At 37.8% G+C, this 814,028-nt stretch overlaps 2 protein-coding genes across 3 annotated transcripts; both read left to right on the top strand.

Moving 5' to 3' along the window:
* Positions 1 to 46,670: 46,670 nt before the first annotated feature.
* Positions 46,671 to 543,556, top strand: LOC150077534 (low-density lipoprotein receptor-related protein 2-like). Its single transcript, XM_090385933.1, has 35 exons — positions 46,671 to 46,680; positions 47,571 to 47,681; positions 54,568 to 54,696; positions 67,110 to 67,229; positions 101,704 to 101,835; positions 109,113 to 109,223; positions 113,625 to 113,747; positions 113,861 to 114,082; positions 134,317 to 134,488; positions 142,860 to 143,061; positions 158,523 to 158,718; positions 190,504 to 190,617; positions 197,520 to 197,736; positions 212,119 to 212,304; positions 229,623 to 229,820; positions 256,966 to 257,168; positions 272,168 to 272,293; positions 307,667 to 307,792; positions 326,768 to 326,881; positions 343,174 to 343,410; positions 345,756 to 345,878; positions 364,452 to 364,574; positions 372,821 to 372,979; positions 379,459 to 379,572; positions 409,337 to 409,453; positions 431,093 to 431,221; positions 438,496 to 438,653; positions 452,390 to 452,610; positions 464,061 to 464,294; positions 478,037 to 478,233; positions 491,023 to 491,145; positions 498,107 to 498,218; positions 512,277 to 512,426; positions 523,295 to 523,478; positions 543,422 to 543,556. Exons 1-35 carry the CDS (start codon positions 46,671 to 46,673, stop codon positions 543,554 to 543,556), a joined length of 5,328 nt encoding a protein of 1,775 aa, XP_090242059.1.
* A 25,861-nt stretch (positions 543,557 to 569,417) lies between these two features.
* Positions 569,418 to 809,894, top strand: LOC150077533 (CD151 antigen-like). Of its 2 annotated transcripts, none has more exons than XM_090385628.1 (9): positions 569,418 to 569,673; positions 760,655 to 760,814; positions 773,904 to 774,018; positions 781,515 to 781,724; positions 784,485 to 784,559; positions 786,482 to 786,580; positions 803,046 to 803,255; positions 803,823 to 803,906; positions 807,744 to 809,894. In XM_090385628.1, the coding sequence occupies exons 3-9, from the start codon at positions 773,953 to 773,955 to the stop codon at positions 807,786 to 807,788; spliced, it is 789 nt and encodes a 262-aa protein (XP_090241754.1). In that variant the 5' UTR covers positions 569,418 to 569,673; positions 760,655 to 760,814; positions 773,904 to 773,952; the 3' UTR covers positions 807,789 to 809,894. The 2 variants fall into 2 exon arrangements, with proteins under 2 accessions (XP_090241754.1, XP_090241756.1); XM_090385630.1 differs by lacking the exon at positions 569,418 to 569,673 and adding an exon at positions 692,220 to 692,585.
* The last annotated feature ends 4,134 nt before the right edge of the window (positions 809,895 to 814,028 follow it).

The raw sequence follows: 814,028 nt of genomic DNA, 5'->3' as shown, positions 1-814,028 counted from the left end.
GTGGAGGTAGAGCAAGGACCCAACTATCTACCCACCAGGGAGAGAAAAGCCTTAAAAAAAATCTGAAGTAAAACAAAAATATTCACATCCGTGGGGCCTTCCCCTGAGTCCAAGGATGCTCTCATAATTATGGCTAAAGGTTTGCTTACTTTCTTTGCCGCCTCCTGCAATATAACTGGATACATCCCATTCACCCCAGGTGCCTTTCTTATGTTTAACTTCAACAATTTCTCCTCCACTTTGTTCTCAGTTATTACAAAATCATTAAGCACTCTGTTACAATTTGATAACCTTGTGGCATTTTCAAGCCTTAATAACTCCTCATGTGTGAATGTAGATGCAAAACACTCATTTAGTTTGTTTGCTATCTGAGCAGGATCATCAACAGTCGAACCAACGACATCAAGTGGACCAATCAGGTTCATCCCCTTCCTTTTAGAGTTTATATAAATAAAGAAATCCTTGCTGTTTTTCTTAGCATCCTTTGCCAAAGATTTCTCGTTATTTGACTTCGCCTGCCTAACCTATTTTATGATTTCATTACAGACTAGCTTATATATATATATATCATAAGCTTCTCTGTCGCCTGATAATTTATATGCATCCCATGCATTTCTCTTCTCTGCCACGAGTCTCATTAGTTCATTTCACAACCATTTAGGCCTAAACCTTGAACAATATTTCTTAATAGGCATGAAACGTTTAGTAGCTTCCACGATTAATTCCTTCAATGCTTCTCATTTAGAATATCCTGTTGGTAACATCATCAGTTGATCCCACTGTACAGAGATCACTATAGTCACCTTTACGGAAGCAAAAACCCCTTCCTTTACCCCTGATGGTAATTATATCTTTAAGTAAATCCCACATCACTACACTGTGATCACTGCCACCTAATGGTTCCTTTATCTGCAAATTCTTAATACACGAATGATCACTGCCGATAACCAGATCAAGAGTATTACCCTCTCTGGTTGCCTCTCGAACATGCTGCTGTAGAAAACAATCATCAAATAAATCCACAAAAGTCTTGCTAGTGTGCGAGTGACCAATCCATAAGTTCCAGTCTATATCTAGGAAGTTCAAATCCTCCATTATAAGACATTCTGATTTATTAGCCCACTCTATTTCTCTGTACAATTGTTCATTGTACTCATTCGAGTCATTAGACCTACAACCCACTCCTACTCTTATTTTTGCTTTCGCAGTGCTTATGTCACACCAAACTGACTCAACAGTGCACTATTCATCTATATCAAATGGATGCAGTTCTTTTGATTTTATGTTTTTCTTAATTAACAGCATAAAACTTTCTCCCTCCTATCCTGTCTATCCTTTCTGTATACATTGTACTCCCCAAATTGCAGTTCTGCATTCCTTATATCTGTGTGACACCACGTCTCTTATGTCCCAACAATATCCGCCTTTGATGTCTTGACCAACACTTCAAATTCATCAAATTTATTAACTATACTTCTAGCATTGGTATACATGTACCTAATCTTATTATTAGTTACCCTAACACATCCCATATACCCACCTGTTTCACGATGACTGCCATCAGTCCCTGAAACCCCCAACACCCCTCGCTCCACGCTGCTGCTTATTCTAATAGAAGTAGTGCAAGAATCACCTTTTCACCTCTGCCTGCAGCTACTTTTAACCTTTTTTTTAAATTTATTTTTTAAATAAATAAAAATTTTAATATATATACAAAATTGAATTTATAAAAATATATTTATTTAAAAATAAAATATTTTATTTTTTTGGGAAGGCCCAAAATGTAGTTTTTGGGCCTGCAGCTACTTTTAACCTTTTTTTTTTAATTTATTTTTTAAATAAATAAAAATTTTAATATATATACAAAATCGAATTTATAAAAATATATTTATTAAAAATAAAATATTTTATTTTTTTGGGAAGGCCCAAAATTTAGTTGCCATCCCCCCCACTTCTTGTTTTAGGCTGGGCACGCCTATGGGTGGAACCTATGTTTAGTCTCCAGAGCTACGTTCCAGTCAACCCTACTGTCCCATCTCTTCCAACATGCAGTATGATTGAACACCATGGCAAGATCCAAACTTCCATACATTTTTAAGGTACAGCTCTAAAACGGTGTTCGCATGCCGGCCGCTAGTTAGTACACCGGACCGAACCGATTGGTAACACTCTAGGAGTCTTCCGGATCAGCTAGTGCAGAGGTTTCCAAATTTTCTCGGTTCACGGCGCTCTTAGTGTCCCAGTAATTTTATCACGGCGCCCCAGGGCCAAAAGAAATACCTAATGCAGTGGTGTTCGACCTTTTAATAATCCGATTCTCTCTGTGTATATATATATATTAAAAAATATATGTTATATGATAGTTATTATAATATATAATTATAAACAAAATTATAATTCATAATGCAAATTATATATACTGATAAAATAATTTTATTCTTTATATAGAGGTACTAAATAAACATCAATTATAGATCACTACAAAATTAAAAAGATATGGTACAATGGATACCGTACACTTTTTTATAATGATATAAATATGTCTATTAAAAGTTTAAGTAAATTAAACACAAATTACATGCTGCAACAGCATGTAATTTGGGTTTACATACTGTTGCAGTATGTAAGCATGTAATATGGGTAAACAGAAATTACATGCTTACATGCACTCTCGCAGATGGCGATTTGAGGAAGTCCGAGTAGTGTGTATGCAGGGGGAATTCTCGAGGCCACGTTATGTCAAGGATCTGGGTGTATTCTTACGATGCCATATCTAAAAATTTCATTACTTCATACAGAATTTGCCCCTCCCACTTTTTTTTAACTATTGAATACACCATGAATAGTCAATCTAACAGAGCAAACTTATCTGCAAAAATATCCAAACCTCCCAAACACTTCCGATCATACCTCCCAAATCAAATCTTCCCATATCTAAACTTCCCAAAAACTTCCGAACAGTCATATGTCCGTTCCAATATTCTCCCTCAGAGACTTGATAATTTGGAATCTCCTCTTTTCGATCTTCTCTTGCGTAAAATCTCTCTAACTTATTCTGTCATATTCATCTATTGCCTCTACCGTTCTCCCAACTGCAATAATCACTTGGAACTCTTTGACTTCCTCTTTTTGAAACTTGACTTTCTCCAGTCTAACTTTCCTAACAGTGAGGTAATTTTCCTTGGTGATTTTAATGTTCAGAACTCCAGCTGACTTCGGTTTTCTAGCCACACTGACCCAGCTGGTCGAGATGCTAAGGCTTTTGCAATTACTAATGACCTTACACAAATTGTTCATTTATCTACAAGGATACCAGACAATCCAAAACATACAGCCAACACCCTTTATCTTTTTCTCACAAACAGCCGTTCTAAGTACACGGTCGAAGGGAGTGGTCCTTTAGGCACCTCAGATCACAAATTGGTGATTACCTCTTTTCCAATGGAGCCTTTATCTCATGGCTATTCTCAACCTCGTATTGTTTGGTATTACAATAATGCAAAATGGGATGATTCGCGAGATTTCTTTTCTTTTTTTCCTTGGTTGGATTACTGTTTCAAAACTTCTAATGTCAACGTTTGCTCAGATTGTGTCAGTGAAATTATTTTTTTAGGAACGGAATCCTTTATTCCACACTCCACTGTAAAATCTCGTCCTTTATCCAAACCTTGGTTTTCCTATAAATGTGTTAAGGCTGTCCGAGAGAAGAACGTAGCATATCGTTATTGGATTGTTTCTAATTCTTCAGTTTCATTTTCTGCCTACACCAAAGCTCGCAACAATTGTAAAGCAGTTATTAATCAGTCCAAACTAGATTTTGAACAGACTGAGGGTAGAAAACTTGCTTCTTTCCCTAATGGCAGTTCAGCATTCTGGTCTCTTGCCAAAGCTATTGGCCGCAACTTTTGTCCATCTCTGCTCCAACTTCTGTCAAAACTAGATGGTTCTGTTGTCACTTCAGCCAAGGATAATGCTGACCTACCAGCATCTCATTTTTCTTCCAACTCATGTAATAATGATCTTGGTTTTTACCAAGATCATTATTACATGACCACCATTCCCAATACGCTCCATTCAATGCCTCCTGCGGTCTTCCGTCAAAAGGATGTCAGAAGGATTTTGACGAATCTTGATGCGAAGAAAGCTCCAGGCCCTGATGATATTTCTCCACTTGTTCTCAAAACCTGTGCTCCTTTATTTACTCCAGTTCTTTGTCACCTTTTTTCACTTTCTTATTCCAAAGGCTCGGAAATTTTTCGGAAGGAAATTTTCCTTCCGCTCGGAAATTTGCTCATATCCAGCCAGTACCTAAAAAGGGTGACAAATCCCTCCCATTCAATTATCGTCCCATTGCAATTACTTCTACTCTTTCTAAAGTAATGGAGAAATCAATCAACCGCCAACTCTTAAACTACCTAGAAACCTTCCGTCTGATCAACGATGGCCAGTATGGATTCCGTCAGTGTCGATGTACTGGTGATATTCTGGCTAATGTTACCCTTGTCTGCACGTTAGCACGGTGGTATTATCACCGTCCTCCCCACACCGGGTGGAAAAAAGCCGGGTTCGAATCACGTCGATGACGCGAAACTTTATTGGGTTTTTTTCACTCCTTGGCTGAGTTAATAGTTTTCAGGCATAGATAGGAAGGTTTTTTCCCCCAGAAACTGGGGATTTTTCGTCCAGGAAAACAGGCAAATCGACCAGAGAACATACGCAATTTATTTTTTTTATTTTTGTCTTATGTTACCCTCAACGAAAAAGTTCAGTGAAACAAAAGCAGTTGCTCTTGACATCTCAATGGCTTTCGATCGTTTTTGGCATAAAAGTCTCCTAAACAAGCTTACATCTTATGGTTTGCCAACTGTTTTTTGTATATATATATTAAGGTTCCTATCGAGTTAGCCCTGTTTTTAACTAAATAGTCCATGATCTCAGCCCCAATGAAAAAAAAAAAAAAATATATATATATATATACATGTATATATCAATTTTGTCCACCCATTAGTCACTTCATCTTCTCTACCCATTTCTATTACGCCCATAAATAATGTGTTCTCTGGTCGTTTTGCTGTTTTTCTGGAGGAAAAATCCGAATTTCCAGGGGGAACTTTTCTGTCCACGCCTGAGCCGGACTAACACAGCCACAGAGTGAAAAAGGCTCATAAAAATTTTTCGTGTCACTGATGGGTTTCGAACCGAGCTTTTTCTAATGGTGTGGGGAGAATGGTGATTATAATTACGGTGTTACTCGCATACCCTCAGCACCATTGAAGTGAAATTCATTTGTCTCAGTTTTGGGGGCGTCTCTATGGGCCCCTTATCTCTGTCTTTCCTCCCCCCCAGCCTTCACTCTTCCTCCCCTTCTCTAACTTACAACCAGCGTTCGAATCATCTCTAAATTGCTCGAGTCCTACATCCAAAAACTTAATAACAACATCGAATCACATAACCAGTGATTCGATAACTTTTGGCTGACCATTATCGACAGCGATTTTTTTTTTTTTTTTTTTTTTTAGGCCCTAGCCACTGAACCTCTCAGGAAATTAGGTGGCAGGCCCTGCCAGAGTAAATAACTATAATACTGGTGTACCTGGTCTGCCTCCACTGGGCAGAGTGTGGGCAACGTTGGGACCCATTAGGGGCCTAGCGGCTAAATGACCAGAGGAACAACGGTACACGAAACTACACATATACAAAATCCATATACCTTTAAACCTCTGGCATTAACAGTGTTCTGTTTCCCACCCACCATGTATACAATGCTGAGATGGGGAAAGCCCCTGGTGCCGTTTGACACTAAACACACTCTACACTCTACACTCTGGTCTCAGGTTACCCATCACATCTTTCTCACCTTCTTTGCGAATTGGTGAGAAATTAGCGCTTCACCAGGGCAGCGGAATCGTCCCGGAATCTTATTAACATAACGTCCCTAAAGGGATAATCCCTTCACATATAACCTTTTCAAGGATTTTTACTAGAGGAAACCAGCTTCAGTAGTTTTCCCATATATTTTGTATTTTGATTTATAACGATCACAGTACAAATTCAACTCATCTACCACTTCTGCGGGGCTTCCAATGACTTTTTAGTTCGATCAGGTAAGAGATATATCTGATTCAATTTTAATTCTCTTTTTGTCATCATGTACAAAAAGAATTCTTTGTCTCCACTTATAGCTGCTTATTACACATTGAGGAAACTATCAACATGTACAGTATTTGTTTATTTTCTTAAACGTAAAATTGGAGTAAAAAATTAACATTAGCAGAGGCATGTAACGCAAGAAAGCAAGGTTCTACAGCATTAGCCAAAAAAAAAAAAAAAAAAAAAACCTCTTATTTCACCCATCCATTCGCTCCAAAAGTTTGTCCACTTCTTCCTTGAATTATTTGAGCTATCAACTTCCTCAACTACAGATCAAAGTTTGTTCCAACAATCAACCAGGCTAAAGGCAAATTTCCAAACATCTTTTCTACAACTGTCTTTCCTCAATTTGAATTTATGTCCCACTCAGGTGTGCAATCTGAGCAGGAGGAAGACTCCCATCAGCATTGTGCTTTCTCAAAACTATTCAAGGCCTTATACACCTCAATCAAATCACCTCGCAGGCAGAGCTGGCCACAAAATTTGCGGGGTCCTGTGAAAAACTTATTCGGGGTGTTTTTGCAATAGTGATTTTTTAATTTTTAATTTTGATTATTTTAATTATTTCTTAGTTACTGAAAAATTTTTAATTTTGCAGTAACTAAGAAATAATTAAATTTAAAAATAATTAATTTAATTTATAAGCTATTAAGGCGAAAATAAAATATTTTCATATTACATAAATTATTAAGTTTGTGTTTCCGTTATTATTAAAGATATTTTTTACATGTAAATTATTTGCATAAAAAATGTTTTTCTCTTTATAAATATTGATTTCTTAAAAATTATCAGTGTACCTATGTAGCATAAGAACAGTCGATTGTGGTAAGGAATAAAAAAAGTATTTTAAAATATTACACATTTTAGTAATTATAATATCACTTTAGTAAATGATACGATACAATAATAATGACTTGTTATTCTTTATAACAATTTTAATATTTTACAAAACACAGGGCGGCTGCTACCCTATGTGCTACCAATAAGCGAAATCAGATTTGCCGCCCCAAAATATTTGGATTAAAAAATAAAATAAGGTATAAATAATTATTATTAATTTATTGAAAAAGAAAATAATTGCAACATATCTCACATATAATATAATGAAAAAACAAACAGAAATAAAAAATTCATTCTGAAATTCTTGAAATAAAATTTACATTCTAAATCACAGTATAAGAGTGCACTTTTTCCCCATTTTAATTTTTCATCATATTTTAACCATGTGGATTAGGAGGTAAGGTTAGTGATGTTTATAAGCAATGCTAAAAAAATTAAAATCGTATAGACTCTATGCTATAGAGAATCGAAGCTATAAGCATATGCTAACAAATAAGGTTCACAGTTATATTTTTCTATATAAAAATCATTTACCTTGAGAAAAAATTGAAATATATTTCAATATAGCAAACTATTTTGTAACTGAAAAATATAAATATGAAACACAGATCTGCAAGTCTGCAATTTCATGTACTGTATTTATTTCGAATGAATTATTTGCCTGCCATATTAAATATCGGTAAACGCAGAGCCGGCCCGAACAAAAGCGGGGCCCGGTGCAAAGTTGACTTGCGGGGCCTTGATACAAATTTCGTACAACAAAATAATTTATTGCATTTTGATATTTATTACATTGCACAAATTGGTTTAGTAAGGATTACATGAAAATAATAAATAATTAAATTATTTTAATAAAATTAACATTTCAATCACAAAAAAATCTTTAATAAATCAAATAAGAAAAATAATTGCTTCATATACTTATAAAATACAATTTGGTATGCGACTTAATCGAATAAGGTCACAATATGTGATTTTGGTTTCATTTTCTTACATGTTTTATAGCAAATTCGTTGATAATATCATCATAATTTAGTTTTTTGGCTATTTCGGATTCGATAGATAAAATGGCTAAGGAGGTAAATCGTTCTTGACTAATGCTAGATCTCAAGTAATTTTTTATTATTTTCAATCTTGATAAAGATCTTTCTGCAGTTGCGACGCTAATTGGTAAGGTTAATATAATTTTCAGAACAGTAACAAAATTTGGATACAATTCAAATAAATTATTTTTCAGTAAATATTGCAATATTGTGATCCTGGAAGACAAAACTCGACGACAAATTTTGATTTCAATAAATCAATGCAACCAATATCGTCTTGCAAGGTCGCATTTAAGTCTTTGCAACATTTAAGAAGATCGTTTTCAGTCAGTTTTTGAATATTATCCGAATTATATAAAAAAACCATATGATGTCTCATGTTCCTGATAAATTTCGAATCTTTTCTTAAAAGAAATAATCCCACTATCGATTATGACTAGAAAATATTGAATTCTGAAATATTCTTCGCCTGATGAAATAGGCTGATCGGTTCCTTCATAACAAAATTGCTTTGTTTTTCGTCCAGTTCTTTGATTCTTAAATTCAGATGTCACTTGTAATTCTTCAGCTATTTCCTTTGCAGTTATTAAAGAAGATTTGAATCCCGATTCACGATACTGTTCAAAAATATTTAAAAGGCCTTTTAAATGTGAATTTGTAGTACCGATATCTATATTTGAATTTTGAAATATCTTGCTCACAATATTTACTTCATTCAGTATGTCATACCAAATGATCAAACTTAATAAAAATTCAAATGAAGTAAGTTTATTTTCGATTGTTCGGATTTCCTTTTCATGTCACTGGTATGTTCATAAAGGTATTTCAAAGCTAGAGAAAATTGTGGTACAGTCGATTCCGGTTATTTGGGACACATCGGGACTAGTGCATTTTGGCCTAAGCGGCTGCCCCAATTATCCGAAGTTTCACGTAAGTAGCTAAAAATACAATTTACCCCCCCCCCCTTACAATTAGTTCACTGTACAATCAAATCACGTTACGACGAACTCACCGTAGTAAAGTACCGTTCACTTTATGATGTGCAGTAAGCGCCGGTCATTGTGATCACATTTGTGGATTGAATTTTAATTCTATGAAAACAGCGATTCTAATTGGCGAAAATAGGAGGAATATTATCCACAGGCTATAAAAGTAAAGATATATTAAGCACAAATTTACCCTTTATTACCCTACCAATTAAAAAATTAAATGATACGTGCAAATCGGAAGAATATACGTGATGATCGGAATAATTAATACGTACTGTAATATGTACATACTAACTAAACTAGTTGACACTTCTGTTCACTGACATTTGTTGGTGGGGGCTGAAATTTAAAACAGTAAAAAAATAAGCAATCAATAACAAAGAACAGGGCACACACAAATTGCAAGTAACACAACACGCGCAAGTGAGAACGGAGTAACAAATTAGGAAGCTTTAAAAATAGGAATGAAGAGAAGATTCTGAAAATAATTTTTTTTATATGATTGAAGATTCCATGGAAGTGTAAACACATTTTACCATAACAACCCACAGAATTCCAGCTGTCGGTATTACAGCAAATTCAATAAGATCGAGTTTACTGTCCGTTTATTGCACAAACAGAAAAGCTCAATAAACAGGTGACTGCTAATTGTTTTTATTGTTTTATGGTCGTGACCTCCAGAAATCCGACCGAACTACGCGGTACGGTCGGAAACAATCGTAGGGTAATCTCCACTGCTGAGGTCTCCTGCCCCGATTAAATGGCATTTTGTCCCAATTAAGCGAAGTAAACCCTGTCTATTTTCTCGATTGGTTTTTGTTTTTTAAGATTTGCCCCAAATAAACGGCTGCCCCGATTAACCGGTGGCCCAAATAACCGGAATCCACTGTACTTGGTATCTCACAGATTTCACGCTTTCGAGGCGACATTCCCACCTCGTTTCTGACAGTGGTTTTGGAGTAAGATGTTTGACATGTTCTTTTAATATATCCCAGCGTATCACAGAACTTGTAAAAAAATATTATATATGCTTTGTAAAGTCCCAAAAAGTGAATTTGCAAGAGAATATGATTTTGAAATGTCTCAAGAACTAAATTCAAATTATGACTTTCGCAGGGCATATACTTTGGAATTCTTTTGCAGGATAAGTGCTTGCACGCCTTTATATAAACCTCTCATATGAGCTCCGTTATCGTACCCCTGTCCTCGACAGTTCCCTAAATCTAATTCCTCCTTTTCTTATATGCTTTCAATTTTGGCTGATAACCCTTTTCCTGTTGAGTCTTTTACTGTTTCAAAACAAATAAATCGTTTTCTTGTATATTTACATCACTTTCAGAGTTATCTACATTAACATATCTTAAAATAACAGATAATTGTTCTTGATGGCTTACATCTGGAGTGCAATCTAATAAAACTGTGAAATACTTAACTTTCTTAACTGTATTTATTATTTCCTTTCTAACTTTTTTAGCCAAAGCAGAAATCAGTTCATCTTGTATTCTATGAGATAAATAGGAACGCGATGCTGCTTCTACGCACCGATCCAAATGTTGTTTCATGATTGGGTCAAATCTTGCAAGTAATTCTACGAGACCTAAGAAATTACCGTTGTGTGGTTTATATAAAGCATCTCTACTGCCCCTGAACGCCAAATTATGCTCTGATAAATATAAAATTGCATAACGAAACAGGCCTACGCGCTCTGGATTCATTGAGGAATTTATTGTAGCTTAAACACAGAGCGTACAGATAAAGCAGAAATATATGAGCTTTCGGCTATATGGTAGCCTTCGTCAGAATTAAAATACATGAATGGCAGTTGGAATGAAGATGTGCACTGCCAGGTGCGTGAGACGCGAGGTTTAATTGTTTGTTGACGTCTGTGGCTGTGACGCATGATGACGTGGCCAGCGCTTGTCCAATGACAGAACTACTGACTCTGTGATCGGGTTGAGTTGGTAACCACTGTTCCTGTTTAAGGATTTATCCGAAGATTTTATATTTAATGATTCCAACCAGGTACGCTTTAGGTAATGGTGGGATCTGTCTACCACCACGACATCGCGGTGTGGGTCGATGTCGTGGTGGGTTGTCCAGACATGTTCGGCGATAGCTGAGTGTTCTATATCCGCTAAACGGATCGCTCTTTTGTGCTCCGAGAGACGTTTCTCGAGTCGACGTCCAGTCTCTCCGAAGTAGCAGCTAGTGCAGTCACGGCAAGAGATGCGGTAGACTAAACCGCTCTGCAGAAGGGTGGGGACAGGTGTTTTCACGTTGGAAATGAAAGAACGCAGTTTCCTGCCTGGGAGCTGGATGCACTTTATTCCGTGCGTTCTCAGGATTCTGCCGATCTGTTGTGACAGGTTGGGGTAGTATGGGATGAATGCCCTTGTGGATGGCTCGTCACTGTTGGTGTTGTAGCTGGTCGTCACGATGTCACGTGTCTGTAGATCACACCTGTCGAGGACGTCAATGGGGTAGCCACACCTCGTAAGGTCTACTTTGACCCTAGTGACCTCTTTGCGTCTTTCATCAGCGGAGCTGGAGTGTGTCCAGGCGCGAGTAAGCAAGGTTCGGGCCGTGGAGAGGAGGTGGCCTCGCGCGTGTGCTGACCGGAAGTTGGTAAACTGGCCAGCACACATGGGCTTACGATAAACTGTAGTCCTCAGGTATGTGCCTTCACGTCGGACAAGTGTGTCTAAGTATGGTAAAGAGTTGTTCGACTCCAGCTCAATCGTGAATTTTATGAAGGGCGATAGTGAGTTGAGGTATGATAGAAGTCGCTGACCTGAGTCTCTAGGGATGACCACGAACACATCGTCAACATAGCGACACCAAAAGGCGATGTGATCAGGTGCGTGTGCAAACGCACGTCCCTCTAACTCCTCCATCACGATGTTTGCTGTGACTGAGCTGACCGGGGAACCCATGGCCGTGCCATGTATCTGCTGGTAGACTGAGTCATTAAATATGATCGCACCCCCTGTTAAGCACAGTCTGAGGGCGGTGGAAATGTCATCGGGTGTGAGACCAGTTCTTTCGTAGAGGGTTCTATCATTGTCCAAGAGTTGTTTTGCACAAGAAATGGCAAGTTCCACAGGGATGGAGGTAAAGAGCGATATGACGTCGAACGATGCCATAACTTGATTCTGCGAGATGGATACAGTGCGAATCCTCTTTATGAATTCAACACTGTTGGAAACGGTGTGGGTGGTCTTGCCAACCAGAGGAGAAAGAAGTCTCGAGACAAATTTAGACAGCTCGTAAGTCGGTGATCCACAGCAGGATACAATTGGTCTCAGTGGTGTGTCTTCTTTGTGCACTTTCGGTAGGCCGTAAAACCGTGGGATCTGACATCCGGAAGCACGGAGGTGATTACGGGTTGACTGTGTGATCTTCCCTTGTTTCAGCCAACTGTTGACGAGGATATTCACCTCTGATTCCCATCGTTCTAAAACTCTGTTGGGGTTGATGGTCAGGGGTTTGTATACAGTAGTATCCCGTAAAAGTAGTAGCGCTTTCGCCATGTAATCAGTGTGATCCATTACAACCGTACGGCGGCCTTTGTCTGCCGGTAGAATGACGATGGACGAATCCTGTTTCAATGCCTTGAGGGCAGAGAACTGTGTACGGTTGAGGTTAGAAGAGACGGGGCGAGCACGGTGTAGAACTGCTGCAGTCTTCAAGCGGATTGTGTTGGCTACATCTTCTGGGAGGCGTGATAAGCTGGCTTCCACACCTAAGGCGATGTCGGTGATCGGCGGGTGCTTAGGAAGAACGGCAAACGTCATGCCAAGAGTCAATAAGTTTACTTGGTCCGCAGATAACTGTTTGCTGCTTAGGTTCGATACGAAGTCCGTGGAATTAGTGAGAGGGGTATTACATTGGCTGCGCAATTGACGGGATTCATTAATCAAATTACAAAACTTACGTTTCTGTCGGGTACAATAAAGATCTGATTCTCTGATGGCCTGGTGACATAAAGTGTTGACCACATCGGTGTAAACGGGATCGGGAATCAGAGTCTTAAGGTCGGCTAGTAGGGTTGCCTTGCTCGCTGAAGCACGTTGTATGTCATGATGGAGGCAGCCGATCCATATACGTAGGGTTTTGAGGCCGAAGTTCCGACAGGCACGTCTCATGCGCTCATTAGAAAACGGTTGTTTGTAGCGAAACCCTTTCGGTATAATCTCGTTAGCTTTGCACCTATGCGCAAACCTCAGGTGTTGTCTACTACGGGCTATGAAGATAAAATCTTTCTGTAGTCTCACGACCATGTCGTATGCTGGTAAAATTGCAGCCACTATTCGTTCACAAACACATTTTAAACGCTGTGTTTCGTTTTTAATTATTTTTTCATGTTCTTTGTCAATAGTGTTTCCAAGTTTCAAATTCTTTTCAAGTTGTAACAATTTGTACATAGTTTGTAAATGATATTCTGATCTTTCATGACTTTGTAATCGAGAACTTAAATGTACCCAATCGTTAAGTCCAGTTAAACACAGAGAAGTGGTATTTGAAGAGAATAACTTACACGCATAACACAATGTGGCATCTTTGTACTTTGAGTAGAGTAACCATCTTCGTTCTTGACGTTCCCCATTCGTTAATTTTCTTAAATAATAATTTTCAGAAAAACTTCCGTTATTTTTATCTTTCGGAAAATCGTAGTTTTTTACTTGTGTCACGCCATTTTGTACGATAGCCATTCTAAATTTATAAGTTATAATTTCGGGCCAAGTACCAGGATCATTGATATGGACATTTTCGTCTTCGTCGCTTTGTTGATTTTCTTGAAGCTGCGGTCCTCGGAATAATTCATCTTGTTCTTTGTTCCACGCTGAAAAAAAATCCTCCGTCTGTTCATGATTATCTTCCCGTTCTACAGTTTTCTTATCATCGCTTTCCTCTTCATTAGGAAAGATAATGTTAATAACATGATTATTGACAGATATTGACAGACACATGATTATTCAGATAATGTTAATAACATGATTACTGACATTTTATTTCTTATGTATATTAAAAATATGGCCATTTTATGGCGATGTCGCTAGATTTTGCCACAGTATTAAAACAAAAAAAAAAAAAAAAAAAAAATGAAACCATTTTTATTATTAGCAAAATCAGTCAGCGGCGCGGGGCCTTCAGAAACGCGGGGCCTTGTGCGCTCGCACCCCCCCTCGGGCCGGCTCTGGGTAAACGTTAACCAATCAGATGACCAGCTGGATATGTGAAACAGGCGGTTGGATTGGTTTTAAGAGTAAAACTAAGTTGTAGAATGGTAATGCCTTTGACTCTTAATTCATGCTTAGCAGCAGCACCACTAATTGCCTCAATTGCCTGAAGGCCAGAGGTGCGAACAATGCGTTTACAATTAAGTCTCTCGTAATCCGTCGTTATATGGAAATTTTCTTCGTTCTACGGAAACTATTTTAAATTATTATTATATATATATATATATATTTTTTTTAGCCATATGGTGCAAGGAAGCCTGAGGCTTATGCTGCACCAGCCAAAAAAAAAAAAAAAAAAATTCCCGAGTTACCCTAAGAGAGAGAGATTGACAGAAGTAGAAAGGAATCGCCAAGAAAGAGAAGAATGATGATATCCAGCTCAGGACCCTGGATGTGCCAAGCCCATACTTACCAGATGTGAGTCCCTGGGGTTAAATGTTCGATATCAAACGAACATACACATTGAGAATCAAGTACAGCAGACTCTCGATTTACCGGGACACTTCAAGATTCCAAATTAAAAAAATAAATAAAATAAATAAATAAAAAATCAACCAGAAATAATAAGATTAAAGTAATAACTAGAATATGTATAAACAGATATTTTGCAGCAAATTCGTAAACAAGGGAGAAGAAGCGGCGTTATAAGTCGTAATTGGGAGATTTGTGTGCTATTATCTTGCAACTCCCGCTGTCTTCCCACCCGCCCCTCCAAAAAAAAAAAAAAAAAAAAAAGAAAAAAGTTGTTTACTTTATTTTAGTGCGTTGGCGTCGATTGTTGTGTTCTGTCGCACCGCAAAAGGACAAATTTTGTTTCGTTTTTTATGTCAGGAATGTAGGAATTTTTTTTTATAGTAACATTTTTTTAATTAAAAATTTTTTTTCAGGTAATAAATTAACAGAAGAAAGTATAATAAATCAAGGAGTTAGACAGGGATGTAGCTTGTCACCAACACTGTTTAACATATATATCGAGGATATGATATGTAAATGGAAAGAAGAAGAAATTAATACAGATATATATATAAATACAAAGAATTAATAATAAAGATTAGGATTAATACACTGTTATTTGCAGATAATCAAGTAATTATTCAAGATAGTGAAGATAATTTACAAAGAGCGGTATTTAAATTGAACCAAATAGCAGAAGAATATAAAGTTAAAATTAAAATATCAACGATGAAAACTAGAACAATGGCTTTTAAAGGGAAAAATACGGTGAGAACAAAAATAGTTATAGATAATAAAATATTAGAACAAGTAAAACATTTTAAATATCTAGGATGTGATATAACATATGATGTCGAAGAAGATATGAACCAAAAATTGGCGAAATTTCAAAATATATGTGGAACAATAAAAAGAACTCTGGCTAAGAAAACAAGGAAAGAAACAGAACTGAGATTTTACAAAGTAGTGGCAATACCAACACTTCTTTATGGTTCTGAAACATGGATACCGAAACAAAGAGACATTGATAGAATACAAGCTGCAGAAATTAAATTTTTAAGTTAAAGGATATGTTAAAGGATGTATAAAATTAGATAAAATACCAAACGTAAATATTAGAAAGGAATTAAAGATTTACTCAATTAATGGCAAAATTATAGAATACAGACAAAGATGGAAAGAACATGTAGAAAGAATGGAAGATAATAGATTCCCTAAATTAGCTTATACATATAGAGCAAAAGGAAAAAGAGACAGAAGAAGACCAAAGAAAAGATGGGCAGACCTCTTCGAGATCAGAACAGGCGGATCGCCTAATCCATGAAGAAAGATAAGATAAGATTTTTTGTTGTTGTTGTTTAATAATCGCGAAAATGATGGGCAAACGCAAGAGTTGTGCTTTCAATTAAACAAAAACTTGAAATTATTCAAAAGTTTGAAAACGGTGGGTGCATCCGTTAAAAATCTAAAGAACCATTATAACGTTGGTGACCAAACCATAAGCGACATTATAAAAAATAAAGGGAAGCTATTAGATTTAAAATCAACATGGTAAAAAATAGGAAAGTGATCGATTTGGATCAGAAAATTAAAATAATAAGGATGTATGAAAATGGCCAAACATTAACAAGTATCGCCCGGAATACAGATTCTAAGTGGCAACGGTGAACGCAATAAAGGAGAAAGACAGAATACGAGAAGCGGTGAAGGGATCGGCACCAACGAAGTCAACTATAATAACCAGGGCTGCGAAATACATATCAGTTTTTACAGTACAATAACATGCGTTCTTTTCTTCCTTTTATGTTTTTTTTTTTTTTTTTTTTCTTATGTGCCACAAGGCTACTTCTCCTCAGTCCCCAGAATTAAAAATATATAACTATTTTTCTTCTGAGGTTATTATGTGGTTTTTAAAAATTTGGCATATCGGGAATATAGTAGCAATATTTTATTTGTCATTCCCGAGTTACGTAAAACTCGACTACGTAAGAATTCCTGGAACGTATCTCTTGGATTTACTGTATTTTTGGATTAACCGGGAATTTTTTTTTTTACTATCTGTCCCGGAAAATCGAGAGTCTACTGTATACGCTCAGAGTAATTTTCAAGTCTACTCGAGAAAGTGCTCTTGGAATGACGATAATGTGGGTAAATAGACTTAAGACTGCGGTAGGCTTTTTGACAGAAATGCGGAAAAGACGCGGATGATATTATTTAGACCGTTTGTGCGCGTGGCCCTATTCGTCAGAACCTGTTCAACATGCTTGTGGCCGGCGCTTCTCGCAGGCGCCTAGTCTCCAAACACTAGAATTTGCAGAAGTTAAGCCTTTCTTGGTAAGACTAAGAGCAAACCTTTTTTCCTCTCACGAGTCTTGTTGCCCTTCTCTGTACTCGTTCCAACAGCTCTACATTCTTCCTGAAACGAGGCCTTCAGATCTGTATGCAGTACTCATGGTGTGACCTGACCATTGCCTTATACAAGGAGCTAATCACCTTATACCTGCTAGCAAAATTCCTGTATATCTGCCTGATACATTTTCATCAATATCATTGATAAATATATTCAAAACAATAGTGGGCCTAAGACCGAACCCTGACTTCGTCCAGGACTTCGTATGTCGATCATAGGATCATTGCGACTATGTCACTAGTCCCCCCCCCCTCAATCGAATATTCTCTGAGAGCACAATCAGGGACAAAATATCCCAGGGATTTGTAGAGTTTGACAAGTGTTCCATAAGGCCATGACTTCCGATCAAGTATTGTGTGTCACGATTCATGTGAACACGTGATTACAAAAGATGCATAAGTAAAATGCTTAGTTTTAATAGCTCTTATCTCAATTGACAATTTGTGCTCATTTGCAAAAAGGCTCTTGATGTTACTTGCCTTGGTTGCTGGACTGTCTCGATAAAAATATCTTGTCTTTGGTACTGCTTTGATTTGATAGACTTCTTCTAGTCGTCGTTCCTGAAAACCAATGGGGACTGTATTATCTGTTGGATTTTCTGATATCTTGTACGTGAGTGGTTGCATGGGCGGTAGTCAGGGTCGCCTCAAGTGGGTAGGCTAGATAAGCGTCGCTTACGGACGGCAGTTTAGGAGGACGCCAAAAAAAAATTTGACATATACAAAAAAAAAAAACACCTTGGTGTTCTCTTAGATGACAGTCCAGCCTTCTCATCACACTTACAGCATCTATCTAAAAAGATTAAAAACTTTACATCAATGCTCTTCACAATTTCTAGGAAAGAATGGGGACTAAAAAACAATACTCTCTATATCTTGTATCGAACCGTCTTTATTCCCAGTTCTATCATATTCCTCCTGAATTTGGTTTCAAATGGCCTTCTTACCGTAAAATCTCAACTGGATACTATACAAAGGTCTTTTCTCTTGGCGCTGCTGCAAATATGTCGTACAGTCTCCACACCGGCCCTACAAGCCATTGCAGGCACTTTGCCCGCTGACCTGCATATTATTTATAAAGGTTTCTGCTATTATATTAGGAAAGGAATACCGATTACCCCCCCCCCCCCTTAATATTACTGTCGATCCAGCTGCTGACCCAAAGAAAGAAAAAGAGAAATGCTGGAATCTTCTCACCAACTGTTGGCAACCCAGGTGGTCCTTGTCTACTAAAAGTAATGTAACCAAGTCGTTTATACTGGACATCTCATTTCCTCTTCCAACACTGCACAGAAATGGTTTTTTCCCAGTCTCTGCACATCATACTACTTACTAACAGGTCATGGATCATTGAATGCGAAGCTCTTACAGTTTAATCTGACCACTACAGATTCTTGCTTATGCGGTGGCATCGAGGACTGGCAACAGGTAATTTACTCTTGCCCAATTTACCAAAACCTTCGGCAACAGATCTCAACTACATCTCATCAATTTGCTCCTGGAAATGAACACGATTTAATTACAAATAAGGAAACTCTTGAAATCTTCCAAGAATTTGCAAAACAAATTTTTAATAGATGGCGCCAGCTAACCGGCTTCCCTACTATCAGGATATCTGCCTTATAACTGAATTGGGATTTCACCTACCATCATTGACTGTATGTTTTCCTCTCTTCCTGGCATCAGTTCCACTGAGTCTTCTGTTCTGTCATGTATCATCCTGGCCAAGTCTACTTGAAATTTTATTATGAAACAAGGGGAACCAGGCTTTACCTACTGATTTCTCTAATCACTCGACTACTGCTGATTGCCAACCCATCACTAAGCTACATGACCACTGCTCAATTAATACTCTTGGCGGTTTTTATTTTTTTATTATTTTTTTATTTGCCAATAATCATTTTTTTAGAATTCTTATTTTTATTTTATTTTATTTATTATTATTATTTATTTATTTTTATTTATTTTTTAATTATGATTATTTTTATTTTTTAATTATTATTTATTTAGATCGTATGTATAGCTTAGCTTAATTTTCAGCACTCACCTCTTTTTTTAAAAATACAGATATCAAATTAATATTCACATCTTATAACAAATTAAGTTCCAAATTCAACTCATACAAGACAACACACGAGTACGAGACACAAGTTACAACAACATTATATATTTGATCAGATGCCAATCAGATTGCCAAGCATGTTACATAGGTAGTACAACAGCAAAATTCGGGACATCAAAAATTTACAACACGCGTGCATACTACCAGTTTAATAGCTTCAAAACTAATTCAGCAAATACAGAACTAACACAACATGTCCAATCTCCAAATCACCACCCACTCATCGATTCAACCATCACAGTAATTAAATTAAATTCTAGCTACAAAATCCTTGAAAACGAAGCCCTCGTTATCGAATGGTATAAGCGCCATACATCACTCAACGTGTTAAACAAAAAGATTCCAATTTCTCCCCCATTTGGAATTTAGCACGTATTAAGTTTCCACGTGCACTGAAATACATTTCGGGACCCAACCCGTACATAACACAAGCGCGCTCTTCCCCCCCCCCACCCCCACTACAGCTAACTGAAGACAAGGAATCTCGAAAGTCGCTCGTGCGCGATTATTAGCTTATATTTTTCTTTTTTTTCTCTTAATTTAATTTAATTTAATTACGCAACCATGGAAGGTGCACTTTCCTTTCTTAAAAATTTTTTTATAGCCCATAACTTAATTTTAAACCCATAATCCCTGTAAAGTATTAGAATCCTATAACCACTATGTATGTGGTAAAACTCTCCACCAGCTAAGCGGATTACTATGAGGTGAGTGCTGAAAATTAAGCTAAGATATACAAATGTACATACGATCTAGTTATTATATTACAACACATAAGGACTCCTTAAAAAATCAAGAGTTATTATTTATTTTTAATTATTATAATTTTTTATTAATTTTTTTAATCATTATTATTTATTAAAACTTTATTTTATTTTTATTTTGTTTTAACTTTATTTTATTATTATTATTATTTATTATTATTTTTTTTTTTTATCTGCTGGTACCACTGGGTTGGGCTCCTAGGGATACTGGATTTGCTGGTATCCACTGAAATTGAATTTTCGTACAGTGGATGCGGGATTCTTACCTTATCACTTTCCTTTGACAGTACGCGTATTGTTGTGCCCCCCCCCCTCCTCGTGGCGTGGACCGGTACTAGGGAGCAGCCATCCTGGTGATCGCTGCTCCCTAGTAGCTAAGTGGCCAGATACAACAAAACAACAGAACAAGACACACACTTTGCAGACATAGCACCATACTTGTATCTGGCCACTTAACAGAGCTCTGTACTCATCACAGTGTACCATGGCGGAGTTGAACTAACGTTTAGGTGCCACCGTACATAAGACACAACACATGTCCACATATACAAGTCGCACAGTCTGCGCGGATAGCACAGTGGTATCGTCACCGTCCTCCCCACACCAAGTGGAAAACGCCCAGGTTCGAACCCCGTTGATGACGCGAGGAACTTTAGTAGACCTTTTTCACTCCATGGTTGAGTTAGTCGGTCTCAAGAGTAGATGTAAGGTTTCCCTCCCCAGAAACTAGGGTTTTTTTGTCCCTCAAATCAGGCGAATCGACCAGAGAACACGCGCAATTTACAGTCATAATACATATATGGGTATATGTAAGAGATTACGGGTGGCCTTAATTTGAATATTTTTTTTTTTTTTTGAAATATACAAGAATATACAATGCATAATCGTAACCAGGAGAAATGTGTCTTCTCAACCGCGAAAATAACTAAACTTCCAATGCTCGAGGGTTCATTTGACATGTACCAAATTAAGAACACTTTTCTGATTTGTGCCAACCATTCCTAACAAGAATATACAATGCAATGAAGGATTAGATTCAAAATTAACATCATGTTTTTATGTATTTTCACAAAAGAGACATACATTGTTGGGATGAAAAGCTGAAAGTCTCACTTGTGTGTTTTCACTCTACTGACGAGGTAAAGAGAATGATCTTACGGGATGTAGCCTAGTCTTAAAGCAGCACACTTTAATTACAAACTTACAATGTATAGGCTGTACAAGAGCGAACTTCGAACACAGTAACCAAACAGACAACACGAAAGTATCCACAATTCTCGTTTGGTATAATCAACAGCCTTCTGCGAAACTGAAGGGCTGCGGGAACGCTTTTTCTGATTTGCACCGACCATTCAAACCAAACCTAACGCGTACGAAGGATTAGATACAGACCACCAGTAACGATAACATGGGTTCAAACCTCAGAAAAATAAAAATAGAGAAATACATGGCGCCAGCTAGGGTACGAAATAAGAACTAAAAATAATTTTTCTATCCTATAGGATGTACAGGCACATAGCCTACCGAAACGCGTCCACAGACCTGCGACGCAGAAGGGCTGTAAACAAAACTTTCATCAGTCGACGTACAAGGTGTGCGACGACAAGCCATTTTAAAGACAATGAGACGTTTTGTGTGCGTATTTACAGCTGCTCAAGAGTGAACTTCAAACGATGGAACCACAACCAACCCAAACGCGACCTTCTGCGACGCAGAAGGTCGCTTTTATTATTATTATTATTATCATTATAGTCCAGTGTCGTAACCACTGGGCCATCGCGTCCCTATTATTATTATTATTATAGTCCAGTGTCGTAACCACTGGGCCATCGCGCCCCTATTATTATTATTATTATTATTATTATTATTATTATTGTTATTTGGGCTCTACCTGTTCCAGTATTATTATTATTTGGGCTCTACCTGTTTTATTATTATTTGGGCTCTACCTGTATTATTATTATTTGGGCTCTACCTGTTTTTTCTGACAGAAGTGACTGTTATAAAAGGGACCTGTAGACTGAGCTTAAGTTTCTGACCTTGGTATTCTCCTACCCGGCTAGGTTGTGGTTACGCCGATTCACCACATACTATGAAGTCCACAGACTTCATAATGTTCAACTATGAAGTCAGTGGACTTCAAAGTGGAACACTGGGTCAGCCATTGCTCTCTCACTTATCTGGCGTGCTCTTGCCAATGTGGATGCTCCTTACATCCAGGAGGGATCTGCTGAATGCAACCATTCCCCCTTCCTCCTTCCCGTGGAATTTAGATATTCATGTACCTTCGTTTCTGGGCTCCTCTTATTGATCTGGGTACTACGCTCTGCATCTGGGTGGGTTATACTGACCATGCCTTACCTCCTTTAAGCCTTGGAATCCAACTACATGTTGTCACAGCTATTCAGACGCTACTGCTTCTCCAGCGTGGGATGTCGTGTCTGTACAGAGGATCGACTGCCTCCTGCTAATGGCATGCTTCTGCTCACCATAGGGTACCTTTGCTGACGCCTGTTTTCTCAGGATGTAAAGATCATGGTAGCTCTAATATTGATATAACCTTGGCTTCTTACCAATTAAGTAGGAGATTATTTCATTGGGATATAATTACTAATTTTACTAGTAGTGATCATAGGTCAATCGTGTTTTATATTAATTTGATGGATGGACAGTTGGTTGAGACACATTTCCAGGAGTGCTCTAGTTTTAATTTCAGGAAAATTAATTGGAATAGATTTGATAGTATAATTAGGTGTAATATTACAAATGAAGTTAAACTCAGTTTCTTTAAATTGAATTCACTTGAGTTAGTTTATTTTTTCAATCAGTTATGCCTTGAGCTTTGCTGCAAGAAGGAGACGAGATAGGGCATATAATGTACCATGGTGGTCTGATGAGTTGTCTTAATTAAGATCAGAGATTATTATTATTATTATTATTAGCCATATGGTGCAAGGAAGCCTGAGGCTTATACTGCACCAGCGAAAAAAAAATTCCCAAGTTACCCTGAGAGAGAGAGAGAGAGAGAGAGAGAGAGAAGTAGAAAGGAATCACCAAGAAAGAGAAGAATGATGATATCCAGCTCAGGACCCTGGATGTTTAATCTGAGGGAAAAGATATCAGACATTGAGAAGGCGGGGTATAGCTGAGACCCTGGTTACTAGGGAACTGTTTAGAATTAAAAGGAAACAGTATCATAAGGCAAACTATTCTCATAAATTCAAGGCATGGTAAGATTTAGTCTGTGGGGAATAATTAACCATGGGGTTTATTATTTAAAATATGTAGAAACAAGTTATATATTAATAATCTGATAAGTACTGTCATAACTGATGATATGGAATCCGGTGATTGATATACAACTATAAAGACTATTAATGATCAGTTATTTTTTGCTAACTGTGAAGCACAGGATACTGGGTATCAATCTATGGTTATGGAGGAAAACAGACCTTATCAGGGTTCTAACAACACAGACTTGTTCAATTTAATTGCGTTAACGGTAATTGCGTTAAATATAAATAAGACCTCAGGGTTGGATGAAAATGAAAATAATTGCATTATTAGAGCCACACAGTTTTTTTTTTTTTTTTATTATGTAAACCCCAAACACGAGAGGTATTAGAACATATAATACTTAGTACCGTGCATGGGTTGGAGGTTGAGAAGACGAAAGAAGATATTTGTTGACATTGGACTTGAACTTCTGTAGACTGTAATTTTCAGGAAATACGTATGAAGGAAGGCTGTTCCACAAAACGGCAGTTCAATGAATAAACGAGGAAGATTAAAAGTTGGTGCTGTGAGTTTGAAGTGGGACAGTAAATGGATGTTGGCTGGTGGCTGCACGTGTTCGGACTTTTTTGAAAGAGAGAGCGGGAATTATAGAAGCCAATTCAGAAGAACAGTGTCCATGGAAGTATCTGTAGAAGAGGCATGCAGCAGAAACAGTATGTCTATGAGACAGCGAATGGAGACACTCTGTTAGAGATGAATCATTAATTAACCTAACTGCCCTCTTCTGAATGGAATCAAGAAGCTGAGATAGGTTTTGGGGGCACCACCCGAGATGTGGAAACAATATTCCATGTGATTTGCGATTTATACAGAGTGAGTAGCTATTTGGAAGAAAAGTAACGCCGAGAGCGAAAGAGAAAACCAAGTTTTTTAGATGCAGAGGAAGCAATATTTGTAATGTGCTTGTGCCAAGAGAGATTAGAAGTCAGGGTAATTCCCAAAAGAGATATATCATTTTGCCTAGAAATTGTAGTGTCACCAAAGATAAACATAGGAGCAGAAGAATTCTTTTTGCGAGATATAAGGCAAGACTGAATTTTAGTGGGGTTGAAATCAACTGTCTTTACCCCACCGGAAAATTACCTGAAGATCGGCATTTAAGGAATTGGTAGCAGATTTTCGAGAAGTTGAAGCTGATTGAGCAAGGAAAGGTTTCTCAAAATGGAAAGTGAAATGCAATGTGCTATCATTGGCAAAACTATGGATAGGATTTTCAGTCAATGGAAGAAGGTCATTAATATACAAGAGGAAAAGAGTAGGGGAAAGAACTTAACCTTGGGGGACACCGGCATTAGTGGAGAAGTTAGAAGACAGAGAACCATCTACCATCACCATCAGTGAGCGATCAGAGAGAAAACTGGATAACCAATTACAAAAAACAGATGGCAAACCATAAGACGGGAAGCTTGTTTATAAGATCTTTATGCCAGACTCGATCGAAAGCCTTTGAGACGTCAAGAGCAACTACTTGTGTTTCACCAAACCTTTCCATTGAATTACTCCATAAATGGGTAATATAAGCCAGAATATCGCCAGTGGATTGACACTGAAGGAATCCATACTGGCGATCATTGATCAGACCGAAGGTTTCTAGGTAGTTTAAGAGTTTGCTGTTAATTGATTTCTCCATTACTTTAGAAAGAGTAGAAGTAATTGCAATGGGTCGATAATTGGATGGGAGGGATTTGTCACCCGTATAGGAACTGGCTGGATATGAGCAAATTTCCAAGCAGTAGAAAAAACACTTTTGGAATAAGAAAGTGAAAAAAAAAAAGGCGGCAAAGAACTGGAGTAAGTTCAGGAGCATAGGTTTTGAGAACAAGTGGAGAAATACCATGAGGACCTGGAGCTTTCTTAGCATCAAGATTCGTCAAAATTCTTCTAACATCTTTTTGACGGAATACTACAGGAGGTATTGAATGGAGCGTGTTGGGAATGGTGGGAGGTGTTTTACCAAGATCATTAATACATGAGCTAGAAGGAAAATGGGATGCTAGCAGGTCAGCTTTATCCTTGGCTGAAGTGACAACAGAACCATCTGGTTTGGAAAGAGGTGGGAGCAGAGATGGGCAAAAGTTGCGGCCAATAGCTTTGGCAAGAGACCAGAATGCTCGGCTACCATTAGGGCAAGAAGCAAGTTTTCTACTCTTAGCCTGTTCAAACTCTAGTTTGGACTGATTAAAAATTCCTTTACAATTGTTGCGAGCTTTGGTGTAGGCAGAAAATGAAACTGAAGAATTAGAAACAAGCCAATTACGATATACAACATTCTTCTCTTGAACAGCCTTTGCACATTTATTGGAAAACCAAGGTTTAGATAAAAGACGAGATTTTAAAGTGGAGTGTGGGATAAAGGATTCCATTCCTGCAAGAATAATTTCACTGACACGATCTGAGCAAGTGTTGACATCAGAAGTTTTGAAACAGTAATCCGACCAAGGAAAAGAAGAAAAGAAATCTTGTAGGTCATGCCATTTTGCATTCTTGTAATGCCAAACAACACGAGGTTGGGAATAGCCATGAGATAAAGGCTCCATTGGAGAAGAGACAATCACCAAGTTGTGATCTGAAGTGCCTAAAGGACCTCTCACTTCGACTGTGTACTTAGAAGGGTTTTTTTGAGAAAAAGATCAAGCGTGTTGGCTGTATGATTAGGATTGTCCGATAAATGAACAATGTGCGCAAGGTCATTAGTAATTGCAAAAGCCTGAGCATCTCGACCTGCTGGGTCGGTGTGACTAGAAAACGGAAGTAAGCTGGAGTTGTGAACATTAAAATCACCAAGGAAAATTACCTCACTGTTAGGAAAGTTGGACTGGAGAAAGTCAAGTTGCAAAGAGAGGAAGTTAAAGAGCTCCAAGTGATTAGTGGAGTCGGGAGAACGGTAGAGACAACAGATGAATTTGACACAATGAAGTAGAGAGATTTTAAGCCAGAGGAGATCGAAGAGAGGAGATTCCAAATTACCAAGTCTCTGACAGTGAATATCGGAACGGACATACGCGCAAGTACCACCTTTGAGGCGAAAGGAATCATACAACGAGTAATTTGGGCATCTGACATGAGCAGTATTTGAATCAACCGATAAATGAGATTCTGTCAGAAAAAGTACATGGGGTTTGGCAGACTGCAGGTGGAAATGGACATCGTTGAGATTAGAATTGAGATCACGTATATTTGTGAAATGAATTAGGAAGTTGTGTCCTGAAGTGTTATTAAATGTATTTAATAAATGTTTTCTTGAGAGGATTTTTCCCTCATTTTGGAAGAAGGCTTTATTGAAGTTGATTCAGAAACCGGGAAAGCCTTTAACTGATCCCAGGTGGTTTCGCTCAATCTCATTACTAGCAAATTTAGGTAAAAATTTTAAGAAATTAATACTATTAAGATTGGAATCTTAGTTTTTGGATAGAAATTTCGAATTCAAGTTTCAGTATGGTTTTAAAAGGGGTTGCTCTACTGAGGACGTCATCAATGATTTAGTGAATTTGAGTCTTGCAATCTAATAGCAAGTATGTATTGGCCTTATTTGTTGATTTTGTTGGAGCATTCGATTCTGTATGATTCGAGAGTGTTCTATTAGTATTAAGATTATTAAAATGCCTGGATATGCTATATAAAATAATAAGAAGTTATTTAAGTGACAGGAAATTCATAGTAAGGTCCCAGCATTTGAAATATGAGAGGGTTATAAACTGTGGTTGTCCTCAGGGATCAGTGTTGGGCCCGGTTTTTTGGAATTGGTTTTAAACTTGTGGTTAGCCTTTGATAAGTCTGAGTGTCATAAGATAGCTTTTTTGCGGACGATTTGCTTTTGTTGGTAGAGGGTAAATCTAGACAACAAATTGAACATAAAATTGGAGTAGTGGCGAACAGTCTTGCTCATTGGGCTTCGAATAACAAACTCAAGATTTCTCCATCTAAAACAGTGATGATAATTACGAAAGGTAAGTTTGATTACAATCGTCCGCCGAAGGTAGTTATTTATAATAAACAGATACCTCCTGTTTCTCAGGTTAAATATCTTAGAGTTGTTTTGCATGATAAATTTACATTTACTGCTCATTTAGAATACTTAGCTAGTTAGGTTAAAAATTTTACAACCTCTATTGTCAGAATTACAAGAAAAGACTCGGGTTGAATAGAAGAGTTCTTTCCTTGTAATACAAAGCTATATTTTTGCCTATTGTATCATGTGCTTCATCTGTTTGGTTTTTGCGAGTGAGTATGTTAAATATAGGAATAAGTTAAATTCATTACAAAGATCTATGTTATTAATTATATTACGGGTGTGTAAAATGGTATCTACGAACGCAATACAGTTTATTGCGGGTGCTCTTCCATTATATTTGTTTATAATTTTTGAGGGCATTTTGTTATTTTACCATGAAATGTAGACCAAGTACTATTATTGGTATTAGTAATGATATTCAGGTTGATCGAAAGATATCTAACAGGAATATTATGTCAAAACTAATAGAAATTTGGCAGGAAAGATGGAATTCCAGTGAGCTGTGACCAGGAGGTTTATTCCTGATATAACTTTTAATGTAGATTATAAGAAGAACAAGTGGTTTAATTTTAGAACGGAGACTTCTTACTTGTTAACTGGTCACGGATCCTTGAAGGGCAAGTTATGTGAACTAGGGATAGAGTCTGACCCGTATTGTGTTTGTCAGGCTTTGGCGACTTGGGACCATGTGTTATTTGATTGTTCGGTTTACGATCAGATGAGAATTAATCTTGTAAATGTGGTGGTTGATTATGCAGAGGTAATGAACATAAATTGTTATCTAGGTTTGAGTATTTTCAGATATTTCAGGTGTCAGAAGAGCTTTTCAGAAGAGGAGGCAGCTTAATGTTCTGATTGACAGTAAGTTTTTTTTTTTTTTTTATCTATGCTGGCTCAGCCTTTTTTTTTTTTTTTTTTTTTGCTACCATCTTATAATGCTAAGATGCGAGATTATTGCTGAATCAGCCTAGATAAGTGTTATTTATTTTATTTTTTTTTTTGCTGATAGTCAGAAGGATTTTTTTTATTTTATTTTTATTTATTTATTTTATTTTATTTATTTATTTATTATTTTTTTTTTTTTTTTGCTTTCATCACGAACTTATGCGGGATTTACTCCTGATTGCTTGCATATGCTGTATTATTATTTTTTTTTTTTTTGGTTTCTATTCCTGGTGTGGGCAGCCAGGATGCGGAGAAGGTGACAGAAGGAGAAGGAGAAGGTGTGGAGTTCGTGCATTGTGCACAGACGGGAATAGTTTACCTAGACCCGGCTCTAGGGATTGGGCACCAGGAGGCAATCGCCAATTTGCTGTTTGCTCCCCAGTGGCAGAGTGACTTTTTTTTGTTTGTGCTATTGGTAGATGTTCTGCTTGATACTGATCATATGGTGGAGATGGACTTTAAGTCTAGGTGCCACTTTACATACATCAATATATTATGACTATGACTATGTATTCTCAGGAGTGAGATTTCTGGAGTTGCTGGAATATGTTTCTCCCAGAGTGGGTGTTCTCTGCTTGTTGAGCGATAATTCTCACTCAACAATTTAGGTCCGTGCTCTTCACTTGGCTTAGGGGAGGATGCCATTTTCTTCCTCCATTCTCCCTCTTTGCCCTTCCTTGCTCTTAACTATTTCGCATTATCCACTCCATTCCCGGACCGCCTTTGCTCTTGTTCTGGACAGAGCTTTAGTGGCTTAGTTAGTGTTCCTATCTACCGTGCCTGCTCAAGCACCCTGTGCCATGGACGGATGCTGGGAACTCCCCTCCTGGTGATCCTGGTAACTAAGCGAACAATCAAACAACACTAGGGACGTTCCTCCGGTATGTGGCGCCCAGGTGCCAATTGAAATTTGGCACCTGGGCGCCCTTTAAAATTTTCTTCATATGTGTATGTAAGTTTCAGGTTTTCAGGTGCCCCTTGAACGTTGGCGCTCGGGTGCATTGTACCCCTTTCATCCTCGGGTCGGCCCGCCCCTGAACAACACGAACGACACACTTCTTACATAACCCAATATGCACACCGACTGGATTTACAGTCGTGCAGCATCACAGAGTACGTAACGAGGATTTGTGGAAAACCCCAGGAACGGCCTAACAATTGTACTATGTCCACTAATCAAATATGAAACCACCTTATCTGAAATTCGAGGTTGGGAAGGGATTACTGTTTGAATAAAGTAAGCCCACATTTCTACTTGAAGAGATGCCGAAATATGACCAAAAACTAATTGAACTATAATTATTTCATGATAACGTGCCATCAATGCTTACGCTGTAGTGTAATGCATTTGATTGGTTTTTGTAGTCGAATAAGAAATTTATTAAATTCAGTCGATTTTGTTTTTAGAAACAATCAGCTAAATAGGTTTTTTTTTTTTTTTTCACCAGTGGATTGTGACTCTCATATTATCATAATGTCGAATGCGTTATACCACAGAGAAACCGTTACCCTTCGTTACAATGGATATATTCCACTCCAAAACTCAAAGTTATAAATTTATGTCGTTCTGGGTATTTTGTTGGCTGGAGTTGCGCTTCTTTTTCTTTTCAATGTGCGATCGTAGTTGACATGTTATTAGTGTGGTGTTTTCTCGTGCATTTTTTCAACGTCTTAGCTTCAGGTAAATTTCACCGATTCTATTATTGTGAAATCGGGTTGGTTATCTACTGTTTAAAAGGGTGAGGTAGCAAGAATCAGATCTAGCGAGTTAGCATTTTTAGATATAACCAAGAAAATGCTGGGTTTTGGTATAATTTACTTTAATTAACCCACAGAATTGCCACTTGGTTGCGTGAACTTGACTTCATCAGAGAATTATGGACTCGAAGCCTATTCCAGAGAAAACTTACGTGCGAGTAGGATTTTGGCGTAGGCCAAAGTAAGAAAGACATCCCACTAGCTCTCCCCGGACCTTGGCGCGAAGCCTTGAAGGTCCCCAGTTTTATTATTATTTATTTATTTTATTATTTTTTTTAATAGCCGATATGAGGTATTAAAGAAATTACATTCACGTACTATAAATTTCATCATGTGAGTGCAGCTGCGCCGGTTATGCAATCCTGAACGCAAGAACCCTTTCCTTTCCTCGTATTAGTTAATCAAATAAAACTTTATTAAAATTAACATTACAAATGATTTTTATTTTTTATTTTTTGGTTGCATCTGAGTCCTAACACAGCACTAATGGGAGAAAAAATATCTGCTAATATATAATTAGCATATAGCAAAACCGATAGTTGTTATACACTGTTTTTATAATATAATGATAGTTAATATCCGTTTATTTGCTGCCAGTCAGATGTAAAAAGTCATGTTACAAAATGAGCTTGGAAACACAAGTTTGGTCAAAATGCGCTTCAGAGCAGAGACCACAGAGTAGTAAGATATACTATATGGCAGAGACCACAGAGTAGTAAGATATACTATATGGCAGAGACCAGGCGCAGATGCGACATCCTGTACTACAGACTGATAAGCAAGCACGCCACGAAACAGCTATATGGGCTTATATAGACTGATTAATAAAATAAAGTAACAAATCATTTTCTAATTAAAAAAAATATGGTTTCAACAAAAGCATAAAAAAAACACATTTAAAACAAATTTATTTAATACAGTAAGTATACACCCAAGATTATTTAGTAAAAAGAAAAAAATCGGGATAGTAAAAATAAAAGATAGTATGACATCTGGAAGGAGAGAAAGGATGCAACAAATTGGTTATTTTTGATCTGATTAAGATGAATTTGAATTAGTATTGCTGCATGCTTACTGTAAATTAACTAGGCTGGGTCAAAATGAATTCGAGTTAAAAAAAAAAGTGATGTTAAATGGAAAGTATTTTTTAGCCAATTGCAGTCTGTTTAATGCCCAAGAGTTGGTTTAGCAACTGCAGGACAGTGAATGTCAGATTGATCTAACTTGCAGAAAAGTGAGAGATGTACCAAATTAACAAAGCAGTTTCTCGATAATTTAGGCAGTTGATCGCATTGTCACAGGGTCATCGCTGGACAAAAAGAAATCTGTATTTAATAGATGATTTTTTGAAGTAAGTCTGAGTTATAAATACCTCTCCACACCAGCGAAGCATAAAAAATATTGTTTGATCATTGTTGAAACATATTTGATGATAATATGAGAACAGTGAATATGTTGCAGGTTTTGTTTAGAAAGTTTTTTTTTTCGAAAGATAGTTTATATGCAGTCAAAATAAATTAAGAGATCCTTATGTTCATGGATAACTGGCATAATTACAGAATCGAGAGGGTCATGATTGGAAGGCTATTCTTTTTAAGAGATATTTGAAGATGACTAGGTTTTCCATAGCCGAGTGGGCAAGAGCGGGAGTGCAGTAGCACACGCTCTTTGAGTAGACCGGGGTTCAAGCCCCTGACTGCTGAATACGGTCAATCTGCCAACCCGCACTGGACCAGCGTGGCAGATTATGGTCCATTTCCCTCAGCATGAATTGTTGAGGAGGCTTCCATCCTGCAGTGGGTTGATAATGGCTGCACTTTACTTTTAGGTTTTTATGGGTTACCAGATAAATTGAAAGAATGAACCTTTTGCGGAAATAACTTTGCAAGCTTTGCGTATGAGGTCTTGAGCAATGAAGGACGATTGAATTGAATGAGAGGTAGCAAAAAGTTTAACGGCTTCGCATAAGAAATTACACATTCCTGTGATAATAAGAAAGGTTGGAGGAGAGCAGAGAATAGTGTTGCTGAAAGCGCGCCTCCTTGAGGAATAACAGCAGGGCATGTATGCTAGGATATATTCTTAAAATTGGAGACTAGAACGCTCAAGGTAAAATCGAGAAGGAGAAGCAAAATGCACAATTTTTATCAGTGTATGATGTCGATTTATGTGTTTTGAGTTAAAGGCATTTAGAATAAATAAGTTATAAGCAAGTAAGTCGTGGTGGATATGCCTTTGAATGAATACATAATCAATTCATTACATAATGAATTCGATTATTTTGGATTAGTTTAAAATAATCGTGGGGCATACATCGTTCAAGAAGTTTAGAACAGAGGATGAGTTGATAGGCCAAATGTCTTTACTGCTTTGAGTATTTTTGCATTTTAGTTTTTATTACACACAAGCGCGCGTACACACAAACACTGACTGCTTTCACACACCAGCGTAAATTTATTTTTATTAATTTGAACAAAATTAATTTCTTTTACGTCAAAATTAGCAATCAGTGGAAACCAGTGCAGTACTACTTATGTTTTGGAGTCATAGTACTCTACGACTTGTTAACCCCTTGCATGGGGCCCTGAAGGATTTTGTAGAGCCATGGTACCTGCGTGTACCTTACAATAAATAAAGATTATTTATTTATTTATTACAGATATGTTTAATTTCGAAAATTAGATAAACTTTCACTGAGATAAAGACAGGAGTACTCATGCCGATAAATACAGTCAAGCAATATTCTTTTACACAAACGTACTTCATTACATGTAATTTTTTTTAACTCTTCACAATTAAATCCCCTGTCTCCACCCCACTGCACCTCAGATTATTATTATTATTATCCATATGATGCAAGGAAGCCTGAGGCTTATGCTTCACCAAGTTCCCGAGTAACCTTGAGAGAGAGAGAGAGAGACAAAAGTAGAAGGGAATCTTTCGCCAAGAAAAAGAAGAATGATGGTATCCAGCTCAGGACCCTGGGTGTGCCAAGCCCATACTCACCAGATGTGAGCCCCTTATTGAGATAGTAATAGTATTCGCCGTATAGTCCAAGGAAGACACAGGCATTTAATGTACTGGCAAAAAAAAAAAAAAATAAATAATAAAAAAAAAAAACCAACGAAGTAGGTAAGAAAACAAATTAGATGCTTCCCTCCTCACACAAATAAGTATCCAATTGCCCTTTGGATTTATTCAAACTGTCAACCTCAACTACCTGCAAGGGCAACCTATTCCAGCTATGAACGGCCCATTGACTAAAAGGAAATTTTCTACAATGTAATGTAAATTTAAACAATGTAATCTAAAAATATCTACAATCCAATCTTAGATACAGTGATGCCAGAAGGTAGCGAAAGACGCCGTAACAATAAATTGTGTGTGCATCCACGGGGGTGACTGAGGGAATAAGCCCCCCCCCACCGCCTCAAAAGCATGTTTTATTACATACAGCGCCGAATTTAAACCTTTGTCCCCTAAGCTATAACGTGCATGGTCGAAGTGCTGTCCTCCGAATTTTAACTAGCTTGTCAAAAAATAATTTCACATTGAATTTTGCAAGTCTCCGATTCCATAACATTCTTTTTTTCTGTTTTGCTTTCCTGTGTTTTATGTATCTATATTAGAATTGAGCAATATTATTATATTTATATAATAAAAATTTATTGGTGTAACGTGATAGATGGATTTTCGCATTTAATTTTAATTAGTGGTAAGGAACTAGTCGTGAGGCTGCAAGCCGTGCGCGATCTTTAGCAGCTTATGTTTTTTGGTTCTTAGCCTAAAATTGTTGGACTGACCTGCTTTCCTTATTAACAAATGAATTAATTTTTTCAAAAATATTTTTAATTTCTATTTGCCCGTCTCTACGCTTGGAATTTAAACTTAATATTTTGTACTTGCGGGTTGAATCCCCTCCCGATGTGGGAAACATTTTTCAGTTTTATTCAGAAATATATATATTTTTTTACTGTTAAAGGAACTTTTTATCTCACTTGTTAAGTGCAATAAAAAAAAAAAATATATACTATATATAGAAAACCCTCGTCAGCCTCGGGTTACGTTCCTGAAAAGTACTGTACTGCGGTTGGAAAAACCCATCCAAGTTTCCGTATAAAATAGGAGGTTAGGAGGAAACGTTAAATACGTGTATAAAAAAAAACAAATTAAACTTTTTTTTTTTGTTTATACCATGACAAAATGATTGAAAACGACTGTAGGATTGACAATGCAATTAGAAATAATTTAACAAGATGATGAAAAAAGATTTTACTCAGGGCCGACGGAACACGGTAAGCAGGGAATAGGGGCGCCAATGCCTGGGGTTGCCGAAATTCAATTTTTATTAAAATAATATTTAATAAAAGTATCTCAGGGGTGCTCAATACATTTCTGCCTAGGGGCCCCAAAAACCCTGGAGCCACGCCTGTATTTACTTGTGTTTTTACTTGCGCACCTCAAAGTAGATAACCCCCTACTTTGCAACTTTATTTTCCATGACATCATCTTGGTAAGCTTGAGCATTAGTAATAGTATTTTCTTTAAAATACTTAATGGATGATTGTCATTTTACTCTTTCAAACTCTTTTGCACTTCCTTATAGGGGTTTCAGTAATTCTTCCAGCCCTTGCAAGTTTAAGCTTTGCTAAATAACTGGATCAATTTCCATAAAATGGCCAGCAAGGTTAAATTCCATCTGCATTTCCTTTGAGGTTTTTCACAGTAAGAATCCACTTTTCTATGACCACCTCGTCATCCTCCTCTTTGCTACTAAAGGATTGAAGAGTAATTTCTTTGCAGCCCTGTTCTGTCAACTTCTCTGCCTGGGATTGAAGTAGCTCCCAACATCATTAGGCTGTATGTTGGTGAGCCCTTCTCCTTCCAAATATCTTGTTAACCCTATGATGCACTGCACTTCAACAGCAACTGGAGGAATGTCATGTAATTCCTTCACAGCCTCATTCAAAATTTTTCTCCAACATTCCTTCAACACAGATGGCTTCATCTCTTTAATCAAATCTTATGTTTATGCAATTCTCGACATTGAATTTTTTCGAACACCCTGCCACTGTTAGCGTTGGTTCTCTGTCCATGGCATAAAAGATGTGTGTAAAAGTATGGCAAATATAATAAATCTTCATTGTAGCAATCACACTTGGTCCATTGGTTGAATAAACAGTCTTCTGTTTGAAGGAAGAAACAACCCCAATGTTTGGATGAGCAAATTGGATTCTCTGGATTACTAGGTGCATTGTCAATGAGGAGTAGTGCCTTAAATTGCATATTTTTCTCAAAAACCATTGCTTAAACTCCTGGACAAAACAATTGAACCAGTGAATAAAACCACAGAAACCCATGCTTTGCAGTTAAAACCACCAATAAACAGGGAGATGATCCTTATTTTTGCCAAGTAGTATACAAGGGTTAAGCACTCTGTGATAAGCATTGGCTTGATGATGCAATCTCCATATGAATTTCAGCAAAAAGAGGAGTCAATCTGTCCTTTGCTGCTTCAAATCTGGGTGGAGTTTTCTCATTAGATATAAATATTCTAGAAGGCATCACTTCCAAAGCAAACCAGTTTTGTCGGCTTGTAGTTACACTGTCACCCGCTGAAGAGGGAATGCATGTATGGTACCCGGCACCACTGAGTAGTAAGTGAATTTGCAGTTATCGTTAAATCCTTTCTTCCTTGAGAGGAAGAACAGATTTACCAAGGTTCAGTTGCATGTGAAGCCATAAGGTTAGTGTGTGTGCACGCACGCACGCTTGCAGGTGTGTGTGTTAGGCTGTGCCAGTAGTTTCCTACAAGCCACTAAGATAGTGGAAGAAACAAAGAAGTGTAATTACTGATGCTCCAGCCTCCCCCTACAACTTGATTTTAGGGTTCCCAAATACACATTGTTCCAGGGCTCAGACTTCATTTTTTACAATTTAAACCATGCCAAAATGCATTGTTTAAATTACTGTTATTTCAATTGTAAGTTTATGTTAATCATGGATGATTTGAAATATTTTGGTTTCAAAGACTTTCTATAAACAGTTTGTGATAAATTTTATAATCAGAAAATTGGTAAATTCACTTCTTTGTAATCAAATTCAATAATTAAATAAATATTATAACAAGATGTCTTTATTTACATATCTTAAACTGTTTATTTGATTCACTTAGGGTGTTCATTTTTAGAATGTGAATCTAGAAATGATCAAAGGAAAATACAATTGTCAGGTTTCTTAACAAACAGTTAATAAATGTTGGAAAGTATCCTCTGTCAATATTATACAAATTCACTTATGTTGAGTGATATGACGAAGAATTTTCTTCGATAAATTGACTGCATTTTCAATGCTCGCTTTGAGCTTCCAAATGCATTGTGAATTTCTCTTAAACTTTTTCTGCTAATAACTTTCATTAAAAAAGGTCTGGAGGATGTTAAATTAGGACACCTGGGCATCCTGTTATGATTCAGTCCCCCACAAACTCTTGAAATGTTTCAGTTAGTGGGCATGTGGTAGGGCAGGATGGTTGACCCATCCTGTTGGAGCCAGATTTAATTTTTCCTCTAGCAATGCAGTAAACTGCATTATGATGCCTGGCTAAACAAGACAGGTGATAGAAATATAGAAAAAATATCCATGAGTATATGGGTGCATAGGTAAAAATGTCCATGTTAAAAAAAAAAAAAAAACAGGATGCTCAGTGAAACCATATCCTGACTTCAAAAATTTGTTAACTAGATGATTTTCATTGGAATAACATAATGAAAGAAAAAGTAAATGGATAATATATTCTAAAACAATATGCTATGGAAAGATGCCCATTCTTAAGCTTAGTTTTGAGGACCAGATACAAGAATTTAAAGTTTGGTCCATTTGGTTCTCCTTGCCAGTACTGAGGAGGACCCTTATTTGGTATTTGAAATGTGCACATTGGCTATCAGTTTGCAGATATTTAAACTTTTATTTTGAATATTCAATATTAAGCATAAAAGAAAAGTGGGAAAGCTGCATTATAAAAGGCCTTTGGATTTTTTAAAATTGGGTTTCAGAGAAGCAATTTGTTTTCAGTAAGGAAATGAATAATCATGAACATTATACTGTGAGACTTTGGGGTTGTAAAACACTTGTATAATTCTGTGGTGGTAGCATCCTCAACCTTTTCTTATTGGATTGCAATACTTAAGGTCTCCCATGTTGTCTTGTATATTATTCAAAAATCATAACTAATCTTTCATTTATGAACCCATTTGTTAACAGCTATAGATAACGTGGGAGTTCCATAAATAGTTAGACTAGAAGTAAACAGTGATTCCAAGTTTCATAGCATCTACGTACCAGTCAGGTTCCCATGCTAGTGTTACTACAAACAAACATAGTATCACATAACCAGAGGTTCCTTCACATAATGCAGTAACTCTGGGAAAACAATTAAAAAAAATAAATTCACAGCAAGTGAAAAATGTTTGTCTATGCTTATCTTTGGCATTTTTTCTGGCTACCAGTGCAGTGTGTGTGTGTGTGTGTGTGCGTGCACACACACACACACACCCCTACCTTTTCATGAATGGGTTGAGCAAGTGGGATTCTTCCAGTTAAGAACCTAAGGGGGCATAAATTGAAATTGAGGATGGACAGATGTAGAATAGATGTGTGGAAATTTTCCTTTAGCCAGTGGGTGGTTAATTGCTGGAACAAACTTCCATCTGTTGTTGGAAGTTGATAGGTTAAATAAATTTAAGGAGGAACTGGACAAATATTTAGAGGGGATTGTTTTGTAATTTTTTTTTGGCTGATGCTGCATAAGCTCATACGCTTGCTTTCTTGCATCACATGCCACTACTACTATGTAAATTTTGTATTCATCATCAGCTCAATTGAAAATACAATCCTGCCTAAAAGTTTGGAATCTCGTTTCATTTTTCTTAATTTTCAAATTTTTTTTTTTCAAAAATAGGACCAACTTGTTTACCAATTATTATTAAAATATTTTTTATTATGTATAAAACTCAAACTGAAATAGTATTCCAGAAATATTTAAGATATTCTGTAAAGTGTAGAAAATTACTAAATGAAGTAGAACATTGTAGAGGATTTCTGAATGTGGTATATTCCTGAATATTCTAAAAAGTGGGAGCATTGTTTCAATGTTATAGGAGATTGAAGATAATTCTAGAGTGATTTTAATAATAGAAACTGAGGAGTAACAATTAGCACTAGTAGAGGCATATGATGCAAGAAAAAGTGAAATGGGAAGGTGTTTTTTTGGCATCAACCAAAAAAACACACCTTCCAATTTCACCTGTCCATTCCCTCTAATTGTTTGACTAGTTTTGCCTTGAATTTATCTAGGCTGTCCACTTTTACAATGACAGATGGAAGTTTGGTTCCAGAAATTAGCCACCTGCTGGCTAAAGGCAAATTTTTTAACATCTATTCTACAACTTTTTTCTCAATTTGAATTTGTCCCCTCAGGCAGTGATCTGGGCTAGAGGAAGAATTCCATCAACATTGAGCTTTTCAAACCATTCAAGGCCTTATACACTTCCATCAGATTGCCTCGCAGGTGCCTAGTCTCCAGACACTAATTTGCATAACTTAAGCCTTTCTTTGTAAGAGCAACCAATTGTTCCATTCACTCATCTTGTTGCCCTTCTCTGTACTCATTCCAGCAGATCTACATCCTTCCTAAAATGAGGCCTCAAGGCCAGTATACAATACTCAAGGTGTGGCCTGACCATTGCCTTATACAAGGGGATAATCGCCTCCTTTTCCCTACTAGAAAAATTCCTGTATAACATTGACAAGACACCATGAGCTATTCTTGCAGACCATCTGCACTGCTTAGAAAACTTCATATCTGACTGCACAATTACCCCAGGGCCTCTTCATTATCTACCACCCTGAGTGTAGTACCACACAGTTGATACGTTACACTGGGGTTACTGCTACCCTTATGCAATACTTTACACTTGTCTATGTTAAACTTCAATTGTGACTTCCCAGCTCATCTGCTCAACTTTTCTAGATCCTATTGCAGTGCCATACCGTCATTAGTGGCATTAATAACCCTGCCAACCTTCATATCATCTGTAAACTTAGACATTAAGCCTGATATACCTTCATTAATAAATACAGAAAACAACTATGGACTCAACACTGATCCCTGGGAGATTCCACTAATTACATTAGTCCACAAAGAGCAGTGTCCATTGATTACCACTCAGTCTTCCCCCACTAAACCAGGGTTTCTTAACCAGGGGTCCGTGGAAGGATTTCCGGGGGTCCGTGAGCTTGGACGGAAAAAAAATCAACTCATTAATTTCCTTCACTTATGAATGTATGTAATAAATTACAATTGTATTAGCTGTATCTGTGGTCACCAATAGAAATAACATATTTTCATGTCATATTATAGTTATTGCATATCTCGAAAAATTGCTTATGCTCATTGTTACTTTGAAATTATGGCAGTTATTAGACCTGCTGCTAGATCGCACTTGACAGACTATCGTGTGATGTAGTTGGCAAATTATCCGGAAAATCAGCGCCTAGTAGGCCACTTTAAACCAGGTATGTTCAAACACATCGTACGGTTTAGATAACAGTCGAAGTGTGTAATTTAACCTTTTTGCTGCTATGTGCGTGTATACTGGTCCAACGGTGGAGGCCCCTGCAGTGCTACAGGCATGTATGCACGCCCAACGTGTGTCTGTTGATGCATACCATCTTTGTATATGACTTTCTTAGTTGCTAATATTGCATTAATTATTTAACATTCGTTACAGACCAAATTTAAGTTAATGTCGAAGAAAAGGAAGTATGATGAAAACTATGTATTATTTGGTTTCACTTGCATTAATGAACTTGACGGGACTCAAATACCGCAGTGTTTTTTTGTGCGGAAAAATTCTTGCAAACGGAAGTATGAAGCCAGCAAAACTGAAAGACCACCAAGTCTGTCTATGCTGAAAATGCATCTAAAGATGCTGGTTTTTTCTGTGCGAAAAAATCTCAATTCAAAAAAGCAGGGACACTTCCAAAACTTGGATTTGCCATTTCACAAAAACCTTTTCTTGAAGCATTCTATAAAGTTGCTTACTGGATTGCCAAGCAAAAGAAGCCCACACCATTGGAGACTTTAGTAAAGCCATGTGCACTGGAAATGGTCGAACTAGTCTGTGGACTAGAACAGAGAAAAAACTGGAAGCTGTTCCTTTGTCAAATGATGTAATACATTCTACAATAGTTGATATGTCTTTTAATATTTTGAAGCAGGTCATTGAGGAAATGGCAGCCTCGCCATTGCCCTTTAGTATGCAATTGGATGAAACTACAGATATTTCTCAATGTAGCCAGCTCCTTGTTTTTGTTCACTATGTGCATGCTGACACCATCAAAGAATTCTTATTTTGTGAGTCTCTTTTGGAAACTACAAAGGCCGTCGACGTTTTCGAAATGGTAAAGTTTTTTTACAAACGAAACTTTGAATGGAAAGGAAAACTTCATTCTCTTTGCACTGATGGAGCTCCTGCGATGCTTGGTAATACATCTGGTTTTGCTACTTTAGTGAAAAAATAAGCTCAAGTTGTTGTCACTCATTGCTTTTTACACAGACATGCACTGGCAACAGACTCTTCCAACAACCCTGAAAGAAGTATTGTCAACAGCCATAAAAGTTATCAAAGGAAGTTCTCTGAATCATCGTATTTTTAAAAGATTTTGTCAAGAAATGGGAGCAGAATAGGAAGTGCTTCTCTATCACACAGAAATGTGCTGGCTTTCAAGAGGACAAGTCTTGAAATGCTTGTTTGAACTAAGGGCAGAAGTTTCACTTTTTCTGGAAGAAAGAAAACTCACTCTTGGAACATTTTGAAAGGAAGGATTTTATCCATGGGTTGGCTTACCTGGCAGATATTTTTCACCATATGAATGAGATAAATCTTTCCATTCAAGGTCATGAAGTCACCATTATGGATGCAACTAAAATATTACAAGCTTTCTTGGCTAAGTTACCAATATGGAAGAAAAGAGTAGAGACCGACATTCTTGCAAACTTTCCACTGTTGCGCAGGAAGTGCTTTACCAAGATATAGTTGAAATGCAAACTTCTCTCTCAATTTTTTTGAAAAGATATCTGCAAACACTTGGAAACATTACAGAACTCTTTTAAAAGTTATTTCTATCTTGATGGCATGAAAATTGAACCATGGATCAGAAATCCTTTTCTTTCTGATATAAACTCTATCAAAGATGTTGACTTAACCAAAGATGAACTCATTGATCTTAGGTCAAAAAACTTACTACAATTGGAGTTTACCTCAAAAAGCCTTGGAGAGAATTCTGTTCCCTGAGAGAAGCCTATCCTTGTCTTGTAAAGTGAGCTATGGAAGCTTTGATACCATTTGCAACAATATATCTGTGCTAATCAGGATTTTCAGCACTTGTAACAATGAAAACAAAAAATTGAAATCGATTAGATGTCCAACATGACATGCATGTTGCCTTGTCAAATACCACACCACAGTTTAATGTTCTTATTCAAGATAAACAAACCAGCTTCACACTGATATGTCCTTAAAAAATAAAATTTAACTTCAACTTTCCTATATTTTAAATGTATTGTATTATTATTCAATGTGTTAAGAAAGAAATGTATATATTACTGTATAATGTGTTTTTTTTATAAATTTTGGTAACTATTTCATTAAACTGGTTTTTTGTAATTTTATTTTATGCATTTAAAAACCTTCTGAGAAGGGGTCTGTGGTATTCACCTGACTGGCAAAGGGGGTCCATGGAACTAAGAAGGTTAAGAACCTCTGCACTAAACCATCCCTTTATCCATAGCAGAAATTTGCCATCAATGCCACACTGCTCCAATTTGTACAGCAGTTTTCCATGTGCAACAGTATCAAAAGCCTTCCTAAGATCCAAGTATATGATAACAAAATTAATCTTTGCATCCAGTTCCTTTCTGACCATATAGTAACCAATCAAATTGGTCAGACAAAGCTTCCCCTTAACAAACCCATGCTGTGTGTGAACTATAACTGAAGTCTTGTCTAGATGATCCTGTAGTGCTTTTTTGGCCAGTGTCTCCATTAATTTCCCCGGAACAGAAGTTAAACCAACAAGTCTATAATTACTTGTCACCCTTTGCTCCTTCTTTGTGAATTAGGGTCACATTTGCACATTCCCAGTCCAGCCCAACTCCAGTTGTAAGTTATATCAGACACCTGTGATTCAGAAAGTGTTTGGTATAAGCTTTGCATATTTCGTGATATGGCAAGAAAACTAAGTGTTACAAAAAGAAGTGCTATTATAACTGTATAAAGAAAGTTATTCAATGAAAGATATTTGCAAAAAAAACTATACTGCTCATCAAAATTAACAGAACACACAGAAAAGATGGTGTAACTTGTGCAGCTTGTGATGAAGTGGGACAAAATTTGATGTTGTGGTGCACTATAGAATAATGATGAAATGAGGAGATAGTGAGAAATTTTGGGTGGGTATAAGGGACATTTATAGGTGTTTTATAAGAATTATCAAAAAGGTCACATGACATCAGTATAGCATATGATACCCTCCAATGGCTAAACAGGCCTGACAGTGAACCATGCTCAATATAAGGGTATTAATAAGATTGTGGCAACAAATCCCATTTTTCCACCAGCACAGATTTGCCAAGTTATCAAGGAGTTGGCTGTCAGCATGCAGTGTAATGCCACATGTTTGATTGGATTTAAGTCTAGTGATTGTGCTTGCTGCATACCTTTTGTGCAGTTACAGTACCCTATCAAAAACATGGAGAGGTATAGCTTGATTGTTATTCTGCCCACACAAGAACACTACCTCTACCACAATTGTCACTTTCTCTGATGGTGGAGGGATGGTACTGTATTGATGGTGGTTCCATCATTATCTGCAGTTGCTTCTGTTTTTCTGGAGTAGATCACATTGCCAGAATTGGATGCACTTCTTTAGATTTTTTTGTTTCTCAACTAAGAGCATAACCCCTCCACCCTTCCTGTCCTGTCTAACCTTTCTGTGCATGTACTTCCCAAATTCCAATTCTGCATTGCCTATATCCATGTGGCACCACGTCTCCCAACAACATCTGCTTTTGATGTTTTGACCAGCACTTCAAATTCATCAAATTTATTTACTATACTTTTAGCATTGGTGCACATGCAAGTATACATGCACCTATTCTTATGCTTAGTTACCCCTAACACAGCCCATTTACAGGTAGTTCTCGACTTTACGAGTTAATTCGTTCCTAGTGCTCTTAAAGCGAAAACTCGTAAAGTGGGAATTAAATCCCATAGACCTAATGTTAAAAATAGGGGTTACGTTCACAACAATGAAATTACTTTGTTTAAACGATTGATTTATCCAAAGAAATGAAAACGTAGCCTGTAAAATCAGGCTAATTATAATAATATAGAAATTAAGGCGCATTTAGGGCTAGAGCCTCAAGCTGCGAACAAATTTAGACTATGTATATAAAGTGCTTAGCATCATAATACACAGCCATTTCTGAATAAACAGAAAATTTTTAAGGTGGCATCGTTTTAGGTTATATCTCATATCGCAGCTTGAGGCTCTAGCCCTAAATGCGCCTTAGTCTAAATACATCATACACCATCAGGCATCTCTCATATTGTGGAGTTATACTTCATAACTGTTTTTGCCATCATTGCATCACTTGGGTACCTACCCACTCACTGACGAAGGGCCAAATAGCCCTGAAACAGTGCTGTCTGGGTGGTGGTACCTATCTGAGAATAAGTAACATTAGTCTTCTCCTTAGGTGAAGCGTTACTTATTCGAAGTAGTGCAATATCATGGCAACTCGTTGTGAAGGCATTCACGATATGAGATATAACCTAAAACGATGCCACCTTAAAAATTTTCTGTTTATTCAGAAATGGCTGTGTATTATGATGCTAAGCACTTTATATACATAGTCTAATAATATAGAAATTATTTATGACTTACAAATGTTAAAGAATGTTTATTCTTCATCATGGACTAAATGCACACTCGTCGATCACTCATTATTGGCTCGGCACTCGTTGGTTTGTTGCACAAGGAGTCTTCAGAAATGTTTCAAGAGGCGTTTATTTCGAAGATAATCTCTTTTCTTTATAAATTTCAATACCACGCATAAGCATGGAATGCACAAATTGCAACTAACACGATTTGCGTGGAGTAACAAGTTTTATGAAGCTTAAAAAAAAAAGGAATGAAGAGAAGATTCTTAAAATTTGTTTTTTTATACAATTGAAGATTTGAGTCAAGTGCAAACATTTCACACAGTTCCAGCTATCGGTATTTTCGCAAATGCAATAACATCGAGTTTACTACCCGTTTATAATTGCTTGCAGTAACAAAGCCCAATACAATTTGCACTTTCCGGTTTCAATAAACCGGAAAGTGCAGTTTTTTTTATTTGTTTTATGGTCGTGACTTCCAAAAATGTCACAAAGGCGTTCAAAATTGGTTCTTATAACAGAACGTATGATAACAACCAAAGTGTAGTGGATTTTAATGATTTCAGTTGGTAACTAATATAATTTGCACTATAAAAACGACCTTTTAGGGAGTTATATAGCGAAAATTTGAACCTCCGAGGTCGTGGAATGAATTACTAAAAAACAATGTTATTGGGTTCACATTAAGATATTTTCGCGATACGATGGTAACGGATTAATATCGTAAAGCGGGGTACACTGTATTGTATAGCTATGTGCGTGGTTTGAAATGCGTTATTTATGATTGTTTAACATTCATTTTTTTTGCAGTTAATGTTCATATTTTCGATTTTGTTGATACTTGGAAAAAAAAAAAAAAAACTTAAACCCGGGAACTTGTAAAGCGAGAACTGCCTGTATTAGTTATGTCCCTGTGGACTGCATTTAACTTCTGTTCCTGGAGAAAATAGTGGAATCACTGGTAAAGAAGAAATGCAGGACCATCTAGGAGTATAGTTACACAGGGCAGTGGTGTCCAACCTTTTCCCGTACGGGGGCCGTATTCAAAGTTAGATTTGTTTCGCGGGCCGCACAGAGAAAATTCAAGAAAAAATTGTGACATTTTCTATATCATTTTACTCGTAAAATTTTTTTTCGTTTTCTCTTTTCAAGCTATATATAAAAAAAAAATTCTCAGAAATTATGTGCAACAAATCTGATGCACATCAGATTTGTTGCACATAATTTCTGGGAAGTTTTTCTGAGTGATTTACTTTTTAGATTTCATTAAAATTATAAAAATGACTTACTTTTTTTTAAAATACTTTACTTTTGTTTCTGTTTTAAATACTTCATTTTGTTTAAAAAATACTTTACTTTTGCTTTTAAATGCTCATTTTAGAAAATTTATAACCTGAAAAGGATCACTGGGTCCATTATTGTTTTTTCCATTATTGAGTATTACAGCTCTGATTCATACTATCAAATTATTGTTTTCTGTATTTATAAATGATATTGATGATGGTATATCAAGCTTAATGTCCAAGTTTCCAGACGATACAAAAGTTGGCAGGTTTGTTAAGGACACTACTGAAGCTATGCTGCTGCAACAGGATCTGGAAAGGTTGAGCAGATGGGCTGAGAGGTGGCAAATGAAGTTTAACATTGACAAATGTAAAGTACTACATATGGGGAAACAGCAACCCCAGAGCAACATATCAACTCTGTGGTACTACACTGACAGGGGTAGAGAATGAAAGGGACCTGGGGTGGTTGTGCAGGCAGATATGAAGTTCTCTGAGCAGTGCAGATGGGCTGCAAGAGTAGCTTGTGGTGTATCGTCAATGATATATAGGAATTTTTCTAGCAGGGATAAGGAGGTGATTATTCCATTGTATAAGGCAATGGTCAGGCCACACCTAGAGTGTGGCCTGACCATTGCCTTATATTATAGGCATTACAGCTCTGATTCATACTATCAAATTAATTTTCATACTCTTATTGACTATTTCATTCTCTTCCTGTCTCTCCAGTAGTATACAATCGATACACACAATTATGGGAGATTTTTTGAATGGCTTGGTACAAGAGTACTGTATACAGGTCTGGAGGCCTCATTTCAATAAGGATGTAGAGCTGCTGGAACGAGTACAGAGAAGGGCAACAAGTGAATGGACCAAAGGGGTGATTAGTGAATGGACCAAATTTGGAACAAGATTAGTGAATGGACCAAAGGGGTGCTCTTACAAAGAAAGGCTCAAGTTTTGCAAATTACAGTGTCTGGAGACTAGGCACCAGTGAGGTGATCTGATAGTGGTGTATAAAGCCTTGAATGGTTTGAGCATGCTCAGTGCTGATGGAATTCTTCCTCTTGCTCAGAATAATCACCTGAGAGGGCATAAATTCAAATTGAGGAAAGACAGATGTAGGATAGATGTGTGGAAATTTGCCTTTAGCCAGCGGGTGGTTGGTTGGTGGAACAGACTTCCATCCCTTGTCGTGGAAGTTGATAGTCTAAATAAGTTTAAGGGTCAGCTAGACAGGTATTTCGAACAAACAGAGGGGTGAAGTGGAAGTGGTTTTTTTTTTTTGGCTGATGCTGCATGAGCTTGCATTTCTTGCATCAAATGCCTCTACTAATGCTAATGAGGTCAGAAGAGTTTAATATGAATAAAGGTAAACTGAAGTCAAGAAAATCTTCAGCATTAACCTTAAAAAGAAAAAAGTACCTAATTTCATGTGTGCCTGTCCAACCTTACATTTACATATGCACTCCAGTTACACAAGATTAGTTGGAACTTTATTCCAGCAGATAATAACCTGTTTGTTAAACAAGAATTTTCTTATATCCAGTATCTTTCCTCATGCATGTACTGTTTTTGACTTGGTGCATTATAGCCTAAGCTACCAATGCCATTAAACATAAATAAACCAACCAACCAATCTTGTACATGTCCACTAGCTTGTGCCACCTATGAAACATCAAAAAACTTATTTAATTTACTCAGGCTGTTCAATACCTTAAATATTTCAAGTCCCTGTGAAAAAATCTTGTCTTGAGACACTGCAGTGTCATCCTCATGTTGATATTCATATCTCCCTCCCATATTTGAGGTGTTTCTTTCAGAAATGAAATCTAATTTCAGTAATGATGCAATCTATATAAAAGGTTAGCAATGGTCAAACTTAGTTATTTATATAAAGAAGTATGTCTAAAAGAGATACTCTAGTTTTAGGGTACTTAAATTAGGGCTCCAAACCTATAGAGTACTCATGATGTGGCCTAACCAAGGCATTAAAATAATGCAGTAATTGTTTTTACTAACAAAATTCCTGTACATAAATAAAGTAACATGTGCTGTGCTAGCAGCCAGTAATCTACATTTTAAGATGTAGAACTTCACCCGATGCCAACCCCAGTGTTTCATTTTACCATACCATCATTAATTGGTAAATTGTAAATAAACAATCTGTTATTAATATTAAATATACACTACAGTAATCTTTTTTACAGAACTAAGTTAAAATTATTTATATGAATTTGCTATTTTTATAAAAAATTCTAGATGTCTGTCCTTCAAACTGGTTTGATTGTGAGAATGGTAGGTGTATTGCCATGTTTTGGAGATGTGATGGTGGCAATGACTGTGGAAATTTGAAAGATGAAGTCAACTGTGGTAAGTTAAATTAAGTGAGTAATTTAAGCATTAGAAAAACAAATGAACAGTGTTTATGTACTATGCTGAATAAAATAGAATAATGCAAAATTCATTATAATACATAGTGATATGAATCTTTGTTGTGGGGCTCGCCCAACACACTTGTTCTGTTCAGTTCATGGAAATTAACACATGGATAACTGTGGTCCCAGATGTACCCACACTAGTATGTGATTTCAATATACATGTAGATATGCTGAAACAATTGTGGAATTGACTAACACTCTGAAAGCTTAAACTGGAAAGGCTAGAGACACTGCTATCAGAAATACACTAGTTTTAGACATTTTCTTAAAATATTTATTTTCTAAATATTTGGCATGACTTATAGGTCATGCCAAATATTTTCTCTTTCAGCTCTGATCAATATCTCTTAACTTTAGCTTGCTTGCCCTTGCATGTATATTCCAGTGATATCATTGAGGTAGCAAACTAATACTTTCTCTAAGTTATGTTAAGTCTAGGAGTCATTCTTGCAATACTTAAACTGATTACTAGGAAGCTCTAAAAGAGAATGCAACAGAGGACATCATACAAGAATTAGATTAGAATTAAACCATCAATCATTGAAGAATTAGACTGGAGAAGATAATGATTTTCACTTAAAACCATGTTTCATGTCCTTCAGGGTGCCATTTCTATTTAAATGTCCCTGGATTGCATTCTTAATTATTGCCTCCAAGATTTTCTCTAACATTGAAGCCCAGACTAACTGGTTAGTGTGACTTTAGTGTAGTTACTGCCTTCACTTTTAGAACTGCTGTTGATTTATTGGTGAAATGTTGGTAGCTTTTTAATCCAGTGGAATTTCTCCAGAGTCCAGTTACACCCTCATAATTAACCTACCACATAATTAACCTTACAGACCAACTTATATCTATCATAGGCTTCCATGTCACCCATTAATTTGTATGTATCCCATGCATTTTTCTTCTCTGCCACATGTCTCATTAGTTCATCTGACAACCATTTAGGCCTAAACCTTGAACAATATTTCTTAGTTGGTATGTAAAGCCTGGTAGCCTCCAAGATTAGTTCCTTGAATGCTTCCCATTTTGAGTTTGCTGTTGGTAACATCAGTTGGTCCCACTGTATGGAATTTAAATACTGTCTCAGACCATCATAGTCGCCTTTATGAAAACAAAAACCCTTCCCTTTACCTCTGATGGTAGTTACCTCCTTGAGTAAATCCCACTTGAACACACTGTGATCACTGCCACCTAGTGGTTCATTTATCTGCAGATTCTTAATGCATGAAGAATCACTACTGATAATCAGATCAAGAGTATTGCTCCCTCTTGTTGCCTCATGAACATGTAGAAAACAATCATCCAATAAATTCACAAAAGCCTTGCTAGTGTGTGAGTGACCAATCCACAAATTCCAGTCAATATCTGGGAAATTAAAATCCCCCATTATAAGATTCTCTGATTTACTGGCCCACTCTATTTCCCTGTACAATATCTTATTATACTCATCAGAGTCATTAGGCCTATAGCACACTCCTACTCTCAATTTTGATTTCCCTATGCTTATGTCACACCAAACTGACTCGACACTGCCCTGTCCATCGATGTCGACTGGCTTCACTTCCTTGGACTTTGTGTTTCTTAACTAATAGCATAACCCCTCCTCCCCTCCTGTCCTGTCTATCCTTTCTATACACATTGTATTCCCCAAATTCCAGTTCCACATTCCTTATATCTGTGTGACACCACGTCTCTGATATCCCAACAATATCTGCCTTTGATGTTTTGAGCAATACCTCAAATTCATCAAATTTATTTACCAAACTCCTAGCATTGGTGTACATGCAGGTATACATGCACCTGTTTCTATTCTTGGCTACCCTAACACAACCCATGTGTTTACTTGTACTGCAATGACTCCCAGCAGTCTCTGAAATATCCTGCATCTTGTTTTTCAGGCTTCTGCTCATTTCAATAGAAGCAGTGCAAGAATCACTTCCACCTCTGCCAGTGGCTACTGTTAATCTATTAGTCCTTGTATCCCCCCCAAACTAGCAGTTTTCCGACCCACCTAATTCTGCCTCGACAGCATCAGCAAAAATTCTTGCACCCTTTCTATTTAAGTGTATTCCATCCCTGTAGAAGCAATCTCTCCTGTTAACAAGTACAGTCCAGGCTGAAAAAAATTCTACCCCTTGAGCCTTAATGTAATGTATCCCATTCTTTGCACTGTTAACCAATTCTTTCTCATATGCAACCTTGCTTGTCCTAATAGTAGTGGCATGTGATGCAAGAAAGCAAGCGTATGAGCTTATGCAGCATCAGCCAAAAAAAAAAAAAAAATCCAAACCATTCCCTCCAAATGCCTGTCCAGTTCCTCCTTAAATTTATTTAATCTCTCGATCCATTCAAGGCCTTATACACCTCAATCAGATCACTGCGCAGGTGCCTAGTCTCCAGCCACTGCAATTTGCAGAACTTAAGCCTCTCTTGGTAAGAGGATCCCTTCATTCCCCTCACCAATCTTGTTGCCCTTCTCTGTACATGCTCAAGCAAATCTACATCCTTCCTAAAATGAGGCCTCCAGACCTATATGCAGTACTCAAGGCGTGGCCTGACCATTGCCTTATACAGAGGGACAATCACCTCCTTTTCCCTGCTAGCAAAATTCCTATATATCATTGACAAAACCCCATGACCTGACCTGGCAGCCTGTCTGCATTGCTCAGAAAACTTCATATGACTGCACAATTACTCCCAGGTCTCATTTTCTACCACCTTAAGTGTAGTACCACACAGTTGGTACGTTTCTCTGGGGTTACTTCTACCCATATGCAGTACTTTGCATTTGTCAAGGTTAAACTTCAGTTGTCACTTCTTAGCCCACCTGCCCAAATTATCTAGATCCTGTTGCAGTAGCACACTGCCATTACTGTCATTAACAACCCTGCCAACCTTTGTATCATCTGCAAACTTCAACACTAAGCCTGATATACCTTCATCAATATCATTGATAAATATACAAAACAACAGAGGACCCAACACCGAACTCTGTGGGACTCCACTAATAACATTAGTCCACGAAAAGCAGCACCCATTAATTACCACCCTGTCTTCTCCCACTCAACCATCCTTTTATCCATTGTAGCAACTTACCCTTAATACCATTCTGCTCCAATTTGTACAATAGTCTTCCATGTGCAAGTGTCAAAAGCTTTCCTGAAATCCAAATAGATATAAATTTTTTTGCATCCAGTTCCTTTGTAACCACATCATAATATCCTATCAAATTTGTCAGACAAGACTTTCCATTAACAAACTCATGCTGTGTCTGAATTATTGCTGCAGTCTTGTCTAGATGATCCTGCAATGCATCTTTAACCAGTGACTCCATTATTTTACCTGGAACAGAAGTTAAACTAACTGGTCTGTAATTACTCGTGTCACCCTTCAATCCACTTGTGAATTGGGGATACATTTGCACATCTCCAGTCCATGGGGACCTCCCCTGAGTCCAAGGATGCTCTCATAAGTATGGCTAAGGATTTGCTTAGTTGCTTTGCCACCTCCTTTAATATAACTGGATGGATCCCATCCACCCCAAGTGCCTTATGTTTAACTTCAACAATTTCTCCTCCACTTTGCTCTCAGTTATTACAAAATCATTAAGCACCCTGCTACAATTTGATAACCTTCTGCCATTTTCAAACCTTAATAGCTCCTCATGTGCAAATGTAGATGCAAAATACTCATTCAGTTTGTTTGCTATCTGAGCAGGATCATCAACAGTCGAACCATCTATATTAAGTGGACCAATCCGATTCAACCCCTTTCTTTTAGAGTTTATATAAGTAAAGAAATCCTTGCTGTTTTTCTTAGGATCTTTTGCCAAAGATTTCTTGTAATCTGTCTTCATCTGCCTAACCTCCTTTGTGACCTGATTACAGACTAGCTTATCTGCCATAGGCTTCTGTGTTGCTTGATAATTTATATGCATCATTAATTTTTTTTTTAAGAGTCGCATTAGTTCATTTGATAACCATTTAGGCCTAAACCTTGAAGAGTATTTCTTAATAGGTATGAAACTTTTAGTAGCATCCATGATTAATTCCTTGAATGCTTCCCACTTAAAATTTACTGTTTGTAACATTGTCAGTTGATCCTACTGTACAGAATTTAAAATGTCTGAGACCACTGTACTCACCTTTATGGAAGCAAAAACCCTTTTCTTTACCCCTGATGATAATTTAAATCTTTAAGTAAATCCCACACTGTGATCACTGCCACCTAGTGGTTCCTTTATCTGCAAATTCTTAATACACGAATGATCACTGCTGATAACCAGATCAAGAGTATCCTCTCTGGTTGCCTCATGCTGCTGCAGAAAACAATCATCCAAATAATCCACAAAAGTTTTACTAGTGTGTGAGTGACCAACCCACAAGTTCCAGTCAATATCTGGGAAGTTAAAATCCCCCATTATAAGACATTTTGATTTACTAGCCCACTATTTCTCTATACAATTGTTCATTGTACTCATTTGAGTCATTAGTCCTTTTGTGTAGTACTATTACAGACCAACTTGTAGCTGTTGTAGGCTTCATTACTTTTCATTTCTTTTTGACTTTCCCATTGAACCTTTTTCTGCCCTGTTAGACTGGCTAGCTCCATATTCATCCATGTCAACTTTCTCCTTGTGTTATATTTTCTTAATGTATGTATATATTCATGGCTTCTATGATTATTGCTTTAAAGGTATCCCACAATTCTAATATATTCACCTTTCCTCTGCAATCTGCCCAATTCATAGATGCCATGTAGAATCTTAAACTGTCATAGTCAATTTTTCTGAAATTAAAACCCATGCCTCTACCTTTATCCACCAAAAAAACTTTCATCTTCCAACTAATGACTGGGTGATGACTACCTGTACTACAGAAACCATTGATAGGTTTCTGTAGTACAGAAACCTGTCAATGGTTTCTGTACTACAAAGTCCTGTGACATCTGATTCATGAGTAATGATGTCTAGAATATTCATACTCCCGGTATTTTTCTCTAACATGCTTGTATAAATCTATTTCATTTAAAAATTTTGTTCCTGTGGTGAGTTTCCCACCGACTAATTCCAGTCAATTAGAGGAAAATTGAAGTTGCCATTCGCACTAGTTTGTCTATTCCATCTGCATGTAGAGATTCTCTTTATAATCTTGTCTGGAGATTACTATTACTCTCTCTGCTTCCAACTAACTCATCACACAGATTCTGTGCTGACAGGCATAACTTCTGACTCAGCAAAAGCTCTTTTCATGCTTAGGCTGCTTTTGATAAGAAGCTTGACCCCAACATCCCTTCTGTCTTTCCTCTCCTTAAGTACATTGTACATACTACAGTGAAACTTCCCCCAATTTCTGGGCAACACCACATTTCTGTTAGCCCTATTATATCAACGTTAGTTCTAACCAGTAGTTTGAATTCACTCATTTTATTGACAAAAATCCTAACATTACTGTAGACACTTAAGACTATTCTTCTATAGTTAACCACCCTGACATAGCCTTTGAAGCTATTTAGGCTTATTTCCCTAGGTTTATCTAACTGCTTATTTGAAACATTGCCACCCTCAATGTCTCTTCAATGTTGTCTGCTTTGGCAACAAACAATTCTTGAGATGTGCAAGCATTACTTTGACCCATATCATCAGATAAATTTTATCTTATTACTGTTCTCCCTCATAACTAGCTGTTTATCTGAACCCTTAAGGTATCTTGAATGATGCTGGTAAAAATTCTAGTGCCACCTTTATTCAAGTGAATGCAGTCTCTACAAAATAGACTGCTTCTACCTACAAGTGTGTGCCATGCTGATTTAAAAAAAAAATCCTCCCTCCCATAAATGTGATGGAGAGAAAATTAACTTGTCTTGAGTTAATCCACAAGGCTTTCAGCAGTCACCATATAGGTAAATGCAAATAAATTTTCTATTTCAATGTTACAAATGTAATAATTCAGAGGTTTAGTAATGCAATGTCAGCCTGATCTTTCATGTAAGAAACCACAACAACAGCACCCAGAATTACTTTACAACAACAGCACCCAGAATTACTTTGAGTAATCTATTGTAAATTACTGGTAAATCTCTAGTCTTGTTAAAGAATAGCAGTAGAGAATACTATGACCTGACAAATTTCTCAGTGCAGTTGGAGTTTGATAAAAATCCTGGTGATAATCTACACCTTGCACAACCAGATCTTGCTCATTGTTAAAATGAGTTATGCAATTTATTGCATAGTTGATTTTTTAGAAATACATTTTTTAACATGTCTATTTAACTTATTTTTTGTGCTGGATTGTTGATGTGAACAAATGAATGAAAACAGTTTACTTTCTGACAGTAATTATCTACACTCTGCACAATTCTGGGCACATGTATTTATCAAGATAATGGTATAGATTTTCTAGACATGCACTCACTTGTTGCCTGTGGTCAGATTAAAAAAAAACTGCTTTGTAACACTTGTCTTTCAGTGGGTTTTTGTCAGTTGTCTCTGTCATATCAGTGGTAACTATGAAATAATGGCATTTGTTGCTTGTGAACAAACAGGATAATTCTACTTTTAATCACATTTTTCCTTTTTGTACAGCAGTTAAAAATCACCAGGTCTTGATACAAACAAAAAAGGAGGTTAAAGGTATTGAGTATTTACTAGTAGATAAGATCATTATTTTTACATAAAAACTTGATGTACAGGTGGCAAAAATTTGTGCGTAACAACTAAATGTTACAATTCATGTGTAAATATTGGTGATTGAATGATTTTTTAATGCTGTAAATGTCTTATTAATTATGCTCTAAGGTATGCTAATATTTTCCAGGAGAAATTCCTACTGCACAGTGCCATGTCGATCAGTTCTCATGCCATGATTCACGTCACTGCATCCCTTTATCATGGTATTGTGATGGTGAAACTGATTGTGTAGATGGATCAGATGAAGTTTTCTGTGGTAAGAGTTCAATGAAATTTTAGTAAAATATATTGTATAGGAAAAATTTTTATTATTATTCATGTTGCTGTACTTAATATTACTATTAGCGATATGGTGTGAGAATTAACCAAGTATTGCTATTAATCATATGGTTTAGGAATTAACTTCATTGTTGTATATGATTCATATGGCTTTTGCCACATCAGCCATAGAAGTGAATAAATGGATCCTGGAAACCATTCAGAGGACCATCCTCCTTACCATAATGAGAACGACTAGCACGGCTGCCCTCCAAGTCCTGGTAGAGGTTCTCTTCCTGGACCTTGAAGCTACCCACTGCGGTCTGTTCTGCCATCTTGCTAGAAACATTGTAGTCAATGTGTTTCTAGCAAGAAACACTGGGTGGAGTGTGGGCAATGTTGGGTCCCATTAGGGGCAAGTGGCCAAATGACCCGAGGAACAACAGTACACAATACTACACATATAGAAGATCCATACACTTTTAAACCTCTGGCATTGACAGTGTTCATGCCACACCTACAATGTATACTACGCGGAGATGGGGGAGACCTCTGTTGCCATTTGACACTAAACACTCTACAAAAATTGGCTACAATGTATGACCTCACCACTGACATTACTAATGACTGCAACTGTGAGAAGAGAAGAATCACTAACCACTTCATCCAGATTGGCAGAGGAGATGGAGCTACACAGAAAAAGGCACAGTGACTAGAAGATTCCTCCCCACTGTCACCAAGCTGTACCCTAAGGAGCCAGTGTGGTATTCACCCAGGTCGGAATACCTCCTTCCTCCTTACAGGATATGGCCCATTTAAAGCTAAGCTTTACCAACTCTGCATCATAAATAATGCAGACTGTCCCTGTGGAAACCCAGAGTCCTGGAGACACTTAATGTTTGACTGCAATCTGCATGACTACCTACGACTATGCCTAATAACAGCAATCCAATATATACCAGACAACCAAGAACCCAGACTGTTAGACAAGAGGACTACAAGGCACTCAGTCAATATGCCCAGGATCTATTTTCCAGAAGGAAAACAATGATAGCAATACACCAAAGGCAACCCAACTAGGACTGCAGGAGGTCAAACAAGTACGTGACATAAAAAAACTCCATACCACAGAAAGACAAGACTTTAGGATTATTTGGATGGCCTACTGGTGACCCATAACCACTCCCTTGTGTGGACCTGTTTTTTCCCATTTCCTAGGGGGGTATTTGTGCTTCTCCCCTCCTTGCCTCCCCATATTTTCACTCTGGTGGTGCATGCCCCACTGAAAGTGGGGGTCACCTTCCTATCTGCCCCTCTTTTTCCTATTTCATCTCCCCAGTTTTCGCCCCCCTCCAACACTTTCTCTTGTACAGCAACTGCCCCGCATGTACAAATTTAAATCACATCAAATTTTGCCTGACCTTTTAGGCTCTCTAGAAATAGCTCTTTCAGTGTAAAACCCCCCATAGCGCTTTCTAAATGCAATTTTACCTAAATCAACTGCGATTTCTCCAACCTTTATTTTAAGTCTTAATCACAGAAATCCCAGGAAAGTAAGTGGCAGGACCTGCCAGAATATAATTAGTCTCTTGGCACACCCAGCCGGCATCCCTGTTGCTAGATGTGGTAATGCTGGGTCCCACTAGGGGTCTGGTGGCCAACAGGCTGGATGAACAATGGGTACAAACTACATACCACATGATCCATACATTATTTTTAAACCTCTGGCATAGACAGGGTACTGTCACTCAATACATAGAACATATGCAGGGATGGGAGAAATCCTTGGAGCTGTCTGATCCTCAACATTCCTATACCAGCCATATAAAATGTGGCTTTTGACCACCCACACATGAGAGGGCAGAAATTCAAATTGATGAAGGATGGTTGCAGAATGATGTGCAGATGTTTTCATTTAGCCAGCAGGTGATTGATTGGTGGAACAAACTTCCATCTGTTGTGTTGTTGTGAAAGTTCATAACTTAAATACATTCAAGGAAGAACTAGGCAAACTATTGGAGGGAATGAATAGGCGTGTTTTTTTTTTTTGGCTTATGCTGTATAAGCTTGCTTTTGTTCTTTCTCTCATTGCTAAAGACCTTGCAGCATCTTAAACTTCACAATCTCCTTTCTAAAATTAAAACCCATTCCTTTGCCTTTTAACAATTGCTGCCTCCATCATTGAACTTAACTTTTTGGTCACTCCCTACTAATGATTCCTGTACTGATAGGCTTATGAAATCATCTGGTTTGTGGATTTTGGACCTGCTGATCAGAATCATCTAGCTCATTTAAAAATTGTTTCCACTCCCACTTACTCCAGGCATTTAGGGTAAAATTGAAATCACCTATAATTAGATATTCACACTTTCTTGTCAGTTTCATTTGCATATAGAGAATCTTTTTATTTACTTCACAATATTCTGTTCAGTAGTTACTTGCTCTCTTATTAACTTTTCTTCCACCTGACTTGCATCACACACGTTCTCTACTAGCACATGTAACTTCTGAATCTGTGAAAGCTTTTATTGCAAGCTGCTTATCAAACTGCTTTTGATAAGAAGCATGATCCCCCCCCCTCACCCAATTACCTCTTCTATCTTTCCTATCCTTCTTTAATACATAGTATATGCTACAGTGAAATCCATCCTGTTTCTTGGTGACATGTTTTTGTTAGTATATCAGAGTTAGTTATCCCAACAGGAGTTTGAATTCACTTATTGCATTGATGACTCTCCTAACATTACTCTGAGCCAGTGGTGTATTTGGGCTGGAACAACGTTCTGGTACATTTTTTATAAATGTCATAATAGAAAATAATTAAATTTATACACCTAATATATTATGAAACAATGGCATAATCAAAGGGGAGGTAGAAATATCTGTTTTACCCATTGCTACTAAAAATATGTATTAATAGTAATCTTTAAAATTAATAGATTTCTTTAAAAATTTATTTAAAAACAAATTTTTAAATTCTTACTGAAGTGCAATGTGTTGGATAAAGAGATCCAACAAATGAGATATACTGTGATGCATGTGAATGCTGCATTTTGACTTGCCATGAGCCGAACACTAGAACTGGTTCTATGAACAGATAGTCTGAAGTCTGATTCAATTACTGTACAGTCTGTGGCTTTATCATAGTCTTCTGGAGAACGAGCATTCTGGTACTTTTTTTTTTTTACGATGAACATTCCAGTACTTTTTTTTTTTTTTTTTGCAATAAACCTCTGCTCTGAACACAGTTAAGACTAAGCTTCCTTGTATGGTTTACTACTCTGGCAGACCAATTGAAGTTAAGCTAGCTTCCTTAACATGGTGGATGCCTTTGAAGGATTAAAAGAGAGGGACCCATCAAGTGCTCAGCCCAACCCATGCTCCAGTAGTAAACACAACATCCTCCACAGCAGAGATTCTTGGCCCTGCAGGAAGTAGCTATAGTTGGTGACATGATTGTTAGGAAAATGGAAAATATGTTATGCAAAAATGACAAGCGGAATTAGGACCACAATATAGTTGCAGGGAGCTGAAGTTGATGTTGTAGAGCAGCTAGCCAGGCCACAAAAAATGTTATCAATAGCAAAACATTAATATTGTTGTAAATGTTGGTATTGATAATATTAATAGTAGATCTGAGGATTTAATTAAAGTACAGATCAGTGTTCAGAAAGTAACAAGTTAGGATTGAAATTGCAAGTGTCTAATTCTGTCCAGACATGATAGGAGTACATGATGAGAGCCTTGTCAATCAATTTGGCCCTGGAGAGACTATGCAAGACTCATTGGGAAGAATATTTTTGAGCAGGCTGTGCTGATTAACAGGAGAAACTGATTTTACAGGGATGGGAATACTCTTAAATAACAAGTCCAATACTGTTAGCATTGAGGCAGTGATAGGTGGGTCAGAAAACTGCTAGAATTGGGAGGATACAGAGACCAATAGATTAACAGCAGCTACAGGCAGAGGTGCAAGTGATTCTTGCACTGTGACTCGTACGTTTACAAGATCACAAATGTTTTTTTTTTATATATTTTGGGGCAGAGCAAATAACTGTGCATAACTCATTTATTATTATACAAATGGAGAGGACACAGGTGGCAAGTAATTTTATTTATATATTAATCACATTTATTTGATCATGACATAGTTTACACATTAAAACTCCAAATTAGCTAGAATAGCTGATTTGGAGTTTTAATATTTTTAAATACAGGTAACCCTCATATAGCACGATAGTTAGGTTCCTATAAAATCTCATTTAGTGTGAAGCCATGTTATATGGGACTAAGAACCAGTACAAAAAAGGGGGTTATGTTCTAAAAGCTAACAAAAATATGCTTTTTTTTATATAACTATTGGAAAGTTAATTTTTATTAAAAATAGTAATAACTGAACAAATATCTTACAAACTGATATGCCAGATAATGTATGTTCATCTACTTTTCTTAATTGCTGCTCAGCACAATCAAACAAGAACATTTTTTTCTGTTGCAGAATATCTTTCCCCTTCTGAAATTTCATCTGTAGTATCTAGATTTTGTGTATCTTTTGCTCTGCATTCAAAAAATAAGATTCTAATTGCTTGGCTAAGTTTATGCCTTCTCATATGCTTTTTAGTGTAAAATTTGGAACTTCAGAATTTCTGTGCTATCATCCTCTGAATTGATTTGGTTTATGTCTGATGCCATTTCTATGGAATCTGCATAGCTGACCTCTTTTTCTACCAGTAATTCTTGAACATCTTCAGTAATCTCCTTGCACCTTCATGATAGTGGGACTGCTAGTAATCCTGGGTGTAACCTCCATGCACACAAGCATACTTGGTGACCACCCAGGTGTGAACCAATGTAAGCAGGGGTCGAGGTGAGACACCAACACCACATGGAGGAATGCCACCCCTCTGTGTTATCAGGCAATACTAGGTGGTAGATGACTCATCAACTGGTGCAATACCACCACTTTGCTTATTTCAAGGCTTGAAGTGGTGGAACCCATGTTTAGTCTCCAGAGCTAAGTTCTGGTCAACCCTTCTCCCACCTCTTCCATCATGCAGTATGGCTGACTTTTGAGGTTATGATGAACATCGTGGGAGATCTAATCTTCCTTACTTTTCAAGGGTACAGCTCTAAAATGTTGTTCGCAGGCTGCCGCTAGTTAGTACATCGGACTGAACCTATTGGTAACTCTATGAGGTTTCTGGATCAACTGGTTTATAATCTTGCTACCTCTATTCTGCCAGATAGTGACTAGAGGAAGTTACTTGTTGTTTGGTTTTTAGGAGCATTAGCAACCAAGGTCCATATTGCTCTCGAGATATGTGGTGGTCATTCCCTGACCTTTCCGCATCCTCCGTATTTGGTGGTCACTGGCTCGAACCCCGGTCTAAGCACTTCTGCTCCTGGCTACGGAGGTGCCCTGGAGGGAGTCTGTGTAGCGTGTATGTGGGGGTCATTGTCGAGGCCACGTTATGTCAAGGATCTGGGTATATTCTTACTATGTGTACGCCATATCCAAAAATTTCATTACTTCATACAGCATGTCCCATCCTACTTTTTCTTACTATTTAATACACCATGAATTGTCAAACTAATAGAGTAAGCATATGTGTGAAAAGATCTAAACCTCCCAAATACTTCCTAGTTAATTTTACAAATATCCATGGTCTCATTTCTGATCTCAATGACGTCCATTTCCACTTGCAGTCTGCCAAATCCTATGTACTTTTTCTGACAGAATCTCAGTTATCGGTTGATTCAACTAGTGCTCATCTCAGTTGCCCAAATTATTCGCTGTATGATTGCTTTTGCCTCAAATGTGCATATGTCTGCTAGCTTTAGGGGGAGACAGACTAATAGATTGCCAGTAGCCACTGGCAGAGGTGAAAGATTCTTACACTGCTTCTATTGGAATGAACAGAAGCCTGAAAAACAAGATGCAGGATAATTCAGAGACTGCTGGGAGTCATTGCAGTACAAGTAAACACATGGGTTGTGTTAGGGTAGCTAAGAATAGAAACAGGTGCATGTATACTTGTGTGTACACCAATGCTAGGAGTTTAGTAAATAAATTTGATGAATTTGAGGTATTGCTCAAAACATCAAAGGCAGATATTGTTGGGATATCAGAAAAGTGGTGTCACACAGATATAAGAAATGCAGAACTGGAATTTGGGCAGTACAATGTTTACAGAAAGGATAGGAAGGGTTATGTTATTAGTTAAGAAACACAAAATCCAAGGAAGTGAGGCGAGTCGACATTGTTGGACAGTGCAGTGTTGAGTCGGTTTGGTGTGACATAAGCATTGGGAGATCAAAATTGAAAGTAGGAGTGTGCTATAGGCCTAATGACTCTGATGAGTATAATAAGAAACTGTACAGAGAAATAGAGTGGACCAGTAAATCAGAGTCTTATAATGGGGGATTTTAATTTCCCAGATATTGACTGGAATTTGGGGGCTGGTCACTCACACACTAGCAAGGCTTTTGTGGATTTATTGGATGATTGTTTTCTACATCAGCATGTTCTGGAGGCAACTAGAGGGAGTAATACTCTTGATTTGATTATCAGTAGTGATTCTTTATGCATTAAGAATCTGCAGATATATGAACCACTAGGTGGCAGTGATCAGTGTGCTGAAGTGGGATTTACTCAGAGGTAACTACCATTAGGGGTAAAGGAAGGGTTATTGCTTTCGTAAAGGCGGCTACGATGGACTGAGACTATTTAAATTCTATACAGTGGGACCAACTGATGATGTTACCAACAGCAAATTCAAAATGGGAAGCATTCAAAGAACTTATCTTGGAAGCTACTACGCTTTATATACCAAGAAATATTGTTCAAGGTTTAGGCCTAAATGGATGTCAGATGAACTAATGAGACATATGGCAGAGAACAAAAATGCATGTATACATACAAATTAACACGTGACACAGAAGCCTATGACAGATACAACTTGATCTGTAACCAAGTTACAAAGGAGTTTAGGCAGGTGAAGGCAGATTATGAGAAATCTTTAGCAAAGGATGCAAAGAAAAACAGCAAAGAGTTCTTTACTTATGTAAACTCTAGAAGGAAGGGGATGCAGATTGATCCACTTGATATCGATGGATCACCTATTGATGATCCTGCTCAGGTAGCTAACAAACTAAATGAATATTTTGCATCGACATTCACACATGAAGAGTTATTCAGCGAGGGGAATGCCAGAGGTGTATTCAACTCTGGCAGTAAGCTAGAGTCTTGTAATAACTGAGAGTAAAGTGGAGGAGAAATTGTTGAAGTTAAACATAAGAAAAGCACCTGGGGTGGATGAAATTTATCCAGTTATATTAAAGGAGGCAGCAAAGCAACTAAGAAAACCCTTGGCCATAATTATGAGAGCATCCTTGGACTCTGGCAAGGTTCCCACGGACTGGAGATGTGCAAATGTATCCCCAATTCACAAAGAGGATCAAAGGGTGACACGAGTAATTACAGACCAGTTAGTTTAACTTCTGTTTCGGGTAAAATAATGGAGTCACTGGTTAAAGATGCATTGCAGGATCATGTAGACAAGACTGCAGCAATAATTCAGACACAGCATGGGTTTGTTAAGGGAAAGTCTTGTCTGACAAATTTGATAGGATATTATGATGTGGTAACAAAGGAACTGGATGCAAAAAATAATTTTGATATCATCTATTTGTATTTCAGGAAAGCTTTTGACACTGTTGCACATGAAAGACTATTGTACAAATTTGAGCAGAATGGTATTAAGGTTAAGTTGCTACAATGGATAAAAGGATGGTTAAGTGGGAGAAGACAGGCAGTGATAATCAATGGGTGCTGCTCTTCGTGGACTAAAGTTATTAGTGGAGTCCCACAGGGTATTGGGTCCACTGTTGTTTTGTATATTTATCAATGATATTGATGAAGGTATATCAGGCTTAATGTCGAAGTTTGCAGATGATACAAAGGTTGGCAGGATTGTTAATGACAGCAATGGCAGTGTGCTACTGCAACAGGATCTAGATAATTTGGGCAGATGGGCTAAGAAGTGGCAACTGAAGTTTAACCTTGACAAATGCAAAGTACTGCATATGGGTAGAAGTAACCCCAGAGAAATGTACCAACTGTGTGGTACTACACTTAAGGTGGTAGAAAATGAAAAAGACCTGGGAGTAATTGTGCAGGCAGATATGAAGTTTTTTGAGCAATGCAGACAGGCTGCCAGGGCAGGTCATGGGATTTTGTCAGTGATATATAGGAATTTTGATAGCAGGGAAAAGGAGTTGATTATCCCTCTGTATAAGGCAATGGTCACGCCACACCTTGAGTACTGCGTACATGTCTGGAGGCCTCATTTTAGGAAGGATGTAGATTTACTTGAGCGTGTACAGAGAAAGGCAACAAGATTGGTGAGGAGAATGAAGGGATCCTCTTACCAAGAGGCTTAAGTTCTACAAATTGCAGTGGCTGGAGACTAGGCACCTGTGCAGTGATCTGATTGAGGTGTATAAGGCCTTGAATGGGTTGAGCACGCTGAATTCTAATGGGATCCTTCCACTTGTTCAGATTACAAACCTAATGGGGCATATTTTCAAATTAAGAAAAGACAGATGTTGAATAGATGTGCAGAAATTTGCCTTTAGCCAGCGGGTGTTTAATTGCTGGAACAAACTTCTGTCATTGTGGAAGTTGATAGCAAGGAGGAACTGGACAGGCATTTGGAGGGAATGGTGTTTTTTGGCTGATGCTGCATAAGCTCATACACTTGCTTTCTTGCATCACATGCTACTACTACATTCTAACTGCATAGGAAACACTAACAGGCCAGTGTCTTTTGGATTTTTCTATTTCAGTTGGTGTCTCAATCATATATGTGCTAGTCAGTCCCTTCAGAAAAGACAGACAGGATTATTTGGTGGGGTGGGTTTATGGCCTTAGTAAAGAAGCACATAAAAAAAATCTAATCTAATGCAGGGCTTCCAGTGGACACAGATAGCCAGTGCAATAGTGAGTTAGTCTCTCATATAAACACTGGGAAAACAAAAATCAGAGTAGGAGTATATTAAAGGCCGAATTGATTGGAATGAGTATAATAAACTGCACAGACACAAAGGCCAGTAAATCAGAATTTCTTATAATGAAGGATTTTAACTTTCTATATATTGACTTGACTATGTGGTTTGGTCACTCACATAATAGTGAAGCTTTGGATTTATCGGATGTCTGTTTTCTAGACCAGAAAGGCAATGAGAGAAACTAATATTCTTGATCTGATATCAGCAGTGATTTTTCATCTATTAAGAACTTGTAGATAAAGAACCACTAATTCTTTCCAATTACATTAAGGGAGTAATCACTGTATTGGTGTTGGATTTACTTAAAAATGTGACACTGCTGTCAAGAAGGGCTTTTGCATTTATAAGGGTGACTAAAATGGTGTCATATAGTCTTTCAGATTTATTCAATGGGACTATCTGATCATGTTCCCAACTGTGAATTCTAAATGGGATGCATACAGGGTTAGTAATCATGGAACCCTCTAGGCATTTTATAACAACTAAAGTACAATTGAAGGCTTAGACCTAAATGGATGTTAGGGGAACAGATTAGACTTGTGGTGAGAAGAAAAATACATGGCATGCTTATAAATTATGCAGAGATATGGAAACCTGCAGTAGTTAATCTGCAGTCAAGTCAGAAACTCATTAGGCAACCTAAGGTAGAATTCTCTGGCAGAGAATGCAATGAAAAGATATCAGATCTTTATGTAGACACTAGAAGAAGAGATGAATTACATTTGATCTGTTAGATATCTATGGTATAACTGCTGATTTATACTTGGATTGCTGACAAACCAGATATTTTGTATTTACATTTTTCACATGAGGAATTTTTTTGGAATGGGGGAATTACAGGAGCTAAACGATTTTGTGAGAGATTGTTGAAGTTAAACATAAATAAGGCACTTGGGGTGGATGGGCTCTATCCATTTATATTAAGTGAGGCAGAAAAAGAGGTCAGCAAACCTGCAATCCATAATAATGAGAGCATCCTTGGATCAGAGGAGGTCCCCTATGGACTCGAGAAGTGCAGATGTATCCACGAAAAGGGATCAAAGGGTAACAAGTAATAATTACTAGTGAAATAAGTAATGCACAACAATCTAGACAGGAATGCAGTTATACTGCAGTCACATCATGGATTTAAGGGGTAATCTTGTGACTAATTTGTTTGGATGCTATGCTACAGTAAAAGAGGAACTGTATGCAAAAAAATAATTGACATGTATAGTGAGGCCTTCTTTAATAGCAATATTAATAGTATTTGTCATCTAGTGCAAGGAAGCCACAGGCTTTTGCTGCACTAGGAAAAAAAAAACCCACCTCTACCAAGTAGATAAGAAAACACGTTGATTCCCTCTTCACTCAGGTAAGTATTCAATTGACCTTTGAATTTATTCAAATTGTCAGTTTAACTACCTGTGAGGGCAACTTTTCTAGCTATCAACTTGCTGGCTAAAAGAAAACTTCCTATAGTCTAATCTTAACCTCAAGCCCTGTCATTTGAATTTATGACCCCTACTTCTCTAATTGTTTAGAACACTTAATTCCACCTTTATTCATTTTACTAATCCCTCTGAGCCTTATAAACCTCAATCAGGTCACCTATGAGGTGCCTGGTTGCCAAGCTCTGTAGCCCACATAATTGGAATCTTTCCTCACATACAGGCATCTTTCTGCTGATCTCACCAGTCAAGTTGCCTGTCTTTTGAACCTTTCAAGAAGCTTTGTCTTTTGTCAAATGAAGTCTGTATACTTAAATAGTATTCCAATTGTGGTCTTACTATTGCCTTATATAGTGGGTTAGGACCTGCCTATCTCTACAGGATAGTGTTCAATAAATTAACAGACAGGGTGCTCATTCTAAAATTGGCACCCTGTTGTGGACACTCTGGCTTGGATTCATGGTGGAATTATTAGAAATTACATGTTAGATGGCCTCTCCAAATCACTCTGTAATATGGATGTGGACACTTTAATAGGTATCCTTTATGCATTTTCAATCTCCCTGGGTGGGATGTTTAAGGGTAATTTTAGACAGACATGCATGCACGTGCCCCATACAATTTTCATTGGGCAGCATACATTTGCAATGAAGTCAAGAGAAGGTAAAGATCATTACAATATTACTAATTAAATTTGTAATGGACATGGATTACTTATGGAGCAGATGCCATCATTGCTCAGAACAGCTGGTTAAGGAATGTTTACATTCTTATTTAGGCTGCCTTATGTTGCATGTCACTCAGCTAGGTAATAAAATTTTTGAACTGAGAAATGCTGTTTTCAGAATTGAAAAAAAGACTACTTTAGCAAGCTGTATACAGGATACAGTTTGTGCTATGTACATAAAAAAAAAATGTTACAGTAGATTTTCTTAAACATCAAATAGAGCTATAACATCTTTCTAAAGAAATGCATTGTAGCTGTATAATATTTCTGTATGCAATTTTCCTTGGTGTGCTGGTTGGAATTTTCCTAGACATTGCATGCTAATTTTAAGGAATGAAATTTCTTTCTGCTTGTAGGAAGTGTCTGCCAGACTACTTGTTGAAGTTTTTATAAATCCGAAGTAAAATTAAATCCTCCTGTACTTTTTCTTTATATTTTCTAACAGGTTAGCTGTATTTTCTGTTTTCATTTTGATATACTATGAATTAAGAGACATTAAATTTTTTTGGGATTGAACAGAGAGCAAACCTTGCTGTAATGATTTGATTTCAGTGGCTGAATGTGAACAGCTGACAAAAAATAGATATTCACAGGGCATCTGTCAGATGCCACAAGTATGAGTTTCAATGGTCCTTGAATTCTAGAAAATGCAATAAAACTGTCTATTGGTTTTCTTTTTTTAAATTGGAGTTAACAAATCTTAATAGATCCCCATTTTCAATTCAGTAAAAAAGCTAAAAATAAATTTTTATTAATTAAAACTAAGTGGGGATTAAATAGATGTTGCATGAGTGTCCTTATTGAAGTTGACAGTGCAAGGGAATAAAGGTTAAAAAGGGATGGGTTTTAACCTGTTAAAGGGGCAGATGTGTTATACTACTGTAAAACATTCTTTGTGAACAAAAATAATGAATATGGACTAAAACTAGTCAATAATCTTATTATCCATAATGAAAATGAAATGATCTAAATATAGTCATTTATATTCATTTTTACTAGAAATTAATTAGGCTTTAATGAATTAAAGAGAAGGCAATGTTGAAAGTGTTTTGTTTATATATATATTTTTGGTTAATGCTATATAAGCTTGTTTCCTTTTATCACTTTCCATACTGATACTAAATTCATGTTATAATTGCATTTATTTGCATAATTTGAGTATTGATTAGTAGTTTTTCCTTTTAGAAAATAGGACTCTGCCATGTGAAGGCTTTTCTTGTAAAAATCATCAGTGTATTCCTATCAAGTGGCACTGCGATGGCTCCTGGGATTGTGAAGATAAATCTGATGAACAAAATTGTCCAGGTATGAAAAAATCTTATTTATATAATAACAGTATTCTAATTTTTCAATTAGAATGAGTTAAAACAGATACTTGATTGTTTTAAAAAATTATTACAAAAGGTATCCAAAGGAAAAATAATTAGAAAACAATAGCAGAGTGGTTTATTGGAAACTGGACAATATATTGTGATATGCAAGCTATACACGCTTGCAGATCATTTTGGAGTAGTAGTAGTGGCATGTGATGCAAGAAAGCAAACGTATGAGCTTATGCAGCATCAGCCAAAAAAAAAAAAATCACACCATTCCCTCCAAATGCCTGTCCATTTGGAGGGAATGGTGAACTAATATTGAACAAATAGATCCAAAAGGGGAAAAGTTAGATGTGATTAAAAAGTTCAGACTGATCTTGTATTGTGAAATCATTGTCAGAAGAAGTTGCAATGTGTTTGGTAAATCTTCTAGATGTAGTGAATACACAAATCACCCATTTTATGTGCCGTCAGTCTAAACTAATGTTGAATAACTATTTTTTTATGTTTTATCACTTTAAAATGATTGATTTACTGAGTAGTGAATTTGCATCAAACTTAGTTTTAAATTGGAGAAAATTGTAACCAAATTTGACAATGTCAAATAGTCAAAATATTTTCAGTGGTTTCACCAAGTTTAAGGAGGGCTACTTGCCCACTGAAGATTATCCCCACTCTGGCTGCATCTTCAACTCTTAAAAATGAATGATGCAATCATTGTTATCTAATCAAAAGTGATAGATGTTTTACTATCTGCACAGTTGCTAGTGAAATTGGTGTTTCTTATGAGACATGTCAGTCAGTCTTGAGTTTTTGTGCTTAGCATATTTGCTGATCATAGTGGTTAGTTCATGTTGATCTTTCAGTGTTCTGCTGCTGCTGCACACTTTGACTACACTTTGTCTTCCATCATTACTGGTGAAAAATCATTACAGGTGGGGTATGGCTATGACCCAAAAACAAAGGTCTAGTCCACTCAATAGAAGTCGTACACTGACCTCAAAGACTCCGTTCTCCATCTCTTCCCCGAAGAAGAGATGGAAACAGGAAGACCATACTTCCCGAAAAGAAAATCTGGTCACCATAAGCCAACAGTACCTCAGACAGAAACCAAGGACCACACTTCACCCAAATAATGCCCAGTTTCCTTTAATGGAATTGTAGAGGGTATCACACCAACCTTGATGACATTTGGGATCTCCTTCTCCAGTATAATCCAGTTACCTTCTGCCTCCAAGAAACTAACTTAACAGCTTCTGTTGCTACCTCACTTAAACATGTTATCTACAGAAAAGTTTTTCATGTAAGCAATTCAACTCGTGGAGGGGCTGCACTTGTAGTCGGCTCCAATATCCCTTCCTGACCATTAATGTTACAATCAAATCTAGAAGCAGTAGCTGCTTGAATATCCTTTCGTTTTTCTTTTACCATTGTCTCCTTATATCTTTCCCCTAACCAAGACAGATCTTACACTGATCTTGAAACTGTTATATCTCAGCTCCCTCCTCCCTTTTGCATCACAGGAGATTTTCACGCACATAATCCTCTGTGGGGTGATAGAATACATGATAAACAAGGAAAAGGAAAAATACTAGAAAAGCTTTTAGATAAATTTAATCTGACACTACTGAATACTGGTTTACCCACTTATTTTCATCTACCTTCTGGGTCAAGCTCAGCAATTGATCTTTCCATATGCTCACCAGTCCTTTTTCCACTGTTTGATTGGTCTGTTCATGACAGTTTACTGGGTAGTGACCATTATCCAATAGTCTGTCATGTAGAATCAAATTCACCACCTTGTCATAATGAAGCTGCCAAATGGAACTTGGCCAAAGCTGATTGGGTAAAATATAGGCAACTAGCCATCCTGGAAAAAACAGCTGTTTCAAATGTGTCAATAAATAATGTGGTTGATTATGTAACAAATCAAATATTGCTGGCCACTGAAGCAGCAATACCAAGTGTCCATAAGTCATAGAATAAGATCAAAACCCTGGTGGAACAATGAATGCAATCAAGCTAAACAAGAGAAAAATGAAGCCTGGAATAAATTTCGCAAAATCCCTACTGCTACTAATCTAGTACACTTTAAGAAAGCCAGAGCCAATGCTAGACGCATTCAGCGTGGAAGTAAGAGTCGTGGAAACGCTTTGCTTCAACTATTACATGGTCCACTAAAACACAAACCATCTGGAAAAATATTAGAAAAATGTATAATAAATATCCTCCTCTGCATCTATCAATACTGAATATAAACAGCAATGATGTTTCACTTCCTCAAGACATAGCTAACACTCTCGGAGAATCCTTTGCTGAAACCTCTGCCATATCCTCGTACTCGCCAAACTTTCAGAAATTAAAGTCCCTTTCTGAAAAGCAGACCCTAAATTTTAACACAGACCACCATCAAATGTACAACTGTCTCTTTACCATAATTGAACCACGGCTTGCTCTTAACAGCTCGAAACACAGTGCTGCTGGATCTGACGGAATTCACTGTCATGTTGAAAGAGCTGAGCGAAAAGTCGCTTCATGTCTTACTCCAGCTATATAACCGGGTTTTCACAGAAAATACTTTCCCTGATAACTTAATCTCCACCCTGACCCACTTCTAAAGCTGGGGAACCATGATATACCTGTTGTGCCTACCATTCGATTCCTTGGGTTAACTTTAGATAAAAAATTGACCTTTCTTGATCATATTAAACAACTTAGAACCACCTGTTTCAAGAAATTAAACATTTTGAGAGTATTATCAGCTACAACATGGGGTGCTGACTGTCAAACACTCCTTCATTTATATCATGCTATTGTTAAGATCAAGGTTAGACTATGCGTCACCAGTTTACAACTCTGCTAGACCTAGCATTTTGAGGGATTTGGACCCTATTCACCATAGTGGCCTTCGCATTGCTCTTGGAGCCTACCACACATCTCCTGTGCAGAGCCTGTATGTTGAAGCTCACGATCCCCCACTCTCTCTACGAAGACAACTTTTACTGCTAAATTATGCTATCAAAATAAAAAGCCAACCCCTGCATCCAACTTGGAAACATCCATTTACACCAGATTGGGAGAACTTGTATGCCATTTATCCATCAATAAATTGACCTGCTGGCATTAGTCTTTGCTCACTACTTGATAATTGGCAGCTTGACCTTTCTAAAATAGCCACCACTAGTTTCACGACTCCTCCATGGGTTTTTTGCCCTGCCACCTGTGATCTGTCCCTTCAAGAATGGGGAAAAAGTACTTTCTTCACAGAATGTAAACCAGCTTCATAAATCTCTACTTGAGATTTATGAAATAAGAAATATGAATCTTATACCAGGATATACACAGATGGTTCCAAAACTGATCACCACATTGGTGCTGCTGTTGTTCTTCCATCATTTATAATCTCTAATTAGTTACCTTTAGAATACAGTATCTTTACTGCTGAACTTTATGCCATTCAAATGGCGCTAGAAACTATAAAGTTGCAGCAGTTTACCCATAGTATTATTTTTACCGACTCTGTAAAGCGAGAAGGGCACTCTCTGAGTGCCCTTCTCGCTTTACAGCAACCAAGAAAGCATCATACCATTACCATTAGTAGAGGCATATGATGCAAGAAAGCAAGCTTATATAGCATCAACCAAAAAATAAATAAATAAAACTCTCCCATTGTGTGGTGCTATGTGGTGTCATTTTAGAGTGGGACCTGCTTGATGATACTGAGGTGGAAATCTGCAACCACAGACAGTGATTGCTGTTAAAAATTTTTAAGAGCAATCATTAACTCCAAATGTTTGTCTAGTTCTGCCTTGAACTTATTTAAGTTGTTGACCTCCACTGCAAAAGATGGAAGTTTGTTCCAAATATCAACCACCTAATGGATAAAGGCAAATTTCCGCACATCTATTCTACAATTTGAATTTATGTCCCATCAGGTGAGTAATCTGAGCAAGAGGAAGAATTCCATTAGCATCGAGCCTGCTCAATCCATTCAAGGCCTTATATATACCTCAACTAGATCACCAGAGTCCAGAAGCTGCAATTTGCAGCACTTAAACCTTTCTTAGTAACACCAACTCTTTGTTTCACTCACGAATCTCGTTTACCTTCTCTGTAGGCATTCCAGCAGCTCTATATCCTTCCCAAAATGAGGCATCCAGACCTGTACAGTACTCAAGGTGTGGCCTGACCATTGCCCTATACAAGGGGACAATCGCCCTCTCATCCCTGCTAGCAAAATTCCTGTATATCATTGACAAGACACCATGAGCTACTCTTGCAGCCTTTATTGCACTGCTCAGAAAACTCCATATCTGACTGCATAACTACCTACTTGGTAATATTCAAAACTTGCTGGCTCATCTAGCTAAGAACACGAAAGTAATAAAATTTTGTTGGGTCGCTAGCCATGTTGGCATACCTGGCAATGAGAGTGCTGACCATGCAACCAATTGATGACTCTTTCAAAATTCCTTTCACCAATTATAAAAGTCTTATAAGAAAGCGAAGTATGATTTACTGGCAAAACCAACAAGGCAAACTCCTTCCGATTAAACTGAAACTCCAGTCTTGGCCATCTAGTTTCTGCTCGAACTGAAAGGAAGAAGTCACACTTGCAAGATTACGAATAGGACATACACACCTTACTCACCTTTATCTTCTCTTCCTCAGACCTGCCTTCTTGTCCGAACTGCCATGCTCAAATCAGTCCAGCACATCATTGTTGACTGCCCTCTCTATAATGGAGTATGGTAAACCACCTTATCAAACTATGCAGCCCAAATCACACCTACTTTGCAACAAATATTAGACAACAGATCTGACATTGATGCAGTTTTCACTTTCCTAAAAAGGATAAAATGTATGACAGAATATAATGCTTTAAATCTCACATCTCACTTTTAATAAGGCCTGTTACCTTCTACCATTGTTTGGCACATAATGACCTTTAGCTGCCGTTGCGCTGTACAACAATAGAAATCATCTGTAAGGCTCAAAAAAACAAGATGGTCTTCCACAAATGTGGCAATCACACTTATATTGTTTTTTTAACTTGCAGAGCATTGTTTACTGTGAATTTTTACTGCATGGTCAGTAAAACAAGAATAGTGCAAAGCAGTACTACTGTGGTACTGTTTTGCAGTATTCCTGGACAATGTCCTTGCACATGTTGCAATTTCCACTCAAGAATTTCTTATAAAGCATTACTGTTGACCCCATACTCAACAGTTTTAGCTCCCTAAGATTCCCTCCCAAATCTTAGTTTCCTTGGAAAGAGGGACAGGGCTTTAAGACTGGAGATATGTAATGATTGGGGAAATTAGTCAACCAGAACTCTTAGTAATTCCAAAAGAAGCCTGTAAGGAATTCTTTCAGAAGCTGCAGAAGCATTGGAGTCCCTATATAAGGGACAGTATATATGTATATAAGGGACGGTCAATAAGTATTTACCCTCACTTAGAAACATTAGTTACATATTTGATAAATAAAATCAATTTTTTTTTTTGTTTATACTCTAGGATGATCAAGTAAGGTCAGGGAATTCACAAGATACATGGAATACACCAACCTTATGCCACATTCAGTAGTCACATGTGTTTGAACTGAAGTGTATGCATTTTTGTACTCTAGTGTTACTGAACTAGAGCCATTAATACAGCAAGAGGTTAGTATGCTGGCAATGGTTGAGGTCTGATCCACTACAAAATGTCTTAATTTGCAAGGCAGAGAATTTTTAGGCACAAACCTACAGAACCTTCTGTTGTGGTTAAAGTGGAATAGCTAGTCTTTGAGATGAGACCATAAATTTTATAGTAAATGGAGTGAACATTAGCCATGTCTCTTTGCTCCATAATGTAAGTTTCTGCACATGCCTGATGTGTCAGCCTGCTGTATTCAGAGATTAACATCTCAAAAACTCCACAGGAGTATTCCACACAGTTGTTAGAATTTTTTTTATTGAACTGTGACAATGGATGAATACAGGGTACATCACTAAAACTTGTAAACAAAACAGATGACCAAACAACTGAAACCATCTTCAATTCCAACAAAAGTTCACTTGTCTGCCAAAAAAGTCTTATGGGACACTAAAGATATCATTATTACCTTTTTGGAAGGTAATAGGAATTACCTTCCAAAAGGCAACAGCATCACTGGGAGTGCTATGGAAACCTCCTGGGAAAGTTAAGAGAGGATATCAACTTGAATAGATGTCAGAAGCCATTCAAAGGCATCAGCTTTCTAGCTGATACTGCACCTACTTGCTGCCATCAGGTGGACTTTGAAAATCTCAGCACAGCTTATTCTCCTGACTTCTCACTTTCAGACTTCCTCTTACCTAAAGTGAAAAAAACTGTTACAAGTCCATAGATTACAAGAGGTAACTAATCAAGTGGAACCTGGCTTTCTGCTTAAAGTGGGTAGTTTTATTCAAGAGGCCTGTTAAGATTTTATCTGCATATAGGCAAAACTGCGTAGCTCTAGAAGGTTAGCTTACATAGAGAAGGATAAAATTGCCAGCCAAGTTTCAAATCCCTAACCCAATACTTTTAGGTGATGATAAATGCTTATTAGCCACCCCTTGTAGTGTCAAGGAGCCTACTGGAAAGCGACCCATCCAAATAGCTGGTAAGATTCTCCATTTCTGAAATATTAATTCGGTCAGACTTTTTAATCGCATAAGTCCAGTGATCTTGATGCCTGCACATCTTTATTCCAACAATTTTGCTGTATAAGCTGTTGCTCTGTCTTGCACATCCAGCAGTACAATTTATCCTCATTCAATAAGAATTGAACTGGGTAATATGTTCCTGGTAATGCTCTGGGTTAGTCTTGGTGAAAAGAGGGTCAAACACATGCTTGTTGTAGTATTTATTTTTAAAAAATAGGCAACTATGGAAGCACCCTTATCATGTAACAGTGCTTCATGGAAGAGATGCAGATTTCTTGTTTTGTATTCTGCTGCTTAGCTATGTATAGATCTAATTTGATATTTTATCAAATTTATTTTATCTGACAACTCCTAATTTATCAGGAGTTGTCAGATAAAAACAAAAATCTGATTCCACTTTTAATACACTGGAACTACTGATATCATTGTCTCTTTGCTCTGTCTAGCTCTTAAGCATAAACTGAATGCAATTAGAATGAAATGACAAAAGAACTGTGTGATATGAGAGTTCAGAGGCATTACTGAATCATGCAGGTAGCCAAATTAAATAAGTAGAACACTTTGTGCTTAATTAAATTTTTGTATTCTAAAGACAATGCCACACATTTCAGTCTTTGAGATTTTAAACTATGGTAGAAAACAAAACTAAAAACAGTCAACTCCTTTGCCCACAATCCTTTTATTACAGCTAGGCCATGATGCTGGAGACCTCCATATTGTCCTTTGTTTAGGATCATTTAGTAGTCTTGTAACTCATTTTGATGGTCTGTGTTTGAATCCTGTCCAGGATGAATTCTTAAAGGCCTTTTCAGTTGAAGCTGAGTTTACTGATCCCAGAGAAGTCAGGGTTTCAGTCCACATGATGCAAATCACTCATGAACACTCTGTTATAAACATAATACACTGGCATAATGTATACTAAGATGGGAATTGTGAACCTGGGTCATGAGCAAAGAGGCAAAATGTTTTAAAATTTTGTTATAGTTTTAAATGTGACTGTTTACTGGTAATGCAACAGTTTTATTTTATAAAGTTATGGTTCTCTCATTGGTTGTTTTTTTTTTTTGATATATAGACTAAAAGTGACAGGTATATTTATTTCTTGTGTCAAAATTCTAAACCAAATGAAATTGTTAATTTCATTTGTGGAGCAGGGTTTGTACAGATTCCCTTATTTTAAGAGGAGTCAGATAAATTAATTTATCATTTTAGAGATTATCAAAGTTTGAGAGCCCTTCCTGGACTGCTGTTACACCACGAGCCAACACCACTTCTGTGATTATATCAAAACCTGAGGCTAAATTATTATTATTGCTCTTTATATTATTTCTCCCCAATTGGAGGTTCCACCTCATGATAGGTATTGCTACCAAGTACACATGGTGGTTATGTCTGGTGTTACTTTTTGTTGAGGAACTCTGACTTTCCTATAGGTGTTCAGGATTGCAACTTTCTGGAGTTCCTTGTAGATGTTTGCTGGGAGACCTATTGCTGCTAGGCTGTTATGGAAGCTCTTTGGCACCATACCAGTGGTTGACACTATGATTGGATGGTTATTCTTCTTCTTCTTTGGTCCTTAGCTGGCAGCTGGGGGAGGCGGTTGGCCACGCAACCAGTATGCTGCTGTAGGTGCCGCAGGGTTTCGGACTTGCTCTGTGATGTTCTTCCATACCTTACGATCCATGGCTTCAGTCCTGGCCTGGTTAAGGTCGAGACGTCGGCTCTTCAAGTCATCTTCCACTTGCTTGGCCCACGTTTTCCTAGGCGCGGTCCGTTGGATGCTCCATTGGGTGGGTCGTTGTCTCCAAAGGAGTGTGGATGGTATTCTGTTCGTGCCCATTCTACATACGTGGCCAAACCATCTGAGCCTTCGCTTCTGGATTTGGTCGGCAATGGTTGGTTGCTGTTGGCATCTGGCGCGGATGGTATCATTAGTGATGCGGTCGCGAAGAGAGATGCCCAAGATCTGCCGCAGGCATCGCATTTGGAATACCTCAAGTTTGTTCAAATCTAACTTGAGACAAATCCATGTTTCCGATCCGTAAAGAAGAATGGGCAGGATCAAAGTCCGGAAGAGTCGGATTTTAGTCTTTGTGGAAATGTTGGTCCTCTTCCACAGACACCATTTGAGCGAGGCGAACGCAGTGGCCGCCTGTCCAATTCTGCTGTGAATTTCCATGGTGGATGCAACTTTCTTCTCCTGGACCAGCGACCCAAGGTATTTAAAGTCCTGCACTTGCTCGATCTGGACGCCTTCGAGATAGATGGTGGCTTGCGACCCATCTGTTGTCAGGGCCTTTGTCTTACCAGCATTGATCTTCAAACCGTATGGCCGGGCAATGCGGGCAATGTCGTAGAGGATTTCCGTGGCTTCAGCGTCGTTACCGGCAAGGATTATTACTTGTTGCATATGACACATCTTTGATCTCCTGTCTTAGGTTCCTGTACTTCCTGATTTTTTTTCACCCCCCCCACGGGTTTTCTGCAGGTTGCCATTGTTGGGTACTTCTGTGTTAATCAGATAGGTAGCTTTTTCCTTCTTGTCCACAAGGATTGTCCAGTCTGCTGTTTTCTTGGCATAGTATAACTGTAGTCATTTTTGCACCAATAAAATCAACCAACCAACCAGCCTGCTGTGTGGGATTACCTTGTCCGTTATTATGGCGCTGTCCCAGTACAGCTTGTGGGCTGTGGTCTCTGGTACAGCCTGGGGTTCATACTTGTAGTACGGTACACTTTCTTTGATAAACTGGTATATCCTTGTTAGCTTCTGATGTGTTATCCTAGCTACCTGGTCTTGTCTTTGGGTGGTGTTGGTAGCTCTTTGTCCTTGTCTTTCTTATATCCTCCAGCTCGGTGTTAGTCCATTCTCTGACCCCAAAGGAGCATGTTAGCACTGGGACTGCATAGGTGCTTATGACTTTAACTGTGTTCCCTCCATTCAGCTTTGCTTTCAGCAGGCTTCTGAGTTTCTGATGGTATTTTTTGTCAGGCAGACCTTAATTTCCTTGTGCTGTAACTGCTGAGCCTGCATCATCCCCCAGGTATTTGTAGGCTTCTCCCTCTGTCATGGCTTCAATCTCTTTACCAGTCTGCAGCTGGTAGTTTTGGCTGGCTAATTTTCCCTGGTGAAATCTGTAGGACTTGCATTTGTCTAGACCAAATTCCATCCTAATATCATTGCTAAATTCTTCGGTGATCCAGAGTAGTTGCTGGAGTTGTTTCGTGGTTGCCACCTTGAGCTTGATGTCATCCATGTACATCAGATGGGTGAGGGTGTATAGGTTCTTCCTTCCTTCCTTTGAAGTCTTATCTTTACTTCCTGCTGCTGTTAAGCATGGTGGATAGTGGGTTAAGTGCTAGACAGAACAAGAGTGGGCTCAGGGAATCTCTGAAAGAATCCCATCCTGATGGGGATTGGCTTGGTTGTGATGTTCTCAACTTTAATGGTGGTACACCATTTTGCCATAGTTTCTCCTAGGAAATTTCACTATGGATTGACTTAGTAGATGTTCAGTGCCAGCTATGAGGCACTGAGTCAAAGGCCTTGCATTAAGCAACATGGGCTTTGGCACTTCTTGTAGGCTTGCTCTATAACCATGGCATCAATGGTTAATTGTTCCTTGCATCCTTTGCTCAGCCACTTGCTTCCTTTCTGCTGTTTGGCCATTATGTTCTGGCTGTCCAAGCGGTCTGATATCTTCTTGGTTATGCAGCTGGTCAGGATCTTGTACATCGTTGGGAGGCAGGTGATTGACCTGTATTTTGCCAATGAAGATGCAAGGTTTCTTGTATATTCATCTTGAGGCTTCATATATATGATTCCTTGAGTGAGAAACATTGGGATTGTCTCTGGATGCCTTATTTGGGTGAATTGCTCTGCCAAGGTGCTTGTGTGCACAAGTGAGCTTCTTGTACCAGCAGTTGAGGAGGTTATCTATTCCTGGAATTTGCAAGTTGTGAGTTCTTGATAGTCTGTTTTACTTTTTCCTCCTGAATCTCCCACTCTCATCTCTTGTATACGTCCTTTGTTTTCTTGCATTCTAGTTCTATCCAGGGGGCTTGGCTGTTACATGTTACTTTCCTGCTCCATATGTTGGCCCAGAACTCCTCAATAGTCTTCTGCTCATGTGGTCAGTTCCCTTTCCTGTCTTCTCAGAATAGTCTCTTGCTGAGTGTGAGGAGGCTCTACGTCCAAGTACTCTATTCTTTTTTTTTTTTTTTTTTTTTTGTCTTGTTTGCTGTGGATGCTGTCTCTTGAGGATGCTCTTCACCTTTCCAATCAGTTTCTTACTCTTACCATGTTGGTACTGGGTCAATTGGCTTGTCTTGATTCTTAATTCTTCTGCTTATTGTTTATTTTCCTCTGAAGTCTTCTTTGCCAAGCTGGTGGTTCCTTCTGTTTTTGGTTCTTCTGCTGCTGGTCTCTCATTTCTCTTCCATTAATCCTAGTGGCTGCTATGGCAGCACAATATACGGCTGTGTGGATGGCCTCCAGTGTTGCACCATTGTGCAACACTGGAGGCCATCTGTGCTCCACTTACTGTGTTGGCATTTTCTTCCTTCCTGGGTCGTCACTAGTGCAGTTGCACAGGAAGCACTTCCACTTGGTGGGTCTGGATGTCTTCTTTTCTTGTAGTATCCATATGGGGGATTGCTCCGCTGTCTTCCTCTGGAGACCGCCTCTGACTTTTTGAGCCAATTCCTTTGCCTAAGGGCTGAATGCAGGTGACTTTATCCTGTGTCACACTCAATGCTGTATGAGTAATATTTCTCTACAACATCCATCTGTGGATGTGGACCTGTTTAGCTTCTGCTTATTAGCATTAGTTGAGGCATATGATGCAAGACAGCAAGCTTATATAGCATCAGCCAAAAAAAAAAAAAAAACTTGCCCATTGCACTTGTCCTCCGTTCACTCCAAATGCTTGTCTAGTCCAGCCTTAAATTTATTTAAGCTATCAACTTCCACAACAACAGATGGAAGTAAAGTCTGTTCCAGCAATCAACTACCTGCTGGCTAAAGGCAAACTTCCACACATCTATTCTACAACTATCTTTACTCAATTTGAATCTGTTCCCCCTCAGGTTCAAGCAGAAGTATCTCATGAGCATTAAGCCTGCTTAAACCATTCAAAGCTTTATACACCTCAGTCCGATCACCATGCAGGTGAAGTCTCCAAATGCTGCAACTTGCAGAATTTAAGCTTCTTGGTAAGAGAAAACCTTTGTTCCTCTCACCAGTCTTGTTTCCCTTCTCTGTACTAGTTCTAGCAACTTTACATATTTCCTAAAATGTAGCCTTTGCCTTGTATGCAATACTCAAGGTGGGGCCTGACTGTTACTGTGGCCTATCTGCACTGCTCAGAGAACTTCATATCTGACTGCACAATTATCCCTGGGGCTTTATCATTCTCCATCTCCCTGAGTGTAATACCACACAGTTGGTATGTTTCTCTTGGGTTCTACCTAAATGCAGTACTTTGCATTTGTCAATGTTAAACTTTAGTTGCCACTTCTCAGCCCATCTGCCTAACTTTTCTAGGTCCTGTTGCAGTAGCATACTGTCTTTACTGTCATTAACAACCTTGCCAACCATTGTATCATCTGCAAACTTGGACATTAAAGGACTTGGACTTAGCCATAATTATGAGAGCTTCCTGGGACTCAGGGGAGGTCCCCATGCACTGGAGGTGTGCAAATGTATCACCAATTCACAAAGGAGGTTCAAAAGGTGACAAGTAACTACAGACCTGTTAGTTTAACTTATGTTCTGGGGGAAAATAATGGAATCACTGGTTAAAGAAGCATTGCAGGATCATCTAGACAAGACTGCTGTAATAGTTAAGACACAGCATGGGTTTGTCAAAGAGGTCTTGTCTGACCAATTTGATTGGTTACAATGATGTGGTTACAAAGGAACTGAATGCCAAAAATAATTTTGATATCATATACTTGGAATTCAGGAAAGTTTTTGATACTGTTGCACATGGAAGACTGCTATACAAATTGGAGAAGTATGGTATCAAGGGTAAGCTGCTACAATGGATAAAGGGATGGTTGAGCAGGAGACAAGAGTGGTAATCAATGGACATTACTCTTCGTGGACAAATGTTATTAGTGGAGTTCCCCAGGGTGTTTGGCCCATTGTTGTTTGTCATATTTATCAATGACATTCATGAAGGTATATCAGGTTTAATGTCCAAGTTTGCAGATGATACAAAGGCATCATTTGGCAGGGTTGTTAATGACAGTATGCTACTCCAACTGGATCTAGATATCTAAGTTGGGAAAATGGGCTGAGAACTGGTAACTGGAGTTTAACAGTGACAAATGCAAAGTACTGCATATGGGTACCAATAACTGAAGAGAAATGTACCAACTGGGTGGTACTACACTCAGGGAAGTGGAAAGTGAAAAAGACCTAGAGGTAATTGTGCAGCCAAATATGAAGTTTGCTGAGCAGTGCAGATGGGCCCGCCAGGGTAGGTCATGGAGTCTTGTCAATGATATAGGAATTTTGCTAGCAGGGACAGGGATATGATAATCCTGTTATGCAAGGCAATGGTCAGGCTACACCTAGAGTACTGTGTACAGGTCTGGAGGCATCATCACCTGTACAAAGAAGGCAAGATTGGTGAGGGGAACAAAGGGTGCTCTTACCAAGACACGCTTAAATTCTGCAAATTGCAGTGCCTGGAGAGTAGGCATCTGCAAGGTGATCTGATTGAGGTGTATAAGGTCTTGAATGGGTTGATGAAGCCAAATGCTGATGAGATTCTTCGTCTTGCTCAGACTAAGATTCTCAGGGGGGCACAGTTTCAAATTGAGGAAAGATATATAGATGTGCAGAAATTTTCCTTTAGCCAGTGGGTAGTTGATTGGTGGAACAGGCTTCCATCTTTTGTTGTGGAAGCTAATAGTATAAATAAATTTAAGGCTGAGCTGGACAGGCATTTAGAACGAATGGAGGAATGAAATGGGAGGGTTTTTTATTTTTTTTTAATTTTGGCTGATGCTGCATAAGCTTGCTTTCTTGCATCATATGTCTCTATTAATGCTAATGCAGCCTGATATACCTTCATTGATATACACACAAAACAACAATAGGCCCAGCACCAAATCATGGACTCCATTAATAACATTAGTCCACGTAGAACACTGTCCACTTCTTACCACTCAAGTTGCAGCAACTAGTCCTTAATGCCATACTGCTCTAATTTGTAAAGCAGTCTTCCATGTGCAACAGTTTCAAAAGCTTTCCTAAAATCCAAGTATATGATATCAAAATTATTTCTTGTATCCAGTTCCTTTGTGACCACATCGTAGTATCCAATAAAATCAGTCAGATAAGACTTCCCCTTAAACTCATGCTGTGGCTGAACTATTACTGCAGTTGTGTCTAGGTGATTCTACATAACTTCTTTAACCAGTGACTCCATTATGTTCTCTGGAACAGAAGTTAAACTAAGAGGTCTATAATTATTTGTCACCCTTTGTGAATTGGTGCAGCATGGTGGATAGCAGATTAAGTGCTAGACAGAAACAGTTGGCTCAAGGTATCTCCGTGAAGATTTCTCTCCTGATGGGAATTGGCCTGGTTGTCACATTCTTGATCTGAATGGTGGTACTCCATTTCACCATAGTCTCTCCTAGGAAGTTTGTCATTATCGGATTGACTTAGCATTAGCATTAGTAGAGGCACACGATGCAAGAAAGCAAGCTTGTGCAGCATCAAGAAAAAACTTCCCATTTCATCCCTCCATTCATTCAGATTGCCTGTCCATTGTTATTTAGGCTACCAACTTCCACAACAAAAGATAGTCTGTTCCACCACTCAATTACCTGCTGTCTAAAGGCAAATTTCTGCACATCTATTCTACAACTGTCTTTCCTCAATTTGAGACTGTGCCCCCTCATTCTCTCTCTCTTAATCTAAGCAAGAGGAAGAATCCCATCAGCATTCAGCTTGCTCAACCCATTCAAGGCAGGCCTTATACACCTCGATCAGATCAGTTTGCAGGTGCCCACTACTCAGGGTGCGGAAATTTGCAGAACTTAAGCCTTTCCTGGTAAGAACACCCCTTTGTTCCCCTCACCAATCTTGTTGCCCTTCTTTGTACTCTTTCTAGCTACTGTACATCATTCTTAAAATGGTGTCGAGACCTGTACACAGTACTCTCGCTGTGTCCCTACCATTGCCTTGTATAATGGGATAACCACCTCCCTGTACCTGCTAGCAAAATTCCTATATATCATTGACAAGACTTTGACCTGCCCTGGCAACCTGTATGCACTGCTCAGCGAACTACATATTTGACTGCACTTACCCTCAGGTCTCTTTCACTTTGTCTCCGTAGCAGAGTGGTCAGGAGTGGGGGTGCAGTAGCACACGCTCTTTGAGTAGACCGGGGTTCAAGCCCCTGACTGCTGAATATGGTCGATCTGCCAACCCGCACTGGACCAGCGTGGCAGATTATGGTCCATTTTCCTCAGCATGAATTGTTGAGGAGGCTTCCATCCTGCAGTGGGTTGATAATGGCTGCACTTTATTTTTTTTTTATTATGTAGTACTTTGCATTTGACAATGCTGAACATCAGTTGCTACTTCTCTACCCAACTTACCTAGATCCAGTTGGAGTAGCATGCTATCTTTACTGTCATTAACAACCCTGTCAACCTTTGTATCATCTGCAAACTTGGACATTAAACCTGATATACCTTCATCAACATCATTGATAAATATAAAAAAACAACAATTGGCCCAACTCTGAATCCTGGGGAACTCCACTAATAACATTAGTCTATGAAGAGCAGTACCCATTGATTACTGCTGTGGCTTGTCCCACTCACCATTCCTTTTCATAGCAATAACTTGCCCTTAATACCATGTCACTTCAATTTGTACAGTAGTCTTGCATGTGAAACATGGAAGACTGCTGTGGTTGAATTTTTTTTCAACTTGGTCTGTACTTGTTAACAGGAGAGACTGCTTCTACAGGGATGGGATACACTTAAATAGAAAGGGTGCAAAAATATTTGCTGATGCTATCCAGGCAGTGTTAAGTGGGTTGGAAAACTGCTAGCTGGGGGGGGGGGGGGGTAAAAGGACTAATAGATTAACAGTAGCCACTGGCAGAGGTGAAAATGATTCTTGCACTGCTTCTATTGGAATGAGCAGCAGCCTGGAAAACAAGATGCAGGATATTTCAGAGACTGCTGGGAGTCATTGCAGTACTAGTAAACACATGGGTTGTGTTAGGGTAGCTAAGAATAGGAGCAGGTGCATGTATACTTGCGTGTACACCAATGCTAGGAGTTTGGTAAATAAATTTGAATTTGAGGTATTGCATAAAACATCAAAGGTAGATATTGTTGGTATATCAGATGTGGTGTCACACAGATATAAGTAATGCAGAACTGGAATTTGGGGAGTACAATGTGTACAGAAAGGATGGACAGGAAGGGAGGAGGGGTTATGCTATTAGTTAAGAAACTTAAAATCCAAGGAAGTGAAGCCAGTTGATATCACTGGACAGTGCAGTGTCGAGTCAGGTTGGTGTGACATAAGCATTGAGAGATCAAAATTGAGAGTATGAGTGTGCTATAGGCCTACTGACTCTGATGAGTATAATAAGATATTGTACAGGGAAATAGAGTGGGCCAGTAAATCAGAGAGTCTTATAATGGGGGATTTTAATTTCCCAGATATTGACTGGAATTTGTGGATTGGTCACTCACACTAGCAAGACCTTTGTGGATATATTGGATGATTGTTTTGTACATCAGCATGTTTGATTGGGAGGCAACTAGAGGGAGTAATACTCTTGGTCTGATTATCAGTAGTGATTCTTCATGCATTAAGAATCTGCAGATAAAGGAACCACTAGGTGGCAGTGATCAGTGTGCTGAAGTGGGATTTACTCAAAGAGGTAACTACCATCAGGGGTAAAGGGAAGAGTTTTTGCTTTTGTAAAGGTGACTAAGATGGTGTGAGACTGTATTTAAATTCTATACAGTGGGAACAACTGATGTTACCAACAGCCAATTCAAAATGGGAAGCATTCAAAGAGCTTATCTTGGAAGCTACTAAGCTTTACATACCAACTAAGAAATATTATTCAAGGTTTAGGCCTAAATGGATGTCGGATGAACTAATGAGACATATGGCAGAGAAGAAAAATGCATGGGATACATATAAATTAATGGGTGACATGGAAGCCTATGATAGATATAAGCTGGTCTGTAACCAAGTCACAAAGGAGATTAGGCAGGCAAAGGCAGATTATGAGCAATCCTTGGAAAGGATGCAAAGGAAAAACAGAAGAGTTCTTTACTTATGTAAACTCTAGAAGGAAAGGGATGAATCAGATTGGTCCACTGGATATTGATTGTTGAACAGTTGAGGATACTGCTCAGGTGGCTAACAAACTAAATGAGTATTTTGCATCTACATTCACGCATGTAGTTATTCAGGAAAGAGAATCCGAAAGGTGAAGTAAACTCTGGCAATGAGTTAGATGATTTTGTAATAACTGAAAGGAAAGTGGAGGAGAAATTGAGGATAAACATAAAAAAGCACCCGGGGTGGATGCGATCTATCCAGTTATATTAAAGGAGGCGGCAAAGGAAGTAAACCCTTAGCCATAATTATGAGACTTTTGGACTCAGGGGAGGTATCCATAGACTGGAGATGTGCGAATATGACCCCAATTCACAAAGGAGGATCAAAAGCTGATACAAGTAATTATAGACCTGTGAGTTTAACTTCTGTTCCAAAAAAATTAATGGAGGCACTGGTTAAAGAAGCACTGCAGGATCATCTAGACAAGACTTCAGTTATAGCTTGGACACAGCATGGTTTTGTTAAGGGAAAGTCTTGCCTGACCAATTTGATTGGATACTATGATTGATGCAGTCACAAAAGAACTGGATGCATGGAATAACTTTGATATTATATATTTGGATCTTAAAAAGACTTGATACTGTTGCACATGGAAGACTGCTACACAAATTGGAGCAGTGTGGCATTGGAGGCAAATTGCTGCTATGGATAAAGGGATGGTTGAGGGGAAGAAGACAGTGGTAATCAAGGGACACTGCTCATCGTGGACTAATGTTATTAGTGGAGTTCCTCAGTGTGTCCAAGTACTCTCCTATTCTCTGATTTTTTTTGTCTCATGTTTACTGTGGACCCTGTGTTGGGTCCATTGTTTTTCTGTATTTATAAATGATATTGATGATGGTATATCAAGCTTAATGTCCAAGTTTGCAGACTATACAAAGGTTATTAAGGACACTACTGATGCTATGCTGCTGAAACAGGATCTGGAAAGGTTGAGCAGATGGGCTGAGAGGTGGCAAATGAAGTTTAACATTGACAGATGTAAAGTACTACATATGGGAATCAGTAACCCCAGAGCAACGTATGAACTCTGTGGTACTACACTGACAGTGGTAAAGAATGAAAAGGACTTGGGTGTAATTGTGCAGGCAGATATGAAGTTTTCTGGCAGTGCAGATGGGCTGCAAGAGTTGAGTAGCTCATGGTGTCTTGTCAATGATATACAGGAATTTTTCTAGCAGGGATAAGGAGGTTATTACCCCCTTGTATAAGGCAGTGGTCAGGCCACATCTTGAGTACTATATACAGGTCTGGAGGCCTCATTTCAACGAGTACGCCGGAACGAGTACAGAGAAGGGCAACAAGATTAGTGAATGGAAGAAAGGGTTGCTCTTATGAAGAAGGGCTTAAGTTTTGCAAATTAGTGTCTGGAGACTAGGCACCAGCGAGATGATCTGATAGAGGTGTATAAAGCCTTGAATGGTTTGAGCATGCTTAATGCCAATGGGATTGAGCATGCTCAGAAAGCCTATCCTTTCTGTATGCATTGTACTCCCCAAATTCCAATTCTGCACTGCTTATATCTGCTTGACTCATGTCTCTGATATCCCAAAAAATTTGTCTTGGCTAGCACTTCAAGCTCATCAAATTTATTAAATATACTCCTTGCATTGGTGGACATGCAAGTATACATAACTTGTTTCTACTCTTAGCTACACTAACACAGCACATGTATTTACTTGTTCCACTATGACTCCCAGCAGTCCTGAAAATCTCCATTACCTTGCTTTCCAGGCTGCTGCTCATTCTAATAGCAGTGCAAGAATCACTTTTGCCTTTACCTGCAGCCACTGGTAAACTTAGTCTATCCCCCCTCAAAGCTAGTAGTAGATGTTCAGCAGATTGTGTAGTTGTTCAATGCGTCTTAACTAGCTATGAGGCATGGAGTCGAAGGTATTGTGGTAATCTATGTAGGCTGTGTACATGTTGTAGCACTTCTTGTAGGCTTGCTCTATAACTGAGGCCTCTGTTTAATTGTTCCTTGCATCCTTTCTGCAGTTCTGCCATTATGTTCTGGCTCTCCAAGTGGTCTGATATTTTTCTGGTTATGCAGCTGGTCAGAATCTTGTTCATTATTGGGAGGCAGGTCATTGGCTTGTATTTTGCTGGGTTTCTTGTATCTTAGTCTCTAGGCTTCAGATATGATTCCTTGAGTCAGGATTATCTCTGTGTGCCTTATCATTTGGTTGAACTGCTTTGCCAGGTACTTGTGTGTGCAAGTCTGCTTCTTGTACCAGTAGTTGTCAGCATTATCTATTCCTGGGGTTCACCTGTTATGAGTTCATCTTCTGTTTTTTTCTTCTTCCTGAATCTCCCACTCTTTCGATTCTTGTATACCATTGGTTTTCTTGCTTTCTATTTCTGTTGAGGGGGCTTGGCTGTTATGTCTTCCCTATTCCATATGTTGCCCCAGAACTCCTTAATGATCTTCTGCTCAGGTGGTCTGTTTCCCTCTTCTCTGAGACTCCTGTAGAGGTGTCTTTGATTCTCATCAAAGATTCAGTTTATTTTTCTCTGGGAGCTCTTTGTATAACCGTAGTCTCTTGCTGAGAGTGAATAGGTTCTGTTTCAGTGTCTCCAAGTACGCTCCAATTCTCTGATATTTTTTTGTCTCATGTTTACTGTGGACCCTGTCTCTCCTGAGGATGCTCTTCACTTTTCCAATCAATTCCTTACTCTTATTACCCTGTTGGTACTGGGTCATTTGGCTGATCTTGACTAATTCTATCTTCTGCTGAAGTCTTTCCCAAGCTGGCAGTTTCTGTTTTCGGTTCTTCTGGTCTCTCGTTTCTCTTCCATTAATCCTAGTGGCTACTATGGCAGCACAATACATGGCTGTGTGGATGGCCTCCAGTGTTGCACCATTGTTGTTGAGGTAATGTGGTATTATTTGCCAATTGAGGTGGTCTGATGATTTTCCACAAGGTTCTACTGGGCCTCTGCTCCAGTAACATGTGGGTCTTTGTTGGGTCCATTCCTTTAAATTCTGTTAGGGCATTCTTCCTCTATTCTGGATATCATGACCTCTTCTCTTTACACTTCAGCTGCTATGGGCTGGATTTCTTCTTACTCTTCCTCCTCTGGTTTGATGATGGTATTTTCTTCCTCCTGTGGTTCTGCATTGACCATTTCTTTATCCTTTGTAGCTAATCACTCATGTCCTGCTTGGTTCCCCTCTCAAGATTGTAGGAGCTATCAGTTTCTTTGTGACAATGGTCCTTCTCTGGCCTGCTATTCGGTGACCTGAATGAATATTCAGGAATCGTTCCAGCCACTTGGTATGTAATCTCGCCCTGTATGTTGTCAGTCTCCAGCTTCATTATTTCATAGTATGCTTGCATGATGTAAGTATTCATTTCAGTATTCCACTTCATGCATTGGCATTTTCTTCCTTCCTGGGTGGTCACTAGTGCAGTTGTGCAGGAAGCACTTCCAGTTGGTGGGGCTGGATGGGCTTGGCCTTCTCTTGTGGTAGTCATACAGGGGACAGTGCCACTTACTCCACTGTCTTCCAAGGAAGACAGTCCGATTTTTCGAACTCTCCCCTCTGCCTAAGGCCTAAACACGAGTGACTTTATCCTATGCCACACTTGATGCAGTATGATTAACATTTCTCTGCGACTTCATTCATCTATGAAGGTTGACCTGTTTAGCTTCAGCTTATGTCCAGTGGTAGTTCTCAGTAGTGACACCAGATGGCATCCCAATCTGCCTTAGCCGCCACTCAGACCTTGGGGTAGGTAGGTCCATTGGAGCAACTTTCAGTGTTTTTATTTATTTATTAATTTTTTATTACTATTAATTTATTCTTATTTATTACTATTATTATACTGGTCTCCCAGTGTGATGGATCCACATTCACTTCCCCCAAGGCAGGACTCGAACCAGTGGCGTAGCTACCATATAGGCAGGCAAGGCAATTGCCTCCGGGCCCTTTATGGGGGCCTGGCATCTTCAGCTGCCTCCTGTTTTTGCAATTTTCATTAAGTAGGGCCCGAACATTTTCTTTGCCTCTGGGCCCGAAAAAGGGTAGCTACGCTAGTGACTCTAACCCTGGTCCATCAGGCTGGTAGTCCAGTGTCTTAACTATTGGGCAATTGCACCCATTGTATTATTAGTAGTAGTAGTGGCATATGATGCAAGAGAGAAAGCTTATAAAGAACCAGCAAAAAAACCTACCACATCACCTGTACATCCCTGGCAATAATTTGTCAATTTCTTTATTAAATTTATTCAAACTATCCACTTTAACAACAACAGGTTAAAGATAGTACCAAGTCAACCACCTGCCAGCTGAAGACAAACTTCTGCACATTTATCCTGCAACCATCCTTTGACAATTTAAATTTATGCTTCATCTATGTAGTCTGAGCAAGGGGAAGAATGACATCAGCACTGAGCTTGCTCAATCCATTCAAAACCATAAACACCTCAATCATATCATCTTACAGATGCCTAGTCTCAAGACACTACAGTTTGCAGAACTGAAACCTGTCTTGGTAAGACCACTGTTTCACTCCCTTCCCCAATATCATTACACTTCCCTGCAGATGTTCCAGCAGAATTATCTTTCCTAAAATGAGGCCTCCAGACCTATATGCAGTACTCAAGATGTGATCTAACTATTGCCTTATACAATGAAATAATCCCTTACTTATCCTAGCTAGCAAAGTGCTTGAATCTCATTGACAAAACCCCATGAGATGTCCTGGTACCTGTCTTCATTGCTCAGAGAACTTAATTTCTGACTGCAGAATTATCTCTAGGTTTGGTATTACACACGATTATTTGGTATGTTGGATTACTAATACTCATGTGCAGTACCTTACATTTGTCAATGTTCAACTTCAATTACCATTTCCTAGCCCATTTATCTAATTTTTCTATTTCTTGTTGCAGTAGCTTATGCTGATTACTGTGATTAACTACTGTCAACCTTTGTTATTTACAAACTTAGACATTAAGCTTCATATACCTTTATGAATATATTATTAATAAATGCAGAAAACACAAATGGGCCCAGCACTGAACCAACCCTGGCTGACTTTCACTGATAACATTGTTCCTTGAACAGCAGATTCCATTAATAACAACTCTGCCTTTTCCCATTAAACCATCCCTTTATCCAAAGCTGTAATTTACCCTATATGTTGCACTGCTCCAAGTAGAAGGGAATCACCAAGAAAGAGGATGATGACATCCAGCTCTGGATCCTGGGCTTGGCACACCCAGGATCCAGAGCTGAGGTGGATATCATCAATCTTTTCTCTCTCTCTCTCTCTCTCTCTCTCTCTCTCTCATAGGGTGACTTTTTTTTTGGCTGGTGTAGCATAAGCCTCAGGCTTTGCACCATATGGCTAATAATAATTTGTACAGCAGTCTTTTTTGCACAACAGTATCAGAAGCTTTCCTGAAATCCTAATATGTGACATTTTTTTTCATCCAGTTTCTTGGTCACTGCATCATAGTAACCTATCAAATTGGTTAAATAAGACTGCCCCTTAACAAATCCATGTTGTCACTGCTGTATAATTGAATCTCTGTCCTAATGGTCCTGCATTACTTCAACTTGTGATTCCATTATGTTTCCTGGAACAGATGTTAAGCTAACAGGATCACCTTTTGATCTACCTTTTATGAATTGGGGATACATTTGCATTTCCAGTCCATATCAAATCCCCTGAATTCAAAGATACTCTCATAATTATGGCTAAGTGTTTGCTTGCCTCTATTGCTGCCTCCCTTAATGTAATTTGATAGATCCACTTGATGTTGCTGGTTCAACTGTTGATGATCCTGCTCAGATAGCTGACAACCTGAATGGGTATTTTGCATCTACATTCACACATGAGGAATTCTGTAAGGTAATGGAGGACATAAGTTTACTATACTCTAACAGGTAGCTTAATGATTTTGTAATAACAGTAAAGTGGAGGAGAAATTGAAGTCAAACATAAAAAAGCACCTGAGACAGATGGAATAAATCTAGTTATATTGAAGAGGCAGCAAGGGAAGTAAGCAAACCCTTAGCCATAATTATGAGAGCATCCTTCAAGTCAGGGGAGGTCCCCATGGACTAGAGATGTGCAAATGTATCCCCAATTCACAAAGGGTGACACAAATAATTATAGACCTGTTAGTTTAACTTCTGTTCTGGGGAAAATAATGGAGTCATTGATTAAAGAGGTGATGCAGGATCACCTTGACAGATGGCAGTAATAATTCAGACATGGTGTGGGTTTGTTAAGGGAAAGTCTTGTCTGACAAATTTAATTGGATACTACGATGTGGTTACAAAGGAACTGGATGCAAAAAATAATTTTGATATTGTATACTTGGATTTCAATAAAGCTTTTGATACTGTTGCACTTGGAAGACTGCTGTACAAATTGGAGTGGTATGGCATTAAGGGCAAGTTGTTGCAATGAATAAAGGGATAGTTGAGTGGGAAATGACAGGGTAGTAATAAATGGATACTGGTGTACATGCACTAATGTTATTAGTGCAGTCCCCCAGAGGTCTGTGTTGGGTCCATTGTTGTTTTGTGTATTTTTCAATGATATTGATGAAGGTATATCAGACTTAATATCCAAGTTTTCAGATGATACAAAGGTCGGCAGGGTTATTAAAGACAGTATGAGTAATATCAAATTACTGTTGCTCAGAGCAAAACGGATAGAAAAATAGATTGTGACAAGTTTAATATAGGAAAATATACATCTATTAGATTAGATACATACAAATAAAAGCTTTTGGTTGTTTTGTCAACCTTTCTCAGTTAAACTGACAGTTAAGAATGGAGCATGAGGGTGTGTACTGCCAATCTTGTGCATGATTGATTGTTGGATGTTGAAGCCTGCGGCTGTGACGTATGCAGACATTGCCAGCGTTTGTCAATGGACAGGATTGCTGTTTCGGTGATAGGGTGGACTTGACATCCACTGTTCCTGTTCACTGAGGTATTGGAGCATTTAATGTTTAACGACTCCAACCAGACGCGTTGCCGATAGTGGCAGGACTTATCCACAATCACGACATTGCAGTGTTGGTCGATGTCGTGGTGGGTCGCCCAAACATGTTTGGCAATAGCGGAGTGCTCCACATCTGCTAAGCGGATTGCTTTTTTGTGTTCAGAAAGGCATTTTTTGAGCCATCTCCCAGTTTCCCTGATGTAGCAGCTAGTGCAGTCACGGCAAGAGATGCGGTAGACCAATCCGCTTTGTAGTAGGGTGGGGACAGGTGTTTTTACCTTAGAGAATAGGGATCGTAATTTTCTCCCTGGGAGTTGTACGCATTTTATCCCATGTGATTTTAAGATTCTACAAACCTGTTGCGATAGGTTTGGGTAGTATGGGATAAAGGTGCTCGTGGCTGACTCATCACCTTGGATGTTTCTGTTTGTCGCTATGTGGCCGTGTGTCTGTAGGTCACACCTGTCAAGGGTATTGATGGGATAGCCACACCTCGTAAGATCTGCCTTGACTTTAGCAATTTCAGTGTGCCTCTTGTAGAATGTAGGGGTCATCTCAACACCCCTCTCTTGTAGGGAGGGTGTGGAGATGCCCTCCCGGCCATGGTGCTGAATGGTCATTTCATCTAGTTATTTGGTCATAAGTTGATGTTGCAGTTGATTAAACTAACCAGATAAGGTTTGGGAACTCTCACAGCAAAGAATAAGTAGCAGATGGGTGGAAGCCTGGGTGACTACTTGATCAAGATATGACAAATCCCCCTCCCCGTAACTGGTGGATCTGAGTCTTCCAATTATTGCATTCTGTTAGACTGTCTCCTTTACACAGATCGTCATCTTGAACCACAACTTTTCACTGGTGCCACTTATGTAAATTCAGCTTTTCTTTCTGTCCCCAGTGACAGCTCCCATGGATTTTCTCTTTATGCAAACAGTATTTCAAAGGAGATAGCAAATGTAAATCCTGGCCTCATTCCCCTCTGCATTTCTGACAGTGACTCCTTGTGCAGTTGAATGGATCCACTAACACCACACTTGAGTATTCCCTCCCCCCCCTCAGATTTGACAGTTATCCTTGGACAATCAACCAAGATGTGATCTCCTCCCAGACAAGACCACCTTGACTGGCTGTGAATCCTACTGTCTTTAGTGGAGTCTACTCAGACATTGGATTTCTTGTGGCAAACCTAGTAACAGGACAGAACTTCACATGGAATGTAAACTCTCCGATTGATTACCCCTGACAAGTTGTTGACCCAGCACCCCACCCTGGATGGTATTTTTCAAAGATATGATGGTTCACTTCCATAGAACTGGTGACCTAACTGATGGAAACCTCCTGTCATTGGATTGGACATTTTTTGTTGACTCAGATAAACTTTGTGGAATCTACTAACAGATAATTATTACAGGAACTGGACACAAGAGCCAGAATGACAGTTGCTGACTCAGGATTCCCTGGGTGGAATTTTTAGCTTCTTGAAGAAGATTGCTGGCTCAGTACTTCCTCAGTGTGGAACTCTGCATGATTGACAGGGCCTTCTAACTGCCCATACATCTTAAGGGTAGAACACTGAACCCTGTCCATCTTCTTTAGTGTTTCCTTGGACCTTCTCTTATTCTAAGGGGATGCCTCCTTATGTCCCCAACTATTCTCTACATTATTTCCTAAACCTTCTGTGCTGTCGCCCTTTCCTTTTTTGGACTTTTGTAACTTATATCCAGAGGGCCCAGTATGTATCCTGAATTGTAGAACTGGTGTGCCTCCTTGCAGCTGAGGATGAAAGTTACGAGGAAATTGACCTGGTGTAGGTTGCCCCAAGCTGCTAAATCACCAGCTTGCTGGCCTACAATGATATAACACAGTACATTGAAATACACAACACTACACTTCACAGCCAGCACATGTTTATAACAGTACAGAAGCCTTAGAATAATGGCACATACACTATAATTAGTGTTTGTGCATGTTCTTACTATACTGTAACACTACCAGTATATTTAATTGTTCTCTGACCTACAGCAGAACTTGAAATCCCCCGAGCCCTTGCTTTAAGTAGACATAAGAGGGTGGTTCAATGAAGAATCGCCCTTACCTACTTCTGCATATTGCAGAGTCATATTTTGTGTGTAGCATCATACATATCTCTGTATTAAAGGTGTAAAATGTCAGCCCTGTGTCTTAATTTGTTTTTTGCTTATATAGCGGAACGTGTGACAAAGTAGCATCATGGACAAAGTTGAAGCCAGAGCGGTATCTGTTCTTGAAGGGAAAATCTAAAGAAATCCACAAGGAGATGACTGCTGTATATAAGGTTGAAGCCCCATCCTGTGGCATTGTGAAGCACTGGCATAGACAGTTTAGGTATGGTTGGACATTGGTAGAATCTGAGCCCATTCCAGGTCATCCCCATTCAGCCATTGATGACAGCATGATCAGAAAAGTGGTCATTAATCATGGAAGATCACCGGATAACTGCATGAATTATCCCAGGAGGTAAAGATTAGTGTGGGGTCTGTTGAAACAGTCCTTCATGACCAACCCCATTTATGGAAATTGAGTGCAAGATGGATTCCCCAATTATTGACTGGTTTTCTGAAGGCTGATCGACAACAGAAATCACAACAGTTTTTAGCCCTCTGCCACAAAAATGAGGAAGACTTTTTTTTTCCCTCTCGTCTAATCACTCAGGATGAAAGTTGGATACACCATTCCGACCCTGAAAGTAAAAAGCAGTCCATGGAATAGCAACATCATGGTACCCCCCCCCTCCTCCAGAAGGCAAGGGTCCAAGTGTCAGCAGGAAAGGTCTTGCTGACAGTAATTTGGGATGAGAAAGGCATGACTGATTACCTGCCAAAAGGTAGAACAATTACAGGTGCCTATTATGCCAAATTACTCCCAAAATTATGGGAGAAAATTAAAACATGTAGGCATGGCATGCTGTCCAAAGGTGAAGATGCTTCAAGACAATGCCCCAATTCATACTTCTGAAATTGCAACAACACAAGCAGCCACTTGTAGATATGAAATACTGCCCCATCCAGTCTACTCACCAATCTTGCACCATTGGACTTGTTTCCTTCCCTCAAATCATTTCTTCGGGGACCCACTTCCCTGACAACGAGACACTCATTTCTGCAACAGAGTCATGATTCAAAGACCAACCTCACCACTTCTACAAAAACAGTATCTGTAGCTCATCCATCGATGGGAAAAATGTGTAAATCTGCATGGTGGCTATATAGGACTAAAACCTGTGCCAAGAATCAACAGGCTAGCACCTCTGCAGGGTGATTCTTTATTGAACCACCCTCGTATATTTTTGTACAGTTAGTTTTTCGGAATTATGGATGGCATCATGGAATGTCCAATAATTATCGAATAACAATGTGGATAAGCTGAGACGATCACAATTCATAAGTAATAAAATAAAAAGAATGTATTTTTAAAAAATGCAGTGATGCCTCAAATTATTTTAGGAGGGAGTATATGATTGAGAGCCTTGTCAACCAATTTGGCTCTGAAGAGATTGTGCGAGGCTTGTGGGGTAGACTTTTTTTTCTAGTATGGTCTGTGCTTGTTAACAGGAGAGATTGCTTCTACAGGAATGGGATATGCTGAAATAGAAAGGGTGCAAGAATATTTGCTGATGCTATCAAGGCCAGTGTTAGGTGGGCCAGAAAACTGTTAGCTTGGGGGGGGACAAGGAATTCACAGATAAATAGCTTAACAGTAGCTACAGGCAGAGGTGGAAAGAAGTAATTCTTTCACTGCTTCTATTGGAATGAGCAGCAGCCAAGAAAGCAAGTTGCTGGGGATTTCAGGAACTGCTGGGAGTCATGAAACATCATGGTACATGGATTCTGCTAGGGTAACTAAGAGTAAGAACAGGTGCATTTATACTTCCATATACACCAGTGCTAGGAGTATAGTAAATGAATTTGAACTGCTTGTTAAAATATCAAAGGGGCAGATATTCCAACAATATCACACAGATATAAGGAATGCAGAATTTGAATTTGGGGAGTACAAAGGATAAAAAGGAGGAGGGGGTGGTCATGCTATTAGTTAAGAAACAGTCTATGGAAATGTATCCAGTTGATATGGATGGACAGTGCAGTGTTAAGTTAGTTTGGTGTGACATAAGCACTGAAAATGCAAAATTGAGAGTAAGAGTATGTTATAGGTATAATGTCTCTGAGTACAATAAACAACTGTACAGAGAAATAGTGGGCCAGTAAATCAGATTGTCTTATAGTGGGAGATTTTTACTTCCCAGATATTGCAACTTGTGGATTGGTCACTTGCACTCTAGCAAGACTTGTGGATTTATTGGATGATTGTTTTCTACAGCAGCATGTTTAAGAGGCAACTAGAGGGAGCAATACACTTGATCTGATTATCATCAATGATTATTCTTGCATTAAGAATTTGCAGATAAAGGAACCACTAGGTGGCAGTGATCAGTGTACTGATGTGGGATTTACTTAATAAAGATGTAACTGCCATCATGGGTAAAGGTAAGAGTTTGCTTTCATCAAGGTGACTAAAGTGGTCTCAGACAGTTTTTAAATTCTATGGAGTGGTATCAACTGATGATGTTACCAACAGAAAATTCTAAATGGGAAGCATTCAAGTAAGTAATCTTGCAACTACTGGACTTTGTTTCAAATGAGAAATACTGTTCAAGGTTTAGGCCTAAGTGGATGTCAGATGAACTAATAAGACTCTTTGCATAGAAGAAAAATGCATGGGATACATACAAATTATCAAGTGACACAGAAACCTGTAGTAGATATAAGCTAGTCTGTAATCAAGTCACAAAGGAGGTTAGGCAAGCAAAGGCAGATTATGAGAAATCTTTGGCAAAGGATGCAAAGAACAACAGCAAAGATTTCTTTGCTTATATTGGTTCACTTGATATCAATGATTTGACTGTTGCTGATCCTGCTCAGTTAGTTGACAAACTGAATGAGTATTTTGAATCTACATTCACACATGAAGAATTCTGTAGGGGAGTAGAGGACAGAAGTTTATTAAACTCTAAGGTAAATGATTTTCTAATAACTTAGAACAAAGTGGAGGAGAAATTGTTGATGTTAAACATAAGGCACTGCAGGGTGGATGGGATGTATCTATTTATATTAAAGGAGGTTGCAAAGTAAGTAAGAAATCCCTTCTCAATAATTATGAGAGCATCCTTGGACTCAGGGAAGGTCTACAGTGACTGGAGATGTGCAAATATATCCCAGTTCATGAAGAGTGTCATGAGTAATTACAGACCTGTTAGTTTAACTACAGTTCCAAGGAAAATAATGGGGTCACTGGTTAAAGTATCATTGCAAGATCATCCAGGCAAGACTGCAGTAATAAGTGAGTTGCAGAATGAGTTTGTTAAGGGTATGTCTTGTCTGACCAATATGATTGGATAAAATGTTGTCAGAAAGGAACTGGATGCAAAAAACAATTTTGATATCATATACTTGTATTTCAGGAAAGCTTTTGATACTGTTGCAATGGAAAACTATATGGAGCAGCATGGCATTAAGAGAAAGTTGCTACAATGGATAAAAGGATGGTTGAGTGGGAGAATGCAGAGTGGTAATCAACGGAGACTGCTCTTCATGGCCAAATGTTATTAGTGGTGTCTCCCAGCAGTCTGTGTTGGGCCCATTGTTTTCTGTATTTATCAGTGATATCGATGGAGATATATCAGGCTTAACAACCCTACTAAACCCAAGTTTGGTAGGGTTGTTAATGACAGTAAGGATGGTATGTTATTGCAACAGGATCTGGAAATATTGAGCAGATGGGCTGAGAGGTGGCAACTGAAGTTTTAACATTGACAAATGCAAAGTGCTGCATATGGGTAGCAGTAACTAGAGTAACATACCGATTGTGTGGTAATACACTTGGGGTAGTTGAGAATGAAAGACCTGGGAGTAATTGTGCAGTCAGATAAGAAGTTTTCTGAGCAATGCAGACTGGCTGCCAGAGCAGGTCATGGGGTCTTGGTCAATGATATATTGGAATCTTGCTAGCAGGGATAAGGAGGTGATTATCCCTTTTATATAAGACAATAGTTAGACCACACCTTGAGTACTGCATACAGGTCTGGAGGCCTCATTTAGGAAGGATGTAGAATTGCTAGAATGAGAAGGGCAACAAGATTGAGTGGAACAAAGGGGTGTTTTTATCAAGAAAGGCTTAATTTCTGTAAATTGCAGTGTCTAGAGACTAGGCACCTGTTAGGTGATCTGATTGAGGTGTACAAGGCCTTGAATTTTTGAGCAGGATCAATACTGATTGGATTCTTTCTCATGCTTAGATTATGAATCTGAGGAGGCATAGATTCAAATTGAGGAAAGACAGTTGTAGAATAGATGTGCAGATATTTGCCTTTAGCCAGTGGGTAGTTGATTGCTAGAACAGACTTCCATCTGTCATTGTGCAAGGTTGATAGCTTAAATTCAAGGAAGAACTGGACAAAATTTTGGATTAAATGGAAATATTTTTTGTTTTATTATGATGTGTATAAGATAGCTTTCTTGCATCATGTCTCTACTGATGCTAATTATACTTTACAACATAAATTACACCTTACTACGCAAATTGTTTTTAAATGTGTAACACTTGTAAGTGCTAACTGTTACCTGTAATCAAGAAATATAAAATAAAGGAAAAAACTATGAAACATCAAATAATTTCATTTCATAGTTTTTTGTTATTTCAATTGCTTAATCACAGGTAGCAATTAGCACCTCATGTTTTATATATAGCAGCAATTGTTGTGTGGTATAAAAGAGTAATTTGAGATTTAAGTTGATTATGGTAAGTTAATAATTAACATAGAAAATTTAATGTTTTGTTTTGTGTGTTCTGTGCTCTTCTTGCCATATTTGGATAAGTGAGTAAGTTTGCATCTCTGTATTGCTCATTGATTTGGTTCTGATTAATTGTGAAATTTGCATATTTTATTTTAGTTTATTTGAATTATCTCCAGTTTACAGGGTTTCATCCATATTTAAATGTCTTCAGTTTAATCTGATTTCACTGTTCATATTGTGGAAACCATGTTTGCTTTGCTGGTAATATGCAGGTGATGACAGAAATGCAACTGTTTTGGAATTTTCGCAGTGAAATGTGTCCCATGAGCAAGTTGTACCTGTAGTTCAACTTTCTTTTGGGGTTTTTTTTGACTCTTAGTAGGCATTCCCACTTTCAGCTTTTTTGCTGATGGGTGGTATAGGATTCTTGTTTGTTTTTTTCATTTTTCATTTTCACTTGTTAACATTACCTTAACAGTGATATAGGGCTATTTTGGCTAGCAGTTTTGCCTTACTTTTGCAGGATCCCATCATAGTTTCTCTGGGTGTACTGGCTTTTGCATGTTAATTTTAATTTGGTTTTCATTTTGTATTTTGAATATTTATTTTAATAGGTGCTATGCTTAGTTTTCATTAGCACCTGAAATATCACTTGTTGCATTCAATAGCAATCTTCATGTGTGGTATAAAAATGTTAATTTGAGACATCGTGTTGATTAGACCACATTTCAGTTACTTTGATTTAAAAAATATGGTGCAACTGCAGTAATATGAGCTAAATATAGAGTGGGAGTGATTTGAATTGCTGAAATGTTCAGATCAATAGGATTATAATGTAATCACATTTTATTCATAAATTATCAATCTAGAGATTTATTTAAATAAATATTGAATGCACCACATCCAAGAAATAACAAGGGAAAAAGTATCATCTGTCAGGAATTTGGGGAGGAAGTAATTTTTTACAGGATGTGTGTTACAAAAACATAGTATAGTATTCTGTTTAATAAAAAAAAATCAAACTTTTGTCTGTTTTACTTTGCTTAGTCTTCTTTAGAATACCTTTTTTGTAGTTAATGTAAAAAAAGCAAGATCTGGAGAGCTGCCATGTCAGTTTCTGTAGTCCATAAAACAGCATTTTAGAACAAACAGTTAACTCAGAAAGGTATGGCAATCTGTTGTTGTAACTAATTTTTAAGGAACCAGCAAATGAAAAGTCCTATAGACACTTCCAAAAAAGATAGTAAGAGAGGAACTGGATGCAAAAAATTAATTTTGATAATTATATATTTGGATTTCAATAAAGCATTTGATACTTTGAAAGGATGCAGTTATATATTGGAGGACTGTGGCATTAAAGGAAAGTTACTACTATAGATAACACAATGGATGAATGGCAGGAGACAGTGGTTGTTAATGGGCACCCATGGATGCATCTTAATAATCTTCTCTGAAATAATAATCTCTTAACTTTTAATAACATTGTTTTGAACTAATGTTGTTATGGAGCTCTTTGGCATTCAGTGCTGGGTCCCTTATTGTTTTTAATATTTATTAATGATATTGATGAAAGCATATCAGGTTTGTCTGAGTTTGCTGATGATATGAAGGTTGACAGTGGTTAATGACAGGAAATTGGTATACAGGTCAAAGGTACTGTATGTGGGCATTGCTAATTCCAGAATAACATACCAGTTGTATCGTAACACATTCAAGGTAGTGAAGAATGTAAAAGACCTAGAAATAATTTTACAGTCTGAAGTTTTCTGACAGTGTAGACAGGCTGCTAGAACAGCTCATGTGTTCTCTTAATGTACAGGAATTTGTCTGGCAGGGACAAGTTGATTATATTGTTGTATAAGACAATTGTTAGACAGCATTTTGATTACTCTATACAGGTGTGGAAACCTCATTTTAGGAAAGATGTGTATCTTTTAAAATGGATACAGAGTACAGCAACAGATTAGTTAGGGGCACAAAAGAGTACTCTTACCAAGACTTCAGTTCTACAAATTGCAGAATCCAGAAATTACACTTGAAACTTGACTGAGTTATTTAAGGCTTTGATTTGATTGAGTAAAGTAAATGCTGTTGGGATCCTTATTCTTGATCAGATAACACACATGAAGGAGTATAATTTTGAATTGAAAAAAGGTGGTTATAGAATAAACTTCAGATATTTTCAGCTAGAGTAATTGATTGCTGGAACAAACTTCCCTCTGGTGTTGTGGAAGCATGCAGTTTAAATAAATTAAAGGAAGGATTAGATAAACTATTAGGAGGGATGATAGTTGATTTGGGTTGTCTTTTTTACTATGCTATATAAATTTGCTTCTTTTCATCATTTTCTAATACTAAGGTTCTGCTACCATGCTGACCCCTACTCACTCAGTGGAGATACTTAGAAGTGTTTGGTGAATCCATAATAAGGCATGTATTACAGCCAGAATATCATTCTTCTCCAGACATTTCCTGTGACTTTTTTTTTCCCCTTTAGGTTGTTTTAATATTCATAAATAGTTTCACATTTATGTGAAACTATTTATGAATATTAAAATTGATTAGATATTACTTTATTGTAAACAATACTATGAACCACCTGAGAATTAATGAGGGAAGAAATGTCGTGGGGATGTTGAATCCCAATATTATGGAGTAATAACAAAGACCTTTTTTATTCAACACTTGGGGAACATTAACCTACTAAGTTAGTTAAACATGCTTTTTCTTTAAAGCAATGTTGCCCTTCAGAATTCCATATGTATTTAAATGTTCCTGGCTTGCATTCTTAATCATTGCCTCTACAATTTTTCCTATCTCTGAAGTCAGACAACTGGTCTGTAGTCCAGCTTCACTCTTAGAACAGTCTTTTTGCATTGGTGATATACTGGCACTTCTCTAATCCAAAGGAATCTCTCCAGAGTCCAAAGATGCCCTCATAATTAACCTCAGTGGTTCATTACACTCCCTGGTGGGCTCCCTCAAAACTACTGGGGTATATGCCATCAACTCCAAGAGCCTTACTTGCCTTTATGCTCAAGAGTTATTTCTGATTTGCAGCTAAAAGAAAATGTGGCTTTTGCTTGAAAAAGCATGTCTTTCACTGTAGTTTCCTGTGCTGTTAATGGAGCAGGTGGGCAGTGTGTCATATGTTCTTCTCAAAAGTTCAACTCTTGCAAAAAACTTATTTTAATAATTGAACTGTTCTATAATTAAAATATAATTTTCACTATAAAATGTAAATATTACAGTGAAATTATTGCCACAAAAAATTCTGATGAACACCCCATCCCTCCCCTGCAGTTTCTCTGACATTTATAGGTTAGCATTTTCTAACTTAGTATCTGTTGTCTTGTAGCTTTATTGTCCAACTGATTTCTTAGATAATTGGTTAGTTTAATTGGACCAAATTGCCCTTCCCTTGCCAGTGAAGGAGTATTTGTTCAAAAGAATTGAATGTCTTTATATATTGTGTGATTTTGATTGCTTTAAATTTCATTATTAAATGTAATTTAATTCCTTATGAGTTTTAAAATTGTTTATTTAAAATTTTTTTTTTCCTGACCATGAATGAATGCTAATAGATTTTAAGCCTAGCAATTGTTCTCAGTCAAATAAAGAATATCACTGTCCTTCTGGTATTTGTCTCTCTATTGAAAAAGTTTGTGATGGTAACATGGATTGTCCTGATGGGGATGATGAAGGCATTCATTGTGGTGAGTTACTTTCAGATTAAAATCTTTTAATCAAAGATTAGTTTATTCTAAATGCTAAAAATAAGTTTCTATTTTTAGTTAGGCTTTATTTTATTATTAATAATGGTTACTTATTAAAAGTTTTCTTTTAATAAGTAAGGTAAAAGAGTTTAGGAGGAAATGGGAATGCATAATAGAAAGTAATTTAGTAGGGGAGTCTTAAGGGGGAACTAGAGGAATCTGTTTTAAACCCAATTGCAAAGCTTTTTAGTGGGATACTAAAAACTAAACTAGAGAAAGAAATAAGAATTTCAGAGGAGCAGTATGAATTTACAGCTGGATGGTCCTGTATTGACATTTATTCACGGTCAAGCAGATTCTGGAAAAATGCCAAGCTACTAGACAGGATATAGGATTAGTGTTTATTGACTTGGAAAAAGCTTATGACAGTGTCCCAAGAAAGATGTGGAATGCCATGGGGAAAAATATCAATACGACAACCAATGATCGACATAATTAGAAAAACATACAAAAGTAACACTTGCTGCATTAAAATTGGTCAGAAATATCAAGGAAATTCAAAACATCAAAAGGCTTGCTACAGGGGTGTGCTGTTTATCCCCAACTTTTTTCATGTGGAGGATAAACATGTACCTGGAAGTGACTCTGTATGCTTGGTCCCAAAGATGCAGATCAATGGGATTGTGTGGCTCAAAACATCTACCTTTCAAACCTTTTTGTTCATAGATGCAGGTACTGGATGCAGAGGATGCTGACTATATGTGCAGAAAGCTATTAGAACAATATAAAATGGGATTTGACAATAAATTTTAGTAAAACAGAATATGAATTCAACAGGGGACATTGAGTGTAAATGGGGCAGAGATAAAGGATGTGAAGCAGTTTAAATATCTAGGAGCTATTGTGTAGATGGATGGTTCATCTGAAGATGAGATTACAAGGAGAATTAATGAGGGAAGAAATGTCTTGGGAATGTTGAATCTCAATATTATGGAGTAATAACAAAGACTTATTTAACACTGCTCAGTAATTTTAGTAATTTACACATTCTTTAATTTCAACATAACATAGGGTCTGTTATTTGACACTATATATTTGTCAAGTGATGATTTTAATACTGTCTCACAGTTGCTGTTGCTTTATGGTCATCCCTGAGGAGATGAGACACAGCAGCTAACATTCTCCTTTATCTTAGTTTGTTTTTGTATTCATTTTAAGATATTTCTTTTTAATCCTCTGTTCAACCACTTGCAAACTCTTATTGTAAGAGCATATGGTGATTAGTTCAGACACTTCATTTTTCTTATAGTTTCCCTATTTTGGATGTCTCATCAAGTGAAAGATGTTTAGAAAGTGTTGAGACCCTTTTCTTCCTCAAAACTTAAATGTGATAATTGTAAATGAAGAAAAAAGTCACAACAGTTACTCATCTAGGGTCACTGAAAACAGTTGATTGTCAGTGTGAGCATTGCCATTTTTCATTATTCAAAATTATGCACCGGCATGTGCAGTGTAAGAACTAATCTAGCATTAGTAGAGGCATATGATGAAGCAAGAAAGCAAACTTATATAGCATCAGCCAAAAAAAAAAAAAAAATTCACCCATCCATTCACTCCATCCACTTGTAGTTGTTGATCTCCACTACAACAGATGGAAGTTTGTTCAAAATATCAGCCACCCACTGGCTAAAAATCCATCACTCTGGCATTGCCAGTGTTGGATCAAATTCAAAATTGTGCTTCAATGTGCAGTGTGAGAATGGACACAATTCCATAATGCAGTGCCTAGAGTAATAAGATGTCCTGTTTTTATGTTTATGTCCAATTTTGAGAATGTCTTTGTATCTCCAAAAAAAATTGGAATTTTTTTGTTTTATACTAATTTTCATGTGAAGCATATTTTTCTAAACTAAATATGCATATTTTGCTAATTTAGCATGGCAATTATTATCTTAATATATAGTAACATGTATATTTTACATGTAATATTATTGAAATGTAATCATTATATTAAGTTCTCAGTGTAAACTGCATGTTCTGCTTGCTCATGAATTACTTATTGATATTATGTATTGCTTTTGTGTTTAAAATAATCATAGAATGTAGAAACATATCATAATTGGTTAAATTATGATATGCATAAGGAAGCATATTCAAAAGAATAAATAAATCTTTATTGCAGAATTGAAATAGCATATATATTCGAACATTTTTATATACTGAAGGCTATATTGGACCATATTGAAATCTTTACATTATAGGAGTTGTACTGCAATATTCTCCAAAGCCATGGCCAGGCAGAAGATCATCTTGATCACAAGATGATCTTCATCTTGATATAGATGAACAGTGCACTGTTGAGTCAGTTTGGTGTGACATAAGCACTGCGAAAGCAAAAATAAGAGTAGGAGTGTGTTATAGGCCTAATGACTCGAATGAGTACAATGAACAATTGTACAGAGAAATAGTGGGCTAGTAAATCAGAATGTCTTTATAATGGGGGATTTTAACTTCCCAGATATTGACTGGAACTTGTGGGTTGGTCATTCACACACTAGTCAGACTTTTGTGGATTTATTGGATGATTGTTTTCTGCAGCAGCATGTTCGAGAGGCAACCAGAGAGAGAGTAATACTCTTGATCTGGTTATCAGCAGTGATCATTTGTGTATTGAGAATTTGCAGATAAAGGAACCACTAGGTGGCAGTGATCAGTGTACTGATGTGGGATTTACTTAAAGATTTAATTACCATCAGGGGTAAAGGAAAGGGTTTTTGCTTCTGTAAAGGTGAGTACAGTGCTCTCTGACAGTTTTTAAATTCTGTACAGTGGTATCAACTGACGATGTTACCAACAGTAAATTGTAAGTGGGAAGCGTTCAAGGAATTAATCGTGGAAGCTACTAAAAGTTTCATACCTATTAAGAAATATTGTTCAAGGTTTAGGCCTGAATGGTTAACTAATGAGACTCGTAATACAGATTAAAAATGCATGGGATGCATATAAATTATCAAGCGACTCAGAAGCCTATGGCAGATATAAGCTAGTCTGTAATCAGGTGACAAAGGAGGTTAGGCAGGCGAAGGCAGATTACAAGAAATCCTTGGCAAAAGATGCTAAGAAGAACAGCAAGGATTTCTTTACTTGTATAAACTCTAAAAGGAAGGGGATGAATCTGATTGGTCCACTTGACATCGATGGTTGATGATCCTGTTCAGATAGCAAACAAATTGAATGAGTATTTTGCATCTACATTCACACGTGAGGAATTATTAAGGTTTGAAAATGGCAGAAGGTTATCAAATTGTAGCAGGATACTTAATGATTTTGGAATAACTGAAAGCAAAGTGGAGGAGAAATTGTTGGTTAAACATAAGAAAAGCACCTGGGGTGGATGGGATTTATCCAGTTATATTAAAGGAGGCGGCAAAGCAACTAAGCAAACCCTTAGCCATATTTATGAGAGCATCCTTGGACTCAGGGGCGGTTCCCACAGACTGGAGATGTGCAAATGTATCCCCAATTCACAAAGGGGGATCGAAGGGTGACAAGAGTAATTACAGACCAGTTAGTTTAACTTCTGTTCTGGGTAAAATAATGGAGTCACTGGTTAAAGATGCATTGCTGGATCATCTAGACAAGACTTCAGCAATAATTCAGACACAGCATGGGTTTGTTAAGGGAAAGTCTTGTCTGACAAATTTGATAGGATATTATGATGTGGTTACAAAGGAACTGGATATATGATATGAAAATTATCAAAAAATGATTTTGATATCATATATTTGGATTTCAGGAAAGCTTTTGACACTTTTGCGCATGGAAGACTATTGTACAAATTGAAGCAGAATGGTATTAAGGGTAAGTTGCTACAATGGATAAAAGGATGGTTAAGTGGGAGAAGACGGTGGTAATCAATGGGTGCTGTTCCTCGTGGACTGATGTTATTAGTGGAGTCCCGCAGGGTTTGGTGTTAGGTCCACTGTTTTGTATATTTATCAGTGATATTGATGAAGGTATATCAGGCTTAATGTCAAAGTTTGCAGATGATACAAAGGTTGGCAGGGTTGTTCATGGCAGTAATGGCAGTGTGCTACTGCAACAGGATCTAGATAATTTGGGCAGATGGGTTAAGAAGTGGCAACTGAGGTTTAACCTTGACAAATGCAAAGTACTGCATATGGATATAAGTAACCCCAGAGAAATGTACCAACTGTGTGGTACTACACTTAAAATGGTAGAAAATGAAAAAGACCTGGGAGTAATTGTGCAGGCAGATATGAAGTTTTCTGAGCAATGCAGACAGGCTGCCAGGGCAGGTCATGGTGTTTTGTCAGTGATATATAGGAATTTTGCTAGCAGGGAAAAGGAAGATCCCTCTGTGTAAGGCAATGGTCAGGCCACGCCTTGAGTACTGCATATAGGTCTGGAGGCCTCATTTTAGGAAGGATGTCGATTTACTTGAGTGTGTGCAGAGAAGGGCAACAAGATTGGTGAGGGGAATGAAGGGATCTTCTTACCAAGACAAGCTTAAGTTCTGCAAATTGCAGCGGCTGAAGACTAGGCACCTGCAAGGTGATCTGATTGAGGTGTATAAGGCCTTGAATGGGTTGAGCATGCTGAATTCTGATGGGATCCCTCCACTTGTTCAGATTACGAACCTAAGGGGGCATAAATTCAAATTAAGAAAAGACAGATGTAGAATAGATGTGCGGAAATTTGCCTTTAGCCAGCAGGTAGTTAATTGCTGGAACAAACTTCCATCTGTTGTTGTGGAAGTTGATAGGTTGAATGAATTTAAGGAGGAACTGGACAGGCATTTGGAGGCAGTGGTGGTTTTTTTTTTGGCTGATGCTGCATAAGCTCATACACTTGCTTTCTTGCATCACATGCCACTACTACTACAAAGATGAATGTGTACTGTGCAGGACATTAAGTTTTGATGTGGATTATAATTACTGCAAGCAAGACTATGTTAAGCCTTTTAAGTGTATGAATGCAAACAGAAAAATGCCACATTTCACTACATGGAAAGGGTTTGTAAATACTACTTTTTTAACCCCCCATCATCTCCTGAGTTGCCTTCTTTGTATGGCACCTGTGTGTGATGAGGACCTTTCAGTGATGCTCCATAGTTAGATTCTGATAATGTAATTTTTTTTTTTTTTTTCTGGGATTCCAACAGGGTCTTTCAAAAAATTAAAATATTACAGCCTTCTCTGTTTAATTTTAAATTAAGTTACTGTGTATTGGGTTAAAGTTCCTTTATGACAGAATGCAGCAAAATTAGTCCCTCCCTAATTTAATATTAATTAATTTCATATATATGTATATATCGACATCCGATATTATTCAAAGCTTTCACAATCGGGCAAATTATCTATGGATATTGTCTTATGAGAAAGTTTGTCAGTATGTAAAGATTAGTTAACACCAGTTTTATAATTATTTAAAATTTGTCTTGTTTTTTTTATTTAATACACAGATACCTGTATTACATGTCATGGTTACCCTGTATTTTGGTTGAATATTACTATCTGATATTAAATATGATCATTTCTCTATAATACCTAGTCTATTCTGATGTATGCATGTTAAATGTAGAATTAATGTTTTTGTTTTTTTGTTTGCATTAAAATATATTGTGTGTGTGTGTGTGTGTGTGTCATAATATAAATAAAACAATGTGTCTCTTTGATTGTGTATGGTAGAAGGCACACTGAACTTTGACTGCAGAACAATAGAAGTCAGTTCTGTAGAAGATTTATGGTGTATGCTATTCTAGGGAGCATGCCTGTAAAATACTTTAAGTGTGTTGTTCCAACTGAAGTCAGGAAAAGATGTGGTCTGTTCTGGATATTTCTTGTGTGTATAAGGTCTACTGGTTGTAGTGCATTGAACCATAAATGTTGCATTCTGTATTGATATTCTGGACAATTTGGCATGCATCATTTTTACTTTTATACAAATAAAACTACATTTATTTGTAGTTCTATTTGCATACAACTAATGTATTACATTACATTGTAGTTTTATAGAGGCAGCCAATACACATTTTAATGTGATAATTTTCCTTGTCACAAAGCAAGAATTATGAATGCATAGCTTGAAGAGAATGAAATTAGAAAATTCAATAGCCAACATAGATTCCCCCCTACCACCCAGTGAAACATCTTTGTTATTGTCTAGATTGCAGAATTAGGTCAAGGTGGTCTTTCTCATAGTAGAGAATGCTTTAAAGCAAGAGTGGAGCACAACTCTAGCAGAAATTAATAGCAAGTTTTTTTCAAAATGTCAAAGCAGTCATTACAGCAATAGGTGGGCCAACATGTTATTGATTTCTTTGAATAAATATTTGTTTTTTAATAACTGCAAGTTGTCACGAATTTTTGCTGGATAATGCAGATTATTGCAAGCTGTAAAAATAATAGCAAGAAAGTTTTCATGTTATTATTGATAACATGGAAACTTCAAACAAAGTGATAAATTCAAACTCTTTAAATTCAGCAAATGAGGTATAAACTGAATTTTAGGAAGTTTTTTTCTCCCTTTTTTGTGCGATGTTTTTTTTGTGTTGTGGAAAGGTTTTGAACTGGCAGTCTTGTTACAGTGCAGCACTAGTTCAAGATTAGATTTGTTTGCAGAAATGATCCAGAAACATGTTTGAACAATCTGGTTCAAAACTGTTGGGTTCTCTACCTAACCTTGGAATAATTCACTTACCAATAAAGAACTTTAAGGCCAAATCACAGGTGCCATGTAGGATATCTCTGAAAAAACACTGGATGCAGTTATGGTAAACTTCAATCAACATCTGTGAATTGTCTTGGATGCACAGAAAACAAGAATTTTTTTTTTTTTTTTTTCAATAGTAAACTCTTGTGTGTTACATGTTTAATAACAAACTCACCAATTCCAGCACAATATGCCAATGTCCCTTGATAGTCCTATATTTTTGCAGTAGTGTGCAATTTAATACTTTCCCATGGGTGTATTAGTCTACTTTTGATTAAAATACTGTATATATAAAATTGAAAGTAACAAAATTAAAAATAAAATATATGCTGCAACGTATAAATTGTTGCAGCATAGAATAGCAACATTCTATGTAGTTCCCCTCCCCACCATCACCAAACGTTAAATGAGAAAGTTCATGAACTACAAACATAATAGAATTTTGGTTATTCTGGTTGGTATTTTAAATTATGTATAATTTAAACTTAAATCAGATAAGTCTTATGAATTTGCATGAATATAAGATTTTGAAATATTTTTAGATGATTGTCAAAATGGCACATGCATCTATAATTGTAGAGCCACACCAAATAGTTCAGCATGCTTTTGTAATCCTGGATATCAAGTTGCATCTGATGGACTCACTTGCTCAGGTGAGCATCTTAATTTTGTATTATAATCTCTATTAATGGGGGGGGGGAGACAGTGTGAATGAATGCACTCATTCTAGTAAAATGTGAGGAGTAGATATGTATTCTTAAAAATGTAATCAAACTAGTTAAATTTCTTTTGATAGTATAAACATATTTTTTACTAATATTGATATATTTATGTAGTAAAGAATGGCTAAAATTCAGGTAACATTTAACTATGGAGTAGTGATTGTAATTGTTTTTTGAGTATTAGTCAGGCCAAATGATGTAATGAATGATGTTATGATGTAAATGTTGGGGGATACAAGGACTAATAGATTAACAGTAGCCACTTGCAGAGGTGAAAGTGATTCTTCCACTGCTTCTATTGGAATGAGCAGAAGCCTGGAAAACAAAATGCAGGATATTTCAGAGACTGCTGCAAGTCATATTAGAAGATGAAATGCACAAGGCATAATTTATTATGGGTTAAGGTAATTAACTATATAATATCAGTGTAGATACACCATAGTTTACCCATAAATTTTAACTATGTATGTAGTGTAAAAGGCATCGTTTTAATTGTATATCATATTGTGTGTGTACCTTCCCAACAAGATAGCTGGTATTGCACTACTTCAAATAAATAAGTCTTCTCTAGTAGAGAAGACTACTGTGATTTATTTTCTACACCAATATTATATAGTTAATTGCCTAAACCCATAAGAAATTATGCCTTGTGCATTTTGTCTTCTAATACATTATTATTTATACACCATTTGGCATCTCTCATATTGTGGAAATAACTTCAACTGTGATGGCATGTTGCATTATAAGGGTACCTGCCCACTCACTGATGATATTTCAAGTCTTGAAACGGTCGCTAGGGGAGCCAGATAATCGCAGAGTTTCCGAGAATAGGTAACAGTCTTCTCTACTGGAGAAGCGTTGCCTATTCGAGGAATTTTGAGTTTTTGAGTGGTGCGAGTTGGAGTTACTGTCCCTTTCATTCTTCTGAATCGTTTAGTTTCCTCTTCCCCTCCTACTATAACTTTCCCTCTACTTTTTGCTTTTCTAAGTCTAATAGGGACAAGTGGATATTAGAGTAGATATTCACATACATACATACAAATAGCTTAAATGATTGTCTGGGTGGTGGTGGTATCCACTGAAAATAAGTCTTCTCTATTAGAGGCATTATTTATTTGAAGTAGTGCAATACCAGCTGTCTCATTGTGAAGGCATTCACAATATGAGATACAATTAAAACTATGCCATTTACACTACATACATAGTTCAGATTTATGGATAAACTATGGTGTATCTACACCAATATTTAGTTAATTACCTAAACACTTTTTTTTTGGGATGGTACGACATACTGGCACCTTTATTAACAGTGACGTGTGATATCTGAATGCAGTGCACTTCGAAATTTGTAATATTCCGTAAATTGCTTTCACGTTTATTCAAATAAGCTTAAAATTATTTAACTAAATTTTGCATTTTTTACTCTATTTTTAAGATATTTCTATATAAAACTATATAACCATTTTTATAATTCTAAATTACTCAGTCGGATCTCTGTTTAACGAAGTCCTTTTATAGCGAATTGTTTTGAATTTCCCGTGGAAGTTACATTTAAAATAGTTTCTGTTGAATGAAGAAAATGTTCATATAGCGAACAGATTAGGAGAGAATTATGTCGGTACGCACTGTTCGCATTTCTGACCTTCAGCCGATTTGGGCAATTAGTGCTACTGCATGAATTAAGAGAGCTAAAGCATTCTATAACTTAGTGGTACCTGGTAAAACCTATCCGACCACCTGTCCCACATACGGAGGAGTCGCACTAGTCAAGAGTGAGCAGATCAAGGAGTGTTCCCAATGAGCTCTGGCCCACCTTCTACTGGTGGTGTCCAACCTTTTCCTGTACAGGGGCCATATTCAAAACAATTCAAAGTTAGATTTCTTTAGAGTGTTACATTTTCCATATCTTGTTGCATGTAAAATAAAATTGAAAATTTTATTAAGTACAATACACAATTACATTTACTGAACAAAACATTTAATCAGAAAAATTTTTTGATAAAATTTAAAATGCTGTTTTAGTTCACTTTCCTCTCGGGTCATAGGTTGTGGACACCTTTGTGAATCAACAGTAAGCACCCAGTTCGAGAATTACAAAAGTGATTTTCTTTTACCCCAACAAATAATTATCTGTTGTTTCGAGGAAGTGTGTTATCCTCATTTTTCCGTAAATTTTCCCTATCTTTGTTTACATGGTCACAATTAGCTGAAATAGTGACAATAGTGACAATACCGATGATGAGAGAAAGAAAACGAGGACAACAAAGGTATTAATCCTTCTAATCATGAATTGTTGACATTTGGTGTAAGTGAAGAAAATTGTCAATTAGGTTACAGTTAAATGAAAGAGATGCAATTTGTGAATTTTGGGTATACCTAATTGAGATAAGGTTTCAGAAGAATTGAAGCATTTGATGAACACTCTGCGTAAGATACCAGTTTTATCGAGTGAATGTGAACGAGGATTTTCACAAATGAATCTGATTGCCAGTCCAACCAGCGCTTCGTTGATGCCAAAAACAGTTTCTTAAAATTGTATGCCCACTGCTGACCCACTTCAATCCAGCAAAATATGTTGATTTATGATGCTTTGGAAATGGCATTCAGCAACCAACACAGGAAGAAAAGAAGTCTGCATAAGATAGGGGTCGGCAACCTGCAGCTCGCAAGCCACATGCAACTCTTTTAACATGTAACTGCGGCTCTTTAACTTTACAGCTCACATGAAGCACAGTTTGAAATGGAGTTAGAGGACTTAAAAATCATGATATGTGGAGTGCAAGACTAAAATGCCTTAAAACTGAAATTGAGGATTTGGAGAGGCAAAAGGCTGCCCTTGCAATTCTACACAAATGGATGGTGATAGATGCATTTAAAATGCAGACCAAATTGTGTTTGTGTGGAGTTGCTTACCGGACCCATATATAAAAATTGGAAAATATTTTCATTTGGACTTCTCTCAGTTTTTGGTATTGGATGTTTGTTACCTTTTTTTTTTTCAGTATTAATAAATAATATTTCAAAAAATATATATTTTAATAAACACCTTCCCCCCTCTATTCCATCACCTCCCCCTTCCCAGCTTGAGCTGAGGTGTGTTCCTTCGGATTCTCTTTTTTTTTAAAATTAGATCAAAAATGGATCTTCACTCAAAAGGTTGCTGACCCTTGGCATAGGGTGTCAGATGAGAACTTAATAAAAATTTGGAATATTTTACCAAAACTTTATGAAATTATTTTTACTTATGTTACTCTTTACTTATTTTACTCACATTTTACTTATTTTTTTTTATATACTTGAATAATAAATTTCTGCTTAATAAACTGTATTTTTTGTTGTTCTTATTCTAAAAACATTGTTACTAAAGTAACAATATCAGGAAAAAAAAAATTTCACAGTACTTTTCATATCCTTTTAATTTTCAGTTTTTCTTGATAGCAAAGAATGAGTACCGGCACCTGTTTTTTTTTTTTTTTTTACAAAAAAAAAGCACTGCCTAATAAACCCATAAGAAATTGTCGTGTGCATTTCATCTTCTAATACATTTATATCATCTGCAAATTTCAGACATCAAACTTTCTATTCCCTCATTGTTACCATTGAAGATAAAAAGCAAAAGTAGTTCTAGCAGAATAGGAATACTTCACGTATGCCATCTCTTCTTCACACAGGTAGATAAGATAATGCTTGGTTGGATCTAATATGAGGTGATTTTTTAAAATCAGATCTTTTTCTCTCTCTCTCTGTTTCTCTTCCTCTCCCCCCCCCATCTTTTGGTAATCTGTAATTTTGCATTAAATTGATGCAGAATTTTTGCTTCATTAAATGCCCATTACACAAAACTTTGTACAATGTTTGTATAATAAGACTAATGGATATACATTCTCACTTCCTTTTTCCCAGTACAGATTGTTTGGTTACATATTTATCCATCTCTGTTACATTTATTTTACCTACTACAGTAACTCTTTGGTAAGAGATGTTCTCTTAATAAGTTACTATACAGTGGATTTTTTGACATCCTATTGTTCTTCTGTCATATGTCTTAAACTCATCATTATTTCCAATGTATGTTGTCTTAATGGGTATTATAATCAGTTCCTCTGGCACACTTAATTGTAAATACTTTTAATCTGTTAAAAAAAAAAGTAAGTTATTTAATTTTGTAGCAACAGACCATATTATCTAACTATTTACAGAAACAAAGGTATTATTGTGAATGCATCATTAGTTATATCATGCAGAACAGCTGTTTCTGCTTTATTTACAATTATATTGTTCTATTTTAAATTGCTTTTCTTTAATACTTTCATTTTGTATATTCATTTGCAGATATTGATGAATGTACAGTTTCAGAAAATCCTTGTAGCCATATTTGCAAAAATACAGACGGCAGTTATGAGTGTGAATGCCTTTTTGGCTACACTATGAAAAACAACAGTTGTCAAGCAGACAGTGAGTTTTTATATTAAAGTTAGAAATATTGGAAGTGTTTCATTCTTTTAATGATTTTTTATTTTATTTCAGTAGTATGCTAGAACCTATAATAATTTTATATCAATTTGCAGATCCTGAGCCACTATTGATTTTTACCAATGTGCATGAAATTAGAGGTTTGTGGTTGATATCTGATAGATATTTTCCTATATATACATCTGCATCTCATTCTGTGTCAGTTGATTTTGACCCACAAGAACCAAGAGTATTTTGGGGAGAGGTATCTGATAATGGATCTGTCATTTCCTCAAGTAACTTAGGATATTTGGATGCCAAACTAATAATTCATACAGGTATCTGTTAATTATACTATTGTAGTCTTAGTTTAATTGTTTACTGATAGAGAATGGTATTCTAAAATCCATATCTAAAAATGCAGTGTATAATGTAACACTACTTTTTTTTTTTTCCATGTTAAACAAATGCCAAATGCATATAGTACACTCAAATTTGAGTTGAGTGCACTGTTTTTGGATTAAGAAAAAGATGAGTTTCTTGAAACAATCTCAATAGTTAAAAAAAAAAAAAAAAGCTAAAACAAAGGATTAGTGGATGGGTTAGGCTAACGTAATTATATAGCATGCAGTGATTTTGGAATTATTACAGTATATCAGATTTCTAAAACATCTTGAAATACAGAATGATTCAAGTTTTGAATTGATTCATATTCTGAATTGACCACAAATTATAAAGTTGCATACATTTACAATTTGATGTTAAATATTTTTGCTTTTTTCTAATTTATTTAGACAGAGTATAAGATACATAAATTACTATTATCATAGTAATGTGCTAATGGTAATTTATATACTAAATGGTATTGGCATCCTTGTTCTTTCTTGGATGATGCACATAAGGGGACATAAATTTAATTTTAAAAAGGATAGTTGCAGGATAGAGGTGGAAAATTTTTCAGCCAGAGTAATTGATTTTTGGAACAAACTTCTATCTGATATGGGAAAGTTGAATAAATTTAAGGAAGGAATAGGCAAATTGATAGAGGAAATATTCAGATGAGTGGTGTTATTTTGGCTGGTTCTGTATAAGCTTGTTTCCTTGCATCATTTACCAATACTGATATTAAAACAGGACTAAACTATGGTAGACAAAAGTAAGATCTGCAGGTAGTATTAGAAAACAGTTGTCACTTGGACAGATTTTTACCATCAAAATGATCAGTTCACCTGTTAATTTGAGTAGACTTAGATGCCATTTATCCATAACCAATATAGCTGGATGGTGGGGGGTTGGCAACCTGCAGCTCGCGAGCCGCATGTGGCTCTTTGATAATTTAACTGTGGCTATTTATCTTTTAGCCCTGATGAAGCACCATTCAAAATGGAGTTAGAGGACTTAAATCAAGGACGTGGAGTGTAAAACTATATAATGCCTTATCCGAAACTGAAGATTTGGAAAAGGCAAAAGGCTGCACTTGCAATTCTACACATGGATGCTGATAGATGAGTTGTAAAAGCAAGACCAAATTGTGTTTGCGTGGAGTAGCTTACCGGACAAGTATATATATTTGAAAATATTTGCATTTGGACTTCTCTCAGTTTTTTGTTTGTATTTCTGCAGGCAAATATTTTCAAACATGAACTTTATTAAAAATAAATCAAACCATCTGAACAATGTCTCTCAGCATCTTTAAAGATGAAAATTGCAGCATACTCGCCTGATGTTGAGAGACTTGCTCAAGAAGTTCAGCAGCAAAAGTCACATTAATTCGTACATAATTGTATGTTGGTTATGTTTTTTCAGTATTAATAAATATTTCAAAAATATTTTTTTAATAAAACATCTTTCCATTCTATTCCATTTTTTAAAAAACTCTACCCTCCCCCCCCAGCTTGAGCTGATGTGTGGCTCTTCAGATTCTTTTTTTTAAATTAGCCAAAAATGGCTCTTCACTCAAAAAAGGTTGCCAACCCTTGCTGTATGGCCTAGGCCAGATGAGCTTACATACTAACACAGAATAGCATGCTTAGACAATTATAAAATAAAATTAATAAGGAGAGGAATGAAAGCATATGGATTTTAACTTTCCAGATATTGATAAATAAGATGATAAGATATATACAAGTGCTAAGTGGACTAAAATGATATATATAGAGTAAGACAGGAATAGAGGGCATAAGTGCAATTATTAATAGTTTAATTTCTCTGGGATAAATTAGTATTCAATAAATTAGTTAATATCAAGGCTAATCAATTTGATATTAACAGCAGAAATTGCAAATGGCACTTGATTCAAGAAAAGTTAAGCCATTGTCTTAAAAGGATATAAAAACCCTTTGCACTTAAATTTGTCACCTAATAATGCTAAATGAATGCAAGTCCAGCCCTCATTAGTTGTGATTTAAGTTTTATTATTAAAATATTTTAACTGATATGCAGAGTACATGTGATTGGCTCTGTCTCTATCAATTTCTTGATTGGTTCAGGTGACTGATATTTTGGATAGTCATATTTTGTTATTTGACATTCCCTATGTGCAAAATGAATATTAGCATTAGTAGAGGCATACGATGTAAGAAAGCAAGCTTATGCGGCATCAGACAAAAAAAACTAGATTTCACCCTTCCATTCGTTCCAAATACCTGTCCAGCACAGCCTTAAATTTATTTAGGCTTTTAACTTCCACAATAAAAGATTGAAGTCTGTTCCACCAATCAACTACCCACTGGCTAAAGGCAAACTTCTGCACATCTATCCTACAATTGTCTTTCCTCAATTTGAATTTAGGCCCTCAGGTGATTATTCTGTCTCAATTTGAATTTAGGCCCTCACGTGATTATTCTGAGCAACAGGAAGAATCCCATCAGCATTGAGCTTCAATGCAATCAATCAGATCACCTTACAGGTGCCTAGTCTCCAAACACTAATCTACAAAACTTAAGCTCTTTCTTCGTAAGAGCAACCCTTTGTTCCATTCAGTAATCTTGTTGCCCTTCTCTGTACTGGTTCCGAAAGCTCCACATCCTTCTTAAAATGAGGCCTCCAGACCTGTATACATCACTTGAGGTGTGGCCTGACCATTGCCTTTATAAAAGGGGCAATCGCCTCCTTATCCCTGCTAGAAAAATTCCTGTATATCATTGACAAGACACCATGAGCTACTCTTGCAGGCAGTCTACACTACTAGAAACTTTATATCTGCCTGCACAATTACCCCCAGGTCCTTTTCATTCTCTACCACTGTCAGTGTAGTACTATGGAGTTATTACGTTACTCTGGAGTTACTGCTTCCCATATGTAGTACTTTACATTTGTCAGTGTGAAACTTCATTTGCCACCTTTCAGCCCATCTGCTCAACTTTTCTAGGTCCTGTTGCAGCAGCGTACTGTCATTAACAACCCTGCCAACCTTCATATCATCTGCAAACTTGGACATTAAGTCTGATATGCCATCATCAATATCATTTATAAATACAGAAAACAACAATTGACCCAACACTGAACCCTGAGGGACTTCACTAATAACATTAGTCCACAATGAGCAGTGCACATTGATTACCACTCTGTCTTCTCCCACTCAACCATCCCTTTATCCATAGCAGCAATTTGCCTCCAATGCCACACTGCTCCAATTTGTGCAGCAGTCTTCCATGTGCAAAGTATCAAAAGCCATTTTAAGATCCAAATATATGATATCAAAGTTATTCCTTGCATCCAGTTGCTTTGTGACCACATCATAGTATCCAATCAAATTGGATACTATGATGTGGTCATACTTAACAAAACCATGCTGTGTCTGAGCTATAACTGAAGTCTTGTCTAGATAATCCTGCAGTGCTTCTTTAACCAGTGCCTCCATTAATTTCCCAGGAACAGAAGTTAAACTAAAGTCTATAAAGTTAAACAGTCTATAATTACTTGTTGCCCTTTGATCCTCCTTGGTGAATTGGGGTCACATTTGCACATTTCCAGTCCATGTGTACCTCCTCTCATAATGGCTAAGGGTTTGCTTACTTCCTTTGCTGCCTCCTTTAATATAACTGGATGGATCCCATCCACCCCAGGTGCCTTATGTTTATCTTCAATTTCTCCTCCACTTTCCTTTCAGATATTACAAAATCATCTAGCTCACTGCCAAATTTAGTTCCCCTCTGGCATTCCCCTCCCTGAATACCTCATGTGTGAATGTAGATGCAAAATACTGATTTAGTTTAACCATCTGAGCAGGTTCATCAACAGTTGAACCATTGATATCCAGTGGACCAATCTGATTCATCCCCTTCTAGAGTTTACATAGGTAAAAAACTCTTTGCTGTTTTTATTTGCATGCTTTGGCAAAATTTCTCATCTGCCTTTGCCTGCCTAACCTCCTTTGCAACTTGGTTACAGACCAGCTTATATCTATCATAGGCTTCCATGTCCCGCATTAATTTATGTATCCCATGCATTTTTCATCTCTGCTACATGTCTCATTAGTTCATCTGACCTCCATTTAGGCCTAAACCCCGAACAATATTTCTTAGTTGGTATGTAAAGCCTAGTAGCTTCCAAGATTGATTCTTTGAATGATTCCCATTTTCAGTTTGCTATTGGTAACATCATCAGTTGGTCCCACCATATAGAATTTAAACACAGTCTCAGACCTCCGTAGTCACCTTTACGAAAGCAAAAACCCCTTCCCTTTACCCTTGATGGTAGTTACCTCTTTGAGTAAATCCCACTTCAGCACACTGTGATCACTGCCACCTAGTGGTTCCTTTATCTGCAGATTCTTAATGCATAAAGAATCACTACTGATAATCAGTTCAAGAGTATTACTCCCTCTAGTTGCCTCTCAAACGTGCTGATGTAGAAAACAATCATCCAATAAATCCACCAAAGGCTTGCTAGTGTGTGGGTGACCAACCCACAAATTCCAGTCAATATCTGGGAAATTAAAATCCCCCATTATAAGGCACTCTGATTTACTAGCCCACTATTTCCCTGTACAGTTTTTTTCTTATACTCAGAGTCGTTAGGCCTATAACACTCCTGCTCTCAAATTTGATTTCCCAGTGCTTATGTCACTCCAAACTGACTTGACACTGCATTGTCCAGTGATGTCAGCTGGCTTTACCTCATTGGATTTTATTAGTTTTTTAACTAATAGCATAACCTCTCCTCCCTTCCTATCCTGTCTATCATTCCTGTATGCATTTTAATCCCCAAATTCCAGTTCTGCATTCCTTATATCTGTGTGACACCATGTCTCTGATATCCCAACAATATCTGCTTTTGATATCTTGACCAACACCTCAAATTCATAAAATTTATCAATTTATTTACCAAACTCCTAGCATTAGTGTACACGTAAGTATACATGCACATATTCTTATCTACCCTAACACAATCCATGTGTTTACTTGTACCGCAATGACTTCCAGCTGTCTCTGAAGTCCCTGCGTCTTGTTTACCAGGCTACTGCTCTTTCCAATAGACGCAGTGAGTGCAAGAATCACTTTCATCTCTGTCAGCAGCTACTGTTAATCTATTAGTCCATGTATTCCCTCCCAATCTAGCAGTTTTCTGATCCTTCTAACATTCTTGATAGCATCAACAAATATTCTTGCACCTTTCTATTTAAGTGTATCCCATCCCTGTAGTAGCAGTCTCTCCTGTTAACAAGCACAGACCAAGCTGAGAAAAAGGCTACCCCTCGAACCTTGCACAATCTCTTCAGGGCCGAATTGATCGACAAGGCTCTCGTCATATATTCCCTCCTATTGTGTCTACGCAGAATTGCAGACACTTTCAAATTCAACCCTAATTCACAGCTTTTTTTTTTTTTCAACAGTGACTTGTACTTGTTAAGTAATTCCACCAATCACCTACTCTTAATATCATTAGTGCCAACATGTACAACAATATCACCTTTTGTGCCCTTAAACTGTATACTGGTTAATGACTCCAAATTATATCCAAAATTTTATTTTAAACAAATATAATATTTACAGATAATTAAGCATATTTTTTGAAGCTTAACCATGGCTATTTTTATATTTATTTTTACAAATTCAGAAAGTGTTAAAGGGTTTCTTTTTAGAAAAAAATTATCTAGAAATATTATGGAGTGACTTCAATTTTTCCTTTTCCAGTGATCAGGTCTCTTCTTTCTGATTGTATGTGCTGAATGATTTTTAAAGTAATAGTGGGCCCTTTATCCAAAAAAGCTTGGAACATAGGCTTTCTCAATTCTGGGAGTTTTGCATTTAAAATAAATTATTAAAAATGCATATTAATGTATGCAATTATCTGATAAGTGTTACAGAAGAATGCAAATTAATGTTTTCAGGTGCCTTCCCAATATTCAATATAACTTTACATTACAAAAGTCTGAACATAAGTGATTGTCTTGAAGACTGAAAAACAGAATTATCTTTTTTGTCAGAAAAAATGTCCATAATATTTTTTTAAACATGTCCTATAAAGTAAACTGCTTCACATGTGTAGGCTTATTTTTTTTGCAAAATCTCTTGTATTTTAATATACCCTTATAATATTATTTAACGAGTAGAAAGCAATTTTTAGAAAAAGCTGAGTTAGAGTTAAATTGAGTCTGTAATTCTGCCTAGGCATGATGAGAGGAAGTATATGATGAGAGACCTGTCAATCAATTTTTCCCTGGAGAGATTGTGCAAGACTCATGGTGTAAAAATTTTTCTTTGTGCAGTCTGAGCTTGTTAACAGGAGATTGCTTCTTCAGGATTGGGATATGATTAAATAGAAAGGTTGCTAAAATATTTGCTGATTCTATCAAGGCAGTGTTAGATGTGGTAGTTTTGGGAATACACAATGAATAGATTAATAATAGGCAGAGGTGAATGTGATTCTTACACTGCTTATATTGGAATGAGCAGTAGACATGAAAGCAATGTGCTGGGGATTTCAAAAACTGCGGGGGGTCATCATGAAACAAGTAAATAATTGGGCTATGTTAGGGTAACTTAGAACAAGAACAGTTGCATGTACACCAATATAGGAGAATAATAAATATGAATTTGAAGTGCTGGTCAAGTCATCAAATGCAGACACTATGGGGGACATCAGTTGTTATTTGATTTTTAGGAGCATTAGCAACTAAGGCCATATTGCTCCGGGGATATGCGGTGGTCATTCCCTGACCTTTCTGCATCCTCCGTATTTGGTGGCTCACGGGTTTGAACCCCAGTCTAACCAAGAAGCATGTGCTATGCACTGCTGCTCCTACCCACCTGGCTACGGAGGCACTGGGGACATCAGAGACTGTTATCAGAGTGATATGTCACTGTGGGGATATTCAGGAATCTTTGTCACTCAAATATATGAGATTCAGAATTTGAATATGGGTAGTAAAATGTATACAGACAGAACAGGAGGGGGTTATTACGCTCTTAATTAAAATGCACATAAAATCTAAGGAAGTACATAGTTGATATGTGGCCAGTACAGTGTTGAGTCAGTTTGGTGCAACATAAACATTGAGAAAGCAACAATGAGAGTAGGAATGTGTTGTAGACTTAATGACCGTGATGAATACAATAAACAGTACAGAGAGTCAGTAAATCAGGGTCTTATAATGGGAGATTTTAACCTTCTAGATATTGACTGGAACTTGTGGATTGGTCACTCACGTACTAGCAAGACTTATGTATTTCTTGGATGACTGTTTTCTACAGCAGCATGTTAGAGAGGCAACAAAAGGGAGTAATACTTTAGATCTGAATATCAGCAGTGATTATCTGTGCATTAATAAACCTGCAGATAGGAAAACCATTAGATGGCAGTGATCTGTATGTACTGATTTAGGATTTACTCGAAGATGTAAATACCATCATGGGTAAAACGAGGGTTTTTGATTTTGTAAAGGTAAGGTAACTACAATTGTCTCAGACAGTTTTTAAATTCCATACAGTGGGACCAACTGCTGAAGTTACCATCAGCAAATTCTAAAAAAAAAAGTCTTGTTTATACTCTGGCACAGCCACCAGAGTTTACAATAAATCAATCAATACAAATGTTAATTGTATTTAGCAGTCACAGGCTTGAACCCTAGTCTACTCAAAGAGCATGTGTTACTGCAGTTACTCTGCTGTGTCAGGCCTAAATTAGGAAGTGTTCAAGGAATTAATCATAGAAGCTACTAGGCTTTTCATACCAAATAAGAAATACCATTCAAAGCTTAGACCTAAATGGATGTCAGATGAACTAATGAGACATGTGGCAGAGAAGAAAAATGCATGGGATGCATATAAATTATCAGATGATATAAAAGCCTGTACTAAATATTAACTAGTTTATAATCAAGTGACAAAGGAAGTTAGGCAAGCCAAGGAAGACTGAGAAAGCTTTAGCAATGAGTGCAAGGAAAAACAGCCAAGACTTTCTTTACTTATGTAAACTCTAGAAGGAAAGGAATGAATCACATTGTCTACTCAATACTGATGGTTGAACTGTCAATAATTCTGCTCAGGTTGCTGTCAAATTGAATAAGTATTTTGCATCTACATTCACACATGAGTTCTTTAGGGGAATGGATGTCAGAAGTTTATCAAACTTTAACAGGGAGCTAAACGATTTTGTAATAACTGAAAGGAAAGTGGAAGAGAATTTGCAGAAGTTAAATGTGAGAAAGGTAACTGGGGTGGATGGGATCAATCCCATTATATTAAGGGAGACAGCAATGGAAGTAATTTGGTCCTTGAGGTTGTCACAGACATTCCCTCAGATATGCCAGACAAGCTGTACTTGCTACCTGGGAGTCTAAATGATGGAATTGATATTTGGGTGACACTCAAGTCAAGTGGACCCATTTTGGCAAAGTCCAGATGGTCTGTGACAGCCAAATCCTCTGCTTGCACCTTCACGATGGTGGGACTGTTAGTAATCCTGGGTATAACCTCCATGCACAAGTACATGGTGGGTGACCACCCAGGTGTGAACCAACATAAGCAGGGGTTGAGGTGTGGTGCTGACACCACATGGAGGAACACCGCCCCTCTGTTACCAGGCAGTACTAGATGGTAGATGACTCATCAACCAGTGAAATACCACCACTCTGCTTATTGGAGGCTTGAAGTGGTGGAACCCATGTTTAGTCTCTAGAGCTAAGTTCCAGTCAACCCTTCCCTATCTCTTCCATCATGCAGTATGATTGATGACTTTTGAGGTTATGATGTACGTCGTGGCGAGATCCAATATTCCTTACATTTCGAGGGTACAGCTCTAAAACGGTGTTCGCAGGCCGGCCGCTAGTTAGTACACTGGACCAAACCTATTGGTAACTCTCTAGGAGGCTTCTGGATCAGCTAGTGTATAATCTTGCTATCTCTACTCTGCCAGATAGTGACTGGAGGGAGTCCGAGTAGTGTGTATGCAGGGAGCATTGTCGAGGCCACGTTATGTCAAGGATCTGGGTATATTCTTACCACATGAATGCCATATCCAAAAATTTCATTACTTCATACAGCATGTCCCACCTACCTTTTCTTACTATTGAATACACCATGAATTGTCAAACTAATAGAGCAAGCTTATCTGCAAAAAGATCTAAACCTCCCAAGAACTTAATTCATTTCACAAATATAAGAGGTCTCAATTCTAATCTCAACGATGTCCATTTCCACTTGCAGTCTGCCGAACCCCATGTACTTTTTCTGACAGAATCTCAGTTATCTGTTTAACTACTGCTCATCTCAGATGCCCAAATTATTTGCTGTACGATTCCTTTCACCACAAAGGTGGTACTTGTGCATATGTCTGTTCTGATATTCCCTGTCAGAGACTTGGCAATTTGGAATCTCCTCTCTTTGATCTTCTCTGGCTTAAAATCTCTCTACCTCATTGTGTCAAATTCATCTGTTGTCTCTTCCATTCTCCCAACTCCACTAATCACTTGGAGCCCTTTTACTTCCTCTCTTTGCAACTTGACTTTCTCCAGTCCAACTTTCCTAAGAGTGAGGTAATTTTCCTTGGTGATTTTAATGTTCACAACTCCAGCTGGCTTCCGTTTTCTAGTCACACTGACCCATCAGGTTGAGATGCTGAGGCTTTTGCAATTACTAATGACCTAGCACAGATTGTTCATTTACCTACAAAAATACCGGAAAATCCTAATCATACAGCCAATACGCTTGATCTTTTTCTCACAAAAAACCCTTCTAAGTACACAGTTGAAGTGAGAGGTCCTCTAGGCACTTCAGATCACAACTTGGTGATTGTCTCTTCTCCAATGGAACCTTTATCTCATGGCTATTCCCAACCTCGTTGTTTGGCATTACAAGAATGCAAAATGGAATGACCTGCAAGACTTCTTTTCCTTAGTCGGATTACTGTTTCAAAACTTCTGATGTCAACGTTTGCTCAGATCTTATCAGTGAAATTATTCTTGCAGGAATGGAATCCTTTATCCCACACTCCACTTTAAAATCTCATCCTTTATCTAAACCTTGGTTTTCCAATAAATATGCTAAGCCTGTCCAAGAGAAGAATGTTGCATATTGTAATTGGCTTGTTTCTAATTCTTCAGTTTCATTTTCTGCCTACAGCAAAGCTCGCAACAATTGTAAAGCAGTTATTAATCAGTCCAAACTAGAGTTTGAACAGGCTAAGAGTAGAAAACTTGCTTCTTGCTCTAATGGTAACTGAGCATTCTGGTCTCTTGCCAAAGCTATTGGCTGCAACTTTTGCCCATCTCTGCTCCCACCTCTGTCCAAACCACTCTGTCCATGGTTCTGTTGTCACTTCAGCCAAGGATAAAGCTGACCTTCTAGCATCCCATTTTTCTTCCAGCTCATTTATTAATGATCTTACACCTCCCACCATTCCCAACACTCCCCATTCAATGCCTCCTGTGGTCTTCTGTCAAGAGGATATCAAAAAGATCTTGATGCTAAGAAAGCTCTAGGTCCTGATGGTATTTCTCCACTTGTTCTCTGAACCTGTGCTCCTGAACTTACTCCTATTCTTTGCCGCCTTTTTTCACTTTCTTATTCCAAAGGTGTTTTTCCTTCTGCTTGGAAATTTGCTGATATCCAGCCAGTTCCTAAAAATGGTGACAAATCCCTCCCATCCAATTATCGTCCCATTGCAATTACTTCTACTCTTTCTAAAGTAATGGAGAAATCAATTAACCACCAACTCTTAAACTACCTAGAAACCTTCCGTCTGATCAACAAACGTCAGTATGGATTCTGTCAGTGTCGATCCACTGGTGATATTCTGGCTTATGTTACCCATTTATGGGTAACATAAGCCAGAATATCTTTTTTTCTGTTTATTTCTGAATAAACAGAAAATTTTTAAGTTGGCATCGTTTTAGGTTATATCTCATATTGTGAATACCTTCACAACGAGTTGCCATTTTCTGTTTATTCAGAAATGGCTGTGTATTATGATGCTAAGCACTTTATATACATAGTCTAAATTTGTTCGCAGCTTGAGGCTCTAGCCCTAAATGCGCCTTAGTCTAAATACATCATACACCATCAGGCATCTCTCATATTGTGGAGTTATACTTCATAACTGTTTTTGCCATCATTGCATCACTTGGGTACCTACCCACTCACTGACGAAGGGCCAAATAGCCCTGAAACAGTGCTGTCTGGGTGGTGGTACCTATCTGAGAATAAGTAACACTAGTCTTCTCCTTAGGTGAAGCGTTACTTATTCGAAGTAGTGCAATATCATGGCAACTCATTGTGAAGGTATTCACAATATGAGATATAACCTAAAACGATGCCAACTTAAAAATTTTCTGTTTATTCAGAAATGGCTTTGTATTATGATGCTAAGCACTTTATATACATAGTCTATTCCTTATGTTAATTCTTTTTCATACAGACTATTTAGCAGCCCACAGCCTATACCATTGGACAAAATGAGGTATACTAGCCTTCTCAATATGTAGAAAATACAAATTACAGGTCTGAGTGCAAGAGATTCTTGAATGGTCCTTGTTTGTGCTCTTTATAACAACCATGCTAAACCAACCATCTGGGTTCTGACCCTTTGGGTTGCCCATATGGTCACAGATCTGGCAGTATAGTGGTAGTTTTACCACTGCCTTCACAGGTCTCCATAATGTATCTTTTCTTTGAATTCCTTTTGAAATACCAGAATTCCCATGTCATTTTTATGAATGCAACATTATACATATAAATCAGTCCTTGTATACTGATTAAAGGAGTGGGGAATAATCCTGATAATTGGTGAGATAACAGCTGTACAGTTACTAATAATAATAGTGGCATGTGATGTAAGAAAGCAAATGTATGAGCTTATGCAGCATCAGCCAAAAAAAAAAAAAAAAAATTTACACAATTCCCTCTAAATGTTTGTCCAGTTCCTCCTTAAATTTATTTAACATATCAACTTCCACAACGACAGATGAAAGTTTGTTCCAGCAATTAACACGCTGGCTAAAGGCAAATTTCTGTACATCTATTCTACATCTGTCTTTCCTCAATTTGAATTTATGCCCCCTTTAGGTTCGTAATCTGAACAATTGGAAGAATTCAATCAGATCACCTTGCAGGTGCCTAGTCTTCAGCCGCTGCAATTTGCAGAACTTAAGCTTGTCTTGGTAAGAAGATCCCTTCATTCCCCTCACCAATCTTGTCCTTCTCTGTACACGCTCAAACAAATCTACATCCTTCCTAAAATGACACCTCCAGACCAGTACGCAGTACTCAAGGCGTGGACTGACCATTGCCTTATACACAGAAGAACAATCACCTCCTTTTCCCTGCTAGCAAAATTCCTGTATATCATTGACAAAACCCCCATGACCTGCCCTGGCAACCTGTTTGCATTGCTCAGAAAACTTCATATCTGACTGTACAATTATTCCCAGGTCTTTCATTTTCTACCACCTTAAGTGTTAGTACCACACAATTGGTATGTTTCTCTGGGGGTTACTTCTACCCATATGCAGTACTTTGCATTTGTCAAGGTTAAACTTCAGTTGTCACTTCTTAGCCCATCTGCCCAAATTATCTAGATCCTGTTGCAGTAGCACACTGCCATTACTGTCATTAACAACCCTGCCAACCTTTGTATCATCTGCAAACTTCAACACTAAGCCCAATATACCTTCATCAATATCATAAATATACAAAACAGTGGACCGAACTCTGTGGTACTCCACTAATAACATTAGTCCATGAAGCACCCATGGATTACCACCCTCTGTCTTCTCCCACTCAACCATCCTTTTATCCATTGTAGCAACTTACTCTTAATACTATTCTGCTTCAACTTGTACAGGAGTCTTCCATGTGCAACAGTGTCAAAAGCTTTCCTGAAATCCAAGTACAGGTCGGCCATCACTAATCTGGTTCCACCACTAATTCGGATATAATTTCTGCAAACGTAATTTCAAATTTCCCCGGTTGGCGCACCGACCTGCCACTACTGTTTTGGTGGCTTTGGTTGAGGCATCGGCTGTCGTTGTGAACTCGTAAGCACTGGTAAGCTATTCCTACTTGTTTTTGTGCATTTATTATTATAACCTGCTCACATTTAGTCCTAGCCATTGTGCTCCTTGTGGTGTAAAGCACGAACACTGTACATTGTCTGTAATGGATAAAGTCTAACTTCTGAAAAAACTTGATAGTGGTGTCTGTGAGGTCAACTCTGCTTAGTTGTAAATTCCAGCAATTTCTCTCAGTTCCTCTTATTTTAATAATTTTCTTTTAGCCATTCCTTTTTAGTTTTTTTTACATCACATTTGTACAAATATGCAGAAAAAAACACAATATGATGGATAATAGTGCACTAACGAACTTGTTTTCACAAACAATACTGACACTTATTGAGACATTTTAGTTTATTTTATTGCAATTAGTTTTATTGCAGTGCTCACCATGCATGCATGCAATAAATTAATCACAAACGACCTTCATATGTGTGCCGTAATAGTGTCACATGTATGTGACCAACATGGCTTAAGAAATAAAGTAACCCACTGGGTGACATCAGCCACATATGTATGACACAAAAAACCCCTTTTTTTTTGATATTTTTAAACAAACAAATGACAACACTGACATTACAATATTTATTTTAGAATTACTAATAAAATTATTTACTAAATATTTTTTGGCTCCTGGAAATTTTCTTAAACCAACTTGGCAGTCAAGGTAGGATGAAGTGGTTAGCTGTTGGGTAAACTGTATGTGTAATATAACCACCAGTGATCCGGCAAACTCACTAATCCAGAACCCCGCAGGTTCCAACGCTACCTGTATATGATATCAAAATTATTTTTTGCATCCATTTCCTTTGTAACCACATTATAATATCCAGTCAAATTTGTCAGACAAGACTTTCCCTTAACAAATCCATGCTGTCTGAATTATTGCTGCAGTCTTGTCTAGATGATCCTGCAATACATCTTTAACCAGTGACTCCATTATTTTACCCGGAACAGAAGTTAAACTAACTGGTCTGTAATTACTCGTGTCACCCTTCAATCCCCCTTTGTGAATTGGGGATACATTTGCACATCTCCAGTCCGTGGGGACCTCCCATGAGTCCAAGGATGCTCATAATTATGGCTAAGGGATTGCTTACTTCCTTTGCCGCCTCCTTTAATATAACTGGATAGATTCCATCCACTCCAGGTGCCATATGTTTAACTTCAATTTCTCCTCCACTTTGCACTCAGTTATTACAAAATCATTAAGCACCCTGCTACAATTTGATAACCTTCTGACATTTTCAATCCTTAATAACTCCTCATGTGTGAATGTAGATGCAAAATACTCATTCAGTTTGTTTACTATCTGAGCAGGATCATCATCAGTTGAACCATCGATATCAAGTGGACCAATCAGATTCATCCCCTTCCTTTTAGAGTTTATATAAGTAAAAAAAACAGCAACCTTTGGCAAAGGTTTCTGTGTTTCTTAGCAACCTTTGTCAAAGACTTCTCATAATCTGCCTTCGCCTGCCTAACCTCCTTTGATCTGATTACAGACTAGCTTATATCTGCCATAGGCGTCTGTGTTGCCTGATAATTTATATGCATCCAATGCACTTTCTTCTCCATCACGAGTCTCATTAGTTCATTTGACAACCATTTAGGCCTAAAACTTGAACAATATTTCTTAATAAGTAAGAAACTTTTAGTAGCTTCTACTACTAATTCCTTGAATGCTTCCCACTTAATTTCCTGTTGGTAACATCAGTTGATCCCACTGTACAGAAATTAAAAATTGTCAGACCACTGTAATCACCTTTACAGAAACAAAAACCCTTTCCTTTACCCTTGATGGTAATTATATCTTTAAGTAAATCCCACACCAGTACAATGTGATCACTGCCACCTAGTGGTTCCTCTATCTGCAAATTCTTAATACATGAATGATCACTGCTGATAACCAGATCAAGAGTATTACCCTCTCTGGTTGCCTCTTGAACATGCTTCTGCAGAAATCTAATAAATCCACAAGTCTTACTAGTGTTGTGAGTGTGACCAACCCACAAGTTGCAGTCAATATCTGGGAAGTTAAAATCCCCTATTAATAAGACATTCTGATTTACTAGCCCACTCTATTTCTCTGTACAATTGTTCATTGTACTCATTCAAATCATTAGGCCTATAACACATTCCTATTTTTTTTTTTGCTTTCACAGTGCTTATGTCACACCAAACTGACTCAACAGTGCACTGTTCATCTATATCAACTGGATGCACTTCTTTTTATTTTGTTTTTATTAATTAACAGCATAACACCTCCCTTCCTATCCTGTCTATCCTTTCTGTACACATTGTATTCCTCAAATTCCAATTCTGCATTCCTAATATCTGTGTGACACCACGTCTCTAATATCACAACAATATCCGCCTTTGATGTCTTGACCAACACTTTAAATTCATCAAATTTATTAACTATACTTCTAGCATTGTTATACATGCACCTATTCTTATTTTTAGTTATCCTAACACATCCCATGGACCCATCTGTTTCACAATGACTGCCATCAGTCCCTGAAACCCCCAGCACCCCTCGCTCTAGGCTACTGCTACTTCTAATTGAAGTAGTGCAAGAATCACATCTACCTGCGGCTACTTTTAACCCTTTAGTCTGTGAATCCCCCCAAAGCTAACAGTTTTCCAACCCACCTAACACTGCCTCGATAGCATCAGCAGATATTCTTGCACCCTTTCTATTTAAGTGTATCCGATCCCTGTAGAAGTAGTCTCTCTTGTTAAGAAGCACAGACTAAGCTTAATTCCTTGAATGCTTCCCACTTATTTGCTGTTGGTAACATCAGTTGATCCCACTGTACAGATGTGATCAACTGATGATGTTACAAAAATTGTCTGAGACCACTGTAATCACCTTTACAGAAGCAAAAACCCTTTCCTTTACCCCTGATGGTAAAGGAAAAGAAGTTTTTTGAAAAAAATGCTATCCCTTGCACATTCCCTCCAGGGCTGAATTGATTGACAAGGCTCTCATCATGTACTCCCTCCTATTATGTCTGGTTAGAATTGCAGACACTTTCAAATTTAGTCCTAACTCACGACTTTTTTGCGACTTTGATCTGTACTTAAGTAAATCTACAGATCTTCTACTGTTAATGTCACTGGTGCCAACATTTACAACAATATCACATCACCCTTTGTGCCCTTAAAAGATGATATATGCTTCACGTCAACTTTTGCACCTGCAGACATACCCTTTTCCTATTCCATCTAACCTTTTTACACAATATATTCTGTCTCCCTGACAATAGTCACCAACAATGACTAGTTCCTTTGGACCAGCACATTCTGCCTTGGATATTGCTGCTGTGTTGCCTTGATGCCCAAGAGTGAGCTCTTGGTGCCTCCATAGCCAGTGGGTAGGAGCAGCAGTGCATAGCACATGCTTCTTGATTAGACAGAGGTTCGAGCCCATCACCACCAAATACACAGGATGCAAAAGGTCAGGGAATGATCACGGAATATCCCTGGAGCAATATGGCCTTAGTAGCTAATGTTCCTAAAAAAAAAAAAGAGCGAGCTCTTGCGTTGAGTTGGGCAGCTGAGAGCGTGACAGGCCCCCTCATTAATTTCTTAGAGAGCATCTATCCTACAACTCAAGCTCTGACGCCCATTAGAATGCTGAGTTGATGCCTAATTTCTAGACTCTCTCACTACTCTTGTTTGATTCCTGCATCAGTGTGTGCAAGAAAATTTTCTAGTAGAAATCCTATCTTATAATTATGTGTTTCATAATAAATTTTTTTAGAATACTACAAAATGATGCAGTGATAAAATAATAAAAATTGCGCCAAATTAACTTTTTTCATTTATGTGGAACATCCCCTCAAGCTTGCTGTAAAACATGCATACACACATGGTACGTGAACATAAAACCCTAATTGCATAAAAAGCAGTAGTATAAAAGATACCTAGCTTTTAATTCTTGTCCTCCTTTTCGTGACTTGAGCATTTAAAACTAGACTAAACTGGCACTGTCACTTTGTGATTAAAAAAAAAAAAAAAAAAAAAAAAATTCGCAAACAGTGTGTGATTAATTTTTATCAGAGCTGTTATACATAGCATTGGGAGTGCTTCAAACTTGCTTTGCTTCCTTCCTCCTTCTACATGTGTTATGGTTTTGTTTCAAGGAAATTTTTCTTTAGTCCAATGCTTGCAAATAGCAAAGAAATAGAAAATTTAAATACCAGATTTAATTAGTATGGGATCCCTGATGCACTTATTTTTAAATAACCAATATAATATAAGGACTCTGGCTCAATAACAATTCCAATGTTCCAGAACCTTGAGTCCTGGATCAGTTGCCATTGCACCTCAGTAAATCTGGCCTTGGATAAACTGAACACTGTCAAATTTTTACCAAATGCATAAGAGGACATTTAGCTCTAGACTTTTGTTCCTCTATGTGGAGTATCTCCCCCTGGGCCATTGTTTAAAAATTTTTGATCACTGCAAAATTTTCTAATTGTACTTAGAACTGTTTTACACACAAGTTGGGTGTCCTCATTGTTGGAAGATATAACAGAGTTGTCACTGAACTTACTGCCACAAATTTCATAAGAGGATACAAATGCAAGATATGTCTACGGGGAGCAGTAATCTCAGATTAATGTGACAACTGTGTGATACCACACTCATGGCAGTGGAGAATGAAAGACCCCAGGGTAATTGTGCAGTCAGATGTTCTCTGAGCAATGTAGACAAACTGCCAGGACAGCTTCTGGGGTTTTCTCAATGATATACAGGAATTTTGCCATCAGGGATAAGGAGGTAATTATCCCATTGCATAAAGCAATTGTTAGGAAATATATTGAGGTCTCATTAAGGTCACATACAGGTCTAGAAGTCTCATTTTAGGAAAGATGTGGAGCTGTTGGAATGGGTACAAAGAAGACCACAAGATTAAGTGGAGCAGAAGGGTGCTCTTAGCCAGAAAAGGCTTCAGATTTGCTAGTTCTAGCATTTAGAGACTAGACACTTGTAAGGAGATCTGACTGAAGTGTTTAAGGCATTAGCATTAGAAAAGGCACATAATACAAGAAAGCAAGTTTATATTGCATCAACCAAAAAAAACCCAATTTCACCCATCCACTTGCTCCAAATGTTTGTCTAGCTCTGCCTTGAATCTATTTAAGCTAAACTTCTACAACAACAAATGGAAGTTTGTTCCAGCAATCAACCACATGCTGGCTAAAGGCAAAATTTCTGCACATCTATCCTACAACTGTCTTTCCTCAATTTGAATTTATGCCCTCTCAGGCAATTATTCTGAGCAAGAGGAAAAATCCCATCAGCATTGAGCATGCTCAAACCATTCAAGGCTTTATACACCTTAATCAGATCACCTTGCAGATGCTGAGTTTCCAGACACTAATTTGCAAAACTTAAGCCTTTCTTTGTAAGAGCAACCCTTTTTTCCATTCACTAATCTTGTGGCCCTTCTCTGCACTCCCTCCAGCAGTTCTACATCCTTTCTAAAATGAGGCCTCCAGACCTGTATACAGTACTCAAGGTATGGTCTGACCGTTGCCTTATACAAGGGGGTAATCACCTCATCCCTGCTAGAAAAATTCCTGAATCTTTGACAAGACACCATGAGCTACTCTTGCAGCTGTCTGCACTGATCAGAAAACTTCATATCTGCCTGCACAATTACCCCAAGGTCCTTTTCACTCTACCACTGTCAGTGTAGTACCACACAGTTGATGCATTACTTTGGCATTACTGCTTCCCATATGCTGTACTCTACATTTGTCAATGTTAAACTTCAGTTGCCACCTCTCAGCCCATCTGCTCAACTTTTCTAGATCCTGTTGCAGCAGTGTACCATCATTAGTGTCATTAACAACCCTGCCAACCTTCGTATCATCTGCAAACTTGGACATTAAGCCTGACATACCATCATCAATATTATTAATAAATACAGAAAACAACAATGGACCCAACCCTGAGGAACTTCACTAATAACATTAGTCCCCAAAGAGCAGTGTCCATTGATTACCACTCTTCTCCCACTCAACCATCCTTTTATCCATAAATGGATTGGATTGGTTAAGCTGAATGCTGATGGAATCCTTCCTTTTGCATGGATCACACACATGAGGGAGCATAAATTCAAATAGCAGAATGATAGTTGTAGTTTGGATGTATGGAAATTTGCTATCAGAGGGTAGTTGGAACAAACTCATTTGGTGTTGTAGAGATGGGTAATTTGAATAAATTCAAGAATGAACTAGATAAACTGTTAGAAGGGATGGATAGGTGAAATAGGAAGTGTAGGCTTTTTTGCTGATGGTATTATAAGCTTGCTTTCTTGCATCAGTTGTTACTATACTGCTACTACTACTACTATTATTATTACTACTACTACTAATAATAATAATATTGAGCTTTTAACTTTGTCCCTTTCTTTGTGAGTGTACTCCTGGGCTGTTGAACAAAAATTGATTTCAAATTTCAGCCATTTTCTTTGGAAAGCTCAGCTCTTGTTTCCATCCAGTGTGCTGTTGAAAACTTGAACAGAGAAGTTGCATAATATTTTTATATTTAAAATATCAGATATGATAGCTTATCAACTGCCATATGATATTCAAACTTTGAGAGGTTGTATCTTCAAATCATGTATGGGGGAGAGTAGCAAATTTGTCACATTGTGATGTGCTGTGTTTTCCACAGCTTGATATTGTCTATTTTTGAAATACCATTCAAATATCCTACTTCTTGATAAAGCTTATTTTTTTACAATATGCTTCTGCAATTGTTTTTTTATTGTCTCTGACTGTTCAGAAAGCTATTAAAAAAATTGCAATATGGATTTAATTAATTATTCAAATATAGACCTTTTGTACATATGATTAAACTTGTAAATAAAGAAAATAAATTTTAGAAATAAAATAAATAAGAAATTAAAGATCTATTTCTTTAAAAAATGCTGTTGCAAGAGAACGTTTTATAATATAGTATTATTATTACAAAGCTTATATTTGTCTGTTTGTGTAATCATTCACATTTATTACACTATGAAGATTGCAATGAAATTTATATTTTTTCTTTCTTTAGGATTACAAATGGTAGAGGATGTCTCAGTTGATTGGCTTGCTCACAATTTATACATCAGTGATTCCAAATTGCAACAACTGATAGTCTGTAGAACGGATGGATCAATATGTCAGACTTTAATTGACAAACAAATAGATCATCCAAAGGCCATTGAATTGGATCCACCTAAAGGGTGAGCATTAGTTTTAAAACAATAGTATTTAAACAAAAGCTCTTCCATTACTTAAATCTAAGTAAAGGAATAGCTTTAACTGTGTTATTCAAATTTATTTTTGTAATTATGCAGATATTTCAAAAGTGATATATTAACTTACATATGGCCATTATCACCACAAATATCACAGAATTTGAGTTGGAATTTATAAACAGGAATGGGGAAGTATAATCTTTGAATATTTTCTTCTGTGTTGATTATGGGTTAATTAATATTGTAGTATTTTTAAAATTGTAGTTGTATATTTATATATTGCCAAACTAGCTGGAAACTTGATATTGATGGTTCAATTGTTGATAATTCTGCTCAGGTAGCTGACAAACTGAATGTATTTTGCCTCTACATTCACACATGTAGAGTTCTGTAGGGAAGTGCATGTCAAAAGCTTGTTAAACTCTAATAGGGAATAAATTGATTTTGTAATACCTGAAAGCAAAGTAGAGGAGAAATTGTTGAAGTAAAGCATAAGAAAGGCACCTAAGGTAGTAGTAATCGAGGCATGTGATGCAAGAAAGCAAGCGTATGTAGCATCAGCCCCCCAAAAAACAAAAAACATTCCTTTTAAACGTTAATCCAGTTCCTCCTTAAATATATTTAAGCTATCAACTTCCACAATAACAAATGGAAGTTTGTTCCAGCAATTAACTATCCACTGGCTAAAGGTAAATTTCCACATCTATTCTACAATTTCCTTTTCTCAATTTCAGTTTATGCTCCCTTAGGTTTGTAATCTGAGCAAGAGGAAGAATCCCATCAGCATTGAGCCTGCTCAACCCATTCAAGGCCTTACACACCTCAATCAGATCACCTTGTAGGTGCCTAGTCTCCAAATGATGCAATTTGCAGAACTTAAGCCTTTCTTGGTGACACCAACCTTTTGTTCCCCTCACAATTCTTGTTTCCTTTCTCTGTACTCACTCAAGCAACCCTACATCCTTACTAACCTCCAGACCTGTATACAGTACTCAAGCCGTGACCTGAATCTTTCCTTATACAAAGGGATAATCACCTCCTTTTCCCTACTAGCAAAATTCCTGTATATCATCGAGAATACCCTATAACCTGCTCTGGAAGATTGTCTGTATTGACCAGAAAACTTCATATCTCACAGCACTATTACTTCCAGGTCTCTTTAATTTTCTACAACCCTAAGTGTAGTACCACACAGTTGGTATGTTTCTCTGTGGTTACTTCTACCCATATGCAGTACTTTGCATTTGTCAATGTTAAATTTCAGTTGCCACTTCTCAGCCCACCTGCCCAAATTTTCTGGATACTGTTGCAGTAGGACACTGCCATTACTGTCATTAACAATCCTGCCAACCTTTGTATCATCTACAAACTTTGACATTAAGCTTGATATACCTTCATCAATATCATTAATAAATATACAAAACAGTGGGCCCAACAATGAACCCTGGGAGACTCCATGAAGAGCAGTGTCCATTGAGTGATTGCCACTCTCTTCTCTCACTCAACCACTCTTTTATCCATTGTAGCAACTTACCCTTAATACAGTACTGCTCCAATTTGTACAGTACTCTTCCATGAGAAACAGTGTCAAAAGCTTTCCTGAAGCCCAAGTATATGATCAAAATTATTTTTTGTATCCAATCAAATTTGTCAGACAAGACTTTCCCTTAACAAACCTGTGCTGTGTCTGAATTATTGCTGCAGTCTTGTCTAGATGATCCTGGAATGCATGTTTAACCTGCAACTCCATTATTTTCCCTAGAAGCAAAGTTAAATTCACTGGTCTGTAATTACTCATCACTCTTGGTTCCCCTTTGTGAAATGGGAATAAGTTTGTACATCTCCAGTCTATGGGGACTTACCCTGAGTCCAAGAATGCTGCCATAATTATGGCTAAGGGTTTGCTTACTACCTTTGCTGCAAAGTGCATTATAGCCAAAGTAGCTTATGTGCCTTTGAACTCTGATAACAACTACCTTTGCTGCTTCCTTTTAATAACTGGCTTGATTCCATCTACCCCAGGTGTCTTATGTTTAACTTCAACAATTTCTCCTCCACTTTGCTCTTAGTTACAAAATTATTACAAAATCATTAAGCACCCTATTACAATTTGATAAACTTCTGGATTTTCCTCCCTAAATAACTCACGGGTGAATGTAGATGCAAAATACTCATTCAGATTAGCAGGATCATCAACAGCCAAACCATCTGTATCAAATGAACCAATCTGGTTCATCCCCTTCCTTCTAGAGTTTATATAAGTAAAGAAGTCCTTGCTTTTTTCTTAGCATCCTTTGCCAAAGATTTCTGCCTTCGCATTTTTAAGTAATCTGCTTTTGCATTTCTAACTTCCTTTGTGACTCGATTACAGACTAGCTTATAACTATCATATGCTTCTGTGTCACCTGATAATTTATATGCATCTCGTGCATTTTTCTTCTCTGCCCAGAGTCATTAGTTCATCTGACATCCATTTAGGCCTGATCCTTGAAGAGTATTTCTTAATCAGTATGAAAATCCAAATAGCCTCCAAGATTAAGTCCCTGAAGGCTTCCCATTTAGAATTCACTGTTGGTAACATCAATTGATCCCGCTGTATAGAATTTTTAAAAAATGTATGAGACCACTGTAGGCACCTTTTTTTTTTTTTACAGAAACACTTCCCTTTTTACCCTTGATGGTAGCAATATCTTTAAGTAAATCCCACATTAGTACACTGTGATCACTGCCACCCAGTGGTTCCTTTATCTGCAAATTCTTAATGCACGAATAATCACTGCTGATAACCAGATCAAGAGTATTACTCTCTTTGGTTGCCTCTATAACGTCTGTAGAAAACAATTATCCAATAAATCCACAAATTCTTGCTACTGTGCAAGTGACAGCTCACAAGTTCCAGTTAATGTCTGGAAGCTAAAATACTCCATTTTTAGACAATCTGATTTACTGACCCACTATTTCTCTCTAAAGTTGCCTGTTGTACCCATCAGAGCCATTAGGCCTGTAACACTCTTACTCATTTTTGCTTTCCACCAAACTGACTTAACATTGCACTGATCATCTATGTGAACTGGATGCACTTCCTTAGATTTAGTGTTTGTTAACTAACAGCATAACACAACCCACATATTTATTTTGTTCTGTGATGACTCCCACAAGTCCCTGTAAACCCCAACAACCCACACTCCAATCTAATAGAAGCAGTGCCAGAATCACTTGCACCTCTTCCTGTGGCTACTGTTAATCTTTTAGTCTGTGCATCCCCACCCAAGCTTACAGTTTTCCAATTCACCTAACACTGCCTCGATACAGACTAGCAAATATTCTTGCATCCCTTCTATTTTAGTGTATCCAATTCTTGTAGAAAGTCTCTCCTGTAAACAAGCACAGACTGCACTGAGAAATATTACCCCATGAGCTTGGCACAATCTCTCCAGGACCAAATTGATTGACAAGGCTCTCATGTACTCCCTCCTATCCTGTCTAGGCCGAATTGCAGAAACTTTCAAATTTAACCCTAACTCAAGGCTATTTTTCAATATTGACCTATACTTGTTAAGTCTGCGGATCTCATACTCTTAATATCATTAGACATGAAGAGTAACAGATCTGCAGAACCGCCTGCCCTCTGTTCTCCCTTGTGTACAACAATATCACCTTTTTTTTTCTCTTAAAAGATAACTGCTTTAGATCATCAACATTTGCACCTGGCAGACATACACTGGTCCTATTCCACCTATTGTTTTTACACAATAAATTACCTGTCTCCCCTGACATTGGAGTCATTTACTCTTCAAACTCTCATAGGGCCCATCAGAATGCTGAGTTGGTGCCTAATTTCTTGACACTCTGTACCTAACACACACTCAAAGACATCCTTCTAGGCCATTTTTTTTTTTACGAAAACCCCAGGCACAAGAGGTATTAGAACCTATAGTACTTAGTACCGTGCTTGGGTTGGAGGTTCAGAAGATGAAAGAAGATATATGTTGACATTAGATTTGAATTTCTGAAGACTAATTTTCAGGAAATATGTACGAAGGAAGGTTGTTCCAGAATGTGGCAGTTGAATGAATAAACGAGGAAGATGAAATGTTGGTTCTGTGGATTTGAAGTTGGACAGTAAATGGATGTTGGTTGGTGGTGGCATGTGTTCGGACTGTTTAGAATTATAGAAGCCAATTCAGAAGAACAGTGCCCATGGAAGTATCTATAGAAAAGGCATGCAGCAGAAATAGTATGTCTGAGACAGTGTGAAGAGACTGTTAGAGATCAGTCATTAATTAACCTAACTGCCCTCTTCTGAATGGAATCTAGAAGTCTCAGAGGTTTTGGGGACACCACCCCAGATTTGGGAACAATATTCCATTATAGGGCAGACTTGCGACTTGTACAGAGTGAACAGTTGTTTGGAAGAAAAGTAATGCAGAGAGTGAAAGAGAACTTTTTTTTTTTAGATGCAGAGGAAGCAATATTTGTAATGTGCTTGTGCCAAGAGATATTAGAAGTCAGGGTAATCCCCAAAAGAGATATCACCTTGCCTCGGAGTCAGTGTCACCAAAGCATAGGAGCTGAAGAATCCTTTTTGAAGAATATAAGACAAGACAGAGTTTTAGAAGGATTGAAATCAACTAAGTTTTCTTTCCCCAACCAGAGAATTAGCTAGAAATCTGCATTTAAGGAATTGGTAGCAGATATTCGACAAGTTGAAGCTGATTGAGCAGGGCAAGGTTTCTCAAACTGGAAAGTGGAATGCAATGTGCCATCATCGGCAAAACTATGGATAGCATTTCCAGTCAAAGGAAGGTCATTAATATAAGAGGAAAAGAGTGGGGGAAAGAACTAAACCTTGGGGGACACCAGCATTAGTGGAGAAGTCGGAAGACAGAGCCATCACCCTCAGTGAGCGATCAGAGAGAAAACTGGATAACCAATTACAGAAAACAGTTGGCAAACTATAAGATAGAAGCTTGTTTAGAAGACCATTATGCCAAACATGATCGAAAGCCTTTGAGATATCAAGAGCAACTGCTTGTGTTTCACTGAACTTTTCCATTGAATTTGTCCCTAAATGGGTAACATGAGCCAGAATATCACCAGTGGATCGACTGACGGAATTCATACTGGCAATTGTCGATTAGACGGAAGGTTTATAGGTAGCTTAAGAGTTGACGGTTAACTAATTTCTCCATTATTTTAGAAAGAGTAGAAGTAATTGCAATGGGACAGTATTTGAATGGGAGGGATTTGTCACCCTTTTTAGGAACTGGCTGGATATGAGCAAATTTCCAAGTGGAAGGAAAAACACCTTTGGAATAATAAAGTGAAAAAAGGTGGCAAAGAACAGGAGTAAGTTCAGGAGCACAGGTTTTGAGAACAAGTGGAGAAATACCATCAGGACCTGGAGCTTTCTTAGCATCAAGTTTTGTCAAAATCCTTCAGACATCTTTTTGATGGAAGACCACAGGAGGCATTGAATGGAATGTGTTGGGAATGGTGGGTGGTGTTTTACCAAGACCATTAATACAAGAGGTGGAAGAAAAATGGGATGCCAGCAAGTCAGCTTTATCCTTGGTTGAAGTGACAACAGAACCATCTGGTTTTGACAGAGGTGCGAGCGGAGATGGGCAAAAGTTGCGGAACAAAAGCTTTGGCAAGAGACCAGAATGCTTGGCTACCATTAGGGCAAGAAGCAAGTTTTCTAGTCTTAGCCTGTTCAAAATCTAGTTTTGATGATTACTAACTGCTTTACAATTGTTGCGAGCTTTTGTGTAGGCAGAAAATGAAACTGAAGAATTGGAAACAAGCCAATTACAATATGCAACCTTCTCTTGAACATCCTTAGCACATTTATTGGAAAACCAAGGTTTAGATAAAGGACAAGATTTTAAAGTAGTGTGAAATAAAGGATTCTATTCCTACAAAAATAATTTCACTGACATGATCTGAGCAAATCTTTATCAGAAGTTTTGAAACAGTAATCCAACCAAGTAAAAGAAAAATCTTGTAGGTCATCCCATTTTGCATTCTTGTAATGCCAAACAATGAGGTTGGGAATAGCGATGAGATAAAGGCTCCATTGGAGAAGAGACAATCACCAAGTTGTGATCTGAGGTGCCTAAAAGAGCATTCACTTCGACCGTGTAATTAGTGTTTGTTAGAAAAAGATAAAAATGTTGGCTGTATGGTTAGGATTGTCCAGTATTCTTGTAGGTATATGAACAATCTGTGCAAGGTTATTAGTAATTGCAAAAGCCTCAGCATCTTGATCAGCTGGGTCGGTATGACTAGAAAACAGAGGCCAGCTGGAGTTGTGAACATTAAAATCACCTCACTGTTAAGAAAGATGGACTGGAGAAAGGTTGCAGACCCCTGTCCTATGCAGACTTTTCTTCCTCTTGTTGAATGACTGTTCTGAAGCAGCCACGAATCGACATTTTGCTGGATAGAAGTGGGTCAGTGGTGGGCCTACAATTTTAAGAAACAGTAGTGAAGAAACTGTTTGTTATCAACGAAGTGCTGGTTGGGCTGGTCATTTGTGAAAATCCTCGTTCACATTCACTCAATGAAATTAGTATTGTACTTAGAGCATTCATCAAATTCTTCAGTTCTTCCAAAACTTCATGAATTAAGTATCCGTGAAATCCACGAATTGCATCTTTCACATAACTGTAATCTAATTGACAATTTTCTAACTTCACTTTCACTAAATGCCAACAAAATGTGGGTGTCATTTGAATATTCAGGTACTGTGACCATGTAAATAGAGTTATGGAAAAATGTGGATAATGCACTTCTGCAAAAGAATGAATTTTTTGTCAGGGTAAAAGAAAATCCCTTTTCTAATTCTCGAACAGGGCGCTTACAGTTGATTCACAGCAGTGTCCAACCTATGGCCCGCAAGGAAAGTGAACTAAAACAGCGATTTTAAATTTTATCGAAAACATTTTCTAATTAAATGTTTTGTTCAGTAAATGTAATTGTGTATTGAACTTAATAAAATTTTTGAATATTTTCAATTTTACTTTTACATGCAACAAGATATCGAAAATGTAACACACTAAAGAAATCTAACTTTGAATTTTTTTTGAATATTGCCCCTATACAGGAAAAGGTTGGACACCACTGCAGTAGAAGGTGGGCCAGAGCCCATTGGGAATAAACCTTGATCTGCTCACTCTTGACCAGCATGACTTCTGTATGTGGGACAAGTGGTTGGATAGGTTTTACCAGGTACCACTAAGTTGTAGAATGGTAATCCCTTTAGCTCTCTTAATTTGCGCAGCAGCACTAATTGCCTGAAGGCCAGAAATGTGAATAGTGTACAGAGTTAATTCTCTCCTAATCCATTCCCTATATGAAAATTTTCTTTGCTCAACTGAAACTATTTTAAATATAACTTCCGAGGGAATTCAAAATAATTCACTATAAAAGGACTTCATTAAAGAGATCAGAGTGAGTAATTTAGAATTATAAAAATGGTTCTACAGTTTTATATAGAAAATATCTTAACAACAGACAGTAAAAAGCAAATTTAGTTAAATAATTTTAAGCTTATTTGAATATGTTGTTTATTTGGTTTTTAGGAGCATTAGCAACTAAGGCCATATTGCTCCGGGATATGTGGTGGTCATTCCCTGACCTTTCCGCATCCTCCGTATTTGGTGGTGACTGGCTCGAACCCCGGTCTAATCAAGAAGCGTGTGCTATGCACTGTGGCACCTCTGTAGCCAGGTGGGAAGGAGCAGCAGTGCTTAGCACATGCTTCTTGATTAGACCAGGGTTCGAGCCCATCACCACCAAATACGGAGGATGTGGAAAGGTCAGGGAATGACCACCACATATCCCGGAGCAATATGGCATTAGTTGATAATGCTCCTAACAACCAAACAACAACAAGCTATGCACTGCTGCTCCTTCCCACCTGGCTACGGAGGCGCCTTTATTTGAATAGTAGGTAAACATGTGAAAAAAATTTACGGAATATACAAATTTCTAAGTGCACTACATCCAAATGTCACACGTCACTGTTAATAAAGGTGCTGGTATGCCATACCATTGACTACCGTCCCAAAAAAGCACTGGTACTAATGATATTAAAATAAGTGACATGAGGATATATACTTTAATTTTGCAATGTTGGAAAAAACTGCAAGTTGCTAGTTGGTCTCATTTCTAATCTGCAATGTCCATTTCTTCTTAGTCTGCCAAACCCAAAGTATTTTTTCTGACAGAATTTTACAGGTATTAAAAGTTACTTATAAATGTTCTTTTGTGTAATAAAGCTTAGAATTGTAATCAGTACTTCATCTAAAGTTCCATTCAGATTTTAATATAAGTGAAAATTAACTTCCAGGCTTATGTATTGGACTGACTGTGGAAGACAACCAGGAGTTTTCAGAAATGGTATGGATGGCTCTAATAGATCTGTGCTTATTGAAAATGATGTGATATGTCCAAGCAGTTTAAGTCTTGATCGCCCTAAGAGTAGATTGTACTGGTGTGATTCTAGTCTCCAAAAGATAGAATATATTGAACTACCTAAAAATCTGAGGAAGGTATGGTTTCTGTTGTATATGCATATAAAACTACATTAGAAGCAAACATGTATATAATGTAATGCAGTAAGTCCAGTATTATAAGTATGACCTGTAGTGAGAAATCCACTTTAATGATGGTTGTTGAATGCACTGATCACTTATTTAATTTAGCACTCCAACTAGCACCCCAAAATTGTACTGTTTCAGATAATGAGCACTTCTATATAATATTCAATTATTGCCAGTGTCAATAAAATTCTAACATTTTTGCTTTTTGTTAGTGCAGACAGTCCCATCCTATAGCAAGTACTTGTTTTGGTTTTAACATCAGCCATTCTGTGGCTGTGAAAAAAGTAATGCACACTACTGCATTGAAATTTTAATTTTTTTTTTTTGTGCAAACAAACTAAATTTATGTTCAAAAGCTCCCCCCACCTCTGCTTATAAAATGGAGCATGAAGGAGATATGACTTAAGTTTGAAATAACTGTGCTTGCATTGGAACATGATAAATTTAGTTTTTTAATTATTGCTTACAGTTATTTACAAAGTTGATAATACTGTTATTTCATATTATAATAAATATAACTTAATGTATTTCTGATTAAAATTACCTACATTTTTATGTCTAAAGCAGAGAATCATGCAATTGTTTTATGGTTAAATGTCACTAATCAGACAAAACTTGATATTTATAGACAAAAAAGATAGTTTGCTGGAACATAATTCTAATTTGGAAGAAATTTCCACTTGAATAATTTTGCCTAAAACAATGTTTCAAATTTTCTTTGGAATCAAGTCCAGAAACAAAAAATAAAAGAAAGGAAAGCATATTAATTAAATTTCAAATTAAAGCACGTAGTAATAAATTTAATATTAATTCAGATTAAGAAGTGGAAAGAAAATTAAAGCCTGATTAATCGGCTGTTATTTTCTAAAACTTTTTTTTTTTTGGTCAAAGATGAAAAATTCTTTTACATGGAGACTTGGAAGCTCAACCTGTTTAAATTTCTTATTGGGATGAGGTTGACCTCAATGAAATAAAGGATTAACCCCCCCCTTACCATCTTGTTATAATAGAAGTAAAAATTTAATTGCTGCACTCAAGCTGAACCCCCACCTTCTAATCAAACCAAGAAGTTTCAAGGATTCTTGAAATTAATTAAAACATTACTTTTGTATAAGTATTAAACATTTTAATATGAATGGAACAAAGGGTTGCTCATATGAAGAAAGACTTAAGCTCTGCAAATTGCAGTGTCTGGAGACTTAGGCACCTGTGGGGGGGAGAGAATCTGATTGAGGTGTATAAGGCATTGCATATGATGCAAGAAATTGAGCTTATGCAGCATCAGCCAAAAAAAAAAAAAAAACACCACTTCCCCCCTCTGTTCGTTCGAAATACCTGTCCAGCTGAGCCTTAAACTTATTTAGGCTATCAACTTCCACGACAAGGGATGGAAGTCTGTTCCACCAACCAACCACCCACTGGCTAAAGGCAAATTTCCGCACGACTATCCTACATCTGTCTTTCCTCAATTTGAATTTATGCCCTCTCAGGTGATTATTCTAAGCAAGAGGAAGAATCCCATCAGTATTGAGCATGCTCCATTCTTTGTTCCATTCACTAATCAAACCATTCAAGGCTTCATACACCTTTATCAGATCACCTCGTTGGTGCCTAGTCTCCAGATACTGTAATTTGCAAAACTTAAGCCTTTCTTCGTAAGAGCACCCCTTTGTTCCATTCACTAATCTTGTTGCCCTTCTCTGTACTCGTTCTAGCAGCTCTACATCCTTCTTGAAATGAGGCCTCCAGACCTGTATACAGTACTCTAGGTGTGGCCTGACCATTGCCTTATACTTCTATATATATCACTGACAATACACCATGAGGTACTCTTGCAGCCTGTCTGCACTGCTCAGAGAGCTTCATATCTGCCTGCACAACCACCCCCAGGTCTGTTTCATTCTCTACCACTGTAGGTGTAGTACCACAGAGTTGATACATTGCTCTGGGGTTGCTGTTTCTCATATGTAGTACTTTACATTTGTCAATGTTAAACTTCATTTGCCACCTCTCAGCCCATCTGCTCAACTTTTCCAGATCCTGTTGCAACAGCATAGTGTCAGTGCCCTTGACAACCCTGCAAACTTGGACATTTAGCTTAATATACCATCATCAATATCATTTATAAATACAGAAAACAATGGACCAACACTGAACCCTGAGGAACTCCACTAATAACATTAGTCCACGATGAGCAGTGTCCATTGATTACCACTCCATCTTCTCCTCCTCAGCCACCCCTTTATCCTTAGCAGCATTTTGCCTTCAATGCCACACTGCTCCAATTTGTGCACAATCTTCCATGTGCAACAGTATCAAAAGCCTTTCTAAGATCCAAGTAAATAATATCAAAGTTATTCCCTGCATCCAGTTTTGTGACTGCATCATAGTATCCAATCAGATTGGTCAGGCAAGACTTACCCTTAACAAAACCATGCTGTGTCCGAGCTATAACTGAAGTCTTGTCTAGATGATCCTGCAGTGCTTCTTTAACCAGTGCCTCCATTAATTTTCCTGGAACAGAAGTTAAACTCACAGGTCTATAATTACTTGTCAGCCTTTGATCCATCCTCCTTTGTGAATTGGTGTCACATTTGCACATCTCTAGTCTATGGGTACCTCCCCTGAGTCCAAGGAATCTCTCATAATTATGGCTAAGGGTTTGCTTGCTTACTTTGCTGCCTCCTTTAATATAACTGGATAGATCCCATCCACCCTAGGTGCCTTTCTTGTTTATCTTCAACAATTTCTCTTCCACTTTACTCTCAGTTATTACAAGATTCTCTAGCGTACTGCCAGAGTTGAATACACCTGTGGTATTCCCCTCACTGAATAACTCATGTGTGAAAGTTGATGCAAAATATTCATTTAGTTTGTTAGCTACCCGAGCAGGATCTTCAACAGTTGACCCATCGATATCAAGTGTACCAATCTGATTCATCCCCTTCTAGAGTTTACATAAGTAAAGAACCCTTTGGTGTTTTTCTTTGCATCCCTTGCCAAAGATTTCTCATAATCTGCCTTCGCTTGCCTAACCTCCTTTGTAACTTGGTTACAGATCAACTTGTATCTATCATAGGCTTCTGTGTCATGTGTTAATTTGTATGTATCCCATGCATTTTTCATCTCTGGCATATGTCTCATTAGTTCATCTGACATCCATTTAGGCCTAAACCTTGAACAATATTTCTTAGTTGGTATGTAAAGCCTAGTAGCTTCCAAGATAAGTTCTTTGAATGCTTCCCATTTTGAATTTGCTGTTGGTAACGTCATCAGTTGTTCCCACTGTATAGAATTTAATTACTGTCTCAGTCCATCATAGTCACCTTTACAAAAGCAATAACCCTTCCCTTTACCCCTAATGGTAGTTACCTCTTTGAGTAAATCCCACTGCAGTTTGGTTATAAATGAGCAAAGGATATGAATCACATGGAAAGTAGATAGTAGTCTGTAATCAGGTCATTACTGAAGGGGGAAATGTTAGGCAAGTTAAGGTATATTATGAGAAGTCCTTAGCTAAGAAATCAAGTCTTTGCTTATATTAACACTGGAAGGAAAGGTATGAACAACATTGGCCCACTAGATATGATTTGTGTTACTATTGATGATTCATGTTGCTGGCAAACTACATAAATATTTTGCATCTGCATTCATCTGAAGTTTTACTAATTCTCTTCTAGAGTTTACATAAGTAAAGAACTCTTATCTATTTTTCTTTGCATCCTTTGTCAAAGATTTCTTGCAATCTGCCTTCACCTGCCTAACCTCCTGACTTGATTACAGACTAGCTTATATCTGACATAGGCTTCTGTGTTACCTGATAATTTATATGCATTTCTCTTCTCTGCCACAAGCCTCATTAATTAATCTTTCATCCATTTAGGCTTAAAGCTTGAACAGCATTTCTTAGTTGGTATGAAAAGTCTAGTGCAATCCAAGATTAAGTCTCTGAAGGCTTCCCATTTAGAATTCACTATTGGTAACATCATTATTAGTTGATCCTACTGTATAGAATTTAAACTCCCTGAGACCATTGTAGTCACCTTGCCTACAATGGTAGTTACACCTTTAAGTAAATCCCACATCAGTACACTGATCACTGACACTTAGTGGTTTGTTTATCTGCAGATTCTTAATGCATGAAGAATTACTGCTGTTAATTAGATCAAGAGTATTACTCCCTCTGGTTGTCTCTAGAACATGTTGCTGTAGAAAAGTCATCCAGTAAATCCACAAGTCTTGCTAGTGTGCGAGTGACCATTCTACAAGTTCCAGTCAATATCTGGAAAGTTAAAATCCCTTCATTATAAGACATTCTGATTTACTGGCACACTATTTCTCTGCACATCTTATTATACTCATCAGATTCATTAGGCCTATAACACACACCTCCTCATTTTCTTTCCCAGTGTTTGTTACACCACACTGACTCATCATTGCATCGTCCACCAATGTCAATCGGATGCACTTCATTAGATTGTTTCTTAACTAAGAACATAACCCCTCCTCCCTTCCTGTCCTGTCTATCCTTTCTGTACACATTGTACTCTCCAAATTCCAATTCAGCACTGTTTATATCTGTATGGCACTGTTTCTGATATCCCAACAATATCTGCTTTTGATATCTTGACCAGTACTTCAAATTCATCAAATTTATTTACTATAATCTTAGCATTGGTGTACATACACCTATTCTTAATCTTAGTTACCTAACAGAATCCATGTATTTACTTGTTCCATGATGACTCCCAGCATCCTTTGACAATCCCCAATACCTCGATTTTTCCGTCTTCTGCTCATTCCAATAAAAGCAGTGCAAGAATCACTTTCAACCTTGCCTTTGGCTACTGTTAATCTATTAGTCTGAATCTCCCCCTCCCCAAGTTAGCAATTTCCTGACTCACCTAACACTGTCTCGATAGCATCAGCAAATATTCTTGCACCCCATCTATTTAAGTGTATCCCATCCCTGTAGAAGCAGTCCCTCCTGTTAACAAGCACAGTCCAAGCTGAGAAAAATTCTGCCCCATGAGCTTTGTGCAATCTCTCCAGGGCTGAATTAATTGACAAGGTTCTCATCATATACTCCCTCCTATCATGTCTGGCAGAATTGCAGACACCTCCAAATTTAACCATAACTCAAGACTTTTGAACATTCATCTGTACTTGTTAAGTCTGCAGATCTCCTACTCTTAATGTCATTGTGCCAATGTGTACAACATCACCCTTTGTGCCCTCAAAAGGTATCTGCTCTACAACATCATATGGGTAGAAGTAACCCCAGAGAAACATACCAACTGTGTGGTACTACACTTAAGGTGGTAGAAAATGAAAAAGACCTGGGAGTAATTGTGCAGGCAGATATGAAGTTTTATGAGCAATGCAGACAAGCTGCCAGGGTAGGTCATGGGGTTTTGTCAATGATATATAGGAATTTTGCTAGCAGGGAAAAGGAAGTGATTATCCCTCTGTATAAGGCAATGGTCAGGCCACGGCTTGAGTACTGCGTACAGGTCTGGAGGCCTCATTTTAGGAAGGATGTAGATTTACTTGAGTGTGCACAGAAGGGCAACAAGATTGGTGAGGGGAATGAAGGGATCCTCTTACCAAGAGAGGCTTAAGTTCTGCAAATTGCAGTGGCTGGAGACTAGGCACCTGCGCGGTGATCTGATTGAGGTATATAAGGCCTTGAATGGGTTGAGCACACTGAATTCTGATGGGATCCTTCCACTTGTTCAGATTATGAATCTAAGGGGGCATAAATTCAAATTAAGAAAAGACAGATGTAGACTAGATGTACGGAAATTTTCCTTTAGCCAGCGGGTGGTTAATTGCTGGAACAAACTTCCATCTGTCGTTGTGGAAGTTGATAGGTTGAATAAATTTAAAGAGGAACTGGACAGGCATTTGGAGGGAATGGTGTGTTCTTTTCTTTCTTTTCTTTTCTTTTGGCTGATGCTGCATAAGCTCATACATTTGCTTTCTTGCATCACATACTACTACTACTACATCATTAGCTTTTGCACCTGGCAGACATACCTGGTCCTATTCCACCTATCCTTTTTGCACAATATTTCCTGTCTCCCTGACAATAGTCACCGACAATAACTGGCTCCCGTGAGACCACCACCTTCTGCCCTGAAGTTTGCTGCTGTGTTGCCTGATGATCAAGTGCAAGCTCTGGCATTGATGAGGGCAGCTGAGAGCTTGGATCCCAATTTAAGTCCTTCGTGGGTATGTACCCTGTCCTTTAAGCTCTTATAAAGTCCCATAACACAGTTGGTGCCTAACTACTTGAAACCTCCCCCTTATGAACTGGACATTTTAAATGTGTAGCATTTGGGAAAGTAATTGTAGTAGCTATAAATTTTTTATACTGATAAAGATTTTTCCAATTTTATACCTAAAACGAATGTCATATGAACTGATAAGACTGGCAGCAGAGAAAAATGATTATAAATAATCAGAGGACACAGAAGCCTGTAGTAAGTATAAACTAGTCTATACTCCAGTTAGTGAATAATGGGAATATTCAAGCTTGACTAGAGCTTCTTAGCTCTGATCCTGCTTGCTTATTTATATTTCAGGCAGATTGCAAAGAAAAATTTCAAACATTTATTTGCTTGTGTTAATGTGGGTTACTTTTTTTTTTTTTAAGCTACAAAAGAGGATCAATGAGCATATACACAAAACCACCAGAAGTATAGTTCAAAATAATATTTCTTGCCACTTTATCAAAGAACCATAAATTCATACAGAAGATTCCAAAATAGTAAAACATAGCATTTTCACTAGAAATAAGACTTCATAGAAACTTTCCATGTACAAAATGATTAAAATAAAACTACCAGTAAGAACATTGGCAGGGGTAACTATACTTCCTGCATGGTTCCCTCTGTTTAAAATTAGATGAAACCTCCCATAGGTTTTTCTAACCTATCCACAGGCCCAGATAGAATTTACAGGACAATGTGTAATCAACAAAAAATGTTATGTCTATCAGTCAAATAGAGCAATTGGAGGGGGGGGAACCAGTGACATTCCTCATACCCCCAAGATGTCGGGTTGATGCTTCCTTCTTTCTACAGAACCTTCAGCATTGGTTGGAGAATAGGACAGAACATTAGGCTACTCAATCTTGTGTACTCGGGTCACGGAAGGTTTTTGGCTGCTGTAAAGGGATAAGTATTTTTAATTTTTACTGTATTCTTCATTAATTAACATACTACATTGTTTTAGTGATATTAAATAGGTTTAGTAGCATTCATTAGCTTATTTTGAATTTAACTAGAGTTTTTTTGGAAGTTACAACTCCTGGTGTTGGCGCTAATATTGTTGAACTAGACGCCATATTGTAGTCTATAAGAAATAGCGTAACGTATGTATATATATCTATCTCGAACTGATTGCATAAGGTATAAACTAGATAGCGTAATATGAAGCACTGTATTATGAATCTGTTAGATTATTATAGTATTACCAATTAATCAAAAATATTAATCTTATTAAATTATTAATTAAATTGTATTTAAACAGAAATCATGACCTAGACTAGAGCTGCAAAGCAAAGACCACAGACTAGCGAGAGTACTGTGACTCGGGAGGAACGAATCGGGAGATGCGATTCTCCAACACATCAGTCTCAAATATGTGAAATGTTTGCCAACCTTTCTAAAACAGGACATGATCTAGCCAAGGAGGATGCCTTTTTATGTGCTAGGTGTCTAGTGTCAAGAAATTAGGTGACATCTACGAGAGCTTGAGGTGTAGGGTAAATGCTATTGAAGAAATGAGGGGGCCCATCAAGCTCTCAGCTGCCCAGCTCAACGGGAGAGCTAACTCCTGTGCATCAGGCAACAGAGGCAATCTCAGACAGAATGCGCTGGTCCCACAGGAACTAGTTATTGTTTGTGAATATTGTCAGGGAGATGGGAATATACTATACAAAAAGATAGGTGGAACAGGACCAGGGACAAAAGTTAATGTAGGGCAGATATCTTTTAAGGGCACAAAAGGTGATGCTTTTGCTTTCGTAAAGGTGACTACAGTGGTCTCGGACATTTTTTAAATTCTGTACAGTGGGATCAACTGATGATGTTATCGACACTGAATTCTAAATGAGAAGCCTTCAGGGACCTGATTTTGGAGGCTACTAGGCTTTTGATTCCAACTAAGAAATACTGTTCAAGGTTTAAGCCTAAATGGAATTAATGAGGCTCGTGGTAGAGAAGAAAAAATGTATGGGATGCACAAAGTATCAGGTGACACCGAAGCCTATGGCAGATATAAGAGTCTATAATCAAGTCACAAAGGAGGTTACGCAGCGAAGGCAGATTACGAGAAATCTTTGGCAAAGGACACAAAAAAACCCAGCAAACTTTATGTAAACTCCAGAACAAAAGAGATGAATCAGATTGGACCACTTAACATAGATGGGTTGACTATTGATGATCATGCTCAGGTAGCTGATAAACTGAATGAGTATCTTGCATCTACATTCACACATAAGGAGTTATTCAATGAGTGTAGTGCCAGATGTTTATCAAACTAAAAGGGAGCTAAGTGATTTTGTAATAACTGAGAACAAAGTGGAGGAGAACTTCTTTGAAGTTAAACATAAGGAAGGCACCTGGGATGGATTGGATCTATCCAGTTATATTAAAGGAGGTAGCAATGCAAGTAAGTAAACCCTTGTCCATAATTATGAAAGCTTCCTTGACTCACGGGAGGTCCCTGTGGACTGGAGGTGTGCAAATGTATCACCAATTCACAAAGGGGGTTCACAAGGTGACACATGGAATCACTGGTCAAAGAAGCATTGCAGGATCATCTAGACAAGGCTGCAGTAATCATTAAGACACAGTATGGATTTGTTAAAGGGGGAGGGCTTGTCTGACCAATTTTATTGGATATTATGATGTGGTCACAAAGGAACTGAATGCCAAAAATAATTTTGATATCATATACTTGGATTTCAGGAAAGCTTTTGATACTGTTGCACATTGAAGGCTGCTATACAAATTGGAGAGGTATGGCATTAAGGGTAAGTAGCCACAATGGATAAAGGGGATGGTTGAGTGGGAGATGACAAAGTGGTAATCAATGGACACTGCTCTTCAAGGACAAATGTTATCAGTGGAGTTCCCCAGGGTTTGGTCCTGGGCCCATTGTTGTTTTGTATGTTTATCAATGATATGGATGAAGGTATATCTGGCTTAATGTCCAAGTTTGCAGATGATACAAAGCTTGGCAGGGTTCTTAACAACAGTAAAGACAGTATGCTACTCCAACTGGATCTAGTTAAGTTGGGCAAATGGGCTGAGAAGTGGCAACTGAAGTTTATCATTGACAAATGCAAAGTACTGTATATGGGTAGCAATAACTCAAGAGAAACATACCAACTGTGTGGTACTACACTAGGGGAAGTGGAAAGTGAAAAAGACCTGGGGTCTGTTTGCTGACATGGGCAGACAGGCTGCCAGGGCAGGGCAGGTCATGGAGTCTTGTCAATGATATATAGGAATTTTGCTAGCAGGGACAGAGGTGACTATCCCGTTATACAAGGCAATGGTCAGGCCACACCTTGAATACTGTGTATGTGTTTGGTGGCCCCATTTTAGGAAGGATCTAGAGTTGCTAGAAAAAGTACAAAGAAGGGCAACAAGATTGGTGAGGATAACAAGGGGGTGCTCTTACGAAGAAAGGCTTAAATTCTGCAAATTTCTGTGCCTTTCTTCCTCTTAGTCAGATTAAGAACCTGAGGGACATAGATTCAAATTGAGGAAAGACAGTTATAGGATTGATGTGTGGAAACTTGCCGTTAGCCTGCAGGTAGTTTATTGGTGGAACAGACTTCCATCTTTTGTTGTGGAAGTTGATAGCCTAAATAAATTTAAGGCTGAGCTGGACAGGCATTTGGAATGAATGGAGGGGTGAAATGGGAGGGGTTTTTTTTTGGATGATGCTGCATAAGTTTGCTTTCTTGCATTATGTGACAATGCTAATGTGACAATTAACTGGTGTTGAGCTGGAGCTGGTTCATGCAAACCAATTATTAAAAATTTTTGTATGAACAAATACTATAACATTATCTCAAAACAGATTAATCTTAATCATAAATCTGTGTAGAAAATAATATGATGTATAAAATTCATTTCAACTGCAAAGGTACATGAATTTCTAGTAGCTAAAGCAGTTTCTCTAAGAGATCAAGAATTATGTTACTGTGCACTTATTTGTCAAAATCTGCAATTAAATTTGTTTAATTTAGCAATACTTTTTTTCTATTATAATAAACATGTAAAGTTTTTTTAATATTATGTATGATTCCAAATGGCTTGATGCATTGCCTCAGAAAGGGGCAAAAAATAGTGTCATCCTTCAAACACTATTTTTTCAAATCAGTACTTTTTATAGGGAACCAGTTTTTAAAATTTCGGCAGGTCATCACTGCAAGTAATCCAAATCCTCTTTAGCATTCTCACAGTGTTATTATTATTAGCCATATAGTGAGAGGAAGCCTGAGGCTTATGCTGCACCAGTCAAAAAAAAATTAGAGAGAGGAATCACCAAGAAAGAGAAGAATGATATCCAGCTCAGAACCGTAGGTGTCCAAGCCCATACTCAAGATGTGAGCTGTATTCAGTGTAGAAAATGTAATAACTTTGCACTGGAAACCTAGTTAATTTTCATTGTTAAATTTATATATTTTTATATAAGAAGGTAGTAATGGTTTCTTAATATATAGTTAAATTAATTTTTTATGTTAATTTAAATTATGATACAGTGCATTTTAGTGTGTTTATTTATTATATTGCTTATCCCTGCATTCACCATTGTACAGGGCTGTCCCTAGCATTTGTAGTGCCTGAGGCAAAACCTTGTAACGGTGCCTAATACAGAAAAGCATCTGCACTCTGCATAACCATTAAAAGAAAGCACTTAATAAAATAGTTTAATTCCTAAATTTAGATGTATTTTCAACATTGAGTTGAAAAATATTAACAAGAGGGGTTGGTAAAAACTATTTATAGAAAATAATTATAATAAATGAAAAGTTACATTCTATAACTTATCTAAGTTAATACATTGGTATATAAATTTATTAAATTAATGGAGTATTATTAATTATTACAAAATATGCAAATTTTAAAATAATAAACAACACACAAAGATGCTTAGCAAATGTCTGATTGGTGTGACATAAGCACTGAAAAAGGAAAAATGAGAGTAGATGTATGTTTATAGGCCTAATGAATCTGAATATAATGAACAATTGGGCAGAGAAATAGAGGGCTAGTAAATCAGTGTCTTATGGGGGATATTTATTTCCCAGAGATTGACTAGAATTTTGGTTGGTCACTTGCACACTAGCAAGGATTTATTGGATGATTGTTTTCTACAGCAGCATATTCAGGAGGCAACTAGAGGGAGTAATACTCATGAACTATTCAGTAGTGATTCTTCATGCATTAAGAATCTGCAGATAAAGGAACCACTAGGTGGCAGTGATCAGTGTGCTGAAGTGGGATTTACTCAAAGAGATAACTACCATCAGGGGTAAAGGGAGGGGTTTTTGTAAAGGTGACTACAGTGGTCTGAGAAAGGTATTTAAATTCTATATGGTGGGACCAACTGCTGATGTTACCAACAGAAAATTCAAAATGGGAAGCATTCCAAGAATTAATCTTGAAATAAGAAATATTGTTCAAGATGAATGTCAGTTGAACTAATTAAACATGTGGCAGAGAAGAAAAATGCATGGGATACATATAAATTAACTGGTGACACAAAGCCTATGATAGATAAGGTGGTCTGTAACCAAGTCACAAAGGAGGTTAGGCAGGTAAAGAGATTACCAGAGTTATTTACTTATGTAAACTCTAGAAGGATGAATCAGATTGGTCCATTTGATATTGATGGTTCAACTGTTGATCCTGCTTAGGAAGCTAACAAACAAAATGAATATTTTGCATCTACATTCACACATGAGTTATTCAGGGAGGGGAATGCCAGAGGTGTATTAAACTCTGGCAGTAAGCTAGATAATCTTGTAATAACTGAGAGTAAGGTGGAGGAGAAATTGTTGAAGGTAAACATAAGAAAGGCACCTGGGGTGGATGGAATCTAATCCAGTTATATTAAAAGCAGCAGCAAAGGAAGTAAACAAACCCTTAGCCATAATTAAGAGAGCTTCTGTGGACTCAAGGGAGGTACCCATGAACTACAGATGCACAAATGTGACCCCAATCCACAAAGGAGGATCAAAGGGAGATGAAGGTAATTATAGAACTGTTAATTTGACTTCTGTTCCAGGGAAATTAATGTAGGCACTAGTTAAAGAAGCATTGCAGATCACCTAGACAAGACTTCAGTTATAGCTCAGACACAGCATGGGTTTGTTAATGGGAAGTCTTGTCTAACCAATTTGATTGGATACTATGATGTAGTCACAAAGGAACTGGATGCAAAGAATAATTTTGATATCATATATTTGGATCTTAGAAAGGCTTTTGATACTGTTGCACATGCAAGATTGATGCACAAAGTGGAGCAGTGTGGCATTGGAGACAAATTGCTGCTATGGATAAAGGATGGTTGAGTGGGAGAAGACAGAGTGGTAATCAATGGACACTGCTCTTCATGGACTAATGTTATTAGTGGAGTCCCCCAGTTTTAAGTTTTAAGTGTTGGGTCCATTGTTGTTTTATGTATTCATTAATGATATTGATGATGGTATATCAGGCTTAATGTCTAAGTTTGCAGACAATACAAAGGTTGGCAGGTTTGTTAATGAAACTAATGACAGTATGCTGCTGCAACAGGATCTAGAAAAGTTGAACAGTTGGGCTGATAGGTGGCAACTGGACTTTAACATTCCCAAATGTAAAGTACTGCATATGGGAAGCAGTTTTTTGTTTTGTTTGGCTTTTAGGAGCATTAGCAATTAAGGCCATATTGCTCTGGGATATGTGGTGGTCATTCTCTGACCTTTCCGCATCCTCCGTATTTGGTGGTGATGGGCTCGAACCCCAGTCTAATCAAGAAGCATGTGCTATGCACTGCTGCTCCTTCCCACCTGGCTACGGAGGCGCCTATGGGAAGCAGTAACCCCAGAGTAACATCAACTGTGTGGTACTACAATGACAGTGGTAGAGAGTGAAACACACCTGTAGGTAATTATGCAGGCAGATATGAAGTTTTCTGAGCAGTGCAAGAATAGCTCATGGTGTCTTGTCAATGATATACAGGAATTTTTCTGGCAGGGATAAGGAGGTGATTATCCCCTTGTATTATTCCCCTCACCTTGATTATCTCCACACCTTAAGTAGTACTGTATACAGGTCTGTAGGCCTCATTTGAAGAAGGATGTAGCACTGTTGGAATGCGTACAGTGAAGGGCAATAAGATTAGTGAATGTTGCTCTTACGAAGAAAGGCTTAAATTTTGCAAATTTGTGTCTGGAGACTAGGCACCTACAAGGTGATCTGACTGAGGTGTATAAAGCTTTGAATGGTTTGAGCATGCTCAATGCTGATGGGATTCTTCCTCTTGCTCAGAATAATTGCCTGAGAGGGCATCAATTCAAATTGAGGAAAGGCAGTTGTAGAATACATGTGCAGAAGTTTGCCTTTAGTCAGCAGGTGGTTGGTTGGTGGAACAGACTTCCATCCTTTGTTGTGGAAGCGGCTAGCCTAAATAAATTTAAGGCTGAGCTGGACAGGTACTTGGAATGAACAGAGGTGTGAAATGGGAGTTTTTTTTTTTTTGCTGATGCTGCATAAGCTTGCTTTCTTGCATCATATGCCTCTACTAATGCTAATGTAAACAAATTTTTAACATGTTACCCAGACATATCTAGGATAATTTTTGCTGCTATTTAGAAATTAGAGGTAAGCCAATTTTGCTTTTTTCAAAGTGTAATTAAATAGGTTTTAAATATTGAAGGTATTTTTCAAAATGAATATGGCTTTGAAATTGTGTTCGAAACTAACCTCAAACTGGTGGTTTGGTATAGAGGATCTCTTTATATGTTAAACCATCTTTCCTTGATGACATTGAGATTTAAGCTTTGTTTTACCATTTTTATTTTGCATCCAATCATAGATTCACCTTAGCACAAGGACTAAATTTTTAATTTGCTTTAAAAAAAGAAAGGGAAAAGAAGAGATTATAAAATCTTTAAACACACTTTTTCCCTTGCAGGCTGTTTATACTTTCTTTTGCGCTGTAACCTGACTTCTAAGCTATTTGTTTTAAGAAAGTTTTTATTTGATTTGGGGAAAAATTACACTAAGCAGTTAAGTCAAACTTTAATGAACCTGATGATCTAAAGAATCTTTAAAGATACATTAACTTGACATAGGGTAATACACAGATCATAATTGAGGGTAGTACACAGATCATAATTAACCTGTGAGCCAATTTTGTGATAGATCTTACATTTTCTAACCTTGTGTGTATAATTACCAAAAGTATTATAGATTTTGGGAGTTGTTACTGTTTCATTATATACTTTTCACTATTCCATTTTTTTTACTATTATTCTTTCTAAATTTGACTTTGCTCTAAGTAATTTTTTTTTTTTTTTTTTTTTCCCTGAGAAAATTGAAACCATTATTACTCATTTAACACAAATTGAAATTAATAATGAAAAAAAATACTTCAACATTAAAACAGATTATTTGAAAAGATGACTTACTGCCATAAATCATATATAAATCTAATGGCATTTATACAAGAATGTCATTATTAGCTTTGGGCTCCCATCTGGTGAGTACAGGCCTGGCACACCCAGGGTCCTGAGCTGGATATTATCATTCTTCTGTTCTTCTTTCTTGATGATTCCCTTCTACTTCTGACTCTTGTTCTCTTCGCCCCCCTTGTAATTCAAATTTTTTTTTTTTTTTTTTTGGCTGGTGCAGCATAAGCCTCAGGCTTCCTTGCACCATATAGCTAATAATAATATGAAATATTGCAGTATGATAGTTGCACTGAATTATGTTTATATGCATTTTTTTATGTTGCTCAGAAACTGCAGACAAACAAGTTATATTTAACAAAATATAAACAAATTATAGATTATCAAACTAATTCCATCCTTACCAAAATCATATCCACAACTTTTAATTCTTACTGTAATTGAACCTTCATTTTTAATACTGTTTATTAAGAATTAGTAAATAACTGCTAAATAGTTCACTTTTATATATTGAAAGCACTTATATTGCATTTAATATAATTTAATTATTTGCTTGAATTTAAATGACTTTTACATTTTGATTTAAATTCAAGCAAATACAAGACAGAACATAAGTGCATGCTATTGCTATGATACAGTTCAGAAATTACTAGTATAGAGTACATATTATGGACAAAATCATAAAATAAACCTCAAAGAATTTTTACAGGTGATACTTCAAGATCAAGTTTTTCATCCATATTCTCTAGCAGTATTTGAAGACTTAATTTATTGGAGTGATTTGGCATCATTTTCCTTATATTCTTGCAATAAGTTTACAGGAAAAGATCTAAAAATATTAGTGAGGGAAAACAGAAAGCATATTGTGGGATTGCATATATATCATCCAGTGTTGCAGCCTAAAGGTATCATTTTGTCATTAGTTATTTTGTTATGTATCCTTTCTTTAGGAATATTTTAATATTTTTTCATGACATAACTCGATTTAAGGAGTGGGTATTAATATAGAAGGTATTCTGAAAATCAATGTCCAACTCTCAAGAGGTTATTAATTAACCTCTTGAGTTTGATTCAAATAAAATTTGAATCATATGTTATATGAATAAGTATTACATTCTCAAGCATAACATAGCTATGAGTATTTAAAATTGTGCCCATAATATTTGCTAAAAAGAAAATGACTAAATTCTTAATTTGATTTTCTGTAATAGTGGTAGACTTTCATACTGTGATCATAATCTTGAACTGATTATCATCAGCAACCCTTTAAGCATTAATAACACTGGTCAACAAGGTTTTGCTAATATTAGTATTAGCAATGGCCACATGGTGCAAGGAAACCTATGGCTTATACTGCACCAGCCAAAAGAAATTTAAAAAAATAAGAAAATAATAAGAAGACAAAAAAATAATCAATAAGAGAAAAGGAAATGGATAACCTTTGCGTTTCCCTCCTCCCATAGGTAATTATCCGGCTGACCTTTAAATTTCCCCAAACTGTCAGCCTCTACTGCCCACTTATAACTTATTTCAGTAATTTATAACTCTGGCTAAAATAACTTCCTACAATCCAGTCTAAACATCCCCCCCCCCAATAACTTAAAATTGTGGCCCCTAGTTCTAGTCATTTATAACCATGAAAATTTCATCCTCATTCGTTTTACTTATGCTTGTCAGAGCCTTGAACACCTATCAAGTCTCCTCTAAAGCAATGGTCTCCAAAATGGGGTGGTGCACCCCATGGGGTGCACAAAATAATCCACAGATCAATATTTATTAATCATGAAAACTTTAGTTTTTTGAAACATAATCGAAATAAAAATTATTATTTTTTTTTAATACTTCAGTATGTGGCTTCGTTTGATTGTGTGCCTTTATTTGATCATGCACATTCAAGTACATGCATTTTGTACTTTAACTTTAATTTTATTATGTTTTGAATTTTCTTATGTGATTTTAGATATGCCTTCCATGTAAATGATTCATAAATTAAAAAAAAAAAAAACCTGATATATTTAATTTTTTATTCCGGGATGCGCACTAGTTATTTTAAGTAAAATAAGGGTGTTCTACCAAAAATTGAGACTACTGCTCTGTGCCTATTTTGGAAGCTGTCCAATCCATATATTCAAAGTCTTCCTCATAAGGACACCTTTTTGCAGATCTCACTAGGCAAGTTACCTATTTTTGAAGCCTTTCAAGAAGCACAATCTAATATTTCTTTAGATTCAAATCTCAATACTTGAACACAGTATTCCAAGTGTGGTCTAACAATAGTGTTATAACATGGATGAAAGTAAGCATTTTTTATTAGATAGTATGAATCAGAGCTGTGCTACTCAATTGAGTAGCACAGCTCTGATTCTCTGAATATTGAGGTAAACTCCTCTTATTATTTTACTAATATTAATTTTTATTTTATGTGCTAATTACAAATGACAGTAAAGTTTCTATCACATTACATTTTTTAGAAAAATGCAAAAACAGTTTTAAAAAATGTAAAATGGCTTCGAAATCATCTAACATCACACTGTACTTTTCCCAGTCAAATTTTTTGTAAACAAAAGAGACACGTGTTATGTTAATGGTATACTAATGCTTCTTTTTAGTTTTATGGCCCTGAGGAGTGGCCGCTCTGAATTATATTGCATATAATTCTTATTATGCAGTAACACATTTGAACCCTACTATATTTCCAACAGCCAGGTGCCTCTGTAAAAGAAAACTTCTTTATAAGATGTCTGTAGCCCTTAAATGTACATTTTTGGGATTAGTTTCGATTTGTAAGATCTAGTGGTAGGTTGTGTTGTTTTAAAATTCTGTTTTGATCTTCTGAAAACTTGTGAAATGGAGTGAAAATGCTGTGCACGCATTAATTTGCAAATAGTTTTTGCTATGTTTGTGGACAACTTACAGTGAAGTTGCAATCATTGATCAATCACTGACAAGGTGAAACAAGCTTATTTTTATTTTGGGTGATCAGGCTAAAAGGTGGGCACTGCATATGTGTGCTGTGTAGTGTGCTATGTAAATATGATTGAATAGATGAAGGGGAACAATTCTAAAATGCCTTTTGCTGTTCCGATGAACTGACAAGCCACCTCTAAGATTATTTCTGTCTCACAAATACTAAGAGGTTTTCAAGGAAAAATAGTTAAAATAAAATACTCCTATCTGCAATAAGACCAGTTCCCCCCCCCCCCACACACACACATCAGAACTTCCCATTCCTCCACCTAGTTGTGAAGAAATCACTATTCCAGAAGAAGGGCAAGAGTCATTAGAGCCCATACCTGTCCCTCAATGTCTGCCAATCCTAGTTACAATCCTGAGAATGACAAAACCCCACACTTAATTGAGCAAAGTGAACTTAATGATTTGGTTAGGGATTTAAATCTTTCAAAGCAACAGGCTGAGCTATTAGGAGCTAGGTTGCAACAGTGGAATTTGCTGGCAAAAACCATGAGGAGTTCTGTGTTTAGAAACTGAAATGAAAAGTTTGTGGGTTATTATCAAATGGAAGGTTCTCTTTTTGGCTGCAAAGATGTAAACAGATTGATGGATGAACTAGGGTTTGAACACAATCCTGAAGAATGGAGATTATTCATTGATTCTTCTAAACTCAGTTTAAAAACAGTTTTGCTGTGCAATGGTAATATCAAACTGTCTATCTCAGTGGCTATGAAAGAAACCTATGATAGCATGTCATTGCTATTAAATGCCTTAAACTATAAGAAATATTTTTGGAAAATTTGTGGTGATTTAAAAGTAATAGCTTTGTTGCTTGGACTACAGGGTAGTTTTACTAAATATTGTTGTTTCCTGTGTTTATGGGATAGTTGAGTAGTAGAACGTCATTATAGTGTGAAGAAATGGCCCATCAGAGACTAATACATTCCTGGGAACTCAACATCAAATGCATGCCTTTAGTGAAACCTGAAATGGTACTTCTGCCTTTACAGATTAAGTTGGGTCTTGTGAAAAATTTTGTAAAAGCTCTGGACAAGAATAGCAAAAGTTTTGAGTACTTAAAAAGTCAGTTTCCAAAGATTAGTGATGCAAAGTTGGAGGTCCTATTCATAGGTCCAAAAATTAGATGGCTTTTTTAAGGATGAAATCTTTGAAACTAAACTTAATGCCACTGAATTAGTTGCATGGAAATCCCTCAAGCTGTTGTTAGTGGATTTTTAGAGAATAAAAAAAGTAGAGAACTATAAAGAATTGATAGAATTTTTGCATAATAGCAAGTTAAGATGCTGAATTTCGCTGAAGATACACTTCTTATGTTTACACCTGGACTTCGGCGCCTCTGTAGCCAGGTGGGAAGGAGCAGCAGCAGTGCGTGGCACACATACTTCTTGATTAGACCGGGGTTCAAGCCTGTTACCACCAAATACGGAGGATGTGGAAAGGTCAGGGAATGACCACTGCATATCCCGGAGCAATATGGCTTTAATTGCTAATGCTCCTAAAAACCAAATAACAAACAACCTGGACTTCTTTCCAGACAACTTGGTATCTGCCAGTTAAGCAGGTGAAACAATTCCACCAAGATATCCACACTTATGGAGCAGAGGCATCAAGGATGATGGGATCCAGCAATGATGGATGACTATTGCTTACTTAAATCCAAATAGGCATTTATAAAGTTTAAATATTTTTTATCCATTTGGAATATCTACTGGTTGTCATTTCTATTTCAAGCAAGTAATTTACAAGAAAAGTAGTAAAGTACATTAGAAAAGTAAAAATTTACAATTTTTGGAAAAAAGGAGCAAGAAGCGATAACATGAAAATGGAACGTGTTATGAACTTTCTACTGTCATTTTTGTTTTCAGCACATGTGATTTAGTCAAAATCAGTTTATTTCATTTGTGTTATCAAATATAACTTAAACGATGCTGCCTTTGTGTAAACGCATCATATTAGTACACAGCTAAACTCTGAATTAGCACAAATATGCAAAGGCAGCATCGTTTAAGTTATCTCATTGTGAATACCTTCACAATGAGATAACCATGATATTGCACTACTTCGAATAAGTAATGCTTCACCAAAGGAGAAGACTGTTGTTACTTATTCTCAGCTGATACCACCACCCAGACAGCACCATTTCAGGGCTATTTGGCCCTTCTTCGGTCGGTTTAGTTACCCTAGTGATGCAATAATGAAAAAACAGTTGTGAAGTATAACGCCACAATACGATCATCCTTGCATCACTAGAATACCTACCCACCCACCGAAGAACCAAATAGCCCTGAAACGGTGCCATCTGGGTGGTGGTGGTGGTGGTGGTGGTATCTGCTGAGAATAAGTAAGTCTTCTCCTTTGAAGCGTTACTTATTTGAAGTAGTCCAATATCATGCAACTCGTTGTGAAGGTATTCACAATGAGATATAACTTAAATGATGCCACCTTTGCATATTTGTGCTAATTCAGAGTTTAGCTGCATACTAATGATGCGTTTGTACATTGTCTAACTTGTACATTGTCTAAATCTCTCGCAGCCTGAGGCTAAAGCCCTTAACACATTTTAGTCTTAATTTATATTATACACCATCAGGCATCTCTCATATTGGAGTTATACTTGATAACTGTTTCGTCATCATTGTATCACTAGGGTACCTACCCGTCCACTGTAGAAGGGCCAAATAGCCCTGAAATGGCATCGGGGGAGCCTGATGATGTCCAGAGTTTCCAAGACTAGGTAACAATTTTCCCCACTGGGGAAGCATTGCCTACTTGAGGAGTTTGAGTTTTTGAGTGGTTTGAGTTTGAAGGAGATACTGTCCCTTCATTCTTCTACACAGTTTCTTTTCCTCTTCCACTCTTACTATTACTTTTTTCTTTTCTAAGTCTAATAGGAACAATTGGATAGTAGAGTTATTATCCCTCACATACAAAATAGCCCTGAAACAGTGCTGTCTGGGTGGTGGTATCCACTGAGAATAAGTAACAACAGTCTTCTCCTTTGGTGAAGTGTTACTTATTTGAAGTAGTGCAATATCATGGCAACTTGTTGGGAAGGTATTCACAATATGAGATATAACTTAAATGATGCTGCCTTTGCATATTTGTGCTAATTCAGAGTTTAGCTGCATGCTAATATGATGCGCTTGCACTAATTTGTATGCTGCCAATAGCAAATTCTAAAGGGTAAGTATTCAGGGATGTAATCGTAGAAGCTGCTAGACTTTTATACCAATTAAGAGATACTGTTCAAGGATTAACCTAAATAGATGTCAGATGTACTGGTACGTCTCATGGCAGAGAAGAATGCATGGAATGCTTATAAATTATCAGATGATACAGAAACCTACAGTAGATGTCAACTAGTCTGTGATCAAGTAACAAAGGAGGTTTGGCAAGCTCAGGTATATTAGAGAAGTCTCTGGAAAATAATGCATACAAAATAAAAAAAAAAAATAAAAAAAATGCATACTTTACATTTGTCAACATTAAACAGTCAAAACTTCTTTATTTAAGCACTAGAGGAAAGGGGATGAATCTCATTGGTCTGCTAGATATTGGTTTAAATGTTAGCGAACCTGCTCATGATTCTGACGGACTAAATAGGTATTTTTCATTTACATTCACACGAGTTTTTTTTACAAATGGAGATGCCACAAGTGTATTGAATTCCTATACTTTTACTGAATCAAATACCTTTACTGAATTACTATAATTTCTTTTTCATTTACATATTTTTCAGCAATGACAGCAACTATAAGGCCTTAACACTTGAGAATAGGATACACATTCTTATAATGTATATTATAGTGTACATTAGGCTTAATCATTAACTGCTTCCTAGAGTTTGCCTACAATTTTTCTGAAAATCTTGTGTGCGTGATGCAACCTTGATACAATGCAGATGTTGGGAGATGGGTGACAACTTTAGCACCTACATTATAAACTAATCACGTTATAGCTGAAAAATAATTTCCTAATTTTTATATGAATACACGATTATTAAAATGCACCAACTATTTAGTAAGAAGTTTTGTTGTAAGAAGATCTCATCCTGCAGTTTTCTTTAAAAGCTTTACCAATTTTATGCCATTGGAGTAAACTACAGTAAATTTTATAAAGCTACAATAACATTGATACAAATGCAATTTAAAAAAAAAAAAATTCATTATTGACAAAATAACTTACAAGTTCTCCTTTCTTCTGCACATTGAATGGAAGTTCCTCAGCCTACTGCAATTCATATTACCTGTGTGATATATTCTAATATCCTTAATGCATCATAAATAAATGTTAACACATCACTCCGCCATGGACGGTCCCAAGCCCGGCTGCGAAAGGAGGGTGGTCATCCTGCCGAAATGACCAGAACCGGGAAACCGGGGAAACTAGGCAAGAAATTCCTAGGCAAGAAATTCAAGCTGTTGTAAGAGCTTGTTCCGCATGAAATTCGGAACAAGCTCTTACAACAATGTTACCGGATCCGGGGTAGCCGATGCGCCAGCACTGGGGACCCAGGGTACTGGTGTGAAGTGGACCACTGGCCACAGAACAAGCTGTTATAACAATGTTACCGCATCCGGGGTAGCCGATGTGCCAGCACTGGGGACCCAGGGTGCTGGTGTGAAGTGGATCACTGGCCACAGCAATAAGCTTACTACGCCGAAAAGGACAATTAACATTGGCGAATGGAATGTTCGAACGGGGCACCACGTTGGACAAAAGGAAATCATTGCCCAAGAACTACTTAGGTGCAAGATATCAATCGCGGCATTATCCGAATTAAGACTCACCGGGTCTGGAACGATGATCATCCAACCACCAGCACCTAATGAAGCGGTTATGCTATTCTACTCTGGTGGTGAAAAACGAGAAGCAGGAGTGGGCTTTATGGTCTATGCTCAGGCCACCAGTAGGTTATCGCTTTCCAACCAATATCGGACCGCCTGGCAGTCCTTACTGTCAAGGGCACCATCAAGACCCATATTATCTCCGCCTATGCGCCAACTGAGACTAGCCTGGACCCGACCAAGAATGACTTCTACAACCAGCTCCAACATACGCTGGATTCAATTCCGCAGACAGAAGTGATCATCCTCGCAGGGGACTTTAATGCCCATATTGGCGTGGACAGATCTGGTTGGGAAACAACAATGGGCAAGTTTGGCCATGGGAAGATCAATGACAACGGCTTACGTTTGTTGTCCTTTGCCGCATCTAACAACCTGATCATTGGAAACAGCCATTTCCAGCACCCTCAAAAACATCAACTTACATGCCAAAATCCATCTGGCAAGGACTCAGCAATCCTGGACTACATTTTGATCAATGCCAGATTTCGCTCATCACTCATGGACGTTCGTGCCATGAGGGGACCTGATTGCGGATCTGATCACTACCTCATCCGGGCTAAGGTGCAGCTCAAATTACGGCATGCAAAAAGATCATCTGGGTCAGCCAAGCTGGACTGGAGGCAGCTAATGAATGCTGCCAACAAACAGGCATATCAGATCACCCTATCCAACCGCTTCGAGATGCTGGCTGTGCCCGAGGATATAAATGAAGAAGAAAAGCAGATCTCTGATGCCATCCTGGAATGTGCCAAGCCCCTATGTCCACCTGCCCGACGTCGAACGCAACCATGGATATCAGACGAGTGCCTCGACCTCGTGGACAAACGGAAACAGGCAAAGTTGGTCGACTTTGAACGGTACCGGCAGCTAAACCGAGAAGTCCGACAAAGAATGACAGCAGAAAGAGAAGCATACTGGAACCAAGTGGCAGACGATCTTGAAGTGGCGGCATCCAAAAAAGAGTACCGCACTCTCTACTGCACCCTCAGATGTCTGAGTGGAAAGACCAAATTGACTAGTGACAACATCAAGAATGCTGATGGGACCTTCGTGCGATCACCATCCGAACGCCTGCAACGGTGGAGTGAATTCTTCAAAGCTTTGTATAATCACGTCCCACCTCAGGGACAGCCAGCAACAGCACTCTCGATCGACCCCCCTGAGGTCTCCATGGTCGATGTTGAGCCTACAGTAGAAGTGAAAGCAGCCATACAATCCCTGAAGAATGGCAGGGCACCAGGAGTGGACCAAGTCACAACAGAAGCGATCAAAGCCGGGGGAGATGTACTGCTTCGCCGACTACATTCACTCCTCAAAACCATCTGGTGCACTGAACAAATTCCGTTAACATGGAGGAAAGCTATTATCGTACCGATCCACAAGAAAGGTGATAACCGGGACTGCAAGAACTACCGTGGCATCAGCCTCCTTTCCATCATCGGAAAGGTCTTTATGAAGATCATCCAGTCAAGACTGCAAAAACATCGCGAGCAAACCAGTCGAGAAGAACAGGCAGGATTTAGACCCGGGCGAGGATGCTGTGATCAAATCTTTGCCATTCGTCAGCTGATGGAGGAGAGGATCCGGTGTGGACAGCGAACCGTCATTGTTTTCATTGACTTTAAGTCTGCTTTCGACTGTGTCCACCGGCCTGCCTTATGGAAACTACTAGAGGTTGAACATGTACCTCGAAAAGTCATCACACTCCTCCAAACTGCATACAACGGTTTAACCAGCCAGGTGCGCATCCAGAATGACTTATCTGAGGAATTTACCATCCAAACTGGAGTCCGCCAAGGGGATGTAGCCTCCCCGTTGCTTTTCAACATCGTGGTCGACGCCATTATGAGGCAAGCATTCAGAAACAGACAGGGCATACAATATGACAAGGATCACTGTGACTGACCTGATGTTTGCTGATGATAGTGCTATCCTTGCCGGTAACGATGCTGAAGCCACGGACATCCTCTACGACATTGCCTGCATTGCCCGGCCATACGGTTTGAAGATCAATCCTGGTAAGACAAAGGCCCTGACAACAGATGGGTCGCAAGCCACCATCTATCTCGAAGGCGTCCAGATCGAGCAAGTGCAGGACTTTAAATACCTTGGGTCGCTGGTCCAGGAGAAGAAAGTTGCATCCACCATGGAAATCCACAGCAGAATTGGACAGGCGGCCACTGCGTTCGCCTCGCTCAAATGGTGTCTGTGGAAGAGGACCAACATTTCCACAAAGACTAAAATCCGACTCTTCCGGACTTTGATCCTGCCCATTCTTCTTTACGGATCGGAAACATGGATTTGTCTCAAGTTAGATTTGAACAAACTTGAGGTATTCCAAATGCGATGCCTGCGGCAGATCTTGGGCATCTCTCTTCGCGACCGCATCACTAATGATACCATCCGCGCCAGATGCCAACAGCAACCAACCATTGCCGACCAAATCCAGAAGCGAAGGCTCAGATGGTTTGGCCACGTATGTAGAATGGGCACGAATAGAATACCATCCACACTCCTTTGGAGACAACGACCCACCCAATGGAGCATCCAACGGACCGCACCTAGGAAAACGTGGGCCAAGCAAGTGGAAGATGACTTGAAGAGCCGACGTCTCGACCTTAACCAGGCCAGGACTGAAGCCATGGATCGTAAGGTATGGAAGAACATCACAGAGCAAGTCCGAAACCCTGCGGCACCTACAGCAGCATACTGGTTGCGTGGCCAACCGCCTCCCCCAGCTGCCAGCTAAGGACCAAAGAAGAAGAACACATCACTCAAGCTCCATAATAAACAACACTTGAGTCTGTCAACTATCCTAAAAGAACCATTATTCATATTCTAAAATTCACCTAAATGTCTGGACCCACATGAGTTTCTGATCATGACCAGATTACCAGGCCCTATAAAACTATCTTTTCTTAGGGTTCACAAAACTTCTGTTTGATAGCTCCTTATGAGAGTCATACAATTGAGGGTCTTCATGGTCCTTTGAATTAGGGTAATGTCTTTATCTTCAGTTATTTCCATCACATCCTCACTCAATTCCATTTTGAGTTACTTTCCAGCTATTTTTATCTCTTTGTTAAAGTTCAGTGAAATGTAATTTGCACTCAAAGTCCTGTCTGAATATTATGTGGTGCATCAGATATTTCAGCCTTCATCACAAATGCAGTGACAGTATAAGTTGCACTTATGCTGGGAAGGAAATTCTCTCATTCTAATTTTTTATTAGTTTATCTTATGTAATTCAACATGAAATAAAGGAAAGTGCTTGTAATCATCAGGAATATCTGTAAAACATTTCTGCAGTTCCACCTTAGTTACTACTGATATTCATGCCCCAAAGTCAAACAAAACTGGGATCAACTCCTTTTCCAAATTCATACTTATAGCAGCTAAGCATTTCACATTGTTGGCTATTGCTGCACATGTATATAGTAAGTGCAACAAAATGGTGTATAGATGAAACTTGGTATTCTTATCACAATCATCTCTTGCTAATGACATTTCACTTAGTGCAAGAAGTATCGATTGAGGAGGGTTGTTATGTAATTGACTATCTTTTCCTTGACTAATGTTTAGTTTCCATCTTTTCAAATTAGCATTAGCATTAGTAGAGGCATTTGATTCAAGAAAGCAAGCTTATGCAGCATCAGCTAAAAAAAATAAAGTAAAATAAATAAATAAAAAATAATCACTTCCACTTCACCCCTCTGTTCATTCAAAATACCTGTCCAGCTGAGCCTTAAACTTATTTAGGCTATCAACTTCCACGACAAGGGATGGAAGTCTGTTCCACTTACCAACCACCCGCTGGCTAAAGGCAAATTTCTGCACATCTATCCTACATCTGTCTTTCCTCAATTTGAATTTATGCCCTCTCAGGTGATTATTATATCAAACTGTTATATATCAATTGTTATATCAAATTATCTTCTATAAGTAGATTATAGACCTAGTCAGGATCCTTAGTTTATTCTAAATTGAGATAGCTAATCAATACTTACGAGTCCGTAGAAATACCGTTCGTGAATTCCCGCCATTTTTACACGATAGCATAAGCTTAGTGGCGTATAGTGCATAATATAATATTGTCAATTAATCAGTAAATCTATTAATCTTGATAAACTTTATTGTCAATTAAATTGTACTTTTAACTCTATATATATATATATATATATATATATATAAACGACTTAATCGTAACAAATAATTAATACATAACTATAGTGGTACACGTGATACGGAAGTTGTATAAAGGGAACTCGTAGAAAACACTAGATACCGAAAAAAATATATATATAACATAACTGTTTTGGGATATAACTTAAGGATTTAATTTTTGTTTTGAATTTTATTGAATTAAATCGGAATCATGACTCTGACCAGAGCAGCAAAGCAAAAGGCTCAAGCTAATGGGAGTGCTATGGTTCAGGGGAGAACTGAGGGGGGCAGTTGCCCTCTGAATCACAGTCTATTAAAATGCACTGTTTGCTTGATGTTTGCGGAGCAGTCGGGTACGGGACATGATACTGCCAAGGGGGATGTCTTTGTGTGTGCACGATGTAAGGAGTGCAAGGAAATCAGGCGACAACTCAGCGTTGTTATGGGCCTTTATGAGAGCTTGAAGGACAGGGTGGATGCCCTCGAAGGAAATAAATTGAGGGGCCCATCAAGCTCTCAGCTGCCCACATCAACGCCAGAGCTTGCACTTGGTCATCAGGCAACACAGAAGCAGCCCCCTAGGCAGAATGCGCTGGTCCCACAGGAACTAGTAGTTGTTGGTGACTATTGTCAGGGAAATGGGGAACATACTTTGTAAAAAGGATAGGTGGAATAGGACCAGGGTATGTCTGCCAGGGGCAAAGGTTGATGTTGTAGAGCGGATATCATCTTTTAAGGGCACAAAAGGTGATATAGTTGTACACGTTGGCACTAATGATATTAAGAGTAGGAGACCGGCGGAATTACTTAGCAAGTACAGGTCACTGTTGAAAAAAAGCCGTGAATTAGGGTTGAACTTGAAAGTGTCTGCGATTCTGCCCAGACACGATAGGAGGGAGTATATGATGAGAGCCTTGTCGATCAATTCGGCCCTGGAGGGATTGTGCAAGGCTCAAGGGGTAGAATTTTTTTTCAGCCTGGACTGTACTTGTTAACAGGAGAGATTGCTTCTACAGGGATGGGATACACTTAAATAGAAAGGGTGCAAGAATTTTTGCTGATGCTGTCGAGGCAGTGTTAGGTGGGTCGGAAAACTGCTAGTTGGGGGGGATACAAGGACTAATAGATTAACAGTAGACAGTGGCAGAGGTGGAAGTGATTCTTGCACTGCTTCTATTGAAATGAGCAGAAGTCTGAAAAACAAGATGCAGGATATTTCAGAGACTGCTGATAGTCATTGCGGTACAAGTAAACACATGGGTTGTGTTAGGGTAGCTAAGAATAGAAACAGGTGCATGTATACCTGCGTGTACACCAATGCTAGGAGTTTGGTAAATAAATTTGAATTTGAGGTATTGCTCAAAACATCAAAGGCAGATATTGTTGGGATATCAGAGACGTGGTGTCACACAGATATAAGTAATGCGGAACTGGAATTTGGGGAATACAATGTGTATAGAAAGGATAGACAGGACAGGAGGGGTTATGCTATTAATTAAGAAACACATAAAGTCCAAGGAAGTGAAGCCAGTCGACATCGATGGACAGGGCAGTGTCGAGTCAGTTTGGTGTGACATAAGCATAGGGAAATCAAAATTGAGAGTAGGAGTGTGCTATAGGCCTAATGACTCTGAGTATAATAAGATATTGTACAGGGAAATAGAGTGGGCCAGTAAATCAGAGAGTCTTATAATGGGGGACTTTAATTTCCCAGATATTGACTGGAATTTGTGGGTTGGTCACTCGCACACTAGCAAGGCTTTTGTGGATTTATTGGATGATTGTTTTCTACATCAGCATGTTCGTGAGGCAACAAGAGGGAGCAATACTCTTGATCTGATTATCAGTAGTGATTCTTCATGCATTAAGAACCTGCAGATAAATGAACCACTAGGTGGCAGTGATCACAGTGTGTTGAAGTGGGATTTACTCAAGGAGGTAACTACCATCAGAGGTAAAGGGAAGGGTTTTTGTTTTCGTAAAGGCATGGTCTATGTTGGTCTGAGACAGTATTTAAATTCTATACAGTGGGACCAACTGATGATGTTACCAACAGCAAACTCAAAATGGGAAGCATTCAAGGAACTAATCTTGGAGGCTACCAGGCTTTACATACCAACTAAGAAATATTGTTCAAGGTTTAGGCCTAAATGGTTGTCAGATGAACTAATGAGACATGTGGCAGAGAAGAAAAATGCATGGGATACATACAAATTAATGGGTGACATGGAAGCCTATGATAGATATAAGTTGGTCTGTAACCAAGTCACAAAGGAGATTAGGCAGGCAAAGGCAGACTATGAAAAATCCTTGGCAAAGGATGCAAAGAAGAACAGAAAAGAGTTCTTTACATACTTGAACTCGAAAAGGAAAGGGATGAATCAGATTGGTCCACTGGATATTGATGGTTCAACAGTTGAGGATCCTGCTCAGGTGGCTAACAATCTAAACGAGTATTTTGCATCTACATTCACGCATGAGGAGTTATTCAGGAAGGAGAATGATGTAGGTAAAGTAAACATTGGCAGTGAGCTGGATGATTTTGTAATAACTGAGAGGAAAGTGGAGGAGAGATTGTTGAGGATAAACATAAAAAAGGCACCTGGGGTGGATGGGATCTATCCAGTTATATTAAAGGAGGCAGCAAAGGAAGTATGCAAACCCCTAGCCATAATTATGAGAGCTTCTTTGGACTCAGGGGAGGTGCCCATAGACTGGAGATGTGCAAATGTAACCCCAATTCACAAAGGAGGATCCAAAGGCTGACACAAGTAATTATAGACCTGTTAGTTTAACTTCTGTTCCAGGTAAATTAATGGAGGCACTGGTTAAAGAAGCACTGCAGGATCATCTAGACAAGAATTCAGTTACAGCTCAGACGCAGCATGGTTTTGTTAAGGGCAGGTCTTGCCTGACCAATTTGATTGGATACTATGATGTAGTCACAAAAGAACTGGATGCAGGGAATAACTTTGATATTATATATTTGGATCTTAGAAAGGCTTTTGATACTGTTGCACATGGAAGATTGCTGCATAAATTGGAGCAGTGTGGCATTGGAGGCAAATTGCTGCTATGGATAAGGGGATGGTTGAGTGACAGAAGACAGAGTGGTAATCAATGGACACTGCTCAACGTGGACTAATGTTATTAGTGGAGTTCCTCAAGGTTCAGTGTTGGGTCCGTTGTTGTTTTCGGTGTTTATGAATGATATTGATGATGGGATATCAAGTTTAATGTCCAAGTTTGCAGATGATACAAAGGTTGGCAGGGTCGTTAAGGACAATACTGACGCTATGCTGCTGCAACAGGATCTGGAAAGGTTGAACAGATGGGCTGAGAGGTGGCAAATGAGGTTTAACATCGACAAATGTAAAGTGCTGCATATGGGAAACAGTAACCCCAGAGCAACGTATCAACTCTGCGGTACTACACTGACAGTGGTGGAGAATGAAAAGGACCTGGGGGTAATTGTGCAGGCAGATATGAAGTTCTCTGAGCAGTGCAGACGAGCTGCAAGAGTAGCTCATGGTGTCTTGTCAATGATATACAGGAATTTTTCTAGCAGGGATAAGGAGGTGATTATTCCCTTGTATAAGGCAATGGTACGGCCACATCTTGAGTACTGTGTACAGGTCTGGAGGCCTCATTTCAAGAAGGATGTAGAGCTGCTGGAACGGGTACAGAGAAGGGCAACAAGATTAGTAAATGGAACAAAGGGTTGCTCTTACGAAGAAAGGCTTAAGTTTTGCAAATTACAGAGTTTGGAGACTAGGCACCGGCGAGGTGATCTGATAGAGGTGTATAAGGCTTTGAATGGTTTGAGCATGCTCAATGCCAATGGGATTCTTCATCTTTCTCAGAATAATCACCTCAGAGGGCATAAATTCAAATTGAGGAAGGACGGATGTCGGATAGATGTGCGGAAATTTGCCTTTGGCCAGCGGGTGGTTGGTTGGTGGAACCGACTTCCATCACTTGTTGAAGTTGATAGCCTAAACAAATTTAAAGCTCAACTGGACAGGTATTTCGAACGAACGGAGGGGTGAAATGGGAGTGGTTTTTTTTTTTTTGGCTGATGCTGAATAAGCTTGCTTTCTTGCATCATATGCCTATGCTAATGCTATTCTGAGCAAGAGGAAGAATCCCATCAGCAGTGAGCATGCTCAAACCATTCAAGGCTTTGCCCACCTCTATCAGATCACCTCGCTGGTGCCCAGTCTCCAGACACTAATTCTCAAAACTTAAGCCTTTCTTCGTAAGAGTACCCCTTTGTTCCATTCACTAATCTTGTTTACCCTTCTGTGTACTTGTTCCAGCAGCTCTACATCCTTCTTGAATGAGGCCTCCAGGCCTGTATACAGTACTCTGGGTGTGGCCTGACCATTGTCTTATACAAGGGAATAATCACCTCCTTATCCCTGCTAGAAAAATTCCTATATATCATTGACAATACACCATGAGCTACTCTTGCAGCCTGTCTGCACTGCTCAGAGAACTTCATATCAGCCCCCCCCCATCCCTTTCATTCTCTACCACTGTCAGTGTAGTACCACAGAGTTGATACATTGCTCTGGGGTTGCTGTTTCCCATATGTAGTACTTTACATTTGTCAACGTTAAACTTCATTTGCCACCTCTCAAGCCCATCTGCTCAACCTTTAACAGGAAACCTCTGGAAATGTGACCAGGCTTCTTAGAGGATGCACGATTTTATTCGGGGCTCTTCAAATTAAGAAATCATGCCTATGGCTCCCTTAATCTTTCATTTTCCTTTTTTTTTCCTCCCCTCATTTTAGCTTATTTTTGTTTTGATGGTATGCATTTGTATGCATACTATGATGCAGAACAGTTTTGTAGTTTCCTCGTGCAACATTCATGCCAACCTTAATGGTTTCTGTTAAAGTTTTGTCATGGTGCAATAGGCTGTCATGTATAATATTTAATTATTTTATTGGTGTCATTTTTCCTCCCATATTGTAACAGCAGTAGTTACATCAGTTTTTTTTTTATCTTATTCTACTTGTGGTTTAATTTACTTAGACAATTTGGCTTTGTTTTTCAGTCAGTGAGGTTATAGAGGAAAGCATTTTTCCTTCTTTACATAAATAGTTCATCTTGAAATGCAAGTTTTTTTGCTTAACATTTTATCAGCAGGTCCTCCTTTCTTCTGTACATATGAAACCTAAAAGTTAGCATTAGTAGAGACATGATGCAAGAAAGCAAGCTTATATAGCATCAGCCAAAAAAAAAAAAACCCTTCCTGTTTCACCCATCCATTCACTCCAAATGTTTTTCTAGTTCAGCCTTCAATTTATTTAAGCTTTCAACTTCCACAATGACAGGTCGAAGTTTGTTCCACCAATCAACTGCCTGCTGACTAAAGGCAGATTTATGCACATCTATTCTACAACTGTCTTTCCTCAATTTGAATTTATACCCCCTCAGGTGCAGAATCAATCTGAGCAAGAGGAAGAATCCCATCAGCATTGAGCTTGCTCAAACCATTCAAGGCCTTATACACCTCAGTCAGATCACCTTGCAGATGCCTTGTCTCCAGAAGCTGCAACTTGCAAAACTTAAGCCTTTCTTGGTAAAAACAGCCCTTTGTTCCATTCACTAATCTCATTGCCCTTCTCTGTACTAAATTTCCTAAAATGAGTGCTCCAGACCTGTATGCAGTATTCAAGGTGTGGCCTGACCATTGCCTTACACAAGGGGACAATCACCTCCTTATTCCTGCTTGCTAAATTCCTGTATATCATTGACAAGACACCATGAGCTACTCTTGCAGCCTTTTGCATTGCTGAGAAGACTTCCTATCCGACTGCACAATTACCTCCAGGTCCTTTTCATTCTCACTACTCTGGGTGTATTACCACCCAGTTGATACATTACTCTGGGGTTACTGCTACTCATATGCAGTACTTTACATTTGTCAACATTAAACTTCAGTTGCCACTAGGGCTTGCAAACCAGTTTTATAAAACTGGTTAAATCAGTTTTCATATTGAGTTGTTGAAACTGAGCTCCTAAAACCGGATTTGAATATTTTCTTAGTTAGCCCTAGAATATTGTTTTTTGTTATGCACATTTTCTTTTGTTTGTTTGTTTGTCTGGATCATTCAACAGCTTTGTTTTAAACATGTTTTTTATTTTATTTTATGTTTAGGTATGAATCTCATGGGCAAGTGGCCCAAATCTAGGAGGGGTACATTTTATCTTCCCACTTGTATCATGGCACGATGCAGGTGTACTTAGTTAAGACTCAGTTGGAGCAATAGCATAAAAGAAAATGCTTAACATTTCTCCATTCCATCTATCTTGTTTGCCAGGCAAGTTATGGAATGCGCCTTATTGATGGTTACCCACTAGAAACAGATTCGCTGAATATTGCATCAAATTTCAATCGTAGAAAGTTTTTTTTTTTTTTTTTTTTTTTTTTTTGCTTCTTTATTCCTATTAAATTTGCAATCAAATGTTCTCCAAAAAGCAGCTTCACCAAATTTAGCTTTTATGTAATTTTGTAAATACAATAGATTTAATTGGGAAAAAAAATTGCAAGTAAATTTCTTTTGTCAAAAATTTGAAACTTGTTTAGACTCTTCAGTGCTTGCGGGAGTGATGCATAGTATTGTGCCTTTTGTTATCTTCAATATTTTTTAAAATTGTTGGTGATATAAATTCCTACTAAGTAATATTTATTACTCTTAATGTCTAAGATGAAATCAAATGTATGGAATTATTTTGCTCCAAAAAGCAAAGATGAAGCACAATGTTCGAAATATCAGAAGATAATGAAGTTGTCTGGAGGATCTAAGATAAACTTTGATGTTGCATTTAAAGAAAATGCATCAGATTGACATTAAACAAGATAACAGTGAACCTCCCATAAAAATGGTAAGAACATTAGAAAACTTTATCGTTAAAAAATTTATGGAAGAAGAGATTTCAAAATTCGCTGCTTTAGATTGATTTTCTTTTAAATCAATTGCCAAGAGCGAGTTTATACAATCAAGCCTTCACCTTCAGAGAAATAGAGCTGGTTACTCACACACTAGCAGGGCTTTTGTGGATTTATTGGATGATTGTTTTCTACATCAGCATGTTCGGGAGGCAACTAGAGGGAGGAATACTCTTGATTTGATTATCAGTGATTCTTCATGCATTAAGAATCTGCAGATAAATGAACCACTAGGTGGCAGTGATCAGTGTGCTGAAGTGGGATTTACTCAAAGAGGTAACTACCATTAGGGGTAAAGGGAAGGATTATTGCTTCCGTAAAGGCGACTACGATGGACTGAGACAGTATTTAAATTCTATACAGTGGGACCAACTGATGATGTTACCAACAGCAAATTCAAAATGGGAAGCATTCAAAGAACTTATCTTGGAAGCTTCTAGGCTTTACATACCAACTAAGAAATATTGTTCAAGGTTTAGGCCAAAATGGATGTCAGATGAACTAACGAGGCATATGGCAGAGAAGAAAAATGCATGGGATACATACAAATTAACACATGACACAGAAGCCTATGATAGATACAAGTTGATATGCAACCAAGTTACAAAGGAGGTTCGGCAGGCGAAGGCAGATTAGGAGAAATCCTTGGCAAGGGATGCAAAGAAAAACAGCAAAGAGTTCTTTACTTATGTAAACTCTAGAAGGAAGGGGATGAATCAGATTGGTCCACTTGATATTGATGGGTCAAGTGTTGATGATCCTGCTCAGGTAGCCAACAAACTAAATGAATATTTTGCATCGACATTCACACATGAGGAGTTATTCAGCGAGGGGAATGCCAGAGGTGTATTCAACTCTAGCAGTAAGCTACAGAATCTTGAAATAACTGGGAATAAAGTGGAGGAGAAACTGTTGAAGATAAACACAAGAAAGGCACCCGGGGTGGATGGGATCTATCCAGTTATATTAAAGGAGGCAGCAAAGGAAGTAAGCAAACCCTTAGCCATAATTATGAGAGCTTCCTTGGACTCAGGGGAGGTACCCATAGTCTGGAAATGTGCAAATATGACCCCAATTCACAAAGGAGGATCAAAGGCTGACACAAGTAATTATAGACCTGTGAGCTTAACTTCTGTTCCAGGAAAATTAATGGAGGCACTGGTTAAAGAAGCACTGCAGGATCATTTAGACAAGACTTCAGTTATAGCTCAGACACAGCATGGTTTTGTTAAGGGGAAGTCTTGCCTGACCAACTTGATTGGATACTATGATGCAGTCACAAAAGAACTGGATGCAGGGAATAACTTTGATATTATATACTTGGATCTTAGAAAGGCTTTTGATACTGTTGCACATCGAAGACTGCTACACAAATTGGAGCAGTGTGACATTGGAGGCAAATTGCTGCTATGGATAAAGGGGTGGTTGAGGGGGAGAAGACAGAGTGGTAATCAATGGACACTGCTCATCGTGGACTGATGTTATTAGTGGAGTCCCTCAGGGCTCAGTGTTGGGTCCATTATTGTTTTCTGTATTTATAAATGATATTGATGATGGTATATCTGGCTTAATGTCCAAGTTTGCAGACGATACAAAGGTTGGCAGGGTTGTCAAGGACACTACAGACACTATGCTGCTGCAACAGGATCTGGAAAGGTTGAGCAGATGGGCTGAGAGGTGGCAAATGAAGTTTAACATTGACAAATGTAAAGTACTACACATGGGAAACAGCAACCCCAGAGCAACGTATCAACTCTGTGGTACTACACTGACAGTGGTAGAGAATGAAAGGGACTTAGGGGTGGTTGTGCAGGCAGATATGAAGTTCTCTGAGCAGTGCAGACAGGCTGCGAGAGTAGCTCATGGAGTATTGTCAATGATATACAGGAATTTTTCCAGCAGGGATAAGGAGGTGATTATTCCATTGTATAAGTCGATGGTCAGGCCACATCTAGAGTACTGTATACAGGTCTGGAGGCCTCATTTCAAGAAGGATGTAGAGCTGCTGGAACGAGTACAGAGAAGGGCAACAAGATTAATGAATGGAACAAACGGGTGCTCTTAGGAAGAAAGGCTTAAGTTTTGCAAATTACAGTGTCTGGAGACTAGGCACCAGCGAGGTGATCTGATAGAGGTGTATAAAGCCTTGAATGGTTTAAGCATGCTCAATGCTGATGGGATTCTTCCTCTAGCTCAGAAAAATCACCTGAGAGGGCATAAATTCAAATTGAGGAAAGACAGATGTAGGATAGACGTGCGGAAATTTGCCTTTAGCCAGCGGGTGGTTGGTTGGTGGAACAGACTTCCATCCCTTGTGGTGGAGGTTGATAGCCTAAATAAGTTTAAGGCTCAGCTGGACAGGTATTTTGAACGAACAGAGGGGTGAAGCGGAAGTGGGTTTTTTTTTTTTGGCTGATGCTGCATAAGCTTGCTTTCTTGCATCAAATGCCTCTACTAATGCTAATGCTAATAAATACGATAAATTACCACCAGCCTCAATGAATGGAATTAAAAAATATGGTTCTGAATTCTTATAAAACTAAGAACTCATTCAACATTTCAAAAATTCATTGGTTTTGGGTGCACGATATTCATTGACTCTAGACTAATATAAGTCTATACAAAATAAAAGGCATATGAATATAAATGTGCATTCAAAAGACAATCATTGGTTGTTAGGTCTTATTGAGATTAATGGTTCACTTGATAGCAGAAGAACTGAGAAAATTGTGAGTGGACACTTGAAGGAATTTGGTTTGAACTTGGATGAGGATATTGTTGCCTGCACCACCGATGGAGCAGCAATGATGATTAAGTTTGGCAAGCAAATTACACCTAATCATCAATGTATAGCCCATTGTATACATCTATCAGTTATAGATGTACTTTATGAAAAAGCAATCAATTATGGTGCCACAGTCTGAGTCTCCCAAAGACAACAAAGAAAATGAAAATAATGAAGAAAGTAGTGATGATGAAGTTGAAGAAAGACAGCAAGGCATGCTTTATCAAACCAACTTTACCAATGAGCTCATTTATTTCTTCAATCCAGTGGCCAATATTGCACAAACTATTAACAGTCAGAAAAATTTGCAAGCTTTTTTGAAAATTGCCTACCAAAAATGACATTACAAAATTTTGTTAAAGCAAAATTTAATGTGAAAGAATATAAACTTATATTAGATTGCAAGACTAGATGGGATAGCACATTCTATATGGTTGAGAGATTTTTGAAATTGAAAAATTGCATTCCAAATGCTCTATGTGCAGTACTGTCAACTGAAGCTGTCTCTGACGATGACTGGAAAACACTTGAATTGCTATGTGAAACTTTGCGACCAGTTGAAACGATTCTGAAGGCTATAACCCCAGAAGATAGACTTACTTAAAGCAGTCTTCAATAGAATTTCTGCTTGCTAAGCTTGATACAGCAGAAAACCCATTTGCTTTAAAGTTTCACCAAAGCCTTTTGCAGCATTACAATGCAAGACGAAATTGCTGAACTGTGGGTTTGAGTTATCTACACAACCCCAAAAAGTTTAGGAAAGAAGATTCAGGTTCAAGAACTTTTGATTTTCCAAGTAAGTAAGTTTTGAAAAAGCATGCAGAAGTGATTTATCAGAGATTATTTGCAAAACATTCTGAAGGAGTCTTAGCATTGAATGAAGAAACTGAAAATAAATTAACTGTTCTTTTGGAAGAAAACAAAGACTTGTCCAGTTCCGACGTTGGAGATACTCGTGCGAGACTATGATAGTGTAATAAAGAGTAACTGAAGAGCCTTCAAAATATCAGAGTGAATTGGAAATCAGCAAAGAATTTAAATTTGGAGGCAACTAGCAGTGGAAGTGAAAAGCTGGAGAAAGTTTATAGAGCACTGCTGACAATTAAACCAACAAGTGTCCAATCTGAGAGTTTTCGATCACTGGTCTCTTTAACACAAAAATAAGGTCAAGTCGATCAGGAAAAATGCTTAATATACTGTTTTTTAAAGAATTATTTTCAGAAAAAAGCTGAGCAATAAATAGTAAAGTAACTTCCCCAAGCTGTTTTTTTTCACATTATTTTTATTTATTATTATAAGGCTTATTATTTTTTTGTTTACTATACAAAAGTGGTCCTTGAGGTTGTCACAGACATTCTCTCAGATATGCCAGACAAGCTGTACTTGCTACCTGGGAGTCTAAAACGCTGATGGAACTGATATTGGGTGACACTCAAGTCAAGTGGACCCATCCTGGGGTGGATGGGATCTCCTGGGGTGGATGGGATCTCCTGGGGTGGATGGGATCTATCCAGTTATATTAAAGGAGGCAGCAAAGGAAGTAAGCAAACCCCTAGCCATAATTATGAGAGCTTCTTTGGACTCAGGGGAGGTACCCATAGACTGGAGATGTGCAAATGTAACCCCAATTCACAAAGGAGGATCAAAGGCTGACACAAGTAATTATAGACCTGTTAGTTTAACTTCTGTTCCGGGTAAATTAATGGAGGCACTGGTTAAAGAAGCACTGCAGGATCATCTAGACAAGAATTCAGTTATAGCTCAGACGCAGCATGGTTTTGTTAAGGGCAGGTCTTGCCTGACCAATTTGATTGGATACTATGATGTAGTCACAAAAGAACTGGATGCAGGGAATAACTTTGATATTATATATTTGGATCTTAGAAAGGCTTTTGATACTGTTGCACATGGAAGACTGCTGCACAAATTGGAGCAGTGTGGCATTGGAGGCAAATTGCTGCTATGGATAAGGGGATGGTTGAGTGGCAGAAGACAGAGAGTGGTAATCAATGGACACTGCTCAACGTGGACTAATGTTATTAGTGGAGTCCCTCAGGGTTCAGTGTTGGGTCCGTTGTTGTTTTCGGTGTTTATGAATGATATTGATGATGGGATATCAAGTTTAATGTCCAAGTTTGCAGATGATACAAAGGTTGGCAGGGTTGTTAAGGACACTACTGACGCTATGCTGCTGCAACAGGATCTGGAAAGGTTGAACAGATGGGCTGAGAGGTGGCAAATGAAGTTTAACATTGACAAATGTAAAGTACTACATATGGGAAACAGTAACCCCAGAGCAACGTATCAACTCTGCGGTACTATACTGACAGTGGTGGAGAATGAAAAGGACCTGGGGGTAATTGTGCAGGCAGATATGAAGTTCTCTGAGCAGTGCAGACGAGCTGCAAGAGTAGCTCATGGTGTCTTGTCAATGATATACAGGAATTTTTCTAGCAGGGATAAGGAGGTGATTATTCCCTTGTATAAGGCAATGGTTAGGCTACATCTTGAGTACTGTATACAGGTCTGGAGGCCTCATTTCAAGAAGGATGTAGAGCTGCTGGAACGGGTACAGAGAAGGGCAACAAGATTAGTGAATGGAACAAAGGGTTACTCTTACGAAGAAAGGCTTAAGTTTTGCAAATTACAGAGTCTGGAGACTAGGCACCGGCGAGGTGATCTGATAGAGGTGTATAAGGCTTTGAATGGGTTGAGCATGCTCAATGCCAATGGGATTCTTCATCTTGCTGAGAATAATCACCTCAGAGGGCATAAATTCAAATTGAGGAAGGACGGATGTCGGATAGATGTGCGGAAATTTGCCTTTGGCCAGCGGGTGGTTGGTTGGTGGAACCGACTTCCATCACTTGTTGTTGAAGTTGATAGCCTAAACAAATTTAAAGCTCAACTGGACAGGTATTTCGAACGAACGGAGGGGTGAAATGGGAGTGGTGTGTGTTTTTTTTTTTTTTTTGGCTGATGCTGAATAAGCTTGCTTTCTTGCATCATATGCCTCTACTAATGCTAATGCTAATGCTAATTTTGGCAAAGTCCAGATGGTCTGTGACAGCCAAATTGTCTGCTTTCACCTTCATGATGGTGGGACTGTTAGTAATCCTGTGTATAACCTCCATGCACAAGTACATGGTGGGTGACCACCCAGGTGTGAACCAACGTAAGCAGGGGTTGAAGTGTGGCACCCACACCACATGGAGGAACGCCACCCTTCTATGTTACTAGGCAGTACTAGGTGTTGGATGATTCTCATCAACCGGTGAAATGCCACCACTTTGCTTATTGGAGGCTTGAAGTGGTGGAACCCATGTTTAGTCTCTAGAGCTAAGTTCTGGTCAACCCTTCCCTATCTCTTCCATCATGCAGTATGATTGATGACATTTGAGGTTATGATGAACATTGTGGCGAGATCCAATATTCCATATATTTCTAGGGTACAGCTCTAAAACAGTGTTCGCAGGCCGGCCGCTAGTTAATACACCGGACCGAACCTATTGGTAACTCTGGGAGGCTTCCGGATCAGCTAGTGTATAATCTTGCTACCTCTACTCTGCCAGATAGTGACTGGAGGGAGTCAGAGTAGTGTGTATGTGGGGAGCATTGTCGAGGCCACGTTATGTCAAAGATCTGGGTATATTCTTACGACATGTATGCCATATCCAAAAATTTCATTACTTCATACAGCATGTCCCACTCACTTTTTCTAACTATTGAATACACCATGAATTGTCAAACTAATAGAGCAAGCTTATCTGCAAAAAGATTTAAACCTCCCAAGCACTTAATTCATTTCACAAATATACGTGGTCTCAATTCTAATCTCAATGATGTCCATTTCCACTTGCAGTCTGCCAAACCCCATGTACCTTTTCTGACAGAATCTCAGTTATCGGTTGAATGAACTACTGCTCATCTCAGATGCCCAAATTATTCGCTGTATGATTCCTTCTGCCTCAAAGGTGGGACTTGTGCACATGTCCATTCTGATATTCCCTGTCAGAGACTTGGCAATTTGGAATCTCCTCTCTTTGATTTTCTCTGGCTTAAAATCTCTCTACCTTATTGTGTCAAATTCATCTGTTGTCTCTACTGTTCTCCCAACTCCACTAATCACTTGGAGCTCTTTGACTTCCTCTCTTTGCAACTTGACTTTCTCCAATCCAACTTTCCTAACAGTGAGGTAATTTTCCTTGGTGATTTTAATGTTCACAACTCCAGCTGGCTTCCATTTTCCAGTCACACCGACCCAGCAGGTCGAGATGCTGAGGCTTTTGCAATTACTAATGACCTAGCACAAATTGTTCATTTACCTACAAGAATACTGGTCAATCCTAATCATACAGCCAATACGCTTGATCTTTTTCTCACAAACAACCCTTCTAAGTTCATTGTTGAAATGAGGTCCTTTAGGCACTTCAGATCACAACTTGGTGATTCTCTTCTCCAATGGAACCTTTATCTCAAGGCTATTCCCAACCTCGTGTTTGGCATTACAAGAATGCAAAATGGGATGACCTGCGAGACTTCTTTTCCTTGGTCGGATTACTGTTTCAAAACTTCTGATGTCAACGTTTCCTCAGATCGTGTTGGTGAAACTATTCTTGCAGGAATGGAATCCTTTATCCCACACTCCACTTTAAAATCTCGTCCTTTATCTAAACCTTGGTTTTTCCAATAAATGTGCTAAGGCTGTTCAAGAGAAGAATGTTGCATATCGTAATTGGCTTGTTTCTAATTCTTCAGTTTCATTTTCTGCCTACACCAAAGCTCGCAACAATTGTAAAGTAGTTATTAATCAGACCAAACTAGATTTTGAACAGGCTAAGAGTAGAAAACTTGCTTCTTGCCCTAATGGTAGCCGAGCATTCTGGTCTCTTGCCAAAGCTATTGGCTGCAACTTTTGCCCATCTCTGCTCCCACCTCTGTCCAAACCAGATGGTTCTGTTGTCACTTCAGCCAAAGATAAAGCTGACCTGCTAGCATCCCATTTTCTTCTAGCTCATGTATTAATGATCTTGGAAAAACACCTTAGATACAACTTACAGTAAGGCACATCTTGACTGATTGTCCATCCTATTCAGCTGTTTGTACCATCTCCTTCCAATCATTAGCAAACTTGCAAGCTCTAACTCTTTCATATACTTGGTGACAAAGAAAACCCAAACGAGCTCTTTATATTAAAATATATTAAATCTCTATATATTAAAAACTTGGAATAATAAATACACTTTGATATATCCATTAAAATAAATATTGACTCTGACAGACACATTGGTCATAGTTGCCCTTGTGTCGTGAAATTTGCATAACAACAACAGCATTGATTCTGGTCCCACTCAAATGCAGCTTGCTCTATACTTCTAAGTGGCAGGCTTATTTATCCTCACTGGAAGTATGTTCACATCAGACCTTAGGGATCATATATGGTTTGTATTTGTGATTGCATAACTTTATTTGTACTGAACTTTTCAATTAACAAAAAAAATAAAAGCCTATGTTGACTACCTTGACTTTTGTGTTGTTTACTCTTATGTTATTTTCCCTTATATTTTATAATTTGCTGACTAAAATATTAGATAAGGAAGATTTTATATATAAACAGAAAATTAAAATGGTTTAAGGGCAGTACAGGAACCAGTTCCAAAATGATTTTTAATTTTAGGAAATTTGGATTTTCTCCAATTTAGACAGGATCTTTTTTGTTATAATTGACAGATGACTCTTCCTACTGATGTATAGTGACACTATACTAGGTTGTTTCTGGTGATGCTGTAGTAGTGTACAGTAAGAGCACTTAGTCAAGTCTTACCTTGCATGATCATGATACTTTTTCAGAATTTTCTCTTAACAGTGGATCAGAAATTTGTATTTTCTTTGCCCTTGCTTCACAAAACCACTTGTAAATTTCTTCAAGGGATGCATGCTTTTTCTTTTTCATTTCTGTGGGTCACTTCCTTATGCTGCTACAGATTCTGTTACTGCTTGATATGCACTTATGAGGCAAAACATTGACCACCTACCTAACAGTGTGTTGGACTTCCTTTCACCTTGATAACCACTTGCACTTTGCATGTCATTGACTCCAAGTGTCTTAAGGTGGAGCAGCTCTATAGAGGGAAGTCCTGGATTTCGGAAAATGAATGAGGCGCTAGTGCAGACTGGCAAATGCTTTGTTCGACTTTTATCAATCTTATCAAATGTTTGATAAGATTGTTGGGGGAATTTGGCTGGCAGGGGAGCACAAAATGCTTGGACATGAACTTAGAATCATTCCTGCACAATGTTAGCCTTGTGACATAGGGCCTTGATATGGTGTCAAGATAGCACATTCGCCATGTAAAGGAAAACTGTCTTAAACAGTATCAAAGTAGGATCTGGTGTTGAGGGCCTGTTCAATAGGGGATGAAGGGACCCAGTGATGTCCTGAAAACATTCCCCTTCCCCCAAACCATGATGTGCCACTGCTGATGGCCTGTTTTTACTCAACTGTCAGTCTGCTTACAGCTGTTCACCTGCTTTCCATCAAAAACACTCATTCATCAGCATGGTGGAAGTGGAACCTTGATTTCTGATCAGGCGACTTTTCCAGTTATCCAATGTGCCCGAGAACTATTCACCTCACTCTCAAACATCGGTATGTTTAGTGGTTGTCCCTTTTTAGACCATTCCTGTGCTGCAGTTGCTGAGATACTGGCCAAACCTTCCTGGCACTGCAAGTCATTCCCCCATTAAAATTCTCAGGTCCTTTCCCCATTGCATGGGCTTCAGGATGTATCCATTCATGGTGTAGCTATAATGTTTTGACTCATGAGTGTATGTGAATTGGATTAATAATAAATGCTGAATTCCTTGCCATTTCAGTTTTTCCTCTAATTCTTGTCCACTGCACACAATCTCCAGCTCTTTGGTATTAGTACATAATTTTCTTTTGATTGCCATTATTCACTCTTCAACACAAACAAAACCAATACATAAACACCTACTATTCATACAATAACGAATACTCTCATATTGTGTGATGGAAGTTGGTTATTTTACTCATTTACTTATTTTACTATGTTCTAGGATGTGTATGTACATAGGGATGGAGAGCAGTTGTTTATGGGAAACAGTTACTCTCCTCCTGTGACAATGTTTAAATTGTTTTTTCCCCACCCAATAACAATATGGTTTTGAAATAATTGATGCTAAATAGTCTTAAGGCCACAATTTTTATTTGAATTAAAAATTACTCATTGAAAAGGCCTCCGGAGTCAGGAACTCTAATTCATATGTAATGCTACTAAATAACACCGACTCAAATCTGTAAAACGTCTTTATTATGATAAAAAAAAGAATAAAAAATAAATAAAACACATGCGTACTGATTGTATAATTATATGTTAAAATATTAAAACAAAATAAATATTGTATAACAAGAATAAAATATATAAAATTAAAAGTTTAAAATCACTAGAACCACTAATACAGGAGCTTTCAGCAGCAGCGGCCACCTTCATCAGCTATAGTGGTTGCAGGATGACTGACAATCTATATGTAACAAGCATTTCAGCAGGTCTGTGACATGAACTATGGCGTCTGCACATGGTTCACTTTTCGTGCATTGGAAGCAGAAAATGGATGGGCCACTCTAAACCGTTCATTTCTTCGTAGGATAAGGACTTCAAAGAGTGGGTGGATGAATGCGACAGCCATTTCCATTCCAAAAGCCATGTGCCTTATCCACGATCACAGCTTATTTAGCAGTAATGCCATGCTCAGTTTCCTAGGCATGTTCCGCTACAGCTGAACCTCCGTAATTTGCAGTCTTAATGGCTCTATTGTGTTCCCCCAGGCGATCCCACAGTCTGCATTTCATTTCCCCCACAATCAGGACACTCAATTTCATATATGACCCCACTAGTGTCATTACCCACAATAGGATCTTTAGTTGCGGACACTACTGTGTGCAGCCTCCGACCTGGCAGCTGTAGACAGCATATCTTACACGAATGTAAGATACAGGAAATGGGTTCCAAAATGCCTGGATTGTGTGCGGAATGCTTTGAGTAGAGATGGTACTTTGAAAGATAGGACAGCCGTAAGTGGTGAAGATATTTGTGAAGGTGTTGGCTTATGTTTATGTGGTACCACTATGTTATTCAAAATGTTATGTACCAGCAAGTTTGTGGAGTGGCCATGGGTTCACCTATTAGTGCAATTATAGCCAACTTAGCCATGGAAGAATTTGAAGATACGATGTTGGGAGCTCAGTTGTCCCCTATTACGTGCATGGAAGAGATATGTTGATCACACGTTTACGGTGATACAAAGAGGACACTAAATAGAAATACTTGAGTGGTTGAATAGTGGTTTGCCTTATATTTGGTTTACTTTGGAGGTTGAGCAGAGGGGGGACCCTTCTGTTCCTAGACTGTATGTAAGAGAAGGCTGACACTTAAACTAAGGTTTACAGAAAACCTGTGTCCAGGCCAGTACATGCACTTCAAAACAGCTCTGGCCAGTTGCCACAAAAGTAGTGTGGTTAAGGCCTTATTGAAAAGTGTGGGGTCCCACTGCTCCTCGTCTGAAGAGAGGTGAGGAGATTAAATGTGTTACAGCAGACCTAGTAACGTGCAGTTACCCCCAGAGCATCATTGAGAGGCGTTTATGAGGTATGAACAACAGTCTTAGGGATGCTTTTACACCTGTTTCCACCGCATACATCCCCTACTGTCCGGGCATTTTGGAACCCATTTCCTGTATCTTACGTTCATGTTAGATCCTTTGTGTGCAGCTGCCAGGTCAGAGACTGCACACAGTAGTGTCTGCAACTAAAGATCCTGTTGTGGGTAATGACACTAGTAGGGTCATAACATTGACCACTGCTCCTGATTAATGAAATTGAGTGTCCTGATTGTGGGGGAAATGAAACGCAGACTGTGGGATCACCTGGGGAACACGATAGAGCCCTTAAGACTGCAAATTATGGAGGTTCAGATGTAGCGGAACATCCTGGGAAACTGGGCATGGCATTACTGCTAAAGAAGCCATGATCATGGATATGGCACATGGCTTTTGTAACCGGAAATGGCTGGAGAGTTTAAGAATATGTTCATCTGAGTGCTGCAGTCTTAATAGGGATAAGGACTGTCACATTCATCCACCCACTTTGAAGCCCTTATCCTATGAAGAGACGAATAGTTTAGAGTAGCCCATCCATTTTTCGGTTCCAATGCACGAGAAGTGAACTGTGCGCTGACGCCATAGTTAGTCTGACCTACTGATGTTTGTTATTTGGTTTTTAGGAGCATTAGCAACTAAGGCCATATTGCTCCCAGACCTACTGAGATGCATGGTACATATAAATTGTTGGTCAGCCTGCAACCACTATAGCTGATGAAGGTGGCCACTGCTGCTGAAAGCTCCTGTATTAGTGGTTCTAGTGATTTTAAACAACTTTTATTGCCTTTAATTTTATTCTTGTTATACAACATTGATTTTAATATTTTAACCTATAGTTATACAATCAGTACACATGTTTTATTTTATCAGAAAGACATTTTACAGATTTGAGTCAGTGTTATTTAGTAGCATTACAGATGAATTAAAAATTAGCAATTTTCAAAATAACTATTTTGATTAACTGATTTTGATTCAGTGCTGCTCTCAATTACTTAGTACTCTTTGCTTAAGATTCCTCTAAGTTGGGAATTCTAATGAGTAAAGAATGCGTTCAGAAAGATTTTTCCTTTGGATTACTTACCCAGTGTTTTGAAGGGAGACTGCTAAAAGGATGTACAATTTCTCGTATTTGAATTGGACCTGAGTAACACTATGGCAGTATCAGTAGTTTTATCACTTCCCTTTTTTCCAGTGTTATAGGCTTGATGTAGCAGAGTGGTCAGGAGGGAGTGCAGTAGCATGTGCTCTTTGAGTGGACCAGAGTTCAAGCCAATACTGCTAAATACGATTAACATTTGTATTGATGGTTTATTGTGAACTCCACTGACCTGGTGGTTGCGCTGCAGTATAAACAAGAACATTTATTATTTTTTTTTTCTGTCTCATGGAAAGCTTCAGGAGTTCTGCTGGCTTTGTCCTTTTACACTGTTCCTTGCAAACAAACTTTATATACTTGTGTATAGAGGCTCCTTAATATTAAAATGGCTGATTATTAATTATCAAGAAAACAAATACAGCAAATTCTGAGATGCAGTTAATATTATATACTGAATTGAAAAGACTTGGGCCATACACATTATCCACCAAAACAAATGTAGTTACTTTGTTCAAATATTTTCCACAATATGAACAAAAAAATTTCTTTTGTATGAGTGGTATTAAAGGCTCTAATTTTTTTTGTAACCAGGCAGTGGGTCAAAACATTTTTCAGCTTTAAAAAAAAAACAATCCATCATTGTAATTCAAAAAGCATGATAAAATTAAGATAAATTATGCTTTAACACCATTCTTTCAATACCACTACTCCTGATAATTTCACATCACACTTGTAAGAACATGAAACATCATGCATGTGTACACCAGTGTCATCATGCCACACAAAAATTAACCAAGAGATGTTAAGAGGAACTTGAAACCTGGAAACATTACAAAAAAAAAAAAAAACCTCCTTCAGTCAGTGAAGCAATTTCTTGCATGAGTTAGTTTCTCTATGGGAAGTATATTTTTCTTTTCTTAATCTTTTATAGCCCAATTTTTTTTTTTTTATTACCTGTATTGTGCCAGTAATGTGTCAAAATAGAATTTTAATAGCAGTATTGCAATTGTAAGCTGAGAATAGTGTTTGGGGGAGTAAAATTTTAAGATTATCCAACTGTTGGATAATCTTAAAAATTGCTTGCTGCCAACTAACTTAATTTATTATTAATACTTTACTGCTCCTACATTAATATCTATATGAATTTTTATGAACTATTTAAACTGTTCATTTATTTCAGTAACAAATCCTTGTTGGTTTAGTCACTGCACCCACCTTTGTGTTCTTGCTCCAAATGGTAAACATCGTTGTCTCTGTCCAAAAGGCTTTTTATTGGAGAAAGATAAATGTGTAGGTAAGTTGCTTATAAATTAATCTAATTTGCCATGTCATGTTTTTTATTGTTTTCCAGCTTAAATTCTTTCCCTCTCATATTTTAAGTTTTCCAGTTAGGCAGTATGACACTGGTAGTGGAGAACGAAAAAAACCTTGGGGTAATTATCACATAGGACAGCTCATGCAGTGTTTTGTCAATGATATACAGGAATTTTGCCATCAGCAAGGATAAGGAAGTGATTATACCTGCTTTGTTTTTTTTTCTGCTGGCAAAATTCCTCTGTCACTGAGGCTTACAGACCAGTATGCATTAGCCAAGACATGGCTTAACCATTACATAAAGCAATGGTTATGCCATATTTTGAGTAATGCATGTATAGCTAAATGCCTTCTTTTAGTAAAGATGAGGATCTGTTGGAATATATGCAGAAAAAAGCAAACAGAGTATTAGGGTGATGGAAGTGTACTCTTATCATGAAAGGCTCTAGTTCTGCAAATTGCATTGTCTGGAGACTAGGCACTTGTGAGATCTGATTAGGGTGTTTGTTTTGAATATATTGAATAAGTTAATGTGGATGGTATCCTTCCTCTTATTCGTGCACACACACACACACACACAGGGGACATAATTAAATTGAAGAATTATATGTGAGGGCACTTCAAGGTAAATTAGGAATTTGTCTCGAGGAAAAATTATTCTTGCCTAGACAAATTCTTAGAGGGTATGGACAGGTAATGTGGGAATTTTTTTTTTTTTCTGATGCTGTATAAACTGGCTTTCTCTATAAATGTTGGAAACCATAATGCACATACATAACAGTATCAGTTATGTAAATGAATCAATTCCTGACTTTTATACAAGGGCACATGAAGAAATACTATTCTCCTACATGCTTTATATAATTGTTGGGAACTGATTCACCTAAGAATATCATTGGGTGATGAAAAATAGCAGCTTTAAATATTGAAATAAAAATATAAATTTTAAAGTTTTTTGGTTTCCAATATGGATCTGGCCATAGAAAAGCTGCACATTAAAACAAATTGGATGATCCAGCGAGAGTTTAGACATTAATTTTGGAGGAGGAGGGGGGGAAGAGCTAGGAAACTGACCCTACATTCATTTTTTAGGTTTGTTATAATGAAGTCTAACAAAAATATCAAAAATTGTTCATTTTCAGTTGTACATATCTGTTAATATAACTTGAGCATTGTCTAAGAATAATATATGATTTACATTTTCCTTAATTTATAAGGAATCCTTGAGAAAACAATAAAAATATAATTAATATCACATAAATTAAAACTACAGTATTAATATTAAATGAAACATGAAACCAATTAACTCTTTAATAAATTAATCTAATTTAAAGAGAATCCAATTCCATTTTCATCGTTTTATATGTATTCTTAAATACAGAACAAACACTTGCACTTTGCTTTGTGATCAGCAGCTCTTCAGCTTTGCATTTTAATATTAAAATTAATAATATTATTAATATTAATATCATCATCTTAAACTCCATTTCAGCAACAAAATCTATATGCTTCTTCAAAGTCCAATTCCTTCTACATCCCATACTATCATATTGATTTGCTAGACCATGTTTTTCTGTATTCTCACCAAAAACATTTTTTGAGGCTGTTATTTGATTTGATATTGTCCCAAGAAATTTCAACATTATGAAATGCACCCAAGACATTTTAAAGCAAGCTTTATATGTCCTCTTGAGTCCTTGATCCATTGCTGCACAAAACTAATGGTATCAGGAGTGCTCTTCAGTAGTGTCTCAGCAGAGTGCACTGTACAACAAGCTACAATTATCAAAATGCTAATTCTTTTTTCTGAAGCTTTATGTCCACTCATTAATGACGAAGACTAAAAAATTTTGAATGCAAGCTAAACACTTATGGCCTCATAATTGTATAGAAAATGATTAACTATTTTAAAACATCTTTACTTGGAAAGTTTCCCAATCGCAAGAAGGTGCAGTTTTGTAATGACAACTCTTTTGTGGCATAATAGAATAGTAATGCTTTCTTCTTAACTGCATTTTCCACCAATGCAAGACTTTGAACAGCAAGTTCAAGGACTAATTAAACTTGTTTTTTAAAGGAATAAATTAAATTGATTAGTATTGGGTGAAGGTTTATATTAACCAAACAAAGGGAAAAAAATTTCTGAAGCGATAAAAATCAACTTTGATATATATTATATTAACTGAATTTTGTATTAAACAAATATGTAGAAGAGCTCCTTTAAGTGGGGAGAACAGTATGTATAAACCAAGATTGATAGTTCATACAACGTGAGGCTACTGTACATTATTTGCGAACAATAGCATAACATGTATTGATAAAAAAGTGTGAAAATGTGGCAAGCATTGACAATTTATAGTCTTATGGAATTTGTCTGACTGTTATATGAAAATGTTCATGTTATGGCACAATTTTACTGTGCACTTTTTTCGCAATGTGTTTGTATATTATAGCAGGATTAGCTGTGCGTGTGTGCATGTGCACACCCATATTTTTTGCACTGGGGTCCTTGAGAAGTATATGCATATGTATACTTTTGCAAAGTTTTTCAGGCAACACTTCAAAACACATTACAGATCTGGTGATCTTATCTATTTCTAAGTAATTGTAGACAGTTCGTTAGGTGGAAATGCTAAAATATAATTGGCCCCTCTTACAGGTGCACCTAGAAATAAAGTATGCTGCAGCAATTTTTTCAAATTTAAATAAAATCTGAGTAACTTATATCTTGCTAATTGAATACAATTAATGTATTCAATTTGTCTCATTAATTGTTTTGTTATTGAAGAAGTTTGGCCATAAAAAAAATAAAAAAACAAGCATTTTCTTAAGTCTATTCATGTATACTAATTATCTCTTGTTGAGAAACAAGAATTTAAACATTAGCAGCATCTTTCCTGTCCTATTACCAAAACGTCCTACTGTGGCATTTGATCCAGGTATCTCCCAATGGAAACATTCACTTGCTTCAGACGCTGTTTACATCTCTCAGTGGTGACCATGTAGTGCATGGTCACCACTGAGAGATGTAAACAACATGGTTTATTTTATTTTATTTTAGTTTCTTTCAAATTTTACTCCTAGACAAAGATGCAGGTTTTTTTAACACAAGAAAAACGTGTGTAAAGCATAAATCAGAATTGTGGCTGAGGGAGTTTTTTTTCTTTAAAAATTAAAGATGTGTTTAATATAAAAAAAAAAAAATTATTCACAATTGTGCTCATAATGGATTGAAAATTCATTGTGAAGAGAGATGTAATCGTTGTGAAGAGAGATGTAAACAACATGGTTTATTTGATTTAGTTTCTTTCATATTTTACTCCTGGACAATAAAGAAATTGTGAAGGTAGCCACAATATGAGATAAAATCTAAACAATGCTATTACACTATGTATGTAAAACTTAAGGGTAAACTATGGTGTATTTATTCTGATATTATATAGTTAATTTTAACCCATAAAATTATGCCTTGAACATTTAGTCTTCAAAATATCATTAACTTTGCCGTTTGGCATCTATCATATTGTGGAATTAACTTTGCAACTCTGATGGAATGTTTGTATTATTTGACATTGCTGGACAGTGCAGTTTAGTCAGTTTGGTGTGACATAAGCATTGGGAGATCAAAATTGAGAGTAGGAGTGTGCTATAGGCCTAATGACTCTGAGTATAATAAGAAACTGTACAGGGAAATAGTGGGCCAGTAAATCAGAGTCTTATAATGGGGGATTTTAATTTCCCAGATATTGACTGGAATTTGGGGGCTGGTCACTCACACACTAGCAAGGCTTTTGTGGATTTATTGGATGATTATTTTCTACATCAGCATGTTCAGGAGGCAACTAGAGGGAGTAATACTCTTGATTTGATTATCAGTAGTGATTCTTCATGCATTAAGAATCTGCAGGTAAATATGAACCACTAGGTGGCAGTGATCACAGTGTGCTGAAGTGGGATTTACTCAAAGAGGTAACTACCATCATGGGTAAAGGGAAGGGTTTTTGCTCTCATAAAGGTGACTACAGAGGTCTGAGACAGTATTCAAATCCTATACAGTGGGACCAACTGATAATTTACCAACAGCAAATTCAAAATGGGAAGATGGGATACATACAAATTAACATGTGACACAGAAGCCTATGATAGATAAAAGTTGATCTGTAACCAAGTAACAAAGGAGGTTAGGCAGGCGAAGGCAGATTACAAGAAATCTTTGGCAAGGGATGCAAAGAAAAACAGCAAAGAGGTCTTTACTTATGTAAACTCTAGAAGGAAGGGGATGAATCAGATTGGCCCACTTGATATCGATGTTGATGATCCTGCTCAGGTAGCTAACAAACTGAATGAATATTTTGCATTGACATTCACACATGAGGAGTTATTCAGTGAGGGGAATGCCAGAGGTGTATTCAACTTTGGCAGTAAGCTAGAGAATCTTGTAATAACTGAAAGTAAAGTGGAGGAGAAATTGTTTAAGATGAATACAAGAAAGGCATCTGGGGTGGATGGGATCTATCCAGTTATATTAAAGGAGGCAGCAAAGGAAGAAGCAAACCCTTAGCCATAATTATGAGAGCTTCCTTGGACTCAGGGGAAGTACCCATGGACTGGAGATGTGCAAAAGTGACCCCAAGTCACAAAGGAGGATTAAACGGCAACACAAGTAATTATAGACCTGTTAGTTTAACTTCTGTTCCTGGAAAATTAATGGAGGCACTGGTTACAGAAGCACTGCAGGATCATCTACACAAGACTTCAGTTATAGCTCAGACACAGCATGGTTTTGTTAAGGGGAAGTCTTGCCTGACCAATTTTATTGGATACTATGATGCAGTCACGAAAGAACTGGATGCAGGGAATAGCTTTGATATTATATACTTGGATCTTAGAAAGGCTTTTGATACTATTGCACATGGAAGACTGCTGCACAAATTGGAGCAGTGTGGCATTGGAGGCAAATTGCTGCTATGGATAAAGGGGTGGTTTAGGGGGAGAAGACAGAATGGTAATCAATGGACACTGCTCATTGTGGACTAATGTTATTAGTGGAGTCCCTCAGGGTTCAGTATTGGGTCCATTGTTTTCTGTATTTATAAATGATATTGATGATGGTATATCAAGCTTAATGTCCAAGTTTGCAGATGATACAAAGATTGACAGAGTTGTCAAGGACACTACTGACACTATATGCTGCTGCAACAGGATCTGGAAAGGTTGAGCAGATGGGCTGAGAGGTGGCAAATGAAGTTTAACATTGACAAATGTAAAGTACTACATATGGGGAAACAGCAACCCCAGAGCAAAGTATCAAATCTGTGGTACTACACTGACAGTGGTAGAGACTGAAAGGGACCTGGGGGTGGTTGTGCAGGCAGATATGAAGTTTTCTGAGCAGTGCAGACGGGTTGCAAGAGTAGCTCATGGTGTATTGTCGATGATATATAGGAATTTTTCTAGCAGGGATAAAGAGGTGATTATTCCCTTGTATAAGGCAATGGTCAGGCCACACCTAGAGTACAGGTCTGGAGGCCTCATTTCAAGAAGGATGTAGAGATGCTGGAACGAGTATAGAGAAGGGCAACAAGATTAGTGAATGGAACAAAGGGGTGCTCTTACGAAGAAAGGCTTAAGTTTTGCCAATTACGGTGTCTGGGACTAGGCACCAGCAAGGTGATCTGATAGAGGTGTATAAAGCTTTGAATGGTTTGAGCATGCTCAATGCTGATGGGATTCTTCCTCTTGCTCAGAATAATCACCTGAGAGGGCATAAATTCAAATTGAGAAAAGACAGATGTAGGATAGACGTGAGGAAATTTGCCTTTAGCCAGCATGTGGTTGGTTGGTGGAATAGACTTCCATCCCTTGTCATGGAAGTTGATAGCCTAAATAAATTTAAGGCTCAGCTGGACAGGTATTTCGAACAAACAGAGGGGTGAAGTGGAAGTGGTTATTTATTTATTTATTTAGTTTTTTATTTTTATTATTTTATTTTGGCTGATGCTGCATAAGCTTGCTTTCTTGCATCAAATGCCTCTGCTAATGCTAATTACCAGGGTACCTGCCTGTTCACTGACGAGTGAGTCAAGCTCTGAAATATGTCTGAGTGGTGGTGCCTGCTGAGAATAAATACTGGTCTCCTCTGTTAGAGGAGCATTATTTATTTGAAGTAGTGCAATACTTGGTATCTTGTTGTGAATGTAGCCACAATATGAGAAAATTTAAACAATTCCATTACACTATGTATGTAGTTAAACTATGGTGTATTTACACCAATATTATATAGTATAGTATTATATCAAAAACAGTAATGATATTCTTACAAATCTAATGTTTTTCAAATTCTATTTTTTTTTACATTTCTGTTTTTTAATTCTTTAATTTTTTAATTCTGATTTGGTTATTGAAATAGCTTCTCTCTAATACCTAGTTAAGATAAGAGCAGATTAATATTTAAAGCATATGTTTACAAAGTTTTCATTTTTATGAATATCTGGAATTTTATTTCAAATTATGAAACAGACCAATTAACAACAGAACTCACTTCAAGACTAAGACATTCAAAAATCTCACTCCAGAAAAAGTGTGGCTATCACAGTAATGGAAAATATTGGTATTAAACCATTTATTCCTGAAGGCAGATTGTTTTTGAAATTAATTTCAAAATTTATGGAAAATCATATATTAAAAACATTTGTTTTGCACCTGCTACACATCTAAATAGTAAATCACACAACATTTTCAGGTTGCTGTTATAATGTTTTAACTTTGTAAAATCTGCCAAATCAATTGTCAAATATCAATTATAGAAAACTTACATGTGAAAATTGGAAGCCAAAGCCAAGTACGTTTTGAAAAGGCTAGTGAAAGTATTTTTATTTATAGCTGACAAGAAGTTCTCTCGGATATTCATTTCTGATAAAGGAACAGTCTTTCAGATCTATCCTGGCACAGTTGGACAAGATGTTGTTACCATCCTTCCTATTACACAGTTATCACAAATTGGTGATATTGCTTTTGATTGGAAATCGGAAATACTTTATATTAGTGATATTGCAGAAGATGGTATATTTGCTTTTCATATGGATGCTGGGACACTCATGTAAGTAATGTAGCTCTCACAAGTAGCCCTGAAGGTTCATAATAGACAATAGGGTATCTATAAATTATTCACTTGATTATGAAATTTCAAATTTAATAATCATGTGAATAATTTAATTTTAATATAGTTTCATTTTATTAAAATTTTATTGTAAGTAATAGATATTTTACAATGATTTGCTGCAGTCATCAAAGCAACTTAATGAGTTTTTTCTCATGTGGTTGGAGGCTTTATTCCTAGAAGGTATTGTGACAGTACAGCATTAAAATGACACAATTGCAGGAGAAAGCAATGTGCATGTTGTGGTTGTTCAAGTCTTCAGTGACTGTAAAGAGACATTTCAATGGGAATTCCAGAAAGTTCCACCTATGGAACAATCAGTGAGGTGATGGTTGAAACAGTTTCAAGAAACCAGCAGTGTGCAACGCTAGAAAGGAGCAGTTAGGCCTGCAGATAGTTTCAGAAACTCAGGAAGTGTTTACCCAAAGTTCTACAAAATTATTTATAGCTGCAAGCCTGCAGCAGCAAATACAAATATCATGAGCAACATTGCACGGGGGGGTTACAAAGTGCAAATCATCAAGAAAATTAAGCCTCACAATATTCCACAATGAGAGGAATTTGCTGTTCACATTCTCAACCATATAGACTAAGATGAACACTTTCTGGAAACTGTACTTTTCAGTGATGAAGTGGTATTCCACCTGTCTGGTAAAGTTAACTGACAGTTGTGGTTGGGGATCTGAAAATCCCCACTCACTTGGTGAACAAGAGTGTGATAGTCCCAAATTGTGATAAAAAAAATTAAGTTGCTTTATTAAGTGCAGCAAACAGTTTTACAATAACTATTACACTAAAATTTAATCACACTTCATAATGAGGTGAATAATTTATAGACACCCTGTATTTCTGAGATGAAAAAAAAAACTTGTATTAAGAGTTGGTTAAATTGCCACTTAAGAAATTTTCTTCTTGATGAATTTTTCACTTAAATTATGTGCCTAAAATCAGTGAATTTCCAAGAGCAGTTCTGCTGTGAATCAAGGTCTTATCATTTGCACTGCTTGCAATATATATGCAGAGCTGACTATAGTTAGACATAATGACTGTAAGAGAATCCGTTACTTACTCATTGCAAAGAGTGCAAGGAAATTAAGCAAACAAGTTTGAGTGCTTGAAGAAAAAGTTGATACCCTCAGATTTAAAATGGGATATGCAAAGAGCACTCAGCTGCCTGGCTTAAATACCTGCTTCAACTCATGTATCAGGAGGCCCAGAAGGCACTACTAAAAATGAATGAGCTATTGTTGGTGACTGTTGTCAGGTGAAATGGGAAATCTGCTGTGACAGGTGGAATAGGAACAGTGTTTCTGTCAGGGGTTAAAGTTAGTGATATTGTTTAACAGCTATTGTGTTTTAAGGACAAATGGAAAGGTACTGTTTGATACTAATTATATTAAGCACCAGATCTAATGATTTCTTTCATGGATATAAAGGCAGTTTTGAGAAAAAAGTGTGAGGACTAAATTTGGAAGCATTTGAATTTTGCTCTGACTTGATAAAAGGAGTACATGAAATCAGTCAGCTTTCAATCAATCAGTTTGGCCCTGGATAGGATGCAAGTCTCACAGGGTAGAATTTCTCAGCATGGGTTTAACATTTGTTAACAGTAAGAATTGTTTTTACGAGGATAGAAGGGGAGCAAAAAAATTTGTTATTGAAGTAGTGTTAGGTGGGTGAGAAACTGCTTTTGTAGAAATATATGGAGTGATAGTGACATAAGCAGAGGCAAAATTTAGTTCTTGCAGTCTTCTAGTCAAATATTAGTTACTCTGGACATTGGTGATGGTGGAAATTACAGTAAATTATGTGTGTTAATATTAGTTACCAAGAAAGTAAAGTTGCACATATACACTAGGTTTGCTTTATATTAGCAACCTCCCCTCCCCCTTTGTGTAGGAATGGACTAGTCTGTGGTGCTGGGGAAAGCATTAGTTGAGGAATATGACCCATATGGTCATGCCAAATTTTTGTCTAGTTCAGCTTTAAATTTATTTAAGCTATCAACTTCCACAACAATAGGTGGAAGTCTGTTCCAGCAGTTAACTACCCACTGGCTAAAGGAAAACTTCTGCACATCTATTCTACAACTGTCTTTCCTCAATTTGAATCTGTGTCCCCTCAGGTTCTTAATCTGAGCAAACAGAAGAATCCCATAGCATTGAATCTGCTCAAACCATTCAGGGCCTATCTTGACGATAAATAAGCTCATACACCAACCATTAATTGAAATAGTCTTTACTGTGACTAGAATTTACAAATTAAAATAACACAATTTAATGTATAAAATAAAACTGCTATGATACACTATATAAAGATTAAAACTGTAATAAAATCCCCCCACAGGATGCGGTTATTGTAGATCGAGCGCATGGATTCTGGGACCACAAATGGCTCGAGAGCCTAAGAATCTGTTCATCCAACAATACCATGAATAGGGACAAGGGTATACATTTGCATCCCGTATTTGAAACTACTGCCCTAAGTACGGTTTTGCTTTGCACACTCCCGAGCTATTTCTGCTTCCAGTTCTGACCATGTCCCAATGGAACCACGTGGTGAAATACCGTGAGCCTGTTATATATAAGGAAGTGTTGCCAGAAGATTAATTACTGTTGAAGAAGGAAGCTGATGCTTCTGAAAGCTACAGGTTTTATTGCTTTTAATCCAGTTTATTTTAGGTAATTTTATTACAATGATTATTAAGTTTTAATCGTATCATAGCAGTTTTATTTTATTTTATACATTAAATTGTAAGTATGTTATTTTAATTTGTAAATTCTAGTCACAGCAAAGAGCTATTTCAATTAATGGTTGGTGTTATGAGCTTATTTATCGTCAAGATATGAATTTACCTAACCTCAGAGGCCTTTTCCAGTACATTCAGGGCCTTATACACCTCAGTCAGATCGCATCACAGGTGCCTAGTCTCCAGATGCTGCAACTTGCAGAACTTAAGCCTCCCTTGGTAAGAGCACCCCTTTGTTCCTCTCACCAATCTTGCTGCCCTTCTCTGTATTTGTTCTAGCAACTCTACATCCTTCCTAAAATGAGGCTTCCAGACCTGTATGCAGTACTCAAGGTGTGGCCTGACCATTGCCCTATACAAAGGGATAATCACTTTGTCTCTGTTAACAAAATTCCTATATATCATTGACTCCATGACCTGCTCTAGCAACCCGTCTGCACTGCTCTGAGAACTTCATATCTGACTTCACAATTACCCCCCCCCCCCCAGGTCTTTCATTCTCCACTTCCCTGAGTGTAGTACCACACAGTTGGTACGTTGCTCTTCGGGTACTGCTACCCATGTTCAGTACTTTGTATTTATCAGTGTTAAACTTCAATTGCCACTTCTCAGTCCATCTGCCTAACTTTTTTAAATCCTGTTGCAATAGTATCCATCTTTACTGACATTAACAATGCCAACCTTTGTATCATCTGCAAACTTAGACATCAAGCCTGATATACTTTCATCGATATCATTGATAAATATACAAAACAATGAGCCCAACACCAAACTCTGGGGGTACTCCACTAATATATTAGTCCACGTAGAGCATTGCCCATTTATTAAAACTCTCTGCAGTCTCCCACTCAACCATCCCTTTATTCATTGTAGCAACTTTCCCTTATTGCCCTACTGCTCCAATTTATTCTTCTGGCTTCCATGTGCTACAGTATCAAAAGCTTTCCTGAATTCCAAGTATATGATATAGAAATTATTTTTTGCATCCAGTTCCTTTGTGACTACATCATAGTATCCAATCAAATTGGTCAGACAAGACCAAACAAACCCATGCTGTGTCTGAACTATTACTGCAGTCTTGTCTAGATGATCCTGCAATACTTCTTTAATCAGGGACTCCATTATTTTCCCTTGAACAGAAGTTAAACTAACAGTCTATAATTATTTGTGTCACCCTTTGAACCCTCTTTGTAAATGGGGATATATATGTACATCTACAGTCCATGGGACCTCCCCTTGAATCTAAGGATGCTCTCATAATTAATGCTAAGGAGTTACTTACTTCTCTAGCTGCCTCCTTCAATAATTTCTCTTCCACTTTGTTCTCCATTATTACAAAATCATTTAGCTCACCTATCAAGAGTTTAGTAAACTTCTGTCCTCCCCTTCCATACAGAATTCCTCATGTGTGAATGTAGATGCAAAATACTCATTCATTTTGTCCGCTATCTGAGCATGATCATTAACAATTGAACCATCAATATCAAGTGGATGAATCTGATTTATCCCTTTTCTTCTAGAGTTTACATAAGTAAAGAAGTCTTTGTTGTTTTTCCTTGCATCCTTTGCCAAGGATCTTTTGTAATCAGCCTTCACTTGTCTAACCTCCTTTGTGACTTGATTACAGACCAGCTTATATCTGCCATAGGCTTCTGTGTCACCTAATCATTTATGCACATCCCAAGCATTTTTCTTCTCTACCACAAGTCTCATTAGGTCTAATTCTTGAACAATATTTCTTAGTTGGTATGAAAAGTCTAGTAGCTTCCAAGATTAATTCCTTGAAGACTTCCCATTTAGAATTCACTGTTTTTAACATCAGTTGATCCCACAGTATAGAATTTTTAAAAAGTGTCTAAGACTAAGATTTTTTGTATTCTGCCTCTTCTTGCCTAACCACTTTTGTGACTTGATTACAGATTATCTTATATCTACCATAGGCATCTGTCTCCTGATAATTTATATGCATCCCATGCATTTTTCTTCTCTGCCATGATTTCATTAGTCCATCTGCCATCCATTTAGGCCTAAACCTTGAACAGTATTTCGTAGTTGGTATGAAAAGTCTAGTAGCTTCCAAAATTAATTCCCATTTAGAATTTTCTATTGGTAACATCAGTTGGCCCCACTATATAGAACCTAAAAAAAATCTGAGACCACTGTAGTCACCTTTTACGAAAGCAAACTCTTCCCTTTACCCCCTGATGGTAGTTACATCTTTAAGTAAATCTCACATCAGTACACTGTAATCACTGCCACATAGTTGTTCCTTTCTCTGCAAATTCCTAATGCATGAATAATCACTGCTGATAATCAGAGCAAGGGTATTACTCCCTCTGGTTGCCCCTCGAACATTTTGCTCTAGAAAATCCTTCAATAAATCCAAGTCTTGCTAGTGTGTCAGTGACCAACCCACATTTCATGTCTATATCTGGGAAGTTAAAATCCCCCATTTGACAATTTGATTTACTGGCCCACTATTTCTCTGCACAATTGTTCATTGTATTCATCAGAGTCATTAGGCCTATAACACTCCTACACTCAATTTCCCTTTCCCAGTGTTTGTCCCACCAAACTGATTCAACATTGCACTGTCCACTTATGTCAACTGGGAGCACTTCCTTAGATTTTGTGCATTTCTTAACTAACAGCATAACCCCCCCCATCTTTCTACCCTGTCTATCTTTTCTGTACATATTGTACTCCCCATATTCCAATTCTTAACTGCTTATATTTGTGTCAAAGGCGCCTCCGTGGGCAGGAGCAGCAGTGCGTAGCACATGCTTATTGATTAGACCAGGGTTCGAGACCTGTGCTCACCAAATACAGAGAATGCGGAAAGGTCAGGGAATGACCACCACATATCCCCCTGGAGCAATATGGCCTTAGCTGCTAATGCTCCTGAAAACCAAAAAAAAAAAAAAACAATTTGTGTCAAGTCCTCACTCTGGCACCCTTTGACTTCAAAAACTGATTCAGTCAATCATGTTTTTGATTGACTGATTCTATTCAGAGAAAACAGCCAGAAAAGAGGGCTTCAGGGGATTTGGCACTTGCATCACAGCAATGCCCCTACACTCAGTGCAATTCATTCAAGAATTGCTTATGAAGCACTCCATCACTATGGTCATCCATCAGCCATACTCACCAGATTTAGCTCCCTGAAATTCTCTCCCCAATCTTAAAGCCTTGAAAGGTCACAGATTTGAAATGACTAAGGAAATTATTAACAACACAACGTTGGAATTATTAGCAATTCTAAAACAAGTCTATCAAGGATGCTGAAGAAATGCTGGAATTGGTATATGGTGTTAAGAAGATTAAATTGAAGGAGATCCATCCAAATAGCTGGTAGTCATCATTATTTTAGTCCTTGAACTTTTTTTTCATTCTACTTCATTAGTCACAGAAATAACAAATTTGGAATAAATATTTCAGAAAGCATATGATTAAAAGCATCCATAATGTTGACACATGATACTATTGTGTCACCAGGTGAGATATGTTCTGTGTAGTACTTTAAAAGTTGCTGATGAAACTAAACGAGATGTGATGGTGTCCTTCACCTCATTAATGATGAGAACGTGGTGGCCTGTAAGTCTTCTTCAGAGAAGTGAAGATTTCCCAGCTACAAGGTGACAGGCTATGTTTCTAAGTTGGAATACATACTTCCCACCTCCCATTGCTCCTGTGTAGAATTGTGCAGGGTTTCACATTAGTATTAATACTGGAAAAATGATGCAAAGAATCAAGCTTATGTGGCACCATCATAAAATAAAATAAATAACCAATGTCATATTTCTTCCTGTCATTTACTATTACTTTCAAATACTTTTCAGGAGTGGCTGACATAAGACTGTAGTTTGTATACATGGTGATTTCAGTGTCTGAGGAAGAATGGGTGTGTTAACAGATATCTTTGAATGTGGCATGATTTGCCACATTCAAAGATATCTGTTGGGGCAAGACATAGTTGCCAGTATCTTTACAACAGCCAGCATGGTTAAGTGCTCCCGTTCAGTGGTGTCACAAGTCCACAGTGACTGGCTCAACAGGCGCCTCCGTAGCCAGGTGGGAAGGAGCAGCAGTGCGTAACACATGTTTCTTGATTAGACCGGGGTTCGAGCCCGTCACCACCAAATACGGAGGATGCGGAAAGGTCAGGAAATGACCACCGCATATCCCGGAGCAATATGGCCTTAGTTGCTAATGCTCCTAAAAACCAAATAACAACAACAACTGGCTCAACAGCAATCAAACAACCAACCAAAGATCACAAATGGGACAACCACTTGTGATCAACAACTGTGGTCAACACCTGTGGTGAGCATGATTGCTGAGTGACTGCTGTGTTATGCGCATCAACTTATAACACAGCAGTGATACAGCATAGTGGCCCAACTAATCGCCCAGTACGACATGGAATAGCAAGACCAATATCTGCATGTACTGTGCACTGGACATTAGCTCATATAGGCTATAACAGTTAATGGCCACCATGGGTGCCCATTCTCACTGCAAGACCCAAGAAACATGCGTTGCATAGGCATGTCAGCACCAACACCTTGGAGGACCACCAATGTGTGGAAATCTGTCACCTGTTATGCTAAATTTTGTTTCTAACTATATTGTGGTAATGGGTGTATTTGCATTTGGAGAAAAGTGCATCTGGATGCATTGTTAGTGTTCAGCAGGCTGGAGGTGGTAGTCCTACAGTTTGGACTATTTTTGTGGCATGCTTGTTTTGTTTGTTATTTGGTTTTTAGGAGCATTAGCAACTAAGGCCATATTGCTCCAGGGATATGTGGTGGTCATTCCCTGACCTTTCCGCATCCTCCGTATTTGGTGGTGACGGGCTCGAATCACGGTCTAATCAAGAAGCGTGTGCTAAGCACTGCTGCTCCTTCCCACCTGGCTACGGGGGTGCCCCACCCAGATGTAGAATAGGGAACAGAAGAGCACCCCTGCAGAGGCAACCCTCTGCATAGGGGAGAACTAAAGAAAAGTGGAGAGTATTTATGGCAGTAGGACCCACTAGGGCAAAGTGTGGGTGTGGAGTATTAGGCAGAGTCCTGGAGTTAGGGGAGAGGAAATTAAAGTCATAGGCAAGTGTGCCCTATGTTCTGTTTGAGTCAGCATCTTGGTATTTTTTGGTATTTTTTTGTCTTCTCACATTGGATAGACCAGCTGAAACCAGTGCCAGCATCCCACACTATGCTGCCTGAGGAAAAAAATCAGCATGGCATCAGCAGAAGGCAGTGGGTCATCCTGGATAGGTTGACCCCCCCCCACAACTGAAGTCATGATTGGGGGAGAGTGTTTACTACAAGGCCACATTTCATTCACACTAATCAGTCATACACACAGGACTTTTTTACGTATATTACACATAATCAGGATGTGCATATATTCTTGGGATTAAGACTTGCATCTTACCCGCCTTTAACCCTCACTCACATTCTTGCATGCAGACTAGGCCACAGCACCCTGAATATGGACACCACACTTTTTTTATTCATTACCTGATCATTGCAAAGTTTATAAATATGACCAAATTATTCATACTGCATTTACACATCTTAGCCTGTAATGAGAACATAATCCAAATAAGATTTTACACACACACACACACACACACACACACACACACACACACACACACACACAGGGTGTCTCCAAAATATTGGTACAAACATTTAGGAGGAGGTAGGTAACATCTAAAGGAATGTGAATCGCATAGGAACCCATAACCAGAAACATCACGGGAAAGTAGTAGCAGAGGCACAAGAAGCAGAAATGACACAAGACAGTAATTAGTGGCAAACATTTATTTGACATAATATTAACAATGGGGTACGAGATGGATGCATCATCATGATGTTACAACAGATGCTAGAGGGTCCCACCATGAGACGCGATGCATGCGTGACACTGATGCAGCATGGATTGGCGGACATGGTCTAACACATTGGGAGTTTCTTTGACAGTAGTAGCAGCAGCAGCGCAGAAGAGTCACCACGAGATCCGTTTCAGTCTCCACAAGGTGACCACAAACAAACTCCCCAGAGGGGAGGTGTTGGCAGCTACCTTGTCTTCACAAGGCAGAGTCACAAACTCATGGGAGGCATCAGTTAACATCCTTGACTTCACAAGCTTTCACCCAAATGCTGACCCGCAAACGCCAGAACAATTCCGGATGTGCCAAGAGAACGACCAATACCAAACGGATGAAAAGGAACGGGCTTTTGCTCTGGAAGAACTCCAAGCAGCCGCATACCGTATCAAAGGGAAAAAATGCCTGGGTCCGGATCTCCTGGAGCTGGAGATTGTGTTGAAGGTTGTTGATATAGCCCCTAAACCTCTATAATCTATGCCTCAGGACTGGAACTTTCCCCAAAGAGTGGAAGAGGGCCAACGTAAAGCTAATTATCAAAAATGCTAACAAGCCGCCGGAACTACCGAACTCCTACAGACCAATAGCCCTGCTCTCTGTTTGTAGCAAACTCCTTGAGAGACTCCTCCTGACTAGAATACAAAACCATTACCTGCAAGCAAACCTGGCATCGCCAAAACAGTATGGCTGTCAACGGTGGATGCCTTGAGAAATCTCTTGGTGCAAGCAGCAGCCACTGATCAAAAGTACTTCCTAGCTATCTCTGTTGACTTTGCCGGGGCGTTTGACACCCTCTGGTGGCCAAGCATCCTGGCCCGGCTCCGGGAGACCAGCATGCCAGAAAATTTATATAACGTAATAAAAAGCTACCTGTCTGACAGACATATCACGATAAACACCCCATATAGAACGTTTGCAAGACAAATACACAGAGGCTGCCCACAGGGCTCTGTACTGGGACCAATACTGTGGAACATTACAATGGATGAACTCCTTAATACGGACATTGGTGAAGCATCCTCGCAAACCTTTGCAGATGACCTCATCCTTATGGTCGCCGGAAACAGCAGACTACAACTTGAAACAAAGGCAAACCATGCCCTACATTCTTCTGAAATGGACCGAAAAGCACAATCTCAGGATCTCCAAAGAAAAAAACAAATTCTATCCTCCTAAGGGGCTTCCTTGATCCGAGGAGACCCCCTCAGATCAAGATTGGTACCACCACACAGACTATCAAAAGAGCTCAAGTACCTGGGTGTAATACTTGATGCCACCCTTTCCTTTAAAATGCATCTCAACTACACCAGGAAGAAAATTAGGGGCTACACAGCCCTCATCACCAGGGTCGCAAAAAGGGACTGGGGGCTAAACAGCAAAACCCTCAAGCTCATATACAAAGCAGCCTTTATACCGATAGCAACCTATGCATTGGGAGCATGGTACTCTAAAGTCACCATGGCAGTAAACCACAGGTTACTTGACTCCATCCACAGAGCCATGCTATTAGCCATCAAATGGGGGCCTGCAGCACAGTAAGCACACATGCATTGCAGGTACTGGCTGGAACCCTTCCACTCGACCTGGAAGTGGCCAGAATCGGAATCCTCTATGAAATTTCTAAGGGGAACGCCTGCACCTTCATGGGCTTCAATGCAGATCCCACTGCTAACCGAGCGACTGAAAAGAAAAGACTCACTGACCACCTCACGCAAATATGGCAATCTAGATGGGACAACTCTTCCAAGGGAGAGATCACTGGGAAATTTCTCCCCAATGTGGAGAAATTGCATCTGAAGGCCCCGCCATGGTTCTCACCGGGCCTCTATACAACCTTTCTACTTACCGGACAAGGAGCATTCAAGGCAAAACTCACAGCCCTGGGCATCACAGAGGACCCTGCCTGCTGCTGTGGAGAGTCAGAGCTGGCAGCATCTCATGTATGATTGCCGGCTCTACGATGACCCTCACTGCCAGCTCATCTCCAGGATCACCTTCTTGCCCAGAGACAGAGAAAAGCACCTACTTGACAGTAAAGAGCAATACATTGCATTCTCCAAATTCGCAGAAGACCTCTACAAGAGGAGACCATACCCTCATCGTACAGTGACCAACAGCAATAAAACTAATTCAAGCTGAGAACTGATAACGACGAAGTGTCATGACTGCCACATCATGGACCCTACAAGGAAACCAATTCTACTAAGAATAAAGGACACGGCTTACAACCATTAGAATGACCACAACCCTGGACTTGTCAAAGGAACACACTGACCTGGATCGTGCAGTTCGCTGCCACCAAGCCATATTGGCGAACAAAATCGAGCACCTGACTCGATTACTTTAAACCCAAACCCAGGCGGAAAGAGGGGAGACACCCTGTCCCCCCCTCTCCACTGACCCTCCTTTTCCTTCTGGTGAGGCATGGACATGCCTCACTGACCACCTGGGGACATCTACTCTGTCACCCCCATACTTCTACCTTTACTCCCCCCCCAGCCTTCTACCTCTCCTCCCCCACTCTATCTATACACGACGCAAACACCCTACATCCTAAATTAATCAAATCAAAAATAATTTTCGCCCAGTCTTGGCCTATCACATGCATTGCCCTGCTCCTGCCGTATGGATGCTATGTGCTGTATGCAAACATTTAAAAATAAATTACAACAGCGTGTGTGTGTAAAAAAAAAAAAAGGTAAAGTGCAGCCATTATCAACCCACTGCAGGATGGAAGCCTCCTCAACAATTCATGTTAAGGGAAATGGACCATAATCTGCCATGCTGGTCCAGTGCGGGTTGGCAGATCGACCGTATTCAGCAGTCAGGGGCTTGAACCCCGGTCTACTCAAAGAGTGTGTGTGCTACTGCACTCCCACTCCTGCCCACTCAGCTACGGAGGCCGTGTGTGTGTGTATATATATATATATATATATAAAAAAATAAAATCAATCTTCAATTTTTATTTATTTTTTTTTTATTTTTTAGGTCCTAGTCCCCAAAATCTCAGGAAATTAAGCGGCAGGACCTGCCAGAGTAACTTAAGTCAAGTGAGTTCATGGTCTGCCTCCACGGGGTGAAAGTGGGGCAACGTTGGGCCTCAGCTGGGGGTCCAGCGGCTAAATGACCAGATGAACAACGGTACACGACACCACACAAATAAAATTCCCACACACTTTTAAATCTCTGGCTTTTCCAGTCAACTGGTTCACCCACAATATAAACTACACGGAGATGGAGGAAACCCCTGGTGCCGTTGGACCCTAAACACACTTTCACTTTCTCCACAGGCAATTCATACATGATAGATTTGAGGGCCTCCCCCCCCACAGAAAGAAATCAAGGCTTGATAAATCAGGTGAGCATGGAGGCCAGGCAATGGGTCCACCACGGCCAATCCATCGATGCCCAAAATGCCTGTTCAAATAGTCACAAACACACCTTCCATAATGGGCAGGCACCCAGTCATGTTGAAACCAAATGTTGCATCTCACATTTGCTGGAACATCGTCAAGTAACCCTGGTAGAACTTGTTCAAGAAATATCCAATATTTAGCAGAGTTCATGTGGGATGGTAACAGATATGGGCCGACTAAACAATCACCGACCATACCTGCCCACACATTTATTGCGAAGCGACGTTGTGCCGTATGGGGCACCCACCATGTGGGTTGTCGTGAGCCCACACATGAGCATTGTGCTGATTGAATAAGCCTTCCCGAGTGAAATAAGCCTCATCTGTGACCAAAATATAGGCTGGAAAATTCAAGTTTTGAACACTTTTTTGGAGAAACCACTGCGCAAAAGCCACATGTGCAGGATGATCTTGGGGGAGCAGTAACTGAACTCTTTGGAGATGAAAGGGGTGTAAGGAATCGTCGTGCCAGACATGCTGTACACTGCAACAAGACACTCCTAAGGCAGAGGCAATGGCATGTGTGCTGGTAGTAGGATTATTCTGGACGGCGTTCAACACGCTTTCTTCCATGACGGGAGTTTGCTTCGAACATGGTCTGCCTGCACTACTCCTGTTACCTCTAAATGACCCATAATCGCACAAATTTTGATGCACACGTGCAAACAAATGGTGGTCCGGTACATGTCTGTCTGGGAAGCCTTCTCCATAAATTCGTTGAGTGCCTCGTCCATTGCTCTGTTAATCCATACACTAGGTGCATGTCTGCCAGCTCACAGTTCATATATTGATGTATGCTCTTCGTGCGGCGACTACTGCTTGAATGAGTAAATCAGAAATTTTCCCTCTCGCGAACTTAATAACAGCGCAGTCTACCGACTTACGGTGACGTTTCTAGTTATGAGTTCCTATGCAATTCACATTCCTTTAGATGTTGCCTACCTCCCCTAAATGTTTGTACCAATATTTTTGAGACACCCTGTATATATATCATATTTAGAGGGCACATTTATAGTAACATAACTTCGCTCTTAATATGAATGGCACGCATGGTTTTTTTGGGCAGGCTAAGGTTACTCAGATTTGGCAGTCCCATAAATAGATGCAGAGTGGGACTAAAGTTCACTCCTAGATAATCTGGACAGTTGCCCACAACTTTTACATGTGTGCTTTCCCCTCAGTCATTCACACTAGCCTGCCATGGCTGCCATTAGTTGATACAGGAACCTAAGTTGTACATCAGATGTAGGATTGACAGACAAAGAAATAAAAATTGCCAGATTATTATTGTTGGTCAAATTTTAATGAAATGTGAGGTGTTTTTTTTTTTTTTTTTTTTAAGAACAGCCATATATAAAATTTTATGAGAATCCCTCCACTAAAGTAGTTATTACATATAGACAGACATGAAGACTAAGTGCTTTACACACATACTAACATACTTAAAATTGTGTAAAATGAAATAGAGATATTGAATTGTTTTGCTGCATTTTTAAGCACAATTCTGTTCAATTGAAACTTCCTATGTCCTTTTGATCAAATGAGATTTACAAAGCATTATTAATCAAGGAAGTAAGGTGCCTCCTAGCCAGGTGGGCAGGAGCAGTAGTGCATAGCACACGCTTCTTGATTAGACTGGGGTTTAGAGCCCATACCTACCAAATACACAGGATGTGGTAGGTCAGGGAATGACCACTGCATATTCCCAGCCTGGATAAAGAGTGAGGGTTGGCATCAGGAAGGGCATCTGGCCATAATGCCAAAACATTAAAAAAAAAACACTGACCCCATATAATAATGGGAAAGGCAAGGACAAAAAAAAAAAATTAATCAAGGAAGTCAAAAGGAACCTGAATATATTTCACTGTATTGAAATTTTTGCTAAAACAAGATTTTACCTGTAATTCTTATAACAGGAGTTTCTTTATTTCATTAATTGCTCTAGCTACAGATTTAGCAAGTTTTTCTGCTTCCTTACCCTATTAAAAGATTGGAATACAGCAAAAGGGTCATTTTCAATCTGAAGAGAAACAACCAATATGACTTTTTTTTTTCCCCCACCATATATCTTTATCGTAGAATTACATGCAATAGTGTTTCCCCCCCTTCTTTAATGATGACACATTATGTATCATTTTCCTTCCTATTTAACTCATATCTTCAAAATTTAAGAAATGAGATGAATAACAGTGATTGCCAGCTGTCCTATGATACTAACACACTGAATATGTATGTCATGTATTGACATTTTTAAAAATGTTTCAGAGAATTAATAAAAGGCCACATGGATGCAGTTGAAAGTATAGCATTTGACTTCATATCTAGAAACTTATATTGGAGTGATGCTGGTAAAGGAACAATAGAGGTTGCCACTTCAGATGGATCTGCTAGAACAGTTTTAGCAGAGAATTTGAAGAGACCAATTGATATTCTTCTCTATCCAGAAAAGGGGTAAGCAACTTTCAGCCTTTAATTTGTAATATGCAGAGAACTTACTGAATATTTATTAGTGCTATCTCAAATTGAGTGGCATAGTTGTTTTTATATAAAGTACATTCTTTTTTATAAATATGTGTGTGTGTGTGTGTGTGCGCGCGCACACACACACACACACACACACACACACACACACCTTTTCATTGATGTATTTCTTGCTAAGCGAAACAGTAAATTAAATCCCTTTATCTTTCCTCTACTAACCAAAAGAACTACGGCCACCATTTATTTTAAATCATCTTCAGAAGAAAAGTGCACAATTTGGATAAGTTTAGATTTTGAGTGCAATTATGCCACTAATAAGCTATTAGATGACCACCATAAGCTAATTGAATAGCAGTGTTTGTATTAAACTAAATTAATGAACTGTGTGCATATTCAAAGAATGAAAGGAAAGTTTGACAGCTTAAATAAAATGATTATTGATAACATAAACAAATATTTTAAATAATAATCATTTTTATTTAAGCTGTCAAACTTTCCCCTCTTTCTTTCTCACTGCAAAATATGATAGGAATAATTGCTTCCAACTCTTTAATTCAGGAGCCCACACGTGGCAAACTTTTGTTGAGCCTTATAAATATTTAATCATATCCTTAATCTTTACTGTATTTAGTTTGGGATTCAAAGCTTTCAGCATATGGTTACCAACAGGATCTTATCCAATAACATGGGCATTCAGACAACTTGATAGGACTAAAGTTAAAAGAATGAAAATTTTCTGAATGTATAGAAAACATGTCTGTTAGTAATAAAAATAATGAAATGAAGACCATAACCCACAAATTTTTGCACAGGAGATATAAACACATTTTTGTGGTGTTTCTATCTCCTCAAGTTCTGCAAAGTCAGAACTTCTAGAAAGAAGTTCTACAAAATGTCTCACATTTTTTAACCTTGGACATGTCTACTTTTGCCCAGCATGGGTTGTAGGCCAGTTCTACCTTTACCTACCATATTGTATTGAATACTATTGCTGACTATGCATTCTAAACTTTTTTTTTTTTAAAGAAACAAAATGTTAAGGTTTGCATAATTTTGCAAACAGGTGGTGGACAAAATAATGAAACTTCTGCAATAAGAATTACAGGTATGCACTAAAATGGTGGAAAGCCACCCTTTGCTTTTAAAACAGCTTTTTCTGTTTTCTGTGGAATAGATTCAAATAAATTAATCTCTTAAGTAGAATATTGGACCATTCTTCATGGAGGAATGTTTCAAGCTCCTTGAGTGACAAAGATGGAGGAAATCTGCTTCAACTCGCTTCTCCAAATATGTCCACAGTTTGTCAATAGCAATTAAGTCTGGTACTGTGAAAGCCACAAGAGATGCTTAGCCTCTGTTTCATGCTCCCAAACCAAGATTGGGCACATCTGGCTGTGTTGGAGAATTAGCATTAGTAGAGGCATTTGATGCAAGAAAGCAAGCTTATGCAGCATCAGCCAAAAAAAAAAAAAACCCACTTCCACTTCACCCCTCTGTTCGTTCAAAATACCTGTCCAGCTGAGCCTTAAACTTATTTAGGCTATCAACCTCCACTACAAGGGATGGAAGTCTGTTCCACCAACCAACCACCTGCTGGCTAAAGGCAAATTTCCGCACGTCTATCCTACATCTGTCTTTCCTCAATTTGAATTTATGCCCTCTCAGGTGATTTTTCTGAGCTAGAGGAAGAATCCCATCAGCACTGAGCATGCTCAAACCATTCAAGGCTTTATACACCTCTATCAGATCACCTCGCTGGTGCCTAGTCTCCAGACACTGTAATTTGCAAAACTTAAGCCTTTCTTCGTAAGAGCACCCCTTTGTTCCATTCTCTAATCTTGTTGCCCTTCTCTGTACTCGTGCCAGCAGCTCTACATCCTTCTTGAAATGAGGCCTCCAGACCTGTATACAGTACTCTAGGTGTGGCCTGACCATTGCCTTATACAAGGGAATAATCACCTCCTTATCCCTGCTGGAAAAATTCCTGTATATCATTGACAATACTCCATGAGCTACTCTTGCAGCCTGTCTGCACTGCTCAGAGAACTTCATATCTGCCTGCACAACCACCCCCAAGTCCCTTTCATTCTCTACCACTGTCAGTGTAGTACCACAGAGTTGATACGTTGCTCTGGGGTTGCTGTTTCCCATGTGTAGTACTTTACATTTGTCAATGTTAAACTTCATTTGCCACCTCTCAGCCCATCTGCTCAACCTTTCCAGATCCTGTTGCAGCAGCATAGTGTCCTTGACAACCCTGCCGACCTTTGTATCGTCTGCAAACTTGGACATTAAACTTGATATACCATCATCAATATCATTTATAAATACAGAAAACAATAATGGACCCAACACTGAACCCTGAGGGACTCCACTAATAACATTAGTCCACGATGAGCAGTGTCCATTGATTACCACTCTGTGTTCTCCCCCTCAACCACCCCTTTATCCATAACAGCAATTTGCCTCCAATGTCACACTGCTCCAATTTGTGTAGCAGTCTTCCATGTGCAACAGTATCAAAAGCCTTTCTAAGATCCAAGTATATAATATCAAAGCTATTCCCTGCATCCAGTTCTTTTGTGACTGCATCATAGTATCCAATCAAATTGGTCAGGCAAGACTTCCCGTTAACAAAACCATGCTGTGTCCCAGCTATAACTGAATTCTTGTCTAAATGATCCTGCAGTGCTTCTTTAACCAGTGCCTCCATTAATTTTCCTGGAACAGAAGTTAAACTCACAGGTCTATAATTACTTGTGTCAGCCTTTGATCCTCCTTTGTGAATTGGGGTCACATTTGCACATTTCCAATCTATGGGTACCTCCCCTGAGTCCAAGGAAGCTCTCATAATTATGGCTGAGGGTTTGCTTACTTCCTTTGCTGCCTCCTTTAATATAACTGGATAGATCCCATCCACCCTGGGTGCCTTTCTTGTGTTTATCTTCAACAGTTTCTCCTCCACTTTACTCCCAGTTATTTCATGATTCTGTAGCTTACTGCTAGAGTTGAATACACCTCTGACATTCCCCTCGCTGAATAACTCCTCATGTGTGAATGTCGATGCAAAATATTCATTTAGTTTGTTAGCTACCTGAGCAGGATCATCAACAGTTGACCCATCAAATTATCTTGAAGCTTTGCATTGTTTGTAGAAAACAGTGTTTGCAAGGTAATCAGTGGCAGTAATTTGTCCATTTAGGGTACTGACAGGACCTAAAGAATATTGCTGCCCAAACTGTTGTTTCTCCCCCCTTCATGTTTGATGGTTGGCACAAGACAGTCAGGATGTTGCACTTCCTTTGGTATTTGCCACACGTAAATGAAATCCTTGCCAAAATGTTTTGCTATAAACTGGATACTGAGACCCACATTAAGTTTTGCAGTTATTTTTTGAGGCAGCAGTTTTGTTTTTGGGTTACAAACCCTTTGTGTCCAGCAGTCTCTTTCACTCAGCTTCAATTTACTGCCACAGTTCATCTTAACCAGATTGTTTTTCCATACTTGGGCAATGCAGATTTCTCTTTTGAAACAGTTGCTCTGAATACATTAAACAAATCAGTTTTAGTCACTGATGCCCATGCTAAATGTGTACCAACAATTTGACATCTTTAGAATTAAGATTTGTTGGCCATTTTCTTTATGTACCTTTTTATATGATCTCTAATTAAACGTTAGCTTTTATCATCTTTCTTTCACAGAAACAAAAGTAAAAACCTGCAAGAAACAAAAGGAGAAAAAAAATCACTGCATGTTCATAAATACATCATACAGCCATTACAAAAACTACTACTTATCAAGTGTTCATTATTTTGTCCACACACTGTATGTAAAAGCAAACCAATGTTAGAGCATACTTGCAAGAAAATTACATCCTGAACACATCATTTGGACCATGGAGTTTTGGGCTGTATATAACAATCAGTGTGAATATATGTAAATTGAAGAGGGTGTGTGCATCAGAGAGATATGCACTATAAAGCTGTATGATCAGCGAGTGCACAAAAGGTTGTTAGCAATGGGGAATAGACAGGATCTTACAAACTTTATGATTTAAAGTTTGTAAGATCATAGTGTATATTTAGAAGGTGCTGCAGCAGATAGGGCAGCACATTTGTTGGTTGTTCAATTACTAGTATCATTTGAGTTTTTAACAAATGGAAAACTGTCCAGGAAATGTGTGAACAGACAACGATGGATGAACAATTACTTAAATGGAGAGTAATGAGCAGTGTGTTTAATGAAACAGTTAACCTCTGCATTTAATGCAAGAATGTTGCAATGCATTGGTACCCACACTATGCAAAGAATGCACTGAGGATAGGAAAAGCCATGAACTCTGACACCAATGATTAAATGTAACTGCACTGGTGTGATGGATGCAGGACTTTCTCTCTGTCTGAGTCCTTATTTACAATTTTCCATTTGGAGGAAACCTTAAGAGGTACTCAAAGCATCCTGTTGTATACTACACCTACAAGCTGCTGTAGGTGTGTATCACACCATTATACCACTGTGCTGAAGGTGGTATAATGGTGTAGTGCATGATTTCAAAACATTAGTTTCCTGATCTCATTGGAGGATAAGATCTGTGAATTCCAGATCTAATCTGAACTCTTTTCCACCTCTCAGGAAGTATTCAATATAAAAATAATTTGCAATATAGCATCAGCAGAAAGGAGGGGAGAAAAAACAGTTCACCCATCTGTACCCTCCAAGAATTTGTCTAGTTCTTCCTTCAATTTACTCAACCCATCCACTTCCACAACAACAGATAGAAGCCTGTCCAACAATCAACCACTTGGAAACTATTCACAGAAAAATATGAATAAGAACAAAGCTGTCATATAAAACCTTCAGAGTGCATTTTAGCTGCAAATGCACCAAGAATTCTAAAATCAATCCAACAATGAATCACTTGCTGGCTGAAAGCAAACTTCTGCACATCTATCCAGTGACCAACCTTCTTCAACTTGAATTTATGTCCCCTTGTGTGGAGTCTCAGCAAGTGGAAGAATACCATTAATATTCAGCTTCCTCAATCCATTATTCAAGGTTTTTAAACACCGCAATCAGATCTTGTCTTGAGATGCTGAAATTTGTGGAATGTGAAGCCTTTCTAGGTAAGAACATCCTTTTTTCACCTTTACCGATCTGATTGCCCTTCTCTGCACCCATCCAGCAGATATACATCCTTCCTAAAGTAAGGCCTCCAGACCTGTATACAGTACAAGATATAGCCTAATTATGGCCTTATAAAAAGGATAATCACCTTATCTCTGCTAGCAAAGTTTCTGTATAAAAGTATCCTTGAACACACATGAATCCCTTAATTTATCTGTTTTGTCCTTTGTCTTTAGAAGGGAACGTAACAAACATTGTGCAGTACGTTCCCTTCTAAAGACAAAGGACTTAAGAAAACTGAAAATCTCAAGATATTGCTTGTGGCGAATTATTTCTGTAGTTAACTACTTTTCATTCATGCAAAGAGAAGATTGTCTATTGTTTGAACAAAGTGGAAAGCCAAGACTGAATATCTGTTATAACAGAAAAAAAGAACAAGTTAATGTATGCAATGCATTACATTTCAGGCAAATTTGATACTTTTTCTTAAATTAAATGATTTTTCATTTTCTGCAATTAATAGAAATGAAAAGTAATTAACTTTTCATTTCTATTGTGTTCAGTTATAAAGTAAAGGAAGATATTTTCTCTGCTTCTGATCACAAAGTTTGTGACCTTCAGCATAAATGTAGATAAGAATAATAGTAATAAAATTAAACACAACATTAGAAATTTTTATAAGCCAGATTGACTTAAGTTAAATTCTAAATTAAAATTGGTTAATTGGGATAATGTATTAAAGAACAATCCACAAAATAATTCAATTATAATTTTTATGCAAATTGTACAGAATATCATAAAAATGACAGCTCCCATTATATCTAGAAGCACAAGTAAAATACCCATGTGGTTCAATAATGAATTGAAAAGCAAACTGAGATTAAAAGAAAAATTACATATAAAATTAAACATTCTAACTCATACTGTCAAACAATATTTCTCAACATTGCATAAAGAAATAAAACAAATGATAAAGGAACAAAATTCATATTTTGAATCTTTACAAAGTATATCCAAAGCTAATGACCTTTGTCCTTTTTGGAACCCCGTTCCCTCGATTAAAGATAACAGATCCTACATCATAACCTCTTTATTTTAATAACATAAAAGCATCAACTACTATCAAAATCATTCAGTTATTTTTAAATTATTTTGAATCAGTTTTTTCTGCAGTTTCTAAAGGCACTCCCAATTACCCATATGATTCTACTGTTGACATTTGTGGCGCCATGTGGCCTATTACAGCTCTTCATAGCGATATTAAAGAAGCATAGATAAGAGGGGATTAAAGCAGGATTTCAAAGGTTTTTTAGTAAAGTATAATTTTTAAATTGTAAAGTTTATTTTAATAAGTTTTTCCCCGTAATAGTCTGATTTATTTTTTATATTATAAATATAATTTTTTGAAAGTTTTTATTTTATTAATAATTAGTAAATTTCATAATGGTTATTACAATATCCGCCTTGAACACTTCATCAGAAGGATGAAGTTCTTCGAGCATTGGTTGCAAGGAGGGGCCATGGTGTCCTATCGGTGATTTATTGAACAATCGCTAGTAGAGATAAGGATGTCATAATCCCATTATATAAGGTTATTGTTAGACTGCACTTGGAATACTGTGTTCAAGCAGGAAGACTGCACCTAAAGAAAGACATTGCTCTTCTCGAAAGGGTCCAAAGACTGGTAACTTGCCTGGTGAGAGCGGCAAAAGGGTTTCCATATGGAAAAAGACTTTGAATATGTCGGTTGCAGAGCTAGGAGACTTGATTGAGGTGTTTAAGGCTCTGAGAGGCATATTGAAAAAATGAATAAGGAAGAAATTTTCAGTTCTAAAGGATTCTAGAACTAGGGTCCATTATTTCAGGTTATGGGGGGAGTTGTTTAGACTGGATTGCAGGAAGTTTAATTTTAGCCAGCAAGTTATAAATTACTGGAATAAGTTACCTACATGGGTGGTAGAGGCTGATAGTCTGGGGAAATTCAAAGGTCAGCTCGATAATTACCAAAGGCAAGAGGGAAATGCATAGGTTGTCCATTTCCTTTTCTCTTATTAATTTTTATTATTTTTTAAAATTTTCTTATTATTATTAATGTTTTTATTCTTATTATTTTATGTATTTTTTATTTTATTTTATTATTTTATTTATTTATTTATTTTTTTGGCTGGTGCAACATAAGCCATAGGTTTCCTTGCACCATGTGGCCATTACTAATATTTAGCTGAGCACAAAGTGTTCATGTCAAATATGAATGTTGATCTTGTCAATCTAGAGTCTGTTGTCAATCACTTAAAAAATTATCATGCTAAGGGACCTGATGGTATTGCACAAATATTTTGGAAATGCTGCTTAATAATTTGAACAGCATTTCCAAAATGTTCCAGTTTCACACTGAAAGGACAGAATTCACGGGATACCTGGTTCCTGGGCAATGTGACGCTGTCCCCCTCTTGCTAGTGGACAAAACCACTACTTGGCAGATATATAGGTATTTATGTAGATTCAGTAATTAATGTCAATATAGATAACCATTGTGAGTTAAACTTTGAAAGACTGATAGTGGGTGCCTGACGCATGGATCACTATCGTGGAGGTGGTACAGAAATGCACTATCCCCATTTGACAGAATCAAGACTGCATCTGGAATATGTGATTTCTGGAATAACATCTCATTGTGAACAGTGCTGTGGCTGTGGGCAGAGAATGGTGGTGGATGAATGTGGCAGTCTGTCTATCTTGCCAACTGGAGAGTGACAGTGGCACAAATCACCGCACAAACCACTCCGAACTTCAAGGGAAATGCCAGAAACCTCTCCACCAAGACCATTAGGCAATCATTAGTACGGCCTTCGTAGCCGAGTGGTCAGGAGCGGGAGTGCAGTAGCACACGCTCTGAGTAGACCGGGGTTCAAGCCCCTGACTGCTGAATACAGTCGATCTGCCAACCTGCACTGGACCAGCATGGCAGATTATGGTCCATTTCCCTTAGCATGAATTGTTGAGGAGGCTTCCATCCTGCAGTGGGTTGATAATGGCTGCACTTTACCTTTTTTTTTTAGTTGTAATAGGTTATGGGAGTCACTGACCCACCAGAGTCCCATTGTTAACACCACGACACAGGAATCTACATCTCAACTGGGTGAAAAAACACTGGCCCTTGGATAATTGGAGATGGGTCTCCTGGTCCAATGAGTCCCATTTCCAGTTATTTTGAACAGACGGGAGGGTGTGGATTTGGGGAACCCCTTGAGGCTATGCACCTGGCATGTCAACAAGGAACTGTTCAGGCGGGTGGATGGTCAGTAACAGTCTGGGGCATATTCAACTACCATGTCTAGACAAATCTCTGAATGGGCCAGGTTCCGTGTCCATCCTTGCTGACCACTGTGCGCCCACAGGACAATGCACATTGTCCCACTTCCAGCAGGATAATGTGCATTCCCCACAGAGCTATGGTGACTAGAACATGGTTCAAAGAGCATTTTGCAGATTTTACCACCAGGGAATGGCCTCCCCGTTCATTAGCCATTAACTCTGTGGAGCATCTTTGAGTTGCTGTGGGAAGGTCTGTTTGAGCTTTGAATTGCCCACCCAGGAATGATGGAATTAAGGACAGCGGTGCAGCAAGCATGGATGGAACTACCTGAACTAGTGGACTCGAATGCCTTGCCAAGTGACTGCCCTTATATGGGTAAATGGTGGGCCTACCAGTTACTAGGTGGTATCCCATGAATTCTGTCTACTTGGTGTACATATCTTTAACAAATCTTTAAAAGGTTAATCCTAGCTGCTTCAAAAAAGCTCATATAATGCCAATACATAAGAGGCTCCAAACTCTTAGCCAATAATTATCATCCTGTAATGCTCATTAATAACATAGCAAAAATACTAGATGTTGTTTTCATTCGTTGAGTCACAGCATGGAGGTGAGCTGTCTCCATGTTGTCAGGTCTTCAACAGCTTCAATGACCTTTCCTAGCATTATTGATTTTTCCAATGAATTGGATTGCAATAAGTGACTGAAATACGTCAATTATAGCTTGGTGATCTTGGCTACCAGTGATGTTTCTGGCTTGATATGTTCCAAAACATCTGTCCATAACTTTTACTGTCCATGGTATGCAAAGTCACTTTCTCCAGCTCCACAGTTCAAAAATGTCAATTTTTCTTCTCAGCTTTCTTTCGTTGTCTAGCTTTCATACTGTAAGTTATGGGAAACACTATAGCATTGCCGGGTGGGTAAAGTGCCTGCCTGGCAACCCAAAGGTCACAGGTTAGATTCCCACATCGGACTTGGATCAAAGTACTGTAAAAACCTTGGGAGGTGCATTATGGCCACAGAAGCCTATACGCCAAAAAAAAAAAAAAACTATAGCATTAACCATTCTGATCTTTGTAAGGCTGACGTCTTTGTCTTTCCATGCTCATATTTGTACTGCATCCAAGTGGAATTCTTTTATTGTCTTCTCCTGTCCTAGTTTTCATAATTTGTTTTCTTGATGTTAAACTGCATTCCTTTTGCTCTCATATTTAACCATTAAGATCGATTGCATTAGATCTTCCCCATTTTCTGTAAGCAGAGTTGTATCATCAGCATAACTTAAATTATTGATGTTTCTGCCCCAATTTTCACTCTCCAATTTCTGACTCATCCAGTTACAATTTTCTCATAACTGATTCAGTATACAAATTAAATAGAAATGGGGATAAGATACAGCCCTGCCATACACCTTTTCAAATTTCAAACCAGTCCATCTCCAAATGATAGACTGGTTTGAACAGTTGGTTCTGACAGTTGCTTCTTGATTGGTGTAAAATGATCTTATTAGCTCAACCAAGGGTGCCAGGTACATTTGGTTGAGCTAATAAGATACAATAAATAAAAATACTAGATACAATTGTTCAAAGAAAACTTTCTCCATGCATCAATCTAATATTGACTCAAAATCAATGTGGCTTTTGTCCTGGAGGGTCAGTTGTCACCAACTTGGCTGCCTTTTGGTAATTTACTTCCATAAATGTTGATCATGGTAACTGAGGTTGATTTATTGGACCTGTCTAAAGCATTTGACACTTTCATCACAATCAGTTAAATCTCTCTCTCTCTCTCTCTCTCTCTCTCTCTCTCTCTCTCTCCCCCCCTCCCTCGTCCCTCCCCCCTCCCCCAGCTATGCTATTTGTAGTCCACTTTTGGATTGGTTACATGATTGTGTTACAGATCATTTATATTGGATAATTTATAATGGAAATACATCATGTGAATTATCCTTTCCTATGGTAGTTCCCCAGGGATCACTGTTAGATTCTCTTCTTTTTCAACATGACATATCCCTAAACCAGAAGGTGGAAATCTTTTATTGTATGCTGATGACATTAAAATTTATAAATCCCATAACTCACTTCCTGTCTACATTAAATTTCAGACCTTGCTTGAATCCTTTTATCATTGGACCAAACTTAATAATCTACAAATAAATAGTTATTAATCATCAATGAAATAAGTGATCTTTCTCATTTCATATGGACTAAATTTCCAAATAGGCTAATAGGAGACTAGGTTTCATAAAGTTATTTTTCCTCTTTCAGCAATATCATCATTCTTCTTTTTCTTGGCGATTCCCTTCCTCTCTCTGTCTCTGGGTGGTTCAAAAATTTTTTTTTGGCTGGTGCAGCATACGCTTCGGGCTTCCTTGCACCATATGGCTATTAATAATAATACTCATTGATCCCGAGATCATGTGTCCCAAAACAAATTCGAAAAAATCATCTGGATTAAAATGATAAAGGTACTGAATGCAAAAGGATAAACTTGAGTAATTAATACAGAGCTGATTATGAGCATCTTTTAGCAAAATATCATTTAACCAACATACAGAAAAGAAATCAACTGGGGTTAAAACTAATATATAAAATGATTAATGTAAAATGTATGAACAACTCACTGACATATTGTGATGCTGTAGAATGGAGATGTATTGAATAAATGAAATGAAATGAAAGTATCAAAACTGTTAATATTTAAAATATTCAATAAATAGAAAACTGAGATTTTTTTTTTAGCCAGTTCGATACTTGAAGAAAAATAAATTTTTTCTGTAATTAAAAGCAGGAGTATAAAGGATATATATATATATATATATATATATATATATATATATATACACACACACACACACACTCCTGATTTTAATTAAAGAAACAGTTATTTATTTTTCCTCAAATATCAAACTAGCTAGGAAAAAATATCCTGGTTTTCTACACTGTTGTGCAAAACTTAAGGATCAGTCAGGTTTTCACCTGTTTTCACCTGACCTGGATATGGGAAAAGCATACTAAAGGAACCTCATGAGGTACAGAAATGAAGGAAACAAAACGGTACAGAGGGACTTTATTCAAAAATGGCAACATAGCACTGGCTGCCATGATACAGATGCATCACTGCCAAAGATGGAACAAAGGGAAGGGGTGGTGCTCAGTAGGAGATATGGCCACCCCCTAATGTCAATGCAGGTTTTTCACTGCTTGTCCATACTTAGAACAATGTTGTTGATAAATTCTTGCAGTAACATTGTGCATTCCTGTCAGCACCAGCTGGTGAACATTTTCTGGTTGGTGTGGACGTGCCTCTAGGTGTCTCCCCAGACATCCCATATGTGTTCGACAGGATTCAGATCAGTGGAACGGGCAGGCCAATCCATACAGTGTCCTCACTTTCCAAAAGCATATCAACAGCTGCAGTACAATGGGGTGTGGCTTTATCATCTATAAACACTAACTTGGACCAATGGCACCTCGGAACACACATGGGGAAAGATTACCTCAGTACAGTAGCGTGCACTGGTTACAGTACTGCCTTCCAGTATCTGGAATTGTGTATGTCAATCCAAGATAACTCCTCCCCAGACGAGAACACAGGCTGCCATATCGATTCCTTTGTGATGTTTGCGGGGTGATACAGTGTACCAATCTCTTGCCAGATTAGCTGATGTCCAGAATCGCTGCTGAGGCTGAATCTACTCTCATCAGCAAAGAGTAGCTTACCCCATTGCACTGCTGTCCAGTCCTTGTGTTTGATGCACCACTGTAAACCGTGTCTCTGATGGGCAGGTGTTAAAGGAACACAGCATACTGGCTGTCGAGCAAACAGTCCACCTTTGTGGAGTCACTTGACCACAGTAAACCGTGTATTCTGTGCAGCTGATTTGCAATGGATCCTGCTGTTTGGTGTCAGTCCCTCTTGGTCTGTAGGAGTATATAGCAGTCATCATTGGGCATTGTTTTTCATGGACTACCACCACTAGTCCTTTGAATAGCTCTGTACTTTTCATTCTGAAAGCCGACGATGCTATGAGCGATACCGAACTCTCCAGCCACACTCCTTGCACTTTGACCTTCCTTGAGCTTCACAATTATTCGGCCCTCAGTAAAGTCATCCAGATGTTCTCTGCTGGCCATTTTGTTGTCTGTAGCACTGTATGAAACCAATCGAATGTCTGTAACAATCGTGCTCACCATTCGGTAATTTGCACTTAACTGCTGCTTTTAACTGTTTGCGAGCCCTGTTATCACAATGCAAATTTTTGCAAGTGCACCAGCTTTCTACTGAATGGCCACAGTTATGCAAATTGCCACAGGCTGTTTCATTTGATTTTGTGGTTGTAACTTTTAGAAATAGTGTTGGTCCTTAAGTTTTGTGCACCAGTGTATTTAATATTTTAAATATTAACAGTTTCAATCCTTTCATTTCATTTATTCAATCCATCTCCATTCTACAGCATTACAACAAAAATCTCATTTCTTTTATGTTAAGCTTATCAAATTGTGAATATTTTAAATATCTATAATCACTTGTGCTTTATAATTGTAAAATTTTGGGGTTTTTTCCCAACTAATTTGATTTTAAACTTCAGTTTGCTTCATTGAGCTTAAAACACTTCATGAGTTTATCTTTTATATTTTTTCTTCCTTTTTAATTGTATGGTTGTATCTCTGTTATGTTGAGTATTGTACAATATGAGTTTTCTCACACTTTGCAAAAAGATAATTATAATGTGGGATGTTAAATAAACAAATAAGCAAATGTGGCTAAAAATGAATGCTGTAGCCATTATTATACAATATTTGCTTTGTACACAATTATAACATGACTGTCATTTACCTGGCTTGACATGCTGAAAATATTGGTTGGTAGTAGGGATTGCAGTACCAGTATTCCATACTATTTTTGGTACGGAAATACTGGTATTTTTGTCAGTAAAATTTCAATATTTTGGCTTTATAGCCTTAGATCCTAGAACTAAATTTAAAATTTTCATTTTAGTTGTGCATAAACAGAAATTGCTTCAAATTGCAATGTCAAGCTGCTTGTATAAATGATAATATCTGTATGTGACTGGACCTGAGCAATGGAATTTCCAACAATCAGAATTAGTGACACCTTATAGCCTCTTAATGAACAGCTTCCCAAAACTAAAAATGCAATATTACAAAAATATAATCTAAGGAAGTACAACCATTTGACATGAGTGGACAGTTTAGTTTCAAGTCAGTTTGGTGTGACATAAGCACTGGGAAAACAAAATTGTGTATAGAAGTGTTATAGGCCAAACAACTCTGAGTATAATGAACTGAACAAAAAAAAATAGTTGGCCAGTAGGAGTGTTATAGGCCATACGACTCTGAGTATAATGAAAAACTTAAAAAGATTGGGCCAGTAAATCAGATTGTCTTATAATGGGGAAATTTTAATTTCCCACATTGACTGCAACTTGTGGGTTGGTCACTCAACACTAGCAAGGCTTTTGTGGATTTACTGGATGATTGTTTTCTACAGCAGCATGTTTGGGAGGCAACTAGAGAAATTAACACTCTTGATTATCAGTAGTGATTCTTCATGCATCAAGTGTATGCAGATAGGGGAACCAATAGGTGGCAGTGATCAGTGTGCTGATGTGAGATTTACTCAAAGAGGTACCTACCATCAGGGGTAAAGGGAACAATTTTTGTTTCATAAAGGTGACTACAGCAGTCTGAGATTGTTTTTAAATTCTATACAGTGGGACCAACTGATGATGTTACCAACAGCCAATTCTAGATGGGAAGCATTCAAAGAATTAATCTTGGAAGCTATTAGGCTTTTCATAACGACTAAGAAATATTGTTCAAGGTTTAGGCCTAAATAGATCTCAGATGAACTGAGACATGTGGAAGAGAATAAAAATGCATGGAATTCATATAAATTAACAGGTGACACAGAAGCCTCTGATAGATATAAGCTGGTCTGTAATCAAGTCACAAAGGAGGTTAGGCAGGTGAAGACAGATTATGAGAAATCTTTGGCAAAGGATGCAAAGAAAAACAGCAAAGAGTTCTCTACTTATGTGAACTATAGAAGGAAAAGGATGAATCGCATTGGACCGCTTAACATAGATCAGTTGACTATTGATGATCATGCTCAGGTAGCTGATAAACTGAATGAATATTTTCTGTCTACATTTGCACACGATGGGTTATTCAATGAGGAGAATGCCAGAAGTTTATCAAATTCTAACAGGGAGCTAAGTGATTTTGTAATAACTGAAAGCAAAGTGGAGGAGAAATTGAAGTAAAACATAAGGAAGCCACCTGGGGTGGTGCTCCCAAAAACCTCTCTCAGGCTTCTTGATTCCATTCAGAAGAGGGCAGTTAGGTTAATTAATGATTCATTTCTAACAGTCTCTCCACTTGCTTTCTCATAGACGCACTGTTTCTGCTGCATGCCTCTTCTACAGATACTTCCATGGGCACTGTTCTTCTGAATTGGCTTCTATAATTCCCGCTCGGTCTTTCAAAAAAGTCCGAACACGTGCAGCCACCAGCCAACATCCATTTACTGTCCAACTTCAAACCCACAGAACCAACTTTTCATCTTCCTCATTTATTCATTCAACTGCCATTTTCTGGAACAACCTTCCTTCACACGTATTTCCTGAAAATTACAATCTACAGAAGTTCAAGTCCAATGTCAACAAATATCTTCTTTCGTCTTCTCAACCTTCAACCAGCACGGTACTAAGTACTATAGGTTGTAATACCTCTCGTGTTTGGGGTTCACATAAAAAAAATGTTATGTTATATGATATAACTTTACACATTTATTTATTTTTCATTATTTTTAAAAAATATTTCATTTTACATAGTTTTCTATTTTAAATTCAATTTTTATGTAAAATACTATTATTATTCAAAAAAATACTAAAATACTAAATTTTTTTTTAATTTTGCTGTAGTTTTGCAGTCACTAGTTGGTTGCCTGCCAACTGGTGACTGCATACCAGTGACTGCACATTAGTGCTACCTACACATTAGGTGGCTCTAATGTGTAGCTGTGATGATTGCTTTTAGCATTAGTAGAGGCATATGATGCAAGAAAGCAAGCTTATGCAGCATCAGCCAAAAAAAAAAAACTCCCATTTCACCCCTCCATTCATTCCAAGTACCTGTCCAGCTCAGCCTTAAATTTATTTAGGCTATCAACTTCCACAACAAAGGATGGAAGTCTGTTCCACCAACCAACCACCTGCTGGCTAAAGGCAAACTTCCACATATCTATCCTACATCTGTCTTTCCTCAATTTGAATTTATGCCCTCTCAAATGATTATTCTGTGCAAGAGGAAGAATTTAATCAGCATTGAGCATGCTCGGAGATGATGAAATTCTTCCTCTTGCTCAGAATAATCATGTGCTCTTGCTCAATAGTTTATAAATATAGTTTTAATGTTTATTTTAAATTCTTTTGTGAAACTAGAGTATTGTGTGATAAGGTTCATCAGATTTGACTATTTATAATCATAGAAAGGTAATATTTATGCTAACTTTACAATGTCTGTTTTGGCAGTTATAGCATTCTTTGTTCTAACTGTCAATTCCAGCTATCTATGCTAACTGTCAATTCCAGCATAGGCAGCTGGAATTGACAGTTAGCATAGGCTGCTGGTATTTGAAAATCTGCTTTTTAAATTCTACAAGTTATGGATGCATGGGACTTTAATTAGGTGGAGGCATTTGTCACATCGATTAGTTGATTATCTAATTTTGGGACAAAATATCACCTTATCGGAAAAGATATAGATTTTTAAAGACTTGAGCTTCAATTAGTTAAGGCATATACAGCCTTATAATAGTGCTACCACTGGAAAAAGACTTACCGGTCTACTCCACTGTTATTCACCAGAAAACTTTATGAATGAGCTCAAGAATAAATCTATGATGCTAGGAAAGGTCAGTGGAACAAGCAGAAGAGATCAGCAAAGAACACGCTGGCTCAAAACCAAGAGCAACACTGGCACAAACATGAAGGATGTCGAAGAAGTTGTTGAAGACCAGACAGCATGGAGGCAGCTCACCCATAAAGTCGACTATGACTGAACGGATGGAAACAACAGTTGGTAGGTATAAATGGCATTATTGCCATTTTTAAATAGCATGTACACCTTCAATCTTCCCCCACCCAATGTATTTTTATGCCAAAACAAGCAGTCCATACAATTGTCTGCTTGAAGCAAAAAACTTGTTTAACAGGATGGAAGACAAGATCAATGAAGAGAAAGCTCAGCAGACTTTTGGCTCAGAGGCAACTTCTAAAGCTTCTCAGTCAATTTTAAAGTTTTTCAATCGTAGAAAAAGCAATGAGAGATAACTACAGTGTTAAGAAGAAACTACTCGGAAAAGGATAGCAGCAAAATTGATCTTGAATAAATAGAAGTTATTTTGTAAAACTCATTGTCAGTAATCCTTGAATGGCCCTTGTATATTTGGTATGCATAGTTATTTTTAATTATCCCAAGAATTAAGTTTAAAAGTTAATGTTCAGCCTTTATTAATGTAATTCTTAGCGGGGTTTTTTCTAGTTCACATTTGTAAAGTGAAAAATGTTTTCTAAAACTGCAGATGGGTTTCTAATATCTGCCATTCTTAGGAGAAAAAAAAAAATCTGCTAGCATAAATTGTTAGCATACATCAAAATTTGATTTAAAAAAAAAAAAAAAAACCATTTATTCCAATATTCATATCAGTTCAGAATGTCAAAGTTGAAATGCATTTTTTTTTTTTTTTAAATGATGTAAGAAGCACTTTTTTTTTTCCCCCATTATAAAAACAACACTTACCTTGGTTCTATTTTCAGGATAATGTTTGTGGCAGTATTTCATTATGATCAGTACATCATAGTTATTGATATGGATGGTAAAAACCAAAGAGAACTTGTCAGTAGTACAGGCTATCCTTTATCACTTTCTCTTGATCATTTGGAAGGCAAACTGTTTTGGGCAGAAGAACAACATGGGTCTGTCCATTCAATGGATTTGATTGGAGCACCAAGAAAGTGAGTACTGTATGGACTATGTGAACTTTAAACTAATAGCCAATCAGAAAAAACGAAAGTTCTTCACCTGTACACAACACCAATTCTTTGTAGCCTACCTCCTAGTGAGCTAAAGCACCATGAAAAAATGATCATTCATTTATTTACTGTATGATAGCATCCAAGTCTTATAGAGATTAAGGGATGTTAAAAGCTATAATGCATCATTATAAAACAGTAGTTCCCAAACTACTGAGATCTATGGACCCCTTCAAAAAATCAAACCAAGTTTGCAACTGTGTGTGCACGTGCACACTGGGTTTTCTGAAAAGAAAATTCAAGGTTCTATGTTTAAAACAACATTTTTATTTTTAACATAAATAAATAATAACTATTTATCAATTTTGCTATACATAAAACAAATAATTTGACCAGTTTCAGAGGATCCATTTTGCAGACCCCCTGGAACTGATCTATGGACCCCCAGGGGTCCGTGGCTCCAGTTTGGGAAACGCTGTTATAAAATTTTTTTTTTTTTTTTTTTTTTTTTTGGATTATGAAATATACTGTGTTCTTGGAAAACTGTAAATTGATTGATGTATAAAAAAAATTGCCAGGTTTGAATAATTATCATTTATTTACACATTTCTGCCAATAATTTATCCAAATCTTTTCAACTTTATTCAGACTGCCCACAGAACACTAGGTGGGAATTTACTCCAAATTTCTGCACTCCTACTCTGCAGTTATAAATTTATGGCCCCTTAAAGGTGTGTGCCATCTGAGAAATAGTAAAGTTGCATTCAGTTTATTTAGCCTCTTAAATTTCATCTACTTGACATAGGTAACTACGAAGATGCTTAGTTTCCAAAGATTGCATTTTACAGAGGGCCAGGATTTCTTGATAAGAATATCATTTTAGGTCTTCAACTAATTTTGTTGCTTTTTCTCTATGCCCTTTCCACCAGATCTCTCCTTCCAATTTTTGTGAGGTGATCTGATTGAGGTGTATTAAACTCTGGCAGTAATCTAGATAATCTTGTAATAACTGAGAGTAAAGTGGAGTCTAAATTTGTTGAAGATAAACATAAGAAAGGCAACTAGGGTGGATGGAATCTATCAAGTTATATTAAAGGAGGGGGCAAAGGAAGTAAGAAAAACAATTAGCCATAATTATGAGAACTTCCTTGGACTCGAGAGTTACCCATGGACTGGTGATGTACAAATGTGACCCCAGTCCACCAAGGAGGACCAAAGGGCGACAAGTAATTATAGACCTGTTAGTTGAACTTCTGTTCAGGAAAATTAATGGAGGCACTGGTTAAAGAAGCATTGCAGGATCATCTAAACAACACTTGTTATAGCTTGGACACAGCATGGGTTTGTTAAGGGAAAGTCTTGTCTGACCGATTTGATTGGATACTGATGTGGCCACAAAGGAACTGGATGCAAAGAGTAATTTTGATATTATATATTTGGATCTTAGGAAGTCTTTTGATACTGTTACACATGGAAGACTGCTGCACAAATTGGAGCAGTGTGGCATTGGAGGCAAATTGCTGAATGGGATGGTTGAATGGGAGAAGACAGTGGTAATCATTGGACACTGCTCTTTGTGGACAAATGTTTTCAGTAGAGTGCCCCAGGGTTCAGTGTTGGGCCCATTGTTTTGTGTTTATTAGTGATATTTATTGTGGTATAACAGGCTTAATGTTCAAGTTTGCAGATGATAAGAAGATCGGCAGGGTTGTTAATGACAGTTCACTGCTGCAACAGGATCTAGAAAAGTTGAGCAGGTGGACTGAGATGTGGCAACTGAAGTTTCACATTGACAAATGTAAAGTACTGCATATGGGAAGCAGTAACCCCAGAGTAACGTATCAACTGTGTGGTACTACATTGACAGTGGTAGAGAGCGAAAAGAAATGGGGGGGTAATTGCGCAGGCAGATAAGTTTTCTGAGCAATGCAGATGGTCTGCAAGACTAGCTCATGTTGTCTTGTCAATGAGATACAAGAATTTTTCTAGCAGGGATAAGGAGGTGATTATCCCCTTGTATAAGGCAATGGTCAGATCACACCTTGAGTACTGTATACAGGTCTGGAGGCCTCATTTTAAGGATGTAGAGCTGTTCGAATGAGTACAGAGAAGGGCAACAACAGAAGGGCCAAGAATGGAACGAAGTTTTGCTCTTACGAGGAAAGGCTTATGCTTTGCAAATTAGTGTCTAGAGAACAGGCACCTGCAAGGTGATCTGATTGAGGTGTGTAAAGCCTTGAAATCCCATCAGCATTGAGCATGCTCAATGCTGATGGGATTCTTCCTCTTGCTCAGAATTTCCTGAGAGGGCATAAATTGAGGAAAGACAGTTGTAAGATATTTGTGCAGAAGTTTGCCTTTAGCCAGTGGGTGGATGGAACAATCTTCTGTCTGTCATTGTAGAAGTTGATAGCTTAAATAGATTTAAGGCAAAACTAAAACATTTGGAGCAAGTGGATGGGTGAAATGAGGTCTCTTTTTTTTTTTAGCTGATGCTATATAAGCTTGCTTTCTTGTATCATGTGCCTTTGCTAATGCAATCCACTATGTATTATTAAAGATGTAGCTTAATCAATGTCTTATACAATGGGATAATCACATCTTTGTCCCTGCTGGCAAAGTTACTATATATTATCAACAGAACTTCCATGGGCTATTCAAGTAGCCTGTTGCTAGAGTTTCATGTCTCACTGGACAATTAACCCTGTCTTTTTCCTTTTTAATTACCTCAAGCTTAGTTCAACCCAAATGGATTGCCCTAAGACCGATATGGATGTCAGATGAAATGAGAATCATGGCAGAGAAGAAAAATGTGTAGGATGCATATTAAATTATCAGGTAAAACTGAATTGGTAGATATAATCTAGTCTGTAATTAAGTCACAGCCGACCCGGCTAGCCGGGTAGGTAAAGCGCCTACCTGGCAACCCTAGGTCGCAGGTTCAATTCCCGCCTCGGGCTGGATATCACGATGGTGCTGAACCAACCGGTTGGTTGGATATCCCGGCCATGGTACACGAAGGAAGCAAGAAAAAACTGGTTTCTTCGTGTATTAATCACATTATACGAAATAAAAATTAAGTCACAAAAAGAGGTTAGGCAAGTGAAGGTAGATTAAGAGAGATCTTTGGCAAAGGATGTAAAAAAAAAAACAGCAGATTTCTTTACATGTTAACTCTAAAAGGAAGGTGATGAATCAGATTAGGTCAACTTTGATATAAATGGTTCGACTGTTGATGATCCTGCTCGGATAGCTGACAAACTGAATATTTTTCATCTATATTCACACATGAGGAATTCTGTAGGGAAGTGGAGGATAGAAGCTTATTACTATTAGTTGAGGCATATGATGCAAGAAAGCAAGCTTATTCAGCATCAGCCAAAAAAAAAAATCGTTCCCATTTCACCTATCCTGTCACTCCAAATGTTTGTCGAGGTCAGCCTTAAATTTATTTAAGCTATGAACTTCCCTTCCACAACAACAGATGGGAGTCTGTTCCACCATTCAACCATCCACTGGCTAAAGGCACATATTTTACAACTGTCTTTGCTCAATTTGAATCGATGCCCCCTCAGGTTCTTGATCTGAGCAAGTGGAAGTATCCCATTAGCATTGAGCCTGATCAAACCATTCAAGGCCTTATACACACATCAATTAGATCACCTCACAGGTGCCTAGTCTCTAGATGATAGAACTTGCAGTAGTTAAGCCTCTTGGTAAGAGCATCCCTTTGTTCCTCTCACCAATCTTGTTTCCTTTCTCTGTACTTGTTCTAGCAACTGTACATCCTTCTTAAGATGAGGCCTCCAGACCTGAATGCAGTACAAACAATCAATGATATATAGGAATCAAAATTCCTATACATCTTTGACAAAAACTCCATGACCTGCTCTGGCAGTCTATCTCCACTGCTCAGAACTTATTAAACTAACAGTGGTTTAATGATTTTGTAATAACTGAGAGCAAAGTGGAGGAAAAATTGAAGTTTAATATAAGAAAGGCACCTGGGGTGGTTGGGATCTATCCAGTTATATAAAAGGAGGTGGCAAAGGAAGTAAGCAAACCCTTAGCTATAATTATGAGGGTGTCCTTGGACTCGGGAGGTCTCCATGGACTGGAGATGTGTGAAATGTATTCCCTATTCACAAAGGAGGATCAAAGGGTGACAAGAGCAATTACAGATCTGTTAGTTTAATTTCTGTTCTGGGAAAAATAATGGAGTCATTGGTTAAAGAAGCATTACAGGATCATCTAGACAAGACTGCAGTAATAATTGAGACACAGCATGGGTTTTTAAGGGGAAAGTCTCTTGTCTGACAAACTTGATTGGATAATATGATGTGGTTATAAGGGAACTGGTGCAAAAAAAAATTATATCATATACTTATATTTCAAGAAATATTTGGTACTGTTGCATATGGAAGACTACCATACAATTTCGAGCAGTATGGCATTAAGGAAAAATTGGCACAATGGAAAAAAGGGTGGTTGAGTGGGAGAAAACAGAGTGGTAATTAATGGACACTGCTCTTCATGTACTAATGTTATTAGTGGAGTTCCCCAAAGGTCAGTGTTGGGACCATTGATTTCTGTATTTATCAATGATATTGATGAAGGTATATCAGGCTTAATGTGCAAGTTTTCAGACAATACAAAGTTTGGCAGGGTAACAAGTGAATTCCAGTTATACATTTAGGCCCTAATCAATGGCAGTTGCATCAAGAAGGGAAAATTAAACTTTTGGATTTAAGCTAAAAGTAGTATAATATGCCAAAGTACGTGGGAACAGAGCAGCAGAACGAAATTTCAGACCACTGCTTTTTGAAAGATGTTAATGACAGTAAGGATGGTATACATGACAGTAAGGAAGATCAAAGGCCGACAAAATTATTTATAGACCTGTGAGTTTAACTTCTGTTCCAAGAAAATTAATGGAGGCACTGGTTAAAGAAACACTGCAGGATCATCTAGACAAGACTTCAGTTATAGCTCGGACACAACATGGTTTTGTTAAGGGGAAGTCTTTCCTGACCAATTTGATTGGATACTATGATGCAGTCACAAAAGAACTGGATGCAAGGAATAACTTTGATATTATATACTTGGATCTTAGAAAGGCTTTTGATACTGTTGCACATGGAAGACTGCTGCACAAATTGGAGCAGTGTGGCATTGGAGGCAAATTGCTGCTATGGATAAAGGGGTGGTTGAGGGGGAGAAGACAGAGTGGTAATCAATAGACACTGCTCATCGTGGACTAATGTGTTGGGTCCATTATTGTTTTCTGTATTTATAAATGATATTGATGATGGTATATCAAGCTTAATGTCCAAGTTTGCAGACAATACAAAGGTTGGCAGGGTTGTCAAGGACACTACTGACACTATGCTGCTGCAACAGGATCTGGAAAGGTTGAGAGGTGGCAAATCAAGTTTAACATTGACAAATGTAAAGTACTACATATGGGAAACAACAACCCCAGAGCAACGTATCAACTCTGTGGTACTACACTGACAGTGGTAGAGAATGAAAGGGACCTGGGGGTGGTTGTGCAGGCAGATATGAAGTTCTCTGAGCAGTGTGGACAGGCTGAAAGAGTAGCTCATGGTGTATTGTCAGTGATATATAGGAATTTTTCTAGTAGGTATAAGGTGATTATTCCCTTGTATAAGGCAATGGACAGGCCACACCTAGATTACTGTATACAGGTCTGGAGGCCTCATTTCAAGAAGGGTGTAGAGCTGCTGGAACGAGTACAGAGAAGGGCAACAAGATTAGTGAATGGAACAAAGGGGTGCTCTTACGAAGAAAGGCTTAAGTTTTGCAAATTAGTGTCTGGAGACTAGGCACCAGTGAGGTGATCTGATACAGGTGTATAAAGCCTTGAATGGTTTGAGTATGCTCAATGTGGATGGGATTCTTCCTCTTTCTCAGAATAATCACCTGAAAGGGCATAAATTCAAATTGAGGAAAGACAGATGTAGGATAGACGTGTGGAAATTTGCCTTTAGCAACCAGGTGGTTGGTGGAACAGACTTCCATCCCTTGTCGTGGAAGTTGATAGCCTAAATAAGTTTAAGGCTCAGCTGGACAGGTATTTTGAACGAACAGAGGGGTGAAGTGAAAGTGGTGTTTTTTTTTTGTATGATGGTACATAAGCTTGCTTTCTTGCATCAAATCCCTTTACTAATGCTAATACTGCTGCAACAGGATCTAGAAAAGTTGTGTAGATTGCTGAGAAATGGCACTTAAAGTTTAACATTGACAAATGCAAAGTACTGCCTATGGGTAGCAGTAACTCCAGAGTAACATACGAACCATGCGGTACTACACTCAGTAGTGTGAGAATGAAAGAGACTTGCGGGTAATTGTGCAGACAGGGTACCAGAGCAGGTCATAGGGGTCTTGTCAATGATATACAAGAATTTTGCTAGTAGAGAACAAATTGATTTTCCTTTTTAAAAGGCAGTGGTCATGTCACACTTTGAGTAATGTGTACAGGTCTGAAGGTTATTTTAGGAAGGTTGTAGAGTTGCTGGAGAAGGGCAACAAGAATGGTGGGGGAACAAAGGGGTGCTCTTCCCTAGAAAAGTTAAATTGCAGCATTTCCACTTGCAGTCTGCCAAATGTACTGCCATGTACTTTTTCTAACAGAATCTCAGTTATCGGTTGATTTAACTACTGCTCATCTCAGATGCCCAAATTATTCACTGTAAGATTCCTTTCTTCTCAAAGGTGGTACTTGTGCATATGTCCGTTCTGATATTCCCTGTCAGAGACTTGGTAATTTGGAATCTACTCTTTGATCTTCTCTGGCTTAATCTCTCTACCTCATTGTGTAAAATTCATCTGTTGTCTCTACCGTTCTCCCAACTCCACTAATCACTTGGAACTCTTTGACTTCCTGTCTTTGCAACTTGACTTTCTCTAGTCCAACTTTTTTAACAGTGAAGTAATTTTCTTTGATTTTAATGTTCACAACTCCAGCTGGCTTCCGTTTTTCTAGTCACACTGCCCCTGCTGGTTGAGATTCTGAGGCTTTTGCAATTATTAATGACCTTGCGCAGATTGTTGATTTACCTACAAGAATACCAGACAATCCTAATCATACAGCCAACACGCTTGATCTTTTTCTTGATCTTGATCTTAAGTACACAGTCAAAGTGAGAGGGCCTTTAGGCACTTCAGATCACAACTTGGTGATCGTCTCTTCTCCAATGGCGCCTTTATCTCATGGAAATTCCCAACCTAGTGTTGTTTGGCATTACAAGAATGCAAAATGGGATGACCTGAGATTTATTTTCTACTTTTCCTTGGTCGGAGTACTGTTTCAAAACTTCCAATGTCAACGTTTGCTCAGATTGTGTCAGTGAAATTATTCTTGCACACACTGTATTTGTCAGCTTATAAGACTTTTCCGCCCCTTATAAATACCTTAAAAATTCGACCTGCACATTAGAAGCCGAAAGTGGCAAAACAGCACATGTGCAAAACTGAGAGTTAACTTATTGTAGTTAACTACTATATGTTAGTACACTATTCAATAATTACCAGGCTGTTGTTGGAGTAACAAGTGAATTCCAGTTATACATTTAGGCCCTAATCAATGGCAGTTGCATCAAGAAGGGAAAATTAAACTTTTGGATTTAAGCTAAAAGTAGTATAATATGCCAAAGTACGTGGGAACAGAGCAGCAGAACGAAATTTCAGACCACTGCTTTTTGAAAGATGATTCATCAATGGAGGAAACAGGAAGTTTTATTACAAGAAGCTGATAAAACAAAGCACAACCTTCGTAAAATTGCACTTAAACGGCCAAATTTGAAGAAAACTTCTGCAATACTCACATCTAAGTTGGATAATGCAACTTAGACTTGAGTATTGCAGTGAGTACTAAAATGATAACAGAAGCACAGAAACAAGCAGCGGATATTGGGATACATGACTTTAAAGGAACTGGACCTTAGTGTTATTGCTTCATGAAAAGAAATGGGTTAAGTTTATTTTCAAGAACTAGAATAGCCCAGAGAATGCCTTCTGAATATGAACAGAAAATGAAGCAACTACGAACTTAGCCAAATCGGTAATATGGATGAATTTCCATTGACTTTTGATGTGCCCATCCAATAAAACCATAAATCTGAGAGCAAATATCTATAACTATTAAAACCACTCGAAATGAAAGGACATACTACAGCACAGTTTTAACTTGTGCTGATGTGATCTAACTTCCGCCAGTGTTAATTTTTAAATGAAAAACTTTACCGAAAGATAAATTGCCAAATGGAGTTTATGTACTTACAGTGCAGCTCGTGACTCTGATGTATTGGGATGCTGCTTCTTAAAATTACATTAAATTGCCTTGGTTATAAGACATGTAGATGGTAATAATAGCAAGCAAGTTAAAAACACTAAAATAACTGGACACTTGGCATTAACAGACTTGTGTAACTCAATTTTATTTAAAAATAAAATCAGTTCTTCGGTTTTTATATGTTGAAAAAAGAATAATAACTTTTTCATTCAAGTTCGGTGCACTGTTCAAATTGGCACTGCTCGCTCCGCAGTTCCTTTGACTCGTTTTATCACCTCAATTGCGTATTGGCAACCTGCCACCTAAGCATTGACTCAACTACTGGGGCCTAAATGTGGAATTGCATAGTGCACAGTTCCACCTATGTTAAACTTCAAAATTGAAAACTATTTTGTTTTTATTCGTTTATTATTGAAATGATTATTGGAAATAGAGGTTGAGTATACTATATGCAGGACCTGTTAATAAAAATATTCATTGCATTGTGTTCTTCACAAAATTTCATATAACTCCATTGACTGTATATTTAGATTTAAAAAGCTGGGGATACTGTAGTTCCACAGTGACTACCAGCAAGCCACCCCTGTGTACTTGTACAACCAAAGGGATGGGTGGATGAAGAATGTATCAAGGACTGGTTTATAAAAGTTTGGTCCAAGCATCCTGGTGCACTACTGCATAAAAAAAAAAGAAGTGTGCTACTAGTATGGGATCAGTTTAGAGCACATAGGACTGAAAACATCAAACAATTGGCTGAGATGATGAACACAGAATTGGCAGTAATTCTGGGTGGCTTGACTTCCCCCCGGCGCCTCCGTAGCCAGGTGGGAAGGAGCAGCAGTGCGTAGCACACGCTTCTCGATTAGACCATCTAATCTCGGTTAGATTAGATGGGCTCTAACCCCGATTCGGGGTTAGAGCCCATCACCACCAAATATGGAGGATGCGGTAAGGTCAGGAATGACCACCGCATATCCCAGAGCACCAGTGAAATACCACCACTTTGCTTATTGGAGGCTTGAAGTGGTGAAACCCATGTTTAGTCTCTAGAGCAAAGTTTCCAGCATTTCCCCCCCCCCCATACTTCTCCTTCAAACCATGCACAGTACTAAGTACTATAGGTTTTGATACCTTTTGTGTTTGGGGTTTTCATAAAAAAAAAAAAGGCCTTAGTTGCTAATGCTCCTAAAAACCAAATAACAAACTTGACTTCCCAGTTACAGCTGTTAGATGTCAGTCAGCATCAATAAGCCATTCAAGAATAACGTGTGGGAGCAATATAATAAATGGATGATAGAAGGGGAAACCATGATACGATGCCTACAGGAAGGATGAAACATCCGTCAGTAGCACAAGTGTGTATGATGCTAAGGCTGAAATTGTAATAAAGTCCTTTAAAAATTGCAAATAAGTAATGCAATGGATGGCACTGATCATTTGTTGTATGAGAGTGGCTGTGATACTAGTGAAGAGGATGATTATGATGTTGAGGATCATCAGCCATTTTCAATCCACTGCAGGATGAAGGCATCTCCAGCAACTTTCCAGTTCCTTCTGATGTTGAGGATAATGATCAAGTCGGTAATGAATCTGAAGTTGAATAATACTAAAATAATAGGAGTAATAATCCTATACCTCTCTTTATTGGCTTTGGATTTTATTTTTATTGAATTTTAAATTTCCATTATATTAACATTGTTTATGTATAAATATAGTGCAAATGCATCAGAAATACATAGCTATATCTGAATAAATCAGAATATTGGTAAAACGGCATCGTTTTAAGTTATATCTCATATTGTGAATACCTTCACAACGAGTTGCCATGATATTGCACTACTTCGAATAAGTAACGCTTCACCTAAGGAGAAGACTAATGTTACTTATTCTCAGATGGATACCACCACCCAGACGGCATCGTTTCAGAGCTATTTGGCTCTTCTTCGGTGGGTGGGTAGGTACCCGAGTGATGCAACGATGGCAAAACAGTTATGAAGTATAACTCCACAATATGAGAGATGCCTGATGGTGTATCATGTATTTAGACTCAAGCGTTTAGGGCATAAGCCTCAAGCTATGAAGGAGTCTAAACTATGTATAAATATAGTGCAAATGCATCAGAAATACATAGCTATATCTGAATAAATCAGAATATTGGTAAAACGGCATCGTTTTAAGTTATATCTCATATTGTGAATACCTTCACAACGAGTTGCCATGATATTGCACTACTTCGAATAAGTAACGCTTCACCTAAGGAGAAGACTAATGTTACTTATTCTCAGATGGATACCACCACCCAGACGGCACCGTTTCAGAGCTATTTGGCTCTGAAACGTTACAGAGCCAAATAGCTCTGAAACGGTGCCGTCTGGGTGGTGGTATCCATCTGAGAATAAGTAACATTAGTCTTCTCCTTAGGTGAAGCGTTACTTATTCGAAGTAGTGCAATATCATGGCAACTCGTTGTGAAGGTATTCACAATATGAGATATAACTTAAAACGATGCCGTTTTACCAATATTCTGATTTATTCAGATATAGCTATGTATTTCTGATGCATTTGCACTATATTTATACATAGTTTAGACTCCTTCATAGCTTGAGGCTTATGCCCTAAACCCTTGAGTCTATTAACATTGTTTTCAAAAGCTTTTTATTTATTAAATTTACTGTTCCAAAATTAGGGTGCATATTCCATGCCACAGCATTGTGTGTGTTCTTTTGATGGTATTGCATCTACTAACAAGAGTTGAAGGAAGCTTTTTTTTTTTTAACATGTGCAATTCATAAGATTTTTTTTTTGCGATTTGTGTGGTTACACAATTTGCTGTTTTATATTAGCATTAGCTGAGGCATATGATGCAAGAAAGCAAGCTTATATAGCATCAGCCAAAAAACCTTCCCATTTTACCCATCTGGTCACTAATACTAATAGCATTCCTTTAAATGGTTATGATCATATTACTAAATTCTGAGGAAGATACATGAAAAAGGAATATAGATAAATTTAATATTACTAAAAATGGATATTTAAGTCACTGTGTAACTATATTTGTGTGACATGCTAGTTTTCAAAAAGGGGATGTGTAACACTCAAAGGCTGCCTAGCTGGTCATAAGCCACACAATCTGATGCAGTGGGCAAATACACAAGTTGGACACCCCTGAAGTAATGTAAGAATCTTGATTGCAGTGGAGCCATATGGTATTCACAGCATGGACTTGCTAAAGGAGGATCATGCCTCACCAATATGATTGGCTACTAAGAGGTTGCTATTAAAAACTAGATGCAAAGAATAACTTTGTTATTGTATAATTAGATTTCAGTAAAACTTTTGATACTGTATGACTTGCACAACTGTTGCATAAATTGGAGCAATGTGGCATTAGGGGTAAGTTCCTACTATGGATAAAAGGAATGGTTAAGTGGGGGGATGAGAGGTTATAAATGGCCACTGCTTTTCAGTCAACATCCTTTTATTTCCAGATCACTGGCCCCCAGAACAGCTTGGTTAGGCTAGAAGGGTTTACATTATGAAAATTGAAGGTGATAACATTGATTGAAATTACAAGAAAGCATAACACACTGAAATTACATATTTGCAAATATAAACAATGCAGTTTCAGACCTTGGAAAGAGGTACAGAAAAACAAACAGCGAAACCAAACAAGCTTAGGCATGAATAGCCTTCCACATAATGGTTATTGTTCATGTTTATATGCTTCTTTCAGGGTGTTGTGCCTGTAATACATTGAGCTGCAGAAACACGAGGCATGAATTCCAAGGGAGTTATACATTCCAAACATTTGCTGGAAACACTGATCTAGGGTACTGCACATTTTGAAGGGAAGGTCTTAGACAAGGTATTGCACTGCACTGGGTTCGTTCAGTGGTGTGAGGGTTTGTAGAAACTTCCTAGTTGTCAGTTGAATTCATTTGGTGGCAAAGAAGTTGTGCCAAGGCATGCCGATTCCTCTCCTTGATGATGGTTTCCTATGGTTTCATGCCAGGGTTTGCATAGAGCATGCGCTGAGAGATGGTAAAAAGGGTTACACATCTCTCTGTTTGGCCATATCAGGAGTCAATATTCACCCCAAAGAAACCTCTTCAGATGAGCAGAGGAGGTCTCTGACCAGAGCACAGATGCATAGAGTGGTATAGGGAGTAGAGTTTCTTTGGACATATTCCAGGAGGAACTCTTGAAGTCTAAGACTGACCAACTCCTGCTGGATTGCCCACTGAGCTGCAAGCATTTTTAGCCTGGCAGTATTAAGGTGGTCCTTGAAAGTTAGTCTGTCATCCCACTTAGACCCCAAATCAGTGTAAGAGTGAACCATTTTTAATGGCGGTCCCATTGATCATGAGTGTTATGCCATTCATTGTCCTCCTTTTTGTGAAGGCCATCTGAACTGCTTTCTGAGGATTCAACTTTAGTCCCAAATCTCCTAGATAATCCTTGAGTTCACCTGATCTGTGTTTCATAAGTGACTGCTTCAACATTTGCCAGATCATCAGAGGTGATCATCTTAAGATCATCAGCATAAGTTTGGGGGCTTCACAAGGAAGGGCTCTAAAGCTGTGGCAAAAACCATGAGGAAAGAACCCCTTGTGGGATGCTGACAGAGGTCATGGTGGTCCACTCCAGTCTATGGTTATGGTTTCAATTCTGAAATGTTTCAAAATTTTAACTAGTTCTGTTGTACTGAGTGTCAAAAGCTGCTTGTATATCCAGGAATATGATTTCTAGTTGTTTCTTAGAGTTTAGGCCTTTTTGGATTGCCCAGCTGGTCATTAAGAGATTAGACAGTGTAGACCTCCTAGGAATAACACTATGGAGATGCTGTGATTGTCCATTGAAGCAGTGATCAACTAAGATGGGCAGTATTGTGTTTTCAAAAACCTTTAGCAGCCCACAGGATATGGAGATAGATCTGTAGCCTTTGGGGGCTTTCGGTTTGTTAGTTTTTGCTATTGGTAGCAAGCAATAGCCATTCAAAATTGTCGGCGTGATTCCAGTCTCGAGAATACAGTTAAAGACTGTATGCAACAGGTCAATCACATGACACTGCATATTTTCAGTATAAAGAGCAGAAATTCATTGGGACCAACTGTAGGTTTGTTGGCAAGGCTGTTAATTGGCTGGATTATCATATCGCTTGAGATCTTAACATGCGCAAGCAAGGCCATGGCCATATTGGTGATGACCTCCACAGGGAGGGGAGGATGTTCCTGTTCAGAGTGGAAGGTTGACTGTGCCCACAGTTTGAAGGTTTCTTTGTTCATCCATTTCCACCTGACATCCACATGTAGAAGCGATACACTTGGAATTCCTAAGCCTTCTCTTGGTATACTGAAAATGGGCCATCTTCTGAGCATGCAGGAAATTTGCTCTTTGTTTATTGTAAGTGATGTGATTTAGCGGGGAGCCAGACCTTTTCCAGTTTCTGTGGGCTTTTTGTTTAAAGTATGTTTTGTCTTAAAGTTGAACTACCTCTTGGTTTTTCAGGAGATTTTAGCATTAGAGGCATATGATGCAAGAAAGCAAGCTTATTTAGCTTCATCCAAAAAAAAAAACTCCTTTCAATTTCACTCATCCATTCGCTCCAAAAGTTTGTCTATTTCAGCCTTGGAATTTATTTAAGCTATCAACTTCCACAATAACAGATGGAAGCTTGTTGCAGCAATCAACCACCCACTGGCTAAAGGCAAACTTCTGCACATCTATTCTACAACTGTCTTTCTTAGTTGGTATGAAAAGCCTAGTAGCTTCCAAGATTAATTCCTTGAATGCTTCCCAAATTGTCTTTGATGCACCAATGAAAGCATTGTTTCAATTCATTAGATAGGGCATTTATTGCCTCTTCCACTGGTTTGGAGCAGAGGTTATTTCATTTGAATGCTTTAAGTTCAGAAAGGATAACATTTGGTTTGATTATGTCAGTTGAGAACGTATTTACTGTATGCACCAGGTCCGCAGATTTGTTCACTGAGACTTTCGTTGACTGAGGTTGTAGGCACCTGTGCAGCTACAAACACAATCGGTAGGTTGTTTTACATGAATTTAGAATTATAGGGAATGATCTGAATTTGCTCAAAATTGTTGTAGACACTGTTAAGGATCTATTATGGCCATATTGGTGATGGCCTCCTCTCACTGTGGAGGCCATCACCAATATGGCCTTGCTTGCGCTTAATTTCCTCTGGTTGGTGGTGTATCCAGAGGGGTAGTCCCAAGGTTAGCATGGTATCTTCCATATCTTGCCTTGCATCCTTGTACCTTGGCAGAAGTAGGTTGAAATTTCCTAAAATGGTTGTTTGGATATTGAGGCAAAGATGAGAGAAATCCATGAAATAAGGTCTTCTCTGATTGGTGGGGTGTGTCCTGGCAGGAGATACACAAGGCAGATTTGGATCCTTGTTTCCATTTTTGCTGAAAATTGAAATGATTGCATCGTAGTGTGGTGTTTTAATGCTATGGACGTATAGCTACCTGAAAGAGGTCTTGAAGAAGATGGCAATACAACCTTCTCTCATATGCTTTATGAAGTTTGTAAGATAGCGACTGAATGAGAGGAGGACCCGAAGATGTTTCCCCCCTCATCAAACCATGTTCCTGAGATGCAAATGAAAGAAATGCCTCCACCCTGTAGGAGCAGGGCTTGCAAGGTATTCAACTTGTTAGCGAGGCTCCTAACATTTTGAAGCAAGAAATGATGATGACGTTTCGGTTACATCTATTTGTCTCGAGTCAGTTGATTGCTATTGGTGTATAATAGGGGCTCGTGGCTGGTGTCTTGTTTTGATGAATGGCTTAATTAACGCACTTGTCAGACTGCTGGGTTAAGAACCTCATAGTGATGAGCCCTAGGGAAAGAACACAACAAATGAAGAATATGAAGGGAATTTGGTTCTGATGGCTCTAACATCTACCTTGATGTCAAACTCATTGTGAAGGAAGCTTTTGATATCAGTGGCTTAGGTAGCAGCCCCAATCCAGTAATGAACAGCTTGGCATGGGAAGTCACAGAATAATGCAATAAATGGGCTTGAACAGGGATGAGTGTTAGGCCACTATTGTTTTTTAATATTTATTAATGACATTGATGTCAGTATTTCAATTTTTATTTATAAGTTTTCTGATGATGCAAAGGAAGGTACAGTGGTTAATAAAATTTATTAGGGTATGCTACTTCAAAAGGATCTAGATAAACTCAGAAAATGAGCTGGAAAATGTAATGTTTAAAGTGTTAGTTGTCTGATGGCACCAGGGCTTTCCCCATCTCTGCATTGTGTACTCTGTTTGCATGACACAGAACTCTGAAGGCCAGAGATATAAAGTGTGTGAGGAGTGGTTTGTTGTGTAGTGTTATGTTCTGTTGTTTCTCTGACCATTTAGCCATTGGCACAAGGAGGCAGGTCAGGTACCCAGTAGATTATTTAAGTACTTTGGCAGGACCTACCACCTATTTTCCAAGGATTTCAGTGGCAAGACCTATATTAAAAAAAACAAAAAAGACCGGGTGAACACTACAATTTGGGAAGGCTGAAAGAGGTTTACAAGAAAGCGGTTGAATTTTTAGATGTTGATTAGAATTTGGGGGCATTGTTAAGGGCATACTCAGTCGGTTTAGTTAGTGGGGCGGGGAACAAGAGAAACAGGTAGGATGGGGATGGTAGAGTAGGCATCCCCCAAAGAGGTCCGTGGGGACGAGCCCCACCAGGTGAAGTTTGGGGGAGGCAGGGAGGGGGAGAGACAGTGACCTAACTCCTCCCTCCTCTGCTTGGGAATGGGGTTTTAAAGGGAACCACATTTGAGTACCCAGTTCAGATTGCCAAATGGCATGTTGGCAGCAAAGTTGTAATATGTTTTCGTTGGTGATGGTTGTCAGGTCCATGTAGTGTCAAATCCAGTAGGAAGGTCAAACTGCACATCCCACTTGGAGGGTGGGATATGGTAGCTGGCAGTGGGAACCCATCAGGTGAATGGGGGGCTATAATTACCCCTTTCCTGGTGAAGGGGGAGAGCGCACACACACACTTCATTCATAATCTGCATTCTCACTCTACTTGCATTCTACTTTTATACTTTTTCTTTTTCTTATAGTTTGTTTTTTCCCCTCACTCACTCATTCAACTCTTTTCTCACACTAGGGGAATGCACTGGTGTGTAATGTAAATTTAAATTGCTTCTGCTAATGCTTAATAACACTTAGTTAATAGATAGAACTTCTTAATGTACCATTATTTTGAAATTCAACTTGATAAAAACCAGTTCTTGCAGCCCTTATTAATAGTAAAGCCCATGGCACTCTACTGATGGCACTCTCCCCAAACAACTCACCCAGATGCACGGTGCCCAAGGCAAAAGTTGTGGAAATTCAACCAAACTGCATAAAAATAAAATTGCCAAAATATAAACAGAGTAGAGACCACCAAAACTGTAATTAAAAATTCCTTGCCTAAAGGAGGAAGACACACACTGCTCCATCCCCCGGCCATCCCACATAAAACTGAAAACCAATAAACAAAACAAACATCCACAACAGATGACCCCCACAACAATGTCCTAGGCAAGCAACAATGAAAGAAAAAGGGGTTGTACACAGAAAAATCTCAAGCTCCCACGATGCACCCCAGAACATGGAACCAGACATGTACAAAACTCCAAACGGGTTAAAGGCCCACTGGAAGTTTCACACCCAAAAGTCCTGCGCCACAGTGACACCATTTTATAAGGGTCTCCTGCTGGAAAAGTTCACAGCTTGTCTTCAGTTTCAGAACTGCAATGGCTGAATTGATCAGAGGGGTGTGACCATGGGAATGCGCAAGAGCTTCGCGCTGGCCCGACCAGTCCCAAAGCTACTGCAGCAACAACATGTATGTGCATCAGAAGCTCCAGCCACACTGCATTCAGCGGCGGCACTGCCAACATAGCATGCGTCACAATCAAATGGACATTTAATTAAGTAATGTTGTTGATATCACATATCGAATATTCATGTGCTTCTTTGTATGTGTTAAATATGGTCCCGAGTTATGTGATGAAAATGTTAATGTTGTGTCTGTGTTGGCAAACACTTGCCTAAGTTTTGGCGAGTTGACCGTGATAGAGGAGGATGATCCGTGTGTTTTGTTTGGTATTGTGATTGCATTGGTTATTGATCCTATTTCCCACATTAGAGATTGTGTGTGTCGAATCAATTGTCGAATTTTCACTATGAACTTTTTTGTGAGATATCGCAATTATGTGGCTAAATCATCTTGTAAAGAGGTGTATTTGCTCTTTTGTCCCATTGCTCTTTTGTCCAAGAAATGTGGGCCCCGAGTGCCAAGCGAGTGATCATAGCGATATTTCCAAAGTGATTTGAAAGCGTTTTTTCTCTAAGCGACAGATTGTAGAGATTGTTAAAACCCTCTTTATTTATAAAATTATTTAATTTTGGCTTTTTCTAAATAAAGAACTAAGCTTCATATCAAGGAAGGAAAGACCCTTTCTTTTATATTTATATATATATAACCAATTTCTCTAACACACTAACCACTAATCTCTTATCGCTTGGTCACTGGTGGCACCGCTCCTGCCTCCACGTGGCGGGGCTGGTAGTCTGAGTATTAATCTAATACTCAGGGCGAAAAGGAGCAAATATGGATCCATTAATATCACCAACTGTAGAGCCTACGTGCTCGCATGAACTTGAGTCATCTCAAGCAAAAAGAATCAAAAAAGATGATTCTTCACATGACATACCTGCTTTTCTAATTTTACACTCTTTGTCAACGAAACCTCTTAGTAGCTTGTCGCCGTTTCTTGTGCAGAAAAGCATAGAGGCTGTAGCAGGTACTCCCAAAATTGTCAAACGCCTTCGCTCAGGAGATCTTCTTATAGAGACTTCCCATCCCAGTCATTCTAGACAACTCCTGAAGCAAACGACCTTCGGAGGCCTTCCCATTTCGGTAACCCCGCACAGAAGTTTAAACACCTCAAAGGGAGTCATCTCGGAATGGGACCTCCTTAATGTTTCTGAGGAAGAAATTGCCGAAGAACTTAAAGCACAACGTGTTGTCGGTGCTAAAAGAATTATGACCAAACAAGATGGTGTCCTTACACCCACAAGAAATGTTATCCTTACCTTCAGCAGTCCGAATCTACCAGAATCAGTAAAAGCTGGCTACCTTTCCTGTAAGATCCAACCATATATACCAAATCCACTTAGATGCTTTAAATGCCAGAAGTATGGTCATTCTCAAACAGCATGCCAAGGTAAGACAATCTGTCCCCTGTGTGGCTCATCAGACCATTCCCAAACTGAATGTACAGCAGCTACGCCAAAGTGTCCCAATTGCCAGGGTACTCACCCCGCATATTCTAGAACTTGCGAATTATGGAAAACGGGAAAGAAAATAATGAAGTACAAGGTAGAGAAAAATGTATCTTACCAAGAGGCACGTAAACAAATATTAAATGTGATCCCTGCCAAAACATATTCCAATGCAGTTAAAAACACTAAAGAATTTTCTACACAGACTTATATTACTATTCCTCCTAAATTATCTCTTATTCAATGGGCTAGATCCATCCTTGCGGATGGTGAGACACTAACAGCAACAAAGACAAAAAGTCCATCAAATTCTACTAATACAAAGCCATCCAAGCCACAACAAGACGTTCCAAACTCAGGCACATTATTAAAGGAGAAAGATGTTCATCGTACACAAAATAAACCAACTGAACGAACCATGGAAACCGATGAGAAATTAAACAATGATGATGCTGTTCTCATGCTTCATGCTGATGATGAGATGGATATTACTCGCCCAGTATTTTCAAAACGAGAGAAATATAAACAGGATCGAGGGAAAAACAAACGATCAGACCAATCCATCTAACCTAAACCCAAATAATGCAGAAAATTATTCAATGGAATTGTAGAGGACTAAGAAGTAATCTTGACGAATTAAAATACCTAATGCACCAGCATGATCCTGCATGTATTTGTCTACAGGAAACTTATCATCAAATTATAGCCCACACTTCTCGCGGTATACACTATATAGACGTGACAGATGTTCCGATTCTCCAGCAAGAGGAGGAGTAGCAATATTAGTTCGTAGTAATGTACCATCGAAACCCGTTCAGCTTTTCACTAATCTAGAAGCAATAGCCGTTCGTATTGTTCTTGGGATTAATCTCACCCTTGTCTCCATTTATATTCCACCAAACGTTTCATGTTCCATTGCAGAACTTGATAATTTACATAATCAACTACCCCAACCTGTATGCTTTCTAGGTGATCTAAATGCTCATCATCCTTTGTGGGGTTCCCCGAACATGGATCGTAGAGGGAGGATGATCGAAACTCTACTTGATAACCATCACTTAACACTACTGAATACCGGTGTGCATACTTATATTCACTTGCCTACAGGTTCTAGCTCTGCTCTGGATCTGTCCATATGTTCCTCGTCCATTTATCCTAGCTTTGATTGGACAGTATTAACTGACCTTCACAACAGCGATCACTTTCCTATAATTTGTGAAATACAGACGGATACAAACTATACATCTAACCAAAAAATTACGTGGAATTTTCACAGAGCTAACTGGGAAAAGTTTTCGAAAACAGTGCAATTTGATAACCATTTGATTCTTTCTGCATCTATTAATAATGCCACTAGACATATAGTAGAACAATTACTTGAAGCTGCTACCAGCGCAATACCGAAAGTTAACCTTATGAAACAAAGGTACAATAATTGGTGGACAAGGGACTGCTATCTTGCCAAAAGAAAACAAAGCTTGGAACACTTTTCGCCGAAATGCTACAATGGAGAACCTTATAAACTATAAACGGCTGAAAGCTGAAGCACGCCGAATTCGTCGAAAAGCTAAACAGGATGCGTGGATTCGATTCAGTTCTACCATCTGCAGAAACACTGACCCCAGAATAATTTGGAGAAAGATCCGTATCCTCAGTGGAAAGTGTCAACAAACCAAACAAAGCCCCAATCTTGTCCTGGAAAGGAATAGATATTTCTTCTCCAACTGATATTGCAGAGGCTTTAGCACAAACATTTGCAGTCACTTCATCATCTCAATCTTATGAAGACTCATTTAGACGCAAAAAAATTTCCGTGGAAAAATATAAAATTAACTTTGTTACAAAACAATCTCATTCTTATAACCTTCCGTTCACTATGAATGAACTCAACGAAGCTCTCCAGAATTCTAGAAATAGTTCTGCTGGACCAGATGGCATTTTCTATATAATGCTTTGCCACCTCAACTCAAACTCAAAATCTATATTACTGAAATTTTACAATAGAATCTTTGAGGAGAATGTTTACCCTGATACATGGCATCAGTCAGTTGTGGTAGCCATAGCGAAAGCCGGGAAAGATGCTTCCTCTCCCAATAGTTATCGTCCTATATCTTTGACCAGCTGTTTAGGAAAGATAATGGAAAAGATGGTACACAAGAGACTTGTCTGGATTATTGAAGATCAAGATGCTATATCATGCCATCAATTTGGTTTCCGCCGTAACAGGTGTACAACTGATGTCCACATCAAGGTTGAAGCTCACATTCGAAATGCTTTTCTTAAGAAACAGCACATGGTAATAACATTCGATATTACCAAAGCATTCGATACAACCTGGAGATATGGAATCCTCCAAGACTTATACAAACTTGGACTGAGAGGTAACCTGCCTAGATTCATTCAGAATTTTCTTCACCTCAGGACCTTTCAAGTAAGATTCCAGAATGAGCTGTCCAAAATTCACACACAAGAAGAAGGAATACCTCAAAGGGAGTCATCTCGGAATGGGACCTCCTTAATGTTTCTGAGGAAGAAATTGCCGAAGAACTTAAAGCACAACGTGTTGTCGGTGCTAAAAGAATTATGACCAAACAAGATGGTGTCCTTACACCCACAAGAAATGTTATCCTTACCTTCAGCAGTCCGAATCTACCAGAATCAGTAAAAGCTGGCTACCTTTCCTGTAAGATCCAACCATATATACCAAATCCACTTAGATGCTTTAAATGCCAGAAGTATGGTCATTCTCAAACAGCATGCCAAGGTAAGACAATCTGTCCCCTGTGTGGCTCATCAGACCATTCCCAAACTGAATGTACAGCAGCTACGCCAAAGTGTCCCAATTGCCAGGGTACTCACCCCGCATATTCTAGAACTTGCGAATTATGGAAAACGGGAAAGAAAATAATGAAGTACAAGGTAGAGAAAAATGTATCTTACCAAGAGGCACGTAAACAAATATTAAATGTGATCCCTGCCAAAACATATTCCAATGCAGTTAAAAACACTAAAGAATTTTCTACACAGACTTATATTACTATTCCTCCTAAATTATCTCTTATTCAATGGGCTAGATCCATCCTTGCGGATGGTGAGACACTAACAGCAACAAAGACAAAAAGTCCATCAAATTCTACTAATACAAAGCCATCCAAGCCACAACAAGACGTTCCAAACTCAGGCACATTATTAAAGGAGAAAGATGTTCATCGTACACAAAATAAACCAACTGAACGAACCATGGAAACCGATGAGAAATTAAACAATGATGATGCTGTTCTCATGCTTCATGCTGATGATGAGATGGATATTACTCGCCCAGTATTTTCAAAACGAGAGAAATATAAACAGGATCGAGGGAAAAACAAACGATCAGACCAATCCATCTAACCTAAACCCAAATAATGCAGAAAATTATTCAATGGAATTGTAGAGGACTAAGAAGTAATCTTGACGAATTAAAATACCTAATGCACCAGCATGATCCTGCATGTATTTGTCTACAGGAAACTTATCATCAAATTATAGCCCACACTTCTCGCGGTATACACTATATAGACGTGACAGATGTTCCGATTCTCCAGCAAGAGGAGGAGTAGCAATATTAGTTCGTAGTAATGTACCATCGAAACCCGTTCAGCTTTTCACTAATCTAGAAGCAATAGCCGTTCGTATTGTTCTTGGGATTAATCTCACCCTTGTCTCCATTTATATTCCACCAAACGTTTCATGTTCCATTGCAGAACTTGATAATTTACATAATCAACTACCCCAACCTGTATGCTTTCTAGGTGATCTAAATGCTCATCATCCTTTGTGGGGTTCCCCGAACATGGATCGTAGAGGGAGGATGATCGAAACTCTACTTGATAACCATCACTTAACACTACTGAATACCGGTGTGCATACTTATATTCACTTGCCTACAGGTTCTAGCTCTGCTCTGGATCTGTCCATATGTTCCTCGTCCATTTATCCTAGCTTTGATTGGACAGTATTAACTGACCTTCACAACAGCGATCACTTTCCTATAATTTGTGAAATACAGACGGATACAAACTATACATCTAACCAAAAAATTACGTGGAATTTTCACAGAGCTAACTGGGAAAAGTTTTCGAAAACAGTGCAATTTGATAACCATTTGATTCTTTCTGCATCTATTAATAATGCCACTAGACATATAGTAGAACAATTACTTGAAGCTGCTACCAGCGCAATACCGAAAGTTAACCTTATGAAACAAAGGTACAATAATTGGTGGACAAGGGACTGCTATCTTGCCAAAAGAAAACAAAGCTTGGAACACTTTTCGCCGAAATGCTACAATGGAGAACCTTATAAACTATAAACGGCTGAAAGCTGAAGCACGCCGAATTCGTCGAAAAGCTAAACAGGATGCGTGGATTCGATTCAGTTCTACCATCTGCAGAAACACTGACCCCAGAATAATTTGGAGAAAGATCCGTATCCTCAGTGGAAAGTGTCAACAAACCAAACAAAGCCCCAATCTTGTCCTGGAAAGGAATAGATATTTCTTCTCCAACTGATATTGCAGAGGCTTTAGCACAAACATTTGCAGTCACTTCATCATCTCAATCTTATGAAGACTCATTTAGACGCAAAAAAATTTCCGTGGAAAAATATAAAATTAACTTTGTTACAAAACAATCTCATTCTTATAACCTTCCGTTCACTATGAATGAACTCAACGAAGCTCTCCAGAATTCTAGAAATAGTTCTGCTGGACCAGATGGCATTTTCTATATAATGCTTTGCCACCTCAACTCAAACTCAAAATCTATATTACTGAAATTTTACAATAGAATCTTTGAGGAGAATGTTTACCCTGATACATGGCATCAGTCAGTTGTGGTAGCCATAGCGAAAGCCGGGAAAGATGCTTCCTCTCCCAATAGTTATCGTCCTATATCTTTGACCAGCTGTTTAGGAAAGATAATGGAAAAGATGGTACACAAGAGACTTGTCTGGATTATTGAAGATCAAGATGCTATATCATGCCATCAATTTGGTTTCCGCCGTAACAGGTGTACAACTGATGTCCACATCAAGGTTGAAGCTCACATTCGAAATGCTTTTCTTAAGAAACAGCACATGGTAATAACATTCGATATTACCAAAGCATTCGATACAACCTGGAGATATGGAATCCTCCAAGACTTATACAAACTTGGACTGAGAGGTAACCTGCCTAGATTCATTCAGAATTTTCTTCACCTCAGGACCTTTCAAGTAAGATTCCAGAATGAGCTGTCCAAAATTCACACACAAGAAGAAGGAATACCTCAGGGATCGATTTTAAGTGCCACACTCTTTGCATTACGTACCAGTAGCATTATAAGAGACATCCCAGCCGCGGTAGAAGTTTATATGTATGCAGATGATCTTGCTATTTCCTGTCAATCATCGAACATGGCTACCATCGAAAGATAACTACAGATAGCAATAAACAAAATTGAAACTTGGACAGAAAGCAACGGCTATCAATTAACCGAGGGGAAAACAGCAACAATACACTTCTGTAAATTACGATCGCTTCATCCGGAACCTGTATTAAAACTGAAAGGCAGAGAAATACCGATGACAGACTGCATAAGATTATTGGGTCTGAATTTAGACACCAAATTAAATTTTCGTAAACATGCGACCTATCTACGAACTACGTGCCTCCAGAAACTAAACATCCTTCGTGCAGTATCCTCAACATCTTGGGGTGCTGACAGACAGTCACTGCTCAATTTATATCGTGCTCTAATCCGGTCACGATTAGACTATGGAGCCATAGTATATGCATCAGCTAAAAACAGCATCTTACGGTCTGTGACCACCATTCAACACAGTGCCCTTCGATCAGCACTAGGTGCCTACAGAACCTCGCCAGTTCAAAGCTTGTATATAGAAGCACACGACCCTCTTCTTTATCTTAGAAGACAACGCCTACTCTGCCAATACGCTGCTAAAATAAGAAGCTTTCCAACTCACCCCTGTTGGGTATATCTCAACCAACCTTTATGGTCAACACTTTATGAATCCAAACCTAATGAACCCAGACCTGCTGGAATTTGTCTTCAAGAAGTAATAAAAAAGTGGAAACTCTATCTCAATAAAATTGCGGAAAGTGTAAATATGCCTTTACCTCCATGGAATAGACATCATATAAACATTGATCTTTACTTTGCTCAGTGGCCAAAAAATACCATTCCACTATGTAATATCTGACAGTTGCATGCCAATCATACTTCGCAACACACTGGAAAGCTCATAATCTATACGGATGGATCTAAAACCCAATCACATGTAGGTGCAGCAACCGTGTTCCCTTCGCATGTAATTTCAAAATCCCTTCCAGTTGAGTGCAGCATTCTATCTGCAGAGCTGTATGCTATACAGCTTGCATTAAGTGAAATATGTCAACAGTCATCCCTCTCTGTTTTAATATACTCGGATTCACTGAGTGCTATTTCAGCCATACAGGGTAAACGACATTCTCGTCACCCTCTTCTACAAGAAATTGAGTTTTTAATCAACCTTTGTCAAAAGAAACACTCTGAAATAACTCTTTGCTGGATCCCAGGACACTGCGGAATAGAAGGCAATGAAAAAGCAGACATTGCAGCTAAGTCAGCATCAGAACTGCCAAACAGAACAATGATAGTTCCACACACTGATTTTAGTCCAATCATTATTAGAGAAAGTGAAAATGAATGGACCCAAATATGGAAAAATGAAGTCAACAATAAACTACATGAAATAAAACCTAATCCAGAAATATGGAACTCAAGCATCAGAGAGAGTCGCAGAGAAGAAGTAATACTTGCCAGACTGAGAATTGGCCATACTCATCTTACTCATTTTCATCTATTGGCAAACAAAAATCCCCCACTCTGTTTTCAATGCCAAGTTCAACTTACAGTAAAACACATTCTTTTGGTATGCCCTCGATTCAGAAATTCCAGATTGCTTTGTTTTCAGAGTTCATACAATAACCAGAATCCAGTTACCCTTCAACAGATCTTAGACAATAACGCGAATATACATGAATTGTTTAATTTTATTCGGCAAATCAGATTTGATAAACAAATCTGAAAAAATGTTTGATGTACATTAAAAACTTGGAAAGACACATCTTGGCCATTGATGCCCTTGTGTCTTAAAACCATTAATCAACAACAACCAAGAAACGTGTTTTAGCCCAAGTTGCTTCTTCCTCATTTGTTGGGTCAACAAAGGCTTCTTCTTGGGCTGATAGGCATGCAGACCACATTCTGAAAGCAGTTTTTGGTTAGTTCATGCACTTGTATCAACACCAGAGGCCATCTCAAAGTCCAGTTTTAGATCAGGAGCACTAGCATGGTGATTACGAAGGCATAGCCATTTCAAATATCGATCTTGGACATAGTCGCTCTCTTATGGTGTGATCCAGGTCTTCTCTTCATATCACTGGTTTCACACTAATTTCAGCACCCAGGATACTGTTGATTGGTGGCAGCCTATTTTATCAGCGATGAAAGCTCTTCCTGGAGCAGTGCAACAGCTACACTTTATTTTTTTTCTTGATGTCAACTGAATCATCTAATTTTCTTGAAACAAATTAACTGTGGATTGAGAGAAATTAAACCATGATCTACCTCCTGAAGTTTTAAAAAAAAAGAAAAATACTTTCTTTTAAAAAGATCTCTAACATATCCTTCTGCTGCAGTAAAGGAGAAACTAAAGTATTGTCCATTGTCAGAAGGAAAAGAGTAAATTTTGCATTATGTTCATCAAAATCAAGAAGCTTTTAATTATTACATTACGTGGTTGTTTTCCATGTAATGTCCTTCACTTCAGGTTTCTGGGAGCATTGGCAGAGGAGTTTGTCATCAGCATGATCTGATGATGGGTATCGGTAAGATGCCTGAAGCGTCACCTTAAATTGTATAGTGATTTAGTCAATTAGCTTAATAAACTATATTCATTTCACGTGGTATTAATTGTAGTAATTTTAATTATTTTTTAATATTATACTACATAGAGGTTTTTAGAATTTCAATGATTTGTGTAAGATTATATATTAAAGGATAATACAATATTTCTCAGTAAATTTTAGTTACTAAATATATTAATATTTCTGATGTGATGCAAGGTGTTATGGGCTTTGTAATACATCTTTCCTCAAGGGGTATGACAATAATTGTAGAATTAAGGTGTTTTCTATTTTGGGACTAAACGACTCCAAAATTACAGATTAACCAAATTTCAAGTTATATCCACCTTGTAAAGTGTCCAAAACTTAAGTTCCTTGTGTACAAAGTATTATATATTGTTATTCTTTTTACTAAAAAGGCAAATTCATTGTATTTAAATTCCACTCCCACTACATTTAGGATTCAAATATAATAATTTAATGGAACTTATATAATAAGGCATTAATCTTGATTTTTTTCTTAATATTTTTCTGTCCATTTTTTTTTCTTTTTTTCCCTGTTTAGTCAAAAACTGCATAAAGCTGGTTTGAGACATGTGATGTCAATAGCAGTTACTAAAGATTTTCTATATTGGACTGATCTTGATAACTATGCTGTGTTTTTCACATCATTAGAAAAGGCTGAGCAAAGATTTAAAATTGCTCTTCCTCAGGAACATAATAAATCTGCTTTATTGAAGATAACTTATGTAAATCCTCTTGATGAAGGTAAGGATCAAAAAAAATTTATTTTGCATTAAGCTTTGGTACCAAGTGTTGACATACATAAAACAAAACATGTGTTGACATGCTAGAACTTGTAAATGTATACAACTTATAATTCTCAATATAAAATTTTGTTAGAGCTTAATTTGGCTTGGAAAACTGCTAGATTCTGATAGGAGATTGCATAGATGCTAATATTTTAATGGCAGCCATAATAAGAGAGGTGTAATTGATTCTTGCATTGCTTTAGTTGACATGCAGTGGCCTGGGAATTAGGGAGGATTGCAAGTCCTGCTGGGGATCCACATGGGACTAGCAATTATGAGAGCTGCGTAAGAGTTACTAGAAACACAAAGGCATAAATTTGTTTACTTATAAAGCAATGCTAGGAATACAGTAAATAAATTACTATTTGTTGTACAGTGGTGAATTGCTAATGATACACAACCTTCTCTGCCAAGTTTTTCTTGCTAGGTACATCATTGCTGCAGGGCAGTAATGATAGCAGTACTACTCTAGGTACTAGGCCCTGGGTGGCAAAGGTTTCTTATTTGACTTTCAAACAGGAAGCTAATATTCCAGACTCATTGGTTCTCACAGTTTTTAGCATTAGCATTAATTGAGGCATATGATGTAAGAAAGCAAGCTTATACAGCATCAGCAAAAAAAAAAAAAGAAAAATCCCATCCCATTTGACCCATCCGGTCACTCCAAATGTTTGTCAAGTTCAGCCTTAAATTTATTTAGGCTATTAACTTCCACAACAGCAAATGGAAGTCTGTTCCAGCAATAAACTCCTGCTGGCTAAAGACCAACTTTTGCACAACTCTTCTACAACTGTCTTTCCTCAATTTGAATATATGCCCCCTCAGGTTCTTAATCTGAGGAAGTAGAAGTATTCCGTCAGCATTGAGCCTACTCAAACCATTCAAGGCCTTTATACACTTCGATCAGATCACCTCACAAGTGTCTAGTCTCCAGATGCTGCGACTTGCAGCACTTAAGCCCTTTCTTTGTAAGTGCACCCCTTTGTTCCTCTCACAAATCTTGTTGCCCTCTCTGTACTTGTTCTAGTACTCTGTATCCTTCCTAAAGTGAGGCCTCCAGACCTGTATGCAGTACTCAAGGTTTGGCCTGACCATTGCTTTATACAAAGGGATAATCACCTTGTCTCTGCTAGCAAAATTCCTATATATCATTGACAAACTCCATGACCTACTCTGGCAGCTTGTCTGCACTGCACAATTATCCCCAGATCTTTTTCATTCTCCACCTCCCTGAGTGTAGTACCAGACACTTGGTACGTTTCCCTTGGGTTACTGACACCCATATGGAGTACTTTGCATTTGTCAGTGTTAAACTTCATTGTGTCAATGTTGCCACTTCTCAGCTCATCTGTCTAAATTTTCTAGATCCTGTTGCAGTAGTATACTGTCTTTACTGTCATTAACAACCCTGCCAACTTTTGTATCATCTGCAAACTTGGACAGTAAGCCTGATATACCTTCATTGATATCATTGATAAATACACAAAACAACAATGGGCCCAGCACCGAACCCTGCTAATAACATTAGTCCATGTAGTGTCCATTTATTACCACTCTCTGCTGTTTCCCACTGAACCATTCCTTTAACCATTGCAGTAACTTGCCCTTAATGCTATACTGCTCCAGTTTGTACAGCAGTCTTCCATGTGCAACAGTATCAAAAGCTTTCCCGAAATCCAAGTATATATGATATCAATTTTTTTTTTTTTTTTTTTACATCCAGTTCCTTTGTGACCACATCGTAGTATCCATTCAAATTGGTCAGACAAAACTTTCCCTTAACTGACTGATTACAGACTAGCTTATATCTGCCATAAGCTTCTGTGTTGCCTTATAATTTGTATGCATCCCATGCATTTTTCTTTTCTGCCACTAACCTCATTAATTCATCCGACATCTGTTTAGGCCTGAACCTTAAACAGTATTTCTTAGTTGGAATGAAAAGCCTAGTAATCTCCTAGATTAAGTCCGTGAATGCTTCAGATTTAGAATTCACCATTGAAAACATCAGCTGATCCCACCGTATAGAATTTAAAAACTGTTGGAGACCACTGTAGTCACCTTTACAAAAACCCTTCCCTTTACCCTTGATGGTACTTACATCTTAAAGTAAATCCCATATTAGCACACTGATCACTGTTGCCTAGTGGTTCTTTTATCTGCAAATTCTTAATGCATGAATAATCACTGCTGATAATCAGATCAAGGGGTATTACTCCTGGTTGTCCCTCAAGCATTTTGCTGTAGAAAACAATCCTCCAATAAATCCACAAAAGTCTTGCAAGCGTGCAAGTGGCCAATCCACAAGTTCCCGTCAATATCTGGAAAGTTAATCCCCCCCATTACACGACATTCTGATTTTCTGGCCCATTCAATTTCTCTGCACAACTGTTCATTGTACTCATCAAAGTCATTAGGCCTATAACATACTCCCACTTATTTTCCCTTTCCCAGTTTGTCACACCAAACAGATTCAACATTCCACTCTCCACCCATGTCAACTGGATGCATTTCCTTAGTTTTGTGTTTCTTAATTAACAGCATAAGCTCCTTCCTACCCTGTCTGTCCTTTCTGTACACATTATACTCCCCAAATTACAATTCTGCACTGCTTCTATCTGTGTGACACCATGTTGCTGATATCCCAACAATATCAGTCTTTGATGTCTTGATGAGCACTTCAAATTCATCAAATTTATTTACTATACTTCTAGTACTGGTGTACATGCAAGTATACATGCACTTGTTCTTACTCTTAGTTAACCCTAACACAGCCCATGTATTTACTTGTTCCATGATGACTCCCAGCAGCTCTTGATGTCCCCAGCAACTTGCTCTCTAGGCTGCTGCTCATTACAACAAAAGCAGTGCAAGAATCACTTTTGCCTCTGCCTGCGGCTACTGTTGATCTATTAGTTTGTTAATCCCCCAATCTAGTAGTTTTCCAACTCACCTAACACTGCCTCGATGGCATCAGCAAATATTCTTGCATCCTTTCTATTTAAATGTATCCATTTAGAATCCACTGTATCCCTGTAGAAACACTCTCCTGTTAGCAAGGTCAGTTAAGTGTTAGTTGGTTCAACTTGAAATTCCAAGTAACAATTTGTTCCAGAAGTTAGATGATTAAAAAATTTAACCTTTTCTTTCATAACAAGGTTCTGTGGGGTACCTTCTTTCAGAACAGCATTTTTTTTCAATGATGCAGAAGACTTTTTAGGACTATATTTAATCCCCTCAGTGATTTTTGCAAGTTTGGTGATGTAACTCCCTGCCAGTTGGATATTAGTAGTTGCTCACTTGCAACCAAATAAATTTGTAAAGGAGGGGAGGGAGCAAGGATTCCAGGCTTTTTTTGCATAAAAAAAAGTCCATACAGTTATATCCACTCTTATCATACACTTTACAAAAACAGATCAAGTTGCTCAGATTTCACCAGAAATCAGCCATTCATGAATGAAATTTGAGTGATCAATGACATTAGTATTAATGGTGACAAATGATGCAAGCTTATAAAGCACCATTGAAAAAAAATACATAAAAAACCTCTGACATCACTTAGCCACCCCTCCAATAATTTGTCTATTTCTTCCTTGAATTTATTCAAGCTGCTCACCTCCACAGCACCAGATGAAAGTTTGTTCGAACAGTCAACCACCTACTGGTTGAAGGCAAACCTCCTCACATCTATCTTGCAAACATCCATCCTCAAGTTGAATTTATGCCCCTTGTGTGTGGTCTGAGCAAGAGAAAGAATGCCATCATCATTAAGCTTGCTCAGTCCTTCAAGACCTTGATCAGATCACCTTGCAGATGCCTATTCTCAAGGCTTAAGCTTGTCTTCACAAGACCACTCTTTCATTCCTTTCACCAATCTCGTTGCCCCTTTTCGGTACCTGTTCCAGCAGTTCTACGTCCTTTCTAAAATGAGCCCTTCAGACTTGTATGCAGTACTCAAGATGTGGCCTAACCAGGGCTATAGTGGAGGGTATATACCTCCACTGGATTTTTTTAGGTGAATAAATTTTCTTAACTAACAGCATAACCCCTCCTCCCTTCATACCCTGTCTGTCCTTTCTGTACACATTGTATACTCCCCAAATTCCAATTCTGCACAGCTTATATCTGTGTAACACCATGTCTCTGATATACCAACAATATCTGCCTTTGATGTCTTGATCAGCACTTCAAATTCATCAATTTTATTTACTATACTTCTAGCATTAGTGTACATGCAAGTAAGTATACATGCGCTTGTATACTTGCAGGATCATCAACAGTTGAACCACCAACATCAAGTGAACCAATCTGATTCATCCTCTTCCTTCTAAAGTTTACATAAGTAAAGCAGCCTTTGTTGTTTTTCTTTGCATCCACTGTTAGCACAGACAACTGAAAAAATTCTACCCCAAAATACAGACCTATTAGCTTAACATCTGTTACAGGTTAATTAAAGTAATGCAACACCAGCTGCACAGGAATGCAATTATACTGCAGTAACAGCATCGATTTGCTAAGGGCAGTCTTGTCTAACCAATCTGATAGCTTACTATGATGCAGTGACCATGGAACTGGATGCAAAAAATAGTTTTGATATCATATACTTGGATTTCACGAAGGCTACCATTGCACATAAGACTGCTATGCAAACTGCAGTAATATGCCACTAAGGGCAAATCCCTTTTATGGATAAAGGGATGATTAAGTGGAAGAAGACTGTGGTCATCAATGGGAACTGCTGTTTGTGGACTAATGTTATTAATGGAGCCCCCCCTCCACAGGGTTCGGTGTTGGGTCCATTGTTGTTTTTAAATATTTAGTAATGATATTGATTAAGGTATATCAGAATTAATGTCTAAGTTTGCAGATGATACAAAGGTTGGCAGGGTGAATAATGGCAGTAATCACGGTGAGCTATTGGAACAAGATCTAAAATTAGGATCAATTAGTGACTGAAAATTAGGTCGATGGAATGAGAAATGGCAGTTGAAGTTTAACATTGACAAATTCAAGCTAATGCATATGGTAGCAGCCGTGGCATATCCAGGTGTCATCGTAAGGGGGAGGGGGCATGGTAATCAGGTGTTTGAATTTTTTTTTTTTTAGAAAGACCTAGAAACACTTATGTTTTATTGATTCTTTATTTGAATATTAGGAAAGCTTGTGAATAATATGAATTAATCATATAAAATGACAAAATATTATTTCCAAACATTTTGCAACAGAAAACAGAACAAACAAGTAGTTATAATTTATAAGAAAATTATAAAAAGAAAGAACAATAGAAGTATATGCATAGGTGGATTTACAGTGAAGCTAATGAAGCTTAAGCTTCAGAGCCCCTCACTTGCACGAGCCACCTTCAAGGCACTGGGAAGGTGGAAGCAATATGATTTTGTAATATTTGCAAAAGTAAAATATTTTAACCACAATCAGTTAATATCACTGTCTCCTTCCATTAAGACTTCCTCTCCATCATACTGTCTTTTTGGGTCGCATTGGAATCATGGACACTGGCTGGATGGTGGTGCATTTGGGAATAAATTTTCTAATACATGCAATATTTTAATTAAGTCAAGTTTCACTGATTTAATTGTACAGGAGAGCCATTGTTTCATGATTGGTGGGAGTAAGTACTTGTATTTTGAAATAAAGAATTTGTATTTTGAAAGAATTTGTATTTTTTAATGTTTCAATAAATTAACGAAAATATTAAAAATAGTGTATTACTTCGAAATCCAAAAGTGGTGCACTTGCACCATGCTGCCTGCGCTCATGGTTTGAGTGGCCACCAGCTTTAAGAAAAATACAAATAAATTTTGCATTCTTTTTCTTAAAGAGGGCCCAAAAATTGTATAAGCTGCAGGTCCCATAAAACCTCCATCTGCCCCTGCATAACTGTAAAAAATGCTATGCTGCTTGTTGCACGTTCTGTATTGCCAATTTTCTTGAATGGCAATACTCTAATGCTAAAAACTAAAGGGCTCTTCAGCTTTCTTGTATATCGTTTATATTACGATGCTTTTCAGTATCACTTAATTTGGCTGTCAGTGTGCATTTACAATATATACAAAAACAATTTTAAATAATTGCCATCTAATTTGCAGAGCCAGTTCTTATATTTAGTGTCCTTGAACCATTGATCATGACAGTGTCGACTATATTTTTTGCTCATTTTCAAAAACAGGCAAAATTACACACTATAGTTTAATATGAAAATTCATAAGTGGGGGGGAATTAGTTACCTACTCGATGTAAATTAATCGTGACAAACAAAAGGGCAAGTTTTTTTTTTTTTTTTTTTTTTGTCAACAGTCCATTAAACCTATTTGGTTTTGCATGCTGAAATGATTAAGTTACAGCATCTTTGTTTTGGGTTGTCTACTCCAGTAATTTGAAAAGTGAACCAGCATAAAGCGACCCTCTGTATTAGGAAAGTTAGATTGCAGAAAGTTGAATTTCAAAGAAACGAAAGGAGTTCTGAGTGATTGATGGAAATTCATATAATATTTTTCTCTGATCTATAAATGATCCAGCAGTGAATTTTCAATAAAATTTTTTATTGACATCAGTGTAATAAACTTTCAAATCATTCTGTCAAATTGTAACAAAATGAAAAGAATAGTAATAAAAATATCTAGAGCAATGGGTAACATGTTAGTATCACAAACTGTGCAACATTTGTGCACTTTTTTTATATTTTCATTAACTTAACGAAAACATTAAAACAATACAAGTTCTTTCTTTCAAAATAAAAGTACAGCAGATTCCCAATTTACTGGGATCGGATTAACCAGGACACTTCAAGACTCCAAATTAAAAAAAAAATCAACCAGAAATTGTAAAATTCAAGTAATAACTAGAATAGGTATAAACAGATATTTTGCAAGTTGTAAATAAGCAAGAAGTGGCATTATAAGTCGTCATTGGGAGATTAATGTGCCTGTTATCTTGCAACCCCCGCTGTCTTCGCACCTGCCGCTCAAAAAAAAGGACCAAATATTTAGTTTCTTTTAGTGCGTTGCGTCGATTGTTCTGTTCCGTCACACTGCAAAAGGACAAATTCTGTTTCATTATTTATGTTGGGATGTCATTTTTTTTTTAATAGTAAATTTTTTTTTTTGTTTAGAAAACACAAATGATGGGTAAATGCAAAAGAGTTGCACTTTCAGTTAAATACTTAATTTTTCAAAATTTTGAAAATGGTGCATCCGTTAAATCTCTAAGGAACTAATATAATGTTGGTGACCAAACCATACGCAACATTGCAAAAAATAAAGGGAAGCATCGTATTGGACACACAAGTAGTACGTGGTAAGTTTTTTTTTTTTTTTATCTATCACCATATTTTTTACGTAGGTTGCTGATCATTTTTCGATACAGTAAGTCCCCGATTTACGCAACTACGGATTTACATAAATTTGTTTTTACTCAATTTTTTATTTTTAGGATTGTAAAATTTAAAACAACAAAAAAAACAAGCAATCAATAACGACGATCATGACTTGCACAATTGAGATCGGAATAACAAGCAAAAAATAAGAAAAAAAGATTCTTACAATTATTTCGTTTTTTTTATGACTGAAGATTTCAGTGAAGGGGATACACACTTCACCATAATAACGTAAAAACCGACAGAATTCCAGCTATTGGTATTATCACAAATGCATTAAGATAGTTTACTACCTGTTTATAATAGATTGTAATAACAGAAACGCCCAATAAAATGGAAAGTGCAAATTGTTTTTTGTTCACCTTCAGAAATGTGATTTAGTAAAATGTGGGCTCATGCGGGATGATAATAGTGAGTTTTTGCCTTAACCCTGTGAAGTTCTTTACAGAAAATTTCATTTTGACCGTTATCACGGTGCCGACTAAGAGAATAAGTGACAGTGGTACTAGTACATCTGCCAACAAAAGGAAAGAAAGCGATAGATTTGGATCAGAAAATTAAACTAATAAGAATGTATGAAAATGGTCAAGCATTAACAAGTATCGCGCTGAATTCAGATTTGTCAATAATAATATAGTAGCAATATGTTACTAGTCACTTCTGAATTACGTAAAACTCAACGAAGTAACAAGTCCTGGAATGTATCTCTTACATGTCAGGGACTTCTGTATTTTTGGATTAATCAGGAAATTGATTATCCAGGATTTGTTTTTTTGCCATCTATTCTGGAAAATCAAGAGTCTACTGTACTTTCTCCCACCAATAACGAAACATTGGCTCACTTTTACACGTAAATCAGACAATTAAAATATTGTATGTATTCGAAAATTTGGTGAACAAAAAATTTATTCCCACATGCAAGATATTCTGCCGGCGCCCGTGACTGTTAAACATGGTGCTGTTTCTTGTATTCTCCCTGTTTTGTGAACTCTGACCATGTGGTTGCCCCAGAGTATAAACAGAAACTCATTCATAAAATCACTTTTTACAGAATCACTACAAAGTTGGCACTTCATTGGGAACATAAAGCAAATCAGTGCACACTTCTCTATTCAGAGGTGCACATTTCATTGTATGAAGAGTGCAAAAAAAAAAAAAAAAAAAAAACAAGAAAAATTACTTTTTGAAATTCATGTTCCATCTTTCTCTAATCTGTAAATGATCCATCAACAGGGTTTCAATTAAAAAATACTGGCACCAGAGTAACAAATTATAGATCATTCTGTCAATTTATAACAAAATGCAAAGAATAATAAAAAAAATAAATCTACAGCAATGAGTAACATTGGTATCAAAACTGGACAACTTTGACGATTGCCAACATCATGGATCATTCAAAATTTTTGAATGGTCCATCACATAAACTAATGAAAACTGGAATAATAAATTTGCTTACATTTTCAGCATTCCTATCACAGGTTAGAAAAGAATGGTTGTAATGGTAATGGATGAATTTTTTTCGTGCTCTGAGAAACTTGAAAATGTAAAATCACTACATTCAAAAATGTAGAATAACAAATAGTAAGTGATACTTGATAAGAACTGCAGACCTTTCTTTCTCTGCCAATAAAGCAAAATGAAAATATCTGATTGGCTGAAATTTTTTTTTTTTGTTTAGTTTACCCAGTTTCTTCTTAAAGTAACATTTCAACAAATTTTCCCACCACAAGCAAAAACAGAACAGATACATATAAAACAGGTATTAAATGTTACAACAAAGTCCAGTCCCGTTGGCTGTATAGAAAGACCACAATGGACAAGGTAGAATGTTGTGAAAATGGCAACTCAATCTTAAAACCATAAATTTAATGAAACTGCATGCTTTGGAGTGATATGTTGGACAGACAACTTGTGACCCAGACCTGCTAATTTTGGGGTGACTGAAGTAGACATTTTACTCTTCCTTGTCATTGTTTAATCTGCTATCTGAACACCATAGGATAAACATTAATTACATGAAGGGTTCCTCCCAATGCATCAATCACTTACAGAATGTCATCAACATATGAGAGGATCAAAGGATCGGCTAGATGTGACTCTGGTTGGCATAGTATTAACTCATTCTTAGTCTTTGTAGTTTTACATTTCAGAGAGACAAAAAAAAAAAGAGAGAAAAAAAACCAAATCTAAGGTACTAAAACGACAACACTGACCAGAGCTAGACTGTTTTGTGATAAATTTGTGTATTGTAAAATAAAATATCCTCTTACAACAATCAGTGTACCCACACACAAAAAATGTAAAATAAATTCAACACTAGAATAAAATCTATCTTTGTACTATCTATAAATCTATAGTATATCTATATTTGGCACAGGTTTTGCTGAAAATTTCACAACTATCTTTTATTTGCTAATATTTCTATAAGCGTGGCATAGTCACAACAATACTTGGATGGCCAGCCGCTGTGCTGATAACAATGTTACATTTCATTTTAAAAAATGTTAGTTTACTAATGAAATTCATTAATTGTCTTGAAATGGGTGTCTTCCAAATTTCACGGGCCCCTTTCAAGCTCGGGCCCAAATGCAGCTGCATTGACATAGTTACGCCACTTAACAACATTGTTTTTTCTGGAGATTCTTTCAGTTAGCTCTTTGTACACTGAAAACCCCTTGAGAGAATAGAGAAGCGAAACATCTCCTGCATTCTTTCTTTCATTTAAAATTTTTGGTGAAGGGAGGGCATATGCCCCCTGAATACACCCCTGTGTAGCAGTAATCAGTCTGCCACTGCCACAATTGCATGAAACAAGAAACTAATACACCATTACTGTTCCAGCTAAAGCTATTCCCATTTCAAAATCAAAAAATGGAAAGAAATTCATAACAGAATTTAGTCAACAGGACTAAATGGAAGTCAACAACAGAAAACAACCAGACATTTTTGCTGATGATGAAATGGACAATGGGATACAACACAGACTTGAAAAAAAGAAAATATAAATCAAATTAATAGTGGACATATTTATTCAATGGAACTGTCGAATTTTACACAGAAATATTGACAACATCCATTTCCTCTAAGCTAAGTATGCTCTCATCTGTTACTGTCTACAAGTGACAATCTTCATGACAATGGCAATCCATCAGTAAAAAAAGCTACATCCATAGGAAAGACAGATCCATCGATAAATCAGGCGATCCAACGGTGAAAAAAAACTACATCCATAGGAAAGACTGATCCATCGATAAATCAGGCGATCCAACGGTGAAAAAAAAAACTACATCCATAGGAAAGACTGATCCATCGATAAATCAGGCGATCAGACAGTGAAAAAAAATCTACATTCATAGGAAAGACAGAATAGGAGAAAACACAACATATGGAGGAGTTGCTATATCGGTAAATCTGCATATTCCATTTCACCTGATTCATCTCAAGTTAGAAGCATGAGCAATTTGTACAACAAATTTTCATATGGTATTATATATGGTACATACCAATATATTTACCACTGAACCAAATTGTACAATATGAAGAATCAGATGCCATCCTCACCCAACTACCCCAATCAGTTTTTTTTTTTTTTTTTCGTTGTGACCCGAATGGTTATATCCCCTTCTGTTTGTTAGAACTTTCCCAATCTGGAAAAGTTCTAACAAACAGAAGGGGACAGATTATAGTCACTGTTGTTGATGCACCAGTATAATCCAAATCAAACATAGATAAAGAAATCTTCACTGCTTTTCTTTGCCAGAAACTTCTCATAGTCCACTTTAGGTTGCCTAATCTCCTTTGTAACCTATTGTAGACTAGTTTGTCTAATGTAAGTCGGATAATTTATATGCATCCATTCATTATTCTTCTCTGCCATAAGTCATTTCATTTGAAATACATTTAGTTCTAAGCCTTGAACAACTATCCCTTGATATGCAAAGCTTAATAGCTTCTACAATCTGTATTTGTAAATGATATTGATGATGGTATATCAGGCTTAATGTCCAAGTTTGCAGACGATACGAAGGTTGGCAGGGTTGTTAGGACACTAATGACAGTACACTGCTGCAACAGGATCTACAAAAGTTGAGCAGATGGACTGAGAGGTGGAAAATGAAGTTTTTAAAATTGACAAATGAAAAGTACTACATATGGGAAGCAGTAACCCCAGAGTAATGTATCAACTCTGTGGTACTACACTGACAGTCGTAGAGAACGAAAGGACTTGGGGCTAATAGTGCAGGCAGATAAGAAGTTTTCTGAGCAGTGCAGATGGTCTGCAAGAGTAGCTCATGGTGTCTTGTCAGTGATATACAGGAATTTTTCTAGCAGGGATAAGGAGGTGATTATCCCCTTGTATAAGGCAATGGTCAGGTCACACCTTGAGTACTATATACAGGTCTGGAGGCCACATTTTAAGAAGGACGTAGAGCTGTTGGAATGAGTACAGAGAAAGGCAACAAGATTAGTGAACAGAAAAAAGGTTGCTCTTATGGAGAAAGGCTGTAATTTTGCAAATTACAGTATCTGGAGACTAGGCACCTCTAAGTTGATTTGATTGAGGTGTATAAAGCCTTGAATGGTTTGAGCATGCTCAATGCTGATGGGATTCTTCCTCTTGCTCAGAATAATCACCTGAGAGGGCATAAATTCAAATTGAATAAACATGGTTGTAGGATAGATGTGTGGAAGTTTGCCTTTAGCCAGCGGGTGGTTAATTGCTGGAACAAACTTCTATCTGTCATTGTTGAAGCTGATAGGTTAAATAAATTTAAGGAGTAACTGGACAGGCATTTGGAGGGAATGGTGTTTTTTTTTTTTTTGGCTGATGCTGCATAAGCTCATACACTTGCTTTCTTGCATCACATGCCACTACTACTACTGCCATTTTTATATAGCATGTTCCCTGTTTCCTCTGACAATAGTCACCAACAACTGCTAGTTCCTGTGCACCAGCAGATTCTGCTTTTTTGGGGATTGCCACTGTGTTGCATGATGATTCTGCTTTTTTGGGGATTGCCACTGCGTTGCATGATGATCAGGTGCAAGCTCAGCTCTGATGTTGATGTGGGCAGCTGAGAACTTGATGGGGCCCCTCAATTTAGATCCTTTGAGGGCATTGACCCTGTCCTTCAAGCTCTCATATAGGCCCATAACAATGCTGAGTTGTCGCCTCATTTCCTCACACTCCTTACATTGCACGCACACAGACATCCCGTTGGCAATATCATGTCCCATACCTCACTGCTCCACAAACATCAAGCAAGCAGTGCATTTTAAAAGGCTGTGATTCAGAGGGCAATGCTCCCCCCTCAGTTCTCCCTTGATCCACAGCACTCCGTTTAGGTTGAGCCTTTTGCTTTGCTGCTCTGGTCTGAGTCATGATTCAAATTCAATAAAATTTCAATTTCAGTACAAAATTATAAACCCTAAACTTATATCCCAATGCTATTTTAACACTATATATCTATATATTTTTTTTAAGTGTAGAGTATTATCTTTGAGTTTCTTTATATAAGTTCCAAATCAAGTTATGTATTAATTATGTTATGTTCATAAAATCTAAGTCGTTATATGTATTTAATTAAAAGTACAATTTAATTGACAATGAAGTTCAACAAGATTAATAAATTTACTGATATAATTGATATTATATACTATACTATACTAAGCTAATGCTATCTAGTTTGGGATATAATGTATCGTATAACAATGGCGGCAAGTTATGAACGGTAAATCTACGGACACTTAAATATTAATTAACTTCCAAAATCTCACTATCTCAATTCAGAATAAATCAAGGATCTTGCCTAGATCTATAAGCTACTTACAGAAAATAATTTAATAACAATTAGTCAATAAAGCGGCTAACTATAGCTAAAAAAAAACTTCCGATTCGTCGGCTCTGCAAAATTTATAAAACACGTGGATTGGATACCCTTACCGATACTAAGTAATAACCTACAAAATCTATCTACATTAAAATATAAACTAAGTATCATAACTAGGAATATAGAGCTACTCTAGAAAATAAGTTAATATTCTAATTCAAGCCAATATAAATTAATAAAACAGAAAACTTCTATGTTCCTCAGCCGTAAAAACTTAGCCTACACAAGGCTACTCTCGTTCCCTTTCCCATATGGAAATGACATCGCTTCCTAAATGATGCCAACTGAGTCACCAATGCTGATTCAATAGAGTAAGCAGTGGGTAGTAATATTATGCAAGAATAAAAGCTACAAAGCCACCAAAAGAGCATCTAGTGTCAAAAAGGAATGAGTTCAAAAACAGAGAACAAAAAAAAAAAATTAAAAAAATGCAGACTAATAAAATCTGCTTCTCAGGGTTTTGATCAACATCAACCTAAGTAACATAATTAAGTTTCAATCAAACTGTTCAAAAACTAAACCGGTTTAGATTCAAGAACACAACAATCATTTCTTGAAGTAGTTTTTGGTTATGACATCATACTAGTCTACAAATGGATTTCACTAACTATTGAATTGTAAAAATATCAAATCTAATTTCAGTTAACCTATAAGAGTATTTCAAAGATAGCTAAAGCTCCAGCTTAGCAAAATCAAGAAAAGTATGCAAGAATAAAAGCTTCAAAGCACCGAAGAAGCCTCCCATATCAACAAAAGAATGAGTTCAAAAACATAGAGAACAAAAAAATGCAGTTTAGTAAAATCTGCTTCTCAAGATTTTGATCAACATCAGCCTTCTACATAGACTTCTCATCAAGAAGCTGGACTGTCGACATCACAAAATTATATTCAAGAACTTCCTGAATATTTCGTGATGTTTTGACTCTTAATCATGGAACTATAATTGATGCTGTGTTTCAATGACATTTACACTCTTTACAATCTCAAGTGTACCCATCATATTTTAGCTATCACAAACCCATTGTAAGTAAATTACCTATTGAACGTGTATTGCAACCTCAAATTAATGACACTTTCAAAAAAAATAAATGCTTTAAAATGTTAAACATGTTTGCATTCTTTTCATACTAAACCCCTTTAACCTCGTGCAAGCCAAGGATATTTTCCCATAAAATAAGACTCTTTCATGCATACAGGGTACACCTGCTGCTTTTTTTTGCCGTGCCTCTCTTGTTTGAGGCATGATTCTTGTATTCATTTAAAAATTAAAATTACTTCATGAGATAAGAATTAAGAATATAACACGCACATTATTACAGATTATGTTATATATTACATGCTATGCTATACCAATTTATGATATATATCTTGCTACCAAATTACATTGCATATTATGATATGCAGTTATTATTAACTGCATGTTATGATATATATCTTGCCACCAAATTACACTGCATAATATAACTTAATTATTAGCTTAGTTTATAGTATTAGTAAGTTCTCTATATGAGAGAGAGAGAGAGAGAGAGAGAGAGAGGGGGGGGGGTTATTATAAGTTAAAGAACAACCTTGATAGCTCAATTGCAATATATGGAAACATTTTTCTCTCTCTCTGAGAAATTTCCTTATGGATTTATAAAACTAAAAATAGCTGCTATTTCTTTCTTTCAGTTGGCGAAAACTCCTGCTCACTACAAAGAAAAAATTGCAGTCATATCTGTCTTACCAATCCAGAAAATGGTACATGTGCATGCCCTCTCTACTTAGTTCTCAGTTCTAATGAGAAAACTTGTAAAGGTAAGTGAGAGGAGAGTGAGCCAAGATACTGTCTTGTACTATATAATGGCATAAAGACTTCCATTTGTTAAAGAAATGGTTCTGAAACTTTCCTTACTTCAATTTAAACTAGTCAGAGCTTTATCAGCATTGCTGGTATCAATGTTGCTTCATATGCTATTATAAAATGGTTAACAATAAACCTGCTTCCTCATAACTGACTGTTATTCAGTAGCAAGTTTCTATAAGTGACTTGTTAGTTCATTATTACTAGCCATGTATCGCAAGGAAGCCCGAGGCTTATGCTGCACTAGCTAAAAAAAAAAATTCCAAGTTACCCTGAGAGAGAGACAGAAGTAGAAGGGAATCACCAAGAAAGAGAAGAATGATGATATCCAGCTCAGGACCCTGAGTGTGCCAAGTCCATACTCACAAGATGTGAGCCCCTGGGGTTAAAGTCCATTAAAGTTCCTCGGGTCATCAACGGGATTCAAACCTGGGCCTTTTCCACCCAGTGTGCGGAGGATGGGAACAATACCACTGTGCTACCGGCACAGACCAAGTCCGTCAGACTATGTTCATCTTTTTGTATAACTGACTTTAAATTGTACTAATCTATATAAATACTAGCATGTTGGAGGATATACTAGGGGCAAGAATATTCTTGACCTCATTACTAACGAGTCAGATGACATCACACTGCTTAAAGTACAGGAACCATTGTTAGGAAGTTGTCATGCAATCGTCAGCTGGAAGATGAAGAAAGTTGTTGCAGTAGTTAAATGTAAAGGCATGGATTTGACTTCAGAGGAGGGGACTTTAACAGTTTAAGGTGCTGTGTGGCATCTATGAACTGGACATTACTGAGGGATCGTGAATACATTTGAGTTATGGAATACTTTTAAAGCAAAAATCGTAGAAGCCATGAACACATACATACCTTTCAGAAAATATTGCTGCAGAAGGAGGAGGAAGAGGATGCTGAAATGGATACTGCAGAGGTAACTGTTCAAATAGAGCAGAAAAAGATAAATGTGACAGTTACAGAACAATGAAAAGTACTGAAGCCTACAACAGGCACAAGTTGATCTGTAATAGTACGACAAATAAGGTCAGGGAGGCCAAGGCTGTGTATGAGAAAGTTGACTAAGAGAGCAAAAAATGGAACAAGGAATTATTCGTGTATGTGAATAAACAAAGAAGAAAGCCAATCGGATTGGACACCCTGTGTGCACTGGGTGTGGGGAAAGTTTTAGATAACCAGCTGATGTTGCAGAAGAATTGAGTAGGTAATTTGCATCTGTCTTTACTGATGAAAGACACTTCATACTGTGAGGCTGAGCTATATGAAATTAGGGATGTCATAATTACATCACTAATTATGACATTTTATTAGTAAAATCTGTGAGCATAAAGGTAAGTATGGCTCTCAGAGTTGATGGTATATACCCTGTAATTTTGAGGGAGTGTATTGATGATCATGGGAGATTCCTTTGGATTGGAGAAGTGCCAATACATAAAAGCAGTTCTAAGAATGAAGTTGGTAACTACTTCTTAGAACCGCTTAGAAGTACTGTTGTTACCAACTGGTTTGACCTCAGTGGCAGGAAAATTCTTATAGCAATGGCTCACATATGGTGAGTATGGGTTTGACACGTCCTGAGCTGGATGTCATCATTCTTCTCTTCTTGGCGATTCATTTCTCCTTTTTTTTTTTGATGCCTCCGTAGCCAGGTGGGAAAGAGCAGCAGTGCGTAGCACACCCTTCTTGATTAGACAGGGGTTCGAACCAGTCACCACCAAATACGAAGGATGCGGAAAGGTCGGGGAATGACCACCACATATTCCTCGAGCAATATGGCCTTAGTTGCTAATGCTCCTAAAAACCAAATAACAACAACAACATTTCTACTTTTGTCTCTCTCTCTCTCTCAGGGTAACTTGAATTTTTTTTTTTGGCTGGTGCAGCATAAGCCTCGGGCTTTCTTGCACCATAAAGCTATAATAATTAAGAGTGCAATCAAGGGACTTTTAGATAGATATGGCATCTCAAAGGACATACGTGGCTTTGTTAAGGGTAAATAATTATTGACTAACTTAGTAGGCTAAGTTACTCATGAGCTAGATTTAGGGAATAATTTCGACGTAGTTATTTGGATTTTAACAAAGCATTTGACTTGGTCTTTCATGAGGGGTTACTGTATAAGCTTTGAACAGGTTGGGATTACTTCTAAGATTTTTAGATGGATTGCTAGGTAGCTGCAGAGCAGAAGGCTGTGATTGATGAATATTCTTCAGAGTGGTGTCCATCAGGGATTGGTTCTTGGACCTTATTTCTATTTTCATAAATGACATCGATGAAGGGATAGAAGGTGTGATGTCAATTTGCAGATGTAATGATTGCCAGTCATTGATCAGTGCAAAGCAGCACTCCTTCAGGATGACTTGAACAGACTTCTAAGATGGTCAGAGAAGTGGCAGCTATGTTTCAATACTGCTAAATGCAAGGTCTTACACTTGGAAATAGCAACCCACAAATAAATTATACACTTGGTGAAACTGAATTAAAAACAGTGGAGGAGGAAAGGCATCTGGGAGTTACAACATAGGCAGATATAAAGTTTTCTGAATAGTGTAAACAAGCAGCCAGGAAAGCCCATTGTGTCCTATCGATTTATCAAATGTTATACTGTTGAGATAGGGAGGTTATAATCTCACTGTATAAGGCAATTGTAAGACCACTTCTATACTTGGACACAGTATTCCAAATACTGTGTTTAAGTATGGAGACTTCATCTGAAAAAAGACATTTGAGCTTCTTGAAAGGGTCCAAAGATGGGCAGCTTGAATGGTGAGATTGGAAGGATGACCATATGAGGAAAGACTGATTGTGGGCTACAGAGCTTTACAACCAGGCACCTCAGAGGTGACCTGATTGAGGTTTACAAGGCTCTGAGAGGGATTAGTAAAATGAATGATGGTGGAATTCTCACTGTTATGAAGCATTCCAGAACTACAGATTAAATTCAAACTACAGGGCTTTAGGTTTAGATTAGATTGATTGCAGGAAGTTTTCTTTTAGTCAGCAAGTCATTGATTGCCAGAACAAGTTGTCCTCACACGTAGTTGAGGCTGACAGTTTGAATAAATTCAAAGGTCAACTGGTCACCTGTGTGAGGAGGAAAGCACATAATTTGTATTTTTTTTATTTTTTTTTGGCAGTGCAGCAATAACCTGTGGCTTCCTTTCACTACAAGGTGAATACATTAATAAAATGTTTCTTCTTTTTTCTGCAAACACATGAATATACAATTAGTATATATATATATATATATATATATATATATATATATATATATATATACTAATTGTATATTCATGTGTTTGTAATCCACTTTCATAGGCTGCAATGAATGACCAATCATCTCCTAAAGGAGAACAGCTTCAAGCAGTTTTTTTCAGAACATTTGCTGGGTTTCTAGAAAATATTAAGCAATTAAGGACTGTATTGAGTCATGCAAGATGAAGTATCAATACATTCTCACATGAGGGCTTCTTTAGGAAAGGGGAGGCAAGAAGTTTATGAAACTCGAATGGGAAGCCAAATTGTTATTTGGTTTTTTTTTTTAGGAGCATTAGCAACTAAGGCCATATTGCTCCGTGGGGATATGCGGTAGTCATTCCCTGACCTTTCCGCATTCTCTGTATTTGGTGGTCACTGGCTTGAATCCCGGTCTAATCAAGAAGCATGTGCTATGCACTGCTGCTCCTGCCCACCTGGCTATGGAGGTGCCGGGAAACCAAATGATTTTGTGATAACTGAGAGGACACTGGAAGAAAAATTATTGAAGCTAAACATAAAAATGGCACCAACAAAAAGGTAAACTGACACTTAGTCTTAATTATGAGAGCATCTTTGAATTCAGAAGATCCCTGTGGACTGGAGACGTACAAATGTATCCCCACTTTACAAAGGTGAATTAAAAGGTGACAGATAATTACAGACCTGTTCTTTTTTGTTCCAGGGAAAATAAAGAAGTCACTGGTTAAAAAAAGTAATGCAGGACTATCTGGACAGGAATGCAGTTATACTGCAATCACAGCATGAATTTGTTATGGGGTAATCTAACCAACCTGATTGGATACCATGATGTAGCAACAAAGGAACTGGATGCAAAAAATTGTGATGTGATATATACTTGGATTTCAGGAAGTCTTAATACTTTTTTGTTTAAAAAAACTACTGTACAAATTGGAGCAGTGTGGCATTAAGGAAAAGTTACTGCTATGAATAAAGGGATGACTGAGTAGGACAAGTTGGAAAATGGTTAATATTGGACACTGCCTTTTTTTTTTGTGGACTAATGTTATTAGTGGAGTCACCAAGAGTTCATTGCCAGCCCTGTTGTTGTTTTCAGTATTTATTAATGATATTGATGAAGGCATATGAGGCTTAATGCCTAAGTTTGCAAATGATACAAAGCTGTAGCCCTTAATGACAGTAATAAGGGTAAGATACTGCAACAAGATCTAAACAAATTAGGTCGATGGGCTGAGAAATGCAGTTGGAGTTCAACATTGATAAATGCAAGTTTGCAAAGGTATATGGGTAGCAGTAATCTCAGAGTAATGTATTAACTGTGTGGTACTATACTCTGGTTATTGGAAAATGAAAGACCTGGGGGTAATTGTGCAGTCAGATATGAGGTTCTCTGAGCAGTGCATACTGGCTGCCAGGATAGCTCATGGAGTTTTGTATATGATGTGCAGGAACTTTACTAGCAGAGATAAGGAAGTGATTATCCTGTTGTATAAGGAAATGGTTAGGCCACATCTTGAGTACTATATAAGGCCTGAAGGCCTCATTTTAGGAAGAATGCAGATCTGCTGGAATGGGTGCAGAGGACAAGATTGGTGAACAGAATGAAAGAGTGGGATTACCAAGAAAGACTTCTGTTCTGCAAATTCCAGCATCTGGAGACTAGGCACCTGTGAGGTGATCTGATTGAGGTGTTGAGTGGGTTGAGCAAGCACAGTGCTGATGGGAATTCTTTCTCTTGCTGAGACTACACACGTGAAGGGGAATAAATTAAAATTGAGGAAGTATGGTTGCAGGACAGATGTGTGGAGGTTTGCCATCAGCCAGTGGGTGGTTGATTGTTGGTACAAATGTCCATCTGTCGTGAAAGTATGTAGTTTGAATAAATTCAAAGAACTAGACCATTTTGAAACTGATGGACAGGTGATGTAAGTTTTTTTTTTTTTTTTTGCCCGAAGCTTTATAAGTTTGCTTTCTTGTATTATTCGTCACTACTAATATTAATACAGCAGAAAATGAATTATCTACAGGATTCTAGAGGAGGGTTCATAATGCCTGTAATCCAGCCTATGTTATTTTCTTCCAAAACTAGTTACATTGCCTTAAATTCTGATATCATTACCATTAGTTGCCCTGGTGTCATACTACAAAAAAAAAAGTTCTCATAAGAGAGCTGTAATATTTTTGTTATTTATCACCATCATACATAGTGCTTTCCTATAATATATTTAAGGAAGGGGCTAATGATATTTATATTGACAATATAAATAGAATGGCTGGGGAACAATTTGATCAAAACTGTTACCATTCTTTTAAATTGTAGGTCTCAGCTGAGGTACATCTGACTGTAATAATGTTGTAGTTCTGTGTTTAACTTTACATTATAAATTTGAGTATAATATGCTGCTGAATGATAAGTAATGAGTTGCAATACCTATTCATAATACCTGGATAGCTTTGTAATATTGTCCTTTATCACAATTTTTTAGTCTTTGGGTTCAAAGTCAACTGTCAGAAATGCCTTTCCTTTTTTTTTTCTTTTTGTTAAAATAAAATTTAAGTGATAATTCAACACTTTATTTTCATATTTAAAACTAAATTACCATCAGGGACCTAAGAAAACGCAAAAAAAAAATAATAATTATTGCTTTTTACAGACAATTTAGATGACTTCAACTGGGGCCAACCACCCAGAATGAAGACAAAAAACGACAAGAGGTTCTCTGTTTCTGTGATGATCAATATATGCTAAGTAATTTAAATCTAAACCAAATATAAACCAGTATAGGTCAAATGTAAATCGAAAGTTAAGAAAATTTAGAAATATTAGAATCAAAGGTAAGAAATATAAGTAAAATATAAATGTAAGCATATATTAATCGTCGTTGACCCGACAGAGAACATAATTTAATGATTAAAATAAGATTAAATATATAATACATACTACATATTGACCGTATCTAGGACATAATGTAATAGTTGTCAAAATAATGTGGTGCCCCCTATGTGATGAATACGGTAAAAATAAATAATTAAATTAATGCATAGAGAAACATGCAGATAGTAAGAAGAAAAACTAGAGGAGTAGGAATAAAAGAACCTGAACTCCACAAAGGCGAAAAATAGTGGTATAGATAAGAAATAGTTTCTCCTACATCCTCGGATTGCCCTAATAATTTCGGAGAAATAAAAATAAAGAGTGTAGGACAGTTTAAAGACATTACAAGATATAAGTTGTGGCTCTATATATATATATATATATATATATATATATATATATATATATATATATATATATATACACATACAGGGTGTTTCAGTTAAACGTTTCAGAACTTCTAAGAGGGGTAGGGTACATCCTGACAACTCGAAATCATATAGCAATGTGGGGTCGGAAATGCTTTCCTGAAGCGGTGTTGTACACAGAAGCACCATAAAGAAAAGAGACCGTAAGTGAGAAATCGTTTTAATAATACATGAAAAGAAGCAAAAAGGTACATGGATTAAAGTAAGTGTTCGAAGTTTCTTCCACGGGCTACAATGCACGCCTCACATCTCCGACGCATGGACATCCGAACATTCTGGAATACTCCAGGCAGCGTGTCCAGACACAGCAACCGGAGGATTATGCACCTCGTATTGCTTTTGCACAGTGGTACCTTGGAAAATGTGCTACAAATCCCCTTTTTCCTGCTGAAGTGTTGTTTTCCAATGAGGCATCCTTCACAAGGGAAGGAATTTTCAACACGCATAACGACCATATCTGGGCGATCGAGAACCCGCATGCAATACGACGTCGTGCAGCACAGATTCGATTTTCGGTCAATGTATGGGCCGGTATTATGGGAGATCACCTCATCGGACCTTACCTGTTACCGTGTCATCTAACCGGACCTATCTACTTGATCTTTCTGCAGCAAGTATTGCCACAACTTTTGAGAGATGAACAGAATTCTGCATCGACGCAACAGACAATGTGGTTCCAACACGATGGAGCCCCTGCCCATTATAGCGGAGATGTTCGTAACTACGTGGATGTCACATTTGGTCAACAGTGGATCGGACGTGGTGGTCCCGTGCGTTGGCCTGCTCGGTCACCCAACCTATCATGTCTTGATTTTTATTTCTGGGGTCATATGAAATCACTAGTTTATGACACCCCTGTTGACAATGCTGAGGAGCTGGTTGCAAGAATCGCAGTAGCTGCCGAAGAAATTCGCCTGGAGTATTCCAGAATGTTCGGATGTCCATGCGTCGGAGATGTGAGGCGTGCATTGTAGCCCGTGGAAGAAACTTCGAACACTTACTTTAATCCATGTACCTTTTTGCTTCTTTTCATGTATTATTAAAACGATTTCTCACTTACGGTCTCTTTTCTTTATGGTGCTTCTGTGTACAACACCGCTTCAGGAAAGCATTTCCGACCCCACATTGCTATATGATTTCTAGTTGTCAGGATGTACCCTACTCCTCTTAGAAGTTCTGAAACGTTTAACTGAAACACTCTGTATATATATATTATAGTGAATGGCCAATTTATTAAGTACACTGACCTTATATCAAGTAGCAACTACTGTGGCCCCTAGATCAGTCTGAGGTCATCAGTAAATAAGATACAAAAAGTGTTTGACAATGGTTGTGGCCCATGCTGACTACTCAGTTTGACTGGACCACAGTGGATCCCTGCCATGAATAGCTTGTCTCATCTCATCACTGATGCTCATTCAAGTTGAAATCTGATGATAGAGAAAGCCAACAAAATATGGTAAAGTCACCCCCATATTCCTGGAATCATTTCTGCTTCTTTTCTGTTTCTGAATGATCTGTGCTGCATGAAGTGATGAATTTTCCTTCTGTAAGTAACCATTAGCAGATGGATAAACTGCAAGCATGAAGGGATTCACCTGGTTGGCTACATTGTTTAACATTACTACAGCATACATATACTGAGCACCAGTATTAGAAGCACTAATGTGTGCTATGAAAACACTCCCTCACATTTCCACCACCAGCCTTCAGTGTTGACATTTGGCATGATATATCCATTGATTCACTTTATGGAACACTTGGAACTGGAATTTGCCAGACACGGTAATTGCTTCCCCATTTTAAAATGTCTGTTGTCTGTATGCCTACTGTACCCATAGCTGTTTGTTTTCTGTTTTAAAAAGTGGAACCTGATGAGGTTGTCTGTTGCTGTACTCCATCTGTGATGTGGTCTAATGCATTGTACATCATTTGTTATACTGCACTATTTGACTGATTGTAACCCAATTAAAATAAAGTGTGGTGCATCTGTTAGACTGCATAATTATTTTTCCTTCCATCTGCTGTCTGTGGCCAAAGGACTGCCATTGGCTGTATGTTTTCTGGTTGGATCATTCTCAATACACTTTGGACACTTGCACTTGAACTGCTTATTTCTAATGTAATATCTGCTTATTTCTAATGTAACTGCAGTTGCCTATTCTTGACACATGGATGGTGTTTATAGTTCATCTTTCCTAAAATCCAAGGAGGTCTGGATATTTTGGCAATATAGTGTATGTTAATATTGGATTAAGCTCTATAAAAAAAAAAAAACTGTTTCATGGGAAACCAACCAAGCATAGAAAGAGAGGGCAAATAGTTCATTTTCCAACAACTGCAGCTTACTTAATTAGGTTGGCTGATCTGTAGAAATATTCCATACCCATTTAAATCATGGACGTATAACCCTAAACACAACAGTACAATTAAGACACACAAGTAACCATTTTAACACTATTTTGTTCTAGGCAAACAACTTTAACATCAAGCCTGTTAATGTTTCATCAATATCACTAACAAATATCAGTACCAAACACTGAAGTCTCCATTACACTCAGAGCAGTAGCCAGTCATAAGCATCCATTATTTTTAAAGAAATAAAATTGTTTGTAATATGGCAACTTCATGTATGCTCTTATTAAGATCCATATATTCAATGATTCAAATGTGTTAATTTTGGCTGGAAAGGTTAAATGTATACTGCTGATAGTTAAAAAAGTCATGTGTTATGTGCTCTACAATATAGTACCTGAAAATAACTTTAAGAACAGTTTTTAACCAAATATGCAAAAAACTTTTGAGTCTTCTTGGTAATTGGTTACTTGAAAGATTCATGGAAGTTTGTAGTTGTCAACAAATTAAGCATTATGGTCTATATTCAAAAGTGAAGCATTTATTAACATTAATAAAGACAAAAGTGATGCACCAGGCTTATCTGGTATTGGCCTTAAAGTCTCCCAGTTCAATCCAGGTGGCCATTTCATCCTTGCTTACATTGTATAAATTCTTCAAGATTAGTGGCAATTTATTCCAGTAATTAATCTTTTGGCTGAAAGAATTTTTTTAAATACAGTCTACAAGGTTTACAAATGCCCTTGCTTAATTAAAGTTCTGCCCACTAATTTGTGCCACCTGCAAAATAATATTCCCATAATTTAATTTCCTAAAACCTTTCAAAGCATGAAATACCTCAAGTTACCATGTAGATGGTTGGTTTCCAGACTTGGCAACCCATAAAACTCAAGCAGTAATGCTTTCTCTGTAGGAATAACAAGAGATTAGTTAAAAATAACCTCTTTTTCTTTGCTTTTCTTTTCCAGCAGATCCACATCCTTCCTGAAATGGGTTTCCAAACCTGTATATAGTTCAGAATATGTTTAACAGAAAACTCACTTTGTCACTTCTATCAAACTTCCTGTACATTATAATAAAACACCACATGCTGTTTTATTATAATGTACCAGAAGCAGCATATATATATACAGTTGAGAACCTAATTTTGGATTGCACAATTCTCCTAAATCCTCTTCATTGTCAACTGCCTTAAATTTATTGCTTCCCAAGGAATAAGATAATCCAGAATTTACTATTACCTAAATGTAGAATCTTTCACTTCCAAATACTTAGATAGTATGAATCAGAGCTGAAATACTCAATATGTTCTACGTTGATAATAATATAAGTAAATTAATAAGAGGAGTTTACCTCAATATAGTACGTGGGACACTTCCGTATGATACCCTCCAGAAATTAAAACGGAAAAAACGAAAAAATCGACAACTTACCGGTACATTAAAGTAAAATATAAATAATTAAAGTAAAATATAAATAATTAAATAATCAATTTAACACAATTCAAAATCAATTCAAAACAATTAAAATTCAAATTAACGCAATTAAAAGAATCTAACGAAAATATTCAAAACGATTTTCCTTCCTGAAGCTGACAATGTTTTTCGACCGACTGTCGTGATCACAGGAATGAAAATTGAATTGTGTTAAATTGATTATTTAATTATTTATATTTTACTTTAATTATTTATATTTTACTTTAATGTACCGGTAAGTTGTCGATTTTTTCGTTTTTTCCGTTTTAATTTCTGGAGGGTATCATACGGAAGTGTCCCACGTACTATATTGAGGTAAACTCCTCTTATTAATTTACTTCCAAATACTGTACTATAACCACTAATTTTGAGACCACCTGAATCTGTGCATTATTGAAGTAGCCTACCTTAGTTACTATTAGTTACCATGATCCCAACTTGTGTCAACAACAAACTTTGATATCAGCCTATCATTTATTCTTGTTATTATCTATGTCCCTAATAAATATTGGAAACAAGGGATCCAGTACCAATGCTGTTCAAATCCCCAGTCCACTGAGCAGTAGCCAGTTAGTCATCCTTTGTTTCCTATCATTTAAGTAACTTTATCCACCATACTACTTTCTCATCAGTGGTCTCTTGTTCCAACTTATATAAAAGGTGTTCATGTCAGATGGTTATCATAAACCTTACTATGTTAGAATTTCTATGTAAATCCATTTCTTTCATTACAAACTCATTAACAGCTTACTGGAAGTTGTTAATGAGAATGATCCTGCAGTACATACATCATTATAGATTCCATAATTTTCCCTGTTATGGACATTAAACTTATGGTTTTGATTATCCATTTTGCTATTGGAACTATTTTTAATCGAACTATTAAAAATAGTTTCAATAAATAGTTTCGATAGTTGCAATTCTAAATAGCAAGACATATGCACATTTCCTATCATCCTGGGACTTCATCTGAGTCTTGAGATGCATGCATTATAACAAATGAGGCTTTGGTAATATGTTCTACTGTTCTTGCTATAAAGTCACCAGATAGATCATATCTACTCCCCATGCCTTTTTCAAATTCAATTGTGAAAATTTCCCTACCAATCGTTTTTATTTATCTCAATTGCATACTTCCAGATATCTCTTACCTAGGCCAGTAGTATTGTTGAATCTAGAAGAATACATCATATGTAAATATTGACTTATTTAGATTGTTGGCTATCCATTTATGGTCATCAGCAATGTTACCAAAAATTATCCTGTAGTGGACCAATATGGTTCAATCCCTTCCATCCTTTAGTGTTCACATATGAAAAATTATCCATTTCTGTCTTTGCCCAATGCCTTTTCAAAGTCTGTTCTTAGCATTTCTTACTCCCTGAATAACTTTATTACAGATTAATATATTGCTGGCCAGATGGATTCAGCAGTTCATAATTATTTATTAAAACTTTCACAGAAGTTACTCCAAAAATTCAAACTTACACATGCATGTGTATTAATATTTCGGCAAATAGACAATCATACAACTTAGTTTTATGATTGCCTATTTTACCCTTGGAACCATCTTTATATAATGTGCAAAATAATACTGAAGGGTGCTCCAATGGAAGTGGTTATCATTTCTTATTGTATATTAATATTAGTTAGCCACTGAGATTTATTTCCATTGAAGGTACACATAGAAATATCTTCCTTCATAACAATAATAATATTTATTTCTTTTGATATGTTCCACATTAACCTGGCATCAGTTGCAGCCCCTGATTGAAACAGTCACACATCTGACAGCTAACCAAATTTGCTTTTTATTTCTCAGAAGTTTGTTTTTTATTCTACTTGAAGTATATGAATGTGTGAAATCTTTTACTAATGGATTTCAATAAATTAGTAAGGCGCCTCCGTAGCCAGGTGGGAAGGAGCAGCAGTGTGTAGCACACGCTTCTTGATTAGACCGGGGTTCGAGCCTGTCACCACCAAATGCGGAGGATGCGGAAAGGTCAAGGAATGACCACCGCATATTTCCGGAGCAATATGGCCTTAGTTGCTAATGCTCCTAAAAACCAAATAACAACAACATAAATTAGTAAATGCATTTTTTAATAAAATATTTGGAAATTCAAATTTTTTTTATCTTATATTAAAGAAATAAAATTTAGTAATTCAGCTGAAAATTTGAAAAGTTTGGTCAGAAAATATAAAACATGAAACTATTCATCATTTCCAATTTAGAAAGCCATTGGCACTCAAATTCAAATTTACACATGCATGTGCATTAATATTTTGGCAAATAAATAAACAGATAAATAATAATAATCAAAGCTAAAAAAAAACATTTTGCACAAAATTAAACATAAAACAGAATATTTAATTTCTGTATAAAATTCAACCAAAACCAAATGTTTGATTACATTACACTGAAACTAAAGCAACACAACAATGTGGAAGGCAAAAATAAAACTTTATATATCATCTTATGATTCTTTCCACATTCAATTCCAAGTGAATAACAATCCATCACGTCTAAAACAGTTAAAAAAAACAGTTAAAATAAAATTGTGTATATCTAAGAAGATATTAAAAGTTTTAGCTATTAACCATGAACCAATAATTAACACAATTGACATTGGAATGTCATCTGAGAGGTCCCATACAAGTACTGAAAGGCTAATATACTGATCACTACCTGCTCAATAATTGTAGAATGAAACAAGTTCATCTGCTATTCATTATGTTACTTGCTATATAGCAAATACCTTTCAGGTTTGTTATTACTCAAACTGATATCTCTTACCTAGGCCAGATATCTGGCCTAGGTAAGAGATTAGCATTAGCATTAGCATTAGTAGAGGCATTTGATGCAAGAAAGCAAGCTTATGCAGCATCAGCCAAAAAAAAAAAAAAAAAAAAAGTAACATAAATAAATAAAAATAACCACTTCCACTTCACCCCTCTGTTCGTTCGAAATACCTGTCCAGCTGAGCCTTAAACTTATTTAGGCTATCAACTTCCACGACAAGGGATGGAAGTCTGTTCCACCCACCAACCACCCGCTGGCTAAAGGCAAATTTCCGCACATCTATCCTACATCTGTCTTTCCTCAATTTGAATTTATGCCCTCTCAGGTGATTTTTCTGAGCTAGAGGAAGAATCCCATCAGCATTGAGCATGCTCAAACCATTCAAGGCTTTGTACACCTCTATCAGATCACCCCGCTGGTGCCTAGTTTCCAGACACTGTAATTTGCAAAACTTAAGCCTTTCTTCGTAAGAGAACCCCTTTGTCCCATTCACCAATCTAGTTGCCCTTCTCTGTACTCGTTCCAGCAGCTCTACATCCTTCCTGAAATGAGGCCTCCAGGCCTGTATACAGTACTCTAGGTGTGGCCTGACCATTGCCTTATACAAGGGAATAATCACCTCCTTATCCCTGCTAGAAAAATTCCTATATATCATTGACAATACACCATGAGCTACTCTTGCAGCTCGTCTGCACTGCTCAGAGAACTTCATATCTGCCTGCACCACCACCCCCAGGTCCCTTTCATTCTCTACCACTGTCAGTGTAGTACCACAGAGTTGATACGTTGCTCTGGGGTTGCTGTTTCCCATATGTAGTACTTTACATTTGTCAATGTTAAACTTCATTTGCCACCTCGAAGCCCATCTGCTCAACCTTTCCAAATCCTGTTGCAGCAGCATAGTGTCAGTAGTGTCCTTGACAACCCTGCCAACCTTCGTATCGTCTGCAAACTTGGACATTAAGCCTGATATACCATCATCAATATCATTTATAAATACAGAAAACAAAGGCCCCAATACTGAACCCTGAGGGACTCCACTAATAACATTAGTCCACGATGAGCAGTGTCCATTGATTACCACTCTCTGTCTTCTCCCCCTCAACCACCCCTTTATCCATAGCAGCAACTTGCCTCCAATGCCACACTGCTCCAATTTGTGCAGCAGTCTTCCATGTGCAACAGTATCAAAAGCCTTTCTAAGATCCAAGTATATAATATCAAAGTTATTCCCTGCATCCAGTTCTTTTGTGACTGCATCATAGTATCCAATCAAATTGGTCAGGCAAGACTTCCCCTTAACAAAACCATGCTGTGTCCTAGCTATAACTGAAGTCTTGTCTAGATGATCCTGCAGTGCTTCTTTCACCAGTGCCTCCATTAATTTTCCGGGAACAGAAGTTAAACTCACAGGTCTATAATTACTTGTGTCAGCCTTTGATCCCCCTTTGTGAATTGGGGTCACATTTGCACATCTCCAGTCAATGGGTACCTCCCCTGAGTCCAAGGAAGCTCTCATAATTATGGCTAAGGGTTTGCTTACCTCCTTTGCTGCCTCCTTTAATATAACTGGATAGATCCCATCCACCCCAGGTGCCTTTCTTGTGTTTATCTTCAACAATTTCTCCTCCACTTTGCTCTCAGTTATTACAAGATTCTCTAGCTTACTACTAGAGTTGAATACACCTCTGGCATTCCCCTCGCTGAATAACTCCTCATGTGTGAATGTCGATGCAAAATATTCATTTAGTTTGTTAGCTACCCGAGCAGGGTCATCAACAGTTGACCCATCGATCTCAAGTGGACCAATCTGATTCATCCCCTTCCTTCTAGAGTTTACATAAGTAAAGAACTCTTTGCTGTTTTTCTTCGCATCCCTTGCCAAGGATCTCTCGTAATCTGCCTTCGCCTGCCTAACCTCCTTTGTAACTTGGTTACAGATCAACTTGTATCTATCATAGGCATCCGTGTCTCGTGTTAATTTGTATGTATCCCATGCATTTTTCTTCTCTGCCATATGCCTCATTAGTTCATCTGACAACCATTTAGGCCTAAACCTTGAACAATATTTCTTAGTTGGTATGTAAAGCCTAGTAGCTTCCACGATAAGTTCTTTGAATGCTTCCCATTTTGAATTTGCTGTTGGCAATATCATCAGTTGATCCCACTGTATAGAATTTAAATACTGTCTCAGTCCATTGTAGTCGCCTTTACGAAAGCAATACCCCTTCCCTTTACCCCTAATGGTAGTTACCTCTTTGAGTAACTCCCACTTCAGCACACTGTGATCACTGCCACCAAGTGGTTCATTTATCTGCAGATTCTTAATGCATGAAGAATCACTACTGATAATCAAATCAAGAGTATTACTCCCTCTAGTTGCCTCCCGAACATGCTGATGTAGAAAACAATCATCCAATAAATCCACAAAAGCCTTGCTACTGTGTGAGTGACCAGCCCCCAAATTCCAGTCAATATCTGGGAAATTAAAATCCCCCATTATAAGACTCTCTGATTTACTGGCCCACTCTATTTCTCCGAACAGTTTCTTATTATACTCATCAGAGTCATTAGGCCTATAGCACACTCCTACTCTCAATTTTGATCTCCCAATGCTTATGTCACACCAAACTGACTCGACACTGCACTGTCCAGCGATGTCGACTGGCTTCACTTCCTTGGATTTTATGTGTTTCTTAATTAATAGCATAACCCCTCCTCCCTTCCTATCCTGTCTATCCTTTCTGTACACATTGTACTCCCCAAATTCCAGTTCTGCATTTCTTATATCTGTGTGACACCACGTCTCTGAAATCCCCACAATATCTGCCTTTGATGTTTTGAGCAATACCTCAAATTCATCAATTTTATTTACTAAACTCCTAGTATTGGTGTACACACAAGTATACATGCACCTGTTCTTTTTCTTAGCTATCCTAACACAACCCATGTGTTTACTTGTACCCCAATGATTCCCAGCAGTCTCTGAAATATCCTGCATCTTATTTTCCAGGCTGCGGCTCATTCCAATAGAAGCAGTGCAAGAATCACTTTCACCTCTGCCAGTGGCTACTGTTAATCTATTAGTCCTTGTATCCCCCCAATCTAGCAGTTTTCCGACCCACCTAACATTGCCTCGATAGCATCAGCAAACATTCTTGCACCCTTTCTATTTAAGTGTATCCCATCCCTGTAGAAGCAGTCTCTCCTGAGATATCAATTTGAGTAATATTCTAAATATAATGATAATGCAACATGTTCAAGAAAAACATTTTTCCTCTTTAGGAAACAATTTCCCTTGTGATTTAATTTAGTACCAAGGTTAGCTGCGAGGTTAAGAAATTGAAGAGGGAACAGAATGTTTCTAAAGTTGGGCTTGACTTGTTGACAAAGCAGTTGAACTGCAGTTCTGGGAAAATGTCTAACTGTTATCTTCATTTTCTAAGCTCAATTACTTTTTTCATAGATTAAATGTCTTGTTATCTACTTTTTTATGTTTGTGCTGTTCTCTTTTTTGCCACTTGATTAGAATATTTTTCTAACTAGTTTTCTGTTCATGTTTTTATAATAAAAAAATTGCAGGTTTGATAGTTTGGAAGAAACTAGTTTGATAACTGATATATATATATATATATATAGAAAATTAATAAATAACTTATGTAAAGTTAACTAAACAATAACTAATTAATGCCATCTATACATATCTAGTTATGGCTATTATAGGGTTAAGTAGCTACCAGCTTATCCTATATGAAATATATCTTACCTATTTTACTAATGGTACTTAAACTATACAAAAAAAAAAAATATATATATATATATATATATATATATATATAGCAATATTTTAGTTAATTATAATACCAACTAGATAAATTGGACAAAAGCATTAGAGGTGAAAACTATAATCATTAGCTCAAAGTGCCAAATTTAAATAACCCAAGTTGGACTTTTTTTTTGTACCCTATAAATAAACAAATAAAATGACATGAAATAGTAAAATGATAATGATAATGCAACTTTCTTTTTCTATTTCTTATATTCTTTTACATAACTTCATATTTAGATATATATATATCTCTAAGTTATTTGAAAATGAAATGCACAAGGCATAATCCTTATGGGTTTTAGTAATATACTATATAATATCAGTGTAGATACACCATAGTTAACCTATAAATTAACTATGTATGTAGTGTAAAAGGCATTGTTTTAATTGTATCTCATATTGTGGTTGCCTTCACAATGAGATAGCTGGTATTACACTAAATTTTCAAATACGTTATTACCAACACCATTTGGCATCTCTCATATTGCAGATATAACTTCTCAACTGATGGCATGTTGCATTACCAGGGTACCTGCACTCATTGATGAAGCCCAATAGCTTCGAAACGATTGTCTGGGTGGTGGTATCCTCTGAAAATAAATAACAGTAGTCTTCTTTACTGGAGAAGTTTATTTAAGTAGTGCAAAATACCAGCTATCTCATTGTGAAGGCAACCACAATATGAGATACAATTAAAACGATGCCTTTTACACTACATACATAGTTCAAATTTATGGGTCAACTATGGTGTATCTATACCAATATTATATATATAGTTATTACATTTTTTTATCTATATAAAAACTTATGAAACTTATTTATTACAATAATATTAGTTTTTTTTATGCACCTTGATTAACATAATTAAGATTACATAAGCTGAACTATCAGTTATTGCTATTTCGGCTAATAGTTTTTACATTATGGGTAGGGGAGTCAGTTATAATCAATCCAGGACATTTTCTACTCTAATATTTAAATGAGGTTCTTTCTCTCTGCACTTTTTATATAATTTGTGCATGTTTTTACAGTTATTTAACATCCAGTCAAACTACTTTATAAGAGTTTGACTGTACCTTAAGGGACTGCAGTATTCTTGACATATGCAAGGACAACAACAAACCAGGAGGGTGCTGACTCTCTTTAAAAATCACAGCTGAGTTACAGGCTCTGAAAAAGCGATAAGTGTTTGCCTTTTATTTACATAATTGTTATTTTATATTGTACTTAATACGTAGTCTTTTAGTTATGCTGGTTATTTTTATTTTAATTTAGATAAAGAGTTTTTGTGGATTACTACTTAATATATGTAAAACTGTTATTTCATTCGAATCTTACAGCCATTATTTTTGTATATAGTGGTAGGGAATTCAAATTTAATTGAGGTAATTAGGTAGCTCTAACGTATAATTATATAGCGTAATACGCTTTTGATAGTGTTGATAGTGTTGACACTGTTTCTGATAGTGTTGTTAGATAGTGTAGTATTGACATTTAATTAATTTAATTTATTGATCTTATTAATTTAAAATATGCCCCAAACTAGAGCAGCAAAGCAACGGGCACAAAGTGGCAAGAGTGCTGTGACTCGGGGGAGAACTGGGGGGGCAATTCTCCAATGCATCGCAGCCTAAAAAAAATGTGCAACTTGTGAAATGTTTGCCGAACTCTCTGGAACGGAACATGATATTGCCATGGGGGATGTCTTTGTGTGTGCGCAATATACGGAGTGTAAGGAAATGAGGTGACAATTCAGCGTTATGGGCTTATATGAGAGCTTGAAGGACAGGGTGGATGCCCTCAAAGGATCTAAATTGAGGGTCCCATCAAGCTCTTAGCTGCCCACATCAATGCCAGAGCTTGCACTTGGTCATCACACAACACAGCGACAACCCCCAAGGCAGAATGCGCTGGTCCCACAGGAACTAGTTGTTGGTGACTGTTGTCAGGGAAACGGGGAACATGCTTGGTAAAAAGGATAGGTGGAACAGGACCAGGGTATGTCTGCCAGGGGGAAAGGTTGATGACGTAGAGCAAATATCATCTTTTAAGGGTACAAAAGGTGATATAGTTGTACACGTTGGCACTAATGATATTAAGAGTAGGAGACCGGCAGAATTACTTAACAAGTATAGATCACTGTTGAAGGAAAGCCGGGAATTAGGGTTGAATTTGAAAGTGTCTGCAATTCTGCCCAGACACGATAGGAGGGAGTATATGATGAGAGCCTTGTCGATCAATTCGGCCCTGGAAAGATTGTGCAAGGCTCAAGGGATAGAATTTTTTTTCCAGCCTGGTCTGTACTTGTTAACAGGAGAAACTGCTTCTACAGGGATGGGATACACTTAAATAGAAAGGGTGCAAGAATATTTGCTGATGCTATCGAGGCAGTGTTAGGTGGGTCGGAAAACTGCTAGCCTGGGGGGATACAAGGACTAATAGTTTAACAGTAGCTGCAGGCAGAGGTGAAGGTGATTCTTGCTCAACTTCCATTAGAATAAGTAGCGACCTGGAGTGAAGGGGTGTTGGGGGTTTCAGGGACGGATGGCAGTCATCATGAAATATATCTAGTCTCTTGGTAAGAGGATCCCTTCATTCCCCTCACCAATCTTGTTACCCTTCTCTGTACACACTCGGGCAAATCTACATCCTTCCTAATATGAGGCCTCTAGACCTGTACGCAGTACTCATGGCCTGACCATTGAGTACCCAGACCTGTATGCAGTACTCATGGCCTGACCATTGCCTTATACAGAGGGACAATCACCTCCTTTTCCCTGCTAGCAAAATTCCTATATATAATTGACAAATCCCCTGGCAGCCTGTTTGTATTGCTCAGAAAACTTCATATATGACTGCAGAATTACTCAGTCTTTCATTTTCTACCACCTTAAGTGTAGTACCACACAGTTGGTACATTTCTCTGGGGTTACTTCTACCCATATGCAGTACGTTGCATTTGTCAAGGTTAAACTTCAGTTGCCACTTCTTAGCCCATCTGCCCAAATTATCTAGATCCTGTTGCAGTAGCACACTGCCATTACTGTCATTAACAACCCTGCCAACCTTTGTATCATCAGCAAACTTTGACATTAAGCCTGATATACCTTCATCAATATCATTGATAAATATACAAAAGAACAGTGGACCCAACACCGAACCCTGTGGGACTCCACTAATAACATTAGTCCAAGAAGAGCAGCACCCATTGATTACCACCCTCTGTCTTCTCCCACTTAACCATCCTTTTATCCATTGTAGCAACTTACCCTTAATACCATTCTGCTCCAATTTGTACAATAGTCTTCCATGCGCAACAGTGTCAAAAGCTTTCCTAAAATCCAAATATATGATATCAAAATTATTTTTTGCATCCAATTCCTTTGTAACCACATCATAATATCCTATCAAATTTGTCAGACAAGACTTTCCCTTAACAAACCCATGCTGTGTCTGAATTATTGCTGCAGGCTTGTCTAGATGATCCTGCAATGCATCTTTAACCAGTGACGCCATTATTTTACTCGTAACAGAAGTTAAACTAACTGGTCTGTAATTACTCGTGTCACCTTTCGATCCCTCTTTGTGAATTGGAGATACAGTTGCACATCTCCAGTCCATGGGAAGCTCCCCTTAGTCCAAGGATGCTCTCATAATTATGGCTTAGGGTTTGCTTAGTTGCTTTGCTGCCTCCTTTAATATAACTGGATAGATCTCATCCACCCCAGGTGCTTTTCTTATGTTTCACTTCAACAATTTCTCCCCCACTTTGCTCTCAGTTATTACGGAATCATTAAGTATCCTGGTACAATTTGATAACCTTCTGCCATTTTCAAACCTTAATAATTCCTCATGTGTGAATGTAGATGCAAAATACTCATTCAGTTTGTTTGCTATCTGAGCAGGACCATCAACAGTCAAACCATCGATGTCAAGTGGACCAATCAGATTCATCCCCTTCCTTTTAGAGTTTATATAAGTAAAGAAATCCTTGCTGTTTTTCTTAGCATCTTTTGCCAAGGATTTCTCGTAATCAGCCTTTGCCTGCCTAACCTCCTTTGTGGCCTGATTACAGACTAGCTTATATCTGCCATAGGCTTCTGAGTCGCTTGATAATTTATATGCATCCCATGCATATTTCTTCTTTGTTATGAGTCATTAGTTCATTAGATAACCATTTAGGCCTTGAACAATATTTCTTAATAGGTATGAAACTTTTAGTAGCATTCACAATTAATTCCTCAAATGCTTCCCACTTAGAATTTACTGTTGGTAACATCGTCAGTTGATCCCACTGTACAGAATTTTTAAAAACTTTCTGAGACCACTGTACTCGCCTTTATGGAAGCAAAAACCCTTTCCTTTACCTCTGATGGTAATTATATCTTTAAATAAATCCCACATCAGTACACTGTGATCACTGCCACCTAGTGGTTTCTTTATCTGCATATTCTTAATACACAAATGATCACTGCTGATAACCAGATCAAGAGTATTACTCTCTCTGGTTGCCTCTCGAACATGCTGCTGCAGAAAACAATCATCCAGTAAATCCACAAAAGTCTGACTAGTGTGTGAGTGACCAACCCACAAGTTCCAGTCAATAACTGGGAAGTTAAAATCCACCATTATAAGACATTCTGATTTACTAGCCCACTATTTCTCTGTACAATTGTTCATTGTACTCATTCGAGTTATTAGGCCTATAACACACTCCTACTCTTATTTTTGATTTCGCAGTGCTTATGTCACACCAAACTGACTCAACAGTGCACTGTTCATCTATATCAACTGGGTGCAGTTATTTTGATTTTTTGTTTTTCTTAATTAACAGCATAACACCTCCTCCCTTCCTATCCTGTCTATCCTTTCTGTAGATGTTGTACTCCCCAAATTCCAGTTCTGCATTCCTTTTTTCTGGGTGACACCACATCTTTGCTATCCCAACAATATCTGCTTTTGATGTCTTGACCAACACTTCAAATTCATAAAATTTATTTACTATACTTCTGGCATTGGTATACATGCTCCTATTCCTAGTTACCCTAACACATCCCATATACCCACCTATTTCATTTCCATCTGTCGTTGTGGAAGTTGATAGGTTGAATAAATTTAAGGAGGAACTGGACAGGCATTTGGACGGAATGGTGTGATATATTTTTTTTTTTTTTTTTTTGGTTGATGCTGCATAAGCTCATACACTTAAGAAAAACATAAAATCAAAGGAAGTGCACCCAGTTAATATAGATGAACAGTCCTCTGTTGAGTCAGTTTGGTGTGAGAAAAAACAAGTGTACAGAGAAATAGAGTGGGCCAGTAAATCAGAATGTCTTATAATGGGGGATTTTAACTTCCCAGATATTGACTGGAACTTGTGGGTTGGTCACTCACACACTAGTCAGACTTTTGTGGATTTATTGGATGATTGTTTTCTGCAGCAGCATGTTCGAGAGGCAACCAGAGAAAGTAACACTCTTGATCTGGTTATCAGCAGTGATCATTTGTGTATTAAGAATTTGCAGATAAAGGAACCACTAGGTGGCAGTGATCACAGTGTGCTGAAGTGGGATTTACTCAAAGAGGTAACTACCGTCAAGGGTAAAGGAAAGGGTTTTTGCTTCCGTAAAGGGAAGTACAGTGGTCTCAGACAGTTTTTAAATTCTGTACAGTGGGATCAACCGACGATGTTACAAACAGTAAATTCTAAGTGGGAAGCATTCAAAGAATTAATCGTGGAAGCTACTAGACTTTATATACCGATTAAGAAATATCGTTCAAGGTTTAGGCCTAAATGGTTATCAAATGAACTAATGAGACTCGTGACAGAGAAGAAAAATGCATGGGATGCATATAAATTATCAGGTGACGCAGAAGCCTGTGGCAGATATAAGCTAGTCTGTAATCAGGTCACAAAGGAGGTTCGGCAGGCGAAGGCGGATTACGAGAAATCTTTGGCAAAAGATGCTAAGAAAAACAGCAAGGATTTCTTTACTTATATAAACTCTAAAAGGAAGGGGATGAATGATTGGTCCACTTGACATCGATGGTTTGACTGTTGATGATCCTGCTCAGATAGCAAACAAACTGAATGAGTATTTTGCCTCTACATTCACACGTGAGGAATTATTACAATTTGAAAATGGAAGAAGGTTATCAAATTGTAGCAGTGTGCTTAATGATTTTGTAATAACTGAGAGCAAAGTGGAGGAGAAATTGTTGAAGTTAAACATAAGAAAGGCACCTGGGGTGGATGGGATATATCCAGTTATTTTAAAGGAGGCGGCAAAGCAACTAAGCAAACCCTTAGCCATAATTATGAGAGCATCCTTGGACTCAGGGGAGGTTCCCACGGACTGGAGATGTCCAAATGTGTCCCCAATTCACAAAGGTGGATCGAAGGGTGACACGAGTAATTACAGACCAGTTAGTTTAACTTCTGTTCCGGGTAAAATAATGGAGTCACTGGTTAAAGATGCATTGCAGGATCATCTAGACAAGACTGCAGCAATAATTCAAACACAGCATGGGTTTGTTAAGGGAAAGTCTTGTCTGACAAATTTGATTGGTTATTATGATGTGGTCACAAAGGAACTGGATGCAAAAAATAAATTTGATATCATATACTTGGATTTCAGGAAAGCTTTTGACACTGTTGCGCATGGAAGACTACTGTACAAATTGGAGCAGAATGGTATTAAGGGTAAGTTGCTACAATGGATAAAAGGATGGTTAAGTGGGAGAAGACAGAGGGTGGTAATCAATGGGTGCTGCTCTTCGTGGACTAATGTTATTAGTGGAGTCCCACAGGGTTCGGTGTTGGGTCCACTGTTGTTTTGTGTATTTATCAATGATATTGATGAAGGTATATCAGGCTTAATGTCGAAGTTTGCAGATGACACAAAGGTTGGCAGGGTTGTTAATGACAGTAATGGCAGTGTGCTACTGCAACAGGATCTAGATAATTTGGGCAGATGGGCTAAGTGGCAACTGAAGTTCAACCTTGACAAATGCAAAGTACTGCATATGGGTAGAAGTAACCCCAGAGAAACGTACCAACTGTGTGGTACTACACTTAAGGTGGTAGAAAATGAAAAAGACCTGGGAGTAATTGTGCAGTCAGATATGAAGTTTTCTGAGCAGTGCAGACAGGCTGCTAGGGCGGGTCATGGGGTTTTGTCAATGATATTTAGGAATTTTGCAAGCAGGGAAAAGGAGGTGATTGTCCCTCTGTATAAGGCAATGGTCAGGCCACGCCTTGAGTACTGCGTACAGGTCTGGAGGCCTCATTTTGCTTGAGCGTGTACAGAGAAGAGCAACACGATTGGTGAGGGGAATGAAGGGGTTCTCTTACCAAGAGAGGCTTAAGTTCTGCAAATTGCAGTGGCTGGAGACTAGGCACCTGCGCGGTGATCTGATTGAGGTCTATAAGGCCTTTAATGGGTTGAGCACGCTGAATTCTGATGGGATCCTTCCACTTGTTCAGATTACCAACCTACGGGGACATAAGTTCAAATTAAGAAAGGACAGATGTAGAATAGATGTGCGGAAATTTGCCTTTAGCCAGCGGGTGGTTGATTGCTGGAACAAACTTCCATCTGTCGTTGTGGAAGTTCATAGGTTAAATGAGTTTAAGGAGGAACTGGACAGGCATTTGGAAGGAATGGCGTGATTATTATTTATTTTTTTTTTTTTTTTTTTTTTTGGCTGATGCTGCATAAGCTCCTACACTTGCTTTCTTGCATCACATGCCACTACTACTACATTATAACCAAGCGACGTTATAACCAAGTGACTTTTTAAATTACATTGAAATTAGTAGAATTTTATATTAAAATATAATTAACAGATATAGAATGCATACACATCTCAGTTATGATTATAGTTACATTAAATATTTCACATTTAGATTAAATCAATATGTCCAGCTGATGGAACTCACAAAGTTCTCTGTTCCAAATAATTTGGCAGAATGCTCTGATTTAATCATCAAATTTTACCACTTACTAGTATATTTTTACTCCTTTGCTGGTTGATCATCAGACCAAAAAAAGTACCATCAGCATTGCAATGTTCAAGTTTGCATATGAATTTCATTTTGCTACAATTCATTTCCAGTGCCTCAGTGATTTTTTTTTTTTTAATTCCAAATTATATGCACTGTTTGGTTTGATAACTTAAATTCAGTTTTTTTTTTTTAAATAAGTTTCATTTTATCTTCAACACTAAATTTTTTGCTTGCTGTCCATCATAGTCACTTTTGAACCATGAGATTAAGATGTGTAAAAAAAAATCACCTCTTTCTTTTTTCAAGAGAATGATGCCAACTGAATATAATAAAAAATGAAAACAATATTCTAGAGCAGAGGGTAACTACATGTTTATGGCTGATATTAAATGCTTGAGTTTACTTTTAAATTTTTGAGATTTTCAATTTTTTGAGCAAGTGAGTTTCCATTTTCAGGCATTGTTTAGCAGAGAAACCAAATTGCAGTATAATAGTAAACAAATTACACAGAATCATCAGCTACATAGTCTCCCAACAGTTGGCAAACCATAAGATGGAAGCTTGTTTAGAAGACCTTTTATCTCAAACACGATCAAAAGCCTTTGAGATGTCAAGAGCAACTTTTGTTTCGCCGAACTTTTCCATTGAATTTGTCCATAAAGGGTAACATAAGCCAGAATATCACCAGTGGATTGACACTGACGGAATCTATGCTGGCGATCGGTGATCAGACAGAAGGTGTCTAGGTAGTTTAAGAGTTGGCAGTTAATTGATTTCTCGATTACTTTAGAAAGAGTAGAAGTAATTGAAATGGGACGATAATTGGATGGGTGGGACTTGTCACCCTTTTTAGGAACTGGCTGGATATGAGCAAATTTCCAAGCAGAAGGAAACACCTTGGGAATAAGAAAGTGAAAAAAAAGGCAGCAAAGAACTGGAGTAAGTTCAGGAGCACAAGTTTTGAGAACAAATGGAGAAATACCAACAGGACCTGGAGCTTTCTTAGCATCGAGAATCGTCAAAATCCTTCTGACTTCATTTTGATAGAAGACCACAGGAGGCATTGAATGGAGCATGGTGGGAGGTGTTTTACCAAGATCATTAATACATGAGCTGGATGAAAAATGGGATGCTAGCAGGTCAGCTTTATCCTTGGCTGAAGTGACAATAGAACCATCTGGTTTGGACAGAGGTGTGAACAGAGATGAACAAAAGTTGTGGCCAATAGCTTTGGCAAGAGACCAGAATGCTTGGCTACCATTAGGGCAAGAAGCAAGCTTACTACTCTGAGCCTGTTCAAAATCTAGTTTGGACTGATTAATGACTGCTTTACAATTGTTGTGAGCTTTGGTGTAGGCAGAAAATGAAACTTAAGAATTGGAAACAAGCCAATTTTGATATGCAACATGCACATTTATTGGAAAACCAAGGTTTAGATAAAGGACAAGATTTTAAAGTGGAGTGTGGAATAAAGGATTCCATTCCTACCAGAATAATTTCACTGACACGATCTGAGCAAATGTTGACATCAGAAGTTTTGAAACAGTAGTACAACAAAGGAAAAGAAGAAAAGAAATCCTGTAATTCATCCCATTTTGCATTCTTGTAATACCAAACAATACGAGACTGGGAATAGCCATGAGATTCTCTTCTCCAATGGAGCCTTAATCACCAAGTTGTGATCTGAGATGCCTAAAGGACCACTCACTTTGAACATGTACTTAGAAGGATTTTTTGTAAGAAAAAAATCAAGCGTGTTGGCTGCATAGTTAGGATTGTCTGGTATTCTTGTAGGTAAATGAACAATCTGTGCAAGTTCATTAGTAATTGAAAAAGCCTTAGCATCTCAACCAGCTGTGTCACTGTGAATAGAAAACGGAAGCCAGCTGAAGTTGTGAACATTAAAATTACCAAGGAAAATTACCTCTCTGTTAGGAAAGTTTGACTGGAGAAAGTCAAGTTGCAAAGAGAGGAAGTCAAAGAGCAAGTGACTAGTGGAGGTGGGAGATTGGTTAAGACAACAAATGAATTTGAAACAATGGAGTAGATAGATTTTAAACCAGAGAGGATCAAATAGAGGAGATTCGAAATTACGAAGTCTCTGACAGGGAATATTGGAATGGAGGCAAAAGGAATCGTGCATATTGCATGATGGAAGACATGGGGAAGGATTTACCGGACTAATAGATTAACAGTAGCCACTGGCAGAGGTGAAAGTGATTCTTGCACTGATTCTATTGGAATCAGCAGTAGCCTGGAAAACAAGATGCAGGGTGTTTCAGAGACTGCTGGGAGTCATTGCGGTACACGTAAACAACTGGGTTGTGTTAGGGTAACTAAGAATAGGAACAGGTGCATGTATACTTGCATATACACCAATGCTAGGAGTTCGGTAAATAAATTTGATGAATTTGAGGTATTGCTCAAAATATCAAAGGCCAATATTGTTGGGATATCAGAGACATGGTGTCACACAGATATAAGGAAAGCAGAACTGGAATTTGGGCAATACAATGTATATAGAAAGGGAGGAGGGTTATGCTATTAGTTAAGAAACATAAAATCAAAGGAAGTGAAGCCAGTCGACATTGCTGGACAGTGCAGTGTCGAGTCAGTTAGGTGTGACATAAGCATGGGGAGATTAAAATTGAGAGTAGGAGTGTGTTATAGGCCTAATGACTGAGTATCTCAGCTGCCCACATCAACGCCAGAGCTTGCACTTGGTCATCAGGCAACACAGAGGCAGCCCCCTAGGAAGAATGCGCTGGTCCCAAAGGAACTAGTAGTTGTTGGTGACTATTGTCAGGGAAACAGGGAACATGCTTTGTAAAAAGGATAGGTGGAATAGGACCAGGGTATGTCTGCCAGGGGCAAAGGTTGACGTTGTAGAGCGGATATCATCTTTTAAGGGCACAAAAGGTGATATAGTTGTACACGTTGGCACTAATGATATTAAGAGTAGGAGACCGGAGGAATTACTTAGCAAGTACAGGTCACTGTTGAAAAAAAGCCGTGAATTAGGGTTGAATTTCAAAGTGTCTGCAATTCTGCCCAGACACGATAGGAGGGAGTATATGATGAGAGCCTTGTCGATCAATTTGGCCCTGGAGGGATTGTGCAAGGCTCAAGGGGTAGAATTTTTTTCAGCCTGGACTATACTTGTTAACAGGAGAGATTGCTTCTACAGGGATGGGATACACTTAAATAGAAAGGGTGCAAGAATTTTTGCTGATGCTGTCGAGGCAGTGTTAGGTGGGTCGGAAAACTGCTAGTTGGGGGGATACAAGGACTAATAGATTAACAGTAGCCACTGGCAGAGGTGGAAGTGATTCTTGCACTGCTTCTATTGAAATGAGCAGAAGCCTGAAAAACAAGATGCAGGATATTTCAGAGACTGCTGGGAGTCATTGCGGTACAAGTAAACACATGGGTTGTGTTAGGGTAGCTAAGAATAGAAACAGGTGCATGTATACCTGCGTGTACACCAATGCTAGGAGTTTGGTAAATAAATTTGATGAATTTGAGGTATTGCTCAAAACATCAAAGGCAGATATTGTTGGGATATCAGAGACGTGGTGTCACACAGATATAAGTAATGCGGAACTGGAATTTGGGGAATACAATGTGTATAGAAAGGGTAGACAGGACAGGAGGGGAGGAGGGGTTATGCTATTAATTAAGAAACACAAAGTCCAAGGAAGTGAAGCCAGTTGACATCGATGGACAGGGCAGTGTCGAGTCAGTTTGGTGTGACATAAGCATAGGGAAATCAAAATTGAGAGTAGGAGTGTGCTATAGGCCTAATGACTCTGATGAGTATAATAAGATATTGTACAAGGAAATAGAGTGGGCCAGTAAATCAGAGAGTCTTATAATGGGGAATTTTAATTTCCCAGATATTGACTGGAATTTGTGGGTTGGTCACTCGCACACTAGCAAGGCTTTTGTGGATTTATTGGATGATTGTTTTCTACATCAGCATGTTCATGAGGCAAAAAGAGGGAGCAATACTCTTGATCTGATTATCAGTAGTGATTCTTCATGCATTAAGAATCTGCAGGTAAATGAACCACTAGGTGGCAGTGATCACAGTGTGTTGAAATGGGATTTACTCAAGGAGGTAACTACCATCAGAGGTAAAGGGAAGGGTTTTTGTTTTCGTAAAGGCGACTATGATGGTCTGAGACAGTATTTAAATTCTATACAGTGGGACCAACTGATGATGTTACCAACAGCAAACTTAAAATGGGAGGCATTCAAAGAACTAATCTTGGAGGCTACCAGGCTTTACATACCAACTAAGAAATATTGTTCAAGGTTTAGGCCTAAATGGTTGTCAGATGAACTAATGAGACATGTGGCAGAGAAGAAAAATGCATGGGATACATACAAATTAATGGGTGACATGGAAGCCTATGATAGATATAAGTTGGTGTGTAACCAAGTCACAAAGGAGATTAGGCAGGCAAAGGCAGACTACGAAAAATCCTTGGCAAAGGATGCAAAGAAAAACAGAAAAGAGTTCTTTACATATTTAAACTCAAGAAGGAAAGGGATGAATCAGATTGGTCCACTGGATATTGATGGTTCAACAGTTGAGGATCCTGCTCAGGTGGCTAACAATTTAAACGAGTATTTTGCATCTACATTCACGCATGAGGAGTTATTCAGGAAGGAGAATGATGTAGGTAAAGTAAACATTGGCAGTGAGCTGGATGATTTTGTAATAACTGAGAGGAAAGTGGAGGAGAGATTGTTGAGGATAAACATAAAAAAGGCACCTGGGGTGGATGGGATCTATCCAGTTATATTAAAGGAGGCAGCAAAGGAAGTAAGCAAGCCCCTAGCCATAATTATGAGATCTTCTTTGGACTCAGGGGAGGTACCCATAGACTGGAGATGTGCAAATGTAATGCCAATTCACAAAGGAGGATCAAAGGCTGACACAATTAATTATAGACCTGTTAGTTTAACTTCTGTTCCAGGTAAATTAATGGAGGCACTGGTTAAAGAAGCACTGCAGGATCATCTAGACAAGAATTCAGTTATAGCTCAGACGCAGCATGGTTTTGTTAAGGGCAGGTCTTGCCTGACCAATTTGATTGGATACTATGATGTTGTCACAAAAGAACTGGATGCAGGGAATAACATTGATATTATATATTTGGATCTTAGAAAGGCTTTTGATACTGTTGCACATGGGAGACTGCTGCACAAATTGGAGCAGTGTGGCATTGGAGGCAAATTGCTGCTATGGATAAGGGGATGGTTGAGTGGCAGAAGACAGAGAGTGGTAATCAATGGACACTGCTCAACGTGGACTAATGTTATTAGTGGAGTTCCTCAGGGTTCAGTGTTGGGTCCGTTGTTGTTTTCGGTGTTTATGAATGATATTGATGATGGGATATCAAGTTTAATGTCCAAGTTTGCAGATGATACAAAGGTTGGCAGGGTTGTTAAGGACACTACTGACGCTATGCTGCTGCAACAGGATCTGGAAAGGTTGAACAGATGGGCTGAGAGGCGGCAAATGAAGTTTAACATTGACAAATGTAAAGTACTACATATGGGAAACAGTAACCCCAGAGCAACGTATCAACTCTGCGGTACTACACTGACAGTGGTGGAGAATGAAAAGGACCTGGGGATAATTGTGCAGGCAGATATGAAGTTCTCTGAGCAGTGCAGACGAGCTGCAAGAGTAGCTCATGGTGTCTTGTCAATGATAAAGAGGAATTTTTCTAGCAGGGATAAGGAGATGATTATTCCCTTGTATAAGGCAATGGTTAGGCCACATCTTGAGTACTGTATACAGGTCTGGAGGCCTCATTTCAGGAAGGATGTGGAGCTGCTGGAACGGGTACAGAGAAGGGCAACAAGATTAGTGAATGGAACAAAGGGTTGCTCTTACGAAGAAAGGCTTAAGTTTTGCAAATTACAGAGTCTGGAGACTAGGCACCGGAGAGGTGATCTGATAGGTGTATAAGGCTTTGAATGGTTTGAGCATGCTCAATGCCAATGGGATTCTTCATCTTGCTCAGAATAATCAGCTCAGAGGGCATAAATTCAAATTGAGGAAGGACGGATGTCGGATAGATGTGCGGAAATTTGCCTTTGGCCAGCGGGTGGTTGGTTGGTGGAACCGACTTCCATCACTTGTTGTTGAAGTTGATAGCCTAAACAAATTTAAAGCTCAACTGGACAGGTATTTCGAACGAACGGAGGGGTGAAATGGGAGTGGTGTGTTTTTTTTTTTTGGCTGATGCTGAATAAGCTTGCTTTCTTGCATCATATGCCTCTACTAATGCTAATGCTATAAGGAACTGTACAGGGAAATAGTGGGCCAGTAAATCAGAGATTCTTATAATGGGGGATTTTAATTTCCCAGATACTGGCTGGAATTTGTGGGTTGGTCACTCACACTAGCAAGGCTTTTGTGGATTAATTGGATGATTGTTTTCTACATCAGCATGTTTGGGAGGCAACTAGAGGGAGTAACACTCTTGATATAGTTATAAGTAGTGATTCTTCATGCATTAAGAATCTGCAGATAAAGGAACCACTAGGTGACAATGATCAGTGTGCTGAAGTGGGATTTACTCAGAGGTAACTACCATCAGGGGTAAAGGGAAGGGTTTTTGCTTTTATAAAGGTGACTTAGGTGGTATGAGACGGTATTTAAATTCTGTATGGTGGGACCAACTGATGATGTTACCAACAGCAAATTCAAAATGGGAGGCATTCAAAGAATTTATCTTGGAAGCTACTACACTTTGCATATCAACTAAGAAATATTGTTCAAGGTTTAGGCCTAAATGGATGTCAGATGAACTAATGACATATGGCAGAGAAGAAAAATGCATAGATACATATAAATTAATGGGTGACTTGGAAACCTATGATAGATACAAGCTGGTCTGTAACCAAGTTGCAAAGGAGATTAGGCAGGCAAAGGAAGATTATGAGAAATCTTTGGCAAAGGATGCAAAGAAAAACAGCAGAGTTCTTTACCTATGTAAACTCTAGAAGGAACGGGATGCATGAGATTGGTTCACTGGATATTGATGGTTCAACTGTTGATGATCCTGCTCAGGTGGCTAACAAACTAAATGGGTATTTTGCACTTACATTCACACATGAGTTATTCAAGGAGGGGAATGCCAGAGGTGAATTAAACTCTGGCAGTGATCTAGATTATTTTGTAATAACTGAGAGGAAAGTGGAGGAGAAATTGTTGAAGATAAAAATAAAAAAAGGCACCCGGGGTGGATGGGATCTATTCAGTTATATTAAAGGAGGCAGTAAAGGAAATAAACAAACCCTTATACATAATTATGAGAACTTCTTTGGACTCGGAGGCGGTACCCATGGACTGGAGATGTGCAAATATGACCCAAATTCACAAAGGAGGATCAAATTGCAACACAAGTCATTATAAACCTTTTAGTTTAACTTCTGTTCCAGGGAAATTAATGGAGTCACTGGTTAAAGAAGCACTGCAGGATCATCTAGACAAGACTTCGTTTATAGCTTGGATGCAGCAGGTTTTGTTAACGGAAAGTCTTGCCTGGCCAATTTGATTGGATAATATGATGTGGTCACAAAAGAACTGGATGCAGGGAATAACTTTGATATCATATATTTTGATCTTAGAAAGGCTTTTCATATTGTTGCACATGGAAGACTGCTGAACAAACTGGACAGTGTGTCATTGGAGGCAAATTGCTGCTATCAATAAAGGGATGGCTGAGTGGGAGAAGACAGAGTGGTAATCAATGGGCACTGCTCATTGTGGACTAATGTTATTAGTGGAGTCCCTCAGGGATCAGTGTTGGGTCCATTGTTTTCTGTATTTATAAATGATATTGATGATGGTATATCAAGCTTAATGTCCAAGTTTGCAGACGATACGAAATTTGGTAGAGTTGTTAAGGACACTACTGACAGTATGCTGCTGCAACAGGATCTAGTAAAGTTGAGCAGATGGGCTGAGAGGTGGCAAATGAAGTTTAACTTGACAAATGTAAAGTACTACATATGGGAAGCAGTAATCACAGAGTAACATATCAACTCTGTGGTACTACACTGACAGTGGTAGAGAACGAAAAGGACCTGGGGTAATTCTGCAGGCAGATATGAAGTTTTCTGAGCAGTGCAGATGGTCTGCTAGAGTAGCTAATGGTGTCTTGTCAATGATATACAGGAATCTTTCTAGCAGGGATAAGGAGGTGATTATACCCTTGTATTTGTATAAGGCAATGGTCAGGCCATACCTTGAGTACTGTATTCAGGTCTGGAGGCCTCATTTTAAGAAGGATGTAGAGCTGGTAGGGAGAGAGAGAGGAGCAGCAAGATTAGTGAATGGAACAATGGTTGCTCTTACGAAGAAAAGCATAAGTTTTGTAAATTACAATGTCTGGAGACTAGGCACCTGCGAGGTGAGCTGATTGAGGTGTATAAAGCCTTGAATGGTTTGAGCATGCTCAATGCTGATGGGATTTTTCCTCTTGCTCAAATAATCAAATGGGACATAAATTGAGGCAAGTTATTGTAGGATAGATATGTGGAAGTTTGCCTTTAGCCAGCGGGTTGTTGGAACAGACTCTTCCATCCTTTGCTGTGGAGGTTGATAGCCTTAAATAAATTTAAGGCTGAGCTGGAACGAACGGAGGGTTGAAATAGCGTGTTTTTTTTTTTTTGGCTGATGCTGCATAAGCTTGCTTTCTTGCATCATGTGCCTCTACTAATGCTAACTTAGCTCTGGAGACTAAACATGCGTTCCACCACTTCAAGCCTCCAATAACAAAGTGGTGGTATTGCACCAGGTGATGAGTCATCTACCACCTAGGTTTGCCTGGTAACAGAGGGGCAGCATTTCTCCATGTGGTGGGGGCACCACACCTTGACCCCTGCTTACCTTGATTCACTCCTTTGTGGTCACCCACAGTGTGCTTGTGCATGGAGGTTATACCTAAGATTACTAGCAGTCCCACCATCAGGAAAGTGCAAGCAGTGGATTTGGCCGTCACAGACCATCTGGATTTTGCCGAAATTGGGTCCACTTGACTAGAATGTCACCCAAATATTAGTTCCGTCAGCGTTTTAGCCTCCCAGGTAGCAAGTACAGCTTGTCTGGCATATCTGAGAAAATGTCTGTGACAACCTCAAGGACCAAATGGATGATTGGAAATGGGTCTCCTGCTCTGAGTACAATTTTCCATTTATTTCGAGTTAACAAGAGGGTGCATATCTGGTGGAAGCTATGCACCCATCATGTTAACAAGGAACTGTTCAAGCAAGTGGACGGTCAGTAATGGTCTAGGGAGTGTTCGACTGGCACCTGTCTAGATGAGTCTCTGAAAGGTCTCGGTTACATGTCCCTCCTTGCAGACCATCTGCATCCCTTCATGGTCATTGTGCACTACAAGGCAATACTCTTCCAGCAGGAGTGCATCTCCCCACAGAGCCATGGTGACTAAAACATGGTTCAAAGAGCATTCAGCAGATTTTACCACCATGGAATGGTCTCCCTGTTCACAGAACATGAATTCTGTGGAGCATCTTTGAAATGCTGTGGAAAGGTCCGTTCAAACTCTGGATCCTCCACCCAGGAATGTGGTGAAATTATGGACAGCAGTGCAGCAAGCATGAATGGAAATACTTCTGGAATGCTTTTGCGAACTAGCGGACTCGATGCCTCTCCATGTGACTGCCAATATCCGGTTGAAAGGTGGGCTTACCTGATTTCTGTCCACCCATTGTAGTTGTGGTATGCAATTTTGAAATAAAGAAAATTAGTTGATAGCAACCACTTTATTTTACAGTAAGTATTATTTACAGTAAAACTCCAGTTAATATTTGGAAATATAATTCTAAATTATCACATTTGATATACAGTAATTGTTCCTTTTCAAAGTCCCATTGCTGGAACTAACTTCCATCTGTCTTTGTGGAAGTTGATAGCTTAAATTCAGTGAAGAACTGGACAAACTTTTGGAGCAAATGAATGTGAAATAGGAAGTTTTTTTTTTTTTTTAGACTGATGCTGTTATAAGCTTGCTTTCTTGCATCACATGTCTGTACTAATGGTTAATGCTAAGCTTCATTTGAAATCATGATTTCTTTCATAATGGACATGAGTTTTTATTACCATTTCTCTTCAATTTATTAGACATTATTTTAAATTGGCAACTTCTAAATATGCAACTAGATACAAGCACATGTTCAGAATTTGTATATCAATATTTATTTTGTTGCATTATTAATATATATAATTAATATATATATAATATATATAAGTTCCAGCAAAAGATGCATGTACTAAGGATGAAATTCCTTGCCATAATGGACAACAGTGCATTTCTTTTAAGTGGAAATGTGATGGATCACCAGATTGTGAAGATGGATCAGATGAGGAATCCTGTGGTAAATATATACATAAGTTTTTGGTTGTGGGGAGAATTTATTTTTTTCTATTTATATAGTACTGCTGCCACTTCATAATATAAAGTGGGTCCTTAATTAGATTGCTTTGAAGTATGATTCCATAGAGAAATCTGTAAAATACTTAATCTAGGTTCCTAGATGCACCTTTTTTCCCATCAGCACAGAGTGGCATCACTATATTCAAAATGCATGACATGGGATGTAAGAACCATAGTGGAGAAGGTATTCTCCACTAAAAATTCACATTTGTGATTCCAACAAAAACATCTAATTCACCATTGCAGAAAGTGCTAGTTGAGTCATGTAATCCCTGGTACTGAATTGTGGTGGCACTTCATAAATCACATATTGGTATGGCGACTCCGTAGCCAGGTGGGAAGGAGCAGCAGTGCGTAGCACATGTTTCTTGATTAGACCGGGGTTCGAGCCCGTCACCACCAAATACGGAGGATGCGGAAAGGTCAGGAAATGACCACCGCATATCCCGGAGCAATATGGCCTTAGTTGCTAATGCTCCTAAAAACCAAATAACAACAACATATTGGTATGTATTACCAAAGGAACATGTTCATGTAAAAACATGAACATGTTCCTTTGGTAATACATTTACATATATGGGTACATGCAAGTGTGCACATAATAGGCCAGCCACTCACTTGGAACAGGATTTCCTGTTGAAATCTGTATAGTAGGTGTTTTTTTTTTATGAAACTCCCAAACATAAGAGGTATTAGAACCTATAGTACTTAGTACCATGCTTGGATTGGAGGTTGAGAAGACAAGAGAAGATATTTGTTGACATTAGACTTTAACTTCTATAGACTAATCTTCAGGAAAGACATATGAAGGAAGGTTATTCCAGAAAACAGCAGTTGAAGAAATAAAGGAGGAAGATGAAAAGTTGGTTCTGGGAGTTTGAAGTTGAACAGTAAATGGATGTTGGCTGGTGGCGGCACATGTTCGAACTATTTTGAGAGAGAGAGAGAGAGAGAGAGAGAGAGAGAGAGAGCTTCAATTCAGAAGAAAACTGCCCATGGAAGTATCTGTAGAAGAGGCATGCAGCAGAAACAGTACCTCTATGAGACAGCGAGTGGAGAGACTGTTAGAGAGGAGTCATTAATTAACCTAACTGCCATCTTCTGAATGGAATCTAGAAGCCTGAGAGAGGTTTTGGGAGTGCTGCCCTCAGATGTGGGAACAATATTCCATGGTAGGGTAGATTTGCAATTTTTACAGAGTAAACAGCTGTTTGGAAGAAAAGTAATGCCAAGAGCAAAAGAAAAAACCAAGTTTTTTAGATGCAGAGGAAGCAATATTTGTAATGTGCTTGTACAAGAGAGATTAGAAGTCAGAGTAATAATAAGATAATCCCCAAAAGACATATCAACTTGCCTAGAAATTGGAGCAGAAGAATCCTTTTTGCGAGATGTAAGATAAGACTGAGTTTTAGAAGGATTGAAATTAACTAAGTTGTCTTTGCCCCACTGGAGAATTACCTGGAGATTGGCATTTAAAGAATTGGTTACAGGTATTCAAGAAGTTGAAGCTGATTGAACAGGGCAAGGTTTCTCAAAATGGAAAGTGGAATGCAGTGTGCTATCGTTGCCAAAACTATGGGTAGAATTTCCAGTCATTAATGTACAAGAGGGAAAGAGTGGGGGAAAGAACTGAACCTTGATGGACACCAGCATTAGTGGAGAACTTAAAAGACAGAGCCATCTACCATCACCCTCAGTGAGCGATCAGAGAGAAAACTGGATAACCAATTACAAAAAAACAGTTGGCAAACCATAAGATGGAAGCTTGTTTAGAAGACCTTTATGCCAAACACAATCGAAAGCCTTTGAGATGTCAAGAGCAACTGCTTGTGTTTCACCGAACTTTTCCATTGAATTTGTTCATAAATGAGTAACGTAAGCCAGAATATCTCCAGTGGATCAACACTGACGGAATCCATACTGGTGATCAGGAAGGTTTCTAGGTAGTTTAAGAGTTGGCAGTTAATTGATTTCTCCATTACTTTAGAAAAAGTAGAAGTAATTGTGATGGGAGGTAATTTTCACCCTTCTTAGGAATTGGCTGGATATGAGAAAATTTCCAAGCAGAAGGAAAATACCTTTGTAATAAGAAAGTGAAAAAAGGTTGCAAAGGACAGGAGTAAGTTCAGGAGCACAGGTTTTGCAAACAAGTGGAGAAATACCATCAGAATCTGGAGCTTTATTAGCATCAAGATTAGTCAAAATCCTTCTGACTTCCTTTTGAAGGAAGACCACAGGAGACATTGAATGGAGCATGTGGTGGGAGGTGTTTTTCCAAGATCATTAATACGTGAGTTGTAAGAAAAATGGGATGTTAGCAGGTCACCTTTATCCTTGGCTAAAGTGACAACTGAACCATCTGATTGTGATGGAGGTGGGAGCAGAGATGGGCAAACGTTGCGGCCAATAGCTTTGGCAAGAGACCAGAATGCTCGGCTACCATTAGGGCAAGAAGCAAGTTTTCTACTCTTAGCCTGTTCAAAATCTAGTTTGGACTGATTAATAACTGCTTTACAACTGTTGCAAGCTTTGTAGGCAGAAAATGAAACTGAAGAATTAGAAACAAGCCAATTACGATATGCAACATTCTTCTCTAGAACGGCCTTGGCACATTTATTGGAAAACTAAGGTTTGGATAAAGGACGATATTTTAAAGTGGAGTGTGGGATAAAAGATTCCATTCCTGCAAGAATAATTTCACTGACACGATCTGAGCAAACGTTGACATCAGAAGTTTTGAAACAGTCCGACCAAGGAAAAGAAGAAAAGAAATCTTGCAGGTCATCCCATTTTGCATTCTTGTAATGCCAAACAACACTAGGTTGGGAATAGCCATGAGATAAAGGCTCCATTGGAGAAGAGACCAAGTTGGATCACCAAGTTGTGATCTGAGGTGCCTAAAGGACCACTCACTTCGACCATGAACTTAGAAGGGTTTTTTGTGAGAAAAAAGATCAAGCGTTTTGGCTGTATGATTAGGATTGTCCGGTATTCTTGTAGGTAAATGAACAGTCTGTGCAAATTCATTAGTAATTGCAAAAGCCTTAGCATCTCGACCAGCCGTGTCACTGTGAGTAGAAAACGGAAGCCAGCTGGAGTTGTGAACATTTCAAATTACCAAGGAAAATTACCTCTCTGTTAGGAAAGTTGGACTGGAGAAAGTAAAGTTGCAAAGAGAGGAAGTCGAAGAGCTCCAATTGATTAGTGGAAATGGGAACAGTAGAGACAACAGATGAATTTGACAGAATGAGGTAGAGATTTTAAGCCAGCAAAGATCAAAAAGAGGAGATTCCAAATTACTAAGCCTCTGACAGAGAATATTGGAATGGACATATGCAGAGTACCACCTTTGAGGAGAAAGGAATCATACAGCAAATAATTTGATAATTTGGGCAACTGAGATGAGCAGTAGTTTAATCAACCAATAACTGAGATTCTGTCAGAAAAAGTACATTCGGTTTGGCAGACTGGAAATGGACATCGTTAAGATTAGAATTGAAACCACATATATTTGAAACTGACTAGGAAGTGTTTGGGAGGTTTAGATCTTTTTGCAAGTAATATTACTCCATTAGTTTGACATTCATGGTGTATTTAATAGTAAGAAAAAGTGTGGGGGGGGGGACATGCTGTATGAAGTAATAATTTTTGGATATGGTGTACATGGTAACAATATACCCAGACCCTTGACATAATGTGGCCTCAACAATACCCCCAACTCCCCTGCATACACACTACTCAGACTCCCTCTAGTCACTATTTGGCAGAATAGAAATAGGAAGATTATACACTAGCTGATCTGGAAGCTTCTTGAAGAGTTACCACTAGGTTCAATCCAGTGTACTAACTAGCAGCCAGCCTACAAATACAGTTTTAGAGCTGTACCCTTGAAATGTAAGGAAGATTGGATCTCACCATGATGTCCATCATAACCTCACGTCATCAGTCATACTACATGATGGAAGAGATGGGGAAGGGTTGACCAAAACTTAGCTCTAGAGACTAAACATTGGTTCCACTACTTCAATCCTCCAATAAGCAACGTGGTGGTATTGCACCAGTTGCTGAGTCATCTACCACCTAGTATTGCCTGGTAACACAGAGGGGTGGCATTTCTTCATGTGAAGTGGGCACCACACCTCGACCCCTGCTTACGTTGGTTCACTCCTGGGCGGTCACCCACAGTGTGTTTGTGCATGGAGGTTATACCCAGGATTACTAACAGTCCCACCATCATGAAGGTCGAAGCAGAGGATTTGGCTGTCACAGACTGTCCGGACTTTGCCAAAATTGTGTCCACTTGACTTGAGTGTCACCTGAATATCAGTTCTATCAGCATTTTAGACTCCTACATAGCAAGTACAGATTGTCTGGCATGTGAGAGAACATCTGTGACAACCTCAAGGACCAAAGTATATATCAAGTTCTTTTGTGGAATTTTCCCTTAGATTTGTAGAATCTCCAAACGAATTCTGTAGGTTCAGGATTTTGTCCCTTATGAAGCATGATTTGACCAGAACCAGTATCCTAGTACAGCAATGAACCAGATGTTGGCAGTATTTAATGAATATTTCGGATTTCTTCATGTCTTTTTTTTAATATATTAGGGGCCCTATTATTATTCCCTTAATAAATTAATATAAGGTGTATGCTTTAACCCATCGGCAATTGACAATTTATATATGTTTGCTAATTAATATTAGAAAGTAGTTTTTTGAGGGCTACAGAATTTGTACGTTTGTTATAATTCTTGGACAAATAAATAAACATACATATTAAGCAAAACAAACAAGTATTTATTAAACAATACAGAAATAACAAATTAAATAAGTTAATTTCATCACAAGGGACGTTTTGAATTTATCTTTCTCTTATCCCAGGCCACCATAGCCAAGTGGTCATGCATGCAGTAAGTGACCCAGGTTCAAGCCCATGACTGCTGAGTACTGTTGTCCCATAGTGTAAACAGAAAACTTATTATTTATTTATTAATATAATAGTTTGGATAGCAGTAATTCCAGATAAATATAATATACCAACTGTGTGGTATCACCCTCAAGGGTTAGTAGGGAATGCAAAAGACATGGGGTTAATTGTGCAACCAGACAAAATTCTCTCAGCAGTGGTGATGGGCTGCTAGGAACAGTTCATGGGGATTTTTTTCCAATGTCATACAGGAATTTTGCCAGCATGGAGATAATTATCCCACTAAGCTCATATAGTGAATTAGTATCTGGTTTGCTGAGGTATATGGATGAGTTTCTCTTCTCAGGGAAAAATCATGGATACATGGTATATTATCAGGATGGGCTGTGCTTGAGTGTGATGTTAGAAGTGGGTCACTCTGTTCTTTGAGATGTGCTGAACACATCTCAAAGAATAGTGACTATAGGAAAAAAGGCTTCTGGAATACCAATTTGAGAATCAGAGCAGATGAAGCTAAAAGAATGGCAAAAGACAATCTGTTGATGACTGAGTATGCAGATAACTGAAAGCATCAAGGGAAGATTTAGAGGGGACAAACTTGGGCATGAAGATTTATTATGCATGTTCGTCCCCAAAATATTGAGAGAATTGTATATTGCTGTGGTTTAAAAGGATGAAAGGTCTAAAACTGGTACTGTGCTCAGTGGGTGAAGGCTGGCTGAAGATGTTTACCATGTGCTGGTAATTTCATCTGGTTAAAACTTGGCCTTGAAAAATGAGTGAGGAGGTGCATTCTGCTTTGGTGAAGATAATTGTGGTTCTGCTCATTGAGCAGAACCACAATTAACAGAATGCATGGAACTTGTGACAGGGCAGTCAGAGGTAGAAAGTCATCAAGAAATAGAGAATATAATGAATAGATAAAGGAAGAAAAGAGTATTCTGGGACTAGTAACCTCTTGGCCAAAGAGACCAGGCATTAATTAATTTATGATGTAGAGGACACACACACACACACACACACACACACACACACACTATAGATTACTTATAAAGGAATCTATAGTGTGTGTGTAGTCGATGCAGTGTAAGCTTTCTTTCTTGTATTATTGCTACTATTAATACTGATATTAATTTTCAATATTTATAAAATTATTCATTTTTTCAAGAATTCATTCAAGTTTGTAGTATGTATTTAGTTTAACACTAGGACCAGTGGCTAGCAAAAATACCTGAAACTGCTGTTGCTGGTCATTTTGATAGATGTCGATAAAATAGACTTAAGTTGTGTTTTCAACATTTTATTATGAACATTGATAATAAAGCAACTGGCAACAGTACATAGTATTGTTCTTATGGCAATAGATGTAAAAGTAATGTTTCTGATAGCAAAAATTTGAACAACATTTTTGTCTAGGAAATAAATTGAAGTTTTAAAAAAAAATTTGTAAAACTTTATAACATGAGTTTTTTTTTTTTTTCAACAATTTCTATACACTACCTGAATACATACATACTTTTTACAGTGCTCATTTCTGTAGTTTTGTTTGCCTTGCATAACCTAATTTGGATTGAGAGGTTTGACATGGCCACTATTGTTACTAGTTTGAGCTGTTACTTTCTGTAAATCTACATTCTTTTCTGACTTCTTCAGCTAGATGCAATATAAAATCTCTTCTGTTCATAACGTTCCTTGTCACTTCTCTATAAATAATGAAAGCAATGATTACTGCAAAATTTAATATATTATAAAAGATGTGAACAGGCAATCTATATGAGCCTGCTTTTGTTGAAAATTTGTTTTTTAGCCATTTGGTCTAAAAAATCAACTCTGCACTTTGTTTCATTGTAATATTGTGTCAGGCTACTTTGCGTCACTACTTATTGCAACACTTGTTTGAAGTGTACTCAAGATTATGGCCTTGAAAAACTTGGCCATATATTTTTATTTGCTTTGACCTCATTTGTCAGAGTGCAATCATCAAGTTTGAAAACTGAAGTGGAATGTAATTTTGCCTTTTTTATGGACATTGGAGCTTCTTTATTGAGCACAATTCAGTTCCCACTATGGTAGTAATTTTTTCGACTAATTTCTTTGCTGATTCAAGACTGGTAAAGAAGTTATCTGTGGTTATATTTCTACATTGATTCAAAAATGGTTCCATTAGTTTTAGGATGACATATTCAGAAATGGTTGACTAGCTGTGTTGCATATTGTTCATCCCCAAGTAAGGAAAGCTGTTTAGCAGATATTTTGAATTTTCAGCTGCCAACCAAAATTTTATACCAAATTTGTCTGTTTTTTTGGCCATATACTGGTGAATTAGCTTTAGTTGAAATAAATTAGCACCATATTTCTGAAGCTAAAACAAATTTATCATTTCCTAGATGCTCCTTCCTTGAAGAATGTATGTTGAATCTTATGAACCACTTAAATTTGTAAAAGTTATGCAGCATTGTATCATAAAAATATTGAAGCTCCCATAGAGTTGACCACAAACTATCCAGTTCTAAATTTCTAACATCATATGTTCTTCAAACTAAAAGTACAGCAATAAAAGCATCATTCCTGAATGGAGGTAGATCAGTTGTCTTCATGCTTAGATTTTAGTGCAGTTTTGTGTTTTATCGCTGAAGGGTCTACAAATAAACAAAACGCACTTACCACAGAATCCATACACAATGCATAAGGAGTCATCTTGTATAAGGAATTTGCCCAGGTTTATCGTGAATTATGTTCCTTTGTAGTGCATGTCCAACTTGAAGGACTACCAGATTTTATAACTTCTCATATGTGCCCAAATTTTCAAATATCTTTGCTGCCCACTAATAGATGCAATTCTTACAATTATGATGCCATGTATTATCAACTAGAGTATCACTTGAAGTAAAAGGATCAGAATTATTATTTTCGCTATTAGATTCTTTTGCCTCTTTCATTAGGATCCAATTGTCACTTTCTTCTTTAAATTCATCTCCACTCCCTCTCTAGACTCATTTTCAGATAGATTTTCTAATTCTTCTAAAAAAAATTAGTCTGGACATTTTTGAATTTGCTCTTGGGTAAGACCATGAGATCACCACATTTTAGTAATGCAATTGAATTAGCACTGTAAAAATTGTTGAAATACCTTTCCTTGTGTAAAGTTTGGCATAGTAGTGACTCTACACAACTTCAGACCTGAAGTGGCATGTGCAGGCATATGCATCTGGGCATGTACTCGCATAAACCACAGGTGATTAGAATCCCAAATGTTGTCACAAGGTAAATAAATGGAAAAAAAAGTTGATTAACTGTATAAAAATTAGCTAATTTTATCAATTTTATAGTCAAATTGAGTGCTTTGGCAGTTTAGGTATAGAACTAAAATTTAAGACAAATGTGTGGTTTTTTTTTTTATTAGTTAATGGAAAGTTAGGAAATGTCATGGATTCACACTTCTGTAGTTAAAAAAAAAAAAAAAGCTTAAACTCCAATTTAAAGTAGACAAATGGCCAAATTGACCATTGCAATGGTTCTAGTTAAGGCAGTTCAGTTGTCTTAAGTTAAAATCATTGTACCATTTATACCTTGTATTAAAAAAAATTAGTCAATTCTAGTACCAATATGGATGTAGAATTTGAGCATGAGACTTTAAATTTGTTTACTTTCAGTTTTAATTTAATATTACCCACCAGATCAATTCAGTAGTCCAGATTCTTATTTTAGCTTAAATGTTGGTGGTTATCACTTTGTGGAGATTATAAGGATCGGTACTGCTGTATTATTCAATAAAAATATTCAAATGCAATTTACAAAAATTTTTTTAGTTTATTACTTAGCAAAAAGCATACTTATTTTATTACACAATTAAGTTTCCTCAAATTCACATCAGTAAAATTAATTTTGTGTGATAAAATTACTGCACTAAATTATGCTACTGGCCCATCTGAGCTTGCCATACATAGTACCAATTACACCTGAATAATCAGGCTACATGCATAAACTTCAAAAAAATGAAATTTTAAAAATTCAGCACCACATTCTATGTCCTGAGGATGTGAGATTTGAGTTTCCTGTACCAAAATTATGGGCTTCCTTCCAGCCTCATTGCAAACAGACAAGAAGTAATCCTAGCCAGAATCGGCCATACTCATTTAACTGATCTGTTCATCTGGTCAGGGAATGACGCTCCCCAGTGTAATCATTGTCATACACCACTAACAGTCAAACACATGCTTCTGGAATATACTCTATACAACGATGCTCAACTAGTGTCATTCAGTTCTCTGGCAAGCTTAAAGGAACCTTTGTTGTTTCGCCATATCATAGGCAAAAATCTAACCTCAATTCTTCTCCTTCCTAAAATGAATAGGACTGTATAGCCATTTCTAACCGCTTCTACATCAACCAACACAGGCAGTATGAACAAGTTTACTAAAGGCAATATGGCCTAAGTAGCCAATGCACTTAAAACCCTAACAACAGCAACAAATTTGAGTATATTCTATAAATTTAGTGCTGAATTCAGGCAGATGCTATAGAACATTCCAAAAAATTGTAACAGAAATAACAGAATTTCTTTAACCCTGAGTTAGGTGCATAAAAAAAATTTGAAAGTCTTCTGTGTGTGCAAAAAAATACGAAAAAATTAACAATAAAAATAATTCAAAATTTTTCGTTTTTTGATGCCACCTGTATTTTCAAATCTTATCTGAACACATGTTCCATATTAAAAATATATTTTTAATTAATTTTTAAACTTGAAATTCCCTTTAGACCTGCAAGTGAGCAAATAGAAATTTAAAAACCCTGCCACTCAGTGTTAACTCTGATTAGATGTCTAATCAGAGTGAACACTGAGTGGCAGGGTTTTTTTGTCACTAACAGCAGTGTTACTGCACAAATATGAAACTCAGTATAAATAATTTCATTCCCATTTCAATGATACAATGCTCCCTGGCTTTGTATCATTGATGTTTCAATGATACAAAGCCAGGGAGCATTACCGATTGGAGGAAAGGATGCAGCAATAAGGTGAATTTAATATAAATAACTGTTCATGGCACATGCATATAATTAGATTTAACTTAATAATGAATTTTTTCTAGTTGTGCAAGCAATAATCAAGATTTCTGGAATTTTTTTTCAGAACATTCAAGGAAAACATTTTCAACAATAGGTATTGTTGAAAATGGGGGTGGATGGGATCTATCCAGTTATATTAAAGGAGGCAGCAAAGGAAGTAAGCAAACCCTTAGCCATAATTATGAGAGCTTCCTTGGACTCAGGGGAGGTACCTACAGACTTGAGATGTGCAAATGTGACCCCAATTCACAAAGGAGGATCAAAGGCTGACACAAGTAATTATAGACCCGTGAGTTTAACTTCTGTTCCAGGAAAATTAAGAGGCACTGGTTAAAGAAGCACTGCAGGATCATCTACACAAGACTTCAGTTATAGCTCGGACACAGCATGGTTTTGTTAAGGGAAAGGCTTGCCTGACCAATTTGATTGGATACTATGATGCAGTCACAAAAGAACTGGATGCATGGAATAACTTTGATATTATATATTTGGATCTTAGAAAGACTTTTGATACTGTTGCACATGGAAGACTGCTGCACAAATTGGAGCAGTGTGGCATTGGAGGCAAATTGCTGCTATGGATAAAGGGATGGTTGAGTGGGAGAAGACAGAGTGGTAATCAATGGACACTGCTCATTGTGGACTAATGTTATTAGTGGAGTCCCTCAGGGTTCAGTGTTGGGTCCATTATTGTTTTCTGTATTTATAAATGATATTGATGATGGTATATCAAGCGTAATGTCCAAGTTTGCAGACGATACGAAGGTTGACAGGGTTGTCAAGGACACTACTGACACTATGCTGCTGCAACAGGATCTGGAAAGGTTGAGCAGATGGGCTGAGAGGTGGCAAATGAAGTTTAACATTGACAAATGTAAAGTACTACATATGGGAAACAGCAACCCCAGAGCAATATATCAACTCAGTGGTACTACACTGACAGTGGTAGAGAATGAAAGGGACCTGGGGGGTGGTTGTGCAGGCAGATATGAAGTTCTCTGAGCAGTGCAGATGGGCTGCAAGAGTAGCTCATGGTGTATTGTCAATGATATAAGAATTTTTCTAGCAGGGATAAGGAGGTGATTATTCCCTTGTATAAGGCAATGGTCAGGCCTAGAGTACTGTATACAGGTCTGGAGGCCTAATTTCAAGAAGCATGTAGAGCTGCTGGAACGAGTACAGAGAAGGGCAACAAGATTAGTGAATGGAACAAAGGGTTGCTCTTACTAAGAAAGGCTTAAGTTTTGCAAATTACAGTGTCTGGAGACTAGGCACCAGCGAGGTGATCTGATAGAGGTGTATAAAGCCTTGAATGGTTTGAGTATGCTCAATGCTGATGGTATTCTTCCTCTTGCTCAGAATAATCACCTGAAAGGGCATAAATTCAAATTGAGGAAAGACAGAAGTAGGATAGACATGCAGAAATTTGCCTTTAGCCAGCGGGTGGTTGGTTGGTGGAACAGACTTCCATCCCTTGTTGTGGAAGTTGATAGCCTAAATAAGTTTAAGGCTCAGCTGGACAGGTATTTCGAACAAACAGAGGGGTGAAGTGGAAGTGGGTTTTTTTTTTTTTGGCTGATTCTGCATAAGCTTGCTTTCTTGCATCAAATGCCTCTACTAATGCTAATGCTATTAGGAGTTTCAGCTGTGTGGACTAAGTAGATAAAGTACAAATTGCTGAAATTTCAGAAATTTGGAAAACAAATTAAATTTTGCTCAATTTCTTCCTGCTTTCTTAATATATTGATTCCACATATCAAACTCTGGTTTTTCCACACCTACTTAAATGCCATGCAAGGCAACATAACAGTTAAATTGTATTATTTTTCATATGCTATTCAACTTGTTATTATTCTACTGAATTTCCTGAATGGCTTGTATGTTCTGTTTGTGATATAGTTTGATATTGTCTGTAGAAGTGTATGTTCACAGGTCTAGATGCATATTGTGTCGATGAAAAAGCTGGAATAACTCAGAAGATAAACTGCTGCTTCCACCTCAGATTGACTACAGTCCCAATTTGAGTAGTTCAAGAATTTCTTCATTCTCTGATAGAATTCAAACCCAGAGCCCTCCAAATGGAAAACAAGTAGCATGGAGGATCCAGCAAATCAACAAAAGAATCTATAATTTTTTGATACAATATACTGATACCTCATGACCTGACCCGTCTCAATACATATTCAATAGATCTAAGGGCTGTTTTTGTTTGTTTGTTATTTGGTTTTTAGGAGCATTAGCAGCTAAGGCCATATTGCTCCGGGATATGCGGTGGTCATTCCCTGACCTTTCCGCATCTTCCGTATTTGGTGGTGACGGGCTCGAACCCGGTCTAATCAAGAAGCTTGTGCTACGCACTGCTGCTGCTGCTGCTCCTTCCCACCTGGCTACGGAGGCGCGATCTAAGAGCTTGGTATTCTCAGAATCAAAATATAGGTTTGCATATACCTACTGCAACAGTATTACATACAACACATATACAAGGGGTGTTTCAAAAATGTAGCCTGAGTATGAAGTGTTCATTAAAGAACCTGTATACATTTCAGTATAGTCCCCTTTGGAGTCTGTTTTTGCTACTGATGCTGTCATGTGTTGATTCCAACAGCAAAGAAAGGTGGGTTTTCCCCTCTCTCTCTCTCTCTCTCTCTCTCTCTCTCTCTCTCTCTCTCTCTCTCTCTTGGGCATCCAAGAATGCATCAACTACAGCAATGATGTCACTGTCAGTAGGAAAATGAATGCCATCCAGATATTGTTTCAATTTAGGAAATAGGCAAATGAAGGAAATGACTTGGCCATTCTTTAGAATGGGAGAGGAGCTGTTTCCACTGTGTACTGCTCCTTTGTCTCTGGCTGAAAGTGATACATCCATCTCTTTTATGGTCATAAATCTTGCAAAGAAATTCATCAGCTGGATTCTCTTGAAAATGATGCAAATGTTTACTTAACACCTCTGGTGCATTTTAGATCTGCTGTCAACAACTTTGGGACCCCATTATGCTGACTCCTTTTTCATAGCAAGAGCCTCTGTGGTACACTCATTCAGATGAGATGCCTAAAATGCAGGCAGTTATACCAAACTGTCACTCATTGATCACTCATCACCAGATCATGCGCAGTGGATCCAACTACTTCTGGAGTGATAGATGCTGCAGATCTTCTACAATGTAGGTCATCTTCCAGACTCTCTCTCTCTCTCTCTCTATTATTTAAATTTTGCTGCCCACTTCTCAACCATAGAATAGGAAGGGGCATTCTCCTCAAATGTAACCATATCCTCATGAATTTCCTTTAGCATTAATCCTTTTTATTCCCAAATATTCAGTGACTGCATGGTGACAGATTTTGTCCATCTGTCCTCATTAATTTTTCATTCATTCTTTCTTCATTCATCTTGAAGCCAACTTTGACTTCAGGACCTATAATTGAAAAAAGATGATATTGAAACTGCATGAAACTTGGTGGGTTACTATTTTTCAGTCCATTTTTATGAGCTTTAATTTTTTACCTAAAGGCCATAGCATTTATGAAACACATTTTGCACCTTGGTAGCTAGTATTGCCAAGTTACTAATTTCTTTGTATAATTTGCCTTTAAAATAGTGCTTCTCATAATATTTGATGGAAATATTTAACTAGAAATTTAAGTGGAAAAAGTAGTTATAAATGGGCAATGCTTCATATAGTCTTTAGTTATATTGAGGTGGGCAGTATTGTTAAGAGAGCTAGGTTTTCTACATCAAGACAGACAAATTATACAACTGATCCAAAAATTGGCAGTGAAGATTTAATGTTAGTAAATGCAAGGTTTTTCATATGGATCACAGTAATCCCAGGTGGGTTGGGAGTGTATACCAGTACTGTTGAAGATAATTTTAATAGCAAAGTTAATGATAATTATCCCACCATACATATCAGTGGTCACATCACACCTTTTGAGTACTGTATGAGTCTGGATGCCATTTTCAGGAAAGATGTTAACTTTTATGAACGTGTACAAAGGAAGCAACAAAACTAACTGTAGATTTCAAAGATATTCTTAAACCAGTAGCATTTGCACAGGACTTGACAAGTGCTTTTTGAAAATCTGTTGTGAATTAATTAATGATTAAAAATCTGAATTTCTTCTACCTTCCTAAATATACTCCAACTTTAATTTGAGATGGTTTGGAAGTGAAAAGTTTTCTTGAAATTATAAATGCAAAGAACTATTAGGTGCTATTTGACTAGTTACTTTTTTTAATATTAAAAATTAAAAAATTGCACACAATAAGTAATGCAATTCATTAAGAAAAGAAAAACAAGGTACCACAGGCAGAATTTTAAAAAATAAAAACCTTTTTCTGGAAAAAAAAAAAGTGGTGTTTACTGGATTCCACACAGTTGTGGAATCTAGTGTACTGCTAGCAGGTTAAGGAAAAAGAGTCCACTTCTGCAGGCTACAAAGTTTGGAGGCTAGGAATCAGCATAGGGATCTGAGTTGAGGTATTAAAGTTTTTAAAGAAGTTAAAAAAAAAACTTAATGAAGGGCCTTTTCTTTTTCTAGGATGATGCAAACAAGGAGACATTCAAGGAAAGATGTGAAGAAGAGAAATTAAAAATTTGCCTTAGTCAAAGTGCATTTAGCTTTTGGAACAAGTTGCTACCTAGGTTTGCAAAAATTGCATGTAGATTTAATGTGGTGGTGATGGGATACCTGTTAAGTGATTTTGTTTGTTTTCATACAGAAAGTGAACCCATCAGGTGCCCTGCCACTGTCTTTAACTATTTCGCTTTTGCTCAAAGTGTGGCACGGTACCGGACAAGCCCTGACATTGTTCATTTAAAGTTTCAGGTTGTTTTTCAAAACTTTATTGTCTTTACATAGTAAAAATGATAACAAGAAACCAGATTTTTCTCTCAAAATGACCACTGCTTTGCAAGAAGTAACATACATAATTTCAAATTTTATGCCTGTGAAGGGTGCCAAATTTGAAATAAACCTGACAACAAAAGTAACTATAGTATCATATATGCAGTCAGACCTCTCTTTAATGAACTTTCGGATAGTGAATTTTTCTGTGTAGCGAACTTTTTTTTTTTATTTTCCCTTGTTTGTTACATTGAAAATAGTTTCTGTATAAAGAAGAATTTCCATATAACGAACTGATTTCAAGAGACCTGGGTGTACATTGTTCGCATCTTTGTCCTTTGGTGCACAATAGCTTTAGATGCTGATGTGCCATAAAACTCCTAATAACCAACCAACCTTTGTCCTTCAGGCAGTAAAGCTGATGCTGTAAAAAGCAAGGATTAACAGCTAAAGGGATTAATTCCACGAATTAAGAGCTAAAACATTCTACAATTTAAAGTCAGTAAAACACTGCAGGAGGGGAAACTGGCCAGCCACAAAAAATGGCCATTTCTGTGGCCAATCAAAGAAAAAGATGGAAGATTTTGGGAGAGACCTATGCCCAGCAATGGCTAAAAAGAACTTAAAAAAAAACTTAAAAAAAAAAGTGTGAACACAGACTGCTGTCTGTGTTCACAGCCATTGGCAAAGATTAAGGCATATTTCTGACATGGACATTGCATCTTGTCAACCTGTTTTCTACTGCAAGCTTCCTATTAGAGAATTAGGAGAGAGTGGTTTCCTTTATATCAGAAATTCATCTCTTATTTCAAGGAAATGAGTCATCCACACTTTGGCTAAATTTCACATGTTTCTGTTTATATGGTAAGTACAAGTGGTCCCAGAATCGATTTTGTTTTAGCTGCTGTGCAAGTAACCTTCTGTGTCTAAGAGAAAATCCTTGGGATAGTGTGAAAAAGTGCTTACTACTGTAGATTGGTTTTAAAAAAATAAAATAAAATAAATAAATTGCTTTAAAACTTGGTATTCCTGCCAATAGTGTGTTAACCATTCTGAAAAACTGTTTCGATTTTGAAACTCTTTGAGGAAACAGGACCCAGTTGGAAGTGTGTGAAATTATGCCTTTGTGAATATGTAGATGAAGCAGTTTTTAAGTGATGAAGTTGATTCTAGACCAAAACAATGCCGATATCAGGGCCATTAATAAAAGAAAAGGCTATGGGAGTATGCATCTTTTCTGAGGCATAAAACATTCCAAGCCAGTTCTGGTTGACTGGACAAATTTAAAGAACACCATGTTTACTTTAAAAAGTATTTCTGATGAAAGTGGAGTTGCAATTGAAGAAGACTATATCCATTGGAAAGAAACAGTTTAGAAAAAAAAAAAATAATGGGCTATGAGCCCAAAGACATTTAACATTTATGAAAATTTTCTATTTTTTAAATGGTTGCTGAACAAGAACTGACTTTTAAAGGTTATAAATGTTTAGGTGGTAAAAATAGTAAGGAGAGAACTATACTCTAATAGTAAGGAGAGAATTTCATTACTGATCATATTAGTGCAGATATGGCTGGTAATGAAAACTGAAGCTTTTGGTAATAAGCAAAAGTAAACAACCCTGATGTTTCAAAGGTGTAAAGTCATTAGAGTCGGACTACAACAAAATCTTGGATGACAAGTGAAATATTTGAGCAGTGAATTTTAAATTTCGATAGAAAGATGACAAAAAAAAAACAGAATCACGTTGATTGTTGACAACCGCCCTGCCCACCTTCAATTGGAAATTTTCAAAATTTCCAATTGAAGTTTTTGATCATTGATGTTTTCTTCTTTCTGATACCTTGTCTAAACTGCAGCCAAGGATTTGAAAATGAAAAAATTATACTGAGAATAGAAACCAACCAACCTATAGATTCTGTTTATAGATTTGCAGATATGCATATCAGAGTTTGCAAAAGTATGGAGTCAAGATGTGATGGAAACAATGAATAACAATTGTTTTGTTACAATGCTAATTAACAGTGAACTACTACAAGATGTTGAGTAATCTTGGGAAGAGTTCCAAGTGAGGTTTGATCAGTGGAGAAATTTTTCTTGAGGAATTTTTAGGAGTTGATAATGTTATAGTAGCTGAATATCTGAGTGACTCCAACATTTTGGAGTGTGTTTAAAGAACTAATGACAATATCAACAATGAGTTAAACCTTCCAAACAAGAAATGTTGAGAGCATTTGAAACTTTGCATAGAGAGGCCTTCAGTGGGAAGAAAATGTAACTTAGCATCAGAAAAGGCACATGATGCAAGAAAGAAAGCTTATATAGCATTAGCCAAAAAAAACCTCATTTCACCCATCCACTCGCTCCAAATGTCTGTCTAGTTCTGCATTGAATCTACTTAAGCTATCAATTTCTACAATGACAGATGGAAGCTTGTTCCAGCAATCAACCACCTGCTGGCTAAAGGCAAACTTCCACACATCTATTCTACAACTGTCTTTCCTAAGTCTTTCAGATTATTCTGAGCAAGAGGAAGAATCCCATCAGCATACTCAAACCATTCATGGATTTATTGAAACTTATAAAATAAGTTTTTAATCCATTAAAGAGATGAAATATTCGCATTGTTCAAGACAAATAAAAAAAAAATCCAAGTTTTTCCCAAAAATTAAACAAATGGGGTGCTGTTACTTCCTAGTTAATGAGGAATAAAAAAATGTTTGTAAATTTTTAGTAAAATAAAACTAAGAGAGACTTAATTTTATTTCTCTTTTTTCTTATTTATATTATTATTAATTATATTTATTTTATTTTTTTTTTTTGACAGCAGATTAGCATTAGTAGAGGCATACGATGCAAGAAAGCAAGCTTATGCAGCATCAGCCAAAAAAAAAAAAAAAAAAAACTCCCATTTCACCCCTCCATTCGTTCCAAATACTTGTCTCCAACTCAGCCTTAAATTTGTTTAGGCTATCAACTTCCACAACAAAGGATGGAAGTCTGTTCCACCAACCAACTACCCACTGGCTAAAGACAAACTTCCACACATCTATCCTACACCTGTCTTTCCTCAATTTGAATTTATGCCCTCTCAGGTGATTATTCTGAGCAAGAGGAAGAATCCCATCAACATTAAGTTTGCTCAAACCTTTCAAGGTCTTATACAACTCAATATGATCACCTCGGAGGTGCTTAGTCTCTAGAAGCTGCAATTTGACGAACTTAAGCCTTTCTTGGTAACAGCAACACTTTGATCCACTCACCAATCTCATTGCCCTTCTCTTTACTTGTTCCAACAGCTCTACATCCTTTCCTAAAATTAGGCCTCCAGACCTGTATACAGTACTCAAGGTGTGGCCTGACCATTGCCCTTATACGAGGGGACAATCACCTTTTTTCTGGCTAGCAAAATTCCTGTATATCATTGACAAGCCACCATGAGCTACTCTAGCAGACCATCTGCACTGCTCAGAAAACTTCATATCTGCCTGAACAATTACCCCCAGGTCCTTTTCGTTCTTCACCACTGTCAGTGTAGTACCACAGAGTTGATATGTTACTCTGTGGTTACTGCTTCCCATATGTAGTACTTTACATTGGTCAATGTTAAACTTCATTTGCCACCTCTCAGCCCATCTGCTCAACTTTTCTAGATCCTGTTGCAACAGCGTACTGTCATTGGTGTCCGTAACAACCCTACTAACTTTCGTATTGTCTGCAAACTTGGACATTAAGCTTGCTATACCATCATCAATATCATTTATAAATACAGAAAACAACAATGGACCCAACACTGAACCCTGAGGGACTCCACTAATAACATTAGTCCACGATGAGCAGGGTCCATTGATTACCACTTTGTCTTCTCCAACTCAACCATCCCTTTATCTATAGCAGCAATTTGACACTAACATAAGCTGTGCAAGCCACATTTATGCCATGGGTCAGCCACTCCTGGGATAGCAGATAAATTTAAACTCAAAATTCTATTAATTGAACAAGATATTTTTTAAATGATTTAACTTTGCACTATTGGAAAGGTAAGCTTGTCTCTTAATAACTTAATTTCTTTTTCAGAAGTTCCCTGTCCACTTGGTGATTTTAAATGTAGAAATGGCCGTTGCATTGTCATTTCCTGGAGGTGCGATTTTATAGATGATTGTGGTGATCGTTCTGATGAAGAAAATTGTAGTAAGGTTACATACTCTTATTTTTGCTTACATATATAACTGGAGTAGAATTTCTATTTTCAAGTTTGTTGTTAATGTTTATTGTTGATAATCTGCAAAGAAGGTATCATACTTTACCAGTCTTAGATCAGTTGCTTGACCCTCTTTTGTTTGCTTTGCCGAAATATATTGCATAAAGTTCCTTGGCCATTCATTTGTGCCACAATAAATAAGGTATGGAAGCTGAATTAAAAAAACTTCTTGCCAGATATTTTGTGTCTGAAAGAAGGGGAGAATTATATGGAGAGTTTCATTACTATAATTAGTTTGTAGATTAATTGAACCAGTTATAGACTTTCTATAACTGGTTTATTAATCCAATGATTACAGTGTTTCTGAACATGTAATCGGTGTTTGCAAGCAATTTCTCGGATACACGACTATATGATAAATGAAGAGAATGACATACATTTCACAAATGTCAAATCTGGAAGAAATGTCTGTTCATTAACACAAGTGACAGACTTTTTGGGCCACAAAGGTTTGAGGCACCATCAATTCCCTTATAAACACAATTAGTATCAAACACTTGATACCTTGAGCATTTTAATTTCTCTGGCTTTAGTGCGTGCGCTCTCTCTCTCTCTCTCTCTCTCTCTCTCTCTCTCTCCCCCACCTGCCATATTGGTCAATTACCTTGTTGATTATCAAAGATATTAAGATATTTACTAATGATATTAAGAGTAGGAGACCGGCAGAATTAACAAGTACAAGTCACTGTTGGAAAAAAGCTGTGAATTAGGGTTGAATTTGAAAGTGTCTGCAATTCTGCCCAGACACCACAGGAGGGAGTATATGATGAGAGCTTTGTTGATCAATTCGGCCCTGGAAAGATTGTGCAAGGCTCAAGAAGTAATTTTTTCCAGCCTGGTCTGTACTTTTTAACAGGAGAGATTGCTTCTACAGGGTTGGAATACACTTAAATAGAAAGGGTGCAAGAATATTTGCTGATGCTATCGAGGCAGTGTTAGGTGGGTCGGAAAACTGCTAGCTTGGGGGGATAAAAGGACTAATAGATTAACAGTAGCCACTGGCAGAGGTGAAAGTGATTCTTGCATTGCTTCTATTGGAATGAACAGCAGCCTGGAAAACAATATGCAGGATATTTCAGACTGCTGGGAGTCCTTGCAGTACAAGGAAACACATGGGTTGTGTTTAGGGTGGCTAGGAATAGAAATAGGTGCATGTATGCTTGCGTGTACACCAATGCTAGGAGTTTGGTAAATAAATTTGAGTAAATTTGAGTTTGGTAAATAAAGATATTGTTGGGATATCAGAGACATGGTGTTACACAGATATAAGGAATGCAGAACTGGAATTTGGGGAGTACAATGTGTACAGATAGGAAGGGAGGAGGAGGGGTTATGCTATTAGTTAAGAAGCTCCAAATCCAAGGAAGTGAAGCCAGTCAACATTGCTGGACAGTGCAGTGTCAAGTCAGTTTGGTGTGACATAAGCATTGGGAGATCAAAATTGAGAGTAGGAGTGTGCTATAGGCCTAATGACACTGATGAGTATAATAAGAAACTGTACAGGGAAATAGAGTGGGCCAGTAAATCAGTCTTATAATGGGAATTTTAATTTCCCAGATATTTACTGGAATTTGTGGGTTGGTCACTCACACACTAGCAAGGCTTTTGTGGATTTATTGGATGATTGTTTTCTACATCAGCATGTTTGGGAGGCAACTAGACAGTAATACTCTTGATCTGATTATCAGTACTGATTCTTCATGCATTAAGAATCTGCAGATAAAAGAAGCACTAGGTGGCAGTGATCACAGTGTGCTGAAGTGGGATTTACTCAAAGAGGTAACTACCATGAGGGCTAAAGGGAAGGGTTTTTGCTTTCATAAACGCAACTACAACGGTATGAGACAGTATTTAAATTCTATACAGTGGGACTAGCTGACAATGTTACCAACAGCAAATTCAAAATGGGAAGCATTCAAAGAACTTATCTTGGAAGCTTATAGGCTTTACATACCAACTAAGAAATATTGTTCAAGGTTTAGGCCTAAATGGATGTCAGATGAACTAATGAGACATATGGCAGAGAAGAAAAATGCATGGGATACATAAATTAACATGTGACACAGAAGCCTATGATAGATATAAGCTGGTCTTTAACCAAGTTACAAAGGAGGTTAGGCAGGCGAAGGCAGATTACGAGTAATCTTTGGCAAAGGATGCAAAGAAAAACATCAAAGAGTTCTTTACTTATGTAAAATCTAGAAAGAAGGGGATGAATCAGATTGGTCCTCTTGATATCGATGGTTCAACTGTTGATGATCCTGCTCAGGTAGCTAACAAACTAAATGAATATTTTGCATCTACATTCACACATGAGGAGTTATTCAGTGAGGGGAATGCCAGAAGTGTATTCAACTCTGGCAGTAAGCTAGATAATTGTGTAATAACTGAGAGTAGAGTGGAGGAGAAATTGTTGAAGATAAACACAAGAAAGGCACCTGGGATGGATAGGATCTATCCAGTGATATTAAAGGAGGCAGCAAAGGAAGTAAGCAAACCCTTAGCCATATTTATGAGAGCTTTCTTGGACTCGGGAGGTATCCATAGACTGGAGAGTTGCAAATGTGACCCCAATTCAGAAAGGAAGATCAAAGGCTGACACAAGTAATTATAAACCTGTGAGTTTAACTTCTGTTCCAGGAAAATTAATGGAGGCACTGATTAAAGAAACACTGCAGGATCATCTAGACAAGACTTCAGTTATAGCTCGGACACAGCATGGTTTTGTTACGGGAAAGTCTTGCCTGACCAATTTGATTGGATACTATGATGCAGTCACAAAAGAACTGGATGCAGGGAATAACTTTGATATTATATATTTGGATCTTAGAAAGGCTTTTGATACTGTTGTATATGGAAGACTGCTGCACAAATTGGATCAGTGTGGCATTGGAGGCAAATTGCTGCTATGGATAAAGGGATGGTTGAGGGGGAGAAGTCAGTGATAATCGATGGACACTGCTCATTGTGGACTAATGTTATTAGTGTAGTCCCTCAGGGTTCAGTTTTGGGTCCATTGATTTCTGTTATAAATGATATTGATGATGGTATATCAAGCTTAATGTCCAAGTTTGCAGACAATACAAAGGTTGGCAGGAATGTTAAGGATACTACTGATGCTATGCTGCTGCAACAGGATGGAAAGGTTGAGCAGATGGGCTGAGAAGTGGCAAATGAAGTTTAACATTGACAAATGTAATGTATAAGGCAATGGTCAGGCCACGCCTTGAGTACTGTGTACAGGTGGGATCCTTCTGATGGGAATTCTGATGGGATCCTTCCACTTGTTCAGATTACGAACCTAAGGGGGCATAAATTCAAATTACGAAAGGACAGATGTAGAACAGATGTGCAGAAATTTGCCTTTAGCCAGCGGGTGGTTAATTGCTGGAACAAACTTCCATCTCTCATTGTGGAAGTTGATAGGTTGAATAAATTTGAGGAACTGGATGGCATTTGGAGGGAATGGGTGTGTGTGTTTTTTTTTTTTTTTTTTTGGCTGATGCTGCATAAGCTCATACATTTGCTTCCTTGCATCACATGCCACTACTACTACTACATATTTTAAACAGCAACCCCAGATCAACGTATCAACTCTGTGGTACTACACTAACGGTGGTATAGAATGAAAAGGACCTGGGGGGGTAATTGTGCAGGCAGATATGAAGTTCTCTGAGCAGTGCAGATGGCCTGCAAGAGTAGCTTGTCAATGATATACAGGAATTTTTCTAGCAGGGATAAGGAGGTGATTATTCCCTTGTATAAGGCAATGGTCAGGCCACACCTTGAGTACTGTATACAGATCTGGAGGCCTCATTTCAAGAAGGATGTAGAGCTGCTGGAATGAGTACAGAGAAGGGCAACAAGATTAGTGAATGGAACAAAGGGTTGCTCTGACGAAGAAAGGCTTAAGTTTTGCAAATTACAGTGTCTGGAGACTAGGCACCGGCAAGGTGATCTGATAGAGGTGTATAAAGCCTTGAATGGTTTGAGCATGCTAAATGCCGATGGGATTCTTCCTCTTACTCAGAATAATCACCTGTGAGGGCATAAATTGAGATTGAGGAAAAACAGTTGTAGGATAGATGAGTGGAAATTTGCCTTTAGCCAGTGGGTAGTTGGTTGGTGGAACAGACTTCCATCCCTTGTTGTGGAAGTTGATAGCCAAAATAAACTTAAGGCTCAGCTGAACAGGTATTTCAAACGAACGGAGCGGTGAAATCGAAGTGGTGTTTTTTTTTTTTTTTTTGGCTGATGCTGCATAAGCTTGCTTTCTTGTATCATATGCCTCTACTAATGCTAAAAAGATGCTGCCTGTGTAGAAATCACTTCCTCTTTGATAAAGAGAAAAGGATCCCTTTCTTTTTTTCCCCTTTCAGCAATAAAGGAGAGATTGCTTTTTTTTTTGCAATGTAATGCACTTAGTTCAGTGCAGGTACTAACAATCAGCATTTGAACCAGAGGACACTTCTTTATTGAATTACTTCACTTAAATTATTAACATACTATATTCAAAAATTCCATTCTAAAAAAAAACTACTACAGTTAGTCCTTGTATAACACATGTTTTCACTACATGAATTCGATCATACACAATTCATAAATAGGGGAACGATATCTTATATAACACGAACCGAATTCGCTTATGCACGATTCGCCTTTGTGTTTACAAGAAATGGCAGTCGAACGCGGAATCGCCACAACCGAACGCAACACGATAGGAATGAAGAGAAGATTCTGAAAATGTATGTTTCTTATATCAGTGAAGGGGAAACTCATTTCACCAAAATAACATAAAAACCAACACAATTCCAGCTATCGGTATAATCGCAAATGCAATTAGATCGAGTTTACTACCAGTTTATAACAGATTCCACTAGCAGGAATGCAACTGGAAATTCTTTTATGGTAGTAACCCCTAGAAATGTGCTTTAGTAAAATGTGAGGTGTTAATCTCTGCCTTTACGGTGTTGTTTATTCAGTTGCTACAGGCACCCAGCTTTGTTAATGTGTATCAAGCGTGACTCCTCATTTTGTAATTGTGCTTTATTCCCTAAAAATGAGTAAAATACTTAAAAGGTGTGAAAAGAAAGCGTCCTGGTGAAGACACTGCAGATTCACAGAGAAAAACAAAAGCAATATCGATAAACAGAGACAGACTGGGTCAAAAATTCTTAACAGGAAAAATTTGTAGTGACCTCATACTAGCGTTTATGGCCAAAATCACACCGGCCTCCGGCCCACTGGGGTTTCCCCGGTAAGGCTTATGGCCAGTCCGTCTCTGTCGATAGAGAAAAAATATGAAATTGTGAAACGCTTTAAGCAAAATGAAAGCCCATGTGATATTGCACTTGCTACAGACCTAAATGAGGCAATGCAGAGAATTACAAAGAATGCAGAGAAAATAAAAACTTTCATAGCAGGAACAACTCAAAGTAATTAAAATCCATCAGATTAAGACACAAAATATTGGAAGGGATGGAACGGCTGTCATCTGTTTGGATAGAAAATCAAACAAAAATTTGCTTACGATAGAAGCAAAAGCATTAGCAATATTTTATTACGTAATAGTCATAATAAAATAATTAAGTAATTAAAATGCTTACGTATTTTATTACGTATAATAATAAATAATCGTAATAAAATACGTAAGTATTTTATTACGATTATTTATTGTGTTTGGTAATCTTTTGGTTACAAATGTGTGTTCAAACTTGGTTGGTCGGCACCTAACCCTATTTTTCCCATAGGGCCTGTTGTTTATATTGCACGATTTTGCATTGCACGAGGGTTTCTAGGAACACAACTATCGTGCTATACGAGGACTGACTGTACTTAGTTACATCTTATTTATTTTTTTACTTTCTAAAAACATTTTCAAATTTGAATGAGTAGTAATTGAACTTATTTTTCTTGAGCTTTGAAAAGCTTCTGTTTCTGCATTACTATTTTGGAATAATGGGCATGCACAATATATGGTGCATGCAAAATGAATGCAACCAGGCTTAATAAACTTTATCAAACAAACAAAGTATAGAGTAAATATTTACTCTTTGGAACAGTGACAACTAAACCTTGTGTTCAAGAACTTGTACACAGTGCATTTTTTTTGTTTTGCATTTTGTACAAAATACAGATCTGGGGTTTGAGCCCGTGACACCAAATACGGAGGATGCGAAAAGGTCATGGAATGACCACTGCATATCCCCAGAGCAATATAGCATTAGTTGCTAATGCTCCTAAAAAAACCATATAACAAACAATAATAACAAAATTCAGATGTATTTTATACAACAAGAACTTCTAAGAAATAGCAACTGATATTTGGAAAGCACTCCAAATGTTAAGTATTGTATTTTGCATCTTCTGATATGAGAATTGACGAGCATAACCTAAGAGAAGAGCCTCCGTAGCCAGGTGGGAAGGAGCAGCAGTGCGTAGCACACGCTTCTTGATTAGACCGGGGTTCAAGCCCGTCACCACCAAATACGATGCGGAAAGGTCAGGGAATGACCACCGCATATCCCGGAGCAATATGGCCTTAGTTGCTAATGCTCCTAAAAAAAAAAAAAACTAAAACTAAACTAAAAAAAACCTAAGAGAAGAACATATTTGAAGGGTAAAATAAAAGGAACGGTTTGCTTGAATGTAATTAACATAATTTATTAAAGTTTTGCAATGAACAATTAAGAAAAGGAAGAGATCATGAATAGTAGGATGTATATAAGGTATGATCATAAAGTGTTTTTTTTTTTTTTGTGTCACAAGGCTACATTTACAAATTATTACCATAATTTGTACAAATTTCATCTGCTAGGTTGCAGAAGAAAATTTTTTGCATCTACCATTAATTTCAAAACGGTTTCGTGTGTCACTAAGTGAGATGCTAAGTAATGTCGCATGTAATGCTTACTTTCATGTTAAACCTGTGACATTAAAACTTGCTTTTGGAGAGGAATCAATTTAAAGAACTGGTTTTCAATGTTAAAAGTTGAATGATTTATATCTTTTACTGACATTGAAGATTGAGAACGTTCATCCTCAAGCAAACTGGATGGAATGGAATTAAATTAAATTATGAATTAAAGAACCTATGAACAAAATTATACATCTTTTGGCCATGATTTATTTAATGAGGTGGGAATTTTATTTGAATCATGCCAAAGTATTTTAATACAAGGTTTGAGCAGATACAAATTCATGCCTCATCTACTGATTGACAAGCAAAAGCAGAATTGGGTCATTAGGTATCAAGATCCTTAAGAAATATTTCAGCCATATTAAATTAAGACATATTATAGTTTGTTAACTTGATATTGCTTCTTGTCTTTATTATTAACTCAAATAGGAAACAGTATCCTCATGTTAGATTAAAATTTACATTTGTTTGGGAACCCACCTTGGTTTGTAGGGACAATTTCTAAATAGATTTAAGGGTACTATTTATGTGTAAGACACAAGTCTTACAAGTTAAATTAAATATCAATATAATTAAAGTAAATGTTAGATAGTGATATTGTAAACCTTACAAGAGAACACTTAAAGTCACAAATATTTAAGATAGTGAGTCTCAAGTTAATGGAATTAAATTAAGTGGAGGCTATAGTTAATGTAAGAGCAAATATACCATGAAAATAAACATTAGAAAGAGATATAGAATCAGCGCCCACTCCCTGAAAGTGCAAGCGAAGATAGCGAGACGGAGTGGGGGGGGGTAAATTGATGGAATGGCTAGGGATGGATTGCTCGAGAGACTACAGTAGGGGTACCAGGTGTAAGCAGTTTTTGGTTACTGCACACAGAGCGGGGCGTGGTCATTTTATAATAAGGAGAGACGAATCACGTAAATGGGCACAGATGTATTCTAGATGGTTCTGGAAAGATTCTGAACTTCCGGATGTACAAAGAAAGTTCAAGAAATTTCTGGAAACAGGAAGTCTTCTCTACACTGGAAGGAGCTCTACCTTTTTCCTATTGCACGTCACATGAAATAGGCAAATGAGAATGGAGATGATGATGGGAAGATAGAAATGATTGGTTGAGGAAAAGAGGGCATTACAAAATTGAGAAATAAAAAGGGAAAGCGTGCGAAAAGAGCGGTGACAAAAGTTTTTTTTCAGAGGAGTGATAAAAGTTTTTTTTCGGAGATGTAGGCTCGGGAAACAGTCCCCAGAAGTGATTCACCAGTAGGGCCAATTATGGTGAGTTGGCTAAACTCTGATAGTTTAAGTAAAGTATAGATAGGTTACAGTAAAGGGAACTTTCTCGAGATGGAACATAAAGTCAGAGAGCGTCCACCAAGAGATATATTTAGGAGGATAGAGAGAGAAAATGCTCACAGAAGAACACCGGACAGCCCTGCAGCCTACAGAGAGAAATAAAGTAAAGGGAAGCAACTCCTGCTGAATGATCTGGCACAACCAAGAAAGATATGATACCAGGAATGATTGGCGAAGTGGATAGTATCCCTGGCAGATGTTAGCAGTTCTGAAGCTGAAGGAGAGCAATCTCAGACTGAGGGTGGATCCCAATGCAGAGCGGAAAGTCACAGGCCAAACATTTTATTAGTGGGAGGATTCAAATCCCAGAAGTAAGTGTTCAAACAGCTTATGTACCTATATATATTTGCAAAGGACTGTAGGAAAGATTAGGAAATTAACTGAGATTGTGAGAGCACTTTCAGTAAACTCAGTGCATGTTCTGTAGTTGAGTAAGGAAATAATCTTGAACTAGTCTAACGAAAGATTGTTTATAGTTATGCTATATTTACCGATTAACTAACAGAGGGAAAGTAATAATTTTGGACAGGTTAACTTATAGTGTAGGTAGAGTTGTATGTTAACATGAGTAACGTCCCAGTAATAGGGGAGTGGCACTGCTAGCCGCAGATAGCCAAGATTTATTTATCTATTTATTATCCTTGAAAATCCTAAGGTGAACAAAACCATTAAAAATTTAAATGGTAGCTTTATTACTGTTAAGGTGAGATTTGCCCAGAGAAACTTATCATTCAAGCAGTTGGCTTAAGAAGAAGAGAATTGTATTAGCGAATGATTAAAAGAAAAATGTGTAATAACAGTAGAAATAGATGATTGTTTTAATGAACTTTAATTGAAAAAAAAAAAAAAAAAAATATATATATATATATATACAAAGGGTACTAGGAAAGTTTTGCAATATGACGCAACAATGAATCACAGGAAGCTGCTTGTTGCTGCATGTTGAAACATGTTCATACGTGCATAGTAGCCGCCGCGCCAAGTCGATGGGCTCAGTTATTCATTAGTAGTGAGAGTGTAAAGTGCTTGCGATGGCATCGTGGTCACGAAATGAGATAAGGACAGTTTTGCGGTATAATTTCGTGTGTGGTTTAACCATAGACCAGTGCTTAGAAGAAATGACTCTTGCACTAGATGATGATTGTCCACATCGTACAACGATATTCAGGTGGTATAGAGAATTCCAAAGGGGAAATTTCACTCTGGAGGATTCTGAGAGGCCGGGAAGGCCACGAACGTCAGTTACGGAGGAAAACGTTACTGCTGTGAGGAAATTCTTGACAAAAACAGGCGAGTGACCTACCAACAGATAGAGGATACTTTGGGCCTAAATGCACCAGCAATTCGTTCGATTCTGCAAGATCATTTGCACGTGAAGAAACTTTGTTCTCTCTGGGTGCCGCATCAACTGACTGAAGAGCAGATGACACGACGTGTGACTTGGTGCCGGGATATGTTAAAAAAGTTTGATAAGGGACAATCTTGGTATGTGAACAACGTCGTGACAGGTGACGAGACTTGGCTGTACTATTACGATCTGCCGACCAAGGCTCAAAACAAAGTTTGGGTCTTTGATGATGATGACACACCCGTAATTGTCAGAAAATCCCGATCTGTAAAGAAGAAAATGATAGCTGTATTTTTCAAATCGAGTGGAATTGTGGAACGTGTCGTTTTGGACACGCAGAAGACAGTCACAGCTAAGTGGTATACTGAACAATGCCTGCCTAAAGTCATTGGATCTATGAAGAACCTGCAGCCAAAGTCAAGAATGGACACCTGGTACCTCCATCACGATAATGCTGCAGCTCACCGTGCCAAAGCCTGCACCGAATATTTGACCACGACAGGACTGAAACTTCTCGAGCACCCTCCCTACAGTCCAGACCTTGCTCCCTGTGACTTTGCACTGTTCCCGCATGTGAAAATGAAGCTAAAAGGGAGGCGGGTTTTCCAGTGATGAGGACCTTCTACGGGCTTGGGACAACGAGTGTGCTTTACTCCCTAGTGAAACTTGGCAGAACTGGTTTAAAGATTGGTTTCGGAGGATGAAGAGGTGTATTGAATGTAGAGGAAATTACTTTGAAAAAATTAAATAAACAAAGCTGTATTGCAAAACTTTCCTAGTACCCTTTGTATAAACGCAAGAGTGTTACTAGCCCAACGGCAAGAAGATGATCTATAGAAGAACCTAATGTCTAGAATTGTAGTCCATGCCGTGTATTAATGTCAAGTAAATAATGTGTAATGATTTGCTAAATAATCTATATTTGCATATATGTTAATAAACAAATTGTATACAATGCATATGAGTTGTCAGTCATTTTGAACACAGAGCCTAGAGTCCGGGTGAGCAGTATAACATTACTGAAACCCCCGCGAATCTAGAACTGGAAGTTAACAAGTCAGGTGTCATAGTCAGGTGTGGGAGGGGATAAAAAGGGGAGCATAGTAGAGTTCAGTAAAGAATTGATTAAATAGCATAAACTATAAAAATAAAAGGCAAAGAAAAATAAGAAACAACGTTCCTTCCCCACTCTCCACATATATTTATCATTCATGTGTATTATGGTGAGTTGGTGTCAGATCTGATAAAATATCTTTTTTTTTTTTAATCACACAATTCAACCCATCATAATCATAGTAACAATATAATACCTATGACAGTACATAATAGAAACAGGCTAAAAATGCTAATTTGAAAATTGGCATTTTAAGCTCTTTTAATGCCCTTAAAGTTTCAAAGATGTGAATTTCTGAAGGGCATTAAGTTACAGTGGTGTTAGTAGTAAAAGTAGTGGCAAATGATGTAAGAAAGTCAGCTGTATAGCATCAGCCAAAAAATAAATTAAAGAACTACACACTTCACCCATCCATATCCTCCAAGAATTTCTACCCTTTCACTATAACTGAAAGGGTATAAAATGCTAATTTTTAAATATTTCTTTTTATTTAATGATTTGAAAACAATATCAAATGAGGAATCTATTAGTGCTATAAGCTACTAAAGTTGTAAAAATCAGCTTATAGCGTACTTCACTTATATAGTGCTTATCAGATTTATAGCAATTATTTGTCAGAGAAAAGGAGAGGGGGGAAAATCCATAAACAGTATTCATAACTACCTGTCCTCTAATTTTTTTTAATTTAGAGATCCCATTGAAAATGCTCATTACGAAATTTTGTTAACTTCTTATAAGCTCATAGTATTTACCTATGGTACAAGGAATTCCAGGATTTTCTGCACTAGCCAATAAAAAAAAATTAAAATAAGAAATAAACAAAATAAAAATAAATCAAATAACTTTTCCCTCCACACGTAGCTACCTCCCTTGCTGACCTTTAAATCTCCTGAAGATATGAATCAACTACCCATAGAAATAACTTATTCAAATTAATTCACACTTTCTAACTAAAAGAAAACTTTCATTTATAACAGTGAATTTCATTATCATTCATTTTATTATTCATACATTTTAATTAGACACCTAAGTTGCCTAATTACCAAGTCTGTAGTGCACACATCTAACTTTTCTCATCTGCTGCCATTTTGCAGATGTCCATATTTGCATTCTTTCAAGAAGATTGAGTCTTTTTTAAGGTGTGGTCTCCAACGAGAGAGAGAGAGAGAGAGAGAGAGTAAGAGAGAGAGAGAGTAAGAGAGAGAGAGAGTAAGTAAGTATACCTAAAAAAACTTGGTTTACAAGGAATTATGATATGGGTAGATACAATTTGTGTGAACACTGCATTTCAGTGTAGACACAAATTCATGTCTCCTCATGTCATAACTCTAAAATCTTTCTTACTCTGTTTTTAATTCAACCCCACTAAGTTTCATTTGGAGTAACATGGGAAGGGTGGTTTTTTTTTTTGGCTGATGCTGTATAAACTTGCTTTCTTGTATCATATGCCACAGCTAAAATACCTTGCATAAATGTAATACCTTGCATTTGACTGCATTAAGCCTATCCAAATCCTCATGAAGGAATGCTGCTCAGTCCTATCAAATGATTGAAACTAGTGGCAGAGAAGAAAAAAAATATTTGGAATGATTATAAATTTTGAGGAGACAGCCACCTAGAGCAAGTTGACTGGTCAGTAATCAAGTTGCTAAGAGGGTTAGGCAACCCAAGGCTTTGGCTAAGAATGCAGAGGAAAGTAGCAAAGAATTCTTTGCCTGTGTTACCACTAGAAGCAGAAGAATGAATCACATTGGCCCACTTGATAAGAATTGCATAACTATTTATGATCCTGTTCATATTGCTGACAATATTTTGTATCTAAATTTATCCATGTGATTTTTAGGGATGTGAATACCAGAAATAAACCAAGTTATAACAGAGTTAAATAATTTTGTGATAATTTTGTGATAACTGAGAAGAATGGAAGAGAAATTGTTGAAGCTAAAAATAAATGAGGCACTTAAGAAATTCCATAAATTGGGGATGTGTGAATTGTATCTCTCACTCCCCCCCTCCTCCCCTATTCACAAAGGGGAATCAAAGGGCAAAGTGAGAAATTATAGACCTGTAAGCTTGATCTTTATTCCAGGTAAAATAATGGAGTTCCTGTTAGAGATTTAATGTAGAACTATCTAGACAGGATTGTGTTATATCGCATCATAGCATGAATATTGCAGTAATAAAGGAACTGGATGTAAAAAACTTTGACATCATATACTTAGATTTCAGTAAAGCTTTTGACACTGTTCCACATGAAAGACTGTTGTACAAATTGGCATTGGTGAGTTATTGCTATGGATAAGTATCAGTGAAGTGGTAGAAGAGAATGGGTGGTTATAAATGGTCACTGCTCTTCTTGGACTAGTGTTATTGTGTCCCCCAGGGTTCAGTGCTAGTCTCATAATGCAACTAATCTAGAAGAATTAGGCATGTAGGCTGAGAAATGGAATTTAAAATTGATAAACACAAGTCAATGTATATTGATTGTGATGCCACACTCAAAGTGGTGGAGAATGTAAGGGATCTATATGTAATTGTTCAGGTTGATTTGAAGTTTTCTGTGCAGTGCAGATAGGCTGCTAGGACAGCTCATGGGATTTTGTCAATGATATACGGGTATTTTGCTATTGGGGACAAGGAAGTGATTATTCCTAATATGTGATAAGTGTATAAGGCAGTGGTTAGGCTGCACCTTGAGTGTTGCATGCAATTCTGGACCTCATTTTAGGAATGATGTAGATCTGCTGGAATGGGTGCAGAGAAAGTCAACAAGGTTAGCAAAGGAAACAAAAGGGAGTGGTGGTCTTACCAAAAAAAAGGCTTCAGGTCTGTAGATTTCAGTGTCTGGAGACTGGGCACCTCTGACATTATCTGATTGAGATGTTTCAGTGGATTGCACCAACTCAGTGCTGTTGGCATCCTTCCTCTTGCTCAGACTACACACATAAGAGGACGTAAACTTAAACTGAAAAAGGATGGTTGCAGGATAATGTGTGAAAATTGCTTTCAGCCAGAGAATTTATTGTTGGAACAAACTACCAGTACTGTTCTTTCCTTGCATCATTTTTGCCACTATTAATAATAATACTGTCCCTTCATTGATGTCATTTAGGAAAATCAGAAACTAAGTGATTCTTGGGAAATCCATCTTCTAATGTTAACCCAATCTGAAAGTAAGTGTTAATCACATCACTTGCCTCCTTTCCTGTAAGTGCAATAAATTTAAGAATCTTACTCATGATCCTAATGTGTTTCAGCTTATACAGTAATCTGCCATGTAGGATTGAGTTGCATGCTTGGCTAAAATCCAAATGACTGAGAAAAATTATTTCCTACATTCAGCTCATGAGTCTGTCAAAATAGCCAACTAGATTAGTTAAAAATAATTTCTCCTAACAAAACTGTCACATATATCCTTCAGAATTCCATTTTTATGTATATGACCCTGTATTGCACTTTTGATTATTTGTCTCTACAGTTTTCTCTACCACTGTAGTCAGAGACTACATGAGTAAGGTACAGGAGCCTTACTTGCTTTTAGTATCAAGTTTGTTTATTAAAAAAAAAAAAAAAGTTTTCTGTAATTTCAGTATTGCTTTTTTTTTTACTTGTTTTTGCTTAGTCTCTCCACTCTGAATGGTCATTTGACTGTAAAGTACCTGTTCAATTCATCAGCAGGGATAGCTAAGACTTTCCCCACAATCATTACTTTCAATCATTCATTCTTTTTCTATATAATATCGGTGTAGATACACCATCGATAACTCTTAAGATACTACGACTGTAGTTTTTTTTTTGGGGGGGGGAGTCATTTTCTCTCTCATTGTGCTCTTCCTTCACAGAGTTGCCATGGTATTGCACTACCTCAAATAAGTAATGCTTCACTAATAAAGAAGACTATTGTTACTTATTCTCAGTGAGTACCACCACCCAGATGGCACTGTTCGAAATATGGTATGGGATAAAGGTCTCTGTTATCCTCAGTCTACCCCTATTAGACTTAAAAAAGCAAAAACGATGTAGGAAGGTGATAGTAGGAGAGGTAGAGGAAGGAAATTCTGTAGAAGGAAGAAAAGGACAGTTACTCCAACTTGCAGTACTCAAAAGCTCAAATTCCTCAAATAGGCAATGCTTTCCCATTAGAGAAGATTGTTGTTACATATTCTCAGAAACTCCATGAATATCAGGCTCCCCCTGATGGCACCATTTCAAAGCTGTTGGCCTATGGTCGGTGAGTGAGCAGGTACCCTGGCACCATTTCAAGGCTATTTTGTATATGTGTGGGATAATAACACGACTGTCCACTTGTCCTTATTAGACTTAGAAAAGCAAAAAGGTTGAGGGAAAGTAATACTAGGAGTGGAAGAGGAAAATCAACTGTGTAGAAGAATGAAAGGGACAGTAACTCTTTCAACTCACACCACTCAAACTCCTCAAATAGGCAACACTTCCCCAGTGGAGAAGACTTGTTACCTATTCTTGGAAACTCTGGACATCATCAGGCTCCCCTTGGTGCCATTTCAGGGCTATTTGGCCCTTCTTCGGTGGGCAGGTAGGTACCCTGGTATTGCAGCCATGACAACCCAGTTGTGAAGATAATCACACAATATGAGAGATGCCAAAAGGTTTATATGATATTTAAAATTAACTAAATGCACATTGATAATACATTAAGAGTTTAATATAATATCTGTGTAGATACACCATAGATAACTCAAGATATTACGATTGTAATGTGGGAGGCATCATTTGCTCTGTATCTCATAATGCTCTTCCTTCACAACGAGTTTCCATGGTATTGCACTACCTCAAATAAGTAACGCTTCACTAATAGAGAAGACTATTGTTACTTATCTCAGTGAGTACCACCACCTAGATGGCACGGTTTCAAAGCTATTGGCCTATCATCGGTGGGTGGGTAATACCATGGCAACTCGTGAAGGAAGAGCATAATATGAGATACAGAGCAAATGATGCCTCCCACATTACAATCGTAATATCTTGAGAGTTATCTGTGGTGTATCTACATGGATATTATACAGATATTAAACTTACTCTTAACATTATGCCTTGTGCATTTAGTTAATTTTAAATTCTTTTTCTTTGTATTCATATATAATAAAAACAATTTGTCCCCATTCTTTAATCTTAGACAATGACTTCTCATACCCAGCTGTCGTCAGCCTACCCTTTCTTGTGGTACCATTACAGATTAACTTCTAGCTGTTATAGACTTCAGTACTCTGATTTTCCTACGCCATCTTTTCCTGCTCTGTTAAACTGGCCAGCCCTATATTCTTCCATCTGAGCATCTTTTTCATGCTATATTTTTTAATTTATTCTTTCTTTCCTAATAAAAAAATCTAACTTTTGTAATTTGTTTTTCAGTTTAATTAAAACTTCTAAAACAAAGAATATATGCATTTAGTTTCTTGATTTAACTTTTTGTCCATTATTTGAAATATTTTCAATAAATTTCAGCCAATAATGATAGCTGCGATCCTGAACAATTTCCTTGTGGACAAGGTCAGTGTGTTCCAAAACAGTGGCGGTGTGATGGTGAAAAGGATTGTACTAATGGAATTGATGAAGAAAAGTGTGATAAAATTAGTTGTTCTGATACACAGTTAAAGTGCAAAAGTGGGCAGTGTCTCCCTAAGTCATGGCATTGTGATGGTGAAGTAGATTGTGATGATGGATCAGATGAGGAAGATTGTGGTGAGTATAAAATTATATGAAATGGACTGCCTTACTCCTATCCTCAAATAATACTTGTTGGTATGAAAGTGAATCAATATCTACTATCATATATTCTTGTTATTGGATGTCTTAACATGTATTTGTAATTTCTGTAAATTGTATTGTAGCAGTCAGTCTGCTTTTCAGATTTGTTGCTGCTGAATGTCACAGTACCATTTGATGTTTGAATAAATTAAATGGAGTGAAATAGACCAGAGCAAGTGTGAAACTCAAATTCACTCCAGTGCATCCAATGAACATCAGCCTAATAGAAGCATTAAGACTTTGTTGTTATTCTTCCCTAAATTCCATAATAAATTAAGATACAATATATATTTGTGAATCTTCTATACATAATTTACCCTGCTGATAATGTTCAATGCAGGCTGAGTTGTTTGCCTTATTCCAGATGTTTGATTTAAGCTTAGACTGTTCAAGACTCAATTAACATGGGTTGCCAGTAAAGTTTGGTTGGGCTGTTTTGCTATGTAAGCACTGAGAAAACAAAGTGAGAATAAGAATATATTCTGATCAAAATGACTGAGCTTAATGACAAATATTCAGATAGAGCTGGCAGTAGATCAAATGTCTTACCATGGGGTATTTTAACTTTCCAGATATTTATTGTGATTTCTGAGTTAGTCATGCATTCAGCAGCAGCAGACCATTTCTGGATTTATGACTTATTTATAACAACATGTTAGAGAAGCAACAAGCGAGAGCAGTATACTCTTGATCCCATTATCAGCATTGATTCTTTATGCATTAAGAACCTTCAGGTAAAGGAACCACTAGGTGGCAGTGATCATAATATATTTATGTAGGATTTATTCAAAGGGTAAAAGGAAGGGATTTTGCTTCTGCAAAGGTGATTGTAATAGTCAGAATAACTCTTAAATTCTTCTCAGTAGGGCCAAGTGGGAAGCACTGAGGTAATAAATCATAAAAGCTACTAAGCTCTTTAGTAGTCTTTTTGTGTCAGATGAACTAATGAGACTAGTGGCCGAGAATAAAAATGAACAAATTATCAGAGGGATGCAGAAATCTACAGTAAAAATCAAGTAGTCAGCAATCAACTTACTAAGGGAAGTGGACATGCTTAGGCAGATTACAAGAAGTCTCTGGCTTAGAATGCAAAGAAAAGTAGCAAAGAATTCTTTTATGTTAACACTAGAAGAAAACGGATGAACCACATTTGTCTGCTAGATATGAATGGTACAACAATTGATCCTGTTCAAGTTGCTGAGAAGCTGAATACATATTTTCCATCTACATTCACATATGAAGAAATGTTGGTGATGAAAGATGCCAGCAGTATATCTGATTCTAATTGCTGATGATTCTAATTTCTAAATACCTGATTCTAATCAAAATTCAAATTTTTCAATAAAAAAATAAATTATTTTAATAATACATTAGTGAAATTTCAATCATTGTATAATGGGAAAAAAAAACCTTTCAGAAATAAAGGAATTGTGAGTATGTGTGTCAGGTACTGCTGATGGGTTTAAATGTATGGAGTCATTAGGACAAATGAGATGAGTGGTGGCTGAGGCAATCAGTAACTGAAAATTTTGTCAGGAAAAAAGTAAACGTGGCTTGCCACTTTGCAGATGGAAATGTATGTCATTGATTAAAAATGAGTTCACATATTTGTGAAATGAATTTGGAAAATGAAAAGAACCGTTTTGGAGGGTTCTTTTTACAGATAAGTTTGACTACTCGTTTCACATAAAATTATTGGGGGACATTATGAATTAATGAAATAAATATGGTATATGCAGCAAAATATACCCAACTTCTTAACACAGCTTGGCCTCTCAGAAGCACTTCCTACATATATACCACTCCCAGTCACAGCTGGCACAATAGTGGTTGCAAGGCTACACCAACTAATTCAGATGCCTCCTAGAGTATCATAAACTTAAAAATATAGAAGCTAATACAGAGATAGAGAGATATTATTCATGTCATTTAGGAGAGATCTTTTGGTAAGTGGCGCTGCCACTATTTACCAAATGCAATAATTTATAATAATACATTGTATTGAAGAAGTAATGATTTTTAACCGTAAAGATGACTGTACGGATGGATCAGATGAAGAAAACTGTGGTAAGTATCCTTTATGTAACATGGCTGTATATATTTTTTGATTATATACAAACTATAATTACATAACTCTTAAATCTTTTATAATTGTAAGCTATAACTTTAATTTTGGTTGGCTGGATTTGTGTAATATTGTTTTAAACCTTATTGCAAAATTTATTAGCATTACTAGGATCCTTTTAATATAATAAAACTGTCTTTCCATTTTTTTAAAGGAGAAATGAATCATCAGTGTCAGCCAGGTGAATTTCTTTGCAATAATACATTATGTATTGAAGAAGTAATGATTTGTAACCATAAAGATGACTGTACGGATGGATCAGATGAAGAAAACTGTGGTAAGTATCCTTTAGGTAACATGATTCTATGTATTTTTTGATTATACAAACTACATAATATCAAATATTTTTGTGCAAACTACATGATATATCAAATAAAAGTGCAATGAAGCATATGGATCTGGAATGTTTGTTATGCAAACATAACTAGTTTCCCAAGATTTGGAAAGTTGGAATCCAGCTCCAGTGCCGCTGCTTTGACAAGATATTTTTGAAATGGCTTTCCCAGGATCAAGTGATTAGTATACCCACCAAAAAATGGGGTAAGTGTGCTGATGTCTTGTTTCTACTTTCACGTTCTAATAGACAGGTTTTGGAATGCATGTATAGTGCTCTAGGTAGTTGTGGCCTAGAAAACTATACCTATTTTGCAGATAGTGAGCTCACCAGTAGGTGGCAATCCCTCCTTGACTATTTCAAGAAGGAATTGTCATCAAATTAAAGTCCTGGATGAAGAGGGAAGGAAGGAGGGAGAGAAATGGGTATTTATATATAGGGATGAGAATCTAGTTCCAAAAAGAATCCTCATCCTTGCATATAGTTACTGTTAGTGGCCATCTAGGTGCCTCATATCAAAACTTCATGTGTCTTCTCCAATGAAGCTTATCTTAGCCTAATATTCTTTTGACCTTCACAAGAATGTGAAATGGAATGATCTGCACAATGATCACATTTCATATTACTTTGGAACCTTCAAGTTCCAACATTGCTTAGATCATGTCATTGAAATTGTTGCATTATGAAATTATTTATTCTGCATTACCCTGAAATCTCATCCTTTATCCAAACACTTTCTTTTTCCAATAAGTGTGCTAAGGCTGTTCAAGGTGCTAATGTAGCATATTGCAATTAGAAATGCATATAATCCAATTCAATTATCTAAACTTTCTGCTTCATTTTCTGCCTACACTAAGGCTCACAACAATTGTAAAGTGATTATTAATCAAGCCAGACTTAATTTTTTTACTGGACATGCTAAGAATACAACTTATTTATTGTCCAAATGGAGCTTTCTGTAAAGAAGGCTTTCCTACCATTTGGACAACAGGCATCTCTTCACTTTTTCTCAAAAAAACTGTGGCTAAAGCTACTGGACACAATTTTATCCATCTATACTTTCATCTCTGTGACATGCTGATGGCTTTATAAGCATCCTACTTTTCTTCTAACACTTGCATTGACAATTTTGTTTCCTGCCATATCTATTGCACACTGACCAGTGACTGTGGTTTTCTGACAAAGATATTAGAAGAATTCCAAATAATCTTAATGCTAAAAAAGTTCCAAGCTATGATAAAATTTCTCTACTTGTTTCCCTTTTTACTTTCTTATTCCACTGGTGTTTTTCCTTTTGTTTGGAAATTTGCTGGTATTCAGGCGGTTCCTAAAAAAAAATGTAAAATCTCTCTCATCCAATTATCATCCCATTGCAATTACCTCAACTATTTTCAAATTAATGAATAAATCTATCAACCACCAAACTATCTAAACACTCCATCCAATTGATGATTACCAATATGGATTCTGACAGTGTTGATTCATTAGTGATATACTGCTTATGTTACTTGTCTTTGGACAAATTTAATGAAAAAGTTCAGTGAAACTCAAGCAGTTGTTGTCATTTCCAAGGCTTTTGATCTTTTTTGGCATAAAAATATTCTTGTTTATACTCCAGCATGACCACCAGGTCAGCAGAGTTTACAATTAATTATCAATACAATCATTAATCATATTTTGTAGTCACAGGCTTGAACCCTGGTCCACTCAAAGAGCACATGCTACTACACTCACTCTTGACCACTTGGCTATGTCAGGCCATTCTTCTTAATGGTACTTCATCTTCTTTGCTTTCTGTTTTTTTCAATTGGGTAACCAATTTTCTTTCTGACCACTCACTGTGGTTGGTTGATGAGATGGCGATCTGTCTTATAAATTTCACCCAATGCTAGTAATTTCCCTAGGTTCAGTTTTTTTTTTTTTCTCTCCCACTATCCTCATATTAATGACTTTCCACAGGAAATCCTACCCATAGATATTTCAGATAACACAATACATCCACCTTTCAATTTGAAGAGACCTTGCCCTGCACAAATAGTATTCAACTTCTTGAATACTCCAATTCCATAAATTCTGATCTTCAGGTAATTCTTAAAGAGGGAAAGAAAGTTTAAAATTAGCTTTAATCCTTCTGAAACCCAATCTCCTCTTTTTTTTATGAAAAAAGTGTACTCCTCCCATTATCATTGACACTTGGATTTCCTGACAAGGCCTCATATCGAAGCAGTGTTAGGTGGGTCTGAAAACTGCTAGCTGGGGGGAGTTATACAGACTAAAAGATTAACAGTGGCCACAGACAGAGACAAAAGCGATTCTTGCGCTGCTTCTATTAGAATGAGCAGCAGACTGGAAAGCAAGGTGCTGGAAATTTCCAGGCCTGCTGGGGGTCAGTGAAACAAGTAAATACATGGGCTGTGTTATGGTAACTAAGTGTAGAAACAGATGCATGTATATTTACATGTACACAAATGCTAGGAGTATAGTTAATAAATTTGATAAGTCTGAAGTGCTGGTCAAGACATCAAAGGCAGATATTGTTGGGATATCAGAGATGTGGTCTCACACAGATATAAGCAGTGCAGAATTGGAATCTGGGGAGTACAATGTGTACAGACAGGATAGGAATGGAGGAGGGATTATGCTTGTTAGTTAAGAAACACTTAAAATCTAAGGAAGTGTATCCAATTAACATTGGTGGACAATGCAATTTTGAGTGTTTGGTGTGACATAAGCACTGAGAAAGGGAAAATGAGTAGGTGTGTGTTATAGGCCTAATGAATATGATGAGCAATTGTGCAGAGAAATAGTGGGCTAGTAAATCAATGTCTTATAATGAGGGATTTTAACTTTCCAGATATTGACTGGAACTTGTGTGTTGGTCACTTGCACACTAGTAAAAACTTTTGTGGGTTTATTGGATGACTGTTTTCTATAGCAACATGTTTGAGAGGCAACCAGAGGGAGTATACTCTTGATCTGATAATCAGCAGTGATTATTCATGCATTAAGAATTTGTAGATAAAGGAACCACTGGGTGAGAGTGATCACATTGTACTGATGTGGGATTTACTTAAAGATGTAACTACCATCAAAGGACAGTCTCAGACAGTTTCTAAATTCTATACAGTGGGATCAACTGAAGACTTACCAACGTTGAATTCTAAATGGGAAGCCTTCAGGGACTTAATCTTGGAGGCTACTAGGCTTTTCATACCAACTAATAAATACTGTTCAAGGTTTAGGCCTAAACGGATATCAGATGAATTTTAATCCAACAAAGTGTAAGGTATTACACCTGGGAAACAGTAATCCCAAAATAATGTATTCACTTGGTGGAGTTCAACTAAACCCAGTACTGGAGGAAAGGGACTTGGGTGTTAAGATACGGTCAGACATGAAATTCTCTGATCATTGTAAACAGGTTGCAAGGAAGGCCCATGGTGTCCTATCGATGATCTATCGAACTTTTGCAAGTAGAGATAGGGATGTGATAATCCCATTATATAAGGCTTATGTTAGACCACACTTGGAATACTGTGTTCAAGTATGGAGACCGCACCTAAAGAAAGACATCAAGCTTCTTGAAAGGGTGCAAAGAAGGGTAACTCGCCTGGTGAGATCGGCAAAAGGGCGTCCTTATGATGAAAGACTTCGAATATGTGGGTTGCAGAGTTTGGAAACTAGATACCTTAGAGGAGATTTGATTGAGGTGTTTAAGGCTCTGAGAGGCATCAGTAAAATGAATGAGGACAAAATGTTCAAGATTATAAATGATGCTAGAACTAGGGGACATAAATTCAAGTTACAGGGGGAAATGTTTAGATTGGACTGCAGGAAGTTTTATTTTAGCCAGCGAGTTATAAATTACTGGAATAAGTTGCCTTCATGGGTGGTAGAGGCTGACAGTTTGGGGAAATTCAAAGGTCATCTGGATAGTACTTTCGGGTAAGGGAAGCACATAGGATGATAGGTTTAATTTCCTTTTTATTTATTTTTTATTTTATTTTATTTTTTTATTTATTGATTATTATTAATTAGTTATTTATTTTATTTATCTTTATTTATTTATTTTTTTGTTTTTATCATTGTTTTGTTCTGATTTTTTTTTTTTTTGGCTGGTGCAGCATAAGCCATAGGCTTTCTTGCACAATGCGGCCGTTACTAATACTAATGAGGCTTATGGCAGAGAAGAAAAATGTATTAGATGCATATAAATTATCAATCTACACATAAAATAGTCAAGTCACAAAGGAGATTAGGCAGGCAAAGGCAGATTATGAGAAATCTTTGGCAAAGGATGCAAAGAAAAACAACAATTCTTTACTTATGTAAACTCTAGAAGGAAAGGGATGAATCAGATTGGTCCACTGGATATTGATGGTTCAACTGTTGATGATCCTGCTCAGGTGGCTAACAAACTAAATGAGTATTTTGCATCTACATTCACACATGAGGAGTTATTCAGGGAGGGGAATGCTAGAGGTGAGTTAAACTCTGACAGTGAACTAGATGATTTTGTAATAACTGAGAGGAAAGTGGAGGAGAAATTGTTTTGAAGATAAACATAAAAAAGGCACCCGGAATGGATGGGATCTATCCAGTTATATTAAAGGAGGCAGCAAAGGAAGTAAGCAAACCCTTAGCCATAATTATGAGAGCTTTTTTGGACTCAGGGGAGGTACCCATGGACTGGAGATGTGCAAATGTGACCCCAATTCACAAAGGAGGATCAAAGGGCAACAAGTAATTATAGACTTGTTAGTTTAACTTCTGTTCCAGGGAAATTAATTGAAGCACTGCAGGATCATCTAGACAAGACTTCAGTTATAGCTCAGACACAGCATGGTTTTGTTAAGGGAAAGTCTTGCCTGACCAATTTGATTGGATACTGATGTGGTCACAAAGGAACTGGATGCATAAAATAATTTTGTTATTAGCATTGGTAGAGGCATATGATGCAAGAAAGCAAGCTTATGCAGCATCAGCAAAAAAAAAAAAAAAAAACTCTCCCATTACACCCCTCCGTTCATTCCAAGTACCTGTCCAGCTCAGCCTTAAATTTATTTAGACTATCAACTTCCACAACAAAGGATGGAAATCTGTTCCACCAACCAACCATCTGCTGGCTAAAGGCATATACTTTGGTTTCAGGAAAGCTTTTGATACTGTTGTGCATGGAATACTGCTGTACACATTGGTGCAGTATGGCATTAAGGGTAAGTTGCTACAATGGATAAAGGGATGGTTGAGTGGAAGATGACAGAGTGGTAATCAATGGATATTGCTCTTCATGGACAAATGTTATTAGTGGAGTTCCAGGGTTCGGTGATGGGCCATTGTTGTTTTGTGTATTCATCAGTGATATTGATGCAGGTATATCAGGCTTAATTTCCAAGTTTGCAGATGATACAAAGGTTGGCAGGGTTGTTAATGACAGTAAAGACAGTATGCTTACTACATTTGGATCTAGATAAGTTGGGCAAATGGCCTGAGAAGTGGCAACTGAAGTTTAACATTGACAAATGCTTAGTACTGCATATGGGTAGCAATAACCCAAGAGAAACGTACCAACTGTGTAGGGAGGTAATTATCCCATTATATAAGGCAATGGTCAGGCCACACCTAGAGTACTGTGTACAAGTCTTGATGCCTCATTTTAGGAAGGATGTACAGTTGCTAGAACACGTATAAAGAAGGGCAAGAAGGTTGGTGAAGGGAACCAAGGGGTGCTCTTACCAAGAAAGGCTTAAGTTCTGCAAATTGCAGCACCTGGAGAGTAGGCAACTGCAAGGTGAAATGATTGAGGTAAATAAGGCATTGAATGGGTTGAGCAAGCTGAATGCTGATGGGATTCTTCCTGTTGCTCAGATTAAGAACCTGAGGGTGCATAGATTCAAACTGAGGAAAGACGGTTGTAAGATAGATGTGTGGAAATTTGCCTTTAGCCAGTGGGTAGTTTGGTGGAACAGACTTCCATCTCTTGTTGTGGAAGTTGATAGCTTAAATAAATTTAAGGCTGAGCTGGATATTTGGAATGAATGGAGGGAGTTAAATGGGAGGGGTTTTTTTTTTTTTTTTGCTGATGCTGCATAAGCTTTATCTTTAAACAGACCTATGGGGCAGGGAAATTCCATACTGCAATAATTAAAGACAAACACCAGCAAAGGAATAAAAAATTTTTACTATAAAAATAATAAAATAATGTGATACACTATCGGAAGACTAAAATATTATGATAAAATAAACTATGATAAAACATTAAAAATATAGTTAAAAATATACCGAGGCAATAAAATTATCTAAAATAAACTGGATTAAAAGCGATAAAACCTGAAGCTTTCGGAGACTGCTGTCTCCTTCTTCAACAGTCTTTAATTATTGCAGCTGCATAAGCTTGCTTTCTTGCATCATATGCCTCTACTAATGCTAATCTCTATTGGGATTACCCTAACTTCTAATCTGTCTTGGCATGAACACATCACAAATATTGCTTTCCTGCATCAAAAACTGGGTTTTTGTTTCACTCTGTGTCAAATATCTATTGATTCTGCAAATCTCAGATTCGACTTTCCATTGAGTATTCTTACATCAGGGACAGGTCTCCAAAATCTTTCTCCTAGTTTCTGTTCAAGAGAAGCAGCCAAGTTAATTACCCATCCTTTTGAAATCTGTGTACTCTTGTCTCACAGACATTTAGTTTCTGCATACTTTTCCTTATAAATATTTGATATTTCCTTGGGTACTATTCTTCTTAATTGGCATGTGCAGTTTCTCCACTTTTTTAGTGGTGGAACTGCACTGAACATTCATTCAGTGTTCAATCTTCCTCATTTATCCATTCTCGAGAACAAACTGCACACGTATTTCCAAAAACTATAATACATAGAAATTCAGGTCGTGTGGACAACTATAGTCTTTCTTCTCAACTTTTAACTCTTGCTTTTATAATCATTATAACCATTTTCGACGATTTTGCCATATCATTGAACTACCTATTCTTCAACAAACCAGATTGTTAAGAGCAAAACACAGATTATTCAATGGAAACAGTCCATATGAACCCTAAATCAGAATGCAAATACAGAGACCCAAATTAATATTAGTAGCAATGGCAAATGATGCAAGAAGAAAAACTCAATTTCTCATTTCCTCAATTTGAACTTGTGCTCCCTCATGTGTAACCTAACTGAGAGGAAGGATTCCATTAGCATTGAGCTTAATGAATCCAGTCAAGGCCTTAAACACCTCAGTCAGATTTATTTGCAGGTGCCTAATCTCCAGATTCAACATCCTTCCTAATATGAGGCTTCCAGACCTGTATGCGGTACTCTAGATGTGGTCTAATCATTGCCTTATAAATGGGATAAACACATCCTTATCATTGCTAGCAAAATTCCTGTATATCATTGACAAAACCCTGTGAGTTTGGCAGCCTGTCCACACCGCTCAGAACTCCATATGACTCCACAATTAGCTCTAGGCCTTTTTTGTTCTACACTGTCCCGAGTGTGGTACCACATAGCTATTATATATTAATCTGGGATTACTGCTTCCCACATGAAGCACCTTGCATTTGTCAGTATTAAACTTCAATTGCCACTTATCAGCCCATCTGCCTAATTTATTTTAGATCTTGTTGTAATAGCATATCCTGATTACTGTTATTAACTACCCTGCTGACCTTTGTATTATCTGCAGACTTAAAAGACTCAGACTAAAAGCCTGATATACCTTCATCTTAATAAATATAGGCAACAACAATGGTACTAGCACTGAACCCTGGGGGACTCCGCTAATAATATTAATCCAAGAAGCACAGCGCCTCATTGATAACCACTCTTGTACAAAGTCTTTCCATTATCTTTTTAGACATTCTTTTTCTGCTGCATGTCTTTTCTATAGATGCTTCCATGAACACAGTTCTGAATTGGCTTCTATGATTCCCCTCTCTTCCAAATCAGTCTGAACACTTGCCCCGAACAGTCAATGTCCTTTTTACTGTTGAACTTCAAGTTCACAGAACCAACTCCCCCCCCCCCTTCATTTATTCTTTCAACTTCCATTTTCTGGAACAACTTCCCTTCAGGCTTGTTCTTTTATTTTAGCATTACTAAAAAAGAGAAAAGAATTCTTGAAAATTAATCTACAGAAATTAAAATCTAATGTCAAATATCTTTTTTCATCATCTCAACCATTCAATCTGTGAATGGTTCTAAGTACTATAGGTTCTAATACTTTTCACATTTGGATTTTCATTTTAAAAAAAAACCACTCATCCTTTTATCCATAGTAGTAACCTGCCTATTCCATACTGCTTCGACATGTATAGCAGTCTTTTATGTGCAACAGTAACAAATATTTTGTGAAATCTGGGTATATGCTGTGACTGAAATATAACTGCATTACTGTTTAGATTATCCTGCATTACTTTTTTAACAAGTGACTTATTTTCCATGGAACATAAATCAGGCTAACAGGTCTGTAATTACTCAAGTCTCCCTCTGATCTCCCTTTGTGAATTGCAGATATATTTACACATCTCCAGTTCATAGGGACCAACCCCTGAATCCAGGGATGCTCTCATAATCATAGCTAAAGGTTTTCTTACCTCTTTTGCTGCCTTCTTTAATGTAACAGGATAGATCCCATCCACCCGAGATGCTTTTTTACTTTTAGCTTCAATTCCTCCTCTACTTTTCTTTCAGTTATTGAAAAATCATTCAGTTCCTGCTGGACTTTGATTGAATTCTAGTATCTCCCCCCATTCACAAAAAAATTCCTCATATGTAAATGAAGATGCAAATTACCCATTCAGTTTTTCTTCAACTTGGGCAGGATCATCAGCAGTCAATTCATTCATATCTAGTGGACTAATGTGATTCAACTCCTTCCTTCTATTGCTTACACAATTAAAGAAGTCTTCATTTCTTTTATTTGTATTATTTTCTGGAGACTACTCATAACCTGTTTTAGCTTGCCTAACCTCCTCTTTGACTTGATTGCAGGCTAGATTATATCTACTGTAGGCATCTGTATCAATTGATAATTTATATGCATCTTATGCATTTTTCTTTGCTGCCATTTAAGCCTGTCTTGAATCTCTTAGTTTGTATAAAAAGCCTTGGAGCATTCTATGATAGCATTCTTAAATGCTTCCCATTTAGAATTTCCTCTTGATAAATCAGCCTTCTCATTTAACTCAGTGAATTGAACAATCTTGTACATAATTTAGGTTAGTTTAATTCCATACCTTCAGTCTGTAGAGCAAAAGTTCTAAGTTATTGGTATCCTCTTTTTTGCTCTACAATCTGGCTGTCCAATATATTGTTGCTTTTCTGGACAAGTGGGATTGAGCCAGATCCATTAATTTTGAAACTTAGTTTCATATTGATTGGTTGAATCTTACCTGAAAAGAGAAATTATCTGTAAGCCATTATCATTGCTAGCAAAATTCCTGTATATCATTGACAAAACCCTATGAGTTTGGCAGCCTGTCCACACTGCTCAGAACTCCATATGACTCCACAATTAGCTCTAGGCCTTTTTTGTTCTACACTGTCCCGAGTGTGGTATCACATAGCTGTTATATATTAATCTGGGATTAATATGTAACAGCTATGTGGTCCTGGTCAACCACGTCACATGAAGTTATGTGACGTGGTTGACCAGAACTATCAACAATTGCATTGCTAATTTAATTCCATGCATGGAATGCAATTGGAGTATTTGTCAAATCAAATTTGTCAATTCACAGATTACAGAGTTATTAAGAAATGGCCATTTCATTTTAAAGGAGTGTTAAATCTTTGTAATTGAAAGAGTGGAAATTCTTCACAGAAGTGTGTGAATATTTTTTGTGTATCTACAGAGCAGACAACTACAAAATCTCAATTGCAGTATGTCTCTAAAAATACACTTCCTCTACTCCCATATAGACGCTTTCCTAGATAACATTAAACTCATTAGTGATGGACACAGCAAGTTTTTTAATCAAGATGTTACTACCATGGAGATGTTACCAAGGACAGTGAAAACCCAGTAGTCTGGCAGACAATTTCTGGATATTGATCAGAGAGGCTTTTCATCATTAAAAGAAAGGGAAGAAAAAAAACTGGCTATTTTTATACTGTATTATATTTATTTTAAAGATGAAATGCACAGGGCATAGCATATGGGTGTAAATAACTATATAATATTGGTGTAGATACCATAGTTTACCCATAAATTAAACTACGTGCACAGTGTAAAGGTGTCATTTTTAATTGTATCTCATATTGTGGCTACCTTCACAACGAGATACCAGGTATTGCACTACTTCAAATAAGTAATGCTTACACTACATACATAGTTTAATTTATAGGTAAACTATGGTGTATCTACACAGATATTATATAGTTATTTAAACCCATAAGCTATTATGCCCTGTGCATTTCATCATTAAAAGAAGTTATCATTTGTTCACCATTTGGCATCTGTCACTGTGGAACCACTTAGCAATGGCATGTTTGCATTATCAGAGTACCTGCCCACCCACCGATGATAGGCCAACAGCTTTGAAACAGTGCCATCTGGGTGGTGGTATCCACTGAGAATAAATAACAGTAGTTTTCTCTACTAGAGAAACATTACTTATTAAAAGCTGTTGTTGTTGTTATTTGGTTTTTAGGAGCATTAGCAACTAAGGCCATATTGCTCCAGGGATATGCAGTGGTCATTCCCTGACCATTCCGCATCCTCAGTATTTGGTGGTCATGGGCTCGAACTCCGGTCTAATCAATAAGCGTGTGCTACGCACTTCTGCTCCTGCCCACCTGGCTACGGATACTTATTCGAAGTAGTGCAGTGCCTGGTTTCTTGTTGTGAAAGTAGACACAATATGAGATGCAATTAAAACAATGCATTTACACTACATACCGTATTTCCCCATGTATAAGATGCACCTTAATTTTGGGGCCCGAAATTTGAAAAAAAATGTATTACATAAAGTTATTGAACTAAAGTTTTATTCATCATAAAATTCATACAACTCATCACTGTCAAAACTCCCATCCATTAGCTTGTCCTCATCTGTGTCTGATGACGAATCACTGTCTTCATATATTGCCTCATCCTCAGTTCAAATCTATGGCATTTGAAATGCCACACTTCTTAAATGACTTGACAACGATCTCAATCTTGATATTATCCCAGGATCTTTTCACTCAGGTACAAACTTCTCCTATAGTTGGTTTCTTCACTCTTCCTGCTGGTGTCAAATTGTCCCCAGAAGACTTCATCCATTGGTTCCATTCGTCTCTCATGGCAGCTTTGAAGGGTTTGTTAATGCCGACATCAAGTGGTTGGAGCTGGGATGTCAAGCCTCCAAGTATGATGGAAAGTTTTGTTTTTTGCTCTGCAGCAATCTTTGTATTTTTTGTTATGTGTGCCCTGAACTGATCAAGCACCAATAGGGCAGGTTTGCGTAAGAGCCCATCTGGTCTCCTGCTCCAAACTTTCTCAAACCAGATTCCCTTATCCAGTCTCAGATTGTTTTCTCAGTTGGAGGAGGACCAAACTTATGTTCAGCAGCACGATTCCCATTCACTTTTGCAAACTGGATCACTTTCATCCAATCCTGATCCATCCAACCTTTGTCATGAACATGGACAATCACTCCTCGAGGAATGTCTTCTTTTGGCATTATTTTGTGTTTGAAAATCAGCATAGGAGGCAGCTTGGTTCCATCGGCACAACAAGCTAGAACAACTGTATAATGTATAATGGCTCTTTTCATGTCCACTTCACAGTTAGTTTTCACCCCCTTCTTATCAACAGTTCTGTTACTTGGGACACCAAATTGAAGGGGACTTTGTCCATATTTGCAATCTGTCCCAGCTCAAACTGATGTCTTCCGACATGGAATGACAAAACGATGAAATTCAAGGACCTTCTGCTCATAGCTTTCAGGCATCTTTTGGGCAAGTCTGGTGCAAGCACGCATGCTTAGTCCATTCCGTTTCATGAACCTGAAGCACCAATTGTGTCCTCCTTTGAAATCAGTAACTTCTTTTTCATCAGCAATTCTTCTTGCCTCATGCTGAACCATCTTTGTGGACAGGAATTCCAATTTCTCTTTGCTTCTCAATCCATATCTTCAATTCCCTCTCTAAATCAGGCCATTCTGCTGACTTGCCTCTAATGACCTTCTTCTGCCGTGGAATTTTCAGTAGGGTGTCTTCTTCCCTTATCCAGTCTCGGATTGTTTTCTCAGTTGGAGGAGGACCAAACTTACGTTCAGCAGCATGATTTCCATTCACTTTTGCAAACTGGATCACTTAACTTGAATTCAGCACTCCGAAAATCTTTTCTGAGCCATTTCTGGGCAGAATGTGGCAAAACGCAACCAAATATACCAGTAACAAGTGCAAAACAATGAGCGCAAAGACAACAAGCGCAAAAAAGTGGGAAATGCAAGTAAAAGAAATCTACAACCACTGTATAAGACGCACCCAGTTTTTAGACCCCAAATTTTTCAAAAAAGGTGCGTCTTATACATGGGGAAATACGGTACATGGTTTAATTTATGGGTAAACTATGGTATATCTACACCGATATTATATATAAAATTTAACCTAAAAATAAATTACCATAAGGTTATGGTTATTTATATGGTTATTATTTATTAAAGTGAATGTGAAATAAATATTGAGTAGCCTCAACTGTCATTTTTGTAACATGCATTAATGGCAAAAGCAGGCTGTGCACCATTCTATGGTTACTAAATGGCATGATGTGCACAAGAATATGCAGGTGATGCAATCCTCCCAGAAAACTGGTTTTAAAATTGCCCCTTCCCTGTATTATAATACCATACATTAGAGTAGGGCTCATCTTTTTGAAAAGAATTGCTGTGTAGGTGGAGTATGATTATTATAGAGAGAAAAAATGTCACAAGTTAGGGTTAAATTTCAAAGTGTCTGCAATTCTGCCCAAACACAAGAGGAGAGAGTATATGATGAGAGCCATATCAATCAATTTGGCCCTAGAAAAATGTGTAATGCTCATGGTGAGAATTTTTCTCAGTGTGGTCTGTGCTTGTTAATAGAAGACTAGTTTTACAGGGATGAGATACTCTTAAATAGAAGTGCAAGAATATTTGCTGATGATATAGAGGCAGTGATATGGTGGGTAGGAAAACTGCTGGTTGGGGGAGATACAGATTAATAGATTAAATAGAGCTGCATTCAGAGGTGAAGGTGATTCTTGCATTTTTTCTATTGGAAAATGCAGCAGCCTAGAAAGCAAGGTGTTGAGGATTTCAAGCCCTGCTGTGAGTCATCATGGAACCAGTGAATACATGGGCTGTGTACAGGGAACTAAGAGTAAGAACATGTGCATATACACTTACATGTACACTTATTCTAAGAGTATTGTAAATAAGTTTGATGCATTTGAAGTACTGATTAAGTAATCAAATACAGACATTGTAGGGATAATGGAGACAGTTTCACTCAAACATAAGTGATGTGAATTTGAATATGTGGAGTATAATGTATACAGGAAGGCAGGACAGGATAGGAGTTATGATGTTAGTTAAGAAGAATATTAAATCTAAGGCAGTGCAACCAATCAACTGAGTGACCAGTACAATGTTGAATCAGTTTGGTGTGATATAAGCACTAGGAAAACAAAATTGAGACTAGGAGGGTGTTATAGGCCTAATGACTGTGATGAGAGTACTAAACAGCCTCTACAGGGAAATAGAGCAAACCAGTAAATCAATGTCTTATAATGGGGGATGTTAACTTTCCAGATGTTTTATAGATTTTGTGGATTGGTCACTCAGATTAGCAAGACTTTTGTACATTTCTTGGGTAACTATAGCATGTTAGAGAGGCAACAAGAAGCAGCAATAAACTTGATTTAGGGATTCCTCATAAAGGGGATCAAAAGATGACATGAGTAATTACAGACCTGTCAGCTTAACATCTGTTCCATAGAAAACAATGGAGTCACTGGTTAAAGTAATGCAGGACCATCTCGACAGGAGTGCCATTGTACAGCAGCCACCCACATGGGTATGTTAAGGGGGCAGTCTTGTTTAACTAATGTGAGGTTACTATGAAGTAGTGACTAAGGAACCGGATGAAAAAAAAATTTGAAATCATACACTTGGATTTCAGGAAGGCTTTTGATGCTATTGTACATAAAAGAATGCTGTATAAACTGGAGCAATGTGGCATTAAGGGCAAGTTACTACAAGGATAAGGGTATGGTCAAGTGGAAAAAGACAGTGGTTATCAGTGGGCACTGCTCTTTATAGGCTAATGTTATCAGTGGAGTTTCCCATGGTTCATTGCTGGGCCCATTGCTGTTTTCAGTATTTATTAATGATATTGATGTAGGTAAAAAAAAAAGTAAAGTGCAGCCATTATCAACCCACTGCAGGATGGAAGCCTCCTCAACAATTCATGTTGAGGGGAATGGACCATAATCTGCCACGCTGGTCCAGTGCGGGTTGGCAGATCGACCGTATTCAGCAGTCAGGGGCGTGAACCCTGGTCTACTCAAAGAGCGTGTGCTACTGCACTCCCGCTCCTGCCCACTCGGCTATGGAGGCCTAGACATGATTTCAGAATTTCTGTTTGCCAAATGCATAACCTTACACTTGGAATCATTAAACTACTTACCATTTTGCAAACCACACTTTGATGTAACCAATCTAAATCTTTTGGAAGGATCATGGCCTGGCTCGAATCGTTAAGCATTAGTTGATGTAGGTATATCAGCCTTAATGTCAAAGTTTGCAGACTATATAAAGGTTGGCTCAGTTACTAATGATAGTATGCAGTAGCATACTATCATTTACTAATGATAGTATGCAGTAGCATACTATCATTAGGGCATTAAGGGCAAGTTACTACAAGGATAAAGGTATGGTCAAGTGGAAGAAGACAGTGGTTATCGATGGGCACTGCTCTTTGTGGGCTAATATTATCAGTGGAGTTTCCCAGGGTTCATTGCTAGGCCCATTGCTGTTTTCAGTATTTATTAATGATATTGATGTAGGTATATCAGCCTTAATGTCAAAGTTTGCAGACTATATAAAGGTCGGCACAGTTACCAATGACAGTATGCTACTGCAACAAGATTTCAAAAAATTAGATTGATGGGCTTGAGATATGAGAGTTGAAGTTTCTTTGACAAATGCAAGGTACTGCATATGGGTATCATTTAATCTCAGTGTAACTTAACTGTGTGGAACTACACTCAGGCTAGTAGAAAATGAAAGACCTGTGACATGCTGCCAGGATAGCTCATGGGAGTTTTTCAGTGATATACAAAAACTTTACTTTAGGGATAAGGAGGTGATTTTTCCCCTTGTACAAGGTAATGGTTTAGCTGCATGTAGGGTATTGTATACAGGTCTGGAGGCCTCACTTTAGGAAGGATGTAGATCTGCTGGAATGGATGCAGAGAAGGGCAACCAGATTGGTGAAGGGGAAAAAAATGGTACTTCTACCCAGAAAAGCTTCAGTTCTGAAAATTGCAGTATCTGTAGGCTAAGCACCTAGGGGTTATGATTGAGGTGTTAAGGCCTACAGTGGATTGAGTAAGCTGAATGTGAAGGGCATTCTTACGCTTGCTGAGACTACCACACATGAGAGGGTGTAAATTTAAGGATAGTTGTGTGGAATTTTGTCTTCAGGTGTTTGGTTGCTGGAATAGACTTCCATCAATTGTTGTGGAAGTGGATAGTTCAAATAAATTCAAGGAAGAACTAGACCATGCATGTGTGTATGCATGTCCCTTTAGCTGTGCTATATAAGCTTGCTTTTTTGCATCATTTGCTACTATTACTACGGCGCCTCCGTATCCAGGTGGGAAGGAGCAGAAGTGCGTAGCACACGCTTCTTGATTAGACCGGGGTTCGAGCCCATCACCACCAAATACGGAGGATGCAGAAAGGTCAGGGAATGACCACCGCATATTCTGGAGCAATATGGCCTTAGTTGCTAATGCTCCTAAAAACCAAACAAACAAAACAGCTTCTACTACTTTCATCTGTTGTTTTGGAAGTTGATAATTTAAATTCAAGGAAGAAGTAGACAAACTATTGGGGGAATGAACAGGTGAAATGAGAGGTGCAAAGCTTGCTTTCTTGCATTATATGCCAATATGAACATAAACTTTCAATGTGCTATGCTGCCATAACAAGAGTGAATAAAAATACATTGAGACTAAAGTATAAGCAAGTTGGTATGAAGTATAAGTAATGAAGTTGAGTATTAAGTAATGAAGAAAGAAAAGTATAAAAATAAGAGAAGAGGTTTAAAAGCAGAAAGGAGGTGAAAAAATACTACTAACTAAGTTATAATTAATATGAAATAAATATCTACAAAATAATCTAATGGGAGTATTGATGTTTAAGATTTTTTTTTTTGTAAATAAAATTCTGCATTAGCATTAGTAGAGGCATATGATGCAAGAAAGTAAGCTTATATAGCATCAGCCAAAAAAAATAAAAAAAAGCCCTTTCCCATTTCACCTATCCATTCACTCCAAATGTTTGTCTAGTTCTGCTTTGAACTTATTTAAGTTGCTGACCTCCACTACAACAGATGGAAGTTTGTAGTGGATGTCAGCAATTTAAGTTCAAGGCAGATCTTTCATCTGTTATTGTGGAAGGGAAGTTGATAGCTTAGATAAATTTCAGGCTGACCTCAAACATTTGGAGTGAATGGATGGGTGAAATGGGAAAGGATTTTTTTTTTTGACTGATGCTATATAAGCTTCCTTTCTTGCATAATATAGCATCATATGCCTTACCAATGCTAACTAAGCATCTTTTTTACTAAAAAAAAAAAAATCTTAAACTTCAATATTGTCATTAGGTTACTTTGTAGATATTTCTTTCATATTAATTATAACTTAGTAGCATTTTTTTTTTTTCACCTCCTTTCTGCTTTTAAACCCTTCCCTGTTATTTCATTAAGGTTTAAACTTAAATCTAAATGAAATAACTATTATGAAAGAAGGCCATAAATTATAAAATGTGTTCAAAACATCAGTACTGAAAGAACAGGAAGATGGCATATCAAAGTAAACTTTGTCAAGGGAACCAGTTAGGCTATTAGTGTTTTATACATGTCAGACAATACCAATAAAACCAGAAAGGGAAAGTGGGCAATAACAATAGAAATCAATTAAAATGTGGAATTTAGAAAGGCATCATCAAAGATGGTGAACCCAGTGCTATGTACCATGTGTAAAATATATTAATAAATTTCTTTAAATTATTAATTAAAGCTTACATATAATTTGTGATAAAATTTAATGTTTAATTTTTTTTAACAAGCCACAGTTGCATAAAGGATGTCTATAATGTAATTAACTTTTTATGGTTAAGTTGTTTATACATAAGTTAAATTGTATATGCATAATTACATTCAATTTATAAGTAAGTGTATATAGATATAACTAATATACATTCAACATGTGGAGATGGGATAAAAGTAATCACAAGAATGTAATTATGCATATGCAATTTAACTTTTATGTGTTAAAACTAAATTACTAAATCACCTCAGTGGTTATCTTTAAGTACACAGAAATATGGGCCTGCATGGAAGTCCCATTTATAGTACTTGGATTTTTGAGCAACACTGGGGGATGTGCATTGCCAATTTCCGTGTTACTGCATGGCATCCCTATATATGTGACATAAACATTGGGAGATCAAAATTGAGAGTAGGAGTGTGCTATAGGCCTAATGACTCTGATGAGTATAATAAGGAACTGTACAGGGAAATAGAGTGGGCCAGTAAATCAGAGTGTCTTATAATGGGAGATTTTAATTTCCCAGATATTGACTGGAATTTGGGGGCTGGTTACTCACACACTAGCAGGGCTTTTGTGGATTTATTGGATGATTGTTTTCTACATCAGCATGTTCGGGAGGCAACTAGAGGGAGTAATACTCTTGATTTGATTATCAGCAGTGATTCTTCATGCATTAAGAATCTGCAGATAAATGAACCACTAGGTGGCAGTGATCACAGTATTATTATGGGCACAACACAGTCTTCAGATTTTGGACTGTGTTGTGCCCATAATAACTTTTGATATAGATGTTTGAAGCATGTTGTTATGCAGGGTATCATATCATGGGATAATTTTAAAAGAAAATAACTAAGAATGACAATGACTAATTGATTAAAAGTACAGAGTTCATATTCACATTATGCCTGGAATACTGTCATGTCCCTGTAAATTGCTGCAGGTGTATGCTCCTCTGACCCTGTATGTATGCTCCTCTATACCAGAGTAAGAACAGAAACTTTAAATTTTAAGATTTTTTCAGTTTGAACCTGCTCATGCAACTTCTATATCCACTGAAAAAATAGAAATTTAAGTCTAATTTTTCTAGTGAGAAGTAAAGTAATTATTTTAACATTTTCATAACCGAACTATAAACAAAGTTTTGCATTCTTGTTGCTATTTTATTAGCAAACTAAATACAGTTTTATACTTTAGAATATGATGAAAGCACATGTATTCCTGGCCTCTTCCAGTGTGAAGAGGGCTTATGCATATATGAAAATGACATTTGTGATGGATTTGAAGATTGTCATGGTGGAGAAGATGAGATAAATTGCAGTAAGTATAATTTTAAGTTTTTATCCTTTTTTAATCTCTAAGTGATTTTAAACTGCAATGGATGAAAAATTATTACTGGCATTAGTCAAACTGACTCTTGAAACCAAGAGGTTGCCAGTTTGTGAATTATCAAATAAAGTTCATAATGCCTGAGAAAAAGGTATAATTTATTTTTACTGTTCAACACTTAGACCTAAATGGATGTCAGATAAACTGATGGGACTTGTGGCAGAGAATAAAAATGTGTGGGCTGCATATAAATTATCAGGTGATATAGAAGCCATTTGGTAGATATAAGTCAGTCTGTAATAAAGTCTTAATGGAGTTTAGGCAAGCTAAAGCAGATTATAAGTCTAGAAAAGAATGCAAGTGTATCAAAGAACAGCAGCAGCAAAGACTGCTGTTCTTTGAATTCTGCTTATATTAACAGTTGAATCATATTGCACCACTTGACATCAGTAATTTAATTGTTGATCCTGCTCAGGATGAATGAGAAAAAGAATTCCTTATGCATCTACATTCACACATGAGGAATTCTTTAGGGAAGGGGGATGCCAGAGATTTGTCAAACTCTGTCAGAGAGCTAAATGACTTTGTGATAACTGAAAGGAAAGGGGAAGAGAAATTGTTGAAGCTAAACATAAAAAAAAGGTGCCCAGGATTGATGGGATTTTTAAAATTATATTAAAGGAGGCAGCAAAGGAGCTAAGAAAACCCTTAGCCATAATTTCAAGAGCATCCTTGGATTCAAGGGAGATATGGGAATGTGTCCCCAATTTACAAAGGGAGATCAAAAGGTGATGAGGAATTCTTTAGGGAAGGGGATGCCAGAGGTTTGTCAAACTCTATTAGAGAGCCAAATGTTTTTGTAATTACTGAGAGTTATGTGGAAGAGAAATTGTTGAAGTTAAACCTGAGAAAGGCATCTGGGGTGGATAGGATCTATCCAATTATATTAAGGGAGGCAGTGAAGGAAATAAGCAAACCTTTAGTCATAATTATGAAAGCACCCTGGATTTGGGGAGGTCTCTGTGGACTGGAGATGTGCGAATATATCTGCGATTTACAAATTGACCATAGGGTGATGCAAGTACTTACAGACCTATTAGTTTAACTTATATTCCAGGGAAAATAATGGAGTCACTGGTTAAAGTATTGCAGAATCATCCAGACAAGGCTGCAGTTATACTTCAGTCACAGCATTGGTTTGTTAAGGGGAAAACCTTGTCTGACCAATTTGATTTGATACTACAATATGGTTACAAAGGAACTGGATGCAAAAAATCATTTTATTTTGTTATCGTATACTTGGATTTCTAGAAAGCTTTTGACACTGTTGCACAAAATAAGATGTGCTGTACAAATTGGAGCAGTAAAACATTAAGGACAAGTTGCTGTTTTGGATAAAGGAATAGATGAGTGGGCACTGCTCAATGGGCACTATCTTCGTGAACTAATGTCGTTAGTGGATTGGCTCATGGTTCACAGTTGGGCCGATTGTTGCTTTCAGTATTTAATAATGACATTGATGATACTACATCAGGGTAATGTCTAAGTTTGCAGATGACACAAAGGTTAGCAGGGTAGTTAATGATAATAATTAAGGTAAGCTACTGTAACAAAATCTAGAATAATTGGCCATTGGGCTGAGAAATGGAAGCTAAAGTTTAATATTAACAAATGCAAGGTACTGCATATGGGTAGTAGTAATCTCCGATTAACATACCAACTTTGTGGTATTATGCTCAGCATTTTGGGAAATGAAAAAGACTAGGAGTTAATTGTGCAGTGATATATGAAGTTCTCTGAGCATTGCAGACAAACTATCAAAACAGCTCATTGGGTTTTTTGATATACATAAACTTTGCTAGCAGGTATAAGGAAGTGATTATCCCTTTGTACAAGGCCATGGTTAAGCCACATGTTGAGTACTATCTGAAGGGATGTAGATCTGCTGGAATGCATGCAGAGAAGGGCAATGAGATTGGTGAAGGGAACAAAAGGGTGCCATTACCAAGAAAGGCATCCATTCTGCAAATTGCATCGTCTGGAAACTAGGCACCTGTGAGGAGATCTGATTGAGATGGGTTTTTTTTTACAGAAACCCTAAAGATGAGAGGTATTAGAACCTTTAGTACTTAGTACCGTGCCTGGGTTGGAGGTTTATAAGATTGAAAGAAGATATTTGTTAATATTGGACTTGAACTTCTGTAAATTGTAATTTTCAGGAAATACATATGAAGGAAGGTTATTCAAGAAAATATAAGTTGAATGAATAAATGAGGAAGAAAAGCTGATTCTGTGAACTTTAAGTTGGACAGACTGGTTGTGGCAGGCATTCAGACTGCTTTGGAAAAGAACAATAATTGTAGAAGCCAATTCAGAAGAATAGTGTCCATGGATGTATCTACAGAAAAGGCATGCAGAAGAAAACAATGTCTATGAGACAGAGTGGTGAGACTGTTAGAGATGAATCATTAATTAACCTAAATGCCCTCTTTTGAATGGAATCTAGAAGCCTGAGATAGGTTCCCACCATGTAGGAATATTCCATGACAGGACAGAATTGCAATTTGTATGGAGTGAACAGCTGTTTGGAAAAAAGCAATGCCAATAGCAAAAGAGAACCCAGTTTTTAAGATGCAGAAGTTGTTTGTTTTTTGGTTTTTAGGAGCATTAGCAACTAAGGCCATATTTCTCCGGGAATATGCAGTGGTCATTCCCTAACCTTTCCGTATCCTCTGTATTTGGTGATGCAGAGGTAGCAATATTTGTAATGTGCTTAGCACAAGAGAGATTAGAAGTCAGGGTAATCCCCAATAGAGAGAAATCAGTGTCATCAAAAATAAGCATAGGAGAAGGAGATGAATTCTTTTTGCAAGATATAAGACTGAACTGAGTTTCAGAGGGATTGAAATCAACTAAGTTATCTTTGCCCCACTGGAGAATTACCTTGAGATCAGCATTTAAGGAATTGGTAATGGATGTCTGAGAAGTTGAAGCTGTTTGTGTAGGGCAAGTTTTCTCAAACTGGAAGGTGGAATGCAATGTGCTAGCATCAGCAAAACTATGGATAGGATTTCTTGTCAATGGAAGGTCATTAATACAGTCGGTCCTCGTATAACACGTTTACATTACACAGATTCGATCATACACGATTTATAAATAGGGGAACATTATCTTATATAACACGAACCGAATTCGCTTATGCACGATTCGCCTTTGTGTTTACAAGAAATGGCAGTCGAACGCGGAATCACCCCAACTGAACGCAACACGATAGGAATGAAAAGAAGATTCTGAAAATGTATTTGTGTTTTATATCAGTGAAGGGGAAACACATTTCACCATAATAACGTAAAAACCAACACAATTCCAGCTATCGATATAATCGCAAATGCAATTAGATGGAGTTTACTACCAGTTTATAACAGATTCCACTAGCAGAAACGCAACTGGAAATTGTTTTTATTGCTTTATGGTAGTAACCCCCAGAAATGTGCTTTAGTAAAATGTGAGGTGTTAATCTCTGCCTTTACGGTGTTGTTTATTCAGTTGCTACACGTTCGCAGCTTTGTTTATGCGTATTAAGCGTGCCTCCTAGTTTTGTAATTGTGCTTTATTCCCTAAAAATTAGTAAAAAAGGTGTGAAAAGGAAGCGTCCTGGCGAAGACACTGCAGATTCAGAGAGAAAAAAAAGAAGCAATATCGATAAACAGAGGCGGACTGGGTCAAAAATTCGGCAGAGATTCAGAAACGGGTAAGGGTTATGGCCAGTCCGCCTCTGTCGATAGAGAAAAAATATGAAATTGTGAAAGTTTGCTTTGAGTGAAATGAAAGACCATGTGATATTGCACATGCTACAGACCTAAATGAGGCAACGCCGAGAATTACAAAGAATGCGGAGAAAATAAAAACAACTTTCATAGCAGGAACAACTCCTGCTATGAAATAAAATACGTATTTTATTCGTAAAAAATACTTTTTTAGTATTAAAAAATACTAAAAATACTTTATTATAATATAATAAAAAATAAATATTTTTTATTATTTATTATATTATAATAAAAAAATATATATTATAATATTATTTTTTATTACGTATTTTAATCGTTGTAAAATACGTAAGTATTTTATAACGATTAAAATTACCCGATTATTTATTGTGTTTGGTAATGTTTTGGTTCTAAATGTGTGTTTAATCTTGGGTGGTTGGCACCTAACTCCACTTTTCCCATAGGGCCTGTTGTTTATATTGCACGATTTTGCATTGCACGAGGGTTTCTAGGAACACAACTATTGTGCTATACGAGGACAGACTGTATATAAGAGAAAAAGAGTGGGAGAAAGAACTGAACTTTGGAGAATTAGTGGAGAAGTTAAAAGACACAGCCATCTACTATTACCATGCAGTGAGTGGTCAGAGAGAAAACTCTATACTCAATTACAAAAAACAGTTTCAAGCCATAAGATGAAAGCTTATTTAGAAGACCTTTATGCAAAAAATTATCAAAAGCATTTGAAATGCTTGAGCTTCACCAAACTTTTCCATTGAATTTGTCCATGGATGGGTAACATAAGCCAGAATATCACCAGTGGATCAACATTGACAGAATCCATACTAGCAATTGCTGATTAGATGGAAGGTTTCTAGATAGTTTAAGAGTTGTCTGTTAATTGATTTCTCCATTACTTTAGAAAGAGTAGAAGTAATTGCAATAGGACAATAACTGGATAGGAGAGATTTGTCACCCTTTTTAGGAACTGACTGGATATGAGCAAATTTCCAAGCAGAAGGAAAAAAACACTTTTGGAATAAAAAGTGAGAAAAGGCGACACAGAACAGGAGTAAGTTCAGGAGCACAGGTTTTGAGAATAAGTTTACATATACTGTCATGACCTGGATAGTATATCCAAGCATCAAGATTCATCAGAATCATGATGCTAAGAAGACCATGGAAGATCACAAGAGGCATTGATTAGAGCATACTTGGGAATGGTGGGAGGTGGTTTACCAAGATCATTAATACAAGAGTTTAAGGCCTTGAATGGATTGAGTAAGCTCAGTGTTAATGGCATTCTTTCTCTTGCTGAGACTACACATATGAAGGGACATAAATTCAAATTGAGGAAGGGTGGTTGCATGATAGAAGTGTAGAAATTTATCTCAGCCAGCAAGTGGTTGATTGTTAGAACAAACTTCCATCTGTTGTTGTGGAAGTGGGTAGTTTGAATAAATAAATTCAATGAAGAACTATATAACTTTATATGAAGAACTTTATAAGCTTGCTTTACTGTGTCATCTTCTGCTACCAATACTAATTAACTGATTCTGGTACAATAAGAAAGTCAATAAGATGATCTTGGACAAAACTTGGATTGAGACTGTCTATCTGGCTGCCTTCCTCTTGTGCCCACATTGTATGTTGTGCAACCATCTATGTGCATCTTGGTGTCTCTTCCTCACACTCTCCTACACTGTGTGCTGACCTTCTACATCCACAAGGCACATAAGACATCAATTTTTTGTCTCCCTCTCTAATCTAGTAGGTCTAGCACTGCAGACAGGCTGCCAGGACAGTTCATGGGGTTCTGTTAATGATATACAGGAATTTTGTCAGCAACAAGGGGATTATTATCCCATTATGAATAGCAGTTGTTAAACTGCAACTTGAGTACTGCATACTATTACAGCATCTGGAAGCCTCATTTGTGGAAGGATCTGCATCCTTCAGAGAAGAGTAGAAGATTAGTCAAAGACACAAAATGGTATTCTTATCATGAAAGGTGACAGTTCTCCAAATTACTGCACTCGGAAACTAGACACCTGCAAGGAGACCTGTTTGAAGTAGTGTTTAAGACTTTACAGGATTTATCATTACCCTTTCAGACAATACACATGAGGCATAAACTGAAAAGGATGGATGCACGACAGATGTGCAACAACTTGCTTTCATCCAGGGAGTGATTGATTGTTGAAAGAAGCATGTTTTGGTGTTGCAAGTGTGTAGTTTAAATTTAAGAAAGAATTAGACTAATTATTAGAAGTACTAGATAAATAAGGTGGATAATTTTTGGGTGATGCTACATAAGCTTGATTCCTTGCTTCAATTGCCACTATTAATACTATTATTAATAAAGACAAATGATAACAGGAAGTGAACTTTTCTATATCAGCCAAAAAGAAATAAAATAATAAAATTTCAAATGAAACAGAATATTCATGCTATTCCCATTCCTATAAGGCAATCATCCAATTCTGCTTTCAACTTAGTCAAAACTGGTGCCTCCATTATGTTGGGAGACAACTTATTCCAGTGCTTGACAACCTGCTGCCCACAAGTGAAATTCATGAGATTCATTCTTCTGTTATTCTCTGATATTTTATATTTGTGTTCCATGGCTCATCTCTCTTCCATGAGGGAGAACAAACCTTTCTCGTTCATTTTGCTCTTTCTCTTCAATGCCTTATACACATCAATCAGATTCCTCAAATGTCTAGTTGCAGTTCACACCTGAATTGTTCCTCACGTGTTTCACTTTGTACTTGTCACCAATCTATTTGTCATTCTTTGTGGACCCTCTCTAGAAGCAGTCTTTCTTTTAGGTGCAGTCTCCAGGGCCGAATACAAAATTCCAAATGTGGTCTAACCATTACCTTTTAAAGAGGAATAATGATGTCTTTCTCCTTATTAGCAAAGACCATATAAATCATAGACGGGAAACACTCTTTGCTCATCTCCCTCTAGCTTATAACTCTACAATTTCTGTTCCCCAGATGAATAACTTTATATTTAGAAGCATTTAACTTTAGTTGCTATTTTTCAGACCATATATGCAATCAATCAAGGTTTTTTTTTTTTTTTTTTAAGGAACATGAGCTAACTCAGTTTGTTAACCATCCCTTCAAATCACAGAAAACTTTGACAACTTTCTTTGGATGACCTTATTATTATTATTAGCTATATGGTGCAAGGAAACCTGAGGCTTATGCTGCACCAGCCAAAAAAAAAAAAAAAAAAAAAAAAAAGTTACCGTTCAGTGTGTCAAAAGTAAAAGGGAATCACCAAGAAGAGAAGAATGATGATATCCAGCTCAGGACCCTGGGTGTACCAAGCCCATACTCACCAGATGTGAGCCCCTGGGGTTAAATCAATATCATATATGAAAATCAGGAAAAGGAAGAATCTGACACTGGTCCTAAGAGATCCAGCTTATTAGGGTGATCTATCCTGAAGACTGACCATTTGTGACAACCCTCTGTATTTATAGATATATAATTTCAAAATTGTTACCTGCAGTAATCACTTAAATTAATTGAGCCAAAGCCTCCTGTCATTTTTTTTCTGGCTCAGTCATTGTATAATACATATCAGAGGTGAAATTACCAGAGTGTTTACCTCAAAAACTTCTTAAAATTGTGGACAGTTTATTTTTTTGCTGGGAGTGCATATGCTTTAATGATATTACCTATAGAGCTGCTTTGCAACTAGCCCTTAGAGGGGACCCTAAACGAGGTCTCTATGGCTCAGAAGGGGATCTTGAATGAGGGTAAAATTTTCATGGTTCTAAACACTGCAAGGTGCCTCCGTAGCCAGGCGAGCAGGAGCAGCAGTGCGTAGCACATGCTTCTTGATTAGACCGGGGTTAGAGCCCGTGACCACCAAATACGGAGGATGTGGAAAGGTTAGGGAAATGACCACTGCATATCACCGGAGCAATATGGCCTTAGTTGCTAATGCTCGTAAAAACAAAATAACAACATCTAAACACTGCTAGAAAACTAGGGGACACAAATTCAAATTACAGATAGAGGTATAGACTAGATTATAGTTTTATTTCAGCCAGTAAGTTGTAAATCATTGGAATAAGCTGTTTCCATCGGTAAACTTACATTGAGGATGATAGCTTGAGAAAATTCAAAGTTCAGCTGGATGAGAACCTGTGCGAGGAATGGAATTAATAACAAGGTTATTGTTAAGGTTATTGTTGTTGGTATAGCTAGTCTGTCTTCCTTGCAACATATGGTAAATGCTTATTAGTCTGAATAACTACTTCCCTCCCCAGTTCAAAGGATGCTTCTTAGAAAATCCAACATCTCTGTTAATTAAGGTTAAAATCCAACATCTCTGTTAATTAATCCATGAAATTAAGGTTTATCAGTATTTGAATACTTTTAGTATTTTATATTGTATTCAGTTACAACCTTTAATCTATAAAGTTAAAAACTTAATTTTTTACGACAGCAAATAATGAATGTAAATGGACAGAATTCTACTGTGTTGGTAATCCTCGCTGTATTCCTCAGAATTGGTTATGTGATGGAGAAAATGACTGTGGTGACTATGCAGATGAAACACTACCACAGTGTAACTTTTCACTAACTACTGTTGCCACCAGTACAAGTAAGTGAACTCAAATTCTTTTATAACTATATGAAGTTTTTTTGGTGACTGCTAACTGTGCATAGGCTTGCATAATTAACAGTTTAAAAGGAATAAAAAATAAAACAGTAATTCATAATTTTTCCTTTTTAAAAATTACTAGAATTTGTTTAAAAATACTGAGTTGTAAAAATAATTAAATATTAATACATTGAAAGAAGGACATTACGTCGTTATTCACTGAGAATGAAATTAATGGATAAGTAACACAACACTACTTGAAGAAAACTCCTAATGAGCTGTTATACCCTAGAAATGCACTTAACATATGGGGGAGTACTATCAGAAAAAGCACGGATCCAAAAGATAATTAAATTGCACTTAGACAACATATGAAGTAACATAATCATGAATGCTTGTGATAGTTGTGATGGTTTCAAAATGAGCTTCTATCCAATATAACTCATCTACTGTATGTCATCAAAGTATAACTTGCCATTTTGCACTTTTTTTCCTTTTCTTTTGCACACCCTTCCTTCTAGTAAAGTTTGATACTGTCCAGTCTAAATTTCAGCTCTGTACCTGCAAGTCATTTTTCACAAGTCTTCACAAGCTTCCTCAGGTAGTCGATCAAGCGATGCTTCCACTCCCATAGCTAACTGCATAATGGGAGGCTTCTGCAGAAGAACACCAAACTTCATGCCAAATGTTCTCTAGACAACAGGTAAATTTGCAATTGGCAGTGTGCATCAAGAATTGAAGCCGGGTACATGCAGGAATTAAAAAGTTTGGTTTCTTCAACTTTTTCTACCATTATTCAGGTTTCATGTTCACAAGCTATATGTGAGACAGAAGTGTACTGTTTATGTCAGAAGTGTAAACTTAATAGCTTACTACGTGAAGCATATACCATCAAGAATACACAAATTGCAAATGAAATTGCTCAATTTTTATTTTGAACTTAAGTAGTAAACAGCTGTTTAGAGAACAAACCGACCTTTGTTTTGGCATGAAGTTTGCTGTCTTTCAGCGGAAGCCTCCCATTATGCAGTTAGCTGTGGGAGTGGAAGAATCGCTCAATTGACTACCTGAGAAAGCTGCAAATGAAATTTGTTTTAAAACCACCTCTGTTTTACAGCATGTCCGACTCGCCACCATTAACCTTAGGTGTTACCAACAGGAAGCCCTTAGATTGTTATATGAAGATGAAACTATTGTAGTCTTACTTGCCGTTAAGGGCCAATGGCAATGCACCATTGTCATGGATAAATCCAGACAAATCAGAATATTTATGCAAGGCCCTCTCTTTTACAGGATCGAGAGGTGTATGAATCTGAGCAAGACTCCTCTTTCAAAGTATTGAAGAAGTTAGTACATGCCTGGTTGATTTGTATCCAATAAGATTTCAAAAAGTGTGATTTGGAGACTTTGTGCAACAGGTTGTCAACTTCCACAATTTTATGGACTTCCAAAGATCCACAAGCCCAGCATTCCTTAACGACCTATTGTTTCCTGCTGTAATACACCCATGTATAAACTCTCTAGATACATTGCTAAATTATTAGCACCCCTTGTGGGGGAACTAATTATACCATGTCTGGCAGTGTACAGTTTTTACATATTAAAGATTTTACTATATCAGAAGCTGAGGTCATGATTTCCTTCAATGTGGTGTCCCTATTCACTTCTGTTCCGGTGCCATAGGCTATTGCCTATGCAAGACAGCTTTTGGATGGGGATACCACCTTGAGGGACAGGACCTCACTCTATTGATGATATTTATACAGCCTTCAATCTGTTTGACTGGCAGCATGATCATGTTTAACAACTCTGTGCTGCCAAATTCAAGGCACAGCTGTAGGTGCTCCTGTCAGTTTTATTGTAGCCAATATTGCCATGGAGAAACTAGTTGAATTTACCTATTCCCATCACTCTGGTGTCAGAATGGTGATAAAATCTTTGCTGTTGTCCCCCAGGATCAGAAATTAGTTTAATTCAATATCTTAATTCCCTGTCACCTTTTATCCAGTTTACAGTCCAACTAGAAACAAAGGCTACCCTCCCTTTTTTTTGGATGTTTTGGTCGAAGACGTGAGTTCATGTTTTGCAACTTCTGTTTTTAGGAAACCCATGTGTGCATACTAATTTAATAACTGTGGGTCTGCATACACTCCTGGTAATTTAAACAGCACAACATGTACATTATTTACCTGCACTTGGATGTGTTCCTGTTCCATAGGTGACAGGCAGTTGGAGCTTTCCAACTGCAATTATTCACCTCATGTTCTAAATAGATGTGAACTACAAGCTCACATGATAATCGGTTTACCTCAACTGCCTACACCCCCTACTATCTGGCCATGTTGGAACATCTTAAGAGGATCCTGCATTCTTATCATATATGGTGTGTGCATCTTCCTGGTAGGAAATTACATTCCATTATTTCTAAGGTGAAAACATCTATCCCTTCTCTCTTGCAAAGTGCTTCTGCATATCACATTACATGTCTGGATTGTGGGAAATGTTATGTAGGCAAAACTGCCAGGAGATTCAAAGATTGTTTTCAAACATGAGGGGGCTCTCCGATCCATACATTTTGAATGCTCTGCTGTTGCTGAGCATTATTGGATAGAACAACATAATCTTGATCCCTGATTCACATGACTACTGCCAGCGCTCGGCACTTGAAGCTCTGCACATATCCAATTGTAACAGCACTATGAACCATAATAGGGGAGTTCACATTAAGTGTGTGTGTGTGCACAGCACACCATTCACTGTTTAGCTGAAAAAAGGGACACCTTGCCCTGAAATCTACTTTTGCAATTTACTTTTACCTGTATTTTAACACTTATTTTATGTTTAACTTATATATTTTTATTTATTTTATTTTAATTAAGTTATTTTAAATCGGTTTTGTCGGTCATTGATAGAGAAATACATAGTGATACCCATTCTCATTACCACAAGCTTTTCCTTTTATATCTTGATTGATTAAAACAAGCATTTTGACCAACGTGACTGCTATGCCAATATTTTTATACCAATTGAATTTTTCTCTCTCTCTCTCTCTCTCTCTCTCTCTCTCTCTCTTCCCCCCCTCCCTCCCGCAACTGTCTGGATAATCTATTTTATTTACTGCATGGACACTTAAACAGGAATTTGCAATCATGCAAGAAAATTCTCAAAATGATTTTTATTTCTTTGTACTTGCCTTGTAAATACAGTTTAATCTGTATATATAAGGTTTGTGCATAATAAAGTATGTAGAAAGTGAGCAGCACCATGTTTGGTAGGCTTAAATGAGTCACTGATATACTTTAATAGGTGCAGACTAGGGCAGCATTTTTTAACCTGGTGTCAATGAATTCCACTAGAAATTTTACAGAAAGTATACTTTACAGCAGTGTTTCTCAATCTTTTTACTCTCGTGGCACATTTTCCAAAGAAGAAAAATTTCGCGGCACACCTACGTAGTCATAGAAGAAGAAATTTCTAAATTTTGCGGCACACTTGGAAAATTTTGCGGCACACTAATGTGACGTGGCACACCCTTTGAGAAACACTGCTTTACAGTATGCAAAATCTAACATCTAATCTGTGAATTGAAAAAGTTGACAATGATTTAAAAATAAAATTTTTTAACTAAAAGTTTAAACAGTATCAATAAGTTTTGGAAGTACATAAATTTAAGTCTGAAGAGCATGAATATGCTTGTGGAGGGGGGATATGCAGCTGACCAAACATTAAAAACTGCTATTTTGGGGAATTAAACCAGTCTTTTACAGTAGCATATTTAGAAGTAAGACCCATTTACATAAGCACATTATGAACCATTTACATAAATACCTATTATTTCCCTGACAACTTACAGTCTACAAAAACCTAATGTTCAAATAGATTTCATAAGATAAAACTGATGTTCCAACAGGCAAGGAAACAGCCATCTTTGGGTATACACCCCATTATGAGCAAGCAATATACTTTTCTCTAAATGAAGTGTTTACTTATACATTGTGTAGTATGTAGGCAACTGTAACAATAGTCTTACCATTTGGGAGATCAGCACCTTTTGAAAAGTCTTCTTTTCATTTGGATTTACCTGTTCTATACCACATAGACAAGTCCTTTATAGATAATTCTATAAAAGAAACAACAAACTTATGGTAATCAGTGTTCAGCATTAGCAGATGCATATGATGCAAGAAAGCAAGCTTATATAGCATCAGCCAAAAAAAACCTCATTTCACCCATCCATTCACTGCAAATGTTTGTCTAGTTCTGCCTCGAACTTATTTAAGTTGTTGACCTCCAATACAGCAGATGGAAATCTGTTCCGACTATTAGTCACCCAATAGCTAAAGGCAAATTTCCCCACATCTATTCTACAATTGTCTTTCCTCAATTTGAATTTATGTCCCCTCAGGTGAGTAATCTGAGCAAGACAAAGAATACCATCAACATTGAGTTTGCTCAAACCTTTCAAGGTCTTATACAACTCAATAAGATGACCTCTGAGGTGCTTAGTCTCTAGAAGCTGCAATTTGAAGAATTTAAGCCTTTCTTGGTAACAGCAACCCTTTGATCCACTCACCAATCTCATTGCCCTTCTCTGTACTTGTTCCAACAGCTCTACATCCTTTCTTAAAATGAGGCCTCCAGACCTGAATACAGTACTCAAGGTGTGACCTGACCATTGCCTTATACAAGGGGACAAAACACCGTGAGCTACTCTTGCAGACCATCTGCACTGCTCAGAAACCTTCATATCTGCCTTCACAATTACCCCTAGGTTCTTTTCACTCTCTACCACAGTCAGTGTAATACCACACAGTTGATACGTTACTCTGGGGTTACTGCTTCCCATATGCAATACTTTACATTTGTCAATTTTAAACTTCATTTGCCACAGGTGCCTCCGCAGCCAGGTGGGAAGGAGCAGCAGTGCGTAGCACATGCTTCTTGATTAGACCGGGGTTCGAGCCCGTCACCACCAAATACGGAGGATGTGGAAAGGTCAGGGAATGACCACCTCGTATCCCGGAGCAATATGACCTTAGTTGCTAATGCTCCTAAAAACCAAATAACAAACAAACTTCAGTTGCCACCTCTCAGCCTGTCTCCTCAAATTTTCTAGATCCTATTACAGCAGCGTACTGTCATTAACAACCCTGCCAACCTGTGTATCGTCAGCAAACTTGGACACTAAGCCTGATATACCATCATCAGTATCATTAATAAATACAGAAAACAACAATGAACCCTGGGGGACTCCACTAATAACATTAGTCCACTAAGAGCAGTGTCCATTGATTACCACTCTGTCTCCTCCCACTCAACCATCCCTTTATCCCTAGCAGCAATTTGCCTCCAATGCCACACTGCTCCAATTTGTGCAGCAGTCTTCCACGTGCAACAGTATCAAAAGCCCTTCTAAGATCCAAATATATGATATCAAAATTATTCTTTGCATCCAGTTCCTTTCTGACTACATCATTGTATCCAATCAAATTGGTCAGACAAGACTTCCCTTTAACAAACCCATGCTGTGTCTGAGCTATAACTGAAGTCTTGTCTAGATGAGCCTGCAATGCTTCTTTAACCAGTGCCTCCATTAATTAACCTGGAACAGAAGTTAAACTGACAGGTCTGTAATTACCTGTTTCCTTTGATCCTCATTTGTGGATTGGGGTCACATTTGCATATTTCCAGTCCATGGGTACCTCCCTGAGTCCAAGGGACCTCTCATAATTATGGCTGAGGGTTTGCTTACTTCCTTTTCTGCCTCCTTTAATGTAACTGGATAGATTCCATCCACCCCAGTTGCCTTTCTTATGTTTATCTTCAACAATTCATCCTGCACTTTACTCTCAGTTATTACAATTATATAAATTAGTTATAAATCTCAGTTATATAAATTCAAGGCTGAACTAGACAGCTTTTCGATTGAATGGATATGTGAAATGGGAAGGGTGATTATTTTATTTTTTTAAGCTTGCTTTCTTGCATCGTATTCCTCTGCTAATGCTAATACTACTTCTTGAGGAATAAGAGAGATTGTGAAAAGAAAAATAATACATTCAACAAGATTTTGAAGAACATTCATTGCTTATTTATTCATGTAGTGTACTTTTATTGCACTTGCAGTTGGGTGAAATAGATATTATTTACACATTACTCACTATAATACTTGTGTGTTTTAACTTGCTTTTCTATACTCTTATATACTGTACTTGCATCATTTTTATCATACTGTCTGATAATATAAACATGATTGTGTTCCCCCTCCTCCCCATGATAAGTCTATGGTAACAATCTGGCATGGGCTTACAATATTGCTAAGTAATGTTACTTCTACTTTATGTAGACATAAATTGCCATATACTGCACGTCAAAAAGTGTGTGGATTTAGAAAATGTCACTGGTTTAAATTTTAAGGGAAAAAAAATTTAATTTTTATATAATATATATTTTTCAATATGTAGTTTTGTTCTGTGCAGTTTCAGTTTGCTCTGAAGGTTTTCTCTGTCGATCTGGAGAATGTATACAGTGGATTAAAGTTTGTGATGGAAACAGAGATTGTCCAGACTACTCTGATGAAGGCAGCCGTTGCAGTAAGTTTTCCTTTAGGCAATATGTTAGAAACAAAATTCTGTGCTGGAATAAACATAACTTAATTAAATCAAAATTCGTATGCTCTATCTGCATTTAATATTGATCATAGGAAGACTTTCTGCTCTCACGAAGGCTTTGCACTAATGCTTATGCTTAATTCAAAGGCAAACACCATTATCCGTGGTTCTGTTCAAGTTGCTAATATACACTGAATCATGAAATTATCACTGAATTATGACCACACCTATGAAAACAATGCGACCCTTTGACTACGTGAGGTACGAGAGTGTGGAGATAGTCGACCTATGTAGCACAGATAAGGTGTCAGTGGTTCAGTAGGTAGTAAAATTCCGAACGTGATGGGTAAAAGGAAGGATTTATTGCACTTTGATAAAGGACAGATTGTGGGTGCTCGACAAGCTGGTGCCTTGATTTCCAAAACGGCTGAACTGGTGGGGTGTTAGAGCCACCATAGTTAAAGTGTACCAGGATTGGTGTCAAAATGGTCAAACAACAACCTGACAGCAAAACTGCAAAGAACAGTGAAAGGTTGATGTTACAGGTGAGTGCCGGGTTTGATGACTCGAACAGGTGCAACAGTGCTGCGCCTGTTCGACGACTCGAACAGACGCAGCACTGTTGAAGGGTTGACTACCCAACTACTCAATACAACATGGGCCAACCCGGAACAATATCTGGCATGACCATGCATTGTGCACTTGCATGTATAGGCTATACCTGCAGACGACCCCTACGGCATCCTCTCCTAACCAAGGTTCAACGGCGTAAAAGACTTGCCTGGTGCAAACAGCATACAAGTTAGACATTAAAAGACTGGAAGAAGGTGTGCTGGTTGCATGAGTCAGATTATTTACTCCACACTGTGGTGGTTGTGTATGGATTTGACATCAACAACATGAAGCCCTTGATCCATCATGCATGGTATCAAAATTGCAGGCCAGTGGTGGTGGCTGTATGGTTTGGGGCATGTTTCACTGGCAGGAACTTGGGCCTTTTGTGCAGGTGGACCAACTTATCAGTGGTCTCCGCTATAGTCAACTGCTTTCTGCCGGTGTACACCCTGCTATGTTACACTGTTTCCAATGGTGATGGTGTCTTCCAAGATGAGAATGCGCTGAGCCATCTGGCACTTGTTGTGCAGGAATAGTTTGAGGAACACAGTTCTGACTTCCAGCATATTGATTGGCCTCTGAACTTCCCCGATATCAATCCCATAGAGCACTTGTGGGACACTATGGAAAGGCATATCGGGCATCTGGATACACCAATAACATCCATACCTGCATTGCTGAGCGCATTACACACAACTTGGTTGGCTATACCTCCCGAATACCTCCAACATCTTGTTGAATCAATGGCATGCCAGATAGCTGCTGTACTGAGGGTAAAAGGAGGACCTACGAAGTAGTATTAGGTAGGTGGTCATAATTCAGTGATCACTCAGTGTATATGTATATATTTTTAAAAGTGTAGAGCATCACCAGAATAGCTCAATCTGCTATACATTGAAAACATGAGATTTGGAGGACAGCTGTTTCGAAGTGCACTGGCTTCTCTAATATTATGAATTATCAATTTGAATATTTGAAATTCTCCTTTACTGAAATATTACAATTACACTGTTTCTCTGCAGTTTATTCAAAGTTATGATTAGGGAATCTTTTATTAAAAAATAATTGCCTCTGTTATCCAAGCTTCTGCCACAACGGAGATAATAGTAACTAAGCTAGCCTACTAGAGTCAAAAAAAAATAAGTGATAGTAATAGTAGTATAAACTGTTAAAAGAATTAATGACTTGATCAAAAATGTGAGAGATATCACCAATCAGTAGCACTGGTCTTCGAATTGTATGTTAATGTGCAGGTAGATGATTTAGTTAATATAATGATGCAAGAAAGCAAGCTTAATACAGCATCAGAGTTATGTTATGTGACTCCCAATGAGTATTCAGATTAAAAAATGTTAACCAAATTCCAAATACAAGTAGAATGTCCAAAAACTGGGCATGTTAAGATTTTTTTTTTTTTTCCCCCTCTCACAGCTACTACCATGAAACTTGTTCTTAGATTGCTATTGGCTGGCACACCAGTCATAGCATGAATGTACTGCATTTAACTTAACACTGCTGAATATTCATTGGCAGCATGCTTCACTAGTAAACATAGAACTGTTTACTAGTGAAGTAAACATATAGCGTCTGCAAACTGGGCAGATTGCTGAACAATGGTGAATTCATTTGAATTATGAAATACTTTTAAAGTAAAAATCACAGAAGCCATGAATGCATGCATTTAAGAAAATATTGTAGGAAGAGAATGCTGAAATAGATGACTGAAGAGTTTGCTGGTCAAATAGATAGCATCGGACAGTTAGAGTGATAAAGTACTGACGCCTACAAGAGGTACAAGTTGATCTGTAACAGAACTACAAATAAGATCAGGGAGGCCTAAGCTGCATATGAAAAAGCATTGGCAGAGCAAAGAATGGGGACAAGAAATAAAAGGAAGAAAAAGTGAATCAGATTGAACCCTTGTGCACTGGATGTGGGAAAGTTTGACAACCCAGATGTTTTTTTTTTTTTATTATTTATTTTTATTTTTTCGCTGGCCTCCAAGTTTGGGCAGCCTTGGGGGCGGGATTGCTGGCACCTACCAGTATAGCACTACTTCCGGTATGTGCAGGATTTGTGCATTACAGCACACATAGAGAATGGTTGATCCAGGTGTTGGTTAATCCCTGGTGGCGAAATGGCCTGACATAACGCTCTTTTTTTTCAGGCCTGTTTTGCAGACGTTCTGAGCTTTCACAGGAGTAAAAGGTGGAGATGGCTTATGTCTAGGAGCCACCCTTCATATCAGGACACACACAATCAATGTACAGAAAAACTACAGTATATATAAGAGTATGTATATAAAATCTGTACATAAATATTGTATATAAATTGATTAATATATCTTGAGAATGTATATACAGTTGTGTGTTAATAAATAAAAAATAAATAACCCAGATGATGTCTTGGACGAATTGAACAGGTACTTTGCATTTGTCCTTACTGACGAAAGGTCCTTTATGCCGAGAAGGGTGCCTCCGTAGCCAGGTGGGCAGGAGCAGCAGCAGTCCGTAGCACACGCTTCTTGATTAGACCGGGGTTCGAGCCCGTGACCACCAAATACGGATGATACAGAAAGGTCAGGGAATGACCACTGCATATCCCCCCGGAGCAATATGGCTTTAGTTGCTAATGCTTCTAAAAACCAAATAACAACAATGCTGAGAAGAGGCTGTGTGGGTGTGGCTGAGCCATATGAAATTAGTGATGTCATAATTACAGATGATTGGTTATTAGAAAAACTGAACACAAAGGCAAGTAAGGCTCCTGGAGCTGATGGCATATACCCTGTAATTTTGAGGGAGTGTATTGAACATTGGGGTTAATTATGAGGCCATCTTTGGATTCCGGGGAGATTCCTTTGGATTGGAGAAGTGCCAATGTATCACCAGTACATACAACATGGCTTTAAGGGTAAATCATGCTTAACTAAGTAGGCTATTTTGACACAGTTAGTCATGAGCTGAATTTGTTGAATAATTTCAATATAGTGTTTGGATTTTAGCAAAGCATTTGACTCAGTCCCCTCATGAGAGGTTACTGTATAAACTTGAACATATTGGGATTACCAGTGAGATTCTAAGATGGATTGCTGGGCAGCTGCAGGGCAAAAGGTAGAGGGTTGTGATTAATGGATTCTTCAGATTGGTGTAATATCACTAATTGATTGGGCTCCTCATGGATCACTTCTTGGACAACTGTTTGTCATTTTAATAAATGACATAGATGAAGGGACAGAAGGTGGAATGTCAAAATTTGCAGGTGACAAAGATTGGCAGGGTCATTAATGATCAGTGCCAAGCAGCACTCCTTCAGAATGACTTGAACAGACTTCAAAAATGGTCTGAGAAGTGGCAGCTATGTTTCAATGCTGCTAAATATAAGGTCTCTTACACTTGAGGAATAGCAACCCACAAATAAATTATACACTTTGTGGGGTTCAATTCAAAACAATCTGGGAGTCATACATACAGACAGATATGAAGTTTTCTGACCAGTGTAAACAGGCAGACAGGAAAGTCCATGATGTCCTGTCAATGATTTATCAAACTCTATCCTGTAGAGATAGGGAATTCATAATCTCACTGTATAAGGCAATTGTAAAACATTTGGAATACTGTGTTCAGGTATGGAGACTTCATCTGAAAAAGAGTGACCAGATAAATGGACCATGAAAAAAGCCGACAAACTCTGTACAGAAAAAAACCCCAATGTCAAAAATGCTCACATGAAAAATACCCACACGGAAAATTGCTCACACTGATAAATGCTCATATAGAAAATTGCTCACACGGAAGAATGCTCACATTATTATTTCAAAATGCAACAAAATGTTGCATTTATATATTTTATTTATACTTCTATACAATGAATTTTAATATAACTTTTGATATAAGACTTTTGATTTTAATATAAAATGGAATATTTAGAAGTAAATGTTTGTTAGGGAAATTACAGGAAATAAAATGCTCTGGTTTTATTGCAAAAAATTAACACTTAGAAGTTAGTATGTCTTAAAATACTGTTTTATTGGACTAAATTCAAAAAATAGCAAGGGCTTAATTTTTTAGTACTCACCTTGATCGGTCTGCAATTGTGATGGTTTGAATGGCAAGAAGTGACTAGCTTTTTTTTGATCGGTTCTTAAATTAAGGGGTGGGGTAATAGTAATTATAATGGAAATGGGATTAAAATATGTGCAAGGAAGTAGAAGTGCACTAACTTTTTCCTTGGTTGTCATTAAATTGGGTTAAATTGGGATTCTAAATAGTGGATAAGCCAAAAGTCACGACGAAGGACTTTCGTTAAAAATCGTCTTCAGTTGGCAAGTTTAAAAGAAAAGGGAACGCGTACTGTATTTAAGAAGAATTTTGTAATCCAGTGATGCACTTTGTTACTTGCGGGAATCTCAGATTGGTGAGATTCCAAACCGGAGAAAGATTGAAGGGGAGTTTCGCATTTATAATATTTAGCTCGGAGTGGTGACGAACCCATTCTATAATGAGGGCTTCGAATTGTAAAATTTTATAACTGTTTTTTAATTTTAATATGGTAATAGCTGAGTCAACTAAGGGAGTGTGGTTGTTGGAGTGGACATGTAAAGTAAGTTCAGTGCTAGATTGTCCAGTTCTGAAGCTATTGTAGTGATAGTATGCTCTGGTATTGGATGATTGGGTTGAACCAAATTTGGTTGTGGTACTACCAATGTAACAGGCATTACAGTTGTGTTGACATTTTATTAAATAAATATTATTCATTTCCTTGTGCATATTTTAATCCCCTTTCCATTATAATTACTATTACCCACTCCTTAATTTAAGAACCAATCACCTTAAAGCTAGTCACTCTTGCCATTCAAACCATAACAATTGCAGATCGATCAAGATGAGTATTGAAAAATTAAGCCCTTGCTATTTTTTGAATTTAGTCCAATAAAACAGTACTTTAAGACATACTATAACTTCTAAGTGTCCAATTATTAGATTTCCTTAATGCATAAAATACACTTAATCTGCACCGTCTATCTAATTTTTATCCCAATGCCTTTGAACTTGCCAGATAGTAAGATACGATTTTCAAAAATACTTATCAAGCATTTCATTAACAAATTACATATCACCTTTCTACAGAAATGCCTAAATCACAATGTGATTCCGAAATTTGCCCATATATTTCCAAATAAAGTCTACAAAAAATACCCACGCATCAAACTTCCACTGCCATCATACGAGATGAACTACGGAAAAGATTTAATAAGAAATATCAGCTCCAACACCAGATACATTATTTAAAATTTAAACTTAAGAGAAATATGCAACCTAATACCTGGATCGAATTCATAAACCTCAACAGTATACATATTAATGCAGACCTTAAAGAGGTTCGACTAAGACATTCTAAAAAATGGATCACACTTACCCAGGAAACAAAAAATAACGGCTCCACAAATTTCCACAGTTAACATTTCTTCTAAAACTTTCACTCCTACCGAACTCGCAAGTTTAGAGCATGGATTCAACTTTGCAATAAAAAACCATCAATATCCCATAAAAGAAAGTATTATTGAACTTCAAACAAAACTCTAACATCACCCTGACAAATGGCACACTTTACATCAGACTTAACACTATTATTAACTCAAAACTCCCTTCCCAATCTAATATCCAAACAACTCAATGATATTCATAAACTAAGTAAAATCCCCAACATTATTATCCAAAAAGCAGGCAAAGGAGATACCATAGTACAGTAAACCCCTGCTATTCTTGGTATCTGTATTCGTGGTTTCGCGTATTCGTGGTCGCTGAATATAAAATGAAACCTAAAAAATTGTGAATTTTAAATCGCCATGAACATTTTCCGCCATAAAAAAACATGGTCGTGACTAAAATCATCTTTCCCAGTCAAAACAGTGCTCAGTGGGGTAGGTGGAGAGGGGTGACAAAATCGCAAATGTGGATGTTTCTCTCTAATCCTTGTTCAGTATATGTTATCTGCTTGTCATGGAATGTTTCGTCGTTGGCTTTTAATTTTATAAATTGATGTGCTTACAAAAGTGAAAAATCTACCGTTTTGCAGTGTGTTAGTGTAAACAGACTTTTTCGAGTGTGTTAACGGAAAAAAGTGACTTTATTGTGGACAAGTTCTTTTCTAGCCCCTACAAAAATATGGCTACGAATAACAAGGGAATTTTGAAAAAATCAAAGAAGGTGATAAAATTAGCAAGTAAAATTCAGTTATTAGACAAAATTTTTAATGGTGAAAGTGTCTCGTCAGTGGCAAAACATTATAAAATCGATTAGTCAACGGTACAATCAATCAAGAAATCAGAAAAAATCCGCCGTAGTGTCCATGAAAACGCGCCAATTGCTTCAAAAATTTGCTGTAACTCGTGATGTTAAATTAGAAAAAATGGAAAAAGCTTTAAATCTGTGGATAGAAGACTGAACTCAAAATAAAATTCCGTTAAGTTCACTCATCATTCGTGAAAAGGCAAAACTCCTTTATCAACACTTTAGCACTGGCGGGATAAGTTTTTTAGCTATAGCAAAGGCGCTGGATTGAAAGATTTGTTTGAAATTTCTAATAAATATTACATTTAATATTAAATGGTTTCTTATTTCCATTTTGATGCCTTATGCTTGCATTTCACTATGTACTGTCTATGTACATAGTCATATTATGAAGGTACATATAATACATACATAGACAAAATTTTAGACTAGTTTTTCTTATATATTTCATACTTTGGAACCCCTTTATTACTATGGGAGCCATAACTCAGTATTCGTGTTTTTGGTTTTTGCAGGGGGCGCCTCCGTAGCCAGGTGGGAAGGAGCAGCAGTGCGTAGCACACGCTTCTTGATTAGACCGGGGTTCGAGCCCGTCACCACCAAATACGGAGGATGCGGAAAGGTCATGGATGACCACTGCATATCCCGGAGCAATATGGCCTTAGTTGCTAATGCTCCTAAAAACTAAATAACAAATAACAAAAAAAAATGGTTTTTGCAGCATTTCTCAAGAACGTAATCCCCGCGAAAATCGGGGGTTTACTGTAATTTTAGATAAAGCTACTTATATAGAAAAAATGGAACACCTCTAGCAGACCAAGACACCTATATAATTAATAATTCCTATAATATATCCAAATTAAAAAACAAGCTTGACATTATCCTTAGAAAACTCCGGTCTAATAAAGAAATCACCCTACGTACCTTACAGAAGATTGGCATACAAAGCAATGTTCTCCCCCATATGTTTGGAATTACCAAACTACATAAACCAGGCCATCCCTTAAGACCAATTATTTCTTTTAGTAAATCCACCTTCGCAAACCTATCTTCATTTCTAGTAAAAATCATATCTCCACTCACCAGGTTTTCCAAATTTAAAATCAGTAATACCAACCAAGCCTTTGAAAAAATTAAAACCACCATAATCGCTGATGATGATATTCTATCATCGTTTGATGTTGTATCACTATACACCAATGTACATATACCTTTCACCTTACAAGCCCTCCATGAATATTTAACTTCCTACAATAGTCTCATTAATCGCACCTCCCTTTCTATAAACAATATTTTAGAACTCTCCTCTCCACTATTAGACGCCAGGCATTTCAGATTTCACAATCAGATCTTCCAACAAATATTCGGGTTACCCATGGGCTTGTACTTTTAATAGGAAACAAAACTATAATTGATTACCTTTTTACAAAATGTAATTCAATTCACGACTGACTTAAATACACACACTCGAAATACAGGGTGGCCACTGAAAGACTGAAGGGTTTAAAAAAGTCATAACTTGTTCATCGTCAATCTTTTTTATTTTCTTTTTTTTACAGGTTATAGAGGATCCCTTGGTGATTAAAATGGCTACGTATGATGTCCAGCAACAAGTAAAACTCATTGGGGTTTTCTATTCCAGTGAAAGATCAATTATTGAAACTCAGAGAAAATACTGGCAACATTTTAAAGTAAGAGTATCTCGTAGTGATAACATGATTCAGAACCTAATCACCCAGTTTGAAAGAAGTGGATCAGTCGGTGATCTTCCGGGAAGAGGTCCTAAGTGCACTGTGCATACTGACGCAGTGGTGGAAGGTGTACGGCAGAGTGTCCTTGAGGTTCCATCTGCCTCTACCTGTCGTCACTCTGCTCAACTAGGCATCGCCAGAACATCGCTTCAGAAGATTCTGAAACTGGATTTAAAAATCTTTCCATACAAGATCCAAATGGTCCAAGCTTTACTACCCCAGGATACTCAGCAGTGCCTGCAGTATGCCATTTGATTTCAACACCTAGCCAGAGATAACAACTTGATAATGAGTGATGAAGCCCATTTTCATTTAAATGGGTACATCAACAAACAAAACTGCAGATTTTGGGGTACTGAGAATCCCAGGGAATTACATCAGCATCAGTTGCATCCCCAAAAATGCTGTTTGGTGCGGTGTTATGGCTGAAAGAGTTATTGGCCCCTATTTCTTTGAAAATGAGGAAGATCAGCCAGAAAGAATCAACGGGGCCCTGTACAGGACAATGCTTAAATTTTTTATGCCCAGCGGTCAAAGACAATCAGGAGGTATGGTTCCAACAGGAAGGAGCTACTGCGCGCACTGCCAGGGCAACGATGATGGACCTCCTGCGAGAAATTTTCAGTGAATGAATAATTTCATAAAATGCTGAATTTGTTTGGCTTCCACATTCACCTGATTTGACCGCTCCAGACTTCTTTTTATGGGGCTACTTGAAAGAACGGGTTTACGTAAATAAACCTCAAACAATTCAAGAACTTAAGGAGAAAATTCAAGCCGAAATCCGTTTACGACCTGAAACCTTGCGTAAGGTCATGGAAAATGCTGTGGAAAGAGTCTGTATTTGTGAGCAGGAAAATGGTGGTCATTTGAGGGATGTTGTTTTTCACACATAATACTAAAAAGAAAATCCATTAATTATATTTCCAAATAAAATAATAAAAAATTAAAAAAACGTGTTTGTAAAAGTTTTTTGTTTTATATCATTCAGTCTTTCAGTGGCCACCCTGTAGAAACCAATAAACAAATTAATTTTCTCAATCTCACCATATATAAAACAGGTACTGAACTAAGATCTATAGAAAATATACACACACAGGGAAATTCCTACATTTTACATTGCACCACCCTTTCAACATAAAAAAAATCCATTCTCTATAATCAAATCTACAATGCCATTAAATTCAGCACCTCACAAGACTACCTATCCAATGAGTTACAATATCTCACAAAAATATTCATAGCCAGAAATTACCCTCCAAAATTAATCCAACATACAATTTCCATTGCAAAAAATATCAGTAACTCCATAAAACACATCATAAATAGTTAAAACACATCCTGTCCTTCCTTATAGTTATCTTGCAGGACAATTTCAGTGAATATTTGCAGGTACAGACATCACTCTTATTTTTTCCACTTATAACAAACTCGGATCACTTTTCAATAAATATAAAGAAACACATAAATATCCAACAAGCGAAATGAATAATATTATTTATTTAATAAAATGTAAACTATGTATATAAAGTGCTTAGCATCATAAGTCTATAAGATGTCTTAAGACATAATTTTAGACTAAGGCTTAGCGCCTTAGTCTAAAATGTAAACACAATTGTAAAGCCTGTTACATTGGTAGTACCACAACCAAATTTGGTTCAACCCAATCATCCAATACCAGAGCATATTCACTACAATAGCTTCAGAACTGGACAATCTAGCACTGAACTTACTTTACATGGCCCACTCCAACAACCACACTCCCTTAGTTGACTCAGCTATTACTATATTAAAATTAAAAAAACAGTTATAAAATTTTACAATTCAAAGCCCTCATTATAGAATGGTTTCGTCACCACTCTGATATAAATATTATAAATGCGAAACTCCCCTTCAATCTTTCTCTGGTTTGGAATCTCACCAATATGAGATTCCCACAAGTAACAAAGTGCATCACTGGATTACAAAATTTTTAAATACAGTACGCATTCCCTTTTCTTTTAACTTGCCAACCAAAGAAGTTTTTTAACGAAAGTCCTTCGACACGACTTTTGGCTTATCCACTATTTAGTACTGTGTTCAAGTATGGAGACCACACCTAAAGAAAGACATCGAGCTTCGTGAAAGGGTGCAAAGACAGGTAACACGTCTGGTGAGATCGGAAAAAGGGCGTCCTTATGAAGAAAGACTTAAAATATGCGGGTTGCAGAGTTTGGAAACTAGACACCTTAGAGGAGATTTGATTGAGGTGTTTAAGGATCTGAGAGGCATCAGTAAAATGAATGAGGACGAAATTTTCAATATTATAAATGATGCTAGAACTAGGGGACCTAAATTCAAGTTAGGGGGGGAAAATGTTTAGATTGGACTGCAGGAAGTTTTATTTTAGCCAGCGAGTTATAAATTACTGGAATAAGTTGCCTTCATGGGTGGTAGAGGCCGACAGTTTGGGGGAATTCAAAGGTCATCTGGATAGTACTTTCGGGTAAGGGAAGTGCATGGGATGATAGGTTTAATTTCCTTTTTTTTTTTATTAATTATTATTATTTATTTTTTTTTTTTTTTTTTTGTTTTTATAATAGTTTTGTTCGGATTTTTTTTTTTTTGGCTGGTGCAGCATAAGCCATAGGCTTTCTTGCACCATGCGGCCATTACTAATACTAATCCCAATTTAATGACAACCAAGGACGAAGTTAGTGCACTTCTACTTCCTTGCGCTTATTTTAATCCAGTTTCCATTATAATTACTATTACCCACCCTTTAATTTAAGAACCAATCACCTTAAAGCAATTGCACATCAATCAAGGTGAGTAATGAAAAATTAAGCCCTTGCTATTTTTTGAATTTAGTGCAAAAAAATTATTTTTTCTCTGTCTTACAAGTGAACAGTCAACACCTTTTGGTTTTTTATCAACAAATAACTAAATCAGACATATTTCAGTGATTTATTTATTTGTTGATTTTGATAGAATTTTCATTACTGTAAGTTAGTCATCTCTGCAAGTATTTCAGTTTGTCTTCTACCTGCTCTTCCTGCACAAAAGTGGTAATCAAATCAGGCAGTGCATCTCTTTCTTCTCTTTTCTTCTCTTATCTTCTCTTTTATTCTCTTATCTTCTCTTTTTCACCTCTAGACAGACCTGCCTGTGCATTAGCCAATGTCAATCTGTGGTAAGCCTATGTCATGCTGCAACATCTTGTTGACAAAGCTTTGCACCTCCTCCTGGTCTTTTACAACCATATTTTTTTAGAAAATGTTTATCCAGCTTCTTGGCACCACTATTGTTTTGGTGTTCTTGAAGCCTGAAAAGATCCATCCAACCCCCATAGCTATAAACCAATATCTCTGTCAAGCTGCCTCAGCAAAATCCTTGGAAAAACTGTCCACAGTAGACTTGTCTGGATCATTGAGTCACAACATCTAATGAGCCATAGTCAACATGGCTTTCGATAAAACAGGTCATGCTTTGATCTCATCAAGGCTGATTTTGCCATTTGCAATGCCTTCATTAAATAGGAACATCTAGTAATGGTTTCTATAGATATAAAGACTTTTGACACCACATGGTGGCATGGCATACTTAGTGATCTTTATTCTCTCGGCCTATGGGGCAACCTTCCCATATTTGTTCAGAACTTTCTACACACTAGATTGTTTCAAGTAAGATACCAAAATGCCCTCTTAACAACTTTCATTCGGGAAGGTGTTCCTCGGGGATCAGTACTGAGTGCCACTCTTTTTGCTCTTAGAATAGATTCCATCACGAAACAGCTCTCAAGCACAGTTGAGACATACCTTTATGCGGATGACCTTTCCATCTCCTGCCATTCCCAAAACATGATTTATTGAAAGGCAGCTTCAGATATCACTTAATAAAATACAACGATGGGCCAGCCTTAACGGCTATAGACTCTCCCAACAGAAAACAGTTGCTATCCATTTTTGTAGACAATGCAAACTTCATCTGGATCCTGAACTTCAAATTTCCAATGTCTCCATCTCAGTCACTACTAACATCAGATTTTTAGGATTAATCCTTGACAAATTAAATATCTTAAACCATTAAAAATGTATTGTACTTCCTGTTTAAAAATTAAATATACTCAGAACTTTATCCTCCCTAACATGGGGGTGCAGATCGCACCTCCCTGCTTCGGTTATACAGGGCATTAATCAGATCACGTCTCGATTATGGTGCTCTTGTCTGTGATTCTGCCAGAGCAAGTGCTTTGTGCTGGCTTGATCCAGTTCAGCACAGTGCCTTGAGGATTGTGCTTGGGACTTTCAGAACATCGCCAACACGTAGCCTCTACATTGATGCTCAAGAGTCCCCGCTAACTCTACGTAGGAAAACACTGCTACTGAAGTATGCTATCAGAATAAAAAGTTGTGCCTCCCATCCAATTCAGTCATACCTATTCAATCCACCATTAGAAAATCTCTACAGAAATAAGCCTAGTATAGTAAAACCAGCTGGTCTTCTCCTTCTTGAACTGATGCAGGTTTGGAATGTTTCCATTCATTCTGTACAACAGGTAGCAATGTGCGCTCAACCACCATGGACTCTTCCTACTCTACCGACCTGTGACACTTACCTTTGCCAGTGGGGGAAAAAATATTCTTCAAGCATCAAATGCGAAACAACTTCATGCAGTTTACTCTCACAGATATATTGATTTTTCTCCAATTTATACAGATGGCTCTAAATCTAACTCAAATGTTGGAGCAGCAGCAGTGTTCCTAAATACCATTTCAGCATCCCTTCCACCTGAATTCAGTATCTTCTCAGCAGAATTATATGCAAATAAACTAGCCTTAGAAAATCTGTTCCGACTGCTCATTAAAATTTGTTATTTACACTGATTCCTCAGCTCAGTTATGGCATTATGTAACTCCTCAGATAAAGTTCACCCTGTTCTAAATTAAATTAGAAGATTATTACTGCAGATTGAAGAGTGCCACCAACTGATCACCTTCTGCTGGATTCCCGCACATTCTGGAATTTCTGGTAATTAACTGGCTGATAAAGCCAAAAATCCAACTACCTTAGATTTAACCAACATCCCTGTTGCAGCATCAAACTATTCACAAATCATTCATGGTGCATGCCTAACAGAATGGACAGTAATATGGCACTCTCAAACAAATAATAAACTTTTTCAATTTAAACAGGATCCTGAAATTTGGTGTTCCAGTGTCCGTACATCAAGATGAGAAGAAATAATCCCTTCAAGAGCAAGAATAGGTCATACTCATTTGACTCGCCTTCATTTACTCGCAGGAGATGATCCACCACAGTGCATTGTTCTATAAATCGGACTGTCAAACACATTCTCATTGAATGCCCATACTACAAACAAGACAGAAATACAACCCTGCTGTTATTGATTAACCTTTGGAAACCAATAACTCTAGAGAATGTCATTGGTGACAATGCAAGTACAGTAAACCCCTGCTATTCGCGGTATCTGTATTCACGGTCGCCGATTTAATATAAAATGAAACCTTAAAAAATGTGAATTTTAAATCGCCGTGAACATTTTCCACCATAAAAAAAAAACATGGGCGTGCCTAAAATTATCTTTCTCGGTCAAAACAGCGCTCAGTGGGTGGGGTAGAGGGGTGACAAAATTGCGAGCGTGAACGTTTCTCGCTAATCCTTGTTCAGTATGTGTTATGCGCTTGTCATGGAAGGTTTCATTGTTTGCTTTTAATTTATACGCTTATAAATTGAATAAATTTATCAATTTATAAATTGATACGCTTACAAAAGTGATAAATCAACCTTTTGCGGTGTAAAACACTTTTTTTTTTCGAGCGTGTTAACGGAAGAAAGTGACTATTGTGGACAAGTTCTTTCTAACCCGTACAAAAATATGGCTACAAATAACGAAGGAAATGTGAAAAGATCAAAGAAGGTGATGACATTAGCGAATAAAATTGAGTTATTGGACAAAATTTCTAATGGTGAACGTGTCTCCTCAGTGGCAAAACATTACAAAATCAATGAGTCAACGGTACATTCAATCAAAAAATCGGAAGAAAAAATCCTCCATAGTTTCCGAGAAAACGCGCTAATTGTTTCAAAAACTTGCTCTGTAACTCATGACGTTAAATTAGAAAAAATGGAAAAAGCTTTAAATCAATTCACAAAGGGGGATCGAAGGGTGACACGAGTAAATACAGACCAGTTAGTTTAACTTCTGTTCTGGGTAAAATAATGGAGTTGCTGGTTAAAGATGCATTGCATGATCATCTAGACAAGACTGCAGCAATAATTCAGACACAGCATGGGTTTGTTAAGGGAAAGTCTTGTCTGACAAATTTGATAGGATATTATGATGTAGTTACAAAGGAACTGGATACAAAAAATAATTTTGATATCATATATTTGGATTTCAGGAAAGCTTTTGACACTGTTGCGCATGGAAGACTATTGTACAAATTGGAGCAGAATGGTATTAAGGGTAAGTTGCTACAATGGATAAAAGGATGGTTAAGTGCGAGAAGACAGGGTGGTAATCAATGGGTGCTGCTCTTCTTGGACTAATGTTATTAGTGGAGTCCCACAGGGTTTGGTGTTGGGTCCACTGTTTTGTATATTTATCAATGATATGAAGGTATATCAGGCTTAGTGTCGAAGTTTGCAGATGATACAAAGGTTGGCAGGGTTGTTAATGGCAGTGTGTTACTGCAACAGGATCTAGATAATTTGGGCAGATGGGCTAAGAAGTGGCAACTGAGGTTTAACCTTGACAAATGCAAAGTACTGCATATGGGTAGAAATAAACCCAAGAGAAACGTACCAACTGTGTGGTACTACACTTAAGATGGTAGAAAATGAAAGACTTGGGAGTAATTGTGCAGTCAGATATGAAGTTTTCTGAGCAATGCAGACAGGCTGCCAGGGCAGGTCATGGGGTTTTGTCAATGATATATAGGAATTTTGCTAGCAGGGAAAAGGAGGTGATTATCCCTCTGTATAAGGCAATGGTCAGGCCACACCTTGAGTACTGCATACAGGTCTGGAGGCCTCATTTTAGGAAGGATGTAGATTTACTTCAGCATGTACAGAGAAGGGCAACAAGATTGGTAAGGGGAATGAAGGGATCCTCCTATCAAGAGAGGCTTAAGTTCTGTAAATTTAAGTGGCTGGAGACTAGGCACCTGTGTGGTCATCTGATTGAGGTGTATTAGGCCTTGAATGGGTTCAGCATGCTGAATTCTGATGGGAGCCTTCCACTTGTTTAGATTACGAACCTAAGGGGGCATAAATTCAAATTAAGAAAGGACAGATGTAGAATAGATGTGCAGAAATTTGCCTTTAGCCAGCAGGTGGTTAATTGCTGGAACAAACTTCCATCTGTCGTTGTGGAAGTTGATAGGTTGAATAAATTTAAGGAGGAACTGGACAAGCATTTGGAGGGAATGGTGTGAAATTTTTTTTTTTTCTTTTTTTGGCTGATGCTGCATAAGCTCATACATTTGCTTTCTTGCATCACATGCCAGTACTACTACTACTACTACTGCTACTGTGGATAGAAGACCAAACTCAAAATAAAATTCCGTTAAGTTCACTCATCATTCGTGAAAAGGCAAAACTCCTTTATCAACACTTCAGCGAAACTGGTGATAGCACTGGCGGGATACATTTTTTTAACTAGCAAAGGCGCTGGTTTGAAAGATTTGTTTGAAATTTCTAATAAATATTACATTTAATATTAAATTGTTTCTTATTTTCATTTTGATGCCATATGCTTGCATTTCACTATGTACTGTCTATGTACATAGTAATATTATGAAGGTACATATAATACATACATAGACAAAATTTTAGACTGGTTTTTCTTATATATTTCATACTTTGGAATGGAACCCCTTTATTACTATGGTAGCCATAACTCAGTATTTGCGTTTTCGGTATTTGCGGCATCTCACAGGAACGTAACCTTCGCGAATAGCGGGGGTTTACTGTATTCCAGAATTTTTCAATTTTCTGAAGCAAACTGGAGTTTTTAGTCACTTCTGATTTCAGCTTTTTCTGACATTAAAAGAATCCCAGGGGCTCGCATCTGATGGGTATGAGCGTGGCACACCCAGGGTCCTGAGCTGGATATTAGCATTAGTAGAGGCATTTGATGCAAGAAAGCAAGCTTATGCAGCATCAGCCAAAAAAAAAAAAAAAAATCCACTTCACCCCTCTGTTCATTCAAAATACCTGTCCAGCTGAGCCTTAAACTTATTTAGGCTATCAACCTCCACTACAAGGGATGGAAGTCTGTTCCACCAACCAACCACCCGCTGGCTAAAGGCAAATTTCTCTGCACTGCTCAGAGTTCTCTGCACTGCTCAGAGAACTTCATATCTGCCTGCACAACCACCCCCAAGTCCCTTTCATTCTCTACCACTGTCAGTGTAGTACCACAGAGTTGATACGTTGCTCTGGGGTTGCTGTTTCCCATGTGTAGTACTTTACATTTGTCAATGTTAAACTTCATTTGCCACCTCTCAGCCCATCTGCTCAACCTTTCCAGATCCTGTTGCAGCAGCATAGTGTCAGTAGTGTCCTTGACAACCCTGCCAACCTTTGAATCGTCTGCAAACTTGGACATTAAGCTTGATATACCATCATCAATATCATTTATAAATACAGAAAACAATAATGGACCCAACACTGAGCCCTGAGGGACTCCACTAATAACATTAGTCCACGATGAGCAGTATCCATTGATTACAACTCTCTATCTTCTCCCCCTCAACCACCCCTTTATCCATAGCAGCAATTTGCCTCCAATGTCACACTGCTCCAATTTGTGTAGCAGTTTTCCATGTGCAACAGTATCAAAAGCCTTTCTAAGATCCAAGTATATAATATCAAAGCTATTCCCTGCATCCAGTTCTTTTGTGACTGCATCATAGTATCCAATCAAATTGGTCAGGCAAGACTTCCCCTTAACAAAACCATGCTGTGTCTGAGCTATAACTGAAGTCTTGTCTAAATGATACTGCAGTGCTTCTTTAACCAGTGCCTCCATTAATTTTCCTGGAACAGAAGTTAAGCTCACAGGTCTATAATTACTTGTGTCTGCCTTTGATCCTCCTTTGTGAATTGGGGTCACATTTGCACATTTCCAGTCTATGGATACCTCCCCTGAGTCCAAGGAAGCTCTCATAATTATGGCAAAGGGTTTGCTTACTTCCTTTGCTGCCTCCTTTAATATAACTGGATAGATCCCATCCACCCCGGGTGCCTTTCTTGTGTTTATCTTCAACAGTTTCTCCTCCACTTTACTCCCAGTTATTTCAAGATTCTGTAGCTTACTGCTAGAGTTGAATACACCTCTGGCATTCTCCTCGCTGAATAACTCCTCATGTGTGAATGTCGATGCATTAGCATTAGCATTAGTAGAGGCATTTGATGCAAGAAAGCAAGCTTATGCAGCATCAGCCAAAAAAAAAAAAGTAACATAAATAAATAAATATAACCACTTCCACTTCACCCCTCTGTTCGTTCGAAATACCTGTCCAGCTGAGCCTTAAACTTATTTAGGCTATCAACTTCCATGACAAGGGATGGAAGTCTGTTCCACCTACCAACCACCCGCTGGCCAAAGGCAAATTTCCGCACATCTATCCTACATCTGTCTTTCCTCAATTTGAATTTATGCCGTCTCAGGTGATTATTCTGAGCAAGAGGAAGAATCCCACAGCATTGAGCATGCTGTTGTTGTTGTTATTTGGTTTTTAGGAGCGTTAGCAACTAAGGCCATATTGCTCCGGGATATGCGGTGGTCATTCCCTGACCTTTCCGCATCATCCGTATTTGGTGGTCACGGGCTTGAACCCCGGTCTAATCAAGAAGCATGTGCTAGCATTGAGCATGCTCAAACCATTCAAGGCTTTGTACACCTCTATCAGATCACCTCGCTGGTGCCTAGTTTCCAGACACTGTAATTCGCAAAACTTAAGCCTTTCTTCATAAGAGCACCCCTTTGTCCCATTCACCAATCTAGTTGCCCTTCTCTGTACTCGTTCCAGCAGCTCTACATCCTTCTTGAAATGAGGCCTCCAGGCCTGTATACAGTACTCTAGGTGTGGCCTGACCGTTGCCTTATACAAGGGAATAATCACCTCCTTATCCCTGCTAGAAAAATTCCTATATATCATTGACAATACACCATGAGCTACTCTTGCAGCCCGTCTGCACTGCTCAGAGAACTTCATATCTACCTGCACAACCACCCCCAGGTCCCTTTCATTCTCTACCACTGTCAGTGTAGTACCACAGAGTTGATACGTTGCTCTGGGGTTGCTGTTTCCCATATGTAGTACTTTACATTTGTCAATGTTAAACTTCATTTGCCACCTCGAAGCCCATCTGCTCAACCTTTGCAAATCCTGTTGCAGCAGCATAGTGTCAGTAGTGTCCTTGACAACCCTGCCAACCTTCGTATCGTCTACAAACTTGGACATTAAGCCTGATATACCATCATCAATATCATTTATAAATACAGAAAACAATAAAGGACCCAATACTGAACCCTGAGGGACTGCACTAATAATAGTCCACGATGAGCAGTGTCCATTGATTACCACTCTCTGTCTTCTCTCCCTCAACCACCCCTTTATCCATAGCAGCAATTTGCCTCCAATGCCACACTGCTCCAATTTGTGCAGCAGTCTTCCATGTGCAACAGTATCAAAAGCCTTTCTAAGATCCAAGTATATAATATCAAAGTTATTCCCTGCATCCAGTTGTTTTGTGACTGCATCATAGTATCCAATCAAATTGGTCAGGCAAGACTTACCCTTAACAAAACCATGCTGTGTCCTAGCTATAACTGAAGTCTTGTCTAGATGATCCTGCAGTGCTTCTTTAACCAGTGCCTCCATTAATTTTCCAGGAACAGAAGTTAAACTCACAGGTCTATAATTACTTGTGTCAGCCTTTGATCCCCCTTTGTGAATTGGGGTCACATTTGCACATCTCCAGTCCATGGGTACCTCCCCTGAGTCCAAGGAAGCTCTCATAATTATGGCTAAGGGTTTGCTTACTTCCTTTGCTGCCTCCTTTAATATAACTGGATAGATCCCATCCACCCCAGGTGCCTTTCTTGTGTTTATCTTCAACAATTTCTCCTCCACTTTGCTCTCAGTTATTACAAGATTCTCTAGCTTACTGCTAGAGTTGAATACACCTCTGGCATTCCCCTTGCTGAATAACTCCTCATGTGTGAATGTTGATGCAAAATATTCATTTAGTTTGTTAGCTACCTGAGCAGGGTCATCAACAGTTGACCCATCGATCTCAAGTGGACCAATCTGATTCATCCCCTTCCTTCTAGAGTTTACATAAGTAAAGAACTCTTTGCTGTTTTTCTTCGCATCCCTTGCCAAGGATCTCTTGTAATCTGCCTTCGCCTGCCTAACCTCCTTTGTAACTTGGTTACAGATCAACTTGTATCTATCATAGGCGTCTGTGTCATGTGTTAATTTGTATGTATCCCATGCATTTTTCTTTTCTACCATATGCCTCATTAGTTTATCTGACATCATCCATTTTGGCCTAAACCTTGAACAATATTTCTTAGTTGGTATGTAAAGCCTAGTAGCTTCCAAGATAAGTTCTTTGAATGCTTCCCATTTTGAATTTGCTGTTAGTAACATCATCAGTTGGTCCCACTGTATAGAATTTAAATACTGTCTCAGTCCATCGTAGTCGCCGTTATGGAAGCAATAACCGTTCCCTTTACCCCTACTGGTAGTTACCTCTTTGAGTAAATCCCACTTCAGCACACTGTGATCACTGCGACCTAGTGGTTCATTTATCTGCAGATTCTTAATGTTTGAAGGATCACTGCTGATAATCAAATCAAGAGTATTACTCCCTCTAGTTGCCTCCTGAACATGCTGATGTAAAAAACAATCATCCAATAAATCCACAAAAGCCCTGCTAGTGTGTGAGTGACCAGCCCCCAAATTCCAGTCAATATCTGGGAAATTAAAATCCCCCATTATGAGACTCTCTGATTTACTGCCCCACTCTATTTCTCCGAACAGTTTCTTATTATACTCATCAGAGTCATTGGCCTATAGCACACTCCTACTCTCAATTTTGATCTCCCAATGCTTATATCACACCAAACTGACTCGACACTACACTGTCCAGCGATTTCGACTGGCTTCACTTCCTTGGATTTTATGTGTTTTTTAACTAATAGCATAACCTCTCCTCCCTTCCTATCCTGTCTATCCTTTCTGTAGACATTGTACTCCCCAAATTCCAGTTCTGCATTCCTTATATCTGTGTGACACCACGTCTCTGAAATCCCCACAATATCTGCCTTTGATGTTTTGAGCAATACCTCAAATTCATCAAATTTATTTACTAAACTCCTAGCATTGGTGTACACACAAGTATACATGCACGTGTTCTTTTTCTTAGCTACCCTAACACAACCCATGTGTTTACTTGTACCCCAATGATTCCCAGCAGTCTCTGAAATATCCTGCATCTCATTTTCCAGGCTGCGGCTCATTCCAATAGAAGCAGTGCAAGAATCACTTTCACCTCTGCCAGTGGCTACTGTTAATCTATTAGTCCTTGTATCCCCCCAATCTAGCAGTTTTCCGACCCACCTAACACTGCCTCGAAATGAAAATATTCATTTAGTTTGTTAGCTACCTGAGCAGGATCATCAACACTTGACCCATCAATATCAAGTGGACCAATCTGATTCATCCCCTTCCTTCTAGAGTTTACATAAGTAAAGAACTCTTTGCTGTTTTTCTTTGCATCCCTTGCCAAGGATTTCTCGTAATCTGCCTTCGCCTGCCTAACCTCCTTTGTAACTTGGTTGCATATCAACTTGTATCTATCATAGGCTTCTGTGTCATGTGTTAATTTGTAAGTATCCCATGCATTTTTCTTCTCTACCATATGCCTCATTAGTTTATCTGACATCATCCATTTTGGCCTAAACCTTGAACAATATTTCTTAGTTGGTATGTAAAGCCTAGTAGCTTCCAAGATAAGTTCTTTGAATGCTTCCCATTTTGAATTTGCTGTTAGTAACATCATCAGTTGGTCCCACTGTATAGAATTTAAATACTGTCTCAGTCCATCGTAGTCGCCGTTATGGAAGCAATAACCGTTCCCTTTACCCCTACTGGTAGTTACCTCTTTGAGTAAATCCCACTTCAGCACACTGTGATCACTGCGACCTAGTGGTTCATTTATCTGCAGATTCTTAATGTTTGAAGGATCACTGCTGATAATCAAATCAAGAGTATTACTCCCTCTAGTTGCCTCCTGAACATGCTGATGTAAAAAACAATCATCCAATAAATCCACAAAAGCCCTGCTAGTGTGTGAGTGACCAGCCCCCAAATTCCAGTCAATATCTGGGAAATTAAAATCTCCCATTATAAGACTCTCTGATTTTCTGGCCCACTCTATTTCCCTGTACAGTTTCTTATTATACCCATCAGAGTCATTAGGCCTATAGCACACTCCTACTCTCAATTTTGATCTCCCAATGCTTATGTCACACCAAACTGACTCAACGCTGCACTGTCCAGCGATGTCGACTGGCTTCACTTCCTTGTTTTTTATGTTTTTCTTAACTAATAGCATAACCCCTCCCCCCTTCCTATCCTGTCTATCTTTTCTGTAGACGTTGTACTCCCCAAATTCCAGTTCTGCATCCCTTATATCTGTGTGACACCACGTCTCTGATATCCCAACAATATCTGCCTTTGATGTTTTGAGCAATACCTCAAATTCATCAAATTTATTTACTAAACTCCTAGCATTGGTGTACACGCAAGTATACCTGCACCTGTTTCTATTCTTAGCTACCCTAACACAACCCATGTGTTTACTTGTACCGCAATGGCTCCCAGCAGTCTCTGAAATATCATGCATCTTGTTTTTCAGGCTTCTGCTCATTCTAATAGAAGCAGTGCAAGAATCTCTTTCACCTCTGCCAGTGGCTACTGTCAATCTAGCAGTTTTCTGACCCACCTAACACTGCTTCGATAGCATCAGCAAATATTCTTGCACCCTTTCTATTTAAGTGTATCCCATCCCTGTAGAAGCAATCTCTCCTGTTAACAAGTACAGTCCAGGCCGAAAAAATTCTACCCCTTGAGCCTTGCACAATCTTTCCAGGGCCGAATTGATCGACAAGGCTCATCATATACTCCCTCCTATCGTGTCTGGGCAGAATTGCAGACACTTTCAAATTCAACACTTTCAAAATATCATCATTTTTCTCTTTCTTGGTGATTCTCTCTCTTTCTCTCTCTCTCTCTCTCTCTCTCTCTCTTTCACAGAGTAACGCAGAAATCTGTTTTGCCTGATGTAGCAAAAGCCTCAGGACTCCTTGCACCATATGGCTGATAATGATAATGAATTTCTCATATATTATTACAATAAATGAAAGGTGCATTATAGCCAAATCAGCTTATGTGCCATCAAACCCCCACAACAACTGTGGCAAGCCAAGTTCCTCTTCAGTCCATCAAACAAAAACCACATGCTGGGATAACTGTAGTGGAATAGGGAATTAAGTGCATTGTGAAATCTTTCACAGCAGTTTGTAGTTTTAGACAACCATACATGAGCTGCATCATGGTGATTCCATATTCTTATTAGAAACTAGGGATCTCTACCTGCTATACCCTCAATGTATGTATGGAAAAGAAGTACGTGAGCATCTCATTATAGTTATCTTCATCTGGATGTGTGGCGGCAAGCTCATCAAAGACACTCCTGACATCATGGACTGGGACAAAGGTTAATGCAGCAAGAGCCTTTAGCTTGAGTTTTATATTTACAGTGGTACCTCGAGTCAAGAACTTAATTCGTTCTTTGACTCTGTTCGCGAACTGAAACAATTTTTCCCATTGAAATTAATGCAAATCCAATTAATCCATTCGCTTGCTCCAAAAACAGTTTTTTGACTTTTTTATGAATTTGTGTAGCAAAAATATATAATATAAAATATACAGTATAACTTTACCTTTATGGTTGATAGTTGCTGGCACCGGTAGATGGTAGTGGAGGAAGACTACTCCTTCCAAGGCCCTGTATTTGGCGCATTATAGCCTCAGTTGCTGATGCGCCAATAAAACCCAAATCAAATCCTTCGAAGGAGAGTCCCATTCCATAATAACATCTGGAATTTCTGGTGTTTTTTTCTCTTGTTTGTATCCTGGGAAGTGGTTCGGTGGCTGGTGTTTTTACAAGATAACGATCCAGAGACATTTGTCTTTTTCTTTGTTGGATAATTTTCCAAAAATGGAACATCACATTGTCATTTAAAATGTCCACTGCTCTGCTGGTCACAGTTTTGTTAGGGTGATACTTCTCAATGAAAACCTGCACTTCACTCCACTTGCTACAAATTTCTTTGATCTCAGCATTTGAAACATATACCACCACCTCCTCCTCTCCTGAGTGCTCCTCCTGCATAACTTTCATCTGTTAACGTTGCAACTCAACAAGTTCTTCTGTGTTGAGTTCTTGTCTGTGGTGCTCCACCACATCCTCCTCGTTGACCTCCAAGCCCAAACTCTTGCCAATGGTCACAATCTCATTTACTAGAGTTACATCTGTCTCCTTGAAGTCTATCAGGCACACAACCTAGCCAAAGTCTCCTCCAGGCAGATTGAAATGTGTGGTTAGAGACATTGTTCCATGCCTTGTCAATTAGGTTTATGCAGTGGAGGATATGGAAGTGATCCTTCCAAAAATCATGCAGGGTCAAATCAGTGTCGTTGGTCACCTGGAAAAAACAGCTTTTGTATATAACTTGTTGAAGTTGGAAATTACTTGCTGGTCAATGGGCTGGATGAGAGGAGTGGTGTTAGGAGGCAGAAATCTGACTTTTATGAAGTTGTATTCAACATCAAGGTCTTCTTCCATACTTGGAGGATGGGCAGGAGTGTTGTCCATAACCAGCAGACATTTAAGGAGCAAATTATTTTCCTCAAGGTATTTCTTGACAGTTGGCATAAAAACTTCAGTCAACCACTCCATAAAAAGTAATCTTGTTACCCAAGCCTTGCTATTCACTCCACAATACAGGAAGTTTACCCTTTAGCACTTTACTGTGTTTAAAAGAGTGTGGATTTTCAGAGTGGTAAACTAAAAGAGGCTTAATCTTATAATCCCCACTTGCATTAGCGCACAATAAAAGTGTAAGCTTGTCCTTCATTGGTTTGTTGCCAGGCACTGACTTTTCCTCTTGGGTTATGTAGGTCATTCTTGGCATTTTTTTTCCAAAAAAGTCCCGTTTCATCGCAATTAAAAACTTGATGCGGTACGTAACCTTCAGAGTTGATAAAGTTTGCAAATTCCTCCACATAGGCATCTGCTGCTTTTTTGTCCGAACTAGCTGCCTCACCAAGCCTAACAAAACTATGAATTCCAGTTCGTCAACGAAACTTCTCGAACCAGCCTCTACTTGCTTTAAATTCGTCAACGCTAGCATCACTTGTATTCGGCGTTTTCGCCACTAAATCACCATGCAAAAGTGAAGCCTTCTTGCATATTAGGGCCTCGCTAACACTATCTCCAGCAAGCTGCTTTTCATTAATCCAAACTAACAATTTTTCTACTTCTTCTAACACTTGAGACCTTTGCTTTGTTAACATAATCACTCCTTTAGCCACATCAGCTGTCTTTAGCACATCTCTGTTCTTTAAGATAGTACGGATCATAGATATAGCCATATTGTACTGCTTGGCGAGATCAGAAACACGAACACCATTCTCATGTTTAGTTATTTCCTTCATTTCTACTGTAATACGCTTGGGCTTCTTTACACCACTGTCACTAACACTTTTCACTTTCTTGGGAGCTATAATGAGGATTAATTTAATGCAAAAAGCACACAAAAAAAAATTGTATCAAGAAAAATGCAACAACAAACAATGTTCACAGCGCAAACCTGAGTACAACTGATGCTGTTCGCGAGCCGAAAACATGGCGCCAAAGCCGTGTTTGTGTGCCAAGGCATTGTCCGTGGGTCAAGTCAAAATTTGTTAGGAAATTGTGTTCGGGGGCCGATTTATTCGTGAGCCGAGGTACCACTGTATATCAGTTTCGAATTCAGTCTTCAAGCCAACATTGCTGAGTTTCCTGATGTGACATGGATGGAAATAGCACTCTTTGACCTCAGTGTGCAGAAAGGCAATCCTCACTGCATTCATGCAAGCCTTCTCAAAATCCACTAAAACCTTTTTAGGCACCAAAACTGGGGATCTCTACCTGCTGCACCCTCCATGTATGTATGGAAAAGAAGTACTACTACTACCACCAGATTTGGAAACCAACAGCTTCATGATTTCAAACATTCTATTATAAGTATCCAAGTTCTTTTTCTGTAACAAAATGTAAATACATGGCAGATGAGTTACCCACCTTGGCATGCCATGCATACAGTTGGTAAAACATGTTTGGAACTTTATTGAATGTGCCATCTTCATAAATTATCTTTGTTCAATTCAGCCAAGAGTTCTTTATCACCTAAAACCAGAGTTCTGCCTGGTTCATCCACACCTGAATCATGAAGTATCAGTTGATGGTACTTTTCAGGAATGCCAAAATTTATTGTTGTTGGATTAGGCAAATGACCATCTTTTCTATGATTGAGAAGATTTCTCGCAAGGGATGATTGTGTGGGCATATGGGCCAGTACATTGTTGCTCAACTCTGACAACACATTCCCCTCACAATGTGAGGAGTAGAACTAACTACTGTCATGTATTACCACATTTTGCTTCTGGCAACGTTGACTTCTGCTTTTTGAGGACAGGAATCATGTTTGGTTGGTTGTACTATGTTGCCATCTTTTTTGTCTTCATAACTGAATGACAATTGAGGGTGCAACAGGTAGAGATCCCCAGTTTCCAATAAGAATATGGAATCATCATAATGCAGCTCTTGAATGGTTGCCTAAAACTACAAACTGCTGTGAGGGATTTCACAATGCACTTAATTCCTTATTCCACTGCATTCATCCCAGCGTGTGGTTTTTGTTCAGTGGACTGAAGAGGCTCCTGGCTTGCCACAGATTAATACTGGCTAATGCACAGGCAGGTCTGTCTAGAGGTGAAAAAGAAGATATGATGCCCGGCATGACTTTGCCACTCTTGTGCAGGAATATGAGCAGGTAGAAGACAAACTGAAATACTTGTGGAGATTGGCTAACTTACAGTAATAAATTCTTTTCAAATCCTTGACAAATAAATAAATTGCTGAAATATGTTTGAATTAGTTGTTTGTTGATAAAAAACCAAAAAGTGTTGACTGTTCACTTTGTAAGACAGAAAAAAATAATTTATATTTTATAAATAAAATAAAAGGCTTTAGTTGCAATAAAACCAGAGCATTTTATTTCCTGTAATTTCCCTTACAAACATTTACATCCAAATATTCTACTTTATATTAATATCAAAAGTTATATTAAAATACATCATGTAGAAATAAAATATATAAATTCAACATTTTGTTGAGTTTTGAAATATGAAATAATTTGTTTTTGTTCCATGTGATTATTTTTCCAAGTGAGCATTTATCTGTGTGAGCAATTTTCCATGTGGGTATTTTTCTTGTGAGCATTTATGACAGTGGGGTTTTTCTGTCCGGAATTTTGTGTGGCCTTTTTTTGTGTGGGATTTTGTCAGGCAACCCTGAAAAATATCAAGCTACTTAAAATGGTCCAAAGACAGGCTGACTCAATGCTGAGATCGGCAGAAGGATGATTGTATAAGGAAAGACTGATTATGTGGGCTACAGAGCATGGCAACCAGGCACTTCAGAAGTGACCTGATTGAGGTTTATAAGCCTCTGAGAGGGATTAGTAAAATGAATGAAGGTGAAATTCTTAGTGTTCTAAAGAATTCCAGAACTAGGGTTCATAAATTCAAATTACAAATTAGATTTATTTTAGCTAGCGAGTCATTGATAGCTGGAACAACTTGCCCTCACAGGTAGTTGCTATCAGTTTGAATGAATTCGAAGGTCTACTGGATACTTACCTGTGTTATGAAGGAAGCATATAATTTGTATTTTCTTGCCTACTTTTTTTTTTGCCAGTGCAGCAAAAGCCATTGGCTTCCTTGCACTATATGGCAGATACTATTACTACTATTTCAAGATACAAAGAAGTTAGTATAAGGAGTGAATTTTTTCTGCAACAAACTGTAACAAGAAATGTATGAAATAAAACTCCATTAAATGGTTAATACCACATGGAAAGTTTATATCACAGGGTAAAAGATATGTTAAATTAAACACACTTACATAAAAATTTTGCTTAATTCTAGCTTAATTTTTTTGCTGATGTATGACACCTGTAATTATAACTTACAACATGGGATTTTATTAAAAATTCATATGCACAACAGATATCATCTGAATTACATAGTGTTTTAGGCAAATATCATATACTGAGTGGCCACCATATTAGGTACATCTATATATTAGCAAGTAGGCACATAGGGATGTTAGCCATCAGAAGAGCCTTTATTACTTGTGACAGGACTCAATGATTTGTTAGCATTAGTAGAGGCATATGATGCAAGAAATCAAGCTTATATAGCATCAGCCAAAAAAAAAAAAAAAAAAAAAAAAACCTGTTCACCCATCCATTTACTCCAAAAGTTTTGTCTAGTTCAACCTTGAATTTATTTAAGCTGTCAACTTCCATAACGACAGATGGAAGTTTTGTTCCAGAAATCAACCACTCACTGGCTAAAGGCAAATTTCTGTACATCTATTCTACAACTGTCTTTCCTCAATTTGAATTTATGCCCCCTCAGGGGCAGAACTTTGAAGCATGCTACTGACATTCTGGTCCATGTTGACTCAAATGCTGCCCACAGTTGTGAATTGGATGGTTGTAGATCTCTACCTCTGCAGATATTCATTCTACTGCATTGCAATGCTCAGTTTGGTTGAAATTTGGTGACTGCAGAAGCTGCAGTTGACATGAATTTACTCTCAGGTTTCTGAAAAACCAGTTCTGTACAATCCAGGTCTTGTGATATGGTGTATTATCCTATTGGAAGAACCCATTAGCTGAAGTATATACTGAAGCCACGAAGGAATACACCTAGTCAAAAACAAATTTCCATGTAATTTGTAGCATCCAATGTTGGTCTACTGGTATCAAGGAGACCCAATGTGCACCATGAAAACTCCATGTCATTACATTTGCCACCACCACCAGCTTGCACTCTTGACATCTGGCATGATCGTGGACTTGAGCTGTTTTTGCCATATTCTAGTTCTCTCATCAGTGCAAAATAGTGGTCATTAGGATTTGTCAGGTCAGACAGTTTTTTTTTTTTTTCCTCTTTCAACTGGAAAACTTTTGCTACCAAGTGTTGGTGCTTCTCAGCCCCCTGTAACCATACCTACTTGTTTTTTGCTGACAGGAGTGGATCCTGGTTTAGTCATCAGCTGCAATATCCCATCAATGGCAGGGTGCAATGAATTGGGCATTCTGAAATGCCTCTTTTGTTACTACTGGTGTACTGGAATTTTACTTCATTGACTTAGCCTTTCTGTTAACCTCTTGCATCAATCAGTTGTTTCTGACCACAGGATTTTCATGAGCTGGATGTTTAGTTATTGGGCCTTACATAAAAATCCAAACAGGATTTCAGTTTCAGAGATACTAGTGCACCTGGTGCAGATGCCATGTCATATTGAAAGTTCAGTTAAATCTTTTATCTTGCCCATTCTTGTACTGAAATGAACATACAGCATCCCTGCATATCTGTCTATATCTAATGTTGGTTCAAGTAATAGTAGCACAGTTACTTTCATCTAATATGGAATTTTTATCTTATTATATAGTAAGAACGTGTGATGCTGTTACTGAAGGAGCACTCCATTCCAGGAAAAGGTTAGGTATTCTTAATAAAATCACCACTCAGTGTATGCTAAGTGCACATTGCCTATATATTCAAAATAATTGTCAGTATTATCAACCCACCTCCCAGCAAAGATAAAGTAACCTTTTTTTTTTTAATCTGTCTAATTAGTAAATTTTTAATATTAATCTAGGTTCTTCATGTGGCAGTGATAATAGTGGTTGTTCTCAGGGATGTCAAAAAACTCCTGCAGGACCACAGTGTTTTTGCTTTCAAGGTTTTCAAACCTTGGATGAGAAATCTTGTGAAGGTTAGAACTGGCTTACTACATCATATGAAAAAATTTGCAGGTGGTTAAAGTGTAATGTTAAGACAGTTAATGAAATTGTTTTTTTTTTAATGTCCCAGATGTTTATATAGTTGTCAGCATAATCAGGTAAATTATATCTAAGTATATGCAGTTGTTTCAAGTAACTGTGCATAAACCAACTGAAGTTGATTAAAGCGCAGTTACTTTCACCATATATCTTAATCATGTACAAGATCTTTATATAAAATTTACTATGTATTATTTATTTATTTACTTTTTTTTATGAAAAGCCCAAATACAAAAGGCATTAGAACTTATACTTAGTAACATGCCTAGGTTGAGGGCCAAGGAGACAGAAGGTTCTCGTTGACATTAGGCTTCAATTTTAATAAATTGTAATTTTCAGGAAATACATGTAAAGTGAGGTTGTTCCAGAGAACAGAAATAGAAGGAATGAATGAGAAAGAAAAAGTTGATTCTGTGAGTTTGGAGTTGAACAATGAATAGGTGATGACTGGTTGCAGCAAGTGCTCAGGCTGATTTGGAAGAGTGAACAAATTACAGATGACATTTAAGAACTGTGCCCATGGAAATATCTGTAGAAAAGGTTTGGCAGAAACAGCAACAGATGCTGGAATGTGGCTGCCATCAGGGGTCACTGGGACCTGCCCTTTGGATCATTGCCCCTGATGACTTTTTGAACATGCATAATGTGAATGGTGTAACAACTATTGCTTGTGTGGATCTTGTTGTGGGGCAGGGCAACTCCCACAAGGAGATTGAAAGTAAGGTGGCTGCTTGCTTGTGCCAACTTCTATCATGGTCCAACCTGCCTAAAGCTTGGAGGTCTCTGTGCATAAGTCCTTTGCTGTGCTGCTGAAGGGGCAGCTTAGTGTGACTAGGCCACCCATTGTTTGTGCTGGGAATTTTTTGCTGAGCATGGTCAGACCAATAATGTATCTGTGTGCTTAGATGAGTGATTGAGTTTTATAGCTCACACAGAATTCATCAGAGAGAAGGTTGAGACTCTACAACAAGCTCCAAAGAGTTACCCACACTGAATGAAGTATATAGGGGAGAGCCCTACACCTCCCTTATGACCCCAGGGGCTCACATCTGGTGAGTATGGGCTTGATACACTGAGGGTCCTGAGCTGGAAATCATCATTTGTCTCTTTCTTGGCAATTCCTTTCTATTTCTGACTCTCTCTCTCTCTCTCTCTCTCTCTCTCTCTCTCTCTCTCTCTCTCTCTCTCTCAGGGTAACTCTAATTTTTTTTTTTTTTTTGGCTGATGCAGCATAAGCTTCAGGCTTCCTTGCACCATATGGCTAATAATAATAATAATAATAATAATCTTTTCCCTGATTGTGACATGCATTGGGAGGGTCCATAGTGCATGGTACCATATGAACATGCACTATATACCTTCTTTCAGTGCAGAGATTAGCTCTTCTGGGTATCACCCAAGTCTGAAGAACAGTGGCCACAGAAGCATTGTGTTCTCAGTGGGAAGATTCCCACAGACTTTCTCTTGGTCAAAGTCCTGCTTGAGTTTGAAGCAAAGGAATTCATAGACAGATTTTAGGCATCTGGTCATGCCCCGTCGGGGTGGCAGCTAATGGCCAGGTGATAACATCAGAGTGGAGATGGATCTGTGATGAGTTAGATACCATATGGCAGAACCAGTGGACTAATTCTGATTAGGGGAGGCATCTGTATACTTTCTTTCCCTCTGTTCTGACTATAAGTCAGAGGCATAAGCAATGGCTTCAGTTTGAGCTGTTGGCCTATTGCATCTGCACTGGACGTGGCTTGCATTCCAGGCTTTTACAGCTGGGCTTAGCCCCCCCCCCTTCCTCAGATTGTGCCTGATTGGTGGAGGCAGGTATCCACATTGTTGTACTGTCCAACCCAGACTTTATGAAGCAGGTCTGGCCCTAGGGGTATGCAAGTGAGGCACTTGCCACAGGCACAGCCTAAGATAGGTGCTGCTAGATGCACTACTGCATGTTTAAGATATGATATTATTATTATTAGCCATATGGTGCAAAGAGGCCTGAGGCTTATGCTGCACCAGCCAAAAAAAAAAAAATAATTTCTGAGAGAGAGAGAGAGAGAGAGAGAGAGAGAAGTAGAAAAGAATCACCAAGAAAGAGAAGAATGATGATATCCAGTTCAGGACCCTGGGTGTGCCAAGCCCATACTCACCAGATGTGAGCCCCTGGGGTATGAATTAAGCACCGCAAAAAGGATTTCCTCAGGCACCACAAATAGTGACTGAGGCAAAATCTTTTCTGGTGTGAAGATACAATTGACAAGTCCATGGTTGTCGGAAGTTTCATGACCAACTTTGCTGGTATGTAAGCTGCAGAAATAGATGCAGAGACTAACCTTCTTGTGTTGGGGTGTGATGATCCATCCGCACCATGACACTAATGGTCACTACTATATTGAGTTTGATTTTGCTTTGTTTTACACTGGCCCTAGGGGTCTCTGTTTTATACCAATCAACTGATATACAGGGTCCAGTCACATTATTATGACCACCTACCTAGTATCCAGAATATGCACCTTTCACAGCATGCACTGCACCCAGCCGCCGTGGGAGGGAATCAATAAGTCTGCGGAAGGTTGCTTCCGGTATCTGTGACCATGCAGACTGCAGTGCACCCCAGAGTTCCTGTAGGTTCCTTGGTGGAGGATCCATCCATCTGATGTGTTGATCGAAGTGGTCCCATAGATTTTCAATTTGGTTAAGATCCAAGGAATTCAGTGGCCAAGGGAGTAGCTTTGAAGTCTTTGTTGTGCTCCTCAAACCACTCACAGACAATTTTGGTGACATGGCATGGCACATTGTCTTGCTGATAGATACCATTGCCCCCAGGGAACACAGTCAACATGTACTGGTGTACCTAATCAGTAACGATCGATAGGTAACCACTTGCATTTAGGGTGCCCTCCAGAGGTATCAACAGACCCAAGCCATGCTATGAAAACATTCCTCAGACTATAACGCCACTCCCACCAGCCTGCCTGCCTTCTGTCAACAGTAGTGTCCGGGTGTCTCGAGGTTTCACATCTAATACACCACCATCCATCCATCCATTGGGTGGAGCAGAAACCATGACTCATCGGAGAAGGCCACCCATTGCCATGTGGCTGGGGTCCACTGTCAGTATTGTTGTGCAAACTGAAGGCATTTTGCAATAAATGGCCGTCATCATGAATGCTGTAACCAAGCGTCTGCTCCAGAGCCCAATGCACAACAGGGTTCACTTCACTGTCATCTTGGAGACTTTTCTGGTGGCCCACAGTTCATTTGGACAGCCAGTTGAGCAACAATAGTGCGCCAATTGGTCCTGACCAACCATTTCAGCCGACATTCATCTCTGAGATCAATGGCGCACTGAGGCTCCACAATTGGCAAGTCAGGTCGTCAAAACTGTCCCGTTTGTCCAGTCTTGATACACTTTCACCACTGCAGCATGTGAGCATTTCACAAAGTCCACTGTTTCAGAAATGCTGGCATCCGTGGTCTGATCGCCAGTGATCATGCCTTTTTCCAGGTCTGATAGGTTGCGTGCTTTGCCCATGACAGAGGCTGTTATTGTGTTCATGGATGCCGAACATAAAGCCTTATATGCTTGCAGTGTGTGAACTTGACATGTGTGCTGTATAATTTGCTAGGCATGTGTGATGTCTGCATTGGGGGGGGTCATTATATTGTGACTGGACTCTGAACTGTCATCTGAAACATAACACAACCATTGTTATTATGTACAAAGCTGCACATAGGCAGAAACCTAGGGGCAGCTGATGCAAGCTCACCTAAAATGAAATTAAGTGCTCGCTCTCACTGAAGAAAATATTCACGTTCTGCTAGAACATAGAGAAATTTTCTCATAATTTTGTTTATCAAATGTTCCAGAGAAGTTTCTTAGATAGTAGTGACCTGCCTCCTTGTAGTGAGGATGGTGATTTGTGGAGGGGATGTGATGGCCCATCCCCACCACAAGACTTAATGATTGTTATAATCACTTGTTCTTGGTTTTATTTGAGTTGACCTTTATGGTCTGTATTATAGTGTTAAATAATAACCAACTAGATGTTCTCATAAACAGATGAAAATCTGTCACTAATGGGAGAAAGACTGGGGAGTGACAATCTATCACAAACTGTTGTTGGGGAAAATTATGACTTTATGGGATTAATTAGAGACTCTAGTTTACCAGGCTGATATGAAGAATAAAATCCTTGAGGCAAGGCTGACTTGGGTGCTTTAAGTCAAGATCGAACTCAGGGACAATCTTATGCAGAAGTGGCTCGCCCAAAATGGTCGGAGCCTTATTGTTAAGGCAGTAATGGACCAGTATATAGCCAAAAAGTGAAACAAGCTATTGCAAAAGGCTCGGCCAATATTCACCGATCTTAAGGTCATCTCAGTGCATCCTGTCTTGACTGGATGTAGCTTGATGTCCAGGCTTTGTGAGGTGGACTTGGCTGACTCAGATCTCTGCAAATGTGGAGAGCCAGAGGCTAGCCTCCACATCGTATTGAGTTGTCAAAATTATGTTGACTTAGATCTCAGCTGGTGCAAGGGATGCTCACTCTCACTGAAGAAAATCTTCATGTACTGCTAGAACATAAATTTTCTCATATTGTGAGTTTATCAAATGTGTTTCAGAGACAAGTCTCTTAAATAGCAATGACCTGCCTTCTTGTAGTGGGGATGGTGACTTGTGGAGGGTGTGTGATGGCCATCCCCACCATAAGGCTAAATGGTTATTATCTCTTGTTCTTGATTTTGTTTGAGTTGACCTTTTGGGTCTGTATTATAGTGTTAAATAATAACCAACTAGATGTTCTCATAAACAGATGATAATCTGTCACTAATGGGAGAGAGACTGGGGAGTGACAGAGCTAGGAGCTCACTTAAATGAAAAATACCTTCAAGCTATCACAAACTATCGCTCCAGACTATTATGAAAAATAAAATCCTCGAGTCAAGTTCAAACTCAAGGAAGATCTCATGCAGAAGTGACTCGCCCAGAATAGATGGAGGCTTTAATGACAGACTGTTATTGTGAAGGCAGCAATGAACCAGTATATTACTAGCCAAGAAGTGAAGAATAGGCTAGTGGAAAAGGTCCTGCCAATATTGACAGATCTTAAAGTTATCTCAATGCATCCCATTAGAGACAAGTGTGTGGTCATGAAGATGCCTACAGAGCAGGACATGAAAATATTATGGCAAAGGTTTCAGAGTTAGGACCTTCAGGCTTACCCCTAAAGTGGTTAATTTTTGACCTCGACAAGTCTGTTACTTGTGAAAATTTTTAAAACAGCAGCTCTGGAAGAGGAATCTAAGAGACTGTACTGTTTCTGAAGAAGTTCTGTCAGTCAGTAACAGTTCTCACAAGAAACAAATGTAGGGAGAAGCAAACATACAACTTTGTAGTGCATATCTCACATTTAAGGATTGTCCGAAGTGTGGTGATGTGCTTAAATGTATAATTTTCTGGAGGAGGCAAGTCCTCTCTGATCATGAGCCTGTTAGCAAAATGTGCTCTGAATACTCAAGGGCTCTAGATATTGTACAAAGAACTGATTTTAGTTTAACAATTGATAAAGTAGCTTGGTCAGTTGGGTGATGCTCCTCCCTTGAACAACCACTTGGGATGTTTGAGTATGGTTTCTGGCTATTGTGGCTTTAGATGTTTCAGCATCTCCTGATGCTGGTTTTAAATTAGTAGTGGATCCCTTGATTGTGTGGGCCTCAATTTTGATCTTTATATTTTACATGCAGTAAGATAATTGAATCTGCTGCTGATTAACTTGTGACTAAAGTTCAGTGCCTCTTTTTTAGGCCACCAACTCCTGGTTGGATGCTTGATAAATTAAGAAATTGTGAGCAAAGATTGTAGTGACCAACCTCCTCATGGTGGTGGTGTTGAGTGCTTGTCCCTACCTCAAGGCTAGTAGTTGCTCTTAGATGTCACTTATGTTTGCTATTTAAGTTGGCTGAGAAAGTAATATATTTAGTATATAGCCAAGATTTAGTTTGTTATTAAATACAGATGACAATTAGACGTGTATGAATGAGATTATCTAAAATGGCAGTTCACTTAAATTACAAATGGCAAATATCTTCAAGCTAATCTAGTATATATTTATTGGCAATACGATGTTTTATCTATAGCCACAATGGGGAAAAATTAAAAATAAAATTATTTTTATTTCCAGGCTTCTTTTTCCAGTCATGTAACTCCCAATCTTGTGCTCTACAAGCGGCTTCACAAACTTTCATCCCCAGAAGGTCACTGATCTCATCCTTCGACCTAGTTGCTGGTCTTCCTCTGCTCCTCTTCCCCTGAATTTTTCCTTCCATTATATTCTTCAACAGAAAGTTATCCCTTTTTGCTATGTGTCCAAAATATTTGAGTTTTCTTCTGTCGATGCTCTGAAGAAGAATTTTAGGCCTGCCAATTTTATTCAATACCCATTCATTTGTTCTTTGATCAAGATAAGAAATAAGCAATATTCTCCTGTAACACCACATTTTGAATGCCTCAATTTTCTTCCTGTCAACTCTTTTCAGATTCCATGCTTCACATCCATAAGTGAAAAATTATTGAATCAATGATTCTCTGTTTTGTATTTAGGAGCAGATCTTGATCCCTCCCATAATTTCATCAGATTGGTGACCAATGTTTTAGCAATTGCCTATCTTCTCTTTAATTCATTTGAGCAGTCACCATTTTTATTCATTCTTGATCCTAAGTAATCAACTTCGATATCTTTCCCATTAACCTTCACTTTACTGGAACCAAGATCATCACCATAATTATAGTTTCATTCACATTCAGAAACAATCCTTTTTTTTTCCTTACTTGCTTCACAAACTCTCCTCAGAGTTCCTTGGAATTGCCGATTAGCATAGTTATCTGCTTAACGAAGGTTGTTTATCTTCATTCTTCCAATTCTGATGCCAGTGTCTAAATCTTCCAAAGCTTCACGCATGATGTCTTCAGAATAAAGATTAAAAAGGTGAGGTGATAAAATGCAGTCCTGCCTGAGACCATTGCCAATTTTGAATAAGTCTGTTTCCCATGCTGGTTTTTAGCATTCCTTTCTGTTTCTGGTATAGTAGCTTAATCAGCTGAATTATGTGGATTGGGAATTCCATATTAATCATCATATTCCATAGTTTCTCATGTTGAACACAATCGAATGCTTTTGAATAATCTATAAAGCACAAAACAACTGGAACTTTGAATTCTTTGCATTTTTCAATTATTAGATGGAGACTTAAGATCTGATCTCTAGTTCGTCTGCCCTTTCTGAAACCTGCTTGCTTTTCTGGAAATTCTTGAAAAACGTTTTCTTGAAATTCTGTTTAGTATAATTTTAAGAAGAATTTTACTACCGTGAGAAATTAGGCTAATAGTCCTGTAATTTGAACAAACTTTCAGATCTCCTTTTTTTGGTAAAGGAATGAAAATTGATTTCTAGTCTGATGGGCAATATCCTATTTCCCAAATATTTACAATCATTTTATGAAAAAATTCAGTGGCCTTTACACCTGTAGCTTTAATCAATTCTGCTGAGATTACATCAATTCCAAGTGACTTGCCACACTTCAGTTCTCTAATGGCTTTTTTCAACTTCTTCCTTCCTTTCTTGATAAGAGAACCCTTTGTTCCCCTCACCAATCTTGTTGCCCTTCTCTGTACTTGTTCTAGAAACTCTACACCTTTATAAATTAATGATGCTTCCAGGTTTCATAATAACATCCATATCTTCATCTGTGGCTGTTCGATGTTGGTGCATATGCAACTAAAACTGAGATTTACTGATTGGCTGTGAAGTCTAACCATCATCATTCTACTATTAATCAGATTGTATCCAAGAAGAGACCTTGAACATTCCTTATTCAATATAACTGTGACACCATGTTCTTTCAATTGGTCGCTTCCAGAAAAAGTAACCAAAGACCCATTTCTAGTGTTGAAATGACCTTGTCCAGTCCATCTGATTTCAGTTGCTCCTAAAAGATCAATTTTGTACCTATCCATTTCATTGATGACCATTTCCATCTTGCCTTCTTTTAAACTTTTTACATTCAGTGTGGCCACATTTACCATCTTCTTTCTTAAATTTAATTTTTCAGGACACAGCAACATCCAGGATCTGGTTTGTAGCAGTTTTTGGAGTTGTTTTTGTTGTGGTCTCTGCGGCATCAGATAATGTGGTGGTATGCAATTACCATTCACAATCCCGATTTTCCAGGCTTGACTCTTTCTCATAATTATAACAATTAATACATACACACTGATTCAAGTAATTGAAGAAGCAACATGCCCAAAAGCAATCTCTTATTTGATTGCAGTACTCTCATGGGAATTACATTTCAAGTGGTTTGGTTCCATATTTTCTTGAGGCTTAGCATTCAAATGACCCAGAGTTATGCCAAAGCGTAGGCAAACAGGATACTTGCTCCAGGTACACTTCTGCTAAGAGTACAAAAATGAAATAAAATTCAAGGTGTAGGAGATAATCTCCTGCACCTGAGGCATATAGTATTGACTATATATGCCTTAGCTCCTAAATTAGCTAGACACATGTGATACGATGTAGTGCGATCACTTTACTGGCACTTGAAATATATCATGCCCTCAGCATTTCATGGGAACTTATTACTGTGAACAAGCTAGAGAAACAATTTTTACTTATGATTGCATCAACAGCCAAACCTTTGGAGGATGTTTTGTGGAAGTATGATAAATATTTTTATTTAAAAAAATGAAATTGGAATGATTACAAACAAATTCTTAAAATAAGAATTAAAATACTTCAGCAACCTGAAATTTTATAGTTGCAAAGCAGTGGACATAATGTGGCATTTTTTGATAAAATGAAATTAAAAAATATGTAGTAAACCTATATACTTTATCAGACTTGTTCATTAATATGTTTGTTTTCAATATTGTCATTGGGTTTTTCATCTACAAAGAAAAATCATCAATTAAAGTCTTAACCAGGAATTAAATTCGTGATTTAACCAGAATTTGACTTAATTTTTAAATATGAAATTAAGTAATTGATGCATTTGTGCAAATGCCTAATTGTGATGGAATAGTAATAATTACAGCTGTCCAGTAGTGTAACAAATAAGTTCCATGTGTATTTTTACTGCATTTTCATGTGTATTTTTTTTTTTTTTTTTTCAGGTATGTGATCAAACCAAATATATAGGCTCAAATATTCCTCTAATATTTTAATAGAAAAGGAATTTATTGATTAAATAAACGAACAAATGAATATTTGTTCATTTATTGATTAAATAAATGAACAAATTTAAAATACTTATTTTTGACATTTATTACTCACATTAAGTTAGTAATAAAATATTTTTGAAATTTGATTTTATTGAAAGATATTCAAGAATGTGCTGGTAAATGTCAGGACTTGTAAGTATAAGCTTAGTATTCTTTTTACAAAAACTCATGTAGAAGATAGATAGGATTTAAATCTTATCCAGCAGTATGGCTAGCTTAGATCAACTTGTAAAAATTTGAAAATTTGCATTTTTGAAAATTCATTAAACAATAAACTGCTAATTATGAATACGATGTTCTGTTTCCATAAACTTCTAGTATTGCTGATCAATTAAAATCATTGAGAAATATCTATTTCTGGGAAATATGAACTTTTAGTTTTTAAGTAGATTTAATATTTGCATATTTTAGAGCCTTTCTCACAACCATGGTTCATTATCAGGATTCCAAAATGGATCCAGAAACATTACTTAAACTTTTTGTAGTTTGTTGGTTGGTATTAGGTTGGACAGTTTACTGTTAGTTTTGTGTACCACTCTTATTGTCTCAAATTCTATACAAAATTAACTTAAATTGTGTAAAAGTCTTTACACTAACTTAACTAAACCTTTAAAATATATCTAAATTTATCTCCTAAAAAATTGAATTCATTTTTTTATAGCAAAACTGCAGAGAATATAGACGGTATGAAATAAACAAATGTAATATGAAATATGTATTTATTACAAATTTAATGTTTATATTTGCTGCTACATAATTTTTTTTTTTTTTAGCAGGTTAATTACTGTTTATAAATTAACCTGTATCTTTGTATACTTAAATTTATATGGAATAAACAAACTGGTAGAATATAATATTCTGTCAATATGCCTTCTCTCCCTACACGTAACAACCATCCTTTTTGTCCCAATAAATGGCTTCCTTGTGAGTTCTGAAGCATTGCCCCATAATGAAGTCCTTAAGCTTAGTCTTGCTTTTTACAGTATCTAACATGGTTTATTTTTTAGCTCCATATTCCTCACAGATTCAAAAACAGTCACTGAAATCTAACTTCTCTAAAAGCTTTAATTTCTTTGCAAAATGAGATACACATGCTTTCTATTTTCACCAGTCTTCTTAGGGCCATGGTGATATACTATAATTGAAGTTATAAGGCTGCCATGATTTATGAGTCCCCAGTTTTCTCTATCTTATGAGCACACTCAAGGTATATCCTTATGTGTGCCAGTCAAATTTTTTTTTTTTTTTTTCTATTAAACCTGAAGTCCATTAAATTGAGGTCCAAAAAATTATTATTTTTTTTAAGTTTCCATGTAATGTCCTCACAATGCATAAAGAAATTCTTATTAAGTATGAAATAATTAAAATATGATGAATCTGATCCATCTCTACCTAATGTACTATACAATGAAAAGTATTCAAACACTTATTCACAAACATTGTGTACCAGAAGTCTCTCCATGCATGCATATCAGCTCAGACATTTCCATCAGCAGCAGTATATTAAAACCCAGTATGGATCACGGGTCAGAACTTAACTTTCTTACCTGAACCTTCCAAAATCCATTGTGGTAGATATTATTCAAAGATGGAATACGGGTGATATTGTGATGGAAAAAAAAAGTCTACACAAACTTGTAGACTTTTTTTTGCAGACCAAATAACAACTACTTAACCATGTAGTTTGGTGATAACAGTGTGATGGTAGGGGCCCCCGCCCATTTGTTATAATACCAGAAAAGGCCACATCTTACTTTGAACCGGACAATTATCCACTGCCTATACTGTGGCAATACTATGTCAATATCAGCACAACAATGTTCCATGCCATACAGTAAGGGTCAATACAGAACTAGTTTTAAAATTATTATTTTTAGCTGCATCAGAGCTTGTCACTTATATATCCACAATTTGTGTATTTGTCTGTAGAAGTAAGAATAGATTTGGTGTTATGTTTTCACACATTAATTTGAACCACAATAAACATCTGGGGGACAAGCCAAAATGCGACCCAGAGTGCCAAGCAGTAGTTCCCAAGTGATCTTTCTAGTGCAATTTTCCTAGGGCGAGTACTAGTGCTTTAACAATCCCTCCACCACTCGCAACATTACTACTTCCCTCGCTGAGCAACGTTACTGCTATCGCTATCAATGTACTGCTCTACTCTTCTGCTGATCACATGGTCACTGGTTGGCACTGCTCCTGCCTCCTCGTGGTGGGATCGGTAACCTTGGGAGAAGGATTTCTCTCTTCCAGGGCTAAAAGGAGCAGTGATGGATTGCGATGTATATCCACCGGTAGAGCTCATGGGCGCCAGACCTGTTAACACTAATTCAGAGCATGACTCGAAGCAACTACGGACAGAAAAACAAACTACAGACATGCCAGCATTTCTCATAATGCATTCACTATCCACACAACCTGTCGGCAAGCTATCATCTTTTCTAATGCAGAAATGTTTAGAATCAGTTGTTAGATCTCCCAAAATGGTTAAAGGTCTCCGATCTGGAGACGTAATTGAAGCTTCTAAGCCAAGTTGCACAGAAAAATTGCTAAAATTAACAACTTTTAACAATATTCCTGTGTCGTTAACAGCCCATAACATTCTGAACACCTCTAAAGGAGTTATCAGCGAATGGAACTTACTAAATGTGTCTGAAGAAGAGAATTCAAGAGCTTAGTGAACAAAAAGTGACTCATGCATGGAGAATTATGACAAAAAAGATGGCAACCGACTTCCAACCAGGTCCATTATTTTGACATTCAGTACTACAAATCTCCCATCTTCTGTAAAAGCAGGTTACTTAAACTGCAAGATTTGACCTTACAATGTGAATCCCATTTGCTGCTTTAAGTGCCAGAAGTACGGCCATTCTCAGACGGCATGCCAAGGTGATGCTGCATGCCCTATTTGCGGCTCCAAGGAGCATTCCCAAGGAGACTGTAGTTTCCACTCCCACTTTTCCTAACTGTAAAGGAAGCCATCCTGCATTTTCTAAAGTGTGTGACCTTTGGAAAACAGGTAAAATCCAGTAGTATAAAGTGGAGCATAAAGTCACATACCCTGAAGCAAGAAAGCAAATGCTAACCATGCCTAGCCGATCATATGCATCGGTCACCAAAAATAGCTGCTCAGCTGCAACCTAAACAGATATCTCCATAGAACTGAATATTTCCTTTGCCACCTGGGCCAAAACTGTGCTAACTTACAATAAGAAAACTACAGTTAATGAGACCAGCAACACTCCGATCAGCATCCCAACTGATGCTATCTCAACCTTGCCTGAAACAACAAAATCAGCTACTATTGAAAACCACAAGAAAGTGAAACCACGCATTAGCAACATGGAAATGGAGGTTCGGTCAGAGGATGAAGACACAGTACTAGTTACATACTAATGATACCATGGAGACAGGATACCCAACCTTTCCCAGAAATGAAAAATCAAAACTAAGCAGACAGAAACCTTCTCAGAAAAAACAGTCAGATCAATCTTACTCAAATAAATCCAACGAATGAATAAATTCCTTCAAGGGAACTGTTGAGGATTATGCAGTAATATAGATGACTTGAATGATTTACTCATACAAACTAAAGAAATAGGTGTATGTTTGCAGGAAACCTTTTTATCACCACAAGTCTCTGAAAATTAAAAATTATACTATGTTTAGGCGAAACATGGATTCTGACACTCGTGGTGGGGTGGCTATTCTTATCAAAACTAACATACCGTCAAGACATCTCCAACTACAAACCTCCTTAGAAGTTGTAGCGGTTCGGATATCAATAGGAATATTGTTAACCCTTGCATCCATTTTTATCCACAGAATTATCCTTGCTTTCAAACTGAACTTGACAATCTTATCACACAACTGCCACCTCCAGTCTTTACTCGGTGATTTTAACAGTCACCATCCATTGTGGGGATCTTCCACCATGGATAGGAGAGGCCAATTAATAGAAATATTCCTGAATAACCATAACCTGAGTCTGTTGAATTCTGGCTCTCCAACTCATATCCAACTACCTACAGGTACTACATCAGCCTTAGACTTATCCATATGTTCAGCATCTTTTTCCAAACATGGAATGGTTAGTGCTAAGTGATCCATGGTACCATTAAATTTTCCTATCATCAGTTCAATTTAAACACAGACAGTGTCATGTCCTAAAGGCTGTACTTGGAACTTTCATAAAGCAGACTGGAAAAACTATTCAACTTGTGTCCTACTTGACAACCTATATGTACAACAAAAACATTGATGATGTAACTGATCACATTACAAGCCATATATTATCTGCAGCAGAAATTTCCATACCAAAATTAGTGGTGGAATGAAGATTGCTCCAAAGTGAAATGAGAAAAAACCGTGCCTGGAACCACTTTTGCAAATTTCCAACTACCACCAATCTAATTATGTACAAAAAACTCAGAGCCAAAGCAAGACAAATTAGGAAGACAGCAAAACATGACTCCTGGATTAAATTCACCTCAACTATTAACAAAAATACTGACACTCGAATCATTTGGAAAAACAATTCAAGCTCTCAATGGAAAATTTCTACCGCTGCAATCTCTGATAATACAATGCAATGGGCAGGACTTATCCTCTCCTATTGACATTGCAAATTCTTTAGCAGAATCTTTTTATAACATTTCTGCCTCTTCCTCTTATGTGACCTTTCAATACATTAAAACTGATGCAGAATGTCAAATTTAATTTCTCAACTAGACTTTCACTTTCATATAACCAGCTGTTTACTCTATCTGAGCTGAGAGAATCTTTTGAGCAAATCTCTGAACAGTGCAGCAGGACCTGACGGCATTCACTACAGTATGCTGAAGCCCATCTCTACGTACTATTACTCTTTTATAACCGGATCTTCTCAGAAAATACATATCCTCTGTCATGGCATCATTCCTATATTTGTGCTATTCCAAAACCAGGCAAAGATCCTTCTCTAGCTCAGAATTACAGACCAATATCATTGACAAGCTATTTCGGCAAAATCTTTATAAGGATGGTACATAAGAGGCTCACCTGGATTCTAGACTCCAAAACTCTCCTTTCTGATCACTAGTATGGTTTCCATAAAAAAAAAAAAAAAGAGGGCGCTGACTCTCCTTAAAAATTACAGCTGTGAGTTACAGGCTCCGTAAAAACGATAAGTGTTTGCCTTTTTATTTACATAATTGTTATTTTATATTGTACTTAATACGTAGTCTTATAGTTATAGTTACGCTGGTTATTTTTATTTTAATTTATATAAAGAGTTTTTGTGGATTAATACTTAATATAGGTAAAACCGTTATTTCGTTCGAATCTTGCAGTCATTGTTTTTGTATATAGTGGTAGGGAATTCAAATTTTTAATTGAGGTAGCCAGGTAGCTCTATAGTATAACTATATAGAGTAATACGCTTCACTGTTTCTATTAAATAATGTAGTATTGACATTTAATTAATTTAATTTATTGATCTTATCAATTTAAAGTATCATGCCCCAAACTAGAGCAGCAAAGTAACGGGCACAAAGTGGCAGGAGTGCTGTGACTTGGGGGAGAACTCAGGGGGGTGATTCTCCAACGCATCTCAGCCTAAAAAAAATGTGCAGCTTGTGAAATGTTTGCCGAACTATCTGGAACGGGACATGATATGGCCATGGGGGGGATGTCTTTGTGTGTGCACGATGTAAGGAGTGTAAGGAAATCAGACTACAACTCAGTGTTGTTATGGGCCTATATGAGAGTTTGAAGGACAGGATGGATGCCCTCGAAAGATCTAAATTGAGGGGCCCATCAGGTTCTCAGCTGCCCACATCAACGCCAGAGCTTGCACTTGGTCATCACGCAACACAGCGGCAACCCCCAAGGCAGAATGCGCTGGTCCCACAGGAACTAGTAGTTGTTGGTGACTCTATTGTCAGGAAAACGGGATCCTTTTTTTGTAAAAAGGATAGGTGGAACAGGACCAGGGTATGTCTGCCAGGGGCAAAGGTTGATGTAGAGTGGATTTAAGGGCACAAAAGGTGATATAGTTGTACATGTTGACACTAATGATATTAAGAGTAGGAGACCGGCAGAATTAACAAGTACAGGTCACTGTTGAACAAAAGCCGAGAATTAGGGTTGAATTTGAAAGTGTCTGCAATTCGGCCCGGACATGATAGAAGGGAATATATGATGAGAGCCTTGTCGATCAATTTGGCACTGGAAAGATTGTGCAAGGCTCAAGGGATAGAATTTTTTTCAGCCTGGACTGTACTTGTTAACAGGAGAGACTGCTTCTACAGGGATGGGATACCCTTAAATAGAAAGGGTGCAAGAATATTTGCTGATGCTATTGAGGCAGTCTTAGGTGGGTCGGAAAACTGATAGCTTGGGGGGGGGGATACAAGGACTAATAGATTAACAGTACCATAGGCAGAGGTGAAGGTGATTCTTGCACAACTTCTATTAGAATAAGTAGCGACCTGGAGCGAGGGGTGTTGGAGGTTTCAGGGATGGATGGCAGTCATCCTGAAATAGGTGGGTATATGGGATGTGTTAGGGTAACTAGAAATAGGAGCATGTATGCTTGCATGTATACCAATGCTAGAAGTATAGTAAATAAATTTGAAGTGTTGGTCAAGACATCAAAGGTGGATATTGTTGGGATAGCAGAGACGTGGCATCACACAGATATAAGGAATGCTGAACTGGAATTTGGGGAGTACAATGTGTACAGAAAGGATAGAAAGGGAGGAGGTGTTATGCTGTTAATTAAGAAAAACATAAAATCAAAAGAAGTGCATCCATTTGATATAGATGAACAGTGCACTGTTGAGTCAGTTTGATGTGACATAAGCACCGCAAAAGCAAAAATTAGAGTAGGAGTGTGTTATAGGCCTAATGACTTCAATGAGTACAATGAACAATTGTACAGAGAAATAGTGGGCTAGTAAATCGGAATGTCTTATAATGGGGGATTTTAACTTCCCAGATATTGACTGGAACTTGTGGGTTGGTCACTCACACACTAGTCAGACTTTTGTGAATTTATTGGATGATTGTTTTCTGCAGCAGCATGTTCGAGAGGCAACCAGAGAAAGTAATACTCTTGATCTGGTTATCAGCAGTGATCATTCGTGTATTAAGAATTTGCAGATAAAGGAACCACTAGGTGGCAGTGATCACAGTGTACTGATGTGGGATTTACTTAAAGATTTAATTACCGTCAGGGGTAAAGGAAAGGGTTTTTGCTTCCGTAAAGGTGAGTACAGTGGTCTCTGACAGTTTTTAAATTCTGTACAGTGGGATCAACTGACGACGTTACCAACAGTAAATTCTAAGTGGGAAGCATTCAAGGAATTAATCGTGGATGCTACTAAAAGTTTCATACCTATTAAGAAATATTGTTCAAGTTTTAGCCCTAAATGGTTATCTAATGAATTAATGAGACTCGTAACAGAAAAGAAAAATGCATGGGATGCATATAAATTATCAAGCGACTCAGAAGCCTATGGCAGATATAAGCTAGTCTGTAATCAGGTCACAAAAGAGGTTAGGCAGGCGAAGGCAGATTACGAGAAATCCTTGACAAAAGATGCTAAGAAAAACAGCAAGGATTTCTTTACTTATATAAACTCTAAAAGGAAGGGGATGAATCTGATTGGTCCACTTGACATCGATGCTTCCACTGTTGATGATATTGCTCAGATAGCAAACAAACTGAACGAGTATTTTGCATCTACATTAACACATGAAAAATTATTAAGGTTTGAAAATGGTAGACGGTTATCAAATTGTAGCAGGATACTTAATGATTTTGTAATAACTGAGAGCAAAGTGGAGGAGAAATTGTTGAAGTTAAATATAAGAAAAGCACCTGGGGCGGATGGGATCTATCCAGTTATATTAAAGGAGACAGCAAAGCAACTAAGCAAACCCTTAGCCATAATTATGAGAGCATCATTGGATTCGGGAGGTTCCTATGGACTGGAGATGTGCAAATGTATCCCCAATTCACAAAGGGGATCGAAGGGTGACACGAGTAATTAGACCAGTTAGTTTAACTTCTGTTCCGGGTAAAATAATGGAGTCACTGGTTAAAGATGCATTGCAGGATCATCTAGACAAGACTGCAGCAATAATTCAGACACAGCATGGGTTTGTTAAGGGAAAGTCTTGTCTGACAAATTTGATAGGATATTATGTGGTTACAAAGGAACTGGATGCAAAAAATAATTTTAATATCATATATTTGGATTTCAGGAAAGCTTTTGACACTGTTGCGCATGGAAGACTATTGTACAAATTGGAGCAAAATGGTATTAAGGGTAAGTTGCTACAATAGATAAAAGGATGGTTAAGTGGGAGAAGACAGAGGGTGGTAATCAATGGGTGCTGCTCTTTGTGGACTAATGTTATTAGTGGAGTCCCACAGGGTTCGGTGTTGGGTCCACTGTTGTGTTGTATATTTATCAATGATATTGATGAAGGTATATCAGGCTTAATGTCGAAGTTTGCAGATGATACAAAGGTTGGCAGGGTTGTTAATGACAGTAATGGCAGTGTGCTACTGCAACAGGATCTAGATAATTTGGGCAGATGGGCTAAGAAGTGGCAACTGAAGTTTAACCTTGACAAATGCAAAGTACTGCATATGGGTAGAAGTAACCCCAGAGAAACGTACCAACTGTGTGGTACTACACTTAAGGTGGTAGAAAATGAAAAAGACCTGGGAGTAATTGTGCAGGCAGATATGAAGTTTTCTGAGCAATGCAGACAGGCTGCCACGGCAGGTCATGGGGTTTTGTCAATGATATATAGGAATTTTGCTAGCAGGGAAAAGGAGGTGATTATCCCTCTGTATAAGGCAATGGTCAGGCCACGGCTTGAGTACTGCGTACAGGTCTGGAGGCCTCATTTTAGGAAGGATGTAGATTTACTTGAGCGTGTACAGAGAAGGACAACAAGATTGGTGAGGGGAATGAAGGGATCCTCTTACCAAGAGAGGCTTAAGTTCTGCAAATTGCAGTGGCTGGAGACTAGGCACCTGCGCAGTGATCTGATTGAGGTATATAAGGCCTTGAATGGATTGAGCACGCTGAATTCTGATGGGATCCTTCCACTTGTTCAGATTACGAATCTAAGGGGGCATAAATTCAAATTAAGAAAAGACAGATGTAGAATAGATGTGCGGAAATTTTCCTTTAGCCAGCGGGTGGTTAATTGCTGGAACAAACTTCCATCTGTCGTTGTGGAAGTTGATAGGTTGAATAAATTTAAAGAGAAACTGGACAGGCATTTGGAGTGAATGGCGTGATTTTTTTGTTATTTTTTTTTTCTTTTGGCTGATGCTGCATAAGCTCATACATTTGCTTTCTTGCATCACATGCCACTACTACTACTACAATGAAACTAAATTGAAGATTTATTCAAAATAATATTCTACAACTTACAATTTAAATTTGATTTCATGACTTTCACAAATTTTTAAGAAAGTGTCTATCCCACTGGAAAGGTTTTCAGGAAATTTTTATAAGGTTGTTTATAGAAAAATCTGTCATTGTGGAAGTTGATAGGTTGAATAAATTTGAGGAGCTGGACAGGCATTTGGAGGGAATGGTGTGTTTTTTTTTTTTTTTTTTTTGGCTGATGCTGCATAAGCTCATACACTTGCTTTCTTGCATCACATGCTGCTGCTGCTGCTGCTGCTGCTGCTGCTGCTACTACTACAGATCTACCCTAGATGTACTTGTAAAAATTGAATCCAACATTCATAATGCCTTCGTCAGGAGACAATATCTAGTGATGGTCAATCTGGATATTCATAAAGCATTTGACACCACATGGCGTCATGGTGTTAGTAAAGATATGCATCAGTTGTAGCTGAGAGGCCATCTCCCTTTAATAATTCAGAACTTTTTAAAATTGTGTACATTTCAGGTCCAATATAAAAACATGCTGTCAACATCTCACATTCAAGAAGAGGGTGTCCCACAGGGTTCCATATTGAGTCCAACCCTATTTGCAATTAGGGTCAACAATATTTTGGAAGAACTTCTAAAAATGATTGAAGTATACGTGTATGCTGACAATCTCACCATATCCTGCCATTCGCAAAGTATGAATACTATCAAAAGACAGCTACAAATTGCTTTAATGAGAATTCAATCCTGGACCTTATGCAATGGATATCATCTCACTGAACAGAAATCCACTACTGCTCATTTCTGCAAACTTTGGTCACTTCGTCCTGATCCAGAGCTAAAGATAAATAACGTGCTAGTTTCTCATGCTCACACTGTCCGTTTACTTGGCCTGATACAGGAAACTGAACTTTCAAGCACATGTGGCCTATCTTTGAACCATCTGCTTGAAGAAATTAAACATCCTCCAATGTGTGTCATCCATGTCGTAGGGCGCTGATCGTCATAACCTCATCCATCTTTATAGAGCTCTCATCAGGTCTCACTTGGACTATGGCTCTCCAGTGTATGATTCATTCTGCAGGGAAAAGTACTTTAAGATTAAACACCACCCAGCACGGTGCTTTGAGAGTCACTCTAGGGGGGTGTTCAGAACCTCCCTGGTTATGAGCCTTTACATCGAAGCCTATGAATCTCCCTTATATCTTCACAGAAAAACATTACTTCGGATGTATGCCCCAAAAATCTGCAGTCTTCCCTCTCACTCTTGTTGGAGATGTCTGTACAATACTGAATGAGAGTCATTTTACAACAGTAAACCTAATGAAAACCGACCCGCATCACTTAGATTTAAGGAACTGGCCCAGTCACCGAATATAGAAATTGGTAACATATTTCAGGACATGACACCACCAGATCCACCCTGGACAAATATCTGTGCAATATATGATGACTACTTTCAACAGTGGGGAAAGAACACCCTGTCTCCTTCCAATATCACACAGTTACATGCAACTTACCCTTTTTCTAATTCAAATACATGTGAAATCTATACAGATGGATCAAAAACTGAGACAAGTAGGTGCTGTAACAATCTTTCCGTCATTCAGCACTTCTGTCTCATTTCCAGTAGAATGCAGTATCTTCACTGCTGAGCTCTATGCTATAAACTTAGCTCTGAATCACATTATTGAACATCTAATTCCATCTGCTTTAATATACACTGACTCACTCAGTGCTGTCTCTTCCTTAAATACTAATACCAACTCCTCTCACCCTGTAATAAAACAGATCCATCCTAAATTACTTATGTGTAATGAATCAAACCAAACTGTGACATTTTACTGGATCTGAGGGCATTCTGGGATAGCAGGAAATGAAAAAGCAGATCTTTCAGCCAAACAACCAGATACTTCTGTTTGACAGAATTGTCAAGTTCCATATACCAATTTCAAACCCATTATCCGTAAAACCATGTTACAATAGCTGGTCAGTAATCTGGAGAGGTTATCCAGGAAACAAACTTTACTGAATAGAACCAAAGCCATGGCTCCCCAGCTTCTGGAAAAACAGACAAGAAGAAACAATTTTAGGAAGGCTAAGGATTGGACATATGCACCTCACTCACCTGTATCTATTAACCAATGACATCGCTCCCCAATGTACATCATGTCAAGTACTACTGACCATTCACCATTTGTTAGTGGACTATCCCGACTTTCAAAACATCCGCTTAAACACCTTTAATTCAATTGCTAATACACAGTCATCAATAAATTTATTGCAAATTCTAGGAAATGATCCTAATAAAGAACTGTTTACTTTCCTAAATAATATAGGAGTATATCATAAAATATAGTTATATTAATGAAGCTGATATTTCATATTCACCATCAGAAAGACAATATGGCCCTGGCAGCCTGTGTCATTAAATTCGACAACACAACAAGCCAAAGTGCTGGATTAGGCTGCATCATAAACAACCTTCCAAATCAACTCTAACAGATGCTTTGCAGGAGCACTGGAAGTTGTGAAAAGTATGTCCAGGATAGGAGATACTATCAAACAGTTTAGGGGGTGTGTGTCACATCTTAGTTAGCTGTGACTGTTATTTCTTCTAAAACTGCCTTCTATGTTTTCAGCAAACTTATAGCACATGATACAGCTTTATTGGTCTGTTTATTTCTCTTTCATACAGTCTTTTGCAATAACAATTTTTTGATTACTAAACCTAATCATCTATTATTCAACTTCAAAAATGTAAATGAAATTCAAATTTTTATGAAAATGCATGAACATGATTGTTACACAATTTTGGATGTTAAAAGAATTATTCTGATATTTCAATTAGTTCATATTTAATTTTTTTTTTTTTCTTATTGATATAGACGTAAATGAATGTACAATGGATGAGATTTTCTGTAGCCAGTTTTGCAATAATACCAAGGGAAGCTTCAAATGTACTTGTGCACCAGGTTATAGTTTGGAACCAGACCACAGGAGATGCAAAGCGGAAGGTGAGAAGCAAAAGTCAAATAAAGATAGCTTATCAGAATATAAAATAAAATGTTTAAATAATTAAATGGTTGCTTCCATATAAAATTAGTCATAAACCAGATAAATTAAAAACAATAACATTTAATGCTGTAAAATATATCAAAATTAAATTACTATTAATAATTACTGTGGAACAGATCTTAAACATTAAATCAAAAAATTGGGTGATCCATGGCTCACCCAATCTAATATCATTTGACATTATCTGATATCACTAGCTCACCTAATTTTAATAACTACTATATAACTGACTCATCACTTAAGTGAGCCATGAATGGCAAATGATATTAGTCACAATAGGGTAACTGAGTGATCAAATAGTGCACCTACCTATATATAATTTTTAATATAGCATTTAATGTAACATAAGAGGGAAAAATCATGGGTATGAGAGTCCTGTGGGCCCACAGTTTGGTGTGACATCAGTTAAACAGATGTGGTGCAGTGTTGGGGTTTTTGAGATGGAATAAGCTATTACTTGTCTAATCTGTTCAAGCCTCACTTTACTTGTTATGTAACAAATAGAATATTAACTTGGTACAAGATTAAACCCCTTGCTAATAAAAAAATTCCCCTTGCAATCTGTTTGTGAACATACTCGGAAGAGGTATAGATTTGATGTTATGTTTCCACACTTTTACATGGTTTTCTTATATATTGTAGTTAGTTAACTTAAATCAAGTCCTTTAACTTCCAGTTAAATAATTATAATATGATTCTAATTGCTTTCTTAAATAAATGAATATCTATTTCTTTGTGCCAGAGAATTACATACTATTTTTGAATAGTAACAATATACCTGTTATGACAGATAAAATATAGCTGTTATGACTGAGGCCTTCTGGCCTCAGTCATAATAGCTATATTTTATATAGCAGATTACAAAACTACATTAATAATAAAATGAAAATGAGCTAATTTACATCATATTATAAATATAAACAATATGTGCACATGCATGCACACATACACAACAGGTTAGAAGGTAAGGTGGCATCAACAGTTCACTTGCACCTATTAAGAAAAAAAGATTTGGTTGCAGAGAGGAATTAATAAAGGCACTTCTGCCTAATACTCCTGGGATGGGATATGCCAGTCCACCTTATCCCAAATAAAAGGGGCCTGCCAAGCATTTGAGGAGAGTTTGGGCACTGCATGCATTGATTTCATCTGGAGAAGGTTCTTGATAAGGTATGTTTGTGTCAGATGGCACCTGGGATTTCTCCCATCTCCACATGTGTTCACTGTATTGAGGACAGTACACTGGCAAGCCAGACTTGAAAGTGTATGGGTCGTGTCTGTGCAGTGTGATGTTGTGTTGTGTCCATTGTTTGTCCGGCTTATTGGCCGCCAGGCCCCTAGTGGGGCCCGATGTTGCCCATACCTTGCCATGTGGAGGCTAGCCGGGTGTGTCCAGTATCACAACAAGTTGCTCTGGCAGGTCCTGCCACCTAGTTTCCTGGGATTTCAGTGGCTAGGACCTAAAAAAAATCCCCATTTGACATTAATGCTTAATGGGATTGCTGTTAGGAAATCGCTGGTTGGGGTTGAACGCTCAAGAGATGTGTTAAAAGGCCTAATAAGCCAGGCAAAATTTTGATGTTATTAAATTTATACATGTGAGGCTATACGCTAGATAAAAGATAGTGTTAGTTGTCTTAGAGATTTACATGACTGGTAGAATTTAGACATTGATTAGAATTTGGCAGCATTGTTAAGGGGTGTACTCGGTTGGTTTAGTGAGAGGGGGAAGACTGAAGACTGGGGGGGGAACAGATAGAAGAATAGGGACGATAGAGTAGGCATCCTCAAAGAGGTCAGTGGAGAAGAGCTCCACCAGGCGAAGTATGGGGGGAGGAGACAGAGACCTGTCTGCACCCTTCCCTGCCTTGGGATGGGGTTTTAAAGCGAACCGGGTTAGAGTACCCAGTTCAGATTGCCAATGGTGTGTTGGCAGCAAAGCTGCAGTATGTCTTTGTCAGTGATGGTTATCATGTCCATGTAGTGTCGAATCTGCTAAGAAGGTCAAGCTGCTCATCCCACTCTAGGGGTGGGATATGTTAGCTGGCAGCAGGAACTCACCAGGCAAAGGGGTGGGAGAGACACACATTTACTGCATTCATAATCTTCATTCTTACTCTACTTGCATTCTTTTTTTCTTATTTTATATTTTTTTTCCCCAAGATATATATAAACTTGGGGAAAATAAAAAATAAACTTATTAGCACTAGTTAAATTCTATATTTAAATTCTACACATAACAATAAAAATAATTTTATATATATATATATTAGTGTGTACTTAATTGTAGCATTTATGGTTTGTGTTCTTTTTCTCACACACTTACACTTTCATTCATTCTTCTAGCTCTCATTTCATTTATTTGACTCTTGCTTTCTGCACTACACTCTCTAGGCACCTCAACTTACTGTTCTTCGGTTGTGGTGCAGGCCTAGCCACAAGTTTTGTGCAGGTCAGGGGAGAATGCAGTGATAGTGTTTGTGTGGTTAGTAAGTGTGTGTACACACACACACACACACACACACACACACACACACACACACACACACACACACACACACACACACACACACACACACGTAGTGTAAGTTATTTTTAACTTTGTATTCTTTCGGCCAATTACATTTGCTCTTCACTCATTCCCATTCACTCTCTTTCCCTCATGCTAGATCACTTTCTTTCACCAAAACTGCCATTTATTCCCTTTTACCACAATTCCTAGTTCACTCACTGCCCAACCTATTCATTCTGTCTTTTATTCTCATTCATTCATTATTCTTTCATTCTGTATTGCATGCCCTTGTTACCAGCTTACTGATATTTTTCAGCTAATCTGCTTCCCTGGCTGCCTGTACATCTCCCTACCCTACATAGTTACTTGAAGGTTCTTAAGTGAGATCCGGTTTAAATTTTCTGCCACTGTAGCATGAGAGATGGTATGTTCATGGCCAGTTTTCATTGGAGATTTGCCCACATTAATAGCCTATATTCTACAGAGAGGAAATGATTAATGTGAGTGGGCACTGCATGACCAGATTTCAGCTACATATAATACTAAAGAAAGAAGACAGGCTTTTATATAGTAAAGCATAATAACCAGATTGGAGACATGTAGAAGATGTTGTCTTAATAGCCACATTGATACCCATTGTCTTCTTATGGGGAGATAGTTTTAAGAAAGTTAATGTGAGAATGAAAGATAAATTTCTTATTAACAGTAGTGAGTAGTAGTGGCAAATGATGCAAGAAAGCAAGCTTATACAGCATCAGCCAATTCCAGTAAAATTTTTCTTAATTTGAAAGGAATCATTAAGTTGTAAAAGAGGGGTTCTATGGAAAAGTGATTCCTGTATGAAAAATAACAAATTTCCTTGCATTCCACAAAAATTTTCCAAAAGGTAATGAAACACTGATGGGCAAACAGCATTGATTGCTGAGGAGAAGTAAAGGTAAATAAAGTCAAACTGGTCTTTGCAGTTTATGGAATCAGATGCCAGAAAAAAGTTTCATTAAGTTTGGTGGTTGTGACCTTTTTTTTTTTTTCATAGTGAATATGAGAAAAAAGAGAAAACAATTGAGGTTAGAAGAGGAAGATGGATCTTTGAAAACAATTTTTGTAGTGAAAAGGATCCAGCAATAGACCAATGTTTTAATAGTTTAGCGACTTTAGGAATTGAAACAGAAAATTTTTCAATTAGACATCTGTTAAATAGAGACTAATAACTTTAAAATATAAGCACTGGCAAGCTTTATAACAAAGTTAGAAATATTATCTAGCCCAGTGGTATTAGAGTGGAGGTTATTTAATGGTCCCTTTGAGATCAGAACTGTTAAGACTTCAGATATAAGAGGAAGGATCATAAAACTTAATGTTCAAGCCAAGATAATCAGTCAGAGGAGAAAATCTTTATAGGAGGGGAGACAGGATTCCAGAATTTGGATTTCTTTTTTTTTTTTTTTTTTTTTTTTTTTTTAGGTGAGATGAAAGTTGCACAAGCTTAAGTATACAGAATAGATGGTTATGGTAAATTGGGGGAGGGGGGGGGCTTGCTTTTGTCTTAAAGCACTTCAGCTTAAAAAAAAAAAAAAAAAAAGTAGCACCCAATTCTTCACTCTACTGCCAATTGGAGATTGATATATATCATCTTGGAGGCTGCACTGGGGCAGTGCGTCTGTGGCATGCAGATGTTGCAGCCACCAAGTAGAGTAAATTCAAGGTCAATAGGGCAAGAAAAAGGAAAAGCGTGCAGCACTACTGGAATATTCAGCAATTTAAGAGAAAATGTTTTTTTTTGGTAGTGAGAAGATGTTATTTTTGATTCAAGGTATAAGAGTAGGTCCAAAATTTTTTAATAGACGTAATAAAAGAGAGGCAGGAAGGTGGTCAGAGAAAAAACAAGATTTCCAATTGCAGGAGGAGAAATTAATAATATTATGAATAACAGATCAAGGGTCTAAACTACTGTGGGCTTGTTAGGAAAGTTTAATTTCAAATAAATTAAAAGCACTTAAAATACTAAAGCAAATGTTGAATGTAACCTATAATAGGAAGGCAAAGGCAGCTTAAATCTCTGAAAATAATAGTGCTAATTTTGAAATTTAGATGTTGAGCAAGCCAGGCAATTGAATGAATAAAGCTTTCTTCTGAGTTGGGAGAATGTAAACATGTAAAGGTGAGATTTTTATTAGTAGGGCTTCTGAGCATATGAATTTCAACACAAACTTATACAAGACATTTATATTATATTTTATTTTAAGCATTAAATAATTGAGGATATTATTAACCCATTTGTACAAAATTCACAAATCCAAAACGGATAGGTTTGTATTGCAAATTCATAGATATAACTGTGTTAATTAACCTTGAGGTGTATCATTCATATTTTTTTCTTAATCTAGCTATTTTATGCTCCTTTCTTTCCCTTAGTTTTATCTTGATAACCGATACCCATAGCTGGATCCAAAATATTGAGAACAATGTAGTATTGTTAGTACATTGAGCATACCTTTTATAGGAAATATGTGTAAGTTTTTTTTTTTTTTTTTTTTTTTGTCTAGTTTATTTCAGTATCTCACACCATTTACAATTACATTTGATACTTAACTTCATATAAAAATATGGAGTTAAGTATCAAATGTTTAATAAATTGAGTAGTTCATCAAAATTATAATATAAAGGTCCACACTGCGAATGCGGAAAGAACCAAGCAATTGTTCAGTATAGTGTGTAATTTCTATATTGGCCAGGCCAATACGGAAATAGTGTGAAATAGTGCCAATACGGAAATTACACACTATACTGAACAATTGCTTGGTTCTTTCCGCGTTCGCAACAAAAATTAATGATCTGGTATACAACATTTCTTGCAGTGATTATGACTCTTCTTACCAAGGTTTGATGCGATTTTCTCTGAATATTCAACATGAAGCCTCAGTTCGTGCTTCTCGCTTAGCAGTATCAGAATTAGCCTTTCATGCCATTAACGAAAAACAACTTTTTTATTTAACGAGGCCAAAATACTTAAGCTTCAACGTAATTATACGCGACTATTAATTGTAGAAATTAAATTACACGAGAATTCTGTTAATGTTCGGCAGCCATATTTGATCTCTGATGCCTGGACCTTTATGTGCAAAAACAAATAATCACTTTAAGTTTCAGGTTCAACCCTATTCAGTAATTTTCATTCCTGTGATCACGACATACGGTCAAAGCGTTTTCAGCTTCAAGAAGAAAAAATCGTTTTGAATATTTTCGTTAGATTCTTCTTGATTTTTAATTATTTATTTTTTACTCTAATGTAAGTTTTCGATTTTTTTCGTTTTAATTTCTGGAGAGTATCATACGGAAGTGTACTATATTGAGGTTTATTTTACAAATATATAAAATTGTCACATTTCAACATTTTTTTTTTTTTTTTTTGAGTGAAAAAAGCTTTTATATTACTGAAAGCTAATTATATTTACTTAAATTTTTTTCTGTAATATTTTAATATACATTCATGAGTCAAAACATTGACCACTCCTGTATCCATGAGTGGATGCATCCCATAGCACCCAGAGGCTGTCAATGACTGGCACAGCATGTATAGTAATGGCACGGGTAATGTTTGTCAGTAGACAAACATTACCCATGAAGCCTATGCAACAGGGAAATGGAAGGATCTGATTGAGTTTGAATGAGGGAATGATTTGCAGTACTAGGAAGGTGGGGGTGGGGGGGCAGAGAAACATTTCTAAGCAATTTACTCAATTCATAAAACGTCCTTGTGAATAGGCTTACAGAGTAGGCAACCTATTCTTTTTTTTTTTTTTTTATGAAAACCCCAAACACAAAAGGTATCAAAACCTATAGTACTTAGTACTGTGCATGGGTTGAAGAAGTATGGGGGGGGGAGATGCCGGAAACTTTGCTCTAGAGACTAAACATGAGTTTCACCACTTCAAGCCTCCAATAAGCAAAGTGGCGGTATTTCACCGGTTGATGAAAGTCATCTACCACCTATCCATGTTGACCATCATCAAAACCTCCACCTGCAGTAGGCACAGGAGCACCATTCCTAGCCATTGGACAAATGGAAAAGAGTAGAGGTTCTGGCTCCATCATCATCGCTAATGGATGGGTGTGTATTCGACAACAAGTAGGTGAATGGTTGTAACCAGACTGCATGGCTGAATGAAAACAGTCTGGTGGCAGTGGTAACATGGTTTAGGAGATGTTTTTGTAGAAATAATTGGGTCCACACATCTCCATTTGGTACACCCTCACTGCCAGATCCTACCTTGGCAGTGTTTTGGGCCAAGTTTTGCCCTGCATGGTGTCTGTATCCAGATGGCACTGGACTCTTTCACCAAGATAACGTCTTTTGTCACAATGCCTGCATTCACTGGAATGGTTTGAGGATCATGTCCAAGCATTTCATGTGCTCATTTGGCCACCAAATTCTTCTGACATCAATCACATCAAACACTTGTGGGATGCAGTGGAACACCGCATTCTCCACTCCAGTCCATGCTAGTGCCTAGTTCCATTGTCAAACCCTGAGATGTCCTTCTGTCTGGATTATTTGAAGACATCTACACTGGGTGCAAGTGGATATCATGGCAAAAGCAGTCCACCACACTATTAGGTAGGTGGTCATAATGTTCTAGCTCAGGAGTGTATCTTGTAATAAAAAACTTGCATTGAATTACAGTCATTTTTTATTGTTAGGTGAGCAGCCAGCTCTTTTGCTACTCTTTCCAGATCAGATAAAATCGTTGTTTTTAAAATCACATTCTGAACGCCTGGTAATGCAGAGAAATATGACTAATCTCAGGAGTATGGATTACGACATCATTTCAGGATTCCTTTTTTGGACAGAATCACAGGTCAGATATTTTGCATAAATTTATTAAATAAGCACTAATTGAATATGATTCATCTGTAGCATAGTAATAGCTTATTCAGTAAATTATCTAAAATAAAAGTGTAATGTCTGACAACCTGTGGATCTGGAGATTGCTGGTTTTTTGGACAATAACCAAATATGAAATGTCAAAACCAGAGGACAGATAAAGGAAGAAAACATCAGCAGTGTGACCTACTTTTTGATAGTTTTACTCTGTTATTAACTTATTTTTATTAACTACATTATTTTATTCTTTTATCCCCTGGGGCCACTGATCAAAATTTGGAAATAAGAAACTCAGTACCATGAATTTAATAAAGTGCTCACCTACAGAATCCTTTGGCAAGATGTCATTTAAAAAGAAAATAAATAACAAAGCAAAAATAAATAATAAATAAACAAACAAAATAACATAAGATATTTTTTACAAGTGATTTTAATACTTTTTTTGTAATAAAAGTAAAACTTTTTGATACTCATACTGTCCCCCCTTCTTGTGATCAACACCAAACACTTTCCCACTTCCTTGAAAGCCACAGGAAAATGTTCTACAATTGTTGGACCGCTTTCAGTTACTTTAAAGAGAGGGCGCTGACTCTCTTTAAAAATTACAGTTGTGAATTACAGGCTCTGAAAAAGCGATGTGTTTGCCTTTTATTTACCTAATTTCTTATTTTATATTGTACTTTTATATTGTAACAACGGCTGCAAGATTCGTTTGAATCTTGCAGCCATTGTTTTTGTATAGAGTAGTAGGGAATTCAAATTTTTAATTGTGGTAACTAGGCAGCTCTAATGTATAATTATATAGCGTAATACGCATCACTGCATTTAGGATTTTATTAGATAGCGTAGTATTGACAATTGTTTAATTAAATTTATCGATCTTATTAATTTAAAATATCATGCCCCAAACTAGAGCAGCAAAGCAACACGCACAAAGTGGCAGGAGTGCTGTGACTCGGTGGGGGAGGGCAATTCTCCAACACATCACAGCCTAAAAAAAATGCGCAACTTGTGAAATGTTTGCCGAACTCTCTGGAACGGAACATGATCTAGCCAAGGAGGATGTCTTTGTGTGCCAGGTGCAGAGAGTGTCTAGAAATTAGGCATCAACTCAGCGTTCTACTGGGCATCTATGAAAGCTTGAGGTGTAGGGTAGATGCCTTCGAAGAAATTAATGAGGGGCCCGTCAAGCTCTCAGCTGCCCAACTCAATGCCAGAGCTCACTCCTGGGCATCAGGCAACACAGCGGCAATCAACAAGGCAGAATGCGCTGGTCCCAAAGGAACTAGTTATTATTGGTGACTCTATTGTCAGGGAGATGGGGAATATATTGTGTAAAAAGGATAGATGGAACAGGACCCGGGTATGTCTGCCAGGGGCAAAAGTTGATGACGTTGTAAAGCGCATATTATCTTTTAAGGGCACAAAATGTGATATTGTTGGTGCCAATGACATTAAGAGTAGGAGATCTGCAGATTTACTTAACAAGTACAGGTCAATGTTACAAAAAAGTCGTGAATCAGGGTTAAATTTGAGTGTCTGCAATTCTGCCCAGACACGATAGGAGGGAATACATGATGAGAGCCTTGTCAATCAATTTGGCCCTGGAGGGAATGTGCAAGGCTCAAGGGATAGAATTTTTTTTCAGCATGGTCTGTGCTTGTTAACAGGAGAGACTTCTTCTACAGGGATGGGATACACTTAAATAGAAAGGGTGCAAGAATATTTGCTCATGCTATTGAGGCAGTATTAGGTGGGTCGGAAAACTGCTAGCTTGGTGGGATTCACAGACTAAAAGATTAAAAGTAGCCGCAGGCAGAGGTGAAGGTGATTCTTTCACAACTTCCACTAGAATAGGTAGCAACCTGGAGCGAGGGGTGCTGGGGGTTTCAGGGACTGATGGCAGTCATCGTGAAACAGGTGGGTATATGGGATGTGTTAGTGTAACTAATAATAAGGATAGGTACATGTATACCAATGCTAGAAATATAGTAAATAAATTTGATGAATTTGAAGTGTTAGTCAAGACATCAAAGGTGGATATTATTGGGATAGCAGAGACGTGGTGCCACACAGATATAAGGAATGCAGAACTGGAATTTGGGGAGTACAATGTGTACAGAAAGGATAGACAGAATAGGAAGGGAGGAGGTGTTATGCTGTTAATTAAGAAAAACATAATATCAAAAGAAGTGCATTCAGTTGATATAGATGAACAGTGCACTGTTGAGTCAGTTTGGTGTGACATAAGCACTGAAAAAGCAAAAATAAGAGTAGAAGTGTGTTATAGGCCTAATGACTACAATGAACAATTGTACAGAGAAATAGTGGGCTAGTAAATCAGAATGTCTTATAATGGGGGATTTTAACTTCCCAGATATTGACTGGAACTTGTGGGTTGGTCACTTACACATTAGTAAGATTTTGTGGATTTTATTGGATTGTTTTCTGCAGTAGCATGTTCGAGAGACAACCAGAGAGGGTAATACTCTTGATCTGGTTATCGGCAGTGATCATTTGTGTATTAAGAATTTGCAGATAAAGGAACCACTAGGTGGCAGTGATCACAGTGTACTGATGTGGGATTTACTTAAAGATATAATTACCATCGGGGTTAAAGGAAAGGGTTTTTTCTTCCGTAAAGGTGAGTACAGTGGTCTCAGACAGTTTTTAAATTCTGTACAGTGGGATCAACTGACGATGTTACCAACAGTAAATTCTAAGTGGGAAGCATTTAAGGAATTAATCATGGATGCTACTAAAAGTTTCATACCTATTAAGAAATATTGTTCAAGGTTTATGCCTAAATGATTATCAAATGAACTAATGAAACTCGTGACAGAGAAGAAGTATGCATGGGATACATATAAATTATCAAGCGACTCAGAAGCCTATGGCAGATATAAGCTAGTCTGTAATCACGTCACAAAGGAGGTTAGGCAGGCAAAGGCTGATTACGAGAAATCTTTGGCAAAAGATGCTAAGAAAAACAACAAGGATTTCTTTACTTATATAAACTCTAAAAGGAAGGGGATGAATCTGATTGGTCCACTTTATCAATGGTTCGACTGTTGATGATCCTGCTCCGAAAGCAAACAAACTGAATGAGTATTTTGCATCTACATTAACACATGAAGAATTATTAAGGTTTGAAAATGGCAGAAGAGTATAAAATTGTAGCAGGGTGCTTAATGATTTTGTAATAACTGAGAGCAAAGTCAAGAAGAAATTGTTGAAGTTAAACATAAGAAAGGCACCTGGAGTGGATGGGATCTGTCCAGTTATATTAAAAGGAGGCGGCAAAGCAACTAAGCAAACCCTTAGCCATAATTATGAGAGCATCCTTGGACTCAGGGGAGGTCCCCACAGACTGGAGATGTGAAAATGTATCCCCAATTCACAAAGAGGAATCGAAGGGTGACACGGGTAATTACAGACCAGTTAGTTTAACTTCTGTTCCGGGTAAAATAATGGAGTCACCGGTTAAAGATGCATTGCAAGATCATCTAGACAAGACTGTAGCAATAATTCAGACACAGCATGGGTTTGTTAAGGGAAAGTCTTGTCTGACAAATTTGATAGGATATTATGATGTGGTTACAAAGGAACTGGATGCAAAAATAATTTTTTGATCTGATTGTGAGGTGTATAAGGCCTTGAATGGGTTGAGCACGCTGAATTCTGATGGGATCCTTCCACTTGTTCAGATTACGAACCTAAGGGGGCATAAATTGAAATTAAGAAAAGACAGATGTAGACTAGATGTGTGGTAATTTGCCTTTAGCCACCGGGTGGTTAATTGCTGGAACAAGCTTACATCTGTCGTGGAAGCTGGTAGGTTAAATAAATTTAAGGAGGAACTGAACAGGCATCTGGAGGGAAATGGTGTTTTTTTTTTTTTTTGGCTGATGCTGAATAAGCTCATACACTTGCTTTCTTGCATCACATGCCACTACTACTTTGAAGTCAATGCAAAAGAAAACAGTCATTTCAGAGAAGAAAACACATTAAGATGTTTTAAAATGCAGAGTTTGGATAATAATCTTTTTGCATGTAATGCAGTGTCCACTCCTTAGTCATGACCCCTAAGGAGTGGAATATAATGTAATCATAATTTTTCTGCATAAGAAAGAAGATAAATTGGAAATTATAGACCAATTAGTATGTTGTCTCACATCTACAAATTGTTCACAAGGCTCATTACTAATAGATTAGAAAGAATACTTGATGAGAATCAACTGAAAGAGCAAGCTGGCTTTAGGACAGGATTCTCAACTATGGATCACCTTCACATAATATTGCAGCCAATGGAGAAAGCAAATGAATATAAAACACCATTATGCCTGGCATTTGTGGATTATGAGAAGACATTTGACTCCATACAGAATAAGTCAATGTTTCAGGCACCGGAAAGACAAGGCATAGATGTCCCGTACAAATGATTTTGAAGAAAATATATGAGAACTCTACTTCCTTTATTAGACTAGACAAAGACAGTGGCAAATTTAAAATTAATTCAGAAAGGAGTTTGACAAGTAGACACCAATATCTCCAAAGTTGTTTACTGCTACCCTTGAAGCTTTCAGAAAATTGGACTGGTTGCAGAAAGGAATCAACATGAATGAAAAGTACCTAAACCATTTATGATTTGCAGATGACATTGTGGGCATAAGCCATGATCCCAAGGAATTAGAGGAAAATCTTAATCAGTTATGCAGAGTTAGTAAGGATTTCGAACTAAAGATGAATATGGCTAAAACAAAAGTAATGAAGAACAAGTATGGCATACAAAGGGATATAATCATTGAAGGAGCAGTAATTGAAAAGGGGGATTTATATGCTTATCTGAGACAAGTCGTTAGCTGTAATAATGATAAATAGCCGGAAGTTAAGAGAAGAATAAATTTCAGATAGATGGTGTTCGGGAAATATAGTTACATACTGAGGAGCAATATCTCAATTTGTCTGAAACATAAAATAATAATGAACAAGTGTATACTCCCCACCATGACTTATGGGAGCAAAACTTGGGCACTCACCAAAAGAATGGAAGAGAAGCTGAAAAACTACACAGTGAAGGATGGAATGAATTATATTAGGAATCACTATTGGATAAGAAGAGAAACACGTGGATTAGGCAGCAAACAGAAATAAAGGACATTCTTATCAAAACTAAAAAACCGAAATGGTCTTGGGCAGAGCACGTAGCTCGAAGACATGATGACAGATGGTCTAAGAAAGTAACAGAATGATACCCAAGAGGAGCTAAAAGAAAACCTGGAAGACAGTGGAAATGGACAGATTAAATTCACGAGTTCTTGGGTAGTAAATGGTTGGCCATTGCATAAAACAGAAGGAACTGGAAACTTGCTGGAGAGGCCTTCACCTTGCAGTGGATTTAAAATGGCTGATGCTGATGAGTTAATCATCAGCACCGAGCAGCACTTCTTCAGAATGACTTAGTTATACTTTGGGGATGGTCAGAAAAGTAGCAGCTGTGTTTCAATTTAGCAAAATGCTAGGTTGTAAACTTGGGAAATAGCAACCCAAAAATAATTTATACACACCGACCAGGCTATCTAGGGAGGTAAAGCACCTGCCTGGCAACCCAAAGGTCGTGGGTTTGAATCCCGCCTCGGGCTTGGATCAAAGTACTGCAAAAACCTTGGGAGGTGCATTATGGCCACATTATGGCCAACAACTACCAAAAAAAAAAAAAAAAAAAAAAAAAAATTATACACTTGGCGGGGTTGAATTAATAACAGTAGAGAAAGAAAACATATTGAGAGTTATATGGTCAAACAAAGTTCTCAGTGCAATATAGACTGGTTGCAAGGAAGGCCAGTGATGTTTTAGAATATATGATTTATCAAATATTCTTGTGGAAATAGGTCATACCATTGTATAAGGTAATTGTAAGACTGCACTTGAATACTGTGTTCAAGTATGAAGACTGCACCTAAAAAAAAAAGACTTTGCTTCTTGAAATGGCACAAAGACAGGCAACCTGCTTGACAACGTCTGCAGAAGGGTGCAACCATATGAGAAATGACTGAATATGTGAACTGCAGAGCTTGCACCTTAGAACTTGATTAAGGTCTATAAGGCTCTGAAAGGAGTTATTTAAATTAATGAAGGAGAAATTTTTGATATTATAAATGAATTTTAAAACCAGAGGCCATGAGTTCAAATTACTAGGAAAGAGATTTAGACTGGATTGTAGGAAGTTTTCTTTTTGTCAGGGAGCTGTTAATTACTGAAATAAGTTTCCTCTATGGGTAGTTAAGACTGACAGCTTGGGTAAATTCAAAAGTCAGCTGGACAGTTACCTATAATTGACTGGAATTTGTGGGTTGGTCACTCACACACTAGCAAGGCTTTTATGGATTTATTGGATGATTGTTTTCTACATCAGCATGTTCGGGAGGCAATTAGAGGGGGCGCCTCCATAGCCAGGTGGGAAGGAGCAGCAGTGCGTAGCACACGCTTCTTGATTAGACCGGGGTTCTAGCCCGTCACCACCAAATACAGAGGATGCGGAAAGATCAGGGAATGACCACCGCATATCCCGGAGCAATATGGCATTAGTTGCTAATGGTCCTAAAAACCAAATAACAACAGCAACTAGAGGGAGTATTACTCTTGATCTGATTATGAGTAGTGATTCTTCATGCATTAAGAATCTGCAGATAAAGGAATCACGGTGTGCTGAAGTAGGATTTACTCAAAGAGGTAACTACCAATCAGGGGTAAAGGGAAGGGTTTTTGCTTTCGTAAAGGCAACTACGATGGTCTGAGACCAGTATTTAAATTCTATACAGTGGGACCAACTGATGATGTTACCAACAGCAAACTCAAAATGGGAAGCATTCAAAGAACTTATCTTGGAAGCTACTAGGCTTTACATACCAACTAAGAAATATTGTTCAAGGTTTAGGCCTAAATGGATGTCAGATGAACTAATGAGACATATGGCTGGGAATAAAATGCGTGGGATACATATAAATTAATGGGTGACACGAAAACCTATGATAGGTACAAGCTGGTCTGTAACCAAGTCACAAAGGAGATTAGGCAGACAAAGGCAGATTATGAGAAATCCTTGGCAAAGGATGGAAAGAAAAACCAGAAAAGAATTCTTTACCTATGTAAACTCTAGAAGAAAAGGGATGAATCATATTGGTCCACTGGATATTGATGGTTCAACTGTTGATGATCCTGCTCAAGGGGCTAACAAACTAAACGAGTATTTTGTATCTACATTTACACATGAAGAGTTATTCAGGAAGGGGAATGCTAGAGATGAAGTAAACTCTGGCAGTGAGCTAGATGATTTTGTAATAACTCAGAGGAAACTGGAGGAGAAATTTTTGAGGATAAATATAAAAAAGGCACCTGGGGTGGACAGGATCTATCCTGTTATATTAAAGGAGGCAGCAAAGGAAGTAAGAAAACCCTTAGCCATAATTAAGAGAGCTTCTTTGGTCTCAGGGGAGGTACCCATAGACTGGAGAAGTGCAAATATGACCCCAATTCACAAAGGAGGATCAAAGGCTGACACAAGTAATTATAGACTTGTGAGTTTAACTTCTGTTCCAGAAAAATTAATGGAGGCACTGGTTAAAGAAGCACTGCAGGATCATCTAGACAAGACTTCAGTTATAGCTCGGACACAGCATGGTTTAAACTCACAAGTCTATAATTAACTCACAAACTCCCAAGGCAGCAGTATTCCAATCTGGAAGACTGCTGCACAGATTGGAGCAGTGTGGCATTGGAGGCAAATTACTGTTGTGGATAAAGGGATGGTTGAGGGGAGAAGACAGAGTGTGTAATCAATGAACACTGCTCATCGTGGACTAATGTTATTAGTGGAGTCCCCCAGGGTCCAGTGTTGGATCCATTGTTTTCTGTATTTATAAATGATATTGATGATGGTATATCAAGCTTAATGTCCAAGTTTGCAGACGATACAAAGGTTGGCAGGGTTGTTAAGGACACTACTGACAGTATGCTGCTGCAACAGGATCTGGAAAGGTTGAGCAGATGAGCTGAGAGGTGGCAAATAAAGTTTAACATTGACAAACGTAAAGTACTACATATGGGAAACAGTAACCCCAGAGTAACGTATCTGTGGTACTACACTGATATTGGTAGAGAATGAAAAGGACCTGGGGGTAATTGTGCAGGCAGATATGAAGTTTTCTGAGCAGTGCAGACGGGCTGCAAGAGTAGCTCATGGTGTCTTGTCAATGATATACAGAAATTTTTCTAGCAGGGATAAGGAGGTGATTATTCCCTTGTACAAGGGTCAGGCCATACCTTGAGTACTGTATACAGGTCTGGAGGCCTCATTTCAAGAAGGATGTAGAGCTGCAAGTACAGAGAAGGGCAACAAGATTAGTGAATGGGAAAAAAAGGTTTCTCTTACGAAGAAAGGCTTAAATTTTGCAAATTAGTATCTGGAGGCTAGGCACTTGTGAGGTGATCTGATAGAGGTGTAAGAAGCCTTGAATGGTTTGAGCATGCTCAGTGCTGATGGGATTCTTCCTCTTGTTCAGAATAATCACCTGAGAGGGCATAAGTGCAAATTGAGGAAAGACAGATGTAGGATAGATGTGCGAAAATTTGCCTTTAGCCAGTGGGTAGTTGGTTGGTGGAACAGACTTCCATCCCTTGTTGTGGAAGTTGATAGCCTAAATAAATTTAAGGCTCAGCTGGACAGATATTTCAAACGAACGGAGGGGTGAAATGGGAGTGGTGTGTGTGTGTTTTTTTTTTTTTTTTTTTTGCTGTGCTGCATAAGCTTGTTTTTTTTGGACATATTTCAAACGAACGGAGGGGTGAAATGGGAGTGGTGTGTGTTTTTTTTTTTTTTTAAGTTGTTGGCACATCAGCTTTTGTGGCCATAATGCACCTCCCAAGGTTTTTGCAGTACTTTGATCCAAGCCCGAGGCGGGATTCGAGCCCGCGACCTTTGGGTTGCCAGGTAGGCACTTTACCCACCCAGCTAGCCTGGTCGGCTTTTGCATCATTTGCCTCTACTAATGCTATGTGAGGTGGGAAATACATAGGAAGTTTTTTCTGTTTGATATATTTTTTTTATTGTGTTTGGCTAGTGTAGAAAGAGCCAGCAACTTCCTTGCACTATATGACTAATACTACTACCTTGTAGTATTAGCACACCTAGAGAGTAGAGTAATAATGGCCCATCGTAGGGGGGGAAATCCAACATTTCAAACTATAACCTATTGATTTGCAACTTATCCTTTTACTTTTTGGTATTCTGTCAAATAACCAACCACTATGGAAACAGACTTTTGTGACACAGTATATTAATAGTTTGTTAACTGATACTGATTTAACATTGTCACTAAATACTAAGTGCAAAACAATAGTGTATAGAGAATAAATTACACAATAGTATACTTTATTCTCTGTGTACATTGAGTCTTGACACTCTATTTCCCTGGTCACTAATGTGCCAATAAACACCAAGCTTTGTCATTACAATTAATTACTTGGCTGTGTTCAGCGCCAGCTGAAATGAAAGCAAATGCAATATAAGTAGATGGAAGTCCAATAAGAATGTAACACTTTTAGTGAAACTTATTTTGAAGTCACAGAAAGCATGCAGCTGAGGCCAGTGAATTTCACATTGAAAATCATACAAATGTTGTTGTGATTCATGACAAATGTTCCTAAGAAGTGCACTGATCATCCTAAAGATTTAGAGCAACACTTCTGGTGTACTGTTTTCATCCATTCCCTGAATTTTCTCGTCCCATAACAAACTGAATGTTTTTCTCCTTTTAATAAAAGTACTCTTTATCTTATCATGCTACACTTAGCAAACACCATAAAGCTTACACTTGCAAACTTTTTGCATATGATAAACTTGACTCTGTTGATAATGTACTTGTCATTCTCATTGTAGAAATACCAGAATAGCCACAACACTGCTGCTGTTATGAAAATTTGATATTTTAAAAATCAGTGCCTTGCCTGGAGACTTTTTTAGATTCTCTGACATATCCTTGGTTGTATAACCTAGGATATGATAATATAACAGTGAACCCAGAAAGCGGTGCTCTACAATGCTTTCTTTGTCAATAAATTAGTAGTAACACAATACGTGCAATGTAACAAAACAAAATTGGCAGCTTATAACCTGCTTCATAATGTATAATTGTACCAACAAAGAGTGCGGTTATATTTCAGCAGAAACCTTCGATTTAATGGACTTCAAAAACAACACAGCCCAGTGAACCAAACTTTGTTTCTAGGAAACCCAGTGATATACCTGAATGGTATTTACCATCAGTCATACTATTTTAATTAACAATAAAGTAAATTTAACTTGGCTAATGAGGAGGCTGGCTTTGCTTTCATTTATTATTACAGCATTGAATGATCAGATTGAAAAACAGAAATAAGCTCTAGGAAGCATTTTTGTTCTCATTTGGAGTTGAACTTCAAAAACTTGTAAAACACTGAAATAACTTGAAATGCTGTACCTAAGTTGTTTAGAGTTACTGCTGTAATGGAGGAACTGTAAACACAAGAAATTTCATGTATCCTGTGCCCTTTACAAGATTGATGCCACAGAGAGCAAAAGAGCCAGGATTTTCCTGGTCTTCTTGGCTGTATAGAATTCTGAATAAGCTAAAATTATTTAGTCTGAAGGAAAATTTCAAGTTCTGCTCCATAATAAGTGCAGTAAACTACAATATTAAAACTAATATTTGTTTTTTTTTTCTATTTCATAGTACAGCACTTTTTCATAACATTGCAACAACCTCGGGTGCTCACAACATCTGGTGAGTATGGGCTTGACACACCCAGGGTCCTGAGCTGGATATCATCATTCTTCTCTTCCTTGGTGATTCCCTTCTATTTTATCTCTCTCTCTCTCTCTCTCTCTCTCTCTCTCTCTCTCTCTCTCTCTCTCTCTCTCTCTCTCTCTCTCTCTCTCTCTCTCAGGGTAACTCAAAGAAATTTTTTTGGCTGGTGCAGCATAAGCTTCAGGCTTCCTTGCACCATATGACTGATAATAATAACTGTTTTTCTTCACACTTTTTTTTTTAATGAAAACACAAAAATGAAAGGTATTAGAACCTATAGCACTTAGTACCATACATGGGTTTAAGGTTAAGAAGATACTTGTTAACATTAGATTTGAATTTTTGGAAGACTGATTTTCAGGAAATGTGTGAAGGGAAGTTATTCCAGAAGACAGAAGCTGAAGGAATAAATGAGGAAAACAAAATTGGTTCTCAGAGTTTAAAGTTGGGTAGTTAAAGCATGCTGACTGGTTGTGGCATGTTTGAGAGAGAGAAGCTAATTCAATGCCCATGGAAGTATCTATAGAAAAGACATCCAGCAGAAACAACATCTATGAGTGGGAGAGTGAAGAGAGTGATGTGAGAGAGATGGGTCATTAATTAACCTTACTGCCCTCTGGTGCACTATGGCCATAGTTGCCGATGCGCCCAAGAAATTCCCAAACAAACAAACTTACTGCCCTCTTTTGAATGGAATCTAGAAGTCAGAGAGGTTTTGGGAATACCTTATCAGATGTGGAAACAGTGTTCCATGGTAGGGCACATATGAGATTTTTACAGAGCGATTAGCTGTTTAAAAGAAAATTAACACTGAGAGCAAAAGAGAAAACCCAGTTTTTTAGATGCATAGGAAAAAAATATTTGATGTTTTTATGCCGAGAGAGAGAGAGAGAGAGAGAGAGAGAGAGAGAGATCCAAGCCAATTGTCATATGCAACATTCTTATCTTGAATAGCCTTAGCATATTTATTGGAAAACCAAGGCATTTCCAATAAATATGCTATGCTATATAAAAGATGATTTTAAGGTGTAGTGTGGAATGATTTCATCCTTCCAAGAATAATTTAACTGACACAATCTGAACAAAGGTTGACATCAGATGATTTAAAACAGTAATCCAACCAAAGAAAAGAAAAGAAATCATGCAGATCATCCAATTTTGCATTCTTGTAATGCCAGACAACACGAGGTTGAGATTGGCCATGAGAGAAAGGCCCACTGGAGAAGAGACCAGGTTGTGATCTGAGGTGCCTAGAGGACCCTACTACGTACATGATTAAGGTGAGGTGCCTAGAGTGCCACTCACCTCAACCATGTACTTAGTAGGGTTTTTGTGAGAAAAAGACTGTGTTGGGTATGTGGTTAGGATTGTCTGTTATTCAGGTATATAAATGAACGATGTGTGCGAGACCATTAGTAATTTCAAAAGCTTCAGCATCTTGATCAGCTGGGTCCATATAACTAGAAAATGGAAGCAAACTAGAGTTGGGAATATTAAATTCATCAAGGAAAATTTCCTCACCATTAGGAAAGTTGGAATGAAGAAAGTCACATTTCAAAGAGAGGAAGTCAGTTTCAAGTGATTAGTGGAGTTGGGAGAACTATAGAGGCAACAGATGAATGTGACAAAATGTGGTAAAGAGATTAAGTATTTGACGGCGAATATCAGAGTGGGCATATGCACAAGTACCACCTTTTTGGAAGCAAAAGAAATCACACAGCAAATAATTAGGACAACTCAAATGAGCAGTGATTGAATCAACCAATAATTTGGATTCTGTCAGAAAAAGTACATGGGGGGCTTGGTAGACTGTAAATAGAAATGGGCACCTGAGATTGGCACAGACCATGTATATTTGTAATTTGTACTAATAACAAATATACATGTTTGTTATATTTGTCATTATACAAATATAACAAGCAGAAAAAAAAATATACAGAAAAAAGCTGTTTTCATATTACTTTTTTTATGTGCTTATGTAATTCTTTTCATATGTGTGTGTGCATACACACTTAGTGATTACTGAATTATGACCACATACCTAATTACTTGTTGAGCTACATTTGCATGACTATTCAAATAGCAGTAACAACTGCTATTTGAATAGTCATTGACCCCACTAGATATCTGACGATGTCCATAGGGATCTGCAGCCATGCAGCCTACAAGACTTTCCATAGGGTTGGAATAGATGACAGTTGCATGTCTGTACACAATGCTTCCCTTTCCAAAACATCCCACAGGTGTTTTCCTGGCCAGTTTTTGTCCAGGAAAAAGTGTAATATAGCAGGGTGCACATGGTGAAATGTCGGTCCATGGGCACCAGAGATCTTACTAGCAAAATATGCCCCAAATTAAGCAACTGCTTGCCTCCCTGGATGGTGAGCACCATGCATGATGGGTACACACATGTTGCTTGCCCCACACACACACAATGGCATCCATTGGCATGTTGCACTAGATATTTAGACTTATCTGATCAGCACACTCATTTCCAACCTTCCAGTACCCAACCAGCATGTTGGCACCACAGCATTCACTATAAACAATGACTGACATTGAGGAGAGAGTGTCTCTTGAGTTGTCTGCTGTATAAACCCATACATCTGAGTGTACAGTGCATGAACATTTGGGATACTGTTCTTGCATTCCATTACTGTGTGTGTAAACAAGAATATGAAATATGAGAAGAATATGAATTATTATAAAAATACATTTATTATAATAAGATGTATATCTGTAATGTAACCTTTTTTTCATCTACAATGCCTGACTATATCCATAATGAATTTTCTCATATACTTGATCTTTATGCATATGATTTTTTTTATTTTTTTTATTTTGATTTTCTGGAACTATCTTTTAGGGTATAATTCACAGGTTTTCACTGAGATCTCACGAGCATAGTGTAGTGATGAATACAAAATATGATCCAGACCAGATTAAGTGGGACTGGATAGCCAACAACTTGTATTATTCAGACAAAAGTGGAAGTATCTGGGCATGTAAAGAAAACATTGGCCATTGCACACTTTTGATTTCAGTTCGTATGAATATCAATGGTCTTGCATTGGTTCCGGAAAAGGGGTAAGCTGGATGTTTGTTTTAATTTTGAATAAATTTTTTAATGCTGATAAATCCATTGCCTGTGAGAACAGGGAATGTGACTTTAATATTGTTGAAATGTTGTGATGAAGGGAGGGATTATGTGATAAATTACTATTGGCAACATGATGCAATGAAGCAAAACTTAAATACAGCACCAGCCAAAATAAAAAAAAAAATAAATAAATAAATAAAAAAAAATTACCCACTTCATTTGCCCATTCCTACCAATTTGTTCTCACCTTTAAATTTATTCAAACTACCCACTTCCACAACACTGGCTGAAGTTCATTCCAACAATGACTCTTTGGTTGAATGCAAATTTCTGTACATCTGTTCTTTAAATTTCAATTACTTACAGTGTAATCTGAGAAAGAGTGATGTCATCAATATTTAGTCTACTTAATGCTTTTAAAGTATCATATACTTCAGTCACCACACAGATGCCTAATCTGCAGAGATTTCAATTTACAAAACCCTGATATACTTTTGTGCCCTCCCCCCCACCAAATTATCTTATTGCTCTTCTCTATACCTTTTCCAACAGATGTGTCCCTTGTAAAAAATATTTCTAACCTGTATGAATTATTCCAGATGGGGGCACTTGTCCATTGCCTCATATAATAGGATAATCACTTTTTTCTGCTTTCAAAGCTTCATTATTATCTGCAAAGTTTCATTATTTGAATTATCTTAATTTTGACACCATGTCAGTTTCATTAAAGAAAACCGGAAATAGAAGAAGCGCCAACCCCTGAGAACTCCACATCTAATCTTAAAAAATATAGTGTAACCATTAATTGTAATCCTTGGCTTCCTGTCATGTAGCTGACTTGCAACCACCTAATGATCTTACCCATGATACCAATATATTCCAGAATATATAGAATACTGTCATGTAGCACCAAGTCATATGCTTTGCTAAATTCAAAACAATGTCTGTCATTTCTTGCAACTGATAAGACATTATTATATACACTGGTGTGCAAAACTTAAGGACAAACAATATTTCTAAAGGTTAGTTAAACAAGACTCCTTTAACAAAAAAAATGTTATATTCCCTTGAGAATACAATTTCCAGATATCTACACTGAGTGGCTACTTTAAGTACACCTACCTAATAGCAAGTAGGGTCCTCTTTTAGTCCCCAAACAATGGATTGATCATAGCATGGACTCAACGATAATTCAAAAAAGTGCCATAAATGTGCTGCTAATCGGTGTTAATTCAGTTGTTTCTCAGTTGTTGGATGGTTGTGGATTTCTACTCTGAAGAGCTAGTTCCACCACATCCCAACTGAACTAAGATGTGGGGAGGCCACTGCAGTATGCTAAATTCACTCTTAATGTTCCCAGAATGAGTTCTCTACAGTTTTGGCCTTGTGATATGGACATTATCCTGTTGGAAGAACCCAGTTGCAAATAGATGTACTGCTAGCATGAGGTTGCAAATAGATATACTACTAGCTGCATAGTTATGCCTCATCCAGTGGCATTGGGGGGCTCCAGCTTGAAAGGGGCCTGTGAAATTTGGAAGAAATTTCTCAAGACAATTAATGAATTTCATTAAAAACGAGCAATTTTTTTAATTAAATGTAACACATTCTTATCAACCTGGCAACTGGCCACCCGAGTATTTAGACTGATGCCATGCTTACAGAAATATTAATAAATAAAAGATCGTGGTTAAATATTCAGCAAAAGCAGTGTCAAATATAAATATACATGGCAGTCTGACTTTATTCATGTGTTCGTGAATTTATTTTACATTTTTTGTTTGTGTGCATGTACTGAGATTGTTGTCGGAAGGCAATGTTTTTTGTACAATACACAAATTTGTCACAACAGTCTAGCTTGTGTAGCTTTGGCCAGTGTTGTTGTTTTAGTGCCTTTTGTGATAATTTGATGGTTTTTTAAAATTTTTTTATCTGAAACAAAAAAACTAAAAGGACTACGAATGAGTATTACTATGCTAACCAGAAACACAGCTCAATTATAGATCCCCTGATCCCTTGCGTATATTTATGACATTCTGAAACTGATCAGTGCACTGGGAGGAACCCTTGTTGTAATTAGTGTTTAACCCGTGGTATTTGGAGAGTGGATTAAACACTGACCAGGCAAAATGAAGTGTCTACTTCAGACAGAAGTAGATGCTTTTCTATACAGCCAGCAGGACCCAGACTTTGTCACTGGCCATAAATACACTGGTGTGCAAAACTTAAGGACAAACACTATTTCTAAAGGTTACAACCACAAAATGTTTACTTAAGGTACTCTTTACTGATGAGAGTAGATTGTCTCAGCAGCAATTCTGGACGTCAGCTAATCTGGTGAGAGGTTGGCACATGCGGTATCACCCCACAAACATCACTGAAAGCGATCGATATGGCGGGGTTGAGGTGTTCTCGTCTGGGAAGGTGTTATCTTGGATGGATATATACAACTTCAGATACTGTAAGGCGGTACTATAACCAGTGCACGCTACTGTACTGAAGTAATCCTTCACCATGTGCTTCTATTCCGAGGTGTCATTGGCCCTGAGTTTGTGTTTATGGTTGATAACGGCACACCCCATTACACTGCAGCTGTGATATGCTTTTGGAAAGTGAAGACATTGTTCGTATGGATTGGCCTGCCCGTTCTACCGATCTAAATCCCATCAAACACATATGGGATGTTCTGGGGAGACACCTAGCAGCACGTCCACACCCACCAGAAAATGTTCACCAGCTGAAGATGGCACTGACAGAGGAATGGACGATGTTACTGCAAAAACTTATCAACAAAATTGTTCTAAGTATGGACAAGCAATGCAAAGCCTGCATCGACATTAGGGGTGGCCATCTCCCCTACTGAGGACCACCTCTTCCCTTTGTTCCATCTTTGGCAGTGATGCGTCTGTATCATGGCAGCCAGTGTTATGTTGCCATTTTTGAATAAAGTCCCTCTGTACCATTTTGTTTCTGTTGTGTCAGTGTTGTTTCCTTCATTTCTGTACCTCACGAGGTTCCTTTGGTATGCTTTTCCCATATCCAGGCCACTCCTGTGAGAAGCTGCAGGTGAAAACCTGACTGGTCCTTAAATTTTGCATACCAGTGTAATACATTTTATAACCCTTTATATGTATCTGTTCTATTTTCGTTTGTGGTGGGAAAATTTGTTGCAAAGTTAGTTACTCGGAGTAACTTGGAAAATGAAACCAAAAAAATTCAGCCAAGCACAGATTTTCATTTGCTTTATTGGCAGAGAAAGAAAGTTCTGCAGCTGTTATTCAAGCATCACATACTATTATTCTACATTTTTATGTTTCTCAGAGTATGAAAAACACTGTCAACCATTCTTTTCTAACTTGTGGTAGAAAGGGAAGATGTAAATTTATTATTCTGGTTTACATGATGGATCATTCACAAATTATAAATGACATTGGCGATTGTCAAACATTGTCCAGTTTTGATACTAATGTGTTACTCATTGCTGTAGATTTATTTAATTTTTTTTTTACTATTCTTTACATTTTGTTACAATTTGGCAGAACGATTTGAAATTTTATTATGCTGGTGTCAAATTTTTTTTTTATTGAAAATTTGTTGATCTCTCATTTAGAGATCAGAGAAAGATATATGAATTTCAAAAAGTTATTTGTCTTGTCAATGCACCTGTGAATAGAGAAGTAAGCATTGATTAGCTTTATGTGCACAGTGTAATGCCAACTTTGTAGTGATTCTGTAATAAGTTATTTTATTATTCCATGTAACTGAATTTATTATTCTAGTTTTCATAAGTTTACATGATGGACCATTCACAAATTATGAATGATCTATATCATCATCAAATGTATAGTTTGTGATACTAATATATGTTAAGGTGAAATTGTTATTCATTGCTGTACATTTATTTTATTTATTTTTTTTTACTATTCTTTGCATTTTGCCAGTTTCACACAAGTATTTGTAATTTTATTACTCTGATGTCAGTAATTTTTTTTATTGAAAATTGATGTTGGATCATTTACAGATCAGAGAATGATATTATAATATGAATTTCCACCAATCACTCAACTTACTTTCTTTGAAATTCAACTTTCTGTAGTCTAACTTTCCTAGTATACTCGTAGAGGGTCGCTTTATGCTCATTTGGCTTTTTGAATTACTGGAGCATCCTGCCCAAAACAGAGATGCAGTAACTTAAAGCATTTCTGCATGCAAATCACTGCCGTCTTTGTTGGTGATGATTCAATTACCTTGAGTAGGTAACTTTTTTTTTTTTCTGCTTGAGAATTTTCATATTAAACTGTAATTTTGCCCCTTCATTATTTTTTTGATCATGAAAATGATCAAAAAATAGATTCAACACTAAAATATATTCAATGGCTTAAAGACCCTACATAAAAGAACTGACTCTGCAAATTAGATGGTGATTATTTAAAATACTTTTGTAAATATTGTAAATGCACACTGACAGCTAAATTTAGTTATATTGAAAGGCATCTTAATACAAATAAGCACAAGAAAGCCAAAGAGCCCTTATGTTTTCAGCATCAGAGAGTATTGCCATTCAAGAAAATTGGCAATACAGAAGGTGCAAAGGCAGAAAGTAGTATTGCATTTTTTATAGCTGTGCATTGTGCAATAAGGTAGGTGATCATTTGAGTGACCTTTGTAAATTTTATTTTTCAGACAGCAGGGAATGTAAGGACTTCAAACTGCGAAGAACAAAATGTACTTTAATAATATACAATGCTATAGCACCACATGCAAGAAAATTTTTACTAATTTGTCTGTCACCTTATAATTTCTTTTTAGAGTGGGGAAACAAACAAAATAAACAAGCACACCAAGTGGGTAAAAGGAAGAGGAAAAGAGTCTGCAGAAGCACTAAAAAAGAATTAAAGAAAATTCTAAAGTTGTCTTCTTTCTTCCCTGGGAGCAATGTGAGCTCTTCTATTACTACACCAACCAACAGAAATAACAGCATCAACATAAAGTTCAGTATCTGCAACATCTTTGCCAGCACAAACTACAGGTATAGAAGTAAAAAACCAAACTAGTTAGTGAACAATATCCAAGTGACATTGCTAATTATTCAGATATAATAACAATGGATATGAAGAGATTTATCTTACATCATGGACTTTGTAGACCTGACAGCCTGTTCCCAAAAAATTACGCTAATAGGTTGTTTTCAGAAAGGTATTACAAAACAATAAACAAATCATGTCTTAAAATGAACAGATTTTGGTTGCATTATTATTTGCCCTACTTTATGCCATCACTTTGCACCATCATGGTACGTGGTGTTACTGAATGAATATTCCATTTCATGAATGTGCGGGTGTACCTAAAAAGGGAAGAAAACTCTTTATTGAATCTGCATTCATTTTCTCCATGATTTTCTCTGCCACTAGAGTCAAACTGGTTGGTTTACACACTCACCCACTCACTCACTCACTCACTCCCTTCCTTATGGAATGGTGGAAAGTTGATGCATATTGGAACTTTTGAATACTTATGTTTATTCAACAAGGACTTCCTAATTCATTTCACAAATATATGTGATCTTAATTCTAATCTCAATGATGTCCATTTCCACTTGCAGTCTGCCAAACCCCTTGTACTTTTTCTGACAGAATCTCAGTTATCGGTTGATTCAACTACTGCTCATCTCAGATGCCCAAATTATTCGCAGTATGATACCTTTCTCCTCAAAGGTGGTACTTGTGCATATGTCCGTTCTGATATTCCCTGTCAGAGACTTGGCAATTTGGAATCTCTCTCTTTGATCTTCTCTGGCTCAAAATCTCTCTACCTCATTGTGTCAAATTCATCTGTTGTCTCTACTGTTCTCCCAACTCCACTAATCACTTGGAGCTCTTTGACTTACTCTCTTTGCAACTTGACTTTCTCCAGTCCAACTTTCCTAACAGTGAGGTAATTTTCCTTGGTGATTTTAAAGTTCACAACTCCAGCTGGCTTCCGTTTTCTAGTCACACCGACCCAGCAGGTCGAGATGCTGAGGCTTTTGCCATTACTAATGACCTAGCACAGATTGTTCATTTACCTACAAGAATACCGGACAATCCTAATCATACAGCCAATACGCTTGATCTTTTTCTCACAAACAACCCTTCTAGTACACGGTCGAAGTGAGAGGTCCTTTAGGCACTTCAGATCACAACTTGGTGATCGTCTCTTCTCCAATGGAACCTTTATCTCATGGCTATTCCCAACCTCGTGTTGTTTGGCATTACAAGAATGCAAAATGGGATGACCTGCGAGACTTCTTTTCCTTGGTCGGATTACTGTTTCAAAACTTCTGATGTCAATGTTTGCTCAGATCGAGTCAGTGAAATTATTCTTGCAGGAATGGAATCCTTTATCCCACACTCCACTTTAAAATCTCATCCCTTATCTAAACCTTGGTTTTCCAATAAATGTGCTAAGGCTGTTCAAGAGAAGAATGTTGCATATTGTAATTGGCTTGTTTCTAATTCTTCAGTTTCATTTTCTGCCTACACTAAAGCTCGCAACAATTGTAAAGCAGTTATTAATCAGTCCAAACTAGAGTTTGGACAGGCTAAGAGTAGAAAACTTGCTTCTTGCCCTAATGGTAGCTGAGCATTCTGGTCTCTTGCCAAAGCTATTGGCCGCAACTTTTGCCCATCTCTGCTCCCACCTCTGTCCAAACCAGATGGTTCTGTTGTCACTTCAGCCAAGGATAAAGCTGACCTGCTAGCATCCCATTTTTCTTCCAGCTCATGTATTTATGATCTTGGTAAAACACCTCCCACCATTCCCAACACGCTCCATTCAATGCCTCCTGTGGTCTTCCATCAAAAGGATATCAGAAGGATTTTGATGAATCTTGATGCTGAGAAAGCTCCAGGTCTCAATGGTATTTCTCCACTTGTTCTCAAAACCTGTGCTCCTGAACTTACTCCTATTCTTTGCCGCTTTTTTTCCCTTTCTTATTCCAAAAGTGTTTTTCCTTCTGCTTGGAAATTTGCTCATATCCAGCCAGTTCCCAAAAAGGGTGACAAATCCCTCCCATCCAATTATCGTCCCATTGCAATTACTTCTACTCTTTCTAAAGTAATGGAGATATCAATTAACCGCCAACTCTTAAACTACCTAGAAATCTTCCGTCTGATCAACGATCGCCAGTATGGATTCCGTCAATGTCGATCCACTGGTGATATTCTGGCTTATGTTACCCATTTATGGACTAATTCAATGGAAAGGTTCGGTGAAACACAAGTAGTTGCTCTTGACATCTCAAAGGCTTTTGATCGTGTTTAGCATAAAGGTCTTCTAAACAAACTTCCATCTTATAGTTTGCCAACTGTTTTTAGTAATTGGTTATCCAGTTTTCTCTCTGATCACTCACTGAGGGTGATGGTAGATGGCTCTCTGTCTTCTAACTTTTCCACTAATGCTGGTATCCCCCAAGGTTCTGTTCTTTCCCCCACTCTATTCCTTTTGTATATCAATGACCTTCTTCCATTGACTGGAAATCCTATCCATAGTTTTGCTGATGATAGCACATTGCATTCAACTTTCCATTTTGAGAAACCTTGTCCTGCTCAATCAGCTTCAACTTCTCAAAAATCTGCTACCAATTCCTTAAATGCCGATCTTCAGGTAATTCTCCAGTGGGGCAAAGACAACTTAGTTGATTTCAACCCTTCTAAAACTCAGTCTTGTCTTATATCTCGCAAAAAGGATTCTTCTGCTCCTATGCTTATCTTTAGTGACACTCCAATTTCTAGGCAAAATGATATATCCCTTTTGGGATTATCCTGACTTCTAATCTCTCTTGGCCCAAGCACATTACAAATATTGCTTCCTCTGCATCTAAAAAACTTGGTTTTCTCTATCGCTCTAGGCGTTACTTTTCTTCCAAACAGCTGCTCACTCTGTATAAATCGCAAATCTGCCCTACTATAGAATATTGTTCCAATCTGGGGTGGTGCCCCCAAAACCTCTCTCAGGCTTCTTGATTCCATTCAGGTTAATTAATGATTCATCTCTAACAGAGTCTCTCCACTCGCTTTCTCATAGACGTACTGTTTCTGCTGCATGCCTCTTCTACAGATACTTCCATGGGCACTGTTCTTCTGAACTGGCTTCTATAATTCCCGCCCTCTCTTTCAAAACGGTCCAAACATGTGCCACCACCAACCAACATCCATTTACTGTCCAACTCCAAACCAACAAAACCAACTTTTCATCTTCCTCATTTATTCATTCAACTGCCGTTTTCTGGAACAACCTTCCTTCATACGTATTTCCTGAAAATTACAATCTACAGAAGTTCAAGTCCAATGTCAAAAATATCGTCTTTCGTCTTCTCAACCTCCAACCCAAGCACGGTACTAAGTACTATAGGTTCTAATACCTCTCGTTTTTGGGGTTCACATCAAAAAAAAAAAAAAAAAAAAAAAAAACTTATTTTTTTTGTTCATATATCAACTCAAATATAAAAACTAAATTTATTGCCTTCAGAAGACAATGTTTATTGAAAGTGTTAGTAACTAAAATACATCACTATTATCCTTTAACAATTTTATTTAAACTTATTCACATGTTTTAGGATTAAATGCATTTGTTCATTTATGTTTAAGCATGTTGCTGTTGCAAAAAATTGCTTTCATGTGTATGAGACTGTAGTATTCATGAATTGCAAGAGAGTAGAGAAAGGAATAGGAATGAAGAGTTAATTGTGGTGCTCTATTGTATCTAAAAAGAAAAAATATCATTTTATATCACAATGAAAATGAAATAATTAGTATACTGGATAAGAATATATCCGGTATAATGAATATATCCATAGTTGAACATATACATACGTTCTTACATGGATAGATTCCAAGAAAGATAAATACACATTGTTAAGACAAACTGAAAAAGACATTGAATTTTTTTAATCTGAGAGAAACTGTCAGCATAGTATCTGAACTATTGTGGTCTATAAAATAACTATTCAAATAGAAAAACATTTAACACTTGTTTTCGGAACTTAGTTAAAAGGAAATTAAGTGTCCTTTAAAATACTGATAAAAAAAGTGCTAATTAAAAAAAAAAAAAAAAAAAAGCAACCAATGCATGCTAAGAACAACAGATTTAGCCTTATGTTTCTCAACTGCAGAATTTACCAATCCTATCTAGGCAAGATCTTGCCACGCTACAAAGTACTAAACCAGACTTTCACACTAGTGACCAGATGCCCCCAAACAATGCCCAGTTTAACAACCTTTACATACTGGTGGGGATTGTCCCCTTCCTCTATCAGAAGAAATGTTAGCAGCACAAAAGAACCAAACAGCTACTTGATCCCAGATATCCACTCTATGGCCAGCAACCAACTCAACGTAGTTGCTCTTCCTGCAGAAGCTTCCTGCACAAGACAACACCACCACTTTCCTTTCCTCTCCTCCTGATAGTACCAGATTAAGACTAAGCAAGACTCTGTTGCCAGACAGCATCCCAACAGACTTATCAGTATCCCACTATCTGAGGCACTTTTGCCTGGAACTGATTTAAACTGGCCCACATGGAAAAGCTTGAACAGACTTCAGACCCTTACTGGAAGATCTGAATTTAATCTGATCCACTAGTGCTACTCAGATGGCCCCATAGAATGTGACTGCAATGTTATCCAACCTGGAACATTTGTTAGACTGTCCTTTGCCTGGTATACCATTCTCCACAGAGGACCTTGCTTCCTGTTCTGACAATGCCATGCCATTTGTGTGTTATTAGACAAATATTTAACATAAACTCATATGCTAAATATTTAACTAATTTTTAACATTTTGTATGTGTTTATGTATGTATATTTCATACTTTGCAAGTCTGCAATATTTGAATTTTTGTTTCAACATTTCTTAAAACATGTTTCCTTTTATAAAAATAAACAATAGCTAACCAGCCATTGTTTATTATTGTTACTGTTTGATTACTGTATGACCTGTGTGCCTATGGTCTTATATTTCTTGGACTAAAAATAAATTATTCCAGCTAAAAATAAATCACTGTTATGAAAACCAAACAAGCATTTTACATGTAGGTCCAAATACCTAAAATATTTGATTTTTTTTTTAAGTGTTAATTTTTATACTGAATTGCAGTATAATTTTTTTAATTAAATATTTTTTGAAAGGATTTTAAAGTATGCAAGTTTTATTTTAAATGAAAGCTGTTTAATAAGTGATTGTGCTATAATAATTTTGAAAATTTTCAGAAGTGTTGGTATGTTATGAATAAACATGGCTTTTACACATGCTCAGCAGGCTTGCTGTAAATCATTTTTAGTTAAAAAAAAAAATAATAAAATAAATAAATAAATAATAATAAAAAATGATCTACACTGAAATGAAAAGATTTATTCATTATATTCTTAGATAGTAAGAACCAGAGCTCTAATGCTCAATATGTTCTACATTGATATCAATATTTGTAAAATAATAAGAGAAGTTTACCTCGATATAGTAAGAAGAACACTCCCGTAAGATACTCTCCAGAAATTAAAACGAAAAAATCGAAAATCTTACATTAGAGTAACAAATAATTAAAAATCAATTTAACATAATAGAAAATAAGAAAATTAAAAGAATTTAATGAAAAATTGCAAAACGATTTTCCTTCCTGAAGCTGACAATGCTTTTCGACCATATGTCGTGATCACAGGAATGAAAATTACCAAATAGGGATGAGCATGAAGCTTAAATAGGGATTATTTATCTTCATGCATGTGCGTAAAACCCCGCAAGTCGGAGATCAGATATGGCCAGCAAACATTAACAGAATTCTCGTGTAATTTAATTTCTACGGTTTCTGCAATTAATAGTGACAACATGCAGCCTCAGTTCATACTTCTCGTTCAGCAGTGTCAGAATTAGCCTCTCACACTGTTAACGAAAAACACTTATTTAACGAGGCCAAAATACTTAGTGTCCAATGTAATTATACGCGACTATTAATTGTAGAAACCATAGAAATTAAACTACATGAGAATTCTGTTAATATTCACCAGCCATATCTGATCTCTGATTCATGGGGTTTTACGCACATGCATGAAAACAAATAATCCCTATTTAAGTTTCATGCTCAGCCCCTATTCAGTATTTTTCATTCCTGTGATCACGACATATGATCAAAGCGTTGTCAGCTTCAGGAAGGAAAATCGTTTTGCAATTTTTTTGTTAAATTCTTAATTTTCTTATACTTTTTGCATTAATTGCATTAAATTGATTTTTAATTATTTGTTACTCTAATGTAAGATTTGTTTTTTTTTTTTTTTTTCATTTTAATTTCTGTAGAGTATCATACGGAAGTGCTCTACATACTATATTGATGTAAACTTCTTATTATTTTACAAATATTATATCCTTAGATAAATCAATCTTAAAGTGCTGCTTATGCATCTTTTTAGGTATATGTTTTGGAGCACATGGAGTGAAATATTGATGAAGGATGCATCCATCAAAAGTATTCATCAAGGATGCATCGAAAGAAGTGAAATGAATGGGTTACAGAGACAAATCATTGTTTCCAAAAAGGTTTACTGGCCAAGCGCTCTCACCATTGACCATCTTCTTCAGAAGATATACTGGGCAGACATCAGACTTAATATAATAGAGCAAACAGATTTCTATGGACAAAAAAGGTATTTTTGATGAAATAAAGTTCAGTTTATTATAAGAAATCGTTCTGTTAACTGTTGCCTCTTAAGTGTAAATTTTGCTATTAAAGAAATGCGACGGATAAAATGTACATATTTTATCTGTCAATAAAATATGTATGTTTTATGGATAGGTTATTGGGTGACTTTCTGTTAGGCTTATGAAAATATGGAATCAGTCAGGTGCTACTTTTTAAATTTTTTTTTAATTTAATTTGTAAATAAAATCAGATCTTCCTACCTTTGCCCACCAATACAGTAATTTCTGTTTCCATTTCGATGTGCTATGAATTTGAAAAATTAATTTTTTAGTTGGCATTTAACAGATGAAAATGAATTCATCTATCTTGAAACTGTCTAATCTTGTCATAGAGCAGGGGTGCTCAAACCATGGCCCGTGGGCCACTTGTGGCCTGCTGGATGACTCTTAATTGTGATCTGCAAACACAACGAAGTTTTCAAAAAATATTTTAAAAATATATATATAATAGCGCAAAATGGAATGTAGCAACTCCTGTGCCAAATATAGCTTAAGCAAGAAAGCTCAGCTTCTCAACGGTTGTGCACAAGTGGCACTGCTAGATTTTTGCATACTTTCTAGTTCTAGTGTTTACCAGAAAAATATTCTTGAGTCTCTGGACCGTTCTAGAAACTGTAAAGGTATATATTTACTTGCGCTTGCATGAATTTTAGTCATTCAGTCAGTTAGAATTCGATCTTGCGACACGCTCCTTCCGTACTTTCAATTATTAACGACTAATATTAATAATTCTTTAGTTTTTATTACGTTGTTTGAGCATTTTAAAAATAAAGCTAAGTGAATTTAATCATTTAGCAAAGTTTTAATTACTTTTGTTAAATTAAAATGTAATAAGATGCCCAAGTAAATTCAAAATGGCAGGTGCCAGCAAAAAATGTTTACAGTGAAGTTTTTCTCAATTTCAATGAAAAATGGATGATTTATACTTTGTGGAAACTGATGGAAAGCCTGTTTGTTTAATATGTCAGGAATCAATATATCCGCTGTCAAGGAATACAGTTTGAAAAGACATTATGACACGAAACATGCAGCCAAGTTAGTCAGTCTCCAGGGTCAGGTATGCATAGACAAACTGAACCTTCTCAAAAAAATCATTAAAATCAAAAACAATCACTTTTTAAGAAAGTATTCTAGGATGCTGAGAGTTATGTTAAAGCTAGTTATATCATTGCTCAAAAAATTGCCAAAACCCAAACAAAGCTGATGCCTTCAAAAAGATAAGCTTGTCTTGAATGACTATTACTAGGAGAATAGAAGAACTGGCATTGAATTTTGAGGCATTGAATGTAAAATTTGCATGCAAAGGTGCTAGCATGCAAATTTTATTCATTGGCATTGGATGAAAGTATAGATTTAACTGATACAGCTCAGTTGGCTATTTTTATTTGTGGGATTGATGACGAACTTAGTTTTTGAAGAACTGTTGGCTTAATGTCCCTTGAAAGGAACCACAGAGGGAACAGACATTCTGGAAGCTATGAAAACTACTCTTTCTGGATATCACCTCAGTTTGAAAAACCTCGCAGGGTTGGCGACAGATGGAGCCCCAGCTATATGGTTGAAACAAAAGCGGGATTGGCAGCACTTATAAAAAAAAAAAAAAAAAAAAAAAAAACAAGAAATAGATACTAGCAAATTTATCAGCTACCATTGCATCATTCACCAGGAAATTGTGTGTGTGTCAAATCTCTTGGTTTTGAAAATTTCATGAAAGTTATCACAGACATTGTGAATTTCATCCAAGTGAAGGGTTTGAAACATCGACAGTTTCAAAATTTTGTACAGACGGAATGGTATGCTGATCATGGCGACGTTGTCTACTTCTCCGACATGCGATGGTTAAGCCATTCAAAAGTGCTTAAAAAGATTTTTGAGTTGAAAGATACCATCCAAATATTCATGATAGCAAAAGGCAAGCCAGTATCAGAGTTAGACAATCCAAAGTGATTGGCCAACTTTGCCTTCCTTACAGGCATTTCTTCTTCTCATTTGAATGAGTTAACTTTGAAGCTCCAGTCAAAAGATCAACTGGTACATGGCCTGTTTAATTAAATTAGAACTAAGTGCCAACTTCAAGACCAGAATTTAACTCCTTTCCAAGGAATGGTGAAATTGCAGTATGCAAAATATGCTCCTCAATATGTGGCTGCAATCTCAACTCCAGACAGAGTTAGTTTCTAAGATTTTCATGCTCAAAGGACCCTGAATGTGGTAACTAACCCCTTCTCTGTGATTGTGATGGAGACTCCAGGGGACTTCCAAATGGAAATCATTGACCTTCAATGTGACTCAGACCTGACAATCTAATTTGATGAAGTGTCTCCTAGAATTTTATCAAAAATATGTTGAAAAGGGAAAATTGGTCAATTTGAGAATGTATGTGGCAAGAATCTTCTCCCTCTTCAGAAGCTCCACGTCAATTGAGTTAGTGACATAAGCACTGGAAAAGGGAAAATAGGAGTATGTTGTAGGCCTAATGGCTCTGAGTACAACAAACAGTTGTGCAGAGAAATAGTGGGCCAGTAAATCAATGTCTTCTTATGGGAGATTTTAGCTTTCCAGATATTGACTAGAACTTGTGGATTGGTCACTCGCAAGCTAGCAAGATTGTTTTATACCGCAACGTGTTAGAGGTGCAACCAGAGGGAGTAATACTCGTGATCTGATTATCAGCAGATCAGGTATTCATGCATTAAAAATTTGCAGATAAAGGAACCACTAGGTGACAGTGATCGGTGTACTGATATGGTATTTACTTAAAGATGTAACTACCATCAAGGGTAAAGGGAAGGGTTTTGCTTTTGTAAAGGTGACTACAGTGGTCTCAGACTTTTAAATTCTGTACAGTGGGATCAACTGATAAGGTTACCAATTGTGAATTCTAAATGAGAAGCCTTCAGGGACTTAATCTTGGAGGCTACAACTCTTTTCATACCAACTAAGAAATACTGTTCAAGGTTCAGGCCTAAATGGATGTCAGATGAATTAATGAGGCTCATTGCAGAGAAGAAAAATGCATGGGATGCATATAAATTATCAGGTGACATAGAAGCCTGCTGCAGATATAAGCAAGTCTGTAATCAGACTTGAAGAGTTGTTTACTTATGTAAACAACTTTTTAAGAAGGAAAGGGATGAATCAGATTGGACCACTTAACACAGATGGGTTGACTGTTGATGATCATGCTCAGGTTGCTGATAAACTGAATGAGTATTTTGCATCTACATTCACACATGAGGAGTTATTCAATGAGGAGAATGCCAGACGTTTATCAAACTAACAGGGGGCTAAGTGATTTTGTAATAACTGAGAGAAAATTGGAGGAGAAATTGTTGAAGTTAATATAAGGAAGGCAGCTCGGGTGGACAGGATCTATCCAGTTAACCCTTTCCTATAATTATGGGAGATTCCTTGGACTTGGGGGAGATTCTCATGGACTGGAGGTGTGCAAATGTATCACTAATTCACAAATGAGGTTCAAAAGGTGACACAAGTTACTATAGACCTATTAGTTTACTTGTGTTCCGAGGAAAATAATGGAATTGCTGGTTAAAGAAGCATTACAGGATCATCTAGACAAGACTGCAGTATTAGTTAAGACACAGCATAGGTTTATTAAAGGGAGGTCTGACCAATTTGATTGGATACTATGATATGGTCACAAAGGAACCAAATGTCAAAAATAATTTTGATGTCATATACCATACTTGGATTTCAGGAAAGCTTTTGATACTGTTGCACATGGAAGACTGCTGTACAAATTGGAGAGGTATGGAATTAAGGGTAAGTTGCTACAATGGATAAAGGGATGGTTGAGTGGGAGATGACAGAATGGTAATCAATGGACACTGCTCTTCGTTGACAAATGATATTAGTGGAGTTCCCCAGGGTTCGGTGCTGGGCCCATTGTTTTGTGTATTCATCAATGATATTGATGAAGGTATATCAGGATTAATATCCAAGTTTGCAGATGATACAAAGGTTGGCAGGGTTGTTAAAGACAGTATACTACTGCAACTGGATCTAGACAAGTTGGGCAAATGAGCTGAGAAGTGGAAACTGAAGTTTAACATTGACAAATGCAAAGTACTGCATACAGGTAGCAATAACCGAAGAGAAACGTACCAACTGGGTGGTACTACACTCAGGGAAGTTGAAAGTGAAAAATACCTGGGGGTGAAAAATACCTGCAGCCAAATATGAAGTTCGCTGAGCAGTGCAGATGGGACCCAGGGCAGATCATGGAGTCTTGTCAATGATATATAGGAATTTTGCTAGTAGGGACTGGAAGGTGATTATACTCCTATACAAGGCAATGGTCAAGCCACACCTAGAGTACTGTGTACATGTCTAGAGGCCTCATTTTAGGAAGGATGTAGAGTTGCTAGAACGAATACAAAGAAGGGCAACAAGATTGGTGAGGGGAACAAAGGGGTGCTCTTACCAAGAAAGGCTAAAGTTCTGCAAATTGCAGTGCCTGGAGAGTAGGCACCTGCGAGGTGATCTGATTGAGGTGCATAAGGCCTTGAATGAGTTGAGCAAGTTGAATGTTGATGGGATTCTTCCTCTAGCTCAGATTAAGAACCTGAGGAGGACATAGATTCAAATTAAGGAAAGATAGTTGTAGAATGGATGTGTGGAAGTTTGCTTTTAGCCTGCGGGTGGTTGATTGGAACAGACTTCCATCTTTTGTTGTGGAAGTTGATAGCCTAAATAAATTTAAGGCTGAGCTGGACAGGCATTTGAAACGAATGGAGGGGTGAAATGGGAGGGGGTTTGCCTTTTTTTTGGCTGGTCATGGAATTTTGTCAATGATATATAGGAATTTTGCTAGCAGAGACAAGGAGGTGATTATTCCTTTGTACAAGGCAGTGGTCAGGCCACACCTTGAGTACTGTGTAAAGGTTCTGGTGAACCCTTCCCCATCTCTTTCATCATGCAGTATGACTGATGACTTTTGAGTTTATAATGGTGAGACCCACTCTTCCTTCCATTTCGATGGTACAGCTGTAAAATGGTGTTCGCAGGCTGGCCGCTAGTTAGCACACCGGACCGAACCTATTGGTAACTCTTTAGGAGGCTTCTGGATCAGCTAGTGCATAATCTTGCTACCTCTACTCTGTCAGATAGTGACTGGAGGGAGTCAGAGTAGAGTGTATGCAGGGGGCATTGTCAAGGCCATGTTATGTCAAAGGATCTGGGTATATTCTTACCATGTGATGCCATATCCAAAAATTTATTATCTCATATAGCTTGTCCCCCCCCCCCCCCACATTTTCTTACTATTGAATACACCATGAATTGTCAAAGTAACAGAGCCAGCAATAGAGGTCCTTGAGGTTGTCACAGACATTCTCTCAGATATGCCAGACAAGCTGTTCTTGCTACCTGGGAGTCTAAAACGCTGATGGAACTGATATTCAGGTGACACTCAAGTCAAAGTGGACCCAATTTCAGCGAAGTCCGGACGGTCTATGACAGCCAAATCCTCTGCTTGCACCTTCATAATGGTGGGACTGTTAGTAATCCTGGGTATAACCTTCATGCACAAGTACATGGTGGGTGACCACCCAGGTGTGAACCAACGTAAGCAGGGGTCAAGGTGTGGCGCCCACACCACATGGAGGAATGCCGCCCCTCTATGTTACCAGGCAGTACTAGGTGGTCGATGACTCTCATCAACCGGTGAAATACCACCACTTTGCTTATTGGAGGCTTGAAGTGGTGGAACCCATGTTTAGTCTCTAGAGCTAAGTTCCGGACAACCCTTCCCTATCACTTCCATCATGCAGTATGATTGATGATTTTTGAGGTTATGATGAATGTCGTGGCGAGATCCAATATTCCTTACATTTCGAGGGTACAGCTCTAAAACGGTGTTCGCAGGCCGGCCGCTAGTTAGTACACCGGACTGAGCCTATTGGTAACTCTCTAGGAAGCTTCCGGATCAGCTAGTGTATAATCTTACTACCTCTACTCTGCCAGATAGTGACTGGAGGGAGTCCGAGTAGTGTGTATGCGGGGAGCATTGTCGAGGCCACGTTATGTCAAGGATCTGGGTATATTCTTACTACATGTACGCCATATCCAAAAATTTCATTACTTCATACAGCATGTCCCACCCACTTTTTCTTACTATTGAATACACCATGAATTGTCAAAATAATAGAGCAAGCTTATCTGCGAAAAGATCTAAACCTCCCAAGGACTTCTTAATTCATTTCACAAATATACGTGGTCTCAATTCTAATCTCAACGATGTCTATTTCCACTTGCAGTCTTCCAAACCCCATGTACTTTTTCTGACTGAATCTCAGTTATCAGTTGATTCAACTACTGCTCATCTCAGATGTCCAAATTATTTGCTGTATGATTCCTTTCGCCTCAAAGGTGGTACTTGTGCATATGTCCATTCTGATATTCCCTGTCAGAGACTTGGCAATTTGGAATCTCCTCTCTTTGATCTTCTCTGGCTTAAAATCTCTCTACCTCATTGTGTAAAATTCATCTGTTGTCTCTACCGTTCTCCCAACTCCACTAATCACTTGGAGCTCTTTGACTTCCTCTCTTTGCAACTTGACTTTCTCCAGTCCAACTTTCCTAACAGTGAGATAATTTTCCTTGGTGATTTTAACGTTCACAACTCCAGCTGGCTTCCGTTTTCTAGTCACACCGACCCAGCAGGTCGAGATGCTGAGGCTTTTGCAATTACTAATGACCTAGCACAGATTGTTCATTTACCTACAAGAATACCGGACAATCCTAATCATACAGTCAATACGCTTGATCTTTTTCTCACAAACAACCCTTCTAAGTACAAGGTTGAAGTGAGAGGTCCTTTAGGCACTTCAGATCACAACTTGGTGATTGTCTCTTCTCCAATGGAACCTTTATCTCATGGCTATTCCGAACCTCGTATTGTTTGGCATTACAAGAATGCAAAATGGGATGACCTGCGAGACTTCTTTTCTTCTTTTCCTTGGTCTGATTACTGTTTCAAAACTTCTGATGTCAACGTTTGCTCAGATTGTGTCAGTGAAATTATTCTTGCAGGAATGGTATCCTTTATCCCACACTCCACTTTAAAATCTCGTCCTTTATCTAAACCTTGGTTTTCCAATAAATGTGCTAAGGCTGTCCAAGAGAAGAACGTTGCATATCTTAATTGGCTTGTTTCTAATTCTTCAGTTTCATTTTCTGCCTACACCAAAGCTCGCAACAATTGTAAAGCAGTTATTAATCAGTCCAAACTAGAGTTTGAACAGGCTAAGGGTAGACAACTTGCTTCTTGCCCTAATGGTAGCCGAGCATTCTGGTCTCTTGCCAAAGCTATTGGCCGCAACTTTTGCCCATCTCTGCTCCCACCTCTGTCCAAACCAGATGGTTCTGTTGTCACTTCAGCCAAGGATAAAGTTGACCTGCTAGCATCCCATTTTTCTTCGAGCGCATGTATTAATGATCTTGGTAAAACACCTCCCACCATTCCTAACACGCTCCATTCAATGCCTCCTGTGGTCTTCTGTCAAAAGGATTATCAGAAGGATTTTGATGAATCTTGATGCTAAGAAAGCTCCAGGTCCTGATGGTATTCCTCCACTTGTTCCCAAAACCTGTGCTCCTGAACTTACTCCTATTCTTTGCTGCCTTTTTTCACTTTCTTATTCCAAAGGTGTTTTTCCTTCTGCTTGGAAATTTGCTCATATCCAGCCAGTTCCTAAAAAGGGTGACAAATCCCTCCCATCCAATTATCGTCCCATTGCAATTACTTCTACTCTTTCTAAAGTAATGGAGAAATCAATTAACCGCCAACTCTTAAACTACCTAGAAACCTTCCGTCTGATCAACGATCGCCAGTATGGATTCCGTAAGTGTCGATCCACTGGTGATATTCTGTCTTATGTTACCCATTTATGGTCTAATTCAATGGAAAGGTTCGGTGAAACACAAGTAGTTACTCTTGACATCTCAGAGGCTTTTGATCGTGTTTGGCATAAAGGTCTTCTAAGCAAGCTTCCATCTTATGGTTTGCCAACTGTTTTTAGTAATTGGTTATCCAGTTTTCTCTCTTATCACTCACTGAGGGTGATGGTAGATGGCTCTCTGTCTTCTAACTTCTCCACTAATGCCGGTGTCCCCCAAGGTTCAGTTCTTTCCCCCACTCTTTTCCTCTTGTATATCAATGACCTTCTTCCATTGACTGGAAATCCTATCCATAGTTTTGCCGATGATAGCACATTGCATTCGACTTTCCATTTTGAGAAACCTTGTCCAGCTCAATCAGCTTCAAGTTCTCAAAAATCTGCTGCCAATTCCTTAAATGCCGATCTTCAGGTAATTCTCCAGTGGGGCAAAGACAACTTAGTTAATTTCAACCCTTCTAAAACTCAATCTTGTCTTATATCTCGCAAAAAGGATTCTTCTGCTCCTATGCTTATCTTTAGTGGCACTCCGATTTCTAGGCGAAATGATATATCTCTTTTGGGGATTACCCTGACTTCTAATCTCTCTTGGCACAAGCACATTACAAATATTGCTTCCTCTGCATCTAAAAAACTTGGTTTTCTCTTTTGCTCTCGGCGTTACTTTTCTTCCAAACAGCTGCTCACTCTGTATAAATCGCAAATCCGCCCTGCCATGGAATATTGTTCCCACATCTGGGGTGGTGCCCCCAAAACCTCTCTCAGGCTTCTTGATTCCATTCAGAAGAGGGCAGTTAGGTTAATTAATGACTCCTCTCTAACTGAGTCTCTCCACTCGCTTTCTCATAGACGCACTGTTTCTGCTGCATGCCTCTTCTGCAGATACTTCCATGGGCACTGTTCTTCTGAATTCACTTCTATAATTCCCACTCTCTCTTTCAAAACAGTCCGAACACGTGCCGCCACCAGCCAACATCCATTTACTGTCCAAATTCAAACCCACAGAACCAACTTTTCATCTTCCTCATTTATTCATTCAACTGCCGTTTTCTGGAACAACCTTCCTTCATACGTATTTCCTGAAAATTACAATCTACAGAAGTTCAAGTCCAATATCAACAAATATCTTCTTTCGTCTTCTCAACCTCCAACCCAAGCACGGTACTAAGTACTATAGGTTATAATACCTCTCGTGTTTGGGGTTCTCATAGAAAAAAAAGAGGTACCTATAAAATAAAAATAATACAAATAGTACTAAATTGCTATAGATCTGATGATTTTAACTTCAAGGGTCAGCAGCAAAAACCAAAGGAAATACAGCAAGAAGTAAGGCCTCAATTTCTGATATGAAATATATGTAGTAAGAGGTAAAAAAAAGTGAGCTGGTGTATATTTCATAGCTGACCTGACAGAGACCAAAACAGAAAGGAATAAAAATCAGATCAAATCTAAAATAAAACTAAAAAGGTGAAAATCAAGGTAAAACTAAATAAAATTAAATTTAAATAGCAAGCTATGCAAGAGGAATTTAAACAAGAGTAATACAAAATGGACAGATAGAAATACAGGCAACCCCATGTAGCACAGTACTTTCACAGTACAACAAGGTTTCGCTCTAACACGGTTTGAGAACTGCTGGAAATCTCACATAACACAGTATTTTTGTGCTGGGAAAACCCTGCTGTTATGTTAGATGTAATTTTCAATACATTTTTGTGGATCCCTGCTTGTTGAATCACTAGTCATTATCGCCTTCTTGGTATTTTTCTAAAACAGATTTCTGGAGGTCAGCCATAAAACAATTTGCAGTTTCCGGTTTAGTGGTCTTTTCTGTTAGTGTAATCAATTAAACGGATAGTAAACTATCTTCTTGCATTTGATATAGTACCAATATATGGGATTTTTTGGGTTTTCAGGTTATTGTGGAGAAATGTATTTCCCCTTCCATGAAATATTCAATCATATGAAAAACAAATAAATTTTCAGAAACTCATTACTCCATATCTCGCTTGTGCATGCTGCATTCTTTGTTATTAATTCCTTATCATTTTTACTGTTTTTTAAATTTTACAACCAAAAAGTCAGTGAACAGAAATATCAATTAGTATGTACATATTACAGTACATATTAATTAAGCTATATACATAAACATAAATTTATTTTTATTTTGCTAACTGCAAAATATTCTTCCCATTTTCACATATCATTTAAAGCAGGGGTCCAAAGTATTTTGTTGGGAGATCCGTGGGGTAGGTTCTGTACTATTGAACTTGTACTTATTTGAGACCATAAAAATTTGACTTCAAAGTGTGCAGTTTGTGCCTTTTAAAGAGAGCAGAAGGTGCACAAAATCTAGATGCTGCAGAAGAGATTGTGCTTATCAGCAATGAAGAAGAAAAAAATTAAATGAATGTACATTATCTGACATAAGTATCAAAGTTTGTAAGGTAAGACATTTGTTCTGTTATTACTACTATTATAAAAATAAAGTTATTATTACTACTATAAAAATTAAGTTTCTGATAGTTATAAAAAAAAGGTGTATTTTTGTTAGCTTTTGGAACGTAACTCCCCTAAGTCCCATATAATACGGTTTCGCATTACATGAGATTTTGTAGGAACCAAACTACCCTGTTATAAAATGGCTGTGTCGGTGAACCAAAGAAGTTAGCAAATTAGTTCCCTGCGTATTTATAACATGTTAAAGTAACCCCCAAGTGTGGGAGGGAATAAGGTGTAAATAGATCAAAGTTAATGTTACCAGTGTGATGGGGAGGTCTGCAATTAAAAAAATGAAGCATAAATCTTGATTTTCACCTTTTTACTTATTTTTATTTTAAATTTGATCTGATTTTTATTCCTTTCTGTTTTCGTCTCTGTTGGGTCGGCTATGAAATATACACCAGCCCACTTTTTTACCTCTTGCTACGTATATTTCCTATCTGAAACAGAAGCCTTACTTCTTGCTGTATTTCCTTTGGTTGCTGACAATATATATAGGTAACACTCGTATAACATCATTAGGTTCCTATAAAATGTTGTGTTGTGCAAAACAGTGTTATACAGGACTAAGAAGGGGCTTGCATCTGGTGAGTATGGGCTTGGCACACCTAGGGTCCTGAGCTGGATATCATCATTCTATTCTTAGGCGCCTCCATAGTCTGGTGGGAAGGAGCAGCAGTGCGTAGCACACACTTCTTGATTAGACCGGGGTTCGAGCCTGGCCCAAAAAGATCTACTGACCTGGCAACTGTTGACTTCTGCTCTGGGATCACCGATTGTCTTGAAAAGGGTCACTACACAATAGCACTCTTTCTAGACCTACTAAAGCTTTCGACAGCATAAATCATAAAATTCTGCTCAACAAACTCAAGAATCTTGGCTTGAGAGGGGAAATTAACCTTCTCCTTGAAGGTTAATTTCCTTACTGATTACCTTACTGATCGGGCGTGTGTCATAAAAATAAATCAATCTTATTCGGCCATTTGCTATTTCTCCAGGGGAGCACCTCAAGGCTCACTTCTCGGAGGGCGCCTCCGTAGCCAGGTGGGAAGGAGCAGCAGTGTGTAGCACACGCTTCTTGATTAGACCGTGGTTTGAGCCTGTCACCACCAAATACGGAGGATGCAGAAAGGTCAGGGAATGACCACTGCATATCCCCGAGCAATATGGCCTTAGTTGCTAATGCTCCTAAAAACCAAGTAAAACAAACAAACATTCTTCTCTTTCTTGGTGATTCCCTTCTACTTCTCTCTCTCAGGGTAACCCAGGGAATTTTTTTGGCGCAGCATAATCCTCAGGCTTCCTTGCACCATGTAGCTAACAATTATAATAATAAGAAGAAAAAGTACAAAAAGAGGGTTACTTTCCAAAAGCTAACAAAAAACACTTTTTTTAACAAAATGTTAACAAAAATACACCATTCTAGATTTCGTATATCTTCTGCTCTCTTTAAAAAAATCAGTAATCTGGTTTTAACTTTTGCTTGATAAATCTTTGAAATTCATTGTATGGCACTAATAATTTTTGAAGCTCCCTTTTGAACTTTGGGCTTCTTTCATTCAAGAATCTGCATTTAAAAAATAAGATTCTAATTTCTCTGGTAACTTTATGCCTTCATGTGTGCTTTTTAGTGTAAAATTTGGAAGTTTATAATTTTCATCTGCGCTGTCATTCTCTGAATTGATTTGATTTTCCTCTGATGCCATTTCCACCAAATCTGTTTTGCCAGCCTCTTTTTCTACCAGTAATTCTTGAACGTGTTCAGTAAACATATATTATTTATTTTTTTTAGGAGAATCATGACTAAGGCCACGTTGCTCTGCATATATTTCTATAAATTGTGTGTGTTCTGAGGTTGATTTTCTGTTTTGCTGGACGAAAACCAGAGTTTCCGGGAGAAAAAACTCTGCTGCCCTCGCCTGAGCCTGACTAACTCAGCCACTTCGTGTAAAAGACCCATAAAAATTCCTCTCATCATCAACGGGATTTGAACTCAGATCTTTTCCACCCAGTGTGGGGAGGAGGGCGAGTCTACCAACTGTGCTACCCACAAGGGCTTCAGTAGTCGTATCATCAAAACCTTCCCCTCCTACTGATGTAGCAAGTTTTACTATCACATTGATTCAGTTTTCTGCCGGTTCGACCATATTTCCTGAATGAACTGGCTCTGACCATACATTTTTCTCCATGCATTTAACATTGACAGTTTTACGTCTTTGAGCAATAAAGCTATGATTCTGTGATACAGTCCAAAATTTAGACACATTTCCATGTCTCCATTACTTCAATAGATTTGGAATCAATCTTTCAAAATCCATTATAACAATTTTGTGATACATCACAAAATTGTTATAATGTAATGAGTTTTAAAGGTGGACATAATACCTTGATCTAATGGCTGAATGAAAGAGGTTGTATTAACCTACTACAACTGTAGTGATAGAAATAACTTCAACGTTTGGAAGATATCTTTTGGATGGCCTGGTGTGCTATCCGATAGCAATGAGACTTTGAAATCTAGATTTTTTTCCACAAGTTCAATAGCACAGAACATAACACGGGGATTTCCCAACATAATAAAATACAGGAATTTCTAATTTTTTTTTTTTGACTAATGGGTCAAAAGCAGGGGTTCCAAAAAATAGTGGAAATGTTGAAAAATTACATCTAACATAAGCTCAAAAATACCGTGTTATGCGAGGTTTGTCAAAATTCTCTTAAATGTGGAAGTGGGACTGTGGATATATAACTGTGCATGTTATATAAGTACCGTGCTGTGCAAGGATTGCCATAATTTATCAATCGTGTTAAAATGAAACTGTGTTGAAGTACAGTGTTATATGGGTGTTGCCTGTATATATAAATCAGTTTATTACCAAACTATACAAATGCCAAATGGTACCCTAGTACAAGAATGTCAGAGGGGTTTACTATTAAAAAAAATAATAAATAAAAAAAATTTGAACAAGAGGAAGAAAAGAAACCTACAAAGTTGTTAGCTATAGTCCCATAGAGTGATGGATGGCTGGCTAGCTAGTTATTGGTCCAATACTCTGTGGATGTTAACTAAAATTTTCATGTTCAGTTCAATGTTGCTTTCATCCATAAAAAAAAAAAAAAAACTAGGATTATTCTTAAAGGTTAAACTACTATTAATTTTGGTTCCTGCTACAATATTTTTTTGTAAAGGAAAGCTGCATTTCTTGTTAATTATTAGCTTACTTGTTTAACAGCTTAAACTTCTTCCTCTATTTATTTTTTCATAGGAAACGCATTGTGGATGAAGGTATGAGCTATCCATTTAGTCTGACACTATTTGAAGACTACCTTTATTGGTCAGACTGGGGCAGTGATACAATTTTCATGATTAATAAGTTCTCTGGTAAAAATAAAATCCCAATATTACATGGAAATGCAAAGGCAATAACTATAGCAGTGGTGCATCCTGTTCAGCAGCCCAAAGGTAATTTATTCCTATTAATTACAGAGAAATTTACTTTATGAGAATCATTATTATAATTCATTGTAATGTGTATAGAGTCAGTATAATAAATGGGCATACCTATCAACTGATGCAAAACATCTATTTAGATAAAAGTATTTCTTGACTAATGCCTGAGTATGAAAGAGGTTGTTTATGCATCACTCATGCATAAACAACCTCTTTCAACATCCATTTAGATGTTTTAGAGGCATTTATGTTTAAAAATATAAAAAAATCTTAGTGTTAAAATCCAACCCAAATTCCTGTTAAATTCCCATTTTAATTTCCTACAGGAAAGTACCAGCTGATATGTTTCATCCGTAGCAGTGTATCATGAAAAACATGGCTTTCATGCAGAAAACTGAAAATTACTGCACCTTGAATTTGAAAGGAAAGGAAATATAAAAAATACTTTATAATAATATCGCATACACACAGTTTATATTTATAAACTGAATATGAACATACAATTTACATATGTTAAATTGAAGAACAAATTTATTTTGAATTTCGAGATGCCGTTATCTTTTACAGTGAAACCTTCTTCAATGGACACCTCTCTAAAGCAGACACCCCTTGTTGTGGACACTCAGGCCTAGGTTTCAGTCATAAGGATTTGAAACTACATGTTAAGCAATCTCTCCAAAGCAGACACTCTAGTGCAGGCACTGTGATAGCTGTCCTTTTTTTTTTGTTTTTTTTCACCCTTCCTGCAGTAGGTATTTAAACTCCCCCCCCCCCCCCCCAAGGATAACATTTCAGATGAACACATTCGTTGCTAGTGATATGCACATACGTGTTTTCATAAGTCTTCATTTAGCCATGAAGGAAAGTGAATGTTAAAGTAATAGCAACAATAATTAGACTTCTGATAGCCAAGGATTCCTTACAGAGTAGATTGCAGACTTTTATTAATATGCTCACTTTTGAATTTCCTTCAAAGCAGTTTGTTGGTGGGGGGGGGTCCACTGATGTTAATTTGGAAACTGTTACTGAATGCTGATGTAATGCAGTTTTTTTTTTGTATAGTTCCAGATAAAACAATGTGCTTTAGAGGGGCAACTTGCTGAAGGTAAAGTGGGAAAGGAGCATCTAACTATACTTCTGTGTGCAATCATGACTATCACTCTTGAAATACCTCTTGTATAGGCAAATCTATGAAACCAAGGTGTTTTTATAAGGTTTGGACTTAAGCAAACTCAATGTACATTGGAAGTCAAACAATAAGGCTTGAATGACTAGGGAGATAATGACAGAATGGCTGATCCAGTTGTATAAAAGAATGATTTTCCAGATTGACAATGCCATCTCATCCACACATTAAACTGAATAATGTTGAAGCAAGTGTTTTTTGCCTCCCAATGTTACATCCACTTCTCAATGAACTCAAGGAACAATTGCAAACTTTAATGTGAAATATCAACAAATGGTTCTTAAACACCTAATTTCAAAATTTGAAGAAAAAAGTTGTTCAAAACCTTGCAAATGTATAGATATAATTAATGTATAATCTTAATGCAGCATAGAATGCAGTGGGCATCTCTAATTAAAAACTGCTTCCACAAAAGAGGATTTGATTTGAGTGGTGGTCAGTGTGATAGTGACTTTGCAGATGAAGGCCAGTGCATCTGTACTTGATGGCTTGCTATGGACACTAGGAATTTCTTCAGTGAGTAGTGATAAATTTGTTTCTATAGACTAGTGGTGAAAGGCCTAAACACTGAAGTAAAGGATACTAAGTAAATTTATGAAAATTGACTTATAGAAGAGGATGAAGAACCTAAAAAGGATTAACAGCGGCATGACCTCAAATTAAAAAAACATAATGGAGAAATCAACCCTCTGAGTTCCTGGATAAGTCTAGACTTGTTGATGGTGGCTCTTTGCAGTTCTAGGTGTAAGTAGCCAATCCATACTCAAGGTTTGAAGCCCAAAGTTGAAACAGGGCTGAAGGGTGCCTTTATAATGGAAGCCTTTAGGGGTAATGTGATGTGACTTGCATCGATGTGCAAAGCATAGGCGCTGTTTGTTTTGAGCTATCTAGATGGATTTCTGCAGTTCCACTGTAACACTGTATGATTCAATGTATAATACAATGTACAATTCATTCTACTCATGGCCCTTATGTATAAGGGCCATGAGTAGTGAATAAAATTGAAGAGGTCTGTGGAACTGGGTTCCATGGATACAAGAACAATTCAGGACAACTAGTAAGAATGCTAAGTTTAGTAAACAGTAACTAAGTAATAAGAGTTAAGTAATAAGAGGAGCTTTTGAGATTAAGTATCTCTTCATCAGCTATGAGAATACATATATAAAACGTTACAAAATGGAATGTGCAGAGTGTGGTCATCTTGAATAAAAAGAAAGTTTTGGTTTGTTTTGGTTTGTAAAAAAATTGCTGGATGCCAGAGTTTATCATACTGTAACACTACAATGATTGAGTATAGCCACATACCTCTATTGTGATTTAAAATGCTATGACAACCAGATATGTGCAGTGACTCAAAGCCACAGTCGTTGATAGTAATGGCAGGATTGGTCAACCACCTCGGTATCACATCTGGGATTGAGGTCGTGTTGCATCGACCAATAATGTTCTGCAACTGCCGAGTGTGCAGATTCAGCTAACTGAATAGGACTTTCGTGTTCTGAGAGGTGGTCCCTGGAGCCTTCTGGCTCCAGGACCGCCTCTACATTATAATCCTTGTTTCATCTGATGTTTTCAAGTAAACTGTCAATAATGCATTTCTAGAAAATTATAACTAGTGATGCATTTTTGGCTGTATGCATATGAGCAAGGGTTCAAAGCCCTTTTACTAGAAAATGTGACAGCAGTCAAAATCACATGTAAAGGTCAGCTGATTGCATGAGGTTATAATGTTATCAGAATTCTTTCTGTGAGTTAGTATTAGTAACGGCCGCATGGTGCAAGAAAGCCTATGGCTTATGCTGCACCAGCCAAAAAAAAAAAAAAAAAAATCCGAACAAAACAATGATAAAAACAAAAAATAAATAAATAAATAAATAACTAAATAATAATAATTAATAAATAAAAAAATAAAATAAAATAAAAAATAAATAAAAAAGGAAATTAAACCTATCATCCTATGCGCTTCCCTTACCCGAAAGTACTATCCAGATGACCTTTGAATTTCCCCACAAACTGTCGGCCTCTACCACCCATGAAGGCAACTTATTCCAGTAATTTATAACTCGCTGGCTAAAATAGAACTTCCTGCAGTCCAATCTAAACATTTCCCCCCGTAACTTGAATTTATGTCCCCTAGTTCTAGCATCATTTATAATCTTGAAAATTTTGTCCTCATTCATTTTACTGATGCCTCTCAGAGCCTTAAACACCTCAATCAAATCTCCTCTAAGGTGTCTAGTTTCCAAACTCTGCAACCCACATATTCGAAGTCTTTCTTCATAAGGATGCTCTTTTGCTGATCTCACCAGGTGAGTTACCCTTCTTTGCACCCTTTCAAGAAGCTCGGTCTTTCTTTAGGTGCGATCTCCATACTTGAACACAGTATTCCAAGTGTGGTCTAACATAAGCCTTATATAATGGGATTATCATGTCCCTATCTCTACTTGCAAAAGTTCGATAGATCATCGATAGGACACCATGGGCCTTCCTTGCAACCTGTTTACAATGCTCAGAGAATTTCATGTCTGACCATATCGTAACACCCAAGTCCCTTTCCTCCAGTACTGGGTTTAGTTGAACTCCACCAAATGAATAAGTTATTTTGGGATTACTGTTTCCCAGGTGTAATACCTTACACTTTGTTGGATTAAAGCACAGCTGCCATTTTTCTGACCATACCTGAAGTCTATCTAGGTCTCTCTGAAGAAGCTCAGCTTGACAGTGATCATTAACTACTCTACCAATTTTAACATCATCTGCAAATTTAGACATCACGCCCTCTATCCCTTCATCGATGTCGTTTATGAAAATTAAAAACAACAGTGGTCCTAATACTGATCCTTGGAGAACCCCACTTCTTACATCAACCCAATCTGAGAAATAGCCATTTATCACAACCCTCTGCCTCCTGCCCTGAAGCCATCCTTCTATCCATCTAAGGATTTTCCCAGTGATTCCAACCTGTTCCAGCTTATAAAGCAACCGCTCATGTGGGACTGAGTCAAAAGTTTTGCTGAAATCTAAATAAACAATGTCGAAATTATTCCCTAAATCCAGCTCGTGAATAACCCTTTCGAAATAGCGAACCAGATTTGTTAAACATGATTTTCCCTTTACGAAACCATGCTGAGTATCCTTGAGAATTTCAATTCGATCCAAATTATCCTGAATTCCACCCTTGATCATTGCCTCCATGATTTTCCCTACTACTGAAGTCAGACTGACAGGTCGATAATTTCCAACTTCACTTTTAGAGCCACCCTTATGTATGGGAGATACATTTGCACTTTTCCAATCCAAGGGAATCTCCCCAGAGTCTAGTGATGCTCGCATAATTAGCCTCAATGGTTCAATGCACTCGCTTGCTGCCTCTCTTAAGATTATAGTGTATATTCCATCAACTCCAGGAGCTTTACTGGTCTGTAGGCTTGAAAGTTTTTTTCATTAAATAATCTTGCAAAATTTCAATATCATTAATTACATATTTTTTAACTTCGCTCCCACAATTTCCCTTTGCCACAAAAGGCTTTTCATTTGTAAATATCGATGCAAAATAACTGTTGAGTTCATCTGCAACAGCAGCTGGTGTATTTATTACTATCCCCTTTCCCTTACGTAAAGGTCCGATCTAGTTTGTCCTGCTCTTCTTGGCATTTATATATGTGAAGAATTCTTTATCTCCCCTCTTTGCTCTGTTTCCTAGTGATTTCTCATAAACTGCCTTTGCCTGTCGAACCTTTTCTGTGGCTCTGTTACACATCACCTTCTAGCTGTTATAGGCTTCAGTACTTTTTATTGCTCTGTAACCTTTCCATGCCACCTTTTTCTGCTCAAGTAATGCAGCAACTTCACTATTCATCCAATTTGGAACCCTTCTCGTGGAGTATTTTTTTTTAATGGTATATACGCATTCAAGGCATCTGTGATTAATGTTTTAAAAGCGTACCACAGTTCAATTGTATTCATTCTCTGCACGATATCTACCCAGTTAGAGGCCATGTAATACCTTAAGGCATCGTAATTTCCTTTTCTGAAATTAAAACCCATTCCTTTGCCTTTTACTTCTGCTACCTCTCTCGTCATCATCCACCGTAGAACTCCATGATCACTTCCTGTTACTGGTTCCTCTACTGTCAGCCCTGTTATGTCATCTGATTCATGTGTGATGATGAGGTCTAGGATATTCTTTTCTCTATTACTTTCCCTGACATGTTGATACAAATAAGTCATCTAGTTGATTTAAAAATTTTGTTCCCCATGTCGAGTTTCCTTCCCATTTACTCCAATCAATTAGAGGCAAATTGAAATCACCCATAATAAGGCATTGACGCTTACTTGCCCATTCCATTTGCATGTAGAGGCTTTTGTCATAATCTTCACAATCACCTGGTCTGTAGATTACTCCTACTCGCATTATACCTTTGTTTCCAACTATCTCACACCATGCAGACTATACTACCATGTGAAACGTCTGAATCCGGGAAAGCTATCATCGCACTCAGGCTGCTTCTGATAAGAAGCATTACCCCACCACCCCTTCTATCTAACCTATCCTTCCTAAATACATTATATAAGCTGTACTGAAACTCATCATCCCCAATTTCTGGGTGGCACCACGTCTCTGTAAGCCCTATTATGTCCGTGTTACTTGTTTTAACCAGCAGTTCGAATTCGCTCATTTTATTGACGACACTTCTAACCTTACTGTATAAACAATTAAGATTTACTGTTCTTGTATATTTAACAACCCTTGAAGTTTTTTAGGCTCTCTTCCCTGATATTAGCTACCTGCGCACATGAAACGTCTTTGCCTAATAGATAATACGTCCAGTTGGGGTAACAGATAAGAACTCTTAAGGTATGTGCAAGAGTTATATTGACCAATATTATCAGATAATCGCGTGTCAGTATTACCCACATCCCCCCCTAACTAGCAGTTTCCCTGAACCTTTAAGGTATCCTCAATAATACTGGCAAAAACTTTTGCACCACCTTTGTATAAGTGTATCCCGTCTCTACAAAACAAATTCCTTCTACCTGCAAGTGTAGGCCATGCTGATAGAAATTTACCCCCTAAAGCCTTGCAGATTCCTTCAAGTCTTGAGTTAATCCACAAGGCTCTTAACATATAATCCCTCCTATCGTGTCTGGGCAGAATTGTAAACACATAGACATTATGGCCTAGCTCGCATTAGTTGTCACCTAATGCCAAGAAATTTTAAACCTTGAAAGGAATAATCCACTGTAAATTACCCAAAAAATGGTGAAATGGTTGGCTCCTTCTCTGCAATGATGTATTATATCATTTATCACTCGCTGACCATCCAGCAATTTTTTACAAACCAAAACATTCCCAATGTGCCACATTCACCTTATTATTCACCTGATTTGGCACCATGCAACTTTTGGCCATTTCAAAATTTAAAAGGACTTGAAATTAAAACAACTCAGCAAATCTAAAGGCAGCTGTAGCCTAGTGGTCAGGCGCGCGGTTGCATAAGTACACGTGCCTTGAGTGACCGGGGTTCAAGCCCGTGACTGCTGAATATGGTGCTGTTTCTTGTATTCTGTCTGTCTTGTGAATTCCTCTGACTGTTTGGTCGTCCCGGAGTATAAACAGAAAATTTATTTTTATTTTAATCAGATATGACAGACTGTCTAAAAAAAATCGCAAAAGACTTCCAAAAGTATTTTCATCAGTGTCAGTCATTATTAAAGGAAATTGTATTGAATAAAAATTATACTAATTACATTTCAGAAGGAGATTATATTGAAAAATATTAAGTGTTAACATTTATTTCTGAATAAAATCAATTTTTTGCAACATTCACTGAACTTTCTGATCAAATATTGTAAATCATATATATATATATATATATATATATATTATATTTTTTTTTTATTTATTTTAAGCATTAGTAGAGGCATATGATGCAAGAAAGCAAGCAAGCTTTATGCAGCATCAGCAAAAAAAAAAAAAAAAAAACCCTCCCATTTCACCCCTCCATTCATTCCAAATTGCCTGTCCAGCAAGCTCAGCCTTAAATTTATTTAGGCAATTAGCTTCCATAACAAAAGACGGAATCCTGTTCCACCAATCAACTACCTGCTGGTTAAAGGCAAATTTCCACACAATCTTTCCTCAATTTGAAACTGTGTCCACCTCAGGTTCTTAGTCTGAGCAAGAGGAAGAATCCTATCAGCATTCAGCTTGCTCAACCCATTCAAGGCCTTATACACCTCAATCAGATCACCTCACAGGTGCCTACACTCCAGGCACCGCAATTTGCAGAACTTAAGCCTTTCTTGATAAGAGCGCCCCTTTATTCCACTCACCAGTCTTGTTGCCCTTCGTTGTACTTGTTCTAGCAACTCTACATCCTTCTTAAATGACGCCTCTGTTCCCCTCACCAATATTGTTCCCCTTCTTTGTACTCATTCTAGCGACTCTACATCCTTCCTAAAATGATGCCTCCAGACCTGTACACAGTACTCTAGGTGTGGCCTGACCATTGCCTTGTATAACAAGATAATCACCTCCCTCTACCTGCTAGCAAAATTCCTATATATCATTGACAAGACTCCATTACCTGCCCTGACAGCCCGTCTGCACTGCTCAGTGAACTTCATATTTGACTGCACAATTACCCCCAGGTTTTTTCACTTTCCACTTCCCTGAGTGTAGTACCACACAGTTGGTATGTTTCTCTTCAGTTATTTTATCCATATGCAGTACTTTGCATTTGTCAGTGTTAAACTTCAGTTCACACTTCTCAGACCATTTGCCCAACTTATCTAGATTCAGTTGGAGTAGCATACTGTCTTTACTGTCATTAACAACCTGCCAACCTTTATCATCTGTAAACTTGGACATTAAACCTGATATACCTCCATCAATATCACTGATAAATACACAAAACAACAATGGATCCAACACCAAACCCTGGGGAACTCCACTAATAATATTTGTCCACGAAGAGCAGTGTCCATTGATTACCCCTCTCTGTCGTCTCTCACTCAACCATCCCTTTTCCATTGTAGCGACTTATCCTTAATTCCATACCTCTCCAATTTGTACAGCGGTCTTCCATGTGCAACAGTATCAGAAGCTTTCCTGAAATCCAAGTATATGATATCAAAATTATTTTTGGCATTCAGTTCCTTTTGTGACCACATCATAGTATCCAATCAAATTGGTCAGATAAGACCTCCCTTTAACAAACTCATGCTGTCTTAACTATTACTGTAGTCTTGTCTAGATGATTCTGCAATGCTTCTTTAACCAGTGATTATTATTACTAGACATATAATGCAAAGAAGCTTGAGGCTTATGCTGCACCAGCCAAAAAAAAAATTACAGAGAGAGAGAGAGAGAGAGAGAGAGAGAGAGAGAGAGAGAGAGAGAGAGAGAGAGAGAGAGAGAGAGAGAGAGAGAGAGAGAGAGAGAGAGAGAGAGAGAATGATGATATCCAGCTCAGGACCTGGGTGTGCCAAGCCCATACTCACCAGATGTGAGCCCCTGGGATTAAATTCCATTATTTTCCCTGGAACACAAGTTAAACTAACAGGTCTGTAGTTACTTGTGTCACCTTTTGAACCCCCCCTTTGTGAATTGTTGATACATTTGCACACTTCCAGTCAATGGGGATCTCCCTTGAGTCCAAGTAAGTCATAATTATGGCTAAGGGTTTGCTTACTTCCTTTGCTGCCTCCTTCATTATAACTGGATAGATCCCGTCCACCCCAGGTGCCTTCCTTAAGTTTAATTTCAACAATTTCTCCTCCACTTTGCTCTCAGTTATTACAAAATCACTTAGCTCACTGTTAGCATTTGATAAACTTCTGTCACTTCCCTCATTGAATGACTCCTCATGTGTGAATGTAGATGCAAAATACTCATTCAATTTATCAGCTATCTGATCATGATCATCAATAATCAACCCATCTATGTTAAGTGGTCCAGTCTGATTCGCCAGTAAAATCTCAATCAATCACCAATCTGATTCACCCATTCCCTTCTAGAGTTTACATAAATAAAGAACTCTTTGCATCCTTTGCCAAAGATTTCTTGTAATCTGCTTTTGCCTGCCTAACCTCCTTTGTGACTTGATTACAGACGAGTTTATACCTGCCATAGGCTTTTGTATCACCTGATACTTTATATGCATCCCATACATTCTTCTCTACCATGAGCCTCATTAATTCATCTGACATCCATTTAGGCCTTTACCTTGAACAGTATTTCTTAGTTGGAATGAAAAGCCTAGTAGCCTCCAAAATTAAGTCCCTGAAGGCTTTCCATTTAGAATTCAATGTTGGTAACATCATCAATTGGTCCAGGCGCCTCTGTAGCCAGGTGGGCAGGAGCGGCAGTGCATAGCACACGCTTCTTGATTAGACTGGGGTTCGAGCCCGTCACCACCAAATACGGAGGATGTGGAATGGTCAGGGAATGACCACTGCATATCCCCAGAGCAATATGGCCTTAGTTGCTAATGCTCCTAAAAACCAAATAACAAACAATTGATCCCACTTTACAGAATTTAAAAACTGTCTCAGACCTCTGTAGTCACCTTCACAAAAGCAAATGCCCTTCCCTTTAGCCTTGATAGTAGGTGAATTGATAACAAAAATGATACCTGAAAAGGCAATGATATTCATATGAGCATTGCTGAGAGTGAGAACATTTTTATTTTTCACATCCAGAAATTCACCATTCAATCCTCCAAGTGGATGGCACAAATACAGTATCCATTGTTTCAATTACAGTATGTGTGGAAAAAAATCAATAATACTGCTAGATTTTCTGTTTGTCTGATTTTAATAAAATTTCGATTTGCTGACAAATTTTTCTATAAACAACCTTATAAAAATTTCCTGAAAACCTTTCCAGTGGGATAGACACTTTCTTAAAAATTTGTGAAAGTCATGAAATCAAATTTAAATTGTAAGTTATAGAATATTATTTTGAATAAATCTTCAATTTAGTTTCATTGTAGTAGTAGTGGCATGTGATGCAAGAAAGCAAATGTATGAGCTTATGCAGCATCAGCCAAAAGAAAAAAAATAACAAAAAAATCACGCCATTCACTCCAAATGCCTGTCCAGTTTCTCTTTAAATTTATTCAACCTATCAACTTCCACAACGACAGATGGAAGTTTGTTCCAGCAATTAACCACCCGCTGGCTAAAGGAAAATTTCCGCACATCTATTCTACATCTGTCTTTTCTTAATTTGAATTTATGCCCCCTTAGATTCGTAATCTGAACAAGTGGAAGGATCCCATCAGAATTCAGCGTGCTCAATCCATTCAAGGCCTTATATACCTCAATCAGATCACTGCGCAGGTGCCTAGTCTCCAGCCACTGCAATTTGCAGAACTTAAGCCTCTCTTGGTAAGAGGATCCCTTCATTCCCCTCACCAATCTTGTTGTCCTTCTCTGTACACGCTCAAGTAAATCTACATCCTTCCTAAAATGAGGCCTCCAGACCTGTACGCAGTACTCAAGCCGTGGCCTGACCATTGCCTTATACAGAGGGATAATCACCTCCTTTTCCCTGCTAGCAAAATTCCTATATATCATTGACAAAACCCCATGACCTGCCGTGGCAGCCTGTCTGCATTGCTCAGAAAACTTCATATCTGCCTGCACAATTACTCCCAGGTCTTTTTCATTTTCTACCACCTTAAGTGTAGTACCACACAGTTGGTACGTTTCTCTGGGGTTACTTCTACCCATATGCAGTACTTTGCATTTGTCAAGGTTAAACTTCAGTTGCCACTTCTTAGCCCATCTGCCCAAATTATCTAGATCCTGTTGCTGTAGCACACTGCCATTACTGTCATTAACAACCCTGCCAACCTTTGTATCATCTGCAAACTTCGACATTAAGCCTGATATACCTTCATCAATATCATTGATAAATATACAAAACAACAGTGGACCTAACACCAAACCCTGTGGGACTCCACTAATAACATTAGTCCAAGAAGAGCAGCACCCATTGATTACCACCCTCTGTCTTCTAGCACTTAACCATCCTTTTATCCATTATAGCAACTTACCCTTAATACCATTCTGCTCCAATTTGTACAATAGTCTTCCATGCGCAACAGTGTCAAAAGCTTTCCCGAAATCCAAATATATGATATCAAAATTATTTTTCGCATCCAGTTCCTTTGTAACCACATCATAATATCCTATCAAATTTGTCAGACAAGACTTTCCCTTAACAAACCCATGCTGTGTCTGAATTATTGCTGCAGTCTTGTCTAGATGATCCTGCAATGCATCCTTAACCAGCGACTCCATTATTTTACCCAGAACAGAAGTTAAACTAACTGGTCTGTAATTACTCGTGTCACCCTTCGATCCCCCTTTGTGAATTGGGGATACATTTGCACATCTCCAGTCCGTGGGAACCTCCTCTGAGTCCAAGGATGCTCTCATAATTATAGCTAAGGGTTTGCTTAGTTGCTTTGCCGTCTCCTTTAATATAACTGGATAGATCCCATTCACCCCAGGTGCTTTTCTTACGTTTAACTTCAATTTCTCTTCCACTTTGCTCTCGGTTATTACAAAATCATTAAGTATCTTGCTACAATTTGATAACCTTCTGCCATTTTCAAACCTTAATAATTCCTCACATGTGAATGTAGATGCAAAATACTCATTCAGTTTGTTTGCTATCTGAGCAGGATCATCAACAGTCGAACCATCGATGTCAAGTGGACCGATCAGATTCATCCCCTTCCTTTTAGAGTTTATATAAGTAAAGAAATCCTTGCTGTTTTTCTTAGCATCTTTTGCCAAGGATTTCTCGTAATCTGCCTTCGCCTGCCGAACCTCCTTTGTGACCTGATTACAGATTAACTTATATCTGCCATAGGCTTCTATGTCGCCTGATAATTTATATGCATCCCATGCATTTTTCTTCTCTTTACGAGTCTCATTAGTTCATTTGACAACCATTTAGGCCTAAACCTTGAACAATATTTCTTAATACGTATGAACCTTTTAGTAGCTTCCACAATTAATTCCTTGAATGCTTCCCACTTTTCTTCCTTCTACCACCTTTGAATAAGGGTTTTTTTTTTTTTTTTTTTTTTTGTGTATATGTCTCATATTTTCATGGAAATTATTTGCTAAGCCTACTCAAAGCAAACTTAAATATTGTGTAATTTTAAACAACATATTATTATTTTCAGATTTGCTATTTTTGTAGATTTTAAAACAGAATCACAAATTTGGTTCTGAAAAGTCAGTAAAATGCAAACTAATTTAGTAAAGGAAATTCTGTTCCATTATTTGCATATAAATGAACTAATTATGTTTAAAAGACATAATTAAGTCTAGTGCAAAATCTCAAGCTATGACACTAATAATGTGTGTTATTAGTGATCCTGCTCATGTAAAATTTATTTTTTGTATAATTTAAGTCCAACTGACAATAAGAATTGAAAAAAAAAAAAAAAAACTTGTTTTCATTACCATCTACAGCTAATGTTTTACATTAAATCATGTATAAAAAAGGATTAGACATATGATAAATGTTTAACATGCCAAGATGCAGTCACAACTAAAACCATATAATTCATCTAATTTCTTCCTAGGTTTTAATCACTGCGAAGAAAGTTATTGTGACCACATTTGCCTCTTACATGCTGATGGATATTCTTGTAACTGTTTTGATCAGTTCATTCTTTCAACTGACAATAAAACATGTGTTCACTTTAGTAAGTATAACAGTTAAGAATATTATCTTTCTACCATATTTCTTATGAGTATTTTCTGTTGCATTAAACTTTTGGAAAATTATGAGAATCGTAATCAAAGTAATAAGTCAGCTTCTCACAGTTCTAAAAAATACCATTTGACTAAAGGCAACAAATGAGAAATGGCAGTTTTTTATTAAAAAGTAACAATCTACAAGGGCTGTTCAGTAAAGAATGATCAATTTTTTCCTTCACAACATACTTTTATTAATCATCCATATTTTGGTCTTTTTCAAAAGCCCCGAGTTCCAAGCGATCTTTCTAGTGCGATTTTCTAGCATTTTTCCTAGGGCGAGTATTAGTGCTTTCATAAACCCTCCACCGCTTGCAACGTTACTGCTTCCATCACTGAGCATCGTTACTGCTATCGCTAGCATTGTACTGCTCTCCTCTTCTGCTGATCGCTTGGTCACTGGTCGGCACCATTCCTGCCTCCACGTGGCAGGGCCGGTAACCTGAGAGAAAGAATTTCCTCTTCCAGGACAAAGGAGCAACAATGGATTGCAATGAATATCCATCACTGGAGCCCAGAGGTAGCAAGGTTATAAACTGTCTCAGAACATGAGTTGAATCGTCCGAAGAGACTACTGACGGATACAGAATTCAGATATGCCAGCATTTCTTATAATGCACACAACCTGTCAGCAAGCTATCCCCTTTTCTAATATAAAAATGCTTAGAATCAGTTGTTGGATCCCCTAAAATAGTGGAGTCTAGTCTGGAGACCTAATTGAAACATCACATTCAGATAAATTGTTAAAATTAACGACCTTTAAAAATATTCCAGTGTCAGTTATGCCCCATAACATTCGAAACAACTCTAGAGGCATTATCAGTGAATGGAACTTACTGTCTCTGAAGGACTAGCACAAGAGCTTAGCGAGCAAAAGGTAACACATGCACAGTGAATAATGACTAAGAAAGATGGCAAACTACTACCAACCAGGTCCATTTCAACGTTCAGTACTCACACTTCCTTCTTCGGTTAAAGCAGGTTACTTAAACTGCCAGATTTGGCCTTGCATCCCAAATCCCATTTGCTGCTTTAAGTGCCAGAAGTTAATTGGTTTTTTTTTTTTTTTTAGGAGCATTAGCAACTAAGGCAATATTGCTCCGGGAATATGCGGTGGTCATTACCTGACCTTTCCGCATCCTCCGTATTTGGTGGTGACAGGCTCGAACCCCGGTCTAATCAAGAAGCATGTGCTACGCACTGCTGCTCCTTCCCACCTGGCTACGGAGGCGGCTCTGCCAGAAGTATGGCCATTCTCAGATGGTTTGCCAAGGTGATGCTGTGTCCTATTTTTGGGTCCAAGGAGACTGTACAGCTTCCACTCCTACTTGCCCAAACTGTAAAGGAAGCCATCCTGCATTTTCTAAAGTGTGTGACCTTTGGAAAACACGGAAAAAAAAATCCAGAAGTATAAAGTGGAGCATAAAGTTGCATGCCCTGAAGCAAGAAAGCAAACACTGCTAACTATGCCTAGCTGATTGTACACATCGGTCACCAGAAACAGCCGCTCAGCTGCAACTCAAACAGATGTCTCCATAGAACCGAACATTTCTTTTGCCACTTGGGCCAAAACTGCAACATTTTTCTTGGGCCAAAACTGTGCTAACATACAATAAGAAACCTACAGTGAATGAAACCAGCAACACACCAATCAGTATCCCAACACTGATGCTATCTCAACCTTGCCCAAAACAACAAAATCAGCTACTATTGAAAACCAGAAGAAAATGAAACCATGCATTTGCAACATGGAAATGGAGGTTCAGTCAGAGGATGAAGACACAGTATTAGAGTTCCATGCTAATGATACCATGGGTACAAGACATCCAGTTATTTCCCAGAAATGAAAAATCAAAAGTAAGCAAACGGAAACCTTCTCAGAAAAGAAGTAAGATCAATCTTCCTCAAACAAGCCCAATCAATGAACAAATTCCTACAATGGAATTGCAAAGGATTATGTAGTAATGCAGATGACCTGAATGATTTACTCATACAAACTAATACAGTAGTTGTATGCTTACAGGAAACATTTTTTTATCACCAAAATTTCTCCCAAATTCAAAAACTATACTATGTTTAGGCAAGACAGGGATTCTGGCACTCCTGCTCGTGGGGGGGGGGGGTAGCTATTCTTGTCAAAAATATCATACCATCAAGACATCTTCAACTACAAACCTCCTTAGAAGTTGTAGCAGTTCGGATGGCAATGTGAATTTCATTAACCCTTGCATCCATATATATCCCACCAAACTATCCTTGCTCCCAGACTGAACTTGACAATCTTACCACACAACTGTCACTTCCTGTATGTATACTCGGTGATTTAAACGGCCACCATCCATTGTGGGGATCTTCCACAATGGACAGCAGAAGTCAATTAATCGAAACATTCCTGGATAACCATAAGTTTACTATTAAACTCTGCCTCTCCAACTCATGTTCAAACTACCTTGAGGTACAATGTCTGCCATAGATTTCTATCTGTTCAGCATATCTTTTTCCAAATGGAATGGTTAGTGCTGAATGATCCATTCCACAGTGACCATTTCCCTATCATAAATTCAATTCAAATACAGGTCGTGTCATGTCCTAAAGGCCGTAATTCTTGGAACTTTCATAAAGCAGACTGGAAAAAACTACTCCACTTGTGTCCTACTCGACACTCAATGTTCAACAACAACATATTGATGACGTAACTAATCAAATATTACCTACCTAAAAAGTAACTACCAGCCATATATTATCTGCAGCAGAAATTTCCATTCCAAAATCTGAGCAGTGCAAGTGTGTACACCACAATCAGTGGTGGAATGAAGAATGTTCCAAAAAAGCGAAACAGGAAAAAAACTGTGCTTGGAAACAGTTCCGCAAATTCCCAACTACTGCCAATCTAATTGTCTACAAAAAACTCAGAGCAATAGCAAGACAAATTAGGAAGAAAGCAAAACATGATTCCTGGATTAACTTCGCTTCAACTAGTAACAAAAATACTGACACTCTTAATTATATGGAAAAAAATACAAGCTCCCAATGGGAAATTTCTACCTTTAAACTCTGATAATACAGTGGAAAATGGGCAGAACCTATCATCCCCAGCTGATATTGCAAATGCTTTAGCAGAATCTTTTTATAACATTTCTGCCTCTTCCTCTTATGTTACCTCCTTTCAACGCATTAAAACTGATGAAGAACATCAATCTCTCAGCTACACTCTCACTTCCGTATAAGCCCTTTACTCTAAAAAAAAAAAAAAAAAAAAAAAAGTAAAGTGCAGCTATTATCAACCCACTGCAGGATGGAAGCCTCCTCAACAATTCATGCTGAGGGAAATGGACCATAATCTGCCACGCTGGTCCAGTGCAGGTTGGCAGATCGACCGTATTCAGCAGTCAGGGGCTTGAACCCCGGTCTACTCAAAGAGCGTGTGCTACTGCACTCCCGCTCCTGCCCACTTGGCTACTGAGGCCTAGCTGAGCTAAAAGAATCCTTGAGCAAATTTCCGAACAGTGCAGCAAGACCAGACAGTATTCACTACAGTATGCTAAATCTATGTGAAGCCGATCTCTACATACTATTACTCTTTTATAACCAAATCTTCTCAGAAAATACATATCCTCTGTCCTGGCATCATTCATATTTGTACTGTTACAAAACCAGGCAAAGATCCTTCTCTAGTTCAAAATTATAGACCTACCGTCTTTCCCCATGTATAAGAACACCTTTTTTCGAAAGATTTGGGGTCTAAAAACTGGGTGAGTCTTATACAGTGGTTGTAGATTTTTTTTTTTTACTTGCATTTCCCGCTTTTTCGCGCTTGTTGTCTTTGCACTCATTGTTTCTCACTTGTTACCGGTATATTAGGTTACGATTTTCCACGTTCTTCCAGAAATGGCTCAGAAAAGACTTTTGTACAGCGCTGAATTCAAGTTAAAAGTGGTTGTGGAGGTTTGAGGTGGTAGTGGCTATAGTGTTATATTGATGAGGGATTTTCTTAACGATGTAACTGTTGTCAAATTCAAAGGGAAGGGATTTTATTTTCATAAAGGTAACCACAATGATCTCTGATTTTTATTTTTTAAATTTATTTCAGTGGAATCAACTAATCATGTTACCAATAGCAACCTCATATGAGAAGCATTTAGGGAAGTAATCATAGAAGTCACTAGGTTTTTTATACCAACTAAGAGATACTGTTCAACACTTAGACCTAATTTTATGTCAAATAAACTGATGAGACTAGTGGCAAAGAAGGAAAATACATAGGGTGCATATAAAGTAACAGAAGATATAGAAATCCACAGTGGGTATAAGATAGTTTGTATTCAAGTCACAAAAGGGGTTATGCAAGCTAAGGCAGATTACAAGAAGGCCCTGGAAAAGAATGCACAGAAAAACAGCAGTTTTTTTTTTAACTTATGTAAACTGTAGAAGGAAATGGGTGAATCACATTGGTCTGCTAGGTATGAATGGTATAACAGTTGATGATCCTGCTCTGGTTGCTGACAAACTGAATAGATATTTTGCACCTACAATCACATGTGAGAAATTTTTAGGTATAGGGATGTCAGAAATATATCAAATTCTAACATGTAGCTAAATAATTTTGTGATAACTGAGAGGAAAATGGAAGAGAAGTTGCTGAGGTTAAATGTGAATAAAGTACCTGTGGCAGATGGGATCTATCCAATCCTATTAAGAGAGGCAACAAAGGTAAGCTTTGGCTATAATTATGAGAACATCCCCAGATTCAGAGACAATCCCCATTAACTGCCCCAGGGGCTGTTAATGGGGATTGTCTGGTGAGCCCCTGGGGCAGTTAATGGGGATTCTCTCTCTCTCTCTCTCTCTCTCTCTCTCTCTCTCTCTCTCTCTCTCTCTCGTGCAGCATAAGCCTCAGTCTTCTGTGCACCGTATAGCTAATAATAATAAAACTGAAGATATGTGAATGTATCCCCAATTAACAATGATGGATAAAAGGATGAAGTCCTGTAAACCTCACTTCCCGTGATTGTGAAAAGTGATAATGAAAAACAATGGAATCACTGTTTAAAGAAATAAGGCTGGACAAGAATACAGTTATATGGCAATCACAGGATGGATTTGTGAAGTGGCAACCACATCCAACCAATCTGACTGGATACTATATTGCAGCAATATAGGAATTGGATGCAGAAAATTATTTTGACATCATATACTTATTTTCATAAAAGCTTTTGATACTGTTCCAAAAAAGACTGCTGTACAAATTGGAGCATTTTGGCATTACGGGAAAGTTGCTGCTGTTCATAAAGAGGTGGTTGAGAGAAGAACAGTTTTTAATGGGAACTGCTCTTCTTGAACTAATGTTATTAGTGCAGTCCCCCCCCCAAAGTTCAGGTGCTGGACCCATTGCTATTTTCAATATTTATTAATGATATCAGTGAAGGCAAATCTGGCTTAATGTCCTGCCAAGTTTGCAAATGGTACAAAGGTTGGCAGGGTGATTAATGACAGTAATCAAGGAATGATACTACAAGATCTGAAATCATTAGGGAGATGGGCTAAGAAATGGCAATTGAAATTTGACAAATACAAGCTGAAAATCAATGAGTGACATGAATTTTCAGCTGCCCAGTATATAAAATTTAGTTTATGTTCTCGTTCAAACAAAAGTGGACCTTGTCACTCACAATTTTCTCATTGATTAGGACATACAATTTTGTATGTCTGATGAATGATGATTTTAATTTCTGCTATCTGTAGGAATGGACTGCAGAAATTGAAATTTATGTTACCAAAATGAGAATGTTTTCTGGAAACACTTCCTTTAAAGGGTACATGGGAAATCTTTTGGTATGTGCCATAACACTGTCCTATTGAAATTAGACATTTTATAAGTTTTCTCCTTTTTGGTGAAGATTATCTCTTTCAATTCTTGCAGCATGTATTCAAAATGTGTTTCCAAACACATTTCCAAATATGTGTTTCCATTTGCATAATGTACAGATAGAACTTAAAATCTATATGCAATACAGATTGTACATTTTGTTCAAATTCAATTGTCTTGAGTGACAATTAACAGATATTTGAGGATTACATTTTAACACTACTGATTCTTTCTGAAGTATGTGCCATACACACCTGAACTGGATATTTCACATCTGTTACAGATGCTGCTGTTCTGAATTTGTCAAATAAACACTGACTGTCATATAAATATCTTGCATTTGCTGTCAAATGTTTTGACAACCAATGCACAATGTTATATTCAACCAGTGCATCCTTTTTTACTGAATGCTTTAGTGTACTCTACTCCAGGACACAAACTACAGCACCCCCACTGCAACTGCTATGCTATTGTGCCACTTTTAAAATAAATTGCCTGACCCTTCATAAGACAGGGTTAGGCCACATCTTCAGTAGTGCATACAGGTGTGGAAGTCACATTTTAGGAAGGATGTGGATCTGTTGGAATGGGTGCAGAGAAGAGCAACAAGATTAGGAGAAAAAGGGGGTACTATTACCAAGAAATTCTTCCAACTGCAGCATCTGGAGAATAGGCACCTGTTAGGAGTTCTGTTTAGGTGTTTAAGCCTTTGAATGGATTGAGTAAGCTAAATATGGATGGTATCCTTCCTCTTGGTCAGGCTACACACAGGTTAGGGCTTAAATTAAAATTGAGGAAGAATGACTGCAGGACAGATGTGCAGTCGATCATTTGTCTTCAGCTAGCTGGTAGTTGATTATTGGACCAGGCTTTCATCTGGTGTTGTGGAAGTAGGTAGTCTGAATAAATTCAAGGAAGAACTAGACAAGCTGTTAAATGGGATGGATAGGTGATGTTGAGGGTTTTTTTTTTGACTGATTCTGTTTAATCTTACGTTCTTGCAAGATTTGCCATTACTAATATTAATACTAAATTTTGTTTAGCAAATTCTTCAAGAATCAATGCACAGCAGGAGTCTCAATTTGCTGAAGATTGTGGAGGTGTATCTTGTCTTAGAGGTAAATGTGTTACTGTAGAAGGCTCCCAGATGTGCAGGTAATTTATAAATCTGTAACTTGGATTTATTACAATTCATTATTTTATAGTATGCAAATTGCATTAAGTAATTCTGGGAACAAGGGTATTGTTCTTTTAATATGTGCTTAGTATTTTTGTAATTTAAAAAATTGATTACTGACTGTCTAGTTGCATGTTCTTAAGTTAGTACTATATGAATAACTGACACAATGATATGATATAAAAACTGTATCATGTTACAGTAGTTTTAAAATTGTCTGTTTGCAAGAATAAAATTATTACAGGTATCCATTGTTTAGCACAGTAGGAACATTCCAGAAAGTCACTGTGCTAAACAAAAATTCACTAAATGAAAACTTCTTCTCAATAAGAATGCAAGTAATAATGATAAGAAGTGCTTCTGACTTATTTTTTTAAAGTCTAATATCATAAAATGCATCATTGTAATGCTTTTCATCGACATTTCAGCCATTAAAGTATTATTTTGTGATAACTACAGTTGAATCTCTATAAAACAACCCCCCCTAGGGAATGAGAAAAACAGTCATTATGTTGGAAGGATTTTATATCGATCATTCACAAAATCAGCAACATAAGTAAAAGCTTGAACATTTTAATGTAATTCTACTAATACAATATAGTATAATCTTATGTATAATATGTACTACAGTATTAAACAAGAAAATTATGATTGTAAATTCTGCATTAATTGTAGAGTGCAGTAAAGTTACAATTAAATTGTAAATTTCACTACATGGGCTATTTACCTATCAAGGCCTAACAAGAGAATTGTTTCATGCTTTAAAGTCTCCAAAACATGCTGTTTCAATGGTAAAGCTGATTTAATGGAGAATTATGAAAGTGCACAACATCAGTTGTTTGCCTTTTGCAATAAGGCTGCACTTGAAAAAATCAATGTACAAGTGCTAATCCTTGATGAGCACCTTTCATTGAAACATCTTGTTCAGCCACAGATTCCTCACCCTCTACAAATTTCAGAAGATTCCATTATGTCTGCAGTGAGTTCCTCTTCATTTGTGCATATTCTAAAACATTCAGTGCCCACATCCACTTCTGCATGATCTTTTGAAGCTTAAGTTTCCCTCCAAGTTTAGCTGATGATGCACATGCTCAAATATTTCTTCCCTATTATCAGACTGTTCTTCGCAATTAGAGGAAGAAGCATGTGAAACGTCACACATTGCATCATTCAAGGTGGTAAATCCAGCATGTTTGTTTGAAGCAGTTGGCAATCACTTTTCCATAAAATTTATCCCATGCTGAAGCACATAATACATTGCATGCAGGGTGTTGATTTTGCATTGAAGTTTGCTTTCACGACATAGCACAATTTTGTTTAATAGCATTCTTCAGTAGTTTTTCTTAAAACACTGGATTATACCTTGATCGAGTGGCTGAAGAATTGATGTCATGTTTGGTGGTAGGTACTCGACAGTTACTGCACATAGGTCATTTACTTAACAATCAGAGGTACAGTTATCTACAAACAGAATTTTTATATTCTTCTCACTCATCCTGTGATCTAAGTCTCTGATCCATCTTTGTAGATTTGTGATGTCATCCGTGCCTTTTGGTTTGCTCGATACATAGTCAGTAATGTCTTCAAACCTTTAAAGCATTGAGGCTCCTTGGGCTTTCCCAGTGATTAAAAGAGGAAGCTTCTTTGTGCCAGATGTGTTTGCTGCTAGGAGAACAGTAATCCGTTGTTTGGCCTTTGATGCATGATGATTTGAGCAAATGATGAAAACATTAATATTGACTGTTGTATTATATGGCTCCGAGACATGGACACTGGGAAAGAGGAGATTAGATGCCTAGAAGCTTTCAAGATATAGGTAAGGAAGAGAACGGAAAGGATGAAATGGGTGAACAGAGTGAGAATGAGATTTTGCGGAAAGTAGAAGAGAATGTTTGTAAAGAATTAAGGAGACAAAATAACTTTATAGGCCATGTATTGAGAAGAGAAAAAATGCTAAGGAAAGGGATCGAGGGGTAGATGTGTGGGAAGAGAACTGTTGGAAGAAGGAGAATTGGAATGGTGGATTGGATGGTAAGAGTAAATTATGCCAGAATTAAAAGTATAGCACAAGATAGAGAAGCATGGCATCAGTCAAGCCCTGAACCTGTGTGTTGAATCCACAGCATTTGCATTGGGGGGGGGGGGGATATAAACTTTCAGGGCGTACATGCACCAGAGGAGAAGAATGTAAATTTCGGGGGTACTCTCCATACATGTAGTATATTTATATGCATATGAATATACATTTAAAACATATATATAAATGTATGCACACACACACACACACACACACACACACAGGGTGTCTCAAAAATATTGGTACAAACGTTTAGGGGAGGTATGTAACATCTAAAGGAATGTGAATCACATAGGAACCCATAACCGGAAACGTTACTGTAAGTCGGTACATGGTGCTGTTCATCAGTTCGCGGAGGGAAATTTCTTTTTACTCATTCAAGCAGTAGTTGCCGCACGAAGACTATGCATCAATACACAAACTATGAGCTGGCAGACATGCGCCTAGTGTATGGATTAGCAGAGGGCAATGGACGAGCCACTCAACGAATTTACGGAGAACGCTTCCCAGACAGACATGTACCGGACCACCGTTTGTTTGCATGTGTGCATCAAAATTTGGGTTATTCAGAGGTAACAGGAGTAGTGCAGGCAGACCACGTTTGACGCAAACTCTCGCCATGGATGAAAGTGTGCTGAATGCCGTTCAGAATAATCCTACTACCAGCATACATGCCATTGCCTCTGCCTTAGGAGTGTCTCATTGCAGTGTACAACGTGTCTGCTACGACGATTCCTTTCATCTCCAAAGGGTTCAATTACTGCTCCCCCAAGATCGTCCTGCATGTGTGGCTTTTGCGCAGTGGTTTTTCCAAGAAAGTATTCGAGACTTGAATTTTCCAGCCTATGTTTTGGTCACGGATGAGGCTTATTTCACTCGGGAAAGCTTATTCAATCAGCACAATGCTCGTGTGTGGGCTCACGACAACCCACACGATGTGCGCCCCATGTGGCCCAACATCGCTTTGCAATAAATGTGTGGGCAGGTGTGGTTGGTGACTGCTTAGTCGGCCCATACCTGTTACCATCCCGCATGAACTCTGCTAAATATCGGATCTTTCTTGAACAAGTTCTACCAGGGTTACTTGATGATGTTCCAGCAAATGTGAGATGCAGCATTTGGTTTCAACATGACAGGGGCGGCTGCCCATTGTGGAAGGTGTGTTCGTGACCATTTGAACAGGCGTTTTGGGCATCGATGGATTGGCTGTGGTGGACCCATTGCCTGGCCCCCCACTCTCCTGATTTATCGAGCCTTGATTTCTTTCTGTGGGAGCCCTCAAATCTATCGTGTATGAATTGCCTGTGGAGACGGAAATGGATCTCGTGGCGAGACTCGTCTGCGCTGCTGCTGCTACTGCTATTGTCAAAGAAATTCCAGGTGTGTTCGACAGTGTCCGTCAATCCATGCTGCGTTTGGTGTCACGCATGCATTGCGTCTCATGGTTGGAACCTTCGAGCATCTGTTGTAACAGCATGAAATGCATCCATCTCGTACTCCATTGTTAATATTATGTGAAATGTTTGCCACTAATTATTGTTTTGTCATTTCTGCTTCTTGTGCCTCTGCTACTACTTTCCCGTGACATTTTCGGTTATGGGTTCTCCTATGCGATTCACATTACCTCCCCCCCCCCTAAACGTTTGTACCAATATTTTTGAGACACTGTGTGTGTGTGTGTGTGTGTGTGTGTGTGTGTGTGTGTGTGTGTGTGTGTGTGTGTGTGTGTGTGGAATATAAGTAATAGGTACAGGAGTGGTAATAAGAGAAATATGATGGAATATAGACCTGGGTTACTACTATGTAGAGTAGAAGGCACCCAATGACTATAAATAAATAAGTGCGAGTAGGTTATGCTTTTAATGTTACGGCGCCTCCGTAGCCAGGTGGGAAGGAGCAGCAGTGCGCAGCACACACTTCTTGATTAGACCAGGGTTCGAGCCCGTCACCACCAAATACAGAGGATGCAGAAAGGTCAAGGAATGACCACCGCATATCCTGGAGCAATATGGCCTTAGTTGCTAATGCCTCCTAAAAACCAACCAAACAAGCTTTTTATGTTGAGAGAACAGCAGGTAGTGTAATCAACCAATGGGTTAGATAACATAGAGAAGCAGTCATAAAATAACACAACTCTAACCTGCAACAAAAAGTCAAAAATATTATATTATAAGTACTTAGTGCTGTATTTCAGATGACTTCAATGTCGTTAACAAGGGCCAGCTATCAAAACCAATCAAAATGCAGCAAAAAGTAATGCCTCTGTTTCAAACATGAAATATATGTAGCACATGGTAAAAAGATACTAGGCTTTTTAGTTTATTGTTGGTGTTCTGAAGTCATGTTAATCGTAATGGTAATGTATATATCATGGCTGACCCGACAGAGGCGGAGAAATGATAGATAATAAGGAATACAGGTAGTACAGCAATACTAAAAGTTATTGATAGTTGAAATCACGAGATGGAGCAGCCGGTCAGGAATTGTACTTACTGATTTTGCAAGCCGGAGAAAAGGCGACGAGACAGTCATCCGGTGTGCTGCAGTGAGGGAAAGAATGCTACGTGCATGTTTCAATGACTATATGGTATGTGTGTAAAAGTGACCTCAAGCATTGGAAAGCAGTAAGCAATGAGGCCACGTATCCCAGGATATGGGAGAAGGCATAAAGTACAAAATAGCATAAAAAAGATGCTGAATTTTGTATGAGGCAAAGTCATATGTATAGTAGTAAAATAGCATCCTGATATTGCTTTTGAAACTTAATCGCGCACAAGAAATAAAAGATAGGGATTTAAAACAGTAAAAAGTAGTGTGAAGATGAGAGGGATTAGTAGTGCTAGGTAGTCCAGGTCACTAGCCCGTTCCTGAAGTAGGACTCTGAACATAATTTCTGAGTCTGTCTCATGTGTTTAAGTCGGTAATGTTAATAATGGTGGAGGTAGACCATTATATTACCATTTAGGTTTTATTACCAGTCATGATGAAAATATAATTACATATTAAAATAAAAAATACTCCAATGATAACCAGTCAGTGGGCACAAGTTTTCTAGACTGTGAGACACCAAAAAGGTTAAGGGGTATTGCCTATACATTACTTACACAGCCTGAATGTAGAGGATGTCATTATGCTAGTATACTTGTAATATCTAGGGGGTTGGTTAATTATATTCTTATATTTTAAGATTTGAAATGCTTTGTTGAAGTGGTAGTGAAGGTAGGCTGTTGCAAACTAATTGTCCAACAGCTTGTTATATAGAGTTATTATATTATGCTTTATCAGTCTGTTATTGTTACATATGTTAACTATTCTGATGAAAGTTAACATATAACATCCTCAGTAGCCAGGTGGGAAGGAGCAGCAGTGCATAGCACACGTTTCTTGATTAGACCGGGGTTCGAGCCCGTCACCACCAAATACGGAGGATGTGGAAAGGTCAAGGGAATGACCACCGCATATTCTGGGAGCAATATGGCCTTAGTTGCTAATGTTCCTAAAAACCAGATAACAAACTATTCTGATGCATTGTGAAATAATGTTTGCATGAACTTTTTTCGAGATAGAGTGCTAGTGTGTATAGCTGACAACATTGAAATTGAAGGAGTCTCTTTTATTGTAGATGTTTGTGAGCCATTAATATTCAGATCTAGGTAATTTGCAGTATGGTAATTGTCACTGGTTTTTCTAGAGTCAGTTCTGGAGGGTAAATGTTGGCAAACTGTTGTATGAAGTTGGTACAGTTTATTACCAGTAGGTCGTCAATGTATCTGAACATTATAGTTCAGTTGGTAAAGCAGTTTTGGCATAATATAAATAAAGGTTGGCCAGGACAACTGGCTGCACTACTCATTGGTGTACCTTTGATCTGTATGTAGATGGTTCTTCCATCAATAATATAGTTGTTTGCAATGCAGAGGTTGGTTAAGCTGTTCCAGAATGTTGGTTTGCAGTTTATCAGGTGACTGTAGTTATTGTACAGTTTGTCGAGGACGATTTTTAAGTTTTGTAAGTCTATGCTGGTGAAGAGGCTGTAAAAATCGTACAGTTGATATACTGGTGATGTTGGCTTTTAATGCTTCTATTACGGGCTGGTTGTTATAAATAATTCTGCTATTTGTTATAATGGTTGTTATAAATAATTATAACAACTGGTTGTTAATAGCTGATTGTTATAAATAATTCTGCATAATCTGTTTATTTATGCATGCATAAATATACAGATTATGCATATTTATGAATGTTATAATAAGAGAATATGAGAAAACAAAATAGGAAACAAAAGAAAATATTTACTATTTAATACCTAAATACTAATAGTTAGTTCACAAAAACCACATTACTGCAGTAATCACAGTTTAGTAATATGAAAATCACAGATTTGAAAAAAAAAAAGTTATACAAATTATAATCAAACATGCAAGTACTGTATTGTAATAATGTTATTCTTCTTTGCTTTTTCTTAGCATGTGTATCAATCATTTATTAATTTTTCCGATAACTCATTCGGGCCCTCAGCTTATCTTCATGCAATATTACAGTACAAATGCATATATAATAAAAAGGTTATAAAATGTATTGTTTATAGGCTGGGACAAAAGTCTTGTTTGTGGTATACAAAGGAAGAATTAGCCACAAGTAGACTGTTGCTGTTAAAAAACAAAAGGAATGTGAAAACCATGAAGGAAAACTTCTGATGATTGAGTTAGTCACTGCAGACTCCCCTGAAAGGTGTGGGACACTTTATAATTACAATAGCATCTGACAGGAGCCAATTCAGACTAACCATTCGTGGCCTGCAATCTTGTTTATGATATACAAAGAATTAGTCACAAGTAGACCATTTGTGTGAAACATTATCAAGAGATGGTTTGTGTGAAAATAAAAGGAACCTGAAAACCACAAAACAAAAATACGGACACTTGAAATAGCAGCATTTAGTTACAATTTGTGCAGCCAGAAATATTGCCCCATTTAATTATTTTGAAAATTGTGTCTTCAATTTTAATGATTTATTTTTGCCATCTACCACCTAACAAATACCACACTTTAGTTGATGTGAGATGTGATTTTTTTGTGTTGTTTATTTGATATAAATTTATTGAATTCATGTTTTATAAAATAAAAATTACTATTTTTCACCAGGGGAAATTTTATTCCACTGGAGGTAACCCCCCCCCCTGGATTCAGCACTGCTAAACCTGCTTGAGGGCAGAGAACTTGAAAAAAAAGGATTTTATAACTACAAAATATAAATATGAAACACTGATCCGGATAAGCAAATTAATGTGCCTGAAATTTCATATACTGTATTTATTCCAAATGAATTAGTTGCCTGTCATGTTTAACACTGACATTGGTAAAAGATGGAAGTCACGCTGATCATCTGAGTGTATAAAACCAATCAGATGACCAGAGTGACTTCTCAGTATGTAAAGTGCGTTAGTTGTCTGATGGCACCAGGGGTTCCCCCCCCCATCTTGGATAGGTTTTAAGAATACCAGAATGGTTGCAGAATGGTAATCCTTTGGCTCTTAATTTGTGCTTAGCAGTAGCACTAATGACTGAATAGTCTCCATTGACTCAATAATGCGTACAATGCGTTCCCAGTAAAGTTTCTCATAATCCGTTTATTATATGGAAATTTTCTTCGTTCTACTGAAACTACAGGGTTATTCAAAATGATTCATCTGATTTCAAATGAGCATAATTCCGTACCTATCAACCATGTATTAACTTGGCATACACCAAATGCAAGAGGAAATCTGAGTTTTAGGTCACCACAAGGTGAAATCCACTGCTACTGTGGCTGCACAACACAGTCTGTGAGAAATGACCGCACAGCAGAAGGCTTTTTGTGTGCTGCAGTTTTCGAGGTGTGAATTGTAGTCACAATGCAGCATGAGTTTCGTCGACATTACAGAATTGATCCACCGGGTGCTCAGAGCATCCATTGGTGATATCGGCAGTTCAAGGAAACAGGATGTTTGTGTAAAGGCAAGAGCACAGGACGACTGCACGTGCCTGAGGATAATGTGGAAAGAAAAGGATAGGTGGAACAGGACCAGGGTATGTCTGCCAAGGGCAAAGGTTGATGACGTTGTAGAGTGAATATCATCTTTTGAGGGCACAAAAGGTGATATAGTTGTACACGTTGACACTAATGATATTAAGAGTAGGAGACCGGCAGAATTACTTAACAAGTACAGGTCACTGTTGAACAAAAGCCGAGAATTAGGGTTGAATTTGAAAGTGTCTCCAATTCTGCCCAGACACGATAGGAGGGAGTATATGATGAGAGCCTTGTCGATCAATTCGGCCCTGGAAAGATTGTGCAAGGCTCAAGGGGTAGAATTTTTTTTCAGCCTGGACTGTACTTGTTAACAGGAGAGATCGCTTCTACAGGGATGGGATACACTTAAATAGAAAGGGTGCAAGAATATTTGCTGATGCTATCGAGGCAGTGTTAGGTGGGTCGGAAAACTGATAGCTTGGGGGGAGACAAAGACCAATAGATTGACAGTAGCCACTGGCAGAGGTAAAAGAGATTCTTGCACTGCTTCTATTAGAATGAGCAGAAGCCTGAAAAACAAGCTGCATGATATTTCAGAGACTGCTGGGAGCCATTGTGGTACAAGTAAACACGTGGGTTGTGTTAGGGTAGCAAAGAATAGAAACAGGTGCAGGTATACTTGCATGTACACCAATGCTAGGAGTTTAGTAAATAAATTTGATGAATTTGAGGTATTGCTCAAAACATCAAAGGCAGATATTGTTGAGATATCAGAGACGTGGTGTCACACAGATATAAGGGATGCAGAACTGGAATTTGGGGAGTACGTCTACAGAAAGGATAGACAGGATAGGAAGGGGGGAGGAGTTATGCTATTAGTTAAACATATAAAAACCAAGGAAGTGAAGCCAGTCGACATCGCTGGACAGTGCAGTGTTGAGTCAGTTTGGTGTGACATAAGCATTGGGAGATCAAAATTGAGAGTAGGAGTGTGCTATAGGGCTAATGACTCTGATGAGTATAATAAGAAACTGTACAGGGAAATAGAGTGGGCCAGTAAATCAGAGAGTCTTATAATGGGAGATTTTAATTTCCCAGATATTGACTGGAATTTGGGGCTGGTCACTCCCACACTAGCAGGGCTTTTGTGGATTTATTGGATGATTGTTTTCTACATCAGCATGTTCGGGAGGCAACTAGAGGGAGTAATACTCTTGATTTGATTATCAGCAGTGATTCTTCATGCATTAAGAATCTGCAGATAAATGAACCACTAGGTGGCAGTGATCACAGTGTGCTGAAGTGGGATTTACTCAAAGAGGTAACTACCATTAGCGGTAAAGGGAAGGGTTATTGCTTCCGTAAAGGCGACTACGATGGACTGAGACAGTATTTAAATTCTGTACAGTGGGACCAACAGCAAATTCAAAATGGGAAGCATTCAAAGAACTTATCTTGGAAGCTACTAGGCTTTACATACCAACTAAGAAATATTGTTCAAGGTTTAGGCCAAAATGATATCAGATGAACTAATGAGGCATATGGCAGAGAAGAAAAATGCATGGGATACTTACAAATTAACACATGACACAGAAGCCTATGATAGATACAAGTTGATATGCAACCAAGTTACAAAGGAGGTTAGGCAGGCGAAGGCAGATTACGAGAAAATACTTGGCAAGGGATGCAAAGAAAAACAGCAAAGAGTTCTTTACTTATGTAAACTCTAGAAGGAAGGGGATGAATCAGATTGGTCCACTTGATATTGATGGGTCAACTGTTGATGATCCTGCTCAGTTAGCTAACAAACAAAATGAATATTTTGCATCGACATTCACACATGAGGAGTTATTCAGCGAGGGGAATGCCAGAGGTGTATTCAACTCTAGCAGTAAGCTACAGAATCTTGAAATAACTGAGTAATGTGGAGGAGAAACTGTTGAAGATAAACACAAGAAAGGCACCTGGGGTGGATGGGATCTATCCAGTTATATTAAAGGAGGCAGCAAAGGAAGTAGCTAATCCTTAACCATAATTATGAGAGCTTCCTTGGACTCAAGGAGGTATCCATAGGCTGGAGATGTGCAAATGTGACCCCAATTCACAAAGGAGGATCAAAGGCTGACACAAGTAATTATAGACCTTTGAGCTTAACTTCTGTTCCAGGAAAATTAATGGAGGCACTGGTTAAAGAAGCACTGCAGGATCATTTAGACAAGACTTCAGTTACAGCTCGGACACAGCATTGCTTTGTTAAGGGGAAGTCTTGCCTGACCAATTTTATTGGATACTATGATGCAGTCACAAAAGAACTGGATGCAGGGAATAGCTTTGATATTATATACTTGGATCTTAGAAAGGCTTTTGATACTGTTGCACATGGAAGACTGCTACACAAATTGGAGCAGTGTGACATTGGAGGCAAATTGCTGCTATGGATAAAGGGGTGGTTGAGGGGGAGAAGACAGAGTGGTAATCAATGGACACTGCTCATCGTGGACTAATGTTATTAGTGGAGTCCCTCAGGGCTCAGTGTTGGGTCCATTATTGTTTTCTGTATTTATAAATGATATTGATGATGGTATATCAAGCTTAATGTCCAAGTTTGCAGACGATACAAAGGTTGGCAGGGTTGTCAAGGACACTACTGACACTATGCTGCTGCAACAGGATCTGGAAAGGTTGAGCAGATGGGCTGAGAGGTGGCAAATGAAGTTTAATATTGACAAATGTAAAGTACTACACATGGGAAACAGCAACCCCAGAGCAACGTATCAACTCTGTGGTACTACACTGACAGTGGTAGAGAATGAAAGGGACTTGGGGGTGGTTGTGCAGGCAGATATGAAGTTCTCTGAGCAGTGCAGACGGGCTGCAAGAGTAGCTCGTGGAGTATTGTCAATGATATACAGGAATTTTTCCAGCAGGGATAAGGAGGTAATTATTCCCTTGTATAAGGCAATGGTCAGGCCACACCTAGAGTACTGTATACAGGTCTGGAGGCCTCATTTCAAGAAGGATGTAGAGTTGCTGGAACGAGTACAGAGAAGGGCAACAAGATTAGTGAATGGAACAAAGGGGTGCTCTTACGAAGAAAGGCTTAAGTTTTGCAAATTACAGTGTCTGGAGACTAGGCACCAGCGAGGTGATCTGATAGAGGTGTATAAAGCCTTGAATGGTTTGAGCATGCTCAATGCTGATGGGATTCTTCCTCTAGCTCAGAATAATCACCTGAGAGGGCATAAATTCAAATTGAGGAAAGACAGATGTAGGATAGACGTGCGGAAATTTGCCTTTGGCCAGCGGGTGGTTGGTTGGTGGATCAGACTTCCATCCCTTGTAGTGGAGGTTGATAGCCTAAATAAGTTTAAGGGTCAGCTGGACAGGTATTTTGAACGAACAGAGGGGTGAAGTGGGTTTTTTTTTTTTTTTGGCTGATGCTGCATAAGCTTGCTTTCTTGCATCAAATGCCTCTACTAATGAATCAGATTCGTATGTAGCCTGAGGAAATCAACAAACTGCACCAGTCGAGAACTGGGAATTTCTCAGACGACTGTTTGGCGTGTTTTGAGACGACGCCTGATTATGAAGTCATACAGGTTGCATCTGTTGCAGGCTCTAAGACCAGGGGACAAGTTAAGCCGACTGAACTTATGCAATCTCATGCATGAGGCTATGGAGGATGACGATTTTGCTCCCTGCTTGGTGTTCAGTGATGAAGCAATTTTTCATTTAAGTGGTAAGGTGAACCTGTCACAACCTTCACATATGGGGAATGGAAAACCCACATTCAACAATCAAGCACGAGTGCGACTCACCTAAGGTTAATGTCTTCTGTGCCATTTCCTGGGCGAAGGTTTATGGCCCTTTCTTTTTCATGGAGAACACAGTGAGTGGTCACTCCTATCTGGATATGTTGCAATCTGGCTATTTCTCCCACTTGAACGAAGATTCCGGCAACTACATTTTCCAGCAAGATGGGGTGCAGCTTCATTAGCATTTGGATGTTCACCATTTTCTCAACGAAGTGCTCCCTCTCTGTTGGATTGGTTGCAGTGGGCCCCATGACTTGGTGCTCTACAGCTGGTCCCCTAGGTCACCAGATCTTATGCCATGCGACTTTTTCTCTATAAAGAAGTTTGTTAAACAGAGGTCCGACTTGTATATGCCAATTTTTTTTGGTGCCTTCCTGAACTGCCGCCCGCTGCCCATAAGCAACACTTACCTCGCCTACCCACTTTGTGGTGGCCCTGTCTGAAGTTCATACTGTTAATAAGACTGTACTTAGAAATCATTAAGCATCTGAGAGATGTGATCAGAGGGAATTAAAATGATCTACAGGCAATAAATTCAAAATTATTTTATGATAGCACTTCTGCTCATCAAGCAACAATTTCTGAATGCCATAAACTGTTGTACAGCGTTCTCCTTATTCACCCAACCTTGCACCATATAGATTTTATTTTATTTTTTATTTTCCTAAACTAAAGGATTTGTTAAAGGGAAGACTATAAGAACTATGACAAATGCAATCAAAAGCAATTTGAAAAAATAACTTTGAAGAAACTTTTTTATTTTTAGATTATCTGTAAATACTTGAAATAATAATAAATTATTTCCTGTATTTGCTGTTATAGCCAAGGGAAAAAGGTATTTACAAAATCATTAACTTTTTATTGCAGTTAATATACTAACACAGTAGTTCAATGCACAACAGCAATGATCAGCACATTTTTGTGGTATCATATTTGTGGTATCTTGTCTCAGTGAGAACAATGAATGCACAAGTGTATGTATATTAACATATCCCAGTAACACAGCCAGCTGTTAAGGTAATTAAAATATGAAAAGGCTTTATCTTATACAGGGCGTCTCAAAAATATTCGTACAAACGTTTAGGGGAGGTAGGTAACATCTAAAGGAATGTGAATCGCATAGGAACCCATAACCGGAAACGTCACCGTAAGTCGGTACACAGTACTGTTCATCAGTTTGCGAGAGGCAAAATTTCTGGTTTACTCATTCAAGCAGTAGTCGCCATACAAAGAGCATGCATCGATATACGAACTGTGAGCTGGCAGACATGCACCTAGTGTATGGATTAGCAGAGGGCCCACACGGTGTGCGCTCCCCATGCGGCACAACATCGCTTCACAATAAATGTGTGGGCAGGTATGGTTGGTGACTGCTTAGTCAGACCATACCTGTTACCATCCCGCATGAACTCCGCTAAATATCGGATTTTTCTTGAAAAAGTCTAGGGTTACTTGACAATGTTCCAGCAATTGTGAGACAACATTTGGTTTCAACATGACAGGGCGCCTGACCATTATGGAAGGTATGTTCATGACCATTTGAACCAGGTGTCGATGGATTGGCTGTGGTGGACCCATTGCCTGGCCCCACGCTCACCTGATTTATCGAACCTTGATTTCTTTCTGTGGGGGGGCCCTCAAATCTATAGTGTATGAATCGCCTGTGGAGACGGAAATGGATCTCGTGGCAAGACTCGTCTGCACTACTGCTACTTTCAAAGAAACTCCAGGTGTGTTCAACCGTGTCTGCCAATCCATGCTGCGTCAGTGTGACGCATGCATTGCGTCTCATGGTGGAATCTTCGAGCATCTGTTGTAAAATCATGAAATGCATCCATCTTGTACTCCATTGTTAATATTATGTCAAATAAATGTTTGCCACTAATTACTGTCTTGTGTCATTTCTGCTTCTTGTGCCTCTGCTACTACTTTCCCGTGACGTTTCCGGTTATGGGTTCCTGTGCGATTCACATTTCTTTAGATGTTACCTACCTCCCCTAAACGTTTTTACCAATATTTTGAGACACCGTGTGTGTGTGTGTGTCTTTTCCCTCATTTGAAATTTGAGTGCTTTGAAAATGTTTTCAGTACTGGAATTATGTAGTTTGTTTCCCTCCCATTCTGTATTTAGGTGTCCAAATTCCTATTACGGTCGCAAGTGTGAATATGAATTCAAAACTAACCCAGGAATTACGTTTGATCGCAGTTGGATTTTAGGGGCAATTCCAGGTGTAATTGTAATAACTGCAGTTTTTATCTTAATTATTTGGAGGCGACAAAGGTTAGTATTTCAGAACTTTGTACTTACTAAATATTTTTTTTTGTGTTATCTAAAATGTAGAGCATATTATAAATTAAATAAGTCCATTTCATATTTATTTATTACATAATCTGAAAGTATAGAAATCACCATAGAATTCAATTTAAAAAAAAAGTTGCTAGTTACAAGTTATTGGGCACTGTCTTGAAGTTCAGACTGGTTGAAGATGTTATGGTAGCTTATATACACAAATAGTAAACTGTATTATTCGTGTATATAATAGTAAACTGTATTTAGTTAATACATAAGAAATACCAATAGAAGAGGGAAAGATTAAAAATTGGTAAAATAAAATTAAGGCTTTCTCAGAGCGAATTGTAACAGGTTTAATAAATATACATAGAAACGTACAAAGCTTTTGGTTGGTTAGACAACCTTCTTCAGTTGAAACAAAACAAAATGACAGTTAGAATGGAGGCATGTACTGCCAATCTGGTACGTGAAGTGTGTGGCCAATTGTTTGAGGTTGAAGTCTGTGGCTGTGACGTATGTGGATGTGGCCAACGCTTGTCAATGGACAGGACTATTGCTTCGGTGATAGGGTGGACTTGACAACCACTGTTCCTGTTCATTGAGGTATTGGAGCATTTGATGTTTAACGATTCCAACAATATTAAAAATATTTAATGTTTAAAGGCACTGGCCTCCTGCTATTTATTTTATCAAAATTTAGTTTAAATGTATGACTGGATAGTTAGTATAGTATTTTCCTTCAGTAAAGAAACTAGATAGCCTGGAAAATAGAGAAGATACTTGTTGACATTTCACTTGAAATTTTGTAGATTGAAATGTTCAGGAAATACATAAGAAAAAAGTCTGTCCAAAGAACAGAACTAGAAAAGGAAAATTAAGTTAGTAAATTTGGAGGTGAATTATGAATGGATATTGAATGGCTGTGCAAGCTAGTAAACATACATTCAAATTGTGTTTTATTGGAAAAAAAAAGAAACTGAAAATCTGTGTGATTGAGAGTAAGAGCAAAATCGTTAACTAATCTGGCCATTCTCTTTAGGATACAGTTAAGGAGTTTAAGAGGGATTGAGAGACCAACATTCCACTGTAGGGCATATTTCTACTTGGTGTGATGTGTTTGATGAGAGGTACTTGGTACAACAAATGAAAATAACTATGGCAGTCTCAAACTAACAAACTCTTATGGCAGTCTCAAACTAACAAACTCTTATGGCTTAAACATAAGCCAAAATATGGCACTTGAATGTTCAAAAGAATCAACAGGAAGTTGTTCTTGCCAGAACACGAATTAGTCTACATTCTACTGTAGGCAGTCAGAGTAGATGCGTTTTTAGTAGCTCCAGCAAAGGGGATTAACATCAGATGTCTGACAGCCATAATGTTTGTTTAAATTTTATTTACCAGTAGATAAAGTTTTGGTGTACAATTTTATTTCTGTAATACTTTGTTAATTTAAATTCTGTAATATATTGTAAATTTAAAGTTTGTAATCATTAAATTCAAATATTATCTATATAATGGTTGTTACCAGATCCATTTACAGTATGAAGTCCAAGGACATTGTGACTAGGGTGGAAATGCCTCCGGTCATTTGTAGGAGTCATGAGTTTGTCAATTGTATAGCTATGACATGTACTCTAGGGTTGGTATAGTAGACAAACAAAGCTCAACTGACATTTCTTTTCTTTGCACCCAATGTAAGTAGTATACCGATATCAATTTAAAACTTGGTGCATTACAAGAAGAATTTGAGTCACTGAACCCCAGGGGCTCCCATCTTGTGAGTATGGGCTTGGCACACCTGGGGTCCTGAGCTGGATATTATCATTCTTCTTTTTCATGGTGATTCCCTTCTCTCTCTCTCTCTCTCTCTCTCTCTCTCTCAGGGTAACTTGGAATTTTTTTTTTTTTTGACTGGTGCAGCATAAGCCTCAGGCTTCCTTGCACCGTATGGCTAATAATAATAATACTAATAAGAAGAAATGGGTGTTTGCCTAGAGCCAAAGGTAACTGGGAGCTTGACAGAGACTCAAGTACAGTAAGTCATGAGTTTCCAAGTGATGGACCCCTGATTCGGGTCCAAGAAAAGAATAGTCAAGTGCATACTGCTCTGGTTAAAGGAGATTTAGTTTTATTGGAAGGTGTTATTGTCAGGAAAATAGGTAACATTTTTGTAATAAAGATAGGTGGACCAGGACCAGTATTTGCTGGAAGCAGCAATTGTTGATGTTACCAACAGATTTTCAGATTTTAAGGGGATGAAGAGAACATTATTATTCATGTGGGAACTAATGATATTAAACAAACATGACCTGAGCATTCGTTGGATAAATATAGACCCATGCTGAAAAAATTCCACAAGTTAGATCAGACTGTGTGTCTGCAATTCTGCCCAAACATGATAGGAGGGATTCTGTTTGAACGCCTTGTGAATTAACTCAAGACTTGAGGGAATCTGGGGAAGGGGGAAGAATTTGGATACCTTAAGGGTTAAGGGAAACTGCTAGTGGGGGAGTAATATAGATGATATGGGTCAAAGTAATGCTTGCATGCATCTCAAATTCTTGTTTGTTGCTCATTGCTACCCTCAGAATATCTTGCCAATTTTGGCAAGATATTCTGAGGGTAGCAATGTTTCAAATGAGTGGGAAGATAAAGCTAGGGAGCATGTGGACATAGTTAAGACTAAGTATTCTACAAAGAATACTTAGTCTTAACTATGTCTACAGTAACATGAGTAGTGTTGTCAATAAAATGGCTGAATTCGAACTCCTGGTTAGGACAACTAATTCTGAGATAATAGGGCTAACAAAAATCTGGTGCCACCCAGAAATTGGGGATGAGTTTTACATACCATGGTGGGGATGAGTTATATATACCAATAGTTAGGAAAGACAGAGAAGATGTGATGGGGTCATGCTTCTTACCAAAAGCAGCATGAACATGAAAAGAGATTTTGCTGAAATAGTCTGCTAGCATAAAATTTGTGTGGTGTGAGTTAGTTGAAAGCAAAAGTATAATGAGAGTGGTAGTAATCTACAAACCAGAAGAGTATGACAAGAGTCTCTACATGCAGGTGGAATGTTCAAGCAAGTGTGACTGTCTTATTATGGATGACTTCAATCTGCCTCCTAATTGATGGAATAAGTGGAAAGGGCAACTAACCATAGAGAACATTTGGGTGGTGATATCTGCCGAGAATAAGTAACATTAGTCTTTTCCACTGGTGAAGCAATACTTATTCAAAGCAACTCATTGGTTGTGTAGGTATTCACAATATGAGATATAATTAAATGATGCATGCATACTATCTGGGTAGTAGAAATGATGGAAGTGCATTACTCATGCATAAAGAACTTAATAAAATGAATTAAACTCGAATAACACAACACAAGAAAACTTGCTGATTTAATCTTCATAGAAGAGGGGCACTAGTCTCCCAGAAGGTAATGACATCACACCATCCAGTGCCATAAAGTTTTTCCATTCCTACTGCTGAGGAGGTGGACCTCTACTACCAGCTAGTGCACTTCTCAGTTTGAACACTTTCAGTAAGTTTACAGTTTTTATGAAATTGCTGAGAACAGGAGAGCAAAGTCGGATTTATACAAGATGGTAATCTCTCTCTCTCTCTCTCTCTCTCTCTCTTCCCCCCCACCCCAAATCTGTGCCCTTAGATCCACATAATGAATGCACTGATGTGTAACATGGAGGCTAGTCCCAAGCTATCTGCAGGAACAGAGTCCAGAGTTGCTCAGTCCCAGCTGGCTCAACCTGAGCCTAAAGGCATTTCCCACCAAGATGAAGCAGGCCTCCAAACTGCAACCATGGTTTTCTGCCATAATCCAATAGTTACATCAAGAAGAAAGGTGAATGTTTCCCTTCCATTCTCAGAGTTACTCCATCTAGTTTGCCAGATGGAAGTCAACTCATCACTGAAGGGATTCCTTTCAGATCTTACTGGTCCAACCAGTAAGATCTGAAACCTGCCCCTCAACTAGGTATGACTAGAGATCCCTTATTTCTATACTCTTCTGGTTTGTAGATTACTACCACTGTCATTGTTACTTACACCATATTCTAAGCCATAACAGACTACTAATAAATATCAGCTTACCTGATCTTACATGAAATTCCCCCATAGAGACAGTAGGCAGGCCTTGTTATATGCAGAAGAGTGAACCTTGGAGCAGATAGTACATGTTTGCTGACTAATGAATTTGTTATGCTTTGATACTAAAATCCCAAAGCATTGGTCATAATGGGCACAAACAAGCATTTGTACAACATAGTCAAGCTTCAGCCTTTAATGCCCTGTTAAACTCTGACTCTCTGCAGCTTGGCAAACAAGATTTATACTTTATTCTTTACAAACATTCCAAGATATTGCACCGTCTTGATACCCCTTAGAGCTGGGGTGCCCAAATCAGAAACTTAAGCAGTTGCCACGAGAGACCTTTTGTCTTAATAAAGAGTGACCAGTAGCCCGCAGGTGCCATATTGAGCACTCGTGCCTTAGAGAAAGATTTCCAGGTTTGACTAAAAGTGCACAAGTTAGATAGAGCCTTCCTTTAAGTAACACAGTTACACTCTTAGATCCAGATCCTTAACTTATGCAAATTCAATCCATAAAAATGGATTGGATTTGGACAGAATATGGAACATTCCAGATTCTGCCTAACATTAGACACAACTCTGTAATACTCTGTAGAAAAGGCCAGTTGTGTGAATTTGTAGTGATTTTTCTGGCCACTTTTGCTACCAAGAAGCAGCAATCACCGGGAGAACTGCTTCCCAGTACCTGTCCCTTCCAGCGAGAAGGCACACCTCTACTGTACATGATGGTCATAAAATAGTGACATCCTGCATCCGCTGGAGGTAATGCTTAACTGTTGGGTGCTATCAAATTCTGTGCCCTTGGTGGCCCAACTAAGGGTTTGGCCACCAAGACCATAGGATTTTAGTTTGTGTATATATTCAGAAAGTTTTTCCAAAATTGCATGCTGGTATTTAAATAGTTTGCACTATAGCCATATAAGGTTTTGTGGGGTGTTGATGTTGACCTTGGTGCACATGCATGCCAAGTGGAAACTGGCTTGACCACCTCACCTGTGGTCACAGCTGAATGATTGCAGAATGCTGCAATTTGAACAACATGCTAACAAAGTTCTTTAAACTTGGGAAAACTGCTACAGAGACAGTGCAAGCATTACAGAAAGTTTGTGGAGATGATGCTTTGAAGAAAACAGCAATCTTCTGCAAACTTTCTTTAATGCTTTGGAGTGGTTTAATAAATTTAAAAACAGACAGAAAACACTGGGAGACGAACCTCACAGTAAATGCAGACAAACCTCGCAGTAGATGTCACGAAAGTTAAGGAACTCATGTGAATTGTTTGTTGTTATTTGGTTTTTAGGAGCATTAGCAACTAAGGCCATATTGCTCCGGGATATGCGGTGGTCATTCCTTGACCTTTCCGCATACTCCGTATTTGGTGGTGACGGGCTCGAACCCCGGTCTAATCAAGAAGCATGTGCTACGCACTGCTGCTCCTTCCCACCTGGCTACGGAGGCGCCCACTCATGTGAAATGATAGTCAAATGACTGAGGTTGTTCATGATGTTTGACTGTCTTTAGACTAAGTATACATTGTATGTGTGTGTGTAAAGCTTGTTCCATGCTTGCTGTCAGATGAGCAAATGGACTGTAGAAAAGCCACCCTAAGTCATTTGTTTGAAAAATCTATTCAGGATCTGAGCTTCCTAAGGAAAAGTGGCCACTGTGTGGGGGGGGGGGAGGATATGAGAGTTGGGTGTTCACCTACAATCCTGAGACCAAAGTGGAATCATCTGAATGACACACACAAAATATTCCCATGGCCCAAGACGTCTAATGCAACAAGATTCAACTACAAAGTAATGCCGATCATTTATTTTTTTTATTTTTTTTTTTTACGATGAGGGCATAGTGCAACACAAATTTGTGACTGGGGAGAAGCATTACTGCTTATTATGTTGAGGTTTTGACATGTTTGTATAAGAATATGAAGCAAAGACTATCTCAGAAATGAAAGGATGGCTGGATCCTGCACCATGACATGCGTCCATAGCAGTAGCAGTCCGGCATTTCTTGGCTGCAAAAAAAAATAAATCGTGCAGTAGCTTCCCTTGCACCATCTAACTTCTGGCTGTTTCCTAAACTGAAAATGGGGCTCCAGGGTTATTGTTTTGCTACAGTGGATTATATTAAAAAAACAGTGTTTTAAATCTTGGGAAGACCAATAGAGAAAGAATGTTTATGTGCACGTGCAGAAGGAAGGAACTTTGAAGGTGATTATGGTAGTAAGCCCAACTGTTCACTCAAACGTTTAGAGTAATTCCAGAAACTTTTTGAATGTGCCACACTAAAACTATAAGTCTTTCATCTAGACAAAATAAAATAGTCTGAATATAGCATTGCAATCTGATCATACAATGCAGTCAAAAGTTCATCAGTTCAAAGTCCAGTAAGGAAAGGTATATGTTAATAATACATTCAACATCAGATATCATAAAGTTCAATATTTGCTCAGATCCATGAATTTAAAACTTCAAAGATTAAGCTTTGTCCATATATTAATAGCCATATAGGTCCTTATAGTAATGCCAACATAAGTGAGAAAAGTATACAGTTCATATGGCACTGTACTCTACAAATAATTACTAATTGTTGAGTTAACAAAATTATATTCAAGTCTTTATGATTTTAAAATACTATTACAAAATAATTTATATTAGTAGAAGCACTATGTAGTGGTTGAAGCTAAACTAGGTGCATTAAGAGTTTTCTTCTTTCAAAGATTGATTTGGAGAATCTTGTACAGCCTAAAAATTGGTTTTAGAGTCCAACAATTTGTAAACCTGACCAGCAGCAATGGAACCAATAATAGAAAAAAGTTTGGTTCTGAAATCATTGTAATTAGGACAGTATGAAAGCAGAACATGAGACCACTCTTCACAAAAACCACATAAATATGAAACAGTATTTTAAATATGCTAATTTAGCATTTAAACTACCATTACCTGTCAAAATGAAGTTGATAAATAAACTTGACAAAAATCATTTTAACTCTGGGTATGCATAATTTGCAGACATCTAGATTTTTCTTCCTTGGGTATAGCAGATACATTAATGAAAAACCTTCAAATTCAGTAGGTGTACGGATTAATTATCCTTATGGAATAGCACAGACCATGGTAGATCAAAAATAAATCAAGAGAAATACATCCAGTTAAAATTTATAACACAGTAACAGACACTGCAACATGCACAAGAGAGTAAAAGCAGAAAAGAACATAGTAAAAAAAGTAATTTTTTCTGGACCATAAGGAGACTGGCCTTATGATACCAGGCACCATCCCTATAAATTACAATTGTTAAGCTTTGTATAAAATTCTAAGGCCAACCTTGTACTTAAAGCTCCACTCTTGCCTAGTGATACAAAGAATCACTGAAGTAAACATACAAATTTCCTGAAATACAAGTTAAATGCAGATGAAATATTCTACAACTATCAATCATTAGCCTAAGAAATCTAGTGACAAAGGTGGAAGTCAAGAAGAAGAAAAAGCACAGAAAAATAATATGAATTCATCTGCATATGACAAGGAATAATAATTGTTAAATTTTCTGATAAGCCACTGATTAACAAGGTTCCACAACAGAGGACTACCAGTACAGTTCTGCCACGTTGCAGAACAGTACTGGCAGCAAGAGAAAGGCACACCCACTATCAGGTATATGGTCATAATGGTTAGGTACTGGAGAGTGTATACACCAGTGGTTCCCAGCCAGTGTACCGTGGCATATTGGTGTGCCGCAACCCTTTTCAAATATGCTGCCACATTAGAAGAAATTCCATTGAGTTCAATGGGCAATAACTATTTCAGTGTGGCATTAATATTCGCCTTTTTAACTTAGTGTGACTTAAGTGACAAAATATTGACCACTGGAATACAAAGTAGGATTCCTATCCAAAATAACAGGGACTGGGGGTATTACAGATAGTCAGGTAATTTTAAATGCACTCTTTCTACAGTATAAAAGTGAATCTGGAAACAGTTACTGAGAAAAAATTACAGTAATTTGCATTTACGAGTTACAGTACTGTACATGTTTATACAGATTTAAATAAATGTCAGTGTTCTGCTACATGGAAGACTACCCTTTTTTTTTTTTTTTCTGCTGCAAGATTCTGTATTTTCTTCAAACACATCAATTCGTTCATTTCAATTCTTGTGATTTGCCTGTCTAACAGCACCTTAAGGGCATTAAATGCTTCACTGACTGTTGATTTTTGCATTGTATACTTGTCATAATGTCTCCTTTTTGTTTTCAGTTAGTCTGGTTCATTAGGAAAATATGAAATTAATGGCAGAATTTTCTTCATCTGTCAAAAAAAAAATGATAACCTAGATTTCTATAAAAATAACCTCCAACTAATATGCAATTCACACAGGGCTCTGTAATTTTGTGAATTGCTAAAATGTCCAAATAATTCATTTCAGGTTTAAATGAAACCCTGGTTTATAGAAAGTTAAATCAAAAGGCTGTGCAAAATTGTGGTTTCAGAGTATGCAAACTCAGTCTGGCCTGCTCAAAAGTAACTGACCCTTAATTCATACTTATGTTTGCAACTTGTAATTATAGCTTGTATTTATGATATCCCTCAGCAATGCAGTGACAAGGGAAGGAACGGAAGGAGGAAGGTCTACTTCATAGCAAATGCATGGTTATCAGCTTTTATTTAGGCAAGTAAGAATTCCATATTTGAACTAGATGATATAAAGTATGGATTAATAAGGATAACATGTCTTTAGCTTAAAGAAAGCTTCCCCTAAAAGCACACCCTTAATGAGGAGGAACTCATCCTGATTGTATTTTAAGATTTATATAGAATTTATGCAAATAAAGTTTATATACACATGTATATGGTTTATAGGGGTTTATCTAGTTTTACCTTAGCACAATAGTTTTTTTTCTAAAAGGTAGTCCACTTACGTGAATTCTCGCATACTTTGAGACCCTACTACATAAATTTAAAGAACATCAAAAAAACTAGGAAGTTTGATGTCTGTTAAAAAAAAAAAAAAAGAAAAAAAAAAAGCCAAACAAGTTTGTTAGGTTTTAGATTATTCATGCTACTTCTATATAACACCAATGTGATGAATAAAAAGTCAACTAGAAAAATAAGTCTACAAATTGACTATTACAAATTTTTATTTGAAAGTAATTCTGTAATAGTGAATTTATAGCCCTTTTTACAGTTCCTTTTTTATTGTATATCAGCAGATGACATTATATTGAAGTGACATGAATGGAATTTGCTTGTTTGATTCATTCATAATGATTTATGTAAGCGGAATCTTGATTTTATTGTATTCATGTGAATTCTTTTTTTTCCAGTTAAATATTTTAAATAAGTCAGTTTCTTTGAGTGAAATTTTGGATAACTGAAATGTAATTATCAAAATTTTTGTCTCTCCAACTGTTTTATGACCTCATTATAGTAATTTATCAGATTGGTCAGATGAGACATTCCTCTCACAAACCCATGGTATAAGTCCTTTAGGATTTCATTCTTATTGAAGTGGTACTATATTGTGTTCTTAACCGTAAAGTCCAGGATATTATCAGTCATGGAGGTTAAAACTTGCCACTCTGTAGGTTCCCAAACATAGTGTACACTCTTATCTTGTCTGTCTCGAGTTAGTTGTAAAAAATCTGCAGTGCCAAGCAGTAGCTACTGGCTACAAGATCCTTGTGAGGGCTAATTCACTAACCAAGCTGCAAGTAGAATATGGCTACTGTTACTGTTGACATGCAATTTAATAACTTGGCACAAAATATAAAAATCAAAGAAACGTAATAAAAACAAGATTTCTGCCTTATCTCAGTTTGAGTACATTTGATTCCTTGAAAAAGGTGCCACTGCATAATTGTAGTGGTGCATCCATCTGCATAATAGTTAGCTCTCCCCCCCCCCAAATCCTTAACAGAGTTTGAAATTTTTGCACATACTATTAATGTATAAGATTTAGGTATCACTATACCTACAATAATGAGTCCATCATAGTTTTTTGCAAACACTTATTCAATCTGTATTTGTTCATTTTATGAACAAGTATGGGATTGAATACTTAAGCTGTCCATACATTCAGTAGGTTGCCATTTTCTGCTTTTTTGTTAGATGATGAATGGTTGTTAATTTTATTGCTAATATTCCAAAATATGTAATTTACATACAAGATATGTACCGTATTTCCCCATGTATAAGACGCACCTTTTTTTTGAAAAATTTGTGGTCAAAAATCTGGGTGTGTCTTATACAGTGGTTGTAGATTTTTTTTTTTTTTTCTTGCATTTCGCGCTTGTTGTCTTTGCGCTCATTGTTTCGCACTTGTTACTGGTATATTAGGTTACGTTTTGCCACGTTCTGCCCAGAAATGGCTCAGAAAAGATTTTCGTACAGTGCTGAATTCAAGTTATGAGGAGTTGTATGAATTTTATGATGAATAAAACTTGAGTTCAATAACTTTATGTAATACATTTTTTTTCAAATTTCGGGCCCCAAAATTAAGGTGCGTCTTATACATGGGGAAATACGGTAACTTTCATCCATGGATTAAAAAAAACAATTCGCAGCATTATTATTATTACGTGGTAATTTTGTTTTCCTTTTTTGTTTAGATATAGCCAGTCCCAACTGTGTAAGTGATTCTTGTTAAGAAAGCTCTTCCAATAATTATCAAAGTGCACATACTTACCCATTAGTTTATAAACAGAAGCTTGTTTAAAATTGCTCACTTCATTTTCAGCATGAAGTTTGGAAAACTCACAGATATTTCAGTTAGCTTCCAGAATCCATTATTTGGATACAAACAATCAGGTCAACAAGAAATAAATTCAGAGGATAAGACCTTTACTTCTGAAGAATATGAAGAGTGTGCCAAAGAACTAAGAAATCATTCATTTACTCATTCGCATTCTGAATGTCAAACAGTAAGTAAATTTAGACTATCTTATTTGATATTAACCTGAGATGTTTGAATACTAAACGTACTATCACAAAAAACATCCTCAAAGTATAACTTGGAGGACATGTTTTTTGTGAGAATGAAATCAGCTTCAGTGTAAAAAAAAAAAAAAAATTGAATACATTGTAAGCAATAGCTGAAACAAGGTTATGAAATTGCTTCAAATGTAATTATTGCCATTGTGGAAATAATATTTTAGAATTGCAAGATGAGTAGTATTAAGAATGAATAAGATACTTGTAGAAGTAATTTGTGAAAGTGTCTTCTTCATTCTTAATACTTATACAATATTCTTCACTTAAAATATATAGTATTAGTGAACCCTGGGAGGAGGTAAGATCAAGAAATATTAAATGCATGCATTATAGATTGGAGGTTATAGTGAGATTACTGGTATTTAAAATGTCACTAATCATGTAATAACTTTAGAGTGGTGTAACAGTTTAAGGGACATAACTCATTGGTCTAAATTGTTCCAAATTCAAAGTGATCACAAGCTGTGGCCATCAAGCCTCAGAGGGAATAGGAAAGGAGAAGTTGTACTTTCTAGATTGCGGATTGGGCATACCCATCTAACTCACAGTTACCTATTCAGACGGGATGAACCTCCAATATGCAGCAACTATCAAACTCCACTCACAGTAAAAAAACTTATTCTTAATTTCCCATTGTACTTAAGAGAACGACAAACAGCTTTTTCACATCTATGTTCCTCAAATCAACTTAATTTACAGAAAATTCTCGGAGACTGACCAGATATAAGTGATCTCTTTACTTTCCTGAGAACAATAAACAAATTCCATCTAATCTAAATCCACCTTGCTATTTTGTTTATCAAGCCTGTACTAAATAATATTGTAATAGGTGCATTATGGCCTTAGTAGCTCTTGCACCAATAAATCACACCACCACCAACAACATAACTCATTGGTGAAATGCAGTCAGTGTATTAAAATTTTCCGAATCATTTTTTTAATTTTTATGTTTTGTCTTTATATATATATATATATATATATATATATATATATATATATATATATACACACAGGATGTCTCAAAAATATTGGTACAAACGTTTAGGGGAGGTAGGTAACATCTAAAGGAATGTGAATCGCATAGGAACCCATAACTGGAAACATAAGTCGGTAGACAACGCAGTTCACGAGAGCGAATTTCTGGTTTACTCATTCAAGCATTAGTCGCTACACAGAGCTGGCAGACATGCACCTAGTATGGATTAGCAGAGGGCAATGGACAAGCCACTCAACGAATTTATGGAGAACGCTTTCCAGACAGACATGTACTGGACCACTGTCTGTTTGCTTGTGTGCATCAAAATTTGTGTGATTATGGGTCATTTAGAGGTAACAGGAGTAGTGCGGGCAGACCACGTTCAACGCAAACTCCCGCCATGGAAGAAAGTGTGAATGCCATCCAGAATAATCCTACTACCAGCACATGTACCATTGCCTCTGCCTTAGGAGTGTCTCGTTGCAGTGTACAGCGTGTCTGGCACGACGATTCCTTATACCCCTTTCATCTCCAAAGGGTTCAGTTACTGCTCCCCCAAGATCATCCTGTATGTGTGGCTTTTGCACAGTGTTCCAAGAAAGTGTTCAAGACTTGAATTTTCAAGCCTATGTTTTGTTCACGGATGAGGCTTATTTCACTCGGGAAGGCTTATTCAATCAGCACAATGCTCAAGTGTGGGCTCACGACAACCCACACGGTGTGCGCCCCCGAGCAGCACAACATTGCTTTGCAATAAATGTGTGGGGAGGTATGGTTGGTGACTGCTTAGTCAACCCATACCTGTTACCATCCCGCATGAACTCCGCTAAATATTGGATCTTTCTTGAACAAGTTCTACCAGGGTTACTTGACGATGTTCCAGCAAATGTGAGATGCAACATTTGGTTTCAACAGGATGGGGCGCCTGCACATTATGGAAGGTGTGTTCGTGAACATTTGAACAGGCGTTTTGGGCATCGATGGATTGGCCGTGGTGGACCCATTGCCTGGCCCATAGGCACACCTGATTTATCGAGTCTTGATTTCTTTCTGTGGGGGGGGCCTCAAATCTATCATGTATGAAGCCTGTGGAGACGGAAATGGATCTCGTGGCGAGACTCATCTGCGCTGCTGCTACTGTCAAAGAAACTCCAGGTGTGTCCGCCAATCCATGCTGCGTCAGTGTGACGCAAGCATCGTGTCTCATGGTGGAACCTTCGAGCATCTGTTATAACATCATGAAATTCATCCATCTCGTACTCCATTGTTAATATTATGTCAAATAAATGTTTGCCACTAATTACTGACTTGTGTCATTTCTGCTTCTTGTGCCTCTGCTACTACTTTCCTGTGACGTTTCCGGTTATGGGTTCCTATGCGATTCACATTCCTTTAGATGTTACCTACCTCCCCTAAACGTTTGTACCAATATTTTTGAGACACTGTGTGTGTGTGTGTGTGTGTGTGTGTGTGTGTGTGTACACCATGTTCAACGCAAACTCCCGCCATGGAAGAAAGTGTGTTGAATGCCATATATATATATATATATATATATATACTTTGCTGAAGATATCTTAAAAAATTCAAAAACTAAAAATTAAAATTAAAGAAGGAGCTTTAGAAATTAAACAAAAGAAAAGGAACTTAAAATAGCAAAACTGTGATAGGTACAAACAGAAACGAGTAAGTATGAGGCATTACATCAAAAAGGCTGTCAATCCACTCAAAGCCCCTGACGAAGTAGGGGATTGACTGCCATGTGATGGAATGCAAAAATGTATTATAGTAAAAAAGTATGATAGTAATGAGATTGAAGTATACTGTTAATAGTAATTACCTTTTGCTACAGATAAATTTTCATCAGTAATTTATCATGAAAATTCATTATCATTAAACTTCTAAACCTAATATGTATAGGCCATGCAGATGTAAGATGACCTAAATAAGGCTAGCTTAATGACCAGAATTGTATGAACACTAATGCCTATATGTAAAAACCACCAATAATAAGTAACACTCAAACAATTAGAAACGAATATGTACTGGCACGTATAATGTTCAATTGGCTAATATGGCATTAACGATGCACAAAAGAATACATACATACATCTAAATGTAATATTAATATATAAACCAGCATTTTTTATATATATACACACTTATTGTGAGCTACAGTGTAACTCAGTGGTGTCCAACCTTTTACCGTAAGGGAGCCTATTCAAAGTTAGATTTGTTTCGCAGGCTGCACAGAGTGATTTGAGAAAATTGTCACATTTTCTATATCTTGTTACTTGCAAAAGGAAGTTTATTTTCATGTTACAGTTTATTTTCAAGCTATATATAAAAAAATGCAAATTCCCTGCACTTATGTGCAACAAATCTATGTCAGTGATTTATATTTTAGATTCTATTAAAATTATAAAAATATGACTGACTTTTGTTTGTTTGTTTTTTAAATACTTTACTTTTGTTTCTGTTTGAAACACCTCACTTTGTTTTTAAAAAAATACTTTACTTTTGCTTTTAAATGCACATTTCAGAAAATTTACAACCTGAAAAGGATCACTGCTTTTCAATATTAAGGTGAATAAATAAATATGATGATATCCTAAAATTGAAATATTCAAAAATTTTATTAAGAACAATACACAATAACATTTACTAGACAAAACTTAACATTTATTGAGATGATTGAGGTTGGATATTTTTAAATAATTGTTCAAAATTTGGTTGCAAATTTGTGATGCCAATCCCAATACATAATGAAGATGTATTGGGATTAGCGTCCTGATGGTATTTCTCCACTTGTTCTCAAAACCTGTGCTCCTGTACTTATTCCTGTTCTATGCCATCTTTATTCACTTTCTTATTCCAAGGGTGTTTTTCCTTCTGTTTGGAAATTTGCTCATATCCAGCCAGTTCCTAAAAAGGGTGACAAATCCCTCCCCACCAATTACTTTCACTCTTTCTGAAGTAATGGAGAAATCACTTAACCGTCAACTCTTAAACTATCTAGAAACCTTCAGTCTGATCAACAATTGCCAGTATGGATTCCGTCAGTGTCGATCCACAGGTGATATTCTCGCCTATGTTACAAATTTATGGACAAATTCAATGGAAAAGTTCAGTGAAACACAAGCAATTGCTCTTGACATCTTAAAGGCTTTCGATCATGTTTGGCATATAGATCTTCTAAACAAGCTTCCATCTTATGGTTTGCCATCTGTTTTTTGTAATTGGTTATCCAGTTTTCTCTCTGACTGCTGATGGAGGGTGATGGCAGCTGGCTCTCTGTCTTCTAACTTCACTACTAATGCTGGTGTCCCCAATGTTCAGTTCTTTCTCTCCATTCTTTTCCTCTTGTACATTAATGACCATTCCTCTTGTACATCAATTCTTTCATTGATCAGAAATCCTATCCATAGTTTTGCTGATGATAACACATTGCATTCTACTTTCCAGTTTGAGAAATCATGCCCTGCTCAATCAGCTTCAACTTCTCGAATATCCGCAATCAATTCCTTAAATGTTGATCTCCAGTGGCGCAAAGACAACTTAGTTGATTCCTTCTAAAACTCAGTCTTGTCTTATATCTCGCAAAAAAGGATTCTTCTGCTCCTTATCTTTGACACTGATTTCTAGGCAAAATGATATCTCTTTTGGGGATTACCCTGACTTCTAATTCCTCTTGGGACAAGCACATTTCAAATATTGCTTCCTCTGCATCTAAAAAACTTGGTTTTCTCTTTCGCTCTCGCAAATCCACCCTACCATGGAATATTGTTCCCACATCTGGGGCGGTGCCCCCAAAACCTCTTTCAGGCTTATAGATTCCATTCAGAAGAGGGCAGTTAGGTTAATTAATGACTCCTCTCTAACGGTCTCTCTCTCTCCACTTGCTGTCTCATAGATGTACTGTTTCTGCTGCATGGCTTTTCTACAGATACTTCCACGGGCACTGTTCTTCTGAATTGGCTTCTATAATTCCTGCTCTCTCTTTCAAAACAGTACGAACATGTGCAGCCAACAGCCAACTTCAAACTCACAGAACCAACTTTTCATCTTCCTCGTTTATTCATTCAACTGCTGTTTTCTGGAACAACCTTCCTTCATACTTATTTCCTGAAATTTGCAGTCTACAGAAGTTGAAGTCTAATGTCAACAAATATCTTCTTTCGTCTTCTCAACCTCCAACCCATGCATGTACTATAGGTTCTAATACCTCGTGTTTGGGCTTTTCATAAAAAAAAAATGCTCATCTGTTATTCTGTGTCTTTTTAAATATTTATTTTATTTTTACGAGTGAAAATCTGCTTGCAAACATACATTGATCTGAACAAAGTAGCCATTTTCATGGAATTTTCTTTTTTTAGCAGAAAATATTCAGATGGAAAAGCCTTGTAGAATTCAAATAGTTTATTTTTGCTTATCATGTTTTGGCTTGATGATCAATAATTTCAAGTTGTAATCTGGGATTTTAGTTTTCAGCCATAGAAATAAATGGGTTCTCAAACAAAAGCTTTGTTTTTTCATGGAATTTTATATCAGAAAATAGACTTTCAAACTTGTCAAAAAGTAATTGTAATAACAAAAGGCAACATTTCTTTGTAAATGTGTTTCTCCTTTAGCTCAGTACAACATTCAAAGTGAAATAAATTGTCCTGTTCAACTGGGATTTAAATAATAACTTATTCTGAAATTATTGTTTATAAATCAGACCAATTTTCCTTTCCCTTGTAGTTTTAAATTAAGAGCATTCAAATGACTAGAAATGTATGTATGAATTGCAAGATCAAGCCACTCCATATTTGATAGTTGTTTTATTGGTTTCCCTTTTTCTGTGTTAACATTTGGTGAAATTTCAACAGCCACATTAAGGCCATGTGATCTTATAAAATTTTCAGTTGAAATAACCACATTCATAATGTGTTGGAGATCCAATACTTTCCCATAAAGAGGTTCTTGATGCACAATGCAGTGAATTCCAATTGGAGTTTCAGCTCCAATAGCTATCATTTCCTTGGTTATTCTACTCATAAGCCCAATGTTTTTACCAATCATAATTTTTGTACTGCCAGTTGTGACTCCTACCAGGTTTTTATTATTTAATCCTAACTTTTCGATAGATTGGCAAAAATTTTCAAAAAGATTTTCAGCTGTAATTGCACACAAACTCTGTAGATCAGCTAAATCTTCAACTGGTACAAAATTATCATTAATTCCACGTAAGAAGATGAGTTAGGCTGTGTCATGTACATCAGTACTGTCATCCAGTGCCACACTAAAATATTTCATTTGTATTATGTTTTCCAAAAGTTGTTTGAACAAATTCTTTCCAATACCTTCTACTCTTCGCATAATTGTTTTTGAGACAAATAATGTCTTGTATCATTGCTCGTTTCTCCGGACAAATTTCTTCCACAACTTTTAACAAATGCAACATCATTGAAAGATTTACTTTCAAAACTGATCAAATGTGCAACTTGATAGATTTCTTGACTGATAAATTTTCAGTTTTCTTTTGTTGTTTTCTTAATTCATTTTGTAACTTTGAACACTTCTTTTCTCAGCAGTCCTTTATGTTGATCATAAGATTTGATTGGAATCAGTGTTGTTTTAAATTATATTCTTTAAAAACTCACAATCTCTTGACACACCAAACACCACTGCTTTTTCGTGGTAATCAATGAAGAAATAGTCTGTCTTCAGTCCACATTGGATCAAAAACACGACACTCCAAATCGATTTTCCCCATTTGGAACATTTTTAAGAATGATTTTTTTAAATTCAATACTAATTAATTCAATGCAATGAACAAGCTATATCAAAATACATAACTGTATTTAGCGTACATATGACTGTGCTGAACCACATGTACATGTTTGATACAGTCGAGCTGGATGCTTGCATGCCTGTACACAGTGGTGATAGATTCTGTTTTAGTTCACTTTCCACATGGGCCTTATAAAAATTCTTTGCGGGCTGTAGGTTGGACACCACTGGTGTAACTAAATTGGATTGCATCATAAACTACCAATTCCTGCTAATGATTATTTTAAATTTTGAACTACTGGTCTAGTTAACTTTCAGAATTATAGTATAAACCAATCAATATAGTATAACACTATTTATATAAGAGTACCATATTTCATTGTTTCTAAGATGCCATCAATTGTAAGATGCACTGTTATTTGCAAAACCACTAACAAGGAAAAATGAAATGCTAAAATAAATAGACAAAAAAAAAAAATTATTTCAACAGAATACAATTAACTAACATTTTTATCACATGTTATACTTCATTTGATTCAGTAGTATAAGGGTCTAAAGCTTCACATTCAGAGTCTGATTCTTCTGAATCACTCTTCAACTTGGTCCACATTTTCCCACCCAATATCATCCTCTCTGCCATCTAAAGCATTGGCAATGCAGCATTTCTTAAGAGTGCCCCACTATTGTCTCTGGGATTTCCTTCAAATATGCTAATGCTGATTCTTCCAACTTTGATACTGGTACTTTCTTTATCTTACCAGAAGGTGTCAACAGAAAGTTTGCAATCAACAACCACAACTCATTCCTTCCTCAGTTTGTAAATGGTTTGTTGACTGAAAGATACTAGGTGGGTTTCATAGAGCACCCAGACATCTATTCCAGATAACTTTTATCCAGTCATCCATCAGCTCAGCCATCTATCCATTTTTTTGTCCATGCACAATAACATTTTAGGGAAGATCTCATTCTTTGGTATCATCTTGCAGTTTAAAATTATATATGGCAGCAACCTTCAGCGATTGGCAGATATGCATAGCATTATGGTGATATGCTGCTTCTTGTAATCTGTACTAATGCTCTTGATTTCTTTTTAGCACTGCGGTTTTCAAATTTTTTTTAATAATGGCACCCTTAAGTAATTCATTTTGTGGCACCCCCACTCAATTTTCTGCCTGTTCTCTCTCTCTCTCTCTGTTATTAAAAAAAATCTTATGATAGTTATTATAATAATATAATTATAAACAAAATTACAATTCGTAATACAAATTATATATACTCATAAAATTTTATTCCTTATGTAGAGGTACTAAAATTTAGTACATCTACATAAAGAATAAAAAAAAAAAAAAAAAGTCCTGGGGCACATTTGCATCATTTCAAGTCCCACTTGACGAGAGCACAAAAGGTTAACCACAATATAATACTGTATGTAATGAAACTGTTACCTTTTTATAATGCAAGGTTTTTATATATTTTTTTTTAATTTTGTAATTGTAAATAGAATGATCAGTTGACATATGTAAATACTGTTTATGGAACACAATAAGAATGTACCTTTTTATAATGAAATAAATTTTAAAAAAAATAAGTTTAAGTAACTTGAACCCAAATTATGTGACACCCCTGGAATGTTGAAAACCATTGCTTTAGCACCTTTAGTACCATCAACAGTAAAATTTCAAGGCATATCGAAGAATACCAGGGTTTTGTCAGAACTTCCTATTTGACTAAAATTGTAGTGTCATTTTTCTCCTCAGTTGGATTACTGCTTAACGCTGGAGTTAAGCAACTGCTATTCAGCAGGAAGTTTTTGACGAATAAATGTTTGACACATTAAAGGTAGTTCTACACGATGCATGAATCGATCACACCAATCTCTTGTTTCAACACAACAAGAGACCGATCACACCAGCTTCTTGTTGCTTTGAAATACCGTCATCTCTTCTGAGGAGTTTGGCAATTTCTCCTGCCTCAGTTACATTGCTTGGTGTGTATCTTGGTAACAAAATGTAATACAGCTTCATCTATTTGTGGGTATCTTTCTTTCATAGGTCCCATAAAGTGCTTGGTTGTTGTTTTGCAAAAAATATTGAGTGCAGTCATTTCTCGAAAGATGAATATTTTGACTAATTTCAAATTTATGCGGCTGCTCTGTTTTTTGGCTTTTCTGCATATACATAAGTTTTTGTTTCAACAAGGCATCATAGTGAAATCTTTTTAGACATTTCAAAATGGCTAAATGGCTGAAATGGCTATAAGGAGCCCAAATTTTAGTTACATGTGTACTAGCGCCAATGAACATAACACAAATGAAGTAACAATGGGGTTGAACACAGGCACTTGTGCATGCCTGGTGATCTCCCTCTCACCTGACAACTACCTATCTCCCAACTTTCTTTTGACAGCATTTGTAAGACTCCAATCTCAGAGACATTTAAATGTGAAAAACATGTCTTAAGAGTCGATGAAATATAGTATATATACAAAAGTTATATATTTGTAATTCCATAAACGCTGACAGGTGAATGTTTTCCTAATCCAGAAGACAAAAGTTCAAAGCTAAGGCAAAAATTAATTTCATAACTTTTTTGAAATGCTTGCTGGAATAGGAAAATAAGCATATTTAAGTGATAGGAATGATAAAAACTATGATAAAACAAACTTAACACAGCAGTTCATTAAAGACCACCAAAATTTAGGCAGAAACTAATCTACCTTGAAAAGTGTTTTGGTCACTAAAGTTGTGATGCTATTTGCAATGAGATGTCTATTTCAGTGTTTCTCACCCTGTGTGCTGCGGCACATTAGTGTGCTGTGAGCATGATTCAGGTGTGCTGCAGAAAATGCAAATAAAAAAAATTAATAAATCCACATTTTATAATAAAAATTAATTCAAATAAAAAATTCATTTATTTATGCTGCACTGATCTCAGCCCCTTCTGGCGGTCAACGTGATGTCATGTTTTGATTCCTAATACTAGATCTGTTCACCTTTAATCCTTTATTCACCTTTTGATTCCTAGTAGTTGATCTGTTCACCTTTAATCCTTTATTCACCTTTTGATTCTTAGTAGTTGATCTGTTCACCTTTAATCCTTTATTCACCTTTTGATTCCTAGTAATTGATCTGTTCACCTTTAATCCTTTATTCACCTTTTGATTCCTAGTAGTTGATCTGTTCACCTTTATTCAGCCATTCTTATCACTTTAGTCTCTTCCAGGCACCCTGCAGTTGTATAAGCACAACTTGTAAGCAGCATAGTAAGAAATTTCCTTTGTGTTAAAGTACTTTTTGTTTTTATATTCCTAAAATGTCATATTCAGTTAATTCATATAGAACAGGGATTTTCAATTAACTGTATTAGCACATTCTAGAAGTAACTTTACTTCTTTTTAGAAATTATTAGCAATGGATAAAATTTTAGTGAAAGGAAATCAGAAGAGGCAACTTGATAACGAACTTGCAGAAAATGACAAAAACGAACAACCATCAACATCAAAAAATAAGAAAACGTCGTAAATATGATGACTATTTGGGGATGGGATTTTCATATACTGGTACACAAGATTGCCCTCTACCTTTGTCTGGTATGTGGTTTAAAATTGTCAAATGAATCAATCGTGCCGAATAAATTGCAGCATCATTTTTCTATAAAACACTAGAATTTATTTTCCAAAACTGGAATATTTTAGAAGACTGCAGGCCTCTACTCTAAAACAAAGTATAGAATTTTATAGTATGGCAAAAATATCTGATAAAGCTAAAGATGCCAGCTATTTAGTAGCCGAACGGGCGAGATAAAAAAAAAAAAAAACCAGCTGACTGCAGAAAGTCCGATTTTACCAGCATGTTGGGTAATCATGAAAAGTATTTTGGAAGAGGAAGCTGGGGAAAAAATAACGACAGTACCATTTTCAAACAGCAGGCATATAAAAGAAATGTCCGTGATATTGGAGAACAAGTTGTTCAACATATTAATAATTTTGGGTGACTGTTTGCATTACAAGTAGATAATTCTACAGATATTAGTGGGAAAGCCCAATTAATAGCATTTGTCAGATTTATTGAAAACAACACAATTATTAATTTTGCTGTTGTGAAGAACTCATTGAAAGAACAACGGCCCAGATATTTTCGAAGTAATGAATAATTATTTACAAAAGTGTGGCATATTATGGAAGTTGTGTGTTGCTATTTGTACAGACTATGCTTTTGCAATGACAGGAGCACTAAAAGGATTTGTAAACTTAGTAAAATGACACAATTCAAATGTTATTACAACACATTGTTTTATACACAAGTTCTAGTAGCAAAGACAATTTATGCAATTTAAAACTTGTACTTGATCAAGCGGTTAAAATGGTCAATTATATCAAAACCAGACCACAAAAAATACATATTTTTGGAAAATTATGTGAGGAACTGGAGTCTGATCATTTTTCTTTAATAATGCTTACTGAGGTTTGGTGGCTATCAAAAGGAAATGTACTCATGTGAATGGATGAGTTGGTGAGGAAATGCTCATGTTTTTTTTTCACTGGAGCAATCAGAATTTTGTGATTAAGTGATGAAATTTGGTGCTGTAAATTAGCTTTTCTAGCAGATTTATTCGTGCAGCTTAATAAATTAAATATCAGTATGCAAGGCACATAGGAAAATGTACTGACTTTTACTAACAAGTTTGCCTTGAAGAAAAGGTGAATATATCAAAAAAATAGGTAAATGAAAAAAAATTAGGAATTTTTTTTTGATTGCCAAAACAAATTATGCTAAAATGATTAATGTAATAAGTAAAACATTTGAGCTGTTAAAGACAAATTGTCCATTACTTTCCATCCCTTGATACCAAAAAATATTAGCATTAGTAGAGGCATATGATGCAAGAAAGCAAGCTTATGCAGCATCAGCCAAAAAAAAAAAAAAAACACTTCCATTTCACCCCTCCGTTCGTTCGAAATACCTGTCCAGCTGAGCCTTAAATTTATTTAGGCTATCAACTTCCACAACAAGGGATGGAAGTCTGTTCCACCAACCAACCAACTACCTGCTGGCTAAAGGCAAATTTCTGCACATCTATCCTACATCTGTCTTTCCTCAATCTTCTGAATTTATGCCCTCTCAGGTGATTATTCTGAGCAAGAGGAAGAATCCCATCGGCATTGAGCATGCTCAAACCATTCAAGGCTTTATACACCTCTATCAGATCAATTCGCCGGTGCCTAGTCTCCAGACACTGTAATTTGCAAAACTTAAGCTCTTTCTTCGTAAGAGCAACCCTTTGTTCCATTCACTAATCTTGTTGCCCTTCTCTGTACTCGTTCCAGCAGCTCTACATCCTTCTTAAAATGAGGCCTCCAGACCTGTATACAGTACTCAAGGTGTGGCCTGACCATTGGCTTATACAAGGGAATAATCACCTCCTTATCCCTGCTAGAAAAATTCCTGTATATCATTGACTAGACACCATGGGCTACTCTTGGAGCCCATCTGCACTGCTCAGAACTTCATATCTGCCTGCACAATTACTCCCAGGTCCTTTTCATTCTCTACCGCTGTCAATGTAGTACCACAGAATTTATACGTTGCTCTGGGGTTGCTGTTTCCCATATGTAGTACATTACATTTATCAATGTTAAACTTGATTTGCCACATCTCAGCCCATCTGCTCAACCTTTCCAGATCCTGTTGCAGCAGCATAGCGTCAGTAGTGTCCTTAACAACCCTGCCAACCTTTGTATTGTCTGCAAACTTGGACATTAAGCTTGATTTACCATCATCAATATCATTTATAAATACAGAAAACAATAATGGAACCAACTATTTTTTTCTATTGAGCAGCAGCCTGGAAAACAAGATGTAGGATATTTCAGAGACTGCTGGGAGTCATTGCGGTACAAGTAAACACATGGGTTGTGTTAGGGTAGCTAAGAATAGGAACAGGTGCATGTATACTTGCATATACACCAATGCTACGAGTTTGGTAAATAAATTTGATGAATTTGAGGTATTGCTCAAAACATCAAAGGCAGATATTGTTGGGATATCAGAGACGTGGTGTCACACAGATATAAGGAATGCAGAACTGGAATTTGGGGAGTACAATGTATACAGAAAGGATAGACAGGATAGGAAGGGAGGAGGGGTTATGCTATTAGGTAAGAAATACATAAAATCCAAAGAAGTAAAGCCAGTTGACATCGCTGGACAGTGCAGTGTCAAGTCAGTTTGGTGTGACATTAGCATTGGGAAATCAAAATTGAGAGTAGGAGTGTGCTATAGGCCTAATGACTCTGATGAGTATAATAAGAAACTGTACAGGGAAATAGTGGGCCAGTAAATCAGTCTTATAATGGGGAAATTTTAATTTCCCAGATATTGACATGAATTTTTGGGTTGGTCACTCACACACTAGCAAGGCTTTTGTGGATTTATTGGATGATTGTTTTCTACATCAGCATGTTCGGAAGGCAACTAGAAGGAGTAATACTCTTGGTCTGATTATCAGTAGTGATTCTTCATGCATTAAGAATCTGCAGATAAAGGAACCAGTAGGTGGCAGTGATCAGTGTGCTGAAGTGGAATTTACTCAAAGAGAACTACCATCAGGGGTAAAAGGAAGGGTTTTTGCTTTCGTAAAGGCAACTACAATGGTCTGAGACAGTATTTAAATTCTATACAGTGGGACCAACTGATGATGTTACCAACAGCAAATTCCAAATGGGAAGCATTCAAAGAACTTATCTTGGAGGCTACTAGGCATTACATATCAACTAAGAAATATTGTTCAAGGTTCAGGCCTAAATGGTTGTCAGATGAACTAATGAGACATGGCAGAGAAGAAAATGCATGGGATACATATAAATTAACATGTGACACAGAAGGCTGATAGATATAAGCTGATCTGTAATGAAGTTACAAAGGAGGTTAGGCAGGCGAAGGCAGATTATGAGAAATCCTTGGCAAAGGATGCAAAGAAAAACAGAAAAGAGTTCTTTACCTATGTAAACTCTAGAAGGAAAGGAAAATCAGATTGGTCCACTGGATATTGATGGTTCAACTTTTGATGATCGTACTCTGGTGGCTAACAAACTAAACGAGTATTTTGCATCTACATTCACACATGAGGAGCTATTCAGGAAGGGGAATGCCAGAGGTGAAGTAAACTCTGGCAGTAAGCTAGATAATCTTGTAATAACTGAGAGTAAAGTGGAGGAGAAATTGTTGAAGATAAACAGAAGAAAGGCACCTGGGGTAGATGGGATCTTTAATATAACTGGTCCCATCTACCTGGGGTAGATGGGACCAGTTATATTAAAGGAGGCAGCAAAGGAAGTAGCTAACCCTTAACCATAATTATGAGAGCTTCCTTGGACTCAAGGAGGAACCCATAGGCTGGAGATGTGCATATGTAACCCCAATTCACAAAGGAGGATCAAAGGCTGACACAAGTAATTATAGACCTATGAGTTTAACTTCTGTTCCAGGAAAATTAATGGAAGCACTGCAGGATCATCAAGACAAGACTTCAATTATAGCTTGGACACAGCATGGTTTTGTTAAGGGAAAGTCTTGCCTGACCAATTTGATTGGATACTATGATGCGGTCACAAAAGAACTAGATGCAGGGAATAACTTTGATATTATATATTTGGATCTTAGAAAGGCTTTTGATACTGTTGCATATGGAAGACTGCTGCACAAACTGGGGCGGTGTGGCATTGGAGGCAAATTGCTGCTATGGATAAAGGGATGGTTGAGCGAGAGAAGACAGAGTGGTAATCAATGGGCACTGCTCATCGTGGACTAATGTTATTAGTGGAGTCCCTCAGGGTTCAGTGTTGGGTCCATATCTGTGGGTAAGAGACCCATTTGCAACAAGAAACCTTCCAATGCTAGAACTTGGTCTGCGAGAGAAAGGAGAATTGGCTGAGATCCATAGTGACCAGTTGCTCGAAATTCACTTTATTAAAGTGAATTTCCAAATTCTACAGTGAATATTAACAAATTTTGAATATTAGCAGAATTTAAAATGAACATCCATGAATTTTAGAAGAGGCAAATTGAATTTTATTGCCATATTCCACTTACTTGTGCAAAACAGGGTTTCCACTTCAAATGAGATTAAATAAATAAAAAAGACAAGAGACTAAAGTCGGAAGAAGAGGAGTTGAGAGTAAGCCTATCCACAATAAATCCTCGTATTAAAAAACTGTGCTCTGTTCAAACCAAGTACAGAAATAATGAAGTACAGAAATAACTTCCAGTTTGTGAATATATGTATATATATTATAATTATTATAATATACAAAGAAAGAAAATGTTCAAAGAAAGTGCATCACCCCTTAAAATTGTAATTGTCGTCTGAATAATGTAAGAATGTGGCAATATTTCTTACAGAATGCATCAGATAAGATTGACACCCATGTGATGACGTAATATTGCATCAGCTGTTATTTTCGGCTATATAAGCACGCTCTGCAAGAGTTACAATCATTCCTTGATTGTGTCAGGATGATGAGTTACAAGCTGTTGACACCACCAAGAAAGAATGCTATTGTTGCTTTATGTGAGGAAGGATGTTCTTCCGTCATACTGCTTATAGAGTGTCTTGTAATCAGTGAGTAGATTTCTTTCCAAACTCAAGAATTGCTGGCTCTGCTGATAGGAAAAAAAAGGAACCGGATGCAAACAAGCCTCTACGCCAAAACAGGACAGTGTTTTGAAGCGCTTATGCCTTAAAAACCGTAAAGCTTCTTTGTCTGAACTGAAAACAGGATGGGAAGAATATACAGGAATGGTAGCAAGTGCAGTAACAGTCAGAAGATGCCTCTTCAAAAATGGACCTGTAGCCTGTCATCCTAAGAAGCTCCTCCTCACACAACAAATTAAAAAGGCCTGATTAATTTGGCAGCAGGGAAGAAAGAGAATAAAATTATTGTAGCAGAAACTTTCAAAGATAATTTAGAAAGTCTAAATACAAAGATTATAAATTATAATCAATTAAATTTTGAATAGCCAATTAAATGAAATTTAATGGCACTTCTGACAGGCACCAGGTCCAAATTTATGTGAAATATCACGAACGTAGATGTGAACAACTACAATAAAATAAAATAATAAAACGAAAACAAAGACTAACCATTATGCCCCATCTCAACAGAGGACCACAAGGCCAATAATGGTCAGGGAATCGCTGCATTTCGATTGCCAGACAAATCGCCACAAAGACGAATCGATTGTAGGATCAGCACCCCTATCCGATCCCCAGATCAAACTGCCAATGCAGAGGATTTGAATAGCAGTGGTCCTGATGCAGCGAAAATTAAAAATAGGACAGATACAAGCACTAAAATGCAAAGCCACACCACTGACAAAAGTAATCTTAACCAGATTATATAGGCAAAACATAAACTATGGATGGCAGCATAGGTGCAGCATTAGCAAATCAGCCCACTACTGTCATGTGATATACTTATATTTGAATGTTTGAAATAATTGAAAACTGAATCTTGCATTAAAAAAGGGGTAAAGCATGCATCAGAAGCAGCAAAGAGCATTTTCCTCTACATGATGCTTGAGATATAAACTTAAGTGAGAATAATGATTAAAAATAAAAAAATGCCAGCAGCATGGCAAGACAGAAGAGCGAAAATTGTGAAATTATACTTAACGATCAAACCAACAGGGAGGGAAGAGAATAAAATTATTGTAGCAGAAACTCTCAAAGATAATTTAGAAAAGTCTAAATACAAAGATTATAAAATATAATCAATTAAATTTTGAATAGCTAATTAAATGAAATTTAATGGTGCCCCCTCTGACGGGCACCAGGTCCAAATTTATGAAATATCACGAATTCTGGGGATTGGATAGGGGTGCTGATTCTACAATTGATTCTTATTGGCCTTGTGGTCCTCTGTTGAGATGGGGCATAATGGTCAGTCTATTTCTGTTTTTGTTTTATTTTATTTTATTGTAGTTGTTCACATCTCTGTTTGTGATATTTCACATAAATTTGGACCTGGTGCCTGTCAGAGGGGACACCATTAAATTTCATTTAATTGGCTATTCAAAATTTAATTGATTATATTTTATTATCTTTGTATTTAGACTTTCTAAATTATCTTAGTTTCTGCTACAATAATTTTATTCTCTTCCTTCCCTATTGGTTTAATCGTTACGTATAATTTCACAATTTTTGCTCTTCTGTCTTGCCATGCTGCTGGCATTTTTATTTTAATCATTATTCTCACTTAAGTTTATTTTATATATATATATATATATACACACACACACACACACACACACACACACACACACACACGTTTAATTGTAGATTATTATCGATTAATGGTATTTTACGTAAGTATTATTGTTCGTACAATTTTGTAATCAAGTTAGCCTAGATTAGGTTATCTTCATTTCATGTGGCCTATACATTTTAAGTTAAGAGAAAAGTATAATGCTAAACGATAATGATTTTTCATAGCATTTTGCTAATGAAAACATTTTTATCTGTAGCAAAATAAATCCTAAATTCTGTATAGATTTATATAATAATACTACATCTTAAAGACTACAAATTTATAAAATAATATAACGTATTGCGATTACACCACGTGTGTAAAATATATATATATATGATCAAATTAATCCAAAAATTAAATAGAAATATAAAAATTACTGAAATATATATTAAAATAAATAAGAAAAATAATAGAAAAAGCTAACATCAGTGACAGCAGAAAAGCACAATCCACTACATATTGCATATAATAAGCTAAATTAAATAGGATATTGCCAGTAGCATGGCAAACCAGTAGAGTGAAAATGAACTGAACCAAATAAAATAACAATAACAGAAAAATATGGAGGGGGGGGGTAAATAATTTAGAAATTAAGCAAATTAAAAGAAATTTAGCGGCGCACCCTCGATGGCACCTGTTTCTGAATTATGTGAAATCTCACTAAGGTGGAAACGGACACTAACAACATTACTTGTCCAAATAAACTGAAAATTAATAAAATCAAATAGACTGACCATTATGCCCCATCTTGACAGAGGACCACGAGGCCAATAACAGTCGGAATCACTGCATTTCGAACGCTAAACAAATCCATGGAACGACGGAATGATACCAAGATCAAACAGCCGATGCAATAATTTGCATAGCGGTGGTCCTTATGCAGCGAAAAATAATAAAACAAAGCCTAGTACTCGCATGGCCAAATATATATATATATATATATATATATATATATAATACAAATATAATATCAGAGTCATTAGGCCTATAGCACACTCCTACTCTCAATTTTGATTTCCCAATGCTAATGTCACACCAAACTGACTTGACACTGCACTGTCCAGCGATGTCGACTGGCTTTACTTCTTTGGATTTTGTGTTTCTTACCTAATAGCATAACCCCTCCTCCCTTCCTATTAATGCTAAAATGCTAAAAATTAGGAACGTAGGATCAAAATTTTAGCATTTAAAGTGTGTCACAACAACGAAAAGATTGAGAAACACTGGTCTATTCTTTATGTACAGCAAATAAACACTTCCTGTAATATATATGCTAATTATGTCTTATAATTGATTACTATTTATCTGTGGTGCAGTATACCCCACCACCATCTCAGAAATATGCAGAACACACACACACACACACACGGTGTGGCAATAAAGTTTCAGGACTGGTGCTGTTCAATGAATTTGACATGTTCAATGAACTTGAAAATAAATGGAAGTGTATGTTGTGTAGTTCAAACCTCCAACCAATGGTGGTACAGAGATTGAGATTGTCCAGTAGGCTGACAGGTTGCAAGTAACAACCAATTTCATTAGTAGCATTAACACTCCATGTCATGATCTTGCAATGGAGCAATGAACAAATATCATATTTTGCTAGAAAATCTGCAACAGAAATGTATGAAATTTTAAAAACTGTTTGTGGTAATGAAATTTGTAAGTTGTGCCGGAGTATTTGAATGGTATAAATGGTTCAAAGACATATTAGGATATTTCTTGGTGATTCCTTTCTAATTCTCTCTCTCTCAGGGTAACTCAGGAATTTTATTTTTGGCTGGTGCAGCATAAGCCTCAGGCTTCCTTGCACCATATGGCTAATAATAATAATATTCATGATGGCCTAGAAGTGGACATCTGTGAACCTCTCAAAATGAGGAGAGAATTGCAAAAGGTCAGGAAATTGTGGCAACAGACTGTTTTGACCCTCTGGATGATGAGTTGGATAGGAATTAAAAAAAAAAAAAGATGATTTGCAAAATCTGCATGAAGATTTAGGGAAAAGGATGGTCTGTGCACAATTTGTGCCACTACACAGCCTCTCAGATGAGCAGAACAGAAGCAATGGAGTGTCATCATGCAAACACTTCATCCAGTCTTGGCAATCCTAATTTCCCTGACTATTGTCACTGGAGATGAGTGTTAGATGTTTCAGTACAATCAACCCAGAGATCAAACATTAGAACTTGCAGTCAACTTATCATTACCAAGGCCCAGACAGTTTTGTTTACAGAAGTGTAAAATCAAGACTGTGTGATTCACAAATAATTTTTACAGAGAGAGAGGGAGAGAGAGAGAGAGAGAAAGAAAATCAATATGCTGCATTCTATGGTCCTTCAAATACTACTGAAGTGCATTTTCCAGGCAAGCCACCATAATTTCAAGAGAAAGGGAGCTGGTTCTTGTTACACAACACTGCCCCTTCCAGCCTTGTTGTGAAGACATTTCGAAGAAAAACATGGCATTGTGCAGCTCAATCATCCATCCTATTCTCCCAATCTAGCACCAGAAGACTTCCTATATAAAAACATAGCCACTGAACTAAACATAATCTCTTTGGATGCCTTCACTTACTTCAATGACTGAATTATTAGAAACTTTAGAAACGTTTAGAATCAGAATCAGAAACTTTTAGAATGGTGTAATAAGTACATTCCGATCAGGTTGTAATTAATTTTGAATAAAAATAAAAGCATTTTTGGACTCTCACTGTGTGTGTGTGTGTGTGTGTGTGTGTGTGTGTGTGTGTTCAAACTCAGATAATAATAGTGCTGCTAATATTAATGCGAAGGTTTATTTATTATTGAATTTCAGACTGCTGAAATCTCATTACGTGAATGTCTCCAGATGTCTCCTGTTCACAATGCATATTCAGCAGCGGGTCATAAAAATCCTCCTCCAAAGACAGAAGAATTCATCAGACAACATATACACTCTGAATGGATTTAATTTACTATAATGATGGTTCTTAATCTATTTGTTTATAGTGCTTTTTTGACTACAAACATTTACTGCTTTATCGCAAATTTTCTTATTCTGTAAAATTATTTATTTTTATAAGCTTTCTCCGAGCAATAAAGTCTTTGATTATAAGATTTATCAATAGTAGTCCTCTGTCTTGACTATATTGTGTGAAGACCTTGCATACCATGTTTAAAACTGAGCTATTTGGCTGATGGGCTTATGTCCATTTGAATTTAATGAGTTGCTATACAAATACCATAATTAAAAAAAAAAGGAATTTGGATTTTTACAGTATTTCTCAAGTTGCAGTGATTGCTGCAACTAGCTTCCATGCAAAGCAACAAATAAATAGCACTTCCCTTTTGAGAGGTAAAATTGTATTTATTTGTAATGAGGCAGCACTATGAAACTACACTACACTTCTCTTTCTGTTGGACAAGCCTTGTACAGTACAAATAATAACTGAATGGTAGATATTTGAGTAATTCTGATTGTTTTTGTGGTAAAGGGTTTTTTAGATAGAAAGAGATGATCAAGTGCAAGGGTACAGAAGTACATGCATTTGAATGATCATGGTTCAAACCCACTTGACTAGTACTGATGCTCTTGATCTCTGTATTTTGTGAATTCCTCTGACCTTGTGTGGTCATTTTACCAATCCACACCTACAGACATTATTCTGGCTAATCTAAGAAATATGGGAAAGTTGTTTGTATAAGGCATTTTAAAAATTATCTTCCAGGTTTCAGAAAGAAAGTTAAGGTTTTGTTAGTCATAATTAAAAAAATATTCTCAGGAAGAAACTTTATTATACTATGTGAAATAAGTCACAACATTTACCACATCCACAACTCTAGTCTTCAAAGTTAGCATCTCCACCTAAGAAGGTACTTTCTGTTCCTGCATCTCAAATGACAAACACAACTAAGTAAAATTGCACACATGTCTGTAAACTTCATAACCTGAAAGTTCATACCTTGGACATAAGCATCAAAGTGAAAGAACCACTAATAAATGTGAATACCAGAAATCAACCAGGCTTTTAATTTTGACTGTTGTCTAGTTTATAAAACTTTTCCAACTTCCAGATGGTCATTTCAGCCCTGATTGGCACTTCATTAGGAAGAAACTAGGCAATGGGAAAATAAAATAAAAAAAGCAGGAACACTAAAGAGAAAAAGTTAAGACTGATTAAAATAAAATGAAAATACATTTCAGGCACTCTGAAATCTATTACACCTCACTACTATTAAAGATCCTGATGAAACAACCATTATACTTTGCATCATATTTATACTTTGCATCTACATTCACATGAGGAATTCTTTAGGGCAGGGAATGTCAGAAATTTAATAATTCTCTAACAAGAAAGTTGATTGATTTTGTGATAATTGAAAACAAAGTAGACAAATTGTTGGGTAGATGGAATCCAGCTATCCAGTTATATTAAAGGATGTAAGCAAAGCCTTAGCCATAATTATGAGAGCACCCTTGGATTCAGGGGTGGTACCTATGGACTGGAGATGTGCAAATGTATCCCCAAATCAAAATGGTGATCAAAAGGTGATATGAGTACTTACAGACCTGTTGGCTTAACTGTTTCAGGGAAAAATAATGGAGTCACTGGTTAAAGAAGTAATGCAGGACCATCTGGACAGGAATGCAATTATACTGCAGTCACAGCATGGATTTATTAAGAGCAGTCTTCTCTAACCAATCTCATAGGTCACTATGATGCAGTTCCCAAGGAACTGGATGCAAAAAGTTAATTTTGATATAATATACTTGGATTTCAGGAAGTACTTGGACTGCTGTACAAACTGTAGCAGTGTAATGTTAAGGGCAAGTTACTGCTCTGAATAAAGGGATGGTTAAGTAGAAGAAGAAAAAGTGATTATCAATGGCACTGCTCTTCATGGGGGGGGGAACTCCACTAATAACATTAGTTATTTGTGGAGTCCTTTAGGGTTCAGTGCTGGGCCCATTGCTGCTTTCAATATTTATTAATGATATTGATGAAGATATATCAGGCTTAATGTCTAAGTTTGCAGATAATACAAACATTGCCAGGTTGGTTAACGACAGTAATCAGGGTGATCTTCTGTAACAGACTCTAGGAACATTGGACTAATGGGCTGAGAAATGGCAGTTGAAGGTTAACATTGACAATGCAAGGTACTGCATATGGTAGCAGTAATCTCAGAGTAAGTTATCAACTGTGTCGTACTACACTCAGGGTAGTGAAGAATGAAAAAGATCTTGGGGTAATTGCACAGTATTAAGTTCTCTGAGTAGAAAAGACAGGTTGCCAGGACAGCTCATTAGTTTTGTCAATGATGTATAGAAACTTTGCTAGCAGAAATAAGGTAATTATCTTTTTGTAGAAGGCCATGGTTAGGCTGCATCTTGATTACATATACAGGTTTGAAGGCCTTGCTTTAGGAAGGATGTAGATCTGCTCCTGGAATGGGAAGGGTGCTCTTACCAAACAAAAGGGTGCTCTTACCAAGATCAGTCCTGCAAATTGCAGCATCTGGAAACTTAGGCACTTGCAGGGATATAATTGAGGTGTTCAAGGCCTTGAATGGCTTGAGTAAGATAAATGTTGATGGCATTCTTCCTCTTGCAGAGAATTACACACATGATGGGGCATAAATTCAAACTGAGGAAGGATGGTGCAGGATTCATGTGAAGAAATTTGCCTTCAGCCAGTGGGTGGTTGATTGTTGGAACAAATTTCCACTGTTGTTGAAGTGGGTGGTTTGAATAAATTCAGAGAAGAACTAGACAAACTCTTGGAGGGTACAGATGGGTGAACTGTGTAGGGTTTTTAATTTTATTTATTATTATTATTATTTTTTTTTTTTTTGCTGATGCTATATAAGCTTGCTTTCTTGCATCATTTGTTATTACTACACCAACACTGCTGTGCTTGTGTTTCACTCAATTTGTGACAATCTTGTCAAGATCATATACTGACACAGCCAAGTTTGTGCAAGTTGCAATTGTGTCATTGGAAGGGGCAAGTGCAGGTGACAATTCACAGGTAATGGAATGTGGCTTCTTTCAGCATTGTGCTTAGAGCCTCGTTCACAATGATCTTTCATTTGGAGCAAGGTTTGTTGACTAGGCTTGTGTGTCTGTCATTGAAGCAATTAAACCAGTTTGCTGTTTTCTATTGACCACACCTTCAATTTCACAAATTTGTTCAGCAGCGGAGTTTGAACTCTAGCCTTTTTTTTTTTCCAGAAGAAACAGAAGTACTCAAATTGCAATTTTGCCATCACACTTTACTTACTGCAGTTAGCCTAAATGAAAGAAAAATAACAAATAGTGTTTGTAATAGTATTTATATTAAAATGGTATAATAATAATGTAAGGAAGTAAACATTCTGCATCTGCCAAAAAACATTATTCCCATCATCAAAAAATAGTACTTATCCAATTCTTCCTGCCAAGCTCTCTGCCTCAGCCAGCCATGCAGGTAACTTATTCCAACATTCCACAACATTGCTGCCCAAAGGTAAACTTTATAAGACCCAATCTACTGTTACTCCCTAAATTTTAATTTCAGTTCTCTGGTTGCTGTCTCACTCACCAATGAGAGTATTCCTCCCTCATTCATTTTACTAATTCCCTTCAGGGACTTATACACCTCAATCAAACACCCCCAAAGTAACCAAGTGGTCAGGAGCGAGAGTGCAGTAGCATACACTGAGTGAACCGGGGTTCAATCCCATGACTGCTAAATGAGATTAATGTTTGTATTGATTAATGTTTGTTCTTATTTATACTCTGGCACTGACCTGGTGGTTGTGCCGGAGTATAAAGAAGAACTTTATTTGTTAAGCTCTGTAGACCTCTTCTAATCCATCCTTCATAGAGATGATATAGTGCCCTTCTTTTCTCCTTCTCTAGAAGTTCTATATATTTCTTTTGATATGGTCTCCAGAACTGGATACTCCAAGTGCAGTTGCACTATCATCTTATGGAAAGGGATGATAACCCCTTCTCTCTAGTTACAAAATTCCAACAAATCATACAGGGAACTTTATGAATCATTCTTGGAACCTGCTTACATTATATGTTAAACATCATGTCTTTCTGTTTTGCAGTCCCCAAGTCCTCATCCAGTATATCCTTAAATTCCTCTCCCCTCTAATCTATAAACTACTAGAGTTTCTCTTCCCGGAGTGCAGTACTTTGCAATTGCCAGCATTAATTTTGAGCTGTCATTTGCAATTGGTCCAAATCCTATTGAAGCAGCATAAACTGGTTCTAATTATTATCCACCTTCCCAACCTTTTCTGTAACTATTGTCAGCATCCCCTGTATTCCCTCATTGATTTCATTTCATTAATAAGAAACAAGAGGTCCATGTTGATCCTTTGGGAACTTCACTTGCTACTCTAGTCCATTCTGAAGAATATATATTTATGACCATCCTCTGTTTACTGTCTTTCAATCACACATTAATTTGCTGTTGGATGTTCTTTGTTACACTGACCTATTCTAATTTATACAATAGCCTCTGATGAGGAACTGCCTCAAAAGCCTTATTAACTTCCAGATATTCCACAACCAATTGCTTTATAACTTCATAGGCATTTACTAGATTAGTAAGGGAATATTATCCCTTCATAAAACCATGCTGCAAGACATTTAGGATATTACTGATGTTGATGGTCTTGTATTGCATCGTTAACTGTAGATTCCATAATTTTATCAAACAAAGAAGGCCAACTTACTGGTCTATAATTGGTCATTACTTCTATGGCTCCTTACCTTGTGGGCTGACCAGGCTAGCCAGGTGGGTAAAGTGTCTGCCTGGCAACCCAAAGGTCGCGGGTTCGAATCCCGCCTCGGGCTTGGATCAGAGTACTGCAAAAAAAACCTTGGGAGGTGCATTATGGCCACAGAAGCCGATGCGCCAACAACTACCAAAAAAAAAAATCCTTACCTTGTGGATTAGGGAGACATTGTTCCTTGATCTTTCAAAAGCCTTTGACTCCATCAATCATCAACTGCTTCTATCTACTAGACCAACTAGGTTTAAGAATGAAAATATTAAACTCTTGTGTGATTACATATCTGATTGTCATTTCATTATTAAAATCAACCACTCCTTTTCTAACATCACTAAATCTTACAGATTAATTAATCAAGGGCTCTCTCCTGGAACTGTGTGTGAACTACTACACATCTGTTACCAAGATACGTGTTTATACATAGATATAGATTTTTTGGTACATTTGTCTGGTGGAGTCTTCTGAGGATACTTGGTCACCAGAGGGTGTCAAATGCACCAATGAAGTCAATAGATATTGCCAGCATGTACTTTTGATCACTATTTCCTGTTGTTAGGATATAGTGCATGGCATCCTCAGTTGAGGATCCTTGCTTGAAACCAAATTGCTGTTCAGAATTTTGGTTGGCTTCAGTATAATATAAATTAAGTCGATAGAGGATAGGCAATAAAGCTATGGGTCTGTATGATTTAGGTTCAGTAGGATTCTTTAAGATTTTTGGGAACAAACCCTCAGCCAAGCAGTGATTAAACAAGTTCAGTAGAGTATCAAGAGAAATTTCTGCTAACTTTTTAATGGTTTCTATTTCAATTAAGTCAGGTCCAGGCACTTATTGTTTTTAGTTTTTAAGAGTGCTGCTTGAAGTTCTTCCATGGTGAAGGGTGGTTCTATTGACATATTGCTATAATTTTCGTTACTGGCCATTATGTCACTCTGAGCCTGGGTTAACCCCTGGTTCTCAGACTGGAATAAATGATCTAATATGTTATTAACAGAGTCCACCCAAGTGTGAGTTGTAGTTCCATCTGCCTTAATTGTAGAGTTCGCCATATCACCTCTTGGCAGTTTGTTGGTGACAACCCTGTAGACCACACCCCAAGGGTTGGCATTACTGGATATCCCCACCAAGGCCTGCCAACATTCATTCTTTTTTGTCCTTATTAGAGCAGTATATGAGTTTTTGAGATTCCTAGAGGAATCTCTCAGAGCATCAACCTCATTCTGGGGCCAAGTTGCCCTTGCTCTCTGGAAGTATTTTCTGGCCTGGTTCACCCTTTGCTGGAGTATATCAAGTTCAGAGCTCCACCAGGGAACATCACTTTTCTTTGGTTTTCTTTTGGGTATTGCTAGATTGGATGCTTTTTGAAGCATAATTGTGACATTTATTTTGTGTTCATCTAGGCTATAGTTATGTATTTGAGTCTGCTGCTGCTGTTCTATTTGGTTTTGGATTTCATCTGTGAAAATCTGCCAGTTGGCTTTCTTTAAGTTGTATCTGATTATATCTTGAGGCAGCTGTATCTGGCTGTCTATTTGTGTCTTTAAGATAAAAATTATAGCCCTGAGCTGGTCCAAGCTTCTTGGACCATACAATCTGTAATTTGGTATATATGGAAGCAGTGGCCAAAGTTATATCTATATCACTTTCCCACAGTGTACTACTGTAGGTAGGTAGGTTGTGGGGTCTATTTATTACCTGTAGGGTAGAATAGCTAGGTAGTCTGTTAAGAGTTGGCCATTATGTGTTCCTGTTCTGTCAACTGTATGGCTGTGCCAAAGGCTTGACCGAGTTGGCATCCATGGAGACTATTATCTTAGAATTTGGAAGAACTGTCAGTACATTTTGTAGATAATGAATGCCGGGATTTATATCCTCTCCTGGCCTACATTGCCAGGCAAAGAGGTGCGTTGCTGAGTCCAAAGTCAGTTAGTTTTTGTCAGATGGCACTGTGGCCGATAGGTAGTTAGTAGTCCTGGTGATAGCCAGTGTGGATATTTTGGATAGACTGAGTATCAGAGGTATAAATTTCCAAGTTATTGAGCCCTTTTGTGAGTTATCCCAGTATGTTTGCTAATTTTTCTGTAGGTGTAGGGTAAGCCTCTTTGTTTTGATGTTGCTAGTTAGGTGTATTGTAAAGTTTTGGCAGGTGGCAGTTTTGCCTTTCAAAAGGTGGTGGAGGAGACCACATTGAACTATTTCCAATTCCAGGGGGAGGGGCACCCATGAGAACTTGGAGTGCATGGGGGCTAATTATATTACAGGCTCTGGAGATGGTGAGCAGGATGTGGCACTGTGTTGTTTCAAGCCTCTGTCTGTTAGTTGCTTTGTGGTACCATACTCCGGCCGCATATAAGATGATTGGTAGGAAGACTGCTTGGTGGTAGAGGGCCAAGGTTTTCTTTCTCAGGCCCCAGTCCTTGTGAGTAATTCTTGCAAAAAGGGAAGAGTCATTTCTGATTTCGTTGTGAAAGTAGTTGATGTGGGGAGTGAAAGATAAGTGCCTGTCCAAGATGATACCAAGGTGTTAGCTTTGTTAGTTTTATTGTTATCCCCTCAACTTTAATTTGGGGCAATCTTCTGATGTCTAGAGTCCCTTGAAGTAATATTGAGCATGTCTTTGTTGGGGATAATGTTAAGTTATTTTGGTCAGCCCATTCCTGCAGGGTGGCTAGCGCCCAGTTTACTGTGGTTTCTAGTTGAGCTCTAGTGTCTTCAGTAAGCATCAGAATTAGGTCATCCACATAGGCAAGCCACCCAGGGCCACACTCCAGAGAAGTGAGCCCAGCACGGAGCCCTGTAGGCATCCTATATAGACTGGTCTGGATACCGAGCAGTACGGGGCTGCGATTGTGACGGATCTATTTGAGAGGTAGGTGCTGATGCACTTGTAAAGGTTGGTAGGTTAGTCACCCAGAGTCTGCTGAGGATGCTTGGCCACCAGAGCGTGTCAAACGCCCTGGCTAAGTCCACTGCAATGACAAGGGAATATTTTCTATTTGTTGTTGTGGCAGCACTGACAATGTTCTCTAGGGCATTTACAGTTGAGTATCCCTTTCTGAAGCTGAAATAGTTCAGAGATTGTAGTCCTGAGTTTGCGTAGTGTTGCTAGCTTCTATTTCACAGGAGGTGTTCTAGGAGTTTGCTTAGCACTGTTAAGAGTGCTATGAGTTGGTAAGACCCTGGGAGGTCCTGTGGCTTATTTGGATTTTTTAGTACAAGTTGGAACGCCGCCATGCTCCAAGCGAGGGGTAGTATCCTTCTTTTAAGCATTTATTGTATAGGCTTGGCAATTGATCCGGGATGGTTTCAACTGTCTTTCTAATGATTTCAGGGTCTAGGAGGTCCGTGCCTGGGGATTTCCTATTCTGCAGTTTAGTGGCGGCATTATCCATTTCATTTCTTGTAAACGGTTCCTGTTCCTATGCCTCCGTAGCCAGGTGGGAAGGAGCAGCAGTGCGTAGCACACACTTCTTGATTAGACCGGGGTTCGAGCCCATCACCACCAAATATGGATGATGCGGAAAGGTCAGGTAATGACCACCACATATCCCGGAGCAATATGGCCTAAGCTGCTAATGCTCCTAAAAACCAAACAACAACATCCTGTTCCTATGTTGTGGTGTAGGTACAGTTTTGGTGGCAGAGCAGCAGTAGTTCAGGAGTAGACGGAAATAGGTGAAGATGCCATCCAAGATATTATTTGTGGATTCTTGCCATGTCTTTGTATGTTTTCTTGTGGTTTTTTGGTTTCAGGGATGACTTTGCCTCTTGGCAAAGTCATCCTCTTGGGAGTTTATTTGTCTGCGTGGGTAGCACAGTGGTATCATCACTGTCCTACCGACACTGGATGGAAGAGGCCCGGGTTCGGACGACGCGAGGAACTTTAATGGGCTTTTTTCACTCTGTGGCTGAGTTAGTCGATCTAGGCGTAGATAGCAAGGTTTTTCCCCCAGAAATGGGTTTTTCGTCCAACAAATCGACCATAGAACACACGCAATTAACAGACATAAGACACAGCCACACGGCAGATGAATTTAATTATTCGGGCGGCGTAAATATAAATTTAAAATATAAACCACTCCCCAAGGGTCGTTATTTCTCCTTGTGGTGACCAGATGTTTCCACTATGCTGCTTCCATTCCCGGATCTTAGCCATGTATGTTTCTGGCTGCGCGACATTGTTCTAGCATTTCTTCCACTTCAGCTGCGGCCCTGAGTGCAAAGCGATTTTCTTCCTGCGAATATATAGTGCTCTCCCAAAGTGATATAGTTTTGTTTCTTTTCTAGCGTCACATGTTCTTTTGTTTACTTGAAGTGGTTCTGTACTTTAAAGGTCAAAAGTAAGAACTGAAAAAGGCAATCCATCTTTCTTTTTTTATTCTATATATTCATTACTAACGCTCTACTTACTTCAACAACCGTTTGGTCACTGTTGGCACCGCTCCTGCCACCACATAGCGGAGCCGGTAACGTGGGGGATAAAACAACCTCCGGGGCTAAAAGGAGCAGAGATGGAAACAAGTAATTTCCCACGTTTAGAGCCAAAGAGCTCTCAACCAGATGACACTCACGACACTGACCATGACTTCTCTCTCTCGAAGATAATGAAGAAAGACACTGACAGACAGGAATTACCATAATTCCTGATAATACGTTCTCTGTGAACACAACCTGTGGGCAAGCTCTCCCTCTTTATCATTCAGAGATGCCTTGAACATGCCGCAGTTTCACCAAAAATGGTGAAACGTCTCCAATCTGGAAATTTATCAATAGAAACAACCAATTCTCGACACACTGAACTATTATTGTCTGACATCCTTGAGTGGAATCCCAGTTCAAATCACACCATATACCACCCTCAATTCTTCAAAGGGAATGGTCACTGAATGGGATCTATTGAACGTTCCTGATGATGGAATAGTCCAGGAACTTAAAGAATAAAAAGTCATTCAGGCAAAGAGGATCATGATCCGAAAAGATGGCAGTTTAGTTCCTACCCGGGGTATAATTTTAACTTTCAGTTCTCCAAACCTACCAGCTTCAGTCAAGGCAGGATATTTAAACTGTTGCGTTCGGCCATACATTCCGAACCCCCTAAGATGTTTTTAATGCCAGAAATTCGGACATTCCCAGACAGCATGCCGTGGAGACGCAACATGTGCAAACTGTGGGTGTAAAACTCATACACAAACAGAATGTAAAGCACCAACCCCACAGTGTCCAAATTGCAAGGGCAACCATCCAGCATACTCCAAAGACTGCGACCTCTAGAAGTTGGGGGAAAAAATACAAAAGTATAAAGTTGAAAATAAAGTTTCCTACCACGAGGCAAGAAAACAAGTAAGATTAAGTATGCCTCTACTACTTATACTCACCAATCAATAGCATGTCACACAGAAGTGTCCAGCCCTCCAGACACATCGATCGCGGACTGGGCTCGATTAGTCCTCTCGGTTCAACATCCATCCCCATCAAAGGTAGTCGATCAATGCAGTAATACACCACTGACAGTTCAATCCCAGAGACTTCCCCATATTTAAGCAGTGGAAAAATTTGCAAAAATTAGATTCAGTTGAGGTGAAGCAATCTCGCCCCTCAAGCATGGACACAGATGATACCAAGAATTCAGAAGATCTGCTTGAAATACATGCAGATGGTGATATGGAAGAAAGCAATGACTCAGGACGCCCAAACTTTTCAAGAAAAGAAAAATCAAAACTCGACAGATATAAACAATCCACTTACAAAAAGCAGACAGACCCATCTTCCGCTCACAAAACCAAATAATGGAAAAAATCATACAATGGAATTGCAGAGGTTTTCGCAGCAATATTGATGATATCTACGAACAAATTCACCGTTACAATCCTTCTGCCATATGCTTACAAGAAACTAATTTAACAACAAAAAATATCTATTTCTGTCAAAAATTATACTATCTACAGACAAGATCGATCTGATACTAACAGCCCCCATGGAGGAGTAGCCGTACTCGTGGACTCACGAGTCCCCTCCAGACACATTCCATTGCAAACACAATTGGTAGCTGTTGCCACCCGTGTAGTAATTGGTATCACTCTGACACTGGTCTCAATTTATCTTCCGCCGAACCAATCGTGTACAATTCACCAACTGGAAAATCATATTTCTCAGTTACCTTCGCCTATTTGTTTATTAGGAGATTTTAATGGACATCATCCATTATGGGGTTCTCTGGTCTCAGATGGACGTGGAGAACTTATTGAAATGTTACTTGACAGAGAGAATCTGACACTATTAAATACTGGCTTACCGACATATATCCATTTTCCTACTGAGTCAACCAGTGCAATAAATCTCTCAATTTTCTCCCCGATCCTCTTCCCAACTATAGAGTGGGCAGTACATGACAATCCTCTAAACAGTGACCACTATACACTGATTTGTAGTATTCAAACCACCCATTCCAAACAAACTGAAACAAAAACAAAATGAAAATTTTCCAAGCAAACTGGACGAAATTTACCAGTCATGTATGTTTTGATGATGACATCATAGAGTCATCTGCTATAGCCACTGTCACCGATCATATCACAATGCAGATACTAACAGCTGCAAAAGCCGACATCGCATAGTCTCAAATAAGGCATACCAATCACTGGTAAAATGTTGATTGTAACAAAGCGAAGAGAGAAAAAAATGCAGCATGGAACACTTTCTGCAAACATCCCACCACTGCCAACCTTATTAACTTCAAGAGATTGAGAGCCAAAGCTCGTTATATTCGGCGGAAGGCGAAAAAAGACTCATGGATAAAATGTGCCTCCTCAATCAACAAAGATACTGATACCCGAATAATCTAGGAAAAAAACTAAATGGTAAATATCATATGGTGGCTTCTCCTATTATTAATTGCAATGGGAAAGAGATCTCATCTGCTGATGAAATTGCCAATGCCTTAGTAATGGTGTTCTGTGAATTGTCTGCCTCAACTGCATATCAACCATCTTTTCAAAAAATTAAAGCTGAAGCTGAGAAAAGGAAACTGAACTTTAAAACAACATGTCCTTTACCCTATAACCAACCACTCACAATACTGAACTGGAAGAACATATATTCCCTACTTCCTGGCGACATTCTTATGTAATAGCCATACCAAAACCTGGAAAAGCCCATTCGATTCCTAACAACTATAGACCAATTTCTCTAACCAGCTGCCTGAGTAAGACTTTGGAAAAATTGGTTCACCATCGACTCACCTGGTGCCTTGAATCCCAAAACATAATCAGTTTGGTTTCCGGAATAATACATCTTCCCTAGACCTCATGACCAAAGCCGAATCCAATATACGAAATGCATTCGTCAGAAATCAACATCTCGTCATTAGCATTAGTAGAGGCATATGATGCAAGAAAGCAAGCTTATGCAGCATGAGCCAAAAAAAAAAAAAAAAAAAAAAAACCACTCCCATTTCACCCCTCCGTTCATTCAAAATACCTGTCCAGCTGAGCCTTAAATTTATTTAGGCTATCAACTTCCACAACAAGGGATGGAAGTCTGTTCCACCAACCAACTACCCGCTGGCTAAAGGCAAATTTCCGCACATCTATCCTATATCTGTCTTTCCTCAATTTGAATTTATGCCCTCTCAGGTGATTATTCTAAGCAAGAAGAAGAATCCCATCAGCATTGAGCATGCTCAAACCTCGATCAGATCAGATCACCTCGCCGGTGCCTAGTCTCCAGACACTGTAATTTCCAAAACTTAAGCCTTTCTTTGTAAGAGCAACCCTTTGTTCCATTCACTAATCTTGTTTCCCTTCTCTGTACTCGTTCCAGCAGCTCTACATCCTTCTTGAAATTAGGCCTCCGGACCTGTATACAGTACTCAAGGTGTAGCCTGACCATTGCCTTATACAAGGGAATAATCACCTCCTTATCCCTGCTAGAAAAATTCCTGTATATCATTGACTAGACACCATGGGCTACTCTTGGAGCCCAATCTGCACTGCTCAGAGAACTTCATATCTGCCTGCACAATTACCCCCAGGTCACTTTCATTCTCTGCCACTGTCAGTGTAGTACCACAGAGTTGATACGTTCTGTGGGGTTACTGTTTCCCATATGTAGTACTTTACATTTGTCAATGTTAAACTTCATTTGCCACCTCTCAGCCCATCTGCTCGACCTTTCCAGATCCTGTTGCAGCAGCATAGCTTCAGTAGTGTCCTTAACAACCCCTGATAGTCTGCAACCTTTGTATCGTCTGCAAACTTGGACATTAAGCTTGATATACCATTATCAATATCATTTATAAATACAGAAAACAATAATAGACCCAACACTGAACCCTGAGGGACTCCACTAATAACATTAGTCCACGATGAACAGTGTCCATTGATTACCACTCTCTGCCTTCTTCCCCTCAACCATCCCTTTATCCATAGCAGCAATTTCCCTCCAATGCCACACTGCTTCAATTTGTGGAGCAGTTTTCCATGTGCAACAGTATCAAAAGCATTTCTAAGATCCAAATATACAGAGTGTCTCAAAAATATTGATACAAAAGTTTAGGGAAGGTAGGTAACATCTAAAGGAATATGAATCGCATAGGAACCCATAACCGGAAACGTCACGGGAAAGTAGTAGCAGAGGCACAAGAAGCAGAAATGACACAAGACAGTAATTAGTGGCAAACATTTATTTGACATAATATTAACAATGGAATAGGAGATAGATGCATTTCATGATGTTACAACACATGCTCGAAGGTTCCACCATGAGACGCGATGCATGCGTGACACCGACGCAGCATGGATTGACGGACACAGTCGAACGCACCTGGAGTTTCTTTGACAGTAGCAGCAGCGCAGACGAGTCGCGCCACAAGATCCAATTCCATCTCCACAGGCGATTCATATACGATAGATTTCAGCCCCCCCCCCCCCACAGAAGAAATCAAGGCTTGATAAATCAGGTGAGCGTGGGGGACAGGAAACGGGTCCACCACATCCAATCCATCGACGCCCAAAACACCTGTTCAAATGGTCACGAACACATCTTCCATAATGGGCAGGCGCCCCGTCATGTTGAAACCAAATGCTGCATCTCTCATTTGCTGAAACATTGTCAAGTAACCCTGGTAGAACATTTCCAAGAAAGATCCGATATTTAGCGGAGTTCATGCGAGATGGTAACAGGTGTGGGCCGTCTAAGCAGTCACTGACCATACCTGCCCACACATTTATTGCGAAGCGATGTTGTGCCGCAAACCACACGGTGTGCGCATGGGGGCGCACACCGTGTGGGTTGTCGTGAGCCCACACTTGAGCATTGTGCTGAGTTAATAAGCCTTCCCGAGTGAAATAAGTCTCATCCGTGAACAAAACTTAGTCTGGAAAATTCAAGTCTTGAACACTTTCTTGGAGAAACCACTGGGCAAAAGCCACATGTGCAGGATGATCTTGGAGATGAAAGGGGTGTAAGAAATCGTCGTGCCAGACACGCTGTACACTGCAACGAGACACTCCTAAGGCAGAGGCAACGGCCGTGTGCTGGTAGTAGGATTATTCTGGACGGCATTCAACACACTTTCTTCCATGGCGGGAGTTTGCGTCGAAAGTGGTCTGCCCGCACTACTCCTGTTACCTCTAAATGACCCATAATCGTATAAATTTTGATGCACACGCGCAAACAAATGGTGGTCTGGTACATGTCTGTCTGAGCGGCTCGTCCATTGCCCTCTGCTAACCCATACACTAGGTGCATGTCTGCCAGCTCACAGTTCGTATATCGATGCGTGCTCTTCATGCGGCGACTACTGCTTGAATGAGTAAAAAGAAATTTTCCCTCTCGCGAACTGATGAACAGCGCAGTGTACCGACTTAAGGTGACGTTTCTGGTGATGGGTTCCTATGCGATTCATATTCCTTTAGATGTTACCTACCTCCCCTAATCGTTTGTACCAATATTTTTGCATCCTGTATAATATCAAAGTTATTCCCTGCATCCAGTTCTTTTGTGACTGCATCATAGTATCCAATAAAATTCGTCAGGCAAGACTTCCCCTTAACAAACCATGCTGTGTCCGAGCTATAACTGAAGTCTTGTCTAGATGATCCTGCAGTGCTTCTTTAACCAGTGCCTCCATTAATTTTCCTGGAACAGAAGTTAAACTTACAGGTCTATAATTACTTGTGTCAGCCTTTGATCCTCCTTTGTGAATTGTGGTCACATTTTCACATCTCCAGTCTATGGGTATTTCCCCTGAGATGGAGCATCATAATCACGAGAGCATCTTTTCCAAAGATGCTCTCATGATTATGGCTAAGGGTTTGCTTACTTCCTTTGCTGCTTCCTTTAATATAACTGGATAGATCCCATCCACCCCGGGTGCCTTTTTTATGTTTATCCTCAACAATTTCTCCTCCACTTTCCTCTCAGTTATTACAAAATCATCTAGCTAACTGCCAGAGTTTACTTCACCTCTGGCATTCCCCATCCTGAATAACTCCTCATGTGTGAATGTACATGCAAAATAATCGTTGTTGAATCATCAATATCCAGTGGACCAATATGATTCATCCCTTTCCTTCTAGAGTTTACATAGGTAAAGAACTCTTTTCTGTTTTTCTTTGCATCCTTTGCCAAGGATTTCTCATAATCTGCCTTTGCCTGCCTAATCTCCTTTGTGACTTGGTTACAGACCAGCTTATATCTATCATAGTCTTCCATGTCACCCATTATATGTATCCCATGCATTTTTCTTCTCTGCCATATGTCTCATTAGTTCATCTGACATCCATTTAGGCCTAAACCTTGAACAATATTTCTTAGTTGGTATGTAAAGCCTAGTAGCTTCCAAGATAAGTTCTTTGAATGCTTCCCATTTTTAATTTGCTGTTGGTAACTTCATCAGTTGGTCCCACTGTATAGATTTTAAATACTGTCTCAGACCATCGTAGTCGCCTTTACGAAAGCAAAAACCCCTCCCTTACCCCCGATGGTAGTTACCTCTTTGAGTAAATCCCACTTCAGCACACTGTGATCACTGCCACCTAGTGGTTCCTTTATCTGCAGATTCTTAATGCATGAAGAATTACTACTGATAATCAGATCAAGAGTATTACTCCCTCTAGTTGCCTCCCGAAAATGCTGATGTAGAAAACAATCATCCAATAAATCCACAAAAGCCTTGCTAATGTGTGAGTGTCCAACCCACAAATTCCAGTCAATATCTGGGAAATTAAAATTCGCCATTATAAGATGCTCTGATTTACTGGCCCACTCTATTTCCCTGTACAGTTTCTTATTATACTCATCAGAGTCATTAGGCCTATAGCCCACTCCTACTCTCAATTTTGATCTCCGAATGCTTATGTCACACCAAACTGACTCGACACTGCACTGTCCAGCGATGTCGACTGGCTTCACTTCCTTGGATTTTATGTGTTTCTTAACTAATAGCATAACCCCTCCTCCCTTCCTGTCCATCCTTTCTGTACACATTGTACTTCCCAAATTCCAGTTCTGCATTCCTTATATCTGTGACACCACGTCTCTGATATCCTAACAATATCTGCCTTTGATGTTTTGAGCAATACCTCAAATTCATCAAATTTATTTACCAAACTCGTAGCATTGGTGTACACGCAAGTATACATGCACCTGTTCCTATTCTTAGCTACCTCTACACAACCCATGTGTTTACTTGTACCGCAATGACTCCCAGCAGTCTCTGAAATATCCTGCATCTTGTTTTCCAGGCTGCTGCTCATTCCAATAGAAGCAGTGCAAGAATCACTTTCAACTCTGCCAGAGACTACTGTTAATCTATTTGTCCTTGTATCTCCCCAAGCTAGCAGTTTTCCAACCCACCTAACACTACCTCGATAGCATCAGCAAATATTCTTGCCCCCTTTCTATTTAAGTGTATCCCATCCCTGTAGAAGCAGTCTCCTTGAGCCTTGCACAATCTTTTCTGGGCTGAATTGATCGACAAGGCTCTCATCATATGTCATGATATGCCTTAATATAGCGAAGGCGTTTGATACCACATGGCGCTACTGTATCCTAAGAGATCTCCGTTCTATTCATATGAGAGGACATTTACCATATTTTATTAAAAGTTTCCTTCGGCACAGATCTTTCCAAGTGAGGTACCGGCAGGTTTTATCTCAAACATACATTCAAGAAGAAGGAGTTCCACAGTGCTCTGTTCTTAGTGCCACTCTGTTTGCAATACGAATAAACAACATCACAAACGCATTCCAAACACCGTTGACATGTATCTCTATGCAGATGATATTACCATATCCTGCCATTCCCAGAATATGAACTATATTGAGAGGCATCTACAAATATCCATTAATAACATTGAATTATGGATGGCGAAAAATGGATACAAACTGTCAAGCCACAAATCTACATTTTTGTAGATTTGTGGCTTGACAGTTTTTTTGCACCAATTTTTTACACCAAGCGCAGAATGCATCATGAACCTGAGTTGCACTTGGCCACTCATCCTCTACCAATTGTGAACAATATTCGCCTCCTGGGGCTAATTTTTTGATATGTTAAACTTCCATGAGCAGATCAAGTATCTAAGAACCACTTGCACAAAGAAAATGAATATACTCCGGGTCATCTCTAGTACATCTTTGGGGTGCATATCGTTATACCCTGTTCCACTTATATAAATCTCTAATAAGATTTCGGCTAGACTACGGGGCACCTGTTTATGACTCAGCTAGGGAGAGTTGAGGACCTTGAACAGGAGCACCTTGGCCCATCTTGCGCCCATCCAACACTCTTCTCTTAGGACAGCCCTAGGTGCATATAGAACACCACCAATTCAAAGTCTTTATGTTGAGGCTCACGAACCTCCACTTAGCATCAGAAGAAAGATGTTGCTAATGAACTACTCAGCTAAAATTGAAAGCCTACCTACTCATCCTGTTTGGCCACTGTTGCATAATTCTCAATGGAAAACCCATTATGCTAATAAACCTAGTATAATTCGGCCTACTGGTATCAGGCTGCAGAATCTAACAGAAAGCTGGAACGTTCATATTGATAATATCCTCAGAGAATCAAAAGATCCAGATCCCCCGTGGACAAACTTCACACTTTCTTCTGATGAATACTTTGAGCAATGGGATAAAGGTTCTATAACAAATATTCACATCCAACAACTACATAATGCTCACTCACAAAAGTACCCCCACTTTACCAAGATCTATACAGATGGTTCAAAGTTTGACAATCGAGTGGGTGCCGTTACTGTCCTCCCTAATACAACTGTTTCTATTTCACTTCCAACCGAATGCAGCAGCTACACTGCTGAGCTCCATGCCATTAAGCTTGCTCTGGAAAACATCTCGCTACTATCCATAAATAAAAGTATAATCTATACTGATTCACAGAGTGCTTTTTTAGCTTTGAAAACGACTTCCCCACCTAAAAATCCTTTATTAAATAAAGCTCATAAAACGTAAGCTGATGCGTCTTCATGAGCATCAGAAAACATGTTTTCATGGATCCCTGGCAACAGTGGTGTTCCAGGAAATGAATGTGCAGATAATGCTGCTAAGCATCCTTCCATCATATCCTCAACAAATGACCTAGTCCCATATCCTGATATAGACATAATATACGAAAAACATCTATGGAACATTGAACACTTCTGTGGAAAATGCAAACAAATAACAAGCTATTCCAAATAAAACCTGAACCACGATTATAACTAGCCTTCGTAAAAATAGAAAAGAAGTAATCTTAGCCAGAACTCGTACAGGTCACGCTCACCTCACACATCTCTATCTGCTTACAGATGTAGGATAGATGTGCGGAAATTTGCCTTTAGCCAGTAGGTAGTTGGTTGGTGGAACAGACTTCCATCCCTTGTGGAAGTTGATAGCCTAAATAAATTTAAGGCTCAGCTGGACAGGTATTTCGAACGAACGGAGGGGGGAAGTTGAAGTTTTTTTTTTTTTTTTTTTTTTTTGGCTGATGCTGCATAAGCTTGCTTTCTTGCGTCAATATGCCTCTACTAATGCTAAATGCTAATGCTAATGAAACGATCTCCGCAGTGTGCGCACTGCTCGCAACCACTTACAGCTAAACATATACTCCGTTTCATTTCAGATCTACAACAACCTCTCTCTCTCTCTCTCTCTCTCTCTCTCTCTCTCTCTCTCTCTCCACATAGCATAATAGGGCAAAAAGCAAATCTCTCTAAATTCTTTTTCTATTTAAAACAAATAAAAATGTATGACCGTTTCTAACTGCTGCTCAAGCAGTTTTTATATTAAAACATCAACTGATTTGGGAGGCGCAATATGGCCTAAATAGCCCTTGCGCCAGAAAACACCACAACAACAACTTCAGCCGCAGGCCAGTTTCGCCTGGCGCGTTGGAAATTTTTCCTTGAAGTGTTTGTCTCCCATCTTAGTTGTCGGAGCTCCATGGACCACCAGGGGACAGCTCTCAGAGATGGATTTTTCTTTTTGATTGCTTTATTGGCCGCTTCTGTGATTAGTTTTGTTATTTCCATCTGATGCTGGTCCATGTTTAATCTTTCTGTCTCCAGTGCGAAGGCAATCGTCCGCAATGTTTCTTGGTAAAGGGGCCAGTCCGCCTTTCCAATAGCGTATCTGTTCTGTTTTTGCTTGGGTATTGGGTATTGTTCTAGTTATTGTGCGGTTTAGCTGGAACGTGATTGTTCTATGGTCTGAAGTTGTCCAGTTTTCGGTGACAGTCGAGTTTGTAGTACGGTCTGCAATGGATCTGGTGGCTAGGCTGATGTCTATTGTGGCCTCCCACATTGTGCTGGAGAAGATCGGTAGGTTGTTTGGTTAGTTTAGGATTGAATAGCAACTGTTTGCGAGGAACTCTTCGAGGCGTTGTCCATTGTGTGCACCACGTCGCTCTAGTGTTTCGCTGTGCCAAGCTGGTGAGCAGCAGTTAACATCTGCACCTATGATTATTCTTGCATTTGGGAGGTCGGTGTGTATGCTCTGCAGGTAGGGTATGGTTGGTTGGATGTCCTCCCCCCGACCTACTGTAGAGTGAGATCGCGTAGAATTCGCTAGGGCTGTGACTATGTGGGCGCACACGGCTAAGGGGAGGCAGTAGTTTGTCAGCTTGGTTACGGTGTAGTTGGGGTTTCTGATTAAATTTGCTGCCCGGGAAGGGGTTTCTCCATCTGTTTGAACAACTTTGTAATTCAGTGGATATCCCCTGACCTGTGGGTATAGGGCTCCAGTATGAGCAAAATATCAATATTTTCCTCATCAGTTTTCTTCATTAGCTGTGCGGCGTCTGCCTTTGAGCATTCAGTTGTGCGAATTTTATCCTATTATTGTTATATTGCTTATGGCGTGTTGCCATAGTCTAGTCTTAGTTTATATGTTCTCTTTGCCTTGTTGTTGTTGTTGTGGGGTATTTGATGGCACATAAGCTGCTTTGGCTAGGCTATAATGCACCCTGCCTTGTTGTAGACAGGCCACTTGTTATCCCTGATCGAATGGTCCGCCTGTTGGTTGGTTGGTTGGTTGTTGGGTTTTTATTGGCGCATTAGCCACTAAGGCTATAATGCGCCAAAATCAGGGTCCGCCTGTAGTTTTTGTGACTTGCAGTTCACACATGTAGAGGATTCCTCCTTTTTTGGAACAGTCCTTATGCTCGTGACCTTTTTCGGCGCAATGGCCACATGTGGGTACGGTTTGGGCGCAGGTATGCATTGTGTGTCCGAATTGGCCACATCTAAAGCATTTAGGGACAGTCACGTGCTCGTAACGATGGCTGCCCCAGTTTATAAATACTCTATTTTGCTGGTTTATGGTTCTCCATGCAGCCGGCGAGAGCTCCACCACTCAGTTTTGGGCATTGCCAGATCTGGACTTCATCTGGTACCTTGGGATTATTAGCATCGCTGGGTCAGTTTCCGGGTGTCCTGTTGTAGGTTTCTTGCGTAGAGTTCTTCACGTAGTGTTTCTGGTGTCAGTTCTTTATGTGTTGTAAATAATTATGCTGGGTCCTCTCATTTTTGGGGGCACAGCTTCCAGACCAAGGGCCGGTATCTTTGGATTCGCGATTATCCTTTGGGCATCTTCTTTAGTTAGGGTTTCTATTATGATGCCTGTGTTTCTTATTTTCCGAACGGATTTGATTCTTGTAGTCTTGAAGTCGTCTGCCAGTATTGAGATTACTCTGTTTTTTACAGCCTCGCTTGTGGAGTGTTCTTCTATAGATGTTGGTCGGAGGATGACCAAGTGTGGAGTAGGCAGGAGTGTTTTGCGTTTGGTTACAGTTTGGGTTGGCATCGCCGGTGGTTCCTGTGTGTTGTCCTCAGCACTTATGCATACGTGGGGGCGCGCTATGGCAATTGTCCCCACACTCCATGTATGCGTGGTAGCTCGTTCGCATTCAAGATGCGTGTCCACGAGGATTGTTTCCATTTTATGGAAAATGGTAACGATTTGGGCTCTGAGGCTAGTTGATACCCTATTCGGGTTTCCTTGAATAAATTTTCAAGGGCTGTCTTGAGGTATAGGGACATCCGGTAGATAGTACCCTCTGGCAGAGTAGGGTCCAGGGGTGGGTCCTGCAGTTTGTCCTCGCCTTGTTCCTTTTGCAGGTTTGTGGTGTCCATTTATTCTTTTGCCTCTGTCTATCGTGTTTCTAGCTCCGATTTAGGAATGGTCCTACTGATGTTCTTCCTTTTGGTCTGGGGATCCCCCCCCCGGTCGGGTGTCCTCCAGGTCGTCTTTTTGGTCAGTGATTATCTGTATGTCCTCATTATGATTGGGTTGCAAGGAGTCCTTGATTTTGTCTAGTTTCCCCTCCATGCCGGCTGCAGTTCGGATTACCAAGAATGTTCGAATGAGCGGGAAACAGGTAGTAGGGTTGTTTGGTTTATGGATAATGCTGGCGAATGATGCCTGCCACAACTTCGTGGATAAATTTGAAGGCTTCTGATGAGCCGTTGAAGTTTTGGGCTATCCCCCCTCTGTCACTTGGGAGGGGACAGCCAATTATAGAGATGCCCTTTAAAGAACGGGGTTACTTTCTTAGGGGGTTTTTGATGGCGACAAAAACAGTGGTAACATCAAAAATGCTGTAGGTTGAATAGGAATGAAGATGGCTCCTCACCATGGACAGTTTATGGTAAAGGAGAGGCATTATGCAGACATGGTTAGAGGATATACCAAGCATTTCGTGCGGAACATTTTCCAAGCATCGAACATTTTCTGGGTTCGGTGGAAGGCAGCATTCGCCAGTCTACGCCAGTGCTTCGCTCCGTTGTGAACTCCGGGATGTTCTTCTGCTCAGCTGATCCATAATAACCTGAGAACACCTTCCGTGGTCTCATGAACTCAATGCCACACTATTAGGTAGGTAGTCATAATGTTTTGGCTCATGAGTGTAATCAATATACATGTATATCAAAATTATTTATTTATTCAGTTTATTTAACCAAATCGTTGTGCCCTCTAAAATTTTAATAAAAGTAAATAATGGTAAATAAACGAAGGCAAAATGGTTGGTACAGATCACTTAAATTTACAAACTTGCCCTTACAGTATTATGAATGTTGTCTAGAATTTATATAAAGAAAAAGTTACTTTATACAAATTTTCAAAGTTGCCCTTCGATATCATCTTGATCTGTTGGTAGCTTTACTGTCAGTTCGAACGTTCATTAAGACTGCGAGATTTTTGAGTCCGCAACATATTTATATATGCTTTCCTGAATTTCCGTTCTATATTTCTCGCCTTCTGCATACATATATATAGATGCCGGCCCTCATATTGACTGGTGAAAATGTATTTGCTGTGAACGTTTTTATAACAGCGAGATTTGAAGGGATTAGGCGAAGTGGCAAGTGATTATCAAACGAATGTCTACTGTTAATTTTGGGCGCCTTGATGACATCTGATATTGAGGCAGCATTCTCGTGATAAGTTTTCAGAGATCTCTTGAAATGAGATCTCCTTTTCGCGTCCGAAAGAAAGCATATCTTGATGTATTGGCAGATTACCTATTTATTTTAACGCCCGTAATGTCCTGGCGTATCTTCCACAGTGCCGCATATTCCTGTGACCAAGTAATCGTGCCGGAGTATAAACAAAACATTTATAATACTGTTTTTTATTCAGCTAAATACACAATTTATAATTATAAAAGGAAATGTTTACCTACGTCGCCAAAATCACCACTAGCAACAGCTGTTAATTCAAACAAGTATATCTTCTGAAATACCCGCTTGATTTTAGTAATAAACCCCGCTACGTGATTAGCAAAATAAAAACTATAAGGTGAAAAATAATTTAGATCACGAGAAAAAAAAAGGGAAGGGGGATTAAAAACCACAAAAATTCAGCAAAAAGTGACTAGCTTTACCTGAGCTGAAAACTGACGCATGACCGATTCTTGTCTCTGTAGGGTGCCCTCTCAATATTTTTTTTATTGTATGATCAGCACCCGAAATATTTCTAACAAAACTTCGCGGAGTACCTTCGTAAACGTTACTAACACAGCAGCAGCGAGATTCATAAAGGTTAGCGGAATATGTTACATATTTTCTTCGACGCAGCATCTGCGTTTTCTAGACAGTCGTCTGCCACGGGTTTCCTTGGCATCTCTTAAGAATTCCAGAGCATCTCTTAAGAATTCCAGATGCAGCGAGGGAGTAATAAAAACTGGGACGTAGTTAAACTGAAATTTTTTCTTTGCAAATTCGTCAATCAAAATCCTCCTCAAATTCACCATCAAAATCTGTAGCGGCGGTCAAATTAGACTCGGTTAATAGGAGACTAAGGAAATCAGACATATTTTGAGATACTTGCTCTCAGGAGATTTTTTATCCATTTAAGGACAGAAAAGAACCCTTCACTAGAAAAAGTTTTAGACAGTAGGATCAAATACAGCAGTTGTTGTTGTTGCTGTTTTTTTAGGAGTATCAGCGACTTGTTGGACATGTTGCACCATTGTGTAATATATTCATACAAATGTGTGATCACGGACCGATATGCATGTTGTGAGGACTAAAAAACCTAAATAACTAACGGTGTGTAAATTCTATTCCATCCGCTGAGATCAGCTGACTACATTCCTCTACTAAAGAGGCCTTTAGAATTTCCTCCAGTCTTTGGCGGGACTTGAACTCAGATCTCTCTAAACGAGTGAAGTGGCAAAACCACTATCATGGAGACCGAATACAGTTGTAACTGTATTCGGTCCTCCAGAATTGCAGCTGAAGAGATCTTCAATCAGATCTTGTGGGCCTTAACTGAATATCTTATTTTTCAGCGTTTTCACTCAATATTTTCGATAGAACGTCTTTGTTGCATAGGAATCTAATTTTTTTTTTCAAGATAGTATATTCCTCCTTTCTTTTAAGTCACTTAAGCAAGTAGGATTTGGAGTGACAAAGAAGACGCAAAGAACAAGGATTATGTCATTATTATCGTAACGAAGCCGTTAAGGATTCATTATACGTCTTCCTGGGGCAAGAAACACATTGCTATTCCTTGCTAAAGCAAGGAATATCATTCATTAAATTCCAGGAGTCAAATTTTCTGCTTTTCATATATGAAAAGAATAAAATTTGACTCATGGGATTTAATGAAGGAATAGTCGATAAATTTCAGATTATTAGTGGGGGGTACTCTTTACGAGATGAATTTTCCCAGCCAGCTGAAGTTACCTCGTGTTATAAATTACGTATATTCTATGATCAGTTTATCTGTTTTGTAGAACGAAAGAATCGAATTTCCCGAAGGTAGGGGACCTGCAGTCCTCGCTTGCCCGAGTCGATTAATTCGTCCACGATGTGGTGGGGGGGGGGAGTCCTTAAAAGCTCTTTCCATTACAACGGAAATTATTTATTTCTCAACTTCAGCCGACAACAGATTCCAACTCAGACCTTTTCCACATAGTTGGGTTGACGACAGTCCAAGTTATGTATACGTATGATGTTTGTCCACATTAATAGTATAATGTACAGTTTATAAATACAGATTGCGAATTTTGGTATAATTGCCTTCCGTTATAACAAGCATGACATATTTCTCTCACTATGGCATGTTTCTCTTCATGGCATATTTCTTTCACTATCGAATAATAGCATCAATTTCAGATATCACGTAGAAAGAAATTATATATAAAATATTAACATGAAATTAATTTGGAAAGAAACAAGCGCGCAATTTTTCATTGTTCGCTTTCAGTTTAGATAAAATTTATTAATGTTATCCAAAACCATGTGAGCGCTGTTTCCAAACGCTTATATTAATGGTGTGCATCATATAGAAGGATTTGTACTTTGGATTATTAACATACGTCAAGAAATCAGAATGCCCTTCAACAGTAAATCTCTAACACATTTCCATGCTTCTCACGTGGCTATAGACAGTATGAGAACCGAACCGTCTAACGTTCAGCAGACTCAGCATTCATATAACCTAACACAAAATGCTTCGAAATGCGGATCTAACACTTTTTTCGAAATGCTAACGGAGAACAAAATCAACAGCAATAAAATGTGGTAACGAAACTTGGCAATGTAGAGTTATGTATCGCTGCAAATGGTAGAAAAATACTGCTCTCTCGTTCTACAAAGGAAATCGTTCTATAATGGAAGATCTACCCGAATTTACTTATTATTTTAATTTGTCTTTCAGAAAATGGGATCCGGAATTTTCAGTTCTATTCCCAACATTCTTACTGCAGGGAATAACTGGCGAGCAAAAATCAGTTAATTCGATTAAAGTTTCTAATGTCGGGCAACTTTTTCTTTCTTTAGCTTTTCTCTCGCACGTGAACATGAGCTGCTCTTTTGCATACCTTCCCAGAACTCTTTTCTTTCTCTTTGGGAAAACGTGGAGGATGCGTTCCTATCGGTTCTTCGAGAATCGATAAGGAGATGCAGGATTGCAAGAGAACACTCTTGTCTGGCTCCATAACGCATGCTCAGTTTCTGCTCACTCTCTCTACCTTTGCAACGGCGAGAGAGAGTGAGAGAGCCTTGCAAAGCTGCCGCGATAGACCGGACTGTGTGCCCGCTCGTGCTGTTTTAGATGAGTCTGCAGCTGTGATGCGACAAGTGTGCGCATGTGTGGGACGAATAGCTGCTACTGATCTTCGTTCGTTTATGACGGACGCTCTGGAAGCGCATGCAGCTACTACTGCTAAACAGACCAAAGATTCCCTGTAAGTCTGCGTTTCAAGGATTGGAAACATTACCTGCTTTCTGGGGTCAGCGCGCAAGGCATAAAAGTGAATGTTCAAGTCGCATCACAAACCAAAAGGTAAGACCCTTATGACATTTCTTTCATCGTTATCATTTCTATTTGATGCCTTATCTGTTAATACTGACTCGTAAAGGTGTATTTCCTGGAAATTTTTATACTTGGGTAACAGAAGCCTGTTGCTTGAAAACACTGTTTGTTGGATATAAGACAGAGAGCGAGCATTTAGTGTCTTATGATCGTCAAATTGAGGATCACTATCAGTGTTTACCCATTGCCCCTATTTGGCAGTTGATGAGCATCTCTCTCTCTCTCTCTCTCTCTCTCTCTCTCTCTCTCTCTCTCTCTCGTGCACACATTATAGAGACTCCCGGAAGAACAGGAGACCGAATTGTCGCTCTTCATCATCTCGTTTCTATGGAAACACGTCATTTTCTTCTATTTCAAAACAGTATCATTGTTTTCATTTACTTCGGGGAGTTAAAAGAAATATGGCGAGTTTTAACAAACAGCAGAGAAATGGAATTTTTAAATTCTATTTCTTTAGTCAGAAACATGGAGGAGATAAACCGCGCTGTTTAGGATGGAGATCGAAGGGCTACGGCCATTATAAGATCTGACTAAGCATGGCCGTCAATTTGTTAATAACTCTTAAATGTAAAATAACTCAAATTTTTCAATAACGAACTGAAATGTTTCTTAGAATTTAAAATTAAAACAGGTTATTATTACTTCTTACTGATGTGTTCCCTTTTCATAGAGCAGAATATATTTAAAGCACGTTATAATATGGATTTCTTTTTGTTGCTTCAGCATATACCTTCGCAAATCCGACAACCGCAGGACCTGATCCACATCGGATCTGGGAAATTTTCGGATTACTGGTGGTTATAGAGGGTCATTATAAAGTCCTTGTGCAATTTTAAAATTTCAAAACTTCCGTTCTATACATGATAAAATCAATATGTAAACGTTAAGAGTGGTTCATTTATTTTATTGAAGTTTAGCAAAAAAATTATTATTATTATTTTATTTTATTTTTTTATTTTTTTGCAGAATTAAGCTTGACCAAATGGGTTTAATAGAAGAGAAAGTAAATTGTGCTGTGGTTGACCGAGTTGGTGTCTGTAATCGCAATACAAAAAAAGATTTAGAACCCATTACAACAAAGATGCACCACACAGGAATTCCATAACTAACTGGATGAAAAAGTTTAAAGAAACAGGTTCCGTTAATGATTAAACCACGATCTGGAAGACCAAGTGTAAGTGAAGAAAGTGTGGCATCTGCAGAACAATCCTTTACTGAAAGTCATGTTGAAAATTAACAATCCCAAGAATAAATGTATGTCAAACTGTAATAAATTCTTTCACTTACCCTTTTTACAGATTGATTTCATCATGTATAGAACGTAAGTTGTGAAGATTTAAAACTGCACAAGGACTTGACCCTGTATTATAGTCCCAAAAAGAAAGCCGAAAAATACTTATTGTACATGGTAATTTGTACTTATCTCAATCTCGAGAGAGAGAGAAAGAGAGAGAAAGATAACGTACAGTACATTAAAATGCAGTAAATATACAATGCATATTGTAAGTAGAGTAAAAATAAAATTATTTCCCCATCCAAAATACACTGTATTGTGTATGACTTTATGGATCTTTCGGAGGGGGAAAAGCGAAAAGTTTCACACAATCGCTTCACTGAAGTTCCATTGTTCGGTCTTTGACAATACAATCCGTTTTCATAATAAATAGTGACTGTGCATGAATTTGAGCGAGTACAGAGGAGGGCAACAAGATTGGTGAGGGGAACGAAGGGGTCCTCTTACCACGAAAGGCTTAAGTTCTGCAAACTGCAGCATTTGGAGAGTAGGCACCTGCGGAGGCCTTGAATGGGTTGAGCAGGCTCAATTCTGATAACATTCTTCCTCTTGCTCAGCTTACAAACCTGAGGGAGCATAAATTCAAATTGAGGAAAGATAGTGTAGAATAGGAGTACGGAAATTTGTCTTTAGCCAGCGGGTAGTTGATTGCTGGAACAAACCCGTCTGTCGTTGTGGAAGTTGATAACTTAAATAAATTTAAGGAGGAACTGGACAAACGTTTTGTGGGAATGGATGTGTGAAATGGTGTTTTTTTTATTTTTATTATTATTTTTTTTATTTTAGGCTGATGCAACATAAGCTTGCTTTCTTACATCACATGCCTCTACTACTACTATTTAATTTTCTTTCTTTCTTGGCATACAGTAGCATGATCAGACGCTGACAGTCCGATCATGAGTTTTAAAGCCTAAAATGCGAGGAAATAAGAACTCGCCATGTTTAGGTAACATGTGCTCTAAAAATGAAAACAATATATATTTACGAAAGAGAAAATAGCATTTAATATATCGTAAAATAATTATATTAATATATTTGAGGAATACTTAATCGGCACTGAAACAAAATAAATTAAGAACCAAAGGCGTTACTCAGTCAGATTTTTATTGAGCTTCTTTCAGCTCTATTCATATTTTGATCAATAAAAATCTGTACATGTTAAATTTACATAAAACGCAAATTAATATACCATTAACGGTGTTTACATGTATACGGTTTCAATTATATTTTTACACAATATGTTGTACTTCATCCGTTCCATAAATTTTAATTTATTCAAGAGTTCAGCCCTTTTTTTTTTTTTAAGGTTTTCACGAGTCGTTTTATAAGTATTAAATATTTCACCTTAAATACGTAATATCATTTCATCATCCTGAATCTGCGATCAGTTAAAATTTTGCAAGTACTTAAGGGAACTTTTTTTTTTCAGTGCGTGATTTAAACATTTTGATCATCTCATTAACGTAGCTGATGTAACGTAACCTCTATTAAACAGTTTTTAGAAAACATTAAATTTTTAGTAATTATTTATTGAATATGCCAAGCATACTATGCATAATATAGAAGTATGCTTTATTTAATAGTGTTTCAAAAATATATTTGAACCACCATTAATGTTGTAAACAAATTTCGACGAGTTTTTTCCACAAAAAATTCGTTCAGTACTTCGAAAATTTTTTTATTCTTGAAGCCTCTTCTTCAATCAAAGCTGTAGAGAGCCGATCTCAGGTGGAGGAAGTACGATTTTTCAGCCTGCACACATCCAAATCAGCGCGTGGACAGACACTCCTACAGATCACGGGAGCAATATGGTGGTTGCGCCATAAAATTAAAAAAAAACAGCAAAAGCTAAATTTGTCGTTTCTCGTGTGGTTTTCTGGATTTGCTATTTTCTTGAATACAGTCGAAAAACTAGTGGTGCCGGATATAGATACCTGGATTTGGGAGATTCGAATGTTCTACATGAATTTTAGTTGTCCTATAGTACGCGTTCACTTTTTTAATTGATTAGAAGCACACGCATTTGATTGACTGTGGTTTAAGTCTTCGTGACTATTAAATACAGTGATATTCTTGTACTCCTTCTATCTTTTGGCCTGACGTAGCCCAGTGGTCAGGAGCGAGAGTGCATAGCACGCGTTCCTTGAGTGGACCGCGGTTCAAGCCCGTGACTGCTAAATACGATAAAATATTTGTATTGACGATTTATTGTAAACTCTACTGACTTGGTTGTCGTGCCGGAGTATAAACAAATGGTCAAACGCGCTTGAATGGCTGTGGTTCAAGTTCGCATCACCACTAAATACGGTGAAAAATTAATAACATAACCAGAAAATTTATTTATTTATTAAGTGCTAGTATTCAAGTAACTTTAGAAACCAAAACTTGGCAAAATCGGGATTAATTATGAAATTCTGAAATGCCGCTTTTTAATTTGATTATTGGGAATAATTAGGGCATCGTTGTAATAGTTTATCCCTTTCCAGCAATAAGCTAATTAACACAATATTCACGTGTAAAGTGATTTCTTAAACTTACTTAGTACATTATGTCCTTCTCTAACGCATTTGAAGATGGCACAGTTAAAATTTTTCAGTTTAAAACTTATTACTTACTGACTGACCAGCCCATAAACAATTCCATATATTTTTCTCCTCATTTGAGATTCGGCAGGTTCTATGTTGAACTGCTTAGCTTGTACCGTTCTCTATGATTCTCAAGAATTACATTCATAAACTGCCTTTATTGTTCTTTAGGCATCCTCGATGTTTTTGCCTTTTATGTTAGATTAATTTATTTATAAATATATTTAGATAAAATCTAAATTGGCTACATTGTAAATGATCTCTGTACACTCAGTTAAAATAGCATAGTAAAAATTCGTAACACTAACTTTTGACATCAGTACACGCTAAGGGTTAATACATGTTAAAAATTAACCAGCATTACTAACTATTAATCTTTACCAACAAAAAATCTACAATACCTTTGAATACCGTTTACTTTTCAAGACTGTAACTGTAACCAAGTCACAGGTATCAATAATTATTATCAATCCATAAATGAAAATAGAAACAGTTATAATTGAGGGGACTTTTATTTTATTTATTTAACTTGAAATCTAATTTATAAAAGCACGAATTAAATAAGTTACAGAACTCAAACACAAATTTAAACCTCGGAAACAGTATATGGGGATGGGGGAATAGAGAAGTAAATACACATGAGTATTCAAAAATTACACGCGCAAAGCGGAAGGAAGTCAGGTACGGTATTGCGGTACATTAGGAGTGGTATTGCACTGATGTATGTCCCTGAATTTCCTTATATAATAATGAGGAGCGGTGGAAGGATCAAAGGTGTTGCTGTTATTATAGGAGCATTTTTTTAAAATTAATTGTTCATATTCTTTCGTTCATCATTAATAATTACTCATATCTTTAATTTAGCAATAACATTTTTTTTTTCAGAAGTCTACTACCTTCAAACATATTTCAGAATGGGTTCTAATCAATGTTGAGAGTTAGTACTGTGATCATAAGTTTAGTCTGGGTTCGATTCCCGTCTGCGACTGGAGGAATTCTTTACGCCTCTTCAGCTCGGGGTTGTAGTCAGGTGGAGGAAGCACAACATCCAAATCGACCTGAGAACATATACACGCTTTGTACAAGCAAAAGACATTGTCAGTATAAGGATTTAGGATTTTCGTATTCACCCCTCCCAATAAAAGGGAGAGAGTGAATACTCTTACCGGCATTACGCCAGTGTCTCTGCTTGTGCATTAGTTTTCGGTAGGAGCTAGAAATTATTCAGTAGCACTGAATAATTTCTAGCTGACTCTTTCACTATTATTTTTTTAAAGATGAAATACTCCACATCTAGAAAAATTATCAAAAGAACCATCAAAGAAACTCTCATTGGATTGCTTGGCGATCCAGTAAGAATTTTTGAAATGAAGGTGCTTTGAGAAGGGTATTGGTGTTCCTGCTGGCGGGGAGGAAAGTGGGAGTCTCTTAGGAAACATAACTTTCAGAGTATTCCTAACGGTGATCAGTAAATGAGACTAGGAAAACATATCAGGTTATGAGAAGCAATGAAAGGTAGGAGCGAAAATGAGATAATCAAGAAGGCAAGATGAAAGAAAGATAAATCAGAAGTTAAGAAATAAAAGAGGGATAATAAAGGCCAACTTGATTTTTGCCAACCCTATATTTCTCTGGGGAGGGCACTCAAAGGGCAAAAAAGAGGTGGAAAATGAGGCTCTTCTCCTTTTCTCTTTGATATTACTCAGAATCGCCAACATACTCATATACTGAAAATGTGGAAAGCAGTTAATAAAGTAGTTACCAGTTTTTAATTGATCTAGTGCTAAACAGACAAGAGATAATTTTAAATTAGTCATTTTTATATAATCTTAAAGACCTTTTCAACACGGGGTTGTATTCAGGCGGGTTTGTAGTGAAACGTTGAAGAACATGTATTAAATCAAAATTTATACGCAGTACCTGCGTTTAATTTCAGTTATGGAGGAACATTCTGCTGAAGATCGAGTATTTGACCTTATGACTTTTTTTTTTTTTTTTTTTTTTTATGTGAACCCCAAACACGAGAGGTATTAGAACCTATAGTACTTAGTACCGTGCTTGGGCTTATGTTCAACTTAGAGACAAATACCAATATCCAGTATCTATTTAGTATCTTTCAAATATCTGCTAATATCTTTTCAAATAATATCTTTTACATTTTAAATCAATTGCACGGGTATTTCACTACAGAATTGAAATACTCTTGCATTACTATATTAATATTAGAATTAATACACCTATAGCACTGAACATGTTAATAACTCTGATAATATGGATGGGTTGAAATTGAAAGAAAAACTATCTACGCATCTGCTGCACCCACTGCACGGAGAGGCGAAGTGAAGTTCTTGAGCTTCACTTCGCTCTCTGTGCAATCTCATCATGGGCGATTTTGATAGTGCTTGCTAGTACATATACTTCCACCTGATTTTCTGTAGCAATTTTTAGCACACCATTAATTCCTGAAAACCTTTGGGTCTGCACTGTTTCTTAAACGTATTATACGAGTATCCTTCGTCAGCAACTGCTACAATATATCCTTTGGTTTGAGTTTTTTAGATGTGTTTAAAGATTTTGAGGATTTACACAATGGTCCTCCTTGGTTACGTAAAATAAAGTACTATCCTTTATCACTTACCACTTTTTTGGATGCCATGTCATGTTACTAACGGTATGGCAGAAACGGTAATGCTACAACATTTAATGAATCATGATAGTGGATGCACTATCTGTGCATCGGGCTAAAGCATTGTGATCATTAAAAGATTCTAAAAGTGGCCAGGGATACAATACCATTATCAAATCTTCCTGGTCGCAAGCATTATAATTACTGATGGAATGAGGAATGCACAAAAGCAAAGAAAGCAAAAATTAAAGCCTGGAATTTATTTCGGCGATGTCCAACTACAACCAATCTCATTAATTATAAGAAGCTAAGAGCAAAAGCACGATTTGTACAAAGGCAAGCCAAGAAAGAATCCTGGACCAGTTTTGCATCGATCTTTAACAGAAACACTGATCCGAAAACTATATGGAAAAAAATTAGACAGCTATCTGGTAAGTTTCCTACTATACCTTCTCCAATCCTCTCATGAAAAGGGCAAGATCTATCCAGTCCCTTAGATATTGCTAATGCTTTGGGCAATACGTTTGCTGAAATCTCAGCAGCATCAGCCTATTCTACATCATTCAAACGAATTAAAAACACCAAAGAAAAGCATGCTATTAACTTTCAAACTGCCCGCCTTCTTTCATATAACAAACCTCTGCAATACTCTGAACTTTTGCATGCTATTAGAACAGCCCACAATGGTGCTGCAGGGCCTGATGGGATTTATCATGTCATGCTATAACATCTTGATGACAAAGCTTTGCGCTTGCTGCTGGTTTTTTTGCAATCGTATATTTTCAGAAAATGTTTTTCCAGCTTCTTGGTATCATCTACTGTTTTGGCATTTCTAAAGCCTGGGAAAGATCCAACCAACCCCCACAGCTATAGACTGATATCTCTCTCAAGCTGCCTCAGCAAAATCCTAGAAAAGATTGTCCACAGAAGACTCGTCTGGATCATTGAGTCAGAACATCTAATGAGCCATAGTCAATATGGCTTTCGTAAAAATAGGTCGTGCTTAGATCTTATGGTCAAGGCTGAATTCGCCATTTGAAATACCTTTATTAAACGTGAACATCTTGTAATGGTTTCAATAGACATAGAGAAGGCTTTTGACACCACCTGGCGGCATGGCATACTTAGTGATAAAGTATTACTCCCTTGGTCTGCGGGGCAACCTTCCTATATTTGTTCAAAACTTCCTACATACTAGATCGTTTCAAGTTCAGTACCAACATGCCCTCTCTGCAACGTTCATGCAGGAAGAAGGTGTTCCAAAGGATCAGTAGTGAGTGCCACTCTGTTTGCTGTTAGAATAGATTCTATTACAAGACAGCTTCCAAATACAGTCGAGACTTATCTTTATGCAGATGACCTTTCATCTTCTGCCATTCCCAAAATATGAGGTCTATTGAACGGCAGCTTCAGATATCACTTAATAAAATACAACAGTGGGATAGCCTCAATGGCTATCGGCTCTCGCAGCAGAAAACAGTTGCTGTCCATTTTTGTAGGCAGCGCAAACTTCATCCGGATCCCGAACTTCAAATTTCTAATGTCTCCATCCCGGTCACTAATAATATCAGATTTCTAGGATTAACCCTTGACAACAAGTTAAATTTTATAGACTATATTAAAAATGTACGGCCCGATCGGGAGTCTACCTCCACTATCAGGACTAAATCATCAGCAAAGGCCTGGCAGTTCACTTCGCCCAAGTCCTGAGCCAGGAAGTCGTCAAAGACCATGTTCCACAGGAGTGGCCCTGGGGGCAGCCCCTGTGGACCAAAGGTGTTACCACCTCAATTATTCGGTCAGTTAGGTAATCCTTTATACACTTGTAGAGGTTTGTTGGGAGCGCTGCCTCCCGGAATCGGCCGAGGGCGCTGTCGGCCACCACAGGGTGTCGAACGCCCCAGTGAAGTCCACTGCGATGACTAGGAAGTACTTCCTGTCGCATTCGGTTGCTTTGAATATAAGGTTTAAGTGATGTCTGCATTCACCAAGTATGGAAAAGAAAAATCTGTTAAGACGAATTGTGGCAGAAAATCGAAGCTGAATGAAACAGACCGCACACTGAAAAGGATTGTAGCCCGAAAACATAAAAACTACTGCCCCAAAAATAACTGTAGAACTTCATAATGTAGTAGTAGTAGTAGTGGCATTTGATGCAAGAAAGAAAGTCTATGAGCTTATGCAGCATCAGCCAAAAAAAAAAAAAAAAAAAAAATCACACCATTCCCTCCAAATGCCTGTCCAGTTCCTCCTTAAATTTATTCAACCTATCAACTTCCACAACGACAGATGGAAGTTTGTTCCAGCAATTAACCACCCGCTGGCTAAAGGCAAATTTCCGCACATCTATTCTACATCTGTCTTTTCTTAATTTGAATTTATGCCCCCTTAGGTTCGTAATCTGAACAAGTGGAAGGATCCCATCAGAATTCAGCGTGCTCAACCCATTCAAGGCCTTATTGACACTCAAAAGTGAGTGTCAACAATCCAGTTTCTAGCTAAACAGTTCGGCGAGAACTTCATAAAGGTGAAATTTATGGCAAGGAAGCTATTGCCAAGCCACTCGTTACTTTGGCAAAGCTGGAAAGAGGATGCAATAATGTAAGGAGCATAAAACCTGGACACTTGATTATTAGCAACATATATTTTCAGACGAATCATCATTCACACTTTATCCAACTTCAGGGAGAGTTTACGTTTGGTGAATACCGAAGGAAGAGCATCATCCTGACTGTCTTGTGCTATCAAACGTAGAGGCTCAACAATGGTTTGGACAGCAATATTTTGATATCCTTTAGGTCCTATCATCACCTGAACGGGCCAATTACTCCCACTGATTACCTTGGTATTCCGAGTGACCAGGTTCATTCCATGGTGCAAACGTTGTTTCTCACAAACCATGCCATGTTACAAGATTTTAATGCTCAAATACACAGTCAGGTGTGTCCAATCTTGGTTTGAGGAGCATGAAACTGAGACTCTCCCATTGCCTGCACAATCACTAGACTTAAACGTTGTTGAGCTACTACGGGCATATTTGGAGAGAAGCATAATTCTTCCCCCTTCATCACTCAAGTAGCTTGAAACTTTTCTCCCTGAAAAATAGTCCAATATTCCTCTTACGACAGTTCAAATTTATATGAATCTATCTACGTAAAAAACAAGCTGTTTTATAAAGAAAAGTGTGCATATCTCTAATTCTTATCAGAGATTTTTTTTTTTTTTTTTTTCATTATTTTGTCCATCCCCTGTATTTTTTCACCATTTCACATCTTATCTTTCCCAGCCGTACCTTCTTCGGGCTGCTCTTCTATTTACATCACCTCCGAACCATCTCAACTTGCACCCCTTAAACTTCTGTACAGAAGAACACACCCTCAAACTCCTTTTAAATAAACTCAGTCCATATTTTATTCTTTCTTTGTACACCAATCAACTGCCTCAACATCCTCATCTCAGATACACGTAGCCTTTTCTCCTGTCTCTTCTTTATTGCTCAACACTCTGCAACGTACGACATAGCTGACCTCACTGCTAATCGATAAAGCCTGCCTGTAAGTCTCGCAGGCACCGGTATATCACGCAGCATCCCATTAATCTGACTCCTCTTCATCCAACTATATAAAAGCTATCATTCTGTTTTGTTACATTTTCGTCAGATTTGCTCTCCTGCTTCTCATAGATATCTGAATTTCTCGCTTAGTTCTGTTTTATGATCGTTTGTTCGCACTCCTCCCCCCCCTCATAAAATTGCATTCCACATATACTAACCGTTAAACATTCAATTTCCAAGATTTTTACCCTAATGCAAGCTCCGGGCTTACTCCTTCCGCCTTGAGGTGGTAAGCGCCATATCACCTGTAATCAATTGTGTTAAAGACTCCTGTACAAAAGATGTTCAGGAAGAAAAGATAAGAAATAATTCTACAGTTTTCATGGCATAATACGATTCCCGAAATGGATAATTTACTCGTATATCAATCTCTCATTGTTATGTCACCATACTTTTTTTTGAAGTATGGTGAGATACCAGTGACGTAATCAATGCTTTCATAAACATGGAAAGGCACGAACCAGGTTCCTCCGTCAAATATGTTCCCATAGGAGGTGAAGGTGAGTTGGAAAGTTTAAAATTGTATTAGGGTATCAGTGTCAGGAAAAACTCTTGATCTGTACATCCTGTCCTCAGAAATCATTTCAGGCTATTGTTTAACTCATTAAAAATCCATTCCTGTTCACTGATACATATGACTGAGTTAGTTCATTTGGGTGGGAGCAGACTGAACCATTAATATTTGCTGATTAGTAATCCCTCTCCTATTCTTGGGTGAAATAATAAGGATATGGGTGTCTAAAGCATTTAGTCTGCCTGGCATAAGTTTAAAGAAGGTTTAGACATTATTTAGAGTAGCGATTGGCAAAATAATCTTAGTACGAATGTCCAGAGGTTCTATTAAGGGATTATAGAAGCCAAAGTCAGTACCAAGCCCCAAAAAACTTCCGCAAATATGTTGGTGGGTTTGCAATGACTAAGTATCTGATGCAAAAAGAATTATCGGTACCAAAATTTAGTCAAAAGTTTTATATTGCTGAAACCCAAGAGCCCCTGTTGTGTAGACTTCGGGGAAGCAAAGAATTAATTTCTTGCTTTCTTGAAGCACCATTGAATTGATAAATTCTTATTCCAGACCAAACCGAGATCCTTGTAGAAGCTAACATTTTTATTTGGAATCAAGTTAGAGATGAATCCATTTATTGAGAGAGGCATATCCATCTTCTCTTTGTGAACATCATCTGGCCGATTTTTCAGCATTCAACACCGGTCCAATTCATTGAAGGAACATGGTTATGTCAGAAATTTGTTGCATTCCAGCTCTATGAACCGGTGGCGCTTGATCCGAATAACCTGGATGGATGAAAACCTTCAAATCATCATGTATATCATGCCTTGTAACTTTGCAAGGCACCATTCTGTAGAACTCTTCTTGGGACAAAAATATTGTGAAATAAAGGACAAACGAAGACTATTGTTAGCTACAAAGAGCTGTTTTTTCTGGTTTTTTTTTTTTTTTTTTTTTTTTTTGAGCAGATTAAGGAAATTACTACAAATTCTGAGGTAATTTTCCAGAATTTTAAGTAATGCTGTAAAGGAAACCTTATCACATGTGTATTTTGCATAGAGAAAAATTGCCAAGCTATTCGTTCGAACTGAATCTTTACCACATGTGTAATTTTACTTACGTGGAAGAGAATTGAATTCAAGCGGGCTGGCGGTGCGAAGGTGACAAGGTCTGAAATGAAAGCAGTGGTCTATAAGTTGAGCCAGGACAACCCTCAAAAAAGCCTTAAGGAAGGTGCAGCCTATTCACATCAGGCAAAAATCCTTTGGTGATTTAGATTTTGAATTCTTCGGCATGGGTTTCAAGCAGCAATGTACCCAATTTTGAGGAACAGAAGCCGTTCTTAACGTTTCGGTTTGTAAGATGTGTAAAAGAACATTCACAATGAAAACGCTGAATATTTACTCATAAACAGGAGTCAAGAAGCAAATCTGGAATTTGCTTCTTGTTTACAAAGTACCTAGCTAACCACTAAATGAAACCTCATGGAGCAATATTATTGATTGTAAGCTGTTTTTGAGAAGGTCCCTGCAACAGGACTTCTGATGTGCTTTGCCCCCAATCAATACAAACATGCAGCTTTACGAGATAAAGTCAAGTTCAGCGCTCTAAAAATGTTACTAGAAAAATGTAAAATTATCAATGTTATGCAGTATCAATTCTTGCGACTGTCTGTATATTCACATTATCCTACCAAATCTATTAGGACGCCCTCCCCTCCCATCACCCTAATGCAGTGAATGGTGCAAACGAGATATGCACAACATAAATAACATAAATGCATTTAAAAGTGTGAAAACAATAGCAGACATCACGAACAAGCAGAATGTCATGGCAAGTAGCTTATATAATTTCAAATAGGCTAAATCGTCAGATGACATATCAGAAAATTTCACTGCGTGCCACATTCGCATGTGTCAACCTCGCAAAGTCAACTGTGACCAGCTGTCTTCATGAGTGTCCATAAGTCTTGCCACACTCTTACCAAACTATTAACTAATACGATTGATTCTCCCAACGTGCAATCTTAGCTTCAAGCACCCATCCAAGAGAGCGACATTAACAACGGTATAGGTTGACTCTTACCAACTTTGTCCGCCCTAGAGATATGTTCCCAGCAAACATTATGGAACATTTCAACAATCTGCAAATTAACCCCAAAAAACTATTGGATGACAAGAAATACAGGAAGAATATCCTGGAAGACTTGCATCGAAGCACCGACCTCCAGTGAATCTCGACAAACAGGATCAAGTCACTTCATCTACCAGTCCATCACATGCCATCGACAGACTCATAAAATTCTTTGAAGTTCAAGACTTTGGCTTTCTGTTAATAACTGTAAACTGAATTTAGTTGGTAGATGACTTTCATCAACTGGTGAAATACCACCACTTTGCTTATTGGAGGCTTGAAGTGGTGAAACCCATGTTTAGTCTCTAGAGCAAAGTTTCCGGCATCTCCCTCCCCCCCATACTTCTCCTTCAACCCATGCACGGTGCTAAGTACTATAGGTTTTGATACTTTTCGTGTTTGGGGTTTTCATAAAAAAAAAAAAAAAGAATTTATATTGTAAACTTAATTAATTCTCTGTAATATATGTTCAAATCTAAGTTTTCTTCCTCTGGTAAATATGTATATATATGCTACCCCAACTCCAAGTTGTCAAACATTATCTATTATCCTTTTAATGTTTGCATGTATTTTTCACTTATAATTCTATGTACACCCTTCTAGCCAACCAGCTGTACAGGGGGTGAAATCAAGCTTAATAAACTGAATAATAATAATAAGTGCGTTCACGTTGTGTAGAAAGCTGTACGACAAGCGTTTCATGGCAGAACTACTGCTTCCAACCCACAAAATACTAGCAAAAGTCAGACGTCGTTTGAAAGTGGTGGCAACCCGTCATTTTGAACCATGGAACAGCAGAAACAAGTTCTACGGTCCCGCGAGTAGCGTTACATAGTCTTCAGATTAGACCGTCGAGAGTATGTCCGGAGAACGTCTAGGAAACGTCATCTACTTGTTGTTGTATTTGAGGGTTTTGGCACAAGAGCCTCTTAGGCCGTATATGTCATCTACTGCAGTATATTGTGCCCACAATGCAGTTCAGAAGAAACAAGGGTTATTGTGCAAGGCTGCCTCTCGTGGTTCGGACCAGGATAGTTTGTTGTAGTATCCTCTCTTTCTCTGACTGGTTTATAAAAATATATTATCCATGTTTCAGCATGATAGCGCGTCACCAGGATGCGGCTAATACGTCTCTCTCCTACAGCTGCATTTAGAGACAGGACTGAAGGAAGAATGAATACAATATAAATTCCTAATGCCTGCCACAAACTGGTCAAAAAATTCCATGACAGATTGATGCTGTCATTAAAAAGGGCGTACATCTTATTAATCTGTTCATTTAAACTCATGTTTTTCTAAACGTAATGTGGTGTTCCCATACTGTGTGTGTGTGTGTGTGTGTGTGTGTGTGTGTGTGTGTGTGTGTGTGTGTGTGTGTGTGTGTGTGTGTGTGTGTGTGTGTGTGTGTCGACTTTTAACGGTATTTGAAAGTACTCAATTTTTATGTTGTTAATCAGAAATGTCTCGTAAATTCTGTAAATAATATTTGTAAATGTAAATGGAGTGTCGTGGTTAAACAGTTCCAAATGAAGTTTAACCTAAATAAATGCAAGGTACTACATATGGGGAGCAGTAATCCCAGAATAACATACCACTTGGGTGGTCAAGGTGGTGGAGAAAAAAAGACATAGCCGGAACGAAGTTCTCTGAATAGTGCAGACAGGCTGCTAGGATGGCTTATGTAGTTCTGTTAATGATATACAGGAATTTTTCCAGAAGTTACAAGGAGGTGATTATCCCTCCCATTGTAGAAGACAATGGTTAGGCCTTCTACAACTTCTTGAGTACTACATACAGATCTAGAAGAGCCTCATTTTAGGAAGGATGATAATCTGTTGGAAAGAGTACAAAAAAGAGTAACAAGATCAGTCAAGGGCACAAAAGGGTATTTTATCGACTTCGGTTCTATAAATTGCAGCACTTGGAAAATTTGCAACTGCGAGAGACCTGATAGAAATGTTTAAATGGAGTGAGTAAACTAAATGCCGATAGCATCCTTACTCCTCAGATGACACAGACCTAAGGAGACAAATTCAAATTGAAAAAGAATGGCTGCAGGATAGATGAGCAAAATTTTTCTTTCTGCCAGAGAGTAAATGAGTGTTGAAATAAACTTCCATCTGGCGCTGTGGAAGTAGGTAGTTTGAATAAATATAAGGAAGGACTAGACAAATTATTAGAGTGTATGGGCAGATGGCATATGCAGGAAGTGTTTTTTTTTTTTTTTTTTTACTGATGCCGTATAAGCTTACTTCTTTGCATCATTTGCCACTACTAATCAATACTAGCGTGCCCTTTTACGTGATAAGATCACTCCAGCATTATGCATGCATGCCAGTGTTCCTCCAGATAACAAAAAAACAGCAGTCAGTTCAGCAAAAATCGCCTCATTTCTCCGATTTGAACTCAGATAGCTCAGTTGTAGATTTGTTTGAAAGACTGGATCTACTGTGCCTACATTCGTAATCTTACAAAACTTAAAAGGCAATCTGATGCGAAGTTTGGCGAATACCATGCCTCCACTGTCGAAAACTGTCCTTCGCCTTCTAACACATTGCAGTCATCACCGACGGTGGTAAGTTCTAGAATTATTTCTCCATAAGTATCTTATGCGTTCCTTGAAGAATATAGATTTGAAAAATGAACGCAATTCGTCCGTTCCTTTGATTGACAGAAACCTCAAAGTATGGAACTTTAATTATAATCACCCTTTACTTTTCAGAAAATTCTGGTGAGCAGAAAGCAGTTATGAACCGAATACTGTTCGTCCATATTGTAAAACGCCAGGGTTCCTCCCACCTCCCGGAATCCCGACAAGATGGGAGAAATGTTTATAAGCTTTTTTTCACGCCGTAGACGAGTTACTCTGTCTCGGAGGAGGGTTGTAGAGTTCCCCCCCCCCACACACACACTAAACATCGAACTGATCACTGAATGCAAGAATTTTACAGATACCGTATACTGATAATCTTAGCTGGCTCTACAAAATACAAAACAATCCAAACAATAAAAAAAAAGATAAAACAAAAAATTTCTATAATGCCATTATTTTGTTTCATGTGGAATCATCACTATAAACGACCTCGATAAGACGAGAATCCCTTTTATTTGTAATCCTGCGGTTGGTATGTTATTAACATACTTTTCTATGTAAGCTCCAACACTTTAATATTTATAAATTCCACCTTTACCAATCTGAAAAAGAAGAAACAAAAACTTCGAAACATATATCCAGTTTAATACGGGATGATTTTTATTCATCGTACTATTCTTTTCTTTGCAGTTTCATAAGATTCAAAATTTACCTACCAACAACATTATTACTCTGTAGAGAAGCGTTTGAAAATTTGTATGACAAGTTGAATAGGAAGAGGAGTTGTCCTGCAGTACCTGGAAACCACCCTTACAATAGGGTGGTTTCTAATCGCTACCTTGAAGTGTATGGCAAAGGACTGATGTGGCTCCAGTACTACCTGATTTAAACCCATATGAATTTTACCTTTTGGTTTATCTCAAAGGCTACTCCTTCCTGCCCTGAAAAAAAAAAAAAAAAAACGATTGTGGTTAAAATTTTTCTTGTGTCTGAAGAAACGTTGGAATATGTTTTTTGCAACTTCACACTCCGATTGCGACACATTACTGATAAACGTGGAGGATCCACTGAGCATTAATTTCCCAATACTACTCAAAAAGTCTTTCTAATAAACAGTCATGTATAATTTCAAAACCACTAATTTACTATCACTCAGCATCTCCTCAGCATGAAGGGCTTTTCGTCAGTAAAGACCGATGCGAAGTACCTCTTTAGCTAATTAGCAACATCAGCTGGGTTTTCAATGACTTTTCCGCGCCCAGTCAGGCGACTGGGGTGGCCACAGCATAATTTGCAATACCCCTTCATGCATTTTTAGTTATTAGAAACTCCCTACACAGCTTAGAGCTGCGCTTCGGGTCATTGTCTTGTTGTAATATAAAATTTCTGCCACAAATTCGAAGTCCAGAGGATATTGCATTATGTTCAAGGATGCTTTTATACTCCAGAAAAACAGAAGCAACCCCAGATCATGATTGAACCACCCATTTTTTCTTCAGTTGATTGTCTCACATAAACTCTACGCTTGGATCCAAAAATTTAAAATTGGATTCCTCCGTCCATAGTACGTGTTTCCATTCTTCAAATGTTCAATGTTGATGGCTCTTAGCCCAAGCCAACCTTTCTTTCAACTTTCCGGTTTTAATAAGAGTTTTCGGACCGTTACACGACATGAAGTCTTGCTTGTTTAAGACGAAGTTTTATAGTGGATGTAGACACGGAAGTTTCTCTGTTCCTATCGAACTTAGCGCGAATTTCAGGTGCAGTTAGTCGTCTACTGCGTTTAGAAATCAGTGTTATTGTCTTATCTTGTGCTTACGTTGTTACGCGCGGTCGTCCTAATCGTGGTTTGTCCTTTTAACTGCCAGTCTCCTTGAATCGTCGAATAGTAGTTTGTAATGAAACACCCAGTTTTTTTGCCAGTACTTCTAATGGAATAACATTCTTTGTGCAGAGTTTTAATAGCACTTCTTTTTCAACACTCAGTTCACGGTAAATTCCTTATTTCTTGCCATGTTTATCGCGAAACACACAACTTACACCCAATATTCTTTCTGAATGACGGGTATTCGGTTTTATAAGTTACAGCTCTTACTCCTCAATTTATATTATTGCAAAACACTCTAGAATCATTTACAATCTTCTACACTATTGAAACAATACCCTCACTTTTTAGAATATTCTAGCTCATCTACAACTTTCAGGAATCTCTGTAATGTTCTACCGCATTCAGCAATCTTCTATATCTTTCTGGAAAATTCTCGAATATTCTAGAAATTTTTAAAATATTATTTGTTTTGTTTTGTTTTTTCTATTTTATACATAATAGAAAATATTTTAATATAGTTGGTAAACTAGTTGGTCCTATTTCAGTAAAAACTTTCAAAATTAAGAAAAATGACACGTAATTCCAAACTTTTAGGCGGCAGTGTATGCGGTCATGGCTTCTATGATTATTGCTTTGAAGGTGTTCCGTGATTCTAATGTATTCCTCCTCCCTCTGCAATCAACCAATTAACAGATGCCATGTAGCGCCTTAAACAATTATAGATCCTCATACTCTTGACGATCTTCTGATCTGAAGGTTAATCCCACTCTCGTTATGCCTTTGCTTCCAACTAATTTACACCACACAGATTCCATGTTGGCAGACAACTTCTGACTTAGCAAAAGCGCTTTTCGCGCTCAGGAGGCTTTTTTATGCCCCACCTTCTCCCCTTCTATTTTCCCTATCTTTCCTAGATTATCCTAGATAATCTCCATAGCTCCATCGAAAATCCGAGTTTTCGATGGAACATGCGCACCATTAAGGGGAAACAGTTGCCTATTATTTAATTAAAGATGTAATTATTTTCTATTAGTAACTGACGTCAATGATTGTAAGTAATTGATATTTACTTAAATCCTATGGATCTGAACTACTGCATATTTGGGGATCACAATTCGGGTCTTACGGAATGGAAACATGTCATCAACCTTTAAAATGAAATAAGTTGTTGAAGTAACAAACTTCTGGGCAGATGTATTTTTCACATTATTTTATGAATTTTATCGATGTTGCGAAAAAAGTACAGTCGAGGCTCTATATAACGACCCAAGAGGAATTAGGAAAAATGTCGTTATATCGGAAGGGCGTTATATCGATTGTTCATAAAATAGCATTAGGTTAAAGAGAAATTGACCGGGACCAACCTCATAGGATGTTATAACATGTGGGACGTTAAAAGAGGATCGCTATAAAAAGCTTCGACTGTACTTTCAATGGTTCTATCTGTTTAAGAACTTTCCAAATTTCATTTGCATTCTAATTTCTTCTCGAATTTCTTCATCTCGCGGGTTGGTGGAATCATCCTCCACACATTTGGGTGAAAGAGACCTGAGTTCGAATCCCGTCAATGACACGAAGAATGTTTAAGGGCCTTTTTCACAACGTGGCTGAGTTTGCCGGGCTCAGGCGAGGGTAGCATAGGTTTTCTTCCGGAAACTAGGGGTTTTTCGTCCAGCAAATCGACCACAGAACGCACACAATTTACAGACATAATATACACGGCGCAATATGGCCTAAGTTGTCGCTGATTTGCCTAAAATCCGACAACACCCAAACAACGTCTTTTAGCTGAGGTCTCGCAGTGTCATTTTATATTAAAGAATTCAAAATAGCGAAAACTTCGCGAGGTCTGGAATTGTCAAAACTTCTCTTTTTGCCTTTTTTTTCACTTCACTCTACTCGTTTGATTAAGCAAGAAAGTGAGTACCAATGTTACGAAGAAGGAAGTACTTTTCAGCACATTCAACTCTAATTAGCTTTCAATGGCAATAAGAGGTTCATGGTAAAGTAAGGTTGCAGATTCTTTCGTCTCTCAAAACTAGTCGAAAGACCTGTTTATTTTTTGAACAGGAGAAGCCTTTGAGAGAGTTCGAAAATAAAATGTCTGAGGCGAAAGTGAAATGGTCTCCGTATTTAGGGTTACGCTTTTTTTCCCACGTAATCAGAGAAGCCATAAACTGTTCTCTCGCTGTCATACATGGGAAATGTTATCAGTTGTTCGCTCGTTCATTTGTATTATCCACATACCGATGGTGCGGGAAAACATGGCTTCCTTGTGTCCCTGACCTAAGTTATCGATCGTACAGCAAGATACGAAACTGCACAAGTTATTGATCGGATACACGATATTGTAAAGCAGGGAAGGAGGTACCTCAACAGTTGACAGTGTTATGGCAATGCAGGCTTCGCTTTGCTGTTACAAAGAAGATATTCGGATGACATAGTCATGACAGAAGATAACAGCGGTAGATGTGGCGCAAGACCAAACTGTAGAGTTTCAATTAGTCTTCTAAATGAAATCAGTTTGGATTAGTGTTCGCTGCTGGTCGAAAAATTAAATTTAGATCACACTCAATCTGAACTGACTCTAATTCTGATAGAAACAGAGAACCAGCTTATGTTTTATCGACTACGCCGTCCCACATCCCCGAGAAATAGCCTTGGCCAGCAGTGCAGAACTTCCTTTTTGAGAATAGCTTCTAATCCCTTTTTTAGTTACCTATGGCAACTACGCGTGTTACTCTGAACCATCCCCTCGGAGGATACAGTAATTACGATCGCTGGCCTTCCACACTGTGTAGGAAAGGATTTGTTCGAATCCGTCAAGACAAGAGGAATTTTTATGATCATTTCTCACACCGTGGTTGAGCGGCTTTTCCCACCACAAGAAAGTCGAGTTTCATACAGAGAAAGAGGAAAACCCACCACAGAACAGACGCTATACAATACACTCATTCCTCATAGCGTTAGTTACTTTTACACAAAAACAAAGCGGAACACACCGGTCCGTTTTCAAAATTCGTAATTAACTTTGAAAAACAGTGATATACTCATAAGTGAAGTAAGATCGCAACAGAAACTCATTAAAAATATATTTTACAATGGTACCTTTATACCAAGTAACAAAATACTGAAGAACAACAGCATGCGTATATAACAACTTAACTATTTATTACTACAATATATTTTTAGTTTAAACCCATCAGAAACTTATATCAGGGGACGTTTAGTACTGTATGTGTGACGCGTTTCGCGGTGCGATATGTGTGTCAGTGGCTTTTCAACCTGTGTGGGCGAAAATTTCCAAATTTTACGAATAAAGATTAGATTGAAAATCGTGGACTGCAAATACGCCATGTGCAAACAATTTTGAGATATCTGGATAATTGTTATTGATTCCAATAGGTCAGCAAAACTACAAGAGCTCTAACATCCTCGACCTAAATCCAAAATATGATAGCAAAGGAATCAACAACAATGTCATAAAACTAGTAGTGTCCAAAGAGATTTCTGTAGTCAAACGAAAAGCAAGTTTCAATTTCAAAAGGAGAGAGAACCATAAGTGTAAGTGTTTGCAGTGTCTAACCAAGGGTTTCCCCCATCTCCGCGTTGCTTTTATTGTGGGTGTACCAGTTCACTAGGAAGGCCAGCGATTTAAAAGTATATGGATTATGGAAGTGTGGTGTTTTGTACCGTTGTTCCTCTAGCCATTTAGCCGCTGGACCTCTGCTGAGACCAAACGTTGCCCTACTTACGCCCCGTGGAGGCAGACCAGTACCCAATAGGCTCTAGTTCACTCTGGCAGGTCCTACCACCTAATTTCCTGAGATTTCAGTGGCTAGGACAAAAAAAAAAAAGAAACAAAATTTACATATATATGTACAGATATATATGTGTGATATCTCTCGATTGCCAGGATGATGTCGGTTGAATAAGGAAAGACCGAAAATATGGGCGTAAGTTAATTTGGATTCATTGATTTTGGGTCTGTGGGGGCATTCGCTTGTGTAAAGATAGAGATGGGAGGAGACTGAAGACTGGGGATTCAAACAGAACTGAGTTGAGATTTCATTTTGGTGTTTGTGCGACGGAATTTCGGCACCCTGTGCCAATATTAAATATACCAAGAGAAATTGGAATAAGGTTATCCCAGGCATAGCCACGCTTTTATTCTTGTCTGCATTACGCCCTCAGCACTTCTAATAACCAACAACAGAAACTGCACTACTTTTCCACGAATGAATATTTGCATACAGTAATGACTGTTCACCGAAACGTAGTAAGTATAAATTTCAGCTATTATCGAGAAAATATCGAGTATGCGCGTTATTTATGCTGCAAAGGAAAACAGTTTTTCAGTTTAGTTTAGTTTTTTTTTTTTTTTTTTAAATCTGAACACATCCAAGTCCAAATTTAAAATTTTTGTGTCCGAATGACCAAATTAGAAGCGTCCATTTTATCCCCATAAATCTACATATATATACCAAATAAGATAATATACCAAATAAGATCTAGGAGTCCCTGGAATAGTAATTGTGTTCCGACATACCAGCCCACGACCTTGACTCTGGAAGAACTGTGCCACTGCACCCCAGCAAATCCAGCCTTGACTATGATATTTTATCATTACATTATATGATATTTATCATTACAGTATATGATATTTTATCATTTTAATCCTTTACTACAGCTTGGGAATAATATATTAGAGATTTATAATGTATGGAAAGCGTAGAAATTAAATCGAAATTGAAAATTTTACACAGTTGTTGTTGTTGTTATTTGGTTTTTAGGAGCATTAGCAACTAAGGCCATATTGCTCCAGGATATGCGGTGGTCATTCCCTGAATGACCTTTCCGCATCCTCCGTATTTGGTGGTGACGGGCTCGAACCCCGGTCTAATCAAGAAGCGTGTGCTACGCACTGCTGCTCCTTCTCACCTGGCTACGGAGGCGCCTTTTTACACAGTAAAAAAGATTCCATGTTGCCTATTCATAACTCTGTGCCTGAACAGAATTATGGCATTACTAACGTAAATACCAAAAAAAAAAAAGAAATTCGCTGGTCTGTCGGAATAGAACTTGTTCCAATTTAAAATATACCTTGAAATATTTTTCAGTGAGAAAGTAACATTCTGAACAGATGCTGATCCAATTAGAGCTTACTGTACGAAACGGAAAAGAAATCCCTGTTTAAACTTAAGCATTACTTTGAAAGATTTATTCTAATTTCCGTACATAAAGGCTTAGGAAAATGCAAAATGTAATGGTATGATTAGTTTAGGAGGAAGTACGCACACCCTGAAACAACAACGGACATTTCGAAAGGCTCAGTTAAGATAAATCTTGATAATTTAATTTAAGATACTCCGAAGGCTGCACCAGCAAACTGAAGTCGCTGGATACTCAAAGCACTCATTGGTACAGACTGACTGCAAGAAAGGAACAGTTGATTTCCAGCTCTGTGTGTGTGTGTGTGTGTGCGGGCGTGCGTGCGGGCGTGTGCGCGCGCATATGTCGAGCTTTGTGTGTCTGTGTCGGATCAACGCTGTTACTTCTTTCCCCCCATAATTTTAAAGAAAAATGAAACTTTGTTTGGTTCCTTTTGATGACTGTCCAACATTACTTCCTGGCAGTAGTCATCTTTGCTGAACTTTGAATAATTATAATAGGGAGCTCTTCGAATTTACAGGAAATGTCGTTAGCCACTTCCTGTACCTTTTGCAGTGCAATATAGCAGGTGATGAATGTATTTATTTCACCAATAAGGTCAAGGCAGTTTCATTAATGTAATGTCGGAAATTTCAACGTGTTTTGTCGCTCCCATTTAGTTTTTACTAGGAAACCCATTTACTTTCATTAAAATTTCTCACCGAAAATTACTGTTCCACACACTTCGCTATCCTCTCAGAACGTAATAAGTTGTTAGTTGTTCCTCATCTGCAGCATAAAAGCACCTTATATATATATATATATATATATAGAATATCATTAGAAAAAGTATATATATGTGCCTATTGTCTTCACCATGTCTGTCCGTCCGTCCGCATGTAACATAGGGACTCAGGGTATACAGATATTCATGAAATTTATATGAGCCCTTTAGAAATATTTTCTGAGGCATTCAAAATTTCATTAAAATCGAAAAACTAGAAATCAGGCAATTAATATTTCATTTTTCTCCATATACAGTATATTGTATATAAAAAAGATTAATTGTACTTTTAATGCAGTATTGTTAACTTTAGACAGTCCGTGCACGCTTAGCGTGTATTATGTAAGAATCGTCAACTTGGTGCCGCTTGTGAACTGATACATATACAGTTATACAGTATATGTACAGAGAGAAAAGAGAATTAATTAAAAGTACAGTATATGAAAGAGACGAATGAATATTATATAGTTGAAATCAAAGTTTAGAAAACGTAAAACTAGAGTTTTATTAAATCTTCTATAAAGTTATAATCTTAGTAATCAATTGATAAGGAGATAATTAATTATATTTACTTAACTTCTATTAATCACAAAAAATATTTTTAAAAATTAAATTAATTGCTGCGCCAAAGCAATAAGGTTATAAGCTACCAGTGAGTGTGTTAACGCAAAAGCAACTAAAGTTATGAGACGCCAGTATGTGTAAGGGCCGTGTTAGGCAGCAAAACAGTGTCACCGAAGGGGTGGGTACAAAAGTACACGCAATCACGTGTGCTTGACCGTGGTTCAAGCAGACATGACTACTAAATACGGTGACGATTTTGTACTCTCTCTCTCTCTCTCTCTCTCTCTCTCTCATAAACTCCTCTGACTTAATGTGATCGTTTTGAAGTATAAAAATAAAATGTATTCATTATTAATTAAAGTTATTATGGGTCAATACATCGTGTCTGTAATTGCATGAATCCTTCGGTCGGTGTGCCTGTTTGCGGGATGAAAAACGTGAGTTACCTGGGGATAAAAAATCAGAGTAAACTGCACGTATTCTGTGGTAGTTGGTTTGCTTGTTTTGTCGGATGGAAAACAATAGTTTGAATGCAGAAAACACCATGCAACTCTCGACCGAGGCCATCTAATTCGGAACGGTGTTAAAAAAATCATACAAAGTTCCTCCTGTCATGACGGAAAGTTTTTCTTAATTTGGTCTGGGACGAAAATCGAATCGAAGCCTTTTGCAAACGGTGAAAGTGCATAAGGTGCATAAGGATAGCTAACAGTAATGCTATCCACTTCGCAACCACGAAGGCTCGACAGACAGCATTAAAATCTAATGCGATTAACCAATTTAAACAAGACGAAGTCATTCGTTTCTTTTTCTAAGGACTTGAATTTTCAACCAGAGAGAGAGAGAGGGGGAAAAAAGAAAAAAACCGACTGTGATAATTTATATCATTTCGTTTACAGAAATGCCTTTTTATTAAGTTTTTTTCTTTTCAAGAGTAGTAGTTGTCTTCTTTCTTCTATAATAGGAAAAGAGACAAAGTGTGTCAGTGCATTAACTCCGCGACCATGAAACTTGCAGGCCCGAAATCTTAAATGAGTTTTAAGGGAATTACAGGCGTGTACCCCAAGACGTTGTTTTATTTAATTATTTCTTGAGTTTTTAAAAATTTCTAATTAGCACCTTCCGTAGAATGGCGCCATTACTGACTGACAATTAAGTAGTTTCTTCCAATAAATGAAATAGATAATATTTTCTTATTATCGATATCTGTAATTGTTGCTTTAAATAGGAAAGCACTGCATTAATTAGCCTGGAAAATTTTCGATATTATTTAATGTCAACGTTATAAAACAACGAGTACAGCATTAAGGATAAACTGACAAATATAACAAATGACGATCGTACAAAGACAATTAAAAGAAAGAGCTATACTGAGTTGTTGGGAAGTTTTGCAATATTAGTCTGAGAAGTTGACTAGCTGTGTCATAATACTTTTTTATTTGCAAGTAAACTAATTCAGGACCCCGAACTTATATAAAATTTGGGTACATGTAGAGCAAATGTGCCATTTTTGAATGTAGCTATAAAGCTATATTTGTTTAACTTCTTGTTTTCACGCTTTTGTAGAAAACTTAGTTTACTTTAAATATTTGACTTTCATTATTTTTTTGACAAGGCTGTGCAGTGTGGGCCAGTTGTCTAGCTTTTTGTATGCGTTGGTAGATTGGCACTGTGTTTTCCCTGGAAGTAATCCTTCAGGTTCTTAATCGCTTTCTTCTGTTGTTCAATGAAGTTTGTTAACAAACTTCATTGAACTTCATTGAACCCTCCCTCCTTCTTTCCAGGCTATGGCCAGCCTCTCGATGGCCGACTTCGGGTGGTGGTGGCTTTTGGTCATCATTATCCTGGTCAATCTCATGACCTCCTCCAGCTCGGTGTTAGTTAAATCTATGATCACGAAGGAGTATGTTAGTGCTGGGATCGCGTAGGTGTTTATAGCTGTGATCATATTCCCTCCATTCAGCTTTTATTTAAGCAGGATTCTCAGTCTCCGATGGCATTTCTCAGTAAGGCGGGCCATGATCTACTTTTCTTCTAGCTGTTGAGCCTGTATCAAAGCCAGATATTTTCATGCTTTGGTAAAAGTCTGGGAAGAGAGTTGGAGTATTTGTGATAATTTTCTCCAGATTTAAGCAATGCAGCCTCGATAAAATTCAAATGGTTTGCCCCAAATTTACAAGCTATGTTCTTAATTGACTGGTCATGGTTCGATTAATGAAAAGTTGCATGATTTAGAAATAACTACTGAAAAGTCTCGTTACCATTGTGGCGAAAGAGAATCATGGGAACATATTATGTACAACTGTGAGGAGTACAGCGATCTACGAATTGAATTGGCATCTCGGGTTAGTAATCTCAATCTTATGGCAGAAGGCTGCGAAACAATTCTAGCTGATAAACAGGAGAACTTATTGGCTTTCCAAGCCTTTGCAACTGTAATATTTCTTAGGTGGAAGACTCTTCTGCATCTGGAAGCCTTGGATTTGTAATGCGGTATGGTGTAGTACCGAATTACCTAAAGTTCTGTGAAATCGTGGAGGCTTGAGTCTGCTGTATCCACTGCAACTCCAGCTCCTTGTGCTGGCATTTCTGTTCCCGGCAGCTCCTTCTGCTGGCATTTCTATTCTCGGCAGCTCTTGGCGCTGCTGGCTTTCCAACAGACTGTGAACAGATGTAGCTCTTTCCAATGAAGTTTGAACTTTGTCTGAAATTTAATTATACGTATATTTATTTTTTATGTAATTTGATTATTTTAAGTTTGTTCATATCAATCTTTTTTGGTCATGGCATGTTTTTTTCCTTCCCTGTACTTGAGCAAACAGGAGATGGAGTATATAAGAGTACTGCTAAATTATGTGCAACTGACAGCGGGGTTGCAACTGGTTGGCTGGGACCGCTTTAACTAATAAATATCAATATCAAATCCCTCTGTCATGGCTTCAATCTCTTCACTGGCCTTCTGCTGGTAGTATCGGCCGACTGAAATTCCTTGATGCAATTGATGGGTCTTGCATATGTCTAGGCCAAATTGCATCCTGATGTCAGTGTTGAACTCTTCGGTGATACGGAATAGCTGTTGAAGCTGATTCTCATTTGCCGTAGAGTTTGATGTCATCTATGTACATCAGATAAGAGAACCTGTACAGGTTCCTTTTCCTTTCTTTAAGGATATTTGTTGTTGGTGATCATGGTGCAGTGAGTTGAATAATAGACAGAACCACAGTGGGCTCAAGGCATCTCCCTGGAAGATTCCTTTCTGATTGGGATCGATCTGGTCGTGACGTTCTCGACCTTGATGGGGGTTCTCCATTTCGCTATAGTTGGTGCTAGGAAGTGTGTCAGAGTACGTTTGACTTATTATTATTGTTGCTCTTATACTTTTTCTCCCTGACTGGGGGTTCCACCCCGTGACGGGTATTGCTACCAAGTACACAGGGTGGTTGTTATGTCTGGTGTCACCGTTATTCGAGGAACTCTCTGGAACTACAGGTGTTCAGGATTAAGATTTTCTGGAGTTCCTTGTAGGTGTAATGCTGCTAGGATCTTTGGCACCATACCGGTGGTTGACAGGGATAGTCGTTACTTGTTGCTTATGCTACATCTCTTTGATCTCCTGTCGTGGTTCGTGTACTTCCTGATTTTTTCCTTATGCTTTTTCTGGAGGTTGCCAGTGTTGTACACCGCTATGTCAAACAGATTGGTAGCCTTTTCCTTCTGGAAGACAAGGGTTATGTCCGGTCTGTTGTGCAGGATTGTCTTATCCGTTATTAGGGCGCGGTCCCAGTACAGTTTGTGTGTTGGGGTTTCAAGTAGTGTCTGGGGTTCCTACTTTTAATACAGTACATTTTCTTTGATCAACTGGCATTTTCTTGCTAGCTTCTAATGTATTATCCTGGCTACCGGATCTACGAGTCTACTCAGTCTGGGTGATCACCTTGCATCCCGCGGTGACGTGTTGGATCGTTTCTGAGGTCAGGTGGCATCGTCAACATGTGACATCTGACACTCCGGGCTCCTTGGCGATTTATTTTCTATAGTTTCTGGTGTTGATTACCTGGTCTTGGATGGCGAGCATGAATCTTTCAGTCTCGCAGAAGAGCGTCCCACTCGTGAGCCATGCATTAGAAGCAATTACATCTGTGGTTTTGATGGAGGTCATTGTAGTGTCTGCCATGGAGTGTCTTCTTTACCCATCTTTGTAGCTTCGTTTGTGCTGTCTGGGCGGGAGGGGACTCCTCACTTAGGTCGAGTGGTGTATGCCGTTTGCTATCTTCCTTATGGCCTGGTAGAGTGCTGCTGCATTTTTCTGGAAATAATCCATCAGGTTAGTTATCCTGTTTTCTGTTGTTCAATGAGGTCTATCAGGCTCCTTCCTCCCTCTTTCCGAGTGATTGCCAGTCTCTCCACGGTGGCCCTCTTCAGGTGGCATTGGCGGCTCTTGGTCATATAATAATTATTATTTCCAATAACAACAAATATCTATCTATACATTAAAAAAAGGTTTCCTCCTAGTGATATTCGAGCCAATGTCCCGATGATGACGCAAGGAACTTTAATGGGCTTTTTTCACTTCGTGGCTGAGTTAGTCGGTCTCAGGCTTAGATAGCAAGGTTTTTCCCTTGGAACCTGGGGTTTTTTTCGTCCAGCAAAACATGCAAATCGACCAGCGAACACACGCAATTTACAGACAAAATAAATACAGTATATGGGTGGATGTAATCATTTACGGGCGACCCTAATTTGTTTTTGTTTTTTTTTTATTCGAGCCAATGGGAGAAGAGGGCGGGGAAATTACGTCACTACAAATGCGCAGGTAAATAATTATATTGTTGTATTCCATTGAAAGACAACTGCCTGTATAACGTTTACCAACCTCGTGCACGTGCTTCACTCTCTGATAACATGACCACGCCCGGCATCATTTGATGTTCCATTGTAATATCAGTTGATGAAGGGACCCCATACAGTTTGCATTTTGTAAATAGTTAAGTATTTTGTAAATATTTTAAATATTTGTTAGTTTTAAAAATTTTAGTTAAATATTTTAGTCCTGCTCTTTCAGCTACAACAATATTCCTCGTGTATTATGGAACCCAAAGCAAAAGGCCTTTTCCTAAGTGACCTATGTAAACGCAGGTAACTGATTACATAGTGATATATATTCCACCTTGAGAATTCCACGTGGCCAATGGGTGAAGGGGGATGCGGGTCAAGTGATACAAGTTGGCGGGGAAATTACGTCACTACAAATGCACAGGTAAATAATTGTATAGGTAAGTTACTGATTAGATATCGATCAGTGCGTTTCGACAGGTGGGTCTTTTGCGTAAAAAAGATTTGACTTACTCTGTCATACCTTTACAATTTGCGTAGAAAAGCATGCGCGGGGGGCGAGCCCCCTAGTAATTATTATTATTATTATTATTATTTTATTATTTTTATCCGTTTATTTATTCAAATAAACGGATAAAAATATAAGATTTTGTCACTATTTTAATTATACAAATTAAAATGTATCAAAGTCTGTGAAATTCACATATGCATTCATGTTGAATTAACATAGGAGCATATGTTAACATTTATATTTATTTACAGATGATGTTCTTATTTATATTACGATGAATTATTACAGATGACATGAAAACATCCATAATTATTTACAGATTGATTAATACTGTCCCCAGGATAATACCTATACTTATTTACAGCTTATATCTATACCAATTCAGTTTATGATATCATACAGTTTTGCAGAAAGATAAGTTGTTCTCTAGCACGTCATTTCTTGAAATGCATTGAGTACTTCATTATGGCTAGAACACTGAAAATTTGCCAGGAGTATGCTACATTTTTATGATAAACTGGTCACAAGTGTTATTTTGTTCCTATTCATATCGGAATTGGTTACTACGCTGCATATCAATGAACAAGTAAGTATTTTTGAGTGAATGTTTCCTATAGCTGTTCTCAATGTAAAATGTGTAGGGATCTATGGCGAGGGAAGTATAGAACTAATTATGTTGGATGGGAGCATGTTTTTGAGACATAATAAATCGTTGATAGTCGGAATGGAAATTTCGCGCGTCCTTCTCGACCCGAAAAGTTTGGGGTCGAGAAGCCTAATAAAATTTGAAATCGAGGATGCGTCTAGCATCTCTGTGATGAGTTTTGCTAGTAGGCAGACATTTGCAGCTGTAATTCGTATTTTCAATGGGGTTTGGATACGGCTGTAGTGGAGAATCAATCTTGATGTTGTTAACGGTCGTCCAATTAACCTGTTGACCCATTAGGATCCAATAATCGAGCCTATAGTATCTGCTGAGCTGTGCTTGTGTAACTTAAGACCAAATAACACAAGCGTATAATGGGATCGGAAAGAGGTATTATATCATTAATATGGTGCTCTTTACTCCTCACTAGCTCCTGCCTAATCGTCCACAGAGTTGAGTATGTTTTAGCTTTTCGTCCCAAGGAAGGCCCAGATTTGTGGGGGGGGGGGACTTTCTTCACTAGTATGCCGCCAAATTTGGCTGATTTCATTGGCTTAAACCCTATTCCAGTTGAGCAGCTGAGGTTAAGAAATTTTAAATAATCTATATTTGGTGATTTGCACTTAAGGAATTTGCTCGGCATCTTTAAAGATTATGAAAAATTTTATGTCCTCTGCATAAGAAATGAAATTCGGAAATAAGGCTAAGAAAACGGTTCAGCGCTGCCGCCGCAATTATGATCGCCGACAGGATCCCTCCCTGTGGTACCCCTTTACTGATTGTTTACGATGCCTAAAGATTTCTATGGCAGCCTAAGAGGTTTACGATGCCTAAAGATTTCTATGGCAGCCTAAGAGGTGCCTAGGCCTATGACCCTCTGTCCTTCTCCAGCATACCGATGCTGAAGATGGAAACCTGCAAGTCCAGTGTTACACCAAAGTATGTACCGTGTCTTCTTGTCATTGTATGATCACTTGTAAAAACCGACTGTGCTTCTAACTTGACATATACATTCAATGATCACAGAATTATGACCACACCATCCGTAATGGACATTGCTGCCTACCTCGGAGTATAAAAAGCCGAACAGCTTTGTACGCTACAGCAGTAGTAAGTTGCGTCTGGTCGTGAAAGTCAGTTAAAGTGGCAGTTATGGGACATAGTAAAGATATCATGGAGTTTGAAAGGGGCACGACTGTGAGAGTTCGTGCGTCGGGTGCTTCCATGTGGGAAATGGTACGTCTCAACGGTTGCTCACAGCCCACTATGGTTAAGATGTACAAAGAATGGTGTCGAACGGGGCCAAACCGCCTCTCGCCGACAGAACTGTAAAGGATTACGCAAGGTGCATGTTCATGTTGAGCAAAAGGGCGTAGTATCGTAATACAATATGGGGAGTGCAAGAACAATATCCCAAATTACGATGCGTCGCACACTCATACGTATGGAGTTCCACAGCAGACAACTCAAGATACGCCCTCTGATCATCGTCGACAGCGTATCCTGTGGTGTCAGCAACACGCTGGTTGCTGACACCAAGACTGGAAACGAGTGTGCTGATCGGATGAGTCGAAATACCTGGTGCAACCCGCCGACGGATGCCTTCATGTGTGGCGCAAGAAACACGAGCCCATGGACCCATCGTGCTTGGTGCCCACTATCCAGGCAGGTGGCAGTGGTTATTTAATATAGGGCATATTTTTCTGGCAAGAACTAGGACCTGTGGTGTGTATGGACCAACGTTTCCACTGATTAGGTCTACCGGCAGCTCTTAGGAGACCATGTATACACCCTACCATGGTGCATTTTTTCCTGGAGAGAAACGGAATCTTCCAAGAGATAATTAATGCGCCGTGCCATCGGGCCCGCACTGCGCACAAGTGGTTCGAGGAACACACAGTGAAGATCTCACCCATCTTGATTGGCCTCCAAATTCGCTTGATCTCAATCCAATTGAACATCTGTGGGATGTTCTGGAATGGGAAGTGAGGCGTATGAACACGCAACCGCCATCTATTCCGACACTGTGATAAGCCGTGCAGAACCCTACGGACGCCTTAGGCGATTAGCGGCTATTATCAGTGCGAAAGGTGGTTCCACACGACATTAAGTAGGAGGTGATCATTCAGTGTATATACCCTGTTCGAATTGTTTATACAGCTAATCATGCTTACCGAATACTTACAGAATGTGTTGGTTCAGTCGGTTTGTACTGGTTATTTATTTATTTGAAATTATACCCATTATTTGCAGTTACTCTGTACTGTTGGCACGTTTCTTCAAATTAAGCAACAGACTACACTTTGAACAAAAACAACCTTTTCATAAAGTACACGTTATACCCAGCACTATGCTATATTTCATCTGGTTGTAATTAACTTTTAATATTTATCACATTTCAAGTTAAGAAACGCGAAATGAATAAAAAGGAACAGCGTGAACTTTACCGATGTCTCACAGTAATTTAGAAAAAAAAAAAAAAATCAATTCGCTTCAACACAAAAAATGCGATAGATTTGTTAGTGGGGTTAAGTATGTGCTGAACGCCAAAGTAACAAAGGCTATGAGGCATTGTATATTGTGCCTGCAATTGCCCGTATTCTTCGGTCGGTTTGCTGGATTTAATACCAGATTTCCGGGAGAGAAATCATGCAACCCTCTCCTGAGAACAACCACCTCTGTCACGTTGTGAAAAACAACTCATAAAAATTTTCACTCCGTGGCTAAGTTAGTCGGTCTCAGGCGTAGATAGCAAGGTTCCCCCCCCCCAGAAAATGCGGTTTTTTCGTCCAGTAAACAGGCAATTCGACTAGAGAACACACGCAATTTACAGACAAAATAAATATGGGTAGATGTAATTATTTACTGGTACCCTAATATGATAATTTGTATTGGAACTAGTTTTCAAAGTGTTTTAATAGTATAATCATTTTGGCTATAAATTGCATTCTAAGAGTATTTTTGCCAACTTTCTTCAAATAGATTTACCGGTATTCACTTTAATTTGAAAATTATCCTGACTCATTTTGGAACCAAACTGGTCGATTGATTTTTAAGCGCTGTCTATATAATCATAAAAATGGACGTTATTATTGGGTTTTTAGGAGCATCGGTGCTCCTAAATAAGGCCATGTTGCTCCGTGTATACTGTTTGTAAATTGCATGTGTTTTGAGGTCAAGCTTTGTTTGCTGGACGAAAAACCCACGTTTCCGGGAGAAAAATCATTCTACCCTCGCTTGAGACCAACTAATTCAGGCACGTTGTGAAAAAGACCCATAAAAATTCTTCCCATCATCGACGGGATTCGAACTCAGGTCTTTTCCATCCGGTGTGGGGTGGACGGCGATCTATCAACCCACGAGGGCCAAAATGAATGTAATCCCTGAGGACCTCTCAGAAAGAAGTCTGCTGCATCGTTAATTTCTCGAGCGTATCCTTTTGAGACAATTCGATCATAATATCTTTTCTTCTTCACTTGCGAATTTTAATCTCAAGTTATAGAAACTCCTCTCTCTGTGGTCTTTGCATCTACAACTTCTGAAATATATACGCTGTATATATTTTTTTCTTTTAATCTTTTCACTGCAGCCTATAAATAAGACTTCAAAAAACAACGTTACAAAAATTCCTGTTAAACTATTAGACGCCATTATCTGAAACTGATTAGACTAAGTATATAATGTCGTGCAGGACTTGCATGTTTACTGACCAAATATTTTAAAAACGTTTACATATACCTCGGCCATTAAATAATGCCTGAAGAAATAGAGCAAAAGTGAAAGAAAACTAAGACACGATTCGTGACCCATTTGACAACTACGAACCACCCTTTCCAGGAATGAAAAAGACAGTTAAAGGGCAGCACGGAAGGTGAGATATTGAGGTCGAGTTGAGACAGTGTCCCCATGTCACGCATGCATTGAATGCGAAATGCGCTGTTGAAATTCTTTTACACAGTTAAGTAAATAAAAACAGTGAAATCATTTTTTATCTTTTGTTCATCCCTGGGAAGAAAATGCATTCAAAAAAATACAAGTGGTAAAAATCACATATCAAGGAATAAAATTTGATCTCTCAGGAATTTAAAACGTAATACATAAAATATAAATAAAATAAAATTACTTCACGTTCTCCTTTAACAGTGTTTGCAACCGAAAAGTTTTGGCCATTTTTAGAATAAGCGCCAAGGTAACTAAGGCCACGAAACGTCAGTACACCATTTCTGTAAATTGTATATTTTCTACGGTCGATGGACTCGTGGCTATCAGACGGATTATAATCAACAAACCACGTGGAAAAGGTCTGCGTTCAAATCCTCAATGGAAGGAACTTTAATAAAACACTTTTTTTTTTCACAATGTGGACGAGTTAGTCTCAGGCGAAGGCTGCATGTTTCCCCTCCCCCCCAAACAAAACCAAAAAATCTTGCTCTTTCACCAAAAAACTGGCAAACTGATCACACAACACACGCCATTTACAAGCACCATAAACTGATGTCCCATGGCTTTAGCAAATCCAAAACAATCTCCTAGTCTATTTTCCTATTTTGTTGTATGAAAACCCCGATTTCCAGGACAAAAAGTCATGCAAACACTCGTTCGACACCGCCCCTGTGGGTAGCACAGCCGGTAGGATTGCCGTCCTCCTCACACCGGGTGGAAAAGACCTGAGTTCAAGTCGCGTCGATGACGGCAGGAATCTTTATGGGTATTTTTCACAGCATGGCTAATTTAGTCGATCTCAGGGGAGGGCAGCATGGTTTTTCATCCATCAAAACAGAAAAATCGACACAGAACACACGCAATATATACGGAGCAATATGGCCCTAGTCGCTGATGCTCCTAAAAAAAAACCCTACTACAACAACCTCGCTCGACACCAATTAACTTGGCAACGGTTAAAAAAAAAACACAAAAAAAAAACTAAAAGTTTTCTAATCTCGACAGGAAATATTTCTCAAATTGGGCGTACAAATGGAAACAGAACGTGATTCACTTTATGAGAGGTTGGTTGGTTGGTTTGGTAAGGTTTTAGGTGCATCAGCAACTTGGCCATATTTCTGGACGAAAAACCCGAGTTTCCAGGAGAAAAAACCATGCTACTTTCGCCTGAGACTGACTAACTCAGCCACGTTTTGAAAAAGACCCATAAATCAAGTCTTTTACACTCGGTGTGGAGCTTGCACTACCGTCTTTTCACTCGGTGTGATGCTTGCAACTGAAAAGCCAAATCTCTACAAGGAAAAAATAGTAATAAAATAATAAAGTAGTGTTAATTTCCAAAAGCATTGGGAAATTCTTCAAAAAAATTCATTTCAGTATATATATTGTAATGTAGGCTACTGACCTACGTGTAAGCCTATTTTTCTATACTAGACAAAATATTGAATATCATTGCCATATTTTTAACTGTAATTTCGTATTTTGAATTTTTATCCTTTTAAATAAAAACAGCATAACAAAATGTTCCATTCTGATGCTTTCAAAGCAATTAGTCGAAAAGACTGACTGCGTGTTCCTGGTACATGCATTATCTGCAAAAATATTTCACTTATAATTTCCAGATTTCCCTTGGCACTGAAGAACACTATTCCTTTTGACTAGTTCGAAGAATTATTTATAAATGGATAAAGAAAAAATGGTTCTTACGTAACAAAGAAACAGGTTTTGCTTCTAAAGTTTCCCAAGGCTTCGGTAAATTCCTGTAATGTAATAGTTTTGCAACGCCTTAAAACAGATATTATTTTTTTATTTCGTATAAAGAAACATTTTCCAAGACTTCTGGCATTGATTCAATCTTTACATAATGGAAATTTACCCTTTTCAAGTGATGATAAATTGCATAACTACACAGTGATACGAATGGCTGGCTGGCGTCGTATAGTTTTAAGGCGTCGTATAGTTTTTTTTTTTTTTTTTGTTTTTCTTTTTTTTTTAACTCACACTATTACAGGCTCCTCCTTGATCAAAAAATAAAGACTTATCTATTCGTGAAAAGTTAAAAGATAGACGGACTTACCATGACTTTGACTATCCTCAAATTCCTATATTCCAGAAAACAATCATGCTGTCCAGTCATCTGTTGCAAAGGGAGAAAGAAGTTAACGAATATTAATTTCGATCAACATTGTTTGATTTTTATAATTAAAACTGCTTACAAAATAACTAGCCAGGAGATCCAACTTTGAATGGTTTCAAATTAAAATTTGTGCATTCAGCTTTTCGCATCGATAGAATAACAACCACGGTGATAAATCAATATGTTAACATTAGATAATATTAATGTATTGCGTTGTTGGCATAAACATTCATAATGATAACTGAACTTAGAACCACATACAAATATGGAACTTCGAGTTCCCTGGATTGTGAAGGACTCATTGAATTACAGTAGTCTGTACGTATGAGGTCACGCTGCTTTCAACTTAACGACCATCTGAAATAATAGAATAGAATGGGGAGTTTATAGAAAATATAAATTCACTTGCCGTGTTGCTTCGGAAGATAACCAAGATTTAAGCGCCGATTTTTATACTTTTATTATTTGTAAACTTTGGCCAAACTATCCTCTGAGAGTTTTATTTTACGGATTTTGATAATAGTTCATAAGTTTACAGGGTTTTGTATTCATAATTTTCATAATCTGCTGTAAAGATCAAATGTTTTTCGTAGGCGGAGGCTGAAACCGACCTATGAGCAAATATATATTTCGAGGTTATGAATCGTGAGATATTTTCTAGAGGGAAAAATTATGTGAATTTAAAAGAGACTCATTTCCCTTTAAAAGTAATTTTTCCGCTCATAAAAATGTTTAGATTAGATTAATATACGCCTAATTCACAGGGATTCGGTCGAATACAGAGGGGAAAGTCGTTTCGGATGTTAGTGCTAAGTAAATTTATGCTGAAAGCAATTTTATATGACGCGCGTCGCAAGTTATGACAAGTGTACGGTTATTTAAATGAAAACATCTAATATTTTCCCGTAATATTCGCTGTTATAAATTTAAAGAATTCATCAACATGTTAGAATAATCTCAATGAAAGATTTGCCATTATTATTTCTCATGTTAGGTTTCACGAGTTTATTTTATTACGCACTGGAAGCAAGTTTACAGAGCACAGTAGGTTACTCCGTCCACAGCAATAAGATGGAGTAATAACTTGTGAATGTGGGTTAAAAAAAAAAAAAAAAAAAAAAGGCAGAAACATCAGTTAATGCTACTTTAACGATGTGCTTGGCTAGGGCGATGCCCAGACAATTGGTATAACAGTACAGCAAGCACGGCTATAAAGTCAAATGAAGCGGAAGATATTCAGACATATTGCCTGGGCATCTTTCTTTAGCGTTACTTTAAAGATGAGTCGTATTCACTAAATAATAGCTTGATATATAATACAAGAGCTAATATGACCTGGAACAAACCTGTGAATATATAGTACAATAGCATCTTCGTGTTAATAAGACTGTTAGATAATATTAACTGTTATACCAACTGTTTCTCAAAATATCGAGGAAAAAAGGCAGATTCCACTCTACAGTCTATACGAGAAACTGCAAAAACCTCTAGGCCCATTTTAACCAGGAAATGTTCTTTTCAGTTTCCCTCATAGTGTTGTAGAAAGTTCAGTGTTACCAACATAGTGTAATGATAAGGCATTCTCCAGCCACTCAAAGATTGCCTTCTAATTGAAAAAACAAAGGAAAAACCGATGACAGAGAAGAAAACAATTATTTTCTCGCGTGTATTACGATAACGTTATTAAATTTCTTCCCGTATGACGGCCTCTTCGAAATTCGCCATGCAGAACATTACACATTGCAGTCCATAAAATTTATATGGAAATATGCGACTGTGTTGCACAAGAAGGAATCGTATTAGAATACCAAATATTTAATTGGTTTCGAAGCTCTCCTTAGAATTCTGAACATTTCGAATTGCGTGTCTCGCAAATGGATTAGTCTCACCTGCCTGCATTGATTTAATCTACTGCTTTCTGCAACGCTCTCTCTCTCTTCCATCGAACGGTACTTCGAAGGCACGTGCTAAGTCATTTGAGCGCTGACTTAAAAAAGTAAATATCGCAACTATAACCACGGAGCAGCTAATGATGTAAGGATGTATTTCTGCAGAGGAAGAAAGCTTCCCTAAACGGTTATTACAGAAAAAATAATATTCGAGACGAAAGTGGTAAAAGATGAAAATTCTCATTTCAGACTGAAAACAATAACATGCAACTTTCACTGGAAATTCATCACAAACAGTAGCAACCTTGTAATATAACTGCCCAACCAAGAATATCGGGACGCCCCTCTGTTAGTTCGTCATGTTCTCCCCACGGACCATACGTTACACACAACTGTAAATATGCTTGTAAGACTTCGAGGAGACAGTAACATCACGGTAAATGCAAGATGCGGCGACTGACGGAGTTAACAGACCTCTAGCGTAGAATGATAATGAGTATCACATAAGCAATCGGTCGGTATGTGACATTTCAGTAGTACTGAAGATCAGATTGGTAATGTCATCTGAAAATACAAGCAGACTAGTGCTGAAACCGTCACGAAACAACCCAGAAAACCTCCGAAGCTGACGAAACATGATAGTAGAATTTTGCAAGAATCATATGTTCGGAACACAGGTCGACGTTATCGCAGCACGCACACACACACACACACATGCTCTCAGTGAAACGACTGGAACACGCGTCAGCACAAGTACACTGCGCAAGACGTTGCACGATATGGGTTACCATGGTCGTGCAGCTGTCCATAAACCTGTAATCATTCCGTTTAGCTTGGCGTAAGGCCTGCAGTTCTTGGACCATAAACCAGTGTAAAACTGCGCTTCGAAGTGATTAGTCACGATACATGGTCTAGCAATTGTGCCTGGGTGTGGGGGGATGCCCGGAGGAAGCCTCTGGATTGTATTGTCCCGCAATGAAGTTTGGCGGAGGCAATGTGATGGTCTAGGGCTTCGAGGAGACCTGGTTGTTTTGGACAACATTGTGAATTATTATTATTTTATTATTATCAGTTTATTAATCAAACACCCCTGTACAGGAGTTATCTAGGAGGGTGGCTTATACATACACTAGCGTTCAAAGAAAGTGTATCCACTAGGAATTTCACATTTCTAACCCTTTTTCGCGATGCTCTGTTACATTAATGACTAGCATCACAAATAGAAACATAAACAAAAGATATTTATTAATAGTTAAGGCAAAGCTAAGTAACATTTGACAGGTACTCTCAAAATATTCCAAAATGAGCATCTGCAACCTTTATACAACAGTTTTGGTAAACACGACAATTATGGCTGAAATGTTATCAGAATTTGCTTCAGTTTATCATTTTAAATGGAAAACAAAATGAAAGGTGGAAACTAATACGTATTTAGTTGAAGCGCCTCTGGTCCTGATGACAGCAGTAAACCGTCGAGGCATTGATAAGATTAATTTCTCAAGGTAATAAACTGATAGTTCGTGGTTCCAAACACGAATTATGAAGTTCACGAAGGGTCTTTGGTTTCTTTCTGGCAACTGCAGATACCACACGATGCCAACAGTTCTCTATAGGATTCAGGTCCGGGTTGTTTTCTGGCCAGCTAAGATTTGTAATGGACCGTTCTACCAACCATTTTTTCACCTGTAACAAATGAAAATACATTACTGTCGAACCTCTAATGTAGAAATGAAGCTAAAGTAACTACAGAAGTGCCTACTTACATTTTTCGCCCGATGACAAGGAGCAGAGTCGTCCTGAAAGATGCAGTTACTTGGCAGGTTGAAATGGTCTCTAATGGTTGGCAGCAATTTGCCTTCCAATATAGCCAGGTATCCATTGGCATTCACGGAACCTTTTACAAACTGCAGGTGACCTAGTCCGCGATACGAAATGCACCCTCCCATATCATTTGGCTGGTAGGGAATTTCACTGTAGACATCATTTCACTGTAGGTTCAATGGGTTGCGTGTCCTGGCTACATCTCATGTACAAAGACACGAAAAATATCTGCCCGAAGGCACCCTCCAAACTAGCACAAACCGCATAATTCGTGCATACCAGGATCAGCCACGACCAGGGCCGCCCACACTCTGGCTACAGCGTTTCCTCTCACACTGGTTACTTCGGTATTAGACTGGATTATTTTACAGTTATTTAGTAAGCCCTTAATAATTCCTTTATAAGAGTATAACACTGAAGTCCTAAAATTTTGATATTCTGATCAGAAATAATTTTTGAAACGTCATTCATAACGAATAGGGCTCTCTGGCAATTAAGCTGGAGGACCCTAACACTACCATTGATATAATCTTGTGAAGAAGGGAATTTATTCATAATTTGTTCTAGTTTTCATCTGCTCTTGGGCCCTGAGGTACTCAGGGCACTTGGGAATTCTCTATGAGTGATCAGAACTTCGTTTTCTGGCTTGACAATTCGGGCATACAACTGGAGAGTTTTTGTTAGGGCAGTCATTAAACTGATGTCCCCGAGCACCGCAGTGCCGGCAAGTACTTTCCGTCTGGCGGCAATTTTTTGTGAATGTCCATATCCCAGACAATGGAAACAACGTGAGACAACTGTAAAATCTTTTATACCATGAACGGACCAATTTAAATACACTCTATTATTTAACTCTAAAAATATCTTCGTAATAGCACCAGGAACTTCAATCATCCAGTGAAAACAATTTTTATTTTTGGATTTAATTTTAAAGAGAATTTTAACCTGTTCTTTCAGGTCCTTCTCAGTATAGTCGGAGTCAGAAAGATTTTTATCTAGCAAGTCTTCAATAAATTCCTGATCTGGTGTGTCTTTCCCTACATTGTACACAATCATCGTTGGACAGAGTTTTTTGGGCAAATCAATATTAAAATTAAGTTCTTTAAATTTTGTACATGTTTAAGAGACTCCAGATCTTTGTTTCTGGCAGTCTCAATCAAGATACTCGATCTCTAACTTAATTTTCGGAATTTGCTTCAACTCAGCTTTAAATTGCTTAGTTAGGAAGTCACTGTTTTGACTTCCTCACTTTTTTTACATTCTGAATCTTGACCTGCCTTAACTATAATAACATGCCTTTGCTGAATACCCTTTGGAGCTATCGCAACTGAAGTTTGTTCGCCCGTACCTTTCGCAGCCACACTGGCATAGGTGGCAGCAGTAGCTTCACAAGGCACTATCTGTTTTGCTAGCTTACATTTGAGCTTATCATTTTCCGTGATTAATTCAAAAACCAAAAAAATAAAAGATATTTAACTCAAGATATTGAGTTAAATATCTTTGTAACCTCAATAATCATATCAAGAGTGACTGTCACGCCACACTTCAAAGTATCTAATAAACTATTTCTAAGAGAAAAAACATAATCTATGGTTGAAGAATCAACCGTACCTGCAGAACCCTCTTGGTCTGCAAAATTTGAATTATCCAGCTGCCCCTGAGTTGGTTCCAATCTCGGAAACTGTTTGCCAAAAATATCATCTAGCTGGATAAAAGGCTGTTCGAGATCATGCAGCCCTGCCACCAGAACTTCTGGGACCACAGTAAAGTCATCCGGCATTGAAGCAGACTAATCCATAGAATTTAAATCTGACATCGTAGAAGTGTGAACAATATATAGCTTAAACAAGGTATCGGTTATTTTTAGTAGACAAGCTATCACCAAAACACTGAGTAGCAGGAAATCCTCAAGAACAGAACTGTATAGTTATAACCAATGTTTGTTCTTTGTTTTTTGGTTTTTAGGAGCATCAGCAACTAAGGCAATATTGCTCCGGGCATATGCGGTGGTCATTCTCTGACCTTTCCGCATCCTCCGTATTTGGTGGTGACGGGCTCGAACCCCGGTCTAATCAAGAAGCGTGTGCTACGCACTGCTGCTGCTTCCCACCTGGCTACGGGGCGCCTTTATCACCCATGTCCGTTTAACTGTACAACAGGGTGATCCTCAAGTCCACTTAGTTAAGTTGTTTAGCAAGTAAATTGAATATAAAGAATTATTACAAGGTATCCATTAAGTGTCACCAACATAAAATTCCATGTCGCTATACTTCCCAAAGGAAAACGCTGATAAAACCTGGATGAAAAGCCACACAAAACAGAAAAGATCTGAAGTTTGCAATTTTCTATCTCACCAAATATCAAATAGGGGGCGCTCGAAAAAAATCACAAAAATAAGTAATTGTGCGCTTTATCCAAAATATTAGTAGCACCCCAGGAAGTCCCACTGGGGGCTCACCAAGAAGCTCAAGTTAGGAAAGAAAATGGGCAATATGATTCTCCCATTTCTACTCCTTTATTTACTATGGAAGAGCTTAAAAATGCAGTTCCTTCTATGAGTAATAACAAATGTCCAGGAACTGATCTACTGGAAACCAATTTCATAAAAAGATTCTTCACTATTAGACCAAACCATCTTTTGAAACTCTTCAACAAGTGTCTTGAAACTGGGCATTCCCTCTTATTTGGAAGTCTGCTCTCATTAAAATAATCCCAAAACAAGGCAAGCCACCAAGTGATCCCAAATCATATAGGCCTATCGCTTTATTATCCCACTTAGGCAAGTCAATAAGTCTAAAACGTGCCTCCCGACGATGTGCAGCCGCCCACGTGTCCAAAAATATAATTATTTTGTATCTAGCCCACAGAATTTGGGGTAGACAGCCAACACAACCAATAATATAGCGCTGACAGTTTCAAGTAAAACATATAATGGCAGCCATTATATAAAAGTATATGCAAAACAACTAAAGCAATAACGGATAATTGTATCACTTCGGGAATGGAGAATCCAAAACTATCAGCTGTAAAAATAGCATCTTCTGACTCAACAGAACTTCATGTTATTTTTGTACACATTTTTTAGACAGGGGGGGGTGGCCAAAAACACAATTTTTAAAAAGGATTCTCCAAGAGCTAACTTGAGAGCTAAGTCTTCCGAGAATAGACACCCGGACACGATTGTTGGCAGCAGGCAGACTGGTGGGGCGGCGTTATGGTATTGGGTATGTTGAGGGTTTAAAGGCTTCTGGGATTTCTCCCATCTCCGCGTATGTTCTCTGTATCGAGTGACAGTGCGGCGTTATGGTCTGGGAAATGTTTTCATGGCATGACTTGGGTCCGCTGATACCTCTGGAGGGAATCCTGTACGGAAATGGTCACCTATCGATCGTCGCCGATCAGGTACACCCTTCATGTTACCGTGTTCCCTGGGGGCGATGGTATCTATCAGCAAGATAATGTGCCATGCCATGTCGCCATAATTGCCCGTGAGTGGTTTGAGGAGCACGACGAAGACTTCAAGCTACTCCTTTGGCCACCGAATTTCCCCGGATCTTAACCCAATTGAAAATCTATGGACCACCTCGATCAACACATCAGACGGATGGATTCTCCACGAAGGAGACTACAGGAACTCCCGAATGCACTGCAGTCTGCATGGTCACAGATAGCTGTAGCAACCTTCCGCGGACTTATTGAGTCCTTCCACGGCGGCTGGCTGCGGTGCGTGCTGCGAAAAGCGCATATTCTGGATACTAGGTAGGTGGTCATAATAATGTGACTGAACCCTGTATATAGCTGAAAGTAACAGATGATGCAATATTACGTCATCACCTACGCGTGTCAATCTTATCCGATACTCAGTAAGAAATATTGCCATATACTTACGCTATTCGGACGACAATTACAATTTTAATGAGTGATGCACTTTCTTTAAACACCAGTGTACATCGAACATAACTTATTAGATAGGAACACATATAGTTACATAAAATAAAACATCAGAATATACATAAATAAATGAATAAATAAATAAGAATAACTAGTCATTTTACACCTGAAATGAATGTCATAGTCATTCTGCTGAACGGAATATCGCCTGAAGTCTATCTAGACGTCCTGGGCAATAACGTGTTGCTGACATTGTGACAGCACGTCATGGAGGGCCTATACCTGTATCAGCAAGATATGCCATACTCTATGGCATACTGCTCAAGTTGTGACGGATTGGTTTGAGGACATGAGCTTCGAAAAATTGGACTGGCCAGCCCAGGGCTCCGACCTTAATCCTGTAGAGCAGTGGTTCTCAACGGGTGTAGACTGGGGTACTGGAGTGCCGCGAATATGCCTCTTTTAACTTCATGTGGGATTTGAGTGACAAAAGATTGGGAACTACTGCTGAATTGATTTTCGAGTGCGTGCGAGAAGAGACTGTCCAAAAAACACAGCTGAACTGGTCGCCACTTTGATGGCTGAATGGTAAAAAATATCATTTTTTTCACACAGAGTGTTCCACGCAGACAAGAGATTGTCGTAAAGGTAAGTCAGCACACTTATTAGTTTTCCTGTAAAAAACAAAAATGTTATTTGCAGATATGCAGGTGTCCGGATATTAATCTCGTAGTGCAGTAGTTACTCTCTGGATGCCGACCGGGCTAGCCGGGTAGGTAAAGTGCTTGCCCAGCAACCCAAAGGTCGCGGGTTCGATTCCCGCCTCGGGCTGGATATCACGATGGTGCCGAACCAACCGGTTGGTTGGATATCCCGGCCACGATACAGGAAGGAAGCAAGAAAAAACTGGTTCCTTCGTGTATTGATCACATCATACGAAATAAATACTCTCTGGATATTACTATCTAGAGAAAAGAAACGGTTCATAATATTGTACCTTAATTATAACAAGTATGTTAGCGCACTAGTAACGTTACTGTTTTGTATATCTTGCTTCCTCAAATAAATTTATATGATTTTTGAAGTGTTAGGGTTGTGTATCTCCTACTACCTTGTTGCAAAGGTCGTCTCCAGGTTTCCGAGATCTATATTTGTATAAGGTCTAGTTCTATTCTTTTTTTTTTTTTTTTTTTACTTTTTTTTCCACCAGGACCTGTAGTAACATAAACAAGATCGAAACAGAGTACGATAATTAAGCCATCTCGACATTAACTGGAATATAACGTGAATTTATTAAGCTTAAGCTTATTTATTACTCTTAAGATTGGTGTGTATGTGAAATGAGCCATATTCGTAGTGAACGTTGTTTTCGTCCATATCAAACCACTTATAACTGAAATGAGTTGCAGGTTTCAACATCTCTCGTATTTCGCAATGATGCTACGAGGTTTGAATTGCATTCTGAAATTGCCTCGTTAGAATGATTTCAGGCGGGTCTAAACCTTTTCTGTTTTTATTGCATTTATCATTAAAATATCTTCTTTCTCGAACATCTTCGGGCTTCACGCTTCAATTCACACACTAATCAGTATTTTTTTTATAATTTTTATTTTTTTTTCAGAGTACACTGGATTTTAAATATAACATAGGAATTGAAAAGCATTCTTTCACATGCAGATAACGAACTGAATATTTTCAGTTTATCTACGTGCAAAGCTAAATTTATTTCGCTGGAGATATCGCTCCTGTACCGTTGTTACAAGAAGGGCCGAACTGCAATACTACAGTAAATACAACGCTTTACGTGGTGGTAGACATAATTACTTCCACCACCAGTCCAGGAAAGTCCAAGTGAATACAAAAAGAGGCACCCAAGACAAGCTACAAGCAATCAGTCGCAGTCAGCTTGTCCTCATTGTGGCGGTAACTCGGAACCACAGCTTCCTTTAGCATATTGTACTCTGTGAAGTCCGAAATAGAGTTGATGCTAATTAGAATTCAGAAGGTCTGCCGCGACTTAGGGTATTATGTTCCTTGCTTTTTTGCCTTCGCGGTAGCACGGTGGTTATAATCGCCGTCCTCCCACAGGAACAAAAAAAAAAAAAAAAAAAGTTTGACTTCGAATCTCACAATTACGCGATGATTTTATGGCATTTTTCGCAATGTAGCTGAGTTAGTCGGTCCCTGGTGAGGTTTCACAGTTTTCCACTCAGCAACTCATATTTTTCACCCAGAAATAAACAGGTAAACCGGCCACAGAATATAAGCAATTTACAAACACAACGCACTGACAACTCACAGCCTTAGCTGCTTTGGCTTTAAAAAAAAAAAAGGTACTTACGATATATAATTTCTCAGTAGTGAATTTCTCAGCACAAGTATAACGGTTAACATGTATTAATAAGAAATACTGCAGTTAAAATCCCTTTTTGTATTCATCACGTTTAAGCCGCTGCAAAGGAAGAATGAATCGAAGAAAAATAAAAGAATTAGAAACTTGCGTCATAAAAGCTTGTTCTTAGCCTGATGATACAGTATAAAATTCATGCACAGATTTTGAAGATGCCGTATTTTTAATTTACTTTAGTGCATAAAGATATCTTTACCGACTTTAAAAGGGAGCTTACTTAGTTACACCCAAAAAAAGTAAAATTACTTTCAAAAGATTTTAGCTGTTCTTTTTCTGCCCATTTCCTTAAGTTATCGTATAACCAAAGTTACGTGTTAAAACTTCTCAAGGAAAAGGAGCAGATTAACCTTTCTGTAGATGTTATTGTTCAGTGTATCCATTATATTAGCTAAGTTTGTCTTAAAGTGCAGCAGCTTTTTTTCCCCTTTCTTTTTGTGAAGGAGCGTGACATGGCACTCAGACATCGCTGATTGGATGCGCGACAGAAACAGCGTCTCTTCTAACACTCTTTCTGAGGCCTGCTCTCACTGCCTAGAGCTTGTAGTTCCTTTTTTTAAGGCAGTTCACCTGGATCGTATTTTTCAATTATGATGCTGCTTTTAACCCCATTTTTTCAGCTGTAGATGCACAAACACAAAGGGATACGACGGTACTTTTGCGTAAAAGTCACGCAGAGCCCAAACTGAGTCCTATGTTGAAAGTGACTTGTCTACTCTCTCATTTAGACATACTTAGGTCACATAAATTGACGCGTACAATTTCAGAAAGCAATTTACTAATTTCCTTCCACGATTAGGATCTTGTTTCACTGGAGTGGAATTTTGGGACATTTGTGTTCTGGTAGAAAATTGTCATTAATCACCCTAAGATAACAGTTTTCGACTCCATAATTTTTCATTCAATAGCTACTCCATTACTCAATAACGCCTCCCTATTACTTACCCCAACAAATCCTTTAAAATGGATTTCGAAAGAACAAGAAATGTTCATAAGAGAATATCGGGATGAAAATCAGAGAATTAATTCCACACCATGTCGAAAGGCCTATGTTAGAATCCCGTCAAGGCAGTACGTATTCTTATGGTCTTTATTCATACAGTGCTGAGTTAGTCAGTCTGCTGACTAAGTGAGCAGGTTCTAATGCAGTTACAAACACAATTGCGGACACAGTACACTGGCGTGTCATAGCTTTAGTCGCTTTAGTGGAAATGTAAAATAAAAGCAGGATACCTTTCCTGGATAAATTTAGGAATTATCCGACTAAATACAGTTTAAAAATCTTTATAATAAATTAATCGGATAAGCTTAAGGTCATAATAATAGACGCAGATTTCTTGGTGTTAAAATAATGAATACAATAAATGATGCGGAAAAATATATCGATACTTATACCGAATGGTATTAATAAACAAAATAAAAAAAAAAAACTTTATGAAATGAAATCGTTAGAGATTTTATGATTTTGTTTATTACTTGATTGAACGTTATCTTATGTTAGTAAGTTCTTACCTAATGTTTCAAAAACTTTTGGTACGGTTCCATGGTTTGGAGGTATCACTTCCATATTTGCTTGATTGTTATACTTTGATATCTGCCGGGTCTCATTGACTGTCATTGGAAGTTCCCAGGTTTTTTTTTTTTTTTTTTTTTTACCACCATATAATCTCAGGTTGCTAACACAAGGATAGGCATGACTTCACCTTTAAGGGAGGCAGGGCCACATTCAGGTACATTATTATTATTATCATATTAGGGATTAGGGTCACCTGTAATTCATTACATAAATCCATATTTTGTGTTTGTAAATTGTGTGTGTTCTATGGACGATTTGCTTGTTTTGCTGGACGGAAAAAAAAAAAAAACCAGTTTGGGGGGGGGGAGAGAAACCTTACAATCTACGCCTGAGACCGACTAACTCATCCACGGAGTGAAAAAAGCCCATTAAAGTTCCTCGCGTCATCGGCAGGATTCGAAGTCGAGCCTTTTCCACCCGGTGTGGGGTGGACGTTGACGATACCACTGTGCTACCGCGCAGACAAAACGCAGGTACAGAGTTATGTATTCTGTATATTCGCACCACGGTGGTGAAACGACCCGTTTAATATTCGCCCCCCCCCCCCAGCGAAACTGCAAGGTTCCCCACCGCGGAGGGGTGGGAGTATAGTTACAGAGAATATGACGGTTCGTTTGGAATGGCTGTTAAAAAGCACAAGACACGGTAGAGAATCTTTTGGGGATCCAATATTTGTAGTTTCGACTCGGATTCGAATATACAAAACGGTTTTTTTTTTTTTTTTTTTTTCTAGCCTATATGTGGCCCGTCTCGGAGTACAAATGGAAATTTTCTTATTTATTTTATTTATTTATTTACTTATAATATTATATATATATCGGGTATCAGCATATCGAGGCTATAAATTTAGTCTATTTAACGGTCAGGATGTCTCTTTTTGAGTCACGAAAAGCCCCCCCCCCCCCAAAAAAAAAAAAACTCCTAATAAAACTGTGAAACCTTCGCTGGACCGATTAACCCATCCACGGTGTGGAAAAATCCCATAAAAGTTCCTTCCATCCGCACGGGAATATTTCTCAATTCCTACCAGAACAAAGAATCGAACCTAGGCCTGTTTCATACCGTTGAAGTTGGTATCCACGATATCAACTGTGCCATCAAGAAGGGTTATGATATTAAACAGCTATATGGAGCTCTCAGTAAAAGCGAGCACACACACCTAGAAGATTAAAACAATACAAGTCATGCATCCTGCTGACAATTGACATATTCATAACTTTAGACTGATAACGAGTAGTGTAAAGTTATATAAAAGTATACTCCGATGGCACATTTCTGTTTATGAGCGATGTTACAGCATTTTGCGACAGAAAAGATCTGATTTTCAGATCATGAAAGATCTCATCAAGTGCCTTTTCGGATATGAGGTACTGTATTCGATCAAGTAACGTACAAATATCCAATAAATATAACTTATATAAGCAACTGGAGTGTAAGATTGTCGATTACGGATAAATCCACGATTTATTCGAAAATTGTACACCTAGCACCTTTAAATATGAAGACACCAAGCCGCTAATTTACCATGGTTGCTATGGTTACTTGAAATATATCAATAGCAAAATATCTAATAAAAGAAAAACAGACTGTAATCAAACATCTCGAATTCGGTAAATGGCTACTTTGTTCTCACATTATCAAGGAAAAATGGGTTCTCCATAAAAAGTTCCAAGTAATGAGTGCGCAGGTAGTGATTTTACGACAATTTCACCGGTGAGAACGTTCGCGTGTATTTGGAGGGTTTGCTTGATTGATTTATCGTGCTTTAGGGAGACTTTGATCGTAAGTTTTTTCTCTTTATCTGCGGGGAGAGAGAGCCTCAGACTTTGTTAAAGGACAAAAAGAAAAAAGAAAAAAAAAGCAAACGGTAATTTAAACAAAGTAAATACATACAATGCAGTAGACTACCAATAAAACAGTCGTATGTTCCCAATGGATAGTATGGCATTTATCCCAGTGAAACCAGCACTCCTCCCGGAATAGCTCAATGTGGTGAACGTTCCAGTTGTCTAAAATCCAGTAAAGCCAGTCACGTGTTCTGGCAGCTGTCTGACCTGCAGTGTTGCTCATGCAGGACTAGTTCCTTCGAAGCCTTGACTGCTGCCATCGCGAAACATCAAGATTCGATCGAGTGCACACTGCCTGATCTTAGAGCGCATTTGTACAAATCCCGCAGAACTTCCATCTTGTATTGATAGCCCCCCCCCCCAAACATACCTCCCTCATATGGCATATCTGCGCAATGGCCAAACATCCGAATCTCTCCAATTAGATAGATGAGTGTTGCTAACTTAATTTTTGAATGGTATTCGTATATTTAGGAAATAGGGAGGAGTAAAAAAAAAAAAGAAACTCTATACCGGGTTTTCTACCAAAAACGACATTTTCACAAATACAAGTACCATGAATATTTTTATCGAAACGTCTTCACCGAACTTCATTATCGATCAAAAAAAAAATACAGAAATTAAAAAAATAATAATATCAACACCAAATAATAACATTACCAGTCACTATTTCTGTAAGTCACGGAAGACCGATATACGTAAAATAAATATTTTATTTTATTGTAACCCAACATAAAACTTCATCTAAGATTTTAATTCCCATTTATATTTTTTCAGTTTCTTTAATCTTAATCTTGTTAATGGAAGCAACGGAATATGTTAATTTAAAAACTGCATTTGTATTAGAAATGTGCAGATACATTCACGAGCCAAAACATAATGACCACCTACCTAATAGCGTGTTGGGCCGCCTTTCGCCGTAATATCTACTTGCTGGTTGTTGTAGGGTTTTTTTTTTTTTTTTTTTTTTCTGTGCATCAGCAACTTAGGACATACGGGCGCCTTAATCTCTGTAAATTGCATCTGTTCTGTGATCGATTTTCTGCTTGCTGGCCGAAAAACCCGAGTTTTCGGGAGAAAAAACCACGCTACCTTCGCTTGAGACCGACTAATTCAGCCACATTGGAAAAACACCCACAAAAATTCCTCGCCTCACTGACGGGATTCAAACTCATGTCTTTTCCACCTGATGTGGGGAGAACGGCAATTATACTAACTGTGCTACCCACGAAAGCATATTCGAAGTAATAAAAACACATACACTCACGAAACTTATATAGAGCCGACCGGGCTAGCCGGGTGGGTAAAGTGCCTGCCTGGCAACCCAAACGTCGCGGTTCGAATCCTGCCTCGGGCTTGGATCAAAGTACTGCAAAAACCTTGGGAGGTGCATTATGGCCACAGAAGCCGATGCGCCAACAACTACCAAAAAAAAAAAAAAAAAACTGCACAGACTGTATGATTATGAGGTCTTGCATTGTCATGGAGTGCAAGCATACCAGCTTTTGTCGGCGCTTCAGCCAATTTTTGGGCATCATTTCTGAGATTTATGTTGCATAGTAGTCTCCAATTACTGATCTTCCAAGTGGCACATAATCAACATAAATAATGCTCTCGTAATCGTAAGCCACGATGACCATTTGTTTCACTGTGGTTTGTTGCCGGCGACATTTAGAGGAGATGGCGAAAACGGATGCTTCCACTGAGCTGATTGTGACTTAAGTTCAGGTTGAACGTGGCGTCTCATCACTGGCAACAATGCGTTTTAAAAACTTTTCACCTTCTTGTCGGCAACGAGCGAGTAACGGCATTGCAATTTCTTTACACTTTGCTGTTTTTCACCTGACAGCAAAAGTGGAACCCATCCGAGCGCTGACCTTTCGTTTTTGTTAGAACTCAGTTAAAATTCGGTGAACTGATGATTTCGGTATTCCAGATTGACTATTTCTTCACAGGTCATATGCCACTTTCTCCAAACTATTACGTCATCCAAAATGGCAGTAATAATGACTGCCGACGAGTTGTCCATAGATGTTCTCGGTCTACCTGAGCGTTGTCTGTCTTCAACACTGGTCTGACATTGGCGAAACCTGTGAGGCCAACGTAAAATCGTGCTAAGATCTACTGTTGACTCACCACACACTTCTGGTAACTCATAAATTTGTGTCGGCGTTCGACCACCTAATGTTTCACTTTTGATAAACGATCTTTAACTTGAAACTGTAATCTGACGCTGAAGCAATATCACCATCCATTTTTAAACGGTTATACTTCAAATTATTATCCTGATGAATGTCAGTTGCGCAGGCTCACGGAGTGAGGAGCAGGTGCGCATTACTTTTGGGAAAAACCCTCGTATATAACACATTGAAGAGATGTAATCCATCAACTTACCTGTACTGAATATGTACAGCACCAGTAAACTGCCTATTTACTGGTGCGCGGAACATTTATATTTTATAACGTATCCGCGTATTTCTATGCCCATGTTTGCGTAAACAATATCGATCGTGTGTCATGTGGTCAGAACAGTACTGTATACGCCTTCAGTTTCTCTTTTTTGGACAGCATCGGCGCCAGAAGGAGGTTTGTTATTTATTCACTGGAAAAATGGCCAGTTCCCTAATTGTTTGCTTTTAAAAGTATTTTTGAAAACGTGCAGCTTCTTGATGATGTTTTTTTTTTCTTCTTTGTGGTGAGTGCTGTTTTCTCCCAATGCATTAAAAAAACAAAAAAAAAAAACACATTTGTCATATTAAGATTACCCAAAAACAACCTTATCCACTCATATGTGGTATGTCCATAAATTGCGAATGTTTTGTAATCGATTTTCCTGTTTTTTCTGGACGAAAAACTCGAGTTTACGGATGGAGGTGAAACCTTACTGTCCCCATCTGAGAAAGACTAACTCAGCTGAGAAGTGAAAAAGCCCATAAAGTTCGTGACTCAATTGAGGATTCGAACACAGGCCTTTTCCACTTGGTGTGAGGAGGACGGCGATTCTAAGAACTGTGCTACCGCGAGGGCAACACAGAGAGAGGGAAGGAGAGATGAAGGAAGGATATATATACACTCAGTGATCACTGAGTGTATATATATCCTTGATTTAGGACCACCTACTTAATACCGAGTGGAGGCCACCGTACACACGGATAGCAGCCGCTATTCGCCTAGGCATTGATCAACTAAATGTCTGAAGACGTCCGCAGGGATCTGCAGCCATACTGTCTCGCTTAGTAAAAGCTTAATGAAAAATAAATTAATAGACAACATTTCTCTAAGGCTGAACTGCAGATAGTTAATGATGGAAAGAAGTACTTTTGTAATAAATAGTTGAGATATTGTTCGTTTGTTTTCATTTGTCATTTTGACGAGCAAAGATTACTTATGTTGTGCTCAACAAAAACACTTAAAATTATTAACGTTATTCAGCTGATTACAATTTCCAGTGCGGAAATTCATAATTTCTCCTATTACATATTTATAATTATTATTATAACATTCCATGGATCGAATAAAGCTTTAATTTATAATCTTCTGAGCAGTTAAATGGGGAAGGGGGTTAACCCGCTTGATAACAGATATTACTTAGAAGGAAAAGGCAAATAAGCTACTTACACAAGGAGCTAATTGGCCATTCGAAAGACAGAATGCACGAGTTTTATAAAAATTGGAATCTTCATAATTTCTGCACTTAAAAGAACAATAACAAAAGAGAAAAAGAAGGAGCTAATGACAACTCGGCTTTGTCCGACAGTTCCTGACACAGTGGAATATCTGTTGTCTCCATGAGACAACAGCACACGTTTCATAACCGGTTTTAAGTTTATTACTGTGCTAGCTGAAAGTGAAACAAAACACTCTGTGATATATCTTTAGGAAAAACGCAAACTGAAATATGGTGAATTGATTATTCGGTTATTGCGTTTATGGGTTCAATTCCTAAGTAAAAAGCACATGTCAAGAAATTAAGCGTTAAAATAATCCTAGGTAACGAGAATTCTAGACGATCCAATAGCTTGAACTTCCTGATTCTTTCAGCAGAATGAAAAATGAAGCCTATTTAAAGAATTGCAGTTTGTTTCAAGACGGGAGATTGAAATAAAAACACCATCATAATAACCCGTGTCTCCCCCCACACGTACTGCAAATTCAGTGCGCATCGTATGGTAAATGCAATTCTGACGAACAGTGTTCATAACTTTAGAGGCGGCAGCCATCTTGTTTTTCTAGAGGGCAAATAGAAATCAAAATATCGCGCCATAGCACCTTCCCTATATGTACTGTAAATTTATTTTCGTTTTTTTCTAGTTCACTGATGGGTGTTAAAGGAGCATAGTCAGACATTAGTCTGAATCGGAGTGCAAATAGAAAAGCTTTACGTCAGACGAGCAAACGCATGGAAATATAATATAAAGTCTGATTTCCATTTTTGGACAGATGTTTTTGTTGGTTTTGGCACATCAGCATCTTAGGACATACTGAGCCACTATACTGTGCTTTTTAAAAAGTATGTTCACGAGCTGATTTGCATTAACTTATGGGATGAACCCTGTTCCCTTTTCTAGCCCCAGTTAAAGAAGCCGTTAGGAATTCCTAGGGAATTCGAACCAGGACATCCCTGAACAATTGGCAAGTGCAGAAACTGCTATATTGTCACGGAGAACCTTTCGGAATGGGCTAAACATTTACATGTAGGCATATGCAATATATTTACTACTATTATTTTCGACATGCCTTTGGACATTACATGAACAAAACAAACAGAAAAATTCATCATTCAGGAAGCCTGTGAACTTAAGACAGCAAAGAATGGGTACAAGGAATTTTTCATTTATGTGAATACAAGGAAGGAAAAAAAGCGAATCAGATCGGATCCTTGTGCACTGGGTGTGGGAAAGTCTTAGCCAACCCAACTGATGTTGCGGATGGATTGAACAGGTACATTTCGTCTGGTTTTCCAACTGTTTTTTTTGTAATTGGTTATCTAGTTTTCTCTCTGATCGCTCACTGAGGGTGATGGTAGATGGCTCTGTCTTCTAACTTCTCCACTAATGCTGGTGTCCCCCAAGGTTCAGTTCTTTCCCCCACTCTTTTCCTCTTGTATATTAATGACCTTCTTCCATTGACTGGAAATCCTATCCATAATTTTTCCGATTATAGCACATTGCATTCCACTTTCCATTTTGAGAACTTTGATCTGCTCAATCAGCTTCAACTTCTCAAATATCCGCAACCAATTTCTTAAATGCCGATCTCCAGGTATTTCTCCAGTGGGACAAAGACAACTTAGTTGACTTCTAAAACTCAGTCTTGTCTTATATCTCGCAAAAAGGATTCTTCTGTCCCTATGCTTATCTTTGTTGACACTCCGATTTCTAGGCAAAATGATATATCTCTTTTGGGGATTACCCTGACTTCTAATCTCTCTCTTGGCACAAGCACATTACAAATATTGCTTCCTCTGCATCTAAAAAACTTGGTTTTCTCTTTCGCTCTCGGCATTACTTTCTTCCAAACAGCTGTTCGCTCTGTACAAATCGCAAATCCGCCCTACCATGGAATATTGTTCCCACATCTGGGGCGGTGCCTCAAAACCTCTCTCAGGCTTCTAAATTCCATTCAGAAGAGGGCAATTAGGTTAATTAATGACTCCGCTCTAACTGAGTCTCTCTCCACTCGCTGTCTCATAGACGTACTGTTTCTGCTGCATGCCTTTTATGCAGATACTTCCATGGGCACTGTTCTTCTGAATTGGCTTCTACAATTCCCGCTCTCTCTTTCAAAACAGTCCGAACACGTGCCGCCACCAGCCAACATCCATTTATTGTCCAACTTCAAATTCACAGAACCAACTTTTCATCTTCCTCGTTTATTCATCAACTTCCGTTTTCTGGAACAACCTTCCTTCATATGTATTTCCTGAGAATTACAGTCTACAAGTCTAATGTCAACAAATATCTTCTTTAGTCTTCTCAACCTCCAACTCAAGCACGGTACTAAGTACTATAGGTTCTAATACGTCTCGTGTTTGGAGTTTTCATAAAAAAATAAAGGAACAAACACTTCATGCTGAGAAGAGTCTGAGGCATATGAAATTAATGATTTCGAAATTACAGATAACTGTTTATTAGAAAACATTTCGAGCATAAAGGCAAGTAAGACTGGTGGAGTTGATGGATATATCCAGTAATTTTGAGGGAGGCCGCCAGGAAGTGTATTAAACCAATGAAGTTAAATATGAGGGCATCTTTTGACTCGGGAGAGATTCCTTTGGATTGGAGAAGTGCCAACATACCACCAATACATAAAGGCGGTTCTAAAAGCGAAGTTGGTAACTACAAACCGGTAGTATAACTTCAGTGGTAGGGAAAATCTTGGAAGGAATGATTAAGAGTGCAATCCAGAGACATTTATATAGATTTGGAATTCTGAATAACGCACAACATGGTTTCGTTAAGAGAAAATCATGTGTAACTTAAATTAGTAAGCTATTTTGACAGAGTTACTCATGAGCTGGATGTAGGAACAATTTCGCCACAATTTATTGAGTTTTAGCATGGCATTTGACTCAGTCCCTCATGAGAGGTTAATGTATAAGCTGGTACATATTGGGATTACTATAAAAATTCTAAGATGGACTCCTGGGTGGCTGCAGGGCAGAAGGTAGAGAGGGTTGTGATTAATGGATATTCAGATTGGTGTAAAGCCAGAAGTGGGATCCTCAAGGATCGGTTATTGGACCACTGTTGTTTCTGATTTTCATAAAGGACATCCACAATTGGATAGAAGGCTTGATGTCAAAATTTGCAGACGACGTAAAAAAAAATTGATAGAGTAGCTAATGATCAGTACCAAGCCGGCCTCCGTAGCCGAGTGCTCAGGAGTGGGAGTATAGTAACACACGCTCTTTAACTAGACCGAGGTTCATCTGCTAAATAGAACGATCGATCTGCAAACCCGCACTGGACCATCATGGCAGATTATGGTCCCTTTTCCTCAACATGAATCTTGGAGGAGGCTTTCATCCTGCAGTGGATTGATAATGGCTACAGGTTAGCTTTTTCTTTTTTCACCAAGCAGCGCTCCGTCAGGATGACATGAACAAGCTGCATGAATGTTCAGAAAGTGGCAGCTATATTTTAGTGCAGCAAAATGCAAAGTCTTACACTTGGGGAATAGCAATGCCAAAATAAATTACATACTTGGTGGGGTTGAATTAAAAACAGTAAATGAAGGAAAGGATCTGAGAGTTACAATACAAGCAGATATTAGGTTTTCTGAGCATTTTAAACAGGCGGCAAGGAAAGCCCATGGTGTCCTATTTATCAAACATTATCCTGTGCAGATATGGAGGTCATAGTCCCACTGTATAAGGCAATTGTAAGACCAAATTTGGAACACTGTGTTCAAGTATGGAGACTCCATCTGAACAAAGCTACTGAGCTTGAAAGCGTCAAAAGACGGGCAACTCGCATGGTGAGATAGGCAAAAGGGCAACCGTATGAGGACAGACTCCTTATATGTGGGCTACAAAGCTTGGGAACCAAGCACCTCAGCGGTGACCTGATTGAGGTTTATAAGGCGGAATTTTCACTGTTATAGAGAATTCCAGAACTCGGGGGCATAAATACAAATTAAGCCTATGGCTTCCTTGCACTATATGGCTATTATTACTACTAACTTCCTGAGTAATGATCTGAAGATTGGAAATATACTGAAGTAGGAAAAATAAATGGAGGTAGAAGAGTGTCATCAGGGTTATAATAAAATCGCAATGATTTAAGCAGCATCATTCGTACCTTTCATATTATCGATTCATTCATCATTCGTATTATCATATTTATAAAAATCCTACACTGTTAACATTAACATTGTTGTCTAAACAGCCTGTGCGTTCTTTATGTTGGTCCACTTTTCCCTTCCTCCTGTAGTTCATCCCCTAGAAGAGTGACTGATATAACATTAGAAAGATTATTGTCAGGAATGCAGTTCGTGATGTTAACCAGGAGTGTTAAATAAAATAATTTTCTTAATAAAGTATTTTAAAATAACTGAAATGAAATTATAAGTAATAAGAGTGCTATAATATAATTTGGTAACTAAGTGTACACGTGTCGCTTAGCTGAAACATCGTGCCTGCGCTTTGTTCTTTCGTATAAAGAATAAATTTATTAATTATTTTTAATACAAAAAATAATTAATGAATTGAAGAATTAACGAATTAAAAAATTGAAGCGATATCTGAGTGTAGAAATTCAACCTTTTTTAGGCGCATTCGCATATATATACATGCATATGCACCTATTGCAGGGGTGGGCAACTTTTTTCGTCAGCGGGCCGAATGAAATTTTCGTATCATGATGCGGGCCGAATGAAATTTTCGTATCATGATGCGGGCCGAATGAAATTTTCGTATCATGATGCGGGCCGAATGAAATTTTCGTATCATGATGCGGGCCGAATGAAATTTTTCGTATCATGATGCGGGCCGAATGAAATTTTCGCATCATGATGCGGGCCGAATGAAATTTTCGCATCATGATGCGGGCCGGAATAGATTGAACGATTTGATAAAAAAAATCAAAACCTAAAAAATGTTATATTACTTGAATTACCAAATTATTAATGTATTTTTAAAAAATATATCTGAATGTCCAATTATCATTGAAAATGCGGCATTCGGCATCAATTTTTCTTTTTTTTTTAATTGGCTCATTTTATGGGCTATAAATTATATTAAATTAAAAATTGTAATAATTAGAAAAGGCATAAAACATAAAATATCTCGCACCAATATTATTTTTTTCAATAAGAAGTCAAACCCAAAGGAACTTCGTTCGATCGATGCTACAATAATAATTAGGAAAAAACTCTTTGACGCTGCGTAGAATCACTTGGTTACTGTTGTACTGGCCGCGATTCCCGATTGAACCGAATTAAGCCGAACGTTTACGGCGAGTGTAGTCAGGTATGGATTTTCTATATTTATGCATTTACCGAGGGGGCCGGATTCAACATCGTACCAGGCCGGATGTGGCCCGTGGGCCGGCTGTTGCCCACCCCTGACCTATTGTCTTCACCATGTCCGACCGTCCATCCGTCCGCATGTAGCAGAAGGACTTCCAGTGGACGAATTTTCATGAAATTTTATATTTGATTCTTTTAAAAATGTAAAGAAATCCACGCATTAAATGTAGTTCTAATGCAACGTCTGTTTAGCTTTAGACGATCCGTGCACGCGTGTATTATTATGTGTAAGGCTAATGAACGTGGTGAAAGGATAAGTTTGGAGACCCTAAAACTATAGTTTTATTAAGCGTTCTTTAAAGTTAAATCGCGGTAATTAATTCATAAAGAGATAACTATATTTACTTTTCACTCCGGCTAATCACAGAAAAAGAAAATAATTCAATTAGTTTAAGAAAATAAATCACAAAACAAGTTAGTTAATGTACTGCGTACATTAACTAACTTGTTTTGATACTTTTCATGTAGCATTATAAGTGTAAGCAAAAATTCTATGCAGAAGCAATATGCTAATTTTTGAAGTACTGCTAGCAAAATGTCAGGGAATTATTTGTTGAAACTTGAAATACATATTTCTATATAAATACAATTAACAAAAAGTTTAAAAAATGTATTTAAAATTTCGGAACGAAGTGAATTCATTTTAAGCCCAACCTCTTTAAAGTAATTTCCAAACTAAAATTTTTATTCAACGTAATGAAATACAACGGCATATGAGCTTTAAAAAATGCGACCATCAATCACATGAGATTTATTTTGTTCGTGACAGTTATAATAATGAATGATCTGAATCAAACTTGGCAAAAACAGAAACAAACAAGAAGGTAACGAACACTGTTTACACCGGTCAGATCAAAACGTGATTGGGAGCGGTAGGTGAAGGCTAACGAGAATTGAGTGCATTGTGTCCTTACCCTGCATGCTGTTTATGATGCAAGAAATAAGAGCAAGTTGATTTGTAACAGCTGCTACCTAGTAGTATTTTAGATGCTATGTTTTACTGGCCCCCCCTTCTTCTGAGTGCCACGAGTAGTTTTCTTTAAAAATAAAAGAATCCATTACCTAAAATGATAATAATACGTTTTTAATGAGTTCGCTGTCGTTAATGGTTGAAGTATAAAATCCCAAAGAATAATGTTCGACTGACTCGGAGATTTGGGAAAAGGCATTAACTTTTGGAGGCAGTCATTGCATGAATAGCCATTTAGATAAAAATTATTATTTCTTCGCTCATTATCAGGGGATTTGTCCGTGAAGAAATTAACAGTTTTCCAAAAAATATTCATGTACAGTTTGTGAAGGCTCTGAAAATCATTACACTTCTAGTTATTTTTGAATTGGATACTCGACTTTTAGGTACAAAATCGAATTTATTGAAATATGACGAAAGCATTCTGGAAGCTATTTCTGCTCTGCTCATTCATAAATATCCATATTCATTGAAACTTGCTAATTAAGTTGTGCTTTTTTTTTTTTTTTTTTTTTTTTGGTACGCTAGTATATTTATGATATGATTACTGTCTTCACCGTGTTGTCTGTCTTCACCATGTAACAACTCTCCCAATGGTCATATTTTCGTGAAATTTTAAATTTGGGTCTTTTAAAAAGGTTTGGGAGTAAATGGGAGCCATAAAATTCGACCCAGTGGATGAATTTTAATGACATTTTATATTTGGGCCTTTTAGAAAGAACTGTTTATCCGCCCTAAATTTCATTTAAAATGGGACCAACAGAAACCAGAAAATTATCATTTCATTCTCCATCCGTTCGCACGTAATAACTTGCTTTGAATAATTGTATTTTCATAAAATTTTATGAAATTTCTGAATGGCCCAAAATATATTTGGACCTTTTAGAAAGAATTGTTGATCAATCCCGATTTTCATTAAAATCGGACCAACAGAAATCACCCAATTATTATTATTTTCATAAATAAACAAAAAAACGAGATAGAATAAGTACAAGAAACAGCACCGTATTTAGCAGTCATGCGAGCTCAGCCACAAGTCACTCAAAGCGCGAGTACTTATGTACTTTGCCTGACCACCCAGCCTACTGTCCCATAAAGCTGTGGCATTTTCTCTTTTTTTTTTTTTTTTTCAATTATAAATCATGAATTATTACTAATTACTAACGTGCCTGAAATGTAACGAACTGAGTAGATCAACTAACGTGTTTTGTCTTATCAGCAAACAAATCTCTGTCGTTAAACATTCCTCTTTGGTCACTGATTAAAAAGTGTAAAAATAAAACACCTATTTTACTGGAACAAAGACGGCGTATTCGTTCAAAATCTTCCTTTATTTCTTATATACACTATACGATAATTACAAAATATAAAGCCAGAAACCACTTTGAGGCATATAAGTCCATATACCGTATATCTCACAATACTTGAGAGAGTTGGAATTTTCGAATATTCCGACATTACGCACACGCCCGATATAGCTGATATTAGGTTTACTGCACAGTTCAAATTTGTGACACCAGTAGAATGCTATCAATTGAGATTTTCAAAGCGCAAAGAAATCGCGAAAGAAATCAAGATCTAAGGAACGGAAATCCAAATGGCATTAGTGTATTAAGACGCTGATAGATGTGCCATAGTGAGTAGTGAAGAATTTGTATATATAGAGCTGGATTGCTGAAGCTGAGCGAAACATCGATGGTAAATATAGTTAGAGAAGAACGCCACGTAATATAATCGTAATCGATGGTAAAACTAATAATGAAAATATCGAATTTGATATCTTTCGTTTCAATTCGATATATTCGCAAATCTAAGTTTATTTATATTTGCGGATATATTAAAGGTCCTGTACGTTCTGCAAGCAAAAAAAAATTTACCAGTAAAATAAATCTTCATTAATCCTTTTCTTTTCCATCTAAACGTTGAGTGAATTCTGTGTGCTTTCGTCAAGAGGGATGAAGAAAGGAACGAAGGGAAACTTTATTTCCTGGGTTTCTTAGAAAAAGTGAAAAAACTCGACTGGGAAAATAAAAAATAAGTTGGTAGCCAGTAAGTAATCATTGGGTACGAAAGCTGTCTGCTGGAGCAAGTGTGAGAATGCGGTCTTTACGGCTCGTTAGTGACTCCTTTATTTTTCTTCTTTTTTTTTTTTTTTTTTGTTTTACATTGAAGAGTTTAAAAGTCAGCGATTGTATCCAATGGACATAGACGGACTGTACTTACATTCAAATAGAAGTAAAGCAGAAAAACAAGTTCTTTCAACGAAAGATTCATTCGTGAAGTCCTCAAAAGTAATATAACGTGCACAGCTTCAGATTCAGATGTAGCAAAAATGTCTCTACTCTGGAAAGGTTTCAAAAATATGCGCAGATCTTACGATTTTCCTACTTCCAAGTTCGATTCTTACTCAAATATTTTTAGTATTTATATAGCAGTAATCCCCTTGGAAATATGCTTATATTTTAGCTTTCCTCTTAGTATTACCACGCCAAAAGTAGCCATCATTTTTTGATATGTAAATTCTACATCGCAATTCCTGCAATTTTATAGGCCATTAAATAGAAAAACGTTTTTCTCGAAATGGAATGGAATCATTTTGTTGTATTTCGTCTCTTGATTTCCGTATATTTTTAAGGAGAAATGAAATAATAGAAAATTAAATCTACACTGATAAGCCAAAACATTATGACCACTCGCCTAATTGCGCATTGGGATATCCAGATCCATTCGCTATGAAAACCGCTTGCACCTGCCGTGGCGTCAACTTCACGAGACCACGCAAGGCGTATCGGGTATCCTGGACTAGCTGGGCAGAAGGATGTCCCGAAGTTCGGCACAAGAAATGACTGGACATGATCCTTGAACTATTCCTGCACAGAGCGGGCTTTGTGACACAGTGCGTTGTCTTGTTGAAAGAGTCCACTGCCATCTGGATACACGGTCACCATATACGGCAAAACTTGGTCCGAAACAATGCGGAAGTAGGATCTGGCGGTGAGAGTGTGTTCAATTGAGAATAGGGAACCCAGTGATGTCTATGAAAACAAAACCCAAATCATGACACCAGGATCGCCGGCCTATTTTCGTCCAACCGTACAGTCTGGTTGCACCTGTTCACCTTCTTGCCATCGAATCCGTACTCGTCCATCGGCATGATGGAGCTGGAACCTTGTTTCATCAGACCAAACCACTCTTTTCCAGTCGTCCAATGTCCAAGAACAGTGCTCCTGTGCCCGCTGTAGGTGGAGGTATCAATGACGGTCGGTCAACGTAGGCACAGGAACAGGTTGCCTGCTCTCTAGGCTTATCCGCAAGAGTGTCCGCTGGATGGTGTGATCGGAAACGTTTCTCTGTGCACCTTGGGTGGAGTCTGTCGTTAATTTAGGGATCGTGAGCAGTCTGTTCTCCCGGAGTGCAAGTGACTACCAGCTTTCACCAGTGGTGTTCTTTCCGTCCCGGCACGTTGGGTGGTTGTGTGTTCCTCTTAGTACTATTCCCCCACACCTTTAATAACAGCAGACAATGCCTGCGGTTACCGGGAAGTTAACCCCCACTTTTCATTCTCCGTTCAAAGTGCGTCAGGTACTTCTCCTGCACAGGCTTTGTAGTGATGACCTGAGAGGCACTATTGAGCCGCGACTATATATGCTGTGCCGGTGGTGACGTCACTCCTATGTGCTCTGGGATACTCTTTTTGATCGGGTGGTCATAATTTTTTGGCTCAGGAGTGTACGCTAATATAAAATTAACAAAACTCAGAACTACTTATTCTATTTGGGATGAATTGTATGTAGACATGTATAGTATCTTATGTAGGCCGGCACTTGAACGAAAGTTCAACTCCGCCTAACATAACATAACCTAATCTAACCAATTTGGGATGAATTAACAGGGTTGTGAGAACAGTTTGAAAACTGAAAGCTTTGGCTCATAAAGGTCATAAACCTTGTCGACTTCCGTACTTTGTGTTCCGCCGTGACATTGCTGTTGTTTCACTAATGTTTAGGAAAGATTTGAGTTCGATTCTCGTTACCAGACCAGAGTGGAATGCTCTGGTCTGGTAACGCATCTTCTAGAAAGCATCTCAAACGGGGAGGTGGGGGGGGCAAATTAAATATTAGTCTTAAAATTATAAACCAATAGAAGGTTACAGTCAGATCGGAGGGTTCGTACAACAGCTGTCAGTCAAACGTCTTATGTAATTCTGCTTACTGTTATGTTATTAGGTGCATCAGCGATACCTCAAACTACCTACTATTAGTATTAGCATAGCTGACTGCAGAGTGTTGCAAGGAAGCGAACATTTTTCTGCATCAACCAAAAATAAATAAATAAAATAATAATAATAATTCAAATAAAACAGCATATTCATCCTATTTCCATTACTCCAGGGTAATCATCCAAATCAAATTCTGCTTCAAACTTAAAATCACTTCCTCCACCACGTTGGAAGGCAACTTATTCCAATGTCCGGCAACTCGAGACTTGACCACATTGCGCCACTGTGTATATTACGTCCATACAAGTGTGCGTTCAGGGGTCGATTTGTGTAGTGGAATAATTCAAGGAAGAACTCTACACCTTCTCCCTCCGCCTGAGATCTCCTTCTACAGTCCCGATTGTAGAGGCTTTTAGAAATTCAGCCAGTCTATGATGGGAATCGAATCCAGACCTCTCTAAACGAGTAACACGTGACGAATCCACTGTAGTCAGGGAGGGGTCTAATTCATCCGAATATATTTTCTTAAAATTATATAGTCTACGGAAATTCAATCTTTTAGGAGTTCAGTTTGTATTATACCCCACCAGAGTAGGATAAGGCACAATAACCTTTTGTATTTTGGGTCACTATCGAAACAATATAATTAGCTACAACGTGCTATTTATATCCCGGCGTAACCTGATATATTCAAACTACAATAGTTAGCGTCAATATTCTATGTCACCTGATATTTCTTGTAGTAATAGTATCTCTCATCCTGGAATTGCGGACACCGAAGGGTTTGCGCTCTGTTTCTTGGGGACTGCAAGCTGTGAATGACATGAAAGTTATTAATTATATAAAAAAATTAAGACGTGCAGTAAATAATAACAATTGTCATTATTATTGAAAAAATTATTATTATTATTATAAAACATTAAATAATCATAATTATATGTTATTTTAATAATAATTTATTAATAATAATATTATTATTAACACCTAAAACAAAACAAAATGGCAAAATTAAAAGACGAATATCTGGGGTATATTATGGTTTAATAATTTCGACACGTTTCATTGTGTGTGTGTGTGTGTGTGTGTGTGTGTGTGTGTGTGCGCGCGCGCGCGTTAGGCATCAAAGCAACTAAGGCGATGAGGCGTCAGCGTATTATGACTGCAATTGAAAGTAAGCGATTTTCCAGAGAAAGAGTCATGCAGCCTTTCCTGTGACGGCTACTCAGTCATGTTATGGAAAATATGTTATACCAAAAATTCCTCACGTCATCGAGAAGATACAAACTGAAGCCATTTCATTGTGTATTTTTGAGCAGATGTGGAAAACCACAGGTGGCGCCTGACCCTATGCGTATTATTTGAATAAAATACTAAACTTCTGGTCTACGTGTATCTAATCAAAAAATATAAACTTTTCTTGGGAATGGAGGATAGTAGAAACAGTAAGATTTCGTAGAAAAGCTTTAGAAAAAGAGAAACGCTGTCTCACAGCATCGTACAACCAGTGCATCCGTTAAAGGTTTAGAAGAATCATGTTCTTGCTCTAATGTTTACAGAATAAATACAATTATTTTGTAATCGTGTTGATAGAGTGAAATTTAAAAATTATGGATAATTTTTAAATTTCACTTAAAAGTTAAAAATTTTAAATTTCTTAGTTCTTTTATGTGCCTTTTATAAGGCAAATATTAAGCGCTAAGACAGGTAATGCTATTCAAATTCGAAAACATTTCACGATGTCAAGACTCTTTCTGGTATCTTGGCATTAATAATAATAAAAGTATTTTGGAATTTGTAAATGAGTCAACAGTCAGTGATGAATTACCATGTACGATTCATGCAACTCGTCGCTCCATAATACTTCTTTTGATCATTCCAAAGACAAGTAGCACACTATTCCATGTAACCAAGCTTGTACGATTCCCTACGGATAGTAGGCATATTAACGTCCACTTTTGGTGGATGGACCGTTGATTTTCAGAGAAGACCGAATATGAATGATGCAAAAATTCTCTTCAGAGATCGCTGGTCCATCTCTGTAAGTGTTTCTGCCTTACTGGATGGATTGCTGATTCTTACATGAGCCATGTTCTAATGTCTTTTCACTAACGTCGACCACAGAAAGGTTCAAACGGATCGTAATAAACTCAACTCAACGACAAATGACATATAACATCTGACATCTGATAAAATTTTGTGCAGCTGAGCTACTAATAGTTACTATCGATAGTTAATTCACCGCATCTTGTGACATCGCCAATAAAACTAATTTATTTAATTACTTTATTTAACAGTTTCCAGAGGTTATGTGTAAATCTAATTTAATTCAGTTAGATAATCAAGCGTCTTTTCTCCTAGTTTATTTCTTTCTATAAAAATATCTGTCAATTTTTTTCTGTGTTTATAACATCGCCTGCAACGCCGTTTCTTCTTTATAACAGAAAGAAAGCAAATTTTAGTTTCTTAATCTTCAAAAATTGTCTCCGAAAAGACACTTGAGGATTTACAAAATAAAAATAAGCTCCTTATAAGAGCGTGACAGCGAAATAACTGCGTGGAACTCTCTGTTCTAGCGTACTTTTTTCTATTTCTCCCCTCCCCCTCCCCCTTCTTTTCTGCTGCCAAAATTTATGAAGTACGTCTTGAGGAGAGTTCTAAATAAATAAAATTAGCAAATAAGGCATATACGAGGAAACTGCTTCCTGATTTTAATTAAGTGCCAGACTACGTATTATGAAATTTATAACAAAGGAATTTGAGCATTCGTAGACTGCTAATAATAATCTACACTGGTGTGCAAAAATTAAGAACCAACACTATTTCTAAAGGTTACAACCACAAAATCTTTACTTAAGGTACTCCTTACTGATGAGAGTAGATTTAGTCTCAGCAGCGATTCTGGACGTCAGCTAATCTGGCGAGAGGTTCGCACACGGTATCATCCCGCAAACATCAATGAAAGGGATCGATATGGCGGTCGAGGTGTTCTCCTCTGGGGAGGCGTTATCTTGGATGGACGTATACAACTTCAGATACTGGAAGGCGATACTGTAACCGTTGCACGCTACTGTACTGGGGTAATCCTTCCCCATGTGCGTCTGTTCCGAGGTGTAATTGGCCCCGAGTTCGTGTTTATGGATGATAACGCCACACCCCATAGCACTGCAGCTATTGATACACATTTGGAAAGTGAGGACATTGTTCGTATGGATTGGCCTGGGGTTCCGCCGATCCCATCGAACACATATGGCACGCGCTGGGGAGATGCCTAGCGGTACATCCACACCCACAAGAAAATGTTCACCAGCTGAAGATGGCGCTGACAGAGGAATGGACGATGTTACCGCAAGAACTTATCAACAAAATTGTTCTAAGTATGGACAAGCCTGCATCGACATTAGGGGGTGGCCATCTCTCCTACTGAGAACCACCTCTTCCCTTTGTTCCATCTTTGGCAGTGATGCATCTGTATCATGGCAGCCAGTGCTATGTTGCCATTTTGGAATTTTCAAAAACGATTTTCCTTCCTCCCTAAGGAAGGAAAATCGTTTTGAATATTTTCGTTAGATTCTTTTAATTGCGTTAATTTGAATTTTAATTGTTTTAAATTGATTTTGAATTGTGTTAAATTGATTATTTCATTATTTATATTTTACTTTAATTATTTATATTTTACTTTAATGTACCGGTAAGTTGACGATTTTTTCGTTTTTTCCGTTTTAATTTCTGGAGGGTATCATACGGAAGTGTTCCACGTACTATATTGAGGTAAACTCCTCTTATTAATTTACTAATATTATTATCAATTAGAACATATTGAGTATTACAGCTCTGATTCATACTATCTAATTGTTATTTTCTGTATTTATTAATGATATTGATGATGGTATATCAAGCTTAATGTCCAAGTTTGCAGACGATGCAAAGGTTGGCAGGGTTGTTTAGGACACTACTGACAGTATGCTGCTGCAACAGGATCTGGAAAGGTTGAGCAGATGGGCTGAGAGGTGGAAAATGAAGTTTAACATGGATAAATGTAAAACAAAAGTAAAGTACTACATATGGGAACAGTAACCCCAGAGCAGCGTATCACACTTTGTGGTACTATATTGACAGTGGTAGAGAATGAAAAGGACCTGGGGGTAATTGTGCAGGCAGATATGAAATTTTCTGACAGTGCAGACGGGCTGCAAGAGTAGCTCATGGTGTGTTGTCAATGATATACAGGAATTTTTTTAGCAGGGATAAGAAGGTGATTATTCATTTGTGTAAGGCAATGGTCAAGCCACACCTTGCGTACTGTATACAGGTCTACAGGCCTCATTTCAAGAAGGATGTAGAGCTGCTGGAGCGAGTACAGAGAAGGGCAACAAGATTAGTGAATGGAAAAATGGGTTGCTCTTACGAAGAAAGGCTTAAGTTTTGCAAATTACAGTGTCTGGAGACTAGGCACCGGCTAGGTGATCTGATAGAGGTGTATAAAGCATTGAATGGTTTGAGCATGCTCAATGCTGATGGGATTCTTCCTCTCGCTCAGAATAATCACCTGAGAGGGCATAAATTCAAATTGAAGAAAGACAGATGTAGAATAGATGTGCGGAAATTTGCCTTTAGCCAGCGGGTAGTTGGTTGGTGGAACAGACTTCCATCCCTTGTTGTGGAAGTTGATAGCCTAAACAAATTTAAGGCTCAGCTGGACAGGTATTTCAAATGAACGGAGGGGTGAAATGGAAGTGGTTTTTTTTTTTGGCTGATGCTGCATAAGCTTGCTTTCTTGCATCATATGCCTCTAATAATGCTAATGCTAATGCCATATGGATCCAGAACAGCAAAACATTTATTCAATAGTTTGAATATATTCAAAAAAACATGCATAAGATTACCACTAAAATCATATGGTCCTAAATGTTTCCACAGAAAATATTATTGTATGTACCTCCAAAGATTTTCCTTATCTTATTTAGTAATCAGGCGAACTCTGCTTAAACTTAAATTTGTTTATAAGCTTCTGCATCACAAAATTTAGGCTGCGTAGAAAATATAACTTATTTTGTTCCTTTCACTTCTTTTCGGTCTCACTCTCTCTTTTCAATCAAATACAGAACTGACTACAGCAAAAACAGCCCATTACTCAGTGCCTTAATTTTGCTGAACAATTTACAACTAAACCCCTTCATAAATTACCCAAATTTCATTCATTTACGACTTTTGTCTACTGAATTTTTCACCTTGAAGTCCGAAATTTTACTTACTTATGGCGAATATCCATTCCGGAAATCAGTTTCGATAGCCCAGTGGGGTCGTGACATAAAGAAAATCGCTGTATTAATATTAGGAAGCACCATATCGATATCTTAATGGTAAGTGACTGAAAACAGCATTTCCTTCTCTGATTTACAAGGCTTTCGAAACCTCCACTTCCAGTCTCAACAGAAACTACTTCCCTAATATCGCCTAGATTCAGCGGTATCGATGGGAATGCTGTGATTCAGACTTTCTACCGCACTGTATACATACTCTACATTGCTTTATACTCGTAGCTATATCTGCAAGTTATTTATTCATTTTCTGTTTAGGGTCAGAATGATCGAAGTGGATAGCTACTGTGAACTGATAAATGCCATACCATCTCGAATGTCTGAAGGTCAATCCAAACGAGGCAGGGAAGAATACATTAGACTCAAGGAGTAGAAGTAGAAAAATCAGATTATCATAATCTTAAATATATAAATTATCTCTCATTGTAAAGTCGTTTCTTAAAGTATCATCGGAAAAACATAAAGGAAAGTTCACAACAGGACATTAACTGTGGTAGGAAGGTCAATTAGTCGTAGTATATTTCCAAAACCGATTCTTATTCAATAAGAAGAAATTTGACTCTTCAAACTACCGCCTCGACGTTTCCGTTATAAGTAAAAAAAAATCGTTTGAAATTCATTACAAAGGATTTTTTTAGATCTAGACATAGACAGATATACATTACCAGAAGTCATGGAATTTGTAGTTATGAACAAAGTGAGTATTTATTCAAAGATATACGTCTCAGCTATAAGATTATATGGTCTTAATCCAACTTTAGCGGTGACTGCTTCAATCCGTCGTGGAAGGTTCTCTACTAGGGCTTGCATAAAACCGAGAAATTTCAAAACCGAGTTTAACCGAAGTTTACTCTTAAAACCGGTTTTAGAACCGATTTTCTCAGACTTAGGGAAAATAATTAAAAGCTTTTAACACAGGTATTTATTTTATCTTGGGTAGATTGTACAAATCGCAATCAAATCTTTTAAACAAAATCTATCACCTCTTATAGTAAAAAAAAATAAAAAAATTAAAATGTTCCAAAAAAAGTAACCAGCTTGAGATTATACAAAATTACAAATTGTATTCAAATCCTTAGAATAAAAACTATCTTCTTGTATAGAAAAAAAAAATAATAGACCCTATAATAATAATAATAATAATAATAATAATAATAATAATAAATAAATAAATAAAAATAATGTGAAAAAAAACGGCTTGGGGAAATTACTTTACTATTTATTGCTCAGTTTTTTTCTGAAAATGGTCCTTTAAAAAACACAGTATATTAAGCATTTTTCCTGATAGACTTGATCTTATTTTTGTGTTAAAGAGACCAGTGATCGAAAACACTCTCGCAGATTGGACACTTGTTGATTTAATGGTCAGCAGTGCTCTATAAACTTTCTCCAGCTTTTCACTTCTACTGCTAGTTGCCTCCAAAATTTTAAATTCTTTGCTGATTTCCAATTCACTCGGATATTTTGAAGGCTCTTCAGTTAATCTCTTTATTACACTATCATACTCTCGCATGAGTGTATCTCCAACATCGGAACTAGACGAGTTCTTGTTTTCTTCTAAAAGAACAGTTCGTTTATTTTCAGTTTCTTCATTCAACGCTAAGACTCCTTCTGAACATTTGCAAATAATCTCTGATAAATCTCTTCAGCGTGCTTTTTCAAAACTTGCTTACTTGGAAAATCAAAAGTTCTTGAATCTGAATTTTCTTTCCTAAACTTTTTGGGGTTCTGTAGATAGCTCAGCAAAGCCACAGTTTGGCAATTTCGTCTTGCATTGCAACGCTGCAAAAGGATTTGGTGAAACTTTAAAGTAAAAATGGGTTTTCTGTTGTATCAAGCTTAGCAAGCAGAAATTCTATTGAAGACTCTGCTTTAAGTAAGTCTGTATCTTCTGAGGTTATAGCCTTCAGAATCATTTCAACTGGTCGCAAAGTTTCACGTAGCAATTCAAGTGTTTTCCAGTCATCGTCAGACACAGCTTCAGTTGACAGTACTGCACATAGAGCATTTGGAATGCAATTTTTCACTTTCAAAAATCTCTCAATCATATAGAATGTGCTATCCCATCTAGTCTTGCAATCTAATATAAGTTTATATTCTTTCCAATTAAATTTTTCTTTAACAAAATTTTGTAATATGTCATTTTTGGTAGGCGATTTTCGAAAAAGCTTGCAAATTTTTGTGACTTTGTTAATAGTTTGTGCAATATTGGCCATCGGATTGAAAAAATAAATAAGCTCATCGGTAAAGTCGGTTTGATAAAGCATGCCTTTCTGTCTTTCTTGAACTTCTTCATCATCACTACTTTCTTCATTATTTTCATTGTCTTTGGGAGACTCAGAGACTGTGACACCATAAATGATTGCTTTTTCATAAAGTACATCTATAACTGACAGATGTATACAATGGGCTATACATTGTTGATGATTAGGCGTAATTTGCTTGCCAAACTTAATCATCATTGCTGCTCCATCGGTGGTGCAGGCAACAATATCCTCATCCAAGTTCAAACCAAATTCCTTCAAGTGTCCATCCACAATTTGCTCAGTTCTTCTGCTATCAAGTGAACCATTAATCTCAATAAGACCTAACGACCAATGATTCTTTTGAATGCACATTTATATTCATATACCTTTTATTTTGTATAGACGTATATTCATCTAGAGTCAATGAATACCGTTACCTTAAAATAAAAAAAAAACGTAAAGCAGTTGAACGATCCAGACAAACGAACAAACAAAAGAAAATGGGCGTAACAAAAAACTATATTCGAGGGCTAACTAAAAAAATATTTGAATCCGGTTTTAGAAGCTCGTTTCGGTTTTAACAACTCAATATGAAAACCGGATTTAACCGGTTTATAAAACCGGTTTGCAAGCCCTATTCTCTACTAATTTGAAGTAGAAAGTTAGAGGTGTTGTGTTGCATTCTTCCGTGTAGCATTCGTGAACTCCACTAATAAAGATGGCCGTCTCAACTTTGTCATAATTCTGCGTTAAAATTCATCCTAAAATGTTCAAACTGATGTCGGAGCTCTGTGCTGGCACTGCAATATTCCGACATTATTCTCTTCAGATTAGGAGTTCACAATATGCTTTGAGACGTGAAACGCTGTCTTGTTTTGGAAGGTGTAAGAGCCACTTACGTAAAATTGCAACAATGCAGGGCATACATAATTGTCAAGAACAGCAGTGCAAGAAGCATCATTCAGGGTTCTGCACACTGCAACCAGTGGACCTAGTCCATACCACAAGAAGGGAAAAATGTCAGACCATGACACCTCCTGCTGATCCCAAGATGCAACAACGCGATCTGGTAGTCAGATTCTCCAGGCATCCCCCGTATTCAAGGACGTTCATCAGTTATTTTTCCCACATGACATCCAACTACTATTCTCCAATAAAATTCTATTAGCTTTCTTAGGATGCATTTCTTAGGATTTATAGACCAAAATATGTGCGTATTTTGCACAATTTCCTTCAATAAGATCAGGAGAGTGTACTTTAAGGTATACTTCTTCTCATTCTTTCCGAGATAACAGACGACTCACGATCCCTCAATTAACGGCAGACTACAACCAGGGCGCACAGATAAACGTTTCCGAGCACTAAATTTTTTTTTTTTTTTTTTTGGCTGATGCTGCATAAGCTCATACACTTGCTTTCTTGCATCACATGCCACTACTACTACTACTACATCCAACAGATACTCTTGAAAAATAGGCCTACGAAGTAGGAGACTTGTTCATGCATAATGCATAGTATGTTTAGGGTCTAACGGCACCAGGGGTTTCCCCCATCTCCACGTAGTATACATTGTGGTGTGATACAGAACACTGTAGAGGCCAGAGGATTAAAAGTGTGTGGATATTGTGGTGTGTAATGTTTTGTACCGTTGTTCATCTGGTCTTTTAGCCATTGGGTCTCGAATGAGACTCACCGTTGCCCCTCGTGGAGGCAGACCAAGTACACCAGTATTTTAGAGATTTACTATTTGCTCTGGCAGGTCCTGCCACCTAACTTCCTGAGATTTCAGTGGCTAGGACCTAAAAAATAAAAAAATGGGGGGGGGGGGGAACGCTAGAAATTGGGTCAGGCCGAAAGAGATAAGTTATGCGGGGTAGAGTTAAAATTTATTTTATTTATTTATTATTATTATTTTTTTTTTTAATTTTTTTTTTTTGAGTGTGGGGCTTGTGTAGTTTTGACAAGGGTCAAACGCTAGTCGCAAGCTAGAGAGGGAAGGGAGACTGAATACTGGGGGGGGGGGGTGGAAACAGAAATATGGGTCAATAGTGAAGATAACCCAAAAAGTCGGTGGGGCAGGCCCATGCCTCACCAGGTGAAGATAGGGGGTTGCAGGGGGGGTACAGAGTAACCATCCCCCTGCCAAGGGAAGGGATGGAAAGTGAACTGGGTGAGTGTACCAGATTCAGATCGTCTAATGACGTTTCGGCTGCAAACTGCACAATGTCTTTTTCGGGTCTTCGTATGCCATTCCTGGGACATGTTGTCCCGTCCGTGTGAGTGGTCAAGTCCAGATAATGGCTCCAGTTTAAGCAAGTGGTCAGTTCCAGGATAAGTTAATGATTAGTTGTTCTTCAGATTGTAGTTGTTAGATTTTTGTTTGGTTGAGGCATCTAAATATCTTTTTTCTGCAGGACGAGTGGTTGGTTTGTAGGAAAATTCCTGTTAAGGTTGCGGGTATGTCCTTCTTCTAGTAAAAAGATCCTGCGCAAACTGCGTTAAGGCTTTATAATTGTAATTATAAAGTAATTAAACAAGTAATTATAGACCTGTGAGTTTAACTTCTGTTCCAGGTAAATTAATGGAGGCACTGGTTAAAGAAGCACTGCAGGATCATCTAGACAAGAATTCAGTTATAGCTCAGACGCAGCATGGTTTTGTTAAGGGCAGGTCTTGCCTGACCAATTTGATTGGATACTATGATGTAGTCACAAAAGAACTGGATGCAGGGAATAACTTTGATATTATATATTTGGATCTTAGAAAGGCTTTTGATACTGTTGCATATGGCAGACTGCTGCACAAATTGGAGCAGTGTGGCATTGGAGGCAAATTGCTGCTATGGATAAGGGGATGGTTGAATGGCAGAAGACAGAGAGTGGTAATCAATGGACACTGCTCAACGTGGACTAATGTTATTAGTGGAGTTCCTCAGGGTTCAGTGTTGGGTCCGTTGTTGTTTTCGGTGTTTATGAATGATATTGATGATGGGATATCAAGTTTAATGTCCAAGTTTGCAGATGATACAAAGGTTGGCAGGGTTGTTAAGGACACCACTGACGCTATGCTGCTGCAACAGGATCTGGAAAGGTTGAATAGATGGGCTGAGAGGTGGCAAATGAAGTTTAACATTGACAAATGTAAAGTACTACATATGGGAAACAGTAACCCCAGAGCAACGTATCAACTCTGCGGTACTACACTGACAGTGGTGGAGAATGAAAAGGACCTGGGGGTAATTGTGCAGGCAGATATGAAGTTCTCTGAGCAGTGCAGACGAGCTGCAAGAGTAGCTCATGGTGTCTTGTCAATGATATACAGGAATTTTTCTAGCAGGGATAAGGAGGTGATTATTCCCTTGTATAAGGCAATGGTTAGGCCACATCTCGAGTACTGTATACAGGCCTGGAGGCCTCATTTCAAGAAGGATGTAGAGCTGCTGGAACGGGTACAGAGAAGGGCAACAAGATTAGTGAATGGAACAAAGGGTTGCTCTTACGAAGAAAGGCTTAAGTTTTGCAAATTACAGTCTGGAGACTAGGAACCGGCGAGGTGATCTGATAGAGGTGTATAAGGCTTTGAATGGTTTGAGCATGCTCAATGCCAATGGGATTCTTTATCTTGCTCAGAATAATCAGCTCAGAGGGCATAAATTCAAATTGAGGAAGGACGGATGTCGGATAGATGTGCGGAAATTTGCCAGCAGGTGGTTGGTTGGTGGAACCGACTTCCATCACTTGTTGTTGAAGTTGATAGCCTAAACAAATTTAAGGCTCAACTGGACAGGTATTTCGAGCGAACGGAGGGGTGAAATGGGAGTGGTGTGTTTTTTTTTTTTTTTTTTTGTTTTTTTTGGCTGATGCTGAATAAGCTTGCTTTCTTGCATCATATGCCTCTACTAATGCTAATTGTCTTCGCTCTCCAAGAGATATTGTTCTTGGTTTATTGGCGAGAAACGTATTCTGGTTATTAAGAGGCAGCGGAGGTCTTTGTATAGTTGGCAGTGGTGCATGAGGTGCTCCTACGTCTCTGGCTGTCCAAAGTGGCAGAGAGGGGTGTCACTCAAACCGAAACTGGAGAGTTTTGCTCTTATTGCGCCGTGTCCCGTGAGTAGGTAAAATTTCAGCAGTCCCGGTGAAAACCAGTTTGGGCTTTTGGAAAACACTAGTTGATTATCCGGTATGAATCTTCGGGTAACTTCTCCTTTTGTCGAAGTCGTTCAGCGGGTTTGCCAGACCTGCTGTAGGTGGATGAGAATGCGTTTTTTCTCGAGTTTACGATCGTTCGCCGGATCAGTTGTGTAGTCTAGACAGGTACTTGTTCATGTGCCTGTGTTCATCGAACTTCATCGGCACCTCTGCCCGTAGTGGGCATGGGAGCACCGTTCCATATTGGACAAATGGAAAAGAGTCGCCTAATCTGGTGAATGAAGGTTCCAGCTCCATTATGCTGATGAACGGGTGCTTATTCGACGGCGAACAGCTACAACCAGAGTGCACGGTCGGACGAAAACAGGCCGGCGGAAATGGTACCATGGTTTGGGGGATGTTTTCATGGACATCACTGAGTTCCCTCATCCCCATTGAACAAACCCTCACCAGATATTACTTCCGCATTGTTTCCGACCAAGTTTTGCCCTACGTGATGACCGTGTGTATCCAGATAGCACTGGACTCTTTCAATGGCCCCGTGTCACAAAGCCCGTATTGTGCAAGAATGTTTTGAGGATCATGTCCAAACATCCTCTGGCTGCGAAACGTGTGTGTGTGTGTGTTTATATGTTGGCATATTCATAAAAAAAACAACCTAGATTCCGTGACGTATATAAAGATCCCGTGTGATACAAAGAATTGTAACAGCCTCAGAAAGTGAGATATCAATGCTACTGTGAAAAGACAATTTATTTAGAGCAGCAAGGATTTTTTAACAGCTTATTTTATTAAAAACTACACGTAAGTTCTGTCGCTTAGGTTAGTTTAGCCCTCGCATAGGTGTGAGGCTTTTTAAATTGGTTTTTCTCTTGAATAAAAACGTAGCTTTCAGGAGAGGTTACTAAATAAAGTACCATTTCACCTCATCCCACTCCGCCCACGCAGATCTTGATTACATTGTAGTCTGGCCAGCATCCAGCAAACACATCTCCGGTAAAGAAAGTATCATAACTAGGAGCATCGAACTGGCGTGCTTTATTCGATCCGTGACGTCTCAAGAATGTTAAGGAAAACAACTGATATCGACCTCCTCACTGCACTACGAAGTAAGAAAAGGTTCGCGCATGCCTTTATCATGCAGGACCCTGGCGCAAGTGTTAGCGAATAATCATAAGAACGATCGTGTACTGGAGCGGGGCAGTTATATAACAAGAATTTTAGGCGCATGTGCAGTTCATCCAAACAGTTATCAACATTTGTGTGGATTTTTCTCGATGGTGACAAGCACTTGCAACTCAAGCGTCTGCCAAGTTATTTCCAAAAATAAGGCAACAGATTTGCTACAGTTCCATTTTTTTATAATGAATTAGGTCACGCTTCCCTATATTTTGTTTCCAGAGCTGGTTGCGTAAGAAAGTTACAAAACTTTTGACTACTTTCCCAATTTTTCTTACAAACGTTTCCTTCGCCTAATGCACAAAGTATGCAGTGAAAAAAGAACAATCTCTACTTTTATTTTGATAAAAGTAGAGGGCGAGAGAGAGAGAGAGAGAGAGACCAAAAACCTTCAATTCAGATATATTATTTAAAAGAGATAACATTGATGAAACAAATAATCACAGGGAAGTCTAGGACAAAAATCTAAGTTATGACAGCTATATAAAGTCAGTGTAGACCTCGGGCATAGTCTCTTTCTGTACATGGCTATGAGCAAACTGGATTTGCTACTTAGTGCATCGATCTCATATTGTGGAGGCACTTCACCACGAGTTCCTTTGGTATGGCAATACTCTAAATAAAAGGCCCTTCTCCAGTGGAGAAGTATATTGGTTTTTATCCAAAGTGTATGCCACTACCCAGGTCCGAGTTTCGACTGTTTTGAAGTTAATGTGATCGAACTCACAACCTCAAAACCTCAATTTAGTTCCGAACTGAGAAGCTTACCCAGATTCGGTTTGCGACCCTGAATGTAGTCTCATCAATGGGCAGGTAGGCATTGCGAAGACTTGAGCAAACCAGTGACGAGATAGGGCCACAATTATGAAGGATGCGAGATGGTGCAGTAAGTTCAGTAGACACAGTTAGATCTCGAGCAAAAGCCTCACGTTAGGAAAGCTATACAGAGTTGTACAATTCGGACATAGCCTTACTAACTAGCAAATCTAATTTGCTCATGTCGGGCATAGCAAATCTAGTTTGCTATGCCCGACATGTACAATGAAAGAAATAAATAACGCGTTCAAAACCCACGTGACGAAGGGCGTGGCCAGGTGGGCAGGAGCAGCAGCAGTGCGTAGCACATGCTTCTTGATTAGACCGGGGTTCGAGCCCGTGAGCCACCAAATACGGAGGATGCAGAAAGGTCAGGGAATGACCACCGCATATCCCCGGAGCAATATGGCCTTAGTTGCTAATGCTCCTAAAAACCAAATAACAACAACAACAACAACGTGACGAAGACAATGTAGAAAAAGCGGGTTTTTGTCAAACTTTGAGTATATATTTTAAAAATTAAGTACAAAATCAATAAAAATACAGAAGAGAAAGTTCACAAGAAGTTCATTGGTTCATTGTTTATATATTTTTGTAACTTGCTAATACGTATATTAAGAAAACTTCATATCAAAATATCATTATATTAAAATATGAAGCAATTCAAAGCTCTCTAAAGAGAGCTTTGAATTGGACAGGGAACGAATTACGTACTTGGTCGCCCAAGACAGATACTCAAAAGAACGTATCCTTCTTCCCAAATTAAGTCTATTATACATTAAATCCTTTAATGCTTGTACCCTTTCCAGCCTTGCACTCGAGGCAGACAGTTCGATCTCCATACCTTCTTCCCGACATTGCTTTGAACTCCCCCCCCCCTCCATCCTGACTTAGTCTCTATATACACGTGCGGATATTGCTGTCAGCTAACCATGACATTTCTTCAGAAATGCAAGCGGAAATTGCTTCGTATAGGATATCACAATGTCACTTTCCAATTAGTTAGTAATGGTAAAGGAGTATGAAGCTCTCGATATGAACTGGTTTCAGGTTTCATTATAAATTAATTTGGTTATTCTATTTTATTTTTGCTGCTCTCAGAAAATCCAACTTTTTTGTAAGAGAGAGAAACAGTTTTCATTATGGTAGTTTCGCTACTACAACCAGCAATGATACGGCCCAAATTGTCAGGGAAGAGCGACTGTTGGTTTAGTAAGCTTGTTAAAGAGACAGTGAGGACCAGTTCGCGGGGAGTTGGGGGATATAATTTGGCGATTAACATTTCCATTAAACCACCTCATCAGACCAAACAATTTGATTTTGAAAGTTTTCGTCACTCAATGTATAAAATATTTCTGCAAATTCCATACACATTTCAAAGTCATCCTCTCTTAAGATCTGGACTAAGTATGGGATCTGAATTTAGTGCGACTTAAGATCCTGTTTATTGGGGTTCTTAATATCTTTAATTCACTGTAAAGTCACCAGTCCACGTTTGTGGACTTCTCAGAATGGCTTCCCCTAAGTTACCAGTATAAACTTCATTTGTAATTGCTTTTCGTCTACCACATCTTGGAAGATCTTCCTCTCTACCGCAATATCAAAAATTTGAACCGTTGTGTAAACTGCGGTTATTGAAGATGAAGTAATATTTGCCTTAGCTCATTCCTGCCGTGCATTCACCTTTTATGTTTCGGATATAACTTTGTCATTCGTATCCTTTCCTCGATAGATATATATATTTTTCACTATTCCAATTAAATTTAAGGAATTGACTCCTGACCACAAAAAGATTCTTTTAGTGAAAATCTAAGCACCTGCAACCTGCATAGAGTGTAATCTTCCTTTAATTTCTCAAAAGACTACAGACAAGCAGACGTTTCGTGGTATTTTCTGTACCACTTCTTCAGTAACTGAATTTTTGTCCTTATTACGTAGTCAACTTCACACAGTAAGACACACGCACACACATTTGAAGAAGCGGCACACGAAACGTCTCATAATTATCTGTATTCCTTTAAGAAATTAAAGACAGATTACACCCTGCACATGTTGAAGTGCTAGATTTTCATTATCACCAATCAAATTTAAGTGTCATGAAACATTAAAAAAAGCTGTTAGTTATCAATATCTGTAGGGGGGGAAATATGGGTAATATAAACTACTTCGTGATTTGTGAATGCCCACTGGGTGTTTAACTCGTGAGCATTTCGTATATAATTCGATTTGTGTTGATTTAACATTGAAAACCTTATAATCTAAACTGTACATGTGGATGCTTCCCATACTAATTCCTGTTATTTCGATATAACTCCTGCATTTATTAATTGGCTGTTAAACTTATTAATTAGAATTTTTAAAAATTAAAACTATCCATCTTAGTGGCAAGCATTTTGTTTTTCGACGAACAAATATTTCCTTCAAAGGTACCTCAACCAAATGCTTTTGTATAGAAAAAAAAAAAACTTCTTCAAATGCAGTTACCGTGCAGTCTAACGACAACATTAAGCGGCGACAGCGTTCGACATTTACGCTAGATAACAAAATCTTTGATAGAGCGTGAGTGCCGCATCATCGACTTCCACGAGAACACGGAGTTGTTTATGCTTTACGGAGGCAAGCCACTCCAGGTGATCTGTAATGGCTGCATTGCCATGGTAATGTACAATCGTTGGCTGTAAAACTCGGCTGTGCACAATGCCTTAGTATTCATTCCTTTCCAAAGGGGCTAAGGTAAAGAAAGCTACGCATAATTACCTGAACGGAGTTAGCAACGTCGAGCACTTGCTCTGCACGTTAGCATTCCGACAATTAAGTGTACTTCCAAAATACAGTGCTTAAAGTTTAATGAAACACATGAACCATGCGAACTGTTTAATTAGTTTATTATTATGAAAAGAAAAATTTGATACAGTTACACCCAGACAATCCCACTAACTAAATGAAACTGTCCACGATTCGAATTGCTACGGCCTGGTTCTGTTAAATTATGTACAAAGTTAAGTTACCAAAGGTTGACTGAACTCAATTTAGCTAAGTTAAAGAGATATTTGATTGAATATTAAAGAACGTGAATTTAAAATGACATTTCTCTCTTAGGGCTAACGGGACTTAAACTGCACACACATAATGCATATAGTGGCATAGTGTTTGGGTTGGGGCGCCACCGGTAGTTCCCACATCTGCCCCACTGTTTCTCTTGTGCGGTAAGACAAAACTCTGTAAAAACCAGAAGTGTGAGTTGTATGTAAGTGTAGTGTTGTGTTGTGTTGTTCATCTGGCTTTCTGCCGCGGGGCCTCTAATGGACCCCATTGCCCGCCACTGCCTCTGAAAGGTAAGACAGGCAGTCCCATGTTCTCTGGCTGGTCTCTGCCAGGGTCGCCTGAGCGCACACACACACACAATGCAATGAGCTGAAGTCTCGCAGCAAAACAAACTCGCCTTTACAACCTGATATTGCACTACTTTCAAACAGATGGCCTCGCCAAAAGGATAATTGGCCATTTGTTCAAAAGATGATACTGCTATGAAAGCCTTTTTCAAGACCAACTAACTCCTCATTAGAAAGCAGATGGTTTCTAGTGACAACACTCAGACAAAAAATTGTAAAGAAGTTATTCGATGTCAGTTTTCATGCGGTATATATGAAATGGAAGTTTTCAAAGTTGTAATATAGCTAAAGTTATTGGCTTTGTTTGAGTGTTGTCACAAGAGACCACCTGTCTGATGAGGGTCCTGGAACAGGCTGTCACAACAGTCGCATCTTTTAAACAAATGGTCAGTTGATCTATTGATGAGGCTGTCTTTTAAAGTAGTGCAATGCCAGGGAAACTCATTACAAAGGCAAGTTTGCTCTACTATGAAAAGACATTTAAGACCTTCAATGCAGTTTAAATCCTTCTGGCTGCAAAAATAAATGAAAGAGCCAAATATCCTTTCAGTATAACTTTGAATACTGAATTATAACTTTAAAATTCTTTCTTCTGGTACTGTCTCTTATTCAGTAAACTTGGAACTTAACACGAACTGTTCCTGAAAATAACAGCTATCTGGTTAGTCATACAATGTTTGCGTGAGATGGTGAGAAGCTGAGAGCACAGAGACACAAACTGCCCAGTAAGGATAACACTGGAAAAATGTATGCTTGAGTAAATCTACAGTTAATCTCTCCCATAAACGACTTACTAAGGGCACAAGCAATAGATTTAATTCCACATACCTTGTTATAAAAATTCCTTAAGATGACAGTTAATTTTTTATCCTCCAATTCAAAAGTTTTATTTTCCTGAAGCGCATTCACTGATAATCTGTCAGATACTGAAGAAGGCTTGCAATTAAAAATTGCATTACAATATACATTTGATGTAACTTTGTTTATTGGCATTTGAACAAATTAAACTATTATTTCCTCTGTCACCACTAGCAACGTTTACAGATGTCAGTAAGCGGTTAATAGTTGATAGCGGTTAGTATTCACTGAAACGTGTTCCGCCAAAATTGCTCAACCATAGGAAATCCTATGAAATCGGAATTGAACTTAGACCCATTCCAGGAGCCAACAGAATATATGTCAAAAATTTGGTAGCAATCCGCATTTTTCTTGTCGATCAATGCGAAAAAAATACTTTCATTTATGCCGATTTTTGTAGAAGGAGCGAGAGCTGTGAAATCGCAACTGGACCTCAAATTTTTCAGATAGAACCAAGAGGAGAACACGGATTGAAAATTTGGCCTCGATCCGACTTTATGTTTGTTATGTTGTTGTTGTCATTTTGGTTTTTAGGAGCATTAGCAACTAAGGCCATATTGCTCCGGGAATATGCGGTGGTCATTCCCTGACTTTTCCGCATCCTCCGTATTTGGTGGTGACGGGCTCGAACCCCGGTCTATGCTCCTTCCTACCTGGCTACGGAAGCGCCGATCCGACTTTAGAGGTTATTTCTGTGGTGCAGAGGAGACTACAACACAGAATTTCATTGGTTCCAAGGACCAATGAAACATACTCTTAAAATGTGGTATCGATTGAACTTGTTCTTAGGTAATGTCTCCGATAACATACTTCCATTGCAGGTTAGGTAATGTACGCAGAGAATTTCGTCAGGTGCATTCTATTTTTTTTTTTTTTTTTTTATTAAATTTTTTTTCTGTAATTAATAGAAGCGAAAAGTAAATACAGTTATCTCCTTATTAATTAATTACTAATATTACTAAGATAACTTTATAGAACTTTATAACTTTATAGAAAACGTATGGCTTGGCAAATCTTTCTATATGAACCAAATATAAAATTTCATGAAAATCTGTTCAATGGAAGTCCCTCTGCTACATGCGGATGGACGGACATGATGAAGAAAATAGGCGCTTATTGCATATATGCTAACACGCGTAACCATGCTTCCGATGTTTCTCTGGTTCTCCTCTCTTCTTAGCGGGGGGGGGGACGGATGTGAAGATGTTCCACCACAGAAAACTTTTCCAGGGTTTTTCATCCGGAAAAAAAGTCAACTATAGAATATGCACACACTGCACAAGCACACTAACGCTTCATGGCCTTAGTTGAACAACAGCAATATATACAACACTTTTACATCCATTACGAAGTTTCAAATAAAACATCAACAAATCGTAATATAAAAGCTAAATATACACGTGAAACAAATATACTTGCTAAACTATGGCTCCTAACCTGCCTGAAACGTGTACCGATCTGCGGACTATTCACCATGGGTTATTGACGTGAACAATTTTTTCAATACCAACCTACTGAAGGATATAATTTCCATCTTACTGTAGTCCATACCGATAACTGATATTCTTTGCAAATATAAAATGGAATAAACTACTTTTCATTGATGCTAGCATATATAATTTCAACAATAAGTTATTTTAGTGTTATTTCAAAGAAAATTAGGAAAAGGTATTCATTTTTTTTAGTTAATAATAATAAATCTTTATTTGTTCTACCAAATTTAAAATATAGGTGTACATTGGTAAGTGACAAATTCCCTTCACGGCAGAAAATGCCAGGGGATAAATATCACCAAAAAGTACAAAACTTTTCGAACTAACGTCTATAAATAATTAACAAAAACAGATATAGTATGTGGAAGCGACTATCGAATGCCTTAATAATAACTGATTTCTTATTTCTGGATTCATGTCGCTGAATAAATCGGGTTGCGCGCAACGAGTATATTGAGAAGGTGTACGAACTTTTGCTTCCAGCCACCGTTATATATAGCATAGCGCAAGGTTCCAATGCGTATACTTCCAAGTGGTCGGAAACTGATTTACATTGGTGTTCAAATAAAGTGCATCAACTAGGAATTTCACATATCTAACCGTTTTTCGCGATGCTATGTTACATTAATGACTATCATCACAAATAGAAATATAAACAAAAGATATTTATTAATAGTTAAGGCAAAGCTAAGTAATATTTGACAGGTACTCTCAAAATATTCCAAAATGAGCATCTGCAACCTTTATACAACAGTTTTGGTAAATACGACAATTATAGCTGAAATGTTATCAGAATTTGCTTCAGTTTATCATTTTAAATGGAAAACAAAATGAAAGGTGCAAACTAATATTTAGTTGAAGCGCCTCTGGCCCTGATGACAGCAGCACACAGTCGAGGCATTGATAAGATTAATTTCTCAAGGTAATCAACTGATAGTTCGTGGTTCCAAAACGAATTATGAAGTTCACGAAGGGTCTTTGGTTTCTTTCTGGCAACTGCAGATTCCACACGATGCCAACAGTTCTCTATAGGACTCAGGTCCGGGCTGTTTCCTGGCCAGCTAAGAGTTGTAATGGACCGTTCTACCAACATTTTTTCACCTGTAACAAATGAAAATACATCACTGTCGAACCTCTAATGCAGAAATGAAACTAAAGTAACTACAGAAGTGCCTACTTACACTTTTCGCCCCATGACAAGGAGCAGAGTCGTCCTGAAAGATGCAGTTACTTGGCAGGTTGAAATGGTCTCTAATGGTTGGCAGCAATTTGCCTTCCAATATAGCCAGGTATCCATTGGCATTTACGGAACCTTTTATTAACTGCAGGTGACCTAGTCCGCGATACGAAATGCACCCCTATATCATTTGGCTGGTAGGGAATTTCACTGCAGACACCATACAGTCTGGATGGTATTCTTCACCACGTCTACGGTGAATCGTTTGTCTCCCATCAGAGCCATGTAGGTTGAATTTCTTCTCATCCGAGAAAATAACTGACTTCCACTGCTCGTGGGTCCATTGATATGCTCCTTACACCAAATTAATCGGCCTTTTCCATTTTTTGTTTGAGGAGCGGCTTCTTCTTAGGACGACAAGTCCATTTTTGAAGAGGCATCTTCTGACTGTTATTGCACTTGCTACCACTCCTCCCGTATGTTCTTTCTATCCTCTTTTCAGCTCAGACGAAGAAGCTTGACGGTTTTTAAGGCATAAGCGCTTCAAAACGCGGTCCTGTTTTGTCGTAGAGACTCGTTTGCGTCCGGTTCCTTTTTTTCCTATTAGCAGAACCAGTATTCTTGAATTTGGAAGGAAATCTACTCACTTTCGACTGATTACAAGACACTCTATAAGCAATATGAAGGGAAGCACATCCTTCCTCACTAAAGCAACAATAGCACTCTTTCTTCATGGCGTCAACTGCACGTAACTCGCCATCCTGACACAAGCAAAAAATGACTGCAGCTCTTGCAGAGCGTGCTTATATAGCTAAAAGTAACAGCTGGTGTAACATTACATCATCATCTACGCTTGTCAATCTTATCTGATGGAATCTGTAAGAAATATTGCCATATACTTACGTTATTCGGATGAAAATTACAATTTTAAGGGGTGATGCACTTTCTTTGAACACTAGTGTAGGTACTAGCGTACCAGATGGGCATTTGAAGACACAAAATATTAGTGTGGACAAAATTTCTGCATTTAATGTCGTGAAAGTGACAGTCTAAAGATTATTAAATGAGAAAGTTTGATAAGTTAAGTATCATTCAGTGATTATATAATGTCATCTTGCAATAACACGTAATCTTGAAGGTTAAATAAATAAAATTAAAAGCTGTGGGTTTTTTCAGTTATTTTTTAAAGGAAATTAGGGTTTCAAACATAAATTAAGCAACACTCCACTACGTTCAAGTTTGCCTCCAACGTATTTTCTAATAATTTCTTCTAAGAGTATTCGAATTGCTTTATTTCTACAGAAGACCATGCGGAAATCCTTTCTGCCCGACCAACCCGTGATACGCAATGGAAAAACCGTATGTCAGTTCACATGGCCTTTACACAATATGGAAAATCTCTTACGGAAAGAAATTCCTTATCATGTATTATGATAAACAAGAACAGCGCACAAAGTGAGTTGATAACAAAAATATCAAACGCAGAATATAAAGGAACTTCACCTGTTCATATACGGAAAACAGAATTTGTATTCTTCCTGATATGCGTGCATCCAATTTCTTAACAATAAAACAAAAGTAGCATCTGATTTCCAAAATATGCTATTATTTCTCGTTTCTGGAAAAGGCACGTAAGAATATCTTCCTTGATAAAATAGGGATCTAACAACCAGCCATCAGCCTCAAATAATTTAAAATTTCTGAGCATTTAATATATGTCCATTCTAGACTAAAACACGTGTTTTTTTTTTTTTTTATGAAAACCCCAAACATGAAAGGTATCAAAACCTATAGTACTTAGTACCGTGCATGGGTTGAAGGAGAAGTATGGGGGGAAGGGGGATGCCGGAAACTTTGCTCTAGAGACTAAACATGGGTTTCACCACTTCAAGCCTCCAATAAGCAAAGTGGTGGTATTTCACCGGTTGATGAAAGTCATCTACCACACACTATACATAGAATGCGACAACATTACAGGGATCCATTATAAAAATCGGAACACCTTATGCGAATTATGCATCTTTAGCAATTATACAGACGCGGGGAGGGGATATACAAACAAACTAAAGGAATATCAATGAGCGTAAGAACTACTTCCACTATTGCAAACTTATTCATACACTACTTCGAATCCCAGTTCCAAAAACAAAATGACATAAAATTAACTGCGTTTCGATTCGTTGACGACCTGAATATTTTCAACTGTGATTTTGATAAAATACAAAAAGAAATCTATCCTGAAGAACTCACACTAAAGAAAAACTAGCGACAACACCGACATCTTAATCTTCTTAGATTTAGAAATTACACAAAAAGTACGCAAATGAAAAAGTCACAGTAAAATCTATATGATAAAAGAAATACATTTAAGTTCATTCCAAATTCACTGGGATTCTAATATTTTGCATAAAACCCACAGGAACATTATTTCGGCACAATGTACTAGATATGCACGTATATCTAGCAACCAGGTCATATTAATATAAAAAAATTGGTTAGAAACACTATTCCTACAAATTTCATCAAATTTTATATGGAAAGGCGCCTTGGAAAAATAAACGCTTCTTTCAGCCACAACATAGCGCTAAAAAAAACCTATATATGGTGTAAATAACAATCTCGGCACTAAGCCATCCGTATTGTTCTATTCGGTAGCATTAATTGAAAACACCCTCCTCGAATAGCAGCAACCTTCACTTTATAATATTTTTTATAAATTATTTTTATTTTATTTTATTTTTGCAAATTTCGGTAAGTAACGTTTTTGTACATCAACATTTATTTTTATAAATCAAAACGGCGAATCTCCAAATTACCCAGGGGTCGGTTATAATTTAAATTGGTAAATTTAATCAGTAGCATTAATATAAAAACTAGGGGGCGCTAATTATTATTCGTCATAGTTAATCAACACACAGCTTACTCAATCTCTTCTGCCTGCACGTGGAACGTTCGGATATCGAAAGTACATTATAGTAAAATAACAGTTTCTTTCACTTCAGTGCACCGTTTACAAAGTATCGAAGCCACTGACATTCAGTTTAGATGTACAAAATTTAAAATCTAAAATGTTACCAAATTTGAAATAATTTAGTAAGAAATTTTACCGAACTTGCACTAAACTGGTTAATCGAAATAATTTGTGCTTCCATAAACGGCGGTCAGGTTGTGGCTTCTTGATAAGATAACATGTACCCTAGTTTATTTATTTATTTATTTTTATTTATTTATTTATATATTCTTTCTATACTTTCTATGCTATTAGTTTTAATTCATTTAACCTCATATTATTACATAATATTATTAATTAATTTTACTTAACTCACTGCTCCTTATACAAAAAAACTATTTATTAATTAAAACTGTTTGTTCTCTAAAAGCATGTATATTTTATGCATATGCGCCTGTTGTCTTTATCATGTCCGTCCGCATGTAACAACTCGACTCCCGGTGGACAGATTTTCATGAAATTTTATACTTAGTTCTTTAAGAAAGATTGGCCAAGCTATTCAAAATTCATTAAAATCGGACCAATAGAAATCCGGCAGTTGTTTCTTTTTTCCACACAAATTGTACGGAAAAAAAAAAAGGAATTCATAGATTAAATGCCATTTCAGTGACCTCTAAAATCTGGTAAAAAACAAGCTGACTATCGATTCTCCCCCCAAAAAAGAAAGAACTGACATCATTCTCTGGAACTCCACATTTTATCCGAGGTAGTCGGTTTCGAGGGTGGACGCATGTTTTCTTTTTGCTGTTGTTGTTAAGTTATACACTTATAACTTAAAATGTTATTTTTTTCCTTCATTCGATTATTGATTCATAATAACGCAGGTATAGTTAATTTTCTTTCGGCTGCAGCACCTGTATTTCCTAATGCACGTGCTCTTTCCGCGAACATGTTACGAAACTGGTAGCAACGTGAGAGACACTGCAGAAACTCCGGACCTAATGATATACGCACACACTCATCCTCGGCATCTGAGCGGACTGAATACAAAACAACTGCTTTAGATAGCGCCTCCAGCTGTGTGCATGTGTGAGCATCTGTCCGCCTCCAAGTACTGTACGCTATTATTACCTCCTCATCAGTGATTTCGAAATGGCGTTGCCATAGGAACGCTGCAACTGCCTCGGCAGAGAGTAAACAGAGGAGACGTACTTTTACAGGCCATGACAGCTTCGCAAAACACAAATGGAGTAAATGAAAACAAATGGGTCTGGAATAAAACACGGGCAGAAATTTTGGTACGCCGTACGTGTCACACTGGCTGGAAGAAAGACTGGGCAACATCAACACAATCGGAATAAGAACATCTTCCCCATTCTAGAGGTACGCACACAAGCTGGCGTAAATCTTTCGCGTTCTTTAAGTCTGTTACTCTTTTAAGCTAACGCTGCTGCAGAATAAGTTCGGTCAGATATTTCAAATAATTTCTGATCCGAAATAAACATTGATTTGTACGAATTAAAAGTAAAAAAAAAAAAAAAAAAAAAATATATATATATATACAGTATATATGAATTTGGATGGGAGAGTGATGCTTATGATCAAAAATTTATCCGAATGAGACAGGAATGTTCTGAATCACATCAAGGTAACGCTGATGTTGAGTTAGTATGTTGTGAAATGAGTTACAGTGAAGGGAAGCCGATGGTGGGAATACGTTGCAGGCAAAATTACTCTGAGGTGTATGTTGTTGTTTGTTTGTTATTTGGTTTTTAGGAGCATTAGCAACTAAGGCTATATTGCTCCGGGGATATGCGATGGTCATTCCCTGACCTTTCCGCATCCTCCGTATTTGGTGGTGACGGGCTCGAACCCCGGTCTAATCAAGAAGTGTGTGCAACGCACTGCTGCTCCTTCCCACCTGGCTACGGAGGCACACTGCCGATGTAGGATCTGGCGGTGAGGGTGTGTTCAATGGAGATGAGGGGACACAGTGACGTCCATGACAACATCCCCCCAAACCATGATACCATCGCCGCAGGCCTGTTTTCGTTCAACCGTGCAGCCTGGTTCAACTGTTCAGCTGTTCACCTGCTCGCCGTCGAAGAATAAGCACCCATCCATGGAGTTGGAATGAAGGTTCCAACTCCATCGGCATGATGGAGCTGGAACTTTCATTCATCAGACTAGACGACTCTTTTCCACTCGTCTAATGTCCACGAACGATGCTCCCCAGCCCACTGCAGGTGAATGTGTCGATTATTGTCGGTCAATGTGAGCAAATAAACAGGTCGCCTACTCCATAGGACTATTCGCAAGAGCGTCTGCTGGATGATGTGCTCGGGAACGTTTCTCTGTGCGCCCTGGTTGTAGTCTGCAGTTTAAATGAGGGATCGTGAGTCGTCTGTTCTCCCGGACATCACGTGTCAACTGCCATTCACCTCGAATGTCAACCAGTGGTGGTCCCTCCGTCCCGGAACATTGGCTGGTCGTGTGTCTCTCTTCGGGCCATTCTCGTACATTTCAGTGTACGAGAATGGCCCGAATCCCCCCCCCCCCAAACCGAGCTTCATTAGCTTCAAAACGCTGCACAATCTCATGACAACACCTCATACTTTCCCGTTTCTGATCTGCATTTAGTGCTTTAGGAATATCGTGACCACAATATCGTGAGCTCATTCGTGGGAGATACTGAACGTTGTCCCAATTTGCTTCAATGTTATTCTGCGGTCTTGCATGATCAGGTCATGAATGGCATTAACGTTTGCAGGTGTAGATACGGTAACAGGCCTCCTACTGCGGGTGAATCTTGAACACTGTCTTGTCCACGCTTAAACTCTGCAACCAGTTTTTGACCGTAACGTATGAAAGACAAGATTCCCCTAATGTTTGCTGCACGTCTTCATGACTTCCTTTCGGCGAAAGTCCCTTAAATGAAGATACTCAATGACTGCACAGTGCTTGATTCTCTCAGCTCTCGCCATCTTCATTCACTTCCACACTTTAATGTCCTCTGTAAACGAGAACATTACAGTTACAAACCTAAAATTTTCCGTGAAGAAGAGACAGCACAGATAGCAATATGGTCTATTACGAAAACCTTTTCGATCTATATTGGGCTAAATATCCCCCCCCCCACATCATACAAGACAATGGTTAGTTCGCACTTGGAATATTGTATTCAGGTCTAGAGAGCACACGCCTAACATACGACACTGAACTTCTGGAAATGGGGTTCAAATAAAGGCGACCACATTAGTGATTGAGTACAAATCGATGCACATTATGAAGAACGGCTTAGAACGTGTAGAGTGTAAAGTCTTACAAATAGACATATAAGAAGAGATCTGATTTCGGCTTAAAAGGCACTAGAGGGGGTTGGGTGAAATGAATGAGAGATCTGTTCCCCTCGTAGATCAGACAGAAGCCATAGGTCACAATATGAAATCTCAGAGAATAAAGTGGATCTCATGAAAGTCACCTGTGGATAAGGAGGTTGTCGAACACTGCAATAAGTTGCTTCCCAATGTGGCAGACGCAGCGAGGCTGAATAAGTTCAAAGTGGAATTGGATGGTTACCTTGTGGGAATGGGAATACTATAAATTTTCTTCTATTATTATTAAAAAAACTTTCTGCTTTATGGGTTTTTTTCCGCCCCGTGAAGGGCACTGGTACCAAGTGCACGGGGTGGGTGGTTGTGTCCGGTTACTATTATTATTGTTATTACCGTTGGTCCAGCAACTCTCTTACTGTCCTACAGGTGTTCAGGATCGCGGCTTTCTGGAGTTCAATGTAAGTGTTCTCTGGAAAGCCTATTGCTGCTAGGCTGTTACGTAGTGTCTTTGGCACCATACCAGTGGTTGACACGATGATCGGGATGGTTACTTGTTGCATATGCCACATCTCTTTGATCTCCTGTCTTAGGTTCGTGTACTTCCCGATTTTTTCCTCATGGGTTTTCTAGAGGTTGCCAGTGTTGGGTACGCTATATAGGTAGCCTTTTCCTTCTTGAAGACAAGGGTTTTGTGCGGTCTGTTGTGTGAGATTGTCTTGTCCGTTGTTATGGTACGGTCCCAATACAGCTTGTGGGTTGGGGTGTCTAGTACTGCCTGGGGTTTGTACTTGTAGTAGGATAAACTTTCTTTGATCAACTGTTATTTCCTTGCTAGCTTCTGATGTATTATCCTGGCTACCTAGTCATGTCTACGTGTGCACTCAGTCTGAATGATCACCTTGCATCCCGCAGTGATGTGTTGGATCGTTTCTAAGGCCATATGGCATCGTCGACATGCGTCATCTGACACTCCGGGCTCTTTGGCGATGTATTTTCTATAGTTTCTGGTGTTGATTACCGGTCTTGGATGACGAGCATGAATCCTTCAGTCTCGAGGAAGAGCGTCTCGCTCCTAGCCATGCATTGGAAGCAATATTATCGATATGATCTTGATGGTGGTCATTGCACTGACTGCGCGGGTAGCACAGTGGATAGTCACCGTCCTTCCCACACCGGGTGGAAAAGGCCCGGGTTCGAATCTCGTCGATGACGCGAGGAACTTTAATGGGCTTTTTCCACTCTGTGGCTGAGTTAGTCGGTCTCAGGCGTAGATAGTAAGGTTTTTTTCCCATAAACTGAGGTTTATTCGTCCAGCAAAACAGGAAATCGACCAGAGAACAAACGCAATTTACACACATAATACATAAACGGATGGATGTAATCATCGGGCAACCCTAATATAACAATTTGAAATCTATCACAAAACGAGATGGAATGCTTATTCCCACTAGTACTATTCACCTTCAGCTTACCTAATCCACCCCTGTAAAAGTGGAATGTTCTGCCACCTATTGCTAAAAACTCTAAATCATTCCTTTAGTATTTATGGCGTGCATTTGTATGTGATTTATTTACTGACTCCTCCTCCCCATAAAATTAATGCAATTGTAGGAGGGAGAAAAGGGAGAAGAGAATTTTATTTCTGCCATAATATATTGTAGCATATCTCAGATATCCTAAATGTACACAAACTAGTTAACAATGCGAAGTAATAATGACAAAGAACGCTATTGTTAGTAATGGCAACAGTATCGTATAAACCTGGTTAGTGCAAAAAGCCCCATAAAGGCAAAAGAAGAAAATCAATTGTCGTAATGTCGTCTGATCAGTGTTTGTAACCGGTAAGTGCACTGTATCCAAAAGAACCGTAGATAGTCGAACACATTCTTCCGCGACACGATGCAAAATTTAAATCAACTGCGGAAAGATCTCATAAGGGCGATTAAGTCAATGGTGGAAAATGTGAGCTCACAGGTTGAGAATATCCTCCCAGCTTTGGATAACATTTTGCAAAACATAACTGGAGCAAGTCAGCAGCAAATCCACAACCCTATTACGCAACCAGCCCGTCTAAGCATCCAAATGGACTCTTCCACTGTCGATGGATCATCAGACTCTAGTGACACGGTAAGATGTCAGATATTCCATTTACCATTCGGAATAAGCCTTACAATAACAGAAACGAACCAGTGCCCTAATTCTCAAGTAGCTTCGTCAACGCACTCAGATGGCGAAGGGCGGTTAGCAAGAATCGTCCGTGTGACTACTCAACACAATAACCAGGATGAGCCAGATGTTGATCGAACTGCAGCAATTTGTGAAGAAGGCCAAGGGACCTCGGGCACAGAATGTCATTTCACAGCTAAGTGTGATACTCCGTGTTTTTCAATTCCGGTCGCTTCGGATCAAGCTTCAAATCGTTGTCTAGAAAAGCCAAAAAGATTGGCTGCCAAAGCCAAATTAAATCTAACTGATAATACGCATCCAAGGCAGATGAAGCCTCCCGAAAATGCTAATAAAGAAAAAGAGACAAGTCAGACGAAATCAAAGAAACGTAAACCAAGCAACTCTAATTCTTCCAGTCCTGAGAAGTGCGACAAAAAAAAAAAACTTCAGTAACCCACCCAAAGCTGACACCCTGTCATTAGTTCAATTTATTTCACGAATAACCTATTTGTGAGAAACTGCATTTCATGAAAAAGAAATTACTTCAAAATTCAAGTTTTATATGTAGTGTAAATATTGATGCAAAATGTTTAAAATTAAATAGAAAAAATTCACTATTATATATTGAAATAAAGTTGCACGCTAAATATGCACGTTCTCCAAATTTATTTTATCGATTGTACATTTATTTTCGATGAATTTATTAATTTTGTAGCCAGCTGCAGCAAATATTTTGCATATAAATTATACGAGCATAGAAACAGAAACCACAGCGTAAAAATTATTATTAAAATATAAAAATTATACCCGTATAAGCAGGTCCGGGCATCTACTCTTCTTCGGTTTACAGATTAATCGCAAATTAACAATAATAATATTTACAAAAAACTCTTACATGGAACTCTAGAAAGCCGCGATACTGAACACCTGTTGGATAGCAAGAGAGTTCCTTGACCAACAGTAATAATAATAATACAATACAATACAATACAATACAATTTTATTTATCAAGAGAATTCAAGAGAATTCGTTTACAATAAATGAACTTGTTAAGAAAAGTAAATTTCTTGACAACAAGTTGTAGTTCTTCCTTTACAAGTTTTGTACAAATTTGTTATCTTACAGAAAAGACTATGAAGTCACTACACATAGTATATTCCACACTGTAAACAGAGGTAGTAGTTTATCTGCATATCAATTCTAATCTACTGTGTCATTGAGTATCAAGAATTTTCTTATTAGGAACTTTAATTTGGAGATGGGATAACTTCTCCTGAGCCTGAAATCAATGCTAGCCAACAAGTTGTTTATTACATTCATTGTGTGCCTATCTCCAAATCTATTTAGTATCCTAGGGTGAGGCAAAGTAATTGCTTTTGGGTTCCTTAAATTATGTGAGACATTTCTTTGCAGATTCGACTCTTCAAAAATAGTGTTAAGATTTTTTAAGAATAGATTTAACTTTAGTTTTTGAACTGGATACAATATTTTATGTTTCAACAAAAATTGCCTTCTCTTATTCAGGTCATTCCAAGAGTTTGTCCCCATTAAAAGTTTCAGAATCCTATTCATTAAGTTGTCTATTGCCCTTATTTCTGTTTTATTTGCTTGTGCCCATATATTTACTAAATAATTGAGTTGGGAGTCCACTAATGCATAATATAAGGTTACTTTTGTTCTAAGATTTAACTTATTCTTAATGTAGTAGAAAAAGTACACATAAAATCTCATTTTTTTGTACAAGTTTGTTATATGCATTATCCAACTTAGACTGTAGTCGATCCATAACCCAAGGTAACAATGATTTGAGACTTCTTCCACAGTTAGACATTCGCAATTCTGGAAATTCTGTTCATGTAGGCAATCATGTTTGTGCAATTTGATAGAGGATTGAATGTCCAAGGTTTGATGAGGAGGCCTTATTACCAAAAATTTAGTTTTTTCAAAGCTGAGTGCTAATTTATTATCGTGCAGCCAAGATTGTATGTATTGCATCCTGTTGTAAATCATTTGCCATTTTTGTTAGGTCCTTTCCTATTGTATATAAGATTATATCATCTGCATAAATTTTTATAAAGGAGTTCTTAATTACTTCGAATATGTCATTTATATAGATGTTGAACATGATTGGCCCAGCATGAGTGCCCTGAGGTACTCCTCTCTTTACATTATAAGATTTCCCCTTTGTATTTTCTACTTCTACTGTTATTTTTCTCTTGGTTAAATAATTTGCTAGTAGTTGATTGAGTCTTCCCCTTATTCCATATTTCAGTAATTTCTGTTGCAATATTGGGATATCAATTAGGTCATATGCTTTGGTCAAATCTATAAATAAAATCAATATGAAGTTATTGTTGTTTAAATGTAAGTTTAGAGAGTCTATTAAGTTCTCTAATAATGTCTGTGTGCTCTTGCCCTTCTGATATGAGAATAGAGAGTTGTTTAAAAGTCCATATTGATGTAAATATTTGCTTATATGGGAAAATATATAATTTTCTATTATCTTATTTAAAACTGACTGTATTGTTATTGGTCTGTAGTTGCAAAAGTCATCTGGTGGTCCCTTTTTATATATAGGAATTATCTTAAATGACAGTAAGTTTGTAGGATAGCTTCCCGACTCTAACATCAGTGCTATTAGCTCTACCAAGAGAACAGAGAACTGTTCTTTGTTTCTCTTTACTTCGGTTACTGTAATACAGTCCAGTCCGTAAGATTTCTTGTTCTTTAATTATTCTATAATTTTAAGAATCTCAGTATAATGTGGAGCTAAGACTACACAAGAGTTCATTATCTGAGGAAGCCTATCTTGTTGAGTAAAGGAATTTTGGCAATAATGTATTAAATATCTGTTGAGATCTAATACAGCTTTGGCAAACCTATTTGCAGCCTCATATTGTTTGTTTGCACCAGAAATCTGTTCTACTAGTGTTTTAATTTGGTTTCCCCTTGACTTTTTCTTCCTTGTACTTAACATGTTATTTATAATGCTCCATTTATCCTTTTGTGTTATCTGCTTATCCATGAAAAGATGATTGTAATAAGTGTTTTTTTGCTTTTTTATCATACCTGTCACTTTATTTCTGAGTGTTTTATAATTGTGATAATGTTCTTTCTTTGATGGGCAATTTCTATACTGCCTGTAATATTTATCCCTTTGTACCATTAGTAATAATAATAATAATAATAATAATAATAACCGGGGGGGGGGCGCTTCGCCCCTGCTCGCTTTGCTTGCCAGCCCCCGCGCACACTTTTCTACGTAAAATGTAGAGGTATGACGGAGTAAGTCAAATCTTTTCTACATATAAGACACACCTGTTGAAACGCACCGATCGATATCTAATCAGGAAATGACCTATGTAATTACCTGTGCATTTGTAGTGACGTAATTTCCCTGCGCACTTATACCATGTGACTCGCTTCCCTCTTCTCCCATTGGCTACCCCACCACGCGGCATTCTCAAGGTAGAATAAATATCACTATGTAATTATTTACCTGCGTTTACATAGATCACTTATGAAAAGGCCTTTTGCTTCGGGTTCGTTCCATAATGCATGAAGAATTTGTTGCATCGGAAAGAGCAGGACTAAAATATTTATAAACTATACAAATATTTAAAATATTTACAAAATACTAAACTATTTAGAAATATACAAACTATATCGGGTCCCTTCATCAGCTGACATTACAATGGAACATCAAATGATGTCAGGCGTGGTCATGTATTAGATACTGAATCACGTGCACGAGGTTGTGAGCGTTATGGAGGCAGTTGTCTTTCAACGGAAGAAAACAATGTAATTATTTACCTGCGCATTTGTAGTGACGTAATTGCCTCGCCCTCTTCTCCCATTGGCTTGAATCAATATCAATAGGAGGAAAACTTTTTTAATGTATAGAAAGATAATAATAATAATAATAATAATAACCGGACACAACCAACCATCCCCATTCACTTGGTACCAGTACCTGTCCCGGAAAGAAAAAATCTCATAAAAAGGAGAAAAGTTATATAATAACAATAATAATCATTGTCTGGCAAGTCACAGACCACTTCAATCGGCGAATAATACCGGATTACCTCATCACCAACGAAATAATACTAGATGCCATCCGCAAAAGTATTTACTGTGCCGCTGCAGCAGCCACCAGGATGAACGGACGAGAAGCCAACGACCAACAGAAGAAAAAAAAAATAATAATAAAAGGCAAATACAAGGAACAACCAGACTGGGAAAGAAGAGATAAGAGTGAAGATAGATCAACAAACCCATTACCAATAGAGCAAAAAAAGTAAGAAGCTGATCAGAAAAGTGAAGACCATCCTCAAGAAAGACAACGTCCACAACAAACACGAAACTTATAATCAGAGGATCGAAGAACACCTTGACAACTTCAAGCAGAACCAACCGTCACTCAGCAGGTGAATTCGCCAATACAAGAAGAGCGCCCAGACGAAAAGACCCACTCTCCACCATGCCCAACAGAAGTACAAATGCAAGAATATAAACTAAAAGAAGAGAGGAAGAACCTCTATACCCTCTCTCACCTAATATACATGGATGACATCAAACTCTATGCGACCATCAAGAATCAACTCCAACAGCTACACGAGATCACAGAAGAGTTCAGCACTGATATGTATAGAGAGATAAAACATTACAGTATAGTATCATTTTCTTCATTACAATTAACATGATAAGGAACCATAACCTTATCAACAAGTTGGGTCAATCTAACATACAATTCAAGTAGAGACTATATAAGCATAAAATGGGGGGGGGAAGACAGACAATCCCGTATGAAAATAAAGAGGAGAGCATTAAACATAATTGTTTCCACCGCAACTGGGAAGGACAAAAAGTTATTTATAATAGGTAATCAAGTACCAGTATTATACACATTACAATCCAAAGAATTTTTTAATAAATACTTCAACTCTGAGATTGACAAATGATTCCTTTCCTTATTTTAAAATGAATTTTATCTATTGTATCAATAATAATAATTTCAATCATGCAGTTTACATTACCTTCGCGGCTAGCACATTCCACAGACTGATTAATCCGTTCATTAAATAATAGTGTATATAATAGATTTTTTTTTTTTTCATTTTTAATGAAAGAAAGCACCAAACACGAGAGGTATTAGAACCAATAGTCCTAATACTCATCAACTCATCTTCAACTCGTGCACGATACTAAGTACCGTGCATGAGTTGAAGATTTATTATTATTATTATTTAATACAGATAAAGTAAAAGTTACATTCAACCCTAGACAGCAATCAAATGCTAGAAGCGTAAACAAAACCATAACATAGCAATACAAAATCTATATTGGGTAATATAAAATATACAAATACAAAGATAAAAATACAAGGCGAAGACAGATTATGTTCGACATAAATGCTCACAATATACATTCAGCGTCTGTACAAGTAGAGTGCGGGGATGCCAGCTGGATGCTGAAGGCTGAGTGGAACAGGAGGAGCACAGATGATCCTCAATTACAGAAGCCACGTAGGACGATAAAGAAACGAAGGTCTAAAATTGCAAGGTAGCGTAGATATTTGCAAAAACTTTAGTTCTGTAGGCATTGTCAACACAAATTGCCTCAGGGTTGATGTTTAAGTCGTTGAGAAGTCCAATCGTGTTTGCTGGGAACATGTGTCTGAGCGCTGATTTGGTTGAGGGCAAGTTGGATCACAGATGTTTGCCGATTACTTATTCTTGGGCAGGATGATGAAGCTATTGATGCTGGGAGCGTCTAGTTTACTGTAAATGAGCTTAGAGAGAGTAATTATGTTGCGAGTGGTGATTATTTGCTTTCAAGGGGTCATTCCATGCAGCGAATGCAGTATACTCTTAAAGGTAGTAAGGAAAAGTCCTGAAGTCCTATTGAGAAGATTGAGAAGATGAAAGAAGGTACTTGTCGATATTAGACTTGAATTACTGTAAATTGTAATTTTCAGGAAATACGTTTGAAGGAAGGTTCCTCCATAAAACGGAAGTTGAATGAATAAATGAGGAAGAAGAAAAGTTGGTTCTGTACGTTTGAAGTTGGACAGTAAAAGGATGTTGACTGGTTGCGGCACGGGTTCGGACTGCTTTGGAAGAGAAAGCAGGAATTTTAGAAGACAATTCGGAAAAACAATGCCCACGGAAGTATCTAAACAAAAGGTACGCAGCAAAAATAGACGTCTATCAGACGTTTATTTTTGCTGTGTGCAGAGAGACTCTGTTAGAGGTGAGTCATTAATTAACCTAACTTCCCTCTTTTGAACCGAAGATAGAAGCTTAAGAGAGCTTTTAGGGGTACCATCCCAGATGTGGGAACAATATTCCATAGTAGGGCGAATTTGCGATTTGTACAAAATGAGCAGCTGTTTGGAAGTGGAGAAGCCATCTACCATCACCCGCAGTTAGCAGTAAGAGAAAAAACCTTATAATTAATTACAAAAACAGTTGGCAAAGCATAAGATGGAAGCTTATTTAGAAGACTTTATGCCAAACACGTCAAAAAACCTTTGAAATGTCAAGAGCAACTGCATGAGTTTCACCAAACTTTTCCTTTGAATTTGTCCATAGATGGGTAACATAAGCCAGAATATTACCAGTGTATCGACATTGACTGAACCCATATTGACGATCGTTGATCAGATGGAAGGTTTCTAGATAGTTTAAAAGTTGGCGGTTAATTAATTTCTCCATTACTTTAGAAAGAGTAGAAGTGCAATGGAACGACAATTGGATGGGAGAGATTTGTCACCCTTTATAAGAACTGGATGGATATGTTCAAATTTCCAAGAAGCGAAAACACCTTTGGAATAAGAAAGCGAAAAAATGCGACAGAGAACAGAAGTCAATTCAGGAGCAGAGGTTTTGACAACAAATATAGAAATACCTGGAGCTTTCTTAGCATCAAGATTGTTCAAAAGTCTTCTGACATCCTTTTGACGGAAGACCATAGGAGACATTGAATGGTGTGTAGTAAGATTGGTTGGAGGTAGTTTACCAAGATCAATACATGAATTAGAAGAAAAGTAGGTTGCTAGCAGGTCAGCTTTATCTCTGGCTGAAATGGCGATAGAACCAACTGGTTTTGACAGAGATGGGCAAAAGTTGCGGCCAATAGCTTTGGCAATAGACCAGAATGCTTGACTACCATTTGGACAAGAAGCAAGTTTTCTAGTCTTAGCCTGTTCGAAATCCAGTTTGGTCTGATTAATAACGGCTTTCCAATTGTTGCGAGCTTTGGTGTAGGCAGAAAAGGAACTGGGAGATTTGGACACAAGCCAATTGCGATATGATATGCAATATCCTTATCTTGAACAGCCTTGCCACATTTATTGGGAAACTAAGTATTAGATAAAGGAGGAGATTTTAAAGTGTAGTGTGAAATAAACGACTTCATCACTGCAAGAATTAAAAAAAAAAGGAAATTATTTATTAGGGTCACCCGTAATTGATTACATCTACCCATGTATTTTGTGATTGTAAATTGCGTGCGTTGTCTGGTCAATTTGCCTGTTTTGATAGACGAAAAATCTCAGTTTCTGGGGAAAAATCCTTGCTATATATGCATGAGATCGACTAACTCAGCCACGGAGTGAAAAAAAGCCCATTAAAGTTCCTCCCGTCATCGCCGGGATTCGAACCGGGGCCTTTTCCACCTGGTGCAGGGAGGACGGTGACGATACCACTGTGCTACCCGCGCAGACCACACTGTAAGAATAATTTCACTGACACGATATGGGCTTCTGATGGGTTTACATCAGAAGATTTGAAACAGTAATCCGACCAAGGAAAAGAAGAAAACAAATCTCGCAGATCACCCCCATTTTGCTTTCTTGTAATGCCAAACAAAACGACGTTGAGAATGGCTACGAGAGAAAGGCTCCGTCAACAAGTTGTGATCTGCGATGCCTAGAGAACCACTCACCTCGACCGTGTTAGCATTAGCATTAGGATTTAGCATTAGTAGAGGCATTTGATGCAAGAAAGCAAGCTTATGTAGCATCAACCAAAAAAAAATAAATAAATAATTAATTAAATAAATAAATAAAAAATAACCACTTCCACTTCACCCCTCTGTTCGTTCGAAATACCTGTCCAGCTGAGCCTTAAACTTATTTAGGCTATCAACTTCCACGACAAGGGATGGAAGTGTTGTTTGTGAGAAAAGACCAAGCGCCTTGGCTGGGTGGTTAGGATTGTCTGGTATTCTGGTAAGTAAATGAACAATCTGTGCGAGGTCATTAGTAGTTGCAAAAGCCTCAAATTCTCGACCAGTTGAGTCCGTGTGAGTAGAAAATGGAAGCCAGCTAGAGTTGTGAACAATAAAATCACCAAGGAAAATTACCTCATTGTTAGAAAAGTTGGACTGGAGAAAGTCAGAGTTCCAAGTGAGTAGAACTGAGAGAATGATAGAGGCAACAAATGAATTTGACAGAATATAGAGAATATAAAGATTTTAAGCCAGAGAAGATCGAAAATAGGAGATTCTAAATTACTAAGTCTCTGACAGGGAATATCGGAGCGGACATATGCCCATTTGTCCCATATGTTCATTTGGTTTCACCTCTGAAACCAAATGAACCATACAGCGAATAATTCGGCCAACTGATATGATCAGTGGTTGAATCGACCGATAACTGGGATTCTGTCAGAAAAGGTACATGGGGTCTGGTAGACTGTAAGTGGACTTAGTGATTTAGTGACTTAGCCTGGCGGCACCGAGGGTCTCACTCAACTCCGCGTAATACTCTGTGATGAATACAGTTCCCTGTAAAGGCCAGCATATCTATGTGTAAGTGTAGGACTATGCAATGTATTGTTGGGTTGTGTTGTTCTTCAGGCCGTTTAGCATTGGGGTCTCTTGTGGGACTCCACACTGCCCGTCACTAACCCCGTGGAGGTAGGCCAGACAGTGCAATAGAGGGGAAAGAAATTTTGCTAGACATCCCCCAGAGTCGCCTGGGCTTTGTAGTTGTGCCTAAAAAAAGGGGGGAGGAGAAAAGACAAGAAAAGAAAAGAAAGAAATTAAAGTGTGAATGCGGGAGATAGTTTGAGGGTGAGGAATAAAGGTAGGTGAGAAGAAGGAAGGACGAAGAAAGAACCCATACTCGAGACGAGTGAGGTAGGGAGGGGCTTTAAGGGCAAGTTACTGCTAGGGACAGAGCGATGGTTAAGTTGAAGAAGACAGAGAGTGGTTACCAATGGGCACTGCTCTTCGCAGACTAATGTTATCATCGGAATAATTCAAAGTTCAGTGCTGGGCCCATTGTTGTTCTCAATATTTATTAATGATATTGATGAATGCATCAAGCTTAATGTCAAAATTTGCAGATGATATTAAGGTTGACAGGGTGGGTAACGACAGTAATCAGGGTAAATAAACTAACCGTGTTTAAAAATTTTGCTGATTCGTTTGTTATGAGAAAGACCTTTTGTACTTTCAGATTTATACAAGGACGAGTCACGTGAACACGAGGTTTTCTTCTTTTTTATATAACTGATACTTTGACAAGAAATAATTCAACATCGCATTTTAGGCATTTATCTGTACACAAGAGTTTATGAGTGGGGTAGTTATGAGCTTTTGATGACATTTCGCAGATCAAATTTGAGGATTTAAACTGATTTTCGAAAGCGTCTGAAAGGTTTTCAATTTCTTCGGCCATGGCGATGGCATACAGAGAGACGAATGACACTGCAAGAAACTGAATAACACTGAGTTGTATTAGCTTACAATGACGCAACTGTCATTGTAAACGCTATATCTACTATTCAGCTTTACTCCCCGCGCACAGAGGACAGCCCCATTCCCGAAATATTCATATAACCAGATGTACTCGCGATTATTATTTTTTAACATAATATTTCAAAAATCAAAACGCACGTTGCAACCACAACTTTCTTATACCTTTGGTTGTCCATCCCTATTTTGTCTGCCGCAACAGATAACTCTTCCATTCCATTAATATTTTAGATTCAATTGTGTGTTTTTCTATTTAATTTTCATTTCGTTCAAAAATAAGTAGTATACCATTCGCAAAAAAAAAAAAAAAAAAAAAAAATACAGACTGCAGGCTGGAACTTTTTTATCAACTTGAATATTCCGTCGAATTAAAAATATCTCTAGTGTACCGTGGCAACTTTTTCTTCTGCTAGATCACTTTGTTCTTAGCAACGACTTTAATTCACCTTCCGGGTGGCACGACAATACAACTTTCTTTTTTTAACCCGTTTAATCTCTTCTGTGAAAAACATGTAGCTAAGAAAATCCTCTTCGCAGATTGACTTTTAGGCACAATTAAATTGGAACATTTCGTTTCGACTTCAAAAAAAAATTAGGATATACTTAATATTTTTCCCTCGCTGTAAAGTGCTTTCATTCATGATTTATTTAAAAAAAAGCAATGACTTTTATGAGCGAAGAGAGAACATTTCGTTTCTGCGTATCCACCATATTGCCCATTCATTCCTCCAATCAGTACACAGCAACAAACAATATTCAATGCTTCAGTTACATATGGTTTAGGGATAGCCTAAGCAACATGTATGAAAAAAAAATAATAATAAACAATAATAATAACAAAAATTTACAAGTTAGGTATTTGGGATTCCCAGACTCGAGGGGGGCAAAGGATCAAGCCCTATTAGCCGTGCCTGGATCAGCCCCTGGTGATGACACTTGGCTACATTTTTATGATTCCGAATCCAGCATGCAATGGAAGCAAAAGGGGACTCCAACCCCCTTCCGAAAAGGTTTCGAACCCAACCAACAACTGCAAAAGGAATGGCATAACTTATCTGTGACACAAAAGGATTACTGTTAATTGATTACCTTACAGCTAAAATCACAATAACATTATGGCAAAGTTGAAAGCTGCAATTCGAGGAGGGGGGGGGGGGAAATGAAGAGGAATTTTTTTTTTTACCTTCTCCATGACAATGCACCCGTGCATAAAGCAAGACCGGGTTGCACAGGCTAAAATTCCAATTAAACCACCCCCACCTACAGCCTAGATCTGGTCCACAGTGACTATTATTTGTTAAGAAACCTCAAGTCACATCGTGGAATTCATTTTAAAGATAATGAAGAGCTAAAAGCAGTGGCGGGAGCCTGATTTGACGCCCAACCTGAAGAATATTTTTTCAAGAATTAAACTCTGGATTAAATGCAAGTTTATTGGACTTCGCGGTGAATATATTGAAAAATAAAAAGAATAAAAAAACTTGAATTTTGCACCTGCTTTTATACTCCGTTTTCAGAACTTTCTCACCACCCCTCGTAAAATGGGTCTGAAATCCATTTTTTTTAGGTGAAGGGGGTAAAAAACGTGGAAACATTTAGTATAGAAGTGTTATCATTTATCATTTTCCACGAAACTGCGGATCTCTGCAATACTGTATGATCAAAAAACCATGAAAAGAAGAATTTGCGAATTAATCTAATCAACTTATCACAATTTACTGTTAATTTCTTAAGAAATTAAAAAGTTTGCTTTTTAGTATTAAATCATAAAAGTATGACGCCAAACTTTAAATCAATACCATTAAATAAGAAATTAGCTATTCACATAGGGAATAGCTCAGTGAGTTCAAATTAAAATATATATATATTTTTTTATTCGAATACAAATTTGTTTTATATTATAATAATATAATAATATAAAATAATAAAGTAATTTAAAATAATATATTATATTATTTTTAATAATAATAATTTCTATTTATTATTATTAAAATAATTATATTAAATTATAATTAAAATAATAATATAATAAATTATACTATTATTTTAATAATAATAAATTAATAATGAATTCCACGATGTGACTTGAGGTTTCTGAACAAATAATAGTCACTGTGGACCAGATCTAGGCTGTACGTGGGGGTGGTTTAATTGGAATTTTAACCTGTAATAATAATATATTATTTTAATAATTATATTATATTATATTATAATAAAATAATTTATAGTATCGATTAAGAAAACTAATTTAGTATTTGGCAAGGATTACCTCATCTATCAGTGTGTATATAATGTCTACAAATTCGTGTGTTCTCAGGTCAGTTTACCTGTTTTTCTGGACCAAAACTCGAGTTTCCGGAGAACAAAAACTTTGCTGTCCTTGCCTAAGACCGACTAACTCAGCCCTCTTTCCACGGAGTGAAAAAGACCCACAAAAGTTCCTGTTATTTACGAACATTTCTCACAGAATTCTGCTTGTGGACTCCTGCTGGTTTCTTGCCTTAATGTCATACGAAACGGATGCCTCCTCGCACGTCTTTTCTGTACGTGTCTATACGACTGGCCATTTCTAATCTATCACTGCACGGTCACATCCGAAAGGAAATCAGTCAGATGACTTTCGACTAATTCGTCACGTAACGTTCTATAAATGTTCAAAGTTACATTTTTGTACCGCATATAGCTCTTAAATTACAACGTTGGACATCTTACTTTTCGACTTAGCCTCCTCGTATTGTCAACACCGGTCAAGAACCTCGGTATGACAATAGTTGCGAACACACTTGTTCGAAATCGTGATGTAACAAAGAAAAGGTGAATGCTATGGTCATACTTGTCCTAAGGTCGTTTCAGAACTTGCCTTCATAATGTAATGGCTTCACTGCTAATTACTCGTACTTTCCACCACTGAAGTGCTTCCTGCTCAAATCCAGAGTGCACGCTTATCAGTAATCTCCTTAGAAACTAACCGAAACGGACATCGGCTTTCAACCTTCGCATGTTCGTGGCCTAATTCTGCTGGTATCAGCACTTTAGGTGTAATGGCACCGTTGCTAAGGGCAACGTTCCTCCGTCATTCTCAAGGCACATAAGAACTGGAGAGATTAAGAGTACTAGAGCTCAGGTTGGATACGAATTCAGCATGGAAAGGGTAGCCGATTTCTAACGACCGAATTTTGTTAGGTGAAAACAAAATTTACTGAGGTCATTACCTGCGAGAATTCCAGACAAGTTGCATGGAAATCGTCTGAAGTTGCGAAGAGACATTAGTGCTTTGTAACATGATAACATCTAAATATAACTTCATGCAGGTAACACTTACGCGCACACGAGGTTAGTGTATTGGGTTCAGATTACCCTTGGGATGCTGTGCCTACCATTAGAACGCTTATATTCTAAAATTAGTTGGGGCTAAAAATTAAATTGAGCAACATTTTAATTCCTTTCATATTTTTATTTCAAATAAGTTATTGAACTTATTTGCACATATATGCACGAGCCTTTGAATCTTTTCTCATCACACATTCCTAGGCTTTCCACTCTGTACAGTTCGTTTTAATAAGAAGAACCGCTGTTGCTTTCGTCCTACGACAATATTTATGAATATTCATAAGCCGCAGATGCCATTTACAAAAAAAAAATCTCAATACTGTAAATTTATTTTTATATTTATCTTAATTGAGAAAAGAAACTGATGTTTCATTATTCACAATTAGCATGCTCCAAACATTTTTTTTTTAAACTTCAGTGCCCTTGCTGATAAGCAGAAACGTCATCAAATTTCTCTCGTGTCAGTGTGGTTTTAATTTAGGAAAAATGAAGAAGTCCATCCAGATCAAACCAGATAATGTGGTGGATGATTAACAACTTCAATGTGGTGTTTCCTCGAAACTCTAATCCAGAGATTGCAGTATGAGACGACATGGTATAACTTCCAAATAGGACATAGTGTTCTTGTTATGAAGTTCCTGTGGTTTCCCACAAATCCGCATTAAGTACTCTGTTAACATTGCAAAGCCAGTCAGTGTGAGTTCTGCGAATAGTGTGTTGTTTGACTGGCTTCTTCGTTAAAGGGAGGCGCGATCATCAGGAAGGAACCTCCCAGCATCCGTCCACCGGCACAAGGAGCCGGACCAGGGAATAAAAAAAAAAAAAAAAAACATCTGACGGGCCGTCCACACTCCTGCAGCAGCGAGAGTGGGGAGAGGCCAAGGAAAGAGCAGAGAAGAGACAGGAAAGTGGAAGACAGGGAAGACTGGGGAATGGCAGAGCGTAGGCATCCCCCAGGCGAAAAGGAGCAGGAAGAGTGCTAGGTGCAGTTAGGGGAGTCGTGGAGAAGGTCTGTGGGTAGGGAGAAGAGAACAGGTAAAGTTCAAATTAAAGAGTCCGAGATCGTCAAAATGGAGAAACACGGAGCGGCGTCGGCGGAACTGGCCGCAATTTGCAGTTCATGACTGGAAGTTTCCGGTGCTGGGTATCAGTTGCTGTGTGGAGGAGGCTATCCAGGAGTAGAGTTAGGGAGTTGCAGGTGATGCCAGCGACGATGAAAGACCTCGTTGGCATAACTGGTCAGTGCACGGAAGGCATCGTTAGATTCCAAAAACTTGGTTTGTGGCCAAAGTGAAGTAGTGTGGAAGTCTAGGAGTAGTTGGGTTCTTAGATTGAAGTATACATTGCATGAATGCATCACGTGGTCCCAGTCTTCAGATTCTCGGCAGGTACAGAGGGCATTCTCGACTAGGCCGAACTCTGGAAGGCGTCTCTTGAAGCACCCGTGGCCAGTTAATAGGAAGGAAGCATAGACGTTAGGGAAGATTCAAGTGGAACGTTGTTTGTTGATGTAGGTTACCTCACGGAGGAAAGGTAATTCGAGGAAAAGTAGTTGCACCTGTTGTGGAGTTATTCCAGCAGGTTATTCCAGAACTGATAAATGTATTTGCCATACATTTATCAGTTCTAGCCACACACGTTTCTGTTCCTGTTTGATATCAGTATCGGTACGGATTTGAATAGCGAGGAATTCTGCTTCGTTATTCTTCTTAATGGCATGAGAGAGTCCGATAAAAGCGACGTGGAGGTCCAAGGTCCTTGAGGTTGTCACAGACATTCTCTCAGATATGCCAGACAAGCTGTACTTGCTACATGGGAGTCTAAAACGCTGATGGAACTGATATTCGGGTGACACTCAAGTCAAGTGGACCCAATTTCAGCTAATTCCGGACGGTCTGTAACAGCCAAATCCTCTGCTTGCACCTTCACGATGGTGGGACTGTTAGTAATCCTGGGTTAAACCTCCATGCACAAGTACATGGTGGGTGACCACCCAGGTGTGAACCAACGTAAGCAGGGGTTGAGGTGTGGCGCCCACACCACATGGAGGAACGCCGCCCCTCTATGTTACCAGGCACTACTAGGTGGTAGATGACTCTCATCAACCGGTGAAATACCACCACTTTGCTTATTGGAGGCTTGAAGTGGTCGAACCCATGTTTAGTCTCTAGAGCTAAGTTCCGGTCAACCCTTCCCTATCTCTTCCATCATGCAGTACGATTGATGACTTTTGAGGTTATGATGAACGTCGTGGCGAGATCCAATATTCCTTACATTTCGAGGATACAGCTCTAAAACGGTGTTCGCAGGCCGGCCGCTAGTTAGTACACCGGACCAAACCTATTGGTAACTCTCTAGGAGGCTTCCGGATCAGCTAGTGTATAATCTTGCTACCTCTACTCTGCCAGATAGTGACTGGAGGGAGTCCGAGTAGTGTGTATGCGGGGAGCATTGTCGAAGCCACGTTATGTCAAGGATCTGGGTATATTCTTACTACATGTACGCCATATCCAAAATTTTCATTACTTCATACAGCATGTCCCACCCACTTTTTCTTACTATTGAATACACAATGAATTGTCAAACTAATAGAGCAAGCTTATCTGCGAAAAGATCTAAACCTCGCAAGAACTTCCTAATTCATTTCACAAATATACGTGGCCTCAATTCTAATCTCAACGATGTCCATTTCCACTTAAAGTAAAAAAAAAAGTAAAGTGCAGCCATTATCAACCCACTGCAGGATGGAAGCCTCCTCAACAATTCATGCTGAGGGAAATGGACCATAATCTGCCACGCTGGTCCAGTGCTGGTTGGCAGATCGGCTGTATTCAGCAGTCAGGGGCTTGAACCCCGGTCTACTCAAAGAGCGTGTGCTACTGCACTCCCGCTCCTGCCCACTCGGCTACGGAGGCCGTCCATTTCCACTTGCAGTCTGCCAAACCTCATGTACTTTTTCTGACAGAATCTCAGTTATCGGTTGATTCAACTACTGCTCATCTCAGATGCCCAAATTATTCGCTGTATGATTCCTTTCGCCTCAAAGGTGGTACTTGTGCATATGTCCGTTCTGATATTCCCTGTCAGAGACTTGGCAATATGGAATCTCCTCTCTTTGATCTTCTCTGGCTTAAAATCTCTCTACCTCATTGTGTCAAATTCATCTGTTGTCTCTACCGTTCTCCCAACTCCACTAATCACTTGGAGCTCTTTGACTTCCTCTCTTTGCAACTTGACTTTCTCCAGTCCAACTTTCCTAACAGTGAGGTAATTTTTTTTGGTGATTTTAATGTTCACAACTCCAGCTGGCGTCCGGTTTCTAGTCACACCGACCCAGCTGGTCGAGATGCTGAGGCTTTTGCAATTACTAATGACCTAGCACAAATTGTTCATTTACCTACAAGAATACCGGACAATTTGGTTGCTATAAGACAATGACAAACGTCATGAACTTATCCACAGCCAAGTATAAATTTACAGTGCCAATGCTCTATTATCAAGGAACGATAACAACGTGGTCTTTGGAATCGATCTCGCCAGTCTTTCTTTTTTCCCTTGGGGCAATAATTCCGGAACTGTCAAGTGCGAACTTTAGGGTTTGGTTTCACAGTTATATGAATAAGACTGAATTTTATCTTCCATAGTTAAACAACTGAAATCAATTTCATAAAAAGAGCATCAATAAAAGCTGTTTTTTTTTATTCAAGTAAAACATAAACCACCTTTATAAAACGTACAATTTACATACGACATACTGTTATTAAATTTGCCTTGTTGGTAATTCGAAACAGATCCAACAGCTTTTAATAATTCATAAGTCTATTTATTGTTTTCAACTACCTCTCTGATAGTCGTTTCACGCTGTGCACAGAACTCCTCGGTTCCATTCGAATCTAACAGAAAGAACATAACGTTCACCGCTGTTTTCACACCCTCTTCTCAGCAGCACCAGTACATATAAACACATCTATTCCACACCACGTGGGAAAAAGCCCGGGTTCGAATCCCCTCAATGAAATTATGTTTTTTTTTTTTTTTTTCCCCAAAACGTGGCTGACTTAGTCAGGCAAGGGTGCATAGTTTTTCCTCCCGAAAACTTGGGTTTTTGGTCCGAAAAGCAGGAAAGTCAACCATAGACGCACGAAATATACAGACATAATATATATATATATATATCCAAAGTAAGTAAAATGCATAAATCAATTTAATCAATAAACTAAATTTAATTTATTTAATAAATAAATTTTGTGAATTAGCTATTTAATTTAATTAAAATAAACAAAATTTATTTAATAAATAAATTTTGTAAATTAGCTATCCGTCGGGCTACTAGTCATCTAGCCAGCTTACAACTAAATTGGGATATATTAATTTTAGCTACTTTACCATCATTTGGATTGGCTATCTAATACTACCTTAATTTCTTTTGGATTTGCTATCATTTACTACCTAACTATCATTTGGACACGGTTATGCTGGACGATGACAACAGAAACGGATAGCCCGTTAATTATGGTTAATACATTGAGAGGGTTAGCCCTCAAAAAAGTCCCTTTCAATGTATCGATTTACCCATAATTAACATATTTTAATATATATATTATATGTTAGTTTTACCTTACTTTGTATTGCACATATATATATATATATATATATATATATATATATATATATATATATATACGGCACAATATGGTCTAAGTCGCTGATGCGCCTAAAACACTACATTTTATTTTTCACACCTGCGACAAAGTTGGTCGGCCTCATAAAAAAGTTGCATGGTTTTTTGGTTTTTTTTGGGTTTTTTTTTTTTTTTTTCGCTTGAAAGCTTGGATTTTCATCCATTAAACAAGCAAACCTACCGTAGAACCTATCAAAAAATACATTAACGGGCATAGCCTTAGTCGTCCTGGCGTGAAATCAAACAACTGGTAGTTACTCCTTCACTCTCAAATCCAACCGTTCACACGACTGTCGGCTCCTTCGGAGGCTGGAGCAATTCTTAAAAGCACCTTCAGACATCAATCAGCCAATCGATCTCATATGAGGGAATAGAGTTTTTCCCGGAAGTTATTTTGAGCTTTTCCTCCTGTATGCAACATAAAAATCAGTCCGTGAACTTATATGAGACCAACACAAAACAAAACCATATGAACTGAGTACTATTAAGAACTGGCGCACTATGACCTGTATAGACGATTCACCGAAAATTATCAAGGGCAAATAACGGTATTGCTGGTATGAACAATAGCTTTCAGGGGGTTTATCTACGACAACGGAAGTTGTTCTGTGTCTGAACCTTGAAAACTAGTTATACTATATCTGCTGTATCAGCACTGAGCACGACGCGTTCAGATACTGATTTTTTTTTTCCTCTTGACATTACAGTAATCAGTTTCTCTTTACAATTACAGTAATCTTACTTATTGATCTGACCTTTTACGAAACCCATAAAATTTTGATTATAAACATCAAAAATTTCTTGGCTGCTTACTCTTTTGAATTCGCTTCATCATTCTGACTTTTCAAACTCAGTAAATAATAAGAGATTACAAATGTGTTGAAGGTCTCCTAACAATGGCTAATGCAATTAAAAGATTGTCTTTGCTTTTTAATAGAACGTCCTGATTCTTTTGTAATATAGCAGAAAATGGGGAAGTGCCACGGGGCTTAGTACATTGCAGGTATTGCATGAATTTCGTACAAAACAGCAAATAACTCAATTATTAAAATGAACTTCGATACTTACACACAGTGGTCAAAAAATATGAATCTTTATTTAGGGCTGCCTTTATTTCAAATAACATCAAGTGTGCGGCGCGGCATGGATTTTGTAAGGTGTTTTGGTCTAATTGTAACAGTTCTTCTAGCAAAATATCGCTAGCTGCAACCAAAGCTGAAGGTAAAGGAGTTCGTTTCCGAATAGCATTCTCAATAGGATTGAGATCAGGTGAATTGGGTAAGGCAAGAAAGATGGTGGAAATCCGTGTCATGTTTACCGAACTATTCTTGCACGATTCTGGCACGATGCGTTGATGCATTGCGATCCATAAAGTCGCCATCACCTTCGAGATAAAGGTGTAACATCGCGCGGTGCAGAAGATCTGATACAAACTTCAGGTACTCCCTGGCTGACATTCGACCTTCCACTGGTATCAACGGACCCAGTCCGTGCCAATAAAACATTCCCTATACCATGATACGATGTTCAGATGCTTGGGTTGTCTTAACACGCAAACAGGGTTCATCGCTTCGTGAGGTTTCGCCGCACCCTCTGCGTACCATCAGTGCAATACAAAGTGCATCGTGATTCGTCTGACCACATCACTTTCTTCAATGTTCGACCGCCGACCGGGCTAGCCAGGTGGGTAAACTGTCTGTCTTTTCCCCCCACTTACTTATCTTTGGGTTGCCTGCCTGTCAACCCAAAGGTAAGTAAGTGTGTGTTTTCATACGGCACCAAGGTCCCCCCCCCCATCTCCGAGTTGTTTTCATTGTGGTGAACCAGTTCACTGGGAAATGCCAGAGATTTAAAAGTGTGTGGGAATTGTTCATGTGTAGTGTCAAGTACCGTTGTTCATCTGGTCATTTAGCCGTTGGACCCCTATTGAGGCACAACGTTGCCCCACTTACGTCCCGTGGAGGCAGACCAGGAACCCAGTAGCCATAGATTCACTCCGGCAGGTTCTGCCACTTAATTTCCTGGGTTTTCGGCGGCTAGGACGTAAAAAAAAATTAAAAATTAAAAAAAATAAATAAAGGGAAAAAAAATCTGCTCTATCGTAGGGGTAATATTGCTTAGGTTTGCTAGGCCGAGTTCGGGCGTAAGGTAATTTTATCATATTAAGTTTTTGATGTGTGGGGGCTTTCGCTATGATGAAGGTAGAGAGGGGAGGGAGACCGAATATTGGGGGAAAAGACAGAAATATAGGGCCAATAGAATAGATAGCCCCAGTTTTCAGTGGGGCATGTCCATTCCCCACCAGAGTAGAAGTTTCGGGGTGGAGGAAAGGGAACATAGAACGTTCCCTCCCTCCCTCCCCAAGGAAGTGGGAATAATAGGTGAAGAGGGGAAGGGTGCCCTCTTCAGATTCCCATCAGGCTGTTTGCAGCTGTGCTGCGTTTAATCTGTTCTCTGTTCTCTCTGCTGCGTTTAATCTGTTCTCTCTGCTGCGTTTAATCTGTTCTCTGTGCTGCGTTTAGTCTGTTCTCTTCTCTCTGTGCTGCGTTCTGTTCTGTTCTGTTCTGTTTTGCCACACATGGGGCAAGCCTCATCCGTGCTTCTCTTTTCTGTGTGATCAGCACTCTTCTTATCCAAGTACTGGTCCCCTGCGGGTTTCAGTTTTCTGTCACATTTGGCGGCGATTTTTGTCAATCTCTATGTACGTTGCTGTAGATAGATATTAATGTTTTTTCTCCTGGTGAATAGGCCTTGCGCATACTGGGAGAGCGCCCTATATTCATCCTCAGTGTCCAGGAAGTGGTGCTCCAGTCCTTTTGGGAAGTATCTCAATCTTGTTATTAGTAGCCCTGTGAGGTCTTCATAGTGTTGACAATCATAGACTATGTGGCTCCAGCTTTCGCTCTCCCCACATATGCAGTTGGGGTCCTCAACGAGTCGGAAGCCAAACAGCTTCTCCTTGTAGGGTCCGTGTCCGGTTAATAGTGTTGTCATATGGTACCCTGGGAACTACCACGGTGGCTGCTTTGGGTATATTTTCCGGAGGTCTGATAGAAATCTTTTTGTTACTTCGCCTTTTGTAGTCTCTGTCCACCTTCTCTGCCAAAGGTCTAGTAGGTGGGTTTGTAGCCTATTTTTTCTTTTTTTTAGGTTTCCCGCAGGGTCAGTCGTGTATCCTTGGTGGGTAGCGGCCATTCCCCTAGCCAGCAAAAACAGTAGCCCAGCCCAAACAGCCTCCGCAACCCAAAGGTCGCGGGTTCGAATCCCGCCTCGGGCTTGGATCAGAGTCATCATCATCAGCCATTTTCAATCCACTGTAGGATGAAGGCCTCTCCAGCAACTTTCCAGTTCTTTCTGTTTTGAGCACTGGCCATCCATTTACTACTCAAAAACTCATGAATTTCATCTATCCATCTCCGCCTTTGTCTTCCAGGTTTTCTTCTAGCTCCTCTTGGGTACCATTCTGTTATTTTCTTAGTCCATCTGTCATCATGTCTTCGAGCTATGTGTCCTGCCCAAGACCATTTTAGTTCTTTAGTTTTGATAAGAATGTCCTTTACTTGAGTTTGCTGCCTAATCCATGTGTTTCTCTTCTTATCTAACAGTCTGATTCCCAATATAATTCGTTCCATTCTTTGCTGTGTAGTTCTCAGCTTCTCTTCCATTCTTTTGGCGAGTGCCCAAGTTTCACTTCCATAAGTCATGGTGGGGAGTATACATTGATTCATTATTTTACGTTTCAGACAAACTGGGATATTGCTCTTCAGTATGTGACTATATTTCCTGAATGCTATCCATCCAAAATTTATTCTTCTCTTGACTTCAAGCCATTTATCATTATTACAGCTAATAACTTGTCCCAGATAAGTATATGACTCCACCTTTTCAATTACTGCTCCTTCAATCATTATTTCCCTTTCCGTGGCATACTTGTTCATCATTACTTTTGTTTTAGCCATATTCATCTTTAGTCCAAAATCCTTACTAACTGTGCATAACTGATTAAGATTTTCCTCTATTCTTTGGGATCGTGGCTTATGACCACAATGTCATCTGCAAATCGTAAATGGTTTAGGTACTCTCCGTTCACATTGACTCCTTTCTGCGACCAGTCTAATCTTCTGAAAGCTTCTCAAGGGCAGCAGTAAACAGCTTCGGAGATATTGTGTCTCCTTGTCGAACTCCTTTCTCGATTTTAAATTTGCTACTGTCTTTGTCTAGTCTAATAAAGGATGTAGCACTCTCATATATTTTCTTCAAAATCATAATATATGGAGTATCTATGCCTTGTCTTTCCAGTGCCCGAAACATTGCCTTATGCTGTATAGAGTCAAATGCCTTTTCATAATCCACAAATGCCAGGCATAATGGTGTTTTATATTCATTTGCTTTCTCCATTAGCTGTGATATTACGTGAAGGTGATATCACAGCTAATGGAGATCACAGCTAATCAGCTCTTTCGGTTGATTCTCATCAAGTATTCTTTCTAATCTGTTAGTAATGACCCTTGTGAACAACTTGTAGATGTGGGATAACAAGCTAATTGGTCTATAATTTCCAATTTCTGATTTATCTCCTTTCTTATGCAGCAAAACTATGATTGCATTATTCCACTGCTTAGGCATCACACCTTTTCTAATGCACTTTGTGAAGAGCCTTGCCAGTTTTTGTGTTATGTCTCTTCCCCCCAATTTTAACAACTCTACAGTAACTTCATCTTCCCCCGGGGCTTTCCGATTCTTCATTTTCTTCAATGCATGTTCTACCTCATCAGGAAGAATATCGGGTATGTCGTATGTGTTGCTACTTTGCAATCCATCTTCCCCACTGCTGGTATCATTCCCTCGCTCCTTGTATAATTCTCTATAGTAGTCTTCTGCTATTTGAATTATGCCTTCTCTGCTGTTTATAAGTACACCATCGCTATTCTTCAGTTTCAGTATCATTTGTCTTTCTGTATTACTGCTCATGGCTGCTGATTTAAATCCTTTGTTTTCCCTTAATGCTTGTTCTACTTTTCTTGTGTTAAATCTTCTTATGTCCTCTCTGAGTCTCTTTCTAATGGCTTTGCATAACTCAGTATACTCAATTTTCTCCCTGTCAGTGTTTTTCTTGCTCTTCATTTGTCGTCTTTGGTTCATCGTGACAAGTGTTTCTTGAATAATTTTTTTCTTCTTTGGATTTCTGTTTTCCTATAGGTTTCTTGGGCTTTCTCACTTTCAGAAAGTTGTAATATTCCTCGTCGATATCTTGGTCCTGAGCAGTCTGCAGAAGCTCAAACTTGTTCTTAAGTTCCAGTACATACTGCTTTTTCTCCTCCTCTGTTATTTCAAAGACCTTTGTATTATTTACTCGAGTCAGTTTTTTCCTTTCCTTTCCTACATCTATATCAAGTGTACATCTTACCATTCTGTGATCACTTCCAACATTTACCTTATTCAGGACGGTAACATCATTCACAATATATCTTCTGTTAGTGAGGATGAAGTCGATTTCATTAGTTGTTAATCCATTTGGACTCTTCCATGTCCACTTTCTGTTCACCCTTTTCTTGAAAAAAGTGTTCATTACTGACATTCCTTGAGATTCTGCAAATTCCACAAGTCTTTCACCTCTTTTATTTCTTTCACCAATTCCAAAATTTCCTATAGTTCCTCTTTCTGCGCTGTTTTGCCTTTTTCCAACCTTAGCATTGAAGTCCCCCATAATAATAGTGTAGTGGGTTTTCTGCTCATCTAGAAGAGTCTCAATTTCAGTGTACATTTCTTCAACCTCTTCATCATCATGGCTCGATGTTGGTGCATAAATCATTATAATCTTTAGCTTGTACCTCTTAGATACAAGCTCTGGATCAGAGTAAAATGCAAAAACTTTGGGAGGTGCATTATGGCCACAGAAGCCGATGCGCCAACAACTAACAAAAAAAAAAAAAAAAAAAGTTCGACAATCCAATCACGACCTTCTCGCCACCACGGGTTGAAATAGGGCAATTCTGGGCTTGTTGAATTCAGATGTTATTTGCTGCACGCTGTATGTTCTATTTTTCGTTCCAGCGTGCAGAAAATTCGTACAGTCCTCCTTAAAGTACGGCGGATTCGCTCTAGAAGTATTGTTTTTCTGGCACATTTACGTCTTTGAGATGTGGAAGAATCGGTTGCTTTCCAGTCATCAAAAACCTTTTGACAGTTGAGTCTTTCGTTTCCTGAATTGTGGCTTCTGCTAAACGTGTACTCACGATTAGACCTTTTTCAAATTCTGATAGATCAAGCGTTTTTCTCATTTTGGCTTCAGATTACTGCGGTCGAATAGCCTTTATACTCAACGAGGCGACACGTCAAAGTTTTCTTTGCATTTATTTCCATTTTTGACTGCCTTAATACAAAGGTTCTTTTTTTTTTTTTTTTGGCCAGTGCGTGTAGTTGACACGTACTCTGTGGAATAAACAATGGTTTATTTGCTCCCCCGTCACTTGGGGTAAGTTTTAAATGAGGATCAAGAGCAGTATACAAGAAATGTACCTTATCATACTCTCATTATATAAATTAAATACTTTCATTTTATTAAATATATGTTATTGCATATTTCCATGCATATAATGTTCATATGCAATCCAAAACAAGAAAAAGAAACTAATTTCCCAGAAATGCAATTATTCTTTCATATCCTTAGACTGTTATCAGTCATACGTGGATGTTCTTTTATTCCGCTCCTTTAGCTGAGCAGTTGAAAAGTTATGCGTGTAGTCACCTTTTCATGTATGTCAGGGCCATTTAGGCCGATCCTTCCTAAATATGAACGCAGCATCCACCCTTTTTTTTTGTTTTGTTTTGAAAGTCTCATTGTGTACTCAGCTAAATAACAGTGTAAGTACTTTGTTTAATACGCCTCTTCGTTGCTGAATATCATCTTACAAATTAGTTAAATAATCTTTTTACAGTTACTACATATGTTGCTTCTTTTTCGCACTTTTCGCTTAACCAATTTATTTTTCAAGGCAATATTCCAGAAGATTTCACAAAAAAAAATTGAATCCGAAAATATTAGGAAAAACTCAGACAGTCGTTTGAATGATTGTATTTGTCTTTAATATCCATACAACAAAAGAATAACATTTATTTTTAAGATGCTTGCAGGACTACCTTGCCCTTTAATCTGTTTTTGAGGCCAGCTCAAACTTTTAAACTACAAAGATAATGCAATGATCTCAATTCCCATAGCAGGACAAGATTTCCTTTGCTAAGAGTAGCCTCTGCACTACTCTCAAACTCCTCGTCAAAAGATGAATTGGCATTTGTGCAAAAAATCAAACTGACATAACACCTTGTTTCAGGGCTAACTGGTTCCTCATCAGATAGCAGGTGGTCTCTAGTGACCACATCAGATAAAACACTAGTAAAGCAGTTGTTCAATGTGAGCTGCCATGCGGTATACGAAATCAGTTTTCAAAGCTGTAATAAAACTAAAGTTGTCAACTGAAAGTAGCGTAACATCAGGGCAACTTTGTCACAAAAAAAAGTTTTTCTGCTGTGAGAATTAAGACTACTGTGTTATCCATACAGTTTAAATCCTGCTGGATGTAAATACAGATGAAAAGACGTGATAATTATTTTAAATAAATATTTACAGATGTGATAAGTTCAGCTGTCTGTTTTCGATAGTTATTGAAACGTTCTCTTTAAAATACGGAACTTCTCGAAAATGGCATATAGTAAACTCTTAAAATCCGGTGCTGGATTTTAAAGATTTTTTGCCGTAAATGGCTTTCGTGGGAAAATGTACCAGTATTGATATAATTACAAAATATTACTGCTTATTCCTATTAGCTCAATGAAAACTGTTTAATATGCTGAATACGATACACTGCTTTCATACCTCCCTAATTCCACTCCTTGGAAGGTGATTTAATTCCCAAAAACCACGGTTACAATGAATCGTATTGATTTCTTTCTTCTCGCGTATTTGAAGAAAGCCCATAGCAACAAGAAAGAGGCAGGAAAGCACGACTATCCCTTTCTGCCACCACACCAGCCACTAAGATTATTGCCACCCATCGGTTAATCAGAACAGCAAGCTACAATGTTTAATGCGCTGCAAAAATGAAGGAGAGAAAGATTTCCTTGGCATCAAAATATTAAGTGCCTCTTTGCATTATTTCTCTGTGGCCATCGCTTAGAACTTGGCTGGATTTATCCATGTAACTAAACAGACTTTTATTCAATTGTTTCATAAATTTATCATCATAAATTATTATTTTCAACAACAAATTGGCCGAGTTTCTTAAATTTTCTGACACCATTACCCAATCTGTTTCGAAACTTGTCAACTTTTTTTTTTTTTTTTTGCATTTCAGGTATCTGATTATAATCTAGTTTTGTCTTTCCCTTACAACTCTTTTGATGGAAAAGTTGCCTTGGTCTACACTGTTCGCTACGTACACCGTATCTTCCAAAAGTAGCATTTTCCCTTTGATCACTTGCTAAATTGATATTTGTTTCTGTATTGTGAATAAATAATCATTGACGTTATAACCAAAATATTTTTTAAACTCTTGGCCACTAAAAAAATACATACAAAGAAAAGAAAAATTAAAGAATAAAATATTTACTAATCAATTTGTCCTTTGATTTTCCCTTGTAATCAGCACCAATGCCTGGTTTCGGTTAGAAGAAAGTTAGGATACCTTCTCCCTGTCATTAGAGAAACTGTTTTTGGCTTTTTTTTTTTTTTTTTTTTTCATTTCGTCAAAATAACCGAATTAGTTGGTCTCGGACCAGCTTGGCTAGTTAGTTGTTATAGAGTTTTAGGAGAGATCACATTGTACCGTATACAATGTCGGTCGATTTTGCGGTTTGTTGGACGAAAAAAAACGAGTTTCCGAGAGAAAAAACCATGCCACCCTCGCCTGAGATCGACTAACTCAGCCACCTTGTGAAAAAGACCCATAAAAATTCCTGGTTTCATTCAAAAGATTCGAACTCGGGTCTTTTCCACCCAGTGTGGAGAGGATGGTGATTATACCAACTGTGCTACACACGGGGGCGCCCCTGCTGCGATTTTTCCGGTGGTGATGGGCAACTATTTGTTTTATGTACATTGTCCTTAGTATTAATATCTTAACACAATGCAATAAAAGATGCAATAATTATCACCAACCAAATATTCTTTGTAATACAAAGAATATTTGGTTGGTGATACATCCAGATTTTTTATCATTTCCAGTCATAATGGGCCCCTTCTAGAGAAAAACAGGAAATTTTTCAGATTTTTTTGGACGAAGCGTTAATAAATATACTGTATATTACGCATTTCGGAAATGAGATCGGCTGCAGTTTACTATAGGCTCTCGTTTAAACCCTTTAGATGTGTGGAATGTTAGTGTTTTGAGTGTCTGAGTGTTGAATCAGACCCATGAACCTACCAAAACTATAGTACACACTCCGCATCTTAACCTAAATACGGATCCGTGCAATGAACTGGGAGACACTCTTCTTCTCAGCTAAGCTCACCAAATAATTAATTTTCACCAAAAAAGAAATATAAGGTGTTAATGGAAACAAAACTCTAACTTTAACTGTTTGTGCTCATTATTCTCTATGCCAACAACAGCTAGCTTAAAGCCTGATATTTCATTTAGAATAACATGTCGATCGTGAATAATCAAAAACAGGGACGACTTTAAAATAATATTTTTCTCAGTTAGCATTTAGACGCGTTCGCATATACAGGGTAGATCAAAATTATGTTAACACTTATATGGAATGAACATTTGAATTTTATTTTATCTGTCAAGCTTGCCACCACTCTTCTTTCTTCTAATGTTAACCTATTTGCCATTATATCTGAAAAATAAATAAAATAATAAAATTCAAAATGTTCATTCCATATAAGTGTTAACATAAATTTGACATATATTGTATATATATAGGCTAGGCGCCTATTATCTTCACCATGTCCGTCCGTACGCATGTAACAAAGGGACTCGCAGCGGATTGCTAAAAATATTTTTGGAGCTAAAACAAATTTAATTAAAACGGAAGGAATTCGAAAATTTGTATGGAAAGAAAAATTCACAGATTAAAATAATTTAGTTTAAATGTAGCATTGTTAGCTTTGGCCAGTCCATGAACATTTGGCGTGTATGTTATGCAAGACTAGTGAATGTAATTTCGCTCGTGAACAGATACATATACAGGAAAAAAAGACTTAAAAGTATATGGGAGAAGAGTAATAAATATTATACAGTTGTAATTAAATTGAATGGCTAAGTTTAGAGAACGTAAACTTAGTTTTATTAAATGTTCTATAATGTTATTATTTTAGTAATAAATTGATAAGGAGATAACTATACTGTATTTACTTTTCACTTCTATTAATCACAAAAAATGAAAAAAAATCATTTAATTTAAAAAAAAACATCAAACGCGCCTAAAATGTAAAGCACTGGGTACATTAACTAACTTGTTAAAACAAATTTTTGAAAAAACAAGACATTTTCAGAAACTGGGAGACCCCTGATTATTCTTGTCATTTTTAATCTTTCCCCAATTTTCTGGATACGCCACTGCGCTAAAAAGCAAATACAAATCAGTATATGGCAACATGATTCTAATTTTTTATATCCCTTGATACAGGTTTCCCAATCTGACATCGGTCTGCTCTGTCCGAATAGGAGTACGCAGTCAGACTTGTAAAGTTCTGGCATTTCATTGGCCTATATTTCGACATCACTAATATGATCTGTAGTGTTCTAAATATGTACCTCAAATTCTTATTCCCACTATTACACGTCCAGTAGCGTGACCATCGTAAGAATAATATCACAACCGCATCCGAATAATCCAAACCTCTATATTGTCCATAAGATCACGAGGAATTCTGTAGCGCATAAAATGACTTAATGCTCTAGTGAGTAGAGGTAAAAGGTGACCAGTGATTTATGGGAAGCAGGTCATGAGCACAGCTGTCAGTCATCTCGTGTTTTCTTAAGACCATGCTCTTTGATTAAGGATCGTTGGAAAACAATTTGGAGATATAATTTCGAATTCATTTCAATTTCATTAAAATCTCTATAGAGTTTGTTGTTGAGATCAGAAGCCCGTACGAGAGAGCTACAGAGTTGAACTTCTGCGTACACAGACTGATAAAATAATTGGGTATGATAATGGCAAAATTACAAAGATAATTCAAAAATGTAAATTTGCCATTAAAAAGCAATTATTTTATTTCATTTCTTTTTAATAACAAATATTTCATAATGATGTTTTGTAATCAATTTTAAAATTGATTACAAAATAGACTATGAGAAAGCAGGTAGTGCCAAAAAAAAAAAAAAATATATATATATATATATACTACCATTAAATATTGACAAAAGTTAAATTATAATAAAATAAAATAAATAAATAATTAATTAAGCATTCATTAGAGGCAGCGTTTTGCCATACTACTGGCTTATGTTTTATTTTATTTAATTTTAAAAAAAAAAATATATATATATATAGGAAATAATATTAAAAAAAAAAAAATATATATATATATATAGGAAATAATATTAAAAAAAAAATATATATATATAGGAAATAATATTTAAAAAAAAAAAACGCACAGATAAAATGAGCAGTATTATAGCAACATGAAATTGCTAGGCCATACATACACCTTAAAACTAGATATAAATGCGATATTAAAAATTTGTGATTTATTAAATATAAATACATTAATCATCTAATTTACTGATTAGATGCCAGCAACGTGTATTTATTTATCACCAGATAAATAAATGTATGCCGTTTGGCATTGCCTTTCGGGAATGAGAGAGTGGGTGGTCTCCAATTCATTGTGTTACCTAAGTTTTAGAGCTAATATATCGGCCTTTTTGATGATTCTCATCTCTGCTACACTGTTTTAACAGACTCTGAATTGTGCGTGAGTATTCTAAGGCGAGGGGATATCCCGAAATCCCATCTGAGCCTGCTTAATTCACATCCGCTAGAAAAATCCGAACCGCTTTCTTTTATGGTCGCGATTCGATCTAAAATCTTTCGAAACGAGGGTAAGTAACAAATTCACTCGGTCACGTGAGGAAGGGGGGGGGGTTAAATTGTAACTCTGTAATTTTTCAGCTTTTTACTTATCGTCTCCGCACATTGGGAAAACTGCATCACGTGACTGCAACCCTATCTAACAGAGGGAGCAGTGGTGCGCGTGGAGTAAGACTTAATTATCAAAACGCTAAGCAGTCTGCAACCTATTTCGGTAGAGAAAGCATCACCCCAATTTCAGCGTCTGTCAGAGACGCCTTGACTCAGCGGTGTGACTGCTCACCAACCAACCAACCGCCAGACGTTGGTCAGGCGAGTATCGCATCACGGCCGGAAAAACTGAACAAAGTTCAGTATTTCCCGGAACTTCTCTTCGGTGATCACCAGTGCTGTTCTACCTGCGCCTCGGACTCCAACGCCAAACAACCACCAATTAAAGCGATAGTACCAGGTGCGCTGCTGCCCTGTGTAATGGAAAGCGATGGTGTAGTAACGGTTCGCTATGTGTTCTGTGGTGTAAACAACAGTGAGTGCAGTTTGTCAGGAATACTCGGCAGTCCACGCCATAAGTTGCTTTGGTTATCTAAGGTAAGTTTTCGAAGATCTGGCTAATGTATATTCTTTCCTTCCCCCCCGTTATTCGTAGTGTTTTCTTTGTTTGATTTTTAAATGCTCGAATTCGAATAAACACGATAAAACGTATCGTGTTTTACCATGAAAAGTTTTTAAAAATCTGAAAATATATCGATCAGTTAATATATAAATTAATTAATTTTATTAATTAATGGATGTTTTTTTATTAATAATAGCGCATATTTGATGAGAACTCTAATCGCTTATTTGTCTCACCTTGAAGATTCATCGTCAATGGTAGTAAGATATTTCTTTTCATTCACTGAGAATACGAAGCAATATTTACTTTTCTCTCTACCCTTTGTCTCACATAAATAATGTAATGTTTACTCCTCTCTATCCTTTATGTTTTACATAAATAATAGGAAGTTTATTTTCGGGCTAAGAAAAAAAAGAGTGACAATAGTAGCCAAATATTTCGAGACACCCGCGAGAAATCTAAAATATGAGTTAGCTTTATAGAATAAACTTTAAAAATACTTAAGTAGAGTTCACTGTTTTGCTCTCTTTAGCTTAACAACAATGCACTTAATCTGATCATGAATTCATGAAAATAAGCAAAACCTGTACTTTGTGGTGTAGACAAAAGCTTATAAAACAAGGTACACAGGGCAAAAATGTATTTAAAACAAGCGTCGCCAACAAATCACAATTTCCCTTACATCGATAAATAGTGATGAATTTTTCACGAGAATGCCTCATTGATTTTAAAATACTAAAAATAACAACCTTGAGTTTTTATAGATTTCTATAAATTGAAACGTTAAACCATTAAATTTTAATCGAGTAGGAGCAGATCGATCATTAGAGGTGGCGGTGAGATTTACCCATCTTATCGCACCCAAGATTTCATTTCACCCCTTGAACTCTAGGTCGGCCCTGAATAGATTCCCAAACTGTGCTCCGCAGGGCTTTTCACGAGGTACGGTAAGGCCATGTAAGTTAGAAGCGAACGCATCTAGAAGGCAGCTCTATGTGGTTTGCTATTATTAGAAGGTAGATGAAAATAGAAATCATCGTTATACCATTTGAGAATTTGTTTAAAGACGCTCATTAAATAATGAAATAAACAATGAAACGTAGCTAATATATATACATATCAAGTGCAGATTTGTGGGGTAACACTTTCAAGTAAGCACCTCAAAACAAATTTCCACGTGGTGTAACGACATCTTTTATTTTCATTTATCTTCTACTAATAGCAAACAAGGATTGTCCCATTTTCAAACGATAAAGACTTGGTTCACATAAAACTTGTTACCCTTGTGAAAAGGTTGTTTCCTGTCTGATCCGTTAATCCCAGTTTGTTGGTTGGCTGCATCAGAAACTTAAACCTTATTACGCCACTGTGCGCTTCAATATACAAGTATGTGTTCACGGGCCTATTTACATATTGTGCGGGCTGAAAAACCCGGAATAGCTTACGAGAAAAACCATAAACCTTCCGCCTGATCAGCTAATTACAGCCCCGATTGAAGAGAAGCCTTTAGAAATGCCTTCATCCATGATGGGACTCGAACCCAGATCTCTCCAAACTAGTGACAACTGGCGAAACCACTGTATTCTCACGGAGGACTATCCAAGTTTGTGGATACAAATTTCAATACCCGTGTCAGTGACCTCTTATTTACATTAAGAGGTTAGCTACAACCCATTACGGAGTAGTTAGGCCGTGGTTTCGTCAGCGATTAGGTCGCACCGGTTGCACTCGCAGATTACACTATTTTTCGCTGCACCGATGTAATGGGTCCAACTTCAGCGCACGCGGCGAACTGTGCTTTCAATACATATACCTTTCAGTACAATGGCATTCCAGAGAATAATTTTCTGCGTAAGTACACGTGACCAGATCAACTCTTCCCCCACGCCATCCCCTCGTGTCTCTGTACTTCAATCCTTTGTTGGTGTATGTGCGTTGTTTTTAAATTTCCAGTTAAGTTGAGACATATTACATTCAGGATGTTTGATACGAAAAATAAATTTAAATTTATTTTATTGTCTAGTTGGCGAAATTCTTCAAAGGATTTTAATGACATTCCGTATTAATTAAACGGACTAGTTAATGTACGCAGTGCGTTACATTTCAGGCGTGTTCGATTTTTTTTTCTTAAATTAAATCATTTTTTTAATTTTCTGTGATTAACTGAAGTGAAAAGTAAATGTATCTCTTAAGTAAGGTATCTCCTTATCAATTAATTGCTAAGATTATAACTTTTATAGAACACTTAATAAAGCCCTGAAGGTTTACATTCTCTAAACTTAGCCATTTAGTTGTAATTACAACTGTATAATATTGATAACTCTTCTTCTGTATTACTCTTAAGTCTCTTTTCTCTAAAACGAAATAACAAAAGAATAAAAACAAAAAAAAAAAATAAAATGTTTAACAATGTAACAAAAATATGAAAAAAAAACCAGGCGGTTCCCCCCCCCCTCCCCTCACAACCAGTGCTGCATTCCATCCCAAGGTCAAAGAGAAAGACGTCGATCACGGGAGTAATATCACTTTTACACAAAGATGCATATAAAACAAATTAATCGGAAAATAGTCTGTTTATTATGCAAATTCTTCCATAAAAAAGATGTATAACGTTAAATACCATTAAAGCACGTTTTGTACGTCGGAGTATTACATAGCGCCATCCTTTGCAGCAGATGGTTATTGTATATACATGACTTTGATCGAGGTTTTTTTTTTTTTTCTCTCTTTTTTGTTACCAAAAGATAATCAAGACTAACCTTCAGCGGATTTTATGTACTATAACCAGGTATCATAAAGTTGATCAATGTTACAAAATCAGCATTTAAACAGTTCTTGTAAGGAGAAAAGAGGATTATGCATATTGAAACATACGTTTCCCAAATTGCTATACCTGTTAACCTTGAAGAACTTGTCCTCTTGGATAAACAAGTATTAGGTCCATTCTTATATAAGGATCGGTCAATCTAGGAGACATAAAAAGGAGTACTTAAGGACACTTAATTTGGCTTTTAATTGCCTACAAATTATTAGCTAATAATGGTGGAAAAGCATTGTTTGTTCCCCTTCAGGGAACCAAAATGTTTTAGGCCTTGATGTACTTTCCCCCTTACTTTCCCAACGAGCTAGAGCACCTACAAATACTGTATATAAGGACTGGAGCGATAAAGGGTTGAGCCAGTTTTCTTGAAAAGCGAAGTACTGAACTGAAATCCTCCTTTAAAAGTTCTCTTCGCTTTAACATGGCTGTAAAACAAACGTACCGTAATATTACACGTATAAGCGCTTGCGTATTCCGATATTCGAAAGGTATTTTTATTAGTTTTTTTCAACGGTCACCAGGCGTAGCATATATCTGTTTATGTATTCTGTCTGCTGAAATGTGTTCACCGCCGATTTGCAAGGTGAGGTGATGCGGGCTGAAAAAGTCTACTCCCTCCTCATAAAATCGGCTAACTTCGGCCTCGATTGAAGAGGACTTTAGAAATTCCTCCATTTGTCGACGGGAATCGAACCCGGATCTTTCCAGACGAATAACAAGTGAAAAGAACCACCATACTGCCACGGGGGACTTAGACATTCTAACCAAAGGGTCAAAAAAAAAAAAAAAAAAAAAACGCATTCTATTATCGATGTTCCCAGTTTTACCCGAAAAGATTCGTATTTTATACACGCTAGTGAAGCTTCCTGCAGTAATAAAAGCTGCCACTCGTAGATGAAGCTTTTATAATATAATTCTAATCAAAAGCTTCACTTGCCTATTTACAACACGACCTTATAAGAGGACCATTGAGAAACGCATTATATTATACAGTAAAAGAATAAAGAACAAGTTAGTTAATGTATATTAACTTGTTAATTAACACGTTAACTAACATTTCACGTTAACAAGTTAGTTAATGTACGTTAGTTAACGTTATATTTAAGGCGCGTTCGATTAAATGACTTATTTTTTCATTTTCTGTGACGAACAGAAATGAAAAGTAAATATACGAGTAGTATCACCTTATCAATTAATTGCTAAATGTGTGTGTGTGTGTGTGTGTGTCCTAAATACGGTCGAACTTTCAAACCGCATTAAACCAGCGTGGCAGATTATGTTCCATTTCCCTCAACATCGCTTGTTGAGGAAGCCTCCATCCTGCAGTGGATTGACAAATGGGTTCTGATTTTATATACTGTATATATATATATATATATATATATATATATATATATATTCACAAGCCACACTGTGTTCATGAGTATTGCATAATTATACAAGAAAAACATGCACAGGCTGGCTAAAAAAATTAAAAAACATATTTCTACTTTAATGGCTATTCTGATTAACTAATACATGTACTATTAAAGTTGAGCTTGAAATTGCTACTGCAGAATTTCAGTCCAAGAATTCAATGAGTGATTTTATAGTTTTTATTTACCCTAATAGTTTTGACTGAACTCCATTAAGACATTATAAGCAAAAATTATAACGTTAAGACTAGAAATGGTTGTTCTTTTAAAAACGATTTGACAACTTATCAGAAGAATTAATAACTCACGTACGTGAACAACGAAAGTTTTGTAACTCTACATAAACCTGATTAGCCTGGCTAGCGAAACCCAATCAAAATGGTAAAATAGCACTGGAATTATACAATAACCTGAAGATATTTGGTGAATAGCATCAAACCACATTAACATTAGTATTAAATAGGCTAAGCAATGACTCAGTGGTAAGTGTAACACCCTGGACGAAACTAAGCGGTCAGTTGTGTTGATCTGTGGATTACGGTGAGATTGTTCTCCGATATCTCATCCATTGAAAATGAAGTTCATTCAACAAATGCATTCTTGTTGCATAAAGATTAAGGCTTGCAGGCAGCAGTAATGTTGCTTCTTTATGATTAAGCTGACCCAGAATTAGGAACCAGTGGCGTTATAGATAAACTATTTCGGTAGTCAACTGCAATTTGAAGATTATTTCCGCTCTACTTTTCCTCACGCAGTTGGATAATTTTATTACAAGTCTACTGGCTCGATAAGGTCACAATAGATGCACGCAAAGAAAAAGCAGTGATACAGATGAGAATAGAAGTAGTGGTGCAGAGGTCGGAAGGAAATTTTCCTCTACAACAGTTAATCGTGGTTTCGATGGGGTGGACATTTTATTACCCCGTGTTGCCTTTCACGTGAGAATGTGAACTATGTCATCGATCACCTGGCGCAGAAAAGGCAGTAATATTCCATTACCAAATATAGACTGGGTTTATTGTCCGTAAAACAATCAGTCCAAGATGTCAGATACAGTTAGGGCTTTACTTGCGATTGGTTGTTTTGGGGAAGTTTAGGTATATCGGCTACTTTGTTCGTTGTACGCCAGTTCATATGGTATATCAGTTAGTATGGGCAGACGAGCAGGCACAGCAGCGCACGCATTTAAGTTGACCGTGGTTCTAGCTCACGTGGCTGCTGAATACAGCGCTATCATTTTACTCCCTCTCTAGGTTCTTTGAAACTCCTTCGAAGATATGTGGACGAGTATAAACGGGAAAAATGTATGTCTGAAAATGTGTTCCATAGCCCGATTTGTAAGTTTTGTGAGCAGAAAAATCATAAATAAATGACGGCGGATGTTCTGCCCTGCTCTGCTCAACCTCCAACTGAGATCGGCTATGACCGTAACTGAAGAGGCTTTTAAGAATCCCTCCAATCTCCGAACCAAGACTTCTCCAAACGAATAAGAAGTGGTAGCAAAATCGCTATGCTTTCATCGGAGGACGGGATTTACTGGTGCTAATATAAACGCAAACACACTTCCAGCGAGTTCCGGTTAGACACTTGGTTTCTTTTAAATCAAATGCAATAAAATACTGTATACTGTAAATATTGTATAGCGTTATACAGTAGCATTGCTAAAGTGGATTCGTCACTCTAAAAATATTCGGATAAGAATCACGTCGAACGAAAGGAATTTATACACGTGATTTCTGTAAAATATATTAACATTCTTATTTTGAAGTGCTTACTAACACACATCTTCATCTATTTCAGCATCACAAGAAGTATAACGTCACTAATCGATAATTTTATCACTGCTTCTGTGCGAGCCTAGTTGGGTTAATCACAATTGTAAATGTTAGCGTTCTTTGGCTGAGCTGACTTTCTCTCTAGTGACATAATGGTTACCAAGATTACTTCCCTAACCGCATTGAGAAACCTTTAATTATGTTCATTTGTGTCTATCCCAATGCTCTTTCTTCTGGCCTTTCGTTTATCGCTTCACAGTTGTCAATGTTTGATCTCACCCAAGTGGGCAGATCAGGAAGGCTGAAGTTATCAAGCGATAGTGCATTGTATGGAAATCTATAGCAGTGTAACCAGAGGTAATTTCTGTATTCTATATTTCCATATTTTCAATTGCAAGTTACTTTCAATAATCAACCACAGAAACAGATTTCTTGTTCGCTGCTAACATTACTGCAAACTATTTCTTAACTAAGACATAAAGCAATTAGTTAATGTACATTTTAGGCGCGTTCGATTTTTTTCTTAATTTTTTTCTTTTTTTCTGGAATTAATAAATTGAAAAGTAAATATATTTATCTCCTTATCAATTAATTACTAATATTATAACTTTATGTAAGATCTTTATTGCAAAAAAAAAAAAAAAAAAAAACTCATGGCACTAACTCATCACAGCCACAGGCTTTACTAAGTATATTGTTGAAATAATAATAGAAAAAAAAATAATAAAATTAAAAGCAAAATGAAAAGTAAATTAAAATTAAGCGTGGAAAATTAAAAGCCATGGCCTACTCGAGATATCTATCTGGCCTTGATGTGAATACAGTGGTGAACTTAGCATTATATACCAGATGGCACACACAATACGTACTGGGCCTAATGTAGACAGATCAAGGTCTGATTTACAGGGGTATGGCTATATCATGGATTATTTTAAGTCACCTGGTTGCGGGATAAGAGCTCTCTCGCTCTCTCTCTCTCTCTCTCTCGCAGACTTGATTCCTAGCAAACCTACAAAATACGCAGTCGAGAGTTTAGATTGCAGGTAGCATTTGTGTTGTGAGAAAGCTTCTCAAGAGCTGAAGATGTTGCTTGCTAGCTTGGAGAGCAGATTTCGATATCCTCCACTCAGTGGGTTCCCGAGCATTAGGGAGGATTCAGATCACCAATGAGAATTCTAATGGTTACAACCAGCCGTGCATTATCAATTTTGACATTTAACTTCCAATAGTCAAGAGCTCTTGCAAGTTGTGATGTGCGGAATTCTGAATTGATACGATGTTTGAAAGCAATCCACTCAAACAACCATCCGCCAACATTCTGTCAATAGTTGTGGGACCAGCGGATGCCCAAATTTTCAACTGCATCAGGAAATATTATACAACACTTAATGAAACTATAGTTTTGTTCTCTAAACTTAACCGTTCAGTTTAAATATATCTTTATAACATTTATTACTCTTTGTAACATTTATTATAAAATTAGACAAATTTTATGGAAAAAATAAATAACTGCCTGATTTCTATTTACCTGATTTGAATGAATTGTGGAATGGCATAACATATATTTAATAAGGCCCAAATATAAAATTTCATGAAAATCTATCTACTGAATAGAGTTGTTACTGGGCGACGGACATGGTGAAGACAATAAGCACATATGCATATTATATATGCATATGTGCTTATTGTCTTCACCATGTCCGTCGCCCAGTAACAACTCTATTCAGTATATATGCGAACTCTCATAAAAATGAGAATACATAAAAATTCTCTTTCAAACTTCTCCTTTGTTATTATTGTAGAAAGTTTAATTCATCTTTAATATAGTGACTATGTTACTCGAATATTTTTAAGAAAAGGGCAAAAGATTTTCTCATTGAAATGAATCAAGTAAATATTTATTCATATAATAATGCTTCCAGTGCTAAAAGAAGTCTAATTTCTCACTTTAAAATGATTGAACTTGGATTAAATATAAATAATCCTTCCTGCCCCTTCGTAGAATAGCTATTGATCTAGTTCAAGTAATCCTGCAGAAACATAGTAATTCGGTTGCCACTCCCTCTCATCAGTGGACGACACACAAACATCACTCGGCAGCTAATGGGTACCGCTGCTGCCTCATTGACAATCCCTGCATAAGACTATTCACACAGTGTATGAATATAATAACTTAATGTAAGAGGTGTGTTACATTTCAGGCGCGTTAGCAAATAATAATTCGTTATTTATAACAAAAATAGAGTAAGAAGCAATGAATTTTATAAACGAACGAGGAATATTAGATTTTGTTAGAGATCGTCAATCTTCCACAGATAACTAAAAAAAAAAAAGAAAGAAAACCAACTTTAGCTATATAAAACTAATAAGCTGAGTTTTGATTCTGTCGGTGTCCTGGGTAAAGGAAGAGATAAATTCTGCTGTGACCTTCAACTATCCCATCTATCGTGGTCATACGACAGCTGTCAGGTACCAAACAACAGAGCTACTGTGACTCAGTTTCCTGCTTTATCAAAACAAGCGTCCCGGCCACTGACCCATCTTTGCATCCGCAATAGCGGACGTTAGGATATGCCCAGTAGATACGAGGAATCAAATTCCATAAGTCCGTTTAATTATCACCTAACGAACTGGCAGGTCACTCACATCCTTTGTCGAGGAATCCATAATTTTTGAATGTTTTGACTGCTCAACTGTAGATTCCTTCATAAAAATGTGAACAGCTGGGGCCCGAACAATATTCAACGGCTGTTCATGGAACTAGATTGGGGAGGATTCAAACCCCTTTCTAGAAATAAACCTATTCCAACGAATAACCACCAATATATCTATTGGCAAGTCAAAGACAACTGGCTCTTCGGACGCCGAAAAAAGTATCGAAATCGTTTCTCTTAATACTTGAGCAATTAGGGCTGAAATACTAAAGACGGCCATAGTGTCTGCAAAGCATGAATATATAAAATCCTTTCATTTTTATTTGCTGAAACCATTACTCGTATATGCTATCTCTCATCTGCGCCTTACAGTTGAGAAACCGAAACTAAATTTGTGGAGTAGTGTTTATACATATAGATTAAATCGTAGGATACAGATGTATTAAAAAAATCAAGCCGGCTAATGCCTGCTTTATTTTTTTTGTGCGAATAAAAACGACACAGAGATTGCCGAAAACACGGCACGAGGATTACAAATGGGACAGTAGTTCATGAGATACGAAAATAATTGTTTACATGATGCACTATTATAAATAAATAAATCATCGCTATTATGACATAATACCCATCACAAGCTATTTCTGGGAAGATAACGTATTTACAAAGACAAATTACAGCAGTTGCATTTCGTGTGTTAACCAATAGCATGACCCACATATAAATAAATAGCTTCATAAATACCGAAAGAAACAACTACACGCATTACAAGAATTAATTATACATAATACAGTATCTATTTACATAGGTAATTACATACATTATCATATTACATACTAGAATACAAAAGCATAACATATAAAAGATTTGGATGATTTTTTTTTTTAAATCAAGCTGAAGTAAAGAAGTGTCAGCGTACGCAGTGCATTGCATTTTACGTGCGATAGTAAATCGTAATACGTCATGATTTATAACAAAAAAACCAGTTACTTAGGCACGAACCGCGAATATATTTTTTGGGATTTACTTCCCAAAAAACATATATGGGATGCATATAACAACTCGCCTCAAATAGAAGTCGAGTTATTGCATGCGGACGGACGAACACAGTGAAGACAATAGGCACATTATGCATATATACTAATGCTCCTAAACATAGTTTAAAAGTGTCAACACCAGGTTCAAATCACATTTGGACTGGCACATGGATTAGAGGATGAAGCGACAAGTCAGAGAGCGCCACACATTAGCCAAGCTGGCACTCTCCACCAAACTGTTCACAATCATGATTCCTAGCAAGACTCCCTAGGAGCATCAGGGGTAAAAAAGCAGGAACAACTTGGAACGGTCTTGGTACGAACTGACTGTGAGAGGATGTGCGAAGTACTCTCACAGTTAACGGCCAGCTTGGTAAATAATTTCATGGTGTTCTGCGGGAACGTACTTTGAAGGCAATTTAGTCTGATTGCTTCGGGCTCGAAAGTCGAGTTATTACTGGTAAGTGTTCTAAGACTCACTCGATATGATAGCATCTCTGTCAATCCTATGTGAAAGTAGACAATTATTATTTTGAAACCAAACCTTGACACTTCTCACTCTGCAATAAGGACTGCATTTCCCATGCAGATAGGCTGAAGATGTTTGTCACCACACAACATGTTATGAGTGCGCTAAAATCTTCCAAAAATGTTTCTCCGCGGGTCTCGGAACTAACTGCATATCTCAAACCACAGCTTAGAATTCGACCCTTCCAAGTCCGCGCAAATAACCTTCACTAAAAAGACAGAATATCTGTCAGAGTCAAGTGTCATGAAGACCTTGGGATGGTTTCGGATGATCAGCTTACCTTCATCCAACGCTTTGCCAGTGCCCAGAGAAAACCCTTCGCTGCTCTATAGATAGCTACACAGTAACTGACTGCTATCTTATTATCACGCATTACTCGCTCAGTACGTGGTAAGATGCCCCCCCCCCTATGTTTCGGTCCTTTGAGCTCTGATGCTCAGTCATCACAGCTTAGGACTGGATCAAAGCGGTGGTTCAATCGCATTCTGACGAAAGCCTGTTCCCATCTCCAGGAGCATTCTCGACATTTTCCTTTGATGGACTCCTTGGCAGAGACCGGAAGGAATCAAAGGGACAGCAAAGAGAAAGGCAGAAAAGTCACCACCCTGAGAAACCCCTATATTCAGGGTGAAGTTGTAGGGGCCTCCGTCATGAGCCACTTGGATTTCCTGGTTAGTTAGCAATTCTATGAAGATATCTAGGAGAAGGGCAACGATCCGGAAATCATTTACTAGAATAATGATTATATAAGTAGAAAGCTTGTCAAACAGCTCCTTTAATGTCGAGAAACTCGATTTCGTTGCCCCTATTCACAGATTTTTGGATCTTACCAAAGATCTGAAGCAGGTTGGTAACCTTCAGTATACTATTTAAGGTTGAATGTAAGTAACTGGGCCTTTGGCCGAACAGTGATCGCTCAGGTATCTCAAGATTGCTTTTTCTTAACAAGTAACATAAAATGAAAATTGGTCTATAATGTTTATATAATTAATATAATTTTGGGCAAGAGTCTTCTGATATATTGTTTCCATATGGTGGGAACGCAGGCAGACTACAAAATTCTGTTGGAGATCATGTCACACATGCGACAATATCAAGTGGGAAGAAGTGCTTAAGAGAGTTAGTGGGCGTTGCGAGTACTGTGCTTCTATCGTTCTCTTTGAGTGTGTTGGGACTTTGTAGATATCACAAGTATGAGTTTCATGTATTGTGTGAAACTGACGAATTGAGACTCTAGGAAGGCAGGATCAGCATCTCAGTAATTGTAGGCATTGTCGGCTTTTCGAAGGCCACCATAGTAAAGGTGTGGCGGAATGGTCAGAAGAGGGATACACAACCACACAACGTGCAGGGACGGGGAAATCACTAGTTGACAGTCGAGGTGAACGGTAGTTGGCACGTGCTGTCCGGGACAACAGACGTGCACACCACCCAGTGAGGCGCCTCCGTAGCCGGGTGGGAAGGAGCAGCAGTGCGTAGCACACGCTTCTTCATTAGACCGGGGTTCGAGCCCGTCACCACCAAATATGGAGGATGCGGAAAGGTCAGGGAATTACCACTGCATATCCCGGAGCAATATGGCCTTAGTTGCTAATGCTCCTAAAAAAAACCAAATAACAACAACAACCACCCAGTGGGCGCTCTTGCAGATAGGTCTACGTAGTAGGCGACCTGTTCATGTGCCCATATTGAGCGACAGTCAACGACGTCTCCGCCTGCAGTGGTACGGGGCCACCTTTTATGGACGTTGAACGACTGGGAAAGAGTCTCCCGGGCCGATGAATCAAGGTTCAGGCTCCATCGTGCCGATGGACAGATGCGTATTCGATGGCGAGAAGCTGCAACTAAACTGCACGGTTCGACAAAAACAGTTGATTGCGGTGATATCATGATTTGGGGGATGTTTACATGAACATCACTGGGTACATAAAATCCGAAATTTTACAGCTGCTGTAACAAGAATTTCTAAGAAAGAATGGGGTTTCAATAAGAAAACATTGAGACTGTATTACAAGACGATATTCTTACCTATTGTCTCGTATGCTGCAGCAGTTTTGCATCAGAATGTTGTTAAGGTTGCTGTGAAGAGGAAGTTAACATCAATTCAAAGATCTGTTCTTCTAACTGTTCACTGCGTCCCTCGTACGGTTTCAAATAATTCACTCCAAATTCTTAGTGGTGAAATGCCCATAGATTTATATATTTTATTCAGAGGCACAATCTACAAGTTAAAGAAAGGGATATCTACAATGTTTTTGGGCATAACATCAGACCCAGCAAATTACATTAAGGCAGAAAAGAAAAGAATCTGTACTATTGTTGTTGTTGTTATTTGGTTTTTAGGAGCATTAGCAACTAAGGCCATATTGCTCCGGGATATGCGGTGGTCATTCCTTGACCTTTCCGCATACTCCGTATTTGGTGGTGACGGGCTCGAACCCCGGTCTAATCTGTACTGAGATAACAGCTATTTGGCAGTCCAGATGGGACGAATCTGTGTCTGGACTGGTAACAAAAAAGTTCATTCAACAAGTGACTTTTGTGACTTCTCCGGGAATCTGTTCATGGTTCATACCATCTATGACTACAGCATATTTACTAACGGCTCACGATTCTCTCAGGGTTAAACTCCATGAAATGGGACTGGGGACAGATCCGTTCTGCACTTGTGGTCAAAACGATAATTGGGAACATGTTCTGTTAACGTGCCCACTGTACTCGGAACAGAGACGACGTCTTACAAACTGGCTCCCTAACGTATCGGTGGATAATGTTCATATCCTTATAGAAAATTAACAAATTTTTACTGCCCTCCAGATCTTCTCAGTATCAGTTTTTCAGAAGAGAACTGAATTTAGGAATCAGCTTGGTTAATTAATTTGAAATCAAAGTGGGGTGCAAGTTGCATGAGCTGCATTTTAATGAACAAATTAGCCTAATGTGATTTATTGGAATATAGCCTGATTACACTTGTTGTAAATAAGGCAGATATCAAGTAAACAATGTAAATAATAAAAATATCAATACTAGGAGAGAAGATCTTCTTGGGATACGTCGGGGGAAAAAAAAACTTTTAAGTTCATTATTTGAATCTTGTAACCTCCCGCTTGTTGGACGCTGGAAATAGATACTATACTGATCAGACACCACATAGCCCAATATAAAAGTCAAACTACATGCTCAAAAACTTCACTTTTGGATTAGATAATATAAATCGTGCCGTGACAGTCTCATTGCGACTGTTCACAGCAACTTTCATCACTCTTAATTTTCTGATCAAATGATTTCCTAGACTTGACTACGTGAGAAATGATGAATTGTGAAATAATGTATTATAGAGGCACTGTCTCATTATGGCTATTAACCTTCTTCCTGACGCTAGAGGTTTTTGTCATCTGCATCCAGTACATCTCTTCTGTGGAAGAGTGAAAAGCAAGATATCTAATTGTTGAGTACCTTTGACCTGGAGGATGACAAGGATCATTATGCTCTTCGTGGCAATGGTCTCTTGTAAGGTTATATTTCAAGTTGAGTAACGTCGTTTTGGACCAGGTAATGTTAATGAGCTGTGACAGTCTCATTGTGGCTGTTCATAGCAATCATCATCACCATTAAATTTTTGATCAAATTTTCCTCAATTTGACTGTGTGGCAATAATTGCTTTATAAAGAAACAGACTCATTGCGGCTGTTATTTCCCTGTTGACGCTGCTGGTTTTATCATCTGCTTCCAGTACGCCTCTTCTCGTGAAAGATTGTAAAGACGTATTTCATTGCTGTGTATCTTGGAGCGGAAGTGACGAATATCAACATGCTTCCTGTGGCAGTAGTCTCATCGTAACTACTTGCCACCGACTATCCTTTTTAAATGCTTTTGTATATAGTTAAAGTTTTAACTTTTAAATTTCCTTGCTTTGTAATATCTAAAAGTTAAATTCAAGTAAGGTAAAATATCAACATTTCTGAGTAAAATAATTACTAGGTTAATTTACACAGGTTTTTTTTTTTTTTTTTTTTTTTTGACTCATGGTTTGGGCAACCTGGGAACGGGATTGCTGGCGTCCACTGGTATAGCATTATCTCCGGTGGATGCGGGATTTTGTGCGCTTCAGCACTACAGGTGATAGTGGACCCAGACCGGCCCATTAGGCTGACACGAGCGCCAACACTTTTTCGAGCCCGATCTGCAGAGGTTCTGCACCACCACAGATGAACAAGGTGGAGATGAGCAAATGCCTAGGAGCCACCAGTGATACCATACAGAGTATTTTTTGGGTCTAACGGCACCAGGGATTTACCCCATCTCCGCGTATGTTCTTTGTATCGAGGACAGTACGCTGTCAAGGCCAGAGGTTTAAAAGTGTGTGGATCATGTATTGTGTAATATGTTGTGCCCCTTGTTCCTCTGGCTTGTTAGCCGCCAGGCCCCAGATGGGACCTGTCGTTTACGTACTCCGCCACGTGGAGGCCAGCCAGGTGTTCCCTTAAAGTTTGCTCTGGCAGGTCCTACCACCTATTTTCCTGAGATTTCAGTGGCTAGGACCTTAAAAAATAAATAAATAAAAAAAAAAAATTATTAAAATAAAAATTCTTCTTTTCTTTTGGGCACAGATGGTACATCACACGCAACTTAGAGGGGGCCATAAGGGATAAGCGCTGGAGGTAATAATATTTCCTAATAGGTCGGGCATGAATTTTGGTGTTTTAAATTTGGACGTGTGGGGCAGGCGCTGTTGTAAATGTGATACCACACACACACACACACATTGAGTACCATCATCCTAATTGAACACACTATCACCGCCAAGTCCTACTTCGGAATTGTTCCGGACCAACTTTTGGCCTACACGGTGACAGTGTATCCAGATAATATTGAACTCTTTCAACAAAACAACGCCCCGTGTCACAAGGCTCCCATTGTGCAGGAATGGTTTGCGGATTATGTCCAAGCATATGATGTGCTCCCCAGGTTGCCAAATCCCCCCCCCCGACATCAATCTTCTTGAAAATTTGTGGGATGTGGTAGAACGCAGAATTTGACAGTCCACGTCATAGTTTGCGTCAAATATGATTTCACAACATGATAAATAAATCTTACATATTTTCACAGTAAAGCAAAGTGTAATAAATTTTATTTATATTTAGTTTAGTTTAATTTTTGTAAAAATAAAATAAATTACGTTTCCAGAGCACCCTATGTTAAAATTTTTGCGAATTTAGCAGGGCATGAGTGTTTCATGCTCTGCTACACTTGTACTATCTGTTTCTTGTAGCTACTATTAATCTGCACTATTAATCTTGTTCTTATTTTTGTAATTTAGGTTAAAATTTTTCCGGTACTTTTAAAGAAGAAATTATACTGTTTCAGGACATTATGTGCATTTTTGCTTAATAACTAGTATCTACTCTACCATATCCGAATTGAGGACGACCGACTGACCGAGACGTTCCACGATCCTGATTGCGAAATATATGCTTCGGTTTCTCTTAAAACTTTCTCTAAAAGTTTCGCATTAAAATTATTTCAGATTAGAGTGTTACAGTGACATTAAAATAATCATAACGGCTGAACATAATTAAGATGTAAAGATTTAAAGAAAAAAAAAAAGAAAGGCACAGAATAAGCTGCTGCATGCAGCACGCATCAGGATATCTGGCTCATTTCTGATAGCCCAAATCACAAACTATAGCAGATCGAACTAAATTTAAAAGTAATCTAATCCTTTCAGCCCAATTTAGTTTCCCCTGTGCCAGACGTACCGAACCACCGACGCCAACATATCATGAGAAAACTTACTCCACCGACAGGCTCACTCCGATGCCATTACCTGGCTGCCGCATATTGCGTTTCAATGCCATTGACTGACAAAGTCGCGTGTCTTTTGCATGTATAATTATAGCGCGGAAAAATACATGTTAAACACAAGGTCAATTATCATTCAGCAGAAGTTGTTAAAGTTAGCTCATAGAAGTGAGCGCATCACGTACACACACACACACAACGGTAAATTTGGTTAAGACCAATTCGCTGTCGGTTACGAATCCTCTTCAAAACAGACATCATAAGAGGAGAAATTCCTGCAGTGTGACGTCGCCTTTGTACTCTTCCATACACGAACTCCTCAACCTACATATTTTCGATCGACTTTTATAGGTTCCTGAGCTCCGACAAACCGCAAACCTGTGAAAGTGGCGCAGTAAGATTACTACTTCCATTACTTAACAAGACGTGCTCCTGATTGCGAGCAGCAGTTAGATTACGCACTGGTGCATCTCCACTGGGACTGCACGTGCTTAATCAGTGTTCCACATTCTATATTTCGTAGTAATTTCTCGAAATCCGTCATATTATTCTCAGCCTTCATGACAATAGCTGATTTCTCTTTCATAAGTTGCCAAAACGTTGCTGGGCAAAACTGGGTATCTTTCGCCTTGTTGACAATCAAAACAATTTCTTACTTAATAATCTATCCTCTGAATGTTTTAAAAAAGAAGCAAAAACTGTTATTTAACATTACGAAATAATGTTAGTTTTTTTAAAGTTCTCACAGCTTTAAAATTCAGTGTGAACAGACAGTAAACCTAGTGTTTAACTAAACTTAGATTAATAAGCGATATGAGAATAATACAGCAAACTCTTTAAAATCCGATACCCTTGGGGAATGAGAAGTGCCCGATTTTCGAGAGGTATACCTAGTGGTTAAGCAGTTTTGAAGAAGTACATTTCAATAAATATTAAGGAATAAAAACTGAACTTATTTACATCTGTAACTTTTATATTGACTAAAAGATGGCATTAGCGGTTAAAATGTAAATAAAAGTTCAATTTCTTAAAATTTGAACATATGGCAATAAACATAATCACAGCAAATGTCAGAATATTAATGAATGTGCTTCAGAGACAACGATACTCTCACGATGGAGAATAAGAATTAATTAACTATTTTTCTTGAAGAATAATTATTATAATGTGGCAGTCTTTATCAATTTACATGACGTTTTGCTTTTAATAATGTGCTGTGCAGAAATTCAATCAATTAACAATAATCGCTAAGTTTTCTTTTTGTCGCCATTACAACTCTAGAAAAACAAGAGGTAGTCAAGGTCACTTTGGCCTTCTCTTCCACCTGAAAGGGAAACCAGTGAGTGACCCTGAGCTGCCTGTTGCTCATCTCCAAGATTGTCATGAACTGACAAGCTGTATGAATAGCTATAAAGGCGGGAAAAACAAAACAAAACAAAAAAAAAAAAAAAAAAAAACTTGGTTTTTGGAATTATATCTGCTATTGGCGTATTAAGTCGCTATTTATGGAAGATTAACCATCGATTTAATGTAACAGGCATTTTTTTCAGCTGTATCCACACCGGGAATTTTCTATCTTTCTTTTCCCTCAACTGTTCTAAAGTGATCAAACTGGTCGGCATCTTATGCAAGCGCTGTATGAACAGCCACAATTAAGACCTATTCGCGCTAAGTTATGAAGTTTACTCAATAACAGAAGCACTAAAAGACAGAATATACCTGAAGCTGTAAGGTCTCGGAGGAATTACAGTATGTTTTCAGAACTATCTTATCCTTTTGCAGACAGCAGAATTTACATTGCATTGATAAGGGCAATAGTCTTAATTCTCACAGCAAAACAAGCTTGCCTTTGTAACAAGTTTCTTTGTGTTGCATTACTTTTGAATAGCCGTGCCAAAAATTTAATTGACTAAGATGAGTCTGCCATGACAGTATGTTTCAGGACTAACCGGTGCCTCATCATATAAAAGATGGTCCCCGGTGAAAACACTGAGACAAAACAGATCGCTTTAGATTAAAACTGAAAATTCCGATTTCGCATACCACAGTTCACATCGAACAAATTTACAACTGTTTCTGCGCGTACCGTACTGACCATCTACTAACTGATGAAGGGCCCGTTGACTGAAAGAGGCTGTCACAACAGTCTTATCTGTTAAGTAAATGAGCGATTACCCTTTTGGTAAGGCCTTCTGTTTAAATTTAGTGCAATACCAGAGTCGTCGTGGATCAGACTGCATTGTCCATGCAGTTTGATCTGTTTTTGCGGCAAGCAAGATTTAAATGACAAATTAGAACGAGAAATAGAATAGAAAGAAATGTAACCTTTTTTTTTTTAATGGATTCTTAAAGAGAAATGCGATCACTGATACAAGTGCCGGCCTGTCTTATTAATAGTTCTGGATTTTAAAATGTTTTTTTTTTTTTTGTAAAATGTGTCGGATTTTAAGGAATTCTGGATGGTAAAGTCCGGATTTTACAGTGTTTACAGTATTACTATTATGTATGGCATAATAACTACTATACCATCCGATAACAGTAATAATAATAATAATCGTGTATTGACTATTTCCGCAACTCTTCTTCCCCTCGAGACCGTGACAAGTTGCTGTTGCTCCTGTTGTAGTCAACGCATGTTATCAGGAGGGCATGCAGTTTACATGCAGTTAATGCATGCGAACTGTAAAAGCGAGGGGGCAGGAAGGGGAGGGGAGGGAGAGCCAGATTCCTGCCTTCCGTTAATTGTAGCCTTTATTGAGGCCTTTAAAGAATTTTTCCCAGTAATAGATGGAATTTAAACTAAAACCACTGGTTTGGAGAGATTTTAGTTTAAATCGGTGGTTTAGTGAACGACAGGTATTTGTAGATCTAAACTAACTTCGAATATATGTCGATGAGAACAAACAGTGACATTTCAGTTTGCCGATGAGTGTTTGCCTAACTGCAAGAGCTAAAATTCCTGTTTGTGATAGGCAGGCCAGTCTAAGGCAACTTGGGAGGAGGACACGCAGGAGTTCGGAGGAATGAAATAGACTCATTCGCGAGTTTACTAATTTGATTAATATAGTATTATTTCAGCATGGAAACTGGAGACGGAATCTAAGAAATTGAATTTAGAACCATCCCAGGGGCTAACGAAATGTTGATTAATGCGAAACATACTTTCATTTATGCCGATTTTTGTAAGGTGGTGGGAATTTGAAATCGTAATCGGACCTGAAATCGGGCCAACGGAACATAGGTTGAAAATCTGGCCTCGATTCGAGTTTTCGTTTTAGAGCAATGGTTCCCAATCGGTGTGCCTCGACACATTAGTGTGCCGCAACCCTTTTCAAGTATGTCACGAGATTAGGAAAAATTGCAAAGTTCGATGGCAATCACTATTTCGATGTGCCGTTAATATTCGTCTTTTAACTTAGTGTGACAAAAGATTGGGAACCACTGTTCTAGAGTAACACGCGAAATATTCTTTCATTTATATGAATAGATTTTTTTAGTCGTGGGTGGCGGGGGGGGTTTATGATTTGATCTTAAAAGCTTTCCAAGGACCAACAAAACACGATGATAATGTGATATTGATCGAACGTTTTCTTATTGAGAAATGTCTGAACATCCCATAACACACTTCCATTACAAATTGATTAATATACGTGATGAGTTACATTTGAGGGCATTCTATTTTTTGTTTCTTAAAATAATTGATTTTTTTCCAATTTTTCTGTAATTAAATGAAGTAAAAAGTAGATGTAGATATCTTCTTATCAATTAATTATAAAACTATAACTTTATAGAACATTATATAATATATAACATTATATAATAAAACTATAACTTTATAGAACATTATAACGTCTTATAAAGTTATAAGACTATAACTTTATAGAACACTTAATAAAACTCTACAGTATTACGTTCTCGAAACTTATCCGTTCAGCTTTCCAAGCTGTACGGATAAGTTTCGGGAGTGCAGGGATTGCCTAAAGCTAACAGTACTGCATTAAATCCATGAATTTCTGTTAATTCTTTGTGTTATATCTATTATATATTTTGTCATAAGTAGTCTATTATTTCTTTTTAATATATACAAATTGTATGGAAAAATAAATAATAACTGCCGGATTTCTATTTGCCCGATTTTAATAAAATTTGGGATGGCCCAACAAATCTTTCTATATGGACCAAACAGAATATTTCATGAAAATTAGTTCACAGGAATATTAGTTCACCTCTGTTACATGTAGACAGACAGACGGACGGACATGCTAACGCGCCTTAAAAAAAAAAAAAAAAAAAAGTCAATAAAAAATTACCGGCTGAAACTTGAAAACGGTACAACTTCGAAACATTCCGTACACAGCTTCTCCCTTACCTTCCGGTACCTTTTTCAAGAACATTTCCACCTCTGCTGCGGAGATTTCTTGAGTTGTCCTGAAAACTTTCATATAAAAGATTGTTTGGAGAATGTGTAAAATTTGCCCCATGTTTTGGATTAAGCAAAGTAGAGAAAATAGATCGAAACTGAGATAGTGTTTGAAAACGATTTACGAAGAGTATTTCGTTGCTTTTCTTTTTTTTTTTTTTTTTCGGAGTTTGATTATTGTAATTTATTCTATTTTTTTTATTTTTATTATTATTTTTGATTTTGTAATGCCTGTTATACACCTACGTTTAATATTTATCTGTATATAAAAAAATAACTCTCAAAATGCACTATTTGCAGATTATTTCTTTGATGCCTACATGCTGTAGGCATTAAAAAAATAATCTGCAAATAGTGCATTTTGTTCCCAAAAAAGTTTGGGAACCTCTGATGATGCTCATCAGAGGTTCCCAAACTTTTTCGGTTCACGGCTCCCTTGAATATGAATGTGTCTCAGTAATTTGTTCACGGCGCCTTTAGTGCCTCGATAATTTTTTTCACGACGCCCTTAATTTCTCAGTAATTTTTTCAAGGCACCCCTAGACCAAAAGAAACATCTAACAGTTTCGTTATTAAGTAGTTAGGTCCAAACAGTACTGTTGAAACTGTGAACTACCTCGAGCTAGTAGTTCGCGGGTTGTCCACCAGATGTCGAGTATCGCTGTGTTTCCCTTGAAAATTTTAAATATCCCACGGCGCATAGTTTGGGAACCGCTGCCATACTTATATTTTGTGAGTTATGGCTTCTTACCTTAAAAAGTAAATACATTTATGTGTTCGGTAATTTAATGCAATGAGAGCGAAAGCTGGAGCCACATAGCTTATGAATGTCCACACTATGAGGACCTCAAAGGGATTCTCATAACAAGAATCATCAGATACTTTCCGAAGGGATTGGAGTTCCACTTCCTGGACGTAGAGGAAGAATGCAGGGCGCTCTCCCTCTTCGCGCAGGATCTATTCGCCAGGAGGAAAATGCTAATTGCAATCAACACAAAGACTGACAAGAAACGCTACCAGATGAAACAGAAAATCGAAATTCGCGGGACACCCGACTCGACCGAGTGGAATGCTGATCACTGGAGGAGACACCAGGATGGAGATTTCCCCCATGAGTGACACCGAAACCTGAGAAGAGACTAAAAGCAGCATAATTGCCAATAGACTGACGGCTACCTGAAGCCCCCTTCACCTTTTTATTCCCACATCCTTGGGAGAGGGGGGACAACCTCGTTCCCTCCCCTCCTCGCCACCCTACATCTTCTACTATGGTGAGGCATGGCATGCTTCACTGAAAACTGCGCTACCTACCCTATTGGTCCCATATTTCTGTCTCGCACTCCCCCAGTCTTCTGTCTCCCCCACCTCTATCTTTACGCTAACGAAAACCCCCACACAACAAAAACTTAATGTGTCAAAAATCCTTTGTGCCCATAATTCGGCATAACCTTAGCGATCCTACCCCCACGCCAACGCATATATATATATATATGTGTGTGTGTGTGTGCGCGCATCGTCACTAACCTAACCTAACGGATTTTTTTTTTTTTTTTTTTTTTTTTTTTTTTTTAGGTCCTAGCCGCCGAAATCTCAGGAAATAAGCGGCAGGACCTGCCAGAGTAAAACTGAGTCTACTGGGTTTCTGGTCTGCCTCCACGGGGCGTAAGTGGGGAAACGTTGGGCCAAAGCAGGGGTTTAGCGGCTAAATGACCAGGTGAACAACGGTACACGGCACTACACATGAATAACTCCCGCACACTTTTAAATCTCTGGCATTTCCCAGCGAACTGGCACACCCACAATGAAAGCAACGCGGAGATGGAAGAAATCCCTGGTGCCGTATGACAATAACACATTTTGCACTTTAATTTAATGATATGGGTATTCCGAAATGTTTAAAGGTGGTTTTTTCTTCCCTTTGGTTCCTCGAGCTAGTCATTATAACAGCCCTACTTTTGGTAAAAAGGGTGTGCACACACTCTGAGACAAATTTGGCTAGCCGAATGGAGGAAACTGCCAAAATACCTCCTACACCTTCATTTGGGACTGGCTAACTCAGCTCGCTTTAAAAAGATTTTAAGTTTCGTGTTTTACCGAAGTCGACCTTGAAATATAGGAAAGTGTATTGTCATTTCGGATCAGGAATTGTGCTCAACAGTCCTATTAGTGTATGCTACTAATTCATATGTGTTTGTTTACATTTATTTTTTAGTGACGTTAAAAACGTTTTTATTGGCGTTATTCCAAAAATTTTGTAACGAAAAAACCGTCATGCGAGAAGTGTTACGGAAGTGACGTCAACTTCAGCTTCCGCAAGAAGCGAATTATTGTAACTTGTATTTTTGCAATCATACCTGTATGATGGCAACCTCTGAAAATTTTTCCGCTGTCCTGGAAAAACTAGTTTTTCCAGGACAGCGGAAAATATGAATGTGTGATCAAAGAAATTTTCTGCCGTTTATTAAAACGGGATAATGCGGACGTATATAGCATATCGTTGGAAAGCTAAAAAATTCAGAAAAAGAAATATTAAGGTTTTAAGATAAAAAAAAAAAAACTTTCGAAAACGCATCCGGTTTCAAGTCACCTGGTGTTTTCAGACTGAATGTAATTTTTTTCTTTACAATTAAACTCTGAGGCTGGAAAAGAAGTCTGCACATTTATGAAAACATTCTTCAACTTGGACATGTCATCAGATCTTTCGATAAATACTACACGTAATGGAACAACTATAGATGGCGTATTTATATCGTGAACTAAAATCTCTTCAATGTAAAAATTATATATCCTACTTTAAACATCACAGACCAATACTTTCAGTAACCGATATGTAATTATTATTAATGAAATAAAAACATTGTTATATTATTATCCATGAATTTTATTAATATCTGAAAATTAAAATGTTTTTAACGCCTGCCGATAGCTCATAAATGTAAAACACGTTAAATAATGCTAGCGGCAGGACACATGATGTACCTGGTACAGAATTTTTTATTTTATTTTTTATCTATTTTTTTATTTTTATTAAAAATATTTTATTTATTTATTAATATTATTTTTATTTTTTATTTTTTATCTTTTTTATTTTTATTAAAAATATTTTATATATTAAATTTTATTTATATATTAATATTTATTTTTATTTATTTATTCGTATATTTTTATTTTTATTTTTGTATATTTTTACACGTCGCAAAATAGGCCATGCACTTGTAATCCTCCTCCTTCAAAAACATTACTGTTTCCCCACTCAAAAATTTTATGTAATTAGAAGTAAATAGTCCGTACACTTTTCATAAAGGAAAGATTACGAGTTTATTAACTGCTAATGTATATTCTTCTCCTATCGTATTTAATTAGTGCGTGATTGTCGCATTTCAGGGAGCCATCCCACAGAGAGTGCATTACTGGTTCATCTGTATGATAATTGCATCGACTCGCTGTAACTCGGTGAAGCAGGTTTCCGTGGGCAAGTTTAACAGAGAGAACAGATTTATTGATCTCTCTATGTGGCACTTATTCATGCCTTCTATGCAGTTCATAATACGCACACAAAAACAAAAAGAAACAGTGACATTTACTTTCACTATTCTACCATGATTAAAAATTTGCTCTGGAGCAGAAAGAGGGGAAAACTACAACATACAGAAAGAGGGGAAAACGAGGTACTGCACCATTTCTCATCAAATTTATCAGAATGTTAAGTATAATTCGTTTGTAACAACAGTAGCCAGTTTTCTGGAAAATTAATTACTTGCAACACACGCATGCACGGTAATACTTACATTTTAAAATTAAAAAAGGAACAGTCTTCTTTTCTATGAAACGAAATAATTACTGAGGACCTCAATACCACTTTAAGAACATCTGGAAACTTTCAGAATGTTGTTTCACTATGCAAATTCAATAAATCGAGCAGGCATCTTGTATGAAGTTGTGTGGCCCATTTATTCTTCCACTCCATCTCGTTGGATGTTAACATCAGTCATTAAAAATTTATAAATGGCCATTCTCTAAGAGATCACGAAATAATATATTGATATCCTAACGTGTCAGGGCCTCTTACATCTCAATAAAGATACCACTAAAGTGGTGTCTTTGCTGAGTGTGTGTGGGTTGAGGATAATGGTGCCTTGTCAGACAAATCGTTTTCCAAAGTGTTCAATATACATGCTTTCGGTGTGGCTAGAGTGGAGAAATCAAGTCGCAAATCAGAATTAGATAAACAGCTTATGGCTATGTATCTGCTTCCAGATAAAACATATAACAACTTTGGTGCATCGATTTAAACATTTAATCCATAATCATTAGATGGGAGAACTACATGCCACTGCTATTTTCTTAATTTATTTCATAAATAAGTTACAGTAAACAAACTAATAATACTGCATACGGTGCAGTTAAATATCACTACGTTTAGTAATATTTAACAGTACTGCAGACTTTAAAACAAAGAATATGATTGATTATTTACCCAATGTTGATACCTTGTAGTTCTACATTTCAATACCTGATTTCAATACCTTGTAGTTCTACATTTGCCCTCTAAAATGCAGTAAACCAGAAAAATGTTAATATGGTTTTATTTTATCTATATTTCACTTCTGAGGAAAGGAATTGCCCTGGATGGGTTGACAGTTGAAGAGCCAGAATAAACTTGTTAGCATTGGACTTGAATTCCTGTAGGCTGTAATGCTCAGACAATGCATTTCAAAGAACAGGGTAAAGGAGATTAATGAAAAACAAGCATAGTTCAGTTTGTTTGAAGTCGATTAATTTGCAAATCGACCCGTGAACGCACACGTCTAGAGACAAAGGCTTCTAGAGACTCCTACAATACGGATATGAACGAGGAGTTTCGCTGATGCCGTTAAATGCAGGGACGCGTTAACGCTACGGCCAAACCGACCATGGCCAGGACCGCACCAGAAGAGGGGCCTCATTTTCAGTGTAAATATTTTCTAAAGTAGCGATGAAAATTTCTAATAATAATAAAACGTGTAATATAAAAGCATACTTAAACTTAACTTGTTAAGTGTTTAAATTTTATTCTTATACCTTTTTATTGTACAATAAATATTTTAAAAGTTTCTATTAAAATTTGTTTTTATTGTTACTTTATTTTTCAAGTCAAAAAACAAATTTTTATCAAGGAATTATTACTCACAATATAAATATAAAAACCTACGTGGTATTTGTATTTATATGTATGTGCAATATATACTGTATATTAAAGGGGCCTCAAATTTAAATATGGCCGGGGTGCCTATTTCATCCTTAATCCAACCCTGTGCATAGGCACACTGAGTTGGCGTTGGCTTTGCATTAGCGCCACCTTTTGTAGGAATGGACTGGTCTGTAACGCTGGTGAAGGCTCAAAGTCGGGAACGGCTAATATTGCCCCAGGCACTCACATCTGGTGAGTTTGGGCGTGGCACACCCAAGGTCCTGAGCTGGATATCATCATTCTTTTCTTTCTTGTTGATTTCTCTCTCTCTCTCTCTCTCTCTCTCTCTCTCTCGGAAATTTTTTTTGGGCTGGTGCAGCATAAGCCTCAGGGTTCCTTGCACCATATGACTAATAATAATAAGATTAGAATTTGCACACGTGGCGATCAGTTTTCGAGTGTTTGCGAGGAGGAATGATTGTGAGGGAAAGATGTGCAAGTACCAGTAGAAAACGTTGGCAACAGTCAACGTGGTTAAATTCTTCCATTCTGTGGTATCACAAGTCTACCGTGATTGGCTCAACAGCAGTCGAACAACCAGCCAACGGTCACACTTGGGAGAGCCACGTACGGTCGACGCCCGTGCTGCGCGTCGTGTCTCGTATTGTAACACAATAACGACGTAGCACAGTGGCCCAACTAACCACCAAGGCCAATAGGAACACCAAGGCCAATATCTACATGAATTTGGTGTTACGTGACAAGCGGCTTCCATGGCCGCGCAACTCAACCGATCTCAACCCAAGCGAGCATGTTGCGACCTACTGGAAAAGGACATTCGATGCTACGATCACCCACCTGACAATGTGCGGGCGTTATTGGACACATAGTGCAATGGGGAGCAATACCACAGGACACCCTGCAGCACCTTGTTGAGTCTATACCAAGACATGTATAGGCTGTATTGCCCCCACGAGATATTAGGCAGGTGTAACGCAAAGCCAACTCAGTGTATATATATAATTTTTTTTGTCCATTTATACAGTTCATTAGGATCTAGAGCCATACTGCGCTGTGTGTATTAGGTCTGTACAAGTATTTAAGGACCGATTTGCATGTTGGTTGAAAAGCCCACGGGATAAATCCTACTCCCTTCCCCTGAGTCGTATAACTACAGATTCGATTAAAGAGATTCTTAAGAATTCTTCCCGTCTCCGAAGGGATTCAGACCTAAACCTCCCTAAACGAAGACTGAGTCTGAAGTTTCATTTAACCAAGAAGAGTTTTTTTTACACCAACTTTAAGGAATATAAATAAACTTATCTGATAATTCTATTCCTTTTAAAAAAGAAAAATACGAATTGGTTCGTTGTTTCTTGTGAATATCAGAGTTGGTTACTGCAAGCCACATACAATAACAAAATATGTAGTCCTCTAAGGGGTAATAATAAAACAAAAATACACGTTACTCCATGACAGCGATTCCTATGCCCTACATATCACACGGAAGCACGTTTCTCTGGTCCCTCATCTTGTGCATGCTACAGTTCTGTACTGATAATAAAAATTCCGTTTTAATATTTTAGTTCACATATAGTAGTTTTATGGTGTGGCCTATATATTTATTCCATATCTTGAGAAGCTTAAAATAATTTCTGTTTATTTATTCACGGTTTATCCCGAACTTCCTCGTGTGACGTCACTTTTCATTTAAATATTAAAAGCCCTGCTTGCGGCAAAACACGTGCCTATATTGCTTTATTTCGCCTTTTTCGGCCCTCTTAAAACTGTTTTGGCAACTAAGGTAATAAAGTCAAGGTCTCTATGGCATTTTTCTTCTTTAGTTACCAATAATCAATCCTTGAGCTAAAATTCATTAAACAGAAATCAATCCGAAATAAAATTAAAAAAGGAAAAAACTTCTGCGTATGAAAGAATATTACAGGTGGGGGGGCGACAAATCGTGCCGTAAAATTCCGGTAATAATGAAAATGTACGAGGGTCGCCCACAAAGTGATGACCTACATTTTTAAAAAACAAAATCCCAAGAGTAAAAAGAAATTAATTTTGATGATGCAAAATTAAAACTAGTTGCAGTTTTAAAATATCCCTACATACAGGGCGTGAACAATTAACCAGAGTGCAAAGATGTTTCCGTAGCTATCCAAGTCAACTGCTGAAATTTGCTTCAGCTTTTCAGACAATAAAGGAAAATTTGTACTAGACAATTCGGAATAGACAAACTCAAAGGAATCTAACATCGCCGCTTTAAAGAAACTGAAGACATGGATAACTATTACCGTTCGTGTTCGCTTCTTCTTCGGTTTTTAAAATTATGAAGAAGTCTACTGAGTTTCTCCCTCTCGTTGAACTTGCTTTAAAAGCTTCTTTAGCCCTTCTTTAAATTTACGGATGTTTTCTTACCTTGACGGCTGGACACGGCTGTTATGGTAGAAAAACAGCCTTCAATTTTGAAAGTAGTTGCCCCTCGTAGTGCGAGGGGGCTTGAAAACTTCGTGACCTCAGTATGAAAGAGGATTGGTACAGTTTTAAAAATTTCTTAACACTTCAGATAGGAACCCACCAAGTTCCATGCAGTTTCAATAACGTCTCTTTTTATTAAGTTGCGTGAATGAGGAAAGACGGTCAAAATCAGTCACGGTGCAGTCATCCAATATTTCGGAAAATAGGGAACGTCAAAGGCAGTTCATGAGGATATGGTTACAACATTGGGAAAAGATGGCCCTTTCCTATTCCATGGTTAAGAAGTGGGCAGCATAAATTAACGGAGGGAGAGCGTGAAAAATAACCCACGCTGTGGAAGACCTTTAACGTCCATCAGATCCAGAAAAATTTCCTTGCAAGGTTTGTGATCATGGATGAGACGTGGGTCCATCACATTCAGCCAGAGACAAAGGAGCAGTCCAAACAGTGGAAATGCAGCTCCTTTCCCCCTCCAAAAAAAGCCAAGGCGATTCCTTCTGCTAGGCAAGATTATGGCGTCTGTTTATTGAGATGCTGAAGGAGTGTTGCTATATATATAGTGTGGATAGTGTTACGGGAAAGGCGCCTCCAGTGGTTTCTCATATCTGCGCCATATGAACTCTGTGGAAACAAACAGTATCACTGTGAAAGCCAGAAAATGAGTTATGTGAAGTATTGTGTTGGGTTCTGTTGTGTGTTCTGGATTTTGGCCGTAGGGCACCTGGTGGAACTCCACGTTGCCCGCACACACCGTTCGGAGGTAGCCAGGCTGCCCATAATTCCTTGGCTGGTCTCCGCAAGGGTCACCTGAGCTTCCTGGACAGGAAGTGTTGGCGGAATGTTGCTAGCGGATTACCTTCAGAAAGGACAAACAGTCATAGGGGCATATTATGCACATTTTGTGAGGCGTTTGTGTGGAAAACGCCGAAGAAAACAGCAAAGAAGTTTTGTATCACAAGGACAACCCGCCTGCTCGCAAGTCGGCCATTTCCACGGTGGCACTGCATGAGTAAGGCTTTGAAACTTGGCCCATCACCATTCACCAAATCTAGCACCATCGGACTCATCCATTTCCTAATTTTTAAAAAAAAATTGTGTGCAGAGCACGCATAGTGGAAGTTAAGTGGAACTTCTTTATGCTAACATTTATCACTTGACCGAAGATCCCGTATGGACCGCATAAATGCCACAGGCGACGAATCTGCATGAATAGAAGACTCGGAGATATGAGACGTTCCGTTACCAAATCTAGTTTCGGCAAGTGCTGTGGCATCGGAAGATATTTAAAACCATTTTACTTCGATAGAGATGGAATCACTTTGTTCCTGAGAGAGCCACGACAGCTGTTACAGGCCAACATTTGACTTATATCCTCATTTGAAAATGCTGTTTGAAGAAGAGCGTTATCTCGAGCTGCTGCAATCTTCACATCGTTCTTGAACCAAAGCCGATCATACATGGAACAGATTTAACCGAAATCATTATCCAGGAATGTACTTTTAAACTGTGCCTGGATGCTTTGGTGTTTCTTAAAATCCTGTTGCTGTGTATTACACTCGCTACGTGTTGCACGATTTGATGGAATACTTCTGGCAGTCGCTTTTGGCTTCTTCGCTTTTCTTCTACGACTGGGCTTCGAGGACCCTTCATCGTTTTCATTTGCAGTATCAACTTTCATGACCCCTTCTTCCAAATTTATTGCTAGCATTTCTGGGGAGATGTTAAATCTCTGAAGATGTGGATAGATCGTCTCCGGATTCTTTGTTCAACTCCATCGCACGCTGTAATTTCTTCCACTCTAGAAATAGCTTAGATCTCTCGTTTGTACCCAATGGAGGTGGTTTCGGTGATCGTATTGCACGTACACTATACGCCTTACAACGCCCACCATTAGTCTTCGACATGTTGAATTATAAACTTTTTTCCGTCGAAATTTTGATGTGAAAACATCATATAAACATCTTACGAAAACGACGTCACTTCCTATTAGATGATTTTAAATGACACAAAAGACGTCACTTTCTAAATGGCGCTAACGATGCTAACTCAATCACTAATGTTGATTCCGTAGAGTGAGTAGCGGGCGTGAGAATAAGTTGCATCGTTCATAATAAGCGACGGAAATGACGTTACTTCCTAAATAATGCTAACTTAGTCACTAAAGTTGATTCGGAAGAGTAAGCAGCGAATAGTAATATTATGCAAGAATAAAAGCTTCGAAGCTACCGAAGAAGCCTCTCGTGTCGAAAAGTAACGAGTTCAAAAACATAGAGAACGAAAAAAATGCAGACTTTAATGAAATCTGCTTCTCAAGATTTTGAGCAATATTAACCTTCTAAGTAGCATAAGTTTCGATTAAACCGTTTAAAAATTTAAACGGTTTTGATTCTAAAATGCAACAATAAAACATCTTTTGAACAAACAACAATCACTTCTTGCAGTAGTTTTTGGTTATAGTAAATAAATAAATAAATTTTCTGTTTATACTCCGGCACGACAACCAAGTCAGTAGAGTTTGCAATAAATCGTCAATACAAATATTTATCGTATTTAGTAGTCACGGGCTTGAACCCCGGTCCACTCAAGGAACGCGTGCTATGCACTCTCGCTCCTGACCACTGGGCTACGTCAGTAGTAGTAGTAGTGCCATGTGATGCAAGAAAGCAAGTGTATGAGCTTATGCAGCCAAAAAAAAAAAAAAAACACACCATTCCCTCCAAATGCCTGTCCAGTTCCTCCTTAAATTTATTCAACCTATCAACTTCCACAACGACAGATGGAAGTTTGTTCCAGCAATTAACCACCCGCTGGCTAAAGGCAAATTTCCGCACATATATTCTACATCTGTCTTTTCTTAATTTGAATTTATGCCCCCTTAGGTTCGTAATTTGAACAAGTGGAAGGATCCCATCAGAATTCAGCGTGCTCAACCCATTCAAGGCCTTGAATTTCGTCAAATGGAGTCTACAAGTCTACAAATGGATTTCGCTAACTATTGAATTGTGAAAATAGCAAATCTAATTTCAGTTAACAACCTGTAAGAGTATTTCGATGGCTAAAACTCCAGTTAAAGCCACAGAAGAAGCCTCCATGTCGACAAAAGAAAGAGTTCAAAAACATAGAGAACGATAAAAAAAAAAAAACAATAGCAGAGTTTAATAAAATCTTCTTTTCAAGATTTTGAGAAGCAGATTTTATTAAACTCCGGAAAATACATTTGGAGCCCGTTACTTCTAGAATTTACAACTGCAGACGTAACGACTATGAAAGCTTGTAATACTTGTCGAGCATCTCTGAAAAATGATTCCATTCCAACATTTTCGGTGATCATTTTCGAAGAGCAACGGTTTCGGATGTTTTCATATAAAATATCTTTCGTGAGGGCTTTTTTTTTTATTATTATTATTAAACACATGAAATACATGACGCAATCAGTAGGGGTAATGATTGGGTCATGCGTCTCTCTTGCTTCGTACGGAGTAGTACAATGCTGAGGGAATGAATCATTTCGTGTCGCATTTTCTTGGCGATTTCTATCAATCCATGGACGCATTGTACGTGCACTATACGCCTTACAACGCTCATACAGTGAACCCCCGCTTTACCATTGGTTCACTGTACGATCAAATCACTTGACAATGGACATTCCATAACAAGATACCGTTCACTATACGATATGTAGTAAGCGCCGGTCATTGTGAATTTAAGAATTGTATTTTAATTCTATTAACGGCGATTCTAATCAGCGAAAATGTGAGGAATATTACCCACAGGCTATAAAAGTAAAGTTATAAAGCACAGAATTTACACTTTATTACCTTACCAATTAAGAAAATTAAATGATACGTGATAATTGGAAGAATATTTTCCACAGGTTAACAAAAGGGGGAAAAAAAAGGAAGGCAAACTACATGGTATATTCTCAGGCGTCCCTCCCATTTACTAACTGGGTGTAATGCTGCTTAACTTTAGTGATTGTGCGAGAACTGAGATATTTACCCTAGTTCGATACCAGGCCGTTTAAAAAGCCTGTAATGCATTTACTTATGGCAACAGTCGCATTTTCGTTGCGTTTTTTGTCAATCCACGAATGCAAGTTATTCCCATCTGAGCGCGCATAAAGAAGTTTCACTTAAAAAAAATACCTCGCTGGCATCCATTTTTCCCACCAATAGTGACGTCACTGCTGCAGAGGATGCGTTCCTGGTGGTCGAAGAGAAAACTTTCTTTGCACCATGGTAGTTGTGAAAATCAGCGCATTGGTGGCAAACGTGTATTGACTCCAAACGGAACTATGTCGAAAAGTAACATGTTACCAGACTCCTCATATTAACCTTTCCAGGCCACGAACTTTTCAAACGCTCCCTCATACCCAGGCCACGAACTTTTCCAACACTCTGCATATACAGGCGCAGAATTTCTAAATACTGTATATCTGAAGAAATACAGTATTTAGAATTCTGCGCCTATATATGCAGTGTTGAAACATCCCTTCAGATAGCTCAAGAGCAGTTAACACTTATGGCACTGAAAGAGCCATCGTCTTTTTGTACGAATTAATTTTTAAAAATGCAGAGTAATTATTAAAAATTATTATTTGTGCTGCCCTCTTATGCCGAGAGGCATGTACTGTTTCCATTTTAAAATTGTACTTAATAAAAAAAACCGATCTCTTCATCGGAAGGAAGTTCCTTTTCGCACTGCTCTGTGGGCTAGCACGGTGGTTACAATCGTTGTTCTTCCGCCCCACATGGAAGCTTTCGTTCCCAGAACTGTAGTTTTCATCCATAAAAACAAGCAAATAGACCATATATAGACGCAATTTACAGACACATCAACACTTTATGGCATTAGCTACCTCGGCTATAATTCTTAAAAAAAGAAAAAGGAAAGAAAAAAAACATCAATAAAACTATCATAATGTAATACTAATAGCAATTCCAACTGCAAACATGCTGCCGCAATTATCAATTATCCTACCAGACATTAGTGGATGTCACAACAACGTAATTTCAAGCGATGAAACTTCAAATTCCACTAAACAGTACTTCGTTGTACCCAGATCGAGAACCTTGATTTCAGAACAGGTCGTAACCGCGCATGACACCCCTTCACTGTAATATTCGCCTCCTTCAAAACTGCCCGCGAGTTTTATTTTTTATGAAGAGGCAAAAGCGTCATGGCGAGGAAATTCTTTTCTGGGTAGATGATGCGGCAATAATCCGTCAACAGCCGCCTTCGTGTGTAGTGGTGCGGAAGTCTTCTTCGATATTCTGCTCAAGGGCGTTTTATGGGCTGTTTTATCATCACTCATATTAAACGGCGCTCGCAATCTTGTTGCTGTCTTTATGATCACACAAACGTCGTTTGACATGTCATCAACTGTTCTTTGCGTGTGACATCCAAATTTTATCTACTTGTTTACATGCTTTAGTAGCATTTTAATGATTCTGGCAGCGACTTGGGCGATAGATGCTTCTATAAACCGAAACAAGCAATCAAAATATAAGTTGCGCCAAAATAACGCTAAAAATTACAGCAAAAAGACAAAATCCTACACGTCTCACTGAGTTTTATTAGTTCTTCACCAGAGGGAAAATCTGTCATTATTATTGGTAAACATCTAATATTTCAAATCTATATATCTGCATGAATATTTCTCGTGCGTACAACGGGTAAATATATATAACAGGGACAGACAAACAGTGGTTTCAGAGTAGCATGCTAATCTTTAAGGCAAGAAGTGCAGCACACGGAGAAATATAGGCTGGAAAAATTCGTGTTCCGAAATAATACTTAAACTGAACTTACTCAAACAACGGGAGGGGGTGGGGTGGAATAACAAGTGAGGAAAGGAAACTCCTCCTTGGTGACTTTTTTTCCCATTAATTCTCGGACCCTGACCCCTTAACTGCGGAACTGGCCCTGATTCTTAGAACAATTCCATTAGTTTCAGAAGCCTTACAAGCAATTGTTAAAAACATGTGTAATCTGTTAAATATTTTGCAGGAAATTGCAGATTAAATTCCGTTTTAATTCAGAAAGTAAAGAAGGGTTTTTTTCTCACAAAGTAATAAAAAAAAAGGAAAGCAGAAGCGGAAAACTGACCTAAAATAATAATTTAAAAAATAAAAAAAAAAAAAAAAAACATTATACATCTTACCTTTATCACATTTTGAAAAAATGCTGCGTAAAAAGACATCGGTTGTTATGGCAACTAGCGACGTTTGTCATTTTCAACCTCTACCGGCAGAAAAACGTTTGCCATCAAGCTTAATATGGATCAGCAAAATGAAATCGCCAGGGATGAGGTCAGGGTTGTAGCGGGGGATGATCAGGAAGTCCAACCTAAAATTATTAATGGTTGCGCATGCTGTTGCGGCCTTGCGTTGTCATGAGACAGCAATACCCATGTCTCAAATAGCTCAGCCTGTTTACTCAGATTTAAGCCTTTAAGTTCCTTCAGAAGTGTGCAATACGGCAGCATTCACAATAACTCCAGGCTTTTGAAAATGCAGTAGGACATGGAGTTCTTATGCATTTTCAAAAAATAAAAATACGGCGGGTTCCAGGATTTGATAAAATAAATTTTCTGTTTATACTCCGGGACGACCAAACGGTCAGAGGTGTCACAAGATATACAAAAAACAGCACCGTATTTAGCAGTCGCGGGCTTGAACTGCAGTCACTCAAGGCACGTGTACTTTGCACCTTCGCGTTGACCACTCGGCTACGGGGGCCGTTAAAACAGAGAGGTTTGAACTGAGGTAAGAGAAAACGACTTCCTTTGGCGTTACCACATGGCTAAAGCTTAAATGTATAAATGTTTTTGGTGAGTGGTAAAAAACAAATGCTAAATTCGGCTTCTTTCTCCTACCCTTTCGTGGTAGCTTAGTCGGCACAACACACTCCAATCTGCCACTCGTTCGGAGAGATCTGGGTACGATTTCCATCGACGACTGAAAGAATTTTTAAAAGCACTGCAGTTGATCTCAGATGAAAGGTATGGAGGTTTATTTCGCGAGTTTTTCGGCCCGCACATGAAATTGGGCCCATGAACATGCACTTCTACAGATATAATACACTTACGGTTATGAGGGCACGCTTAAGGACTGTTAATACCAATTTTCTTTTCTTTACTTTGTCACTTGCCCTCGTATCTTTGGTAAGCGTTTGGCCAAGCCATCAGAGAAACCGAGAATGAAGTAAATCGCTGAAAGAACTTTAGAAGGAAGATTTAAAACAGTTTTCGAAAAATCAAGAACATCAGCGAACATTAAAATAAGATCAAGAAACGAAGCTTCAATGGTGTGTAGCGTCACTTATGCCTACCCTGAATTTGTGCTTAATTCCCAAGGGTTCTAGAAACACTTTAAGAGATGACAGTAGCTTGGGAGAATCTCATTTTGGAATTAACAGTTAGGGATGCCAGTGAAATGATGGAATCTCATTCAGAGAAATTATCGGTGAGGACCTGTTGGAACAGCAGGAAACTGCTGATGAAGATTTCCAACCCGTCAAGCGCTGACAAAAAAGTGTTGAGTGATGCTTCTGACATTAAGAAGCTGCCACGGCACTTCTGTGGAAGCATGATTCTAATCGTGAGCATAATCAACCGAAGAATATCCAAACTCATTTCCGTCAACGCTGAAATCGACAGGTCGAAAACCTCAGCTGTCCGAACCTCTATGAACATATTGGTTTGCTTGTTCTTTACCTTCTTTCTTACTTCAACAATTTTAGACCTAAATAGGAGTTACTTATAAGCTAAGAGGGTTAGGACGAAAAATATTTAAAGTAATACAGTCAGATGTGAAATTTTTATTATGCAGTGTAAGCAGACAGCTAGGAAGACATATGGTTTCCTGTGTATGAATTATATAGTATTTGTACGTAGAGAGAAGAATGTCATTGTTCTTCTGCATAAGATGAGACCACATTCGGAATATTGTGTTCGGGTCTGGAGGCTGCGCCTAAAAATAAGACAGAACTTCTATTCAGAGAAGAGTGACCAGATTGGTGCGAGACGATTAATCGAAATCCATATAAAGGACGGCTTAGAAGTGAACATCTTAGCGAAACCTGGTTCAGTGAGATAAGATCCTAAAAAGGATCTCAGTAATATGAACAAAAGAGGTGTTTTCACTGGTAGGGGAGAAAAGGACTAGGGGACACAAATATAATTCAAGGGAGTAACAAGATGCTATATCTCGAAGTTTACCATCGGAAAAAAGCACTATAGATCATTGAACAACTTACCAGTCAAAGTAATCGAGGTACAGAGTTTGGTAAAGTTCGAGACGGAATGGGATGGTAACTTTTTCATGATGGGAAAGAATGAATGATTAGAAAACTTTTTTTTGTTTTTTTGCAGACGAAGTAAATGTCTGCTTTCTTGCATCACTTGGACATCCTAATACTAATTTTTTTTTTTTTTGCCACTACTTTTTAATAACCATTTCATTATTGAATTATATCTGGTTACGCTAAATACAAACCAAACCTAATGGCAAATTCCAGTACCGTGAATTTCTACTAAAATTTATCATTATGGTGACTAACGTTATGATGACCAAATGGGAGAGGGGTAGATGATAAGTATTACAGAAGCACGGCTCTGTAAAGTTTTAAAGTCAGGGAAGAAGAATCTAAAGTATTTGAAAATCGTTTAACAGAACCGAAAGTTTTGTAACCTTCAGGTATGATGCATGGGCATTGAAGGAGCAATTGTCTGTGAATACAAGGCCAAAGTCGATAGAATAGCCCACTCTGCTGATCAGAATATTGTCGATTATGGAACTAGCATGGTTAATTTCCTCTGGTCACAAATTTAATAAAATTTTTCTTTCTTTTGACGAAGTTTTAAGTTGTTTTAAAAAGTCTGTGAACTAAAATCATTCTAATCAGTTTGATTATAGCTGATATCAATGAAATAAAAATAATTTAATATCGTCTCGGACAAGACAGTAACAGACTTCTACAGGAGAACAAATCTAGACATCACCAGAAACAGCTTTATAAACAGCACTATATGCACTTTTTATTTATTGCGTAATGACGATCCCAACCAAGGTTTGGCAACCGCCACGTATTTACAAAATCATACAGATAAAAGCCAGTGAAAAAAAAAAAAAAAAGGAAGAGTTTCTGATCAGAAATCTATTATTCATAGTACTACAAAAATCTATTACTTATAGTACTGCCAACAGACTGCGAGATTGACTTCTCCATGGGCCTCAGAGACCCCCTAACTCGTATAGAAGAGTTCGCTACCGGTTTCCATCCAGCCAACAATTAATCCTTTACTGGCTTATGTTACCCAATATAATTTCGACCGAATCCTTTGGAACCGAGTTTCTCCGCTGGCTGGGCCAATTCGTCAGAGAGGATTGCTTGACTTTAACTTGACATTTTCTGGCATATTTCCATTAGTTTCTACTCAAATGTTTAACATGGTTTCAACTAGTCCCTAGATAACAGAAGCTAGGTGAGATTAACGTTTGTATAAATAAATAAAATGCGAAGTTCCAGACACTGGATCTTTATCTGGTTCGGATGTTTTAACAAGTTGTATACCGACTTTATGTGGTTTAGACACTGTTTTTTTTCATAAATATCAGATATTTGGTTCACTATTTTTTAATTTAAAAATTTATTGGAGTTTTCTGTTTTATACCTTTACTTTTGAACACCGGTGTATGAACCGGAATCGTCAATTCCTCCGTTTCATATCCGGTGTAAATAATCCAGTTTCTGCTTGAAAAGCAAGTGTTTTCCCCTTCCGTCATGCCCGCTGCATGTCAGAGCGTAGCGGAGAGTAAGCCAAAAGTTTCGCCGCTAGTAAAACAGGAAGCGCCATAAGGAAACAAACTTGTGGGTTTGCATCGAGGGGTATGAAGTGATTAGTAAAACTCTGCGCGATTTCAAGAGGGCTACACACAATGTTACTGGAATGAACTGCGACCGCTAACATACCGGTGCCGCACATTAATGCACCTTTGCTTGGTCTTAGACCAGTGGTGCGCAACCTTATCCCTTCTTGACTATAATCCATTGAGAGTTCTAAAGCATTAAAAGTTGTGCACAATCGATTATGAGAAGGATTTCTCCACAAAGACAGAATTAGGAGAGCCGGCAATAAAATTTTAATTAGCAGTGGGTGATACTTGGCCCCTACTGATTAAGAAAAAATATATATATACTGTATTTACTTGTGTTTATTTTCACCTTATAAGAATATTTAAATTTAAGGAAGGAAAACATTATGCTTTAAGATACAAAAATCTTTTAAATAAGAAAAGCACTGCGCGTTTTTTTTTTCTCTCATTTTCAGTAAGCCGGGATTCGAGCTCAAGCAATTCTGGTTCCATCCCATGAATTTCCTGAGATTTTCATTACAATCTTCGAAATACAGTACTAAAAAGTCTCAGCCTTCTGTAACCACTTTATTTCAAGTGTGAATAACCTTTTTTCAAGACGAATTTGAATACAGAGACAATGAAACGAGAGAATCTGCTAAGTGCTCAATCAGGAGCTCTTTTTTTTCTTGCTCCACTCTCAGATCAAGAGTTTTAGAAGCAGTACATCAATTGAAAGGAAAGTGAGTTCCTGGCTTTGATGAAATATCTTCTGCTCTGCTGAAGACTGTCCTTAATTCAATTCTTACACCACTGAAGTATATTTACAATCTCTCCTTTTCAATCTGGTAAATGCCCTTCTCAATTCAAAAAAGCAGTCATTGTTCCTATCCCAAAGGAAAAACACTGCAACCCTATCAACAACCTTCGTCCAATAGCTCTACTCTCAGTTTTTGCAAAATTATTCGAAAAAATTCTTCATAGTAGACTCATGTGCTTCCTGGAAGTCAATCAGCTTATCCATCAACAACAGTATGCCTATCGTTCAAAAAGATCTACTGACCTGGCAACTGTTGACTTCTGCTCTAGGATCGTCTTGAAAAGGGTCACTACACAATAGCAGTCTTTCTAGACCTACTAAAGCTTTCGACAGCATAAATCATAAAATTCTGCTCAACAAACTCAAGAATCTTGACTTGAGAGGAGAAATTAACCTTCTCCTTGAAGATTACCTTACTGATCGGCCGTTTGTCATAAAAATAAATCAATCTTATTCGGACATTTGCTATTTCTCCAGGGGAGCACCTCAAGGCTCACTTCTCGGACCTAGCCTATTTGTTCTTTACATCAATAATTTCTATCTCTTCTTCCATTGTCCTACTTAGTAGCATATGCCGATGATATTTCCATTCTGATCACAGACAAAGACCCTAACCACCTTCAACTCAAAATCTCTTTGTTATTGATATTCATATCTTTTTTTCAATGGGAACACCCCCTAAAAAGCCTTTGGCTTGTGTGTTCTCCCTCACTTTTTTGCTGTTATTCTCCCAACAAGTGTACCATAAAATAGGGATAAATAAATTATTAAAAAATCGAAATAGTACATCAAAATTAGCATTTATTAGGCAAACGTTACTAAAATGCAAATGCGCTTACAAATTTGACTTTTAAGCGTAATTTGTACCAGTACTCATGATATAATAAGGCATTATATAGCAACTTAATAATATATAAAAATAAATAAAGTACCCGAAGTTAATATTAAAATTATGTCAGGAAACTATACGAAAATAAAATGAAATGAAAAATCTAGATAAGTACTTGAGCAATAAACGATATATTAAAATAAGATAAAATGAACCTTCAATGTCATTGAATTTTTCAATATAGATATCCGGTTTCTAACGAGTGCCAATTGACCTATTCGGCTATTTTGAGATTGATCCCATTCGGCAAGTAATGACAAAAATGCGTAAAAAATATGAACTCAACTTTTTGGTATTAAATTTTTAAATATAACTTCTAATTTTATATGTACTCGTATCATTAGCTTCTCCATGAGTTCTCTATAAATAACTTATGCTTTATGCTAAAACGTATTTACAACCTCTCTTATGACTTTTAGGCCGTGGCCACATTCGAGTTTCAACTGGTGTAGTTGAAACTCCCCCTTTCGACAGTTGCTTTTGAATTGCAACTACATCAACGGTTTACTCAGTGTGGTTAGTTTGTTATCGGCAGTACAGGAACCAGGATTCTCAAAGACCAGATGTGGCAGTGGTCTAAACACTAATACCACGGTCAGAGGAGTTTACAGTAAATCGTGAATACAACTGTTAATCGTATTGAGCAGTCACGCGAGCTTGAACCACGGTCCACGCAAAGAGCGCGTGTGCAAACTCAGCTACGTCTGGCTTGCGTCTGGGCCGCAAATATATACGTCTTGAACGGCACAAAATACCAGTACTCCTTCCCAGTGCAAGCTACCAAGTCCTGCTGCTGTCCTTGGTAGTTCGCAATGAGACAAAGTTAAAGAATTATAAATTTGAAGCTTCCGCATTTGCTTTCCCTCTTTGACAAATAAAATATATTTCTACCACTATACATAGGGCATAGTGTTTTTTCTTATTTAAATACCAGTTCGTACTTAGCTATGAAAAGGCATCTGGAATAAGACCTTTTAAAGAAATACTAAGCTTTCATTCAGAAAAGCTCCGACGTAACTTCTTTCTATATCCATGCAAGTTAAGTAAATGACGAGAGAAACATTCATTTGGTACAATCCTTTCTTTTAAGCCATATTCTACAGTGTAGATAATAGAATATTCCGTAATTGTAAGTGAAATGAATAAAATTTTGCAAAGAATTAGAATCTCTTACTCTTTGATTCCTATGTCTAATGGACTTTCCTTCCTAATGATTGCAACAGAACAGTAATTCGGAAAAGCGGTGTTGTTGGAGAGATTGCCCACGCGATACCTTAAGCGATAATGACAATAAAAGCGCTTTTATTACTCGGTATGAATAAATAAAAATGTGTTCTGAGAGCCTTTCAGCTATCCTTGCATTTATACAAGCTCTGCTCTTAGAGAGAAACCTGTATATATCCAAACAAGAGCATCTCTCGATGCCACTGTAGCAGCAGTATCTCGAGATGCAGCGTTTTGTCCCAGTCCATTCAGATGATGCTAATCTAAAGTGTGAGCAATAAAGAGAACAAGTCTCCAGCGGAAGGTAATCTAACGGTTACTGCAAAATTAATTAACGTACGACTAGGCATGAAGTTCCTAGTAATGGATTCGTGAAAGTGCATGTTGTAAGTAAAAATAGAATGGAATATATAGTTGCTTATTTCCGTTTAGGGAAACCGTCAATGGCAGATAAAATACTCGATGTACAGAGTGAGAGTATCAAATACTGGATAGCGATCCTGTTTTCTGAAGTTGTACCAGCAACCTTGGTGATACAACTGATGGCAAAGAAGATGCTTGAAACATGGAGTTGCTTGCTTATCTTTCTTAACTTCATTAACTGTCTTTGAAACTCGCAGCTTTCGAAATAATGCTAAAGATAACAAGTTAGGCATTCGATTATCAAATAACGTACCTCAGGGATAACTTCATGTGATAGGTAACTATGAGATTCTTTTTTTCCTTTTGTTGGGGAGAGGAACAGGTGCACAGGGACATTATTATTATTGTTGCTCTTATATTATTTCTCCCTGATTGGGGGATTCCACTCCGTGACGGGTACTGCTACCAAGTACACAGGGTGGTTGTAATGTCTGGTGTTACTGTTGGTCGAGGAAATCTCTGACTATCCCACAGGTGTTCAGGATAGCGACTCTCTGAAGTTCCTTGTAGGTGTTCTCTGGGAAACCTATTGCTGCTAAGTTGCTATGCAGAGTCTTTGGTACCATACCGGTGGTTGACACAATGATCGGGATGGTCGATACTTCTTGCATATGCCACATCTCCTTGACCTCATGTCTCAGATTCGTGTACTTCCTAATTTTTTCCTCATGGGTTTTCTGGACATTGCTAGTGTTGGGCACCGCTATGTCAATCAAGTAGGTAGCCTTTTCCATCTTGTCCACAAGGGTTATGTCCAGTCTGTTGTGCGGGATGGTCTTATCCGTTATTATGGCGCGGTTCCAGTACAGCTTGTGGGTTCGGGTCTCTAGTACTGTCTGGGGTTCGTACTTGTAGTATGGTACACTTTCTTTGGTCAACTGGTACTGGTACTTATTATTATTATTATTATTATTATTATTATTATTATTATTATTATTATTAGCTATATGGTGCAAGGAAGCCTGAGGCTTATGCTGCACCAGCCAAAAAAAAAAATTTCTGAACTACACTGAGAGAGAGAGAGAGTCAAAAGTAGAAGGGGATCACCAAGAAAGATAAGAATGATGATATCTAGCTCAGGACCCTGGGTGTGCCAAGCCCATGCTCACCGGATATCAGCCCTTGGGGTTATGGGTTAACTATTAACATTAAATTTACTACAAAGGTTGCACGAGTATTTTAAATAAGTGATGGAATTGGAAAAGTTTCTGTGTGGGGAAAGTGGCAGCGCTATGAAATCGGAATTGGTAATAAAACCTCTACAGGGACCAACAAAACATATGATGAAATTTTATTGTCTACTTTCCTTTTCCTTTTGGAATTAATGTCCAAATCAATTTCATTTCATTTATATAAACCTTTGTGAGTCGATGCAGTGGAAGGGGACGGAAGGCTGTGTAGTCGTAATTTTTTTATGAAAACCCCAAACACGAGAGGTATTAGAACCTATAGTACTTAGTACAGTGCATGAGCTGAAGCTTGAGAAGATGAAAGAAGATATTTGTTGACATTAGACTCGAACTTCTCTAGATTGTCATTTTCAGGAAATACTTATGAAGGAAGGTTGTTCTAGAAAACGGAAGTTGAATGAATAAATGAGAAAGAAGAAAAGTTTATTCTGCGATTTGAAGATGGACAGTAAAAGGATGTTGACTGATCACGGCACGTGTTCGGACTGCTTTGGAAGCGAGAGTGGGAATTATAGAAGCCAGTTCAGAAGAACAGTGCCCAAGGAAGTATCTGTAGAAAAGGCATGCAGCAGAAACAGTACGTCTATGAGACAGAGAGTGGAGAGACCCTGTTAGAGATAAGTCATTAATTAACTTAACTACCCTTTTCTGAATGGAATCTAAAAGTCTGAGAAAGGTTTTAGGGACACCGCCCAGGTGTGGGAATAATATTCCATAGTAGGGAAGATTTGCGATTCGTACAGAGTAAACAGCTGTTTGGAAGAAAAGAAACGCCGAGAGCGAAAGAGAAAACACAGTTATTTTAGATGCAGAGGAAGCAATATTTGTAATGTGCTTATGCCAAGAGAGATTAGAAGTCACGGTAATCCACAATAGATATATATGACCTTGCCTAGAAATCGGTGTCATCGAAGATAAGCATAGGAACAGAATCCATTTGCGAGATAAAAGACAGAACTGATTTTTAAAGGATTTAAATCAACTAAGTTATCTTTGCCTCACTGGAGAATTACCTGGAGATCAGCATTTAAGGAATTGGTAGTGGATATTCGAGAATTTGAAGTTGTTTGTGCAGGACAAGGTTTCTCAGACTGGAAGGTGCTATCATCAGCAAAACTATGGATAGGATATTTTAGTCAAGGGGAGGTCATTAATATGCAAGAGGAAAAGAGTGGGAGAAATAACCTTGAGGAACATCAGCATTTAGTACAGAAGTTAGAAGACAGAGAGCCATCTGCTATCAATTTCAGTGATCGGTCAGAGAGAAAACTGGGTTCTCAATTACCAAAAATATTTGGGAAACCATAAGATGGAAGCTTATTTAGAAGACTTTATGGCAAACACGATCAAAAGCCGTTGAAATGTGAAGAGTAACTGCTTGAGCTTCACCAAATTTTTCCATTAAACTTGTCCATAGGTGGGTAACATAAGCCAGAATATCATCAGTGGATCGACGATGATGGAATCCATACTGGCGATCGTTGATCAGATGGAAGGTTTCTAGATAGTTTAAGAGTTGGCGGTTATTTTATTTCTCCATTACTTTAGAAAGATTAGAAGTAAGTGCAGCCGACCGGGCTAGCCGGGTGGGCAAAGTGCCTACCTGGCAACCCAAAGGTCGCGGGTTAGAATCCCGCATCGGGCTTGGATCAAAGTACTGCAAAAACCTTGGGAGGTGCATTATGGCCACAGAAGCCAATGCGCCAATAACTACAAAAAAAAAAAAAAAAAAAAAAAATAAGTGCAATGGGACGATAATTGGATGGGAGAAATGTCACCCTTTTACATCAAGCTGGATAAGAGCAAATTAACAAGAAAAGGGGAAAACATCTCTGGAATAAGAAAGTGAAAAAAAGGAAAAAAGAACAGAAGTTCAGGAGTACGGGTTTTGAGAACAAGTGTAGAAATATCATCAGGATCTGGAACTTTCTTAGCATCAAGATTGTTCAAAATCCTTCTAACATCCTTTTGACGGAAGACCACAGGAGGCATTAAATGGAGTGTACTGGGAATGGTAGGAGGTGGTTTACCAAGATCATCAATACACGAGCTGAAAAAAAAATTGGACTAACTGGTTTTTGACAGAGGTTGGAACGGAGATGGGCAAAAGTTGCGGCCAACAGCTTTGGCAAGAGCTTTGCTTTACTACCATTTGTTAGTCGAGCCCAGAATGCTCGACTACCATTTAGACAAGAGGTAAGTTTTCTTCTCTTAAGTATATTGGAAATCTAATTTGGACTGATTAATAATTGCTTTACAATAATTGTTGAGCTCTTGGTGTAGGCAGAATATGAACGTGGAGATTTGGATACAAGCTAATTACGATAAGCAACATTCTTTTCTTGAACAGCTTTAGTACATTTATTGGAAAACTAAGGTTTAGAAAAAGCAGGAGATTAAGGTGGAGTGTGAAATAAAAAATTTCTTCCCTACAAAAATAGTTTCGCTGACACGATCTGAGCAAACGTTGACATCAGATTTGAAACTGTAATCCGACCAGGAAAAAGAATAAAAGAAATCACGCAGACATCCAATTTTGCATTCTTGCAATGCCAAACAACACGCGGTTGGGAACGGCCATGAGAGAAAGGCTCCTTCAGAGAAGAGACCATCACCAAGTTGTGATCTGAGGTGCCTAGAGGACCACTTACTCCGACCATGTACTTAGAAGGGTTGTTTATGAGAAAAAGAACAAGCGGTGTCGGCTGCGTGGTTAGGATTGTCAGGTATTCTGGTAGATGAGAGTCTTCTACCTAGTATTGCCTGGTAACACAGAGGGGCAGCATTCCTCCGTATGGTGTGGGCGCTGCACCTCGACCCCTGCTTAAGTTGGTTCGCACCTGGGTAGTCTCCAGTATGCTAGGTGCCATATTTCAGGACTTGCACATGGGGGGTTATACCCAGGATTACTAACAGCCCCACCATCATGAAGGTGCAAGCAGAGGATTTGGCTGTCAAAGACAGACCAGATTTTGCCGAAATTAGGTTCACTTGACTTCAGTGTCACCTGAATATCAGTTCCATCAGCGTTTTAGACTCCTAGGTAGCAAACCAAGCTTGGCATACCCGAGAGAATGTCTGTGACAGTCTCAAGGACGAAAACTTCCTGAAAAATATTCTGAAAATTTGTTATGGGTCGAACTTGACCTTCTCATATATCCTCACGGGTAGCACATTGGTTATAATCACCGCCATCCCCGTACCGTGTAGAAAATTTAGGTTTAAATCCCACCATTGACGCAAGGAACCGTTATGGGCCTTTTTCACAGTATAGCTGAGTTACAGTCATAGGAGATTATAATAAGTTCTTTTTTTCTCTCGGAATTCCGGAGTTTTTTTTCGTACAGTAAAACAGGCACAACGACCAGAGAAAAAAACGCAATTTTCAGATACATAAATAAAACAAACATAAATTCAAAATACATAAATAAAAATAACTATATTGAATCTCCAAAATAAGGAGGTGAAAACTTACGTCTAATGGCATTTAATAACTATACAATATATTTGGCAATACCCATATGAATTTTATTGCTTTTTAACAGTAAATAGTTATTATAGTTTCACTTCACTTAACATTTCCCACGTCTGTTGTAATTTGCGAAAGAAAAATTCAAACCTTGATATCGCCTATTTCGGTAAATACAGTATGTAATTTATTGAAATTATAGAAAATAAATAAAAATATACCGTACATACATAGCTGTTCTACAACTCTCACTGATCTATAACAGTTTCTGCGTTCAAACGACAAGCCTTACCAGAAATGAATAAAAAGTGAAAAGAAGAAGAAGCAAATTACATAAGATGCAAAAAGGGATGATTCAGCAAAGGCTGAATCATCGCTTTTTGTATCCAAAGTACTGTCCGATCTGCATTCAAGGTACTGTCCAATTGCAAATTTTATTGTTCCTTATTCGTCCCTGTTTCAGCCTCCCAAATGCACAAAATTGTGAATAGCGAGGCCAATGACCAGCTGACGGCCAGCATCATTTGTTACAGTAGAAAAAATCGTGTACTTAGCGATTGGAACTCCGCTATTAACTCAGAGGATCTTTCCGGAAACGCATACGTGATCACGAGGGAACCAACTTTTAACAGGCAAAAACGCATCGATTTCCTGTGTTCTATTACACACACACACACAAAGTAGCACGGGGGCGGATAGAGAAATGACGCGATCTAGAGCCGAATCCCTGTAGTATACATGTCATTTACCTCTATTTTACCTTATTATTAGAAAAATACATGGCAGATTTTAATTCACTGTATATGTAAAATTGCAACGGCAAATCTCGCGAGAAAACAGTATTGGGCCGGACAATGGTGCGCAGGTCATCAGCATTAGTGCTCGTACTGTAAACATTGCACTCACGTGCCGATTGCGTGACACAACAGATAAGCCCGGGGGGGATATATATATATATATATATATCCCCCGCATACGTCGTATTAAAATATCAATAGACATTTATTCTGTTTTAAAAGACCATTAAGTAAATATGAGAAAGACAATGGTCATATCCTCAGAAGAAGCAGGAGGTATGAAGTTCAGTATAAGACTAAGAGTTAACCAGAAAATATATAAAACAGTTTTGCAACAAAAAAAATCTTCAAAATAAAATTATCACAATAAAAAAAAGTAAACTAAATAAATATACGGTGCTTCGTCAAAGTCTGCAATGTTCGTTCATTTTAAAAGTAAATTGCAAATTCCTTATGTGTCCAAGAATTCAAGGAACAAAGAATTAGACATATGACAGCAAGTACAGAGTTACCAATTGTTGAAAAATATATATATTCATCCGACACATTGCAATGGATCTTGATTTCCGAAATCGCATGATTGAAGGCAGAATCAATCTAAGATAGCATCTGGAAATCTTGGATTACGGTAAAGTGCTATATAAAGGAAAGTAATATCAAATCAGAGAATACATTCACTCTGTGTTTAAGGCTACACGGTATCCCTTAATAATATGCACTATAACTGTGGTAATGGGTGGAGTGCGAAATTGTGCATATTGTGAGATTACTGTACTGTATCAGCTGGAACATGGGACTACTGGAAAGATTCTAAGATGGATTGCAGGGCAAAAGGCAGAGAGTTATGCTCAATGGATATCTTCAGATTAGTGTAACGTCAGAAGTGCAGTCTCCCAAGAATCAGTTCTTGGATCACTATTGTTTTTGATTTTCATAAACGACATCGACGAATGAATAAAGTCGTGATGACAAAATTTGCAGATGAAGTAAAGATTGGGAGAGTCGTTAATGACCAGTGCCAAGCAGCGCTTCTTCATGATGATTTTATAAGGTGTAAGATCTTACAAGTTAATTTAAATAATGATATTGGGTTTGTTTTTCGCAAAGTAAGATTTAAATTAGAAAAAAAAACGTTAGATATAGTGATGGTGTAAAATGAAAAATGTTACAAATTAAATAAAATAGAGGTATTGGGATTTTTTTGAGGTAAGATTAAATCAGAAGAAGGTTAAATTTAGTGATGGGATGGGTTAAGCGTGAGAATAAATAGTAGCAAAGGGATAAACTATCAACTCCCATAGTACACGAGAGCAAACAGGGACAGCAGGACTAGGTAACGGGGCCATTTGTGGATAGACGTGAAGGGGGTTGCTCGAGAACGAACAATAGGACGGGAGACGGGATTCGACGAAGCGCCTCCTTTGATCTGTAACACCGTCAGACCTAAACAGGAAGTGGGTGCATGTCCAGTGTTCGGTTCCAAATTAAAATCGGCGTAAGGCTGACTGAGATGTGAATTTTCTGATGCTTTGGAAGGCAAGGTGCGAAATGAAAATGTGTGTTTGTGGTGGTGGCCGGTGGACATCAAAGGGCCATACTGCCTGGGAATCAAAAATAAGAATGTTCGAAAGGGAGGTTGGTTTGCGCACTAAGGAGACAGCTTGGAAGAAAGGTATTAGCGAATGAAACGGAACGTAAATTTAAATAGTAAGGGGAGGATTGGTTGGAGTCCCGAACAGAGGCGTGCCAGTCTTGAGGGGCGGTATAGAGTTCGGGGAACAAAAAGAGAGAGCGCGGGAAAAAAAAAAGGATGAAGGAGTTTTGAAAGTTTCTAAGAGAAGTATACTGAGGAGGTGGTCGACGAGAAATGATGTAAAAGTGAGGTTATCGGAACGTCAGGGAGTTTGAAAAAATTAGTGAAGTGAGAGAAGAAAATTCTCACAGATGACCAAGTCCACCGATGAAGGCTATGATACCCAGGAAAAGTCTTGGAAGGCAAATAGCAGGCCCGGAATAGAAGTAGCAGCCCTGGAAAAGGAGCGTATCCGACGGGCAGAGTAGCAGATCCCGAAAGCTGTGCAGCAGTCCTACAGTCCGCACGATATTTCCCCGGAAGCCGTAAGATGTTGCTCTAGATGGCGGAGGATAGCAGTCCTATATAAGGAAAGACGGAAGACCCTAACGGAGACGTCCCGCCAGTCACTAGAAGTAAGTGCCTTGATAGCATAAGTACTCCTTTACAAATTTAAAGGACTACAGAAAAAAGATAAGAGAATTATTAGTGGAGGTCATATGGGAAATATACAGCAAGGTGTATGCATGTAAATGTAGATGAGTAGAATAATGTTGTTGGAATAAGGAAATGAACGGAGAATATATAGATAATGGTGAATTTACTTTTGAATAAATGGATGTAAAGTAAAAAAATTTGGACGGGGTAATTAAAGTGGATAATAGAGATGAATGCTATCATATATGATGATCGAGATGTAATGTGGTGACCAAGTCAGAAGTTTTTTTGTCTAGTGCTGGTATAAACCGGATAAATAAGATTAATGCTAGTTTAAAAGAAGGTTTCAATTGTATCAAGGTAAATCTAGCTAGAGAAGGTTTGTCATTAGTATCGCTAAATAAGAAAGAAGTATTGTATAAAAAGAAGATTTGAATGTGGAAACTGAGTTTGATCCATTAGAAAAAAAATTTGATTTACTTTAGAGAAGTTAGTATAAATTAAATTCATGAAAGTGTTAATAGCCGTGTGGTAAAGAGAAAGGTGATGTGCATGAATGTAAATTAACATGACCAATAAATCCATACCGTGTACTATATATATTGTGCTATCAAGTTGTAATATGTGCTTAAATATTGACCATTTTTCCTTTCTGTAAATATGCGTAATAAACAATTTTGTATATAGCCTTAAATGAAGTTGTGTTTAGTCATTTTGAACACCCAGCCAAATCCGAAGGAGGAATATACTCAATATAGAAACTCCCTAGAGCCTGATTTCTTCTGTGAGGTACTCAAGTCGGGTGCAAAAGTGGAGTACAGTAAAGGTTCAAATAAAAATAAAGGTATATAAGGTAGCCCCCCCACACAATTTGAACCGGCTTCAAGAATGATCAGAAAAGTGGCAGCTGTGTTTTTATAAAGCGAAATGCAAGGTCTTTGGGAACAACAACTCGAGAATAAATTATATACTTGGTGGAGTTGAATTAAAAACTGTAGAGGAAGAGAAGGATCTGGAGTTACGATACCACCAGACATGAAGTTTTCTGAGCAGTATAAACAGGCAGCGAGAAAAAGCCCATGGTGTCCTATCGATGATTTGTCAAACATTATCCTGTTGAAACAGAGATCATAATCCCACTGTATACTGTGGCGAAGCATGAAGACCTCATCTTAAAAAAGATATTGAGCTTCTTGAAAGGGTCCAAAGACGAGCAATTCGCATGGTGAGATCGGTAAATGAGCGACCATACGAGGAAAGATTTCGATTCTATAAGGCTCTGAGGGGGAGGGGTAGTAAAATGAACGAAGGCGGGATTTTAACTGTTATAAAGAATTCCAGAACTAGTGGCCATAAATTATAATTACGGGGGAAGAGGTTTAGACAAGATTGTAGGAAGTTTTCTTTTGACCAGCGAGTTGAAAGGTCAACTGGATAGTTACTTATATAAAGAAGAAGTGCATAATTTGTATTTTATTATCAACCGTGTGTGTGTGTTCTGGCACTATACGGCTATCCTAATACCATTCCAAATTGCATTTTAATAAGTAGCGTTTATAATTCATGAAAGATTTTTCCGATAATAACAGCAGAAGATGCTCGTCGAGGAAACTGAATTTCTGTATAATATTGTAATTTTCTGGAAATGAATAAGAACACAGTCTCCAACAAAAAAAACAAAAAAAAAAAAAAAAACCACAATATAGAAGCAGAAAGTATAAATGAGAAAAAGTTAGTTCGGTAAATCTGGAGTGGAACAGGCAAGTGCTCGTACTAGTTAGGAATTTCACTCGTAAGACAATTAAGAAAAACTGTGCCAATGAAAATATCTATTGAAAACGCAGGAAACCGAAACTGAACGCCTGCGTGATATAGAATTCACTGGATTTGTAAGTGAGGGGTTATTAATTAAGCTAACTGCCCCTCTTTTGGATGGAGTCTAAGAGTTTAACAGAAGCTGTAGGGAGCACTGTCCTAAACGTTGAAGCAATTTCCCATGCAGAGCTGATTCGAAGCATCGACTTATCAGTGAGTCGCCCTGGACATCATTCTGGAATGGGCGGGGCGGGACGCGAAGCACTCAAAGAAACAAATGTTTTGCCTATATTTTAATTTCAATTATTTATTTTCTACTTTTTTATATTTTTCATCTTTACATTTTTATTTAATTAACATTCTTATAATAAATAGCGAAGTTATTTTATATTGTAATGTCCGATACACGCCACTCTCGTATTACTACACTAATAGGTGGTACAGGATGTTGAAAGTAGACTATTACGGGCGCCATGTTACCCCAAGCCGGCGCCGAGTCCGTGGGAGAGCAAATTTTTGATTTGTATGACTGTTTAGAAGAAAAGCAACAAAGAGGAAAAAAGTGAAAGCCTAATTTTTATATACGAGATGTGGCAATAAAAAGAACACAAAGTAAAAAAAAGCTCAAAAATGGTTTTATTTTTATTCAAAGTAATCACTACCTGATTGAATGCGCTTATTACACCGTTCTAAAAGTTTCTGAAAAGAGTCAGCGAAGGCGTCCAAAGAGATGATTTTAAGTTCGGCAGTTGCGTTTTTCTTTGTTCTCAACATCCTGAAATCTCTTTCCTTTGAAGACAGTTTTCACCTTGGGAAAGAGGAAGACGCCCGTTGGTGCTAGATCGGCCGAGTAAGGTGGATCGGTGATCTGTAGACTGCCATGTTTCGTCAGACATGTCTTCACGACAAGTGTGGAATGGGCGGGGGCATTGTTGTGCAACGCGAACCAGCTGCTTTACCCGGGAAATGCTCTTTGAAGCATCTGTACGTGGAACGCAGCATTGACTCCCCTCTCCCTTCCCCTTCAGGTACAAATTCCTTGTGAATCACACACTGTTTGCCGAGGAACAAATTAGATCAGCATGGTGACAGATAATCAAGAGATTGTAGCTATTTGTGAGGCGCAGGATGCGATGTCATCAGATGGTCGGGAATAAGTTACACACCAACTGATTTTTTCCAGATGCAAACTGAAGAAAATTTTGCTTTAAAAAGTACAGAATAAATATATATAAAAAAGAAAGAAATATCTGTTTATTATTACGTGAGAATTTACAAAGATATACAGCCGTACAAATCCTGAATAACAAAGGGCCAGAGAAACAAATAATTTTCTTTTCATTCTAGATTTTACTTTCGAAACGAAATGAGAAAATTACTTCTGTAAAGCTTTACAGAACAACGCTGAGGAGATTTTTAATAAAGGAATGGAATAATTTTATGACCGCAGGTGGAACACAGAAACGCAAAATTTGGTACGTGTCCTGGTACGCTCGGACATTAAAGGAACATTTATTAACGGGCAATATTTGATGCACCTGGCATCAATTTCATCGCGGCGAAAAAGGAAGGAAGAGTTCTGTTTTTGACTTTTATAAAAAAAAAAATAAAAAATAAATCATTCCACGATGCAAGAGCCAATTTTAATGAACGGAATTTTCAGTTGATAAAGAGACAGGGCATCTCAGCGAGGTGCAAATACAGAACAACTGAACGGAGTACAACATGCAGTATTTCCCCCCCCCCCTTCTCTCTCTCTCTCTCTCTCTCTCTCTCTGCAACAGCATAGCTGGACCATTTCAGAAATAAAAAAATGAACGCAGGCACAGGTTATATCAATATAACCTGGGCGTGGGTGGGCAGCCATTTAAGAACCTTCTAAATATGTACAGTCGGCTTCCTCGCATGTTTAAAAAGTAACAAATCTCAATGAATCAAGTGGCGAAAAGCAGCGTATCTTTCTCTGTTCTCATAATAACAATCCAAAAATCCGTAAGAAATTTTATTTCGCTTGCTAAAACTTGTAACGCTCTAATAGTGTATCTCTGAAGCAAATACAGAAGGACGAATCTGAGGTGAAAACAAAAACGCCGGCTGGAATGTCATTCCATATTATGATCGTATATATCCGCTATCTTCCTAATGCTTTCAATTCTGACACAAGAAAGAGCTAAACGAGAAATGCCTCTCAGCACCAAGCGGATTGTTACACTGATCGATTTTCAGAACTCCTTCACACTTCACAGTAAAGGTTCTACGATATTACGCCAGCGTTATTTTCTACTTGAGATAGTATAATTAAGCTTTGTCCTTTTTCTTTAACATTTTCATAGTAGTGAAGTTCCACGAGCGCTATTAATCTTCATTATCACATACAGGATAAGGCGGTGAAAAATCCATTCAACTGAGGCGTGTATTGGGCTTTCATTTTCACGTCAGAAGCACTTGAGTAATCTACTGCAAACATATTCTCTTTATGCACGCAAAGAGACGTCTTCGCACTAATCTTTCATGACAATGAACCTTGCCGGCGAAAGCCAAAGCTACTTCTAAGGTTTCGGTTCGCCTACTAAGTTTGCTCATTTTCCAATGCGAACTCAATACTATGGTCTAATCTTTCACTTCTGCCACGAAAACTTAAATCACACGAAGTTTCTTAGATAGACAAACTTTCGATCGCTTGCACGGTCTCTTGAAAATTTTCTCAATAAATTTTCAGTGCGACCTTCGGAATCGGAAAATATCTCGTGATCTAACCAATATTTTATTACTTTTATTGCACAAATAATAGCTTACAAAGTGTTTAATAATTAGGGCAATACAAAACACTTATGAATTAAATTAAGTGAAGGAACTGCGACAAGGACTGCAATGCCAATTTGAGCAACTATTTATTGTGCGTTCATTGTTGGTGTATATATATATATATATATATATATATATCTCAAGTTCCTGCATTGCTTTTCACATCAGAAAATCAGCAGAAAAAAAGAATCCCATGACAGAATAAATTTCTTCACGAAAACGATTGGTCTATGCTTGTTTCTGAACTCACATCCACTGGAAAATTGATAACATTATATAGTTTAAACTGCGCTATTATACTATTCTTTAAGGTCATTGGGTTTTTTATAAATGTGTGATGCCTGAAAGAAACGGTAACTGATGTTTAGTTATAGCCACAGTGGAGAATACACAGCACCTCTATAATTCTGTAAGCGTGTGCGAGAAGTCGCAAGAATGCTGTTTATGTGGTATAAGGGAGATTGCCACAACCGTACATGTCAGTTACTTGAAAGATAAGGTAGGGTGTGGTAGTCCACGCTCGCTGGGTTAAGATAAACTTTCTTCCAGGGTGACTTATGGCCTGTCTGAGTAACAGGTCTCCTAACGCCCGTAGCATCCTTCGCTTAGATAAATCAAGGAATGTGAAATATGAAGATGAAACAAAGATGCCGAGGAAGAGAATATCTTTCAGTGACAGAAGTAGATAATACAGATATAAATCACAGGAGTGACAGAAAATAAAGCAAAACAAGTAGTTAATGTAGGCGGTGGTAACATTTCAGGAGCGTTCGATTTTTTTCTTAAATGATTTTTTTAATTTTTTTTGTTATTAATAGAAATGAAAAGTAAATATATTTATCTCCTCATCAATTAATTAATTAATTTATAACTTATCATTAATTCCTTATCAATTAATTACTAAGATTATACAATATTTATTTTACCCAAAATTTTTCTCCTAAAAAGTCTTATCATCCGGAAAATACGGTATATGGTGGAAAACAACTAATTTTCTTTGCCCACAAACATGTTCATGACAGTGTGTATTCTTCACTTGTCACTCGTTTCGTTGGGTCTATGTTCGAATTTATGGCGTCTGATTCTGGATTCACAGTGAAAATTTCGCCTTCACTCATTCTACAATCGCCTCTCAGGACCTTTATAGACCTCAATCAGGTCTTCTCTAAAGTGTGGGATTATGACCTCCCTATTTCTACAAAGTTCGACAGAACACCATAAGCCTTCCTTGCCACCCCTGTCTACACTATTCAGAGAACCTAAAGCCCACAAATATATATTATTTTAGGCAGGGCCAGCTCCTAGCGTTTGTAGCACCTGAGACAAAACCTTGTAACGGCGCCTAATTCATATCGTATCCTAACACATATATATGCAGTAGCACACCTAACAGAATCTATTTTATGCGGCGCCTGTGACAATTCCCTTACCTTCGCACCCTAACGCCGGCCCTGATTTTAGGTTTGTTATTACCTACGTGTGAGGCCTTGCATTTTGCTGCATTAAAACATAGCTGCCACTTTTCTGATCATTCTTGAAGCCTACACAAGTTGTCCTGAAGGGGGCGCTGATAATCATTAACAACTCTCCCAATCATCCCATCGTCTACAAATTTTGACACCACACCTTCTATCCCTTTGTCGATGTCATTTATAAAAATCAGAAACAAAAGATGTTCCACAACCGATCCTTGGGAAACTAACATTTGGCTAATCTGAGGAGTAACCATTAATCACAACTCTCTGCCTCCTGCCTTGCAGCCACCCTGCCACCTTGCCATCTATCTTTGAATCTTACCTGTAATCCGGACATATCCCAGCTTATACAAGTAACTCATAAGAGACTGAATAAAATGCTTTGCTAAAATCCAAATAAACATAGTCTAAATTATTTCCTATGTCGAGCTCATGAGTGACTGTGTCAAAAATATTAACGACGTTAGATAACAAAACTGTTATGTATCCTTTAGAATTCCATTTCCATCTAATCATTACCTCCATGATTTTCCATACTGCTGAATCCAGACCGACCGGTTTTTATACAATGGCAAGTCTCCAGTCAGTGGAATCGAGTTCAATGATGTCCTCAAATTAACCTTAAAAGGGTTCAATGAAGGCTTTCGCCGCCTCCCTCAAAATTACTGGGTATATGCCACAACTCCAGGAGCCTCACTTCCTTTGGGGTCTTTGGAGTCTTTTTAGACCCAAAAGAGTTTCTAATAAACAGCCTTCTGTAATTTCAGTACCGCTAATTTCACGCTTAGATAACCAAGATGATGAATAGAACAGGTATTTCGCTGCCAAATACCTATTCATTATCTGGGTTATCTAAGACCCATTAGGCACGAGTTAGTATGATTCGTTTTCTTCTTCGTAATCACGTACCCCAACCCCTTGTCTTCCTTTTTTCGGGGCGTTAGCATGCGGGTATACATGTAAAGCACCTATTGTCTATCCATCAGTCCGCATGTAATAACTCGAATGCAGTACATAGAAAGATTTTCAGAAACTTTTATGTTAGTCTCGTTTTGAAAAATTTGTCGGACCATCCCAAATTCCATTAAAAGAGAACTACACGTAATAGAAATCCGGCAGTTATTATTTTGTTCGCCTGTCCGCATGTAATAAGTCGATCCCAGTGGATGAAATTTTACATTTAGCTGTCTTAGACTTATCGAGCCATCCCAAATTTCATTAAAATCAAACGAACAGAAATATGGCAATTATTATTTCTTTATCTCTACGCTTATTGGAGGAAGAATGGAAAATATGGTGGATGCGCAGAAAAGGCACGAACCATGAGTATTTCTTTTCTACGTATATATATTATACAGAGTGTCTCAAAATATGTATACACACTTTTACGGCCCAAATAAATAAATATTTTTTTCTTTTTTAGCTGTAACCAATTAAAAATTATAGCTTAAACGAGACTAAGCTCTGAAGAAAGGAAATTCGTCCTAAAGTGCGAGAACGTAGTGGAAGTGCAAAGCTGTTTAAGAAGGGAGTTTGAAAGAGATCCACGAACGCGGCTCAGCATTGCTCGCATTAGAGATAAGTAGTTTGAAGCAGAAATAACTGTTCAAGACGTCCACAAGCATCGTTCCGGAAGACCGCGGACGTCCACAAGCCCAAAAAGAGAAGAAACGGTAATGGAAACATACCAACGTTCTCCGAGGAAATCTGTTCGGCAAACGGCTCGTGAGATGCATTTCAAAAGTAGCGTTCATTGCATTTTGAAGCGCATACAAAGAAAATGATTGGCTACCAGTTTGAACACTTGCAATAGTTCAAAATAATTCCACATCTGTCCTCTTTAATTTGAATTAAAAATCTTGGATGTATCTAAATTGAAACTGTAAAAATAAATATTCAAAGTGTGTATACATTTTTTGAGACGCCCTATATATATATATATATACACACACACACACACATGTATATAGAAATTATTATTATATTGGCCATTGGTGCAAGGAAGCCTGAGGCTTTTGCTGCACCAGCCAAAAAAAAACTCTGCGTTACCCTGCACAGACAGACAGACAGACAGTCTCACTCACTCACACACACACACACACACACACACACACACACGGGGGGGGGGGGAACCAAGAAAGAGAAGAATGATGATATCCAGCTCAGGACACTAGATGTTGAGCCCCTGGGATGATTACTGCTTTAGCTCTTATAGTAATACAGCACAGGACTTTTTTAGAATTTATAGGTTCAGGAGGGTGAATAGTTACGGTTTCAGTACAGTGAGACAACAGTGCACCTGCCTAAATGTAAAGAACCGTTGAGTGAGGTGGGCAGGGCTGAGGAGGGCTTTCTACGATTTTTTTTTTTTTTTTTTTTTTTACTGGGAAAACAAAAATATGGCTAACACATGGAACGATTACGAAAATATCGCAAATAAGCAGAACATATAGAACCCCCGCTCTGACCAGCGCCAAGCAGCTATAGCCGAGAGGGGATAGTAAAATAAAATGAGAACTCTTTTGAAAATAGTAGGTTAAGTACACATTTTTTTTATCCTTTTATTCCCACACCATATCCCCTATATATATATATATATATATATATATATATATATATATATATATATATATTATTATTATTAGTCCATAACCCCCCCCCCTCTCATTTCACCTTTGCTTCCAGTTGCTCACACCATACAACTATGCTTTCTGACATAAGTTCTGAATCTCAGAAAGCTTTTTGAGCGCTCAGACTAGTTTTGATAAGAACTACCCACCCCTTCTACTTTCCTAGATACATTATATCATAGTGAAACTCATCAGCCCCAAATCTTGGGTGACACCACATTTCCATTAACCCCATTATGTCAGTGTTAATTATCCTAATCAAGAATTCACTCATTTTATTCACAACGCACCTGATATTACTGTAGACTCGGTTCTTGTTCTCGACTAAGTGTTCTTACTACTCTGACACACCGGTACAGTTATTTAAGTTTGTTCCCCAAGCATTAGTTTCCACAGTATGGCTGTCTTCGGCACATTTTGCTAATATCGAATTTTGCAGCCACAACCAAGTAATCCCGAGATGTGCGCAAGTGTTACTTTGACCCATATCGTAAGATAAACGTGCCTAACTCTGTATTACTTTTAAATTCCATGTTTTTGCACTCCTGGTTTTGATTCCCCGGGGCAAATTCCCATCTTGAGATGCTAAAAAGTAACATACATAACGCCTAAAATGACAGGTCACTAAAACGACAGACACATAATGGTCAGATAACCCTAACCACTATCTGTATAGGTCTCCAATACACATAATAGTTTCTAAATTGTCATCAACATTTATTTAAAAAGTTAAATAACACTGTGTACTTTATACAAAACAAAAAAAAAAAAAATTGGCTTACTTGGTTTAAGTCTTTCCGTGCCTTGGAATTGAGAAATTATGGAAAGTCAGCCATCTGCCAGCACCTATGGATTTCAGATTCTTTGCACTTAGTTTTTTGTTTATCTTTTTTAACGACTGGTGTTCTTTTTTTTTTAACTGTTCTTTACACAAATTGAAGCCATGCACAACACACACTAGCTCAGAAAGCGCAACTGTATACAGCCTCCTCAAATATGATAACGGTTAAACGAGACCTGATTTAAAAACTTTCAAATCACTTGAACTTAAAACGAGAGGCACGCTATTCGCAATTTCTGTTTTTATTTTCATTCCTTTCTAATAGTTATTTGGAATATAAACATTCTTTTGTCGTTTGGCTGTTCTCATATCTAACATAAAAATTCAATTACAGTTGATTTTATTGGTTAATGCGCTACCCGTTCTAAAACTTTCGATTATTGGGCCTAGAAGCAAGATCACGTGTCCATAAAAATAAGCGAAGATTTTAGAACAATACATCTTATTGGACTGAAAAAATTCGCTTCACGCGACACACGTGTGAATTACGTAATGTTGCTGTTGCTACGAAGAAGAAGTTTAATGTAACAAACTTAAAAAATGGCTAGTCTGTTGCTCTAGAAGAGAAGTGTAACTAATTTTATTTTGCTCTATTTTCTAAAATATGAATTAAAACATGTTTTACTATAAAATATATACTGAAATCTTAAATTTATTTTAACAAACTGTAAAAAATGTTTGGTTATGCGCATTATTTATATAACCAAACTACAAACATTAGTTTTTATAGTTTGATAAATAATGTTTGGTTTTGTGCACTTTAAAGTATTAGAATAATATTTTCCATCATAGAAGCCAACAATTTGCATATTATGGCGTTCATTTCTGCCCATATATCATTTTTGAAATCATTTAATTCCTGTCACTTGGAAATGTCGAAAATGCTTTGAATGGTGAAATAAATAGCTTTGTGCAAAGCTGCCCAAATGAACTGTTTTGAAGAGGATGAACGCAAATAAGTGGTAAGTTCAATTTTGACTTATAGTCATTCTTGGAATTTTCTTACCATTCTACTTTCCTTTTTCCAAAGGTAGAAATGTAATACCGTTAAATCTGAAGATCGCGATTGCCAGTTTATGCACGTCTTCATTACGTGCAATTCATCTGTTTGACTTTACCTATCCATTACGAAATGTTACAAATTATCAATTATGAAGATACAGTCTCATAGATTTTGATTTCCGTTCGATTTCAAACGGTTCGCAACCCCGAGTTTTTGTTCTAACGCAGTCGGGAATATACGTGTACTTTATTAAAATAAAAAGGCTTGTTGCTAAAGTTATTTTTCATCTTATTAACCAATATTTAAGTTCCCCATTTTCGCTGTTTCTTGCCTTTTATCCCAAATAAAGCTGCTTGGTAATTTTTGCAAATTAACGTACCTGCTATGCTTTCTTTGGCGTGCCCAGTTGATGGTCTAAAGGGGAAAAAAAAACCGGAGTCTTTCTCATACCTTAATGGTATACCAAATAGATGTATTTTATCTCATACTTTAATATTATACCAAAGTAGATATATTTCAGTCTCTATTTTTATAGAAATTTTTCATTATATTTTAGAAAATATAACAAAATAAAATCTCAATTTCTGAAAAGCGTTTCACTGTGTAATTACAATAAATAACTTCCCGTTTTGACTGGATTTGAATTTTTTTTTTTTTTTTTTTTTCTCTCCACAACCACTAGAAGGAAGGGATCGAAACACTCGGGTACCTGCGAGAGTAGGCATCTTACTCCTATTAATATTTTAAATAATATGTATAGATAAATTGCTATTATGACAAATGGAAGCCATTCACAAATAATGTAACGCAAGAAGGGAGGGTTAATTATGCTATCGGCTTAATTTTCAAAACCGCACCGCATAAAATTTAACCTTTTTACTTTCATTAGTGCTGTAATCTTCGGGTGCATATATCATTGCATAAATAGCTTTGGTCTTGACTCAAGCAACACAAGTGTTATTACAGGGAAAGAGTCAAGAAGATAGCACAGGATAAAACTATAATTTCCTAATATCTAAAAGGGAGGGTAGTTAATGCTATCATAATAAGATATCCATGTGACTTTCCAAGATATAAAGCCTAGCATGAACGGATTGACGTCACTTTCCAGATGAAGGGAACTGTTAAAATACAATACTTGCACGTACATATTGTATGGTTTTTTTGTAAAAGACGTTTTGTAGCCTTATTACATTTTGCAAATCCTGGATCTCCTGGACGATATTTTGTTGAGGAGATAATTAACTAAAATAGCAAACCTTCATAATTCTAGAAACGCACCTTAAAAATTATCATCATTTGCCCTTATGTTTAATTCATGTTATATGTGAGATAATTATTATCGATATCAAAATTATCAGTCCTTTTTTAACATTATAAAATTTAAGTTTGTAAACAGAATATGAATATTTAAAATAAGAAATTGTGTAAATAAATATTCAAAATAAATATTTTTAAAGTATTTTTGAACCACTTAACTGTGGAGCTAGTTTAGCAGTTGGAATAAGCAGTTGCCATGAAGATGTTAATTCCTCTGACTACTGAAATCTATACGGAAGTATAAGAAATAGAGTAAAATAGATTAGACTGCAGAAAAGGTCAGAGGAGTTTAGAGTTAATCATTTTGACAAGAATATTATCATTAACCGTATTTAGTGGTTGTATGAGCTTAACGGAGCTGTAAGACAAATTCCCTTAAATAATATACTCGTCTTGCAAAATTAAAGAGGAAAAACTTTTGAATTAATATCGCTCTCACAAAGATTTCTTAAACCTAAACACGGTTATTAAAATAAAACTTTAATCATATAGAATAAATAAAATATATAATATTGTTGAAAACGAAGCATCCCACTTGGAAAAATAGCTGACATTTTTCATCACGTCTTAACGTTTTTATTTCTTGATTTTTATCAAATCTTTTCGACTGTGCCTCACGCCAAACCGAGCATCCTGTGTTACGACCATAGGTTGCACGATTGGGTTTACCATATTTTACTCTTCAAAATGGCTCCAACATAGACAATGTGATAAAATAAACGTATATCATTGTATATTTCCAGGAGCGGAATTAAATTACCGATATTAAATAATATGGAACTAGGACTATCACCTTATTTGTTTATTTATTTTTTATTACCTTATTTGTTTATTTATTTATTTTTTTTATCACCTTATTTGTTTATATATATTTTTTTTTCTGTCAACAGACTTCTTGATTAATGCAGTAGTCTTAATGCCGACAGAAATAAACCTTGCTTTCAACGAGTTGCCCTGGTAATGCATACCTTACAAGCAAATGCCATTTTTGAAAGGTTGATTTGCAGTTTATAACATAAGACAATGACTAAATAGTAGATTAACCTTTTGGCAATGTAATGTCATATCCAAAAGGTTAATCTGTCAATTGCACTACCTTGTAGTTTCAAACAAATGTTTGAAAGTAGTGCAATACCAGGCAACTCGTTGTGAAGCCAAAGTTTATTCTGCCGTTCAAGGCCACATTAGCTATACTTATGTATCGATACCAGACGTCCTCTTTAAAGTGGACGTGTACTATTTTGCACAGTTGCTATGTTTGTACTCCACACTTTTAGCTGTATTTTGTATTTTATTTTCCATCTTTCATTAAATTAACGTATGTAAACACAATTATTGAAGTACGAAGTTCAGGGAGTTACCCCTGCGCCCACACTCCACCCTGAATCCGCTACTGTTTCCAATTATTCTAATTTTCTCGAAAGAAAATAAATGTGAAATTTTAATGTTTTCTTTTTGATATCTGTTGTTATATGGCTGTTGCAGCGTTTGCAACAGCTATATTGCTGCTTAGTATAGTATAGTGGTATATATAATCCTGTCTACGGTGGCACCCAGGCTTACGCCTGTCCCCACCTGTTTCCAATTGTAAAAAAAAAAAGTTCCTTGTCGCGTGTAAACGGCCTGAGTGTGTAGTGTAATATGTAATGAACAGACCATTCTGCCACCAGGGAGCAGCCACCCCATGGACAAATTCCCCCAGTGCCCACCCCTGGCAACAGGAGCCGGACTCGGCTCCACTATGAATGTCTGTGTATTAAGAGCACCAAAAATCCCGCATCCACCAGTGAAGTGCAAGACTGGTAGGTGCCATATTGCGGCTTGCTATCCACAGATCTAGTATCCCTATACTTACTCCACTCGCATTCCCATTAATTAGTCATAGTAGTTACCACTACTGTGATTAGTGGATATGTTATCGCTAACCATTTCGAAGGAGTTCGGTATAAAATGTGCAGAATATTGAACAAGTACGTAATAATTTGCGTTTTTGCGAGTCTCCTTTCTGAGGACACATTCAAAAATTTGTGTGCATCCCGGGGACAGGTTGTCGATCCCACCTGTCTGTCTCCGAGAACGTCTGGTAACCCAGAAACGACTGTATTAATATTTCGAGCCTTAGCACGATCAATATCTCCAAGCGAGAAATGATTGAAGCAATAAAATCACTTACCTAACTGTTCAAGCCTTAGAGCAGGCCAATTTCCAAATTACTCACTAAAAGAAAGTGTATTACTATTGTGCTGATGTCCTGGTCAAGAGAAGGTTCAATGAAATTTGGGTTCCTCCTTGTCTTGAGTACAGAGTGATTCCCTTTTTGCCTAAAACAAATACTTCGGTCCGTCAGATTTTTGACCAGCTCAGTCTCTTTACTTTGGCTTAAATTATTAGAATAATGCATTCTTCGCTACTTATCTGTCTAAATCTCCAGTGAAAAACTAACACACGCGACCATTACTCAGATACCTTAATACTTAACATGAACCGTTGGAGAATCAGGACATAAACAGTCATACTGTTGATTAAGCTTATTCTGTCAAAAAGTACTTAATTTCGAATTTAAGAATGAATTATTAACAGAAGACCCCAAGATAAGGATCTCTCAAGGTGGTTCCCTATCAGCTCCTCTCCCCCCCCCCCCCCGCTGTTTTCATACTTTTCAGGGCTTTCGCTTATGCGCTGAAGATAGCGTCTTCATTTGGCCTATTTCCTAAAACTGGAAATCCCGTAATTACTACCCAATGAGTTTCTGAAAGTTTCTTCCTCAATCTCCACCTTTAGCAATTACCTTATCTTCTGTAACATGAAACTGAATTCTGCTAACGCTCAGTACGTCAACTTCTCACGATCCTTGAGACCATCTCCTTCTGTTTGCCAATTCATGTCCACGTGTGCAATCTGTAATTACATATATGGAATTTTTTTAAAATCTTGGAACCTGTTTAGACTTGAAATAACAGTTTGCAAACCAAGATAAAGCATCTTAATAAAAGAATACGAAAAAACTTCTGGCTCATGAAGTCGGATCTAGTGAATATTAAAAATATAAATCATTTTAAAATACTGTACGTACATATTTATATATTTACAGGAATAATGTATGCTGGTCGTTGGACACCATCTGCTGCCTCTAAGCAGAAACGTTGGAGAGGAATCTCCACAAAAGTGTTATTTATATAACCACATTAAAAATTATTCTGGGGTTATTGCCAGTTTTAGCAGTACAAGCACGACCAAGAGTAAAAGCAAAACCATTATATACGAAACAGTCAGCTATCTATATATTTCGGTTCTGTAAAGGTTATAAATCACTTTTCTAAACACTGTTCAGAGCGCAACATTTGTTTCTATCCATGAATTGTACAGAACAGACGGATGAAGGTAGAATGACTCGCGGAATATGACACGCTCTGGTGATCAATCCATCAGTTTGTTCCATATAAAGGAATCTTCTCTTTACATATGTACTTTTCACGTCCAGGTGTATGAAAAAAATTTCTTTGCCGCTGCGGTCATCAAAAGGCCAGCTCACTTTTTTTTTTTCTTTTCGTTTATGTCAAAAGTTCCTTCTTTCAAACGAATGAAAATAGTTCCTAAGACTTATGAGGTCCCTTCCCTTTCTTACTTGCAGTTCTCCAATTTCCCCATAACATCATCTCCCTGACATCGAGATGAAAGACCCGTTCTCAAAACCGCAGCATCGTAAACGAGTGCCCAAGTGTACTGTTTGCAAAAATTCTTCCTTTTCTTTGCGTATAAAATAACACTACTTGTACCAAGGTTCGATGTACTCTGGCAAAGTGCCAGTTTCTTCAGAAATACTTGAGAAAAATATTTGTGAATTTCAAAGACCACATTTTCCTCGCCCTTCTTCCAAGTTAGGTATGCACAGGATAGAACAACACACTACTTAGAAATCGTAAGGATTGATTTATGGAAATGTTTCATTTTTATGTTGCCAGTCGCTGGAGACAATTGATTCTACCAATTCTATCTGCTGTGATTAAAGATATCCTAAAGTACTAAAAATAAAGTATGATTACGTCAACAAAGTTGTTTAGATAAAAACTCAAATAGGTGAATGAACCATAGCACGGTTTTTTATCTACTTGAGTTAACACATGATGGATGTACGAATACTTTTTTTTATAAACTAAATTCCAATATAGGAAACAACTACAGTACAGCATGCGAGTAAATATCACATCTAGAATTTTACTCCTTTTCGTGTTTTTACAGTCCCTCAAGTAAAATACAGAAAATTTAAAAAAAAAAAAGACGTCCATCGTGCTCTTGGATATATCGAAATCCTAATAGCAAATTATTTTAACTGGATTTATTGGATTTTCTAAACATAAAAATGTCCTTAACTTCATTTAACTCTGGTTTTAAAACTTAACTTAAATTTAATTATTTATGTGTGCTTCAAAATATATCCTTACACAGTAGATCGGTGATTGATATAAAGAATGTTCATACGTATTGTGTTAATAGCAGTTTACTGTAGAAGTATCCTAGAAAGTTTTTATAAAAATTGATTTTATTTTTATTTACGTAATAGCTATAATCCCTGATCGATTGGAGACGAAGAACTTTTGTGGGCTTAATAAAAATAAAAAACATGGAAAAACTAGTTGAGAGAGGTTGTATGTTTTCTGCTGTTCTTTTATTCCAGATTTTTCCTCCCATAAAATAGTAAAACCTACCAAAGAACACGCAATTTACATATGCAATATATTAACGAGTCGTGGTCTTTTCTGTATTAGTGCAAACCACTCAGCATGTGTATATAGTATTCAGCGGGCTCAGATTGTTATTTTTGTAGTAGGGTTTTAGGAGCATCAGCAACTAAGGCCATATTACTCCGTGTATGTTGAGTGTGTTCTGAGATCGATTTTCTGTTTGCTGGACGAAAAACCCATGTTTCCGGGAGTAAAAACCATACTACCCTCGCCTGAGACCGACTAACTCAGCCACCGTGTGAAAAAGGTCCATAAATGTTCCTCCCGTCATCGAAGGGACTCGAACTAGTTCTTTTCCACCCGGCGTAGGGAGGACGGCGATCCTACTGACTGTGCAGTGTGCTGAGGTACAAAAAAGATGAGCATAGGCGCATGCTGGGTTACCATTGTAACTCGAGGTACAAGAGTGGCCTTTGAACTCTTCGGTCTATTCAATGACAGACTAATCATTCAGTTAATAATTCAGTTATTTATAAGTTTGCTAACTCTACATAAAATATGCATATTATCTGTATATAGACCGTCAGGTTTGAACTAACACCTCTTCGAATCCTGGGCATTATTTATTTGCCAGTAAAAACAGACCTCGCCAAAAGACGAACTCAAAGCAGTTGCCTAGTGGGCTATCTAAATCTCATGTAAGAAGCAGGGCATCTATCTGTTTATATCACTCTTAATGTGGCTTACTTTTAATTTCTAATAAATGATTTTTGTTTTATTTCTGGTCTCCATCCTATTAAGTCCCCTTGTCTCATTCAAAAGTTTGATTTCGATCATTTAATATGCAGTACGGTTTCCAGTAACAGAGTTAGAAAGTCCCAGTGCCTATTTAAGGTACAATGGACAAAGCAGACCTGAACTGCCCACAAGGTATCAGATGGCATCCTAGCACAAAGCATCGCTAGCATGCCCTACATTTACTGAATCTTGGAGCAAATCCTAATTATGGAATACAATATCCTCAACCACTGCAGTCGCCAACATTCTCTTACTTCCCGTATGACGATAAATGTAAATACTGTATGGATGAATAGCCAGTATAACAATTAGTAAATACAGTATTTCCCAAGCCGGACCAAAGACGTCATATGCGAGTAACAGATACGCATCCAAGAAAACTGAACAAGTTTTGTTATATAAAGCAAACATATTTCGTATTTTGGTAACAAAGTAAAAACTTTCAATGTTCAGCCTCCTTTTTTAACGATCTCATTAACAGTTCGCTAGAAGTCATAACAGTTAACTATTAATCAATAGACAATAATTCACCAGTAATTATTTATTTTGACGTTACTGATTGTTTTTATGAGCCCTGGAATAACGTATTTGCTGTTGTAATTTAAGCTTATGTCATTGAAGTAAACCCTGAAAAACAGTTTAGGCTTTGTGCTTTAATACGAGTCCACATGACAAACAAGAAGCAAGTAATTTAATTACAGGAGAAACTGTGCATGCATTTAGTTCATCTGCAGTAGCTAGCCAGTTTCTCGCTAATTTATATCGTATGTATTTTATTCTTTTATGAAAACCGCAAACGAATGCACCACCTGGATGTACTTGTTAGAAGGAAGTGACAGTTCATAATGAAGTCTCCTCATTAACGTGCTTTCATTTATTTTGTCGCAGATTGCGATTTTCAAAGTTTGGTTACAAGGTCGGAAGTTTTATGGCTACCTTGTTATCCTTTCTTTATTTATGCAGCGAACAGGATTCTGCACAAGATTAGCGTTATTGCCTTTAAGATGGCGTATGTAACAAAAATAAATTTTAAAAATTGTATAAATTTACACATTAATTTTTTTTTATTAGCAAACTCGCGGTGGATGTGAGAAACCTGCGATAATAGCAGGGTTTGACCGGTTTCTTCAGGAACTGAAGAGCAGAAAGGTGGTTTTGCCAACTTTAGCTAACATTTAAAATTTTAAACCTTGCTGAAGAGAAACAGTTTCACTTCTGTAGAGTTATTGAAGAATAACAGCTTGTGGAATAAGCTAGTACACTTGTAATCGATCCTGATACAAATGGTGAGGGAAAATAAACCAAATTCTGTATTAATTTTGAATATTCAAAAGTTTTATTTGAAAAATTTTGAATGTTTCCTATAATAGTTTATTAATAATGAAATTTTAAGAAAAATTGTCATTCTTAACACAGAAAAAACTTCATATTATGATGCTGCTACCCTTGAAATCTTCGTGTTGAACTGACGAACTGCTTTGAGTTTTAAATAATGCAAAATTTTATAATCAAGTTTTGCTTTAAGTAAGATAATTTAGAGAATTATCCATAGTTACGCTGAAATTTAATACAATATTTGAAGTACATTACTGTATGCTTATTTTCCTGTACATTATATATTCAGCGGTTAGTTCCGGAAAACTAATTTCATGTCTGTACTTTTTTCTTCCAGATATATATTATCAGTTAAGACAAAGACATAATTTATGTGGATCCCTCAGCTAGCCGGTAGATTCTAATCTTGTTCTTCCCTATCTCTTGCCGTTTTCGTGACTAAAGTGACAGGTAAATTCCCCACCTGTCACCAGTCATTCCAGTCCCATTTGTATAATGTAAGTATATCTCTCTTTGCTCTCTTCATTTTGCATTGCTCAACTTTTATTCAGCTTTCTTTGTGCTTCACAATAGATAAAATTACATTCATAGTTGATTTACTGTCTTGTTCTCCAAGCATCCGGAATCCAGTTAGGTAGAAATTTCTTGAAATTTTTATTGAGAAAATACTTTTTTGAAAGTTGTAAGGCCGTATTCGAAGCTACTCTGCACACTCAGAGTGGATTATGATACGAACGTATAAAAAATAGTTTGACCACTGTCCTTCTTCGATATCGAGATCCCGTGGTTACTAAAAAGCTTGTTAAAACCTTAAAATGTGATCTTTATGTGTAAATTGAAGAGAATGTGTGTATATATATATATATATATATATATATATATATATATATATATATATATATATATATATATATATTTTTTTTTTTATGAAACCCTCAAACACGAAAGGTGTTAGAAACGATAAGCTTAGTATAGTACCGTGCGTGGGTTGACGGCTGAGAAGACAGAAGAGCCTTGCTGATGTTAGACTTGAATTTCTATAGATTGTAATTTTCAGGAAATACATATGAAGAAAGGCTGTTCCAGAAAACAGAAATAAAAGGGGTAAATGAGGAAGATAAAAAGTTGGTTCTGTGAGTTTGGAGTTTGACAATCAATGAATGTTGACTGGTTGCAGCAAGTGTTCCGACTGGTTTGGAAGAGTTTGGGGATTACAGATACCAATTCACAAGAATAATTCCCCTTGGAAATATCTATTGAAAAAGCAAGCAGCAACAACAACTGAGACAGGGAATGGAAAGGCTTTTTAAGAAACTAGTCGTTAATTAACCTCTTTTAAATTGAATCTAGAAGCTTGAGAGAAGTTTGGCGATCGTGGGGACAGTATTCCATGGTACGGTTGATTTTTACAGAGTGAGCAGTTGTTTAAAAGAAAAGTAACGCCGAGAGCGAAAGAGAAAATGCATGTTTTTTTAATGAATAGGAAGTAAGTCTCCAGTGCATCACCTCAATTTTTAAGTTGTCTGTCCTTATACTGGCAGCTAATCCTTTACAAATAGCTGAAAGAACATAAATGAGTAATAACAATACACATATGGAACTATTAACTGCAAAATTTACTTTTATACCTTATAGGTAAATATACAATGAAATAAGTATTTTTCTCAAAATAACAGCATGTTTATTATGGTTCGTATAATAACAAAAATTCTATACAGTAGTTATTTTTTTTTATTACTTTACCCATACTAGGACGACAGGCAGCTATATAACCAAAAAAAAACAGAACAAAATTGTCGTCTTCCCTTTACAGTATTACCTGCAAGAAAGAAAAAAATCACCACTGCATGTTCATAAATAGGTCATGCAGACATTACAATAACTACTACTATCATATGAGGTGTTTGTATTATTTTGTCCACCCCTGTATATACTTCACATAAGACTGAGGAAATTTGTAGCGTTTTGCATGAAATAGCAAAACTTTATAATAACCAGAGAGAGAGAGAGAGAGATGAATCAACTGCGATTTATATCTAAGTTTATCGTTGAAACAGCTGAAAATAATATTGCATTTTTTCACATCGTGATTAATTTTCCAGAACTGCAAATATAATGAAGTCATAAGAGAATGAAATAATTCCATTGTAACCTGTTATCATTTACAATGGGACGGATTATTCCTAATAGACTCTAAATAACCTTAGTTTATTTTTATGAGATAATTCTCATACCCGAGTCTCTGTGGAGTTAGGCCCGAGTACATTGCGATCTCTAATTATCTTACTACGAGTCTACAAAAGTGGGTCAGGGACATACGGAAATGCAAAAGAAACGTTAACTACATGATGAATGAAGTTTTTCCTGTATCGTACAGCTTAGAGAAAATAGTTTAACAGTAAAGAATTTTCTTTTTCCTAAATTCATTAAAGAATACAACTTAGGAACTGTGTGACACGCAAATATACTACAAATGCTGCGGAATAAATCAAGATCTTGCTTATCCACCATAAACTTTCAAAGGTCAGCTAACATAAATGTGCTCTTCAGTCTGTGACATACGTTGGACAACAAACAAAATAATTTCAAAGAGTGAAGTCGTATTCATTTAAAATGTGATTTGACTTGGTAAAGTTTATATTTTCTAGCCAGTTTGATTTGAGCAAATTCAAGGGGTAAAAATGCTCGTACATTAAACGAAGCAACTACAATGGCATTAAAAAGCTAAAGAACAAACGCAGAAACCAGAATACGTTTTAAATGCAAATAAAAATTAAAACCATATATTGTTCATTTATGAAACAACGGAATCTCTGTCTGACCAGTGAACACAGAGTGCTGCCTGTTAAAACATGCACATCGAATGGCCCGATAAAAACAACCTCTTTTTCAGAAATTCTGTATTTCGCATTTTTTGCTTCGGTTTTAAAAGAGCGGACATTTCGAAAATGTCACATATATCGTTTTGATTATTATTTGAGGAAGCAAGAAATAGCGAGAATGGAGGAGTGGGACAAATTCAAGCCGAAGAGGTAGCTGAGCGTGACTAGTGGCATCTTTAAGCAGATAGCGTAATAGAGTGAAATCATTTAGCAGTTCAGAAAGACGTGCAAACTCTCTCTCAAACACACTTGGCTATCCTCTTGCCACTTACAGACCGTTATCTGGATCTAACTGCGAGGCGTTATGGAGACTTCACAGAATGGCAGTTGCTTCAGAACTTTCTAGATTACAAGACTTGTATTCAGGCATACCGTCTATGTTCCCTTGATTCCCTGTACACAAGAACCCTTTTGAATCGATGCCGGTAGCTTGTTGTGTGGAACCAGGAGCAATGGGCCATTGTGCTCTTCACAGATGACTCTAGATGGAGTCTCGTGTTGGACACGCGACACATTTTCATCTGGAAATAAGAGGTAACGACATTCCATCCGCTAACATCGTGGAAAGAGACACGTTCAGAGGTGGTGGTTTAAAGGTGTGAGCTAAAATCAGTGTCGTACAGATCTCCATTTATTCCCGTGAGGAACTCTCATGATTGTAAGGTATCGAGATGATCGCCCTTTTACAAGAGTAATTTTTTGTCCATTAAAAGAAAGGCCGAACTTTCTTATAATAGATAATAATGCACGATTTCAAGGAGCTCTACTCGTGAACCAATACATTCAGTGGGACAATACAGCTAATATGGAATTGCCAAGCAGAATCCTAGGCCTCAATCCAATAGAGCACACCTGGGACACTTTAGAAAGAAGGGTTACCACACACACACACACATGTATGTACACACACATCATTGAGGGCAAGCACAGGAATTTACGATCGCTGTCTTTCCACGCCTAACAGTTGGTCACAAGCGAGAGTCGCATGTTTTTTTTCTCCTGGAAACTCCTGTTTTTCGTCCAGCAAACCGACCGATATATATACTAATGTGTGATTAGTATATTGTGTCTGTACACAGTTACAGACATAATATACTAACGCCTCATAGTTTAGCTTCTTTAGCACTAAAACCACACCTAACCAATCCACACTACGTTGGAAAGAGCCTGGGCTCGATCCCTTCAAGAGAAGGAATTTTATGAGATCTTTTCACACCGTGGCCGAATCAGTCGTTCTTCAGCAAGGAGTGCATACAGTCCCCTCCGCCCTCGTGGGTAGAACAGTTGGTAAAATCGCCGTTCTCCCCCAGGTGGAAAAGACCCGCGTTGGAGTCCCGTCGATAACATAAGGAATTTTTATAGGCCTTTTACACAACATCGCTCAATCAGTCGGTCTCAGGCGAGGATAGCATGGTTTTACCTCCCACAAACTGGGATTTTCGTCCAGAAAACAAAATCGACCACAGAACTTACGCAGTTTACAGACAGTATGTACAGAGCAATAAGGCCTTAGTCGCTGATTCTCCTAAAACTTCTATTACAACAATAACAACAGTTCCCTCACGAAATTCAGGGTTTTAAGCAAATAAAACAGGCACCGATGGTAGAATGTACACGGTTTACAAGCATATTATACTGACGCCTCATTTGCTTTTACATCATGTTCATTTAAAATTGCACAGCTTGTGCAATATTATGTGTAAACTAGAAATTGACAATACGTCAATCTTCACCCTCTCCCAAACCTTTCTGTTGACCAAAGAACGATTTAGGCAGACCGTCAAGGCTCAAGTTATAGTCTCGAAATGAAGAGTAATAGTAATTAGTTACTCACTTGTCACCACAAGAAACTGTAAAGTTCATATCGGTGCGAAGTTAAAAATTCTGTCCGGAACAAATTTGAGAACTGACAGCCTGCTGTACAAAGTCTCGTCATGGTTAGTAGTCAAGGGTTAAATGTATCGCCGATGATGTGGTTACAAAGGAACTGGATGCAAAAAATAAATTTTGATATCATACATTTGGATTTCAGGAAAGCTTTTGACACTGTTGCGCATGGAAGACTATTGTACAAATGGGTGCAGAATGGTATTAAGGGTAAGTTGCTACAATGGATAAAAGGATGGTTAAGTGGGAGAAGACAGAGGGTGGTAATCAATGGGTGCTGCTCTTCGTGGACTAATGTTACTAGTGGTGTCCCACAGGATTCGGTGTTGGGTCCACTATTGTTTTGTATATTTATCAATGATATTGATGAAGGTATATCAGGCTTAGTGTCGAAGTTTGCAGATGATACAAAGGTTGGCAGGGTTGTTAATGACAGTAATGGCAGTTTCACCTTGACAAATGCAAAGTACTGCATATAGGTAGAAATAACCCGAGAGAAAAGTACCAACTGTGTGGTACTACACTAAAGGTGGTAGAAAATGAAAAAGACCTGGGAGTAATTGTGCACTCAGATATGAAGTTTTATGAGCAATGCAGATAGGCTGCCAGGGCAGGTCATGGGGTTTTGTCAATGATATATAGGAATTTTGCTAGCAGGGAAAAGGAGGTGACTGTCCCTCTATATAAGGCAATGGTCAGGCCACGCCTTGAGTACTGCGTACAGGTCTGGAGGCCTCATTTTAGGAAGGATGTAGATTTACTTGAGCGTATACAGAGAAGGGCAACAAGATTGGTGAGGGGAATGAAGGGATCCTCTTACCAAGAGAGGTTTAAGTTCTGCAAATTGCAGTGGCTGGAGACTAGGCACCTGCGCGGTGATCTGATTGAGGTGTATAAGGCCTTGAATGGGTTGAGCACGCTGAATTCTGATGGGATCCTTCCACTTGTTCAGATTACGAACCTAAGGAGGCTTAAATTCAAATTAAGAAAGGACAGATGTAGAATAGATGTGCGGAAATTTGCCTTTAGCCAGCGGGTGGTTAATTGCTGAAACAAACTTCCATCTGTCGTTGTGGAAGTTGATAGGTTGAATAAATTTAAGGAGGAACTGGACAGGCAGTTGGAGGGAATGGTGTGTTTTTTTTTTTTTTTTTTTGGCTGATGCTGCATACGCTCATATACTTGCTTTCTTGCATCACATTCCACCACTACTACTACTAATTGGGGTAAAAATTTGTTTACCAGTGCGTATCAATGTGGTGGGAAGATAAATAGCAGCGAATACAGTAAATCAAATCTAGTACTGGTCTCTTTCATTGTTAACTTGAGCACTTTTTAATATTAATGAATTATTTTCTAGCTGAATGCGTATTGTAGACTAGATGATTTCCACTTCTTGAACTTAAAATTAAGTCTTAAAATAATTCAATGGAATACCACAATTGAGATAGAACTTATTCTTCTTCCGAGTCTTTATGGTGTCTGTCCACTCATATTTTCTTCTCATTTTTAAAACCCTCTTTCATATGAACCCAACCTATACGCTTTTGTCTTCATTACTATTAGACACCTGCATTTTATACAAGTTCAAGGGCTCGATAAATTTCCTTTTTTGCTTATTTAACTCTTTCACTGCTTGCATCTTCCAATTTTCAGGGCATAATGGAAATGGACGCAGCTGTTCGATATCCGCAAGTGCCGTAGAGATGGCTGTTTCTAGTCGGTAAGAATATAAAAGCAGCTGCATCGAGCGGAAAAATCTATTTACATCTGAGTGATAAGTGCGGGATGCAAGGGATCGATGGTATTTCATCGGCCTTTGACAGATAAAGAGACGTTTCCGTTGTTCGTATATTGACTTTATTTCAAGTGGAATCGTTAACGTTTCTGGACTTGAATCAGTGACTTTTTTGCACAGAAAATCTTTAAAAAAAAGAAAAGAAAAATCTTAAAGCCGGTCCCAAAGCAGTAACAGAATAAATCTTGTAAATATTTCATATTTGATCACTATGGAAATAAGATTCAAATTTAAAATTCTTTACCTTTAAATTTTATGTACAATTAATAAAGACCTGCTTAGGACCATGTGCCAGTGGAAAAAAAAAAAGTTCCCTGGGACGTATTTCATAACGTGGGCCTTCGAGTGTGCTGCTGCACCAATTTGTCGTCCAGTGGAAGGAGTGCAATACCAAAGGACAGGCGCCCTCAGGCTGCCCAACCCGATGGAAAATAAATAAATAATACAAAATAAATAATTAAATAGAAAAATAATAATAAACAAAAAAATGAATAAAAAAAATTCTATGTAAAAAAAAATTTTTTATGTATAGTTAATACCATTTTATACATTCTATATTATTACTAATTTAAGAACACAACATTTAGTTTCTAAGTTAACAGTTGTAAGGTAGAAATATAATTTCATGAATACATCAGTCTACTGTCCACTTCTAGAATTAGTAAACAAGGTGGTGCATCTTCTTTTAAACACCTTGTCTGAAAAAGATTGGAATTCTGCAAAGTTCTTGGCATCTTGAATCAAAATATCGAGGTTTTCAGTCCTAATAGGTTGAGTGCTGTTAAATAGTTCTTATCTGAAGTCGTCATATGCCGGGCAATAAAGCAGAACATGCCTCCAATCTTCTACTACCCCACAAAAACACAAAGGGTCAGATTCAAGTCCAAATTTACACAATTTATCCCGCAGTGAACCATGTCCAGTTATTAAATATGATGTTATCATTGAAGGATAAAACCATCCCATAACTTTCTTATTTACAGCAAACGTTGCATCTTCAATGAACTCCCTGGTAGTGAATCCTGTTTCACTGGATTGCCATCTGTATTTCCATTTCTCAGTGAATTTTGTCCAAAGATTAATTTTCTCCTGCCGAATGTCCGTGGCCGGATTACTTGCAATGTCGAGGATTTGAGTTGCCAAACTTTTCTTTAAATTAGAAATCATGCCTCGGTATGCCACGTAAAGGTCAATCGGGATACAACCTGAGATCACTTGTAAAGCATTACTTGATGTTGTTCTGCAGCATCTGTGTGTTGCCAATATCATCTTTCTCTGCAATGATAAAAGTTTGGCCTTCACTGTGACGTGAGTGACCCTAGGAAACCATATGGCATCCGCATATACTACAATTGGCAAAAATATAGCCTTATAATATAATGCGAAAGTTTTGTGCTTTATACCCCATTCAGCTCTTGAGAGCCTAATCACATTGGCAGTAAACTTTTTAATCTTTTCAGCTAAGTTCTTTACGTGGGGGATAAAAGAAAATTTATCATCAATTAAGAGACCAAGATATTTATTTTGAGAAACATAAGGAATTTGGACATTGTTGATATGAAGTTTAGGAGGTCTGTTATAATCCACTTTATTGTTGAAGATCATAATTTTCGTTTTCGTCTCAGAAAAATTTAATTTGTTTATTCTAGACCATTCCAGCAAATCATCCAGGATTTCTTTCACATGTGTTTCTAGCAAAAGTCTTGACCTGCCTGGTATGCATAGCACTAAATCGTCAGCATATGCTATTTTATTGCAAATTTGACTTTCTTTTAGTAACCATTGGTCTAAAACAGAATTCCAGAGGAGAGGCCCAAGGACTGAACCTTGTGGGCATCCTCTGGAAATGAATTTTGAAAAGAAAATACCAAGTGTTGTGAGATGACTTATCTGCCTATTTGAAAAATAAGATCTAATAACGTGATATAGTAAATCATCACATTCTGCCTCTCGAAGTGACCTGAGGGCGTTCTCCCACCAGAGAGGGCGCTTTCGATACACCAGAGTGTATCGAAAGCGCCCTCAAAGTCGATAAAAACAACCATCATGTATTTCTTGTATGTAGTTCTACATAGATTCACCAAATTTCTGATGGCATCTTCAGTGGAGGAGCCTTTCTTAAAGCCGAATTGTGAATTAGAACTCATATTATTTGCAGCCAAAACCTTCTGCATCCTAGGCACTAATAATCTCTCATAAAGCTTTCCAAGATTTCCTAGAAGGGGATATTGGGCGACATGCCATGGGATCCGTTGCAAATTTTCCAGGCTTTCTGAACATCTTTACTAACGCAATCTTCCAAATATTTGGAAAAGTCCCCTCTAATAGACATTTGTTGAATACATTCAATAATATATGTGGAAAATGTTGGTGAAATCTTTTGATTGCCGCATTTTCAACTAAGTCCATTCCAGGACATTTCGACAGATTGATTTTAGAAATAATGGAGGTGAACGCGCAACGTTCACGTTGCGTTGCAGATGAACTAAGAGCTCCATGTTTGCAGGATAAAGTAGACATTTTGGCTATTCAGGAGCCCTACTCGATGTATAGACAAACGGATAAGTTATATCACGTTGTTGGATACCCGTTAGTAGCTAGAGTCGTTGCATGTGAATCCAAGCAGCCAAAAACTGCCATTGTTGTATTTAATGGAGCTCTAACTGTAACAGTCACATCTCGTTTTTGTACATCCTTTTCTACCTGCATCCAAATTTCTACCAAATTTTTAGACTTCTACATGGTTTCTTTATATTGTGCTCCAAATGATAATATTGAGGTACCAATGCTTAAAATTTCTTCCAAAATATGCATTGGTACCTCAATATTATCATTTGGAGCACAATATAAAGAAACCATGTAGAAGTCTAAAAATTTGGTAGAAATATGGATGCAGGTAGAAAAGGATGTACAAAAACGAGATGTGACTGTTACAGTTAGAGCTCCATTAAATACAACAATGGCAGTTTTTGGCTGCTTGGATTCACATGCAACGACTCTAGCTACTAACGGGTATCCAACAACGTGATATAACTTATCCGTTTGTCTATACATCGAGTAGGGCTCCTGAATAGCCAAAATGTCTACTTTATCCTGCAAACATGGAGCTCTTAGTTCATCTGCAACGCAACGTGAACGTTGCGCGTTCACCTGCATTATTTTTAGGAAGTATTTGTTGGTAGATCTATTGTAATTTAGATGGTTTATTTGTATATTATTCATTAACAATTTTCAGTCTTGCAAGTTCAGCTGCCTTCTGATATTCTGGACAGAGTGGATCCCTTACAGAATGTGCATTGTCCCCTCCTCTTACAGTTTATACATCTCGGGGGTTTTTCTTTATGGGGGAAATCTGTCCCCCAGCCGCACAATGACTGCAAGATACAGTCTTGTGGGTGCAAAACTGCGTGAGGTGGCCAAATCCCAAGCAACCGAAGCATTTTGTCACTATTGTAAATTTCATGTATTTATGGGCACAGAATCCCAAGAAAATTCTATGGTTTTCTAAAATATGTCTAAATAATCTCGGTGAGAAACCTATCACCCAATTAACCGGAGCTAAAACGTAACATCACCTCTTCCTGAATCTCTTCGAAAGTAAAGCCATACTCTTTAAGATTTCATAAAGATGTCCTCTACTATTTCTTCCTTAGTCAAATCTCCTGAAACGTCATAAATTAATAGTGTAGGAAATATTTTTGGTTTGTCCGACTGTAATACAACATCTTTAAATGTGGATGATTGTCTAAGCAGCTCTAAATTCTCCTTGTTAAATGTTTCAACTAACACCCCATTATTTCTCACAGTTCTGACGTTTTTAATTTTTATGTTCAGAACGCAGAGATTTGGCTATTACTTCTTTAACCTCCGACCCCGAGGCCAGCTTGGAGTCGTCCACCGGTCTAAAGATCGCCACATGCTGATGGGCACTGATTTGTGTTGTAACAGTTTTAGCTTCCATAAGTATCCTATCTCTAGAGTCAGTTATATTATAATGCTGCCCTCGTTCCACTCCATCCCCTTCAGAATACATCTGCTTCGTTTGTGTCGAGCTGGTCCTAACTTTATCGGCGTAAGATGGCTGTAAAGTTGGCATCAAACCAGCCTTGCCACTCATGATTTGGTCAAACATATTAGCTCTTACTTGTAATTCCTCTGTCTTGACTTTTATTCTGCGTGGGTAGCACAGTGGTATCGTCACCGTCCTCCCCACACCGGGTGGAAAAGGCCCGAGTTCGAATCCCGTCGATGACGGGAGGAACTTTAGTGGGCTTTTTTCACTCCGTGGCTGAGTTAGTCGGTCTCAGGCGTAGATAGCAAGGTTTTTTCCCTCAGAAACTGAGGTTTTTTCGTTCAGCAAAACAGACAAATCGACCAGAGAACACACGCAATTTACGGACACGAATACGGGTTAATGTAATCATTTGCGGGTAACCCTAATATAGTAATTTTTTTTGTCTTGACTTTTAACTTCTCATTTTGAATTATCAATGACGTGGTAATCGTTTCCATCTCTGCCCAAAAGCTATGGATTATGTTTGAGGCTGCATTAGTTACTTTATTGGTTTCAGAAGCCATGAAATCACTCAAGTTTTTCTTTATTTTCGTCAAAGCCACCTGCATACTGACACTATCTGCAAGGCATTTGCATCAATCGTAAAAACTGGGTCTGTCTTAGACTTATCAGTATTCATTCTATCCGGATATTCTTTGTCTTTTATGCCCTTATCCTCAAGAACACTCAGATTAACCTGAGAAGTAGACGCGTTAATTTCAGAATCGCTCTGTACAATATTTACATAAGAAGTCGTACTTTCAGCTTCGATATCTTTGTCTCCTGACTCAAAACGTATAGTTTTATGAGAAGTGCAGGTAGGTTTAACCCGATTCTGAGCCAAAGGAGGTAAATACTGCTGTGTCAGTTGAGTAACGTGATTAGCGAAGGCGTCCGTAAGCGCGTTTATTAACTCTCCATAGATCATTTGGCCACTCTTATCGCCATTGCCTTTATCAGGATTCAATATAGATATTTTTCTGATGTGGTCAGATTTCCCCTTTGAGAGATGTCTGCGAGTGTAATTTCTACACTTTCCTGGGTAACTGGACTTTCTGTCTCTTCTCTAGATGTCAATTCTTTAGTTGTCAGATCTGGTTTTGTGTTAGTTCTCGCGCTGCCACGACAAAAATCACAAGACCGTTTTAGTTGCCTTTCTTTATTTAACTTTTTAAATGATGGACCTAGGTAGGCTGTACAAAAATTTACGCCACACAACCCTAAAATTTGTGCCACACAGCCTCAGGGATGAGTGGAAGCAATGAAGAGTACTATCATGCGAAGACTTTATACAGACTGGCCAAGACAATCCTAATTTCCTCGATGTATTGCCACTGGAGAGAGTGTTGGATGTTTCAGTATTATCCAGAGACGAAGCGTGAGAGCATGCAGTGGACGTAAAAATCATCCCCAAGGGCCAAAATGTTCATCATAAATGATTTTTAATATTTTATTTCATAAGTTCTGTTGCAGATTTTTCCAGTTTAAAGCAATATTTGATATCCTTTTGTTGCTCCATTGCAAAATCGTGACACGAAACGTTAACGCTACTAACGAAATTGATTGTTACTTGCAATGTATCAGCCTACTGGACAATTTCGTACCGCTATCTGTTGGAGGAATTTGGAACTACAACATGCCGCTTCCTTTAAAAAAAAAAAAAAAAAAGGCAAATTTCTGCACGTCTATTTTGAAACCATCCTTCCTCAAATTGAATTTATGTCCCCCCTCATGTGCGAAGTCTGAGCAAGAGGAATAATCCCATCAGCATTGAGCTTGCTCAATCCATTCAAAGTCTTAACCACCTACATTACCGCATGTAGGTGGTTAAGGCTAATGTTGCCTTTATTGCCGCATCTCGTATCTATTTTTTTCCAAATCCCAGGGGTGTCCAGATACTTTTGGAAATATAGTGTATGAGGATATTGAACGATACTTTTTCAGCACAGGCATTGATTCTTTGTTCGCATTTTCATTCGGCACACTGAGAGTTAATTATTCTGTAATTTATAATCAAGCTAATATCTGGAAAATAATTTGTTTTTTATAACGAGTTCTGTTCCAATGTTCGATAAGAGTTTCTTTTATTTCGTTCAGAGCATTTTTATCTATCATTGAAGGTTGTCGTCATTTTCCAGCTTCCCAATTTCCTTTTCAAAATAATGAAAATTTATAAAAGAAAAAGTTCCGTGTTGAAACATCATGCATAAATATGCAGCAAATTAGAAAATGGAACTGAAGTTTCATCTTTTCTTTCCTTTTATATCCTCCCTCACTTGTTTTTGTTTTCATACTGCCCGGAAAGCATAATCCCCGATGGAAGCACCTAGTGTTCGCTGACTAAACAAGCACAGGGGTATTTATAATTTTTTTTTATGCGTTCGATCAAATTCTTACGTTTTTATTCTTGGATCCAAGAAAGCTTCATTTGTAACTAATATACGTGTGTTCAGGTGTTATCTTTCTCCATCATAAAAGTCAGGTGATAACCGTTGGTCCCTTTCATCTGTATTCAGATATGCAGATTTGTTATGTATTGCGTAATACACAATTGGAGATCCATCATTTGTGAATTGTGGGACAACAACCTTTTGTAGAGTGTAGTTCCCGTTTGTAATGTTTTGCGGTTTTCTGCAAATGCGCATTACATGGTGAGAGGGGCAGTAGTGGCAACTCGATAATTGAAAGTTGACTACTCGTGAGAGAGCCAAAATCATATAAAAAGTTTTTTTTTTTTTTTTTTCCCAGACTTAGAACAGTAAAAAGAAATGAAATTCCACTTGAAATCGTATCTGAATATATAGAAACTATTGTAGGTTAAGATTTGTAAAATGTGTTAACCACGGGCAGTGTAAACTCTATATTTTCTGTATACTCTTACTATTTACAATTTTTCAAGAAAATTGTTATTTTATCTTGCATTTATATCTTCCATTAATTATGTGTGATTTTTTTATACTCACAGATTACTACTACCATCATTTGAGGTACGGAGCAGTCTGTTCTACTGAGTTATGGCGTTGAGTTGTGGGGCGAAATGTGCGAAAGGTGTTTTAATCGCCTTTAATCTTATATTCTGGGTAAGCTTCTTTTTCTTTTACACACATTGCTGTGTAAATTTTTATAAAATATAGTAATTAATAAATGTCAGAGCAACAGGGAAGTTAACAAAAGAATGAAAGGAATTACCTCAATTTTGACTTTTAGTGACTTGTAGCTTTCTACAAGTTACTAAAAGTTCTACAAAAAAAGCTGTTCTGTTGCATTTTGTTAATTTGTCCACAAACTTTAAATATTTTGGTCTTCGCAGTTGTGTTTTATGTATATGGAAGAGAAAAATATTTTTTTTTTAGTTGAAAACGTTTGACATGGTGTTGGGCCACCTTGGTGTTGGGCTTTTAAACTAGCTTGTATTCTATGTACAATAGATTCAAATAAATCTTGAACTGTCTTAAGAGGAATATTGGACCATTCTTCGTGCAGGAAATTTTCAAACTTCTTAAGTGATGAAGGTGGATGAAATCTGCTTCTCACTCTCCTTTCCAAATACGCCAAAATTAGCTTAATAACATTTAAGTTTGGTAATTTTTCAGGCCATGAGAGATGTTTAGCCTCAGGTTCATGCTCCTCAAATCAAGATTGGACACATCTCTGGAGCATTATTATCTTGAAACGTAGCATCGTTTGTGGAAAACAATGTCTGCACCATTTGGGATGAACCTGGTCATTCAAAATATCCAGGTAATCAGTGGCAGTAATTCACCCATTCAGGGTGATGATAAGACCTAAAGAATACCAAATATTGCTGCCCAAACTATTGTTGATCTTCTCGATGTTTGTCCCAAGACAGTCAGGATGATGCACTTCCTTTGGCATTCGCCAAACGTGAATTCTCCCTGACGTTGGAAGAAGTGTGAATGATTCTTCTGAAAATATAGACACGTTTCCAATCATCAAGCGTCCAGTGCTTGTGATCCTTGCACCACTGCACCTTCTTTCCAGCATTACCATCAATAACGAGTGGCTTGGCAATAACGACTTTGCCGTAAATTTCAGCTTTATGAAGTTCGTTTCCGAACTGTTTTTCTAGAAAATCAGAATCTCACATCAAGTTCTGCAGTTATTTTTGAGGTACTAATTTTATGTTTTCAGGATACAATGCTGTTTCGTGTCCGGCAGTCTCTTTCAGTGTCGGCAGCTTCGATTTTCTTCCACAGTTCGTCGTAGAAAATTTTGTTTTTCCATGCTTGATAATTCAGACATCACTGTCGATATAGTTACTCTGGATACATTAAACAAATCGGCTGTTTTAGTCACTGATACCCCTGTTAAACGTGCAACAACAATTTGAACCCGTTGGAATTCAGTCAGATCGGTCATTTTCTTCATTTACCCTTTTATATCACCTCTAAATAAACATCGACTTTTATTCTTCCCTTCAGAGTATTACCTGCAAGAAACAAAAAAAAAAAAATGATTACTGCATGTTCATAAAATAAGTCGTACAGTCATTACAAAATCTAATACTTTGATATCAGGTTTTCCATTATTTTTGCCGCTCCTGTATACAGGGGCGGACAAATGGTCCTTGAGGTTGTCACAAACATTCTCTCAGATATGCCAGACAAGCTGTGCTTACTACCTGGGAGTCTAAAACCCTGATGGAACTGATATTCGGGTGACACTCAAGTGGATCCAATTTCGGCGAAGTCAAGTCGGTCTGTGACAGCCAAATCCTCTGCTTGTACGCTCACGATCGTCTGACTGTTAGTAATCCTGGGTATAACCCCCATGTGCAACCACCCGAGTGTGAACCAACGTAAGCAGGAGTCGAGGTGTGGCGCCCACAACTCGACTCCTGCTTACGTTGGTTACCACATGGAGGATTGCCACATAGAAGTATTGTTAGCAGGCAATACAAGGTGGTTGATGACTCTCATCAACCGGTGCAATACCATCACTTTGATTATTGGAGGCTTGAGGGGGTGGAACCCATGTTTAGTCTACCGAACCAAGTTCCGGTCAAACCTTTCCCATCTCTTCCGTCATGTATTATGACTGAATGCTTTTGGGGTTACAATGAACATCATGGCGAGATCCAAACTTCCTTACATTTTGAGAGCTCTAAAACGGTGTTTGCAGACCGGGCGCCAGGTAGTACACAGGACCAAACCTATTGGTAACTCTCTAGGAGCCTTCCGGATCAGCTAGTGTATAATCTTGCTACCTCTACTCTATCAGATAAGACTGGAGGGAGTCCGAGTAGTGTGTATGCCTGGGGCATTGTCGAGGCCACATTATGTCAAGAATCTGGATATATTCTTACCATGTGTACGCCATATCGAAAAATTTCATTACTCCATGCAGCATGTTTCCCCCCCCCCCTCGCACTTTTCTTACTATTGAATACACCATGAATTGTCAAACTAATAGAGTAAGCGTATCTGCGAAAAGATCTAAACCTCCCAAACACTTTCTAGTCCATTTCACAAATATACGTGGTTTCAGTTCTAATCTCAACGCTGTCTATTTCCACTTGAAGTCTGCCAAACCCCATGTACTTTTTTCTGACAAACATCTCAGTTAACAGTTGATTTAACCACTACTTATCTCAATTGCCCAAATTATTCGCTGTATGATTCCTTTCGTCTCAAAGGTGGTACTTGCGCGTATGTCCGTTCCGATGTTTCCTGTCAGAGACTTGGTAATTTGGAATCTCCTCTTTTCGACCTTCTCTGGTTTAAAATCTCTCTACCTCATTGTGTCAAATTCATCTGTTGTTCCTACCATTCGACCAACTCCACTAATCACTTGGAGCTCTTTGACCTCCTCTCTTTGCAACTTGACTTTCTCCAGTCCAACTTTCCTAACAGTGAGGTACTTTTCCTTGGTGATTTTAATGTTCACAACTCCGGCTGGCCTCCATTCTCTAGTCACACAGACCCAGCTGGTCGAGATGCTGAGGATTTTGCAGTTACTAATGACCTCGCACAGATTGTTCTTTTACCTACCAGAATACCGGATCATCCTAACCTTACAGCCAACACGCTTGATCTTTTTCTCACAAACAACCCTTCTAAGTACACGGTCGAAGTGAGTGGTCCTTTAGGCACCTCTGGGCACAACTTGGTGATTGTCTCTTCTCCAATGGAGCATTTATCTCATGGTTATTCCCAACCTTGTGTTGTTTGGCATTACAAGAATGCAAAATGGGATGACCTGCGAGATTTCTTTTCCTTGGTCAGATTACTGTTTCAAAACTTTGATGTCAACGTTTGCTCAGATCGTGTCAGTGAAATTATTCTTGTAGGAATGGAATCCTTTATCCCACACTCCACTTTAAAATCTCGTCCTTTATCTAAACCTTGGTTTTCCGATGAATGTGCTAAGGCTGTTCAAGAGAAGAACATTGCATATTGTAATTGGCTTGTTTCCAATTCTTCAGTTTCATTTTCTGCCTACACCAAGGCTTACAACAATTGTAAAGCAGTTATTAATCAGTCCAAAATAGATTTTGAACAGGCTAAGAGTAGAAGACTTCCTTCTTGCCCTAATAGTAGCCGAGCATTCTGGTCTCTTGCCAAAGCTATTGGCCGCAACTTTTGCCCATCTCTGCTCCCACCTCTGTTAAAACCAAGTGGTTCTGTTGTCATGTCAGCCAAGGATAAAGCTGCTAGCATCCCATTTTTCTTCCAACTCATGTATTAATGATCTTGGTAAGACACTTCCCATCATTCCCAAAACGCTCCATTCAATGCCTCCTGTGGTCTTCCGTCAAAAGGATATCAGAAGGATTTTGATGAATCTTGATGCTAAGAAAGCTCCAGGTCCTGATGGTATTCCTCCACTTGTTCTCAAAACCTGTGCTCCTGAACTTACTCCTATTCTTTGCCGCCTTTTTTCACTTTCTTATTCCAAAGGTGTTTTTCCTTCTGCTTGGAAATTTTCTCATATTCAGCCAGTTCCTAAAGAGGGTGACAAATCCCTCCCGTCCAATTATCGTCCCATTTCAATTACTTCTACTCTTTCTAAAGTAATGGAGAAATCAATTAACCGGCAACTCTTAAACTACCTAGAAATCTTCCGTGTGATCAACGATCTCCAGTATGGATTCTGTCAGTATTGGTGACATTCTGGCTTATGTTACCCATTTATGGACATATTCAATGGAAAAGTTCGTGAAACACAAGCAGTTGCTTATGTTTCGATCATGACTGGCATAAAGGTCTTCTAAACAAGCTTCCATCTTATGGTTTGCCAACTGTGTTTTGTAATTGGTTATCCAGTTTTCTCTCTGATCGCTCACTGAGGGTAACGGTAGATGGCTCTGTCTTCTGACGTCTCCACTAATGCTGGTGTCCCCCAAGGCTCAGTTTTTTCCCCCCACTCTTTTCCTCTTGTATATTTATGACCTTCTTCCATTGATTGGAAATCCTATCCATAGTTTTGCCCGTCATAGCACTTTGCATTCCACTTTCCATTTTTGAGTAACCTTCTCTGCTCAACCAGCTTCTACTTCTCGAATATCCACTACCAATTTCTTAAATGCCGATCTTCAGGTAATTCTCCAGTAGGACAAAGACAACTTAGTTGATTTCAATCTTTCTAAAACTCAGTCTTGTCTTATATCTTGCAAAAAGGATTCTTTTGCTCCTATGCTTATGTTTGGTGACACTCCGATTTCTAGGCAAAATGATATCTCTCTTTTGGGGATTACCCTGAATTCTAATCTCTCTCTTGGCATAAGCACATTACAAATATTGCTTCCTCTGCATCTAAAAAACTTGGTTTTTTCTTTCGCTCTCGGCGTTATATTTCTTCCAAACAGCTGTTCACTCTTTACAAATCGCAAATCCGCCCTACCATAGAATATTGTTCCCAAAACCTCTCTCAGACCTCTAAATTCCATTCAGAAGAGAGCAGTTAGGTTAATTAATGACTCATCTCTAACAAAGCTCTCCACTGTCTTGGCGCCTCCATAGCCAGGTGGGCAGGAGCAGCAGTGCGTAGCACACGCTTCTTGATTAGACCGGGGTTCGAGCCCGTGACCACCAAATATGGAGAATGCGGAAAGGTCAGGGAATGACCACCGCATATCCCCGGAGCAATATGGCCTTAGTTGTTAATGCTCCTAAAAAAAAACAAACCACCACTTCGGTGTAGAAAATGTTACATGAAAAAAATTACTCCATCGCAGCCAACTTAGAAAAGAATGTGAGGAAAAGTGCCACTTTTTCATTTATGATATTGACATCAATTAATAGCATCCTCTTATAACATTGATGACATTAAAATTGCAAAACTTATAAAGAAATTAATTTAAAGCCTTGCTGAACGTTAGCAGTGTTTAGCAACCGCCTTTGAGTATCAACAGAATTTTTTTTTCTTTTAAGTTTAAGAAGCTTGAATTTTAATTATAATCATTATTATATACATTATTAAATGTACTCATTATTTTTAAAATCTGTTTAATATTTTTGCTAATTTTATTTCTACTGATAAAGGTATAAATATACATAAATATTTTATTTCCCGGAACTGTTTGAGAGCGTTAGGTAGCTTATACCGCCCCCAGATCAGGAAGAGAGCACTATCCTTTATAGTTTACTCGTAATTAAAGTAAATCACGCTTGCTATTTAAAATTAGAACACTAATGATGATCTAATTCTGCAATATTTAATAGAGCGATCATTCATTTTTTTTAACGGAACCCCAATGTGAAGTGACGTTGTCTTAGCAAACGGTATTCGGACAAACATGTAATTCGTTAGAATGAGGTTGTAGTATCCGCTTAGTAATTCGCCATGATTGTGAATTCTAAATTCATTTCGCTTACTCTATTATATAAAGATGATTTCGGAGTGGTGATTATCCCTCAGCTCTCCAGCATAGTGACAATTTATGACCTGTTAACCAATATTACTAAGGATATGAAATAAAATTTCCTCTAATTGAAATCTTACAGTATTGAATTAAAGCTAATACGAAATGAATTACTCTGTCCATTAATAGTACAAAGATCTATCACTAAAAAAGTCAGTATTAATTGTAAAAATAGTTACAAGCACGTTACAGAAACTTGAACAACAATTTTCGCTTATTGTCTCTGTAAGCGGAGTCCCTGGGCCACAGGTCAAATCAATATCGGAAATTCATTGCATCAGTGATGCTGTGGGGAAAGTGTCTTTTGAAAGTTGAGCCCACGATGTTGATAAAATCGAGAACTTCGGAATGAAGATCAAGTCCCATTGTGAATTTCCGCCCATAAGTGCTGGACAGGAATATAGCGGAGGATGATGCAGAACCGTGATTTGGAGGTGATATAGGACAGGCGAGCCTAATTGTTGGCTCACTTTAAAACCCAGAATAGAATTTTAGATCCCGAAGTCTCTTCAGGCTGGACTTGGAAGCTGCAGACGGGATTGCAACATCCCAGGATAGAGCTGAAATAGAGGGGGAAGTTTCTAATGATCTCTTTATTGTAAGATTTACAGAAGTCAAGTTTCATGCTTTTGAGCGTAGTTGCTGGATCTGTTCTTTGCAGGTCAGATTTTCGTCCCTTACCACCTTTAAGAATTTTGATTGAATGAGCGGAGGTAAGAGCACGCCCTGAAAGAGGGGGCCATAGAAAGGATGCTGGATTTGAGATCTGCTTGAGATTTAGGAGAGAAAAGTATATATTTTTCGGGATTCAGTTGGAGTCCAAAGACGACAGATTCTTAGTGAGGAGAGAGGTGCGCCATAGGACATCTGCAGCAACTGGTGAGATGGTAGCAAGGCTCATAAGATAAAATGCAATATCGTCGCCATACGCTAAAAATGCAGGTAACTCGTCCACGAGTAGTATAAATGAAGAAAAAGAGTAGTGCTGACAGCGATCCCCCTTGGGGGGATACCGACTTCCACTGGTTTGGTAAAACAGTGGAAGGAATCTTCTTTTAAAGTCAGGAAGTCTTGTTAGGAATCTCTTTAAGTAGTCTTCTTTTAAAGTCATAATTAGGAAATCATGTAGTTCTACATCAAATTTCATTAACCTTTATTAATTATTTTTCAAGATATTGCACTTTTTTCCATCAGTTTATTTATAAAAATCAAGTGAATAGCCTCCAATCTTGAATTAACACCTGCATCGTTATGCCCTGAATCATTTAATTTATATTTTAATTAATTATCATTTGATTTACCTTTTAACTTGCGTGTAATTTTGTTTAAGCGATTAATTAACAGTCTTGTAAATCGAATTGTAATTTAGATAATGTAGCCCTTTATAGATTTGTCGGCAAGTCCGTGCTCAGGTATTAAAAATAAACATGAATAAACTCTAAATAACATAATAAAACATGTTTGAATGAAATAAATGCCTGGTAGCCTGGTTTAGTTGTAAATATATATTTTAATGCATAGTTTAGTTTTGCGTAGTTTTACTAAAAATTTCAATTAATGTTGTGAAAGTTATTTCCACTTATAAGGCAAATTTTGTAATTTAAGCTCGTATCCCGAGGAATACGGCAAGCAGCAGCTTAAAAATTATTGTTTTGCTGTATAATTTTATGCACCTTTTCTTTTTATTTGTAGTTGTCAGGCTGTGCCTTGATTGCTTTCGGTATCTACATTTTAATCGAAGAAGAAAAAGCGACACTGTTCAGACTTTTCACAGTAGATGAGAATTATGCACTTCTACAATACTTGGCCTATGCTTTTATAGGCATTGGGGGCCTTGTATTTCTCGTCGGCTTTTTTGGCTGCTGTGGTGCCATTCAAGAGAGTAAATGCATGCTCGTCACGGTAAGTCTCTGCATGATATTTGATCTTTATGTGATATCATGCTATTTAAAGAATGAATTTTAGATATTTTATATGTTAATATGCCTAAGAAATGATGACATGGTGACCATAGTAAAGTTTGGTGATGATAGCAAAATAGTCCGTCCTTTTTCATGTCGTTTGGACTTTTGGACTGTCAATTGAACCATGAATGCTGTTTATTTTTATTATATCACGGACAAATATGCTCTATCATAATCTTTTTGGGAGTCCTATAAATACACACAATTGGCAGACACGATATACTAACGCTTCATGGCCTTAGTTACCATGCTTATTGTTGTATAGATTTAGGCCCTATTGCGCCGTATGTATGTATGTTTGTAAATTGCATGTGTTCTGTTGTAGATTTTCAGGTTTGCTAAACGAAAAACCTGAGTTTTCGACCTCACGTAGATAACTATCTAGTCTAATGAAGACTATCTAAGGCTGCAATCACCAAAAGACGGTCCTGGCCCTTAGAGGAAAATATTGCTGTTAAAACTTGCTTTGACAAGTCCACAGTCTGATCTTAATCCAATTGAACCTTTCCATAATATTTAAGAGCAATAATTGAAAACTAGACCAAGCCATCCAACTTTGCAACTGAACTGGCTTGAGGATGACCAACTCAAAATTGTGCCCAAGCCAGATATTAAATTTTATTTTTCTGGAACCATAGCTTTTGTTTCTTAGAATGCCCCAATACAGTTAGAGGTAGTGTATTTGTAATCTGTGATTCGGAAAATTCATTTCTGTTTTCTTTAACAATTTTGGTGTCGTTTAGCAAAACAAGAAGACTTTCCATCTGTTTAGAGAATAGAAACATTTTTTGTATGTCCGTTATTTTCTTTGTGCTTCATTTTTGTTGTTTGGAAATCGCTTAATTTTTTTCCTTCCTCGCCATTTGTTTAATGCATCATTAGTAAACCACAAACAATGCAGTAGAGTATTTTCGCGCCAGCGAACTTCCATAAAGTTGATTAACTAGACACGTTTTTCAACCAGTTTGTTACTTCTGTCTCTTCCTACAGATAGCAATTATTACCGGATGCATTTTCTATTTTATTATCCTTACCTATCCACTTTACTTTGAATTTGATAAATGCCTTTGAAATAGTGAAGATCGAATAGGTTTTCGTATCAGTTCATTTAGCTCCATTAACTCACCGCTTACCATTTCAAATAGGAAGAGCAAGAAATTACTAGAGTGATGAATGGTGATTGTTTCTTAGCTCAGTCGCTTGTAGTTGAACGTGGACAAAAACCTTCATGTTCTCTCATTACAGTCAATTGTATGCACTTCAGTAAAACTGCTTGGAGAATTTCTTCCTTAAAAAGAAAAGAAACCATAAGAACTGTATCGAAGACTAATGATACCTACCTACCTGCCTTCTTTCTTTTTTTTTATTCTTATTCTAGAAGAATCGCCTACGTCCATTTCATGCTGTTGTTAAACTTTGAACAGAAAAACGAATAAGAAGAGCACTCTGAAATAAAGGACTTCCAAAACACAGAACGGGAGTTTCTTAAGAAAATTATTCAGTCGTAAGAATTAAAGTTAGCCGAATTCGTGCACGCTTCGGATTTCTGAATTGAAATCATTGATATCCAAAAAAGGAACTGAGTTACCAACAAATTTATATCAGAATATTAACGAAGTCCCGCATATATAAAAATATTTAAAATAAATATTAAATACCCCCTTTTTTAATTTACTTTCTCAAACATACAGTAGTCTACCAGTTATACTTCAGATTTATCATAATATATTCACTCGTGTAAATGCAATTAGTACTAGTTCAAAGTAGATTAATTGCCAAAGTCGACGGAATCAATAGAAAATTTTATAAACATCGCCTTTGAGTCTTCCATTTGTTTCAGCTTGTGAACCACTCTTTTGTATTCCATTTTAGAGAATCATGTGCCTTGTATAAATCTTATGACGTAATTATAAAAATTGCACTGCCCACCATTGTGGACAGTAAAGGCCACTTTGGAAATGTTGTTATTGTCGATTTGGAATTTCTGGTGCGTCTCTTTCCTTAGCCATGGTGCGCAATGATTATCGTATATTTTGTCTGTATAAATCCTTGTTCAGGGACTATTTTGCATACTGGAAAAACATGAAATAACTCATGAATGTAGGTGGGGGATACCTCTACTGTAGAGCTTAGCTGAAGACACCTTTCAGAATCCTTCCAACGTTCCATGTTTTTTTAGATTAGTTACACGATCTCTTTTTCAAACTTTGTTCATTATATCTTTAAAAAGCTCAGTCCTTAGGAGATGCAGCTGGTACAATGCTCTCTGGTCCCGGACAGAAAAGGGCCAAAATCTCAACACAGACGGTCTCCCCCAAGCGAGATAGGAGTACTCTTCCCTTCTTTCCTTTTCCACAATATATTAATTCTTGCACCCAAGCTCCGTGATCTCTAGGATCGGCCCTAAAACCTGATTCGTTGGTTCCACGGTAAATTTCCACCCCAAATATGATATGTAGTGTTTTTTTTCTTTTTTTTTTTTTTTTTTTTCGTTTACCTTTGTCCCTGTACATCATTCGGACTACTAAAAAAATTTTAAATGATTTTGGTATGTTATTTATCCAATAACGGATCATAATTTTATTATATCCTGACACTAACGGCATTAAAACCAATACAATTATATTTTTCTTAAATGAAATATTTTCTCTCGAATTGGAGTGTAACATATTGTAAAGAAATATTTTCTCTTTTACAGTATTTCATATTCTTATTCCTGATTCTGGCGGCAGAACTTGCAGTAGGAATTTTGGCTGTCATCTTTCAAGACAAAGTAAGATGATTTTTTTTATGCTCGCGTTTGATATCATCGCTACGTATAAAAACAGAAGGGATAAAAGCATTCGGTTCTGTTTTGATTTAATCTGTCTCTTGCGGTTTAAAGTTATAAATAAAGATTTCCTGAAGATTCGGCACTGGAATTTTGTTTGTAAATTTTCAATGGTACTGTAGTTCCCATTTTATTGATTTAAGGATGACGATAAAAGTCTGGGAAATAAATTCCAAGCACACGGAAGTTAAAACTTGCCTAATACATTATAACGTATTCTGCTGGGATTTAATACGTAGTACGATTTGTTTTCTTGAATGTTATTGGACTGAATATTAAAAGATAATTTAAAACCAACATTGTTTGGATTGTGTTTGTAGTGCAGAATTTCGTGCCAAGCAGAGTATGACAAACTTGAAATCTGGTTATCGAGTAATGGTATAGAATCTTTTCCTACGTATTCGGAATGTATAGAAAAAGAGGTGAATGTACGTATACAAATTCTTTCTTTTCACAGTTCGCTAGGAGATAAGATGTAAAGGGGAAATATTGATAGAGCGATGATATTTACAAATAAAAATAAAGAAATATGATAAAATGTGTATAAGCTGCAAGCATCTATAAAAATATTAACTTAATATGATTTTTTAAAAAACCGCAAAGTTAAACTTGACTTCGTCCATACCAGTTCTTATAAATCTGTGCGTAACGTTCAGGAAGTGCCATTATCCGGATGCGACTGCAGCATATGGTAATACCTATTAATCCGAAAACAGTAACTTTAATGTGTATTAAATGAAAACTGTTAGAAATATTTATGCAGGCTACCTTGAACAGGAACGATAAACGTGACACATATCCAGTTGAAAGTAGAAATTATTATAGCTGCGGAATGCCTCAAGGTGTTCTCTCTGAACCTCTATTCGCAGTGGCATTAGACACTCTTTTAAGAGTGAACACTAATGTATTTACATGCGCTATTTAAAAATATTCCTCATAATATTGCTAATGCATATGCACCACTTATATTATATCTACGCTGCCTGACCAATTTATTAGGACCATGGAGTGTGAGCTGTGTATTTCGGCAATCTATGTGAAAACGTGATGTGTGACATTTGCAGAAAACCGTGTCCCTCGACTATTGCCTCAATATCGCCAGCAGTGGAGAATAGACAGGGTCTCACGAACTTCCAGAGGTATGAGGTTCACTTGCTTGAGGGTTGAAAGACTAGTGTCCTCCCGGTCATTAACGAACATGAAAATGTCCGAAAAACATCTGTGAACAAACTCAGGTCCGTTAAAAATGCATGATGGATTGAGGTATTTAAAGTCTGCAGCAGTTTATTAGGTGTATTCGTCGCCCAACAAGTGGGTATATGTGGAGGAAACTACACGAGCCACTGAAACCACCCTCCTATGTACTGGCAATACAGGTGGCTGGAACTGTAATGGTATGTTTTTATGGCACGCTCTTGGGCCCCTGATCCTACTAGAGGACAGTGTGACTGCCAGATCATATCTGAATAATATGCTATGGACACCCGAACCCAACAAATTTACACGTTGGCTCCTACTTGCAATACTTTTGGGAATACAATACAACCATCCTAGCCAGCCCAATCGCGGATCTCAATCCCATCGAGCATCTGTGGGATGAACTGGAAAGTCATGTTCGCCATTACAAACCGTCGCCAGCGTCGCTCCAGGAATTAAAGATAGTTTTGTTACATGATTGGTCCAATATTCCTCTAATCACTTTTTAACTCTTTATTGATTCCATGCAACGTCCAGTAGGAGCAGTGATTCAGGGCAATGGCGGTCCAACACATTATTAATTCATGGTCCTAATATGGTGGCCAGGCAGTATATTAGTGTGTATGAAACATCCAGTGACCTTTAACTGTGTTTTCTTACGCTGCTAGGTGGTATCCGAAATGGAAGGAGAGCTATCAGAAACGCTGAAAACAAAATATGGAACGGATCAAGGATTAACCGAAGCAATCGACATGGCACAGACGAAAGTAAGTAATTCTGCAAAAACAGTTTTGATTTTTCTCCTGTATAGATCCGCTGTTTATTCCTTTTATAAATTCATTTCCTTTAACTAACAAACATATTTAATAAATACTAGGGGGCTTCGCCCACCACCGCCCACGCTTTACTGCGCAAAATGTAGAAGTATACGGAGTAAGCGAAGTCTTTTCTACGTAAAAGGCACACCTGTCGATACGCACTGATCGATATCTAATCAGGAAATGACCAATGTAATTATTTACCTGCATTTACATAGGTCACTTAGGAAAAGGCCTTTTGTTTTGGGTTCCATAATGCGTGAGGAATATTGTTGCATCCGAAAGAGCAGGACTAAAATATTTCAGTGAAATATTTACGAACATTTAAAATATTTACAAAATACTAAACTATTTACAAATACTGTATACAGTGTTCATTAAAATAGAAAATACGTTACAATGGAACATCAAATATTAGACAGGGAAGCACGTGCACGAGTTTGGTGAACGTTATGGAGGCAGTTGTCAATAATTAATTGCATTATAGTGGCGTAATTGCCTCGCCCTCTTGTCCCATTGGCTCGAATAAATATCACTAGGGGGAAAACTTTTTTAATGTATAGAGAGATATTCCTATCGCACTTATAGTTTGAATTTCATTATTCACATTCATCAGTTCTTTAGAATATTTCCTGTCATCTTTTTATTTGTTCCTTTCGTTATGAAGTTTTCGTCTTTTACCAGAATAAACTGTGATTTCATTTTTTCCGTGAATCTTGAAGTAGAGAGTTCGCCCCAAATACCAAAATTAAAAATAAATGTACGTGAAATTCACTCGATAAATTCGCTGATGATTTCTGATTCACACACACCAGTTTCAGGCGAGAGTAGCATGGTTTTTCTCCCGGAAACTCGGGATTTTCGTCTAGAAAAATCAAGCATAGAACACAATTTACAGACATACACGAAGCAATATGGCCGTAGTGCTGATGCTCCTAACCCCCCCCCCCCCAACCACAGATAGAACAGTAACACACTGGTAGTAAAAAGCCTCAGTTTGGATCCCATCAATGGCACGAGAAATTTTTAAAGTTTTTTTTTCACAACATGGGCTGAGTTATTCTTTATTAACAAAAACAAGCGCCCTTAGCCAGAAACTGGCAAATCCGCTATGTACGTACATAGATATATATATACAATGATATATACATATAATCGTGTTAATTACAATGTTATAAGTGTAATGAACATGTAACATGTTCACCCAGAAAATCACATCACGCAACTAATCAGAAGTATTAATTGTGGCACAGGAACCACAAGAGAGCAGTCGAGCAGTCTTTTTCTGTCCTAGGAAGAACGAAAACCGCACCCACTATACCAATGCGTGCGGTTTTCGTTCTATACCAATGGGTGTTAGCTAATCCTGTATCAACAGCTGCCCAAACTGAGGTACCTGTTTAAAAAAAAAAAAAAAGTAGATGGCAGACGATATCAGTTTTAAGAAATATCGATAGACATTGCAGGTGTTGGGTTGGTTTCTTGTTGTTGATAAACTTGAGAAGAGTTGCTTTCTTTTGGTGAAAACAGCAGAGCAGAATTGTTGTAGAGCTGAGAACGATTGAGAATTTTCAGTCAGCGCCACTTCATTTCCTTCAGAGAAGTCGCTGACAGCAGCTTGTAGTGTAGATCTGTCATCGTGGTACAGAATGTGCGTCCAGGTTTCCTCAGCACCACACAAGCAGAGATTCGTGTCAGACAAGCCAAATTGAAATAGTTTGGAGTCGATGGAGCGTGCCCAGTAAGTATATACGATGTTGTTAGGCTGGGAGAAAACCATTGGCGAACGTTCTTGTTGAGAGGGACGGTAACTGCAGGAACAAAAGAGCGGGTAACTTGACCAGTAGTACTGGAATCCCATCGTGATTGCCACACACTGATAAATTCATTCCAGATTCTCCGTTTCTCGTCTTTGATGTTAGCAGTTAAGTTGCATGAGAGGCCGAGTATCTCGCCGGGAACTCCATGCTTTAGACGATAGCATAGTCCTTTGAAGATGACATGCAGGTCTAGTGGTTAGACTCCAGCAAGGACCTGCAGAGCAGCAGAGGACACTGTCCTGCAGGCCCGGAGCATGGCAAGCAGCATAATCCGTTGAATGGAAATGAGTTTGGAACGGAGTTTAACATTAACGGCTCTATGGAACCAGACTCCCGAAGCGTATGTTGTTATTGGAACGAATACTGCTGTATAATATAGTAAGAGAGTCTTCCTATTTAGTCCCAGTCCAATGGGCTGAGTTAGTCGATCTGAGGAGAGGCGTCCGTTTTTTTCGCCCTGAAACTCCTGGGTTTTTCGTCCAGCAGAGAACAGTATTTTGGGTCAGGCGCCACCGGTGGCTTCCCACATCTGTGCCGTATGTACTCTGTGATGGAATGCAGGACAACTGCAAAGGCCAGAAAAAAGTGTAATGTCTGGTTTATGAAGTACTGTGTTTTGTTCTGTTGTTGTGTCTCTGGCTGCTTGGCCGCAGGGCCCTTAGTAGGATCCTACGTTGCCCACCACCACCACCACTGGGAGGTGAGCCAGGCTGCCCGTTATACTCCGCCAGGGTCGCCTTAGCTTCCTAACAGAGACCAAGTAAAAGAGAAAAAAAAAAAAAATTTAGTTGAGAGAGCACACTAGGAGTAAGAGTAGAGTGGGTCAGAATGTAGCGTAAGGAACAGAGGTGGAACAAGGTGAGGGGCCCGCCCAGTGATTTAAGGCGAAGTGGGGGAGAGGGTATAGGGAATTAAAGTCACAGGGGCAGGTGCCCCGTGTAAGCGCGATTGGCCTTGCGCTCTGAAGGAATATCCCGCACTCAGCAGAGTGCCAACAGCATAAATCCCGCACCCACAACAGGGTACCAGCATAATCCTACCCCAGAGTGGGGTTTGCATGATAGCTTGGTTGCTATAATTTCCTGCACACTACGAATTAGAGTAAGATGTGGGTAATGCATTTATTCTATCCCTGTTGAGGTTTGCATTGGTGGTGGAATATTCCGGTCAGGCCTGTCATGGGTGTGATAAACCTGTCTGGTGTTAATAACTGCCTGTGCAAATCGTGTGAAGGCTGCATAAGAGGCATCATCGTTTATGAGGATGTGCTCCTGTTGGTAAGGGTTGGATTGTATCTCGGTGAAGAGTCGTAGGCGGTAATCATCATATGAGAGGCACTCGTACATGACGTTAGCATTAGCATTAGTAGAGGCATTTGATGCCTCTACTAATTATGCAGCATCAGCCAAAAAAAAAAAAAAAAAAAAAAAAACCCACTTCCACTTCACCCCTCTGTTCGTTCAAAATACCTGTCCAGCTAAGCCTTAAACTTATTTAGGCTATCAACCTCCACCACAAGGGATGGCAGTCTGTTCCACCAACCAACCACCCGCTGGCTAAAGGCAAATTTCCGCACGTCTATCCTACATCTGTCTTTCCTCAATTTGAATTTATGCCCTCTCAGGTGATTTTTCTGAGCTAGAGGAAGAATCCCATTAGCGTTGAGCATGCTTAAACCATTCAAGGCTTTATACACCTCTATCAGATCACCTCGCTGGTGCCTAGTCTCCAGACACTGTAATTTGCAAAACTTAAGCCTTTCTTCGTAAGAGCACACCTTTGTTCCATTCACTAATCTTGTTGCCCTTCTCTGTACTCGTTCCAGCAGCTCTACATCCTTCTTGAAATGAGGCCTCCAGACCTGTATACAGTACTCTAGGTGTGGCCTGACCATTGCCTTATACAATGGAATAATCACCTCCTTATCCCTGCTGGAAAAATTCCTGTATATCATTGACAATACTCCATGAGCTACTCTTGCAGCCCGTCTGCACTGCTCAGAGAACTTCATATCTGCCTGCACAATCACCCCCAAGTCCCTTTCATTCTCTACCACTGTCAGTGTAGTACCACAGATTTGATACGTTGCTCTGGGGTTGCTGTTTCCCATGTGTAGTACTTTACATTTGTCAATGTTAAACTTCATTTGCCACCTCTCAGCCCATCTGCTCAACCTTTCCAGATCCTGTTGCAGTAGCATAGTGTCAGTAGTGTCCTTGACAACTCTGCCAACCTTTGTATCATCTGCAAACTTGGACATTAAGCTTGATATACCATCATCAATATCATTTATAAATACAGAAAACAATAATGGACCCAACACTGAGCCCTGAGGGACTCCACTAATAACATTAGTCCACGATGAGCAGTGTCCATTGATTACCACTCTCTGTCTTCTCCCCCTCAACCACCCCTTTATCCATAGCAGCAATTTGCCTCCAATGTCACACTGCTCCAATTTGTGTAGCAGTCTTCCATGTGCAACAGTATCAAAAGCCTTTCTAAGATCCAAGTATATAATATCAAAGTTATTCCCTGCATCCAGTTCTTTTGTGACTGCATCATAGTATCCAATCAAGTTGGTCAGGCTAGACTTCCCCTTAACAAAACCATGCTGTGTCCGAGCTATAACTGAAGTCTTGTCTAAATGATCCTGCAGTGCTTCTTTAACCAGTGCCTCCATTAATTTTCCTGGAACCGAAGTTAAGCTCACAGGTCTATAATTACTTGTGTCAGCCTTTGATCCTCCTTTGTGAATTGGGGTCACATTTGCACATTTCCAGTCTATGGGTACCTCCCCTGAGTCCAAGGAAGCTCTCATAATTATGGCTAAGGGTTTGCTTACTTCCTTTGCTGCCTCCTTTAATATAACTGGATAGATCCCATCCACCCCGGGTGCCTTTCTTGTGTTTATCTTCAACAGTTTCTCCTCCACTTTACTCCCAGTTATTTCAAGATTCTGTAGCTTACTGCTAGAGTTGAATACACCTCTGGCATTCCCCTTGCTGAATAACTCCTCATGTGTGAATGTCGATGCAAAATATTCATTTAGTTTGTTAGCTACCTGAGCAGGATCATCAACAGTTGACCCATCAATATCAAGTGGACCAATCTGATTCATCCCCTTCCTTCTAGAGTTTACATAAGTAAAGAACTCTTTGCTGTTTTTCTTTGCTTCCCTTGCCAAGGATTTCTCGTAATCTGCCTTCGCCTGCCTAACCTCCTTTGTAACTTGGTTACAGACGAGCTTATATCTATCACAGGCTTCTGTGTCACGTGTTAATTTGTATGTATCCCATGCATTTTTCTTCTCTGCCATATGCCTCATTAGTTCATCTGACATCCATTTAGGCCTAAACCTTGAACAATATTTCTTAGTTGGTATGTAAAGTCTAGTAGCTTCCAAGATAAGTTCTTTGAATGCTTCCCATTTTGAATTTGCTGTTGGTAACATCATCAGTTGGTCCCACTGTATAGAATTTAAATACTGTCTCAGTCCATCGTAGTCGCCTTTACGGAAGCAATAACCCTTCCCTTTACCCCTAATGGTTGTTACCTCTTTCAGTAAATCCCACTTCAGCACACTGTGATCACTGCCACCTAGTGGTTCATTTATCTGCAGATTCTTAATGCATGAAGAATCACTGCTGATAATCAAATCAAGAGTATTACTCCCTCTAGTTGCCTCCCGAATATGCTGATGTAGAAAACAATCATCCAATAAATCCACAAAAGCCCTGCTGGTGTGTGAGTAACCAGCCCCCAAATTCCAGTCAATATCTGGGAAATTAAAATCTCCCATTATAAGACTCTCTGATTTACTGGCCCACTCTATTTCTCTGTACAGTTCCTTATTATACTCATCAGAGTCATTAGGCCTATAGCACACTCCTACTCTCAATTTTGATCTCCCAAAATGCTTATGTCACACCAAACTGACTCAACACTGCACTGTCCAGCGATGTCCACTGGTTTCACTTCCTTGGTTTTTATGTGTTTCTTAACTAATAGCATAACACCTCCCCCCTTCCTATCCTGTCTATCCTTTCTGTAGACGTTGTACTCCCCAAATTGCAGTTCTGCATCCCTTATATCTGTGTGACACCACGTCTCTGATATCCCAACAATATCTGCCTTTGATGTTTTGAGCAATACCTCAAATTCATCAAATTTATTTACTAAACTCCTAGCATTGGTGTACACGCAAGTATACCTGCACCTGTTTCTATTCTTAGCTACCCTAACACAACCCATGTGTTTACTTGTACCGCAATGGCTCCCAGCAGTCTCTGAAATACCATGCATCTTGTTTTTCAGGCTTCTGCTCATTCCAATAGAAGCAGTGCAAGAATCTCTTTCACCTCTGCCAGTGGCTACTGTTAACCTATTGGTCTTTGTCTCCCCCCAAGCTAGCAGTTTTCCGACCCACCTAACACTGCCTCGATAGCATCAGCAAATATTCTTGCACCCTTTCTATTTAAGTGTATCCCGTCCCTGTAGAAGCAATCTCCTGTTAACAAGTACAGTCCAGGCTGAAAAAAATTCTACCCCTTGAGCCTTGCACAATCCCTCCACGGCCGAATTGATCGACAAGGCTCTCATCATATACTCCCTCCTATCGTGTCTGGGCAGAATTGCAGACACTTTCAAATTCAACCCTAATTCTCGGCTTTTGTTCAACAGTGACCTGTACTTGTTAAGTAATTCTGCCGGTCTCCTACTCTTAATATTATTAGTGCCAACGTGTACAACTATATCACCTTTTGTGCCCTTAAAAGATGATATTCGCTCTACAACGTCATCAACCTTTGCCCCTGGCAGACATACCCTGGTCCTGTTCCACCTATCTTTTTTACAAAGCATGTTCCCCGTTTCCCTGACAATAGAGTCACCAACAACTACTAGTTCCTTCGGGACCAGCGTATTCTGCCTTGGGGGTTGTCTCTGTGTCACGCGATGCCCAAGTGCAAGCTCTGGCGTTATGTGGGCAGCTGAGAGCTTGATGGGCCCCTCAATTTAGTTTCTTCGAGGGCATCCACCCTGTCCTTCAAGCTCTCATATAGGCCCACAAGAACGCCGAGTTGTTGCCTGATATCGATACACTCCTTGCATCGCGCACACACAAAGACATCCCCCTTGGCAGTATCATGTCCCGTACCCGATTGCTCTGCAAACATCAAGCAAACAGTGCATTTTATAAGGCTCTGAGTCAGAGGACAACTGCCCCCCTCAGTTCTGCTCTGAGCCACAGCGCTTCCATTAGCTTGAGCCTTTTGCTTTGCTGCTCTGGTCTGAGTCATGATTCTATTAATTTATTAATTAATTATAATTAATTATGTTATGTTAAATATAATTAATTATATTACGTTTGTAATCTAAGTCGTTATATGTATTTATTTAAACGTACAATTTAACTGCTAACGAAGTTCAACTAACGCTATCTAGTACGGCATACAACTATCGTATCACAATGGCGGGAAAATTACGAACGGTAGCGGAGTTGAAACACGTGGAAACCTTTACCGATACTTTTATGCAATTACAAGGCCGAGTAAAGAATAAATACACCAAGTTAATCAGAAATGACGTGGACCCAGGACTCCTCATTTCCACAGTAGCAGTAAGGATTGCTTTCGATACAGAGCGCTGTTAACTTTTGCTGGAATGGGCCGTGCCCAGTAAGCAGAAAGGTTGCCTGCAGTCCAGGTGAATACCAGGGAGGAGGTTTGGAATAGGTAAGGGCGATTGTGGGGAAGAACTTCTTAGTTACTTCTCCTTTATTTGTTGCATTCCAGGACTCCTGCCATACACGCTGCAGGTGGCTGGCGACACGCCTTTTTTTTCTTGATTATGGTCATTTTGTGAGGTCCAGATGCAGATCCAGTAGTTGGGTGGGAATACCTTTCTTGTGGCGCTGGTAGAGGCCTCTTTTCAGTACTTCCAGGTAGAGGGGCATGAATCCTGCGATGACATGGAGCGCAGGGGTGCTGACTGTGCGGCACGCCCTGGTAACAGACAGAAGCATAAATCGCTGAGTTGAATCGAGTACACCTGTTCCGCTCAAGTGTTGCTCCGGTCACCATATGGAGGCCCCATAACAGACAATCGGTACGAATTCCGCTTTGTAGATTAGAGAGAGGGCCTTGTGCTTCAGGCCCCAGTCAGCCCGGCTTATTCTTCTGATCATGGCTGCATATTTTCTTATTTTAATAGCAAGGTACTTCAGGTGAGGATGAAAGGTGAGGTTTGCATCTATGTAGAGGCCTAGGTATTTAACTTCAGTATATAATCTGATTGGTATGTTGTGTGTTCTCCAACAGAGAACAAACAGATATAAGAATACACGCAGTTACAGCAATATACTGATGACTCATAGCCTTAGTTTCTTTCTCGCTTAACATATTACCTGCGCGAGTTGATAAGTAATAAAATATGAAACATGCGCATGGCTTCCCAGAATAGATTTTCTTCACAATCTGATTTTTTTTTTTTTTTCATCTCTAAAAACCAGGCAACCCGATCATAGAATACACCCAATTTAGGCATGATACGTTGGCACCTCATGGACTTATTTTCCTCGGCGCATATTATGAGGCGCCTCCGTAGCCAGGTGGGAAGGAGCAGTGGTGCGTAGCACACGCTTCTTGATTAGACCGGGGTTCGAGCCCTTGACCACCAAATACGGAGGATGCGGAAAGGTCAGGGAATGACCACCGCATATCCCCGAGCAATATGGCCTTAGTTGCTAATGCTCCTAAAAACCAAAAAAAAAAAAAAAAAAAAAAAAAACAGCATATTATGAACAACAGGCCTCATTGTCAGCGGTCAGCGCCGAAAGTGAATTTCAGTACGAGCATTCAGCCTGGTCTTTGGTTTGGCAATAGTTTGCGTTCCGCCACAACGAACTCTATAGCTATTAGTATTAACCAAATGGTGCAAAGAAATCATAGGTGTTTGCTTTATAGGCCAAAAAAAAACCAAGTAGATAAGCAAAAAGAAATTATGGCGCTTCCCTCCTGACATAGGTAACTATCCAGTTGCAATTTCTTCACACGTCAGCGACTCAGCATCAACTACCTGTGGAGGAAACTTAATCCACAAATCAACGACTTGCTGGCAAAAATGAAAACTTCCTACAATCTATGCTAAACCTCTTCCCCTGTAATTTTAATTTATATCCCCTAGTTCTGGAATTCTTTATATAACAGTGAAAATGCCTTCTTCATTCATTTTAATAATCCCTCTCAGAGCCTTATAAACAATCAGGTTCCCTGTAAGGTGCCTAGTTGCCAAGCTCTGTAGTCCACAAAATCGGAGTCTTTCCTTGCAGTCGCCCTTTTTTCTGATCTTACCACACGAGTTGCACGTCTTTGGACCCTTTCAAGGAGCTCAATGTCTTTTTTTACACGAGGTGCCCATACTTGTACACAGTGTTCTAAATGCAGTCTTACAATTGCCTTATTGTGACCTCCCTGTCTCTTCTGCTAGATATTGTTCGATAAATCAACGACAGGACACCATAGGCTTTCCTCGCTGCCTGCCTGTTTATACTGCTCAGAAAATTTCATATCTGCCCGTATCGCAACTCCCAGATCCCTTTCTTCCTCTGTTTTTAATTCAACCCCACCCAGAGAAGTTAATATGAGGTTGCTGTTCCCCAGGTGTAAGACCTTGCATTTTGCTGCATTAAAACATAGTTGCCACGTTTCTGACCATTCTTGAAGCCTGTTCAAGTCATCTTGAATACGCTGCTTGGCTCTGATCATTAATGACTTACCCAATCTTTACGTCGTCTGCAAATTTTGACCTCACTTCTCAATTTACACTAATCATCTGAAGAATATCCATTAATCACAACCCTTTGCTTTCTGCTCTTGAGCTATCCTGCAATCCATCTTAGAATCTTTACAGTAATACACATATTCCAACTTACACAGTAACTTATTCGTTGAAAAGGTGATCCCAATTTTCGCACAATAACGATGTGCAAAAATACCGTGTGTTTTGTCTTACTTGATTGGTTACACGTATCTTCCAGTTTTGTATAGAATATTTTGTGTTTTTTATAAATTGTGATGAAAAACTAACCTACAAAACAGAAATGCCATTTTCATATATCGTAAGAAACTTCAACTGCCTAAAGGAAATGTTTGCGGAGACCAAAACTATCGATTTGGTCAACCCTGGAGGCATTGCCCCGATGAGTATCTTGGGAACAAAACTTGCAGATGCCTGCTTCTTGCAAATATGCGTAAACTCATCAACCAATTTCAAACATGTAGCGTACTCAGTCCACCCGAACATTGCAGTTGTCTCAGACACTGGTAGCCTGCCATCATTATTTCATACTGTGAAATAACAACGATCACAACCACTGGACTATCTCGAAAAAACTAACAGAAGCATTGAATTGGAAATAAATTCTAGAACTAAATAAAAAATGAATTGTTATTCAACATTTTTAATATTAATGGATGCAGTCCAAGCCTTTAATTTTGGGAGAGGAGGACGTTACCTTCCCCAAACACGAGAAATTGCTAAAATTTATAGCTCTTGAATCAATTTATTTAAAAATTGCCTCGCTGTGTAACCCACTCAGGTAACCACATGAAATAATTGTTTTTTCGGTCAACTTTGTGAGAGCAGGTCAAAAAAAGTTAAAAAAAAAACATTATTTTGGTAGTATCCCCCCCCCTCCACATCAGGGGAGCAGTGCCCACATTAGAAGTTAAATGTTTATTCTTTAAATTTCGTGGTTGGTTACTACAAATTAAAGTGTTGAAATGTAACTTCCTTTCTGTCGATTGTTTTTTTTTTTTTTGAACGTGGATTGCAACAAAAATGTACTGCATCAGTGAAATATAGGGTTAACCGAGAAGATATTCTCACCCACCCATGTGGTATGGGTGGATGAGTTTGTCTTCTCAGTGTTTGAAAAGTTCGTGGCCTCAGTATGAAAGGACAATGGAACAGTATGAAAAATTTTTGTATATTACACTTCAAATAGTAATCGACCAAGTTTCATACAGTTTCAATAACTCCTTTTTTCAAAAAAGTTGTGAATGAGGAAGGGCTGACAAAATCAGTCATCCAATATTTTCCAAAAAGGGACGAACGCCGAAGAAAACTTAAGAGGATTTGGTTACAACGTTGAAGGAGGGTGTCCCATCCTACTCCGTTGTTAAGAAGTGGGCAGCAGAATTTATACGAGGGAAGGAGAGCCTGGAAGATGATCCACGCTGTGGAAAACGTGCAACGCCCATCACTCAAGTTGTTGACAGAGTGCATGATCTGGCGATGAGTTATCTACGAGTAACAGTTCGGCACATTGCCAAAGTGTTGGGCAATCTCATCTGACCATGTGTACCACATAATAACAGAGGTATCAGCACTTACAAGGTCCCAAAGTTGTTGACAGCAGATATACGAGGGGTGTCAAGTCAAGAGTTGTCAAGCTAGAGACAAAGGAACAGTGAAAACCCAGCTCTTCTCCCCTCCAAAGAAAGCCAAGTTGATTCCTTTTGTCGGCAAGGTAATGGCATCAGTTTTTTGGGATGCTGATGGAATATTGCTAACCTTCAGAAAGTCAGATCATGCGTTTGTGAGAAAACATTAGAGATAAACGTCAAGGAAAACTTTGCAGAGCAGTTTTGTTCCACTAGGACAATGTGCCTGCTGTCATGGCCATGGCTGTACTGCACGAGTGCAGTTTTTGAATCTTGGTCCATTCGCCCATGTTTATCAGATCTAACACTAGCGGGCTTTCATCTACTTCCTAATTTTAAAAAATACCTAGCTGACATCCATTTCCCACTGCAGCGGATGCATTCTTGGACTCCCAAAAGATAACTTTCTTTGCAACCGAAAGCAAAGCACTGCAGCATCGGTGGCAATAGTGCATTGACTCCATTAGGGGACTATGTTGAAGAGTAACATGTTACCAGGCTCGTCAAATAAACCCTTCATACTCAGCCCACGAACTTTTCAAACACCCCTCGTATGTCCATAAATTGCGTGTGTTCTCTGATCGGTTTGCCCGTTTCGTTAGACACAAAAACTTAGGATTCCAGTAGATATCTTACTCTCACCTGAAGCCGACTGATTCAGCCACGTATTGAAAAAACCCCATATATTTTCCTCGTGTCATTGACAGGATTCGAACCTGTGCCTTTTCCAGCCGGTGTCGAGAGAACGGTGATTACAACAACTGTGCTACCGTGCAAGACAGTATTGTTAATGCTGCTAATAATTGGTAAATTAATTCTGCTGAGATACATCTGATTAAGTAATAATGCCCGAAGTTATTGCTGTCTTGGGACAGCACCATCTTGAAATTATACACTTATGTTTACTAGCCAATAAAGTCTTATGATCCAAAAAATATCGATATGGTACAAGGTTAGTTCCCGTGATTCATTCCCACCTCAGGAAAATGGATTAGGTATCTTTCTGACCCGGGTTCGGGTTCCGGCCCTGCACCTCTTCTCCTTTCCGCATTTTGCCGAATCGAAATTTTACGTTAAGAACCATTATTGGCACGGAGTTGGACAACCGAAAAAGTCTGCATGCATTTCGAGATGGAACTGTATTTGTACTCTTAAAATTTTGTGATACGAAATTGATCCTGATTTTTATTTCAATATCATGCCCTTCTAAAACTTACTTTACTGTATAACAGTGTAGCTTTTTGCAAGTTTTTTCCTTCTGATATCACCTCTTTAACGATTTATGGAACCACTAGATTTTAAGTTTATAAACTGGAAGACTAATGCACGCCCTTGTAAGTGTAGAGCATACTTATTACAAATTTAATTAACCCAGGTGCTCGTGACATAGATACACATTAGTTTATTACATTAATTTAAACTGAACGGGCTGCGTGCTGTTGCACAGATGTTCGTATCCTTTCATCTCTGTCATTTGCAGCGGCTTTATTTCCGAAGTTTCGCATATAATTTCACTTCTAATAAGATTCCCATCACTTCCAAGAAGCGACATTTTCCAAAACTTTAAATGACTGTTTATGGGTGTAATCGCGGTAACAGGAGATTTCTGAAGTTCTAATATACATCATATCAAAATTAGTTGGACACCGTGATTCATGGTAATACAACTTTAACTCTTTAGGGTACATACAGGAGCGAATCTATACATCAGGCGACCCCTAGTTGCCCGAGTTTCGGTCCCCCCCCGATATGCTTACAGAGTTTTAGTTAAATAAAAAAATCTGTAGAGGTAGAATTAAGCGTCTCAGTTACATCAGTGCCCCTAAGCAAATTTTGTCTAGTTGAAAATCTGGCCTTGATTATATGTTCTATGGATTTCGTATGTAGCTTCTTTCAAGGACTAGACAAGAAATCAATTATGTCAGCACATTTCATGACCCCGATCGATGGCCGGAGGTTTAAATGGATGAGATCTGATGCGACTCCTTATTTCTTCCCAAAAGTTCAGTACGATTCAAATCGGAATCTTTTGCCTGCTAAGACTTATTCCAGGATCTGATATAAAATACTCCAGAGTATTATGGCAGGCATAAAATTAGGTGTTAATAGAAAAGAATAAACAAAAATACATTACGCTGTTATAAATTAAACAATAAATCATTTTCACTGATGTTCCGGAAATAATCACATAAATCCTCAGAACGAGTGAATTTATTCCATATTGCGGACAACTTTTGTGTCAGTATTCAAAACTAACATCACAGCTGCACTTGAAAACACGTAACACAGAGCGCCTGCATTCCTTTATATTGAGTACAGCAAAGTATGCCAAAATTAGACGAGGCGTACTTTGCTATAGTACACGTCTTTCAGTTGACCATACCTTTAAAAACGTGTATCAATTACATTGAAAAAAAGGTGAAGCGAAGAACGGTTCATCGCGCACAGAATTCGTTTCTAGTGTCAGAAAAAATAATCCCGAGGTGACAGAAATTTAAAGGGGAATGCAATGGCCATAATCCCTTCGATAAAATGCATTGATCAAAAAATTGTTTCAGCAGATTCATTGCCGGATTGGCTGTATCGTAGGTCGCATCATCTTGTTGGAACTAACAATGTCTAGCAACAGATTGTACTGGAATCTTCTCTGGTATCACTCAGCATTTATTGTTTCGTAAAACATACCCCCCCCCCCTTGTAGAAATAATCTTTACAGCATTTTAAGCGTTATCTATAAATGTTAACATAAATGCGCCGGCAGGCGTCATTTAATAAAATTTTATTAATCAATAAAATTTTAAATTATAAAATTTAATAATTTAATTTTATATTAAATATAAATGTACCCTAAATATAAAATTAATATAGTACCATAATGCACCCGTTTGATGCGATGTTAATAAGAACTAGAAATGAGTCCCTCGGAGTCATAAATGGTCGCCTACTTTTCATCTAGTTCAGTTCATTATTACCGCTACTTCGGTTATTTTATTATTTTTCCCCCGATGTTCATTTTATGGCCTAGTTGAAATAGCTGCTGACCGCATTCGATAAAATAAATTTCAAAAAGTGTTTCCCTAAAACGTGGCTGCAAGGAAAAACAAAGAGACATTTATTGGAGTAAACTGCAGAACACCGAAGAAACCATCTCGTGAAAATCAAACAGATCGCAGCAGACACTCGATAACTTCAGTAAGTACCTATTTGTATACCAATGTAAAGAGGTTTGACGCCCTGGGCGAAAAGCTTTTTTGAGTGGCGTTGGTGCTGATATTGGTCCCTAAACTGCGCCTCGGGTTGTCAGCGGTTCTTCTCCCATCCCTAACACCGATCCTGAATATAAATCAATGCAAAACGCGATGGTGTTGACATGACATCAAGTAACGTCGGCATCATTTCCACATTGCTGACTTTTGAATAAATAACCAGAATTGATTTACGCTCGGGGACGGCCACGTAGGGTCGGAAGAAATGACAAGGTAGAAAGAATATTACAGCAATTCGTAGTATCACGTGGATCCAAACATAAGATGTGCCTGTGTACTGCTCTAACCATTTAACTACGATGTAATACTACAGGATGGAAAAGTCTGGAACCAATGGTAAAAATGTTTTTCTTTAGAGGTGAAAAATGGCATTAACACTGGATGAAAGGGTGGAGATAGTATTTCTTAGTGGTCGTCAGGGATGGATCCAGAGGGAAGTGGCGGACGAGTTTAATGCTAGACATTCTGAAAGGAATCCAATAACGCGCAGCGCAGTTGGGAAACTGGTGAAGAAATTTAAAGAGACTGGATCTGTTGCCGACAAGCCTCGATGTGGTCGCTCTTCTGTAAGTGAAGACACTCGAATTGGAAAGAGAGGAACAGTGGAGCGGACACCACGATCACCTGACCTTAACCCACTGGACTTTTTGTGGTTTCTTGAAGGCACATGTGTATGCTGTAAAAATCCTAACTCTTCGTCATCTTAGAGAGAGAATTACCAACGCTTGTGCTGCTGTCGATCCCAATATGCTGAGAAGAATCCAAACATGGTACACCGCACCGGCTGAGAAAATGTGTGGAGAGCTAGGGTGCACTCGTTGAATACACAATTTAAATGAGAGTAAGCGTATGAAGTGTAAATCCCATTGGTTCCAGACTTTTTTCTTACACCCTGTGTAATACCGAACTATATGAATAGACTAGCATTAAGGTTTGTTTATCGGATCCCAAAGTAAAGAGACTGGAGGAAAGAGACGCTTAACAGTGTTTTTTCCTCCAAATAATATTCACTACTAAGAAGTACTTCAGTCAGTTAAGCCATAATTATCAAACGAACATGAAGGACTGGAATATACTACAGTATTATCAGCTTTAGACAGTGTGCACACTTCGCGTGTGTTGTTATATAAAATTCGTGAACATGATATCGCTTGTAAACAGTTTTTGTGGTTTACAAGGTGAAGCTAAAATGAAACGAGAATCGTTGCTTACCAACGTGTTACTACTGCGCACGTCAGCAACATTCATATCTTGTTACAGCTTGTTGTTTACAGATCAATTTTTGTTTTGTTGCAATATCTTTCAGCGAATCAGTGTTTTTACCCTTCGGCAGAAAAATGAGTGATCGTAATTTAGGGAAAAAATTATTATTAGAATTGTTATTAGGAGCAGACATTCAGAACACACCTCAGCAATTAAAGGAGGAATCTTCCGAGGACTTCCGCTGCTGTTTTAGATCCTGGAAATCGTGAATGGGGCGCGGTATAGGTGCATAGGAGCACTTTGAAGGGGGGATAAAGATCTAAATTGTTGTATTTAAAATAATAAATGACTAAAAAAATTCCTCGTTTATTTTTAGCCGCATCTTGTATATTTAGAAAGAAAAGAGACTTGAAGTTATATGAGAGAAGAATAATAAATGTTATATAGTTGTAATTAAACGGAACGGCTAAGTTTAGAAAACTTAGAAGTACTGTATAGAGTTTTATTAGGATCCTATAAAGTTATAATCTTAGTAATTAATTAATAAGGAGATACTATATTTACTTTTCATTTCTATTAATCATAGATAAATAAAAAAATTCAATTAAAATATGAAAAGAAATCGAATGCTTCTGAAATGCAACGCACTAGTACATTAAATAACTTGCTTCATTTTCAGTTCGAGTGCTGTGGAATGAAGAGCCCCCAGGATTATGAAAACAGTAACTGGAAAAGGAATAACCTTGGAAAGGGAGACAACGTCAGTAAAACATGTTGCATTTTGCAGAATGCCGCAATGTATGAATCTCACCTCAATCCTAAGCCGCGAAATGATTCCATGTGTCAGTCCACCGAGTCCCAGCAGAATGCCATGTTCCGCCATCAGACGGTAAGACACCTGTTACTCAAACATTGATTCTGCTCAGTTTTATCCTTTTCATTTATTTGTTTTTATTTATTTCGGTCAGGTTCAATCAGCTAGAATGTAGTTTACTTATATTTCAAGAAAATGATTGTGACTATGATCCTGGACTCTGTTTTCAGTCGCGTTAGCATATATGCATAAGGCCTATTGTCTTCCCAATATCTGTCCGTCCGCATGTAACAACTGGACAACGAGGAACGGATTTTCATGAAATTTTATATTTGATTCATGTAGAAAGATTTGCTGAGCTAGCCCAAATTTCATTAAAATGGGACGAATAGAATTCCCAGAACCTCCTACATTGAAGATGGAGAAAAACGTTTCTGTCAAATAAAAATGTAACATTTTAATATATACTGAGTAGCCGTTGGAAACTCATTAATAAACTATTTCATTATTTTATAATTACGTAATTTATTAATCCTATAAAGGTCTTAAAACATATGATTAAATTATCGATTTGTATGCGTGTGCTTGGTAGTGCTCTCTATGGAAAGTACGCTTCTCATCCAAACAATTTCCTCTTTCCAGGGCTGCCTGTTAAAACTCGAGGAATTTATCCGAGCGGAAAGTCTTCTATTCATCGCTATTGGATGCGGAATTGCGGCACTGGAGGTAAGTTCGGTAATGAATCATTTCACAAATGTCGATCGTTTCTTTTCCAGTTATAACCAGCGTTTTCCTTAAATCTTATTCATTGCTGTAAACGTGTATTTAAATAACTATATTTATCATCAGATTGTGATAAATAAATAAATTATTTATTTTTGTATTTATTTACCAAATTAATTCACTTAACTTTTAATTTTTTCATTATTTATTTTTCTGCTTAGTAAAAAAACCAAAGAACTTATTTCCTACAAATTCTTTACTATTTATCTCAACTACTCAATAAATATATACTCATGAGCCAAAAAATTATGACCACCTACCTAATAGCATGTTGGGCTGCCGTTCGCCGTGATAACCGCCTGTTCCGGCCTGGCATCGCTCTCTTGAGTAGCAGTTGGTATAATCACCGTCCTCCCCACATGGGTGTGGGGAGGACGGTGAGAGATGACCTGAGTTCGAATCCCCTCCAATGACGCGAGGAATCCTTATGGGTATTTTTCACAAAGTGGTGGCGGGCATGGGCAGAAGAGGAGCACACAACCACACAGCGTCGGGACAGGGAGACCCACTGGTTCATAGTCGAGGCGAACGGTGGTTGGCATACGGAACAAGAGAATACTCACGATCTCTCAATTAACGGCAGGCTACATCCAGAGCGGACAGAGAAACGTTTCTGAGCATACCATTCTGGATAGTTACCTATGCGAAGAGGGAAACCCATAATTTGTATTTTCTTATTTACTTTTTTTTTTTTTTTGGTCAGTGCTGCAAAAGCCTGTGGCTTCCTTGCACTGTATGGCGAATATTTTATTACTACAGGCAGTTCTCGCTTTATGAGTTTTCGCTTTACGAGTTCCCTGGTTTACGAGGTTTTTTTGTTGTTTTTTTTTTCAAGTATCAGAAAAATCTAAAATATTAATTGCAAAAAATGAATGTTAAACATTCATAAATACCACATTTCAAATGATATTATTCCGTTACCATCGTATCGCGAAAATATCGTAATGTGAACCCAATAACACATTGTTTTTTGGTAATTCATTCCACGACCTCGGAAGTTCAAATTTTCGCTATATAACTCCCTAAAAGGTCGTTTTTATAGTGCAAATTGTATTAGTTACCAATTCAAATCATTAAACGCACTACACTTTCATCGTTATCATATGTTATAAGAACCACTTTGACATTTTTCTACAGCACATTTCTGGAAGTCACAACCATAAAACAATAAAAACAATTTGCACTTTCCGGTTTATTGGGCTTTTCTGTTACTGCAAGCAATTATAAACTCAATGTTATTGCATTTGTGAAAATACCGATAGCTGGAATTGTGTGGGTTTTTACGTTATTATGGTGAAATGTGGTTGCCCTTTACTGAACTCTTCAATCGTATAAAAAACATAAAATACATTTTTAGAATCTTCTCTTCATTCCTTTTTTTTAAGTTTCGTAAACTTGTTACTCCGCGCAAATCGTGTTAATTGCAATTTGTGCATTCCGTTAAAAAATGCTTATGCATGCTATTGATATTTATAAAGAAAAGAAAATATTAGCTTAGAAATAAACGCCTCTTGAAGCATTTCTGAAGAAGACGACTCCTTGTGCAACAAACGAACAAGTGCCGAGCCAATAATGAGTGATCAACGAGTGCGCATTTAGTCAATGATAATGAAGAATAAACATTCTTTAACATTTGTAAGTCATAAATAATTTGTCTATTATTATAATTTGCTTGATTTTACAGGCTACGTTTTCATTTCTTTGGATTAATGAATATTGTTTAAACATAAACTAATTAGCTAACTAATTTCATTGTTGATGATGTAACCCCTATTTTTAACATTATGTCTATGGGAAATAAATTCCCGCTTTACGAGCACGCGCTAGGAACGAATTAACTCGTAAAGTCGAGAACTACCTGTATATCCAGCGGACACCCTTGCGGATAGGCCCACTGATTAGGCAACCTATTCGTATGCGTACGTTGCCCGATCGTCATAGACACGTCCGCCTACAGTGGGCACGGGAGCACCGTTACTGGAGACATTGGACTATTGAAAAAGAGTCGCCCGGTATGATGAATGAAGGTTCTAGCTCCATCATGCCAATGGACTACAGAATATTCACTGGCGAGCAGGTGAACAGCTGCAACCAGACTGTACGGTTTGACGAAAACAGGCCATCAACCAGTGACTTCTGATGCCACTCCAGATTAACAGATTTACATCTAGACTTGTTCCTACCTCGCTGATCTTGTTTTTGGATGATTTTACTACTGATGTTTGAAAGAAGACTTTTTCTCTTTGTGGACTACTTTGGGCAGCACTGAATAAAGACGAGGATAAATGGGCCTGTTGTACTGGAATCCATAGGATGATAAATGATTAGGTGTTTACCCAGTAAAATAATATCTTTAATAATACAAATAGATACTGAATATCTTTAATAATACAAATAGATACTGAATATCTTTAATAATACAAATAGATACTGAATATCTTTAATAATACAAATAGATACTGAATATCTTTAATAATACAAATAGATACTGTAGCTTTCGTGACAAATCGTGTGTCTTCTTCAACAGAAAATGGATTTTTTTTTTTTTCCTTTTTCTGTTGAAGAAGACACACGATTTGTCTCGAAAGCTACAGTATCTATTTGTAATTAAAGATATTCAGTATCTATTTGTATTATTAAAGATATTCAGTATCTATTTGTATTATTAAAGATATTATTTTACTGGCTAAACACCTAATCATTTATCACTGAATAAAGACATTTTTTTTTAAACTTTATGCTGTTTTTTTCTTTATTTCTTCGTTTTCTGTTGTTCTGTCCTGTCGTGTGCGTGCGCGCTGTTGCCGGCACTGGGTTCTTTTGAATGATTCCAAACTCGCTTTGGACATTCAGTGCGAGACGTTGAGGTTGGCCATGGTACATACGTAGTTGTGGCCTACCTCCCCGTGGTGTAGACGGACACTAGGCAGGTTTACCAGGTGATCACCTGCCTGGTGACAAAACGGCAAGGAACTACTAAGCAGCACACACACACACACACACACACACACACTGCACAAACAACATTACACACATTTCTAGCCCGTTACAGAGCTCTGTATTAATTACAGTGTACAAAAGTGGAGTTGAACTTTCGTTCAGGTGCCGTCCTACATAAGATACTATACATGTCTACATGCACATCATTGGGTCCCCTTATCCCCATTGAACACACCCTCATTGCCAGATCTTACCTCGGCATTGTTTCGGACCAAGTTTTGGCCTACCTACATGGTGACCGTGTATAGAGATCGCACTGGACTCCTTCAGCAAGACAACACCCCATGTCACAAGGCCCACATTGTGCAGGAATGGGTCGAGGATCGTGTTCAAGCATTTCATGTGCTCTGCTGGCTGCCAGATTTCTTTGACATCAATGCCATCGAACATTTTGTGAGGTGCGGTGGAGTGCAGCTTTCGCACTCTACATTAGTGCCTCGTTCCGTTGCCGAACTCTGGGACGTCCTTCTGTCAAACTGGTCCAGGATACCTGAGGCCACTTTCCTCGGCCTCGTGGTGTTGATGCCACTCCGAATGCAAACGTTTATCAAGTCGAAAGGCGACCCAACACCAATAATATTGGTGTTGGGTCGCCTATTAGGTAGGTTTTCATATTGTTTTTGTTGTTTAGGGGTTTTATGGTACATCAACGTCTGAGGCTATAATGCGCCAAGTAAAGTGGTCATAATGATTTGGCTCATTAGGGTTTTTGATTAAATTTATGTATGCTTGCTCAGAAAAGAACAGTGATGATTTTTTTTTCTTTTTTGTTTTATTTAGATATTTGGCATGATTTTCTCCATCTGTTTGTGTAAAGAGATCTGAGCCTGGTGATCTTTCACCGTCCTACTACAGCACCCCCACCTAACAACAGAGTACAAGACATCGTTCCGCGAATCAGAAATCCAGCTAGTGAAGATCGGGTGTACAAGACCAGGATTCCATAGTACACCTGGTGTGGGGTCACACACGAGAAGCCGTTGATGTTGTTGTTGTTGTTTTTCAAAGTAATCTACCAAGTCCAGAAAAGCTTCTGTATTTGGCTCCTTCCCCACCCCCCACTTCCCTACCATACCTGTTTCTGCTTGAAACTACTGTTTTTGTGTGTTGATCTGGCTGGTTTGTTGTTGGCCATTATCGAGAATGCACAAATCTGCTCAACAGTTGAAAATTAACCTGTATAAAATTAAGAAGAGGAAATTAAATCTGCTTTTGCCATTTCTTACTCCTTAAGTGAGAAAAAAAAACCTTGACCATTAGCAGCACAGCAGTGACTTATAAAAAGGATACTGTGGGAAGAAAAAGAAGCTAATTTAACTTCATATAGCGAAGCCAAAAAAAAAGATAAAAATTGAAAGTTAACACCTGTTTGGTTGTCGACAGCGTTAATAAGAAATCCAACCGGTGGTTATTCTTTGTATGTGTGTGTAGGAGTGAATGTGTGTGTGTGGCAGCAAACTATTAAAAGTTACGGCTGAAGAGGGGGTATATAAATGTGTTTAAGATTGACTGTAATCACTTGAGTTTTTTTCTTTTTCCAGGGAAACTGAAAACATTTCTTAACCTGAAAATACAGTGATTCCCTCTCTAAATCTTTGAGTTTTGTTTATGTATTTGCCACAACCACCGAGTATTGGCAACCTATTGTATGTAATATTAAATACATCAATTAGCACGAGCTCACATTAGCCACCATCAGAACACGTTGCACAGTGTTTAATCTCCAGATGTACTCTATTTATGTATGTATGCACTGTATGTATCTCTTTAGCATAAATGTTTTGCAGAGTTCTTTGAAAGTTGCAAGTTTCCGAAAAGAACTTTGTTGTTTTACTGTTGTGAACAGAAAAAAAAAAAGCGGTTGAAGAACTTCAGAGATTTAGACAAAAGTTTTAACACAGATGGTTCTCCATGTAAAGGACTCTTTTCTGTGGATGTACGTTGAAGCATTACCAAAGTTTTCATGGATCGTTGCACACTTAATTGTGACTTTTAAAATAAGAATGTTTGACTTTGTGCTCTAAAACGCCTTACAAGTTTGTTAATGTTAAGTGACTTAAATATCTTTATTGGTTGTTTTCCTTATTGATGCTACCTGTGTTAACGTGGTCATAATCAGCCTAGATACCTACTTTCCTGAGCAAAAGTTTACGTATTTCAAAGTGTCCGAGTCCAGTCTGCTTGCTGAAATGTGTCATTCCACGATTAGCGTATTTACAATTAGTCTGTTTTAAAGATTCTTTTTTCTTTCGTACAGATTACATGCTGGTGAATAATAGAATAATTAATTATACTGAGCAGAAAGACTTTAAATGTTTTTTCTCTTAAGCTGCATCAATAATATTAACAAATATTTGCAGAGTGCAGCAGAGAATACTTCCGATGAGAAGAAATAGCCCAAGAGTTTTACCGATGTCAGCTACACGACTGCATCAAGGAGTCTTCATTCATCTTATTTTCAGCTCCAAAGTAATTTTAAGTGATCTTCTTGTTATTAGATTGACCATCTTTTGGGACATTTTAAGTTGCAGTGGACCATACACCAAGTTATGCACAATTAGTGACATCGGGAGGAATATAAGGCCAGCTGTACTGAGCCCGAACCTCATATAGGGCGTACTAGTCTTAGCTGTTATTTAAGTTATAAATGGGAAGGCTGGCGGTATGAATTATTTTTCACCGGACTAACTCCTGACGTCCCATGTATATATTGAACAACCTCTGAATTGAGACAAAGACAATATGAACGCGAATGCGATGTTTTCTTCCAATACGCAATTAAATCGTGAAAACGAAACTGCTCAGCCTGTCCCTTTTTAATTTCATAATGACCACATTTAACGCTGTAAAAAAATAATTCTTTTTATCTTTCACTGTCCAAAATTCAAAAATTCGCCCATTCTTTTTCCGAACGATAGAGGAATGAAATAATATATTATAATATTTTTTGTGATGTGCGAAGCCCTATAAGGATTATTAAAAACTACCCAATTATTAAGAAATTTTCTTTACTCAAGGTTAATGACCACAGAACTAAAGGAATAACGTAGAATTTACCTATGAGTAACACTTATAAAGTTTAGATTAGTTCCAGCTGCTAAAGTACAAATTCTGTACCTTCCACCCCAGAGATTTCACGACGGGCCCACTGCGCCTTTCACAGCTCATCTGAGTATATACATCTGCAGGCAAAAATATTTTTTATGAAGAATTTGAATGAAATGTCTATCAGTTCCTTTCTTTTTCTTTGTAAGTGAGTTGTTACAATGGCATCAAACTGAACTGGATTTACCTTTGCTTAAATTTTTTTTTTTTTTTTAATGTATGTGAAGTCTCAATTCTCAAGTTATAATTACTGTCCTTTCCATACCATATGCCAAAGATTTGGCTCGCCAGGAGGAATTTTATTTTTATTTATATATTTATTTTTTCTCGCCATGAACGAATCAGAGTAAAGATTGTATAGTTTCTCCCTCCCTGAAATTCGAGTTTTTCATCCCGAAAACCGGTCATACTATACCGTGAAAATAATTTATAGATACGGCATTGCTTTTCTTAATGCAAATTCTAAACAACCAAGAAAACAAATTTTCTGGGAAATTATTGGCCATTAGTAACTTCTAAAACTACAAGATAATTTTTTTTTTATTCAATGAGACTTGTCCAAATATTTGCATCAAAAATTACTGATATATAAATTTTAAAAACAATATAAAAATTATATATCAATAAATGTTTTTTTATGCAAATACAGTAAACTTAGGCGAATGAAATAATTTATGTAAGTTGTCCAATTGAACATTTTTATTTCCTATAACATTATTATAGGAATTTTATTATAGCCTAAAAGGAACATTATTATAGCCTAGACTGTCCATCGTTAGATGGACAGTCTAGGCTAGTTCGGCTTCATCTGTATCTATTGGGCTTCCATTATTTTGGCAAGAAGTTACATACAATACAATTGCAAAGCGCCAGAATTTCATCTTTGAAAAATCTCAAAAGCGCACCGAAACAACGGAAATTTGAAAACGAAGCGAAGGGTCATTTTGTGGGACCGAGCCAATGCTCCACCATCTTGAGGATGTAAGTCCTGCCCTAGAAAGAGTGCAAACGTTTTCTAGCCTCCATTCATGACGAGTGTATCTTGTTTCTTGTCCCTGTTTCTCCCTTCCGTTGACAGAGCCAAGATACTTCGATAATTCCAATGGATTGGAATGTGAGGACATCGAAGGGGACATGCAGGAGCATAGGTTTTGCTCGATACACATGTAAGCTAGAAAAACCAGCGGTTTATAGGAATGGAGAGCTTCTGTCCCAGGAGGGAGAGATGGATACATCAGACCTGTAGGGCGTCGGTGCAAATCCAAGACGCGGTTGGTAATGCTCCATGAGTAGAGGTTCCAAATATTTGGTACCGCATTTTCTATGCATCTTCAGAAGGAGGTCCAAACACTTTTTTAGGCAGTATCAGTTGTGTGTCGGATTAGGGGAGGGGGAAGAGTTAGTGAGTAATTCATCGTGGAACTCATCTACTATTGGTGTGTTCTGCTGATTTCGAGAGCGCATTTTCTAAAAGCAGGCTGGGTTTTTTTTTTTTAGCAATGGATAAATGCCCATCGTCTAAACGTACAAAAAGCTCCACAAGAGAACGACTTTTTTTTTTAACACTACGGGCAACTCTCCGTAACTTTTGATAGCCCCATATAGTTTGACAATCTCACTACTGTCATTACCATTAAAATCAAACCTCTATGTTATTTTCTTTAAAAAACGAATGTCTTAAACAAAAGTTTGCCCTTATTTGATAAGGTTAGGTTAGGTATCCTAACCTAATCTTATTAATTATTCAACTTCCATAAATTTGCACATTCATAACATTCGCTACTTCGTGAGGAGGTGCGCAACCTTGCGTTTCCTGAATGCTTAATTAAACTTGTTATTTTAGTTAACATAACATTATTTAAATAAGATTAGGCTACCTAAGATAGGATAATTAGTTATTATTTTTAAATCTAGCATTTAGAAACGTAATACTCTTGAATGACGTTAGTTTACCTTAAAAAAGGACTAAAAAAGTATCACGTTAGTTTTATTTGAGATAGCTGTCAGTACTGACGTTTTCACTGTCAACAGTTGTCAGTTAGGATCAGAAAGACCAGTGAGAGACGAATATCATAGAGTAAGATTGTCAGGCTATCGACCTATCATAGGTACATCATTATTAAGACATAGTCTAAACTATTGTGCTTACTGAGCTACAGCTCATCCACGCTATTTTCTCTTAACTTTAAATTTTAACACATTTGAAAAGTTAGCGACCCTACCGCCCAAACCAGCGAGAAGTGTTATTGCCCTTGAGCCGGGGAGGCGGTTCTCTACTATTTAGTTCTTCTTATAATGCATTTCCACGAGTGCAATTTAACATTTCATGATCAAAAACCTAAACTTCAAACTCTAAATTTCAATTATAATTAAAACAATAAATAGAACTTTATGAAACTTGTACAAATAAAAACAACTTATTCACAGCTTATTTACTACGCTGTATCCTGTACCTATGATCGGTACGGAAAAGTTAGTCCGCAACATTTTTTTCTGAACTCTATAGCACTCTTGGCGAAGAACTGCCGTATGGATATACTTTAGTCGTAGGTATTTAGCAGAGAATGTGGTCGAAGTGCCTTGACCTTATTCTAATGGCAGCCCAAGTTGTAGTTCTGGATTTATTTTTCTATTAGAGGGGATCTCAAGCATGGGAAGGAGTTCAATTCCATGCTTCTAATTTATTGATGTTGAAAGATTGAAAGCTACCACTATTTTCATGGCTCTTTTTGCAAATATAACAATCCAAAAGTTTATAGGTCTATGATCAGTTAGGAATTCAACTTACCTTTCTTAACACGAGCAGTATGTGCTTCCAATAAAAAAAAAGCATAAAATGCATTAGACCACCCATTTCTGTAGGTTCGTCTAAATAATAGTGATGTTTTAGAAAAGGCAGTGGTCACCACTTGTTAAGAGTTAAGGCGATTGTGAGACAAATTTCTCTTGTTGTTTTACTTGTAAACGTCGTGCATAATTTGTTATTCACATAAGAGTTTTAGCCCCATCCGCGCCAGTTTTCATAAAACCAATAAAATATACCTACATTCACTTTCGTATATGGGTATGACCTCTACTAGTTCAAAACGACAAGAAGTAATCCCACTCTAGTACTACTCTTTTGAGGAAGGGAAAGGCGAGTATCGTTTCCTCCATATTCCCTTTGTCCTTCTCTCAAAAGAACCTAGTGAGATTAAAAGTGAACGCTTCTAAAATTACGTAATGTTTTCATAAAGTTATTTTATGCAAAATGTGAAGTAAATGAAAACGTTAAGTTGGCATTAAGAGAGTGAACGCATGATCATTTTCACCATATCGCAATCTAAACGTGCGCTTCTATTTATTTGCAAAATAACGCAATATCTGTGAATTCAAAGTCTGTGACCAGATTTCAGTTCTTGATCAACTTCAAACTTAAAGCCTTCAACATAAACAAATTTCTTTATTGTTAGCTGAGGATTTTTAGTGGTCAATTTATATTTGGGATTGGTATTATTCCTAACTACCATTATTTTTATGGGGTTTTTCCCTCGTATTCCTTTCTTGTTTCTTTCTTTTTTTTTTTTTTTCTTCGGGTAATAGAAAACCATCGCTATCGTGGAATGAAGTTAACTGCAAGTATGAGTTGATTCTCAAAATATGACACAGTTCACACTGCCCACGAGGCCTAACACAGTTTGCCTTTTTGCTCTCCATTGGAAAGCAAGATCCGAATATGCTCACAACCAAGAACTTTCTTCTTAGATTTGCTAGGAATATTAAATATAACGGAATGCAGGCTGGTAAACCGAACGAAAGTTCCCGAACCTGAAGCATTTTTTAAATTTAAATTTTGACATATACTTCGAATGAAATTATTTAATTTTTAAATTATTAATAAGAATAAATGAATATCATATTTAAGAATAATGCTGATTGTTCCATTGTGAATACAAAGCTACAAGTGGATGTTTAGCAACC

Source organism: Mastigoproctus giganteus, chromosome 12, assembly GCF_048544385.1.
Source record: "Mastigoproctus giganteus isolate SK-2022 chromosome 12, ASM4854438v1, whole genome shotgun sequence".
Classification (NCBI taxonomy): domain Eukaryota; kingdom Metazoa; phylum Arthropoda; class Arachnida; order Uropygi; family Thelyphonidae; genus Mastigoproctus; species Mastigoproctus giganteus.
The sequence above is the reverse complement of the archived record's forward strand: the minus strand, read 5'-3'. Positions and strand labels throughout refer to the sequence as shown.

Bases quoted from the DNA above. Each gene is read 5' to 3' on its own strand.
- LOC150077534 (XM_090385933.1), top strand. The intron at 190,618-197,519 runs GTAAGTTGCTTA...TTTTATTTATAG, and splicing joins GGAGAAAGATAAATGTGTAG to CTGACAAGAAGTTCTCTCGG. The intron at 523,479-543,421 runs GTAAGTAAATTT...ATTGAATTTCAG, and splicing joins CGCATTCTGAATGTCAAACA to ACTGCTGAAATCTCATTACG.
- LOC150077533 (XM_090385628.1), top strand. From the start codon at position 773,953: ATGGCGTTGAGTTGTGGGGCGAAATGTGCGAAAGGTGTTTTAATCGCC. The intron at 774,019-781,514 runs GTAAGCTTCTTT...TTTTATTTGTAG, and splicing joins CCTTTAATCTTATATTCTGG to TTGTCAGGCTGTGCCTTGAT. The intron at 784,560-786,481 runs GTAAGATGATTT...TTACGCTGCTAG, and splicing joins CTGTCATCTTTCAAGACAAA to GTGGTATCCGAAATGGAAGG.